This window comes from Camelus bactrianus, chromosome 17 (genome assembly GCF_048773025.1).
Source record: "Camelus bactrianus isolate YW-2024 breed Bactrian camel chromosome 17, ASM4877302v1, whole genome shotgun sequence".
Lineage (NCBI taxonomy): Eukaryota > Metazoa > Chordata > Mammalia > Artiodactyla > Camelidae > Camelus > Camelus bactrianus.
In genome coordinates, this window is record NC_133555.1 from 39,060,524 (window position 1) to 40,213,956 (window position 1,153,433).

The 1,153,433-nt window shown below is 43.1% G+C and overlaps 6 protein-coding genes and 3 long non-coding RNA genes across 33 annotated transcripts; 3 read left to right on the forward strand and 6 right to left on the reverse strand.

The window, feature by feature from the left end:
- Positions 1-18,327: 18,327 nt before the first annotated feature.
- Positions 18,328-25,193, forward strand: LYZL4 (lysozyme like 4). The gene is made up of 4 exons (XM_010945968.3): positions 18,328-18,701; positions 18,779-18,928; positions 19,540-19,618; positions 25,124-25,193. Exons 1-4 carry the CDS (start codon positions 18,563-18,565, stop codon positions 25,191-25,193), a joined length of 438 nt encoding a protein of 145 aa, XP_010944270.1. The 5' UTR covers positions 18,328-18,562.
- A 64,200-nt stretch (positions 25,194-89,393) lies between these two features.
- On the forward strand, positions 89,394-93,774 carry CCK (cholecystokinin). The gene is made up of 3 exons (XM_074344127.1): positions 89,394-89,552; positions 90,666-90,881; positions 93,371-93,774. Exons 2-3 carry the CDS (start codon positions 90,668-90,670, stop codon positions 93,502-93,504), a joined length of 348 nt encoding a protein of 115 aa, XP_074200228.1. The 5' UTR covers positions 89,394-89,552; positions 90,666-90,667; the 3' UTR covers positions 93,505-93,774.
- A 35,621-nt stretch (positions 93,775-129,395) lies between these two features.
- TRAK1 (trafficking kinesin protein 1) lies at positions 129,396-245,523 on the reverse strand. Of its 13 annotated transcripts, none has more exons than XM_074345151.1 (17): positions 241,602-241,824; positions 212,148-212,342; positions 173,874-173,950; positions 168,362-168,478; positions 165,306-165,406; positions 164,358-164,466; positions 162,435-162,513; positions 161,375-161,505; positions 160,636-160,710; positions 159,945-160,082; positions 156,155-156,231; positions 154,742-154,978; positions 153,207-153,526; positions 146,306-146,653; positions 134,802-134,904; positions 133,914-134,004; positions 131,965-132,107 (listed from the first exon to the last, which is right to left on the reverse strand). In XM_074345151.1, exons 1-17 carry the CDS (start codon positions 241,690-241,692, stop codon positions 132,102-132,104), a joined length of 2,295 nt encoding a protein of 764 aa, XP_074201252.1. In that variant the 5' UTR covers positions 241,693-241,824; the 3' UTR covers positions 131,965-132,101. The 13 variants fall into 13 exon arrangements, with proteins under 13 accessions (XP_045365739.2, XP_074201250.1, XP_045365743.2 ...); XM_074345152.1 differs by having other exon boundaries at positions 146,435-146,653; positions 241,602-241,823; XM_074345153.1 differs by having other exon boundaries at positions 146,498-146,653; positions 241,602-241,822.
- LOC141573742 (uncharacterized) lies at positions 245,421-306,438 on the reverse strand. Its single transcript, XM_074344143.1, has 3 exons — positions 306,373-306,438; positions 305,647-306,312; positions 245,421-245,560 (listed from the first exon to the last, which is right to left on the reverse strand). The coding sequence occupies exons 1-3, from the start codon at positions 306,436-306,438 to the stop codon at positions 245,450-245,452; spliced, it is 843 nt and encodes a 280-aa protein (XP_074200244.1). The 3' UTR covers positions 245,421-245,449.
- Positions 306,439-330,148: 23,710 nt separating this feature from the next.
- ULK4 (unc-51 like kinase 4) lies at positions 330,149-767,320 on the forward strand. 5 transcript variants are annotated; one of them, XM_074345160.1, is made up of 38 exons: positions 330,149-330,353; positions 335,717-335,910; positions 340,041-340,140; positions 341,988-342,127; positions 344,535-344,697; positions 346,304-346,405; positions 346,962-347,045; positions 348,708-348,783; positions 350,566-350,658; positions 351,398-351,510; positions 351,658-351,727; positions 353,078-353,174; positions 357,600-357,704; positions 359,980-360,040; positions 361,405-361,586; positions 362,454-362,500; positions 369,368-369,446; positions 394,489-394,596; positions 400,459-400,542; positions 414,368-414,529; positions 419,213-419,395; positions 438,508-438,635; positions 453,194-453,327; positions 455,010-455,131; positions 455,287-455,343; positions 462,381-462,432; positions 462,531-462,625; positions 480,081-480,132; positions 480,232-480,376; positions 491,822-491,914; positions 530,064-530,112; positions 569,002-569,107; positions 611,896-612,059; positions 615,138-615,236; positions 640,803-640,844; positions 656,933-657,118; positions 764,357-764,442; positions 767,158-767,320. In XM_074345160.1, exons 2-38 carry the CDS (start codon positions 335,773-335,775, stop codon positions 767,219-767,221), a joined length of 3,861 nt encoding a protein of 1,286 aa, XP_074201261.1. In that variant the 5' UTR covers positions 330,149-330,353; positions 335,717-335,772; the 3' UTR covers positions 767,222-767,320. The 5 variants fall into 5 exon arrangements, 4 of the variants coding, with proteins under 4 accessions (XP_074201261.1, XP_074201263.1, XP_074201262.1 ...); XM_074345162.1 differs by having other exon boundaries at positions 419,213-419,269; XM_074345161.1 differs by lacking the exon at positions 640,803-640,844.
- Positions 767,321-772,475: 5,155 nt separating this feature from the next.
- On the reverse strand, positions 772,476-813,866 carry CTNNB1 (catenin beta 1). 3 transcript variants are annotated; one of them, XM_074345165.1, is made up of 16 exons: positions 813,713-813,866; positions 785,039-785,099; positions 784,370-784,597; positions 783,911-784,164; positions 783,538-783,776; positions 783,248-783,449; positions 781,988-782,132; positions 779,420-779,523; positions 779,002-779,340; positions 778,570-778,728; positions 777,077-777,196; positions 776,333-776,483; positions 776,121-776,242; positions 775,007-775,067; positions 773,552-773,772; positions 772,476-773,086 (listed from the first exon to the last, which is right to left on the reverse strand). In XM_074345165.1, exons 2-15 carry the CDS (start codon positions 785,049-785,051, stop codon positions 773,564-773,566), a joined length of 2,346 nt encoding a protein of 781 aa, XP_074201266.1. In that variant the 5' UTR covers positions 785,052-785,099; positions 813,713-813,866; the 3' UTR covers positions 772,476-773,086; positions 773,552-773,563. The 3 variants fall into 3 exon arrangements, with proteins under 3 accessions (XP_074201266.1, XP_074201265.1, XP_074201264.1); XM_074345164.1 differs by having other exon boundaries at positions 772,476-773,245; XM_074345163.1 differs by having other exon boundaries at positions 772,476-773,772; positions 813,713-813,865.
- Positions 813,867-836,864: 22,998 nt separating this feature from the next.
- LOC123614302 (uncharacterized) lies at positions 836,865-843,462 on the reverse strand. Its single transcript, XR_006721665.2, has 3 exons — positions 842,906-843,462; positions 840,448-840,700; positions 836,865-837,599 (listed from the first exon to the last, which is right to left on the reverse strand). It is a non-coding gene; the product is annotated as an uncharacterized LOC123614302 (long non-coding RNA).
- Positions 843,463-863,449: 19,987 nt separating this feature from the next.
- Positions 863,450-1,003,626, reverse strand: LOC123614301 (uncharacterized). Of its 7 annotated transcripts, XR_012500069.1 has the most exons (19): positions 1,003,571-1,003,626; positions 972,077-973,573; positions 969,460-969,528; positions 968,541-968,733; positions 938,723-938,767; positions 932,771-932,836; positions 926,819-926,943; positions 926,183-926,363; positions 920,296-920,374; positions 914,391-915,151; positions 908,842-908,941; positions 904,431-904,576; positions 902,988-903,254; positions 902,530-902,639; positions 894,094-894,158; positions 871,566-871,744; positions 868,549-870,895; positions 867,973-868,042; positions 863,450-866,631 (listed from the first exon to the last, which is right to left on the reverse strand). It is a non-coding gene; the product is annotated as an uncharacterized LOC123614301 (long non-coding RNA). The 7 variants fall into 7 exon arrangements; XR_012500065.1 differs by having other exon boundaries at positions 863,451-866,631; positions 867,973-870,895; XR_012500068.1 differs by lacking the exon at positions 863,450-866,631 and having other exon boundaries at positions 866,640-868,697; positions 869,340-870,895.
- Positions 1,003,627-1,020,649: 17,023 nt separating this feature from the next.
- Positions 1,020,650-1,036,665, reverse strand: LOC141573712 (uncharacterized). The gene is made up of 3 exons (XR_012499728.1): positions 1,036,462-1,036,665; positions 1,028,565-1,028,678; positions 1,020,650-1,022,765 (listed from the first exon to the last, which is right to left on the reverse strand). It is a non-coding gene; the product is annotated as an uncharacterized LOC141573712 (long non-coding RNA).
- Positions 1,036,666-1,153,433: the final 116,768 nt, after the last annotated feature.

Sequence of the window (1,153,433 nt, forward strand, 5' to 3'; positions counted from 1 at the left end):
CACACTTCCTGAGTCAAAGCCACTGACATTTCGCAAGAGCCAAATTTAATCCAGGCGTTTTTTGAAAGATCCAGACTGAATCAGAGAGACAGGAGGCCCTATTATCAGCATGAGTCTTGACGACTTCTTGGGATTGCATTTGCTGGGAAGCAGAGCTTTTTCTGAAAGTGATGGGAAATTCAGTTTTGTAAGGCTTGGGAAGAGGGCCTGTTTTAGGTCATGTCATTAGGATCACATGTGGGAAGAACATTTACCCCTGAAATGCCATGTTTACCCCAAGATGGAGCTCGGGATGTCTTGGGAAGAGAGTGGGCAGAAGTTTTGTATACCTGAGGGTTGTAGCCTTTAAGGATTATAGGTTCAAGGGAAACTCATTTAAAGGCCAAAATGTGAAACCTGAAAGTGAGCCGCTCTGAGGAGAAGGCCTGGAGGCCTCCGTCTGTCCCTGTCTGATATTTGCCACATCTCTCCATCTACCTGTGTAGTCTTTCTCCCCCTACAAGAATGTAAGCTCCACAAGAGCAGGATTTTTTTTTTTAAATATAATTTTTAAAGGTTGCACTCCATTTACAGTTATTACAAAATATGGGCTCTATTCCCTGCGTTGTAGCTTATCTTATGCCCAATAGTTTATACCTCTTAACGTTCCTGCCCCTATCTTACCCCTCCCGCTGGAGAACACTAGTTTGTTCTCTGTATCAGTGAGTCTCTTTTTTGTTATACTCACTAGTTTGTTGTATTTTTTAGATTCCACATATAAGTGATATTATACAGTATTTGTCTTTATCTGACTTATTTCACTTAGCATAATGCCCTCCAAGTCCATCCACATTGCTGCAAGTGGCAAAATTTCATTCTTTTTTGTGGCTGAGTAGTACTCCATTGCAGGATTTTTTTTTTTTTTTTTTTTTTTCCTACTTTTTCACTGCCATATCCCCAATCTGTGAACATTGTCAGACATAAAGTAGCCTTCGGTATGAATTCACTCAATGAATGAATGAAAAGACCTCCAAGGCCATGCATGTCAGTCACTCCTTTATTACTATTATTAATACTACTATTAGCATCCACTTATTATGTGCTGTACCTTGTGTTCTAACAGAATATTAAGCAGTTCATACACCTGATTTTATTCAGTCTTACTCAGTCCTCACAATAAGCCTGTGTAATAGATATTTATGTCCCTGTTCTATAGATAAGGAAATGGAGGCTTCAAGAGATTTCTATAAGGCCAAGAAACAGCAGAGCTGCTATCAGCCTAGCCTACTCAGCTCAAAGACTGGGAATTTGGAATAGACATTTCAAAGACTTGTGGTCCCTGTTAAGATATATTTCCAAATTGTCAGTTTTCTAGTCTTCCAAAGCTTTTATGACTTTTCTTATCCACACACACACACATTTAGGCATTTGATGTTTCTGAAACCCAGCCCAAGGCAGAACCTTAAACACATCTCAAGTTGTGATCATAGAAGCAACAGGCTCCCGCTGGGGTTGAGGTTCTGTAGGGCATTTCATGATAAATTTATCAAAGCCACAGGAGCCAGATCTTTATAAATAATTCTGGCATCCTTCATTACTCTTTTTTTTTTTTGCCATTATCCCTGGGGTGGGGGGGCAATTAGTTTCCATAGAAAAGAAAGGCTTCTCATGTCCACAGTTGCATTCACAGCACTTTTGTTTTTATGTACATTTCACTTCCTCAGTCTCTGGATGAATATTAGCAATATTGGAGATTTTTAATTTATGAAAACCCGGTAAATCTGCTGTGCTGCAACTGAACCTCAAGTTTGTCCATCCATTTGGGGATCATGTCCTGACAAATTGCACCCCCACTGTTTGCTGGGCACTGTTGGAAGGGAGTGTAACGCCCATGCAGACATGTCCTTGGAGATGAGCTGGAAAAATTCACAGAGGTGAAAGCAGACAATTAGTTTAGCAGGAAGAATTCTGACCCAGATGCCATGCATGGAAAGCAGATAAAGAATAAGGGGAGGATATCAAGAAGGATGGTTGGGTTTTGAAAGATGGATGGAAATCAGACAGATAAAGGAGGGGTTTTCCAGGCATAGCGAACAGCAGGTGTGAGGTCTGAGACAAAGAGGACCCACTTTCCCACTTCTGGTGGATCCTGGGGAGTTGGCAAGATCTCAGGAGGAGGAAGGTTGTGTGGCATGTTTGGGCAGAGTGGGCTTGATCCCTGGCATTTTTGAGAGTAGTACCGTATGACCTCTGATGGGAAAATATTAAAAGCTTAAGATGCATTCTTGCCAATAATAGAATCATATTAATAAAGTCAAAATCTATTTTAAAAATTTTAGTGGGGAAGGTAATTAGGTTTGTTTATTTATTTATATATTTATTTATTTACTTAATGGAGGTACTGGGGATTGAACCCCAGACCTTGTGCATGTTAAGCACACACTCTGCCACTGAGTTATATACTCTCCCCCCTAATAAAGTCAAAATTTTAAAAGTAAAAGGAGACTAATTTTGAGGAAATTAAAAATCATAACGGGGCCAGGAGTAAAAGTAGCCAAAATAATAATTTCTTGATTAGATTTGAAAATGGTAACAGGTATGTGATATATATATTTATAACATACATACAAACATGCACATGTAGTCTATATAGGTATATGTATAGTGTGCATGTGTTATGTGTATATATAGTAGTTTGCATTTTTTAAATTGAGGTTTAAGTTACACACAGTAAAATTCAAAAATCTCAACCTTGATGAATTCTTACAATATGCGTACACCAAGACACAGAACAGTTCCATCACGTGAGACTGTTCCCTCATGCATCTTTCCAGCCAGTCCTCCCAGTCCAGAGTTAACGACTACGCTGATTTCTCTCTCCATAGATTGCTTTTGCTTGTTCTTGAACTTCATATAAATGGGGTTATACATGTTGTGTTCTTCAGTGTCTTGTTTCTTTTGCTCAACACAATGCTTGTGAGGTTTGTTTATCTTGTAGCTTTCTCAGTGGTTTGTTCTTTTTTATTGCTGAGTAGTTGTATGACTGTGCCACCGTCTGTTTATCCATTTGTCTGTTGATAGACATTTGGGTTGTTTCCAGTTTTTGTGTCCTACTGTTGAAAGTAGTCACAAAGCCTGCCTGCATTCAAGAGGAAGGGTCATAAATCTACCTGATTAGGGGAGAATGTCAAAGAATTTGTGGCCATCTGTAATCTTTCACAGAGGGGCTCTGTGCCCTGTCCCCTTCCCCAGGCCCCTGAGGACAGGTGGGAGAAACACAGGGAGTTGTTGCTGGGCTGCATAGAAGGCTCTGGTTTTGCTGAGTAGGGTGAAGAACTGGGGAGGAGGAGTAGAATACACTGGGTCGCAGAGGAGGGCTGAGGAAGTGGGCTTGGAGAGGGGGTCTGGGGAGGACAGACTTGCAAAAGGAGTGGGGAGGAGAGAATTTGAGTGAGGCAGGGATGTATAATGGGAACAGTTAAATAAGTTGTGCTATCACAACCCAACTCTTCATCCTGTTTGTAAATCTTCAGCAAAATCTATATTACTCACCAGTGCTTGGGAGATTTTTCGCCTTTAAATTCTAGAATATTTCAAATATAAGATATAAAATCAGGAGAATAAATCTTATGAATCCACATGTACCACATATTGACTATGTTCAACAATGGTCAATATCAATACTCCTGTTAATTTGGGGGATTAAATTTTGGGGGGAAAATCCAAGAAATTAAAAATTTTTACCCATCAACATTTCCATCTTTATCTAAAAAAGATAAAGACTTAAAAAACATAACCACAATACCACTGTTGCATCTTAAAGTTAACAAACAATTCCTTATATCCTTTTATCATCTACAGTCAGCATTCAGATTTCTCAGATTGCCTCAAATCTATTTTAGAGTTGGTTCATTTCAATCAAGATCTGAATAAAGTCCATGCATTCCAGTTGATTCCTTTCAGTTGCTTCCTTTTATTTATTGTAATTTATGTACTAAAGAAACAAGGTTGTTCAAATTGTGGTATTTCTCAAGGTCTGGGTTTTGTTGATTTCATCTCCATAGTGGTATATAACAGGTTCTTCTGTGTTTTCTTGAAAATTAGTTTGACAGAGGCATGACCAGATTCTGGTTCAGTGTTTTTGGCAAGACCCCTTCCCAGGTGGTGCTGTTTCCTTTCAGGAGATTCCCATTGTATGGTACTCTCTGTTTTTGAGATGTGAGCATCCATTGATGATCAGTGCCCAAGCCCATTAGTTCATTAGGGGTTGCAGACCGGTGATGTTCTAATCCCATCATCCCCTCTTCATTGATTAGCTAGAATTCTTCCATAAAGGAAAAATTCCTCTCGACTTTTCAGTTCCCCTGAGTTACAGTGTGTACAAGAGAAGCATGATGCATACCTGGTTTTTTCTTTTATTAATTTTCAAAACAACGAGTAGCTGCCCAAGTTCTTTGGGAGTTGTCTTTGTGGATGACAAAGAGTTGAACCTGACCTCTGCAGGGGGATAGCGGAACCCTCAAATTCTCTTAGTAGCTTTTCAGGAAAGATGTCAATACATCCATTTTTATAAATGGGGAACCAGAAACTCAGAGGTTAGTTAGTAAGTGGAGGAGCCAAGTTTTATCTCAGGTCTGCCTGGCTTTATTGCATGGCTTTTTCATAGGGCTGTAGAGAATTCACCCAAACTGGAGGTCTTACTGGCTGAAGCCTCTTCTCACCCTGGCTTGCTAGAAATCAACAGTCTGTAGTCTGAAAAAATGACATGCATATCCTTGAGGCCTAAGAATAATCTTACTTAAAGTTGCACTTCATGACAATTATAGCATTGAACTGTTTGATTTCAGAATACTTTTGTTGCTGAATAGTTTCCCCAAAGTTGGACCTCAGGCTAGGCTGCTTTAAGCAGATTTATATAATTCACCTATTGCAATATATCACAATTTGCAGTTTTGTGTACATGATAAACATCACTGATGCGTGTAAGTGAAGGAACCTTGTATCAGAAGGGTTTTATTTATAAAGGAGTCTGGGATAAGCAGAGGATTAACTGTCGGGATGAAGAAATTTACTGAAACTGAAAGGCCAAATAGGTTATAAAGAACATCTGTAGAGTGACATTACTTGTTTAATTGGTAGCTGCATGAAGAGCCATGAGATGATCCAATGAATGAATGAAGATTATGCATTTGAGCACTTTCTGTTGCTGTTCAAACTGGTCTAAGCACGGACTTACAGTTTTATTTACTAAACCGTCCAAAGATAGATCTGACAGGACTTCAGGGCTCAATGTGCTGTTCAGGACCTGGTTTCTCTTCATTTCTGGGCTCTGCATACTTTGTGTTGAATCCATTATCATAGAGACTCCCTGTGATCCCAAGATGGCAACCGCCGACTTCTTGCTGCTGTGGCTACAGCCTTCCTGTCCCACATCAAGAAGACAGAGTAATGGGCCTTCCTTTAATTTTCACTAAGTCTTATTGGTCCTGAATGGGTCCACGTGTCTGTCCCTGAACCAGTCACTGTAGCCAGAGGAATGGGATACACTGCGTGGCTCAGCCCCAGGTCACATGAATACAGGGACTGGAAGTGGGTAGACTCTGAAAGAAATAAATGTGGCATTATCAGAAATGCCAAGGAATGGTGGGATGCAAACCAGCAGAATTCCATTTTAGTCTGCTCCAGGACACTCTAAGATGGCTTCAAAGAAGTGATTCAGGGGTCTGTGCATTTCCTGAAGTTGTAGGTACTTTGTGTAGATAGTCTGTGTTTATGTCCATTTTTCAGGGAGAGGGTCCATAGCTTTGACTGGATTATCAAAGGCCACGGCAAATTGTTGGCTCTTCTAAGATGATGGTGAATATTGAACCTGACTGAATTGCTTTTTTAAAACTGAGACTTCACGTGTGTACTGGCTTCTTGAATGCTTTCAATATAAGATGTAGAATTTGCTTTCCAGCTGCTTTTTAGCAAATGATGTTGAACCCATGGGGACTATCAGAGATAGTAAATACTGACCAAAATTTAGTTTATATCATTTCTTCAGATTCTAGAAGTTGTAGATCCCTTTTTCCTCCCAAGAAAGCCCTGTTTCTGGAGCCACAACAGAGGCTTCCCCAAGCTCTGTCCCTGAGGGTGAGCCCACAGCCCTGCTGGGTCCCAGCCGCCACCTGTTCTTCTCAGAGCTGGCCTCAGCAGCCCCTGTTTACCCGGGCATGGAGAGCTGCTTGTTCTGGGTGAGGAAAAGACCCTTTGGGAATTACTTCCCTGTCATGATTCCAAGGCCTCATATGCAGGCTGATATTTTTCTGCTAATCCCAGGCCAGGTATATTGTTGACACCAGATAATGTTGGTTTTCAGGCTGATACAGTGGTGGTTGAGCAAACACTGGGCGACTGGCAGAATCCCCTACTTCCTGAGCATCCACGATCACAGATTCATTGAAGTTTAAACATACAAGAGACCTACCCTGCCTTTGCCCTTTGCGTCTGCCAGGAGATGAGGTTATCCTTGAGTGATTGCTGTAAATAACCACTCCTCATTTCCCCCTCTAGCTTGCACTTTGGCTTTTAATCAGGTTCAAAGCCTGGCATTTTGCTGATATTCCCCATCGATGACCCATAGGCTGGCTAGCCCAGGGATGTTTAGACTTTAAAGTACACACGAATCACCCAGGAATCTTGTTCAAATGCAGATTCCAATTCAGCAGATCTGGGAAGGGCCTGAGATTCTGCATTTCTAACATAGTCCCAGTGACACCCATGCTTCTCCAAGGTCCATGCATCTAAGAGCAAAGGGCCAAGCCAATGGCTCTCAACCCTGGCTGCACACCAGAGTCACTTGGGGAATTGTAGAAATACTGATGCCTGGGTGCTACTTTCAGATGTTGGGATTTACCTGATTTGGAGTGTGACTCCCCAGGCGACCGTGATGGGCAGCCAAGGTTGAGACACACTGGGATGACCCCTCCATCTTCAGCTTCTACCTGCCAGCTCCCCTCACTATCAGTCTGGCCCACTCATGCCCCCTCTTCACTGCCCTCTGGACACCCTTCTCCTTTGTCCTTGGCATTCACGGAGAGCTTATTATGGACTAGAACTTTCCTGATAAAGTCAGCACTACTTCTGTCCCCATCCTGCAGGTTTGGAGAGTGAAGTATCTTGTCTGAGGTCACACAGCCATCAAGCAGCAGCGTCAGGACCCACCCAGGTCTTCTGTCCCTGGAGTACGGAAGCAGCAGGGTGTGGGTTTAAGAGGGTAGCCTCTGGAGTCAGACAGACCTGGGGCCCACCATTCCCTCTCAGCAGGTTACCAGATCCTGCAAGCATTAGGTCCTCCTCTGTTAAAAGGGGGTGATGAGATACCCAGTCATTCATTCACTCACTCGTTACCTCTGTTCGCTCAGACCCTATGGAGTTACTGAAGACAACTCAGCCTTCCCCAAACCATAGGCCAGGCTGGCTCTGCTGGTTGTTTCCCCCATGGTGGGGACTGGAGGTTGAGGAGGTCGGGGCTCCATCTCATGGGTATCTCCTGGATGCAAGGAACTGCCTTCTAGAGACGCCACACCCAGGACTTCCCCAGTTTTGACTCTGGAAGTCCCACGTCCCTGGCAGACGGGGATGGTTGACTGCCCCACCAGAGCCACACGGGTCTGGGCGACGTCCTTCCTTTTACAAAGCCGACGGCTCTGTGCCTTTCAGCCTTCCTTCTTTGTGAAGGGCCCTGTGGTGTGAGGTGGTTCCTGCTGGTTTTTCTTGACCCCTTTGTGATGGTGGCCCACAAGATCCTGGGATGGGAATGGTTGCTGCCTCCCGCCAGAACTCAGGTCGTGATGAGTTCCCTGCCTGTTCCCAGCCTGAGGTCTTTCTCCTTCTGTTTCAGTAGCCGAGGGAGGCTTTGTCCAACACAGGCAACAGGAAGCGTGTTCACAAAAGAAAACACCTCATCTTCCCGCCCCCTTTTTCTCAAGGCTGCCAACACCCTTGGCCTCAGACAAGCACTCAGTGAGTACACAGAAGTAGGGCTGTTTGCTTTCTGGTGCCACTTCAGATGAAGTTGAATATTTTTAAACTAGGCAAGCAACACCACAGCTAAAAATGCTCAGATTTGAAAATAAATGCGTGGCAGATTTACACGAATCCCTTGACTCTGTCAGAGATGCTTTCAGCAGCAAGTACAATGCGTGACTGAAAGGGGCTCACGCCACAGAGCTTTATTTTTCTCGCGTAAGAAGCAGTGTGGAGCTGGGCAGCTGCTGATAGTGACTCAGCGAGCGGTGGTATTGGGCTCTGATTTGGTGTCACTCTCCTTCTCTGGGTCCCCTCATGTCAAGTAATGGCAGCAGCGACTCCAAACATCATGCCTTGTGCAGCTGAGTTCAGAGAGGAAGCAGGGTGGCCTAGAACAGGACTCTCTCCTTTCTTGCCTCTCCCTTTCCAGGGGGAAGCCATTGCCAGGAGTCCTCTCCCCAGTGTATTTCCCCTTACAGGGGAACTGGGTCATAGCCCACCTTCTTTGCAATTCAGGGGTCTCTGCTCACTGCCTAAACACTACTGAGGTTCTTTTAGGAGGGGTGGCTTTGGCTGGATAACCAAATTGTATTCCCACACCTCTTTCTTTGGGCTCAGAAGCCCTGAGTTCCAGGCCTGGTCCTGGTTTTGTCTTGCTCAGGTCTCAATAACATGATGAAATGGATGCATCTTCCTCAAGCCCTGAGATGGCCCCTATGGGCCACTTGCAGAGGAAGCAAGGAAAGCGAGCTAGCTGTGAGGGTTTGTGCATGAGATTGCTTTTTACCAGTGGCCCTATGGCAAGAAACACTTTTGAAAACAGGTAAGCTAGATCATTTCAAAGGGAGCTTCTACCTCAGATGTTTTTGAGTGTCTGTAGGATTGGCTGGCCAGTGTCTTTTCTTGTCTATAGCTTTTTTTTTTTTTTGCAGACACTGTACAGATATAGATGCAGATATTGACACAGATACGAATGTAATTATAGATTGTGTTATCGGGTGATGTCTGCAGAGCAGATGGAGATCCATCTGTTGGGGAAAGCTCAGGAGAAGTCCAGCGAGGGCCCAGGGCTGGGGCAGACTGAGCGGCCTCAGCCCTGTGACAGCAAGTGAGACTCAGGGATTCAGGGCTGGCTCCTCATCCCCAAGTTAAAGTGGCTGAGCCGGGCTCCAATTCAGGGATCCTGGCTCCTAAAAGGGACTTGGGGCTTGAAGCAGCCAAATCTATCTCACTGTTAGATTACAGCTGACAAATGATCTTCAAAAAATCCAAAGCTGCGATGGAACAGCTGTCAGAGTACCTCTTATGCAAACATCTCTGCATTCTGGAGCTGACGGTGGCCTTCATGTATATGCAGATGTTCTCCACATGTAGGAGGAGGGATCCCAGCAGCTTTGCTGGAAGAATCAGGACGAAGGAGCTTAATGATTGATGCCTTTCTCTGGGTCACCAGGCCGGAAGATAAGCAGCCAGTAGTTCCATGGCTGACACTAGTGTGCCCTCTGCTATTTCCCAGGAAAGCTTGGAGTGGGGAGGTCAGTGTGGTGATAATTAAGTAGCATTTGTTTCTGAGTTTCTAAATGCTTTGCCTTTACAACCGAGGATGTGAGTCATCTTACCCTGAGAGCTTTGAGACAAAACCTTTCCCCAAATCTAGACCTCCCTGCCTAGGGAACACTTTGCCTGTCCTGGCGGCCTCCTCCTCTCCTTTCTGTCCTCTTCCTGATGGAACTGTGTCGTGTGACTTGGGGTCCCGGAATACCACAGGCTGGAAGAGAGCAACGGAGCAATTTCTCCCCATCCTCCCTCCTTTTCTCTCCTCTTCTTCTTCCTTCCCTTTCTTCCTCTCTTCCCTCCTCCCTTTGTTCTTATTTTAATGTTAGAAGTCCTGTTTACTGAGCACCTACTATGTGCCGGGCCCTGTGTTAAGCATTTTCCATATACTTATTTTCCATAATTCTCCCAGTAAGCCTATGGGGTAGATTTTGTTATTATCCCCTTTGTACAGGTAGAGAATTGAAGCAGAAGAAAAAAAAATGATGTGCTCAGGTCACACAATTAGCAAATGGTAGTCAGGGCTGTCAGACTTTAGAGCCATGACTTTTTAAAATTTGTGTATTTCCAAGTTAAAAGGGTGATGTAATGAACGCCTCTCACCAGATTTTCTAGCTATGAACATCCTGCAGCTCTTCATGTCTCTGTCTCAAAATATACATACTTTTCCTTTTGGACAAACCATCTGGAAGTTGACTGCAGACATCATGACATTTTACCCCTAAATATTTCAGTTTGAGTCTCCCAAGAACAAGAACAGTTGCCTTTCTAACCTTAATATCATTATCACCCCTAAGAAAACCAATTTTATTTCAGTTATACCATACAATGCACAGCCCAAGCTCAGGCGGCCTCAGTGGTCCCACAAATGACCTTTATAGCGTTCTTTTTTTTTTTTTTCAAGCCAGAATGTAGTTGAGGTTTATAACCTGCCTTTGGCAGTTGTGAATCTTGACTTCCCATAATGAAGTGCAATCCTCCCTTTGCCCTCATTCTTTGTGATCCTGAATCTTTTGGAGATTTCAGGACCTCCTGAGATTCTGAGATTTAGTCCTCAGAACATCCACATTCTGGAGTGTGTCTGGTCTTCATGGTTATTCAGGTTTTATATTTCTGGTTAGAAGGCCCTAACATGATACCGTATCTTCCTCTGTAGGGCATCAGAGGGACATAATGTCAGGCCATCCCACTGCTGTCAGTGCCAAGCCTGCCACCTTGGTTAGAGTGCTGTCTTCCAGATTTCTCCATGTAAAGTACATTTCCGCCTTTGTAATTAACACAGGCCAGGGAGGGAGGGAAACTGTATCACATCCTAGGACTGCAAGGGAGAGGCTGTCAGCAGTGCACCTTCCTCAGAGCAAGCACCTCCCCTCCTACTCCCAGAACACGGAGAATGTCCAGATAACAATAAGCACATATAATATCAACTCCCAAGGCCACAACTTTCTCCCCTCGTGAAAACTCAGCTCAGGTCATGGCCATTGAGGAATGGGTGTTGATGCATCACTCCTTGGAGGGGGTGTATGGTATCAGAGCTTCTGGGGATCACAAGAACCAGCCAGGGCTGCTCCCCTGGAAAACCAGAGCCCTCCTGGAAGCAGGATGTGGGTGTCCCATGATAGAAATGAACATGCCCTTACTTCTCCTGTCCAGGCCTACTGGCAGAAGCTTGTTAAGGGGTAACTCCAAATGACATAAATGTTCATCCAGCCTTGGGATGGATTCTGTGTGTGAGGAGCATCAATCAAATCAGTAGTTATCCAATTGCTGTCTATTTAAAAGGAGTTAAAAAGCCAAACAAGGTGAAATAAGCCAAATACAAAAGAACAAATACTGAATGCTTCCACTTGTGTGAAGTATCTGCAATAGGCAAATTCACAGACAGGAAAGTAGATGAGAGGTTACCAGAGGCTGGGGGGAGGCAGGAATGGGGAGTGATGTTTGGGGTGATGAAAAAATTTTGGAAAGAGTGCAAGAATCTAGGGTGTTCTTAGTTGGAGGCAAAGTGTCTCTGTAATGACAGAGCGGACTTGTCCCTAAGAGATGCAGGTTCAGCACAAAGCATGTGGCAGAATCTTATCCCTTAACACCACAGTTTGGGCGGGAAGGCTTGAGGCTGGCCCAGTCCCTTTTCTGTGAACACTGAGCATTCTCTTCCCCTGGACTCACTACATTTCATTTCTCACGTTGTCTTTCTCATTAGCTTGGCAGTTCCTCTAAGGGCAGGGACTGTGTCTGGTTCTCCACGGGGGCCAACCCTGGATCCAGTACATAGCCTGGGCTTGGTAGCTGCTCTAGTCATGACTGAATAAATATGCACAGAGGCAGGAGAAGGATGGCCTGATCTGGTAGGGCAGGGGGAGCAGCGTCTGGTTGAAATCAACCTGTCAACCATTTGCTTATTTGTGCAGGTCTAGGCACTTTCCCCTAATTTTTTAAACAAGTTCCAGAAAGTTCTAATTAGATACATGCTGCCAAGTTGCTCAAAACTGATGGGGATATTTTGTGTGTGTGTGTGTGTGTGTGTGTGTGTGTAGAAAACTCCCAATGTGAGAGCAATTATTCAAAGTCTGCATTCTGCTCTGCCATTAGAACCTTTTAAAATATTTCATTTAATTTTTTGAATAGGTATTTTATTTACTTCTTTGAAATCATAGTCAAACATTGCCACAAATATCTTGCTTACCTTTCCATATATATAACAAGCAAATATGTGTTAATATCATTTTGTTTTGCAAAATGATAGCATACCAAGATACTGATTTGAGCCTCCTCAGTTATTATTTCATAAGTATCTTTCCAAATCAGTATGCAGAGAGCTGCCTCATTGATTTCAAGGGTGCAAAGAATTCTATTGAATGGAATTTCTTCATCACTTATGTAATCAACCTCCTATTGATGAAAATATAAGTTGTTTCCAATGTTTTCCTATTTTAACCAAATGCTTTGCTGCTTTAGTGATTAACATTGCACATATGTCATTAAGCACATATATGATGGAATGCAGGATAAATGCATAGAAGTCGAGTTACTGGGTCATATGGAATATACATTTCTAATTTTATAATTTTTGGGGTAGGTAATTTTGCTGGATATTGCCAAACTGACCTTTGTAAGTATAGATCCATTTATATTCCAGCAGTGCGTGAGAATGCTTAATTCCTGACAGCTTTGCCAGCATAGTGTATTATCCCATTTGGATTTTGCCATTTCAATATGGGATAAATGGTTTTGATTTCCATGTCTTTATGTTTGAGACCCATTTGCATTTTTCTTCCTTTGAACTCTCTGTTGATATCTTTTGCCCATTTTTCAGTTATTCTTAAGGAAGAATCATTAAGGGCTTTTGTTTCTGGGTTATCTGCGCTTTTACTGGGAAGATTTTACCTTGAAATAAGCTAACAATTTTGCCCTGAGTTACTAGATCTGGCTAGGGTTAGGCCCCACTAAAATGAATATGAACATTAACAGCAGCAGTCTTTTATGAGCGCTTACTCTGTAGTGGCTCTGAGTTTTATGCACATCGTGTCATTTTAGCCTCACAACGACTCAGCTTATAGATGAAGAACCTGAGGCACAAAGAGAAGTGATCTTCCTTAGGTTATACAGCTAGTTAATGGCAAAAACCAGGGTTCAAACCCAGAACCAGATTGGTCTGGCCCAAGTCTGTGCTCTAAACCAGGGGTTGGCGAACTTTTTTAGTAAAGAATTGGATAGTAAATGCTTTGGATTTTGCAGATTCTTCTGTCTCTGTCACAACTACTCAACTCTGCCATCGTAGCCAAAAGCAACCATTAGACAATACAGAAACCAATGGGGTGGCTGTGTTCCTATAAAACTATTTGTAAGAATAATCTGATGAGATTTGGCCCGTGGGCTGTAGTTTCCCAGCCTTTGCCCTGAACCCTTGCATTTCATCTCTGCCCCAGCCTCAGTGACAATAACAGTAGCATGCTTTGTGCTTTCCAGGGCACTTCTATGAAAGCCCTGATGTCTCTGCACAGGAATGGAAGTCTGCAAAAACAGCAGTGGAGGTGTGGGGGGGAAGCAGAGAGGGTCCAATAACCAGATCCACCCTGGAGGTCCTCCAATCCCCTCTCCTGACTCTGGGAGAAGAGATATAATCCCTCTTGACTAGAGGTTTTCTGGAAAACATGGGAATTCAGGATTATCTTTGAAAAGCTATTTAATAGTACATAAAGTTGCAAAATGCCCTACAGTGGTGAGTGGTAATAGTGATTTTTGCAAATTCAGTTGAAGAATTAAAAGGAAGTTGAGATGTACTGTTAGTACTAATCTGTAAATTGTGTGAATGTAAGGCTTAAGGCAGAGTGACTAATCGCCCCAGCCAAACTGGGACAAGATAGTTACCCCAGCTTAAGGTCATCAAAAATAAGTTGAGTGCTTTAAAAGACTTGATAAAGGCAAATTATTAAAAGCATTTTGCTAAAGGAGTAAGTGTGAGTAATGTAACTAAGAAAGATGAGAAAAATCTTGAAAACCTAGAAGGGAAATCAGAAAGACGCAATTTTGTCTGTGTCTTTAAGTTCTTGTTTTGCTTTAAAGGTATAGAAACTAGAAATGGAATACAGCAGAGTATGATTGACACAAAAAACCCCTCAGTGCTCCAGCCAGTAACTCACATCTAAGAAAAGGCCATCACTAAAGACTGTTAAGCAAACACATGTTTATGGGTTTAAGTTTCAGCATTTATGGCCTGTTTTTTTCCTTTTATAATTCCTTACTTTATCACCTGCAGTTAATCAGCTAAGTACCAGTCATACATCTGTGTTCTCAAAAGACCAGCTGTGTCTTCAGTCATCTCAACATCTCTTAACTTTTGGGAGCTAGAAGGAAACTTGAAGGTAACCAGGCTGATGCCTTCATGTCAAAGATGAGGTTGCCTAGGCTCTAAGAGAGATGTCCTCGACCATGGCCCCATCGTGAGTGAAGGAGCGTAGTAAGGGCCCCCTGCACTGTTACTGCTGCATCCTCGAAGGCAGTTCTCCAGGGGCCCAGAAGCATGCTGTGCAGGTAATCACTCCCCAGAGATGTCCACTCCCTTACACCTGGAACCTCTGAATGTGTTATTTACAAGGTGAGAGAGATTTTGAGGGTGTGGTTAAGGTTAAAGATCTCGAGATGGGGAGGTTATCCTGGATTGCCTGGGTGAGCCAGTCTAACCACTGGAGTCCTTAAAACTGGGAGAGGAGGCAGAAGGTGAGGCTGTGAGATACAACCGCAGAAGGAGAGGCAGGTGAGAGTCAACGTGGGAAGGGGTTTTGAGCCACCCTTGCTGGCTTTGAAGATAGAGAAAGGCAGCAGAGTCAGCAACTGGTAGTGGCCTTCAGCGGACAGCCGGCAAGGAAATGGAGACTTCGTCCTACAGCTGCAAGGACTGTATTCTACCAACAGCCCCAGCAAGCAAGGGAATAGATTCTCCTCTAGGGCCCCCAGAAAGGAGCGTGGCCCTGCCAACACCTTGCTTTTAGTCCGGTGAGCCCTATTGGACTTCTGACCTCAAGAACTTGAAGATAATACGTTTGTGTTGTTGAAGCTGCTGAGTGTGAGGTAACTTGTTACAGCAGCAATAGAAAACTAATACAAATGCGATGGTGACTGACCCCTCCCTGTTTTGGAATATTCTGGTGCATAGCAACTGATGTCATAGAAAGGATTCTACAAGAGCAAGTCACGAGGAAGGACTTATGGTTTAGAAGCTCTTGGGTGAAGGGCAATAGGTTATCAAGGCAGTGGCATCTGAAAAATCCAGGGAACAAAACAGGAAGAGCAACTTTCCTGCGACAAACATCAAGGCTGCCACAGTGGCTGCTCTTCCCCACCCCTGGGGAGGCACCAAGGGTCTGTGGGAGTATTGGTGAGTGCAGGTATGGTGAGCACGGACCAGGACAGGCATGACAGTCCCAGCTGCAGGAGACACTCAGCAGCAGATTCACTTATTGCTCCTCCGATGACAGTTCTGTTGGGAAGGGTTGGTCTTTGTTCATTCATTCACCAGAGATTCACTGAGCACCTCCCATACCCCAGGCTCTGTTCTAAGTTCTGAGAATAAAGCAGAGATAGGCCCGGTTTCTGCATCCCTGGTGCTTACGCTCTGTATGGGAGGTAGACAAATGAACAAGGACATTTCTGAAGTTGACTTATATTGCAAAGAAAATGAAAACTACTTTCTGTGATGGGGAAGTGCAGGGGATCCTGTTTGAGGTGGTGAGCTCATTTGAGCTGAGACCATGCAGGAAGGGGCAAACTCTGTGGTGGAAGTTCCAGGCAGAAGGAAGAGCAGGCGCAAAGGGACTGTGGTGGAAGTGAGATTGGCATATTCAAAAAAAGAAATATGCAAGGAGAATGTGGCAGCGAGAAGGTGAACAGTAGGGGAAAGGGGTGAAACCAGACTGGAGAAGTTTTGGGAGCAGGATGGGTTTTGTCAGCCAGGTTGAGGAGTTATGATCTTACTTAAAGTGCAAGGGGAATCCACTGGAGGTGGGTAATGTAACTGGAAACATGTTTTTCAAAAGGCTTTTCTAGATGCTACTTGAAGAACAGGGAGGGGGGCCAGGAGAGGAGTGTGGAGTGTAGGAGTATAGTTATGAAACCTCTACGGAAGTCAGAGGTGATGGTGATCCAGACGAGGGTGGTGGTAGAGGAGATGCCCAGAGGTAGATAGGTTTTGGAAGAATCAGGGACAGGGCTCCCAATGAATTGGCTGCTGGGAAAGAGGGAAGGAGAGAGGCTTCAGCGTGCCTCTTGTGAACTGAGATGGGGTCTGCCCTTTGGCAGACAGACAGCTGCCTGGAAATATTGTTTGCTCCATTGGTAAATGTGAACATGGACTTCTGTCATATGCGTTGAAATTCAGTGATTAAGCTAAGGGCATGCAGTGCAGCCAGAGCTCAGAAAGATGAATGTCTACAGGAGAGGGAGTACTTTGCAGATTTAATCCATTTACTGTATAAATCAACCCAATTAGGTGAGTACTATTTTAACCTCTATTATAGATGAGGACACTGAGGCACAGAGAGGCTTGCTGTCTTAGATCACTAAGATCCCAGATACTGAGGAGGTAAGGCCTGGATTTGGAACCAGGAAATGTGACTCTCAAGTCTGAGCAAGTAAGTGTTAGGCCCCCCTTGACAATGTATTTGGTGTACTGGTCATGTCTGTAACTCATCATGCAGCTTGAGAGTTTAGACAAATGTTTGAAGGTGCATTTCTTCTAATTCTTTATTTCTGACTTTTGCCTAAGTTAAACATTTAGGTCATTGGTTCTCAATAGGGGGGCAGTTTTGTGCCCCAGGGGACATTTGGCAATGACTGGACACATTTTTGTTTGTCACAACTGAGAGAGTGGACTTACTGGCATCTAGAGGCCAGTTCTGCTCCTTAACAATCTTCAGTGCACTGGAGAGCCCCCAGGACAAAGAATTTTCCAGCCTAAGTGCCGATGTCGAGAACTCCTGTTGTAGGTAAATATAGGCTGGAGGCTGTGCATACACCTATGAATGATGACCAACAGGAGAGTGCAATTAATTGTCCAGTTGATATCCATTTATGCAGTGTCAGGGGCTGTGCATGCTAGAAAGAAGACACGTCGTAATTTCGAATTGCCCATTCTGGTCCGAGAGGTGGGACATGGCACAAAACAGGACGATCACTGGTTAGGTGTTCTAGAAATGATTCTGAGGGTAATAGGGACTCTGAGAGGAAATGTTCATGGAGGATTACATTAGTCTTCAACAAGGTGGCAACAGGGTAGAGACCTGAAGATCGGGCAATATTTGGGTGAGGAAAGGCATGGTAGGGCCCTGTGCATTGGGAAGAACCATGTGTGAAGGCACGGAGGTAAGAATTAGCAGGAGCATGGGCGTGGGGGAAGTGGCGTGGGGAGGTGCAGAGAGGCACAGAGAGGGAGCCGTGTGGGAGTTCGAGGTTGACTGAATTGGTCCTTCCTTACGGAGGGGCCGCAGAGAAAGGCCAGATTATAGAGGGCTCAGAAAACCAAGTGTGGGTTTGCTACAGTAAGGAGTAGGGAGCTAGCAGCATTCTCAAAGTGACATTTGCACGTGCTTTAGGGACATTCCTCAGTCATGGTAGAAAACACCACTTGGAGGGGGAGAGACCAGGAGGCTGGGCTATGACTCAGTCTGCAGTGATGAAGCAAGTTTACATGATGGTGTTGAGGTGGATTTAGGTGGTGACAGCAGAAATGGAGCAGGATGAACTCAAGAGTCAATTCTTGGAGCATCCAACAAGTTACCCTACTCCCTTCACAGACAAGAAAGCAGAGGACCGTGAGGCTAAGGGACTTGTCTGCTGTTTCCAATACGACCCAGTGGCAGGTGTGGGCTGGACCAGGGTTTGTCTCTGTGAGGACAGCAAGAGAAAAGCTCAGTGGAGTTTAGTTTGTTGAAAACCAAGACTGTAAAGGTTAGGACCACAGCTCGGAATATATTCCAGAATAAAAGGCAGTGGTGGAAATAATTCAATCGGACAGTAGAGGTTGTGCTCGAGTAGGGTGGGTCCATAACAAATATTTTTTCTTTCTTCTTTTTCTATTTTCCAAAATGTGTTTAATGAACAAGTTCTACTTTCACAATAAAGGGGAAGAAAGGATTGGAGCACCTGTATCTACTGTCAAGGAGAAATGAGTGAGGAAAAAACCCAAGAAGAATCTGTTGGGTTTTGCTGGAGGGAAAGAGAGAGGGTAGGGGTTGGGAAGGAGACCGTTAGGAGAGCAGTTTCCTGAGGAATCAGGAGGTCAGAGGAGGAGGAGAGGCAAGGCCTCAGGTGTTGTGGGTTTGCAGTGATACGAAGCAGAAAGTTAGGGTGGGGAGGATTGTGGTTAAGCCAGGAGGACCTCCCCTTTCCCTGAACACACTGAGTTGCACACCCCCATCCCCACAGCACCCTTCTTTTCCACCAGAGCCCTGTGGTCTTGGTAGGAATTATCTGTGACGCGGCTCCCTCACCTGGCAGCCGTTGCCCTCAGCTGGAGAAGATGAAGGCATCCGTGGTCCTCTCCCTTATTGGGTACCTGGTGGTTCCAAGTGGTGCTGCTGTCTTGGGGCGCTGTGTGGTGGCTAAGAAGCTCCACGAAGGAGGCCTGAGTGATTTTGAGGGCTACAGCCTTGAAAACTGTGAGTAGCCCCTCTCGGCCCCCTGCCCAGGCCTCCCCAGTTCTCCTCTGAGCCACACAGCTCCTGTTCTGTCTTAGGGGTGTGCCTGGCTTATTTTGAGAGCAAATTCAACCCCACGGCCGTCTACGACAACTCGAATGGTAACTTCACCGGCTACGGCCTCTTTCAGATCCGCAACAATGACTGGTGTGACCATGGCAAGAACCGTTGCCACGTGTCCTGCTCTGGTAGGTCCTTCCCTTCTTCCACTCTGGGGCACTTGGGGCTGCCACATCGAGCTCGGAGGTCTGCTTTCCCAGCGGCCAGAGCTGACAAGTTTGGAGCTGGGAGGAGGGCCTGGCAAAGGCTGGGCTGAGCCAAATCCAAGGTAGGGGCCCAGGGGAGGCCTTCCTTGACCCTTTATTCAAGTCTGAAATAGGTGCACCCACTCATTGCTGCATTCCCCCATCGGTCCAGGTATCCTTCGTATTATAATTGTCTACAGTCTGTATCTACCCGCTTCTAGGCTGCAGGCTCTGTGGAGGCAGGCATGGATTTACTGTGTTTCTCATTCCGTCTCCACGGCTTCTTATGTTGCCTAGCACAGAATATTCACACTACATGTACATTTGAATGAAAATATTGTTATAAGAATTACAAGAAAAAAATCAATTGATTGAATAAAAGGTGACCACACTCTGCTAGCTCCCAGTGTTGTCTGAGAAAAATCTAGGGGTAGATTTATTCTTGGAATCATATGGAAGCCTCTCCACTGTGAGTACCTGCTACCTTCCTGACATCACTCTGACTTGGCTGCCAGGCGGTGGCATGGTGTCATTCCACTTTATTTTCTTTACAGCTTTACTGAATCCGAATTTAAATGAGACAATTGAATGTGCAAAGAAAATTGTAAAAGGAAAAAGAGGGATGGGAGCATGGTAAGTGGTACATCTTTAAGTAGCCTGTGTTAATGACTTTTACCCATTATTTTACCCATTATCTTAAATCTTAATCTTGGTTGCTACATATCTGAAGTCCCAAACTAGTGGGATCCCACTCATCAAGTTAAGCAGTAGGACACCACTGAGGTCTGCCACCCCAAGACTACAGCAGGAAGGAAATAATTATCAGATTGTCTTAAGTTGAACATCTTTTCCCCCTCAAATCTTGTTTAGGGTCCTGCAGGATGCTAGGATGAACATCCTTGAAATAAATCTCTGATTATTTCTTTCATATAAATTTCTGCAAAAGTTTTTGAATACTTTTAAAGTTCTGTTTGTTGTGAAATGACTCTCCAGCAAGCTTGTACCAATTTATACTAATATTAAGAGTTAGGTAAAATGCCCATTTACTGCACTCTGACCAATTACAAAACCTTTGCCATGATAGGTGTATAATAATTTTGTCTTATTTTCGTTTGCATTTTACACTTGCCTGATGACTAATGCAATTTTTCAGTTGTTTATTGGCTGTTCAGATATCTTGTTTAGTGAGGTGCTTGTTCAAGTTTTGTTTGTTTGTTTGTTTGTTTGTTTTGCCAGTTTTTCTTTTGTGTATGTCTTTTTCTTATTCATTTGTTAGGAGTTATTTATATATTCTGGATAAAAGTTTTTCGTTGGATACAAGTATTGCAAATATCTTCTTTCATTCTGTGGATTACTTTTCACCTTAATGGAGCCTTGCTAAACAGAAGTTCTTAGTCTTAACGAGTCTAACTTATCATTACTTTCCCTTTATAGTTACTTTTGGTTATTTTAAAGACTTGCCTATTCCTAGGTCATAAGGACATTCTCCTTAGTTTCTTTTCTAAAAGCTTTATTCTTTTACCTTTCACATTGGGCTCTACTTTTCTTTCTTTTTCTTGCCTTATTGATTGGCTAGGATCTCTAGTAAATGTTGAATGGAAGTGATGATAATGGCATCCTTATCTCAACCCAGTCTCACAGGGAAGAAGTTCAATATTTTATCATTAAGTGTGTTTTCCTTAAGTTTTCTGAGATGTTGTTAATCAGATTAAGAGAGTTCCTTCGCATTTCCAGTTTGTTAAATTTTGTTTTAATCATAAATGGGAGTTGAATTTTGGTTAGTAGATTTTTAGTTGCTTTGCAATTTTGTGTTAGTCTATCCATCTTCCTTTTTAAATTCAAACTGTTGCCTTTGTATCTCTCTTCTCTCCCATGGCTTCCTCCAGAAGTCATATCTGGTTTCGTCTTATTGAGGATGTCAGTTTTAACAGCCTTACTTCTGGATCCTGCAGTACGCTACCTTCAGAAGAATGCTCCTCCGAATTTCATTATGATGCTCCCTTTCCTTCTTGGAATCTTTCTCATGGGTCCCATGTTAGTTTTATCCTTCCTTGAATAAGAACAGATTTACCATATTCAGTATTTGCCAATAGGTAGGTTGTTTGACATTTTCCTGGCTCTGATCACTGTTATTTGAATGATGGTCAGACTCCCTTCTTAGATGTCCATCTCAGCATAGGTTGGCGTACATGCTTCTTGGCCCAGTTTCTGGTTTGGAGACTTTTCTGATGTATGTGCCTGGTTCCTTCTCACTAGCTGAACCAGGGAACACATGAAAACCCCCAGTTCCAGCGTGCACTGCACCACCTTCACCTATACCACTCATCGAGGTGGGCCACCGTTACCCAGTAGACACTGTGTCACCACCAATTGACACCTTCCCCTGTATTTTCCACCCTTTCCTCCCTGCATTTCATAATTGACTGCCTGGTTGATTCTAGACATTGTAATCTAGATCTAGAGACAACGTCCTATTTCTTCAGTTCCAAATTGTACATCTTAATATATCTGAAATTAGGTTTATCTTGCAATCTCTGTGTCCTTCCCCTAAAGTTGTTAATAAATCATTGATGCCTCTTACAATAGAAGATTATCTTACAACAGTGGAAATCTTTCAATAATAGCTATAATTTCTTGACTGCTTTAAGGTGTAGGCTTTGTATATTTACATAAACAGCATTACTTAACCTTCACAAATCCCTCTGCGGTGAGTATTCTTATCCCCACTTTAAAAATGAGGAAACAGAGGCACAGAGAAGTAGAGTAACTTACTCATGACCACAGGGCTGGAATTGATCCTGGATCTGCACTATTGTAAGTGTCAGCTTTTGCCAGGGTGATTTACATGGGGGATCCATGCTCTGGTTATGTAGGAGGCAATCAAAGGACGCTGTCCAGTTCTTCTGTGGGGCAGACTCAGGGTTTCTGAGCAGGGCCAGTTAGCGGGGGAAGGGTTGACCTGCAGGTGGATTCATTTCACTAGTGGAAGCCTGAGTGGTGGTCCTCACTGTAATCCACAGGCCCTGTAAGCAGTGGAGACACTGTCCAGAATCTGGCAACAGAAGATGTGTCCATCTCAGGGGTCGTGGCTTTTGTAGTTGCTTTATTATCTTTTTCTGTGTCTTTTGGAGCTAAGTTCAGCCAGAGATTTTTGCCTTTTTTTCTTGCCTCTGAATCTCTAGCATCTAGCTCTCTGCATGGCACATAATAGGTGCCCCTAAATGTTTGTTGAAGACTGCATTTAGGGCAGTTATCCAGAAGCCATTTAAAATTTTTTACTTTTAATTTATTATTTCTAAAAATAAAATAATACATACATATTTAAAAACAAAAAATGAAAATTAAACTTTCCTTTCTTATCAGCAGCCTCCTGAAAGTCACCACTGTTAACGTCTTATAAATCAGAGAAAAATCAGTGCACAAATATTTTCAAACTCATGTGGAATCCCTGCACTGACCTACACCTAGCTTCTTTCACTTATTAACAGAGCTTGTGAATCCTGGCATATCTCTGTCTCCAGGTCTCTGCCACTCCTGGAACAGCTGCTTGGTACCTTGTGGTTATAGATGTTGCAAGTCATTATCCACCAGTCCCTGTTAATGAACACTTACGTTGTTTCCACTTTGTTTCAAACAATTCTACGATGAGCATCTTGCTATTATTTGTATGAATTTGTTCTTTCAGTGAAATCCCTTGCAGAAGACTTGCTGGGGCCTCTGGTGCATCTAAACATCGGAGAGATTGCTAAATCGGCAATTCAGAAAGGGGCACCTCCAGCCTCTCTGCATGAGAAGGGGGCCTGTGTTCCCCAGCTCACTAGCCCGGAGCATTCAAATTTATGTGGTTTTTGGAAATTAAGACTTGTAAAATGATACCATTCTGTTTTGCTTTGCATTTTTAAAGTGCACAGAATCTTGTCGGGTATCTTTTCATATATTCGTTGACTAGTCTTCTGTGAACTGCTTATTCATATCCTTAAGCCCATTTTTCTCCTGGGATGGTAATGTTTTCTTTAGTTTTTACTATTTTATATGTGTTCTTTTAAAATCAAGGTTATTAGACCTTTGTCATTGATACTTATGTGAACTATTTTTTCAGGTCTGTTATTTGTATTTTAACTTTATTTATTGTATTTTCATCACGCAAGAGTTTTACATTTTCACAGAATGAAATCCCTCAGTCTTTAGTTTGATGGCTTCTAGGTTTATAGGAAATCTTGTTAGTAAAGTCTTTCCTACTGCAGGATTATAAAGAAATCAAGCCAGTGCCTAACACAAAATAGCCCTATGTTAAGTTTTTGTGAAATAAATTAGAATGTAAAATTTCCTTGTTTTCAATTCTTAAATATTGGGCCTTCTTGGAATTTATTTTGATATAAAAAGTGAGATAGGGAATCCAGTTTCCTATTTTTCAAATGGCTAGTCAGTAGTCAGCACCACTTTTTTTTTTAACACCTTTATTGTGGTATGGATCCTGTACAGTAAACTATATATATTTCAGATGTACAATTTAATGAATTTTGATAGATGTATATACATCCATGAAACCACCATCACAATCAAGATAGCTAACATTTCCATCACTCCCCAAAATGTGCAGATTTTGAATTCCCAGTTTATCTCTTTCCACCCCCTTTCCCCGCTGGTAACCATAAGTTCTTTATGTCTGTGAGTCTGTTTCTGTTTTGTAGATAAGTTCATTTGTGTCCTTTTTTTAAGATTCCACATATAAGCAATATCATGGCATTTTTCTTTCTTTTTCTGGCTTACTTTACTTAGAATGACGATCTCCATGTCCATCCATGTTGCTGCTAACTGCATTTTATTCCTTTTTATGGCTGAGTAGTATTCTATTGTATATATATACCACATCGTCTTTATCCAGTCATCTGTTGATGGACATTTAGGTTGTTTCCATGTCTTAGCTATTGTAAATAGTCAGCACCACTTTTTCATGAACCCATTTTTCTCACTGATTTAATAGATTGCATTTTAAAGTGGGAATCCTCTTGTTAATGTTGACTGTCTTCTGAGTGTTTGAAATATCTTTCGTACATAGCCTCAACTTTCTAATTAATTGGGAAGCTTGGCTGGCCCCCTTGGGTAAGCACTAATGAGCTAAAATCATCCTCATTGTATGGCACTAAGTAGAGATGTGCTGGGCCAGGCTGATCGAGGCCTCTAATCGCTCAGGATTCCCAGTGAGTTGAGCTCCTATTAAGCTAATGTTACTGGGGTTTTCCAGAGCTCAGATCAGGCTGCTCTGTGGAGTTGGGGCAGACAGGAAGGGAGAAGACCCAGGCTCTGTGTGCCCCCAGGAGTCCCTTCTGCAGTGCCTGCCCAGGGCTCTGGAGAGCTCTGCGATTTCTGAAATATGGATGTGTGTGTTTTCCCTGCTGCTTTGTAGTTATGAGAGGCCAGGGGGCCATGGCCCCTTCTCCAACTCTGGGAGCCCCTACCCCAGAAGACTCATGGAGCTTCATGCCGAGGAATGGGATGAACTAAACAAGATTTCTAATGGCCTGTGCTGGCCTGGTGGCTCCTGCACCTTCTAGGTTGGGATATGAGGACCTGGGGTCTGGATACTGGCCCAGGGGCTGGTAATAGGGGGGTCATGTTTAGGGGCACCAGGAGAAGAGATTTGAGAAACTCAGTCCAGTTGACTAGGCAGAGGTGAGGCATGAAGCAGGTGTATGGGAAAGTGACAGAGGCCCTGGCCAGGGACAAGGGTTCCCATTTCAGAACTAGGGTCTGCCTAGTACTTAACCATATAAATCACAGAGCTTCTCTGATGCTCACTTCAGCAAAGTTAAAAATACTTATCTTGCGGGGTTGCAGAAGGATTTCTCAGTACATAGCTCAGCCTCCCCATCTCACAGTGTGGGATTTGTGGGAAGGAGGGGGATGTTGTGAGCAGAAGGATAGAAGGAGCTCCAGCACACATGCCAGCGGGTGGGGGAGACAGCAAGAGAGACGGACTTGGGATGCACAAAAGCCTTCAGAAATGTGCCCACTCAAATGCCCCAGGGCCAGGCAGGGGGTGTAAATGGGCCAGCGGGGGCTAAGCTCCCTAGAGATGCCGAGCTCTGACTGTGGGGGCCCCCTCCTGTTCACTCTCCCTGGCCTTCCTCTCTGCAGGCGCTCCTGGTCCCTGAACTGCCGGTACTCTGACACTCTGGCGCGGTGGTTGGATGGATGCGATCTGTAGCTGCCGGGCAGCCCTCCCTGCACTCGCCACTGGCATCTTCCAGATGATGATGCTTTCCTGTTTGTTGCCTTCCCTCAATCACATTGATTATCTCACAGCTTGACAACTCCACATGGAAAAGGGCACGAGTTTGCTTCATCCAGGGATGCAGGATGCAGAATAAACTGCTAGTTATTCATCCTGGGCCAAAGAGTTCCACTTGTCTTAGTACACTCTGATTGTTACTATGATGATCATGATTTCCCATCATCATGCTTTATTAGTGTTTAATCTTAGGTGGAGGATTTGAAGGAAGGGAAACATCTGGAAAACAAGATGTGTCCATGAATGTCAATATTAAATAGGGAAAGGAAGAAAAGACACAGTGGAAGGAAAGAGAAGAGAGGGGGAGAGGCCAACACCAGCAGGGCTCCACCCCAGCTTGTGTCCATGCTGGGACACACAGGTGGCAGTGAGGAGACCATGAAATCCTCTCTGCACTTCTGTGGACAGAATCTGGTGACAGTTGCTCTTTCTTATAAAAGTTAAGTTTTAAAAAATTGTCAGTACATACTCATGCTAGGGGAATTGTGCAAAATACAGAACCGTAAACCAGAAGAGTCCTCACATGATTTTAGAAGCCAAAGACCACCCATCAGTCACTGTCATGCTTTCATTGCACTCCCCTTTGGCCTTTTTTCTGATAGGGATTTTTCTTCTTTTCTAACAAGGCTGTTATAACGCTGTAGAGGGAGTTTTATACCTTGCTTTTTAGAAAGAAGAAAACATGGTAATCAACCTTTCCCCATGTGTATTTCCATTTTAAGCAGAAAGGGGTTTATTTCCAAGGCTGAGTGGCCTGCAGAATCCTTGCACAGGATGGTGCAGCAGGTGGCAGCCTGAGCTTCCTGAGTCCTGGCAGCAGAAGCAGCAGCAGCAGATCTGCTGCTCGGCAGCCAGGTCACCTGTGGGAACACAGGCTCTGATGGGGGAACATAGTCCTTAACCTTCCAGCCCTCGGACAGGAGGGAAAGAACAGAAGTGGCATGGGGAGAGGCTGTGCACAGCCTCTGCTTCACCAATGTGCTAGAGTCTTCAGAATGACATCTCAATGCCAGCTAGCATGCCATTGGGTGAATACACCAGATTTTATTTAACGTTACCCTCTACTGTCAGGTTTTTAGATATTGCCATTTTTTTTTCAGCTGATCCAGAGAACACTGTAGTGCCTGTTTGTGGCTGCCCCTTTTTCATTTTTTGCACTTTTAAAGTTAAACAACATGTATTTAATAAGGAAAACTTGGAGAGTACAGATAGTCATAAAGAAGGAAGTTACACATGCTCCTCATCCCCACTGGAAACAGAGGTTTTCATGATTGTTACGCAGGGAGAACCCTGATGAAGGGATGGTAGTGTCAGTCTCTCCGGGCGGAGCCCTCCCACTTCAGTGTGGGCGTGTGCACATTTTTTCCTTGTAAACATGAACTACTACTGTGTACACAGTTTTGTACCTTGCTTTTTTTCACTTACTATTTTGTGGTCTAATGTTTCCATACCTACAACTGCACAGTATCTGTATAGTGGACAAACTATAATCCATTTAGTGGACAAACTATAACCACCCCCCACCTTGTTACTCTGCTGCATCTAGACAAAAAGTGAGCAATGGGAGTGAATCATGGCCATCTTACAGGCAGGCAGCACCGAAAGCAAGTCAGCCCCTCCTTTTGTTTGCATCTTGGTCACTTTCAGAAAGACGAAGAAAGAGCTGCAAATAAGAATTTCAGAGGCAGAACTTTTACTCACATTCAGTACTGATCAGCTTAATCGGTTGTTTTGTGTGGCTTTCCCCCATCTCTAGAGTAAAGGGTATTCGGTAGTTCCCGACCACAGAGCACAAATCATACAGTACAATTCCTGCTGGCGGCTGCGTTTGCCGTTGAGGTCAATGAGAAGCTTTCGAGACCCTGAGGGCAGTCTTCCTATTGAGTTGGGAACTTGCCTTGTTTCCCAGGGTGGCCCAGGTGTGATGATGCACCTGATCTCAACCAAACCTTAACTCGGACGTTAACAACAACCTGCAATTGATTAAAACACTATCTCCTCAAGTGCCAAATCCTGTGTGCGTGCGGCCGCCTCCTTCCAGCCCATTACTTCTGTCCTGGCTCATCATCGTCCTCTAATGGCCACTTGTGTCAACATGGGCATGAGGCTTGAAAACAAAGCAAATGTTAGTGTATTGATTGGAACGGCCTCTCTAGGGTTTCCCAACATTAGCTCCTGGCGTGGTGCTCTCAAAGCCACTGATAACGGGTGTTACGGTGAGCACGCATCCTGGGGCCAGCTCTCCGTATCTGGTTTACAGAATGATCAAAGCTAGATTTAAAAATCTCACAACTCCCATTCCTATTACTTTTATCGCCAACAGCTCTCATATTAACTCTTAATTTTATAAATAGTACACAAAGGCTTTTATATACACTATTTTCAGACCTTGCAAAATCTTACAAGGTAGATGTGAATCATAACCGTATCACAGGTGGAGAAGTGGAGGCTTGGAGGGGCTGAATAACCTGGCTTTACTCCAGCCTGGTAAGTGATGGAGATGGAATGAGTATGTCCCCAAAACCTGTAACTCCCCAACACAGCCCCTTCAAACTCTGCTACTGTATTGGTGTTAATTTTCCATTCCATTCATTAGCTGGAAAATCAGATCTCCAGCTTTTTAATGAAAGACTTAGCATTTAAGAATTTTTAGGCAACTGGCATAGAACAACAGGTCATTGTTGTAGTGCCTGGTTCAAAGGCTGCAAATTGAGGCCTTGGGAGATGAAGTAACTTTCTCAACTACACAAAATAAATCAGTAGAGAGGGCAGTGAAGCGACTTACAGTGTTTCCACACTTCCGTCATGATGAAAATCACCTGGGGTGGCTGTTAAAATGCTGATTCCTGGGCCGTGCCCACATCTACCAAGTCTCTGTTTCCAAGTATAGGGCCTTGGAATCTATTAAAAAGTGTCTCCAGATAAATCTGATCTTTGGGAAACTTGGGAGAAACCGGTTAGTGGAAAGAGCATGGGTTTAGAAGAGTCAAAAGACAGGGTTTGTTTCTGGCTCTGCCACGGTTTGAGTCACTAAACTCCCTGAACTTTGTTTTTCCTACCTACAGACTGAAGTGAGTGACTGGCTGGGCCAGCATACAGTGGTGGCATTGACGGGACAGCAGTGAGGTGATGGGGTCCTCTGAGTCCTCGGCCCTTTACCTGCTTCCCAGTGTCATGTTGACAGTCTGAGTAAAGACGCTGCCCGAGATCTGCCACCCAGAGGGTCTGGAGCGTTGTGCGTGTGTGTCCCTTGCTCTCTAGTACCGTGTGTGTCCTGCAGCGCAGTTTGGCCAAGTCAGTTACTGGAGTAAGAAGATAGTGTCTTGCTCACAGGGCACTGCTTTCTAGAACTTTCCCCTTGGCTAGTTCTCTTTTTTAAATTGAAGTATAGTTGATTTACATGTTGTGTTAGTTTCTGGTGTATGGAGTAATGATTCAGTTATATATATTCTTTTTCAGATTCTTTTCCATTATTGGTTACTATATGATATTGGATATAGATCCTGGTGCTATACAGTAGGACCTTGTTGTTTATCTAGTTTATTTATAGTAGTTTGTATATGCTAATCCCAAACTCCTAATTAATTTATCCCTCTCCACTGTCCCCTTTGGTTACCATGTTTCTTTTCTGTGTCTGTGAATGTTTCTGTTTTGTAAATAAGTTCAGTTGTATTATTGTTTTAGATTCCAAATGTAAGTGATATCATGATATTTGACTCACTTCACTTAGTATGGTAATGTCTAGGTCCATCCATGTTGCTGTAAATGGCATTATTTCATTCTTATTTATGGCTGAATAGTATTCCATTGTATAAATATACCACAGCTTCTTTATCCAATCATCTGTCAATGGACATTTAGGTTGCTGCCATGTCTTAGCTATTGTGAATAGTGCTGCTATGAACATTGGGGAGCATGTATCTTTTTGAATTAGAATTCCCTTCAGATATATGCCCAGGAGTGGGATTGCTGGGTCGTATGGTAAATCTATTTTTAGTTTTTTAAGGACCTTCCATACTGTTTTCCATAATGCCTACACCAAATTACATACCCAAGTGGTGTTTGGTTTTTATTTTGAATCTCAAATCCAACGTGCATCTGGGGTGAGAGGTGAGCTGGTCAGCTCCTTCTCCTCGTTGCTGCTTCTTCCTTCCTCCCTAGACTCGTCTAGCTGTGGGGAAGTGAGTGCTGCTCCTCCCTTTTTCTGCCCTTCATTCACTGAAGGTTTTGGCTCCTGACTCACTGTTTTCCCACCGCTGCTGGGGTCGTCATTCTCAATGGCCTCAGTATTTATGGAGACAAGCTACCAGTATCCTGACTTATCAGTTTCTACAGTTCATTGCCTGCAAAGATCTTGTCCTTGACTCAATTCAGCCACCACTCCCATGACCATACCTCAGCCTAGTCATTACTAATAACTCCACCACCTCCAAAATTTCAATTCTGAACACCTCACTCTTTGAACTCCTCCTCATATCTTGCCATAGCAACTCCAACAATTCTTTGACTCCATGTGATCCCTAAGGATTGACCCTATCATCTTTGCTCTGCCCCTCACCTTCCTCATGTCTTCTCTTGCCCTGTGAGTTTCCAGAGCTGCCATCATGATGTCATGCACACATCCTCACCTCCCTTGCCCATCTTTCCTACGACCTGCTTACCTGGCTACTTAGCCCCAGGTAAACCCAGCTGTCTACCCACTCTGCACTCGCACCCCAGTAGCTCTATGTATTTGGCGAAGAAGGGAAAAAAACCCAGCATCATGTTGACTGGTGTCACTTTAGGATTCTTGACAACCATTTTCAAGAGGGCCTTTACATTTCCCATCTATTTCACACTTCTCCCTGCTCTTTATATCTCCAACACCTCCTCCTCCATCCACCCTCTTAGCTGATGATGTTGCTTCCTATTTCACCAAGAAAATGAAAGCCATCAGATAAGACCATCTGCAGGCTCTCATTGACACATCTGCCCTCCCTTTCACTCCTCCCTCTCCTCTGTGGTTATGGATGAACTAGTGATGCTCTTGGCTAAGGTCAGCCCCACCTTGTGGGTCCTGGATCCCATCCCCTCTTGCTTACTGTCAGACTTTACAAGAGGCAAATGGTAATACGTTACCACTTTTTTCCTTCCCTACTCGATTGCTTACATAGTCATAAAAACATTGTAATATCTCCTATTTTTAAAAATCTGTGGCCTCTCATTTCCTCAAAAGATTCCTCAACAGAATTGTCCAAGTTCCCTCTTTTCTCTGCATTACTTTCCATTTTCTCCTTCATCCTACTCACTGGGAACACATCTCTTGTAGTTACCAATGATCTCCATATTGCCAAATCCTATGCTCAGTTCTCACATCACATCTTGCTCTCAGCAGCATCTGACACAGTTAATCACTCTCTCCTCCTTGATTCTCTGTCTTTGGGGACACAGTACACTTCTGGTGCTTCTTCCATCTCACTGGTCACTACTCCTTCCCTTCCTTTGTTGGTGTCTCTTCCTGGTCGATATTGGAGGGACCCAGGCTCAATCCTCAGGCTACTTCTCTGTTTTTGTCTATTCTTTAAATAGCATTCTTATGCTTATGACTTCCAAATATGTATATTTCTTCTCTCAAGCTCCAAATTCACATAAAAAATACCTGGTATTTTTGTTTATTAGACAGTGCACTTGACTGTCTAATAGACATCTCTACATAGTACAGCAGCAGCAGAAAACAGATATGAATTGAAAAGGGCCCAGAAATCTCAGGCGCAGGCTTCTTTGTCCTCGAAATTCTAGGTTACATAGGATGGACGTGTACCATAGGAAGCCTGCTCATGGTGAGGGTATCTTATAGTGAGCTGGTCATGTAAACTCACTCCAGCTATGTGATCAGCCTTAACCACTCAAATCTGTCCCCACCCTCTACCCATCAAAATTAGAGGCAAACTGTCAGGCCAGTGATTTTACTAAGTAATGCTGATAGGCTGATTCATCTTGTTCATTGACCCAAGGGCAGAAAAGTTCACTTTTCTTTAATTAATACATTCCATAGAATTGGCCAGGGGTCATCTGCTCTAGAAAGAGGCCTGCAGTCTAGACCATTTGGGATTAACCAGGGCTGTGCAGATACCAGACAACCAATAAGGCATTCAGTAAGCCTGTGGTTGGTGGAGCTGGCAGAAGCACTGCAGGCAGGGCAGGAAAACATTCCAGTCAGTATATAAATAGCTGCTCCTGCCATGATTATAGAGATCCAATGTAATCAGCCTCCCACCAAGCAGCTAATTGGTTCCTCTGGGAAGTGGTGTTATATCAGGACATCACCAGTGACCTGTGCTATTGGTAGGTTGGACAGGTTAGTCTTGGCGAAGAGAAATCCACATTGTTGAAGACATGCATGAACTCTATCCCTGCTGCTATAGCCGTGTTGTTTGCTCCTCAGGGGTGGCTGGGTAGAGAGGCTGCTAACATCCGCAGCTCATCTTGTCTACCACATTACTGAAAACCCCGTCTGTCACAGGTACCCTGTGGGGAGCATTCACACAGGACACAGATATCCTCCATTGTGTTCCCATTCGAAGAGACCCATCTGTACGTCTCTTCCCCAGACTTCTTTGTCACCAGTCTTCCAGTCTTGTTCCTTCTAAATTTCAGGCCATCCAGCCAACCCCTTAGCTACTTCCCAGAAGTCAGCATCAGTGTCTTCCCCGACCACCTTTCTTTCCGGGCCAAATGGACAACCCACCGTATTGCTTGCTTAAGTTCTGCCCCCCAGGGAGGACTTCCCTCTGTATAATGCTATAGCAGTCTACATCTAGTGGGTGCGGCACCACATCCATGAACTGGGCCTAAGATTTTTCCCCTTCAGCCAGCTGGTCATAAGAGCTCCCCTGGAGCCGTAGGTGAGGACTGAGGGAGTAGAGGGACTACAGGAATCTGAGCCACCTGGCTTAGGCAGCTTACTTGTACCTTCAGGACCTGATTAAGCCCACTCTCATATGTGTCACTTTTACTTAATGATGGTGTGCTGCAGCTTCTGGTGTGGCACAGACAATCGGAAGACATCAAGTTCACAACAAGTAGTTCAGCCCATATGGTCACTTGATCTCCTATGGCCAGCCCTAGTAGCAAGGTGGGATCTTCTCAAAAGGAAAATAGTTATTTCTTGGATAGGACATTAAGTTGCAACTCTATCAGGGCTTTCCAGAGGCTCCATGAAATTAGTTGCTTGCAGTACTAATTGGAAGAGCTAAAGGGGCAAAAGTCAGCCACCTCTAGGTTCGCCGCTGCAGCTCTAGTGAAGGACGCAGTAAATTGCTGCTGCCACCATGATGTCTCAGTCTTGCGGGAAACTGCTGCCGACTTCTCAGCAACTCTACATCCTTGAGTGAGGTGTCTGGTGGGGGACGTCACAGCTGCTGTAAGAACTCTGGCCTGCAGAGCCTCGATGTCTACTAGCTTCTGTCAGATGGAGAATGTCTGCTACCTCCCCTCTGCCCTCTAAATCTCTGCAAATGTAGCCCAGTGGGGAAGCCCAAACTGCGTCTGGAACCTTTTGGCACAGGGACCTCCCAGGCCGCCAGCTCTACAACCCAGGGGGGAACAAAGAAGCAAGTTGTTGCTCCTGATGCTGTCTCTTCCTTGCTAGGAGATTCATTTACTTGAAACAAAAAGGACTGTACAAACCCTCACAGAGGTCTGATTTAATTAGGTTAATTTGTTAAGTACTTATTGCAGGGAAAAACATATAAGTTAATGCAGTTCATTTCTTTTAATTTTTAATTTTTACATCAAGTTTTATATGTATATATAAAATATAAAGAGCAAAATAGGTCTTATGTGAAAATTAACACTCATCGTTCTCTCTCTCACTTTCCTCTCTTTAGAAGAAAACATGTCCAACTGTTTCAGCTGATGCTCTTGGTAGTTGCGTCTAATTCTCTGAAGAGTGTGTGCTTATCCTACTTCTTGGTTTGTGTAAAATTGGGGGTTGCCTCACCTTAGGAACATGGAGGGTCAGTTCTTTTTTGCTCCTTTATCCCCCCTGTGCACATAGACCCTCTCGGACGCTCCCATCCTACAGTATAGTCCAGTTATAATTTAGGTTCTGTCAATGTTTGGGCTCCATCATGGCTATGAAAATGCTGTCCACAGCTGAGCCACAGAGTGTACTCTGATTACTTCCCTTTCCTGAAGAACGTGTTCTCTGTGGTGAATTATTATCTGGTTTTGCTTCTTTGCTGCTTAGTTTCCCATGGAATTATCACTCCTTCAGCCCCAAACTTTTCTCCAATTGTCCAGTTCTCCTCTCAGAATGTTCAGGTATATTAGGTTTTCTTTCAGTTGATCTTGGTGAAATCTCTCTTCTGGTGCCTTCTGACTGCTTCCATCTTCACTGGCCTCTTGCCTCATGCATACCTGTTGTTCTGGAACCTTCCTCCACCACCATCACTTTTGCCTCTCATCTGGGTTAGATCCCTTGTTTCCTAAAGCTCATGCTTTCCTCTTTCCTGGTTTACTCCCTTGCTTTATTGGAGCATATCCTCCACAAGCTTTCTTAGAAAGAGTGCATGGGGCTTTTTTGAAATTTTTTGAGATTTGTCTGAAAACATTTTTATTCCACTTGACACTTGATAGATACTTTGGTTGGGAGTAGAATTCTACATCAAAAAGAGTTTTCCTTTAAAATATTGATTACATTGCTCCTGATTAGTCTGAAGCCATTTTGATTCTAATTCTTTGTATGTGATCTGTCTTTTCATTCTGGAAGTTTGTGAAATTTCACAAGGACATGCGTTAATGTGCTTAGAGGTCCAATATAATGGGGCCATTCAATCTGGAAACCTGTGTTCTCAGTTCTGGGCAGTTGTCTTTGATTATTCTGTAAATAATTTCTTTTCTGATTTCTCTCTTCTCTCTTTCCAGCATTCCTATTATTTGGGTTCTTTGCATCTTGTGTTTTTCATTCATGTATTTAATATTTTCTCTCCATTATCTTTCTCTTTGATTTCTTCCTTTACTTTTTGGGAGATTTCCTCACCTTCTTCTTTCTGCCCTTGCATTGATTTTTCATTTCTGTTTTCATGCTTCTTAACTTCTAAGGGCTTTGTTCTCTGAATGTTTCTTTTTTCTTTCCTTTTTAAGCATCCTGTTATATGTGTTTTCTTTCATGATAGATATTTGTTGCTAGTTTCTTCTTGCAGCAGAGTCTCTCTCTTTTTAAATTTTTTCTTTCTTTTTTTGTTATTTTATTTGAAGTATTTTCTCAGATGTCTGCAGCTCCCTGCTTGCTGGCTTATAAAAGGGGGGTACAGCAAGAAGCTGATTGGGAGCTTCAAGGCCATGATGGGTTGTTCCTGGAGATGGTGCGGGTTTACCATAAGGTGGCCTGTTGGGGGAGCCTCCTTGCAGGCATTGCTGGTGTCAGGTCTTTAAGTTTGCCCTCTTAGTCTTCAGAAAAGGCTCTTGGAACCTCCGATCCAGAGTGTACAGGCTTGGTTTCCCATTCTTGGAGGCATTTTGGAAAGAATGAGGAGTGGGCTGGGTCTCAGCTTTTGAAGCCTCCTGGTTGCAATTCGTTGCTCCCACCCTGAACTGTGCCTGATGCACTCAGTCCAGACCCTCTCCAAATAAGAGAATGACAGTTTTCAGCTAGAATGGTGAGGGACAAGCACCTGGCTGTGTAGGGTGGGAAAGGAGAGTTGGGGTCTAACTGACTCTTAAGTAGACTTTGAGCCATTTGGCCCCACCTTTCCCCACACTCCCAGACATAAATGGTGTTGACCATTCCTGAGCCTCGGGGGTTCCGAGAGGCAGCTCAGGCTGCATTTGCTCTACAACTGGCCACAGGGCCTCCTTTCGGGGCTCTGCTAAGTCAGTCACCACACGTCCGTCTGTTTTCTTATTTCCAGCATGCTGTCAAGCTATCTCTTTTGCTTGTCCTTGTAAGTTTATGTTTTAGAAAACGCCTTTAAGCTAAGATGGAGGCAGTTGAGGAAGGTGGTTTAGAGCAGGGTCCTTGGAGTCAGTGGATCTGGGTTCTAATTCCAGCCCCATGACTTACCAGTCTCGGATGCCCGTGAAAAGTTGGTCACTTTTCTGAGCCTTGGTTTCCTGATCCATAAAAACTGGGAAATGTGTAGGGAAATTGGAAAGTTAATATAATAATTAGGGTTATATGAGGGTTAAATGAAATGCACACAGTGCATGGTGCACACTAGTCAATAACTTCTAGTTAGTATTATCTCAATAATAGCAATAATAATTTTCTTGATAATTAAATATAAATATGACGTATAATCTTCAATAGAGTGAAATCCTGGTAAATGACATTTGCCCAAGACTATCTCTTCCCTGGAAGAAAGGCTGTCTGTAAAAGTTATACACATACACACGCGCGCACACACACACAATTTCTATATTGTCTGCTGTGGGCTAATTTAGTCCATTCAGTGATTAAGGGATAGCTTTCTAAGACTTTATTGAGAGGGGAGGATATAGCTCAAGTGGTAGAGCACATGCTTAACATGCATGAGGTCCTGGGTTCAATCCCTAGTACCTCCTCTAAGAATAAATGAATAAATAAACCTAATTACCTCCCCCCACCAAAAAAAAAAAAAAAAGACTATTGAGCAAGGGACAAGAGAAATAGATCAGCCATGGGGACACTGCAGAGCCTAATCACAGAAGCAGTCCATAAATACTAGTTATTAGTAAAAAGACTATGTATCTACAATTGACCACCATTCTTGGTGCACAGTCAGTGATCTATATGTGCTCTCAGAATTTTCTTCCGTTTTCTTATTCCTTTTCCTCAATAGAATGTAATTGGCTAGCTCTGTTTTGCTCCAGTTAGCACTTTTAAAACTTTTAAGAGGCTTGTTAGAATACAGTGTGACCCCAAGGATGTTTCTGCCCCTTTTAGCTTTATGTGCTTCAGAATAAGAAGCAAGCACAAATCTGAGTTTAATCTCTGAATTCTGATGAAAGTCAGTGACCAGGACTCAGCTTTCAGGAATTTTCTCCCATTGAGTGTTTTGAAAGGAAAATGTAAATAACCGTTCCTATGACTATTTCTTTGGGCCCAGGCAGATTTATTTCTGTAGAATTTTATATTCTACAGTGATCTCTGCCCAATGAAATAGGACCTAGAAAAGATGTCAGGAAATTACTTATGCTTTCCCTGTGAGCCTTGGCCCTTAAAATTGTGGTTTGGGGTCACTTTCTGTCATTTCAGATAGATTTTCCTCCCCAAAAGTTCCAACTTATTATCCTATCAAGAAATTCTGGCTCCTTTCAGATGTCCTGCCATTTCAGCATTGGCTTTCCTTTTTTCAAGCTTCTTTGCCACCTCTGGGAGCAGCTCACAAATCCTGTGTGGATGAGCATGCATAGGTTTTCTCTACTCAACACTGCATGTCCCCACCCTTGGCCATCCCTGACAGATTCAGGGAGAAGCTAATTTTGGCTGCATCCATCACATTCTCTGTCCTTGAACTGAGGGGCTGGGCCTTGGGTTGCTGAGTCATGAACAAGTCAGTTCACCAGAGAGGCCGTCAGCAAACCTACTGCTGAGTCCACAGACCTGCCCCTGGCTTCGGCCCTTCTCCAGCCTTAGGTTGGCCATTTCCTTTTCACGCTGTGTGATCCAGCAGTATTCACACAGTAAATACTACTTTTTGTTTAAGCTAGCCAGAATGGGCTTCTCTCATTTGCCACCCTAACAAACTTAATATAATGGAGATTAAAAAAAAACAAACAAACAGCGAATGATTTACAGCATGAAGGTTCAAAGAGATGATATTATATAGTCAAAACTCCCAGCCTTGTGTCTGCACAAAGTAGGTCATCAGTACATGCAACGCATACCTCGTCTCCCCGCCCCCTTTCCTTCTCTTGGGTGCATACATGGGAGACGTGCTCATTTCCACAAGAGGCCAGAATGCTCTGGATGATTGTCCTGCTGCTTCAGGAGCCTGCAGCCCTCTGCCCATCTCATCTACATGCTAATGCGATTTCTTAGCATGATATATCGTACGTGTGGCTGAAAATCCTGCAAGATTTATTAAGTTCCCTAGTTCTTACAGATCAGGGACAATTTTTTTATAAATTCTTGCTTTTGCTAAACAATTTAATATGCCATTGTCTAGGCAACAGAATTTTCCTCAATTAGATTTTAAGGCTAATATGGGGAAGAACTTTCCCCCTTCCTCTCCAGCAATATTAGGAAAGGCCATACATCCTGATCAAGAATAAGATTTGCTGGTGCCTCACAGGGAGCTTCAAACCTGATTCTGTTTTGCAGCAGTACTGCATCCTACCTTCTGCCCCAGACGTCAGGTCTTGTTGAGGTGGTTGAGGCTGCCAGTGGGAGGAGCCTTCAGTCACCGTGGGGTCCCAGGTACTGTCCATACAGAGAAGCCCCCACCAGGAGACACTGACTTTGGAGAATGAATCACTTATCTGGGTTCTGGCCCTTCAGCCACGGAAGCTCGGAAATTCAATCTTTTAAGTCCCAGAAGTTATTGGGAAGTAATTAGAAAATTACTTATTTCAAGCAGTCTGGAGCACAGGGTGAGAACATTCTCTCCCAGGAGGCATTGCTCCTTAGGAAGCCAGGTTATCCAATGGTCCCTTGGTGAACATGATCTCAGAATGTGAGCTTTTAATGGCTCTAACCTCTCCTGAGCAGAAGGTGGGCAAGTCCCAACCAAAGTGCGACCTCCGCCCCTTCTGTACTCTTCCCTGGTTCATCAACCTTCACCGAGGGACCCCTTCTCTCCGCGAAGGGTTGATTCCACTGCGGGCCTGGGGCCTCTGCACTTCTGTTCACTCAATCATGAGCTGATTTTCTGGCTAAACTCTTAAGACATCCTTAATTCCTTCCTTTCCACACTCTTGGGGATCTGTTTTAGTCACCATGCAGGTAGAATCTTAATTTTGACCGGCTGTGAGGGTGGGCAGGAGGGAGGAGTTAAAGTTGACTCAAGTTGCAGATCCAGGCCACAGGCTGGGCAGTGGCCCCACTCCAAGCAGCGTGACATCATCCCTGCATGTGGATTGCTGTGCTGTGGACCTCAGAGTCATTAGCCCACTTAATCCTCCCAGAGTACCTATGAGGAGAGTACCAATATATTTCCCAATAGGCCAAACGACAACTTTGATAAGTTCTCTTGTTTTGTTTAATCATTGTGTTTTAATTGAAGTTTTCATTTTGTCTTTATAACAGCATTTAAAAGGAACAGTCAGTGTGTCTTTGTTCCTATTTCCTTCTACTACTTTTGGAGCCTAATGGTGGAGAGTAGAGAGGACAGAAAGAGAGACAAAGGAATATGTTCTTTAATAGGAGAATTCCTATGAGCATATCCCTCATTCATGCTTTCCTATTCATGTGGATGACGCATGTGAGAGTCTCCTAATAAAGAACACATTCTCTTGAATGTACTCTCATGCAGCCCCCCAGCCCCTGCCCCAGCCTGCCCTGCTTTAGTTCCCATTCTCCCCACCCTTCTTGCCTCTTGGTGTTTCAGTCTCCAGCTGCAGCAGCAGAGAGCTGGGGAGACAAGAGCTAAATATCCTGTCAAATCCTGTTATGGAGACACGATGAGAGCTGATCAACAAAAACAGGATACTTTAAAGAATCAGATGATTTGCTGACTTGCTCCTTGGGCAGACCAGTTCTCAGTGTTTTGGGCAAACATTTGGCTTGGCTTATGGCTAACTGCCGAGGCTAAGTGACCTGGACTCATTTTCCAAATGAGGAAGCAGAGGCTGGAGAAGTTGAAGAAGTCGCCTGAGGTCACAATAATGAGTGTTAGAGCCACAGTGTTAAGAACGTTTGTTAGAGGGTGAGTTGGTGACTTTGTGCCATTTAGCAGGATAAGAGCACAGGAGAGAGCACAAAGTAAAACCCAGGGTGGTTTCCTGGTGTCTCTAAAGAACCAAACTAGGGGAAGTTGATTTTTAAATGTCAAAACCTCAAATGCCTACAGAGGCCAGGAAGGTAAGAAAACAATTGAGGGGGTAAAGGAATTAGAAACATCTAATTGACTCTAAGGAAAAAAAACAGTGCAAAGCATGATGCTACGGGGCTCCTGTTCATTTGGCACCAATGGCTGGGAGGCAGTAGAGATGGGTGGGGACTGTGGTGAACAGAAGAGGGAGCCCGCTTCAGTGTTGTATATCCTCTGATTTTTCAAAAAGACCTGGAAATCTTGATTTTAATATCAAATTTCCCAAGTTGTAAGTGTAACTTCAGATTACTTTTAAACACCATGTAGGCCCGTGTAAGCACATTTGCATGATGAATCTGGTCTAAATTTGTAGCCTTGTCAGTTGGTTGGCTTGGAACTGTCAACAAGTCTGGAATTTGAATCAAAACCATGGATTCCATGTGGCTGTGGGGATTCTGCAAATTCTGATTGTGATAAAGAGTAGATGAAGAGGTCAAGAAATTACCTCAGTACTTACAAGAATAACATTTTACCACTAAAAGGAAATCAGTTTCAAGTGTATCACCTTGTACATAGAGTGAAGAGTTTAAAAGAGCAGGTTTTTTCTGGAACCTCAGAAATCTGATGCTAAATCCCTGCTCTACAACTTAACTGCTGTGCAGCCTTGAGCAAAGCAGTGAACGTCTCAGTGCTTTTATTTCTGCATATCTGAATTCTTGTGAGGCTTCAGTGCAATCAGATATGAAAATCAAGGTAACTGGAAAATGGGAGGTTCTCCAGAAATGGTGCTTGCTAAAATAGCAATAGTGATCTTATCACTGATAATAATGATAGGTATTACTATCAGTACGTATATTTATACACTCTGAGGAAGGCACTGATGAAACTTGTATTCTGAAAGCTGTTTTCCTGGGTGATTTTTCCATGAGGATGGTGAGGCATTTTGATGTTACTTTCTCATTTCATTATTCTTACATTTGAAAGTCAAGAAGCCTAACACTTTTTAATTCTTTCTGCAAAGCATTCAGGGATTCAAGTAATCCATTCAAATTCAAACTTGGTGGGACTTTCTGACACTTGACTTATACAGCATAAGGCATCTCCAAATACTTCTATCCACTAGCCTTTCAGGGTGGTCACACAGAATTCAGCCCCTTTCTCCTGCACAGGGCTCCTTAATTCTGTTCTTCACCCCTTCCATGTTGCCCATCTCTTATTGTACTGTTCTGCTTAGCCCACTCTGAAATGACTGCACTTGACAAGAGAAGTGGTCGTCCTCAAGGCAGTCCTTCTAGGACCTGCACACACAAATACACACACAAATACACACACACACACACATACATGCCTCCTCTCATGCTAAGGATGAATCAGAAGAACAGGTGTTGAACGCTGGATGAGAGTATGTGTGGGAAACAGGGACCTTTATTCTTTGAAACGAGTGAGAAAATCTCTCAACAGAGTCCCAGGTTGTCTCGACAGAGAGAAAGCTGACCTGTCTCACACCATGGCCAGGACCCAGGAATACAGGGCTTGGGACTTCAGGACAACTGATGACAAATTATCCTTACCTCATTCCTGACTCACTCCCCACGTCCCAGGGCTGCCTGTACCAGCTCCTGAATTTATGTTTTGCATCCTAATTCTAGCTCAAGCTCAGGCCTGATATGACAGGTCTGACTTCTCCTGATGAGCTATGGGCCCTTGAAGCAGATTCGGTGGTGGCCCACCTGACCATTTCCATTCATGTGGGCACCATGATGTCCAGTTCCCAGCAGCTGCAACTTGCTACCCAAAGGTTTTCTCTGGGTACTTCTGCCCACTGAGCTAGCACAAGAAGCAAGCTGTGCTGGGAAGTTAAGCCACGCCCCCAGCAGCCATCAATCAATGGTGGATGGTCATTGGAGTGAATAACTATTCCAACTTCCTCATCCTTTGCTGGAGGGACAACTCTGAGGTGTGTTCCACCCCATTTTCCAGAAGTCCCAACGAGGCTGAACTCCAGTTGTTCAAAGGGTAACCTACACGTTAAAACTTTCCCTTGCCTAACTCATTTCCCCACTCTCATTTTGGTGTTTCCTGGGATCACCTCCCAAATAAACTTCTTGACTCAGGGTCTGCTTCTGGGGGACTCCAGGCTGAGATAGCCCGCCTTCTTATTCTCAGAGTAAGATAATGCTCACTGACCATCTTTATGTGTCAGACACAATATCCACCTCCCATCAGGGTAGATGCTATTATTACTCCTACTTTACAAATAAGAAAGCGAGGCCACAGGGACAAAAAGTGGCAGAGCCAGGATTTGAACTCAGATCTTCCTGGTTCCAAAGGTCCTGCCTGTCCCATCACTTGACACTTACATGACACTCACCTGCCGGTTCAAGCCTCGGCTACCAGGACAGAGGTGGGCATGGCTGCCAGTTACTTTGACACCAGTTATCACCACAAGTAAAGAACAGGAAATTGTAATTCAGGAACCAAGTGTACCAAGACAGCTGGCTCCAGCCCACAGAGGCAGGCAGCACTATTATTTTGAGAATCCTCCTGGGCACATAATAGCAGCCTTTGTGTCTGTGGAGGTTGGCACAGGGATGCTGAGGCCCTCCCCAGCAACAGGCTGCGGAGGAAGACCCAGTGGAAAAACCCAGCTTGGACCCTCTCTAGTCTGCTATGCTTTGTAAGAAATAGAGGACCAACAATCTGGAGTCATGGTTCCTAATTCTCACCCTTCCCTTTATTGTCTGTGTGAACTTTGGCTTCTTGCTTCCCCACACCTGACATCGGTTTCATGGGTTACATGTACTGGAGTTATGAGTGCAAGTTGACATATTCCATCATTTGCAGCAGGAAGGGCCAAGTGACTTTTAAGTGTTGGGTACTTCATTTGAATATTTCCTATAATGTTTGGCCCCTGGCTGACCCCAGACCCAACTTCATCCATGGACAGGGTAAATAAGATAGTAGCCATGTCCCATCTTGGGACTGAAGGAAATACATCATTTACCATAAAATATATTTCTATTATGTGCTTTTTCTGGCCTGAGATCCTAGAAAAGATGGACATTTGTTCATGCCTGCATTCAAAAAACCAACAGCTGTTTAGAACATACCTTTCTTCTAGGACTTGAGCTTGGCACCATGGATACAAAAATAGGTAATGCAAGACCTTTAACCCTAAGTGTCAAGAAATGCCACTGGAAAGTGATGAACAGGGATGAGTGTGATGGAAAAGGTCTTGGGCTTTCTCTGCTTCCCCTGAGTGATGGCCTCAATGAATCCCCCCTAATAGGGGAATGAACCATAGTGGCTTGTAGAGGAAGGTAAGCTCCATCCACATGAGGGGTAACTGCGTCCAATATTGCAGAGGGGATGGGGGAATCCCAGAGAATCAGGAGAGACTTCACAGAGGACATGGTGTTTGGGTGGAGTCCTGAAAAGTACACAGGACTCCAGCAGTTGGAGATGACAAGAGGATGTTCCAGGCAAAGCAACTGTATGCAGAGCCCCCATACATTGTCTAGGGAACAAGTTATTTCAGTTGGCTGCATCGGAAAAGAGACCATTGGAAAAGACAAGGATGGGGGTGGGAGGAAAGGCTGGAATCGAGCATTCATATGATATGAGAGAGCTTCTGAATTCAGACCAAGGAGGGTGCAACTCTGCAGAGACTTGGACGATGAGCTCTACCAATCTGGATTGAATTACAAGCCACAGAAATCAATTCCAACTAACGTCAGCAAAGAGAAGCATTTATTAGGAGGATATGATAAAGCACGCAGAACTGAAGGAAAAGCTGACCAACCAGGCCTCTGAAAATGCAGGAACCAGGACATCTAGAAAGAAATAGTGGTAGGAGTAATGAAGAGTGCATTAGTCAGGTCTTGCTGCAGTAATGCTGCTTAACAAACAGTTCTCGAATCTCAATGACTTAAAACCTTTCATTTTTCTTGCCCTGGGCCTGGAGGTTGATTGGGATGGCTCTCTTTGAGGCTACAGCTAAGTTCATGTGTGCAATCCATGTCTATTCATTCTCCTTGGACCTGGCGCTTGCTTTTTCATAACAGAGCACAGGAGAGCAAGCCAAACCACAGAAGACCATTTAAGACCTTTGCTCTGTCATGCTCAGTAGTATTCCACTGGCCAGAGCAAGTCCCGTGGAGAAAGAGAAGGAAAATAAGAAGGTGGGAATCCCTGAGGGGTGTGGGTATGTGTGTGTGGGAGGGGAGGGTGGTTGTTTCAAGGAAAGAACTTTTAACTACTGAATAGGGGCAGTTTGTCAGTAGGATTACAACACTAGGGGCAAGCTGGCCAGACCCCCTTACTCTCCCCAGAACCTCAGTGACCCAGCTCTTCCCCACTTCTGATGAGGGCTGTGGAAGGCCCTGGAAGTGTTAATGTCATCCACTAACTTCACAGTGTGAGAGACCCTCGGGTGGTTTTACACATTCCTGCTCAGACCCACACGATAAGGCTGAACCCCTAAGGAGCAGCTTTCATGCCCAAATTCTTGAGTGAAGCCTTGAGCCCTGTGGCACCCCAGTATTGACCACTGGGGAGCACCAGGAGTTCCGTGAGCCTAAGCTACCTGTCTTAGATCACTTAGGGGTTGTGGCACCCAAGTTGAAAGCACTGAGCTTCTGATAACCCCTTGGTTGGAGAGCAGAGCTCCCAGAGGTTGCCCCTGAAGCCACCCACACCCCAACTCTACATCGGGGCTCCGTGAGCCTGGAGTTCCCCTGGGATAATGTCTCGGCACTTGCGTCTGACTTGGCGCTGTGCCTCTGGCTGCTCTCAAGTTCAAAGCTAAAACTTTTTATTCCAATGGGTGATTTTCCTCTCTCTTGGCCAGGCCAGAGCTTAGGTTTCTATAAGCAGAGCACTGGTTGCTAGGTGACAGCCTCGCTCCTGGTTCCAGAGGCAGCCAAGGCAGAAATGAATCTAAGAATCTGAAGCTTCCCCTTTCAAGACAAAATATAAAGCCTAAAAGAGGAAATAAGGCCCTAAATTAATTGGAGGGTTATGTAACAACCAGACATGGTCCTCATGCCCTCCCCACCACCCTGCCAAGACCAGTGGGATAGATTTAAATGTATTTTTCAAAATAGGAAAAAAAAATAGGAAACTGAACTGATAAATATAGTTGGCTCTTTTGATCAGGAGAGGAAACTTCTAATTACGTCGCTTTTCTAAGCTCCATCAATCAGATCTACACCTTCATTAGCCTCTGCGTCATTAGTGGAACTTATTAAAACAATTAGATCTGCAGAGAACTGCAACCATAAGCATTTCTGACAGCTGTGTCGCGGATTTAAACTTTTCATTAAAATTGGATGGAGGCTCTTGCAAATCAATGCGGAATAGATAAGCATTCCAAGTGAAAAATGAGCAAAGAACGTCAATAGGCAATTCACACAAGAACCACAAGTGGCCAATAAACAAATGAAAAAAATGTCCCAAATCATTAGCAACTGAGGAAGTACATTAAAACAATAATGAGAAAGCATTATTTTCATCTATTAAACAGCAAGTATTTTTTAAGTGATAATATACAAGATGGGCAAAAATATGAAATATCTGCCATTTTGGTACACTTTTGGAATATGGTTAGAGAAGACCTTTCTGGAAAGTAATTTGGCCACATATCGGAAGTGGTAGACATATAAGTGTCTTCTGACCGAGAGATGTGGCGCCCTTATTTACAAAGACATTCATGCAGCATTATTTATAAAAAGGGAGAAATTTGAAAAAATATCTAACAATGGGATGTTAAGTTGAAAGCATTTAATTACATGCAAAAGTATTCTCAAGATCATGAAAGGAAAAAAAAAACAGGTTATAAAATTGCATACACTTTGTGAGTCCATTTTTGTACAATGAATAAGAAAATTGTATATACAGGCATAGAACACTCTACCCTGGAGGCTTCCCAAACTTTCCCAGGTTTTGGAAACTTTAGTGTCTCAGTAATTCTTTCACGGAGTCCCCTAGACACTGTCCCCACCTCCCCCCAAATAAAACCCCAACAGGTTGGTTTCTTAAGTAGTTGGGGTCCAAACAACTTAGTAGTAGTTTGTACAGTGTCCGACAGATGTTGCTATGTTTTTGCTGAACATTTAAAACACCTCATGGCACCCCTGTGAGTTTACTGCCGTGCCCTGGGGTTCCTCAGCACATTCTTTGGTGCTGCAGCAGCTACAAACCAAAAGGATATTTGCGGTTAGATTCTGGAAGCTGGGCTGCTTGTGTTAGAATATAGGCTCTCTCTTTTGTACGTGGGTGACCCTGTGCAGACTGTTTCCTGTGCCTCAGTTTCCTCATCTATTAAATGAAGATGATAATAGTACCTACCCCTCATGGTTCTTGTGAGGCTTGTGGGATGCTGTGTGCCTGCCTCTTAGCAAGAGCTTAGTAAATATTAGCCACCATTAACCCTCACAAAGTATATAATTTTTTGCGTTTTCCAAATGCTACATGATAAGCATGTACTGCTTTGGTAGTAAATAAATCATTTATTTATTTTTCAATCAGAGAACGTAGCATCATAATCTCAGCCTGTCCCGAGCACTGTGCGTGGCAGAACTGAGGGCAGAACAGGCTGCACACCCGCAAAGGCATTCAGAGGCACCCCTATTCTGCAGACAAAGGTGCAGTGCTTGGCAATTATGCATCAAGAATGCCCCTCACATCCTGCCTTAGGAAAGGAGGGCTCCCTATGGGCATCTTACTCATGATAAATACTAGGCGGCTTAGCTGCCTCCCCAGTCACAGACATCTCAGCCCTTGCTTTGCTGTGGCCTGTGCTGAGAACACCGTCGCCCTTCCTTGGCCTGCTAGTTCTTGTGTCCTGTCCCAAACCTGTGTCCCTCCTCCCCAGCCTTGGGTGAGCTAGGTGGTCATCCTCTGATGCCCTCTTCTTTAATCTACTGCAATTCCCATGTCTGTCCACTTGCTGCCTCCCTGCTCCCAGCCCCTTGCTTACCACGCTTCCCTGGGGCAGGAACTACACAAGCTTCCTCTGCCTGGTACTCAGTGGGTGCTTGTTGCTCTGCATGTCTGCTTTGTGGGGAAGAGGCCCATGGGCCATACGGAGGACTCATCTTTGTTATCACATTCCTTGGGAACAAGATTACCCTTGGCATACCCAACATTTGTCAGAAGCTTAGGGGTCCTGGTAGGGGATTGGATGGGTAACTGGCTGTCCTCTGGGGGTATGTATGTGGTGGGGGCACCTTATAGGGTCATTGGAGCAACCAAGGCTTCAGCCTTGGTCTTAGGGAGGTCACAACTGTTTCTGAGAGTGAACAGCTAGCTGATCACTAGGACAGGAGTCTAAAGCCAAGAGGCCTTCATATCCACTTATAAGCCATGCACAGCATGTTGCTCTCTGTTCACTCAGCAGTGATTGAGCACCTATTGTAAACATGGCCCTGCATGGAGAACTAGAAATAGGAAAGTCAGCAGGTGGGGTTCAAATCTCAAGGGGGAGACACGTACACCAGTACCTGTAAAATGTCTGGCCATGGCTGCTGGCTTGGAGGCCCCACCAGGGACCGGGGGAGAGACGAGAGGAGGAGGGGTGGGTTGGTGTGAGGGGCAGTAGAGACAACTCCACCTGGAGAGGGAGAGAATAGGAAGGGAGAGGAGGGTCGAGGCAGGAGAACAGCAGGAGCAAAGCCATGACGTGTGAGGCACGCTGAGGGGAGAGACCCAGTGCAGCCTCAGCACAGCTGCTGCCTGGCTCACATCTCCCACTACTCAGGAGATGAGACAGACAGCCCAGGCATCCTCAGGACTCCCTGCACTGCTCTCCACATCCTGGGCAATGGCCATGGCTTCCAAGGCTGAATCTTGTGTGGTGGGTTGTAACAGGGTCAGGTCAAAGTGTTGACATGTGGGAGACACACGTGAGGGCCCCCAAGTCAGAAGCACTTCCTGGAGGTCCTGAGATGAGCCTCCAGTTCAGGCCGTGGGATCTGGCATCCCTGCTTCCCGTCAGCCTCCCAGTATGGCCAAACAGAGCCTTTGTCAGGTCTCCTCCTTCCATTCCTCCTAACTCCACCTCCCACAGTACTCCCCAGTGCCCAGCATGGAGCGGCCTCCAAAAAGTGGGTACGTTTATTTAAACAGAATGCAATCTTCTCAGCTGATATGGAATCAGTGTAAGAGGATTGGAGGGGTAAGATAGGAGTAGCTGTTTGCTTATTAACTTTTAAATTAATGTTTTCATTATTTCAACATACAGGATACATCTACTATAGAAAATTAGAAAATGCCAACAAGTAAAAATTAAAAAATTAAACCATTGCATTTCTACAACTGAAGGATTATTGTTGTAACTGGTCTAGGGCATCCTGTTGTGTTAGATTAAATTATTGGTCCCAATTCTCCACTCCCCTGTGGTAGTATTATATAGCCACACCTCGTCATGGCCTCATGGAGGGTGAAGCAAACTGTCCTGCCCCTTGATTTCACACCTGCCTCTGCGACTTGCTTTGGCCAATAGGCTGTTAGCAGATATGGTGCTGATTAGAGACTTGAAGTGTTCCTGTGTGGCTGGGTTTGCTAATTTGCACTCATGCCTTTCACCAAGAAAAGGACATGCCTCAAATAGATGCTGGTCCAAGGAGGATGAGAGGCACATGGCATAGACCTGGGTGTAATCTGCAGCCCAGCCAAGGCCAATCTAGATAATTCTAGATAACCTAAGGTGAGAGAGCAAGAAATAAATGCTTATTGTTGCATGCCACTGATATTTGGGGATTATTTTGTTAGACAGCATTATTGTGGCAATTGAAGGCTGATACATTCTTTGAGAACTTTTCCTATGCATATTTTTTAACCAAAATGAGATCATATTATGCAGATTATAAGGCAATTATTTCCATTCTTATATTTAGATAAATTTTTATTTTGTCCAACGAACTATATTCAAGTTTTCCCTGTTGACCAAAAATGATCCTTTATAGCTGATTTATCCAAACCAGTTTCAAATCAAGGATCTGACATTGCATGTGGTTATGTTTTTAGATCTCTTTTAACCTAGCACAGTCCCCTTTTGGATGACACTAGCATGTTGAACACTTTGGGGGTAGAGTATACCACAGGGGATGCTGTAGGCTTCATAGTACGCCACTTCCATAGACCATGATGTCTAGATGACCGTTTTGTCAGACTCTCACATACAAGACAAGGCAAGGCCAAGGCTAAGACCTAATCAGTAAAGATACAAAAACCACTTTAGATTTAGATAGTATTACTTACATGGATATGAAAGGAAGTATGCCAAAGATGCCAGCTCCCATGACCCTTGTCTCCCACACCAGAAAGGATGACAGTGAAACATGAGGGGCTGGACGACTGCACTGCAAGCGGTGGGGCACCCTGATGCAGAGGAGCCAAACGTAGACTGCAGTTAAGCTATACCCTGCAGTGGTATTCGAGGCAGGGAGTAACTGGGGTGGAGCAGAGGCCCATACCTCCTGGGAATCTGGAAGGTGACAAGATGCTCTTTCATGACAGCCTCCCAGGGGAGATAGGGAGGCGAGTGGGGATGACCTCACTACAGCTCTTTACAAGCCTCCCATCCTGTGTTCTGGAAAGATCACAAAACGTTCTGCCAAGACCAAATTAGCTGCGGCTCAAGCCTTTGCCTGGATGCATTCAGGGTCACTGTGACCCATGGCGGAGCTGTTCTCCTACACCTTCTTGAGTGATCTTAAGTTTGACTATGGGGCGAAGGTGACCATGGTCCGGATCCCCCATGGCAAGTGATCTGTATGGTGCTCCTGTGGCACCATGTGAATGCTTAGTTCCCCATCAGCTGTTCGTCTGATAATGGTGACAATGAACAATCCTTGCCTGAATCAACTGTTTTAATAGTGTTGGTGAAATTATGTATTTCTGCTGCCATTCCTTCTATATCTGTTAGCCGTCATATTTTTTCTAAAGTAAGGTACTCTGGTTCCTCTGAAATTGAGTTCCTACTAAAAATGTGGGCTTGATTTTTACAGCTGAGTTTTTCAACATTTTATTATTGTAAACATTTAGTATTAGTAAAAATGGAAATACACAGAAAAGTTGAAAGAAAAGTACTGTGAAATACTCACCAGTTGGCTTGAAAAACTGTCAGCACTTACTGGATTTGCTTTATCGCTGTGTGTTTACATTTTATTTTTGCTGGAAGTAAATTGCAGCTATCATGGTATTTCACCCCTAATTATTTCAGCATGCATCTCTTGCAAGTAAGTGTATTTTACTACAGACATACAATGCTCTTGTAACTCCTAAGATGATTAACACTAATCCCTAATATTATCCAACATCAGATTCAAATTTAAATTTCTCAATTGTCTCAATGTCTTTTATAGCTTATTTTTTAAAAAACAAAACAAAACAATATCAAAATTCAGTTGTATTTCACACATTGTATTAACTACGTCTATTTAGTCGATTTCAATCTAGAATAATCCTCTACTTTTCTCCCATGCTATTGATTTTTTAAGAGACTGGGCCAGTTTTTCAAAAAAAAAATTTTCCTAGTCAGTATAACGTTTACATTTTCATAGGAATACCCAAATTTTATGAAACCCCAAAGAAATCCTGCAGGGAAATATAGCAATTGGCATTCCAGCCATTTTATCCCAGTCCTCATGGAAACATCTCATTCAGTTGCCTGAGTTTCAGGGCCTGGCTGTGGCCCTACTAGCATGGGCTGTGTTTGTCTTACTCCCGGGGCTCTGGACATCACTCTGCCCTTTCCTTCCCCTCAGGAAAGCATGGTGTTAATACCACTGAGCTAGCTTATAAGTGTTGACAGAAATCAATCTCAAAGCATAATGTTGAGTGAAAGAACAAGTTGCAAAGGGAAATAGAGAGTGTGATAGTGTCTATTGAAGACCCACAAAACAAAACATCATTCATGCAAACGTATGTTCAGGTAACGTGCAGGGGACAACTCTGAGAGAGCCGGGTGGTTTATGGCTGGTTACCACCCTGGTTGGTGCCAGGAACATTACAAGGTGTTAAGTATCTCAATCTTGTGTTCCCCTCTAACAGTGGCAAAGTGTGAAAACAATGTTACAGTAGTGGGTACCTAAAAATGGCAGGAAGGCAGGGGGAGGGTATAGTGCAGTGGTAGAGCACATGCTTTAGCATGCACGAGGTCCTGGGTTCAATCCCCAGTACCTCCCTTAAATAAAATAATAATAATAATAATAATAATAATATAACAATAACAATAATAATAAAAAATAAGTAAACCTAATTACCTCCCCACCAAAGAAATAAAAATGGCAGGAAGGAGATGATACGGAGGGGATTTGGCTTTACCTGTGACTTTTTTTTTCCTTTCTCTTTTCTGTTTTTAAGGATATGAAAAAAAAAGTCCAGTTATTAGTGTTTGTTAAATGTGTATCTGGTTGCTTGTTATATTGTTCTCTATATTTTTTCACATCATTTAAATATTCCAGAATTGAAATATTTGTATGGATATATATTTTAGAGAGTGAAAAGAAAGTCAGAGTGCAAAAGGGTGGGAATGACTTTATGGGAATAAACTCAACACTTACCTAATTTGTAGAGAGGAGGGAGGGAAAGAGGAAGAGGATGAGGAGGAAGAGAAAGAAGGAGAAGGGAGGGAAGGGAGTAAACTCATTCACAAACCCCTGTGCTTGAACTCCTTTAGTTACAGATTCCTTGTAACCGCCTGACGGGCTGTGGCAGGCTGGTGACACATCAGGTGTTCACTGACCACTGAAAAGAGTCCAGTCGACCTATAAGCCCCGACAGGGAAAATCTCCAAGATGCATTCTATTAAGTGTTGTCGACTGTTCCCTGTGATGACCTCTGGGAAGGGGTTGGGAGGGAGAGGGGGTGGTTGAGGACTTCCATATTTTATCCCGTATACTTGTGCATTTTCATGTTTGATGTTAAGAATAAATTAACATACTGCTTTCTAAGTTAAAATGAGTCTAAGTGATGAGGCTCACGGGATAAGTGCAGGCGAAGGGTCTTCAAAGGAACAAGAAAGGCTTGTGGAGGAGACGCCAGGCCCTGAGGTCTAGGACGGCTCTGGAACTCAGAAGAGGGGCAGGAGAGGGATGGCAGGGCAGAGGCATCAAGGTGAAGTGGTGGTGGCTTCAGGAAGGGCATCTGGAGCCCTCCTGGGGAGGACCTGGCACACAGGTTGGGCCGGATTATGCTGGATTCGGTTTTTCAGACTAAGGAGTTTGGTTTCTATCTCTCTCCCTCTCCCTTCCCCTGAACCATCAGACTACTGCCTTGAAGAGCTGTGGTTACCCAAGCAGAGCTGGGCGCATGGTCTCGAGAGGCTGCTGGGAGATGGGCCAGAGCAGGGCCTTCTCCTCCTTCTCAGTTCCTGGGAAAGGAGGTGGGTGGGAGGAGGAAGGCAGGCCAGACAATTGCTTCTTTACTGAGCTGTGATCAACTGCTGGGCACACAGCTTGGGGCCTGTAATGAAACTAGAAAACCATTAATTTCTGTAATCTGCTAATTAGCTAATTGTCTGAACAGCACTTTTTTGTATAGTCATCAAAAAGAGGCATAATGAGCATCAAACAAAGCAATCTTTTATTTTTTCATTCATGTCTTAATCATCACTTTGAGTCTCCCCGCCTGGTTGCTAAAATTACAAGTGCTTGGTACAGAAGTGAGGCTGGTTTCCCAGAGGACATTGAGTTCACATCCTTGTCCTGCCAGGAAGCTGGCCCAGTACTGTTAGGAGCTGCTGAAACTAGAAATACTTCTCTCTGTGCGCAGATTTACTTGTATTCACTTTTTTTTAATTTATTGAAATATAATTACAATGTGTCAATTCCTGGTGTACAGCATAATGTTTCAGTCATAGGTATAAATACACATATTTGTTTTCATATTCTTTTTCATTATAGGTTACTACAAGATATTGAATATAGTTCCCTGTGCTATACAGAAGAAAATTTTTAAATCTATTTTATATATAGTAGTTAATATCAGCAATTCTTGAACTCCCAGTTTATCCCTTCCCATTCCCTTCCCCGCCCCAGTAGACATAGGTTTGTTTACTATGTCTGTGAGTCTGTTTCTGTTTTGTAGATGAGTTTATTAGTGTCTTCTTTTTTCTTTTCTTTTCTTTTTTTAGATTCCACATGTAAGTGATATCTTATGGTATTTTTCTTTCTCTTTCTGGCTTGCTTCACTTAGAATGATGATCTCCAGGACCATCCATGTTGCTGTAAATGGCATTATTTAATTTTTTATGGCTGAGTAGTATTCCATTGTATAAATATACCACAGCTTCTTTATCCAGTCATCTGTCAATGGGCATTTAGGTTATATCTAATGTCTTGACTATTGTATGTAGTGCTGCCATGAACACTAGGGTGCATGTATCTTTTCCAATTAGAGTTCCCTCTGGATATATGCCCAGGAGTGAGATTGCTGGGTCATAGGGTAAGTCTATTTTTAGTTTTTTGAGGAATCTCCATACTGTTTTCCATAATGGCTGCACCAAACTACATTCCACCAACAGTGTAGGAGGGTTCCCTTTTCTCCACACCTTCTCCAGTATTTATCATTTGTGGACTTTTGAATGATGGCCATTCTAACCGGTGTGAGGTGATACCTTATTGTAGTTTTTATTTGCATTTCTGTGATAATTAGCAATATTGAGCATTTTTTCATGTGCCTATTGGCCATTTGTATATCTTCATTGGAGAATTGCTTGTTTAGATCTACTGCCCATTTTTGAATTGGGTTATTTGTCTTTTTGTTATGAAGTTGTATGAGCTGTTTATGTATTCTGGAAATTAAACCTTTGTCAGTTGCATCATTTGCAAATATTTTCTCTCATTCTGTAGGTTGACATTTTGTTTTGCTTATGGTTTCCTTTGATGTGCAAAAGCTTACAAGTTTAATTAGGTCCCAGTTGTTTATTTTTGCTTTTATTTCTATAGCCCTGGGAGAACATTGCTAATATTTATGTACAAAAATTTTTTGCCTATGTTTTCTTCTAAGAGGTTTATATAGTGTCTTGTCTTATATTTCAGTCTTTAAGCCACCTTGATGGATGTACTTTTGATCACATGGTGATGGACATTTCAGAACCCCAAGAGACAGAGACTGGGCAAAGGGCTTTCCTCTAGGTGCACAATGAGGAGAAATCATAGTGATAGAAAAATATAGTGCTGTTGTGTCAGCATGGGGGTTGGCAGCCAAAGTGGCAAGTATCCGCTGTAGACAGTATTCATGTGAGGACTGCAGAGCAGCAGGCAGGTACTGCAGCCATGAACCTGGAGTGCTCTGGAGCCCTGGGTAAGAGGCCTGCTCGTGAGTGGTGATGGAGAAATAGGCAGAAAGGACACTCCAGCTGTCCCTGCACCCATGGACAAGACCATCTCTAGGCAGTACTGTCGATGTTCACCCACATCCCCCTGGAGACCCTTGCCATTTCTGGGCATGACATCAGTCTGACTTCCATGAGCCATCTTGATTGAAGGGCTACCTTTCAGAGCCCACTTGGCTGCGCATCTGGGAGGGAGTAGCAAGAACCAGGGAACTGAGATCTCCCTGAGCCAGCCTGTAAGCAATGGCTGACAGGTGTGAATATCCCAGCTCCCTCACCCGTTGGCCCCGTATCCCCGAGTCCCTCTTAGGATTGAGCTCCAATTGCCCACTGCGGTAACTGGCTGCATAGCACACCCTCACTGCCTGCCTTCCCTTGCCCAAATACCTTTCTCCTTCCCGTACTCATACTCTTACCACCTTCCCAACAAACTATTTGAACTCAAATTCTTGTCTCAAGGTCTGCTTCTAGGGGATCTCAAACCAAGACCCATTATGTGAACTTGGCTGGAACAGTTCCATCCATAAACCATCACGAATCTGACCATTTGGTTCAGCCCAGCTCCTCCAAGTCCTTGTTCACCGTTCAGCCTTCTGAACTTGGCTACAGGTTTTCCTCTGTGTTACTCATCCTCGGAGCTGCCTCGGGAACCTCTGTGGTCAGGGGAGTAGGTAGTTTTGGGACCCCTTACCCTTCACCAACCTGAACAGTTCTGCTTTAATCGGTTTTACATATGGATTTAATCTGAAGAAAGGATTCTGCTACTGCTTCTGAAGAAGAAAAGTGAGAATCACTGAGCAAGTCCAAAGCTCACCCCATCATGGGAATCTGCTTGCTCTTCATGAGCTGAGGTCCTCAGAATTCTAAGCTGGCCCACTGTGGTGTTGGATGCCACTGTGAAGAGTCTCATGGGAGGAGATGTCTGCTGCCCTTGCCCCGCGGCTGCCCCCCTGGCATCACATAGCTGCCCTTGCTTCTTGCTGTCTAGGATGTGGTCTATTGTGACTCACACCCTCTGAAGAGAATCCAGAAAAGACTTCTCTTTCTTTCTGTATCTCCAGTCTCACATCCATGTCTTTTCTCATACATTCCTTCTAATCCAGTTAAATGGACAATTCCACTCTTCCTCATTTGCAGGGACACTTTTCTTACCTGGTACCTGTGTTAAGCAAAATAATGCCTCTAAAGACGTATACACCCTAGTCCTGGAAACCTGTGGATATGTTACCTTAAATGGCCAAAGAGACTTTGTATCTGTGGTTAAATTAGGGATCTTGAGATAAGGAGCTTGTCTTGGATAATCCAGGCGGGCCCAGTAGCATCACAAGAGTTCTTGTACGTGAAAGAGGGAGGCAGGAGAGTCAGACGAGATGGGATAAAGGAAGCAGAGATCAAAATGATGCCATTGCTGGTTCTGAAGATGGAAGAGCCATGAGCTGAGGAATTGGTGTGGTCTCCAGAAGACAGAAAGGGCAAGAAAATGGATGTAGAGACTCTATAAAGGAAGGCAACCCTTCTGACATCCTGATTTTAGCCCAGTGGCACCCATATCAGACTTCTGACCTCCAAAACTGTAAAATAGTAAGTCTGTGTGGTTTTAAACCACTACATGTGAGGTGATTTGTTACAGCAGCAGTAGGAAGCTGATACAGTATCTGCTTTATGCTGCTCCCGCTGGTGGGACACCCCCCCACCCCCATCATTACAAAGCCTCCCACTCTTTCAGTGCCCTGGCTCAAGTGCCCCCATCTGCCATGGAACCTCACTTTTCCTGCCTCTGCCCCTCCACTGTGGTTGTCTATCCCTTGGGAATTTTTCAGCACAACCCCCAGTTCTCTTAGCTCCAGGCTCCAGGTTTGCTCTTTTGGCCTTCAAATACTGTAGTCAATAGAAACAGCTTTTCCCTTTAGCCCAACTGGTGCAGACTGACATTTTGAAGAATTTTCTTAACAACAAAAGGGAAAAGGGAACGAATGACCTCTTGAAACACAAACATTGAAAAAGTTAGTGACATACTCAAGGACAGTTTTTTCCCTCCGAAAATCCAGTAGAAGCAGCAAAAAACTGCATTAGGAGCCTGGGATTTTTCTGCTTGGAGCATCCCTGAGGCCATATCCTGACTCCCTGCTCTCCTCCACCCTGCCTGATCTGTCCACAGCTTCCACAATATCTTGCCACTCTTGGAGATATCTGAGGCCCTTTTCTGGGCTCACACCTCCGTGACCCCGTTAGTTCACTCAGATCCAGTCTGGGGGTCTCAATCAGGTGGCGGCAGCCTTTGGAAGGGCTCTCCTGAGTCTCACAGTGGCAGGAAAGCTATATAACTTAATTGTTTAAACTGGGACATTTGAGAGTGAAAGAGACTGTTACAATTGTGCTGGGGAGAAAATGGGTGTAAATCTGACTGCCTTGGCAAACCAGGCCATGTGGTCACTCCGGCGGTGGGCGGTCTGACTCTTCCTGGTTTGGGTTGTTTGAGGACCCACTGGGGGCCGTAGGGCTGTAATCTTCCTTCCCCCTGCCCATCTGCTAGTGCTGACAGAAGGGAACAACTCTGAACCTCACAGGAACCACCCAGACGGAGGAGACTGGCAACCAGACGCTAATGGCAGAGTCAAATCAGCAGAGGATTAACCAGTGTTCTAGGGGAAAAAATTGTTCTCTGTGTTCGGATAAGTCTGGAAAAATTGGCTGATGTAAAAGTGAGCATGTTTGGGTCTTTAAATGCAGGATTTCTCAGAACTTTTAATCTCCTAATGTGGGTTATGAAGCTCTAAGAACAAAATACAGTATGCCACATTTCCCAAATTTAATTTCTTATGCCACATCCCCACCCCTCGCCAACCAATACACATATCTATCTACGAAAAATTCCGTACAGTGCCTCAAGGGATAGTTTGAAGCAGATCTGAAGTATCAGAGTGGCTGGCATTCTCTGACTCAGGAAATCCCAGTTTCCCTTCACTTGGGAAGGTTCCAGAGATGGATGGCCCATCCTTGAAGAGTCCTCGGAATCTGGCAGGCCATCCTTCTCCGGATGTGGTAGGAAGGTGTGCAGGGAAGGGGGGGCAGCCCTCATGAGCTGAGTGCACACGTGTATCAGGTAAACTCCACGTGGTCAGGGCGGGGCTCCGTGCTTCCTGGGTGACAGCTGCTTTAGCAGTTGCTTTTCTCTTTTGCTAAGAAACCCAGGGGATTGTAGACTGTGAGGTGATAACCCAGGGTGGGGTTCCTACCTTCAGCCTCACCCTTGGACCTGAGACCCTGAGGATAAGCCTGCCTCTTATCACAGATTGATTTTTACTGTCTTTCAAGCTCTGGACAAAAGCTGTTTGTAGGTGGTGGGGGAGTTGAGTGTTGATTTTGCTTTGGAGAAGTCACGTCCCTGCAGTCTGCACATCGACAGTCTTCATCCATAATGCATGAGGCTGGAGGCCCAAACAAAAGGTACATTCATGCCATGGCCTGTGGGAGTGGATTATCCATACAGAAAAATGAGGAACATTTTCTCCTGTAAGCGTCAGCATTTATCATCACTCTGTTTCTCTCATCATCCTGGCCTTTTATTCCTATGCAATTTGGTACCTTTCAATGCTTCACAATTAGAAATGAATCAAACTCAACTCACCACATCAGCCAGGAACAGCGCACCCTGAGGATTCCAGGGATGGGCACGTGGTATGGAGGGGAGAGCGCTGATTGGGAAATTGGGAGCTCCAGACCCATCTCCAGTTTTCTGTCCCTTAACAGCTTTGGGTCTTAGCTGGATTTTGTTTGTTTTCAATCTATAAAATAAGATATTAGAATGATATTATAATTATCAAGTGTCTTGTATATCATTTGTGTCAAAAGTAGCGACATCAGTGTTTACCCACCAAAATGAGTTGTAATTTTCTTTGTGTGTGCGTATATAATGTATATGTGTTTGTGTGTGCGTGTGCATGTGTGTGTATATATGGGGTATATATATGACCACATCTTACTTTAGAGTCATTTCCCTCTGAGGGCAGAAAACATTCACATTTATCAATGAAAGGTATCTCCACCTCTTCTAATTTGTGCCTCTTTTGTGTAAATTTTCAGTTAATTCTAAGTTCAAACTTCACGTCTGGAATGGTGATGCTCACCTCTCCAGGAGTCTCCTTACACCTTTTCCTTTCCAAGAAAAATGCAAATCAAAACCACAATGAGATACCACTTAATACCCACTAGGGTGGCTGCAATCCAAATGGCAGATACAAACAAGTATTGATGAGGATGTGGAGAAATAAACCCTCAGACATTGCCGATGGGAATGTAAAATTGTGCATCCATTTAGGAAAACAGTCTAGCAGTTCCTCAAGAGGTTAAACATAGAATAACCACATGACCCAGTAATTCCACTCCCGGGTGTACACCCAAGAGAAGTGAAAACATATGTCCACACAAACACCTGTACTCAAATGTGCATAGCAGCATTGTTTATAATAGCCCCAAAGTAGAAACAACACAAATGTTCATCAGCTGATGAATGGATAAATAAAAGGTACATCCATACACTGGAATGTTATTAGACAATTAAAAGGAGTATAATGCTGATATATGCTACGATATGGATGAACCTTAAAAGTCTTACGCTAAGTGAAAGAAGACAGTCACAAAGGACCACGTATTGTATGATTTCATTTATGTGAAATGTTCAGAATAGGCAAAGCAGTAGAAACAGGAAGTAGATTGGTGGTTGTCTAGGGCTGGAGGTGGGAGTTGGAAATGGAGAATGCCTGCTAAAGGGTATAGAGTTTTGTTTGGGGACGATGACATGTTCCCAATTGGTTGTGATGATGGTTGCATCACTCTGTGAATAAATGTACTAAAACCCACTGACTTAGCAAGTGGGTGGACTTTAAGAGGATGAGCTGTTTAATACGTGAATTATATCTCAAGAAAGCTCTTAGAAAAAGTGAAGAATTGGTCTCTTAACATCACTTAACTCTGAAGTTAAGCTGGTAGAATAAAAACTTGAAACTGCTAGCGGCCATTATTTGCTGATTTCTGAATGAAGCCAGTACAAAAGAAAGCAAAGACAGGAAAGGTAGAGAAGGCTTCCTGTAGATATTATCTGAACCCCTGATTCAGCCATGCTGGAAGCCATATACTCCCTGGACTTTTTTGGTTATGTGAACCAACTCATTCCTTTGTTCCATTTAATAAATTTTATCTTGAACCTCTTTTACAGTTGAAAATATCCTGCCTTATATAGCAAGGTGGGCAACCTGGTTTTGTAGGGTTTACCCTGGCTATGATTCCAACTCTTTTGGAACATGACTTCCAGAACTTTCTCAGCTACGTAAACCCCAGTGTGGGTAAGAAGTGCCTGACTCTGCACACAGGTGCGTGGGGCCTAAGAAGCATCTCTACCGAGCCCACTCGTCACGAGGGCTGAGCAGGGCTGGGACCCCAGTGTCCCTCGGCTCAGTCACACGAGGCTGATTTTGCTGCAGGGGAGGCTATTCCAACCTCCACTGCTTCTTTCTAGAAAATGTCTTACATGCTCAGACAAAGTGTAGAGTAAGTGAACTCATTAAAGCCACGGAACATTTGAACTGGGGATAAAAAGTTACACAAACCCCAGTTAGCTTCTAAACAGCTATCTGAAATTTATTCAAGTCATTCAGTTTAGCAAAAGCAAGGTCATAGAAGCAAATGTGTAAGCTGGAAGAAATCTAAGGCATTATCTGGCTCAGGGGCTACTATTTTCCAAACTGAGTTAATGAAAAAAGAAAAAGAAAAATACTTTTCTTCCTGTTCATCTGAGATAACAGTATTAAGTTCTAATTTCACTCCAAATAAGTGAGGGCTGCGCAGAAAGAAAGCCAGCTCCACATGGTTGGCTGTCAAGGGCGCTGTGGGCTGGCCATGCAGGGACCACTCAATAAGCCCATTTTCTGATTCAGACCAAACACCATCATCGTATTAAAATTCACTGTAGAGCAAAATTGAAGTCTCATGTTAAAATTTAATTGCACAGTTGGAGTCTGTGGGGAAGTGAGGATGAGGAAGTAGGTCTGCAGACTGAATGGCAGTGGTCAGGCTCAGAGAGGAGGGTAAAAATGGGGAGAAAAGAGGAAGTGTCCGAAGCTCAGGAGGCAAGCAGAGGAGTCCAAGGTCAGTCAGAGATGGGGAAGAGGGAGGCACTAACTCAATCTGGTCTCCACCCAGGGCTTCAGCACGAGCAGAGACCAGGGGTGTTGGGTAAAAGACTGGAGAAAAGAACCTAGGGATTTGGTTAAAAGTCTGAATCAGCAGAGGTCAGGAAGGGGACAGAGCCTGGGAACCAGGTGGAGTTCAAGGCCAGCATGAAGGGCTCTCCACGCTCCTCCCTTGGACTGAGGGCAATCTACTGGGGCAGGCGTTCCTGGCTGGGTGGGGAGTTGGGCCAGTTTTCCTGTACCCCAACCTGGCTCTCCCGAGGGCTCACCTCCCACCTTGACCTGACCCCTTGTCCTCTGCATGCTCCGGCTTTGGACTTGGCTTCTGCATTCGGAAGTTGACACCTGACCTCCAGACAGTCACCCTGCCTGAAGAGCTCTGGTCCCCACAGCTTGGAACCTGAAACCCACCACTCCTCCCAGCCTCACTGGCACTGTCCTGTGGTGTCCATCACCCCTCCTCTCCCCCCATGCCACCTCTGCTCCCACCAGACTGTCCCAGCCTTCCAGGCACAACTCTCTCCTCTAGGAAACCGCCCAGCCCACTACAGTTTGAGGGGACAACACTCAGACCATGATCTGAACTGCTCCTTTAGCCCCTAGATTGCCCGTGAGTGTTAGTCATCCAATTGGTGCAAATGACTTACCTCTCAGCTAGAGTGGAAAGTCCCTGAAAGCACTTTCCTCGCAGCACATAGCAATGCCAGATAGACATGTCGTTGACGCCCAGTAAAAGTTTACAAGTGAATGAATGAGGCCACTGGGTAGAGTTTTCTTTTCAACTGACTTCCCAGCCTGACTACAGAAGGGTTTTGCTAACAAGCTGTTCTAAATAATGTTGGTTTTGTATTTCAGCATTTGGAACTGCTTATTGGGCTGTTGGGAGAAACAAAACCCAAGGGTGCCTTTTAAGCAAAGGACCCAATGTTTAAAGCTCACAGTGAAAATAAAATAATGAAGACCCTGGAGGGATCTTGAAGTCAGGGGTAGAATTTCAAATTGGTGATAATTATTTTTTGTCCAGCTTGAGAGCTATGAAGGCAACTCAGAATTTCCCTTAAATACAACAAACAACTTCAAGTAGGGCAATAGAGGACTGTCCCTGGACTGGAGTTACAGGGGGAGGGATGTAAACGGGGACACGGTTCTAGCTGGGCTGCTGTGGTTTACCTGAGCAACAAGGGGCTGCTTCGGGGCCAGGAGAGGGAAGAGAAAGAAATGCAATGCTTGTTTTTGTAGAAAAGTGCCAATTAGTAAAATCAACGTCAATACAATGGGATGCTATTAGATCTAGATTGAGAACTTTTGGATGTTGATAGTGGTATTGTGGTTATGCTTCTGATAAAGGAATCTTTATATTTTAGCGATATCTACTGAATGATTTACTAATGAAGTGATAAGCGTTCTGGGAATTGCATAAAAATCAAAGATGGATGCAGGTAGTGGGTAAATGCGAATTTGTTATCTCTTTTCTCTACTTCTATATGTATTTGAAAATTTCCACAGTATAAAGTAAAAATGAACAGTAAAATAATCAGAGATGATCCCAACTTGCTGACCACTACCATTCACTGCTGTGGCTTCAGAATTTCTCCATGAACTGACTTGGGGCAGCAGCTGGGGAGGATAGGGCACCAGTTTGATTGGCATGGAGTGAGGGTCGGCCAAGGAACTTGTGTGAAGTGTGTTTGCATTAATAAGGGCACTGTTTTTACTTAGATGGCTTATTTGGAATGGCCTGGTGCCGGGCAAGTGGCACTTATGGGAGAGGGAGTGGTAAAGTCCCCCAAAGACTGGCTAATCCTGGGGACCTCCTGCTGAATTTTTTCTTGAGGTCAGAAACCTTCTGGAACATTTGAGCTGTAGGGGATGCTGTTGATTGCTCTTTCTCAGAGGAGCTGGGGAAGGCAGAATAGTGTGGGTATTCTTATTTCCTCTATTGCTTTCATGGGCAATTTCTCCCATGTCACACAGCTCCCTATCAGTTTGCAAATAAATTTCAACCTCTTTCCGCCATAAGGACGCCTTCCCATTTGTAATTCTCAAGCTCTTACTTGCAACACATTTAACATTCTTATTAAAGCTTGTTTAAAGATGTCCTCTTCTGATAAAGTGGCAATTACCAGGTTTATGGGTTGTGCCTCAGAGTCATTTATCATCTAACAATCAATGAGATTGACTTAGTTTCTGAGCACTATGAATCTGAATGTTTTCCAGCTCACAGTAGCATCACCAAATGGTGACCAAGTCATTATTATTACAATGGATAATAGATGCCTCCTTGACGAATGGGATTCGAGAACATCATGTTTCCCTAGGGTCCTTCATTTGCAATCTTAGGATCGATAGTGGGAAATAGTCCAGATCCTAATTTTGCAGTTTCCATTTCTGCTCTGGGAACCCAAGGACGTTCTTGTCAGTGCTACCTAATTGCCTGGTTAAACCTTTTAAAAAGTACATTTCTTGGATCAAGAGAATCATACGTGTCCACTATAGTCTCCTGGCTTAAATCCCTAGAAATTTAAGAAAATATATCTTTTAAAAATTCATGATTATTTTGGGAAACAAGAGACGGTGCCATTAGTGGAAATTGTGGGGTATGCCTGAAAGTCAGAAGGCAGTGGGATCAATTTGAAGGAGGAAACCAAATTATAAAGCAGAAGATGATTTAAAAAGGAGGAGGGTGTTCTGGGGGAGCCCCGAGTTTGGGAGAGGTGGGGACAGAGATCTGAAGTGGTTCTGGTTGGGATATGGCAGGAGAAGCAGACAGGTGGTTCAGAACCTCTCCCACCCTCCACTGCTTCTGCCAGCAGTAGGTGACAGAAGTGTCAGCGTTTAGAAGGGAGCAGTGAGTAGGATGCTTAGGTCGCCAGCAGGCAGTATCTCTCATAGCTGATGACTCAAAAAGAAACCAGTGGTCCCCACAGCCAGAAATCTGGGCCCTCCCCAGGCAGCTGCACATCACCTGTTGCCTGCATCAGTGATGACAGAGTGTGGCAAATAATAGCACACACACTGACAGGACGACTCAAATGCAAAAATGAACGTATCACCAACAATTACAAAACACCTGACGAAAATCAAGATCACACAAGAGAGGCACTAATGAAACAGAGAGAAGAATGAACCCCTGAGGAAGCATAGTTAATTAGGAGAATAAAACCTCAGATGGATATGAGAGAATTTCACCGTAAGGAAGAACAAGTTAGCTTATAAACCAGCCTCAGGTTTTTAAAGGAACGTTTTCCTTTAGCACTTAGTTTCATTTTTTACATGTAGCCCTCTGATCTATTTGAAGTCTATCCTAGTATACATGTGAAGTATAGGTCCAGTGTGATCTTTTCCCAAATGGCTAGCCAGTTGTCTCAAATCAATTATTAAACATCCCATTTCCCCATACATTTCAGATACTGCCTTTATCATGTATTGGATTGACGTATGTCCAGGTCTTTTTGGGTTTTTTTAATTTATTATTTTTTTATTGAAGTGTAGCCGATTTACAATGTTATATTAATTTCTGGTGTACAGCATAGCGATTTATTTTCATAGACATATATATTCCTTTTGGTGGGGGTTAATTAGGTTTATTTATGTATTTATGTATGTATGTATGTATGTATTTATTTATGTATTTATTTATGTATTTATTTATTTATTTATTTATTTATTTATTTATTTAATGGAGGGACTGGGGTTGAACCCAGGACCTTGTGCATGCTAAGCACACGCTCTACCACTGAGCTATGTCCTCCCCCTATATATTCCTTTTCATATTCTTTTTCATTGTTGGCCATTATGAGGTATTGAATATAGTTCCCTGTGCTATACAGTAGGACCTTGTTGTTTATCTATTTTATATGCAGTAGTTAGTATCTACAAATCCCAAATTCCCAACTTATCCCTTCCTACCCGCATTCCCCCCCTGGTAACCATAAGTTTGTTTTCTATGTCCATGAGTCTGTCTCTGTTTTATAAAGAAGTCTATTTGTGTCCTTTTTTTTTTTTTAAGTTTCCACATATAAGTGCTATCATACAGTACTTTGCTTTCTCTTTCTGGCTTCTTCCCGGTCTTTTTATTGTACTCCATTGGTCTGTCTTTCCAGGCACTGATTAGTTTAAATATTGAGGATTTCTAGTATGTTTTAATATATGGTAAGGCTATACCCTATTTTCCAGTGTTTGTATTTTTTTCATGGTTTTTCTGGCCAATTTTGCCTTTTTAATTTCTCCATAGGAACTTCATATTTGACTTTGCAAGTTCCAGCAAGGGAAAAAGCTTGATGTTTTTGTAGAGATCACATTAAATTCGTTAAATAACTTGAGCACGATTGAAATCCTTGTGATGTTGTCTTCCTATCCAAGAAATACATTAGATCTTTCATTGGTTTAGGCCTGCTTTTTTTTTTTTTTTTAACTTTCAGAAGTGCCTCAGCATTTTGCACATAAAGGTTTACACACTTCTTGTTCAATTTATTTCTAGATATTTTATCTTTCTGATGCTAAAGAGTAGTGGCAATAGTTTCTGCCTTGCCTTGTTCCTATCTTTAGTAGGAATGTTTTCAGTATTTCCCCATTAAGTAAGAAGCTGGCCTTTGGGTTGAAACATATCTATTTTATCAGAACTTGACCTAAGTAGCTTTTTAGCCAGCTGGAGAGTTACAGGAAACTGTGTTCCAGGATTGTGTAAAAGAAAGGCACAGTTAGAGAATAGTAAGTAATTTTAAATAATGGTAAGTTGTAGGAGGGTAGGTTGCCTGTTACAGGAGAAGCGGGAAATGTGGATGGGGACCATTAGGGACAGATCCTGAAGACCTCATAGGCTGTGCTAGGGAGCTTGGACTTTCTTCCATAGAATTAAAAAACCACCAAAAGATTTTAAGCAGGAGAATGGCATAATTAGATTTATATTTTAGTAAGATTCCTCTGGAGGCAATGGCTGTTGAATTCCATTGACAAAAACATTTCAAATATGACTACAATCAGACCAGATACCACCCCACTGAATAAGCCAGAAGGATGGACAAGTTAGGTCCAGGAAAAAAAAAAATCACAGCCATATCACTTTTTTTCTTTAATGCTTTAAAAATTACAGGGGAAATACATCTATTTAGGACTAACCATGAGGGTTATTTTCTGTTTTTTTCCTACTTCCAAACCTGAGAGTCTTTGTAGGGAGACTCAGCTCCAGGAGACTGTGTGGAATCTTCATCCGACCTCAGTGTGTACTGGAGAGAGCAGACCAGTCAGGAAGCGCTCTTCCTTAAAGAGGCCCCCGCAGCATGGTCGAGGGTGGGGGTGGGCAGAGGGACACTTACAGAAAGCCCCAGAATCACTCCCACTTGCTGAGGACGTGACTCTCTTCCCTCCCTTCCAGTTTTCCTGAGAGGGGTGCTGAAAAGAGTCACGCACAAAGCACAGCATAGTGGACAAAGAATATGATGTTTGTGTTCATGAAAAATTCAACGCTAATTATACCCCCAGGAGCGGTGGGGGTTATTGAGATAGTGTGCCCCAGATGTTCATCTGGTTTGTAGATGCTGGCCGCGGGGTGCCTGTGTTCCCTGCCATTTATAAAGCCTTTGATGGACAGAAAGAAGCTACTTGCATCAGTCTGTAAAATTGTAAGATATGAAGAATATTATGATAGTTCTTTGGGATGATTTGCATTTAGTATATGATCTGTGAGAATGCCTTTCCTCCCATTAGTGCAATATTCCAGCAAATGCAATAGTCAGCTCAGCTGGAGCTCTGAGAAGTATCCATGCTAACTTTGGCTGAGACACCAGGGATACATTTTGCTGCCATTTAAAAGTAATTATTTTCAGTATGTTTGTTGAGGAAATAGTCTTTCCATTTTATTTCTGACTCTCGATTTAGGAGTGATTGCTCCTAGATTTCAATCACTGGGACTGAAACACGTAAAGATGAAAAATATATAAACAAGGTTGTTCAGCCTAAAACCAAATTCAGAAACTTTCGTTTCTTTCACCAATGCTTATGTAGGTTGAATCATATGAAATTCCTGATATTCTACTGCCTTTGGCCTACAGACTGATTCATTCTGTATAGTTCATCCGCAGGCTTGAGGAATAACATCATGTCCACACCCTAGAACTTGGCATAAACTACCATTGCTTTAACCCTAAAGCCTTAATCTCCCTGACTGCAGCCTCCTGTCCCTCTAGACCTCTCGGGTCCTCCCTTCTTTCACAAATCCTTGTCTGCAGTGCAGACCAGTTTGCAGATCTTCAGGGCCAAGCAGGCAAAAGTCCCCTGGAGGTCTCCATAAGGAATTCCCACAGATACCTTAGTGTGATCCAAGAATTCTTCAAAACTCTTTCCTTTAAGAGGTGGAATCTAATTCCTCTCCTCTTGAGTGTAGGCTGGACTTGGTGACTTGCTGCTAATGAACAGAATGAAGGGGAAATGAGTAGTTTCTGAGATGGGGTTGTGACAAGCATTGTGGCTTCTGTCTTGGTCTCTCTCATCACTCACACTGGAAGATTCCAGAGTGCTATGAGCAGCCGTATGGAAATGCCCACATGGTAGCGAACTGAGTCCCTCAGCCAACAGCCACTCAACTGTACTATCTTGAAAGTGGAAAGTGGATCCTCCAGTCCCAGCCAAGCTCTCAAAACCCTGCATCTTTGGCCAACATCTTGACTGTAGTCTCCTGAGAGACTGTAGACAGAATCACCCAGCTAACAATGCCACAAATTCCTGACCCAGAGAAAGGGTGAAATAAGCCACTAAGTTTGGGATGGTTTGTTATGCAGCAATAGATAACTAACACATCCAGGAACAAGAAGCCCAACGCTTAATTCACCATTGTATTAGTTTCCCAGGGTTATTGTAACAAATGACCACAAATTACCGTTTAGCCCAATCAGCCATCCCAGGAATCCAGAAATGTGTTAGACCTTTCTATTTTACTCCCCCTGAGCGTTAATTGGTCACTGAGTTTTGTAGACTCTACCTGCTGGACATTTCAGATCTGTCCCATCCCATTCATCCCCACTGTCACTGCCTCAGCTCAGGTCCTCGTTTTCTTGGAGCCAGATGGCTGTAATGGCTTCCTGGGTGGTCTCCTCACTTCCATCTCATTCCCCATTTCCTTGCAGCCAGAGTGATTTTTCTAAAGCTCATTCTAGTGCCTGCAGACCTTCAGTGACTACTTGTTTCATCAGGACCTCTGTGGGCTAACCCCATATTCTAGACTCCCCTACCTAATCTCCATTTTTCACAAGTGTCCTTGGCTTCAGTGATACCAAATGTGCCTTCAGACATCAGAAAAGCCAAGCTGTTTCCTGCCTTCCCACATTAGCAGACACTGTTCTTTCCATCTAAAATGCCCACGACTCTCTCCTTTCACACGTTTATCTAGATACTTCCAAATGTGCTTTAAAATTCAGCTTAAATACCATCTCTGCCTAGAATCCTTCTCTGAATCCCAAGGGAGATTTTGATGTTTCCTCTACAGCCTCCCCATGCAGTGGTCTAATTCTGAATCCATCTTTCCCTTTCTTTGATATTTCCTTTTTATTGAAGTAGTCAATTACAATGTGTCTGTCTCTGGTGTACAGCACAATTATCCTGTCATGTATATACATACATATATTGTTTCATCTTTCCCTTTCAAAGTGTCCTGCCATGAAATTCCAGGGCATCTCCACACCCATTCACCTTTTTATCCCTAATGCCTGGCACAGTTGTTTCACCTGGTAGGTAACCAGTAAGCATTTATTCCCTAGTAAGTGAGTGAATGAGAGTGTTAGGGAAGGCAGCATTTATGGCATGATTATACAGAGCCCTGATTGAAAAAGAAAAAATCTTCTCTAGGATAGCATAGCTTCATCCCTTGATTTATTTAACAACATTCAGAATTCTGGATCAGCATGGTGGGTTTTTAAAAAATTAGCCTCGTGTGCTAATTGGGGCCCTGCTCACGCCTCTGACCATGGAGGAAAGAGACGAGGCATCAGGGGAATGTCACATCATCATTACCTCCGTGCCCCTGGTCCAGGAAGGTTGGGGTTAAGTTTACTCATCCGTGAAACAGCCAAGGGTAAACAGAGTGTTCGAGCTCGAAGGAATCCAAAAATCATCACCAGAAGAGTGTTGCCAGATCTCTGTTCTGGAGAAGGAGGTGGTGTCTCCTCTTCCAGAAGATGCAAGGCCTCTGTGGCCTGAGGGGGAGTGGGTATTTCCAAGCTCTGTACCTGGGCTTCCCACAGGTGCATCTCCATGGCTACCTTTCCAGCATCCCTAGAAACCAGGGCCAGGCTGATGGAGACATCAAATAGAGAGCACCCGGGATTTTCCACATGGAACCACCGCACCCTACATAGAGAATGCCCAGGAGGAAAGGAAGTGGGGGTGGGACAGGGCTAGTAGAGGAGGGGGTGGCCTGAGCGCTTGGTGGGCCATCAAAGGGAACCACGTGAGTGAACGACCCAGGATGCCATCCCTAGGGAACATGCTGGAGAAACGGGAAGATGGCTTGGATGACAGAGGAGAGGCTGGAGCAGCTCACCCAGCAGGACTTGCAGGCTAAAAAGTGGCTTAACACATCAGGAAGGGAGGCCAGGAAGGTGGAAAGAGGCTGACAGAGAAAGGCTGGGCAGGGCTGCAGAGTCTCAGGGTATTTGTACCTGTCCCCGGGCCTTCCAGAGGTGACCATTGTCTGTTGGCCCCAGTGAAGGTGCCCCTGGGTCTGAGAAGAGGGACAGGGAAATTTCGTGAGCAGAGGTGGGAGAAGTCAGAGCCTCTAGGAGGGTCTGCAGTGATGACCTTCGGGAATAGGACAGGAGTCTGCAGGTGAGGGACAGTTGTCAGTTTCCTATGTGTTCTTGCCTGCACGTTCTCACCTGTTAAGCAGTGTGATTCTTGAGTAAGAAAACTAAAACCTGCATGATAGGGGATCCCCCCAACTTCTTCCCTGCCTTCTAACCTTGCCCGCTTTCCTTATTTCTTCACTATATAGTTCCCTCACATTGTAAACCTTGGCTAGAAGATAAGCCACAAGGCTTGCAAAAAGTGCTTCTTGGAATATACTATACTAATGGTGTTGGGGTTGTGCCAATGACCTGAGCAAGGGGCAGAAAACCAGGAGTGACCTTCAGACCGTGAGTGTCCATTAAAGGCAAAAACTGCCATCTAAACCCAAACCGCACGTCCACGTATTCAGCTTTCCCCTGTCCTATAAAAACCCTGACCCTGCTTTAATACAGGATCATCGGTCCTCTAGGTCCTCTCTGATGTGCGTCAGCTGAATAAACTCTTCACTCTCCAATTGAGTCACTTAAATAATTTTCTTTTGAAACTTGATACCCAGAAAAATGGTCCTAGCATGTTATCTGGGTTGTCTGTCACCTTTTGGCAGGTGTCCAGTGGCATTCAGGGAGGGCATGCCATGGCACTGGGCTTCGCCTGACCTCGCTCTACCAAGCACACAGCTGCATAGGACAGGGAGGGTGTGAGGGTGAGCACTTCAGAGCGAGTGCAAACCAGATGGAGCACCGCAGAGATGATTGCTCATCCCGTCTCAGACCATCTGCAAGGAAAGGAGGTGGGGTGGAGTAGGGGCGGGAGAGGGGGAGTTTAATGTCCTTGGGTTTGTGATGAGTATAAATTTCATCTTACGAACTAAGGGATCCAAGAACTAGAACTTGATTTACATTCCTACTTAATTTCTCACTCAAGTCCCCATTCTGCTGGGTGAAAGGAAACACAACCTCAGTCCTTCCGGGGAAACCCCACCCTCTAGGTGGTCCCACAATCCCAGGTCTTTCGCAGTGCCAAGGCACTGGGGTATGGGAGCCCTATTTGGTCCTTAGTCATCGGTGCACACAGGGAGCTTCACAGTGACATTTGTCATTCTGTCTTCCTGACTCCTTCAGGCTGGGCAGCTCACAGCTAGACCAGTGCTGGGAGCCTTTCTTGAACATGTCTCTCTCTGGGGTCTTGCCATCTCCCCAGCAGGGCTGCCAGAAAATAGGGCAGTGTCTTCTTCACTCTTGGGACCACGGCCTCACTCTTCCTCTTCTTCTCCCCAGTCTGGAACAATCGCTTCTCAGTCTGGGGAAAATCCTTCTCCTTTAATGTTTCTTTGACTGTGATTATTCTTAGGAACGCACTTCTTCTCAGTGTAAAGCCCAAGCCAGCAGGACTTTCAGAGCAGGTCTGTTTTCTGACTTGCCGCATGCTTCTTCTGAAGCAATGAACACCAAGCTGACTTATGAGAAGGGAAGGGGGAAGGCAGATGGAAAAAGAGCACATACGTTTATGTATCAGTTAGAAATCTTTCGGTTTCTCCTTGCCTTCCCTGTCGTCTACTCCATGCTGAGGCTGGCAGCCTGGGGTTTGGATTTACTGACTAGGTAATGCTCCCTGGAGCTGCGGTAGGGTCAGTCCCTGCCCCATGGCTTGGAAGGGAATTGGGGAGGGGGGCTCTCCAAAGTAAGTGTTACCATACAAAGGGGTTAGGGCAGCAGCCAGTACTTGGCAGTCTTCTGTGACCTTCCCCCATCCCATAATGACTAGGTGTTTCTCCTCTATGCCCCTAGGACACTTTCGTCTATTACGATGGACCACTTTCTACTGCAGTGACTAGCTTCCTTCCCGCCTCCCTCTCCAGACAGAGCGCTCCTGTGATGAGATCTGTCTTGGTTATCTACGCACCCGAAGCCCCTGAAAGGTGAAGATTGAGTGAGTAACTCTTTAGAACATGATGGAACCCCTGTACCTGCTGCAGGTAACCGGCATGCCATGGGTGACCAAGGCCTGAGTATGGAATGGTGGATGATACCAAATTGTGCTGCTGGACAAAATTAGAGTCAGCAGATTGGAAGCATGGGCCAAATCAAGCCAGATAAAATTTAATGCTTAAAAACATAAAATCATGGACTTCAATTGCAAAATCCAGCTGGGACAGAGGTGATTTGATAAAAGAGTAGAACATACAAACAAGATGTAGGGGCTTTAGTTGTTTCCAAACTCAAAATGAGTCAGTGGTGCCATGTGGCTGACTAAAGAACAGTCACAACCAGGACAGGTAGTCTGGTACAAGGCTGCATTAGGATAAGTATGCCACCTAAAACAAAGGAGGTCATAGCCTCTTCTACTCCTCACAGAGTCCAGGTCAAATCTTTCCTAGGATATAATGTACCTCCCAGGACATTGTGTCCCCAAGTCTTTCCTGGATTAATGTCCAGCCCCATGCACTGTGTCTCCTGAGACATAATGACCAAACAGAATTCTTCCAGACAAAATGAACCAGAAAGGTGGTTACATCTCAAAACCTTATTTTGTCTTTTCTTTAAGTGGTGCTGGATCTGCTGGATGTCCATGTGGAAAATACATACCTGTGTCTTAGACCAGTGAGTCCTGGGAAGTAGTCATTTTTCTAAAGAATAAGCAAAAAGACTTGCTGATGAATTGGATGTCATGTATGAGAGAAAAAGATTGGTCAAGGGTGACTCCCAAGGTTTTTGGGGTGAACATCCTGAGAAAGGGGATTGCCATTAGCTGAGATGGAGAGGCTCCAGGAAGATCTGGCTTTGGGATACTGGAGCTAAGGACTGGGTTTTGGTGATGTTAGATTTGAGGAGCTCACTAGAACTCCCAAGTGGAGATGCTGTAATCTTTGAAAATGGGTGAACTCACCAAAAAGTTGTTATACTTGGAGATGGGGTGAGTCTGTTTTATGTGTGGGGAAAAAGGGTATATATATGGATATTTGGGTGGCCTGAGATGTAGACTATAGCAGAGAATGCTGACTACCAATATCCAGCCTCCTTTTCTTCCTTTAATAAGAGAACACTGAATTCTGGTTGGACATGAGGCTTCTCAACCGGAGTTGGCAATTTCCAGCCTTCCTTCCAGCTTTCTGAAATCATATGACCAAGTTTATTATGTTATAATGTTTATAATGATAGCAGAAATAATGTAAGTCACCTCAGACATACCCTTAAAAGAAATGGATGGTTGACCAATTAAACCTTTGAACTTTCTGGGATGCAGATGTGATGGCAAACACTAAAGCAGCCATATTTGATCATGAGATGAAAGCTACATGTTAAAGACAATGAAAAGTTTTAAACATACCAAAAAAACAGGGAGATTACTATAGTAAACCCACATATAAACCCATCATTTATACCCAGTGTTTGTTAACATGTTGTCATATTTCCCTCATCTTTTTTTTTTTTGCTAAAATATTTTAAGGAAAAATTTAAAACATGCTAAACATTTCATCCCTAAGTTCTTCAGTACGCATCTCTAAAAAGTAAGAACATTTTCCTATATAACTAAAGTATCATGATCACAATGAACAAAAACAGTAACAGCTACTTAATATGTTCTAATCTATGTAATGTTCATTCCATATTTATATTTCTCCAGTTGTCCCCTAAATGACTTTTTAGCTAATTTGTTTGAACAAGGATGCAGTCAAGGTCCATTACATTTGCTATGTCTTTAAATCTCTTTTGATATAGAATAACCTCCCTCTCTGTCATGACACTGACCAATTGAAGAGATCTGATCAGGTGTCCTATAGAATGACTCATCTTCTGAGACTGAAAGTTAGTGTCATTTTTAATTTCTTTCATCAGTGTCATAGTTTTCTGGGTACAAGTCATTACTTCCTTAGATTTATTCTTAGGTATTTCATTCTTTTTGATACAACTGTAAATGGGGTTTTTTTTAAATTTCTTTTTCTGATAGTTCATTGTTGGTGTATAGAAATACAACAGATTTCTGCATATTAATTTTGTATCCTGCAACCTTACTGAATTCATTCATAAGTTCTAATAGTTTTTTGGTGGTTCCTTTAGGATTTTCTATATACAGTATCATGTCATCTGCAAACAGGGACAGTTTTACTTCTTCCTTTTCACTTAAAAAAATATAAAATATGTAAGAAAGATAAAAAGATATTGACATTCTTTAACCCAATAATTCAATTCATGGAGTTACGCTTTAAGAGAATAATGAACCCAAAGGAAAAAGATCTATTTGTGAAGATTTTAGGCCCTTACCTATTTTAAGAAAAAAAATTGGAAATATGAATGTTTAACCGTAGTAACACTGAGTCATTCATATCTTTATTCAGTAGACATTTATTTAGCTCTTACTATGTGCTGGATGATAGGTTAGGGACTAAGAACATAAAAACAAATATGATGTTTGCCTTGGGATCTGCTGGGGGGAACATGCAAGCACATTTATTTCACAATGTGAGAAAAACTACAGTGAGGATGATTTCCCATCTTTAATGATTTTAATGTGCTTCCCCCAGTGCTCCACCACCTCCTCAGATGAGGAGACATTCCAGTATTGATTTCCAATTCATTTGATATTAATTTCTAATGTAGCTGCGATGTGATTTTATAAAAGATAAGCAAAGTGGTTTTTCAGGTAGCATGTATTGATCACCTGTAGCTCTGAAATACTGAAGAGTCCCAAGACATGAGAGATGATATTTGTTCAACAATAGTATTGTATCCATCAAGTTTTAGTGGAATCTTACCAGTTGATGCCTTTTTACTGTCTCTGAACCTAAAATTATGTCCAGCGGTAGCCTACTTCATGGCAGTGGCGGGTTATGTTGACTCGGTTGCCAGGCCCAGGTTAGCTGCCGGGCAAGCACACGGGAGCAGGTGTGTGGATGAATCTATGTCCTATGTCAGAGGACCTGCTCATGGCTGACCCTTCTCACTGTCCATTATCCCACAGTGGAGCTTGTCAAGTGGGGCTCAGATACTTTTTTTTTTTTGAGGGGGGCTCAGATACTTTTAAATGTTCACTCGGTAAGCTACTCTTCAAAGTATGTTTATTTAAAACACTTTAAAACTTTCTATGATTGAATCAGACCTGGAAGAAAATTTAAGATGTCTTTGACCTGTCTTCTGTCTTGAGGCTGGACCATGGCTACTTCAACTCATAAAGATGGGAATTTATCTTTTAAAAAAAATCAGTGATAATGATAAATGCCCCAAGGAGCAATTTCACCATTTCTGCTCATTTGTTCCATTGTTTAGAGGCATTAACATTTGCAGGCTTCCGCCTTCGTTCCTTGTACTTCAGTATAAACTTAGTTCCTTTGATTCTAATCTTGGCAAAGATGAAGTGCCCAGAATCAATCCCTTGGCCATCTTGCCCCCCTCACCTTCCCCTCTATCCACCTAATACCTTTGGCTCCACTTGTCTAAGTTTTTTTTGTCCTTTTTTTTTCGAATTGAAATATAGTTTACAATATTGTATCAATTTCTGGTGTACAGCATAATATTTTAGTCACACATGTACATATATGTAATGTATTCCTTTTCATATTCTTTTTCATTATAGGTTACTACAAGATATTGAATATAGTTCCCTGTGCTATACAGAAGAAACTTGTTGTTTATTTATTTTATATATAGTAGTTAACATCTGCAAATCTCAGGCTCCCAATTTACCCCTTTCCACCCTCTTTCCCCTCTGGTAACCATAAAATTATTTACTATGTCTGTGAGTCTGTTTCTGTTTTGTAGATAAGTTCATTACTGTCTTCTTTTTTCTTTTCTAAGTTTATTTTTAGATTCCACATATGAGTGATATCATATGGTATTTTTCTTTCTCTTTCTGGCTTACTTCATTCAGAATGCCCATCCTCAGATCCATCCATGTTGCTGCAAATGGCATTATTTTATTCTTTTTTATGGCTGAGTAGTATTCCATTGTATAAATATATCACAACTTCTTTATTCAGTCATCTATTGATGGACATTTAGGTTGCTTCCATGTCTTGGCTATTGTATAATACTGCTATGAACACTGGGATGCCTGAATCTTTTTGAATTAAGGTTCCCTCTGGATAAATGCCCACAGGTGGGACTGCTGGATCATATGTCAGTCTATTTATAGTTTTTTGAGGAACCTCCACACTGCTTTCCATAATGGCTGCACCAAACTATGTTCCACCAGCAGTGTAGGAGAGTTCCCTTTCCTCCACACTCTCTCCAGAATTTATCATTTGTGGACTTTTGAATGATAGCCATCCTGACTGGGGTGAGGTGATACCTCATTGTAGTGTTGATTTGCGTTTCTCTGATAAGTAGCAATATTGAGCATTTTTTTTCATGTGTAGTTGGCTAACTCTCATTGCAAAGTTTCCAAATCACATGGCACCACCTGGGCTAGCCCATGGCTCATGTCTCAAGGGACAGTGAGAGGAAAACCTCTAGGAGTTTATTGCTGGGCAGAGAGGGTCTCTGCTCCCAACTTGACTGGCCCACCTGTTTTGAGGAGGCAACACTGTCTTATCTAGGCACTGTTTTCAACTCCCTTTTAAATTCTTGTTAGCAATTCTAGAAAATGGAAACAAATTCATAGTGATAAGAACAGATTAGTGGTTTCCTGGGGATTGAAAGGGAAGGCGGGAAGGGACAAACAGGAAACTTTGGGAAGGGATGGAAATGTTTGTTAACTTGATCGTGATAATGGCTTCAAGGGTGTATACATGTCAAAAATGATCAAATTGTACACTCCATACATGTGCTGTTTATTGTACTTTAATTATAACTCAATCAAGTTACTTCATAAATTCTTAGCTGTTAGTTCAGCTTCTTTCAAGACCCATCCTAATCTCAGGAGCCTTGGTTTACTAATTTGCAAAGCCAGATCCTTCAGTCAATAGCTCGTCTCCCTTGCACCAGGACTGGAAACCACGGCAGTAGCATCCTAACACAAGCCCTGCTGTGTAAGTCAGCCTTAGTTTCCTGTAATCATGTAACCACTTCACCGTCAATGAGTCTCAGAGAAATTAAGCTGATTGTAATTTGTTCCTGCCCGAGAGCATCACACTTGCAGTTCAGCTGAGCATGGGCCACTCTGTGACATTGGAGAAGTGGTCCTCACTTAGTACAATGGACATTTCATAGATGAATACTCTGAAGAGGACATTCAACTTCATGTGTATGGACCACCCCCGCCAAGACCTTGTCAAGGCCATGACTAATCCTATTCTGTTCTGAATGGTTTGTTGAGGTTCACTGGGTTCCCCCAGAGTGGCCTTCCCAACAGCATCCCAGCTGTGTTAAAGGGAGGGGAATCTAAGACTTTCTTCAGATCAGTCCTCCTCAGTCCCTTTTCTCCATCTCTTTCACAGGGGAGCAGTGAAGAGAGGCCATGAGAACATTGAGCATCTTAGAACAACTCCAGAGCCTTCCAGGGCAAAGGCTCCAAATGCACTGAGCTCTAAGGCAAGGCCGAAGGAGGGGAAGATGCTGATGAACTCATGTATCCACATCTAAGCTGCCTTTCCCAAGGAGGGGCTATGGGTCTGATTTTAATCACAAATATTCTTCTGACCCAAGGAAAAAAATGTTCTTCCTCCATTCACTTGGATAAACGAGAAAGGACAGAGTTGACGGAAGTCAAGGTTCAGATCGAATTGAATGTGACAAAAGCCTGGCTCAAATGAGCTGGCACAGAACTGGAATTTAGTGACTGTGATCACTAGGAAATCCAGGCGGGGTTCTCCTCAGACACAGATGGGTCCAGGTTAGAGGGTGCTGTCCAACCTCTGTCTCTTTATTTCTCACCTTTCTCAGACCTCCGTGCTGGCTGCATTCTCAGGCAGACTGTTGCCTTTTCGTGGAAAGGTGACCACCCACAGCTCTTGATTACAAAGGCCCCTACCCGTCCTACTTTATCCTAGACAAAGACAGGCAGCTCCCTCAATGGTCACAGATCAGGTCTGACAGAAAAACTCTGATTGGCTCTGCTCGGGTTAAGTGCTGATTTGGGAACCAATCACTGCAGCCATACCTACGAGGGCTGTGGCCCATCCACAAGGGAGTAGATGAGGAGGGGAATTAGAGACCCATCCAAACCACATGGATTGGTTTTCCCACAGTAAAGAGGAACTCTGCCAGCAGCACGGGAGAGGAGATGGCATTCTGGGAAGCTGTCACAGTCCACGCACAATGAAGAGGAAGAGAAATTGCTAACATCCCAACCAGGAAAAAACCCTCTCCCACTCGCTACCACCTGGAGGGTCAAAGAACTTGTCTTCTCTCCTGGGAACCTCCGCAGTTCTCACTCATCTGTGGGAAGAGGAGATTCTTCAACTCTGGTAGAAAGGCAGATGCCCTGCCTCTGCCTGTGCTATCTTGCTTCTGCAGCAGGAGGAAAGGCCACTGGACTGCCCTCCCCACTCACCGGAAAATAATGACGCCGGCTTGTGATTTATTCAGAGCGGAGAGAAACATGACCTTCACGGAGAAGAAAATAGCGCAGAGAGGGAGAAGTGTTGATGAATGAAATGTCATCATTCTTGACCTGGAAGACTTAGACATATATGGTGACATTCATGGAGGAAATAGGAGTGATAATCTCCTATTATGTTCCTGAGGTTATGTTCTCAGAAAGTCCACAGTTTGAGATTCTTTCTCCCCCTGTCTTATTCAGTGCAATTCCACTTAAGAGAAAGGAAGTTTTAGCTGATATTCCTATGATTCAAAAGCAAGCCTAGCTTGCTCTAAATCTCCTGCTTTGACCATTGCACACTCCCACTTCTGTGGCCCTCGCTCTGCCATTTATTGGCTATGTGGCCTGGGACAAGTATTTTAATCTCTCCAAACCTAGTTCCTAAAGGGCAGGTGGAAATAATCAGACCATTTTGGTAGGAAGGCCCAACAGAAAATGTTCCCCAAACTTCTTTCTTTCCCGAGAACCTAGGACAGTTTGTAAGCGATTGTAAGATGCCTTATTTCTAATGTTAAAATATGAAAAAATATATCTTAGAATTGATAAAATATGGTAAAGAAATTACACACACATACACACATATACACACACACTTACATGACATAAAACCATGTCCAAAAGGAAATAATTTGCTCATAAAAGATCTCCTAATTGCTGTTCCCATTTTGACATCTTCAAGTGCTCTTCAAAGTTGTATCACTATTGACCTTTTGGTTGGCCTAGTTCTGCGAACGGGACTCCAATTGAAGCACACTTCTCATAAAATGAAAGTAATTACAGTGTGGGCATTCTGAAAGACATCCCTTGCTCTCACCACACATACCCGGCTGTTAAAGTGTAAATCATCCTTTGCTGCAGGAACTGACTTTAGCTGAGGGTTGCCTTCTCAGGCTCAGTGATGGCGGTGAATGTCTCTGTCCCAAGGATGAGGGGGAAAGACCCTGCTCTTGGACTTGTAGCCTCTCTTGGAAGCAGGACCAAAGCAGTTCCCAGACTCTAGCTGCATCCTGAGGGAAGGACAGGGCAGGTGAGTACAATGTCACACCCTCCCCTGAACCCTCAACCCTGGAAATGGATATGAGTGATATAGGCACCTTAAAACTGACTTTCTATGCAATTAACTTTTCTAACGTTGGAAACTGTTTAGGCAAGGAAAGAGTTTATATCCCAGTGAAACTGTGAAATGCAGCTGTGAAAATGCAACATCCTTTGTTGTTGTTGGTTTTTGACTTTCCAATTTTCCAGGAAGTTTCTTTGAAAGATTTAGGAGATCCCAACAAGCAAAAAGCATGTTATAATCTTCAGTGATGATGGCAAGAGTTGGAACATGTGATGTGCTGTGTATGTGTTAGGACTTCGTGTGCAACTAATACTAAGAGAAGTCGGTGCCATCATTATGGTCATTTTGCAGATGAGAAAACAGAATCAGAGAGACGGAGTAACACAGGCAAAGTCACACAGCCAATAGGGGCAGAGCAGGGATTTAAACTTGAGATTGTCTGACACCAAAGTTGTGCTCTTAGGACTCAAAGAATGTCCTCCCCTAACTCTCTAGCCTCTCCACTCAAACCCCATCTCAACGAAAAATTGTGCTCCATTTAAGGAACTGTCTGTGAAGGTGAGGAATATATGTGAAATTCACACCTCTGATTGCACAGCAAACCCAGAGGACGGGGAGAAGTTCATCTGGTACCCCATTTTCCAAATGCAGTAGGCTTGGTCCACACCTGATTTGCCAAATTCCCCAAAGTGAAGGTACCAGCTTTCTACCTCACTCAGTCCCTTAAACTCATGTTAGCCTCAAAAGGGGCTATGAGAATATGCCACCAGGGGTTCTTGGACCACATCTGGCTCCAAGTGTGAAAGGCAGTTGTAAATTTCAGCTAACCATGAAGAAGAGAATCCAGGGTTAAAATGCCCTTATTCTGGTTTGGCCCCAGGTCTCACCCAGAAAGGAAGAGGGCAGATGCAGGTGGAGAAACTATGAAGTCAGGGGGATGTGGCATCACTGCCAGAAAAAGCTCCTGAGCAGGCGAGTTTCGGGGTGATTTGTTATGCAGCAATCAAGATCAGGAGGAAGGAGGGAGGAAGGGAGGGTTAGATTCAGAGGCTATGATAACAGCCCAGGTATGAGCCCACGGTAACTTAAATGATGTGAATTGAGAGAAGGGGGAAAAAAAATCACCTTTGATATAAAGCTCAGAGCCTCTAAGCCCTGACAGACATGCAAATGATCCAGCAGCCAGAAATCCCACTGCTGTCCCAGATTAGATACCGAACCGTCGGACAGTTTTAGTCATTGCCCCAGATTAAATCTGTAAATTTAAACAGGTTAAATTTATAAAGGAAGAGCATGTTTTCGTTCACAGCGGTGATCAGGTTCTAGCCACTCAGAGGCTTCACAGGTCTCAGGAGCAACCCCTTCTAAGGAGTATTCTCGAGAGGTGGCTGCTGTGGGGGACAAATAGAAAGGTGTGGGGGCGGGGGGCCTAACAAGGTCCAGCAGCTCCTGGCACCACCGTTTCCTGTCCTAAATGTAGCCCTTCTCATTTCCTTTTCGTAATGATTCAAAAATGCATTTATTTTATGTGGACATAGCCTCTCCCCGCCCAAAAGCAATACTAGTGGGCCTGGTTTTCCCAGGGGGGTGCTGGTGCTTGATACCAAGGCAGCTGCTTCACAGCCAGTGGAGGGACTCCCACCACTCGAGCAATTATACCCGCCTCTCCATTGGGAAACCCCGTAAGGGATTGGGATCCTCTGTAGTGTCTGTGGGGAAGGGAGGAACTTGGTCAAAAGCCTTGGGGTTCCCCCTCCCCTTCCAGCAGAGAGAGGCTTTGAAGGGTAATTATGTTTACTCTAAGGGCATGTGTGTTACCCATCCGACAACCAGGAAGAATGACAAGGCACATTTACAGATCCCAGGGGAGTGGATCTCAAAAGGAGCTGGCCTAGGGAGCCGAGCCCACTTGGAACTGTCCGACCCAACCACACCCCACAGCTCCCACTACCAGAGAGAACACCCTGGCCGAGTCGTGGGAGCTGGGAGCTGGAAGTCAGACCAACCCACCCGGGAAAGTAAGTGCTGAAGAGGTACGGGCAGGGCGCCCATGGCATCTGATGAAGCATCTACGCGAATATGTGAGAGCCTGCTTTGTGAAGGCAAGTTCTTCCCAATCAGGGTGCTCATTGCATGGGCCTTTTTCAAGCAAGAAAGCAAATTGTTATGGGTGGAAGAAAAAGAAACACAATCACAGCCAAGAAACCAGCAGCATTTCTCTAGACAAATCCTTGAGACCCATCTGTACCTTCCCAAGAAGAGCAGATGGCCTTGTGAGTTCCAGGGCTTTGGCTGGTAACAAACTCAGCTCCCCGCTTCGGATGCCCCAGCTGTGTGTACAGCACAGGCGAATGCCTTTAGCAGCCTGGCAACTCTTGCAGCAACGAGGGTTGCCAGGAAATAGCGGCACATTCACTTGTGCTCTCGGCATGCATGATTTCCCGTTAAAATTAGCATCTTATTATACAAGGGTCGTCCCCAGGCAGCCCAGGGTAAACCTCCTCAAACTTGACGATTTCAGCGAACGTGAGTGTTGAGTGTTGTTCTCTCTCTACTTTGACTTCAGTGGAGCCACTGTTCTTAGAAGAGAGAGTGAGTGATAAAACTCAGGAGCCCTGGCATGGATCTGGAACAATTTCAAGACACCTCTCACCCCTGCTCTCTCCTCCTGTGGGCTGTCTCCTCCTTAGGATCTTATTCGAGATCAGTCTTTTTATTCCAAGAATTGCTGAATGTGGAAAAGGGCTGGAGATTCGAGTTTTCTTGTTTCCAAGCCCTCACCTCACACGGCTAAGGTTTATCCCATAGAGAGTTTACAGCGTTCTAGGAAGTGGTTCTTCCCCACCTGGTTGGCCAGTTGTGCAGACTCAGGGTCATGAAACCAAAGTGGCCTGCTCTGCATGACACAGACAGTGGGTTGGAGGCCTAGGACTTCGATCTAGCATCATTTTCACTATGAAGTTCCGAGGGTCAGAGAAGAAAGAGAATGGTGCCTGTTGTGAGGAAGAGGACAGGTTCTTTGATCCTTCCTCCAGGTCAAAACATTTGTTCCTGGTGGTGCGCGTGTTCCCCAAAGAACAAGAACAAAATAGGGAGATCTGTGTGTTTTTACAGTCGTGAACATAATGGGGTTGTTCTGGAGGTTTGCTCTTAGGGGCTGCAGAAGTCACTTTGATACTTCACTTTATAACCCCTCTGCTCCCCTGAATTTACCTGCAGCTGTGGGGACAGTTCCGGTACTGGCTGATGGCTTCCCATGCCAGTTACCTCCATCTCTCTTCTCTGCCTGTGTTCCCCACCTGCCAGAGTAACCCTCAAACAATAGCACGTAAGGGTCATGGATAAACAGGAAAATTCCGAAGTGTTTTCTATACAGTGTCTCTGCGCCCCAGTTGCCTCCCACAGTAACCTGTTCTTTAACCCACACTGTATCAACTTTTCTCTCTTCCCTACCTTCTCAGTTCAGCTGTCTGGGATGCCCTCCCCAATACACCACCTGCGTCTGGACTTTGTCTCAGGGTCTGTTTGTAAGGAGACCCAAACTAAGGGACCCACAATATAAGCCACCATTCTTGCTGGAAGACTGAGTTTCCTTTTCGTCCCCAAGCCAGGCTCCAGAAACTTATATAAGAAGCGCAGTCTGGCGGAGACCACCATATTCTCACTCCTCTGCAAGTCCTCGGCGCCCCTGGGCCCGGCACTTTGATGTTTCTCGCTCAGCTGGAGGCCTGTCTGTTGCCAGCATCTCTTGGGAAGTCTGGGAAGCTGGTAAACAAACTCCTTCCTTCACTCATCATGCCGGGTGCTGGGAGAATCTGTGCACAGATCCCTCATTTCCGGGCTGCCAGTTTCTGCACACGCGGCAGGTTCGTGCCATTCCTTAAGGAGCGGATGTCATGAAAATCTAAATAGAACTTTAACTTTCATGGTAAAATTCCTGTTGCTTTTTAGCACCAAATGATTTTCTCTTTCCTTTTGACTACCTTTCCCATCAACATGCCCTTTGGCAAGGAGTGCTTCTGGCTTGTTGTTGGTATAATTCTACCCAATGCTCTGCCAAGGAGCTGGCCAAGTAGCTGGAGCTGAAGCATTAATATGCTGGAAGAGACGAATCTGCTGTCCTTGGTGGCCGGGGTGGGAAGGGAGGGTGCAGACAACTGCCCCGGAGGGGAACTTGGCACCATTTACTAGAAATTCTTAAGTGTACATACTCTTTAATTCAGCAATTCCACTTCTAGGAATTCATGCCAAAGGTGAACTTGTGCACGAGCTGAGTGATATACATTCAAAGAGCCTCAGTCATCATTGCAACATCTTGGAAGCTATTTAAATTTTTGTCAGTGGGGCACTGGCTAGATGAAATAAGGCACATCCATACAATGGAGTGTTCTATAGATATTGAGGTAGAATTAAGGCAACAATACAAAGTGACCTCTAATATATATTGTAAGTGAAAAGAGCAAAGCAGAGGACATTGTGTACATATTATGTGCTTCCAGGTGGAGATTGTGCGTGTGTGTGTGTGTGTGTGTGTGTGTTTGACACTTGATTTGCTAGTTTGTGCATGGAGTCTTTGGAAGAGTTCACTCGAACTGGAAGTTCTCCTTGCGTCTAGGGAAGGACAGGGCTGAGGGGAGACTTAGTTTTAACTGTTTACCCTTTTCTACCTTTTAAGTTTTGAATTATATGCATTTCATACCTAATCATACCACTTTCATGCTTAAAACTAAAAGCCTCCTCTGATAGGGTTCACTTAAAGGAAGGGGAAACGGCCGCCACCCAGCACCAGGCTGGCTGGTAGGTGGGACACGTCTCTGCTGGAGGCTGGGACGTTGCAGGGACACAGGCTTGTCCTCTGCTGTGAGGGGCCCCGCTTCGGAGGGAAGCTGGATCAGCAGGACCACAGAGACTCCAGACTGTCCCTCAACAACTGTTAAGTCTCCCTGTTTATTAACTTCTCCCAATTAGGGCTATTGAGGCCACTGTGAAAACTTCTACAAAGGAAAGTGACCCACAGGACAGGCCTGAGGACATTTCCCCAGCTACTATAGGTCCTCTTGGCTTTTCAGTATTAGTTGGAAAAGCAAAAGCTCATTCTGCATGTGGGGATCAACGGGCTGGGAGCGGACCTGTCCTCTTTCTTGTCACCTGTTCAGGAGATGACCCCCCACTTCTGTCAGCTCTTACATCCCTGGCTAAAAGAAGTGGTGTGAAAAACAATTCCTGTGGCTCTTTCGGAGTCCCTGACCCAGCCAAGGGCCAGCAAATGGCTTTTCATTCACCACGATAAACCTTGTAAATCCCATCAATTAAACTAAGAGTGGTTTCCTCAGTAAACATGTATTAATCACTTAACAGTGTGCAGGATAATCCCTGCATTGGGTGAATAAGGCATGGTTCCTGCCCACTGGCATATTGGCGGATGAGAGGTTTCCACAGATGAAGAGTTCAGTCAACAAATATTTATTGAACAACTGCTATGTACTCGGCACTAGGAAATTGATGTAAAATACGGTAAGCTCTAACACCAAGAGCTTACGCAGTGTTAGAGGACTGGGGCTGCAGTGGCGCTGCCCCACCTGTGTCCCCTCAGGTCACGCCTGACCTTTACAGTGCCTGCAGGCCCAGAGGCCCAGGGCTAGAAGCTGCAGCTCTTCCCCTGACTGCTTCCCCTGGGGGCTGGAAGCCCCTTTGGCCCCCACACCCAGCAAGGCAGAATGCCGGGCAGTGACTGCCCCCTCCCCGGAGCTGCCCCCAGTCAGTGACTGCCTGGAGCTGGTGTATAAGGACTCCAGCTCCCTTCGCCCCTTGGTGGAAGTAACTCTGAAGTCAGCCCTGGCCCTGACAGTCCCCCAGTGGATCAACCAGCACCCACACTGTTACTGGTCATCCACCACTGCGACTTTATTGTCACCCTTTTCCCACACAGCCCACTTCCCTCCCCCTGGTGGTTGTTGGATTGGTGACCTTTGAATGAGAGCATCTTCAGGGTTCTCCCCAGATTGAAGATTCCTTGATTCCACCAACCTTATAGAAATGCCAGTGAAAGAATAAGATATTTTCCAAATACAGGATTGTGGCATTATGTTATGGACTAAATGTTTGTGTCCTCCCAGAATTCATATTGTTGAAGCTGTAAGCCTCAAAGGAAGTGGGGCCTTTGGAAGGTAATTGGGTTTAGATAAGATATCTAGGGTGGGGTCCTCAGGATGGAATTAGTGCTCTTATAAGAAGAAAACCTTCCAGCTTGCTCTCTCTCTCCACCATGTGAGGATGCAGCAGGAAGGCAGCCATTTGTCAGCTGTCACCAGGACCCTGACCATGCTGGCCCCCTGACTGTGGTCTTCTCAGCCCCAGACCTGGCCTGCTGTTTCAGTACAGGAGCCCAGGCTAGTGCCCTTGGCTCCCCCATAGCTATTTCTGCCACCCATCTGCTTCTCTCTTCTGTGTCTGAGGGTCTTTTCTGGCCTGTAGGAGCAGGAGGCTGATTCAGGAGTGAAAGGGAAGCCCACACCTGGGAACAGCCCTCAACCAGGCACATGGAACTTGCTGGGTAGACACCCCAGGCTCTCCTCCCAGACTCAGGTGGGCTGGTTATGAGGCATGTGCTTCAGGTGCCCCAGAGACCCTGGCGGGATGGAGTCCACAGGGTAACCCTCTCCTTCACACGCACTAGGTTTTCTTCTCTCCTCCCTGCTCCCTCACTCCTGGCTTCCTTGCACTCACTCCCAAGTAACCTCCCTGCACCCAGATGCTTGTCTCAGCCTTGCTTTTGTGAGCATCCAAATTAAGACAAGAGATTCTGAGGGAACCCATCATAGGGAAAAGGAAACACTGTTCACTGTGACCATGGCTACCTCATTCTTTTGAGTCAAATTGTTCCATTTAATGGCAGATGACTTGGGCTATGTGGGCATTTAAAAAGTTCCAGGACAAATAACGGCATTTCTAATACATGTTAAAGAGAAAAAAAAAACCTCAAGACCCCAAATAGAAGACTTCAAACACATTTCTAATCACAGCAAACAGTCTCTTGACCTCCTTCAAATGGGGATCACTTGTAACCAGTTTAAAATCCATGAATAATAAAGTAGGAAGCCCTGCTATGCCCATGAAAGTGCCACTGAGTCTTCTACAGGTGCAAAGTGGACCTGTCTTTGAGATGCTTCCCGTGGCTAAAAAATCCTACATTGAAATGATCACATCTGTTTCAGAGATGCTCTCTGAGGAGGCCTCCCCTGCTCTGAATGGGACCTCACTTAAATTCGCTTCACCACAATCAGATGGAAATTTCTAGATTCCAAACCAGTAAACAGTCACAAGCTTTCTCTCACTGCTACTCCCTCTCTGATGCCACATCTAGATATGGTTCCCTTGCATTTAGTCCCCTGCATGAAGGCAGGGACCTTCCACATCATGAGGGACCTTCCACATCGTGGGGCATCTGAGGCCCAGCTGTGAGTCTCACTCAGTGCTAAGGGTTTGGCAGGGGTTGGGGGAACAGAGAGGGCACTGCCCTTTTCTGTTTCTCTCCTGAGGCAAGGGTAAAACTGGGATAAAACTCAGTTACCATCTCGCACCTGGTGTAATACAAGAACCTCCAAACAGGGCAAAATCACATTACAATTTCCCTTGTATAAGCAAAACCATTTCTCCTTGATATGCATAGTGAGGCATACATATCAAAGACCTAACAGGGTGCCCTCAAGCAGGGGTTTGCACGTGTTCATGCAGATCCCCTGCCGAGCTCCCCCATACCCTCTCCTTGCTCTGCTTTCTCCTAGGCCTTCGTGCCCATCCGTCACCTACTGCATGTGCTAGTATTGGTTTTGTTTATTATCTGTCTCCCCCACTAGAAAGGAAGCACAGGGATTTTGCCTGTTTTGCTCGTATGCCAACAGTGCTTGTGAGACAGTTGCTGTCTTTATAGGATTATCCTGAAATTAGACAAAAGCTTGGGGGCAGGTGGCTTATTTGGAAGATGGTCCCAGATACCAGAAGTGAGGAGATGAGAAGACTAAGACAGGACAGGAGGAAAAGCCAACTAAAGGGATGTTATCAAGGTCCCTGCTGCAGGCAAAGGACCTTTGAGAAGCTTCCAGAAGCTTCTGGGATTGGGCCATCAGAGGGCAGGGAACTGGTGTTTCCATCCCCCACTAGTTAAAGGTTGTCTTGTTGGGTGTGAAGACCCTTGTCCTCCAGGCTGAGCCTCTGCTGGGGCTGAGCTTTGAGGCAGAGAAGTGCAGCAGGGCCCTTTGGAAGCCTGAGGTGGGAATGCTGTCTGGGTGCTCACCGCAGCGAGGGCAGAGGTGGGGCAGGTGGCTGTGTGAAGACCACCAAAAGCATCTGCCCCAGGAGGCATTACACAAATGATTCTTAGTGAATGAATGGATTCTCCTTCATGCACGTATGTGTGTGCATTACAGGAGAAGTGTGGGCCCAGGCTCATCTGGCTTTAGAACAATAGGCAGATTCCTAGTACTCTCTGACCCATTAAGAAGGAAAACTTGTTACTATGGCCAAGGAGTTCAGATCCCTTTTAACTTTTTATTCCTCAGAGGAACTTCTGTAACACAGGCCTGCTTAGAATTCCCATTCCTGGAAGTGAAGAGGCTACTGCTTTATTGCAGATTAGAAGGGCCCACTGCATGAGCCCTTCTTCTAGCTTCTGATAATCCTGTCATCTTTGGCTTTTCCTTGTGACATTTCTGCTCTGGCCTCTGGGCTGCTCCGGCTCTGCCTCTTTACCAGCTCCCTTTCCTCCACTCACACCTTTTGGCTGTCGCTCCTCAGGGTCTGTCTAGAGGCACCCGCCCGTTCTACCTGCCCTCTTAGGCACTTCCTATGACTCGCAGGCTGGCAGCCACCACCCACACCTCCAGTGCCCCACAGTTCTGAGCTCAGGGTTCAGGTTCCCAACCTCCTCCTGGACATCCATGTACAAACAATGAGCCCAACCCCCTACTGGACACATTACCTACCCCACCCCATACCCCAATTCTGCTCTTCCTCCTGAATTCCCTGTTTTAGGTTATGCTCCACCACCCACCCCTGTCTCCCAACCTGGAACCTCAAGGTCAACCTCAGTCATCTAATCTGATTGCCTCTTCTGGTTCCTTGAACACTGAGAGGTTAAACATGGCTGTCCCTGGGTGATGGATTTTTTTTTCTTCTTTTCTCTACTTTTATTTATTTTCTGAATTACCTCTTATTACTTACGACTTTCATAATATTGAATAGGGGTCATAATAATGAATAGGTTTCACAATGGTTTATTATCCTAAATATAAGTCTACTTTGATTCCTCCTGCACCTCTTCACCCCATGCCCTCCTAACAGTTCCTGACTTACAGTCTCTCCCTGCCTGGAACACCTTCTGCATCATAACTAGACTCAGCTTTCTGAAACTGGAAGCTTATTCCTCTGCTCTCTTCATCTAAACATTTCCCTGGGATCATCCCCCATCACCTACACCCCCATAGTTCCCAAATACATCAGAATCACCCAGAGATGTTTGTTCTCTTGTTCGTTCTGCTCCCCCATTATCCTGTCAGCCCTTGTTCCTACTGCATCTCCAGTGCCTGGCAAAAAGCAAGTGTTTAATAAATATTAATGAAATGGGTGGAGGGAAGGGAGTTAAGTAACTGGCTTACCACAGGAAAATTCTATAGCCGTGGTTCTCCAAGTGTGGTCAGGGGACCACCAGCAACCAGCAGGAGCATCAGGGAACTTGCTAGGAATGCAGATTCCTGAGCCCCACCTCAGCCCTACTGAGTCAGAAATTCTGGGGGTGTTTGAACAAGCTCTCTAGGTGATTCTGCTCTATAGCAAGTTTATGTTCCCAGAGATGTCTTGGCCACAGTCACAAATAAAAGTAGTTTCCCCAACTGAACAACACAACCTTTAGCAGCCTTGTGGGAAAACCAGGGTGAAACATCTAATCAGCATCTCTGTTTCAAAAATGTCGCCTCTAGGTTGCAGAAATGCAGCAGCCTCTAGAGTTTAGAAAGGGGCACAGCAACCAGAGGTGTCTCCCCCAAGCTTCCCCGGTCTCCCCACCCACCCCGACCCCCACAGTCCCGCCATCCCGGGACCCCCAGTGCTGAGCACAGATTCCAATTTGAAAGAAACCCTTTCAAGTCTTTCTCCGTGAGGGAAAGGAGGAGTGGAAGGCGCCAGGACCGGGCAAGGGATGGACAGAGACCCCCTAGGTCCCAGACTGAGAAGCCTCACTGCGCTGAGGCGCCTGGGGTCTGAGGCAGATCCTTCGCCAGGTGCTTCTCCAGTTTGCGCCTCTGCCGTCGGTGAAATGGGGTTGCCACTGACTTTTGCAGGACGCGATGAACTGGAGCACCAACCAGTGGACTCCAACCCAGAGGGCTTCAGGGCAGAGGTGGGGGTAGACCCTCATGGCGCTCTGGCTCCGGGTCGCCTTGATCCGGAGCCAAGGACTCAACCGCGCAGGGGAGGGCGTACAGCTACCGCGGCGTCTGCCTTGTCCTCACCAAGCAGCCGAGTGACGAGGGGCAAGTTCCTTATTTCAAAGCTGGCGGGGACTGGGCCAGGTGTGAGACTCGGGGAAGGTGGTAGAGGCGGATGCCCATGCCAGAGGGGAATAGGGACTGTGGGGGCTCTTTGGGACACTAGCTGGTGCCCCTTGGCGACAAAGAGCCTTAGGCGCCGCAGGCAGAACGTAACTCCGCCGGGAAGAAAACACAGCCCTTTCCCAAATTCCGTGAGAAGCCCGATGGTGTCATCTTTATTTTACAGCTGTGTGAATGGGGGCCCAGGACACCAAGAGCCTGCCATGGCCTAGCCCTTTCACTGACCTCGAGATCCTGGAGAACTTTGAGCGGTTTTCAAGGGGTTGAGAACAACGTGAAGACCCCTCCTCCCTTCCCCGGAGGATACCCTCTCTCCGGTCAATTGACCAGAGCGGCCTTAGATGCGCCAAGAGGGACAGACACTCCCTCCATCTCAGAGTCACACTTTGCTGACACTCAGCCCTGTCTAGTGTTCTCCTCCGACCCCACTTCTCCATTTTCCTCTCCGGCCTCTTTGGTCCTCAAAGCGAACTACACGGGGGCAGGTAGCTTCTGCATCCCGGAGGAGAGACCCCATTCCTAGGTTTCTCACCCTGGAGAGGGGAGCCCCGCGCTGGAATGGGCAAGGGAGACAGGGTGGACGGAGCTGGGAGAAGGAAGCTGCCGCGACAGAGGCTGGGCTGGATGCCAGACACCCTGCCTGGGAGGCGTCCACCTGGCTCCTCTGGGCCGTTGCCCCCTCTCTCCCGGGAGCCACCTCAGTCATTTGTCGCCCCCGTGGCCGCCCTCTGAGCACGTGTCGCCCGTCTGCGTCAGCGCTGGGTAAATAGATGACTGGCCAATGGCTCAGGCGGGGCTATTTAAGAGGCAGCCTCCTGCCCGCCCACCCTGAACTTGGCTTGGCTTCCCCGCTGCTCTGGCAGGAACGCGAAGCCGGCTGCGTCCTGCTCCGAAGGTAGGTTCCCCGCCCCTGGGGATCCAAGTGCCAAGTGGCCTTGAAGAATGCTGTCTTCACTTTTGTGCCCCTTCCGTTTCAATTTTCTGTTTTCTGTGTCTTCTTTCCGATATCTCGAAAGACATTTCTTGAAGTCAGAAAGGATAGTGCGGGCGGGGTAGGTAGAGCTGCTTTTCAGACTTCACGCTCCTGCTTTGTTCTTTTTGCGCAGGCAACGCTGGGGTATCTGGTTGCTCGGATTAGTATGTAAATTGCGATTTACTAGATGTTGCACAACGATGCAGTGTACTTTGAAATCGTTTCAAATAAACTACCAAGAGGTTTTAAGATTTAAATTCAATTTCTAAGTGCTGCAGAAAAATTCACGGTTTTGGGCATAGAAACGTGCGGGTATTTTATCTGCTCGCGGATCTAAAATGCAGCGGTGCTTGGCGGAGGACTGACAGGACTGAGCGCGTATTTCTGATATGAAAAATCCTGCCTGTGTTTTGCATAGTGGTTATTGCCGTTTCCCATGTGCAGCTTGAAGAAACTTGAAAAATATGGCTTTTATTTGTTGCTCTCACATTTTAAACCGTGTTTTTGTTTTGTTTTGGTTTTTGGTTGTTTTTTTGTTTTGTTTTTGTTTTTGTTTTTGTTCTTGTTTTTTACCATTTATTTACCTATTGGAAGCTTAGCTCTCTGGAAAGGTGCTACCTTTCTTCAAAGGTCTCATTTCCCCCATGGAGTCTTCCCTTTAGGAACATTTTCACCTATCTTTAATCTCTTGCTTTTCCAGTTAGGAGAAGAGAGACGACGCTCTGACATCTCAAACTAAAGGAAAACAGAAAACCTTCCTTCTGCTTAAACAGGGCAGAAGACAAGGTCTCTCTCCGCCCGCTTTCCCCGCTCCAAGGCCCCGGGTGTAATTCACCCAAAAGACAAACGCGATGCGCCCTGACGCGCGGGCTGGTGCCACTGGCCCCCTTGTGCTTTCACCAGCCTGGCAGGTCCGGAGCCCCACTCGTTTGGACTGAGGCCCCTTCTCTGTACCCTGGGCGCCCGACCCTCCGCAATATCCCGCGAACGCTCCACCTTTTCGTTCAACGACCCCCTCCTCTCTGCTCCCCGCAGCCATGAACAGCGGCTTGTGCCTGTGCGTGCTGATGGCGGTCCTGGCGGCGGGCGCCCTGGCGAAGCCCGTGCCTCCCGCGGACCCCACGGGCTCCCGGGCTCAGCAGGAGGAGGGGGCGCCCCGAAGGCAGCTGAGGGCGGTGCAGAGGGTGGACGAGGAGCCCCGAGCGCACCTGGGCGCTCTGCTGGCCAGGTACATCCAGCAGGCTCGGAAAGGTACGCATGCCGCTTCCCTGACCCTCACTCACTTCTGCCCCCAATCGTGACCCTCTTCTCTAGTGTCTTGCTGATGGAGGTGGGTAACCCGTCTTGGGAGGAAACACGGGAGACACATAAAGCTGAAAGCTTTTTCACTTTCTTTTCCTGAGTTGTACTGCACAAGGCAGTGCAGTTTTCCAGACGTCCTTTGTCACAAACTGAGAGTGAGTGTGCAGGAGTTAGTTTAATTTATAAGGGAAACCTGTTTTCTTTTAATTGAAGTACAGTCAGTTACAATGTGTCAATTTCTGGTGTACAGCATGTTTTAGTCATACATGTACATATTCGTTCTCATACTCTTTTTCATTAAAGATTACTACAAGATACTGAATATAGTTCTATGAAGGGAAACCTTTTTAAAAAAGCTTTCTTTAAGTTTTGCATGGTGTTGCTGTTTAAATTCAACACTATATTATGAAGACATTAAAAGATAATTACTGAGCAAACTACTGACTCAAAAAGGTATTGCAGAGCCACTAAACACCATCTACTGTGAATACAAAGGACCGAGGAGCCACCCAGGTACTGCACATGGAACCCCTCCAGCAGGCAGTGATCAGTGCTGAGAATGCTTGAGATCTGACCCCAACAGTTTAAAAAAAAAAGTGGCAATGTGTCAATTTTCACCAAAGGATGTAACAGGAGGAAAGAATCAGGAGCAGTTTTGAGTTCTCCTTGGCAGTGATTTAAGATGATTACCCAACAAGAGACATGTTTTTATTTTGCTGTTGGAGAGACGGTCCCAATTGCAGCAGGAGCTAAACAAGCCACAGTTTTCTCAGCATCAAAGTCTTTCTCCAGGAGTAAGGTGACTCAGCTTCTCAGTAGCTGAGTGGCGTATGGACAGCCCTGTCCCTTTCCTGGGCCTGTCTCATCTGTAAAGAGAAAATGACGATGGGGTTCCCATTGGCCCCTTCCAGCTCTTTTCGTGATTCAGAGGGAGGTTCGTTCATCTCTAGGTTCCTCAGAAATTATAATTTGGACTGGGGCAGGTTTTTTCCTACCAGCTTTATCCACAGTGACACATGGTGAACACACTGGCTATGGGACGAGGTGTTAAACTGGGCCAGAACTGCTGGACACGAAACCACAGCAGATGCTGCTGGGCTGGGTGGGAAGTGGGCTCCTTTCCCATAAGGCTCCCTTACCCTGCTGGTGTGCCAAGGCCTATATCTGAACTTTAACTCGTGGCTTGACTAGATGGGGAGAAAACAGGGCTTGGCTCTCCAGAACCTCCTATAGTTCCATATGAAGGTGAGACGGGACCTTTTTGACCAGAGAATTTCAGAAGGATAAAACGGAAGGTGATTTGTTATATTCCAACCTCTCTTTGGGAAACTGTCCCAACTACCATCTTCTATTTTGCTTTACTGCTAATTAAATTGAAAGCTGTGGAAGTACTAGTCAGATGACCAAATCTGAGAACTTTAGGGATTCCTGTTGATTGTCTGTCTGAAAGTAATTTCATATCTGTCCTTGGGTATGGGGTGAATTTCAGCCAGGCCAGTCTGAAATATCATAGGCTTTTCGTTGACCATAATCTGGAAGCCCATCCCCACCTTCAGGAAAGAACCACCAGAAACAGTTCTGGGAAAGCAGCCAGTTATCAAATGATTTCCCTGGAACTGACACTCGACACAAGGTCCTTCTGGTGTCTCTTCTTAACCCCCTTCTCCCCTTGTCGTCAGCCAAACCTGTGTGTGAATAGCTGTCACTGGGAACTTTAGCTGCCAACACCCAGGATCCATGCTAGCTAGAAAACAATAATCTCTTCCATTTGACAAATATGAACTAGGAACACATATCTACGTCTATACAGTTTCTTTGAATATTTTACACATTTTGAGATCATATGGAGTATTTACTCAACTGTAGTATACATTATGCTTAAAGAGTCTCAACAAGAAATGCCCCCTTTGGGGAGTGCTCAAGAATTTGTCATTAAGAACCATCTGCAGAATTTTCAATCATCTGAGGAGAAGCAATTCTGTTAGGGGGCAGAGGAGTGTCTAGTGTGCACCTGCTCCAAGCCCAGCAAGCAAAGCCCAGGGCTACCTCCGTATTGTCTCTCTTTGTCCTCACGACAGCCCTGCACAGGAAATTGTGTTATCGTCCTTTTGTCAGTGTGGACAAGCTGGGATTCTGGAAGAGTGAATGACCTACCTGAGGTAGCCCATCTAGGCAGCATCAGGGCTGAGAGGCTGTTTGAGTCCTGCCCTCCCCAGAGGGTCTGGAAGCTCCTCAGCTTCCCGCCGTACTGAGCATTCCGTGCTAAGCATGTACTCTAACCACTGTGCTATACCCTCCCCCTTGATAACCTCTCTGATACGTATAAGAGGGTGCATGCTGCATATTGTCTGGCCTTTTCCGTTGTTCTCCTTTACAAACTGAACTAGCGATGCTCTTAGATGTAATGGCCCCGTTTCCTTCCGCTCTGCCACTTGTAGCTCCCTCTGGCCGAATGTCTGTGATTAAGAACCTGCAGAACCTGGACCCCAGCCACAGGATAAGCGATCGGGACTACATGGGCTGGATGGATTTTGGCCGGCGCAGCGCTGAGGAGTACGAGTACGCCTCCTAGGAGACCCGGCCTTGGTCAGCGCAGCAGGAAGCCACCTCCTGACTCAGGAGGCAGAATAAGGAAACAATCCCGTTCATAACTCGTTGTCTCTGAAGTCTGACATTTAAAGTATCTATTTATTGAGTTTTCAGTGTGAAACAGCTGTCTGTGAGATTGTCCAACGCAACCACGCACCTCAGCAGAAACGTACAAATGGAAGACAAAACGTTTCCCTCATCTGTGACTCCTGGTCCTAAAGTGTTGCTATGCTATTAAAGTGATTTCATTCTGCCCGTTGTTCCCTGTGTCTGCCAAGGGCAGAGGGCGCATTTAGGCCTTAGATCGTTCAAGGAGGGATTCCTGATGTATGGGGCGCAAGGACGGGCCCCTGCGGTAGATGGTCCCAGAAAGGGCTTGAGACTTGAGGGTCAGGCATAGAGCTGACTTCCCTGCTGCAGGCCAGGGAGCCAGCGAAAGGGCCTTCTGTGTCAGCTCCACAACCCAGCCCTGGCCACCCTGGGCCCAAGGGGGCCCCACTGCCAAAAAGAATGTGCCCTGCTTATAGTGGGCACTCATTTGTCTGGGTGAAGTCCAGAGAGGCAGCTGAGGATGGAGCCTTCCATCTGCCCATCCCCCTGGGATGTTCTGTTCTGCCAACTCCATCCCACACCAGAGTTTCTCTGGGCTTCTCTTGGCCTTTAAAAAAAATTGGGGGCAGCACTGGTCAGCGCTTTTACATGCATTTGCTCTTTCCACGGCCCTGTGGCACTGAGATGATTGCCCTTTTTCAAATGAGGAAATGGGTTCTGAGAAGTGGAACTGACTGGCCCGTGGTTCCCCAGCTAAAGAGATTCAGAGACTTGAGGGCGTTATCGCTCCTCGGTTAGCGTGACCTCCATCACTAGCGCTTCTCAAACGCTGGAGTACTTATGAATGCCTGGGGAATCTTGTGAAATTGCACAGTCTGATTCAGCAGGCCCAGGCTGCGGCCTGAACAAGTTCCCAGGTGACGTCAGTGCTGCTGGTCCTGGCCCACACTTGGAGTCAGGACGGTGTAAAGAAGAGCTGATGATTACAATCCCTTGGGTCTCATCATATTCCAGAGACATATTGCAGGGCACGTTGGGGTGGCTCTGGTCGTTATCCAGAGCAGATCCTCTCCTTTTGTGGGCCACTCCCTCTTCGGGGTCTCTGCAGGGATCAGTAAAGGGAATTAGGCCAAGTCGACACTGGAGATGATCTAACGCTAGCCACCACAGAGCAGCCTTTCTGTGCCTCTTGGCTGAGGCCTCCAGGAACCCCAGGTTCTTCTCCAGCAAAGGCCCCAGGTGACCCAGTGCAACAGGACAACTAGCCCCAATGGGGACATACACTGAAAAGAATGTTGGCAAATCTATAACAGGCCTTGGAGGAGCCCTACTCAGACCATGATCATCCAGCCCAGGCACTCAGTACCGTCTTCCTTGGTGTTAGAAAGTGGACGCCAGGGAGGTCCTCAGAGGAAAACTGGGTCAGTACAATTCTTGAACTTGAACTGAAGTTGGGATTCAGTGTAAAGCTTAGACTCTGAATACACAGCGCACTGAGCTTATTACCTCATTCAGTCCCTGCAAGTTCATCTCTAATACTGCTTCATGCCTTAGGTGTCCAGTTGCTTGGCAGAATGTCCAGATGCCTACATTATAGTACACATACACATCTCACAGAGAACACTATTTTTCTGGGTGTGTATGGGATATTGGGTGTATTTGGGGATGAGTGTTTCTGTGTGTGTGTATGTGTGTTAGTGGTATGGGGGTTAATGAGAGACGAAGGATTTTAATATAAAATCAGCAGTGGGGAATGGATGATAAAGGTCTGATCTGAACGAATGATTTATAAATCATCAGAGACGTTGATATTAAAATATCATTTTCCAGAGTAAAGCCATGACTCATACAAAGATGTCATTCCAGTCATTGATTAATAAGATGTCACATCATTTCAGAGGAGAACCAGAAGGACAGACACAGGCAGTCGGGATTGCCGAAATGAATTTGCTAATAGACACAATACTGGTTTATATTTTAAGGCTGATAAAGCTTAATGTTTAGAATAATCTGATAACAGGGCAGAAATTAGTTGTTTCTCTAGAGGACAATATTCACATGCATTTCTATAGAGAAGAATTATTTGCAGTGCTGTCAGTTTTCTATGGCTTGCCAAGCCTAAGTAGCCCAGCCAAAGGCACAGACGTCAACAGCATCAGGTAAATTCCCAGCTTCCATTGAAAGGATGCCTAGAGATCCCGTTTGCCCACTTCAAAATCTTCCACAATTTTCCCTAATGCAGGAAAGGAAAAGGAAAGAATATTTCCTGGCCTCCTCTTGGGCACTGTACCAGGAACCTTGTGAGCATTAGCTCAGGATGCTGTTCCAATCCTGCAAGTCACTGTGACCCCATGTTTCGAAGAGGAAGCTGGAGCTTGGTGAGGCTGACTTCTGGCTGCACTCTGCCCACACGTGGCAGTGCCAGGATTGACTCCTAGAACTTATATACAAGGTTACTGAGAGCCACCCTCTGGCAGAGAAGGGGCTAGGACACTTGTCTGGATCTACAGGAGGGCACTGAATGAGACTGAATTGCATGTGTGATAATTTACGATGGCTTTGAGGAGCCCTGATGGGGCTTACCAGGCAGGGGTGGCAAGAAGCCTACAGACCTGTTCCCCTAACTCTTTCAGAGCCACCACTGGATTCAGGCTGGTCCCTTTCTAACTGCAATGTCCTGTTGTCATCTCTATGCTGCTTGCTGTTGTAGGAGTCCAGGAGCCAGGACATAGAACCCTACTCTTCCTCAGAGACCACATTCAGTTTCTGCTGCTAAGCTGAACAAGTCTCAAGGAAGAGCCAGCAGATCCTCAAGCTCTGCTTCCAAGAGGCCTGGGGAACTCACTCAATCAGAGAGCCATGATCTCCCCTCCCTCCCTCCTTCTACTTCCCTCCTGCACCACCTCCTTTGCCAGCTGCCTCTCCCGAATCCCTCCAGCTTGTAGGACTTCCACCTGAGCCCATGTCCTCCGAGGCTGTTCTTGCTACATATATCCCCAGCTCTGCTCTAAAAGTTTCTTTTTGCTGATTCATTGGAATTTAGAGCTTGGAAAGGCCAATAGCTATCATTCTAGCCAAACACTCACCTTACCCTACCCCTACTCCCACTTCATAGATAATAACTTGCCACAAATCACACAATGAATTAGTGATGGAACGAGCAGCTCTCTGGAGTTAACTCCTTGCCAGGCTGAAACTAAGAACTTGCTGATACTGTAACCGAGCAGGACCCTATAGGGTCTTCCTGAGACCCTCCCCCATATCCTCTACTGTAGCTCCTCTCTGAAGTACCCAGAAAATGATATGTCATGCACATTTCCTGAGTTTCTCAGATGCTAAAAACTACCACCAAAGGGAAGAAATTACTTGATAATCATGAGCACAGAGCTAAGGATTGATCACCATCAACCAAGCCGAGAATTGTTCACAGCTGATCACAGACCCTGGGACTCCCCTCCCCGAGCTGTTAAAAAGGCTCAGCTGAAACCTTTCAGGGAGTCTGAGGTTTTTTTGGGCCAGAGCCACTCACTCTCCTTGCTTGGCCCTGCAGTAAACATTTCTCTGCTCCAAACTCGGACATTTCAGTATTGTTTGGCCTCACAGTGTTTTGGGCACACGAACTTGTGTTCAGTGACAGTTTTGGTGAAGCCAGGCAGGAGTCTGTGCCCGTGGCAGGCAGTCCCTTCTCTGGAGCTGCCTCAGCCCACTCTGCCCCGGGGAGCCAGGAGGGTCTCCTCCACACCACCTTCCCCCACCGGCGCTGCCGGCTGCCCCTGCCCAAGGCTGTTTGGAGCTGCTGTTTTGGAACCATCCTGAGCTGTATCGACCTTTGGTGTCGCCTGGGGGTGAGTGGCTCCAGCTTGTTTAGGCTGGAAATTCTCTCCTCTCTTTCTGGGCTCGTCGTGAGCCACTGTGGGTCCGTTCTCTTTCAAGAGCTGAGCCCATCTGTCTGGAGGCCTCCGTCTGGAGTGGAAGCGGAATTTTGGGGCTACACCTCTGATATTTTGTTTGTTGGGACCATGTTTGGGGGTGTGTGTGTGTGTGTGTGAGACCTTGCATTGGCTGGTTGAGACGTCTTTGGTGAGTGAGGGAGATTGTGAATGACGACACCCCTATTGCGCTGGCTTGGCCTGTAACCCTGAGAGACCATTTTAAATTGTTGTTTGCTTGATATTTGAGAACGTTGGTCATGAGTAATTAAGTATGGATGATCAGAGCTCTGTTCCATCTTATAGTCCCCTAGGGTATATTTTGCAAAACTAGGAGATCTTCAGTTATGCTCCCTTAAATGAAAGAAAATGATATTTTTTATTATAACACTGTGTGGATATAATAATCTAAGGACTCCCTGAGATCTGGAGAACAATGGCCCCTAATGGCTCTGCTATTACAGCAAAGTGAGCCTTTTGCAATTTGGCTTTTGTGTTGGGCGTGTGTGTCTGTGTGTGAGTGTCTTGGTACCTGAGTCCAAATCCTGCTCTCCCTAGTTTTGCTGAAAGTGAGACGTGAGTGAATTATGTATATATGTGTACACACACACACACACTACTGTCTAGTGGATATTTGGGAACCGAGAAAAAAAAAAAAGAACCCGAAAATACCCAAGATGGTTGGGTTTTATAAAAGCATTTAAAGGAGGAATTTGCATTTCTCTTCCTGTGCTTTTGAGATGTAAATGATCTACCTGGGTTTAAGCGGAAAATCTGAGATTTCTGGTTCTGTGCATCTTTACATAAAAAATTAACTTGTAAATGAGCTCTATTTAATTCACTTAGAACTATTTAATGTGTAACCACTTACTTTTAAGTATAAAAGAAGCTGGGCAGAATGGATTTGGGGTTCATGTGATCTGGGAAATACTCAATATTGAGTTAGTATCTGTTATTAAAGCTAGCTTAAGTTTGTTGGTATAATAGAGACATGTCTTTTATCGTACCTAGGTTTACTGAAGATCAAGTTCATGTTGTTTGTGGTGGAGAGTTTGTCAGCAGAAAGAAAAAAGTCAATTAACTTGGTGTAATGAAATTCTTAAAAGTGAATTCAATGCAAATGAGATAAGAGCTTTTGGGTGAATTCTTTAAAGATGTTTTAAGGATGTCTACTTAAGGTTCATTAATTATAACAAATGTACTGCTCTAGATGATCTGTTGATAGTAGGGAAGGCTGTGTGCATCGGGGGGGTAAGGGGGGGTTCTGTGCACGTTCTTAGTTTTGCTATCAAAGTATAATAAGGTGGAACAAACACACACACACACACAAAGTATGTTTGCTTAAAAATGATCTCTCTAGACATTTGGCAACTTGAAATTTTAGAGTTGTGCTAAAGTAAGTAAATGATGGAAGTTTACTGAGTAGCTGAATAGCTAGGTCATGCCTGTAACAAAATAAGATACTGAAACATTAACTAGAAATTAAGATTTTTAAGAACTGAGGATTCTAATTTAAATATGTAGGGAGAGGGCATAGCTCAAGTGGTAGAGCACATGCTTAGCGTGGTTCCATCGCCAGTACCTCCTCGAAAAATAAATAAGTAAATAAACCTAATTACCCTCCTCAAAAAAAGACAATAAAAATTTTTTTAAATATGAATTTTTTAAAACATATGAAAATAGGAAGCTACTAAAAATAATGGGGGAAACATTTCAATATACAGTAGGGGAAAAAAGGGTATGAGGAATGGAATTGCATTTTTTTAAGGGAAAATAATTTGGTCCCAGAGCTGGTTGTTTCTGGATAGGGAAAAAATAAGGGACAAATTAAGACGGACACAGAAAGTTGTGGAGGGTTCATGGAAAGAGAACGCTAAAAAGGGAGTTCTGTGCATGGTTGGGCTGAGATTAGACTAAATTTAATTAGGTAAACGGATATTGTTATAAAAAGTAGGCTGGTGCAGGACTAGATTTGGTTCCTCTCTGTTAAGAAAACAAGTTTACTTAGAGTGCTTCTGATAACACAAGGTGTGAAACTTTCTGATATTTTAGACATACTTCCTATCCAATTATAATTATTTTGACTTCCTGGTCCAAGTTTGAGATGCTTCAGAGGGCCCCTTAGGCATCTCAGAGAAAAATACTCGACTAGAATTGGTTGGTGTGCCAAATTACATGGGAAGCACTGTCAGATGAGTGATAAGCTGCCTCAGATGACACGGTACGGATACATATTGTTAACGTGGATTTTCTAGAAGTTGTGGGGAGTTTCTGGGGTTTGGACATGTCCTGGTGTAAAGCTATCAGTCTTGATTGCTGTTGTTGTCTTGGGATGTTGTGTGTCACATCCAAGTATAGTAAGACATCCCTGTCTGCTGGCAGATGGCTGCTACAACTTGATGGAGCTGCTTTGTCGAGGGCATTGTGAACGGATCTTTGGCCTTACCTTCTTGGGTCTCTTGTCAGTCATGGACAGTTGGGCTGATGCTGTGCAGGACTGCTTCCTCTTGAAGAGGATTCATGGAGGGGACTTTTTGACAAGTGCAGGTTTCTTTTGCATCATGCTGCTGAACTGAATAAGATATTTAGAGAGTGTGATAAAAACTGATTTCATAAAGTCATTGATAAAAGGGATTGCTTGCATAGGATTGAGTGAACTCATGAATATTGTTCTGGTTTTTCGGTTATATGAAATATTACTGGCTTTTGATCTACATTTTTTAATTGAACTGTTTACCAAATGTTTGTCTCTGTATCAATATTCCCCCTGTGTTTAGGATAGAAGGAGAATTCTCTAGTGGAGTTGTCACAGAGTATAACTACTCATGATGTATAACAATGCTTGCTTTAAGTCTTTTGCTAAAAGCACATGTACAATGCCTGTGTAACCATTGGGTAAAATTGATGAAATATATATGTTTCCCTATTAACATATCTTTGATCCTGTTCACGATATCTGATTAGTTTTCCCCCAATGTGGATAACTAGGCAGATACAAAGGAGGTCTAGCACCAAGGGACATGAACTGAACCCGGGGTAAAGCCACTACCCTAGCATTAAGGGGCAGATACTTTGAACAACAATGCTTCCTATTGAAAATATGTAATCAAAAGAGGAAATGATAGAAAAATCTGCACATATTGAGGTATGGGGCAGTCATTCTGGCTTATGCATGGTTTGACTTTACGAACCAAAACAGCCTGTCTTATGGCCATTTGGACATGCATTGTACTTCTGCTTTGACCTTGAGGAAGGGAATGCATTTGAAACTCTAAATGGAGTAGCTGTGGTTCAGACATCCAAGATGAAACATTAGGAGGCCACTGGGGACGTGATTTCAGACACGTTCCTGTATTGTTGGGCTGTGACATACTCAGGGTGCCACCAGCTATTTTCAAAACAGTGTCCGCTGGCAGATGGCAGCTGCAAACTTATGACCTCAAGGTCTCTTCTTGTAACTATTAAATTTTTGGAATAAAATTGCTTTAGATCAGATAGTAGCAGAAAAAAGGAGATGTGTAGTGGCCAATAGCTCCTGTTATATGTATGTTAATATCACATCAAAAGTTAAAACCTACTGAGATAAAAGTAGACAACTGGCTGCCTGGCCAAAAGTCTCCCCCAAATTGCCAGGTCCAGACTGGCTTTCAGGCTTAATCTCCTGAATTCCTCAGGGAATGAGATTTTAATCATACAAGACTCAGATCCAGGACTTGGAACTTGGGAATATTTCCAATATGATATCCATTCCCTACATCGAGGTAGGACTCTGCCCCGTTTCAGCAGGAGTAGCCAGAACGGTCATCACCTATTCCCTGGGATGCTCTTCCCTCGGCTGGTATTTAAAAAGGCTCAGCTGAAACCCTTTGGGGAGTTTGGGGGCTTGGGGGGCAGAAGATGCTTGTTTGCCTTGCTCAACCCTGCAGTAAACCTTTCTCTGCTCCAAACTCAGAAGTTTTGTTATTGTTTGGCATCACGGTGCCTCGGTACACGAACTTGGTTCTGTAACAATACCTCTCAGTCTCCGGTTTAAGCGGCCTGGCCCTGCCTGACTGGAGATGACTCAAGTGTCAACCTGGCCAGCAGCCAGAGGGAGGACAGGATTCACTCTCCCAAGGTTTGCTTCGCCAAAACCTGACAGTGACACGTCTCTTCTGTAAAGCGACGGAATCGTTACACAATGCACCCCCAACCTACAGAATCCAAGTGGCATCTTTGTTCTCAGGCTTAGCCAATCACAGGTTAAAGGAAAGGGAGGATTTCCTTCCCTCAGCACAGAACACCACCACCAAAACCCTTCTTTTTTTCTGGTCTCAGGTTTGAAGAGCCAAAGGAAAGAATCTTGACCACTTAGCTAGATTTCCAGGTACCTTGAGTATTTTTTTTTCCAGCACCTTCAAATTATTGCTAGTCCTGAAGATAAATAAAGCAGAAGTCAAGCAAATAGAGAGAAACTGTTGCCTTGTTAATTCCTCCTGGGGTCTGAGTTCTGAAAGCATTTATTAAACTGCTCTCCTGGTGTCTGTCTTTTGCTCTAAGTTGTGTTCTCCCAGAGAACAGGATTGGGGTGGGGGCAGATGAGGGAGCACCTGCCTTAGATTCCCCACCATACACAAGACCTCCCTCTGGACAGACCTACCCCCAGACAGCCTCATCACTCCCACCTCTCTGACCTCCTCTCTTACCAACCCCACCTCACTCACTCATTACACTCCAGTCTCATTGCCTTCCTTCCTATTCCTTGCAAACACTAAACTCACTCCTATCTCAGGGCCTTTTCACCTGCTGTTCCCTTTGCCTGGCTCATTCTTTTTCCAAAAAGCATGATTGGACCTCTCAGCTCATTTAGTTCCAACATTACCAGCTCCATGAGGCTGTCCAGACCATCCTCTCTAAAAAACCTCCTCCATTGTTCTCTGTCTTCTTGGCTTTACTTTTCTTCTCATGCTTATTATCACCTGGAATTACATTATTTATCTATTTTTTTAATGGTTCTGCCTTTTCAGATTCCACATCAAAGTGATATCATATGATATTTGTCTTTCTAGAATGTCACTAGGATGTCAGTGTTGTAAGGGCAGGGGTTTTTGTCTGTTGTTTATTGCTATACTCCCAACACCTACCACAGTGTCTGGAACATAGTAGATACTTGGAAAATATTTAATTAATCAATACAGGGAAAATATCTCTGGATATCTGCTACTCAGGTTACAGATTGGTTTTAGAAGCAGTCTCATTAGATCATTTGTTTTAAAAATCAGGTAAAGCAGGCTCAGTGACACTGCCATGCCCTTCCAAGATAAGCATAAGGATGAGAAACTGGAAAGCAGACCACACATGCGCACGTGCTTGTGCCACACACACACGTGCGCGCGCGCACACACACACACACACACAAATGGCTGACAGCATGCATGACATCCATGGAGAATGGCAGTATACTTTACAATACAACTTCCCACCCCACCACAACTCACATGTCCAGCCCTACTTCTGCTGCTGCAGTTAAAATCCAGAAAGAAGAGGAAAAAGAAGAACACTGATGGTTTTTGCTGCATTTACTCATAATATCAAAGGAGTGGCAACAATCTAAGTGTTCCACAGTGAAGGGATTGTTAAAGAAATGAATGTATATCCAAGTCGTGTTCTATTAGGCAGTTATTTAGTGACGGATATGGGGACAGTTTACAGCATGGAACATGAATAATTCATGTAAAGTGAAAAAGCCTCTGATTAAGTTTTGTTTACCTTTTTTAGAAAATAATTTTTTATTGAAATACAATTGATTTACAATGTTGTGTTAGTTTCAGATGTACAGCAAAGTGATTCACGTATATATATATGTATATAAACCTATTCTTTTTCAGGTTCTTTTCCATTATAGGTTTTATAAGATATTGAATATAGTTCCCTGTGCTATACAGTAGTCCCTTGTTTGGTATTTTATATCTTAATCCTAAACTCCTAATTTATCACCACCCCTTTACCCTTTGGTAATCATAAGTTTTCTATGTCTGTGACTCTATTTCTGTTTTGTAAATAAGTTCATTTGTATCTTTTTTTAGATTCCACATCTAAGTGATATTGTATATTTGTCTTTGACTTACTTCACTTAGTATGATAATCTCTAGGTCCATCCATGTTGCTGCAAATTGCATTATTTTATCCTTTTTATGGCTGAGTACTATTCCATTGTATATATACACTATATCTTTATTCATTCATCTGTTGATGGGCATTTAGGTTGCTTCCATGTCTTGGCTATTGTAAATAGTGCTGCTCTAAACATTGGGGTGCAAGTATTTTTTCGAATTAGAATTTTTGTCTTTTCTGGGTATATACTCAGGAGTGGGATTGCTGAGTCATATATAACTATTTTTCTTTTTTTTTTAATTGAAATACAGTCAATTACAATGTATCAGTTTCTGGTGTACAGCACAGTGTTCCAGTCATGCATATACACACATATATTTGTTTTTATATTCTTTTTCATTAAAAGTTATTACAAGATATTGGACATAGTTCCCTGTGCTATAAAGAAGAAACTTTTTAAAAATCTATTTTTATATATAGTGGCTAACATTTGTAAATCTCAAACTCCCAGATTTATCCCTTCCCACCTTCTTTCCCCAGTAACCATTAGGTTGTTTACTGTGTCTGCAAGCTTGCTTCTGTTTTGTAGATGAGTTCCTAGGGTCTCTTTTTTTTCTTTTTTCTTAGATTCCACATATGAGTGATAACATATGGTATTTTTCTTTCTTTCTGGCTTCACTTAGAACCACGGTCTCTAGGCCCATCCATGTTGCTGCAAATGGCATTATTTTATTCTTTTTTTATGGCTGAGTAGTCTTCCATTGTATAAATATATCACAATTTCTTTATCCAGTCATCCGTTGATGGACATTTAGGTTGCTTCCATGTCTTGGCTATTGTAAATAGTTCTGCTCTGAACTTTGGGGTGCAAGCATCTTTTCTAATTAAGAGTTTTTGTCTTTTTGCGATATATGCCCAGGAGTAGGATTACTGGGTCATATGGTAACTCTGTTTTTTGCTTTTTAAGAAACCTCCATACTGTCCCCTATAGAGGCTACCCCAATTTACATTCCCACCAACAGATAATCTCATTGTAGTTTTGATTTGCATTTCTCTAGTAATTAGCGATATTGAACATCTTTTCATGTGCCTGTTGACCATCTGTAGGTCTTCTTTGGAGAAATGTCTATTTAGATCTTCTGCCCATTTTTGATTGAGTTTTTTTTTTTTTAATTGAGCTATGTAGGCTGTTTGTATATTTTGGAAATTAATCCCTTGTCAGCTGCATCATTTGAAAATACTTTCTCCCATTCTGTAGGTTGTCTTTTTGCTTTGTTTACAGTTTGGTTTGCTGTGCAAAATGTTTTAAGTTTAATTAGATCCCATTGTTTTGTTTGTTTGTTTTTTATTTCCATTTCTCTCAGAGACAGAACCAAAAATACAGTGCTGCAATTTATGTCAAACAGTGTCCTGCCTATGTTTTCCTCTAGAAGTTCTATAGTATCTTGTCTTACATTTAGGTCTTTAATGAATTTTGAGTTTATTTTTGTATATGGCATTAGGGAATGCTCTAATTTCATTCTTTTACAGTTTTCCCAGCACCACTTATTGAAGAGACTGTCTTTTCTCCATTGTATGTCCTTGCCTCCTTTGTCACAGATTAATTGACCATAAGTACATGGGTTTTTTCCTGAGCTTTCTATCCTCCATTGATGTATTATGTCTGTTTTTGTGCCAGTATCATACTGTTTTGATTACTACAGCTGTATAGTACAGTCTGAAGTCAGCCTGATTCCTCCAGCTCCATTCTTCTTAAGATTGTTTTGGCTATTATTTGGTATTCAGGATTTTTTGTATTGGCCTACAAATGTAACAATTTGTTGCTGTAGTTCTGTGAAAAATGCCATTGGTAGTTTGATAGGGATTGCATCAAATCTGTAGATTGCCTTGGGTAGTAGTATGGCCATTTTAATAATACCGACTCTTCCAATTCAAGAATATGGTTTATCTTTCCATCTGTGTAGTCCTCAGCTTCCTTCATTAGCGTCTTACAGATTTTGGAGTACAGGTCTTTTGTCTCCTTTGGTAGGTTTATTGCTAGATATTTTATTCTTTTGGATGCTGTGGTAAATGGAATTGTTTCTTTAATTTCTTTTTCTGGTATTTTGTTGTTAGTGTATAGAAATGCAACAGATTCCTGTGTATTAATTTTGTATCCAGCAACTTTACCAAATTCATTGATGAGCTCTAGTAGTTTTCTGGTAGCCTCTTTGGGATTTTCTACATATAGTATCATGTCATCTGCAGTGACAGTGACAATTTTACTTCTTTTCTAGTATGGATTCCTTTTATTTCTCTTTCTTCTCTGATTGCTGTGGCTAGGACTTCCAAAACTATGTTGAATGCAAGTGGTGAGAGAGGGCATCCTTGTCTTGTTCCTGATCTTAGAGGAAATGCTTTCAGCTTTTCACTATTGTATGATGTTAGCTGTGGGTTTGTCACATAAGGGCTTTATTAATGTTGAGGTATGTTCCCTCTATGTCCGCTTTCTGGAGAGTTTTTAATCATAAATGGATGTTGAATTTTATCAAAATATTTTTCTGTGTCTATTGAGATGATCATATGGTTTTTATTCTTCAATTTGTTAATGTGGTATATCACACTGATATACAGATATTTGAAAAATCCTTGCATCCTGGCATAAATGTCACTTGATCATGGTGTATGATCTTCCTAATGTATTGTTGAAGGTGGTTTGCTAGTCTTCTGTTGAGGATTTTTGCATCTATGTTCGTCACTGATATTGGCCTATAATTTTCTTTTTTGTGTGATATCTTTTCTGGTTTTGGTATCAGTGTGATGATGGCCTCATAAAATTAGTTTGGAAGTGTTCTTTTTTGTGCAATTTTTTGGGACAGTTTCAGAAGGATAGATTAACTCTTCTCTAAATGTTTGGTAAAATTCTGTGGAGCCATCTGGTCCTGGACTTTGTTTGTTGGGAGTCTTTTAATTACTGATTCCATTTTCAGTGCTGGTAATCGGTCTGTTCATACTTTCTATTTCTTCCTGGTTCAGTCTTAGGAGATTGTACCATTTGACGAATTTGTCCATTTTTTTCTAGGTTGTCCATTTTATTGGCATATAGTTGCTCATAATAGCCTCTTAATGGACCTTTGTATTTTTGTAGTGTCAGTTGTAACTCCTTTTTCATTTCTGGTTTTATTGATTTGGGCCCTCTCTTTTTTCTTGATGAGTCTTGTTAAAGGTTTATCAATTTTTTTTTTTATCTTTTCAAAGAACCAGCTTTCAGTTTCATTAATATTTTCTGTTGTTTTTCAGTCTCTATTTCATTTATTTCCGCTCTGATCTTTATGATTTCTTTCCTTCTGCTAACTTTGGGCTTTGTTTTTCTTTTTCTAATTGTTTTAGGTGTAAGGTTAGGTTGTTTACTTGAGATTTTTCTTGTTTCCTGAGGTTGGCTTGTATCACTATAAACTTCCCTCTTAGAACACTTCTGCTGTGTCCCATTGGTTTTGAATAGTCATGTTTTCATTGTCATTTTCATTTGTCTCCAGGTATTTTTTTTATTTTACTTCTTTGATTTCTTCAGCGATCCATTGGTTGTTTAGTAGCATATTGTTCAGCCTCCACATGTTTGTGTACTTTGCAGTTTTTTTCTTGTAGTTGATTTCTAATCTCATAGCATTGTGGTCAGAAAAGATGCTTGATATGATTTCAGTTTTCTTAAATTTACCAAGACTTGCTTTGTTCCCCAACATGTGATCTGTCTTGGAGAATGTTCCATGTGCACTTGAAAAAAATGTGTATTCTGCTGCTTTTGGATGGAATGCTCTATAAATATCAATTAGGTCTAATGTGTCATTTAAGGCTTGTGTTTCCTTATTGATTTTTCTGTCTGGATGATCTGTCCATTGATGTAAGTGGGGCCTTAAGGACCCCCACTATTAGTGTGGTACTGTCAATTTCTCCTATGTCTGTTAAACAGCTGCCTTATATATTGAGGTGCTCCTATGTTGGGTGCATATATATTTACAATTGTTAGATCTTCTTCTTGGATTGATCTCTTGAATATTATGTAGTATCTTATTTGTCTCTTGTAACCTTTATTTTAAGGTCTATTTTGTCTGATGTAAGTATTGCTACACCAGCTTTCTTTAGATTTTCATTTATGTGGAGTACCTTTTTCCATCCCTTCACTTTCATTCTGTATATGTATCTAGCTCTGAAGTGGGTCTCTTGTAGACAGCACATATATGGGTCTTATTTTTGTATCCATCCAGCCAAACTGTATCTTTTGGTTGGAGCATTTAATCTGTTTACATTTAAGGTAATTATCAATATGTATTTTATTGTCATTTTGTTAATTATTTTGGATTTGTTTTTGTAGGTCTTTTTTCCACTCTTGTCCTTTGTCTTGTGATTTGATCGCTATCTTTAGTGTTATATTTAGATTCCTTTTTCTTTTTCGTTGTGTGCGTATCTACTATAATCTATTATAGATTTTTGGTTTGTGGTTACCATGACGTTTTGGTATACCAGTCCATATATATATATGATTGTTTGAAGTTGCTGGCCTCTTAATTTCAAATGCATTTTAAATATCTTGCATTTGTACTCTCCTTCCCTCATGGTTACTGGTTTTGATATCATATTTTACATCTAATTGTTCTGTGTATCCCTTAACTGCTTATTGTGGATGCAGATGATTTTACTACTTTTGTCTTTTAACTTCCCTGCTAGTTTTTATGTGGGTGATTTCCTATCTTTACTGTATGTTTGCCTTTGGTTGGTGAGCTTTTCTGCTTTGTAAATTTTTTGTCTCTAGTTGTGACCTTTTCTTTTCCACCTAGAGAGGTTCCTTTAGCATTTGCTGTACAGCTGGTTTGGTGGTGCTGAATTCTTTTAGGTTTTGCTTGTCTGTAAAGCTTTTGATTTCTCCATCAAATTTGGACAAGAGCAGAGTGTTCTTGGTTGTAGGTTTCCTCCTTTCATCCCTTCAAATATATTGTGCCTCTCCCTTCTGGCCTGTAGAGTTTCTGCTAAAAATCCAGCTGATAATCTTATGGGAGATCCCTTTTATATTATTTGCTGATTTTCCCTTGTTGCTTTTAATATTTTATCTTTAATTTTTGTCAATTTGATTACTATGTGCATTTGTGTGTTCCTCTTTGGATTAATCCTTTATGGGACTCTCTGCACTTCTTGGACTAAGGTGACTGTTTCCTTCCCCAGGTTAGGGAAGTTTTCAGCTATTATCTCTTCAAATATTTTCTCAGGTCCTTTCTCTCTTCTACTTCTGGGACCCCTATAATCTGAATATTAGTGCATTTGATTTGTTCCAGAAGTCTCTTAAACTGTCCTCATTTCTTTTCTTTTTCTTTCTTTTTTTTTTTAAACTCTTCAGCAGCAGTGATTTCCACTACCCTGTCCTCTAGCTCACTGATCCATTCTTCTGCTTCATTTATTCTACTGTTGATTCCTTCTAGTGTATTTTTTATTTGTTACTGTATTCTTCAATTCTGTTTAGCTGTTCTTTGTATTTTCTAACTCTTAGTTTAAAATTTCTAACTTCTTACTCTGTGGACCTGTTCTTCTCCTAAGTTCTTGGATCATCTTTACAATCATTACTCTGAACTCTTTCTTGGATAGAATGCCTATCTCCATATCACTTAGTTCTTCTGGGGTTGTATCTTGTTCTTTTGTCTGAAACATACTCCTTTGCAGCCTCATTTTGTTGAAATTTCTATTTGTATTTTACATATGTGGTGGGTTATGTTTCTCAACCTTGGGGAAGTGGCACTCTGTAGGAGATGCCCTGTGTGTCTCAGCAGTACACTCCTCTCTTGTCACCCAAGGGCCAGGGGCCAGCTGGTCCCATGGTAGGGTCTGGCCTGCATTTTGGACTTGGTTCTGCAGGCTGAGCTATCGTTGTTTTCTTGGTTCTGGTGTCTACCCCCTGGTGGGTGAGGCTGGTCTAGAGTCTTGTGCAGGCTTCCTGGTGGGAGGGGCTGGTGTCTGCCCACTTGTGGGTGGAGCTGGGTCCTGCCCCTCTGAAAGGCAAGGCCATGTCTAGGAGCATGTCTAGAGGCAGCTGTGGGCTTAAGAAGTCTATAGGCAGTCTGTCTGCTGGTGAGTGGGGTTACATTCCTGCCCAGTTAGTTGTTTGGCTTGAGGTGACCCAGCAATGGAACCTACAGGCTGTTGGGTGGGGCCAGGTCTTGTACTAATGACCCAAACAAGATGTCAACATTGAGGAGAGTTCATGCAGATGAATACTCCCTGATAATGTCCAACACCAGCTTTTATGTCCCCAGGGTGAGCTACAGTTGCTCCCTTGCTTCCCAGGAGACCCTCCAAGACTAGCAGGTAGATCTGGCCCAGGTGCCTATGAAGTTACTGCTTCTGCCTTTGGTCCTGGTGCACATGAGATTTTGTGTGCACCTTTTTCTTCCTTTTCTTTCTTTATTTAAAAAAATTTTTTTAATTGAAGTACAATCAGTTACAAAGTTACAGTTAATTTCTGGTGTACAGCACAATGTCCCAGTTATGCATATACATACATATATTTGTTTTCATATTCTTTTTCATTAAAGGTTATCACAAGATATTGAACATAGTTCCCTGTGCTATACAGAAGTTTTTAAAAATCTGTTTTTATATATAGTGGCTAATATTTACAAATCTCAAACTCCCAAATTTATTCTTTCCCACCCTCTTCCCCCTTGGTAACCATAAGATTGTTTACTATGTCTATGAGTCTGTTTCTGTTTTGTAGATGAGTTCATAGTGTCCTTTTTTTTTAGATTCCATATATGAGTAATATCATGTGATATTTTTCTTTCTCTTTCTGGCTTACTTCACTTAGAATGATGATCTCTAGATCCATCCATGTAACTGCAAATAGCATTATTTTGTTCTTTTTTATGGCTGAGTAGGATTCCATTATATAAATATAGCACAGCTTTATCCAATCATCTGTCCATGGACGTTTAGGCTGTTTCCATGTCTTGGCTATCGTATATAGTGCTGCTATGGACATTGGGGTGCATGTGTCTTTTTGAATTAGAGTTCCCTCTGGATATATACCCAGAAGTGGGGTTGCTGGATCATATGGTAAGTCTATTTTTTATTTTTTGAGGAATCTCCATACTGTTCTCCATAATGACTGCACAAAACTACATTCCCACCATCAGTGTAGGAGGGCTCCCTTTTCTCCATACCCTCTTCAGCATTTATCATTTGTGGACTTTTGAATGATGACCATTATGACTGGTGTGAGGTGATACCTCGTTATAATTTTGATTTGCATTTCTCTGATAATTAGTGATATTGAGCATTTTTTTCACTTGCCTATTGGTCATTTGTGTGTCTTCATAGCCTCCATGGTTTCTTGTGAGAAATCTGCAGTCATTCAAATCGTTGTTCCCCTATAGCTAAGTTTTCTCTGGCTGCTTTCAAAGTATTTTCTTTGTCTTTAGCTTTCAGTAGTTAGATTATGATGTGTTTGGGTGTGGATTTCTTTAGGTTTATCCCATTTGGTATTTGTTCAGCTTCTTGAATGTGTAAGTTTATATCTTTCATGAAACTTGGGAAGTTTTCAATCATTATTTCTTCAAATATTTTTTCAGTGTCACACTCTTTCTTCTCTCCTGGGATTCAGATGGCACAAGTGTTAGATCTTCTGTTTTAGTCCCTCATGTCCCAGAGGATTTGTTCATTTTTTTTCTCTATGGTTTATGCTGGATAATTTCTATTTATCTTCAAGTTCACTAACTCTCTATCATTTCCATTCTGTTAATAAGTCCATCCAGTGACTTTTTTAGTATGGCTTTTGTATTTCTCAGTTCTAAAATTTCCATTTATGTCTTCTATTTCTTTGCTAAGATTGTCTAACATTTATTTCAAGGCTGCTGGCCGTGGCTTATCTGAGTGCTTTTATAATAGCTGATTTAAAGTTTTCTATTATTCCAACATCTGTGAAATCTCAACATTGGTATCTGTTAATTATCTCTCCTAAGGATAATGAAATTTTCATGATTCTTTGTATGCTTAGTAATTTTGGATTGTTATCCCAGACAATTTGAGTTTTATGTTATGAGACTCTGGATCTTGTTTAAGTCTCATGAAAAATGTTGATGCTTTTGTTTTAGTGGGGGACCAACCTGGTTATGTTCAGTCCTCAAGCTCCAACCCACCTTCCGTGGGCTGTGGTTCCAATGTCAGTTCAGTTTTCAAAGAAGTTCTACTGCTTTCTGGTTCCCGATCAGGTGTGCACTACCCAGTGACTGGCCTGGGAAGTGGATGGTGGTCTGTGTATTCCTTCAGTTCTCAAAGTCTTTGATATGCTAATTAGGACCAGCATGTATGGCTTGGCGTTCTTGAACAACTACATGGGGCTGCTCTCCTGAGCTCCTTCCTAAAGTATCTATCTTCCCAGTACTTCAGAATTGTCTGGGGGTCCCCTTTTTGCTCCTCCACCCCAAAAACTTGGGGCTCTGGTTACCCTCTTTTGCCACGCACTTCCATGTTTGGACCCATGTCCAGGTCCAAGTAGCAGGAGAACAGAGGAAAAAAGAGCTATGGGGGTTGGCCCCGCCCTCTTGGGAATCACAGCTCCTCTGAGCCAAGAGCACGTTTCCCCTTCCTCAGAGCTTTGGCTCTGGCCAGTCTCATTACTGCTTGCTACCATTGCAGCTGTCTGTGTTTGTCTGGGGGCTGTGGAATGAAAGAAAGAGAAAAAAGAAAATAAGCGGGGAATGTTCATGCTCCTGGCCATTAGGAGTTCCCTCTTTCACACCTTGAGCTAAAGGCATCTCCTGGAGCTGTCTATGCCCCACTTCCCATTTCCAGTCCCCGACTGTGACTGTGTTAGGTTCAAAAAAGGCCCCACCCACAGCCTTCAGGGCCTGCTCCTGCCTTCCCTCTGCCCACCAGGGCCTGGCAGTTTCTGCTGGAACTCTAGGCCCTTGATGAAGTATTATCTCAAGATGTACTGAAATTATAAAACCTAGTCATTCGTGACATCGGACTATTCTTTAAGAATGAGCGTCTTATTTTATTGTGTTAATTTTGAACCCTTTAATACAACTCTCAAGAGACTTCTGGCTTGGCAGACCTCAAGAGAGAACAAAAGTTACTGACAAGCAGGATATTACATCTATTTCAACTCTAAGGCCAGCAACTTCTCTTCCTTTTTCTTCCTTCAGCTCACATGCTGGTCTGGACACATAGAAGCAGGCAGAATTGGAGGGTGGAAAGTGTTAGAACAAAGGGAGGGTGAAAAAAGAAAAAAAACATATGAAATTGGCAAGAGTTCAAGCCTTACTTGCTCCAACACCTGTGGACTGCAGGCAGCGTGACTCCAAAGTGATCTTGTTCCAAGTTCCATTCTGGAAAGGATTCAACTGCTCTCTTGTATCAATTTTTGTGGACTGGTACAAGCCCCTCCCTGGCTCAACAAAATGCACGGAAATGCATCTGTGTGCCAGGCACTGTGCTGATGTGGCAGGTACAGCATCCAAGAGCCCAAGCGGGAGATTCACAGAATCCTCATACAGTGTTCCAAGAACGACTGGCAGGTAATACGCAGAGGCTGGGAGGGAGCAGAGCAGAAGGGCTGGCTGAATTACGGGGCAGGCCACCCAGGCAGCTGCCCTGGGATGCCAGTGTCCAAGTGACATCTAATCACCACCACAGCAAATTGGAATCTGGGTGTCAGTGAATTTCTTCATATTTAATAACTTACCCAATTGAAGAAATGGACATCGATTCTTCCCCTGCAGAAGGTGACAATGTCCTCAAGTGGACAGTTTTTTAAAAAGCCACTCCTGTGGGTGCCAACTCCTCTCCGTAGAGAAACAGCTGTGCACAGGTTGAAATCTGCAGGATTCGGGCTGCCTTCTCCTTGCCAACCTGCTGGTTATCCCACCCAGTCAGCTGAAATTTGAAAACCAGATAATTCAGGACCTGAGATTGTTTATTCTAAGAATGAGTGATTTATTTTATTTTAATGTTGAAACTTTAACATGGCTGCCAAAAGGCTCCAGGGCTTGGAAAATCACCCAGTGAAACAGGAGAGAACACGAACCACTGACAAGCAAGATGCTTTTTGTAGAATTAAAACCAAGGGGGGAAAAAAGAACTCTTCGATGTATTCTGAAGACAACTTGGTAACTATGGTTACCTCTGATTAGTGAGCACCTCATACCAGATTTGAGTGGAGGAAAACTGAAATGAAAAACAACTCCAAATTAATAAAAATGCTAAGTTACATTGCGTGCATGTAATCTGGCATTCTAAACATTAGAACATGAGACATAGAAGTTGATTAATACCAAATTAGTTTCTCCCCAACTTCAAATTCACGTTCATCTTCATCTTCAACTTATCTGTCTCTCCTTCCATAATGAGGACTCATAAACCAAAACTGGGAGGTAAGGAAGTCTCCCTGAAGAAGGTGACACCAGAGTCCAGGGTGCAGGTGGACAGGGAGCTCAGTGCAGATCAATGCAGGAGTCGTAACTGTGGCCAAATCAGGATAAACATGTAAATTACCCAGATAAACTACTGTTTTGTGCTGGACACTAGGGAGGTGTTGCATCTGGCTGTGGTGCCCATCAGGAGTACCCAATAGGGGCTCCAAAATTACTTGGGCTTGAACTTGAGCAGAGAGGGAAGCCCCAAAAGGAGCTGTTCTGGAGTCCACCTCAGCTGTCCTACGAGAAGGAGTCAGAGCACGAAAAACATATCCACGCTCAAAGAGAGAAGAGAGATGGGAACATCTACTACCCGTACTGCAGTACCCCCATTCTCACCAGAGCTGAGACCAGTGTCAAAGCCCCATCTTCTTTCTGAACTGGTCTCTAACTGAATCTGGGTTGGGGTGAGCTTATAATAGGTGAGGAGAAGACTCCTAGCTCTCTGATGGATTTCTCCACTTGAAGAGAAAGTTTTCTCAAACTCCCAAATTTATCCCTTCCCACCCTCTTTCCCCCATAACCATAAGATTGTTTACTGTCTGTGAGTCTGTTTTTGCTTTGTAGATGAATTCAGAGTGTCTTTTCTTTCTCAGGTTCTACATATGAGAGTTCTCATATGTTATTTTTCTTTCTCTTTCTGGCTTACTTCACTTAGAATGACAATCTCTAGGTCCATCCATGTTGCTGCAAATGGCATTATTTTATTCTTTTTTTTATGGCTGAGTAGTCTTCCATTGTATAAATATACCACAACTTTTTATCCCGTCATCTGTTGATGGACATTTAGGTTGCTTCCACATCTTGGCTATTGTATATACTGCTGCTATGAACACTGAGATTTACAAATGTTAGCCACTATATATAAAAATAGATTTTAAAGAAAGTTTCTGCTGTATAGCACAGTGAACTGTGTTCAATATCTTATAATAACCTTTAATGAAAAAGAATATGAAAATGAATATATGTATGTATATGCATGACTGGGAAATTGTGCTGTACACCAGAAATTGACACATTGTAACTGATGGTACTTCAATTAAAAAAGAGAGAGAAAGGTTTCATCCACAACTATGATGGATTTCTAATGAGTCCTAGCTGTAGCACACAGAATAAAATTCTTATTCTCTTCCACTGTCTGGAAAAGATTTGTGGGATTGGAATATGGATAAGAGAAACATGGACTTACATAGGAAACCCCTGAGGTTGTTCATTTATTTTTTCATCCTTTGATACAAAAGCTGTGTACTGAAATGATTGTGGTCCAGGCACCACGCTGAGCCCCAGAGAGTGATGCTGAAATGAGACATGGGCACTGACATCAGGGCTGCCATGTTCTAGTGGGAGGTGGCAAACTGAGTCCAATGACTGAGGAATCACTTTTGCTTAGATGCCTAATAGACCTCTCAGACCAAGTACATCCAAATTTGGACTTGTGGCTTTCCCCCTCAAACTTCCTCTGCCTCATGCCTTCCCCAACTCAGTTGATGGCAACTCCATCCTTTCAGTTGCTCAGGCCAAAATCCTGGCAAAATCCTCTCTTTCCTTCATATCTTTAATCTGTCAGCAAATCTTGGTGGTTTAATTTTAAAATGTATAATAGAATCCACTCAGTTTTTACCTCTTCCACTGTTACCACCTTGGTCTGAGCACCATCATTATCCCTTTCCTGGATTATTGTAATAGCTGCTTATCTGGTCTGCCTGCTTCTACCTTATAGTTTATATGTACAGTCCCACTAATGAGGGCAGATAGCAGAGTCCTTGTTTCTAAACAATTCATACGGCCATAGTTGGTCATCATGATTGCCTTCCTTCTCTGGCATTCCACGTCTCTTTCCGGCTCATGTAGGTGTGCAGTCGTTCAGATCTTTCCAAAATGGAAATCAGCATGACTCCAGATAAGTCAAGAGTCCTGGCCGGTTCAGGACAGGGAATATGAAATGGGAGGTGGATGGATGAAGTCATACTTCCTGCCCAGGAGCAAGGACAGCCACACCAGCTTTTCAGCAGAGGGAGTCTGGAGAATTGTCCAAACCAGTGTTGGAAGCTGGAAGAAGCAAAAGGGATGATTGAATTGATTGAACTGAATCGCTTTACTAACCTCATAATGGTAAGAGCAGGAAGCAGAGCCCCACATCTGCAGGACTGGGGGAACCAAGGAAAGAAGCTAGGATTCATAAAATTTAGAGGCTTGGAGGAGTGATGCTGGGGAGGTGGAACCCAGGCTTCTGAGGAGAGAGTGCTACCTGGCTTGTGTTATCACCATGTGTGTGTGTGTGTGTGATGAGGTAGTTCTGGGAATGAGGAAAAAAACTAAAAACTGGCACCACTAGCTGCTGCCAGGGTGAAGAGGTGTCACTGGGTTGACGTGGATGGGAACAGCACACAGACAGGCAGAGACAAGAGACAAGTCTCGTCCCCCCTCCAGTCTCCCAGTGCTGCCCCCTACTGGCAGCACCTGGCGTGGCAATGGTATGCAGAGTCCCAGCCCCAGGAGGGTATAAAATGGTGAGCTTGGGACTGAGAGACAAAGATTTCCCCCTACCCTTCTACAGAGGATCTGTTTAGTGGTTAGCCATACAAAACACCCAAATGATGTATTATAACAGTACATCAAGGCAGGGTCGTCATGGAACAAGACGAGGTCCAGACATTGCCTGTAGATCCCGAACTGCCCTTTGGAGAAAGCCACACGTTTATGTTTGTTTGTAGGCGGGACAGCTGTATTGTGCTAAATGGAAGCATTTGCTGTTGGTGATGATGTTTATCTCTTGAATTTAAGAAAGAAGGACTTTGTAATTATGTGTTGGATAGCCCAAGGGTGGACGTAGTGGTCAATCAAGATTCTTTTTGTCTGTTCAGCCCCTTTCTCTGTTGGGGAATTCTCTACATGCCCAAAGTAGAGTCAGAAACTTTTCCCCCAGCCTCTCTTGGAACTGGGGCACAGACTTGGGAAGCTGGCTCCACTGGTCGTGCACGGTGTCTGGAGTCTGGGCTGCAGAGCCTCCTGGACGGGGCTGAGGGCAGCATTTGGGCACATTCCTACCTCTGTGGTTGCCAGCCCGGGTTTTTTGTCCTTAGAAGATTCTGTAATCTACCTATTATCCCTTAATAAGCCCCTTTTCTCTAAACCATCTAGAGCAGTTTTCTCTTGTTTGTAACTAAGAACTCTCTCTGATGCAGATGATGAGAACCTACTGTTTGCTGTACAACTGAAACGTGGAAAAAAAGTAATATAACAAAGTGATTCATTTATACATATATATGTACATATGCACACACACACACACACACATATATATATATTTTTTCAGATTGTTTTCCATAATAGGTTATAACAAGATATTGAACAGTTCCCTGTGCTCTACAGTAGGTCCTTGTTGTCTGTTTTATACATAGTAGTGTGCATCTGTTAATCCCAAACCCCTAATTTTATCCCTTCCCCCCTTTCCCCTTTGGTAACCGTAAGTTTGTTTTCCATGTCTGTGAGTCTATTTCTGTTTTGTAAATAAATTCATTTGTATCATTTTCCTAGATTCCACATATAAGTGGTACCCACATATAATTATTTGTATTTGACTTACTTCACTTAGTATAATAATCTCTAGTTCCATCCATGTTGCTGCAATGGCATTACTTTATTCTTTTTTAAAAAAATTATTGAAGTGTAGTTGATTTACAATGTTAGTTTTGGGTATACAGCAAAGTGATTCAGTTATACATATATATAATCTTCTCAGATTGTTTTCTATTATATGTTATTACAAGAAATTGAATATAGTTACCTGTGCTGTACAGTAGGTTCTTGTTGTTTATCTATTTTATATATAGTAATGTGTGTCTGTTAATCCCCAACCCCTAATTTATTCCTCCCGCCCTTTCCCCTTTGGTAACCATAGTTTGTTTTCTATGTCCGTGAGTCTGTTTTTGGTTTGTAAATAGAATTTGTATCATTTTTTTTTAGATTCCACATGTAAGTGATATTATATGATATTTGTCTTTCTCTGATTTACTTCACTTAATATGATAATCTCTTGGTCCATCCATGTTGCTGCAAAAGGCATTACTTCATTCTTTTAATGGCTGAGTAGTATTCCATTGTATAAATATACCACATCTTCTTTATCCAGTCATCTGTCAACAGACATTTAGGCTGTTTCCATGTCTTGGCTATTGTAAATAGTGCTGCTGTGAACATTGGGGTGCATGTATCTTTTCGAATTAGAGTTCCCTCCAGATATATGCCCAGAAGTGGGATTGCTGGATCATATGGTAAGTCTGTTTTTAGTTTCTTAAGGAATGTCCATACTATTCTCCATAGTGGCTGCACCAATTTACATTCCCACCTACAGTGTAGAAGGGTTCCCTTTTCTCCACACCCTCTCCAGCCTTTATTATTTGCAAACTTTTTGATGATGACCAATGGTACCTCCTTATAGTTTTGATTTGCATGTCTTTAATAAATAGCAATGTTGAGCATCTTTTCATGTGTCTATTGGCCACCTGTGTGTCTTCTTTGGAGAAATGTCTATTTAGGTCATCTGCCCATTTTTTGATTGGGTTGGTTGTTTGTTTATATTGAGCCGTATAAGCTGTTTGTATATTTTGGAAATTAATCCCTTATTACTCGCATTGTTCACAAATATTTTCTCCCATTCTGTAGGTGGTCTTTTTGTTTTGCTTGTGGTTTCCTTTGCTGTGCAAAAGCTTTTAAGTTTAGTTAGGTCCCATTTGTTTATTTTTGCTTTTGTTTCCATTACTTTAGGAGATAGTTCCAAAAAAATATTGCTGTAATTTATGTCAAAGAGTACTCTGCTTATGTTTTCTCTAGGAGTTTTATGGTATCTGGTCTTACATGTAGGTCTCTGTTATATTACTCTTATCTCTGAGTTCAGAGTTCCTCATAAAGATTATTTTTCAAATACAGGGGAGTGTCGGTATAATGGATGAGGGGAGGAGGGTGGGGCTGAGATTCATGAAGCTGGTGGGGAAATGGGCCGGAGTCAGGAAGAGGAGTCCATCCTACTTCAGAACAGATGAGAGAGGGAAAACAGAGCATGCCTGAAGCAAGTTTACAGATTTGGTCACAGAAAGTTGAGAGTGCCTTGAGATGCTTCATTTTCTATAAGAAAGAGGGAAAGGGTTGAGAGTGAGGTAGAGATAGAGTAGAAAGTCAGGTCTGGGAAGGTCTGAAATTGCACCCGTGGAGAGCGGGAAAGACAGCTGAGAAGGACAACAGGACTGCCTGGCGGCACTGAAGGCCCAGCTGAGGTGGGAGATGATAAATTTGGCGCTTGGTTTGTTGTGTCCACTAGCAGCCTGAAGTCCTGGGAAGGTCAGGGGCAAAAAGGGGGTGAATGACCCAGAATTGGGGTTTGACAGATGGGTATAGCAGGTGGACCATAAAACTTAGGAACCAGGGGTGTTGGAACGATGGGGCACAGTTGAGACTGAGTAGGAAAAGAAAAGTGAGGAGATGAGGATTTGATGACATATTAAAGATGCAGAGGAGTCAGGGGACGAGATGTGCCTATGAGGCCTAAGAAAACACGGAGAGTGAGTGACAGCCACGTGCTGACAGGTTGTGGTCAGAAAGTGGGGTCATTGCACTTCAAATTTCAGAAGAGGAACAAGGTGATAACAAGATCAGGGGTATGACTTTGGGAGAACTTGGCAGAAGCGGAGTGGTGGTGATGGCCAGTGGAGGTGAGGGGCTGGAGGGATGGAGGGCCAGAGTCCAAGGGGCCAACCTCATGGTGGCTGACGCCACCCAGGCTGACAGCAAGACATAAGGTGGAGAAAAGGACCACCACCAGCTCAGTGCTGACATCGTCAAAGAATGAGGAGGAATTTCCAGGGAGACGGCCAAGGGCAGCCTTGAGGGGAGGGAGATTGAGGGTCAGGAAGCATGGAATTCAATATGGCGGTGTTTTCGACAGAGGATAATGGAAGAGGAACAGTCCAAAGACAGCACAAGAGAGCAAAGAGGACAAGACCCTCGGGAACAAGGGGGTTGGGGAACGTGCATCCCCTCTGAGGGACTACAGGGAGGTGGATCTTAGAGACCAGCCAGCTTGGTTCTGTTTGACATGGAGGGTTGTTGATGGTGGAGACCAAGGGTGTGAGGGTGGCTGTTGGCCGTGGAACTGGCATTCCACTGGGAAACAGAGAGGGCATGGCTCTGGGGAGGAGAGGAGCCCCGTGGGCCCGTTGCAAGGCATCACCTTGTACCCATCTCTCAAAAGGCACAGCCCAGCCTTAGTGTGTGCCTTCCTCTCACCCCATGGGGCCACAAGGGTGATTTGCTAAAAGCAAAAAATAATGATCCCAATTATTCTTAAAAAGTATCCTCACTTAAAAGGGGAGATTTACTATCTTCAACAAAAAGGTGACCTTTACCAGAGGACTCGTCCATCCAGCACTACTCAGAGTGGTCTGTGGGCTGATACCAGCCCACAAACTATCCACGATGAAATAAGAATAGAAATGGGGAGTAAACAGTCAGAAGCTCTCTGAGCAATTGACATGGCCACATCGACCCAGCGTGTGACCCAGAGGTGTGGGCCAGGTCAGGTATGGGACTCATGTGGTGGGTTGCAGGTAGTACAGGAAGCAGACTGGTCACACACAGTAGGACCACATTACAATGCTTTTTTTTTTTTTTTTTTTGACTCTGCATTGTAGAAAATGGATTGGAGGGAACTACGTAGTTCTATTAGACACCTCGTGTAGTGGTCCAAGTGAAAGTTTTTTTTCAAGTATTTTTAAAAATTCTTTTTTTTGTATGGAGGCAGGGAGACAATTAGGTTTATTTATATACATATATATTTTTTTAATGGAGGTACTGGGGATTGAACCCGGGACCTTGTGCATGGTAAACACACACTCCACCACTGAACTATACCCTCCCCGTACAACGCTTGATATTGTAAGGTTAGTTTGCCAACCATAAGCCAAAAATATATTAAAATCTGAGTAAATGTAAGTATTCATTTACTTTTCTAGCTTGTTACTTTTACCATCAGGTAAATTTTTACTCAAGCTTTAAAAATTTTTTTTTTACCATCCAGTGTTATTGTCCAAGTTAGGAAAGTAAAAATTGTACTGTTTATTTATTATCCACAATTTACAGACCGTAAAACAAGCCTCCCTGGAACTTTTTGTGGAGATGTTAAAAATCTCATTTCCCTTTCCCAGTGCTATTCTCTGATGCATGTTTTTAAGAGAAAACATAGAAGGATTGCATGTACGTGTTATCCCTGCATGTGATACTGCTGTTGATCTGAACCGGGTGGGATAAATTAAAAGAATCAACTCATTTAGCACATAAAAAACTTTAAAATTGACAAACACAGTGTTCATTCAGAGTGAGCATATAAGTGTTTGATGTGGAAAATCACTACCCCACTCATAACTTTGCGTTTGCTTGCCACTGCAGAACAGCAGAAATTCGAGTCTGACAGGGAGTCTGTATAGCAAATACTCCATGCACGTTGTGAATACCATGCACTGTTCTCATAATTTTTCACTTTTCCCTATGTATGTTCTTATATATTTCATTAATAAAAACCACTTTTATTACAAAAAGCAGACACTTAAAAATGAGAACCATTTTTATGAACTTTTTTTTTTCACAAAAAGAAAACGGTCACAAACAAGGTATGCAGTTCCTTAAATGGGCTGATTTTTTTTCTGTCTTTTAACATGAATACGAATTTTAAGCTTAGTGTCCTTTTTTCTTTTCTTTTTTTAGATTCCACATATGAGTGTTATCATGTGGTATTTTTCTTTCTCTTTCTGGCTTACTTCACTTAGAATAACAATCTCCAGGTCCATCCATGTTGCTGCAAATGGCGTTATTTTATTCTTTTTTATGGCTGAGTAGTATTCCATTGTAGAAATATACTACAACTTTTTATCCAGTCATCTGTCAGTGGACATTTAGGTTGCTTCCATGTCTTGGCTATTGTATGTAGCGCTGGTATGAACATTAGGTTCTATGTATGTTTTCGAATTAAGAGTTCCCTCCAGATATATGCCTAGGAATGGGGTTGCTGGATCATAGGTTAAATGTATTTTTAGTTTTTTGAGGAATTTCCATACTGTTTTCCATAACAGCTGCACCAAATTACATTCCCACCAGCAGTGTAGGCGAGTTCCCTTTTCTCCATACCCTCTCCAGCATTTATCATTCATGGACTTCTTCATGATGGCCATTCTGATTGGTGTGAGGTGATACCTCATTGTAGTTTTGATTTGCATGTCTCTGATAATTAGCGATGTTGATCATTTTTTCATGTACCTATTGGCCATTTGTATGGCTTCATTGGAGAATTGCTTATTTAGGTCTTCTGCCCATTTTTGTATTGGGTTGTTTGCTTTTTTTTGTTATTAAGTTGTATGAGCTGTTTATATATTCTGGAAAGTAAGTTTTTGTCATTCGCATCATTTGCAAATATTTTTTCTCATTCCATAGGTTGTTTTCTTGTTGTGCTCATAGTTTCCTTTGCTGTGCAAAAGCTTATGAGTTTAATGAGGTTTCATTTGTTTATTTTTGCTCTTATTTCCATTGCTTAGGTAGATTTCCCTAGGAGAACATTGCTAAGATTTATGTCAGAGAATGTTTTGCCTCTGTTCTCTTGTAGGAGATTTATCGTGTCCTGTCTTATATTTAAGTCTTTAAGCCATTTTGAGTTTATTTTTGTGTGTGGAGTGAGGGAGTGTTCTAACTTCATTGATTTACATGTTGCTGTCCAGTTTTCCCAGCACCACTTGCTGAAGAGACTGTCTTTTCTCCATTGTATGTTCTTGCCTCCTTTGTATGTTCTTGCCTCCTTTGTCGAAGATTAATTTACTGTAGTTCTGTGGGTTTATTTCTGGGCTGTCTATTCTGTTCCATTGATCCATATGTCTGTTTTTATGCCAATATCCCGCTGTTTTGATAACTGTAGCTCTGTAGAACTGTCTGAAGTCTGGGACAGTTATTCCTCCAGCTTTGTTCTTTTTCTTCAATATTGCTTTGGCAATTCTGGGTCTTTAGTGATTCCTTATAAATTACAGGATTGTTTGTTCTAATTCTGTGAAAAATGTCCTGGGTAATTTGATAGGGATGGCATTAAATCTGTGGGTTGCTTTGGTCACTATGGCCATTTTAATGATACTGATTCTTCCAACCCAAGAGCATGGGATATCTTTCTGTTTCTTTAAGTCATCTTTAATTTTCTGTAATCAGTGTTTTGAAGTTCTCCATGTGTAACTTTTTCACCTCCTCCTTGGTCAGATTTATTCCTAAGCACTTTATTGTTTGGATGCAATTTTAAAAGGGATTGTTTCTTTACTTTCTTTTCCTGCTAATTCATTGTTAGAGTAAAGAACTGCCACTGATTTCTGTATGTTAATCTTGTATCCTGCTACCTTGCTAAATTCTTTTATCAGCTCTTGTAGTTTTTGTGTGGAGCCTTTAGGGTTTTCTATGTATAGTATCATGTCTTCTGCATATAGTGACAGTTACTTCTTCTCTTCCAATCTGGATCCCTTTTATCTCTTTCTTGCCTGCTTGCTGTGGAAGGACTTCCAAGACTAAGTTGAATAGAAGTGGTGAGAGTGAGCATCCTTGTCTTGTTCCAGATTTTAGTGAGAAGGCTTTCAGTGTTTCACTGTTGTGTTTTACGCTGGCTGTGGGTTTGTCATAAATAGCTTTTATTATGTTGAGATATGTTCCCTCTATACCCACTTCGATAAGAGTTTTTATCATGAATGGGTGCTGAATTTTATCAAATGCTTTTTCTGCATCTTTTGAGATGATCATGTGGTTTTTGTCCTTTCTCTTGTTGATGTGGTGGATCACGTTGATTGATTTGCATATGTTGAACCATCTTTGTGTCCCTGGGATGAATCCAACTTGATCATTGTGTATGATCTTTTTTATGTGCTGTTGGATTCTGTTTGATAATATTTTGTTGAGGATTTTTGCATCTATGTTCATCAGTGATATTGGCCTGTAATTTTTCTTCTTGGTACTGTTTTGGTCTGGTTTTCATATCAGGGTGATGGTGGTTGCACAGAATCAGTTTGGAAGTATTCCCTCCTTTTCAGTTTTTGAAGAGTTTGAGAAGAATTGATATGAGTTCTTTGTATGTTTGGTAGAATTCCCCAGTGAAGCCATCTGGGCCTGGACTTCTGTTTGTAGGGAGGTTTTTAAATTGCTGATTCTATTTCATTTCTAGTGATCAGTCTTTTCAAGTGGTCTGTTTCTTCTTGATTCATCTTGGTGGACTGTATGTTTCCAGAAACTTGTCCATTTTTCTAGGATGTCCAGTTTGTTTCCCTACAGTTGTTCATAGTATTCTTATGGGTTTTTTGTATTTCTGTGGTGTTAGTTGTAATTTGTCCATTTTCTTTTCTTATTTTGTTTGTGTTCTCTCTCTTTCTTCTTGGTGAGCCTGGCTAGAGGGTTGTCAATTTTGTTTACTCTTTCTAAAAACCAGCTCTTTGTTTGATTTTTCCTATTGTTTTTTAATCTCGATTTTATTTATTTCCTCCCTGATCTTTATTACTTCCTTCCTTCTGCTGACTTTGATCTTATATTTTTGAATATAACAATGTCTGTTGACTCTAGTAGTTTAAAAACTGATTTTGTATTTTGTATTTATTCTTTATGTAATTTATTGTTATTGTATGTTGCAAAAATAGTGGCCCATGATAGATCAATTTGAAAAACAAAATAATCAACCAATTCTTCACCACTTAGAATTAAGAAGTACCGCCCAACATGTCCTTAAAGTCCCAGGGGCCTGGCTGGCTGTTGAGACCTGTCTAAGCCTCCATCACCTTCATCCCTCTGTAATCGGCCCATCAGGACTGAAGCCTTGAGAGTGCAGCCTCAGAGGGGGCCAGAGATTGGATATCAGCGGGTGGGGGTGGAGGTACGAACTTACTACCCTGTTCCTGAGCCAGGCAACCGTTTCTTTGGTGAGTCAGACACTCAGATCGGCTGAGAACATAATGCAATTGCTTCTCCAGTCACTAGCTAGGGACCCTAGGGTGATGAAGGCCACCAAGGGCTGGAAGTCAGGCAAACAGGAGAGTCAGAGATCACATGCTGCCACTGCTTCTCTGGGTCTTAGAGTCACAGGCGACTAACAGAAGCCCCTGGGAGAACTAGGGTTTAGGTCTTTGCGGAGCCTGGGACAGCAGCACATCTCTGGTTTTTCCCTTCTTAATAATGTCCCTAATCTTTGGCCTGCACTTCAGTCTTCCTGGCAGCTGCCTGGCCCTAGAAAACCCTGCTGAATTCCCTGCCGTGCTAGTGCTTGGCCCCGGCTCCTGTCTTGCTTCCTGTTTCCTGAATCTCTCACTTCTGCCCAAGGCACCGCTGAGCCTCCCCGCTGCTGGTCCAAGCTAAAGGCCTCGTTCTCTGGTGTTCAGGTCTTTGGAACTTCAGAGCACGATCAGCCTGAACCTTGGGTATTAGATGTAATGAATTCCCAAGTACCACTGAACAAATACTTGATCCAACCCTGGATTTAGTCATAAAGAATAAAAAATATTTTTTTAAAGGAAGATGTATTAAAATGGGAGGGGGTTAATTTCAAAAGATGGAAACACCTTCATATAGAATGTACTTTTTTAAAGTTTTTTTAAAAAATGCTTTCTTCTGTCTGCTGAGTGTGGCAAGAGGATATTCCAGGTTTCCTCCCCATTCTATGCTCAGTTTTTGCACTTAGACCCCGATCTTGTGTATATGCCATCCCTTTGGCTGTGAATGCCTCCCTCGAGTTCAACTGGTAAGTTGAGACTAAGCCTTGTGACTTCCCTCAACGTCTCTACTAGGACAGTCGCCAGCCCTGAATTGCCTTCCAGGGAAAAGCACACCCATCTGATTTTACGATTGGCTCATCGGGGCTGGGTCCTTCAGGTTTTCTGCAGTCTCCTAGCGCCCTCTACTGGCTACAGAGAATAAATCCTCCTGGGAAATGATACTTAATTGCCAGGAGCCCCAATGTGCAAAAGATTAATTTCCTGTTTCTAAATCTTGACTTAATCTCTACTCTGACCTCCCAATCAACTCGGGTAATTCAGAATAAGTTTCTACCTCCACAAGCTTCTCCTCAGGAAGCATCTAAATTCTGTGCACCGTCTCTCATTGGGCACAGAGGGTGCCCACATTGGGTCCACTTCCTTTGTCCTGTTGGAAAGGCCCCCCGGGCATACTTGCCTCTGCTCTCCAGCCCTGGCGATGTTTGGAAGTGAGTCCCACATCTCTCTGGTGCCAGGGACTCCGGCATCGCCTGGGCATCTTCCCATCGAGACCCACTTGCTGTCATGTGTACTTCCCTGCCCTGTGTGGTCCCGGCCCTGTGATGGGGTCGGGACCTGGGCTGGGGTTCTGGAACGTTTCCGCTAGCTCAACGCCTGCATCCCTGGGGAACGAGCTCACCTGTCCTTGGATCCCAGACTCACCCGGGGCTTCTCCCAGACCCTGGACTTGGCCCAGGGACAGGGCAGGTGCAGGCCGCCCCACCAGCTCCCGCCTTCCCACACCAGCTTGGAGAACCTGTTTGGGCCCTGGGAGTGAGGGAGGGGGACTAAGCAGTAGAAAGAAAAACTGGCTCAGTAAATTTTCAATCCAAATTTTTTTGTCTTACACCAAAATGTATACTGAGCCTTTTCTTTCTTCAAAACTAAAAACGAAGACTTTGACATTTGTTTCCTGGTCCCATCAGCTGCCTCTTTGACAACGTCCCTTTGGGCCCTGGCGCCCTCTGGTGGAGCTCCCTGGGCTGCGGGCACGGCTCAGATACACAGAGGGAAACTGAGCCTAGAGCAGGGAGGAAAAACCAACCCCACACGAGCACCCTTCTGCCACAGCCACGAGGTAAAATAATGCACTTCTTCTTACAGTTTACAAAACAGATAGGACTGGGGTGCTTCCCGCCTTTTGAGGGTTCCTTTCCTGGCATCTTCCTTTAAACGAATTCTTGCTTTTTCAAGAAATATCTGAAGGTGGCTTGCAGACAGATGTCAAGCCCCTTTATTTTGATCCTTTTCTCTCCCCTAGGAAATAGGATTTGCTTTTACATAGCACAGTACAGTGGTGCAATTCAGGAAACTTAATATCAATACAATATTTAAAAATATATTCCCAATACGCAAATTTCTCTAATCATCCCAACTTTTTACAGCATCTTTTCCAATCTGGGGGGTCATGAATTACGTGAGTTGTCTCTTTATCCTCCGTTATTTTGGAACAATCCCTCGGTCTTTCTTTCATGACACTGATGTTTTTAAAGGGAACAAGTACATTGTTTTATGAAGTGTCCCTCAGTTTGGGTTTGTCAGTTTGTCAACCTCATGATTCCGGTTTTGCATTTTTGGCAGAACAGCACAGAAGCGATGTGCCCTCCCCCAGACACCACATGTCATGTTCAGTTTGATAACTGGTTTAAAGTGGTGCACGAAGGTTTCTCCTCTGCAAAGGTACCCCAACCCTTTGAAAACTAGTAAACAGCCTGTGGGAAGGTACAGTGTCTGTAAATAGCCTACTACTTGAGAAACTCTTGCCCAGAGGTTGCAGCATCCGCTTTGTCTAAATGGGTTAGTTTTGCAAAATGGTGGGGTTTTTCTAACTCTCTTGTCCCTCCTGTGTTTGTCACTGAGCATTCTATTGTAAGGAGGAACACAGAAGCAACATGCATTCTAGGCCCCTTTTCCCTTCTCTCCTCCACACCTTTACCCTCTGCTTGGAATGTCCTCCCCACTAGGCAAATCCCGCTCACCCCAGAAGCCCAGATCCAGGGTCACCTGGTCTCAAAGCCTTCCCTGCCCCCGCTGGGCAGACAACCCCCCGCCCAACTCTCTCTCTCCCCTTTAAGCAAGGTGGGCTGCAGCCGTCTGGCCTCCCCGAGCTCCTGAGACACGGGAGGGAGCTTGGGGAGGGAAGCCACCCTCCCACGGCAGGAGCTCCCCACAGAGCTTGGCCTGATCTAGCAGGGCAGCTCTCAGAGCCCCGGAGAACGTGGTGAACCAGACACCTGGGCCCTATCCTCAGGAGTTCTGATGCATCACCCAAATACCTCACTGGCTTAACAAAGGTGGGTTTCTCCTTCAGGTCACAGGTCAAATGAGGGCCGGCAAGGAGTCTGGACCAAACGAGTCCTCAGAGAACCAGGATGACAGTGGCTCCGCCAACTGGTGACACCACTGTTTCAACACGTGGCTTCAGGGCAAGAGAGGAGCACAGAAAATCATGCACAGACTTTTCTCTGCTCAACTCATTGGCTGGAACTCATCCTGCCCACTGCAAGGTGGCTAGGAACCATGGCATCAGATGGACCATTTGGTGAGTACCATGGTTTCTCTGCATAACCACACGCCCCCTCACCTACCAGAACATAGTCACAACGGCCTTCCCTCCACTCCTCAAACAAACTGAGCGCTTTCGTACCTCTGGGCCTTTGCACCAGCCACACTCTACCCAGATGCTCCCGTGCCAGATCTCAAGTGGTTGACTAAAATGCCCCCTTTGGAGAGGCCTTCCCTGGCTGCCCAAAGTGGCCCCCCCACTCCCTTACACCAGCCTATCTGAATTCTCTACACCACGTTTGGGGTCATCTCTCTCCTACTAACGGATTGTACGTACACTCTGGGAGAGAAGTTGATGACTTGTTCACCACTGTGTCCCCGCTACCGAAAGAACAGTGCCTGGTCCATGACAGATGTTCAAAACATATTTCCTCATCTCATCAACCCTGACATGTCCTACTGTCCCCATTTTACAGGTTAGAAAAGTGGAGGACCCAGTGAGAAGTGGCTTGTCCAAGGTCACACCACTTCTCACTCCTGTTTGCCTGCGTGGTTTTGCTGCTTCCCAGTATTAAGGTGACAAAGTTAAGTTTTATTTAATGCTTTGGTTCTTACAACTCTCCATCTGGTTATCCTCCACTGCCCTTGGTTTTTAAAAGCCTCAACAGAAGTCTACCGAGGACAATTTGGCAACATCTGTCTAGGAGTTTGCCCTACAGATATGTTCAGGTATGTGCAAAATTATATATACATGCAAGGGTTTTTCATTACAGTGCTGCGGTAGCAGAAGTTTGGAATGAACTTCTGGGTCCATAGGGTTATGTATGTATTCACAATAGGTGTGCAGATGGTGGAATACCATGCAGCCCTGAAAAGGAGGAAGAATTTCATGTTCTGATTGGAAGGCTGTCCAAGGGACAGTATTACAGTAAAAGAGGGGATATAATAGCAGTGTATGCCTTTCATTTCATTTTCCCAAAGAGCTGAATACCATTTAAGTCTTTTATAAAGAGATCATCTCAATGAAAAGATAAGAAAATGCAAATCAGAATAGCGGGGTGGTTCCCATCATTTGAACTTATTTTATTGGTACTCATTAGCAAATAAAATTTTGTTGGTTTTAGATGCATTACAACACACTTTTTTGGTAGTGGTTGCACAATGTTGATCGTTTATTGACTATACTAAATACTGCAACCTCTGAATTGATTTTTACACTGGTATTTCCTTTGTGATGGGGGTGGCTCCTGTCTCTGAATACATAAAGTGGTCCATTCAGTCCATGGTTTTCATATTCCTTTGTTATTCTACCTACTGCCTTAAAATACATTCAAATAAAAAGATTTTCCTCGCAGTGAGTGCTCACCTACCACAGCGAGGAGAGTGGAAAATGTAACCAACACTCTTGGGTTCAGAGAATAGTCTGAAATTGTGGGACCAAAGCTTGCTCCTAGGGGCTTTCTCAAAGTATCTTTAGTGGACATAAGGTCACACTCACTCAACTGAAGAACACCTTTTTCTGAGGGGGTGGGGAGAGGAGGGGGGTGGGGGGAGTGCAAAATGGTAATTTTATTTGCATACGATGTTATCCTTGCATAAATGTCTGGAACAAGTGGCCACAGAGCACCGTGATGTGCAGTGCAGTCCTCAGATTAGAATAAATAAATTACTTGCTTGGATTGGAAAGCCACACACACACTGTGACCGAGCTGGAGAGGACAGAGGGTGTTTGTTGAAAATACAGCACACACAGATAATAAATAAAGGTTCAAAACAGTCAGCTCCCTTGTTCATTCACTGTTCTCACTGCACTTGTCCCTTTTCCTAAGGATACAAAGTGGCACAAGGACACCAGGGCTTTGCTGTGAGCTCTCTGTCCTGAACCAAGAAGGCCAAACGTGGGGACATCGAATGGCTGCGGCAGAAGACACAGCCGGGAACGCACACGCACCAGTCTTGGGGCCAAAGTAAGGACCAGAAGCAGCCGACGGCCAAAGCCTCATTTCTCCGAGAAACGGGTTGGTACTACCCTTGGCTGTGGTTCTGCTCTTTGTTAAGAAATTTCAGTCACCACCTCTCCCCCAACCCCCTTTCCTTAGGATCCTATTGCTAAACTCCTGCTGGCTCTGATCTTCATCGGTTCGGCTGGGACACTGGGTCTCAGAAACACACTATCTCACTAGCGACTTGGTTCATCTGACACTTGTATTTCAGTGTCACAGGACCATGGGAGAGCATCCACTGTGACTTCCCATCCAGTACCATTACTTCCCTGCATATTAAAAAAAAAAAAAAAAAAAAAGGAAAGACAAAACAAATCACACAGGACACACGAGGGCTGCCGACCGAACGGTGCGGCAGGAGTATAAATACATTCTCTTTCTTGCAGGTCAGATGTCTGGCCTGACAGCGGATTACAAAACACGGAAGGATGACTCCAGGTGGGAGGCAGAAGAAAAAGTCACACCTCTGAAGGAAAAGCGACCGTCTGTTGGGGCCCGAACAGTGATGGTCTTGAAGCTGCGGGGACCCAAGAAAGAACAGCCGCCCCGTCGTGAAAGCTACAGCCGCTGCGCGTGGCCGCGGATGGAGGTCCCTCGCGCTCCCACAGGGCGGGCCGGATGAGGCGCCCCAGACACGGCGTGGCAGAGCTATCATGCCTCGTGTTCCCTGGTTTTCTATCCATAGGATAAGAACACACTTAGGGGTTTCAGTGCTTCTCAGAGGAGAGGAGGAGGAAGGCGGCCCGGCGGCCCGGCGGCCCGGCCCCCGGGAGAGCGATGCCCGTGCCGGGGCCCTTCCTGCGGGGTCCAGAACGGACAGGGCAGGACGCAGGTCTCCAGGTCCTATGTACACATCTTACAGTCTCCACTCTCCCCTCATTAGGCACGAGGTTGACGGGTCAGGAGGGGACGGACAGAGAGGGGAGAGTGCACAGTGCAGGGGGAGAGGGAGGAGGAAGCCAGGTCGGCCTCCTGCAGGAGAAGGGCCTCCTCCCCGCCTCACCGTAAGCTAGTCTGCTTGGGGAGCTGAGCACCCATCAGGATGCCCGAGGTGAGCGTCACGGGGGCTCTCATCTGCATGCTGGACCCCACCATGGTGGGGAAGCTGCGGTTCCGTCGGATGCCACTGCTGAGCTGGAGCCCGCCGATGGCACTGGTGACAGTGGGGCCTCCGGGGACCAGGGTCTGTGCAGGGCCCGGGGGCCCACAGAGGAGAGGTCCCTGGTCCTCAGTCAAGGTGGGGACGTGAGCCCGCCCCGAGTTCACCACTTTGGCCACACCAAACCTCCTGACTTTGTCCACGAGGTTGAGGTTGGAGACAGACACGTCCGTCTGGCTCTCGCTGCTCCGGACCGTCTTCTTCTCCCTCACCTCCCTCAGGATGGAGCTGGCCGGCTTGGAAGCCAGGAAGTTGTCGTAGGGAGGGCTCGTGCACTTGAATTCGAAGGACGGTGGGGAGGATGTGGGCGTCTGCATAGGCGAGTTGGGCGGGGTCGAGGGGATGACAGCCATCCGGGGGGTGCAGGAGTGTAGCAGGGAGCCCCGGCCCGCCCGGTCCCAGCTCTGGGGGTCGTACACAGCCGCGGAAATGCCCCGCTCCTTCAGCAGCCACACCAGCCCCAGGGACGTGCTCATGGTGGTCGTGGACTCTCGGACGTTTGTGAAGGACTCAGCCAGGCTCAGTCTCCGCGGAGTGCACGGTGTGGCCACCGGCGTGGATTTCAAGTGGCTGGCACTGCTACAAGCCGGAGTTGGGGCCGAGTTAAGGCTGGTAAGACAAGACAGGTCAAGCATCAGAAATGCCTGTGGGCACCGTGGAAAGGGGCGCTGGCCAGTATCCTGCAGGGCGCAGGGCAGGCCTGGGACAAGCTGAGGGGACTCCCTGGATGCCTTTTTCCAGGTCTGCTCCTCCCTGTGCTCCCAGGGGCCGTGGCAGGGGAGGGGTTAAGTTAACAGGAAGCTGCATGTGATTCCTGTCTCTCAGCCCTAGACGGTAGGAACAGTCATCCCCTTTGCAGGTGAGGAAACTGAGGTCGGGTCAGGTGGCTTACTGACATCACACTCAGCTACGCAGTGGAAGACCCTGGATTTGAACCCACATCTGAGCGACCCCAAAGGATGGGAGAGGAAGCCCTTTAGCAGAGAGGCTTTCTTCCCCCACAAAACTGACTCAGATTCTAGCATTCCCTCCTCATCCCCACTGCCCTGAGGCAAGAAGTTAGCCAAGTCTATGGGATAGGGGAGTGTAGCCTGGGATGGGCTGACCCCAGGGGAGGGCCCTTGGGTGACAGGGAGGCTGAAGGCAGACCCCAGCCTCCTGACTCCCACCCCAGTGCTCTTCCCTCTGCCCCTGCCGCGCATGCCTGCTTTGATGAGTAGAGTCACAGGGGCAGAGGGAGCTACGTCAGGTATGACCAGACCTCCGTCTACGGAGATCCACCATCTGGAGAAAGAGCCCCTGGCTCTATGAAACCTGGGGACGAAAGGAAAGCAGAGTCCTCCCTCTGCTCCTGGCATGTTGACTGCAGACCCGCTGTGTTCTAGAAGCTGGGATCCAGCAGTGAGGGGAGCTGGGGCAGAAAGTATAACCAAGGGGCAGCAGCGGGGAACGCAGTGCTGTCAGCCTGAAAACCAGCAGAGACAGGGATGGGGGGCAGCCCCACAGCACAGAGGCCCTGCCCCGCTGCTGGGTGAGCCACCAGGGGGAGGGGGCAAAGAACCCCCCCCTCCTGACAGTCTCTTGAGACCTGCCATGGCAGGGGCTGCAAGGGGCCCCTTGGAACAGGCAGCTGGGTAGTCCCCAGGGGCTAGACGTCAGCACCCTCTCTTTCCCCTGCCGGACGGGACAGCTCTGGAGCAGTTTCCTGGAGTGAGGGAAGCAGGGCAAGAGCAAGCACAGGCTGAGGTGTCACTGGGCCCTGCCTCCCGGCCCGTCTCACACAAGCTCGAGTGGGGACGCGGGGGGTAGGAGCACGCAGAGGAACACGGGATTAGAAACCACAGCAGATTCCTAAGGTTAAAAGGTGGGCTTGTACAAAGGCACCGGAGGAATTCTACAACAGACTGGTCGCCAAGCAAGAGAGGGCCAAAAAAGTCTAGACTTAGATGCTTGTTCTGAGAGCCATGCCTGGGGAGGTTTTCATTTTCTTTCAACCTGCCATTCTTTCCCACGCCAGCAACAAGCCCTCCCAGGCGTTTTCGTCCCTGACCAAGCCCAGTGGACTTGCGGCTTTGAGTCCCAGGGAGCAGCTCTGCCCACTGGTTTTAAACACAACCTCTTCCAAACAAAGCTGAGGGAAGGGGAAGCTGGGCTCCCCAGGGGCAGGAAGGGAGAAGCTATGGTTTAGAGACTCCCTTCTGGCGAGAACCTCGGTTAGGCCTGTATTAGCGCAGGCGCCCGGCTCACCTGGGGCATTGAGACAGGTTAGGGGTATCCAGTGTCAAGGCCGAGTTAGCCAGGCACAACGACAGAGACACACCCCCGCCTGCGTCCCGGGTTAGTGGCGGCCACGCGTGCACACACAGCTGGTCCACGTGGCCCCGCCGGGGCAGGCCCTGCGGGCGGTGTGCTCACCCCCTGCCTCGCCCGTGGGCTCACTCTCTGCCCTACACCTCCTCTCAGCTCAACGGGGCAGGGGGCTGCTGCGTCGTCCTCCTCACATGACCTGCGGAGAATCATTCATCGTTGAAGGTGCTCCTGGGGCGGCTTCCCCCTGCGAGCTGGCCCTGTCTGCCTCCCTCCCGGCGGGTTTACCTGTCACTCGCCCTGGCACCTTGCACAGGAGACAAAGGCGGAGGGGGTCACGCCACCATGTGGAGGGAGACCATTTTCACTGGAAGCTGGGAGGGGCCTGAGATCCAGCCTGGCAGGACCCCTCCTCCCTCCCCTTTCCACTGGCCCTGACAGCCCCAGTCGGTGCCAACCTCTGTTGCTTCTTGGAGGCCTGGAGGGAAATGGACTGAGCGGGGCACATGCTTCCATTCCAGTTCCATCATTTGGGTTATCACAGTGTGGCTCTGATGCACAGTTCCTGGGCTCAAGTTTAAAGGCACAAGGGCTTCCACTGGGCTCCCGAATTCCCATCTGTGAAGACCTCCATGCTCCACAGGCAAAGTTTGGGGTAAAAACCCAACAGACGTGGCCTTAGGGCCTGGGGTAATGCTCTAAGCTTCAGCAGGTTAAGGAGGGGCCTAAGAATCTTCCACAGCCAATAAAAGGGTAACAAAAGGTGGGTCCTGGTCTCTCTGTGCTGGATTCGAATCATTAGGGGTCTTGCTTAAAAAAATAAATAAATAAATAAATAAAACCTGGGGCTCAGAATAGGTGACTGCTTGGGAGATACATCTGCTCGCTAGAGTTGGTTTTGAACGAGCCTCTCTGCTTTGCCTTTCCTCGACATTAAGTCTGGGCGGGAATGCCCCACCTCACCCCCCCTGCCCCCACCGCGGCGGGGTCCCTTACCTTGGGGTGACCCGCGTGAGCTCATCTGAAGGGTGCAGGATGCGACAGGTGGTGAAGGTGAAGGTGGAGTTGGTCTGGGACATGCACTTCCCTGGGTGGTGGGCTACATTGGGGGGGAGGGAGGAACAAAACAGAGTCCTTGCATCCAAGTACACCCACGAGAAAAATTAAAACCCCACATGGACAGATGCAAGAAGCGATGAGCTACCTTGTTGACTGGATCTGGGCGAGGAAGGTGAAAGACAGATGTTCTGGATCGAAGGTGGTTCCTCAAAATAACCACACTTCTGAGCACCGGGGTGCAGAGCATCGGCTTCCAGCTTCTGACCCAGTCCAGACAGGGTTTCCCATCAGCGTTCTTTTGGCCAGTAGTGGATCCAGTTTGAAGGGCTAATGGGCCCCTGGGGGTGAATTTGTGTTCCCTCCTCAGAGGTCTTATTCGGCACATCTTTTCTTTTCATTGGCAAATAGGTGCTGAACTCTGGCGGGGTGGCGGGGTGCGGGGTGGGGGGAAGCTCTTGCTCCTGGGCCCAGGGCAAGGCTCACAGGCTCCCTTTTCTGTTTTAACGAAAAGGGGCTTGAGGAAGCTGGCTCCACTACTGCCTATCTGTGGTCGGCGGGAAGGGAGACAGGGCTTCAGCTGCCTTAGCAGCCACGGGGCAGGAGCCGCAGCGCCCGGGCCGGGCTGACCCTCAGCCTTGGGAGCGGCACCGGTCCCCTGGGCTGGGGTCCTGCCACCTCTAGGCGGTCTGATTTCTAATACGAATGAGAACAGGGGGTCCTCAACTGATTGCCCTTTAAAGCTCTAAAGTGTTGTTAAGGCAGCTGAAGTCTGGGATCTGGAGCAAAGTAAGTCACAGAAGCATTAGGACCACGCGTCAGAAAGCCGACAGGTGATAAGTAAGAAAAGGAGACATCATGATTGCAGCGGTCGTCCTCATTCATAACTCAGAGGTCAAACAAACCAAAAAAAAGAAAAAAAAATAAGACACTGCTCCGAAAAGCATGCAAGATGAAGGTGAACCCCCCCCTGCCCGCCCCCTCCCCCCCGCAGCAGCTCAGCCCCCAGAGACCTCCTGGGAGAAAACCGATCAGCGCATCGGAGGCCATGAGCACGCTGAAGATTCAACAGGCTGCGAACTAGAATCTTCTAGCTCTTTATGTCAAGTTTTCTCTTGGATTGGACAAAACCCAGAAGAGATCAGTGCCCCAAACCGACAGATCCACACACAGGTGTGATTGTGTTTTTAAAAACAAAACCCAAAAATCTAGAAACCAGATGAAACAAACAAAAAAATTGGAGACACGCAAATTGAAGGCAGGCAGGACAAGGCCAGAGCACAAAAATGGTGGCGGTGACTCAGAAACGCAGGACTGGTTTGCCCCAATTATTGTGGTCCGACCCATCTCTCTGTGTCCAGGAAGGCTTCCAAGACCCCTGGCGTGGCAGCCAGCACCACGGCCACAGGGAGCTCCAGGCAAACCAGGAGGTGGGTGGCAAACACACGTCAAAAACAGCCTTGATGCATCGTTTGGTTCTCAGCTAATAAACGTAATGGTTTAAGAACTCAGACAACTGAGAAACCGCAGCAAGCCAAACAAAAAGTGGAAGAAGCTATGAAGAAAAGGCAACCAAACAATCACGATTCTCTGACTGCAATAAGATCTAGAAACAAAAGCAACAAAAAACCTGAGACAAGCATCCCAAACAATAGATGTGAGAGGTTATTTGGGAGGGAGGAAAGAAAAATGCAGTAAGTACAAGTCATTAAGGCAGAACAGTTGAAACAGAGAGAACAATTTAAAAAATCAGACAAAAGCAAAAGCTGGATTTAAACTCGGAGGCGAGCCCCACTTAAACACATGGCCAGCGCATCAAATCAGAAGGTCACACACGTTCACTCCCTCCTCCACCCCTTCATGTATTGGAGCTTCGATTGCAGCAGGTAGGGTGAGATGGACATTTTAGAGACACAGCTGCATCAGCAGAAGCAAAACCCATCTTATGCAAATGGGTTTTGGGAATAGGAAAAGGCTGCTAAAATTCAGAGGTCCTCATTCCCCAGAAGCAATGGACAGCTTTAGAAGACCAAGGAAGATCAACAAGTATCAAAAATGCCAAAGCCAGAGGTTCGGCCCCTCCGCAATACCACTGGGACGCCTGGACCCGCCAGCTCTCCGAGTCACCACTGCTCGCCAGGCCACTGCAGCAGCTCCCTTCCTTGGGACACAACACAGAGACAGTGAGTCGCCCGGGCTCCCTGCTCAGCCTCAGAGCCGCGAGGGGCTGAGCCCTCAGCTGTGTGTGCAGGAGAGAGCGAGTTCCCAGGGCAGGGAGTGGGGACTCGGGCGAGGGCTCACGACCCCAGTCCCTGGGCCCCTCCGCACCCAGGGCCCTTAGGTGCCGCAAGTTCACCTCTTGCTGCTCACCTGGGGCCTCCAAGGACAGGGCTTCTTGGATTTAATGCCCGGACCTCCTACTTAAATCCGCATTATTTTTCTCAGTCTGACTGGAGGACCTCAGTGTTGTACTGACAAGCATCCACCAAGTGTTTAGGAATAAACTTGCATTCACCACCCCCCCAAAACCTTAATTCTCTATTATTGTAATTTGCACTCATCCCCCAGGTTCTGACACTGGCACAAAATCCTAATCTATCAAAGAGAACCTTTAAATGTAAGTCATCCTTGATTATTCAAGATTGTCCACGTTGGTGAACTGGGGACAGGTGGCCAGCGGACAGATCTTTTGTTCTGAGGACATGCCACGTACAAGCCCACACCCTTCAGCCGCTGCAGTGGGGACCCTGGAGGGCTTTACAGGGGGGAGAGTCACCCCGCTCACTTGCTCCCTGACCGACCCTGGTGTGCGTTCCGCCCGGAGCTGGCTGTGCTCCCCTGGGGGCACGTGGTACCTGGTACCGACTGGAAAGCTGGGTGCTGCTGCAGCCAGTCACGGGGAGCCCTGGCCTGGCCCCCACACTCTCCAGTGGGTTGGGATTTCCTTCCCCAAGGCCCCTGCAGATCTCGCTGAGGAGTATCTGCAAGCGTGCTTTGTAGACCAGGGTGACTGGGGCTTGGTGGAATGCTCGGGTCTCCAGGAAAGATGGGCAGGAAAACCCACACTCTCCCCGCAGCCCAGGGCACCAATGGTGAGAAGAGGAAATGGACATGGACAAGGGACCTGCAGGACGAGTGGACTCTGCGGCCTGGCCGTCCACATGTTAAGATCTGCACACACCAGCTCGTGCGTGTCAGTCAATCCCAACAGTGCGTTCCTTCTGCCACTCCCAGCGGAGACTAGAAACTTTCCTTCTAAAGGCCATCGTAGCACCCAGTCCTTAGAAGGACCCTCCCGTGAGCCCACACAGCTGTCAGGGTGCAGCTGCGCCCACTGAGCTTTACAGGGACCTGCGACCTCACACCCAAGGCTGCTTCCAAGGGGACCTTGGAGTACAGAGGAAGGCCAAGCCAACTGTCTGCTCACAGAAGTAACTTATTAAAATATTTTACAAATGACAAATATACCCCAAGATCTTGGAGAAAGGGGCTCCACCTTTGTGACATGCCGAGCGCCTGCCAGTGTATTCTTTTCACACTCTTCCCCACCTTGTGAAATAAACAAAATGCCTTGACCTTTTCCCCCTTTTCTTAACTTGAACATGTGGTATGACTTAGATCTGCTCAGCCATTTCTGTAAATTCACCACACACACACACTCTCACTCGCTCTCTCCCCCTCCCCCACCTCCTTTAATTCCCGCCACATCAACAGTAGCACCCAGTGGCCGACCCTTCCTGTCCAAGCGAAAACAAACCTAGCGAATAAAAGCCTTGTCCATCAAGCTTAAAGGCATGGCTTAAACTCAGCCCTGAGAACATCAATACCTTTTTTTTTTTAAACCTTTTTACCAGCTTCTAGCAACTTTCTTGTCTTTTGCTCAAGGGGTAACCACACTGGGGGCGGTGCATCTTTTCCTGTCAGTTTCATGCCCATTACAAAGAAAAGAAAAGAAAAAAGCAATGCTTGAGAATTGTTCCTAAAAACTAAACCATCAGGACACAGAAAAATGGCCTAAAGATTTTTTCTGTCACTTTCTTATATAACTGCGCATGAATGTTTCTGGAAAAAAAGTTCTATGATGAGTCCCTGGGGCAAAAGCTCCATCTAAAACCTTTGGGATTCATCCCAGGGACATGAAGAAGGCTCAACATATGCAAATCAATTAACGTGATACACCACATCAACAAGAGAAAGGACAGAAATCACATGATCATCTCAATAGATGCAGAAAAAGGATTTGATAAAATTCAACATCTATTCATGATGAAAACTCTTACCAAAGTGATGGTATGGAGGGAACATATCTCAACATAATAAAAGCTATTTATGACAAACCCACAGCCAGCATAATATTCAATGGCGACAAGATGAAAGCCTTTCCACTAAAATCTGGAACAAGACAAGGGTGCCCCACTCTCACCATTTCTACTCAACACAGTCTTGGAAGTCCTACCACAGCAAACAGGCAAGAAGAAGAAACAAAAGGGATCCAAACAGGAAGAGAAGAGGCAAAACTGCCACTATATGTGGATGACATGATACTATATATAGAAAACCCTAAAATCTCTGCACAAAAACTTAAGAGTTGATAAAAGAATTCGGCAAGGTAGCAGGACAGATGATTAACATACAGAAATCAGTTGCATTTCTTTACACTAACAATGAATATCAGAAAAGATAAGAAAAGAAATAATCCATTTTAAAATTGCATCCAAAAAAATAAAATACTTAGGAATAAATATGACCAAAAAAGTGAAGACTTATACGGGGAGAACTACTAAACACTAATTAAGGAAATTAAGGATGACTTAAAGAAATGGAAAGATATCCCATGTTTTTGGATTGGAAGAATTAATACTGTTAAAATGGCCATACTGCCCAAAGCAATCTACAGATTTAGTTCTATTCCTATCAAATTACCCAGGACACTTTTCACAGAACTAGAACAAATAATCCTAAAATTTACATGGAATCACTAAAGACCCAGAATTGCCAAAGCACTACTGAAGAAAAAGAATGAAGCTGGAGGAATAACTCCTCCCAGACTTCAGACAATCCTACAGAGCTACAGTGATCTAAACAGCATGGTATTGGTACAAAAAACAGACATATGGATCAATGGAACAAAAAAGAGAGCCCAGAAATAGACCTACAGACCTATGGTCAATTAATCTTCCACAGAAGAGGGGAGAATATACAATGGAGAAAAGACAGTCTCTTCAGCAAGTGGTGTTGGGAAAACTGGACAGCCTCATGCAAATCAGTGAAGTTAGAACACTCCCTCACTCCATACACAAAAATAAACTCAAAATGGCATAAAGACTTAAATATAAGACTAGACATGATAAACCACCTACAAGAAAACAGGCAAAACATTCTCTGACAGAAATCTTAGCAATGTTCTCCCTAGGGTGATCTACCCAGGCAGTAGAAATATGAGCAAAATTAACAAATGGGACCTAATTAAACTTACAAGCTTTTGCACAGCAAAGGAAACCATAAGCAAAACAAAAAAACAACCTATAGAATGGGAGAAAATATTTGCAAAAGATGAGACTGACAAGGGCTTAATCTCCAGAATCAATAAACAGCTCATACAAGATAATAAGAAAAAACCGAACAACCCAATCCAAAAATGGGCAGAAGACCTAAACAAGCAATTCTGCAATGAAGCCATACAATGGCCAACAGGCACATGAAAAATTATTCAGTATCGCTAATTCTCAGAGAAATGCAAATCAAAACATGGGGTGTCTCCTCACACCAGTCAGTGTGGCCGTCATTCAAAAGTCCATAAACAATAAATGTTGGAGAAGCTGTGGAGAAAAGGGAGCCCTACACTGTTGGTGGGAATGTAGTTTGGTGCAGCCATTATGGAACAGTATGGAGATTCCTCAAAAAACTAAAAACAGACTTACCATATGATCCAGCAATCTCAGGCCTGGGCATATATCCAGAGGGAACCTTAATTCAAGGTTCATAGCAGCACTAGTCAAGACATGTAAACAACCTAAATATCCATCAACAGATGACTAGATAAAGAAGTTGTGGTATATTTATACAATGGAATACTACTCCGCCATAAAAAGAATACAATAATGCCATTTGCAGCAACATGGATGGACCCAGAGATCATCATTCTAAGTGAAGTAAGCCAGAAAGAGAAAGAAAAATACCATATGTTATCACTTTTATGTGGAATCTTAAGAAAAAAAAGACAAACTTATTTACAAAACAGAAACAGACTCACAGACATAGAAAACAAACTTATGATTACCAGGAGGGAAGACAGTGGGAAGGGATAAACTCGGAGTTCAGGATTTGCAGATAACAATATACATAAAATAGATAAACAAAAAGTTCATGCTGTATAGCACAGGGAACTATATTCAATATCTTGTGACTTACAGTGAAAAAGAATATGAAAACGTATATATGTTTGTTCCTGTATGACTGAATCATTGTGCTGTACACCAGAAATTGACACAACATTGTAAACTGACTGTACTTCAATAAAAGTATATTAAAAAAACAAAACCAAAAACAAACAAAAAACCTTTGCTTGCCCTACACTCCATCATTAATATAAATGCTGCTTGGGATTAACAGCACTTCAACAAGTGTTCCTCTTTGGGGGGGGGGTGGGAAATCAAAGGTAGTTTTGGATACAGTACAGCTTTTCTTTTAAAAAATGAAAGTCATTTTAAACTACACGGTGTTACAAGATGACATTTCTTAAGCCCTGAGTTCCAGGCTTACCATGCACCTGTAACCTTTTTTCTCTGCTTCTTAAGCATTTCTTCAACACAGCCCCTGTCTGGTCCTGCAGCTCTAGGAACCCCCGAGTCCCTGGTACAGACATCCAGCCATAGGCACCAGGGAGGTTTCAAGCACAGAGACTATGAACCACATCAGAAGCTCTTTTTCTGGTTTCTGTACAAAAGTAAGCTTTTGGTTCCTGCAAAATTAAGAAAAAGAGTCTACTCACCCTACTATACCAAGCTGTCTACCGTTTCATCTAAAAAAGTATGCGACTTAAAAGATAACGACCTCACAACATTGCACAGACAGGACCAGAAATTCCCTGGAGGGGCCCCTGGGGTATCTTCAGAAGGGGATTTTTTTTTAACGCTGTTAAAATGCCAAAAGGAAAAATGCAAAAATGTCTTTGGATCCTTTGGATGCCAACAAAGCTGGACCCCATGCCCTGCCTTCTTGTCCGCCCTGTGGCGGACATGGACAGGCACATGGGAGCCCTGGGTGAGCAGCCAAGACCTCTCCCATTCAAGAGCGCACTTCCCCCGTGCGTCACTAGGCGGCGCAACTGGCTCTCGGCTCCCATCCACGTGCTCCCTTAAGGGCCCTCCGTCAGAGCAGGCGGTGTGCAGACGCCCACTCCTCAGCTGTCCCCGTGGTGCCTGCCTGGTGCCTGCCGCTCGGAGCACTGGAGGGCCCTCCTATGGTTTTCAGCGGTGAGATTCCATAGAGGAAGCAATTCTGGCCAGCAGGCTTTGTTCTGGAAATTTTAAGCAGGGTTGACTCTGCGCTGTTTGGGAGGAATTAGTTATCTGGTTCGTCACTCATTCTTCTACTTCAGGCTGCAAGTGGCCTGTTTTGCTCTGGTTTAATCTATATTCTGATGCAAGAACACAGGGCGTCCTCAGCATCTCCTGTCCGTAAAGACCAAACTCCTATAACCGCGCACACCAGGGCTGGGTTGACATGTCTTCCCATCAGAGTGGGAACTCGTCAACTCTCTCCGCAGGCACAGCCCAGGGGCTATGAACCAAATGTACCTGACTTTCCTTTCCAGATCCATCAGGTCCCCACAGGCAATGCTCCCTCACAAACCCATCTGGGTCCTGCTTCTGCAGTGGGACCGGCAGTGCTACAGGATGCCCACCACAGGGCTCTGCTCGCACCAGCCCCTGCCCCAGACAAAGCTTCGGTGATACCCAGTTCCAGAGCTTTCCCTCTGCCTCCTCTCCTCCACCAGCTGGCCCCTCCCTTTTCAGTAACCGACTCCTAAACAGAACCTGGACCTACGTATCAAATAAGAAAGCTACTAAAGAAGCTAGTTCTCGACTTTTGCCTCCAGGGGTCCAAGTGCTGCAGCTTCAGGGGATTTTCAAGAGCATTTCTGACCAAATGTAATTTTTGCCTTCAACACTTACTTGAGGATCTTGGCCCCAAAGTGACACAACTCCACTGCAGGACTGCTGTTGGACAGGTTGCTATGACTTTAGGACCATTGGAAATGGTCTCCATGCGTATGAATATTAAATAAACTGACCTTGGCTTTCTTCTTTGTTGCTTTAATCCCGCCTCTGTCTTCCCTTTAAGAATCAAGGCATCCAAGATAATTCAACTGGACAGTCCATCCATCCAACCATCTACCGGCTTAACTGTATGACTTTAAAACTCTGATCTTAGGGAGGGAGGTATAGCTCAGTGGTAGAGCACATGCTTGGCATTCACGAGGTCCTGGGTTCAATTCCCAGTGCCTCTGTTAAGGGAAGGAAAAGAAGTACAAAGTAAAAACAAAAAAACCTCTGATCTTAAACCTTTTACTACATGCAGGCTCTTCTTTACACATTAATACCTAAAATTCAGAGCACTGTCAGTACAAAATTATGTCTATTTCTTCTCTTTTTTAATGCATTGCTTTTTTTAAAAAATTGTTTATTTCATCTAGGTTTTTTACATTTTATTTTTAGGGAGTTGTAGGAAGTCACCTCTCTCTCTCTTTTTTTTTTAAATGAAGGTACTGGGGACTGAACCCAGGACCTCATACACATTAAGCATGCGCTCTGCCACTGAGCTACACCCACCTCCCCATGTCTATTTCTGATAAAGTACACTTCCTATATAAATTAAAACATAAAATATGTCACTGAAATAAAGTAAAACTATAATCTAAAAATTGTTTTAAATAATCCATTTTAATCATCTAAATTATTTACAAATATAATAACAAGGATTCATCCTTTTTAAAGACATGGGGTTATAAAAATCAAATGAGGATACAATAATACATTAAAATATATTCATTAATTTTTTTCAGTACTCAAAATTTTTCCTCCATGAGAGAGCAGGCTCTCGACCAAAGTGCCTAATATACAAGTCTTCCCAATTTCCTCCCATAAGACCAGTTGGAAGAGAAAAGGTTAATTACCTTCTGTCTTCAAAGTTTCTCCCTACTAAGTCTTCCCAGGCAGAAGGCAGCTCCTGGCATGGTGCTGTTTGGCAGCAGGAAAGGGCAGACCAAGGCAGGGACCAGGCCAGCCCGGATACAAATCCCAAGACGCAGGAGGCCCAGGCCTTCCTGCTGAAGCTCGCGTCTACCTGTGCCTCCGAGATCGTGTGCACAGCGCCACTCGGGGCCTTTAGGATGATTTATTGAGTGACGTGCTTCTTACCTTCCAAGAATCAAAACGGTTCTGTCACCCCCGATAGAGGAAAAAAAAGAGCCAAGTCATGATTCATGCCTTTCCCCCCTTCACTGAGCTTTTAACCAGTCTTGCCCTGAAAACAAGATCAAAAGAGCCCTCGTCTAAATGACCCCTAAACTACCTCCTGCAGTCTACGTGATTCTTTTTGGTGGCACACTTCCAACCCGACCCCTCTACAGTTTATACTGTACGTCTGTGTGCCTCTCAAGTAAGACTGGTGGGACGGGTCTGCTGCAGGTGGGAGTAAGGAGGGACGCAGCAATAAACATGCCTCTGTGTGTGGTACGGACGGCGGTCAGGGCTTGCGTCCTGCAGCTGGCCCGCGCGCGCCCGCTGACCTCGAGATATTTCTGGCTGATTGCTAAGCGTTCTTCCCTCTCTACACCTTCTTGAAGACAAACCTGATGGTGCTTCTTTAAACTTACAGGATTCACCTTCTATTCCACCTGCAGGACTGCAGGGAGGGGTCACCACACTCGATGTGACGCCCCTTCAGTCACAAAATCGGCAGACACAGTGCCTCCTGTACCACTGTCTGCCTTCCAGATGGGCACCAGTGCCGATGACAAAGGGAGGTGACAATAGTGAAGCTGGTTTTCTTAAGTGAGAAGATTTTAAATAATAAGCATTTTCATTCCCTTGCAAGCTTAATCTGGTAACTTGATTGCTCAAAAAATAATAAAAATGGGGGGAAGGCATAGCTCAGTGGTAAAATGTGTGCTTAATATGCACGAGGTCCTGGGTTCAACCTGAGTACTTCCATTTAAAAAAATAAGAATAAAAATTTAAAAATTAAAAAAATACACCATAAATAAACCTGTGTGCTAAACAATCTTTTTACTTGATGACACCTCTATTTTACATCAGAGAAAAGAGAAAAGGTTCTGAATAAAGTCCCTTAGTCACAAGAGTGTGAACCTGGACAGGGTATGGGAGATGCGTCCATGAACCTCAGCTCTCTCCTGCCCTGGATTTCATGGGGAGTGTTATGCTTTTAGGAATGAAAATCATTGATCACAAAGATGAACATCCCCTCCCCAAACTTAGTGACTTGGGAATGTCATGAGAATGATGACATTGGGTCAGTTCACCTTTTTCTGGGTCTCTCCCCTCAGGCCAAGCAGCCAGACGGCCCAGGGAGTCTGGGGTAAACACATGACTGTCTGATCCCAGGGCCCTGAACACAAAGCTTTTCAGCCCAGTGGCATCTAGGACGTGTGAGTAATTCTGCAAGCTCACGATCAGGTCTTCAATACTTTGGGGAGGGGGGTGAGGTGCGTGCACAGAGATCAGCCAGGACTCTTTTCGAGATTCATCTAGAGTCCTCTCTCTCTTAAAAAAACTTACTGACATCGTCTTAGGGTTTGCTGGGTTAAGGACTGTTGCTAAAACACTTTTTAAAAAAATCCATTTTGAACGCACGTATAAGCTTGTGAGAAGACACATGCACCCTCGTTGCAGTTAGAAAGTCAACAGGCTGATGCATCAAGTGTTGTCTAAAATCCTGTACACTTTCTGGGTGTCCAATTCTAATGCCTTGTGTAGGTAACGGATTCCCTCATTCACCTTCTGAACCATCCATAATTTCCCCTAAAACTGCCCGACTCAGCTCAGTTTGGAAGTCATGAGGGAACTTGAGACACTGCGTCTTAGACACAAGGAGAGATCGGGCGGGAAGCAGATGTTGGGGGGAAGGGGGTAGGGACCAAAAATCCACTTCTTTTTAGCAGCCTTTCCTGCTCCCTCCAAGAGCCCGCTGGGCCATGCACCTCCATGGTGGGCAGGGAGCACCCCAGCTTGTTACAGGAGGCATCGACTCTTAAAAACCCAGAACCGCGGGGGAACGCTGTCGTCATCACCCACACAGACGAGCGGAAGCTACAGACAGAGAGCCACTACGGATGGTGCTGGGAACAGAGGTGAGAATGGCCCAGAACTCCGCCTCCGGTGGGGGTGCCAGGTTTACAGGACTGACGGCGGTGCCCTCACCAGACCCCTCCTCCTCCTCCTCCTCCTCCTCGGCCGTGGGCGGCTCCTGCATCTCCTCTGGGAAGGCCTGAGGCCGGCTTGGGTAACTTCTGCTGCCTGAGACAGTCACGCGTGCCCGGGACCTCTCACCTGAGGTCTCTGGGTGCTGAATTGGCGTGGAGGTAGCTAGGCCCGGGAGGGAAATGTGGTCACCTGTGTCATCTTCCTCAAAGTCGTTAAGGCAGTACACTTCGTCCAGGTCAACGTCCAGCGTCCGGAAGCCCTTGGTGACCACCCCGGGCCGGGGGTCCAGGATGCCCCCCAGGTGAGGCTGGGCCAGCTGCTGCCAGTGGTGAAGGGTGGCCGAACCTTGCAGGAGAAAGGGGGGGGGGGTGACATGGAGAAGAGAGCATTAGGACGGGGGGTCTCAGCAGACAGACGGCTCCAATGCAGAGCGAGGGCCCCGCGGCCCTGGGCGCCACAGCTGGGCTCTGGAGGAGATGCCCAGCGCTGCCTTTGCCCCTCCCCGGCCATGCCTGGAAGGGGCACCCATTTAAGGACAAAAATCTATTTTTTTTACAAAGTAAAATAAATGCCCTACTATGCACCAGCGATGTTTGGTAACAAGCTATTTTAATCAACAAAGGTCAATCCCCAAGTCCAAACAGAATCACTTTAGAAACAGAGGAGGAAGAAATAAGCAAGGAAAGCACTGAGGCAGGGTGGGAGGCGGGCACAGGTACCCATTCTACGCCACGTACACGCTGCTGGGAACAGGGGGCGCGTCACAGAGGCAGAGTAAGTCAGGCCAACCCCAGGACCCACAACAAGACAAAAGCAAAGAGAAATTAAAGCAGAGATAAGGGGTGAGCACGGCCGTCACCCCCTTTCCCTAGGTCTTCTGTATTCTGCCAGCAACCTTGACACTGCAGGTTTAGGGAGTGGGAATTGGCTTAAAGAGATGTGATTTAAGAACACGTAAGCCCACACAGAGGTCTGAAACACAGGAGCCAATCTCCTGGGTGACACCAGACCCCGGGACTCAGATGACACTGTGCAAGGTCTGTAATAACACCGGAGTGAGTCCCTGAGGACCTGGGGGCGCACCAGGTGCTCACAGAGAGAGGCGTTCTAAGTCCAAGCCTGCTTAGGAACCTAGGTGGAGAAGTGTATTTACTGAGGAGTAACATCTCAGAGCCTTTAGCCTGCCGCTCTGTGCTGAGATCCTGCCCAGTCCATCTGCCAGAGCAAAACCTTTCCCCTTGGGACAGTTATGACCCCCTCACTTGGCCCTGCAGTGCCGAATGGGCGTTCTATCCCCGTTCCGCAGATGAAGAAGGCAGCCACACAGATAACATTCCACACTCAAGAGAGACTTTGAGAGCGGTTCTCAGGCATGAAAAGCAAGAGCCTCCCAGTCACCGCTGGTTCCCCAAGGGCGTCCTCTGCTGGGTGGGCAAGAATCCCTCCGGGCTACCGGGCTGCCCTGGGGAACACAGAAAGGGGAACCCGGGACGCCAGGAGCTCAGGAGCAGGATAAAGAGAAGGGACGGGCAGGCAGGCGGTGGGGCAGGGAAGTGGTCCAGGAATCTGACCGAGCTCCCTGGCCCTCCACTGTGCCCGGTGAGCACACCACGCCCAAAACACTGCCGGGAAGTCGCTTCTGGGAAAGTCTCAGCCAAGGAATCTTGCAAGGATTTTGTCAACGGGCAACTTCAAATCCACTTCAAAGAGAAAAAAATTGTACATGCTCTTAGGGTCTATGCCAATTCTAAGTACCACAAGTACAGTAGCAGCCTCCTTAACCCAAATCTACTGAACGTAAGCAGAAAATATTCTAAATGCAAAAAAGAAAAGAAGTAAGAGGTGCACGTAATGAGAAAGCGCGTCACTTAGAGCTGCGGTTCTCAACGGGCACCGAGTGACATCTGGAGATATTTCTGGCTGTCACACTGTGGAGAAACAGGGGGCTAATGGCGTCTGGTGGAAAGAACCAGGGACGCTGCTATGCATCCTAGAATGCCCAGGACGGTCCCACAACAAAGAACGATCCACCGCAACTGTCAATAGGGCCGAGACTGAGGAGCCCTGACCCAGAGCTGCAGTTCTTAATTCTCAGATCCTTCGAGAATCTGATGGAGTCGTGAACTCTCTCCCCCAAGGAGCTCACATGCAAGCGGCGCTGGGCACCAACGCCAGGGCTCTGCAGACCTGCGGAAACCAGCCCCCGGGACCCTGAGTCCCAGGTACCACAGCACCATCTTTAAAAAAGCTGCCCTGCACGGAGGCGCGCCTGCAGGGTGGCCTGTTGTGCATGGATCACCTCGACTTACGCCTCAAAACCGCTGTGAGGTGTTACTACCCACACCTCACAGGTGAGGGAACTGAGGTTCACTGAAGTTGTCCGACTTCCAAAGTCACTGAGTTCGTGGCAGCATAAGCAGGGCTCAGCACTAACAGCCCGGCTCCCTCCATAACCGCAAGCTGCCTCCCTCCCCGAACCGAATCGCAGGGCTGAAGACAAGCAAGGACGTCAGCGCTCCAGCGGGGACCTGGGCGCGGGGAGACCGCGCGGGCATACGCGGCGGGCCGGGCAAGCTCAGGGCGCACCGGGAGAGGCACGCACTCCCGCTGCTGGGGCTTCTCCTGCCACCCTGGGACCCCCATGCCCAGTAACCCCAAATGGGCCCCCTATGTGTGTGTTCACTGACTACGTGTCCACATTCGTGGCAATGACACCACACTGGGGAGAAGTCATCAACAAGGTGTTATGACACCCAGCTTGGGGCTGCACATCCAGGTCTTGGAAGAGGAGAAACCCCGGGGTGCAATGTGGCCACGTCACCCCTACCTTTGCTGGGAGACTAAAGGGAAAGTCGACGCATTGGGCAGTGAAGAACCTTGTCAAGGAAGTGCAGGATCCCCTTCTCCTTCTGAAGGGGGTTCGAGACGTTCACACGCACCGGGAAAGAACTCGTTGAGGCTGGAGGTCTGGGCCCGGACGAGCGTCCCATGGGCCTCCATCCTCCACCTGTTCAACAGGCTGCCCCCACCTCTCCCCACCCCACGCGGGAGTTCAAGAGCGACGAGGCTCTCGAGGGCTGCTCTCTGGAAAGCGGCTACAGAAGTGCATGGAGTTACCTGCAGTCCCTGAAACTGCATAGCCAGCAAATCTCATGAGACTGAAAGGGAAAGGTGATGCTGGCCAATGCATAGTACTGGCTTCTCACCCCACACCTTGGGCCTCCTTTATTCACAGAGCCGACCTCACTGAGCACTAAGGGCCAGGCTCTCTTCTAAGACGTCTACTTTTACTAACTCACTTGACCATCACAATAACCCTGTCATCCCCATTTTACAAACGAGGAAACAGCACAGGGAGGTAAAGTAACTTGCCAGAGGCTGCACAGCTGGCAAGTGGCCGGTCTGGGATTCAAACCCAGGCTGGCCCAGTGTCCATCCTCTTAACTGCGCAGTCCGCCTCTCTGCCAGCAGTGAGGAGACCTCATGTATGTGAGTCTTAAAAATCACATTAATAACACATCTGAACGGTTTTCTAATCCTCAAATAGGTATTTTCTGTTCTGCAAAAGTGACTACTGGCAAAAGCCTCGGCAAACCTGACATTTGAGCTGTGCGGAGTTGGGGGGCCCGCGGGCTACCTCCACTCCTGGCTCTGAGGCCCCAGGATGGTATGCTGAGCCCAGCACTGGGGCAGAGCCCCTTCCACACCATCTCCCATCCACTGCCACTGCCTGGACCACCACATAGGAGTTCCCCTGACCTCCTGGCTGCCGATTCCTTCCTGTGATACAAGAGGGTGTAAAATTTCAAAATTAAATATAAACTGCGTCTTATTCAGAGCTTTGTTGCATCTTTCCTACCCCGTTTTCCCAGCTCTCCCCCCAGCAGGCCAGCTTCCTTCATCTGTCAAGCACAAAGCAGGAGAATCACCGTTCTGGCCGCCTCCCGGTACCACCACCTCCTCCACCCACGAGGGAGTGAAGCTGGGGTCAGGCAGGCAAAGAGAGGAGCCTTCGTGTTCCCAGCTGGCACCAAGAGGAAGGTCCCCGGAGCAGGGTGTGGACGGTGCCAATAAGTAGTTACAGGCGCCGCCCCTTTCCTTCTGTTTTCTTTCTCTCCTCACCCCACTGTTCTAGCTAAAAAGCTTTCATGTCACCAAGGGAGAAGAAAACTAAATCCATTTATGTCAGCAGAGCACCTGGGGCTTAAAAGTTAGAACCATACCTGCTGGATAATGTACAGCTTAAAAGCGTCTGCTTTTCTCTAACTACATATTACCTTGTTTATTTGGAAATCCTACCTGGCTATAATTCATCAGAAAGGAAGAGCAGAATACAGGGGGAAAATACTGCCTGACTCATCTTTTTAATGCAGATATATCTCTTTCTAGTTTGAATGTTTTGTTTGTTCTCCACCTGCTTAAAACATGTAAGGGAAGATGAACACACAAGAATACTAGCATTCTGAACCACCTAGCCCAGCTGTTCTGGCGACACCAAGGAGCAGACAGCAAGATTAACGACACAGGTAAGTGAGACAGAGATGGAAGACTCAGATGGCTATCTGCCGTGATCCCAACCAACATCCTCCAGGGGCCTCACCCCAGGTACATTTACCTGGGTAACTGGAGAGCACAGGAATCCTGTCAACTTCTTAGTGGACCAATGGAAAAGAATGATGTAAGAACACGGTCCCCGCACAACACTGGTCCTGTCTCAACATTGGTAGGGCCACCCTTTATACCTGAGTTACTGGAACAGAGGCAAGTTCAAGGAGCCTACATTTTAATAAGCACCTATTAGGTGTTGAGCATAACACAAAACACATCACATTTACTCCTTGCCACAATCTTGCGTGGCAGATGTGAGCTCTACATCACAGTAAGAGAAACAGGACTCAAAGAGGTGAGGTAACTTATCCAACACCACAGTTAGAGCTGTACTGAAGCCAGCATCAGGCAGACTTCCATGTCAGCACTCCACCAAATCAAATTAAACGTCGTGACATAAAAAAGTAATTGTGGAGGAGAGGAAGAAAAAAAATATCGGTAATTATATTTTAAACAGCTAAGAAGTCAGAGGACAACAAAATGGAACCAGAGGGAGAGATCTCTATCATGAGAATAACTTACAGGCCATAGTGACACAACATGACTTTTTAACAGTAGTGATACAGGTTTCTGGTGAGCATGGTACTACAGATGAAATTTATTTTGAAAATCTAACAGGATTTACTCTTATTCTATTAATTTATCACAAAAATACTGCTATCTAAGTCACAAGATTAAAAGCGAAAAAGATGAACTGGTCAAAATAATTAAAAAAAAAAACCCTCTTCCTACAATATGCTTGGAAAATGCCAAAAACATATTCTTAGATGATCTAATGAAACACAAAGTAAAATACAGAAAGCAGACAAGATAGAGATGATAAATTCCAATGACCTTTGGGAGAAAAAGGAGAAAAAAGAAAAGAAAGGCAAAAAGTAAAATTGCAGAAATGGAAGATTTTATTGAAAGAAAAACAGACATTGTGGATCAGAAAACAATCACCAAGCTTACAACTGAATAAACAATTAAAAAAAAGGATGAGCCACCCCTTTTCTGAAATCTAAGAAGGACCTAAATTACACAATTAAAAAGTAATAATGAAAAAAGAACGTTAGTCCACCCTCTTCCTTCCTTTGGAGAACGTAAGACCCAGCATTTCTTGGGTCTTTAACAAGCACAACCTCATCTTACAGCATGCATCCTCGCAGGGGCGATACTGCCCTCAGGGCTGAAAACTGGTTCTTTTGGGGTGAAAAACTGTACTCTTTTTAGGCACAGATATAATACATCAACAGTGTATCTGTGGCACTAAATTTTCTGGGGGGAGGGATTAGGAATTAATGTCTAACATGGCTTCTCGAAGTGGGTAATTTTTTAAAAAGTTGAGAAATACTGCCTTACAGAAATTCTGATGTCTTTGCATTAGATGTGTAGTTCAGAATTCTCAGACTCTTCTGGGTTTCCCAACTAAAGGAGGGAAAATGAAAATCACAGACACTTGGTGGCTGTCAGCAGGAGAGTGGGTATATGGGAGACACTGTGTGACACCTAAAGCAGGAAGGAAGGAAGGAAGGAAGGAAGGAAGGAAGGAAGGAAGGAAGGAAGGGAGGGAGGGAGGGAGGGAGGAAGGGAGGGGAGTTTTTCCATGACTTTAATCATGTGGAGTGTCCCTGATACTAAAAGCTGAATTTCCTCTAGAAAGGGGAGGCTTAAGTAGGTACAGAACTCACTCGTCTTCACAGCCATCCTGCTCCTGGCCCCCAGATTGCGGAGGTCTAGAAGCCTTGCTCAGAACACACCGCCTCTGAAAAAAGCCACACCCTCTTTATTTGAAGATCAAAGCACAACATGTGAGCCAACCAACAGCAAACCGCTTTCACTTGGTTACTGAAAAACAACTTAGAGCATCTGCTTGGCATCTCTGCCCCCAACACCACAAGTTTTGAGAAGTCCAAGCATTCCCTACACGTCTCAGACCCCCAGGCATCACCTAATTAACTTCTGAGGATGTCAGGAGAGCCTCTAGCTTTAAAAAAAGATCTGTGTTTCTAAGGTTCTAAATGCAAGAGAAAGAGAACTAGGAGACCAGCGCCAACACGTTTCCTTTTCTGTGGCTTAGCGGACCGGCGCGCCGGGGTTAGTCCCGGGGCCTGTGCGCACATCTCCAAACCTGCGCCCGGAGCGCGGGGAGGCCCGGGCCCTCAGAGGAACTCAAACCAGCAGCGCGGGTGGCTGTCGCGGAAGAAAAAGGAGTAGGCGTTACAGAGGTTGCCCGCTTTCCGGTGGTGGATCAGGGACCACAGGGAGTCGCCGAGGAGGGCAGAGAGGGGCCGAGGCCCCCTGTGATCACCTTCCAGCGGCTTCACGATCTGCAGCTTCTCAGGCAGGTAGGAGCGGCTGCTGAACGACATGCCGGAGAAGCCGGTGAACTCGGAGAAGCGGGAGTGCGTGCCGAGGGACATGATGCTCTCGGTGGGCGTCAGGGAGCCGCTGAGCAGCTCGCCCTTCTCCGCCAGCTCCCTGAGCTTCCGCTCCTGCTCCTCCTCGAAGAACCTCCTCTCCGAGAGGTAGTTCTCCCGGCGGAGGGACAGCCGCCGCAGCGCCGTCTCCAGGTCGTGGGAGCCCGGGGTGCCCGGCGTGCCCGGCTTCTTGCTGCGCGGCTCCTCGTTTCTGGAAGGAGGAGAAACGGGGTGAGCGCAGGGCACCCAGCAGGGGGCGCTGGATAGGCGGGCGGACCCTTCCAGGATCTTCGAAGGAAAACCTAGGCAAGCCGTTGACACTTAGGCAAAAATCGGGAAACAAATGCCTGCCCAGGAGAACAATTCCCTCTGTCGTCTTTTTTCCCCAGGGAGGAGAGGAGGGAGCACTAAGGTGGAAAGACACGCACACACCACATACAATCCAGCCCCTACAAACACCTCCCTCATGACGCCTTAGCAAGAAACCTCCTTCCGGCTGCAGCTCCTGGAAACCAGGACAGCTGGCTCAAGGGATGCCCCCTCCTTCCTCTGGAATTTAAGGAGCCGAGAGCTCGGAAACAGTTCTGATTCAAACTAGTGGTTACCAGAGGGGGGGTGAGCAAGACAGGGGTAGGGGACGAAGAGGTACAAACCACTGTGTATAAAACAAATAAGCCACAATGATAAACTGCACAACATGAGGAGTAGACCCAGTATTTTATAATAACTATAAATGGAGTATAACCTTCAAAAATTGTGGATCACTGTATTGTACACCTGTAACTTACATAATACTGTACAGCAACTATACTTCACTCTTTAAAAAGTCAAAAAAAAAAAGAGTTCTGATCTAACAGTTTTCAACTGTCTGACCCAACAGTCAGAAAAACCAATTTAGTTAAGTCACAGGAAAAGGATGGACAGTGGGGTGGGGGTGGGGGTTCAGTGTGAGGAGGGACAGACAACTGCTAAGGACCCACCCCAGGGGACGCACAGTGTAGCAGGCACTTGCCAGGCACCCTGCACCCCACCTTCTGAAGCAAACCAGATTCTGGTCATGAGACACAGTCTGAGTCTTCCTCTGCCTTTCAGAGTCCAAGCCACAAAGGGTTCATGAAACACATGTCTATTCTACAGCCTAACAGATGAAGATGAACAGAAACAATATTCATTTACCCTCCCCTTCAGCATTTTACAGAAACGCCGGCTTCCCGGGGCATCCTATTCTAGCTCTTTAAACTGGTTAATACAGCTGCGTCAAGGGGACGCCTCAGTTCAGTGGCTTGCTGGTACAACAGACCTGAGAACTGAAAGGTCTAACACTTCTCAGGCGATTCTTGTCAGCCTCCCTCTTCTGATTACCGAACCTCTGTTCAATCCCGACTACCCTGAAAGATAAAAACCCCAAAGCCCCCGGCGGGCTCACCCCAGGTCGGCTGACTCTGCTTCCAAGATGATGCTGTTGGTCTTGTTGTCCAGGACAACGTTGCCGACATCGCTGCCGTAGAAGCTGGACCGGGGGGTGCTGACGCAGCTGGACAGGAGGGAGTTCATGGCTGAGGACTGGTTGGAGCCGGGGATGTTCATGGGTGACGGGGTCAGAGACCTCTGCTTGACGACCTGGTTGATGTTCCGCACCGTCTCGAAGACTCGCTTCTGGTGCCTAGGGCAGGTGCACAGCATTGTTCACGACTAAGCAGATGCAGGAATGACCTGGGATTCAACCCTCCAAACACCATCCACCGAGGAGCCAACCCACCGTGACCCCCAAAGCAACCTGCCATCACATGCCTTCCATGTGTCTGTTAGGGTGATGGCTGGAACTCAAAAGACTTGACACCCACAGGATCCAGGACTTCACTATGTGGTTGTACCCCAAAGGCGATGCTAGCAAGAGTGACATTGCTTCCTACTTCCCTTAAGCTTGACCTTCAAATAAAGATACTTAACAGTAACTTTTGTCTCCCAGCTAGTTTTCTTCTTTCATGATGGCCCCTGGAATGCAAAGTCCAGGAGGGCACTGTTCACTGTTCAGCACATAACAGGGCTCAATAAATTTCGGTACAATGAGTATTTGTCGACTATTCATATAAAAAAAAGTAAGAGCTAAACTTCTACAATGGGATAAACATCAGATTTGTCTTTTTTTTTTTTTTTTAAAGAAACTGCCATTTCTGAGAGCAGAACCAAACTTCCACACTTTGACGCTCACTTTTCCCTTTAAGGAGAAAAACGTAGGCATGTTTCTATAATGGCTGCTCTCTTCTGCGATGCAGAGGGCTGCAGACGTGCACCGAGGCTCAGGGATACCGGTCGCTCCTGGGATCCCATTTAAGTTCTGTCTATCGGTCTTGAGTACAGAGAAAACCTGATGAAACCGGATCCACAGGCTCCTTACGCCTGGGAGCAGGCCAAGTGCAAGGTCTCAAGTTAGGAAGAGAGACAGTAGAGGCTGATACCCCTAAACATATCCAGGAAGGAAATGGAAGCCTTGCTCACATCCCCTCCAAAGAGCCTTCTGTATCTCATGTTGCATCCTAGTTTTCTTTTCCTAAGATGTTAACATTTTTTTGTAATGTTTTCCACTGAAAATTAAGACAAAAATGAGTAGTGATGTCAAGATGGAGCTTGTGCGGAGAGAGATGGGAAATACATCTGTCCCTCCCCAACTTTCTGCAAGTTCATAATATACCTTTAAAACCCAAAAAGAGGACCTGGGGGTGCTGTCAGCCATGTTCTCTAACTGCCCTTCCCAGACCGTCTGCAAAGGGACTATAGTGATCACACCGGATTCTGGGCCCACCCCACGGTCCCCAGGAGCTGAGAACCAAAGCCGTACGCGATGTCTGGTGACTCGGGCTCCTCCAGCTGCAGCTCCTTGCGCATCGTGCCCTCGATCTCCGCGGCCAAGGAGTCCTGGGAAAAGCCGGGAGACAGACAGCGAGTGAACGGCAGTTCACGGGCTCTGTTTCAAGAGGCACATGGCCAGGCCACCAACACCCCACAACACAAGGGTGATGGCATCCGCCCCGGCAGAAACCCTGGCCAAAGCTTCCCTACCGCACAGAGTGTAAAGCCCCTTCACTTCTGTGAGCTGGGGGTCTGAAAGCAGACCCTGCGCTCCCTGGGCCAAACCACGGAGCTGGGACTGTGACCACAGGAGGGGTGGAGAACTTGTGAGGGAGGACCTGGGCGGTGGGCACTGTCAGCTGGGCCTCTGCTCTCGTGACCCTCAGCATCCCGCAGGGACAGCGCCGGTCCCCACCAGTGACGTGTGGCCTACCCATCTTTTACGACCAGCTCACATCTCATTTCCACCAGGACTCCTTCACTTGCTACCCGAGGAGACACCAAACGTGTTCAGTCCTTGCCAGCTCTCTGAAGAGTTCACTTGTGTCTTCTTCTAGCCAGGCGGTGGATTTGTGGTCGGGGGAAGGCCAGTCACTGGGGAGTCTCACCTCCCGGATGAGCCCGGCCCCAGGCTGAGGCTCAGCCACGCGGGGCCTGCTAAGCGCCCCTCTCCTTGAACCACGCGCCCGCCGCTCCCCGCTGGGGGAGGAGGAGCCCGACAGACAAGCCCACACACTCGGGCAGGTGGACGCCAGCAGGGCCAGGTGTGTGCAGGTAAGCTCCTGCTGAGGCCTGGGAGGAGGACACCACGTAGGACAACCTGAAGGGAAAGGCTAAATCATGCTAATCAACAGAGCTTCCTGCCATGGCTGGAATGTTCTCTTTCTGCACCGTCTGACACGGGGGCCACTGGCCACAGGAGGCTACTGAGCGCCTGAAATGCAACCAGTGAAACTGAGGAACTGAATTCTCAATTGCATTAATTTTAATTGATTTGAATTTATATAGCCACTTGTGGCCAGTGGCTTCCCAGCTAATGGCACATGGGGACACCGGAGGGTCCACCTCCAGGGCCTCACAGCCCACCGGGATGCTCTCGCCTGGACACTGTGATCAGGTGGGGAGACCAGGCAGGAGTCAGAGGGAGGCTTGATCAGTAAAAGGTTAATGGGCTTGTTTGCAATTCCCACTCACAAATATGCAACTGCATGTAATGACTATTGCATAACTCTTGAAAAGTCTTCCCTGGGCCAGTCTTCTTTTTTAAGCCACTTTTTAAAAAATTCTGTTATCTACCACACTATTTACATTCTGAGTTCTGCATGGGGGAAGGACCTTCATACCACCTAACAGAAACAAGATACCAGACTACTAATGACATCGCCATGCAGGGGAAAGTCACAAGTGTGTCTGTGACTTTTGTGGCCACGATCCCCCCGGATTGTCTGGGGAGGAGCATGCACTCCTTCTCAGAATAATGTTTTTAAATGAATAAAATAATTAGGATTAAAGAGGAAACGAGATATATTAAGTTAATTACTAAAATGTTAATAACAAGTGTGACAGAGTAACGCAGGACCTGGCTTCAGGACTGGGGAAGGCTGTCGCTTTGAACTGGAGATAGCGCAAGTGGTGCTGAGACGTCGCAACAACTAGATGTGTGCTAGGAAAGCAGCTCCAATCCTGACAGGTGACAGAGTCTGTCACCTACCTTCACTAGAGAAGGACATGCCAAACGCAGTCAGGGATGAATAAACATAAAAGACATAATCTCCCCTTTAAGTTCAAGGGCCCCCTGAATCCTGCCTATAGATCCCAGATTAAGGACTCTTGCCATAAGGCAGGAGAATTGGGAACATACTTGAGCAGAAACTGCTACTCACTGTTTTATTCAGCAGTTAGGAGGGCTGGGAGCAGGAGCAGCCGATTTAGGTGTCCTGCTCCAGGAACATGGGCATGACGCAAGCTTTAGGTTGCCTGGAATACCTTCCGTGCATAATGCTCTTTAAAAATAGCTATCTTCAAAAACCGAGCTCTGCCAACAGCAGAAAAAGGCAAACAGAAGCTCCACCTCAGCAAATAATAAAAGCTGAGAATCAACCTCTCCAGAAGCAACCCAAATGCAGCATTTCATTTCCACGTTTCTCGTGTCATGGTTTAGTTTTAAAATACAGGTCTGTCCTCGAGAGCGGGGAATGCCAGGGAGTGAATCCCAGGTGCGCAGGAAAACAAGGCAGCCCTGGGTGACCAGGGCGCCAAGACAAGGAGCCCGGAGGCAGGGAATGTGAGGCAGGGAGTGTGCAAAGCTGCAAGGCTTACAGCCGCCCCTCCTTCAGCTCCAGAGCCGGAGGGATTGGGAGGGGGAGATTCCGGGGATAGAATGTCCTGTGTTCCCTTCACTGGGATTCCTGGAATTACTGGCTCACCAATCTGCTCCTTGGAAAGTTTTTTTTTTTTAATTGAAGTACAGTCAGTCACAATGTGTCAGTTTCTGCTGCACAGCACAATGTTCCAATCATGCATATATATACATATATTCATTTTCATATTCTTTTTCACTAAAGGTTACTACAAGATATTGAATATTGTTCCCTGTGTGTCTTTCTTTTTGGTTTCCCTTAGATGTCAATCAGGTTGAGAGAGAGTTCGTTCCAGCCTGACTTCATACATGAAATCTAAGAAGAATAAGCAACTATGATTTAGGATAAAGTGGGCCAGGCAGCAAGGGGTCGGGGGCCAGTGTCAGCCACGGGAGGAGGGCTGAAGGAGAAAGGGCCCCGAGGAGAGCCCAGCCCAAAAGGGACCAAGTCTCACAAACATTCAGGCCACCCTCCACTCCCATCTCATTTAGGGGAGTTTCTTGCAAAAGTTTTTCTCTTCTCAGAGAGGACTGGTATCTCCTCAAACCATGGAAACAGAGCCTGAAAAGTTCTTGGTGGTTTGTTTTTCTGTCTGTCGAGCCACCATCCAGATCTAGTATCCAGCAGGCATCCCTGACTCTACGGCATCACAAGCACTGTGCCAGGTGCGGAGTATTAGAGACAGGAGGGGGGAAATAGCAAACGACACATGGTCCCCACCTTCAAGGGGCCCCAGTCTGACAGAAGAAGATAAAATGAGACAGTTCTCCAAATATTACTGGGAAGAGACCAGCAGCGGGGAAGTGCCCTGTGCAGCCCAACCCCACAGGGAGAGTCTGCCTCCTGGGCGGCCCCGCCTTCTCAGCCACATTCCCCGAAAGCCCAGCCGTGAATCAGAGCAGGCCAGGGATGACGAAGTAAGCCTGTGGGGACATAATATGGAAAAATATAGAAACGCCACACCCAGCGCAGAGGGAAGTATTTTTTTGGATCACAGCTACCGAAAGCCACCAGGAGAAGGATTACTAAGCAAACAAAGCACCACCAGAACCGTAAGGCAATTTAAGAATTCTGGAGCGTGCTTGTGAGGCCAAAAGAGCACTGACTCTAATAAGGTCAGAAAAATTAATGTATAAATAGCACCTTCCAAATATCTCAGGTTCCTACCAAATTCATCCTCTAAGGACAGGAGCAGAAAAGACGACAGACTCAGAGCGATGGAAAATCAAGAACCAGTTTGTCTCATGTGGTTAAGAAGCCACTGGCTGGGCTCACGGGCCCTCAAACTCAGTGTAAAGCCCTCAGATCCAGGGCATGAAGGGAGAGGCCACCTTCAGAGCTCAGCTCCAGACCCGCCCTCCCCGGCAGCGCCTGCGGGGCTCTGGCTGGGCAGCGGGCTGGCAGCGGGTGGGCACTCACCATGGGAAACAGGCCCAGGGAGTGGTAGCGCCGAGACGCAGTGCTGGGCACGGTCTTGTTGCGGAGGTTCTTGAGCTCCTCCTGCGCCTCGTGAAGCATCTCCATGCACTCCGCGTACTTGTCCTCCAGCTCGCGCAGCTGCCGGAGACCAGGGGCGTGAGACCGGGTACACCCACCCACCTACCCACCCCTGAGAGCCCGGAAGACACGGGGCCACGAACAGAGGCCCCGGACCTCAGGGGGCCAGCTGCCCTGTGGCCTGAGTCCCAGGAGTCCTCAAGGCAGTTTTTCTTTCACCTGGGGCAAGCCTGCAGACTCAGACATCTCCTAAAGTACTAACAACGGGCAACTGACATAAACACAGCTTTACACAAACAGGAGGGCAAATCATCACTCCCTTGTTTCCCGTCACACCTCTGAGTGGGGCTCCTGTTAGTGGCATGCGCTGTGTCCGCTCCCTGCTGGGAACGCTTACCAGGAGCCCCGGGAATGCCAGGCTCCAGGCTGGCGTGGAGCCCAGCCTCCCAGGACCGGCGTGGGAGGAACTGGGAGTTGCCTTCGGGGTCAGAATGACATTTGAGTCAACATACAAATGGTTGTTAAGACGGATGGCACCCACAGTCTGTCAAAGGGAGGCTGATGCACCGCAACTGGGATCAGGTCCCTGATGCAATGAGGGGGGACCACTGACCTCGGCCGTGAGCTGCCGCTGGGCATCCTTGGCGGCTCCCAGGTGCTGGACGAGTTCTTCATTTTCCACGGCGCACTAGAACATGGCAAAGGTACATCAGCTTCTCTTTTAAGACACTCAGTAAAGTCTAACATTTTCCCTCATATTACCTGGGTTGTTATGATACTACCACACATTCACCATGAGAGTTTTATCTTACACTGGAGGAAAATTTTGTCTTTTACATAGTTTGGAAGGTGGCGTCTTTGCTACCTCCATATTCATTCAGTTTGGCCCCCCCCCCCGACCTCCACAGCCACAGCCGCTCGGAAGCATCTGACCCCACACCTCTAACCAAGGTCTGACGTGGGAAACTTAACTTTCTGCTGCTTCATCTGAAATCTAAAGGGGACACTGTTCTGCTGCAGAACACAGGCGCCGTGTGTAAGGACAGACACTGGACTAGATGATTCACACTTTAAATTCCCAAACTCTCTATTAACAGTATCTTTACCTTTCTTAATGAGTTCTATTAATCTGCAGATTTTTCTTAGGAGATTAAGTGGTGATAAATATGATCTCCTCGCCAATTCAGGGAGACACCAGTTTTATGCTTTTGACTCCACTAAGCTTCTTCTCTAAAGGGACAGCACAGAGTCCTAACATTTGAAACTAAAGGGCCCTGTCTTTGGGGTACCTGCCCTTACTCCATCTCGGAAAAGCCAGTTTTGCATCAGCCAGAGAAAAACGGAAGCCTTACAGCTTTTGCCTTCTTCTGCAAATCAACTATTTGCGAGAGCAGGTGTGTGATCTCCTCTTGCTGGCGGGCAGCGTCCTCAGTTTTCTTGGCCAGTTCCTCTGAGATACTGGCAATCTGCACGTTGGCGTCCCCTTTGACAACAATCACAAGACCCAGAGAGAATGACTTCTTTGTGGTTTGTACGAGAAAAGGCATCTTCATTACAAGACGGGGAGGAGTGGGGAAGGCACAGGAAGATGGCTTGGGGAGAGAGTGCTCATCTTCCTACAGGGCTCAGTCTGTCACGAGGAGGAACAGGGCCTCCAGCTGTGGCTCCCAGGCTCGGTGCGGGGGTCCTGACCACACTGACCAGCGCCACCTCCCCAGGGGAAATCAGGCAGCCAGGAGGTGCCTCACACACCACACAAGGTGCCTCTGGCCAAATCTGCACGTTCCGCACACGGACACATCCCCATCAGTAACAGGAACCCCTGCTGTACTCTGTTCTAGAAATGAACGGCTGCCGCCCACAACACAATTTCCCCGGAAGTTTTCAACCCATATTCAGAGCCATAACTCACTTTACTAGATGTAAACGTCGGGTGTGTTTCACTTAAGTGTTTTGCTGACACTCAAAGTACTCTGTTTGCTCTTCTGTCTTATCTTAATGTGTAAACTTTATAAGGGGAGGGTGGAGGGCAGTACATAATATTTGCAGAGCTGAGAACTCTGGCCTCAACTGTCACAAAACAAATGACTGGAAAGCTGTTTTTTTTTTCACATCTTCAGTTTTTTTCATAACTTAGCCATGAAATAACCAATACTCCAGCAGAAAGCCAAAATTAAAACTAAATGTCCAACTCAGGGAGAAACTGACAATGTCTGGCTGACCACCCGGCACCCCATTTCTCATAAATCAGGTGGAGAGGTCACAATAGATCAGGGGAGGCCTCTAGTTTTCAGAAAAATGGTACTGAGCCCAGGCTGGCGGGAAGCCCAGCCCCACTAGCGTGCTGCAGATGCATCAGGTTGTAGCCATGGCAGTGGGGAAAGTGAAAGAGGGGGCGGGGGCGGGGCGTACTCAGCTCCTTCACACAGTCGTTGACCAGCTGCTGCTCCTTCTCTTCATAGGTGATGGTCTCCGTCTTCAGCTGGCAGGCCTGTGGACAGGGCTCAGGTGAGAGGCCCCGCAGCCACGCCTGGACAGGCTGGGGCCAGGGACACAGGCTAACCCTTCAGCATCACCCCAGCTGTCCCCTGCTGCACCCTCAAATACGGAAAATCGATCCCCAGGTCCCCGCTGAGTGAATGAATCTCAGAGTCTTGAGGCTGAAAAATGTGTACCACTAGAGGGCAGCACCCAAAGCAGTTGCTAAAATTCTGGGCGTGACCCTCCTCTATACGTTGGTCTGTCTGTTCATTTGGTATTGTCTTGGCTTACAGCCATGGACCCCTTTGTGATTCGAACAGTGCCTATGACACAGCCCTGCCTACTGCAGGCATTCCAAGGATAACCACAAAAACAAGAATGGCCAAGGCTTATCACACCTTCTACATGCTGGGCCCAGTCCTGGGAGGTTCTGAATACAGACCTGCTGTATTCAGTTGAGCAAAAACAAGGTACAACACGAGAGCATAAAAGTTCAGAGACCCAAGAGCTACCCCAGGACATAGATCTGATGGCCCCAAGAAGATGCCCTAGGTAGAAGGTGTCTCTGAGCCCTCAGGTCCTGGCCCCAGGGAGACACCACATCCCTGAAAGGCAGATGGAGGAGCTGGAATCTGTGGCTGGGATCACAGTTCCTCCACTTGCTTTAGCTGAAGACTCTGACAGGGGACCAGTCCCTGTGTGCCCAGGACTGGAGCATTTGCTTGGGGTGCGTGCCGGGAGGGGAAGCACTAAACTCAGAATGGGGAAAACTGGGCTGTAGTCTTGGCTCGGCCACCAGCTGGCAGACAAAGCGTGGGCAACCCTCTTGGTCGCTCCGGGTTTGCGTCTCCCATCAGTAAACGAGGGGCTGGAAGAGGTGAGGGACTGAGAGACATGACCCTTTCCACCAGCTTAAGAGCATCCTGTTAAGCCCAGACGTGAAGCTTTTTCCAACATGCGGGCAAGCTGGAGGTGACAGGTGGTCTGCCCTCTTCGAGAGACCTCAGGGAGCCCTGCGCCAGCTTAGGTGAGCACGCAGCCCAAATTTGACAAACCAGGGCCTGGTAAACAGGGCTGTACCATACCTCTGGCTAGAAAGCATAAACTCACTGATAACTAAACCCAAAGAACTAAATTTGCCTGCCTCTGTGTTTCTAGATATGGGCAATGGGTGAATGGAAATTATGTGGGGTTTGGAGTCACAGAGACTTACAAACCCTGGCTTTGTCATCGCTCATTTGTAAGATCCTGGGCAATCAAAACACCCAGCAGCCTGGGTCCCAGTTTTCCCTACTGTGAGTGAGAATCAAAGTAACCAGCTTCCAGCCTTGTGGGAAAGATTTTTTTTAAAAGAAAGAATGCAGGTAAAATACATAGCACCGCGACCAGGTGATCAGAAACACTCAAAAGCACGGGTCCCCAGGCTGCCTTGGCCTAACCTTCTGAAGTTAACTATCTGAGAACTATACCCCCCAGGTTTCCTGTACTAGGTCTGTAAAGCCCACATGACCTGCAGGAATGTGAAAACAAGGCTTTCATGCCGGGATTTCAGGTCATTTCTACGTCTGAGCTGGAGACCACCACGGCAAGCCCCACTTCCCAGGAGCTGGGCCCTGCCCGTGCAGGAGGAGGGGTTTACCGCGCCTGACCACCCGCTCGCCGCCTCTTCGACCAGTTGGTCTGCCGCAGCCCGGACAGCATGTGCCGCCCTGTGAGGCTGCCAGCTGGCACGTGGGGCAGCGGGGACCCCAGGTTCACGGGGCTCTGTAAACACGGCTGCTCTCGCCAGATAAGGCAATCAGAAGAGGCCACCCACCACTTTCACAGGGGACAAGGACAGGGCGTGTACTTCACCTCGGATCGAAGTACAACGTTTTCCTCTTCAAGGTCCTTCAGCTTCTTCTGGAGAGAATCCAGATGGAAGTAATTCTGGACAGAGGAGGACGACTCATTCCTCTTCAACCTGCAGGAGAAAGTACACTTTCTAAGGGGAGAGACATCTCCACCCACCCCCGGCAAACCAAGGGGGGACACAGAAGGGCTGTTTCAAGGAAAGCTCAGGGAATGCACAGGCATGACAGTGACGCATCAGGCTGCTCCCCCACCACGGGAAAAACAAAACCCAAGGGCGCGCAGGCTCCCAGCGCTCAGACCCACGTCCCCACCCTTCACGGCCACCCCGCGGAATCCAGGGGAATCAACTCTATTTGAAGCCTAGCCAATGCTGGAATGCCTTCTGTGTGCCAAGAGCTGTACTAAGTACTCTACATGTATGAGCTCATTTAATGCTCACAGCCCTGTGAACTAAGTACTATTATCATCTCCATTCCACAAATGAGGAAACAAGCATAGAGAAGTTAAGTAACTTGGCCATGAGCACACGGCTAGTGAGGCACGGAGCCAAGATCTGAGCACGGGCCATGGGGCTTGAGAGTTCATGTTCCTAACTGGAGACCCTGCTGACTTGGAGAACCCCCTACCCCTTCTGTCCCAAGGACCCACCCTGGCACTGCTGGCTCCAGAACCCCGTATTTCCTCCAACAGCAGAGTCCAGCCTCTCATTCATTAACAGCCAGGCCAGATCAATCTGAGCTGACAAATAAGCACTAAAACTCAGGAAAGGGAAAACTAAAATCCCATGGAAGTAAGAAAATCAATCTGTTGGAAGCACTCGGTGAGGCTTGGCCTGAAGGCTGAGCAGCTGACCCACGTGGCCAGTGAAGGTGACCCTGATCAGGCAGCTCCAAGGACGTGGACCACAGCCAGCCCGAGCCCCGGCCTCCGGCGGCCCCCGTGACTTACGGGGTGGAGCACACGGACTCGGGCTCGCTCTCCTCCGCGGCGCTGGTGTAGAACTGCAGCAGCTCATCCTTCATGGACAGTTCATGCCGGAGCTGTGACACCTGCACAGACACGACAGGCCCATCATGCACTCCCCCAGCGAGACAGCGCCCACCTCGTGTGCACGCACTGACTGCTCAGGGACAATGTCTCTTTGGGTCCTCTTTACAAGTGCAGGCATGTCACTGATTTTGTGCTACTCAAGGAAAACAAAGGGTTGTGTTTGATCCTGTTGAAGAAAACCGCAATTACCTTTTGGCAGAAACCCCTCTGCTTAAATCTGTAGCTTTTACTTTGGTCCAGAGAAGAGGCGAGAAGGGGATGAGAAGGTTCTAGAATGATGGCTAGGGGGACAAGACAGAATATAGGCTGTGCAAGGAGCCACATGACCAGCTAGGCGAATGCCCAGGGATATGGATCAGAGCACCAAATGAAAGAAGGGGTCATTCACTGCTGCTGAAACCAAATCCCATCTGGGACCAGGACGCTGGCAATGCCAGTTCTGGGTGGGCAGCTACACGCAGCCTGCTCCTCAACCCTTGTTCTCCCACTTGGAAAACCTTGCAGCCCCACCCTGTGACTGCTCCACCCTCACAGGAACCCTGGCCAAGCATGGCCAGCCCTTGCTTTATACTCAATGATTACAAGATAGGAACTCCAGATACAAGAAGAAAACAGGCAACCGTCAGGAACCGGCTGTGTTGACTAGTGCCAGGATACAGGCAACCGTCAGGAACCGGCTGTGCTGACTAGTGCCAGGACACAGGCAACCGTCAGGAACCGGCTGTGCTGACTAGTGCCAGGACACAGGCAACCGTCAGGAACCGGCTGTGCTGACTAGTGCCAGGATGGTTCTGCAAGTCACGCTTATTTATGCTTCAGGTGAACATAAAGTGAACAAACCTGAGCCATAAAGACTTTCACCTGCCCCTTCACCATTCAGCACTGATGAACAGGGAGCCAGTGCTGTAAGCGAGAATGATAATTGCTTCAGTTCTTCCCTGTTTCTAATTTGATTTGTGGTCTAGAGTTTATTCCAACTTTCCCACACAACACAGTGACTGTATTTTATTTTCCATGGAGAACCCAGTTTTATGGGTGTAAAGGCTTCAGCTTCAACACCTAGACTGATTACTGAACGGGGTGCCAAAGGGAAACAGGTTTCAAACTCAAAGCTTTTCCAAGGGGGGAAAAAGGCACTTCCACTCCCACAGTGCAGGATCCTCTCTGTGGGAGGCAAGGAAGCCCCAAGCAAGGGCAGCGACGGGGAGGAGCAGCACTAAAGGATGATGGTGACCGTTTACTGGTTCCCGGTGGCCTGTCCCCCTGCTCAGAAGGGGCCGGGGGAGCGGCCATGCTGACCTGCTCTGACACCTGGGAGGAGTCCCGGTCATGATGCTGGAGGCAGGGAAGACGGGAGGCAGCTTTACTTCCCCTAGAACATGACTGTTTTACCTCATCATCTTTTAAAGAAAGCCTGGGGTTAAAACTTCTTTATACAGGGCAGTATGTCAGTTTTATCTAAATAAAGCTGGAAGAAAAAAAAAATCAGTAAAAATTACAAGGCAGGGAGAGTATAGCTCAAGCAGTAGAGAGCATGGTTAGCATGCATGAGGTCCTGGGTTCAAGCCCCGGTACCTTCTCAAATACATACACACATAAACAAACAAACCTAATTACCTCCCATGCCAGAAAAAAATATTTTTTTTAACAAATACATGAAAAATAAAAATTACAGCAAACTCAAGGAAAAAAACTCTCTTAATAGGGCCGACTCATCTGTTCTCATTAGTTTAATATCTGATATGTACTCTATCCGAGGACAATACATTAAACGGATTTTTGGAACATCGAGATTTGCAGATACTAACTACCATCTATAAATAAACAACAAGTTTATAGTGTAGAGCACAGAGAACTATCTTCAATATCTTGCAGTAACCTATAATTAAAAAAATAGGAAAAGGAATATTTGTATGTACACATATGACTGAAACATGCTGCTGTACATCAGAAACAGACAAGACTGTGAACTGACGAGACTTCAATAAAAAAAAATAGTGGCGACTCTATTCCATCATTTTAAAATGATTATTAAACCCAGACAACAAGAGCTGGGAATGAGCCTCAACGAGGAAGAAGTCTGAGTGTATCTGAGGGACATGAACAGGGCAGCCCCTCCTACTGAGAAAGTTTCCGATAGAAAATAAGGGAGAACAAACGAGAAGAAGGAAAGCAAATCAAAGTCTTCACAGTTCAAAATCCACTGCTCGAAGGGCAGTTAGGACGATGGGAAGGAAGCTACCGAGTGGGGCCTGGCTCTAAACTTCCAACTCTGGTCCCAGCAACCCCGCCTGGCTCTGCTGCCTTCCTCCCCCCACCCACGCCACATCCCTCCCAGGAAACCGGTGCTGCTCCTCTGCAGCCTCAGCCCCAAGTTAGGCCTACACAGGTCATCCTCCCCTCCCCCACCACGATATCCATGAGCCAAGATTTGTATCATGAAAATAGGAGGGTTTCTATTATGACAACAATAGCCTATTTTTGGTAGTGTTTTCCAAACACAAAATTATGCTGTAATGCTGTCAGAGCCATCACCGCCTCACTCTGCAGCACGGCCGGTCCCCGGACCTGGCTCCTTCTCCGCCTGCCCTCGCCCACCCCAGCTCGGGAACCCCACCTCGTTGCTGGAATAGCCTGTGTGTGCTTATCCAAGCTCAGAGTGTCTGTCTCGACCGACGGGATGATCCGGACTCTTGGAGGACAGGGACTGTGGCTGCCCGGGGCTGGGCGCTGGGGGCCTCCTGACCACATGAGGGCTGGCCCTATCCCCCATGGCCCCATCCACACCATCAGAAGGAGACATAAGAAAACAGAAGGAGCAGCAGGGAGGCAGCTTCCTGAGTGTGTGTGGGAGGGGGCATTTCCCACCAGGACCCCGTCACACCATCACCTTCCTGGCCATGCTCGCAGTGCCCCAGCCCCTGCAGACGCCGCCTCTGCCACCAGCTCCTCACCTCCTCCCTGATGTGCTCAACCTGCTCCTCCAGCAGCTCGTTCCTCTCAGTTAGTGTCTTGTTCTTCTTCAACAACGACTGGCCAATCCGAGCAGCCAACTCTAAATCCCGCTCTTTCTGTGAAAGCAGAAGCGAAAGCAGAGGTTCAGAAGATCCGTGCTTCCTGCAGGAGCCACAGGACTCCAGTGTCAGCTGAGAAAACAAGGTGTTCAGCAGTAACAAAGGAATCACTAATTCGCCACCCAGCCACCAGCATCTGATACCCATTCAGAGAGGAGCATGCTCGGTACACATAAGGTGCGAGGGCTGCATGGACCCCCAGCAACAAAAGGGAACCTTCCAAGAGAAAGAAAACAAATCTTTTCCTGCCGGGAAAACATACTTCCAAAAACCTTTCTCTACAACTGCTTTTGGTATCCGTGTAACCACTGGGTCACCTGTCCCCCTGCCTGAGGGCTGTTCTATCACTAGTGCCCAGCACAGGGAAACAGTAACTATATGCTAGATGAATGGACGAATCCAGAAGTTCCAAAGTGCACTTAAAATAAAGCCAAGGCAACCCCTCTGGCACACAATAAGCTGGAATTTCCCGAGTTCCTTCGAGTTGCCCTGTAGGAAACAAATTGTTTAAAGTTACTCTAAAATAGATACAGTCACACATTCCTTTTACTTGGGGGAGGCAGGCTACTTTGGCTTTATTTTAACAGAAATACTTTGAAAATGGAGAAATAATGCATAGAATTGCCCTACTTCAGAGACAAAGACTGTGTTGAAGACACAGAATTTTCTGTTAGTTCAGCTGCTGACATTTGGAGCACAGCAGCGCACAGAGGGAAGTCTTCAGTGGCACCAGAGGTACAGCCGCCTTCACGGGAGGAAAGCTGTCTCCTGACAGGGGGGGGCGGGCTCTGTCACCACAGATTCATCCATCTTTGCCGGAGGGACTGTTGGCCACCACAATCAGATTCACTTGCTCACTTTTGGGGAGCGGCGGGAATGGGGAGGAAAACTCCAGAAAACTAAACCCTTTTAGAAGCCTATGCTAATTATTCTGTTCCCCTGGTATAAAAAGCGGAAGAATGGGGACGCATAGCTTTGAGCAGAAGAAAGCTGAGGAGGAATCCCAGCTTCTGACAACCCCATGGCCTTGGGCCAGTGGCTTCCACTTAACAAGGATCAGGTACCCTCCAGATTTCTGAGTTGGTTTTTTTTTTCCAAAACGTAGGTTTATAAACCATCAGTTGGTTGACAATCATTTTAGTCATGACAACTGACATCGTTTTCAATAAAATTCAGCAGCACAGACCTGAAATACCAACATGCATTTCCCATAATAAGGTATCATGTCAAGTTTAAAATCTGCTTGTCACACATTTACTTATATGAATACTGGGTTGCAACCTAAGATGCATTCCTTACAGCGGGTACCAGTCAAAAGGCTAACTGCCCCAGGCGAACTGTTCTGCTCCACAATTTGAGAGTCTGTCTGGGTTCTGACTGAATGTCCCTAGAGCCCAGTTCCCTGGTCTGCGAGATGAGGGAGGGTAGAGGGGCAGACTAGCTTTTATTATTTATTGAGTTGTAAGATTTTTTTAAAAAGCAGCTTTTAGTTTTAACTTCTTACATATCCACCGAATTATTCTACTATCCAACAGTGACACACCTTCCTCTGCTTGTCACAGGAGTTTCGCTGAATTACAAGCAGAGCACTGAAGTCAAAGCACAGTTTGGGAGGACGGGGTTCAGCAGCAATCTGGCTTCTCCAGAGCTCTTGCATGAATGACGGTCTCTCTCCCCTTGGTCTTCCATGGTCCTGAAACCCCCAACTGCTGTCCTGCTGTCTGGGAAGCCAGCCAGGTGTCATGTCAAGTGAGCCACAAATTCTTCCAACTCATTTCCACCATTTGTGCCTCCCCCTCGTCCCCTCCCAGGGAACAAAGGGGGCCAGTGAGTCTGCCTGACCAACCGAGACACCTGTCTCTATGCACTCATCCGTGCTGCCTACGGCGTCTTCCAAGGAGGGTCCTGATCTCAGTGGCCCTTTATCATTTCTCAGACACAAGAGTATTTGGTATCCGGAGGACAGGACCCACAGGGATCGTGCGAGGGAACCCATCTCTCCAGGACCACCTCTGAATTAGCTGAGTGCAGGTGGTCTCGGCTGGCTAACCCTCAGTAACACTGTAGCAAGACTGTCTATTCCCCTTCAAAGTGCGGTTTCCATGAATCTCACTCAGGTCTATTCAATCTCTACCAGAACAAGTTCCTCAGACTAAACGCCCAGCAGGTGCTTCACGCCTGTCGGCTCACTGCCTTCTGTTCTGCGTCGCCTGTCATCACGCATCCAAGCTGCTGAGCTCCCGCGCGCACAGACATTTCGTATGCCGTAGCCACATTGTGTATGCAGGTTTCACTGCCAACAAATCAAGCCAAAATCGTAATGATGAAGACAGGCTGGGCAAGGACCTGCTGGAGCCCGTGAAGGATGCTGATGGCTTCCCAGAGCACTTGGGGCTAGAACTCAAGAGGAAGGGGAAGCAGGCAGAGGAAGGAAAACAAATGGATGGGGAGGCCCAACAATGGAGCCCTGTGACCCTCTCCACTACACCCCAAGGCACTCCAAACCTCAGACCTGAGGGCTCCCTTGCTCTACTGAGGGGGCAATTCTCACCTCATCCACACCAAAAATCTAATCTTTATCGTAACATCGAGAAAACACTCTAGGGGGTGGAGGACATAGTTCAGTGGTAGAGCCCACACCTAGCGTGCACCAGGTCCTCGGTTCAATACCTGGTACCTCTATTAATAAGTAAGTAAACCTAATTACCTCCCCTGCCCCCCAGAAAACACTCTGCTGGAAAAAAAAAAAAAGCAAGAAGTTACAGTAAAAATATTCAGAGATAAAATGCGAAACTTAAAAAAGTTATCAGAGTGTCTCTGGTTTTTCCAATTTTTCTAAGGCAACAGGCCAATTGGGTTTCTCTTTGAAAATTTCAGGAATGAAAAAAGAGTCTCATTTTTTACAACCAGCCAACCTATGATAAATATTTACTTCTAAAATCAGGAGAACAGCTAGGAAATGACCATTGGATCAAACTACAGTGAGAGAATGAGACCACAAACAAATTTAGGCCCTTGAAAAGAAGCTATTAAAAGCCTGGTTCTTTTGTTCCGGGAAGCGTGGCCAGGCGGGGCTCGTCTAGTTCTAACTCCCTCCCCAAAGCTCTGTTTCGCTGAAAATTGAAAAGCCTGTGACTTGTGTCTCAGCTTGTGACCAATGAATGCTCACGCTGCCTGGCACAGGCCTGGAGAGGAGCGCAGGCTGCCGCCCACACTGAGCGGCTGACTCATCTCATTCACCAATTTCAGGATCGGAAGCATGACTAAGGGGCCCCCCGGAATAGCCCTCTGCGTGACTGGGGAGGAGGCAGCTTTGCCCAAAGGTAAATTCCGAATAGCAACAAGCCAGGGCAAGCTGCAGAATCCTCGCCCCCTTCAACCCAGAAGCAAACTCCGCACGCGGCCCATGGCTGTGCGCTGGCCCCGCCAGCTCCCCACCTGCGTGTGGCAGGCACGTAAAACCAAAGCAAACCACTCTGGAGGAGGAAATGGAACCAAAGCTAAGAGATGCAGCGCACGGTACAACCATCAAGGTACTGGGGCCAAGACTAACCAGGAAACCGCCGACTTGCAAAGAAAAGCGAGGACTCAGGCGTGAGCCTTATCAGGCCGAGGAGGAATGACATTATATGTAAAACACACAGACCACTGCCACGTCAGCTGCTAAAAATAAAACAAAGCAGGCCCAGCTAGGAGCCACCTAAAGAAACTACCCCAAAATATTCTTTTTAGCAACTCAATTTTTTTAAAAAGGATGACTGCATACTTTTTGTGTAGTGACACTCATTTAGGAAGTTAGCTGGGGGTGTTATGTGAAGTGTTGGTAACTAGGATCTGCATCAAGGGCTGCAGGCCCAGCTGTTCTGGAAGTGGTCCTCAAACATCCAAGCCAAGAGGGATGTTGCTCTGTGGAGAGGCCTCACCCAGCACGGCCAGGCCACACCCCACAGGAGCCAAGGACCGTGGGCCACAGGCACTCGCTGAAGAAGCGTCCCGTAAACAAAGAACGTTCATGTTTTTAAGGTAAAAATGTCTCACTGACAATCAACTAACCACATTCCCCTAAATTAAATAAACAGGGCAGTAAACACAGCCAAACGCAACAGGGCCACACGCACAGCGGTTAAGGCCATGCGACCTGGGTGTCTTCTGCCCTCTCAGATGCAGGCCCCTCCACTGCAGGGCGGGGGAAACAGAGGCACTGATGCCTGAGGACTATCGCAGAATTAATGACATGACGCACGGATAACAAACAGCTTGCAGTCAAAGTCTCCCCTTAATAATAAGCATGACCGCGGAAACGGACATTTATCAAAGGCCTGTCATCTCCAAGATTAAAAGCGAGAAAGAAATCACCCAACAAGGTCCCCACCCAGGAGAAACTTCTAACCAATCCAGTTGGATGAACTAAAGCAAACAGAACCAGAGGATGGCTCCCGTGCTCAGGGCTGGTGGGGCCACGGGGATGTGGCAGCTTCAGAGATCCCCAGTGAGCCCTGCAGTGCGACATTCAAAGGCAGGAAAAGACAGAGGTGGCCAAACTGTGCACAAGGTCACGGGCGGGGGAGCGGGAGGCAGGGCCCGATGAGGAGGAGGACTCAGGAACGTGGTCAAGGATGTGGCCTTGAGTGAGGAGTTCGGAGCGCCGGAAGAGGGCCAGGTGAGGACAGAAGGCGTGGGAGGGGGGTGGCTGCAGGGAAGATCAGAACAGAGGGAAACTCAAATCTCACTGCCTGGGCGCCGGGAGCTGGAGTGGTAACCCGGGAAGAAAAATAAAGGTAAAGACACAGGGCCCGCTCAGAAAACTTGATGACTGAGAAGACTTGATGTCAACAGAACGCTGAGAAGAAGTTGAGAAAACCAGTCTCTCAAATACACGAGGCTGATCTACTCTGAAGCAAGTTTCTTAAATTGTTCTTGCCATGCTTATTTGGGGTTATTTCCATGCTGACACTGCACAATAATATTCCCTTCACCTGATGTAAGTAAAAATGAAACAAAATGGAACAAAAATATTACAGAGATGTGGATCCTGAAGTGTTTTCTGACATTTTTTGTATACACTTAAAATATATTGTTAGTAAATATTTTAAGGGGTTTTAAATCTCAAACTGGGTGTTCTATAGCAAGTATTTACATGATATTCTATTTTGCGCCATTAATACATTCCTTTTAAAACCCAAAATACCCTGTACGAAGCTATAGCTACAAAGGCCTACATACAGAGCTACCAGTTCAAAAAAAAGGGTAAAGCCACTAAATGATGCCCTGAGAGGGCCTGAGTTCCGAGACTCTTCACTGAGAAGGACAGTAAGGCACGCTTTAATCAGTATGAATTATTTATCAGTCAGTTACAAACGACTCTGTGCCCCCTCCCCCCCAAACCACTTACCTCTTCAAGAAGCCGAGTTACAGCATCGATGTCATTATATGTCTTAGTCATCTGGCCAACTCTTTCAGCACATAAAACTGCAGGGAAGAAAAATGACAATCAAACTACTGACTGGGCCACAAACCGGCCCAACAAAGGACCCGCCGAAAAAAGTGGTTCTAAAGTTATGCCCGCGTACTGCGCACACAGGGTGGTTCCAGAGAAAAGTCCCAAATTGTGTGGGGTGAGGGGGGCGGGGGGGCTACTCCTCCCCGCAAAGCCCTGCCACTGCGTGCGGGTGTGTGTGTGCATGCGTGCACGTGCGCACTCGGGGGTGGTACTGAGGGCAGGGCGCTGGAGTGGAAAGGGGTCTGGCCTCGTATCCGCTCGGCAAACCAAAGTAGGTCAGCAGTGCAGCCACTGATGTGTGAACTGCCAGAAAAGACCCACAGGAGCTAGACCCCACTAATTATAGAGACCCAGCCATGTGGACAGAGTGGGGCCTTCCGAAAGCAGCCCTCGGCATAATTATTTAACAACAGCCTTAGCTGGTCATTTCATAACGGCACAGCCTCCTCTTCCCCAAACAGCCTAAATTCTAAGGCTATGCAACCAGTTTCCAAACCATGAAAACTGGGGTGGTAAGATTCTTCTCCACACTCTTTTCTATTGTAGTTTATTACAAGATATTGACTATCTGGTGCCATACAGTAGGACTTTGTTGCTGGATAGATTTTTTAATCCACACCAAACACACACACACACACACACACAAAATTACATGACATATGCCATTCGCTGAGGTCATAAGAGGCTGCCTGCAGGCCACTTGAGGACTGTGTCTTTGCTCTTAGGAGATAAAGGGTGTGCACTGAAAGAAGGCCTTAGTCTCCAGAAAAATCTCAGGGCTGTTTTATTTTAAATCAATCACCAGGAATCCATCTACAGTTCAAACAATGTGAAGGTAGCATGGATTTGATTCTGAGGAGGAAGGAGGAAGTAAAAGCATTTAGGGCCCAAGTGTAACATTTTTTGAAACCTGCCACTTTGGGGCTAAATAATAACTTTGTAGTCACTCCTCATTATTAAGACTCTAGAAAATAATTCTTTTTTTTTAACAGCGGAAGATTTAGTTCAGCTTTCCCAATGACCCACTTGCAGTCCCAGCCCATGTAAGCCATTTGGGAACTTCCGTGTATTCCTGAACCAAATTCAGTAGCATTACTAACGGCCATCTGCGACTGGAAAGCAATAGGTCTCTAAATATTTTATTAAACGCAAGTAGAGAGCATCCTAGTGGGTGAGCAATGAGAAATCTGATCCGCTGGAATGATTTTCTAGCGTAAGGAGAGACCTGAAATCTGGTTCCAAATCTGAAACCCTCCCCACACAGGGGCCCTGAGAGCCCAGAGAGGGGGCTCCCCTGCCGGCCTCTCCTCCACCCAGGACTTAACGGCAGGACAGGAACCATCCGGCTGCTGGCTGGAGGGAAGGGCACTGCCTCAGACACTTCCTTCCCTTCCCTTCCCACAAGGAAAAGCAAGGGAGATGTTCAGGGTTGGTTTAAACCACAATTTAACCTGATGGAGATGGAGTCCAGGCTCAAATTGCTCTAAATAGTTCATCAGCTCAAGGTCACAAGAAATCCTTAAGTGAAGATTTCCATGCCACGGGCAGGAGTGGGTTTCACGCTGCACAGCTGTGACATTTGACAACAATGCAGACAGACACACTGGAGCCCTGCAGCCAGCTCCCTGGAGGAGAGCGCCGTGCGCCCAGTCATCACGGACCACGGCAGCTACAAAGGCCTCTGTGTTGAAGCCTGTGTTGTGACTTCAGGGCCAGCTAATTCCCCTCCTTGCTTTCCTCAAAGGACCAAGTCCTCTGCTTTCCTACAAAAAAAGACAATCAGGCTACCTTTTAAACTAATCTTGGCTCTGTGTCACCCGCACCTAACAGAACAAGAATCAGAGGGCCTTTTTGCTCTGGGATCATATTAATCAGAAATTATGCTTACACTTTTAAAGCTATTTTCTTGAACTGAAATCACTGTGGTTGATCATGTGTAGATAATCACATGCAGATGTAAGAGATAATGGAGATTCCACATACCCCTTACCAAAGTTTCCCCCGATAGGAACATGTTGTAAAATCATATCACAACCAGGGTACTGACATCCATACAATCCAGGAATCTGACTCAGATTTCTGCAGTGTTACCTGTAAGGATTGTGTGTGCACACATATGCACGCCCACCTACATGGGACTATTAGGCTCTGTATGATTTTATTGCTTGTGTAGGTTCATGTATCCACTGCCACGAGGATCCCCTGTATTGTTATAAACCTGGTTTTAAAAAGCTTTTCCACTCTTGGGCATAGATCCAAAGGGAACTCTAATCCGAAAAGATACATGTATCCCAGTGTTCACAGCAGCCCTATATACAATAGCCAAGATATGGAAGCAACCTTAATGTCCATCGACAGATGACTGGATAAAAAAGTTGTAGTATTTTTATACAATGGAATACTACTCCGCCATAAAAAAAGAATAAAATATTGCCATTGCAGCAACATGGATGGACTGGAGATCGTCACTCTAAGTAAAGTAAGCCAGAAAGAGAAAGAAAAATACCATATGGTATCACTCATATATGGAATCCAAAAAAAAAAAAAAAAAGACACAAATGAACTTATTTACAAAACAGACTCACAGACATAGAAAAAAAACTTATGGTAATCAGGGCAGGGTAGGGGAAGAACTCGTCCAATGTCACACAGGTAACAAATGGTGAACTTCAAAGTGAAAAGAGACTCCTAAAGGACCAGCAGCTAATATTTATGGAGTCCCTGCTCTGTCTGGGGATTTAATGTGCTTTTTTTTTCATCTACTCCTCACAACAACCCTACAAGGTAGGCGCTATCATGGTGACTACTCCTTGGATGAGAAAACCGAGGCTCAGAGAAGTTAAGGACCCGACCAAGGTCACGGCAACTGAGGCTGTGGGCAGGGGCTGAGCCCAGGCCAGTCTGGCTCCTGTGCTGAACTAGGAAGCCACAAAGGATGCAAGGGTGAGGTTGAGGCCAGCACAGATCAGCGGTGTTTAGGAAGTATAAAGAAAGCAAAAAGTAGCTGTGGCTTGGCCAGGTCCCGGACCCCCGAGCTCTGAGGCCCAGGTTTTCACAGGAGACTCTCCCGAGGCCACGAGGCCACAGGTCCTGACAAGTCCTGTAATTGTGTGTCTTGGGTTTCCTCTTCCAAGAAGTGAGGAATCACAAATGACGTTTAAATCGTAAGACAAAGGCAGGCTTTTCAAGCACCAATTTTCTAGATACTCAACCTACAATAAACCATCTCAAGTTCCTCTCTCCGTGGGAATGGTATTTCAAACACAGGTTCCAAGTCTGACCAAGGGAGCTCGACCATGTAAATCCATTTCCAGCCAAAAGGTGTCCAAAACAAACACAAAGTAAAAGAGCAGCCATAACCTCTATAATAACTTAATATGAGAAAATTAGGGCCCAAGTCCCTGAAAAAGAAGTTGAACACGCCAACTGCAGCAAAGCACACGTCTAGCAGGAACAAACACGGAAGGACGCCTGCTGTCAGGGACCAGGCTCTGCGCTGAACAAGACAGAGCCCCCCCACCCCTGAAGGTACACAGAACACAGGAGCCCATGGGCCCTGTCAGGGCGGCCCTGGGCGGAGGTATAGGTATGAGAGGCCTGGCAAGCCCCTTTAAAGAGTATGGGCTTTTATCGGGGGACAGTGGGAAACCACTGGAGGGCTTCAAAGGGGCAGTGTCCACAGGGGGGTTCTACTTTGGAGAACATTCTGGCTACAGTGCAGAGAAATGGGGGGGGTGGTTTGAACAGCATCAAGGCCGTTAACTAACCTGAGAAAATCCTGGGTGGCTGTGGGAGTGGAGGGAAGTGGTCTCTTCTGGAGAGAGTTAGGGGAGGCCAATCCACAAAGTATAGGATCTGGGCTTCTCACTGGGACAAAGGGGAGATGGACACTCCACTTCCTGGGCCTCGCGTGCCCCTGGGAGGTGGGCACGTGAGGATGAAGGTCAGAAGCACGAGGGGCTGCCCCAGTGAACCCACTGGCATCGGGACCACCGCTGGGGTCACCGTGGAATCACGTGCCAGGCAGAGGGCTGTCCACAACCACAGCAGCTGGGGGCCCACCTGGAAGGAACACCCTCCTGGGGGCTGGAGGTGTGCAGTCTTGGTTCAGTAGAATCCCCTTCGAGATGAGAAGAGAACCAAGTGTTTATTCATGGGATGGCAGGTGGAATCGTGAAGCCCCAAATCAGCTGAGTAGCCCTGGGCTGGCTGACCGGGCAGAGGACACCCAGGACTGGGCTGTCACAGCCAAACAGGGGTGAGGAGTGGGGCGCAGCCCTGAGGGGCACTCTTGTTTGAAAATCAGTAACGCAACTTTTACGGGGTGAATTAAACTGTGTCCAAAGTGGTTTTGAGAATAAATGCTGGCATCCATTCTCCAGCTCCTGTTCAGATACGAGACTCCAGCCAAGAAATCCCTAAGAGCCATGGTGTGTAGTCCCTGAACAAAAGTGAATTCCTGCCCAATGCTAAGAATTCCAGCCGGTGGGAGGCTCTGGGATCAAGGCCCAAAAGCAATCCCCACAGGGAAGGGAACACCTGGGCCGTGGGTGGTGGTGAAGGAGGAGGGGGCTCCAGGGTTTCATGGAGCACCGTGTAAGCCCTCGGGCAGGGGCTCTGGCAGCTGCAGCGGGAGGTCAGAGGCGGAGCCCAGGAGGCACGGAGGGGTGGGCAGGGAGGTTCTAGCACAGCAACCTGCACTCCGTAAGGAATCTGTGTTTTGTTGTCACATTAACAGGCTTGATGCAGCACCTTGACACTTTGGCCTTATCGGTCTTCTCCAAGAAACTGGCAGAACTCACGTTCTGTATTTCAGTGGAAAGATTCTCATAAAGTTGTTAGAACAATCAGCTCTCGTCACTTCTTAACCTAATTTTAAAAACATTTCTCCTCTGCCAGTTTGTATCTTTGGAGCAAATGAATGCATATTTTACACATGCGAGTGTGTATATATACATAAACTATGTATTTATAAATACATGTATATATAAATGTGTATTTCTATATAAATATCCCAAGCCGTCAAGTGGACCGTTCCTTATAACTCAGTGGCCAAGTAGCCAACATCCATGGATGATAAGATATTCATGACTGCCTATGACACTTGGATTTTGGGTTGAGTTTTGGCTATGTGTTCTACCTTAGTTTATTTCTTTAATTAATTAGAACATTGTTTTCAATCTTTTTTTTTTTAAGAACCTGACCTCCAGTCCCCCCTCCACAATCACTTCTCCTCCCGTCTCCTGTACCTTACCATCAGTTTTTTAAAAAGTCAATTTTACTTTCTGTAATTTTTATTATAAAAAGTATAGACTTAATGAATAAACTTTCAAGATAGACACATACCTCCAAGAAACTGTGATGTGCCCAGTGGAGATGGGAACTGGTACTCAGGTGTCATGGAGAATGGCCTGTGGACCAGCCAGTTATCCCTGTCTCCTTTCAACCAGTAGCAGAAGCAGCTGCCAGTTGAAAAGCAGCCCTACTATGTCCCCCGATCCTCCAAGAAGCAAATCCAGTAAATACTTCCTCCCTGTTCACAGGGGCAACGGGCCGAAGGTTCAGAATCCAAGAGCCACAGCTGAAAAGCTTTCCATGAATTCTACATGAGTCACCACCGAAGCCAAGCTTCCAGACATTACAAAATAGATGCCCCTTTAAAGTTCTGTCTACAGGCTTCTGAATTTAAATTGTCAACGCTCCACTTAAAAAGCCTCCCCAGCTCTGCCACTGCCTACGAGCAGCAGCTTCAATGCAAAGACACACAGGGACCAGCCTCCCCCGTCCCCAACCTCTCTCTCTTGCCTCCCACCGGCTACCCCTGCTCCAGCACAGCTGGTCCATACCCAGGGATGCCACTCTCAGAGGGCTGGCCTGGCGCCCTGTGTGCCTGTTATTTCCCTCTGTAGGGACTGTGTTTCTGCCACTTCTCCATCTGGGCAGCTCCTGCTTTTCCCCATGGCCCGGCAGGAAGACGGCACCTCCATGGAGTTGACAGCCTAGCCGAGTCTCAGCCATTCCATTCGCTGCTGTACAAACTGTGCCTTTTACAGTTGGTCTTCCCTGAGAAGACACCTAGCAGACATGAGAACTGGGCCAATCTGGCAAAGCATTTTTGATAGGGGCTGGGGGGCCTTTTTTTTTTAAATGGAGGTACTGGGGATTGAACCCAGGACCTTGTGCATGTTAAGCACAAGCTCTACCCCTGATCTATACCCTCCCCCTCACCCTGGGGAACATCTTTAAATGGCTGCTTTGACCCAGCTACACAGCAGCAAGTCCCACTTATCTCAGCCAGACCAGTGCTGGTGGGTTAGACACACGTATCCCCGCACTTTAGAGCAGGGAAACAGGCTCTGAAGTTAGATGACTTGCCTAAGACCACCAAGACTTAAAAACTTCCCTAGGTATCTGCCCGAAAGAAATCACAACATACATCCACATAAAAACTGAACACATGTTTACAGTGGCATTACTTATCTTAGCCAAAGAGCAGAAACAACCCCAGTGACTCTTGACTGGTGAATGAATAAACAAAATGTGGTATATATGCCTGAAATGGAATGTTATTCAGCCATAAAATGGAATGAGGTCCTGATACATGCCTCAACACGGACAAGCCTCAAAAACTTGACGCTCAGTAGAAGCCAGACACTGTATGACCCCACATATGAAGTATCCAGTAGAGGCAACTCGCAGAGACAGAACGCAGACCAGTGGTTCCCTGGGGTTGGGAGCAGGAATGGAGATTAACCATAAACAGGCATGAGGAAGCTTACTGAGGCAGGGGTGGGGTAGGGGATGTAAACATAATTGTTCTGACACTGAATTCTGGTGATGGTTGCCAACACAGTAAATTTACTAAAAAGCATTAGCTTCTTCACTTCAAATGGGTGGTCTGTATGGTATGTAAATTATACCTCAATATTTTAACTTACTACCAAATAACACGCAGACAAGCACCCCTGAACCCCATATTCCATTCCATCCACTCCTCAGCAACACGACAAGGGAAACACTCTTTCATGATCTCATGACTGAGACTTCCTCAAGCCACAAGAACGTTCTCAGGCAGTAAAATTGTTTGGGACCAACACATCACCCAGGAGAAAATCAGCACCGAAAAACAGCCCATAAGCGTCCTAATCTGCCCCACACAGACTGGACTATTTTTAATTAGATAATTGCGAAAACTGTTTGCTCAGATGGCAGAAGGTCACGATACATCCACAAGGAAACTGATAGCCAGCTCCCTCCAGTTTTCACCCTTCTCCCAAGTTACAGCCAATCCCCGAGATTCAGCCGTGCTCCTCCCTCGGCTGCTGCCCTTCAACGTCTATCTTCAAAAGAATTTAGACTTGGCCCAACAGCCCGAGTGTATTAACTACTAAGACCCCAAAGACACATTATTTGGTTTAAAAAAAACAATAAAACGTAACTATTTTAACGCAGCCCTTGAAGTAGGCACAGGAATAGGGTGAGGGCCCCTAGGACTTGGTAATAAAAAGCAGTACTCATTTGTCAGTAATTAAAACAAAAGGGGAAAAAAAGGCAGAACAAATTCTTGATATTCTTGTCTAAAAGGTTTCATGTCAAAAATGGCCACAGCCATAACGAACCCAATTCTTACAAATGTCCCAGATCCCTTCCCGCCTGTGTAAGTCACATGATGGCAGCTGAGTCTTATTCATCTGGGGCCCAACACATTGATGCTCAAAAACATGGAAGCTTTTGTTTTACTCCCAGGCCAGTCTTTGCACAGAAAGGCTCATTTCTAACCAACACGTCAAAGGGGGTGAATATATAAAAGCCCTGGCATGTACCTTACCACCCCCGATGAGCATGTGTCCTGGGGAGCCACCTCCACTCCCAGGCTTCCTGCATGAAACAAGAAGCCATCTGGAGAGGGGCAATCAAGTTCAAGTCCAATGTGACACAAGGAAAAGGCACAAAACTGCTAAGAAAGAAGTTGCATTAACAGAAAGGCATCAACTAATCAGCAGCTATGGTCTAAAGCCAGAAGCAGTGGGCAGACTGCCGGCCCTGACTCCTCTCAGGTGAAAGGTGCTGGTTTATCGTGGTGCCTTCAGACAATTCCGGGATGGTGTAGTGGCAGAGGCCAGCCCAGAGCCCAGCCCACTACAAAGAGCGGTCCATTCAGCCATCACCAGCGTGGTGCCCACTCTGTGCACTGGGAGGCAGGAACGAGGTCAGCTTTGTCCAAGGCCAGCCCTGGGGTGATACTGGTACCCGAACCCCAGTAAGAGAGCTGCCCTGAGCAAGGGACATCACTGGAGGCCTGTGTCGGGTAGCCATGGATACTAACAAACCAAGCCCAGACTGAAACCAACATAATGAAAACCACAAGCAGAGAGACCTTTGTAACAGTGCTGAGGTCAGTGATGATAAGCGGAGCCAGCAACTTTCTCTTCCGGGAGCCCACAGGAGAGAGTCCTACACAGCAGTGCTGCTGGCTACGCCGTGTCAGTATAGACGCCAGGGCCCCGGCCTGATGGCTCCTTCTCCGGGGCAGGCTTTCCCACCCCACAAGGCATCACAACCACCTCTGGGACTCAGCACACCTGAGTCTGGCCATTCTCCACTCTGCCCAGCCGGTCCCCTGTCCCCTGCAGCCCCAGGATGAAGAAGGCATTCTGTTTGTGCAGCTCCTTGGACCAACTGGAGGGTTTGGACACGTGGGGCTGGCCCGAGGCACGCCATCAGGCTCTGGGTTCCCACTGCCAAATGGCCAAATGGCACTGTCTTTATCTCGGCTTTTGCAGATGATAATTATGGGTTAGTGCTCAAAACTGCCCTTTGTGCAAAAGATGGACATGCTGACCATCAGCAGCCACCACTCAGGAAGGACGTGCGCTCTCTCACAGTCTCGGGCTCAGAAAACAATCATGCTGAGAGCACTCAGTGAACCCCACCCTGTTCCACAGGCTCCTTTCAAATCCTGCCACCTGAGGGCAGTCAAAAATGACACCTGCCAGGAACTGAGGGACCAATCTTGCAGTTGGGCAACAGCCTCAGAAGCATCCAGGCGAGAAAACATTACAAAGTCAGGCTTCTTTAGAGCTCTTTGAGAAAGCAGCAGGAAACTGCCATGCAACCACAAGGCGACATGACTCCATTCTCCAGTGTCTTCCTGCTGCTCGGGCCACTGCTCGGGCAAAGACAGGGCGTGACCACTTCATTCAAAGCGGCACTGTGGTTCCCGCCTGCTTGGGATCACCCTGAGCACAGGGGCTGGGGGAAACCAGCAAAGCCCCGCTCCAGGAACACCACTCAGCAAGAAAGCGCTGGAGATCAGTTCCTGCACAGTGCAAGTCTTCAGTCACCGGAAGACACAGAGGCTAGATATTTTCTCTCCTGAGGACACTGAGAGCAATGCTGTGTCTGACAGCCGTGTGATCCGAGCAACCTCCTTCTCCGGGTGCCTGGTCTCCCCGTGAGCGCCCACATTGTGGGCTACAAGGATCACATGGATAATGTGAGGGAAGGGTCTATGGGTCTATTAGCTGAGAGCCTGGTGTGACAGAGGGCAGACCCCAAGGCAGGGTGAGGGCCCGGCTCTGTGCTTACAGCCCTGGGACTCTGGGCAATTTATCAGAGCCTCAGATGATTTGACTGTAAAATGGGAATAATGTTTATTTCAAAAGCTGTTTTGAAGATTAAATGGGTGACATCAGAAAGTATCTATCACCCTCATAAGGTAACTGAGAGGGAACAACAAATGTCTCCTGTATCCATAGCTACCAATATTACTGTTACCCCAAACTAATTCTGTCCCTCAGTTTGCAATCAGAAGTATCTCTTTCAGAATCATTAACCATGCAGACACCCACCTGAACCACTTCAGAATCCAGGGAACATGGTGACCCCTACATCTTGCAATGTATTTTCACGCATGCAAGAGAAGACAAGAGTGGGCTTATGGGGTCAGAGTAAAACAGGGTCCTACCCAGGAAACAGGACAGGGCAGGCTTCCAGCAAAAATGGACACAGAAACCAGGCCTTCCGAAGCAAACCTTTGTCTTCCTCATCTTCAGGGCAGAGCAAACCTTGTGAATTTTATTTTACAAAGAGAAGTAAGCACATTGGCAATGAAGTCCAGTCGGCATTCCACACCCGTGGGTCCTACCTATGCAGACTCAACTAACCCTGGATCGAAAATATTCAGAAACAAAGAAAAATTCAGAAAGTGCCAGAAAGCAAAACCTGAATTTGCTGTGCTGGTGACTTTACATAGCACTTACATCGTATTAGGTATTATAAGCAATCTAGAGTAGATTTTAAGCTCATGGGAGAATGTGTGTAGTTTATAGGCAGATACTACACCCTTTTATATAAGGGACTTCAGCATCCGTGGATTTTGGTATCTGAGGGGGTCCTGGAACCAATCCCCTGTGAATACGAAGGGACGGATGACTGTATCTTTCTCTTGCAGTTACTGTCCTGAAAGTATCAACACTTCACCTGAAGGACTGCTAAAAATATTTTATTAGAAAAAGGAGGGAAATTAGATGGGAACAAATAAGAGACAAGGAAGAGACTAACTGTCTATCTTAAGACGACAAATGCAGAAAGGGGTTTGCCCTGCCCCACTGAACGCGATCACCACGTAGAGTGCCCGGCACTGTGAGAGGTGGACCAGCACAGGACAGTGTGTGCTGCCGTCACCCAGACGGTGTGTTAAAACCCAGACAGACAGCTGGGCCCCACCCCAGAGATTCTGACTCAGCAGGTCTGGGGCGGGGCCCGAGAATGTGCATTTCTCACACGTTCCCAGGTGATGCAGCTGCTGCTGCTGCTGGCCGGCCGGGGAACCCACTGTGACTACTGGTAGCACAGGAGTTAAGAGGAGTCTTTGTAGGGCCTTAGAGCTCATTTACACAGGCTGAAGCCACTTACTAGCTGTACGATGAATTGCTTAAGTTTCCTCTTATAAACCTATGAAATGAAAAATTGTAACCTCCCATGGTTATTTTAAGGATTAAATGCCTGAACCCCTTAAAGCACTTGCAGTGGTACCCGGCACGTAGTGAGTACATAAGAATCATCAGCTCTCACCATCACTGTCATCTGGCTCTCAGTTTTTAAAAATTAAAAAAAAAAGTTTAAATATATAGATAGAGGAAATATATATAAATATATTTTTTTCTTCTCTTGACTAGGATACAGAATGCTGCTCTAGAACTGAGTATAACCTCTCCTTTAGACTCATGATTGATTTTTAAAATCACTGTGTTATAGGCTTTCAGACAGCAGTTCATCTCATATGCCCTGAAGATCTTGTTAAAACGCAGATTCTGACTCAGTGGGCCTGGGGTGGGGCCTGAGAGTCTGCACGTCTACCGAGCTCCCAGGAGATGCAGGTACCTAGGCTGCATGCTGAGTGGCCCGGCTTTAAGGGACACAAGCTGACCCAGTGAAGTCCGGCCTGGCCCTAGTTCTGTAAGAGCAGACAGACGCCTTCCTCTTGATCACTTCCAGGAACCCAGCAAACACAGTCCCCGTCGGTCTGTCACTCCTCTCTCCTTTCCCCTCCAAAGTCTCCTTCATCATAGGACCGGGTGGGGCGCCCAGCCTTAGCAGGGAGCCCCCTTGCTCTCATTTGGCTGTTTCCACCCTACCCCTCCTTTCTCCAATTAAATACTTTTAACTGCCCAGCAGGTGAAGTGCTAATATTTTCATGCCTGGAACCTCAGAAGAAAAACACTTCTGGTAGATGGGTACTTATAAATTATTTTAAAAATAAAAGTTATGCTGAGACATGAAAATAGGCCATCACAGAGCAGAATTTTGAGAAAGTATTCTAACTGCTTTTACTCAAGACCCAAAAAACATCCATGTAGCCACTCCTTAAAACAGCCTGTTTCACCCCACAAGTCTCTTTCTCTGGGCTGTGAAAGACCCAGAAGCTCAGTTAGGAAACTCACACCCAGCATTTGGGTATATCTTTCTGTAATACCTCCCTCTTCTCCAAAAGCAGTATGCCTCTGAGAGAGCCCACTGCTGGGTTCCCAGGTCATCTCAGCGTAAGCCCTTGTACTTTTCTATCTGAAGTATTTCTAAGTTTAAAAAAAAAAATCCCTATTTCAAATCGGTGATGAGTGGTTTTTAAAAATAAACAATTTTCTAAAGTAAACAAAAACATTATTTAATTGCTCAGTCTCTTGTCTGTTAACCCGCCAAAACCCGTTCGGTCAGAAGAAAATAATTAAAACAGAGTGCTGGAATGCCACAAAGGGGGGAAAAAACCCTGCTATTTGCAGTAACAAGTATGAACTTCAAAGACCTTAGTTAAGCAACAGAAGCTACACAAAATATACACACTGTTCAATTCCATTTACATAGATCCAGAACAGGCTGAGGTGGTACAAGTCAGGACAGAGGTGTCCCAGGAGGGAGGGGTAAACTAGAAAGAGGGACAAGGGGACTTTCCAGGGTGCTGGAAATGCAGCTTCTCTCGTGGTGGCTTTACATGAATGTCATTCAGTCATTCACCACCTAAAGTCTGTGTACTTGACCTTATACCCCACTAAGAAAACAAGGCTGCTGTGAGATCAGTAAAACAGCCAGATCTGTATACACACTTCAGGGAAAGGATCAGACTGGAGCAAAGAACAGAATTTACCCTCTTCCAAGAGGTCCAGGGTTTCATGCTGCTCTTGGATGGGCTTCGTCTCTTCATCCTGGCAGTCATACTCAAAACATTCTTCCTCCCCTCCCACGTCTCTCAGGGACATTGCTGAAGTCACCCCAAAGCCCAAACATCACCTTAAGGGGCTGCCCTTAGGAGAGCTCCTGGCTGCCTGCCCGGAGGAGGCATTGGGGCCGGGGCCCCTAAGGCACACGCTGGGCTCTGGCCAAGCCGTGGACATGCCCTGGCTCAGCTGGAGTGGAGGGCATGCATAGGGCCACTGGCCCATTGTCACCCAGGACAGACCCGGAAGGGGGTGGCTCCCACAGCCAGGAGGTGGGGCAGAGGTTCCAGAAGCACCTATCGGAATGGGAATGCCCTGCCCAGCCCTGGGGTGACCCCACCAGGTGCTGTGGAGTCAGAGGGGAGGCCAGCAGGCAGGTGCACGGCCTCGGGCCAGCTCTCTGCATCCAGATTCTTCTCCTGCCTTTCCTCCCCTGGAAGCAACGAGGAATGGTAGCTTCTGGAAGTTTCACAGCATTGCACAGAGGAATACCAACCACGCCTTTAGCAGGTACACCTGTTTAAAGGTGGGGCTCTGGTGGAGGAGGTGCCCCGGCAAATGACTTCCCAGTACCCTCCGATGAGAGAGTCCCTGTGGGCGTGCCTCAAAAGCTGAGACAAGTATGACTGTGACAACAGCCTGACACAGGGTTGCACCGGGAAGGAAGTGTTCATTCTGGTTCCTAGCAAGAGGAAACAAAAAAACTGCAGTAACCATTGCCTGTGTTAAGCTGAATTCATCCTAGTCTTTCTTTGGTAATAATATACTGCATTTGCTCGTTTTTAAACTGCGTTTTGTAAATCCTGCTCTCACCGTACATCTGTGTATTCACAGTCAAATTTATAAAGATCTTTTCTAATTGCTAGGGTTAAGGGAGAAAAAAAGCTAGAGCCTAACAGTTTGCCATGCTGTCTGGAAAAAGAATCCAGTCTTATTGTGTATCTCACCACCAATTCCTCTGTCCTGTTTGGTTTGGCCTGTAACAGGGAGATGGCAGGTCCTTCCATCAAACCCACTGAAAGGTGGCCTGAAGCACTGGTGTCTCAGAGAATCAGGGCACATTCTACAATTTCTGTGCTTCAGCTGCCTCCCCGCTACACTGTGGCAGGTCTCCCTGCTCCTAAAAGCTACACCATCCCCACCTCTCCGCCCCATCTCCTCCCATGGGTAACAAAGAAGGGGGCTTTTGGCAAAGGCAAGATCATCATCAAGAATTCTCTGCCGAAGTTCAGGAATGAGGCTTCATTCCTCTATGAATCCTTACGGCTGAGGATTCTGCTTAGACAGTTAAAATTGAGAATTTGAATCACTACCTCCATAAAAAACAAATAGAAGACCACAGACAAGTGCCTATACATAGAAAACCAGAATAGAATAAAGATTTTATTTAAAAAAAAAAAAAGTAAAACCTAGAGACACAGGCACCGTCTGCTTACTTTTCTGGAACCTGAAAATGATTGCTACATGTTATGATGTTAAAAAGTAGTTCTCTGAAAAACACGGTCAGGAGAAATTCAGGGGCAAGGAGTTCAAAATTGCATTGTGAAAATCTTCAAAAGTTTTAAATAATATTTATGAAGACACACACTCAGGGAAAAAAAAAACTTTCTCTAATCTCAATAGATGTTATCAAATTGGGCTTGTTAATTCAATTCAAATGACAATGATTCCAAAGCCCTGGGATGAGAGGGAGAGAGAAATCTCCACCTTATACATTATTCATTTGGCAAGTATCAGACTGACTCTTAGATGCGTAGGATACTGGGCGGGGCCGTAGTATATAAAAATGAAAACAAAAGCTAATTTTGTAGAATTGAAAATACTTTTAAGTGATTTTACTCATCACCAGTAGTGCCCAAACCCTCACTAAACGCGATCTAAAAAACAAACGAGAAACACAAAGCTCTAAAAAACTTGCACTCTAAGCCCCCTCTGGCCCTCTCGTCAGCTCTCTGGTCCTCTGCTTCTGCATCTGAAGGAAGATGTTATCCCTGCTTTACCAAAGCTGCTGGTAAAAATGAACATTACATTATACATTTACATTTAATTCTTTAAAAAAAAGCACACCTTATCTGCCATTCAGAAAAGCGCTGTGTCTAGAAAGGAAAAATCAGCCTCTGCTCCCAGCACCACATCCACAATAAACACACATGAAAAGCGGGGCCTGTTTACATGTTTGACGCAAAGTGCAGCAAACTCAGAAAATCACCTCAAAAACCTGGTCACAGCTTTTTCATTAATGCTTAAAATATTTCTGACAAAACTTCACTCACAAGCCAGCACCCCCTCCTCTGGGTGACATTCTAGAGGTGACTGCCACCAAGGAACAGCACACATGTGCCTGTGTGTAATTTTCATTATGGGAAAGAAGCCCTACGAACAACCAGTGCACCATCTGCCTGAGCGTCTCCATTTATAAAACCCATATGAACTCCCCTACCTCCCACCCCGATGTTCTGTGACATTCTGAAGTCCATGACGTTGTCAAAGGGGACATGAGGGCGGATGATTATGGAAGAGACTGCAGCAAGAAACAGGTGGTCAAAATACTACACCTTGTTCAACATACCAGTCACCTTTTCAACGGGATTTTAAAAAAGAACTCAGTAACTTAGTACTATTTTGGAGAAAATAAAATTAAGCGCCAGCCTGGTACTTGGCGGATGACAAAGAGCTTTTACTTTACTGCTACGCTTGATCCGCCTTCACCATGGCTCTGGTCAGTTATCTGTCAGTTATCCCCATTTTCCAAGTGGCACATCTGGGTTGACAGGCTCACTGAGGTCCCAGTCACTGGTAAAAAGAAACAACAGACCTAAAGATGGAGTCATTTGTGCTCAGCTTCATGGGGCAGCCAGCCAAGACTTAATACCTGACGTAACTGCAGCTTCAGCGTCTCCCAGGAATGGAGACTTAACCAGTCAGTGTGGAATTTCCTGGTCAGCACTAATGCAGTAATCCGTCTGAAAGACCCCATCCATCCCCCAGTGAGATAATCTGCTTTTTCCTGTCCCTGTCCCCTTCTGTCTATAAAGGCCTTCCATTTTAGACAGCTCCTCAGAGCTCCTTCCTACTTGCTAGATGGCATGTTGCTGGATTCACGAATCATTGAAGAAAGTCAATGTCATCTTTAAATTCATTGCTTGAATCTTGTCAACATCACACAGCCATGCAGAATGCAAAATAGGCCTCAAAAGCAGACACTTTCTGCCATTCTACCTATTTCTAAAACAATTAAAAAAGTGTATTCTGTTTCTTTAACTTAGGGATATCCACCTGAACCCAAGCCTCTCTGAAAATTAGTAAGGCCTCACACTCTTTATAAGCATACTTTTTAAAAGTGACTGGAAGAGCCATAAAACAGCCTAAGACTCCACGACAGGCCTCAAGAATTATCCTCCAGACCCCTGTGCCGGGGGCTGGTCTCCACTGACACGGGCACACAGTTTCACATACACACCTGATGTAAAGAACCGCTTAAAGCAGGAACTAAAGAGTCAGATTTCTCAGGGCCTCTCCTGGTCTAGAGTTGAGTCTGAGAATCTGCTTTTTTAATCAGCGGGTGGTGGTCATGACTTGCCAGGTCTCAGGGGCTCCTGCAATTAGAGATGGGACACATCCAACAGAGATAACCAGGACCCTGTTTGATATCAGAGTTTAAACTGTAAACACTGAGTACCTGTGTGCAAATTCTGCGAAGGCCACGGCTGCACCGTGTTGATTGCTGGTTATTTCAAATCTCTAAAAATTACTCTATGGTATTGGGCAATCAACTCCTTCAATTTCTTACTGTTCTAAGTCCCTGCCTGATGCTCCTTCTCATACCCTCTTGGGTCTAATTTTGTGTGTTTGGGGGGGGGGGTTGGGGGAGGCGGAGTATTAGATTTCACAGCTAAAACTGATTAAAGGGAAGGATACAGTCACTGGACTGAACAAAGCTCTCCTAGACCTCAAAGATGAAAGAAAACATCAGCCATTTCTTTTTGTTTGTTTGGTTTTGTTTTCTGAGGGGGTGGGTAATTGGGTTTACTTATTTCTATTTGGAGGAGGTACTGGGGATTGAACCCAGGACCTTGTGCATGCTAAGAATGTGCTCTGTCACTTAAGCTATAACCTCCTCTCTTCAGCCATTTCTTAATTACACCTTTAAAAGAGGGGTGTCTAGTGGGGAGGGGATGGCTCAGTGGTAGAGCACCTGCTTAGCATGCACAAGGCCCTGGGTTCAATCCCCAGCACCTCCATTAAAAAGAAATAAACCCAGTTACCTCCCCCAACAACAACAAAAAATTATACGAAGTCCCAGTCCTATACTGATATGAAACAACCAATTAAAACAATGTTCTCAAAGAAATTAAAAAAAAAAAAGAGGGGTCCCTAATCATTCTGCCATCTATATCCCCCTCCCCGCCCCAGAAGTGTTACTTTTTCAGTGCTGACCCTGCCATTTAAGTGTGAGTCAGTACTTCTGACATAAATGATGATTTTGCATCTTTTTCAAAACATTTGATTCGTCTTTTGTTCTTAGTATGGCAAGTTCTCCAGAAGTTTCTCTCATTAAAGACTGGAACAACAAACAATAAGAGTGACAAAGCAACGCTGTGTGTCTAACTCCTACCTGGCCTCCTCACCAGGAAGTTCAGGACCAGGAGATGAAAGGACTATTCAAAGGCCGATTTGCAATTTTAAAGATAAATACAAACATAGGCAAATTGTCTTTGCTTCCAGACTAACCTGGTGAGGGCAGGAAAGTACCCAACAAGTTAGACACGTATAAACAAGTAACCACAAAATGAGCATGTTCTTGAAATCCACCACCCCTTCTCTGCCACTTTTGTGGCGTTTCCTAAACCAGATTAGTTCTGGGCTTCCATTCCTTTATTCTCTGTTTTGCTAACTATCTTTAAAATGACATTATGAAAATGCCAGTTGTCCCAGTAAATTCTGTCCCAATGGCCTTCTCTGCTTCATCCAAATTGGAATGAAGGCTAAAGGCAAGTATTTTTTGCTCAACACACATTCAGACAGTAACTGCAATCAACATTTATTTACCCTTGGACAGAGGAGCTGCTTCATCTTCCATTTTCCTTTTCCGTTGGATGAAGAGAGATCTGGCTGCCTCGGGGCCAAAAGACTTAACTGAGAACCGGCTGAGTGAGAAAATCCTTCTGACAGACGCCTAGATAAGAGCAGGCCTCCTCTCACCCTCCAGATTGACCACTGCGAGTGACTGGCTTCATTGCCTTGGACAAGGGTGTAATGAGAGCTGGATGGTGTAGCAATCGGGTCAAGAGTAAGAAACCTTCCTCCCCCACTTCTAGGACGGCTCCGTGGGAGCCATGACCACACCCAACACATCCACAGGCCGTGGGACAGGTGCTCAGCTGTATCCAATACTCTGCGGTCTGTACTTCAAAAAGTTATGGAGGGTTTAGTGCGTCACCAAAACTACAAGAGGTCAATGATGGTTTCTGAACAGAAACACCCCTATAATTGCCTCCTGGAGTTGGGTAATAGGATAGGAATTTGCTTCAAGAATAATATATCCAAAAGGAAAAAAACTGAGTCATCTTTTCCCCTCAAGACCCTGTGAATGACCCACCATCATCATCACTCAAGATGTTTAAAGACGCACGTGGTCCCAACATGACACTGCCTTCCTCTAATGCTGGGGGACAGTGGGGCTCAGCTGGAGAAGTTTCACAGCACATTTAAATACCCACCCCCCAACTCTTCTCCAAGAAAGCCCTCTCCTGTAGCCCACAGTCAAGGCAGAAATCAGCAGATAAAAAGATAATTATGTAGTTACTAATGAGGCCAGGTCCCAGACTGTTACATCATTCAGGTTAATCAAATGTAGTCGTGTCAGAGCAATCTGAAACTCCCCATGCAATTAAAAAGCAGTTACCTTACCTATTAATGGCTCAAGCGTGGCTGGGAACTGTCATGACTGGGGAATGGACCCTCTAAGTGTATATAATAATCGTGTCCTTTTTGTGCATGCGTGTATGTAAAGGCATGTGACTGAGGGTCACTTGAAAGAAGAAATTAAAGAAGACTGATGAACTGTGTCATATACAATCTGATGCCTGACGCCCCTCCCCTGGGGCCTGGGAATGCACCTGGGTGCTATTTCCAGGTGCCTCGAACCTCCTGAGGCCAGTCCAGCCACATCAGCTCCACCCAGTCTCCTCTGGAATGTGCCACACCCTCCCTGCACAACGGGGCGCGGGCGAAGGATACAGGCTCTTCCTGCCTCTCCCAGCATCTCCCCACCCCCATCTCTGAGGGATCCCACAAGCAAAATTCATCTGAATCTCCTGCCAGATGGGAGGTTGCTTCTGCCTTTTCTCCAAGCTCCCAGGGTAGGGGACCCCAGGTCTGGGCTCAGGAAAGGGCGGATTCTTCCAGGCCTGCTGCTGGCAGTCCAGGGAACCACCTCCTGAAGATACTATTTCCTGGACCCTAATGAGGACCACATCTCCACTTGCGCGCGCGTGCGCGCGCACACACACACACACACACACACACACGCATCACCCCAGAGAGAATTCAATCCCTTGAAGTGTGATGCTCACAAGCCCAGCACACCAACACCATCTCCTGTTCAGACCAACTGCCAAGGAGCCTCCCAGGGTCATGAGCCCAGCCCACCTGCTGTCTCCCTCATGCCTTTGCAACGGTCAGAGCCGTGCGTGCCTGTCTGCTGGCGGAGCTGGTCCCCCCGTGCCCCTCCTTCCGCCCATCTCCCCAGGAAGGTTCCTGGACACCCCCTTCCCCAGAAGGAGACAATGGCCCTATACATCCCAGCTCTGTTTTGCAGGAGCCATAATTACCGTCTGAGCATTCTTCATAATACCAGTCTAGTTCATAATAATCCGCTTCAATAAATTTCTGCATAGTCAGTATCCTCGCGGAGGAAAGAATGGACTTCACAGCGCCATCGACATCAAGTGAAACGCTGCCATGCCTCCCTGCCCTCCGAGAACGCTGGGCAGAAGAGCATCCTGAAACACGCCGGAATTAAACTGTGCATTCTTAACGACAGTCTGGAGCCAAACAGAAAGGGGGCAGTGAAAAGAAAAACTGTAGCAGCGGGAAGAGGAAGAGGAGGAGCAGAAAGAGAGGCAGTCTGCACAGCTATCAGAGACCCTGACAGCCCTGCTAATAAAGCAGCCCCGGCCAGCAGCCCTGAATGGGAGTAGCCAGAATCGTCCTATCCGGAAGCACAGAGGGTGACGTCAGGGACACACACCACCACCCTGAGGTCTCACTCGAGCCTTGCCTCCCGCTCCCGCTCATCTTTCAATCTAACAGTTGCCATAGAAACTGGCCGGCTCTGAAAAATGATGCGGAGATGGAGGAAATGTCTTCCAAGGATGCTGGGAGCAGGGGCTGAGAGGTGCCACGTTGGGAGACAGAAGGGTGTGGGTGGGGAAGGACGGTGCTGGGAACCTTAACCGCCATCATCACCTCCAACAATTGTCAGGACAAGTTTATCCGCTTAATTCTGGGTCACTATAGAATCTGCATTTCAAAGAAAAATTGCAATCTTAAAAAATCTGCACCCATTACTTCTTTCCTCAACCTGACTCTAAACAGTAAACACCTTTTCTTAAAATTGTTTGACCACCATCTAAAGAAAATGTAAATTACTCAGAAAATGGAAACGTTTTCATTTCAACACAGTCCTTTCTCTGCTCATGCCTTTGCTCAAACTCCTGGAAAAAGAGCTTGCAACATACAAATAGAGGAGACCACCACTGCAAAGGGGCCCTTGCAATATGATGGACGATTTTCATGGACACTTACTCGTGTAATCAAAGTGCAAAAATATACACCAGAAGGAGACAGCCCACCTTCAGGAAGATGGTTCCCTTTGGGGAAGGAGTGAGGGAAAGGGACTTTGAAACTGTCCTTATAAAGTAATGGTAATGTTTCATTTCCTTAAAAAAGATTGGAGTTAACATTTAGTGAGTGTTTAGCAAGCTTGAAATATTTCATTTAATGAGTAACGAATAATTAAACAAATTTTAGACTTACTATAGGTTAAACTCATCACCTAAATCTGGGTTTCTCGCCTTCAGCACTACGGACACTTAGGGTCGGGTCACTCTTTGTTTCGGGAGGCTGCCCTGGGCACCGCAGGATGTTCAGCAGCACCCCTGCCCTCCACCCATTTAGATGCCAGAAGCACCATCCTTTCTCTCCATAGATGTGACACCCAAACATCTCCAGATGCTGCCTAAGGACGCTTGGGGGCAAAATCTCCCTTGAAAACCACTGCCCTAAAGCAAAACTACCTATAGAACCTCACCAGCCATGGTGTCAACAGCAACAAGCATGGCCTTGGTTCAGTTTTCCTCTTATTTTTCTCCTTAAGACTGTGTAATCTGCAAATGAGTAACAGTAAAAGGACCCTTTACCACTTCTGAGAGAGCAAGCTTCTTTCTTTCCACAGTGACCAAACAGGGACGACCTCCCTTTATTCTCCCAACGGCACATGAAGCTCAGTGAATGAACGCGGAGGAAGAAGCATCTCTCTAGGGCAGGTTCCTAGGCTTTCGTGTGCAAGTGAACTACCTGGAGCTCTTGCCGAGGTGCAGATCCTGATGCAGCAGGTGTGCAGCTGGGCCCAAGGTTCTGCATTTCTAACGAGCTCCCACATGACGGCAATGCTGCTTGTCCCCAGAGCACGCTGCACAGCGAGGCTCTTCAATAAGATGGACAAATGGGGCGGGAGTGGACTTCTTAGCGTGTGTGTATATATCTGCCTGTCTGTGCTGGTGAGGAGTAGAAAATTTAGAGGAAAACTCTGTGTGTGTATAGACATACACACAATTACACACCCTGTATACAGAATCGTAGGCAGAATATATACTACATATAAATCTCCTTCAGTCCTCCTGAGTAAGTCATTGGAAGCAGAGAGTCCTTTAATGGGGGATTTCCTATCCCCCACCTCTGTTCCAGAAGCCTCTCCTTGTCCCAGTACTGCTTCGCACTTTAGGCCCCCGCGTCTCCTCACCATGCTTGCACACCAGCCCCAGATGCTGCGAACAGACCTTCCCACCTGCCAGGTGCCCCAGCCTTTACGCTGTGAGAGCAGGTCCTATCCCCTTGCAGGATGCAGGTTCCTGTCCCTTTAGCATCATCAGGCAGCAGAACTTCCTCAGGTCTCAGAAGGGGAAGGGAAAGTTAAAGACAGCTGGTGATAAATCTCGGCTCAAGTTGTAAACAAGCTTTTGGGAAAGTTCAGAAAATATATGTGGCAAGGAAATGGTACTGTCTTAGGTCATGCGGTCCCCTGGCTGTCACCTATACCCCGGAGAACCTGCGCCCCGCTCCCCTATCTTCTTCCTCCAGGGCGGCCCCACCAAACTCCAAAGTCTTCCTGGTCAAAGTCAAGATTAGACCCTCACTTACTTTAATCCCTGCCCTTCCCTCTCCCTGACCCCAACTTGGAGAGACAACTAAAATTTTCTAGGACATTCACCTATTTAAAGTCAGCAGCCAATGATTTTAATTCCTGCTGTAACTGCCCCCATTATCTGAACATCTCTCATCTCTCCCTCCCGTCCTTTATCAGGTCTCTCTCTGCAATGACAGCACCTCTCAGGAGCCCCCAGGAAATCACCAGGCGGCCCTCCTGGACGTCACCCCTCAGGACAGGTGGAGCAGGGGCTGACGTCCTAAGGTTTTCCGAGGTATTGCTTGTTTAAAGTTTCTTAAGGTGTTTACAAAGATGACTACAGCCTCATAAATAAACCAATCAACAGCTAACAGGTTCCTCAAAATCAGCGTGTTCAGCAGGTTCAATCCAATATTGGGATGGGGATCCAACACGAATTCATAAAATGAAGATGTAATAAAGGAACAGGAGACGCAAATTCCACAAAGCATCCCAGAAACCTGAGTCAGGTGCCGTGAGAAATCCCTTAAACAAAGGCTTGGCACATTTACCTCCCAGTGCTAAATTTTAAAAATACGTATTTTATTCATCCCACATCACCATAAAGGCAAAAATTAATGGACAGATGGACAAATAGATGGATGGACGATGAATGGTGGGCAGTTTAACTTCATAGCTAAGAGCATGGGCTTTTGGAGTCAGATGGCCTGAGGTTTGGTCCCAGCTCCTCATTTGCCACTCTGACCTTCTTAGACACCTGAGTCTTACCTGCTAAATGGGGTGACTCTACAGCACCTGCCACATAGATGGGGGGAGGCGATAATTAATTAATGCGTGGCAGAGCACTCAGCACACTGTCTGGGACAAAGGGAGTTTGCAACAAATGTTACTTGTGATCATCTTCATCACTAATTCTTAAAGGAAAAAAAAAAGCCAGTATGAGCAATTAAGAAGAGAGTACAATTTCCTAACCTATCATTAGGGAAACGAGGTAGAAATGTCACTTACTAGCTTTTCCCAGCATAATTAAAAGGCACTGACTTCACAGTAATGAGCAGGAGTGGCAGTCTGGGGACGGGACATTTCTAAATAGTAATATATGACTGAACACAATTTACATCATATCCAAAGGCTGCACAGACTCAATTCACTTTTCAAGAGAGTGGGAGAGAAAGAAAACCAGTGTGTATAAATAAGGAAACAGCATCATTTATGGGTGAATTTTATGGGAATCGAGCAAAGTGAACATCTACACCAAATCACCCACATGATTGGCTCAGAAGGATAAAGTAATCCACCCACAGCTCAGCAGAGATGGTTCTGAGGTTAAAATCCAGGTGTATCTGCCTTCATATCCACACTTTTCTCCAAGAGTCCCCAGACTCCTGGAGTTACAGCTCTCCCTTGGTCAGGCTTGCTAGAGCTGAAAAAGCACCTCCTCTTCTGATGGTCCTGGGCTCCCCCCATCCTGATCCAGGAGAATCAGTAAACGGGACAGGTCCCAGGAGCAGCTTTAGAGAAGCCCGCCTCACTCACCCTCGTGCTCACCCAACACCATTTAGAAGTGCTGGCTGCACACCAGGCATCAGCCCTTTACATCTCGCTCACTCCTCAGACCCCTGCTACCTAACAACCCCTCACTGAGCAGACAAGGCAAGAGGGCTCAGAAAGCTTACGTCACTGGCCCAGGACCGCTCAGCAAAAAACCAAGAGCATCTGGACACAAAGCGCAATAAAGCCAAGCGCAGTAAAACGAGGTAGGCCTGCTATTTCCAGGTCTGTCAGAAAAGTGGCCAACACAGACGTCCACCTGTCACCAGCACATCCACATTTTGGCACCCAGACTTGGATTAAATCTTAACAGGGCTCCTTGGAGAGGTGCCGATTTCTGTTTTGGGGCAGGAAAAATCAAAATGGGCCTGCAACACCATGTTGCATGACAGCCAATCACCACTCCAAGAGGTCTGGGGTAGAAGTGAGAGGGCACAGGAGTCCGCTTTCAAGGACACTACCCACCAGCTTGCGATAATTCCAACAACAAAAAGAGAACACAGTTCATAATAGTTACAGGGAACAGGCTGAGTCCGTAAAGGCCATGAATATCAATGAATAGCAAAACAGAAAGGGCAACCAAGTGAACAAGGCAACTGACATATAAAGGAAAGGGGGACATAATAGGAAGATATTTTTAACCCACCTTAAGAAGCAAGGGAGGGTGGGTGTGCATGACTGTTCTGTTTCTGCCACTAGTATCTTTTCTAAAGCATTGTATGAACATTTCTCTAAGTAGGATGGCTATGAATAAGTCAGTCGGATATGGAATGAGGAGGGGGGTGAAAGAACAGAAAAATCTGATGTTGTGGCCACAAAGTACCCCCAGGGAAGAAGAGGACACAATGCTGGGCTGCAGGGTCAGCTATAGATTCTCTTCTGTAAGCATTTACGAGAAACTAATAGATTTGATCTGCAATGCTAAAAAGACTCTAATTAAATAAATTTGTATCAAATTCAAGTATTTAAAAGAATTTCTAAGTTTCTAATTATGACCTGTCTGAGCACATAAATACTCACATATATACAGAATCTTATGTACTCACAGGCATACACATATGTGTACATATAAGAATTTTAAGTAAATTGTTACTCAACACATTTTAAAAGTGAATAAACACTAACGATTTTGGATCAAGTCATTCAAGATGCAGTAATAAGTTTGCCCCAAAGCATCTCAGTTGTTACAGCCGCATGTCACCATCCTTAGTGCCCCCAGGTGACCAGCACAGGTCATGCCCGGACCCTAGAGAGGCCAACTGAAGAAGCAGGTCCTAGAAGGATAGCTCCCTGTGCTCCACCCTCCTGCCTGGAAGTAAAACCACTGAGAGACTCCAACCCTGGTCTGCAACACACCCCCAGTCTCCAGAGCTTTCCTTCCATCAGGAAGTACTGCCGGCCTCCCACCTGCACCCAAGGGCAGCCAGGAGCCTGAGACAGAAGAGGGGAAGGCTGAAAAGGGGCTTCCTAACCTTCTGTTCTTGATGGGGCAGCGGGACTGCGAAACAGACTTACAAGCAGGCCTTCCCTCCACCTGCTACAAAAAATTAACAGGATGCTTCTGCAGAGTTCTCTTTCTGATCTTTATTTTTTAAAAGACTGCCATTGCCAGTCACCAAGCTCCCGCGGCAGAAGGCAGGCTGCTAACTGTTCGAACAGCTTGCTGTCAACTGCACCCCAACCCCCCCCAATCATCTCCACCTCCTTTCAGGCCCAGGAAAAGCAGGCACCCGTCCCACCTCGAGGGGAAATGTAGGGACAGAACAAAGGCAGGAGACGGCACTCGATGGAGCACTGCAGAGCTGAAGTGCACCCTAGCCTGGGTGTAGTCCTCACTAAAATCACCCACACAGCTGAGAAGGATACGGAGAAAAAACAGAGTACGGATGTGTTGCATGGTTCCAACTTTGTTTCCTGCTGTTCAGGACCTCTCAGTCCTAAGACCAGGAGGTCATATAGCAGACGTTATAGGCTTCAAAACACAAACCAGAAGCTCGGAACACAAACCGTAACTCAGAACCACTCTGACCTGAACCGGTCACCCAGGAGGGGGCTGCAAACTGAGCCGTCATGTCAATTTCCCACCTGAGTCCGTTCCAGCTTTGTCTTAGATATGCTGGATTCCCAAGCAAAGGAAAATGGACCATCTGTACAGAGTCACTTGCCAAGCATTTTTGTTCTTCAAAGAAAAGGCTACTAGACACTGGAATCTGGACTGATGAGAAAGAATGAAAGGTGGCAGGTGACAAAGCCAGCCTAGGGGTCCAGTGGGTAACCTGCCCACTGGAATGAATAGCGCTGCCCTGCTCACCAGACCCTGCCCAGGGCTCCTGCTGCTGGCAGCACCCTGCAGGCATGCAGCTGCTTCAGACCTCCTCCCAGAGATAGGCACCTTCAATTCCTCGAGCGCCTGGTTGCCCAGACCCACACCTGGGGCAGGGCTAGTAGTGGGAGGCACGTGACTGCGTGTGGCTGGCATGTGGAGAGCGGGTCTTTGCTTCCACCTTTGACCCTGCAGACTTCTGTGCAGCTGAAAGCAGTGAAAATGGGTGCAAGGAAGAGACCACTCACATGAGGAGCAAGCAAGAGAAGGGAGAAGACTCAATTCTCGGGCTCGCTGAGGTCTCACCTGTCACAGAATGGCCAGGTCTTGAGTATGCCAGGAGGGACACAATCAGTACGTGGGCATTTACACGAGAGAAATTCATGGCAACTATTTATAAATCTATTGTGTAAGTAGATGAAAAACGTCACTTGCCCTATAAGTAAACAAAGGATGTTGGGCCTTCAAGCCAGCGGCCCCTGCAGCCACCCCGACCATGCACCCTGAGGGGACTCAGGATGGAGAAGACCAAGAGACTGCCCCTAGACAGCTGAGGTGCACATGAGAGGAATGATTCCAACCAGCCCGACTCTGGCATCTTCCCATACACAGAAGAGCGCTAAATTCATTAACTTGAGATACCCGGTTTTCTTATATTAACAGTAACCTTTTGATGTTACAACTACCTGGTTTTTGTTGCAAAACTCTTACAGTGTATCTGGCTCCTCCCTAACCTCTTGGGAGCTCCCTGGGCTCCACCCTCTGAGCAATCTGAGAGGCTGTCTTCCAGACTTAAGTCCTCAGTTTCGTCCTCCAAGTAAAACACAATTCTCAACTTTTAGGTTGTGGGGTTTTTTTTATTCAGTCCACATACACATTTTGGTGTTATTTTTGTTAGCAGATGACGATGAAAAGTTTTTCCTGGCCATGAGATCCCGTTTTCAGCCGCTGCACCATCTTCCCAATTCTCATCATTTCCCTTTCCTTCCTTCTTTCACCCCACCCACCACAGTGTCAGCCCACATTCCGCACAGCATCCCACCCACACACACAGACACACACAACCCAGGTTTTCTCTTGGCCACGATCTTCTATAACTTCTGACCCCCACCCCTCAGAAGGCCAGCCCTGTGTGTTATTTATCCCTTTAATCTGCACAGGCTCAGTGCACCTTGTTGGGCCTCTGTTTTTGTTTCACTTAGGATTTTAATTAGATGAAGGTGATCTTTGGAAAGTGGCAACAAAATGATCTTTCTATTCTATACGTGGTTTTTAATTTGGGTTTTTTTTTTTTTAAAGAAAAAAGATAGAGAGGGGAAAACTTGTTTTTTTAATTGAAAAACACATTTTTGCATTTTCTCTTATTCAGAGGTATCTCTTAAGCACCTATTCAATGCAAGGCACCAGGCTGAGGACTTCCACCTATTTGAACATAAAGCAGACGTGGGCTCTGTCCTCATGGGAGCTACTCAATGAGCAGGGAAGCTGTTCTCAGCAACTTGAAATCTTTTAGAATTTGAGCCTTGCACACACCTCAATCTTACTGAGAGAAGTTCTGGGCAATTCAAAACATATTTAGAGAGCTAGGTGACTATTTCTATAGTGTTCCATTTGAGAATTCTTTAAGGTTTTCCCAGAATTATCACCTGAAAGCATTTTAACAGCACTTTCATTTGAAAAAGCCAATACACTGCAATTTTTAAGCACCAAAAAGTAAAGTTCCAAGTTTCTTCATTCCTATTATACAATACAGAAAAACACAAAAAGAAACTGACATTAAAAAAAAATAAATAGTTTCACTGTGGGATACCATTGATGAGGGAGTGAAAAACTCCCAGACACATTTCAGAGAATCACACAATATTTAATGCTAACTAGTTTCTGGATAATAGATCTGAGGTCCAAAGGGTTATGCGATTTGCCTAATGTTGTGACACACTTAGCTGGCAGATGATGGAGGCGCGGCCCCCTAACACAGGACTGAGTGCTGGGTCTCTGACTACTCATCTTCCCTAAGAACCACTCAGAAAAAGAAAAACCTTCACTATCAAGGAAGTTACCTAAACCTCAAATGGTCATCACCTACCCCACAGGGATTCGCTGAATCTCTCAGTTCTAGTTAAACTCTATAGATAACAGGCACTGCTGTCGTCACTCATGAAGCTGCCCTTGGTAAAGAGTTTAAGTTGATCCCTTGAAAACACTTTCAATTAAAAAATACACACACACGCATTTCTTTAAATGATTAACCAGATTCACATAAACTTTAGTCATCTCCTTCATGACCATTACCCACTGTTATCATTTTCCAAACATTCACTAACGGGTGACACCCTGTACAAACAAGACTCTTCCTCAGATGTCTTGTAAGAAAACACGTAGGCTGTGTTCAGACTTCTTAAAGACCAAATGGGGGGTTTTCTAAGTACTGCGTGACCTGATGTCTTAGCAGTAAACAGATTTAAAGGTAAGAAGATTACAAGTCAGAGCTCACACCAGGTGAAATGCTGTCCGTGTTAAGTGCCCCGTAAAAGCACGTAAGACCTTTTCTAACCCTAGACGGTGCAGAAGAGGAAGTCCGGGCAGCTCTGGGGACACCGTGCTGCAGACGAGAATAAGCCTGGGCTTGGTCCAGCTGGGCCCAGATCTGCTTCTCATCCTGCCTCTGTGACCCTGGGCAGGCCACAGACGGTCCCACGGACGGTGCCTGTGAAACTCAGCCTCCTCATTTTAAAAATGGGGATGAGAGGGAAGAGTGTAGCTCAGTGGTAGAGCGCATGCCTAGCATGCACAAGGTTCTGGGTTCAATCCCCAGTACCGCCACTAAAAATAAATAAAAACCTAATTACCTCCCCCTCCTTCATAAATAAACAAATACATAAATAATTTTTTTTTGATGGAGATGAGAAGAACCACCCCCTCCTGCTGGGAGGACTCAAAGGGCCAGGAATGTGACAAACGCTTGGTGGATGGCCTTTCTATTCATCATTAACCACCATCCGCTACAAACCATCCAGCAGAAATTAGAGATAAAGCCCGAAAAGATCTCTGAACCCAAAGAAGGAGGCATCCAACAATCTTCAAATCTCAGGGCAGGACGTGTATTCACATCCACCTGCTCACTCACTCACTTAACACGTATCCATCAGGTTTCCCATGAACTCCATGACTCAGTATAGGCTGATCAAGAATACGCAGTTTTTATTGCACTAATTTAAGGAAATATTTAATCTATGAGTCAGTGATAATCTAGTTCAAAGGCGCTTAAAAATTGTCACATCTTCAAACCCAGTAAGTCAATTTCTAGAAAAACACCTTAAAAAAAAATCATGAGCTAAGTACACAAATACTTATGTAGAAGGATGTTCCTTCATGTGCTATGTGAGGAAAAATCAGTAACAGCCTGGATTCCTAATAACAGACCAATGATTAGATATAAATAATGTGATACTAAGTAACTGTGACAACTGTGCTCTTTAATGTCATGGGGAAATGGTCAACATATACCATTAAGTAAAAAAGCATTATGTGCCCAAATATGTAATATATTTGTTGGAGGAAAAAACAACTAGAAATACTTCACAAAAAAAATGAGAAGTGGGTGCTAAGTTAGTGATCTGTTTGTCTTCATGTTTGTTAAATCATTTAAAATCAAGATACTTTTATGACCAGAATATCTATTATTTTTAAAACCTAACTCCTTTAGCACAGGGAACTGTATGTAGTATCTTACAATAACCTGTAATGGAAAGAATTCTAAAAAATATGTAGATATACACATCTGTATAAGTGAATCACTTTGCTGTACACCTGAAACTAACCCAATATTGTAAATCAACTATAAATTTAAAAAAAAAACAAAACTAACTCCTTTTAAAGACCATTTATGTTCATTAAAAGGCCATGCACTAAAGAGCAGAGAAACTGGGTAGGTGCCACGATTGTGCAACACAGGGACAAGCGTCCCTGCTTTCTTACCCAGAAAATCAGAGATGGGCACTACCTCCCAACGCCATGTCTTCACCGACAGAGAGTCACAGGACTTTTTAAATACCCGCAAAAGAGAAAACTGAGGTTCAAAGAGGTTCCACGACTTTCTTACGGTGACAACAGTAACAGGTCTCAGAACTGGGGTATCGTCCATGGGTTCAGGAAAGGGGAGAAGATGCCTTTGAGAACAGAAGGGAGGGAGTGGGCGTTGGGGCTGTTGCTGAGGGCCCGGGGGCTCTGTGGGAGTCGGGCAGGTGGCAGGAAAGCCACTGTGAGGATGCCAAGCGCACGTACGGTGCACGTGAGATTCCAGCAACACGTGCGGTGGGCGGAGAGAGAGACGTAGAAGTCACCTGCGGGGTCAACAGCTAGAGCAAAGGAGCCACGAGGGAGGGGAAGCCCGAGACGGAAGACTACCAAAGGTCCGCCTCTAGGCAGACGCAAGAGAAAAGAGATTTGCCAAAAATAAAAACAAATTTTTAGAAATGACTGGTCAGAGGAGAAGAATCAGGAGACTGCCGCGGACACAACTGCACACAGATACACGCTGTACATACATTTCCCAGTGGGAAATTGGCACTTTTGAGTCAGGCTTTTTGTGTTTAATGATCACCCTGGTACCCTCCAACAAGAGCGCCTAGAGACTGTGTCTCGTGATAAGCAGGCTCCTCGTTTCGGTTAGAGCGACAGGACACGCTACTGACTAGCCTATTTCCAGGTACTCCTGGATTGACCTCCAACCATAATGAGAAGCCTCGCCGCCTGCAGAACACACAGCCCAGTGCCCACGGCTTCCTGACCCCACTGGCCACCAGACCACAGTACCCTGTGCCTCAGCACCTGGGGTCCTAGGAATTGAGCTTTTCCCTACCCACCGTCAATTGGGTTTGTTCCCAAACTTTTCATATCTGTTTCAATTGTTTTTTTGTTTGTTTGTTTGCTTTTTGGTGGGGGGAGGCGATTAAGTTTACTTATTTATTTTTAGAGGAGGTACTGGGGATTGAACTCAGGACTTTGTGCATGCTAAGCATGCACTTTACCACTTGAGCTATATCCTTCCCCTCTCCCCGTTTCACTTGTTAATGTAATTACATAATTATGTTTATTATTTTATGAATAGTAAAAAGAGAAAGTTGTTTCTAGGAAAGCTAAGTTTAATACCTTGAAAGATGCAATTAAGGATTAAATGGCCAATTCGATTTGGATGGAACAACTGCAAAAGATTGGGAAAAACCACTCAACAAAAAGAAAATCATGTACTTTGCATCCAGCATATGCATCCCAGCGTGCTCAGGAAGGCAACGCGCTTGGCACAACCCTGGCTGACAGGACGCACTCAATAGATGTGACATCATTGTTACTGGTCACTGCTTTGAAAGCAAATACCGTGATGAAAGTTATAAAGGCAGGAAAAAGGAAAGGTGACAGGAGTGAGGGGGACTCTACCCCTCTGAGGAGAGCACATTTGCGTTGAGATGTGAAGAACAGGAAAGAAAGGGGAGAGGGGCAGAGGGAGCCTCTGGCAGCAAGTTTGATGCGTCCAAGGGTCTTAAAGCACCAGGGTGGCTGGGCAGGGGGCAGCAGGAGGGGAAGTGGGGGTAAGGCCCATTAGAGAGCAAGCCAAGAGCTACTAGGTCAGGGGTCCTGAAGACCCTGCCTTTTATCCCAAGAGCAACAGGGAGCAAAGCAGCAGCATAACCTGAGTTTCGCAAACAGATCAGCCAGGCTGCCAAGTCGATGGGAATTGGCTGAGAAGCAGAAGCAGAAGCAGGGAGAGTGACTGCAGCAGCCCAGGGGCGAGGTGGCAGGGGCTTTGTCCAGGGTGGTGGTAGCAGGGGCAGAGAAGGCATCTGGGATACACTGGCAGGAAAAATGAACAGGGTAGGGTGAAGGCCAGGAGGCTATGGAAATGGGGGAAACCCTGTCACATGTGTCAGGACAAACGTGTATGGTGGGGGCAAATCCACTTTTGCAGTGGACACATTAAGCTAATGACCTGGTCTACAGGCCTGGATGGGAGACAGGGTTGGAAAGGAGTTGGGGGAGACATAAATTTGGGGGACGCCAGCATGCAGCTGGTGTTTAAATAGAGTCTTGGGAAGAGAGGGCGTGTATATATATACATGGAGTGAAGCGAGCTGGGTGTCCCAACACTGAGAGCAGCACATCGCCTAGAAATTGAAATTACAGGCTTAAAATGACTATTTCTGAGGGTGTGGGCCCAGGAAGGGTGCATTTTTATAAGGGGGAGGTAATGAGGTTTATTTATTTTCTTCTGTTTGGAGGAGGTACTGGAGATTGAACCCAGGACCTCGTGCATGCTAAGCATGCGCTCTACCACTGAGCTGTACCCTTCCTCCCCAGGGAGGGTGTATTTTTAAAAGTGTTCTAGGTGCACCAGAATTGAGAGCTACTGAGTGAGAAGCTCAGAGGAAGAGGAGGAAAAACTGGTGAAAGAGGCTGGATGGACTGGTCAGAAAGGGGGGAATCCGTGCACACACGAGGTGAGTGTCCAGAGGGCAGGTCCCAGTCGGCCCTGCTCCAGGCGGAGGGAGCTCAGGTGTGGCCGTGCAGAGGGTGGAGGACGGCCCCGCTCCCACCAGCGAGGCCCTGCGCCAGGTGCCCTGTGACCCCGTGCCTTATCCTGGGCAGGCTCCGTCTCCCCTGTGATGCGTCCTGGGTGAGTCAACTGCAACACGTGGCTGTACCCCCGCTCATTACACCTGCAACTGAGCAGATGCAGAGACCGAACCAGAGGCGGAGATGCAGGCACGTCACCTACTGTGGGTTCCATTTGGTGGCACCACTCCAGAGTGTGCAGGTGAGCAGGGGGAGACCTACATACAACCCCTGGTCCTGGGCCAGCCGGTGGCACAAAACCTGGCAAGTGACATCACTCTGGGTGCAGGTGTCCCATCTGTACAATTAGTGTTGGATTAATTTTTTTGTTTAATTAAAAAAATTCTTTTAAATGGCCCAGGAAGCTGATTTAATATGTGGGTTCCCAGGCCCAACTCACTCCTCCCACACAAGAAAGGTAGACAACTCGGTGTAGGATGCCAGCCCAGGGCCTCGAGAGCATCCTGTGTTGACCCAACCCAGTGCAAAGTCCCGGGGTAGGTAATGGAACAAAATCAATCATCAGATGTTTTCACTCCCTTAACCAGAAAACCTCAGCACGCACTCAAACAAGTCAAGTTCACCAGAGATGTCAGGTGCACTCAATATATACTGATTGACTCACTAATAATACTTTATGGCAAAAGCACACAATGGAATAATGTCTTGAAACTCTTGTTTGCTTCATAACCTTCCCCTTCTTCTCAGGCAAAGGACTGTTTCAGGTAAACTCAAGAGTTGACGTGGTCAGCAGATCATGTGTACTTGAGACAGAGATTTCTTTTCTTGACCAATGCTCCTTAACCAAAGAGTCACCTCAAAGAACGGACTCTGGAAAAGAGGAACCAGAAGGAGCCACAGCCACCTACACACCAACACAGCAACCCTCATGGCTGGGTATCCACTCAATGTTGTGTGACTAGAAAAATCCATGGCACACGGGGTCATCACCACCTGAGTTTGGGGAAGCACGACCTACAGACCACAGGACATAGGGGCAAAAACCTCAGGGAAGAAGGAAACTTCATCTTGAAATGAAGTTCCATCAGGTTGTTTTACTTGGGACAGTGACCTTGAGAGAAAAAAAGTGAAATTTTAATATGTTGCACACATATTTTATAAATAAGCTACTGACATATTCTAAAACTAAGGGTTTGCTTTTTTCTCATGTTTACCAAATGAGCTTTCTTCCTAAAAGAGGTTTTTTTTTTTCTCATTTAGCTTCTCTGAGAGAATGGTTAATTAAGGCAGAAAGTTAGACTGGACAACCTAGGTTTGAAACACAGCACCCTACCTGACTGCCTTTGTGGCTTTGGGCAAGCTTCCTAACTTCCCTGAGCCTCAGTATCCTCACCTGTAGAATGGGGACAGCAAGACTGTTTTATTCAGAGGTCACTGTGAGAATTAAATTAGATACATGGAAAGCATTAAAAAGCTGTGCTATACACAATAGCCAAGACATGGAAGCAAACTAAATGTCCATCAACAGATGACTGGATAAAGAAGTTGTGATATAGTTATACAATGGAATACTACTCGGCCATCAAAAAGAGTAAAATAATGCCATTTGCAGCAACATGGATGGACCCAGAGATTGTCATTCTAAGTGAAGTAAGCCAGAAAGAGTAAGAAAAATACCATATGATATCATTCATATGTGGAATCTAAAAAAAAGAAAAGGGAAAAAGAGGACACTAATGAACTCATCCACAAAACAGACTCACAGACATAGTAAACAATCTTAAGGTTACTGAGGGAAAGGGGGTAGGAAGGGATAAATTTGGGAGTTTGAGATTTGCAAATGTTAGCCACTATATATAAAAACAGATTCAAAAAGTTTCATCTGTATAGCACAGAGAACTATATTCAATATCTTGTAATAATTGTTAATGAAAAAGAATACAAAACTGAATATATATATGTATATGCATGACTGGGACATTGTGCTGTACACCAGAAATTGACACATTGTAACTGTACTTCAATTAAACAACAACAACAAAAACAGTGCCTGGCACACAGGAAGCACTAAATGTTGGCTGTTCTTTCTTCCTGTTGGACTATCCAACCCTAAATGGCCCATATTGATGGCTACACTTGCTGGGTGGGTCACTGTCATCTTCTGTGTTCATCAGACTCAGCAGGAGACAAAAAATCCTGACTGTTGAAAAGGTCATCCTGCCACCTGGTAAAGGTGGACACCCAAAACTTCCTTGCCTCTTCTTAACAAGCCAGGTGAAGGTCAGATTTAAAAGGCAGAGCACTGTGTCTCTACTCTGGGGATGACATGTAGGGAAGAGAGATGAGTTTCATCTCACCTCCCGTCCCCCCAGGTGTCTGCTCTGATCTGTGCAGCAGTGGTGCAGGTGACCCTCTTGTCCAGCGGTCCTCACCTGGGGGAGCATATAAGAACCCTCGGGACACCCTTTCTCCTGATTCCTACTCACAAAGAGAACCACTGCCCTGACTGATGCGGAAAATGAATCTAAAATGAAAGGACGGTTTATGGTGTCTTCCCCAACACCTCACAACTGATTTAACACACCAGTGAGTCAAAGTGGTGTCAGCCATGGCATCTCCTAGGTTACCCACATGTAAACAAACAAATGAAACCCCAAAAGGACAGCACGTACAGAGCAGGGCTCCTAACCTGCGCTTCCACCAGCCCCTGGGCCCGTCTGGCAAGACTCACAGACCCCTCCCTCAAAAGAAAGATTTAAAGACACAAAACACAAGGGACTACAAAGGAAACCAAGTGTATTACAATACAGTAACTAAAACTTAAAAAAAAAAAGTCTGTGATATAAATGCTTTATCAATGCAGTCAGTAACAAGATCTACCAGCACATCTAATAATAAATGTAGTTTCAAAGCAGTGATGAGTAAAGGTATTTCAAAGCATCTGCTTCCCCTGTGGCACGACATGAAAATATCTGTACTTTGTCCTGGTGACAAAGTCACAGATCCTGGTAATACCACTGTGCTTTGTTGTCTACATTCATCATGAGAGAAGGTGCTGCATTTCAGTTAGAAGTTTTTGGAATTAAGGATGTAATTTTCTTTCCAAGTTCAGAGAACCCCCCATTTCTTTCTACAGACCCTTTGGAGACTCCAGGACCTCAGTTTGAAAGCCCTGCTCCAGAAGGTGCTGTATTTCAGTTAACAGTTAGCAGTTAATCATTCACTGAGTAAATCCCTACTTTGTTCTAAGCACAGGGACCACAAAAGAAAATACAGGGGTGGGGCAAGGGTATAGCTCAGTGGTAGAGTGCATGCTTAGCATGCACGTGGTCCTGGGTTCAGTCCCCAGTAACTCCATTAAATAAATAAATAAACCTAATTTCCCATTCCCCCCCAAAAAAGAAAAAAACTGCAGAAGTAAGGTCAGACTTGGATGCAACCACGCTCTAAGAACGTTCAGAATCTCTCCTCAATGTTTATTTTGGTTCTTCCGGTTTTACTATAATTTGTAATATCCACTGCCAAATCCACCAGGATTTTTTTCTCTCTGTCCTTTAAATACATCAGTAGTAGCAAAACAAAACCAACGAATAATATACCAAGCTACCACATCTGTTCAAGCCTACTGTAAAAAGGGTTTTAGAAGCTGCAGATCAGTGCTGGAGAATACACACTATAAGCCGGCCACACTCGGTTTCCTGGATAATAAAGCCAGCCTGGCCCAAAGTGTAGACATTTTACAGGGACGAAACGAGGCAATTCATAGAAAGGTCTCTGACCACAATGAAGTATTCCCCTTGGACGGTGTTCCAATCACACCCTGAACGTAAGTGACTCATCAGCATGTATGTGAAGGACCCAGGAGCCTCCCTCGGCAGAAACGGCCACGATTCCAGGGATTTCCGGACAAGTAATTCTGTTATGAATTCTATTGTTAAAGCAGTATGAAGAAACCAGGGAGGTCACCCAGGACACGGTTTTCCACACACCACATCTCCCTGGGTGTACAGATACCGTGAGTAAACAGAAGGGACTTGCCATGTGCCTCCTATACCCTACCAGACACCCCAGAAGTTCTAAAGTGTCAACTTGAACATCAGGACACGTCTAATGAGCCTCAAATCCGCCCTGGTGTAGATGACGCTATCTTTATTCCGATCAAAATTGATCAGCTGCAGTGTTTACAAAGGGACTGCAGGGTTCTGCATTAAGTATAAAAGCGCAGGTCCATTTAAACAAAATTCCTTTCTTACTGATGTCTATCAGAGAAAATGTGGAAACAGCCCAGATACACTCTCAAGGAGAAACTTGCAGTTCTCACTTGTTTTATTATAGATGATTCCACAAATTCAAGAATACTGGGGGTAGGTTTGTACTAGAAAAAATAATTACAAAAAAAAATTACAAAAATCTTTACAAATGCAGTAGAAGCCAGTTTTGAACCATGTTATCTCCAAGTAGAAGCAGGATTACTGTATTTTTTGTAAGGTGACGGACACAATGATACACAAATATGGAAATCATGTCACTTTCAAAATGACACCACTAATTTAGAGTAGGTTCAAATCAACCTGAATTTTTAAGTCAAAGGTGTCAAAACAAAGGAGAGCTGGTCTTACCAATCTGATAGGGCTGCCATGAATTTCTAAAGAGAAAAATTACATCAAAAAAAGCATCTCTGGAATGAACATCAGAAATACCATTGGTATGAATTTTTAAAACTTAATTTAAAAAAAATTTTAAAGTAATACATTTTTAAAATTTTAAATTAAAAAAATCATTGGTATGAATTTTTAAATTTGTCATATATTTTTCAAGTCTGCAAGATCAGGTTTCACACCCTTGTCATCACAAATACATTGGAAAAAGCAGACCACCACCTGTACTGCTCACCGTATCAGGCGTCAGCGCTGCACTCCACGGTAGGGCCAGTTGGTGGCTGTAGCAACAGCTTGACTCTCCCGAATAACCAGCTGAGTGGCTTTCACGGGCAATCAGCAGCCTTGGTATGTCAGGCTATGTCCTACTGACACTGAGCAGACTACAGGTTCCCAATACCTTGGGCTTTAAATGCAGACAAACCCCTTCCAATACGAGTTTCTATGCACTCACACGATACTTTTGGTAAGGAGGGAAACGGGAGCACTTTCCAATCTTCCGTATAGTTAAGGGACGCTGGGTCAAACAACAAAGGACCTACTGTATGGCACAGGGAACTATACTCAAAACCCTGTAACACCCAACAATGAAAAACAACAGGAAAAGGAATATATATATACCTCTATGTATATGTATAACTGAATCACTATGCTGTACACCAGAAACACAACACTGTAAATCGACTAGACTTCAATTAAAAAAAAATAAAAATAGTAAATCATAAAGATAAAATAAATTGTTGCAAAACAAACAACAAAACGAGAAGGCTGATTCAAATGCACACTTGCACTTGTTCCCGCTACTCCAACATTTCTATTCATGTCTTAAAATTAAGTCTTTCACACGGTTAAACCCCGCAGCTCTATTTCTTTGAGCACTTTCTACAGAGTGCAGCCAGCACGTGTGCTCATTGGAGGCTGCAGCCGAGGGGGACCACTCACGGAAGTACTTCAGCGTCTCCTCGATCTGCTCGGTGGTGAGGTCGATGTTGGCATCTGGAGAAATGAGGGGGGTGTGGAGCCAGTCGTCGTGGTCATAACCGTAGATGGTGTCGGCTCTTAGCCTGTAATGGGGCAGCTGCTCCTCCAGGAGGCTGATGATTTCGACTTCCGGAAGGTCGGTGCTGTTGCACACGTCTAGGGGGAGAAGACAGTGATGAGAGCCCGACCTGGGGGTGGCCCCGCCGCTGCCAGTCACCTAACCCCGGGCCAGTAGCTGGTGTCGTCGGAGACTTGCCACCCAGAGACGCCAGATGAGGCCACGTCAGGGCTCTTTTTCCAGTTTCAATTCTACTCTTGAAACTTAAGAGTTATGCATGCTTACTGACAGACCTACCCAAAATAGTCCCCATGGTTTAGCAGCCCACTTTCTATGGAGTAATGCTAAACTTCTTGTACCTTCACCATTTGGGGCAAGTCTTTCTTTCCAACCCTTCCTCTGACCATGCTCGCTCAGTCACTGAAGCCGAACTGGTTATAATTTTACTCATATGCCTAACTTCTTTCTGCCACTCTTTTACCATTCGAGCCATCCTCCCAACACAGATGAGATTTTTGTCTTCATTTAATTTGTCCGTTCATCTGTTCTTCCACCTACATTTCCATCCATCCATCCATCCATCCATCCAAGCACATCCTGAGCCCCAGAGTCACAGGAGGCACCATGTTCAACACAACAGCCATGGTCCTGCCCCTGCAATGCTTCTATCCTTCTGGGGCTTCCAACCACTAACCCAGCAAATGTCCCCCCATGAAGGCACAGCTTGAACACCATCTCCCCCCGACAGGCTGGTGTTCTGAGCACTCCCTGGAGCATTCATCTGTCTTCCCCCTTCTACATTCACACAGCATTTTGTCAGAACGTGTATAACCGCACTTGTTAAGTTCTGTGTTTTGGGCCTCTTGGTATCCGACTCCTCTCCCTCTGAGATGGAAAATTTACATTTGAAGTCGACCTCCATCCTCCACCCATGTCCCTCCCAGTTCCTGGCTCAGACAGTGCTCAGAGGTTCATGATAGCGCCTCTGAGGGTGAGTCCATCCATACACAGCACGTGAACACAGGCCTTTTCGTTAAACTGTGCCAGACAATGTTTGTTGTTACGTGGGAAATGTCACAGCCAGCGCACTGGGCATTTCAGCCAGCCCCAAACCAGGCCGTAGCCGCTCTGCCCCTTTGCAAAGGTCTGGGGAGGACAGAAGGGATGTCCTCCCCTCAGCCAGAGCCAACAGCCCAACCTCAAGACAGATGTCTCGTATTTTTTTATCGTCTCTCTCTGATGGCAGAACACCATCCCAAAGGCTCCAGATGGGCTCCCAGCTAAGCAAGTACCTCCTCGTCTCGTGGTCAAGTGGGGAGTGAGTTCCCACAAAGCTCATCTAGAGCAGAGACCTCGCAGCCGTGAAATGACCACCATCTGGCTAAGGGGATACAGGGTCAAGGAGGGCTGACACCTGAGCCCCGGCATCTTTTGGCTCAACACAGATCTGCTCTACAAAAGGCTCTACCAGCCGGTCCCTTGGGGAACAGGCAGGGAAACTACCCGTTCCCGCGTGACACACCCACACAATGGGCTGGAATCTTCCCAGTGCCGCTGCCATTTGGTGATGGGGAAGGCAACAGACTCCAAAAAATAAAACCCCTTCTAAGAATACCGTGTCGCTGGTGAGCACACTGGCTCGAACGCTGAGACTGACCTGTCCTCCCACCATTTCTGGGCTGAAGGTCAACCTATTTACAGTCTGGGTCCTGCGCCCCAGGAGTACAGTTTTCCTTAAGGCACACGATGACCAGTGAGATCTAGTATCAAAAGGTGAGGAGGTGCCAAAAAGCCTTTTGAAAAAACTCAGTCTATTTGGCTTTTCCATAATGTGAGCAGCCTTGTATAAACGTCAGCAAGTTCGCAGCTGCCTGGAAGACCCAGGGAACGAGGACACAGGAGAGGATGACAGGGGCTGCCTGGGGAGCTCTCTTTGACCTTGGCTGCAGGGCCAGGGGCCCCAAGGACCTCCTGTGGAGGGGACACATTTGCCACATGGAGAAGACACATCTGAGGCCTGAGGTTGGGCAAACGTAATATGAGAGCCTTGAAGAGGTCCCTGGAATGCCCGCAGCATGCCAAGCCCCGAGCCCGGTGCGGTCAGTGGCTTCTCCAATCCTCCCGGCAACCTGAGACCTACGTAACATTTGCTCTGACTTACGGGTAAGGAAGCCGAGACTCACAGGGGCTGTGGACTGTCTCACTGGTCAAGGTCACAGGGTTAAGTAAGTGGCAGATCCTGCATGAGCAGCCTCGGCTGACTGACTAAAAGCCCAGCTCCTCCCTGGGCCACGTGCCGCTCATCTCCTCGGGGGGTCACCCTGCGGGCACCCTAGAAATGCTGGGAAATCCCAGGGTCTTCTCACTGGGAAGTTTCTGTTCTCAACAGGGAGAAAATTTCTCAAGTATGGCAGAGGAGTTCAGTTAAACACTCTGACCGATGAGGAAGGTATCAGCACGGTTTCCCCTTACAGAGCACAGGAGCCGAGCGGAGAACTGAAGTCACTGGTCTGCAGATCCACCCCCTCTCCTGGCGCTCCCTCAGGATCCTGTGTCAAAGGATGCTGCAGACCCAGCCGGAGGACAGGGGCCTTTATCCTCTCTGCCGTCATCACTTCTCCACCGCTCAAACTATTAACAAACTCTAAAACTGAGTCTTGGGTCCAAGTCTCAAATGGAAGGTATCCACCTCCTGATTGAACCCGGACCCCAATGGGTCCATGACTTCTGGCAGAATCGTAGCAACAGCAGCCAGGAACCCACCGGCCCCCAGAACCCACTGACTTCCAGCCTGTCAAACCAGCAAGAGGCCAGGTTCACCCCGGCAGTTTAGTGGACTTTTCCACAGCATCACCCTCCCTCCGACAACAGCCCCATGGTTGCTGGCCACGCAGCTGCTGGCCCCATCGGTGGAAAAGCACTTTTTAAATCACAGCACTGCCCTGTTTTAAAAACCTCCCAGCTCCCTACAAAGTACCTCATGATTCAGTCTGCATCTTCCTAGGACAGAGGCTACTGACTGTTTCCCAATATCCAATTTCTGCCTCTTTCTTTCAGTAATATAACCCCAAGCCACAAAGCTAAAAACTACATTTTCCAACTTTCCCTGCAGTAAGGTCGGGCCATATACCTGGTCAACAGGATGTAAACAGAACTTCCAAGTCAAACCCTATTAACTGTTGAAATGTAGAGATGGGGCTGGTGCCGGAGCCATCTTCACCTGGATGAGTGAAGCCAACACCTGAGGACTTGGGACAACCTGGTGGGGCAGCATTCCTGGGCCATCTCCCACTTGGACTTTCAAGAGAGAAAGAAATACATGTCTACCTTATTAAAGCCACGTCTCCCACACCCCTTTTCACCATTCTCCAAACATACTGCTGCACAAATCTTGGTTTTGACACCAGCCGTTTGAGCTATCTGGAATGCCCTTCACTGCCAGCAAACTGCATCCCCAAATATCACTCAAATGTCACCCCCATATTTCAAGCTTCCCTTGACCTCTCTCCTCTGGTTCTGTTTTTAGTATGTAGATCATTTCACTACAGTGCTAGCTGCATTTTCTAAGTCTCTTCTCCACTAACTGAGGCCCTCAGGAGGAGCTCTGAAGGACCCCTTCACACCCAACCCAGCTCTAAGAACCGCGCCGGGCAACAGGAAGTGCTCAGCAAGCGCTGGATGGATGATGGAACAGAGGGAGGGAGGAAGAATCCGTAACGGGTTGCAGGTCTGGCTGGCCAAGCGCTCAGCCTTCAGCATGGTGGGGTGGAGCCACCTAGTGCCCAGGTCTTTCCGAGCCCCACGCAGTCACCCGAGGTCTTTGTCCAACATGGAAAGTCCCATGGGAAATGAGTGTCTGCTCAGGCACTCAGCAAACCCAGTCCGATCCAATGCATACCATTTTATAGGACCACTCTGGAAGGAGAAACATAACGGCTCTCTTCATCTCTTCAGAGCCATAACCCTTCCCAGGTTTTTTCCAAGATGTAAGGTTGGAAGTGGGCCCTCTTACCCGAGGGTGAGGGCATCACGGAGGGCTGCGGGAGGTGGGAGAGGGCACTGGAGCCTGCTCAGCGTCCGGAGAGTCTGGGACTGTAGGTTCAGCTATGTCCACTCAATGCCTGACTGCGGCTGGATCCACAAGCCCCAGAGAGGAGCCAGAAGGAGGTCCCCCACCTAGGGATTTGCACTGATGCAAAGGTGACATGCCAGATTCATGAAACCTGCCAGGTGCCCCAGATGATGCTTTGTTTTACAGCTGAGGCTGCAGCTCTAAATTCGTGTCCAAAATTGAAAAAACTGAGAATCTCATGTGAAAATGCAGACTCCTGTCCTCTTGAAGAAGTCAGTGTATCTAGGACAGCACAGCTACAGGCTATGAGCGGTGGCCATCCCCACATGGACTGGGTTATCTCCTGGGGGCTTCTGGGCCTTCTGCCTACACACCAGAGCTGAGGGCGCTGGGCCCAGGAGAACAGAGGCCGCAAGGGAGTGGAGGACAGTATCCTGAACATTCCCCCAGGCTCCCGGAGATACTGGAAAAATGGCAGAGGGAGTGGGAGAGGGAAGCAGAGAGGCAGGGAGACAGTGCAGGGCCAGATAAAGAGGAAAAGCTTGGCAAGAGCAGCAAAAATCAGAGGAAGAGAGCGACAGAAGAGCACAGGAAAGGGGGAAAGAGGCAGCCAGCACCACGACTGCACCCTGCTGGCAGGCGCGACAGGCCCGGGGTGCAGCCAGGGCGCTTCTCCTATAGTATGGAGAGCGGGTTCCTTCACCTCTGGCTCTGCCCCCAATGTCCCCACGTCACCCTACAAGTCACATCTTGGTTTGTCTGGGACTCAGTTTCTCCACATGTAGAAGAGGCGTCAGGTTGCAGAAAAGCTCTTTCTACCCGAAATGTCTCTGAGCCACCAGACCAAGAAGAGCTGTGTCTCGGGGCGGCCGCCACCCCAAGAACATCCTGCCTCCACAGAGGAGGCCCCCCAGCACCTGGATCTGCCGTCTTCTTCTGAGAGGCCAGGGATCCATATTTTTTCTGTTGGACGCTAGTTTAGAATTCTGTAAATACCCGAGGGCCAAATTAAACACACATGCCTTCAGCTTGCACACTGGGACTTCCCAGCCTGGTGTCTCACACTGGGCCTCAGGAGAAGGCTCAAGACTGCTAATCAGGACTGGTCATGTCCCAAAAGCCCATCTTTTTTCATTTTCTTCCTCCTGATCCTAACCCCATTCCCTTTCTCTACCCACCAAGTTTCTGGTTGACCAAAAGGGAGGTGGGTGAGGAGTGTGACCCCAGCCTGTGCCTGAGGAAGTCCCGGCTGGGGCAGTGGGCCTCTCATCACCCGTTACCCTCGGCAGTGACTGCAAACTCACAGCCATGTTTTTCTTTCTTTCTTTCTTTCTCTTCTTTCCTTCCTTTCCTCCCTCCCTCCCTTCTTCTCTTTCTCCCTTCCTTTCTTTCTTAGTATAGCTGTGTTTTAAATGTCTTCACAAGACAAGACTGCTCACCTACTCGGCCACTGGCCAATCATTCTGTACAGACTTGGAAGCAAAGCATTTTTCTTGAGTTACTAGGATTAAAGGGCACAGAGTCAGAGACTCAGACACAGGCCATGCTGGTACTGGGGACACACGTGATAGCTGGTAACAGGAGTCTGCCAGACAGACATCCTTCTGGAAAATTCTTCTCTATCATAGGGTCACGTAGAGCCTTACCTAAGCATCGTCCAGGAACTCAGGGTTAGTCCTCACTCTCTAGAATACCACAAAGGTTGTGATTTCACAAACTACAAAGGGATCACTAGACCTAACAGTTACTGGCTCCATCACCTCATTTACTGGAAGAGGACACTGCAGTCAGAGACGCTGAGGATGTGGTCAAACGTCACAGGGCAGCCGGCAACAGACCCGAGACGGGGGCACAGCTCGCCTCAAGGCCCCCACACCAGGAACCTCAGGAAGCGGCAGTGCCACTGGGAGGCTGACCTTCTCCACTGCCCGCCCAGTGCCCTGCCCTGGAACCAGTAAGTGCTCAGCAAACGTTCTGCGGAACGACACAGAGCGCCCGCAGGCAGGGCAGAGTGACCATCAGGAACACATTCACAAACAAGGACATCCAGGAGCCCAAGTCACCCCACGAGGACGTGGCTGAGCGCACCGCGCCCCAACCCCTTCAACCCTGATCCACACACGACTCGCTCCCCAGGTCTGTGGCTTCTTGAAAGAAGCCACTGGGGAAGGAACCTGCGAGAAAGCATTTCTCCTCCCTTCACTCATTGGCGGGCATTTCAGCAGAACTGAGGAACCCTCCCAAGAACTGGGCCTGGGCTGATGGTGCCATGGGCAGCCAGCAGCGCACAGAAAAGCCTGGGCTTCTGTAACCCCGTCTTTAGATGCGCCTGTGGCTCCAGCCCAGATCACAGGCACCAGGGCCCATGAGAGTGGGACCTGGGAACTGGCGTTTATATCAAGCCCTCCAAGGGATCCAGCCAGTCACATTTTGAGTGACAGCCCCTTGTGATTTTAATTAATTAAATTTGCTTTCTAAAAAAAAGTCAATACTATATAATAAGGCCTGTGGCTCAATATTCAAACAGGGCAAAAGGGCAAGGCGGTCTCCCCACCATACCCCCCAAACAGCAGCCCTCTCCCCGCCTCCACACAAGGCTTCTCAGATCCTCCCAGGGCCGGCGTGAGCTCACCCCTGAGCCAGCCTCTCCCACCCCTTCTGTTTACAGATGGGGGACACTGAGGCCCCGCCAGAGGTTCAGGGACTCGGGCATGGTCTGGCAGCTGAGCAGTGCTGGGGCTCAACGCCAGGACCTCTGATGCCCTCCTGTCCCCCATCCTGAGCTCACCTCCTCATGTGCCAGCCCCACAGGGACAGGGACAAGACTTTTTCTCTTCCCTGCTGGGTGGCCCCACTAAGCTGCGAGCAGTAAACACGGTCTCCAGGAGGGGGAAGGGCAAGCAGAAAGAAATGGCCAAGGACACCAGGATTTCAGAGACAGAAACAGAACCTGATACTGGGTGGCCGTGGCCTTAACTGCCACCAGAAGCCACTCTTTCTAGGAAGAAGGCTCAACAATGACCCTGGTTCAGTTCCATGCAGACGGGGTGTCAGGTTCGGAGCTGTTGCCTGATCACACATGACACCAACTCCCATGACACACAGCCGACAGTGCCCAGGTGGAGATGGTGACCTGCCCAGTGGCTGCCTTCAGAAGCAGGGTCTCTGACACGAGGCTCAAGTGCCATGTGGAGCAACTGAATGTGCCCTGTCCATGGGGACACGCCAGCATGTTGGGCAACAAGAGGGTAGGAGGAGGCATAACAAAGCAAAGCCAGAAGGACCCTGCTATAGAAGCCCCAGAATGTCAAAACCAAAGGCAGTGTTTTCCAGAAATACTGACTCCAATGGGCACTGCATAGAACTCTACAAAGCAGATGATACGTATTACTGGTTAGACTGATTCTAACCCGAGCACATAAAGCCAGAGCTGTATAGAAATGTTATTTTAAAAGGAAAAAAGCAAGTGTTAATTTAAAAGGAAAAATACATGTGCTAATTTTAAGAGTTTAATGTGTTAATTTTGAGAGTTTTAAGAGCATCGTCCTCCAGGAAGATGCTCAAAAAACTGCAGGGTAGGGGGGTTTACTTCTGTTCACTTGAATTTGTTTTACTAGGGAATAAATAGAAAAAAGCCACTTTGGTTGTCCAATTTTCTTCATAATTTCTTTTAAGAGTGTGTACTGTTGTCTATCTTATAATTATTAAATTACCTGCGGGAACTTTTTTTACATGAAAATAGCCAGTGTCAGTATGACTGTAATTAAAGTGGTTCACAGCTGAATCAGTGCTGAGACAGAAGGAGCTGGTGGAAATCAGAACACCTGAGGTAAACAGTATGACAGCATGTTTGGAGATGCAAAATTCTGTCATGACCCTCAAACCAGTAATCTTACAAGTGGGATTAAATATAAGAAAGGAATCCAAAAATATCTGACGTGCAAAACATGTAAGCATGTTTACAGTGTATCTGATAAAGTTAAAAACACGCATAGCCAGGGTCCTTGAAAAGTTAAACACAGAATTACCATAGGATCCAGTAACTCCACTTCTGGGTATGTCGCCAAAAGAAGTAAAAGCAGGGACTTGAACAGATATCTGTATACCACGTTCACAGTAGCAGTATTACAATAGCCAAAAAGCAGAAGCACCCCAAGTGTTCATCAGTGGATGAACAGATAACAGAATGTGGTACATACGTACGCAGAGTGGAATATTATTCAGCCTTTAAAAAGGAAGGAAATTCTGGCGTAGGCATCAATATGGATGAACCTTAAAGGCATTATGCCAAGGGACATAAGCCAGGCACAAAAGGACAAACACTGTGTGTTTCCTCTCATAGGAGATCACTGGAGGAGTCAAATTCAGAGACAGAACATAGAAGGGTGGCTGCCAGGGGATGGAGGGAGGGGGAACGGGGAATTTGTGTTTCAAGGGTACAGTTTCATTTGGGGGAAGATGAAAAAGTTCTGGAGATTTACGGAGGTGATACATGCATAATATGAAGGTACTTAACACCACAGAACTGTACACTTAAAAAATGGGTAACATTTGCAAATGTTAGCCACAATATATAAAAATGGATTAAAAAACAAATTTTTTCTGTATAGCACAGGAACTGTATTCAATACCTTTAATGAAAAAGAATATGAAAACGAACATACGTATGTATATGCATGACTGGGACACGATGCTGTACACCAGAAAGTGACACATTATAACTGACTATACTTCAATTTAATAAAAAAGGCTAAAATTGTAAACTTTAGATTATGTATATATTACCATTATTTTTAAAAAAATAAATAAAAGATGACCACTGAATTTGGGATCTCCTTCCATCTCTCAGACTGGAGGACCTGGGCACCTCCGGAGCAAGAAAAGAAGATACACAGAGAGTAAAAGCTGAAGGATATTCAAAGGACTGGAACACACTATGAGGACAGTGGCTGACACTGGGATGGAGTTGAGCAGAGGAGGTCTGAGCTGAATAAGGACACGTATTCTTCTTGGTTTGCCCAGGACAAACCAAGATATGACTGCTCCTGCAGCGTAACTATTAATATCACCCTCTGTCACTTTCAAATGTCCCTTCTGGAAAACAGTTTGTCAGTTTCTCAGTAAGTTCAACCCAGAATCACCCTATGACCCTGCAATTCCACTCCCAGGTTGATACCCAGAAGGACTGAAAACAGGTGTTCAAACAAAAACTTGCACACAAATGTTTGCAACACTCTTTACAGTAACCAAAAGGTGGAAACAACGCCATAACTATCAACTGATGAACGGATAAACAAAGTGTGGTCTAGCCAGACAATGGAATGTGATTCTGCCATAAAAAGGAATGAAGTACTGACACTCGCTGCAACATGGATGAAATGTGAAACATGATGCACAGCGAAGAAGCCAGTCACAAAAGACCACATGTTACATGATTCCATTTTTACAAAATTTCCAGAATGGTCCCAGGGTACAGAGTGGACACAATAAATGCTACAGAAAGAAATGAGGGATGGATCTAGTTTAATAGGCACCTTTTACGCTGGGGAAACTGACACCCCACAACAGCGAGCAGAGACGCAAGGACCTCCACTGAACATGTGGAGGGGTCCAGGGCTTGTGCAAAAATGACACCGCTCCTGGTCACAGAAATGCCCAAGGCAAGCCGTGATTCTCTCTCTTCTACTCTAAAATCCTCCCTGGGGCCTCAAAGGCTTGCCTGTCAGATGGCAGAGTTCATAACTCCCCTGTAAAAGGCAACAGCTAAGCCAGGACAACAAAATGCACCATGTGGTCCTGGGCTGGATCCTGAATCCAGAAAAATGTTTTGTTTTGTTTTTGCTATAAAGCAGCAATCCTCACTGATTTTACTGGTAAGGGGCATCTGACCACGTCTAGAGACACTATTAGCTGCCACACCTGGGAGGGGGTGCTACTGGCATCCAGTGAGTTAAAGGCAGGGACGCTGCTAAACCTCCCACGATGCACAGGACACCCCCTGCGGTAAAGAACTGTCAGATTTAAAATGTCAACAGTGCTCTATGGTTGAGAAACTGTCAAAAAGGACATTGGTGAGACAACTGACAAAATCTGAACAAGGTCTGTACTTTAGGTAATGGCACTGTGTCAATGCTAAATTCCTGATTTTGAAAATTACCCTACAGGTGTATAAGGGCATATTTTTAGGAAACGTCCCCTGAATTTTTAAAGATAGTGTGGATCACGACATCTGCAACTTACTCTCAGAAGATAGATGGAGGTGGGAAGAGGCAGAAAGAAATGACAAAATTCATGTGCCAAAATATGAACATTTGGGAAGTTTGAGCTGTACTAGATTTGCAACATATCTCTAAGTCTAAAATTATTTCAAAAATTAAAAATGAAAAAAGTGCTTTGAAACAAACAGAAAAGTAAAGAGACGTGCAAATCAACCTTCCAATGTACATTTCCACTATTTCACAGTTATGGGATCAGACATCCTTAGAGAATTTCGCAGGTAAGCTTGCCATGGATTTAAAAGGAGGAAGAAAAAGGTACAAAAGCACTTGACACAGACCTTAATTCCAAAACCACTTTGCAAATCCCTTTTCTATCTCCTTTGCTTTTCTCTCTCTCCCTTCCACATGCCTTGGAAAATTCACTGATGATGTTACCAATATGTCACAGACCTCCCTCCATGACAATAAATTCTGGCCCATCTCCTTTTTAAGGGCTAAGTAATATTCAGTTTCCATCCACAACATAATTCAGTTTTCCAATCCCCTGTTAACAAACATTTCACATTTTTGCATTTAAAGAACACAGAAACAAACATCCTTCTTTATCAGACCTCTTTAAATTTGTTCATTTATTTCCTTAAGACAAGTTCCTAGAACCGAAAATGGAGGAGAAAATTTGAATTCGTATCACCAAACTGACTTGTAGTTAGTGTATCAACTTATATTTCACAAAGAGCATACAAGAATTTCTGTGTCCCCACATTCCCACTGCATGGGTTTTGTTTTTTAAGCTTTGCCAATCTGATCAACAACCACTGGTGTCTTGCTTTTATTATTTGTCTAAGTTTATTTTTGTTAACAATAAAATCTATATTTTGTTATTTGCATTTTTTTCCTTAATAACATTCAACATCTTTTCACAGACATATTGGCCATTTGTAGCTCTTTTAAAGGTTGCTCATACATGTTCTGTTTTTTTTTTTTTTAAATCTCTGGGGGTGTTCAAGTATTATTGATAGGAAGAGGAGCTTTATAGAAGCTCTTTCTCTATCATATATATTGCAATTATCTCCCCCAGCTTCTCATCTGTCTTGCAAACCCCCCTTAGGTGTCATATGTGCCCCTACACGGCCTTACTCTTCTGCAACTCGACTCCCTATCAGGAGCTCACATGCCACTAGAAGGCGGGAAGTAATGCTACGCAGCGTGGACGTTGATTTGATTCACATATAATTTTTCCTTAGCAATAGGAGCCCAATGGTAAGAATAATTACCATCTTCAATGAAAAGGACAAAGCCCTTTGGATCTTGTGCTGCATGTGCAAGAGCCCTTTTGCCCTATTTTAAAGAAATTTAAGGTAAGCTCTCACACCCTGGGCTTCATCCTTTGAGAGATGTGGCCCGCCTTGCAAGGCTACAGGCTTGCAGAAGGTTTCACTTCCTCCTGTGCCCACCTCGACGGGAGCCCCAGGGGCTCCGAGCCCCCTTCATTCTGCCTGCCTCACAGCCTTTCCGCCGGGATGTTTGTGTGGCTACAGCCACAGGGACGGAGCTGCCTGGCTGGGCTACTCTACTCATGTGACCTCCCCAGGTATGGTTTTTGTTAGCGTTCTGGTTACAATGTTGAATAACTCCCATTACTTTTAGTGTCCAATTCTGCAGAACACAGTCTTTTGTATTGTGTTACAGCAAGAATGCCTGTATAAGGTTTAATTCTTACACAGACAAATTTTTTCCACCAGTTTTACTGAGATATAATTGACATACAGCCCTGTACAAGCTGTCCTGCACACTGACTTACACACCTTATAAGAAGATAATCACAGGAAGTTTAGTGAACATCCACTGTTCATATAGATGCAAAATTAAACTAGAAAAAAATTTTTTATGTGATGAAAATTCAGGATTTACTCTCTTAACTTTCATATGTAACATACAGCACTGTTAACTACATTTACCATGTTGTACATTACATCCCTAGTACTTATTTATCTTATAATTAGAGTCTGTACCTCCTGACTGCCTTCATCCAGTTCTCCCCCCACCCACCTCCTGCCTTTGGTAACCACAAACCTGACTTCTTTCTCCATCAGTCTGTTTGTTTGTTTTTGAAGCATAATTGACCTACAGCACTGTTAGTTCCTGTTATACAACACAGTAATTCAATATTTCTATTTGTTTCAAAATGATCATCAAGGTAGGTCTAGTTACATACAACCTGTCCCCATACAAAGCCATTACATAATTATTAACTATATAGTATTTCCCATGCTGTGTATTCGTACCCATGACTCATTCATTTTGCAAGTGCAAGTTTGCACCTCTTAACCTCCCCTCACTCTAGAGGCAAACTGATCAATCATCTTCTGTATTGTCCTAATCTTTGTGTCACACTTAGGACAGCCTTCTCCATCTCAAGGTTATTAAAATATCCAGCAACATTTACTTCCACCACTTTTATGGTTTCATTTTTAACACTATCTTTGAACAACCTGGCTTTTATTGGGTTTGAAGGGATCCAGCTGGACTTTTTATAATGATAACAAACAATAGCAATAATGACAGCAAACATGTATGGGATGCTACCATCACCAAGCACTGACCTCCACTAACTCATTTAGTCCTCCTAACAGTCCTCAGAGTGGAGATGCTTATCATTCCCATTTCACAGAAGGGGAAACTAAGGCACAGAAGAATATCTGCACCCACATCACACAGTTAGTTAAGTAGCAGACCTGGTTTTCTAACAGAGTCTAGACCCACCACTCATGCTGCCTCTGGCACTCTGGTCTCATTGATTAAAGAATTCTTCCTTATAACTCTCCTTTCTCTAAATTTCCCTCCTCTTCACAATGTTCACTCTCCTGAGTACTTTGCTTAGAGATTTCCTGAAGCACAGCACATCGCCGAAGCTTCACTTTTTGACCCATTCTGAGACTGTGTCTTCAAACGGAAGCATTGCGGTCACAGCAGGCATGACGGATCTTACTTCTGTCCTGTCTCCTGGTGGTTCCATGCTCTTGAGGTTTGATTACTTGGCCGTCTTTTGTTTTACAGAATATGCACCACCAGATTCTTTCTTTTCCAGTAATTTAGGGCAGAGTGTTCTGCAACAGTGTTGGGAATGGAGGGTGCCAGGCAGCATGCAGGGTGGCTTCCAGCTCTGAGTTATGCAAACCCCATCATTTTCTTGAGGGTCATGATGTGAAAGTTGAGGAGATACTGATTTGGAAGGTTCACATCCTGTCTTCAGGATATGACATCTTATGACATCACATCAAGGAGGCATGGTAGATACTACTAGTGGTTTCCCACCATCCATACTCTCCCACTTTCCTTTGTATCAAAGACCTGGGCCCCATGGGAAGACTACATTTCTCAGCCTTCCTTGCAGCAAAGTGTGACCCAGAGTGCCAGGTTCTGGCCATTGAGATTTAAGCAGTGGTATGTGAGGCTTTCCCAAAGGCTGCCTTCCAACAGCTTGGAATGTGGACATGATATTTGGAGCTTCAGCAGCCCTCTGAGACCATGAGGTGACCTTAAGGATAGAAACCACAAGTATGGTAAAACTGATGGACAGGAGAAGCCAAGGCCCCTGAGGATAGCAGGGCTAGAGCAGCCTCCCTCTGAACTTTTATGTGAGGAAAAGGCCAAGACACTGTTCTGTGCAGCCAAGCCTAAGCTTATCTGATATAGGTAGTTACCTTTAAATTACTAGGAGATAAATCTCTATTTCTCCTATTGTCCAAAGCAAAAATAGGATAACTTGCTTATACTTCAGCTCACTAATCTCCCTCCCATCTCTTTTTTGTTGGTCTAATCTGGGGGTTCAGATCCAGTTTCCTCTTTTCAAGTTATTAACTCTTTGCACTTACATCTGTTTTCTGTTTTCTAAAAAAACACTTATACCCAATAGTTATAGTTAAGACTCTCTAAAGGATGTTCAGGGTCCACATCCTTCCATCTTTCCTCTCATCCCCAAAGTCAGCCCTTACCAGCAGACAGTGGAAGTCAGTTAGCATACCTGTGAGATAAACATTATGTGCCAAATCACAGAAACTTCCTTTTATTAATAGAACAAAATTTTGTGAACCCACAATACCTCCTGTGCCTCTGCCATTCAAGGCAGTCAATTGTTTTATTGTTAATCTGAATTAACTTCCTGAACAGGAAATTCTGTTTTTAAACATGAACAATGGTTACTTCTGCAAAAACACCACATGAGATCATCTGGGTATTAAAAGATTTCAAACTCATCCCCCCAAAATGCCACTACAACCTGATAATCAACAGTTAAGAGATAAAACAATAAAACCTGGGTTGAAATGATTCCGTGTTCCTTGAACCAGGCTTCAAACCAACACAAATGTAAATTCAAAATGTAGAAAGTGACAAAGGACAATGTCCGACGAAGCAGAATACAAATCAAGAAATATAAGGCTGTAGTAAAGGGGAAACTCGTAAACTTATCTCATTGAGTGACACAGGTAAGTTACACAAGTGTCCGGAGTAGTCCAAGTGCCTCTAAGGTGTGCACCTGACCAGCACGATGACCTCTCCAGACCCTTGGCCCTGCTCTCCAAGGCCAGGAATGAGCCTGTGTCAGCCAAGAAAAATACAGACAGGGGAAATCAAGTGGGGACTTTCTGAAAGCTTATTAACAATGCAGCCATGCTGGGGGACATGTGAGTATATGGGTGGGTGACAGCTGAAGGCCATGAAGTATCTTTTGGGAGTGATGAGAATGTTCTAAAATTGACTGTGGTGATGATTACACAATGCTATGAACACACTAAAACCCATCAAATTATACACTGTAAGTGGGTGAGTTATATGGTGTGTGAATTCTCTCTCCACGAAGCGGTTACTCACATACACACAATGCAACCACAAGGAACGGTGATCTGAGGTCGCTGGGCCCACCTTCCGCCCTTGGGCACTTCTCCAAATCTCCCACCAAACCCTGTTCGTGAAAAATAAATCTGAATCCTCCTCCCCAAAAGTTGAATCGTCTTCTCCACTATCCTTGGAAAGCCCAAGGAGCTTCTGATACCCTTCACAGACATTTTTACTGAAAACAGGTTAAGCAAAATGAGATTTCATGCTTCAAAACAACAAGCCCAGGTTGCATGGAGAATCCAACCGCATGGAACAACTGTTCACAGCCTAACGGTGCTGAGTGGATGGGGCATTACTGAACTCATTGCAGCCTTTCGATTTTTTTTTTTTTTTTGGATTCCCAACTAAATTATTTCTCTCTTATTGCTAAGTTGATGCCCTGATACGGATCAGGGCTTGAAGGTCTAGACCAAGAGTCCACCAACTATGGTCCACAGTAAAATTCAGCCACCTGCCTGTTTTTATAAATAAAAATTTTATTGGAACACACACAGCAACACCCATGCCTTTAGGCACCGTCTGTAGCTGCTGTTAGCTACAACAGCAGAAACCACAGAACCCGCAAACCTGAAATACTTACTCTCTGGCCCTTTAGGGAGAAGTCTGCCAGCCCCTGCTCTAGGCCACTGGGGTCCACACCCTTCCCCTGGTCAGTCTCCAAGCCCCGTAGAGCTTGGAGAGCAAGCAAAGGTCATGAACACCATGGCCTTTCCTGAAGACCACCTATGCGCCTCAGCCATTCAAGGCCACTCCTGCTACTTGAGGGTCTTCTGAATCCAGGCTATTTGTTCATTTTGTTCCCAATTCTTCCCTCCCTCCCCACCTTGCCATGGTTCACTATGAACGAAATACCAGTTTGCAAGTCTATGACCTCGAGCCGGGCCCTGGAACTTCCCTTGGAATATGAATGGACGTCACTTGCCGCATGTCCAACCAGAGGCTTTGAATGTGCCTGTGTGGTTGTTCTGTCCCCCTGAGCTCCTCCTGTCCTCTGCCAGAAGAGAATGGCCCCAGCCAGCTGCTGCCCATCATCCCAAATCTTCAAATGAGACAAGCAGAACAGACCTGAACTGTGGTCCAGGCACAGTAACTTGTGCCCAGGAGAAAGGAATAAGTGTTGCCATAGCCACTGTGGATTTGGGAGTTGTTTGTTACCCAGAACCTCTACAGCAAAAGCTGACTAATACATACCCAGTTTTAAATCATGTGAAGTACATCTACTGTTAGCAAGAGGATAAAATTCACTGCATAGGACTGAAATTCCATCACCATCAGGATCACCTAACAAGCAGTCTAAGCAAGAAGGACACGGACACACTTGGCTTTCATAACACCCTTCCTTACAAAAACAACTTCTGGAAGTCACTCTAGCAAACATCAGACAGGGATAAATAAAATAAAGGTGAGATGGATCAAGGCAGGAGAAAGGAGGGGGCAGATTTCTTTTGTTCTATACTTCTAAAGTCACCGGTCCTACCCATCAGACTCTCTAGACAGTTAACTCCTCTTTCCTCCAATCCCTTTCCTTTTTTTCTTTTTTTTTTTTTTTAACATTTTTTATTGATTTATAATCATTTTACAATGTTGTGTCAAATTCCAGTATAGAGCACAATTTTTCAGTTATACATGAACATATATACATTCATTGTCACATTCCTTTCTCTGTGAGCTACTGTAAGATCGTGTATATATTTCCCTGTGCTATACAGTATAATCTTGTTTATCTATTCTACAATGTTGAAATCCCAGTCTATCTCTTCCAACCCCCCCACCCCCTGGAAACAGCCTAAATGTCCATCAACAGATGACTAGATAAAGAAGATGTGGTATATTTATACAATGGAATACTACTCAGCCATAAAAACTGACAACATAATGCCATTTGCAGCAACATGGATGCTCCTGGAGAATATCATTCTAAGTGAAGTAAGCCAGAGAGAGAAAGAAAAATACCATATGAGATCGCTCTTATGTGGAATCTAAAAAAACAAACAAAGCATAAATACAGAACAGAAATAGACTCATAGACATAGAATACAGACCTCCAACCCCTTTCAAAAGGCACAAACCCAGGACGCAGCAGGTATCTGGTCTCAAGGTTAAGGCTGCCACTCCAGTTGCCAATGTTCCCCTAGGCCACCAGGTGGCGCTGCATCCGCACCCAGGCAGCCCACGCCCTTCCTCCAGGTCCTGGACAAAGGGAGCCTTCCAGGCCCTTTCTCAAACTGAGACTTGCCCCTTCCCATTTCTACTCACCACACACGCTTACTTAAATAGGGTGAAACAGAGCTGAAATAGTACTGAGTAATGGAGTTCAAACTTGCCATTACAACAACCTGAGTTGTCTGTTGTGAGGTTTTTTTCCAATACAAAAATAAAAGGTATAATTACATGTGTCAGATACCCTGACATCTAATGTGCTCGGTTGGGGGTGAGAAGGGAATTCCTACCAAGATTAGAGAAGGGAGATCAGGGTCCCCATGCCCAGTGGCTTTGCATCATCATCATCTTTCCAACAATTAAGAAGCAAGACCTTCCTTCTCTCCCACGAAGAACATCCCCCACACATGGTCCACCACAGAGACCAGAATCCAGCCATGGCTGAAAACTCCTTGGAAGATGAAGATTCGAATCTTACTCTGAGCTGACTCACTTTGACTGGATATTCTCTGACTCCCCCGGCCATGCCCAGTTCATTTTCTTCCATCTCCCTTTAAAGATCCTTGCTCGCCTGAGACACACGCTGCCCCCGCTTGTGCTCACCTGTCCACTGCCTGGTCCCTCTGCCTATGGCCTCAGGCTCACAGTCATCATCCCCTAAGCCCAGCCATCACCAGGCTGCTGTCACCACCTCCGAGCTAGACACCCTCCAACTCCCCAACCTCTCAGCTACTGGACCTCGAGCTCCCCCTCTGCCAACCACCCCTAGGCTACCTCTGAACACTCGTAATCCAGACCCCTCCCTTTCTGACCACAACCCCCAGTCCTTAGAGCTCCCAAGCCCCCACCCCTTGATCCCTCCACGTTGCCTCCATCGCCCCTTTCCACCTGGCTTCAATGCCACAGCCCTTCCTCCCACTATGGTACTTCCATGGCACCCACAGGACAAAACCCAGTTCTGCACAAAACAAGTGGTCCACCTTACTCTGTCCTGCAGCTGGGCTCCCGGGGCACTAGGGGAATCACAAAGCACGATGGGGCGGACCGAGAGCCCTAGAATGCTGTGGATTCCCAGGCTCACCACGCTCAGTACCCCGTCTCTTCCTCCACAGGGTACCAGGGCAGGAAGTGAGATGAGCTGGAGAGGGTCTGAAACAGCCTCTCAGCCACGCAGCCAACTAGGGGAACACAGCCTGGGCGCAGCCTCCAGGTGCCCAGAGGAGGCGCTGACTGGTTCCGTGTGTGCTCTCCCTCCCTCTATCTTCCTCTCCCAGAGGTCAATTCCCTCCTGAAGACCTCCAGAACTCCCAGCTTTCACTCCATTCCTCTCCCTGCCCATTTACCTCCATCTAAGAATTCACAAGACCTCGTGCACAGGGACGGCAGGCAGGGTGAGGGCCAAGGTAGGTCCTCTTCCCTCCACCCCCTCACCTGGGAGCTCACCAGGTAGACGGACAGACAGATAGATGGCAGGGCAATCCTTCCACTTATCTTCCCATTTCTAGCTAAACCCTGGTGTTTCGCGATGAGCATTACCAAGCCCCTTCGCTATCACAGGAGCCTGTTACCCAGACATAACGGGCAACGGACAGCTTACCAGAGGCCAGCTTCACCTCCTCCACCTGCTAGAAAAGCATTGATGAACATGAACTCAGCGTGGCCTGAAACCAGTTGTCTTTACCTAAGTTCTTTGAACGTGGTAGCAAAGCTTTCCAAGTCTTTGCCAGCCTAGATCCACCTCGCTGTAAAATGTTTTTAAAAAGAAAGTAATTGTTTCCTTTATGAAGTGGGGGTGGGGAAAAGCATGAAAAGAAGGGGAAAGGGGGGGGAGGGAATAGGGGGAGGGGACACAGACAGCAAAAGGGAGGAAAGAGGAGCAGAAGGGGCAAGAAAGAGGTGGGGAGGAGGGGCACGGAGTGGGGAGAGGAAGAAAAAAGAAAAGGAAGGAGAAAAGGAAAATTGAAAAGCAAAGTTCTCCGAGCATGCCCTCTGGAGCCAGACAGCCTGCTGGCCCCGGCACTGAGGCTGCTCCCTCCTGAGGATGTGACTGCAGTTTAAAAAGTCCGACCCCTGCAGCCTTCCCTGAGCGCACCCTGACTGTCGCCCACCAGCACGTCTTTTCCAGGACAGAAGTCTGGGCGATTTCAAGACTCTTATCACAAAATAAGCAGTGATCCCATAAGGCCCGGGGTACACCCAGTAGGTGATCCAAAGCCTGGATCCTCACTTTGAGAATTCAAAATCCAGCCAACGGCCAGATGAGGGCGATGGGCGAGTGTGTACCAGATTCCTCAGGAAACTAGGCTAGTTGGAGGCAGCTTTGCAGAACTTGGGAATTTCACTGCAGCCTAAGTAAAAAGAACCACTGATCTTACTGAACCTCTTGCATGCATCCTGGCACTTAACAGGAATCACCACACTGAGTACCAACAACCCTGAGATTCCTATGGTCCGAACCAATTTAGAGATGAAGAAACAAGTCAGTCTCAGGGATTAGATGACTTGCCCAACCTAAATGCTGTAGCCGAAAGTACACCCAGACCTCTATGTCCCAAAGGTGACATGAATTAGGCCCCAAACCCCAGAAAGCCACACTGCCTCTCCCTCAGGAATACTGACAGAGTCTGCTCAGGCTGAGATATGAGGGGAGGGTGGACTTCCCACAGAAGCAAGTTGATGGCCCCTTGAGAGAGGGCAGGGGTCAATGTTCATTTATTTCCTCTTGAATCCCATGTAGGTCCAATAAGATTTCAACAGAACTGTTACAAGAAGCATAAAAGAACAAGCTATATACTTTATTATATACAAGGGGAAGGAGGCAGGAGTAGGCAAAGGACAGAGTTTTACCAAAATAGCTACTCAATGAAAACCTAAGAGAACTGAGCTTCCTAGGAGCCAAAGCAAAAAGAGACACATACCCCCCAAACAAACACCAAAAAAAATCATTATCTAATAAAAAGAAGTATATACATAAGCAGAAAGAGAAACAGTTCTAGCATGAGCCACAAGAGTCGATCAAGACATTTTTGAGACAAGAGGGTGGCGGGTATAGCTCCACGATAGAGCCTGTGCTTGGTATGCACAAGGTTCTTGGTTCAATCCCCAGTGCCTATGTTAAAAGGGGCAAAAAATTGTTTTTAAAGAAATTTTTGAGACAATTATTAAATCATATAACAGGAACTTTATAAATCTTTAAACTTTAAAATCTGTTTTTACAAACGATGAAGAGATGCCAGTCACTTCTACAATTAACTAATAGTTCCTTTTAAAGCAGAGGTCATGTCCTAAAAGTCTATGGAGACATTTCAATGGAGAACATTTCCATCACTGCAGAAGATTCTACTGGACTTCTCATAGTGCTCTGGAATTTTCTAAGTATTTTCACAAAAACACATCACTTGGTCCCCCAAATAAATCCATCACTAATTAAAAAAAAGTGCAATATATTCTGCATATGTATTTACATGCAATATATTGTATATGTGCAGTCACATTGTAACAATTCTACCTAATAAAACTGAAAAATGAAATAAACAAATAAATAAAAAATAAACCCATCACTCCCATTAGACAGAGAGAGAAACAAATTCTGCCTCCACAACAGCTTTTGAAGCCTCCGAGGCTGGCCACTCCCAGGGCCTCCCAGCTGACAAGGGGAAACCCTCCACCAGTCCTGCCTCCCTGCAAAGCAAGCAACACAGGGTTTCACCAAGGTGAGCGGAGGACGGCAGTCAAGGAATAAAAAGAAAGAACGGACCCAAATGGGTAAGGGAGGGGGAAATGAGGCAAGGGTCACCCGAGGGTAAAGGTCAGCACAGTTCTGAGAGACGGAGGGGGCGTGTAGACAGAAGCAAGAAGAGAACCAGCCTGGAGCCCCAGAGATAAAGGAGGGGCTGCGGGAAAGTCTCAGAGACAATGAGGAAGACAGAAGATGGGGAAGAGGCCTGGAAAAAGAGGGCGAACTCAAGGGCAGCGTTTAAACGAACTGTGTCAGCGGCTGTCCCTCCCTTTACCCCACGCCCACTCACCCAGCAACCAGAATCCCAGAGCTTTCCTCCAGGTCAAATATAAACAGATGAGTGCACAGGATAGTGAGACAAGCAGATGGACAGATGATTGATGGACAGACAGACACAAAGACAGACAGATAGGCAGGCAACAATAACAACAAAGAAAACTGATTAACAACACCTACTAAGTGCCAGCAGCATGTTAAATTCTCTGCATGCATTTACTCATTTAATCCTCAGAGCAATCCACTGAGGCAGGTGCTACAGAGAGATCCTCTCCCCAGTTACTCAATAAAGGAAGGCAAGTATCAACTTACTTAGAATTACAGAAGCAACTACTCCCTCCACAAGCTAAAAACAGAAACCACTAAGAAGACTTTCTCTCAGATTATAGAAAATAAAAATAAGAATTCCTCTAGGAATCTGCTGAAAGATGTTCAACCTCTACCCACTCACAGGAATAGGCACTGAGACCACATGTGCTGCTGTCTGACGCACCTCAGGTGGCCCAGAGCAAGAGCTTGCTGACCCCGGGGTGCAGGGGGTGTGGGCCTGACATTCTCACTTTATCCAAACAACACAAAAACATAACCTCTCTGGCCACATCTGTCAGAACTCAAGTCCCCACTCTAAGAATTCTCCTCCCAAGTGCTTTCATCACTTACTTGCTCAAATATGTGGGAACAGTGATAGCCCCTGCAGCCCCGTTTGTATGTGCAAACTACTGGAAACCTACACGCCTATCAATGGGGAAGGTTGATTAAATCAACTGTGGGTCTTCTGTGCCAAGAGTACTACGCAGTCAACAAAAAGGTGACAGATGCATGATAGCTAGAGAGAAAGGACTCCACACTGGCAATATATTACTGAGGAGAAAAAAATTAAGACACAAGACAGTATGTTCAGCATATGTTCCCATTTATAGAAAATTTTAAAGTGGAAGAGGGGACATACATGTGTACACACACATGCACAGAATATTTTTAGAAAGACACACAAGAGGCAGGGAGAGATATAACAGCTTAGTGGTAGAGTGCATGTTTAGCATGCATGAGATTTTGGGTTCAATCCCCAGTACCTTCATTAAAAAAAAAAAAAAAAAAAGACAAGACACACAGGAAACAGTGCTTTGTTTGAGAAGGAAAAATACAGGGCTGAGAATCTGATTGAGAGGTTCATTCTTTTTTAAAGAAGGTATTTTATTTTATTTATTTATTTTAATTTTTAAATTTAATTTATTTGTTTTTAATGGAGGTACTGGGATTGAATCCAGGGCCGCATGCATGCTAAGCACACACTCTACCACTGAGCTCTAGCCCTGCACCCCTCAAGGTTCCTTCTTTAAACCGTTGGCATGCTTTACAGTGTGCCCTTTTTTAGCCAGTGTTTCTAAGGGTTAGCTCTGGGAAGAAGGACTGACTATGGGAGAGCCAAAGCACGGGGAGTACTAAATTTCAAGTCTTTTAAAGTTTCTATGGAGACAAAACAGTATAGTGCAAAATTTTTCAAGAAAGGGGGCAGGAAAACAATTTGGTGACTTACAGTTACCGTTTGTTTTCTGAAAGAAATAAAACAGAAAATATCCAAGTGATTCCCAAGTAATAAGGATGAGGTATTTAGCAGGACTGTTATAGGACTATGTATGTGTGTGCTGGGTTATGACATAAAAGGAGATTTTTTTTTTTCACTGTGGATCACAGTCAAAGCTCATAAAGTACTGGTAGCAGGTAAGAAAGTGGAGCCTACAAAGTGCCTAGATTCAGACCCTGGCTCTACCACTAGTAAGCTGTGTGACACTGCACAGATTACTTAAGTTCTCTGTGCCTTAGTCTCCTCATGTGTGAAATGGAGCTAACACTAAGACACACTTCACAGGGATGCTGTGCGGTGTGACTGCTAGCCTCTGGGATGGGCCCAGTTTCCTCATCTGCCCGTACGGTTCCCACCCACGATGAACCATGGCTGGCTGTGAGGCCAACAGAACATGAAGGTTACGACCATGTGATTTCTGAGACTCGATCATAAAAAACACTGGAGTTTCCACCTTGGTCCTGGCTCTTGAGTTGCTCAGTCTGTTGGAAACCAGCTGCCACATCGTCATAAAGACTGTCCGGTGGCTCTGTGGAGAGGCCCACACGGTGAGGAACCTAGGCGCCCCCCTCCCAAGGGCCAGCACCAACTTGCCAGGCATGTGAGTGACTCATCTTAGAAGTGGACCTCCAGCCCCAGGCAAGCTTTCATCTGTTTGTAAGTAACAGCTTTATTCAGATGTACACCTCAATGTACAATTCAGAGGCTTCAGTATATCCACCATGTAACCATTAATTATACCTAATTTTAGAGTATTCTCATCATCCCCAAAAAGAAACCATACAACTATTAATCCTGCCCCCAGGCTCTGGCAACCACTCACCTACTTTCTACCTCTCTGGGTGGCTTCCACTTTTGGCTCTTGTGAATAATGCTGCTTAGAATGCTCACGTGTATGGTTTTGTGTGGACTTATGTTTTCACTTCTCTTGGGTATAAACCCAAGCGTAGAACTGGTAAGTGATCCAGTAACTAGTATGTTTAACCCTTTGAGAAACTACCAGGCTGTTTTCCACAGGGCAAGCTTTCACTTTGACGGCAACATCATGAGGGACCCTGAGACAGAACCACCCAGTTAAGCTACTCCCAACTCCAGATCCACAGAAATATGTGAGACTATTGATGTTTGTTGTTTTAAGCTGCCAAGATTTGGGGAAGTTTATCACACAGCAACAGACAACTAATATATGAGAATTAGACGAAGTTAGACATAAAAGGCATTTAGGACAGTGTCTAACACACAGTAAGTGCTCCATCAATGTTAGCTTCTATTATCACAGTAGCTGCCCACCACAGGGCCTTTGCTCATGCTAATTCCACTGCTTGGAATGCTCTTTCCTTTCCTCCCTCCTTCCTTGCTAACTCCTACATACCTTCAGATTTCTGCTTAAATACTGCTTTATCACAGAAGCCTTCTTGGAAATGCCACTTCATTATAAACAAATTTTTTTAAATAAAACCATTTTTAAAGTTTTTTAGATTTTTAAAAATTAAAAAAAAAGAAATCCCCTTTATACCATCTCTTAGCACCTCGTACTTCTGTGAATGTCAAACATCGTCATAGTTAAATAGTAATCTGTGTAACTATTTTCAAGACATTTTCCTCTTCTGAAATATAAGGCAATCTCAACCCAGCACACCGCCCTAGCCTCTGTACACACAACAGAAATCGCAAGAATACCTCTTAAAGGCCAACAACCCACTAGAAAAATGAGGAAAGACAAAACACAGGCTGTTTGCAGAAAACAGAACAGAAAAGAGGCACAGACTCATTTACAATTAAAAACAAACAAAAGAAGATGAAATACCATTTTTCATGAGCGTTTAATCAGGATGAAAAAGGCTGACAATACCCTGAGTGGGCAAGAAACTGCCAGAAACGGCCACCCCCAACGCAGGTGCTGGCACTCAAAGGATACAGCTTCCCAGAGGCCATGTCGTGACAGAACCAAATCCTAAATGCACATTCCCTGTGCGTTTACAGACATGTAGGGTTAGTGACCCAAACGATGCACACACTAGCATGCTGTTCCTTGGAGCAAAAGTAAACACTGGAAACAACTTAAAGCAGCCATCCAGGGGGGATGATGAAAACAGCAGCTCTTTCTTGGCAGTTGAGTGGCTGGTACGTCTAGTGGCCCTTGGAGCTGCCACCTGCACAGCAATCATACCTGCAGGGGCAGTGCCTGCCTCACTCTGCACCCTAATGAGGCCAGGTCCACACAGTTACGATGGGAACCCAGGCTCCATCATTTTATTTTAGTTTCTCCTTTGCATTACAGTAAGCATTACATTGGTTCTTCTAAGATTATATGTTTAGGAAGGTTCCTTACCTATTAATTTCCGACAAATAAAGGAGAAATTACACAATGTATGTATACAACAAAAGAAACATTCAATCTGAAAAACACTGGTTTAAATAAATGGAAGATGGTAATGATGCAGTCAAACAATGGGAAACCAAGGAGCTATTTCAATCAATAAGGCAAGGGGGAGGGGTGTGACTCAGTGGTAGAGCCCATGCTTAGCACACATGGGGTCCTGGGTCCAATCCCCAGTATCTCCATTAAAAAGAGGAGGAGGGGGGAGGGGAGGAGGAGAAGAAGACGGCAATATTCTAGGCAATGTAATGAAACAATTATAAGTAATACTGTTGATTTTTTAATGCAGATTAGGCTATATAGTATGGTCCCATATGCATAGTTTTAGAAAAAGAATTATGTGCATTAAAACCTCCTGGAATGATTTTTTAAAAATCAGTTAAACCACACAGGTGGAAGGGTGACTGTTACTCTACGTGGACTATGCTTCGGCACAATTTCAAGTTTTAATATTTGCATGTGTTATTTTTATCATTTAAAACCCCTAATTAAATGAAATTATTAGAAGAGAAAAATTCACAACACAGGAAGTTAAGTAGGGTCAGAAGACAACATGGCTGGGTCTAAACCCCAAGGATGCCTGGTTTACTTGAGAGGACAAGACACTCTACTAGGCACCTCCTTGGGTACTGTTCAGGTGATAACAGTACCCGCCTGGCAGGGTCATGCTGAGAACAAAGTGAGTTCCCTGAGCAGTGCCCGGCTGTCAGCCAGGCCCAGAGCGACTCCTCAGTCAGCGTCAAACTTTGACAGGATCGGTGATGGCTAACTGTCAACCTGTCTGAGCCACGGGGTGCCCAGATATTTGCCCAAACATTATTCTGGGTGTCTCTGTGAGGGTGTTTTTGGATGAGATTAAGATTTAAATCAGCAGACTGAGTAACGCAGATCCCCCTCCATCCAATCCACGGAAGGTCTGAACGGATCCAAGAGGCTGAGCCTCCTGCGAGTAAGACAGAATTCCTCCCGCCTGACTGCCCTCCAGCTGACATCAGCTCCTTCCCTTCCTGCCTCTGGACTGAGACTGAGACACTGGCTCTTCCTTGGATGGCGAGCCTGTGGATCTGTGGACTGGAATTACACCACTAGTTCTCCTGGGTCTCCAGCTTGCCAACTACAGATCCTGGGACTTGTCAGCCTCTATAATTACGTAAGCCAATTCCTCATAATGTTGCCGAATGCAAGTTTGTGTGCCCGATGCACCGTGAGGCCGAACAAACGAAAACGTCGGAGTCTGGAGCAGAGAAAGGTTTAATGCAGGGCCAAGCAAGGAGAATGGGGTGGCTCATGCCCAAGAAAACCCCAAACCCCCTGAAGGGTTTCAGCAAAGCATATTTAAAAACCAGGTAAGGACAGGGGGCAGAGGAGAGTGGTGTGATCAGCTCGTGCACAATTCTCTGTGTTCATGATGGTCAAGTAGTTAATTTCTTCCCTTTGGTGATGGTTTGTAGCATCTGAAAATCTCAGGAAATAAAATGAGATACTATTACCTGAGTAGTTCAGAGAGGAGCTACAGCAGAGGATATGGGGGAGAGCTCTGTCCCAGGAGGACCCCGAGGGCCTGTTCGGTTACAATTATACACTTCTGTCATACATATTTCATATATATAGCTCCGTCCTATGGGTGCTAGCTCCGTCCTCCGGGTTCTGTTTTTCTGAAGAGTCCTGACTAATACAAGATTTATGAAATGTGATTTGTTCCAGGTCTCATTATAGTTACAGTTTCCATTCATGATCATCTCAGCTTGATTTGCTGAAGTCTGTCAACGTTCACATGAGATCAGGGGTCAGGGAACAAAGACAGGGAACAAAGACAAACTTTCTCTGGGCCACAAGTCCCAGAGTCACCAGTGAACCCTGTGGCTGGGGGACCATCCAAACCCACCTGCAAGGCGCAGGCAACACCCTCTCTCAATGAACCCCAGGAAAGCCCCTCTAGCAGACTTCGTCTGAGTGGGACCAACAGGGTGCTGAGGGCAGAGGACCACGTCTGGTCCCTCCACCAGCAATTGCCACTGAACCCTGGTCCAGTCACACTGAAGAGAACCTTGAACGCGTGTGTGAAGTGACACTCACTCTGATACTTGTAAAACAAATGAATGTAAGTCCATGAAAACTTGGCATCTAAAGGAACACTCTTAGGAATGCTATTTGTGGCTGGGGTCAGTGCTCTGAAGCCCCTGTAGAGAAAGCACCCCTGGTCAGTTCTTCCATAATATTACCCTTCATTTTTCATTCTTACTTATTACTTGCCAGCTTCCTACACGGGTCTGAAGTGGGCAAAGACTAATAGGAACACACTAGATACACTATTAAAAACCTGTTTCAAATTCAGAACGAAAGCCAATTAGGAGGATAAAAATACATCAAGCACCTCGAACTGGAGCCTCGCAATCTCACATCAAGAATCTCAAGAATACATTTTAACTGAATTTTACAAGACATGTCAAAACCTTGTGTGATAAATATTTATCCACACATCTGATGAGGAGGAACGTGGGGAAGCAAGGTCAGCCGGTGGCCCCCCGAATCACTTACAGCACATTTAAAAGACAAATGTGAATGTTTTTGTGTTCTCCTGAAGATTAAGTGTTAGCTCCAGAAGTCAGCCTAACAGGGCCATCCTCCTGCACTGCATTTGCAGACACAAACCAACTGCTACAAAGCGGGTGACTCCCCTGAAAGAAGATGCAAAGGTTTCTAAGCTATGAATTTGGAAAAAAAGAAATCTGTAATTCCCTAGATTCTAATTCACACTTTCTCCCTCTGGGAAAGAAGGGATGTTTCTCTGTCTGTTCTTTTCAGTTTCATTTCGCCAAGTAAGTACCACGGACATTATACCTTTTCAACGGAAAACTCAATGGAAATTTTATACTAGACAGGAATCGGTAAGCAAGACTCTACATTTAATTCATAAAAGACATCCAGGATAGTTTCTTTGAGCACATTTTCAGAGGGTAAACCAAATGGCTTAAATTAGTGATAGGAAAGGAAGAGACGTGAAACGGTGGCCCTGTGATGATGGGGACCGCAGACGGGACAGCTCCCAGAAGCACAGGGGGAGCAATTCTCTCCAGGGTCACTTCCATCTCCACCCACCTGTGGGGGTCTGATGGAGAGACCAGATCTCATTTATGGACCCCAGCAAAAAGCTGGCCTCAAATAGATGCTAGCTGAACAGAATTACTGAATAAGCTTGGAGACACTAAATACACACATACATATCACAGCATCTCCATAATCTCCCGTCCAGAGTCTCATTTGTTTGAACCTAAAACTGGCTGGAACGGGACAAGAGATCACATCTTTCAGGAATTCACTGCCTGTGGCCCAGACGGCTGGTGGGTACCAGCGCACAGACAGGACAGAAAGCGGATGGGTCATCCAGTATCGGGCTGTGACCAGCTTTGAGGAAGTGAGAAGAACTGTCTGCCCCACAGCCAGAGACAAGCCAGAGCAGACCTGATTAGCAAGCTCGCCATCACCGGGGTGTGGAAGGGAGGCACAGGACCAAGCACATCCAGTACAGGAAAAAAAAAAAAGTCAGGGCGGAAAACGGGAAGGGGGGAGGGAGACACTGTTTGTTCTTCACCTTCTGAAAAACTCCTTGTTGACCAGGTGAGGCCATAAGAAATCAAGATAAAGACACAGGATCTGGAAAATCACAGAGTTGGAGAGGCCAGAGGGGGCCTGAGGGACCTCAGTCAGCTGCTGCAGAGAATTTCCCAGGGCAAGGTGGTGGGGGTCCGGAAGCCTGGTCCCAACTCAGATCCACTGCTCATGGCCCCTCAGGTGCCACTGGCCTCCCCTGAGCCTGGATGAGGGGACGAGGGCTAAGCAGCCTCTCAGGTCCCTTTGCTCCGCCTGTCAATAACCCAATATTGCAATTTCCCACCACAGGTCCAAGGACAACCTGCCAAGCAGAACAGAGCAGGAGAGGAACAACCTCCCGGGTGGCCTTCTTGCCTTTCCGGCCACAACTTTGACAAAGAAAACCAACAGCGGACGCACTGGGCAAACACACTTACCACATGAGCTCGTCCGAGTGAGCCTGCCTGGGCAGAGTCCCGGCAGGGGCCGGGCCCTCACAGGCTGCCCGAGCTGCAGTACCAATGCCATGTACAGAAAGAAAGTCCAACGGCAACTCAGAGAGAAGAGCGGTCCTCCATGAGCACCCACCCGGCGGTACCGGGTCACAGCCACCTCCGGCACCTACGCAGCAGTTCTGAGTCTGCTTGTTGGGGCAAATCCTAAGACTGTGAGCTGCCCTGCAAGCACAATGAGTTACGTAACTCCAGGCAGCCCGGGCACCCTATCGGCTCATCTTGTTAAACCGCCCCAGACAGAAAATGACGCACCCAAAACTGTGATAGCCATAGGCTGGGGGGAAAGGGAGAGAGGGGAAACAGGACTCTGTGATGGGCATTTGGCTTTGCCTAAAAATTAAAGAGGAACAAAAAGCCTGCTGTTCGTCTCTGTGCTCCCTGGGAACTGGGGGTGGCGTGGATTTATCAGAGGCTGGATGCCAAGTGGTCTCCCAGGACTGCTCTTGGCAAAGCCCTCAGATTCCACATAGGCACTCGCAGGGAGATGCCAGGTCTCTCCCAGAAAGTTCTTTATTTTGTGTCTTCTTCTCCACGACCATCAGATAAGACTTTAACCTGAGTGTGTTCTGCATCGTCTGGCTGCCTAGCACCTTCAACGCGTAACAGCGTCTGTGTTTACCCTCCTATTTACCAAGTCACTGCCACACGTGACAGCACGGAGCTCTGTTTCTCAGCTGTCCTCCAGATGTCCCAGCGGAGAACCTCCAGGAACCACACCCACAGGCTTTGAAGTTTCAGCAATGCATTCTGCCATTGCTTTGCCCTGGGCTGTCACGTACAAAGTGAAACTATTTTAACAGGCTAGATGTTTCCTAGATTTTGCTGGCACCAATCCCAGTGATTAGGTCACGTGTTTGGACAAATGAAGATGCAGGTGGGACACTGCCTTCTCTGAGAAGCCCTCCTGGTCTCCCCCATCCTCTCCCCTCCAAGACTCAGCCAGGCACCCTCCTTGGTGCTCTCCCGTGTGCCTATGCTTATCACTGTGCTAATCACACTGCACGGTCCATTTCCACTCACTCGTCGGTCTCCCCAAGTGGACTGTATTCCCGGTGGGTGGGGGAGCAGGTAATACATGCCCCAGGGTCATGACCTGGATGCAAGCCCTGCCCCTTAGAGCTCAGGGATCTTAGGCAGGAAGCTGAAACCTTTGTGACTTAGTCTCTTCACCTGTAAAAAAGGGACAAATAGTCCCTACTTCATGGGGAGGCAGTAATAATTAAATGATACAATTTATTCACTCAGCAAATGTTTACTGAGCCCTGGCCACATGCGGGCACCTTTCAGTCACTGGGATTCAGGAGTTCACAAAATCCTTGCCCTTGGGAAGTTTCTACTCTACTACAAACAAAATACCAACACATAGTAGTTCATGGCTAAGTCTGGGGAGAAAGCTAAAGCAGGAAGGGGAGACTGGGAAGGTAGGGGTGGGCCACTCTTTACGCAGGGGAGTCACAAAAGGGTTTTAAGGAAATGCCATCTGGAGAAAATGAAGGAGTCAGGGGGACATCTGGGGTTATGGTGATCCAGGTGCTGGAAGGCGGTGAGAACAAAGACTTTGAGGAGGGGTGGTCTGGGTGTGTCCAAGGATCAGCAAGGAGGCCGGTGGGCCGGCCTGGAGTGGGCTGAGAGGAGACAGGTCAAAGGGGCACGAAAAGCCCTGCCACTTAGGCCACAGTCAGAAGGGAGCCCGCTGGAGATTTGGAGCAGAAGAGTTAAACCACCTGACTTTGTATTTTAAAAGCCTCTCCTTCGGCTGGGCAGAGAACGGATGGCACAGGGGGCCAGCAGGGAGCCAAGAGGTCCAGTTAGGAGGCCACTCACTAATCTAGGCCTGAGATGAAGGTGGCCTGGGCCAGGGTAGTTCCTGTGGGGCTGGTGAGACCCAGTCAAATTCTGGACACGCTGCGAAGAGAGAGCCAAGAGACTGCCCAGCAAATTGGGTGGGAAAGAAATACACAGGTCATGAATGCCTCCCAGGTTCCGGCCTGGACAAATGGCAGGAGGGAAGTACCATTAAGAAAAACAGGAGATCACAAGGAAAGCAGGTGGAGGAGGAAATCAGGTGTTCATTTTTCACGTGAGTCTGAGTTGCTGGTCAGGCATCCAAATGAAAGGGTTGTACGTGGGGTTAGACTGCACGTCTGGCCTGCAGGGCAAAGGTCCAGTCTCAGGATAGGAACTGGAGAGAGGTCAGTGTGGAGGCAGATTCTGAATCCCAGAGCCTGGGTGAGATCCCTCAGGGCAAGGTGTACGCGGGAGAGGGCGTGGCTGAAGGGTTGAGTCATGGGGCCTCTGAGGTTCCCAGAGAGGAGAGGCAAAGCCAGCAAGGTCAGGACCCAAAGCCAAGCGAGGACCAGATCTCCAAGAAAGGAGGGGGCGGGGGTGGCAGTGTCAACTCCTGCTAAAAAGGCTAATGATGGACCTCTGGACTGAATGAGGCCATCAGCACCAGGGCACAGTGGAGACATGAGCCTGCTCGCCCTGGATGTGGGAGAGAACAGGAGAAAAAACGGAGTCAGCAAACTGAGGATCAGAGACATGGACACTGGCGGCCAGGAAAGCAGAGCAAAGAAGGATTCTTTTTAAGAAGGAAGGGATCGCAGCGTGTTTTTGTGCTAACAAGAAAGATGCACAAGTAAGAAGAAATGGATAACGTGGTAGAGAGACGGCAGGTTCCTCAAGTGTGTTTTTTGGGGGCGGGCAAGCAGGGCTGGGATTGGTGCACAAGTAGAGGGAGGGCCACTCGGGCTGGGACCCCTGGCATCTTGGTGTCCCTGCTACCCTTAACACAAGGGGGGGGTCCATCTGACTTGCTTAGCTGGTGAGAGAGAACAGTAAAAAGCTACTGAAAGCAAACCTGCATATTTTAAACTGTCACTGGGCATTATTTCCAACATGAGCACAAAAGCAAACAATGGAGGCAAGATGCGAACTGGGCCAACTTCGACCTGAACCCAATTGGACTTAACTCCGTGCTCTCTGCTGCTGTTCCACACAGCGTCCCAGACCATTCCCACTCAGAACCCTCTCTCGTGCTGGCTCCAAGTACTTGTCTCAGTGACCCCTTGAAGAAAAGAAACCAGCAAGAGCTCTGTTATAATGTGCCTGAACAGCAGATGCCGGTGCACGGGGTGGTGATCACCCTGTTCCCAGGACCCCAGGAAGGCCAGACTGACATAGGCAACTGTAAGAACTAATGTCTGCAAATCTTGACAGTGTAGAAGGGCATTTCAGGGAGTCCCCACTGTTGCGCTGCACAGCACCACTGTGTGTTACTTCCATTACACCTACCTTATGTCTGAAGAAACTGAGCCTCAGAGAGAGGGTCACGGGGCCAAACTACACTGAGAATCTCTATGGGCCAGGCACGCTGCTCGGGGTTCAATGTTCCAATCTTAAACCTTTACGACCATTCTATGAGGTACTGTCTTCATCTCAGACAGGTCGGTTCAGGAAGCAGGTCTCATGACCCCAAAGCTCAGACTCTTTGCATTTTGGTGGTCCCTCCCCACCCATATGACAGCACCCTTCCGTGGTCCTCACTGACTCCCTCCATCCCTGGCGGGGAGAGGCCCCCTTACCGGTGATGGTGCAGGCATCCCGGTACCCTCTGCATCTGGGAGCATCTTCCACAGCCTCGCTTACATAGAGCTCCTCAGGGATGCCCAGGCTGCAGGCTAGGACTGCATGGTTGCACGCCTCCGAAGGGGGCACAGGGTTGGCCAAAGTGTCGTCGTGCAGAGCTGTGGCGTCCAGCTTGGCAGGTTTCACGGGGAGGTGCCTACTGCCATCGGAGGCCCCGCTGCCGGAGTCTGGGGCAGTTGGGAGGACGGCCCCGGGGAGGTCTGGCACACCAGCAGGGGCTCCTTACAGGGAATCTGCGGGACAATCCAGAGAGAGGAGCACAGTTACTTAGAGTCTCTTAAAAAAAAAAAAAAAACTAACAAGATCTTTAGAATGACAAGGGCTCTAGGAGGATGTCGGGGTTCAGACTGCAAATTCTGTTTCCTTCAAACCAAGGTGCTTCCAATCAAATTCCTCAGTTTCGATCAAAGAACTGCAGTGAAGTTTCATTCAACCAATCAGGTAACTAATACAGACCAAAATACAGAGCACATGGCTTCATTCACTAACTGAAACCCGTTTGGAAGCATCTCTAAGCAAATAACCAGACTGGACCACAGCTAAAATGATGACACCTACTCTGAAACAGGCACGTCCAGGACACCTGGCAGCCACACCACGTGTGGGAAGAGCCGAGCATGAGCATCCTGTAGAACACACGCACACATGCAGCTATTTCTACAGGATTTATATCTGCTTTTGTTTGTACATTGAATTATGTGTGATGCAATGTTTCTCTTAAACCTTTTCCAAACACTGTACATTCTCAGCTCCCCAGGAGCTTTAAAGCATACCCCGACCCTAAGCTACAGCACGAAATTAGAGGACCAATCTAAGAATATGATGCAAACTACAGACCTTATGCCAAAAGAACACATGCGGTTTCGGGAAAGTCGGCCCATTCATAGGCTCTGGGGGAATCCAAGGACAACAGGTTTAGACCCTGTGGACTAGCAGGTTGGTCACTCCCTCTAGGGACCATTCCCGCAACATCAGTCTGACCCAGGATCCAGACTTTCACTTAAAATCTGGCTGGGACTAAAAGATACCTGCTGGGAAAGGGATGGTGCAGGACAGAGGCTACTGAGGACTCTACTCAGCTCCGGTAATAGCAAACCTCCATGCAAGGGATCTGTCCACACATTTCAAGAGATGCCACCACCTTAGACATTAACCTGCAGTTTAGCCCCAGCCCCTCTCCTCCCCGCTCACCTCCACACACTGCACAGATGGGGGCGTGCACACGTACACCCAGAAGTGTCAAACGCAAGCTTAATGAACAAGACAGGAAGCCTGAGAAACATTCTTTAGCAGGATGGTTCTCAAAGTGTGGCCTGGAAGCCCTGGGGTTCCCTGAGACCAGTTTAAAGGATCCGCAAGGTTAAAACGATTCTCTACGGTACTTTCATTCTCATTCTCTTATGGACACACAGTGGAGTGCTCCAGGGACCACGTGATGTGTGATGACGTCTTTGCTCCGAAGGTTAGTGAATCGAGTGTGTACTTCTGTATCCCTTGTGGTTTAAAATTTGCTGTTCTGATTTCTAATGCAATATATATAAATCAATGTAACATATATGAACAAAAGTTCTTTGGGATCCTCAATAATTTTAAGGGGTCCTAGGACCAAAAGTTTGAGAATTATTATTGCTCTAGTATGTGATGTATTTACAGTTCTTTTTTTTTTTATTGTTGAAGTATAGTTGTTTGACAACATTAGAGACAAATACCATATGATATCAATCTCTTACATGTAGAATCTAAAATATGATACAAATGAACTTATTTACAAAACAAATGGTCTCACAGACATAGGAGACAAACTTATGGTTACCAAAGGGGAAAGGGAGGAAGGGATAAATTAGAAGTTTAGTATTTTAAAAAATTTTAAAAAAAAAGAGTAAAGTTGACAGAGGTTTTACCCAACTTGGTGTAGTTAGTTCTGAAGGAAAACGACAGCCCTCAGTCTGTGACATTTTCCCTCAACAAGTCACTTACCAAGATACACTGAGTTCCCACTGTAAACGGTGATAAACTTCCTGCCCTCACTAGAATGAACACATAGACATAAAATGCAAAGGGGGTGCGGGAACCTGTGTATCCTTGGTGAAAAGTGAAAGATATAATGAGAGAGAAAAATGAGATTGTAACACCAGTGATTCAAGTCAGTAAGTACAGACAGATGGATAAGCTGCCTGGTAAGAAAAAGCCTGGAATTCGCAGACAAAACCATAAAGACATTCTGGGTAGCAGACGCCTCAGGGAGTGGACTTGAAGAACTTTCAGAAGGGAACCAATTAAGCCATTGTTATATGCAAGGTCTCCAGAAAGACATTGTCAGATATTTAAAGGCATAACATCTTCATCCTCCCTCTTAAGGAGCTCCAGGTACAGGGACCACACCTGGTGGGCTCTCACTGACGAACAGATCAAAATAAAGAACTCAGAGGTGAGGGAGACAAGCTGAAGTAGGCATGGCAGTGAAATTAAACCAAGGACATTTCCAATTGATGTCTATGTAATGCACATTATTTGCAAACCTGAAGCAAACAGCCCAAAAGAAGACAAATGGGCAAAGGATATTAAGATTCTCTCTCCTCCCCAAAAAAGAAATACATAAGCACATACACCAAATATTTTAAAGAACTTGAATCATGATCCCCTCAAAATTTCTTTATCAGACTGACAAAGATTTAAAAATTGTAACAACGCTCAGTTTAACAAGTTTTGAGCAACTCATGGTGGGGGGAGGGGTAATAAACTTGGAAGGACGGTCTTTCTAAACCCATGTAGCTCTTTGGCCCAGGGATGCATGGACCAAGGGTGGTTATCACCCAGAAAGGCTAAGAATGAGCTAACATGGAACAGAGAGGATGGAGCCAAACATGGTGCAGCCACAGACAAGTCAAGTCCGCAGCTGTGAAGAGGAAGTCTCAGAGCAGGTGCGAATTTACCAACGTGGAAGGATGCTCCACACAGAGAAATGGTAGAGAACACGGACTTCAAAAGGTTTGAAAATCCATTAACAGATCGAACCCTCACTTAAACCTTCTTTAGTCTGTAATGAGACACATTCTATACGATTCTTGTATAGAAGTTTGAAATACTTCCTCCTTTCGCAAAACGCCATTGTTCTACTGAAAACCAGGAAAATTGAATTCACGTCAATTTTTTTTTAGTTGAAATATAGCTATCATCTAACAATATTCTGTTATTTTCAGGTGTACTACGTAATGATTTGACATGTACATACATTACGAGATGATCACAACAGTAAGTCTAGTAACCATCTGTCCCCACCAATGTGGTTTTTTGTGGGGGGAGGTAATTAGGTCTTTTTTTTTTTTTTGGAGGAGGTACTGGGGATTGAACCCAGGATCTTGTGCATGCTAAGCATGTGCTCTACCACTTAAGCTATATATACCCTCCCCTCATTTTTTTAAATAAAAAGTCTAAAACAAAGATTTCTTAAAGAGGACTTCAACCATGGATTTTACAACTTTGGTTTTCAGTGTCTGTAAGTGAGGGAGTTGGCCTATTCCCCAATTACTAGCCCTAAATTTCTACTGTCCCTCTTCCTTGTATTTCTGCTTCAACTTACAGCTGTCATACACTGAACCCAGACACACTGTTATAAATGAATGGTTCAAGTAAGTCTAAGCACTTTTCTTAAAAAACAAATTTTAGAGACATCAGCACATGTTCACTCAAGCGACCATATTAAGTCCAAAGTCCACTTTTTACAGGTGGCAACTGGCAAAAAAGGCTTCAAAAGCTCGAGAGCCTGTCCCCTTTTTTAAAGTAGAACAGAACTACTCCAATTTATTTTTCTCATCTCAAATTTCAGTTAAAATAATTAAGCACCCAGGTGTGTGCCTACATATGCATTCCGTATCTGAGGTCCGTCATAGCTCATGATTTGTGAATTTTAATTCTCACCATATGGCTTCTTTGTCAAAACAGTATTTTGGTTTTATTGTGGTTAAAAAAAACACTGAAACATAAAATGTACCATCTTAACCATCTTTAAGTGTTCAGCTCAGTAGCCATAAGTACCTTTGCACTGTCATCACCAGAAGTCTTGGCATCTCGCAGAACTGAAACTCTGTACCCATTAAACAGCAACTCTCCATTCCCTACTCCTGCCAGCCCCTGGCAACCACCAGGATATTTTTTCTATGAACTCACTACTCTAAGTGCCTCCTACGAGAAGAATCACACTGCACTTGTCCTTTCGTGACTGGCTTATTTCACTTCGCATAATGTCCTCGAGGTTAATCCATATTGCCACATGTCAGAATCTCATTAAGGCTACATAATATTCCACTCTTCTGAGAAATCCTTCTTAAAGTAAAAAGCTCACTCTTTAACTCATGATATTTCTAGTGGGAGATAATCTAAATTTCTATTAATACAAGAACAGTTATAAATTATGGCACCTCTAAACCACCAACTTCTAGAAAGTGAGAAAATCCACACAAGGTAGTTACCTCCATGCCAGGCACACATCACATTCTCAAAATCATCATTATCACTGACAGTATCATTTCCAGATTCTCACAATCAGGCACCTTTTTTGGCTCTCCCACAATATTCATCTGCCACCATTTCCAACCCTGTTTCACAGTGAAACCTTTCACCATGTGGTACCTGGTCCCATTACACGGGTTTCACAGAGAGGCTTTTGGAGAAAGCTTCTCTGTATCTGGCCAACCTCCATGTTTCCATCATCCCTTGTGCAGGACTCACTCTCCCACAGGTTGTGAGGCCCTTGAAAGCATGGGTTGGCCCTGGCTCCTATTAGGTGCTAAGTAAACATTTGCAGAATAAACAACAATGACAAAAACAAGCAGTTTGGTCCAAATGACTTCGAGGATTTCCTGAAGCTAGGATGCTGTGGTTCTGTGATCCAGACAGGAAACAAAGAGTCGAATCTCCCAAATTACACACTGCTCATCTTGCAGGTTCACAGAAATCAATGGGGAAGTATTCCAAAGGTGTTTCAGGGATGCAGAGCACCCTGCCATGGTCTCTCCAAGACGGCTTCAACTGAATCTCACTTTATCCTTTCCAATATGGACCAATATTCACCAAATGTGATGTCAGGGTGTTAAACATGTCAGATGACCAAATACAACAATTCAGGAACCAGGAAGCCTCCTTTAGAGAGTACTCAAAATGTGGGCAAATCCCTCACCCAGTTTCTAAAAGAGTCACAGCCACACCCTCTGGGGAGACCCAGGCACCACAGAGTGGAGGAGGGGTGACAACCTGGTGAATGGTCCTGTGGAGAACACTGTAATGATTCAATCCCCCCCAACAACTGTTGATCAGTGTTTTTATTCCTAACGCTGTTTTTTCCACTGCTAACTCAGGATCTCGAAGAGCTCACGGATCAGAAATGAACAGAGCTAGGCATCAGATCAGACTCACAGGAGGCAAGCGGCCACTGCAGGGGCTGGCAACCCAGCACCTGGCCCCAACAATGCCACAACATCGTTTGGGGGGATAGAGATGAGTTCCTGTAGGTCCCAAGCCTCTGTTTCCTTCTCTCTGTGGTAATAATACCCACGCCTCTCAGACTGGTACACAGATTACAGACACCGCCGATGCAGATGAGGTACCCAGCACAGTGCTAAGCACACAGCAAACACTCAAATTTTACACACTCTCAAACTGGTCACCTCCCCCTTAAAACCATTCACTTAATTTATCTAAGAGAAGAGACCCTGGCATGTTCCTAAATTTGTACAATTTCGGATACCAGTATTCAGTAAGGCAGTGCACATCTGTAAAATCTTAACAATATCAATTTTTATCGAGCTCAGGGTGTGCGTCAGACAGTGTGCCCTGTGCTTTGGAAGCTGTGACTTCTACCACCTGCCACTGGGTCATCTCCCTCTTAGCTGGGTATTGTTATTGGCCCCATTTAACAGCTCATAACAAGAATGCTCAGAGAGGTTCAGTAATTTTCCAAAGGTCACACAACCAGCCAAAGGGGAAATCCAGGTCTGAACTGAGACAAGTAATGGGAATCCAATGGGAAAACAATCCTTGGCACCTGGTGATGGCCCCTCACCCTAAGGCACGCAGGCACCTCTGAGACTCCGCATGGGGTTCAGGAAGGAACACAACGGCCGCAGTCCTGGACGCTCTCTGGCTCCAGCCAACCGTGCCAACCAAGCAAAAGGCTCCTTTCAGGCAGAGGAAACAAAATGAGGCTTAAGCAATGTGAGAGCAGACGGCCCCGAGAGATGAAAGCTCCTCTGTCTCACTTTCTGGACTCTGCTTGGGGCGCCTGCGGGAAGGAGGGATTTTTCTTCGCAGAGGAGTGAGAAATTCTGCAACCTGGTCAATTTCTCAGCAAAAGAGGTGCCAGGAAAAGGAGGAGGAAGAGTACGCACGGAGGTGGCTTTGCATTCGAGCCAAGAGAGCTATCCTGCCTTGTGCCTGGGGCCCTTGGCCTGGGTCCCCTGCCTCACTCTTCCCCTCGACAACTCCAGCCCCAAGGATGGCGAAGGGTACTGGCCAGGCTGCTCAAGCCGAGTCCGGCTGGTTGCTGACAAAGCACACGTTCCTGAGATTTCCTTCCACTCCAGCATGTGATTTTTGTGGCTGGGAACCTGAGCTAAAACCCTGAGAGCTGTGTGTCCCTGAAGGGATGGTGTCACACCTCTAGGCCTTAGCTGCCTCTTCTGAACAAGGGAAGGCCTGAATGAGCATCAATGAGCCAGCAGCCTTGCAGCTAAGCCAGGCCAGGAACCCCAAAAGTGGGCAGGTGGAACTTCAGAGAGTGGGGTGGGGCTGCTGCATCCAAGTAAGCCCTTCCCCCACTTCCCTGGTGCTGTTAGTTTGAACGCTTTGCCACCCAAGTGCAGGTGACTTCTGGCAGGAGAGCCAAGGGAGACTGCGCAGACTGGCCTGCCCCCTGTGAACACAGACCACCTGCTTCCCAAGGGCTAACGGAGGAGCCTCCTCCAGGACAAACTCAGAGGCTGTCAGGAGAAAACCAGAAGAGAGCTTCGAGTTGGAGGCCCAACAGGTGACAAGGAGAAGCCAGTGCTGGGTGACCCTCCTCCGTGGCCAGCTAGGTGCCTGAGCTTTCAAGGTCTATGTTTTTAAGGCGCAGGCAGGCAATGTATCTGGGGATCAACTTACCGTCACAGTTCAGCAATTCTGAACAAACAGGACCCAGGAGAGCAAAAGTTTTCAAAAAGGGACAAACTTCACAGGGACCTTATCAGCCCTCTACTGCTGCTGTGACAAACTGCCACAAATTTAGTGGCTTGAAATAGCCACTTATCAAGTCAGTCTTAGAGGTTCCCAGTCCAACATGAGCCTTGCCGGGCTTCAACTCAGGCGTCAACAGGGCTCTGCTCCTTCCTGGAGCTCCCAGGAAGGACCTGTACGTATCCAGGCTTACTCAGGTTGTCAGCACAAATTAGCTGTTTGTGGATGCAGTACCGAGGTCCCCGTTTCCTTGCTGGCTGTCAGCTAGGGTCTTTGTTCCTATAGGCTGCCTGGGTCTCCCCTCATGCTTTCCATGGGCTCCCAGAGGCCTCTCTCTGGTCCCTGCACGTGGCCCCCACATCTCAGAGCCGACAACGATGTGCTGAATCCTTCACACACTTGGAATCTGTCTTCTCTTTCTGCCCCATCTTTTTGGCCTCCTATTCTGTCCTTTCCTGTTTTTAAGGGCTCATGTGATTACACACAATTTCCCTATCTTAAAGTCATGTGATCAATAACCTTAATTCCATCTGCAAAGTCCCCCTCATGACAGTACCTAGATTAGTGTTTGCCCGATTAACCAGGGCACAGAAATCTTGATGGACCAACTTGAGAATTTTGCCTCCCGTAAGAGCCACTGGTTCTAAAGGCACGGTACACCTTAGGAGCCCCAAGCCTAGTGAGAAGGCAAACCAGAGTCAGCCTATAGCCACCCAGACCCTTTCCACTCCAGAGGAAGATGATTTAGATCCAGTGATGGGCACCACAGAGGCTGGGTTTAGTCCCAGCTCAGCCATCGCCTACTGGCTTCCAGTCCTGGGTCAGGTTCCAAGATGTCTCATCTACAAAATATGGGTAACAACAACAGGTTGTCAAGTTGCTGGAAGAAGCAGACACAATGAAAGCAGATGGCCTGCCAGGCCTAGGATGGCACCGCTGAGACTGAATCAAAAGTCTGGAAACCTGCCCTAGGGATCATAAGCATTTAGCACCTGAAATACAAAGGAGGCATCTTTCAACACGTTGTTTCTATCTTAGGAATAATCACATAAGCCCAAGGAACGTGCAGGCTGTGGATGGCCCTAAAGGACATTTGGAATCGGGGTGAGCACTCCAGAATCCTGATACCTGCCTGAGGCCAACTCGCTCACAAAGGACCTTAACTAAGGTATGACCCGCACCAGTGTCCCCTCATTGTCTGGCCAGGGCCATTTGTTTTGTTGCATCTTAAACTACTTCTCCGAATAAACTGCTGCCCCGCTTAGACGGTGATAAAGCCAACATGTCCTTTTTTAGAGCGCAGGGAGCCCCAGCACTTGCATTCTTGCAGAACGAGCTACGCTTGGTAATTTACATGCATGATCTCACTTAAGGCTCACAACCTATAAAGTAGTATCACTATCTGCTTTTACAGGGGAGAAAACAGACTCAGAGAGATTAAGTAACTTGCCCAGGATTTGAACCTAGATTTGAACGGCTCCAACGATGTTGCTCTATTACAGTTGTGAGTATACTGTGCTTATGTGTTTAAAGTTCTTTGCAGTCTGGTGGAGAATCAGGCATTCCATGTGGTCCTTGAGCAATGATCGTTCTCCTGCATCTGTCCACTGTCTCTCCTAACACCCCTCTTGCCATAACAGGCTCAAAGGAACTCAAAGTGGGGACGCCACTGAGACCACTCAGGTCCGTATAAGAAATATGCACATACCAGAAAGCCCAAAGATGGATTCTGACCTCCGGGGCCATGCTGGGCTGGTGGACAGCTGATGGGTGACTATACAGGTCGGCTCCGTCACATCGCTCCCCACCCTCACCTGACTTTTCTGGCACTGCCATCAGTCCAGGCCAGCTCCTTAAATAATGGGACAAGGGGCTACATACTGGAAAATATCATGCAAGAATTGAACAGCTGGAGGAAGAGAGGAGCTGCAGTTTTGCAGCCACAGTGCCAGGCAGGAGAAAGAGCAGGGCCACCCACAAGCAGCCACTGGCCCAGAAGGACGCTACAGCTCACTGCAGGCTTCCACACGCACAATGCCATTTGTCCCATAAAATAAACCTGCACCGCAGCTTGGTAGAACCGGTCTCATTTTGTGAGGTCAGGGGTGGGGAAAAGTTCAGTGCCTTGCTCAAAGTTTTATCTCCAATAATGGCAGACACAGGACTGGTAAGACTTTCTTATTTACTCAAAACTTTCCACTACCGTTACAGTGCTGCAAAGGGAAGGAGCATCTTGGGAGAGGGCAGTGTGAGTGTCTATAGAGAGGAAGAACATTTGGAAGGACACAGTACTGGCAACTACAGCCAGAAAGTCAGAACTACATCGGGCGAACCAAAGGCACAGAAAAGGAGATACCCTGTGGTCTCAAGGACGGCTGTCATGGCCTTTTGTGACAACCTATGACAGCCCCTCCAGGTCCCTAGAAAAGGAGAGGCCAGGACAGCTGGAGACTAAGTCAGGCAGATGCTGTCAAGGTTTCCATTAGGATAACTTCAGGAAGAACTCGAGTGTGGAACAGGGGCTGCCCTTGTGTGCCCATCACGTGCGTCTGTCTGTGTGTCTGTCCTCCCCTGCCCTCTCCTCCCCACCTTCTCATGCCCAGGCACACAAAGACACACACACGAACACCCACATACACAGGGGAAATAAATGCCATTCTTAAGGCTACACCACTCTCTTAGCTCTCAAGGTGAACCTGCCCCTCCCCCTAATTTTTTCTTAAATCAAGAAGCACTCAAAGAAAATTTCTGTAACTCAAGGCAACTGGAGAAAAATGACACAGACCCAGCTTAGTCCCATAACTCAGCCTTCTCTTCTCTAAACTGTGCTGAAGACCGAAGCAAACCCACCAACACAAGGCACTGGCCCCAGCAGATGCCTCAGAAGGAAGGACAAATCCATTTAATCCATCAGGTCTCCTGAATGAAAACTACTGTCAGGTGACCAGATTCCCCAGTTTCCAAAAATAATTCTGCTGCAACAGAGAGAACAGAAGTGCCCAGCCACGCTGCTTTCTGCGAGCCCGGCCCCGTCTCCCAGAATAAGGAAGAAAAGAGAATAAAAAGAAAGCGCGCGCTGACAGCCTTATGTAACAGTCCCCATCCCCAGGCTGGCAGCAGCAGATTTATAATGAGCCAGAAATAGCTCTCTCCCCAGGGAAAGGAGACCAGGCTGGAAGGCTGAGCTGCAGGGCCTCCTGACAGCCTGCCTCTCCTTTCACCCCCAGCAGAACCTCCATGTGTCTCCCAGTCCAAGTTCAGTGAGAGCAGCTGGCACAGCCCCAGTGCAGACATGTGTCACCTAAGAGACTGAAAAAACCAGACAAGACCTTCAGGGAGCACTGTCTCCCAAGCCTGGGGAGGAACGGTAACTATAGTACGTTACTCTGCAGAGGGGCCCCCAGCACGCCAGGCCTGCTTTGTGCTCCCAGACCAAGTAAGGACAAACAGTGGCCTTTGGACATTTCATCCTGCTGGCCAGGGAGTGTGGGGCCAGCCTGGCGGGCAGCAGGCAGGCTGGAGGCGGTTCTTGGTGGAGCATCTCAGCAGTATGCTCCCTGCCCCACTTCTAAACCGCATCAGAAAATCCGGACCTGCAGCCGAGTCCGGTCCACATTCCCAGGTCCGGGGAGGAATTCTGGAGGCTGGCCAAAGCTGGGCACGGTGACAGGAGCGGTAACCTCACCCCAAATCCCTGTCAGGTGGCTTGCTGGAAATCTCTGTGATTCCAAGCTGCTACACTGTTGTTCTTAAGAGGAAAACTTTCCCTCAGAAAACCCAGATGTCCTAAATGAGGAAGCCCTGCAGCCCCCACTGCGTGTGGTGTCACTTTAAAGGTGGGGGAGGTCTCTGGGGAGCAAGAAACAGGGGCGGGGGGGAGAGAGTTGGGATCCATGGGGAAGGCAAGTGCCTAAGGCCTGAGTTAGTAATAAATCTCGCCCGACCAGAACAGCAGCTGCAAAGCTGTCACGCTGTAGGATAAAGTTAATATAATAACCAGAGAAAGAGAAAAAAATGTGACAATGAGTGTGTATATGTCCATGAATAACTGAAAAATTGTGCTGAACACTGGAATTTGACACAACATTGTAAAATGATTATAAATCAATAAAAAATGTTAAAAAAAAATAACCAGAGAAAGAAGCCCAGGAATGCGGGGTGACGGCGGCAGATCTAGAAAGGAGAAGACAACAGTTCTCTGTACTTGACGCCTCCTCGGGTCCCAGCTTTTACAGTCACTCCTCAGGTGGAGTCTGGCTTTTAAAAAATCATAACGACTCCAACAAGGGAAAGAACACAATGGCTCCCTGTCCTGCAGTGACTGTGAGCCTGGCGAGACCCGAGTGCGTGACCGCAGGGAACGCTGACCCAAAACTCACAGCAGCCTGCGGGCCCGCATCACGGCCCTCCTCCAGCTTCCAAGGGGGAAGCCGGGGCTGGAAGCAACTCCTCACAACCCCAGGAACACAGAGGTGGGGCTGGTGCTGAACCCAAGTGTGTTTAAGACCTAGCAGACAGCAACCACGCCAATAAATACGTAAAGTCAGCATCAACTTAGTTCATGGTATTCTTTTACCACTTAGGTAGATCTGAAACTTTTCAAAAACAGTTGGGACATAAAAAGAAAAAAAGACAAATATAAGGTCACTTATATGTGGAATCTAAAAAGAAAGATACAATTTTAAAGAATATGAAAACAAATATATGCATATACATGCATGACTGGGACATTATGCTGTATACCAGAGATTGACACATGGTAATTGACTACTTCAATAAAAAAATAATTTTTTAAAAAAATTTTTAAAAAAAGAAAAGATACAAATTTTATTTACAAACCAGAAAGAGACTCACGGACATAGAAAAACTATGGTTATGGGGTGGGGGCAGTGGATAGAGAGGGAGTTTGGGACTGACAGACACACACAACTATATATAAAAAAGATAAACAACAAGGACCTACTGTACAGCACAGGGAACTATATTCAGTTTCTTGTAATAAGCTGTAATGGAAAAGAATCTGAAAAATATATGTATGTACGTATATGTATAACTGAATCGCTTTGCTGTACACCTGAAACTAACAATGTAAATCAACTACATTTCAATATAAATAAGAAAAAAACAAAAAGGGTTGGGACCTAAAAAGTGCAGCCCTACATGGAAAAAAAATTAAGATTATAAGATAATGTCAATTTCAAGACAAATGCATTCAAAGAAATCATGAAGCCCATTTTACACTGAAAAATGTTTAAATCCCCAATTAAAATGCTCATGTAGGAATCATTACAAGAGAAAATTCATTATCAGCTTTCAGGAGAAAAATCACAAGTAATCAGAGAAATGAAAATGAAAACAAGTATGAGGTACTATCTTGTTATCTATCCAACCTGCACACTTTTTTTTTTCTCTAGTTAATAACCTCTGCTGCTGTTAGTGTGGGTAACAAGATCGCTCACATCTGGGACTGTGCGTTGATATCAATTCACGTCTACAACTACTTCCAAAGGAAAAATCATAACTATGTATAGAGATTGAACTTCCCTCTTTTGGCACTGCTTAGCAGTACAAAACCAGAAAATGAAAAGGTCTAATAATACGGATTTCAAGGAAATAAAGCATGATCCATCCATATAAACAGGTCTATACACCTGTCACCACAGCACCATTTCCTTCTTTTTTAATTGAAGAATCGTTGATTTACAATGTTGTGTTAGTTTCAAGGGCACAGCAAAGTGATTCAGTTATATACATACATATATAATATATAGGTTATTACAAGATACTGAATATAGTTCCCTATGCTGTACAGGTCTTTGTTGTTTATACATTTTATATAAAGTAGTATGTGTCTGTTCCCAAACAAAATCTGTCCATCTCCCCCCTTCCCCTTTGGAAACAGTAAGTTTATTTTCCAGGTCTGTAGGTCTATTTCAGTTTTGTAAATAAGTTCATTTGTGTCATTTTCTTAGATTTCACATATAAGTGATATTATACAGTATTTATCTTTCTCTATCTGACTTACTTCACTTAGCATGATAACCTCTAGGTCCATCCAAGTTGCTGCAAATGGCATTATTTCATTCTTTTTATGGTTGAGTAATATTTCATTACACACACACACACACACACACACACGTATATACCACATCTTCTTTATCCAGTCATTTGTAGATGGACACTTAGGTTACTTCCATGTCTTGGCTTCTGTAAATCGTGCTATGAACATTGGGGCACATGTACCATTTCTAATGATGCTGCAGAAAAACCCACAGAAGCCAAGAAAAGGTGCTTGGGATATGCTGAATAGGACAAAGGTAGGGCACAAAATGGGGCACAGAATATAGCGTCTGTTTTAATAAAAATGAGACACACACAAAAATAATTAAAGATAATTTCAATAATTTCATCTTGGCAGGCATCCTTTCCCCACCCACAGAATCACACCCAATGGTCTTGTAACCCTTCCTTATCAGGTCCTTGGTTGTCCCCCAGCCTGAATCCAGCCCTTACCTCTTCACGGTGGGGTCTGCTTCTGTACCACTGCACCATCCCACATGTTTGAACAGCCTGGATGTCAGCACATTTGCTCACCATGGCCACACAGGCACAAATGCATTTCCTAAAACACGTCCACTACAAGCTCAACCCCGTGGGGACAGAAGGACACTGTCACTTTAGTCTCTATGGGATGTTGAGCAAGTTGCAATCAGTTAACTACTATAAGCCTCAGTTTTCTCATCTCTAAAATGGGAAGTAATAATAGTACCTAACAGTGCAGGGCTCTCATGAGGATTAAAGGAGCTAATACACTAAAGTAAAATGCACTCTAAGGGCTCAGTAAATGCTCAGTAAACAACAGCCTAGCTCAAACCTGAGAATACTCTCCAGAAGAGAGGGTTAACCTGTTGGGGAAACGGGGACCCTATTTCAACAGGCATTTTCCTACCATCAGGCTACATAAAAAGTCCAAGCGCACATGATGTATAGCCCATGCCTCATACAGTATGGGCAGAAACTGAGTAAAACAGACTCGTGTCTGTCTGTCTTGTTCACTGTTCTGTCCCAGTGCCTGTGAAAGCTCGGGTATAGAATGAATTAAATGACTCACCCTTTATGGTCAAGCCCACTGAACACAACCAGCCCAACTGTTCTGTCTTAACCACAACTACACAATAGTTCATCACAGCTGCAGTGACTATCAAGTACAACGGATTCCACTGAGTCATCTGTCCTATGAGGAAGTGAGAAGGACATGTTTGAGGGGCTTCCTGAGTGAGACAAGTACCATCAACTCATGGTCAACTTCTGAGATTAACTCGCAAAACTTGAAAGGGGGGGATCTCATCTAAGCATCAGAGGAGGACAGGAAGTTTTTGTTTTAAATTGTGTTTTGAATAAAGCTTCATTTCTATTTCCATATCAGCTTCTCAGCGTGCACTGACCGACAGTGAGATCACAGCCCTGTGTTTTTGAAAACAGATTCCGCCGCTATGGAAACAGAAGTTGTCGCTGTATTCTGACTTTACTGTTGGATCAAGTGAGAAGAAACATCTCCACTCGGACATGGCTCCTTAGCTACACGTAAGGTTCTTTTTAATAAAATGTGCTTAACAGTAATCAATAAATCAAAGCCCTTCAGTTCTTAATTCTCTAGACAAACTGAACTACACAAAAGTGCCTTCAGCTAATGATTCATGCTTCAGGTACACACGTAGTGAAAAAGTGTCCCATTCTGCATTTTATTAATTCTAAATAATTCCCTAAGAGGCAAGTGAGTTCATTTGGTCTACATTCAAAATCAGATTCTACCAGGGAGAAAGGGTGGGGGTGGGGTGGAGGGATAAACTGGGAGTTTGGGATTTGCAGATACTAACTATTATACACAAAATAGGTGTAAATGACAAGGTCCTACTGTAGAGCACAGGGAACTATATTCAGTATCTTATAGTAACCTATAATGAAAAAGACTATGAAAAGGAATACATGTATGTATATGCATGACTGAAACATTGTGCTGCACACCAGAAATTGACACAACACTGTAAACCGACTATACTTCAATTTAAAAATTTTTTTAAAAAGTCAGATTCTAGACTCACAGCAGCTTAATGTCAAAGAACAAATTCTCTACAAAGCACTAATGCAGGCACGTGGAAAGGACGAGAAAGAAATGGGAAACTTAGCTCAATTTTTATCCTCCACTTTTAGGAACTTATCCAAAGCAGACCTCGGGATTACTCAAGCAGCACAAGTAATTAGGAATGCGTGGTATTGAAAGAAGCCACAAGTCCCTACATGAGTTATCCCAGGAAGCAGTGAGGTCAGAGACCAGAGCCACCGAGGCTGAAGCACATCTTTTTCCCCCAGAACAAGGTCCCCCAATTAGTCTTTCTGACTGAAATGAACAGGGCCGTTACTAGGGAACAGGTCAAAACAGCCATGTACACACTGAGTGAACGCTGACAGCCCGGCCTTCAGTCTCAGCGCTCCGAGGGATAGTAAGACCCCCCCTAGGGCGAGGGGCCATGATAAGCACAAGGCATGGGGGCGACAGCAACACAGGAAGTGAAAGGAGGAAACACCAGCTAACTGGACGGCGGGGGCAGGGAGGACTGAGTCATCCCCAAACAAAAGAGGACTGGCGCCTCACTGGTCCCCACCAGACACTGCCCCTGAGGGTGCCAAAAGCGGGAGGCCCCACAGAGGCACCACTTCTGACTGTTGGGGACCTTGCTCAGAAGGACCAATAGCCCATGCAGCTTTAATTAGCAAGATGAGCTCTCTCCACAGCATCTCTCCACGGCCTTGGTGGGTCTACCATGCCTCACAGCTTCCTCTTCACAACTGAAAGTTGAACAGCAGACCCAGCTAAGACAGCTTGCTCACAGCTTCAAAACTATACCACATAGCCTCTAGGAAGACTGATGGGGTCACCTTTTTACAACTGTTACGCTTTGCCAACACTGTTTTTAATTGTTGAACTAATTGCCAAGACTTAAATATCATAAATTTTCACATTTAAAAAAAATCTAGATTTCTCAGCCTCTCTTGATAAATTCAAAGGTCTGGCAACTTCAGCCTCGTATTTTGAGATGATGCCAAGAAGCAACACTTGGTCAGGAGCTAGAAAGCAGCTGCCCTCCAATTTGCTGCAGTCCCCACCACCCCCTAATGCCTGTTATCCAGCCGGGCTCATCCCTGTGTGTTACCCACATGGTCTCTAATAGTATGTCATATAGGGAAAAAAGGCAATGTTCCAGAATAGGTTTGTTGCCACTAATACAGAGTGATTCCAGTCTTGGCAGGTACATCAATGTCACTCTGCAAAATTCCAATTAAAAAGAATCTTTAGAAGGGAAATCGGTTTTAGATTAAGCTTTGGTTAGCTTATTATTTACACTTACAATTGTGACATATAACCCAACATTAAAAGTTTTTAAAGAAATCCTTAAACTTCACGTAATGAAAATTTTCTCCAACAAATTCTACTGTTGAATTCAGTAGAGAATTCTACTAGAATTCAGGAGAATTCAATTAGACCTTCAAAGATGAAATGATCCCAATTACACTTCAATTGTTCTAGAGCATAGGAAATGAAAAAAATCCATTTCTTTTTATGAGCAAATGTAATACCGACAAGTAAACCAGATGAATACAGCACAAAAATGTAAACTAGAAACTAATCTCATTCATGAATTGCAACAAAAAATTTAATATAACATGAGCAAGAAGATCCACCACCACATTAACACACACACACACACATCATGGGACCTATTCCAGGTATCTAAGACTAGTTCAACATTTAAAAATCCATTAATATAATCCACATATTACTCGATCTAAGGAGAAAAAATACGATCCTCTCCAAAATTACTAAAAAACACTTTACTAAAATTCAACAACCTACTCCTATTAAAAACATTCCATAGAATGGGAACTGATGGATACTGCCTTAACATGAATAAACACACCACACAGTCCTAAGGCCAACATCTTACTTCACGTGGAAATGCTAGCAGCATTCTCCGTGAGGTTAGGAACAAGGTTCCATCTCCACTTCTCCACTATCACCACGACTATGGAGCAGTATGTTGGGGGTATTAGCTAATATAATTAGACAAAAGAAAACAATCAGTGGCATAAGAATGGGGAAAGAAACAAAACGGTGTTTTTGCTGACATGATCATGTGTCTGGAAAACCCAAGAGAAACAATAACATAACAAACCCAAACAAGAAAGGAACTCAGTAGAGTAGCAGGACATAGTAGACAAAAATCAACAGCCTTCCTCTCCCTGAACAATAACCAGTTAGAAGACACAATGGAAGATAAAATTCTATATATGACCACAAAATAAAGCACTCAGAAATAAACTGAACAAGAAATATGTAAGATGTAGGAAAATATATTTTTTAATCACACACAGTTACTCATTATGACATCAACTATAAAATACTGGAATCAAGTTCCATGATTATATACCTGAGTCTGTTCCAAACAAGGGAATACTACTCAGCAATAAAACAAACAAAAAACTATCAGGAGAGTCTCCATTAACTGATTCTAGAACAGTGGAATACACTGTTAAGTGAAAAAGAAAGGTATAAAAACATTACTATTTTCTCTACAAGGAAGCAGCAGAAATAATCACACATAAGTAGCTATTTATTTTTACAAAAAGAAACACAGGATAAACCAGCAACTGGAAATGGATTACCTTTGAGGGTAGGAATAGAGTGAAAGAATTAAGAAGGTAATGAGCCGGGGGGTGGGTACAGCTCAGTGGCAGAGTGCGTGCTTATTAGCATGCATGAGGTCCTGGGTTCGATCCCCAGTACCTCCATTAAAAATAAAGAAGTAAATTTAAATTAACGTTAAAAAAAAAAAAAGGCAAGGGGCCACCTTGGGCTACAGTTTTTCCTACACCTTGGACTCTGGATCATGTCAATGTTTTACATAAACTAAAAATTAAATTAAGCTGATGAAGATGGAGACTCTAATAGAACATTTAAACAGAAAGAAATGAACATAACCACAGAGCAAACAGTAACAACCTTAGTAACTTTAGTGCTCTGAAGTGCGTACAGAGTATGGTGTGCGAGAATCACCATACTCTGTGATTCTCGCACACCATACTCTACACACTCAATGAAATACGTTCTAAGGTCAAAAAGAACTGCAAAAAGTAAACCTTGAATTTAGCATTTCTGTTGTTGGTAGTGGTATGACTACAGCCAATATTTAAGTTATTCACAATGTGTGAATTTATTAGTGTTGTTTATAACAAGGTTTTGGGGTTGTTCAGTTGGAAGGGCAAGGGAGGCATTTTTGGCAGAAGGCACAAGAAAACCCTAAAAAGGTTCAACGTGGGTGGAACTTAAGATTCAAGGGGTAGAGCCAGAGAGGCAGGGGCAGATGTAGGCGGCTTCAGCACACAGCTCAGCAGCCCTTCCTCACACTGTAACCTATGTAATTGTACACTAACGTGGCCCTGGCCTTGTATCCCGTGCTAAAAAGAGCTTGGCCTTTGTCCAGTAGGCAAATAATCCACCACAGCAGACATTCTCTTAGCTACAAAGTTCACCCGAGATGCTCAGTGAGTTAAAGGAAACCATGGGCTTTGATATCAGAGAGCTTCCCAGCCCAGGAGGCAGGAATACTCAGTACAAACAAGCAACACCGACTCAGATCTGCAGAAAAGGCACGTTTCAAATCCCATTCCAGTGTTTCCACAATTCTGTGACCTCGGATTAGAATCAGACAGTATCAAAGTGAATGGCTACTACACCCACTGAAAATATCCCCTTAACACGCTAAGACAGAATCAATTCATAGCTCATTTTCAGAAAAGCTTTTTTAATTTCCAAGAAGACTAGCACAGATATTTTAACTTCAGTATTTAAGGACACATTCTGTAAACTGCTTAAAATGTTTATGTTTCACTTACTTTTCCATGATAAGGTCATAATAAAGCAAGATTCACTCTCTTCTTATTAGGCTAGAATCACAGGGCAGCTTCCCAGATTCCAGATGACATCATCTTCAAGAGTTCTTAGGAATTACATTTGGGGAACTCAGCGAGTTCAGAAAACTGTTTCACAATTCAAAGTCTTCCTGCACTGACTTGGAGAATTCACATTTTTGTGACATGTCATTCATTACCACCCAATCCAGAAGGCTTCTGTGGCACGTCCCCCAGGTCCTATCTCACCTTGGTCTTGGGGTGTTTCAGTTATCTACCGTCATACAGCAGACCACCCCAAAGTGTAGCTGCCAAAAACAACGTTTGGTTATCTCATTTCTGCGGGTGGGGCAGAGGCTCAGCTGGGTGGTCCTTCTTCTGGTCTCAACTGGGGTCTCTCAGGAAGCTACACAGATGATAACAAGGGCTGAAGCATTTCAGTGAGTTCCCTCACATGTCTAGCAGCCGGGCAGGGAAGGCTGGAAGACGGGGACCTCTCTCTCACTTGGAGACATGTCATTTCCACATGGCTACTTGGGCTTCTCCAAAGATGGCTGGACCCCAAGAGGGAGTGTTCAAAGTACGAGGCGGGAATCGCAGATCTCTTTAGACGCGGTCTTGAGAGTTACACAGTGTCACTTCTGCTACATCTATTGGTAACAGTAAGTCCCAAGGCCTCTCCAGAGTCAAGCAAAAAGATACAAACCCCACCTCTCCACAGCACAGTGGCCAGAATCCGCGACCCAGCCTATGACAAGGCAGCATCATCCCCCTCAGACAGTGAGGCACAGCTGTGCTGACCCCGCCTGCTTTCTCCTTGTTCACCTGTTGGTTCACACACACCCTTTGAAAAAGAGCAAGAACTCAGCCCACCAAGGCCTTCCTGGAAGCAAAGCCTGAAAACAAAAACAACCCGAATGCTTCTCTAGCCATGGTCAGGCACAGGGGCTGCAAACTTTTTCTGTAAAGGGCAAGAGATTAAGTATCTCAGGTTTCAAGAGCAATGTGGTCTCTGTCACAACTATTCAACTCTGCCACAGCAGCAGGACAGCGCCGCTGTAGATGATATGCAAATGAGTGGGCGTGGCTGTGCCCAGAAAACTTTATTTGCAACGACAAGTGGTGTGATGGACAGAATTTACTGAGCCCTCAGAATTTACTGAGCCAGGTTTGCGGTTGGAAAATCAGGCCTGGAATTCTGACTTCACGACTCACTACCCATGGGACCTTAGTGGAGTTTCTTAAACTTTCTTAAGTTACCTTCCACAGCTAAGGCACAGTGACAGTGCCATCCATCTTGCAAGGTGGCTGCAGGAGAGATACACGTGAAAGTGCACAGCACACTCCCTCAGTAAGACAAACACGCCTGAGCTCTAGCCTGCAGGGGCTGCAGGACAGCTCCTCCGGGGGAGGGGGTCATACGGAAATCTCAGTGGCAGGACACAAAGACTGTCCACCCTGGCTTCCAGTGAAATGGATCCTTCCCTGATGGAAATTATATTTCGCAGCAGACTGAACAGTCTTTGTTAGAGACCCAGCCCTGTTATGCTCTTTCTCAACAGCAAAATATCTTGTTTAAGGCATCCAGACAGTATTGACACATTTTTTTTTAACAGACAAGGAGCACCCATGGTCAGTGAAAAGAAAAAATAAATAAGCAAGCCTCAGAAGTGTGATTACTCAAAGAGGAAGTTTGACCAGCGGCACAGCAGTATCATCCCACTAAATTTAAGCTGGTTTTGTAGCTTCTGAAAGGTTAAACAGAAACAAGTCTCTCAGACGGGTATATATCTATTTTTCAATCCTACAGGCTTAAATGGAATTTTTTGTAACATGTGAGTGCAAGCTTTACTTTTCTAAAATTGGCCCTGAGAGGAAAAAAAAGTCTTCAAAATTAAAAAAAAAAATCTATCCTTAGCCAAAAGGAATTTAAAGCATTAAAGTATTTTGTTTGCAGCTCCACTAATAGGGCAGCCTTTTATAATACCAATAGTCCTCTAAGAGAATAAGAGATTTCTACATGAATAGTTGGCAGAGTTCTATTCTCGCTTTTGGAAAATCCCATTCATCCACGGGAAAGTAGACGTATGAGAAGTTGAGTGATCTCTCCACTGTCAAAACCTTGTCCGCAGCACACATGAGAAGGATCTCGGCCACGGCTCCTCCTGCAATTTTGACGTCCCCTTCTCCCACAGCTGGGTGGCCCTGGCCAGAAGCAGCTGTCCCACAGCCTTCAGGACAGACAGCTGCATTCTGGAGGGATAGCGTGAGAAGGGTGTGGGTTCCTTCCTAAACCCCAGAGTGAGTGCCAAGAGCTGCCATCATCTCGAACGAATGTCCCCTTCCAAAGCAACCTGGACCCCGTCCAGAGCAAAGTACTACTTTTACTTTTAATAAAGTTAAAATCCCGGCAAATGGATGGATGGATGGACAAACGGACGGATGGACAGATGGACTTGTTGCTCCTGAGTCACAAATACACTGCTATACATTGTTGGTCTTCTGATTCAGAAATTAGATGGGAAAGAAGTGAGATGACTTAGCATGAGACAAGCAGAAGCGAACATTCTCCAATTCCCTTGTATCCGTACTTGAGCAGAATGGAATTCTCACATGATAGCTGGGAGGTCTATATTAAGAATCTGGAGCCAATCTTCTACTAAATAAAGTTCAAGTGACGCCCAGTTCACATGATACGTGGAGCTCCCCGGACAGCTGACTGTTCTCCCCATATCTCCTGCTTTGGAACTTGAGCTTGAGAGTAGCTCCTTGCCTGCTCCTGCCATGGCCTGAGTCCATGCTGTACCCAGGAGGTGTGAGCGTGATGAGCTATCAAAGGACCGACAGATAACAGAGCTGCCTCTCTCATGCTGTGTGTGTGCACGCGCGCACGTCTCCCTCTGCCTGCAAACGTACACACAAACCCATCGCTGAAGGTCAATGGTTATGCAAGATGTTAACATCAGGGGAAGCTGGGTCAAGGGTGCGTGGGAACTGTCTGCACTCTCTTTGCAACTTTTCTGTAAATCTAAAATTACATCATCATAGTTTTTAAAAATAAAATAAAATAAACTGTATGTCAACTTGAAGGCCTGAAGCGTAGCATTCTAGTTTCCAAAGGCTCCTTCTGCACAAGTCATCAAATCCCTGAGAGGGTCAGCTTATTTAGGCCTGAAATGAAGCTGATCAGGTCCCCAAGGGACTGCAAAACACACCTGACATTGTGTGAATGTTTAATGTTAACATTAAGGCTCTGCCCCTTTCCGACAGCAGGCAGCAACTATGCACTAGCAAGACTGCTAGGTGGATGCCCGCCCGCAGAACAGACCGTCACCTGCTGATCATGTTCCCAGGTCCTCCCACACCGCCAGTGCGTCCCTGTCTCCACTCTTCCAAACGCAAAGGGACAACAAACACTGAGGTGTGACCCTTCAGTTGCCCTTTAACATTTTCAGTGCCCCTAAAATAATTTTTACATCGTTTTCCTGGAGTTGCTTGTTAAATATTTAAACAAATTTTATTTCCAAAGAAGTGATTAAACACTGGCCTTCTCTGTTTCTCAAAACTCTGGGCCTCTGTGCTTCCTTTTCCCTCTACCTGGCATCTCCTCCTTCATGGATCCTCAGGGCCTTCTCTGCTGCCCTTTTTCACATCTTAGCTGACAGATCAACACCTCCTTGAGCCCTTTCCTGACCACCCTGTGCAAAACTGCAAGACATTCTCAACACTCAATATCCCCTACTCTGCCTTATTTTTCTTCTTCATTTTACTCCTTCCAGTCTATTATAATTTACTCATTTGTTTAGTGTCCATCTTCCCCAAGCAGAATTCAGCCCTGTGTGGGTGGGGTTTTTCTAGGTTTTCTTCACTGCTAATGGGATTTCTTGAAAGCCCTCTGTGGAGAAATACTGCATGTTCATAACAGGAAAGGCTCAATATTGTAACGATGTCAGTTCTTCCCAACTTGATCTATAGATTTAATGAAATCGCAAACAAAATTCCAGCAAGTTGTTTTGTGGATGTCAACAACCTGATTCTAAAGTTCACAGGAGAGGCAATGGGGATGGAACAACCAATGTCATACTGAAGGAGAAGAACAAAGTTGGAGGACTGATGTCATCCAACTCCAAGTCTTACTATAAAGCCACAGTAATTAAGACAGGGTGGTGGTACTGGCAAAAGAGACAAATAGAACAGAGGAACAGAACAGAGTCCAGAAATAGATCCACTTAAATACAATCAACTGATCTTTCACAAAGAAGCTAAGGCAACACAGTGAAGCAAAGACAGTCTCTTCAACCATCGGTGCTGGAACCACTGGACATCTACATGCAAAAAAATGAACCTAGACACAGACTTTACACCATTCATAAAAATTAACTCAAAATCATAGACCTAAACATAAAACACAGATGTAGGCAAAAACCTAGATAATCTTAGGTATGGTGATGATTTTTTTTAGCTACAATACCAAAGGCATGACCTATGAAAGAAAGAATTGGTAAGCTGAATTTCATTACAATTAAAAACATCTGCTTTGTGAAAGACAACGTCCAGAGAATGAGAAGACATGCTACAGACTGGGAAAAAAAATCCGTGCAAAAGACACATCTGATCAATGACTGTGATCCAAAATGCATAAGCAATTCTTAAAAGTTTACAGTAAAAAAAACAAACTTGATTTGAAAATGGGCCAAAGACCTTAACCAAAGAAGATATACAGATGGCAAATAAGCACATGAAAAGACGCTCCACATCATATGTCATCAGGGAAATGCAAATCAAAACAATGAGATACCACTACACACCTATTAGACTGGCCAAATCCAGAACACTGACAACACCAAATGCTGACAAGGATGTGGAGCAACAGGAACTTTCATTCATTGCTGGCGGGAATATGAAATGGTAATGTCTCTCTGGAAGACAGTTCGTCCGTTAATTACAAAACAAAACAAACTCTTACCATGTGATGCAGAATCTCACTCCTTGGTATTTACACAAAGGAGTTCAAAACTTATGTCCACATAAAGCCTGCACGTGGATGTTAACAGCATCTTTATTCCTAATTGTTAAAACTTTGAAGCAACCAAGATGTCCTTCAGTAGGTGAATGGATAAACAAACTGTGGTACATCAGATGATGAAGTATTATTAAATGCTAAAAAGAAATGAGCTATCAAGCCATGAAAAGACATGGAGAAAATGTAAATAAATATTACGAAGTGAAAGAAGCCAATCTGAAAAGGCTACATACTGTATTCCAACTACATGACATCCTGGAAAAAGCAAAACTATCAAGACAGTAAAACAATCCATGGCTTCCAGGGGTGGGAGGTGGGGAGTGGGGATGAAGAGGGATAACACAGAGATTTCCAGGGCAGGGATCATATTCTTTACGACATTATAATGGTGGATATGCATCATTATACACTGGTTCAAGCCCACTGAATGTACAACACCAAGAGTGAATCTAAGGTAAACTACAGGCTTGGGGTGTTTATGACGTGTCAATGTAGGTTCATCAATCATAACACAGGTACCACTCCAGTGAGTGATGTTGATGATGGGGGAAATTACATGTGAGTGTGGAGGGACAAGGAGTAATACAAAAACTTTGTCCTTTCTTCTCAATTTGGCTGTGAACCTAAAATTGCCCTAAAAATAACAGCCTTAACAAAATTTTTTTTATTTAAAAATTTTAAAACTTTAATGTTATTTAAAAAAAAAAAACCCTCCATGGTCTTGCTCATATCAGTCTTAATGGCATGGTTCTCTGGGTTCAACAGGAAAAACACACAATATCTCAGATTAAAAAAAGATGTTTCTTAGGCAGGAAAAAAAGGTGATTAATATCAACCAAGCACTCCTAAGTTACTTCTATGTGTGTGTAACACTGTCCCTTACAATTTTAGGAACTGTATTACTGTCCATACTAAGTATATGTCATTTTCAGGTAGATTATCTCATTCATTCCTCACAAAACTATGAAGTAGGGGGAGCAGGTATTAGCACTCCCATTTCACAGATGAGGAAACTGAGGTACCACAAGTAAATGGTGCAGCCAGGAAAGAACCCAAGTTACTCAACACCGCCTAGAACTGTCTCCAGCACAGGTAGTTTATCTCCCTGTAGGAAAAAAAAGAAAGCCACCACCCTGAAATCAGTCTCTTTAAATTTTTCCCTAGAAAGTAATTAAGATTTTAGTTGGATATCTTTTGAAATAAAACAACTGTTTTTTTAAAAAATTACATGCCACTTACCACACGTATTCTTAGAGGAAAAGGCACGGAAAGACCCACAAAAGCATAGGTCTGACTTCCCACCAAAATGCACCCTGTAGCTCCGCAGCAGAAGCAGTGAGAGCCCAGCCAGGAGAGCTCACCGAGGCACCAAGAACCCCGACGTGGGCAAAGGGCAGACTCAGGAGGCGCAGGGGAGGAAGTGAAGCCTGAGCTGGGCTTTCAATGACAAGTTCGGGTTTATTGGCTCTTAAAATGAAAACACCCTTCCATTGGTAGCCTTTTTCGTTTTTCCCAAGTAGCGCAGGTTAACAAGGGGCAGGACAAAAAGCAGGTTAAGCAAGGTGAGTTCTCCTGGTGACAGGATGCCTGATGGAGGAGGGACACACGGCCTGCCTGAGAAGCAGATGCGAGTGGAAGGCAACCCCACTACCCAGTCCACCCCTCCTCTTCCACAGGGCCACATGCAGGGTGTCCCTGTTCGCCTCCACACTGGTTCTGCTCGGGTCCCAAGGCAGGAGTGTGGGGGGAGCAGATACAGTGTCACCTGCAGACACTACAACGTCCAGGGGAAGGAGGGGGCAGTCTACCCACGAGGAAACCCTTCCTCAGGAGACTGAAGCAGACCTGTCCTAATCGCAATGGCCTGTGTCAAAACCATGGTGGAGGGAACGGCACCAGAGTGATGGCCTGGACCAATAACACCCGTCCGTGCTGCCCCTTCCCCCAGCCCCACACGTGGCACCAGAGGATGAAGAGTGGAACAAAATGCAGGTTCTGCTAGGAAAGAGAAAGGGTGCTAGAAGATGGATATGCGGGTTGGCCATCAGTTTCTGCTACTCCCATCATTCATTCGTTTGTTTGTTCATTCATTCCAGAAGCACCACTGTGCACTTGCTGTGGGTAGAAAACTCTTGCCCAGAACTGGATTCCAGCCCTCCAGGGGCTTATAGTGCAGCCATATTTACATAAGAATATTCTATTTCCCTGATACTCAGAGTAGCACTGGGTATCCCTCTGGGTCTAAATACCAAAGGGTAATTTACCGGTTTCAGAGTGATTTTAATTACTACACCTCAAAATGCACCAGTGCCCCAACTTCCATCCCCGTGATCACTGCTGGCTGGGAAGCTGTCTGATCGCAATCGGTTGAGGCAGCACAAGGTGCCCTTCCCCAGGCCCCGTCCTATTAATAGCAGCTGTGTGTGACTCCAGTTACAGGTTGGTTCAAATCCATATAAAACTGACCCCTCCGACAGGCAATTTTGGTACTTTAACACGCGTCTTATTTTTAAAATCCTAGTACTGGAAACAGAAAAGCTGATGTTGAAGTAAATTAGAAGAGATGCAGAGCAGCCTGTTATCACCATCAGGGCCAGAAAAAAGTAAGGACTTGTAATTTTCCAAAAAAAACCCAAATCCCAAGTAGTCAATATTATATCCTCACACAGCACACATTTAAAAGTTAAGATATGAAAAATGTATACTACTATGTTGCATTTGGGACCTTAAAAAACAGGATTTCTGACCTTGTTTCTACAGGATTTCTGAGTGAGCAGAACAAAAAAAGAATGCTTTTAATTTTACAATTTCTAATAGTCACTGCAGTGAAATAATCATTTAATGTCAGTTAATATGTATACGAAATATAATTTTAAAAATCAATGATACAAGGGAAAAGGGTATATTTCTACTTATGTTGAAATATTTTAAGCATTTATTGCAGGATACTTAACCCAAGATATATTTCAATTCAACAAAATAATTCTGAAAGTCTGTGCGACACAAATGGCCAGGAAGCACATGGAAAGAAAGACGGTGCACATCAGCAGTGAGCAGGGAAATGCAAATCAAAACCACAGTGAGACACCAACTCACACCCACTAGGATGACAAAAACCAGAAAGACAGATACTAACAAGTGCTGGTAAGGACATGGGCACATTGGAACCCGCACACTCTGCTGGTGGGAAAGTGTAAAAGGCGGCAACCACTGTGGAAAGCAGTCTGGCAGTTCCTCAAAGAGTCACCATTTGATCCATCAGTTCCACTCCCAGCAATCCACCCAAGAGAAATGGAAACGTTACGTCCACACAAAATCTTGCCCATGAATGTTCACAGCAGCATTATTCACACGAGTCCCAAAGTGGAAACAATCCAAACATTTATTAGCTGATAAACAGATAAGCAAAATGTGGCATATATTCACACGTGGAATATTATGTGGCAACGAAAATGAATGAGGTGCTGGTACATGCTACAACACGGATGGTGAACCTTGAAAATATCACGCTAATGAAAGAAATCAGACACAGAGGACCGTACCATCATATGATTCCATTTATGTGAAATGTCCAGAATAGGCAAAACCAAAGAAACAAAGTAGGTTAGTGGTTGTCTGGGGCTGGAGGGTTGGGAAAAATATGGAGGAAGTAGTAACAGGTATGGAGTTTCTTCTTGGGGTGATGAAAGTGTCTAAAATTGATTATGACAATCCTATATGATATGTGAGTTATACTTCAAAAGAGCAAGTCTATGGGAGGGATAAAGGGATAGGCACAAGGCAGCTTTTTGGAGTGATGGACTATTCTGTATCCTGGTGGTGGTTACACAACTCTGCATGTGTGTTAAAATTCAGGGAAATGGATGCCAAAAGAAAAAAAAAGTATTTCACTGTACGACAACTTGAAAAATAAACATTTTGACCCAAGTCTATGTCTTTGGGCATCTAAAGCTGATGAATTATGAACAAATGCTCAAAGATAATCACGTCAGTGATAAGTCTGTAAGACGGGGAAGGACTGACTGACCTCTTGATGACTTGGCTGTGTTTGATGCAGTGAAAAAAATAACCAAGCCACCTCCACTTCCACCAGTAGAACATCCCTTCCAAGTATTTCAATAATGCTGGGAACAAGTATGGTGGTGATAAAACAGCAGAAGGCCATTTTAATAGGAAACAATGGAGGCTTCCCAATGGAAGGCCGCTTCTTCCTGCCGCTAAGTAAGGAACGGGACTGGCTACACAACTGGTTAGCTGGTGAACAGGTAGGTGCCTGGGGCGGGTGATTTCAGGTCTTCTCGCTTAAACCTACCCACAGCTTCCCATCTCTGCTAAAATAAAACCCAAGCTCCTGGTTCTGGCCTGCAAGGCTCTCGCTGTGCAGTCAGTGTCTGGCTGTCTCAGGCGGGGGGCCAGGACCAGGCAGCATAGCAGGGTGGGCCATGAACCCAGCCAGGCCCGACTCTCCAGCCAAAGGGAAGCCTGAAGGAGGTCATTCACCGCACAGGACCTACTGACCATGCTGACCAAGTGCTGAGCACAGTAACTGGCATGTAATGAGCCCCCAAGAAATGGGAGCACCACTGTCACTGTTACAGACAGACAAGTTCCACACACAGACACAGACACACACACATACACTCATGCCAGCTTCCTAGTACAGGTCTCTGCCTACTCTGTACTCTCAACACCCACAAAACTGGTCTTAGAGGACAGAGGGAAGATTCTGGAAGAGCCCAAGTGTTTTGGGAAAATTCCAACAAACTGAAAGCAGACCTTTGTGTGTCCCAATATCTTCTGTCACGACTGAAGTAAATGACAGGGCAGAGTAGGTCATCTGCAGGGAGAGAGATTTTGGTTCCGAACTGTGTGAGGTGACCATCACTGGTCATGGAAAAAGCAAAGGAGACCTTCAGCAGACAGGGGTTCACTTAAGGCAGATAAAGCAAGGAGGGAGGGGAGGCCATATCCCTGGACTGGGAACATCTCTTCGCTCCAGCCAGTTCAGGCCTGCTCTACCTGACCAGCCAGGTCAAGCAGGGTGAGTGTGAACTTGGCTGAGAGCAGGTCCTTGGCACGGGCTCCTCTGGGCCTGCATACTGGGGGTTGGGGGAGGGGAGGCAGTGGCTCCTCTGACAAAGATTTCTGCAAGCTTTGCCTGGATCCAGGAGGAAAGGAGACCATCCCACAGAATAGGGCCCCAACAGAGTGTACCCAGCTTCCCCACTAAGAGGAGGGACCCCCGCCCCCTGCCCCAAAGCATCCACTTGCCCCAAGGGTCCTCTTTCACCCTCTTCCTTTGCTACCAACTTGATCTCTAATTCTGAAAGGGACTGAGATATTTTTCCTCAGAATGTGCTTTTTTACCCGCCAGGGGACGGGGGAGTCGTCATCCACCTTTTCTTTCTCTCCGTGCACAGAGCGAACTCAGCCTTCACACTACGCTAACTGTAAACATTTGCAAAAAGTCAATCAGACAGGGTCCATAAGGTCCACCAGCTTCGACAAATGGAAAAGAAAAGATTTCATTGTGCGGGGCATCGCCTGGGAGAACCAAGAACTCATCAAAACAGCCATTGTTCGGGAGGAAAGAATCCGCCAGCTTTATTCCAGGCAGCACATGAAAAAGCAACATTCAGCTGGTTTGCAGAGTCAGGGGATCTAAATGGCAGTGGAGTAGCAGGTCAGCCTGCTCCCCCTGCCTTCTCCCTTCCCTGACCCCCGTTCCCCAAATGACATGGGGAAAATGACCTCCTGGGGCCTAAGCCCCTGATTTTCTCAGGGGGCAGGGACCTCTGACAACTGGAACTTAAATCCTGGGGCCCCTCGCCACCCCAGTCCTTAGCACACCGGTATCTAGGGCTCTTTTATGATGGGAAGCAGGGCCGGAGGGAGACAGCACAAAACAGTGCACACAGTGTGATCTCAACTGGGAGAAACAGACATCCCTTACCCATACGTACACAGAAGCAGAACAGAGACCAGGAGGCACCCCCAGAACACCAAATGCTGTTATTCCTACATCTACACGCACGGACCTCGTTAGTTCATCACAGGATGTACAATAAGCCAAGTTGTCTTTTCTTTTAAGATTTAAGCATGCTTTGGGTCCAGGTGGCTGCTTTCCCAAATCAGATGCTGACACTACTCCACAATGACCTAAGAAAGGCTTAGGCGGTGATGCTGGAGGGACATTTCCCTCAAGAAGCCTTAGGTGAGATCATTGCTCCCTGGGGGACAGCTTTCCAGGCTTTCTGGGACTAAACCTCAAACCCACAACAACTAAATTCTGTGTTTGTCTACAAGATCATCCAAACCAGTTACCATGCATCAGAACCTTCCAGAGAGCTTGTGAAAATACATTACTGGGACACAAGCCTGAGTATCTGTGGTCTGGGGTAAGGCCCAAGAATGTGCATTTCAGACAAGCTCCCAGGGGAGGCGGATGCTGCTTTTTGGAGGGACCAGAATGAGGGCCACTGTTCTAAACCAACAAGGAATTTCAAGCCAAACACATCCCTAAGACACCAGCACACTGACCTCTTCAGAGCAGGGTTGATGCCATGCCCCTGAGAACCCCACGTGGGAGGGCGTGTTTTTGATTTGTAACTGCCTTTAAATTCTTTGTGAGTTTGGACTTTACTGATGACTCCTGCTTCAGATGGAACCTGCAGAGATGATCATTCAAAAGTTGGGCACATGCTAAGTAAGCTATCATATCACGACACCATAGGGCAGCTGCAAATCACAAAAGGCTTCCAAGTGAGTCACCAGGATGTTGCCAGGCAGTAGAGAACACAGGATTGAAGAGGGAGAAGTTTAATAAGAAAAAAAAAATCTCAGCCACGTTTGGACAGCCACCAGGACGGTGTTCTGGGAATTGGGGATAAAGCAGCCAAAACTCCGTCATCTTTCATGACCTAAAAGATGGAGGTCCCACCATGGCCCAGGTCACATCTATATTACTACCCATAATTTTCCTTCCCTTTTACTTGGCTCACCTGGAGCAGTGGCAAAGAGCTTGCCACCCCCTAGGAGACTCTGAAGGCCAGTTCACTCAGTCCTTGGGCCATCAAACAGCTACTCAGCTGTTTAAGCTGGTCTGTGAGTACAGACCATAGCCAAAGCCATGAAAAACGCAATAGATACTGGTCCAGGCTGAAAAGAAGGCTGCAGGTAAAGGGGAAGTCCCCACTAAGAGCACATCTGACTATCCCCACTTTGGAGGAAAATGATTAGGCTTGGATCCCACTGAGCTGCCTGTCTTCCTGCCTGCCTTGGGCAGAGCACAGAGGTTCCCTACTGAATTATCAAAGGAAAGGTCACAGAAGATTCACACTATTCTTATCCTCAGAGGTTAACTCTGATTGAAGAGTAAGAGCTCCAGCGAGGCTGGGGGAACCACGAGGACCTACTACAATGACAGATATGATGAGATCCACCACCACTGGGAAGGCAACAGCTGAAGAAGTCGACAACGATCTGGATTAAACGTACCATGGTAGCTTTTCTGTACAAAGCAATAAAAATTTGCCTAATAAGAAAGTCAGGGCCGGGGAGGGAAATAACTCAATGGGAGAGTATATGCTTAGTATGCACAAGGTCCTGGGTTCAATCCCCAGTCCTCTCATTTAAAAAATAAATAAATAAAAATAAAATAAACTCATCCTAAAAAAAAACAAAGAAAAACAAAGTAATAAAGTCAACCAGAGGGACTTCAACTTTAATTCCCTAAGTCCCACAAAGGAAGATGATAAGGGACTTTTTTTTTTTTTTAAAGATATTACAAGCCATAAGGACAAAGAAAATGGAAGAAAAGACGAGAACATGGGAGTTTTTGACAAACTTCCAGAAGATGAGAAGTAGCTGGACAAGGCTTTAGAAGCGGGAATTCTGGGAAGGTACAGGCTTGGGGAACTGTACTTTGGGGGATGGTGAGGGGCTCAAGCTTGGGACTGAAAACAGGAGGACTGGCAGAAGGTTCCTATAAATGAGCAGTATGACACCTTCCCAGTCCCCATCAGTCCTCTCGACCTGCCTGAACGTCCAACATCCAGGCACGTGGGTCCCTTCTCCACTCCAGCAGAAAACGAGCCAAAGAGGTTGAACCGCAGAAGTTCTGGGCTCTGAACACCCAGCAGGACTGAGGCTGGATTAAACACATGGTGTATGTGTGTGATCCTCGGCTCACTTCCCCAGCTCAACTCATAGAACACCAGCAGTCACGCAGGAGACTGGAGGGTTCCCTTCTAGGGAAATGGACCTGCTCCAAGTAAAAAAATTTAAAAACTGCAGATACTCAGAGTCCCCAGTGAAAAAGGCTATGTGCCTTATCATTTATAATACAGCCTTAATCAATTAGCCCCAATCTGCAAACAGAACTCTAATCAGGATTTTAGTCTAAGAAAAAAAAAAAAAAAAAAAAGAATTAAGATAGAGAAAAAAAAGATAAGAAAAAGATCAATCACAGAGGTAAAACAGCGAACAAACAGGCGCTCCAGAATGAAAATAAGGGAAAATAGAACAAAATTATCAATGAAATTATATAAAAATTATATATACATATGATTTATAGTTACCTGTATTTATATATTATATAACAAATACACATAAATATGTATTTCTATATAATGTAACTTACGTTATATATAAAATGTTTATTTCCTAGAATTAAAAAAAATATACATTTCTAGATGGAAAAGGTCTACTGAGTGCCCAGAATAATGAATAAAAAAACTCTACTCACCATCCTGAAATTTCAGATGCCTCTAAAAGCTTCCAGAGTGGGGAAAAGTGGGTGACATACAAAGAAACATGAATCAGGATGGTAAAGGACTTGTCAGCAGCAATACTGAAGGTTAAAACACAAGGGAGCATGGCCTTCAGGACTCTGAGGGAAAGTTATTTCAACCAAGAATTCTATACCCAGCCCAACTACCAATCAAGCATGAGAACAGAATAAAGATATCATCCAACATGCCAGGATATCATTTAGAACTAGAGGGGCAAACATAAGACAAAGCTCAGTCCTATTATGTAGCACAGGGGAATTACATTCAGTAACTTGTAATAACCTATAGTGAAAAAGAATATGAAAAAGAATATATATGTATAACTGAATCACTATGCTGTACACCAGAAACTAACAACACTGTAAATCAACTATACTTCAATCAAAAAAAAAAAAAAAAAAAAAAAGATCAATTCAGCAGAAGCAAGTATTTAAAAAAAGAAAGAAAGAAAAGAAAAAACTCACAAAGAACTTGTGACCTCTGGGGAACAAGACTGAGGGTTGAGTAGATAGAATATAAAAACTACAATTACTTTAATTGGCCCTCTAGTTTATTTTTTTTAACTATATACATGGAATTATAGTATATAATAAATACATAGTTTTTATATAGTATACAATAAATATATAGTAAATACAGTAGAATGAGAACCATGTTGAATTGCACTATGAGTTTGCACAAAAATAAAAGTTACTTCAAACCTGTGGAAAACACTACAGGTGCAACGGCCTGGGTTATTCAATAGATAAACTGAAAAAAAGAAAGGATGGAAGGGGGAATCTCTATATTTAGAGAGGCTTAAAATGCATTCCAAGTTAAAAAAAAAAAACCAGACAAAAATAAATTATGGTGTCTAGTGATTATGAAAAAAGTCAGGACAGCAGTTACTTTTGGAGGGCACGTGGGAGGGGCTTCTGCAGAAGCCAGCAAAGTCGTATTTCCTACCTTGGATGGGTGCTATAAAAGATACTCAACTAGTAACAATTCACCACGCTAGTCACAGTTTTGTGTGGTTTTCTGTATCTGTGTTTGATGTTATGATAAAAAGGTTTTTTTTAAAAAAAGTTATACGCACTTGATTGTCTTGATAAACATGAATTATTTAAAAAGAAAGTCAAACAGACATCACATACTCAAAAGATTTTCTGGCAAGATGCTCCCATTAACATCGGGTCTTTCTGAGTGGTATGATTTGGGATGGTCTCTTGACTTTCTCTCTTTTTTGCTAAATCACAAACCCTCAAAATCTGGCTGTTTCATAAAAAATGATGGTCATTATTTTAAATTTAAAAAGACAACCAAAGATGGGCTAATCTTTCAAATCCACAACTGCCAGAGCCACCTTTTTCCTTCTCTCCTCCTTACTTTACATGATGAATGTGAAACCCAGAACTGAAGGACAGAAATGGGAAAAAGTTAATCTGAAGCCCACTTTTCTACCGCCCAGATCTGCCAAATGATTGGCTTACGTGGAACTATTTACACTCTCCCTTGTCTCCATTAAATATATGAAGAAAATTCAGAGATATAATAATTGTACATTTTTAAAACTGCTCTCCTTTGTTTTAAATAAAAGCAACCTAATGCCTTGGCCATGCTGAATATAAAGAAGGAATTTAAATATTATGTACTAAAATGTTAGTCTGAGTTAGGTAAGATGTGCATACACGTATCTTTAATTTTGGTCAAAGTTTCCACCATCCCTTAAAAACTAAGTGAAATTAAAGCAATCCTAATGAACAAGAAATAAAGTTATTTCAGGACCCTCAGAAAAAACCAGAACTCATGGTGTTCAGCACTGATAATCAAAAAGCATGTTTATTGGCAAGGAGGAGCCAACTACTCAGCACCAGAAACACAACCCAGTAGTGCTTTATGGGTTTATGACCGAGAGTTAATCTTAGAGGAAAACATTTCCATTTCTTCCTCCCAAAACAAGAACTATAGATTTGGGCAGACACTGTACCCTTTAGTCTAAATCCAAACATAACTGTGATCTATCTTCCCGCTGTCAAAGGGGCTCCAAGCATGCAGGAGACATCCTCTGGATTCCATCTTCCCAGGAGTGGGAACCCCGGGCACCAGCCGGTTTATCCTCCTGGCTGGTCGGATGAGCCACAAACTCCCCCAGCAGAGGAAGGTCTTGTACAAGCGGCCAGGCGAGGCAGCACAGGGGCTACAGACCAGAACCCACAACTGCCCTCAGCCAGCTCCACCCTGCCTTCCCAAGCGATGGCCTTCTGAGGGTTCCATAAGCATTTCGGAATGTTGCAAAAGTTATGTGGTTTGTTTTTTCACATGTGCTCCATGACAGATTTAAATCCATAAAAAAGAAACAAAACTGTAATAGTTGCTCAGTCAAAAGGCATTCCTTCCAGTTTCATATCTGGTATCTGCTACCCAACTGAGTCCCCAGTTTTCATCTGTTTGCCATTCAGTTGAAAGACCACGGCCCCAGAACACACATTACTGGCTTGGCTACTGGCCTGGCAGAGGAGGGAGGGAGACAGGGACAGAGGGTCACTCTCTGCAGGCTCAGAGATGTGCAGATGCGAGGATTCCACTCACAGGATATAATAAATCATTCAATGACCTGACGTTCACATAACCCAAAAGCTCAAATAACAGATTTATAAAAATTACCTTCACGTGAAATGGGTGATTATAACAACAGCCCTAGAGTATGCGGCTGATTCAGAAGTACCTCTGAAGAAAGAAGACACTGTGCAGTGTTGCAACTTACTAAATACAATGGCCTGTTTCCAACCCTGCCAGGACAACCACAGGCTGGGTTGAGAACTGGTCACATTTGGGGCCCAATCATAGCAGTGAACAGCGCATCCAGAGGGCTTAGAGGCCCCACCTGTCCCTTAAGCATCAGTATTAGGCAAAGGCTGTCTCGTCTCCCTTTTCCCAGAGTAGACCTCATGCCACCCCCAACCTCACAGGGAACCTTCTGTTTTTGTTTAAATCAATTCAATAACAATGTGATTCCACCTTGAAGACTTCTACTCTGGGACAGCTTCCACCTTGGGTTTCGTGTAAATGGAGATGAGTCCAGCTTCTAAATCAGGTTATAAAATGAAAAGGTATACATTTATAGAGATAGAATATCCTATAACGTGGTATATAGAGCCCTAGAGGAAGGAGAAACTGTTCAGTAAATGCTGCTGGGACAACTGGTTAGCATGTGAAAAAATTAAAATGGATATTACTGTGCATACAAACAAAAGTGAATTCCAAATAAACTGAAGACCTAAACGTGAAAGGCAAATCTTCAAAATGATTATATTGAAAATACAGGAGAATAACCTGATCTTGGGAAGGGAAAGAGTTCTTAAGGCAAAAATGATAACCATAAAAGAAATGACTGATAATTTCAACAATGGTGAAAAAAATACATATACACACACACACATATATTATATAATACATGTACTATACATTATAGTATTTATATACATATACTACACATTATATATATACACACACATATATATATACACACACATGTATATACATACACACACACTATAAAATGCGTCCTCACAAGCAGAAGTTTATGGTAGCCTTAGGTTTCTGCTTTGAGAAATTTTAATCATCACATTTCAAAATCGTCACATCTTGAAAGAAATTTTCTTAAGAGACACACAGGCATCAGCTGGTAAAGATTTTATTTTCTTCAAGGAAATCGGTTTTATGGCTCTGATTTCTTAACCTGGGCTATCCTAAAAATCCAGAGACATCATGTAATCCAAGTGAAAAAATAAAGCTCAGGAAAAAAAAAAAAAAGATAACTGGCAGCAGGCTCGTGGTTGTTTCAGTAGCTGACTTTTGCTGCTAAATATTCTTAATAACTAATAGACAGCATTTATTAATAACCATGAAACCTGCAGTGCCTCCCGCACCCTCACACCTGATGGAGGAGGCACCCATCTCAGTCCTAACGAGGAGGAGACCACAACTTCAGAAGCTCAAGAAATGGTCCCATGGCTGGCCAGTGGCGCAGAGGGGCTAGGAGCTGGGCTAGAGCCCAAGCTCTTGGCACCACAGGATGAAACTTGTACTGGCAGATCCAATTTATTGACTCCACTTTCTAGGAAAGCAGCCCTCTTACACAGGGAAAACTCCTTCCGCAAACAATATTCAAACGGCCTTTTAAAAAAAAAAAAAGAAGCAAAAAGACTGCAAAGTAGATGAGGGTGAGGGAGGAAGACACTGAAGTCGTACTGAAAAAAAACAAGTATTTTAAAATTCCAACATCAGTTTTCTGGTCCAAAATCAAAGACACTCCAGTGGCTGGGGCCACCTGAAAGGTGGGTTTGTACCCAGCCCAGGGGATGGGGACAGCTGGGTTCCAGCAAGTCAAGAGAACTAGTTGGTGACAGGCCACCCTTCCCATCCCAAACCAACTCACTTCTGGAGATCAGGACAAAGAATCACAATCAGATGGTGAACCTTCCAGCTTCCATTTTCAAAATATTAAACTCTGATGGCATCATCACTTTGTTTTATTTAAGATACGCTACCTCCTGCCAACCAAAGGCACTTTAAAGGGCCAGGAAGAAGGCCGTCCGTCAAGTTACCAAGAGCCCTTAGAAACCAAAGCATTGTTGTCTTCCAAATTCTAGTCCCCTGAGGAAGGAGTGGGGAGAGGCTCCTGCTCCCTCAACAGGCCACGGGGAGGACCCTGGACACTGAGGAGCAGAGACAGGGTAGGGCTCATAAATGGCCAGACCCCGCACACACAGCCTGTCTGAGACCATCAACACTCGGATCCCCTCCACTTCCCACTTCCATGGAGAAAACGGGACACAGGGTCTAAGTTGGAGAAACCCACAGGTAAAAAGCCAAAGATAACATCCATCTAAAGCTGGAGAGATTTGCTCACAGGGCTGAGGGGTTAGAGCAGTGGAGCGGGCTGGGGTCAGAGCAAGGACAAAGGATTTCCAAGACAAAGGGGAAGGGGGAGGGGAGGGATCAGGAGGAGGGAACTAGGAAGAGAAAAGAAGTGGCCAGGAGAGAAGGGGGGAGGGAAGAGAGAAGAACCAGCAGGAGAGGCCATGGGGAAGGGACAGGAGAAGGAAATGGGAGAAAGGGGGGGGCGCGGGTGGAGGATGCAGCGGGGGTGAAGAGGACAGGCAGAAGGACTAAAAGCAGAGACAAACTGAGACAGCTGAGCTCCATGAAACGGTTGCTAAGCTGCTGCCCATAAACCCACAATAATGGTCACAGATACACTAATCCTTACCCCAAAAGGGGGAGGAAAGGTCAGCAAGAACTGTAAAGCAGAGTCCCCAGGATCAAATTCCACATAAGCATCCTTCCTAATGTATTCTTTACAGAGGAGACCAACATCCTCTGGTCATAAGAACCCAGCCAGGATCATCATTCCTTTTAAAAGATGAGACAAAGAGATCAGTATAATTAGCAGCACTGACAGACCATGACAGGTCACGGTCTACTTCAGTATCAGAAAGAGCCATCATAGCAGCAGCAACAATACACTATCAGCCCTAGAGAGTGGAACAGCCCATTCGCCATCCAAATTAAGAACTGCACTCTTTCTCTGAGACATATACTGTGAAGCAATCACTTCTATGGGATCATTTTCCAGAAGAAAAAAAGACAGCTTTACTTCAACAATACACAACTTGCAAGCCTAAGCAATTGCTATTGAGAAGTCTCTTTCATTGAAAAGAAAAAGTATTTTCTCTTAATGGCAGTCCTCAAAAATAATATAAAAATGTAATGAGGTGATTTCTGAAAATCATTTCTGGTAACATAGCATATTAATAAAATAAAGGACAAAAATCATATGACCGGCTCAATAAATGTAGAAAATGCATTTAACAAAATTCAACAACCTTTCATGATAAAACATTCAACAAATTGGGAATAAAAGACTGAATGTTTTCCCCTACGATCAGGAACAAGACAAGCATGTCCACTCTTGCCACCTCCATTCATTACTGTCTTGGATGTTCTACCCTGAGCAAGTGGGCAAGAAAAAGACGTAAGTAACACATTGCAAAGGAAGAAGTAAACCTACCTCTATTTGCATATGATGATCTTGTATACAGAAAATCTTAAGGAATCCACTAAAAAACTATCAGAACTAATAAATAAGTTCAGCAAGGTTGCAGGATGCATCAGCAATATACAAGTATTAGGTGTCTTTCTATACACTACCTATGGACATTCCAAAAATGAAATTAACTATCTCATGTACAATAGCATCAAAAAGAATAAAATAGCAACAAATTTAACAAAAGAAGTGCAAGACCTGTACACTGAAAACCACAAACACCACGGAAAGAAGTGAAAGAATAAGTAAATGAGAATAGCTCACATTCATGGATTAGAATACTTCATATTGGTTAAGGTTACAATACTCCCCAAACTGATCTATAGATTCCATGCAACCCCTATCAAAATCCCAGTTGCCTTTTTTGCAGCAATTAATGAGCCAATCTTAAAATTCAGATGGAAATGTAAAGGATCCAAAATAGCCAAAGTAATTTTGAAGAAGAAAAATAAAGGTGGAGAACTCACCCTGCCTGACTTCAAATCTTAGTATAAAACTACAGTAATCAAAACAGTGTGGTACTGGTGTAAGGATATGTGGATCAATGGGAGAGAAATGAAAACCCAGAAATAAACTCTTTATATTTATGGTCAACTGATTTTTGACAGGAAAATTCAAAGCAGAAAGAATGGTCTTTTCAACAAACGGTGCCAAGACAACTGAATATTCACGTGTAAAACAACAAAGTTGGATCCCTACCTCATATCATTTACAAAAATTAACTCAAAATGGATCACAGATCTAAATGTAAGAGCTTAAAACTCTTAAGAAGAAAACACAGGAATAGATCGTCATAACCTGAAGTTAGACAATGGTTTCTTAGACGGGATACTAAAAGCACAAGGGATCAAAAAAATGACAAAACAGATTTCATCAAAATTAAAAATTTTGTGTTGCAAATGATACCATCAAGAAAGTGAAAAGATGATCTACAACAGCAGAAAATATCTGCAAATCATATATCTGATATGGGACTTTTACCAAGAATATATATAAAGAACTCTCCAAACTCGATAATAATCCAATTTTAAAATAGGCGTAGAATTTACATAGATATTCCTCCAAAGATATACAAAGGGCCAATAAGCAAATGAAGACACGCTTGACATCACTAGTCATCAGCAAAATGCACAATGAGGGAGCCCTTCAAACCCACTAGGATGGCTGCAATCACAAGGATGGAGAACAGCAAGTGCTGGCAAGGATCCGGAGAAAATGGAGCCCTAATACGTTGCTGGTAGGAATGGAAAATGATGCAGGCATACTGGAAAAGTCCGGCAGCGCCTCAAAAAGTTAAACATAGAATTACAATATAACCAGCAATTCCACGAAGTACATATACCCAAGCAAAATGAAAACATGTGTCATACATCTACATAAAAACTTGGGACACAAATGTTTATAGCAGCGTTATTTGTAAAGGCCATAAAGTGGAAACAATCTAACATCCATCAACTAACTGATGAACAGATAAATAAAATGTCTTATAAACATAGAATGGAATATCCCAATCCTCTTGCACCCCCCGTAGAAGGAGACTCTAAAAGATTTTAACCCTTGGGTTATCCAGTGGGTCTGTGAAGCTTGGATGCGCTGCCTCCCTTCTATCTGAGGTCCCCATCAGAAAAGGCAATTGGGCTCTCTGATCCATACCCTGTCTGGCCAGTTGCTGAGGGTATTATAATCTTGCCTTTCACTTACACATGATCCAGCAGCTCTCTCTGCAGAGTCTCTTAGAATCACCTCTCAGGAATCCAGGACTGACGGCATCTTCGGCACATCATACCACACACAACCCCCAGGAGGAAGGAGGAGAACCGTGGGCTCTGCAGTGAGGCTGCCTGGACTCGAACCTCTCACCCAACTGGCTCTGCAACCTCTAACTGGTTTCCCAGAACCCACCTCAGGGGGCCACTGGGAGGATAAAATGCTATAATCCATGTAGATGTTCAATAAATGTTACCTGCTGTTATAATTAAGAAGGGCAGGTGTTCAACCCCAATTTTAGAGACTGAAAGAGATTATCTAGATCGTGATCTGGTCTCTCCCAGCACAGGTCACGCTGCTCCCTCCATCTGAATGGCCTTGCCCCACTCTCTTTGGCTGGGTATCTTTCCTTATCTCTTTCCTAACACCCTAAGCCAAAAGCTCCTATTATAGTGCTCCAAGCACAGTGGCCTCTTGGTCAGTCACAACTTCACATTTGTTTGTGAAATTGTATTATGTCCATCTACACCACCATACTGCTAACTCCTGGGGGGCAGGGCTTCATGTCTGCTCACCCGTCCCTGGCATCCTGCCTGCCATTCCTTCAACACAGTGTGCCACTTATCTGGGATCATCTTTCCTTAAAACCCACCAGTGATGGACTTTAATCATATTTACAAAGTACCTTCACAGTAACAGCTAGATTCGTGTTTGATTGCATAGCTGAGGGCTATCGCCTAGCCAAGCTGACACATTAAACCGATCACCACACCCCCTAAGATCAGGGACAAGGCAAGTAGGTCCACTTTTCACAAGTCTTGCTCAACACAGTGCTGGAAGTTCTAACCAGTGCAATAAGGCAACTAATAGAAATGAAAGGCATACGGGTAGGAAACGAAAAATAAAACTGTCTCTACTTGAAAAAAACAAACAAAACACTTTGCCAGTTACTGTGTTCGGTCCTGAGCATCCCCAGTGCACATCACACACGAGGGCCCTGATCTCTTGCAGCTTTCATTCTATTTAGGGGAAAGGCTGAAAACAAAACCCCTAAATCAGGGAGTAAGATCCTAAGAGACAATGGGCAAAAAATGGACCTGCGCTAAGTATTCACCGAATAAAAGAATGCCAAAGAACCTTCTCTGAGTTACTTGACGCCTACAACCATCCAAGTGGCTTCCATTTGTATCACACCACAGGAGCATGGCTCTGCTCCCCGGTTCCACAGCACTGTCTGCTGCACTTTGCCAGGTTAATTTCAAAGGAGCATCAGTTCCCTAGACGGTTTAAAGGCACTTCAATATTTGGAGACAGGCCTGAAAGTGAGGAGACTCTGCCTCTAATTCTCTGGACCAGAGACACATGAATTTTCCCGAGATGCGACATGAGTCAGAGCAGCCCCGTCTATCTCACGACCCAGGAATTCCGTTCCACGGCTCTGGCGATTCCAATTTGTGATTTTAAAAGGTTCGCAAATGTGTGATAAAACAGACCACAGGGAGGCTGCAGAGAAAGCTGGCTGGGGGTAGGGGAGACTTGCTCGTATTTCTCAATCTGTGCCCTTCTGTCACCCTGGCAGAAGGACAGAGCCACTTAAATTCGCATAATGACAACTGACTGAGTTAAGATGGAAAAGCCTCACTCCTGCTCTTGAGTCATTCGATAAATATTTACCGAGCAGCTACTTTGTGCCAGGCACCACTCTGGGCCCTGACTACTACTGGGAACATAGCAGGAAATGAATCCGACAAAAACTCCTGCCCTCGTGGAACCTGCAATCTGTGAGGAGTCATTATCTCAACAGGCTCTGTCCCCTAGATGACACCCACAAGAAGGGCCCTTTGGGTCACATGCCAAATGCCGGGTCAGATGTCTGTGTGCCCTCCAGTATTCAACTGAAGTCTCTCATGGCGTTCTTCACCCTCAAGGGGGTCACCGACAAAAATATCAGCAGTGATGGGCCACTGGAAAAAAAAACTGCTGACGCAGGTGGGTAAACTGGTGTCAGGGAAGGCTTCTGAGTTCAGGTCAGAACTAAAAGGTGAACAGGAATTAGCCAGGCTGGGGGGACTGTGCAGAGAAGTGGGGTTGGGGGGCAGAGGTGAAGAGCAGGCTCTACAGGCAGAGGCAGAGACCTGGAGGGGGAAGAAAGCATGGCCCAGTCAGCAAACCGAAAAAGCTCTGAACGGCTTCAGCAAGGGAAGGAGGGGCAGCAGCCTCTCTGGTCCCATGGGGAGCTCCGGAACGGGCTTTAGGCAGGGGAAGTGATGGGATTCAATTTGCACTTTAGAAAGGTGACCTTAGCAGCAAAGTATAGAAAATGTTGGAGCAGCCAAGCCCAGCAGGCACTTGGGGAGACCTGGGAGGCAACTGCCTGGAAGAGGGGAATGACAGAAACAGAGTCAAGAAAAGGTCCAGGTTCCTGCCTGAGTAGCTGAGAACAGTGATGCCCTCCATGGGACTCGGTAGACTCTTTCTTTGGTGAGGAGGAGGAGGAAGAGGGGAGAGAAGGAGTAAGCAGTGGCAGTGGTGGTGATGAGCTGGGCAGTGTTTGTGTATCTTAAAACGAAGCTGTGCAGTGGGCAGGCAGGTAGGCAAATGGGTTCAGAGCTCAGGAGACAAGATTTGGTAGTGATGGCATCTGAGGACACAGGCATGATGGCCGGCGGGGGCAGAGTGCAAGGCAAGATGCTCACCTGACGTGACACACCCCGAAGTAACGCAGACTGTGCTGTCAAAGGTCAAGAACGCCAGGACTGGAAAGTGTGTCCTGGACTTAGCACCAAATTCCCTGTGCTGGTGGTGACAGAATCAAGGGCTTGGGTGTCTGGTGGCAACAGCCAAGGAGAGGAGGAGAGCTAGGACAAAAGACAGGCACTCACATGGATGGGCATGAAGGCTGGAGGGCAGTTAGTCTACTGGCTCTGGCTCACTCTGTTAAGAGTGTCTATTCAAGGCAAGCAGGCAGGTGTTTGAGAAAGACATGGAAAGTCTAGTACAGTCACTGTGGCAAAAGTCAGAGAGAGAAGTTGACGGTAACACAAGGGAACCACTGGGCAGAGCCCACAGCGCATCTGAAGTTGCTTTATAGGGTCATCACGCTGGGTGACAGGTGATTGGATCATTTCTCCAGTCCTCCCCGAAAGGAAGGGGGCAGAGTTCCACCAGGTGGCGCCACGGAAGGACAGCAGGTACTCATTGAGGACAGGACAGGGAGGTAGGGGAGAAGCCAGGAATCTGGATGGGGCAAGGAATGTGGGCAAAAGGCTGGAAGGACCGCAGTTCAGAGAGTAAGGTGGTTACGCTTAGGATCTCACAAGTAGAAAAGGTAAAACTGCAGGAGATGACGCAGTCCAGGCTGTGACCCGGGCAGCGCGTGAAGCAGGGTGGAGAGGCCACCGCTGGAGTGGAGACAGGCAAGGTGCTAGGTGAGTCATCAGAATCCAGAATGATTCAGAAGTTGCTCAGGGGAAGATGACCTTAAGCCAAATGCTTAAGTCTTCCCTAATGGAGGCAGAGAGGCTGGGAGTGGAAGGAGGAAGGAGGTGGTGATATATTGAAATTCACCAAAGGAATTTGCTCAGAGCTCCTTCAGTAAATGGCTGCCACGTGCTGCCCGTCAGCAAGAACAAGGCAAACATTTCATCGCCACAATTACACCACAGTCTTACTCTACAGATGGAAAAATCGAGGCTCGTGGGATAAGAACTCACCCAAGGTCACAGAGCCTGAACGTGCTGGACCCAGAACATGAGGTTCAGGCTTCTGAACATCAAATCAGCTGGACCCCACCACACACACACACACAGACAGGGTAGATTGCATTATTTATGCCCCAGCAACCACTGATGCCCATGCAAGAGCTCCCTAATTGTGCCTCACACCATCTCCAAGGAGGAGGGGTCAGGGGCCACCCGCTGGTGGCTAATAAGCAACCAGCTGTCCTGCTCAATGGCTTACTGTACTCGCTGAGATAGGAGGCCACAGTAATTACCCAGAGCACGTTAAAACGAGCCCCAAACGTCATGTGCTAATAGTACCAGAATAAACACATCGAAATATCAGTTTTTAAGGAAACACCAGTCTGGCATTTATATTCCTAAAAGAGCTGACTTGTTCGTACTCAACAGGAAAAATCCCTTCCTTCCCACATTTCCAAACAAAGCAGGCAGTGTTTTAATTCCAATGACAATGGAGTTTCATTTTGAGGAGGACAGCAGCCTACCACGTTTGTTTTAGGGAGTTAAAAAATATTAGTACCTCAGTCTCAGGGCGGTTTAAAAAAAAAGTGAGGAAATGAAATAGGACAACAGTCTTGCAGCCAATATTAGTAAGTGAAACGGCTATCAGCATTAATTTAATTCATTTCGATGCCAGGAAGACATGGTGGAAAGGCCTAGAAGAGTTCAGAGGGTGAGAAGAAGTCTTTTTGGATTGACACACTTGAAAGGGAGCTACATCCCATGGCTTCACACCACACTTGGCAAGACTTGCCTAGTCAACAGCACAGGGCAATGGGCGGTCCCTCTGTGCTGCCTGCAGAGGAAACACGAGCCCCGGGGCCACGGCCTGGGAAGCAACAGCACATTCTGGAATAACCAGGCATGCCCCACTCACCCTCACTTACTGCAAGCCCAAAATAAGCCCAGTTTTCGTGCTGATCCTTCTGACCAGACCCTGCCAAAAGAGCAGCATGATTTTCTGCCCTCAAACACTGGAGATTCCAAGAGAATGCACTCTCTAGACTCTTTATCCATAACCTCGGCTTTGTGACCCACCTGAAGCATCAGCGCCTGCTTTACAAGGGAAGCTGCTAGTAAGCATTCTTAGCTCAGACCCTCCAAGGCTGCAGGTGGACCAACTGAGTCCCCTCACCTTTCGGGAACTGTGACAGTGTTTGGTTTCCCCCCCATGCCATGCCTCGAGGCCAGCCTTGCAGGGAGGGAAAGCATCTCAGACTGCTGAGATGAGCAACAGTGAGAATGATAAACCTTGGCTCAGCTGTTTAATCTTTTTAATCTCCCTGGTCCCTGAAATTCTGATCCTCCCCGGGGGTGGGAGATGCTATCAGCCACATCCATCATAAGGACACCGGAAAACGCACCTCAGACAGCCCATAATAGAAGCATTTTAACAACAGTCCATTTCCAGTAGGGCACTGTCTCCAGACACAGACTAAGCAAGTGCGCGCACTTACACTGTGTCATTCTTCTCAAATCCCTTTAAGAACCTTCGGAAATTTTTTAATTTTGAAAATTCAAATCGCAAGATTAGCGATCATCAATTGTTACTGATACTGTGCTCTGAGGCATACCGTTCCTCTTTCTTTTTGTAGTCTGTTCAGTGGTTACTCCAGGCTTGCTGATTTGGGATGAAGCTGGGGCTGTACCTCTTGACTTCTGCCAAAAAGAGTCCTTCTCAGCCATACAAGCAAACCGCATTCTCATCCTTCTCACTCTTTAGCTCCACTCTGAGATGAGGACACCTCTACTCACTTCTTTGGTACTGGGAAAATTCAAACCCCTGTGTCCCTACTCACTACCTGACCAACAAACTACACATAACAATTTTTACCACCAGGATTTTTAAATGGCGTAAATGCTTTGTGGTGTTCAACATTCCATTTAGAACATGTCTAAGTTCCGAGGCTCCTCACGCCCACTACCAGCCGTCAGCCACATCACATCCTTCCACGGGCCTCAAGCTGCCGTGGCTCTCCCTGGGCCTGCGCCCACCTAGCCATCTCCCTGCTTCCACTCCCGCATAAACCACTCAGCAAATACAGTGGATGCAGCAGAGACACATCTCTGCCCCCAGCCTGGAGCTCTGGCACCTGCACCCACCAATCTGGAAGATGCCTCTTCCTCAGATAAAGTTAGGACAATGAAAAAACACTGCCCGTTTTTCTTTTCCCCAGTCTCTCAATTAGCAGGGAAATCAATGGGAATAATTAATTGCCTGGTTTAGTCTCACTTTTCTCATGCTGATCTCACTCTACAGTCTGGGTTTGGGGTATTTTTTTTTAATCTTTTTTATAACTTATTTTTTAAATCCAAAAAGGCTGGGTTTTTTTTCCAAAAATAGTTATATTCACTCTTTTGACAAAAAAAAATGCCTAGATTACATAAGTTTTTCTTAAGATGTACTTTCAACAGTTACAGCCATCATCAGTAATAAATGACACTAAGGTGTACGTGTGTTATTTCATTATTTTTGAAATAAGAATATAATGTTGTCATAGCTACAAAATAAATGTAAATAGATCAAAGTATCAGCAGTTTGAAATAAACCGTAGGAAACTTCTATAAGGAAGCTTGCGTCACTCTGAGCTTTAAAGAATATACACTGAGGTCATATCAGACAACAGCACATTTCCTGGAGAGGGATTCAGGCTCCTGGAACAATAATGTAAGTCAATTTGATATTGATTCTACCTTGTGATTCTAAGCTAAGATGTAGGTTACTATAAAAAACAGGGGAAAGCGGAGGGCCATGGGGAAGCTGACTGATCAGTTGGTCAATGAGCTGCAGGACAACAGTGGCAGGAGGGGTCATCAGCAGAACTGACAATATACAACCGGCGTGCAGAACTAAACAGAAATGACCCGTGCTCCAATCGGAGGAGTGAAGAGGGCAGCAAGCTAACTGTGCCACTGAAACAGACACTTGGCCAAACAACTTCCCGTACGTGATCACACTCGGACTTACCTGCACTCCTTATAATTTCTAGAAACACCGAGGTTCGCTTTTAACCTGAAATGGGCAAACTGTCTTCATATCCTACTGTGCCTTTTTCTAGTTACATACAGGGTTAAATAAAAGGGCCTAAAAGGAGAAAAAGAGGAAGTTATGCAAGGGAGGGACAGAGGCAGAGCAGGGGAGTGAAATCAACACAGAAATAGCAAAAGGAGAGACAGACGGAGGGAGGGAAAGACAGAACAAACAGCAGACAGAGAAAGAGGGGAAAAGACAGAGAGAAGAAACACACAGAGAAAACAGGGAGAGAGAACAGCAGAGATAGAAAATATCCCCGAGAGAGAGACGGAGAATGAAAAGGAAAAAGTTCACAGGCAAAAAGGAATAATGTGTTTCATGGAAAAGCTATCTGTTACCGAGTCACTCTTTTTCCATGTACTGTGTTAATACCGTATGTGGGAAGTGACCAAGCCTGGAACTCCGCCTAACAACATCTGCTGTGGACTTTAAAAGCCCTAATAATAGCACAGCTGGTGTCCCCAGACCAAGAGCTCACAGCCCACGTGACCGCCCTTCCTCAGCGGCTCCTCCAAGGGCAGTGCCGGCCCTCCCCCACATCCAGGCTTTCTTTCCTCCACTGCCTTGCTGAAAAGACCCCCACCTATTTTTCTGAGCTCACTTACTCTGATCCAGCACAGCAGCTCTTTTGAACAGGGGCAGTGTTAACATGCGAGGTAAATATCAGAAATGAAAGATGGGAATTTTCTGTAACTGTGTATGGTGACAGATGTTAATCAGACTTAGCGTGGTGATCATTTTGCAATATACACAAATATCGAATCATGTACACTTGAAACTAATGTAATATGTATCAATTATGCTTCAAAAAAACTAGGAAACATTAAAAAAAGATGGGAACATCAGTACAGATCTTCTGGACGTTAAAAGGACAATTATGCCAATAAGTAATTTAACAGCTTGGATGAAATGGACAAACTCCTTAAAATACGCAACTGACTGAAACTAACACGAGGAAAGAAAAGATCTGAAAAGCCCAGTATGTACTAAAGTAATGGAACCCCTAATGAAAACCCTTTCCACATCCAAGGAAAGACCAGGATGTCACCACATGGGTCTTGCTGCCAGGGTACAGGGTACAGGCCTCTCCAGGAGCCCGGATTCACTGTCTCTGACCAGGAGGCTTGCGGCCAGCTTGACTTTCCCACTGATCACTGCCTGTTACCAGGAGGAAACCATGCAGCACAAAATTGGAAAGAGGGGCTCTGGGGCATGGGAACAAAGAAATGAGGTTTTACAAGTCTGAGGCGTTTTAACCCTCTCTGGTATAATTTTTTTAAACGAATTCCTATCACAGTACGCTTTTAAAAAGCCTCTAGTGCTTGAAGAAACCACGCCTTAGCATCAGGAAGGGCAAGGAATTCAGCTCTAAGGGGAAGCCCATTGGAAATTGACAGAGAGGAAACTCCAGTTGGCACTGACACCGTATCCATAGCAATTGGAAGAGGAGCTGAAAAATCTGGGATTTCTCACTCTCCCTCTCAGCCCGGGCAACATCCCGAGGGCAATGAAGAGCCAAATGGACACGATACATGGGGCTTACTCACAGAAAAAGACAAAGAGGGCCAGCCACGTTTCAGAAACCGCGCTCAGTGACACAACAGCATGGACGTTTGTGAGCATGCGGTACCCAGGCTAGCAAAATTACATGGTTCTATCCCTGCCCGCCAGGTAATTATATCAACTACCATCACATGACAAGCTGAAAGGTGGGCAATCATTAACTTTTTCTACTGTTAAACACTGTTACACACCAAAAGACAGTGTTTTATACCTTGTTAATGCCATGAATAAATTATCTAACTCTGGACAAGTTCCTGTTTTGATTTATAAGACCAATGCCACCCTTGCTGTAAGTTAACCTGGCAAAATTCACAAGAGTCTAAAGAACAGTTATGGTATTTTAAGGACCATCCTAAGTATTTTTATACATCATTCCCTTTTGTTGAAATGTTTAATACTGAGAATCCTTTCCAAGAACAAATGGGTTGTTTCCACCTACAAAACATGAAAAGCATGAACAGAATCAATTGCTATTTGATCTTTATCAAACTTGCCCTTCCACTTTCACTCTTTTTAGGTCAGATATCCAGGTCAAGTTTATAGTTGTCAAGAATTGAGACTCCTCCTGGTTCAATCTTTGGACCCACGACAATACACCTGGTCAAACCATATTAGGGCAAAAGGAAAAATCAGTAATACCAAGTCTGCCTTAATTTAAAATTGATTTTTTTATCATAGATTTCTTTGCATTAATTGAGATTTTTTTTTTTTAGAAATATTACACTGAAATATTATTGATGTTGATTACTTAAATTTTTTGGCAACTTCTCCCCTTAAATGCTATACCTTTGGCAAGTGCCTCAGTCTCTTCACCCAGCCCAGGTCTTAGTCCACAATAATAACAATACACCCTGGGTGAATCAACGAAAAAGGATAAACACCCAGGCTTCATTAACTAACCCAGAGACTGGGCAACAGCTCCCTTAAGGACCATCTACTGAGGGAGAGGGGTGTTCATTCCAACTGACTCCAAGGGGCAGGGGGAACAGAATGAAAACCACAAATTCAAGCGCAGTTAAATTCTGTGGAACAAATACTTTACGTCATGTTGCCTTACAATCTAACAGCTGCAAAATTAACCAGAATTTTTAAATTATCTTATGCATTGAGCTCCATTAATGTTTTTTCCTATTCAGCTCCATTAATTCTGACTTACACATACACCTGTTACAGTCAACACATCCTGGCAGGTAACCATCACTATTCTGATCCTTATTGCAAGACAATTTTGTCTGTGAACTACCCGAAAATGGAATTCTTCAGTGTATACTTCTGTGTCTGGTCACTTTTGCTCAACATTTTGCTTGTGATTTTCATCCATCTTTTGCAATGATCAGTACTTCATTTCTTTTTATTGCTGAGTAGTAGTCTGTTGTCTGGATGTATCAACTTGCTCATACAGTCACCAGTTAATGTACATTTGGGTTTTTTTTTTCCCCCTCAGTTTGGCGTTATTAGCAGAGAAGCTGCTATGAACTAAGTAAAGGGCACTGGTTTCTGTTGAGTCCATGCCCAGAAGTGAATCAGTGGGTCATAATGTATATGCTCAGCTTTAGTAAATAGCACCAATGTTCCAATGTTTGTTCTTCTCTGCATGTGATGCATGAGGTTTCCAGCTGTTCCACATTCCCACCAGCGGCTGAAATTACCAAATTTCTCATTTTGTCCATTTTGATGGGGCTGCAGAAGCCTCTGCTAAAACAATCTCCAATCCTCTCTAATTTTACCATAATTCTACCGCTCCAACAGTACAAATGGTAAAAACCCCAGGTAAGAAGTCTAAGAATCACAAGAAAGTGCAGAAGAATCTCTACTTGAGCTCATTATTTCAGGAATTCATAAAAATATGGACCCAGGCAACATGAGGTAAACATGTATGACACTTGGCAAGGAAACATGCAAATTTTCTTACAGTCAATGTGTTACTATACGATGTTTACAAGGCTAAGCCAGCATCTCTTCTGAACCATGGAGAACTGAGTGATACAACTCTACACATATTTGCACACCTACTATGTATAAACAGACCCACAGAACATTTTAGTTCTTATATTACTTGGCCTCTCACAGCACAGGGACCTCATGAACCCCACCTGTGACCACAAGAACAATCTCTCCCGGCACTTTCAGTCTCATCCTGGTCAACCTCTGGTTGGTCCTCTTTGAGTTCTTCTTCACACAGTATCACCACTGTCCACACGGGGGTGGCACCCAGACCCTTACCTCACACTCAGACCTCTCTTCCAAGCATCAGCCCCAGATGTCCCCCATCCCTAAACACCTCCGCTTGGAAATCTCAAGACCACATCAAACTTACCATATTCAAAGCAGGACCCTCCAGGTCCTTACTGCTGCACAACTGAGTGATGTTAATCCGATCTGGAAATCTCAGCCCCATCCCTGAATCCGTCCCTTCCTAAGTGGCCCATCACCTCCTCAAAGAGCAAGCCTCAACCCCTCAACAGCATTCAAAGGCCATCCACTTCTTTCCAGCTACAACATCACTTACGACTCCAGGTGAACTCCCTACACTCTTTCCCCTTGAGCAAAGCCAGAGCTTCTGATGCAGGACTCAGTCAATCCCAGAGGTGGACGAAGTCTGGGCACGTGCACCAAGGGGAAGTCATCCACTTGTCCTTGAGGACACCCCTTCTCTTAGGAAAGTCTACAAACTGCATCCCTGGTGAACAAATGGACATGTGACTTATGAGTTTGTGAGTTAAATTCTCAGACTTGATGTTGCTGATCATTCTGTCACGCTGCCTCTTGTCAAAAAGAGAAGTCAGTATACCGTAAATGACAAAAGTCTGACCGTAAGATAAAACCAAACTCCCAGGAGTATTTGTTTCCGCTATTCCCTTCCATAAGTATCATTTCTCTTCCAGGATATTAAGAGACTTCGATCAGTAGAAGTTTTTCCAGTTAACATTCAATGCCTGCTCTGACATTCTTCTTGCACGTGCAAAGTACAAACTAGCTTCCTACCTTGCAAGTACAGTATAAATACATCCAGTGCATCAGTCGACATTTTAGTCTATTTTCCCAATGATGCGCTTGTCACGCCTTTCATCTACTGTTGTAATCCTAATATTCTGCTTGTGTTCTCAAACAGAAAAGTATTTTCTCAAATTTTTAACACCAAAATACACTTCTTCCACAAGGGACCTTTGAAATGTCATGATATTTGTGTTCAAATATCAAGTCCAAAGGGATGTCTCTAATGCCTTGGGATCCTTGCAAAGTTAACCCTTTCTTCTCAAAGTCTAAGCGGGGTAGATTGTTGTTAGGTGAACAAAAACGAGAGCCTCGCTCACTGCCTCAAGTCATGGGAGCCAGTCCTGTTAGCACCACAAAAGGGGAGGCCATCACATACCCTTAGGGCATGGCACAGAATACGTGCTCTAAAATTATTTGTGGATGAATGGACACTGAGGAGTTCAGTAAGGCCAACAATAATAATGGCTAACGCAAAACGCTTACTGAGTCAAGCATACCTATTAATTCACAATTCACGTAACACCCTTAATAACCATATGAGGTTATCACATAAGGTAATGATTCAGGAACTGGCTGTCATAAACAGGATTTGCTGGGTTCAACACATCTGGCCCTAACAAAGCAACAGTCTTAAAGAGGGGGAGAAAAAAAGGAACACGGCTTCAAACACATCAAGAGTATGCTAGTCTATCCAGACTGTTAAATCTGGAAGTTTTGTTTTGGTTTTTTTTTTTTAACAAAGGCTACACCCTACTTGGGTCCATAAAGCAGAGCGATACAATTCCCAGAGTACTCAGCGTTGTATTTAAAACCTACCTAGATGCAAATGTTGGAATGACAAACCCACCATCTGGAGGATGCCCTCTCTCCTCTCTACAATGAAAGCCAGTAAGCAAAGTCCCAGAAAGTCTGCACCCAAACGTAACACTCACAGACACACACCGGTGAGTCATCCATGTAACAAATTGCTCATTTTCCTGCTCCCCACCTTCCCTCTAAATCATTACGCTGCTAGTCCACAATCATAGGTTTGGTTTCTCGTTTGTTTGTTTGGTGTTTTTAATCCCCCAGAATAAAGCTTACCAATTTCAACTTCGTGCCAACTTTGTAACTCTGCAAGAATCTGCTGATCCCCTCAGTTTAAGTAAACCTCCAATTTTCTTTTCTTCCTTTCCTTCTTTCTTTCTTTTTTTTTTTTTTTAAGGAGGATAGGTAATTAGGTTTATTTACTTTTTTAAATGGAGGTACTGGGGACAGAAGCCAGGACCTCGTGCATGCTAAGCATTCACTCTACCACTGAGCTATACACTCTCCCCACCTCCAATTTTCTTCCCAGGTTTGAAATTCTCCAATGCTAGCAAGACCCACATATTTGGACCCTTCTTTTAATTTTGAACAAAAAATGGCCCTTGACATAATAACTGTGCTGCCAGATCTCTGCCAGTGTGAGACCACCAACCCCACCCCCACCCAAATCAAAGTCAAGGTCCAACAGGCAAACCAAACTCACTTAGAACCCCCTATTCAGAACCACAACATGTAACGTATTGCCTTACTGAGTTGCCCTTCTCTTTTCACCCCGCCTGGTCCCCCAACTCCCACATTCCAATTTCTATTCCGAATAAAAGTGGCAGGAAAAGAACAGAGGCAAAGACCATACACACGCAGACCCTAAAACACTAGCAGCTTCTAGAAACCGTATCAGAGTCCCACAACACTTACTAAATAAATTACACCTGATGCCCCAGAGTTAAACAGCCATCAACAGAAGGGCTGAAGCAAGAGCTCCTACTAACAACCCCTCACAGCTCTGAGCAAGGCAACAACCATGACTAGCGTTGGCAGGAAACAGAGTGAAGGGAGAAAAGTGACTCAAAACAACCATGTCACACCCAGCAGGTTGGCAATTATCAACAACACAATCAGGGGGGAGAGTATAGCTGAAATAGTAGAGCACATGCTTAGCATGCACAAGGTCCTGGGTTCAATTCCCAGCACCTCCATTAAAAAAAAAAAAAACGAATAAATAAATAGACCTAATGACCTCCCCCCAACAAAAAATTGTTTTAAGTTTTTAAAAGATTAAAAAAAGAAAAAAAACAAGATCACAAGTGTTGCTGAGAAACTGGATCCTTCGTGCCATTTCTGGTAGGAATACAAAATGGTGCAGTCACTGAGGATTAATGGTATGAAGCATCCTCAAAAATTAAACACAGAATTACCACAGGATCCAGCAGTTCCACTTCTGGTTATATAACCAAAAGAAGTGAAAGCAAGGACACAAACAAATGTTTGTACACTTGTGCTCATAGCAGCATTATTCACAGTAGCCAAAAGATGGAAGCAACTCAAGTGTCCGAAGATAAATGAATGGATAAACAAAATGTGGTACATACGTAACAATGGAGTATTATTCAGCCTTAAGAAGGAATGAAATTCTAGTACACGATACAACCTGATGAACCTTGAGGACATTATGCTAAATGAAATAAGCCAGGCACAAAGACAAAGAGTGTATGATTCCTCGTCTATGAGGTTCCTAGAATATTCAAATTCACAGAGACAGAACGTAGAATGGTGTTTGCCATGGCCTGAGAGGAGGGGGGAATGGTAAGTTAGTGTTTATTCAGTATAGAGTTTCACTGGGGTAAGATGAAAAAGTTCCAGAAACAGATGGCGCTGATAGTTGTACAACAGCATGAGTGTACCTAATGCTGCAAAACTGTGCCCTTTAAAATGGCTAGGGGAAGGTATAGCAGAGTGATAGAGTGCCTGCTTAGCATGCACAAGGTCCTGGGTTCAATCCCCAGAACCTCCACTTAATAATAATAGTAATCTACAAATAAATAAACCTAATTACCTCCTCCCAAAACAAAAACAAATCAAAAAAAGCTACAAAGAAAAGAAAAACTAAGTAAAATGGCTAAAATTGTAATTTCTGTGTTACATTCATTTTACCACTTTTTTTTAAAAGAAAAGACGGTCATTGCATTAGGGATTTCCTTTCATCCCTCAGACTGGGGGACTTGGGCACCTCTAGGGCAAAAAAATAATTTGGCAAAAACAGATTACCTGTGCCCACCCCAACATGAGGTTATGTTAGGAGCACGGCAGGCCTACAGCCCTGCACCTGCTAGGAAAGCAGGAGGGAAGGAGGGAGTGTGAGGGGAAGGTTATGTACACTGGGGTCAGATCCACTTACCTTCCATCTGGCTCCCATTCTGACACTGCTGTGGTCTCCCATATGCACAGTGTGCATGACCCGGCACCTAATATTCACTCTTCAAAGATTAGGCCAGTGGGTGGGTGGATGGATGGATGTTTCACTACCTGGAGAGAATTTAAGGAGAACTGCGTATTGACCACTCTGGCCTATTTTAACAACTCAAAACACTTCCCAACGCTGAGGTAGGGAGGGTAAATTACTGGCTAAATTTGGGGCTGTTTTCCTCACTACTGATTTAGAATGACACTTTGTCCCTTCCTCTTGGGCCCTCCCATTTTACAGTTCATTGTTACAACTCAAGGGAGGAAAGAGGTGGGCACTGGGAAAGGAATGGGTTCAGCCATCTTTTCGGAAAACCCCAGCCCCTTTCCTCTTGGCAGAGGGCAAGAAGTTGACCCCAGCCTTGAGTACTAACCCTCCCAAGTGTGTGCTGTCCACTTGCTCTCCCTAGTGTATGCCAAGTCTGGCCCTGTGCATCCGGAAACAACATTCTGTGTAACCATGAAGGAACGTGTGACAAGGAGCACCAATGAGAGATGTGTTGAAAATGCAGATGTAGATTTAGCAGGCCTGGGGCAGGCTCTGCTGGGCTGCAGATCTAACCTGCTCCCAGGTGATGCTGATACTGCAGGCCAGCCCACCACACATTGAAGAGCGAGGCTTTACACACCTGCAAACAGCTGAAGCCATGCCTGCAGAGAGCAGTCAGGCAGAAACAGCGTTGCCCTCTTTCCACCTGCATTCCCCACGCAAGCCGCAGCCACTTGCTTCCCCCATGAATCAGGACCCTCAGTAGCTCTGCCATCAATAGCTGAGCATCTGCAGTCACTCCCTCCCTGCCTTTATCATCACACCTAGGACACTCAATGCTCCTGGTCAAGGAATTTTTCCTCTCCACACCCCCAAAGTTTCCCCATGGTCCTCAAACAGAAACTCAAGGATGGCCTCTGCACTCACTGCTTACGTGCTCCTCACGGTTAAGACGAAGATGCATGACTCGATAAGATAAGTGAGCCAAATCATTTCCTACAGTCCAGGGAGGCATTTTATCTTTGGCTACATCTCAAACTGGAAATTATTTCTTAAGGACCATCATAAAAGGAGGCGAGCCTACACTAGATCACGCCTCCTCTACTTTTTGCAAAACTTAAAGACTAACAGCTTGCAGAATGCTACCATTAGAAAAAAAAAATCCTGGACCACAGCAGATGCTGTGGATGTTAATAACAAGCAGATACACCTGCACCTATGTTATGGAACGTGGGATTTACTAATAGCTAATCTGTGTAAACACAACCCAGGAGACAAGCACTTTTTAGTCAATCTAATCACACTATTTAGTAACTAAGTCTAGGCATTAAGGAGGCATACGATAAAGAGGGAAGGGCTCTGAATGGTAAGCTGAAGGATACTTGTCAGAAAAAGCCAAATCACTTACTCCACAGGTTCAGTTATTTTCAACCAATTGGTAAAAAAAAAAAAAAAAAAAGACTTTCAAAGACCTGGAACATCCAGAGGAGGAGATTCCTTATCATTCAAATCCAGTTAAGTTATATTCTGGCGGTTCTTTAATTTAGTCATGGATTTACTTCTCCTCAATATTGGAACATCCTTTTCAGGTGTTAGTGCAAAATCCACTTCCTCTGGGAAGATCACCTTCTGCTTTTAAATGTCCTGGCGTATCATTAAGTCTGGACCCGAAGACACCCAAGAACAAATCCAGCTCCAACACTGTCAGACTGGGATGCACAAACATACGCTGCAGGGAGCCCCCTGCGCCCCAGGAAAAAACAAGGTGTATCTTTCTTGAGTGCTTTTTGACTCAAGGCAGCAATTTAAAGCATTTTTATATTAAAATAAACAAGATGAATCCTTCATTTCTATTCTTCATCAAAGGAAGCACTGAAGTTAACACTGAAAAGCAACAGAAACCTCAGGCTGAGCTCCCCAATCCCCCTTTCCAGGGTTCCTTTGCCGTGAAGGTTATGAGAGCAAGTTTCAGAAGCAGCAAGATAATCTATTTCCCAGCTGGAGGCCAAAAGACTTTCCGGAGAAGTCCTACCACTTGTTAGTCATCAGAGAGATTTACAGCACTTCTCAGCACTCCCCAGGTGAGGCTGGAGGCAGTCCTTCCTAGGAGGCTGGACTAGAAGCCCAAACTAGGATGTTAGGAGCTCATCTCCCACCTCATTCCACCCTCTTCAACCTCATGTGCACTATGAACAAATATATAATTAAATGAGATTCTCAATGAATAATGAAGCCACACAGCCCTTCATAAACACACGTCAAACCCTTTCTTTAACCAGCTCCACATCACTTGGTATTATATGTAGCTCAGAGGCACCCGACTGACGCATATGCTATTATTTACTGTCTCTTTGCTAAAACTCTGAACTTTTCAACACTGCAGTGGCCGCCATTTGGATACACTTAATAGGAAGGCAAGTCAGAATAAGGAACATTTGTTCAGAAAGGAGGAAAAAGATGGGGGAGGAACCCAAAGACCCATTCAACAGTCTGTACTTCAGACACTCACCCAAGACTATCAAATAAAATCTAAGAACCCACATGAGCTCCAGGCTTGGTGGAGACCGTTCTTCTTCTAACCTCTTAATCTCCTAAAAGGAGCATCCCTCTGTCCACCCACGAAAACCATGGTGCATACCAAACACAGGTGAGTTAAACAGACCAGGGTCTGTTTTCAAAACCAAGGGTGATTCAATCATGTATTTGTAGAAGCGGGTCACTGGAACATTATCCCTACATTTATCAAACTGCAAGATGGTGAAAGTCTTGGCTTACTACCTGCAATCCTCACTGAGTGGAAATCAAGGGTTGACCCTCCAATGCCTTTCTCACTTGAGCTTTAAAGGAGAAAAACAGAACTGCCCCATTAGGAAAAGCAGCCACCCACCCACTTGCCCTCCTCAGCCTCCTCCGGGGCTGTATGGGGCAAAAGAACAATCAAATCTACGAAAACACCAACAGCTGACGGAGGAGGGAAAGCCCCAGGTCTACGCTCCACCTCGGGAGCAGGTGCTCAAAATGGGGAGCCCAGAGGGTTAATTCAAGACTCATCTAACAGTTACAGAGATCTACTGTGTGCAAGGTCAGAGGCAGGGGCTCAGAAAGAAGAAAGTCCCCATCAGGTAGCAAACAGTAAAAGGCTGCTAGTTGGGAACCTGAAAAGTTAGGAACGCCTCTCAACGAGAATAATGCTGTTTTATTTTCAAAGCCCTTTTAATAGGATCTGATTCGACCCTCACAATAAACCTATAAGAAGGATAATAATGGCTATTATATCTGCTTTCTTATCCCTGTTAGGGCTCAAAAAGGTTACCAAGTCACAAATCTAGTCATGTTGGAATGAGACCTGAAAACCCTCCCAGGCCATTCAAACTTGTACAGACACTTTCACTCAAAACACTCTTTAATCCTTACAACCAACTAATGAAGTTTGTTTGGATTTTCTTTGTTTGTTTGAGGGGGCAATCCCAGAGAGAGGAGTGCCAGATCAAAGAGGTTAAATAAGGGCTCAAGGTCACACAGCCAGCAAAGACAGAGAGCAGCCAGAATTTGAATCCAGGTTTCCCACTCCAAAACCAATGTCCTTTTTTAACACACCAGAGAGGAGCATGAGCAACTGAGCCAGTACGGAGACACTCTACATGGAGAGCTGGGGATGGGAAACCAAATCCCACAGGTCCCTGGGGCATTAAACAGGAAACGGCTGGTGCTGAGGCCAAGCTGAAACCCAGTTCTTGCCAAACCCACTGCTCACGGGCCTGGGCTTTCTAACTCAGCTCAGCATCCCCAAGCCGGGCTCCAGGTGGCTCAGTCCACACCTGTCTGGGCACCTCTGTGATAAAGCTGGGACCAGAGATCTAACAGCACACAAGCATGATCTTTCCAAACAGAAGAAAAGTGCCATCTGTCACTCCAGGTCCAACTCTGAATCTGTCAGCCAACCTGTCACCCTCCACTGAAACTCAGGACACCCTCCTGGTGCAGACTGCCCAGAGCCCACACCGCTCAGTCTGACCACCTCCCTCTCTGCTGCTCTTGCAGTTGGAAACTATAAAGGACCCTGTTCCTAGCTTGTTTCCCTGGGGTGTATGTCCCACCTCCCCAAGAAATAACCCAAAGACTCCATCCAAAGAACCCATTCGGCCTACACACTCGCAGACACTGACAACATTTACACATTTGCTTGAAGCAAACAAAGTTCTGGGGAAGCATGTCAGAAAAATATTTTTTTTTAATCAGAGGCCTAGACACTCATATTTAGGAGGCGCTCAAAGTGGACGCTGATTTCAGTTTCCGAACAAGTGCAGGGAAGAGTTCTGAAACACGCAGGCTGACCGGGTAGGGGGTATCCCGGCAGCCAAGACCAGGCCGCCGGGCTTCTGACTTGTGCTTCCCTAAACACAACTTTACAAAAAAAGAAGCAATACTTTTCACTGAGTTTCTTGTTACTTACAGGAGGCTGACCTTGGAGATTCGAAAAGAACTGAAAAACTCAGGTCAAAAAAGTGACGAAGTGAACTTGTTAACTCTCAAGATGGAAAGAAAGCGTCCTAAAAGCCACCTGCTTCGCCCCCAAACACTCTCAGAAGATGTAGTTTACATTCGTTTTGCGAGTAAGTGGGAATCGGAGTCCCGCTCGCGCTCTGGCCTGGATCAGCTCGGGGCTTTTTGAAGGTCGCTTCACTGTCACTTCGGAGTGCCGAGGCCCGGAATCCAGGCCACGCGGCGAGACCGACACGATGCACTCTGGGCACCTTTCTGTGTCCCCCGGGGCCTCCCGCAGGTGCGGCCGATGCTGAATGCGGGCCGCCCCGCAGGATTCCGGCGCCCGGCCTTTCCCGCCGCCACTTCATGCACTCACACCCCCGAAAGCCCGCGTCCTTCCCCACCCACACCCGGGCCCGAGGCGCCCGAGAAACGGGGTCGGCGGTCCCGTGGCTTACCCTCGAGAGGCGCACGGCGCGCGGCTCCGTAGCAGGCGCGTTCCCGGCAGGTTCCTGCGCGGGACTGCCCGGGCGCTCGGCTCTCCTAGCCGCCGCCTCCTCGTTGTCCTCGGCCCGGCCCCGGCCGCCCGGCGGCTCCGGTTCCCTCCGCAGCAGCCGGCCGGGCGGCACCGGGGTGCACGCGGAGGGCTCGGATTCGGCGCCTTCTCCTCCGCCGGCTGCCCTCCCGCCGACTCGGCGCTCCCGGACTCGGGGGCCGGGGTTTCGGGACGAGGGGGTCGTAGGGGCGCTCGCGCTCCCCCACGCTCCCTCCCGTGCCGCCCTCCCGCGTGCAGCCCCTTTCCGGGGACGCCTCTCACAGCGCGCGGCCGTCAAGGGCTCGGAGCGCGCGGGGGCGGCGGCCGGGTGGGCCCCGGGGCGGCGGGCGGGGGCGCAGCTGCGGACGGGGGTACTAGCGCGGGCGCCGCGGCGCGGCCTCTCGCCATGGCTCTCGGCGGGCGGGCGCTTCGCACCTCCCCTCCGCGCTGCCGTCACGCCCGACGCGCGCCGAGCCCTCCCCTTCCCCGGCCCCGCCCGCCGGCCCGCTTTTGCCGCCACCTGCGGGCCGCCCTCCAGGATGCCCGCGGGGCGGCGCGTGTCCCCGCCGCCCAGAGCCGCGCTCCCTTCCTACCTCTCCAACAACCGCAGGTGTCCCGCTCCTATGCTTTTACCTGCCCCGGGCCTGACAGAGTCCCCGGAGAAATATCTGCGACGGGAGAAACTACCGCAGACCACCACCACCACCACCACCATCACCACCACTCTGCCCAGAACACTTATTTACTTATAGCACTTCTCGGTGTCGGTCCAGCCAGTCTAAGGGGAAGATGGAACTCACACAGAGACTGCCGCGAACGTAGTGGAAGTCCAGGCGTCCCGTTCCTGCAGGCCCGGCTGTCCCCTAGGAAAGCAAACCTTAGGCTTAAACGGGGCTGGGACAGAGCTGGTAAGTGAAGAGAATATGGATGGGCAGTCTGAATAATATGCCACCAAAGGGTGAGGGAGGAGGACAGGGGTGTGGGGGACCAGGAAGTAACTGCTCACAGGCTACTCTATTATGCAAATCACTGTGGACGGTTTAACAGGGAGCAGCACACATGATCTCATTTCCAGTAGAGCCTGCTGAGTCCACAGCGTTGGCCTAGTCTCTGCCCAAAGGTCATCGAGGACATTGGGAAGACACGGAGAAGACTCAGACCAGAATCGAAGACCCAGGGAACCTAAACCATAGAAAACCTGGTTTCCATTACTAGAAGAGGACATGAAGAGACAAAGCATATAGTAAAGATTGGTTTAGGCAAGAATCATCAATGGATGCCAACCCTAGGGGGGATTTTATTGGGGAGCAGTTTATCTGGGTTAATGTGTCTCCCCACAGGTGGTTTAGACTTATTAGTAGCAAGAGAGAAACACTCAGTATACAAAGGGGCAGAGGAACCGCACATTGATTGACCAGGATCAAAACTGACATCATCAATGCAAGCAGATGGCTATCATGTCCTCAGAACACATCACCTATGCAATGTCCCCAGGGAGAATGCATAACCTGAATCTAATGATAATGAAACCTCAGACAAACCCCGAAGAGGAATGTCTGTTAAAAGGAGGCAGGGGGTGTATTCTTCAAACATGTAAGTATCACAAAAGAAGGCTTAGGAAATGTTCCAGATTAAAGAGTGCTGAAAAGTCCCAACAACTAAATGTGAATCCTGGTCCTAGGCTGGATTCTCTATGGGGCGGAGGGTAAAATGATGTAAAGGACATCCCAATGGCACAACTGGAATCTTGATAGTAGATTAAAGTATTGAATCAATGTTAAATTTGCTGCTGTTGATAACTTTGTACTATGGGCATGTACAAGAATATCCCTGTTCTTGGAAATGCACACTGAAGTACTGTGAAGGGGTAAAGGGGTGTGATGTATGCAAATTATCTTCAAGTGATTCAGGAAAAAAAACATGTTGAAGGAAAAAAAGTTCAAGTAAATGGGCAAAATATTATCAGTCAATATGGGTACAGGATGTATTGGAATGTTTCTGTAAGTTTGAAATTATTTCCAAATAAAAAGATTTTGAAAAATCATAAAGTAGGGGGATAAAGTGAGGTGGGAGGAAGGTAAGAAGTGATTATAAAAGGACAAAACAAGGGATCCTTGTGGTTTTAGAACTTGTGGCTTTGGAACAGGTGATCAAATTTACGTAGAATTTAACACTCACACACACATAAGTACAAGTAAAACTGAGGAAATTGAAGACAGGGTGGATTGTATGAGCGTCAATATAGTTGTGATATATTGAGGTTTTGCAAAATGTTATCGTTAAGGGAAACTGGGCAAAGTATGCTATTTCTTATAATTGAATGTCAATCTACAATTACCTCAAAAATTTCAATCACAAAAAAAAATGATCAAAGTGTATGCCAGGTTTGTGCTGGACCTGTCTCCTAGTGAGGTTCTGTTTTGTTTTGGGGTGGGAGGTAACTAGGTTTGTTTATTTTTTTTTTTAAGTGGAGATGCTTGGGCTTGAACCTAGGACCTCATGCATGCTAAGCTCACAAGCTATTTCCTCCCCATCTCCTCAGTTGGTATAGAGCAGACATGGAGCTGTTATCATCCATGAGGGTTTTTTAAGAAAAAAAAAAAAAAAAGACTATTTGAAGTATAACTGACAGATCAGGTTCCTTCCAGTTCTGTAATTTAAGAATCCTACAGCTGGGGGATCTTTGAGATCATCTAGTCCAACCTTCTCATTTTCAGGAAACTGCGGGCAGAAAAGTGGTACATGACCAGAGGAGCATCAAATTAGTGGTAGACCCGTAACTACAAGTCTTGTCTGCCTAATACGTCCGATGCTCTTTGCACCTTTACCGGCTGCCTGTCACTCTCTCGATCCGTGAGATCTAGTCAAGGTTGGTACAGAATTTTGAAGTCATTCAGTCATATTGAGCCTCTGACTGGGGCCTGGTGGGAGCAGGGTTCTCACATTTGGTTTCCAGCACCAGATGACAAACATGTGGATCCCGCTCCTGAGACAGAGGGGCTGATCTCCGTCTTGGACGCCCAGCTAGGAGGAAGCAGGTGGCAGTTGGAGCCTCTAGAGTGAGTGAGACCCCAGCTATACGCTCTGAGCTACTTGGGGCTGCTGGTAACCTGGTGCTCCTGCAAGTCAAGGATGCAGGACCCTGGATGGAGGCAGGATGGGCTCATAGAAGAGAAAACAGCAGTTGTCCTGGCAGGTCCCAGACTCATCCAATATCAGGCAGAGGTCTCTGCACCAGATGCCACTCTGGCTTCCCTTGGGCCACAGATAACCATGATATTCTTTCCCTTTGTCAAATCAAATCAAAATCAACATATGTTTATTGATATTTGCCCTATGAGGAACTGAGCCCATTTGCTTACAGAGGTGACCACCTAGATTACACCCTTGGATGGACTTTCTCTCCCTCCCTGTTTTGTGCTTTCTGGTGTCCTGGTTCCTCTTCCCACCTCTGTTCCGTGGGATCACTTCCCAAAAGTGATCACTGCCCTCAAGTTCTTTGGAGAAGAACTCGAGCCAATAAAACCACAATTTTTAGTTCTTTTGTCAGGTTATTTTCTACATTTCCATTTTGGGTCCTGGGCTGTATTTGGGGTTCCTAACAGGGCACAGATCAGATATTCTTTTTTTGTATTTTCCCACGGTTACTAATTCAGAGCCTGGCAAATATCAAATTTCCAAAGAAGAAATTAAAAAATACTTTGAGACAAACGACAATGAAAACACAACCACACAAAATCTATGGGATGCAGCAGAAGCAGTCCTAAGAGGGACATTCATAAGGATACAGACATTCCTCAAAAAACAAGGACAATCTCAAATAAACAACCTAACCTAACACCTAAAAGAATTAGAAGAAGAACAAACAAAACCTAAGGTTAGCAGAAGGAAAGAAATTATAAAGGTCAGGGAGGAAATAAACAAAATAGAGGTTAAAAGAACAATAGAAAAAAATCAATCAAATCAAGAGCTGGTTTTTTGAAAGGGTAAATACAGTTGACAAACCTCTGGCCAGGCTCACCAAGGAAAAAAGAGAGAGGACACAAATAAAAGCCCCCTCCAGCTGCCGCACTGGGGACTGACCCAAGTGGACAACCAAAAACAGTCCGTGGCTGTGGAAGGTGTGAGGAAGATCAGGCCACTTCAGGGCCAGCCAGGGAGGCATAGCTTCCATTGCATCCGCCTCCACCACTGCTGCTGCCCACCAGTAATGTTACAGTGATATGCTAACACCCCCTTGGAACACAAGCGGACCCCTCAAATTCAAGGGTGGGGGGTTGCATAACTGAAAGTTAAGTATGATCAATATCTCTCAGACAATCTTACAGTTACTATGTGACCAAAAGGAAAAAATGTGTTTTATTCATTTAATAAGTGTATCGGAAATAGACCAATTATGACAAAGCATCAGCTTAAACTGACAGAGAGCATCCTAAAAGACTATAGGGTACACACTGATAACCACCTCCCACACATACATCTTCCGAGAAAAGAACGTGAACCTGCCACCACTCCAGAACGAGAGCAAAGGTCCAATTATGTTATATTCACAGTCACGTTATCATTGACTGTCTTATCCTGGGGTTTTAATCTAACATTTATTGAGCACATATGCACACCAAGCACTGTACTACGTGCTTGAGTCATATCAGCTCATGGAATCCTCACAGTAATTCTATGGGTTAGCTGTTATCATCTGCGGTTTATAGATGAGGAAATTGAACGTCAGGGAACTGAGTTAATTTACCCAAAGTCACACACTGTTGACAAGGTCAGAAGCCAATCCAGGCTCCTCACCCCATGTGACTAATTAAACAAATTGCTTTTGTTCTCCTGCAAAGTAAAGAAGAGGCAACCTCAGTCTTGGAAGACCAGAAGAATGGAGCGGTGAGGACTGGGATGGGAAAGGAATCCTAAAGTTAAGACATGTAGCCTTTATGTTTATAATGCTGACACATTACTCATGGATTCCTTAGGTGAAAAAAAAAAAAGATTAATACCAATAACTTCTTTATAGCATCCAGTGTTACTCTTGAGACTTTAAACACCATCTATGCGTGGGTAACTTACAAATTTATACTTCCAGCCCTGGCTTTCCCTCCTGCACTCCACACTCGTGTAAACAAACTTCCTCCTTGATGCTGCCATTGGGATGTCTAATAGGCACCTCAGACTTACTATGCCCTAAACTGAACTGCCGGTCCTTCCCCAAGTTCTGCTCTTCCAGGCTCCTAGATTTCAGTTGCTCAGGCCAGAAATAGTGTAATCATTTTTAACTTTTCTCTTTCCACCCACTTCTAAACTATCAGCAAGTCTGTTGGTTCTACCGTCAAAATATAATTCAGAATCTATTTCTCATCACCATCATTGCTTCCATCCTATTCCAGACCACACCATCATCTCTCCCAGATTCCTGTAAGGGCCTCCTAAATTTCAGCTTGTTCTCCTGGCCCTCATCTCCCCCAGAGTCCACTGTCAACATAGGAGCCAATGTTCTGGGAAATGTGAGTCATATCATGGTTTTCCTCTCTTAAAACTCTCTAATGTCTCCCCAGTTCTCCCAGAGTATACACAAAGTCTTCCTTTTGGCCCACTACCTCATTAACAGACTGCCCCCGACCTCATTTTCCTTTTCTTTCCAACTCACTCACTCACTCCCCAGGCACAGTGATCTCCTTGCTCTTTCTTGAATACACCAGGGACATGCTCATCTCGGCACTTTGCACTATTCCCTTTCCCTGGAATACCCCTCCCCCACCTTCTCAAAGAGGCCTCCTTGAACCGTCTCATTTAATGTTGCCACTTTTTACCCCTGGCACCCCAATCCCTTGCTCTGCTCTATTTTTTTCTTATTTAGCACATTTTAAAGTATTACAAAATGTACTTATTGTTTGTTTTCCATCTACTCTTTCCTGATTCCCGAGATAGACTTATTCCCAGGTGTATTCTCAGCACAATGTCTAGAATGTAGTAAGGGCTCAAACATTCGTTGAATGATCAAGCCTTCATAATCTAACCAAAGACCCCTCTAACCCAGAGTACATTCACTGATCAACATTTTATTGTTTAGGGGGTGGAGAATGGAATAATTTCTGTTTTTTAAATCCAAGTTAAAAGAGCTTGAGAATCTGTCCTGAACATCTTAACTTCCTTTTCACAGCCCATTATGAAGTGACTATCTATCGAAAACCCGCCAGCTCCTACTTGTTTGCAACATCCACATTATTATTTTGGGGGTAAAGAGTGTCCCATGTGACTTTCTGATTAGGGAATAAAATGACTTCTTATCTCCAAGTTCTTGGATTCCATATTTCATCGAATGATTCTGTGGACACCTGCTCAACCTCAGGCTTTCAGGGACTTTGAGCTCATCTAATCCTCTTTCTAAGCTATAGAGTTCTAATCTCAGTTTAGCCTGATAGAAAGCTACCTCTGCTGTTTTAATTTTCTGGTGGCTCATATCTAAATCTTTGCAAATTCATGTGCCTTTCTGAGTTTCTGGTACATATTTTAAGTGTGGTCAACATTATCCTAGCTGCCTGTTTCCTAGTGTTGTGTGTGTAGGTTTTGTTTTATTTTCCCCTGAGGAAGGACTTTTTTATGTAGGGTCCATGGAGGGCCAAGGGTGGGTGTTGGGGTTTATTAGTTAGAGTGGACTAAAGTGATGTCATAAGTAATTCTAAAATGTAATGGCTGAACAGAATGGCTTTTTTCCCTTCTGAAGTAACAGCCTAGAGTAATTCCAGATTGTTTCACACACTTATTAAAGGACTGGGGCTAATTTGGCCCTGCCATCTCGATCATCCTGGGCATGGCCATCTCAGTTAGGGGCTGGGGTAAAAATTATGGAGGAGTTTGTATGGGAGGTTTTATGAGTCAGGCTGGGGCACACATCACTTCTGCTCAAATTTCATTGGCCAGAGGTCTTAATGATGTGGCCACACTTAGCTGCAAGGGAGGCTGGGAAATATCGTCCCAATGAACAACCAGGAAAAAGGGGAGAATTGATTTTGGTGCTCAGCTAGCATTTTCTGCCAAAGGGGGTCTGAGAAATGAGCACATACCCAAAATATGTATATTTTTAATCCACTTATTTTGTGTTATTTTGAAAAACTATAAAGAAAAGTTGCTTTATCCATTAAAACTATAAGCTTATGGTGTTACTTCACTTTATGCTTCACCAGGAAATGTGTGTTGGCCCAGCTGGGTCACATGACTGTAAGGACTTAGGGTTGGAGTCTGTTACCAGTGAAAGACGCTATTACATATAGTCTGGCAAGGCACAAGCATCATCACACCACGTTACACATCCGAAATACTCCTTGTTCAGAATTGAGAAAAACCTACTGTGTGGGACTGTGTTGGGGCTCCATCCACATCCCTTGTGGCCTTAGAATTTTGTGCAGCCCATACCAGCTGCCAGCCCTTTCATCTCTTTCACTGAGTGCTTCCCCCCGCCGCTGAAGGCCACTCTGCCCAGTACAGTGGCCTGGAAGTTCTCGGGGACTGATGACCTTGTCCTAGAAGTTCCCTTGTGCCTTAGGGCAGTGTATGTTTTATTCTGGCTCCCAGATTTCCTCCATGTGATTAAGTTCCAGTTATTTCTGCTTGATTAAACATCCTTCACTGGCTATCTTCCTTTGCCTGTCCCACTTCTCTGCTCCCCTGCCTGTGTTTCCCGGGATCACCAAATAAATTGCTTGCATAGCTCTGGGACTTCTTCTGGAGGAAGCCAAACTAAGACTCCTCTCCTGCCATGAGTATTACACACATTAGTGTTTGTGCTTAGTACAAACTCTGCTGGAAACTGTCACCATCAAAGCAAAGAATCTCTAAGGAAACTTCTTTAGACAATCTGTGACTATGTCACAATGGGAGAGTTGAGGAGAGGCAGGGTCAGCTGCTTCTGCACTGCAAGGACTCTGAGAAGAAAACAAAAAGTAACAATCTTGCACTGCTCAGCACCAGCAAGTAGTTTTCCTCCCAGTGTTACTAAATTTATCGCATTGAGCAAAGTAAAGCCATTTACCCAATCTGAATAGATTGCTGTTTCTTGGACTGGGCCTTAGGAAGAAAAAAGCCAGTAAGAAACAAACTCCATGTAGGGTATAATAACTTGGCAAAGATGAAGCTGAGTTAGCTGATGGAATAAGGTAGAGAGAAACAGTTTATCTCGTTCCTCCCAAGCCCACCCAGCACGGACCAATTAAATGGAGGAGGGAGCACCAGCAGCAACTCTTAAAGGAAGATGCCAGGCCTGTCTGTTAGCTGATTTGACAAAGAAGGACTTTCAGGAACGCAAATTAAGTGCTCGTTCCTTTCATTTTACTTGACTCACCCTGTGGGACAGGACACAAAAGCCACCTCATCTACATGGGCTGACATTATGACCAACAAAGGCACAAAGCTCAGGGCAAAGTGCAGGAGCCTCCATGTCTGACCATATGGGACATTCTGCAGAAAGGTGGATCTTTTTCCTGAAAAGAACTCAACTTGAGTCAACTTCTGTTCAGAAGCCTTGTTTGAAGCAGCTTGCAAAGTCACACATCCCAGAGCCAAGCAGGAAAAAATAACACACTCTTGGAAGAAACTTGATTCAATCAATTGTTTCCCTTTCCCCTCTCCTTTTCAAGTTTGTTGGATGGAACACATTGTATTGATTCTTTTTTCCCCTCTCTCAATTGGTTTGAAAGTTTTGCAAACTGTTTCTATTTCTGTAATTTTTACTGTTACAATTGTTAACAAATTTATACTTCTTTATCAAAACCTCACAGCAGTCTTACTTGAGGATGTACTCTAGGAAGACAAACAAGAGTAGAGCTCAAGTGGTAGAGAGCATGCTTAGCATGTATGAGGTCCTGGGTTCAATCCCTGGTATTTCCTCTGTAAATAGGTAAATAGACCTAATTACCTCCCACCCCCCAAAATATTAAAAAAAAAAAAAAGAATAAACTCAAATAAAGAACCTCTCTGTGGGTATAGCATTTGTGGGTATAGCATTTGTGGGTATAGCTCGTGGTAGAGTGCACATGCTTAGGGTTCAATTCCCAGTACCTCCATTAAAAGAAAAAAAAGAACCTAACAGTTCACATGTAGTGACATAATACTACTTAGCCATAAAAAAGAATAAAATAATGCCATTGGCAACAACAGGGATGAACCTGAAGATCCTCATTCTAAGAGAAGCCAGAAAGAGAAAGAAAAATACCATATGATATCACTTATATGTAGAATCTTAAAAAATGACACAAATGAACTTATTTACAAAACAGAAACAGACTCAACAGACATAGAAAATAAAATTATGGTTATGGAAGAGGGAAGGGGGAGTGGAGGGATAAACTGCGAGTTTGGGATTTGTAGATACTAACTACTCTATATAAAATAGATAAACAGCAAGTTCCCACTGTATTCCACAAAGTCCCACTGTACAGCACAGGGAGCTATATTCAATACCTTGTAGTAATCTATAATGAACAAAGTATGAAAAGGAATATGTATGAATCACTATGATGTACATCAGAAATTAACACAACATTGTAAACCAACTATACTTCAATTAAAAAAAAATTTTTTTAAATACAATATGTGCCTGGAGCATCCACAAGTGCCAGCAAGTAAGAAGTGTTCAAAACACAAAACCAAACCAAACCCTGTAAGGGGTGTGTCACGGCACGGGAATTAAATGAATGCACAGTAAATTAAGAAAAAATAAAAAGAAAGCACAGGTGACACCATCAGTATGGCCACAGTGTCCTCAACTTCCACACACACGCATTTCTCAGTCAGCCCACACACGACCTGAATCCACATGGGGCTTGATTCCAGGGAGTTTTGCCCTTACCTCCTGTAAATCAGCATCCTGAAAAATGTTTACATTTCCCCCAAATCCATCCCATTAGTCTTGTCGCTTCTTGTGCTGGGCCTTTCAATGACTCATTGCAGGCTCCCTGCCTCTGCAGATCTCTGGTCAGTGCCACTTTGAGGCCCCCCAACTGTCTGCCCGAGCACAGTTAATGTAAGGCTGTCATGTTTAATTAGAGTTGACTAAGACATGCGGGTGGTAATTACACGTTAGCCCAGTTAACCAGATGGAAAGATTTGATGTTGTGATATGTCATTTATCTCCAGATTAATCTGTGAATGTTATGTAATCCCAATCAAATGCCAAAGAGACTTTAAGGAAATGACAATGTATCCTCAAGTGCATATGGAAAAATAAATGCGTAAGATATCCCAGGCAATTAAAAGAAAATTATCAAGGAGTACTAATTTTGACCAGAAAGCAAAATATAACATAAGGTGACAGTAATTAAGGGGTTATTTCCATCATAGGAAGAGACAATCCATCAATTGCACAGAGTTGAAGAACAGAATAATGTATCTGGGAGAATTTAGTTTTATGGCAAACAAGACACTATTTTCCCGTTGGTTTAGTAATCTAGATTCTTTGGGGTCCTGGATAATAGAATAGAAACTGTTTTACTGGAGAAGAGAGTTTTATTAATCATACGGTACCCACTGTGACATGGGTTTTAGGCAAAATCCTGGGACAAATCAGAGAAAACACTTTTCAAAAAAAAAGAAACACTTTTTAAAAGAAATCACTTTTCTCTAAGTGCTCCATTGTTCTCTAATTTCTTCATTTTAAAATTTAAAAAATGTTTTTACTTTTGGGGGATGGTAATTAGGCTTATTTACTTGTTTACTTTTTGGAGGGAGTACTGGGGATTGAACCCAGGACGCTGTGCATGCTAAGCATGTGCTCTACCACTTGAGCTATACCTTCCCTCCACTCTAATTTCTTCTCAGTTCTTTTTCCTTTTTTTAAAGAGTTGATCCTCACAATGTATTCCTGGGGGTCTTGCCTCATCCTTTGATATTCCAATCCTTTGATATTCCAAGATTAACAGACATCACTAAAACATTCAGTAGTTTTTTTGTTTTTAAACAAGTTATATTATGGGCTGAGGGAAAAGTTACATTATGAAAAATTTCAAACATAAAAATAGAATCATATAATGAGCTCCATATGAATACTCTAGCTTCAACAATTATCAATGCAAAACAAATGTACATCCATCCTCACCCAATTCCTTTATTTCTTGAATTATTTTGAAGCAAATCCCAGTCCCAGACATCATGTCATTTCACTCATAAATATTTCAGTGTGTAGCTCCAAAAGATAAGAAATCCTTTCACGACAAGTTATCTAAAATGTCCATATTGTTAGTGAAGTTGGGTTGGTTTTTGGCGGGGACTGGAGATCTTTCACAAATTTTTCAATTTCTTCTTGGTTATTGTTTCAACTTCCTCTCTATGTTTGAGGCCACATTGTTAGTTTAAATTTTGCTGAAAACATCAATTTCACCACATTTTCTAATTGATTTTCATGAAATTGCATTTAGCAAGAGAAAATATTTAGAAAAGAGCAAGTTAATGCTAGAGAAGCAAGTTGATGATGCCAGAGGAAAAAAGGAGAATTGGAGGAACAAAGGCCACGTGCAGGTGAGAGGTGATGGATCCAGGGAACACGTTGGGGACTGCCTGTAAATAGAAGTATCCCCTTCGTTGTATAGGAGAGTTCACAGATTCAGATAGACGTGAATGGGTTGATTTAGGGATTCTGCTGAATGTGAGGGAAATGGTGAAAATATCAGACATCGGAGGGGGGAGAAACTATGAAATAGCTCAAACAGGGAAAGAGTGAATTGTCTAAAAACAGGTATGATTTCCTAGAGGCCCGAGAGGCCAAGTGAGATTTCTGTGCTATCAACATAAAGTAGGGCTATGTCTGTGAGTCTGTTTCTGTTTTGTAGATGAGTTCATTAGTGTTCCCTTTTTTCTTCTTATTCTTTTATTTTTTTAGATTCCACATATGAGTAATATATGGTATTTTTCTCTTTCTGGCTTACTTCACTTAAAATGATAATCTCCAGATCTACCCATGTTGCTGCAAATGGCATTGCCATATTATTTTTTATGGCCGAGTAGTATTCCATTGTATAAATATACCAAAACTTCTTCCCCAGTCATCTGTCAATGGACATTTAGGTTGTTGCCATGTCTTGGCTATTGTAAATAGTGCTACTATGAACATTGGGGTGCATGTATCTTTTTGAATTAGAGTTCCCTCTGGATATATGCCCAGGATTGTAATTGCTGGATCATATGGTAAGTCTATTTTTAGTTTTTTAGGGAATCTCCATTCTGTTTTCCATAATGGCTGCACCAAATTACATTTCCACCAGCAGTGTAGGAGGGTTCCCTTTTCTCCACACCCTCTGCAGCATTTATCATCCACAGACTTTTGAATGATGGCCATTCTGACTGGTGTGAGGTGGACTGATTTGGCATTATAGACATGAAAGACAAAGAGAGCTGGCTGTAAACAATCTTATGGTTATTGAGGGGAAGAGGGTGGGAAGGGATAAATTTGGGTGTTTGAGATTTGCATATGTTAACTACTATATATAAAAATAGGTAAAAACCACATTTCTTTTGTATAGCACATGTAACTGTATTCAATATCTTGTAATAACCTTTCATGAAAAAGAATATGAAAATGAATATATGTATATATATGCATGACTAAGACATTGTGCTGTACACCAGAAACTGACATTTTGGAACTGACTGTACTTCAACTAAAATATATATATTTTATATATATATATATTTACACACCCATACACACACATATACATATACATGTATATATAAAGTAGGGCTAGATCCGCATGATTGTTTTTCTCCAGCCACAATTCTCTGCTCCCATGTTGGCATAAAGGGGAGGAACAAAGTTGGGTTTAACCAAGGTTGGCTTTTTCCTGATGAGTTTAATGAAGAAAGAGGGGGCAGGGTAGTTTAGACTCAGGAGAGTAATTTCAGTACCAAAAGAAGGGCATGGGGGAGAGAGAAGCAGTCATTTGAGGTGTGGGAGAGAAAGCAGCCAGGCCTTGAGAGGGATGTAGGAGAAGCCATGTTTTCAGGGAAAGCCAGGGGATTTGGCTGGTGATAGGCTCTAAGTCCAGAGGGCATGCTGGGGGTACTGAGCAGGGGCGCAGTGGAAGGGTGTGTGGGAGATCGCTGCATTGAGTGTATCAGGAAGAGAAGACAAGCAAAGTGGTGATGTAGGCGGCTTTCCCTTCTTGTAGCCATTAGTCCCTGTCTATGAATCTGGTTGCTCTTTACTTCAGCCCTTTCCCTATCCAAAAAAGTGGATTTGCTATTCAAGATTTCCCCCACTGGGAGGATTTCTTTCCTTTAGTCTCCAACAACCATCTCTCTTTGTCTTTCATGTCTATAAAGCCAAATCAGTCCACTTCTGGTTGTTTCCCAGAACCCTTGCCAATACAAAAGTTGTAAACCAGGCTTGAAGTTGTCTTCCTTAGACAACTGCTCAAAGGGAACTCCGCAAGGGGAAAAGCTGTGGTTTTGGAAGGCATCAAGAGTAGGCACGCTGGGAGTGTAACCAAACTGCCCAGTCAACTTATTCATACCTTCAGGACCTGCAATTAGTGATGTAGTAACACTGGGTACACCCATCTTTATGGTCTGGTGGCTCATATAACTCAGTTCCTGATAAGCACCTCCTATCCCAAGGGCACCTGTTGTTCAATGGTATCTATCAGGGCCCTCTAACAAGACAAGAACTGGCATCAAGTAACTCAAAGGCAGTTACTTGATGAAGTGAGGATGCTCAGTTTCAAAACCTGGGCACCACGCCTGTGAGAGTGCCATCTAGGCTGACCACGTGGATTTGGTACGAACACTTACAGTACCATTGCACCCACTGGAGAATGTGACCAACTGGAGAGCTATCTGCTCATTAGCCTGGACAGGCTGGAGAATCTCTTGTTCAGGGACCCACTCAAATTTCATACCCTTTTTACATCCCTTAGTAAATTCAGTGCAGCACTGCTGAATATGGTGTATTTTGCCTCAGAAATTCAAAGATCTCATTGTTCATCTTTCTCAGTGATAAGGAGATGAGGTATCACAATTTATTCTTTGCTTTGAAGGGAATATTCTTATACATATGTACCGCTGGGTTGTCAGAGAATTCAACCAGATGAAGGCTTCTGAATTTTCTTAGGAGTTTTTCTCCTACCCTCAGAAGGCGAATTTGAATATTTCTAAGGAATCTAGCGGATCTGCTACTTCTAGGTCTCCTGATTCTATCAGCATGACGGCCTCAATATGGTGAACCTGTGTGAAACCCGGTATGATGATGAGATGGTCACTGTTGCTATGGGCTAACCTGTGGCACAGAGTCAGAGAGTAGATATGACCCTGAGACAAAATTTAGAAATATATTACTCACCCTTCCAGGTGAAATGAAACAGCTTCTTATACTCCCTGCACAGTGGGATACAGAAAAATGAATGCATTTGCCAAATAACAAGTCACATACCAGATGCTAGGAAGGTTGATTTACTCCAGTAAGGAGACCCCATCTGGAAGAGAAATTGCAATTCAAGCTGCTAACAGATGAAGCCCATGGTAATCCATCATCAATTTTCAAGATCTTTTGTCCTAGTCAATTTTGCTAATTAAACAGGCATCTAATAGGAATTATTACCCGTGCCTCTTTCAGTCTAGATGGTAGCAGATCCCATAAGGAGATGGTATGTGCTATTTCAATGGGTAGGAGAAGCTAGAGGATGTTTACTTGGTCTTTTTAGTGATAATCTCCCTCATTCCATAGGTCAAGGTGTATATAGTCTGCAGTTGCTAAATATATGTGTATATTTCAACGTTAACACTAGGGAGCTGGGAAAATAATCATAGGATCTGTTTGGAGTTTTACTGGACCTACTGTGAGATGGGCATGGAGGAAACTCCATTTGTCACCTAACATCCAGAAGTCCCACTCTGACTGATGGGCCATGGTGGAGTTTAAGACCCCTGGTATCACTGTTATCTCAAAGCTAGTACCCAGTATTCCTCTACGGATCTGGGTATTTCCCTTTCTCTGGTGCACTGTTACTATGGTTAATTGCTTCAAATCTTATTGGGAAAGACTAGGAGGAAGATACAGTGTACGTTCCTGTATGTGATTGAAGTACTTTTTCTCATGGGCATTCGGGCCTCCCTTTCATTCAAGGACTCTATGTTCTGATCCATCTTAGGTCTGGCACTTGGGTAGGGGGAGCCGTGATTCTTCATCATGATTCTTCATCATCGTATCTCAAATTATTACTGTTTTCCAGATCTGAACTGCTTAGGGGGATCATTACAAACCAAATAGTATCTTAGTGTACTATTATCTATTTTAGTAATGGAAATTACATGATCAAATATCCCTGGGGGTGAGCACATTCTATTTCTGATTGCATCCCTGCTGGCTATTATGGTGACCATGCCCACCTCATCTCTCACAGTGAAGAGCTGCTGTAATGAAGGAGCCCATTTTAACTGTAAGGTTTCCCATTAGTATTTACAGCCTACAGAGGAAAAAAAAAACACTCAAGTGCTTTTCAAAGATGTTTATGCTCTTCTCCCAATATATTTCTCAACACCTTGGTGAACTAAGGGTCTACTGGGCCCTGTTGTGACTCATTTTTAAGGGCTGGTTAGGTCCTCTCTTAAAGTCTTTGTGGAGAACTTTCTTCATATCAGTGGCTCTCAAAGAGTGACCCAGGGACCCCTGGGGATCTCTGAGACCCTTTCGGGGTATGTATGAGCTCAAAACTATTATCATAATAATAATACAGTGTTATTTTATTTTTCACTCTCATTCTCTTATGAGTGTCCAGTGAAGTTTTCCAGAGACCACATGACATGATGTCTCAACGGAGTGAATGCAGAAGCAGATATTAGAATCCAACTCTCTTATTAAGCTAGGCCTTAATAGCAAAACAATGCTACTTTCCTCATCAATTTTTTGGGGGAAATATAGTTATTTGTATTAAAATATGTTACTTATGTGAAAATGTAGTGGGTTAATTCTCCTTATATTAAATATTATTGAGTAAGTCTTTTAAAATTTGAGTTTGAATTGCTGATATGATAAATATCAACCATTAAAGCACACATAAACCAAAGCTCTTTGGGGTCTTTAATAATTTTTAAGAGTGTAAAGACATCCCTAAGACTGAAAAGTTTGAGAACCTATGGTCTATATTATATCTCAGAACATCTGGCCTCACAACACAATAAACGGTTGAGTCCAGTTTTCAGCTAAGGAACTGGGAAAACAGACAAACCCGTAAGTTCAACTAATATAATTTACAATCCATAAGATTGTACTGTTTTTTTCTACTCAACCCTTGTTGTTTTTATTAAAATATCACTCGTAGAGATTCCCTAGGTTTTATTCCAGGACTCGAAGCAAGAATTTAGGGACTTAACACTATCCATTCCCATTAAAAGCAGCTATCTCAGCTGTGGATCTTAAATTCTTTGTGGCGTGTGTGTCCATGTGTGTCCTGCAGCAAACACTTGTTATTGCACAGCGTTTTTCCTAATAAGTATTTATTTCAGGTGCCTACACATAACAATTTCAATAGTTGTTTTCCAACATTCTGCTATGGGCTCCTGAATTCCCATCCCTTAACATGAGCTAGATTTCACTGCTTTCGTCTCCAGGCAGACTTGATTTATCTACTTCAAGTTTTCTCCAAAATTTGAGGGTCTTTTGCCTGCATCTACTCTCGGTATCAATTTCTACGTTAATCAGAACCCTTAACTGGAAGCAGCAGAAATGGACTTTGTTAATTTGAACAGGAATATATTGCAAAGACACTGGGCAGCTGACAGGTGTAATAGTAAGTTTAGAGAATTAGCTAAAAACAAACAAAACAAAACCCCAGAAAGGATAAGGAGAACCATAGGACTAGGACTAAGGATGAGTTTTAGGGTTAAGGCTGGGATTAAGGTTAGGGTTAGGGCTCAGGCTCAGATAGGGGCTGGGGGTAGGGCTAGGCACTCCAATGCCAGAGTCTGGGATATGGCTAAAGTCAAGGTTATAATGGGGCTAAGATTAGATTAGGCTACAGTTAGGTCTAAGGTTGCAACAGAGTGAGTTTTAGGGTTATGGCTTGGGCTTGGCTTAGGGTGTTTGCTAACCTTAGGACAAAGAAAGACAAAGAGAGACAAAGAAAGAGGGCAAAGGTAGGGACACATCCAGTGTTAGAATTAGAATTAGAGGTTTAAGGGTATTGGGATGCTCATATTGTTACTGAACGCAAGTTTGTGTGCCCAATGCACAGTGAGGCCAAACAAACCAAAATGATGGAGTTTGGAGCAGAGAAAGGTATATTGGAGCCAAGCAAGGAGAACAGGTGACCTGTGCCCAAAGAAAGCCCGAACTCCTCGTAAGGTTTCGGCAAAGCTTTTTGAAAAGGCAAGATGAGGAAGGGGTGGCCCTGGGTATGTGATTAGCTTTGCACAAGGTTTTGACTGGTTGATGATGATCAATTCTTAGGCACCAGAAGGTCTGGGGGCTCCATGCTCCTGATCATGAAGTAGTTAATTTCTTCTATTTGGTGGTGGTTTTTAGCATCTGAAAACCTCAGGAAATATGTATGAGATATTGTTATCAGAGAGGAGCTACAGCAGAGGAGACAGGGGAGGGGGTATCTCCTGGGAGGGCCCCACAGGGTCCTGCTCAGTTACAATATGCTGAATGTAGTACGTGTTCTTGATTTTTCACTCATATTTTCTTTACCTGGCTTGGGTCCTCTTCCTCCATTCACTTTCTTCTCTTGAAATTTACTCTTAACAGCAACCACCTTAATCCAGGAAATTAAGCTGTCCATCCCTAGTAGCCTGCAGCCAAAGTCTGACTGCTACAGGCGTTCAAAAGTGACACCCTTGCCTCAAGGTGGGACCAACTCTGGGGTGCATGTTATGGTTCCGAGTTCCCAATGGGTTAGCCCAACTCTAGTCTCCATTGCTTAGCTCTTCCCGTGCCCTGTCCTGTTTCCCCCACTGCCCTCTTCCTACGAACATTTTCCCAGTAAATCATGTGCACAAGAGTTCCCTCACAGGTTCTACTTCCAGGCAACTCAACCTAAGACAGTGACCAACAACCTAAGCAGAAGAAGGAGATTCATGTTCTGAGCTGTCAAAAATTGACAATTATCTGTGGTGCTTAGCTTAATAACAAAAAGAAACAAGATGCATCACTCCCGCTGACGACATATCCTACTCCAGGGACAATATTTTTCTCTCTCTCCTTTCAGTAAGCTCAAGGGCAGAGTCCTATCATCATTATCATTATCATCATCATTATTATTATTAGTTGTTGTTGTTCACTGGTCTGGTCTCAGAAGCTACTGTAGTGCCTGACACAGACTAGGCTTTTAATATGTATCTGTTGAATGAATGGATGGATGATACACACGATTCCTCCAATCCTACTCCTGGATGGCTGCTGACTCCAAGCAGTCACAATGCCAGACTTCTTCTCTCATAATTTGAGGTTCTCTACCCACAGCTGTGCTGCGAGAGCTCAGTACCTCAGCTCTAAATGACTCCCAGTCATACACACCTAAGTGCCTCATCTTAACCATTTTCCTCTCTCTTGATCTTTTCATGGTCATCCCTGCCCCTTCATTCTCTGCAGATCATTTTTCTTTCTTCTGTATTATAAAAACTTAAAACCCAAATGATTAGGGACCATCTCAGACTGGTTCAAAAATAGCTCAATGGAGCAAAATTGATAAGCTAGAAAGAGACCTCAATGTGCATATTTAAAAAATTGGTCTATTAATGAAGGCAGGCATCACAAATTTCTGAGGGAAGGGAGAATTTCAGTGCTGGGATACTTGGTTAATTATTCTGAGGAGTAATCAAGTTATAGCCTAATTTCCCATAATCACCATAATAAATTACAGATGGACTAAGTAATCTGATCTAAAAACTGAAACAAGTTAAAAAATAAGTAAAATCTAATCCCCATGTGGTGAATGCATTTCTAAGCTTAAAAATAATTTTTTTAAATGAAAAAAAAAAACTTGGGGGGGATTGATTGATTGAGTGAGTGAGTGAGTGATTGATTTATACAGGAGATACTAGGGATTGAACCCAGGACCTTGTGCATGCTAAGCACACACACTGCCAGTGAACCAGACAGACTCTCCCTCTAAAATAATATGTTTTTAAATCACGAAGTAAATATTAAACCTTTGACACCACCGTACCACATATGAATTCATCCTCAGGCGAAAAATCAGAGATCCCTGCCAAGATGGATGTATAAGAATGTTCATTTCAGTGTTATCTATGTACCAGGAAATAGGAAAAGAAACTGGTGTTTACTCTGGAGAAGGGGAGCGTGTTTCTCCCCTCTCCCATCCAAGACTGTTAGGGAGGATGCTGACCTGACAATTTGGCCTGAGATTTATAAGAGAAAAATTTAAATTCAAATAATCTGAGAATTCGTTGCCCTGCTAAAGGTAAATGTCAAGTGTGGGTGACATTTGTTTAGGCAGACTCCTCAATGACTTTGCTGATGATGAAAGATTAGCTTGGGTCAGTTCCCTCTAGAAGGAGGTGATTAATGGATGGAGAATTCAGATGCTCCACCAGACAATATGCTAAGACTTACAGCTTTTCCCTGAGGACAAGAAAGGGGGATAAAATCCTGGACTGGGCAGAAGAGGTAAGAAATGAAAATAGAGCTACAGCCAGAGTCCTAGGGAGGAGGGTGGTACATGATTGCTTGTGGGAGGACTTGCAGGATGTAGATGTGCCCGGCTCCATTTTGTCCATTTAAATTGTATATATGTACATATATAAGTATGTAAATATATATATATAAGTGTACATACAAAATAGACACATATATAATAATTTAAATATATACAGATAGAATAGGTAGTACAGTTATGTGGTTCCAAATTTGACCTGTTCAAAATGTGTCTCTTTAAAAATTTTTAATATTTAATTTAATTTTGTTTTGGTGGGGGAGGTAATTAGGTTTTGATTTATTTTTTATTGGAGGTACTGGGGATTGAATCCAGGACCTTGTGTATGTTAAGGATGTACTCTACCACTGAGTATACCTTCCCCGCTAAAGGTATGGGTCCTGCACCCATCCACCCACTACCCCTCCACAGAGTCAGTAATTACTAGTTTCTTGTCAAGGGATGCTGGATCTATTCTTTTCATATATGAGCAAATACTGACATATTCTTGCCCCCTTTTTCTCTCTCCACGTATGGTAGTCTACTGTACTCAGTGTTACACACCTTGCTTTTTCCCCTAATCACTAGTCTTGGAGACACTTTCATATCAATATATGAAGAGCAAATTCAGTTCTAATTTAATCAGTCTCATGTTGATGGACATTTAAGTTATTACCAGTTTTAAAAAATTACAAACAAGGCTGCAACGAATACTTTTGTTCATATGTAAGAATATATCTATTGAGGAGGTGCCAAGATGGCAGAGTAGAGAGATTTACAACTCGCCCTCTCCACAAATACACCAAGAATTACATCTACAAACCCACTAAACTGCACAGAACACGTACTGAACTCTGGAAGAATGTCTCTCACTTCAAAATACGGGAGGATTCTCACAAAATCCAATAAACAACAAGTTCATACTGTACAGCACAGGGAAATCTATTCAATATCTTGTAGTAACTTATGGTGAAAAAGAATATGAAAACGAATATATGTATGTACATGTATGACTGAAGCATTATGCTGTATGCCAGAAACTGACACATTGTAAACTGACTATAGTTCAATAAAAAAATATATAAGAGAACATATCTATTGGATAAATTTTTAGAATAAGAATTTCTGGGTCAGTGGGGTTGTGCGTTTATTATTTTGATAGATATTGCCAAACTGCTCTCCCAGCAGCAATGTGAAAGTGTCTGCTTTCTAACACCCTTACCACCATCACATCGAACACTCACTTTTAGGTTGTTTCCTTTCTGTGCTGTAACCTCCTTATTACCACACCTTCAACAAAATCTGTTTCATGCAGGAACACGGACACTGGGGGAGGAAGGAGAAGAAAGCACTGTCAGGTACACGAGGGGAAGCAGGACCAGGGGAATAGGATGTACCGGAGACAAGATGTTGAGAAGGGACCAACCATTAAGAAATTTCTTGCAAGCAGTGACCAAGAAGTATGTTTTCACTGGAAATCCAGTCCATCTTGGAGTTGCCACAATTGGAGTGCAATGGATGTTAGAGTGATTAATTTTGTTATTAAAGGAAAAAGAAATCCTAGGAAGCCAGACATTTTCAGATCTATGGGTTAATATTACAAGGTTGAAAATCCCCCATCCAAGAGGGAGGTGGTGTCTGGCTGTTTATTAGTCAGTTACTGAGGGAAGAATGACCATGCTCCCTCCCAGGCCTTCCAGAGCAATGGAGCCCATCAGTAGTGAGGCCCCCGGACTCCAGTTTCCGTCTCCAGGTTGATCCGTTCCCTGGGCTGGTCACCTGAGAGGGGAGCACATCATCTTAGGGACAGCTGAAGACCCATGACACCACAGCCAGCCTCTATATCTAGTTCTTTGCGAAAATGACATCCCAGAAAGTATCATGGAAACCTCTCCTGTCCTCTCCGTCTATGTGCCTGATTACTGGATTCTTACCCCTCACTTCTGTTTCATTCATTTCTTTTTTTTCCATTCATTTCTGTTTTCAGCTTTATGAATGCTTTCCTTCTCTTTCCATGAGGATCATTTTGTTGTTATTTTTCTAAGCTCACTGTCTTTGAGCTAAACTCAACAGTAAAGAATTGGCAAATCCACAACCATAATGAACAACTTCCAAAAATGGTTTTCAGGAACTGGTAGAGCAAGCAGGACAAAGCCAACATGAGGATTTGAAAGATTTGAACATGTCAGTTAATAAGCTTTAAAATATGCCTATGAAACTGTGAACCCAACAAAGAAAATACGTATCTTCCTTCCAAACTCCTGGGGAACACTTACAAATATTAACCATTTATTAGTTCACAAAGGAAATTTCAATAAATCCCCCAAATCAAATAACACACAGGCCAACAGCAACAACAGCAAAACCTATCCAGTTGTTAATTAAAAACAAACAAAACTCTAACTCTTAAATATCTCTTGGATTAAAGAAAAAATAAAATGCATGTATAGTCCTTCAAAACCTTCAAAATAGGTAATTTTTTTTGTTCTAACTTCTCTCCAGGGTCCAAATAAATTTTCTTAATTCGTTTTCCCTTCCCCCTCAAATTTTTTTAAACTTTACATGTATAATTAATTATTTTGTATGCTTCTTTGAATGAGGAAAAATAAGCAGCAAATGATCTTTTCTCCTCTGCAGCATCTAATACAGTATTTTGACCAAAGGAACTTTCTACACGACTGAATGAAGAGATTCTTCATGATAATCAAGACATGAGGAAGAGGAGGCATAAGGTATTTCTGAGAGGAAGAGGTTGCTTGTGTAACTCAGTGTTTGGTATCCTTCACATCAGATGCATTCTTATCGACTACAATGAGAAGGAAAACCTAAAATTGAGGTGAAGGCAAAGGTCACTCTGAAAGTGCCCAGGAATTGAAGCAATTCAAAACACGGTGTTTCACTGTATTTTGTAAGTCATTGCTTAAGAGGTTAAGGAGACAAAATGAATGACAACATTATCCTTCAGAATTTCTTTCCTAGGATACTCTTGGTAAACTGAGAGTTAGAATTTCAGTACAATAGCTCTCTCCAGTTAGCTAATATATAGCAGTAAATATGGGCCAGTTACTATTCTTAGTTCCTCACGTATACTGACTCATTAATGTCAGCTGTGTCTCCTCTTGTCCAAATGGGTTCCAGATGAAGAAGCAAGGCAGTAGAAGTTTATACAATACACTTTATCCAAAGTATATGCCAAGTCAGGTAAGTTTTAGAATAGTTCAACCTTTTATAGCTGCAGTGTGTTTAACAAATTGGTATAATTTTTCCAATCACCATCACAATGAATTAGCTTTATTATTGTGTCAATACATTGGTTTATTGATTATAAACAGGTACTATACTTTTCTTTATGCTTTGACATGTTTATCATCATTTGTATTATTAATTTATGTGTACCTTAACATTAGTAAGATACTACTAATATAAAGTGGGTGTGGGATATATAGGGACTCTGTACTATTTTTGAAACTTTTCTGTAATGTAAATCCCTTCTAAAATAATAAAAAAAAAAAAAACTGAAACAAAACACAGTGTTTCAGCTCTGCGCTGTTCAAGAACCTAAACAGCACTCAGCTGTTCTTTATTTTTTGAAATTGAACTAATGCCTGTTGAGGGCCAACCTTTGGTCCAATGGTGGTCACTGAGCTGGGTCCATGTACTCTCTAGCTTGTGTTTGTGATACTGTCTTAAATTTGCTTATGGCAGGAGTTCTTAAACTTTTCTGGGTCATTGGTACCTTTGAGAATCTGATCAAACTAATGGCTCTCCAACCAGAAAAATGCACATGTATACAACATTTTAAGTGTCTTGGCAGGTTCATATATTCCCTGGAGACATCCAAAGAACTTAGGCTATGAAAGCATCAGGATTTGATATTTTTTCTAACATTAAAGCTTAGGCTATCAAAACTTGGAAAAAGCTACTTGATACTTTATTTTATGTCTTGATTAATTAGGAAGTGATCTATCAGGAATTTTTTTCGCACATCAAATCTGTTAAATACACAAAACCGACAATAATGGCTAATGTAAGACTCCTGAGAAGGCAAGAAAGTTTGGAAGTCAAAGAACAGGAGATGTGATTAACCTGAGCTCAGAGGGAGGCATACCTCCACCTACAGGTTTGCAAAGCGTAATCCTTTATCGGCAACATCCACACTACCTGATAACTTGACAGAAACGATAAATTTGGGGCTTAACCCAGATCCACAGAATGAGAAGTTCTGTGGGTGAGTGGGGCTTGTTTTAACAAGCGCGCCAGGTGATTCTGCGGTAAAGTTGAGAGCAACTGAGCTAACTCGAGCGGAAGAAAGAGGGGAGCTGGTGCTAACGCGTCTGGTGATTGAAATCAGAAGGTATGCAGCTTTGGAAGTCGTAAGCAACCAACCTGAGATTAAAGAATCTGGTCTGTTTTTTCACGTACCAGAAAGAAGATAATCCATAGTCTTTTCTCTTCTAAAGGGTGAGGAACCCGAGGAGCCATTCATTACCCAGACTACGTCGCCACGTCCACCTGAGCTCCAGAGGGCGTCAGAAAAAGGATGGAAGGAAACGTAGGAGGACAGTGAGGGCGGAAAGAAATGACGAGGGACCAGGACTCCATTGTCACCAACTACCCAACTACTGCCCAGGCAAGCAGCCTCTAACCCCGCAAACCCCTAGTCCTCACTCCCTGTGAGGTGGGACGAACGCTCCATCACGGCCTCCCACTTCCGGGCTCCAGCCAATGGGAACCGAAACCGCTCAGCCAATCAGCGCCCTACGCTTTTTCCGGCGTTCTGCGTGCTGCTCTGGAGACGGGCAAGGACAATCCAAGCGCGGAGGGGTGCTGGACCCTCACGGCCTCACGTTGTTCCTGTGCTTCCCGCCTTGCTCCATTGCTTCGCCCCTGGCCTTTGACCAGTGGACTGGTCCTAAGAGGCGGAGGGGAGAAGACGCGCTCACTCTCTACAGTCGTCCAGTGGGCCGGCGGCTTCTCCCCACAGAGCGTGCAGGTGAGCGGCGCTGGCGGTTTTGGGGGCCAGGAGTCTGAGTTCCTGCCTTTCTCAGCGTTTGCTAGAGAGACTACAGGCCTGTAGGGAGCTGCCCACCTCCTTCCTTCTGTGGTCGCTGTGACCCCCCGCGCCCCCTTTCTGGGCTCGCTTGGTGCTTGCGTTAAACCCTACACAACTTTTGGTTCAGGGTACTCGGAGCTTCTCTTCTAGGACTTGGGTTCGGAAGACGCGCTTTATAGAGGCCCCATATTCGGAATTTTACCTAGTAAAACTCGGGTTTAGCTTCTCGGCTTCTAAGTCGGCCTCGCTGACTGATGTCTGTGGATGTGGGGAGGCAATAAAAGCCGCCAGTTCGCTGGCTACGAGCTACTTGGAGTGGGGAGGAGGCGGTGTTGACGTAGCGACTCGGAGCCTGTACCTTGGAGGTCAGACCAAGCTCAAAGCCTGTAGTTGGTTCGGTCCGTAAAGTGCTGCGAGCGGGAGCACCTGTTGAGTGCTTAGCATAGTGTCTGCCGCCTTTTGTGCCCTCGGGAAAGGTTGACTCGGCCTGAGGTTTTCAAAGGTAGCGCGCATTCCCAGGGCGAGTTAAAACACGGAGTTCCGGTCCCGGTTTCCAGAGTTTGTGATTCTGTAGGTGGTGGTGGTGGGGGAGGGGGGTAAGTTGCATTTCTATCAAGTTCCCACGTGTTGGTGATGCTGCTCCTGTGGGAGGTGGAAAGACTAGTAAACAGGCCATGGCTTTGGTTGAGTCCTTGCCAGGATTAAGAGTCGGTCTCTTTCCCCCTGGTCTCTGCTATCTTTGCAAGGCTTGAGAGCTCCCTGCTTCTGGTTTCCCAACTCTATTTAACTGAGGTTTCTGTGTATGAACTTGCTACATTTCTATGAAAACATTGCTGATCAAGTTTTCTATTTTCCGCGGCTTTTTGTCCCACAGTGTTTCTGGTTGTAGGTTTCACACTGGAGGGAAAGTGTGCAGATGGGAAACCTATTAAGGTCGCAAGTAATGAGGGGTTGGAGGGAGAACTCTCAGACACTTCTCATATAAAATCTATGTGTTATCAAGATCATAGACATTGGAAATCATCTGAAGTCTTAGGCCGTCGTCATAGGTTTGGAGACTATATATGGTTAAGCCATTAAAGATGGCGGTTCTCTTGTTTTCTGTATATCCCCTGCTTGACCAACCCTGCTTCACTCACATGACTATCCAATCCTCTAAATTAACAGGGCTTAATTAGTCCCTGGTAACTGATGAGCCCAGGTGATATCAATTCCCCTGTATAAATGGTAGCTGACTCCTCCCGCAATTAGGAAGACCGTGGCCATGTTCTACCCACCGTCTGCTGCACACAGTGGGGTATCGCTCCAGGGCCTGACTTCAGACGTATAAGATTCTCTGTCTAATAAGCCACTGATGTCTGTTACTCCAGGCTTTTTCTTCAGCCTTGAGGCTGGGCAGCTACAAGGCTTGCAGGCCCGTGGGGTGCAGCCTAACCTTGACAGACTTCCAGCAGGCCTGGTCCAGATGCCTTGGGAAAGCTATCTTATCAGATATCATTAGCTTCAATTCTGGGAAATCTTTACTTTCAGGTCACCAGAGGAGGTGCTGGCAATCAGGGTTGGGTGCTTTCTTTAGGTGTGTCTTGTGAATCCAAGAGTTGTCCTCGGAGTTTGGTGGCACAGGTGTTGGTTAGTACTACTTGATAGGGCTTTTCCAGTGAGGTGAAGAGAGTTCTTCTGGAAGTGGCTTTTCCAATAAATGGAATCTCCAGGTTGCAAGGTGTGATGCTTACAGTCTTTGTCTCCTGATGGCACACTGTGAAAAGATTGCTCTACTAATACACGGTTATTTTTAATGGAAGCAATTAGGTCTTTCAATATTGGAGCCTCTCTCATTTTATTAGTTGTGGATTATAAGCAGGAGCCAGGTGCATTGGGTTTCCTCTGACTGTCTCAAAGGGAAAGAGCTGCTGCATTCCAAAAAGGGTGGATCTAAGATTGAGAAGGACCAATGACAGTGCTTTTGGCCAGGGCGTTTGGAGGGCCTTTACACATGTTGCCAATTGAGCCTTAATAATGCCATTAATGTTTGACTGAACCAGAGGATTGAGGGTGGGAAGCACAGTGTTTGGCCGAAGAGCACGTCCTTGTGGAACCACTTAGCTGGTAAAGTGGGCTCCTGGATTACTGTGAAGTTTGAGAGGAGTTCCCCAGGTGAGGATGGTCTTTTCTGAAAGGACTTTAGCCACAGAAAAGGTAGTAGCCTGCCTATAATGGAAGGCTTCAGTCCAATGTGAGAACATACAGATTGTGACTAAAATATCCTGATATCCATTGGATAATACCCTATGGGTCATTGGTGGTCCCTGTGGTTTTGGGTAAAGTACCTCAAAGACATTCTCTTCCTTTTCATATACAAAAAGAAAAAAGAAAATCATTGGGATGCCCAAGGGCAGGTGGGTTTATCAAATTCTGCTATAAGACCTTGAAGGCTGTGTCTTCCAGTTCTTCCCATAAAATTGGGTTGGGGTTGTTATTGTTGATGAAAGCATATAGAGATTTGACCATAAGAGAGAAATTTGGAATCCAATTTCTGCAGTAAGCAACTAGCCTGAGAAAACCTCATCGTTGGTGCTTAGTTTTGGGAAGCTTAGGATGCCATGAAGTCTGCATCTAGGTGTAGCCTTTGTTCAGATATCAGATGCCCTAAATATCAAGCCTGGATTTGGGCAAACTGCAATTTTTCTTTCGTGACCTTATGTCCTTTTAAGGCTAAAAGCCTTAACAAGTAGATGTTGTCTTCCTTTGTTTCTGTTTATTTTTTACAGTTCTTTTTAATGAGTGGGCTTTAGGGAGGAATGTAAAAGGATCTAAGTATCTGTTTCCTTTAATGAACAGTTTTACTATATGCCTTTTTTGGGTTTGATTTAAATTCAAAATTCTCCCACATTTTTTCTACTTAGAATTTAAAAAATTCATTGTCATTGGTTTGACTTCTTCTGATTTGATCTAGATATCAGATAACAGATTTATAATCCAAATGACTAAATGGAATTACTAGCCTGTAAGTTTTTATAGTAGAATTTTTCCTATTTTCTGGTAAGTCTTAATTTCACTGGAAGATGGAATCGTAGAATTAGTGTGATTCTTAGATTAATGGTTCCCCATACCAAGATAGGGGTTAGTAAACTACTGCCTCCTCGCCACATCTGCCTCCTCTGCCTGTTTTTGTCAAAAAAGAAATGATTATGTGACGTGATAGAATATTAACTGACGGTAATCATATTCTAATACATAAATAAATCAACCTTAAAGTTATATACATTGTTACATGTTAATTATATCAATAAAAATACTGAGTTAAAATTCACATACCATAAAGTTCACCCTTTAAAAATGTACAACTCAGTGATTTTTTGTATAGTCACAAAGTTGTACACTATCAGCACAGTTTAATTTTAGAACATTTGCATCTACTGCCAAAGAAAACTCTTATCTGTTAATTGACTACTTTTTTTACATTCTCTGTTTCATAGATAGTTTACTATAGGTTCTGACTTACTGGGTATTATACAGAAACATAAGCTATTTTTTGAGGGGTGGGCTTTTTAAAAATATATTTTTATTGAAGTATAGTTAGTTTACAATGTTGTATCAGTTTCTGGTGTACAGCACAATACTTCATACATGAATATACATATATTTGTTTTCATGTACTTTTTTACTACAAGTTACTAGAAGATATTGAGTATAGTTCCCTGTGCTACACAGTATAAACTTGTTGTTTATCTATTTTATGTATATTAGTATCTGCAAATCTCAAACTCCAAATTTATCCCTTCCCATTTCCCCTGCCCTGGTAACCATAAGTTTGTTTTCTATGTCTGTGAGTCTGTTTCTGTTTTGTAAATAAGTTTGTCTTTTTTTTTTTTTTTCTGATTCCACGTATAACTGGTATCATATGGTATTTTTCTTTCTCTTTCTGGCTTACTTCACTTAGAATGACATTCTCCAAGTCCATCTATGTTGCTGCAAATGGCGTTATTTTATTCTTTTTTTATGGCTGAGTAGTATTCTATTGTATAACTATACCATAGCTTCTTTATCCAGTCATCTATTGATGGACATTTAGGTTGTTTCCATGTCTTGGCTATTGTAAATAGTGCTGCTGTGAACCTTGGGGTGCATGTATCTTTTTGAATTAAGGTTCTGTCTGGATATATGCCCAGGAGTGGGATTGCTAGATCATATGGTAAGTCTATTTTCAGTTTTTTGAGGAATTTCCATACTGTTTTGCATAATGGTTGCATCAAACTACAAGCTATTTTTAAAGAGGGTATCTTACCGCCTGGGTAATTTCTGGGGAGTTTTCTATAGGTTTGCATGCATAATCCTCCCAAAGGGATGCCAGTTTAAAAGGTATTTTTAGTTGAGTAAATACTTTATATTGTTGTAAATTTGTTTAATATATTGAATCCATTATTTTATTTCAATTTTCAATAAAAATCTAGACTGATAAAAGACTACATCAAATCACTATTCCCTCATGAAAATTAGGGGATTTTGTTGGCCAAGAAAAAGAAATCTTTTAACTGTTGATATCCTCAAGAATGAAGTGGATGGTTTAAAAAAAAATTCTTGATTTAAAACAGGAGTTAGCAGACTATTTCTGTGAAGTGCCAGATAGAATATTTTAGAGGATGTGCAGCCTGTAGGGTCTCTATCACTTCTACTCACCTCTGCTGTTTTAGCCTGAAAGGAGCCTTAGACAGTGTACAAATCAATGGGTGGGGGCTATGTTCCAATTAAATTTTATTTACAAAACAGGCAGCAGGCTGGATTTGGCCCAGGGACCAGTAATTGGCTGACCACTAACATCGAATAATACTTGGATTGACTCTTAGTTTTTCTGTCTAATCCATAGAGATTCTGTCATTCCATATTTGTTTATAGTGTTTTCACATACATTGTCATTTCTCAAAATTCAAGGTTTAGGTGGGGCATATGTTTCCCCACTCATTATACAGTTAATGACACAACGTGCCTTCCATTGTATCAGAGAAAGTAAGAAAAGTACCGAAATACGTTGGCTGAAATCTCATTGGTTCCAGATTTCGTTTGATGTGTTGGAAGTAGCTGTCATTTTCATTATTTTTGTTAAGATCTTGTTGCTAGGAAGTTGAATATTGGTTTGTGAATTATTTCTTTTTTTTTTTTCTTAGTTTTTTCATTTTACAAAAAGAAACAACTACTCAACATTGAATTTATAAAACTATTAGATTTATTTACATATGAAATATCCTAGGCTAATTAATCATACAACTGGCTTGCATTTATAAGTGTCATTTTTGTTTACTTTTTAGGAGCTAAAGATGCTATTGGGCTGTCATTTTATCGAATGTGAGAAGTCAGCCCAGAGATGGAAAACTTCATTCTGTACGAGGAGATTGGCAAAGGAAGCAAGACTGTCGTCTATAAAGGGCGACGGAAAGGAACAATCAATTTTGTAGCTATTCTTTGTACTGATAAGTGCAAAAGGCCTGAAATAACCAACTGGGTAAGTCAACTATATATCCCTCCCTTTGGGGAAAGACAGATAAATATTCAGGTAAAATACATAATCAGAAGCCATTGGACTCACTGTAAGAAATGCCACATTTTCAATCTGGAATGGGCAGCCTTCTGTCTGTCTAGTGCCACCAGTCCTGAATAATGACTAATAAACATACTCAAGTAATTAGTAACTTACTTTTTTTTTACTTTGTTTTTTGTTTTTGTAAGTGTCAGGGAAAGTATAGTTTATATTAGATTGTTTAAAATTTAGTACATGATTATGAAGCTTTCGAAAGGAAGGACATTGGGTGAGAGTGACTTAGGTTTGAAATCACTGTAACACTTTACAGCCCAGACTCCTTGGACCAAACCTCACTTTTTTTCCGAACCCTTTTTTTTTTTTAAATTGTGTTAAAATAAAATTTCTCATGTTAACCATTTTAAGTGTACAGTTTGATGGTATTAAATACATGCATAGTGCTGTACAGCCATCATCATCTCGAGAACATTTTTTAAGAGATTTAAAAAAAAAAGTTTTAGATTCACAGCAAAATTAAAAGGAAGGTATAGAGAGTTCCCATAAACCCTTTGCCCCACTTTGCACAGCCTCCCTGCATTATCAGCATCCCTGCCAGAGTGGTACATATGTTACATTTGATGAACGTACAGTGACATGTCATAATCACTCAAAGTCCATGGTTTCCATTAGGGTCATTCTTGGGGTTGTATATTACATGGCTTTGGACGAATGTGTAATGACACATATCATTATGCTAGCATACAGAAGAATTTCACTGCCCTGAAATCCTCTGTGCTCCACCTATTCACCTCTCCCATTCCTCTTCCACCCTCCAAACCCTGGCAACCTCTGATCTTTTTATTGTCTCTATAGTTTGGTCTTTTCACAGTGTCATATGGTTGGAATTAGACAGTATGTAGCCTTTTCAGATCAGCTTCTCTCACCTAACAATGTGAATTTAAGTTTCCTCTGTGTCTACTTGTGGCTTGGTAGCCCTTCTTTTTACTACTGAACACTAATCCATTGTGTTTATATACTGGTTTGTTTATTCATTCACTTATTGAAGAGCATCTTGATTGCTTCAATTATGAATAAAGCTACTATAAACATCTATGTGCAGGTTTTTGTGTGGACCTAAGTTTTCAACTCTTTTGGGTAAGTACCAGGACTTTGGTTATTGAATTGTCCAAAATGCTTTTCATCTTACAAAACTGAAACTCTGTATACCTTAAATAATTCTGCACTTACCTTTCCCTGGCCTCTGGCAATCACTGTTGTGCTTTCTGTCTCTCAAGTTACCTCCTGTAAGTGAAATCATGCAGAATTTGTCTTTTGGGGACTTACTTCACTTAGTATGGTATCCTCAAATTTCATCCATGTTTGTAGCATGTGTCAGAATTTCTTTCCTTTTTAAGAAAGGAATACTATTCCATTGTATGTATACACCACATTTTGCTTACCTGTTCACCTCTGTGGACCATTGGGTTACTTCTGCCTTTTGGCTATTGTGAATAATGCTGCTGTGAACATGGGTGCACAGATATTTCTTGGAGACCCTGCCTTCAGTCCTTTGGGTATATATCCAGAAGTGGAATTCCTGGATCCTATGGTAGTTCTATGTTTAATTTTTTGAGGAACTGACATTCTGTTTTCCACTATTTTACATTCTCACCAGCAATGCGCAGGGGATCTAATTTCTTCACATCCTTGTCAGTGCTTGTTATTTTCTGTCTTTGTTTTTGTTTTTTTGAAAATGGTCATTCTCATGGCTATGAGGAAGTGTTAGCTTTTGAAAGAAGTGTGGACCATTGAGGGGAGACAGGTATATGGGACAAGATGCATATACCTGTCTAGTTAGTAGATTCAGCTGGGAACACAAGGAATTTCTCTTCTGAGAATGTTTTCTCTGAGGTGAGAAGCTAAGTCAACAGTTAGGAGATGGAGGAACAGGAAGGCAGTGTTTTAGAAAAGAGGAAAGAAAAGGTGTGCATAATCACTTGGAGGACAGACTGGCTGGTGCCATTTGAGATTGGGGATCATATATTCAGGGTAGCTCAGTCAGCATAGTTTGTGTCTGTTTCAGTGACTTGGGTATATGCAGAGTGTGTGGAGGGTTGAACTGAACCAGAATTGGAGTATTTGGGTGAGTAAGCTGGAAAGTGAGTGAGTGGTGGTCATGGACTAGGTTGTGTGGAAGAGATTTTGGAGGATACATTTACTAGTAAAAAATCTAGCAATGCTCTCCAGTAGAAATATGACAGGGGCTACAAATCTGATTTGCAAGTTCATAGTCCTTACATTTAGCAAGGGAAAAATAAAAAGGTGAAATTAATTTTTTTAATATCTGTTGCTTAATCCAATATAGACAATGTATTGTTTTAACATGCAATCAATATTAAGTTACTGAGATACTCTTTCTTCTTTTGATATTGTGTTGAGCATCTTGGTGTGTATCTCATATTTGGAGCTCATCTCAGTTCAGACCAGCTGCTGTCCAAGAGCACAGTTGCCTTGTATGGCAAGTGGCTCCCATGTTGGACGGTGAAGGCTGCAGATGGGTGGTTGAGGTGAGGGTGGAGGGTGAGATTGGCAGCCCAGTGTCTGGAAGCCTAAGTACTTGGTGTATATTGAGTGTTGGGGAGGTTTGGAGGGATGTGCTGTGGCCTGAATGTGGCCTGAATTCTGATGGAATTTCCATACTTCCTTAATTTTTCCACTAGGACCTCCCTCTTCCCATGCTTGAATCGGCAGGCATCCATTTTAACGTTCACCAAGTGTTCTCATTTTCCATTGGCATTATATTGGGAATTATTACAAGGTGCTCCTCAGATTCTCTTGGCCACTCAGATTTTTGGTTTTCTCCTTTTCTGTCTTTTAAGTTTTGTAAATTCATTTTCCTTTATTTTTTGCCACAGTACAAGCCCACCTAGTTGTTTCTAGAGTGTGCCAGATTGCATTTCCAAAAGAGGGAGCTCTGTATTTCTACAAATCAAGGACCCATTACCCTGTGTTGAGTGACATTAGAATTTGTATGTGAATTTTGTTGTTGTTATTGTTCTTTAAAGAAAATCAGAAAGCAAGGATCCAGAGCACTTGGGTAGTTGTCAGCAATATGAGTCTTGATGGTTTGCTAATACGCACATTTTTGTGGTTTTAGTTCCTGTATTTAATGGGATTTTAAAGGGAGAAAGCAACTTAGCATTTTTTTAACGGACAGGCTATTGCATCTTTATCATTACTGAGTTTTGAATTCACTCTTGTTTTTGGAGCACACGTATTATAATCTAACTGGAAATGTACATTTTAAGATCAGAATGTTCATGGTAATGAATCCTCTTTTAATAATCTAGGTGAATTGATGTTAGGATTCACTAGGAATATTTTTTTAAACATAGAATCCTTTGAGAGTGCTTTTAAATATTATGATAGAAGTAATACATTGTTACAGAAAATTTGGACAATACAGAAAAATGGCTGGAAAGAAAAAAAGCAACATTATTTTATCACTTGATGACATTTACTTTTCTGTTTTGGTTCTAGTCTTTTTTTCTTAGTTTTAAAATTTCCTAATCATGGTATTATAATTTTTTTTCCTTAACATTGTAACATCGTCATTTTTCCATGTTATAAAATTAAATAATTACTATAATGTTGGCCTAATAACAAGTTGATTTACAACTTGTTTAACTGTTATTCTGTTAAAAGTTTTTTTCCTTTAAAATTATTTTTTTCCTGATTATTAAAGTACTGTGTACTTAATATAGAAAATAGAATATGAGAAGTAGAAAGAATTTTAAAACTCCAGTTTTTGCAGCTATTTTGATATATACCTTCTGGTCATCTTCCTATGACTATTTCTTCTGCAGTGTTAATTTACACAAAGACACAAAACTATTGCACAAGGTTTTCTTTCTTTTTTAAAGGTTGTGCATTAAGTTAGCATTTTTCTGTGTCACCAGCCTTTATAACTATCATTCTTAGTGTCTGTATAGAATTCCACCGAATAATTTCCACTGTTTCCTTATCTATTTCCCAGATGTGCATTTAGGGCTTTCTCAGTAGATGGAAGGGTTTTAAGAACTTTTTGTTTTAGTGTGAATGCTGTGTTTTTATAGGTCCGTCTCACCCATGAAATTAAACACAAGAATATTGTAACTTTTCACGAATGGTATGAAACCAGCAATCATCTCTGGCTAGTCGTGGAGCTCTGCACAGGTAAGAGTGTGTAAGAAGTGCTACAGTGGTAGCCACCTTAAGTAGTTCTGAAAAAACATATGATGGAGGTTTTGTTATTTTCTGTTTTTCTTCTGTTACAAATATAAGCAGTGTTGATACTACTGACCCGTGTTAACTTGAACATCTATTGTTTGATCGATATTAGGGATGGGAAAAGAGCAGAGATGTTTGGTAAGAGGAAGACATAAAATTCAATTTGGGGTTAACTTTTTAAGTTCAGTGTTTATTTGTGTATGTATATTTTTTATTGAAGTATAGTCAGTTTACAGTGTTCATCAATTTCTGGTGTACAGCACAGTGCTTCAGTCATACATGAATGTATATTCGTTTTCATACACTTTTTCACCATAAGTTATTACAAGATACCGAATATAGTTCCCTATGCTATACAGCATGAACTTGTTTGTCTTGGGATTAACTTTAATGTGGTATAAAATGTTACTAAATCACCTACATATAATTTAGAAATATTTTTTAGTGATGATTAATTTATCAAACAAGCTTTCATATTTAGTAACAAAATATTTTAGATCAACTAGCTATAGCTAATTAGTCCATAAAGTGCTCATCTTTTTATTTTTATGAAAAGGATACTTGCTTTTAATAAAGAACCAGCACGTTCCACCACCTCCCAATTACTAGAGATAACATGTTATAGCTCCTGCTTGTTACAACTTTCCAGGACTATGTACAGGGAGAAAGGTGACCAAATACATAGATACTATCTGGGCTTTTAGTTTTTGTGTCTTCAGGAAGAAAGTGTAACAAGGACCAGGTCCAGCGTACTTCTGTTCATACACTGAGTAATAATAAAGAATACTAGGATATATTGTAATTATTTCTAGCTCTGAGTCTTTTACCTATGGGCACTCAATTTATAAAACTGAATCATGAAAGAGGTTATTTGGAATAATAACTTACTTGCATTTTACTTTTCTGAATCAGTAGGAGCAGACAGTGGTTTAATTACTTTCGTAAAATGTGCACACTGCTGAGGTGAGCAGGGGACTTAACCTGTATTTCTTATTGCTTTGACTATTATTTCTGACCACTGACCAGTATAATAGCCTATCTCTAATTTATACCTATGTGTGGAATGGTGCCTCACCCACCAAAACAAAATGAACAAAACTCAAACTACCTCCTACCTTCATCACAGTAATTCTGAAAGAACTTGCAGATGCCGGCTACGACTTCACTTTCTTTGAACTTGACTGCTATTAATAATCTTGACCTTGGGGGAAAAAAAAGTTTGTTTCTGGCACTTAGATGATAGAGATGTGACTGGGACCCTGAAAGGATATAGATGTGGAATTGCCTGTGTGTTTCCCATTGGCCTTTTATATCATCAGTGGTGTACATTAAACTTGGTGATTTTCTAACTTTGGGAAGAGCATCTTTTTTTTTTTTTGCCATGCAGTACTTGCTGAATGTGACCTAACTTTGCACAGGAATAAGCATGACTGTACTTTGTGTAATGTGATTAAAGTGCATGGTTTAGGTAAATAACACTAATTTTTGTAGCTGTTCATTTCCTGAGGGATCTGGAGTGAGCAATCAGAGTGATTCTCACTTCAGCCCCCTAGCTTACTTTTTGACCACCTTTCAGACCAAGTAGTTGTTCTCTCTAAGCTGACTCTGGAGCAAGGATGCAGATTTCTGTTAAGGTACTTGGATCACTGTTCATTCACATGTATGTTTACCCTGCCATACTGTTCAGGGGTCTGATTTGATCATGCTTTAGTGCTCAGCTCCCAGTGTGGAACCTCCCAGAGGCACTGTGTAATGTTCGTGACTTAAAGTGGGTAATTTTAATCAACTTCCAGGTGGTTCCTTAGAAATGGTTATTGCTCAAGATGAAAACCTTCCAGAAGATGTTGTGAGAGAATTTGGGATTGACCTAATTACTGGATTACATCATCTCCATCAACTTGGCATTCTCTTTTGTGACATTTCTCCTGGGAAGGTAATTTATGAAAGTTTTGATTTCCTGACTATTTATGGCTGAATTTGATTTCCTGACTATTTGTGTCTTAATTTAGTGCTCCCTCAAAGATGTTTTTATTTTTAGGTACAGTTTTGATCTAGAACATCTTGAAATTTTAAGTTAAATGTTTTTTAAATGAAAGGAATCATACAGTACTGTATGGTTCCTACTAAGCTACCTATTGAAGCAGCTTTTAGAATGCGAGGTCTCCCCTCCTTTCAGGGCTCTTTGAGTAATTACTATTGCCCCTGAGGTGTATTGTGAACAATGAGCTCAGTAGATCCAAAAAATAAGACTCTTCGCTCTTAAATTATAGCACACAGTTATGAGCCATTATTTTAGTTTGATAATGACATTTTTGGCTATGTATGTGTGATGCCTAATATTATGGATCAAATATTTTCTTTTCTGGTAAAACTAATTATAACTTAATGTGCTTCAGTGTTGTTGAGTCACAGAACCTGCTTGGTGTCCGAATCTCATTTAGAAGCTGTGTGCCCTGGACAAGTTACCCTTTCCTTCTCTCTGCACCTTAGTTTTCTTGCCTATGATATGGAGATAGACATTGCAGGGAGATGGTGAGGATTACATACTACATTTAGATTAAACTTGTAAGACACTTTTTGGTAGACAGTGTGCTTTCAGTCAGTGGCATCTATTACTCTCTTTATAAGTACATACTCTCAGGGATTGTATGTGTTCCTGATCTGAGTTGCTACTTTTCCTTTGTTAATGTGAACACAATGAAATGAAAAGCTGAACGTTTCCTTGTTAAACGTTACTGTTGGCCATCTGTATAAAAACATAATTAAACCTAAAAACCTCTAAAAAACTATGTAGTGAATAGACATTCTTTGAAATATTCATATACTTAAGTCTATAACCACTTAACTGTGTTATGGCCCTGAAAGCAGCTATAAACAGTCTGTAAATGAATGGTTGCGGCTTTGTTTCAATAAAACTTTATTTTTGGACACTGAAATGCCAATTTCATGTAATTTTCACACATCAAGAAGTATTTATCTTTAATTTTTTTCAACCATTGAGAAATGTCAAAACCACTCTTAGCTGCTGCTTGTATGAACGTAGGCAGTAGCAGGATTTGGCTCAGAGTCTGGAATATGCCAGCCCTTGTGTGGGAGTTCTTTAATGAGGTCTTGTGTCCGCTACTGGTAGCCGAGGAGCTTCAGGCTGATTTGTAATGTAACCTTTATTCTAGAACTGGGGTTGGCAGAGTTCGGGCAGAATGCCTGTTTCTGAAAACGAAGTTTTACTGGGACACAGCCACACCCTTTCATCTAAGTATTGTCGGTGGTGGCAAACTTGAGTAGTCAGGACAGAGACCTTATGGCTTGCAAAGTCTAAAATATTTACCAACTTAATTTTTTTCCCTGCCCCCTGCTGCTGCTTCTCAATGTGTGTTCCCTGGACTGGCAGCATCAGTTTTACCTGGGACTTGTTAGAAATGCAGGATCTTGGGCCCCGCTCTAGACCTGTTGATTCAGAAACTCTGGGAGTAGGGACTAGATGTTTTTCTCCACAGGGCCTCCAGGTGCTCAAGTTTAAAAGTCACTATTGTGGACTAACAGGCATCCTTAGTATTGGTGGCCAGAAGTTGAGGGTAAATTTAAATGCTTTTAAAGACCGAAAAGCACCCTCACACACTGCAGAGAGGAAAAGATAAAAGTAATACAACACTGGTTCCTGGCATGATTTCAACAATCAAGAAACAGGTAACTTCTAATCACAAATTACATTAGCCGACTTGAACAGTAACACATGCAGTCACTGTTAAATGCCCTTGGCATCAAGTATAACCTCAATCTTTACATCAATCCGAAGAGTTAAGTATCATTTTTCCTATTTTATAGGTGAGGAGATTGATATTTGCATCAGTTAAGTAAATTCTGCAGGTCAGGGGACCAGTAAGTGGTGAACCTGGGGCTCAAATCTAGATCTTGAACTTCAAAATCCTAGTCTTTCTTAACCCTAAATCATACTTCCTCCTTTGAATAAACAACCCCTTGGAGGTGGGTTTCCAAATCCTGTTTGAACTGTCACTGAGGATTGGTGAATAAAGGTTGTTCCATATATTTTTTTTAAACCTTTCCCCAAAGTCTCTGGTTTCCCTCTGTGGTTATATGATGCATTTATCATATACATCTGAGAAGGGACAATTTAATATTTGATTCTATTATTATTCAAATGTCAGATTTATTTTTCTTTGGCTTTTTTCTAAATAATTGTAAGCATTTCATTTTCTGAGTTGTGATGAAGTGAGAAAGTCAATACTCCAAGTTCTGTAGTGAGATTCTAAGAGATACTGATGGAAGTGCCAATTGACTTGAACTTGTTTCTGAACACATTTGTTTTTTAAACTTTATAGATCCTTTTGGAAGGGCCCGGCACATTGAAGTTCAGTAATTTTTGCTTGGCCAAAGTGGAAGGTGAAAATTTGGAAGAGTTCTTTGCCTTGGTGGCAGCAGAAGAAGGAGGAGGTGATAGCGGGGAAAACGTACTGAAGAAAAACATGAAAAGTAGAGTCAAAGGTAGGTGCAGAAGCATCAAAGTCAGAGTTCTAGTTGTGGGCCGCCCGAGTCCCACGTAATTATGTTTTTCTGTTTCTGTTTTTGTTTTTTTTGCAGGAGGTGAGAGATTAGGTTTATTTATATACTTATTTATTTATTTACCAGAGGTACTGGGGATTGAACACAGGACCTCATACATGCCAGGCATGCACTCTACCACTGAGCCACACCCTCCTCCCCCAATCATGTGTTAAGGAGATACTGTCCACCTTTGGTTTTGCCAGTCACACATGTATTGAAAATAATAATGACCAGGAGAAGTCCGGGTCTGGGGATGGCTTTGTCCATGGTCTTAAGTTTGTCGTGTGGCTCTGATGCCACGTAGGGTCCAGGGAACTTCTGAAAAAGCCTGTGTCTCATCCTTAGCTTTACGTGTCATTGATGACTCATGGAAACATGGCCGAGGGTTGTCTCTCCCTGTTGTATCTGTATCCCCAGCAGGCACAACAGTGTCTGGCACACACTCGTGGCTCCGTAGATACTTAACATTGTGGAGTAGCTGATGTTCTTCAGTGAATGAGGAGTTTTATGAGTGCATCCCTGGGGGAGGTGGTTTTGATGGTGGGAAGGGGCCTGGGCCGTTAGACCGCTGTACTTGAAAAGTGTGAAGTGTTATTTCTTAGACCAGAACTTTTCATAGAAGTGGTGAAGGTGTTTTTCCCTCAACTTCCCTGGGCAGGTACTTGAGACTTCGGAGCACGGAAGCCCGTGCAGTCTCACTGTGAAGCAAAGGGCAATGTGAGGGAGGGCATCATTCCTGGGCTTGGTGGTCCTGGGGCCCCGGATGAGAACAATGAGGGAAAGGGATGGGAGCAGCCGGTTAACTATAGGCATCAAAAATAGGAGTGAAGGAAATTTAAGTTTCAGGGCCGGTCTCGCAGTAAGATTTCATGCCCAAGAAGAGGGCTTTTTAAATCCCCAAATACCATTCCATAGTATGGCATTTTATAAAAAGGAATATTGCAGACTCTGCTTTTATTACAGAAAACAAGGAGGGTGTTATATTTCAGAAATGTATATTTGATACATTCCCCTTTCGTAAGGGGAAGGGGACTGTGTTGTAGAGAAATGAGTCAGTTTCTAGCAGATATGCTCAGTTACTTCTGAGGTTAATCTAGGAATAGTCTCCGTGATGAGGATACTTCATCTCTTTGACCAAGAATGGAGGACGCCCTTGTGGGGGGCTTGGAAATCTCAGTCTAAGTATGTTGATGATCAAGGCACTTAAAATAAACTCCTTCCCTCTTGACATCTGCTGCTGGCTGGGTGTCGTGGTGGGCTTGAGGGTGGCTCTCTGGAAGTGGTGCTCAGGCACGAAGAGTCCTCTAACGTTGGTGTTGACCTGAGACAGTGGGGACTTTACTGAACTTAAATTTCTAGTCAGGGAGGACAGACAGACATGAACACTCAACAACTATTACTGGAGCACCTACTGAGTGTTGGGCAGGGGGCCTGGGCATCCTGGCCCCCTCACCTGGTCTCTCTCCTCACTGGTCTCTCTTAGGTGGATGAGTGTTGGGAACAGTACAAATGACTGACGAAGCTGTTCTTTATCCTTTGTTTTTAGGATCTCTTACTTACACAGCTCCAGAAATTGTGAAGGGTACCGACTTCTCCGTCACCAGTGACCTCTGGTCTCTGGGCTGTCTGCTCTATGAAATGTTCTCAGGTAAATACTTTCTGGTTAAGTTGAAAATCAGAGCTAGACACATACACATAAAGGTTAAGTCTGTAGTTCGCAAGTAGTTGACCTGTAAGATGTGAAAAGCTGGTGTTTCTGAATTTTTCTATGTGCTGATTTTGGCTGAATTGCTTGGTGTCTAGGCAACTGCAGATTTTTAGGAACGTCTGACGTGGAGGTATTTTTCATGATAATAATTTGGAATATTGAAATATGTCCAACTATTAAAAACTATTAGTAGAAAAATCTTATCAAGGTACCTGTGACTAATTATGAGTCCAATGGCCTGTGTAGCCCTTGGATCCTGGTAATTAGTGGTCTATAAGTGAATTTGTGTATTTGTTAGGATGAGAAATGTTGAATTATCAAAATGTAGAAATATATAGACAATGTGCCTGGTAGGCACTAGGCATTTAGTAATTACTGTTATATACATATTTTTTTCCTGTAAATTAAGTAACCCTGAACTATCTGTAGTTGAGATTTATTAAGAGTTATTGGTGATAACAAACTGTTGTTTAGTTTTGCATTTTCATGTTTTCAGGAAAGCCTCCATTTTTCTCAGAAAGTTTATCAGAATTAATTGAAAAGATTTTTTATGACGATCCTTTGCCACCTATTCCAAAAGGTAGGATTTTTATTACAAATGGAGTTAATTTCCTTTCTACACTGACTAAAGGTGCACTTTTATCCAGAAGTGTTTTTATTGATTCATGATGCCTCAAATTTATATTTTATAGATATTCACAAACTGATACTTTTAGAAATGTTAGCATTCCCTTTGCAGTTTTTTAAAAGATACTGGAATGGAAAAGAAAGCACTACTGATAGTTTCCCTCATTTAAAAATACAAATTATTTTGTGCTCCTGTGTCAGAAGAAGTCTGGTTTAAAGATTTAAAATACTCGCAGCTTTTATGTCTTTTGTGTGTGTTCCTGTGTACGTACCATTTACGTAATACATACTCAAGTCCTGTGTAGTTATTTCTATTTAGTATTTGATTAGGAACAAATTAGGCATTTCTCAGTCCTTACCTCGATGAGTCAGAATGCTACCCTGACAAGTTTTTACTTTTAAGCTAGATACACTTGTAGTATTTCTGAAGTGTTGGAAATTTAATCATGCAAATTGTAATTAATGTAACAGTCTACCATTAACAATTTTAAGGAAAGAAAAGAAGGTACAAACATCATAGAACACTTGGCTGTGCACCACAAAAGACGTGAATCTTAAGACACAAAAATGAAAACAGGACTTTGAAAAATATGGTTGTGAGTGCTTAAAAGAAAAAAAAAATCGGAAGTAATTAATGGAAGAAATAGAATACAGAATATTCTCAGTATTTTAAGAATCATCCTAAGTGAAAAAACAAAATACTTGATATTTTGAAAATAGTTTATATTTCTTAAAACAAAAACTATTTCTTTTTTATTAAATTTATATTAGTTTTTTGTAGAAATCAGTCATTTCAGTTCCTTCTAATGATAACTTCTGATTTTTTTTTGTTTTGTTTTAAATACAGTATTGTTTGTTTTCTCCTCTAAGTTAAAGATTTTTTTCTTTTGTTTTAAATACAACGTTGATCATTGTTTTCTCCTGTAGGTTAAAGGGAAGAGAAATCTGAGAATGAAAGTATCAGAGGGGTCTGGTCAGGACAGCACTGGTGGCCCCAGTGTAATTATTTCACAAGGGTCTTCATCAGACTGTGGCCACAGTGCCCAATAGCGCCATCTGTTTTGATGGCTTTGGCCATGGTCTTCATGGCCGCTTTTACCCATAGACTGATAATCAGACCACGGAATATATCTGTCTGATACAGAAAGACGAAACACTTGGAGATTAATGGAATTGGACAATATCATAATAATATGACTATTTTCCTGTTTAAAAAAATCTCTAAAGAGGGATTGTGAGTACTCTAATCACAGTGTATTCTAAAGCAAACCTGGTCAAGTTAAGAATGCCTCAGATGATGAGGCATAATTAATAGTTGAAGACAAGGGTTGAGTTTGTCAGGCTGGTGACCCTTGCTGGAGCTGTTCAATAAAAAGGTTCAGAGGTTAGTCAGAACTTAGTTTTTGAGATTTATGTTTTCTTGTAGTTCAGGAAAACATTTTTTTTATTTGCTCTCCCAACCCCCAGCATTAAATAGAGGCTGAAATTAATATATTCAGTGTTCTCTTAAAAATAATTCATGTGCTTAAAATACTGTTGCTTAAAATGTTGATGTTGAGTATGTATTCAATTACTTACCACTTTTTTTTTTTTCTTTTTGGGTATTTGTGTATAGATCCTTCTCTTCCTAAAGCTTCTTCAGATTTTATTAATTTGCTTGATGGTTTACTTCAAAAAGATCCTCAGAAAAGGTATGTATGGATTGTGTTTTAAGATGAATGAAGAGTGGAATCATTTTTTTCTTATAGTACTTCTAAAATGGTGCTGTTCTTAATATACAAAGCTGTTCAAATTATCTTTTTTTTGAAAAAAAAAATCTGAGTTTACATTGAGTGTTCTGTTTGGGAATTGAAAAAGTCAGTTTCTCTTTTAGTGTAGCAAACAGTTGCCTCATAGGCTGACAGATTTTTTTGTAACTCCTAAATCCAGGAAGTACATTTTTTTTCCCCACTGTGGATTTCAGGCTAAAACTGTGTTAGACTACTGAACCAGGGATGTTAGTGTCAAGACACTTAATATAACGTATTTTAATGTGGTGATTATATGATGATCTTGTCATACTGGGGGTATCACATGACAGGATGATAGCATGAATTTTCCTCGCAGTGTTGGCAGAAAGTTTGATAGCCTTCTGCTATGGAGTCGGGGAGAACAGGAAGGAGTGGGGAGTAGGGAGGGAGGGGGGTCTCCCTGCCAGGAGACAAGAGAAACTGGTTTCCACTTCTAGTTCTGCCATTAGGTAACTGGACGTTTTAGGCAAGTATTTGGGGTCTCTGCTTCAGAGTGTTAAAAGAAGAATAAAATTAGTGTCGCATGTAATGTATCTTCATTAAATGTGAGGAGAAAAACTGCAGAAGGAAATGTTGGTTCTAATGTAAGTTGTAAGACGCTCCTATGCTTACAATAGAATGCTTTTAGGATTAGTGTTATTTTGGTGGGTAATCCTCCAGACATCTTTTGATACAATACAAATATACTTTATTTTATTTAGGACTTAATTATGTCCATGTATTTCTATCCCAGTATTAAATACTTTTTTGCATAAATGAGGCCATTCCATAACCTAGTTTTTTCTCTTTTTATGTCTGCTTAGTCATTGTAAATGGCTGCTGAATGTTCGTGCGATAACCTGTAATAACATTTATGGATGTTCTTAATTTAGATAAAATTAAGCATTTAAGGATGCTTCTTAATTTAGAATATCCTACACACTGCTACAGTAAATATCCTTTTGTCTGCTTTTGTTGTTATGGTTCACTTAGGCAGTCATCTCATTTGGATAAATCTCTCAAAGTGGAGTTCCTGGCCAAAGACTCAGAATATTAAAAAGCTTGGTACTTTTGCTGCATCTTAGGAACGTGGGCTGGTTTCTACTTACAGCAATATGAGAAAGTTCCTTCCTTCCCATTGTTACCTACAATGGGCTGTTGATCTTACAAATTTTTGCCAATCGGATAGATGAAAAAGGAATTCCATTTGTTAGTAATTTTAATTGTTAGTGAATTTTAGGAGCCCTTTGTATGGAAGGGATATTACATGTGGTTGCAGATTCTTTATCATTTGTATGTTAATTTTGATCAAAGTAGTTTTTATTTTAGTACAGGAATTTTGAATAATTAATCAGATAGAAATTTTTTTTTTTAAATTTTAATTAGGCTTAACCATTCTGAGTTTGAGTACACCTTGGGTATACTTTGTTAGTAGTAAAACTTAATGCTTTGAAAGTGAGTCTGGGTTTTAGATGTGGCCTAAAGTCATTTCAATGTGGGTGAACTAGTTAGATAACATTTTGACTCCTAAACAGATTATGTATAGTCATGGTAAGCTTGTTTATTTCTGAATGAAGTTCTAAAAGTGAAGTTCCAAAAAAGAACGTGTGAAACAAATCTGATACATGTAATTGGAACATGTCCTGGGAATACTCCATGGTGAATCATGTTAAAATAGAATTTTACCATTTATGTTTTGTAAAGATTCACTTGGGCAGGCCTGCTGCAGCATTCTTTTTGGAAGGATGCTTTCACTAGAAAAGATCAGGATTCAAGCACCGAGGATTCCAACATGAGGTTGTATATGCTTATTTTTATGTGTGGGGCATGATTATTAAACACTTGTTCCATTACTGTTCTGTTCTTGCAGCATCAATGACATGAATTTCTATGCTTTCATTAACAGAGAATCAAGCTTGTATTTAATTAAGGGTTGCTTAAGGAGTTTAGTCATGACATTTAGTGTTCTTGATTTTGCTCATTTTCTGGTCATTCCTTCTCCAGCCAGTGATTTGGTATGGTAGTTGTTAGTCCTATTCACCTGGCTTCTGTCCCTCTCTGAGTTTTAGGCACTGGCCAGAAGCTACTGCTATCTCCCAACCAGCTGCTGCAGGATTATCTGGGGCCTGGGGCAAGACAAAACGGAAAGAGAAAAATTAAAAACTAGATTTCTCCTGCTCTAACCCTTGTGTGGGGGGTGGTGCCCTTTGCTGTTCTTGGAATAGAAACAGGGCTTCTCTTGGGGCTCCTGTCTGTACTTGCTGCCTCTGAGTCCAGGCAATACTGGAAGGGGAAGAATAAAAGGGAAACTTGCTTCTGTTTATTTTTCAAAGATAAGGTTTGTAGATTCTTAGTACAATGCCTTGCTTGTAGTAAGTGCTCATTTGCTACTCAGTGAAAAATACTACTTTTCCGACTCCAAAATTTTCCCAAAGTTCATGTGTAATTTAAGTCCCAACCTCCTGTTGAACACAGAATGCTACAGAAAATGGAGTAGTAAGTTTGATTGTGTTGGCTTTTTCCTGACGAATGGCAGAAATGTAGAGTATCCTGGGTTCCAAGATTCCAAGGAGCTTCTGAAGAGTCCTCAGAGTGGACAGGCGAGAGGGGAGAAGAGCGGCCAGCAGCTCAGTCACTCCTTCCGCCTAGGTGAGCTTTCAGCTGGCACGTCGCGCTGCTCGGCATGCTGTCACTGAGAGTTCCTGATTCATGTTCTCTCTCTCTCTCAAATCTCTGCATTATTCCCTGCTCGTATTTTGATGCCATCATGGATAACGCTGGACTTTGCTGCCACAGAAAATCCATCTGAGTTGCAGCCTAAGAGTACTCTTGGGGGTCAGCTGAGTGAGTCCATGTTTCTTCTCAGGTAAGTGAAATAACAGCAGTAAGGAATGAAATGAAAGTTAAATTGGGAGATGAAAGTTAAATCTTCTTAGTATCTGTTGTCTTGGCGGCAAACCGTGTTACACAGACATGAAGGACAGGGATAGATGCCAAATTCCAGTTCTCACTGTCTGCTTTCCAAGTTGTTATTAGGCGCTGGCCAATGAAATATAGAGTTTGCTATGTATTTTTACAAAATATTAACCAAACATCCTTAACGTTTCCTATTTATAAGGGTTAAAACTTCTTCATTTTGTACTTTCACATCAAACAGAATTGAATTTAAAATTCCAGAAGTCCAGCTTCTTTTATTTAGATAAAGACTTAACAGAAAGGAGCAGGTTGTGTATTTCTTTAAACATTTTATCTGGGAGGCTTCAACAGTACTTGTAATTATTGAAATAATAAAGTCAGAATGGTATTTTAAAGTGATTAAAACCAATATGTTTACAATTTTAATGTGTATAAATATTAAGTGTTATAGTTTATTCATAGCTTTAGACTCATAGAGAAAGTTTCATGACATAGGGGTTATTATGATAAACTAAAATTTCCTGATTTGTTTTACCTGTACTTAAATATAAAGTATGTTAAATTTATCTATACACATCTTAGGCATTTTAAATTCAGTTTTTAAAAGAACTTTGTACAGCTTCTCGTATATTTTGTGACCTAAGTAAATACATGTTTAACGAATGAATAAAAAGACAAGTTGAAAGTGGAGTGAGAATCCTGTTATTGGGGAGATTGAAGGAATTGATCAAAAAAGACCTAATGATCTGAAGGGAAGAATTTCTTAAAATACGTAAAACTCAAAATCAGAGACCCAGGTGTAATGGAGTGGCCCATAGAGCAGCCTTTGATAAGTCTAGGAGGGATCATTAAAAATAGATACAGATTTGTTATTTAAGTAGATACTAAGGTAATTTTCCAATTCAAACATTTTCTGAAATAAAATTATAAATATTTCCCATGCTTTGTAGAATATCTGATCTGCTTTATTACATTAATCCTGCTGGACCAGCAGACATTAAAGACATAATAAAATCAGTATTTTAAGATTTCTAGTTAAAACAGAATATACTGAATATAGCATAGAAGTTGTAAATAAAAGAAATAATTATCCATGAAATTACTTCAAAAACAGTTGCAAATATATATATATATATAATATATATAAACACAAATTAGAGTTTAAACATTTTTCTATATGAGATCACATAGAAACATCATATTCTACCATTTTCCGTGAGATGTGTTTTTTTCCCAGGGAAGAGTAAACAGAGGATAAAGTCTCTGAAATCTGAATGTTACCTGTTGTGCGTTTTTTCAGTTCTCGTCCTACTCCGCGAACTAGCACTGCAGTGGTGTTAAGTCCCGGTGAGAATATTACTCAGAATTCACCACAGAAGGCTTCTCCTTTGACCAAGGTGAGCAGAGATGGAATTTTTTTTTTTTTTTTTTTACATAAGATGTACAGACTGAGAAGAATAATTGCAAATTAATCTCTGAACTGTGTTTGAAATTGCAAAATGTACAGCTAGGTCATCTTCCTTGATTATCATTGGTTTTTCTAGTAAGTACTGTTAGGAGAGGTGCTTCATAGTTATATTTTGATAACAGTTTTATTGAGATATTATTGACATACCACGTAATTCACCCATTTAAAAGCATATGATTCAGGGGCTTTTTAGCCTACTTAGAGTTACGCAGTCAGCACCACAGTCACTTTCAGAATGTTCTCATCATCCCACAAAGAAAAGCTGTACCCATTAGCAGTCACTGCTATTTTCTTCCCGTTTCTCTGCCCTCTTGTCCTAGGCAACCACTAATCTACTCCCTATCTTTATAAATTTGCCTATCCTGGATATTTTATATAAAATGGAATTACACAATATGTGATCTTCTGTGACTGGCTTTTTTCACTCAGTATTTTTAAGATTCATCCAAACTGTAGTGTGTCAGTATTATATTCCTTTTTGTTGCTCAGTAATAATTCTGTTGTATGTACCACATTTTATTTTTCCATTTACCAGTTTGTGGACATTTGGCTTGTTTCTGTCTTTTTGCTATTACAAATAATGCTGTTATGAATGTTTGTGTACATTTTTGTGTGGGTGTGTGTTTTAATTTCTTTTTATATCCATGGGACTGGAAATGCTGCATCGTATGCTAACCCTGTTCAACCTTTTGAAGAAATGCCAAATTGTTTTCTAAAGCAGCTGCACCATTTTGCATTCTGACCAGCACCCTATGAGGGTTCCAGTTTTTACGCACCCTTACCAAAACTTGTTACTGTCTTTTTTTAAATTGTGATAAACTATACGTTACATAAAACTTACCGTTTTAACCCTTTTAAGCATGGCGTTAAGTCCACTTACATTGTTACGCAACCATCACCAGTACTCATTCCCTACACCCCTTGACTTTCTGCCTCTATGAATTTGCCTAGCAACCTTATATAAGTGGAATCATACAATATTTGTCCTTTTGTATCTGCCTTATTTCACTTAGCATAATGTCTTCATGGTCCATCCACGTTGTGGCATGTGTCGATTTCATTCCTTTTTTAAGGCTGAATAATACTCCATTGTGTGAATGTACCAATTTCTTCATCTTTCGATGGACACTTTGGTTGCTTCAACCTTTTGGCTATTGTGAATAGTGTTGCATGGTCTTTTTGATTATAGTTATCCTAGCGAGATGTGAAATTTTATCTCACTGTAGTGTTGATTTTCATTTTTCTATTGGCTAGTGATGAGCATTTTTTTCATGTGCTTATTGGCCAGTTGCCTATCTTCTTTGAAAGAATGTCTATTCGAACTTTTTGCTCATTATTGGGTTGTAGGCATTCTTTGTATATCTTAGATAAATGATTTTGAAATGACTCCCATTCTGTGGGTTTTCCTTTCACTTCTTGTTGGTGTCCTCTGAAGCACAAAAGTTTTTAATTTTGATGTGGTCCAGATTATCTTTTGTGTGTGTGTTATTGCCTGTGCTCCTGATGTCATAATTCAGAAACCATGGCCTACTCTAAGGTTGTGAAGTTTATGCCTATGCTTAGCAGGTAAATTTAGATCTTTAACCCATTTTTGGTTAGTTTTTGTATATGGCATGAGGTAGGGGGCCCAGCTTGTTTGTTTTACATGTGAATGTCCAGTTGTCTCAGTGCCATTTGTTGAGAAGACTCTTCCACCATTTCATTGACTTGGCATTCCTGTGAAATATCAACTGTAAATGTGAAGGTTTATTTCTGGACTTTGAGTTCTATGCCATTGATCTGTATGTCTTTCCTTATGCTAGTAGCACACTGTCTTAATTGTGGTGGCTTTTTAGTAGGTTTTGAAATTACAAAGTATGATTCCTGACTTTATTCTTCTTGAGCGTTTTTTAGTTTTTGGCTCTCCTGGGTCTCTTGCATTTTCCTATGAATTTTAGGATCAGTTGGTCAGTTTCTGCAAAGAAGCCAGCTAGGATTATGATAGCAATTGTGTTATTGTGTTGAATCTCTAGGGCAGTGTGGGAGTATTGCCATGCTAACAGTATCAAGTTTTCCTCCAAGAGCATAGGATCTTTATTATTAGGTTTCCTTTGTGTGTGTGTGTTTTAAAATTTATTTTGTGTTCAAGTGTAGTTGATTTACAATGTTAGTTCCAGGTGTATAGCAAAATGATTCAGTTATACATATACATACATACATATTTTTTCAGATTCTTTTCCATTTTGTTATTACAAGAAATTGAATATAGTTTCTTATGCCATACAGTAGGTCCTTTTTGTTTATTTTATATATATTAATTACCTGTCAATCCCAAACTCCTAATTTATCCCTCTCCCACCCTTTCTTCTTTGGTAACCATAGTTTGTTTTCTATGTCCATGAGTCTATTTTTGGTTTGGAATTAGAATTTGTATCATTTTTTTCTTAGATTCCACGTAAGCAGTATCATACAATATTTGTCTTTTTCTGACTTACTTCACTTAATACGATCTCTAGGTCCACCCATGTTGCTGCAAATGGCATTATTTCATTCTCTTATGTCAGAGTAGTATTCCATTGTATATATATACCACATCTTCATCTGTTCATCTGTCGATGGACATTTAGGTCTTTTCCATGTCTTGGCTATTGTAAATAGTGCTGCTATTGAAATCTTCTTTAATTTCAATCACAGTTTTGAGTGCAGACACATTTTTGAATTAAAATTTTTTCAAGTTATCTTTTATTGTACTTACTGCTTGGTGGATGTAATTGCTTTTAGTTGTTACTGTAATTTTTATGTAATGTGAAATGCATTTGAACCATGTGAAACTTAATTCTGCATTGAAATGAAATGTAAATAGGTTATAATAAAATCTCACTGTGCTAATAATTCATTATATGTGAGATAGAAAATCAGTGTAAAGGTAAAAAATGCATTCTGAAATGTGATAGATGTTGAATTTCTTCTACCAGATGTTTATTGTAGAGGAGTGTATGTAATCCTTTTGAGAATACTTAACAAATTAATAACTATATTTGCTATTATAGAAACATAATTATAATTACACAAATGTTAATAAATACTATAAGGGAGTTTTATAATTTTTAAAATGATACATTTTTATTCAATTAAAATTACTTAATTACAGAACACTTGAAATATGTAGAAGAGTTGTTCCCTTCTTCTATACATACATGTTCATTTTTCAGCAAGAAAACAATTTTATAATGTAATTTTTTTTGGTTAGTAAGTCTTCACTGTTTTTGATCACTGTATTCCTGAGCACTTCATTTTATTCAAGTTTATTTTTTGCTATTGTGAATGGGATGTTACATTTTTATAACCTGCTATTTGTGCATACATTCAGTTTATATATATGAAATTAATATATAATATATAAGCATATAATAAATATACTTTTCTAATTGGTCTACTTTACCAATTCTTAGATTATTTTTTCACTGTTTTTCAGTTGATTTCATTTTGGCTTTTCTTTCAAGTCTTTCTGTTGTAAAAGTCCGTGTTCTTTAACCATTTTTTTTTTTTTTTTTACAAGTTTCTTCCTTTACATATTCCTCACGTGTTTCTTATATGTTTATCTTTTAAGTTGCAAAGGAACTTGATCAGCTCATGCCCCTACCTCAGTTTTGAGTAATACCTTTTTCTACTTATCTTTCACATGGCTGATTTGGTTTTCTGGTTAGCAGTTTGTTGGTCAGTGTTTCAGTGGAAGTTCTTAATGCATAAATCCTTTTTTTTTTTTTTTTCTGCTATGAAATAGTAAGGCATAGCACTGGGAATAAAAGTTGTGTTTAAGGAGAGCACAAAGAAACATCTCAGGAATAACGGATGGCGAACATCTGGTTAATCGTTTTCATTATGTGTCAACTCCACTTTAATTAGGTTTAATACTTGAAAGGTCAGTACTTCAGTCTGAAATGTTTTTATGCTGTAATTTTAACTTCATATTGAATATTCTGTGAAGCAGGAATAAACTGATTAATGTTTGATGGATGAAAGATTAAAACCATGCTGGTAATTGAAAATCTGATTTGCTTCACTGTAGTTTAGAAAATCAAACTATAGAAGGTCTGTTTTCTAGTCCTATCCGGCCTTCGTGGTAAACATGAGCAAGTACTCTCTCTGAGCCTTGTGTTTTTCATCTGTAAAAAATGGGGATACTGATGCACAAGATTTAGGACTTGTGTGAAGATCAGATGAGACTGTCTGTGGAAGCGGTTTGAGTAGCAGTGGAGGCCCGTTGACACAGGTGACCTTTCTCAGTGGTGTCTGCTCAGCATCTTATTAGCTCTGTCTTTTAAAGCTTGTCCCTGGTCACAGAAACAAAGTCGAGCTTTTGTTACTCTTTCAGGTTGCCAGTGGGCAGCTGAGTCAACAGGACCTGGAGTCCCAGATGAGAGAGCTCATTTACACAGACTCAGATCTTGTCGTCACCCCAATTCTCGACAATCCCAAGGTGCGGAAAGACGCCCGAACAACCGAGGGCCGAAATCTGTGTGGTGTCTTCATTCCCAGTGCCCTCTCCCTTGTATTCTTGCCAGTTCCTCTTGTCTGCTTTTATTTCATTCGTGTGACACGTCTACGTTTGTAACTCCCACCCTGTCTGTAACCCTCTTTTCCTCCTGCATCACTTTCTGCTTCGCTGGAGTGATAAGGTTTCTTCCTCCTCGGCAGCAGCTCTGCCTCCCACCAGTTCATGGGCTGAGGAGCCCATGCTGACTTGTAGACCTCAGACCTTAGCCTCAGTCCCTTCATTTCTCCATAGTACTAGGCAAATCACTCCAAACATTCTCGTCACTGATGCTGTGAAGGCAGATGTCAGCGAGCAGTGTTCACCAGGCTGGGGTGGGCTGGCAGGTCACATGGAGACCACACCCTCTCGTGGGCTGTCAGGGCTGCACGGTCGATGGTGGGCAGTCATGGTTACAGTGCACTTGTAACCCTATGTGATTTTTGTTGCCTCACATTTTCGGAATGCAGTACTGTATTTCTAGGGAATGATTACGCTCCTTAAACAAAACCTAGTTTTTCAGCATTCCTCTGTTTTCTATTCATTTCCAGTCTCCGGCCCACTTACATTTCACCACCTATCCTCTATTTTGATTTTCTTGCTTCCTTTTTTCTTAAGTGTCTGTTTTCTTAATTGATGTCTGTTTCCTCTCATCTCACTGGGGAACATTACTACAGTTGAGAACAAATGGGTTCTTGGATATATGTTTATTTATTGACTAGGTAGACAACATTTAATGTAGATTATGCAGCTATTTTTCATAATGTAGCTATTTCTTATTATGAGTTATCTGGCAGAGTACCTGTATACTATGCCAAATTTAATGTCTAATGGAGCTTTTTCCCAGTGGAACTTCCAGAACAATTTGTGCTATCTTTTGACCATATTCTCCGTTTCTTTCTTTTTATAGCCATAGTTGTTCTTGGGAAACCCTAGTTTTTTAAAAAAATTTTTTATTCTGAACTAATTTTAGACTTACAGAAAAAGGGTTCAAAAATAGTAGCAGTCCTGTTTACCTTTTGCCCAGCTTCTCCTAATGTTAATATTGTAGAAAAACATAGGATGTTAGCAAAACTAGGAAATTACGCTGAGTACAGTGCTGCTAACTAAACTACCGAACTCACTCGAATTTTACTGGTTGTGGCACTCATGTCCCTTTTCCGTTCGAGGATCCCACATCTCGGTTTTTAGGCCTCATTAGTTTCCTACAGTCTGTCCTTGTCTTTCATGGTCTTGTGGTAATTTCTCATTCTTTCCTTGTCTTTCATGATGTTGACACTTTGAAGAGTACTGGACAAGTATTTTGTAAAATGTCTCTCAATTTGGGTTTGTCTAAGCATTTCTGAGTTAGAATGAGGTTATATGTTTTAGGCAAGAACACTACCAGCGAACATTTGAAAAATGCTGTATAGAGGGATATTGGAGAGGTTAGAAATAGAAATGATGGTTGCATTTTAAAGTTAAAGTCTCAAATTGAAGTTCCCCAGCTATTCCAAATTCACTGACCCAGGTACCACACATTTCGTTCACTTTCCTCAAGAAAATCATATGCTTGTTAATTCATGGAGTGGTATCTTCTCTAATTCAACCATCAAGTCCTAACCCTTCGGCAAGACCTCAGCCCACCTTCCAGCTCTTACAGAAACCCTGCCCTGACTATATCAACCTAAAGTCCTTGCTGTAGTCTCTAGTTTTTTAGAAAAATTTCTCTGTGAAATATTTTGTCTGTGATTCTGTCCTATCTGTTTTTCACCCCAAATTAAATATTTTATGTTCTTTATTGTTTAACAAGTGTGTGTCTTATTTTCTCAACCAAAGGGTCAGCTCTGTGGCAATAGGGTCATGCTTTTTACATCTTTGTATCCCTCTTAGCACTTAGCATAGTGCCTCACTCTGACAGGTACCCAATAAATATTTGTTGAATGACTGAATTTGTAACCTAAGGTAAATTAGCTTAAGAGTAAGCCAAGATAGGGCAACTCTTTGCCATGAAGCTTTATTTTATTGCAGATGTCAATTGAAGTAATTTTAGTTTTATACATTATCTGTATTTGTATATTTTAATCTGAAAGGGCTCTGTTGAATGCTTATTCTTGTGACAAATTTTACAATGTTCTGTCCTCATTGAGTTATAATCTGATAAAGGACAGAGACAGGTATTTGTCTCCTGATATGAGAAGGTTTTTTTTGTTTGTTTGTTTGTTTTTGTTTTTAACCACAGATAATGAAACAGCCACCAATTAAATTTGATCCAAAGATTCTGCATCTACCAGCACATTCAGGTAGGGTCAAAAAGGGCTTATCAAGCACTTAGATTCATGGCCGACAGATACAAATAAGAAATTTAATAGCAAATGGAATATTTTATTTATGAATAGCCACATTTTCATTTTCTTGCCAACTGGCTGTAATCTTGGGGCATTGTCATATAAGTTAGAAACAACCTGTAGTCTGTTTGTGCCAGGCTTTGGCCTTGCTCGGCTGAGTCTGGGGTGTGAGCTGTACTCTTGTGGGTGGGAAAGTTCCCATGAAGCTGGGTGAGTTTTCCTGATGAATGAGTGGGCCCTTCCCCTGCCCTCCCCCTTGTAAAGCTGGTTGAATTTCCAACATCTGTGCTTTTGTGGGTGCAGACAGTTGGAGACCAGAATGAAGACTTGAGGGTGTGGGGCAGTTGACAACAGGGTCAGATGGTTCACTTTTGTGGGGATGGTGTAGGTTCTGGAGATTCTTAAAGGATGAGCATTACATTTCCTTTCTCCTAATGGAAAGTCTTATTTAGGGTGAATATAAGACTTTTTTCCTTAAATTTTGGTGTATTTTGTTAAGTTATATTTTAAGCTGTTAAACTAGATCCAGAAAAAAACTCTTGATCATAACTAGAATAGAATCTGTATCAAATCAAAATAACTTCAAAATAAAATATGTTCAAATTTAAATAAACTGTGCCAAGTAGAAGCACTGTTTATGAAAACCTAGAGGATTATTATTTCAAAGTAATATTCCTTCCCTTTTCCCCTTTACTTTGAGTTATTTTAGGAAATTATTATTATTATTATCATTATTATAGCTTATTTTGTTTAAAGATAGGAATTATGTGAAACTGTATTAATTTTAGATGACATCTCATTTCCCAGTTCTTGTCTTTTGTTTATATGGGGATTTGGATGGGGGATTTCCAGATGATTTTGGCTATCATATTAACCTGGTTATGTTTACCCATAATTTCACTGGAACCTTATAACAACTGTAGAATTTCTGGCTTTTCCAACATTTGAAGGCTTGATTGCTTTATTTATACAAAGGCCATTTTGTTTTCTCATAGTACAGTTTAATTTTGCATTTTTGTTATATTATTGGTGGCAGGATAATTCTCCTTGAGGCATCTCATTTTCTTTTTTTGAGCCTAGTTTTCCATTGACATAATTTGGAAAGTCTCCATAGGTAAAAGAAATGAGTATGAAGAGGACGTAAAAGTAGTGACATCTTTGGAGTATTTTTGGTTTTGACAGTATAAAGCTGTGATTTTTTTTTTTTTGGTCCTCATCTTAGCTATTGAAATTCTGTGTTCCTTTTTATCTCTCTTGTAATGCTTTCAGCAATCCTTTTTCACATGATAGCCACTTTGAATATTTTCTTTCCTCTTCAGTGGATAAATTAGTATTTCTAAAAGACCAAGACTGGAATGACTTTCTGCAACAAGTGTGCTCACAGATGGACTCCACCGAGAAGAGCACGGGGGCCTCCCGAGCCAAGCTCAATCTCCTTTGCTATCTGTGCGTGGTGGCCAGTCACAGGGAGGTGGCCACCAGGCTCCTCCAGTCCCCTCTGGTAGGTAGTGCACTGGCCTTGTGCATGTGACTTTCGTATTTCTATGGCAATTAAAGCAAGCGCTGAAATCATAATTTAACTACAATGAAAAAAGTGATAGATCAAGATGTTAGGTTTGCTAAAATATCCTCTATTGAATGCTCACATCTAAAAGCAGTTGAGTAGACAGTGTTTTTGAACTTGTTTTGTAACACTCCGCTTGCGTTTTATGTTAACTTGTAATAATTGTAAGGTTTTTTTTTTTTTTTTTTTTTTTTTAAATCTCTCAAGTCATAAGGTAGAGATCTTTGCATCAGCTGCTGGAGTGAGCTACCCTTGTGGAGTGGGGCTCTTGTACTGGGTCTTCCTGGTAAACTCCAAGGTTTCTGATGGGACACTGAAGGGAGAATTGAATCTCTAAGACTTTCCTTGGTCCTTTTTTCCCGGTAATATTATTTCTTGGACTCTCTTGGTTCATCGATGAAACCATGGGAATTTGGCAGAGCATTCAAAGTCATCCTCAGAAAGGAGTTACAGCAGTTGGGGGCATTTTCCCTTGTGGACCTTCATTTGGGAACCGGCTTGAAAAAATTTAAGTTGATTTGCTTCCTTATTATTAAGTTGATTAAGTTCCTTATTTGATACTTGGTGTGTGTGTGTGGAGTGAGCGGCTGGGGCAAATTTAGGGAATATAATTGAGTTGGAGAAACTGAAAGTCCTTATTCTTAGTTTTTATTTTTTATCTTACATATTCAGTGCTTTTGCATCTTTGTAAATATTTCCTTGGTGCATGATTTGCATGTCATTTGTATACAGGTTTGATTTGTTAATATAGCGGTCGCTTTCTGTGTCATGTCACAATTGAAGTACATCTTAATTTTTTTCTAGTTCCAATTGCTAATCCAGCATTTGCGAATAGCTCCAAACTGGGATATGTAAGTAACATTTATATTTTAATAAATTATTTTTCATTATCTTATTAAGTCATTAAAACATGTTTATCAAAATTACATAGGCCTAAATACTTCCCAGAAAATATTCTGAAGTGATGACAACTCTTAATCACAGGCAGTTTCTGTAAGCATCCCAACTGTAAATTTAAAAAGATTTCAAAATAGTCCTTATGCTAATAGTTTATATAATCCTAGAATACTATATATAATATGTCTGGAAAATTTATTAATCATTACTCTTTTGAATATTCTTTTATCAAATACACTTATCCGTGTGTTTTAATTAGTTATGCTTCCTAAAGAATTTTCCCATGCCACTCTGTTTTTCCTTAAGATGGTTTAAACAATCTAATGAGACTCTGACCTGTAGACTCCTGACGGAAGGATGTGTCCTTGCTTATTGTGGAGGCAGCATGCCATGGTGGAAAGCACATGAGATAAAGTGTTAGAAGGCTCTGGTCGCCAGTGAGACTTGGTCAGATGATGACCTGTTTCTGAGTCTCAGCTTCCTGGGAGTCTCGGTGGGATGACGAAAGTGCTTTGGATTCGGACAGACGTAGGTGTGGATCACAAATCTGCCCCCAGGGAAATTACCATAACTGCTGAGTGTCAGTTCCTTATCTGTAAATTGGGGATAGTGTATCTGCTTCATAGATTTTTGGTAACAATTAAATTTTTAAAAAAACTGAAGTACAGTTGATTTACAATGTGTTGATTTCAGGTGTACAGCAAGGTCATTCACTTTTACATGCATATATATTCTTTATAATTAAATTTTGAATGAGAAAAGTATATGAAATACCTTGCACAAGTCCTTAGAGGGTGCTTCATATATTTTGGGGGTCTGGAAGTTGTAGTTGATGTTACCAAGCCTACTTATCTTGCATTATGGAGAAGCACATGAAAGACAAGGTGAAGGGATTTTGTGAAATGTGCTAGTGGTGGGATAGTAATTATTTTTCCATACTGGCAAAATATGGGGGAAACAACAGGTGTTCACAAAACACTTTTTTGGGCAATTATTCTTAAATATCTTCTAGTGTTACTCTCCCAAGGTAAAATCTAGCATTACAAAACAGGAGTTTTAGGTCATTTTTGAGCATGTAAAACTTTGAGAAGGTTTGTGGTATTCTCACTAGAAAGAAACCAACAAAATTGTTAACACTTCAGCTAAAATTTAAATTATATCCTTGAATGGGGTGCCCCCTGCTGACTTTTCAAAAAATAGACCATTCTTACTCCTTTCCAAGTACTACTGTTTTCTCTGTTTTTTTTAGATAGAAGATTAAATGTTTTTAATTTGAGGAAAATGATGAATAGACAAGCACTCTGCTTAGAGACTTCTTTTACTCTCTTTTCTCCATTCAAATACCACTTCTTCCAGGAAGGTCTTTTCTAACCTGGCTTATATCACCTGGATACCATCTGATATCTTACCTTAGCTGGGGATAATCACTGTTGAAAAAGGTTTATTCCTTGGCTTTGTTCAGCATATAGAATAACAAAATAACATCATATAATTTTGTAAGTTTCTCTTCCCTTTATAACATATATTATGTATTTTTCTTTTCCCTTTATAACATACATTATGTATTATTTAATGTTATTGGTTATTTAAGTTTTTTAAGATACACTTCTTTTTATAAACTATGAATATTTGCTCATTTTATTTACCCTGTCCTTATTTTGGGATAGTTTTACAATATTGTAAACAATGTATTGATGAACACTTTTGTGCTTAAATCCTTCTGCCTATCTTTTTTTTTCTTTTCTTCCTTGTGGCAGATTCGTAGAATTAGGACTAAGGGATAGAGAGCATTATATATTTTTGTGGCTTCTGATAAACTACTGAAATGCTCTGCAGAAACATTGTATCAACATTCATTCCCAGTCAGTGTGTAAAAATGCCCTTTTATTAGACCTTTCAACAGTGGGTATTTATAAAATTTTATAAACTTTGCCAATCAACTTTATTGAGATATAATTCATATATAATAATGCATAATATTTTAATTAAAAAATTTAATTATAAAATATGCATAACAAAAACTACCATTTTAGCCATTTTTAAATGTTTAATTCAGTGGCATTAAGTATATTCATCATGTTAAGCAGCCACAGTCACTATCAGTTTCCAGAACTTTTTCATTATCCTGTATGGAGGTTCTTACCTGTTAACTAGTAACTCCTCATTCCCTGTCCTCCCAGGCCTTGCTAATCTGTTATAATTTTGGTTTCTATGAATTTCCCTATTCTAGGTACCTAATATAAGTGAGATCACATGTCTGTCTTTTTGTGTTGGACTTATTTCACTTACCTTAATGTTTTCAAAATTCACCCACGTTGCAGCATGCATCAGGATGTCATGCTTTTTAAAGGCTGAATAATATTCCACATATGTATATACCACAGTTTCTTTTTTCATCCGTTGATAGACACTTGGATTACTTCTACTTTTGGCTATTGCAAATAGTACTGCTGTGAGCATTGGTGTACAAATATCCGTCCGAGTTCCTGCTTTCAGTTCTTTTGGGTTTACATCTAGGAGTAGAATTGCTGGATCATTTGATAATGTTATGTTCATGGTCTTGAGAAACCATCGTATTGTTTTCCATGGTGGCTGCAGCATTTTACATTCCCACCAGCAATGCATGAGGGTTCCAGTTCCTCTACATCCTCTTTGTTTTTTTCCTATTAAAATTTTGTTTTTTTTTAAATAAAAGTAGCTATCCTAATGGGTGTGAAGTGGTACGTCATTGTGGTTTTGTTTGGCATTTCACTGATGACTAGTAGTGTGGAGCGTTTTTTCAGTGCCTATTGGCCATTTGTTTATCTTCTTTGGAGAATGTTCAGGTCCTTTTCCCATTTTCTAATTGGGTTTATTTTCTGTTGTTGATTTATAGGTGATTTATAGGAGTTCTCTGTATAGTCTGGATATTAACCCTTTGCTAGGTATATGACCTAAAATCTCTTCTTCTGTTCTGTGGGTTGCCTTTTCACTCTATTGATAGTGTCCTTTGATGGATAAAAGTTTTAAATTTTGGTGAAACCCAGCTTGTCATTTTTTCTTTAGTTTACTGCGCTTTTCATGTCATGTACAAGAAATCATTGCCAAGTCTAATGTCATAAAACTTTTATAGCTTTTTTCTAAGAGCTTTGTAGTTTTAGCTCTTACATTTGGGTTTTTGCTCCATTTTGAGTTAATTTCCTTATACAGTGTTAGGTAAGAGTCCATTTTGACTTTCTTGTATGTGTATGTCCAGTTTCCCGAGCACTGTTTGTTGAAAAGACTGTCCTCTGTCCATAGAATAGTGTTGGCACCCTTGTTGATAATCCATTTGACTGTATCTGGTGAGGGTTTGTTTCTGGGCTCTCTCTTCTATTCCGTTGGTCTATTTATCTGTCTTTGTGTGAATATCAGTGTCTTGAGTAGTAAGTTTTGAAATCAGAAAATATGATTTCAACTTTGTTCTTTTAAAAAATTATTTTACTGTCCCTTGAGATTGATATTAATTTAGGGGAGGATTTTTCTAATTTTTGGTAAATGTTTGATACTTTAATAAAGTAAATGCTCATTGTCAATTTTTAAAATGCGGTTTCTCCATTTGTAAATCCTTTGCTCTGCTCTGCCTCTTAGTTGATTGGATTTCATTATTCAGTAGTCTTTTTCTTTTTTTTTTAAGACTATCTCTCAGAGGCTCTGGTTCTGGAGTTACTCCCTCCTTGAAGCTTTGTGGCTGTGGTTCAGGGCTCAGGCACAGTGGGCTGAAGGAGACCTTCTAGCCACACTCTGCTCTGACCATGCTTTGGAGTTTTCTCTTTCCCACTTGTTGAATGTAGTTCTGGAAGACTCCAGGGCCAACCTGTCTTTTTCTTTCTCTCGTAATGTGACTAGTTTGATTTTGTTTTTCAGTGAAAAAGTATTTTTTCTTTTTATTCCAGGCTTGCAGAATTTTACTAGAATGTGTCTAGATACCTCTTTTTACTAATTTACTTTGGCAGTTAGTCTGTTAAATACTTCAGCCTCTCTTTAGCTTTCCTGTTTCCTTATCATTTCTTCACCTCTGTTTCATCCTTTTTTTTGTTTCTGAAACTCCTATAAGATGGATGTGGGATTTGATGCCCCTAAATTCTGCATTTTATTTTACTTTCTCATGCTCTTTTATTGAGATAGAATTCACATATCATAAAATTCACCTTTTGTTTTTATTGAGTTTAGTTTTCAGAGCAATTTTAGGTTTACAGCAAATTGAGGGGAAGGTACTGAGATTTCCCACATACCTTCTGCCCCCACCTGTGCATCACCTCCCCAGTTGTCAGTATCGCCCACCAGAGTGGTACATTTATTAGTACATTGGTTACTTCACATTATGATTCATTCTTCATGTTGTATGTGCTGTGGGTTTGGACACATGTATGATGATGTGCATCCACCGTTATGGTATCATACAGACTATTCTCACTGCCCTAAAAACCTCCTCTGTTCCTCCTATTCATCCCGCTGACAACCACTAAAATTCTCACTATCTCCATAGTTTCTCCTTTTCCAGAATGTCATATAGTTGAAATTGTATGGTATATAGTTTTCTCAGTTGAGTTTCTTTCACCTGGTAATGTACATTTAAGGTTCCTCCATGTCTTTCCATGGCTTGATGGCTCATTTCTTTTAAGTGCCAAATATCCCATTGTCTGCATGTACCACATTTTATTTATCCATTCACATTCTGAAGAACATGTTGGTGGCTTCCAAGAGAACAAACTAGTGGTTACCAGTGGGGAGAGGGAAGGGATGAGGGGCAAGATAGGTGTAGGGGATTAAGAGGTGCAAACTATTATGTATAAAATAAGCTACAAGGATATATTGTACACCAAAGGTATATAGCCAATAGTTTCTGATAACTATAAATGAAATATAATCTTTAAAAATTGTGCATCACTATACTGTACACCTGTAATTTATATATCGTATGTACATCAACTATACTTTAATAAGAAACTAGTTCCTTAAACAAACTAATGAACAAAAGTAAATTGTGTGTTTGTATATATATTTAGTTCTTCACTTGTACAAACCATACTGTACGTGCCCGATAGTCACATGCATATGGTGGACCCTGTACTGAACAACGTAGGTATGGCATATTTCTGTTACTGCATGTAGGTTTCTTGGCCAGTGCAGCTTTACATGCTGTCATGGATGTGGGGACGGTGCTGAGTTAAATATGATGGGTCATTAGGGACACCTGACATGGTGACATTTAAGAAGAAACCTCAGTGATGAGGAGGAGCCGGTTCTGTGAGAGCATTGTATGTATAGGTAGAGGTTATGTAAGTATTTGGTATAAATTGAGAAATAATATTGTTAGTACCTTGAATAGTTCATACTTTGAAGCTAAGAGTTTTAAGGTATTGTGTTCTCTGATAGAAACTGTTTCCATTGGGAGTGAGAAAAATATGGAATAGGCATGTTGTGATACATTTTTCTTTTAGTTGACTAAATCTGGTGGCCATTATTTAATTTTGTAGCCTGAAAAAAATGCTTCAAGAGTTCATAAGTGTTTTGGGCTTGTCTTTAAACTGAGACAAATAAGTTTTTGCTTTGCATCCTCTAATTCGTTAGTTTTGGATAATACGCACTTGTTTTTCCATTGTGAAAAAACTTAAAAGTTAATCCACCCGTACTTTTAAATTACTTCCAGAAACTGAAGCCTAATTACTTGACCTGTGGTCATAAAACTACTTGATGGCAGAGCTGTGACTGAAAGCTTTTTCTTGTAACTTTTGGTCAATTGTCCTACCAGATCTTTTTCAAAATGATTATTTTTAAAGTATAATCTTTTTATTCAGAGGCAGGATGGTAATCATGGAAAAGCCTAGGACTTCTCTAATCTGTATATATTAAAAGATTTGAGTGGCTAATCCAAGAAGCACTGAAATACATAAAAACTGTGTGTATGTTAGATTTCTGACAACATAAGCACTTCCCTGTGGTACTTCTCTGTGTCTGTTTCCTCCTACAAGTCCTGTGTAGTTTACTTCATGAACCTGAAAAGCAGAGGCTCTCTGAGGGACACACAGGCATCACTAAATAAGAGCATGGTTCTCCTCAACTCACACTCAGCCTTTTTTTTCCCAATTAAAAAGTCATCAAAACTAATTTTCTCTGTGAAATAAACTTTTTCAAATCACCTGAAGAGATATTACACCAACTTCATTTTCTACTGGATAATGAAATGGAAAATCTCACTAAAACTAGAATTTTTACAGTAATGTATATATTTTTTGATGGAGATACTGGGAATTGAACCCAGGACCTTGTGCATGCTAAGCATGCGCTCTACCACTGAGCTCTACCCTCCCCCTGACAATAATACTTGTAAGAATTAAGATTGTAAAAATTTCCATTAAAGTGAATTGTACATGTCTATTTAACTGTTCTGTTACTAATTATTTACTACTTTGGTATAAAATCACTGGTCTACTAATAAGTAGAATAAAGACGTTTAACCACATCCTGCTGTATGCAGAAATAATAGGGGTAATTACTTTTCCCTCCCTTTCTCTAAGGACTTTTAAAAAATGTTAATTTCCGTTTCTCTATTAAAGCACAGCTTGTTAAATTTCTGGTCACTATTACAAACGGTGCTGCAGAGGGGATCGCGTTCAGGTGTCCCCATGTACACGAAGGGAGCATTTCTCTGGACCATATAGATGGGGGAACATATGCTCACCCTGTCTCATTCCATTTCCAGCTGATGGTAATGCTTTTAACTGCCATGTAAGTAACTGAGGTCAATTTCCTTGGTCCCTAACCCTCCACTTCAGAACCTATTTTCTCTCCATTTACAGAAGGGCCAAGGTTGCTCGGGTGATTGGTTTACTGGCCTCGCACACAACGGAGCTCCAAGAAAATACACCAGTTATTGAGGTAATTTCTTTTATTACTGAAATGTTAGGAATGACAAAGATTGTTCTTGATTTTAGAACACGTAGCTTTCATTGGCCTTAAGTTTTCTTTGTGGAATTGTGGCAGTTGTTATAAAATGATCCCAATAGGTGTTTAGACTTAAACACAGCTGCTCATTTACAACATACTCTATTATTAAAGATGGTGTGATGGAGTTACAAGGCTTGTGGGCACTATTCATCATAATTTCAATGATTTTTGGGTAAGGTTTATTTCATTAATAGTTTTTTTGTGGTCTTGACATTTTATTATAACTAATGTATTTTCTAGTTGAAGCCCAGCTTGTAATTCAAATGAAAATATTTTGGCTCTCCACCTTGAATTTACTGTTCTTATCAAATGTCAATAGTTTCTGGCAACGATTGTTGTATTTAACTGCTATGCGTGCACAAAAGGTGCTTTCAAATATAGTTGGCCCTCCATATCCATGAATTCTACATCTGTGCGTTCAACCGTTTGTGGATTGAAAATATTCAGGAAAAATAATTCCAAAAAGTTTTAAAAAGCAGAACTTGAATTTGCTGTGTGCTGGCAAGTATTGACATAGCATTGACATTGTATTAGGTATTATAAATAAAGTATATGGGAAGATGTGCATAAGTTACATGCAAATACTAGACCATTTTATGTGAGAGCATCTCTGGATTTTGGTATTTGTGGGAGATCCTGAAACCAGTCCCCTCACAGATGCTGAGGGACAACTGTATCAATGACTTGTTTCAGATGCTACTACTGGGAAGCCCTTCTTAATTACTCAGTAATTTCGAATCCCAGAAAGTGAGTGCTACCATTGTACTGCCTTTTTAATGTCCTTATACGCTAAAAACTACTTTGTGTCTATCGTGTTAATGTGTATTACATTTAACTGGTAGATTTTTGTCCCTTGGACTAAGAGTATCAGGGGCAAAACAAGCGAAAAGAACCAAGGCTTTTAGGGCAAGAACTCCTGAAGGAAGGAGAAAGTGGTAAGAAGAGGAGACTTTGTGGAGCCTGGTGGCACAGAGTCTGAGGAAGACAGGCCAGAGGCTGGGATTGGAGCTGAGAGGCTGCCCACAGCCCCACTTGCATCCTTGTGCTTGGGACTCTGATAGCTTTGATGGGACAGTATGTTTTACCATAGGCATTCCCCCAAGTCTGGGTGGAAGGCATTATAATGACTGAGGACCTGGCAGTCACCCTGTGTGATGGGCCCAGCTCAGCCCCGGCTCTGTGGCCTAGTCCCTCTGGAAGCTGCTGTTGCTGCTGCCCCTGGGAGCGTCTGGCCCAGCAGTTCTTGACTAGCTCTTGTCCCCGTGCTCACTCAGGTTGAGTTCTTTGGCCAGTGTTACCCTCTCTTCGGAGACTGGGTAACATGAGTTCTCAGTATTTCCCCAATTCCTGTTGCTGCCCCATGTTAAAGATGGCATTCCCGAGGCGGGGAAAGAGGAGGCTGGGGTGTTTGTTAATTCCCGAAGTTCTCAGATCCTTCATTTCTTCACTTGTCCCTTTCTGGGTGTTTGCCAGTATTTGATGAAATTTGAAATGAACCATGGGGAAAGTCATATTTCATTAAAAAAAAAAAAAAGTAGTAGCGTATATTTAGCTTTCTGGGAAACTATTTTGAATTAACATACTCTGTTATGAATTAAGTTCCATTGGGTAACGAGGAGTTTACAGAGTGACTTGAAATTGTGCCAGGTGCTCCTTTGTGATGCCTTATTTTATTCTGTCATCTCTTACAAGGTTGATTCCTGCTGTGAGCAGTTGGCTGTGACACTTGAAATAGCCACTAGAGGTCACTCAAACACTGGAAACAAAGTTTTACAGGTTTAAGAATTTATCTTTCAACTTAAGAAGTAGGCTTGGCAGAGGTGTGATACTGTGTTCACGTTGTCCCTGTTTTTCTTTTTTGGAGTTACTGCTGCATGAGCTGTGGCTCTATTCCATTGGTAAATGCTGCATTTTCAGGTGAACAAAAGCCACGACAGCCTCTCTGGAACAGTGCAGTCATTTCAGGGTTTGGGAACCCCATGGGGATGATAGGTGGGTCTTAGGTTCAGGACTCGTGAGACCAGGTTTCTGTAGCACTCAAAATTGTGTGTTCATACATAGTTTTTCAGTAAGTCATGAATAAATTTTCACATGTGAGACGTGTCCTGTTTTCTCCAGTAGCTTCACTACTAGTGGACAATAAAACTTGTGATTGAAGAGTCTGTAGGCATTTTAAAGGCACAGACAACAAGTATTAGAACTTTGCCAGTGTTGTCCATCGTCTCTCTCTGACTCACCCTCCCCATCCCACTCCCTTGTTTTCCCTCTGTCTTTCCCCCTCTTCCCCTTTCTCTTGCTATAGTGTTTAAAAAAAAATTCCCAGACACCGGAGTTTACTCATAAATACTTGCCTATATATATCTAACAGAAAAGGCTTCTATAAAACAAAACCACGATGCTCTTCACACAATACCGATACCAACAAAATCAGTAGTGGTTCCCTGTTACCATCTGATACCCAGTCAGTGTTGAGATTTTACTGATGGTTTCACCCATGTCGTGTTGTAATGTTTTGTTGAGCCGTAGTTGAAACAAGGTCCTGTATAGATAACGTGACTCTTACGTCTCTTAATTTCAGACATTTTCCTGTTATTTTTTAGTGCCGTTTATTTATCCAAGACAAATCGTCATTTGTTTTAGCCAAAGCTGGGATGTTGGGAATTTTATTCTACCCTTTGGCCGTCATGGTCCTCTGTCACCTGTAGTGCCTGTGAATTGCTGGTGAATGTACGGTCTTGATTAGGTTTGTGTTCAGCTCTGTGGAGGAGGGCTGGACTTCTTCATACTTTGTGCTGTGTCTTTCCCGTTGCCTCACAGGGAGATGCGTATGCTGTCTGGTTGCCTCACTCTTAGTGATGTTGTGATTGCTCACTGGCGTCCGGTGTTGTCAGCTCTACCATTGTGAACTTGCCCATCCCTCTTGGACTTAGTAGTTTTAGCATCTGTTGCCAAGCATTGCTTAGATGCATTAGTCCTTTAGGGTTGCAAAAATGATAATTTTCTCACTCTATAATTCCTTTCTCATTTATAGCTGGGAGATTGTCTTATAGAAGAACTTGCCCATATCACTTGATTGCTTATCCTAAAATATAGTTTGTTTAACAATGACAAGATAAATGATGGTTTCCTTTTATAGACCAATGTTCAGAACAATAAGTTTGTGCCTTAGTAATCTTAGTGTGTCCAGTGAGTTTTTTTGGTGTTGCTAAGAAATTACAGATTTATATATGTACATTTGTGAATTTTAATCTTTTATAGTCATTAGCCTTTTTGATGCTTCAGTTGTTCTATCTCAGTCCAGTGGGAGGCTTTTTGAGTTTGCTCCTCTCTCCTTTCTACATGACCCTGCTTCTTTCTGTCTCTGATAAAACTTAATTGCTTTCTGTCAGTAAAACTTCACAGGGTTATCTTGGGAATACTTAACCCTAGTTTTGAAGTCAGTTCTGTTTAATTTTAGTTGAAAATGGTACTTAGAGAACACAATCTGGGTTGGGGTGCTTTTTGCTACTGGGATTGTCATTTCTTCTAGAACTTTTCAAGGGTAAGAGGTAGGATATACTTCTTAAAAGGAAAAATCACAAATTTATTTACACCCATACTTCTAATTCACATTTAGAAGTTTTTACCTTTTTGATTTAAAAATTTTATTTTTCTCATAAGCTGAAAATGTTGGCTGCTAATGGCATTAACAATTATTTTCTTTAACCTGTAGTTTAGAATAAATAGTTAAAAGGTAATGCCTATGTTATTACTAACAAAAATACTACAAAGTGCAGTTTAAGATATTTTTGTTTCTTTTTTTATTGGTCATTGGGACATAATCCACTAGATGATATGTACATTCAAAATACTGAATTTTCAAGTCAATTCAAATCTTCACTTTTTACTTCTGTCACCAATATGATATATAATTATATATCTTCCCAATTTGTGTTACATACTTTGGGTTTAGAGATTTGGGAATTATTTTGTGCTTTCTTTTTTTTTTTCATTAAAAATGGGAATGCTTTTCTATGGAAGAGTTATAAATGTACAGAAACATGTAGAAAACATAAATTTCATGCTCACTGAATTGTCACAAAGTGAAAACCCAGGTCACTGCCACTGGTTCAGGAAACAGACCATTGCCAGCACACCTGGAGACCCTTTGAAACCTCTCTCCATCACTGTTTCCTCCCTTTGCTCTAAAGGTAACTACCGTCGTGTCTTCTGATACTATGATTAATTTGCCCGCTTTGCATTTCATTTAAATTGAATTATATGACATGTATTCTTTGGTATCTGACTGACATTGTTACATACGTGTCATGTGTGTGGAATTCATCCTTGTGGTTTTAGGTATCTGTAGTTAATTTTCATTAAATGAATGTCACACCACTGGTGATGGACATTTTTTCCCCATATTTGGCTATTATAAATAAATCTTCACGCACATTTCAGTGCACTTATGTGAACTTTCTACTGGATACACCTAGGAGTTAGACTTGCTCGGTCATAGCGTGTGTGTATATTCAACTTTAGAGGGTCATCTAAACTGTTTTCCAAAAAGTTCTATAAATTTAAAATCATTTCACCAACAAAAGAGAATTTTCATTGCTCTATATTCTCATTATTTGGTTTTGGTATAAAATCATGTTAAATCATTGTCTACGAAGTTCTTTATTTTTAACATGAATGAATGATTTTGGTTACATGATATCTATAGAGGTGATTGTACGGTTTTTCTTTGTATCTCTATTAATAGGTGGATTATATCATTGGCATTGCTAAAATGAAACCACCCTCACATTCTTAGAAGTAACTCTACTGGGTTTATGATGTATTACATTTTTATAATGCACTGTTGGATTCTTTTTGTTATTTCTTCTGGGTTTGTTTCCCAGTTTCTTCCCCATGACATTGAATTCTTGAGTCCGACCAGTTGTTTTACAGAATGTCCCACGTTCTAGATTCATCTACTTATTGTCTCTTGGTGTCATTAAACTTGATTTTCTTGTTCCTGAATTTCCTATAAACTGTAAGGTCTAAAGGCTTGATTAGATTCAGATTAAGCTTTTTTTTTTTTTTTGATAAGCGTCTACCATAGGTGAAGTTGGATGCTTCATATTTCATAATGTCAGGAAGCATATAGTGTTAGAATTCCTCTTAGTTGTACTTACTTGGGTCACTTGATTAAAGAAATGATACCAAATACCTCTTTTGTAAATGAACATCTTTTTTCCTTTGCATTGTCACTTTAACTGCCATGTTAAGCATACAATAAGAAAATAATTTAAGAAGTTTTATGGATTATAACTCCCTTGTTTTAACCTTTTTCTCAATTGAAACACACAATTTTAGGTAGTTCATGACATGTTAATCAATGTATTAACTGTCATTAATTGCCATTTCATTTTTCTCTGTTCATTTTCAGCAGATTAATTCACTAAGTTCATTATGCTAGGCAACATTATCACCATTATTATTTTGAAATTAATCTAATTTTCAAATTTATTTTGCTTTTGATGTCATAATTTTTCCTCAGTAGGATAATCACATTTTGTGATTTAGTTGCGCAAAAGATGTCATCTCCTAAGAATTCTTGGCTTAAGAATACTGATACTGTTATTCAGCCTTCTGATTTGGTTTTAGAATTGAATTTCATGTTAAGTGGTGGGTATATGGTGATTGGAAGCATTAGTTAACTCTCTCTGGACATTGGGTGCTTTTGGAACTCTAAACACAGGGTATGATGAGCTGTGCATAGGGTCAGTCGACTGTTCTGTTGTCTCTGTTAGAGGTTGTGCTGCTCCACTTGGGCTCTTGTTCGCTATTCACGCTGCGCAGTTGCACTGCTTCCTCTGCTGTCCTGGTGCCTTACACACTGTGACTTTTCGTTCCTGGAACAACTGTATACAGTATGTTCTGTCATGGTCTTTATTTTCCACACTCCTCATTTCCAACTTAGAACTTTTTTGAAGGACAAATGATACTTGTTGCTCTGTTGAGGACGGATGTATTTTATGTGCGTAAATGAAATTGTTTTTTTTCCATGTACCATCTATTGTGCTTTTTTTCTAATTATCAAATATGTTTTTTAAATTATGATGGAGGGAGGGTATAGCATGTGCTTAGCATGCACAGGGTCCTGGGTTTAATCCCTAGAACCTACAGTAAAATAAGTAAACTTAAATTATAACAGTTTATAGCTACTTAGATCACCTGAAGATCCTCCCACAGCAAAATAAAAATCTAGAAATGCAGCATAAAATGTAACAAAAAAGAGAATTCTCAAAAGTCAGAAACTAGGAACTGAAGTCTGTCTGAGGCCAGGTAGAGTGGTGGTTATCGCTGTTAGTTTTGAGATTGGTAGAATTTAAGAATAGATGAGGCCTTAGTTTCCTCAGAGGCAGTTAGTTGAAATGAAGATTCCCTTTTAGTAAAAGGGGAATTTGATGGGAGATAACAAGGAAGTGTGTTGATTTTTATCTTCAGCTCTAGGAAGGTGAACAAAGTCTGCTGTATAAATTTATAACCACAGTTTGAGTTTCATTAACATTTGGAGTATGAATTTATACTTCCCAACTGAGAAATTAACATAAAAATCAGACTTGGGTTGGAGTTCTGTTTCTGGTAATGGTTGAGAAGCTTCTGCCAATAACAATAATGAATCTGGACAGACAATAAAAACAGGAGTGGATAGAAGCTGGAGGGGACACAATACTTGAAAGAAAGGAAGCTGGCTCTGTGAGCTGTACTTGTAACTGGCTTACCCTCCTGTAGGTGCCTGAGTTCACACAGGGGAAGAGAATTCAGGTGGAACCTAACAATCTTCTGGACCAAGTTGCTGAGGTTGGAATTTGGCGTTGCTCGAGGGGGTGGAAAATGGAGGAAAACCTTACAAGAGCAGAGCCACAAAATGTACAAATTCAACTTAGATCAACATTGCACCATTTCACATACAGTGCAAAAACACATACAATGTGTATGTACAACATAATAGATAAATAAAATAGAATGGACAGAAAAAATTTTGATTGAATAATTATTGAAAAAAATTAAATTTTTCTGAAGTCCTTGGCTAACTGGGAGGCTGTGTGTGCGCTGAGTGATACTCCGTGGAACCCAGCAGAAGGCAGTAGCTGCAAGGTTAAAGAGTTGAGCCGAAATTTCAGCAGTTGCCCAGTTCTGGGGAAATAGAGTTTGGAGGTCAAGTCCCACCAAGTTGAGAGGGACTTGGTAAGCACCTTGGGGCTATCCACAGAAATCCAGAAGAGCTGAACTTTAGGGCTAAGACACATGTCCTAGGACTAAGGGCAACACCTAGGGTTAAAGGAAAACCCACACCTTCACACGATTGAGGTGACTGCCTGCGAGGGCAAAACTCAGCACTCTGTAGAGGAAAGTAAGATTATCCAGAGTCTTTAGTATATATTATCCACTCTATTCAGAGAAGAAACTGGTTTTGACTCTGGGTTAGACAGAGATTTCTTAGACACTCTGTGAGTCTATAATTAAGAAAAGGTGTTTCATATTTTTCTATGTATTTACCAGTATAATATTCTTTATTCTTGTAAACCCAGGTTTGTATCTAGGCTCCTTTTCCTTTGACCTGAAAAATGTACTTTTAACATTTCTTGTTAAATTTTGTTTGGAAAATAATTGGCCCATTTTTCTCTGTTTCTTCTCTCCTTTATTTTTGGAAGTATTTTCATTAGATATAGAATCCTGGAATAGCAATTTTTTCCTCTCAACACTTTGAGAAGGTTGTCCCACTGTCTTAAGGCATCAGTGGTTTCTGATGAGAAGTCAGTGTTCATTCATGTAACTGTCCCTGGTATGTAATGTATAGTATTTCTTCAATTGCTTTAAGGTTTTTTGTTAGTTTTGATTTTCTGCGGTTTGACTATGTTATGCCTAGAGGTAGTCCTCTTTATGTGTATCTTGGTCGATTCCAGCGAGATTCTTGGAAATGTGAGCTGATGTCTATCATCAGTTTTGGAAAACTTTCAACAATTATCCCATCAAACATTTCTTCTGTCTCAGTCAGTATTTTGTGTATGTTATATTGAATGTACATATTATGCACTGTATGTAATGGAGAAATACAGTAATGTTGACTTAAGATGAAACATAACTTACAGATGCTATTATAATCTAAAGAATATCCAGTAATAAAGAACTATAGCTAATTTGGTCAGTAGAAGAGATGAAATGGAATTCTAAATTAATATTCACTTAATCCAAAATAAGTCAGGAAAGGAGGATTAAAGGGAGAAAGATCAAATGGGACAAACAAAGTGAATAGCAAGATGATAGACTTAAACCACACCACATTAATAATGGCATTTAATTTTAGTGGCCTGGATACTTCTGTCAAAGGTGCAGATTGCCATACTGGATTAAAAAGAGAAAACTAGCTTCACACAGTTTATATAAGACACGGAGGAAGATACACTGTGAAAATACTAATAACAAGAAAGCTTGCATGGCCCTGTTAGTCACAAAGCAGATATTAAGGGAGTAACACTAGAGAAAAAGATGGGTATTTCATAACACAAATTTCAATTTATTAGGAAGCAATAAGAATCCTTAATTTGTATGCACCAACTAAGAGCACTTTAAACTACATGAAGTGAAGACGGACAGAACTAAAAGAAGTAGACAAATCTATCATTCTTGGATATTTTTTAAACAAACAGACAAAAAGTGAGAACCCAGGCGATTTGAATGATTAGAATGAAATTGACCTAAATGACACTTACGGAACGTTAATTCCAGCACATTCATTTAAAATGCACACTGAATGTTCGCTAAGACCATATTGTCAGCTGTGACACAGTAAAATCATTTGGCGTATGTTCTCTGACCACAATGGAATTAAATTAGAAATTACTAGGAGGAAATCTAGAAAATCCCCCAATGGTTTAGATACTAGGCAAAAATACTTTTACGTAGCTCATGTGTCAACAAAGAACTTGCAAGAGGATTTCGATAAATTTTAAACTGGATGACAACACGTCAAGAATTTTGTGATGCTGTTAAAGTGGGAAAAGGGAAATAATGCCCAGCTTTAAATGCTCATAGTAGAACGGTAGTTTTTACAACTCTAACGCGTATCAGACTCACCTGGAAAGTTTGTTAAAATGCAGATTGTTGGACCTCATCTCCAAAGTTTTTCATTTAGTAGGTCTGGAGTGGGGCACAATAATTAGGATTTCTAATAAGGTCCCAGGTGATTTTTTTTTTTTTGATGCTGCTGGTTCAGGGACTATATTTTGAGAACCAAGAACATTTTAAGTTCCAATTTAAGAAGCTAGAAAAAAGAGGGCAGATTTAACCCAGTGCAAGAAAAATAAAGGAAATAACAGAAAAAAGAGGTGAAATCAATGAACTGGAAAAGATATATAAAAACCAGTGAATCCAATAGTTCATATGTGGATAACTTAGAATTATTGAACCTTTAGCCAAATTGATCAAAAGAAAGTAAAGAGAAAATACAAATAACCAATGTCAGGACTAAAAGAGACACAGCAGGGAGTAAATCCAACATCTGTTAAAAGGTTCTGAGGAGATAATCTGAATGATGTTATGCCAATTTACTTGACAACTTAAATGGACAATTTGCTGGAATAATAGTTTTTTGAAACTGATAGAAGTAGATAGAGAAAAACTTAAAGAACCCTGTGTCTGTTAATACATTCTTAAAAATCTTCCCTCCAAAATAGCCCTGGGCTTATGTGACTTCACTGGTGAATTCAACTGCCTCCCTCACATATTTGTGTGTGTGTGTGTATACACACACACATATACATATATGTATGTAAGAGTATATACATTCATATATATTTATATTTACTCAACATCAAGTTTACTTAGCTTTATGAGGAGGTATATGACAGGCAGCATAGCATGAATGGTAACAAGATGATGACCTTAAATCAGAGAAGAAACAGTTAATTCACTGTAACTGGAAGGATTAATAAATGTAGATGGAGAGGGAGTAGGATTTGGTGGTGGGAGAATGAGGGATCTTGTATCCAGTGACCTCTGACAACAGAGTACATCAGGTCACCATAAGAAAGAGAGGACTGAGCACCCAGGGGATTTGAGGTAGGGAAGATGTGAAGCTGTCATCCCAGAGAATGGGACTCCATGGAAACCAAGCTGTGATAAAAAATTTAAGGTGAAACAAACCAGTCCCCCTAGTTGTGTGATGTTCTTTAGAAAACAGTTGGGTTTCAGTCAAGGGAGAGGTTGAGCCTCCTGAGTGGAGAGAGTGGTCACTTCCAAACCGTTTGCATTAGGCCTTATGGTTTTAGAACCCAGTCTATGTAGGAAAGCAAGTAAAGAAAGACACTGAAGGTGGTTGGCTCATTGGCTTGGATATTTAAAAAATTATTGCTGAAGGGCTTTGAATAAGGCAGTTTGAAAAAAACACATGAGTGGAAGTTGGAGAGTATTTGAATGTGAGGCGTGTCAGGGATGCTGTCGGGGTTCTGGGTGTGACTGTGGGTGAGTGGCTGCGTTGGGGCAGAGGAACAGGTCAAGGAACTGCTGTGTGGTCAGGGTTCCGGTGTGACTTTTATATGGACGTCCACTTGGATGAAAGTGAGGACGGGAGTACAGGTGGGAAGGCGGGGAGCCAGTGTCCTCAGTGGACAGGAAGCGTGAGCAGGGGGTCAGTAGCCAAGGGTACTCAGGAGGAGATCGTGTATGATATGATGTAAGACTCAAAGTCACAGATCATTTGGCAGGACACAGGGTTTGAGAGTGTTACCGGGAGTGGCGAAGACACCAGCCTCACCTCGTCTCAAAATACACTTGGAGTTAGGTTCAAGATGATGTCTTCTGCTTGGCAGGGCAATAGGAAGCAGAGAGACATAAATTTTTCCACCAAAATCTCAGAGAAAATAATCTTTCTCTATTTTGGATAAAGTGCTATTTGGATTTAGCCATTAATAGAACTTAGTTAACAACAGTGTTGTGTTCACGAGTGTTTGGGTTATAGCCCAAGGCAGAGCACTAGCCAAAATGTTGCCAGTGGGAAAACCTTTTCATAATTCAGTTAACCATATTTGTGTGAACACTTTTTCTTTAGAAAAACCTGCATTTGAGCAGGATTTTCTTGTTGGCAATTTATAGGTGCTTTCTTGAAAAAACCCACCTCAACCTTGTTGGGTTTATATTTTTCCCTTTGTCATGGTTATTAAAAGGGACTGCAGAGTGTCGTGTACCCCACTGCTACCTCAGTGTAGTCTCTTCCATGGTTTTTGTGTTGAGGGGCCGTGCAATGCCATCCTTCACACCTGGAACTGAAAGCATTTGCAGTCCTCCACATTGTTAATTTTCAGTGAATTTGCCCTTGTGCCTCCCTGCTAAACAGACTTTGTTCTGTTAACTTTTTGGACAGCTTGAGAGGCAAATTTGTTGCAAATGATAAAGCAAGACTTGAATGATATTCATGCCTTGGTGTAGAGTGAAGTGAAACGTGGTGGATTTGTTACATGAAGCCATGATGCTGAAGTGTGCGTCATGCGGGGAGTTGCCATATTTGAACCACCTTTGCATACAAATTGAACATCTCACATCAAAGAATGTTTAAAGACATGCTTCCTAATTTCTTATAATGATAGAATTCCTTTAATTTCTTACCTGACATCTTGTAGAATAATTTTTTTAGCCTCTGTGTTTTCTACTCTAATTTTTATGCTCATTTTACCTGGGCTATGAACATCCCTTTGTTACAACATTTTTAGAGCAGCAGTTGTGAGGCTTATATATTTGAATGTGATGTAATTTAGTAATCCTTGGGAACCTAGCAAAGCATCACATTTAATTTTCTATTAGATGAAACATGGAAAAAGAATTGGTGATGGAAAGAATTGCAGAAAACACAACTAATCAGAGCTGATCCCTGAAGCAGAAAAATGCAATTTAAAAATGAGCTTCCCTTATATTTCTACTATTTGAGGGATGTTGAAAACATGACTATTAAGAATATAGTAACAAGTAAGCAGTACTGGTTATATATAGTGAACTCAAAACTACAGTATTGGAGCTACGTTCTTTGGGCCATGGCTTTTAAATTATTACAGCGTCTAAAAGATGCAGTTTTAATAAAGGACAGTGGTAACTTGGCTTCTTAAGAAAATATTTAAGTAGTGAGCATACTTGTATTCTACTATTCCCAAATAAAAATGTCTTTTAAAAGTAATAGATATATTATCAACACCCCGGGAGATGCTTACGTTAGGTACAGAAGAGGGGGCCTGCCACAAACAGTGTATGGTTTGGTTTCCTCCATCTCAAACAGCCTCTTTCTCCATCTTTGTCAGGTTTAGTTCGTGGTCACCAGGGGGATTAGAGAAGTGTGGGAAGAGGGTATGCATATCTATTTCCAGTACAGCTGCTCAGAGTCCTGGCATGGAACCCTACGCTGGTAAAAGACCCTTGTTGGGACAACATTACTGTTCTCCGCATCCTTGTAGATTCTAGCCCGAGAGCTCTGTAGAGTGCCAGGGTCTATGTAGCACCTCGCGGCTTCCACACGGTTGCCGTCGGTGCACACCGTTGCTTGATGGAGTAGTCAGGACAGGGAGTTCAGAGGCTGATTCTCTGCTCTGGAGGTGACATGTGAATCCAGTGTCCCTGGTGATTACAAGAGCTCTCTCTCTCTCTCTTTTTAATTTGAATAAAACTAGTTCAAAACTATAAAACTAATACTTTGTGAAGACTTAAAAGGCTGTTACTCAACATGAAACGTGAGAGCTTACTCATTGGTCAGCCTGAGTGTGTGACGTTGGCATTCCAGTGTTGTTTTCCAAGGAGGAAAGGACGAACCTAGCTGTTGGGGTGGGCATGTCATTTTCAACATGAACTGGCTTCACAAGGCGGTAAGGGAAACGCTGGAAAGTGAAGCTTTCAAAGGGAATATATGTCACCGTCCCTAACTGATGGCACGCTCAAATCAGGATAATTCAGTGATGGTTTATTTACAAAGGGGTCACTGACTTGGAGGAATGGTGCTGTCATCCAGGGCTGGTAGTAGTAGGATTGTTCTCACTTCTCAGCCGCAAAAGAATAAGGGGGAGGGGTGGTGGAATGGGTGTGGTTTCTGGAACCCTGGAGTTTGGGAGGATGATTGAAAGAGGCCAGACCATGGATGGTGGGGTTTGCACAGCGCAGGGGCAGGGATGGCTGCTGCATGCCTGGAACAGACAGCTATCCCTGTGAGGACACAGTGCTGTCCCCTCCATGAGCAGAGGGTTCCAGTGTCATCAGTTTGCTGCTGGCTGGCCAGGCCCTCCAAAGAATGGAGCCGCATCATGGCTCAGTGTCGGCCTCTGCTGGTGGCAGGTTGGGCATGCAGCAGTGGCAGGAGTCGAGTCAGCCTTGGTGAGAGGAAGTCCATGTTGTCGAATCCATGTGTAGCCTCCATCCTTGGGTCCGTGCTCTGTATGTGGACTTGTGGAGCCAGCGCCAGCGTGACTGGTGAAAGATGCTGACCCGCATCCCCAGGAGAGTCTGCTCTTCCAGCTGACGGTTGTGGGCATTTATGTGGGTGGGTTATGAATGTCTTTATGGTCTGTTCCCATCCCAAGCATCCATTTATACCTCTCTCCCCCAGACTTAATTTTTTTTTTTTTTAGTACATTTCTTTCCAAGTTTTGGAACCCCCCCTCCCCCCCGCCACCGGCAAGCCTATTTGCTGCTGCTTCTGAGTTAGTGTAGACACAGCCGTTAGTCCAGCCCTCTGTTTATGGTAAATGGACATGTCATGCCCAAAGCTCTGCCCACTCAGGGGGTGTTCTCTTCCCTTTGTCTTTCTGGGCCACCTTTGAGTGGGGTTGCAATGAAGTGGTCTTCCACTTTCTGCTGGTGCCATCATACCTTGCAGATCCATGTGTGCACCAGGTCTGTCTCTACTCTTCCTCCTGGGAAGGAAGAAATACAGAGCTCCCTAAGCAGTCATGGGAATGGGTTGAGGGAGGAAGAGGCAGCTGAGCAGTGGGAATTGGAGCCACCTGCATCCAGAATGTGAGTGAGTGCATCTGCTTGGCTTTGACTCATACGTACCATTTCAGTTTGAAAATACAATGCTATTGTGCATAACCAGTTTCATGGTAATGTCCACTTTGTGATGGGCGTATCTGGTCCCATAGTATTCCAGAGGCAGGTCATTTGGTCCTCAACCAGGGCCCAGCAATAAGCCAAATGCTTTTCAAATGGAGACCGGTTGTTGGCAGAGGGTAGGACAAGACCTTATCCCAAAATCCCAGGGGTCTGTGCTGTGATTCTGCTGCTCGGGGCTTGCCGCAGGCTGTGTGTAGCATCCTAGTCTGCCACGATCATTTCCGGCAGCACTATGTCTGCAGGCTCTTGCACTTCAGCTTGGACCTGCTGCAGAACTCTTTCTTGGGCCCCTCTCAAAACTGGCAGCTTTACCAATGATTACTGAATGGGTTGGAGCCTCTAAAATGCAGACAGGCTCACTAATCATGGAACCCCTTCCCATCTCGTTGGGTAGTGCAAGGTGTAGCAAATTCTATTTCCCTTTAGAAGGAATGTGAGGAGGTACTTCAAGACTGCCAGACTCTTAGGAACTTCACCAATGTTAATAGACCATGAGCTTGTTGGTCGCAAATTGATCTCCTATGCTCTGGCATGCAAATTAGGGTGGTGCTCACCAGGTGCAGTGAGCATAGTGTCATCAGTGTAATAGAGCAGCATGATGTCCTGCAGAGTATTGAGATGATCAGGACCCTCTGGGCTGTATTCTGACAGAGTGGGAGACCTGATACAGGGACGATTCAAGTAGAAACTGCTTCTCATTTTATGTACTGATAAGAGAAAAGAAAGCATCCCGGGTGCTAGGGGTGGTGGTAGCCTGCTTCACTAAAGATGCCACTTCTCAAACTGCACCTACAATAGGCATCATTGCCTGATTAAATTTGTAAAACCTGCAGTCCTTCTCCATGACCCGTGTGGCTTCTGTACTGGTCTAACAGGCAAATTAAATGGAGATGTGGTAGAAATCACTGCCTCTGCATCTTTCAGGTCTCTAGTGGCACCGATCCCTGATGACTGCTGTCCATAGACAGGGGTTGCTTTGGTTCACCATCATTGAATGGGCAGGCAGGGTAGGTGTCAGAGTTCTCCTTGCTTCACTTTGGCCCTCTCTACTCTAAATAGAGATCCATTGTGGAAATTGGGCCAGTTACTAAGTGTATCTTTGCTCATTGTGTGTTTTAGGGCTAGGAAAATAACCAGGGATGGCTGGTGCATGGGCCCGCTGGACAGATGAGGGATGGATTTGGCCAAGACTCCATGTAGCACCGGACCTTAATAAGCTCCCAATCTGATGACTGGAGTATAGGGCATCTTAGGTGTCCAGAGATCAACCCAAGTTCAGAGCCAGTATTTAATAACTTCAAAGAGTCTGAGTATTTCCCTCTCCCCAGTGCTCAGTCATATGGTAAATGACTGAGGACCCTCTGGGGAAGGATAGTTTTGGGGAATATTCACAGCATTTACCTGTGGCCAGTTTGTCAGGGTCTCTTTCAAAGGGACCTCCAACTTAGTCAGGGAGCCCTAAGTCTGTGAACCAGCTTGGATGTGGGATCTGGATAAGAGGCTGTGAGTCCTTGCTATGGGGACTTCGGTTGGGTCCCTGCCTAATAGCCCTAGAAATTGCCTTACTGTATGTCAGAAATCAACTTAGGCTGATTTGATAGTCAGTTTACCACTTGCTCAGATTCTAACGGGTTAGAGTACTCTGATCGTCAGATTCCCCTGTGACTCACCGTCGCACTTGTGCAGTCAAGTGGTGCAGTTTGTCTTCACTCTCCCTAAATCCCAGTATTCCCACTGTGAGAACCCAGTTGCATCGTCAGTATTTCCCACTGTCATCTCTGACCTCTAAAGGATGCAGAGCTGCTCTGAGTGCTGGTGTCTCCCTCAGCAAGGCATGTTCCCCAGGCCCTCCCAGGAGGGGTGGTTTAGGGGGTGGCTGTGCAGGTTACACTTTGTAGAAGAGTTCCAACATGTCCCGTTCCCTGAACTTTCAGACTCTGTCCTCTGTGGCAGTGGTTCTCAACTTTGGGGTGGCACATGAAAATTCCCTGGGGGCTTTGACAATTCTGGTGTCCAGACCAATTAAGCCAGAATCTTTGGTGGAGTGGATGCAGATAGCTGGAGTCCTTAAAGCTTTGCAGGTGACTGCAGTGTGCAGACAGTGGGGCCCCACAGTAGTGATGCTCGAAGTGCAGTTTTAGGCCTCAGCTTTGCTTGGCGACTTGTTCTAGTTGTAGATTCTTTGGCCCTGCCCCAGGCCTACTGAGTGAGAAACTCGGAGGATGGGGCCCAGCATTCTGTGTTTTTACAGATTCTTCAGTAATTCTGATGCATCCTAAAACTTGAGAACCACTGCTCTACAGTATGCTGGCGAAATCCTAGCATTTTGACTTCACAAGTTACAGGCCTTCATTAAGGCCGTGTTTCAACTGGTCGGGCTAGCAACCTCCCAGATGTCTGAATCTCTGGTCTCCCAGGTAAGAGGCAATGTGAATGGGAGCGGCAGACCTGCCCTTTTTAAAAAAAAATGAATTATGATCGATTTACAATGTTGTTACTTTTTGGTGTACAACATAGTGATTCGTGTGTGTGTGTGTGTATTCCAGACCTGCTTTTGAGACCTGATTTGATTCTCAGGGAAGATTTTTTTCCACACTGCTTCATTCACTACTAGGGTCTCAAGATTCCTGACTGGCCTCTCTTGCAGGCTGATTCACATCTTATTCGTACATCCTTGGGGTCGCAGCTTAATGCGAATGGTCTCCTGTGTGATACTACACCACAGGCATGCCCTAGAGTTTGTCTCTTGTTCTATTTCAGAAGGTCGTTTCAAGGTCACAAAGATTCAGTGCAGGCCTCCAGGGTTCAAGGGTCTGGAGTGCTTACCTATTTCTTTATTTTCCTGTTTTCTCTCTGTTTTCCCATTTTTCAGTTTTTGCTCTTTGAGAGTCCCTTAATTTCTTGCCAGTTCAGCTATGCATTTTTATAAAGAATCTTAAAAATATTTTATCTAGCATTGTAAAAGTTATTTTCACTGGGAGGAATGTTTGGGATATCTCGGTTGCCATCTGCCAGAAATGGACAAAAGAATTTTAATGATGAATCTGGTTTCAAACTACAGATTCTTTACAGATTTGTTGCAATTTGACATCCAATTTCTTAACCTGCAAGGCAGAATTTATCAGTATACTTTTCATTCACAGCTTTTTTGGTGGTTGGTGCATTGCAACCCTGTTGTCAGTTCTGTGATAGAAATGTGGATGGCAGATCTCAGCTGCCATGCAAATGTTGTCTTCTACCCTAAGCTATGGGTGCAGTAGTTCAGTGACTTGTTAGTGATTATTTTAAAGTACGAAAACTTCATCATTACTGTGTATTACTAGAGTGGTCTCTTTGAATTTGGATGGTGAGGGTTCTGTCTCAGTCAGGATATGACTAGGCAGCATTGTGGTAATGGAGACCATCAGCATCTCAGAGGCTTAAAACTCTTGCTGTAGGCCTAGGTGGCTCTAAGCACAGGCTGACCTCAGCATTCCAGCTGCTTCCATCTGGTGTGGCATCTCCATCCAGCATGCTGCTTTTAAGTTTCCTGGAGCAAGGGACTGGAGTATGGAAAATTGCACATAGGTGTACACACATCATTTCTACTTTGAGCCGATTGGTCATAACTGGTCACATGGCCCCACCCAACTCCAGGGGAGCTGGGGAATCATTCTGTGTGTCCAGGAAGGGAGGGGAACTGGACAGCACAAGGTCTCTTTACCACTTTGGCAGGTTGACTCTGTCTTAGCTTAAGCATAAAGGATATTTATTTAGGAGGAAATAAGCAAGGCCAAAGACTTGGAGAGAAGGTTTGGAATAGTCAGGACTGGCAGCTCCAGAAGGCCTTTGGAGCAGCGCCCTCTTGGAGTCTTGATTGGGGCCATTGCTAGAAAGAATGAGCAAACCTCACCTGTTTCATTACTCTAGGTCTTGTCATTCCACTCAAGATGGAGATTTCTGAGCAAGAGCCTTGCTGGCTGTTCAGGTTGTGGCCTACCCTTGGTTGAACCAGACTCTTGGAGGAAGGATGCTTCTGAAGGGAGCCAGGGACCCTCGCGGGTTCCATATTTGGAGGGCTTTCCACACAGTGCCGGCTTTGTCATCCCACAGACTCAGCACAGCACGGGAAAGGCGTTTCCTCAGAAGGAAGTTGAGTGGTGTTAGGAAGAGGGACTGGATGACTGGTGGCCAAAACATGACAGATTGTTGTGCAGTTGATATTTGTTGACATCGAATTTAAAAAAAAAAATCCAGGGACTTCATAAAGTTTGTGTACCCAGTGCTTCCAAATTTTTCACATGACTCACAGACTGAGAAATCTACCTAAGCATTTCATTTGCTTTTCCTGACAATTCATTATCTTTAAGAGAAAAAAATCCAACAGTTATAGGTTGTTTGTTTATATTTAGGCCTCAACAGGGAAGTGACAAGATAGCAGCCCTTCCTCCTTCTCCCTGATTATTTACTTTGAGGAGTTAGATGCCAGTGTGAATGCAGTTACCCAATCAGCATGTGGGGAATGAGAGATTGAAGTTATATCTACAGACGCTAATGTTAAAATGTTGATATCCAGTCATCACCAAGGAGAGCTTCTTACAGAGTGTTGCAATGTTGCAATAACATTTTCCGTTACTAAATACAGAACAGAGTTTTTGTCTCTTCAAGCAGGTTTACCATCTTTCTGCTCCTGCATCTTCGGCCTTCTCTAACCTGTCCAGAGTGTATTCTCTCTCTCTCTCTGTCTCTCTCTCTCATTTTTAACCAATACTTGTGGAAATGAGGGCTTGAAGTTTCAAGTCTACAAACATAATCTTATTTGCTAAAGCTTGATCAGAAATACAATACCCAAAGGATTCTAAGATTTCATACAAATAAAATTGAAGACAGGATTATGAGGCTCTGGTTTTATGTGCCCTCGCTATGTTTGGGACATTGAAAGTGGTGCTCTAAGAAAGATGAGGCAAAGTGGTATCAATTGGAATTCTCTGTTCATTTGAGATTGTGGAATGCCTGTTATTTCAGCAGTTAGGGAAGAATACTGAACAGTATGTAATTTAGAAAGTGACGTTGTGATGACTGTTGCAGTATCTCCCACTGGGAGTAGTTAAATAGGCTTTAAAAAATGTCCCTTTGGCTTAATAAAACATTGAATCTGGAGTTTAACTCAGTTTCTATTTATAGCTGTTAATTGTATACCCATTAACATGGGCATTTAAAAGCTATAGTTTGAGAGTCAAGAGCAAGCAAGCTATATTACTGGAAGTTCAGAATATTAGTTTTATAACCTCAGAATTTCTTAATTCATCATCTTTCTGCCTAAGAGACTCAGTCCCAGGGTGTGTGAGATTGAACCTTTTAATGTCAACCTGATGACTTCAGCTAAAGCCAAAAGAGGCCTGGCTTCACCTTGTCAGAGTCGTTATAGAATGGATTTTGATTTCAAAGTCGTTTCAGAAATAGTATTACAATCTTAAATTATTATTTGTTGTAATCCAGCAACCAACTGTTGCTGTGGTTGCAGAAAAATAGTTTCAATTAGGGTTATGGAACCAGTGGTGGTATAAATATGTCTCAAAGCTTAATGATACTGAAAATAAGACCCCCCAACCCCTTCATTTTCCTTTACTTAGGTTTTCTCAACAATGCACACAATAGTAGCATAATACTTGAATATCTATCCTATTTTTATCTCTTTTAGTTTCAGTGTTAGAAGGCCAGGCAAATTTTTATAAACAATAGGAAGACGTGCCTAAGAACAGTACTCACATATTACTTGGAGTTTTTTTTTTTTTAACATTTTTTATTGATTTATAATCATTTTACAATGTTGTGTCAAATTCCAGTGTAGAGCACAATTTTTCAGTTATACATGAACATATACATATTCATTGTCACATTTTTTTCTCTGTGAGTTACCATAAGATCTTGTATATATTTCCCTGTGCTATACAGTATAATCTTGTTTATCTATTCTACAATTTTGAAATCCCAGTCTATTACTTGGAGTTCTGAGTTTGAAGAACTAAACAATCTATTTTACTGTTTTTATTCTGTTTAGGATTGGCATATCTGAATGTCACACCGAGGTCAACAGAAACTTTTCTCCTTGGTATTTGTCATGTATGTGGTATATTTGTTTATTAGTCTCAAGGTTTTCCTTTTGAATATTCATATTTCTTTAAATTTTTTGGTAACAAGTGGAAAATCTCTACAAATGACATTGCAGGGAAACATCTGTTGTGTATTGTTTAAGGTATCCAACATTCAGCTTTGCTAGTGAGATGTCAGGTTGCCGTGGCATTACTACATTGTGTCTGTGATGTTTGTCTGTTTACAAAACACTGAGCTCCAGAGCAATTCCTGTTACACTGGAGGCAGTTCAGACAGTTTTTTCTTGTTTGAGGTCTGCAGCATTAACATGTTTTTAATTTCCTGTGATACTTACTGATAGAAAATGCTAGTGGAAGGTAACATGGAGAAAGGCCATAAGTCCCTGCTGCTAATTCAGTGAAGCAGAACATTGGATCTGGGTTTTGAACTAAGTGTGAGGTTGACTTGGAAAAAAAATTAAGCCTTTTATTTTGAGGTAATTGGAGATTCACATGCAGTTGTAATAAATAGCACAGAGAGACACTGGATATTCTTCATTCAGTTTCCCCCAATGGTGACATCTTTGAGAACTGTGGTGTAAGGTTACGACCCACATGCTCACAGCGAGACAGTTAATGAACAGACCAGTTTCATCACCACCACAAGGATCCGCCTTATTACCCTTAACATCCACATCCACTTTCCTCTATCACCTGCCCCTCCCTCCAAACCCCTGGCAACTGCTAATCTGTTCTCCATTTCTGTACTTCTGTCACTTTGAGAATGTATGAATGCAATTGTATGGTGTATAGCCTTTTGGAGTTGGCTTTTTTCATTTAACACGATTCTCTGACTGTTCATCCAGGTTGTTGCCTGTGTCACCAGTTTGTTCCTCTTTATCGCATAGTAGTATTCCACAGTATGGTTGTACCAGTTTATTTACCCATTGGTCTGTTGAAAGACACCTGGGTCATTTTCAGTTTTGACACTTATGAATAAAGCTGCGGTAAACATTGAGGTACAGGTGTTTGGATGGAAGACTTCATTTCTCTGGGATAAATGCTCATGGTGCAGGTGCTGGGTCTATGGTAGCTACACATTTAGTGATTGGTTTTTTGTTTGTTTATTTGCTTTTGAGAAACTACCAAACTCTGTCAGAGTGCCTGTACCAGTTTACATCCCTACCAGCAACAGTGTGAGTGATCCAGTTTCTCTCCATCCTCAGCTGCAGTTGGTGTTGTCACTCTATTTTATTTTTGCCATTCTGATAGGTGTGTAGTGATACCGCATTGTGATTTTAATTTGCATTTCCCTAGTTGCTGATGATGATGAACATCTTTTTATGTGCTTATTTGACAGCTGTATATCCTCTTTGGTTCAATGTCTCTGCGCTTTTTGTGTCAAATCTACTCTTTTTCTAGATCTTGAAAACTTTATCCTATTTTTTCTTTTTCTAGTTTCATGGTTTGCATTTAAGTTCATGGTCCATTTTGAGTTCATCTTTTGTATAAATTGTTAGACCTAGGTTGACTTTTTCTTTTTCCTGCGGAGGGCCAGTTGCTCCAGCAACAGTTGTTGAAAAGATTGACTTTCCTCCAATGTATTGCCTTTGCATCTTTGTCAAAAAAATCTATGGGCCGTAGTTGTGTGGAGCTAGATCTGGGTTCTCTTCTGTTCCACTGACCTGAGTGTCTCTCTGACAGTGCCACGCAGTCTTGAATATAGTAGCTGTATAAAAAGTCTTGAAACCAGGTAGAATGATTTCAACCACTGCATTCTTCATTTTCAGAATTGTTTAGGCCATCCTAAAACTTCTGCTTTTCAATGGACATTTTAGAATAAACTTGTTGATATCTACAAAAAATTTTTGCCAGAATTTTGATAGGAATTGCAATAAACCAGGCTGTCAGTTTGGGGGGAAATTGACATGTTTACTATGAGTCTTACTGTCTATGAGCATAGTATGTCTCTTTTTTGTATTCATTTATGAGATGACCAGTTAGGAGCAGCCACAAAAGGAGACAGAGGAGAAAAAATAAGTTTATTATACGTATAGGTCCTAGAGACAGGCGTGGCACACAGGGCCATGTGATAAAACACCAAGGTGGTCAGGAGGCAGGAGACTTGAGCAATGGTGAGTGCTTAGGGCATGGCCTTGATTGGGGTTTCCATGGGAAAGGCAGGGCAGGATTAACAGTTCAGGGTTGGCTAGTCTGAATAACTGCAGCAGGTTTTGGGTTATAGGGATAGTCTCTTGGTTGCCTGGTGCCTGGTCCTGGAATGATGAAGGCAGAAGAACATTGCCTCCAGGGTGCAAGGGCCAGGTAGAGGAGTACGGCTCTGGGCTGGCTAGCATGCATATTAAAGACATACTCTCTGGGCCTTTCCTGTCTCTGAGAATTGGCTGGCCCCAGGAAGGTTGTGCTCTCCCCAGCCAGAAAGATTAAGATGTCAAAACATCATAATACACAGAAAACAAAATACACATGTAAAAAGTACATCCCTTCATTTATTCAGATCTTCTTTGATTTCTTTTTAAAAAGTTGTTTTTATTTATATATAATACAATTATATGTAACTTACCACGGTCTGCTGATGTCATCATTTATTAGTTCAAGTATGGAAAACTTGCCTCCCTTTTGAACCATTTAACCTCCCTCGTTTTTATACAGTTGTCTTAAATATACACTCTAAATACATTTAGAACTAAATTGAGCATTTTTATAGTAATTGCTTCAACCATCAAACATAATTTAGAAAGCTTAATAGGAGAAGGAAGGCCTTTGTCTTTAACTGTATTTTTGCCTATCATGTTCTTGCTTCCTGCCTGATACTCCAAGGTTACTACTTTTATCAGTTCCGTTCTCTTTAGAATACTTCCTTTATCCTTTTATGGTAGGTGTGCTGGTGACAAATTGCTGTTTTTGTAGGCAAGAAAATGGCTGGACATTGTTAACTTCAGAAGGTTCAATGTGATACTAGTGGATGATCAGTAAAGATTGAAGAAAAGGAAGACTGTATGTAGAAGTGACTTGCAAGGGCTAATGTGATGGACACGAAGTCCCTTTCCCTTCCCAATCACTTCGTATAGGATTCACTGTAAGATAAGGCAAGGGGAGTTACCTAATGTGGTGTACCCATACAGGGGAATACCACTCAGCAATAAAAAGGATTAACTGTATATAAATATAACAGCAGGTACCTAATACGGTGTACCCACACAGAGGAATACTACTCAGCAATTAAAAAGGTTGAACTGTATATAAATACAGCAGCATGGATGAATCTCAAATGCATTATGCTAAGTGAAAGGGGCCAGACAGATGAGAACACATAGTATATGATCCCACTTATATAAACTCTAGAAAATGCAAACCAATGATGGAAAGTAAGTCCGTGGGAAGAGGGAAAAGCAGTGGGTTGGAGGGATCACTAAGGGAGCCAGAGGAAACATCTTGATGGTGGTAGTTATTTCACAGATGTGTGCATTATGTCAAAGGTGTCTAATTGTACCCTTTAAATTTATGTGGCTTATTGTAGGTCAGTTATAACTCAGTAAAGCTATTTAAAGAAACACCACATCAGCAAGTGTTTCTGCTGCACGTGACTACTGCGTGGCCCCCTGACATGCAGCTCCAGGTTGTGCACACTCTTGTTTACAGCAGGAGACCAGTGATGACGTGCTGGCGTGTTATAGCATTGTCAGATTGCTCTGAAAGTTTTTCAGTGCTTATTTTGTTTTTAAACTTTTAAATTAATTTTTAAAAAGGGGTATGATGGACATAATAACATAGTATTAGTTTTAGGTGTACAACATAATGTTTTGATACAAGTTCAAAAACAAAGGTACTAGGGAAGGCATAGCTCAGAGGTCAGAGTGCGTGCTTAGCATGCATGGGGGTCTGGGTTTAATCCCCAGTACCTCTGTTAAAAAATAAGTAAATAAATGAACCTAATTAACTGCCCTCCCCACCAAATAAAAACTTGTATCTTGTCGACAGTAAGAAATAGTCTTGTTTTGCACCACACTTTGAGTCACACTGTTTCAGAGCAGTGCTTCCACGTTACTTTATATATTATACATTTTTTCTCAGGATGGAGCCATTTTGTGTGTATCAATCTGAAACCATTTAACCCATTTCATGGTCACTCTGTGATTTGATTAACCTGTGTCTTGGTGTATGAATTCTGGCAATGAATGTGTGTGATTTTTCTCAGCGTGACTCCTAGGAAATTAACAAGATCAAATAAAATATGCTGCAGAGTTTCAAAGTGGTTTATATCAAAACTTTGGTATAATATTGCCACTCTCACATTTTTGAAAGAATCATTTAAAAGTAATGCAGTGTAAGACTTTTTTTCAAACTGAGGTGCACTGGGGTGTCCTAGGGATCTGATATGGCAATATCTGTGTTCAGATGCTGGCTTCCAAGTGGACTAGATGGTGTGGGGCAAGTTACTGTTACTCTCAGCCTCAGTGTTCTGCCTTTAAAGGTAGAGCAACAGTTGCCTCACAGAAGATTGGAGATACAGTGACAGTGGTTGGTAACTGACAAGTGCTATATATAAGTATGTTTATTTCACTGGATATATTTGTATCTTCATCTGGGAGAGTTACTGTTTTTTTCCTTCAGGAATAAAGCCCAAATATTGAATATAATTTGGAAACTAGTTCTTAAAAATGGAAGGTGAAGTTTGTAGAGGCTTACATATTTCCCTTTTACATTCAGGTTAAAGAACTGAGAGCTATACATGAAATAATACACTTTTTTTTTTCTCTTTTCAGGCAATTACTCTCTTAACTGAATTAATTAGGGAGAACTTCAGGAACAGCAAATTAAAACAGTGCCTTTTACCGACCCTAGGGGAGCTGATCTACCTTGTAGCCACCCAGGTGAGACAGTCTGGTTAACGCTTGCTCTTTGGTGTGTTCTGACATATGCTGGCTGACAAGTGTTAATATCCTGTAAAAGTTTTTTGACTTTTTCCCTTCGAGCATACCTAAAGAACTTAGGAGAAATTTTACCTATGGAGGAGAGAGGCTCTCAGAGAGGCTCTCTTTCTCTTTTTCTCTCTGTCCCTGTCTGTGTACTCCCTCTCCTACTGCCTCTTTACCTTGAAACAAGTAGGAGATTCTCAGGCTGTATTTTAAACCCAACAGACCAGAGTCCCCAGAAGTACTCCCTAGGTTGCTTTGACTCCTTCAGGCAAGAGGATGCCATTGGTTCTCCCAGTATAAAAGCTCCATTATCATTTGAAACACTGTATGCAAATATAACTCTTAACATGGCAATGAGACTGCAGAATTTGACTGACTTCTAAAGTTATAATATGGAAGTGCTATTGAATTCAACAAAGGAAAACTTCATTAATGCAGTTTTGGGGGAATATATTGAGTAGATAAAGATAAATTATGAGTTATTCATTTCATGTGTTGCTTTGAGAGTTGTAAGTACCAATAAATTATAAGTTATTCAGAAAATTCTCCTTGTATTTAAGTTTTGGTTCTAGAACTTGCTTAAATGTTATATAACCCAAATAGTTTTAGTATCTAAATTAAATTGATTTTCTAGATGATCATGATTTTAAGGTAGCTAACATAATTGTTATAAAACATTAATCTTTAAAATCTTTAAAATCATTTAGCTCCATAATCAGTATTGATAGCCAGTACAAAAAGTCTCTCCTCATTTCTTTTCATAAATATCTTGACTATTCCTGGTCTTTTGCATGTTGGAGTACATTTAGAATCAGCTTGTCTAGATCTGCTAATCATCTTTTAAAAACTGCATTACAAGATTCAGAGTCTTAAGCCTAAAATTAGAGACCCTAACCTTGATTACTTAGCAAACTGATGACCCTGAATGAGCTACTTGGCCTCTCTGACCTCATGACCTCATGAATTCTTCCTCAGCAAGCTTGGTAAAGTTAATATCTAACCGCAAGCCTCCAGGTTTTTTATAAGAACCAAATCCAAAAAATTTGTGAGAAAACATTGAGTGAATCATATATTTTACTTTCAAATATGACATTATCATGAATATTCAGATTTTTTCCCTTTACATATTAACATAGCATAGTAATTATTACAAGCAAAAGATGGTGCGTAAAATGCATGTTAAGTTGTAAACCACTATGTTATACTGTATGAACACTCAGGTACACACTACTCAGTTCAAGAACCAGAGGTTACCAAGAACTTAGAGCTACCGATAGGTCATCTCCATCACATCACTTCTCAGATGAAACCACTTAAATTTTGTGTTTATCATTCCATTGCTTATAAAAAGTTTCACCATGTTTCAACATAATTAGTTTGTTTCCTTTTCCTCTTTTTTTTTTTTGAGCTTTATAAAAGTATCATGCTGAAAAAACAAAAACAAAAACCAAAAAACAAAAACAAAGCAAAATACCACCACCAAAAAAGCCCCTGCATTGATGATGCAGCTCAATTTGGGAAGTACTGGCATCTTTATGTCTTTGAGTCTCCCAGTGCATGTCTGGATTGTACTGAATCTGTGCATCTATTAGGACATTATTAGAATGTTAATGGTATTTTGTCCTTTAACACATAACAAATGGTGTTTCCATACATTCATGTTAAAAATATTTTTATTAAAGTTATTTCACTCAGAGCTTTTGTACATTTAGCCTTGGCTGAACTTATTCTCAGATAGTTTTCACACTTTGAAGAGGTGACACGTTGAGCCTAGGCAACGTGGAAGTGTAGAAAGGTACGCAGGGAGGAGTCTCTTTCGCGCTTTTGTCCCCCGTTTGTGTGGTTTCCTGAATAAATAACCATTACAACTACTTGCTGACTTACATTTACAGAGTTGCTTTTGCACACATGAGCAAGTAGAAATGTAGATTCTTATTTTGTCTCGTTTTTAACAAGTAGAACAACTGTTTTCACTTAATAGTTACACAGCATTAAGAATAGCGTATGGAGAGACAGACAGTGGAGCTATTTATTAATAATTAATACAATGTCTTTCTTAATTAGTACTTGGAGCTCCCTCCTTCCCTGTTGCACTGGAGCATTCTCTCGTGTGCTGAGTTTTGTGAGAGGTGGTTTTCCTTGCAGTTCTTTTCGGGGTGGGGCTGGAGCATCGACACAGGCTTGGCTGTGGGCCCTGAAGGCCTTGCTAGCAAAGCTCACATTTACCAAGTTCTGCAGGCCCTCAGAATCAAAGCAGGCTTCAGTGCTCAGTTTATTCCTTCCTGCTGGCAGCTAACTTTTGGCTTGATTGTTCTTTGTTTTCTTTTCAGATAATCTGAGGCATTTTAAGGATGGTAGAATAAAACTAGTCGTTTTTACTAGAAGAGTGGTCAGGTACCTAGTCTGACATCTTATCAGGGAGGGGCATCTAGTCCATTTCTGTTTGTGCGTGTGTCCCCTATTTTTTTTACCTTTTTCCCCAGCACGCGCACACACACACACACACACCTGTGAAACCATCAACACAATCAGGGTAATGAAAATATCACCTCCAAGAGTCTGCTGAGCGCCCTTTGTAATTCCTCCCTCCTGCACCTCTCCCTGCCCCAAGGCAGCCACCGATGATGCCTTCTGTTGTAGAAACCAGTTGACCATCTTCTAGAATCTTGTATAAATGGAACAACACAGAATCAGATTTCTATTTGTTTTTAACAGTAGATCTAGAGAATCATTTCTCTTGGTACTTATTTTGATTGGGTAGAAGCTAGGCTACTTTAATAAGGGATAATTCTGTGGCCATGACATTTGACCATATCTTACGATAGCAAACCAGAAGTTATGTCCCTGGATCTACTAAAATCCCTAATGTTTCATGAGATGAGGGTGTCTGTGGCATTGTCATTTGGAATATAGGTAAATGGTAAAATGTCAGGTCATTGCTGACCCAGTGGGACTGGCCTGAAGTGACTGATAAATGTATACACCTACATATATATGTACCATGTGTAATGAAGAGACCGAAGCCCTGTCCTTCTGATCTTCTGGTAACACTCCAAGGTTATAAGCTTAAGAACAGAAGACCAGACTGTGAGTCTACAGAGGATATTATGAAGCAACACATTTATAGTTTTTTTTTTTTCCTTTTGTTAAGGATATGTACCACCGTGAGCCTAGGTATTCTTATTTTTTGTCCAGCCCATAATTATCTCTCACCTGGCCTGTTGTAAGAACTCCCAGATGGTCTCCTTGATTCACTCTTGTGTCCCTTTAAGCTCTTCCCCAGACATCAGCCAGAGTGAGCCTGTTAAAACATGTGAGACACTCCAGCGTCACTCCTCAGAGCCCTCACCTGCTGCTGTCTTCCTCGTGGTCACAGCCACATCCCTCTAGTTGCCTTCTGGGCCCTTGAGAGCTGCCTCCTCAGTACCCGTGTGACCTCCATCCACCTCACTGCCCTCTCACTGGCTTACTCCTTCCAGCCGCTTAGGTTGTCCGCAGTTTCTCTCTGCTTGTGTGGGTCCCTCCAGAGAGCCTTCTCCTGGCCATGAGCAGTGTGAGATGGAGCCACCTTGTCGGCAGCCTTCCTCTAACCCCCTACCCTGCTGTGCTTCCTTTATGCACTCATCACCATCTTGTTTATTTTGTTGAATTTAAAAAAAAATCTTTGTCCCACTAAACACTATTAAGGCAGAACATTGACCTGTTGCTCTCAGCTACGTGGCTGTTGTTGAGAAGACTTCCTGGCACATAGTAGGTGCTTTTTGCCCCCACTCAAGAACTGCAGTGAGTCCAGTGGGCTAGGAGGAAGGTGAGCTGGAGGCAGGGCTGCAGAGACTGGAGGGACAGGGCCACGGAGGGATTCTTGGGTCTTGATCCTAACAGCTGGGGGAAGTCATTAAAGAGTTTTAAGAAGGGGTAAGGATGTCACCTGATGTGAGTGCCCCAAAGATCACTCTGGTTTCAGTCTGGAGAATGGTACGAGAGGGTTCTGGGACCCTGACTGAGAGTAAGGGAAGCAGGAGCAAAATCAGAGACCTGGGTATTTCAGGAAAAGTCACAGGGCTGAATGTGTAGCTTAAGGTCCAAAAGAAAGGAACACAAAGAGTCTGCTTAACTGAGTGACACGAAAGTCCCTGGTAACAACAAGAGCTATTTTGTATATTTGTTTATTATTTTACGTGGGATGAGGGAGGCAGAAGTCAGACTGAGGTGCTTTGAGGATTTAGGGGGAGGTGAGGACACTGGGGAAGTCTGTGTAAAGGGAGAATGGTTATGCAAAAGAGCAGAGGGTGTGGGGCCATTTGGAAAGTGGGATACGACAGAAAGGATCCCACGGAGACAGGATCTTGAGGGTCTGGGAGCAGTAAGAGAGAGTCCATCGTGCAGTGACCCAGAAGAAAGCAGAGTGGGGATGGTGTCGTGAGCCCATGTGAAAGTGGTAGAGGAGCTGGTCTTTTTACAACCACAGGGTAGAAGCAGCAGATGGCTTCAGGTGTAGCTCAATTAGCAGTTGCTTCCTCATGATCCCCCTGCTCTCTCTGTGAAGGAGGAAGGTAGGTGGAGTGATGGGAGGGTCATGGAGTTGAAATATTCTAGTCTGTTAGGAGAGGGAATTTGTCAGAGAGAAACAGGAGGCCTGGAGAGTGATGTGGAAAGTCCCTCGGCTTGCTGGTCCTAAGTCATTTGTGGTGTTGGTGTCATCCCTCTAAGAGCCCAGCTGCCTGAGCCCCAGCCTGCCTTTCAAGATTGAGTTTCCAAAGACATGGGACAAGGGAGCTCCTAAGGGAGAGGTCGCTCAGGCCTTTGGTAGGAGTGATGAAGTGGTGGACCAGGGAATCTCAGTGGCTGCTAGGGAGGACAGGGAGTAGACTGGGGGAAAGAAAAGGAGTGGGGGTGGGGGAGACGGGATGCAGAGTCCAGTGATGTTAAGGAAAGGTTGTGGTGGGAGTTTTGAATAAATGAGCTGGAAGGGAAACAAGTTGTGTTTGGAAGTTAAACTGGGGGCTGAATTAGTGATTTTTGAGCTGGGGCCACTCCGGCTGAAACTAAGAGTGTGAGCACATTTGGCTTTCTGTGATGAAGGGGATACTTTTAACGGGTCACGATTCTTAGTATGGGTAGAGAAGACTTGAATCTGTAAGGTGCCAGTTCTGACATTTGGACAATCTTAGACAAATATTCTGTCTAAGCAGAGCCTAATTTCTTCTGCATTAATGAAAAAAGGGGCCCCTTGGCCCCTGATTTATTCTGTGATTTTATTTGATGGGTTACAAGGAGTGTTGTTGTGGTTATTGCTATGTTGGTTCTTCTGTAAAAGCGTTTTTCCTCATGTCATTGAACTCCGTGCACCTGCTAATCATATTGGCTTATTTTTATTGAGCTCACTGTCTTGCTCGGTAGCAAACTTTGACTTGTTCTGTGGATTAGCCTGAGATACTACCTAAAGCTGTGTATTCTATGCTTTCAAATCATTCCAGATAATGTCACACCTTTTAGGTAGGAGTATCTGTATCATCACCTACAATTATCAATAGAGTGGTTTCTCTATCTACCGGATCATATTGTCATTCCTTAGTTCTTTCTATCTTCTGATGAGGGGATCTTATCAACATAATGAGAAATAGAAGAAATACCTTGTATGTGCAATGCAGCGAAGACCCTTAATCAGGTCATCATTGTCAGGAAGTAAGTAGTACTTTAAATAGAATATTAAGAAGTTTTAGGTCGCCTGTGTATTTGAAACTGTGCCTTTTTCTTGAACGGGTTAATATCTTTTGTGCTGTTAGCTTCACTGCCTTTCCTTCCACTTCATTTTAGGAAGAGAAAAAAAAGAACCCCCGAGAATGCTGGGCTGTTCCCTTGGCTGCATACACGGTGCTAATGAGGTGCCTTCGGGAAGGGGTAAGGCTCCTTTGTTGTCCTCTGTAGACGCTGGCAATTGTAATAACCCTTCAGGCGCTGTGTGGGGATTGTAGCCTGCAGCGGTGCGGGAGCCTGTCAACCAAGCAGTGCTCCTGAATTTAAATAATCCCGACAAGCCACTGTGAGCAAGTGACCAGCAGTGGAGCAAGTGTGAAAACGAACGCACTTTCTCATTCACTGTATTAGTGTCTTGCCTTCTAAATGATGATAGCAAATATAACCAACAAAAGTAGCTCTTAATGACATATATTTAATTCTTCCCCCTCTTTTAACGTTATCGATAGACCAGTTTAACATGCAGGGTGTATGCAGAGAATTTTCTGTGAGCCTCCAAAGCTCCATGATTATCTTGTCAGGTTGCCATTTTGTGGTTCCAAATCGGGGAAGCTGCCATTAGTATCCATTGATTTTAATATTAAGTAGTATTTATTATGCGATATGAGTTTTCAATTTATTCACATCCCTTCTTGAGCTATTGTTAATGGCTGAAAACCAGCCAGCTGGCCAACCAGCCAGCCCGTGTCTGTAGCTCCTGTGTGCAACTACGTAGAGGATTTAGTAACTTGACCTAAAAGGTTGGCATTTTCTCTTTGCTTTAAACCTTGACATTGTTTCACCAACGGCAAAGCCATAGGCTAACAATACTGCTTAAGGAATGAAAAAAAAATATGTCAAAATAAACATCTTCCTTTTGAGTTTGTTACTTCCTGTGGTATATGGTGATGGGATAGTGTTCCAAGCATAGAAAATCTCTGCACGGTTTTCCCCAAGTGATCCTGGAAGTTTGAACGCTTCCCAGCCTGTGGGGCTGAATGTATAGTCAGTTGTCATTGTGGGATACGAGTGAAGCAGGGAAGTGTACTTTATCAACAGTGTGAGAATTAAGTTATTTTTTATCTGTAGTCAAAAGACATGCTTGGCTTTATCATTCAAGGCCTCAAGCTCTAGGCATAGCTGGGGGCTTGCAGGCGAAGAAGGTGAAATTTCTGTTCATGCACGGATCTCACTATTGTGGAAGATAAGATAAAAACATAAAGTGGAATATGTCAAGTACCTAGATGCAAAAAAACAAAATACAGGCACTCTAAGGAGAAAGGAGTCTTCTGCGAATTTATTAGACAATGTAAAAGGAAAATGTAAAACTTTGTATCTTTGATTTTTAGAACTTAGAGGAATGCCTAGTAAAAGATGATTAATTCTAACCCACGAGATTGTATCCTTTATTAAATACCTCCTCCCCATCCCCTCCTGTGTTTTTCATTGAGTACATGATATGAAGAATGTTTGATATCCATGTGTATTGTTAATAAATTATTATTGTTAATAATTGTAAAATAATGATACAGCTAATGACGTAGTTAATAGTAACAGGTGTACACACTTGCCTTTTATTGTCTTGTTAATGTGTTACAAGTCTTGTGTATTTTTCATTAAGAGGGGGGAAAGTCCAGAACTCTTCTAACTTATGAAAATTTTATATTAAATATTTGAAACATAGTTATGTATGTACTTTGACAGGATGTATACTAACATTGTCCCTATAAAGCAGATAAATTCAGGGGTGATTATTCTCCCTAAAAAAGATTTCTATACTTAAAAAATAATTTGATTGTAGCAGTTCTTCAGCCTATTTCTCTAATGTATTCAGGACATAGTTGAAGGTAGAAGAATTTCTGAGCTACTTACCATCAATGATTAAAAAAATTTTTTTCCCATGTGGAAAACTTTTCCCAACCCCTACTGATATTTCTGAATGTAAGTTCTTGTGAAATATACCTCATATATAGAAGAGGATGTGAAATATATGACTATGGTTAAAAGCTTGTACTCTGACACGTTTACTTGCTTAAAAAAAAGGGGGGTGGGTGGTAGCTTAGAGAATTCTTCCCTTTCCCTCTTAGATTGCAGCTTGTCCTTTCCTGCAAGAAGTAACCACTGTTCTGACTTAAGTGATAAACTTTCCCAAGTTTTTCTTTATAATATTTCCCTTTTTGTGAAGATATTGCTAAATATTACATTAAGTGATTCTAAATGTTGAATTCTGTATAAATGGACTGTATAAATTCTTTTGAGACTTAATTCTTTTGCTTAGTTAGGTTCAGGTTGATACATGCTGACTAGGTAAATGGTAGCTCATTTGTACCACAGAGTAGTATGTTGTTTGTATATGTCTCAATACGTGAACACACACAGGTGTGTTTCAGTTTATACTCCTACCAGCAGGGTAGCAGAGTACCCATAAATCCACATCTTCTTGAACATGTGCCATAATCAGGCTCTAAATTTTTGTCAGTCTCATGGGCATTAAATGGTTTCTCATTGTAGTATAAATATGCATTTTCTTGATTTCTTTTTCTTTTTTTTAACTTTTTTTTATTGAGTTATAGTCATTTTACAATGTTGTGTCAAATTCCAGTGTAGAGCACAATTTTCAGTTACACATGAACATACATATATTCATTGTCACATTTTTTTTTTTCGCTGTGAGCTACCGCAAGATCTTGTATATATTTCCCTGTGCTATACAGTATAATCTTGTTTATCTATTCTACACTTTGAAATCCCAGTCTGTCCCTTCCCACCCCCTGCCCCCTGGCAACCACAAGTTTGTATTCTGTGTCTATGAGTCTGTTTCTGTTTTGTATTTATGTCCTTTTTTTGTTTTTAGATTCCACATATGAATGATCTCATATGGTATTTTTCTTTCTCTTTCTGGCTTACTTCACTTTGAATGACATTCTCCAGGAGCATCCATGTTGCTGCAAATGGTTTTATATTGTTGGTTTTTATGGCTGAGCATTTTCCTGATTTCTAATAAGGATGGCCATCTCTTTCTATTTATCTTATTTTTTGGAGTTTCCTGTTTTGAAAATGACCATCAAGTCTTCAACCAATTTTTTCTGTTGCTTTGTAGGAATTCTGCACTACCCGCGACTCACTGCTGCCAACCATATTGTTATAAAATGTTCCAAGTATTAGAAAAGGAAAGAAAACTGTAATAATCACCTTTATTTTCGTCACCTAGATGCAACAGTTAACATTTTGCCCTCTTTGCTTTGTTGTAATATGTGTGTATATAATCCATATATGTGGATTTATTATTTGTTCATTCATTTGTTTATTTTCTAAACTGTTTGAAAAATTGCAGATGTCATGGCATTCCACCCTTAGGAATTTTTTTAATGTATTCTGGATATTAATCTTGTTATTTATATGCATCCCAGATACCTTCCAATTTGTGGTTTGGCTTTTCCTTTTTTTTTTTTTTAAACAGTGTCTCTTGGTAAGCAGAAGTCCTTAATTTTAATAGAAATTTATCAATCTATCCCTTTATGATCGGTGTGTTTTGTATTTTAATAAATGCATCTTATTCCGACATCATTAAGATGGTCTATTACATGTGCTTCTAAAAGTTTTCCTATTTTTTCCTTTTCCATTTAGAACTTTAATCTGTTTGTGATTGTTCTGTGTGTGTGGTAGTATATGTGGGTCCAATTTTATTTTTGAAATAAATATGATGAGTTATCCTCAATCACTTAATGAAAAGTGCATCTTCTGCCCACTGCTCTGCAGTGTTACCTCTGTCATGTTGATGCACATGTCTCTTCCTGGGCTCTGTTTAGTTCTCTTGGCCTATTACCTATTCTCTGTGCTGTGCTGTCTAAATTAATAGTCTTTATTTTTAATAATTTAAAAATTATCCAGGGAAGCTTTTCCCTACCAGTATAATCTTATTTTCATGAGTTTCTTAGCTTTTTTGTTCCTTTTTACCTGCATATAATTTTTAGAGTAAACCTGTCAAGTTCACCTCTTGGGATGTTGATGAAGAGTACATATATCTATGAATAAATAGGAAGAGAATTGGTTGCTATTAGAGAAAAAGGAAGGCATATCCAATGAGAACACTAAGAGATGGACGCATTTGGTTTAAAAAAAAAGAACAAACCTAGAATAAGATGATTAAAATTCCTTTGAATTCTTGACAATGTTTAGCTAATGTATTTAGTTCACTGCTTAAGTTAACTCTCTTACATGCAGTCCCCATTCTTTACAGGTAACATTTAGGAAACATACACTATGTACTGTCTGGATACAGGAGAGGCTAAGATGACTTAACATTGCCTTCTCTTCATTTATTCGGAAAGAGAAACTTTTTTAAATTCCTGGTTTAGTATGCCACTTATAGTTGTTTTGTAAGTACATGTACTTTTTTTTTTTTTTTCCTTGTGTAGTTACTAAGATATTTAAGGCTATTAACTTTCCTCTCAACCTAGTGTTAGCTATATCCCATTATTTTGATGTGTAGTGTTTCATTATTGTTATTTTATAGATAATCCCTAGTTTAACATTTTTTTTTAGTCCCGAGTTGTTTATGAGATGGTTTAAATTTTTTCAAGTGGTTGAGATTTTATTACCTCTTTTTCCTTTTGTTAAAATGACAAAGTTGCATTACCGTATAGTCAAGAATGTGGTCTGTTCTATTTTTTTTTTTTAATGTGGTAAAATATACTCAATGTAAAATTTACTTTTTTAACCATTAAGCAAGCAGCTTGGTGGCATTAAGTACATTTACATTGTTGTGTTATTCCTGATTTTAAGTATATTGAGATGTTTGTTGCCTAATTTACTGACTTTTTTTTTTCCACTTTTAAAATTTAGTGCCTTATTGAACAGGGGCTGTTGATTCTGGGTTTTGCCCTTTTTCCTTCTACCTCTAATCTGTGCATTGAGAAGAAAGCAGTGTGGAAACTTTACTTTTTTGTTTTAACTGATGTGTAGACTTCTAGAAGGTGCTTTTGGTTTTAGGTTATAAATTTTGTTCTTGTTCATTATGCATAGAAAACCAGCTTTGCTGTGGAATATTCATATGTTCATATTCTATGATAAGTGTTTTCTAGTCAAATGCACTGGGACACCCTGGGTTAAAGGAGGTTGAATAGTTTCATTTGTTTGTGTTGATTACTTTTCAGAGCTTTTAATGATGAATCTACTTGGAGGCATATTGTGTGATGTTTTCAGAGTGATCTGCCCACCACAGACCTACCTTCCTGTGGTGTGTTGTGGGATGCATTAGGGAGAGGAAGATAGTCGTACACTGGGACTGTAATGGGTTTGTTTAAATAGTTTTCAGTAGGTTTTGTCTTTTCTAAGGTTACCTATGAGATGATGACGTTGTTTTCCAAACAGGTCAACCTGCCTTATGATCATAATTTCTAGAACTTTAACAACGGCAATAGAGATGTGAGTGAGATGCTTTTGATCTTGTTACAAGATCAGTGTAAATGCTAAGGTGGAAAAGGGGGAAATATTTAGAATGAGAGGCTTACGCTGGAACATGCAATTAAAAAAGAAAAGAGGGGGATCTGGTGTTAACTGTTTTAGACAGAGTGTGGCAGTATAGAACAAAAGGTTTCCATGATTGCACTAAGTCATAGTTTTAGTCAGGACTGGCATTTTGGAGACCTTGGGAGTCAGGATGTGGATTTCAGTCCCAAGTGTACCACTCTTTAGTGGTTCAACGTTGGCCACACCCTGGGGCCCCACCTGATGTTTATATAAAGACAGGTACCTGTGCCAGATGGTCTTCCACGTGCTTCTAACTGGGGCCCTCTGACAACTTTCCATTCCATTGCTTTGACCTTCATGTTGGTGTATTATGGCAAAGAGCACTTCTCTTCTTGGAATCATTGCTGTATTGATCTCAGGAATATGCGGCATTGAACTTGACATATGACCCATATGTGCATGGAATAGGGAGGCTGAGAAAGCTGGCTTTTCTTGAAGGTGGGTATTTTCACCTGGGTAGGTAGCAGCACACAAGAAGCTGGAAACAGCACCTAGAGTGTTTCCACATGTTTAGAGGAGAAGATTAATTTATGCATTGGTATCTAATCAACCACATCTTTTTTTTATAGCTTGCATAATAGTCTGTATATAATTATGGGTGCTGAACTGACACCTGGCATACATTGTAGTTAAAAATGTGAGGTTCAAAAAATAAGTTGTTGGCTTTATTATTCATTTCTGAACAATAGCTTATTAGATACTTTTGATGTAACAAAATTCTTGTCAGAGGAAATTTAATTTTCAGCTTTTAATTAGTGTTTTTTTTAAAAAATAAAACTGGTGGTAAATTGCATTTGTATTTAATTAGAAAAGGCTGGGCTTGAATTAAAATGTACTGGAGATTATCTGTATTATCTTTGAAATGTTTTAGGTGCTAGTTACCTAAAATGAGGAGAGATGAGTTAAAAATCTTGATTTTTGATAGAAGTGAAAATGCACAGCTGTATTTTTTGTTACTGTCGCAGTCTGAGTTTAATCTTCCTAATAAAGGATGTGTGTGCCACCAACATCGGGTTCTTTGTGGCTATTCACAGTGCTCCTTGACACGGTGAAAATGGGCAACATGTACATAGACTAGGAATGATGCAGGTTTTTTATGTTTTTCTTTTTAGTATCACTTTGTAATAATTGAAATGGTATTATTAGTAGGAGGCAAAAGGGATTACGCAGCATGGATTTACCTAATGTATCTTGAAGCGAACCCTTGAGGATAGCATGAGGAAGTGATCATAATTTAGGACTGAGTAAGGGAGTAGACAGCTTCCAGAGTTGATGGGGTAAGAGGCACAAAGTATGGCATTTTCACCGTGAGGGTGAGGTTTGTACCTCCTCTTCTCCTGTGGCAGGTAACCTTAAGGCGGGAGGCTCCACAGGGTTCTGTCATTTATAGTGGTTCTGTATAAATTTTCATATTCCCTTAACTGCATTTATCCCGTTGCATGTTTTGTAGTCTTAGCAAATTCTATAGCTCTTCTGTTTCTTTGTCATTTAATAGCTTTCCTCATGTTTTTCTATTTATCCTTTTTATTATTTTTGACTTAATGGAATTATGATTAGAAGGAATGGGGTATGTATGATTTTAAATCTTTGGAATTTGTTGAGACTTCTCTCATGACTCAGTACATATACATATTTAGGGGAAAAAGGTGAATTCTGCCATTGTCGGGTGATGTGCCCTTTTTCTCTCATTAGGTCAAGCTTATTAATCTGATAGATGGAGATTTTAGTCTCTTATATCTATGCTGATGGTTTTTTGTCTGTTTTATCAGCTACTGAGATACATGTTTGAATTGCCATCTTTGGTAAGATTGCAATTTTGTCACATTTTGCTCTTATGTATTTTGAGTAATTAGTTATTAGATATATAGAAAACTTAGATTGTATTTCCTTTGGTTTATTGAAATTTTTACCATTACGTTGTGACCTTAACACAGAGTAGTGCTTTTTATCTGAAGTCTGTTTTGTCTGATATTAATATAGTTAAACCATCTTTCTCTGAATTAGATGATTAGTGTATCTTTTTCCATTCTCTTATTTTCAGCCTAATTGAATAATTGTATTTTTGTTTCTCTTCACATTGTTATATTAAAATGAATAATGTTTTACAGTTGTTTTCTCTTAATATGGTATTTAGTCCACTTAAATTTATTGTAATTGTTGGTATAGTTGGATTTATAGCTGTTGTTTTATTTTGTGCTGTTTGTTCCATCTGTTTTATTTCATGTTGTCTTTTTGATTTAAATTATTTTTTATAATTTTATTCTTTTAGTGGTTATGCTATTGCTCTTGTTTTTGAAATACGTTTTCTGTGAATACAGCTATAGTTGACAGAACTTTTAGAAATTGTTTCACTGTCTTCTGGCTGCAGTTGTTGCTGTTAGGAATTCAGCTGTCAGTGCAACTGTGGCTCCTTTGAAGGAGACACTCTGCAAATCAAGTGATCAAGGGCCCATTTGTGCTTTTAGCTTCTCATGGGCTTCCCCTTATGCAGCCTCCCCCAACCATAAACACCATCAGCCCCCAGCTCAGATAGGTGGGGAGTCAGGGAGATGGGGGACTTATTTCTTGCTCACATCTGTTACACTTCCTTGTAGCTGCTGGGAGCTCTAGCTTTAGTAGGAGCTGGGGAGAGGAGTCTTCATCTGACTTCTACTGTGTGGGCTCTCTGCCTTGCCTCTCACTTCTCTTATTCACCTTCTTGCACAAATGTTCTTGGGCAGACGTCAGGCTGAAGTGTTTTGGGCATCTCTCGGAGTTCTTGCCTACATGGTCCCTGGCCTGAGAATTTAATGCTACTTCATGAATGCTTTTAAGATGGTTTTATTTTCTTATTTTATATCTAGCATTTTTAGTTGCTTTTAGAGAGAGACAGTTGTCCAGATATCTAGCCCACTGTACTATAAGAAATGGAAAGTGTAATTTTTTGATTCAATGAGTTATTAAAACAAATGAAAAAACCCTAAGCAAAATAAATTCCATGGACCTTTAGAAGAAAGATTATAGTTTGACTAAAGCAGCAAATGTGAAAGTAATTGTCAATACTTTAGATGTTAATTTTGGTACTCTTTACTGGAAAAATGGGCACAAGGATTAAAATTATATTGGAGCAAAACTTGCTTTTTTGTTAAGACTACCTGTAATATGTTAGATGTACTTAACATCATACAACATGGTATATAGCTCTTCGTTAATAAGCCTAGCCATTAAAAACAATCATCATAGCTTTTATCCTCATGATATGATGAAATAGTTTTTTGATTCAAAAGGCAGATACTAGTTCAGTCCAGTTACCACTTGGCAAAGAGTTAATTAGGCAGAAAATAGCCCCAGTCTTACTGCTTGTATGTTGTCCCACACAGGCATCCCAGAGGAACTGGGATTGCTCATTTCAGGGAGTAGCAAGTAGAATTGGCCTGACAGCGTCACTGAGTTTATAGAGCACTGGGATGACACATGGCCCTTTCCAGCCTAGGTGCTAAAATAGTTGTGGTTTTCTAGTACTAGGAAAAAGTCCCCTAGGAATTGATTGACAATTGTGATGTAAAGCACATGTTTAGGTATTAGAGAGGCCTTCATAAATAGCATCTCCCTGCCTCCCACATTCAGGGGAAAGGTTTCAGAACCTTGTAAGAAATAAGACACAGAACAAGGCATATGGGATAAAAATATCATGTGTGTGTACTGAGAGCTAAGGTGGAGGACATAGCTTACATTTGTGGGCAAACAGGCTTTCTTATATTGAATTCCCATAGGAGGGAATCTTGGCGACAGTTATAGCAGCGCTTTCCAAGCAGAGTCCCCGTCTGGGTAACACGATTGAGGAAATGAGAAGGTGACTGTGTGGCTGGGCCTGAGGTAAAGGGAAAAGGATTGGTGGGAATTGAGCTGAGCACCTAGACTCGTCCAGTTTATTCTTTTCAAATTTGCCAGCTAGGTGAGGCCTTTTACTTTGCCTTGTGTAGAATGAATAAAAGGGCAGAGGTGAAAAGTGTGGCATTAATTTATTTTAGCCACTTGGAAGGAAACATCAGGACTGGGGAGGAAGCTTTCTCTCTAGTACTCATTCTGAGAAATGAAATATGTCAAAGTTTGAAGATGTTCAAATATCTTTAACCCTTCTTTTCTAGGAACCTTACAATTCATACTGTATGATATTAATAATAGGAAGAAAAACTAATACATTGATTTTTATGACCTAAGTTAAGTGTTCATGTATGTTATTTAATTTCCAAGCTGCCTGGTGTTTTATTATCTTTATTTCATAGATGATGAAGCTGAGAAACAGAGATGAAGATACCCAAGAATATATAGCTAGCAAGCAGAATGTAAAATCATGATTTGAATCTAGTTATAACTCATAATGGAGTCATGATGAGCAAAAAGTTACACTTGTGATTGTCTAACTTTTTTTTCTTCTATGTTTGGTGCCTTTTTTCCCCTAGGGAAGCTTTGATTACTTCAAAATAGCCAAAATATTCTTTATGATCTCTTCTAGAAGCTTTTTGGTTCTAAATTTTAATTTAAGTCTGTGACTCCTCTCAAATTAATTTGTGATTATGGATTTTACTGAGATATGTTTTATGGTTCAGAATATGATCTGATGTAATTTTTCACGTGATCTTGAAAAGAATGTATATATAATACTTTTGTTGAGTAGAATGTTCTATAAATGTCAAAATAGGTTGATCATGTTACCTTTCTATATCCTTTCTGACTACTTGTTCTGTCAGTTATTGAGAAAGGGTATTGAATTCCACAACTAAAATTGTGGATTTGTCTGTTCTCTCAATTTTGTCGTTTCTTGCTTCAGGTATTTTGAAATTTTGTCATTAGGGGCATAAACATTTGGGATTGTTATATCTTCTTGTTGGATGACTCTTTCCTCATTGCGAAATCACCATTATGCCTGGAGATGCTCTTTGTTCTGGAATCTACTTTTATGAAGTAATATAGCCACTCTAGTTTTTTTTTTGAATTCAGATTAGCATGGTATATCTTTGTCTATTACTTTTAACCTATCTGAATTTATAAGGATTTCTTGGAGATAGCCTGTATATGAGTCTTACTTAAAAAACAAACAAACAAACAAATTTGAGAATCTCTGCTATTTAGTGTGTTTGGACTTTTATGTTTAGTGTAATTGGTGAAATAGTTGTGTTTAAATCTGCTGTCTTGCAGTTTGTGTTCTATTTGTCCATCTATTTTGTTGTTGTTGTTTTGTTTTCTCTCTTGCCTTCTTTTGGATTGACTTTTTAATGATTCCATTTTATCTCCTTTACTGGCTTGTTACACATTTTTAAAAACAGTATTCATCTCTAACTTACCACAGTTGGCTTTTAAGTATTGATATACAGATTGATATATAATATATAAGAACATTATATAAGATCTTTACGCTTGAAATTACTATATGTAATGATAAGCAAATTTATATTTATGATAAAAGAACCCTATATACTATAGAACCTTACACCAGAAAACGTCTAGTAGTCCCCTATTAGCCTTCCTATTATTGTTGTATACTTTACTTCTGCATATTTTTTGTTTTTCAGCTTTATTGAGGTATAATTGGCAAATAAAATTGTAAGATATTTAAAGTACAAAGTGATGATTTGATGTGTGCATACATTATGAAAGGATTTCCTCAGTGGGGTAATGAACACATCAGTCACCTCACATACTTTACCCCCACTTTTTTAGGGGAGTTGAGAACATTTAAATTCTACTCTTTGAGCAAATTTCAATTATACAATACAGTGTTATCAACTATAGTTACAGTGTTTTATGTTAGATCCTCAGACCTTATTCATCTTACAGCAGAAAATTTGTACCTTTACCAGCCTTCTCCAGTTTCCCCAGTTTTAACTTTGTTTTTGAGAGGTATTAATTGTTGGTTATAGATTTGTAGGTTGACGTTATCTTTTTTTTGGTTTTCTTTCAGTACTTTAAAGATACTGCTCCAGTGTCTTCTTATTTGCATTATTTCTGATGAGAAGTCTCCTGTTACCTGTATCATTGTTCCTCTCTACATAATGTCTTTTTTTTAACATTTTTTATTGAGTTATAATCATTTTATAATGCTGTGTCAAATTCCAGTGTAGAGCACAATTTTTCAGTCATACATGAACATATATATATTCATTGTCACATTCCTTTCTCTGTGAACTATCATAAGATGTTATATATATTTCCCTGTGCTGTACAGTATAATCCTGTCCATCTATTCTACATTTTGAAATCCCAGTCTGTCCCTTCCCACCCCCTGCCCCCTTGGCAACCACAAGTTTGAATTCTATGTCTATGAGTCTGTTTCTGTTTTGTATTTGTTTTGTTCTGTTTTTAGATTCCTCATATGAGCGATCTCATATGGTATTTTTCTTTCTCTTTCTGGCTTACTTCACTTAGAATGACATTCTCCAGGAGCATCCATGTTGCTGCAAATGGCATTATGTTGTTGGTTTTTATGGCTGAATAGTATTCCATTGTATAAATACCACATCTTCTTTATCCAGTCATCTGTTGATGGACAGTTAGGCTGTTTCCATATCTTGGCTATTGTAAATAGTGTTGCTATGAACACTGGGGTGCAGGTGTCATTTTGAAGTAGGGTTCCTTCTGGATATATGCCCAGGTGCGGGATTACTGGGTCATGTGGTAAGTCTATTCCTAGTCTTTTGAGGAGTCTCCTTACTGTTTTCCACAGTGGCTGTACCAAACTGCATTCCCACCAGAGTGTAGGAGGGTTCCCTTTTTACACAGCCTCTCCAGCATTTGTCATTTGTCATTTGTGGACTTTTGAATGATGGCCGTTCTGACTGGTGTGAGGTGATACCTCATCATAGTTTTGATTTGCATTTCTCTGATAATTAGTGATATTGAACATTTTTTCATGTGCCTATTGATCATTTGTGTTTCTTCCTTGGAGAATTGCTTGTTTAGGTCTTTTGCCCATTTTTTGATTGGGTTGTTTGTTTTTTTTTCTTATTAAGTCGTATGAGCTGCTTATATATTCTGGAGATCAAGCCTTTGTCGGTTTCATTTGCAAAAATTTTCTCCCATTCCGTAGGTTGTCTTTTTGTTTTACTTAGGTTTCCTTTGCTGTGCAGAAGCTTGTAAGTTTCATTAGGTCCCATTGTTTATTCTTGCTTTTATTTCCATAATGTCTTTTTATGCTAGCTGCTTTTATAGGTTTCTCTTCATTAGTGGTTTTTAAGCCATTTGATTATGACATGCCTTGGTGTGATTTGTCTTTTTTTCTTTGACTTGAGATTTATTGAATTTCTTAGATGGAGAATTAGTAATATTCATAAAATTGAAAAAATTCAGTAAACATTTCTTCGAATATTTTTCCTACTCTCTACCCCCACCCTCCATTGTGATTCTGAGTGTAATATATTAGGTTGTTTGAAGTTGCCCACAGTTCACTGATGTTCTGATGCTTTGTTCCTTTTTTTTAATTTTTCCAGTCTTATTTCTTTTTGTGTTTGTTTTGGATAGTTTTTATTGCTAATCGCTATGTCTTCAAGTTTACTAATGACTGAGTCTGCAGAGTCTAATCTGTTAATCCAAGTCAGTGTATTTTTTGTATAAAACATTGTAATCTGTAGCCTTTTGATTTGGGTCTTTTTTATATCTTTGATTTCTCTCTTTATGCTTATGCTTTCTTCTTCCTTGAGTGTATGGCCTGTGTTTATAATAGCCATTTAAATATATTTTTCTTCTAATTCTATCATCTGTGTCATTTCTGTTGATTGAATTTTCTTATGAGTCATATTTTCCTGCTTTGTGTGTGTATTTAATTGGATTTCATTGGATATTAGGTACTGTGATTTTTATATTGTTAGGCACTGTTGTTTTTTATGTTCTTTTAAGTACTTCTGTGCTTTTTCTTGGACTCACTTAAGTTATCTGGAAACAGTTTGATCCTTTTTGAGGCTTTTAAGCATTGTTAGAACACTTCTTAGGACTTTCCTTGATGCCCTGTAATTTAAGTGGTCTTTAGCTGACTGATATACTAATTATTCCCAGCCCTGAGTAATTTCTGAAGACTGTTCTGCACACTTCTTATGATTTTAAAATTATCTTCAAATTTTTATGTTGTGCTATCATTTGTAATTCGGTTTTTGTTACAGATTATTTCAGCCATTTTATTTTTATTAAAATATGCAGAGAATTATGTTATGCTAGGTGTAGTGAGGGACCAAATGATGATTTGTAATAGTTTTATACTAGCCTGAAAAAATGACCACATGTTCTAAATACCTAACACATCCAGGGGCAGATGATACACTCTTGGTATCAGGTCTTTATCTGTAGCGGTTATGAAGAAATGTTTTGTGTGTATTTTGTCGGGGGAGGGGTGTTCTTAATATTTATTTGGAAGACGTGCATGTATTTCTCATAGTAAATAATACCTATTTAATTTTCTCCATTTTCTTTACTCCCTCTCTCTGTCTAGGAAGAACGTGTTGTGAATCACATGGCAGCAAAGATTATTGAAAATGTCTGCACGACCTTTTCTGCTCAGGCCCAGGGCTTTATTACGGGAGAAATTGGGCCTGTTTTATGGTACCTATTCAAACATTCCACCGTTGATTCTCTTAGGATAACAGCAATATCGGTAAGATGGAGCATCATTTGGGGGTATATTTGCATGTGTTTACATACCAAGTTTGAAGAACTGTGCCAGAAATAGAGTACATTTTACTGGATAGGTGGAAACCTCAGAGTAACAGCTGATGAGAACAATAACTTGATTTTTTCCTGAAGCAGAATTTTCAAAACGGGGGGTGGAAATCCCTCAGGGAATTTCAATAGGATCTTTGTAGCTGTGACATTATGGTATCCACTGTCACCTCTAAATAGTTTTTGAAAACTGGCAGTGGATAGGGTCTGAGTTTGATGTGATATATTCCTGTGTTCGCTGACTTCTCCTGCTAGCTCCTTTTTTCAGATTTTATGTTAAATGAGTTTATCGTGTGGTTCGAATGTTCAGGCCTCTGGTTTTGTAGTTCTTGTGTTTTGGTTGGTTGTCTGCCACTTCAGTCACATGGTTATAATGACATGGTGGAAAGGATAATTCTGTATGAAGTTGTGTTAACGTGGTTGTATCAATTTAATAGTCTGTTGAACAGATATGACCGTTATATGATTTAAGTCCTTGTTCTTGATCACCAGTCTCATCCGGACTCAGCTGTGTCAGGCAGCCTCGCTGTATTTTTCCCTAGTCTTCTTCCTCCCGTGCTTCCCACTGTGCCGCTTTCATACCTCATCCTCTTTCCTTAACCCTCCAGTCCCACGTGTCCCTCCTGCATCCTCAGTAAATGGCTTTCCCCCCTTACTTCCTGGAGACTAAGGAAGACATCCAGCAGGACTTATCCCAGCCTGTGCCTGCCGTACCTGTGGATCTGTCTCCATCCACACCTCCCCTGCCCTAGGTCTTTCCCTCCTGTTAGAACTGCCTGACTGTCCCTTCTCCTGTCAGAGATGTGAACTTCTTCATGTTTCTTATTTCTGTTCTTTTCCTGAGAACCTCACTCACACGATGATTTTTGCTCTGTGCTAAATCTTTAACCTCTCCTTGTCTACTAGATCTTTCTAATCAGTGTTCTGGTATTCTTTACTCCATTAAAAAAAAAAACCCTGCACACATATAAACATAAAACCTATCAAAAGTTCTCAAGCTGCATACCCCCCCTTCACAGCCGTACTTCCTTCTTCAAGAGTTATTGCCATGAGCTGGCTCCTTTCTGGCTCCATTTCCTCTTTAACCCAGTCTGGTCTCTGTCCTGAAAATGCCACTGAACCTGGCCTTGCTGAGATCTCTAGTGACTTTTCATGTTGCTCAGTCCTGTGGATGTTTATGGATATTTTTCAGTTCTCATACCTGCTATGTAATTTTGAAGATCAAAGGCTAACAGTCCTGCTCACTGAATACCCTGAAGTAGGGGAGCTGTAGCATCCATCACACATGCCACTACTTCAGGAGCCATGTGATTCCAAAATTACAAAACAAAACAAAAAACAAACCCCAATTATAGTATTAGTAATTATGGAGACACTGTCAGAAAGAGTTACCTAGTTACCTAACTCTCCCAAGGCATCTTTGAATCACATCTTAAGACATCCATTTTAATCCTGGTCCTTTGAAAAAAACAAAGCAAAACAAAACAAAAACCTGTCTTCCTTTAATTGGGTTTATGGTATCCTTTTTATCTTTTTTGCTCAGCATGGTTTCTTTTCTTGGCAAAATTTCTTTCCAGTTGTAGCCACCAAAGTCCCAAACCTTCTTCTAATCCTTTCTGCATCTAACACATTAAGCTTCACTCTTTCATCTTGGGCTACTTATATTTTGTTCTTAGCATTCATCTAAATCATTAACTTTTCATTGAGATTTTGCCAATTTCCCCCCCAAATGTCTCTTTTTTCCTTTTCTGCTCCAGGATCATACTCAGTGTCATGTGTTATATATTGTTTTCCTATTTCTTGAGGAGTCTTCAGCTTGAACCAGTTGCTCAGTATTTCTGGGAACTTGATGTCATTTACAAGGTTAAATGACACAGGGCTTGCTTGTATTCTGTAGGGTGAGGCTTGACCTGGGTCTATCTGGTGTTTCCCATTAAACCTCCTTAACACCATGGAATACTCCTACCTGTACTAGTTGCCTCTGTGGTCGTTTCCACATCATAATCATTTATATGTTTCATTCCTTTTAGAGATTGGTAAATGTTATCTGTAAAGGGCCAGATAATATGTATCTTGGGCTCTGGTGGCCACATAGGGTCTCCTTTGCATATTCTTTTTGTTTTGTTGTTTTGTTTTATTTGTATTTTTGTTTTCTGTAGCCCTTTAAAAATGTAAAAAACGTTGTACACTGTACTCATGAGCTGTACAAAAACAGGCCTTTGGTATGGGTTGGAATTCTATTGTAAGGAAGCTTTCCCTTCTGCCACGTGTCTGTGTGTATTTATGTCTTTCTGATTATGGATTCCTCTTCTATTGAATGAATTATAATGTGGTACTACTACTAATAACCACTATTAGTGTTTATATTTGGACTCTCAGATCATACTGGAATCATTTGTTTCTCCAGGGAGTCTTTGGTATTAAGAAACCAAAATCTGGGTGTTGAGCTTATTGCTATGGGGTGTTACTGTTTTCAGACCTTCATAATATGCAGGGCTAGAAAAAAAATATGTGTACCCATACATACACAAACTATCAGAACTAACAAATGAATTCAGCAAAGTTTCAGGATACAAGATTAATATATAGAAATCTATTGCCTTTCTATAGACTAATAATGAGCTATCAGAAAGAGAAAGTGTAACAAAAACCTGTTTAAAATTACATCAAAAAGAATACCCAGGCATGAACTTAATCACGGAGGTGAAAGACCTGTACTCTGAAAACTATAAGACTGATGAAGGAAGTTGCAGATGATACAAAGAAATGGAAATATATCCCATGTTCATGGATTGGAAGAATTAATATCGTTAAAATGGCCATACCACCCAAAGCAATCTATAGATCTAATGTAATCTCTATCAAAATACCCATGACATTTTTCACAGAACTAGAACAAAGAATCCTAAAATTTGTGTGGAACCACAAATGACCTCTAATTGCCAAAGCAATCTTGAGAAAAAAGAACAAAATAGAGGTATCACCCTCCTAGGCTTCAGACTGTACTACAAAACTATAGGAATCAAAGCAGTAAGATACTGGCAAAAAAAAAAGACACACAGATCAATGCAACAGAATAGAGAGCCTGGAAATAAACCTATGCACTAATGGTTAGTTAATCTATGATGCAGGAGGGAAGAATATACAATGGGGAAAAGACAGTCTCTTCAATAAATAGTACTGGGAAAGCTGGACAGCTCCATGTAAAACTGTGAGATTAGAACATTCTTTAACATCACATAGAAAAATAAGCTCAAAATGGAGTAAAGACCAAAATGTAAGACCAGAAACCATAATACTCCTGGAGGAAAACATAGGCAGAACATTCTTTGACATAAATTGTAGCAATATTTTTTTGGATCTGTCTCCTAAGGCGAAAGTAATAAAGGCAAAAATAAACAAATGGGACCCAATGAAACTCAAAAGCTTTTTGCATAGCAAAGGAAACCTTAGACAAAACAAAAGACAACCTATGGAATGGAAGGAAATATTTGCAAATTATGTAATCAACAAAGACTAATACCAAAATAAGTAGCTCACTCAGCTCAGTATCAAAAAATAAACAACCCAGTCAAAAAATGGGCAGAAACCTGAGTAGATTTTTTTTCCAAGAATACACACAGATGGCCAACAGGCACATGAAAAGATTCTTAGTATCGGTAATTATTAGAGAAATGCAAATCAAAACAAGTCTGTTTGGACATCATAAATAGCAATTTTCTTAAGATTTATTATGAATTTTTTAAAACTTTCACAATTCTTTAATCAGAACCAACTTTGTTGTTAGTGAATTCACTTTTCATATTCTTATTTTCATATATTAGTGACTTCTTTTCTACCAACAATTTGGATTTTAGACTCGAAGAAGCCCTGCTTTCATAGTTTGTAAATCATGATGGGTAACTTACCATCTGTAACTCCCTTGGAATAAAGAGGAGGGACTGAAATAGTAGTTGAAAGGTATCCGAAGTAGAGTTTAATTATTTCATGGAATTTCATTCTGAGATGAATACAAATCCCTGGTATATGTTTGAAATAGTCAGTGATTATTATTTTTTTCTCAGCTTTATTGAGATACAATTGGCATAAAATGTGGTGTTAGCTTAAGGTGCACAACATATTGACTTATATTTTGCAAAATGATTACTACCATATTGTTAGCTAATGGTTCTATCACATTATTTAACTACCATTTCTTTTTTGTGGTGTGAACATTTAACGTCTATTCTCTTAGGAACTTTCAAGTATATACTGCAATATTACAAACTTAGTTTCTGCACAAAAAAATCTCTTCATTCATGTTTTTTAATTACTTGAAGGAAAAGTTTTTCTGTGTAGACTTAGGAATTATTTTATCATTTTGGTTAACTCGTAATGTATGAGATAATTATTGTACGAGTTTGTAATGTTTTAAAATATCTTAAGTTTTTACTGTCAGCTGGATTATTGTTTTGATTTTCAGTGTATTGAAATTTTCCAACTTTCTTGTGCCAAATTAAGTAACGAAGGAGCAAGGTAAGTACCTTCTATCCCATCGCACAGAAGTATTTGCTGTCTTTCCGGGGACCAGTTCGTGTGCTTGGAGTTACCTGACAGTTTTGTTCTCTTGTCCCTGCAGGCCTTGTGCAGAATCACTCGCCATTCCCCAACGGCCTTCCAGAATGTTATTGAGAAGGTGGGACTGAACTCGGTAATAAACTCCCTGGCCTCTGCCATCTGCAGAGTTCAGCAGTACATGTTGACCTTATTCAGTGCTATGTTGTCCTGTGGGATTCATCTTCAGCGACTAATCCAGGAAAAGGTTTGACTTAGATTTCACCTATTCCTCACTTTAAAAAATTGTTGTTTTCTTCTGCTGTTTCAGTGGCTCAACAAGCCGTATATCTCTGCAGAATTTATTTTCCATCTCCAGGGGCCTTTTTGAACTTTGCCAAACCACTGTACCACAGGCTGTGCATCTGAAGATGTTATGAAGTGTCTTTCAGTGATTAAAATAGAAATCCAGTAAATGGCTCTGCCCGCTTGCCCCATTTTCGTAATGAAAAGTTAGAAAATTAATGAGTCCTTCCTGTATGCTAATATTTCTCATGCCTCCTTGTCCTCAGCCCCATCTCTTTTCCCATATCCTTTGCCTTGTAGCCTTTGCTTGCTCTGACTCACTTTTTATTCCTTTCCTTGTCTTCCACTCTGCCAATACACATCACCTTCAGAGCTCCCTTTCTCTTGTTTTTAACTTAGTATCCTTCTAATCCTTTGATATTCCTTTATTTTATGTATGGCAGAGTTTGTAAGTATTCAGTTCATACTGCAAAACAGCACAGCTCCAAAGAAGTCTGTGTAGTAGCTTTTCTCCAAGTGTCTTCTCTAGCCGCCTGCTAAGGAGTGATCCCTGCGCCAGAAACCGTGGCATCACCCAGGGGTGTGTTAGAAACGCAGACCCTCACCCCCACCCAGACCTGCTGAATCAGAATTGACATTTTAATGAGGTCTCTAGATGGTTGGTTTGAACTTGATGTGGAGGAGCCTTGCCCTGGATATTAGTGTTCAGTGAGATGTTAGCATGTGAAAAAAGTGGTTATGGATCCATGTTTAGAAAGCAATGAGTCAGAGAGAGATTTTCAGTTGTACGACCTCCCCCAGTTTCTCATGTGCTCCCATGTATTATGAATCTTCCTGAGGGGAATGTATAATGCAGTATTCTTTACACTTACTGGACCAATTAGCCCTTTTTGGAGGGGAGATACCTGTCAAACTGGAGTTTCATGGAACGTGGTGAAGGTAACGCTGCTAAGTGTGGAATGGATGGTGTTTGCTGTGGTTCCTCTGCATTAAATGTGACACGTTAAAGTTTGGTTTTTATAATAAAAGTTAAAATTTCAATAATTAATATGAATAATCGTCAGGTTTACAAAGTAAACTTGATCTTGAAAGTCAAAATAAACAGCAAGCTACTTCTTGCCTTTAAGTGGTCTAACTTGTATTCTGCTAAAAAATTTTAGCTTTTGAGAAAGTATTTTTTCCCAATAGTCTGTGTATCTAATCTTTTGCTATGAAGTTTTTCAAGGCATTAAGGGTTGTTATCATTAGAAAAAGTACCACTTGAGTAGTTTTACTGTGTAAACAGTGGTAAGAGGCTGGGAGGTATAGCAGTTCATTTTTCTTCACCCTCAGCACAGGCATGGATTGATTTAGTTTCACATATGGTATCTCACAAAGGTAGTAAAATAATATGCATTAATTAATATGATTTTATAGTTTTTAATGTCCAGTTTATCTTAAAGAAATAAGTGATTGAATGATTACATGTGTTGAATGATCAATAATCTTTTGATTTTACTTAATATTGGTACTTAAAACTTTTTTTATTGTAAACCCCACAAAATTTCTCATCTTAACTATTTTTAAGTGTACAGTTAGTAGTGTTAAGTCTAGTCACGTTGTTAAGAAACAGATCTCCAGAACTTTGTCATCTTGTCAAATGGAAGCTCTGTACCCACCGTACATGCTGGGTGTTAGGTTTTAAGACTCTGGGTTTTGTTTAAATCGTCTGTTTTGTAGGCCTCCTCGGACACTGAACTGGCAAAGGAAGGAGGGTGATGCTTTGTTCTTTCTAGGATGGGATGGAAGTCTAGGTTCCCAGGGGCGTGGAAGAGCCCCCTCCTTACTACTTGGCAGGGGTGGGAGTCCAGAATTTCTCTGAGGTGTCCTTGGATGGCCCCCTGGCTGGAAATGGGGCAGCTTCCTCACTACTCCTCTGCTGACACTGGTTGGGTTGGGCTGTGCGCCTCTGTCCTGGCGGGAGGTGGTAAAGATGAAGGCTTCCCACTTGCCCTCTCTGATGCCGCCCCAGCAGGGAGGGAGAGGGGTACATCATTACTACTGGATGGGTGGAGGTCCAGCATCCCATGTGGGGGTCCACTGATACCATGGTTGGGGTGAGGGGGCCTTGTTATTGCTGGGTTGGAGTGAAGGTCCTAGCTCTCCTCTTGACCTTTCTGATGTCACCCTGGCAGGGATTAGTGTTGGCATGCCTTGTTACTGTCGTGTGAGGGTGGGAGGCTAGGCTGCCCTCTTGCCCTTTGCTGATGGGGCCGGGGCCATGGCTTTCCTGTGTTGTTTGGCTGGAGTAGAGTAGCTATCGTCTAAATGTTTTTGGACTCTCTGGGCTGCCCCTTTCTTGATCCTTTGGTTTGAGAGAGCTGATTTTTCCTGCATATTTGTGTGTGTGTGTGTGTGTGTGTGTGTCTGTTGGTGTTTGTGAGCCCCTGGTTTGCCCAGCACCCCATCTGGGGGATATGAGGCAAAAGGAAAACCCAGCAAACTCCTTGCCATGTTGGATTCTCCAGTGCTGAGGCCTCTAACCAGTCTGCATCTTTTCTGTCTTGTCCTATAATCTTCAAACTGTGTCTATGGCCGCTCAGTAACATGCAGTGATCTGTCATTTAAAAGGTAAATTTTGATTTTTTGTTAATTGAAACGATTGACCGTGTATCAAACATTTATTTTGGGCCAGACACTTAGTGACTTGTAACCCTGGGTTATTCACAGTTGAAACTCGGTGTGTGGAGTAATTTTGTCAAGTTCACGGAGGATATAAATGCCAAAGCTCATGCTCAGGCCAGACAGTAAACAAGGAAACAGAATAACTTTGGATAGTGTTAGTGCTCTGAAGAAAGTTAAACAGGGTGATGCTGATAGAGCATTGGCAGGGGGAAGTGTGCAGGGAGTGGAGCCAGACACCATCTATCTGCCCGGTGGGGGGAAATCAGAGAGGGCCTCTCTGAGGAAGTGATGTTCCAGCTGAACTCTCAGTGACAGAAAGGGGTGGCTTTGTGAAGCTCTGCAGGAGGAACTTTGTGGTTCAGCTTCTCTGAGGGTGAGAGATCTTGGGGAGACCTGTGAGGAGAAGGAAAGCCAGCTGGGCTGTAAGAGGACCCAGCTTATGCAGGGTTATAACATCAGCCTTCCTTAGGGGTTTTGACACAGCGGCCATTGCTTTATTTGTACTTAAAGGAAAGAACATATATTTGTGTATAGATGTGTGTTTTAGGGGCAGGTGTACCAACCTGATCATTGCTAATTGTGTTTTTTCCGAAGCATTTGGTTGTTAATAGGCTAGCATGAGGAGGACAGGAAGTGACCCAGGAACAAATACCAGGTTTACTGCTTCCTGTTGAACGTGGAGAAAGAGCTGCACATGTTCTTTTCAGGAGACTGATGCCTCTATATTGCGATTTTTTTGTTGTTGAAATTCAGTCCCCAGAAGAGATCCATGCTATTCCTTTTAAATAAGAGAAATTACTATTTACCGCAAAAAATTTAGAAGACCCTAAAGACGAAAACAAAGCTGACTATAACCTCACTACCCAGCGATCATTACTGTTGCCATGTTGGTTTATCTCTTTTTAGCCTTTTGTCCATGTGTCTATATATTTTATGTGCACATTTATAAAACTAAAATCAAAATATATTGACTTACCATATTTTCCTGAATGTCTTTAAATATGCACTAAGAATGTTTTAAAATTATTATATAATTTTTCACTCTGTGGTAATTTCACTCTACTCCCACTGTTGAGCTGTTTGCCTCTCACTTTTTGGTTTGTACTCATTCTGATGCTGTGAGCATCCTGTTAATATGTCTTCGTGTCCACTGCTGGCAGATGACCATAGGTGCACACTTGGTAGGCTGTGCATAAATAATGCTAACTTGTGGTCTAGAAGAGTAGATGATGAGAGAAAGTACTATTTACTTTTAATTTAACCAGCAGTCATTAAGACACATGCTATAGTTATCTTATTATAAAACCTAGAGTTTAGGATTATTTAATTAAGAGCATACTTAATGATTTGTAGTTATTTGCAGTTAGTAATTAATCTCTGATTCTCCATTTGAAATATGTAATTGTAACCAAGTTTTCGTCTTAAACTAAATTAACTAGGTGATATTGTTCTGAATCATGCTCATGTTCTTAAGTGGATATTGACGCATTGAAGGAATTTAAGTTCATGCTGTCACTTGCATTCTAGGTGGTATCATTGTCCTTTGCTAACCATTACCCAGCAGCCACATTCACCAGTGGTAGTTGATTTATTTTGTCATTACCTTTAAAAGAATCTGCTTGCCCATAATTGTGCTAAATGGCAGAAGATTCCTTTATCCAAAACAAGGGTTAGTTTCATGATGTGAAGAGTGAGTGTTCACAGCTATGGTGGCAGAGGACTTCCTTGAGTTAGCAATCATGTGTTCCACATAGTAATTAGAGAGATTGGGCAAAACAAAAAGTGACAAACCGTTTTGGAAAGTCTATCCACCATTGAAAGTAGTAGAGATTATTAAAGTAACTAACTTTGAACATTGCCCCATATATTTTAATGGGGATATTCTAGCAGATTAGTAATGTGGTATTTTATGATTGACAAAAATAGTCGCAATGTGATGTCGGCCTGCAAGGGAGCCACGGGCTGAATGGGTCTTCTCTTGTGTCAGGCTGTGTTGTTAGCTGGTTTTGGACACAATAAAATAGGGTTACTATCCTTTTTTGTTCTCTTAAAAATTGCAAAATTAATCATTTTGTTTCAATCTGTAGCTCTTCGTGGATACCTTTAGGCATATTTATTTAATTTAATGGAGAATTTGAAGTTAATTAGAAAAATACTCTTTTTAGAAGTTCAGCTTGCAAACATAACTTCATATTCTCCACATGAAAGTCTCCCAGGTATCCCCCCGCTGTGATGTAGACAGTATCATTCTGTAAAATTCACATACGAATCACACCACTTTCAAAGATAACCTTGTACTCTGCAGCATTGGAGGAATCAGTCTGTGTTGGGAAACAGTAGTCTGGGGGAAAAGGTGTATTATTTTCACGGAATATTTGAGGAATTTGACAGCGGATCTTGTGGTATGCTCAGGAGGTTGGCAGGTTGGCCATAGCTTTTGTGTATCGTGGTGCAATGGGGATACATTTACACACTTAAAATATTTATTTAAATATCTGTATGTGGTTGCCAGCCTGTTCAGATATTACATATTTAGGATTGTAGCTTTGTTACTGGTTTTAGATGATAACCTCTTCCTGGCAGCGTTATTCAGATGAGAAAATTAACACCAATGCACCCTTTGCCTATGAGTTCGACTGAAACCCAGAAAAACTAAAGGGAAACATGATTTCCGGTTGGGGTAGATTTGGGGAGCAAGAATGCTGCTGTATATAATTTTTTAATTTCCTGAAATCTTTTTTTTTTTAAATAAACATAAAGGTGTTGGGTTGTTCTCCAAGCCCCAGAATAGGAGCAGGTGGTGTCAAATCTCAGATGGCAGTCGGGGGGCAGGGGGGTGTTAGCCGCTGTTGGGGAGGTTGCAGAGGGCAGGAAGACATGGATTCTGACAGTCCCCGAAGATGGGGAATCCAGGAATGTCCAGCAAGTGCCTACCCTCTAAAGGAGTAATCCCTCTACGAACTAGACCTGGCCTGCTGCTCTTGGATGAGTCACTCAAACTCAGGCTGACTTCAGAGGTTCTAGTGTGTGACTGACGACATGAAGACAGGCAGAATCAGAACCAACAAGAGTAACTTAAACCCTTCAAGGTTTTCAGAAATAGTAACAAACAAACAAACCTCTCCTGGAAGGACAGTGCAGCATCTTGGAAAACCGGGATAGAATGCAGATGAAATATGGTGGGAGCCCTGGGAGAAAAGGTGCAGAGGAAACTGGGTGAGGCAGCTCTGGGCAGGTACTCTGAGAGGCCGTATCCGTGAGCATCTCATTGTCACGACAGAGGAAGGAGCCCTAGGATTGTAGAAGTAGATTATCCTGGCCTGTCCCTGCTTTCTACATTAGAACCTTCTCAAAAGTACAAGTCCATCTCACTTAGACATCAGTGTTTTACGTTACTGCACTTGACAGATAATGTGTTTTTGTTTTGTTTTATAAATTGATGGTCTGTGGCAACCTTGCATTGTCAAATGATGGTTAGCATTTTTTTTTTAGCAATAGAATATTTTAAAGTTAATGTATGTATATTTTGAAAGACATAATGGTATTGCACACTTTAATAGACTACAGTATAGTGTGAATGTAACTTTTATATGCACTGGGAACCAAATAATTTGGTTCGCTTTACTGAGGTCTGTACTTTACTGCAGTGGTCTGGAACCAGCCCTGCAGTATGGTTCTGTGAGATATGCCTGTGAAAGGGTTGTGGTCTAATCCATGAAAAGATAGTATAAAAGAATGTAAGAATACAAGCATAAATGGTTCCGAATAACATCCTAGTGGTCAGTGAAGGATTATTTTTAAAATATGACCACAAAGCTTATGAAAACTGTGATAACTAATATTTTATTTGTTTATTGAAGTATAGTTGACTTATATTAGTTTGAGGTATACAGCACAGTGATTCAGTACTTCCATAACTAACATTCCATTTGAAGTTATTACAAAATAATGGCTATATTTCCCTGTGCTGTACAGTGTATCCTTGTTGCTTATTTTGTACATAAAATACTTCTCTCTCCTTACTGGTAACCACTGATTTGTTCTCTGTATTCATGAGTCTGTCCCTATTTTGTCATATACACTTATTTGTATTATTTTTTAGATTCCACATATAAACCATAACATACAGTATCTTTCTCCATCTAACTTATTTCACTAAACATAATACTCTCTGTGTTCATCCATGTTACTGCAAATGCAGAATTTTATTCTTATGGCTGAGTTGATAAAAGATGTTGAACATTTTCCCATATACCTGTTGGCCGTCTGTATGTCTTTGGAATTGTCTATTCAGATCTGCCTATTTTTTAATCAGATTGTTGGATTTCCTTTTTTAATGTTGAGTTGTATGAGTTCTTTGTATGTACTGTATATTAACCCCTTATCAGATATATTGTATGCAAATATCTTCTCCCATTCAGTAGGCTGCCTTTTCATTTGATGATAGTTTCCTTCACTATACAAAAGCTTTTTATATAAATGCAGTTCTGTTTGTTTATTTTACTTTTGTTTCCCTTTCCTGAGGAGACATATTAAAAAAAAAAGGTTACTTAAATCAGTGTCAAAGAAAGTACTCCCTCTGTTTTCTACTAGAAGTTTTAAAGTTTGCATTTAAGTCTTTCATCCATTTGGAATTTATTTTTGTGCCCGCAGTGAGGAAGGAGTCCAGTTTGATTCTTTTGCTTGTAGCTGTCCAGTTTTCCCAACATTATTTATTGCAGATGCTCTCATTCCCCCATTATATATGTTCTTGCCTCCATTGTCATAGATTAATTGTCCATATAAGTGAGGGTTCATTCCTGGGTTCTCTTTTTGGTCCATTGACCTAAGTGTATGATTTTGTGCCAGTACCGTACTGGCACCATGTGATTGTAGCTTTGCAATCTAGTTTGAGATCAAGGAGCATGATACTCCAGCTTTGCTTTTCAGTCTCAAGATTGTTTTGGCTATTCAGGATCTTTTGTGTTCCCATACAAATTTTAGAATTATTCTAGTTCTGTGAAAAATGCATTGGTATTTTGATACATAATGCACTGAATCTGTAGATTACCTTGGATAATGTGGTTATTTTAACAATATTAATTTGTCCAATCCGTGAGCACAATGTATCTTTCCATCTGTTTGTCATCTTCAATATCTTACATCAGTGTCTTGTATAGTTTTCCAAATACAGGTCTTTTACTTCCTTGGATTTATTCCTAAGTAGTTTATTCTTTTTAATGCAGTTGTAACTGTGATTGTTATCTGGGGCTCAGGGGCTCCTAAGGAAGCTGGCCTGCTGGTAGGTGGGGCTGTGCTCCCTCCCAGCCAGCACGTTGGCCCGAGGTGTCCCAGTACTGGGACTGACAGAATGGTGAGTGGATCCGGGGTCCTGCACTCATAAGCTAGAGGGAGTATTGAAAAATGGCACTTGCCAGCACCAGTGTCCAGGGGGTCGAATGAGCTCCCCAAAATGGTTCCTGCCAGTGTCTGTACACAAGGGTGAGCTTCATTTGCCTCCTGCTCCTCTCAGAGGCTCTCTAAGATCAGTAGGTGGGTCTGACCCAGGCTCCTTTCAGATGACTTCTTCTGCCTTAGGCCCCTGGGCATATGAGATTTTGTCTGTGCCCTTTAAGAGTGGAATCTCTATTTCCTATAGCCTTTTGACTCTCCTGAAAGTAAGTCCTGCTGGCCTTCAAAGCCAGATGTTTGGGGGCTTAGGTGCAGGACCACTGGTCTCGGGATTCCACTGTGGACCCCTTGCTCCTTGGGGAAGAATCTCTGCAGTTGCAGGTACTCTCCTGTTTGTGGGTCACCCACGTGTCTGCACCCCTCCTACTTGTCTCACTGTGGTTCCTTCTTTATATCTGTAGTTTTAGAAGACTTTTCTGCTAGTTTCAGGTCTTTTCTCATCAATAGTTGCTCTGTTAATAGTTATAATTTGAATGTGCCCACGAGAGGGGGTGAGCTCAGGGTTCTTCCTACTTCAGTATCTCTGCTGCTGCTCTGAGAGTCTCTCACTAAGGACTTTATGTTCACTTGTCTTCGGTGTTCTGTTACAAAGACCACAGGTAGATATAGGTGCCTGGAAGAGATCAGTTCCCATTAGCTCTTCCTGAAGAGTCTGTCAGAGAATGAGCTTTAGATAAGCAGGAAATGTTTGAAAAAGCTAAGGCTGTGCATTGAGAATAAGGATGTTTGTCTGATAGCAGATGTCATTAAAGGTTTAGAGTGACACCTACCTTCCTTCCTTCCTTCCTTCCTTCCTTCCTTCCTTCCTTCCTTCCTTCCATCCATCCATCCATCCATCCATCCATCCATCCACTTACCTATCTAGCTATCTACAGATACACATTTATGTATATAAATGCATATAGGAAGAAGGGAGAAAGAACATGAAAATTATAAGAAACTAGTCAAGTGCTTTGGAAATAAATCACTGCTGTGACTTAAAAAAACAAAAAAGCTCTCATTAAAAACCCAGTGCCCAATTCTTGACGTTAAGAAATTGAAAGTATGTAAAACTCCAGGAACCATATTCTGCTGTTTTTCCATGAATGGAGCTTAGAATACTCACGTCAACTTGTTTAAGTTACATGGATTCGAACATTTGCCCCAGTTATTTTTTTCCCTGAGGTGTGTGACCTTGAATGTGCTTTGGAGCTGCATGATCAGTGATGCATTCTTTGGGTTTCATATGCTTTGGGGTCACTTAAAGATTTAAACATTACTTTTTAAAGCCATACCATATTTCACAGGTGAGTTTGCTCATGCTCACTGGTAAGATGATTTCCTTTGAGTGTTACTGACTAGAGGTACTGCCTTTTTAATTTTTGCCTTATTAATTTTGACAGTAGCACCTGTCCATTTTTATTTCAGCAGCCTAGTTTGACTGAAGCTATTGCTTTGGGTTTAGTGTTTTGACCAAATAGCACAACGGTGATTAATAATAAACCAGAAGGTGCAGGTTGCTTACATTATTTGGAAGCACTGTGGAAGATCATTGTGAAATTTCACGCATATAACATTTTGAAAAATTTGAATGCTAAGTCTACTCAGGCTTTTTTCTCAGAGTCACTAGGCATCCTGACTCAGTGGTTGCTAATGTAAAATATGGTAATTAAGTTATGCATAGTAATAACAAGAGTTTGTATTGTGACATTTCTCATCTGTCTACATGAATATGTGTGTTCTGTAAGAGGCATTTTAGTTAGATACTTGGCTAAACTTTAAGGAAAATGTAATCCAGAAACAATTTTAGATTTAATCAGTACATTTTCCACTTCCATCAACATTAAATAGGAGAATTGAGTCAGTGTAGTTATCCACATAATTTCTCTCTCTCTCTTTGGGAGGCTATTATCATTTGATGGCCAGGCTGTCTGCATTGATTTTTACCTGTGACATTTGATTGAAATAGATCAATTTTACCTCTTGAGATTTGCAGGTAATAAGTAATTTTGAAGGTCTCTCCATCATTGTTGTTTTTTATTCCATAATTTTTGTTTTTATATTATGTACCAGAGGGATTTTTAACCTTTTGCTTAATTTTGATGAAAATATCATTTTGTTTGTGATGGCAGCTTCATATATTTCGACCAATTTCTAACACTGTGAACATTTCATCATGTAATCTTTATGTTAGATAGGTATGTCTGTTCTGAAATCACTGCCAAGAACCATTTGAATGTTGGAAATACACTCATCATTCTGTGGTTTGGGCTATAGACCTAAACAGCTTCTGCTTTTTTTTTTCCCTCCACATGTAAAATTTAGTTATGTTGAACTGAATGGCAGGATGAATTTAAATCAAAGCTGAATACATAGTGGATTGCAAACTGAAGTGACCCGAGGTCATTTTTGGTTCTCTAAAGGTAGTTTTGATTATGCACCCTTGGCACTAGTCTTTGCCTGCAGCCTGCAATCTCCCCCTCTCAGTGTTGTAGGATTAATACTGTTCTAGAGGTGTGGTGCTTGTTGCTTAAGATTAAATATGGTGTCCTGGGCAATTAGTTTTTGGGAGTCAGTCAGTACTGTTCATTTAGTTTTTCTGGAATGACTAGATGAGAATTTATTTAGGGCCCAAGATGCTTTTAGGTTTAGATCCAAAATTACAGTCTTTGATATATTGCCTCTTCTAAGGGACTTGGAGTTACTGTGTTACAAACAAATCTCAGTATGGAATTTCCTTTACCTTTGGTATTTGCTGTAGTTTGTCTAGTTTGTGTCACTCAAAATCATAAACAAATTATTTTAGTTTCTCAAGATTGTTAGTAATGGCTACATAACACTCCATAAGAAAGAAATAGAGTAGACATCATCGCTTCTTACTGACATTTCTGCGTGTTAAAGTTAGGACTGTTGCACGAAACTTTTGTTGTGCCTGGAAAAATTTCCCTTTGACTATATATTTAAGCTGTATTTCACTTACCTCTTGCTGTGTAACTACTTCAAAATGTAGCGTCTTAAACAAGGCCAACAATTTATTTGCTCACAAATCTGTAATTTAGGCAAGGCTGGGGAAGGTTGAAGGGGGCTGGAGAATAAACTTTCCAGATGGCTCACTCCTATGACTGGCAGGTTGGTGCTCACTGTTCCGTGGGAACCCAACTGGAGCTGTGGGCTGGGAGCCTCGGTGGTTTTCCACGCGGCCCTCTTAAAGGCTGCGTGGGCTTCTTCCCAGCAGAGTGGCTGGGTTCCTAGAGAGAGTGTCCCCAGAGAGCCAGGCAGAAGCCACATGGCTTTTTCAAACCTAGCTTTGGAAGTCATGTAGTGTCACTTCTGTGACTTCCCTTCCCTACTCCCCCTGCCCTCCCCAGGTGTATCTTTAGTGTTTGTGATGAGAAAAGGTGGAACTGGATGTCGGTAGATACAATCTTTGTTACAATCATGATTTAACAAATTCCCGATTTTGGGATGTTAAGCTTCTTTCCTGTTTTTTTTTCTGTCTTTAAACAATACTACCACGAGCATTCTTGTACTCAAAGTTCTTTTGTTCATCACTTTGTTAGGCTAAAATTCTTGAGTGCTGTCAGAAGAAAGTAACATTTTTAACTTTTGAGAAATAACAGTTCACTTTCCTACCAGCTGGAGGAAAGGTTGAACACTTACTTCCTGTGAGCTGTATTTAAGATTTATCCATTTACCCAGGACCATGCCAGCTCATCTTTGCCAGTCAGTTTTGCATTAAAATGGATTCTCATTCTTCCTAAATTTGCACTTCTTTGCCTGCTAGTGAGAATACATGACTTATTTGCTTGTAGGTAGTTTAGAGTTATTAGTTGTTTTCTTGGTCCTGTAATTTATTTCAAGTAGAGTGTTCATCAATTTTTATTGGTAAGGGTTATTTATACCCGAAGATACTGATTCTTTGTCAAAAGTTTCAAATATTTCAAATACTTTCCCCAAGATTATGTATTTATTTTGACAGATAAATAGTATCATAAGTTTGTTTTCCCCTCTTATTTAAATATTTCACAACCTGTTCGTAGTCTTCTAGTATAAATAATAAAGATAGCATTAAATGAATAGTCTGTCCTTTATCTTTTTTATTTGCTGAAGTCTTAAATATACATGTGATTATTTTCTTCTTTCTATTGTTTATTTTTTTATTCAAATTTCACAAATGTAATTCCTGAAGCTTTATGCTTTATATTTTTCAGTATCTAGTTAGACAAAAGCCTTCAATCATTATATCAAACCTATGAAGTATGTAAGTGTGACCATCTCCACTTTATTTTAAAGTTGGGGGAGCTGAATTAGAATAGAGAGGTTATTAGTCAAGGAGTGTGGCATTTGAACTCAGGTTTCTTGACTCCAGATCCCAAGTTTTTTTGTTTTTTGTTTTAAACAATATATTGTGCTGCTACTTTATTCTTTCAAGTGTTCTTTTATCACTCAATAGAAATCTATGGTTTTCTTTGTGTAAGTCATCCATTTCTCTTTAAAATTTTTTTCTCAAATGGTTTGTATTTTTGTCATTCTTTCTCAGAACACATATTTATATGTTCACAAAAAGACGTGTTTAAGAATGTCCATAGCGGCTTTACTCATTATAGTTCCAAACTCCAAACAACCCAAATGTCTAAGAGTAAAATGGGTATATACATTTTTCTGTGTTCACACTATGGAATATTTTACAGCAGTAAAATAAGAACTACTTCTACACATAACATAGCTGACTTTTACACCATTAAATTGAGATTAGGCAGTGATAATTTCTCTTTTTGTGTTTCTTTGCTGTCTCCCCCTTTTCTTGATAAATTTAGCTAGTCCTTTGTCTATTTTGATACTTTTCAAAGAGGCAGCATTTTGATTTGTCGTTTTCTTTTTTCCCGCTTTTTCTACCTTATTAGTTTTTGCTTGCATCTTTATTTTCTTCCTTTTGCTTTATCTTGCTTTTTGTTCAGATTTTTGTGTTGGGAATTTAGTTCACATATTTTTATTCTTTCATTTTAATTTACAAATGTATTTACAGATTGCATTTTCTTCTGATTACTGCTTTAATTGTATCCTATAGATTGTGATTTTTAGTGTTTTTACTATTATCTTTCTAAGCTCTGCAATTTTGGTTTGTATTTTTCCTTTACTCAAGGATTATTTAATAGAGTGTTTAAAAATTTTCCAGGTAGAAGGGCCTGTGGGATTATTGATGCATTTTTATTAATTTCTACTTTTATAGCATTGTGATCATAACAGTTACTATTTTTTACTTTTTGGACACTATTAAACTTTTCTTTGTAACCTATTATGTAGTCACCTTAAAGAAACATTTCATGTTTGATTAAGAAAAAGGTATATGTTCTGTTATTTCAGTCTGAATTTTCATACATATCCATAACATCTAATCTATTACTTATATTATTTGGTTCTTCAATATTACTATTTTTTTGTTCTCATGACAATCTTTGAGAGTGGTGTGATTCTTCTTCTACTGTTTCTTCCATCTCCTATAGTTTCCACTTTTTAAAGGTGTTTACTCCATAAGCATAACCTTCATGACTGCATTCAGTGCTGTTGTGTGTGTGTGTTGTGAATGGTGGCCTTTGGCATTAAAAAGTGTTGTTTGTTTTGTTTCCTTTGTTTTGGCCTGAATTCTACCCTGAATATCAGGAAGAATGATTATGTAATTATTTATGTATCAGGAACAAACTTCCTGCTTTCCTTTTTCTTGAATTTGCCTGATTGTGTGTGTATATATATGTACTGATTTTATTTTATACATAAAATTTATATACAGTACAATTCATTTTTTTTGTAATATAGTTATATGAAGATTAACATACACATAGACTCTTGTCACCTCCACCACAGGAAGGGTACAGAACAATTCCAGCATCCCACAGGATGACCTTGTGCTGCTCCCTTTTAGACAGACCACCTCCCATCCCAGTCCCTGGCATTGAGTGATGTCTTCTCTGCGTGTAAGGTTTTACCTTTTCTAGAGTATTATATAAATGGGGTTATTTTGTATGTAACCTTTAAGACTGGTTCTTTTACTTAACATAATGTAGTTGAGATACTTCCATATTGCTGTGTATATCATTAGTTCTTTCCTTTTTATTGCTGAGTACTATTCCATTATGTGGATATACCATAGTTTATTTATCCATGTGCTCATTCAAGGACTTAGGGGTTGTATTCATTTTTTGACTATTATGGGTAATAATGCTGCTATCAATTTTTATGTGTAAGTTCTCCTGTAAATGTAAGTTTTCATTTCATTAAATACTTGTAAATGCGGTGGCTGGTGCATTTATGGTAAGTGTGTGTTTAACATTTTTGTGAAACTGTCAAGCTGTTTTCCAGAATGGCTGTGCCATTTTGTATTCCCACCAGCAGTGTATGTAGAATTCTAGTTGTTACACATACTTGTAATTTTTCATGTCAGTCATTCTAATAACTCTGTAGTGGTGTCTCATGATGTTAATTTGTGTTACTGTAATGATTATGATCCTGAACATCCTTTCATGATATCCAGCTGTTCAAACACCATTTATAGAAAACACTTATTTTTCCAAAATTGCCTTTGCAAACTTTGTCATAAACCAGTTGACTATAATATCTCTGACTCCCTATTCTTTTGCCTTGGTCTATGTGTCTTTATCATTTTGTCAGTACCACATTGTTTGGATTACTGTATTTTTTTGTGTTATTCTTGCATCTTTTCCCCCTCAAATTGTTTTGCTTATTCTATTTGTTTTGCCTTTATATATAAATTTTTCAATTAACCTGTCTATATCTACAAAAAAAATCCTGGGATTTTGATTGGGATTGCATTAAATCTGTGGGTCAATTTAGGGAAGACTTGGTATATTAATTATCTTGAGTCTTTTTATATGAACATGAAATATCTTTTCATTTATTTGTGTCTTTAAAATTTTTTTCTTTCATCAGTGTTTTATAGTTTACCATGTGTAGATTCTTTGCATATTTTGTTAGGTTTATATCTATATTTTTCTTGTCATTGTTGTTGGAGCTATTGAAAAATGGCACTTTAAAAAATTTGTTTTCCATTGTTCATTATAGGTGTATAGAAATGCATCAGATCTTACTAAACTCAGTTATTAGTTGTAGAAGCTTTTTTTTTTTGTAGATTCTTTGGGGTTTTCCATGTAGACAGTCTTGATAACTAAGAATATTTCTTCTATTCCAAATGTGAATGCCTTTTGTTTTTCTTTCCTTACCATGCTGCCTATGACTTTCAGGAAAATACTGAATTACAACTGATGGGAGTGGACATCCTTGCTTAATTACCTATTTTAGAATGGGAATGAGAATCAAGTCTTTCAGTATTAAATATGATGTTAGCTATAGGTTTAAGATGCTTTTCTGAGTAAGGAAGTTCCCTTCTGTTCCTAGTTTGGTGAGAGTTTTTATCATGAATGGATATTGAATTTTGTCAGATGCTTTTTCGTTATCAATTGATATGACCATTTGGTTTTTCTTTTTTAATCTCTTAATATGGTGAAATACATTGATGGATTTTCAAATACTGAAGCAGCCTTGAATTCCTGGGGGAAGCTCCACTTGATTGTGATGTATTATACTTTCTGTATATTGTTGAATTCAGTTTGCTTATATTTTGTTGAGGATTTTTGCATCTCTGTTCCTAAGGCATATTGTCTGTACTTTATTTTATTGTATAACTATCTAAGACCTTCTTATGTCTATAAATGGTTATTTAATATTTCCTTCTGATTGAATTTTTATATTACAGTTTTCCTGTGCTTCATTTTTTGTTTTGGTTGGGTGAAGTTGGAGAATTTTCACTGGCTGAAATATTTTGACCTCATTTTTTTTGTCATCATCTTAGAATAGCTTTATATGAAACTTTGTTTCCTATGTTCTTTACATTTTGACATGTCTTAAACTACCCTAGGTGAATGTGATTCTCTGTAGAAAAGAACAGATATTTCAGTTGTTTCTAGAGCTTAGTTTTTTTGTTTTGTTTTCTTTTTGTTGTTGTTAGTGATGCATATATCAAGAAGATTAGCCATTTGTCCATAAAATGTCATGCAGTTATATTCCCGAGTTTATGTGATTCTTTTGTCTTTGTTGATAGTGTTTTGTTTCCACATAGAATTTAACAGTTTTTCTATTCACATTTTTCATGCATTTCTTCTAATTATTTATGAACATTTTCTCCAATGTGAGATTTGAATATATATAAATATTTATGTATGTATCTATATATGTATGTATCTATATCTTCCATGGCATCTTCTAAATCTTTAAATTATTTTGTGTTTATTTTATTTTTTGCTTTGTTTTGGGGGGGAGGTAATTAGGTTTATTAACTAATTTATTTTTAATTTATTTTTTAATGGAGGTCCTGGGGATTGAACCCAAGACCTTGTGCATGCTGAATATACACTCTACCACTGAGCTATACCCTCCCCTCTGTTTATTTTTTAAATCTTAAATTTGTCTGAGGCTTGTTTTCAAGTAGGACAGACCCACCACACACATGTACTCAGCCTATTGATTTTGGTTAGATTAACATTTAGCAAACTTTTCTTTTATTACATCACTTTTTGTTTTCAGATTGCATTAAGATGCATCAAATATTCTGTCAACATTTTTTTCCTTAAAGGGATCTCTCCTGGAGCCTTCTGAGCAACTCTATGATGGACAGTTGGCCTCTCCATAGAGGTTGTGGTAGCTGTCATCCTGGGATTCCCTTTGCCTCTTTTCTGTGTTTGGTATTCTCCTCTTTGCTGGTTTATTTCCTCACAGTGATTGTTGGGGGTATACAGAGGAGTGGTGGTATGATAAGTGATTTTGGAAAGATAATAAAAAGCCAGACCACAAAGGGCCCTGTATGCCCTGATAAGGGATTTTAGCTTCTCTCAAGGGTTGTAGCAAGTGTTGAGAATGTTTTGTATGTGAATAACATACATGCCTTTATAGAAGATCACTGTGGCTGCAACTTGTAAAATAGAGGGAGGAAAGCAAAGCTAGACAAAGCCTGTTATAGTATTCAGGAAAAATATAATGAAATAAGGCAAATAGAGCGAATGTTCTCACAGAAACTAGGGATCACTTGGATGTGGGAGGGAGGAAGGAAGAGTCAAGGAGGGTGCTCAGATTTCTAAGTTTGACTATTGGATTGATGATCCTTAAAGTAGGAGTGTCATGCTTAGGACAGATGCTGAGTTTAGTGCTGGATGAGCAATACAAAGGATTGCAGTACATCCTTCACCCACATCCACCGGATGTTAACATTTTACCTTGTTTGCTTTATAGTTTCTCTTTCTCTTACTGTGTGTGTTCTTATCCATTTAAGATGAGATCACAGATGTGATGCTTCTTTAAGTACTTCACTGAATGCTCCCTAAAAATAAGCCATCAATTTAAAAATCAGGAAGCTAACATTTATTTAACATTAATAGCTAATCCAGACCTTATTCACATTTTGCAGTTGTCCCAATAATGTTCTTTTTGTGAAATAAAACTTCCAGATGTTAAATTACAGTCAGTTATCATGTTCCTTTAGTCTCCTATAGTCTGGAACAGTTTTTCAGTTTATGGTTAGCGAACATTTGAATGGTTCTGAAATTATACATGTGTATGTATTGGGGTTGTGGTTGTGGTTGTGGTCCTTGGACCAGTGTGTAAATTAGAATTGGGAGTTGACTGTGGGCTTTCTATTGTCTACATGTTGGGATGGTGGAAACAGATCTATTACTCAAGGACACCTTTGTGTTGATTCTATTTTTTACCCTAGGTGATGAATTAGCTTGATTATTTGATTCAGAACTAGGTGAGACTGATACACTGATAGAGTTAAATAGCTAGATGTATCTCTGTACCTAAATAGAAGTGTATACCTGACTAAATTCTTCCTGCCTGACAATATATCAATCAGTGTAAAAGGACTGGTGTGTGAAAAAAAATTGAGCTGCATACATCTACCTCGGACACACAGTGTCACTTCTAGGTGCTTGTCTCTGTTAAGGACTCTTGGAAACTTTATATTCCTGCTCTCTGTAGCCATCATGCTAATTAACAATAAGATTCCATATTCCTGTTTACTGACATCCATTAACCTGTGTGTGTGTTTGTATTTCCTTTTTGCATATCAGTAGGCACCTGAAACGATGAACAATCTGTCTGTTAGAAGGGAAAATGACACTAAGAGTTGTCAACACTTACTCTTCTGTGTTGTTACTGTACCTTGAATTAAAGAATGTTACGGGAATATAGGTTTTTCTTCTGTGTCACATATTGGTCATTGTTTTCATTTTATGTTTGTAGTACCTCAGCTGTGCAGGCTAGAGATGTGTTCTCTGTATAGGCAGGTTGGCTCCGAGGTTCGTGTCTACATGCAGTTGTGACTTGTAGTTGTTGTACTTAATTATTGCCACACTTTCAGTTGTGTGATGGAGTGGTTAAGAAGCAGGCTTTGTTGTTCAACTGGCTTGGAATTGAATTCAGTTTTGTGAATTTGGTCAAAGTGCTAACTTTTCAAGATTCATCTTCTTTTTTAAAACAGGGATATTGCAGGTACTAATGAATATATATAAAATAGACATACAACAGGTTTCTTCTGTATAGCCCAGGGAACTATGTTCAATATCCTGTAGTAACCTATACTGAAAAAGAATATGAAAACAACTATATGTATGTGTATGCATGACTGAAACATGATGCTGTACACCAGAAATTGACACAACATTGTAAACTGACTATACTTCAATTAAATAAAAAGTAGGGATAATGTTACCATTTATAGCTAATTTTCGGGTTTCAGTGAGACGATACATGTTAACAATTTGGTATAAAGTGCAGCACAAATTAAGAATGTAAAATCAGTAGCTGATAGTCTTTTCTCTCATCTGTTTGGTTGTTATAATCTATTGACCCTTAGAGTTGATTGCTCTGCTTATTTCATGTTTTCTCAAAAAATACTTTTAATGTCTTCCACAGGATTTTGTCTCCACAATTATCCGTTTACTTGACAGCCCCTCGACTTCCATTAGAGCAAAAGCCTTCCTGGTTCTTTTATATATTTTGATTCACAACCATGAGATGCTGCTTTTCAGCTGCCAAGCGAGGTAAGATGTCTCCTGAATGGTTTTGCCAGTGACTTGAATTTGGCACCTGTTTAATTAGTTTTGTTAGCATTAATGTCTTGACCCCTGTGTACCTGGTATTGAACATTTTTTTGCTGGATTTTCCAGTGGGTTTAATTTTCCCTAGCACCTCAGTGTGGAAACAGCCAGAGAAGAGCCCTGGCACCGAAGCAGGTGCTGGGAAGTACCGGGAGCTTCCTAAATTGGAGCACAGTCCAAGGCCAGGTGTTACGTTGGTTCTAGTTTGCATCCTTGTGAGGCGTTCTTGGCTGGTGGTTCAGTCTTGGTTCTCCTTTGCGTAAGATTCTGGAATGAGTAGCTGAAAGCCGGGAGGAGCAGCCCTGTGAAGAAGAGGAAGAGGCAGGGCAGGGATGAGGAATGTATGGACTGTCTGGTCCGTCTGGTCCCCGACTGGGCAGACCTCTCATTCTCGCTGGGTTTCACCTCCTTCCTCTAAAAGGAGCAGCTGTCCTGATGCAACTCACATTCCCTTCACGCCCTAATGCTTCCTGATGGACGTCTTTGGGAGTCTGGTCCTTGCTTCTTTAAAACCCAGAGGAACTTGGAAAGTACAGTTTACTGTCTGTTTCTTGGTCTGGCTTTTTACTTGGTGTAGGGCACTGAGGGCATCCTAGAATTGCTGAGCTGGTTCTAGATTGGAGACTGGAGAATGTTTTTCCTGTTAACAGTGAGAGAGTAAATGTTGTAGAATTTATGGGTCAAAAGGAAAAATTGTGACTGTTATGTACATACTTACATTACAAGAGAGAAAACAAATTTCCACAAATTCTTTATTGGCATAATAAAAACGCTACTAATGAGTACTTTATTTTTTATAATACAGATCTAATGATGAAGAGAACAGAATTATTTTGGGGGAGAAGAGAGAACATACATAGATAAGTGAAAGAATGAAAGAGCAGAATTATATATTATTTATGAAGTTATTTTTATAAAACGTAAAAATGACAAAACTATTTGTGTGTAAATGTATAAAAACTTAACAAAAGAAAAACATGTATGGAAAGATAATACCAAATTTGTTTCTGAGGAAGGTGAGGTTGGGATGTTGTTATATTTATTCATTTTTATTTTAGCCTTATTATTAATAAATGTGTTTCACTCCTGTAACTAAGGAAAAAATCTAACCAAAAAGAAAAAAACCCCGAAATTAAATGTTAGCAGCTAATTTTGGAGATCTAAGGGAATCTTTAAGGCAATCAAAACCTCTTGTTTAGACTCTGTAGATTAAATTTAGTTACATAGATTACTCAGAAGCATGTAGGAACCAGTCTAGACTGTAGAAAAATGGTTGTTGTTTGTTTCTTTGTGCTTTGCAGCACAAGTGTTGCATTAGTGTGCATGTAAAATGCAATGCTGAATATAAAGATAGGGAAAAGGGAGGCCGACTTGAGGATAGAGAGATGTTTAAATTCTCTGTGATGGGTTTATATAGAGAAGCATTCTCCCTTCCACGCTTGGTCTTGGAACTCCACTGGCAGCTGGATTTCTGAGCTAACCGCCATGCTGTCCATCTGCCTGAGAACTGAAACCTCACATCAGTAGCAATGATAACCTTTGCAACATGATGTAGATTTTTTTTTTCCCTGTTTACCGTCATCACCATCAGCCTTTTGTGGATTAAGTTTCAGCACATTTTCTATGATGTCAGCTCCCAAATCTATCTAGTATGACAGGCAGTGAAATTGAGCTGTCAGGATTAGATAAAAATGATATGATAGCCCCCAAATGTCCACCTGTTTCTCCAAATGGCTTCATACTCATTTTGGAAATGACAGACAATAAAGTAAGGTCTTCTGTGTCTCTAGAAATGATAACCCTTTTAGAGGATGAATAGCCTTGTAAATTCATTGTGTAAGTTTGCTGTGAGCCTGAGATGTCAGTGCCTCTGCATGGATCAGGTTTTCCTAGAGGTTTTTTTCCCTTTCCCCTTAGCATTGCTATTAATATGGTAATCAGTGGGGAAAAAAAGATCTGCTTTGATCTTAAAAGAAAGATTTTTTTTTAAAGAAACATTTACTCTGTATAATTGGTTAACTCTGTGGGAAAAAATTATTTTCTCAGTTTACACCATACAAAAGTCAATTCCAGATGGATTAAAGAATCATATACCAGGAAGAAACTATAAACAGCTGGAAGAAAGCATGTTTAAATATGGGCAAGGAAAGCTTTTCTGAGTAGAAAGCAATAAAAGAAACCATAAAAGGAAATAACTGTTAGTCCGACTGTATATAGTTAGAAACTTTTATATCCCCTGAAAGTCATAAATAAAATTTTATGCTAACAAAATCTGTAAATTTTTGCATCGTATTTAACATAGTTAATCTATGTATTGTAAAAAGAGTCATAAGAATATTCAGCCTCATTGGTAATCAGAAATGCAAATTAAAATGATATCCATCATAATATCAAATGAAGGAAGAAAAAAAAAAACCACCACTGTCTTACACCCAAAGTACAGCTAGAGGGGCAACTTTTAACCAGTCGGTGAGATTACCTTTTTGAAGGCATTTAAAAATGTGTATCACGAATCCCTGTGATTCAGTGGTCCCACTGTTACAAAGAAGCTGGAATCACAGATTGGTGCTTGTCTGAGAATGTCAAGTACCTGAAGGATCTGAACCTGCCTGTTGTTGGTTGCTGAGGTTTTCATTAGCTGTCGCCATTAGGTATCAAAGTACCTAGATGCCGTCCAGAGAATCTCCTGGGTGCTAGCTACCCCTGTCTGCCCTGGTGGCAGCAACACAATATTGCTTTGGTAATTAAGATCTTTCACTCTTAACCAATAGAGTAACCCTCTTCATTGCCCCAAGTGGAATTATCGTATGTCATTTGGTGGAAACCTCCCTTCCTTGAAACCAGTCCAGCAGAGCTCAGGGTCATGGAGACTGGAAGCAGAAATCCTGCTGTTAGGATTAGGGCTGTTAGGTATAATAGTGAGGGGCAGTCACTCCTACCTCTACACTTGATTACCAGACCTGTGTGTTTTGACTGTGGGGGAGGCAAACATGTAGATTTTGTTTGCTGATGGAAAACATATTCTTCACTGTTGTAAGAGAGCACCCATTTTTTTGTTGTGTTGTTTCCTAACTGGCACCTTGACTGAATTTGCGTGAGACCATTCCTCCTTTCCAGCAAGCTAGGTACTTCTGGGTGATGGGGTCCTTGTTGATGAGTAAATTTCATGGGCTTAATCTTATTGCCATGTTTCTTTTGCTATTAATAAGTTCTTTGATCAGTCATAGTGTTACACTGATCATCATGATGCTAAATAAGGCATGTGAGTCTGTGCTTAGTGGCCTTGGCATGTGGGCAGGAAAAGCAAATCCATTTCCAGGATAGGTAACTATGCCAGCAAGGAGAGATTCCTGCCCCTTCCATACACCAGCCTATTGCTGGGGACTGGCTGGTCTCCCTAGGATGTGGGGGCTCCGTGTTGGTTTCTTGTGTCGGCTGGAGTGGCTGTATCTAGCTCATCATTGATGAGAAGCGTTCCTTTTGCTGGGCTCATGTAGAGCCTCCATCATTGCTGCCTTGGCCATTTGTATGTGGGTCCACGGTACAAACCCTGGGGTGACTGGAGAAAGTGTCTTGCCTGACATCGGCAGACCATGTCATCTACCTGATAACTGAAAGTCTCCTCTGAAGTAGAGGCCCTTTAGTGGTCATCCATATGGTACACAGACATCTCCATGCTTTGTGTCCATTCTGAGATGTCTACCCCACATACCTCTTTCCCAGAACTTCTTGTCACCAGCCTTCGAATCTTGTTCTTTGGAAGTCCGCGGACGTCCTACTAAGCTGTTAGCCAGTGCCCATGAACCGGCATGCACCTGTACTTTTAGCCAGACCTCAGTTTAAACATAGGCTACGACAAAGTGTGTGGTGTGAAGTTCTGCTAACTGGGAGGGTGTCCTTTTCAAAGGACACCTGAGCCGTCTACTCATGCAGCTTACCGGTACCTGTTGAGGCTCATCTCCTACATGGATACACCCACTTCATGATGGGTTACTGCTGTGTGTGTCCAACCCTAGTGGCTCAGTGCGTCAGGCTAATAGTACAGTTCATGATGGGTTACGCCTGTCACGTGATCATTTGATGTCAGTCGTCATGTGTTCATTCTTTCTCAGGGGCTGTTTCTCAAAAGAACAATGATCTGCAGATGGGAATGTGACTTTGGTCTAGAACCCCGTCTTAGCCTGCTGGAGCTGCTGTAACAGACTTCCAAAGACTGGGAGCTTATGAAAGACAGAAATTTATTTCTCACAGTTCTGGAGGCTGGAAGTCCAAGATGAGGGTGCCAGCGTGGATTGGGTGAAGGCCCTCTTCCAGGTTGCAGACTTGTCCTTATATGCTCCCATGGAGGAAGGGACTAGGGACCTCCATGGGACCTCTTTCATAATGACACTGATTCCTTCGTGAGGGTTCTACCCTTATGACCTAAGTACCTCCTGACACCATCTCATTGGGTGTTAAGATTCTAATGTAAATTTTGAGGTGGACACAAACCTTCAGACTGTAGCAACCCAAAGATCTGTGTTATGATTCACTTATTGGTGATTCCTTGGGGCTCGGTGCATCACCCCTATTTTCTGCATATCCTCAGTATCACTAGATACGCTAGGTCATCAGGCCCCCGAGGCAGAGCAGCTTGTACTACAGACTGGAGTTGCAGCAGAGCCCTTGTTTGTTCGCTCCAGCTCCATCAGAAATGACTGAGTTGATGGGTGCCTCATAAAATGAGTCAGAGGGACACATTCAGATGTGGTTTGTATGTATTGCCTCCTTAGTTCACAAATGCCTCCTTTTTTTCGGTCATAATCAGTAGAAAAGTGACTAATTTGTCTTTGACCTGGAAGAATATCCCAGTGTGCTCCACCACTGAGCCCTAGAAACTTCACTGAGGGCTGGTAGACCCATGGATTTTTATGGGGTTTATCTTTCTCTCTTATGTCTTACTAAGCCAGGTAAAACCCTTGCTGCTAACTGTTCCTCAGGTCCAGTCAGCTTAATGTTATCAAAGCGCTAGGGTGCAAGTACAAGTGTGATGTTGGTGGGGCAAGGTGATGCAGATCTTTGCAGACTGTTCTATGGCCAAGAGCGGATTGGTCGTAAATTGGTGACATAGCTCAAAGGTAAGGCAGAGAGCATGTACTTTTTGCCCTGATGAGTAAAAAGCAAACACCTGCCTGCTGGTGGTTCTTCTAAATTCAGTCACAGCAAAAAGCCTTTGCCAGGTCAGTGGCAACTACGATGCCGGGTTGATGTTGATCAGCTCCAGTAGAGACACCAAACCTGAAACCGCAACTGCAATTGAAGTGACAACCTGTTTATCTTTTAGATAATCCACGGTCATTCTAGGTCCATCACAGTCATTTTTCTAAGATTCTGCACAGGCCAAATAGACAAATGGGATGTCGTAGATTTTATCATCCCCGTATCTTTCAGTGTTTTGATATTGGCATCAGTTTCTATGATTTGGTTTTCTATTGATATGGGTTATTAACTTTTTAGAGAGAGGATGTGCCAGGGACTTCTCTTTGTCCCTTTTTATCGTAATAGCCCTCGCTGCACAGATCAGTAGCCAGTGTGTGGATTCTGTTAGTTGCTAAATATGTCGATTCTGGTCACACATTCAGAAACTGAGGAGGTAACCGTGGAATAGGTCCATACATAGGGGTGGGTCAGTGTAATTTGAATTTGGTTTCAAACTGACTCTCACTTGACTATCATAACCTGAGAGAGAATGGCTTTAAATACAAACAGAAGTTTTGAATTGGATGAGGAGCTTGTTGAAGAGCCCATATTTAAAGGACATTGTTTTCCCTGAGGGGACAGAGCACAGATATAAGTTAAAGAATGTGCAGTAGACAGAGAAAAACGGGCATAGAGTGAAGTGAAGCAAATAAAAGTGTGGTGCTACGATTTTCTGCAGTAGTGCACGGTCTCAGCAGGGAACCAGTTGTAAGGTGGTCCAGGATGAATCCAAGCGGGGTAGATGAGCCACAGTTTGCAGCTTGTGTCAGTATCATACTGCACGTGGGAAGTTCTGCAGTAGAATAGACAGTGGAGCTGTCCATTGAAGGATACTGTGAGGTCATCAGAGCCTAAAGGGGAGGGAGGGTGCCTCGGAGGGTAGGAGTTGGGGGCAGGGGTGATGGCATCCTGGAGGAGCCTGGATTAAGTTAAAGCAAGGTGTGTGGTGTCTCCATTTGAAAAACCCATGTGATTGATTTCCCACAACGTGGCTGTGCCATTCTCTCAGTAAGAGACTGCTGGGATCTTGTTTCTTATTCACACCGTTTCCAAGCAGTCTGCTCTTTTCTCTTGAGTTCCTTTCTGTTTCTGCTCTTCACCAGCACACTTGGAACTCCTAATTGCCTGCCTGGCTTATTTCCTCTCTCGTCTTTTGTGCCACTACCAGAGGAGTATTCCTCGAATGCCTCTCTCATCAAGTCATTCCTACGCTTTAAAAAATGTCCTTTCTGCAATCTCCCAGTGGTCCTTCTCCTTTTAGTTAGCATGGCCTTCGTTTCAGGCTTGCTGATACTAGTGCCTTTAAAAATTGTTTGTAGGGTTGAGAAACTCACCACTTCTTACCAGCTCCCAAGACTACACTTGTCTTGTTCCCCCGCTGTTTATAGCTTACGGTGAGGCTGGGCTTCTCCCTACTTCCCAGGCAGGTTTTTCCTTCACGTGTGCTTGAGCCTTCCCTTAATCCGTTTATGTCTGCACTGTCATCTTTAGGAAATTCTTTACAGGTTCTGATTGTAAATGGTACTATTTCCTGTTTTTTGGGATAGTGTGGATTTCCTGTGGGAATACAAAAAAAAGGGTGGGGGGGAATAAAATGCTTGGGTTCAACTGGCCAACCTGAACCAGAATTTACCTTTGTAGTTGCAGGGCCCCCAGTAGGAAGTTAACGTACTTTCTTTGCCTTCATTCCACCTCCATCCCATCTTTGCTGGATCTCTGTCTTGTGCATCTTCCTGGCCCTCTTTTTTTCTCTTTCATTACTGTCCTGAAGTGATTTCATCTAACCCAGTGGATTCACATCCCATCTGTCTGTTGATGTGCACCTGTGTGACCTCTCCAAACTCTAGGCTTGTGTGACCTTAACATATTCAGTGGTCTGCCCAAGAGGAGTCTTCAAGTTGACAGAAATGAACCAAATCCACTCCCTAAGTCCATCTCCACTGCCCCAGACTCCCTCATCTCAGTAACACTTGGATTACTGTTCAGATTGTTGATCCTTTTAACCTGATCCCCTTGTAGAACACTAAGAAATAACATTTACAGTTTTGTTGTAAACAATTTTAAAGTGTTTATGGACACTACACTCAGAAGTTTCCACATTTCATTTCCTTCATAGAATGTGTATTCTTTCAGCAATAAATGTTCCCTTGTCGATAAAGTCAATTTATTCTACAGCCTTTGTAAACAGCTCCTGTAATGGAAAGGCACGGGGGAGAGCAGGGAGGCATGGAGCATCGTTCTAGAGTTAGTTTTATGTTGTTATAGCTCCCATCAGCCTCTTCTGTCTCCCAGCAGACGTAATGGGTGTTTTCTTATGTGTTAATAGTCTGTAGTAGTGGTTGAAAACAGTAGTTTTTGCCTTAAAGCATAGGATTTCATATTATGGTAATTAAGCAGCACATTATTAGACTTTGTAATAGATAATTTAAATTTTAGAAAAATAGATTCCTTGTAGACAAGTGTGAGTTAGCTTTTTATACTGTGTGAATTTTGATGGGATTTCTTTTGGATTCTCTGATTTCCTCTCTAAAAGATGAACATTTCCATTTTCTCTGCCCTCTGTTTCTGCGATCCCTGTTACTTACATGAAAGATTTCCTGGAGTAGGGAAAGAAACCGACTTTGAATCGGCTCAGCCTTTGACTGGATTAAGGTGATTCAGGGTTATATGTAAATCCTGCCTGGAGAAGTCTAATCCCACACCTCAAAATAGCCTTCCACTTTTCACAGATTGCATATATAGAGTCTAACATGCCAGAGAAAGCAGTCAGGACTACAAGGAGATAAGATACAACGCAAAAACAAACAAATGAGGTAAACTGCATATCCCCAGAGGTTACAGACCTTAAATACAGACCTTAAAATAATTATGATCAATATATTGAAGGAATTTGTAAGATGGAGAATTTCCATAGATAACTAGAACTATAAAGACAAACAAACCGGATGTCTAATAACCGAAATTAAGGGCTCAGTGGACTGGGTTAATTGCAGATTAGACACAGCTGAATAGAGCATTAATATAGTGCGCTGATGTCATCTGGGATCGACAGACACAAAAGGATGGAGAACATGGAGAAAAGCAGAAGAGACAGAATGGGGAAATGGTGGTTTTTACAATAAATGGTGCTGGATTACTTTGCTGTCAATATAAGGAAAAAAACCCTTATGTCTAAATTACACTGTACTAAGAGGTTGATTCGTGTAGATTGCATATTCAAATGTAAGGTGATAAAACCATAAAGCTTCCTGTAGGTAACAAATGAAGATCTCTTCAGGACCTTGGAGTAGACCAAGATTTTTTGGCAGGACACACAGAGCACTGTCATAAAGGAAAGAATCGATATATTGAATTACCTTAAAATCAGGAACTTCTCTTCATCAAAAGGCATTACTGAAAAAGTAACCAGACAAGCCATAGAGTAAGGGAGAGTATCTGCCACATGTATAATCTACAGTGGGCTTTTAACTAAAATACAAAAGAACTGAAGGGCAGAAAACTCAGCAGAAAAATGAGCACAGACTTGAATAGGAACTTTACAAGGTTGGATATCTTCAAATGGCCATATAACACATGAAAAGATGTGTTATTAATCATCAGGAAAATACAGTTTAATCACAATAAGTTACCAGTGGATACCCATCAGAGTGACTATAGTTAAAAAGCCCAGTAATGCAGAATTGGGGCGAGGAGGCAGAGCAACTGGAATTCCTATGCTTATGCCTGTTGCAGTGTAAATTGACTTCATCACTTTGGAAAACTGATCCCCAGCAGTGTGTACTAAACTGGAGTGAGGCATGCCTTGTGATCCAGCAGTTTGACTTCCAGGTACATATACAACAGAAATGTTTCCATACATCCAGTGTCAGATATGCTTGGCAGTATTCTTAAGTTGAAACAGCCCCAGTGTCTCTCAACAGTAAAATGAATTATGATATAGTCACACATGGGAATACTACACGGTGATGAAAAAGAGCACAGATGAATATCAGCAAATGCAATGTCACACAGAGAAGCCATGCACTCAGATAACTGGTAACGTTTGGTCTGGTCATGGTGAAGAGCTGAGGGAATGACAACCTGTTTTAGAAGTTCTCACTGCATGAGCAGAATTTGTTGACTTTATATTTCACACAAAGGTCATCTGTATGGCTATGTTTGACATGATCAATATTTCTAGGATGTCTCTCTTGGGCCAGTTGGTTTCACAAGAGCATGAAGATAAATTCTTGTAGATTTTTTTTTTTTGAAGTGTAGTCGGTTTACAATGCTATGTTAATTTCTGGTGTACAGCATCGTGATTCACTTATACACACACACACACACACACAGACACACACACACACACACATATTCCTTTTCATATCCTTTTTTATTATAGGCTATTGCAGAGTATTGAGTATAGGACCCTGTACTATACAGTAGGACCTTGTTGCTTATCTATTTTATATATAGTAGTTAGTATCTGCCAATCTCAAACTCCCAATTTATCTATTCCCACCCCCTTTCCCCTTTGGTAACCATAAGCTTGTTTTCTACGTCTATACGTCTGTTTCTGTTGATAAATAAGTTCATTTGTGTCTTTTTTTTAGATTCCACATAAGTGATGTCATATGGTATTTTTCTTTCACTTACTTAGTATGACAATATCCAAGTCCATCCGTGCTGCTGCAAATGGCATTATTTCATTCTTTCTTGTGGTTGAGTAATACTCCATTGTGTGTGTGTGTGTGTGTGTGTGTGTATGTATCACAACTTCTTTATCCAGTCATCTGTCAGTGGACATTTAGGTTGTTTCCATGTCTTGGCTTTTGTAAACAGTGCTGCTGTGAACACTGGTGCATGTATCTTTTTGAAATAGAGTTCCCTCTGGATATATGCCCAGGAGTGGGATTGCTGGATAATATGGTAAGTCTATTTTTAATCTTTTGAGGAATCTCCATATTGTTTTCCGTAGTGGCTGCAACAAACTACAGTCCCACCAGCAGTGTGGGAGGGTTCCCTTTTCTCCACACCCTCTCTAGCATTTATCATTTGTGGACTTTTTAATGGTTGCTGTTCTGACCAGCATCACCTAAAATTTTCTTTTAGAAATTGGCTCTGTAGGACAGTGATACTACTTGATGTTTTAAAAACATTTAACTACTTGATGTTTTAAAAACATTTTAATTTAAGTTTTGAATAGATAACTCATACTCTTGGTTCATAAACCAAAAAAATTAAAAAAGAAATGAAACACCTCATCCTCCACTGCCCCAGATCAGCATCATGCAAAATTAAGCATTATTGTTACTTATGTATCTTGGCAGAGTTTTCTTTTTAATCCAAGCAGAAGGGAACATAGATTCTATTCCTCTAGTTACACAGAATCATACTATTTTGAACTTTGCTTGTTTTACTTAACGTATCTTGTAGTTCTATCCAAAATATGTGTAGAGTGGCCTCATTTTTTTAGATAGCTACATTGTAATGATGAATTATATTTTATTTAACCAGTTCTCTTTTGTTGGACAGTTTCCACTTCAAATTTTAGTGTGTGTCATGTGGTCAAGTATATCTATAGAATAATACCTTCCTAGAGGAGGAATTATGTACTAGATTTAAAATATTGAAGCTACTACCAATCTAGCTCTTTATGGGATGTCTACCAAGTTACATTTCCCCCAGCAGTGGACTAGAGTATTGGTATCCTCAGAATCTCCATAATCTTTGCTACCAAACTTTCTAACTTTTGGCCATTTGACAGGTTAAAAAAATCATTTTAATACGTATTTCTCTTACTATGGGCCAAGTGGAGCATCTTTTTGCTGGGCCATTATATTTTCTTTTCTAATCCCATGATCATTTTTTCTCTTGCTTTGGTAGTATTTTCTAATTGATATCTGAGAGCAATGTATATGTGTGCATGTATGTGTATGTAAATATGAGTGTGTGCACACATATAATAGCCTTCTGTGATAGGAGTTGGAAATATTTTTCCCAATTTGTCTTACAAGTTTTTTTTTTTTTACAAGGTTTTTTTTTTTTTTTTTTTTTTTGGTGGTTCTTTGTTTTTGGCAGGGGGAGGTAATTAGGTTTATTTATTAGTAGGGTTTTGTTTTTTTTTTTAAATGGAGCTACTTGGGATTGAACCCAGGACCTCATGCATACTAAGTAGTCTCTCTACCCCTGAGCTACACCCTCCTCACCTGTCTTACAAATTCTTTAGCTTTATTGAGATGTAATTGATGTGTAAAATTTTAAGACATTTAAAATGCACATTGTGGTGCTTTGACACACATATACCTTGTGAAATGGTCCTTTATCTAGTTAACATATCTGTCACTTCATGTATTTATGTTGTCTTGTTTCTGTTTTTGGTGGGAACATGTAAGTTGTACTCTTCTAGCAGATTTCAACCACACAATACAGTGTTCTCAGCTATAGTCAGCATGTTTTCTGTTAGATCCTCAGACCATATTTATCTGGTAGCTAAAAGCTGGTACCCTTATACCAACTATGTATCTGTTGTTGACCAAATGGGAGAAATGTTTGTCCCCAATTTATTTGTCTTTTGATTTTCCTCATGGTATCTTTTCCTAAGCAGAAGTTATTTTCACTTCTTAGATAATCCAGTGGTATAAATTTCAAACATATATGAAATAGTAGATTAAGAAAAAGGCCTGGGGAAAAATAAGGACCAAGGAATTGATGTGGAGAACCAGGTAAAGTCTGATGGCGATTTCAACAGCAATATGTATCTATTCAGCTAATGCTTGTTGAGCCCTTGTTTTGTGTCAAGAACTCTATGCCCAAAAGTGGAATGATGTTCTGGTGAGCAAAATCAGGTACAGTCCTTGCCCTTGGGTATTTTTAAATTTACTGGAATGACAAACATCAGATCATAAAAAATATATATATAAAGAAATGGCAGTTGGGCCTTAATTAAGGGCCTTAATGTATTCTACGCTGTGAGACAATGTCATAGATTTAATTTAAGGAAGTCAATGAGAACTGCAGTGACTTATGAAATATGGCACAGTGGGGAGAGAAGAGGCATGCAGGCGGAGAGGCAGTCCCTTGCTGCTGGGGGAGGTACTGCATTTGAGGGACTGTAGGAAGAACAGTCTGACTGGAGGGGAGGGAGAGCAAGAGGAAGCTGGGGAGATATCTGGGGTCCAGACCCCATAGGCGTTGTGGGTTATGATAGGGAGCTTTAAGAACTCCTTTGTTAAGAAAAGTGATTCCACTTAAGGGTTTTAAACATGCAAGCAATTTGGGGGACAAGATTTTTACCGAACTCAGGTTTGCCTGCTCGCCCCTTGAAAGCCAGTGCAGTGGAGGGAATCTGCCCACGTGTAACATCAGCAGCCTCTGTGCAGATACACAGAAAGTTGATCATTGGATTCATCCAGATCATGGGGATACCTGGGTATAAAGAAAAGAAAGGGCAAGAGTGTAATGAAATGACAGAGGGTGGGTTGTAATTGAAACAGGGAGTAAGTGAAGAGAAGGAAGCCCTGATGGCTTGGGAGAAGATGTCCTGGATTCAGTTAGTGGGAGGGGAGTTCCCAGGAGGTTAAGGAACTGTCATAGTCAGAGAACTTGCAAGTAGGAATATGAGCAGATTGTGGTCAGAAGGCACGTTTGAAATTCTTACCTTGGAGGGGATGCGGTTAAAACGCCACAATCCTTAACACTGGAAAGACTGTAGTTCTGCAGATGGTGTGGCTGGGCAGGGAGATATCAGGCAACTCATCTTGGGGAACAGAAAAGGAAGACGACATTTTTCTGGTCCTGCTCCTTAGAGTGGGTTGATGGAACAGGTGTCAGCTAATCAAGAAGTTGTCGGGGTTGCTGCAGAATCCTGGGAGCCCCCCAGCTGGCTGGCTGCCCAGGCTGGTCCCATTAATTTCATCACATCTTACATCACACCACATTTTACATGAAGGCTTTTTTTTTTTCACATGAAGTTTTCAGATTCCACTTACCATCAAATAATAGATGGTTCTGTGGTTTACTCATCAGAAGTTACGTGCTCCAAATTCACTGTCATGTTAACACCTGTCTGCTGACTCATCAGTATTTGCTCCGCATTTTGACCATATTGGGTAGAATGTGACTAGGGCTGTAATCAGTGACTAAAACAGGGATGCTAACTGGCTTATATGGAACTTGAAACTTCTGATTTGGTTTCATCCCCACGTGTTTATTAACAGGGCTCCAAATCATAGTAAGCAGGGAAGGCAAAAGCGAGCACAGATCTCCTAAGAAAACTACATAAATGCTAAGTGTTAAGATTTCAGTGTGCTTTACGTGTATGTATCATGTACAGAACCACTGCTCTCAGTTTACAGTGGGAGTTTTTGGAAGTTGTGAGAAATAGAAGTTGGATGGATAAGTGATTGCAACAGAGCTGGAGAGATGGGTTGATGGCAGGGGAGTCCAGCAAGGGAGATGGCAGTAAAGGGGCTTTCTTGTATGAAATCAGGAAACTCATTGCTCTTTAGAGAGTTGAGGGGACCAGGAACTTGGGGAGATAACTAGTGGGTCCAGCAAAGGGGATGCAACGTGGGCCTAAAACTTTTCAATAATACCCTAAGTATCTAGAGTGGTGTATACAGTGTATCCCTCTGTCCCCTAGTTCTGGATTGGAGGCAGTTGGTTCAGAGATTGATGTTTAATGAATGCCAGTGGTTTGAAGAAGAAATAGGTTTATTAAGTGACAGATATCATAAAACCAGTGGACAAAAGGGCAGGTGAAATCCAGATGTTCTCATGGTGTCTGCTATCTGTGTCACCCGGTGTTGAAAGTTTTTCTTGGGATTTATATACACAATTTAGTGAAAGAACAGGAATTCATGTGACTTGCCTGGGATTCCAAGCAACTTTAAGACTGATGACCAACAAAAGTGCAGACAACTTGTGGTTCTACTTTGAATCTTTGAAACATTAAAGCCCTCTTCTCTCCAGATGCCTTTGATTGCCTTTCATCTGTCATGTGAAGAGTGTGGTTTCTTTTCACGGGCCAAAGGCAGATGAAGTCAGGGCATTGTTTTGTAATACACTGGCAGAGATATTCAAAGTCGCCATATTTTCTCTCTGCATAAATGTTTCAATTTTTCTAAGGCAAGAATAGACTGCCTGACAAGTTGCTACAAATCTAAATGTCAACATGCCTGGGATTGTGCCCCCTGGAAGCACTTGCCTTGGTGGCATTTTCAGACAGATGCTATCAACTGTTTTATCATGAGAGGTAATATTCTGCCCTTTCCTGTGTGTAGACTGGTGATGTACATCGAGAGAGACAGCAGAAAGACCACTCCAGGCAAAGAGCAGCAAAGCGGCAATGAGTACCTGTCCAGATGCCTGGACCTCCTCATCCGTCATATCGTGCAGGAGATGCCGCGAATCCTGGGTAAATTGGAGTTTCATTCTCAGGCTCCTTGCAGCTTACCTTTCTCTGACTTGGCTTTTAGGCATCACCTTTTTTTTTATTCTTACTGATCTGTTTTTCCAGGCAAGTGCAATGACACTTTTTCTTGAATGTATAGTTTCATAATTTCAATGTGCCTTATCTGTTTTCCTAATTATTCTATGTCCATGACATGATTGAGGCAATGAACAGGCTAAAGGTTACACTGAGGTGTTATCTGTGGTAAACTGGCAGTTTTTGAAAATAAACAGAAGGAAAACATTTAAAAATCTTTAATGCTTAAAATTGGACTTAGGCTATTATTTTAGGTAACTTTTTTCAAGATTTCTCTCTACCCAATTCTGAAGAAAAGTATGTTCCCTTCAGGTTACAACCACAAATCTATTTTTTGTTACAAGGATTTAAAAATGCATAGGCATTAACATTTAATATGAAAGAATTTTGATATTAAAGTTCAAAGTTTAAAAATCTCTCTGAAAAATTTAAGGTGAAAATAATAATGATTTACAAAGGATGTTTATTATAGTTAACAAAATTCATTACTCCATTGTTATTTACAGAAATTAAAATAATCTAAGGAATGTGTACATTTAGTTTAACTCTCAATCCATGCTTTTCCAGCAGATGTTGCTATAAACCAGACATGTTTAAAATGTTAAATTTGATCCAACCCATTATGGTAAAAGATTCTTAGACTCAAAAATTCAGAATATGAAGTCTAAGTAATGAAAATATCGTCATGGCTGATTGACAGTAACTTTTTTGCTCCTTACTAATACTGTAGGTTTTTGCCTATTAATGACTGAAAAATAGAGCATTTCAGTATTAACAATTTATTGTAACCTTTTTAAACTCTTCAACCCGAAGGCCATGGTTTTGTCAGTTGGTAGTTGGGTTTGGTATTATCTGACTCATCTTGTTTTATGATATAATGTTAACATTCAGATATCCACAGAACAAGTTTTATTTTTCACTGGGCTTGCCATCCAATGAGAAGTTTTGGGAATTGGTCTCTTATTACTTACATTCTATTCTGTTATTAAAAAATTCTGATCTATAATCTGTTCACTTAAAAACTTTTTAAATAATGTTTTCCTGTTGACAAAAGTAAAGAGTGCTCATGGTTGAAATTTGGAAAGTACCAAAAAAGGAAGAAAAATTGTTTTTTTATATGTATTTTTATTGAAGTATAGTCAGTTTACAATGCTGGGTCAATTTCTGGTGCACAGCATAATGCTTCAGTCATACATGAACATACATATCTTCATTTTCGTATTCTTTTTCACCATAAGTTACTACAAGATATTGAATATAGTTCCCTGTGCTATACAGTATAAACTTGTTTATCTATTTAATATGTATTAGTATCTGCAAATTTTAAACTCCCAATTTATCCCTTCCCACCACCTTCCCCCACTGGTAATCATAGAAAAGTCGTTTCTAAATTTTATTTTAAATTTCCTAGTGAGAGGTCAGGTTTATATCCATTCTGTCCCCAGAGGCCACAGCTTTCAGTTGTAATTCAAGAGTCTGAATTAAATGATGCAGCTTCTACCCATTTCTTTTATTTGGAGATTAGTTACCTTAGCCATCCCATTAGAGTTCAAGCAGCAACCAGTGGTCCCTAAGTACTTTTGGCCTTTAACCTCACGTGTGCTTTGCAGGTGACATTCTTAACGCCTTGGCTAACGTGTCTGGTCGTAAACACCCATCCACGGTTCAAGCGAAGCAGCTGAAGATGTGTCTCCCACTGATGCCTGTAGTGCTTCACCTTGTAACTTCTCAGGTATCATCCCGTGTGGGGAAAAAATATAAATGTGACTCCCTTCTTTGCTAACTGGAGGTCAGAAGCATCAACTCAGAACATTCTCTCTTTTTTTTTTTTTTTTTTTCATGTACATGGCTTTCGGGATTTAATCTCTGGAAACTCTCATCACACAGGTATTTCGACCTCAAGTTGTAACCGAAGAGTTCCTTTTCAGTTACGGAACAATTCTTGTGAGTACCGCTGAATTTTCATGTTCCTAATAAAAATGTGGTTCTCTCTACTGTTGGTGGAATCTGGTGTCAGAATGAAGTAATTTAAAAATCCTAGTGGTATTTATTTGTCTCTAGGGAAGTGACCTTTTTATATTTTTATCTGTTGATGGTAATGTAGTTTGACATTTGGGGAAAAATACATTCTCTCCTGATAATGCATTTTGTTCAGAGACAGACCCAAGTAGGGTAAATAGGTCCATAGAAAACATTTTCTTAGATTTTGGTATGAAACATCATGAAATAATTTAAAATAATAAAACTGGTAAGAATGGAATTCTGGGAATATGTTAACTATCGTTTACTTTGGCTAACAGTGTCCAATTACATACAGTGTCTCTTTTTTGTGATGGCATTTCTCTAAGCTCAGGTTAACCTTTGCTTTAGTTTAATTTTGATGTGATGAATAGCAATGAAAAACAAATCATTGTATTATCTTTTACTTCAGTTTTTGCTCACAGAAAATAGTCTTTTGTTCAGGTTGTAGCTGGTGAATTATGTTACCTTTTTCCCCTGCCTGGAATGGTTACAGTATATTCTATTGGTGAAATGAGGATCTATACAAAGGGAAAGCTAAGACATTTGTCACCCAGCATCTCTGGTCTTACTCTGATATTAATAATGAACACTGAACTGAGATTTTCAAAATGCTGTATCATACAGGTATCTAGTTAAAATGAAATAAACATCTCAAGTTTATTGTTGGTTGAGAATGAAAAAAAAAACAAACAAACAAAAACAAACGGTAGCCACCCACAAGTGAGAATTTAGTTTTGTAGAAAGTTCATCATAGGGTGAAGTATGGTGTTTGGAAGCAAGAATGTTGAGCAGATAGAAGTCACTGGCTGTCAGTAAGCAGTGTGTTTAGGCGGTGCACTAGGGATCCCTTTGCATTCAGTTTCAAATCTTTATTATCCTTGAATCTTGAATTCCACAAAGTACATAATTTTGGTAGTACATTCATGAATTTGAAAATTATTAGAATTTTGTCTGCCACTTCCTTTAGTTTGCTTTTTAAAAATCTTTTTAAAAGTACAATAGGGGCACCATTTATAGCAGGACTATAATTCTGTATAAGTCCATTACACGGACATACTTACGCATGAAAATAGTAATTTTGCCCTTGCAGCCCACCTTGGAAAATTTTGGCACAGTGTTTGTTTGTTTGGGATAGGTACAGTTGTCCTGTGTTCATTCTCTTATTTTTATCTTGTGTAGTACTTTGTTCTACGTTAACTGAGTACACTTTAGGCATCCAGGAAACTGTGGAGGATCTCCAATATAAGAGTCTATAAGGCCTTTGGGGAATTACATATATATCTTTTAGGGGAAACACATCTGCTCCATGTAATGCTATATTTAGAAACAAGGGAGGGGGCCACACTCAGGATGGGCCTCCTCACCTCCCAGGAGTAGGTGCACCCTTTGCACATTGAGGGTGTTCTGTAGGGCTCTGTAAAGGTTTTCTTAACGTACGTACTTTCAGGGGATGGAAAATTAACTTGCCTGGTTCAAAGGTAATCATGATAGTGAAAATTCTTCCACAGTCTTTTCTGTGATAATGTCACTCAAGTAGAGGGAGTTTAGGCACATAAAATGGAAAAGATCTTTTGACTCTCTTCTGGCTATTTTCCTAGTTGAAGTCATGGCCAGTCCCAGAGTTTTTTTCTTTATTTTTCTTACCTCATCTGTTATTTGGCCTTAGCTGTGCATTCATTTTTCTTTACTCATTGTTGATGGCAGCGATGAGACACTAATCAGGGGAGAGAAGTATTGGCTAAAATTAAGGACCTGGATATAGTTACCGACACAGTTCTAGAGCGTGTTACTGTGAACTGTTGAGTGTTCGATGTTGCTTCTGGGAGTTAACTCAGTTTATCCAGAAGATGCCAAAAATACTGGAGTCACAGTGCCCCTCTGATGCCACAGTCAGCTTCTCCGGCAGCCTACAGCCCCTGGGAGGTTCACTGTGCAGATTAGTACATTAAAGCCTCTTGAGTTTTCTGTTTTAAAAGAATTAAATTTTGCTTAGGCAAAGCTTTCCTGAAATTATTTGAGAGGTTTTTTGTTTGCTTTTTGTGGGATGGGGAGGCTGCACAGCTCTCAGTGTTTTGTAGACTAGTGTGCAGGATGGCTTCATGGAACTGGCCCGAGCACAGTGCTTCTCCTGTCCTGGTAGCATGAGAGAGCAGACCATTTGTATGTACATCCTTAGCACTGTGTTTTGAAAGCCTTATTGTTCTATCGAGATAAATATTAGTTTTAGTATTTTTCGAAGTGTATCTGGTTGAGTAGCTACTGTATTATGGCAGGCCTGTTGTCCTTTTATATTTTAAAAATGAACCTTGATTTGAGGTGTTCAAGCTTGGTCCACAGTTAGCAGCTGTATCTAACAACCTCTTGGGCTTCCACTAAAGGAGCTCTCCGGGAGCTGCTGGCCTGCCTGGGGTGGTAAGGACACAGCAGTCAGGGTTGGTGTGATCTCCACTCTTTAGAAGGGTCTTGAAGGTGCAGACTGGAGAGGACGTTGGAGTTGTGCTTCCTTTTGGCTTCAGTTTGACCTAGAGATAGCTTTTGTTTTCTTTGGTAGAAAAATTCAGGATACTTTTTACCTCTGGAGACATGAATATAGGAATTAACTTCTTATAAACATTTTTTTCTAAAGTAAAATGAAGGCTTGGTCTCCTTATATTTTAAAGAGGCAAGTGTTTGTAAGCAGTTTAGCAGGACACTTTTAAATCATTATTAAGCCTTCAAAGGGTCCAGAACAAAGAGGACTACACACCTGACAGTTGCTGTTTTCACTTCTTATTGGCGGAAGCAATGAGCCATCATACCTGCCTCCCTCTTCAGTAAAAAAAAAAAAAAAAAAAAAAGACAGGATGCTTGTTAGCAGTAAAGCATCTGGGGGAGTGCTGTGGGGAGTTCACCATAGTTGTTTTGGGCTGAAAAATGGGAAGTAATGACATTAAGGATATCTGAGAACTTATGATGTATGTTAACCCAATGTTCACGGTGCTGCCTGTGTCTTTCTGAAAATGCTCTAGATTAATGAGCTGAGGACGAGGACTTGGTTGTGTTTGTTCTTAAGTTCTGGCCTCATTAGTTTACAAAAGTACAGTGGTTGTGCAGTGGTTATAGTTTTCTACAAAAAGACATCAAGATCCAAAATTTTAAATAAAAGAAATGGTAAAATTATCCTGTTAGATTTTAACACGAGAATATAATTGTAATCTCCATCATTAATAAATCTACTTACCCTGGGCACTGAGCTAATTATTAAAAGAAAAGACATTCTCCCTGCCCTCTGCAGATTTTTATTTGAAGTGAATGTTGGTTTGTTGATAGATTTTGACTTAAGTTGTAGCAGATAAAGCAGAGAGAGTAATACTCTTACATTTAAAAAAATATGATACTATGTACTTACTCATTGCCACACAAATGTTATTGTTGTGAGATTTTTTCCCCTTTAAAATTTTTTTAAATTTTAATTTTTATCAAAGTGTAGTTGATTTGCAACGTTTCAGGTGTATAGCAAAGTGATTTAGTTATACATATACATACATAAATTTTCATTTTCTTTTCCATTATAGCTTATTACAAGAAATTGAATATAGTTCCCTGTGCTATACAGTAGGTCCTTGTTAAAAAAATTTTTTTTTAAACAAACCTTGAATTCATATACCCAACTTGCTTAGAGAACTTATTGTCAGCTTCTCTGAAGTACTGAGTAACACTGAAGAGCACTGGTCGACCTGGAGGCACAGCTCACCCTTTGTCTCTCTAGATGGGGCTGTTTTCTGCCCCACAGTCCTCCACCCAGTGAGCCTGCCTGTGGAGTAAGTGTCCATCTCTTTTGCTCCCCTGCTAATAAAACTGCCAGCTTTTAAGCTCACACCCTCAGAAGATGGCCTTGCTGCCCCCTGTGCTGTGGTTGTCTCTGGATTTTTCTGGGTCATTACCTCCCACTCTCAAAGTCATTTAGCATTGGGCTGGCATACAAGGTCTCCATGCTGCCCCTGTCATTCTTAGAGAATCAGAAAACCCCATGGAGGACGCTTGCAACACCTTAGCCTCTCAGCTCCTCAACCACCTCTCTTCCCTCCAGCTTGTCTTTCCCTCCCTCGGCTGCCTACACCCATGGCCTTATTTTCAGCATCACGCTGTCTAGCGACCACACCTGATTTTCAGCTCACTTCCTCCTCTCCTCCCCATCTCCAACAGCCCTTTCCTCTGAGACTTACATTGGTCTCACACATTGCATTCACCACTGTACCCTCCTGGGGCCTAGTGACTTCACTCCCCTCTTTCTCAGCTTAGAGTCCCGGGTTCAGCCCCCATCACTGCCTTGCAACATGCCCATTATCCCTTTCCTGTCTCTTCCTCCATTGTCCTCCTCTGCCAAACCCAGATCTGGTTCCCTTTAATTCTCTGTCTACCCCACCTCTGCTTTGAGTGGCTAAATATGGCTAGAGAAAAATGAGACGAAAATAACTGATCCCACTTTAAATTCATGGCTGCTCATCTCAAGTGAGCCCTCTCCACAGCCTGGGACATCGTGTTCCTTTTCCTCATTTACATACCTTCAAGCTCACCTAGATGGCTGTTGATACATTCCCTCCTCTTCTTGAATCTCCAGTGCCTCCTCCCCTGTCCTGTCTAGCACCTGATTAATTCCTATTACACTGGGAATGAAAAAGAAGAAATAGATCAAAAGAGATTTAAATTGGTAAATCAATGAAACCTGCAGCAGGGATTTTAGAAAATTAAACGGGAGAAGTTTAAGGAAGAAAATAAGTTAAAAGAAGCCTGTAGTTTCACCATCTAGAAAACCCTTGTTGCCATTAAAAAAGAAAAAAAAATGCATTCATGCACATAGTTAAAAAATTCCAACAGTGCAGAAAGGCAGAAAATGAATCATGAAGGCTCTCCCCCCAGGCCTGTGTTTCCTCTCCTCAAGGGGAGCTTCTGTTAGTGGTTCCTGTGATTTCTTCCTTGGAAATTTTTGTTCAAATTTGTATTTGTGTATTATCTACATATTCTTTAAAAATTGTATAGAGAGATCATAATATAAACACTGCTGTCTCTTCTTTCTTTACTTAAGTAATCCATAAACATTTAAGTAGATTCGTTTAAGTCAAAAGACATCTTTTTCTGAATTTTTTATTGTACATCAAATCTATATTTATTCAGCAAAAGTTATGAACCCATTTTGGAATTTTGTGAAATTATTTCAACCAAATTATGCAAAGCTTACAGTGCCTCTTTATTTTTTATTACATTATTTCTTTATTGGTCTTTTTTATTAGTCATTTTTGTTTTAGTTATAGACTGAAAAGAATGTAAGCATATTTAAAATATATGCTTATTAAGTAAAATGTACAAAGTGATATTTGAAGAAAGAAATCACCCATTGCTGTACCACTCTCACTGGTTAACTACCATTGTTAACATATTGTTGTTTACTTAGTGTTTTCAGGTCATTTATATGCATTTATGTGTAGAAAAACTATGTATCCATATATATGTAAGTTGTTACATATATATGGAACTTTACATATATATGGATTTGTATTCTTTTTTCCATTTAACATAGTATAACTATTTTCTCATCTTAATTTTTTTTTTTTTACATTTTAATGGCAGCATGCTGTTCCATTTGTATGAACTGTATACTGTTTGATATCATTTCAGTAAAGCTAAAAAAATACCCAAACAAATAATAGACTAGGGACACATGTATACATGATAAAACTATTCGAACATGCTGAGGAAATGATAAATTCATGATAGTGGTTGTCTCTGGAGGAATGACAGGCAGGTGGGATGGAGGAAGCTCAAGAATTGGGGACATCTTATTTCTTAACTTGAACGGCGGGTTTAAGGGTCTTCTTTATTCATCATAACATAAAACCTCTATGTTCTTTTGTATATGTTATGTATAGTCTTTTATAGTTATTGTGTGTATATATAGTATGTATATTTTATATATAATATATGTTGTGTATATAGTATATACATATATTGTATAGATACAGTTATTGCATATAGTTATTTTGTATATGTTATGTATAGTCTTTTGTAGTTACAAAATAATTTTAGAAGATCCATTAGACATGGTAGATCCATTTTCCACTCCAGGCTAATTGCTTATTTTATTATTCTTTTATTCCAAGGCCATCTTATATTTTATTAGCTATTTGTTATTATATCTAAAATATGATACCTGTATTGCTTTGTGAGCCTGGGCAGGAACTCATTTGCAGTGCCTCACACATCACCAGCACAGGTGCTCTGCCTGTTACAGCTGTGGCAGTGGTTGTTTCATTCAGATTACGTTCACAGAGCACCTCTTCTGTCCAGAGCACTCAGCTGGGATCTGGGAAGCTCGCCCAGGGAGTCCACAGCCAAGTAGCTCAGACCTGCCTCTAAAACAGTGCTGAGGGTCATCCCCCAGGGAGTCATGGACATGACGAGGGCATAGTTAAGGGTGTTGGCTGGAGTAGGAAGTATTTAAGAGGGATCAGACAGGTGGTGAAATTTGAACTGCTGCATCTTGATGCAGTTTGCACTCAAGGTGGCTGAGGCTTGACTTTTCTCGAGATGACTATTTCACCTGCTTCAGTGCCACTACGACCAACTCTCAAGGCAGTGAGCGAGTAAGTGTGGCACGTTGGCCGTGGCTATGTATGAATTGGATTATCCTCACTTTTGCAGGTCGACCTTTCTGTCCTTATATTGCTATTGAATTGATTCCAGCATTAAATCTCACTGGTGATTTGTATGTTTAAAAATGGTTATAGTTTAGGTGTGTATATATCTATTCATATGATGGTAGTTTAAAACGATTATAATGTTCATAATATGTATATACTATTTAATGCTTACCATAAGTTAGTTTATTAAGAATGATAGGTGCAGTTGTGGGCAAAACGTTATCTATGTTTTATGTCAGTTATTTTGAAACCTTCATTTATTGGTATTTTTATTTTTTACAGAATCATATTAAATCAGTAGACTCTGGAGAAACTAACATAGATGGGGCCATAGGTGAGTAGACCATGGGACATGTTATATCTTTGCTTAAGGTATTTTGATATTGTGATTTTCGTCATGTAAATAAACACCTATAATAATTATATTTCTAGGACCGATGGCATCAGAAGAATTTATCAAGATCACATTGTCAGCTTTTGAAGCAGTGATACAGTATCCTATTTTACTGAAAGACTATTGCTCTACGGTCAGTTCCAGCAGCTTTTGAAAAAGCTGCTTTTTGTTTACTTGATAATTCTGTATACAAAGAGAATAGTCTACATATGCTTGGTTCATATATGTTCCTCACATGAAATAACCATCAAGGAAAGCTGCCCCCCTGACAGGATGAACATAAATCCCTTTCTTCTTTGTTGATTTTTTTTTTTTTTGGACTTTTCTTGGTTCATTATTCTCTTTCTCTTCTGATCTGCACCTTTTCCCCAACTTGCCCCTTCTTACCCCTTGCCTGAATAGTTGTAACCAGTAGCATAAATTCAAAGACCAGAGTTTCTCCACCTTGGCACTATGGACGTTTGGAGATGGACAGTTCCTTGTGGGCACTGTCCTGGGCTTCTTAGGATGTTCAGCAGCTTTTCTGGTCTCCACACAGTAGATGTGGGTAGCACCCACTCCACTCCCCCTCAGTTGCAACAACTAGAAAGTTCTCTGTATATTGCCAGATGTCTTCTGGGCAGTGAAATTGCCCCTATTGAAGAACCTCTTTGCCTTAAGGTGATTCTTAGGTGAGCTGAGTGATGACTTTATAATTGATTTCTCACTTAATTCTACTGAAGTTAGAGAAATACTGTGTGATTTCAGTCTGTTAAAATTTATTAAAACTTACTTCAGAGCCCATTATAAGTTCCTTTTTTTGGGTAGATGTTCTGTATGTTTGGAAAGAATATGTATTTGGCAGCTCTTTGGTATAGTATTGAATATATATCCATTAGGTTAAATTTATTATCTTTTTTCTAATCTTTCCTGTCCTTACTAATTTTTGTCTGTTTTTTTCTATAAATAAGAGAGGTGTGTATAAATCTCCTTTCAGAGTATTGTGAATTTGTTTAGTTCTTCTGGCGTAGTTCTGTTAGTTTTTGTTTTATATATTTTGAAGCCATCTTATTGGGTGCATCCAAATTTAAAATTATGATGTCATTTTGTGAAAATTGACCTTTTTCTTTCATTGTGAAGTGATTTATTTTCTAGTACTGCTTTTTGTCTTAAGATCTGTTTTGTCCCAACTTAATATAATGATACCTACTTTCTTCCTGATATATCTTCTCTCATTCTTTTCCTTTCAACATCTCTCTGTTCTTATGTTTAGATCTGTATCACATGAATATCATATAGTATTTTATTTAATTAATTATATATTTTAATTTATATTATTATATGTTAAAAAAATCTAATTTGACTTTTCACTGGAACATGTACTCCATTTACTTTTACTGTAATTGTTAGTATATTTGGATTGATTCCACCATCTTCTTTCAAACTTTGCCCTAATTATTTTCTCTTTATCTTTCTACTTTATCATCTTTTCTATTGACTAGCTTCTTTTTCATTAATTTTTCCTCTAGATAAAGTTAGTATTTAGATATACTCTTTCCACTCTTACTGCTTGGCCTAAAATTTACATCATGCGTATTAATTTATTAAAAGCTGAATGTAAACAGAAACTGTTATTTCTTTAAATAAAAATATAAACCTTAGCCTGCCCAACCCCATATAGTCCCACATGATGTATGTTATTTTTGCCTGACATTTTAAAGTCTGTTCTGTTTTGTCTCCCTCTCCTTCTTAACTCTTTTATTATGAAATGATAAAATAATACTCATTATTAGTTTTATAATGGAACATTCATTTACACTTACCCACATATTTGCTACCTTTTTTGCATTTGTTTCTTTCTTAGTCCCCTTTCCTTCTGTCTGGCTTCACACACACAGTTTTCCTCAGTTTCGGGTGCTGCTGGTGACAAGTTCTTTGTCTGATAAAGTCATTGTTTCCTGAGGGAGATTTTTTTCTGAGGATTCTGGGTTGGCAGTTATTTTTGTTACGGTGTAGTCCTGTGAAGATATGATCTCATTATCTTACATTCTGAGTTGTTTCTGTTGAGAGGTTAGCTGCTAGTTGGTTGTTCCTTGTCTCTTTTTAAAACTTCTTTTGAGGGGGTTGGGGGAGGGTCTTTGGTTTTCTGTAGACTCACTATGTTGTAATTAAACATGAACTCCTCTTTGTTTATCTTGTTTAGGATGTTCTGTGCCTGTTGAATCTGTGGATTATCCTTTTTCCTCAGCTCTGCAGATTTCTCAGCCATCATCTCTGCTCACCTTCTCTCTCCTTTGCTGTCTCCATCAGCACCTCACATCCCATGTACGTTGAACTTACACTGTATGCTCTCTACTTCTTACTGTCTTTCTGTGCGTTTCATCTTTTTCTCCCTCAGTGTTATATTCTAGGTTAATTTTGTTTACTGTTTCTTCTCTCTCTCTTTTTTTTGTCTTCTTGCTGCTCTGCTCTGTTTCTGTCTTTTATGTTTGGTCTGGTGACAAATACAGCCACAATGTTTGAAGTTTTGTTTGTCATGGGTAGAAGTTATGTTATCACTAGAAATTCTGCTTGTCTGGTTTTGGGTTTTTTTTTTTTTGATCTACTATATTGCTTTCTATAATTTCCTGTTCCTTATAGATATTTCCTAGTTTGTGATTTATTGATTCACATTTGTTAGATGCAGTTATTTTACACTATGATCGTTTCAGTATCAGGAGACTGTGATGTGGTGTCTATCTTGTTCGTACCTACCTACCTCATCTTGTTTTCTTGGAGACCTTATGAATGCTGCCTGCATGTGTTTGTGTTACTGGTAAATGCCTCCAGGGCACATCAGTTCCACGCTCATATATTCTACTCAACTCTCTAGTTAAGGCTTTCATTCAGAAATTGGTATCAAAGCTCTCCTACTGTCTTTTCAGATCTTAAGTATTTTTAAGGTTTTGGTATTTTAAATATTTTATCTGGCTTTTTCATTGTGAATTTTCAGTGAGAGGGTTAATCCCAGTAATCATACCCGCTATTTCAAGAAACCACGTTTGTTATGGTCACTTTCTTAGCAATGCTTTCTCAGTCTTCCATAGAGATATTACTTGTTTGAGTGTTGTTTATTGATTCTTTTCCTTAATGAACAGCAATGCTGTGGATAATTTAAGACCTAGTATTTACAAATATTTATACTTACATTTAATTAGGCATTTAATTAGTTTATTTTCTAATTATGAAATGCTATCCTAATAAAATTGAAAGTACAGGCTGTATTATGATAGGAAAGTTATCATTGTAACTCATGGACTTCATAAAAATATCTTTTCATGCTGTAGCTCATGGAAAATCCTCTAATTACCTCTTCTTGGGCATGACTGAAATACATGAAATTGAAGCTCCAGCACCCAAAGGAGCATAACATTGTTTGAAATGTTAGCACAAATATATTCAAGGCCACTGATCAATACTTTGTTATATGGAAGTGGTTACATTCATTTAATTCTTGCTGAGCACAGGGCACAAATTTTTACCAGAGTTTTAGATCATCTAGTGCTTCAGAGTTGGAAATCATCAATGTGACCCACAGAGCAGTCAAACACTTCAATAATTTGATTTGTACGGTTTGTTGCCATTCATGGTGGTTTCCAAAAAAAATGTTATTAATTGCAAAGGGAAAAATGAAGACTATATTAGAAAATTTGGCAATAATATACATAAGGTGCCTGAAATATATTTCAATTTGTTTAACTTTAAAAAGTAAGCAAAGCCATTATACTTTTTAAAATGAAAAGCCTGTGCTTTTGTGAGTTTTTAAACTAAAGGCTGGATGAATATTGAACAATTTAACTTGAATTAAACCAAATTTTTGAGTTAATAACAAGAGTTGGTGAGGGCGTAGAGCTCTGGGAACTCTCAAAAACTTCTAATAGGAGTGTAAGTTGGTAAAACTATTTTGGAAAACTAGTAGTAGCTACTGAAGGTAAATTGTATGTGTGTGTGTGTGTGTGTGTGCATACTGTGACTCAGCAAATTTCACCTCTATATATACATTCAGTAGAAATGTGACCATATGTTCACCAAAACACGTATATGAGGATGCTCACAGCCCCAAACCAGAAACTGTCCAAATGCCAGTCAACAATATAATGGATAAATAAATACATTATGGTTTAGTCATATAATAGAATACTGTGCAGCAAAGGAAATGAATGATCTATGGTTACACTTAAGAACATGGATGAATCTTACAAAAGTAATATGAGACAAAGGTAGTAAAAACAAAATATCATGATCCACTTGTGTTGTTTATAACCAGACAAGGCTAAGGAATTACAGTTCAGGGTAGTGATTCCCCTTGGGGCAGGTAGTGACTGGAAAGGTTTACAAGGGGACATTGGAATGTCCTAGTAATGCCTTTTCTTGATCTGGGTGCTAGTTATATGAGTGTGTTCATACTGTGAAAGATAACTGAGATATATACTTAGACTTGTTACATCTTTGTGTGTGTGTGATATATTGAATTAAAAAGATTACATAATTATGAAAAATCTTTTTGAAATAAGAAAAAAGTGTTTAGAGCTTGGTAAATATAAGCTTTTTTCTTTTCTTAACGAAGTTAACAGATAATAATTAGCCTATCTATCTACCCATCTATGTATCTATGTATCGATCAATCAATCAATCCATTACTCAATCATTGATATAGACTTGTGTTCTGTGTTAGTTTCTTATAGCTGCTATAATAAATCACCACAAATTTAGTGGCTTAAACACAACACAGATTTAAAGATTTGGAGCTAAATCAGGATGTCACCATACTTGTGTTCCTTTTGGAGGCTCTAAGGGGAAACCCTGTTTTTCGTCTTCTCCATCATCTAGGGGCTGCCGGTGTTCCTTGGCTCATGGCCCCTTCTATCGCCAAAGCCAGCAGTGTAGTACCTTCAAGTCTCTCTCTGTCTCTTGTTTCTCACCTCTGCTCTTGTTGTCACATCTTATTCTCTGACCGTCTTGTCAGGGACTCTTGATTTTACATTGGGCTCACCTGTAATTGAAGAAACCCTTTTGCTGTGTAAGGTAACAAATGAACAGCTTCCAGGGATAAGAGTGTGGACATCTTTCTGTCTTCCACAAATTTCTATTTTTTTTAATCAGTGGCTTTATTACTTAGTGAGGATTTTTGTGCTCAGATTATATCACATTTGACCAGTTCAAACCCTTTCGAGTTGGCTCCTCTGTCCTTGTGACTTACTCTCATTTTTTAGTGATTCATTAACTTTCTGGCACAGCAAGATACTCTGCCTGAGCTTCTAGCTAACCTGCTCTGGCCGTGGAATCGGGCATTTTTCTGAGGAGCCCTGGTTCCCTTTCATGGGAAATGGCATTAGAGAACCACAATCAGGGGACTAACTGTCTTCTCTCTCCTGGGTTGTCTCAGCTTCTAGGCCCTTCCAAGAAACAACTAGGAAGTATAGACACGTATGTACACGTATGAACACATGATATATTGTATGTGTACTTACATATACATCTACACACACGTATCCTTATTTTGAAATCATGAGTTCACACCAGTGTCTTCAAATCGAGTCCATGCCACATGGTTCTTTCTTGCCTTCCCCTTTGCCATATTTGTGTGTGCTTTCTTCCTTTGTAAAAATTCTGGTTTTCAGCAATGTCAGCAATTTTTCTCATTTGCTTAATCCTATAATATATCTGAAAATGTTACAGAATTGCTTTACCCAAACCAATACAAAGACAAACCTAATGAAATCAGGATTTGTTTGCAGAATTCTCTCCCTCCCCTCCACCTCTCAGATGTCACCCAAGCAGGACTGGGGTGTACAGTCAATACTGTATTCATAAGGTACTTGGACTAGTCTCTTGCCTTCCCTTTTAGGGCAGTTTTATATTATTCATTTGAAATATGGTTGATCTGTTCTGAGTTTGCTTTCAATTTTAGATTTTCTTTTTTTCTCTATCCTTTTTGATTATAGTTTTTGAGTACATGGAAGATTAACATTCTTCCAAAAGTCAAAACTATAGAAAAAAATGTATTCAGAGGAGCATCACTCCCTTCCCCTGGGTATATATCCCGTGCACTCCATCACCGCTCCATCATACCTTCCCTACTCTTAAAGGTAACCAACTTCATTGTTTTCTGGTTTATCCTTTAATTGTTTCTTTTTGTGTAGATAGTGTTTTCTTATTTCCCTTTCTTATACAAAAGGTAACATATTATATTTTCTCCTTTGCACTTTGCTTTTTCATTTAGTAATGGATGTTGGAAATTATTCCATCTCATTCGTAGAGATCTTGCCTATTCTTTGTTAGAGCAGTATAGTACTCCATCGTGGGTATGTGGACCACCGGTTGTTCAGCCCCTCTCTTATGTTGGGATATCTAGGTAGTTTCTTACATTTTTCAATTTCAAACAAATAATCTTGTGCATGTGCAATTTCCTGTTGTTGGAGGTGTATCTTCAGAGCAGATTCCTAGATTGTGGGATCAAAGGGTAAATGCTTATGGAGTTTTTGTTAAATCCTGTCAGAGTCCTTCTGTAGGGGTTTACTGTTTGGCTTTCTCACCAGCAATGAAAGTGCCTGTTTCTCCAGAGTCTTGCCAATAGTGTATGGCTAAGCTTTCAAAATTTTGCCAACCTGTTGTAGCCTCAGGAATTCCTTAACATCCTTTTAGGCATTTAATATTGTAAAGAAGATTTAAACAGTGTTGTAGTTTTTGTAGTTGTTCTCAGAATGGGTGTTCTGAATGACCCGCTCTGCCTTTGGCAGAGGTAGAAGCCATGTCCTGAGCATGTTTTTCCTGTACGTCTGATGGTGCATTATGTGGAGGGAAGGGGAGTCACACTTGGTGTGAACATGTTAATTCTTGTGCTATCAGATGTATCATATTTTTTAAGGGCTGCTGACCTGAAGGAACTGATAATTAATTTTCAAACCTGAAATACAAATTTCAGTTAAGTACTTAGAATAAACTTCTGTTTTCAAATGATTTGCTTTCATCTGTCAAATTTTTTTTTAAATGAAGGAAAAAACACCCTTCTACTAAAATAAGAGTATACAGCATACTTTCATCATAAATGATTACGTTTTAGAAATACACTTTCCATAAGGTTAGAAGATTGTTGCTTTATTCTCTGTGAAAAGAAGAAAATTTGGGTACTGATAGTTTAAAGCTGCTGAACTTCAGTATCTCATGTTCAACATTTCTTAAAATGGAAAATAAGTTTTTAAAATTACGGACAAAGCATCATCTTGGGCATCAGTGGGTTTGCTTAAGAACAAATGAAATCAGGTTTAGCGTGTTATTTACATATTTCAATGTGTTTGTGATTATTTAGCTTAAATGCCCCAGCGCTGTCTCCAGCATCCCTGACTCACAGACATTCATTTCTTTGGGACCATGTCACTGAGGATCATTAGTTAGTAGTAACTAATATGCATACACACACGTTTTTTCAATGGAGGACCCAGTTTTTGAGCAAAGGAATAAAAAAGTCCCCTGACCTGGGAATCTGCATTTTCAAAAAGAGTTCAAACGCCTCTGTTTTTAGGACATGTCCTTAAATGGCCTTTAGCACAGAGGAACATCTTTATTGAAGAAAGCAATGCCATTCACATTAAATATTAAAATTCCTTGTATTGCTCCATGCATGGGTATTATCTGTACAGGTAAGTCATGAATGATTGAATTTTATGACAGAAGTCATTTTTGCAGGGGAGCTTGCTTAGGGTTGCAGTTTTATTTATTTCAATGATGTTTATAAGTTCTCTGGAAGATTCTAGAAGGGGAAGGTGCTGATGAACGAATTATCTAACTCTGTAACAGGAAAAGGATTCTGAGTCTCTTGTCTCAGATGCTTCATTCTCTTTAACAAGAAGACCTAGTACCAATGAGTAAAGTCATGACAATTTGAAGGTTTAGAACATTTTCTCTGTCATCCACAGAGAGTTTGTCATCAGATTTTATACTCTTAGTTTGCTCACCATAACGTGGAAGTAAGGTTTTTGTCCTTTTTCCTTCTTTATTGTTATCTACATTAAAGCAGACCATCTTCCTGTGACATTTCAAAATGCAGATTGAGGCTCAGCACGAGGTAGGCTTCACTCTCCAAATGATAATTTTAAATCAAAAACACTGTGCAGCATGATTAATCAATAATCATTCTGTATGTTGGTATGTCACAGGACTTGACATTTCTCAGGTCTTAAGCTATAATTTTAGATAAAAATCAGTGGATCTTGAAGAAAATAAAAATGAGTATTTTAAAAAGTATATTTGGAAGAGAGAATCCTGGACATTTGGGTTACTTCCATGTCTTGGCTGTTGTAAATAGTGCTGCTGTGAACATTGGGGTGCATGTATCTTTTCAGAGTAGAGTTTTCACCTTTTCCAGGTATGTGCCCAGGAGTGGGATTGCTGGATCATGTGGTAACTCTATTTTTAGTATTTTTAAGAAATGTCCTTGTGTTCTCTATAGTAGCTGCACCAATTTACATTCCCATGAATAGTGTAGGAGGGTTCCCTCTTCTCGTACCCTTTCCAGCATTTATTATTTGTAGACTTCTTGATGATGGCCATTTTGACTGGTGTGAAGTGATACCCCATTATAGTTTTAAGTTGCATTTCTATGATGATGATGATGAGTATCTTTTCATGTACCCGTTGGCCATCTGGATGTCATCTTTGGAGAAATGTCTATTTAGGTCTTCTTCCCATTTTTTGATTGGTTGTTTTGTTGTTGTTGTTTTTTAATATTGAGCTGTATGAGTTGTTCGTATATTTGGGAAATTAAGCCCTTGTCAGTTGTGTCTTTTGCAAACATTTTCTCCCAGTTGGTAAGTTATCTTTTTGTTTTGTATATGGTGTTCTTTGCTGTGCAAAACCTTTTAAGTTTGATTAGATCTCGTTTGTTGATTTCTGCTTTCATTTCTTTCGCCTTGGGAGACTGACCTAATAAAGTATTGCTATGATTTATGTCAGAGAATGTTTTGCCTATGTTCTGTAGGAGTTTTATGGTGGATATCATGTCTTATATTTAAGCCTTTAAGCCATTTTAAGTTTATTTTTGTGTATAGTGTGAGGGAGTGTTCTCAGTTCATTGATTTACATGCTGCTATCCAGTTTTCCTGACACCACTTGCTGAAGAGACTGTCTTTTCTCCATTGTGTATTTTTGCCTCCTGTTGAAGATTAATTGACTCAGGTGTGTGGGTTTATTTCTGGGCTCTCTAATCTGTTCCATTGATCTATGTGTCTGTTTTTGTGCTAATATGCATGCTGTTTTGATTACTCTAGCTCTGTAGTATTGTCTGAAGTCTGGGAGAGTTATTCCTCCAGCTTTGTTCTTTTTCCTCAGGATTGCTTTGGTAATTTTGTGAACCCAGAAAACTTTTTTCTTTCCTTCTCGCTTTCTTGCTTTCTCACTTACTTTCTTTCTCTGTCTCTCTCTCTTTTTCTCTCCCCACCCCCTTCCTTCCTTTCTCTGAAGAGATGCATTTATTTAACAGACATCTTGTGAGCATCTCTCCAGGGCCAGGGTCTCTGTTAGGAACTGAGATATAGCTGTGATCTGGACAGAAATGCCTGCCCTTGTGGTGCCAGCAGCTGAGGAGGGGGCAGGGCTGGGCCTGTGTCACGGCCAAGAATCTTGATGGGCACCTGTGCTCCTCCCCAGGAGTGCCTGGGCCTGGCAGGGGACATGCCCTATCTGGCTGTGCACCTGCTCGATTGCTCCCTCTGTGGGGGCTGGGTGCGCCTATACCAACTGCCTCAGAAAACTAATAAGTATCAGTCATATATTCATAGCAAGTGCCTTTTGCAAACCACTCGTTGAAACAGAGCACTGAGAATACACTAAGAAGCTGGAATCAGGCCCTGCTCTGAATTGGTTCAGTACTGGTTGGGAGGAAGAGACCAAGGTGAAAAGCAAGAATGGGAACACAGTTTGAAGACTGTTCTGTAGGTGGTACACACGAGGCATGCCAAGGGCCCTGCTTAGTTTAGCAGGGTCTGGAGATGATTTAAAAAAAATTTTTTTTTAATTTATTTATTTGGTTTTTTTTTTTGAGGGGTGGGGAGGATAATTTGGTTTATTTATTTATTTTTAGAGGAGGTACTGGGGATTGAACCTAGGACCTCCTGCATGCTAAGCATGCACTCTACCACTTCAGCTACACCCTCCCCTCTGGAGATGATTTTTTAAAGAAGGCAGTTCTTGAGCTAAATCTTGAAGGTAAGTAGGAATTAACTCCCAGTGGGCTCCTTGGTGAGAAGTGGGTGTGACAGGCAAGAAAATACTGCATATATAAAGGAAGAGGAGTGTGAAATTATTTCATAAGTCATTTGAAGGTTTCTTCTAGTATTATTCTGAGATACTTAGAGGAATTTATTTGAAAATACTTAACCATAGAGGTGTGAGGTTATATACATGAGTTGGTTTTAATCTCTGCCCTAGGAGAGGTCCATTTATATGTGAAGTCCACCCTCAGGGGTCATGGGTTAGCGTTTGAGAGACTCTGATCAGAAGTTCATACTTGTGAGGTGTCTTTATCTTGACGACCCTTTTGTTAGAAAGATTTCTTTCTTTGGTGAAATTAGTCCTTTTTTTTGAAGATAAGTGGATTGGCTAGAAATACTGTACAGATGGCCCACCCTTGAAAGTGTTTCAGAATCCAGTGAGCCCAGCAGAGTGGTGTCCTGGGCGTTGGACTCTGATTCATTCCTGTGTTTTGTACATTGGAAGCCTTGGGCAGTCTGCTGAGGTCTGTGGACTCCTTCTCAGGATAATGTTTTTAAATGCATAAAGCAAAATAAACAAAATGCATAGGGTTATGTAGGAAACCATTTGTACTAAAATACAGTTACCAAAATATTGTTTAAAAAGGATAGATTTGCCCTGCTGCTGTGCCCAAGTGATCATCACTACTGTGTTTCCAAGAGCATTTTTCTGTGTTTGCGCCCCCTCCCCCATCACTTTGAGCCTCCTCGCAGCTACTCTTCTATTTTACAGCAGTTCCTTCTGTGAGCCAGTTAAGTGTGACCTCCAGGGATTTGGGGCCAGAGGCTGAGGCTAGAACTTTGCTTCATCTGTCATCTTGAGAGCCAGTCTTCTCTCAGTTTAGAGTTCCTTTCTCATCTCTGACTAGAATCTTGTAAATTATATGTCTAGATGATGGTTTTAATTCTCAGATGGATGTTTTCAGAGTAAATGACTCTAAATGTCTCGGGGAAAAAAAGCCTATGTCATCAAATGATCTCTAGGCCTTTAAATCTGACTTCTGGCAGCTGTTTATTTGAAGGGCAAGGGCAAGAACAACAAAATGCACTCCCCCTCCTGCTTCCAAGGAACTCTGGCTCTTCTGCACATCTCAGTGTATATGATGTTAGTTATTTTATCCTTGGGTGTATGCATATTTACAAATGTGCTCATTTCCCTTCTGGCCCTTTATAGCTATTAAGTTTTGGTAGTGGTGGTGGTAAAATACCCTTAGCTCCATATTGTGAGCTCATCTAAATCATTTATTTTATATATGTGTGTGTATGTTTGTGTGTGTGTGTATGTGGGTCTGCCTACAATTACTGTTTGTAAATGTGGGGATGTGTCATTTGCGCAAATGTTTTCTCCCTTGCATTTTGTTAAGAGTAGATACCTTTCTGATTTGTATGGGAGTTTATTGAAATGTTTGATTTTCTTAAATTTTGTTAAATTTTCTTTATATTTTCTGCCAGAAATGTTACTCGAGGAACTAAAGATGTTTCTTTGCTCTGGTCTCTGGAGTAGCTAACATTTTAAGAGGTTTTTTTTTTTTTCCCCATGTTTTCTTTTTGGCTGGAATCATTGTATATTTAAGTGAAGATTTTGCCAAAAGGTATGTGGTCCCTTTTTTTGTTAGGATTTTAAAAACAATAATCTTTTCCTGAAAACCATTTATTATTCTGATCTATGTAGTTATTGAATAGAATATAAATAAAATTGATGAAATTGTTTTTCAGTTTTTATATCCCTTGCTTGGTTTGACTTGCTAAGCATGCAGACATTTTCAGTGTAATTTTATTTTTTATTTTCCTGTGCATAATGGATTGCTTTCATTTGATAAAGTAATCAACTGTCATTGTTCAGCAAAAATATGAGTTAAAGGTGAATAGTCACATAATCTTCCAAGTTTTCTTGTAGTCTTCATTTACATTTTATAAAAAGCATTTTATTTTTCCATTACCATCTTCTGCCCGTTACTTCTTCTCAATGACCATTCTCAATTGGAAAGATTAAATTTATATCATCTTGGGAGACTGCTATAATTGCCTTGGGTTATTCAGAGGAAAACTATGTTAATTATAAAGTTAAATAATATTATAATTAGATTTCTTCTTTTAAAAATTATGAAATACATTTTTAATACAGAAATTTACATTTAGTATGTACTTGAGATTATAGGTATTATTTCAGGATACTTAGTGCTATGCTACCTCTGTCCTTTTCCAAGTTAATTGTTTTATTTATTAAATATAACAAAATACAAATGTAGTGATTTATCCACTCTTTCCACTCTTGAAATCAGATCTGCATTGAGTATTTTTAAATATGTCACATAGAAGCTGAATTGCTGAGTTTTATGACAAGTTCATCTTCAGCTTTGGTTGATTTTGTGAAATTGTTCTTCCAAGTTATAACACCAATTTACTGACTTTCTGTGGTACGTGAGTACCCATTTCCCCCAGTCTTGTAAGATCTTGGTATTACGTGACTTGGTAAAACTGGATTTGTGTAAATTGGTATCTCAGTTTTGTGCTGCCTTTAATTTCTCTCATTATTAGTGGAACTGAATAGTTCTGTTGTTTATTGGCTCTTCGGGTATTTCCGTCCGGGTACCACCTGTTCGTGTATTCCGCATGTGAACCCACTCTCAGGTGTAGGGATTGCAGAAGTTTCTCCTAGCCAGTGGCTTTTCTTCTCATTTTGTTTATGGGGACTCGTTTGATACAACTTTTTTCCATTTTAATGTCAGTTTTTTTTTTAGTGTTTTCCTTTTAGTTTGTACTTCTTAGGTGTCATTTAAAAAACCTTTCCTACTCTAATATCACAAAGCTATGTCTCATTTTCCTTTAATAACTTCTCTTTTAACTGTTAGATCTTTAAGCCTCCTGTAACTTGTTTTTACCAAATAGATAGCTAAATTGTACCTGTACCTTTCGATGAGTAGTCAGTGTGCCCTTCCACTGTTGGTAGTGTTCTCTCTGTCACACTGACTTCCCATGTGTGCCTGGTTGTAGGCTCTATCTTCTGTTCCATGAATGTCTTTGTCTGGTCCTGTGCTTATATGATCATCATATTTATTTTCATCCTAGTAAACCTGGAAACTTGGTCAAGTGAATCATTTCTGCCTCATGCTTTTTCGAAAATTTTCCATTATTCTTGACCCTGTACTTTCCAAATACATTATAGAATTGGAATGAGGGGGTTCATGCAAACCTTGTTGGAATATTTATTTGTATGATACTGAATTACTGATTAATAATTGGCAGAGAGTTGACCTGAGGCCTCTTGTCAGCAACTGCTTTACCTTCATTTATTTTTTCTCTAACTTACAGATCTGAGTATCTGACCTATGTCATCTTCCTTCTCTCTGAAGAACTTCTTTTAACACTTCTTGCAAGGCAGGCCTACTGGCAAAAAATTTCTTTAGCTACTGTTTGTGTGAGAAAATCTTTATTTCTCCTTTTATTCTTGAGGGATAGTTTCACTCAGAATTCTAGGTTGGTGTTTTTTTTTCCTCTCAACACGTCAACACGTCAAGTATTTCACTCTAACATGATGTATCAGGTACAGTGAACTGAGATAAATGAGCCATTAGTGTGAAGTTTTGTTTCTCTGGCTAGGAGCCTGGCTGTGTGTATTGTTTGCTGTAGCCGTAGGTTTCAGAGGCTACAATTCTTTATGATGTCCATGTTTTGTCTCTCATGTTTTTGGGTTTCCTTAATAACTGCTTCTTAAATAAAGCCTATGTCTTACCACACTCTGAGTTGTAACCCTGTGTTATTACACAGGAGCGCTGTCCATGTTGTGATGAGGTGTGGTGGGGCGGGGGTAGCATGCCATGGTCCCTATGATTAGGTCTCGTCTCTTTTCTGAGCCTGTGTGCCTGGGCTGTGACCCTCACAAATGTGTTTCAGTGCACCACCCCCACCCCCAGCCAAATCAGTGAGACAGGAAGGCTTAGAAGGTTCAGCAGTAGGGTATTTTTTCCCCCCAGCTCAGTTAGATTCTGGTGAAACCCCAGTAGGTTAGGCTTCTGGTAAAAGTCTCTCTCTCTCTTTAATGGTGACATATTTTTTGTTGTTGTTTGCATTCTTTTTTTAATTGAAGTGTAGTCAGTTTACAATGTTGTGTCAATTTCTGACATACAGAATAATGCTTCAGTCATACATATACATACACATATTCCTTTCCATATTCTTTTTCATTATAGATTACTACAAGATACTGAATACAGTTCCCTGTGCTATGCAGAAGAAACTTGTGGTTTACCTATTTTACATATAGTTGTTAGTATCTGAAAATCTCGAACTCCCAATTTATCCCTTCCCACCCCCTTACCTCTCTGGTAACCATATTTGTTCTCTGTGTCTGTGAGTTTAAAACAATGTCTTTTGAGTCCAGGCCTTTGTTAAGGAGAAAATAATGCTCTGCACATATTTCACAGTGGTTAATTTTCCTTTCCTCTGCCAGAAGCATGAGGGGATTTTTTTCTCTGATCTTCAGCCTGAGACTCTGGCAGGGCTCTGGTAGGCAGAACTTCTGGGAATGTGGGGGCTCCACTGTGGCTGGGCCTCCAGAAGCTTTCTTCCTTCAGCTCGGGCTCTGACAACTAGTCAGTTACCCTTTACATTTCTGTACTACTTGCTGGCTCCAGTGGTGGGTTCTGCTCCTATTAAGCTATCATTCTCTGTATTTGCCTGTCTCTTTAGTTTTAGGGGGTAGCTGGTTTGCCCTGTGATTTTAATTCTCTGGTATATCTGAGAAGAGTTGTTGATTTTCAGTTTATTTAGCTTTTTTCTTTTCTTTGTTTAAATGGAGGAACGGGGGATTGAACCCAGGACTTCTGCATGCATGCTAAGCTCACACTTTACCAATGAGCTATTCCCCTCCCCTATTTAGCTTTTTTCTTGTTGTGAACATGGTTGTGACAACTTTCAAACTTTTTTCAGAAGTCCATCAATGACCCTCATACCTGCAAGTATTTTATATATTTTTTTCTGTAAAAATCATGATATCATAGATACTTTAGAATTTTTATTGCTGTTGTAGATGGTGTCTTTTTCCAATTATGGTATATAGTTGGTTGTTGTAAGCATACGGGAATACTGTTGAGTTTTGTCTGTTCATTTTCTGTGCAACAGCCCTAATGTTTTGAATGTGCTTGATGTTTTTCAAACTTTTTGAGTTGGACACGTCAGTGATTATCTTGTTGAGCACGTTGATAGGTGTTGGTAGTGGGATATATTTCTTTCCTTTGCATAGTTCTGGCTTTCGAAGTACCTGGGAATTTAGAGTCCTCAAAATTCCTTAGTAAAGCTTGTGACGCAGGCACGCAGCGTGCTCGGTGCGCAGGCGCCGGCGGCGGCGAGTCGGCGGTTTCCGGTTCCGCCGCCATTTTTCCCTCCGATGAGGCCAGGCGGCTGGGCAGTAGACGCCGAGAGACAGGTCTTTGTGAAGAGCCTGATGGGCAAGACCCTCACCCTCGAGGTTGAGCCCTGTGACACCACTGAGAATGTCAGAGCTAAAATCAAAGACAAGGAGGGCATCCCACCTGACCAGCAGCGTCTGAGTTTCGCGGGCGAACAGCTGGATGAGGGCCGCACCCCGTCAGACTAGAATATTCAGAAGGAGGCCTCTTTCCCTGCACTTGGTGCGTCGTCTGCAAGGCAGCATCACTGAGCCTTCCCTCCGTCAGCTAGCCCAGAAATACAGCTGTGGGAAGACGGTCCGCCGCAAGTATTAGGCTCTCCTGCACCCAGGGCGGTCACACCCGTAGCCTGTGCCCCAAGAAGAAGGTCAAATAAGGCCCCTTCACCGGCTCCTCCTTTGCCCATAGGGTGGCCTCCTGCCCAAGTCCTATGGCCCTGGGGCCTCAATAAAGTTTCCCTTTCGTCGCCTGGGGGAAGAAATTCCTTAGTAAAGCTTGATGTCTTTGCTTTGAGTGATGTGACATCTATGACCTAATGGGAAAGGGTAAAGAAGACATCTGGTTCTTAGGGTTCTTGTACGAATACCTAAATGTAATACTGTGTTTAAACTTAGGACCTGGAACTGGGTAACACCCGAGTGTGGAGATGTTTACCTTTGTAGGGCATCGTTTAGTTGGCTTGCATCGCAAGGGGCTGTTGTTGGGGCCTTTCTCTTTCAACCATCGTGGAGGCCTGCTAACAGGGTTTGTAAAATGCCAAATATGTCTGGAAGGCTGTGGTCCAAAGCCATCATTACTAGCCATGAGAGAAGTCTCTGGAACCAGAGGAGCACACAGCTCTTCTTAAACTTGAAGGTCTTTATAATCGAGACAAAATTGAAGTCTATCTAGGCAAGAGATGGGATTATGTGTACAAGACAAAGAATAACACAGCCAGCTCCTGGTAGAAAACGGAACAAAAGCAGAGTAATCGGGGGAAAGGCAACTTGTGCTCTTGGAAACAGTGGCATGGTTTGTGCCAAATGTTGAAGCAACCTTCCTGCTAAGGCCATTGGATGATCCATCTTTGTAATGCTGTATCCTTCAAGGATTTAAACTTACTGAAAAGTAAATAAAAGTTGCGGGGGAAGGGCGTTGTTGGGTTGGGACAGCTTCTCCTGCCCTTTTGTCAGTGTGGGAAGAACAAACATGCATGTCAGGATCAGGAATAAATTCAGTAATAAATAAGAGGAATTTTTCTTACTGTCACCAGAATAGTTCACCAGATGAGATAGTAGTTTTCAGAATTAGATTGTGGAAGTGATTTGTCCTTTGTCATCCATTTTCGCTTGGGGGTAAAGTGTTATTTGGGAGGAGATTTCAAACTATATTTGATCATTCTTTGACATAACTAGAAAGTCGTAGAGGTGGTTTGTATAATGGATTCACATCTTTTGAATCTGTTTCTAAAAATCACCACGATTAACTTGTCATAGCTTTTTGATGTATTTGCTAAAACGTGAGGATTATGTATCTCTTTTTTCTCCAACATTTTGATTGCTGTTTAGTTTAAACTTGAGTAATGATTACCAGCTTATATATATTAATTTGATGATTTAATGTCAACCCATGCCAACCAGTTTTTGTATTATATACTGAAGTTCCTTTCATAAACTCTGAAGACTTTGATAAATTACTGTTTTGATGATCATAATGTCACTTTGACCTGAGGACTTTTTCAGAGTTAAATGAGCTTGGTGGTTTATTAAATGTCATGCAGAGTTTAAGTGCAGGATAAATTTAGCTGTTGGTTTGTTTTTTCTTTTCTCCTTTGCTCTGTTGTTTTGTGATTCTGTCTGTGTAAAAGGCATAGAGAGTGGTGGATAGCAGTTTCATGTTGCAGTCTGAACCAGGTCTTTTATGTCTTTTCTCTTAGGTGGTTGATTATATCCTGCCACCCTTGGTCTCCTTGGTTCAAAGCCAAAACGGTAAGTGTGACCACATCAGTGAGAATTCCATCAGTTCCACGTTCTGTTTCCATTCTGTCTCCGTGTAGTCACATTCTTGGCATTTCTTTTCCTTTCAAGTGGAGTGGAGACTCTTCAGCTTGCGGTTGCTCTCAGAAACCACGTCCCTGCTCGTGAACCAGGATTCTGGGGATGGCAAGAAGGAAGCGAAGGTCAATTCTGACAGTAGTCTTCTGGCTCTCATTAGAGATGATTTGCTTCCCCAGTAAGTCCTTTGTGCTACACTCGAGCAGACAGGTGTAGGGTGTCCTGGGTGCTTCTGTCCAAGGAGGTCCAGTGATGGTGGCGGGGTCTCACCACTGATGGGGGCTGCATCTCAATGTCATTTTATTTTGTATGTGTGCTTATGCTCTCACCGTAAAAGAGGTCTACAAAGAGAGGCAGTAACTACTACACTTGCTGCGTAGGGCCCGGGAGAATCTCAGTCCATCTTCAGAAACATCCATTTAGATCTTTATCTGTTTTCTACAGGGCACATGACTGTGAAGCTATGCAGAATAAAGGTGTGTGTGGCAAGAGGGTTAAGGTTTATTGTTGAAGGTCAACATTACAAGACTACTGGAACATGGAATTGGGACTTTCTTCCTGTACCTACTCAGATATAATAGAGATGGAAAGAAATCTGCCCCAGACTTTTGGAATGGAAATTAAGTTTAGTTATAAATAGGAATTTTTTTGGGTAGGGGATGGTGGCAGAACAGAGGATTAATGAACAGAAAGGGGCCGTTTTTTCCTTTTAGCCCACTCCTCACATAGCAAACACACAGTAGGATGACTGCTGAGGGCACCCAGTGCAAGAAGATTGAGCTCTAAAATAACACTGAATTTGATCAAACAAAAGAAATTGAAATTAAAAAAAGAGTATGCCACATACCACTATTACAAAATTAAATGTGGGATTGTGTGTCAGGCATTAACACACACGCCTGCTCCTGCTCCATCAGGGCCTGGGCTGCTGTCTGAGTCAGTTCAGCAAGTTTTCAAGGTCTGCAGGCCCACCAAACACTCCCCACTATGTGTGGAACTTCTCAAGATCTGTTCTCTTTAAAAAACATTTTTCCCTGCAATACAGAAACCAGATCTAATTATATTCTGAAACACTCAACCAGTCCATGTTGGTTTAGGAAGATAGATTTTATGTAGCCAGTGTGTGATGGCCCTTCTCCCAGCTAAGGGGGCTCTTCTCTAACTGACTGGAGCTTGATCCGTGATGGCTGGTTTTACAGGGGCAGCCCCTTGGTTCTTTTTGCTTCCCGTGCTTCTGCACCTGGTTTCAGGGAGACTCCTAGTAATGTATACAGTAAGCATACTTCTGCTACCCAAAGTAAGAAAATGATTATCTATACGAAAAAAATTTTTAACTTTGCTGTGCGGAGCTTTCTCAGGGCTGAACTGTCAGAAAATATATTTCTGGTGGCATTTGTTACGTATGAATGTGGACACGTATGGTATGTCCTTGATGTGGGTAAATACAAGATTAGAACCTTGTCTCATGGGATTACTTAATGCTTTCAGTGCCATCTTACGCTTCTTAACTATTTATAATCATATGCATCTTTCTCACAAGAAAATGCCTAAAAATGTGGTTTTTGTGCAGTGTGATTTTTAAAAGATGGGCTTTGGATGTCTGCTGCCCGACAATTTGTACAGAAGCGTTTTCAGGAGCCAAAAGGGACAGGATTTCCTCCAACAAGACTTCTCAGTTCAATGGCAGTTTGTTAACACCTATGCAAATTTGATACAAAATTTCATCATTCCTGAAGTCTGCTCACTTTTGGAACAGCTTGTGAAATAAGAAGTATTAAATCTATAACTGAGTGCTCCTCTTTTATTCATTGGAGCTGTAATAAATAATATATATTTACTTTTATGTGCATTTTTACCTTTTCCATAGTTGAGGAATTAAAAAGGAAAATAAAAATGTAAACCACATGGCAATTCAAGAACAAGCATCATGTCGATGAGTGCAGGTTTTTATTAAGCTGTTTGAAGTGTGCTTTGGAGAATGGTACGGGGTTTATTGGGATGTAGTGTGGACTGTTTCAATACTTGTGTTCTGATTTTGATGGGAAGTGCGGGTCTTGGGTCTGCATTTCATTCTCTCATCCTCAGCTTCCTCATTTATAAAGTGAGGATAATTGTACCTAATTCAGAAGATTCAGAAATGAGGACTAAAAGGGATACTCCTTTGTGAAACACTTAGTACAGTCTGTGGGACATAGTGCAGTCTTGACAAATGTGTGGCATTACTATTAGTAGTAGCAGGTACATTATTATAATCTCTCCTATTAAACTTTACAGTGAAGGTTGTAATGGTACAATAATAGTATATACTTCATAGAAGTGAAGTGGCCATTAAATAGATAATGATGATTGTGCCCACCTGGCACATATAGTAAGGGCTCAATAAGTATTGTGTAAAAATTAAAAAAAAAGAAATATAAATAATGCATTCATTTATCTTTGATACTGGAAAACTGGAAACCTTGGCAAGGAATTTAGTCTGAAAATTTGAGGATAGCTCTTGGTAATTATAAGTTTAGCAATGCTGATAATGGAAAATGCATGTTCTTCATTGAGTATGTAAATGTAATGGCTTAAGAATTAGGAAGTTTCTAGAGCTTACAGGAGCTGTATAGCTCCTGCTTCAATTTGCAAATAGACATATTAATGTCGATACTTTTAATGTTGTTAAAGTTTTAATCCTTCTTTGACCTTAAACAAAACTTTGGATAAAGCCAGAGTGAAGGTCTTTTCATGTCCCCGAGCCTGCCCCACTTTTCACCTGTAAGTGTTCAGTTAGTTAAGACAATTTTATTTGCAAACAGTAACTCTTAACTCTAACTTGAAAACAGATTATTTGCTCACATAACTGAGAAGTCAAAGACTTGCGCTGATGTTAAATGCAGCTGGCTTCAGGGGTTTGAATTAGGTCTACAGCACCATGTGGATGTGTCTTTCTCATCATGCCTCCTCTGTCACCATCTCTGTGGCTTTATTCTTGGAGGGGCTCTTTCTACATGATAGTTAGAAGGCTTCTGGACGGTGATCCTAGGGAGAGTGCATGTCTTTTCTAATAGCTCTGGCAAAATTTTCAGGAGGACAAGAATTTAATCCCGTTAAATACCATGTAATATGTGTCTTCCAGGTGCTTATCAGAACTGCTGTGTTACATGAATGAAAACTCAGTTGTAAGAAGAAATATTTTATTAAAGTAAATACTGTTCTCAAACAGAGCTAATAGGATGTACATATATATATATATATAGAGAGAGAGAGAGAGAGAGAGAGAGAGAGGGAGAGAGAGAGAGAGAGAGAGATTGATTGATTTATTCCAAGGAATTGGCTTACATGATTATGGAGGCTGAGACATCCTAAGAGCTGCAGTCTGCAAGCTAGAGTCCCAGGAGAGCCAATGATATAGTTGCAGTTTGAGCCCAAAGGCCTGAGAACAGGAGAACTGATAGTGTAAATACCAGTCTGAAAGCTGAGAGGCTGGAGGCCCAAGAAGAGCTGATGTTTCAATTTGAGTCCAAAAGCAGCAAAAGATTATGTCCTGGCTCAGGGAAATGGGGCAGGAGGAGTTCCCTCTTCCTCGACCTTTTTGTTCTATTTTGGTCTTCAACTGATTAGATGAGGCCCACCCACATTAGGGAGCGTAATCTGCTTTGCTCAGTCTGCTGACTCAGAGTTTAATCTCATCCAGACACACACTCAGTGATACACCCAGAATAATGTTTGACCAAATGTCTGTCAAACGCTGGTGCCCTGTAGCCCAGTCAAGTTGACACATAAAATTAACCATTGCCACATCTATTATAGGCATGAATGAAGGGCTTACTGTTTAAGTTGTGAATATCAAAGAACTGTTGTCTCTTCTCAGTGTACATGCTTTGCTTTCTAAAGAGATGAACTTCAGTAACAAGTATTTTTTTAGTGCCTTTTGTATGTGGAGGATTATATGAAACCATTTATAGAGGAATGGTATTTGAGTTACACTTTGCAACCCAGCTATGATGGGTAGAAAAGGAGTGGGTACTCTGGGCGAGAACAGGCTAAGCAAAGTATGAAAGAGGCAGAGCAGTGGGCAGTAAGCAGACCAGCCTGTTTCCATCTTCACATCAGCAACAGTGCGTCAGATCCCTTCATGCTGGCCATGGCTCTGACCTCTTCGTATGCCACCAGCTTGAGAAAACTGTTGGTAATACTGGTCATTGGTCATCTGAATCTTGTGATGAGAGTACATTTGTATCCAGATCTTGGCCCTGCCATTGACTTGGTGTGTGCCCTCACTTCCTTCTCCCCTACTTCCTTTCCGTTTCTCCTCCTTTCTTCAAGATAGTTGGAATGCCAGGAACATAACTGTTATCTGTATGATTAATGAGAATTTTTTTTTTTTTTTTGGAAAGAACGATAAACCACATCTACTCATAGAATTACCATGATTTTTTTTTCAGCAGAGAGACAAGATTTAATTTTAAAGGCTCATGCAGAAGAAAAGAGGCAGTATTTAATGGAACTGAAGCCCAGAGTGACTTATTAAAGTCAGCACCCCTCAGAAGTTTTATATCAAAGTTATTATCAATGAAATCTTAATACGCAAAAGTAGTCTTCTGCCGACTATTTGAACTTTTATTTTTCTGACACTAGTTACAAAAGGGGAGGGCCTTGCTCTTTCAATATTCAGCTGTAAATGGGACTAAAGCCTCCACTCAGGAAACACACCACTGCTCATCTTAGGAAGAGGACATTTTAATATTCATACAAATGTAAATAATGTAATTTGTATACATTGTGTGGTTGTTCATATGAGGTTTAAAATCCTTTCTCTTCTCTCCCTCCTTTCTTTCTTTGTTAATTAATTCAATTAATAAATATATACAGAGTGACTTCCATGTGCTGGGTACTCATGGTACTATGGTATCAAGACTGAATCCCTACCCCTCAGTGCACTTTGCCGAATGGGTAAGACGAAACAGTAAACAAATACATGATTTCATTTAATTATGAGTGCAGTGAAGAAAAATAAAACAGAAAACAGTGTAAGTGAAATAGAGAATGATGGTAAGGAAAATGAGAGCGGGAGGTCTTTATTTATTTAGATAGCACACTCAGGGAAGGCTTTATGCCAGGTAGCAAGCCCTGGGAAAAAACGTGCTTTGCAGTTTGACTTTGGGAGACTGGAACTACTTTGCCAACCTGTATTGTTCTATTTTCATATTTTCCTTTAGCTTTGAGTGTTTTGTATTGAAAAGAGATCATGCTGATATAAATGTGTTTACACTGTTTTTATGACAATAGGGCATTTGACATTTCTCTCCTGGGGAAAATGAGTGCTGCCTGTTCTTTATTCTTTTTTCTTTTTTAATAATTCTCTTGTGACCTGTACAGTCATCAGGGCCCTAATGACTTCATAAACTATTAAGGCTTTGTTTTTTAGAGTCCGAGAAAGGACTGTATTCTTGACAAATTAGGATTGTACTTCCTTTTAGAAATTTGAAGTTATAAATGGATTTCATTTGTGGCAACACACTGTAGGGTTATCTGTCTCTGAAATAATATCCAGCAAAAGTCACGAATTTGACTACCTGATTTGTATGTTGGTGGCTCAGAGGACATCCAGATAATTCTGTATTGCATCTGTCTCCTTTAATTACAAGTATGCTAGGTTAAAATAGGCATGAACTTGGCCATCTTTGCTAGGAATCAGAAGATAAAGAAGTATTTCATTTTTGGCCTTTCCTTAGATAATTTTTTTTTGCAGGTAAAATTTACTTCACAAATATTTTTGTACTAGAAAGCAAGTTCTGCTTTATTCATTTTACTCAATCCTTTTATGTTTTGAGTGTGTACCTAAATCAGTGCATTTAAGCAGAGTGGTTCTCCACCCCTCCACCCCAAATCCCCCACCCAGGGGTACAACTACAAGAATCTAAATTGGGATAATTTGGGAGTTAGAGTGAGGATAAATACTTTCATTCCTCTGAATTAGGATAATTCTAGTGCTTCAGTTCTTTGGATACTATTTTGTATACCTTCAGTGTTGCTTTATTGAAGTCATTTTTTAAAAGCCTTTCAGGCCTTCATAATGAAAATTTACCATTGATTTTATCAAAGAAGCCCAGATATTAGGGCTTACTATCTGAAAGAAATTATAGTTAACACTTATTTTGAAGTTTCAATCTTTCTGTTACTTAAAAAAATAATATATCTTCCCACCCATCTGTTTATTTCTGTATCTACTTATGTGTCCACCTAACTGCTGATGTTCTTAGGTATCTCTGCATTCACACATGACAGAGGATCACATAGAACTCAGGTCATATAAAAACACAAGGCTGGAAGGTCTCAAGATATCAGCTGTTTATTTGATTCATGCCCTCTCTCAGTTCATAAAATTTTGGAGTTAACTCAAGATATCACCTAGTGCAAATTTTGGAAAAGACTGTACAGAAAATGCCTAAAAAGGTAGGTTGTCTACCCCTTTCTCATAATAGCCCAGGGAAAGTCCTCAGCCATCTCCAAAGGTGGATTTCACCTACACGCTTTTGCGGTTTGGCAGTCTTTTCTTTATCCAACCCCACACATCTCCTTCCATGAAGCTCTTGAAGCCTCACATCCATCGGCACCATGAGATATGCATTTAACACTGCCTTCCTTATAGCTTTCCCTTGCTCAGAAACTGTGAAACTTTTAGACTGCAGAAAATAACATTTACAATACTTACCCAGTCTTTCAGGTTTTGCGTCTTGCTGACCATTTTATGTTAATACCTGCCTGCTCCACTCTATGGTTGCTCCACTCCTGGTGAGATTTACGTAGTACTTTCTGAAATTTTCTCCTCAGAACTTCTCTCTTCTGCTACCCCTGGACATCATTTTTTGAATATCTCTATCTATACTTATATAACACTATTTGATTGACTGTCTTGTAATCTACTTATCTACACTTACATTTATAAATGCATTAAAATCATTGCTTAATGAACATCTAGGATTTTCCCAGTATTTCACTATTATATATACTGCTACTAAGACCATTTTCAGGGCTATACTTACTTCCTTTTGTTGCATCTCTAGAGGTGGAACCACTGTTTTGAAAGTTACATACATTTTAAGGGCATTTGACGTATTTTGACATTTGTTTTTCAAAGCAGTTTATACTACCAGCTTCACTTACGTTAATGATGTTGACTATTTCCCCCATTTGTTGGCTGTTTATATTCTTCTTAGGTGGACTTTGTCCCTTTTGTGGGGGTGGGGTTATTGGTTTGCAAAAGCTCTTTATATGTTAAGAACATACATAAGATATACCAGTATTCTGGAAATAAATTTTCCCTCATTTACTTCGTTTATGATGGTTGTGCCATTGAGAAGTGTTTAATACTTAAAAACTTTAAAGCTATAAATATTTTTTGGATTCATTTCTCATTTGTTGTCATGCTGCAGAGACCTTCTCACCCAAGATTATGTGAATTTACTCATTTTAGTAGTTTATCAGATTAAAAAAATTTTTTAATTTCTAATTTATTGGCAATACATTTTTGTAAGATATGGCCTGACCCTTCTATCTCCTATTCTGAGATGACTCTTTCTTGTCCAGTGTTGGGTCACCTTTCTTTCCTTTTCATTTATGTGTGTATCTTGACCCCACCCTGCACTCAACAATTGTGATGGTTTTGTAAAGTACTTCAGCTTTTCATTTAGTGGACTCTTCCTCATTGTATTTTCCGTTAAATTTCCTTCGATCTTCTGGAATCATTCTTTTCTCCCAGATTCTCAGAGTGACACATGAAATGTGAGTTTGTGGTTTAATTCTAGGAGAGTGGACATCTTTATGATACGGTGCCTCTCCTTTCTCTCAACAGAATAGGCACTTCTTTCTACTTGGCCACTTCTTCAGTCACACCCACAGAAGAACTTCTCATGATAATCCAGAGTTATTCAGATAGCTTGTTTCTGTGTTCTGCCAGCCTACCTAAGTGGGCACTGGTTACACCAGGCACTTGACCAGCTAGGGAAGAATCTATCCCTTGGACCCCTGAATGTGTGAGTTTTAGAAGTTTTCTCTTGGGTAGTGAATTCGGTACAAATTGCTTTTCCTGTCTGGATTCCAGCTGTTTTGAACTTAGCAAAGACTCCTTATTTCAGGAAAGTCCTAGAAGTAGAAGAGTGGGGTCTTGGGACACTTTCTGGACAGCGTGCTCTTAGGTCAATAGTGATCTCAGTCTGTGGCCTGACTCAGGATACCTGGAGTGCACCTCTCCAGCCCCTGTCTATCCCAGGGGACCAGCTCCTCACTGGTCACTCTCCTTCATAGCCGCTTCAGGAGTCCACGGTTATCACTGTTTTCTTCCTGCCAAGTCGCATTCAGAGGAGTGTGAGATCCAGTTCCTATCAGCTCAGCTGCTTTATCTGTCTTTAGATGACACGCTTAATAAATCCCAGCATTCTTGTGGCTATTTCTTGCTGACCATTACAAACCTATCTGTGATTAAACTTAAATATATTCAATGTATCAATATTTGTATTCTAAACATATTCATTATGAATTTTTTCTCTTCTTTTTCCAAGGGGAGGAAAAACATAACTATTCTTTGAGAAAATTTTCGTGCATACTGGTATAATCTTCATCCTTCCTTTCTGTTTCAAAGTTTGATAACCTCCAACAACCCCAAAACATTTGTATTTCAGACAGTAAGAGTTTCATCCGTATTTTCTTTTTACATGTAGATTCCGTGTATTCTTGTTAAGGCCATTTAAAAATATTTCATGTTTTTCAGTCCTCTTGAGATTGTTTTCTCTATTTTATTTTTAACGAGTTGTCCATATTTTCTTCTATACTTTGTACACAAGCATATGAGTAAGGAGATCACATGGGAAGCATTTGAAAATTCATAAGTTTGTGGTCCTTACTTCAGTGATTCTACTAAGTCTGGGAGTGGGGGCGAGGGGAGCTGGTTATCCGTGGTATGTAAGTGACTGATAAATTTCTTACCCCGCTTTGATTAGAAGTCTCTGGCTGACAATTTCCCAATACCAGTAATCAGTGAAAGAGCACTTTCTTCCCTTATCTCTGATTTGATGCCTTGCTTGAAATTCAGCAGTGCCCCGGATTCTCTGTTAAGGTTGTTGACTCGGCAGTGGGAGGTGGTTCAAACCCTGCACACTACAAAGAAACTGGCTCTTGACTGCCTTCAGAAGAGAACTTCTGAGCCTTTGGAATATCCTGCCTGAGATAGAGTCTGTATACCTGGGGCCTTGAACCTTGCCAGATAATTTATGCCAACAGTGTGAGTTAGAGTGGGGTCTTGGGCCATGCCATATGAGCTTGACCCCTGGAGAGGCTGGAAACTTGGGTAACGTTTGCCACACAGGCACTCTGGGCCTAGGACTGACCCCTCATAAAACCCTGGACACTGGTGCTTGAATGAGCTTCCCTGGCTGGCAGCACCTTCCATGTGTTGTCACACATCACTACTAGGGAGAGTAAGCCCTGTTCACACAAGTCTCCTGGGAGAGGACAACCGGAAACTTGTGCCTGGTCCCTCCTGGACTCTGGCCTGTGTGCCTTTCATTTTTGCTGAATTTAACCAATGTCCTTTCTCTATAATAAACTATAATTGGATGTATAACAGCTTTTCTTAGTTCTGTGAGTCCATCTAGCAAATCATTGAACCTAAAGGTAGTCTTGGGTGCCCCCAGTTTAGGTTGATAAGAGCTTTTTATAAGACTGTTAGAGAAAGGAATAATGCTGAGTTCCTTTTTTTTTTTAAAGTTCAAATTGCATGTTAATTTTACAGATACATTTTTGTCACCTCTAAAGACGGTCCTTGATTTTTGTTTTATTCATATGATAAAATGTGTTGTTTCTCTAAATTTGATTTTTTTATTCTTAAGATTACTTGGGCTTGGGTGTGCTGTATTTCTTTAACATGCCGTTCTCTTTGATATATTTGTATTTTATTTATGATTTTATTATGAATGATTGATATTTTGTCTTTTATCTTTGTCAGACAGGGGTGGATCTTTAATTACTATAATTAAAAAATATTTCATAAGAAAAATGACTAAAATATGGTTATTCCTGGCTCCTTCAATAGAGCACTGTACCCAATTTCACATTTTCTTGACTCACTGCCCCCATTTTGAACATTATGGTGTGTAATGGGCCCTCAGGTCCCATTGAGGTGTGAGAGGCTGCTTCCTCGACATTAAATGCTCCCCAGACTGCTCTCTGCTTGGCGTTCTTGGGTTTGCTTTCTTCTGTTTTTTCTATGCTTTCAAGCCCTACTTCTTGTAATTTTGGGGTTGCCTTTCTGTAATAGTCCCTCTCCTCCCTTTACTTGGCTCCTTTTTAATGACTGTGGGCTTGGAGGCTGCATAATTAAGCTTGTTATATAATGATTTCCAAAATGAGAGCAAATAGACTCTGAGAGCCGGGGGCCCTATTCTCTAGAGAAAAAGCATTTGCTTCACGTCATGGGTTTTTAAATAGACATTTAGGATTTGGAGAGATACTTTGCTCCCTCCTCTGTGATTCTGGAGAGTTAAGTCGTAAAGTTGATGGGTTAGTGTGTGTGTTCATTTGTTCGTTCATTCATTCATTCAGTGCTTATTAATTGAGAATCTCCATGCCACTGTAAAGTGGATGGTTGAACTGAAGTAGGTAAGGCACGGTATATAAACCAGCCTCTATCTATGGAATAATATGGGAGCACAGTCTGAACTTCATTATGGAAGCTTTTGATGAAGATCTTTTGTTTATTCTCTGGTAACAATTTTCATTTCAGATTCCAAAGCATTAATAAGAAAGCTGTGCAGCAAAGAGTTGAGCTAGCTGGCCTGAGACTGCTTTTTCCTAAGAAAGGCCTGCTTGCATGGTTGGCCCTTGGCTGGCATCTTAGAACTTGGCTCTCAGAGAGCTGCCAGTCAGCCTTTGACTGCTGAGGGTGGTTGACTGTGCCTAGACTGTGCAGACAGTGTGCTTTTTGTTGAACGCCTGCTTTCTTTCTGGGAGTCTGGGATTTTGATATGTGCTAGACACAAGTTGCCTGTGTGACCAGCCCCCACGTGATGAAAACCTGGGTCACTTGAGTCTCCGGTGGGCTTCCTTGGGCAGAAACATCACACACGCGTGCTGTGTTTTTGTGACTGGGAGAGTGTGCTCTGTGTGACCCCTTGTGGGAGGGGGAGAGGATCAGGAAACCTACACATGGAATCTTCCAGCCTCCACTGTGTCCCATGTCCTTGTCCTCAGCCGTGTGCTCTGGCTGTGTTGCTCTACTAAGTCTGCACTCTGAGTCCAACTGTATGCGAGTCTCCTGAGTTCTTTCTTGAATCTCTAAATGTGAGAGTGGTTTTGGAACACCCACCACAAATGCCTGAAGTTTCTGGGTCTTGTACTATGCGCAGCTCAGTACTAACCATTTTACGTGGAACGTCTCACTGACTCTTCCCCACACAGTACTCTGAGGTAGGTCAGTATCCTCATCACCGCTGGCAAGTGCAGGTCCTGCAATTCATACGTTTATTTCAGTATCTGGTTTGTTTTCAGATGTTTGAACTTGATGGTATATTGTTTCTGTTGTTCAGAGAAAAATTTCAATGAGGAAAAGCACCAAGTTTTTTAAATCACGTTGTCATTTCAGGTATGAGCACATCCTCACGGAGCCCGACCCGGTACCCTCATACGCCCTGAAGCTGCTGGTTGCCATGACAGAGCACAACCCATCTTTCACCAGGTACTGTCCCTTCAAATTTCCTTTCCTTGTTTCTCATCTGTGAAATGAGTTTTATGTGTTCTGAAAATGCTGTTAAAGATGTCGAGTTTCTCAAAGGCTCATGTTTGTGTTACCACAGTGGTAAATTTTCGTGTACTGTGGTTTGTGCTATCTGTGGTTTATGTGTTTTGAGTGTTCTCATATTTTTATCCTTTATTAGAGTTTGCATTCTGTGGCATTCATGCTTTGAAATGATAAATTGTTTCAATAGAAAATACTAATATGATACTTAAAAAAATCATTTGGTGTTTCATCATAATGAACAGTTGTTTGTTAAATCTCTTTCGTATTAATGGACTATAATTTTTCCCCTATATTATTTAGTGGATATACTTTTATTAAGTAGTGGAGAGCTTTTGTCTTTATTGAAGATACTCCCTGTGATGCTACCAAAGTTTTTAGTACTAGTTGCTGGGGTAGCAGTAGCTGCTTCAGTCTCGGGGAGAAGAGTTTGTCAGAGAGCAGCCAGGTCTCTGGAAGGGAAAGAGAAGAGCTGTTGGTTTCAAGCAAGAAAACTAGTTTTGAGTTGTGTAGGTGATGTCTGAGGACCTTTTGGATGTGTATCCACCTGTAGGTGTGCCTGTGAATTGCCCTTTGGTCTTTCCCAGAGAACTGAATCACAGTCCCGACCACCTGGACTTCATCTGGTCTGCTGTTGACAAGTCCCGCATAGTGGTGGGCCACTGTGACTATTGTTAGTAGTGAACAAGGAAGGCTCTATGTATAGAGTGTCCATATTGAGTGGAAGGCTGAGCTAAAGCAGCCTTTATGGTGGGTGTGCCAGGGCACAGACGGTACCAAGACTGAGTCACGGAGATGCTTTTGGGTCTTTAGGTCAGTCCTGGTGCTGGGGCTGCCGCAGCTCTCAGGCCCGTTTCCTCCTGCTGTGGCAGCCTTACCTGTTTCTGGAGAGGGGCCTGTAACTATTACCCTGTGGTCTCTGCGCCGTGTTGCAAAAGCATCTGGGGAGCACTTAGCCCTTTATACTCTTGTCAATTCAAAATCCTCTATTTCTGTAGCCTTTTAAGTCTGTCCAATGAGCCTTCCATATTTCTCACTCAGAAGGCACCATTCTCTCATCCTACAGAAGAAATTTAATTCTAAAGAGTTAATCTATATTAGACATTAAATCCAAATTCAGATAGTTGTTTCTTTCCTGAACCTTTGATACCAAGTGTAACACTGTGTACTGATTTTATCCTTTCATTAGATTGAGCCGATGCATTTTCTTTATGTTGACTCTTCCTCATTCCTGTGGCATGTTTTCTAGGCTCCTTTCTCTTCTTCCCAACTCTTGATTAAACTCGTCTGAATTTCCTTACATGGAGGGGAAAAACTTAGTGAGGTAGAAACAGATAACTTACACATGACCTATAACCTTTCATTTAAAAATGATGAGACACTAGGTTTAGAAGTCTATTTTACTCTTATTTTTTTTTTTTTAAAGTGTCTACAAGCAGAATTTGATGGACTAATTTTATAAACTTTTTCCTTGTTTTCATTGCATAATTAATATTAGAATATGTTGTCTTTGTTTTAAATGCTGACAGTATAATCAAGAGGTCCCCTGGGCTTCCTCATTACCCAGCACTGCTCCACAAGTGTCTCCCAGGGGTAATACTTACTATTTTGGTGTGAGTCCTCCCTGAACTTTATTTTGGCTATTTAAATTCAATATGTATATACAGAAATAAATAACCTCACTATGTGGTCAGTTTTTAAAAAATCATAGATAGTATCATTGTGTATTTGTTTTTCTGAAATTTACCGTTTCATTTGTCAAAATTATTTGAAGATCTTTCATATCACATTCCTGGCAATATCTTTGCCAAACTTATGGATGAAAATGGGATTTCATTTTACTTTGCATTCACTTATCTACTGATAATCTCTAACCTTTTAATATTTATTCACTCTATTTAATTAAGCTGTAAAAGGTGCATAGCCTTCAACCTTTAATTCCACTTCTAATTCAGTGCTACTCTCTGTTCTTGAGAAAAACTCATATATGCACAAAGATTTCCACCTAGATAAATTTTTAAAATGAGAAAAATGATTTAAAATTGTATTATGTTACAGCCGTAATAAACACAACTGTGTTACAGTTTGAAAGGGAAAGATACATTCTGAATACTGCTATAGAAATATAACCCAAATGATTTTTAAGAAAAGTTTTTTTTTTGGAGAGGGGGAGGTAATTAGGTTTATTTATTTATTATTATTATTTTTAATGGAGGTACTGGGAATTGAACCTAGGACCTCATGCATGCTAAGCATGTGCTCTACCACTAAGCTATACCCTTCCCCCAAATGATTTTGTTAACTAAAATGATTTATTATTCCCAAGTCCATTTAAACACTACTTTTGCCATTTATAGGGCCTCTTTCTGTATTCACTATCTGTTCTATTTGTCTTTTCTCTTAAAACAGGGTATTTAAATGAGAGTTGTCCCATGTCAATTTTGGCTGAGGCTCCAGAGGTCTAGAGCAAAGTGTTAAAGGTCATTACCACCTGCCTTCCCTCTTCCCCACCCTCCTTCTAAAGAGGAGGTAGCAACCTGTATGCAACTTGCAAAATACAGTCACGTACCTTGAAGGGGAGGGATGGAGGAAGGGTTTTTATTTCCCTTACTGGATTTTCAAAATGAATTTCAAGTCCAACATTTTGAAATGGGTAATTCATTTCTATCTGAGAAAAAAACTAGAAAGAGATAATACTGAGAAGTCTTGTTCCTTCCCCTACCCACTGTGTTCTTTCCACATCTTTCCATTAACCCCTATGGTTAACTATTTTTATTCATTTTGTGTCTGAAGGCAAACTGATGTGACTGTGTTTTCTCATTTCTCCCTTTCACACCCAAATAGCATAGAATTTATATTTTTCTATGCCATGGTTTTTTCCCTCCAGTTTTGTTTCTATATTAATACATAGAGAAGTTCCATATTGTGTTTTACAAAGTCTTCCATTGTATGGATATGCCATACTTTATCTCATTAACACCTAATGGGTAGACATGAGTTGTTTCTGTTCTTGTGATAAACAGCAAACAATGAATACTCTTATTCATGCATCATTTTTAAGATATGTGTGTTTATCTTATACAGTTAATCACTAGACATGATATATGTGTATCAAATGGTAAGTGCACTGAAAAAATTTTATTTGAGATTTGGCCAAATTGCCCTCTGTGGGGATTTTACCATTTTGCATCTCCAGGCGACATGGTTGAGGATGTCTGGTTCCATACAACCTTGCCATCAGAATTTGTTGTTAAATTTTGGAATTTTGCCAGTATGAGATAGGTTGTTTCAGTGTAATTTTAATTTGCATTTTCATCATCATGAGTGAAGTTGAGTATTTCTTTATATGGTTAAGGACCACTTGTATTTTGCTTTTTGCTCACATTCTTTGGCATTAGTACTTGGCCTTGGCAATGCCACCCTTCAAAGTGAAACATCTCCTGCCTGGCTTTCCATTGCACAAATACACTCAGTCTGAGAATCTATTTACTTTTAACAGTGTCTGCATTGTTCCTTTATTTTACTGTCTGTGAGTAGTGTGACCATGAATATTACTTTGCACATTCTTTGGTGAATCCATGTATGTGTCTCCATGGGAGACTTGTGCTGGAGTGGAAATATTGACTTACCGAGCATGTGCTTGCCCAGATCCACTAGCTGCTGCCAAGATGTTTTCCAAATTGGTTGTACCAGTTTATATCCCTGCTAGTGTTGTTCAAGAGGTCCAGTTGTCAAGTAAGCTTTTTAAAAAAATTTTTAAGTCAGGTTAACTTAAAGTATAAATTTACAGAGTAAAATTCACTCCTTTTAGGTATATAGTTCCTCTGAGTTTTGAGAAACATACACAGTGGTGCAAACACCACCACTCTTAAGATAAATTATTTCCATCATTCCAGAATGTTCCCTCATACCTCTTTGAATGTTAGCTGATAAAAATTCTACTTGCCTGGAGAATATGACCAAGACTGATTTTATATTTCATTTTAATTTTTAAAATTCATTTTTTAAGTTAGTAAATAACCCATTACAAATTTTAGTATTTTAAAAACAAAAGCATATTTTCACCCGAGGAGGTAGTCACTTTGATCAGCTTGTGTGTGTATGTGTATTATTTTTCACGTAGATGATAGTAGGCTGTCTTCACCATCGTGCACTTCCTTTCAAAAATACATGTGACAACTTTATTGAGATATAATTCACATACCATCTGTCCTTTTTTTTTAACAGAGACATAGTATTAAATTTTATGAATATTCCATATTTATTTCAGGTCACCTTTTGGTGAACACTTAGGTTTTTCTAATCTGCTGGTATTATAAAACAAAGCTATAATTAATGACATAGGTTATTCACCACATGTGTGAATATAGACGTGTAAGAACAGTAATGAGAAGGATTGTTTCATCAAAGGGTACATAAGCCAGTGTTTCTCAAAATTGTTTGTACATTAATATCAGCTGGGAATCTTTTCAAAAGTCCAAAGCTCAGGCCATATCCCTGTCCAATAAATCACAGTTGCTAAGGCTGGACAAAGGCTTCAGTAGTTTTTGAAGTTCACTAGGTGATAACAGTGTGCAAACAAATTGGGGAACCACTGGTCAAAGCATTTATTATTTTGAAAGGTGTTGTCAAATTACCCCAGTCCAGGTTGTCCTAGTGGTGTATGAGAGCCCATTTGTGGCAAACTTGTATAAATTAGTGTGTATATGTGTTTGACCTTGGCCATTCTGACAAGTGAAATTTGTCTCTTTTTTGTTCATTTCTAGTTTTATTACTTTGTGATCAGACCCTATATTTGTTCTATTTCTAATTTTTATTATTTGATTTTATTTGAGGTCTAATAGGTGATTAATTTTTGTGAATGTTCTATGTTTAATTGCTTACTGTAACCAAAACCAAACTAGGCCTAACCCTGAAATCATTCTCACCCACCCCTAATTTCAGCGAGTGCCTAAAGTGGTAACTCACGAACCTGTAAAATCCTCCTCAGTGACGTGGTACCTTGACAGTGTCTTTTTAGGCAAAATGCTTCATTTCAAGTGCATATCAAGAGTAGCATGCCTTACTTTTTATGAATAGATTTATAATACAAAAATAATTATGAACCATTTGTTACGAATGTAATTTCTTAAGTGTCATGTTCTAAAAAGGATAATCATCTTAACTTAGATTGTATATGTTAAAAGATTAGAGTACCTCTTCTTAATTTAGATTACATGTGTTAGATTAGAGTACCACGTAATAACTTGGAAAATTAAACCATTTTATGTCAACTGCAACATTTATTTTATTGTATTTATTCTTATTTTATAAGATGCTTAGTGGATAAAGAAGTTTTCAAAAGCTTAGTCATAGTACAATTGAGAGTTTATTGCTTCTCTTCAAATAAGGGACCAAGAACATGATCAAATCTGTGTTGTGCCCGACAGGAATTGAAAAAAAATACCACTGCCAAGTAAATCTTGTTTATTAGTGGTTTTAAAGCAGAAAGGTAAATTGTTTGCCATGTTGGTTCTATTTTCCTATCAGTAGAAATGTGTTAACCCCCCAGAGCTCTGCCCTTTTCTCTCTCTTCTTAATTTTACAGTAGGTTGCACCAAACCATTGCTCTCAGACAGAGTAATACCCCAGTAGCTTGTTTCCATTAAGAGCTTATTAGCTTTCAGCAAATCTTCCATAGCAAACAAATTACATTTTAACGTCTTGAGTTCTTTTGGAGCAAAATTTAGCTTTTTTCCTAAACTACCAAAAAAAACCACAAAAAGTTTATGCTCCATATCTAAGAATTATCATTTTAGTTTGCTTAAAAAATGTTAGCTCTCTCTCTTTTTTTTTTTTGGGCAAGATTCACAAAAATGCCTTTGGAAGAATGAAATTTTTGTGATCTCTTAATTGAAGTTCATGGTGTAGCTGTCAGTGAAAAATACTTCTTCCTTTACAGTCACCAGTCTTCTGACTTCCCACATTAGGTTTTGGTTCATTTGTTCATTCATCATCTAACTTCTAATCAACAACCACTGAATAAGTGATAATTGAGGCATACATCTTTTTGAATTAGTGTTTCAGCTTTTTCCAGATACATACCCAGGAGTGGAACTGCTGGATCATGTGGTACTTCAATTTTTAGTTTTTTGAGGCACTTCCTTATTCCGTAGTGGGTGCACCAATTTACATTCCTAGCTATAGTGTACAAGGGTTCCCTTTTTCCCACTTCCTTGCCAACATTTGTTATTTGTAAACTTTTTGATGATAGTCATTCTGACAGATGTGTGGTAATAACTCATTGTGGGTTTTTTTAAACATTTTTTATTGGTTTATAATCATTTTACAATGTTGTGTCAAATTCCAGTGTAGAGCACAATTTTTCAGTTATACATGAACATACATATATTCATTGTCACATTTTTTCTCTGTGAGCTACCATTAGATCTTGTATATATTTCCCTGTGCTATACAGTATAATCTTGTTTATCTATTCTACATTTTGAATTCCCAGTCTATCCCTTTCCACCCTCCACTCCCTTGGCAACCACAAGTTTGTAGTCTATGTCTATGAGTCTGTTTCTGTTTTGTATTTATGTTTTGTTTGTTTGTTTTTATTTTAGATTCCACATATAAGTGATCTCATATGGTATTTTTCTTTCTCTTTCTGGCTTACTTCACTTAGAATGACATTCTCCAGGAGAATCCATGTTGCTGCAAATGGCATTATGTTGTCGGTTTTTATGGCTGAGTAGTATTCCATTGTATAAATATACCACCTCTTCTTTATCCAGTCACCTGTTGATGGACATTTAGGCTGTCTCCGTGTCTTGGCTATTGTAAATAATGCTGCTGTGAACATTGGGGTGCAGGTGTCATCCTGAAGTAGGGTTCCTTCTGGATATATGCCCAGGAGTGGGATTCCTGGGTCATATGGTAAGTCTGTTCCTAGTCTTTAGAGGAATCTCCATACTGTTTTCCACAGTGGCTGCACCAAACTACATTCCCACCAGCAGTGTAGGAGGATTCCCTTTTCTCCACAACCTCTCCAGCATTTGTCATTTGTGGATTTTTGAATGATGGCCATTCTGACTGGTGTGAGGTAATACCTCATTGTAGTTTTGATTTGCATTTCTCTGATAATTAGTGATATTGAGCATTTTTTCAATTGTATGTCTTCCTTGGAGAATTGCTTGTTTAGGTCTTCTGCCCATTTTTGGATTGGGTTGTTGGTTTTTTTCTTATTAAGTCATATGAGCTGCTTATATATTCTGCAGATGAAGCCTTTGTTGGTTTCATTTGCAAAAATTTTCTCCCATTCCATAGGTTGTCTTTTTGTTTTACTATGCTTTCCTTTGCAGTGCAGAAGCTTGTAAGTTTCATTAGGTCCCATTTGTTTATTTTATTTCTATTGCTTGAGTAGACTGTTCTAGGAGAACATTTTTGAGATGTATGTCAGATAATGTTTTGCCTATATTTTCTTCTAGGAGGTTTATTGTATCTTGTCTTATGTTTAAGTATTTGATCCATTTTGAGTTGACTTTTGTGTATGGTGTAAGGGAGTGTTCTAGCTTCATTGCTTTACATGCTGCTGTCCAGTTTTCCCAACACCATTTGCTGAAGAGACCATCTTTATTCTATTGTGTGTTCTTGCCTCCTTTGTTGAAGATCAGTTGACCAAAAGTTTGTGGGTTCATTTCTGGCTCCCTATTCTGTTCCATTGGTCTATATGTCTGTTTTGGTACCAATACCATGCTGTCTTGATGACTGTAGCTCTATAGTATTGTCTGAAGTCTGGGAGAGTTATTCCTCCAGCCTCTTTCTTTTTCTACAGTAATGCTTTGGCAATTCTGGGTCTTTTGTGGTTCCATATAAATTTTATTATGATTTGTTCTAGTTCTGTGAAACATGTCCTGGGTAATTTGATAGGGATTGCATTAAATCTGTAGATTGCCTCGGGCAGTGTGACCATTTTAACAATATTGATTCTTCCAATCCGGGAGCATGGGATATCTTTCCATTTTTTTAAGTCTTTAATTTCCTTCATCAGTGGTTTATAGTTTTCTGTGTATAATTCTTTCACCTCCTTGGTTAGATTTATTCCCAGGTATTTTATTACTTTGGGTGCTATTTTAAAGGGGATTGTTTCCTTATTTTCTTTTTCTGTTGATTCATCGTTAGTGTAAAGAAATGCAACTGATTTTTGAACGTTAATCTTGTAACCTGCTACCTTGCTGAATTCTTCAATCAGCTCTGGTAGTTTTTGTGTGGACCTTTTAGGGTTTTCTGTATATAGTAACATGTCATCGGCATATAGTGACACTTTTACCTCTTCTTTTCCAATTTGGATCCCTTTTATTTCTCTCTCTTGACTGATTACTGTGGCTAGGACTTCGAAGACTGTTGAATAGGAGTGGTGATAGTGGGCATCGTTGTCTTGTCCCAGATTTTAGTGGGAAACTTTTGAGTTTTTCACCGTTGAGTACTATGCTGGCTGTAGGTTTGTCATATATAGCTTTTATGATGTTGAGATATGTTCCCTCTCTACCCGCTTTGGTGAGAGTTTTTATCATAAGTGGGTGTTGAATTTTATCAAATGCTTTTTCTGCATCTATTGAGCTGATCGTGTGGTTTTTGTCCTTTCTCTTGTTGATGTGATGTATTACGTTGATTGATTTGCATATGTTGAGCCACCCTTGTGTCCCTGGGATGAACCCCACCTGATCATGATGTATCATCTTTTTTATGTGCTGTTGGATTCTGTTTGCTAATATTTTGGTGAGGATTTTTGCATCTATGTTCATCAGTGATATTGGCCAATAATTCTCTTTTTTGGTAGGGTCTTTGCCTGGTTTTGGTATTCATTGTGGTTTTGATTTGCATTTCTCTAATAGTGATATTGAGCATCTTTTCATGTGCTTGTTAGACATCTGTATGTTGTCTTTGGAAAAATGTCTATTTGGGTATTTTGCCCATTTTTAATTCTTTTTATACTGAATTGTATGAGCTATTTATATATTTTGGATGTTAATCCATTTTCAGTCATATCATTTGCAAATATTTTCTCCCATTCCATAGATTGTCTTTTCATTTTGTCAGTGGTTTCCTTTGCAGAGCAAAACCTTTTCAGTTTAATTAGATCCCGTTTGTTTATTTTTGCTTTTATTTCTATTGCTGTAGGAGATGGATCCAAAAAAATACTGCTATGATTTATATCAAACAGTGTTCTGATTATGTTTTCTCCTGGGAGTTTTATGGTTTCCAGTCTTAACATTTAGGTCTATAATCCATTTTGAGTTTATTTTTGTTTGTGGTGTGAGAAAAGGTTATAATTTCATTCTTTTACATATAGCTGTCAGTTTTCCCACCAACACTTATTGAAGAGATTGTCTTTTCCCCATTGTATATTCTTGCTTCCTTTGTTGTGGATTAATTAACCATAGGTATGTGGGTTTATTTCTGGGCTCTCTGTTCTATTCCGTTGATCTGTGTGTCTGTTTTTGTGCCATCCAATGCTGTTTTGACTACTGAGGTTGTGTTGTGTAGTCTGAAGTCAGGGAGGGTGATACCTCCAGCTTTGTTCTTTTTTTTCAAGATTGCTTTGGCAATTTGGGATCTTTTGTGGTTCCATATGAATTTTAGGATTAGTTGTTCTAGTTCTGTTAAAAATGTCATGGGTATTCGATGGGGATTGCATTATATGTATAGATTGCTTTGGGTAGTATGGCAATTTTAACTATTAGTTCTTCCAATCCGTGAACACTGAATATCTTTCCATTTCTTTGTATTATCTTCAGTTTCCTTCATCAGTGTTTTATAGTTTTTAGATTATAAGTCTTTGACCTCCGTGGTTAAGTTTATTCCTAGGTATTCTAAATTTTTTGATACGGTTTTAAACAGGATTTTTTTTTTTTCGCTTTTGCTTTCTGGTAGTTCATTATTAGTGTATAGAAAGGCAACAGATTTCTGTGTAATAATCTTGTATCTTGAAACTTTAGTGAATTCATTTATTCTAATAGTTTTTTTGATGGAAACTTTAGTAGGGTTTTCTATATATAATGTCATGTCTACTGCAAATAGTGACAGTTTTACTTCTTCCCTACTAGTTTGGATGCCTTTTATTTCTTGTGTGATTGCTGTGGCTAGGACTTCCAATGCTATGTTAAATAGAAGTGGTAAGAATGGGCATCTTTGTCTTGTTCCTGAATTTAGTGGAAAGGCTTTCAACTTTTTACCACTGAATATGTTAGTTGTGGGCATGTCATAAATGGCTTTTATTATGTGGAGATATGTTCCATCTGTACCCACTTTGATGAGAGTTTTTATTATGAATGGATGTTAAATTTTGTCGAATGCTTTTTTGTCTGTTGAAACAGTTGTGTGACTTTTATCCTTTCTTTTGTTAACATGGTGCATCACACTAATTGGTTTGCAAATGTTGAACCATCCTTGCACCCCTGGAATAAATCCCACTTGATCATGGTGTCTGATTTTTTATTTTAACCTATTGGATTTTGGATTTGATTTGCTAATATTTTATTTGAGATATTTGCATCTATATTCATCAAAGTTATTGGTCTATAAACTGTCTTTGGTTTTGATGTCAAGGCAATGGTGGCCTTATGAAATGAATTTGGGAGTGTTCTGTACTCTTAAATTTTTTGGAATAATTTGAGGAGGATAGATATTGTGTCTTCTTAATATGTTTAGTAGAATTCCCCAGTGAAGCTGTCTGGTCCTGGACTTTTGTTTGCTGAGAATTTGTTACTACGAATTTGTTATTACAAAGTTATACTAGTAGTGATTGGTTTGTTCAGATTGTCTGTTTCTTCATGATTCAGGATTGTCAGGTTGTATGTTTTTAGAAATTTGTCTGTTCTAGGTTGTCCATTTGTTGGCATATAACAGTAGTATCCTCTTAAGATTTTTTTGTATCTCTGTGGTATCAGTTGTTATTTTTCTTGTTTCTTGAGGAAGGCCTGTACTGCTATAAATTTCCTTCTTAGAACTGCTTTTGCTGCATCCCATAGATTTTATAAAGTTGCATATTTTTGTCTCAAGGTATTTTCTGATTTCCTCTTTATTTTTTTCTTTAGCCCATTTTTTTTGGTAGCATGTTATTTACTCTCCACATGTTTATACTTCCCCGTTTTTCTTTCTGTAATACCCTTGTGGTTGGGGAAAATGCTTGATATAATTCTGTCTTCTTAAATTTTTTGAGACTTATTTTGTGCCCTATCATGTGATCTATACTGGAATATGTTTACATGTGCACTTAAAAAGAATGTGTAATCACTTATACCTTCTTCTGTATCACTTCTAGTGTTTTTTACTTAAGTTACTTAATTCTTCAGTTGTGATTGGGTCTTTTTTACATTTTCTAATTCTTTGTTAAAATTCTTAGATTGTTCATCTATTCTTTTCCTTAATCCTGTTAACATTTTTATTGCCAGCACTTTGAATTTTTATCTGGTAAATTGTTTGTTTCATTATTTATTTTTTCAGGTGTTTTCTTTTGCTCTTTCAGTTGAGATCAATTTCTCTGCCTTTTCGTTTTGCTTAACTTATTCTGTCTCTATGAATTTAGGTGAAACATTTATGACTTGCCATCTTGATGTGTTGTCCTTATGTGGGAGTGTCTGTGTGCAGACCGTGTGTGACCACTGCCTTTCATGGAGGTCTGGATTTGACATGCAATGCAAGTCAAGTAACTTAAGTAAAGTTATTTCCTCAAGGTGCGCTGGCAGCTGTCTTCTTGGTAGAGGGCAGAGCTGGAGATGGAGGGGCTAGACTTGATGCCAGGTGTGAGGTGGGACATCCCCTCTGCTCAGTGGCCATCACCGCTCTGTCAAAGGTAGGGTCTCATTGCAAGTTGCTGGAGCAGAAGCCTGATGATCAGGCCCAGGCTGGCTCTTTTCCCTTTAAGTGTGTGCCTTCCTTGCTCCTAGCACTGCGACCCTTGCCCCAGAATGGGGCAGTGCTGAAGCAAGGGGTCCCATGGGGACTCTTGGCTCATGTTGGCCACAGACAGAGGTCCAGTCTGTCACTGCCTGTGGAAGCACCAGCAATTGTTTCTCTTTCTGCTCAGAGGCAGCCTCGGGTCCAATTCCCCTTTGTGCCTAACGGCCAGTCATTTTCCCCGTCTCTGCCACCCCCACTCTATTGTGGAGCTGTGCTGTGGGGCAGGTGGGGTCCACATGAACCCTTTACATATATCTGGGTATGGTGGACCAGCCACTGTCAGAGTTCTGGGCTGCCTCTGAGTTTCTGCTCAAGTATATGCCAACAATGCTGCTGCTGCCCCATTCAGACACCACCCTGGGGTGATTTGCCTCTGTGTCCCTCGGCTGAGCTTTTTCCTGGTCATGGCAGCCCTAGATCCAGTTCTGAGCTGCAGCATGGAGTAAGCGGGGCTGGAGTGTCTGCTCCACTAGGTCTTGAAAGCGTTCTGAAGTGGCCGTGGGAAAACTGACATCCTCTAGTCAGTCCGGTCTGCACTCTCCACACTGTCTCCAAGGCAACTGGATTTCAGGCTTCCCGTGGTCCTCCTGTCTGTCTCAGTGGCCTTCCAACCAGTCAGGGGAGCTCCTCTGCCCTGTGTAGGACCCTAGTACTCGGGGCATCCAGTCTGTGGCTCAGACCACTCACTCCCCAGGCCTGGAGCAAGTTTCCACCCCTGTCATCTCCCTCTTCTGAGTTTCCTCCCAATAGCGCAGGTACCAACCTGATCACATTTCTTCCCTTCTTACCCAGTTATGTCTGGATCTTTTTCATAGCCTTGGTTGTACAAGAGTCTTTTTGCCAGTTTCCAGTTAGTTTTCAGTAAAAATTGTTCCTCATGTAGATGTGTCTTTGTATTTTAAGTGGAGGTACTGGGCATTGAACACCAGGACCTTTTGCATGCTAAGCATGCACTCTGCCACCAAGCTGTACCTGCCCCCATCCCCCGTTGATGTATTTTTGAAGTGTTTGTAGGGGAAGGTGAGTTCCACATCCTCCTAGTCTGTCATCTTGATCAGTCTCCCACTGTTTTTTTTTTTTTTTAACATTTTTTATTGATTTATAATCATTTTACAATGTTGTGTCAAATTCCAGTGTTCAGCACAATTTTTCAGTTATTCATGGACATATACACACTCATTGTCACATTTTTTTCTCTGTGAGTTATGATAACATTTTGTGTATATTTCCCTGTGCTATACAGTGTAGTCTACTCTACAATTTTGAAATCCCAGTCTATCCCTTCCCACCCTCCACCCCCCTGGTAACCACAAGTCTGTATTCTCTGTCTGTGAGTCTATTTCTGTCCTTTATTTACGCTTTGTTTTTGTTTGTTTGTTTGTTTTTGTTTTTTAGATTCCACATATAAGCGATCTCATATGGTATTTTTCTTTCTCTTTCTGGCTTACTTCACTTAGAATGACATTCTCCAGGAGCATCCATGTTGCTGCAAATGGCATTATGTTGTCGGTTTTTATGGCTGAGTAGTATTCCATTGTATAAATATACCACCTCTTCTTTATCCAGTCACCTGTTGATGGACATTTAGGCTGTTTCCATGTTTTGGCTATTGTAAATAGTGCTGCTATGAACATTGGGGTGCAGGTGTCATCCTGAAGTAGGGTTCCTTCTGGATACAAGCCCAGGAGTGGGATTCCTGGGTCATATGGTAAGTCTATTCCTAGTCTTTTGAGGAATCTCCACACTGTTTTCCATAGTGGCTGCACCAAACTGCATTCCCACCAGCAGTGTAGGAGGGTTCCCCTTTCTCCACAGCCTCTCCAGCATTTGTCATTTGTGGATTTTTGAATGACGGCCATTCTGACTGGTGTGAGGTGATACCTCATTGTAGTTTTGATTTGCATTTCTCTGATAATTAGTGATATTGAGCATTTTTTCATGTGCCTTTTGATCATTTGTATGTCTTCCTTGGAGAATTGCTTGTTTAGGTCTTCTGCCCATTTTTGGATTGGGTTGTTTATTTTTTTCTTATTGAGTCGTATGAGCTGCTTATATATTCTGGAGATCAAGCCTTTGTCGGTTTCACTTGCAAAAATTTTCTCCCATTCCGTAGGTTTTCTTCTTGTTTTACTTCTGGTTTCCTTTGCTGTGCAGAAGCTTGTAAGTTTCATTAGGTCCCATTTGTTTATTCTTGCTTTTATTTCTTCTAGGAGAAAATTTTTGAGATGTATGTCAGATAATGTTTTGCCTATGTTTTCCTCTAGGAGGTTTATTGTATCTTGTCTTATGTTTAAGTCTTTAATCCATTTTGAGTTGATTTTTGTGTATGGTGTAAGGGAGTGTTCTAGCTTCATGGTTTTACATGCTGCTGTCCAGTTTTCCCAACACCATTTGCTGAAGAGACTGTCTTTATTCCAATGTATATTCTTGCCTCCTTTGTCAAAGATGAGTTGACCAAAAGTTTGTGGGTTCATTTCTGGGCTCTCTATTCTGTTCCATTGGTCTATATGTCTGTTTTGGTACCAATACCATGCTGTCTTGATGACTGTAGCTCTATAGTAGTGTCTGAAGTCTGGGAGAGTTATTCCTCCAGCCTCTTTCTTTCTCTTCAGTAACGCTTTGGCAATTCTAGGTCTTTTGTGGTTCCATATAAATTTTATTATGATTTGTTCTAGTTCTGTGAAATATGTCCTGGGTAATTGGATAGGGATTGCATTAAATCTGTAGATTGCCTTGGGCAGTGTGACCATTTTAACAATATTGATTCTTCCAATCCAAGAGCATGGAATATCTTTCCATTTTTTAAAGTCTTCTTTAATTTCCTTCATCAATGGTTTATAGGTTTCTGTGTATAATTCTTTCACCTCCTTGGTTAGATTTATTCCCAGATATTTTATTACTTTGGGTGCTATTTTAAAGGGGATTGTTTCTTTACTTTCTTCTTCTGTTGATTTATCGTTAGCGTAAAGAAATGCAACTGATTTTTGAATGTTAATTTTGTAACCTGCTACCTTGCTGAATTCTTCAATCAGCTCTAGTAGCTTTTGTGTGGACCTTTTAGGGTTTTCTATATATAGTAACATGCCATCAGCATATAATGACACTTTTACCTCTTCTTTTCCAATTTGGATCCCTTTTATTTCTTTCTCTTGCCTGACTGTTGTGGCTAGGACTTCCCAGGACTATGTTGAATAGGAGTGGTGATAGTGGGCATCCTTGTCTTGTCCCAGATTTTAGTGGGAAGCTTTTGAGTTTTTCACCGTTGAGTACTATGCTGGCTGTAGGTTTGTCATGTATAGCTTTTATTATGTTGAGATATGTTCCCTCTATACCCACTTTGGCGAGAGTTTTTATCATAAATGGGTGTTGAATTTTATCAAATGCTTTTTCTGCATCGATGGGGATGATCATGTGGTTTTTGTCCTTTCTCTTGTTGATGTGATGTATTACGCTGATGGATTTGCGTATGTTGAACCAGCCTTGTGTCCCTGGGATGAACCCCACTTGGTCATGATGTATAATCTTTTTTATGTGTTGTTGGATTCTATTTGCTAAAATTTTGGTGAGGATTTTGGCGTCTATGTTCATCAGTGATATTGGCCTATAATTCTCTTTTTTTGTAGTGTCTTTGCCTGGTTTTGGTATCAGGGTGATGGTGGCTTCATAGAATGAGTTTGGGAGTATTCCCTCCTTTTCAATCGTCTGGAAGAGTTTGAGAAGGACTGGTATGAGTTCTTCTTTGTATGTTTGGTAGAATTCCCCGGTGAAGCCGTCTGGTCTTGGACTTTTATTTGTAGGGAGGTTTTTAATTGCTATTTCTATTTCCTTTCTAGTGATCGGATTGTTCAAGTGTTCAGATTCTTCTTGATTCAGTTTTGGTGGACAGTATGTTTCCAGAAACTTGTCCATCTCCTCTAGGTTATCCAGTTTGGTTCCATATAGTTTTTCATAATATTCTCGTATGATATTCTGTATTTCTATTTTGTTTGTTGTAATTTCTCCATTTTCCTTTCTTATTTTGCTAATTTGTGCTCTCTCTTTTTTCTTCTTTGTGAGTTTGGCCAGAGGTTTGTCGATTTTATTTACTTTTTCAAAAAACCAGCTTTTGGTTTGGTTGATTTTTTTCTATGGTCTTGTTAATCTCTATTGTATTTAATTCCTCTCTGATCTTTATTATTTCCTTCCTTCTGCTGCTTCTTGGGGCTTTTTGTTCTTCTTTTTCTAATTCATTCAGATGGTGGGTTAAATTGTTTATTTGCGATTGTTCTTCTTTTTTGAGGAAGGCCTGTATCGCTATAAACTTCCCTCTTAGCACTGCCTTTGCTGTGTCCCATAGGTTTTGAGTGGTTGTGCTTTCATTATCATTTGTCTCAAGGTATTTTTTAATTTCAGCTTTGATTTCCTCATTGATCCATTGTTTTTTCAATAACATTGTTTAATCTCCATGCTTTCCTTTTTTTCTCCTTTGTTTCTCTGTTGTTGATTTCCAGTTTCATGGCATTGTGGTCAGTAAAGATGCTTGAGATAATTTCTATCTTCTTAAAATTGTTGAGGTTTCTTTTGTGCCCAAGTACATGATCGATCCTGGAAAATGTTCCATGTGCACTTGAAAAGAGTGTATATCCTATTTTTTGGGGGTGTAATGCTCTGAAAATATCCACCAAATCTAGTTTTTCTATTGTAGTATTTAATTTCTCTGTTGCCTTGTTTATTTTCTGTCTGGAAGATCTGTCTAGTGATGTTAATGCAGTGTTAAAATCTCCAACTATGATTGTATTCCCATCAATATCCCCCTTTATCTCTGTTAGTAATTCTTGTATGTACTTAGGTGCTTCTATATTGGGTGCATATATATTAACGAGTGTAATATCCTCATCTTGTATCGCTCCTTTAATCATTATAAAATGTCCTTCTTTATCTTTCTTTATGGCCTTTGTTTTAAAGTCTATTTTGTCTGAAATCAGTACTGCAACACCTGCTTTTTTGGCTTTTCCATTTGCATGGAATATCCTTTTCCATCCTTTCACTCTCAATCTGTATGTGTCCTTCTCCCTAAAGTGGGTCTCTTGTATGCAGCATATTGAAGGTTCTTGCTTTATTATCCAGTCTGCCACTCTGTGTCTTTTGACTGGAGCATTTAGTCCATTAACATTTACAGTAATTAATGATAGATGTGTGTGTATTGCCATTTTGAACTTATCTTTGCAGTTGAATTGATATATCCTCTTTGTTCCTTTCTTCTTCCTTTTGTGGTTTGGTAATTTTCCTTTGTATTATCATGGATTTTATTTAATTTTTGTGACTCCTTTGTAAATTTTTGGCTTGTGGTTACCCCTTTTTGTAAATCTGTCAACCCATTACTATAACTGTTTTTATTAAACTGATAGTAACATGATCTCAAACCCATCCTACTGTTAAAAAAATTTAAAAAAGAAAGAAAAAAATATTCTATATTTCCCTGCCTCCCTCTCCCACTCTCAGTGATTTGTATGTCTTCTTTTATAATTTCATGTTTACTTTATTTGTAATTCATGAGTTATCACCTTTCCAGTTGTGTGTTTCTCATTTCTGTAGCATCCTGCTGCTTTTCTATTTAGAATAGCCCTTTCAATATTTCTTTTAGCATGGGTTTAGTGTTGCTAAACTCCTGCAGCTTTTTTTTTGTCTGTGAAACTCTTTATTTCTCCTTCTATCCTCAAGGATAGCCTTGCTGGATAAAGGATCCTAGGCTGCATCTTTTTTTTCATTCAGGGCTTTGACTATATCTTGCCACTCCCTTCTGGCCTGTAGTGTTTGTGTAGAGAAATCAGCTGAGAGCCTTATGGGGGTTCCCTTGTAACTTACTCTTTGCTTTTCTCTTGCTGCCTTTAGAATCATTTCTTTATCCTTGACTCTGGCCATCTTGATTATGATATGTCTTGGTGTGGGTCTATTTGGGTTCTTCCTGTTTGGGACCCTCTGAGCTTCCTGTACTTGGATATCTGATTCCTTCTTTAAGTTTGGGAAGTTTTCAGTCATGATTTCTTCAAAAACCTTTTCAATCCCCTTTGATCTTTCTTCTCCTTCTGGGACCCCTATTATGTGAAGATTGGGACGCTTTATATTATCCCGTAGGTCCCTTATGCTATTTTCATTATTTTTTATTTGCTTCTCTTGTAGTTCTTCTGAATGGGTGCTTTCTATTGCCCTGTCTTCTAGATCACTAATTCGTTCCTCTGCATTATCTAGTCGGCTTTGCACAGCTATTAGATCATTCCTCATCTCTGTCAATGAGTTTACCCATTCTACTTGGCTCTTCTTTATAGCTTCAATTTCATTTTTGACATATTTTGTATCTCTAAACACTATCTCTTTTAATTCCTTCAGCAATTCGATCACTCCTTTTTTGAAATCTTGATCTAATAGGCTATCGATGTCTATTTCGTTGATCTTTCTTTCAGGGGATTTCTCTTGTTCTTTTAATTGGGAAAGGTTTTTCTGCTTCTTCATCTTGCTCATACCTCTTTGGCACTGTGGTTTATGGAGTATCAGTTGTTTATTTTGGTCCTTAAGGATTTTATCTATCTGATGCCTATTTAGGAATAGAACTTAGGAAAAAAAGAAAAAAAATAGAGAGAGAGAGAAAGAATTTTAAAAGAAGGGAGAAATAGGGTTTGGAAACAGTGTATAATGAATAATAGAAGAGTGAGTTGAAGCAGAGTATTAATCGGGTTGAGACGTCCTTTTAAAACCTTTACAAAAAAGGGGGGGGGGGAGATGAATAGATGTTTGAAACCTGTGTCTAATCAATAGCAGGACATCAAAACCCAAGAGAAATAGAAATGAGTTAAGAAGTAAAGATTAAGAGAGTAATAGAAAATAGAACAGGTAAAAACAGATTTTAAAAAAAGGGGGGGGGGAGCTGGGTTTGTCGGTGTTCTCCTGGAGTCTGTGTGCTTTTAATGTGAAGTCTTTCTGTCTTCGTCCTGTTTTGGAAGCTCAGCTTGCTGTTTTCAGAGGCCCTCCGTTGGCACCCTCTTCTGTGCTGCTCCCATCACCTGTCGGCAAGCAGATCGCGCCTCCTCCTAACACTGGGTCAGGTGCAGCTCTCTGCTGTGGGCGGGCGGGTCGCTGCCCCTCCGGATGCCGCAGTCAGATGTTGCAGACTGGCCAGGTAGGAGGGCGGGTCGTGCCCCCTCCCAGCACCTCGGTCAGGGGCTGTGTTCCTGCCCGAAAGGCGGGGGAGGGGGGGCCGCTCTCCCTCTACCTGCGCCGCTGGTAGTTCCGCTCTCTGTGCGGCTGCGTGCTCTGCCCTGGTCGGCGCTCCGCGGGTGGGCTCGGGGAAGACTGAGGGACAGCCCTGTCCCTGCTCCGAGCCAAAACCCAGCTCCTTGTTTGTCTTTGTGGGGCAAGTTCTCTGAGGGACCAGGATGGAAGGATCCTATCTGCCCCCGGCTGCAGGCCAGTCTCAGTCTGGCCTTTGAGGCTGCTAAGCCCTTCGGTGGGGATGCAGGTTTCGCCCCCGCCCCCGCCTGAGTGGTCACTGCGGAGGATATGGCGGCTGTGCCTGAGCCCCGCCTCTCTTCCCCCGAAAACTTTCCGCGGGTTTTCAGAGATGGGGGTGTGCACCCTTCCCCCGAGAGCACATCAACCTTGCTGTTTTATGGAGGGCCCAGGTTGTTCTGCCCTGTGCACCCACAGCCACAGCGCGCAGCCCCTTGCGTTCCCCCGGGGCTGCCTCCGTGCAGCCGCCCCCTTCCTCCGCCCGGCTTGTGCAGCCTGGCCCTGCCCGCGGCTGCCGGCCCGCGTCTCAGGCTGGGTGTCGGGGGGACGCTCTGCGCCCGTTTAACTTAGTTCTGTTAGTCAAGGGCTGCTCTGTACAGATCCGAACGTCGGAGGCTCCCCGTCCGTCCCGCTGGTCTCTCAGTTGGAGAGGGGAGACCCAGGGAGCGAGCGCCAGTCCTCCTTTGCCGCTCCCTCCCCGCGGGACCGCGCTGCTTTGCCTTTTGTTCTTTCTTTTTTCCTTTTCTCCTACCAGATTTTTGGCGTCTTTATCTTTTGAAGAGGGCGATGTTCTGTTGGAGTTCCGCAGGTGCTCTGGTTGGCTGAGTGGGTCTGTAGATGTGGGTCTTGGTGTATTTGTGGGAGAGGGTGACCTGCGAGCGTCCTTCTACTCCGTCATCTTCTCCGTCTCCCAATCTCCCACTGTTAACTGTGTTTTTGGAAACTGTTAGTAAAATAACACCTGCCATTCTTAAGGAAAATTTTACGGTCAGATGTGTTTATTTTATATTGTCTGATTCTAGAGAAATCCAGAGTGTACTAAGTGTGTTAGAATGTTCATATGCTTTCCTTGTAAATGACTTTTTGATTTGTGACCCTGTTGAGTTTGTGACCCCTGGACTCTATACAGGATGGTTCTTTAAACAAAGTGACTTTTTCTCATTGTTTTCTTTCAACACCAATGTGAATTCATGGTTACATGAATACTTTGCAGCTATTTCTGGTTCAGAAGTAGATGGTTGCAGATTACTGTTTTTTGCTGTGACATTAACAGGGAAACCACTTAGAGTTTATTGCTCACCTTTAAAAGTAGTGGTTCTCCAGTTGTGTGCTATAAAGCAGTGGTAAATCTGAGCAAGGATTCAATAAAGCCTTTGTTTCACAAGGCATCCTTATCTGTAGGCTTTGCCTTGTTGTCTAAAGCAGAGATGTGCAAACTGGGGCCAAGGGCCAGCTAGCTTACAGCCTGTTTTCCTTCAACCTGCAAAGTAAGAGTGGTGTTTACATTTTTACGTAACTTTTTAAAAGAGTTGTACAACTTACAAACACACACAGAATACAAGGCACAGACACCTTGTGTCTGGCAAAGGCTAGACTATATAGTTTGTAGCACTTTTTAGAAAATATTTCCTGACCCCTCAACTGAAGGAATGGAACTTTTTTGTTGTTATTCATGTGAACATGGAAATATTAGGACATAAGAGCTGTGTGGGACTTTGCAGTTCATCTGAGTGTTCTAAAATGTATGTTTTGAAAAAAGTTATTCTTGTATAGTGAGCTCGACAGATGAGATGACTGCCCTTGAAGAAACAGTTTGTTATACTCACAGGTCCCACGAGAGGGGACACACTCCATCATGAGCAGCCACGTGGAGAAGTACCACAGTCAGTCTGGAGGCAGAACAAGTGAGTGGAGCGTGTGGGCAGGAGCCTTTGTTTTCACAAGTGAAGGAATGGGTGAGCAGGCTCAGGATTGGCTAGTTTGAGTAATTACTCTGGGCTCTGGGGTGTGGGGTTTATCTCTAGTGATCTGATATCTGGCCCTGGGGTGATTAGCCAGGGGAAGAGTGGCCTGATGTTCAGGAATCCCATAAAAGAGGTGGGTGGGGGTTTGGTGGGTCTGCATGGGTAAGGCAAGCTAAAGGAGAGGAGTTTGCTCTCTCTGGGACCCAGCTAGTCCTGGGAGGGGCCTTCTCTCCGGAGTAAGCAAGGTCTTGAGATATCAAAGAATGAAAAATACAGAATGAAAAGACATGATTAGTATCCTAGGCCAATGTCCTCATTTTACACATGAGGAAAGTGAGGCCCCAGCTTGAATTGTGTGCCCTAGACCCAAGTCACTTTGAAGAAGATTCCATTTTGTCTCTGGACCTCCTAGTCTATTGTTCTTTGTACTACCCATCCAAGCCACTTTTTTTTTTTTTTTTTAAAGAAACCCACATGAATATCTCTATGGACTTCAAAGTCTGATTGTTTTAAGGTTTTTTTTTTTGGTCACATTTACTTTGAAGAATGGTCCCATTCCTCAGCATGATCATCGTCAGGGTTGTGCAGCTCTGGCCAAAGCACATGTGCGATTCTCCTCTGTTTCCCTTTGCCATCCTCATTAGGTTCTGGTGCTCCTCCTTCTTTACTTGATTTTATTTTTTATCATTGAGGCAACTTCTAGTACAATTCTGGTTAGTAGTATGAGCCTCTTCCTTGGTTCAGCCTCTCCTTCCCTCGTTCTAGGATTTGAACCTGCTCTGCTCATGACTCAAACCACAGGGTTGAAATTCTTCCTCATTATGTTAATTACGATATAACCGATCATCCTTTCTCCTACAGGAGCCCACGAAGTCTTTACCTAAGCACTCACGGAGTAAATATTAAATTAACTCTCACTGTCCATCCCAGTATTCTGATTCTGATAGAATTATGAAAGGGCACCAATCTAAGACCCCAGGAGTATGATTCAAGGCATTCTGTTTTCCTTGGTGACTTGTGAGGAGGATCAATAGTAGTTGATCCAAATCTGTTTTGATGTCTTATCTTTTCACGAAATAAAAACCTCTTTATGTGAGTGTTTCCTGGTACAGTTGGTAGGAATACCTCTGCCTGTTTTCTTCCATTATTTTGTTTACCATCACAGATATTTCCACTAATTTCTTGGTGACCCGGTAGACATCTCATTGCCTGTCCTTATTGTCTGGGGTTTATTTCGGTCCATTGAGATTGTTCATCTCTGTCATTAGAAACAACTTAACCTTTTGAATCCATATTCTCATAGCAGCTGTATGTGCTGGAGGCTTAACTGATTTCATTTATCCTCCTCTGACTTGCATGACTCCAGTGACAGCTTTCCTCATAGGGTAGCGGCCAGGGACTGACCAAGAGCCCTACATGCTGATGTCCCTTTGGTCTCATGGTGCCTAGGCTCGAACTACTCACCTGTCATGTGGGAAGCCAGCATTTAGTTGAAGCCTTTGGTCAGAGCGGTCTCTGGTATTTGGGGGCTACAGTCAACAATAATTCACAGTTCCTTGCTTTTGTATTTAAATAGATGTTCAGAGACTTTTCACAGAATGCTGTGCAACATTTTCTCCTGAAGGAGTTCCTGCTTACTCACAGGAAAACTCGTTTACTTCTTTTCTCTTCTTTACAGTGTCTTCTGAAGTTTTGTGGTTGATTTCCATCATAGAATTATGGAACTTCAGAGCAAAATCAGCTTTGATAGTTTTCTACTTATAAGAAAAGTTAATATTACGTATTTGTTCACTGAGTCACCTGGCAACTAGTTGTTTTCACTGAGCTGGACAAAACACACAGGGTCCTGATTTTCATGAAGTTTATGAATGATGGGGATAATAGACATATAGAAATCCATAACACTCTCCCCCTTCCCCCAGTTTCAGCTAGTGATATAAGCAGTGGACCAAACAGTAAAGCTGGATTGGAGCATGGAGAGTGATGGGCTGGGGTCAGCTGATTTTGAGAGGGTGGTCAGAGCTTCTTTGGGAGGGTGACATATGAGATTGATGTCAGGGAGTTGAGCTGTGTTAATCCTAACTTCATGATTAAAGAAGGAGCCCTATGGTTTTTCAGGACTTTCAGAGAGGAATAATAATAGTGTCTGATGCTGCTGAGAGCTTCAGTAAGAAGAGGATGGAGAACTACCATTAGACTTGGCAACAGGACTAATTTCTCAGGAATTAGTTTCAGTGGCAGGCAGGGGCAAACGCCTGGTGGAGTTCATTGAGAAGGGAGTAATGAGGTGGAGGCAGGCAACGTCAGTAACTCTTCAGCAGAGTTTTCCTGCAAAGGAGAGCTGGAAAATGGGGAGTTGGAGGGAGGTATGGAGTCAACACAGTTTTTCTTTTGTTTGTTCTTAATATTTTAGTGATGTTTCTATGTTGACCAGAATGATCTAGTGCAGAGGTTGGTAAATTGCTGCCTATGGGCCAAGTCCAGTTGACCTGCTCTTGTAAATAAAATATTATCCAAACATAGCCTCCCTGATTCATTTATTTATTGTCTGTGGCTGTTTTTGTGCTACAGTGGTAGAGCTGAGTAGTTTTGAAAGAGACCACATGGCCTGCAAAGCCGAAAGTATTTACTTCTGGCCCTTTACTGGAAGAGTTTCTCAACCCTTGATCTCATAGGAAGGGTGAAACTGATGAAGTCAGTGATGAGGAGTAGCCTCCAAGACTGATAGCCTTGCCTTCTAGGGGGTAGTCTCTGCAGTGCTCCCTAAGGGAGAAGTGTTAGAATCTAGTGCACATGCACGGAGGTAATAGGACTGGGAGATCAGGAAGTGGTGCTGTGCCTTTGGGATGCTTGGAAGTGAGATGTCTGAAATGGTGCAAGTAGTAGTCATAAAACTGTCTAGAAACTGGGTGCTTCAGCAGGGTGGGGGATTAGAAAAGAATTTGGAAGTGATGAGGTCAATGAATTGAGAGGTCATGATATTGAATTCTTACTTGGATAATTGGAAACTATATTATGTTTTTCTGTTTTTAGAATATTTGTAAAACCAGTATATCATATGTTAACTATCCTTTGTTGCCTGCTTTAACGTTGACAGTAAAATGGTAAAAAGTATTACTGTGATTGTGGTCATTTTTATGAGTCCCTCTTTTTATACTTGCCTTTAAAATTTTTATTAAGACATAATTATTTTCCCTGTGGAAAATGTGTTATATTTCCCTAATAAAGCGCTTAAGCATGTTCAGAATTACTATTTATTTTTAGCTGTGTCAGATAGGGCAGAACTCAGTCCTCTGGGAAACCCTTCTTAGAGGTGGTTTTTAGCCTGGTCTTCTATCTAGAATAGATTTTTTCTGTCTAGAAACATATCTACCGATAGAATGTTTTTTAAATATCAGGTGTACTACACCGTTGGCCATATTTTTTCACCTGCTCGTTTTTTGTTCAGACTTAGGCTTTTGAGAAACACTTTGGGCCTGTGATTCTCTGTGTCTTTCTTGGTGCAGCCTGACAGAGCCCCTGAGTGGTGGGCAGCGTGTGCAGCCCAGGGGTCTCTGGTCATCTCCTCACTGTCAGGAGCCTTGGGCTTCCTGGACCCATAGATGGAGCCAGGGACTGCTCCACAGACTCCAAGGTCATGGTGGAGATGACATGAAAGCATCGTGGAGGTAGTGCTTGCATATCCAAGTGCTTTTAGTGCAGGAGGTCTAGCCTAGCTACCAGAGTGTAATGTGAATTCTTGGGCTGCATTCGAGGCCTCCCGAGTAGTTAAACATTGGACTTAGTTCAGTGGCAGGCTCCTCAGTTCACCAGTCATCATTAGGAAATGAGTCCTTTGCATGGAGGATCCTTTCTCTGGGGTTTGTGCAGAGAGTTGTGTGTGTGCAAGTCCACAGTGAGCTTTTCTAGACAGTTCAGCAAGGAGGTGAAAGCTACGAGAGGCCTATGTTTCAGCAGCAATGAGACCTTCCCCATGAACAGTTCCATAGTGAGAGTGCCAGTGCCCATGGGCATTGGTAAACCCAACCTTTCACAAGCTTTCATAAGCCATTGCTATCCAAGCGGTGGTACCCTTCGGTGGAACACTTGGTTTCTCATATACACACAGGGGGTACCCTCAAAGCAGCCTATTTTATCCTTTACCATAATAAATAGTTCTCTGTTTCTTTATCCAGCCACCAGAGGCATCATTATCTTCAGGATTTAAAAGGATTATTCTTTAAATTATTTGTTTATTTAACATCAGATTAACATCTTTATTTAATTGGTTCCCTAAGGAATGTGTCAAGTTGATAGTTGAACCATTTGCTTTGGACCAGAATATTAATGCATGATATGTTTATTTTAACTGATATATTTATTTATTTTTGCTTGGTAGGGGTTTCCAACTTTTCTTAGCGGCATCTTTGATTTTTGACTCATCAGTTAATGCCTTTTAGTTGTTTTATAATTGGAAAACAAAATTTTTTTAAAATTCCTGCTGGTGTTTAAATGTGCAGCACTGAAAACAGTGGCAAACGGGAAAAGATAACATTGTCTGGCAATGAAGCATTTCTGTGGTGCCCTTATACTTTGTGTTTATACAGTTATTGAGTCTCTTTACAAATCATGGTTCATTTAGAAACCTTTATTGACTTGATTATTACAGCCAGCAAAACTGTCATGGTATCCTAACTGTAGAATTAACAGTGAAACACATTCTCTTCATATAATCGATGTACCTTCTAAAGTCTGAAAGAATCAGTCCCTTCATGATATTTGGCAAACTTAAGCATCATATTTCTGCTGTCATGTGTGCACTTTCTTTTGGTGATGGACCACGGTAATTTACCATTTTAGAATTGGTAAATGCTTATGCTGCAGACTCCTTTTTGTTGTTGTTAATCTACTCTTGGTGAAGCCGGGCATTGTCTGAATACATCACATACACCTGTCACTGTCAGTCAGCTTTGTAGCACAGAGTGAAACCCAACCGCACGGAATGGAACGTGAAGCATAAAGCACAGACTCCCAGTTCAGTTCTCATGTCTCAGCACCAAACCCTCTTCCATGTCAAGTCTTCTGATTCTGTGTGATGACAGTTACTGGTCAGAATATATTACAGTGTTGGCTGTACAGACAGGGCTTTTGTCATGTAATTAAAGACCATGAGAACTGCCAGACTAAACAGTGGTCTGAGTTTTGAATAATGTTCTGCGGCTTCCTTGGCACGTTTTTATCACCATCTTGAACATGTGTTATCACTTAGCATTCTTTGCCATAGCGCATATAATAGGAAAAAAACCCAGGCAGTGGAAGAGACTAACTGTGGTTCTTCAAGGAGGTAAATGCCTCAGAGATATCTTGTATACCCTCGGAGTGCACCGTTTTGGATGTACAGTGTCTCTTTTCTCTGCTTGGAGTCGTAAATCCTGCTGAAACCAACTGTTGATAAAGTAAACATTGGTCAGCTTTTAGGGACAGGCTTCATTAGGTATCCTGAAATTCTAAAAAAATAGTAAGCCCAAAGGGAAAATCGACAGAGACCTTCAAAAGCCTGTTCCTAACAATAAACATGAAATAGAGTCTCCCTCATTTTAGGAATCAAAGAAAATTCTGCTAAGATAATAACAACATCAAATTGGTTGAGTTTTTTTTTTTTAAATAACTTGAGAGCCTAGTGAAACACGCATTTCCATGTATTAGTACATCTTTTGTGACAGGCAGACTGCTAGGATGTATTAAACCTTAAATGTACCCTTTGATTACACTTCAAGGAATTTATTCTAAGAAAATAGTAAAAGATATACACAATTATTTATATACAAGAATGTCCACTGAAATGTTATTTAAAACAACAGCAACAATAATGGTAAAGACAGCTAGTGTCTGTCTTCATGGACTGCTTTCTGTGTACCATACAGTGTAGGATGCTTCCCAGGCTCAAGCTTATTTGTCCCTCACCATCAGGCAGTGAAATAGGCAGGAGCATCACATGTGAAGAAAGTGACACTTGGAGTTTATTCACTTCCCTAGAAGCCCAGGGCTTGGAAGATGGAATGAGAATTTGAACTTATTTGATGCAATCCCTTAACCCCACTACATTTGGTTTTGTTCTAATGAATACTCGTAAAAAGTAGAAAACAGAGGGCCATCAACAGAGGACAAGTTAAATACAGTGTAGGTTAGAAAAGTATGTGGGGATAAGAACTCACATTTTAATTGAATGTGTAATGACATGGGGAATGTTTTTAATATGTTAAAAAAATCCCAATATATGTAGTATGATTTGAATTCTTCCACCTCATATTGTGATATAATATACCTAACAGTCTGTTAAAATAGGCAGATTCCACTTCTAATGCCAGATGCATTGTTGGCTTTGTGAATGACTATGAGCAAATGGGTTCACTAGTCTTAAGCGTCAATGTTTTACTCCATAAAATGGACTCAACTGTGATTATTAGTCATTAAATGAGTCCTGGCTGTCCAGGCAACACAGAGTACACAGGAAACGGTAGCTGTTATTTTAAAGATGGGGTTAATCCTATGCCCTAGATGAATAGAAAAACAAGGACTAATACATCAAAATTTGTTGATTTTCTTCGAGTGCTGGGATTGTAATATTTTATTTATAATGCTTTGCTATTTTCCCAAACATAAATTACATTTTGTGCCTTTGTATTTATATATTTTATAGAAATTTGATATAAATAGTTATATACAATTAGTGTGGCTTTTTAGTAATTTTCTATAATCAAGACAAACCCATACATTTGTTAAGGACATGCCCACACACAGACAGGCTGGTGGTTCTTATCAAAAGATATAACATGAATGACAGTCTGTAACCCATCTTACATGGTCAGCAAGTTGGCCTTTGCTTCAGTGGTTTCAAGTTGATCATCGCTCTCTATTTTTGTCTGTTACCATCAGATCATGGATTGATCTTAGAAATACCTCCTGACATGAGCTTGGGGATACTAAAATTACTCAGTGTAATGAAAGTACAACTTACAAGAACTAGGACTCAACCTAAGATCTGAACATCAAGGAGGTTGAACTGAGTGTTGCACTGTTGTTTTTGACTCTTTTCCATTCCACTCCCATTGACCGCCTTGCTTCCTGCATCATGGGAACATTGAGACATCCAGATTTTCTTTTTCCTGCACTCTTTAAATTGTCAGTGTTCCATAGGTTTCTGTCCTCAGCTCACTTCTTTCGCCTCTTTCCAAACGGGACATGTCTTCTGGTCCAAACTTGCCTTTTCCCGATATGTTATCTTACTGTAGTATCCTAGAGCAGTTAAAATCATGAGTTCTGAAATTAGTGTGTACTTTGGGTAAGGTTCATTGTGAGTTTCCTTCTTTGTAGAATAAGGTTGCTCCTTCGGACCTCAAGGTCAGGGTTAAGTAAGAGGTGCAGCCCTCAGCACAGTGCATTATCGCTCGGGAGCGCCAATAAATGAGATTGCTGGCTGTGATGTGTGTTGTTCTGGTGGATGTCATGGTGGTGGCCTCCAGGGAGGGCAAATTGAGTACATGGAGTCATTATTTTTTTTTTCTTCACAGTTGCAATTTTAATTTTTTGCTCAATTATTTACATAATGAATATATATAATATTTACACTGTTTACTATACATGAATCAACTACAATGATGGATTGTGACATTTTCTTGACCATGCTTTGCCAAATAAAACTCAGACTTTAATTTTCTTGTCAGGATCTCTGAAGTCCAGTGCAGGGCCTTTGCTACTACATTTTCAACAGTATTCTTTCTTTCTTTCCTCCTCTCTCTCTCCTTCATCCAATAGATTTTCAAATCCTGTTGATACAACCTCTCTCATCTTTGTCTTTTCCCCTTTACTCCTGCTTTGGTTCTTGTCACCTCTTACCTTGAGAGTGGTCACTGGCAGCTGACTGCCCTTCTTCTCCCCAGTCCTTTTTGTGTTCAGTCAACCCTCTCACTGTAGCCTGAATGATCACTGTGAAAATGTAAAGCTGCTAATAACATCATTTTGCCTAATCCTTCCCTTAGTGGCCCCCAGTCACCTAGAGCAGGGGCATGTGCTAACTCAGCAAACTCTTTCTATAAAAGGCCAAATAGTAAATATTTTAGGATTTGCAGGCCATGTGGTCTCTTTTGCAGCTACTCAACTCCACCACTGTTGTGTGAGAGCAGCCAGAGACAGTATGTAAATAAATGAGAGTGTGGCTGCATGCCAATAAAACTTTATTTATGGAAGCTGAAATTTGAATTTCATGCAATTTTCATATATCATGAAATGTGCTGCTTTTGATTTTTTTCTCCATCCATTTTGAAACGTAACAACTATCCTTAGCTTGTGGGCCACACAGACATTGGCAGGCGGCAGGGTTTGGCCTGCTGGCCAGAGTTTATCAAATAAGTTCAGCCTCCTCAGTATGGCAAATAAGATCTTTTGTGACCTGCCCTGGCTATTCCTCCAGCCGAATCTTTTGCTACCTTCTCTTTACCTCTTCCATTTATGCAATAAACTCGCCTTTTCTCTGTCCTTAATGTGCCACCCCCTTTTTGCTTTTTTTCATGCTGTTCCCTTTGTCCAGGACACAACTCATTCTTAGCTGTCCTCCCTTCCAGCCCTTCCCTCCATCCACTGCTTGTCGATCCCTCTGTCAAGGTTCAGCTTGAGCAGTACTTACTCTGCAGTGAGGACATTGAGCTAAGTGGCTGGGGTTTCTGTCTCAGCCCTACTTCTTGTTACTTGACCATTACCTTGTGCCTCAATTTCGTATCTGAAAAGAAAAGGAATTCTCCTTCTTCCTTCTTCCCCCTCCTCCCCCTCCTCCCCCTCCTCCCCCTCCTCCCCCTCCTCCCCCTCCTCCTTTCTCTCCTCCTTCTCCTCCATCATCATCATCATCATCCTGTGGTTTCTCTTTGACAGGCCCCTCAGCTAGCACTGGGAACCATGTGTTCCACGTAGTAATTGTGCAGTCCATGTTTACTCTGTACCTCGGATAGAAGAGACTATTTCTTTTGTCCCTTCTGTATGCTTTATGGACATCTGTCCTAGCACTTAAAATACTTGATATAGCTCTTAGCTCAATGCACTGTACTCAGTAACAATAGGCACTCAGTAAAATTGCGCAAATGAGAAAGGGAGAAATCTTACCCTGACTTCAAGTAGATTCCAAAACAAAGATCTCTTGCATTTTGCCAACAGGAGGGGACTGTAGAAAATAAGCAGTTCATTAAAATTAAAAGAAATTTAAAGATATCTCATATACAATTGCTGTTTTTAAGTATTCAAGTAAATGAAATGCTGGCTGCAGGTCTAGTGGTCCTCTTAGGAACCTCATGTCCCTGCCAATCGTTTATTTTGCTGATAGCATTTCTTTCTGTTCACTCCCCTCCCCACTCTGGCACAAGGATGAGCATGCTTCTTTCTTACCTGTGGTTTCAATATTGTGGAGGTATGGGACCAATACAGAGTTGGGACTTGCAATGAGTGCCAAAGATGGAAAGAATTGTTCGAGAAAGGAAGCCAGTGCAGAGCCATGGGGTTCAGAAAGATAAAGGTTGCAGGCTCAGGACCCAGGCAGAACAGAAAGCACCACGCAGGTGGTGGGGAGATGGGGCACAAAGCCCTTGGCTGGTTAACGAGAGCATTGTTACCTGTGTGGGGACAGTTTGTGTAAAGCCGTGGACCAAATAGGACTTCCAGGCACACCACAGTGCCTGGAATTAGAAGGAATCATAGATGTCTTGTTAGTGAGTCCATACACTGCATGGAGATCCTCTTGACTGCAGCTTTTCCTTCTCACCTTCTATACTTGCTGTCATAGAAACACTGTTGCCTTGATTCATTCAACAGATGTGGATTGTCACAGGGCTGTTTTGGGCATCTATTGAGGTAGTAGGAAGAAAAGAATTTTGCAGAGTTGCTAATGTACCATAAAGATATTCTGTTCTCCCCGAAAATCTCCTTTCTATTGGAAAACAGTTACTTTTTACCTAACCAATGTTCCTCTTACTGAAACTCATATCTTTTTCATGCTATTTTAGGCAGTGGGCAATTTTTGTACATCAGAGACACATTCTGGTATAGCCTTGTACGCTAACTTAATTCTAACACTTTCTCAGCAAATGAAGCAGTTGGCTTTATAACTTGGATTAAGTTATTTTTATATTGTGTATGTATTGTGACCACTGGGGTTCAAATTTTCTCAGGTAAGAAGTATAATGTCTGCTTATAAGAAGGATTCTGTAGATCTTTGTAAAATGACCAGATCTAAAATTTTCTATGCAATAGCTGCTAAAATCTTAATATTGCCTACCCCCCCCCCCTTTTTTTTGGTGAAAAATGTCTTTATATGTGTACCTTTACCTGTAAGACTTCTAAGTTCTCTGCAAGAGGATTAGCAAGCATTGCAGGCAAGGGCAAACATCTCAATGAGAAACACTACAAATATTCTTGCTTTCAACATAGACATAATATCATGCCATAACTAAACATTATGAAACCATTTCCTTTTGAGGCTGATACACTGAACCAGTAATTTGAAATTCAGCTCAGTGTTAGAGACCTTTCATTTAAAATGACTGTTGTTCGTCCACTAGACTGGTAAATTATGTAAGTCATAAGAAACAAAAAAGCTTTGTAGTCTAGTGCTCCATCATGAACAAATGAGAAATCTAAAACTCCTAACCAGCATTGTTGGAAAGCTACCAAGTGTCCACCATCTATTTTGAATTTGTACACAAGTTGGCCAGAAGCAGCCTATTCAAAGAATCAAATATGAATTATTAAAAAAAAAAAAAAGAAGGCAGGGGTAAGATGGAATTGGGGTAGGGGTCAAGTTCAGGTCTGTAGTGGGCAGAATTCTAAGATGACCTTCAAGACTCCCAGCCTCTGGTGTATACACACCTTATTCAATTAAACACTGATTTTGTGCTGCTGTGAAGGGATATTACAGATGTCATTAAAGTCCCAAACTAGTTGACCTTAAAATACAGAGATTATCCGAATGGGCCTCACTAATCATATGGGCCATTTAAATTTGGTCTAGAGATCAGAGACAGGGACATCACAGAGATTTGAAGCTTGAGAAGGATGCTACCTGGAGGAGATTCTCCATTGCTGGTTTTGGAGATGGAGGGGGCCATGGACAAGGAGAAAAGGCCATGCAGCTTGTGCTTGGTTCTTTAGGAATACTCCTCCTTGGCTCCCAGCTGCCATGCTGTGAGAAGCCAAGGCACATGGAGAGGGCGGTGTACTGGGTGATCCAGTCAACAGCATTAACAGCCTTCCTTGAATCATCTGAGTCCAGATACCAGACATGTGAAAAAGAAGCCTTCAGTTACAGCCTCCAAGCTGTTCTGTCAACCCCAGACTTTGTGTCTTCCCAGCTGAGGCCTCAAACATCAGGGACAAAGACAAACCATGTCCACTGTGCCCTCTCCAGATTAACCATTTGTAGAATCCATGCATGTCATAAAGTAGTTACTGCTTTGTGACACTACATTCAGCATTTAGGGTTGGTTGGTTATACAGCAACAGATAACCCAAATAAACATTTTTATAAAATGCTATGGAAGCTAAATTTAAAAAAAGATGCACAGAATATAAGCAGAAATCACATAGGGTCACTTCCATGCTACTCTGTTGGTCAAAGCAGCACAAACCTGCCCAGATTCAAGAAGGGAGAACGCAGACTCCACTTCTCAAAGACAGGAGACTCAAAGAATTTGGGAGTCATTAAAAAAAAAAAAAACTTTACATTTTGAAATAATTTTGGCCTTACAGAAAATTTGCAAAAATAGGACAAAGAATTTTCATATGCCCTTCACCCAGCGTCCACTAATGTTGACATCTTATGGAGCCATAGAACAGTTATCAAAAGCAGGAAATTAACATTGATGTAATAGTATTCACTGATCTGCAGATCTTACTCTAGTTGTGCCAGATTACCCAGTAATGTCTTTTTTCTGGTCCAGGATCTAATACCAGATTCTGCAGTGCATTTAGCTTTCATGTCTCTTTCGTCTACTCCAGTCTGGGACAGTGTTCACTCACCCCTTGTCTTTCATGATGTAACACTTTTGAATTGACCAGGTTATTATTTTTGTAAGATGCCCCTCAAGCTTGCCTAACATTTACTCATGATTACATTGAGGTTATGCATTTTTGCCCAGAGTACCTGAGAAGTGAGGATGTGCCCTCCTTAGTGCATTGATATCAGGGTGTACGAGATGTCATGATGTCTTATTCCTGGTGACGTGAAGCATGCTCATTGGGTTAAGGTGGTCCCTGACAGGTTTCTCCACTGTAAGTGTCTTGTGGACAGGTCCTTTGACACTGTACAAATGGTCTGTCATCATATTTGGGTGGGGCCATATTTTTGAACTGCCAACTTTTTTTTGTCTTTAGATCCGGCAGATATAAACTTAATCTTTCCATTTTTGTCATTTTCTTGTCAGTGATTTGTGGCTGTTTGCAGGCTGGCTCTGGTCTGTGGGCTACGTTTTGAGCAGTAGCGTTCTAGGTGACACTTCTTCACCAGTTCAGTTTTCCTACTGCTGTCAGATCAGAATTTGAATAGCAAATCCACCTGTGTCATTCTTCTGCTTAAAATCCATCAGAGGCTTCCTGTACTTCTGGGTGAAAACCAACCTTAGCATGACAGTCAAGGCTACATCATTCTGCTCCGTCTGTCACGTTGTCCCTTTACTAGTTAGACTGCGTCTCTTCTCACCACCCTCTGTGTAGGCACACCTGTTTCCTCCACGTGGTGTAACTGGCCAGTCCCCTGTCTTCAAGGCTCACGGACACCTTTTCTCAGTAGTCTAGGCTCATAAGCTTTTCCCCATGTCTCAACCCCTATGTCCTGTGTAGATACCTTGGATAGAAGTTGATTTTTGTTTTTATATTTGGTTATGTATCTCTTAATCTGCTTAACTCTGAGCTTTAGCACATGAAATTTGAGCTTTAGATTAGCCCATAGTTGGGGTACAGTAGTACTAATCCTAAATTGAGATAGTTTCTAAGAAAAGTACTACTTGTGGTCTCCTGTGACAAGATGGGTTCCAGAAATGCGGAGATGGTGGGTGGGAAGCCCTTTGGGGAAGACAGGGTCCCTGATGGACAGGGTCAGTCAACAGAGACTGTGGCTCTAGACTTCTAGCCCTTCTTTGTGTGTTGTCTTTACCCCATGGGTAGATAAAAACTTCAAGCCAGGAAGGAAATCCAAGACAGTGCAGCCCCCTGGCTGGACCCTCATGTCTATCTCCATAGGCCTGCTTTGTCGCTGTTGGGGACCGCTTTCTTTGTCTTGAGAAACTGAGCAGAGAGCTGGCGGATATCCTCTCCCTGCATCTTTCCCTGTGTTTTAAATTTCAAAGGAAAGTTTACAAAAATGTAAATAATGGTTGAAACTCAGCCTAACCTATTGCTGTAGCTCTCTGAACAGAAGTAGAATGATCACCCTGTTCCAGATTTTCCTAAGTTATAACTAGTCTTTTATATCTAAATATTGCTAGACTTACTTTATATTTAGTGCTGTTTTCAAAATATATGAAATATAATTGTGTCAGAAAAGAGAAAACCAAGGTCACCATGATTCCCTAAGTCACCACTGATAACTTTACCTCAAAAGCAATTGTTCTTTCTTACATCAAAGGTGTTGACCTATTATTTAGAGTATACATTTAAATTCTTATAGTATTCATAGCATATTTTATGATAAAATCTTATAAATTTGTGTAGTAGCTTCCACAGATAAGTCTCAACTATTTATCAGAATTTAAATATATATTTTAAATGACTTACCAAGTATCAGTAGATACATTAAAAATTTTATCAATAAATAAAATAATATATCAGTAAAGTAAAAAAAGTTCTCAACATCAGTGGCAACATTTACTTTAAGAATAGGAGGGAATTAGAATTTGAAGTAATGTAGCCTAAAGCTTTTCCTAAATTCATTCAAAATCTTCTAATTTAAATAGCACCTCTTTTAATTATATAAGCCTTTCACCACACACAATCTAATCATTAAATTACACTGTTAAAAGGAACAAGAACCACCCCCCCCAAAAAAAGAAAACCAAAGGTAAAGTAGTCCTAGTAACGGAATTTTGAAAGGGCAGTATATTTCAGTGTAATCATATGGAATTACTTAAACACAGTATGCTTACATGGCTAACACAAAGGAAGAAAAGTATACTGTAATGCAGTTAATATCTTCACAATCCTTTGAAGATTTGGGATAATTTCAAAAAGATCTCTACTTTGTTTTTGGTTTTAAAAAATTCAGATATATCTTTTTACTTCTATCCTTCAGCCTGTTCATAAACCATAGAAATCTCATTCTTTTACAGTTAGGAAATAACTGTCTCATGTAGGAAAATGATACTGGTCATTTAAATAAGGGGGGCCAACCACAACAGAGCCCCAAATAAGGTAGCGTTTTGCCTCATGATTTTCCAAAGTCTGCTATGATGATTGAAGACTTGCTACTTTATCAATTCCCTGAAAATTTGTTTAGAGGTAAGCCTGGTCTTCACTGGTCTACAGGGACCTGAGCCCTGGACCTGCTCTCCAGGGTACCAGATCACTCAGCGCACATCAAGGGTGTGATGGTTTGAGAATGGGGGCCTCTAACTACCTGTGGTGGTATGAGGGGAGACTCTTAAAGTAAGCAGATTGATTTTTAAATATCAAAATTTAAGAACATATTGAAGATAAATGACTGTGGTCTCCCAAGCAATCTAAAATCTGTGGATTTCAGATGGTTTATCTACAACTTGCAGTTAAAAAAAAAAGCATTTTATGTCACTACCCATATACAGACCTATAAGTGAAATAAAAATGCCATGGAACAATAATAATACTATGTGTGCTTTAGAGTTCTTTGGGAATTACATTTAAGGTTAGTTCACGAGTCACAGAAAATGTTACAGAAAAAAAAAATTGTGTGGTTTTTTTTTTTTTTTTGCATCAGAGGTGATTTTACCTTGAGTTCCCTTTTTCTTTACCAAATGTGGCTTTAAATTATGTGTTAGTTAAATCAAAGAACAAAATTGTTACTATTGACTGTGTTCAAAAGAATGTAATTACCAAAGTGTTAGAATTTAAAGTTAAAGGAGATTCTTATTGAAAAAAAGAAGGAAAAAAAAAAAAAAAAAAGAGATACTTAAGAGGTAGTCCAGGCCAGCCTGCTCATCATGCAGAGACCCAGAGAAGAACTAGCTGCAATTATAAAGAATGATTTAAGGTCATTTATGTAGTCATAGGTTAGTAATAGAATACATTTTAAGATATTGTTATGAAAAGTCTGGTATTGTAAGTGGCTGCTTCTGAGTTTGAATGTTGGGGTAAGCTGTGATGGGGGAGCTATAATGTTTAGGTACCATGGGGAAGTAGTGGTACCCGTGTCCCTGTGACTTTCTTGGCTTTGGTTGCTAGGTCATCTCAAAAGATGTGTGTGCTTGGCTCTTTCAACCTATGTCATAAAAAGACCAATTTAGGAAGTAATACGGTCAACGTCTTGGAAGTTGAGGAAGATAATTAAGTATGTGCTAGCTTAAAGTTGTGCTTGGTCTTGAGTCTATGCATTTCCTATCCTGTCCAGGCAGGTCTAGGGAGCTCCACCCTCATATCTTAGCCTTCAGTAGCCCAGGAAAGTGAGAGAATGCAAACGAATTTAATATTTGTAGTCAAAGTCTTGTCCCTCTAATATATAGAGACTACAGAAAACATCCCGTTTATTTTTGCTAGATACTGAGGTAGGGCTTGCTAAGTGCTTCAGTCTTTCGGAAATCTCTCTGTATCACAATTTCCTTTAACAGATATTTGTAAAACACTGTGATCTTTTTTTGGCTAGTCTCATAGGCTTTTCTTTTATCAATGTGTTATCATAGACAGACAAGCTCCAGGGAGGCCAGATGATAAATTTCCTTTCTATAGCCTGGCATTTTCTCTGAAATAGACAAACAACACATACCTACAATAAAAGCAACATGCTTGTCTTAAGTGTTGTAGTTTATCCTACAAAGTAAATTCTGATAAAGTTAAGGAATCTGATTTTATTTTTTAACTGAAGCAGGATCAGCAGGTTATAGCTTGTGGGCCAAATATGGGACACTGCCTGTTTTTGTAAATAAAATTATATTGTAAATTTTGTAAATAAAATTATTTATGCCTGCTTTTACATTATAGTGACAGAGGTAAGTAGTATCTAGTATAGCTATAGAGACTATGTGACTGCAAAGCCTATTGTCTGGTCCTTTACAGAAAAAAACAGTTTACTGACCCCTGGACTAAAGGAATATTTAAAGACTGAAGTATTGTTCTTTCAAAAACTATCACTTTTAGGTCAAGGCTATTTTCCCTTAAATTGAATGAAAAAATTCTTCTGCTACAAATAGATGACAGTCTATAACTAAGTTTGATGAGAGAAACTGCCTAGAAAGTATTGGGCAATTGGTGTCTACTTTTTTTTTTTTCAAAGTTAAAGATCATTGAAAATCATTGTACATTAAATCATTAATACTGAGAAGATAACTAATGAGGCATGCATGAAAGATTACAGTGTGGCACACTTATAATTTAACTGCGCAGGGAAGATTGGCTATCTTATTTCAGCTGGCATTGCCTACTTTGATAGTCTTCGTAATTGTGAATTTTCATAAATTTTTGCATTTATTAATACCAGTCTATTTGAGATTTTACTTACTACAGATCTATAAGGCTCTGCTAATAGTCATTTGCAAAGATGCCCCATTTTTTTTTGTTTAATAGATGTAGTTCAGTTTATTAAAAAATAAATATTTAATCATACTATTTCTCAATCACAGAATTTGAGCAATAAAACGTGGGGCTGCAGTGCCCGATATTAGGGTAGCAGTTGAAATATGAGTTACCTAATGTGTGGTTATCTTTTAATTTTTTTTTAACAGGCTTGTGGAAGAAAGCAAACTGATCCCACGCATTTTTGAAGTAATTCTGGTAAGAGAAGAAATGTGTGTCTGATATTCAACTGCATTTAAAATTTTTTTAAAGTTTTGACCACATTGTATGGTTGGGTTCTAACCCTAACTCTGCGTGGAAGGATTGTGTGTTCATCATGTCACTTAACATTTTTGGGCCTCAGTTTCCTTGACTGAGTCCTTGTCTTGTCTGAGCCCTTGTCCAGCTCTGAAATTGTATAGGGACATTGTTTAATGACCTTCCCACTTTCCAAAAATCCTTTGCATTTTATTTGTGTTGTGTTAAAAAGTGTGTTATCGAACATAGAAGAATATTTTATCTGAGGTTGGTTTGTGAAAGAAGGGCAGAATGATGATCTCTGTGCTTCAGTGTGAATTTTCAGAATGAAGCTCTCTGACTTTGCAGTCACTGGGTCAGATGACAGCTTTATACCTGTGGGCAGGAAGTTGTCTTTTTCAGAATGTAGAATAGCTTAGCTTCCATACACTATTTTTTTCTATTCATGGAATGCAGCCTGATTGAAAACCACCTGTTAAAGAAAACAACTTTCCTCTCTGATTCCTATGAGGAGAGAATAAAATGGGATATAGGATTGGCTTTTCTTACTCTTGATAAATTCCTACTTATACTAAATGTAAGTCTGAGAATTACACTGAAAACTGACTTGGTGTTGATAGCAAGGGAGAGCCCTTAGCCAAAGAAATGTTTTCTTGTACCCTGGTGTGTTGTCCCCCTTCACCAACAACCTTCCCTCCATAGCTAACTGACAGCACAAGGGACAAAGGAGGGGACATGTCCCCAGCCAGATCAGCCTGCCTTACCTTGGTCCTTGCAGAACAACGGCTGTTACTGTCTGATAACCCTACACCTGGAAAATTAACTCTCTTTACTATCCTAAAATATTAATCTCTAAGCTGTTTGTGTGCTGATAGGACTAGGTGGTGAAAACATCATTTTTCTTAGCCGCAGATCACCCTTGTTCTTTGAGGAGAGCTGTTGGGTTTACTAAGTCATTTGAATTTGGTGGGGAGCAGGATTGAGAGGGGGTCATATTCCCACATCATGAGCAAGTGACAATAAGGTGACACAGAGCAGCTGTGCTAAGAGGATTGAATTGCTTCGAATAATTAAAGGGGATTTTAGAGGCAGTGTCAGGAGAAGAGAGAGACAGAAAGCAGATGAAGAAACATGGAGGACACTGGGGAGATTGACGGAGATTTTTAAGCCTGGCCATGTGGTACATGCGTCTCCCCCTTCAGTAGGGTATATGTTACTGGCTAACTTGTCGTGGTGTTGGGTTTGTTGTTGGAGGGCCATGAACAGTGAAGTAAACTGCTGGGTTCCACCGCATGGTTGGACATGGGGCAGGAGCCAGAGCTGTCCCAACTCGGCCACATCCGGCTGGCATTTGAGAAGAAATGTGGGTTACAGACACAGAGAGCCTGAGCCAGAAAGGGCCTTGACTTGTGGGTGTGACCCACCCCATTGCTGGGGTAGGAGGGCTGCTGACCTGCTAAGATCCATACAGCTTTTTTCTTTTTTTAAATTGAAGTATAGTCAGTTATAATTTGTCAGTTTCTAGTGTGTAGTATAATGTTTCAGGCATACATATACATACATAGGTTTGTTTTCATGTTCTTTCTCATTGTAGGTTACTAAAAAATACTGAATGTAGTTCCCTGTGCTATACAGAAGAAACTTGTTTATCTGTTTTATATATAGTAATTAATATTTGCATCCTATGTTTTTATTTTTTTAATTTAAAAATTTTTACTTGTTTGGTTATTTTTTAATGGAGGTACTGGGGATTGAACCTGGGACCTCATGCATGCTAAGCATGCACTCTACCACTGAGCTATTTCCCTCCCCTACAGCTCCTTTTGTGACTGATAAATAGTTATCATCCCATCCTTTGACAGTCATCTCAAAGTCTAAAATCCCTACACCTGGAAAATTATTCCTCGTAGGTTCCTAAAACTCCTCCATCCTTGATGAATCATTGTATGACGAGTACTTAGCAAAGCTTCATCTTTGACAACTGTTTAATTAATCAATGCCACGATTTAAACCCTTGTGACTGTGTTGTACCTGTTGTGGGGGGTGGGTGGAGGTGACATAGACTCCCCAGGTCAGGATTTCAGCTGGTCCTGAGCCGTGTGACCTAAGAGGCATTTCTGGGGTGATGCTCTTTCTCCAGCCAGAACAGCTAGCTCTCATACTCAAGTTTCTTGCAGGCTCTTATTTTAAAAAGAGGTCCTGCTGCTAGAAAAAAGTAAAGAGAAAAAAAGTTGGAAATCACTGCTTTTTGGAACAGGACTTTTTGACATCCTAAAGAACATTATTGAATCCCTAGTCTACTTCTGTTTTTCTTAAGTTAAATAATCTCAACTTTTTTCTCTGTATAAATACATTTTTAATCAATGAAGTGTCTATGTAGCAGTTATCCTGTGAACTATTACCTTGTCCTTCCTAAATTTTTCTCACTGAGATAGACATAATAGAGTATTTTATTGATTCTATGCTGTACATTTTTTTCTGTATTTGTACATTTCTGAAACTAGGCTATACTTTCTAAACCAATGACATTTTACAGTTGCTTTCAGCCAAGTGACCTCGTTGTCATTGCCTTAACCAATTCATCTCACTTTTCTTTTTCTTTTTATAAGTGCCCAAGAGTGGTGTATTATAAAATATATGTCTGGGTAAGTTTAAAAGAGCTCTTTCAATAGAAATGAAATGAAAATTCTAAGTAATAAGAAACCATGTCATAGTTTAATTGGCAGCATTTTTCTTTCTTAGTGTTTGATAAACTAATGGTGTATCTTAGAACTGATGGAGTCCTACATTCAACGAAACATAGGTCAGGTTTGGTTTCTCAGTTCAAAGGTCTTGGTAGTGTCTAGCATTTATAAAGCAGCTTATAGCAATGATTTGATCAGAATGAGACATCATGAAAAGATTGTATGGGACTCTGCATGCTTGACTTATGTCTCCTAACCACATTAAAAAACAAAACAGCATTTGACTTGTTCACCTGGTGGTCTATTGTGACCTCTTGATTTTCTTCTACTCTTAGCCCTTACCTGTTTTCCACCTTCTGTTTGATGAATTAAAGCCTGATTACAGCCTTTATAACTTCCTCCTTCCTTTCTAGAGGTCCTCATATGATGTGCTCTTAACCACAATACATCCTCTCTTAGGTGTTTTTCACCAAGAAAGCAAAACTATCTCTTCTGGTGGGCTGGAATCACAGTCAGCTTCTGTGTCTTTCCTGCAGGCCTAGAGGAAAATGATGATGAAAAGCTGTATTAGGGGAGAAAGACAATACTGTGAATTCCAGGGGAGGGAGCGATTGACTGTTCAGTGTGGGGAGAGGAGTCTCATAGAAGAAGGAACTTTTGTACAGAGCCTTGAGGGGGTTGTCATCGGGAGAGGAGGGTGTTCCAGCCTAGGGGATGGTGAGTACTTCGACGTGCCTGGACCAGGAACATGGAGAAGTGGTAGGGAGTGAGTAGTTTGGGACTCAGTCCTGCAAGGCTTTATACTGTGGTTCTTTCTTATTTGTTGGGTTTGCAAATAATTTATGCTCTTCAAAATCCAAATCCTGTAGACAAACCAGTGGTTACCAGTGGGGAGACAGAAGAGGGGAGAGGCGTTATTGGGATAGGGGAGTAAAAGGTACAAACTATTATGTAATAAATAGGCTACAAAGATACATTATACAACATGGGGAATATAGCCAATGTTTTGTAATAGCTATAAATGAAATATAACCTTTAAAAAATGTGAATTGCTCTGTTGTGCACCTATAACTTACATAATATTGTACATCAACTATACTTCAGTTTAAAAAAATTAAAATATTTCAGGATCCTCTACTTAAACAAACAAACAAAAAATCTTTTTGAGCCCTTTTGCTGCGTGGGCTATGTGCAGTGAGTGAGAGGGTAGGCTGCCTAGCCCCCGGGGTTGGGTCTGGGAGAGAATCAGGCTTAGGATCTTGGGCTTATACTGGAAACTTGAAACAGGTTGAAAGCTAGCTTCTGGGAGTTGCCTGCACGTCTCCATCAGCAAGGCTGTTGAGATCAGCTGGAGGGACCACAGGCAGGGAGCCTAGAAGACAGAGCCAGGTTCAGCGGTCTGATCTGAGGGCCCAGGAGTTCTCAGGTCACCCTGAAGGCAGAGAGTAGGCAGAATGTTTTCATCCTGGGTTCCAGCTGCAAGTGTCCCTGCTCTCAGCAGGCTGAGCGGTGGAGAATCCAGGGAGCTGATCACTTACGAAAAGGAGCTGTCACAGCAGCTGGGTGCTGCTTCGTTGGCAGGGCCCACCTGGGTGAGACACTGCATTTTGATTGGTGACATGAGGCAGCTGTGCTGAGAGGGGAGCAGATGCTCAGGCAACATGCATTGAATTAAGCTGAATGGATTCCCGTACAGTCTTTAGGTCTGCAAAACTAAGGTGACCTGGGTCACCTTCATAAATACGGGTTCCTGAGGAAAGTCACCCATGGCTTTGTTTTTGAGTGCAGAGTTGCTGGATGAGCAGGTTGGAAGGCATTCTTCCTCATCTGCCACTTTCCCAGGAGTAGAAGTTGCTTTTAAATATGTCTTAAGTAGGAGTTTGGATGAATCAGCCTTTGGACTTTGCTATAATCTCTCTTCATTTTGTTCCAGTGGTTTATGTTTTGGCCTACTTCCATAAATCATTTTAATGCCACATAATACAGGGAGAGTATATTTTATTGGAAAAAAATCTGTATTCATAGCAGATTTTCCAATATGTGCCAAAATATTGCTGTCATGATATTTTATGTGTCTATTCCAAAACAGACAATTAAAGAGCAATTTCATTGGCAAATGTTAACAATAAAATGGAATTAGCAATACACTAGTTTGATGATTACATTGTTTTAACAATTCTCGAGGATAGCAGTGGAAGCAAACATGAGTACATCTTTCAAGTCAGCTGCATCTTTAGAAAAGGGTCTTTACAGACCTTTGGAGCCTAAAGAATTGAATCACTGAGATACCAGAGTAGTACAGACTGGTAGCCACATCATATTTAAGGAATGTTTCCAATCCTGGGCATTCATCAGGCCTTTACAGTTACTTGGTTCCATTCTAGCTGCAGTTCATCTAATGTGAATTGGTTCTAGGGTATGTTAGAATGACAAGTTGCTTACAGGTTTAAGAATCTGCAGTCTTATGTCCAGTATGCCATTAAGAAGATTCTGCTGTGCACTTGAGCATGAATTTCTGCTTGACTTAGGAAGTTACTTTAAAAGATATACAAAGAATCCTTATTCGATGTAGGGCCTTTTCAGCCCACTTGAGTACCTATCAGGGATTCTGGAGATTGTCAAATGGAGCTCTGTAACTAATTCCTGTTGTATACAAAGATGGTTTTACACACTGCTGACATACTGCCATGAAAGTATGTAAATATGTTTTTTTTTTTTCCAGTCAGGTGGGGGTGGGAAAGGAAATGGATTTGCACAGATCTGTTCTTGGTGGCTTGTGTCATAAATATGTATTTGCAAAATAACTCTCTAGGGCTGAGGTGCGGCCTGTTGATACTGCACTGAATGAAATTGCCCGTATAGCAACTGAACTATTGGCTTTAATCAGATCAATACCGTGTTACCAGGTTAGTTGAATAAACAGGGGTTGAAGCTAAGTAAAATAAACATAATAGTAAACTTGGGCTGAAGCATGACTAGTTTCTGCATAATCAGCCCAACAGGTTTGAAATAAGATGGGCTTTATTAAGATTAAAAACTATATGTTATACCCACTGGAAAAATGCTAAAATAGGGTTTAGGATATCTTTGGCCAATACCAAGGCTCATATTGGGAGTTTGCTCCATAGGGCTTCTCTCAAGCCAGTGGAATCTTGAGTTTTATCATCATTCTTGTTTCTAGTTCTGCTCCACTTTGAGGAAACAGAGACTGCTCCTTCTTCCTCCTCTCTAAGATGGTCTAGTTACAAAGCATAGAAGTAGAAAATGATAGGATGTGAAATAATGTCCTTCCCAAGAGTGTAAGCTTTTGTATTTTTTGGTCTTATTCTTCATCGATTGTGGACTTAGACTTGTGAAGAAGTAAGGATAAAATCAGGGCATAGCAAGTGATTGCCACCTCAACGAGAATGAGTTACAAACAGGCAAAGAGAGTTGCCCAGGAAGTGTAACAGGGGAGAATCAAGAGGAACCAAACCATTGGATTAAATTTTGAAAAGGCAGAAACAGTATAATACTAAAATAAGTATTCTTGTTGGAAGATCAGTGAATCTTTGGTGCTTGTATGAGCCTCTCCTCATGCACTCGTCTCATTGCCTGTGCTGTTGATTAAGTTTCTCCCATAGACCTTCTGTGAATATGGTGGCTGGTAGCCACGTAAATAAAGCACACTGAGCACTTGAAACGTGGCTAGTCTGCGCTGAGATGCCCTCTGTCAAACACATGCAAAATTTCCCAGAAAAAATAGAGTATAAAGTAGCTGATTAATTTTCTCATATTGATTACATGTTTAAATGACAATATTTTGGTTCTGTTGGCTAAATGAAATATTATTAAAATTAATTTTATCTGTTTCCTTTTCTTTCACTGCAGTTTTCAGAATATTCAAAATAGGTGGCTTGCATTATATTTCTCTTGAATAGTGCTGCTGTAGGTGGTTTCCTGCCTTGTATCCTCAGTTACACTGTGAATTTTGCTCAAGGAAGAAACCACTCTACGTACAACTGCCTCTGCCCCTAGTGCATCGCCCTCCTTGCTTTTGGCTTTTCAGTATGTGTTCAGTGTGTGTTCAGTATGTTTATTAGTGAATGAGTGAGGGAGGTGAGGCATGGTTGTTACATTTAGACCCTCATTTCCTAGATGGCAGTCACAGCTGGCCTTTCTCCCCTTGAATGGTGGATTGGAAGACGAACTAGCAGGAAGGGACAGCGTTCTTCAGGATGATATTCTTGCAGAAGGTTGTAGCTCCCCTGAATTTTGGCCATGGCTAGTGATACCACTCAATTTTATGTCTTTCCTAGCTCTGCAGTATCTGGGGATGCCCAGTCATGAGCCATTGGTCAACTTTGAGTTCAGGCTGGTGTTAAAAAATAAATAACTAAGTAAAATGCCCACTGTCATCAGGCTTTGCCTTTTCTCACTACTCCAAAGCCCTCTGTGTTTGGGGCCCTGTAATAAATGGAACAAAGTAAAATCACTTGTGGTCAATAGAAAGAATTACTGGAAAAGCTGAGTATAAAAGCCGTGATTACTCATTCTTAGTATGTGACCAGTGAATGTTACTTTTTCTCAAAATTCTTCAGTAATGTAGGATCCCATAAAGTTTATTCATTAACAGAACAGTTGAGAAGACCCACTTTTTCAGACTGTGGAACTATCAGTAAAAAGTTACTAGTTTTGATTAAATAAAGCAGCAAACATCTATTAGCATTTGCTTTTGATGCTCTTTGCATTTGTTTTCTTGGATGAATAAGAAGAAGCAGGATTTATTATGCGCTTACCCAGAGCTGCAAAGGAATTTCAGAGTGAGCCAGGAAATCTGATGCACTAAAGCAGTTTACAGATTTATGGGAAAAGGAGAGCTTTTTAAATAGCTCTAGCAAGTGAAATTGCATTTTGGATTTATTAGAGGTACCAAATTGAAGAAAGACTGGGATGAGAAGCCAGTAAGGGCAAGTTATTACATAGGATTTTTTCTTTTATTTTTGCTGACAACAAAAACAATACATGCTTGTAAAAAGTATAGAAATGTCTAACATAGAATGTGGAGGTCTTCCATAATACCTCAGCCTATATAGCTCAGTGCATATTCTCATTTTCCATGAATGTATTAAATCTTTTTTTTAAAAGGGACCCTAGTAAATAATATACTTTGTATCTATTGTAATTTATAATGTCCATGACTGCAGTTTGTGGGTCTGTACATATGCATGAGTATTATTCTTTTTAATGGTGATACAATATTTTGTGTTATCATAATTTAGCCAATCCCCATTGATGGACATTCCAAGTTTCCACCCCAACTTTCTGCTAATATGAGCAACATCAAACAGAGAATATCTTTGTCACATTTTTGCACATCTGTGTGAATTTCTATAGGATAAGTTCTTGAAAGTTGCATTATTACACCAATGTATATGCATCTTTTGTATTTTAATGTTACTCTCCAAGATGATGATATAAAATTTCCCACACAGCAGTAGTATAAAACAACACCTACGTTGCCATACTCACAATTGAGACTTATTGGTCATTTAAATTGTCAGTTGTTTGTACTTTGACCTGTTTGCTTTTTAATATCAGAGTCAAATTCATCAGTTTTTTGTTTTTTGGGGTTTTTTTTGCTTATAGCTTCTGTGTTTTCCAGCATGCTTAGGAAAGGACTTCTCTTCAACAGAGTTGTAAAATATTAATCCATCTTTTATTCTATACACTTATGGTTTCATGATTAAATCATAAATCTTTGCTCCCAAGTAACTTTATCGTGAGGAATGACCACAAACTGAGCTTTTCTCTTTCCCACACCTCCCTCTCAGCATCAGCAAGTTGTTATTTCAGTAGTGTTTGTTGATAAGATCCATCATCACAGTGACTTGAAATACCATATTTATCATCCATTCAGTCTATCTTTGTATATTGTTAGTTGACACACAGTAAGCTGCATATATATCAAATGTGTAATTTGATCAGTTTTACATATGTGTATTCAGTCAATATCATGAACTTACACATCACCCTCCAGAAGTTTCCTCCTGCCTATTTGTAATCTGTTTCTCCCTACCCCCATTCCTATCCCAGACAACTATTAATTTACTTTCGTCTCTGTAGATTAGGTTGCATTTCCTAGAATTATCTATAAAATGAGTAATAAGGGATGGATTCTTCTTTTTTTTTTTTTTTTTTTTTTTTAAGTGAACCCTTGGCTTCTGTTACTGAGTGAACTTACTTTCTTCTAGGGAGAAAGGACCATGTCTGATGTGAGCCATAGGGTTTTGTTTTAATCCTTTAGTAAGTTGAGAAGTTCCCTTTAGTTCCTAGTGTGCTGAGAGATTTAACTGTGATGGATTTTTTTCCTGCATCTATTGAAACCATCATATAAGTAAAAAGCTTTTTTTAATATGATGAATTTATTGATTGATTTTTGTGTGTTAAACCAACCTTGACACCTGGAATTAAAACCCATTGATCTATTATTTTTTAATTTATAATGCTAGATTTGATTTAGTAGAAGTTTTAAGTATTTTTGTGACTGTGTCCATGAAGGATATTGGTCTGTAGTTCTTACAGTCTTTTTCTGATGTTCATATCTGGGTAATTTTGGTCCCAAGGAATGAGTTGGAACATGGTCCCTTCTCTTTAATTTTTTGGAATTTTTTTTTTTGAATTGTTATTATTTTTCCCTTAATGTTGAGCAAAAATCACCAGTGAAGCCATTTGGGCCTGAAATTACCTTTGTGGGAAGATTTTAAAATATAAATTCATTTCTGCTAATGGACACAGGATTATTCAGTTTATTTCTCTTTGGTATCTTTCAAGGAATTTGTACATTTCATTTCAGTTGTCAGATTTATTGTCATGAAGTTGTTATGATACTACCTTATATTCCTTTTAGTGTCTCGGAATCTATTGTGATGCCGCCTCATTTCTGATTCTGTTTGAACAGCAATGAGAAGTGTTTTTTTTTTAATGTGGGTTTTTTTTTTTTTTTTTTGGCTGATTGACTTGGCTAGAGGTTTACTGTCTTCTTTCAGAACCAGCTTTTGGTTTTCATTTTTTCCATTAATTTCTGCTCTTATACCCTTTCTCTTATTCCCTTTGGATTTCATCTTTTGCTCTTATTTTAATTTTTTAAGGTGGATTCCTCAGGTCATCGGTTTGTGACTTCTGTTTTTTTGATACAGTCATTTAGTACTGCAAATCTCCCTGTAAGCACAGCCCCAGTTCCATCCCACGAAATTTTGATGTGTTTTGTTTCATTTTCATTTAGTTCAACAAAATTTCTAATTTCCTGTGTGATTTCTTCTTTGATTCATGGATTATTTCGAAATCTGTTACTTAATTTTCCAATATTTGGGGCCCAAATGTATTTTTACTAATTTCAATGTAATTACATTGTGGTTAGAGAACATAGTTTGTAGGATTTGCATCCTGTATAATTTCTTTGGACTTGTTTTATGGCCCACTCTGTGATCTGTTTTGGTAAATATTTCCTGTGTACTTGTGAAGAATGGGTAACTGCTGCTGTTGGTTGGAATGTCCTGAGAATGTCAAGTAAGTCAAGTTGGTTGTTAGTGTTGTTTAAGTCTTCTGTGTCTGCTGGTTTTCTGTCTCCTTGTCTGTCACTTACTGAGAGCGGGGTAGCAGTGTCTGACTAAAATTGGGGCTTTGACTATTTCCTTTTTGGTTATATAACTTTTGTTTTCTGTTTTGAAGCTCTGTTACGCCACATAAAAATTAAATTTGAGATTATATGTCACCTTGGGAAGTGGAACTATTTATCATTATGAGATGCTTCTCTTTCTCCCTGGTAATATTCTTTGTCCTAAAATCCACTTTGTCTGTTGTTAGTATCACCACTGCAGCTTCCTTTGGTTATTGTTAGTAAGGCATATCTTTCCCCATCTGTTGACTTTTAATCTATCTATGCCTTTATATTTAAAGTTGTTTTCCTGAAGATAGATGTAGTTGGGTTTTACCTATTTATCCAGTATTACAATATTAGTCTTCTATTTGAGCTGTTTAGAACATTTTTGTTAAATATAATTGTTGCTATTAGTATATTTAAATCTGCCATCTTACTATTAGCTTTATAGTGTCCCTTCTGTTCTTTTTCTTTTATTTCTGCCTTTTCCGGCCACCTGTTATATAACTGAGTATTTTCCCTTTCAGTGGTTGGCATAGGGTTTACAATGTACATCTGTAATTTACCCCAGTCTACCTATTTTCATGTAGGTAATTACCCTGATAGAATGGCCACCAAATATATTACCCAAGTAGCCAAGAGCTTATTGAATATAAAGGATCACAGATCAAATAAAAAGTTTCACATCACATGATCTATTGAATCAATTAAGTATATACAGTGAGAAGCAAGACATAGAGTAGATGAACACATTTTAAATAGGGTGCAAACGGGGTAAAGTACACTCCGCTTGAGTTCTGGGGAACAGTGTGTTCACATTCCCTCCTGTTCTCTCTGCATCAGCCTTCCTCAGAGTTGAAGTTTGAGGAGCAGGGTCCACTGGTGGAAAGTGTCTCAGGCCAGCAGCCCATATTTGCTGTGTAAGGGAGACACTGAGACATGTCTGGTTGGCCCTGGTTGTACTTGACAATGAACTTGCTGAACATTCATGGGTTTTACTTGTTTTTCTTAAGCAAAGAACACACAGAACCTGAATAGTTACCACCAGTGTGTGGCTTAGTTAAAACCTCATGTATACTGAATACGTGGTGCTTTCTGTTTTAGTATTTAGGATCTAGTGTATTGTGAATACTTAGGGTCCAGATGTCTTATGTATGTTTAATGACTCACAAATACTAGCTATCTCTTGGTCCTTTTATTCATTTTCATTCTTATATGGCACATGGATGCTCTATTTATATATGTCACATTGTATAGGCATCTTACCTTCCATTTTTTTCTTCTATCTCAGAATTAAATCTTCCATGTAATATGGAAGTTTATGTTATACCACTTCATTGAGCTCCTGCAAAACCCTGCATGTTCTGACAGTGGCTCCTTCTCCCACTTTGTGTCTTCCTGTCTTTTCCTTCCTGACTGTGCTGTCACCATGTTTACAGCTCAGTTTACTGAACAGGCTACACATAGGCCTCCTTTTCTCCTCCTCAGGACCTTTGCTTTCACTAGTCCCTGTCCCATCTCCTTGCATGGCTGAGTGCATCTCATCCTTCAGTTTTCAGAGAGACCCTTACCTCATCCACAATAGTCCTGTGAGAATACGGGGCCATGCCTGTCTGTCCAGCCTCACCTGTCATCTGGCACAAGTAGCCTTAGGTGTTAAATAGCCATTTATTACATATCTGTTGAATATTTAAAATATAATGTATTATTATTTCTAATGTCCTGCTAGATTTAATATGCAAAGTTTTAAAAAAGGATTTTTATGTAAATATTTGTAAATGAAGTTCCTCTGAAATTTTTGTGTCAAATCTACTACTGTCTTTAATTTTGTATTGTGAAATATAGTTTCACAAGAAATTGCAAAGGTAGCACAGAGGAGTCCTGTGTACTAGGTTTTGCACCCAGTTTCCCCCAGTGATTGGTTATTTGTTACTTGACTATAGTACAATTTCAAAAGCAGAAAATCTACATTGATACACTGTCTGTGTACTTCAATTCATGTACAGATTTTGAGGTGTGTCTTGTGGCTAAGGATATGATCTAGCTTGATTTATGTTCTTTGGATGCTTGAAAGTAATGTATATTCTGCTGCTATTGGTTGAAGTGTTGTGTAAATGTTGATTAGACCCTGTTGGTTGATGGTGCTGTTGAGTTTTTCTATATCCTTGATGATTTTTTTTTCCTAGCTAATTTGATTAGTTGAGGAGAGAGGGGTGTTGAAGTCTTTAACTATATTTGTGGGTTTGTCTGCTTCTCTTTTCTTGTCTGCCAGTCAGTGCTTCCATGTTTGCATCTCTGTGGCTCAGTTCATAAATGTTTAAGATTGTTATGTCTTCTTGATGATTTGAGTCATCATGGCATTTAATCATTATCATTTTATCATTACATAATGTCTCTCTGTGTTCCTTTTAATTTCCTTTTCTCTAAAGTCTATTTTTTTCTGGTACCAATATAGCCACACATGCTTTGTTTTGATTAATGTTTGCAAGGTATATCTCTTTCCATCTTTTCACTGTTGACAGCCTCCCTTTATCATTATATTTTAAATGAATTTCTTGTAGGCAGCATATAGTTGGGTCATTTTAATTTCTTAATCCACTCTTCAAATCTGTCTTTTCAGTGGTATATTTAGACCTTTTATATTTAATATAATTATTCATGTGTTAGGTATCAAGTTTGCCATTTTATTTTTTATTTTTCTCTTCTTTCTGTTTTCTTTTTCCTGTCTTCCTGTGCAGTACTTGGACGTTTAGTCAGTATGTCTTTTTAATCTCCTTTAGTCTATGGCATTTCCTTAGACTTTCCTGTATTTGATGATCTTGGTAGTTTTGAGTACTAGTGGTATTTTGAAGAATATCCCATAATTCAAGTATGTTCTTTTTTTTCCTCTCTCTCTCTTCTCATGATGAGACAGGGGTTGGGGAAGGAATACCACAGAGGTGAAGTGCTGTTTTCATCACATCATATCACAGGGACATGCAATCAACATGACCAGTCACTGAGAGTTTTAACTTTGATTATGTGGCTGGGACTTGTCAGATTTCTCCACTGTAAAGTTTCTTTTTCCCTCATTTCCATATTTTACTTTTTGGAAGCAAGTCATTAAGTACGTCCGGCACTCAAAGGTTGGAGATTAAGCCGTGCATTTTTGAGGGCAGTGTGTCTACATAAATTATTTGGCATTGTCTGTATAGGAGATAAATCTCTTCTCTCCATTTATTTTCTGTTTGACAACTTTAAAATTTCTCCCTAGTTATTGGCTCTGTAAGTTTTTTTTTTCTTTAATTTACTTTGGAACTTTGGATTTTTCTAGAAGATCCTCCAATCCATTGGTTATTAAAGTACATTGTGTAAATATTTATTTTAATATACAGTCATTTATCTTTCTTCCTAATTTGGTATATTTGTGACTCCTCTCATTTTGTCTACAGTAGATAGCTAGTGTTTTTTTTTTTCCCTCCAAATCACTAGCTCTTGGATATTGAGCAATTGAACTACTTCTTTTCTATTAATTTTAAAAAATCATTAATCATTCTTCTTTCTGTTTTCATTTGAATTATTATGTTCTTTTCCTGGTCTCTTGATTTAAGTGCTTTTATCCATTTATCAATTTTCCTTTGGAGAAGCACCAAGCATCAACCAGAGCTGCGTCTGTTTCCTGAGGGTGTGTCAGGGAGAGAAGCGGAAAGTGCTGTTATGTGGGGCTTGGGGTGTGACTTGTGATGATCGTGGTTCTTTAGGCAGGCAATCATCAGGCACTGCTGGGATTAGAGGGAAGAATGAAATTCTTCAGTCTGGGTCCCCGTGAGCTCACAATTTACTTGTGGAGGCAGACGTAGCTCAATTGCTGTAATATAGGGTGGTGTAAATTATAACAGATGTACAGCGGCCACTTCTCTGCTGTGTGGCGATTAGCACCCCTGCTAGGAGGGATACACACTTGTGCTGAGCAGAAAGTGTCACAGTTTGCACGTTGGAGGCTGGTCACCAAAAGAAGCATGTAATTGCCCTGCTCCCTTCCCCAGAGGTGTCCGTGCCTGTCCTTCCTGTGCTCTGGTGACTTTCTGCTCTCCTGCCAAGGTTAGTTAGCCACTGATAATAATACATTATTTTTTCTTATGCAGTCTTTTTACAGAAATTTATATTTGAGAAAAACAAGTCTTTAATTAATATTTTACTCACTTACATACTATCTCAAGGGATCTTCCTTCCTATGTATAGATTAAAGTTCACCTTTCTCTCTCTCTCTCTCTCTCTCTCTCTCTCTCTCTCTCTCTCTCTCTCTCTCTCTCTCTCTCTCTCTCTCTCTCTCTTTTGGCCTGAAAAACTTCCCTTAATATTTCTTCTAGTGCAAGTATAGTAGTGAAGAATTTTCTCAGCTTCTGTTTGCTGAAAAGTTTTTCTTTCACCTTCATCTTTGAAGGAAACTTTCACTGAGTGTAATTTTTAGTTTTTTCCTTTTGTTTTCAGTACTTTCACAGCTACCGTCCTGGTGTCCTCTGGCTTGCGCGGTTATTGATGGATGACAAGTCTGCTGTCCGTTTTTTGTTCATTGCTTTCTATGCAATGTCACTTTTTTCCCCTATAACTGAATTTGAGAGTTTCTCTTCATCCTTGATGTCAGCAGTCTGATTATGGTCTGTCTTGTGGTGTGTTGTGTATGTGAATGCTTATCCATATTATGGTTTACTGAGCTTCTTGAGTATGTAGATTTATAAGTTTTCTCAAATTAGAAAATTTTGAGCTATTATTTCTGCAAAAAAGTGTTTTCTCCCCCTTTGCTTGTATTTTAGCTTCCAATTACATGTATGTTAGTCCAGTTGTTATTCTCACATAGGACACTGAAGGTCTGTTCACTTTGTTTTTCAGTCTTTCTTTCTGTGCTTAATTTGGGGTATATATATTCTATTACCAGACCTTCCAGTTCACTCTTCCTCTTGTCTGTTATGTCTGCTCTGCTGGTGAGCTCATCTAGTGAGATTTTAATTTCAGATATATTTTTCATTTTAAAAAGTTGCAGCTACTTGTTTTAAAAATCTTTGATTTCTTTCCTAATTCATTTTCCTTTAAGCATATTGTGCACATTTATAATAGCAATTTAAATATTTTTGTCTGCAGTTCCACTGTTTCTATCGTTTTTGCATCTTGATTTTTTTCTTGTTGTTAGGAGTCACATTGCTGTGTTTTTTCCTCTAACGATATTTGATTTGATTCCTAACATTGTCACATTTGCACTGAGCCTGCCATATTGTTGATTTTTCTAAAGACATTTAAGTTTTTTTTTTCTGGTAGGCAGTAAAGTTAGTGGTAGATTTGTTTTTACTTTATGGACTTTTGCTTTCAAGCTTTTTTAAGGTGTACTTAGAATTATCTTTATTCTAGGAATAATGTACCATTCCTAAGGCATTGCCCTTCTGATTTTTACTTTTTTTTTAACCAAAAGCACACTGTATATTCAGTGTGGCCTCTAGTCTGGCTAGAGAGAATTTGAATGATCCCCTAGTGTTCTGTGAGTTCTAAGAATTGTTTCTCTTATTCCTCCCTAGAAGTTTTTATTACTTAGAAATTTTTCTTGCCTGGCCTTTGTGATGTTTTTTCCTATCCATATGCAGATTGATTTACAAGATTCACAAGGACCCTTACACAGATTTCTCAAATTCTTTTTCTGTGTGACTCTCTTCTCTCTGGAAATCTACCTCATAAATTCTAGTCGCTTTGTCATCCCCAGACTCCAATCCCTTTTTCCTTAACTCATCTACATTGCTGGGCACTGTATGTGTTCTCTCTTTCTAAAAATATATTTATCTTACTTTCTAGTTGCTTTCAGATAGAGGGTCATTTCAGATCTCTTAATCCTTCATGGCTAGAAGATGGATTCTAAGACTATCCTTTTTGTTATATATCTCATTTTCGTTCCAGAATGTGAATAACCCAAGGCCAGGAACCAAGTGGCTGACAGTCGCCAGCACTTGCTGAGGCCTGACACATGTTGTTCAGCTCAGTGAGGACTTGGTAAATGAAGATAGCAATTGAGCTCTTAAGACCATCTTGAAAAATATTGAATTCAGTGTTAGTTCACAGACTGCAATTTTCTTCTATGGCTTTTAAAACTATGACTATTATACCTAAATTTATTTAAATTATTTGATGCCCTATTTATAAACTATAATCCTAAATATTTTATTTTAAATTTCAAATGTATAGAAATTGTTATAGTCACTTGTGGTTTTTATTGGCATAAATAATATCTCAAAAAAGGGTAAATGGCTTTATGCATTAGGAAATGGTAAGCCCTGATATTGGTTAAAATAGGTCTGGACATGCTTATAGGCAGATGCAAAGGTGGAGAGTGAGGTGTGAAGCCAGGTCTGAATGGGACATTCAGATGGGACACCTGGCCTCCCTGCTACTCATAGTTGCCTGTTTGTCACTTCTCTGCACCTCAGTTTGCCTGTAGGTGAAAGTCCAGAGTGGTGAACAAAATCCTACGGTTTCTTCTATCTCCGAACACCAGAATTTTTGTCATTTTTGTTTTGGTGAAAACTAGAAAAAGAAGAAAATCCAAGGCATGATAACTTTATGTTTGAATTGAACATCATTTAAAAAGATTATGTCTTGGAGGCAGGTAGATGTGCAAATATATATTTTTAAATTTCAAAATTGATTTAGTAAGTGCATTTTACAGAGGCTCATGTACTACATACATAAAGGTAACTGTCATCGTTGAAAGTGATATGTCAGAATTTCCCACTATGATTCTGAATTTTTTATTGTCCCTTTGAATTCTTTCTGTTTTGCCTTATGTATTTTCAGGTTCCTTTATCTGTATGTACAGACTTAGGTTTGAGGCATTTTTCTGCTGATTGATGCCCTGATTGTTAGGACACTTCCTTGTTTATTTCTAGTAAAATTTCTTGCCTTAAAAAATCCTGCTCAGTCTGATATTAGCATAGCTCCAGCAGCTTTCTTTTGGTTAGTGTTTGCCAACCTTTTATTTTTAGCTATTTTCCCAGCCATTTTGTGCCCTTTTATTTAATGTAGGTCTCTTATACGTCATTGTATAACTGTCTCTTGTTTTTCTTTAAATCTTATCTGCTAATCTTTGTACTTTCTTTTTTCTGCAGGAGGGGGGAGGTAATTAGATTTGTTTATTTATTTATTTGTTTATTGGAGGTACTGGGGATTGAACCCACGACCTTGTGCATGCTAAGCATGCTCTCTACCACTAAGCTATACCTTCCCCCCAGTCTGTACTTTAAATGGGGTACTTAGAGTTACACACACATACATATAAGCTATTGACATGGTGGGAGTTAGAGCTACCTTTTATCATTTATTTTCTACTTGTACTGTCTTTTTTCTTTTTTGTCTTCTTGTGGATTAATCAAATATTTTTATTCTTTTTTCCCTTCTACTAATTTGTTAGTTATACATTTATTTTCTCTTCTTCTAGTGATTACATTGGAGGTTACAGAATGCAAATTACTACGTTTACCACTTTCTGGATGTTGCTAAAAGCTTAGAACTCTTGCATGGCATCAATTGTTTTATTGTAATTCTGCATTTTATTTACACATTGTAACACTTAAAGATATACAATAATTGCTTTTGTATATATACCTATATTTAATCACATATTAACATTTCTGGATTTCTTCATGCCTTCCTGTTATTTCTGTGTTTCCATAGGGTACCATTTTCTTCCTTCTAAGGATTCCTCTCTCATTCTTCTTTTAGCGCCGGTCTGCAGCTGAAAAATTCCCTAGGTTTTTTGTTTGTTTTGTTTTGTTTTGTTTTGTTTTTTGGCTTGTTTGCCCAACATCTTTCCTCACATTTATCTTTGAAAGATATTTCCACTGGGTAAAGAATTCTAGGTTGGCAGACTTTTTTCTACCTTTCAGGTTATTTTACAGTACTTGGCAGTACTTGGTTGTGTAACTAGCTGTCATTGTTCCCGTTGAGAACTTAGCTGTTACACTGTCATGCTTTTGACGTTAATGTGTGTTTTTGCCTCTGAGTGCTTTTAAGACTTTTACTTGGTCTTTGGTTTTCTACAGCTTACTATGGTGGGCTTCTGTGTTGTTTTCTTTATTTTTAATCTCTTTTGGATTAACTGAACTTCTTGAACCTGTGGGTAAAGGTTTTTTTGATTAAAATTTTTTTTAATCAATTACATAAATTACTTGGTTATTAATCTGTAAATATTTCTCCTGCCTCATTCCTTTATGGTCACTCATGTCCTCTTCCTTCTGGGCTAAATTATGCTAGATCTTTTGAGAGTGTCTTGCATGTCCTTTATAGTCTTATTTATTTTTTTGATCATTTCTTTTCCTTTTCTGCTTAGTTTTTATTTTCTATTAACTTCTAGAACACAAGTGTTTAGTTGTGTCTAAATTACTTTTCAATCCTGTTTATAGTATTGTTAATGTGTATATTTCATTTTTTCAATTCTAGAATGTCCATTTGCTTTTTTAAATAGATTCCAGTTTTTCTGGTGAAATCTCCATTATTCATCCATTTCCGCACTATTTTCTGTACTATATTATTATTCATAGTTATTTTAAAAGACTTTTTGGATAACTCCAGCATCTTTTTTCCTTTTAATATTGTGATATTAATATCACATTTTCTTGCCTCTTTGTATATCTAGCAACTTTTAATTGTATACTACATATGTTATGTAACAAATTACAGATATTATATTTTCCATCAAAGACAGACCCTTTTTTCCTTAGGCATCTAGGATAAGGGACTGATCAACTTAATCCAGTCAGAAGAAAGCAAACTGGGTCAGGCTGTTTTGTTAAGACTCTGTTACAACTTTGGTACAGTCTTTTCTATCAGTGTGGCTTTCCTGGACTTCTGATCGAGACCTCTTAGATCCCTGCCCCCTCAGCTCTGCAAGACTGGAAGGTTCAGCTCTATCCCTCAGAGTGTCCCAGCCTCGTTCTCGCACCTAATGCCTCATGTACAGTCAAAGTCTGGCAAATATCTTAAGGGAGAGACTATTTGAGTGCTTGAAATGGAATCATTTTTCTTACTGGTCATTGTTTTCTAACTATAGGCATACCTCTTTTTATTATACTTGGCAGTACGATGTATTTTACAGATTGAAAGTTTGTGGCAACCTTGGGATGAGCAAGTCTATTGATGCCATTTTTCCAGTAGCATTTGCTCACTTCCTGTCTCTGTGTCACATTTTGGTATTTCTTGCAATATTTCAAACTTTTTTTGTTACTATTTTATTTGTTTATAGTGATCCATGATCTTTGATGTTACTAGTATAATTGTTTTGGAGCACCACAAACCCAGCATATATAAGGGGTAACCTTAACTGGTAAATACTTTGTGTGTTCTGACTGCTCCAGTGACCAGTCGTTCCCAGTCTCTCTCCCTCTTCTCAGGCCCCCCTAGTCCCTGAGACTCAACAATATCGAAGTTAAGTCAATTAATAATCTCACAGTGACCTCTAACAGTGGTGATCAAGTGAAAGGAAGAGTCACATGCCTCTCACTTTAAATTAAAAGCTAGAAATGGCTAAGCTTAGTGAGAAAGGCATATTGAAAACCAAGATAGATTGAAAGCTAGGCCTCTTTGTGCCAGTTAGTCAAGTTGTGCATGCAAAGGAAAAGCTATTGAAGGACATTAAAAGTGCTACTCTAGTGAACACACAAATGATAAGAAAGCAAAAACAGCCTTATTGCTGGCAGGGAGAAAGTTGTATTGATCTGGATAGAAGTTCAGACCAGCCACAACATTCCCCTAAGCCAAAGCCTAATTAGATCAAGGCACTAACTCTCCTCAGTTCTATGAAGTCTGAGAGAGGTTAGGAAGCTGTGGAAGAAAATTTGAAGCCAGCAGATGTTGGCTTATGAGGTTGAAGGAAGGAAGCCATCTTCATAACATCAAAGTGCAAAGTGAAGCAGCCAGTGCTGACACATGTAGAAGCTACAGCAGATTATCCAGAATGTCTAGCTAAGACCATTCATGAAGGTGGCTACACTGAACAATAGATTTTTCAGTGTAGACAAAATGGTCTTCTATTGGAAGAAGATACCATCTAGAACTTTCGTAGCTAAAGAGGAGAAATCAGTGCCTGACTTCAAAGCTCCGAAGGACAGGCTGACTCTCTTGTTTGGGGCTAATTCAACTGGTGACTTTAAGTGAAAGCCAGTGTTCATTTACCATTTGGAAAATCCTGAGGGCCTTAAGAATGATGCTTAATCTACTCTGCCTGTGCTCTGTAAATGGAACGACAAAACCTGGATAATGGTGCATCTGTTTACAAAGTGGTTTACTAAAAATTTTAAGCCTACTGTTGAGACCTACTGCTCTTGGAAAAAAGATTCCATTCAAAATAGTACTGCTCAGTGACAGTGCACCTGGTTACCCAAGAGCTCTGGTAGAGATGGGCAACCAGATTAACGTTGTTTTCATGCCTGCTAATAGAACCTCCGTTCAGCAGCCCATGGATCAAGGAGTCATTTCAACTTTCATATTTTATTCTTTAAGAAAGGCATTTCCTAAGGCTATAGCTGCCATAGTGATTTGTCTGATGGATCTGGGCAAAGTCAGTTGAAAACATTCTGGAAAAGATTTATCATTCTAGATGTCATTTAGAACATTCGTGATTCATGGGAAGAGGTCAAAATATCAACATGAACAGGAGTTTGAAAGAAGTGGATTCCAGCCTTCATCAATGATTTTCAGGAGTTTAAGACTTCAGTGGAGGAAGTCACTGCAGATGTTGTAGAAATAGCAAGACAGCTAGAATTAGAAGTGGAGCTTGAAGATGTGACTGAATTGCTACAATCTCATGATAAAACTTTGATGAGGAGTTACTTCTTATGGATGAGCAAAGAAAGTGGTTTCTTGAGATAGAATCTACTCCTAGTGAAGATGCTGTGAAGACTGTTGAAATGGCAGCAAAGGATTTAGAGTATTACATACACTTAGTTGATAAAAGCATCTGCGGGGTTTGAGAGGAGTGATTCTGGTTTTGGAAGAAGTTGTACTGTGGATAAAATGCTGTCAAACAGCCTTGCACACTACAGAAATACCATTTGTGAAAGGAAGAGTCCATTGTTGCAGCAAACTTCATTGTTGTCTTATTTTAAGAAATTGTTGCGACCACCCTAACCTTCAACAACCACCACCATGACCAGTCAGCAGCCATCAGCATCAAGGAGGGACCCTCCACCAGCAGAAAGGTTATGACTTGCTGAAGGCTCCGATGATGGTTAACATTTTTAGCAACAGACATTTTTACACTAAGGTATGTACATTGTTTTTTATACATAATGCTATATGTAGCACAATTAATTGACTACAGAATAGTGCAAATAAACTTCCAGATTCATTGGGAAGCCAAAAAATTTATGTGACTCACTTGATTGTGTTATTTGTGTTCTTGTGGTGGTCTGAAACTGAACTCTCAGTATCTCCGAGTTTTGCCTGTACCGCTGACTTGGGAGATGTCCCTCAGCCTTGTGCGGCTTCAGAATCCATCAGATGTCTTCTGGGGATACTGTTTTGGCAATTGAAGCCCGTCGAGTTTCTTATTTTTCATTCTAGCCCCATACAGCCTTTAAAATCATTGCTAGTTTCTCATGCCCTCACTGGAACCCCACTGTAGGTACCCAGCATCCAGAACCAGCAAATGCCCCTAAGGAGAAAAAATGTTAGGAAGTGTCAGTTCACCCTGGAAAAATTCTCTACCTTCTGGAATTTTAGTTCACTTACTTCTTGGTGCTTCTGTAGCTCTCTAATGTTCCTACAAATATGACTTTGTAATTTCTAATTGCTATGAGGTGGCATTATTGGGTGGTGTGACTTATTATATCCTAGTGGAGGCAGAAGTCTCCCAATTCATTAAATTCTGCTTCTGTCTTTTTAAGTTCATCCTTTTGCTTTCTTTTGGTCACTTCATTTTTCCCTTAACTTTTAAAAATTGGGTATTTTTACAATTTTTACTGTTGTAGGTGTCTAATGCTAGAAATTTCCCTCCGATAACTGCTTTGGCAGTATTCCGTAGATTCTAATATGTTACATTAGAATTTTCCTTATTTTTATAAAACTTTGCACCTTTAGTCTGTATTGCCCTCAAGAGTTTTAAAAACATTTAAAGAAAGTTTGTTGCATTTTTAATTGTAGTATTGAATAATTGCATTGAATAATTTTTATTTTTGGGGAAACTGATGCTCACTTTGTGTATGCTGTGGTGAATTTTTGTGAATTCTTTGTGTATACTTGAAAGTTGTTCTCTCGTTCTCTGTAGAGCTCAAAATTTGACATATGTCTCTAAGATGTATCTCACTGAGCATGTTGTCATGTATAGCCTTACTCATAACCTATCGTAGACTAAAGGAGATGACCTGTAGTACCCTTTTATTAGTGTGTTTCCATGTGTTTCTCTTCATGTCTCCTGATTTATGAGAATTGTTGTTGTGTTATTGGGTGTTTCCGGTTAATGATTGTTATGAACTTACTACGTTTTATGATCTCTAGCTAAAATTGTTTCATAAGCATTTCCTTTATAAGATTTTTTATTCTTTCTCTTCAGACTTTAATACAAAGTTATAATGGAAAATTGATATGGATTTATGTCTGGTCACCACATAATGTTCTCCCACCCTCTTCTCCCATAGGTACCATTCTTGGTAAATGTGAGTTTTTCCTCATTAGTCCTTTAATTCTTAATAGCCTCCATCAGGATTTGGCCCAGAGACTCATGTAATTAGCGAATTGTGATTCTAGCTTCATAGCTTTTTCATCATGACATGTTGTAGAAGTAAACATGCTTGAGGACGAATATTGAAAACCCCACCTGCATATTGTGACAGGTGCTTCTGTTCTCTGCAGAGACCAGAATGAACAGTCTCTCCCATCTCCCCCTGCTGTGTCCCGTGACAGATTGCATAATTGTTGACAGTCGTTTGCATCCCCTTTGACAGATTGCATGATTGTTCACAACTCACCACGAAGTACTAGCGAACTTGCCTCTAGATGGCTATGCAGGAGTGTCCTGTTGGAAGCATTAATAACCAGACACTCCACACACGATCCGAGTCCCTCAAAGAGTGGGAGGAGGAAGACAAGCATGAGGGCTAAGGCCTGAGGTGGGGAGGTGACCTGGAGCACGGGACCCACTGGCACATGAGGTGGGGACAGTGGTGGCTTTTCAAGGCTGGTAGAGAAGGAGCTGCCTGGCTGAAGACAGTCTCTCTGGCAGGTGACGCGTTACTGTTGAGTAGGTCTCTAATTAGAGTGTAATGCTTTCCTCACAAATAAATGTAAAACAAAGTACTCATCTCTCTGAATGACTACTTCCTGATTGCAGGACGGGTAAAATTTTAGGTGATCCATCTCATCTTATTAATCTCACAGGGGCTCAGAGTAGAAAATAAATGAGACTTATTTGTGCCTGCAAGTCAAATTGCCATAAAAGGTTGTTTCAATAGATAGAGGCAAAATCATAATAAAATAATTTAGTAAAAATGGGAGCTAAGAGCATGCTTAATGGAACATGATTAGATTCAATTTTTGTACAATTTCCATCATTAAAACTCCATTATCTTTTCTGAGACCTCATTTAGGCTTCCGGCCACCACACAACTCTGAGGCATTTCTGGAGAGCACATAGAAGCCCACGAGGTCCATTAAAAAACAAAAATAGCTAATAATATGCTGTTCTTTCATTTTTGCTATTTGATATCAGCATCTCACATCCAGTGTTTCATATATTCTCTTTCTAACGTCACCTCTGAAAACCATATGTATCATGATGTGAGAGCTTTCCTACAAAAGAAGTTTGATTTTTTTTTTTCTTTTTTGAATGAGAAAAAGGAGTTTTATTTACAATTACCAGCTACTTTACGTCTGGACCAAAACAAGACATTACATCTTTTCTCATCCTAGTAAACACCTCTGATTAGATGATAAATAGTCATTATCAGGTAGGGTGGTGTCTGAAACAGAAGTTTGATTTTGTAGTTGGAAACAAAACTAAGGCTTACTGATGACTGTCCCTAGAGTGCAGAGGCTCTGAGAATTCATAAGAATCCCTCCAGTTACCCCTTTGCCTTCAGGCATTTCCACAACCTAGCCATGTTTGTAGGTAGTAACAGGATGAGTACCAGTGTTAGTCTTACACTCACGGTAGAGGCCTATTGATAGGGATAGTGAAGGGTCCATGTGCCTTCAAAACCCCCAGAAAGCATGGACCCTCTGTTGGCTATAACTAAGGAGTGAGCTCTGACCTTTCCAGCCAGAGAGGTCACGTCTAGTGAATTTGGGTTCAGTCTGAAGTCAATGCCCAGAGGCCCACAGGGCCAAGTGGAAACAGAAAGGGAGGTGTCATGGCCACGCGATGAAGGCTGCTCAGAGGTGAGCTGAGCTGAGAGAGCCTGGCCAGGAGTGAGGCCCCATGGAGCTGACCATGGGGGTAACTTGGAGCCACTCCTGCCCACTCTGTGCCGAGATGTTGACTCACATCCATGAGTCATAATGACAGTGTATTTCTAGTTTGTTTTTGATCCACTGAAACCAAAAGAAATTAATATCCTCGGCACTTATGATAAACCAAGATTTAACGTGGATTCTGAAAGTTTTAGCCAAGTGTTCAGAATCATTGGCCTGTGTGTGCCTTTGCCACATCCCATATCTCTCAGCCACATGGTCTGTGCTCGTCCTCGAGTCCTAGACCTCCCCACATCTGCTGCGGCTCCCTGCCCGGCTCCATTCCCGTCTCCTCCCTAAAGTCTTCTCTCATCTTCCCAGTTTACCAGGGTTTCACTCCCTGGGATGCCTCGAGCAGGGCATGCCTTGATGAGCACATGCACTGCCCACCCTCTGGATGGGAAGCTCCCTACTCGCAGGTGTCTCGGTGCAACTTTGGTTGCTTTGTCAGGATCTAGGGCGGGCCTGGCGTGCACTGGTCTCCAATACAGACTATTGGAGGAATGACATTCATTTGTGTGCAGAAGGGATTATTCACTTTTTACCTTCTTCTGAAATACAAAAGGATATCAGTTGGGCAGACTATTCAAAATGATGAATCATTAACAAAGTGTCCACGTAGTACTTTGTAAAGGGATTTGTGTATGTCTGTGCATGTGTATGTCAGTGCTTGTGTGTGTACATTTTAAAATTTATACTGTTTCACATGAGAACCTTTTCTTAAAATGTGAGATTTTAGCTACAATCCGTTCATTCAGTCCAAGTCCATTTTGTCTTCTATATTGTAAAACCCTGTGATTATGAGGATGGTAATTCATAAACATACTCTCTTCTCCTTCCCTTCCAATATTTATGTGATAAAGTTGGATTTCATGGTAACTCAGCTGGATTCTGGTATTTGGCATTCTTTTAGGGGGCTGAAGAAAGGCAGAATTCTGAAGGTTTTTTTTCTCACATTATATCGCAACTTGATATTATTCTTGATTAGTGAACATTCTGGGGATGGTGGATGAGGAATGCCCATATACTGCTAAAACTTACATTTGAGTGGCCTTTGCCACAAACCATAGATAAATATTTGAGACTGTGCAGAGTGGTTTTGTTTGAATACAGTCACAAAGCTTAGACACTGTTACAATTTGACATTGTTTAGCGTCTCATTCAAAGATTCATTTGGAAAGACACAGCCTTGGGTTGAGCATCAAAGGATGTTAGGGAAGAAAGAGGACCTTAACTTAAGTCTACGGGCAGATCATTTCTCCTTGGGCATAGGTTTCTGCATCTGTAAAAGGCAGTGCCCCTCCCCTCCCTGCTTGCTTCTGGTGAAGCCCCGAGCCCTGCACCTGGATGAGGCAACTGATGCAAAATGATGCAGCCAAGCGCTCTGCTCCTCCCACGTGCTGTTGGGGAAAGGCTCCCTGTCACCTTCATGGCTTTAGACAACGTGCTTCCAGCTGCCTGAACTTTTGCCTCTTTGCCTTTGTGGAATCTGGTGACAGTGACTTGGATGGTGTGGCTCAGAGTCATTGCCGTTGGCATCTCTCTCTCTCTGGTGGAGTGCAGAGCCTGGTGGGGGCAGAGCTGATGTTCGCTTGAACCTCAGAGCATAGTGACATGAAATGTTTCAGTACTGAAGCTATGTGAATTATTGCTTCTGCTTTCTAAACTGATTTTGTTTGGTTGGTTGATTTGCTTAAGCTGCTCCTTTTGCCCTGTGAGTTGAGATTCTAAGTTTAGCTGATAAGGTTCTGTTTGAATACACACCAAAAAATCCAGTCCTCCATGAATGGGATGTGTATGTCTCTGAAGCTCAGGGGCATCTCCTAAAGATCGACACCCCTCCTCTGTGCATCCCCCATCCACACAAGCTCATGCCAGCCATCACAGGTGTTGTTCATTGTTATGCACCCCAACAAAAGGAAGAATTCCGGGCCAGCCGGTCAGCCCAAGGGGACCACACATCTAGTCTTTGGCAGCTTATCAGAATTCACATGTAGGAGGGGCTGTGACATCAGTACTTGACTCACAGGGGAGAGTGCCGTAGCAAGGAAGCAATCCCAACGCAAGGGCTCCACAAATCCAGAAACAGCTGGAAGTGCCCGAATTTAAAGAGCATCTCTGTTTTTCTGTTCCCTGTCTGTTGAGAATGGCAGGGGTGACGTGGGGGCTGAGCTTGGACAGTGGTGGTGACGTGCAGGGATGAGAGCTCTGTCTCCGGGCACCTCGCTCTGAAATGCTGGTCAGCTTTTATTTGGTGGCACACCATGGCTGGACGTGTGCTAGGTCTGTTGACTCACTTTTCATTTCAGATGGAGGTTGAGTAGCTGCTCTGTGAGGCAGAGACCTTTGGATTTAGCACCTGCGGACAAGGGCTTATACCCTAAGTTCAGCCCTCCTGGGCTTACTCTTCCTCTTGGGGAAAATCTTTCTGTCCCTTTTTGCTTTCTCTCTTCCTCCCTAGTCTGTTTTTATTCTATCTTTCCTCTCTCCCCTCCTTCCTTCTTCCCCTTATTCTTAGCACTCATTCTGATGGCTGGTTTTCTCTCAGACCTGCATGAGGAAAATTTAATGAAGCCATGTTCACATCTAAGCTCTTAAATCTGAAGCTCTTGGGAGACAAGAGTTAAAAACATGAAAACAGGATAGCTTTCCCTGTCCCCTCCTCCTCACTCCCTCACTCGTAAGCTCTAGGGACTTCATGGATATGTGGGATTATTGATTTGATGCAGAAACAGTGGACGTGACCACATGGGCATTGCACAGATGAGTCTTGGATGCCCACATACAGCTAAGACTGCCAGGGGTGCTTGTCCCAGAAGAAATAGTGAAGAGGAGAATCAGCTGATGTCTCAAGGCTCTTAGGAGATGCCTAGCCTGGCTTGGCCTAAGAAATCAATTTAAGCTCTCAGTAGTTCCCTTTAGACTTCAGAATTAGATGATAGTATATCATCACTTTCTCCCGTGGTCAGTGTGGTCTAGAATTTACTTATTCTTGTTTTCCCAGCCTGTGCCCTGCCTATGTTCAGGGTCTGTGGGTTTACTGATCCTTTCTTCCAACCCTTTTCCCAGAGCCAGACCCCTTGGTTCCCCCATGGTTGTTCAGTATGACCCATGTTAACACTCCCCAGTTTATGCTTATGTCTAGGGAATCTTCCACTTGCAGTTAATTTTGAAAAAATGCCAATAAGGACACAAAATATTATCTAAGACATGAAAAATTCCTGAGATGATTTTATCCCGTTGCAACCAGTTGCTTCTCCAAGATGGTATAGTTTTGTTTTTATTTTTATTTTTTATCATTGTGTGGCCCAAAATGAACTTATTGAATGTTCCAACATGATTATACAACTAAAACTGTTTTCTAAGTAGAATCTAAGGAAAGAAAAACTGATTGCCCTCAGTTGTGGAGATAGAGAACAGAAGTGTGATCATGCATAAAATACCAAATGTGGCAAATTCGAGCATGAGTGACAGAGATCTGGGCTGCCTTATGCTGCTGATTTTTAAACATCACATATATGTGTTTGCAGTTCCCCTGATGTCTGATTTGTTACCTATTCAGAATAATTCATTGGAAAAAGGGGCTCCTTGTTTAACATATTTACTCTGAGAGATGGCTAGGCTCTCTGATCGCCTCTGTAGAGATAACCGTCTACAACAAATGATGATTGAAAATCCTATCAGACGCAGAAAGTATTTGCTTCCAGTGTATTGGGGGGTCGGTAGGCATTATGTTGAGGTTCTCCCATTTCCTAGCCCATCTACCACTTGCTGTTCAGGGATAAGAATTGACCTATTAAAGATGATGTTAAGGGCAACTGAATCTGCAGCTCTAGGGACCAGAGCATAAAGTGTTTTTCCAGTGTGTAGAAAATGTTACCAGTTTTTAAAGTTACCTCCTCCTTTGCTCTACATACGCTGATGTGATTTCCAGAATTGTGAGAGCAAAGTGATGTAATGGTGAAGGAAGATGCACTTCTGAGTTTAAGCCCTGGCGCTACCCATTATGTTCCCATCTCAGGCTTCAGTTTTTTTTTTTTTTTAAAATCTTTGGAATCAAATGATTGACCTCGAAAGTTCTCCAAGATTCTTCCCAAGTCTGGTAGTATGATTCTTGGGGCAGGGCAAGAATCTCTAATCTTTCCTCGCCCAATTTTCTTTTTGCTCACTGCATCATTTCTTTATGTGCCTTGAAACCCTAGCTTTAAATAAACTTCCAGCCAATTCCAACTAAAATATTTCCTATAGGATTTACTAGGACTCCTTTAAGACAACAACCATGATGACCAACACTTGGTAAACTTCCACTGCAAAAACTTTGCCCATCCCACAGGGAAGATAGCTGTCATTGAAAACTGTCTTGTATAATTACATATATTGATCTTTTCTTTCATTTTTACCTTATGTAATATATTCACTCTTTAGATTGGGACATTTCTTTGTATTTTGAGCAGTTACCTTTAATGGAGGGTACCATTAAAATTGTGTCAATGTCTTTGAAAATTTTAGAGGGTGTATTTTCCATGCTGATGGAAGTGCTTCATGAGTACTTGACAAATATGTAGCAGGTGAGAGATTTTGTGTATTTCATCTGAAGTAAAAAGATCTGAATGTATCACTTATTGGAAATGTTATTCAAAAGTAAATACATTACCATTGAAAATGTTTTGAGAAAGATCGTTTTCTATCTTTTGTAGTTCTGTTTCACACCATTAAATAGCAGATTTTAGGTGCTCTGTAAATATTTATTGATGGCTTGATTGAAGGCAGTTTCTAGTTGCTGACAAGTTCATTTATTGAAGGAGAATCCCACAAGCTGTATAGCCCTTCTTCAGCTATATTCACCCAAGCAACCTTCAGTAAGATTGTTCCTTTGTTAAGTTACCAGTGGCCACTGCATACTGGGCTCCCCACCTGGACTCTGGAGGCCCAGCTGAAAGTCCCAGTTCTGCCCTCCAAGGACTTGGGTCAGCATTGGTCAGGAAATGAATGAACAACAGATAAGGTCTGTGGTAGGTGCTGTGATGAAGGCAGGCACAGGAAGGTGATGGAAACACTGTCCAGCGCGAGAAGGGCAGCCTTCCCCCCAGCCCCCAGCAAACGACATCTGGCCTGAATTTTTAAGAATGAATATGCGTTTGCCAAAGCTTTATTCTTGTTTTGTTGTTGTTGTTGTTGTTGTTGTTGTTGTTGTTGTTGTTGTTGTTGTTGTTTAACTTTGGACGGTTATGGGGATGCAAGGATAAGGTGGGAGGAGTTGTGTCTGGATGCATACTCGTGTTTTCTCTTTCTCGCTTATCCCCCGACATCTGGCCTGTATTTAGCTCAGAGAGCGTGCAGTGGGGCAGATAGGCCAGTCTTCTGACACTCTGGGCAGAGGCATGGAAGGGTCACCATCATCCCCAGGGACACTGGGCCTGGCTGTGTCCTTTCAGCTCCGTTGCCAGTGTTCTCCCACCTGAGCAGTGTTGGCTCTGGCCCACTGCGCCTGCCTGCAGGTATCAGGCCCTGCTGGGAGCTGGAAGGATGGTAGCTCCCTGGTAGCAGCCTCAGTGATGTGAAAGGGAAGCCGCATGACACAATGAACCCACTGGAAGGGCATCCGCATCACGCTGCCCTGGGCGTTACACAAGGACCAGGTTCTGAAGCTGAGCTCAGCACACTGATGGGCAGATGGTACCAGCTGATCCAAAGCCTCCCCTCTGTGCCAGCTGGAATGTTTTGCTAATAATAACTTGCATTTGTTGCTGGAAGGCCTCTACTGTTTCCTTCATTCAGATTTTAAAACAATTTTAAAATTCTTTTCTCTTGCAAGAAATAAAAGAAGGGACTTCAGTCTATACCTCCAGGCTCTTAGGGTCAGGGGATCACATGTTTTTGGCTACAGATGGGAGAAGACCTTGCTTCCAAGTTCTTCCTAATTCTCCTCAGAGCCTGCAAAGCTCTCCCCACCCCTAACCCTCATCACAGGGCAGAGGAGCTGTTCAAGGGCTTCACAGCTGGTCGAGCAAAGGCCCAGTGGCAGGTACCCCAGTGCCAACCTCCTCATACCCCAAACAGTCCCACTTTGGATCCCACATCCTGGCCTTTCTTTGCAGGAAATCCCTGTGGATGTTTGGATATTTTTGAGGTAACTAAATGAATCAATTTGAAATTAATCTGCACCCTAACACAGGGAAAAACCCTGTGTTTCCTTCCCTGTTCCTCACCCTCAGGAGTCAGTATTTGGCTCAATAAGTCTTTTTTTTTTTTTTTTAATTTAATTGAAGTACAGTCAGTTACAACCTGTCACTTTCTGGTGTACAGCATAGTGTCCCAGTCATGTATATACATACATATATTCATTTTCTGGCTCAATAAGTCTTGAAACTATTTCCAAAATCATCCTGTGATGCTTCTCTGGGATGGTGAGCACTAGAGCCCTGGTGCCCTTGTTTTTGTCATGTCCTGGCTCTTGTGGCTTCCCCACCTCAGGCCTTTGAATCCCACTGGGACTTTGGGCACAGACTGGACTGTGGGAAGCAATGGCCCTCCCTCCACCTTGGACCTCCTGTAGACTCCGATACACCCAGTCCCAGTGCCTCCGGCCCCAGGTGCAAGCCCCAGGAGCGGAGACTCATCTCTGCCGCTTTGGAAGGAGGAATCTGGTTAGCAGTCCAAACAGTGAGGCTAGAGGTAAAGGTACCAGTACGAGATTGGTGGCTCCAGCCAAAGAGGACAGTGGCAGCAAGGATGGAGAGCAGACGACAGATTCAAGAGGGGCTCAGGGAGAACTGAGGGGCCCTTGTGGCTGACTGGATGTGGAAGATGAGGAGCCAGTAGTACTGGGTGATTCCAAAATTGATGGCTGGGTAGCTGGGCAGATTGGAGGGTCATTGTTCATTGAAAGAGGAAACAGAAAAGGAGGAAGTATGAGGAGAAAGGAGCTGAGTTCCACTGTGATTCTGTTAAGTTTGAGCTGCTTGTGGGACAGCCTTGTGAAAAATCAGCGATAGGAAAGTGTCTTCTTCCTTACAAATGTACTCATTTCCTTTGGATGCTCTGAAGTCTCCTTTCTGCAGGCTCCAGATCTTAGGATTCTAGCCATACAGAAGGTTGCATGAAAAGGAGAGTTAGTGTGCCTCGCACCTTTGTACCAGGTGCAAGCATGTGCACAGTACAGGAACATGCCGCAGGGCAGTGTAAACTCCCCTCCCCCGCCCCGTGTGTCCAATAGGCTTTGCTGTGTGTTTATTTCTAAGAGATTATGGATTGCCTGTGCATAAGACTTACTTGTGTTTCTGCTTTTCACTCTCTCCACTGCTTCTACCCTCCTAGGATTGATTGTTGTCTTATAATTTGTTGTCTTCTGAATTCTGACCCATACCAAAGGCCGAGGAGAGTGACCATGGGTCAGTGTTACTTGTGATTGTTACTGGTATTTCCTACCTTGACTGTTGAGACCCCAGCCAAACTTTTTACTCTGGACATTCGAAGTCTTCTAGTGCTGTTTACGTCCTCAGATATTAGAATAAAGAATAACGCTCTGTTGACAGTGAAACCGCTTTGGGAGGGCTGATCACTTTTTAGTGGTGTTTCCTTGCTGTGCCCTTGGTGTTTCAGAGCTGTCCTCTTTAAGCACTGAAGCAATTAGTTTTGAGAAGGCTGATTCTTCAGGGTCCAGTGCTCTCCTGCCTTTCATTTGCTGAAGCTGTACATTTTAATGAAGTTGTTTCATCTCTGTTGCCAAACACAAGAATTTTGTTGCTTCAATTCTAATTATCTCTACCAACAAATGCTGTGTTTTATTAGAACTCTCAAGTGCCCTGTTTGTTAAATATCTATACACTATGGCATTGGCCTCACAAATTAGGTCAGCTGTGCTTACGGGGTTATGGGTGAAGGAGTTAAATATTTTTGTCATAATCTTCTAGTGCAGTCGGATGGCCTTCAGTGTCTGTGGGATGTCGGTGATGGCTTCTCCCATGAACTGAGCCTCACTTCTCACCCTGCAGCCAACATAATTACTCCATGTCTCAACAGTGTGGCTATCAACTGTGGCTCTAGTATGTAACTTAATTCTTATGGGAAGGATGTTCATTTTTTTCCTTTCCTGTAGTTGCCTGATACCCACATCTTTTTTTAAAAATTGAAGTACAGTTGATTACAATTCTGTGTTAGTTTCTGGTGTACAGCATAGTGATTCAGTTATGCATATATATATTCTTTTTCATTATGGGTTATTACAAGATAATAAATATAGTTGCCTGTGCTAAACACTAAGACCTTGTTGTTTTTCTGTTTTATTCATAGTAGTTAGTAATACCTACATCTTGCTTCCTGGGTTGCATGTCTTACAGCAGGTGATCTGTGTTAAAGGCTCTTCCAAAGCCAGGAGATCCCAATGGTGGTGACACAGGGCTGGGCACACTGTGGCAGGAGAAGAGGGAGGGCATTGTTACAATAGTGGCCCCAAATCAGGATTTCTTTGCCTCTTTCCACCCCATGCTCCAGACTCCTTTAGGTCCTTGGGTCCCCAGGTGGTGTTGGTTAACCTGGGGTGTGCTGACTGGTGACTCTGACATCCCTCCCTCCTCTCTCCGGCTCGATCAGTGTCACCAGACATCAGTGCTTGGTGACTAGGGGCACTAGCTCTCCCATCCCACAGATCAGATCCCAGCTTCACCACTGGGGGGCTGGATGATCCTTGACAAGTTACACATCACCTTGTTGACCTCGGTGTCCTTGTCTGTATAAAAAGGGAAGAACTGTAGCCACCTCTGGGTTTTGTTGAGGATTAAATGAGATGATATGTGTTCAGTGCTTGGGATACAGGTCATGGCACTTGGTACCTCATCAGGATCTCATCAGTTCTGCCTTGTCCTGCTTAGGACCATGTGGCTGCTCTGGCGCCACCTACCGAGATCAGCATAGAAGCTGCAGGTGCCTAGGGCCCTGACCCTGTGCTAGAGGTCCTGTTGTAGGTCATCAGGTGCTTCCTTAACTCCTTATACTGCTTTCCTTGCGTGTGTTGGGATGCCAGTGGTGTGGACTCTTTGTTTTACTAGTGAGACATGAGGATTGAAACAAATGCCAAGATTTTGCCCAGCTTTCTGTTACAGTCCTTTGACCCTGGGTCTCATGAGGACATTTTTAGGGAGAGGGGCTATCTTAGAGAGGCATCCAGTGAGAGCACAACCTTTGGTTGGAATCATCCCTCCCCTCCAACTCTGGCTCCAGGTCTTTGAACCAAAGGTGTGGGTCCCTTTCCTCTGAACACCAGTCTTCCAGGGTCCCGAGGAGAGCTCTGGCCCCACATATTCGCCCTGGTGTTTTTTCCCTTCATATAATCCTCTACTCTGACTTTGAAAGTAAATATGGTGTTTTTCAAAGCATCGTTTATCCCCTGTGGGCTATAAATACCGTTGTGAGCAGCAAGAACAAATCTTATTAAAGTTGCTAAGAGAAATGAAATCATTCACTTTGATAGAAGTTAATAGAAGTGTGCTTCATTCATATTTACACCTTCTCAACTGCTCTTCGCTTGTTGTTAGTGTTCTTTCTGGGTGGAAATGATGATCTAGGCCACAGCAGTAACTGTCTTGGTTCCCCTGGAGAACCACATCATCTTGAGCAGGAATAATGACTGTTCCATGGTCTCCCTCCCCCATACTAGATAAGAAGTGTATATACCTTCTAGAAGGAAGAAGAACGAAATGTAATTCTATGATACAATTTTTATAAAGCCTCTACTTTATATTGAACAAAGTTCACAGCCTATGAATGGTTTGAAAATTAGCAGGAAAGAATCTGCAACAACAGTGTTTATAATAATGGCTAGAATAGAAAAAGAACCATGTTCCCCAGTCTGGTACAGGATTATTGGTCTGTTTATTCTCTGCGTCAAATATTGTGCCCTAAGTACTCCCAGTAATAAGGTTAGTGGGAGCTTTGGATAATCTGAGTGTACCTTCATACCCCTCTGCAGATAGTGGGGCTGATGGAGCCCTTCCTTCTGCAGTGACTCAGGAAACTCCAGGCCAGGGGTCTCAGGACCTGGTTGGTTGACTGGGGTGCAGTCCTGGGTCCTTAGTGTTCAGGAGTAATGGAGATTTGGAAAGTTGATTTTTGTACTTAAAGGAAATGCATATGTCAACAAGTGGTACTCCATGAGCACAAGGGAAAACTGAAGTGTTGGCTTTAGAACAAGCCAAAAATATTGCCGAGAGCCTAGAAAAGGTGCATTTAATCGTAAATACACATAGATGGAAGGAACAGTAGATTTATCTCTGCTAAAACTGACCTGTCTTTGCTGACAGACTGGTCTTTGAACAAGGAGTGGTATGTGTTATTTTACCAAAAAGAGACTTGTTAGCTTCTTTATTCTTCACAAGAGTAGTTTTCCTATGTATCGTTAGTTACTTTATCATGAGTAACATGTCATATCATCTTGGTGCTTATTAATCACCCTTTCCTTCCAACTAACTGTAAGAATAATTAGATGAAATTGGTGGCAGACCACTGCTTCCACATTAATCTTCTTAAGCTGGCGTCAGTGAAACATTCAGATATGAACATCCACTCTTAAGTATGTGTTTCTCAAGAATAGAAGTTTAACAGACTCACAGACATAGAATACAAACTTGTGGTTGCCAGTGTGGTTGCGGGTAGGAAGGGATAAACTGGGAGTTCAAGATTTGCAGATACTGACTGGTATATATAAAATAGATAAATAAGTTTATACTGCATAGCACAGGGAAATATATTCAATATCTTGTAGTAGCTTTATGGTGAAAAAGAACATGAAAATGAATTTATGCATTTTCATGTATGACTGAAGAATTGTGCTGTACACCAGAAATTGACACAACATTGTAAACTGACTATACCTCAATTAAAAAAAAAATTGAAGTTTAAGAATAGATGTGCAAGAAACATTTCTATCAGAAGAAGATGATCTGTATTATTAGAGAGTTTTAAAATATTAAATGGGATTAGCAAAAAAAAAAATAGAAGTTTTCAGGCATTGGTATTTGGAAAGCAAATCTTTTGTCTTATATAGATATGGTTAAGACTTGTGAAATCAAGTAGCTCTCATTGGTGGGGTGTACACATCTGTTGACTGCAGTTTCAGAGGCAAATGCAGTGTTGGTATTTTTGGAAGCTTTGGAAACAACGTGTTCATCAAGGGACTTCTGGCAGTTCTGCTGCATGTCCTCACCCTGAGACCTGGGCTGTAGGAGCCACTACCCCTCTGGACTGTAGCTGGTCACCAGGACACAGAAAAGAGGGTAATGAAGCCCCCTCTGTCCCTTAAAAATTCTGCCCAGATGAGTTTAATTGGCCAAAGCAAGTCTCATGGGCATCTCTCATGAGTGGGCAGGAAAATGCCATCCTACTGCTTACTTAGGGGAGAGAAGTGGGAAGTTTTGTACATTTGTAATGACTAACTCAAGGGCAAAGGTGTAGATTGATCATTAAAATGGAAAACTAGTTCCTTGAAAAGACCAATAAAACAGGCAGAGCTTTGGTGATCAGTAAGAAAGAGGGAGGAGATGGTGTAAAAGGTGGTATCAGTAGGTTCAGAGAAGATAGATGAAAACAGAAGAGACTGCTGTATATGATTGTATTACAGTATGTGTGAAAACATGGACATGACACATGATTTTCTTGGGAAATAGAAGTAAAATTGGATCAGTGTGTAGATTCCCGAGTAGAAGGTGTTTTTCAAAAAAATATTTGAAGGTCTGCTGGTTAAAATAAACAAAGCCCAGTTGGCTTTATTAGTGAGTTCTACCCAGTTCCCAGAAATAGACATTAGATACACAATTAATATTTGTGGAATAAAATGGATGGACAAGTCTAGCATGAAACTGATACTAAAATCAGATGAGGATGTCACTCATAGGCTAATAAAATTTAAGAACATTGATGCAACTGTCCTAAAAGAAACTAGCTAACAGAACCTTGATGTACAGTAAAAGAACCTAAATCTGCCCAGTCATTACCTTCTGAAGGAGATATGCCTTTCCCGTCTTGTTTAAAATTGCAGCCTTTGGAGGAGGGTATAGCTCAGTGGTAGAGTGCATGCTTAGCATGCATGAGATCCCCAGTACAGTGCCCAGTACCTCTATTAAAATAAATAAATAAACTTAATTACTTGCCACCCCGACCCCCCAAATTCCTGAAATCTTAAAATTGTAGCCTTCCCCTGCTACACTCCCAAACTGCATTATCTTGTTCTGTTTTCTCCCCTAGTGTATATCATCTTCTAACATGTCATGTAAATTATTTACTATTTATTGTCTTCCCCTTCTGCTACAAGGTAAACTCCACAAGGGCAGGCCTATTTTTTAATTAATTTAATTTTTTTTGGGGGGGGTTGTTTTGTTCACTGGTATAAGAGTACCAAGAACAGTTGACACTTAGTAAATATTTGTTGCAAAAATGAGTTAATTGTAAATGCAATATGGGATCCTGGATTGGCTTCTGGAACAGAAAAGGACATTAGTGGAAAATGTGATATTTGAATAAAATCTTCAGTGATTAGTGTTGTACCAGTTTTAATTCCTTAGTTTTGTTGTGTATGTTGGTTAGGTAAGATGTTAACATTGGGCGAAGCTGGGTGAAGGGTATATGGAAACTCTCTAGACCATCTTTGCAACTCTTCTGTAAATCCAAAACCACCTCAAAAGAAAATTTTTATTAAAATTAAATCCAAAGAATTCTAAGGTGCTTCAGCATTTAAAAGGTAAGATTAAATTTCCATTTGCATGACACCTTCTCCATGAGTCTCATCCTGACCACACAATTTAAGATGATATAGAGCCTCACTGCTGAACTCTCAGTCCTTCTTTCCTGCTCTATTCTTTTCCTTTTTTGCCAGAGCATTTTGTTACCTTCTAACACATTATCCAATTTAATGACTTATTTTTGCCTGTTGTTTGTTGTCTGTGTCTGTGAAGACAGGGGATCTTGTTTTGCTCTTCATTAAGTATTTGTTGAGTGATAAAATATAATTTATGTCTAAAAAAATGGAGCAAATCATATATTTCTGTGGGGGGGGGTGGTGTGGTGTGTGAGAGAAAATAAGAAAGGGTCTGGATGAAGTTGGCTACGTTGATTCATCTTTAGAATGGGACTGACTATTAAGCATGTGGTCAAGGGGAGGGCCAAGCTGGGGGTTGGGCACGGGCTAGAGTAGGGGAGGACCAGAGAAGCCCTTACTCCCAGCGAGTGCTTGGGTTGGGTGCCTCCTTTCTCTCTATACCTTAATGCGTCCTGCTTGCCTCACCTAGTCCTGGAGCTTAAAGACTATTTTTCTACTGTTTGAAATGTTACAGTTTCAGTTACTATCCATGTTAGTTGTTTAACCTTTTAAAAATTAAGAGGAATGAAAAAGGAAACAAGAAAAAAGCAAGTTTTTATTTGTTTTTTGAGATCCCTTTAAAGTTACCAAGGAGTTACCTTTTTGTCTTTACCCTGAGAAGTTAAGATTGAGGAATTACTCATTCTCCTCATTCTTTTTAGGACCAAAGTTACTCCTAGCTCTAGGATGTGAAGTGTTAGGGTAAGTGAAGTTTACTCTTTCAGGTCCCACATGTAGTTTATTACACTGGGACAGTGACACGGCAAGTCATTTCCAACATAACCATCAATGTATAAGACGGAAGTAGGAGAACAGCAGTACCAGTTTGCTCTCAGAACTGCAGAAATGTTTCTTTAAGTAGTTTTTCTTCTGTGATCTCAAAATCACTTTCAGGTGTGGTCTCCTGAGTTCCATGTACTTGATTTCTGGTCACTCTGACTCCTTTGTTACCCACGTGAAGCACGGAGGACCATGTGGTTGTCCCTCAGCTCATGGGCAGGGGACTGCATGGACCAGCACTGGTGCTCTGAGTGATTCATGCTGCCCACCTGTCTTACTGATGGGGAGCCCCTTCAGATGGAAGGGTCTCCCTCATTCAAGTGCCAAAAGATAATCATTCAACCTTGCACAAAGGATGAAGGGATGGAGGTCATTTGATCTTTTGTCTTTATTATGATATAATTCTATTTCTGTACAGTTACAAAGATGGTGGTCTATTGCAGGAACATCAGGAGAACATCCTGGGTAACACCATGCAAAGTGTGATTGCATTGCTCAACAATTTGATTGCCTGCAAAGATTCGAACATGAAGCTACTTTATGAACAAGGTAAATGCATTTTAGAATTCCTCTTTGATTATTCTGAGTTTTGTCTATTTGTAAGTTTCCTCATCTTACATCGTAGAGAGTAAAATACTCTAATACTCTTTATAGTTGATCAATCAAAATAGACATTTAAAGATCTACAAATAATGATAATACTACCAGCAAAAATGGGAAGGTGGTTAGATTGTGATAGTTTCTCTGAGTTAATTCACCATCCTTTGTGGCACAAATCAATAGGCACTCCTTAGAGGTGATAAACCAAGAAATAGAAGTGCAAGTGTAAGTATTTAGACTTATTGCTGCTGATCAAAATAAAAGCATATATGGTCAAAAGCACCTTGGAAAATGAGACTGGATGAGTTGAGGGTGGCTTTGCTTTACATCTTATGCATGTGTGTCATATTAAAACTTAAAACTTTTTAGACTTTAAATTTTAGAGCAGCTTTAGGTTTAAAATCAAATTGAGAAGGAGGTATAGAGATTTCTGGTATACCCCTTGCCCCCATACATGCATAGCCTTCCCCATTATCAACATCACTCACTAAAGTGGTACTTTTTTTTTTTTTAACCAAAGATAAACCTACATTATGATTACATCATAATCACCCAAAGTCCATAGTTTACATTAGTGTTCTCTCTTTGGTGTTGTACATTCCGTGTGTTTGGGCAAATGTATAATGATGTATATCCATCATTGTAATATTATACAGAATATTTTCATTGCCCTAAAAATCCTTTGTGCTCTACCTATTCACCCCACTGCCTTCCACAACCACTGATCTTTTTATTGACTCCATAGTTTTTTGCCTTTTCTAGAATGTCAGTTAGTTAGAATTATACAGTAGGTAGCCTTTTCAGATTGGCTTCTTTCACTTGGTAATATTTAAGTTTCCTCCATTTCTTTTCATGGCTTGATAGTGTATTTCTCTTTAGTGCTGAATTATACTCCACTGTCTGCATGTACCACAAATTATTAATCCTATAATTCACCTAGTGAAGGATGTCTCGACGCTTCCAGGTTTTGGCAATTATGAGTAAAGCTGCTGTAAATATCTGATTTTTATGTGGACCTATGTTTTGAACTCCTTTAGTTAAATAGTGAGGAGTGCAATTGCTAATCGTTTGCTAATTGTTTAATTTTGTAAAGAACCTCCAAGCTGTCTTCCAAAGTGGCTATACCAGTTTGCATTCCCACAGTAAATGAGAGTTCTTGTTCCTCAACATCCTTGCCAGCATTTGGTGTTGTCAGTGTTCTGGATTTTGAACATTCAAACAGGTGTGTAGTGGCAGTTCATTGTTTTAATTTGCATCTCCCAGATGGTGTATGACATCGAGCATTTTCTCATATGCTTGTTTCCCATCTGCTCTAGTGGATATGGGTAATCGCCAGTCTTTGGCTGTTACAGGCAGTTCTGCAGTGAATAAGCTTATAAATACATAGTTTCACATGGAAGCAGGGCTACCTATAGAGTAAATTCCTGAAGTTAGAATTGCTGGATCACAGGGCCTATGCATCTGTAGTTTTCATAGATATTGACAAGTTGTTCTAAGCAGTATGCCAATTTATAGTTCCATCAAGGCGCGTGAGATTGCTTGTCTTCAGATCAGAGAGAGCGTGTTATGTTCTCCTGTTTGTTCGAAACTTCATTGTATCTGTTGATAGTTTTCTTTATATAGGCCTTATGCATTTCTTGTTGTTTATCTCTTCCCAGGAATTTTATCTTTTTTGCTTGCTATTAGAAATAAGGAATTTTCTGCCAATATAGTTTTCAGGTTTTTTTTTAGTATGTGTTTGAAGGTGTTTTTATTTCTGTTTACTAACTTTGCATCTAAGTTAATTCTCTTACTACTTTCCATAGTAATGGTTTTTAAATGATTCTTTTAATTTTCCTGGCTATATACTAATAACCATTGCAAATAGTGACAGTCTTTCTTTCCAGTTGTTATAGTTCTACTTTTTCTCTCTTGCCCAGTTGCAAGATTCAAAGAGGATGAGATAGAGGATATCTTGGTATTGCCTCAGAATCTTTTTTTCTGGTTAAGAAAGTAGCCCTCTATTTAAATTTTATCTTTTGTAATCAAGAATAAAAAATGACTGTGTTGGATACTTTTTTGGCATCTCTGGAAATGCTCAAAAGATTTTTCCTTGAGTCTATTCATGTAATGAGTTACAGTTAATAGAATATCTGATATTAAACTGTCCTAGTATTTGAGTTAGTAACCACATTTAATTGTGATATGTTATTCTTTAATTGTGCTACCTAAGTTCTTTGTTAATATTTTATTCAGAATTTTCCTTGGCCGTTCATAAGTGTGATTGGTCTGTAGTTTTGTTTCTTATTTCTTTCTTTAGAGTGCTTTTTCCCCCTGGATTTCGTTGTTAATGCTATGTTGCTTTATTATTTTTTTAAGGAAGTTTTCTCTCTCTTTTTTGGTTCTGGAACAGTTTAAATATCATTAAATTATCTACTATTTAAGTTAGGTAGAATTCCCTTGTGAAGCCATCTGGCTGGTGCTGTTTTTTGGAGGCATGGTAGTAGTGGTAGCCCTTTGACACTGTTCTCTATTTCTACAATGATAATAAATGTTTTCCTGTTTTCCCATCTTTTATAGAGTCAGTTTTAGTGTACTTTCCCAGAAAGTTTTCATTTCATACACACTTTCAAATGTCGTCCCAGAGTTGGACAGAATAGGTTCTCATAATAAGTCTCTTATTTTCCTACGTTTCAGAAGTTCTCTCTCCATTACCATTTCTTATATTACATATTTACATTTGTGTATTTTTATTGAGTAGTTAAGATAATGGTTTTACTATTGTGAGTGTATGTGTATGTAATATTTTAGACCAGTTTGGGAATTTACTTATTAGTCCTACTTAAAAAAATTTTCTTCTGTTGTCTATTGATTCATTCCTTATGCTTTTGTTGAGTTTGTTTTGTCATTTTTCTGTCTTTTTGAATAAGACACTTGACTCATTTATCTCCTTTCTTTCTGTTTAATCAGTGAAATATTTAGAGCTATGAATTTTCAAGTATTGCCTTACTGAGGATTTTAACTTGTAGTACTTCCATCATTTTTATTTTCTACATATATTTCAATTTGGTTTATGTTCTTTCATTGAGCCAGTAATTGTTTAAGACTGAGGGCATATTTTGTTTTATTAATTTTGTTATTTTCAGTTTTACTGCACCATGATCAGCAAATTTTGACAGTACTATTTCTACTTCTTAGAATTTATTGAGGTTTTCTATTTTTATGATTTGTTATGTATACTGGAAAAAGTGAGTATTGACTTTTTCCCGTGACAATAACTGGTACTAACATGCCATCCCACCCAAAACAACAGTAAAACTCAATGAAATATGTGAAGCAGTTGTTTTCAGTCATTGGAAAATAGACAGAATTGGGCTGTGAGCCTTGAGAAGGGAAACATATGAAGTGAACCTCATATCCCGTTTTCGTTGTTGTTGTTGTTGTTTTTGCCTAGTTAGGGAAGCAGAGTCCAAGCAGAATACAGAGATCTTGCTGAGCTATGGAGGAAGAGTTTAGTATCCAGGGTTGTGAATTGGTGAATATTCACAGGGGAGAGTATAAGAGAAGAGGTGCGAACAGGGATAGGGCTCAGAGGTCTACACAGAGGTTTCATACAGTCCTTGGTGAGGTCTGGGCTGCACTGCATATGCATAAAGCAAGATTCTGTTAGGCTCAGAAGAGGATAGAGCAGATGCTGTAAGGTTGAGAGCTGAATTGAGAGAGCAGGAATTATGCAGTTATGGGAGATGTAGGAATCCAGCCTAGCCAGTGGACGTCCCTTGCTATGCACCTAAGTCAGGTTACCCCAGTCTGAAACTAAAGGCTACTCTAGACCTGCCAGAGAGTTTTAACCATGTCCTAGGACTAAGGATTAAACCACCCTAGACTGGCCTAACAAAGAATAAAGCTAAGCTCTTCAGGGCCAAAAGATTCACAAGGAATTTAACTGCCTGCTAGAACAAAATGAATACCACTTAAAAGATGACAATACAATCCGTGTCATCTGCGATATACTATCCACAGTGACAAGCATACAACCAAAACTTAATAGACGTGAAAAAGAAGCTGGAAAATTTGACTCATGATGATAATGATAATAATAATAATACTAAAATGTCAATTAAGACAAAACCCAAGATTACCCAGATGTTGGAATTAGCAGATCAGTCTTTTAAACCAACTATTATAAATACATCCAAGGCCAAAGAGAAAAGATGGCTGTAATATGTGAAGAGATAGGGAATTTCGTCGAAGAAGAACCAAGTAGAAGTCTAGAACTGAATATTTTAATATGTGAAATGAAAAATTCCCTGGATAGGGTTACTAGCAGACTGAAGACTGTGAAAGAAAAGGTAACTAAATTTGTAAGATTAGTAAAGGTTTTCCCAAAGAGAAAAAGAAAAAGCTTTCTAAAAAAGTAAAAGAGCATCAGTGGCCTTTGGGACAATAATCAGGCCTTCTCATATATGTGTAATTGGAACCCCAGAAACAGAAGAGGGGTAATGGGGCAGAAAAAGTATTTAAATAAATAATGGCCAAATTATTCCCACGTTGGGGGAAAATATTTGCAACAGATCTAAGAAGCGGAGAAAACCTCTAGCAGAACTGAAAGACAGAAACCACCTCAGCACATAATAGCCAAACTTCCACAAGTTGAAGGTAAAAATTTGAATGTATTCAGACAAAATGACACTGACCACAGATCAACAATCTAAGTGATGGCTGATCTCTTGTCAGAAACAGTGGAAGCCAGAAGAGCAGAAAAATATTTTTAAAGTGCTGAGGTGTAGTATAAGTTGCCAGCCTAGATTTTTATATTCAGTGAAAACATCTTTAAAGATGAGGGTGAAGAAGGGCGTTTTGGATAAATGAAAAATATGAGAATTTTCTGCCTTATGGTAAATGATAAATTAGCCTTTCAAGATAATAAAGGTTTAGAGCAGGAAGTGTAGACAAGAAGTGGATGATTTGAGGGATTTAGCTGATAACTGGTTATGAGCTCCAGATATCACAGCAAAAGGGGTTTAGAGGTTGGGCATGGGTGTGGGGTGTGGCCTCTGAAGAGAGATGTGTACATCCTCTTGCTGTTTAGACCACAGGAGATGGTGGCTGACCGGGAGTCCTGAGCTGCTTGTGACAGTGTAAGAAGAGACAGGGGGCGTGATGAGTCCAGACGGTCTTAAGGCTGAGAAGAGTCATCAGGCTGCAGATGTGGTGGGGTGAGGAAGAGGAGTGGGGTTCCAGGAGTACAGAGAGTTTGGGCACTCCTCCCTGGCCCTTGCTGGTGTAGGTTAGAGGGGAGAGGCGGGGAGGCTCTTGTGGTCTGCAGAAAGTCTGGGTGCATTCTCTAGAAATGTGTCAGGTCTGACTTTTGGTTATACCCTGCTGTTCTCCAAACTCCTTGGCTACTAAATGTGTGGGCTGATTTTTCCGAAGTTGGGTAAAGATCTGATAGGTAGGATGTACTTTGTGTTATATGGCAATAGATGTATTATAAAGGCAATAGATGAGAAACTTAAGTCTCAGAGTACTTGCATCGAGTGTAAGATGAATTTGTAAGGGATTAAGCATGTGACGTACATAATTGGCAGCACTTTTCCGTTCCTAGTGGTACATAAAGTAATGTTGTTCCTTCTGATCAGTGGCATCTTAGACTCAGTGAAGTATCGTAGGTAATCCTCACTGCGGCATTTGCCACCTGGTAGGCATCCCATGAAGTACACAGATTCTGAGAAGTAGGATCACTGATGTGTCACCTGTATGCAGCTGCATTGTATAGTTCAGGTTTTTTGCTTAAACATTTTCAATTTTAAATGAAACGTGTAGGGAAAGAATTAAAAAACAAAGTAAGATCTTTTGTTTATATTTGAAAAACATTAGGGTTATTAACATTTTAAAATTGGCTGCTGGCTCATCCTGTGCAGTGACCTTTTAATAATGGATATTAATTCCGACAACAGTTGTGCCAGCAGAGCTGTCAGCAGAATGGATTTACATGACACACGGCGGCAGCCGAAAAACCGGTAGCACCTCCAGAGGAGCACTGAAGGAAATGGTGTTTGTCCCTATTGGTTTATGGTGTGTCAGAAGTCAAAACGCTCATTTCTTGGTAGGTTTACTATAAAGCTACCCAAATCGATTTTTACCCAAGAGACCCAAAAATTGCTATGAGGGTAGTTTGGGCTTTGAAAGTGTACTTGATAGCTCTCTTAGGTTCCTTTACATTTAAGAATAGCATTCAAAATGATATTGTAGAGCAGGAGTCGGCAGACTTTTCCTGTAAAGGATCAGATAGTCAATATTGTAGGCTTGGAGGCCGTTGTCAATACTGCCAGTATAGCCGGAAAGCAGCCACAGAGAATCCATAAATGAGTAGGCATGACCTTGCGTCCATAAATTAGATTTATAAAAATTAGGTGGCCAGCCCACTAGCCATGGTTTGCCAACCCCTGTTGTCCAGTAACTCAAACTGTCTCAAAACTACTCTCAAATTTTCACATCAGCGTATTTGTAAAATCTAGTTACTAACCTGTGATTTGACTCAAGAAGTAACAGAAAATGACATTTAAATGAATACATTCAGAAAGAGGCTACTGCCTGCACAGTAGTATGAAGATGTGTAAAGAAAAAGTGGAATATTTGTCTGAAGGATTTACTCTAAAAAGCATAAGAAATACATCTTACTATGTTAATTACCCTTTACTAGATAACAGTCCACCCTTTCAAGCCAAGTGACTTACAATAACAGCCACTTACTTGCTTATTCTTCTGAGGGTGACACAGGCTGGGCTCAGGCATGTGTCTGGAACCTCAGCGGGGCCGGGGGGACGTTCATCCTCTGGGAGGCGCCCCCAGCCTTCTTCCCTTGGTGGCCACGTGCAAGAAGAGCCTGAGTGGAAGCTGCCATGCCCCTGTGGCCTGGGCTTAGGAATTTTCTGGCACTTCCATTCCATGCTGTTGGTTGAAGAAAATCACTAAGCCATCCTGGTTCAGGGGATGGGGATGAGGCGCCATCTCTGATGACAGGGGCTGCAGTGAATCTGTGGCCATCTTCAATCTAGTACAAGTACCCAGAGTTTGAGAATCAGAGCTTTACGTGGCCCTTTGACCTGTGCACACGGGGTCAGCAGAATACTCTGTAAAGAGCCAGGTTTATGTCCTGTTGGCTTTGTTGACTGGAATCTGTTGCAGCTCTTCAGTTCTGCTCTTAGAGCATGAAGCTAGCCACAGACAATAAATACATAAAGGGAGGAGCATGAATGGGTATCACCCTGATCTAGTCTGGTCAGTCTTTCAGCAAATATTTGTTTGCAAGGCATCGTTCTCGGTGCAAGGAGTACAGCAGTGAACAAAACCAGCCACATCTCTGCCTTTGTGGAGCTTACATTCTGGTGGGAAAAATAAACAACATACCAAAGAAATGAACAAGAGGTTTTGTTTATGTTAGATGTTACACGATGATAAATACAGAGGAAAATGAAAGAAAGAAAAAGGTGGAGGGAGATGAGATACCTGGGAGGAAGTGGGGTTGAAATCCTACCCTGGGGAGCCAAAGAAGACCTCACTGTGATGGTGGTGAAGTCAGAACTGGAAGGAAGTGAGGAAGGAGCCAGGCAGATACCTGTGGGGAAGGTGGGCGGAGAGAACAGTGAGTGTGAAACCAGGGCCAAGCCCGCCCTGGTGTCAGAGGACTTGGGCGGGGTGAGGGGGGGAGGTGGGGGACCAATGTGGCTGCAGCAGAGGGAACCCTGGGGGAACAGGAGGAAAAACCAACAGAACTGCTTGGTGCTCTCAGGGTGCACAGGGTCATTTTTGTCAAAAGCTATTGAAAGCATCAAAATCACTTGGAAACTTAGGGCTAGCCTACAGTTCAATTTGAACTGAGGGTTAGGAAATTCGTTGGCAATTACCAGCTACATGCTTACCTCTCCATCTTGTCTAATTTGTGAAGATTAGCTTTGGGAATCAGTGGGGTGGAGGAGCGTCCCCTATGTGGCTGATGATAATCTAAGTGGGAAAAGCTTTGCTGTAGACTCAGCTCCCACCCAGAGCTGGCCTCTTGTCTGTGCTCACCTGAGGAGTTGCTGTGTGAATGGGTCTGAAAGGAATCAGAAAGCCCTTTTCCCCCACACAAGGCAGCACCCTCCACTTGTGAGGATTTCTAATTGTTAGAAAGTGTTTGTTTACACTGAACTCAAATCAGCTTCTCTGTAATTGCTACCCTAGATGATTCTGGTTTTCCTCATTGGAACTACTTAGACAACGTTTGTTATTTAACTTATTCTGGTGTTAATTGTGCAAGTAAAGTTTAGACTATAGTAATAGAGTTGATGTCTTGGAATAGCTATATTGAAGATGCCGGAAATATTTTATTGAGTTTTTTCAGCTACCTATTGATAAGAGACATTTATTTCCTTACTACTCTGTGTAACTATAACATCTCTTGTTAACACATCTGTCAGTGTTTGTTGTTACTTGAGTTCATTGTTCACTTTACTTCATCCTTTGTTGAGGAGGATATATTCAGTTATTTTTGTTCATTCTAGATGGCGTGTATTTCAAGTTCTGTTGGCTGTTGGTGGATTATAAACTATCAAATAACTCAGTAAATTTTAAAAAATCTATTATTTTGACTCCCTTATCTGAGGGTTAGCTGAGGGCTCAGCTTTAGACTAGGCTGGGAAGACTATTACACTAACAAATTGCCTAAGTTGGGGCAGTTCCAGTGGACCCTAGTGAAGTTGGGTTCTTCTGTTTGGTTCTGAATTAAACCCTCCCAATCCTTAAATGTATTCAATGGCATATTTTTACATCTTTTCTTCCCTCCATATATGCTTGTTGAGAACCTTATATACACAACACAGTGTGTGCTGGATTCTTTTAAGGTCACCAAAATGGATACAGTTTCAGCTGCTCAGTGATTTATCATCTGTTCTCACCCAGTTCCCCACTTTTGGAACCCAGCGGACTAATGTCTGAGGGGCAGATCCTGTTTTAGAGTAAATGAAATGAAATTCATTGGCAGAGACTAAAAACATAATCTTGGATTTTGCAGAGTAATTTTGGAGGAGCTATAAACTTATAAGAAATTACCCTGTTTTTGCTTCTTTCACTTTGTCTGACCTCAGTCTTGAAATATGGAGAACTATGTGTTAAATAGATGGAACTGCTCACTTGTCCTTCTTTACTGTTCCACTAAGATGGCATGGCTGCATGTCCTTACTTCCTCTCCCAAGAGTCTCCTCACCAGGGCTCACTTAAGCTTCTTAATCTGAAATATTCTGAAATAGCAAAGCTATATTATCACTTACCAAAAAAGTTTTGTTTTTTCTGTAAAAGAAAAGAAAAAGACAACAAACAAGCTCTTTGACTAAATCAGATTAAAAACATGTTAAAAATAGGAAGGAGGACATGTAATACAAGGTGTGAATCTGTAATAACATCTGGAAATAGCACACAATGAGTTACGCCTCCTGTAATTATCTCAAAGAGCTGCTGAAAGACTTTTGAAGCTATCTTGCAAGAAAAAAGAAAGATGTAAGTCCATTTATTTAGGGAAGGATTTGAGAAGTTAGCATATGAGTGGAAGAAAGTAACATGGTATGGTCGTTGGAATCACTGGATTTGAATCCTGAGTCTACAACTTACTTGGTGAGGTATTCTGGGTCTTAATCTCTTTAGGATAATGGTGCCTATTTCATATGTTTGTTTTGAGGATTAAATGATAATATATGCAAATTTGTTATGTATATTGAATAAACTTAGCAGAAGTATTTAAAATTAAGTACTAAAAATAGCTGAGTGGCCCTCACATGGGACCATATAAGCAGATCATTAGAGTGAGAGAAGTGAACTCGAGAGAAGTTACTGGATTATAAAACAGTTCGGCCATTTTCTTTTCTTTTTTATTGAAGTAGTTGATTTTCAGTGTTTCAGGTGTATAGCAGAGCAATTCAGTTATACATGTTTCTTTTCCATTATAGATTCCTACAAGATACTGACTATAGTTCCCTGTGCTACACATCAGATCCTTGTTACCTATTTTTCATATAGTAGTAGGTATCTGTTAATCCCCAATTCCCAAACTTATTCCCCACCCCCATATTAGCCATTTTGAGTGAGTTAAACTTTACCACTCCCAATAGGTTACAGTGGCAGGGAGTTTGGGCAATGGAGTGCCTGGCTGAGCCATCACTTTGCAGCAAAGATTCCACAGTTTGAAAGGAAGGGCATGAATGTTTTGTGAATGGCAACTATTTTGCCATAGGGACTAAATTAAAAAACATGACTTTTTCCAGTGTGTATGTATTTTGCAAGATAGTTAATCCAATTTGGAAGTAACTCCCTGAAACTGTAGGATGAGAAGACCCTGAAAAGTTCTTGTCCAACATGAGCCAGATAGAAGAAATTAATATTAAAGTCTCCATTTTACTCATTTTAAATGTATGAAGGGTTTAAAATGAATAAAATATTTCTTATATTAGTGTTTGTTTCATGTCATATTATTAAGATTACCTTGAATTTACATTGATTTTCCTGTCTCTGTTTTCCCCCTATGTTCGTATGTGCTTCAACTTCCAATTCCTACCACATTACTTTCAGGAGGCGGACTGCTGTCTGATGTCCCAGCAGTGGGGCATCAAATGTCTCCTCTGTGTAAGGAGGAATGTTGAGTTTACTGCTGTGTGAAACATTAGAGAAACACTGCAGATAAAACTACAGGCTTCTTAAGGCATCCATAATGGTGAGGCAGATGGAAACCATTCCTTCTAAGGAGTGGTAGAAGATGCTGAGATGTTTGACTTGTAAGCCAGATGACCAGTCAGAGCTCCCAGCATTGTCTCAGATGTGTACATCTCTCCTGGGACACAGGAGGAGGTTCATGCTGAGTTGCTCCAATAGGCAGGACCTTGGGTCCTAGGGAAGGTTCCAGGGCAGCCAGTTCCTGTTCAGCATAAGACCGTTCTTTATAACAGTAGGGAGCCTTGAGTATGTCAGCTTCTGGACAAACTGATTGCACAGGTCTTGAAGGGAGACCAAATAAACAATTCCAGTGCTGATGGGAGGTTAACATGTGGCCTCTGGAGCTCCTTGACAGCTCTAAAGATTGTGTGATTTTTTTTCTTGTACTTGCCAATAGTTGGTAAACATTCCTGCAACCTCTAAGATGAAAAACAAAGGAGGAGTTAGTGTAATGAAAGAAAGCTATTAAGATGTAAATTGTTTTCCCTGTTAAGTGCTTTCCCAATGTGCTGAAACATACATTCACTTTTATTCCCTTATGTCTAGGCTGCTGACACCCAGGAGCTAAAGATGGAAATGTGGAGTCAAGCAGGTTATACCCGTACAAAGAGAGGCAGCTAACATCTGGCTCTTGCTTTTTTCCGTTAAATGATATAATCAGTGTTGCATAGTGTCTCCAACGCCTTCTCTTTTATATCCTTAGTTTTAGAGAAAAAAAAATCTAATGCCAGGCAGCAATTAGTGCAGCACATTGCTGGCATATTCAGCAAACAGTAGGACATTTAAAGTGAGGACAGTTATTAATGGGATTAGAACAGTGATAAAACTTTATAGAGGAGTTTAATAACTCATTTACAGACCATGAAACAAAGCTAACAGTCACCCTTCATGGGTGAAGTGTTCTATTTGTCCCAGGGTCCACTGCTTTGACTTTTAGTCAAATGTCAAGAGATCGCTTAGATTTCAAATGTTTTTTTACCCCCAAATGTCTTTATGTGCATCTTATTGTTAAGGCTGTAGAATTTCGTGCACTTGAAAAATGAGTCCCCAAAGAGCAATGATTTAGCGTTAACATTTTCAATAAGATGTAAGCTATCAGCTCTTTCCATTTACAGAAGTATAAATAAGTGATTGGCAGACAATAAAGTCATCTTCTGTCTATATAAGCACGAAATTTTGGATTTAATCCAGCTGTTTTTTCTAGGTGTCTCTTGGATATTAGCTATAAGTAGTTGAATAAATCATAGACCTTTTATTTCTCATTCTGTTAACAGTTTCCAACACAGTTGAGCCTTTCTGGGCATCATAGTTTGTCCTCTTCTCCTTCCTAAGAGCTCTTTCAGTGCACTGTGCCCAGGAGACTTTCTTTCCTGTTGGAGACAGTTATTCTGATTTGGGTTTTGTTTCCTTCAATTTAATTCAGTGACCCTTTTTTGAATCACAGATGGTTTAAAGTTGAAGTATCCCTAAAAATCATTTATTCCAACCCCTCATTGTATGGATGATGAAAGTGAGACCCACAAGATGCAAAGACTTACCCTGGGCTCCCCCAGCTGGAAAGCAGCTGGGTTGACCCTGAGCTGTAGAGGTTCTGACTTGAGCCCCATTGCTCCCTATGCTTTCACCAAGGGCTGGCACACCTCCACCTTCACAACTGCAGGTGTTTGGCCAAAGCACAACTAGGTATTCTCTTCTGCTTCTCATTTAGAATCAAGCTTTTGCTTTGTTTAGTTTTGTTTGCTGTTGATGAAATTGGCTGGAACATTGCCTTCTCTGTTTGAGGATAATATTACTGATGACTCTTGGTCCCTCCTTTATAAACATGGTTGAGCATCTTCTCCTGTGATGTCCTTGGTGACGAGTGGCATGCTATTTTATTTTATTTTATTTTATTTTATTTTATTTTATCTTATTATTTTATTTTATTTTATTATTTATTTTATTTTTATTTTTATTTTTATTTTTTATTTATTTATTTATTTATTTATTTTTTTGGAGACACCTGGCTATTGTTGAGAAAAAGCATCTCTGCCCAGAGAATAAAGCCATGCATTCTTCAATCCTGGTTTTCCACCAACTGAGCTCTCTGTCTGGGGATGGCACTCACTCCAGTGCTCTGAAATGCAGCTGGTGTAGAAAACCTGATACTTAAAAGGTAACTTTCAAGTAAAAGTGAGGAGTTGTTACATTTGAAATAAAGAAAGAGGAAAGAGTAATTGTCTGCATCCAGGTCCATTTTATGAAATGGAAGCAGTAAGCAGCTTGGTGGAGTGACCATGGATGCCTAGTCCTCTTAGTCATGTCTTGACAGAATGGCCAATCCAGAGGCTTTCTACTCAGACAGCCTGATTTGAGTAAAGGTGTTTGTTATTGGATAAAGGGCTACTCATGCAGATTTTTTTCCAGCACAGCACCAGGCATGTCATTTTTGCTCAGTAAATGTTTATTAAATGAATCAGTAAAAGAACGAATTAACAAACGAGCTTGAAAATTACATTAATGTAATCGCATGTGGTTTTGTGTGCTTGTGAGAGCATCAGGCAAGAAGAGAGAGAGTAGGTCCAATAATAAAAATGACAATAATAGCAATTAGAAGATGTGGGACCCAAGATGACATGTTTTCCGAAGACCAAGCTCTCTAGCATTGAACAGTATTAGTGGGATTTGCCTCCGAGTCAGGGTCTCTACCTGGCAAGGTGAATGCCCCTTGAAAACCAGTCATCCAAATCCTAAGAGCCCATAGAGGGAGCTTTCAGAATGGGAACCTGAAAGTAGAATTTGGTTTTGGCCTGTGGGTTACTTTACTTTAAAGTTGAAGTGCCCCAGGGTAAAGGTATGTAGTCACTGACACTGTAGCCTCATACATTGTTGAAGGGGCAAAACTGCACAAATACATAAAAATGTAAACATCTTCACAGCCCTCATTGCAGCTGTGTAGCAAAATCAAAGAGAGAGAGAGAGAGAGAGAGAGAGAGAGAGAGAGGGAGAGGGAGAGGGAGAGGGAGAGGGAGAGAGGGAGAGGGAGAGGGAGAGGGAGAGGGAGAGAGAGAGAGAGAGAGAGGGAGAGAGGGAGAGAGGGAGAGAGACTGGGAGACTGGGAGACTGGGAGACTGGGAGACTGATTCTGATTCTGATTCTGAAGCTTACTCCTCAAACATGGACTTCCCAGTTAAATGTGTCTAACTCTTTTCTGGTTTAAAACAGCCTGATTGTGAATTAGTCTGGAGTCTGTTCAAAATCCAGCTCCCTTTGAGGACAGTTTCTTCCCCTCCCTCTTCTCCCTAAAATAGAGTCTGGGCCTGTAGGGGTGCTTTATGTGACCTTGTGGGGCTGGGGGAAGGGAGAGGCTCTTTGGATTTCCTTATGATGGGATACAAATGAAATAAACGTCATCTTAAGCTCATTTTGTTAATTCTAATGGTAAGAAATGCCTTTTAGATTTTAATCACTTATGCTGCATTATTTTTGAAAATGTGACTTAGCATTTTATGACAGAGCAGTTTGCGTAATCGGTTTAGTTTATTTTTTCTTAATTAGTAGACTTGATTTTTTTAAAGCAATTTTAAGTTTACAGAAAAGCTGAGCAGAAAGTACAGAGGAGGGCTCCCGTGTGTCAACCCTGGACAGATTCCCCTCATGAACATCTTCCATTAGTGTGCTACATTTATTATAGTTGAACTAATATTGGTCTGTGATTATTATATAAAATCCATAATTTAGGGTTCATTCTTTGTATTGTATAACTGTGGGTTTTGCCAGATACACAGTGTCACGTGTCCACCATTACAGTGTTATATAGAATAGTTTTACAAACCTGAAAATCCTATACTTCACCTATTTGACTTTCCAGCTCTCCTAACCCAAGCCCCTAATCTTTGTATTATCTTTCTACTTTTACGTTTTCCAGGATATCATATATTTATTTGGAAGCATCCAAATGTAGCCTTTTCCTACTGCTTCTTTTTCCCAACAGTATGCATTTTAAGGTTCTTCCTTTTTGTGGATGATTGAAAGCTCATTTCTTTTTATTGCTGAATACCATTCCATTGTATTTACCATATATATACCATCAGTAATCCATTGGATTACCACAGTTTGTTTATCCACTTACCTATTGAAAAATATCTTTGTTGCTTCTAAGTTTTGGTAGTTATGAATAATAAAGCTGTTGTAAATATCTCAGTGCAGGTTTTTGTGTGGACTTAAGATTTCATCTCATTCGAGTAAGTACTAAGGACCCCAGTTGGCTGGATTGTATGGTAAACCTGCACTTATTTTTGTAAGAGAGTGCCAAACTGTCTTCCCCAGTGGCTGGCTGTACCATTTTGCATTTCAACCAGCAATGAAGGAGAGCTGTTGTTACTCCATATCCTTGCCAGCACTGGGTGTCAGTGTTTTGGATTTTCACCATTTTAGTAAGTTTGTGGTGGTGTCTTGCTGTTTTCATTTGCAGTTCCCCAAAGACATATGATGTGGAATATCTTTTCATATGCTTATTTGGCATCTGTGTGTCATCTTTGATTTAAGTATGTGTTCTGATCTTCTGCATGTTTTTTAATTGGGTGGTTTGTTTTCTTACTGTTGAGCTCTAAGGATTCTTTGTATATTTTAGGTACAGGTCCTTTCTTAGATACCTGTTTTGCAAGTATTTTCTCCCAGTCTTGTGGCTTGTCTTTTTATTTCCTTCTGGTTTGATTAGTTTTGATACTTGGTTTTAATGGCTGTTACAGCTGAAAAGTAAACCTCATCACAGGGCATAGATCTGTGTGGAGAAAATGCACCCTTGACTCCACTTCCTAAATTGTACTTATTTTCAAAACCATATACCAGTTATGCAAAGATTATTAAAAATAATTTGTCTAGTAAAATTTCATTTTTCCCAGAACATTGCCTATTCTTACAAACTAACTAGAATACATTGCATTCTTATATAAATTCAAGACTGACTGATATTTACTTGGAGAACATTTAAGTGGATCTGAAAATAGCTTCCATTTGAGGGTCATATTTTATTTACTCTTTACTGAGCTTTAACATATAGTAATAAACTACACTCATTTTTAAGCATACAACTTAATGAGTTTTTACCTATATATAAACTTACAAAACCAACACATAGATCCAGATAAAGAACCAGAAAGTTCCTTCAGATCCCTTCCCACACCCTCTCCAGCATTTATTATTTGTAGACTTTTTAGTGGTGGCCATTCTGACTGTGACGTGATACCTCGTTGTAGTTTTGATTTGCAATTCTCTGATAAATAGCGATATTCAGCATTTTTTCATGTGCCTATTGGCCATTTATATCAAAGGTCTCCATCTTTGAAAGATCTTATTTTTAAAAGTAACCACATCACTGGCTTAGTGTTTGAGAATGGGCACTCTTGATCCAAGTTGCCTGGGTTTAAGTCCTGGTTCTGAACCTTAAATCCACTCTGACCTTGGGCAAGTGCTAACTTCTCTGTGGCTCAGTGGCCTTACATATAACAATAGGTTTGATTATAATTCCCAGTTTAGGGGGTTGTGTGCAAATATTACATGAAAGTGAATGTAAAGAGGTCAGGATGTTGTACAAAGTTCATGCTCCATAAGTATATATACAGATAGTCGTGTGTGTGTGTATTTATTTAATTTTGTTGTTATTTTTCTTCTAGCATATTATGCATTTCTGCCATTCAATGATCCTACTGCAGTTTTGCCAGTGAATGATGCTGGGAACAAATTTTACTTGTGGAGCTATCTTTGTAACCTTACTGTCCAAATAATTTTTTTTTAAATTCAATTCAAAGCAGTTATTCTATCAGTGATTTCACTTATACAGTTTTTAATAAAAGCATTTCTAGTAAATTACTTACTGTCAAGAATACATCTTCTCCAGCACATATCTTCTTTACTAACTTATAGCAAAAGCAATTTGACTATTTCTTGATCAGGACTATAATCTGGAAATATAGTGAGTAGTCAGTTTTGAAACAGCTATATTGTGATCCATCCTCTCACAGTATATAATTTGTTCTAATGCTTGCTGTTCCAGATTTCCTGTGGTATTAAAATAAATGCCAATGATATTTATTGATAAAGATTAAATTTCAGAGGGTTTTTTTGAGGTTGTATTTTTAACCATAGGAAGAAAACCGTTTCTCTGATTCTTTGTGATTTTCTGGCTTTTATTGTCAAGTATGAAGCTTCAAAGGGTGTCTGTACATTTTTCAAAAAGTTTCCTAAAATATTGAGAAATACTGGGCTGAGAATCAACGAAATAGTTTTATTTTCCTATTGTAGGTGCTCGGTTTAAAATTTTCTTTCCAATTATGATGGAACTTAATTAATGTAATCATATAATTTCTAGCCAAAATCTGTAGCAGGATTCATTGTAACAGTAACTTCCATAATTTCCATTTTTAAAACTGACTTCTTTTCAGATATGATTAAGTTGTCAGTGGTTGTTAGCATCATATGTGGCTAAGGAAAGGTGTAGGAAGAGAATTGCTCTGAATTTTTGTTTATTTTATTAGTATTACCTTCAAGTTCACTTTTTTTCAGGAATATGGTACCTGTCTACCTTTGATTATGGTTTAGTTAAAACTAAATCATATAATTGGTGCATCCATTTAGCCAGATGCGCATAAACTGTTACTATGTCTCAGTGTGCTGGAATTTTACAAACCCATGGGATTGCCCACTCTGCCTGCCTGAGTCTTGCAGCCCCCACTTTTTCCTCCCGACACCCAGGCACCACTCTCTATGCAGCAAAGTGATGCATAGATCCAGTGGAAAGACCAGGGTTTTGTTTTTTTGTTTTTTGATAAAAATAATTATAACACAAGTTCTTACATTTTTAATCACACTCCAATTGATCAGACCTCTGGTCTAAAATGACAGCAACAACAAAAAACTAGCTTAAGTAATAGAGGAAAGAGAAAAGATTCATTAACAGAGGACTGAGCGTTGGAAGGCAAGAGAATTGATCTGAGAGGAAAATAAAATATTAATGAGAGACAGGCATTTCTAGCTTAGTTTTTCTTGCTATGTGGATAGTTAAAAGAATAATACTACATAAAGTGTATTTGACAGAATATAACATCTATTTATAATTTAAAAGTTGTTAGCCTACTAAGATTAGAAGGGAATTACCTTAGTTTGATAAAGAATACCTCAAAAAAAGAAAACAAAAACAAAACTAAAGCAAATGTCATATTCAGTATTGGAACATTGAGACTTTGACCCTGAGATTGGAAACAAAGATGTTCACCATCATCACTTTTATGAAACATTGTATTGGAGATCCTAGCCAATACAGGAAGGTAAGAAAAAGAAATAGATTTATAAGAATTGGAAAGAAAGAAGTAAAACTACAGTTCTTTTCAGATGATATGAATGTGAACGTAGAGGAAATGTAAACTACTGACATAAATAATCAAATTTATCAAGGTCATTGGTTACAAAGTTACTATAAAAAGTCAGTTGATAAATATAAAAACAAAATCATGCTTCCACCAAGTCACCAATTATGAAGAAAAATATTTAGGACCTTACTGCATGTCTAAGTAGCATCCAAAAGTCAAATAACTAGGAATATATCTAATGGACAAAATGTCTACACTAAAAACTGTAAAATATTATCAAGAGATATGAGGATGTTCACAGTATAATATTTGTAATTACAAAAAACGGAAACTATTCAAGTGGTTATCAACTTTAGAGTATTTAAATATACTGTGGTGTGTTCACACATTGGAACGTTACACAGCAATGAGGATATTGAACTACAACTGATAGTACAGTGTGAATGGGTCTTAGGAACATAACTTGTAATTCTAGTTATACAGACTACAAAACCAGGCAGCTAATCCCTGATAATAGAAGTCTGAGTACTAATGACTTTTAGGGAGGGGGATAATGTCTGGGAGTCCAAGAGGTTTTTGGGTGATGGTCATTTTCTGTTTCTCAAGGCTGCAGGCTGTTAACCTGGGCATTTTCAGTTTGGGAAAATTCATCTAGCTGTGCACTTATGACATTTGCACACTTTTATTTGTCTATAGCAGTAAAAACTTCATGAAAAGTCTTACTCTTTGTACACATAGATGGTAGGTTAACATTGAGTATATGTGCACCTTGGATTCAGAAAGTCAGATTGGTTTGTCATTTGATTCTGCCATGTAATAGCTGTGTAGCCCTGTGCACCTAGTGAGGGCACATGTGCGAACTACTTCATCTGCAAAATGGGGATGATATCATCATTGTTTAGTTATACTGAGAATTAACATGGCACATAGATGTCATTGAGAAAATGCTCATTTCCTTCCCTTCAGGGGACAAAGTATGTGTGTATGTGTGTATGTGTGTAAAAAACCCCCAAACAATTCATAAAGCATGTGTACTAATTACATATATATAGTGTGAAAAAGAGACATCATTATTTAGTTTAATTTTTCAGGCAGTTTAGAACTCAGTGTCTTTAATCTTTGTAAACATTCTAAATAGATGATTTCTAACCAAAAAAAATAAAAAATTAAGTATCTTGTGACATTAGCAGGAATTTCCCTCAGAGAATTTTAGGGTGGACAGAACCTTTAGAGCTCTTCTAATCTGATTCCTTCACTTCGGTGAGGAGGTCCCGAGGAGAGTGGGGTGCCCTGCAAGACTGGCGCAACAGACATAAAACCAGTGCCCTCTTCCCTGTTCCCTAGGCCAGGGTTGTATCACATCAGCTGTTCCTTACACCACGATTATCTATATTCATCTCTAAAATGTTTTACACATACCGAGTTAGTTAACAACAAAGTTTTGATCTCTTAATTGGCTTTGCTATTTGCCTTTGGTACTGACTGTAGCAGGGCCATGAGGCATCCACTGATGGTCCTTCAGGTCATCATGTAGGTCTTAAGAGATATCCAGCTTTCTGAGATGGTTTTGTTGCATTAAACTGGTTTCTTATACAAGTTATGAAATTATATGGCGGCCTGGTAAGAAAAGCCTTACTTGCTTCCAGAAGACTGGGGCACCGGGCAACTGACATATATACATAATTCTAACTTAGTTTGAGGTGTGTAGGATTCCTTTTCAGAGTAGTGTGAGGCTAATTGTTTTCTGTTCTCTTCATCGGTCAGCTGATTGGTTACCATCCCCGTATCTTCTTTGAACATCTGCAACTGTTGAAAAGTGCATTAAAAATACAGGTATCTTCTTGTTAAGCTAATGTATCAGTTGAGATACTTTTGTGTCAAAAGGCATTGCATTTTTAAGGCAATATATGAGTAGATCCTGTGTGTGTCTTTAACCAGATATGCTGAGATACAATTTACATGCCATAAAATACATTAATTACGTATGCAGTGTGGTGAGTATACAGTTGTGAAACCACCACTGCAGTCAGGATATGGAACATTTTCATCAGCCCTATTGCCCCATTGCAGTGAATTCCCTCACCCACCGTCAGCCCCTGGCAGCTGCTAATTTTTTATATGTCTGTAGTTTTGTCTTTTTTAAAATGTGGCAGACAAAGTTCTGAGACATCACCAGCATTTCTGGGAATTTGAGTTGGCCTGATCCTGGAGATTGGCTACAGGGCACGTGAGGGCCCTCACTTTGTCTCCTTATTTCCTGGAGAAAGGTCTCCTGCCTTCGTGTAGCTTGGCCTCTCCTTGCCCTCTACACCCACCCTCCCTCCAATCACCAGAGATGGTAAAAACTAAAATAAGAAAGCTGATACCCTGACTCCTCCTTAGACCAAGGAAGTTAGAGTTATTGTACGATGGGACCCTGACATTGATATTTTTAAAATATCAATTTTAGAAAGTGGCAACCAGAATGAGAACCACTAATTTAAATGGTTTCAGTAGGAAAGAAAAAGGTAAGATGAAAATTAATGAACTGGGATCCAATTTAAGAAGTTAGAAAAGGAAAAGAAACCCTGAAGGAAGGAAATACTAAAGACAAGAGCAGCAATTAGTGAAGCAGAGAAGTTCATTAATACAGTAGAAAAGGTCAGCAAAGCCAACTCATGGGTCTTGGGAACGACTGGTGAAATTGATCACACTCAGGAAAGCCTCAACAGAAAAAGGAGAGAGAAGGTATAAAATAAACAATATTAAGAATAAAAAAGAGGTAATAATACTGCTAGAGCAGTGACTGAAGACACAGTAAAAGAATATTATGGAAATATTATGCCAATAAATTTGAAAACACAGAAAAAAAACTCTTTGAAAAAATATAACTTATCAAACTTGGTTCAAGATGTGGAAAGTTTGAATTGTATTGTAACTAGCTTGAGTATATAATTTATCATCCAAACCTAGACACTTTCAAAAAATTTGCTCAGTATGTGTAAATCAGTAGTATTTCAGACCAACTAGGATATCGAGTCACCCTGTCTATAACTATTAAAAGAAATTTAAAAACCTTCCTGGAAAGAGAATACATCAGGCTCAGCTGGTTTCACATGGGAGTTTTAACACAAGTTCAAAAGCCAGATAATTTGAATCTTACACTCTTCCACTGAATAGAATAACAGTTAATATTCCCAACTTACTCTGTGAGGTCAGTATAATTTCATACTGGAACTAGCCTAGGACAACACATTAACAAAAGGTTACAAATCTCATGTATGAACATAAATGGCAAATAATTTAGTGAAGTGTAAAAACATACAGTATAAATATACAGGTTTTAACCCAGTAATCTAAAAATGGTTTAGCATTAGAAAAACCTATAAAATGTCACTAACCACATTCACAAACAAAAAAGGAACAAATATAACTTCAATTGATGCAGAAAGCCATTTGATAAAATTCAACACCCCATAGGATTAAAAGAAAACCCTAAAAACTCTTAGCCAAATAAAAACAGAAGTCTCCCTTAATTTGATATAGATTCTTTACCAAAAATATCCAGCAAACCTAAATTGTAAAATAATGCTTAAGAGGCATTACTTCTGAAAATTAGAAACAAGACTGTTGCCCATATACTCAGTAAGCTCCTATGCGTAACAGAATGACAATTAAAGGACATAAAAAGTTTAACAGTTTTAAAGAAACAAATTGTCACAATTTGTAGGTGATAAAATTTTCTACATGGAAAACCCAAAGAATCTGCAAAAAAAAAAAAAAAAAGGAATTAGCCAGTTGGCTCAATTTAAGATTAATATGCAAAAATCTGTTGTATTTCTGTATGTAAAAATATAATTTAAAAGATAACATTCAAAATAGCAGTAAAAAGTCAAGTCCCAATACATGGAATAACTATGTGCAAGGCCTTTCTGTAGAAAATAATAAAACTTGACTGAATGACATTAGGAAGGACAAATGGAGTGATTGATTTTGTTCATGGATTAGAAGATACGATAGAGCAAAGAGACCAGCCATTTCCTAAATTGGCTTATGAACTCAGTGCAGTTAAAATAAGTCTACTATCGGGGTTTTTGTATGGTTTTTGAAAGTTGGTTATCTGATTCCAAGATTTATATTGAAGAAGAAAGTATATATATAGTCCATAGATAGTCAAATTCTACTAATTAAGACAACAGAGTTTTGGTTCAGATATGGTCAGATAAACCAATGGAGCAAAGGTTGCTCAGCAGTAGAGCCCTGCTTGTTCTGTGGTAGAAGTGGGCATTCCATATCTCTGGAGAAATGACAAAATATTCAATTAATTATCCTATAGTAATTACTTGTTAGGATGGGGAAAAGGAGAAATTGGACCTGTACTTCAAGAACCCAAATGTTTTATATATTTAAATATAAAAGAGTAAACTTCAAAACCTTTAGAAGATATGTTGAATACCCTAAGTGTTTGAAAATTTGTTCAAGACACCATACAGAAAGCAAAAAGGCAAGGCAGAAACCAAGAGAAGCTGTTTCTGACGTACACAATTGAGATAGGTTTTTTCCCTGTATATATGAAGAACTCCCTCAGTTCAGTGAGAGGTGAAAAAGCAAACAACTCACTAGAAAATTAAGCAGCAGAAATGAATAGGTCCTTACTGAAGAGATAAAGGGCAAATAAATATGAAATGGGAAATAAATATGAAAATAGCACAGCCTTTTTAATAATAGGGAAATAAAAATTAAATTCTCAATGAGATGCAATTTTTATACTATTAGATTGGCTCTAGGTTACAGATAACGTTATGGATCAAAGTGAACTCTGTGTATGGAAGTATATAGTCATAACTGCCCTGTGGACAATAGTTGCATTGTCTTGTGAAGCTGAACATTTGTATAACGTTTGAGCAATTTCTTTCCTACAAATATATCTTGGAGAAATTCTTGCAGATGTGAATCAAGAGAAGTGTACAGAAATATTCATTGCAGCATGGAAACAACCCAAATGAACATCAATAGATGAATGGATTTGTCAATGCGGGAAAATCATATACTGGAATATTTGCCAGCAGTGAAGTGAATGTCTCAAAGCTATATGCATCAACAAAATATTAAGTAAGAAAAAAGCAGGCTGCACAATTCTGTATGTTGTATAATAACCAATTTTATGAAATTAAACAGTACCTTCAGGGATACGTACATATAATAGGATTGTGAAAACAAAAGCAAGGGAATAAAACATTTAAAATCCAGAATAGTGGGTATGTCTAGGGATATATCTAGGGAAGATTATCCAGGCAGATTAAATGGAACTGGTGATACTCTAATTTTTAAGTTGAGGGTAACATTTTTGTTCATTTTATTATTATGCTTCATAATTTATATGCTGGTATTCTTTTGATTGCTTCAAAATATAATGAAGTTTAATAAAATGTCAGAACTAAAAAAGAAAAGTCAGAACTAAAATTACAGATTATTTAAAAAATAATGGCTCAGAGAAAACTTCATTTTTATGTATTTTCAGTTAAGTTCTTCTCAGAAAGTTAATGAGTTTGAATTCTTCTGTTAACAAATGAGAAGGATGAAGATAAATGGACAGTGTAAGCAAGGTTAGACAGCAGAGCAAATTTCAGAGCTGAACTGTTTTTGCAAAGGCAGACAAGACTATGCACCAAGGTCAGGCAGCTGCAAAATGTCCAGTGGACTTTTGTCGGCAGCTGCTCCTGTGAGGACCTGAATCCCCATGTAGGAAACTGCTAGGCAGAAGGGTGAAACCTCTCAGGAGACTCTCAGCCATGTGGTACACTGTGCTGCACATAGTTTGCAGGGACTGGAGAGATTGATCCTTCATCCTGAGTGCAAGTGGCTAGGACTGGAGTGGTGGTCTCCTAGGCAGGGAGTCTCTGGTCACAAACAACCTTGTTCTTTATCCTACTGTGCCATGCAGATGTTACCTTATTGTCCCCTACGAATGCACCATTTTCGTAAACATAAAGTTAGCAAGTTTTTGTGGAATTAATACATTAATTAAAATGTCAGTGCATTTTTTTGGTCAGATATTTCTAAAGCCAAAAGTGAAATTGGACAATTGAAAAAAGTCCTCAAGTTTAACTACTTTGTGTAGAAGTTAAATCTTAAATGCCTAACCTTTGCATTTATAGTGGGTTGTACCCAGGCTATGAGCTCATGACATTTTATGCCAGTTGATAAAAAAATTGCCCAAGGTATCCTGCCCTCAGTCCTTTATACATAGGAAAAAAGCTGCTTTACCAAGAAATATTAGTATTCCATTGTGCTGCTTCAGAGGTTTTGCAAATATTTATTTACTTGAGACTTAAAATGCAGTCGACTCAAAATTCCCTGGGGCACCGTAAGGGAATGGTTTAAAGTGGGTATTTAAGGATAGATCACAGGCAAGATATCTTTCTCTGCATTCCAACAGAGCACTTCTACTCTCATCTGTTTTGTGTATTGGGGTTCTTCATGATATTTCTTGGCAAAAGAGTTTTCATCGATTTAAAAAAATGAAAACCAATTTCAATTGTACTTTACCTAAAAGAATTGAGTTCCTAGCTCAATCGAAGTATTGGCAAGGGATTGGCAGAATGGGTGAATGAAGTGGGCCCTTGGTAAGAACATGTAACAGAGTCAGTTTTAATTGAGCCTGGTATTTAAATTGTCATTAAATTTTATAACTCAGTATAACACAAAGGCATGAGATTTAGGGCAGATTTTTGCTGGGCTGGATTTCCCATTTGAGTTTTGGGTTTCTGTAGATCGTCTTTTCTGGACATTTCACATAAATGGAATCATACAATATAGCACTGTTTTTTTTTTTTTGCATCTGGCTTTTTTTCTTTTAAACATAACATTTTTGAGGTTTATCAGTGTTGTAGTATGTATCAGTATTTTATTACTTCTTATTACAGAATAATGTTCCATTGTGTTTTTACTTTGTGTTTTTTCTTTCCCTTCAATTTTGCTGGATTTTTAATCAATTTACTAGTCTTTAAAAGGAGAAATTCATGTTCATCTATTTTCTGTTTCATTGATTTCTGCTCTTAGCTTTATTAATTCCTTTTTTCTATTTTCTTTGGACTTAATTGGTGTTTTTCCCCCTAGATTCCTAAGATGGGAATTTATAGAATTGATTTTTAAAGCTTTCTTCTTTTCCTGCATTTAGAGCTCCAGATCTTTTCTAAGCACTGTTGTGTTTTCTTTATATTCATTTTGACATATTTTCTAACTTCCCTTGTGATTTCTTCTTTCACCCATGGGTGTTTTGGAAGTATATTGTTTAATTTCCATACATTGGGGATTTTCTAGATACTTTATTGTTATTGATTTCTAATTTATTTCCAATTGCGTTGAAAGAACACACTCTGTAAGATTTCAGTTTTTTGAAATGACTGAGGCTTATTATTTTGGCTGGCATGTGGTTTATCTTGAAGATTTCATGTGTACTGGTGAAGAATGTATTTTCTGCAGTTGTTGGTTATAGTTGTCTGTAAAAAAAAAAAAAAAATCATTGACCTCAGGGGGATTGGTAGTGCTATCGAGATTTTCTTTAGCTGATTTTACGTATACTGATTTTTTCTCCCCCAGTGTTTCTATCATGGAGAGAGTAGTGTTAAAAATCTCCGCTTATGACTTGATTTGTCTTTTTGTTGTATCAGTTTTTGCTTTTTGTATTTTAAAGCTCTGTTTTTAAGTGCGCTTACATTTATGATTGTTATGTTTTCCTGATAAATTGACCCTTGTATCAACATGGAGTGTCCCTTTTCATCTCTGGTACAATATATTTGGTTTTCAGAATTTGACTATTAATATGCCTAGGTATGGTCTTATTTATCGTTTTCCTGCTTGGGGTCTGCTGAACTCTTTAACTTTATAAGTATACATTTTGTTTTACCAAATTTGGCAAACTGTGAGCTCTTATTTCTTCAAACATTTTTTCTCCCCCATTCTTTCTCTCTTTTTCATTGGAACTCCAATTATTATGTATATACTATATATACATATAGTATATGTATTGGTCTATTTGATGCAGTTCAACAGATCGAGTCTTTATTTTTTAAAGTTAAATTTTTTTCACATTGTATAATTTCTATAGATCTGTCTTGTAGTTTACTGACTTTTTTTTTTATCCTGACATCTCTAGTCTGCTCTTGATCCCAACCAATGAAGTTTCATTTTAAATAATGCACTTTTTAGTTTTAGAATTTCTATATTGGTTTTAGTTTTTATTTCTTAAAGAATTCTGTCCTGTTAATTCATTATGATCATATTTTCTTTTATGTCTTTCAACATATTTTCATTTGCTGCTTTAAAATCTTTCGTCATCTTGGTGTCTCTAATGTATCTTTTCTTAGCCGTGGATTACATTTCCCTGGTTCTTTGCATATATAATCACTTACTATTGCATGGTGGCAGTTCTGGAGGCTATATTGTAAATCTGAATTTTGTTGTCTTCCTTCGGAGAATGTTGGCTTCTTTCCTGACTATAATTTCATTTACTGGTGGTTATGCTTCATTCTTTCAAGGCTTGTTTTAAATTTTTGTCATAGGTTATAGCAAGGTGTGGCTTTTCTGCATACAAGGTCTCCTCTTTTGCTGGATTGTCAGAACTTCCTGTCTCCCAGTTCTGTGCAATTTTCATGCCCTCCATTCAACTCACAGCTTCCTGGTGCTGTTCTCTATCACACCTCCTGTAATCTTATCCGGCGAACATCTTGGTGTTTAGCCAAAGACTTTAAGGTACCACCATGTAGATTTCTGAAGCTTCTTTTCTGAGAATCTCGATCCTTTTCATTAGTCACCCTGGCAAACTCTAGCTTCCTCAGCAAACCCTGACTTCAACTTCCTGCTCCTCAGCAACATGAGTCTGCCGTGCTCTGCTTGGGCTCTACTACCCTGTGCCTTAGTCTGGAAAGGTTTTCCAGGTAGAATGTCACGGTGACTATAGAGCTCATTTCATGGTTTTCCTTTCTTCAGGAGTCAGAGTCCTGTACTGTTTGTTGTCTAACATCTGAAAAACAATTGTGGCATATATTTTGTCTAGGTTTTAACATTTTTTATGGTAGAAGGACTAGCTTGATGCCAGTTGTACCATCATGACTGGATGTCACAGTCATCTCAGTCTGTTTTAAATTAGAAGTTCACTTAGTATCAGCATCTCTTTATTCAGGAGTCATTTGTATTTTCTTCTCTTTGAAAAATACATCTTTTCATTTCCTTTGACCACTTGTCTTCTGTGGTTTTAGTGTTTTCTTATTGGTTTGTCATATTCTTTACAAGTCAGTGAAAACTGACCCTGTGATATGTTATGCAAATACTTGCCACTTTGTTGTTTGGCTTTTAATGTTGTTTGTTAATGTTGTATTTTGCTATGGAAATACAAGAATTTTTTATTAAATATTTATAAATCCTCTGTGGCTTCTGGGTTTTGTGCATGCTTTTTCAACTCTAAACTTAAAAATTATTTTTTATTATTTTTATGGATTCAGTTTTGATTATTAAATCATTGATTCTTCTGAGATTGATTTTAACTTGTGAAAGAAGGATTTATTATGACTACTCAGTAGTATCAATGCTGTTAAGTAACTATTCCATCTTTTCTCCATTGATCTGAAATGTAATTTTATTAAAATTTCTGCATATTTTTGTCTGGATTTCAAGCCTCTTCATTTGTCCCTTTGATTTTATTAGCTCACATGCCAGTGTCAAACTCTTTCAGTTTTTGTAGTAGTATTGTGTATTTAAATGTTTGATTGGGATGATTCCTGCTTCTAGTTACTTTACCTTTTTTTAAAAGTTTCCTTGCTATTTTAATTTTCATAGTAACCTTGTAATTAGCTTGTCTAGTTTCAAAAGACAAATTGATTGCTTATTATTGCAGTTACTTTGGATTTATAGACTACTTTAGGAAGAATCAACATTTTTATGATTTTGAGTTTTTCTATCTAAAAACATGTTATGACTCTCCATTTGTCTATATGTCCTGTGTCCCTTGACAGTGTTTTAAATGTTTCTTCACATAGACATTGCAGAGTTCTTTTTAGGTTTATTCTTAAGTGTCTCGTCTTCTTTTGTTGCTGTTGTAAATGAGATTGTCTCTTTAATTCCATCTTCTAAGTGGCTGTGACTATCTTAAACTGAATGTTTTTCTTCTTGCAACAGATTCTAATCTGTGATATTCATAACCTTCACCTAGGTACTGTCCCATGTCTCTGTTTACTTTTCTCACTGTCATTCACACAAATGTTTATTGAGCACTGGTAGGTGTTAGCCACTGAGATGGGCTCTGGGTATAATGATGTAAAAGATGTAGTCCGTACCCTCAAGCTTTTTATTGTCTGTCACCTATAATTTCCATATTCATTTATTCATTTAAAAAGTATTTACTGAACACCTTCTATATTCCAAACTCTGTGATAGGCACTATAGAACTCACAAAAAGCACCCTGTTCAGTTCAACTATATATATTCCAGTATTCTTCAGATGTATTTTTCATTCTATTATAGTTTCTTTCTTGAGGAATGTGCTGTCTAGTTAGGAAGAAACATTTTATGGAAAAAGGTAAGTAGCAATTCAAGATGATATTGCAAACATGAATGGCATAAACAGCAGCTCTCAAAGGAGAAAGAAGTGAGTGGAAATATGCACGTTGAGTGAAGTGGAGGCTGATGAGGAAGAAGACGGCCTTAGCTTTGAAGAACAGGAGGAATAGAGCTCAGAGGTAGAGTAAAGGATGAGGGCTCAGGGGGCCAAGAATGGACATCTTGGCTGGAGATGGGGGTCTGTGTTGGCAGGCTTGCGTGTGGATGACCTTGAATGCCGGGCTGGACTCTTGACTTGGTTAGGTAAGTGCTGGCCCAGTGCACAGGCTCTCCTAGTAGTAGGGGCCATTAAGTCAGTGATGCTGGGCGGGATTAGGCTGCCCTGCTTGTGGGATAGAGATTGGAGATGGAGAGAACTGACAGAAGGCTGAAATAGTAATGTCAGTTATGTGGTGATCCAAGTCAAAACTGGACCAGGAAAGGAGCTGATGTTGCAGAGTCATTCCAACGACACAGCAGAAGGGTACAGGCATTTGGGTTCATCATGCCTTTGACCTTTCCCTGAAGATGTCAGTCGGGGAGTCCTATCCTCTGAATTGGGTTAACAAGTAAAGTTGGGAAAGTGATAGAATTCCTATGTTAGAATAACTCTAGTCATACTGTTGGTGTGTTGATATAAATACTATCTTTTAGCCTTTATGTTTAGTCTAGTGACTAGAATTTGGCTAGCCAAGGTTGGTGGGAGGTGACATCTTCCTTGAGTGGGATCAGTTGAGTCATTCCTCCATAGTAGAACTTGCATTCATTGGATCTCAGAGTGTTAGTGCTGATTGCCTTGAAAATGTAGCAGGATTTCTTGTACTGAAAAGAAGAACTTTTCGCTAGTGCCAGGGGAGATGAAGTTTAGGGGGAAAGCATATATTCCTACTTGGCGTGGGAGGAGGAGGATTCAGAGGAAGAAAACTTTGTGCCAGGAAGGGAGATGGTGCTGCTATTTGGCTCATCAGGTCATTAGTAGGATTTGGCCTCTCCACTGGAGACCTACATTTTGATTGTGAAGCACTGGGCCAAGCAAGAGAATGAAAGCATAACACATCCTACTGTCTAGATACTCCTAGTCTTCAGAAAGATCCTGTTACTGTGCCCAAGAAAAGTATTTTCTTAACCAACCAGCTGGTGATGAGTGGCTGAGAACCCAAAAAGGCACTAAGAAATAAGCCATTGTTGAGAATAAATGATCAAATGCTGAAGTGCTTCTAGTGAAGTACTTTTTGAAAATTCTGTTGGTGACTTAGTAATAGAAAAAAATGGAAAGAAAACAAGTTTCTCTACATTGTCAGTAAAAGAAAGAGGGAAAGGATGATGGTATTGTTCAGGGACCACCAAGGCCAGTTGAAGTTTTTCTTTGAATTGAGAAATTGGCTTAGTTGAAAAGAACAGATGACAAAGAGATGAAGGAAATGTACATGAAATTGAATAGCTCGTATGGGGGTTGAGGGTGTGGAAGGTTTGGTGAAGGCAGAAGGGACTGGGATGGAAGTCCTGAAAGGCATGAGACCTCCAGGAAGGATGCCCAGAGTGTGTCATTTTCTTAGCTCCATTTTCCTTATCCTTGATTTCCACCTCCTGGCCCTGTGCCCAAGCTGTCCCAGTTAGATATGCAAACCCAAGCAGTTAAATGTCCCACAAGCTTCCAAGTAATATTTATTTTCTTGGTTATCAAGCTTCCTCATATATGAGACATTTGAAACTTTTTGGTAGAACAAACCTCGTGAAAGTGTCAGAATGGAGTAAAAGTTTTACTTGGTGTTTTAGGGTCTCAGATTGAACCCTAAACAGAAGGCTTCACTCACTGCTAGCCAATTTGTACATTTCATACCATGATTAAAAAAAAGTGCTGTCAATCATTATTCTTAATATTTTACAAGATGTCAAAAAATGTTTTACAAGATGTCAATTATCTGTATCTTTTCCAATCATAGGAGCAACACATATTCATTATAAACATGTAAATAATGCAGAAGTGTGTGAAGCTAAAAGTGACCTCACCCCCTATGGTTGGTCTGAATTATACATGTATATAGAGCTTTCCAAGTAGAAGTAGGAAGGTACTGAGGTAGTGAGGAAGAAGCCAAGTCTGGAGTTAGCTTGCCTGGGTTTACGCCTTACTTAAACTTCTCTGGAAGGTCCCCACTTTCTCATCTGCAGTGTAATGGGAATAGTACCTGGATGGCCATGGAAGATTAGATGAGATGTGTGTAAAGATAATGTGTGTAAAACAGCACAGTGCTGAAATAATAGGAAGTGTTCAATTAAAAATTACACTTAAATGCCTATGAAAAATGCTATTATTCTATATTTCTTGTTTATTAACTTGGTTTTCTACATTATATGCCGTAGATATATTTCTGTGTTGGTGCAGGTAGTTCTGCTTCCTCTTTTTTTTTTTTTTTTTTTTGATAGTTTCAAAACTTATTATTCCCCAGCCTCTCTAAGTAGGCTTTTATTAAAGAAGCCTATTAATACCAAAGTAGTTAACTATCAGTATTATTGTCTTGGCTAGATTATCCACCAGAATTTTTAATGAAAATTTTGAGAGTGGGCATCCTTTTCTTATTCTTGACCTTGAAGGATAAGCCTCTACTGTTGAGAGGCTAGATATATACATGGACAGTGGTCAGATCGTGTATGAAAATAGACTTCTGAGTCTCAGCCTCTGCAGCAGCCAGTCTAGGATAACCCTCACCTCTGTAGAATTTGGTCCAAATGGATCAAGAACTGGTCAGTAACTGCCAGCTTCCTTAATTTTTGCCCCTACTTCCAACTCAGTGCCAGCCCCAGAAAGCCAAATATGCTCCCCAAACAGTAACAAGGCACTCTACTTTTAGTTAACCCACCTCCAGCTTCCCCACGCCAACCAGTCAGTGCATAACTGAAGCCTTCCTGTCTGTGAATCACTATAAAGCTTTCTCTCTCCCTTGCCTGCCTTTGAGTATTTGCGGAGCACAGGTAACAGTGGCTGACACCTTTGCTACAGCCAGCTCTGTATAGCCTCTGCTTGTTCTCATTTGGGTGATGTTTGTTCATTTCCACACACTGCTAAGTATAATTTTTGTTAATGGATTTTCTAATGATTAATCAGGTATGAATTTCTAGACTAAGCCCCTCTTTCGTTTTTTTGGTAATGTCAGTTACTCAGCAGAAGTTTCTTGAGTTCCTAGGGTGATCCAGGGCCTGTGCTGGCCATAGGTGAGATAGGAGTAGCCCAAAGAGATGTCTCAGCTCTTGTAGAATTACTGTCTAGTAGGTAAGTACATGTACTTGATTGTGGGGTGAAGGAGAAAAGGGCTTCAGGAAGCTGAGAAGGAGTGAGCAGGGAGGAAACCCAGAGGAGTGGGGTGTCCTGTAAGCCAGGAGAAGGCAGCGTTTCCAAAAGGTCAGATGTTTCAAGGGCTCTCGAGAGATCAAGTACAAAGAGGTGAAGAATGAGTATTGTGTTCTGTTTTTAACCATGTTTCCTCATTTATTTTCTTCTCTGGTTATTTCTAGCCAGCTTCATCTTTTACATTCACATTTAAGTTGGCTTTTACCAGTTCTTTATAGCTTGAATGATTTCCAATGTAACTTCAGATTTTTTCCAAAATTTTATATGTAAAAGCTGCATATCGAATTCTTCCTAATATTTATTTTCTCCACCAGAGAATGGAAAATGAAATGCATTCCCTGCTGATTGTTGTCATTTACTTGACAGCACTGGTGTTGAATATCTAATACTGCTCTGCGCCGCCCGCACTTTCAGCTAGAATGGGCTCCGTCTGTGAGTGGCACCTGTTAATTAAGTAATGCGGAAGGATGTCACTGGAGTGGAAGACTGTCGTGGGATAATAGACTTGCTGTGTGCAAATGCTAAAATAGCTTCTGCAAAATAAGGTTTTAATGAAGCAGATTTATTTTCAAGGCAGAGTGTCTTGGTGCCATGGCAATTTTCTGTCCCTTCTTTTTGTTGACTTATTTTTTAGCCCTTTTTATTTCTCTAGTGGTGGGAAAGATTCGACTTGGTATGTAAGGCCCTCCCTCTTACCTTTCTCATCCTTGTCTGTTCCTAATTACCTCTTTTTACATAAATCTGCTTTTTTTTTTTTTTTTTTTTTTTGCATTCACATATTATACGGAATAGTTGTCTTTTCCTCCTTTTCCATTTTTGGCCATTTCAGTTACAGAAAAGCAATGTGGCATAGTGGGTAATAGCACTGACTGTGGTACCAGATGGCCTTGGCAAAGGGACCTAACCTTTCTCAGCTTCATCATCTGTGAAATGGACTTGTTAAAGAGATTGTTTGGTTAGATATCTGCTAAAGCACTTAGACTAGTACCTGGCACATGATAAGAGCTGTATAGGTTTTTGCTATTATTCTTGTTTCTCTGGCTGATTCTAACAGCTAACTTTCAGTTCAGAGTTTTGATGTATTTATTATTTATTTACTTATTTTACTAATAGTCACAGTTTGTTATCATGAATCTTTACTGAAGTATATGGAAATGATTTTCCATGTAGAGTTTTAATAGGTCGACAGATAAATAATATTCATTTGCCACATTCTGACTTATAAAGGTCGGAGCTAAAAGAAACCTCATATGTCACATAGTGCTCCTTCTTCATTTTCTAATAAGGAAATTAAGGTTCAGTAAGAAGGAGTGAGCTGACCGCAGTCCCTCTGTAATGTTCTGGTAGGGCTGAGACCAGGATATATCTCCAGGCTCCCAGTGCAGTGTGCTTTCTCTGCTATAAATATGAATGGTATTGTTTTTCTCTTTAATTTTGGCCAACCAAAAATGAGCCAATTTATAAACTTTTTCCACAAAATGATGTAATAAATGTAGACTGTCTCTTATATTATAAAATTGGGTTCTCCAAAGTCTTGGTCTGTCAGTTGATGCAAACTCAGAAGTATATCTCATCAGTAGGAACAGTGGCTGAGGACTTCTTGGTAAAGTTGGCAGGCTAAGCCCAAAGAATTCAATTCCCCACTGTAAATCTTTCTCATGTTTCTTGATCAAAACCAGTGAGCCCCTCCTCCTCCCTTCTGTCTGTCTAGACCCTCACGTCCTGCCATGTCCACTTCCCGTCCCTCCTTCCCCATAAGCACTTGCGCCACCTTACCATCGATCATCGCCCTCTGAATAATAGCACCAAGCTGGCATTTTATTCTGTGATCTGTTTCACATGTTGATACCATTTTATGGGAAAGGGAAGGAGCCCTTCCTTGAGGTTTATTTTTTTTTCCTAGCTCCCTCACTGTCTGATGCTATGAAATTTACATTCTACATGCTCAGCATATTGCAGATGAACCAGCGGTGAAACGACTGATGGCCGTTTTCTCCTGAATGTTTACCAGCCTTGGAGATAGCTGGCGGGGGAAGGGGAAAGGGAAGGCCTGCAGATCTTCTGGGGGGTGGGCTTCAGGAGGACATCTCTAGCTCAGGGCCCAGCTTCATAATTCAGCACGTGCTGCGATGGAGTCAGAGTTGAATTAGACAAAGCTGTCAGGCTTCTGGGGTGGACCTCGGGCTGGGTTGCTGCTGAGGAGTTCCCCTCCCTCCCAGGAAGATTTCTTTCCCTGCTCCTCCACCAGACTCTTCTAGCACTTTCCTGGGCATTGCACGCATATGTTGCATTGTTTTTTACCCATTTGTTTCCTGATAAAAATTGGAAAGTTTACGCACCTTTGAGTTAATAAAATTTACTTTTCGAATTAGTCATAAATGATGTTGTACCGTTAAGTTTCAGGTATGAAATTAGTGTCCACGTGTCCACATCTACTTTTTATATTCGTACTTTCAAAAAATTGTTCCAGATAGATTTGCTTAAATGAATCCTAAGCTCTTTTAGCTGTTTCTGCATAATCAAAATTCATGTCTTCAGTGCATAAACCGCTTAAGTGTTAAACTTCTCCTTTCAGTGGTTTTTAAACTAAGTTCATTCTCTCCAAAACTTTTACCTCTCAAGCATGCAACTAGAGACTCATTTTGGCCACATGGAAGTAGGTTTACATGTAGAAATTCGAGGTCTCTGTTTAAACCAGAAAAGGGCATTGTAACCCCTGGTACAGTTGACCAGAATAAATTGTACACTTGGACTAACTCAACACAGTATTCTTTATCTGTGGAACTAAGTGCTAAACTGGTCTTGTGCTAATCACAGGCAGATCCAGCAACCATTGTGGACTCAGGGGAGCTGGAGTGAGTTTGTTTTTAAGATACTCTCCTATACAGAGTTTTCTTAGGGAAGTAATTTAAAATGAATGCCCTGAATCCAGAGTCCCTTCAGGTTCTCGGAAACAAAAAATGTCATTTAAACATTAGCGTCTGTCATAGTTGAGAAGTCCCCAGCCTGTGAGGTGCTTTCAGTTTCGGGTTCGATGAACTAGTGATTTCAGGGCACAGAATTGGGAGTTGGCGAATCATCCCATCAAGCCAGGCTTGTTCGGTGTCCCTCTCTTGCCCTTGGTGTGGGGAGGAGTGTAAGGGGGAGGGCTTTAGATGAGAACAGATGCCAGAGCTCCAGGGCAGAGGAGTGCAGAATTGGGAGGGCAGGTGCAGGAGGAGAACGAGGGCCAGGGCGAGGTGCTGGCCTGGCACCGGGCCCAGTGGACACCCAGGGCCTTTTAGGACGCACCTGTGCTAGTCTGCAGGCAGGTGGGACCCAAGCTTAACAGAGCTGGAATTATCAGGTGAAGTTCTACACTGAGAGGGTAATTTTTAACCTCAGAGATGTTTGAAAGTATTATGGTCTGGGGTCCTTTCTGTGTGTGAGTGGGTGCTCCTTATCTTTAGCCAGAAGAGGTGTGGTGCTCAGGGATGCTGCGGCTCAGGACCCGCAGTTCACAGACACCTCCGTTTACCCTTCAGTGCTTCCAGGACGGTATTGCCACGTTCACCATCCATATTGTTCTATTTAAAAGAAGACACTTAACTCAGCTGATGTGGTGTGGTTTTTGTGGTTAAGCATTGATCAGTTTTGGAGGAAAAAAAACACATTTCCCCACATCGAATTTCACAGATGCTTTTATACTCCTCTTCCAGATTGTCTGTTTAGGTTGCCTTTAATGAACCTTAGTGGAAATGACCACGTGTTTGTATGATGTAAATGTAAAGTTATCTGCCAGGAAGCCTCCATCACGAGAGCTTCATTTGGATTTAGAGTGTTGTTTTCAAATCATTAATGATAGAAATATAAAGTACTTTCAAAAGCTTGGAATTTCAAAGTATACTCTTAGGTAAGTTCTCTGCTCCAGCAGATGTTGAGAAAGTAATAGTATCCCAAGGACCCAGTGACCAAAGCTGGGGAAAGCTCGTGTGCATTAGTATTCCTGGGACATTAAACACTGGAAAATATATTATGGGGATGACTTCTTTAGAGATTTGCTTATAATTAATACAGAGTAATTCTTGGGCTTTTTTTGAAGAGTTGGTTATAATTCAGAACAGTTATTGGATTCTTGACTTAATGACTTGATTTCTTTTAGAGATGTTAGGATGGAGTATTAAGATGGCATTTGGCCAGAGGATGGGAAATACTGGAAGGCTATCCCAGAGGACCTCTGTACAGCATCTCTAAGGCACAGGGACCCTATTTATTATACTGTCTATATAGATAACTGCTTTTAGCCTCACTTCCTGTAGCAGGTCCACATGCTGGTCTGGAAACAGAGTTGGCTGTGGCTTTCCTTGTGTGTTTGCCTCAGTGTTAGAACCTCAGTCTTGATCTTAACACCCTCCTGCAGGAGCTCCTCCTCTTCCTGCACACAGATACATGCCTGCTAGCCCACTGGGGAGGGACAGGGGACACTCTGGAGCAGAGCTGACCTAAGCCACAGGTGGCTAGTGTATCTCAGACAGGTTTTGGATGAGAGAAAAGTGGCAGGAAAAAAACCCTAGAATAACAACAAAAGGGATGACGGGGCCTTCACCAGGGGTCAGGCCTCTGCCTCTGCCTCTGCCTCGTGGGAGAGGAAGGTGGGAAGGAACCATCGATGCGTGCCCGCTGACATTTAAATCCCTTGGGAAGTTTTCATGCTGGAGCACACAGCCCTGGCAACATCTTTGAACTTCACTTGGTCTCTTTGAAGGTGCAGTATCTTTCTCTTGACTGAGGAGAAGAATGAAATTACAGAAATAGGGGATGTTAACTTCCTTCCCTTCCCTTTGCTGCCTCCTTAGATTTATTCCTTCACATCGGTAAAACGCACCACGTGTTAGCTCATTCACAGAGCTATAGTCCTTATTAACAGTCTGATCCTCAGGTCCTGAGGGGTGACAGGAGGGGACTGCCTGGCTCCCTCTTGTGTCCCCTCCCGCAGTGGCTATGGAAAACTGGTGTTGAAGGTCAGTGCCAATACCAGTCCAGTCCCTCCTGCCTTCCAAGAAACTGTGTTTCCTAACTCCTTCTGTGGGGAAATTCTGGATGTCGTGAAAGGAGGTATGTCAAACCTACATGTTACGTGGGAAAGTGCAACAGGAAAGGTCTAGCAACTTGAAGTCTGACTGCACGCCACAGGACCTAACAGATTTTACCTGCAGCAGTCATCAGTAACCTGGCAGTGACCTGGGCCTCCGTCTTGCCTGTCTTTGGGAACTTTCCCACTCTCTCCAGTCATCTCCCACCACTCTTTACCTAATCTGATCACTACCCGGTTTCTAGGCCTTCATCTCCAGCTGCCTCTGGGCATCAGCTTTTGGATGTTGTCTCAAACTCAGTGTATCTTAAAAGCTAACTTATAATTCCTAGAACACTCACTGGCCCACTCCTTCCAGTGATGGTCCAGTTCTCCTAATTCTTACTGATGCCTTTTGGCCACACCCCATTGTTGCCATGAAGTCACAGATCACACTTACTGAGTGATGTTTCTGCCGCCTCCCTGCTTCCCACCCCACCCCACCCCACTTGGTTATGCCGTGACCACAGAGGCCTCCGCATTGGCCTTCTGGTCTCAACTCCCCACTGGTAGTTCCCAGAGGCTCCGTGGTATTGACCAAAGTCCATGAACCTCGGTGTTATATGCAGGTTCAGATCACTTCATGACTCCTGCTTACTCTGTGACCTTGAACTGGTTACTTAAATATCCTGAATTGTTTTCACATATAGAAAATGGAGATAGCAGCATCTGTCTCCTGGAGCTGTGAGAGGATTCAGGTGAGATAGTAACTGTAAAAAGCCAAGTAAAAACCCAGCACCAGGCACAAAGCACAAAGCTCAGTAAACACTGCTGTTTTCCCAGTAGAGATGGCACCCACTGCTTCAGTTAACTTCCTCTGACACCACTTGGTCTATCCCAACCTTTTTTTTTTAGCTCTGCCTTTTTAAATTTAGGTATGGTTTATATTTAGTGAAACATCCAAATCTTACACACAGTTCAATTAGTTTTGGAAAATGTATACGTTCCTGTGTAACCCCCACCTTGTTAAAACATAGAAGATTTCTGTCACTCTAGAAAGTTCTGTCCTGCCTCTTCCTCAGAAGCAACTGCTAACCTGTTGTCAGTCACCATAGATGTACTTTCTTTGAATGTGTTCATCTGTTTGTTTCTGGGGTCTCAGCATTGTTTTTGAGAGTCAACCATGGTGTTGTGGGGTTCGGTGGTTCAGTCCTTTTTATTGCTGAGTAGTATCCATTGTGTGAGTGCATCTCAATTTGTTTATTGATTCTCTTGTTGATAGACACCTGGGCTATTTCTAGTTTGGGGCCATTTTGAATACAGGTCTGATGAGTCTTTATGTGGACATAGTTTTTCATTTTACTTAGATAGATTCCTAAGAGCGGAATTGCTAGGTAATGTGGTAAATATGTATTTAAATTTATATATATATAAAAAAAACCCACCAACCCTGCAGCCTGTTTCCCACCAGCAGCGTCTGTGTGTTCTGATCATTCCGCATCCTCTCACCAACATTTGGTGTTGTCAGGTTTTTTTTTTTTTTTTAACAGTTATTCCTGTTTGTATGTGGTGGTATCTCATTGTGATTTTAATTTGTATTTTCTTCACGACTAACAATGTTGAACCCTTTTCATGTGCTTATTGACATACCTTTTGTAAACTGAGTGTTCAAGTCTCTTAACCCATTTAAAAAATTTTGGCTATTTTGGTTTTTTATTATTGAGTTTAGGAATTGTTTATATATTCTGAATATAAGTTCTTTATTGGATATATACTTTGTAAGTATTTCCTTCTAGTCTTTTGCTTATCTGTTTCTTAATTAAGGTGTCTCTTGATATGCAAAAGTTTTAATTTTTAATTTTTGTTGAAGTCTAATGTATCCATTTTTAAATGACTGGTGCTTTTTGAGTCCTGAAAACTCTTGCCTACCTCCTAGCTGCAAAGATCTTCTCTTACATTTTCTTCTAGAACCCTTATAATTTTGACTTTCATATTTTATATCTGTGATTCATCTAAAATTAACTTTTGAATATTATGTGAGGTAGTGATCAGGGATCTTTCTTTCATCATATGGATGATCAGTTTTTCCATTCTCTTTAATTGAAAATAATTTCTTTTTTCTGAAGAATTCCCTTGTTGAAAATCATTTGACCTTAAAGGGGATGGTCCATTTCTAGACTCTAGAATTGGAAATATCTGCATGAACTCATTATTTTTCTCTGTCTAAAAGATGTAGACTTTTTATCTCTGTCCACTGAATCAGTGACCCAGTAGTCACTGGAACAATGAGTGTTCCTAGTGTTCAAACCATGGTCTCTAAATACCATTTCTCATGAAAAGAAACCAGGACTCCTTGAAGAAGTAGCTAAGGCCCAGTCTTAGGCAGGAATTCATAAGATGAACTTGGGACAAAATAGCAGAAGGTAGGACACTTTAAGGGGGCTCTCAGTGGCAAAGGATGGAACAAGCTTAGCATAAAAGAGGATTGATATCAATTAAAATCCATAAAATACATTATTAAAAAAACCATTATAGTCACAGCGATGCTTTGAAATGAACTCCTTAGTAACCTTGATCATGGTTTTTAGCTTCCTCTACCCTCCTGCCTTGGTCATATTTGGTAGTTGCAAATAATTCAAAATCATTGATCTGAAACTGGTAAATGATAATAAAGAGACGTTTATTAAGCATTTCCCTTGCCTTTCCTTTGCAAACCATATTTTATGATAACTGATTAAGTTGACAAAGGAAGGTTCTTTATAGAAGAAAACCAACTGAAAAAAATATAGAAGGCATGACAGAATTTGAAAATTCCACTTTGCCATATCTAATGAAATAATGGGACTGGACAGTGGTCATTAGTAGATAGTGTTTCATTGGGGACTGTATAATGGATGTGTTAGGCTAACAACCCCTGAACCCACGGGTCAATTTCAACATCATTAAGAGTGGAACGACCAGACAGTATATCCTCCTAGATATAATGCAACAGGAAATAGAGTACCTAGCTCCGAGTATTATTGCCAAAATAATTGAACCTGAATTAAATTGAGTCTCTAGGTCTAATCACCAGTTTACATGAAATACAGGGATACAGGGACAACAGTACAAGAACATCCATAGGAAAAATGTTCTAATTTCTCCAACAAATAAATGGCAGGAAAAATTGCAGGTGGGGAAAGGGCTGGTAGAGATTGAAGGAGCCTTAAGATCTGCAGCCAAATGGAATGTGTGGATCTGCTTTGTACCTTGATTCAAGCAAATGAATTATTAAAATGACAGGTTTGAGACGGTTGAGTTTTCAACACAGACTATGTATTGAGTATATTCAGAAGTATATTAATTTTAGTAAGTGGTAATAGCCTTTGGTTATGTTTCTAAAAAAGTGTTAGACTTAACAGAGGTATTCACAGGAGAAATAAAATGATGTCTGATATTTGCTTTAAAATACCGATAAGATGATGGCGATAGATGAAACAATATTAGCAAGCTGTTGGTAATTATTGAAGAGGATGTTAGGGATTCATTTTACTGAAATGTCTCCTGACTTTCTTTGTTTTCATAATAAAAAGTTTAAACAAGAAAGAACATGTGTTTTCATCCTGAGTGGAAGTTCTGGCCACGAAGAGCGGAGAATATATGGCTGGGTTAGGCCACTTACATCATATTAATGGGCTTTGCTGGCATTATCGCTGTTGTAAAGAAATATGGTTGTCATACTTCATTTCTAATCTCATATGAGCACCTTCCCTGATAGCAAGTGACTTCAATGTGTCAAGTCAGAGCTTGGCATTTGTTGCCTGTTTTTGTTTTTGTTTTTGTGTTTTTGTTTTTGTTTTTGTTTTTGTTTTTGTTTTTTTCCACACAACAGGCTGGACTTACCAGCCCAGCAGGGATTCGATTGCATTGAAGACTGAATGAAGATCAGGCAGAGCATTGTTGCTCACCAGCTGTTCAGTCTGAGTCAGGCAGCCCGTAGATGGGTATCCAGTGGTCCACCTTCACCCTCTCAAGAGCCATGTCCTTCTCTGCTGTCCACGTTGCTGGGTCCACTGCGCCTCGGACCATTGACATGATGTGTCACAAAGTAATCATGAACTCCCAAAAGGAGGACATCTTTTTTGGTAGCGTGTGTTTACCAAATACTACATCTTAAAACCCTTCTCTGCTACCTGCAGCTCACGAATGCCAGGTGCTGATTCCTGAGTGTGCACATGACTGATGCATTCTAACTCAAAACAGAATGCCTGCTGGTGTGATGCACGCGTCCTGATCATTGCTTTTCTGTATTATGCATCATTGATGACTTGTGCTATCAAACCTTGTCATTTGATGGAGAAATTTTGTTAATAATTCATTCTACTTTCCCTTCAAGTGTCTTTATTTTCAGCTTTGTGGTTTAGACTAGTTTTTGCCAGAAGGAGCACAAATGCTCTGTAATTTTGGTTTCTCGCCATCCTTAGTGACAAAATTAATTGATTTTTTAGTTTAATAACTTTGCACTCATCTGTGAAAACTAGATTGGTTTACTGGAAATGACAATGTGCATTGTTTGGGAAAGATACCAAAGCTTGGATGGCTGTGCTTGACAGAGCTTCCATCTAATTTATCGTCTGAGAACTAGGGACAAATGGATTGCAAGTCCAATAAATAAGTGGATTGCAGATCCAGCTTACAACACATGTCATACCTCCTTACCATGTTTCTCCCCCATCTGCTTGTGTAAGATATTTATATTTGAAGATTCACTTTTTCTAGAACCTTCAGATCTGTTGATGCTGAAGGTCTCTGTCACCATTTAGGTTTATAACATTTTCTATTATCTTTTCACCATGTTTACATATGAGTCATTTTGTGAATTCCAAGTGTCACGTGGCATAATAATAATAAAAATGCCAACTTCAATGTATTTGTTGTAACAGACTAACATCAAACCTAGAAGTTGATGGAGACCAACTGTGCTGTTAATGTGAGGTTTACAGAGACAGAATGCTAGAACTTGGCAATTTCTCAATTTCAAATTGCTTAAAATGAGGGGGGCAGGGAGAGATATAGCTCAGTGGTAGAGTGTGTGCTTACTGTGCATGAGGTTCTGGATTCAATCTCCAATATCTCCATTAAAAAAAAGTTTAAAAAAATAGTCTATCAAATTGCTTAAAATCATAATTTTAACATTTCAAAATTTTTTGAATGAATGTGAGAAAAAAATCACTTCATTATTTTATCCTCTTGAGGTGACCCAATTACTCCTGGATTCTTGGAAGATTCCTGGCTTTGCCAGTGGTCATTCCTTGAAGAGCTGTGCCTTCAGACAGAACCTGGGAACAGGAGGTTCGCATATAGCACATTTTCTTCCAGTGTCAGGGAGTCTTTGATCCCTGTGAAGCCTGTGCACGTAGGACAGTGTTTTTCAAAGTGTAATTTGGGGAACGCTGTAATCAGAATTAACCTGGGGGGGCTTTTGAACAAGTGTATTCGTAGGCTCCATCCCAGGCTCCTGCATGGACTCTCCGAGAGCGAGGCCGGGAATCTGCATTTTAAAAAGCTTTCCCCAGGGTATCTGGTACAGAGTACAGTTGAAGGACTAGTTGGAGTTTATGCAGCGTCGACTCCACATACCTGTTCTGTTGGGTTGACGTGGCACATTATTTTTCTAATTGATGATGAATATTTTACCCTGCTCCTTGTTTACCCCCAGGGCTAGTTGGTCATGTCTGTCACCTGTTCACCGAAACTGCCACACTGTGCTTGGACGTGGACAATGAAAACAACGAGACAGCTGCCGCCCTGCTGTTTTCCCTGCTTGATATTTTGCACGGCATGCTGACCTATACCTCCGGTGTGGTGCGGCTGGCTCTGCAGGTAGATCACCTCTTTCCCTGTGGCTCCATCAACCCTGTGCCATGTCACACTTCACTTTCATCCTCTTCTCTCTCATCTTCCTCGAATGTGTCTATTTTTGGAAAAGAACATGATTCTGTAGGGAGACCCTACCATATATACTAGCCATCTTTGGGTGTCAAGAACAGATACTTTGAACACCAATTAGGGAACTGGTCGACCCGGAGATCCTTTGCCCCATAGGGTTGGCCAAGCAGTGTGCAGTCTTTCCTGTCCAGAGATGGCGCACCAGCCCGTCCCTAACAGGATGGGTTAGCTAGCAAGGAGGAGTGGGTTGAGATCTTTAGGTACACACACATACACATACAATGTGTTTGTATATGCATAGATACACACACACATGCATTTGCAACACATAAACCCTCGCTCTTGCTCTCCCTTATTTCCAATAATGTGGGACGACAAGATAGTTTTGAGGACTAGAGGTGTATTTAGTGGCTGTATAAAAGTCAAGTTGTCCCAGACTGTCACCTGGATTTCTTGGCCTCGTGCTCTAAGAAAGGAAGGGTGTGTGGGTTTATTGAGGACTTGCCGTCCTAGGTGTTGGATACTGCCACATGCCCATTTCCGTTCATGTTTTCTCTGACCAACAGAGTCAGCTGATACTTAGGTCATGCATCTAAGCACACAGCCAATATGAATTCATTGTTATGTTTGGAATCCTGGTAAAATTGCAGGTGTCTGCCAATGGCAGCATCCTGGCTTGGACAATTCAGCAGCTCAGGTTGAAACCAGAGTTCTGACACTTTGCTAGGAGTCTTAGGAGCAGAGCCAAGGATGAATCCCTAGACCCTGGTTTAGTCTCTGTTATTCATCATTATGATAAATGACATCTCCTATCCATGGTTAAGCTGGTCAAGTATTTATTTAGCTTTTCTTGTGTGGTTTAATAAATAATTACAAGATCCCCTCAACAAAGGTGATAGCTAGTCAATAAGTTTTAACCCAAACTTGTAAAGCCAGTAAGTAAAAGTGACCTTTGAGCTACATGGTTGTTTCTGTTTGCTGATCTGTAATTATTCTAAATGAGCAGTAAAGCATAACTAGGAACTCACGGAATCCTGAATTATGGATTTCTCTTAGTTTTTCCTCTCTTTTCCAGTAAGTGTCTCTTCAGAGAGCATCATCTCAGTTTCCACAATGGTAGTTTTTATGTAATTCTTCAAGATTTAGTCAATAGTTACTCTCACAAGATGCTTTGATATCAATCTGTAAAAGATTATGCAGATTGTAGACAAAAAGGATCAGAAGGTTAAATTTTTTTAAATTGCAGAATAATAGAAATCCTCTTTTATGTTCAAGAGTGTTTAAAAGAAAACTTCTTAGTACAAAATATTTTCCAATTATCTTTTTCAGTTTGCTAGTGTACCAGTAGATCACTATTTTCTGCTTCTTCATTTTTTTTCCATACCACTTAATATTTTACTGCTGTCATCTTCCTGAACCTTCCTCTATATCTCCGATGTATTTCTTTGGACTTTGACTACCAGCTTTGATCTCCATGATACCTGGTTTCAATCTGAAAGAGGTAGAGTCCTTGAGACTGAATTAGAGGAAAGGGTTGGGAAAAGAAAGGACACAGGCATCAAAGAGACATTCTTCTAGAACACTGAGCTGTGAGTACTTTCCAAAGCATAAGTTACCTCTTCCATTTATAAACATGCACCACACCTGAGATTTTTCTGCATTCAAAAACTGTGTCTGCTTCTAACAGGAACTTCTGGAAAGCAGAAGAATTGAGTGTTGCCAGTGTTGAAACTGATAATAGTGCCGAGATTTATGAGTACTTTTCTTTTTCAGGGAGGAGAGAGATACGATGCAGGAATGTATACTAGGGAGGCGAGGAGTTGGAGAGGCAGGTGTCAGAGTCTCATAGGAGTCCAGTTCCTACTCCCAAGCTGCCTTGTGGTTCTGAATTGGTCCTGATTTAATTCCTCCCCTCAAGGGCTGTGTGTGAGAGATGTGGAAGCAGAAACAAATCCATGCCCAGGACTGACTGGTGTGGTGGGGGCACATGGGCAGGTGTCTGATTTTCAGTCAGGTCCTCTTGAATCAAGGAAAGCAGGCATCTCAACTCCATCCATAGGCCTGAAGGCAAAAGGAATCTTGGCATTCATGAGAAGGACCTTGGAGTCCAGGTTAATGACCTGAAACAGGGCAGCTTGCTCTACAGACTCTGGCAAAGGTCATTACCTAAAAGTAGCTTTACTCTGAGTGAAGTTAAAAACAGAGAGGATATATGTCAATGAAATGTGCACATGCTGTAGCAGACACAATAAATAATCAGTGCCTTTTCTCAGTGTAAAATTACTTCTGTGATAGACATCTCCTCTGGAATTAGTTCTATAAAACTCCTGGGAAAAAACATACTTAAAGCCACTCATTTCTCATTTCCATTGCAGTTTAAGTCCATACTTCCTAAGCAGTGTAGACAGATATCAAGAAGCCTACTCATGCAGTGGTCCAAAGCCTGTTCACCGGATCAGTCAGTATTCCAGGTGTGATCTGAGCAAGTGTGTGCATTTAGGGAGGGAAGCGAGGCAGATGTGTTTTGTCTACGTCATACAGTGTGCATAAAAGTGCCCAGAAGATGTGAGCTCATGTGATTTGGAGTCATTTAGCCTGAGTTTATCCTCTGGCTTCCTCACCCATTATCTGTGGGACGTTAGACAAACTACTTATCCTTTCTGAACTTCAGTTTTCTCAGCTGAGAAACGAGGGTCCCAGCACCTAGTCTCAGGACGGTTGGGACAATGAAGTGTTCAGCCCTGACGCTATGTGAACATCACAGCACCCCTCCAACAACAGCTCTTGGTACTGCTTTAGCTGCGGGCCGCCCAGATCTGCCTCTGTGGCTTGAGCAGTGGTGGTGGCCGTGTGTGCTCTTTGTCACGTGACAACAGAGCATAATTTCTCCTCCCAGGCCCGAGGACGAGTGCTTCCTCAGCCCCCGTCGTCTGTTGGGCTGGGTGGACCTGGCTCCTACAGCCAGGCTGACTCATCGCCATGAACCCCTTCCCTGCTCTTCCCCCTGTTCAGGCACAGAAGTCTGGCTCAGGAGGGAACATTCAGGCCGCCGAAGACCTACTGCTGCTCAGCAGGCCCCTGACAGACCTGGTCAGCCTGCTCATCCCGCTGGTAAGAGCTCGCACACGTTCCAGTGTGTGCCTCAGTGCGTTCCTGGTGTGGGGGGAGTGACTTTGTTTGAATTTCATGATGTCTTGGTTTCTATGCCATTTTAGTTCCTTTCAAAGCTAGAATCCAAAGAAATTTCAGAAGATTATTCTGCCTGGAAATACTAAATTTCTACCTTTAACACCAGGTGTCTTATCATTCAAGTGGATATTTAAGTAAGGCAGAGTCTCAAATTCTTCTTAATGAATGTGAAGTTAAAAAAAATTCCAGAGATGAATTCCAAGAATGGAGAAGAAATCCATTATGGGAATCAGTTCTCTTTTAAAAAGTTATTTTAGAGTTATACTTGGCCTGCAGGACTCCCCCGAAACAGATGCACAGGCAGACCTAAAATAAAGCCTTACCCTCTCAGTCTCCACAGAAATAGAATGAAATAAGTGAAATTACATGAAAACAAGTGAGACTGCACAAGACCACTAAGTATATGAATAGAAACCAATAGGGACTCGGAGTTGGGTCCAACTGAAGTTTTGATCAAATGTAAAGAGGACCCTACGTTACAGACACATGACTCCCAGCCTTGGACAAAGCAATTAGTCACAGGGTTGGTTGTGAAATTCCACAGAACTCCCTGAACACCTTTCCAGATTTATGGATCCAAGGACTAGGGGCGCAGGTAACTCAGGGAAGGTGTTACCTGTGGCCCCCACACTTCACTGAGGAAGACCAACAGCTCTTCAGTTCTCTGAAGGCTGCTAGGATTTGCCTTCTTCTGCCCTGTGGCACAAAGGAAGGCAGATGCAGTTTGAACAGCTAATCCTGTAGACTTCCTTATATTCAGCAGATAAAGGTTTGGTTCAAATGAGTGAAAACTAAAAAGAGGGAGAAAATCAGTCAGTACCGAGATACTAAGTAGTAGTATCTGTGGGCTGGAGCAGTCACAAAAAAGTGGCGGGGGGCTCACAGTGACATGAGAGAACAACCAAAAATCCCAGGGAACTAGACATGTCCCTGGCAGAGTGGAAGGGTCTTTGGCGTAGGCTTTGCATGAAAGTACTGGGAAAGTAGCAACCCTAACAGCTTCAGCTCAGAGCAGGACGGCTGAACCCTGACAGCCAGCCCTCTGACAGGCTGAGGGCGGGACACAGATGCGGCTCCAGTGAACAGAGGATTAACACAAATCACGTACTCATTAGGGACACATAAAAGACTCAAAACAGCCCCATTAAATATAACTGCTGCAATATGTGATGTGTAGGATAATGATTATATTAATAGCAACTAAGATTTAAAAAAGAAAAATAGCTTAAAGGCGGATGAAGAATCCATTTCAGTTTAACTTCTGGGACACTCTGTTTCTCATATATATATTTTACAGAGAAGGTTTTGGTGTTTGCTTCTTTCTGAGATTTGTTTTCTTTTATAGGTGAATTTATTCCAATTAGATTTATTGTTTTTTTTTAACCTTTTTTATTGAGTAATAGTCATTTTACAATGTTGTGTCAAATTTCAGTGTAGAGCACAATTTTTCAGTGGTATATGAACATACATATATTCATTGTCACATTTTTTTTCGCTGTGAGTTACCACAAGATCTTGTGTATATTTCCCTGTGCTACACAGTATAACCTTGTTTATCTGTTCTACATTTTGAAATCTCAGTCAGTCCCTTCCCACTGTCCGCCCCCTTGGCAACCACAATATGTCTACGAGTCTGTTTCTGTTTTGTATTTATGTTTTGTTTTGTTTTTTTTAGATTCCACATATAAGTGATCTCATATGGCATTTTTCTTTCTCTTTCTGGCTTACTTCACATAGAATGACATTCTCCAGGAACATCCATGTTGCTGCAAATGGTGTTATGTTGTCGGTTTTTATGGCTGAATAGTATTCCATTGTATAAATATACCACATCTTCTTTATCCAGTCATCTATTGATGGACATTTAGGCTGTTTCCATGTCTTGGCTATTGTAAATATTGCTGTTATGAACACTGGGGTGCAGGTGTCATTTTGAAGTAGGGTTCCTTCTGGATATATGTCCAGGAGCGGGATTCCTAGGTCATATGGTAAGTCTATTCCTAGTCTTTTGAGGAATCTCCATACTGTTTTCCACTGTGACTGCACCAAACTGCATTCCCACCAGCAGTACAGGAGGGTTCCCTTTTGTCCACAGCCTCTCCAGCATTTTTCATTTGTGGACTTTTGAATGATGGCCATTCTGACTGGTGTGAGGTGATACGTCATCGTAGTTTTGATTTGCATTTCTCTGATAATTAGTGATACTGAGCATTTTTTCATGTGGCTATTGATCTTTTGTGTTTCTTCCTTGAAGAATTGCTTGTTTAGTTCTTTTGCCCATTTTTGGATTGGGTTGTTTGTTTTTTTCTTATTAAGTCGTATGAGCTGTTTATATATTCTGGAGATCAAGCCTTTGTCGGTTTCATTTGCAAAAATTTTCTCCCATTCCGTAGGTTGTTGTTTTGTTTTACTTCTGGTTTCCTTTGCTGTGCAGAAGCTTGTAAGTTTCATTAGGTCCCATTTGTTTATTCTTGCTTTTATTTCTATTGCTTGGGTAGACTGTCCTAGGAGAACATTTTTGAGATGTATGTCAGATAATGTTTTGCCTATATTTTCTTCTAGGAGATTATATCTTGTCTTATGTTTAAGTCTTTGATCCATTTTGAGTTGACTTTTGTGTATGGTGTAAGGGAGTGTTCTAGCTTCATTGCTTTACATACTGCTGTCCAGTTTTCCCAACACCAATTGCTGAAGAGACCGTCTTTATTCCATTGTGTGTTCTTGCCTCCTTTGTCGAAGATGAGTTGAGCAAAAGTTTGTGGATTCATTTCTGGGCTCTCTATTCTGTTCCATTGGCCTATATGTCTGTTATTGTACCGAAACCATGCTGTCTTGATGACTAGCTCGGTAGTATTGTCTGAAGTCTGGGAGAGTTATTCCTCCAGCCTCTTTCTTTTTCTTCAGTAATGCTTTGGCAATTCTGGGTCTTTTGTGGTTCCATATAAATTTTATTATGATTTGTTCTAGTTCTGTGAAATATGTCCTGGGTAATTTGATAGGGATTGCATTAAATCTGTAGATTGCCTCGGGCAGTGTGACCATTTTAACAATATTGATTCTTCCAATCCGGGAGCATGGGATATCTTTCCATTTTTTTAAGTCTTCTTTAATTTCCTTCATCAGTGGTTTATAGTTTTCTCTGTATAATTCTTTCACTTCCTTGGTTAGATTTATTCCCAGGTATTTTATTACTTTGGGTGCTATTTTAAAGGGGATTGTTTCTTTACTTTCTTTTTCTGTTGATTCATCATTAGTGTAAAGAAATGCAACTGATTTTTGAACGTTAATCTTGTAACCTGCTACCTTGCTGAATTCTTCAATCAGCTCTGGTAGTTTTTGTGTGGACCTTTTAGGGTTTTCTGTATATAGTAACATGTCATCGGCATATAGTGACACTTTTACCTCTTCTTTTCCAATTTGGATCCCTTTTATTTCTCTCTCTTGCCTGATTGCTGTGGCTAGGACTTCGAAGACCATGTTGAATAGGAGTGGTGATAGTGGGCATCGTTGTCTTGTCCCAGATTTTAGTGGGAAACTTTTGAGTTTTTCACCGTTGAGTACTATGCTGGCTGTAGGTTTGTCATATATAGCTTTTATGATGTTGAGATATGTTCCCTCTCTACCCGCTTTGGTGAGAGTTTTTATCATAAATGGGTGTTAAATTTTATCAAATGCTTTTTCTGCATCTATTGAGCTGATCGTGTGGTTTTTGTCCTTTCTCTTGTTGATGTGATGTATTACACTGATTGATTTGCGTATGTTGAACCACCCTTGTGTCCCTGGGATGAACCCCACCTGATCATGATGTATAATCTTTTTTATGTGCTATCGGATTCTGTTTGCTAATATTTTGGTGAGGATTTTTGCATCTATGTCCATCAGTGATATTGGCCTATAATTCTCTTTTTTTGGTAGTGTCTGTGCCTGGTTTTGGTATTAGGTTTATTGTTAAACTTATCTTTGGTCTTAATTTTATTGTCTTATTGTATATTTTTAAATGTTTTCCTATATTAGATGTAAGGTTTAATGTGGAACAAACAAAAAACCCCAAAAAAACCTTTAACAGGACAAAGGGAAGCATTACAATGGTAAAGAATAAGATCCACAGGAAGCTATAATAACTGTGAACCTTTTTGTGTCAAATATCAAAGCAAAGAACTATAAAAACAGAGAAGGACCAAAAACATACAGGGAGAAATGTTTTTAAAATGCAGTAGTATTGAGAGATTTAGCTTTTCTCATTTCTTGACAAATAAGTGAATAAAAATAATGACGTGCAGCAGGGGTTGACAAGCTTGAGCCTGTGGGCTAACTCTGGCCCACTAGCTGTTTTTCTGAATAAGGATTTATTGAATACAGCCACACAGACAATTTGTTTACACATTGTCTGTGGCCACTTTTGCTACTCAGTGGTAGAGGTGAGTTACACAGAGCCTTTGTAGCCTTTGAAAAGTTGACTGTGTATTAGATTAAAAGAATTTCGATAAATTCCAATAAGTAGGAATTGTATAGACTGCAGTCTTTAACCATAACACACTTAAACTAGAAAGAAAAATAAAAACAATAAAAAAAACAAAACAAAACACTGTTAGCACATATTATCAGTGAGTGCTGTCAAAGACATAATGATTGCACCAGTCTGGGTCCAGTCAGAAGACAAACCACACAGTGATTCAAACAGGAAAATTTTAATATAAAGAATTATTTAACTATAATAGAAGAGTAACTACAAGATTTAGAAAGAACTCTATAGGGTGTCCAAAAGCTGAGGGAGAATATCCAAGGAAGGACAAACTTGAAGGGAGTAGTCCTTCTCCAAGGCTGTGGGTCAGACCTTACTGGAGAAGGTTTCACTACAGCCCACAGACAGTGGACATATTTGCTAGGTTGCCCAGGCCAGAGCTGGTCCCCGGTCTCTGGGAAAGCAGGATGCAACCCTTCAGAGTGCAGGGGAATTGTAGCCAGTGGTCAGAGGCGTAGAAGGAGGCCGGGTGCTACTGGTGGCATGGGGCCTGGAGGGCTCGATGTTTGTATAGGGAGGACCACAGGAGACAAGCATATGAGAAAGGCAGGCGAGCAGGGGGCTGGGGTACCAGTGCATTGGGAAGCCCAGAGTGCACCGTATCCACTGGGGAGAGCAGTGGGCCTGTGATCACAGGCCAGGCTAGGATGAGGGTTGCAGAGGGGCCCCCATGTCCTGGGCCCACTTGAGGTCAGATCTCCACCAGGTGCTATCACACCCACACCTCTGGCCAACTGTACAGCTGCCGGAAACAGCAGGAGAGCTCCTTCTTGCTGCAGTGTGTTCTCTGAGATATTTCCCCAGCCTTCTGGGACTCTGAACTCCAGTTACTAGTGACTTGATCATACTTAGGTTCTAGTACAGTAGCCAGACGTCTGCCTAATGTGTGTGAGCTGTGTTGTGTACGTACACATTTACCCCTGGAGTCATTAGGTTTCAGGACGATCTGTGACAAGAACATTGCAGTGTATCTTCTCTGGAGAAGGTGAACACACACTCATAGCTGCGTATAAAGTGAAGAAAAATAGTAATAAGGCTATTGAAGGCCTCAACCAGAGCACAGAGAGACCAAAGACAAATTTTACAGTGGTTGTTAAAAAATGTAGTAGATGACAGAATGAGGTGGTGGAATTGCTTTCCCACAAGGAAGAATAAACAGACTTTTAGTTTTCATCAGACTTAGGTAATTTTAGAGATATTTCACCTAAAGGAAGGAGAATGGACTTGCTAGCTTTTGACGTTGTTTCCCGATAGGATCCCATGAAAGCAAACATACTTATCCTTTAGGGAATATGAAACCTGTCAACCTATGATTTATGACCCATATTTATACTGTACAGTGTGGAATCATAGTGAAATGTGGGTGTAAGACAGTGATTCTTAGTCTGTTTTTAAAATTTTTTAAATTGATGTGTAGTTGATTTACAGTGCTGTGTTAGTTTCTGTGTACAGCATGGTGATTCAGTCATACATACAATATATATATATATATATATATATATATATATATATATATATATATATATATATATACACACACACACACATACACATATACATACATATTCTTTTTCATTATTGGCTGTTAGAAGATACTGAAATATAGTTATAGTTAGTTCCCTGTACTATATAGTGTAGGACCTTGTTGTTTTATCTATTTTATATATAGTAATTTGTATCTGCTAATCCTAAATTCCTAATTTATCCCTCCCCACCCCCTTTACTCTTTGGTAAACATGTTTGTTCTCTAGGTCTATGAGTCTGTTTCTGTTCTGTAAATAAGTTAATTTGTCTCCTTTTTTAAAGATTTCATATGTAAGTAATATCACATGATACTTGTCTTTCTCTACCTTATTTCACTTAGTATGGTAATCTCTAGGCCCATCCACGTTGCTGCAAATGGCATTATTTCATTCTTTTTTTATGCGTGAGTACTTAGTCTGTTTTGAGAGTGAACTGCTTAGAGAATCTGATCATTCTAGACTCTCTTCCCAGAAAAATGCCTGGACTGACTTATATGCAAAGTTCTGTACACATTACACAAATTCAGGGGGATCTTTGAACCCTCAGTTGATAAACATAGTATAAGATATGGCTCATGAAAGATTTAGCAAGTTGGCTATGTCTCCTGAAGACAAGAGTAAGCAAGGTAATTGTCTGACCTAAGTATTTTTTAAGAAAATAGAAAGCCAGACTGTACGACCCAGATGAGTTTTGTAACTAGATAATTTATTGCTATAAAATATACTACAGCTTCCTTTTCCTTCTATTAAAATAGGTATTTTTCAAATTTATAAAAGATCTGTCTTTTAAATTTTTCTTTATTATCTATCAGAGATGCCAGTCGCTAGGCTGGCTTCTACTTTCATATTAACTGCCTTTTTGGCCACTGGAAAGGTATCCCTCCGCAGTCTGGCTAGGGTCACAGTCCTCACCTAGCACCAGAATGTGAATCTTCCCTTTGCTAGGTGAGCGGAGACTGAGCCATCACCTGAGCAGTTAATAGTTCTGCCACTGACAGCATTTTAGCCTGTGTCCACGTGATACTCATGCACTCACATTGCTGAGATAACTGTGCCAATTTAAAAAAATACGTCGTGGGCCACGAAAATTTTTTTTTCATTTTCTGATTTCCTCCTCTTAAGAACAGAGCAGAATTTTTAATCTTTAAATAGTAATAGACTTGGGCTTGTCTGTTCTGTTTCTTGCCTGCTGTCTTCATGGCCAGTAGCATGAATTGTAAGTAATGGTTTACAGTGATTATGGTTGATGGTCATGAAGCCCAGAGGTACTAAATAGTCTGTTGGCAAGTCAAACTCAAGAGATCGGGCGTCTTATTCTGTACTAAGCAGCTGCTCTAAGGAGTCACTCCTCCATTTAATAAGGATACCCCTCTTTCCAGTTAGCCACTGCTTCTACGTCTACGGGACATTCCCACTGGATATAACACAAATGCCTCAGATTCACTCGTAAGTGAATCTTATAGTAAGTCCTAACTCTTATTAAATGGTGCCTAAATGGCTTGTTTCTGTCTGTCTCTCACTCTATAGACTGTAAGCCCTAACAAAGCAGGAGCTGCTTATTTGCTTCTTAGAAAAAGGATTCAATTAATTCTTGTATAGGAAAGGAAGCAGAATGCCAACAAATATAATATATGTCCTGCCTTTCCTCAGTGTCAGTGAGAATAGACCAAGTGTGATAAGACATAGATTCAAGTGCAGATTTATCAGTTTATCTGTACCCTCACTGTCCTGCCCTGGTCAAGCCAGCCCCTGCTTGAGGGGGTAGTGTGGATGGCTCACCAGCTCTCTTGATTTAAAATGGCATCATCTTGGCTTCTCTCTGGAATTTGGCCTCTTCTTGGCAGGAGTTGCCCTGACCGTCACTGGGCAGCCTGTATTCCTGAAACAACTCACACCCTACCTTTAATTGACAGGAGAGGATACGAAAGGGGCAGATAGCATTGCCTGGGGACTTCCGTGTTTCTGGAAAACTACAAGTATAGTAGCCACAATATCTAACAACCAGCCCTAGGGTCCCAGCAGCAATGGTGACCATAAAAGTCACTGAGCAGTCAAAATAGAAACCACAGCATTGTTACCTTTTCAGAAGGCACAGTCCCCAGAACTCTGACGTTCAGTGTTTGAATTTGGATAGCTGTTAGGAAGGAGAGGTCCCAAGACTGCAGGTCTGTTTCCCTTGCATGACTTACACCTTTGTCTAGAAGTGGTTATAATATAGCAGTATGCTTTTTTAAAAAAAAGATTGCTTTCAAAAGGCCCTTCTGTCTTTGGAAAAAAATTATAATTGATGTATAATATTGTTAGTTTCAGGTGTACAGTAGAGCAATTTGATATTTTCATACATTACAAATGATCACCACAATAAATCTAGTCATATCTGTCACCATACAGAGTTATTAAACATTACTGACCATGTTCCCTGTGCTGTACATTACATCTCTGTGACTTCTTTATTTTATAGCTAAACATGTGTACCTCTTAATGCCCTTCACCTCTTTCGCCCAAATACCCGCCCACCTCCCTTTTGGTAACCACCAGTTTGTTCTCTGTATCTGTGATTCTGTTTCTGTTTTGTTATAGTCATTCATTTGCTTTATTTTTTAGATTCCACATGTAAGTGATAACATACAGTATTTGTTTTTCTTTGCTGATTTATTTCACTAAGCATAATACCCTTCAGGTCCATCCATGTTGTTGGAAATGGCAAGATTTCTTTCTTTCTTTTTTTTTTTTTTTTAATGACTGAGTAAAGTCCGTTGTATTTATGCACCACATCGTCTTTATCCAATCATCTATAAGTGGACATTTAGGTTGCTTTCATATCTTGGCTATTGTAAATAATGCTGCATTGAACATTAGAGGTACATACTGTCTTTTTGAATTAGTGTTTGTTTTTTTTCAGATAAATATCCAGAAGTAGAATTCTGGATGGTATGGTAGTTCTATTTTTAGTATTTTGAGGAACTTCCATACTGTTTTTCACAGTGGCTGCACCAATTTACATTCCCACCAGCAGTGTACAAGGGTCCCTTTTCTCTCCATTCTCATTGACACTTGTTTTTTTCTGGTCTTTTTGATAATAGCCATTTTGACAAGTGTGAGGTAATACTTCATTGCTGTTTTGACTGGCATTTCCATGACGGTTCATGATTTTAAGCATCTTTTTATGTGTCTGTGGGCCATCTGCGTGTCTTGGAAAAATGTCTGTTTGGGTCCTCTGCCTATTTTTTAATCATACTGCTTTTTTTTTTTAATATTGAGTTGTAAAATTTCTTTGAAAGTTTTGGATATCAAGCCCTTGTTGGAAATATTATTTTTAAATATCTTCTTCCACATAGTAGGTTGCCTTTTCATCTTGATGATGGTTTCCTTTGCTGTGCAAAAGCTTTTTAGTTTGATATAGTTCCATTTGTCTGTTTTTGGTTTTGTTGCCCTGCCTGAGGAGACACATCTTAAAAAAGATTGCTAAGACTGATGTCAGAGAGCATACTGCCTATATTTTCTTCTAGGAGTTTTATGGTCTCAGGTCTTACATTTAAGCTTTTAATCTATTTTGAGATTGTATATGGTGTAAGAAGGTGGTCCAGTTTCATTCTTTTGCATGTAGCCATCCTGTTTTCCTAGCACCGTTTAACAAAGAGATTACCTTTTCCCCATTGTATATTCTTGCCTTCTTTGTTGTAGATTAATTGACCATAGTGTGAGTTTATTTCAGGGCGTTCTATTCTGGTCAGTTGATCTCTGTGTCTGTTTTTGTGTAAGTATCATACTGTTTTGATTACCATAGAAGTAAAGTCCAAAGTTTAGTAGAAGGAAGGGAATAATAAAGATCAGAGTGGAAATCAAATAGAGATGAAAAAGTAAAAGAAGAGATCAATGAAACCAAGAGCTTATTCTTTAAAAATATGAACAGAATTGTCAAACCTTTAGCCAGACTCATCAAGAAAAAATGAGAGCCCAAATAAATAAAATCAGAAATGTCTAAGTATCTCCCACATTGTTAAATATGCATAGATAATATAGAGAACATTTGCTGTGTTGGTCCTGACCTGTGCCCATCACCTCCCCCCGGTTGTGTGTGTCTGTCTGCTTGACTGTTTTCCTTCCTCCCTCCCTCCCTCCCTCCCTTCCTTCCTTCCTTCCTTCCTTCCTTCCTTCCTTCCTTCCTTCCTTCCTTCCTTCCTTTCTTCCTTCCTCTCTTCCTCATTACTCGTTTTTAAACTAGGTTGCTTTGGGAAGAAAACTAAAATTTCTCTCAAGTCTTAAAAAAAAAGACTTTAATATTTTGATAACAAATTTTAAAGGTCATGGAACAATCATAATTTCCCCATTCATTAAGATCATTTTGCTTAATTTAAGTTTCTGTGGTCATTTTTATGGTCCCATATTACCATGCAAAGCCAGGACTTCCTGTATATAGTTTAGGATACATGCCTGTAGCGGTTAATGCTGTGTAGTAGAAATACATGTGATTTATATTCTCTTTATATCATTGGTATATTTAGGATTTTGTAGATTGCACATTTGTTACTATTATAATCATAGAAGATTTTAAGTCTCCATTTCTACTTACATAATCCATTTTTCACTCAGCAAAAACAGTTTATAATGTTGAATTTCTACTTTATCTGTCCTGTCTCAGCTTCATAATACCCTCTGAAAAATCGATGGCATCCTTTTCCATCAGCCAACAGCTGGTCTACTTTAGACTTTTTTCTAGTCTTGCTGTTAAGTCTTCTCTCCACTGCTGATCTCCTCTCATGCCCTCCAGATAACTTTTCTTTTAGTAAAGTGTCTAGCAGCTCTTCTTGGCTGTGTATTTGAAGCCTCCTCGGACAGAAATTCTTGAATTACAGAGATCCAGCAAATACTCTGCAGATAGTAATATACAGAATCCTCAATATACCTTCATAAGCATCTTGCATAGGTGAAGGAACAGCCACTGGGTATGCAAACATGCAAATTTATCATACAATACAATATGGAAAATTTTGTGACATGTGTCTATATTCCATGGGACCCTCTGGAGGGAATGACTAACTACATGATTTGGGCCAAGGATGAAGAGCAGTTTGAATTTTTTTTTCAGTTTTTTTAATTGTGGTGAAATAAACATAATGTGAAATTTACCACCTTAACCGTTTTTAAGTGTTGGTTCAGTAACATTAAATATATTTATAGTGTTGTGTAGTTATCACTACTGTCTCTGTAATTCTTTTCATCTTGTGAAACTGAAACTCTGTATCCATTAAACAGGAACCATCAGTTCCCCTCTCCCCTCAACTCCTGTCAACCACCATTCTGTTTTGTGTCTCTGTCTCTGTGATTTTGACTATTCTAAGTACCTCATATACATGGAGTCATATAGTACTTGTCATTTTATGACAGCTTATTTTGTTAACAAAATGTCCTCAAGGTTCATCCGTATTGTAGCATATGTCAGAATTTCATCCCTTCTTAAGGCTGAATAACAATTCATTGTATGTTTATACCACATTTTGCTTATCCATTCATCTGTTGATGGACACTAGGGTTGGCTTTCCAGTTTTAGCTATTGTGAATAATGCTGCTATTAATATGGGTGTACAGATATCTCTTTGAGACTCTGCTTTCAATTTTTGACTATATATCCAGAAATGGAATTGCTAGATTCTGTAATAATTTCTATTTTGAAAGAAGCACTACACTGTTTTCCATAGCGACCGTACCATTTTACGTTCCTCCCAGTAGTGTTTAAGTGTTCTAATGCCTTCACATCCTTACCAAAACATATATTCTGTTTTTTAATGGTACCCATCCCAATGGATATGAGGTGGTATCTCATTGTAGTGTTAATGTGCGTTTCCTTGATTATTAGTGATACTGAGCATCTTTTTCTGTGCTTATTGGTTTTTAGGATATCTTGTTTGAAGAAATGTCTATTCAAGTCCTTTATCCATTTTTCAATTAGGTTGTTTGGTTTTTTCGTTGTTGAGTATTATGAACTCTGTATATTCTGAATATGCATTCATTATAAAATATATGATATGAAAATATTTTCTACCATTCTGTTAATGCCTCTTTACTCTGTTGATAATTGTCTTTTGATACATAATTTAAAAAAATTTTTCCATGAAGTCTAGTTTGCCTAACTTTTCATTTGTTGCCTGTGCCTTTGGTGTCATATCCAAGAAATCTTTGCCAAATCCAGGGTCATGAAACTTCACTCTTTGTTTCTTCTAAGAATTTTACAGTCTCAGGTATTACATTTAGGTCTTTGATTCACTTTGAGTTAATTTCTGTGGTAATTTTTGTGTATGGTGTTAGGTAAGGGTCCAGTTTCATTCTTTTGAATGTAGATATCCACTTTTCCCACAACCATTTGTTGAAAAGACTGTCCTTTCCTCATTGGATGGTCTTGTCAAAAATTGTTTGACTATATAAGTGGGGGTTTATTTTTGGGATCTCTGTTCTGTTGGCCTGTGTGTCGGTGTTTATGCCATTACCACACTGATTTGATCGTTGGAGAGTAAGTTTTAAAATCAGGAAGTCCAGCTGTGTTGTCCTTTTTCAATATTGTTTTGGCTATTTGGAGTCACTTGAAATGACTTATGAATTTTTGGATGGGGTCTTCTATTTCTGCAAAAAAGGTCATTGGGATTTTGATAAAGATTGCATTGATTCTGTAGGTTGCTTTGGGTAGTATTGTTGTGTATTATATTGATTTTTCATATGCTGAACCACCCTTGCATTCTAGAAATAAAGCCCAGTTGTTCATGGTGTTGCATACTTTTAATATGCTACCGAGTTTGGTTTGCCAACATTTTGTTGAGGATTTTTGCATCAGTGGTTATCAGGGATATTGATCTATAGTTTTCTTTTCTTGTAGTGTCTTTGTGTTTGGAATCAGGATAATGCTGGCCTGATAAAGCAAGTTAGGTGTTTCCTTCCCTTCAGTTTTTGGGAAAAGTTTGAGAAGGATTAGTTCTTTTTAAAAAGTGTTTGACAGAGTTCATCAAATTCAGGGCTTTTCTTTATCAGAAGGTTTTTGATTACTGATTCAGTCTCCTTGCTAGTTAGAGTTCCATTTACATTTTCTGCTTCTTCAGGATTTAGTCTTGATAGATTTTGTGTTTCTGGGAATTCTTCCAGCAGGCCTTTTTGATAGAGATTATTTAGTTTGTTCTCAAATGTACTTGAAATACAAAGAACCTTATTATAGAAAAAACAAAGTTGGAGGGTTAACTCTATCTGATGTCAAGATATACTATGAAGTTGCTCTAATCAAAATAGTGAGGTATTGATAGAAAAATACTTCTGAGGTTCACGAATGTTTTCATTATCTTGATTGCTGTACATTATAGATATATGCAGGTTTCTTGCATGTCACTTATGCTTCAAGTAAACTGTTAAAAATTAATCCTTTTGAGGTTGGTTCATTTCTCCCTGAATTAATTCGCCTGGTCATTGTGTTTAGCAGTTCCCTTTCTGCATTTTAGGTTTCTTTCCTAGTAAGTCTCATCAAAAGTGGAAGTTATTTGTGTCTTGTGATGCTGCTGTTTCTTTTCTCTGCACCGACCCCCCCCCCTCCAGTCATAACTACAGTTACCTTGACTCTGCCCTGGGTCCCCAAGTTTCCATCTCATGGTGATACTGGATTTATCGCCAATCTGCACACTGAGCCTGCAGGGGTATTGACACAGGTTCTGTTGCTGTTGTTTTCAATAGTAGAGCAGCTTTGTTTATTAGCCGGAGTCCCAATACTGGAACAGCATCTTCAGCTTCATTTAGTGCAGAGAACCCCACCTTTATTTCACACTTGGTGCCTGACTTGTGTCCTTGTTCCACATGGGGTGGTGGCCCCAGTTATACCAAAGATCCCATTTCCTGGTTGCTATTTCTAACAGCTTTTGAACCTCAAGCTTCTGTGTGTTTGTTTCATTTCTGGTCCATAAAAAGGTTATCTGTATCTTTAAAATTCTTTCTTCTTTTAGTTATCATGGAGTTGGTGGTGCAGATTTTGAAGTCACACCCTATCTTGATTGGAAGTCATGTGTGTGTTTAGTTCCCAGCCTTTTACCAGCACTTTGAAAGTGCCTGGCCATCACAAGTGCTCAATAAATAATTGTGAGGTGCATGAATAAGATGTAGCAAGTGCCAAAACCTAGTTACAAAACAAGATTGTGATATGAGCTGATTTATGCCATGCTGTATATCTGCGTATATAAAGGACACAAAAATAATTGAGGGCAGAGTGATTGATACCAAGGACTTAATAGGGTATTTTGTGACAATTTTTTATTAAAATTTTGATTTAGGGTGTGGGTTGTAAAACTGAAAGATTTAGGTGTAATGAGGTGAGACAGGGATGCTCCGGGGAGGGCAAAGGACGAGTGACATTCAGCCTCAGCCTCAGCCTCAGCAACATTGTCCACTCAAGAGTGGCCAGAAGCTGGCCTCAGAGGCAGCTCTCACCCTGCATCAGTGGGGACCAAGGGATCTTCTTTTTTTTTCGTATGGAATCTTTGTTTTGTTATTTATTTTACTGTCATGTTTTTTTTTTTAACATTTTTTATTGATTTATAATCATTTTACAATGTTGTGTCAAATTCCAGTGTTCAGCACAATTTTTCAGTTATTCATGGACATATACACACTCATTGTCACATTTTTTTCTCTGTGAGTTATGATAACATTTTGTGTATATTTCCCTGTGCTATACAGTGTAGTCTATTCTACAATTTTGAAATCCCAGTCTATCCCTTCCCGCCCTCCACCCCCCTGGTAACCACAAGTCTGTATTCTCTGTCTGTGAGTCTATTTCTGTCCTTTATTTACGCTTTGTTTTTGTTTGTTTGTTTGTTTTTGTTTTTTAGATTCCACATATGAGCGATCTCATATGGTATTTTTCTTTCTCTTTCTGGCTTACTTCACTTAGAATGACATTCTCCAGGAGCATCCATGTTGCTGCAAATGGCATTATGTTGTCGGTTTTTATGGCTGAGTAGTATTCCATTGTATAAATATACCACCTCTTCTTTATCCAGTCACCTGTTGATGGACATTTAGGCTGTTTCCATGTTTTGGCTATTGTAAATAGTGCTGCTATGAACATTGGGGTGCAGGTGTCATCCTGAAGTAGGGTTCCTTCTGGATATATGCCCAGGAGTGGGATTCCTGGGTCATATGGTAAGTCTATTCCTAGTCTTTTGAGGAATCTCCACACTGTTTTCCATAGTGGCTGCACCAAACTGCATTCCCACCAGCAGTGTAGGAGGGTTCCCCTTTCTCCACAGCCTCTCCAGCATTTGTCATTTGTGGATTTTTGAATGACGGCCATTCTGACTGGTGTGAGGTGATACCTCATTGTAGTTTTGATTTGCATTTCTCTGATAATTAGTGATATTGAGCATTTTTTCATGTGCCTTTTGATCATTTGTATGTCTTCCTTGGAGAATTGCTTGTTTAGGTCTTCTGCCCATTTTTGGATTGGGTTGTTTATTTTTTTCTTATTGAGTCGTATGAGCTGCTTATATATTCTGGAGATCAAGCCTTTGTCGGTTTCACTTGCAAAAATTTTCTCCCATTCCGTAGGTTTTCTTCTTGTTTTACTTCTGGTTTCCTTTGCTGTGCAGAAGCTTGTAAGTTTCATTAGGTCCCATTTGTTTATTCTTGCTTTTATTTCTTCTAGGAGAAAATTTTTGAGATGTATGTCAGATAATGTTTTGCCTATGTTTTCCTCTAGGAGGTTTATTGTATCTTGTCTTATGTTTAAGTCTTTAATCCATTTTGAGTTGATTTTTGTGTATGGTGTAAGGGAGTGTTCTAGCTTCATGGTTTTACATGCTGCTGTCCAGTTTTCCCAACACCATTTGCTGAAGAGACTGTCTTTATTCCAATGTATATTCTTGCCTCCTTTGTCAAAGATGAGTTGACCAAAAGTTTGTGGGTTCATTTCTGGGCTCTCTATTCTGTTCCATTGGTCTATATGTCTGTTTTGGTACCAATACCATGCTGTCTTGATGACTGTAGCTCTATAGTATTGTCTGAAGTCTGGGAGAGTTATTCCTCCAGCCTCTTTCTTTCTCTTCAGTAACGCTTTGGCAATTCTAGGTCTTTTGTGGTTCCATATAAATTTTATTATGATTTGTTCTAGTTCTGTGAATATGTCCTGGGTAATTGGATAGGGATTGCATTAAATCTGTAGATTGCCTTGGGCAGTGTGACCATTTTAACAATATTGATTCTTCCAATCCAAGAGCATGGAATATCTTTCCATTTTTTAAAGTCTTCTTTAATTTCCTTCATCAATGGTTTATAGGTTTCTGTGTATAATTCTTTCACCTCCTTGGTTAGATTTATTCCCAGATATTTTATTACTTTGGGTGCTATTTTAAAGGGGATTGTTTCTTTACTTTCTTCTTCTGTTGATTTATCGTTAGCGTAAAGAAATGCAACTGATTTTTGAATGTTAATTTTGTAACCTGCTACCTTGCTGAATTCTTCAGTCAGCTCTAGTAGCTTTTGTGTGGACCTTTTAGGGTTTTCTATATATAGTAACATGTCATCAGCATATAATGACACTTTTACCTCTTCTTTTCCAATTTGGATCCCTTTTATTTCTTTCTCTTGCCTGACTGTTGTGGCTAGGACTTCCCAGGACTATGTTGAATAGGAGTGGTGATAGTGGGCATCCTTGTCTTGTCCCAGATTTTAGTGGGAAGCTTTTGAGTTTTTCACCGTTGAGTACTATGCTGGCTGTAGGTTTGTCATGTATAGCTTTTATTATGTTGAGATATGTTCCCTCTATACCCACTTTGGCGAGAGTTTTTATCATAAATGGGTGTTGAATTTTATCAAATGCTTTTTCTGCATCGATGGAGATGATCATGTGGTTTTTGTCCTTTCTCTTGTTGATGTGATGTATTACGCTGATGGATTTGCGTATGTTGAACCAGCCTTGTGTCCCTGGGATGAACCCCACTTGGTCATGATGTATAATCTTTTTTATGTGTTGTTGGATTCTATTTGCTAAAATTTTGGTGAGGATTTTGGCGTCTATGTTCATCAGTGATATTGGCCTATAATTCTCTTTTTTTGTAGTGTCTTTGCCTGGTTTTGGTATCAGGGTGATGGTGGCTTCATAGAATGAGTTTGGGAGTATTCCCTCCTTTTCAATCGTCTGGAAGAGTTTGAGAAGGACTGGTATGAGTTCTTCTTTGTATGTTTGGTAGAATTCCCCGGTGAAGCCGTCTGGTCTTGGACTTTTATTTGTAGGGAGGTTTTTAATTGCTATTTCTATTTCCTTTCTAGTGATCGGATTGTTCAAGTGTTCAGATTCTTCTTGATTCAGTTTTGGTGGACAGTATGTTTCCAGAAACTTGTCCATCTCCTCTAGGTTATCCAGTTTGGTTCCATATAGTTTTTCATAATATTCTCGTATGATATTCTGTATTTCTATTTTGTTTGTTGTAATTTCTCCATTTTCCTTTCTTATTTTGCTAATTTGTGCTCTCTCTTTTTTCTTCTTTGTGAGTTTGGCCAGAGGTTTGTCGATTTTATTTACTTTTTCAAAAAACCAGCTTTTGGTTTGGTTGATTTTTTTCTATGGTCTTGTTAATCTCTATTGTATTTAATTCCTCTCTGATCTTTATTATTTCCTTCCTTCTGCTGCTTCTTGGGGCTTTTTGTTCTTCTTTTTCTAATTCATTCAGGTGGTGGGTTAAATTGTTTATTTGCGATTGTTCTTCTTTTTTGAGGAAGGCCTGTATCGTTATAAACTTCCCTCTTAGCACTGCCTTTGCTGTGTCCCATAGGTTTTGAGTGGTTGTGCTTTCATTATCATTTGTCTCAAGGTATTTTTTAATTTCAGCTTTGATTTCCTCATTGATCCATTGTTTTTTCAATAACATTGTTTAATCTCCATGCTTTCCTTTTTTTCTCCTTTGTTTCTCTGTTGTTGATTTCCAGTTTCATGGCATTGTGGTCAGTAAAGATGCTTGAGATAATTTCTATCTTCTTAAAATTGTTGAGGTTTCTTTTGTGCCCAAGTACATGATCGATCCTGGAAAATGTTCCATGTGCACTTGAAAAGAATGTATATCCTACTTTTTGGGGGTGTAATGCTCTGAAAATGTCCACCAAATCTAGTTTTTCTATTGTAGTATTTAATTTCTCTGTTGCCTTGTTTATTTTCTGTCTGGAAGATCTGTCTAGTGATGCTAATGCAGTGTTAAAATCTCCAACTATGATTGTATTCCCATCAATATCCCCCTTTATCTCTGTTAGTAATTCTTGTATGTACTTAGGTGCTCCTATATTGGGTGCATATATATTAACGAGTGTAATATCCTCATCTTGTATCGCTCCTTTAATCATTATAAAATGTCCTTCTTTATCTTTCTTTATGGCCTTTGTTTTAAAGTCTATTTTGTCTGAAATCAGTACTGCAACACCTGCTTTTTTGGCTTTTCCATTTGCATGGAATATCCTTTTCCATCCTTTCACTCTCAATCTGTATGTGTCCTTCTCCCTAAAGTGGGTCTCTTGTATGCAGCATATTGAAGGTTCTTGCTTTATTATCCAGTCTGCCACTCTGTGTCTTTTGACTGGAGCATTTAGTCCATTAACATTTACAGTAATTAATGATAGATGTGTGTGTATTGCCATTTTGAACTTATCTTTGCAGTTGAATTGATATATCCTCTTTGTTCCTTTCTTCTTCCTTTTGTGGTTTGGTAATTTTCCTTTGTATTATCATGGATTTTATTTAATTTTTGTGACTCCTTTGTAAATTTTTGGCTTGTGGTTACCCCTTTTTGTAAATCTGTCAACCCATTACTATAACTGTTTTTATTAAACTGATAGTAACATGATCTCAAACCCATCCTACTGTTAAAAAAATTTAAAAAAGAAAGAAAAAAATATTCTATATTTCCCTGCCTCCCTCTCCCACTCTCAGTGATTTGTATGTCTTCTTTTATAATTTCATGTTTACTTTATTTGTAATTCATGAGTTATCACCTTTCCAGTTGTGTGTTTCTCATTTCTGTAGCATCCTGCTGCTTTTCTATTTAGAATAGCCCTTTCAATATTTCTTTTAGCATGGGTTTAGTGTTGCTAAACTCCTGCAGCTTTTTTTTTGTCTGTGAAACTCTTTATTTCTCCTTCTATCCTCAAGGATAGCCTTGCTGGATAAAGGATCCTAGGCTGCATCTTTTTTTTCATTCAGGGCTTTGACTATATCTTGCCACTCCCTTCTGGCCTGTAGTGTTTGTGTAGAGAAATCAGCTGAGAGCCTTATGGGGGTTCCCTTGCAACTTACTCTTTGCTTTTCTCTTGCTGCCTTTAGAATCATTTCTTTATCCTTGACTCTGGCCATCTTGATTATGATATGTCTTGGTGTGGGTCTATTTGGGTTCTTCCTGTTTGGGACCCTCTGAGCTTCCTGTACTTGGATATCTGATTCCTTCTTTAAGTTTGGGAAGTTTTCAGTCATGATTTCTTCAAAAACCTTTTCAATCCCCTTTGATCTTTCTTCTCCTTCTGGGACCCCTATTATGCGAAGATTGGGACGCTTTATATTATCCCGTAGGTCCCTTATGCTATTTTCATTATTTTTTATTTGCTTCTCTTGTAGTTCTTCTGAATGGGTGCTTTCTATTGCCCTGTCTTCTAGATCACTAATTCGTTCCTCTGCATTATCTAGTCGGCTTTGCACAGCTATTAGATCATTCCTCATCTCTGTCAATGAGTTTACCCATTCTACTTGGCTCTTCTTTATAGCTTCAATTTCATTTTTGACATATTTTGTATCTCTAAACACTATCTCTTTTAATTCCTTCAGCAATTCGATCACTCCTTTTTTGAAATCTTGATCTAGTAGGCTATCGATGTCTATTTCGTTGATCTTTCTTTCAGGGGATTTCTCTTGTTCTTTTAATTGGGAAAGGTTTTTCTGCTTCTTCATCTTGCTCATACCTCTTTGGCACTGTGGTTTATGGAGTATCAGTTGTTTATTTTGGTCCTTAAGGATTTTATCTATCTGATGCCTATTTAGGAATAGAACTTAGGAAAAAAAGAAAAAAAAATAAGAGAGAGAGAATTTTAAAAGAAGGGAGAAATAGGGTTTGGAAACAGTGTATAATGAATAATAGAAGAGTGAGTTGAAGCAGAGTATTAATCGGGTTGAGACGTCCTTTTAAAACCTTTACAAAAAAGGGGGGGGGGATGAATAGATGTTTGAAACCTGTGTCTAATCAATAGCAGGACATCAAAACCCAAGAGAAATAGAAATGAGTTAAGAAGTAAAGATTAAGAGAGTAATAGAAAATAGAACAGGTAAAAACAGATTTAAAAAAAGGGGGGCGGGGCTGGGTTTGTCGGTGTTCTCCTGGAGTCTGTGTGCTTTTAATGTGAAGTCTTTCTGTCTTCGTCCTGTTTTGGAAGTTCAGGTGGCTGTTTCCAGAGGCCCTCCGTTGGCGCCCTCTTCTGTGCTGCTCCCAGCACCTGTCGGCAAGCAGATCGCGCCTCCTCCTAACACTGGGTCAGGTGCAGCTCTCTGCTGTGGGCGGGCGGGTCGCTGCCCCTCCGGATGCCGCAGTCAGATGTTGCAGACTGGCCAGGTAGGAGGGCGGGTCGTGCCCCCTCCCAGCACCTCGGTCAGGGGCTGTGTTCCTGCCCGAAAGGCGGGGGAGGGGGGGCCGCTCTCCCTCTACCTGCGCCGCTGGTAGTTCCGCTCTCTGTGCGGCTGCGTGCTCTGCCCTGGTCGGCGCTCCGCGGGTGGGCTCGGGGAAGACTGAGGGACAGCCCTGTCCCTGCTCTGAGCCAAAACCCAGCTCCTTGTTTGTCTTTGTGGGGCAAGTTCTCTGAGGGACCAGGATGGAAGGATCCTATCTGCCCCGGGCTGCAGGCCAGTCTCAGTCTGGCCTTTGAGGCTGCTAAGCCCTTCGGTGGGGATGCAGGTTTCGCCCCCGCCCCCGCCTGAGTGGTCACTGCGGAGGATATGGCGGCTGTGCCTGAGCCCCGCCTCTCTTCCCCCGAAAACTTTCCGCGGGTTTTCAGAGATGGGGGTGTGCACCCTTCCCCCGAGAGCACATCAACCTTGCTGTTTTATGGAGGGCCCAGGTTGTTCTGCCCTGTGCACCCACAGCCACTGCGCGCAGCCCCTTGCGTTCCCCCGGGGCTGCCTCCGTGCAGCCGCCCCCGTCCTCCGCCCGGCTTGTGCAGCCTGGCCCTGCCCACAGCTGCCGGCCAGCGTCTCAGGCTGGGTGTCGGGGGGACGCTCTGCGCCCGTTTAACTTAGTTCTGTTAGTCAAGGGCTGCTCTGTACAGATCCGAACGTCGGAGGCTCCCCGTCCGTCCCGCTGGTCTCTCAGTTGGAGAGGGGAGACCCAGGGAGCGAGCGCCAGTCCTCCTTTGCCGCTCCCTCCCCGCGGGACCGCACTGCTTTGCCTTTTGTTCTTTCTTTTTTCCTTTTCTCCTACCAGATTTTTGGCGTCTTTATCTTTTGAAGAGGGCGATGTTCTGTCGGAGTTCCGCAGGTGCTCTGGTTGGCTGAGTGGGTCTGTAGATGTGGGTCTTGGTGTATTTGTGGGAGAGGGTGACCTGCGATCGTCCTTCTACTCCGCCATCTTCTCCGTCCCAAGGGATCTTCTTGTTCTACTCAGCGTGCAGTATGTAAGGCATGGAAGCAAAGTAAGACAGCAGCTTAGTGCCAGCTCTTCACACTCTAGGGATACCTGACATTCTGTCCATCACATGGAGAGCTGTATCTGGAGTATCATTTTAGCCTCAAAAACTTAAACATTCTTCCTAATACACCTTATCATTTTTAGTAAACAGTGAATTTTGTTTTTCTAAATTTAGGATTTGAAATTTCAGAGTGAGTTCTGATAGGTAACTTCAAGCTTGTGTGATTCAGAAGCACATATCTCTCCGACACTCTCTGCCAGTGGTCAGCACAGGAGGAACACTTCATAACTATTTATTAGCTCTGCAAGTCTTCAGTTTCTCACAGTAGCTGCTACCAACAGAATTCATTCTTTAATTCTGTCTGTAAAGGTCAATGTACTGTTCTGTTGAGTGGAGACTAAGAAGAATTTGTTTGGATTTCCTGGGGCAATAAATTGTGCTGTAATAGACTATATTTTGGTCCTCCCAAATAAGCAGCTAGATGTGTCTCAGCAGAACATAAAATATTAGGTTGAATTTTAAAATGTTCTTTTGTTTTCCATCTCAGTAAGTTCAATGTCTTGGCACCTGTACTCCATCCATGAGATGATAAGAATAGTAATTTCTTTTAGAAAAAAGCAGATGGAATCTTTTGGATCTATATCAGTTGTGATGATTGCTAATTAAATTTTTGATGCCTTTTTTGGGTAGACATGTTACTGGCTGCAGCCCCTGTGTCTGCTCTCTAATATTGAAGAGCTTGCCCCACCCCAGCCCCCTTCTCAAGCCGGCCATTTTGGGCAGATGGCCCCTAACATGTCGTTATTCAGTGACCCAGTACAGCCAGTTGACACAATGTGTAAAGGCACCTTTTCCATCCAGTTTGTTTGAAAGATTCGCCAGGGAGTTAACCAGGGACTTGCCTGTAAGTCAGTAGTTGTATTCCAAAAAGTAATTGTATTCATATTTAGTTTAAAAGTATGATTTATTCTCTCACAGAATTTTATTTGGCAGCTTTAGACTTATTTTAGGCCGTATCTATGTGATGTGGTGAAACAGAATCATCAACCTTGAATGATTTGAACTCATTAGCATGGTTCTTAGACATTGGTGTATCGTTGCTGTGGATTGTAAGCCTATGTGTGTACCTTCTGATAGGTATTTTAATTTTCATTTTGCTTGTATTTCCTATGGTCGTTAGTAGTTAGGTTTCCATAGTTTCTGTCTGTCCTTGGAATTAAGCCATCTTCAGGAACAGTAGTGTGACATTACTAAAAACTTGTCATGTAGAATTCATTTCCTGTGATCATCCTGCCATTAAGAGCATGCCCATTGGACTACACACTTTCAAATGCAGTGGACAGACACTTATTTTACAGAGAAGTAAATTTAACTATAAATGGTTTGGTTAAGCTTTTCCTGTCTTACTTTTTAAGGGTTAAGTTTTCAACTCATAACTGCTTTTGTAATTATGGTTTAGCAAATAATTAAAGATACACTTGAGGCAAAAACAGGAAACTCAAATTTCATGTAAATGAAACCTCAAAGGTGTTTGGAATGTGCAGGCCAAGATAATTACAAAATCCATCATGCAGAAACACTGCGAATACAAAAAATTCAGTGTGTAACCCAATGATCAGTTTCTCTTAATTTATCACTGAGAGAAAAATAAATTGAATATTTACGAACTAACCTCCTTTTCCCTGTACTAGTTATCGTTTAAAAATCAGTTCAGAACACTTGGAGCATTAACACTGGCAAAATAATAAAGTACCAAAATACAAAATAATAATAAAATAAAGTAATATTTTTTATGTTGGGACCTCACATACATGGTGACACAAAGTGCAGATAAAAAATGAGTTGGTAATCCTGATAAATGGGCAAAACAACTCCATTCTGACTTTTATTTTTGTTTTTTAAGTTTACGGTGAAATGTTGTTTCTGGGTGTGTGTGGGGGTGTCTCTGGAAGAGGTTAGCATTTGAATCAGTAGGCTCATTAAAGCATATCACCCTCACCAACATGAGTGGTCATCATTCAATTGTTTGAGAACCTAGAGAGAACAAAGAGGCAGAGCAAAGGCAAATTTTCTCCATGCTTGATCTTAACATCCATCTTCTGCCATCATACATTGGAACTCGTGGGTCTTGGGTCTTTAGACTCAGACCAGGATTTACAGCATTGGCTCTCCTGGTCTTCAGGCCTTTGGGTATGGATAAGAAGTGTGCCATCAGCTTTCCTGGGCTTCTAGCTTGCAGATGGCACATCATGGAACTTCTCAGTCTGCTTAATCATTGGGCCAGTCCTTCATAATAAATCTCTTTCTGCATAATTATGTATCTCCTCTTGGCTCTTTCTCTGGAGAATCCTATTTAATATACTAAGTGAAAGGGTTGTAAATTTTAAAGTTTGATATGTGTTGCCAAATTGCCCTACCTAAAAGGTAGGGTACCAGTTTTCATTCTCACTGAAAGAGAGACTGTTTCCCCACAGCCTTGCTGATACTGAGTTTTATGGCATTGTAACAGTTTTGCTTTTCTTGTACGTGAAATTTTGTATGTCTTTGACATTTTCTATTTATTTCATTGTGAATGTAATTTAGCATCTCTTGTGGGTTGGCTAACCATATCTTTTTCTATGAATTACTTTAGTGAAATCTTAGCTCATTTTTTTTCCTGTTTAGTATACTTTTTAGTGATTTGTAAGAATTCTTTGTATATTAAGAAGTTTATAATTTTGTCATAACAAATCCACTTTTTTATTTTCTCCCTGTATTTCTAATTTTTATAGATACTTTTGCTATAAAGGTGGTTTTCACTGAGTAGTCAAATTTACCAGTGTTTTCCTCTATGTCTTTTGAATTTTATATTGTGTTTTAAAAGGTCTTCCCATTCCAGGGTTATAAATATATTCACCCATATTTTCTTCTAGTACTTTCGTGTTTGTTTGTTTGTTTGGTTTTTACATTTAGGTGTTTGATTTAGTCAGGGTGATTTTGTTGTAGGAAGTAGGGTGGACATCTATGTGGTGGTGTATTTATAAAAGATTTCAAGCGTCAGGTACTCTTAAGATTTTGTTTTGTATCCTTTGCCATATAATTATTAGATAAGTGGGAGCAGCACCCACATATCTGATGAAAATACCATTTCTTTGAGTACAATTGGTTATTTATTCTTTGTGCCATAATCATTAAATAATTGAGAGTAGTTTGTGTCCTAAGAGATAGTAGGAAAGCATATCCTATGAGAATATCTCTTTGACTTAATTTGATGTCTTCCTCATAAAACTAGACAAAAAGAAATGAAACTATAGTGATTCTTTTATTGCACAAAAAAGGAGGTGAGTCGTAGCCTCCAAGTGGGAGAGCTATTCTGATATATTCCACCACGGCTTACACAGAAGAGCCTTGTTTTTACAGTGTGTGATCTCCAGAAAAAGTAACATTTTCAGGACCGATTTCCCCTGTGGAAGACAACTTTTCTCCATTGGTTCATCAGACAGAAACAGTCAGACCTAAGATACATGGGTGATGAAAAAAACACCATTTAAAGTTGAGAGGTGTTGATGGATAACGTAATTTGCCATATATATATGGCCGTATATATATGTGTGTATATCTGTATTTTATGTCTACTTCCAGGTCACGCTGATTGCATTTTACTTTGTCAATGCTGTTCTTTAATATCTCAGTTTCCTACAGTGTATGCTGGTTTTTTACACTGTGGAAATTACAGTTGCTTTGTCTTCAACAGGGATAATAACCTAGTAACATGGAGCTCTGTATTTATAGGTAACAGCAGCAAAAAGAGAAATGGTTCTATCCTTAAAGAAGGTAAGCAAAACAGTGTTATCTAATTGATCTGACATGCAGGTGAGGCTGTTTGGCAAGACAGTGGCATTTCCATGATGCAATTGGGTCATCTCTAAACATCCGTTCATTTAATTGTGTTTGAGTTGGCTTCATTGGTTGCCAGACTGATGACCCTGGGCAAGTTACTAAATCTCCATTTCCATGTCAAAAAAAAAAAGGAGAAAAATTTAACACCTCACAAGGTTGTTGGGAGTACTAAAGGTACAATGTGTGAAGAACTCTTCGCACAGCACTTGCCACATAGTAACTCCCACCACCGCCACCAGGTGTACGCTTCTCTCTGTTGTATCAGCACTGAAGGTGGTATTATCTTTATTACTCAGAGCTACAATAAATACGAGGGAAAAAAAGAAACCCATTACGTCTACAGTCTCAAAATACAATTCCCAGGTGTCCTCAGAAATGGACCATATTTAAGATAAGCAGTAAGCACCCTGCATTTGTTTTATTTTTGCCACCCTGAAAAAGAGCTCTTTGATTTCCTGTAAATTCAGAAAGCATGCCTATGCATCATTTTTGAAGCAGAAAAATCATGTGGCTATTTAATAGTGTGGATATTTACCCATAACTGTGATACGGTGAAGTTAGCAGTTTTGATGGTGCTCTTTGGCTTTTTTTTGTTTTGTTTAATGCCTGCAAAATTATGCTGCCTACGGCTCCCAGAGGCCCTTCCCTTGCAGCGTGTTCTGTAATCATATTACTGATCTAATAAACATCTATCTCTTCTTGTAATAAACTCTCTTTGTGAACAGCTTCATTAATGTGCTGAAATAATGTACCTAGGGGTATTTCCAACAATTTCATTGTAGCTCTAAAATGAGCGGCCCTAACAGCACCACTGGTGGGAAAACTGTGACTTCAACTCCAATGGGTGAGTCTCCTGTAGTGCCTTGCAGATCACACAGGGACGAGGAGCAGAGCTTCCCAGTGAAACTGCCCGGTGGAAAACTTCAGACAGTCTCACTTTCATTTTAATTCTGGATGGGTCTCTTTGAATAAATGAACCATTAGTTTATTAAGCTGAGACTTTACCTTATGGAATTTATGTTAAATGTCTAGATAATAAAGCCGTAACTATGATTAACCAATTTTATGCAGAGAATTTTCTTCTCCCAGTTGTAAAAATTGCCTGGTTTGATAAGTTTTTACTGTTAGGAAGTAGTTTTTTAATTTTATTAGCTGTGAAATTTTACTATAAAATATCCATTCATCACTTGGAATTTGACACAACATTGTAAAATGACTATAGCTCAATAAAATGTTTAAAAAAAAAGAAAAGTTAAAAAAAATCCATTCATTTAATGGAAAGAAAACCCCTTTTTAGGGGTAAATGTATTATCTCTTATCCCTTTTCCTTGGGGTACATTCTCTGCCTCAAACTTCTATTATTTACATGAGAGCTTTTCAGACAGGGATTATTTTTGTATGAAGAGTACTTGAGATAGTTTTTGAGATCCTAGATTCAGTCAACAGTCATTTTAGCAGAATTCTAACCAATGTAATTCTGAAATACATTTTTGAATCTTATAACCAAAAAGTAGTTCAAGTTTCTTTGTTCATTATTTGATGGTTGTCGGAAATCATGATAGTCTGTTCCAGGAACTGTTAACGGCAGCCTTAGCCCCTCACGTCTTCTCCAGCCATTATCATTTGTTATGGTTAAGTCTTGAATTTGCCTCTTGTCTGTCCACGAAGGTCCTTAGAAGGTACACAGGAAGTTTCCTCTTTTTAAAAATTTTAGGAGTAGGGAAGGCAGATTTATTTCAGATATTTGAATTACCAAAGGTGCCAAAAGCCCATTGTAACAACTTTCAATGATAGAGAAGTGCTAGAAGTAAAACTAAAGCCTCCCCTCCCAGTACCCCAGCGCTCCGTCCAGTGTAACCGCTGCTTGAGTGTGACTGTGTCCTTGCGTTCTTTTTACAGTGCTGGCAATCACATGCATTTGTAGCATTGTTTTTGTTTTGTTTTAGTTTTCATTTCTAAGAATAGGACTGAATTCTAGATATTTTGTAACTTGCTTTCCCTTTTACTTCTCTTGATACTATGGACATCTTTCCAGGTCAGTATTGATACTTTAATCTCAGTTTTTTAATAGCTGCGTAGTTATTTCATAGTATGAGTGTACTATTATTTATTCAGTTGAAATATCTCCTGATGGGTGGCCATTCAGGTTGTTTCCACTTATTTGCTATTATAAGTATGTCATAGTGCACATCTTTTTTCTCTTGAGGTTTTTAATTTTAATTTTAATTTTTAATGGAGGTACTGGGAATTGAACCCAGGACCTCGTGTATGCTAAGCATGCAGTCTACCACTAAGCTATTTCCCTCCCCTTACAGTACACATCTTTGTATGGGCTTAGGTTCTGTATTTCCTTTTGTTAAATAAGCAGAAGACCCAGGAGCCTAGGATATATCCTCCAGAATGATGCCAGGACTTTCCCCTAAAGAAGTTGAAGCTGAGAAGAAATCAGGTGGTACCCCAGAGTAAAGCATTCCTGAATTTTCTGAGGAAAGGTGCTGATGGAAGTGCTGATGAGGCTTTATCTAAAGAGAAGCTTTCCAAGCTCCATGCCTGCAGCATAAGACTGAGCTACCACCCCCTCCCCAAGTGATCTCATGCAGCTCCTTGATTTCAGTGATGGATTTCCAAATTTATATCTTCAGTCATGACCTGTCCCTGGAACTCTATCCTCACGTACCCTATAGTATTACCTGTAATATCTCCATAAGACGATCTGAGCCCATGTTGGTTCAAGCAGTGAGTGAATGATGATCTGACTCAGATTTTTGCAGGCTCTGTGCCATCTTGCTTTCTCTGGTCTCATCATCTGCCTTCTTCTCGCACATTTTTTTCAGTCATGCTGCCTTGTTGCTCAGTCTTGTCAGCCACAGCAAGGCGTTTGGACTAGATTCTAAATGCATTGAGAAGTCATTGGAGGTTTTAAGCTAAAGGGTGATATAATCTGGTTAAAGAGTTTTTGTTTTTTTTTAAACCACTGTGGGTTCTGCATGGAAAGTAGGTTGTAGGGAACACAAGTGGAAGGGTAGTGGAACATTTAGTTACTTCCTGGGTGTCTCGGACATCCTTCTTTCATCCCGTGACAACAGAATCCAGCTGAATGTCTAAGGTGGAGAGATAAAGAGCGGAAAGTGACATATGATCAGGCCAAAGCTTTTGCACAGAACGTAGCATCTCAGCAGTCAGTGTTGACATATTTACCCTCTTTGGTTTCTGCAGCTTCGTTGCTTCAGTAGAACTGTTTACATCTCCTTCTGTATCAGCTGGTTATGATTTATAAGTGAGCTATGTTTTCCCATTCTTTAGTTATCAACAAGGAAAATGCGAAGTTTATTATGAAAGCTATTCAGGGCAGTGCAGGGGGCCCAGAAGTCAATGCTTATCTGACCTACCAGTGACTTTCAATTTGTTTTTGGATTTTTTTTTTTAAACCCTGGTACTCTATGAAATATAGACTTACAACTAAATTGCAGTAAATGGCAGATTTTCTTCTTTATGAATTTCCACATTTAGTAATATAACATACCTGGGGGTCAACAAAACTTAAATTGCATCCTTACTTCTCAAGGGAAAGGGGGCAGTGTCAGGGCTGTAGGTAATAGTGTTTCCTTGGGCGATATCACATGGAATTACAACCTTTTATCAGCTTAATGATATTTTTGGCTGCCTCTTCTGCTGAGTTTGGGCAGGAGTTATAACATTGAAATGAAGAGGAACAGGGATTGATGGCCTAATGTGAAATCTTGTTAAAGATGTCCTGGAACAAAACAGAGGGAGTCTTTTCTTGAGGTGCTTTTAAAACCGCATTGAAAGGGTAGAAAACTTTGTATTATTAGGTGGTATTTTTCTCCTTTCTTGATCAATATATTCTCTTTTCTGAAAATATTCTTAGAATTTTTGACAGAACACTGCACCAGGCAATATTTTTAAAATAGAATATAAAATGAGGAAGAATTTGAAATGTTACTTTGTATTGTGTAGATTTAATAAAGGCAAGTAAACAGTACAACTGGGGTTTTCAATTGTTTTAAAACAGTTTTTAAAATTCAAGTATAAGTTTACTTGGAGATATTTCCAATTTGTGTGTGTTTATATTTTACATTGATACTTACTATCTCATCTGTCCCACAAAGCATCTGAGTTGGCTAATAAGAATGTTTGCGGTAAAGTCAGGGTTGACAGATAAATTACAAGATGCCGAATGTACTTATTTATACTAGAAAAGATAATTGTTCATCTGAAATTCAAACTTAATTGGATGTTCCTTTTTTTTTTATTTTTCTTTAAGCCTGGCAATCTCAACTAAGTAGAAAACATGAGGGTAAGATAGGGTAAAATTTCTACACAAATATGAAGTCTTAGACCACTGCTAAGTTGGGCCATGATTTTGACCTTGAGAGTCCTGGTTGCCAGACAAAAATGGAAATACAATCATTTACAAGATGCACATTGCCCAGAAAATGGGAGTGGGGCGAGAGTTATTTGAGGGCAAAAAATATTTTCTAATTTCGGGATCTGAAAGAACACTTTTTCATGGTGTGTCCCTCCATTAAAGGGACACTTTGTGATGGGGGTGGTAGTGGTAGTGGTATCCTTTATTGAGCATTTATGAAATGGTTTTTTTCAAAGAAAAGCTTTTAATTTAGATGAAGTTCATTTTACCTTTTTTTTTTCCTGCTTTTGTAAATTGGACTTTTGTGTCATGTCTAAGAAATCTTTCCCACATCCAAGGTCAGAAAGATTTTTGCCTATGTTTTCTGTTAGAAATTTTACAGTTTTAGGTGTTATATTTATGTCTGTCAGCTTTGTTTTTTTTTTTTTTTTAAAGAACTGAATAAGTTTCAAGGTTTCCTGGGGATTCTGGTTTCTTTCATTGAGTGTGGATGTTCCCTGGTGTTTCTGGACCACCTTAGCCCTAGAATTGACCTGTGCTGTCAACCATTTTGGGTTAATTTTGGTACATGGTGACAGATATAGATGGAAGTTTATGTTTTTGCATATTGTTTGATTGCTGTTTGTTGAAAATGTATTGTCAACTGCCTTGGCATTGCACCTTTGTCAAAAATCAGTTAACTGTATTTGTGGGAGTCTAATTCCTGGGCACTCTATTCTGTTTCATTGGTCTGTGTCTAACTTCATACCAATACCATACTGCTTTGATCATTTCCATTTTATAATGTTTTAAAATCAGGTAATGATTAGTCTTTCAACTAATGTGTGTGTATATGTGTATACATACATACATACATACATACATACATACATACATACATATAAAACATAGAATCAGCTTGTCGATTTCTACCCAAAAAGAAAAAAAAAAAAAAAAAAAAAAGCCCCGTTGGGATTTTGATTGGGATTGCATTTAGTCTTAATATGGGGAGAACTGGCATTTTAACAAAATTGAATTTTCTGACTCATCAACAAGGTATATCCCTCCACTTACTTGGGCTTCTTTAGTTTCTCTAAGCAATATTTTGTGTTTTTTTATTATACAGGTCTTTTATGTTTTGTCAGATTTATCCCTAAATATTTCAGTTTTTTAGATGTTATTATACATGGTATCTTTTTTTGTTTTTTTCTATGAGTACATGGTATAATTCTTTATTGTTAGACATTTAGGTTGTTTATAATTTTTTCATTTATAGGATTGCAATGAATAACTTTTACATGCAAATATACTCACATCTCTGATTATTTCTTTTTAAAAATCTTTAAAATTATTTTTTATTGAAGTACAGTTGCTGACAATATTATAAAAGTTGCAGTACAATATAGGGATTCATAATTTTTAAAGGTTATACTCCATTTAGAATTTTTGTAAAATATTGGCTCTATTCCCCATGTTGTACAGTATATCCTTGTGGCTTATTTTATACCTCATAATTTGTACCTCTTAATCCTCTTCCCCTGTCTTGCTCCTCCCCCCTTATCTTTCCCCAGTAGCCTTTAGTTTGTTCTCTGTGAGTTTTCTTCTTTTTTGTTGCATTCAGTAGTTGTATTTTTTAGATTCCACATATAAGAGATAACATACGGTATTTGTCTTTCTCTGTGTGACTTATTTCACTTAGCCTAGTGCCTTCCAAGTCCATCCATGTTGCACAAATGGCAAAATTTCATTCTTTTTTATGGCTGTGTAATATTCTTGTGTGTGTGTGTGTGTGTGTGTGTGTGTGTGTGTGCGTGTGTGTGTGTGTATTGCATCTTCTTTATCCATTCATCTATTGATAGACACATAGGTTGCTTCCGTATCTTGGCAGTTGTAAATAATGCTGCTCTGGACATCGGGGTGCATGTGTCTTTTCAAATGAGTGTTTTTGTTTATAACTGTTAAACTCATTTATGGGCTCAGGTGGTTTTGTGAATTCGATTGGATTTTTCTACACTGAGAATCATGTCTTCTGCAAATAAGCAGTTTTTCTTCCTTTCCCATCTGGATGCTGTTTATTTATGTATTTATTTTGGCCTAACTACATTGGCCAGAACCTCCCATGTTGAGTAGAAGTGGTGAGAGCAGATGTCTGTCTGTCTTCTTGATCTCAGGGTGATGCATTCAGTCTCTGACATGTTTTTTTTTTTTTAATCAGGTTGAGGAAATTTCCTTCTGCTCTTCATTTGCTAAATTTTTGTTAGACATAAGTGCTGAATATTATTAAATACTTTTTCTGTTGAGATGATCAGATGATCTTTCTTTTTCAGTTGTCAGTATGGTGTATGGGTTGACTGTATCCCTCAAAAAAAAATGCGTTAAAGGCCTAACCCCTCAGTACCTCAGAATGTGACCTTATTTGGAAATAGAATCATTGGAGATATAATTAGTTAAGACGAAGTCATACTGGAATAGTGTGGGCTGCCTAATCCATTATGACTGGTGTCCTTATAAGAAGATGGCTGTATGAAGCCAGAGGCACAAGGGAGAATGTAATGTGAGGATGAAGACAGAGACTGGAGTTCTGCTACCATAAGCCAAGGGACATGTAGGGCTACTGGAAGCTGAAGGAGTCAAGGAAGGGTTCACTCCTGGAAGCTTTCAAAGGAGTGTGGCTCTGTCAGCACCTTAGTTTCGGACTTCTGGCTTGCACAACCGTGAGAAAATAAATTGTTGTTTTCACCCACCCAGTTTGTGGTCCTTTATTATGATGTCAGCCCTTGGGAATTAATACATAAGATGTATTATATTGATTTTTTTCAACCAGGAAACTGACCTGCATTCTTAAGATCCACCCTATTTAGTCAGGATGAATTATCTTTATTGTTATCCTTTTAATATTTAGTGGGGTTTCAATTGCTGTGATTTTGTTTAGAATTTGTGCATCTATGTTCAGGAAGGATAGTTTTGTCATTTACTTTTTCAATACTGGTTTTGCCTGGTTTTGGTATCAGGATAATGTTGGTCTCAAAATGAGTTGGGAAGTATTGCCTCCTCTTTAGTTTTCTTTAAGGCTTTGTGTTGAGTTGGTGTTCATTTTTTAAAAATTTATTGAGAAATAATTTGCATCCTTAACCCCTTTAAAGTGTACAATTCAGTGCTGTTTAGTATAGTCTCAGAGTTGTGCAGCCATGACCATTATCTAATTCCAGAGCATCATCATCACCCCAGAAAGAAATTTCTCACTCAGTAAAAGTCATTCCCATGCTTAGCATGTACAGCTCATTGGCAGACCGCATGCTTAGCCTGCATGAGGTCCTGGGTTCAACCCCCAGTACCTCCATGAAAAAAAAAATTTACACTTAAAAAAAAAAGTCACTCTTCATTCCCTCCCCTCCAAATCCTTGTCAGTCACTAATTTAGTTTCTGTTTGTATAGCTTGGCCTATTCTGGATATTTCTTATATATGGAATTATATGACATGCAGCCTTTCTCTCAGCATGATGTTTTCCAAAGTTCATGTTTGTAGCATGTATCAGTACCTCATTTTTTGTTTTGGCAAATAATACTCCATTGTATAGATACATATAGTGTATTTGTTTATCCATTTGTTAGTTGATGGACATTTGGGTTCTTTTCACTTTTTGGCTATTTTGAATAATGTTGCTGTGAACAGTTGTGTAGAGTTTTTTGTGAAAACATAAGCTTTCTGTCTCTTTAGTATGTATCTAGGAGTGGAATTGCTGGGTAAGTCTTATGTTTAACCTGTTGAGGAAATACAGAGTATTTTCCAACTTTTCCTGTGCTTACTGACCATTTATATACCTTTTTGGGAGAAATGTCCATTTCCTTTGCCCTTCAAAAAAATCAGGTTATTTGTCACTTTATTACGGAGTTGTAGGAGTTTTTATATATTGTGTATGTACAAATCCCTCATTAGATATTAGATTTGCAGAAGTTTTCCCTTGTTCTGTAGGTGGTCTTTTTTACTTTCTTCATGGTATGATTTACAGCACAAAATGTTTTGATTTTGGTGAAGTGCAGTTTATCTACAGTTTATTTTTTCTTTTGTTGCTTATGCTCCAAGAAACCATTGCCTAACCCAAGGTCACAAAGACTTAATGACTCTGTATTTTCTTCTAAAACTTTTGTATGGTTAGCTCTTATATTTAGATATTTGATCTATTTTGAGATAATTTTTGCATATGATGTGATGTATGGATCAATTTCATTATTTTGCTTGTGGATATCTGGTTGTCTCAGCACTATTTGTTGAAAAGACCATTTTCCCCCCATTAAATTGTCTTGGGACTCCTGTTGAAAATTGGTTTACCATAAGCATAAGGGTTTCTTTATGGGCTCTAGATTCTATTCTGTTGGTCTTTTTTTTTTAAATTAATTAATTTATTTAAAATTGTAGTACAGTCAGTTACAATGTGTCAATGTCTGGTATACAACACACCATTGGTTTTTATGTGTAGCCAGTGCCAATACCACATTGGCTGAATTACTGTAGCTTTGCAGCAACATTTGAAATTGGGAATTGTGAGCCCTCTGTGTTCATTCTTTTTTAAGATTGTTTTGGTTATTCTTGGTCCCTTGCATTTCCATGTGAATTTTAGGATCAGCTTATCAATTTCTATAAGAAAACAAACAAACAAACAAACAAACAAACCAGCTCCAACCCTGAATGGTTTCAGTCTGTAGATCAGTTTGGGGTGTATTGCATCTTAATGATACTAACTTCCCTGATCCTTAAACATGAAATATTTTGCCATTTATGTACCTTCTTTAATTTTTTCAACAATGTTTCATAATTCTCAGTGTACAAGTCATACTTCTCTTAACTTCGGTTCTAAGTATTTCTATTGTTTTTGATACTATTGTAAATGGAATTGTTTTCTTAATTTTCTTTTCACATTCGTCATTGCTAGTGTATAGAGGTATAATTGATTTTTGTACATTAATCTCATATTCTACCACCTTGCTGAACTTGTTTATTCTAATAGCACTGTAGTGGTTTCCCTAGAGCTTTCTGTATATAAGATTGTCATCTCTAAATGGAGTTTTACTTCCCAGATGATTTTTATTTCTTTTCCTTGCCTAATTGCCCTAGCTATAATTTCCGGTATAATGGTGAATAGAAATGGCAAAAATGGTCATCTGCCTTGTTCATGATCCTGGAAAGAATTCACTCTTTACTCATTAAGTATGGCGTCAGCTGTAGATTTTCCCCAAATACCCTTTATCAACTGAAGAAAGTTCTCTTCTATTTATAATTTGTTGTTTTTTAATCACAAAAGGGTGTTTAATTTTGTCAAATGCTTATTTTGTGTCTATTGAAAGGGTCATATAATTTTTGTCTTTTGTTTTATTAATGTTGCACATAACACTGATTTTTAGATACTAAACCAGCCGAGGTGTATAATTCTTCTAATGTATCACTGGATTTGTTTTGCTAATTCTTTGTTGAAGATTTTTGCATCTACATTCATAAAGACTATTGGTTTATAGTTTTCTCTTCTTGGAATTTCTTTATCTGGTTTTGCTATGAGGGTATGATCATAGAATGAGCTAGTATCATAGAATGAGTTTGGAAGTTTCCATTTTCTTTAGCTTTCTGAAAGAGTTTGTATGGAATTGGTATTACTTCTTCTTTGAATCTTCGGTAGAATTCACCAGTAAAGCCATCTGAGCCTGTAGTTTTCTTTGTCGGAAGGTTTTTAACCATCACTTCATTTTCTCTGATGGATGATGTACTGTCCATGTTATCTATTTATTCTGAGTGAGCTTTGGCCTGCTGTCTTTTCTCCAGTACTTTGCCCTGTGAACTCTAGCTGCTTTGGTCTTCTGAGACTTTTTACTGTGTCTCTTTAACTTAAAATATCTGCTGGTATCACCTCAGTTGCCCTCCCTGTGCTTAGGCCAAGGGACCTCTCAAGCCTCTAACCTGGGACAAGAGTAGAGCTGACCTCAACTGTTTTCCATCCCTTGGGCATCACTGTCCAGCATTCCCTGATGTCTAGTGTCTTAAAAATCATTGTTTTATGTATATTTCTACTAGCTCATTTTTGCAGGCAGTTGGGTATATCCTTATTCTGTTATTCCAGAGAAGATGGAAAGATTTTTGTACCATCACGATCTTTTTGGTGGTGGTGGGGCAGGGTGCAAAAAAATAAAACATAAACATTATCAAAGTTACAAGAACCCAAGAAATAAGCCATCCTTGAAATTATTACTTATGATAAACATCACCAGTCATTTGAACAATGAAGCAAAATGAACTCAAAAATGAAAAAATGTTAAAGATGGAAATAGAAACATGAATGCCTGTGCCTATTCGACTAACCACCCAAAATCTATGAAAACAGAGACAAGATTAAATATCTTACAATCATGGGAGAGTGGAAAGAGAAGCTGTTAGTGGAAAAGAAATTTTATGCAATTACTAGATGATAGAAAGCAGATGGGACTGAGTCAAAATATAGTGAAGAAATCTATTGCCCAGAACAGACATAGGGGAAAACTAACCAGAAGGTAGAAACAGATGTAGATGATCTATAAACTCTGAGTGGAAAACTGATGGAGGCCTTGGGCACTTACCAGACTAATTGAAGATTAACATTGAGAATAGGCAGGCCAATCAGGCCCCTTCCCTTAGTCATTTTGCTCTGCTTTATTCTGGTGTAATAAGTCAGGACCTCCACTGTAGAGAGGATAAACTATCTATCTGATGTGATTTCTAGAATGGAGTTATGGCCTGGAAGGAAGCATTGCAGAGTTTGAGGAAGTCGCAGAACATGGACAGGGGAAGGAACTTGAAGAAGAAACAGACATACACAAATGCAAAGGAAATGGAAGCCAGCTGCCTTTAATAATCTGCCTAATCTTTTGTTCATAAAATAGGAAGCCAAAAACTGTCAGACATTCAGAGAAGCATAAGAGCAAGAAGCAGAGAAGCCAAGGTGAATAAACAGCTGGGCACAGAAGAGACAAAGTTGATAGGAAGTGTTATGGGTTGAATTGTGTCCCCCCAACAAAAATGATGTGTTGCAGTCCTAACTCCCAGGACCACAGAATGTTAACCTTATTTGGAAATAGTGGCTGTCCAGATGTGATTAGTTAAGATGAGGTCATACTCAAATAGAGTGGTCTCCTGATCCAACATGACTGGTGTCTTTATAAGAAGACAACCATGTGAAGTCAGTGAGACACAGGGTGAATGCCGTGCAATGATGGAAGTAGTCACTGGGATTATACAGCTGCAAAGTAAGGAATGCCAGTGATTTCCAGCAAGTCACCAGAAGCTAGGAAGAAGCAAGAGGAGATTCCATTATGGATTTCAGAAGGAGGAGGGCCCTGCTCTTTGATTTTGGACTTTAGCTTGTAGAACTGTGAGACAGTAAATTTATGTTGTTTGTCACCCAGTTTGTGATACTTTGTCATGGCAGCCCTAAAAAACTAACATTGGGAATTAAAGGTAATTTAATAATTTGTACTGAAAACATAAATATTCAGGTAACCCATAGGAGGTTAAAAAAAAAGAGAGAATCAGAAAAATAAGAAACAGAGGAAATAAACAGAAGACAAATAATAAAATTGCACTTTAGACTTAAACTCTAGCATGTTAATATTTACCTTAAATGTAAATGATCTAAATGCACCAGTTAAAAGACAGAGATGGCTAGAATGAATAAAAAACAGGATCCAACAGTATATTGTCTACAAAAAGCTTATTTTAAATATAATTATATAAGCAGATTGAAAGTAAAAGGTTGAAAAGTATATACCATGCAAATATTACTTTTTTAAAAGCAGGAGTGGCTATCTTAATATCAGATACAATTGTCTGTGGAGAAAATTCAAAGGAATCCTCAAAACACTCTTAGAATTAGTAAGCAAGGTTACAGGGTACAAGACTGACAAAAAATCAATTGCATTACTATGTACTAACATTGGACATGTGGAAACAGAAGTTAAAAGCACCATTTATAATTGCTCCAAAGAAAAATAAGTACTTAGAGATATAAATATAACAAAATATGTACAAGATCTGTATTCTAAATGTTATAAAATGCTGATGAAAGACGTCAAAGAAGAGGTACGTAAGTGGAGAGACATGGCATTCATGGATTTAGAAGACTCCATAGAGTAAAAATGTCAATTCTTCCCAATTTGATAGACAATTTTAAGGCAATTCCTGTTAAAATTCCAATAAGGTTTTGTTTTTTGGTTTTTTTTTTTTGTAAACAGGCAGGCTTATTTTAGAATTTTTATAGAGGAATAGATCTTGGAATGGCTAAAATAATTTGAAAAAGAAAAATAAAGTGGGAGGAAACACTCTACCTGGTGTAAGGCTTATTATATAGCTACAGTAACAAAGCAGTGTGTTATTGATGGAGGGATAGACACCTAGATCAATGGAACAGAATAGAGAACTCAGAAATAGGACTACACAAACATGCCCAGCTGATGTTTTTGAAAAAGTGGAAAAGCAGTTCAATTGAGGAACAAATTTTTAAGAATGATGCTGGAACAATTATACATTTAGTGGCTAAATAAATAAATAAATAAAGGAACCACTACCTAAACCTCATACCTTATATAAAAATTAACCACCTAATTTAAATTATTTAACTATAAAGCTTAAAACTTTTAGGAAAAAGATAGGAGAAAATCTTCAGGATTAAGGGTGAGGCGGAGTTTTTAGACTTGACACCAAAAGCATAATCCCTAAGAAATAAAAATTAAGTAAGTGGGACTTAATCAAAATTAAATTCTTCTCTCTACAAAAGACTCAGGGAAGGGGATGAAAAGACAAGCCACAGAATGGGAGAAAACATTTGCAAACCACGTATCTGAGAAAGAAGTTATAGCCAGAATGTATAAAGAACTTTTAAATACCAACAATAAAGAAACAATCCAAGTACCAAAGGGCAAAAGACATGAACAGATGAAAAGATATTCACTGTCAGTTGCCATTATGGAAATGCAAATGAAAACCACAGTGAGCTGTCACCACCTGCCTATCAGAGTGGCTAAAATGGAAAATAGTAATAACACCATATGCTGGTGAAGATGCAGGCAAAGTGAATCTCTCATTCATAACTGCTAGAAATGTAAAATAGTAAAGTGGCAGAGCCATTCTGAAAAACAGCTTGCTGGTTTCTTAAAAAACTGAACATGAGCTTCCCATACAAACCAGTAATGCACTCTTGGACATTTATCTCAGGGAAATGAAAGCTTGTGTTTGCACAAAAACTTATGTAAGTGTTCTAGTAGGTTTACTTGCAATAGCTTCAAATTGGAAACAACTCGAATTTTCTTTAACAAACGACTAAACTTTGTCACATCTATATCATAGGATACCACTCAGTAATAAAAAGTGAACCATTGGTAATGACAAAAACTTAGGTGGGTCTCAAATAAATTATGTCGAGTGAAGAAACCCATACATACTGTGTACTTCTTTTTATGTAACTTACTTGAAATGAGATAATGGTGAACAGGTTAGAGGCTGCCAGGGATAATGAATGGAGGAAGGAGAGGGTTGGCTTTTGCTATCAAAGGAATCTTTATGATGGACTGTTCTGTATCTTGAAGTGGTGGGTGTCACTAAATCTACTCATGTGATAGAATTGCATAGAACTAAATACACATGTATGTACATTCACACACACATAAATACATGTAAAAGCAATAAAATCTGAGTAAGATCAGTGGATTATATCAATGTTAATTTCCTGGTTGTGATATTGTACTGTAGTCATGCAGGATGTTTCCATTGGGGAGGTTGGGTGAAGTTTGCATGGGATCTCTATGTATTGTTTCCTACAACTACATAAGAACCTGTAAATGTATCAAAATAAGATGTATTCACATGCAAAAGAATGAAGTTGGACAGCTACTCACATGATATACAAAAATTAATGCAAAATGGATCAAGACCTAAATGTAAAAGTTACAACTATAATGTTCTTAAAAGAAAAAGTAGATGTAAGAGCTAAAACTATAATAATTCTTAGAAGAAGCATGATCTCAGGACCTTGAAAGGGACATTTGTTTCTTAGGTATGACACCGAAATCACAAGCAATAAGGTAAACAGATCAATGGACTTCATGAAAATACAAAATATTTTGTGCTTCAAAAGACAGTATCAAGAAATTGAAAACACTACTTGCAGAACAGGAAAACATTTTTGAAAATCATATGTCTGCTAAAGGAATTGTATTTAAAATATATAATGAACACTTAGACTCAATTATAAAAAGGTGACCCATTTTAAAAATGGGCAAAGGATTAGAACAAACATTTCTCCAAAGAACATATACAAGTGATCAAAATAAGCATATGAGAAGATTTTCAACATTAGCCATCAGGGAAATACAGATGAAAAACCACACCCACTAGGATGGCTGTAATTGAAAAGAGATAATAAGAAGTATTGGTGAGGGTGTCAGAAGCTAGAACCCTCATACATTGCTGATGCTAATGGCAGCTTTGGAAAGCAGTCTGGCACTTCCTCAAAAAGTTAAACATGAAGTTATCATATGACTGAGCAACTCCACTTCTGAGTATATACCCAAGAGAAGCAAAAACATGTCTGCACGAAAACTTACACACAAATGTTCATAGCAGTGTCGTTCACACTAGCCAAAAAGTGAAAGCAACTCAGATGTTCACTGAGTGATAAACAGATAAACATAATATGGCATATCTATACAATGGAATGTTATAGGTAATAAAAGAAATGAAATACTGACCCATGCTAGAGCATGAATGAATCTTGAAAACATGCTATATGAAAAGAGCTAGTGACAAAGGATTGTATTTTGTATGTGCACAGTAGGCAAATCCAGAGAGACAGAAAGCAGGTTAGCACTGGGCAGGGCTGGGGGTGGGGAGGAGGAGATGATGTCAAGGTCACTGTTAAAGGATACTAGGTTTTTTTCCGGTAATGAAAAAATTCTAAAACTGATTGTGGTGGTGGTTGCACAAACCTGAATATACTAAAATCCATTGAATGACAGGTACATGTTAAATGACTGAATTGTATGGCATGGGAATTATATCTCGATAAAACTGTTAGAAATAAAATAAAACTTAAAAAAATTAAAAGGTTAAAATGCTTATGGTACAATTGTTATTTCATAATAGACCTTTTCATCCATATAGAAACAGTGCTTTCTCTCCCACCTGTTTAGTCATTGATAACTGGATACAGACCAGTTCAAATTGCTCCTTAATATCTCCTGGGAAGTGGATTTTCCTAAACAAGCCAGTAGTAAACAAGAATGTAAGAGTTGTGCCTCGGAGAAATCAAACCGTTTCTGTACCCAGAGACACACACACCTCTGTATGAATATATGTGTATATTAAATTTACGTATAAAATATACATTGATCCTTTGCTTGGCATAGTCATTCATCACTGGGTTAAAAAAAAAAAGCCTGTGGGACTTAATTTCGACTTTGTACTATTAGCCTTGTGTGAGTTAACTATATTTATTTTGAAAAAGATCCATTCCAAAAAATATTCAGCTAATTAAACTTTGTACTCAAACTGACATGCTCCCCATTAAGCCGGGTTTTACTGTAGTTCTTGAGGAATAACAGCATCGTCTTCCGTTAAGGAGTCCTGTTTGTTAATTTCCAGCTTCCTAATGAGGATCCTGAAGTTTTTGAAGTTTCATCTAAGTGTCTGTCAATACTGGTTCAACTGTATGGAGGGGAAAACCCAGACACCCTGTCTCCTGAAAATGCAGAGAACTTTGCTGATTTACTGACATCCAAAGAGGACCCGAAGGAGCAGAAACTTCTGTTGAGGATTCTCAGAAGAGTGGTGAGTCCATGCAGAAGCTGGGGCTTGGGCGGGCAGCTTCAGTGGCAACCAGTAGACAGGGAGCAGTCGTTTCTTCAGCCTAGTTTCAGTAGAAGAGCTCCCACTTACCTTCCCCAACAGCCATCTGTTGTTACCGTTTATCACATTCTGCCTGTGCATCTGTATGCATATATACATGTATTTTCTTTGAACTGTAAGAGAGTAGGATAAACATGTTTTTCTTTACCCTTTAATGTGTGAGTATTTCCTAACGAAACGGATGTTTTCTTACTTAACTACAGTTACCAAAATCAGGAAATTTAACATTGATACAGATCTTTTACTGATCTGCCATCTGTACTCCAATTCTGTCAACTGTCCCAGTCATGTCCTAGCTTGTTTTCCGGTGTAGAATCCAGTCTAGGATTGTGTATTTTAGTAGACTTGTGTCTTCAATCTGGAATAGTTCTCAGCCTTTCTTTGTCTTTCATGACATTTCTGAAGCATGGACCAGATGTTTTGGAGACTCTCCTTCAATTTAGGTCTGTCTGATGTTTTCTGATGATTAGAGTCACATAAACCCCAGAAGAAATATAGTGTCATTTTCAATTCATCATATCCAGAGGCTCAAGATGTGTGTGCCCCTTACTGGTGATGTTAATTTTGATCGCTTCGTTAAATCAATGTGTGGTTATTAATTTTTTTATTTTGTGATAGTTGCAAAATGGAGATTTTCTAACCCCCAACATTTTTAACTCCCAGTATTGTGCTGTAGGGGAAATTTTCCCTTTTGCCCCATTTATTTTATTTTTGAAAATATGTATAGCTGATGTTTATTTGAAAGTACTTTCGAAAACTGACTTGTTTTCTTGTTACAATAGACCTTGTTCTGCTGGTTTGGAAGGCCGTTCTTGACAGTAGCTGTTGTTGAAGTTGATACAAGGAGTAGGGGTCCCGTTAGTCTGTGTCGTGTTTGGGCTAGTCAGTCTACGTTCAGTTCTAGATCCAATTATCTTCAGGGGTCCTTTGGCAGCGGACACTGTGGGTGCTCTGGAGAGTCATATTCAAGACAATTTGGGGGCTAATTTGATAAGTAGACAGTGGCAGCATGTGACCCAGGCAGGTTATGGGTGATGGAACTAGAAGAGAGATGGGGGTTACCTTCCTTGCTGCTACATTACACTTCAGTACAACCTGGTCTCCCCACCCCAACAATGCTTACTGTCCCAGTGGAGTCATTACCTGAGTAACAGGATGATGACACAGGCTTGGCGCGTCTCCTGAAATGTAGGATAAGTACTCCTGGGGACAGAAGATCTTGGAGATGGTACTTCAGCCCAGCACCATAGGACATAGTAAGGTAAGTATTTCCCTTTTAATTTTTGTTAATCTTTCTGATGATTTAAGGTTGAAAGTCTCTGTTTGAACTGCTGCAGCTTTAATTCCTCTTGAATCCTTCACAATCTCCCTTTGTAATGGAGAGTAAGCCTCTCAGATGACCAGCTTTTTCAGTAGAAACAAGTTATTTCTTGTAAAAAAATAATTTTATTCAATTTAAAAAGATGAGTTAGTGTGAAGAGAAGTACTATGAAATATAGTAACATGAGTGATATGTAGACGTGGAAAAATTGTGTATCTGGTACAGAATGACAAAGGCTTGGGGAGTATTGGCCTAATACCTGATATGATTAATTTTATAGATAGCCACCATCTCTTATTTGAACATCTTAGGACCAGATTTGTTTTGGAATTTGTAAGTTTCAGATCTTTTTGGTGTGATGCTTTTACTATGTTTGATATGACCTATATCGAAGTTACTGGAGCGATACCGTCATCAAGTGTGGTAATATTTCTGCCACAAAATACATGAACATTCACACCAAGTGGGTAAATAAAAACTATACGTGACCCCACGTGGGCTAGGTCAGATTTTGCCACCAAATAGATTTTTAAATGAAACTTATGAAAAAAGTTTGAATTTTTCAGAGCTTTGTGATTTCAGAATTGCAGATGAGAGATTATGGACCTGTCTTTGAAATAAGTCACGTCATTTTATAAAACCAGGTTAATTTAACTATGTAGAAAACAGACCCCAGCTTGGTCAAAGTAAGCAGACTACATCATCTTTTCATTAATTTTACTGTCTGACATGATTTCCTTATAGTTTCTGATCTGCCATGTATAGGGTCAGGTAGGTTTTGTTTGTGGAAGAAAAGTTCAATCCAAGTGACTTCTGTCTCTGTGTGTGAAAACAGAGGTAGCTTCTGGTGGCGTTTATCTTTTTTTTTTAATTGCAACAAAATAAGTGTAACATAAAATTTACCATCCGTCTGTGATAAGTGCTTTATATCTTCTGAAAACTTCCTAAATTACCCATGGATCAGTCACTGTTGTGTTCAAGTTATACACAACACACAAGCAGGGATTTTGGGGCCCAATCAGCTCAGCTGAGCCTTGAACTTGCCTGTCCTGAAGTTCAGTTCTGCTTAAACTTAGTACTGAATCCAATATGTTTGCAGAGAAATAGCAGCAGATGACCCGAAGAGTTGTATGACACCGGCACCCACTCCCAGACTGATATAGGCTTTCCTCTTCCCTGTCTCACTGCTTCGGGTCCTTACCTCCGTGGCAGCCATTGTTTTGTAACTATCAGCTTACTGTCTGTTCTCAATCTTCACATCACCTTTTTCAACATAGTGATGTGATCTTGCTCATTGTTTTGTCTTCAGGGTGTTACAGTGTCTGGCCCATAAAAGGTAGTCAGCAGATGATGTTTCTAACTGTGTTAAGCACTTGTAGTACGTTATCTCATGTAATCTTCATAGCAGCCTTAGAGGTCAGCTCCAGTGATTATTCCCATTTTACAGGTTAAAAACAAAGGCTCAGAGAGCTTCTGTAACATTCTCAAGGCCACCAACTAGGAAACGGCAGAGCTGGAATCAGCTGAGTTGAACTGACCCTCGCTCATGCCCTTTCCAAGTAGCTGGCCGCCTTGCTGCTGCTCTGCCCAGCACTGATCTTGAATCTGAAGGCATTCACGGAGCTGAATTTGACCAAATTTCAGTCTAGAAGGCACCAGAGAGATTAATTCTTTCATTCATGGAAAAATAAGGGTTACTACTGTGTGCATGCACTGCGTTGGGGATGCTCAGACAACAAAATGTGATCTCTCTGCTCCCTGCTTTCAAGTAAGCAGAGCAAGAAACAAACACAAGCTTCATTACAAAGCAGAATGCAATTAGTGCTACAGTAAAGGAGCCAGCAAAATTACAAAGAAACATTCCCTTTGGGGAGGAAGTTGAGCAGGACGTGATGTTTGAGCTGAGGGTAGGAGGATGGGTTGGTTGTCCACCTGTGCAACAGGAAGAAGCACGTTGTGAGAAAAGGCACCAAAACCCACAGGGCTGGACTGAGAGACCTAAGAAATGGACCAGGAAAGCCCAGAGGGACTAAACATGGGTCTTAATAGTATTTGAAGTTTGGACACTGGTTAGAATCAGGAAGTTCTGATCTCTGAAATCAAAGGACAGTAGCAGCATCTCAGTTGAATTGAAATTATGTTTCCTGTGAAATAAAGCTTTATCATAGTACCCAACGTGTAACTGGTTTCTAATAAGTATCCTCTGAGCTGAGTGAGAAATGTCTATAAGATCTCTACATTTGTTGTTGGCAGTTGTTCATTTTGGCTCTTCAGTGTCTCTTGTGAGCTCACTTTAGTGCTTTGTGGATGCACAGGTCAGAATGAGAGGGACCTTAAAAGGCATTTAGTTAGTGCACAGTCTGATGCCTCAGTCTCCTCCATGCTGTCCCTGCCAGGTTTCTGAGGGTGGATGAGATGGGACAGGCAGGTGCAGGAGGGTAGGAACCAGAGGGATGGATAGAAAGTGGGCAAAGATTTCCAGCAATTGGAAGGGGGCTGGCTTCTCAGGTTCTCTGTGGCTGGAGAAACCAGATTTAATGGAGAGGGAGGGAACAGTCTAGATTTATTACTTGACATCAAGTAATTGGATTAAGGAGTTCTACTAAGCAGCCTTCTGATTGTAAGAAGTTTTTTGGGGGGGCGGGGGTGGCACAGAAAATTTAGTTTGAGACTCAGTTTGACTGTAAGAAGGAGGGAAGACAAGCTCCTTAAGGGCCTACCTCAAAGGATATTTATTAAGTGCACACTCTCTCCAGGAGCACTTTTTTTTTAAGGATTCTTTATTTTGTTTTTTATTGAGGGGGAAGGTAGTTAGGTTTGTTTATTTGTTTGTTTAGTGGAGGTACTGGGGATTGAACCCAGAACCTCTTGCATGCTAGGCATGCACTCTGCCACCGAGCTATACCTTCCCCCTTTTTTTCTTAATTGAAGTAAAACTGACATATAACATTACACTAGCTTTAGATGTACAAGATGATGATTTGATGTTTGTATATATTGCAAAATGATCACCATGAGAAGTCTAGTTAACATTTATCACCATATGTAGTTAGACCTTTTTTTATGATGAAGAGTGTTTAAGATTTACTTTCTTAGCAACTTTCAAGTAGGCAGTATGGTAGTAGTATTAGAATCTGTAGATGCTTTTGGATCACTTCGCAAAAGAAGAGGATTCTACTCTGTGAGACCATCTCTTTTTAAGCCCTGATTGAGGAGTGCCTGCCCTCTTTCCCCAAAGCTCAGCAAGCCTGGATGATTTCAGCAAGGGCGACCCTAAAATACACTTGGCCCTACAGTTTATCAGGCCAGATAGTGAGCATGTCAGTGATGGGTTAATCATGGTTATTAGAGAGCCAACTTGGGAATACTGTGGCAGCGCCGTCCCTCTGAGTTACCCAAAATGCCGTTTCTTGAAATACCTGTTTAAATTCCCAATCTTGTGACGGTAACTTTCTAAGAGCACAATTTTCAACTAATAGATGAAAGAAATAAGATGTTTAATTTGTGATAATGGAGGTGGGCTATGTTCTCCCTCTTGAGTGTTCTTCCTTATTTAGCCTGTATTTAGAACATTGAGACAATGTTGGAGAAACCTAAGAACTTAATTATCTACTGTAATTTACCAGAAAGTTTGGTGGTTTTATGGTAATACTTTGTACTCTAGCTTTAAAAATGTGATAGAAAGCCTTCAAATCGCTTCCAAGTTTACCTGTAATGATTGGAGATGAGCTAGTTGTCTCTTAATTAAAGCTTGCTTACTCCAGTACTCAAAATACTGACTACACACCAACCACCATAAACTTGTTCTGTAAAACTGGCTTAAACATATACTACTGACGACTCTGTGAAAGCAGAGGATGGTCCTTGGGAGGGAGATGAAAACATCTTTTCACCTGCCCGCCCACCCATCCACCTGCTGCAGCAGCGGTGGCTGGAGTGGGACTTCGGATGTTCTCGGAAGATGATTAGTATTAAAGATATTGCACATATACATCCCTTGGGGGTACTTCACCCATGGCTTTTAGAAAATCTTGCCATGCTCACCATCATTTTCCTTCCAAATTCTCCCCTGCACCTTTCCATCTCACCGTGAGAACAGAGATGTTCTGTTGCTGAAAATCAGTGTCACAGCATTTCATCACATAGAGTTGTCAAAACTCTGAAGAGACTAGATGAGAAAACTAGGAATTCTCCAGCCATTCTTCTATTTTAGGAGCAGGGTGAGTTGTATATTTAGAACCCAGAAGCGACCTAATTTCTATTAGAAAAGTAAAGATCTATTTCTTGAGGTATAATAAAAAGACAAAATGATAACCTCTCTCCCTCTGAGCTTATATTCCTCACGGTAAGACCTTCTTTTCTTGACATTTTCTGAAAGGAAAAAAAGCGGGGGGATTGTTATGAAACCAGTGAAAATTTTTAGAGAAACATTGTGTACCCAAAGGAATAAAAAGTAAGTGTAATCAATTTTTGTGAAGTCTCGTCCCTTAGAATGTTTTCCTGGGACTCTGAGAGGATTCTCTTAGGAACTTCCAGGAAGAATCTCTCTGAATCCACGCACACCGCACCACTTGTTGTTAAACAGGGTAAACACCTCTGCCACTGATGGCTGTAGGATTCCCCAGTTAATTGAGAACTCTGAATGATTTAGTTGTCTCTTTCCAACAAAGAAAAGAAATACCTTACCTAAAAATTTTTTTACTTAGTTCCCTGATGAAACATTCCTGAGATTTTGAGGAAGACAAAATCAGGAGGCTTGTGGCCAGTGGAAGAGTCATTTACAGGTAAAACAGTTACAGCTAGACTGGCTGTAAAAGACTAGTTACAGCTAGTCTCAAGACAGAAACTTCTGTGTTTCTCAGTGAAATAGCACCCGCCTCCAAGAGCCTGAGGAAGTATGTGGATCTTCTCCATAGGTTTCCTGAGGATCTGAAAGTAACAGAAAGCGTCTTTAAAATCCACCTTGAACTTCTCTCACGCTCCCTCGCATTTCCTGTGTAAATATGCTCCTCCCACCCCCTGCCCCTTCCTACACAGAGGCTCCTCACGACCAGGCTGGGCACCTTCTGTCCTCTTTCTCAGTCTGATGTCTGTGGCCCTTTAATGTGACGTGTAATTTCCCTTCTATTTTGATTTCTTATCTGAAGAGATTCAGCTCCCTACCCGCCCCCTGAAATTCTTCTGTCAAATAAAATTCGTTCTCTATCAAGCCCTCTCCTCTTTCAAGTTCACGTTGGCATGGATGATATTTTTACCCACCTTTTTATTATGACAAGGTCCTAAACCACAGAAAAGTTGAAAGAGTAGTATGATGAACACCTGTGTAGTCAAGAATTATTATCAAAAGTGTTATTTTACTGTATTTTTTCATGTCTCCATATGTCTTTATTCACACAGAGTTGTCACCTCAATATTTTTTATTTCTATATGAGTGTGTCTTTTAAACACATGAAGGCAAAGGCATCATGACACTTGGCCCTTATTAAATTTGAGTGTGCAAGAGTTTAGTCTTTAAAAAATACTACAGTGACAGTATACACCTAAGAAAATTGAGAACAGTTTCATAATATTATTAATAACCAACACATGTTTAATTTTCCTAGTTGTCAGAAAATGACTTCATAGCTTAAAAAAAAACCATATTCCAGTCAAGGCTCACATACTGAATTTAATTGTTGTTTTCTTGGTCTCCTTTCGTCTAGAAGAGTCTTCATGCTTTATTTTCCCCTCTGAAATTGACTTTGTGAAGAGCCTGAGTCAGTTGTCTGCTAGAATGTACAACATTCTGAAATATTATGAGTGTTTCCTCATGACATTTTTGGTCACAGTATCTCATGAGTAATGACCCCTCACATTGTGTCCCATTAGGAGGCATGTGATGCCAGGCTGCCCCACTTTGAGTTACGTTTGATTGTTTGGTGAAGGGGGTATCTGCTGCATCTCTCCATCCTGTGGATACATGTTTCCCTTTGCAATTATGAAGTAATCCTTACAGAGATGCACTGGCACTGTGTAAATATCTGTATTCTCCAAACGTTTTAAAGCAAAGGGTAAAAACTATAAAAATGGGATACTATTCATGGAACAAAACAAGTAGTTAATTTTTAAGCATTAACCTTTAAAGTATGGAAAGGACTAATCTGCTACCCTTGGTAATAGATACCTTCTTCCAAAAGAGAGAAGACCTACTGCTTTCTTGCAGGGTATTAATTTGTTGAGAATCTTCCCGACTGTAAATTATAAATAAAAAGCTGAGAGTCCCTGGAATCTTGTTTTGTGTTCTAAATCCCCCTCACAACCAAGGAGGGGAAGAGGCTGTGAAGGATCATTTATTTATTCAAACCTTGAGTTTTCCCATTTATAGGGACTTGTTACCTGGTTCAGATGGTAGTGATTGTGAGTCACTGTGGTGTTTTCGTGACTCTTAGTGATCCTTCTGACGGTCATCGACCCCACTGTGCGCCTGTTGCTGTGCAGAATGCTCTAGATTCTCTCAGTAAAGTGGGATTTCTTTAATGATGTGCTTTTAACAAGATCATTCTTAATGAGCATTCAAAGCATGTTAAGAATTAGGATGAACATGTTTCACAACTACATCCTTGTAGATATGGACAGCAATGAAAATTGTTCTAAAGTCCCCTTCCTTATGAAGACCTGCATTAAATGTTTCTAATTTTTGTTTTTCAAGTACTGTTTTAAGTACAATTTTCCTTTGTATAATCTATAACAATTTTAATAAGTCTATTCTGTCTACTGAAAAAGGTAACAGTTAAATGTCTACATTATATTCATAGGAATATCTTTCTTCAAAAAGGATTGTTTTCAAGTCGTTATGCTGTATACAACAAAGAACCAGAGTTGGGTTTTGGGGTTTTTAGTTTTTAAATAATCATAGAAAAATCTGAAGATAAATATTTAAAATATCAACTGAAATCTTTTTTATCTGAGAGAGTATTTTAAATTCTGCTGTTAGAAAAGTTGAATTTAAAAGTATATTGTGGCCTTTTGTTGTTGTGTATAAGCTAGTGTTTTGAAATTGACCAATAGAAATACTTGACTGAGTTTAAGTATATGATTTTGCAACACAGGAGTTCCTTTTTGTTCTGGAATAAGTAATAACTGGCAAACTAACCACTGAATGTAAATTCACTTAAACTGGCCACATAATAGTTGTGGTAAATAATGACAGAATGTTTGGTTGGGACTTGATTTCAGGAAATGAAATTGAAATTTATTAAAAATGAATCGATTTTGTGTTTTAACAACCTTGTGGAGGCATTCTTATAATGAATTACTTAGCATTTTGCAACAGTATGCAGAAAAAGTCTTCACTCAGACAGAGTGACCACTCACCCAACAGGTAGTCATGAAGTGCCCACTCTGGGTTAGGCAGTGTTCTTCGTCCTGGGGATTCACTGTGAACAACACAGACTAAAATCCCTGCTCTGCTGGAGCTTAGCAGAGAGTGAGATGACTGCATTTAAATTTATATTTTAGATAGTAAAAGCACTAAGAAGAAAAATGTAGAAGGAAAGAAAGCTAGGAAGTCCAGCGGGACATCTGCAACTGTAGTTAATGTGGCCAGGGAAGGTCTCACGGAGATGATCTGAGTAAAGACCTCCAGGAAGCCATGGGGGTCTTTGGAGCAGGGCACACTGGACAGGAGACAGCAATTGCTAAGTCTGCAAGACAGGTGCCTGCCCCGTTTGTGTTCAGAAGCGCAGAGAAAGCAGTGTGTCCAAAGTGAAATGAGCAAGAAATATGATGTGAAGGAGATAGTGGGGAGGGGTCTGGTGGAGGGAGGAAGTCATTAAGGCTTAAAGTCCTTATAAATATTAACCTTTATCCTGAGCAAGATGGGAGCTTTTGGAGGGTTTTGAGCAGAGGAGTGAGATGATCTGGTTGCCACCTTGAGAGTAGTCACTGAGGAGGGCGAGGGATAAGAGATGTCAATGGGTTACTGCAGTTCAGGGAACTCCTGATCATGGCTTGGTGCGATCATATTTTGTATAAGTCTTGAAAGCAGAACCAATAGAATTTGCCAGCAGATTGGATATGGGCTGTGAGGCCAAGAGAATAGTCAAAGATGAATCCAATTTTGGCCTCACCCAAAACCTAGATGGCCAAAATTCAGGAGGAGCTGGTCTGGTGGGAGAGGGAAGTAAGGGCACAGCTTGGGACATGCTATAGTTGAGATGCCTGTCAGACATCCGAGTAGGAGTGTCCAATTGGCTATTGGATCTCCAGATCTGGAATTCTACGTGAGAGAAGACTGTACTAGAGAGAGGAACGGTGAGAGCTGGTGGTCAAACACAATCTGCTTGGATGTGGATTCTGGAGGGCGACCAGTTAGTGGTAATGACCAGGTCTAGGGTGAAACCATAGGAGTGATTGAGGTGTGGAGGAAGACAAGGTCATTGGAGGGAAAGCCGGAGACCTGAGTGGTGCTAGAAGGATCCTCACGACGGACATCAGTATCACCAGCACTGTGACGAGAGTGATGTTGGGGGTGAGGACAGTGAGCTGGAGACCGAGTGATCCACAGAGAGCTGCAGCAAGGAAAAGTAGCAGGCAGTGTTCTATGGTGACGTTAGATTTAGAGCTTGGGGGCTATGGCAGAGGGATAGAGAATGTTCAGGAAGCAGCAGTGAGAACCACGGAGCCTCCTCCAGGTCCAGTGGTTCAAGGGTATGAGACACCTGCAAGGGATGTGGTGTCATCAGGGAAAAGCACAGTGTTTCCATTTGAGTGGGAAAGTGAAGGCAGCATCCTGAGAAGAGATTGAGGACTTAAGAGATTTTTCTGGTGACCATCCAAAGGGCATAGTGGACAGAGTTCAAGAGGAGGGGTGAACAAGGAACCGGAAAACGGCTGTAAAGAGTGAGAGTCCAGGGGACGAGGTGTGACATGGGAGACCTGGGCTCTGCATAGTGACCACTGTAAACTAGGCTTAAGTGGGTATTGAGATCAGTCCCAGCTGAGACTAGGCAGACAGGATGGCTGAGGCTGTGAGTAAGAGGCAGGGACCTTGCCGGCTGGCACCTGCAGAGTTGTGGGACTTCTCCTGACTCCAGCCAAGACAGAGGTGACCCTCTGAGAGTCAGCAGAGGTCTTACTCTGAGCGTGCAGATGCCACCTGAACCCTGCCGGGGCGGCTTATAGCTGGGCCCCCTTTGCTCCATCACATTGGGCTCCACCAGCAATTCTAGACTTTTGTGTGTGTTATCTTTCACATGATCAAAGCTACGTGATGGCACATTATAACAGCCTTCATATTTAACCTTCTCGGCACCATTATAAAATAGGGTCAGTCTTTTTTGCAAAACTGTGTAAGGTCTGCCTTAATTTTTCCATTGCTAGTCAAATTAATATCTCCCTGTGAAGTGCCTGGCCTATGTTCAGACTTGAAGAGATTTTTCCTTCTTTGGACCATCCAGGCTTGTTTGTCTGTCAGACTTCCCCTCATCAGAGGCTTTGGGTGTAATTCTTCCACCATCACTGACAGTGATTTCATGAAATTCTATATCTTTTGCAAGATTTGTGTTTTCACTTTGCAATTGTTTATCACAGATATGCTCACTAAGGAAAAATATTGTGCCTGGGCTTGGATGAGTGCGCACACACGTGTGTGTACAAGAGAGAACCACCCATCAGTTTATCAGTAAACTCCCCCAAGCCCCAAGGACATGTGCTTCCGAAGTCAGAGTTCCTGGGGGCTTGGGCATTGAAAACAAAATTTTAGTGAGTAGAACCCTCTACCACTACGTAACCACTCTTCTGGCTTAACACATCTGATGATCCCACATGCACGCATAGTTTCTGCTTAAGAATTTGCCTTTAAAATTAACTGTCACAATAAATGACCCTACTGATCTATGTCAGTAGACATTGGCTTTGATCTTTTAATGTTTTGATTTGTGAGGTGGATGAGTAAGGCTGAGCAAGCCACATGATCTGTTTCCACTGTTCCCCCTTAGAACATCAGGAGATGAGGAGGAGGTTAGGTGGCCCACATGTGCATTACAGAGAGAGCAACTCTCATTAGTATCTTAGGAGGTTGAGCCCAAAATCCTAGACCAACATCCCAGTGATAGACCTGAGATAGTTACTAAGACCTATTAAAACTGTCTGTTTCAGGGATTAGCTTTTTGCAACACCATTACTAAAAGAAACGTATTGAAAGTGTTCCTGAGAATTATTTCCTGTAGCATCTTGCTTTTGATTTCAGTTGAAAACATGCTGCTGTCATGACCCTCCTTGAAGCAAATAGTGGGTTGGACTCTCATTTCCAGTTATCCTGTCCTCCCTTCCCAATTTATACAAAGAACATGTTTATCCTTTCTTCAAAGAAATTCACAAAGTTCTACACAGTATACTTTTTTCAGGATATTAAATACTTTTATTTACTATAAACTGGTAATACATGCTTTCTTTCTGTGAACCCCCAACAAGCATTGTGGATTTCATTCACTGGGTCTCCAAAATATTTGGTTCTCAGTACCACGAAAGTTTTCATGCCACTTGCTTTTTTTTTTAATTCCTTCATTATTATGTCAAGAAACAAAGTTTGTTTATAAACTCCACATGGACCTTTTGTGTAATGGTTATGAGAAGGTTTTAATGAAATTTAAGAGTGTCTCTAGAGATCACAGATACGGGGGGCCTTTAACATTGCAGCGTTGCTTAGCAACCTGGAAATCATTACATTTCCAGGCTCTGTAATAACGTGATATACTTTTCTTCGCCAGTCCCTGATGGAAATGTAATGGAAATAATCCCTTTCTAGAGGTTGCACTCCACGAGTGGGCAACAAAATAGTTTTTTTTTTCTCTTTTTCATGGTCTGGGCAGAGTTTTGATTCAGTTCATAGATATTGTTTTCTGAATGTTGCATGTGACAGAATGAAATATGTTCTAAGATGATATTCTTAAAAGGAAGGCCTACTGTTTTGAAATAATGATGGTAAATACCATAGAAATTGTTAATGTACATCACTGTATTTTCACTATGTTGAAAAGAAGGTTACATTTATTAGTTGACCACCAGTTAGTGCAAGAATGTCTGCTTACTCTTAGTTAATTTATTCTATCCAAGTATTTGCAGGTATTAGACAGGTTTTAAGAGTACAGTAAAACCATATAGTTTAGAGTAATAGGAGCAAAGCCAGTCTGCATTAGTGAAAAGTTTGACTTACTGACTATTTGAAAGATATTTTTGGAAGTTTTCTAAAGCAGTATTTTTATTATAAAAGTAGTACACAGTGTGCACTTGAAGTTCTTAGCAGCATTGTTCACAATAGCCAAAAAGTGGAAATAACCTAAATGTCCATCCAGCCAATGAATGGATAAATAAAATGTGGTCTATCCGTGCAATGAAATATTATTCAGCCATGAAAAGAAATGAAATACTGATATATGCTACTGCATGGTTGAACCTTGAGAGCATCATGAAACAAGTCATACGCAAAATGCCACATACTATGTGATTCCATTTTTATGAAATACTAGAATCGACAAACCTATAGAGACAGAAAGATTGGTGGTTGCCGGGGCTAGAGAGAAAGAGGACTAGAGGGTGACTGCTAATAGATGCAGGGTTTTCTGGGGGATGTCAGAGGTGTTCTAAAATCAGTTGTGATGGTTATACATCTTTGTGAATATACTAAAAAAAAAAAAAACCCGCTGAATCCTACGCTTTAAAATGGTGAATTTTATGGAATGTGAATTTGTTATAAAAGTTATAGTATCAAGAAAAGGAATATACAGTAATGGTAGACAACTTGGGAGTTAGATAAGAGTAAAAAGAAGAAAATAATGTCATCCTTAAACTTACGATCCATACATTACCATAGTTAGTGTTTTGTTTTCTTTCTTTCCAGACACACATATGACATACACACAGGCACTTGAACACACGCACCTATACTGACAGACATTTCCAAACAAGTTGGGATTTTTAGATTATGGCAGTGAAAAGTTCCTTCGTTGGCCTTGATTGCCTCCCCAGATCATTGAAATGATCAAAATAAGTATGAAAAGAAGTGAAAATGCACAATCTCATGGAAAACAGGGAAAGATACAAGTAATAGATGCCTAATTTGGGAAAAATCTAGAAGATACAATTAGTTTAACAGAAAGAGCATTCAGAATTGAGGAGACCACAGACTACTGCAGGGGAAGAAGCAGAGATACTGAGCAGCTTTGGGAGAATCCCAGGCTCAGGGATAGCGGGGTCTCCGAGGAAGGATAGAGCCCAGGCCCAGCTCTGGCCCAGCTCATACTATGTGATTTCCATTCCATTCAACTAACAGACCTAGTTGCTGCTCATCACAGGATCTCCCCCAGGGTGCCCTGTGAGGGCACAGGAGTAACTGAATTCTGGGCTGGGCTGCACTGGTGGCCCAGAGCCACTGCCCTCCACCAAAGGGATGCTCAGCCTTCCATCCCTGTTCCTCCTCTGAATTTAAGTCTTCATTCACTTTTTACTCATTTCTCACTGACCCACCCTAGGGCAAGGCTGCCCACAGCTCTCAGCAGATCCTTCAGGAGCAGATCCCCCAAGGAAATCAAAGTGAGATCTTGAAAATTCCTGAGGTGCCAGTCCTCGCTCATTTAGATGTTCAGTTATGAATAAGGACATGCACTGAAGACTCACTGGACACTTGAGGAAGAAGGTCTGCAGCCAAGAGTGGCCACAGGTGAACCAGAAAAGCCCAAGGGCCACAGGAAAAAAATGATAGAAGAAACAAGATTTTATCCCCAAAATCCTAATTTGGATTCTCACAAAGACTTCAAAGATTATTGCAGCCATAAAACAAAACATGACTTTCAAATTTTAAAACCCAGTAGAGGGATTGAATAACAGAATAAATGCTATAAAGCCAAGCGAATTATTTATGAAACCAACTTGAAGAGTTTTTTTTTTTTTCCTGAACACAGAGTGAGAGAAATGTTAAGAATCATGGCAGATAGGTCCAGGACACCCCACACCTCTTTATAGGAATAGCGTATCAGCAGGTTTGGTGATCTGCCCAAATTCAGTCCCTCTTGGTGTAGAGAAAAGCCCTAGAACTCTCACCTGAGGTGTGGACATTTCTCCCACGGGCTCTGCAGGCCAGCAGTTTGCTTAGAGGGTATGCACAGACATGTATATACACTCCTTTCTTTTTCCTATTACATGGGGCAAATTTGCTGTTCACTGTGATATGAAGAATTGTTCACCCATGACAGATCCTAGTAGGACAACCAGATTTTCCAGACCAGATACTGAGATTATTCAGCAGAAAGCACTATTTAAAAATAGAAGTATACTTGCTATGTGATATTATATGTTACAGGTGTACAATACAGTGATTCACAAATTTTAAAGGTTATACTTCATAGTTATTATAAAATATTGGCTCTATTCCCCCATGTTGTACATTGTATCCTTGTTGCTTATTTTATACCTAATAGCTTGTACCTCTTAATCCCCTGTGCCTGTTTTGCCCCTCCCTCTTCCCTCTCCCCACTGGTAGCCACTAGTTTGTTCTCTATATCTGGGAGCCTACTTCTTTTTTGTTGCACTCACTAGTTTGTTGCATTTTTTAGATTCTACATATAAGTGATATACAGTATTTGTCTTTCTGGGTCTGACTTTTTTCACTTAGCATAATGCCCTCCAAATCCATCCATATTTTGCAGATGGCAAGATTTCGTCCTTTTTCTTATGGTTGAGTAGTATTCCTCTGTGTGTGTGTGTGTGTGTGTGTGTGTGTACATACACCTATACCACATTTTCTTTATTCATTCATCTGTTGATGGACACTGAGGTTGCTTTCAAATCTTGACAATTGTAAATAATGCTTCATTGAACATTGGGGTACATGTATCTTTTCTAGTTAGTGTTTTGGGGGTTTTTTGTCTATATATGCAGCAGTAGAATTGCTAGGTCAAATGGTAGTTCTGCTTTTAGTTTTTTGAGAAATCTCCATACTGTTTTCCACACTGGCTGTACCAATTTACATCCCCACCAATAGTGTACTGGGGTTCCCGTTTCTCCACATCCTCGCCAACATTTGTTATTTGTGTTCTTTTTGATGATGGCCATTCTCACAGGTGTGAGGTGATACCTCACTGTGGTTTTGATTTGCTTTTCACTGATGATTAGTGAGGTTGAGCATCTTCGTGTACCTGCTGGCCATCTGCATGTCCTCTTTTGAAAAATGTCTATCCAGGCCTTCTGCCCATTTTTTAATCGGGTGGTTGGGTTTTTTTTGATGTTGAGTTGTATGATTGGTCACATCATTTGCAAATATTTCTCCCATTCAGTAGGTTGTCTTTTCGTTTTGTCGGTGGTTTTCTTTGCTGTGTAACAGCTTTCAATTTTAATTGCGTGCTATTTGTTTAGTTTTGAAAAAGCACTTTTGGATTCAGAATTCAGGGTCCAGTGAAAATACTGAAAACGTGCCATCTTGGGGGTAGTATCATGGAGTTAAAATGACCCCAGCCCCTTGCTACTCCAAACGTGATCCCAGACCTTCACCAGCTTCATCACTTGGAAGCTTATTTGAAGTGCAGGTCCTCAGACCCCACCTTGTGCCTGCTCAGTCAGAATCCACACTCTGACGTGGTCCACAGTTGGTTCATGTGTGCATCCTTAGAGAAGGGCTGCTCTCGAGGCAGCTCCTGAAAACCCAGAATGGTTGGCTAGTGAAGCCATAGACAAGATTCGGGTCTAAGAGGGTGTCCCCTTTCGAAGTCTAGTCTGTCTTTAGCCAGTTCCAGATACTCTGAGTTCTGTTTGCTGGGAAGGGGACTGGAGCTCTAATTTGTGTCTGTCCTTTTATTTCTGGAACACCTGCTGACATCTACTCCTTAAAATCTTTTTTATTTCTTACCTTAATTTTTCTCATATTTGAGAATGATAATGACATTCAACATAGACATAATTGTTTAGGGCTTCTGTCTCTGAAGACTAGTTTAGGTAGGAAAGAATTCACAAGGGGAGAGACTTTGAGCCACATTAGAAGAGAAATAGCAAGGGGAAGGGAATAGCTAAGTGGTAGAGTGCATGTCTAGCATGCATGAGGTTCTGGGTCCAATTCCCAGTACCTCCATGAAAAAAATAAACAGGTAAACCTCATTAAATTACCTTCCCCTACCAAAAAAAAAAAAAAGGTGTAAGAGGAATAGCAGGAAGAGAATACTGATATAATAAAGCTATGAAGCAGGCTGGGAGAAAGTATGAGAGCTTTCTAATCTGTTAAAATGATAATATCCTCCCACCAATGCAGTAACAAGGGCAAAGGGCCCAGCCCAGGGTGTGGTGGCCAGCGTCCATCAGTTCAGGTGGAGAGGCCAGGTTGTGGGGATGGGGGAGTGTTGAGTGAGCCCTCTTAGACACTCAGGCACCAGTGACTGGATTAAAAGAAGACACTTGCAATGTCCGGCCTCCTAACCCTTACCTACTGTGTGTACTTGGACAGTTCATTAACATCTCAAAGCTGAGTGCTGATTTAGCTGGTAGGCCCTTATGTAAGGGTTACAGGACAGTTATGGAAGGAGTTTATCCTAGGGCATTGCATAGTTTATTGCACCACAGAGAAAGCCTTCAAGAAAAGACATACATACATGCACACAGATATATACCCTGGAAATGGCAAGTGTCTTCATAAATATCCAGGACCCAGGCAGATGTCCCTACCGGACTCCGCACTTTCATCTGACTTGTTTCCTCAGTAAGGCCGTTTCTGTTGAGAATGCACATCCTTCCTCATCAGGAATACACACCTTCTGCTCAGGGTCTCAGTGACAGCCAAACGGAGTGCACGCTGCATCATGCACGTGTTTTTATTGCTTGCCTCTGCAAGAACCCAGAGCTCGGAGGTCAGCTTTCTTGCAGCCACAGTCAGATGTGGGGAAGCACCCCGGGCCAGCGGCAGTCTCCCAGCACAGGGGAGGCCTCTGTGGTCTTCCTCCCCCAACCAGGGACCAGCCTCGCTGTGTCTTGCTCAGGAGAGCTCCGAGCAGTCGGCAGAGCTGCTCATGACTCATGCATGAAGCAAGGCGATCTCATCTGGCCTCTTTCAAGGTCCTGACCCTTCCGTAACCCTTCTTGCTGCCAGAACATAATCCATAGCCCCTGGGGGAACCAGAGGCCTGTGGCCAATTACTGTGGGCATCTCTGTGTGCCCCCCAGGGAGCTCCTTGTACCTTGTTAGGCTTAATTGCCTGGCCTCCGAGAGCCGGAGTCTCTGATATCAGAATCATCAGTGGCCCCGGGGCATTCTGAGGATGGGCGCCTTGGCTCGGAGAGTCCACTGCGAGGCGGTGCTGCGGCCAGCCGCCTCCACTACCACGACAAAGGCTGGAGGATGGCCAGGCTGATGTCATGGTCACAGCTGCGGCAAATGACGCTTGAGACCGTGTCACTGCACAGCAGCTTTCCAGGAACGGCGCAGCCAGAGTAGGGCTCTGTTCTCCTGAGCCTCTGAGCCATTGCAAAGCTAGAATGTTCTCTGTTGCTAAGTGAAGGGACATTCCAGGTATTGTTTACCAGCTGTTAATTGGAGGACTCTAAAGACTGGGAAACTGTGCTGTTCTAAGTTACTGTTTTGACCACCCTCTTAATAGTGATGTAAAAGCCAACATGTATTGAGTACTTTCTCTGTGCTGGCCACTAAGATGAGTCATTAACCTGGGTAATCTTAGAGCAGCTCTGTGAGGACAGATGTGAACACCCCATTTTCCCCAGGCGAGGAAACTGAGGTGTAGGAGGCCAGGTGAGCATGTGGTGGATCCAGGATTTGAAGCCAGATATTTTAACCTAACATCTTTAACCATCATGAATAGTGTATATTGTATCATATTTACCCCAAATAAGGAAAAATATTGTACCCCTAAAACTGGTTACGATGGTAATTAAGTTTTATGTTATGTGTATTTTACACAGTTAAAAAAATGAAAAAGAAAAGAAAGAATTGGCAAAATCCTCCAGGGACCTGTTATTATAAATGTGTTGCTGGTTTGAATCTTCTAAGTGTTCTTTATCCGCATCCTGAAAATGTCAGTCTCTAATTCAATCACAAATGCTAATTCTATCTTTTCTCTTAAAATGGTCTTTCTCAAAAACAAAAACAAAAACAAAAAAAAAAACCAACAGTAATTTAGTATTGTCATACCTTGAAACTTTCAGTATATTCCAGGCAGCAGTACTCTGAGGGGTTGAATTTTCATGCTCTTTAATTCACAGGTCTATGCCTATAGGATCTCATACCTGAAATGATTTTGCTACTCTAAATCTTTTTACTAAATAGTTAACCCTCTGCTGTCTGATGTGGCCTGGGAAGTGGGCTGCACTGGTTAGGTGAGGCATCCAACTAACGGTGTCTCAGAAAGTAAGTAAGAGAATACTTACCAGCAAAACTCTTCTAAACACAATTTTTTGCTTGACTATTTGAACTCCTTTCTGAATAACAGTGACCAGTGTAATATTATGAACAGCAAAACACCAAATACAGTCTTATTCAATTATTTTGTTGTTTTACGAGCAGGCTGAAGCTCTTACTTCATACTGATGTAAATCCAAAAAATACCCACTTTCCCTAGAAACAATACCAAAGCATTAGAATCTATTTTTAAAGATTTTATGGCAGAAACTCTCATGTAATGCACATCCATTATATCAACATTTGAATATTTAATTGATATGACATGTTCATGCAGAAGTGTGCAGAGAGCAAAATAGTAAACGCACATGAGACCAGCACACAATAAGATGTGGCTTTGAAAAAATATTTTTAGTCACACTAGAATATGAAAACTTACAGCGATGTCATAATATAGAATGATCCTTAAATAATGATGCATTTTCAGCAGCATAGCTTTTGAGCTACTAAGTAGTTGTACAGAGTATATGCAACAAGTTGTGGTGAATTCGGTTGCCTGCTTCTGCAGGGAATGGCTCATGTCAGCACTGATCCTGGGAAAAGATGAGTTTATGTCCAAGAGCAGCTTTCCAACAACAGGATAAGGAATTAGTACTTTTGATAATTTTGCAGATTTGCCTCTAGCATTTCTCCCCCGTCTCTCCCCAGAATCATCAACATTATCTCAGCGGGGTGGGTCCCATCAGCATATGATATGCTGTTTATATCAACCATCTTGAAAAAGGAGGGAAAAAACTCTCTTGAACCCACATCCCTGTCTCACTGCCCCATTTTTTTCTCCCCTTCCTAGCAGAACTCCTTGGGATGCAGTTAGTCAGGTTTCCCTACCCACCCCCCAACCCCACCCCATCCACACAGCCCCCCGCCCCCGGCATGGTGGCTTGTGCATGGTGCCTTCCCAGCCTTCCTCTCACCTGGCCTTTGGCACAGCCAGTGGCTCCTGCAGGAAGCCCTCGTCCCTTGGCTTCTAGGGCGCCACACCCTCTTGCTTCCCCTCTTGACACACTGGCCATTCTTCCTGGTTTCTGTTTCTGGTGTCTCTCAACACTGAGGTGCTGAAGACTCCACCCTAAGCCCTTTCTCTCCATCTGTATTTGCTCCAAAGAGGGCTCAGCCAGTTCCTTGTCCTTCCTGTCCTCTCGGAGTTTGCACCTCCAGCCCCCTGGGCCCCTGAACTTAAATCTTAAGGAGTCGGCAGCCTGCTCTCCATCCTTGCTCTGCTGACCACAGCTATCTCAGCTGCCCCATCACCCCTCCCCATCTCAGACATGGCCATTTCAAGTGTCTCAGGTCAGACCTTGACCTTGCACAGGCCAAGAGTGCTCCTCGTCAGGACAGCCTTTGAGGAAGGCCAGAAGTAAGTGAGGGAACCAGTTGAACCCTCTCCACTCTTCTCTCCCCACCCACTTTGTCCATAGAGTTCACTGCCTGAACTCCTCTTCCTGCTTCACCCGAGCCCCCACCCCCATTTCACAGCCTGGTCTCAACACAACAGCCCAGGGGATTCTTTTAGAGCCTCAGCGAGATATGGCTCCCACCTCAGAGGAGGAGCCCAGCCCTTCCCTCACCTGTGAGGCCCTTGTAATTTGGCCTCCACTCCCAGCACATCTCAGCATCTCTCCTGCCACCTTTCTTCTTGCTCTTCCCATGCCACACACACCTGCAGCTCCTCCAGTGCACCAAGCATGCTTGTACCTCAAGGCCTTGTATGTGCCATGCGCTTTTTCTGGAAGAGTCTTTCCCAAGCCCACATGGCTTCCCTCCTTTTCCCAGGTCCTCCCTTAGGTGTCACCTGGACAGACAGGCGTTCCCTGGCCAGCCTCAGTGAACGAGGTGCCCCTTTCCCTGCCTCTGTGTCCTCTGCCTCCTGTCCCAGCTTTCTTTTTCTCCATTATGCTCAGTCGAGTGTCTTGTCTGTTTGCATGTTTATTTTCTGTTGTATCCCCCACTAAGATAGAAGCGCAATGAGGTCTGTTTGTAGCATCTTCGCTGTGTCCCAGGCTCCCAGAATTGTACTGGCCCCTGGCTTGTTTGAATAGATGAATGGTTTTTGTAAACTCTGCCCCTGTTCCTCCCTGCATGGACCAGCCATGAGCTATCCTGCAGAGCCCCCTCCTTAGTGGTGTGTTTGCCCCCAGGTGCCCTGTGACTGGAGATCGTACGAGAGGCAGTGTGGCATCCTGATGGACAGCATGGTCTCTGGAGCCAAAAGAGCTCGGTTTGAAACCTGGCTCCACTTACTTAACCCGTCTGAGCCCCAGTGTCCTCATTTCTGAAATGGGTTTCTAACTGTACTCTCCTTGTCTAGGGTTACTGTGATGATCAGGTCACTTACTTCTGTAAAAGCAGTTAGAACAGTGACCAGCATGTGATAGGGAGGCACCATCTCAGTGTTGGCGCTCTTGTTTTTATTGATCTTTGGCTCCGCCATGATGCCTGCCACAGTAGCCTGAATCATGAGCGTTCATCACACTGACTTGTCTCTTGTCGGGAGCACAACTTGGGGCAGAGGGGTTAGCCCGTTGGATCGGCCAGCAGAAGACCTCTGCCTGAGCCCCTCCCATTTCATGAACACATTCGGCAAACACGCTGAGCCCTACTTGGTGCCACGCTCTGTGCTGGGTGTTAGGCAGAGAGGGATGAGCTCGGGAGGGGAGCTCTCAGCCCTGACCTGCTGAGGTGTCCTGCTTCTGGAAGCTGACCGTGAGGGAAGTAGCCCAAGTGCAATCTGCAGTTCCGTCTCACCAGCTCCCACCCACCCCGAGGCTGTTGTGTTCCCACCAGCCCAAGGCTCCCGCGCCAAGAGAAACGTTCTGCGCCCACGCCACAGACACATTCTCCAGGTTGGCTCAAAGCTGCCGTCTGGGGCTGCTGCTTATTCTCTCCAGGATACTGTTCATGAGGAGACAGGGTTTTAATTTCAGGTCTAGGTCTAAGTCCCTGCTTATGCCATTGGGAAACCTTGGATAAGACACTTCCTTAAACATTCTTTTGTCTATCAAGAAGCTAGTGCTTTAAAGCATCTGCCCCATAGGTTACTATGAGGATCAGATGTTGACTCTGATGTCTTCACGTGTTCCAGGGTTTTAGGGTCACCACTTCCCTTAATGTCCAAGGACAGAGAGTCATGTGTCCCAGGGGCCAGCACTTCCCCCCGGTTGCAGAGGATGCCTGGAAAGTGCAAAGGGCTTCGATTTTCTAGGCTTCTTACACCCCAGATCCCTGCTGGCTACTCACCATCACAGCTTTGCTGCTGTCTCTTCTCTCCCTGCCTTACCCAGGGCTTGGACCTGAGCTGCCCTCTTCCACCCCTCAAAGTTCCATTCTCCAGAGGGTGGAGAAGGGGGTGTTTTCAGGCTGCTGCCTGAACTGTTAGGCCATCTTCTACCTTGCACCCCACTTCCTGGGATGCCCCTTTTCTTTTTCTCTCCTGCTCCCCCCTGCATTATCTCCTACTTGGGACTTACCCTTGCCACTTGAAGATGCTCCCCAGGCTCCTGGCTCTCATGGTCTTTGCCAGGTTTCACCTTCCTTTCCACCCTGACCTTGTCTTCCTTGTGGACCACCTAGACCAGAGGAACATTTTTTTTTCTTCGCTAGCAAAATGAAATCTCTGTTTTTATTTTCTGATTGTACAGGTAACATACAACCTTTTGTCATAATCATTCAAACATTGCAGAAATGACTAAGAAAGTTAAAAATCCCAGAAAAAAAGAGTCACGCTAAACATACTGCCCCACAACTGCCCTTTTGCACTGTCCGGTGTGGCATGGAGTTTTAAATTTGGTTAGCCCACAATTAATAAACAGGAAGGGTACCTTTTTCAATGCTGTGAATTAGAATACCACCACATCCTCAGATTTCTATGAATGATGGCACCAGAAAAGAGAGGTCAGAATCATGGAGAACTCAAGAGAGAGATTTTCAAGAGAAAGGGCACAGGATAAGTAATAGGGCACACCTGACAATAACAAATCAGCTGTGCTCCTGCCAGGCAGCTTCAGGTCCCCTCTGTATGTCTGGCACTTCCCAGGGACTGTCACAGCCCGGTCTCCTATTAGCAGGGCCTGATGTTTTTTGAGTGATCCTCTTTCCTTTGTAGAAATACACATAAAGTCGCAGTAGAGCAAATGAACAGTTCAGCACAGAGAACATGAGGGACAGGACCCCTCCCTCCATGGTAGCCTTCAGTATGGACAGAAATTTAATTATGAGAGCCATGCTCTATTTTTCATCTCACCCAGGTAAGAATGATTTTTTTTAAATCCATAAGGGAAAAATACTAGATAGTTAAATGAAATATCCAGATAGTTATCTAAAAGAGGCAATGAGATATCCTCAGGGCTAGAAATCTGGTTTACAGAGAGCCTCTGTTCAGAAGTTTTCCGTTTTGAATTTGATAGCATTTTTCAAGCCAGCGATTTCATTTTCGCATACCCAGTAATGAAATAAACAAAGTGTGAAATAGAGACAGTGCTAGTTAAACATTTATACCAGCCCTACCCTGTCATTTCTTGAAACTATTAAAATGTAATGTTTTTATATGAAATCATTATAAATTTATAACAAGTCTAATCTGTGGTGATGTACTGTTCCATAGACTGAGAATTATTGTTCTAAATTTTGGGTGGCAGATGCTTTCTCTGAGCAACGGTGCTGGGATGATTAGTTCCTATGATGCAGTGTAAGAATATCTCTTCTAATTTGCATAAAACATGAGTGCTGATTATACTCTTTCATTTGAGGCCTTGGAAAATATTTTTCCCAAACAACAGTCTTGACAATCAACTCTCTTACAATAAGGAAGTTTTGATTGATTGTGAATACCGCCCTGAAGACATTCTACCTCAAATCTCTGTTAAGAATTTATTCATAGAGTTGAGTACACCAAAAAATATCACGAAGACAGGTACAGTAATTGGGCTGTTAGCAGTCATTAGATTCTCCAGGGCTTTTGCTAAACCCAAGGGCATTCTTGGGTTTGGAAGCAGTGATTCAACCCAGAATTGGATCTCTCATCCCAGGGTGAGTCTTAGATGTGGGTGGGCCAAAAGCTACCGTGTTTTGGGGTGATTGAAGAAGACTAGGAATGCCTTTTCATCTCAGAGCATCTCTGCCATTCAGATCCTCCCTGAAACTCATCATAAGTTCCTAAAATTTCATCAGTGGAGAGCTTTCTTTGAGGATCAAGCTCTCATTAATATGCAGGCACTCTTGGAAAAGTGATGTCTTTATCCTTAGCACAGTTCATTCGTTGTCAAATGTGAGTTTTCTAGTGGCTTTCCAACATGGTAAAGAGCAGAGGGCAACTCCTTCAAGAATGATGAATGATGATAGGAACATGGCATTGCTTTGTTTCATGTTTTGGGGGAAAGGAAATAAGGTGACCCAGATCACTGGGAGTGGGGAGTTGGGGGATATCCACAGGGTAAGAGTGGGGTCATCAAGCCATTCTAGATTTCCACGATATGACAGAAGGCAAGTGTTTACCTAGAAGGCAGATCCATAGGTAAGTAAAAACAAGAGAGCTACCAGTATTTACTAGAGAAGGCTACAATGATGGAGTGCTTGCCGGGAGGGAGTCAGTGGTCGTCGAATCCAGGTGGTGACCAGGAGCTGGGTCCAAGGATGCATGCAGCTGAGTAAAGAGTGTGAGGCCACAACTAGATATTGGAATGTCCCGAGACATCCCAGCCCCCTTCTTCAGATATGCTGGAGCAGTATTTGTCAGTCTTTCTTGTTGTTTTGTACCCAGAGGAACTTCTTTAGACATTTTTTTCCTAATTGCTTCTCCCTGTAAAAATTAAAGACCACAGATAAACTATATATATAGAGAGAGAGATTGAGAGAGAGAGAGTGAGTATATCTCCTTTGGCAGGCCACAGATCATTGTAGTATCTAAGATGTAGTTCCCCCCTCCTACCCCCACCAAGAGCCAGTTTTTACTCCTTTGGGAGCCATATCACCCTGTTGAAAATGCACATCCTAGTAGGTGACATGGAAAGGAGAGAAAGTCAGGTCCTCCACCCCTTGAGATAAAGTGACCCCAGGAGTCACTTGGGTGACTGACGCTGGACAACTGAAAGGAGCCGTCTGTCCATCTGGCATGGAGATCCACCAGGTGGTATGAAAGATGGCTACATTTGAAAAGGCAAAAACTTGGATTTGTCCCAAGAGAAAGCTTTATCTTTAAGCAGCCAGTAAGGCTCTTGTAGCAATCCTGGGGGTGGGCAGGGAGTGGAGGGGCTGTCTATAGCTTGTAGCTTGAATAAGAAGAGAAAGAACGAAGCAGTGCCCTATCAAATACCATCCACTTTGGAATGCCTGAAATCTCTAATTATTTCAAAATATATCCTGAAGAAATTAGCAGTTATGCTACTTTTCATCAGGGCAACTGGGTGGAATTCCTGGTATATTTCTGGGAAACCAAACCATGGCTTTTGTCTGTCATATGTGTGTTTCAAACAGTGAGCTCCTGATTTGACTCATTTTGTGAAAAAAGGAACGGCTGTTAGTCTGTGCACCCATGTACTCTGGTACCTTCCAGCAACAATCCTGTAGAAGTCTTTACTGCCAGACACAATGGTCTTTGAGGAGAGCCAAGACCTTGACTCACCAGCCTCTCAAGGGCTTTGTCGTGCGGTGACGCAAAGTATGAGGTTGCACTCTCCTGCCCAGAGGCTTGCTGGCCGTCCAGAGAATGACCCCTGGGCGGCTTGACTCATCTTCCTCCCGGGGGGTTCCTGTCAGAGTGAAAAGGGAGGCAACTGTGAGAACCATCTGGAAGGGAGATGTTTACCATGTGACACACTTAGGGGTTCTGTTTTGATTCTTGCCATGTGAAGGAGGGAAGTCTTTCATAACAAGGTCCTACAGTTGCCGTCAGTAATGCCCCTGAGAAGCCCTGAGTTCTTCTGATTGAGCTTTCGTTCTGGAAGAGCACTGTGGAGGCAGGTGCCTTGTGAACCTCCCCATGCTGGAGAAAGAGGCCCTGCAGCCTCTTTAGTCTCCAGAAGGGCAAAGCCTCCTTAATTGCTCTGCAGAAGGAAATCTGCACACATCTGGCAACAGCACCTCCTTTGAGACTTTAAAATGGAAATTCAAGGGGTGAGGGTGTAGCTCAGTGGTAGAGCATGTGCTTAGCATGTGTGAAGTCCTGGGTTCAATCCCCAGTAGCTCCATAAACAATAAAATAAAATGGAAATTCAGATTTCTGGGTCTTTTCTGTGATGATAGAGGCAGCCCCAGTGAGGCAGACCTTGCCAAATAGGAAGATGCTTAGAAAGCCAAGTAAAGAGTGAACCATGAATTAGTTGCAAAACAATGCTAGACGATCCTGGAGTTGCTTGATGCAAGCCTGGCTTTGGATATATTAAAACGCCCCCATCTACACACACACTTGGCTATCAGACACCCTACTGTAATCTCAATTTCTCATGGAAGCGAGGTGTAACAGCAAGCCTTCCAACTGAAGTTTATTCTTAAGTGGGATGACTTTTTGGTTTATGTACTCAGTAAGCACATAAAAAAATAATGGAAGGTATCTAATTCTTTATAAAGGTTATTTCTGCAGTGTCTTCAACTTGAAGAAACTTGCAATGAAATATAATTAGTTAGGTGAAAACTTTGTGTTTCTGTTCATGCCCATTTTTCTGGAGAAGGAATCTATACCTTTTATCCTTAAAAAGGTCCATAACTCAGAACAAAAAACCAGGGAAGATAAAGACGAAAGGTCAAGGCCAGGCTGCCCCTCTCTAGGGGAGAGAAACAGCCAAGTTAGAATTTTATAAGGCAATTCCTTCAACGTACACTTTCATTATCTTCTTAGGTTAAATGTGAGGACCTTAAATATGATGAATAGTAAGTTCACCTAAAATCCAGAAAAGCTCTGTGTTTGTGAAGGAATGACTCTCACAAGTCACATTTATCATAATGTAATATTAAATTATGAAATATATACCATGTGCCTGGAAATATACCCATGAAATAGCATAGAGAATTTATGTCCATATTAATAAAGGCAAGATGGACAAAATAATCTAGGCCTAATTTTTCAGAAGGATATGTGTGGCCTTGACAGTGGTGCTGTGGTGATATTTCATTCACCTGATGGAGGAAAAAACTACATAAAGAAAAATTATGCTAGTTCATTGAAGGTGGGAATGAAGTAGCTTGCACCCTACATTCCATTGCAAGACCCCTCCAAGGAGAAACTTATATCCCTTGTTTGTATGCCCAGAACTCCAAAGGGAAATTGGCTCTATGTTTATATTTGATAAATGGGGTGAAGGTAAGAAAGACACTCTCTCTGTTTTGTCCTTCTAAACCCTGCCTTTGCCCTTCCTAGAGTTCGGTTCTACATGAGGGACAGGACTTTAGAAATTGCTTCCTCTCACTACTACTACTAGGAAATACTACTATTAGTACCACCATTGCAGGCCCCTCTCATGGGTCTGCCCAAGAAATTTGAGGTGCTGTATGGGGAGGGTCCCTGCTGACCCCTGAGGAAGGCTCAGGCACAGGAACTGGGGTTCGAGGAGTTTGGCTTATGTCACCCCCAGTTGAATGGACTTGGAGGCCAGCTCTCAGGACCCAACCTAGATAATCAGGCTTCCCTGAGAATGACCCCAGAGACCTGCTGTCTCCAAACGTGCATTATCCTGAAGGTGCTGCTTTTGCCCCTGGTCAAGTCGCAAGAGTCTGTGACTGACTTCTAGGAGTTACATTCGATATGGATGGAGGCATGGAGGGGTGTTTTGTTGTTGTGAGAAAACTCGGCTCTATAAATGATGCTTTGGGAGCAGGGGTATGGGGTGAATTCAGCAAGACTTCAGCTTTCTGTCTCCTGTGGCCTTTGGTATAGCCCAACCCCTGGAGATCCTCTGGTCTTCCAGATGTTCCCTATCTCTGTTAGCATCTGTGTCAGAGACTGACTTAAGGAAGAGTCAACTACTCAGATCAGCTTTAGGAGGGTGCTTTGGTTCCTTGGGTGTCTTGGTTCAGGGTAACCTTATGGAAGGTGTTCTCTTGAGTTGCTGAGTGTTCTGCATCTCACAGAAGATGAGAATCATGGACCCTGGCCTGGAACAGCCAAGCCCTGTTCATTCATACCTTACTGATTCAGAATACTCTGAGTCTCCTAGATGGCTAGTTCACAGACGTGGAGGGAAGCTCTTCTGGAGAGTGTGGTGCATTGTGCAGTGAGGAACTTCTGTTAACCTCTTGTGATTTTTCCTGCTGTAAAGCTAACAGTGCTCAGAAGAGTTTGACCTGTATGTTTACCCTTGTTTTCCTGGGGCTTGGTGCATGTGTTCAGTTATATTTCTCTCTCTTGGAATAACGATGTTCTTGGGGCAGCGTCGAGAGTGAGACATAGACTTTGGAAGCAGAAGGAATTTCAGCTATTTGGACCTCCTGGAGCTCACATAGCCCTTCTGACCACTGCGCCCTCTCCTCCCTCCTCGTTCCTCCTCTGTAAAGCAGGGATAATAATATATAAATTCTAGAATTGTTTTTGAGAAATAAATGAAACAGTGTAAGGAAAACACTTGCATAAACCCTGGTACGTTGCAAACACATTCAGTGGCAGCCTTTACCTTGTTCTCCAGGACAACTCGTGTAGGGACCCAGAAATGCCAAATTGTATTTGCTGGTGGTGAATGTGATCCCTGTGCCGAAACTTCATCCTTTTGCCTTTGAGATCTTAATCTTCTTTTTGCCTCCTCTCAATCCATTTACTTTTTTAACTTACTGAATCGGCATAGCTGCCTGTTCGTAACTTCCCAGTCCCTTACTGCTCACATAGGAAACAGGCACTGATGCCTCTTGTGAATCAAGCACTACACTAGGGGTCACCTTGGGTTTATGCTGCCCTCGGGGAGCCCAGAGTAGATGACACTAGCAAGGAAGCACGTGGTCCATGCACTGGAATGATTCCCCTGGAAGCAGAGGCCTCCTTTTTTTCCTGGAGTTACTAGGGCAGGTTTCTTAGAGAAGGTGGTATCTGAGATGAGTTTGAAACATGGAAGTATGATTTGGACATGCAGATATGGAGGGAAGAACATTCTAGAGACAGGGAACAGCATGAGCAGGAGTGTGGAGGCAGAAAAGGAAGATCCATATACAGGGAAGGAAAGGAAGTTTTAGATGGAGTTTTTTTTAATTAAATTTTTTTATTGAAGTATAGTTGATGTACAGTGTTTGAGGTGTACAGTGAAGTGATTCAGTTACATACATACATCTATTCTTTTTCAGATTCTTTTGTATTATAAGTTATTACAAGATATTGAATATAGTTTCCTGCACTGTATAGTAGGTCCTTGTTGCTTACCTACTTTATATACAGTAATGTGTATCTGTTAATCCCAAATACCTAATGCATCCCTCTTCTCTTCTTTGGTAACCGTTAGTTTGTTTTCTGTGTCTGAGTCTATTTCTGTTTGGTAAATAATTTCATTTGTATCATTTTGTAGATTCCACATGTAAGTGATACATATTTGTCCTTCTTGGTTTGACTTACTTCAGTTAGTATGATCATCTCTAGGTCCATCTATGTTTCTGCAAATGGCATTATTTCATTCTTTCTTATGGCTGAGTAGTATTCCATTGTATTAATATACCACAACTTCTTTATCCAGTCATCTGCTGATGGATATTTAGGTTGCTTCCATGTCTTGGCTATTGTAAATACTGCTGCTGTGAACATTGGGGTGCAGGTGTCCTTTCAAATTAGAATTTACATCCTTTTTGGATACATGCCCAGGAGTGGAATTGCTGGATCATATAAGTCTATTTTTAGTTTTTTAAGGAACCTTTATACTGTTCTCCATAGTGGCTGCACCAATTTACTTTCTCACCAACAGTGTAGGAGGGTTCACTTTTCTAGATGGAGTGTTAAATGCATGAAAAAGAGGAAGAAATGAAGTTGGCAAGATGAATCAGAGCCTGGTCTGGAAGGGGCTTGGCTAACTCTCCATTTTGAGAGTTGGGGGAAACATCTGTCCTGTTTCCTGCAGCATTATAGGCTGTCAGATCTCTCTTATTTTTTTTTTTTTTTAAGACCATGAACTCTATCCTGGAAACATTCAAAATAAGAATTATTTATTTTATGATCTGTCCAAAAATAAAGAAACATTTTGCATGCTAAAAACTTGAAAGCAATATACACATGGCAAGTCTAGTTTGAACGTGTGTAGCTTTGGACTGAGTCCACTATTGGGATGAACTTTAAAGCTGATACAATGTGCCTTTGAACTCAGCTTGAGCTGCAGGGGTGGCACTTTTATTTAGTGCCTGTTCTATTAAGAGAAAAGAATAAATCTTTACTTGTGAGTCTTATGATTTTTTTCTCCCCTAAATACTTGTTCTCGTGTCTAAAAAGGGGGGATTCCAATGACTAAATTCTGTAATTGGAGTTCTTTGAAGATAAATTCTAAGTAATGACTCATGTATTATAGGTTATTTTTAAGCTATTAGAAAAGTTGGAAACTCATCAGAAAAAGCAGTGAGTGTCTGTGTGACAGAGCCCCCAGGTCCAAATGACTGACTCACTCTTTTGTCACGTTCAGTGCCGTTTACTCAATACTTGGAAAATGATTTTTGAAGTGAATTATTTTAGAAGAAGAGAACTCAAGGATACAGCATCCCTGCCCGCCACCATCTATTTCAGTGATCTTACTTCAGATTTATTTTCTACAGTGTGCACGAAAATGTAGTTTTTCCTTACTCACTTTGCAGTTACTATGAAAGGTTGTTCACAATGAAAATTAACATCATCCAAAAGCTTAGAAATATTTAAGCCCAAAAACATGAAATGGCAGGATTCTTCCTTTTGCTCCTTTCAGCCTCCCTCTCCCTTTACGTACCCCCTGCACCCCTCTTCCCCACCCCCCCCCCGTCCCTGCAGCTACCGTGGACATGCCTCCTGCCCTCTGAGGCCCCATGAGTGCTGCGTGGGTGCTTGTCGAGCTCACCTTCTGCGGAGAAGGAGAGCCCAGGACTTCAGTAGCCAAAAAAGATGTGAGACAGGAGTGATGCTATGGAAGAGGAAATCTAGTGTTACTTGTGAGGCATGTGCCAGAAAGAGACAATAGGAACTTTCAAGAAGCTGGTAAAATTAAGTCCTGGTGTCATCATGTGTCCAGACATGAGCAGTAGGTCCTGTAGCAGGTGACAAGGACTGTCTGAGTGTAGTGTGTCCTCAGTGCATCAGATAACCCCTTCAGAAGCCACTGATTGAGCGCCTTGTGAAAGCACCTTACTGCCCTGATTAAAGCTAATCAGCAGTTCCCTAGGGGCCTCAGGAGAAAGCCTGGAGCCTTGAACTTGGCTTTCAAAGTCCCTGCTGACTTCTGCTCCTGTCCCTAATGTTGCTTCCTTGTACTCTCACTGCAGCTACTCTGGCCACAGACAGTTCCCCTCACTGGCCGGACTCCTGCTCACCTTTGAGGTGTCCCTCTACCTGGAGCAATATTTCCTCCCAGCCCCACCTTCTGTACTCGCCCTTTCCCACTGGCATATCCCAGACGTCTCTGCCGCCTCAGCTGACAGCTTTTTCTAACCAGCGTCAGTAACATCTTGCACTTCCCCCACTGAAGCATTGCATGGCCTTACTGTGTTTCGTTTCTGCCGTAGACTGCACGGTCTTTGAGGAACTATCTTGTTTACACCTCCCTAGCATTTAGCAGGGTGCATGGAACATACACAGAAAACACTCAGACGTTGAGAGGGAGGGAGCAAGGAAAGAAGGGAGGAAGAAGGAAGAGAGAGAACTGAATGCCTTTCGTGTGAACAGGGAAGGGGCCCTTTCAGCATTAGTGTTGTTCCAATGAACTGCTGGAAGTCAGATTTCCCCTCTACCCAGAGCTAGCTCACCTCCAACAGTTGCTGCGATGCTGTTAGAACAAAGAATACAAGTGGGAAAGTATATACAAGCTTATCAAACTTGGGCATTAACTACTATTATCTTGTTTACAGTGTTAAATATAAAGCTGACACAGAGATGCCCAAAGTGCAGTCTAAGCGGGTCGCCATTTTTTCATGTAAATTGTATGAAACCAAAGAGGAGGGCACATGAGCCCCGCTGGGGCTCCTCATGCCCCGTTTCTGTCCTGTCAGTAATCTCCTCATGGGGCTCTGGGTGGGAAAGAAAAAGATAATTAGCTTTAGGCTGTGGAAGAAGCTTCCACAGCGACAGAGGCTTATTCATGGTTTTGGACAATTACAATGCGATGGGAACTCATGAGGATGTAAATTAAAACAAGACCGCAGCTTGTCGGTGGTTTGCTATTTTTGTTTACCTGACTCTTTATTAGACAGTAGCTGCTTGTGTATTTCTTATATGACTTTAGCTCTAATAACAGTAGCAACGTCCTAATTATTCAGGTCCTCTAAATTAACTTTGATTGCAACACAAAGTAAACCTATGAGAAGGCTCAGCTCAATAGAACATCGAGGTGAAAGTATTAGATGCAAGTCCATTACCTTCGCAGGCGACCCTTTCCCTCTCTACGCCGATCCCCTTCCCCTGGATGTGAAGTGGCCCATGGCTGTGTATTTATGATACGACTGGGTGCGCTGGCCTCTTTGCATGCATGAAAATGCAAATGGAGAGGCTTGATTCTGCACCCTCACCTCCTTAATATCCTCCCCCCATACGCTTCTCTAACTCAGTGTCTATCAAGAACTTAAAAGGAGAGAGAGAAACTTACTAAATCATCGTGGCAGTGTCTTCCATTTCATCCACGTTTTTTTTTTTAACATTTTTTATTGATTTATAATCATTTTACAATGTGTCAAATTCCAGTGTTCAGCACAATTTTTCAGTCATTCATGGACATATACACACTCATTGTCACATTTTTTTCTCTGTGAGTTATCATAACATTTTGTGTATATTTCCCTGTGCTATACAGTGTAATCTTGTTTATCTATTCTACAATTTTGAAATCCCACTCTATCCCTTCCCGCCCTCCACCCCCCTGGCAACCACAAGTCTGTATTCTCTGTCTATGAGTCTGTTTCTGTCCTGTTTTTATGCTTTGTTTTTGTTTGTTTGTTTTTGTTTTTGTTTTTTAGATTCCACATATGAGCGATCTCATATGGTATTTTTCTTTCTCTTTCTGGCTTACTTCACTTAGAATGACATTCTCCAGGAGCATCCATGTTGCTGCAAATGGCATTATGTTGTCGGTTTTTATGGCTGAGTAGTATTCCATTGTATAAATATACCACCTCTTCTTTATCCAGTCACCTGTTGATGGACATTTAGGCTGTTTCCATGTTTTGGCTATTGTAAATAGTGCTGCTATGAACATTGGGGTGCAGGTGTCATCCTGAAGTAGGGTTCCTTCTGGATACAAGCCCAGGAGTGGGATTCCTGGGTCATATGGTAAGTCTATTCCTAGTCTTTTGAGGAATCTCCACACTGTTTTCCATAGTGGCTGCACCAAACTGCATTCCCACCAGCAGTGTAGGAGGGTTCCCCTTTCTCCACAGCCTCTCCAGCATTTGTCATTTGTGGATTTTTGAATGACGGCCATTCTGACTGGTGTGAGGTGATACCTCATTGTAGTTTTGATTTGCATTTCTCTGATAATTAGTGATATTGAGCATTTTTTCATGTGCCTTTTGATCATTTGTATGTCTTCCTTGGAGAATTGCTTGTTTAGGTCTTCTGCCCATTTTTGGATTGGGTTGTTTATTTTTTTCTTATTGAGTCGTATGAGCTGCTTATATATTCTGGAGATCAAGCCTTTGTCGGTTTCACTTGCAAAAATCTTCTCCCATTCCGTAGGTTTTCTTCTTGTTTTACTTCTGGTTTCCTTTGCTGTGCAGAAGCTTGTAAGTTTCATTAGGTCCCATTTGTTTATTCTTGCTTTTAGTTCTTCTAGGAGAAAATTTTTGAAATGTATGTCAGATGATGTTTTGCCTATGTTTTCCTCTAGGAGGCTTATTGTATCTTGTCTTATGTTTAAGTCTTTGATCCATTTTGAGTTTATTTTTGTGTATGGTGTAAGGGAGTGTTCTAGCTTCATTGTTTTACATGCTACTGTCCAGTTTTCCCAACATCATTTGCTGAAGAGACTGTCTTTATTCCATTGTATATTCTTGCCTCCTTTGTCGAAGATGAGTTGACCAAAAGTTTGTGGGTTCATTTCTGGGCTCTCTATTCTGTTCCATTGGTCTATATGTCTGTTTTGGTACCAATACCATGCTGTCTTGATGACTGTAGCTCTATAGTATTGATTTCATCCACATCTTGTCACACACCATATTTACATCTTTTTCCTCCTGAAATTACTTAACACATCTGCTGGATTTTTGTACTTTCTTGGCTTTTAATATGGTGAAATTTGTTTATTAATAATTCAGGAAATGTTATTCTGATATTTGAGTTGATTTTACAGATGCTGTAGGTCGTGTTCTTCTCCCTTGTAGCCTCCATCAGAGGATGCTGCCAGCTTCCCCCCGTGGTTCTCAGGAAGAGTAGCCCTGAATGCCAGGGCCATTGGGAGCAGACTGCGGTGGGTGGGTGGGGCTGGCGAGGAGAGTGGCTCGTGTCTGCCATTCACACCTGGCTTTGTTCATCTGTTCTCCTGAGCCAGGCATGGCTGCGTGCTGGTGATGTTATGCCTAGGGGTCTCTGATGATAATGCTGGTTATAGAGAAAAGAGGAAATGAAGCTTTGAGGGATGAGGTTATTTTCATAGTTTCCCCTTCCCCTTCTCAGAGTATAAAAGAATTTACAAAAGAGACAAATAACCTGCTCAGGGAGGTTGGCTGAGGCATTTATTACATCCTTTGTGAAATCAAAGTTGTGATGCAGTGATAGTGACAGTCCCAGCATTAGGGTTTCTGTCTTTAAGCTGCTGTTCTGGTTTGGGCAGGTTTATAGGTAAACTTTTGCATGTGAGGCTATGGTTGTCAGAGCTTACCTGGTCTGTCTTCATTGTGGTTAATGGGATGCCACCAGGCCAGCTCCTCCAAAAAGCTCAATTCTCAGGCAAAATCACAGTCCTTTTTCTGACCTGGGCCTCGCCCTCCCTTTTGTCACCATGTGTAATGGTCAGCTATTACCACAGTGACACACAGCACAATAACAGACCACCCCAGAACTCTGAAGCATTGCATCAGTAAGCATTTATTTCTTGAGCATATAATTGCACATCATCTGAGTTTCTCTGATCTAGACTAGGCTCAGTGATGCTTGGCCTAGCTCATGGGTTGGATTCAGCCCTGCTCCATTCCTTGGGGCCAGTGGAGCTATCAGAATAAGGTCTTCTCATGGCAGTGCAGAAGCGCAACAGACCAGACCCAGCCATGTGAGTCCATTCCCCACCTCTGCTCATGTTGTGGCCACTAACATCCCATTGGCCACGTCAAGTCACATGGCTAAGCCCCAAATCAAGAAGACAGGAAGTGTCTCTACCCACTGTGAAGCCGACATGGCCAAGCCCAAGTGGATAGTTGTTGAAAATGATACAAACTGTTACGCCATCACAGATCCTGGCCACATAAAGTAAATCCCATATCAGTCTACTTGTTCATCTCTTGCTGCTTATTTTGAAACAGAACCACCTATGTTGAAGAGTCTTAACATCTTCATGTAATGAAAATGAATATGAAAATACATATATACACACATATAAATGAATCACTATGCTATACACCAGAAATTAATACATTGTAAATTGACTGCACTTCAATTTAAAAAATAAATAATAAAAATAAGATCTCTAATGTTATTTGAAATTCAAAAAAATAAAATAAAAACCCAAAACCACTTTCATGGTATCACCACAGTACTTGCAGAAGGATTAAGAACTCACATGTTGGAGAATGTTACAGGCTGTCAGTCCAGGGGGAACACCAGTTATGACACCAGCCTGGGGCATTCCCAGCAGTGAGATGGCCCAACAGCCAGGCTACCATTTGGAAATTTGAGGAGGCTGGTCCTGTACTCAGCTTAGGGACCGTTCTGTCACCCCCATGCCCAGTATACCGTTGGTGCATATGTTTGTCTCGTCCACTGGGCTCCAGTCTCCTTCAAGAGAAGAAACTTGTCCCTTTGTCCCCCATGTTTCCACCTCGGGCGCATTCAGTTCTATGAAAGACTCCCAGTGAACACCTAGAAGGTGGCAGAACCTTCACCTTGGCACTGCACTTGGTTACCAGTATGAACCAGGGCTTATTTTCACATAATTTTAATCACAGCACATTTGAGATGAAAAGACCTTTCAAGGTCGTGCTCTCTCTCTTGCCTTCTGAGAGAGAGCACTCTGTCTGTGGAATGTGCATCTGCCTTTACTTTAACCACCCCCCTCTGCCCTGTACATCTCTCTAAATAAGTCTACTTTTACTCAAACAAAAAAAGAAAAGAAAAGAAAAGACCTTTCAAGATTAGATAGTTCAACACTGTCCAGTAGAGTCTTCTGCAGTTGGAAATGTTCTACATTCGCAAATCGAAATGTTCTAAATTATACTGTCCCATACAGCAGCCATTAGTCATAGGTAGCAATTAAGCACTTCACATGTGTCTAGTGGGACTGAGGAACTGAGTTTTAATTTTAATTCATTTAGGTTTCTGCTTAGATAGCCACATGGGGCTAGTCACTACTATATTACATTGTAGATCTAGTTATTCCCTTGTTGGCCTAGAGTAAATATCAGTAGATATTTCTTGAATGAATGAACAGATGGACACATGAATAAGAAAGAGAAAAATGACCTCACCCCACCCCAGGATCACACAACAAACTCAAGGCAAAACCAAACTAAGAGCCTAGGGCATGGACAGGCTGGCCTGGGCACTCCCTCACCCCACCCTACCTCCTCAAGGCCTTTTTGCATTAGTTTGGCTTTACCTCTGTACTTGTAACCTTCTAGCAATATCCAAATACCTCATGGTCAAATTTGTTGATGGAGGAAAAAAAGAACAGAAAAACAAAACTATTTTTCTGTCTTTAGTAATTTGAATAGTGGGCATTAAAAACTCCATCAAACATCAAATAATTTTTACACAGTAGAAATAATATATACTTTCCATCCAAATTAAAACACAACGCTCCCAGCAATTTAATTATGCAAATGTGATATAAGCAGCAGCACAACAGTGTTAAAGGGGAGAATGAAGATTGATAAGCTGAAATTTCTGGTGACATTTTCCTTTTAATGTCCTCTTTTGGTTAATATTATGCTGATTTTCATGCACAGCTTAGGTGGAGACTTTCTTTGTGATAAGTGCCTCTACAAATTTATGCAAATAATATTAATCACTGTTGAGAAAACAGCAGCCATGACCAGCCCTGCTGCCCACAAGGGTCAGGCAATAGCACTGTATGGGTCTTGAGCTATGATGCAATTAAATACACTGGTGAGCAAAGCTGCTGTGTTCAGAAGGGGCTGTTTTCCTTCAGCTGCTTGGAGAATTCTGAGTTCAAAGTTTATTTCCCACCTTTGCCCTAACAGGGTGCCCTCATTGGAAAATTGAAGAGTGGCTGTAGATTGTGTTGCCCCCTCCTTACCCGAGGAGCCCCGTCTCCACTGGTCCTTTCCACTCCAGAACTCTGTCTTGGGGTGGGTCCTTCAGCAGCAGACCCTTAGATGAGGATTTGGGTACAAATAGTTTATTGAGGGAGTGCTCCCTGGAGAAAACTATAAGGGGGCAAAAGACACAGGATCCAGAAGGGGAGAAAAGCAAACAAGAGTGGGATCTCTGGCAGAGTCCTGAGGAGGCGGCTTCATCCTGATTCCACAGGGTACACTGTATGTAAGTTATGCATTAGAATTGGTCCCTACTTGAGACCAGAGGTCTGGGCTTTCATCTATGGTCCTCCAATCAATTACTGGCAAGAGTTGTCTCGTGGGACGTGAATCCCCAGGCACATGCAGCCCCCTGAAAGTGCAGACTAGGAGGCCAAGAGTGGTCCTCCGATGACAGCCGCTGGTGCAGGCCCAGGGATGGGCTGTACAGACCCGAGAAGAGACCCCAGGGAATTGGGTGGAGCACTGGCAGTGCCCACTAGAAACTTACCTGGGCCTCCGCCCACAGCTGGCATCCCTGCCTTGCTGCTTTTCCTCTAAAACACATGGCCTCTCTTCCCCGGTGTCCCCCTGGGGCACTTGAGAGCTTCCTGGTACATTATGTCCAGGTAACTGGGATTTCTTTCATAATAGTTATTATTCCATCAGACCGCGCTGGTATTTTAACAAGTCTTCAAGGTTTGAACTTGAGGGGTGAGCAGTGGAGGAAATTTGTAGCAAGGCCCGTAAGGAAGCTGTTCAGATCAAGAGAGTATCTCTCACTCAAGGCCAGCTAATAAGGAGCCCACAGAATCCAGAGATTAAGATTTGGTGTTTTTTCTCTGGCATCTGGGAATTTCCTTGTAAATCCTGGGAATGCTGGAGTGACTCCTGCCTTTTCATGGCCAGAACAACATTCCAGGCTCTATCTCTGAGCAGCAGGGAGAGTGTCCAGTGAGCCCTCCTGCTGCATGGCAGCAGCCTCCCTGGGCCTGTTCACAGTCATGGGAAATAAACCAGATCCCAGGTGCAGGTCCCCTGATGGCAAGGCACTCAGATCCCATTGGAGAAAAAACAAGACCCGCAGACACCTTCTCTCTTCTTACTTACTTCCTCCCTTTCAAAGAAGGTATTCCTCTGATGAGCTCTTCCTGCAAAACAGAAATGCTATTTTGACGGTGAGCATAAAAGCTCTCTTTCTCTGCCTTTGAGAGGAGAGAAGGTGTGAGGCTGTGAGAACTTGATTAGCCCTCATCATCTTCCCCTCTGGTTTTCAGAGACAAGGCCACAGGCAGAAAGGCTCACACATTCTCCCCGTGGCTCTCCGTGTACCCTAATTGCCAAGCTTTAAGGGCTGCCATCTCCAGCTGCCTGAGAATCTGGAATTTCTATTAGGATGGCAAATGCAGAGGGCTGAGTCTGGAGCCTATACAGTGGGAGAAGATCTGCTTTCTGGATTGAGACTAGTTCTGCCACTAACTGGCTTTGACAGTTCCTCTTTATAAAATGAGCACATTGTGCAAAGAGTGAGCTGTACACTGTATAGTGCTGTGCAATTTTAGTTGGTGGTAGTGATGATGGTGGTGAATTTGGGGCCTCAGGACTTCAGAATTCTACATGTATGCACGTATATGCTTGCATTTGTGTGTGTGTTTACTGTTTCCTGTCCTAGCAAGAGCGGTTGGTGTGGATGTGTCCTCCCCCGCCATCCTGCAGAACAGGAAGTAAGAAGGCGCCATCTTCACACAGGCCCTCCAGACAGCCCCAGTGACAAGAGGAGGATGACAGGCACTCTTAGTCCTGAACCCTTCCCCTATCCCCAGCCCAGACGAGGAGTCTGTCAAAGCAGCGTCAGTTTTACTTGACCAAGATTGCCTAGCTTCTTATTTTTAAATAGATACCATAAATATATATTGTACAGCAGCATTTTAGAGCCCAGAAATGTGAAATTCAATCATCACCAGGATTTTGAGTAATAAGACAAGGATTTGAGACTAGAATTAGCTGCTGACTCAGTAGTTGGCTTGCAGTCTCTCTGAGCCTCCATTTCCCCATCTACATGAGGGTGAAAATGAGGCTGAGGCCCACGTAGAAGGATCCTGTGACAGTCCAATAGGATGACATTTGAAAAGTGAAGTGACCTGTAGGGCACTTCTCACGCAGAGGTAATATCAGCGTCTTTAGTCGAGCAGTTTGGAGCTGCAATGTAGCCCCTCCCCTGTTTTACAAATGAGGAAGCAGAGCTCCAGGTTGGTTCAGACTCCCCCGGGGCCCCCCAGGGGTTACTGACCACACAGCTGTAGCCCCATGGCTTCCGGTGCTGGGCATCCCACCTGCTGCAGGCAGACGACAGGGATGTCATGACTCCCAGTCTCCCAGGCTGCCCTGGGGTCCAGTCCTGCCTGGTGCCATCCAGGGCCAGGCTCTGTAGGTGCAAACACTGGAGATCTACTTGGGGGAGTTAGTGACCTGGTCAAAGGGGCTACTATGGACATTTGTAAAGGGTAGTGTATGCTGGTGGACTTTGGGGTGAAACATTAGTTTCTCCTCCAGCCCTATGCCTGCCTATACCAGCACATCCTCTTCTTAAACCTTCCATGTGTTGACTTGTCTGTCCTTGAGAGCTGGTCAAGAGAAGTGGCTTCAGTAGTTGAGCAGCAGTGACTTGGGACAGACGTCCATAGGACACTACTTTGTTTCCCAAGCTGGACCCCAGGAACATTGGAGACTGTTTCAGAAGGAGCTTGGAGTTCTCCCACCATCATTTTCAGTTACATTTTCTTGCAAGCTTTAAACTTAGTATGGAGAACCCTGTACTGCAGGTTGTTTTCCTAGAGAGCTTGTGGGTAGTCTCTTTTGTCCAGAAAGTGTCTCCTCTATCATTATTGTGGTTTTCCTGATAACAGCAGTGGGGTCCTGCTGCGAGTGTCTGAGACTGGGACTGAGTGTGTTGCAGGGTGGATGAGCTGAGCCTCAGTTCTCCATCTCGCCTTCCAGCCTAGTCTCCAGTGAGAGCTGAGCGAATCTGAGTGGAGGACGAGTTCACCTCTCACCTTCTTTGGCAAAGACTGTGCAATCAGCAGGCATAACTGGTTCCTTCTTCCCTCCATACAGCATCTCTTTCTCTCCTCTCTCTCTCTCTCTCATTCACTCATTCAAAGCCTTGTTCTAGAAGAGGTTTACAGGTTTTTTTTTTTTCTGCTTTCTAGTTAAGTATTTCTTTACAAATATGTAGAACTTTTAAAATGTAGGTTCCTTTTCTTCTTCTTTTTTTTGTATTCCTTTAGAGACTTGGGATGGACAGTTTAAAAAGATCTAAAATAAGAAGTAATTTGAGATGAGAACGTTGGTGATTTTTAGAGACCAACTACATCCTTTCTTTCTGTTCTCATACATCTGACATCCAACTCCCTTGGATTCCTCCTGTGTCCAGGACACACCTGTTTTGTAATTACCAATTTCTGTGGTGTAGGTCGACATTGTGCAGTGTTCGTTAACAAAAGAGTTCTTTGCTAACACGCCTCACAGGCCATAATTTTCTTACATCTTGTGTCATTAGTGGTTGACTTTTTTGCAAAAGGGAAGAAGTATTTCGTTTGATCATATTCTTGTATTTTTAGTCTGTCCCCAAGAAATACCGGCTACCACCAAGAAATATTTTAGTAATTTCCAATCCCACTAAACTTGATGATAATAGGATAAAGATATTCTCGATTAACTGTTTAGAAATTTATTAAATAAAAATAGATATTGATAAGTATTCAGGGTCACTGATGACTTCTGTCATCAGTTTTTATGTCCCAGGTCATGAACTGTGATTCTTTACACTCAGACCATCTTATTGTGAGGTTAACTAGTATTAAACTACCAGTGCCTTAGTTCCTAACTCAAATTAAACTCATTTAAAACTCCATTCTTTTTTTGTTTTGCTTTTTAGCTGTCTTTTAAAAAAATTATTTATTAATTAAAAAAAAAAGTTATGACATAATTATTGACTATATTCCCCACACTATACATTTCATACCCTTGACTCATTTTTTAACTAAAAGTTTGTACCAGTTAATTCCTCCCCCACCCAACTCCCCTCCCCTCTGGCAACTACCTGTTCTCTGTATCTATGAGTCGATTTCTATTTTGTTATGTTTGTTTATTTGTTTTGTTTTTTTTTAGATTTCATGTATAAGTGAAATCATGGTATTTGTCTTTCTCTGACTTACTTAGAATGATACCCTCTAGGTACATACATGTCACAAATGGCAAGATTTCATTCTTTATGGCTGAGTAATATTCCACCACGCATGTGTGTATATATGTGTATCAAACACATCTTTTACAATGTGTCAATTTCTGGCATACAGTACATTCTACTCATGCATATACATACATATATTCATTTTCATATTCTTTTTCATTAAAGGTTATTATAAGATATTGAATATAGTTCCCTGTGCTGTACAGAAGAAAAATTTTAAATCTGTTTTTATATATAGTGGCTAACATTTGCAAATCTCAAACTCCCAATTTTATCCCTTCCCACCCCTTTTCCCCAGTTACCATAAGATTATTTACTATGTCTGCAAGTCTGTTTCTGTTTTATAGATGAGTTCACAATGTCCTTTTATTTTTCTTTTTTAGATTCCACATATGAGTGATATCATATGGTATTTTTCTTTTTCTTTCTGGCTTACTTCACTTAGAGTGACATTCTCTAGACCCATCCATGTTGCTGCAAATGGCATTGTTTTGTTTCTTTTTTATGCCTGAGTAGTATTCCATTGTAGAAATATACCACAACTTCTTTATCCAGTCATCTGTCGATGGACATTTAGGTTGCTTCCGTATCTTGGCTATTGTATACAGTGCAACTATGAACATTGGGGTGCATGTATCTTTTTGAATTAGAGTTCCCTCCAGATACATACCCAGAAGTGTGATTGCTGAATATATGGTAAGTCTTCATACACATCTTTATCACTCATCTATCAGTGGGCTTCCATATCTCGGCTTCCATATCTAGGCTATTGTAAATAATGCTTCAGTGAGCATAAGGGTCCATATATCTTTTTGAATTAGTGTTTTTATTTTCTCTGGATAAAGACTTGGCAGTGGAATTGCTCGATCTTATGGTAGTTCTATTTTTAATTTTTTGAGGAACATCCGTACTGTTTTCTATAGTGGCTTCACCAATTTACATTCCCACCAAAAGTGTATAAGTGTTCCCTTTTGACATTTTCACCAACATTTGTTATTTGTTGTCTTTTTGATAATGGCCATTCTGGCAGGTGTGAGGTAGTCTCATGGTAGTTTTGAGATTTGCATTTCTCTAATAATTAGTGATTTGAGCATCTTTTCATGGACCTGTGGGGCGTCTGTGTGTTGTCTTTGGGGAAAATGTCTTTTCAGGTCCTCTACCCATTTTTTAATCAGGAATTTTGTATGTTGAATTGTAAGAGATCTTTCTATATTTTGAAAATTAACCCCTTATTGGATACACTGTTTGCACATATCTTCTCCCATTTGATAAACAACCCTTTAATTTTGTTGATAGTTTCCTTTGTTGCAAAAAGCCTTTTTAGTTTGATGTAGTCCTATTTGTTTATTTTTGCTTTTGTTTCCCTTTCCCAAGGAGATATATCCAAAAAATAGTGCTAAGACTGATGTCAAAGAACATACTGCCTATGTTTTCTTCTAGAAGTTTTGTGGTTTCAGGTCTTATATTTAAGTCTTTAATCCATTTTGAGTTCATTTTTGTATATAGTGTGATAAAGTAGTCTAGTTTGATTGTTTTGCATGTAGCTGTCCAGTTTACTCAGCACCATTTACTGAAGGGGCTGTCTTCCCCATGGTATATTCTTGCCTTCTTTGTTGTAGGTCAGTTGCTCATGTAAGTGTGGATTCATTTCTGGGCTTTGTATTCTGTCCCATTCATCTGTGTCTGTTTTTATGCTGGCACCATACTGTTTTGATTACTATAGCTTGTATTGTAGTTTAAAATCAGGGAGTATGATACCTCCAACTCTGTTCTTTCTCAAGATTATTTGGGCTATTCAAGGTCTTTAGTGTTTTCATACAAATTTTAGAATTATTTGTTCTAGTTCTGTGAAAAATGGCATTGGTATTTTGATAGGAATTGCTTTGAATCTCTAGATTGCCTTGGGAATTATGACCATTTTAATAATATTGGTTCTTCCAATCCAAGAACACAATATATCTTTCCATCTATCTGTGCCATCTTCAGTTTCCTTCATCAGCATTTAATTGTTTTCTGAGTACAAGTCTTTTTCCTCCTTAGGTAGGTTTATTCCTAGATACTTTATTCTTTTTGATGTGATGGTAAATGGGATTGTTTCTGTAATTTCTCTTTCTGATGTTTCAGTATACTAATTTTGTATCCAGCAACTTCACTGAATTCATTGATGAGCTCTAGTTGTTGAAGCTAGTTGAGCTTCTAGGGTTGTCTTTAGAATTTTCTATGTATAGTATCATGTCATCTGCAAACTGACGATTTTACTTCTTCCTTTCCCATTTGGATTCCTTTTATTTCTCTTTCTTCTCTGATTGCTGGCTAGGACTTCCAAAACTATGTTGAATGAAAGTAGCAAGGGTGGGCATCCTTGTCTTGTTCTTGATCTTAGAGGGAATGCTTTCAGTTTTTCACTATTGAATGTGATGTTAGCTCTGGATTTGTCGTATAAGGACTTTGTTATGTTGAGGTATGTTCCCTCTATGCCTACTTTCTGGAGAATTTTTATCATAAATTGATGTTGAATTTTACCAAAAGCTTTTTCTGCATCTATTGAGATGATCATATGGTTTTTATTCTTTAATTTGTTAATGTGATGTATCACATTGATTGATTTGTGGATATTGAAAAATCCTTGCTTCCCTGGGATAAATCCCACTTGATCATGGTGTATGATCCTCTTAATGTATTGTTAAATTTGGTTTGCTAATATTTAATTGAGGATTTTTGCATCTTTGATGATATTGGCTTGTAATTTCTTTTTTTGATATTTTTGTCTGATTTTGGTATCAGAGTAATGCTGGCCTTGTAGAATGAGTTCAGAAGCATTCCTTCCCCTTCAATATTTTGGAATAATTTAAGGAGGATAGTTGTTAACTCTTCTCTGAATGTTTGGTAGAATTCACCTGTGAAGTCGTAGGGTCCTGGACTTCTGTTAGTTCAGAGTAAAACTCCACTCTTAGTAAGTATACTTACGACTGTCGTTTTGTGACTTAAATTATTTATTCTACTTGTCTTGTAAAGAACACTTCAAAGAAAGAATCTCATGCCATTGTTAAAAATGACTTTGAAAAATTAATTTAGAATTGTCAGTTTTGTTTCTCTCACTTGTATAAACATCAGTTTCGTGTAACTATCAATTTACCTTTGTTAACCTTTCTCTCTTTCACTCTCAACTTAACAAATTTTCATTCTGCTTTAAATTCTCTGTCCCTAGGAAATGAGCCATCGTTTTGACTGTCCCTCTCCCCTCTAGCCATGACATTCCAGAGCCCTGTTCAGTTTTTCCTCCCCACTTTGTCTGAATCTTCATTGCTACTCCTTCATATGATGAATTAAAACATAAATTAAACATGAAACTTTTTTCTATTTACTATTCGAAGTTCTTTTCCACAAAATTCATTCTCAGATATCTTTCTTAGACAGTAATCTTCAATGACTCAGAACTCTCTCTTTGTTTAAATGGTATGTAGTCACACAAGGGGACTTCCTGCTACCCTAATTGGAGAGGGTGTGGAAGTGAGAGGGGGAGGAGCGGCAGGCAGGACAGAGAGAAGCACCTGCAAGGCCTCTATTAGTGCTGCTCCGCAGACTCACAATTATATATACTTATGGACAAGCATGAAACCTCCAAAGATGCTTATAGCAAATGTACCAATTAAAAAATATGTCTATATTTATTTATATTTATATAAATATATGGTCTAAGCAGAAAAGTAGCCCATAAAAAATGTGCCAAAGTCATCATGGAGGTCCAGGAATTTAGAGCTGAGAGGAACCTAGGATATCAAGTGGGACACCCTCCCTTTGTGGCCAAGGTTTTGGGTCCCCCCAGCCCGACAGGGGGAAACAAAGAACACAATGGTTAATGGAACCTTAAGAGACTTGACAAGCCTCCAACTGAGAGTAGATGAGGCAGCCTCTCAACACAGTTGAGAGAAATGATTTCAACAAAGGTTTCTGTAGGTTAAACCCTCTCCAGTTTGCAACCCCTTTCACAAAGCTCGGTGTTCAGCCCTCTTCCCATCACCATAGCAGCACACTAATAATAAATGATTGGAGAAGAAGAAGCAATTTTGCAAATGTGACTGTCTCCTACCCTCAGTTTTGCTATTGTGTGTGTTTTTTCCTTAGCTGTCCTATCTGGTTAACTTTTATTCTCCTCTCAAGATATTAACATTTTATAATAAATAGCACCTGGCCATTAAAATGGGAAACCTAGGCCTGGAAGCTCTCATGACTTGGCACTAAGTATTTCACTTAGATCTGTGGTTCCCAAGTGCCATTCCATGGCTTAGCTGCTTTGGAGTCAGTTAGGCCCCAGTCCAGACCGGCTGAATCACAGTCTGTAGTCCTGGTGACCAGGAGTCTGAATTCTTCATATTCCTCACTGAGATGCTACCAGGTTTGCCAGTCATGATTTATTTTATACTCTACCTGTCCTGAATAACCAGCATCCCAACTCTGTCTCTATGTCCTATATAGCAAAATAGATGAAAAGTAAAACAGCTCAGTTCAGATCTTGCCTGGATGACAAAAGGAGACTGCCAAGATCTGTTTTACACCAAAAAAAAAAAAAAAAAAAAAAAAAAAAGTATCACAAGATGGCGCTATCCTTAGTTACCCTTAGGTAAGAGATGAAAGATTTCAGAATTAAAAAAAATACCAGACACTGAAGCAAGGAAAGAGTAATGCAGGCCACGGTGAGTGTGGAACATCTGTTGATTTCATCTCTCTTTCCTCGAGCAGATGCTCGTACAGATCCCCCAATTCTGATTGTGTATCCAACTTCTTGGCACTAATTTTTCCATGATCTACGAGGCCTCTCCATTGAAAGGGATATAAAAGGTATCACAGTCCAGACAGAAATAAGTGGGAACCGGGAAGCCACAGTTCCGCTCTGTGAATGCAGGTCTGTTGAGGTTGTGTATACTACCTAGTTTTACTGTTCTGACATTAATTTCCATAGATGCCACTGGCTGTCAGTTTGCAGTTTGAAATTATCCAGGTCACACTTGTCTGCATGATTCAATTTAGTGACTTGATCTGAAACATTTCTGGATGCTGTCCTCACAGTTTATCCTGACTCTTGATAGTCTGAAATGGATCCCTCAGGAAAGATTCTCTCTCACATTGTCTGGATTTATCAGAGCCATGTGTAAGTTATCTAGAAGTGTGTTCTTATCCTGCCCTCTGGATCTCAGCGCACAATGCTTTGCTTGAAGGAAGGAAAAAAAAAAAAGATTTGTTTCAGAAATTCCAGCTGAGATGACTAGACAATATTTTTAAAGATTGATTGAAGTTGGTTTAAAGGTTGGTACCATTCCTTCTTAAAGAAAGGATCTTAAACTACTATTACCTTGCCTGCTACACCATCTGGCCTCCCAAGCAGCACAAGGCAGGCTTAGTCTGTGGACCAAATGAGATTTCTGGCTTCTGACCAAGACTGACTCCATTGGGAAGATGAGACGCTCTAAATACTATCCTTTTGTAGCATTAAGTGCCATTAATCGTAATGAAATCGAGTAGATTCTTGCTTGGACTTGACTATATTCCAGAATTTTCCTAAAATCACTTGAATATTCAATTGGAATTCACAAATGTTGATGTGGCCCCCTGATCGCTTTGTAATCAGTGTTTCTGGAGTAGATCAGCTTTGAAACAGAAGTAGAGGCTTGATGATTTTTGTCTTAGTTTTCCCTCTTGGCTGAACCACTCTGCTTACTGGAGGAATCAGCCCTGTCATACCAGCCAGTGTGTCACACTCAGATTTCCAGTGGGTCCAGAAGAGAGACTCATAAGCTTTTTTTTTTTTTTAATTGAAGTTTAGTTGATTTACACCATGAACTTTTAAGATCCAACATCCCAAGATCTTACTTCATTTAATTACGGTCTTGTACTGCTACCCCATATATATTTTTACATTTTATTTTACTTTTTAAGGCTATTTATTTTAGCTTATACAAACTTGGAAAGACATCTAAGAGGAAAAAAATTATACCATAGTCTCAGATAAATTGTTGGTTACAGTTTTGGTATGTTTCCTTCTAATCATGTATCTACTCATTCCATATTAAGAAGTATTCACTGATCACTTGCTGTTTATAAGGCATTAAGGAAGAACCTGAAGTTACTGTCAACCAGAGACCAACTGCACTATTAGGGAGCTCTCATTAAATCCAAATGGATAAAACAAAGCGCTAAGAAATTTGCCTCAAACTACTTTAGAGATTCTATGGGTTTAGCTAAAGTGTTAGTGATGAGGAAAAGTGGATTGCAAGGAAAAGTTCACTTTTACCTTGAATCTATAAAATACTTAAGAAAGTATGTAAGTAAATGTAGGGTGAAAAAAGGAGAAACTAAGGAATCCTAAGTGACGTTGTGACACTTGGTGGTATCCTGGGGTTTGGGGATGTGGAGAGAGCAGAAGGGCAGAGGAGTGACCTTAGGTAGACATTTTTCTTCATGATTTTACTTGTCCCCTAAAGATCTAAAGGCAAGGAATTCATATTAAACAGTTGGATTTTATTCTATAATTGCACACATTATTACCAAGAACACTCCATTTTCTTTAGGTAATTGGAGTAGCTGTCAGGAACCCTGGAGCAGATGCCCGGTTTGAATTGACTCGCTCACACGTTTCTGCTCCCTTGATGAGTCCCTTACATGCATCACTGCTGGGCCAGTTCCTCAACTGTTGGCCCGAAGGAGCTCCCTGTCCCCCTGTAGACAGTCTTGCCTGACGACCTATATCTCTTACCCTAATGAATGGTTGCAGGCCAGACCTGCCGAACGAGCAGATACCTAAGTTGGTCTGAGGACGTCTCCTTTCTTTCACCCAGATGGCTGCTATGCCTGAAGGAGTCCATTAGGGAGTTTAATGATGGCCTGAGACAGTGAATGTGTGTGAAACGAGCTGACTCTTCCATCTTTGGGAAACTGCAATGCCAGGTGCTAAGCTGCAGGTCTCACGTGACTCCCTACAGAGACTGGCAGAGATGGGCTGCTCTTCCTGGCCTCTGGCCTCCTCACCTCATTTCTCCCTGATCTTTGTAGCCACTGGGAGCATAACCATATGGCTTAGTAAAAGCCTGGAGCTCCAGACTGCTTCCCTGGCTGAGGCTGGACTGCTTTCATAGGCTTAGTTCTGCTGCCTGGAACCATTAGGGGGCCCCAAAATAAATTGTGGGCATAAAAGTCCTTTGAAGCCACAGAGTGCTGAGAGCACAGGATTCTTTGGAATCTTCAGATGACTTCAGGGTGAATGGATCTCTTAGTCTGTGACTTGGCTCTGAGCCTCTAACTCTCCCGTCCCCCACCTCACCTTGATGATGTACCTGCGTCTTTCAGCATCATTGCTCATCCATGCCCAGCTGGGGTCCCTGAAGCCTCATTTCTGGGTGGGTTTGTAGGGCCACAGGAGAACAGTTAGATGTCACCTAACTGGTTTTGCCTAGGTAAGCGTTGCCTGAGGAATTGGGATAGTGTGTGAGCTGTGGCCAGCCTTGGGAGATGTCCAAATGTGCTCAGATTGTCAAATAATTTGTAAAACTTGTAAAAAGAAGTCAGTATAGGATCAGTTTCCTTGGACAAGCGAAATCAGTCCCAGGACGCATGTGGGGAGGAGATAGAAGTTGATTGAATGGAACAAGGAGGAAAAAGCCGTGCCGGGAGTAGATAGATGCTGAGCATCCTTGTGCTGGCAAATTCTAATCTCTCTGGCATCGACTCCAGTGCACGGAGTCCAGAAAGCTCGGTGACAGCAGGATTATAAAAATCTGTGGCAGGAAACAGCTCTCAGCTTCAGGGGAGAAACACATTTAACTGTCTAAAGAGGAACCACTGGGTCTGTGGAGGTGAGGCCAATTAATGTGATATTAATCTGAAACATCTTCATGCTCATACAAGTTAAGGAACTTTAATTCTGGGGCTTATGTTTTAATAATCCTGTATGATTCTGTATTTTTATTCCTTAATACAATACCATTTTTCAAATCTAATGTGCTCTTCCATTAAATACCCTTTCTTACAGAGCTTCATTTTTTCACTCAGATGTTTTAAAACCCTAAGATATATAAACAAATGTGTTTATTGCTACATTTTTAGTGAAAACTTGGAAATAATCTAAATGTTCATCAGTGGGGGCCTATTATGTAAATAGTGTTCCATCTATATAAGGGAATAATACAATGCAGTTTGTAAAAAATTATGAGGTAGAACTATATATGTTGATAGGAAAAGATGTTCATGGTATTGGGTTGTACAGCTGTATTTTTAGTAAAATCCCATTTTTATAAATACTGAATATATGACTAAATTTGGAAAAGAGTTTTTAAGGAGTAGGCATCAAACTATTAATAGTATGTTTCTGCAAAGGTGAGAATTATAGAGGGAAAATTCCATTTTTTTGTCCATGTATATATGTATTAATTAGTAGCATATGGGTTTTTTTTTACAGTGAGCATGCACTTTTTTTTTTTTTTTTAAGAATTCAGGTTCCTTTCAAATCAAAATCCAGTAGAAATAAAAAGATCACTAGAAGCACCAGATATTATAATTTCCTTAAACTGGATTCACTGCTCCCAAGATTGGGCCAAGAAATTTAGAAAACCTGACAACCAGAGATTTCAAAGTAGCCAAAGGATATCCCCCAACATCCTCTGTTTTAAGAATTTGAACTATTGATACACATAACTCCTTGGGTGCATCCCAAAGGCATTGTGCTGAATGAAAGAAGCCAGTGTCGGTTACACACAGTAGGATTCCATTTATCTGACATTCTCAAAATGACAAAACTTTGGGAACAGAGAAGAGATCAGTGATTACCAGGGTTGGAAAAAGGAGCAGCAGAAGGGAATTGGTTTTGATGGTGGAATCGTTCTGTATCTTGATTGTGGTGGTGGTACACATGTAAGTTACATGCCAAAATTCATAGAGCTAGTCACAGAAAATGATATTTTATTGTATGTTAATTTAAAAATTTTTTAAGCAATAAAATAAAGGGACAGGGAACCAAGGAAGATTGTGTGTCTGCCCCATATTACCACATGACTGTGGTCTTCAGCAGTGTATATCCACCATCTCTGCAGACCTTGCTGTTCTTGCCTGACTCCCAGAGGCAGCCCTCCCCTCACCTCTGCTCAACCGCAGTTCCTCCACCCAAGAACTATAAGGGATTGTTCATATCAGAAAGCTCAGCGTCTTTTAAGAGTTTTGAATTTACATATATGCCTCCTTTGTAACTTCTCTCTGTAACTTCCACCAACGGAATCTAATTCTGTTCACTGGCACTAAAATAAAAATAAGCCCAGCCTCTCTTGAAAGTCCAGAAACATCTGTATATTGCAGGCATATCTGTGCTCTCTCAGCATCCCTCCCCTCCTTCCCAGAACCATTTCTTTGCTCATCCTGCTACGTCCTGGTTTCTGGACCCTCCACCTCTCTTGTCTCTTTGGTCTGCTGCCTCGTTTGTCAGTGTCTCCTCTGAAAATGCAGGAGGCAAAAGTGAGTGCCCTTAAGTCTGTGGTCTGACAGTAGAGAACGGAGCTGGCCCGCTCTCTTGGGAATCCTAGCAGTTTTTTTCGGTTAGTGACACTGATGGTTGCTTCTGCATCTCTAGCAGGCGTATTGCCCTGTGGACTTGAAATGTGCAAACACTGCTTTTTTATACATGCTGCTGTGAAGCCTCATCTCCCCATTGTATTCAGGAGGAGCAGGTTTTTTTGTCTTTCACTGCAAAATTCCACATCTCTCCTGTACAGTTACATCTTCCTAGGGTGACCATCTTGAACTGTCTACATCACTTTGCATCCTGCAGGGTTGTGATGTCTGGTATACATCCACCTTTCTTCCCAGCCTCAGGCTCACACATACTAAGTCTTGCTCCTCGTCATCTTCACCTTCTAAAAGACTCGAAGGAGGGAGAAGTCTGAACTTCATTTCTGCCCTGCCACCTCTGACTCACTGGGGTATCCTTTTCCACAAGAAGAGAAATGCCAGTATGCCCTAAGGTTTCCTCTGACTGTGTTCCTTCTGAAAAGATTCCTCTCATGTTATGAATGTTGTCGCCCTTTACGCCTGGATGCCGATTTAGGTGGCGGGGCAGGATGGCGCCGCATAAATATAAGTTATCATCCTAATTAGTATCACTGCGTACCGAAGCAGGTTGGAAAGCTTGCAGCCTCCTCAGGTACTTCATAGGTGGGTAGTTATTATGAAATTACTACACATCTGCATGTCTTGTTTCCGTAATTGCTGCACTTGAAAGGCGACTACTGGTCTGTTCTAGAATGAAAGGGTGTTAATTATGTTAATAATTGGGAATTCCAAAGCAGCTTCTCTTAGTGGATCCTGGAGGGCAGTCAGTGCCGAGGAGGCAGGTAGCCAGTGACCTGGTGCCAGTGTGAGAGGAAAGGGACCTAAAGAGAAGCAGGGACTCTATGGAGAAAAGTGAGAAAACTATCTAAAGGAAAAGCAAATTATAAATGGCCATTGAAGCAATTTGTTGGTGTGATTAAAATGTGCTCTTGATATAATGAGATAAATTAAAGAGGCCAGGGATTTGGTGCAATTTGCTTCTGAACAAAGTACCTTGTGGTCTTCATCCAGCAAGACACCTTCTGCCAATTGATTTCTCAGATGTGAGGGTAAAGGGAGAGGGGGCTAGATGGACCTTTTTCTTCCCTTCTAGAAACCAGGGGTTTGTTTCCAAAATTCTTCTTTTTCCTCATTTCACCAAAAATAAATGAATCACCCTAAAAGCAAAAATTCTGAACCAGTCCACCTTGTCAGAAGCTTGGAAACACCAGGATAGAGAGAGCCTAAGATATAAATGCAATGTTTTCCAACACCTAGCTGTTTGATACAGTTATTCCTAAACTAGTTGGTTGTGAGATGGTATTTAATTTCGAGCCCTTACCTAAAACATCTGCCACTGTGTTCTAAGGCCCTGGTCTTGATGGGGTGAGTTGAAGGGTTGTGGCTTCTGGGTCGGTGGTCCCTCTGGTTGCTAGTCTGGCGCATGGTACTCAGCCCTCTGTGGCCTTCACTGTGCCCCTCTCAAAGCATCAGACACTGTCAGAGAGGACCAGTTCTAAATGACCTTGGAATAGTTAAATTGTCCATTCTACTAATCAGGGTAAAGTACCTTAGGGAGAGAGAAAAGAAGAAAGTTCATTAAAAACAGCTTAAAACTTCTGTAAAACAGAATTTGCCATGACCACCAAAGTACACATTTCATGTGAGCTTTTCTTTTATTCCAGAATCCCTATATTTGTACCCTGTTGACTTACAAGCTGCTTTTGCCTTAAGTCGGCCATTGACCTAGTATTTTTCTTTTTCTCTTTTTCAACAGAGGAGGTAGTACACAATGTTACTCTACTATATGCATACTCTTGTGTCTATACAAGCATGTAAATGGAACTTTCTTTAACTTAAGGTTAGTACATTTTCCAACAAATGTAGCGTAATCTAGTTGAAGAGAAGAGTTGGGAATTGTAGCCGGCAGGCGTTTCAATCACAGATTCTAAATTGCATTTCAGTTAATAATGAAATTCTTGCAGGAATTAGCTGCAAACTTGTATTCAAGAATTGAATTTGAGGAGTTGTCCATATTGATTTGTGAGGTAAAACGGTACTTCTCTTGATCAGAATGCTGTGGATTTGCTGCCTGGAGAGAGAATGAGAGAGCAGATCAGAGCCGTCTGTTCTTGAGGAGCCCCAGCTGTGCTGAAGCAAACAGTCCCAGCTAGTGGGGGGAGGGGGTCCCAGAGCCTAGTCATGTGTACGGTGACTTTTACTGGTTGAAAAATCCGTAAAAATACTTGGAGTATTATTCCAAAAATACTGGAGTAAAGTGCCATACTTTTGAGTATGATAATGACTTGGCTTTATTTTATTATGTATATAAATGCATTATTTTATATCTATATAAATAGACACATATGTCTGTGTAGATGTGTACAGACATACTACACATGTGCAGGTATTACATACAATTATGTATATTATATATATATTTTTTTAATATGTAAAATAAACCCATTCTTTTATTAAAAATACCTTATTTAGTGCCAGGAACTTCTCACATGCAGTTTCAGTGTCTCTGAAAACCATTTTCAACCAACACAATGACACAAATTCTAGAATTTACTGAATGGATAAGTATTTGCATTGAAAGTACCTGCTTTACTTAAGAACATAAAATCTGATTTTTTAAATATGTAATTGGAGTTCCACTCTTATCTTTCTTCTAAGAAACCAATGAAGAATTTATATTTAGATATGAATAATTTTTGAATCGGTGTTTCTGTCTCTAATCCACCTGTGGTCCATCTTAATTCTTCAAATTCCCCACCAGGACACCCCCTCCTCCTGGGCTTCTTTCAGATGTTCTCATTTTTCTGAGTGACCAAACTGACATTGTCACTTTGGGCAACAAGAGCTTTACCGAGGATCCTTGGGAGAATATTGCCATTATACCCAGCTTACAGTCACCAGGGGCTGAGTGTACAATGTCAAGATTTCCTTTAATGACATGCTTATCATTTAAACCATCAGAAAATTGTCGGTTATACTGTGAAGAAATGAGGGACATTCTTAACCACTTTAACAAGCCCTGCTGGTCCTTCCCTTTCTCCCTGCTGGTGTAGATGATCTCATTTGGCTGGGTAATTACCTCCTTTGGAAAGATGATCATTTGCTTTTATTCTCATAGTGCTAATATTTTCCCAACCTGCAGTTTTAGTACAAGACTTCCTCCACTGAAGAGGGAAATGTGCATAGTTTGTCATGAGATGCTGGTTGGAAAACAGAAAAAGCAAGGGAGACTCTCCTAAGATCACAGTGCACAGGGTGAACGAGGAAGATGCCCTTATAGTCCCTTCGATGAAATGAAGAGAAAACTGCTGGCAAGTAGAGGCCCAGAGAGAGAGAGTGTGCCCTTCACCCCAAACCTTTGCTCATACTGCTCCCCATTGTTCTTTCTGCTTGTCCAAACCCTGTCCATCCTTCAGGACACACTGCCACTTCTGCTCTCTCAGTAGTCATCAGCCCCCTCCTCTGCAATCTGCAGACTGAGTAGTTGCTCCCCTAACTGACACTTAATCCTCTCTACCTGATGTTAGTTCTCTGTGCTTTGTTGTCTCTGATTATTGAGTTCTTATTAAACTTTTCGTATCTACTCTCCTATATCACATGCCTGTGTATAGCTCTGTGCAGAGTCACTACTCAATAAATGCAACTGAATTTGATAAAGAGCTCATACGTGAAGCAGATATTCAGTAGTCCCTCCCACCCCCACTCAGGTTAGCTTTCTTATTCTGCAGAAAATTGACTGATGACTGTTGAATACTTGGTGCTATAGTGACACTAGCTAGATGTCTCCTCCTCAAGGGCCAAACCCCCATCTTCTCTGTGTCCCCTGGCATCCCCAGCACAGGCTGGGCACACCCGAGATTCTCAGAACCTGCTTGCTAGGTTGAAAGGAGGAGAAAGGGCTGCCTTCTTGATGCTGCAGCCCCAGATGAAATAGTTGCAACCTCAGAACCCTGAGCTTCGGCTGGCCTGTCTTCCTGCTGGGCCAGACTTGCAGTGACAATCATAATTCCTCAAAGCAAGATAATTGAAATGCTGCTGGATCTTGAAACAGCTTGAGATAACCAGGTGCAGGCTTTGCTGCCTTCCCCATTTAGGGACCCAGGAAGGTAACAACCTACACCACAAGAAAGGGGAAACATTTCAAATCTTTTCCCCCCCTATTTTTCTTTATTCTAAAGTCTGTTCTGTCTTGAATTGCAGTTATTTTGCTTCTTACTTTTTGTTGACTGAGTGAAAATATCCCTAATGTATCCCCTTCACCACACCATTGCCTGCTCTGCAGGAAACAGACCCCACCCATGGTGGCCCTGACCTTTCCATCCTGGGCATCTCTGTGATCCCCACCCCTCGCTGGCTGTTGGGGCTTTCTCAGACAGGACCCTTTGGAGCTGGGGTGGGAGTGGGGAGAGTCCTGCATGAACCATCCTCACCACCCAAGAGGAAGAAGGGGTTCTGTGGGGGGATTTCCTTTGCAGCCACCAGACATCAGAGCATCTTTCCCTTCTTGCAACCTTGTGGTCTGTCTCCAACATCTCCATCCCTCCCCATTCATACATCCCTCCCCAAGTTAAAAAAAAAAACAAACCATCTGCAAGTGCTCATGGGAGTGAGATCCAGGAGGGGCCGTGGGGGAGGGGGGACTCTAAGCAGACCTGCAGGTGTCTGTGCAACCAGCCCTGCCTGGTGGGCAGTAAGTAGGCAGGGCCACATGCACAGCTACAGGATCCCTGGATGTCAGGCTCCTGGCTGACTGATAAAGAATTAACTCTCTGTAGTAAGTACAGTAGTGCTGAGACCACTGGAGTATTCAGTTGATACTGTAAATCCTCATTGAACGGAAATGTTCGTTTCTTTGTCTTAGAGCTGAATTTAAAGTTTCTCTGTCTAGACAGACTTACCTTGGCCACTGGTTTTCATCATTTGTTGTTACTCAGCTAGGGGGCAGGATTTAGTTTTTTCCTCTCCCTCTCCAGTCTCTGCTCATGCTTAGAAAGCTTTTATGTATGTATGTATGTGTGTTTTTAACTGACACAAGTGATACCATACTGTTGATGATCTTTTTCTTTATTTCTTTTTCTTTACCTAACATTATACTTTAAAACTCCATTCTTGTTACTGTATGGACGTGTAGTTCTTTGCATCTAGAATATAGGTCCCGAATGGACTTTAGGGCACAGGCATGCATTCTAAGTACTGAAAGATTGTTTGACTTGATTTGACAGAGTGACTGCACTGGGTTAACCCCACCCCGAGTGGTTCTTGAGGGTTCCTGGCTTCTGCACATCCTTGCAGGATTTGGTATTACCTGACTTTCTATTTGCCAGGCATTGTATCCATCTTGATGGATGTGAAGTAATATCTTACAGTAAGTTTAATTTGTGTTTCTCTGCAGATAAATGCTTCTGTGAATTTTCTACTCGTAGCCTTTGCCCATCGTTTTGTTGGTATCCTTGTTTTTTCTGGTTGATTTGCAGGTATTGTGTATATATTCTAGATAGTTAGGTCTAAAGATGGCAAATACTATCTCCATATCTGTCATGTTTGTTAACTTTGCCTCTGATGTGCTGCTTTAACCAGAAAAATATGAGCTGTTTGCCTTTGGTTTGTACCTTTGCAGCCTTGCTTAAGAAGTCTTTCCCTTATCTCAGTCGTAAAGATAACCTCTCACAATGTGTCCTTTTCACTTTAATTTTCAAAATGTCATCCTGTAAATCTTTGGCACCCATTTATTTCTGTTTCTTTTTGAGTGAAACAGAAATCTTGACTACAGTTTCAGTACATTTGTGATGTAGTCTAGCAAGCAGTCCGTGCTAAGCATTGGATAATTTGGCCAGAAGGAAGCATCCATCCTTTCTTTCACCAGTGATTCCCAAACTTTAGTGTTCATGGGAATCACTCCGGAGTAGGCCTCTGCTTTCTATCTAGTTCTAGGGAATTCTGATGCAGGTGGTCTGAAGTTAGCACCTTGAGAAATACTACCTTACAATGGGTCCATTCATGACAAATACATCACTTTAAGAACCACCATCCACAAAAATTAAGGGACTTTTGCAAATGATAACCACTGTATATAAAAATAGATTAAAATTTTTCTTCAGTATAGCGCAGGGGAACTATATTCAATATCTTGTAATAACCTTTAATGAAAAAGAATATGAAAATGAATACATGTATATATATGTATGACTGGGACATTATACTGTGTATCAGAAATTGATACATTGTAACTGACTATACTTCAATTAAAAAAAAAAATGTGCCCTTGTTGAGGTGGGAAATTAAGGGATAAAAGGCGAAGGGAACGCCATGGAAAATTTACCTGCAATGCCAATCCAGCCTTTGGGTGCTGCAGTCATTGGAGTCGGGGTTTCCCTTGGTGTTGAGGAAACAAGGCTTCCATATGTAATAGTTGTTGAATATTTTATACACCAGCTCGTTTCATACATACGCCTGAGTTTCTAAAGGACACTGGAGACTAGAAAAGGATTTTCTGAGGCCATTACCACCCTAATTAACACTTCTCATCTTGTTTAAAAGGAGCCCCCTGAAGTAGTAATGTAAATGTGAGATCTTGGGATTTTTCCCAGGGTTTGAATTTGCTGCATTTTAAGGGGAAAAAGTAAGAACCAGAAAGCCCTGGCAATTAAGATCCATGGACAGTATCCAGGCCTTAAAAAGAAAAAATGGCAGTAAAATATAACTGCATTAAATTACTGAATCTTAAAACTTGTTCCAAAGCAGCCTAGATGGCTTATTTGAAGGATGGGCCTCTCAGGGTCAGTTCAGGAGCCTATTCAAAACTGAGAAGTATTTTTGTCCAGGGCAGTGGCAAGCGGAAGTTGTTTTCAGTGCCCAGCCTGAGTTGTGGGACTGGGCAAGGTTAGTGGATGGTCCCCTTGGTCCCACAGACACTGGAGGAGTTTATGTAAAGTGGAGGAGGCTCCTGGGGTCCCTACCACTTTCCCTGTTATTGAGAAATATGCTTTGATTCCAGTTGACTTGAATTATCACATTCATTAGATGGTAATAGTGATACCCTCTGGATTCATATAGCGTGGTTTACGGAGAACTTTGTCTAGGTTATCTCGTAATAATAATGGCTGCCTTTCTGTTGAGTGCCCACAATACATTACCTTTAAACCCCACAAGAAGTCTGCACTTTTATAGTTGGGGAAATAGAAGCTGAAAACCACTAGGAGAATTTCCTTTAAGTCACATAACCAGTAAGCAGCAGAGCCGGAATCAGAAACCGCAGATTCCCTAATCATATGCATCCTATTCCATAATTTAAAGAAAATTCAAGTTTCTTTTCATTTAAACCCTTAATAAACATTTGAAATATAGCATATTTATATTACTACTGAGTTTTACTAAGTTATGAGAGAATTTCGTATCTATAGCATGAAGAAACCACTGTGGAATCAACAGATAAAAGCTTCGGCTCTCTGTTTATGAATTCAGTGACTCTGGCTCCACCTCTCCTTTTTCAAAAATTTTAATTCTTATATTTTATTAAAGAGTAGTTGAGTTTCAAGTGTACAGCAAAGTGATTCAGTTATACATATACACACATACATACATATTTTTTGAGTTTCTTTTCCATTACAGCTCATTACAACAAATTGAATATAGTTTCCTGTGCTATACAGTAGGTCCTTATTTATCTATTTTTATATACAGAAATATGTATCTGAGGCCCCACCTCTTCTTAATTCAGTGATTTGAGGAGAGTTATTTAAACTCTCTGACCTTGGTTTTCAGATCTATTAATTGGATACAGTAGCAATACCTATTTCATGTAGTTTTTAGGAGTTTTTTTTTGCATGACATGATACATATAGAGTGTTTATAGAAGTATCAGGTACATAGTAAACACCCAATAAAAGTTAGGTATTTAAATTACAACTGTGGTGAGAGGATGGCATTTGCCCTAGCATGTTGGAGATGTACTTGCTTTGATCATGTACCGGGATATATTTAGTCTAGTAAAACAACGTGTGCAAAGATTTCTTCTTACTTAATGGAACCTAGATTTCGAGAAAGCCACAGACCTGCAGGTTCTCTCCCTTTTGATCTGGGCTCTCCCCAAATTGACAACAGATCAGTTAAACTTAGATCAGTCTTGATGAGTTATGTGATAACCATGCACATATGACATGAAAAGCACTTTCAGATCTTTAGAGCCATTGAGAGCTCAGTGGAAGTGTTCTAATAGTGCTTACAATGGAAACCATCTGGTTTGCAGTATAAAATGCAGTCATGGGCGCTCCCCTGTACTTGTTCACAGAGCCCCCACCCCAGAGGAGATGCCCACGGACACTGGAGAGAGAAACACACCCTGCAGGTCCATCCCAAGGGCTGCCTCAGTCTCCACGTGGCCACTTAAATGTCTCTGGGCCATCTTATACTAGCTTTAATATTGCACTTAAGTAAGGACCCTATTTCTAGAAATCATGCAAGAAATAACTGAACTCATTTTCCTAGACCTGTTAAAGCTACTCATACCACAATCCTTTATTCCTTAGAATCCATTACAAGAGAATCAGTGATACTGACTCCTCCATAGTTCTTTTTAGAACAAAATTAACACACTGGAATTGTTTTCTTTCTAAATGGATCCATCATCTTCTACCAGTTATGAGGATAACATTGATTAAGACCTCTTCATTTCCAAATGCTGCCTGTTTTCTTTGTAAGCTGTGATTGGATACACAGTGTCAATCAATAGTGTCTAAGTTGTTTTCCTAGATTTGCTCTGACCTCGCAGACCCGCTGCTGTCAATCTGAGATGACTCAGGTGGCCCTATGACCCTGTTCCTCAAGATTTTCCTCAGGGTACATCACAAACCATGGACTTTTCTTTCTGCCAGCATTATACTTTTTCTGCCTAACTATATAGAAGATTCTCATTAAAATGTTTTAGGATAGTGGTTAACTATAATCCAAAACAAACGCTATTTGTGGCATTTCTTCCAGTACTATTATGTTTATACTTTCAAAACTAAGTTTTTGAACTAAAAACTAGGTATCACTGTGCCTGTTTACTGAATTCAAAACCAAACCCAAGCATTCATTTTTATTAGGATATGCAAGCAGCCATTTTAAAAAAAATTAACCCAACATACCCAGTTTAAAGAGATGTGGGCTTCTTAAATGACAATTACAGCATCAGACTTCCTCTACAAACTGAAATTTTGTTTGTTTTGAGAAGCACATTTCAAAAATATCTTCTCAACTCTTTGCTAGAAAAAAAAAAATCCCGTCTGTTACCATTTACCATCTACCACTCATAGACTAGCAGAACAAAAACAAAAGTTTCTCTTTTCTGTCTGATTTTTTTCATCTGTTTTTTCCTTCATTAGAGTTTTCTCAAGAGGCAAGATAGAGTTGTCAGCAGTTCTTGTCTTAGAACTCATTAATAATTTACCTTAGTCCCTGGGACAACAGCATTAGATACCAACCCATTAGTTAAAGGGTAGATAAAACGGCACCAACAGGAGAAGGGAAATCAGGTGACTAATTCCCTGCAGCATGTGTGAGTTAACAGTAAACAGATATCAAAGGAGATGAGTTGGCAGCGACTTTCCCAACCTCAGGACCAGAAAATAAGTCTGTAATCGTAGGAAATGATTCTCGTAGGTGGCAGAGCCCCCAGCTGTGGTTTAGACAGCGTTGTGGGATAAATCTGAACACTTTCTGGTAAATTTCTCTATCACAATTCCAATTCTGCTCATCAGCCATTTATACTGAGGTTCTCACTGTAGTAAAATCGATAATTTTTTTGTTCAGAAGGACGTATAGTTGACCAAGAAATAACGTGGTGGTTGTGTCTTGGTAAATACGTGTATGTGGGGAGGGGGACACAGGCTGGAACTGGACAGTGTTATCTCCACTTTTGTCATGGAAATTTAACAAAACTGTGTTAGATCATTTACCTTTATAAATAATCGGCCTTACAGAACTAAAAACCTGAAAAGTGAAATGATAGTGTTTCAGAATCAGAAGAAGTGAGCTTGAGATGTAATTGTCTATTTTACATTCAATCATTCAAACATTAAAATGTTTAAGGAGAGCATTGATGTTTTTCGAAAATGATATACTGTGTTTTAAAAATCTCATAGAAAAAATACACGGGCCAATAGTAAAAGAAGAGGAAATATTCCAAGGTGTTAACTCATTCACTTAAAGATTTGAGTGCCTATTATGTACAAGATGCTGTTGTAGAGGCTGACGTATGGTGACAAACCAAAGAAAGGTTCCTGTCTTCATGGAGTTTGCACACCAGTTGAGGGGAGGGGGCACAGCATACCAGTTAAAAAAAAAAAATTGAAGTATAAGTGGCTTGCAATGTTATATTAGTTTTAGGTGTATAGCACAGTGATTCAGTATTTTTGCAAATTATACCCCATTATAAGTTACTAGAAGATAATGGCGATAATTCCCTGTGCTGTACAGTACAGCCTTGTTGCTTATCTATTATATACATAGTTGTTTTTGATTAATCCTTTACTCCTAATTTGTCCCTTCTCCTTTCCCTCTCCAAGTATGGCAACTACGGTTTGATTTCTATATCTGTGAATCTGATTCTATTTTTTTTAATCGAGGTATAGTTGCTGTACAATATTACATGTTCCAGGTATACAACATAGTAATTCACAATTTTTAAAGATTATTTTCCATTTATAGTTATTATAGAATGTTGGCTATATTCCCTGTGCTGTACAGTATATCCTTGTAGTTTATTTTATGCATAGTAGTTTGTATCTCTTAACCCCTATCTCTATTTCATCCCTCCCCTTTCCCTCTCCCCACTAGTTTGTTCTCTATATCTCTGTGTCTCCTTTTTTTTATATGTACTAGTTTGTTGTATTTTTTCAATTCCACATGTAAGTGATATCATACAGTATTTATCTTTCTCTGTCTGACTTATTTCACTTAATACAGTACCCACCAAGTTCATCCATGTTGTTACAAGCAGCAAAATTTTATTACTGTTTATGGCTGATTAGTATTCCATTGTATATATATACCACATCTTCTTTATCCATTCATCTGTTGATGGGCACTTAGGTTTCTTCCGTGTCTTGGCTGTTGTAAATGATGCCACTATGAATATTGGAGTGGATGTATCTTTTGGATTTAGTGTTTTCATTTTCTTCAGCTGTATACCCAGGAGTGGAATTTCTGGGTCACATGGTAGTTCTATTTTTAGTTTTTTGAGGAAACTCCATACTGTTTTCCACAGTGACTGCACCAATTTACATTCCCACCAGCAGTGTACAGGGGTTCTCTTATCTCCACATCCTCGCCAACATTTGTTATTTGTGATCTTTTTGATGGCAGTCATTCTGACTGGTGTGAGGTGTTATCTCACTGTGGTTTTGATTTGCATTTCCCTGATGATTTGGTGATATTATGCATCTGTTCATGTGCCTATGGACCATCTGTATGTCTGCTTTGGAAAAAATGTCTTTTCAAGTCTTCTAACCATTTTTAATTGGGTTGTTTGTTCTTTTGATACTGAGTTGTGTGAGCTGTTTGTATATTTTGGATATTAAGCCCTTACAGGTTGTAGCATTTACAAATATTTTCTCCCATGCAGTAGATGGTCTTTCTGCTTTGTTGATGGTATTCTTTTCTGTGTAAAAGCTTTTAAGTTTAATTAGGTCCCATTTGTTTATTTTTGCTTTTATTTCCTTCACCATAGGAGACAGATCCAAAAAATTGCTATGATTTATGTCAGAGTGTCCTGTCTAATGGTTTCTTCTGGAAATTTTATGGTTTATGGACTTACATTTAGGCTTTTAATCCATTTTGAGTTTATATTTGTATATGATGTTGGAAAATATTCTAATTTCATTTTTCCACATATTCCCAGCACCACTTATGAAGACATGTGTCTTTTCTCCATTGTGTGTTCTTGCCTCCTTTGTCACAGATTAATTGGCCATAAGTGCATGGATTTATTTCTGGGCTCTCTGTTCTGTCCCATTGATCTATGTATCTGTTTTTTTTTAAACCCAGTACCCTACTGTTTTGATTACTGTACCTTTGTAATATAGTCTGAAGTCAGGGAAATGATACTCTCAACTCTGTTCTTCTTTCTCAAGATTGTTTTGGCTATTCAGGGTCTTCTGAGTTTCCATACAAATTTTAAAATTATTTGTTCTAGTTCTGTGGAAAATGCCATTGGTTTTTGATAAGGATTGTGTTGAATCTGTAGATTGCCTTGGGTAATATGGTCATTGCAACAATATTTATTCTTTCAACCAATGAACACTTGTATATCTTTCCATCTGTTTGTGTTGTCTTCGTTTTCTCTCATCAGTGCCTCTTAGTTTTCCGAGTACTGGTCTTTTACCTCCTTAGATAGGTTGATTCCTAGGTATTTTATTCTTTTTAAAGCGACTATAAATGTGATTGTTTCCTTACTTTCTCTTTCTGATAATTAGTTATTAGTATATAGAAATGCAGTCAATTTTTATATGTTTATTTTATATCCTGGAACTTTACCAAATTGTTGGTGACCTCTAGTAGTTTTCTGGTGGTATCTTTATAATTTTCTATGTACAGTATTATGTCATCTGCAAACAATGACAGTTTTACTTCTTTCTTTCTTTCTAATTTGAGTTCCTTTGCTGATTCTAGGGCTACTGCCTAATCCCTAGTGGGCAGAGCTGGGTCCTGGGTCTCTGACTGTGAGGCCATGGGGGTCCGGGGTCCTGGGTCCAGTGCCTGTTCACTGGTTTGTGTGGCTGGGTCCTGGATGCTCTCATGGGCAGAGCCATGTCCAGGGGTAGCTGTGGGCTCTGGGGTTCTTAAGGAAGCCTACCTGCTGGTGGTTAAAGTTAGGGCTGTGTCCCTGCCCAGTTAGTTGCTTGGCCTGGAGTGTCCCAATACTGATGTGTACATACTGGTGGGTGGGAGAGGTGCTGGGTCCTGAGGCTACTAAGTTAAAGGGAGGGTTGCAAAATGCCTCTTGCCAGCACCAATGTCCATGTGGTAGAATGAGCTCCCCCAAATGACTACTGCCACTGTCTGTATCCCCAGGTGAGTTCCAGTTGTCCCCTACCTCTCTGGAAGACTCTCCCAAATCAGTAGGTGGTCTCACCCAAGTTCCTTTCAACTTACTGCTTCTGCCCTGGGTCCCAGGGCATGTGAAATTTCTGTGTGCATTCTTTAAGAGTGGGGTCTCTATTTCTTACAGTCCTCCTGAAAGTAAGTCCTACTGGCCTTGAAAACCAAGCATTCTGGGGGTTCATCTTCTTGGTGCAGGTCCCCTGGGCTGGGGATTCCTGATATAGGGCTCAGACCCTCTGCTCTGTGGGGAGAACCTCTGTAATTGTAATTATTCTGCCATTTGTGGATCACCCACCCAGGGTTATGGGTCTTGACTATATCGCAACTCCACCCACGCTACCTGTTTTGTTGTGATTCCTTCTTTGTATCTTTAGCTGTAGAAGATCTTCTCTGGTAGGTTCCAGTCTTTTTCACTGATAGTCGTCCCATATATATTGGTAATTTTGGTGTGCCCATAAGAGGACATGAACTCAGGGTCTTTCTACTCTGCCATCTTGTCCTCTGTTAATTTTTCTTCATTCTGGTTTTCTCTTTGTTCTTTGGATTGCATAGTCTCTACTGATAAAACTTCAAGTTTGCGGATTCTTTTTTAATGCCCTTTGAAATCTGTTGTTGAGGGTCTCTAGTGAATTTCTTTTTTTGGAGGGGGGTCTCTAGTGAACTTTCCATTTCATTTTTGTATTTTTCAACACCAGAGTTTAATTTTTTTTAAATTTCTCTTTATTGATATTCTGTATTTGATGAGGCATTGTCATCATACTTTACTTATTTAAGCATAATTTCCATTATATTTTGGGACATATTTATCATCCTGCTTCAAAGTTTTATGTCTATTAAAGCTAATATCTGCATCCTGTCACAGTTTATGTTGCTTGTTCTTTTTTCCCTGTTTGGGTCATATTTTTCCATTTCTTTGTGTATTCATAATTTCTGTTGGTAACTAGATATTTAAGATCATATATTGTAGCAACTCTGGTTACTTCAGAGTTTGTTACTGTTACTTGCTTATTTGTTCAGTGATTAACAAGTTACTGTAGTGTAGTCTGTTTCTCCTTACCGTCTCCACAGCTCTCATAAAGCCTTCTCAAGGGTGCAGCCTTGGACATACTGCACAGTCACCCTGGGATGATCATGGTTTTAGAGGGCGCCATGTTTCTTTCCCTGATTTACCCAGTACGCCTTTTTGGTATCATACTCAGCTGTGATCCTTTATTAATTGTCTTCAGGATGCTCTGTACAAAAATTGCTCCCCAGTCTGATCCAGTTAAATTTGGGCCCCTTTACTGGGGGAATTTTTAGAGGCCAGCCTTTGAGGTTTGTTCTGACCCCAGGAGGCACCTCTGAGCTGTGTCTTTCCTTGGTTCTCTCTGGTAAAGAAGATAGCCTACAGTTTAGTTTGTTGCTGTGATAAAACTGTTGGCCTCCCCTTACTTGCATACCACCAAAATCTTCTTTGTTTTTGAGGGCATCCTGAGGCTTGAACTTCATCACACTCTGTTCCAAATGAAGTCAGTTCCTTTGAGAAGAGTTGGAGTTCTTTGTTTTTATATCCTGTCCCTTCCCTTGGGCAAAATCTCTGAGCCACAGATCTGGAGCTAGAGGAGGAAACAGTGATCACTTTCTAATGAGTGCCACCCCTGTTTTACGAGCAGGGTTGAGTGGGGGCTCCAGCCTCTGGCCTTCTCAGCTTATGTATTCTAGGATGGAACAAACTGGGGCAGGGGCAATCAGGGCACCCATATTCTTGGTGTGCCACACCTGGCGTAGAGTATCTGCTCTCTGAGTGGGAGCTGGGTGGAGGAAGGGAGCCTCCAGCCTCTCAGTTGTATTTGTCTAGAGTTTAGCCTCTGCATCACATAGTTGGGCAGGATAAGAAACTTGGTGGCCTGCCCCTCCTGGGGGTGTATCACAGCCTTTAAGTAGGAACTGACAGGAAAGGGAGTCCTATATTCTTAGCTTCAGCAGTCTGGAGTGGAGTTCTCTGCATACTGAGCTGGAAAGGGGGAGGGATAGAGTGGCTTGTGGTTGAAATGCCGCAGAATTTCACTGTTTTTACTGATGTTAGTGGATCTTCTTGAAGAACTGTGTCTTCATTTACTGTATACCCTTAAGACAGTTTTAGACACTTAAAAACATAATTTCTACCAGTTAGGCTTGTTTTCTTGGGGAGTGGGTCCATGGAGCTCCTCATGCTGCCATTCCAAAAGTTGGGAACACCATTTTTTCCTCAGAAGAACAGCTGCTGACAGACTGTGATTCGACGTGGGCATTTGGCAGTCTTTTTCTCAAAAATCAACAAAGTCTGTCACTTTGGGAAAAAAACAGCTGACACATTCATTGCCACAAAATTGAGTTTTCAAGCAAGAATTAGAATTTAGAAATGTGTAATCACCACTGAGACTTTGACAGCTCCCTGATACTTAAAAGACTTTTCTGATAAGATCAGTGGTAATATTAATAAAGGTGATTTTTTTTATATTAAATAATGAAGTATGTCAGCATTTGAGCAGATCTTTACAACTCATGAGACCGGTATTTTCAAGATGACAAACACATAGTAATTCAAAATTTTGTATGATAAAACTCTGTTCAAAGTGCATGATAAACCAGTGGGTTTCAGTGTAATAGAGTATAAAATGTTTATTGATACAGTTTCCATTCCATGCCACAGTTATCCTTAAGAACCTACCACTTGTTGAATTTTGGTGTAGTATCAAAGAGGAATACTCCCAGTGCCCTGGAAAGACAGTTATGATACTTCTTCATTTTTCAGTTACATATCTGAGCCTCAGTTTTCTTCATCTAGTTCAACCAAAACAATATATCTCAGTAGATTGAATACAGAAGCAGATATGAGAGCCCAACTGTCTTTTAATACACCAGACATTAAAGAATTTTCAAAAATATAAAACAATGCCACTCTTGTTCCTCAATTTTCTTGTTTTGAAAAATGCATCTTTTGAAGTAAAACATTTGCTAGTATGCATGGTTTTATCATTATTATTTTTAAGTGAATTTATAAATATTTTAAATGTCTCAGCTTTGATTTGGCATTGATAAATATACCCCATATAAATAAAAGGTCTTTGAGGTCCTCAATTTTTTAAAATGTAAAGAGTCCTGAGAAAAAAAAGTTTGGAAACCACTCATCTAATGTAGACCTATATATAATCTCCATTTTATATATATATAAAATACATATATATATATATATAATTAGTGTTTTCATATATATGTGTATGTGTATTTGTAATATGTACTGTATATGTGCACAGATACATATATGTATGAAGGCCTGCATTGAACAAAGATGTGCTCTTTATAAGAACACATGGAACAATTACACTTACAGATTATTATAAAATTTCTTAACAAATTTAAAATATTTACTCAGACCACATTTCTAACCACCATCAGATTCAATTAGAAATGAATAATAAAATCAACCATTGTATCATCACTGCCACCACTAACATTATTTGTTTGGAAACTATAGAATATACATATTCCTAAATAATTCATGGCTTTAGAAGTATTTCATAATGTTAAAACTGAAACTGTTTAGAACTGTTCTGGTTTAGTTGTCTGTTACCACAAAACCAACCACACTGAAATTCACTGGTCTGAAAAAATAACATTTATTTTGTGGACAGATCTGTAGTCTGGCTTGGACTCAGTAAAGTCAGCATGTCTCTGCTCCTCGGGGCATCAGCTGGCACATGTCAAAGGCTGGGGGTTGGGATCATCTAAAGACTTACTCTTGTGTCTGGCAATTGATGGTAGCTGTCAGCTGAAATAGCTAGATGCGGCCTCTTCACGTAGCCTGGGCTTCACCAGAACATGGCAGCTCCTTCTAAGGATGACCATCTCAGTACAGCCTTGTAGTAGCTGTGTTTCCTGTTATGACCTAGCTTCAGAAGTCACTCACCATCACTTCTCTCTACTTGAGGTCAGTCATTAAGGCTGAAGGAGGCAGGAAATTAGACTCCATCTTCTGATAGGAGGGTTGTCAGAGAACTCGTGGGCGTGTTTTAAAACTACTATGGAAATGAGATAATAAAATTATATAGTTCAACTTAAGCAGCACTTTAGTACTTTAGCTAGAGGTACATTTTTCGCATTCAAAACAAATTTTAAAAACCACTGAAAATAAATGTGGTGAATATTCAACTAAAGAAGCTTATAAAAGAATAACCGATTAAGCGCAAAGAAAGCAGAAGGAAGGAACTGCTAGATATAAGAGTAGAAATTAATGAAGTAGAAAATAATGCAATAAATGAGATCAACAACATCAAAAGATGTTCTTAGAAAATTCTAATAAAATAGTCCTACTAGCTAAGGAAAAAACAGCAAATAAATACCAACAGTGAGAGCAACAGCTAATGTTTAATGAGCACTAAATGTATTAGTTGTTATTTTTATTGCCAAGGACTGATCTAAGCATATTACGTACATTGCCCAGTTCAATTTTCACAACAATCATGTGAGATTGGTACTTTAGATAACCCTAATTTACAGATGATGAAACCAAAGCGTTATAGAGGTTGAATAATTTGCCCATGGGACACGTAGCCACTGAGTGCCTCACTGCTTTTCATCTTTGCTATATCTGTAATTATGTACCACTTTTGATTCCTAATGGTGTTTGTGTCTCCTCTCATTTTCTGAGTAACTATTCTGGAGATTTGTCTACTGTATTGGTCTCTAAGAACCATCTGTTGACTTTGTTGAATTTGTATGTATTTCATTCATCTTTGCTCCTACAGTTCTATTTTCTTTAGATCTGTTCTTTTCTTTTTCTAATTTATTAATTTGCATGATAAGCTCATTACTTTTCAGCAGCCTTTCTTCTTTTCTAATATAGTAATTTAGGGCTATAAATATCCCTCATAGGGCCACTTGCACTGCATTCTTCAAGTTTTTATATATAGCATTTTTATTACCACTCAGATCTAAACTTTTTAAAGAATTTTATTATAATCCTTTCTTTGGATCATGAGTTATTTCTAAGTGAGGTTTTGGGGTTCCAAACCTCTAGGTTGTTTTGTTGTTACTGATTCCTAATTGAATTGCACTGTGGTCAGAGAACCTTATCTGTATGGATTCTGATTCCTAAAAAATGTTGAGATTTGCTTTATGGCCTAGTTATGTTAGGACTAGTGTTTAACGTTTGCATTAGAGGAATATGCATCCTTCAGTTGGTGGGTGTATATCCATCAAATTGAGCCTATTAATTATTCTGCTGGAATATTGTATATCTACTTTAATTTTTTATCTGCCTGATTCTCAGCCAGGTTGTAAATTTGTACATTTCTCCTTACAGTTCTATCAGTTTTTGCTCCCTGTATTTTGACTCTAGTTTACTGGTGCAGTTAAGTTTAGAATTGTTTTATTATATTGGTGATTTGAAACCTTTAATATTTTACAGTAACTTTTTATGTCTCTAATAATGGTTTTTATCTTAAGGTCTGTTTTTAAAATTAATACAGTTATGCTAGATTTCTTTGATTATTACTTTCCTGGTAGGTCTTTTTCCACATTTTTTTCTTGCAGCCTGTCCACATCCTTGTTTTAGAAGTGCCTTGGATAAAGAGCATGGAGCTGAATTTTGTTTTGTTTGCTATTCTTTGTATAACTATCTCAGTTACACTTTTAACTTTATTTTCTTAGTTTAACTCTTTTTGTAAAGTATCTTTCATACAGAAGGGCATATAAACATATTTGCATCATTTAGAGAATAATTATAATGCAAACAGACGGGTAACTGAGATGAGGTTTGGGAAACTGACACTGTCAGTCCCTCGGAAACACCTGTGTGTCCTCTCCCATTACATCCACTCTTCTCCATGTAACCACACTCCTCGTTTTTGTGATAATCATTCCCTTCTTTTCCATATATTAATTTTGCCATCTTTCCCCATTAACTTTACAATTTCTTTTATTTTCTAATCAAAACACTTGAGACTTTAAATTATCCTTTCAGTAGCCCTCTAGTTAAAAACTACAAATTTCAATATGTAGTCTTTCTGTTGTTAGTTCTAAATATGTTCTGTGTTCCATGTTTTCACCTTTGTGTCGTTAAGCAGTATGTTTGAAATATTCAAAATGTATGGGTTTTTTAAAAAGTATCTTAATAATTTTTTCTATTTTAATTTCATCATAGGTCAGAGAATACCATCTAGATGATGACAGTTGTTAGCTATTCATTGAGACTATCTTTGTAGCCTAATCTGTGGTCAGTTTTTGTAATTTTTCCACATGTTTGAAAAAAGAATCTATGCTTTGGCTATAAGGGTAAAGGATTGCATGTATCCATTATATTTATCTTGTTAGTTCTGTTACATTCCTATTTTTATAATCTTCCCATTGTTTATGGCTGCAGATAGACGTCTCTTACTGTGATTATAGATTTCAGTGTCTCCTTTCTACTTTGTATATTTTAGAATTGCGACGGTTACATGTGTGAACATCACAGTTGTTAGCTTCCTGGCAAACTTCCTAGAGAACTGTTCTTTTATCAATGTGTTTAGGCCTCTTCATCTTCGTTCTTAATAGTGCGTTTTACCTTGAGGTCTGTTTTACCCTTCTTTTGCTTGTTGTATTAGTCAGGGTTCTTCAGGGAAACAGAACTAGTAGGATGCGTATATAGAGGGTTGTTTTTTTTTTTTAAAGTAATTGGCTCACAGGATTTTGGAGGCTTGTTGAGTCCAAAATCTGCTAGGGAGATCAGTGTTTTTCTACTAAGGCCTTCAACTGACTGGCTGCATCCCACCCACATTATGGAGGATAATCTACTTAAAATCTTTTAATTTAAATGTTAATCTCATCTTAAAAAATGCCTTCACAGAAACATCCGGAATAGTGTTTGACCAAATATCTGGGCACTGTGGCCTTAGCCAAGGTGAAACATAAAATTAACTGTCACACTTGTATTTTATTTTTGCTTTTACTCTCAACCTTTCTCTGCTTTTATGCTTTTAGGTAAGTTTCATGTAAATAACATAAAGTTAGATTTTATTGTTGTTTTTATCTGATCTGACAGTCTGTCTTGTAACTAGTTTATTCTGTTTTCATTCCTTGTGATCACGTTTGGAGTTACTTTTTTCTACCATTTAATTTTGTGTTTTTCTGATTCTTCCCCCCTCCCCCACCTTTTTTTCCCCCTGGCTTTAATAAATTGAGAGGTAAATAAGTATGTATCCTTTTCTTCTACTGGTTTGGAAGATATACATTCTGTTTCTTTTATTTAATAATTATCTTTAAAAAGTTATAATTGATTTAAGGAAGTCTAAATGCAGTGCTGCTTAAAGCCTGAGACACATGTTGGTCCCAGCCCAAGAGCTTGGTTGTACTAGTTCACAATGAGATGAATGTGGAGATTGAGTTTCCATAGCACGTAAGGATGGAAAGTGAGACCTTGGATAAATATGGGAAAGGAAGTAGAAACTCAAGCCTTTGGGTAACAAAATGAGCATGTTCTGAGGCAGCCACCACCGGTCCAGGTTTTAATTTCTTCCTTGTATTTTCCCACTGGGGATTTCCCTTATTCCCTTACCAGTTCAGCTGTATAGTTAAGGGAACGTGGGTTATGTTTTATCAACACATCTAGGCTATTATAGGGTGAGAATTTTTAGTCTAGGTCTTAATGTTGGAAATGGAAGTCTCTCACAAGGCATCTTTATCATCAGGAAAAATATTAATATATTTAATGTAAAGGAAGCAGAGGGACCCACCTTTACAGAGGGCTGGAGTTTCCCTCCCCAGGATAGAAACCTTCCCCACTCTGGGCCTGGCTCTGTCATTTTGATGGCCCAGCATGTACATCCCTCTCTGTATTAGGGGAATGTTCTCTTCCTTCTTCCTTGGCAGGAAGCTTGAATGATAATCCTTTGTACTCCTGGTCCAGCCTCCTTGGCAGCTGGGCTGCAAGTGGAGATTTCAACTCTACCCCTCAGACTCCCTCACTGCACACTTTGACATAGGAGCTAGAGACATAACAAAAAGCAAGAGGTGGTGAGTTTGCTCTCTGGGGAAGTGACAGGATCCCAGTTTGCCAGATTGATTCCCTGACACCACCGAGCAGAAGCAGGTCTGTTGCTAGTCATGGCTGGTGGATAATGACTGTCCCAGTCAGAAGTGGCCGTGATGCAAACTGGGGTACCTTGTAGCAGGGGCAGTGATTGGTGTGGACTTCATCCCTGAAAGCTTAGCCTCAAGGCTTCCAGCTCCCTTCACAGTTGTGAGCCCCTAATATCTTTCTCTGCTTGTCAGCCAGGGTTGATCTGGGCAGCTTGCTGCTAAAAACTAAGAGTCCAAGTGTTCTATTTATCCACGTTAGAAGTTTTCATTTCCACTGAGCCAACAGGTCCCTGTTTTCTTGAAGAAGGAAACGTGGGCAGTTGGTTCACCATGTTACTCATGATACTGAGCACCCCCTACTCACATTTCCCAAGCCTTCAAATGTGTCCCTTTCTCTGGTGGCACTCACTCACAGAGCATCCATTTGACCTTGACTCACAGACCATCCATTTGGCTTTGGTGTCAATCTTAAATAGGCAGGATATCCAGCCCCTTCCCAGGTATTTTTGAGAATTCTTGGGGCTCTTTGAATACCTTTTGACTGTAACCTCTCACCTCATGCTCCACCACACAGCTCCCAGATTCAATTCCGGCCACTTCTGTGGGCTGCTGTCCCCCACCCAGCATGGGGTACCTCAGCACATAGGTGTAGCCACAGAACTTGCTACCTAAGGTGACCGTGAGTTACAGACTTGAGCAAGTCAGAAGGAAACTACAGTGCAGAAAAGACAAATTTACAGCTGTAGTCTTAAAGATCCTCACTACGCCCTGGCCCAGAGAACCCTTATCTCAGAGGACCCTGCTAGGCACGTATGCAGAAACTCACTTCTGATTGTGAATCACTGGAGATTGGTTGTCTGTATTTTACTGTGAAGAAATAAGTTAGGAAGAAATCAAGCTGACACCTCCCTGCCTCCATGGAAACGTTTGCATGTTACTCCAGTGTGCTCTCATATAAATGTGGTGGCACATTTCTGCCATCACAAGGTCTTAATTTTAATGACTGCTGCTTCCCCCCCGCCTTTTCTTTGAGAAGTGGAATTAACACTCCAGCATGAACTAGAAATGCTAAATTGTTAATAGCTTCCCTAGAGGTTTACTTTTTGCTGTGACACCTTCCATGATTTAATCTTGATTTAGGCAGAGTAAAATACTCACAGTGTAGGCTCCTGAACTGGGAGTTCTTTCAGTGTTCAAGAAGAAGAAAATCTTTTCTCCCAAACCCTGAGAAGAAGAAAATGTCGAACCCAATTTAAAGCCAAAAAATTATTATCAGAGCCAATGCTATAGTTTTTAAAAACTGCAATGACTGAAGAATAATTATACTATTTGCTTATTTGTATTTGAATGTTTGATGTTTTATGAATTTTGAATATGATACTGATTTTGGTTGGCTCTTCTGACACAAATGCATAATTCTGTCTTCTAATCTTTTGCTACAGACTTTTAGTATATTTCATTTTAAAAAGAATTTCACTTAATACTTTGAAATTCTCTCATGCTGTCTACATCAAATTAGAGATAAATTATTTATATTTTTATTATTTAAATAAACTTGTTTATCTGAAGTTTGACATACAGAGAGCCAAGGAGTAGCTGCTTTGCTAACATAGGTCACTAAAATGTTTGAAATTATCTATACCCCACAACAGACATTCATTGTAAATTTATTTGCAATCATAGCTTATTACTTTTCTTCATTTTAAAATTCTGTTCACTTTAAATAAGGACCATTTTGCAACTTGGTATGTGAACTTTTTGGAGAATAATTGGGAAGTCAATAAACCAGTGCTCCAGCTGAGCAATATTCTAAATATTTCACGTACTTTGAAAATAGTTAAAGTAAATGGCTCATCACAACATGCGGTTTTCATAAAACTACCTCTTTCCATCACAGACTTGATTGTTTAGGGAATAATCTTTCACTGTGTCATCTTCATCAGCCACCCATTCTTTCGTCTTCTTTCTTCAGAAGGCCACCAGACATTTAAAAGCCCAATGGGAGCTTGGCTTCCACTGCATCCTTGTTTTCTTTCTTCTTCATGGATTCCAGACATATTAAAGTCCCTATTTACTAACTTGCTTAAGCAGCTCACTGAGTTCTGATTCAAGTATCATTTTTTTCCACTCAGTCATGAGTTGGCGTTAACTCCATGTATCTCTGCAAGAAAAGCTAACTGTATTTTAAACTGATAGTCAAACCCTTTAAATACATCTGTTCAGTTCTCCATTAGCCAAGCATTCTTCACTGCACTTATGCAAGTAAAAGTAGTTTCCTGTGAGGACACATCCAAATGCTTTGAATAATTATAATTTCCCCTGTTCTTGCTCTGACATCCTCAGTATGACCATTCATTATCAGCTAAGCCTGGGCTTCGGTGTCAATCTTAAATAGAAAATTTTAAATGTATTAATGTTATAAAAATACTTATTAATCAAGAGGCCAAGATTGTTTTAGAACCTTAAGCTGAGTTCTGCTGTAGACAATCAACATCAGATAGCTCTTAGAACTAGAACACTCCTTCCAAAGGGGTGTCTTCTGAAGGGGTGCTACATTTATCATGGATTCAGACTAACTTAGTTTTCACAGACACACTTTATCCTTATACGTATTTTGATTGTGCGATCTTTTGATGATAACATAGCTGACAATGTATACTAAATGGCAACCAAACCTTTGATTTTATGTTCTTTCACATTTCTTATATTTGTATTAATAGATACTTAAAGGTACGTTTACCCAGATGCATTCCTCTGCAAAACTATAAACATAGCACACCAGAAAGCCTGTTCCTGTACAAAATTGTGATCTACCATTCTGCCCAGTGCTTAAGCTATTGTCTGGTTGAAAGTTAAATAAATTAGGATTGGTGTGAAATCTTTTCAGCTGTCTCTGTACCATTAAATAAGTTAGTGCTCATGTGTTATATCAGTTCCTGGTGCATAACTTGGAGCTAATTAGAAGGTATCTTGGGTCTTGGGAAGATTCAGTCCATTGTATTCTGTCGTTATGTTGAAATGCACATCTCCCCTAATCTTAAAAGATTGAATAGCATTCCACTTAAAAATGAAATAAAATGCCAGCTGGTTAAGAGAGAAAAAATCTACTTAGTATAATATTCTTCACATCAGCGGCACCATCGCTGCAGGTATTGATTTCTCCTCATTTCACTCGGCTCAGTCTTGACTAATGAAGGCAGCCAGCCATGTAGATGATCCCTGGGCAATAAATGATTCAGAAATCAAGCCTTTTAATTTTGGAGTGAAATCCAGCAGCCTCCACTGACCCTTCCTGGGTCCTGTTCCACCCCTGTGGCGGCAGGACCCTGGACAAGACCCTGAGCCCACAGAGTATCACACCAAACACTCTCATGACCCTCTTTCTCAGAGTTCAGCTACCTCCCTGTTGTGACTTCAAGTCCCGGCTATTCTAGATCAGAAAGAAGCCCCCTGAATCCATGAAATGGTCAAAATTGGATTATATTCAGTCCAGAAAGTGTTCAGTCAGTACTGTGGAATCTGATGTCAAGTTTCATGGAACTGCTGTTCAATTAACGTGTCCTGGTGCTTACACCTCTTCCAGAGTCAGCAGAGGGCAGAAACGCCACTCTGTGCCAGGCACTGGGTTGTGACACTGTTAATAACATCTTTTATTCTTCTATAGCTCCAAATTAACATGACCTTTTTTTTTTTTTTGAGTTGGGGGGTTTTGTAATTTTGCTCTTTCTTATCCCTGATCCCAGGGTCTAAAATTAAGGGGTGGAAGAAAAGTCAATTCAACAAATACTTATTTACCTACTATGTACCAGACTCCATTGTAAGATCTGGTGATGCATCAGTAAAACAGAACAGACTTAAATCCCTGCTCTTGTAAAGTTTACTTTCTAGTGGGGGGGAAGCTGACAGTCAACAGCAAACACACGACATTATCGTATACAGTGTATGGTGAATTACACAGTACAGCAGAAAGTAGTAAGTGTTGGGGGCAAGTTAACAAAGAAATGGGAGTATAAGGGATGACAGGGTTTGGCTGCAGCTGGGAAGGTGCCAGTTGTGAAAAGACTCGAAGGAGGTGAGGGAGTAAGCCACGGAGGTGTCTTGGAGAAGAACACCAGGCGGAGGAAACAGCAGGTACAAAGGCCCTGAAATGGGAGTGTACCCGACTTAACTCAAAAACAAGAAGGTTCAAGGAACAGCAGGGAGGCCAGTGTGGAGACAGTGGTGACCGGGAGGGGAGAGCAGTGGACACTGAGGTCAGGTTACTACAGTCTCAAGGAAAAGGGTAACTGTATCTTGGCCCAGGGTGGTGGCACCAGGGGTGGTGAGAAGTGGTCAGATTTGCGATGTGTTTTGAAGACAGAACTGGATTTCCTGACAGATTGGATTTGGGGCAGGAGAGAGAGAAAGAAGTCAACGATGATTGCAGGTAGAGTAGATTTAGAGGGCAAGATAGGGTGTTCACTTGTTCAGTTTGAGATGCCTGTTAGAGATACAAGTAGGTGTCCCTCCGGCCTAATTTGACTTTTCCTTCCAGTCTTGGTACTGACTTGGTCTTGGCGAGGCATGTGCATAGGCTCAGAAGCGTCTGGGTTTTCCTTGTTGTTTCCTGGGCATGATAGGCTGAAAGTTAGCCTGATTTCTAGAGCACTAACTATAACCCACCTCTTAACTTGCTGTGCAAAAGCCTTCCGGAATGCCAGAAAGCGAACGTAACGTTTCTAGGTGGTCACCTTTGAGTCTCTAATTTGTGTTCTAAGAAGAGAAAATTAATTCTTTTATAAATGGCAGTGCTTTAACCACTCTTAGCCACAAATCACTTGTCTCGTGGCTGAGAGGATGTCACTGTAGCATTCTCCTAGCTGGGACCTATGTGTCCTTTCTTGGCAACACCCGAGTGCACTAAACATCCGGTGGCCTCACCAGGCAGTCTGGTGGCTGTGTGCGGGCTTCTTCAGATTAAGAGGAAGCTTCTCCCAGCTGTGCTCATATTATTTGGGGGGTGTTCTGCCATCACAGAATAATTGTAATACAAATATCAGTGAAAACTTATTGCAAAATCCTGTATTGTTATGATTATATGATTATGTTAAATAATGCCCATTAAAAACATACACTTGGAGGAAAGTTGCACATGGTTAAATACTATATCTGTAGTGATGAGGGTTCCTCCTCTAAAAACTCATTTAGAAAAACAAATACCCACCAGTTTTCACAGTTTAGAGCTGCTCTAAATGGGCCAGAAATAAATATCTTAGTAACATTCACCTCTTCCTCAGTTCTCTGCGTTTTCACAATCTTGTGCCAATCTCATTTACCCCGTGGTATGTAAATCAGACAGCTCCGTGTTGCCCTAGGCTTTCATCTACTCAAAGAAATGTAACCAAAGCTCCCATTTTTCAATTTTTCATCTACTAAATTTGTATCTCCTAAAAATAAATCCAATGCTGCAACTGTGTGTTGACACTGGAACTCAAACCCTGCTGGTATCAGTGGAAGTTGGTTCAGCCGCTGTGGAAAGTGTCTGGTGGCATGTTTCAAGGGCCATATTATTGTTAATAACCTTGACTCAGTAATTCTGTTCCTAAGAATTTATCCTAATCATCTGAAACATGGGAAATGTTACATGTATAAAATTACTTATAATTCTCAGAAATTACAAGCAATTTAAAAGCCCATCAACATGGGCATGGTTAGGTAAATGATATACTCCTTTGGCGGAGTATTTTATAGTCAGAAATTATTATAATAAATACAGATTAGCAGTGTGGGAAAAGATGTGGGCTATAATGGTTGGAAGTAAAGCAGCACAAGAATAGTATGTTCACTGGGGTTCCAAATTATTCCTCCAGAGCAGAGAATCTCAAAGCATAAGAATCTCCCCACTCAAATTTCTAGGAGACCTCCTAGTTGCATCCGTTAAATAACTGATATTGCTGCATTAGCCAATCACCCTCAAAATTACTGACTTAAAACATGAGCCACATTCCTAGCTCATGATTCTGTAAGTCAGCCACTTAGACTGGGAGGTGCTGGTGATTCTTCAGCTGGTCTTGCTCAGGCTGTCTCCTGCATCCTTGTTCAGCTGCAGGTCATGTGGGTGGCTCTGCACAACCACTGGGCTGTCTCACATATCCGGGACTTTGGCAGGGACAGCTGGGCCAGTTCTGTCCCATGTGGCCTCTTCTTCTCCAGCAGGCTAGCCCAGGCTCGTTCTCATAGACAGAGATCCAAGAGGGAGGATGGGAGGGTGCAAAAGCCTCTTGAATCCTAGGCTTGAAACTGCTACACTGTCACTTCCATCGCATCCCATTGGCCAAAGCAAGTCACGGGCAGCCCAGATTCAAGAGTGGGAAATAGACTCCAGCTCTTGACGGGAGATGCTGCAGGGTCAGTGTCTTGTGTAGGTACAGAGAGGAGGGTACTTGTAGCTATTTTTGCAAACGTTCCACCCCACCAACTCACTGAATTGTTGAGATTCCTTATAACCCTCTGTGATTCTCTAAAGAGTTCAGATATTCCATACCTGATGCTTTACCCCAGGCTGAGAGCCAACCAAGCACTCAGACCAGCACCACTTGGGATTGGCCATGGTGCCCATTCTGACTGCTCAGTCCCATGCCACACCAATTCTGAAGTATTTTGAACATTTCTTCCTTTGACGCTCTCTGATTGGAGGACTCCCGGTATGCAGGAAAGTTTACAACCTCCCCAGGGTCATCGCTTCTCTAACATACAGTCTGGAGAAGGGAAACCTAATAGCTCAGTGATTTAATAATCTTCCATGACAGGAGGCATAACTATGGAAGCTGGGACCCTGGCTTCTTAACTTCTAGATCAAAGTCTTACTTTTTGACTTAATGGGGAAGAAAAATGAGACTAGGAAGATCTCTATTTCCAGACAGCACTAATTCTGGTTAGTTCACTTATGTTAAAAATAGAAAAACATGGGGGGACAGTGATGGCATCATGTTGAAATTATCTCTCACTTTTGGGGACTGACCAGTACGGGTTGAATGGAAAGCTTTAAACTCTTAACTATTTTATCTTTAAACTCTTGCCCAAATTACTGCTTTTGTCCTTTGAATCCCAATGTTCTCTCTCCTTATTGACAGAAAAACTGAAATAGTTATTCATCTGTCAGAAACTCAAAAGCCAATTTTTTAAGTGTTAAAGTAGCTTTCTGGTTTGAGTTTATATGTTAGCCTTGTAAGCCAAGTATTATTTTTCATCAGTTGCATTTTAAGCTGAATGTCACTTGCTGTGGATGGTGTATGATCCTACTTGGGTGTCTGATTCTTCCATTCATCAGCTGAATCAAACGACAGGTGCACTATTCTCAGTAGTGTTGAGGGATTTTTTGCTGGCTGTAAACCCATAAGGCGAAGCACTGCCTAGTCAGTTGCTGGCTGAGGACATACTGGCTTGTGTCAGGCCTTTGACCTCTAGGTGCAACAAGTGTAGGTGTTACATGGTCCAGGAGAGCATCGTTTGTGTCCTTTGCACCTGGGATAATGAGCCAAAGTTCATGCTCTTCTGCATGTGATTATGCACTAGCGCATCCAAGAACTTCTGATGGCCTGACCATCCTTAGCCTCTTACAGTGAGAGAGGTTGTATTTGGCAAGGAATTACTTTGGGAAGCAGCAATCGTCCATCAGAAAGCACTTCAGGTGTTAGAGAAAAGAAATCATTAACAGTATGAATTTTTCTTTGGCTTCAGTTGATTTCAATGGCTCTTAACTTATGATGCTTTAAGAAAGTGTTGCTCCAAGCCCCTCAGAGATTCTGACTTCTGGGTCTTGAGGGGCCTGGACATCTGTGTTTCAAAGCTGTAGAGGTGATTCTGATGTGCAGCAAGGATGGAGACCCCCCTGGATTAGACCTACATTCTGAGGAAGAAAGGTCTGCCAGTCCTTTAAGGGGGGCTCAACCTCAGCATCCTTTGGTCTCCCACTTTGCCAATGTGAGATGCTGAAAAACCTCCTGGGCCCCTCATACGGTGTGGCATTAGTCTCAAAATCAAAAAGCTGGGCATACCCTGTGTTCTGCTTTCCAAGCACCTGTAGCAGGAAGAAGCCACCGCTGCCAGTGCTAGGCATTGATGATTGCAGAGAGGGAGGAGCCAGGGGTCCAGAAGGAGTCCAGGGTCACACAGCATGCACAGGAAAACGAAACAGCAGATTAGTGCAGGCCGGAGCACGGCGGGCACTCATAGCAGCTGTAGAAGGGAAAGAAATACCTGCAGTCATTGGGTCCCTGAAGGATGGACGGGGTTCAGGGAGGCAAGGAGACAACACATTCCTGGCAGGGAGCTGGTACCTGTTAGCACATGGGGCACAGCCCCCCTCACTGTCTCACGCCCCATTTGCAGAGGTCTGAAGCTTGGGGGAAATTGGAAGATTAGATCTTTTTCTGCTTGGGAAAAATTAGGAGATTAGATCTTACTGCTGTGTTCACTGTCCATTTCACCAATGTGATTCTTCCTCCTCCTTCCTTCTATGACCCTCATTCTGCTTATTCTGCATTGATCTGGGTGTCACCCCAAGGCCCTTTGCAGCCTGGCCCCGCCCCTGCCCCTCCATCAGTCAGCTTCCAGCCTTAAGGACCTCGGAGACCTGGGCTTCTTGCTCTGGCCCTTTGATGTCTTAGAGCCCTGAGTCCTGGAGTTCCCTCTGTAGACACTCATGCTGTGCTCTTCCTCTGGCTCCTCCATGTCTCCTTCGGACTTTCACCACCGCCCCTCCTCCACCAAAGGTCTCTAACGTCTCATGGGTAATTCTCTGCACCGATGGCACTGAGCTGCTGGGCAGAGTTTTCTGTGCGGCTCCTCCAGGCAGGACAGACCTTCCTGACTCCCAGCTTCAGCCAGGGAGCTCAGCTCTGGTTTAGCAAGTCTGCGGCCAGTGGCCTTGAGCTCGCCCCAGGCTAGTGCCACCTCCAGCCACCTCTGTGGTCGGGATCCCCAGAGGGTTCAGCTTCCTGTCCCACTCTCCACTACCCTCTCCTTTCAGTCCTTTCCCTTGCCTTCAGACTGAGTGATGTGTCTCCCTGTCATTTGGGTTGTGGAATACCCTGCATTTTGATGTGTTTTGAAAAAAGGAGGGAGTTCTCACATCACTGCTGCTGCCCATATCGACTTGAGGTCACATTGTCATTATAAACCAAATCTGATGCTTCCTTTCCCATCCTCCTCACAGTTCTCTCCTACTGACAGAATAAGGTACAAGCTCCTTAGCATGGCGCACAAAGCCTCTTACAGCTGCCCCTACCCCCGCCTCTGTGCCCTCCACCCGCACCTCTTAGCGTCTTCCTGCAGACTCCACCAGCCACACCACTCCCCCAGCTGGGTCCTGGGCTCATCACGCCTCCACACACCCTACATACACTGGTTCTTGCTGTCCTCTCTCCAGGGAGTCCTTCTGCATCCTCTCCGTCTCACAAACTGCATCTAATCCTTTAACATGCAGATAAAGTGTCAAATCCTCTGTGAAGCCTTCTCCACCCACCTCGCACCTGCCATCTCCTAATCTCTGACTGCCTGTGCTGCTTCCCATGAATAGTGGCTTCTCTGCCTGATCTCACGAGCAAAATCTAATCCATCCAGCACCAGCTGGAAAGGGAGCCTGGGAATTGTAGTTTCCAGGGTTCCTACTTATAGGCAAGAACTCTGAAGGCTATCGATGGTCCAGAGTATCAGGAGATGGTATTCAGTGTCTGTGTGCCACAGTCCCTCCCCACAGGGAGCCCGTGACATAGAGGAGTCTGAATAATTCTGGGCAGCCCCTGGCGCGAGCTTTAGAAGGTTGCTTCCCCATCATTCAGTACCTCAGCAGTAGAACTCGCCCAGTTGCTTGGGCCTCTCTGAAGCCTTCCCAGTACAGCCCACTAGTCACTGAGACCACCACGCCGCTTGGCAGGGCTCATTGAGGAGTGGAAGCCAGGTGAGGATGGCAGACATGTAGAAGAGAGGCAGTCTAACCTGAAGAGTGAGAGCAGAGGCTCAGAAGCCAGACTGTGTGGGTTCAAATACCAGTGCCTCCCCTTTCCAGCTGGGTGGATGTTACTTAACCTCTGTCTCAATTTCCCTGTCTGTTAAATGGAGATAATAATTGAGCCTCTGCATCCAACTGTTGTCTGATTAAATGGGTTAATTCACATAAAGTATGGTACGTAGCAACTCTTCAGTACACTTAGCTGTCATCATCATGGTCACTGCCGCCGCCACCACCACCATCATTATTGCCATTCCTGTAGTCAAATATGGCAGAGACCTCACCAGGTCTTGTACCAAAATAAGTTTACATTAATGGAAAAGATGAAGGTCAGGGTCCATTCCCGGATGTTAAACTGACTGTCTCCCCACCTTGGGCTTCTGCCCTGCCATCTGAGCTGTCTCCTCTGTACAGTGAGGAGAGGTCTGGTGAATCTGCCCCCAGATTCCTCCTGCTCTGTCGACCTTAGACTCTGTGGGATGCCGTGGGATGCCGCTCAGGCTCTCATCCTGCTGGAAGTTAATTTCAGCCTTGCCTTTTTGTCAGTATAGTATGTTGGTATTCAGTCACCATATCGTATTAAGCTCGCTTTGGCTTTTGTGGGCATTTTCAGTAATGCTGAGTTTCTGAGGGAATTTTGTGACAGTGTTTGTGATTATTGTGGTGGGTTTTGAGTACAGATGATTGTAAAATCTAGGAATTCAGAGTATTGAGTAGCCCTTGGGGATGTATCATTTTCCAGTCACTTCAGTGTACTGTATCTTCTCCCTCTGATACCTGAAAATGGTAAACTTGGCAAATCAGAGCCATGATCTTGAAATGGTCGGTGCACTCAGGTGATGATGTGTTGTTTCAAAATTAAGAATATTTTAAATGTGTGGTTTACAATTGCTGTAACAGTAGTAACAAAACAATTGAAAAAAATGTGTGAATGTATGGGAGAGGAAGCTATGATAGCAAAAGTTTGAAAGCCTCAAAAGTTGCCCTGTTACTTCAGATGCTCCTCCCATAGTGCTCTGTGACACAGAGCTCCCTTCCCCATACCCAGTGTGCTCCGTGCAATGGGTCCCCAACAGTTAGTTGAGGGTGCCCATCTTGGGAGACCCTGCTTTCTTGTGAACCAGAACAAAGGGGACCACAAAAGTCTGCCATCTTTGACCATTACAACATTTCAAGACTAGGTTGGCAATGGTGGCCATTCAAAGAATTACCTCGAGGAGGGTTCTTCTCTGAGTAGACACAGGTACTGGGCAGGTCCCTGAGTAGGGCTGGCAGGTCTTCGGCTGCTGATACCTTGGAGTATAAGTCAAGGCCCCTCAAAGCATTCTCAGGGTCATGTATTAGGTACTGATAGTTACCAGCAAATCATAAAACCTCTGAGTTAAACCATTCATGCAGGGAGGGGGTGTGTTACATCCCATGGAAGCAAGTCCAGGAGTCCAGAAGGCTCTGAGGTCCTACTTCCTCCACGTCCTCAAAGTGTTCTCCTTCCGTGAGCTGCTTTCTTGGGCTGTAGCAGGACATTTGCCGTGGCTCCAGATCATATCAAGATAGACCCTCCAGAGATTCTCCAAGACCTGCCCAGGTCTTCAAGAAGGGACCCTTCCCAAGAAGCCCCCAGCAGACGTCCCCTGAAGCCTCAGTGACCAGATTTGGGCCAGGGCCCTGCCTGGTCGTCAGCTACCAGGATTTGCTCAGACGTCAGAGGCGTCCTCCTGTACCCGAGGGGCGGTGAGGGTGCTCAGCGTCCTGCAGGCAAGCATGTGGAGGGGGAGCGTGCATCTGAGGAAAACTGGGGCTCAGTTAGGAAGAGAAAAGTGAAAGACCGGTTTTTTCGATGATCACACGTGCTCTGTTTCATGTTTTTTTTCTGTTTGTGAAATCACTTGAAGTTGCCTTTCCTCACAAAACTACATACAAAGAGTAACCAGACTCAAACTGAACATTAGTGTAATTCTCATCCTTGTCGGGTAAACCACTGTGTTCCCTTTAGGACTTTTCATGCTCAGCTCAGACTCAAGCATCCTAGAGGTCACTCCTCAGGTACTTAATGCAGTCATATCATGTCACATAGACTCATGGGTCCGAGATTCCAAAGAAACTCCAACCTGGTTTAAGAAAACAAGCCTTACAGGTCCTGTCCTTAAATGTCCCCATATGTCATCCCAGTAAATAGTGTGATTCACTGGACTAAACTTGACAAGCAAATGTGACTGTTGCTTCAGTGCAGTACTTTCTTGATGGGTCTGCTTTGTACACCTGGACTCTGGTGAACGTGCATATCAGCCTACGAGGGTTTGAGTCTTTACTGGAAAGATTTAGTTGAGAGAAAAGCTCCGTTGCCACAAGACCCAAATCTCCAGCCAGAAAACCTGCTCTCTAGCTGAAGATGCTCAAATCCCCAGAGAGCTGTGATGTCTACTGGGTGAAAGGCGAATCTAAAACATGTCCTCCGTCATTCCCAGCTCTGTGTCCTGTGCTGGGCAGAGGGAACTTACATAACCAGACCCCATGTGAGCGTCTTTTGTATCTGAATTTTGGACAGAGAAAACTCAATATAAAGATAAGCATCATATCCCATTCCGAGCCGAAATCCATAGCTCAGGGGCAGAAAATAGGAAGTGGAATCATTTTTTCTCATCACATTGTTTCAGTCCTGGAGGCAGCAGAAAACTGTGTCCCTCTCTCTGCCACTGGGGCCGACTTCCCTTCCATCCACCGTTTCTTCCTGCCTGTTGTTTCCTCATTCCTTTCTCAGCCCCAGCCTTACCTGCTTGGTGACCTTCCCCTTTGCTCTTCTGCTCCCTCTTTATTTGTCCCAGATCCAGCCCCCACCCAACCCTGCCACGACCCGTTGAGATTTTGAGCTGGCTCTGTCGTGAGCTCCTGGAGTGACCACTGCGCCCTTAATGTGCAGGGAGTGCCCTGTGCATCGGCCTCTGCCCCCTTCAGTGAGCGGTTTGCACAAACAGTGAACAGTGCGTGACCAGATGGAATGACAGCATCCCACCACTGAGACGGACACAGCCTGGGCCTCCAGGCGCTGCAGTCTTGGGGCGCTGGAGAAACGCAGTTGGTTGGAGATGATGGACATCCCTGGCGAGCCTCCTGGATAACTGTCACTCCCAGGGGGAAGGTCTTCAGAGGGCTGAAGGCACAAAGCAGGGAGGGCTAGTGTGGAGAGAAGAGGCAGCCCCGAGTGTGAGGGGGCCTGAGCTTGGAGTAGGAGGAAGATGCCTGTGGTTTGGGCAGGAAGCCTTGCCCCAAACCTCTGCTCTTGCGCTGCTCTGGATGTGCATTCAGGTTTTGCCCCAGCCTCCCTGCCTCCTTAGCCATGGCTGTGACTGCAGCCTGAGGTGTTGCCTGGGCCCTGAAGAAGCTCTTCTCCCTCCTCTACCCTGGGCCCTGCCTCCTCTCTGGAAGGGCTGGATAGGCCTCGGGGCTGCACCCAAGCGGGACCTTTCACTGGTCATCACAGCCTCAGCCTGCCAGCCACCCTCACTCACTCACTCCCTTGTCCACTTCCCCCATGGCTTAGGGCAGGTTCATGGCCTCTGAGTCCTAAGCCGGGCAGATCTAAAAATACAGCGTCGTGAGGCTACCAGGTTAACTTAGTGCCCAGTCCAAGCTCTGCAACTCCCCTCTCTGGACGAAGAAAGCTGCCTCTCTGAGCTGAACTCATCCACCTCTGAAAAACCAAGATAAAAATAATGCCCACCTCTGAGGGTTATTTCAAGGACTCAAAAAGAAAATGTCTGAAAAACCTTCACAAACAATAATGTGCCGATCTGTTGTCTTTTTAAAGGAAATTGTTACCTTTGGATCACTGAAGATACAGAGTCTCCCGTTCAGGTTGGCATGTCAGTACGTCCATCAAAACAAGGTCCCCGAAAAGATCTTCTTTCCTTAGTTATTGAAGGAATGAGTTTAGCTTTAAGGCAGTCTCAGGTTCAAATTTCCACTGATGAAAAGAATATGGCGTAAACAATCTTCGGTCCAATCCTGTTTTCCGGGCACCAGATTCTCGTCTCTGGAGGCAGCCAAAATGGTCATTTTTCTGGACATCCCTCCAAAGATGCTTTAGCTCCAAAGGAGAGTGTTAGCTATTCCTTGCCCTCCCCTTTTACACAGACGGCAGCTTACTTTCCACACGGCAGCTCTCTTTCCCTCAGTTGTTTTATCTCTGCCAGAGAGGTGGAAATGGTGTTTTGCTATAGTTTTAGTGTGTATTTTACTTACTTTAAGTGAGACTATGCACAGTTTCCTGTCTAAAAGCCACGTGAGTTTCCTTTCTCATGAACTGCTTTTTCGTATGCTTTGCCAGTTTTTTAATACCGATCTTATGCATAGTGATTTGTAGGAGCTCCTGTCTAGGGAAATGGGCTCTTTGTGAAATCTTTCACAACTCTTTTTCCCAGTGGCCAGATGGAGGACACAGGTGAGACCTGCAGTGAAGGGTTGGCTCCAAGATCAGGAAGGACATCTTGTTCAGTTGGGGTTGGTTAAAGGTTCCAAGCCTGCCGCACACTTACTGTCATTGGACAGCTGTAGGAGAATGAGAGAAATCCCCCAGTCAGTGAGCTGCAGCCCACGAAGTGTGAGGTCAGCCCCCGGGGCAGGTGTCTGCCATTCACAGATACCTTCCCCAGCTCCTTTTCTGCCCCAGATGCTGAGCCAGGCCCTTGTGCATCAACAGGAGGTTCACCCATTACACATTCTGTCCTGATGGAATCCTGGAATCATGGCCCGAGAAAGGGGCTGATTCTCTGTCCTTTCTGCATTGATGTCCCTTCCCAAATACAGCTCTGGTGAAGTCCCTGCCCGATGAGGACGGCTCGCCACCACTTGCTCTGCTTTGGGGCCGAGGGCTGCAGCAGCTGGTCAGTCTCGGTCGGAGGGCACCAGCCTCACACTGCCAGGTGGCATCACTCTGGACTCTGGACCCTACCAGTATTGGGAAAGATTCTAAGCAAATTCACCAGCAATGGGGTTGTTCTCTCATGAGCTTTCAAACATCCAAGGGACACACCAACTTGTCTGGACTAGTAGCCGAAAGGTTTGCTCTGAACACCGTTACTGATTTTTCCCCCACCCTCTCTCTCTCCACCCTTTGGCCGTTCTCTGAAAGCCCAGATTCTGATCTTTCTTTGAAAAGAGTATTTCTCAAAAGAAATGTTTTCTCCCTCCGCTAGGCACTCCTGCAACAAGAGAAGAGGAACCGGAGGCTTTGATCTTGTCGGCATTCTTTTTAAGTTTGATCTTTTGATCTGATGTTTTGTTTCTGTGTACTTAATGGTTTGCTTCAAAATCACCTAAATATCAGGTCAAATAAGACAAATGCCTTTCAAAAGCCAAACCCATACCCACGCTTTGTTGTCACCCCTAACAAAGTGCTGTGAAATTGTCCTTTGCCACTGGCAAATGATTTCTAACCTGGCAGGAGCTCAAGGGGAGAGCTTTGCCGGCCTAAGGACCCCCGAAGCCCAGATAGCAAATGACACATCAGTCACTCTGCTTTGTCCTGTCACTTTCCTGATACTCTTTACGGGAAGTAGTCGGTAGGTTCTTCTCCCAGGGCGTTCACCGAGCACCTGAGGCTATGCAGTGTGCCCGTGTCTCTCTCCTGAGGGTTGTGGGATGACCCTACTTTGACCCCATCGGACTATGGGCGTCTGAGCCAGTTTGCTGGGTGGTGCAGGGCACAGATGTCTTAGCTTCCCCTACCCCCCAAACCATTAGTAGACGGAGCACCGCGCCCAGAGGGTCAGAGTTGGAGGCATTCTTTTCCCATCACCTTCCTCTCCCCTACCACCACCTGGACAGAAGTCCTGGCACACGAGGCCGTGAGACATGGGACACAGAGAAATTCCAGTAGCCTGGAGCACAGCTCCCCGGGGTGTCAGTGACCCCACTGCTTTGCTTGTCAAAGTGTCAGAAATCTAAGTGAGCTGCAGTGAGTCAGGTCCACCAGGATTTTTATTCCAGGTCAGTAGAGTGACAGTCATGTATTCTAGGCCAAGGCCTATAATTAATTTGGCTATCTCTGTGCCAAAATATTCTTACGAAGAAGAATTTAAGATTCTGTGCTTGCCACCCATCTTTAAATCCATGAGTCAGTTCTTAGGGCTTTTTTTTTTTTTTTTAAGGATCATTAATCTATGCTTTCTGAAGAAAAATATTACCACTATGACTAAACAACAGCATATTCTTAGCTGTCCATGTTGCTGTACAACCTTAAAATATACTCCAAACTAATGCATGTGCACAAAAAAGGAAAAAGTAGACACATTCTAGGTCTCCAACAATAATAGAGAAATAGGTAAGTTTTGGACATGTAAGCATTACAGATTAATGTATGAGAACTGCTTCAGGGCAAGAAGGAAGAATAGGGCAAGATTTATCCTCCTGCCTGAAACAATAGCTAGCTAGCTGTCTGTCTGTCTGTCTGTCTGTCTGTCTACCTATCATATAAAACAATGGTTTTTAAGACACTGGGCATCAGGCAGTGAAAGATAGTGATCCCTGAAAAACAGTATACAAAGAGATGAATCCTACCCAACAGCCAGCATCTTAGAATTAAGTCTCACTGACCTGGTTTGGGTGATGTTCCATTGGAACTTCTTAGAGAGGCTTTGGTCCTGTGCCCACACCACACCTGAAGGAAGGGGTGGGTATCAGCCTCATACAAACCACACCCAAAGAACAATCCAGAAGAGAGAAGGAGCACTGGACAATAAAGGTAGTGCTTCTGTCCCAACAGGCTGTACCCCAGATCCTAATGCCTTTGACCTGCCGGGGCCATACTCCTGGGGTGGGCTGGGAAGTGGCTCTCTGAGGGGGACTTGAGAAGGGGTGTGGCTGGAGCCATGGCCTGGGTGTGCTGCTGGATGTCCGGAAAGGGGGCTGCTCTGGACACTTCAAAGAAAGAGCTTGTTAGGATGGTTCCTTAGTATTTTGTGTATTTTCTCTTCCAAACGAACCTTGAGTCGTCTTAACAAATTCCATCCAAAAAAATCTCTTTGGGCTTTGATAAAGACTGCATTGGATTTCTAGGTGAACCCCAGGAGAACTGACATCTTTGTATAGCTTCTTCTCATCCTTGAGTGTGTTGACGTCTCTCCCTGTATTTGAATCTTCTTTAGAAGTTTTCAGTTTTCTTCATGTAAGGCTTATACACTTCTTGTTAGTTTACTTTTCCTCTCTAGGTATTTCATAGCATTTCTTATCTTTTCCCAATTTTATTTTCTAACTGATTATTGTAGATTGTATCACGTATGGTTATTTTGGTTCCCAAGTGATAAAGAAAAACTCAGTTAAAACTTGTTCATAATGAGTGATCGGATGAACAAACTGGTATATCCATACAATGAAGTACTACTCAGCAATAAAAAGGAATGAGTTACTGATACACGCCACATTGTGGATGAACCACAACAGAATTATGCTGAGTAAGAGAAGCTAGATGAAAAAGAATATATGCTATATGACTCCATTTGTATAAAATTTTATGAACTGTAAAGTAGCATATAGGGACAGAAAGCAGATCAGTGGTTACCAGGAGACAGAGGTGGGAGTGGGGCCAAGAAGGGAGGAGGGATTACCAAGGGCACGAGGACACTTCTTGGGGTGATAGTTCCCCATCTTGATTGTATATTCGTGTCATGTATGTATACAATTGTACACATATGTTCCACTTGCTAAATTACACAGCTTCTCTTTGTGTAGTTTATCATGTCAGTCAGGCTTCAGTATAGCTGTTAAGAATTAACATGTGAAGGCAACATGAAAGTGGTAAGGATATGGGAAAAGGACATAGAAAACTGTTTTGTTTTGTTTTGTTTTGTTTTTTACATTTTTCTAAGCTGTATATTAGTTGGGTAAAAACTACATGTGATAGAGACATTTAAAAAGAAACCATTTAGAAAGATAATTACTTTAGAAAAAAAGAGTTACTACAATAATTTTGGCCAGTTGTTTTAATAATACAAAAATGGATCAATAGAAGACAAAAAATGCAGTCTGCTTCAGATTTTGTCATTTTTATGGATTTGAATTTCAGTTTCTCTATTTAAGGTTTTTAATAGCTTTCTTCGAAATATTAACTTTCTGTGCCACAATCTCTTCATGTATAAAATGGGAAAATTAACAGTGTTTTACTCTTAAAAGCTTACATAAGTTAATTCATTTCAAAATTCTTAGAACAGCAGAATCTGGCATACAGTAGATTCCCACTATGTGTTTACTCTTCCCATGACCAGCTATTAACAGAGTGTTGCTCCAAGGCTACCTTGGATGCAGGAAGGACCAGCAGAAGATGGAGTTTTAAGGTGTTGGTACCCCCATCTCTGTATACACAGAAGAAAAACAACAAAAGCTAGAGAAGAGACAGCGAGGGAAGGGAAAGGGCTCAACATCTTTGTTTATCCTTCCTGACCTCACAAAAGTGCAGAGCGGTTCTCTGGGTTCTGTGGGGCAGAGGGGCGGACAGGTGAGGACGTGGAGCCATCAGGGGCATGCTCCACGGTCATGGGCCCTCAGCTGGGTGCAGCTGATGGGTGTAGTGAGCGCCTCACCTGAATGTGCACTCCTGGTTGGGAGTTTGTTTCCTCCCTCATCTGACTGCCTCACCCTTGCCTCTTTTCTCGGGACCTGGGCCCCCTATTTGAGGAGGTAGTTTCTGTTGTGTATTACAGATCCTTTTTCCTTTGAGTGACCGTGTGGCCTCCACGTTAACTACCAGCCTCACCCGTCATTATCCTGGGCTGCTTACTGTGACGTGTGTATGTATGTATATTTTAATGTATGCGTGTATTCCAGCTAGTACAGGAAAGTCTATAATTTTCGCACCTAACACTTCCTACCAATAAATAGTATTTTCATTGCACTTCAAACTTGAGGTAGAGTCATCACAAAGTATTTAGGGTGGAAAAAAGATGAGCCTCCAAAGAGTCAAGGATTTTCCCCAGCACCCTTTCAACTAGAGTCTTGTTCAAGTGTTTTATTGTATAGTTCTCTTTATTAAGTAACTTAACTTTATCAGAAACTATAAAACCAAATGTTTATCATTTGAATAACTTTAAGAGGCATGGAACAAACAATAAGATGCTACCGTACAGCACAGGGAACTATATTCAATATCTTGTAATAGCCTATAATGGAAAAGGATATGAAAAGGTATATGTACACACACACACATACATATGTATAACTGAATCACTGTGCTGTACACCAGAAACTAACACAACATTGCAAACCAAGTACACGTCACCTAAAAGAGGTGAGGGAATAGCTCAGTGGTTGCACGCATGCCTAGCGTGCAGGAGGTCCTGGGTTCTATCCCCAGTACCTACATTAAAATAAATAAACCTAATTACCCCCCACCCTCTGCCAATAAAAAAAAGAGACATGGAGAGTGTACTATTCAAAGGAATCCTATGAAGGTCCACTATATAGATAATCTACATAAGACTCCATTTGCCTCTTGGGGTGGCAGTTTCCCCTTCTGTGAAATGAGAGTGGCTGCAGGACCCTTGGGGTCAATCAGGGTAATGCAGATAAAGGACTTTTCCCTCTGGCTATGTCCAGTGAAAACCTAAAAGTCATGCAGAAATTACAGTCTTAAATGCATGGAATATCCACCATTTTGTCATCTGCCATGTTCCCCACTTCAGGATAAGGCAGTCTATCTAAGTTTTTACAAGCCTTAACCCCTCTCCACAGTCACACAAACACACAAGGAGCTTGACTTTGGAGTAGGAGTCATTAAGGAAGATGTGGAGAAACAAAGGTCCAGCCTGTTTGTGGCCAAACCACCTCTTCCTGAGGGTCCCGCCGTGGTAGCTCACCTGTGTTGGGAGGGAGGGCCTCTTGATCTCAGAGCTCTGGGACCTCAGCTCAGTGAAGTCCCCTCTGTGTCCTTGTCTGCTCTCCAAGGGAGGGTGAGCAGAGGCTGCCGCCAGCTGGAGGCTTTTCTAGACCCCTACCCATTAGAGACTCACTTGGACCCAAGCTCTGGCATCTGTCTTAGAGTGCCCAGGCTGGCCCAGGAGAAGGCCACAGGAGTGGTTGCCATGGGGTAGTCACGACTCCCTTGAGTCCAGGACCCGAACCCTGTCCTGTCACCAGCACCAGCTGCTCTTCCCCCACCCCCCACTGGGTCCCCACAGGATGGAGGGGTGCCTGTGGAGGTTGGCCGGCTCAGCCTGCCAAAGGCTTTTACGGGGGAGTGTCTATGCTCTTTGATGTTGCCCCGGAAGCCTCGAGACCTTGCTTCAGTTAATTTTATCCCAAGGCCAATTGGACAGTCATCTAGGAAGTTGTTTCCTGCATATACCAGTTCTATTTGGCTCTGTGTGATCCATCAGTTTGCCCAGAGCAGGGAATGTTTGGATCAGCAGACTTCTCCTGGGAGTTTTCCAAGCCCCCCTGCCCCTTTCCAAACATAGATAGCTCCTTGTCACCACCCAGCTGTGCAGAATGGATGCTTTGGGGCCAGCTGACAACTGATCTCTCTCTCTGAGGTGAAAATCCAGGGACTTCATGAGTCCCCTCCCCCTGTGTGGAGCCAGCCTTTCTCAAAGGCCTCACCAAGAACGTCCTCCAACTGTGGACTAGCCTGCAGGAGGGGCAGGGGGTGGGGCTCTCTCAAAGGAGCTGCTTGTTTTCTAAAAAAGGTCATTAGTAAAATGTTTCCAAATGGAGTATTTGATCAAGTCCCTCAACACACCAGGGCGATTTTCAGCTGTCCAGCAGTCAATGTCTGGCCTAAATTTGGACTAATTGGTGCCTCATGGCTTTAATCATGTCAACCAAATGTGCTTTTAATTTTCCTTTCCATTTCATTTTCCTCCCAATGTTATCAATTTGAGGAAATTTCAGCAGCCCGTAATGTTTGCTCAGAGCGTCCCAGAGGATCAGGTAAAGTTTGGAGGACAGAGCCAGACAGCAGAGGGAGGGAGCAGCCTTCTAGCTCAAGGGACGCCAGCAGCTCTGCCCGCCTGGGTCCAGCCTCGTTCCGATACATGTTGCCACTGACCTTTTCCCCCAGGTGTGCCGTGTATTGCAGGAGGCGGCTGAAGACTTCACTTACTTAGGTGACAGTTTCACCACGTGTTAAAAAGAGGTCACTGAGCAAAAATAAAACGCTCCTCTACTAAGCATGTTTAAAAGCTTGCTAGTAATTGTCTTATCTCCCTCACTCTGAGAATTCATGTGTAATCCATGCCACCCGTGTTTGGATTTAAGCTCTCTGTGCCTACCTTTTCCTCCTCTTCTCAGAAGAGTCCTTGGGTTGCTTCATTTATGATAGAAATCTCAAGGGTTCTGTTTCCATATCATAAAGTCTACGATGCAGACTTTTCTTATTCCTCCCAAAGGGTCTGTTTAGACACTTGGCTGAGAAGGGATTGTCAATGCTTGGTTCATTGGCACCCTCACCCCAGTGGTCACCCGCTGCCTTCCCTCCACTGAGGCCCAGTCTTTGCCGTCAAGGACGAGGGGCCAGGCAGCGTCTGGTCTTTGCTTAGTTGAAGGCTCAGTGGAAGGGAGGGCAGGAGCGGGCAAGTCAGCGTGGCTAGGGCGCTGGCACTGGCAGGGGAGTCCTTGGATGTGGTCATTGGTCCCCATCGCCTACACCTGGACCGTTTCTGCAGGCCATCCTCCCTAGCTTCCTGCTTCCAGCAGGTCCCTGCTTCTGCTGCCTCCAGGTCCCCACCAGGGTCTTTCCCACCTTGGGACCTGCGTGGCTGCTGCTCTGGCCCCTCTGCAGAATACGAGTCCCCAAACTCTTCTCGTGCCTGGCTCTTTCTTAATGTTGCATCCTCAGGTGTCATCTCCTGGGGGAGACTGTCCTGGCCACCCAGCCGCCACACTTCTCCTCTCCCCTGCTTTAGTCTTTGTGATGTCTGTTGCTGTCTCAAATTATCCTGTTTACTTTTTCACTGTTTCTCACGGTGGAAGCTCTGCCTTGACACCCACCCCACCCCACCCCCTCAGAATCTCAACAGGGCTTGGCACGTAGCACGTGCTCTAGACACCTGTCTTCTTGACCACAGAATCACGCTAACCGATATTTGTCAGACCCACAACTGTTGCAGAAAGAGCTTTCATGTGTACTCAGCTCATGTCAGACTGTGATTTCTGCCCACCTCTCGCTAGACTGAGGACCTTGGGAGTGAGGATTATGACGTTGGAGGCCTCAAACTTGGGACATTCCCATACTTTTGTTGTATAATTGCAGTCATGTTCCACACATTGGTTTTTTTTTTTAATTGAAGTTTAGTTGGTTTACAATGTTGTGTTAGTTTCTGGTGTACAACATAGTGATTGATTTAGTTATACACACACACACATATATATATGCTTATTCTTTTTCATTATAGGTTGTTACAAGCTTTTGAATATAGTTCCCTGTGCTATACAGTAGGTCCTTATTGTTTATCTATTTTATGTATAGTAGTTTGTATCTGCCAATCCCAAACTCCTAGTTTATCCGTCCCCTGAGTTCCCCTTTGGTAACCACCAATTTGTTTTCTATGTGAGTCTGTTTTTATTTTGTAAATAAGTTCATTTGTATCATTTTTTTAGATTCCACATCTAAGCGATATCATATATTTGTCTTTCTCTGACTTACTTCACTTAGTATGATTTCCAGGTCCATCCATGTTGCTGCAAGTGGCATTATTTTATTCTTTGTTATGGCTGAGTAGTATTCCATTATATAAATATACCACAGCTTCTTTATCCAGTCATTTGTCAGTGGACATTTAGGTTGCTTCCATGTCTTGGCTATTGTAAATAGTGCTGCTGTGAACATTGGGGTGCATGTATCTTTTTGAATTAGAGTGCCTTCCAGATATATGCCCAGGAGTGGGATTGGGAGATCATGTATTAACTCTTTAAGTTTTTGAGGAATCTCCAGGCTGTTTTCCATAATGGCTGCACCAAATTACATTCCCACCAGCAGGTAGGAGGGTTCCCTTTTCTCCACACCCTTTCCAGCCTTTATTATTTGTGGACTTTTTATTGATGGCCATTCTGGTGTGAGCACACATTTTTTTTTATGTTTTCTGTTTTTTACCTAATATTACATGATGCATATTTTTCTGGCTGTTCTTATTTACGATGGCTGAATCATAGCAGAGTGGTGTCGTGGCCGACGATGTCCCTACTTGGTGGAGGGAGAAACTGGGGAAAGAAGGAAGCTGGGGGGCCTATTAAGCCTTGTTGACTTGGCATCAGTCTACTTTGTCCCTTCACCCTGACCATCCAATAGAAAGTTCAGAGAAAGGGCTGGAAACGGCACTAATTAAGCCACTGCTTCTATGTGCTTCTTCCCCACCTCAGAGTCCTGCATGAACACAGGCACACATCACCCACACCACAAATTCAGTGATTCCATTGTCAGATAGACCCCTCAGTGTGACCCCAGAGAGCATTGCTAAGGATCAGCTGAGATTCATTTGAGTCAAGTTCACACATAGCTCCTCACACAGTTCCTCACTCCTCACGACCCAAGTTCTCACACTTACTGAATCACAGGTTCGTTACTACCTTGAGTGTTCCCTCTTACGAGGAACTGGTTCCAGCCACGTCCCGTGGTTGCCATCCGAGTGCCACTGCCTTGGAAAGCTGTTCTCTTGTGTTCACCGTTCTAAGCTCTTGGATCAGATCTTCTGGGGAAAACAGTATGGCCTGATGCTGCATTTCACTAGAACTTTCTTTGGGCCGAGCTATAGTTTACTCTTAGCTCCACAAGAGGTCCACAGTCATATTTCTTTCCCAATTAAAACTGCTTTTTCCTCACTTATTTGGGACCTGGCTGTTGCAGTTAGTTAGTTGGATCAGATTTCTAAAAGATTTCCCAAACCAGCTATATTATATTCAACATTTTAAATTTACTGGATTTAATGGCCAGAAACTGATGTAATTATGAACAGTTTCTAAGCAATGAGGGTGTTTCTACTGCCCCAACGAGAGCGGGGAGGATTGGCTGACCTGAAAGGAAGAGGGTAGATATGGATAATTTTCTTCTCAAAAATAGTCATGTCTTATGGGGTAAAAAAGAAAAACTTTTCTAATCTTCTGCATGGCATTTCCACAGCCTCCGGATTGAGCAGGTTTCCCAGGTAGAGACAGGAGTTTGGGCAGGAGAGGAGGATGGAGCTGTCAGGCCAGGTTGGGGAGTGCACAGACCCCAGGAGGGGGGAAAAAAGGTCACCAGAAAGAAAAAAATCCTTCCCCACTGCTGTGTTCTCACTACAGTCAGCTTGCTCCTACCATCCAATCACTCACATATTTGCCTACTATCCAGCCTCCTTTGCTTGCTGCTTCTCCAAACCTGACATGTCAGTTGAGAGAAGAGAGCTCTCCTTCTGACTTGGGCCCTGCTCCAGAGGCTGCGGTCTTAAAGACTGTGGGCCAAGCCATTCCTTCAGGGACCTAGGCTCCTGGAAGCTGGGGCTGGCTTCCCCCTCGCCATATTGGCAGCCTGCTCATTACTCATGGAAGGCGTCGGCTCCCGCCTTCCCGGGGCGGACACTGGCTCCGTCTCTGTGCTGGGTGCTCCTGCAGCCAGAGCCTTCTCCGGGGAGGCACAGGGCAGCAGGGTGACTGGGGCGGGGCACAGTGGGGAGAGTCGGCCAGATCTGGGTCTCCATGCCAGCTCCACTGTTTACCAGCAGCCTCACCCCATCTCCAACGTGGAGTCAGGCAAGACCTTCCTCACAGGGTCATTGTGACGAGAACAGGAGATAACAGTCCACAAACGGTTAGTTCACCTCCCATCCCCAGCAGGGACCGACCTCCACCTGAGCGGGTGAGGAGAGATGCAGAAAAGCTTTCTGGTAGCCGGGCACTGAGAGCAGTTATCAAATGAGGGGTGGTCTCCACATCAGGGAGCGTTTACTAGACAGTTCACACGTGCCACAGACTCCCGTGGTCAAGATCTGGACCGCCTGTTCTGTCCAGGAGAGTGAGTCTGTGGTCCCCGCTTCCGCCAGCAAGGATGAGCGTCAGCAGTGGCAGCCGGGGCAGGGAGCAGAGGGCGCCGGGCGAGCTCCCCGGGTGAGGGGCACGGCACAGGGCGGTGGGTGGTGGAGCTGGAAGCGAAACACCGTGTCATCGGTCCGTCGGCCGTTGATTGTTATTAATCAGCCAGTTGGCCAGCAGCTGAGCAGGGTGCTTGGCAGATGTGAGATTGGAGTGGACTCTCGGGAAGGGCATGGATCTTGAAGTTGGGGAGACTGGGACATAGCTCGGTGCCACTGCCTGCTGGCCAGGTGACCTTGAGCCAGTCACCCAGGCCCTGCTAGCTCTTTCCTGTCTTATAAAATGAGCCTCGGAATACGTCTCTTTCCAGCTTGTCAGAAAGCAATTAATATATTTGAAAGCACTTTATTCTATTCCTGCGCAGGATTGGCGCTCAGAAACGTTAGTTCCCTTTCTTGATGCAAATTCCAAGCTCTGTTTACTCTAAGGCTTTTTGACTCAATGAGTCTTACAGACAAAGGTGGATTTAGAGCAGTTTTTACAGGAAACCAGGGTTTTGTTAGCTCTGCCTGTGCACACTGGTGAATGCCCTGTGCACTCTCCCTCCCCCAGTTCTTAGGTGCTCAGCATGGAAACTCTTGGTGCTCTTGGACATGAGGAAGTCAGCTCTTTTCTTCTTCTGCCCCAGCCTCCTTCAACTTGAGGAACCCCTGTATCTGGATGCCACCATTTCCCCGGGCTTCCATGCTGCTGGGGTCTCCCAGTGAGTTAAAGCTACACTGTGCGTCATGCAGGGCGTGGAAGGATGCCTCCAAAGCCATCCACCTGGATGCAGAGACGGTGCTTCTTCTGTCCCGATAACATCCAGGTTTAGTGTAACGTCTCCATTCCCCTGCAGAGAACCTGAGTTCAGCAGGGTCTGGGCCAAATCCAAGTGAGCAGTGCTTGGGAACTGGGCCTGCCTTATCCACAAGACCCCACCTCTACCCTCGAGATGCCCCCTTGTAGGTTCCAACAGGACCCCCTCATCCTTGGTGATGAGCATATCTGTTGACCGGCATCCTGAGGGGTGCCTCTAGCTTTCCTTCAGCTCATCCCCGTGATTACTAGCCCTGGTCAGAAGGGGCCTCACTTGCTTTTGTTGAGGAGCATAATGTTTCTAAGTGGACTCCAGGGAAGGCACAGATGCCATGAGGCCACCGAAGGGCTCGTGTGAAGAGTAATCCTTCCACCCTAGATGCACTCAGCATCTTGCGGGAGATTCGATGCACCTGTGGGCCTGGAGGCAGAGCAGCTCGTGTTCATCTAGTCTTGCTTGAAATGTGAATGGCAGTTCGAGAAGTCTCTGGAGAGACCCAGAATGAGCACCGTCACACCAGGTGGCATGCAGGGAGAGACCGCCAGGTTCCATCATGCCAGCTATAGGTTCCTCCCCAGATTCCATCCCACCATTTGACCGCAAGGAGATAGCGTGTTTCGATATGCAATTGGTAGAAATGGCTTTGAAGTAACATAAAAACCTTAACTGAAGAGAAGACAAGCATATGTTAAGAGAACAAAATAGAGGGGCTCAGTGGAGAGGTTTATTTTTGAAATGTAAACTCTCTGAAGTGGAGTTGTCATAGTTACCTGCTTGTTTTTACTTGTATTTGTGAGATCTGAAGGCCGCAGAATTAAAATAATCCTCCCGCATGTGAAGCGTGTGTCTTTATCAAGGCAGCACCTGGGCTGCGCTCACCGTTGTCAGCCCCATCTCCTGGGTGTTTCCCGTCAGTCCGTGTTGCCTGGGCCTGTCCTAGAGGAACTCATGGTTGTAAAACTCAGGTTACCTTGGCTTCGTTTTGCCACACACATTCAGGATCAGGGAAGAGAGACACCTATTATTACACACACATAACAAAGGCCCAGGGCCTGCCCAGGCCTGCGTCACTCACTGCCACCCATCTCCGAACTGAGAACCATTTCGAAGAAGAGAAGCTGGCGCCGGGGCATTTTATGAGCTTCAGGAGGACGATGCTCTGAATCACAGTTATGAGCATAAGTTCATGATGTATCTTGATGATGCCAGTGAAAGTACATTCCTTTTTTTCTTTTGACTTTTTGATCATTTTATTTTTAATTTTATTTTATTAAAAATTTTTTTAAATTGAGGTACAGTCAATTACAATGTGTTAATTTCTGGTGTACAGCACGATGTCCCAGTCATGCATATACATACATAGATTCATTTTCATATTCTTTTTCATCAAAGGTTATTACAAGATATTGAATATAGTTCCCTGTGCTATACAGAAGAAACTTTTTTTTTTTAATCTATTTTTAGGTGTAGTGGCTAACATTTGCAAATGAAAGTACATTCTGACTTACACATTTTTAAAGAGCGGAGGTATGTTGGCCCAAGGCCTGGCTTGGTCCCCCGGTGGCCACTCTGCCATGGGCGAGTCACTGTCCTCTCTCTTCCCACAGTTTCCCCCTCCACGCCCACTGAGAAGGCCAGCCGGCTTCACGGTCCTGCCGTTAACCAGGGGCAGAAGACGGCTTCTTTTGTTAGTTTGCATTTGGGAAGCTGACACCCAGAAAGGAGACAACCTGGACTCTGTCCTGTAGGGGGATGTGTGTTTAAAAAAAAAAAAAAAAAGACATTGCCTTACGATTCGTGAGCCTGGTGGGGAATGTGAGGGAGGGCTCTGCAGGACACCAGCCTCTCCTTTGTGTGTTCTGGTTCCACCGTGTGATTCCTGAATGCTCACGGACACAACCCCATGTCCAAGTGACCGTAGCAGAAGGTTGAATAAAATAGCATATTTACCCAAAGTACATCATCTGCTTTTCTATATATCCTCCATTAAACAGATGTGGAGGAGTTGTCTTTCCAAGTTGATCTTAATTCTCAGCCCAAATTCCCAGCCTTTTTATGATCTTTGCCTTAGCGATCTCCATGTTTTGAATGATTCCGTCTGCCAGGCAAACTGCGTGTATTTAGTATAATTCACGTTTCCATTTTGATTGATTTTAGCCGTACAGCTTCCAATCAGATGTCATAGCTGCAGGGGAGGATGACTAGCCCTTTATATTCTGTTGATAGATTTTCATCATACACCAGAGATTGAGGCAGGCATGACTTTATCTGCAGGAAATGGAGACATCCTGTTTGACGTTTTGCAGAATGAAATCCACTCAGGACTCTTAGAGATCCAGGAACCTCTGCTGTAGAACACTATTGCAAAATAAAGCTGAGTTCGCTTGCCTTGGCTAGTGGGAATTAACTGACTTCTGATGAAAATATTAACTACAGGAAGAAGGTATTGTGTTTATGCTCTTTGCCAGGGTCCTCTTGCATTATTTATTATCTTGAAGAGTCACTGCAGGGCTCGCTCTTGGCTCCTATAATCAGAGCCATGAGAAATTCTCCGACGTGAACTCACTATCTCAGTGGACAAGTGTCACTTTTACTCCTACCTCATTCAGAATGGTAAGGAGGTTTTTCTGTGGATCTCAGTGTGCCTAGAACATTCTCTGCTTAAGTAGCTCAAAAGAGAAAGTAGGTGGGATGACTTCTGTTAAGAACCGAGAAAACAGAAGGTTAAATTCTACATTGTCTGGTAGATACAGTGGAGTGTTTCTAAAAGAAGCTTGGTAAATACCATAATTTAGGACCTTCAGTGGCCTAAGAGGAGACCAGACTCTGGGAGAAAGGAGTAACTCATTCCTAAGGATCGTATCAGAGCCACTGAAAGTCCTGGTATTAAGAGCTTGACTAATTGCAGAAACGTGGTCATAGGACAGAATAATTTAGCAAGGCAAATTTAAAGTCTTATCTTTCAAAAGCTATCCAGACTGATCTTTACTGATACCTCATTCTAAAAATCAAATCAGACCTATGTGCCAATAATGCAGGAAGGCTTTCCTGATTGTTTTTCCATTTCCCTGTTGAAGGACATCTCGGCTCCTTTTGCTTTTTGGTGATTTTGAATAAAGCTGCTATAGACTTCTGCACACAGGTTTTTGTGTGGACATATGCTTTCAGTTCTCTTGGGTAAATGCCTAAGAGTGCAATTGGCTGGGCTGCTTTTGGGCTCTAAGTTCCATTCTGTTGATCTGTGTGTCTGTCCCTGGGCCAGTACCACACTGTCGTGATTGCTGTAGCTATGTAATAAATCTTAAAATTAGGTTATGTGGTTCTTCCAACTTTATTTTGCTTTTTCAGAATTGTCTAGCTATTCTTCTGTTCCTTTGTCCTTCCATACAAATTTTAGAATCAGCTATTCTATATCTGCAAAAATATCCTGCTGGGATTTTGATAGGAATTGCATTAAATCTATATTTTGGGAAAATGATTATCTTTATTATATTGAGTCTTCCAATTCATGAACATAGCATATCTACTTTAGTTTTAAAAATAATTTTATCAGCATTTTGTAGTTTTTAGCATATAGATCCTGACATATTTTATTAGATTTATACATCTGAAATTTGTCAGAACTTGCTTTATGACCCAAGCATATGGTATATTTTGAAAACTTTGCTTGTACACTTGAAAAGAACATATTCTGCAGTTGTGAGATGAAATTTTCTATATATGTCGATTCGGTTAGGTTTGTTAATCTTGTTGTTTAAAACATCTATGTCCCTTCTGATTTCTGTATGCATGTTACAGGGAGAGGTTGAAAAGTATCTCATAATTATGGATTCTCTAATTCTCGCTTTGGTTCTGTGGGTTTTTGTTTTTTTTTTAACATATTTTGAGGCTGTTACTAGGTGTATTTAGAATTTTGCTTTGGTATCTCTTCCTGGTCAATTGATCTTTCAGTAAATATGAAACGTCTCTTTATTTTCAGATGTAGTTATATCTAGTTATAATTATTGACTCAAAGTTGACTTTGATATTAGCTACACCAGCTTTCTTTGATTACCGTTTTTCATCCTTTTACCCTCAGTTGTTTTGTGCCCTTATATTTAAGATACGTTTCTTGTAAGCATCATATAGTTGTGTTTTACTTTTATATCCAGTCTAAAAATTTTAGTCTTTTTAGTATTTAGTAAATTTACATTTGATGTAGATACTGATATATTTGGGCCTTCATTTACCATATTACTCTTGATTTCTGCTCGTTTCCATCCTTCTTTGGGTTTTGTTTGCTTTGCTCTTTTTCTCCTTCCTTAACATGAAAGCTTGGATTATTCACTTGAGACCTTTCTTCTTTAATATAAGTATTTAGTACTATAAATTTCTCTCTAAACACTGTTTTAACTGCACCCTACAGATTTTTGATTTGTGTATAGTCATTTTCATTCAGTTCAGAAACTTTTTTTTAATTCTCCTTGGGATGTCTTCTTTGATCTTTGGATTTATTTAAGTGTGTGCTGTTTAATGTGCCAGTGATGGAAGATAGTTTTGTTATCTTTGTGATTGATTTCTGGTTTAATTCCATTATGAGCAGGCAATATAATCTATATGGTTTCAATTCTTTTAATTAAAATTTGTTTTATTATCCAGAATATTACATACATTGGTGAATGAACGTTCCTGGATTCTTGAGGAAAATATATATTCTGTTGATGATGGGCTTCCTGCTTTACAGATAGCAGTGAGATCCAGCTGGATGGTGGTGCTGGTCAGCTCTTTTGTATCCCTGCTGGTGCTTGGTCTCCTCGCTCTGTACGTTACTGTGGGAGTAGTTTTGAAGTCTTCAACTGCAACTGTGGATTTGTCTGTTCTTCCTTTCAGTTGTATCAGTTTTGCTTTCTGTATTTTGGATTTCTGTTGCTAGATGCATACACATTTATTTATAGCTTCTTGATGGCAGACTCTTTTATCAAAATGTTATGTCTTTATTTATCCCTGGTAATTTTGTTTTGAAGTCATCTTTGATATCAGTAGAGTCATTCTAGCTTTCTAGACTCATATTTGTGTGGTATATTTTTTCTCTTTTACTTTTAACCAATCTATGTCACTATATTTGTACACAATATAGTTATTTTTTTTGTTTAGAAAGATCTCTTTTATTTGCTGTATTTAGATCATTTACATTTAGCATAATTCTTTATGTTAGGATATAGTTAACCTTTTCATTTATGTTTGTTTATCCATACTGTTTTTATTTTCTTGCTTTTTTCTTTCCTGCCTTCTTTATGCTATTTACCATTTTTCAGTATTAAATTTTATCTATTGTAGTTTTTACTGTGTTTTTGTATAAGCCTTTTAAGTGTTACTATTGGGATTATAAAATACTTTTCACAGTCAACTTATAATCAAAACTTTACCGCTTCAATTGTAATATACTACCTTGTAGATTCCTCTACCATCCCCATTATGTTCTAATTTTCTAATATAATGAAAACCCCATCAGATAATATTATGTATTTTGCTTTTCTGCTATCAAATGTATTTTAAAGAAAAAGAATATTGTGTTATGTTTACCCAGACAGTTACCATTTCTGTGCTGTTCTTCCTTTATTCCTAATGTTCTAAGTTTCCTTGTATTTCTCCTGTCTGTGAAGAGCTTCCTTTGGCAATTCTTTTACAGCAGTTCTGCTTCTAGTAGTTGTTCTCATCTGAGAATGTCTTTATTTTACTTTAATTCCTGAATGATGCTTTTGCTAGATAAGGAATTCTAGTATAATACTCTTTTCTTTTAGCACTCTAAAAATGTGTTACTCTCTTCTCACCTCAGTGTGATGAAAAATCCACAGTAATTCAAATACTGTTTCCCTATAAGTAATGCATTATTTTTTTTTTTCCTGTGCATTCAAGATTCTTTGTCTTTAGCAAGTTTGATTATGATGTGTTTCAGAGTGGATTCTTTGGGTTGATCTTGTTTGATATTTTTCTCAGCTTCTTGAATCTATAGGTGTATGTCTTTCATCACAGTTGAAATAGTTTTAGCTATGATTTCTTCAAATACCTTTTCATGCTCTGACTTCTCATTGTAGAATGCCAGTGACTTTTGTTGTCTCATAGGTCCCTGAGGCTCTGTCCTTTTGTGTTTTCAACCTTTTTTCCTCCTGTTGCTCAGGTTGGGCCATTTCTACTGTTCCATTTTGAAGTTCACTGCCTCTTTCCATTCTGCTAGAGAGTCCATTCAGAGTGGTTTAAAAATTTTTTTGGTTATATTTTTAGTTCTAAAGTTTCCATTTGGTTCTCATTTATATCTTCTATGTTTTTACAGTCTACTCTGTTTTCATACTTCATTCAAGAGTGTTAGTGATTGCTTGTTTGAGCATTTTTATAGCACTTTAAAGTCTTTGTCAGATAATTTCAACATGTGTCATCTTTTTTTTATTGTCTTTTGTTGATTGCCTTTTCTCATGTGAATTAAGATTTTTGTGGTTGTTTGCATGCCAGGCAGTTTCGGATTTTATTCTGGCTATTTAAAATATGACACTGAGACACTGTGTCTTCTTGAAATCCTGCAGAGAATGTTAATGCTTTTGCTTCAGCAAGCAATTATGTTGGTTAAGTTCAGGCAGGAGGTTGGAATTGTAATTTCAATGTTAGGATCTGTCTTGTGTGTCCATCTCCAGAGGTCAGCCTGGGATCTGGGCAGAGGTTCGTTAGCTCAGTTCTTTGAGGTTTTGGTGTGCCACTTGGATTTGTTCCATGCGTACACAGGTCTAGGGTGAGCCTAGGAGTTCAAAAAAAATTTCATGAGGTTGCTTTCTTGAGCTCTCCCGTTAGCTCCCTGATACTTTCTGGTTCCCTGGGTCTCCCATTTTCTGTCTGGCCAGACCGCTCACTTCCACAGTTGTCATGTCTGGGGCCGAGAACAGGCAGAGAGAGAGAAGAGTTTTGGTGGATGGCTCCTGCTCCTGGCTGTTGCTGGTACTGAACTGCCATCACTGCCACCACACAACTGCCATGGGGCCTGGGGCAAAAGTGGAAAAGGAAAGGGGGCTTTAGCTGCTCTCTCTAAGCTTTGGGAGTTTCCTTTCCCATTCCTCAAGCCTGGCTTCTGCTGGTGCTCTCTCTTCTGCACCAGAGTGCTCACTTCTGGGGTTTGAATTTGTTGAGTTCAGGAGGGGCTTTGTTGGAAGGAAAGGAGTGATGGGGCTTTGGTTTCAGCATCCTTCCCCAGTCTGCCATTGCTGTTTACTTTTAGTGTTTGCAACTAGCTGTGCTGTGCGTTCTGTTCAGGTTTTTCGTGGAGAGAAAAGAATAGCATGTATTTTCTCTGTCTTCCCTAGAACTAGAACCTCTGATTGATATTACTTAAAATTTTAATGTTTTTATTAACTCATCTTTATAGACAGAACAGCAGTTGATGTTGTTAACAAGAGTTCAATTAAGTGGCCAGATAGCACAGTTTTCAATTAATTCTTTGGACTGTGTTTATGCTCTCGTGTATGTCAGCTGCACATGCTATTTTGGTCTCTTTGATCGCATAATCTTCACTGTATTTTTCTATTTGCACCTTCCAGCCAGCATGTGAGGGAATGTAGTTTTGTTATTTCTTTGCAGCTTGTGGGGTGGCTTCCTTGGAGCACAGCCTCTTACACACAGGCCCGTGGTGGGGCTGGTCAGGGCGGCAAATCCGGATGTAGCTCAACTGAGCTGTAGGAGGCAGAGTTTTGAGAAAAATTAGATGGGAATCCTCACTGAAGACCCTTTCAGTGTGTCTGTGCTTGCTTCAGACAACTGAACTAGAGCTGACGTTTTCAGACAACAGCCTATTGAACTCAGCAGATTGGGTATAACTTCAGACTAAGTCTACCTGCTGCTCTTTTAAGATGCAAACTTTGCAGAAATTCCACCTGATGCATTTGAGTTGGCGGCTGGTCTCTGGCACACTCAGTGGGTGGGAGAGGATCTCAGTGGAGGTGCCGATTCGCTCACATGTAATTCAGAGTCCAGGGGTAATGAAGGTCTGATTATGCCTGTGACCTTCCTGTCTCCGTGAGTGACTGGTTAAGAAATGCTCAGCCTCTTCTTGAGTACTAGGGAGATGCTCATCCAGCCCTGTTGCTGTGATCAGGTGGAGGTGGCTGAGGCCAGTCTGGCCCCAGTTTGATGTGGGGGTAGGGTCAGGCTCCCTGTGCACTGCTGTAGTGGCCCCTCGATCTCACTGAGCCCTGGCCACCTCATCTCTAAAACTCGCTACATGCTTACCTTGCGAGGTGAGGCTACCGAAAAGTGAGAAAATGTACAGAGCCATGTGAATGTTTATTAAAAACTACTTTTTTAAAATAACAGTCCAAGATAAAAATAGGAAATGAATGGTGAATTAAGAGAAGCAAGTCTAATTCTTGAGTTAAGGTTCATTTCTAAAGCCTTCTCTTCTGTGCCTCACAGGACATGGACTTGTTTTATGGGGGCGCTGAGTTCGGAGGTCTCTGGAAGCCTGCACTGGGCCAGCACCTGTCTGAGTCCCTTCCAGCCCCAGAGTTTATGATTCTGCATATGGTGCCACAGAGTCAAGGATGCCCAAGTGTTCTTTCCTCTGTTTCCCCCAGAACTGTAGCAGTTAGCAAGGATATACTTCTGGGGGGTCCCTGGGCAGGGGCTGTGCCTCGCTTTGGTTGTTAGTGCCTCTTCCTTCTCCCAGACTCCCAAGATTACCAGGAACCCAGATGAGAGGTGCTGTGGGGCTTGGGACACAAGGGCCCCCTGGGTCCCAGAACTCACAACTGGAAAGGTTGTTCCCCTATGATTTGCTTTAACAGGAATGTTCAGGCTTCCAAAACACAACCCCTCCTGAGGGACCGACAGGAGGTACCCCATCCTGACCTGGCACGCCTCCAGCTGCAGCAGACTCCCTGCTGCCCACCCCCGGGGTCACCAATGTCTGCCTGTCTCCATGAGGCTCAGGACTCGGTGTCCAGTAACACAGGTGGCCTGAGACTCAGGATGTCTGTCCAGTGGATCCTGAGTCAGGGATGGGCCAGCCGACCACTTTCTTTTCCCTCCCTTGCAGGTCACCTCCAACGAGAAGCACCTGGAGAGCCTCAAGAATGCGGGCAGCCTCCTGCAGGCTCTGGAGAGGCTGGCCCCGGCCGGCGGGTGAGTAGGCCCCAGAGGGCCGGGGGAGCGGTACAGGGTGCACTTAGCAGACTCTCCCCCCCATTTCCGCTACACACCAGGGTCCACCACCTTCCATCCTGTCATGGCCCACGGAGACCCCTCCCAGCCTGCCCCTCCCTCCCGGGACACCCCCCCCCCCCCCGTGCAGGTTAGGGGTCATGGGAGCGAGAAAAGCAGATTATCCTAGCCCTGCAGGGGAGGCAGCATTCCCAGCCATAGGGCGTAGGGATGGGGACAGGAGTGCACTGTGACCAGGTGGGAGGAGACACCAGGTGGGAGATGGGATGAACGTCAAGAAAAGCAGTACCCCTCCTGTGTACAGGTGTCCCCATCAGCAACCCGGGCCGGAGGCACCATTGTCACCACCTTGCTGAGGGTCTGGAGGCCTGGGGTCAGAACAGCTCAGCCCACTCTAAGCCCCAGAAAACTTGAATCTACACAACAGACTGTGTGACACTGAGAAGCTGACTATGAGAGGTTAGGTCGGCCTCTCAGTCCTCAGCCTGCAGTCAGTACATCTAGAACATCCTAGAAGTGAGGTGACAAGGACAGCCCTGTCACCCAGGAGCGGGCTGTGTACTGTGAAGGGAGGAGTGGGCGTGTCAGCCCCACGGTGATGCTGATGCCGGTGTGCTGAGAGCCGCTGGGAGGGTCCCTCCCACGACCACACGCCCTCCCACCCCCGACTCCCTGAACTGGCGAGGTGGGCAGGGGGTGGAGGTAGGGCTGATGAGTCTTTATTTAAAATGTTATTGCCAAGTGACCGAAGAAAAACTGCCCCAGGTGTCCACCCTTCAGTCACCTGGTGCTGTAGAATGACTCGCTGCAGGGGACAGGGCCAGAGCCTGGCAGGTGGCGGAGGCTTGATGGAGACCCAGCGGGTGCCTCCTCCCCAGAGCTGAGCGGGGCGGCAGGAGGAGGTGGTGGCCACAGTCCCGAGCCCCAGCTGCTCTCCCCGCCCTGGGGAGGAGGACCTGCCCAGCCTTCACTGGGCGTGCAGGGCAAGGAATGCTGCCCGGTAGCATCTGTTTTCAGAACCACAGGGTTCTACGAAACCTGCTTCCTAGCATTTTGGGTTTCGTATTAATGGAAGGAAAACAGGTGGTTGAGGTGAGTCTGTGGAGAAGGCTCAGCTCCGGCCAGCCTTTTGCCTGGATTGGGTGGGGGAGGGGGACAGCCTCCCCAACCCGCGATCTGCTTTTGCTCAAGCCAAAGAAGTAGGCTGTGACCTGTGGCTACTGTGAGGTGAGGGGAAGGACGGGCTTCGATGGGAGGGACCCTTCCTCACCCCGGTGGCCCCTGGGGCATAAGGTGTGGACAGTGGCCCCTGGGCTGGGCTGTAGGCCTGTGCCAGACTAGTTTGTGAGGAGCAGGTGACACCCACCCCCGGGGGCCAGCTCTGTTTGGCCTTGTGCAAACAGCTGAGATGAAGCCCCTCTGAGCAGATTCGTGCTGGGAAGGGATGGGAGAGCCACTGGGAGGAGTGGAGTGGGTAGGACCCTTCCTCTCCAGGGTCTGCCTCTATAGGCCTCCTCCCCTGGCAAGGCCAAAGCCAGCACATTCTCATGGTGCATGGATCTGGGAGAGCTGGACCCAAATGTGGACCAGATATGTCAAAACAGGGTTTCCTGAAGCTGGTGGCCTCTCCTGTCCCCATACATCACACCCCAGCCACGTACACATCTACCTACACCAGGCAGATCTTGCACTGACAGCAGGTTGCTGCTCAGAAGCTATCTCATCTGGGCTTCGTTCAGTGGCCCAACCAGGAAAGGGTTTTTGTATGTCGACCAAGAGTGGATGGCAGCATTCTGGGTTGCGACGGGGACTTGCCAGATTGGTGTGCCCTCCTTGCAGGTCGCTGGGTCCCCAGGGCTGCTCTGGAAGGTGGGGTGGCCCCACCAGGCTAACCTGGCCCCAGCAGGGAGCAGGCTGAGTTCAAATGCAATCCCACATCCCTCGGCCTTCGATGTGCGAAGCAGGGATGTGCAGCACCGCCTCTGACTGCAGCCCCGTTCTTGACACCCTCCTCTGTTTGCAGTCCCCTGACCCCCAGTTATTTGGTGACAGCTCTATTTGGAGTCGAGTGTGCCACCAGCTAATTTTACACTTCAAGGCACACTGCTATGTGCCACTCTTCCCTTTGGTAACAGTTGTTAAGGCACAGGTTTAAGTGTGTCTCAAACAATTTGCTCCAGTAACAGCATTTCCATTTGAAGCTCTTAACTGCACATCCACACCTAAGAGAATAAGAAACCCAAAGCCCCCCTGGTTGATTCATCAGGAAGGGGTAACATGGAGCAGGAAAGTCCGTGGCTGGGACCTTTGCTGGTTGGCACAGGTCAGCTGCAGACAGGCGCTGGGCAGGGCCTGCAGGCTCTGAGTGCTGTCTGCCTGACGCCCTCACAGCACAGCCTCGGTGCATCTGGCCCAGGTGGGCCAGACGTCGAGTGGTGGCAGGGCCAAGAGCTTGAGCGGAGCTTGTGGGGTCTGGAAGAGCCCGTTCTGAGCCCCATTAGGACTGTGGGCAGAGCCTGAGACTCCTGTTTCTGCTTCTCAAAAGGATGCCCAGGGCAGCTCTGGGAAGCATCTGTTCCATCAGATACTGGGGCACAGAAGAGGCCAGTCTCTTTGGAAAATGGGGCATTTTACCCTGGAGTTGCCTACGTGTTTCTATTTTGTGTTTTCTCACAGTTCATCAGCCAACAGTGCAGTGGCTTCCTTGGCCCTGGAAATCCTCCAAGCAGCTGGACACTAGGCAAGAAGGCACTTGGCACAAGCCCACCCTCGGCTATACACGTTCACCACATGACCACCGACAGCTGTTTGGATCTAATAAAGTCATCTGAACCCAGAACCTCTGGCTAAGGTGCTCTCACCCCCTCCGGGCCCTAGAAAACCCACTCAGAATGCACCCTGTCGGTTCCTGTGGGATGCATCTGGGAACCCCAGGTTTGCTAGCTGTACTCAATGCTTTCTCTCTCTGTGTGGGCCTCTGCTAAAGCCTGCACTGCCTGTGCTGATCAAAGTGCGGGAGAAGCCGCAGTCCTCAGCCTGCCGGTGTCTCTAAGCATCTTTCTCCTGCAGAGAAGACGTGATACGCAGGACTCCTCCAGCCACAGCTCCCAAGCAAGCCTTTGGAAGCTAGTCTTAGCCTCTTGTCTTCCTCCCACCTTTACCTGCCTGGCTTTTCTTCATTTCAGGGAAGAACTGATTCCAAGAATCTTGGGGAGAATTGGGTAAGACTCCACTAACAGGCACAGGTAGTTAGAAGTTTGCCTAAAGGAATGCAGACCGCTCAAGGAATGCGGACGTCCTTGAAGGTCTGCCCGTCTAGACCAGCTGACGGCATCAAGGTAGACTCATCCCCCCGACTTCGACCAGTTACCCCCTTATCCTTGAAACCTCTCCAGCTTGTTTTGCACACACATGCCCTTAGCATCTGCTACTGTAAGAGTCAAGGCCAAGAAAATATTTGGTGGCACTGCAGAAGGCGCTGGGACTGCCGTACTGAGGAAGGCATGGGTCCTGGACAGCTCGAACGTGGTAAGCAAACTGAGAACACTGCCCAGACTGCTCTCTGGGGCCTCAGTTTCCTCAACTGCAGATGCAAGAGCTGGGCTAGACTGGATCAGTAGCTGCAGTGCCCTGTGCTTCTTGGGGGGTGTGCCCCTCACGCACACTGCCCCAGACCGGACGGGATTCCGTCCCAGGCAGCGACCCCTACGCAGGCAGAGTGCGGGGCAGGCGGCAGTGGGAGCCAGTTGGGCACAGGGGGCCCCATCTGCTACATCTCGGGAAGCTGCTCACACTGTCACCGACAGACCCACTGTGCCGTCGTGATCTGGGTAGTGTGCCAGCTTCCGTGTGGCTTTGTAATGAACACAGCAGCTCCGTGCCCCACTCCGTCAAAGGTATGTGTGCCACTTACCTTATTTAAACCCACCGCCTACAGCGCAGACCTCCTTAGCTATGTGTCACAGATGAGAAAACAGGCTTGGAGGAGCCAGCCCACTTGCCCAAGGCCCCACGGTTGGGTTGAGCTCAGGACTGTGACTCCACAGCCTGTGTCCCCTAGTGGGATGTCCAGAGTTGAGCTGAGTAGCTGGGGCCGTAAGAGGGAGCGCCACCCAGGAGCAGGCTCTCAAATACTGCCCATGGTGAGGAGGCCCCATGCCGAGTCCCACTGAGCAGTGTGCCCAGGTGGCCCCAGCCGGGCTGGAGTACCTGCGCTCCTGCACAGGGCGACAGCAGTGGAGCAGCCGGAGGCCTGGCCTTCAGCTCCAGTTGCTTTGCCTGGGTTAGGGTTAGGGTTAGGGCCCAGGAAACCTGTTCTCTCCTTTCTTTCAGTCCTTGGGGGAACCGCCCTAGCATCCTGGGCCTACAGTCCTCCCAGAAGGTATTTCAGAGCAATGGAATTCTTGCTTTGCCCTTTTGAGTTGACCAGGGAGGAGTCTCGGTGCTGCTTAAGGTGAAACAGGAAAGTTTTAACATTCCAGAAGCGTGCTGAGTGGACCACGCCTGGCTGAGTCCTGCAGCGTTGTTGCCTCTTTGAGGAAGGGCATATCCGAGCAGGCAGGGGGCAAGGAGAGGATGGTCCCAAGCAGGGCTACTGCCCCACCAAGGGTGCTCAGCGCAGGGCGCCGGTGCTCAAGCTAAGCCTGTACCCTGGTGTGAGGCTGCGTCCTCCTGGAGTTTTCGGGGGTCCTTCCCGTCCTCCTCACAAAGGTGCCTCACGGAAGCAGCAGCCCCAGCCCTAAAGAGCTCAGAGGTCGGGGACACAAATGGTATCGCTGAGTAGACAGAGGCTGAGGGCAGTGACCCTTCCCTGCCCGACCTGAGGCTCACACCCTTGTATCTGGCTTCCCAGGCAGGCTCCAGTTCTGAGAAGAGCTGGTCCCTGGCCACCCCTCGGGGCTCTCAGGATTCTGACAGTGGCAAGAGGCCCAGACCCAGGCACCTACCTCCCCCTCCTCACTGTCCACCTCCGAGCTTTAGCTGTTTGTGAACTGGCTACAGCCCCCTGGCTGAGCCCCTCCAGGGACTAATGGTTTCACCGCTGTCGCAGAGGTAGGGGCACAGGAGGCAGCAAGAGCCTGCCTTGCGTGGGGAGGACCGGGCCAGTGGCTGCACCAGGCTGCCTTCTCCCCCTCAGTCACAGCAGGCCCAGAGCTTGGAGGCCTTGCCTCAACTTACGGCCTAAGAGTTGGTGCCCAGCGAGCTGTCCCTCTGTGAGGATCTGCTTGGGATGACTCTGGCCTGGGAGGTGTCCTGAGAGCTCTCAGTCATCTAGCAGCTAGGGAGGCAGCTCTGTAGGACGCCAGCATCGGAATGGATTGTCCTCAGCTTGCCTCGTCTGCCCTTCGTGTTTCCCGTTACCTCATGAGGCCTTTGGGCCAGTCCCGGGAGCGCAGGGCAGGCCGTCTCCGCTGGGACAGCACAAAGTGGGGGCTCTGGTCCTTGTTTAAGGGGAGTAACGGGAGAGGAACTGGGAAGAGGCAAGATGCCCTGTTTTCTCTCTCCTCCAACAACAGAAAGATAACGCAGGAGTCAGTCTCCCTGATATGTGCACAGCTCTATGCAGGGGCTGAGGTGGGCGCCTCAGGAAGGAACTGGTAGGGAAGGGGAAGTAAGAAGCTACGAAAGCCCGAAGGGACTTGGTCCCGGCCGTGGGGTGGGGGGTCTGGAGTGGGGTGGGGACAAGACTTGCCAGCCTTGAGGAGGTCTTGGCCCCAACAGCCTCAAGCTTTGGTGGGGCGGAGGGAGGGAAGCATCAAGGGCTGAGAAGCCCTGGCCATGAACAAGGACCAGGGCCACGTGGAGTCGTGATGTGACCTGGAAGAATGGCCTTTTAAACCCAGCCTCTGGCTTCTCAGAGAATTGATGCCGAGGTGGCAGAGGTGGCCTGTCGCTTCCTTCCAGCTCACTAGGGGGGTGGGGAGGCGCAGCGGACACCAACAGGACACTGTGGATAAGAAAGGGGACGCGCTACCTTCTCAGCTCCCCCCCGCCTTATGTTGTAGTCCCATTTGATGTGTCCACTCCAGGCCAGGCTGTTAAATTCTCACCTACTGGAACAAAACGGCTGCAGTGGAGAGACTCAGCTCTCTGCATTTTATAAACCGAACAGCACAATTCACGTCTTCTGCTTTCATTCCTCTAATCAAAACAAGAATCAAAGAGCATATTTATCTTAAGAGCTTTCATTGTCAAGGACTGAAATAACCAGATCAAAGCCTTACGTCTAGGACGTCTCCTCCACCATGGAAAAGCTTCATTTTTCAGCTCAGTGGTGGTCACTGCGATGGGATCAAGTGTCCAGTGCACCTCTGTCCCCAGGTAACCACTATTCTGATTTTTGTAGCAATCTGATTTCCTTGCTTTTTAGTTCTACCATTTGTAGATGATTTCCTTAGAAGTTTGCCCTTTTTTGGTACCAATGAAGATCAGTGAAGTCCTATGACATGCATTTGTGACCAGCTTTTTGTTCAACATCATATTTGGGATAGTCCCATACTACTGTGCTGGACCTGTACCTTTTTTACTGCAGAGAGGCCGCTCTCTCGTGAGTAAAGCAGTGATTGGACATGTGGACTTCTGAGGTGGATTTGTGATATTCTGGTATCATGGATTTTTTTCCCCTGCATTATTTTAAATTTTATCCAATGGCTACCTAACTGTTGCACACTTTTACTAGAAAGTCCCTCTTTCACACTGACCTCCAGTGCCACCTCTGAAGTGTCTACTGCCTTCATCTTACTCAGTAACCTTAGTCAGTCCTTGTGCCCACATGTGTCAGTAAGTGTTAACTAGCTCGAGCTTTACAGCTGCGCTTTGAGGGCTGGTAGAACGAGTCTTCCTATCTGACTCTTCTCAAGTGTCTTGGCTATTCTTGGGCTTTGTCCTCCTAAGCACATGGCAGAACTACCTTGCTGAATTAACCTTCATATTAAGTTTTTAAATGGAACTTCAAAATTACAATGATTTTAGACAAGCTCTGAAAATGTTTTCTGGTTTTAAAAGTGCTTTAAATACGACACCCTGCTGTGGTTATGTTAAAAGCTGAACTCACTAGAGATCTTCTCTCTGCTAACCTACTAACAGCTCTGGTTCTGTCTGGCAGGCAGTGGAAGCAGAATTCCCCTTACCGGCCACACAAACGTCTCCTCTCCGAGCCCAGTTACATTTTAGACACGGGGAAGAACTTACGAAGTTTTCACAAAAGGTCCTCATCCAACAAAAAGGAACTGCATGTATGTTTAGACACACGGTAAGTCAAAAACAGCTCTCCCTGAGCACAAAACACTGTCATGCCTTTTAAAGACCAAAACACAAGTTCTAACAGGTCTGCTGGCTCAGCCCTGAGAGATGAACTAAGTTTGTCAGACCTACCACCAGGATGACAGGATCACCTGGCCCATTCTAGTTCAGATAAACATCGACACTTAAACCATCTTAATTATCAGTTCAAAGCGGAGTTGAAGGAATTCCCCGCTCCAAATGAGTCACACGTCTGTGAAGGCGCTCGAAGTCCAAATCCAGGTACTTAATTCTCCATTATTACCTTAATGGAATGAAACCATGTGATAGAGTTGAGGGCAGGGGGTATACCTATCTGGCATTCAGTTTTGTTCTAAAGTAGCCCAAGAACTAGATGCCTTGGAACTGAGGCAGCTTCTGGGCAAGATTATACACATGACTGCAGCCAGGCTGAAGGTGACTTGGCCACAGGCTCTAACTAAGCCCAGCGTCCCTTGGTTGGAGATGGTGGACACTCTCCTCTTACACCAGGCTCAGGACCGTGTTCGACGCTAAAACACTTCTGGTGCAGTTTCACCCAAGGCCAAATGCTACAGAAGCTTGGCAGACAGTCTCATCTACTAACAGTAAGACTCTTTCCATCATTACAACTTAAATTATTTCATTGTGTGTTTTCCTCAGGATGAAGTTGAGTTATATAACTTAGCACCCTCACAAGCAACCTAGTGACGGGGAAAAAAGGTGACACAATCGAATGAATTAAAAGTTTAATTCTGAACCATTTTTATAACCGCATTTTCTCTTGAAGCATTGTATCACAGCAGGTTACAACAACTTTGGGATAAAAGGCAACTGGTAAACTGTCCAAAACAAGGTTCCAAATAACACCTCTGATACTGAGTTACCCTACCCATACATATCCCAAATAGAGTTTTTGATCAAAAACATGAAATAGATCCACCTGCTTATTTTAAGCATATTAAAAAGGAAACTAATTGGACCATTTCTATTTGTCTATTTTATACAAAAAGGCTACACAATGTTACACTTTATTCAGATTACAATTAGAGTGATTATGAATTAGTGTTCTACACCATTACTCAATTCTTAAAAATTAGAAATTGCTGTAGCAGTATTCACTATAACTTAACACTACAAGAGACTTAAAAAACTAACAGTTACTGCAAAAAAAAAAAAAAAAAGAAAGAGCTACTTTAAAGCAAGCAAAGTCAGTACCATTACAGATATTAAAAAAAAAATTTTAACAAGCAAGGCTAGAGTTTGATAAATTCCATCTTGTGATCCATTCTTGTGCATTCTTCACTTCTTGAGTCACTCCCAAAATCCATTTGTATTGTTACTCCTCGACCAAAAAGGACCAGAACAAAAAGTTTACTTCAATTGTTCCCATAGGAAACTCAGCTTGGTTAGTGTGTCAGGCACTTTCTGAGATACCAGCCCACCCCTCGAGCCCTCTCAGCAACTCTACAGGCCAATCACAATGCAAGTTCAGACAATACAGCTGTATAAAGAGAGAAAGGCTGCTATTAATGTTTAAAACAGCAAATGTTACTCATTTGAGTATTAAGTTGCAAAAGCTGTGGCAAAAAACATTAAAGTTAATAACTTCCACACATGACCACATAACAACCAGAAATCTGAGAACATTCAAATGTTCCAAGACATCTCCTTTCAAAGTATGTATCTGTTTTTGTGGCAGATTTACAAGTAGGCCTAAAGCACTCCCACCCTACCAACCCAAGTCTTTCTGAAGTTCTGTAGGCAGAGTAAAAGTATTTTACCCAAACTGGCTTTTTAAACTTCTTACCTAAAGGATGAGTTACAGGTCAGTATCAAACCAGGCCAGCTGATTGCTGTCACCCGGAGGCAGCCCGTCCATGAGGTCCTGGGCATGCCCCAGATCCGGCAGCCCATCAACTGGATAGTCAGCACCAGGGTGGTGGCCTCCCATCTCGTGCTCCATCATGGGGTCCATACCCAAGGCATCCTGTCCGTATCCACCGGAGTGAAAAGAACGATAGCTGGGATCTACAAGAGTCGGGGGTAGCGACAAAATGGGTGAGAGAGCAGACAGACAAAATGAACACTGAGGTAAGGGTACCTAAGACATAGAAAACAAACATGGTTACCAGGGAGGAGGGTGGGAAGGGATAAACTGGGAATTCAAGATTTTTAGATACTAACTACCATATATAAAACAGGTAATAAGTTTCTTCTGTATAGCACAGGGAACTGTATTCAGTATCTTGTAACTTGTGGTGAAAAAGAATATGAAAACAAATACATGTATTTCCTGTACGACTGAAGTACTGTGCTGTACACCAGAAATTGACACAACACTGTAAACTGACTACATTTCAATAAAAATATTAAAAAAAAAAAAAAAGTAAGAAGGGTACCCAATGGCAGTAAGCACTGCTTTCTAACCTCTTCAACTTCTAGCTTCTTCAGCTAAATAACTACCCCGAGCCAGGCCGCACACGAGGCTACACAAAGCCTGCTTCCACCAAAGGCAAACCGGCCAGTTCTCGTCCTGGACGTCTGGCGTCTACCAGGCAGAGACACGGGTTCCTGAGGAGCAGCAGCCGCAGTCTACTGTGTGTAAGCGTGGCTGAGTCGTGGCAGGAAAAGGCGGTAACAAGGAGGTCGAGCAAATGTAATGTTTGTTGAAAAGTCCAGGGGATACCCACAAAAGGACTGAGAAAATGTACCAATTTCCAATGAAACCTTTTTATGTTTTATCTTAAGGGCTGGCATTTATGTACCTGTCAAGGTAAGAAGCTTATGACCTTCAGTAGTTTGGTTTAAGTTGAATAGTGACATTAGTAGTCGTGTACCCCTAATATGCTCCATCTCCATTACCCAGAGTCAAATTAGCTTTTCAGAATACTACGTAAATACCCACATTTCAGATCTGCACCTAGTGACAGAAGTTCCCCATACTCTTGCTTTCCGGTGGGTTGTAGACACAGGTATTATGGGTTCTCTGACCAAGAAAATGAATAAAAAGCCAGGTGACTGGTTCCCATCCTGCACTGCAGAGGCCTGGCAGTAGTGACTCGTAGTTGCTGGTGTGATCCTGTTGCTCGCTCAGTGTGGCTCAGGATTCCCTGTGCTCCACTAATTTCGGAACTGCCTTTAACTGCTGCCACTACTTTCCTGCCAACACTGGTTTCCCAGAGGAGCAAACCAGCTCTTCTGATAAAGCTTTGGACCTTTACCTTGATCGGGAGTTAATCAGGAAATAATAGGAGACACATACCATCCTGGCGATATCCAAGGGGTTCTCCCTGGGCACCAATATCAAGTCCAAGATCAGCAGTCTAGATAAACAGGTACAAGGCAAGGAGGTGAAATGAAAATTCTCAACTTAAAGTGTCCTCTCTAGCATTTTGAAAAAAAAAAAAAAGTTTTAGATTACAAAAGTACTGTACGAAGGAACATTACAGAATTACTTAGAAAATACAGAAGTAAACAAAACAAATACTTCATACTCTACCCTTCAAAGATTAACCTATAGAAACATGTTTTCTCACTGCACATATTAAAAATACTAATTTATTTTTTCAGCAAATACATATTAAGTACTTACTAGGTGCCAGGCACTGGTCTAGATTCTAGAGAGATAACAGAAAACAAAACAGGCAGTATCTACCTCCAACGTTTTTTGTTGACAGAATGTGTTACATATGAAAAGATTTTCAGAGCCTGAGCAGCTAAAAGAACAGAGTTGCCATTAACTGAGAGGAACAGGTCTGGAGACCCAGGGGGGTGAAGAAGTTCACAGCTCAAGTTTGGACACGTGAAGACTGCCTATATTAAAAAGCCAACTCACATAGAACTCACTGTTAGGCAGTCAGATTTTTTTTTCCACCTGACAATATAGAGGATGTAATTCACTTAATGACTATATACCATAACTGAAGACACTTTCAGGGTAGTTCTAATGTTTCAATGAACAACTACTAGAAACAAATACTGAACAAATTAACAAATTCCAGTAGAAAAGTAGGTGAAAAATTGAGTGTTTTTAAAAACAGTATTATTAAATTGACCTCCAACTAACAGTATTTAATAGACTGCCTCTCTCCCAACATCCTTTTGAAAAATGTTCTTCAATCTGGTACCTTTTTCCTCTATCTCCCTTACAAATTCTAATGTTAAAACAGCATAACTTGTTTGTTCTGAACAGGCTGTTTAAAGCTGTATTTTTCCCGCAGAGAGTCACTGAGATAGCGTGAAGAATGAAGGAATATTCAAGCCAAGGACACAGTCGATGCAAATGAATGCGTACTAAGTGTTTTTTTTTGAGAGGCAACCACGAACTGCCTTACCTACTCTAGCAAACAACTAAGAAACGTGCTCACGCTGCCTACCTCGTTCCAAGCCATGGGCTCCGTTCTGAAGAGAGAACTGGTCAATTCAACCGAAAGCCGTTTCTTATAATCCTGTGGCTTGTCCTCTGACATCCGGAACAAAACAGCAGCTGCGTACGTTGCTGGGAGAGGATGGAGAAAAGGTCCTTGAGGAAAAGCTGAGGCTTCACCGTCACCAGCAGCTAAAGGCTCTGGCTCCTTTCCTCACTTACCCACGCCCTCGTTCCGGGAGTGAAGTAGCTCCGTCAGCGGTGCAGTGGCTCCCTCGGCCTCGATGGCTTCTGCAGCCTCCTTGTCCTGAGCGAGCTCACACAGGACCCCTGCAGCTACTCTTTGGATATTCTCAATGGGCGAATACAGCAGCTACGAAGAGAGCACGCACGAAACCTAACTACATCTAAAGTTACAACATGTCAGGCCTCCCACGGTGGTGCCAACATTCCCAATGCAGAGTGTAAGTGGCACTTGTACTGCTTGTATTAAATCATACACTCTAAGTCTATGTTCTATGGTATTCGATGCTGTGGAGCACTTGTACCCACACAAACCCTTTCTTCAGCGTTTTATTCAAGCTGAAATTTGGAAAACCCAGAGGTGGCTGGGGCAGTCTGTGCCCTGGCAGCTTTTGTCCTTTCAAAACTAAGCAGCCCCAGAAGTGGTGACCGTCTCCTCCCCCTTCTTGAGGTTCTCCCCACCTCCTGCCTGTGAAAAACGAAGGGAATTTTCAGAAAAGTAAATGTATTCAATTAAAAAAAGGACATTAACACACTAAGATTCTATTTCTCACACTCTGACAGGGAGTGGGGGCAGTACTGCCATTTCATAAATGGTGATAGGAGATGAAAAATGTTGGTGCCCCTGTTTTGGTCCCTAATTTCCTGAAATTTTGCTTACCTTTGAAATCCTGAAATTTTATCAACATAAAAACTAGAATGCCTCCTTTAACACAAACATACCTGCACAAACAGTGGAATGGTATTTAGTCCTCTGATAACAATTCGGTTGTGAACATCCCGAGCTAGGATGTGAAGGGCTCCAGTACAACCTTCCACTATTTCTTCCATGCGGACCCCCTCCTACCGAGAGAGACAAGGTTAATAAATACGGTACTTTCCTCTCTAACGTTTATATATTTGAAAGGCTTTCTGTTCTGACCAGCAACTACTAGACCAGTTATTCACATTATAAACCCACAGTTCCCCAGAATTTGCAATTAGTTTAGGAATGAAGGGGGACTCCATGAAGCTGAATGTCACTTTCTGAAGGGGGGGCTCTGGGCAGCACCCCTCCCCAATGCACAGTATTGTGCACAGCGCAGGGTCCCAAAGATGCCTTCCTTACAGTCAGGGCACCATGCACCCTGGGTAAAAGGGATATATAATACAGAAAGATGGAAAAGGAACATGCAGACTACACCAGTGTTTTCTCTCAGATGCTCCATCACTGTACATCTGTGTGTATTTGGTGAAAACTTAGCAAAGTTTTATCACCAACTGCTAAAATTCTACTGAGCTGCCAGTAGAAAACCACTCACCTCCTCCAAGACTATTCAACTCACAGCCTGTATGGGAGAAGGAAGTTGCTTTTCAAAATTTAAGTACAATCTGCTTTCCCTGATTCTGAGTTTTTACACAAGGTTATAATTCTGCTACTTTTAGAAGCTTTTCTATTCAACTTAATTTTTATAAGGACACAAAAACTCCTTTCTTCCTAGAGAAGAAATTTAAAAAGGTGCCCTTTGCCGTCTATTAGGCCACCTCATGGAGACAGGCCAAAACCAAAAGTAATAAATGGAAAGAGCCAAAACGGCCTCATAAGCACATACGTATCACAACTAGCAATGAGTCTCAAGATCTGTTCTGGTAAAAGATCTTGGTAAAGTAACTTGATTAAATAAGAGAGACTCCTTGAAGGTCTGATTCTTAAAATGCATTCTGAGGAATCAGAAGTGTCTTTAGATACTTGTAACAAAGCTAGTTTGTTTTAAAACTGCAAATTTGACATCAAAGTTTTAGGCTTGTAATCTGTTGGTATTCTTAAAAGCCCATGAAAATAGCTGAACCACTCTTGGAAGGGATAGTAAAGGGTGTGTTACACATTTACAGATAGAACTCATGCTGGCTCTGAAATCAGACAGGCCTGGATTCAAACTAAGGCCCTGCTACTTCCTAAGGAGGTGAAACTGGATTAAACAAGACCACAGCAGTAAATCACACCCCACTCCCTCTGTAAGACTGATCAGTACCGGTCACAGGCAACATCACTAGGGGCCGTGTTACTCCTTATCTTGTCTGCAGCCACAGAGACATGCCAGTTTTTCCAGCCATTAGCAAGCAGCCCTTCAGGCAGGAAGGAGGACGGAGGGAGCCAATGACTGAAGCTGGTCAGGATCCTCTGGATTTACACATTCCTCTTAAATAGCCAGATGTCACTGCTGAGATTCACTTACCACAAACTGCTGCTGTGTTCCACCCATAGATGTACGACGCTGGGTATCCTGATGTGCACGCACCAGCAACTGGACTAGTCGTGGAATGGCACCCTGCTCACGCAAAGGTGCGTGATTTGCTGGGCAAAGGGCAAGATTGCGAATCAATCCAACGGTAGCCTGCAGATCAGGAGGAAGAGTGAAGAACTGGACACAACTCAAAATCATTTTCTTAGCCTAAAATTCCCACCGCACTAGATCTACCACTATCACTTGGAAGTAGAACCCACTACACAGACGCTTCAGACCCCACCCCCACCCTAGCCATACTTCTCGTTTACTGAAGAATACAATTCCCATTTAGCAATCCCTCAGGCCTAGACAGCCATCTGATAGTAGCTAGAGGCAGTTCATTTTCAATTCTGCAGTTTTCTATTTTGACTGACAGTTTACCTTGATCAGAGGCCAGTGGGATGGCGGGTGGAGGAGTTTCACCACGACTGGTAGTCCGTAGTGAAGGCGAACAGCATTCTGGGCCATCTCAGCTTCCTGGTGTCGGCTGGTCAGATGACGAAGAGCACAGATGGCAGGCTCAGTGATGTCCTCCCTGTCACCAGCACGAAGGACAGTACGCACAAGAGCCTCTATACCACCCACTTGGCACACCATCATCTTGTTCTTATAATTATTGCAAGTGAGATTAGAAAGAATTCCAGCTGCACAGGTGACCACGTTTATATCATCTGAGCCCAGAAGCTGAACAAGGGTCCCAAGAAGACCTTCCATCCCTTCCTATGGAGATGAAAACAGATGCTCAGTACACATTCAGCTTGACTCTTATCACTAACTCACCAGTTTCCTCAGAATTCACCTGTTTAGTTGCAGCATCTGAAAGATTCCTAAGAGTCCAAAGACAGTTCTGAACAAGACGCTGACTTGGATCCGTCAGGTGAAGTCCTAAAGCCTGCATTCCACCTAAAAGGATTAAAAAACAGCTAAGGCGATGGCTATCAGCTCACAGCTCCCACTAGCACCAGTGTCTTCTCTAGTCTCAGAGGGTGTCCCTCTTCATTGCCAAAGCTTATCCCTTCCACCTTTACTTCCTTTCATTTTCTAGAATGCTGCTCAATTTCCCTTTCTTTCTTGTTCACCTCCACTAGTGATAACTTCTGTCATTTCAAGAATATTTAATACAAGGCCCTATTGAGTTGAACCTATATCAGTGAGCAAAGGTCTAAAATTCCTACGTTTACAGAGCACATGGCATAGTTGGAGGCAGACAAACAAAAATGCCATCTGTAAACTAAAACCATATAATATACAGTGTTACAAAGAAAATAAGATGGGGGGGGCGCTACAATTTTTAACTAGGGAGATAAGGTCACCTCACTGTGAAGGTGACATCTAAGCAAAGACCTGAAGGAACTATATAAACTCACAAGGTGAGAACAATCCAAAAAGAAGGCACTGGAACACTTACTGCCAGGGACTGCACAAAAGGCACTGACTCCACAAGATGTGCCCCAAAGGCTGACAACCTTCCATCATTTAGGACCATAAGGAAGTACATTTACCCTGGCAGAGGAGTCTAAAAGCAAGTTCAGTTCCCCACGTACGGGCTTAATCTCATCTCTCCTACTGAAATCACTTCCAAATGCACTGCGGTACACTTCCCCTGTCTCCTTGTTGATCTTTTCAGGCCTGCTTTATTTCCTCAGATTAGATCTACCTGCTGTAATTCTCACTGCACCTTGTACTTTTCCTTCACAGCACGTATCACAACCATCGTCTAGCCTGCCTCCTGTACAAGACAAGATCACCCCCCATCTGGTTCCTTCCTCAGAGTAGCTCCAGCTGCTAACTGAGTGACCTGCCCAGTGCTTTCTAAATGGCTAAATTCCCCTCTACCTTCTCTCCCTTGCAGATTCCATCCCCTCCCTGCACACTAACTTGTAACTCTAAGAAAACGGATCTTAATCCCAGATGCCCCTCAGAATAGCCTGTACACTTAAAGACACACGTTCTGATTCAGCGCGTCCAGAGTAAAAGTCCCGTGACAGATGGCTTTAAGGCACTCCTACCTCTTCCCTGCAGACACCAAGAGGGCAACTCCCAAACCTCTACCCCGGCCCAGTCTTCCCCTGCATTCCAGTAGCATACACTTCCAGCTACCTACTGACCTTTTAGTCACTTTGAGTATGTCAGCTTCTTAAATAACATTTACCCTTTGCTGTGTATTTTTAGTATCACACAATTTCATTCCTAGAAGCCTATCAACACATCTCAGTGGCCTGGTCTGCTTGCCTTCGGTCATACAATGCTAGCATTAATATCCCAGACCTCACTGTGGTGCTATGCCACTGCTCAACAACCATCAACGGCATCTTATTAGCTGTAAGACCAAGACCAAATGCTTTAGCATAACCTTAAGGAACGCTTTAGACTCTGGATCCCACCTAGCATTCCAAATTGCCCTAAGCATTCTACACCTATGGTTCCAAAGCTAGGATAAAGCATGAACGCCTCACAGGGACCTGTGAAGTCCTGCACAATACAGCCCCACCTGGCTGCAGCTCCTCAGCCTCATCCTGACTGCTCATCCCATTACCCACTAGGTTTCCAGGTACACAGGCTTTCTCTTCACCTAGAACTCAACCATTCCCTTCCCGCCTTCAGTACACAGCCCGTGACGCTGCTTTTCTCTGTCCGGAAGGTACCTAATCCCTACTGCTCATGCAGATGATAGACAGATGCCTTCTCATTCTGCAGTTTTATTTAACATCCCCTTCTCTGGGATGGGTCTCCTCCCCATTAATTCTGTATCACTATTTGCTGTTCATTTCTTCGTAACATTCACTCCAATTTGTTACCACGCCATCTTTTTGCCTATTTTTGTCACCCTCACCAGATTGTAAGAATAAATACAGGGACCATACCTACTGTTACCCAATGTACACCATGTGCTTATTACAGTTCTTCAAACACAGGGGCTGAATATTTTCAGAATAAACAAATGAGCATCAGAATAACCTGGGGGACTTATTAAAATGAACAGTCCTAGGCCTCCAATCCTATACACATTTCCAGCTACCTACTGACCTTCTTGTCGCTTCAACACTCCGGGGATTCTGATAAAGTAAGTCTCAAATTCTGTATTTTTTGGCAAGCATTCCAGGCATTTCAGGAATAGCTGTTTGAAGCCAAGTATTAACTATCATCTTTAATGGGTAGTAACTCCGCCTAAAATAGGCCTGAACAGCACCAAAGCAGGTGTCAAGCCCAGTATACTTTGTCTGCATGTGACACTGGCTGCAAACAGGACCATCTACTTTCAGCCTGTTCAGGTTGGTTCTGGTTCTGTCACCCTGTTCGTAACAGAGGCAATCTAATCAGAACCGCACGACGCGTTGCAGAACTCAGAACAGGCAAATATACTTACCAGCCTCTACAATAGCCGGCTTGTTACTAGAGCAGACAGACAGCACCTTCAGTACCCTGCTTGTGGTCCACAGGAGTTTCTCGTAAGTGTAGGTCCTCATTATATTCACTAAAGCTTGAGGTCCACCACTAGCCAGAATGATCAGCTAGAAAGGTGTATTATTGTTAGTCACGGAATCTTGATCAAATGCCTGAGAAAAGCCATTATTACCAACCTCTTTTATTATTACCAGAATTTCAGCCAGCTTGCCAATGACTTAAATGTATTCCTGGTCCTCACTACCTAGACCCCCCATACTGGGGTCCTGTTTACCCTCCTCCTTCTACAACGGGATTTCCCTCCAATTCATGCTTCTAGTCTTCCCCAAAATACATCAAGTCTGGCCCAATTTTCTTCTCCCCACACTGACCGGTGGGGAGGGGGAGACCAGGTTAGTATGAAACAGTAATGCCCTGATACAGAAGTCACATCAAAGCTGATTTGTTGTGTGAAAATCTGAACCAGAATGGGCCTTAAAAATGCCTAATGATTTGACTCTTTACTTCTCCTAATCATATCCACCTCAAAAAGAGATACCATGAAATAATCTTGCCCTTTATTTCCCTGCATACCCCAACCTCCCAACTCTACCTTGATTTCCTAAAAACAAATCTCATAACTTCATGACTCTGCCAAAAATTATTTGTTTCCCATTGTTCTTTTAACAGGTTCTACTAAGTCCTGCAGGACCTGCCTAGTGCGTCCCTCAATAGACTCACTTAAAACCTTTCTTCTTCCTTACTGTTCGTATTTCCTGAATTTCCAAAACTCACCCTGCTCCTCCCTCAACAGGACTTTCAAAGGTGCCATTTCCTCTCCCTAACCTTCACCTAATCAATCCCTTCTCCTCGTTGAGAGCTGAACTCAACTATCACTTTCGTCAAGAAATCTCCTTGGACCCTCAAAACAGGGTCAGTTCACTTATGTGCTCTCAAGACCCTTTACTTCCTCGTAACAAATCAAATAGTAACTAGGTTACTATTTCAGTGTCTCTCTCCCACCCAAGAATGAAAGCTCTAAGAGAAGCCTGCTTGCTCTGTCCCTAACACCTAGCACAGTACATTATATACCGACAACTCAAATGTTTAAAGAAACAGACTTGCCCAACTTTTCTAGGATACAAACGGTGAGGCACACGATGAATGTGCAAAAATCCATAGAAGGACATGACACTGAGTCTCCAATGCTCCATGACAATCACATTCAGAACAATTCTTTTACCTTGCTTTCTTGATTGCCGTAAGCTAAAATCTGAAGGCAGTCTGTTGTAATAGCCAAGAATTTAACATTCGTTTTGTTGAGCAAGGCAACCATTTTCTGCAGCCCGCCAGCTAAACGCACTGCCATTTTAGCTCCTTCCTGATGCAGCAAAAGGTTGTGGAGAGTTGTAATGGCATAAAACAATACAGAATCCACTGGTGAACTGGGAAGAAGAAAAAAGTCTTATCAGAAATGCTGTGATTGCATTCTTCTCCTTCTGAGCTTTGAGTATTCTGACCATGTTTTCTTACCCAAGCATCTTCACCAGGGCAGGAATGCCCCCAGACTTAAAGATGGCCAGCAAGCCCTCACGGTGGTGGGAGAGATTGTGCAAGGTCCCAGCCGTACAGCGAGCCGTTTCCACATCATTTGTGTTCTGCATGGTGCGTACAATAGCAGACACCATCTGAGGAGAACGCATGATGGCATGTCTGGAAGCTTCCTTTTTAGAAAGCTGATGGACCATAACTGCAGCCTTATTCACCACCACCTATATTGCAGATGAATTAAGAGACATCATGAGTTTTCAGTTTTCAAATACTGACATTCTGTAGACATCCTGAGACTACTTGCTTGAGAATTTCCTTCAAAGCAGATTAAAAAGCTAGCCACGTCACTACTTACCTGGTCTTCATCATTTAGCAGTTTTGTCAATTCAGGGATTGCACGTGTGGCAAGTTCTGCATCATCTTGATAGTTAATCAGATTTACAACTGCATGCTTCAGCATCTGTGATGGCTCAGCCAGACGCTGGACGTTAGTGGGATGAGCGGCATCAAACTGCGTAGATGGGATCTGCATGCCCTCATCTAACGTCTCAGGGAACATAGCCGCCCGTACCCTCTGAGCTCGAGTCATTGCATACTGTCCGTCAATATCTGGAAAGGCAAATTCAACACTCACTGTCCACAGCTCAGCATTCACCCGAGTACTTGCTATCCTAAATGGTAGAGGTGACGTTGCAATCACTCCCTTTTCCTTACCCACCATTTTATTTAAGCCATTATCCACTAACTTTATAACAATAACTATTTAATTCTCAACACTGCATTCTGACTTTCAGTAAGGCAGTAATATTCTTACCAGCTACTTGTTCTTGAGTGAAGGACTGGGAAAATCCCTGCTCCCACTCATACAGGACTTGGGTGGTATCCACATCCTCTTCCTCAGGATTGCCTTTACCACTTAGAGAAGGAGCTGTGGTAGTGGCACCAGAATGGATTCCAGAGTCCAGGTAAGACTGCTGCTGCCAGTGACTAACAGCTGCTTTTCTGTCTGGCTCCATGGCCATGTCCAGCTCCATCAAATCAGCTATAAAAAGCAAACAGCATTAGTATTACTATGAGGGAAACGATATCTTAATCTGAAAATAAAAATGTTTGATATGACCCACTGAAATATTTTTAGAAATAAAGTCAATTTGAAAGACAGCCGAGAATAATAGAAATGATGGCCAGGTCAGCTCAGTGATGAAAACTCTACACTCTTAAGGGACCACCTAACAGTTACTCACTGAATCAGTGGAAGAATGGTACTGCATCCAGGCTTCAGAAGCAGTCATCCAGACTAGATTCCTGCTGGTGGCTTGTTTGCTATTTCACCAAGCCATTAGGAGAAGTGAGCAGAAAATGGAGCAAAGGGTAGCCTGACAAGTAAGCAGGGAGAGAGGAAAGCAGGGGAATCTGAGACAGACTGGGTTAATGGCAACGAAGCAGAGCCCCAATTCAGTAACAAAAGACTTATGATACAAACCTTGGGTAGCCATTGTCCACGCAGGATTTTCAAAACTGATGTATGGTATACTTCAGAGACCCTAAAAGAGTCAATCAGAAGTCATTAGGATTTTAAAATAGCTTGATTTTAATACTCATAAGTCACAAGGATACCTGTCAAATGTCCTGGACTACATCCACAAAAAGCCCCAAATCCTTTTACCATATGATATAGTGAAACACAGACCTCATGGTCTCCAGACACCTCAACCACAGCTCTATTGCTGCTGAACTTCTATGTGAAAACTTCTCTTTAACAAGCACCTCTTTTCAGTAGATATACAGGATGTCAAAAGGCGTAATTATTGAAGATGACAAAGAAAGCATAAACACTCAAGTAATGAAAGCCAGGAAGGAGAAACAACTATTCAAAATCAACTTCTTGAGTTCCAAAAGTCCTCTCCCTTTTTAAATTCTTTCATTGAAAAATTTATAGATCTTTGGACAACAGAGGTCCAATGGGATTTTAAAAACACCAAATTTTCATTAAAGGGGGGTCAACTGTTCTTGTTTTATTTTCTGATATAATGCAGTGCCATCTAAAATACCTTCATAAAGCAGACTGTGGTGACTGGATCAAAAGAGTAGGTTTCAGATTTTTTATTAGTAAGTAAAATTATTTTCAAATCAAAGTTTGTAATGGAAATTAAAAGCACCTTTTTTAGTTAAATTTTTTAAAGTTCAAATTTATAGCACTGATTTATTGCTATAATATAAATATTACTAACTGGAATGCTTTGATCCATATAAAAATCATTCACATATATATATAAATCTTAGCATCTAATTTATGTCTGCATTTTGGCTTTATTGTGTAATATTGAGGAAAACACTGAATCACGCAGGGAGCTATTTGCAAATGAGACCAACTTAAGGGCTTATGGTCTCTAGATATTACTAATAACAAAATTTCCTTTAGCATACGGATCAATGGAACAGAATAGAGAGCCCAAAAATAAACCCAAACTTTTGGTCAATTAATCTTTGACAAAGGTGGCAAAAGCATAAAATGGAGAAAAGACAGTCTCTTCAGCAAATGGTGTTGGGAAAACTGGATAGCAGCATGTAAGTCAATGAAGTCAGAACACTCCCTCAACACCATACACAAAAATAAATTCAAAATGGGTTAAAGACTTAAACATAAGATAAGACGCTATAAATCTCTTAGAAGAAAACACAGGCAAAGCATTATGACATAAAACTCAGCAATGTTCTCCTAGGGCAATCTACCCAAGCAATAGAAATAAACGCAAAAATAAACAAATGGGACCTAATTAAACGTATAAACTTTTGCACAGCAAAGGAAACCGTAGGCAAAACAAAAAGACAACCTATGGAATGGGAAAAAATTTTTGCATGAGACTGATGAGGGCTTAATTTCCAGAATATATAAACAGCTCATACAACTGATAACAAAAAACCAAACAACCCAATCCAAAAACGGGCACAAAACCTAACAAGCAATTCTCCAATGAAGACATACAAATGGCCAATAGGCACATAAAAAAATGCTCAATATCACTAATTATCAGAGAACTGCAAATCAAAACTACAATGAGGTATCACCTCACACCAGTCAGAATGGCCATCATTCAAAAGTCTACAAACGATAAATGCTGGAGAGGCTGTGGAGAAAAGGGAACTCTCCTACACTGTTAGTGGGAATGTAGTTTGATATAGCCATTATGGAAAACAGTATGGACATCCCTCAAAAGACTAAAAATAAACCTACCATATGATCCAGCAATCCCACACCTGGGCATATATCCAGAGGGAAACATAATTCAAAATGATGCATGCACCCCAATGTTCACAGCAGCACTATTTACAATAGCCAAGACATGGAAACAACTGAAATGTCCATCTATAGATGACTGGATAAAGAAGCTGTGGTATATATACACAATGGAATACTACTCAGCCATAAAAAAGAATAAAATGCCATTTGCAGCAACATGGATGGACCAAGAGAATGTCATTCTAAGTGAAGTAGGCCAGAAAGAGAAAGAAAAACACCGTATGAGATCACTTACATGTGGAATCTAAAAAACAAACGAACTTATTTACAAAACAGACTCACAAACATAGAAAATAAACTTATAGTTGGGGGGGAGGGAGTGGGAAGGGATAAAGTGGGAGTTCGAGATTTGCAGATACTAACTAATATATATAAAATAGATAAACAACAAGTTTATACTGTATAGCACAGGCAACTGTATTAAATATCTTGTAGTAACTTATGGCGAAAAATATGAAAATGAATGTATGCCTATTTATATATGACTGAAGCATTGTGCTGTACAACAGAAATTGACACACTGTAAACTGACTATATACTTCAATAAAATGTATTTTTTTAAAATTTCCTTTATTACAAAGTCTGCCCCTGAACAAGTTCATCTTGCACTACAAATTAAATATTAGGAGTAAATTACCAATGTGTAAAAATATGGACTAAGATATTTAAGTATGAACTGTGTTTTCTGTCAATGTACAAAAAGTTTATGTTTAATGCAGTTGGAAACTGTCCTCTAACTCTCCCGTCCTATTTTCTCATATAAAGGAAGCATGTGTTGATTATTCCTGGAACTGCTCTTCCAAAACTAGATTTTTACAATCACAAAAATCACTTGACACCTAAAGCTGACAAGAGATGTGGATACAATTGTTTTAGTGTCCACAGAAGAAACAATTAACAATTTACTTATAAGGCAAAATGAAGGACAGAAAATAATAAAGGTGATTCCTGTCAACAAGAAACTTGTATTTTAAAATCAAGTACTAAACAGGATTATGTGTTTAACGCTTTGATTCAATAGGACAGGAGTGGCGCATAGAAACCTGCATTTTTAATGAACATTCTAGGATGCAGAAACTGATCTGCAGATCACACTGAGAAATACCATAATGGAAGGAACCCAGGTTCTCCGTCCAGTGATACTGTGTTTTAGTTTGTATCTTTTGCCTATCTTTGTCACTGGCTATTTAACTACTTCTCTACCCCTCTAAAAAGCGGGTTCTCCACTCCAGCTCCCAATGTATTTCTGGGAAAGGGGACCTAAAACATGTTCTACACTAAGCACCTCCTCTGGCTAATGCCACAGAGCTCAGAAACCAACTAGTCACATCTACAGGGCATGCAGCTATTTAAGAAGTGCTTTGATACATCTGGCATCAAGGAAAAAAGTATTTATTGTGTTGTTTCCTTACTGTTGATACAAAGGCAAAACATATTAGCTGTGTTATTAACTAAAATGTGTTCATGTACCCTGCTGACCTAGTAACCTGACCATGATTTATAATGATTTTATGGGGAAAAAAAGTAAGTTCATGTTCCAAACTAACAACATCCATTTGTATGTTGTGACTTCTTAATACTATTATCTTTTTATAACACTTCCAAATTTATGCAATATGCATAAAAATTATTCTTGCTCTTCACAGCAACCTTCTGAGGTAAGAGAGGGAAAGTGTCAATCAGCAGGTAGAGAAGTAAAAAGCAGGAATGAAAATGGGGATCTACATAAGCAGCAGTATATACCAACAGTCTGCAAAGAAATCCAAACTTACGTAAACTCTGAGAATTATTTACTAAAGAAATTGAATATACTGTCCAGAGAACAAGAGTAGAATCCTGCCCCAAAGTAAAGCCTTCCTCATTCTTCCTCTGGGCAGAATTTTCAGTCCAAGGACTGGGTCCCCTCCACTACACCCTGCCAATCATTAAGGGCCTAATCAACTAAGGCTTATTTAACATTTCAGGAAACCAAGACTCTAGAGAAACAGAACTTAAAAATCAGGGTAAGGTGAGGAGGGAAACAGAATGTTTCACTTTATTATGCTCACAGAGACAGGAAAGAATAAAAATAAAAAGTTCAATAGATAACTGAAGTTGACAAAAACTACAGCATAAAGGAGAAAGACACAAAGAAGTACAAAAGAGAAGAAGCAAGAGATCAACCCAGGGGATCAAAGCTCCAACTCACAGGCACTTCAAAACGAATTCTGAGAAACAAAAATGGGGAAAAGCCCACTAAGTACTAATCAAGATAAGGGTGTATGGTGCTTAAAAATTAACTACTAAATATTCCCAGATTCAACTGATCACAAACTATAGACTACATTAGAATGCTTTGTGTCTTGCCAGCTTTATCACCACCAAGTGGTGTTCTGACAAAGAGGGTGCTTGGGGATCACCAACTTAGTCAGTCTAATAATTAGGTAGTGGACACGTGCATCCTTTTCGTTTTTCTTTTTTGCTTTTTAAACATTTACTCTTTTCCAATTATATACTGTGGAAAGAATACCTCAAAATTCATCTTACTATTTCTGACTTAAACTCTACAAGGTTTAGAAAAATTTATATCTATTACATATAATGATTCCTACCTAAGAAGAAAGTTCATCCTGAACCATACCCTATTCAGAGTATTACTATGAGTAATTTTTTCTTCAGCTTTTTGAACAAGAATACTTTAGCATGCTCAGTTTTTTTTATTATGAAAATTTTGAAACATGCAGAGAAGCAGACACAACTTTATAATGAACACACACATCACTTACACGTAACAACTGTTAATATCGTGCCATATTGGTGCCTTCCTACCGAATGATTTTAAAGTAAATTACACACATTAGTACATTATGTGGCTACAGAAAGTAAGGATATTTTCCTACATACCACAACATTATTATAAAAGATTAGCCTTACCAGTTAATTTCAAAATGACTGTTGGAGGCTCTACTTAACCTTCTGTACTTTAAGTGGCCTTTGGTCAAAATCTATATGAGAAATCTTAATACAGATTTCACCCGTCAACACAAAATTATCTTTACCTTGGATTTCAAAAGCTTGAGTATTACTATCTAGAAGTAATTTTGCTATATAAAGATAAAACATATCTATTATAAAATCAGTTTTATACTGGCAGTTCATGCTAACAATTCACTTTTCCAACAATCTATACTGGAGGAACCAAAACCAATTATTTATTCTATTTTAAAGTAAAGTGCAACTCAATTTCAGGAGCATGATAAACTTTTGATATAGTCTCAGGGATTTAAAGGAGTTCTTAGTAAAATCTGTTTTGTAAGTCTAAAAGCACATATATATGCATTTTTATTCATTGTCACTAATACTTTGCCATTTAAAAATTTATACAGTCTCCTCAAATCTTTGTTTTAGCAGTTTTCATCTAACACTAACACTTTAAAGTCACAACTTACTTTAGTTTCCTTTCTGCTTTTACTCCTCAGCGCTGTGTGTGTGTGTGTGTGTGTGTGTGTGTGTGTGTGTGTGTGTGTGCCTGTGCCCCCTCTAGGATGAGTCTTCCGGAACTGAGCAATAAAAAACAAACATCTAATGACTTCTGTTCTTTGAAACACCTCCATTAATGGCCTTGGTATTATCTTTAAATAAACAGGTACAAAAATGGCTATTAGAAACATGAACTGTCTGTGGCTAGGAAAAATTAGGATGTTCCTAATCATTTTCCTTCCTTCATTTACTGTCTGCTGTACCCAATCCATAAAATAATATATGCTTAGTTTAAAACAGTATTTTTTCTTTGGTGTTCCCACAAGTAATGACATTTTGGTATATCTGGTATTATATTATCCTCTGTGCTGTAGTCTATGTCTATATAATTTAATCATACGTCCCATTCTTGAAGTTTGTCCTTCCTAGTTTGCTACTCGAACAATACTGAAAGAACATCTTTGCATATAAATAATTCTCTTAATTTTTTCCACCTCCTTTCCACCTGAGGATTGCCTCAACTACTGGGTTATAGGGTAAGAACTTTTAAGTTTTAAAGCCTTTGATACATAACTCCAAAATACTGATGGAGCATAAACTGATACAATTTTTAAAGAAGGCATTGTTCTAGTGGCCAGTTTACCAACGGCCTACTAGCATCAACTGTTACCTCAGACAACCTTCAATAGCCATGCCCACCTATACGTATATACCACCACCCCACCCTATAAATTTTTCTAAATTCTGAGATTAAATGCTTGAACTTTTTCCCCTAAATGCAGTGATTTTCACATTTTTATGCAGTATATGTTATGCATAAGAAGTCCCTTGAATAATCATTGATAGAGTGCATTTAAACAACTATGTCTGAGAATATGATTTTACTACTTAAAATAATTCAATTATGGTAATTCTCCTTACATATAGGAGAATTTACTACTGTTAGTCTCACCAGTGAGTAAAGCTGGTACACAGAACCTTTGGTCAGTAACACAACCCTAAAATACTAGTCCTGATGACCCTTCTGGGAAAAAAAGAATGGAATATATTAAGACACATTTTCACTTTATCCACTCTAAGAACAAAGTAATACAAAAAATATAAACCTGTTTTTCTCCAGCCTATACTAATAAGCAACCAGAAAGACTGATTTTTTAATTTTTATTTCCTGGCTTTTAAAAAATTAAAACTATAGCTGATTTGTAAGATTGTTTTAATTTCAGGTATACAGCTTCAGATTCTTTTCCATTATAGGTTATTACAAGATAGTGAATATAGCTCCCTGTGCTATACAGTAAATCCTTGTTGTTTATCTGTTTTATATAAAGTGGTGTGTATCTGTTCAGCCCATACTTCTAATTTATCTCTCCCCCTCTGGTAACCATTAAGTTTGTTTTCCATGTCTGTGAGTCTGTTTCTGTTTTATAAATAAATGGATTTGTATTACTCTTTTGGACTCCACATATAAGTGGTAACATATATCTGTCTTCTTCTATCTTAGTGTGATAATCTCTAGGTCCAACCACATTGCTGCAAACGGCAATATTTCATTCTTTCTCATGGCTAAGTAATATTCCATTGAGCACACACACACATACAGACCCCCCACATCTTTATCCATTCATTCATTGATGGACAGTTAGCTTGCTTCCATGTCTTCACTGTTATGAATAGTGCTGTTATGAATACTAGTGTGCATGTAGAGTGGTATTTTAAAATACAGCTATTTCAAGATCTACAGTAATCAAAACAGCATGATATTGGCATAAAAACAGACATACGGATCAATGGAACACAATAGAAACCAGAAATAAATCCACAGACCTATGCCTATGGTCAATCCACCTTCAACAAAGCAGGTAAGAACATACAATGGAGAAAAGACAGTCTCTTCAGCAAGCGGTGTTGGGAGAACTGGATGGCACCATGTTAATCAATGAGGTTAGAATACTCTCTCACTCCATATATAAAATTAAACTCAAAATGGCTTAAAGATTTAAATATAAGACAAGACACGATAAACCTCCTAGAAGGAAACATAGGCAAAACATTCTCTGACATAAATCTTAGCAATGTTCTAGGGCAGTCTACCCAGGCAATAGAAATAAAAGCAAAAATAAACCAAGTGGGACCTTACTAAACTTACAAACTTTTGCACAGCAAAGGAAACCAAAAGCAAAACAAAACGACAACCTGTGGAACAGAAGAAAATATCTGCAAATGATGAGACTGACAAAGGCTTAATTTCCAGCATATATAAGCAGCTCATACAACTTAATAAGAAAAAAACAAACAACCCAATCCAAAAATGGGCAGAAAACCTAAAAAACAAGCAATTCTCCAGTGAAGACCTACAAGTGGCCAATAAGCACATGAAAAAATGCTCAACATCACTAATTATTAGAGAAATGCAAATCAAAACTACAATGAGGTATCACCTCACACCAGTCAGAATGGCCATCATTCAAAAGTCCATGAACAATAAATGCTGGAAAGGGTGTGGAGAAAAGGGAACCCTCCTACACTGCTGGTAGGAATGTAGTTTGGTGCAGCCACTATGGAGGACAGTATGACGATTCCTCAAAAAACTAAAAATAGACATACCATATGATCCAGCAATCCCACTCCTGGGCATATATCCAGAGGGAACTCTAATTCGAAAAGATACCTGCACCCCAAAGTTCACAGCAGCACTATGTACAATAGCCAAGACATGGAAGCAACCTAAATGTCCACTGACAGATGAATGGATAAAGAAGTTGTGCTATATTTATACAGTTGAATACTACATAGCCATAAAAAAGAATAAAATAATGCCATTTTGCAGAAACATGGATGGGCCTAGAAATTGTCATTCTAAGCGAAGCAAGCCAGAAAGAGAAAGAAAAATACCATATGATATCACTCATATGTGGAATCTAAAAAGAACAAACAAAAAAACAAATAAGGACACTATGAACTCATCTACAAAAGAAAAAGAGACTTGCAGACATAGTAAACAATCTTATGGTTACGGGGGAAAGGGGTGGGACTTTGAGATTTGCAAATGTTAGTCGCTATATATAAAAACAGATTTTTAAAAAAGCTTCTTCTGTATAGCACAGGGAACTATATTTAGTATCTTGTAATAATCTTTACTAAAAAGAAATATGAAAACAAATACGTGTATATGCATGACTGAGACACTGGGCTGTACACCAGAAGTTAACACGTTGTAATTGACTGCATTTCAATAAAATAAATAAATAAATAAAATACAGCTATTTCAAACTACATACAGAAAAGCCTTTATCTACATGGGCATATTTTTCCAAATATAATTTTACACAAGTTAAAAAAAAACTCAACACTTCATATTGTTTATGTAGTAAAAGTACAAAGAATACACAACAGCTTCTTAATACTTAGAGGCAAAAGGAACAGGATGGCTTCAGTGCTTCAGCAGTTGTGTGTGTGTGTTTAATCAAACATAGCAAAATTACTTCACTCTATACACTTTGCATAACAAAAATAACTGAATAAAAATAAGAGAATAGCTATATATCAGCATTTCAGATCAAATAATTTAAACTCCAAATATGATTTTAAAATAAGCATACCTTTGTACTTTAATCTTTTAAAGTTCATTAAAGTGGAGTTACCCCAAAAAGATACGAGTATTTTATGGACGCTTTTGTTAGATCAGCTAAACATTACAAACTCAAGTCTCAAATATGAGAATAAAATAAGTATTTCCATTTCTTAAAGATGTAGCAGTCATAAAAGCTGAACAGGTTACAAGTCTATTTTAAAAGGCTAGAGACTCTACCTACATTGGAAGATCTGTTTGAAACTGAAAATTCTGTTTTTCAAAGTTCACAAAATGATTATTAGCTAAATACATTTAAACTGAGGACACTCTTTGTTAACACTCTAGACACTTTTACACTCATTTTAGGTGGATTTTACAGTCTGATAAATCCACGCAGAAAATAGTTCAACTGAATTTTTAATAACTAAATTATATACAAACTACTTTCCTATATACAAATAGGATAGTCAGAAAAACATAATCACAAAAAGAGTTCATTTATAACTGCAACAGTAAAAACAAGGTACATACAAAATTAAATGGAGATGTGTCTTGTTCTTGACTAGAATTTTTTTGTATTGTATAAAGATGCCAGTTTTCTCTAACTTAGTTTAAAAATTCAATATATTCGCAACAAAATGCTCAGATTTCTTTTGAAGTGAAAATGATTCTTAAATTCATTTCGAAGTGTGAGGATAAAAAAAAAAGATTAAAATAATGAGAAGGGACCAATTCCATCAGATACTAAAATGCAGAATAAACAGCCACAAAAATTAAACAGCTGTATTATTGGGGGTAGGAATGGTTAAGAGACTACAGTAATCAGAAAATATCCAGACATAATGTGGCAATTTAGTAAATGTAAAAGGTGACATTTTCAACTGGTGGGAGAAAGATGGATTATTTGATTAATAATATTTGGAGATAGGGGCTTGTCCTTGTTAAAAATACCTTTTTTTCATCCTTATCTTACTATATTAAAAGTAAACCTACATCTGCCAAATATTTACAGGCTGAAAAAACCAATGAGACAAAATATGGTATATAAAAGCAAGGGTGGTATATATGGAAATAAAAACCATGGTAAGAAGCCCAACATAGCATGACTTAAACTCTGAAAACAAAAAGGAAAGATAGGATAATTTATGTGTGTGTCAAATTTAAAATTCCAAGCAAAAAAACATTACACAATAAAGTTATTTTTTAAATGACATACTGGACACCAGACATGTGAAATATGACTAAAGGCTAATATCCATAGTACACAAAGAACTGAGGAGAAATCAACAGAAACAGCAAGAGAAAGGGCAGGAACCATCACTTAAAGGAAAATATAAAGTAAGCAATAAAGGAGTTCAAACTCATTTGTATCTGCTTATCAGACTGGTAAAATTGGAAAGATTAATAATAGCCACTGCTGATACGGACATAGTTAAACTTGGTAGAAAGTTTTTGGATGGTAAGTTGGCACTATCCATTAATTATAAGTGTAAATTCCCTTTCACATAAAAATTCCACTTTTATAACAGAAATGTATTCTGCAGGAATATTCACAGAAGCATGCCAAGAGACTGCACAAGTGAAGCATTCATAGAGAAAAAAGCTGGAAATTACCCAAATGCTCGTCAACAAAGGAGTGAATAAAACATAATGTAGCCATTGAATGAAATGTATACTCATCTACTGAACAAATATTTAAGCACCTTTTATGTTGCTGGCAATGCAATACAGAATCAAGGTCATATATCCAGCAAAGCTGCCTTCTACTTTTAGAGAGTTAAGCAATAAAAACCAGACAATTTAGAGAGACCTGCTATGAAGAAAATAAACACTCAAGAATGACTAGCGAAGGAGGAAGGCTACACTAGGTAAGAGTGAGTGATGAGAGAGGAAGTGACAGGAGCATAGGAGAAGGAGCTAGCCAGATAAAGGTGGGACAGAACACTCCAAGTGGAGAATGGAGAACAAGTGCAAAGGAAGAAAGAGCTGTAGGGAAACAGTACTGAAAGGTCACCAGGGTAACTAAAAAGCAGACAACCATGAAGAGAGGCAGGGACCAGCTCGATAAGGTGTAGAATAAAATCCAAAGTGCACTGGAAAGACACTAGAGTAACTAATATCTGTGTCAGAATTTTTAAAGTTCACTCTAGTGTCTATATGGGGAAAAAAAGACCATGAAGGGCAAAAGCAAAGCAAGGAGAAGACTTAGGAGACTACTGTAAATCCTCGAGGTGAGGGGGATAGAGGATTACTATGTAGCTATTAAAAATGAAAAATACATTAAAAAATTCAACATTTATCTAAATATGTAAGGTATCTGTATACCTTTAATAGACATTTTTTGCATACATCTGCAGAATAAAATGTATAGAAATAATACTTGACCAAGAAAGTATCTATCATATGGCAAATATATGTTAGCCAAACACTGATATGTAACAGTAAATAAATGTTTACATACATACATATTCTTTGGAAAAATAACCAATGTCTCCTAAAAGCAAGGAAATCAAACTTACTCCAATTTTTAAAAATATTTAGGCAAATTCACTTAACTGTATCAATACACTTCTATTTTTAGTAGTTTAATTTAATGGAGATTTTCGTTCAGTTCTTATTCTACTGAAGTGGCAATATTTTAAAAATCAACCACAACACAAAGTAATGGCAGATTTCTGATTAAATCATTTAAATTACTTTAAATAATATGTTTTACACTATAATTTTAGGATGTTGCCTTGTAATATCAGGTAAATGTCTAACTTTGCCCTTGAAATACTTAACAAGGTAGTGTAATTAAATGCCTAGCAACTTCAGTTCTGAGCCTAATTTCACCTCGTGGAATCTTCCCAGCAATCTCATAAAGCAGACAACACTCTCCAAATCATCAGATGAAAAAAATGACTAGCAGCAGTTAATGTGAGTATAGCTAGTAAACTGCTCTGTTAAAATTCAAATCTAGGTCTGTTTATCTCAGAGTCATGTGCTCTTTGAATCAAATCATATATCCCATCCCCAACTCCAAAGTTTTAGACAATTAGTATTTAACAATTACTGCTGTAGATAAGTGCAAGAGAAGAGTTAGCAATTTTTAGGTTAAGTGTTGTAAGTAATACTAAAGAACTACATTCTCTGAACAATAACCACTGCAAAAGAATTAAAAAATAATTTTAAAATATTTCTAAGATTTAAATCACTGCATACCCCGTACTTTGAATCTGTGCCTACCTAAGTAACACACCTGCTGGCAAGAAAGTGCAGGATTTTCAAACATGATTGTATTATGCCAAGGAAATGGAAGATTTTACTTCAAGAAAGTTTCTAGATGTTAATCTCTCTCTAGGTTCAGGCTACAGGCAGAATTAAACGGCAGGAACTCAATGACTTCCAGAAGTAATTTAATGCATGCTTTATATCCCGTAACAATAACCTTCTTCTCCACTTGTTACAAGAGTCTCCCTTCACCACCATACCAGCACACTGACGGGGGGGGGGGGGGGGGGGGGGGGGGGGGGGAGGGATACTCAATAAATTAACTCTGTGAGGGCTTGGGACTGTATCTTTGGTTCCTGTTTCCAAAATGCTTAGCACAGGTTAAGCTCTTTAATACTTGATGGACTGAATAAGCTAAAAATAAGAAAAATGTTCTAAAAGTAGGCAGAACAAATCATAATATAGAGGCTTAGGTAGCCAACAATTATATATAATCTAAAAGACTCCTTAAATGACTTTAGGAACATTAAGGATTCGTCTGTGAACCATGTATCTCATCTAGAACAGACGTTGGCAAACTTTTCCTGTGAAAGTCCAGATAGTAACTATTTTAGGCTCTTGTAGGCTTTAAGCTCCGTTGCCAACTATTCAACTCCGCTATTGTAGTGAGAGCAACCAGACAACAGGCACAATAATGAGTGAGGCTAGGTTCCAAAGGTTTGCACTTTATTCATGGGAAGTGCAAATCTGAATTTTGTAAATTTCATGTGTCGTGAGATATTATCCTTCTTTTGATGTTTATCAGCCATTAAAAAATGTAAAAATCATTCTTGATTCTCAGGCCATGAAAAAACAGATGGTAGGCAGTAGTTGGCCAGCCCCTCATCTATTTCTTATTTTCACTGAGAACAAACCAAAGGCAAGTGAGTTTACGGTTTAATTAAGTACATTAAACCTAAATGTGAAGAACAACAGAAAGGGTTTTTAAGTAAGCTACTAGGTTACTAAGAGAATCATACTTTTTTTCTGTAATTATCTTCAAAAACGGGTTGTATAAAGAAATGAAACAGGACCAAATGACATACAAAAGACATCTGTTTGGGAAAAATATTTCAGGCCATTAAGACCAGGTACATGCTAAGCCAGAATATGGCTTCAGTATATGCATGCCCTTTTTATCCGCATAAAAAACTGTTAGCCACTGTTGTTGCTATTAATTAATGATCATCATTATTATTATCACTTAGACTTGTATGTCTGGCCAATGAAGACAGTGTTTGCAGAGGATATGATGATGACAGAAATTACGTCTTGAGTTACCTAGAATTATTTTTTAACCCTCTAGAAACAACTTCTAGTCTTATTAGCACAGAAGAATGATTTTTCATTTACTTTCCTCCCCAGTATTAATATATACGTATTTCTTCTGATTATAAGTTCGTAAGTACTCAAATAATGTGAGGAATACTACTGTCTTAACTCCAAATTTCTCTATGCACTTTGGTCTAATTTTTCAAAAAGTTATGCACCTTGTACTTTTAGGAAGTGCTCAACAAACACTTTTGAAGATATATATATGGCTGACCCTTTAACAACATGGCAGTGGGAGGGAGTAGTTAGGGGCGCCAACCTCCATGCAGTAGAAAATCTGAATTCTGCTATCTCTGCCTCAAAAACAAAGGAACTGATAAATGAATCACCCAAGGATGGGAAGCTGGAACAGTTTAGGATAGAATCAGGACTCAAACCCTAGTTTTTTGATTCCACATATTATGATCTCTAATCAAACACAAACTTTCCCTCACACTTAAAGATCTGTAAAAATCAAAAAACAGGCACTATATTTATTGAGAAAGAAGTGAAAAAATGCAGTCAGTTCAAAATGGTGTTCTTCATGGGTCAACTGTACTATGTATCTTCATAACAAATGTGTTTTCTAAAGCTTTTTTTTCCCAACTAAACAATGTATCAAAGAGCTATCAATGGATGTGGATATAATACCAAATTCTGTAAAAGTGTACAGATTAAATCCTTTGTTAAATTCCTTACAGCAAATTGACTTTAATACAAATACTCTTAACTTCTGCTTTTTATATATTGTTTGGCATATTTTTGCTAATTCTCTTACTTTTACTCTGACTCTTTTTAACTGTTTTAAATGTGCCTCATATACTGAATATGAAGTTGGATGTTATTGTTTTTTTAACCCAGTTTGAGTCTTTTTATTTTTGAAAGTTTTATTTCATTTATAGCTGTTACAAATTATATGTTGGTCTTATTCCTTTTGTCTTATTTTTGTCTGCAAATCCTTATATCTGGGTTATTTAAGTATGTTTTTTTCTCTTGACCTTGGGTGACTTTTTTTCTTACTTTTTCACATGTCTAGTAATTGTTGATTGTATATATTATACATTGTGTATTGGATATATTGTGGAAACTCTGGTTCCAGAGTTGTCTTCTAAAGAGTGTTGAGTTTTCTTCTTTAAGGCAGCTAAACATCTTGATTTTATGGAGCCTGGTTTTACACTTTGTTAGGAGGGAGCTACTTCATATTTTATTAGGGTAAATACCTTTATTCATAAGGTGTGACCCTTCTCTGGTTTCAAATGAAAAGCATGAGGCTCCCTAACTTGGCAGGACTCAAACTCTAAACTCTTCTTCACTATGAGGGCAAAGGTGAAATCTATGATCTTATTTCTCAATGTTCCATGTATTGCTTTAAAACTGAGTTCTTTAAAATCTCCCACACACACAGTTCTGGGGTCAGCCAAGGATATGAAGGGAGTTTATAGGTAGATTTTTACACTCCCCTTGGGACTATCTCCATTTTGGGTTCACCTACCCACCACCTGAATTTCCTGCCATCCTGGCAACCCTGAGCTCCACTGTCTGATACTTCACGAGTTCTAGTCAACCAGCACCAGAGACTGATGACTGTTCTCACCGAAGAAACCATAGAAAAAAGGATGTCACCCAGTGACTCTATTTCTCTTCTTTAAAAGTTCACATCTCCTCAAACTTGTCTTCTTTTGACTGCTCTCTGACACCTTCAAACAGTTATTTTTTTGTATTTCTTCCAGAGTTTATAATTTTTTTCTTATGGTTTTACTGAGATATAACTGACATACAGCACTGTATAAGCTTAAGATATGCAGCATCATTATTTGACTTACATATATCATGACAGGATTATCACAGTACATTAAGCAAACCTCCATCATCTCATATAGATATAGATACAAAATTAAAGAATTAAAATTTTTTTTCTGGTGATGAGAACTTTCAGGATTTACTCTCTTAATGGCTTTCATATATAACACACAGCAGCATTAATTACATTTACCGTGCTGTACATGACATCCCTAGCACTTATTTATCCTATAACTGAAGTCTGTACCTCTTGACTGCCTTCAACCAATTTCTCCTTTTAAAATCATTTTTTTACTATGTAAGACCTCCAAGTCTGCTTGTAGAACCCTTTAAACTGGCAACCAGATCCTCCCAAAGGTTCTAACCTGGAACCTTAAAACCAGACAATCTGGCTCCAGCCCCATGGTTTTCTATCAGTAGGACTGGGATAGGACCTTGGCACTGTATTTTTTTAAGTGCCATACATATTGCTGATGCTACTTCTCCCAGAGTCAAGGGCTACAGCTATAGACAAACTGTATGATTCAACTCTATGTATAACATTAGTCAGTAACCAAGCTAAAAACAAAACAAAACAAAAAAAATCCCCACAAAACATAAACCTGACACCACAGAGTAACCTTAGAATCACCTCCTTGAGAAGCATCTATCCATTAAGACAGCACTTATTCTAACAATCTTTAGCAACCTTCTGTCCCCTGCCATGCATATCAAGTTTATGGTAGTCTCCCAAGGAGAAGGACATCTTGCGGCCTTTGACAGACTTAAGATAGTAGCAGGTCTTAATTATGAGGCTCTCTTATATTTATGAAGAAGAGAATATTACAGAAAGCAAAGCAAGCTATGAAGCTTTTATTTTCAAGATGTTACTACTTGCATTACCCCAATACAAAGAACTTTAAGAAACTCCAAATCTCTACTCTATTGTGAGTCCAATAATACAGCAATAAATAAATCAGAGCTTGGACCTATATACAAATGCTCCATTGGTGTATTATGTTGTCTTCTCAATTTACCAAACTGTGATGTTATTCTGAGATTTTTTATTCCACAAGAAATCTTTCCCACAATTCCTTCATTTACTGAATAGTTCCAGGATATATAGCAATACCAATAGCATAAGTGCAATATATGTACAGATTTCATTTATTCAACAATTTCTTTATGCAACTCCTACATACTAAGAGTAGTAATAGATTCTGGGTATACAGTGGTAATTAAAATAAACATAGCCCTTAAATTCTTGGTAGAGAAGACAGACAACAATTCAATAGTTGCAACGAGCGGTAAGTGTATAACTAACAAGTGAGAAAAGGGAGTGGAATGACACATGGACAAGTGGAAGGCCCTACTTAGATTGGCCACAGACTTCTGCAGTAACCTTCAAGGGTACCTTTAAGCTGTGAGGGTAACCTTCAAGCTGAGACCTGAAGATGCAAAGGAGTCAGCATGTAAGGAGCAGAGCAGGAACAGTCCAGAAACAAGAAATAACATGTGGAAAAGCCCAAAATCATTAGGACCCCATCATCTTATAAGAACTAAACCTTAAGACCATAGTGGCTCAATTATAGTGGGAAAGAGTGACTGAAATAGGAGCTGAGGCTGAAAATAGCCAGATCATGTAGGGCTCTCCATACTGTTAAAAAATGCTTTTTTTTTTTTTTAAATCTAAATGCCACTGGAAGTCCATGAAAGGTTATAAGCAGGTGATCCCATTTGAGTTTTTAAAAACTGGTTTCAGCTATCATGAAAAAAAAAACTGAAGGTAAACAAAAAGAAAGGAAACTAGTAAAGAAACTACAGCAATAATCCAGGTGACAGATGGTGGTGGCTTAGGCTAGGATAACAGCACTAGGCACAAAGAATAGCTAGATAAGAGACTTTGGAGATAGAAAAAAGGGGCTCTACTAATGGGCTGGTTGCAGTAGACGAGAGAAATTAAAACAGATGACAGGAATTAAAAGATAACTCTTAGGTGTTTGGCTTGAGCGATTAGGTTGTGATACTTACTGAGTTAGGTGCAATGTAAGAAAAAAGAGTGTTTCTAGAACTGCACTGTCTAATACAGTAGCCCTAGTCACACAAGGCTATTTACATTTAAATTTTATTAAAATTTAGCTCATAAGTCACATTACCACATTCCAAGTGCTCAACAGCCACATGTAGCTGGTGGCTATCATATCAGAGTACACAGATGTAGAACAGTTCCATCATCACAAAAAGTTCTACCGAACAGTGCTGTTTCAGAAGGAAGAAAGTTTTTAAAAAATGCAAATGCTGAGTGGTCCAGCAAGACTAAAGGTCAACATGAAGGCCCAACAGTGAGCTCAGCAAGAGCACGTTCACTTTAGTAATGAAACCAGAACATAAACTGGAATAGGAGATGAAAGGTGGAGACCATATCCATACTGTATCTCTTTCTGGCTGTGAAAGGGAGCAACCAAAGGGGCACGAGCTGGAGAAACAGGTTGTCCAATTCCAGAATAGTCACCCATTCAACAGATGTTTATTGAGCACCTACAACTTCCAGAAACTGTTCTGGATACCAGGCATACATACCAAATCAGGACAGGACCCTGACCGGGGGAAATAACAAGTAAGAAAACACATTACTTTGAGAGATTATGGTTAAACATCACAAACCAAATAAAAGAGAATATGATAAAGTGAAAATAAATGAGTGAACACAGAAGAACTCAATCTGACATGAGCTATAAATGACAGGAAGGAAACACCTCTGCCAAGGTCTAAAATGTATTTGTATGCTATTGGGAATGATCCACAATGAGGTGGTAAAATGTGAAAGTCATTCACTCAACACATATTTACTGATCCACTAGTATGCACAATTCCAGGCACTGGGAAGAAAGCAGTAAGGACAGACAATAATCCTTATCTTCCAAGAGCTTATGCTGTATAGGAGGCTAAGAAAAAGGGGGGAGGGAGAGGTAATATATCCACTATGTTAGACAGTGATGAAGGCTAAGGAAAAACATAAAGAAAAGAGATAGGAATTTGGGGAGAACTTCTACTGAGTTTGCAGTGCCTACAGTTTCTACCTCCAGTGTTCCTCCAATCTAGCTACTCTGGGCCTACTGCTACTACCCTAACCTAAGCCACCACCATCTGTCACCTGGACGATGACTGTAGTTGTTTTACTGGTGTCCCCCCTTTTTTTCTTGTCCCCTTTCACTTTTACTTCCAGAGGGAGTGAGAGAAGGAAAATGGCAGTCATAAAGTGAGTAGTTCTAACACGTAGGATTTCATGCTTTTACAGAATGAGATGGTAAAGCCCTGGAGGTTTCTAAACAGAAAAGTTACATCATCTATTGCTTTAAAAGGATTATTCTGTCTACTGTGTTGTGAATACAGTTAAGGGAAACAAAAGTATATAAAGCAGCAAAGACCAGTTGGAAGGCCTCTGCAGTAATCCAGGCAAAAGATTAAGATGGCATGGCTATGATAAGAAATGGCTAGATTTTGGATATATTTTAGGAGAGCAGACACAACTTTCAGACAAGGTTTGGATATAGGGTGAGAGAAAAACAGTCAATAACAGCAAGGTTTTAAGTTTGAGTAACTGGAGAGATAAGAGTTGCATTTAGGAAAGACTAAACAGAACAGCTTTAGAAGAAATTGGGAGCTCAGTTTCAGATATATTACGTTTGAGATGCTTCTTAGACATCCAAAATGTTGGCAAAAGTTGGATATCAGGATCTACAGTTCAAGGGAAAAACTTAGGCTAGGGATATAAATATGGAAGCCATCAGCAAATAAATTAAATATCATATGTTTAAAGCTATGAGACTGGCAACGAAAAAAGAGGGGTCCAAGGACTAAATTTTCAGCCACTCCAACACAGAGGTCAAAGAGATGACAGAAAAAGCAAAGGAGACTAAGGAGGAATCACCAGTGAGGTAGGAAGAAAACTTGCTATTAGATGTGGTGGCCTAGAAGCCAAGTGAAACCTGGGTCTCAAGCAACTGTGCCATATGCTATTAAGAGATTATGTGAAATGAGGACTGGAGATTTATAACATGGTGCTCACTGGTAGAGATTCAAAAGAAAAGGGAAGCGAGTATATCCAAACAATTATTTCAAGGTGTTTTGTTTGAAAGATAAGCAGATTGAGTGGATGAAAAAAGGAAGCAGGAATGAAAGTTTTTTTTAATGGAACAAATAATATCACGTTTGTATGCTCACGGGACAAGCCAGTAGAGAAGTGATGCAAGAGAAGGGACAATGACAGAATAATATTCTTGAGAGCAAGAGGGAATGGGATCTAGTGTAGAAATGAGCTGGCTGTCCTCATCCGTGAACACTACAATTTATCCGTAATGACAGAGAAGGTAAAGGGCCCAGTCACAGATGTGGGAGCATGTAGGAATTCTTCCAATTATTCAACATGCTTTGTGAAATAGAGAGCAAGGGCAGTAGATGAGAGCAAGGATGAGGGAAGAGGTTTGAGAAGAGAGGAAAACGATACATTCATAAAGAGGGATGAATTAACAGACCAAGGACCACTAGGCATGAAGCCAGGGAGGGACAATGTTGTTGAGAGTGTATATAAGAAAGTGATTATGATTTAACATGAAATTTCAGTTGGGTGAAAGTGAGGTTGAGGGATACTGAAAAGCATAGACGGACAGACAAAGTATAAGTTCCAGTGGAGCCAAAGAGTGTTGGAATTGAAGAACTAGGGTCGTTGAATCAGACTGAAAAATAAGATCACTGGAAGAGAAGAAATCAAGGAACTAAGAGGTTAGAATATTGGAAGCATCCTCTAAATCAATGTTACTCCAAGTACCATACCACAACACCCTAAGGAGCTTGTGCCAGATTATATAAATCAAAATACTGCCTCCTTCATCAAAAAAAAAAAAAAATCAGCTGAACTAAACACTGAGCTTAGTGATACAGGTGATTTACATTCTGGCACAAATGCCTTACTCCAATTCATACTAGTAACAAACAGTTCACAGACCAGGTAGCATTCTGAATAGCACTGCTCTAAATGTACATTGATATCACCAAGAACCAAGAAGTATGACAGAAATAAAGAAGACAGTGATCCAGAAGCTAACAATGTTCAAGGAAGGAAGGGAATGACCCAGGAAAGTTGGTAGATGACTGAAATAGAGGGGTGGTGGGTGGTACAATTGATGGCATGAAAGTCAAAGCTTAAAGTTCTGGGAAAGAATGGTCAAAAAGTGACAATGAGGAATAAAGAAGACATTAATTCAGCAATAAAAGATATGCAAGAAGAAGAAACATTTACCACCTGAGAGCGCTGCTAGGTCAGGAGCATTATAGGGGAGAGGTTAGGTTACAGCTGGAACAAGAAAGAAAAGGAAACATTCCCAGAAACGATTGACAATAAAAAGGATTTGCTAAAGACTATGAGTTCCAGGAGGCATAATGAATGGACTTCAGGAGATGATAAAATGTGGAAGATGGAGACCAGAAAAAGCAATGGGATTAGAATCTGGAGGGATAAGGATAACACATACAGAAGAGTGAGGCATAACGAAAGGAACAATGTCCTTGAACAGGCATGTGTCAGGACTGGCCTCTGACCAGAATATAATGCTTTCTCCATCTTAAAGATGGACGGACCCTCCATGCAGATTGACAATAAGAAGGTGAAGGAGTTCCTGCTTAGTTTCTGATGGGGGAAAGGGGATTAGTTTGAGGAGCAAAGACATGTTAAAGTCTTCCTGTCTTAGTACTTTCTAAAGAAATGTAATATGACCTGGGATATAATGGCAGTAAGGCGAAACCTGAGGCCCTTTAGCATATAGTCAGGCCATTCTTCAAGCATGATTCAAGAATCTAAGTATTCTCACAAAACATATCCAGTTTTAGTATTTTAACTATCATTATTACTCTGCCATATGAGTGACTCCAGACTTCTAATCTCTTAAACTGTCTAGCCTCTTACTTTCCATTCTAAGGAGAATAGACTGGCTGGCACTCTGACTCAAGACCTAGGTAAAATGACTGCAGAATTAAGGCAGGAAACAGTAACCTACAGAGGACAACTACAAAGTTAAGTTTTACTACCCAAATGTATCACAGAGAACATTTGTATCTAACAGAACAATATAAACCTCGTTTCATATCCTCATGTGGCTTTTCCAACAGAAGAAAACAAACTTTAAAATTAATAAAATAAACTTTAAAACAACTTTAAAAATAAACAAAATGCCAGAAAGACTAAATTAATGAATCTATCTAAAGAGTACTATGTCAGCATACTATGCTTCCCATATAACACTTACTCAGTGTCTACTTTTGCATCTAAATGAACTGTTAGGTATAAAGCAATGTCTGACATTGCTACATTCTTTGACCAGCTCAGGAAAGATTTTAAGAGTCTACCTCAGCACTTTCTACACAGAAGAATAGAACTCCACTGGGAAACCTCCACAGTTAGCTGGATTGAAAAATATTTCCAAGAAACCCTTGTTACTCCTTTATACATGTGTCATTCATCTGGTACATGGAAAACTTCAAAAAAAAAAAAAAAAAAAAGACTCTTTACACCCCCACCTCCAAACCACTTAATTATATTTAAAAAAGGGGAGGGGGGGCAGCTTTACAACCACCACCCTTCAGTGAAGCAAATTATAATCATTAAGATCATTTCCAAACTGCATTGCCAAGAAATTTTTCAGTAAATCTAACTTCTCACATTTTTATATGGGTAATATACAATAGTGTGTATGTGTGTATATGTATATATATACATCACAATTATTTCAGCTACCATAAAACCCTATTAATAAAAGAAACTTATTAATTAACCCCTTAGCATTTGCACATCTTTTACTTCCAAGTCAGATCAGCTATCAGCATTTAAAGATTTATCACAGGTATCATCTGTATACCACGAGGACTGATGAGCTTGAAAGAACTTGTTAAAAGTACCTCCCCCACCTCCAATTTTCTAATTGTTTAACACACCTGTTACATCAGTTAAAAGGAAATATCAGTCCAGCAACATGTGTTGTGAAATCATTAGTAAAATTATGGGAATATTAGCGAAGAAATTAATAGATGGAAATAAACAGGGGAGCAAATAAGCACTGATATGAAGCAGTTTCACCTCAGCATCATCCAGCTGTTCACATTCTTCAAACTGTTCTAGGATGGGGGAGGCCTTTTCAAAAAAAAAAAAATGTTCAAAAGAAATCAGAGGCAGAAAACTTCTGGATTATTACAAGAGAAACTTTACAGTGGCTCTGCAAAGTTATATGGGGATTGTGGAACAGGCCAAAGGGTGAGCATACCTGCAATGAATGTTTTGTGAAAAGACCACCAATGAGTTTCACTTGCATTATATACCATACCCTATATAAACAACTGCAGTCTGTTTTCAAATGATGCTTTTTAAAACCGATGTTTGCATTTCCAGTCCAGACTTAGTTTGTCATTTAAACATGTAGTCTGAGGACTAAATACCCCACTTTTCAAAGTGGAAATGAAAAACCTTGCACTAGCAGCAAAAGATTGAACCAGTATCTATTAAACTGCCTGCAAAAACTTATCCTGACCAAATAGCAGTAAGCCATTAATTTAAATAAAACTGATATTCAATTAATTCTTCAATCTAAGCTATGCTTTTCAGTTTTAGATCTAGTGTGATAATAGTTTATCAGAGAAATGCAGATTTTGGCTGAAAACCAAAACATGATTTAAAGTCATCAATAAAATTTCAGGCTAATATGATTGTGTACCACAGTCAGAATTTGTCCAGCATTTTAAGTGCCTTCAGAGATTAAGTTTTGAGATCTCTTTTAAGAATACACTTTTTAAAACTATACCTAAGATGATCAAGTAGTGAACAAGTTGTTGTTTCTTCTCCTTTTCCTTGACCCTACCCATCTTGATTCCTAAACTGTGTGAATTTCCCAGATTTCACAAAGTTAATATACATTTAAGTTCCTAACCTATAATAAACTGATACAAGGCATTTTCAAGTGCCAAATATAAACTAATCTTAAGTTATATATACACATACACACACAATCAATCGTACTACCTTCAGTCATTTAGTATAATCATCATTCTAAAAAAACTGTACTCCAAATGGACTAATGCAGATGTTACAAACTGGCAGTAACCTGGTAATACGTGTACTTAATATGTGCTAAACAGTGTCTTGAAATATGAATTTCATTCACTGATGTGTGTGTCATGGGATGCACATCAATCTGGATTTCCCACTTCTCTTAAGGGGAAAAGAAATCAGATGATATGGAAACCTGAACTATTTTCCCACACAATGGACAGAGCTGAAGATTGGCTGCTTAGATGGGACATGTGTTCTCCAATTTGCTGTGGTCCACAGGGTCCCAGTTAGCCCGTATCTGCCTGGCCCTGAAGACACTGAGTAGCCATTCCCACTGCAAAGAAAGATCAATTCCATATAGTTTTGAAAGCAATCATACTTTAGTCTCTTAATCTTGGAAGTGAAATTGTTGTACGCTATATTAACGAAGTAGCCAATTTTAAAAGATAAATTAGGTCCCTAACAGGAAGAATTTTTTTCCAAGTTAAGATGTACATAGTTTTCAAGAGAACTTTCAAATCTGCTCTCATATCTCATAAAAATCTTGGAAAATTGGAACAGAAACTATCTTGACCTAAAGACAGTTAATGCTGCAAATACTTGTTATGGACTTGGACGTTACTTATTCCATATATGATCCTTTATGAAGGATCACAGCCCATTCTGAAATAATCATTTACATGGAACAACTGAGGCATTCTTGCCTTACTTTCTTTGAAAAAAAAGACACAACAAATACATTTCTTATATCATCAAAAATCAAATACATTTCTTAGTCAAAAATGTCTCCACAAAATTATACTGAATTCCAAGAGCAAAACGGAGCAGTAAGTGAAACCGTCATCTTCCCTCCTTACTCAAGCAAATTTTAAATTTCATTTCAACCACCTATTATTGAAAACATGCAAAGTTAATATTTTCCCCTAAAGTCTGAGAATTTTCCAAAAAATGACTATTTGATTTCTAAAGCTACTTTAAAACAAGCTTTATTCCTGTTACTAATCAGAATCTGATCCGAAATAAATATTTTCATAAAATAATGCTACTAATAGAAGCAGCAAAGAACTTTTAACACAGCAATGTGGAGAAAGGTTTTTACTGAAAAATTTAAAGGGCAAAATCTGGTATAGCGCATCACAACACTATACAAATATATACTCTATACAAATGAGACCCTTCAGTCACTAGGCACTATCTCCAGCATTCATAAGTTGACCCAACTAGCTCTGTAGATACCCAGTTTTTAAACACAGACAAAATATTCCTTGAAAATATAACCAAGTTGAGGACTTACTCATGTTTTACTGTGTAATAGATTTTAGACAAATTGACAATCACTTGTTAACTTCTTCTGAGAATTTTAGTGTCCCTAATTTATTAATACAGCTAAACATTAGGATCATTTACCCCAAAATTATTATACTGAGGTTTTGGTTTATAAGTATGATATATTTAAGCAGAAGCAAAACTTTCTATTTAAAGTGACAAAATTTAATCCTTGGTTTAACTTTGACCTTTCTCCTGCAAATAATGGTTGAGATGACATAGTCTCAAACCAACCTTTTTTTTGGGGGGGGGGGGTTAAGGTTCATCTATTTACTTTTGGTGGAGGTACCAGGGATTGACCCTGGGACCTCGTGCAGGCTAGGCATACACTCTACCACTGAGCTATATCCTCCTCTCAAACCAATCTTTTAATTAACAGTATTAACAGGAATAAATTATTCTAGGATTCTAAAGGTTTCTTGATTGATGCTTTCTCATCAAAACTATTCCACACAAACCTGCTAGGGGAAAAAAATCACGACGAGCATTACATTATATCCATCCACTGGAGGGCACTCAACACGACCAAAGCTTGCAATGAAAACAGGCCCTAACTCTATTCTCACTCAGCTGCATCAGGTTTGAGGGAGACTCTGGGGGTGGGGAATATCTCTTAAAAGAGTTGCTCACAATTAACAAATTTTAAAAGATAGTTAAACTCTAAAAAGGGTTCCTAATGTGACTGACTTTCTCTTTTAAGAGCTTCTTTCCTTAGGGAGGAAGTAGATTAAATACATACTTCAAGGATAGCAGGGTTTAGGCCTCAACAGATGAATCTAGATTTCAAACCTAGTCAAGCTCAGACTTGCATAAAACACAAAAGCAGCATTCTTAAGTAAACAGAGGAAATAAAGAACTCTCTCCAAAGCTTAAGTAATGAAAAACTACACAAGTAAACTTCTACTCATTTTCAAGCAACACAAATCACATTATTTTCCCTTCCTGGAACTTAAGGATATATTTTAGCCTATTAGCCTAGTTATTTATTGCACCACAATTAGAACAGATTACATAAACAATAGTTCGTTTAAAAAAAAAAAAAAAGAACTGATTCTGGAAATCAGTATTCTCTCAATGAGGGTACAAGAGGCAAGAACTACATGCTCTGGACTAATCAGAAGCAGCTCCCAGTCTATGTTTTACTGTTTACTTTTATGGTATAAAAATGTTTAGTCAAGCTGTTTCAACAAAAGATACCGTACTCCCAATAAAGAGGGCTACATGAATATAAGCTAATACAACTAATGTTTTCACAACCAATGTAACAAGCCAACATGTAGCACTAAAGAGTTACCAATACTTTTATTAGACATTTGTCCTGTTCTAAATGCCTTCATCCTTTCTGCCCTGGGTTGACAATGGAGCACACTTCCAACCAAGCTCAAAGTACAAACTTAAAATTTACCACCTACTCCTCTACAATTATTATCAGCAACTAATAAACCATGGGAGAGAAATAAAATCTTATTATAACTGGACAAATGTATTGTTTCATTTCAATAACACAAAAGTTTCATTTGGCTGAAGATAGTCCATTTCTGGGGTTAATTTCATTGCTACTTCTAAAACGTGAGACTCCAACTTTTGAATTCTCCACGTCCCAAACAATACCTAAGCTCTTCTTTCCACCCCTCCCAACAATAAAAAAAAAAAAAAAGAATAACCTGCAGATAGTTTTCTTAAGGACCAAATATCAAACACCCTTAGAGAAATTTGTCTACTTCATGTTTTCCCTTCCTATTAGGGGAGATGGAGGAGGGAACTGTTATGAAAACAAAAATACACAACCTCATTTATATGGAGAATTTTTATTCCAGTCATCACTAGTAACAGTAGGACACTCAATTCAGTTTAAATTTTAATATTGGAATCTACATCTTTCTACAGTTATCTTGGTAAAGGAAGTAGTCAACACTTCAAAAGAAAGAAAACTCTTGCTTATTGACACCTGAACACGGCTAAAATGTTGTTTTTTTGTTTGGTTGGTTTTTGCCACCTTATTTTTAAAAGCTGGTTTTTCCTGAAGGCTATTTTAAGTGACCATTCTAACCTCTAGGAGAATCTCAAGCCTAGAGCCCCACAAGGACTCTAATCACATGCTATACTCAACTTTCTAGTGCAGTTTTTTTTTTTTTTAATTTCCCCTTCAAGGACTTCAGACTTGAATAGTCTCAGCATTCCTTTAATCCTATAGAATTGTCTTTCCCAAGTTTTCCAAGTTACTGTTGCAATTACTTTAGTGCCTTGTACGTGGCCTTCAGAACAAAGACTAGGTCAAAGTAATGAATATTGCGTGCAAATTAATCAAATTTTGTGAAAGGAGATTCTCAAACCTTAAAGGCACTTTTTTTTTTAAATCCAGAGATTTTTGGGTTTAAATGTAAAAGTAAAATAAACGCAGCAGCTGCCTTAGTTCAGACCAGGAGAAAAAGCCTCCGAAGTAGAAGTTTGCAGAAGTTTGCGTCACTTATTCAGCAGATAACTAAACAGCAGCATTATATACATAACATTTCAAGTTGTGACTAATATTTCTTAGAACGAAGACAAGTTAACATCACAGATATCGGAAGGTACTGAATGTACACCAAGTGGCAATAATGAAATGGCTTCCTAAGTTTCAGACAAAATACTTTATAACTCACCAATCTGAAAAATATCAGCCGAGGCTTTTATCAAAGGACAGCCGTCTCTTCAAGCTGCTGTCTAGTCTAAGCCACCACTATTCATGACACAAAGCTCTCATTTCACTAAAACCACTCCTCGATTTCCTTTTGCCGACCTCTGCATACCAGCAGGCCAGTCTCTCTTCATTCACTACTCACAAACTCGGGGGGGGGGGGGGACGACCCACAGATGTCTGGAAGATACAAAGCAGGAGACAATGCTCCCTCAAAGAGGGAACAGAAAACGAAGGGAACAACTACACCCGACTGCCAAAGCTTTCAAGTTTAGCGGATTCAGAAGCGGGCTGTGAGAACTTAACTTCGAGAGTCTCTGTTCCCAGTCTCCCCAGACAAAACACGGACCGAAGTTGCAACAGCGGAATCTCATTCGGGCAATTTTGCAGCGAGGGGGAAAAAATCACCCCGCAGAAAAAATGCTCGAAAAATCAAGTTTAGCCGCCACAAAACTATCTGAATAAATAATCCCTACGAACAACATTCTCGAAGCAGTCAGAGCCCGCGGGTCACTTGATAAGACACAGTAAGCCAGTTGCTCTCGCCCTTATTTTTTCTGCTAGAGTCTAACACCCACCGCCAGAAATCCAAGACTCTCAGGACCTTGCATGCCGCTTTCACTCACCTGCACGGTGCAAGAAAATATAGGTGCAAAATACGGATTTTATATGTGCATATCTTCCTGGCGCATCGCACCGTCTGCACTAATAGTTTGGATCTTCTAAGATTTAAAGTTGCTTGGATTTACACAAACGCCAGTGCCAAACTCACATAAGCAGAGCATTAAAAAAGACGCTAACAATTCTCCTAACAATTCGTCCTTAAGAACGAAAGAGGGAATCTGGAGAGAAAGTGCACTGGCCCCATCCTCACGACAGACAGGACCTAGGGTGGCGTCCCAGGCCCAGAGCCCGTACCCCAACTCCCCGCGGAGGCTGGGAAGGCGGAGTCCCCCGTCCCCACCCCGCCCCCCACCCCGGCCCCGGCGCATCCCGAGGCGCAGGGTCCCTCCCCCAAACTCAGCCGCGGCCGGAGCCCCGGACGGAAACCACAGGCCCCCCACCCCCAACAGCCTGCCAGCCAGCCGAGCTCCCGGACGCGCCCTCGCAGCGCCCCCTCCCCGCAAGCGGAGCCCCCAGGGCCCCCGAGGAGCTGCGCGACCGGAACCCGGGCCCGGCCGCCGCCCTCCGTCCCTCGGGCGCGGCCCGCCCCCGCCGCCTCCCCGGCGCCCCCAGTCCGCACCCCCCGGTCCCCACCCCAGGCCTCCGGGCTGCGCCGGGCCCGGCTCCCAGCCGCCGCCAGGACCGCGCGCCCGCGACGAAGTTTGGCTCCGAAGAGGGAGCGGGAGCAGCTCCGAAAGGGTAAGGAAAGGAGCGCCCAAGTACCTCGGGGGAACAGGCTCCTCCCGCCGCGGGAGTCTGACCGTCCTCGGCCTGCGGTGGCGGCTCGGCGGGGACCGCAGCTGCTCCTCGGACCTTTCTCCGTCTCCGCCTCCCCTCGCTCTCCGCTCCCGGGGCCGGGCTAACGCGGCTGCCACAGACCGAGAGGCTTAAAATGGCGCCGCACAAGGAGCTCTTATAAGTCGCGTAGGAGCCGCTGTATCCTGCCGCCAGCGGCGCAGCGCGGAGCGTTCCGCAGCGCGAGGACAAGGGGCGGGGCGCGGGAGGGAGGTGGAAAGTAGTCCCCGTACCGCCGTTCGCCCGCCCCGGGCTGGGGCGGGGCGCCCGCGGCCTCGCGCGCTCGCCGGACACTCCCCAGGGTAGAGGCCGGCGGCTTCCCCGCCGCGCGGGACCGGAGGGCGGCCCGCCCGGACGCAGTGGTCCGAGTTGAGGCGGCCGGGGCCCCTGCGGGCGGTTTGGGATGCGGAGAGCGACACCGGGATTCTCCACTTTCCCGAGCCCGACGCCTCCGCCTCATGCGTGCCCCGAGCCTTGAGAGCGGACGCGGGGCTGGCCGCGCGCCGCCTGCTGCCCGAGGGAGGCGGCATGCGGGCCCCGGCTTTCAGGGGCCGAGCGGGGTCGGCAGCACAGGTCCCGGGAGGGCGGAAGTTCGGGGCCGGGGCGGCGGCGGCGGCTCGGGCGCTGAGGTCACGGCCCGCGGGCTCTGGGCGCTGCTGGGCGCCGCCACCGCCCCGCTGCCGGTCGGGGGACCCCGGCGCGTTCGTGCTTCCACCGTGGTTGCGGTCTGGGCCCCATGCTCTCTGCAGGACTTGGCTCGCAACCGAGCCGCAATTCACCCCAAAGCCCCCGACGGTCGGGATCGTGGATCCCGCATCCCTACCCGCTGTTCAGCCTGAATCTGGAAGTGAAGCGCCGGGCCGGGCCGCGGCGCCTACTATCCCCACTCCCGAAGGCTGTGAACTCGCGTTAGAATGGGTGCCTAGCCCGCAATTCAACAAGTCCTCACGAGTACCTACCGTGAACAAATGGCTGATGGAAATGGACTAGCTCTAGAACCCTGTCAACTAGGTTCATTTTTTACAGATTCCATTATTATCTGGTTCCACTGTGCTACTAAGTATCTATAGTTTTTTTTGTTGGGGGGGCGAAATTTTCTTTGGTAGAGGTGGTATTTCTAGGATATTACTTATTTGAGAAATCCAAGTATGTTGTTTATGGAAGGAGCTATCGGTTAGGCAGCTTCTAATTTTTAAAAACAAGTTTTCTAGTCTTCAAAAATATTTTCTGGTTTGTCTTAATTGGCTGAAGTTGGGTCTTCATTTCCCTTGGAAATGTCTCCATTGTAATCCAGCAAGATTGGCATTTGTCAACGCTGAAACAATTATGATCGATTCACTTTCTGTAGTCTATTGTTGCGTGCTTATTTTTCCTCCCAAACAATGGAGACAGTACAAAAAGCAACAGTGAAAGTTATCTTCAGCCTTTTATCCCTGTAATTAATGCATGCCAACAATAGGTCTTTACACATAGGCACAGGCAGGAAATCTACTTACTCATTCACTCATGGAGTAGTAGGTTGTGTGGTTTTAGGCATAGCTACTGCTTCAGGGCCAACATGTTCTTGAAAGAATTCAGTTTTTACCCCTGTCTTAAAGATATTTTACTACATACCGTGGTGATGTTAACTTCTGTTTATCACCATAATATACGTGGGCCCCTGCAGTGGGAAAAGTCTATACATTAAGATGATGTTCAGTGAGAACCATTGTGTAGGATGACTATCTCATTTGTGTCTTTGCTAGTAGTTCTGTAGAGTAAATGTAGCGGGCAGTTGTGGTTAACGCAGCTGGTCATAATTTGAACAGATTGAACAGAAAAAGATATTTCATTGAAGCAGCGTTTCTAATATAAACTCAAAAGTGTAAGTCACATTTTTCAGATACTGATCCCCAATTTTAATGTTCATGTACAGAGTTAAAAAATATACTGTTGATTTGATTAAAGCCATATATTTAAAATCAAATGACTAATACTAATACTAATTACTAATGAGAGTAATTTTTTAACAGATGTTTCCTTTTTCTATGTTCACTTTTTGTTTTTGTTTTGCTGAATAAGGCACACTGTTAAAACTGTTAAGAAATATCTGCACCACTAGAAAATCTAAAGGATAAAAACTTCTATGTATCTATTTAGATGCCAAAATAATTGAAGCATTTTTCTATAGTTTAGATATCTTAATCTAAATTTATAATGTTTAAAATCCCTAGTAATATTTTAAGCAAACACATGTTAGTAAAGGAAATGTAAGATTTGCAACAATGCAGCAGGCTGTTTTTCCCATCAAATTGAAGTCACTGAACAATTACTGGGTGTTGAGCATTAAAACAAATGAGTTGAATTTAACAAATTGCTCATAATTTTTATCTGCTTCTCCTAAAAAACAGAATTTGTTCCAATTGCCTCACCAACAATACAAGATGAATAACCTCTATGAAATGAATACAAATATTATCATTAAATTAACAAGAAATACAGGCATCAAAATCCCTGAACTGGTGAAATAAGTGATTTTGTAAAAATGATTTTTAAAAATTGACCTTGAGCAGTCTATTTCATAAAAAAACTTGGTTATCTTTTTACACCTTTTCCTTCTAGAAGCAGCCACTTAGGTTTGACATAAATTAATCCATTTTGTGAACCTGCAGAGGACAAATGGTTCTAAATTTTAGGCTGTGTTCCTAGAAACCAAGTGTCTCCAGCTGGTTTAACCGAGAAAGTATTACTTGTCATGATTTCACACCATTGGCACATCGAGCTATCTACATGGAACCTGAAAGTACAGCGTCCCTTCACTAAAACACATGCATTTAAATCACCATTAGGCAAAGAAATAAATGCCCAGATTGTTTTTGTACTTCCGAAAGAAACATTCATCAAGCCAGCATTGCAAAGAAGGCTCATTCACTTTGTAGATAGTTAACTCTATCAAATCCATTAATTAAACATTTATTGAGCACTAAGATGATGAGCTTCCTTTAGAGAGAGAGAAATGGATGACTGGGCTCCCTTTGATTAGGACCCTTAAATGAATGTATAATTGTCATTGTTTGTAAGCCCGGCTTGAAAATAAACAGAAACAGCAGAAACCAGTGGAACAAGGGTGTGGTCTCTCTGGACTCTATCTGAATCTCCTTGGAAAGAATCCTCTCCCAGCAGAAAGGTAAGACTAAATAATATTCCATGCATTTCTAAACAATAAATCCTGATTCTCTGAGAAAGCTTGTTAAAAAATACGTATTTCTTTTTGACAACCTGCAAACACTGGACAATAATCAGGATCAGCTTTTCATTTAGCAGTTCATCAAGTGGGCTATTTATGGATTGGGGCTTTTGATTTGCAATCCATCATCTCTGGGTTCAGTGTTATCTTTTGATTTCTTTCCAGCTGAACAGGCTAAGTAGTTGTAAATACCTCTTGTCAGACTACATGGTTGGCTATTCTTGCACACAGAAGTAATCTAGGAACCCACTGGGCAGATTCGGCGGACAGCCACTATGGAAAGCTTGCATCTGGTGTGCACTGCTGAACGAGGGAGGGGCGGTGAAGGTGGTGGGAGGCGATGGCCATGGTGGTGGCGGTGGCAGCAGCAGTGGTACTTATGTTCATGGCTGCTTCAGTTATGCCAGGAATACTCTTCATGCTTGGAGTTGTGTGTTCTCCAGGCCTTCACTGGTTTGACACAACAGTCTTTGCCACACTAGGGAAGTACATTTTAATGGCCACCATAGAGTGTTTAGGAGAAGCAATGGAGACATCATCCATGATATTCAAAGAGCACAAAGGTGTATGTTTCTCAGTGTTTCTAAGAACTAAGACAAATACCGCTGCATTGCTAAGAAATCGTGCTTTAGAGACATACCCCCCCAACAAACACACACACACACACACACAAACACACACACACACACACCCTTCTATTAAAAATTTCAAAATGGTTGCAGATATTTCATTCACAAGAAGGTTAAAGGCGTTTCCTACCGAAAGAAGGATTAACTTACCGGAGGATTCTGGGACTGCAGATGTATACTGCGGCAAAATCCTAAATTCATCGAAAAAAATCATTTCTGGACTCCAGCTGCTAAAAATAATAGAATTATAGTAAATCATGAGTAAGATTAAAACAAGCCATTTTCACATTCCAAAGTGTTCAGGGAGAAAAAAAAAAGATTCTTTTCCTTTAACTCATTTCTTAAACAATGCAAATTTTAAAGTAGCTTTTTCTTTCCAGAGCACGCAGCGCCATGAAATCGATAATTTTTGATCTTTCGGTTAGTAGGCAACATGGTGAGCTATTGCAGGGACTGCAGGCAGCAGACATGTTCTTGTCAGCTAAAAATTTTCATATTGTTTTTGAATCCATTGAGATCTGTAGATGTGATACCACCGGTTTTTTGTTTTAGCTTGCACTAGGCTATAGGGACGCAAACCCTCAGTTTATCGACATATCCATGTCTATTGCTTTATATATATTAAAAACAGGGAGTCTTACTGGATCCTAAACAAAAAATTATGTAAAAGGAGTGGCTAGTGTGATTATAATCCCATCATGCAGGGTCCACGGTTCCCATTTAGTGAAATTTCGCAGAGGGCAACTTCTTAAGAACATCCCTGCTGTGCAGAGTGAAAAGCATGAACAAACCAAAGACAGAATTCATCTGTGTTTATATTTTACAAACAATGAAAAACCTACTCTTTGTATGCCTTTTTTCCCCCACCTTATTATTTCATGAAAACTGCAGCATTTTCCCCGCCCCCATCCAAACACTCACCACCCCAGCACTGCAGTATTCCGTCCCTCTTTGGCTTCTCCTTCGTCTTCTTTTTCGCTTTCACAAATTCTGCACGCGCCATCTTTGTGTGGGGTGATTCTTTGCTAATTTCAGTTACCCATTCTCTCACAAATCGGTTCAGGAATAGAAAATTATAGTGTGCTTTGGGGCTTAATTTGCCTAAATTTCTTTCAGCCTTCCCTTCTGACATAGAAAAATGGAAACAACGGGGGGGGGGGGCACACAAAAAAAGAGATATTTCTATTATTGCCATAACCTGTTGTATACAGTGGTGATAAAAAATATTATTAACATAATAGCAACAGCTGCAGCCTAAATAGAAGCTATGAGATAATTAACGTGCTACAACAAATTAATTTGCTGCAGGTGCCTCTGCTGTGAACTGAGTAACCCATGCCATACAAAGTCTAAATAAAATTAGGATTTCCCCCACAAGCTAAAAAAAAAAACAACACAGAGCAAAATGTCTTGTTCAGTAAATAGTGTGCATGTCTATTGTAAAAAAAAAAAAAATCCTCTCCAGCCTCTTTCTCCCTTTCCCCCACCAACTATCTCAGATGGTTCAGTCATCAGTGGATAAGTGTGGAGTTGCATCGGGTGTGTATGTGTATGATTGTGTCTGTAATACAGCATTCTTAAACATATGGAGGTTTTATGCTATGTCTTAGTTGGAAAACATATGGACTAGCTATATAGATTTCTTTTTAAAAAGGAGCGACAGTTTATAATATTGAAGAGTTCTATTGGTTTTAAAAAGAAAATTCGTGTATTCAGGTGTAGCAAGAAAAAAATAACAGTGTGGGGCTGTAGTTCACCTGAATTAATCTTTTTTTAAAAAATCATCTATCTTGTAAAAATAAAAAAGGGAAATGTGTTTGTAGTGTGGCACTCATCATTGGTGTGAAAGAGAGATTTTTTTTTTTTTTTTTTTTTTTACTCTCACTTGCTGTCAAGTTGAGTGTTTATGGAGAATGGTTGCTGGTTATATCATAAGTGTGTTCCAGAAATACACTGCATCAGGGAGGGCAGTGTGGACAGGGCCTGGAGAAGGTCACAGTGCCAGAAGCAAACGTCCATTTTCTGCTCTGCACCACTCAGCAAAAAAAAAAATAACTTTGGCCCTAGAAAAGTGGAGGAACACATAGATTGATTTTTTTTTTTAGCTACTTGACAAAAAAAAAATTCTCTTTAAAGATATAGTCATTCCTGAGTTTTCTCCCAGTAATGCCACCAAAGGAAATGACCTTTTTATTCTCATTGCAGCCTTAGCTTGCTGTTTGTTTAAAAGCCAAAAAATATAAATTTTACTACTGATCTAAATTTTCAAGGTTGTTGGTTATTCAAATTTATTTTATTGGCTAATCTTAAATTTTAATTCTAAATCTTACAATAAATTACTTTGTTAAACAATGCACAGATTTTTTTAAAAAATAGCATTTTGATTTAACTTTGCAGAAATTTTAGTTCTAGGAGAGGATATAAAATTATTGAAACAAAACACTTTTCTGGCTATATCCAGAAAGGATACTGCATTTGCATGGGTTTTCATTTAAATATATATATATTTTCTCTTTTCAGTTCTTTTCAGTGTCATATCCATATCCACCCTTTGGAGTTTTTTGGGGTTTTTTTTTGAAGTATAGTTGATTTACAATGCTGTGTTAATTGCTGGTGTACAATACAGTGATTCAGTTATACATATATATTCCTTTTCATATTCTTTTCCATTGTACACTATTACAAACTATTGAATTTTGTTCCCTGTGCTGTACACTGGGACCTTGTTGTTTAATTATTTTATATATAGTAGTTAGTATCTGCAAATCTCGAACTCCCAATTTATCCCTCCCCATCCACTTTCATTTAAATGTATTTTACTTCACATAATCTTTCAGGTGGACAGCAATGCTCGGAGTCACCACCATCCTCCATACGAAGGTACCGTGTATTTGTCACACCATTTCTCATGCAGTGATGGACATGCATTTTACTCCATCTTTCTTTTGTTTATTGTGAAGCTTTTTTTTTTTCATAATCCATTTTCATATCTGCCCCATCTCGAATTTATAATTACAGAATTTGAATTAGGGGAAAAAGAAATAGAAACAAAGCCTGAATTGTTTTTCTTCTAAAAAGAGGAGAAAGAAATAGCGAATTCTTTGATAAAAATGAGAAAAGTTGACAAGTATGGAATATACCCATGTCCTCTGGGATTTTCCAGTAATTTTGATGTTAGCCGACAGTACCGTTTCACACAAATGAAACTCTGGAATCATATAGTTCTATAGTTCTAAAATCTATTAGAGAAAGAAAAAGGCTTTAATTTCGGTTGCTTTAAGGGATTGTCTGTTCAAAATATTTTTCCTTCCACTATAAACTATATTAGAATCTAAGCCGTAAGAAATCAAGATAGTAAATGTCAATACACACAGTCCTCTTTCCCGTGAATGCTCTCATTTCGTGACATAACAAGCCCGGTTCTTTCAACCCTTCCTCAGATGACAGTTTTCAGAACCTGTATTCTTAGTACAAGGGACATCATGCAAGTTCTAAATAGTAAAAAAGGGTTGTTGTAAACCAACTCGTTTTGGGGTGGTTTGTTACATAGGCAAAGTTAACTAATAAAGCTAACATGATTCCATTTTTGGCTTGTCTTTAATAATCGCATCATAGTGTAGGTTCATCCTGAGCTGCTTATCTGTTAAAACAATTGCTAAAGATTTTAAATTATGCAGTCTGGCTAGTAAAATAATTTAGATGTCTGTTATTTAAATTACAGACATGTACTGCTGTCAATACATACATATTAAATACCAGTGAAGCTGGGCTTCTTTTTTAAAGATAAAAGGTAAATACAGGGGTTGCAGTATTTTATTTCTTCGTCCCAATAGATCCTCAAGAGCACCTTTTGGGTTATATTCACTCTGCTCAGGACCACTCTTCTCAAACTCTGAAATCTTCCACAAAATCTGCTTCAAAGCCTTGTTTCACCTCTCCCGAATGTGTGCAATTTGTTTTTTTAACACTCAACTCAGCTTTATGTATCACAGTTGCTGATTGTTGCAGAATCCTTTAGGGAATGACACATTGATCTTTTCTATTAACTGTATTTACATAAAACCTTTTGGTAAAAACCACCATTCATGTTTCTAGCAAATGTACACAGAATATATAGTGGTTTATGGGGTCTCCCGCATCACCGTTTTCTCTTGCTATTTAACTCTTTTGTGTGTGTGTATCTGTACCTCATGTCTTTCCTTTCTTTGTTTTAAGGTGTTAACGACATTTGCAACAAAGAGGATGAGGCTGCCTTTTCAATGTCAAAAGATTCTGAGGTAGCTCACGTGATAACAGCTGTACTTTTAGCATGAGTTGATTAAGAATCTGCAGTGACCAACAGCTCCTCTAAGTCAGTAACGCTTTTAAACAAATTTATGTTTTATTAATCCCCGTGGAATCTACATGAATGTGGACACTAATCACAAACATATGTGGAAGGCTCGTTTTTTTCAGTGCACGGACGATTCCTAGCCCGTGTGGGGGATTCGAGCCCTCACCTAATTTGGGAATGAGAAAGCTGCTGCAGGAATGAAAACAGGAGATTTCACATTTGGGGAAATTGAGGCTTAGGGAAATTTAGGCATCTGTGCAGCTTGAAAGCTAGATGCACGGAGCTGGAGTGTGGACTCTGGACCTGTGCTGGCCAGTGCAGTAGCCATTAGCCGCAGGTGGCTATTTGAATGTAAATGAATTAAAATTAAATTAAATTAAATTTTAATAATGTTAATTCCTCAGTCTCATTAGCACACATCCAGCACTCAGTAGCCACGTGCGGCTACCCTATTGCACAGCACAGACTAAAGAGCCATCATCACAGTGAGCTCCACCGGGCAGTGGCTACCCAGACTGACCAACGGCAAAGGCAGGTCTGTCGCCACTGGGTTTCATTCTTCCTTATCCGTCCATTCCTTTTCTCGTCCACCCATTTAGCAAGCATTAACTGAACACCTACTATGTGCCAGGCACCATGTTGGATACTGGGGCATTATCTCACTGTGCTATTGTCAAGAGTGAATGTAATAGACACGAGAGAGTGTTTTTTCTTAAGCGATAAAGTTTAGACGAAAGTGAGATGCTTTTGTGCTGTAGTTGCCGTGGGAGCAGGACTCGACTTCACTGAGGGTGGCAGGGTCTGTGGAACCCTCTCCTCCCTCCCCGGCCCCCCAGCACTTAGTAAATGTAGAGCCTCCCATTACAGTGCACACATGTCCACTTCCGTCCGTCCACTGGCTGAACCCTCTTCCTATATTAGGGGAAGTTATCAGGCAACATGGCCCCTGGCATCTGGATCATGCTGCCCCTGCTCAGCCAATCAGAGCTTCTGCTTGGGACTTTGAAACTAGAGCAGAGGACATGAGAAGCCAAGGCAGGTGTAGTCATTTCAGTGGCTGCAGCAGCCACTGTCACCTCACTGGGTCTGCGACGCTTAATCGTAAAACCAACTTTATTTTGTCCACCCCTAACCTACACCCACTTAAGCCTCCTTCAAAGGGTGGTCGCATTGTTACCACTGGATGCCATGGGAAATGAATGCCCATGACCTTGCTGGTCCCTGTCAGCTAACAAAGTCTTCTGGTCACTAAGTTGACAAACATGGTCTCAATTTGTTAACACTTTTATCTTCAGTAGAAGGTAAAGATTCTCCTCCTTTTCCCAGCTAGGGCTATGAAGAGGCGGGGTGGGGCAGAGGGTTGATGCCCTCTTCTCACCATCACATCCTCCCTACTGCCCAGCTGCTGTTTTTGACCCTTCTGGGGTTGGAGCCATGAGGGAAGGAAAGAGGAATGTGATATTTCTTAACAGACCGGTTATTGTGATCAGCTGGCTTCTGCTCTCTGGGTCCTGCCAGTGTTTAAAGGTGGCCCAGTTGTGGACATTTTTGTGGGTTCTTTGGCAGCTCCCCTGCCAGGACGCTCTGCCACTCCCTTGGGCGTGGAGGGACACCCTCGCTAATAGCCTCTCTGAGGTCCTCTTCAAGGACCTACCTCCAACTATGGTCTCTCAGACTTTTAATGTCCCAACGTGCCCAGTTCTGGGTCATCTGCGTTGACATTTCTGCCTGGTGACCTGCTTCACACCTTACTCTGACATCTAGAAATTGTCATAGCTTTGTGGTTCAGTTGAACCTTCAGGGCTGACTTCCTGTTCCCCTGGGGATGGCAGGGGGAGCCAGGTCCAGGGGGGCGATGGTAACAGCGTCCTCATCAGATGGTTCTGTGCGTATTGTTTCCCTGCCTCCTTGGGTTCCCGCTTTTATCTTCAGTCTTTTGCTTCTACCTTCCTGGTGATTCTGTGAACTACTCAACAGCCTTTCAATACATGCTTTTGCTGCTTAAGTCAGCCAGTCATTTTCCATGCCTTCCAGCTCAGCCCCTGCTCTGATAAATGTTTCCATTTTCATGTATTTTTGACTGTTGTCTGTCTCCCTAGTTTGTATTTAGTCATCACATCTCTACTATCTTTTCACATTGCAGAGTAATACATGCACTAAACAAATACATTCCAACAAACCAGAAATATGTAACATAGAACGAAAAAGTGCCACATAATTCCAGGCCCCTCAGAGATCCGTGTCCATCGGCATTTCTAAATTTAATTTTTGAATTCAATAAGGGATTCACATGTTTTAAATATATTTCACTCTATCCACCAGTGACCATCACCACAACCCTCACCTTAACTCTCTTATTACTTCCTCTCATCTCCTGCCAGTGTTTCTATGCGCATGTAAACAAATAGGCACTTGTGTTATTTTCCCTCTACCCCCTCTTTCTACACAAAGGATAGTATAATCTTCTTGCACTTTACTTTTGTCACTTAACAACATATCTTGGAAATCTCACCACATCGAATACCCAGAGGACTACTCCAATTGTTTTTAAAGCTGCAGAAAGACAAATACCATATGATACCACTTATAAATGCAATCTAAAAAAAAAAAAAAATACAACAAACTAGTGAACATAACAAAAAAGAAGCAGGCTCGCAGATACAGAGAACAAACTAATGGTTACCAGTGGGGAGAGGGAAGTGGGGAGGGGCAAGATAGGGGTAGGGGATTAAGAGGTATAAAATAAGCTGCAAGGGTATATTGTACAACACGGGGAATACAGCCGATATTTTATAATAACTACAGATGGAGTATAACCTTTACATATTGTGAGTCACTATACTGTACACCTGTAACTTATATAATATTGTACAACTATACCCCCCAGAAAAGGCTGCATTTTAACTTGCCCCTTCCCATTGATGGACATTAGATTGTTTCCATGAGTTTATTACAAATAGTGCCGGGGTGGGAAGGGTATAGCTCAGGGGGAGAGCAGGCACTTGGTATACATGAGGTCCTGGGTTCAATCCCCAGCGCCTCCGTAAGTGAAAATTTTTTTAAAGAAAAGAATTTTTAAAAACAGTCCTGCATAAATAATCTTCCACGTGTGTCATTTACAACATATGCAACTCTTAACTGTAGGATAAAGCCCTTGGAAATGAGCCTGCTGAGTCTAAGGGTGAATGTACCAGGAGAGAAGAATCAGTATTAGGTATTGTTACTGGCCAGTGACTAACTGGCACCCCAACTCCCACAGACAGGTGCTGTGACAGCTTCCATCCTCGCCAGCAGCAAGAGTGCCCGTTCCCTGGCAGCTTCATGGATGGAGGGTGTGGGGAGGATGCGGCTGTGCCTGGCTCATCCCCTCTAGACATGGGTATTCTCTATACTACAGCTGCAACTCTGCCCCGTGGCTTTCTTCTGGCTTTGGGAAGCAGGCTTGACCTGTGTGAGCCTGGGGGATGGACAGGGCAGAAATGCCTGAGAGTTAATTCTCCACAAGCAATCATCAACCAATGATTATCAGGGAGTTGGTGGATAAATACCCCAGCTCTCTCACTCTTACAGGGGATAACTCTGGAGTGTGTTCTGCACTGTCTCCTGCAGTTCTCCAGCTGAGCTCCAGGCTTGGCTTCCTAACACATCCATCATAACATCTTTTCTTTCCTCCTTACTTCCCTACTGGTGTTTCCTGTCATCGCCTCCCAAATAAACCACCTATACTAAAATATTTGTCTCAGGGTCTGCTTCTGGATGAACCCAATCAAAGAGACTGTCATCAAAATTTTCCAATTGTATAAATGACATCTCAGTGTAATTCGAATTTGCATTTCTCTTGTGAAGTTGAGCATACATTCCTACATTTGAGCTATTTTTTTCTATTTCTGTGAACTTATGGTCTTATCTTTTGCTGTTAGTCTCTTCAATTTCTATAAAATCACTTGACGATAGGACGATTAGCTCTGTCTGTGATATGAATATATATGCATATTTTTTTCCAGTTTGTGGTCTTTCTCTTTTTTTGTTTTCTTTCCTTCTTCTGTTTTGTTTTGTTCTGTTTTGCCATTCTGAAGTTTTAATTTTTATGTAGACAAATTAATCAATATTCTGTCTCTTCTGTATTTTGCATCATGGCAAGAAATGCTTCTCTGCATTCCAAGTCATAGAATAAGAATGTCATGTTTCCTAATAACGCTTTAAAAAAAATGTCTTTGGTTTGCCTCTTTAACCCACTGGAATTCATCCTAGTGGATATTCATCAGCTTTTACCTTCATCGTGCTTTTCCTGCCCTGTGATCTCTCCCAGAATTGCCCCCCCCCCGCTCTGAAACCGCCCTCGGATTTCTTTGAAGGAGGTGTTCTATTTCATTGCCCCAAACTACTTCCTCTTGTCGATGATGACGGGTCTCTTGGTTCACTTGGCCTTTCCCACCCTTGTGAGCAGAAGAGCTTCCTGCTGCAGCACTCCTCTGCCCGAGCATTCACGGGGCCCAGCGTTTACCTCAGCTCAGTGCTTGTTTTCCTCCTTTTCCACGACTCTTCATTGTTTCTCTTCTGTTCAAAATGGCAGAGCAACTTGTGTGCCATTTTCAGATGGCATTGGACCCCGTCTCACTGCAAGACTGCAGTGTGGTTTTCATTGCAGCCTCAAAAAGTAATGGAAAACATTGAGAGCGCCACCATTTTATAAATCTGTGGGGTCCTTCTACAACTCAGCACATTGCAGTGCACATTTTAAATTTATTTTTGTCTTAAACCACCACCACCAAAAAGTGAAAGGTATGATTCCAAGAGGTCATCTAAAGGAAAGCTTTAAATAAAGGGGTAGGTAATTTGCTTCACAGATGTAAGAAACATGGTCTCTCTAAAGAGATTTAATAAAGCTGTTGAAACAGATTTCATATATAGAATAAAGCTAGTTTTCTATGCCAAATATTTAACGAATGTGTCTATTTGGAAAATGCATATGGGATCAGGGAATATAATTTTCATAGCACCCATCTGATAACTGCATTATTCAAGGGTGACAATGCCACAAACGAGTATTGTTAGTCATATCAAATAAATGCCAACAAAAGCTTATTATTACAACAAAAAATTTTTTGTCTTGATAGCTGTTCATTCTCAGGGAGAAAAATACCAAAAATAGACAGACCTGATCTACATTCATCTATAGAACATTAAACAAGTCACACAAATCACATCTACCCATGGACTTGATTAAATTCTGTTGTTTTGGCCGAAGTAGAAAAACTAGAATGATTAAACTTTTTTGGATTTACTGCCGCCCATCTGTTTGGCCATCCCTTAGGTGTGCTTCTAAAAATATTGCTCTTGCAATTCTGGTGCTTTTATTTTTTTAGCATCCTAGGTCCATTCTGTCCCCTAAATATGAGTGAATCATAGTTCATGATCCGTGGCCTTCTTCCAGGTGAGTAACACCCAAGGAGGGCTGGGCTCGTTTTAGAATGAAAGAAGCCCATCGTGTTCTGTGGGGCTGGTTAACTGTCCCCGCCATTGAGTCGGAGGCTCGATCCAATGAGAGTAAAGGAAACCAGCAGTCGTTTCTTCCTCCCCCAGGTGTTTTAAGCTCCTCTGCCCACGTATGATACAAAGAAAATGCATCCCCTCTACCTGTTTGCCCAGCCGCCTCTGGGTGTCCCAGACTCTGCTTGCTTTACCCAAGAAGAGAGTATTTCTGCCTGCTGTTGCTAGAATGATGCAGGATCCACTCTCACGGCTACTCTCCACGGCCCCTCTGCCCTTGTCCTGCATGACAAAGGTGGGTGCAGGAAACGGGGTGGCGAGACGCCCATCTCCCTGCCATCCTTCCTTCTTCCCGCGTGTCTGCAGTGTCGCCTCTGTGGAAACTTCCATCACAGCCGTCTCCTCCGGGCACCCCCACCCTCCTCATCAGAATACTCCTCCCCTGAGTGGCACTAGCTGTGGGATTGTAAGACTCCATTATAATAAAGGTGACGATGACAGATCTCGAGGAAGTAGAGCTCCAAAGTGAGGGAGGGAGGCACATCAGAGAGAACGGGCTCCCGGAGCCTGATAATGAGATGGAGAGGACGTTTTTCTGCTTATGGGTGAAAGAGATGGGGAAGTCTCTGAAGACAAAGCACATAATAATGTGATCACAGAGCCCTCCTAATGGGGCCAGTGTGATGTTCAGGGAACGTATTCTTTCCCCTGCCTTTTTCTTATGTTCCAGTGGAAAGGTCTTCAAACGAGTGTTTGCTTTATGTACCTCACTGGGTAACACCACACTTGAGCCAAGGTTTTTACTGCAGCCAAGTTGCACGTAGGTATATGTTTCATTGACTTAATAACCTTGGGTCTTGTAGATAATTTTTTTCTAAGCTCTGTCTCAGAAGAATTTTTTTTTAATGTTTGGTTAGATATAAATCCCTTAGTAGTGTTGTCAATTTCTTTCCTTTTTTTTTAAATTTTTAGTGTTTTTTTGGGGGGTGGGCGGCAATTAGGTCTGTTTATTAAATGGAGGTACTGGAGATGGAACCCAGGACCTCGTGCATGCTGAGCATGCGCTCTACCTTGAGCGATACCCTCCCCTCTGTGAATTTATTTCTTAAAGATTTTCTAACATGCTTATTAGTCTGGGTGCTCCCTTGCCCTCTTCTTTTCCTAAAACATAAAGTGGCTTTTTTTTTTTCCCTTCTAAGAGAGGTGTATAAATGGGTTCAACTTCCTGTGTCAGGAATGCCCTGTTTTCGCCAGGCTGGAATTTGGAGATGCAGGACCTCTGTAGGAAGTGACCCGAGGTCCCCTCGGTGTTCAGGAAGGAATCGGGCCACACCTCTGTCTCGTGTGCCAGAGGCAACTGCCGCTCTCAGGATAGCCAAGGATGCAACCCACGTTTCTCTTGGACTGTGACCCGGGCCCGATTCATGAGCATGGCTCGACTGAATGGCTACAGACTCTCCCTTTCTTTCTCTTGACTTGCCAGTCCCTGAGCTGGGCAAGCAGAAAGGCACTTCAAAGTCATGGCTCTCCCCAGCACATGCAGATAAAGGGGGACTTTCCAGAGCTATTCTTTCCCACAGGGCGTTCTGGATGGCTCCTGAAACTGGGAACAAGAAAGATGGTCCACCAGCCCTAAATACTTTGGGCTTAGGACTAGGGATTTGGAGGGTGGGAATGAAGAATGCTAATAGATCTGGGGTTTCTTTTGGAGTGATGAAAACTTTCTAAAATTGAGTGGTGGCTGTGTGCACCTTTATGACTATACCAAAAATGACTGGATCGTACACTTGAAACAGGGAAATTATGTGGCATGTGAGTTATACTTCAACAAAGCTCTTATAAAAATATCAATGTATTTGATTGTTTGTAATTAATCCTATTCTTCTAGGATCCCACCCTTAATGAATCTAATGATACACATCTCTCAAGAGCCACATGAAGTCACCTGTGACTAAGTCCAGGTGTCAGAAGAGATGAGCGGAGTTTGTGCAAAGTTTGTTCCTGTGACAGTCTCAAAGCTCCTACTGACCTTACAAAACCTTGTTATGCAATTCATTCTTTCCAAAATAGGGAATCTGAGTTTTGTATTGCATGCTTAAATAGCCCAAGATCAATTTTTAAAACGTTAGGGTAAATCAAAGCTCAGAAATACGTATAATCCTAGAGTCACGACTTGCCTGTCACCTGGTACTTCCCGATTCACTGGCTGGAAGGATCAGGCAGGAGCACCCCCAGGGGAACTTTGGGGTCATGTACATCAGCATTTTACCAGAGCAGCTGCGGGTGGGGTCAGTAGGGGGGATATCACTGAATCCAGGGCGTGGGCTCCACTCACGTCTTAGAATGCCTGTACGAGTTTGGGACCCCACCCCTCACTTTGGTGTTGACCTCCAAGAGCAAGCACCTGCATTTCTTTCTGAGAAGCTTTTCCTCAGTCTGTCAGGGCCCATGCTGTCCGTACACACACAGAGCCAGCAGGGCCGGGGACTGACATGCCCACTCCCATGGGGAGTGGCCTTCAGTCAGTGGCTGAGGGGTACACACGGGGAGCAGGGAAATGCCAGCCTCCTTGTCTCCGGTGCAGACAACTCTGAGGCAGGACTCACACTCCAGAGCTCCCGGTGGGGTCAGGCAAGGCCCCTCAGAGGGTCTCTGCGGGGATCACGCTTTTCCTTAGCGTCCTCCCCTTCCCTGTCCTGCTTCCCTGCTTCCTGACAGGTCTCCCCCAGGAGCACTTCCTTTAGAAATTCCCTGCACATCAATCCTCATCACAGAGGCTGCTTCTGGAGCCTGACCTAAGCCCACAGTCCACACACCAGGCGAATAACCAGTGTGCTGGTGGTTAGCGTGCCTGGACACGCCATGGGTACAGCTGGTCTATGAGTCCTGCCTCCAGACTTTCTCTCTGGGACACTGGAGTGCGTGGGCAGGCAGGGGATCAGGTGGGACTTGGCAGAACCAAGAGGTAGAGAGAGAAAGACACTGGGGTCCTGGGGACACTGTTTGCAACCTGTGTGGTCACAGAGGGCTCTGCACTTAGAGGGACCCTGTACTGGGTTTAGTGCTCTTATACTGTCATCCTGAAACTCTTAATGATTTCTGAAAGGGGGCCCTGTGCTTTCATTTTGTACTGGGCCTGCAAACTATGTGGCTGGTCCTAATCCCTGCACCTAAGCACATCTGAAGCTATATACTCCTGGATGTTTTCAGTTTCACAACCCGGCCAATGTCCTTTGAGCTATGATCACAGTCTGGGTCCCCGGTTGCAAACATCAGGAACTCAGTCTAGCCAGTTTCAGCAGGAATTTGTTCAAGCCTATCAGATAATTCCCAGAATCTGAGAGGTCCAAAGAAACCAACCTGAAGACCCAGCAGCAAGGACTAATGGCTAGATTCCACCACAGATGGGATATATCCCTGGACATAAATATCGCGGTCATGCACCAGAGTCTGAGGCTTGGATGCCACTTGTAACCTTCGTCACTAGGAGATGGATACTCTGCTGCTGTGCTCAGCAGAATGGGTCCCGTGACAGGGGAGGGTATAGTTCAGTGGTAGCGTGTGTGCTTAGCATGCACAAGGTCCTGGGTTCAATCCCTAGTACCTCCATTAAATAAAATAAATAAACCTAATTACTCCTCCCGCCGAAAAAAAAGAATGGGTCCCACGTGCTACCAACTTTTTCATGGTGCTAGTTTCCCAATCAAAGTCTTATGTGGGTATCAGATGCCTCCTGCCTGCACTTTAGAAGCAAGAGCAGTTGGGCAAGAGTGAGTCCAGCTTCTTTCTTGTGGAGGCATGGGGGGGGGGTCATAAACCAGGGAATTTCCCCAAACAGAGGAAGGGGGTTTAAGGATGATGAGAGGTATCCAGATGGATCCAAAAGCCAGTACTTCTATATCTTTGAATTCTGCTGCTGACTGTGCATGTAGCACAAACACGGAACAAATGGGTTGACGCACACACTTTCCACTGCTCTCAGTGATTCTGAGGTATGCCCAGTATCCCAGTATGTCCTGCCCAACCAGTCCTTAGGACATCCTACACCTGTTGCCCTTTTGGGGTGCTGCCCCAGGCCCACTTTTCAACCCCACCTCCCTGGTAATCTACTATTTCCCACCCACCTAGAATCCCAACCAGGAAAACCCAGGTACATTTCTGCAAAGCAAAACATAACCCAGCCCTTAGGTTATAAGGTGTTTGCTTACCTGGAGGCAGGTGGAAAGGTGCTTACTAGATGTTGGCTGCCACAAAGCAACTCCCACACGCTTACTGCAGCTGGCAGGTGAGAAACCTATTTCTAGACCAAAAAAAAAAAAAAAAAAAAAAAGAAAAGAAAAGAAAAAAGAAAAGGATTTCTTTGTTGCTAATAATTTTTATGCTGCTTCCAGACCATTCAGAAGGAGTATTTTTCAGAATCAGGTGTTAACAAAATAATGAACAAAATAAAATGTACAGTTAGCAATTATCAGTTTTCTTTGATGAATCCACCCTAGAGTTTGTTATTGCCAATGTGATGTAAAAATTAATCAGAAGAACAAAAGAGTGCCTTTGGGAGGGGCATGAAATCAGCATTTTAAAACAACTGTTTCATCCATTTTGTACCTGGGTATTGAATACATTTATTTCAAAGGAGAGGCTGGAGTAAAGAAAGCGAGAATGGGCGGAGGGCCTGCTGTGGACGCCAAGCTCCTGGAGGCGGGGTTTTTGGCTGTTTTGCAAGAGGTTCCAGGTGGGCCGCAGGGAGAACCTCTTGGTGTCAGAGAGATGAGGTGGGGCAGACATCAGCAAGGCCAGAATCACGTCTAACTGATGTGTGCTTGGGGGCATGCAGCATGGAGAACTGGGCAAGGGCAAAGAGCGGTTTCTCTTCTACGGAGTCAGCTCCTGGGATCCGTTCTTCTGAAGGTTCACTGCTGCTGGGGGAGGCGCTGGCGTGAACTGGGGATCCTCTAAGATGCTACTCTTTGCTCCCCGGTTGGAAGGATTACCAAGCGGCCTTTATTCTCCCAGAGAGGTCAGGCACTGCAAGAGCCTTCAGCATGTCCTTCAAAGGGGATGTGGCCCTGAACTCTGCTTACCTGGGAATCAGCTGAGAGGGTATGGTCTCAGTAGACATTTGTGAAACAAGTACTTGTTCACTTTAAACCTTCGCCTGGGCTGTTTCCCCTAGAGTGTTCTTCTCCATCAGTCATTCTAGCTTCTTGGAACTTTTACAGAAAGCATTCAAACATAAAGTCATAAATCTCGAGGGAGAGGTATTCTCCTGAAAGCTGGGAATACATATCCACCCCGAATGGCCGGCCCCGCGGTTGGGGTCACCTCCTATGCACCCCCAATCCTCTGGCCCGGCTCCCCTGTGCTGCCCGGGGAGAGGAGAACATGTGTCGGATTCTGTGTTTCCACTGTAAAGGAAGCAGCTGCATCCTTAGAGGCAGTTCCTGAATAACCTGTGCTGTGTGTTTTCACTGACCTTAAATCCAAAACCAAGTAGATGGAGAGTAGCCACAAGGAAGAGAAAGGCAGCTTGAGGCATCAGCCGCATTTGAGAAAGCTCGTCTCTGCTCCCAAGTGAAGTCTTCAGGTCTAACACAGCGCTTCCTAGGCAGCTCCTCCCAAGACCCTCCCTGTCCAGCATCCTTTGGTGATGGTCTCACCTTCTGTCATCCAGAGGAGGTGGTGAGGCTTTCTTCACGTTCAAGGGGAGATTCAGAACCCATGTCTCAGCTGCCATCTCTGAGATGCAGTGCACACTTCCTCCCATCCCCAGGGAAGCCCTGCCAGTGGGTTAAAATTCACAATCAATCTCATTTCTGGGCCTGAGGGAGATCACTTTCTGAACTGAGATTCCCTGCCTGCAGCCTCTGAGATCACAGTGACCAAGTAGAGCTTCCCCTCTTTCTCCTTAGAAGTGGCCAAGACAGGTTCTTCCAGGATTCAGAGCCCAAGCTGCAACTCCTCACTAAGACACTTCTGCATCTTTTCTATTAAACAGGATGCATAAATCCTCCAAGAGAGCATAAGCATCTTTTCAGGGGCGATGCCAAACCAGCAGCTGCTCACGCGTGCTGTAAGCAGACACAAAAGAATCAGCCACGTGCTGTAGCGCGCCCTCCCCATTCTCAACTTCAAAGACCTTTGACTTCCTCAACCTAAGAACCATGATAGCCCTGTGGTAGGGACATACTCACGGTTATAAAGCCCAGCTCTGCCACTCCCTGTCTGTGTCATCCTGGGCAAGCTACCTGACCTCTGGGACTCAAGTTGGTCATCTGTAAAATGGAGATAATAATTGCATTGCCTCATGGGGGTGCTGGGAAGATTAGATGAGACAGGGTAGGTGAAGGGCTTAGCTGGGGTACCTGGAACATACTGTAGGAGCTGAGCGAACATCTATCATTACCTGTTACTCAGACACAGGTGGATGGGAGAGACATAAGCTTGACGTGAGCCTGGGATCCTGAAAGATGCTCTCCTGAGGTGCTGGGGGTAGATGAGCTGTTGGACATGCTGAGTTTGGGGTGCTTGTGGGAGGCTGCAGTGGCGGTCCCTCCCTGAAGATGGAGGCTCGGAGCATGGTGAGGTCTGCACTAGGGTGGCTGGTTCCAGCTACGGATGAGCTGCCCAGGGAGAGAAAGCTTAGATGAACACAGCCATGGCTTTGACTTCAACTCAGCTGAGTGACGAATCAGCATGGTTCTAGCATGGCGGGGCACTGCTGCTGGCTGCTCGGGGCGGGGTGGGGGGGGGTGTCGTCCAGCCTGTACCTCCTGAGACTGCTGCTTCTGGAGAACTTGGAGGAGATGCACAAAATTGGGAGATTCCGTGTAGGGCTGGGGGCTGGGGAGATGAGCAGTCTCGGAGGAGACTGGGCCCTCCCCTCTGGTCCCCTGGCCTTAAACACAGTGTCGCACTCCCTCCCCATCCCCTGCATGGAGCCTCCAGCAAGTGGGAGGGAAGCCTGCCTCTGGGAGAATTCTCTTCCTCCCCTAAATCCCCAGGGATGCCTGCCAGGGAGCACTGGGCCTCTGGGGAGCTTTGCTTTCTCGCCTGTGAGGCTCTGCAGAGGCCTGGCTGTCAGCAGGAGACGGGGGCAGCATTCCCCGAGGCTTGGCACTACTGTGGGGGCAGCACATTGGCTCCAAGGAGCATCTGTCCTGGCAGAGGTGGGGGCGAGAGCGGCAGCATTGCCTGGTGGCGGTTCCCAGGTGAGTACTGGGAGGTGCACCCCGCAGCCACCAAGGAAAGAGAGAAACACGGCAGGCTGTGCCCCGCACAACCGAGTGAAGCAAAGATGGACAAAGGGACTCAGTCTCTCCGAGAACCTGCTTGAAGCACAAGACTGATCACAGGGTCTTCTACAGTCAGGGACATCATTTATTCACTCACTGCAGGTCTTCGGGCTCAAAACAGCATCTCTTAATTGCATCACTCTGTTTCCACAATGCGGTCTCTCTGATGTCAGGAAAGGTCTTTCCCTTATCTTCAAGATTTCATCTTTGTGAAACCAGAGCTTTTTCTGTGTTCTGGAATCAGTCACCAAACTCTTTGAGAAGAGCCTCAGGGTTAATGATGCAGCTGATTCTAGCCCAGGGAGGTGGGGCCGAACGTTTTTCTTCCAGGGTGGAATTCAGGGCAGAAGCCTCCGTGTTGCCAACTCCCTTCCTCTTGGCTTTGACTCAAGCTTCCAGTTTGGTGTTGGGATTAATTGTGCCCTAAAGCAGAGTTTCTCAACCTTGGCACTACTGACGTTTTGGTCCTATAATTCCTTGTTCTTTGGGGCTATCCTGCGCGCCTGCGATCTTTAGCAACATCTCTGGTCTCTAGGTGCCTACAGCAGTCTTCCTCTCCCAAGCTGTGACAACCCAAAAGGTCTCCAGACACTGTCAAATCCCCTTTCATGGCCCAAATCACTCTCACTGGACAACTACTGGTTAGAAGGAAAGCCTCTGGCTAGAAGTGGTGTCTGGCTCTTTAATACACAGTATGTGGGGCCCAGTTCTGCTCTGCTACTTGGTCCCACGAGAAGAGTGAGGAGGGTCTGGTCACAGGACTCCAAACACCGGTCCTAATAATGGGAGAGCCTCCTAGTCAGATCCATCGGGCGAACCCGACTTCAAAGCCTGGCACCCACTTCACTGAGATCCAGGAGGGGGTTTCAGGTGGGGCAGAGATGCAGCTTTAGAAAACTCTGGATGAAAAACACAAAGCTTATTTTCTTTCCAAGTTTCTTGCAGACCTACTGACGTCTCCGATTGGTGCTGGCTTCTTTCCTGCCTTGGTAACAAGCCTTCACAGATTTCCTTTTTTTAATCCCTCCCATTTTCTCTCCTGTATTAGCTTTTCTGTTAGGCTTCATGGTATCATTCTTTTAGGGGATGAGCTAAAAATTACAAAACGCCTCCTTAATTTACCACAGTCTACTTTAGACAAGTACCTTTACCACATCCTTTAGTAGGAAAGTCCCTCACAACAATTTAAATCCGTGCATCCCTTTCCGGCCTGTTGCTCTTGTTGTCGTGGATTTTATTTCTCCATGTGAACAAGGCAAATCTGTTCTTGCCCTGAACCGCCACACTCCTCACGCCAGTCAACTGTGCCTGTTTATCTCCTTCCACTGCTTGGACTTGGGCTCCTGCCTGGAAGCAGCAGCCACCGTGGTGGGAACTCAAGTGTGATCCCCTCCAAAACTGGAACCTCTTTTATCCTCCAGCAGTTTCTGCAGCAATTCCGGTCTCCGCTGGCTGGCCTTGCCCTCCGGCACTCCGTTCTGTCTGGTTCTTATGTGCCCTGCTCTGCTTGCCAACGTGCTCTTGGTTCAGTGTTTGTGCTTTTGGCCTCTATGAAGCTTCCTAACAGAACCTTCTGTGATGAGAGAACTGTTCCACAATCTGTGCTGTCCAAACAGTAATCACTAGCCACGTGTGGTGGCTGAGCATTTGAAGTATGACTAGTATGGCTAAGAAACTGAATTTTAAATTTTCTTTAATTTTAATTCATTTAAAGTTGAATAGCCACACATGGATAACAGCTACCACACTGGCTGGTGTAGGTCTAGATTAAGACTCTGCCTGGCCTGAATCACCAGCAAATCCTTAGTCTCTCTCACTTACGCAGCACCCACGCTCTTGGCGTCAAGAGGAACTTCATCGTTCATCCATCCATCCATCCCAGGAACTGCCACTGTGTCACTCTCCCGGATGCAAGTGAAGAACACAGAGGTTAATCAGACATGAACCTAAGACACCCACAGCCTGGAAGGAAGAGAGAGAAACAACACAGCCCCCATTACCTCCAACACGATATTCTTCTGGTTATGACTCACAGACTTCAGAACAGCGGTCTGGAAACAGAAGTGGGTGTGATCAGTTCCAGTTCTGCTGGAATGGGTGGCTGGTCAGAAAGGACATAGCTTTTGAGATCAGTCTTGCAAAAAGCAAGAGGGATATTGAGCAATCTGCTGTTCTGTGCATCTCTAATGCATTCCTTAAGTTCTAGTAGCTAATCTTTGGTAGCGTGAACGAGAAACCAAGCTAGAGGATCCTGCGGGTAGAGGCGGATTGAAGAGCAATTGATTCCTTTTAACGTCCTGCTTAGACATTTGGATATTACTTAAATGTAACTTTTCCAAATATTTCAAAACATGAATCAGTGGACTAAATTCCACTGAAACAGGAAAAATTAGTCTTTTCTATGAGCCCTGGCTGTTGTCCAAAGAAAGAAAAAAGATGGCCAAAGAGAGGTTCTTTTTCACAAACGGGCCTTTATAACTTTCAGGAAAGAGGAATGTAAAAATATGGAAATTTCTATTGCTAATTTAAATTTTGTTTCATAATCACCTGATTCTGTTAAAAGGAGTTTAAAAAAAAAAAAAAACAACCACATGATTTAAACTACCTTTTGAAAGTAGAGACTTGCAGCTGCAAGATGGCAGAGTAGAAGGACGCAGAACTCACCCTCTCCCATGAAGACATCAAAGACTCACCTACACGTGGAACAATTCTCACAAAATGCCTACTGAACGTTGGCAGAAGATCGCGTACAATCGGAACTGCAAGGAAAATCTCCACAAAACCAGATGAACAACAAGGTTCTACTGCAGAGCACAGAGGATTATATTCAGTACCTCACAGAAACCTACAGTGAAAGAGAATGTGAAAAGGAATATAAGTGTGTGTATGTACAGCTGAAACGTTACGCTGTACACCAGAGACTGACACAACATTGTAAACTGACGCTACTTCGATTTAAGAAAAAAAAAAAGTAAAGAGACAAGAATTCTAAGGTGTCAGGAGATTGGAAGCTGGGCTCACTGAAGGTGCACATTAGTGCCACGCAGGCCAGCCACAGTGTTCCGTCTGTTCCAGCACGCCCCATCCTTGCTCCGGGAAACTGCACATCCCCAGCTCCAAACACATGACCCACGGGTCGGGGGTGACAGTTACAAGACCATGACCCCTTGGTGGGGGGGATCACGTGACCCAGACCAGTGTCCACCTCTGAGATTTCTCCGTTGGAGGTGGAGAAGGGCCCTGTCCCCAGGGGTTATGGATCAGGAAGGAGCTGGAAGTTACAGAAGAAGGTGACTCTACACCCAGCCACGCAGAGAAAGCCTACTTGCCGTGGGAGAGAATGTGCCGAGCAGACACAAGCAAAGCAGAGCAAGACCGAGCGCTCTGGTTTTGTTTCTCACCCCTAAAAGAATACATAAAAATGAGCTCCGAGTGGCTCAAAAGGACTAGGGAAAATAGGTCAGTTAAGAGAATCCAAATGTAAGTGGTTCAGTGAGAACACTCAAGGTGGTAGAGATACAAGTATGAGATTTTTTTCCCTATTCATTGTTGCGCTCTGTGATATCTGCTTTTCTTGATCTTTAATTTATCTTGGCAGACTCCATCACTTTCTGGCCACTTGCAGTGATTAAACACAGCCAGGTGCCGATAAAACACCAATCCTCTATCCAATACCATGATTTCTCCTCTGCCGTTGCTGCCTAGACTTGCGGCTCAAAGGACTTGTATGGAAAGAAAACATGGTCTTCTCTTCCCTTAGTCCCCCTCCCTGGTGCTTCTAGCTGGGCTGCACTGGGGCAGTGGGGGAGTGATGGAAAGAAGGGGTCAGCTTACACGACTCTCATGTGGTGAGGCGGCCTTGATTTCCCTCTGGCTCAGTGCGGTCTGTCCGCCTTTTCTGTTGTGACCATCTCTGTAGACAGTGTGTGGTGTTCCTGGGGGCAGTGCTCAGTTTTGTCCCATTTTTCTCCCCTGCTGATGACTCGTCAAGGATGGCCGGGTCTCCTGTCAGCCCCACCTGGCAGTTCAGTTCCCAATGCCCTTTTGAAAGGATTATCCCCTGTTTTGGCGTGGGGATCTCTGGGCAGCCCTGCAGCCCCTGCCTCCCCTCCAGCTGCCATGCTCCTTCGGCTGCGGAGGAGATGCCCCCTTCTTTTTCTTCCTGGGCACTCATGACAAGTGTCTCTTTGAAGCCTCCTATCTCAAGGTAAGATGAGGATGTTCACTTGTGCCCCTCACCTTCAGGAGACGTTTAAAAATCGACCCCCCACTCTCCAAAGAGGTGCATGGCCCCTGCCCCTCAGATTCACCATCCAGGGTACAGTACCAGCTGCCCACTGCATGCACATTTGGCTCTCAGCCGAATGCTTTCTCTCCAAAGTGTGCTAGGAAGCGCTGGAGAGCTAGTGTCCCAGAAGCCCTTGGCCAATGGTGGGTGGAAGTTGGAGGGCTAAGGCCCCAGCTCTTTGCCCCTCAAGTGGGACAACTCAGAGGTGAGCACCATGCTGTTGGTCTCAGGCCTCCAAGGAAACTGGGTCTCTTCAGTCCACAGTGATAACCTGCTTAGTAACAATCATTATGACTCTCTTCCCTTCCCTGTCCCACTTCCACACTTCCCTAGCAGTGTTTCCTGGGATAGCTTCCCAAATAGACAATTTCCTTTTGGATCCTTGTCTTGGGTCTACTTTTGGGAAAACCGCCTGAAACAGTGGAACACGGACAAAGGGGGTTGGACTGTGCCAGGAAGGGCTGGGGAGATGGAGAGACTGGAGAAAGAGCTAAAACTGTGGCCAGCCTGCAGCTCGACTGTGAGATGTGTCTAAACGTGAGGTTTAATAATAGCAAGACCTTGCTGACAACACATGGAAGGGCAGCTTGGAGCCAGCATTTCCTCCTTCTATGGCCCACAGCGTTTAAGACGCTGAATTACACCTTTAGCTTTTCATCATTCTGTTTGCTGCCTTTTCATTCCAGATTTTTCCCTCTCTCTCAGTCCTTGGAAGACAAATGATAACCCTGCTATGAAAGCCAAACCTCTCTTGTGTGGAGTGGGCCTTGGGAAATGCCACCGGGGTCACTCCCTGGGCAGAGAGTGCCCACCACAGAAATGCCACCAGGCAGCAGAAATGCCACCAGGTAAGTGCATCATGGCCCCAAAGCAGACACTTGCTGGTGGGTGAGCATGACAGTGGGTGGTCTAGGCAAAGGCAAGGAAGATAGTGCGGGAGATGGGGAAATTGGTCTGGGGCTATTTGTCCCTTTACAGTTGCACAAAGTCCAACATCACTGTCATTTCAGTGAAGCCTCCTTGGCTGACTGGCCAATTGTTCTGAGAGATAATTAAACACTCCCCAAAGCAGAGACAATCAATACAAGGGTTGCTTCTGATGGAAATGACAAGAGCAGCAAGTGTTCTGCAATACAAGCCAGTTCCCATGGGGGCTGTACATCTTGCAAAGAGAGAGATGCTGGGGCCTGGTGATACAAGTTCCAATGGCTCCCAGTGTGCTTTGCCTACATAAGTGACCAGTGGACCTCTTGTCTCATCTGGTAGGCTGAGAGGAAATTGAGCTGCCAAGCCACATGAAGCTCCCACTAGAGATCTGAAGGAAGATGAATGGTACTTAAGTAACAAGAAGACTGTGAAATCAAACCATTAAAAAACAATTTCAAGACCAGTCAACTTCCCTCACCTCCTTTCCACCGTGATACAGCCCCCAAAGTCATCGATGGTTCTTTTGATCTTGCTCAAGTGGGTGCGCTGACTGTCTCACCACTTCCCACTGGGGCAGAGAGGTGCTCCTTGCATCGGGGAAATGCTCCCAGACAGGACGGTAAAGGAGAGGCTCCATCTCCTTCCTCCTATTTTCTCCAGTAGTTTTCCAGCCTTGGGGATAAAGCTGGGATTCTTGAGGCTGAAGTAACCAAGGTTCCCTGGAGGCACGCCTAGGAGACAGAGAGTCTCGTGAGGTTTAATTTTCTCTGATTTCAAAAAACTTCCTTCATCCCATCTGAGCTCTTTGTCACTTTCTACCCCAGAAACTGAGGTCAGAATTGAGGTCCAGAAGGGACTTGTGTGGGGTTTTTGGCCCATGAAGCAACATGACTTTAAATCTGGCAGGGGTGGTGATGGTGGTGGTGGGTGTCACCTAGGATGACATAAATTTCTTCTTCTGTCTCAAAGGCCCAACTTTCCAACTTTCCATTTTTTAGTTTTTAATTTTAAAATTAATCAAACAAATTATAAATGCATTCTCCTTGTGAAAAATTAAATCAAAGCACTTGGGATGAGACTAAAGGCTACCCTGACAAACAGTGCCCCTCCTCCCCAAAGAGGCAACAGCTGTAGCAGGGAGATGTGTATGTCTTGAGTCCTTTTTCTACTCTTCAACATGCATGTTATGTCCCCACAGAAAATACAAAGGATGTGTGTTTAGCTTTATTAAAGCCATCCTGTTTTGCACACTACTCTACAACTTGTTTTTCCATCTCACATGGTCCTGTGGGTTGGTAGGACTGAACTCAGAGCCACCTCTTTGGTGACACAGCCAGGAGGCCATGAGGGAGGCTGAATCTCTACCCACCTCTGCTACCTTAGCCCAAAGGAAGGGCTGCTTTTCTCTAACTGGTTTACCCAGAGGTAAACTTCTCCGAATTCATTCAAAGTTATGGTATGTGATGAGGTGGCTCTGGAAGGGTCCTCTATCCTTTGTTTAATTGCTTCGTAGGATCCCTAGTGTGGATATATTGTGTTTTATGGATCCATCCTCACAGCTGGACATTTAAATTTCTTCTAGTTTCTTGTGATGCTAGGCAATGCTGCCACGAAACTTTGTACATGTCTCTGTGCACATGTATTTCCCTAGAGAAGTAATTTCTCGATTAAATCAGGCCTGCTTTCACTTCTGCAGCCACTTCCTTCCTGCTCTTCAGGCCAGACCTCCCCTATTCATTCAGCAAAGATTTGTGGAGCACCTACAGTGTCCCCTGCCCCCTGGTCATCTTTGGAAGGGGTCAGAGTGGAAGATGCAGGGGATGCTTTTAGGAGCTGCCTGCTCGCATGGCTTAGCTCACTGCGGCTTAAGAGAACTGTCTGAGATGATGGAAAGGTTCTCTCAAATCTGTGCTGTCCCATAGAGTCAAACTGAAGTGCCCTGGGCCACCCACAACAGAAGGTGTAGCTGTGATCCCTGTGCTAGTGTGTAGCGACTGTCAGGAGCAATCCAGTGCTGGGAGCTTCACAGCAGACCCTCCAGAACTCAGTCCTCTCCACCCTCTCTTTCAAGCTTCAGTCACTTCATCCTGTAGAGCACTGTTTTGAGGATCATAGACATGGTGGGTGCAGGCTTTGGCACAGGGCCTGGCCCACGGTGGTGGCCAGCTGGGGTATTACCTTCCTCTCTGCTGTGGTGTCTTGGTTCTCAGGATTCCCGCATACTTCGGACAAATAAAAGCTTCCACAGCGAGGAGGCAGGACTCAGGGAGCAGAGCCCATGCTTCCGAGAGGGACAGGCCGAAGAGGCCACCTCCCCCTTCAGAGGTTTCCAGAGCCTCAGATTCTGAGTCACTCAGGTGGATTGCACAACTTTATGAACGCCACAAATCACATCACTCCCACTCTGGGGATTTTCAAGGGTGGGAATGAGCCTCTCCCATCACCGCCCACCTAGGCAGGTGCTGGAACATAATAGGTGCTCAGTGAATGATTGCGGCTGGGTCAATCACCCAGAGTCACACAGCTTGAGTGGAAGCCAGGAGCTATGAGTTTTACATACCGTTCTTCCCAGCCTCCACTCCCGGGCCTGCCCCCAACTCTGTTCCATGAAAATGCAAGGACTTTGGGGTGGCAAAAGCTGGGGTCTGACTCTCAGCTTTGATGTCGCCTGGCCCTGTGATCTTGGCAAGTCCTGACTCTGCCCGGTGTCTTAATGTCCCCATCTGGCCCTGGGTGCCCTCAAGTTCTGGGACCTGAATATGGATGCGCTAGTGTTGCTGGGCAAGTCCTATGGCTGGCATAGGCGTTAAGGTTGGCATTTTCCCGGCCGGTCACTTGTCCTCCCCACCCCCCTCCCCACAGAGCAGAGCTTGCAGTTGGCTTCCTGTGCCTCCAACAACAGACGGGCGCGTTCTCCTTCCCTTCCCTGACCTCACCCAGCAAGCACTCCAGAGGCGGTCAGGGCAAACAGGACTTGCGCGACCCAGCCAGGAAATCCAGAACAAAGAAGGGCTTCTTTTATCAGCTGTTTCCTTTTGTCAGAAGATAAATTGTGAGAGTAATAACCTTAAAAAAAAAAAAAAACCTGGAAACAGAAGTGATATAAAGTCAGTTATATGCAACTTTGATAAATCTGAGTAATTCATTTATTTTTCATTCAACGAGTATGTGATGATTATGTGTCAGGTATGTGGAGCTGTGGCTGTTTCATGGTATACACGACATGGAATTTGACCTAGAAGCGTTCCTGGTTTAGTGGAGGAGAGTAGAAATAAGAACCCGGACAGGATTACAGTATAGTGTGCCTAGGGGTCATTACTGTGTCTCTACTGCCTGGGATTCAGTGGGCATGTAATTGGTGCTTAGTAGTGATTTGTTGAGTGAATGAATGATGGAATGAGGACAGATGTTTGGGAGGCCCATAGGAGGGGGTGCCTAATTCAGAATCGAAGGCTACTTGGAAGAAATGACTGAGAGATGGGAAAACTTGGGTCGGGGAGGTAAGGAAAGGTGACAGTGGACAGGGGTTGAGTTTTGCACACTGAGGGAGCAGCATCTGGTTGAGGGTGAGGGCCTTGGGTGAGTTCAAGCATATAAAGTCACTAATAACTGACCATTTTTGACTAAGAAAAAAAACAACTCCATATGGTTCAACCTAATACTTAAAACTGTCACTCAGCAGTCAGTCACATGGGGCCTTATGAACTATGTAAAGAGACTGAATTTTCTCCTGAGGGCATGGAGAGGCAACGAGAGATTTTACCTTTTATTTTCCCTAGAAACAATTTTTTTTTGGTATGGCTATATAATCAACATATATTATCACTTTGAAAATTTATATTATAACAATAACAAGAGTGTACAGAAAAAAGATATGGATCATCTTGGATCTCACCACCCGGATAACTATGGCCGGTTTGAACCGACTTGTGGTGTGTCTTTTCCAGACTTTTTTCTCAAGTCCTACAGATGAAGAGGAGAAGGGCCTGAAAGCTGCTATTTAAAAGTTGCCAGTGGCCTCTGTGTCTAACCGAGGAAGCTGCAGGTTACAGTGGAAAAATTCATTTTTGGCTTTTTGGGGGTTAGTTGATGCATCTCCTTATCCTTGTCTTACGTGAGGTTCTAGGGACAAGGTGGACACATCGGCACAAGGTCGAGGAGACTCCTGGAAGGCCAGGCACTGAGCTCCTACGTCTCCTCTTAAAAAAAACTAAACCAAAACCCCAAACACTGGAAATTTGAAAAAATAGAGAAAAACTCAGAAAAGGAAATGATTACCTGTAGTCCTATCTTGCAGAATCCCATTAGTGACATTTTTGGGATATTTGCTCTCAGTCCTTTTTCACTACACATTGTCTTCACATAAACAGTGATAAGTCAAATTGGATTAATGTTCAGCAAACACTCACTCTTGGGTAGCTGTGTAGCTGTGTGTGTGTATTCATACACACACACACACACACACACACACACACACACGCCCCACCCCCCAACCCCCACATACACCCACAGAAAAGAAGTAGTAATGTCCCTCTCCCTTTTGCCATTTTACTTTAGAATTCCAGCTTGCAAATTCCTAAAGGGATTTTGTTATCCTGAAATAATCCTTCACAACTGCTTGATGATATGCCCTTAAGTCATTTACATAAGGTCTTTTACTGCCTAAAACTGGTGGGTTGAAGCCACTTTTGGTATCTCTTCAGATACGTTTTGTTTGTTGTGTTTCTTACCTATTTTACCAAGAGTGGGCATAACTGACATGGCAGAGCAATAAATCAAGCCCTGCAAATTTTTTAATTGGTGACCACTATATATAAAACAGATAAACAGCAAGGTCCTACTGTATAGCACAGAGAACTATGTTCAATACTTTGTAATGGCCTATAATGTAAAAGAATATGGAAAGGAATACACACACACACACACACACATATACACACATACATGTAATTGAATCACTATGCTATATACCAAAAATTAACACAACATCATAAACCGAATATACTTCACTTTAAAAAAATAAAAAAGAAAAGGAAATAGGTAAGTGGGCCACAGACACTTCCCTGCCTCTGTGGCTGGCTTCCAAGGAATGTGGATGGTGGCACAGCTTTCCACACAGAGCCCAGACCCACCGCCCAGAGTGGAGAGTGAGCACCTGAAACTGGCCAACTGGATGCTTGTTCATTAGACAGCTCCTGCAACCCTCCTGGCCCAGACCACCACAGCCTGCCTCTGCCCTGAGCCCCCTCCCCACTGTCTCAGCCTGACTGCCTCTGCATGATAGGGGAAAGCTTCAGCCCTCAGGCCCTGGTCCTCCCAACCCAGGCAAATTCTGGATGGGGCTCAGGGTTGGCCATGGAGAAACAAAAATTATGGAGACTTGTGACATTTCATTGATACACTGAATCCATTCTATCTTTGCTTCCACACCTCTCTTGGGGACAGACTTCATCTACCAGAAACCATTCCAGTGCAAGATGGAGATGCCTTAGATCTCTGCCCTCTTTCAATACCTTTCAGTCTTCTGACTTAGTCTCTAAGGGCCTTTAGCTCTGCAATTCTAGAGAGGAATTCTCTTCCTAAAGTTATTCTTTTTGCACATGCTCATCCCCCCTTAGTGGATGCCACCAGCATCCCTCCTACATGCCCCCAGGATTGCAAACAGGGGTTGCACCTGCAGGGTAGGGCTCACCTGCCCAGCCACCGGGGTCTTGGGTTTCCTTGCAGCCCCCTCAGCTTCTGTGTATTCCTTTTTAACTGTCATGGGACTCAGTCCCTTCCTCTGTATCATCTCAAATTCATTTTATTAACCAGGAGAAACTGGGGTTTCCCTGTGGTCTGGCCATTAGAACTCCAGCCTCGATAACGACACCTTCTTTGTTTATTGTTTTTTTCTCTACCACTTTCCATAATGAGCTGTCCAGGCTCTTGATCAAAGACATTTTTACTCTTCATCTGATATAGTATCAGTCATTCAAAGTGATACTAAAATAACAACAATAGCGTACAGTTATTAAGTGCTTACTACAAACCAGACACTGCTCCACGCACTTTACGTATATGATCTCTTTTGACCCCAATTAACTATCCCCATTCTACAGATGAGAAAAATTAAGCACAAAAAATTTAAGTAGCTTACCAGAGTGCTCGAACCAGTGTATGGGCCCAGTCAGCATCCCAGATTAAGAGCCATGGGAATGCGATGTTTTTAGAAATACCTGCATATCCCGTTGGCCCACTTTTCAAAGCCTGCTTCTGTGGTCTCGGGCAATCAGATATTGTTTGTCCTCAGGACATGGATGATTACATATGTCCTCCTAAAGGTTCTGCATCAAGACTTTTTTTTTTTTAAATTTTTCGGTTGTTCCTATCTATACTGCTGCAGCCGCTCCTGTAGATTCTCAGGGACGTGCTTTATCAGGATTCAGATGTCCCTTCCCCAGGCCGAGCAGTACTCTCTGAGGTGCATCCCTGATTCCAGCCCCTGCAATTGTGTTTCTTGATGCCTTGGCCTAGCCTGCAGGTGATTCCAGGACAGGCTCAGGGCTTGGGCTGGAGGCAGGAATCTGCATGTATCAGCCAGGGGCTGATCTTCTACTTCAAAGGGCCATCTGAGAGGGAGGCAGAGCCATCAATTTCTAGACACCTGGGGCAGCTATGATGGTCCATGGTCCTGGACATCAGCGTCACATTCTTGCTGGCATCTCGCCCTCAGTATCTCCCCCCAGGTGCTCCCTCGAGTTAGCTGCCTGGGTTTCCTACAGCCTCCTTCTTTTTAAATTGAAGTTAAGTCAGTTACAATGTGTCAAATTCTGGTGTATAGCATAGAGTCCCAGTCATGCATATATATACACATATATTCATTTTTTCCTACAGCCTTCTTGACCCCAATGATACCAGGTGCTGGGGCCAGACTGGTGGGATCAGTCTTCCTGAATGGCTCTATCTATAATTTCATGGGCATTTGACTGGTGAAAATGACAATGGTAGAACAAATAACCCCATGTGCAGAATGACTCCAGGAAGGTGGGTTGACCTCAGTGACAGAGTTGTGGGTTATAGTCAGAGTGAGGCTTCATTAGAATCTACATTGACTCCGTACCCTCTTTCAGAGTCCTAGGTTTCCTGGAAACAAGAGAACCTCCTGTAGTAACGTTACCAGGGGTCTTCTCTGCTCTTCCTTCCCTCCACCCAATAACTAGATGAATTAGAAGAAAATGGTGTCCCTCCTACACTGCTGGTAGGGATGTAGTTTGGTGCCAGCCATTATGGAAAACAGTATGGAGAGTCCTTAAAAATTTGAAAATAGAGTTACCCTATAACCCAGCAATGCCACTCCTGGGCATATATCTGGAGGAAACTCTAATTGGAAAAGATACATGTACCCCAGTGTTCACAGCAGCAGTATTTACAATAGCCAAGATATGGAAACAACCTAAATGTCCATTGACAGATGGCTGGATAAAGAAGCTGTGGTATATTTATACAATGGAATACTACTCAGCCACAAAAAAGAATGAAATAATGCCATTTGCAGCAACACAGATGGACCTGGAGACTGTCATTCTAAGTGAAGTAAGCCAGAAAGAGAAAAAAAAGTACCATATGATATCACTCATATGTGGAATTTTTTTTAAAAATGACACAAATGAACTTATTTACAAAACAGAAACAGACTTACAGCCATAGAAAACAAACTTACGTTACCAGTGGGGGCTGAGGGGTAAATTGGAAGTTCAAGATTTACAGATTTACAAGATTTACAGATACTAAATACTATATATAAAAAAAATAAAACAACAAGTTCATACTGTACAGCACAAGGAGCTATATTCAACATCTTGTAGTAACCTTTAATGAAAAGGAATATGAAAAGAAATACATGTATGTACATGTATGACTGAAACATTATGCTGTACACCAGAAATTGACACATTATAAACTGATTAACTTTCAATTAAAAAAAAAAAAAGGAAAAAGAAGAGAATGGTGTCCCTTCCCACCTGCTAGAAGTGATAACCAGAGATCAGGAGGCAGAGGGTGAGACGCGCCCCTGGAAGGCAGAGGACATGCAGATTGGGGAGTTTGGGCCAGTGGTCCAAGGCATCTCCAAGGGGTGCTGGAGCTGAGGGGCTCAGAGCTACAGACAGCAGCTGACAGGCTAAAGGAGGAGGCATTCGAATGGCCAGATAACTCAGGAAAAGTGCCTGGCCTTACTTATGCTTTTTAAAAATCAGGTTGGTGAAGATGAAAACAACTTACAAAACTGAGCATTGGTCTGACTCTCACATACTGTTGGGGGACGCATAAATTAGCACTGATCCATAATCCATTACTTGAAACCCTCAGGGACGGAAGTTAGAATGTAGAATTTTCCAGACTTTTGAAAAGCAACATGATGTATAAATTGTATGTTATGCAACACTCCCTGTAGGAACGAGGGCAATACACATATTTACGTGTCTGCATGAAATGTACAAACACTCACACTGAGTGGGATAAATAAAGGCTGCAAATAGCCTCCTGCGCATTCGGCTCAGGGTCTGCTACCAAGGGAGCTTAGTCACTAGACTTGTTAAGGCACTCTCCATTTTCAGACTTCTGTGGGTAAGGGATTATAGACCTCGCGACCTTTCTGGAGGGCAATTTGACAGTATGTATTAGGAATCTTAAAATACACATACCCTTTCACCCAAAAACTTTACTTCTAGGAATTTGTTCCAAGGACATAATTATGATTATATGCAACAACCTAGTAATAAGGATGTTCACTATGGCAGTGCTTTTGTTCAAAAAGGAAAAGAATTAAAAACCACTTGAGTATCTACTAATAAGGGACTGTTTAACTATGCCATGGACTATGAGGTGGTCCCTTAACAATACAGTGTTTGCTTTTTGACCTGGAAAGATGTGTGTGATGTCTTATTTCAAGACAGATTTAAGCTATGAAGGCAATCTTACTTGCATAGTGGAACCCTTAAGAGTACATATGTGCCACCAGGGATATTCCTAGGTTTTTATTATGCATAGTTTTTAAAAAATGTATTGCTAATGTGGGTTTTCTCATTTTCTTTATTCTAAGTTAGAAAAGTAAGACTTTCAAACTTGCAAAGAATTCAGATGTGTGTAAGCTAAAAAAAGGCTTCTACACCTCTCACCCTCCCTCCCTCCCTCCCTCCCTCCCTCTTGGAGGTAACACATATCCATTGGGTGGATTTCTTTCCAGACCTTTTCTCTGTTTGTAAAAGCACAAAGACTTTTAAAGTAAATTTTCCATCTATGGAGTTTTTAAGTAATTTTCCCATACCATGTATGTTGTTCTATGTCTGACTCCATCACTTATCTCATTTCATGCTGCAGGGGTGAACTTTCACTTGCTCAGCCCTTTCCACGTTGTTGCACATTTAAGTAGCTTCTATTTAATTACTATCTCAAACAACATTGCAAAGATCATCCTTGAGCAGGTGGCTTTGTGAGCATATGCTTCATTTATGTGGAAGAATTCTTATTATTTTCCTACCATGAACATGTGTTATTTAGATTACTAAAGTATTATTAAACATATTAAAAGATTCCAGGAGACTGTTTCCAATAACCTAGAGACACTCAGTTGGCCCATTTCTTCCTCAGGATAAATGAGCTATTCACTAGCATTATCTTGTAAATAAATCCCACATATTTCGGGGTCACACATTGTTTTACAGATTATCCTCCTCAAGGAATATCTGGTCCAGGGCAGCAGACAAGAGTGTTGGCTACAGTTGCCAAAGTCTTGCGGGGTTGGTAGGGGTGTGGGTTGTCCTTTTTTCACAGACAATCTGGTGACCCGGGGGTCTTTCCTTGGTAGTCAGTGGTCACTGAGCCCTCCTGGGGGCTCATTCAGTTGCTGATCCCAGGGGATAATGGTCTCCCGGAGGGTGGGTGGGCTTCTCTGGAGCTTGGGTCTGATGGGCTTTCTGGAGGTACAAGGGGCTCCTGGACCCCGGGGCGAACTCCTAGGGTAGTGAGGGCAGGCAGGATGGGTCCTCGTCCTGGGCCCAAGCTCCAGGCCCATTGGCCCTTCTCTTCCTCTTGTGCATGCAAAATAGATGCCGCATGTCCTTGATTTTCAGACAACCATTTCCTTTTTACACTGTAGTGCACCTGCAGTGGGACGTGGACAGGGAGTGTGGGAGTGATCCTCCCCTGGCTCTTCCTGAAGCCTGTTATTAAATAGAGAGGCTGCACTGGACAGTTGGTGGGTCTCAGAGTCAGGGAACAAAGAAGCTCCTGTTTTCCTTGTCTTCACCTCCAGCCCCATTCCACAGGCAGCTCGGGGGCCCGCCAGATCAGGGGCTGGAAAACCCCACCCCTTGAAGAGGATGAAAGAAAATCTTTTCTGAAATTCAGACTGGACTCCAGTGCAAAATTCGAAGTCATCGTTCCTTTCGCTGGCTGCTCAGTGCCCATCCCTTCCCATAATGCTGCCAGGGCCCTCCTGTGTAATTAGTGGAAGCATAATTAATACATGAGAGGAGTCTTCCTAAGAGCCAGTGTGTCCTCTTAAAATGGGATGGGAGGCAGACCTCACAGGCTTCTACATGCCGACCCGAAATGTCCAGTCAGACAATCACATCGTCATCCCAAGCCACGTCCATTTATATGCTTCTTGGACGCAGTGGCCCCGTGGAGGGGAGCAGAAGGGGTGAGGAGGGGTTCTGAGTGACTGAGCTGGGGACTGGAGAGGGTGGGTTTAGAGAGCTGGGAAAACCACGAATGGAGTCGTGGTTCCAGTAAGAGCATCTTAGGAAGGCAGAGGTCCACTGGATGGTGAGACGGATTGGGTTCGACACAAAGAAGTGAATGTTAATGAGGCGTTTCCTGTGTGCCAGGCCCTGAGATGCTGTTTCATTTAACTCCTCAGATAAATGTCAAGATCTCCCCTTTCACAGGTGGCAACAGGGTCCCTCAGGGCTGACGTGACCAGCTAAAGGCCACAGTTAGGGACTCAGAGTTTCTCCTGGCTCCCAAGGCTTAAAGGACAAACATTCTCACTGCAACCTTTCTTTGTCCATCCTGCACACCACTGCTGGGATGAACTTTCTAGAATCTTGGTTCAGCTTATTCCCTCCACAACCCGGCCAGTCCCTACCTCGGCAACCGCACTGCCTGTGGGTGGAAACGTGCCCCCAGTGAGGAAGCTGGCCGAGGTGCTCTCTGAAGTCTCTTCCAGGTCTACCGACCATAGTTTTAAGGCTGGAAAATATTTATACAGTTCATAAATATTTTACTAATCAATTTTCCAGGCTTCTGACTGCCAGTAGGCACAAAGCATCCTTGTCCTCAACCACACTTGCTTTCCTCCTCCTCTTTGGCTTGTCCTGTGACCATCCTCCACTCAGCTGACTTCTCCTCTTCCCTCTCACCATGCCCCCACCACTAATCACTAAACACTAACAAAGCCTAAATAGCCTCAAACCCACCCCTACTTTCTATTTGCACTGTTACAACCCTAGTTCCTCACATGCTTGGAACTGTTGCCTCTCCGTTTTTCCTACCCTTACTGTTCCCCTCCACGCCTTCCAATAGCCCGTTCTTCACTTTGCGGCCCAATGGTCTTCCTAGAATATAAGGCTGACCGTGTCACTCTGCTCTGGTGAACCCCTCAAGGGCTCCCTTATCCCCTCAAACTCCTTAGCATCACGTACGAGGATGGCTGATCTCTCTCCTGCTTCATCTCCCACGCCCACTCCCTTCCCACTTGGCACTATGAAGCCCTCGTTCTCCTCCCACCGCTAGCTCTGAATTCTGTTCGGGTGGAAGGAAGCAACTCACCACACGTTCTCTCTCCACCTTATGGCATAAACTGACTCCCTCTCTTTCAGTGCTCACAACTTGCTGGCACTCAGATTTTTTTTTTCCTCTCTAGTTCTTCCACTGGAAAATGCTGGCTCTCAGGCCTGAATCTCTGCTGTGCATTTATACATCGATTCATTTTTGGAACAAGTATTAGTTGAGCATCTCCTATGTTCTAGGTACCTCCCTCATAACAGTGAACAAAACAGACAAAGATATCTGTCCTCCCATGTAACCCAGCAGGGAAATATAGAGAATAAACAAGTAAAATAAATGTCAGATGGTGATAAATGATAGGAAGGAAAAATAAAGCTAAGAAGAGGGATGGGAGTATCTGTGTGGAGTTGTGATTTGGAAGATCAGGCCTCGCTGACAAGGGATATCTGAGCAAAGACAGGATGGAGGTGAGGGAGACAGCTTTGCAGAAAGTTGAGGGAAGAGCCTTCCAGGACAGGGGCATGGGAAGTGCAAAGGCCCTGAGCTTTTAGTGGGGTTAATATGTCTGGGGTACATTGGGAAGGTGGGTGCGGTTGCCTTGGTGTAGTAAATTAGGAGGTGAAGTCCCAGAAGCAGAGGGGGGTGGGGGGAGGGGAGCCGATGACGCAAAGCTTCACAGGTCCCTGCAAGACTTGAGATTTTAGTCAGAGTGGGATGAAAACCCTTTGGAGGTACTGAGCAGAGGAGAGGTGAGGTCTAGCAAGCTTTTATAAGATCTGGCCACTATGGTGGGAAGGTACCACAGGGAAGTAAGAGCAGAAGCCAGGAGACCAGTGAAGAGACCATTACAGTCAATCAGGAAAGAGGTCATGGTAACAAGTGGTCCATTCTGGGTATATTTTGGGGATGGAGCCAATAGGATTTGCAGGCAGATCAGATACAGGATGAGCCAGAAAGAGGAGTCAAAGATGGCTCTGAGATTGAGGCCTGAACTGCTTGAAAACTGGAGGTACTTTTACTAGGGTTGAGGAAGGCTGTGGGAGGGGCCTGGTGTCAGCCTTGTGGAGTCTGTGACGCCTGGTGGCCGTCGACGTGGAGGGGGAACAGGGGTGAGACCAGCGCCCTAGGGAAGATGCTCAGACACGACACAGGAGTCATCAGCGTGCAGGTGATGCTTGCCGCCAAACGTGCAAGAGAAGCGAACAGAGAGGTCCAAGGACTGTGCTCTGGGTCCGGTCCCCCAGGATGGACGGAAGAAGAGGGACCACAAAGCGGGCTGAGAAGGAGCAGCTATGAGATGGGAGAAAACCCCAGGAGAGGGCGGGGTCTCCAAGTCCACGTGAAGGAAGACATTTCCAGGAGGAAGGAGTGATCAGCTGTGGGAAATAAAAACAATACAAACCCCCGGGAGCATCCTGGTTACCTTCTTTCTTCTACTCTGCAGCTGCCTTCCCCCTGAGAGGTATGTGCTGATGGTGGTGGGGGAGCCTGAGATGGGAGAATTGCCCACCACACACGTCCATACCTTCTCTTCCCTCCAGACCTTTCCACCTGCTCTTCTCTTGGCCTTGAACCCTCTTCTTCCCCTCTTGGCTGGTGGATTCCTACTCATCTTTTGGGACCTCACCTTGGAGGTACCTCTTCCAAGATGCCTCGGAGCCATTTCCCCCTCCTTGTATGTCTCCCTGCGGCAGAACGACCTAGCCCACAGGGTGACCCTGTGACATGCACCAGTGAACCTACGCGAGGGCGATTTTAAACTACAAAGTGCATTCGAGTATTTCTCCTTCTTTTCCTCTTTTCTGTCTTCTTGCTGTTCTTTCCTATTTTCACCCTTCTTCTTCTTCTTTATTTAGTGGAGATCCTTAATCTGAGGGCCAGCGGAAGGGTAGACGGCACTTCGCGTCTGGGTAAATGTGCATGTTTCCAGGAATGGGGTCCAGAGCTTTCATCAGTGCCTCAGGTGTCCTTGACCCAGAAAAGGTTAAGAATCACTCACTGTACATTTTCTTGACACAAATGGGGAGCGAGATGAAGTAGGCTTTATTCCTCAGCGTGCCCTCGTTCTCTCTGTCCTGCTTTCTCTTCTTTCTGGAACACGGAGGCAGACTCAAAATGCTAAGCCAAACTTTCACATCTCGGTTGAGGTAATATTTGAAGCACTGAAGTTCAGCCTCAAAGCAATTTCGTGCCTCAGTGTGGTTTGCCCCCAGGAAGGCAGCCCTGGTAAACAGTGCCTCTTTCAAATGCTGGGGAGAGGGAGGAGTCAAAGGCCAGCTTCCCTGTGTGGCTTGATTTTCCTGGGGACAAACTCAGCACGTGCTGGGTGGGATTTGCATCCCTGGGAGAGCTGCCTTCCTGCCTCATGGGCCGCTCTGCCCGTCGTTGCCAACCGCTGCCTCCCAATGAGGTCTCGGCCTCTTGTGAGATGCGATCGCTATCATTCAGTTTAATTCCCATTTAATACATATTTCAAGATAAAGTCTGAGGATTCATGGGTTTGGCCTATGAAGGTGCAGCCTAAATGTGTGAAAATAAAACATGTCCTGACCTCGCCATCGGAGATGCGGATTTTCTTTATTTTCTTAGGATTGTCTAGTGAGGTTTCTTCCCCCCCCCCCCTTTTTGGTGATGGTTGTCGCCGTAGCTCAGCAGGGCATTAAATTCAGGGAGCAGTCCAATCTGTCACAGCCAGAGCCCACGGGAGTGTGGAGCATGCGACCCAGGGATAAATCCCTCGGACTGTGGCTGGGGCCCTGAGGGAAGGCTCCAGCTCCAACCCGCCCTAAACAGAAGCACGGAGCCACAGAAACAGTGTCGTCATAACACCTGCAGAGTGCATGTTGGCACCTTTAATTTAGGGTCCCCCCAGAGCAGATCCAAATAAAGGTTTGAGGGACAGGGAAGGGAAGGAAGCTGACCCAGGGGGCGGTGATGAGCAGGTCACCTCTGTGGGTGAGGGGGGTTCAATCCACCGGGGAGGAAGCTGGGGCATTTATTCGCAAACTCCTGTCCGTCACTGGTGGAGGACTGCTCTCTGGCGTGTTTTTTGGCTCCTGAGACACAACACTCTGCTACACCTCTGTGGTCTTCAGCCTATTTTGGGGGGTCCTCTTACTCTATCCTTCATTAAATGTAGGGGTGCCCTATTTCCTTAGTTACCTGCACTGTCATCTTACCCTGTCCCTTCTGCTCCCTTGGCTTTCGTTCTGTGACTCTGTATGGGCAGCCTGTGCAGACTACGAGCTGTTCCCCAGAATCTGTTCTCCCTTTCTTCCAAATAAATACAGTGGCAGCCAGACTCTGGGCTTCCTGGCAAGACCCAGCTCTCTCTGCCTTTCTTGTGGCTAGCTGTGGCCTGCTCTGAGGACTGGCCAAGTCTGAGCCAACTGGATGTGAGCAGAAGTGACGTGTGCAGCTTTGGGTTCATTCCAACTAAGAGACAAGCCTTTTGCCTTGGACCTCCTCTCCTTCCTCCTTCCCACAGCCTGGGATACAGACAGTGTGGTCACCAAGCTTTGCCAGTCGCTACGGGGAGACACTCCGGGGACGGTGGAGAAAAAAGATGGAATGAGCCTGGACCCCTGAATTACCTCACGGAGCAGAGTCATACTACAGTGAAATTCTATTTTATTAAACATCTGTATTTGGAGCTTTGTTAGATTATACCAGTTCAGCCTATTAAGTAATAAACCAGAGTGGACCTTTCTTCTGAGGTCCTTACCCTTTTATCCAAATCTAACCCCACATTTATACTTGGATGACCCTCAGGCCCTCAACTAAAACCACACTGTTAATTTCACTTGCTCCCTTCCCTAATATAATGCTTCTCCAATGTTCTCCTTTTCCATACCTGTCGCGTGGTCTGGGTCACTGTATTACCAGGTTTCTGGAACTTATTTTTTAATTTCTCCCTTAATCTTACCTCCACCTTCAATCCATCACCAAATTCTATTGATTTTATTTTAGAAATAAATCACATGTCCATTCACTGAGTTTTCTTGGTTGGACCTCTAAAGAGTGTAATCCATCTCATACCTCTGTTATTATAAATCCAACCAGGGTCTCCCCTTATGTTTGAAGTGATGATACTTTCTACTTATTTAAAAAATGTTAGTGTCTTTTTTTTTTTTTTTTAAATGGAGGCACTGGGGATTGAACCCAGGATATGTGCAATGCTAAGCATGCACTCTCCCACTGAGCTACACCCACTCCTCCAGTGTCTCTTTTAAATTGAAGGATAGGTGCTGTACAATATTATATGTTACAGGTGTACAATGCAGTGATTCACAATTTTTAAAGGTTGTGCTCCATTTATAGTTATTATAAAACATTGGCTCTATTCCCATGCTGTACAATGTATCCTTGTAGCTTATTTTATACCTGACAGTTTGTACCTCTCACTCTCTCAGCCCTACATTGCCCCTCCTGCTTCCATTTCCCCACTGGTAACCACTAGTTTGTTCCCCATATCTGTGACTACGCTTTTTTTTGATCACTAGTCTGCTACATTTTTTAGGTTCCACATAAAAGTGATATGATACAGTATCTGTCTTTCTCTGCCTAACTTATTTCACTTAGCATAATACCCTCCAAGTCCATCCATGTTGCTGCCAATGGCAAAATTTTGTTCTCTTTCATGGCTGAGTAGTATTCCATTGTACACACACACACACACACACACACACACATCTTCTTTATCCAGTCATCTGTTGTTGGACACTTAGGTTGCTTCCGTATCTTGGCAAATAATGGTGCTATGGATGTTAGGGTGCATGTATCTTTTCAAATTAGTGTTTTTGTAGTTTTTTTCAGATATATAGAGAGTTCCTTTTTTTTTTAAGCAAGATTTTTATTAATGAAGTAAAAAAAAAAATAGTGAAAGATAATACACTCCCAAGAATTGGAAGCGGGCCAATTCAAGAAAGGAAAAAATGGCCCAGAGTTCCTTTTTAATTTTATTTCATTTAAACATTTTTTTCACTGTCTTCACTCTTTATGCCTTCTCATATCCCTTCTCCCTACAGTATCCATTCTGTTGTGTCTGGTATGTGCCTTGGAATAGGTATATATCTTTGAAAAATGCATAGCAATTGTGCATTCCGACTGTTCTGATTTATAACCGGGTATTATAATAGAGATATTCTAACTTTTGTAATCAACACCATGCTTTTTAAAGTTTATGTTGCTATATGATTTTAGTTCGTTCCTTCCATTTGCTTCTGTGTGTTCCATGATGGGCTGGCACCATATTTTGCTCATCTAGTCCCCTAATGAGGGATTCCTCAGTTACCACAGAACTACTACTAAATTCCTGCTACTAAAAAAAAGTGCTACGAAACAGAAACATCCTCACCCATGTTCTTTCATGGGCTTAGATGTGAGCTTTTCTTGGATGTGTACCCAAGCGTGGGATTTCTGGATCACAGGGAATAAACATGTTTGATTTCACTATGGAGGGCTACGTTGCTTCCCAGTACGACCGCACCCAGGCTTCCCTCTCGCCATCAGCGCACTGAGCTTCCTCTTCTCCCAAATGCTTGCCCGTTATGCTCAAGATATTGGTACTTTCTGACTTTATAAGTTGGCTCTTCCATAGATATAAGGTTAGGAATCTCATAATTATTTTAATCGGTGATTTAATTAATCATTCAGTGTGAGCATCAATTCTCACGTTTGTTAGCCATTCAGCCTCGTTACTTTGAATTACCTGTTCAGATTCTTTGCACATTTTTCCCTCTTGGGTTTCCTGTCTTGTTCTTGTTGACTCGTAAGAAGGAGTTCCTTTCGTTACAGGAACTGTCCTAACCAAGTAGTATCCCCGTTGATGTTTACATTTATGAACCTGTTGCCAAGTTAAGCTCACACAAGCCTGTAGGAACAAAGGATTCCTAGCAGATCATTCAGAGAAAGGAGGTGGGAGGAGTGAGTCATCACTCTGCGCACAGTTGCATGTGCACGTGGAACTCCAAAGAGCCTATGTCGTGGCCACTGGAACCACACTCACAACACAGGGCTGTGCTGCATGGAACACCTGCCTGTAAAAACCAAACTTCAACAGTTCATTAACAATAAGGGTATTCATTTTTATTAAACGGTGCTTTAAGTTTTTCAGCACTCGACTTGGGATGCACCATTAAATTGATTGGCCCATTAAAAATCAGTGGTTAAAAATGAGTTCACTGTTAAAAAAGGGGAAATAATGATAATGATACTGACAGTGACTGAAGCAATGGACCATCCTGCTCAAAATCAAAAGAATCAGGCCATTAACATGTGATGTGTAAGAAGCACAAATGAATTTTCCTACTTTTAGGTCCAACACTGGTAATTTACTTTCAACAAAACAACATCATTAATCATGCTAGAGAAATGTTGTTAGCTTGAATTTCCTTTGTTTTAGAGTTTTGCTTGGGTTTAATTTGCAAATTAAATTTTATAGTTTTTTAGATTTTGTAACCATGAGAATTTTTACTGCTAGTTTTATGTTTCTACATTTAAAATAACATTATGATAAAAAAAAAACAATTTTGGCAAATATGGGGGTGGTCTGTAATAATTTTTCTGTTATTAAAGTTTGAGAAATATTGCCTTAGTGTACTGAGATGTACATTTTCAGATTACAGACTATTAACTGACGGTGTTGGGGTGAATGGTGGTCACCAAAATAAATTCTAAAATTATTATCAGGCACCACAGATAATTCAAATATGTGTGGATTTGAGGTGTGCATCAGAGTCAAGGTTAACGCATCTATAGATTTGTGGCAGATCTGATGGGCTGCCTCTCAATAGCCATACCACCCCTTTTCTTCTCATAGAGGCTGGAAAGCCAAGAACTACATTTCCCAGACTCCTCTGCAGGTCAAGCTCTGGATGCTAATAGATTCAGCCTATCAGGTGCACTGACATCAATGTGGGGAGGCTGAAATGCCTGGCAGATGCCTCGCCTCTGTTCCTTCTCCTGCCAGGCACAGCTGTAGAGACAACTGTAGAGGTCCTGGGGTCCAGCCACTATCTCTGAGGTTGTCAAAAGGCAGGGTGCAGGCGGGGCACGTGTCCGATGCTGTGGGACACGGCAGGTGTGGTGGTGTCCTGGTCGGGGCACTAATATCTCCAGGGGAATTCTGACTGCAGGAGAAGCAGCAGCTCTTTTGGTGGCCCAATTATTCATGTGGCTTTGAGAGTCATTTTAGAAAGCTCAACCTGTTTTAACCTGAGCATTAGGTACATGTTATGGCCATTCTTCTCCTCCTCCTCCTCGTTATCCGCTCCAGCATCCTGTCTGGAAGGAGGCCCGCCTGCCCTGCTTCTCGCTCAGTGCTCTGCTTCCTTCTTCCTCGTTTCCAGGCAGCTGGAAGGGCACCCGCGTGGGTCCCTCTAATCCTCGGCCACGCTCACCTGCGTCCTCTCCTCTGTTTTGGGTGTCGGGCTGCGGAGAGTTTTGTCTTGAGCTGAGGGTGAGAAGGACATCTTCCTTGACCTTGGCACTCAGCCATGCTCTCCAGTCTCCTTTTCCAGGAAGTTCTGTGTTGCGCTTTTAAGTGCAAATATCAAATCAGTAACAGGTTTCCCACCCACCCCTTGTGTACAATGGCATTGAAATGAAGGAGGGATCTGGCATTTCTGGGTTCCTTATCAGTCAAATCCCACCATGCGTGTCTGGCAGAAGATACTCCTGGAACTGAACTGGGGACGGATGGTGGCAGTGAGAAGCAGGAGACTGCTGGCAACCACTGAGGGTCTGAGCTCAGGAGATGGCAGGTGGGGAGAAGAGAGGGGATGGGTGTGACACAGTAGGAGAGCTGACAGGGCTTCAGACTGGTGACCACACTCAATCCCAAGAGGGACGAGCAGGCAAAGAAGTGTCAGAAATAGGGGGCAAAGGGATAACTGGAAAGATGGACGGTAAGGATAACAGAGAAATAAAAAGATAAAATAGGAAAATACGGTTAGAGGATAACAAGAATTTAAGAAAATATAACAAGATGTCAAAAACGGTTTTGTGATGTGGTTTTTAGAATGCCACGAGCTCCCCCAGTTTTCCTTCCTTCCCTTGGCACTGCCCACGTCCACCTGGAGGCTGACCATGTTGGGGAAAAGTCAGCACTAGTTAGTCCAAATCCGAGAGGACTTTGAAAGGAGCTTGGCTCTCTGTTTCCAAAAGCCTTTGCCCAGACCAGGCCAATTGCTGAGATGACTCCGATTCCTGGAGCTCTGTGACCTAATCTCTCACCAACCAGCGTGCAGTTGAGCCTTGTCTTCACGGTGGTGCCTGCACTGCTCTCTTGTGCCTTGATTTGGGGTCTTCTAGAAGCAGAGAGGTCTTCTAGAATCAGCGCCCAGGGAGGGAGACAAGGAGAAGAAAGGCTGGTGCACAGGTTCTTCACGGAGGCGGCTGTTGTGCTGACAGGGACTCCAGCCTCCTGGGACTGTCAAGAAGGCCAGATGGCCTCCTGACTCCGCCACCGACAGAGACGAGGCTGGGTCTCTCTCCAGCACCTCTCCCCGCTCACCCCAGCTTGGGGGATCCTCAGGGAGTGTTAGTGCCCCTCACTTCGGGGCTAAGCTGGAATGTGGTGACAGCTCTGGGGCAGAAAGAGGAAGGACAGTATAGTTGTCTCTCAGTATCCGAGGGGGATCAATTCCAAGACCCCTGAAGTTCAAGTTCTTTATATAAAAGGGGCATAGTATTCACATATAATCTGTATACATCCTCCTGCATATTTTAAATCATCTTTCAATTACTTGTAATATCCAATACCATGTAAATGCTATGTAAATAGTTGCTGGCACATGGCAAATCCAAGTTTTGCTTTTTGCAACTTTCTGGAATGTTTTTCAAAAATTTTCCATCTACTGTTAGTTGAGTCCACAGATAAGGAAGGCTGAACGTAGAGCTGGAGGTAGGACACTATCAGCTTGTGGAACTGTCCACTGCTGCTGTGGCTGAAATCACAGGTGGCTTGAAGGGACGTGGTGGCCCCAAGCATCTGCACAGCTAATAACGTCTTCCTTTAGGTCACCCCCTGGTGTGGGCATCCCACACTCGATGCACCAGTGCTGGGATGCAGCTCATGTGCACCAGATGCAGCTGACATGCACTAGTTAAAACACAGAACTGGAAGTCCCACCCCCCAACTCCGTGCTACCCCTCAACCTCTCCCTGGGTCCCATAACCCAGTAACTAAAGGATTAATTCCTGGCCAAGCAGGTCTGCCTCTACTCTGTTCTGATTGGTGGGGCCCCACGCTCCTTTGGCTGTAAAATATTTTGAATGTCAACCCTGAATGTAATCATCTGTCCACATGTCTGTCTGTCTCCTGTACCACATCAGTGTGCCTTCAAGCAAGGACCTTTTTATTTATTTTTACATTCACATCACCCAGGTCAGGGCATGCCACATTTACCAACTGAATGCTAGAAAAGAAGTGGTGTCAAAATGAAAATATCCGTTTAATACCAAGGTTAACCAAAGCTTGGCTAAAGCCAGATACTGACTATTGTGTAGATATGGCTTAAGACTGAATTGAATAGTGAACATTACAAGTCTTACTTTAACCGTAGGCATAATCTTACTCTAAATTGTAACCTAAATCCATTAAAAAGCTGGGTTCTGAAGATAATATTTTGCAAATTTTGGTTCTTTGAGAGTGGATCTGCTGTTTAGAAATGACCCAGATTTGTTCAGAGATAAATCTGGCAAATTCTGGTGAGAATTCTAGTTCCAAAAGAACATTTTAGGTTATAAATAAGGCATATGACTCTGAAGTAATGATTTTTTCTCTCTTTTGTCACTCTAAGTTGCACTGGAATGCATTTCCAAAGGATGAAGTCCAAAAATATTTTGCGCAATAGTAGATTTGTGAAAAATAAGTGCATGGCCACAATTAGATACCACCTTAAACCTATTAGGACGACTACTATTTAAAAAAATAGCAAGTGTTGGTGAGGACGTGGAGAAATTAGAACCCTTGTGCACTGTTTGTGGGAATGTACAATGGTGCAGCCACCACGGAAAACAATGAGGCGGTTCCTCGAAAAGTTAAAAATGGAGTTACCATATGATCTAGAAATCCCACTTCGGGGTATAGACCTGAAAGAACTGAAAGCAGGGACTCAAAGAGATATTTGTGCATTCATGTTCATAGCAGCATTATTCACAATAGCCAAAAAGTAGAAATAACCCATGTCCACTGATGGGTGAATGGATAGACAAAATGTCGTATATCCATACAATGGAATATTGTTCAGCCTTAAAAAAGAAGGGAAATTCTGCCACATGCTACAGGGTGGTTGAACCTTGAGGACATTATTCTAAGTGAAATAAGCCAGTAATAAAAGGACGCATACTGTATGATCCCATTTATATGAGGTATCTAAAGCAGTCAAATTCATAGAGACAGAAAGGAGAATGGTGGTTGCCAGGGGCTCGAGGGGGAAATGAGGATTATTGTTTAGTGGGTATAGAGTTTCAGTTTGGAAGATGAAATGAGCTCTGTGGATGGATGTTGGGGATGGTAGCACAAAAATGTGAATGACTTAATGGTTAAAATGCTACCTTTCATATTATGTGTATTTTAGCACAATTTGAAAAGATACCTTCTTAAAAAAATAAGGGTACAGCTTCCCAAGGTGATGACTTTGAAAGGAAATACTTGTTCGGATGTTTAAGTAGATTTTACTATGATCAGTCATATGGAATTCTGGCCATAAGTCATCTGTTGGTGAACAGACACGACATTCCCAAACTCTGAGACACATCACCCTCTGCTCATTCGTGTTAGATGGATTCCACGCTGAAGAGACTACAGGCTGGCACGTGGAGAGTGCGGAGCACAACAGCACGTACCCTGCTCCCTATTTTCTCACTGTTCAGGTCGCTCACTGTCACCCACCGCTGCCCTTCTCGCCCCTTGAGAAAGTCGTTAGGTATCTTCCCTGGCACAGGAACGCCCTGAGTCGAGGGCCGCTGTCACTCCAGGATGCACAGTGACTCACTCATGCTGCTAAACCAGGAAGAAAGGAGCTGGTTGTACTTTGCGGGGATAAAAGCCAACTATGTAAAAGTCCGTTTGCAGTGCTAACTCAGCTTTAGGTCACAGGAACGTAGGCAGAGCCCCCGCTCCTCCCCGCTTTTCTTTCCTGCAGGTTCAGCTTGGTCAGAGACTTGTTCTTTTAAATCAAGAATTCTCAAGCTCAGCACTACTGACATCTGGGGTTGGGTAACCTTTGCTGTGGGGGGCTGTGCTCTGTAGTGTTTAGCAGCAGAATCCTTGGCCTCTCCTCACTAGATGCCGGGAGGAGCCCCCACCCCAACCTGGTGACAACCAAAAATATCTCTACATGTTGCTAAATGTCCCCTGAGGGGCAGCCTCACTCTCACCCATGTTGAGAACCACTGCTGGAAATGGAGGCCAAACCACTCGGCACCTCCCTGAGAGTAACATGGCTTATCCAGTCATTTGTCACTGGACATCTGGGTTGTTTCCATGTCTTGGCTATGGTAAGCAGTGCTGCTATGAATATTGGGGTGCATGTATCTTGCTGAATTGAGAGTTTTCTCCAGATATATGCCCAGGAGTGGTATATATACACAATGGAATACTACTCAGCTACAAAGAAGAATGAAATAATGCCATTTGCAGCAATGTAGATGGACCTAGAGATTATCATAGTAAGTGAACTCAGTCAGACAGAGAAAGACAAATACTGTATGATGTCACTTATATGTGGAGTCTAAACAAATAATACAAATGAACTTATTTATAAAACAAAAATAGACTCCCAGACATAGAAAACAAACTTATGATTACTGGGGGGAAAGAGGAGGTAGGGGTAAATTGGCAGTTTGTGATTTGCAGATAGTAACTCCTACATACATAGTAGATAAATAACAAGGCCCTACTGCATAGCACAGGGAATTACACTATCTTGCAGTAACCCATAATGAAAAAGAATATATAGACATGTGTGTATATAACTGAATCACCACACTGTACACCAGAGACTAACACTGTAAATCAACTGTACTTCAATAAAATAATAAAATAATTTTTAAAAAGAGTAACATGACTTAAACAGTAGAGAACTTCGCCACATTCCACAGCAGAGCAAAGTGTTCTGTAAGTGGTGTGGTTCTCAGATGATAGAGGGAAACTCAGGTGTTTGTACCCAGAGGCCCCCCACAAGCATGGTTTTGTGGGGAGAAGCAGCAGTTCGCGGGAGCTTCCTACTCTTCTGCGACTTTCGTGTGGCTTACCGAGGCAGCACGGACTTCAGGGCCATATGACTCTGAGCCTAGATCCTGCCCTGCAACTTAGTGGCCTAATCCTTCTGAACTCAGTTTTCTCTGTGCAAACTGGGGGATTCCAGGGTGCCCTGCTAGAGTAGCTACGAGGGTGAAATGAGACAACGTAGGAGGGGATGCTAATGACAAATCCTTCCTTCTGCATCTTCTCCCCAAACCCCCTCAGCCAGTTGTACAGACAGAGCTGGCCCTCTGCTCGCACCTCTTTGAGTTTCTCACATTTCAGTGCACCCCCTTCCCAACATCTGTGTGCTTTTACTTTTCAGCACAGTTCCAGTGACTCTTTAGAAGACCACCCTTGGTCTACCGGACGCATTTTGCCCTGTTGTGGGAGTGACAAGTGTCCGGGTGTCCCCACCCCGATGCCCCCTCATGGCCACCAGCCAACTGCTGACAAGTGTAGGAATATGAAGGTTCAGTTCCCTCAAGTTGGGTCCAGCTCTAATACGGTGTAGTTTACCCGTCAACACTCATCTCTGGATTCAGGTTAAGGCTAGAACATTGCCAGAAATCGCCCCTGGCTTGTGTATTTCCTGTTCCGTGATCTGTTTCCCCTGTTTTCTTACCCAGTATTTTCCTGGGAGCACTTCCTCCATCAGCTGTCTGCACACAAACCACCACCTCAAGGCCTGCTTCTGGGGGACTGTGTAGTCTCCAAAAATGGTCTCCATCGATTCCTTCTTTTCCCCACCCATGCATGTCATTCTCACATTAAGAGGAAGGTTCTCATTTCCCCTCTCTGCATCTAGGCTGGACCCAGTGACCTGCTTACCTAGTGGAGTGCAGCAGAATGACGTTCTGAGATGGCGGAGGCTGGTTGGGAAGACGATTACCAGCTTCCACCTGACTCTCTGGCTCTCTCCTGGAACCTAGCTTCCCTGCGGTGAACAGCCTGAGACACACGGAGGGGACGCTTGAGGCACATCCACAGCCCCAGCTGAGCTCCCAGCCTGCAGCCACCACTTATTGCCAGCCGTGTGAAGGAGACGTCTCAGACATCCAGCCCAGCTGAGCCTTCAGAAGACTCCCACTGCCATCTGACGGTCATCACATGATAGACACCAACCAAGAGGTACCCAGCGGAGCCCCGCTAACCCACAGACTGCTATCATAATAAACTGTCTTATGCCGTTACGTTTTAGGACACTTCATTTCACAGTAATGGAGGCCTCTAACAGGAACTGGAATGAAGACTCCAGTTATAAGGAGATTCTCCCAGAGGGCATGAGGTTGAGCAGAGATGTGCACACCTGCCCAGCCATACTAGGAAGAGCATTCTCAGGCAGCTCTGCATGGGTGGAAGGCAGGGGAAAAGTTGCCTTAGGGACATGGGTGGCTTGCAGGGAGGCTGGCCGCTGGGCTGCTGTGACCCACTGCACAGGAGGACTGGGGAGTGAGCTGCCGTGTTCCTCGTGCAATTTCTCTCTGATTCTCCCCACAAGATGTTTGCAGGCTACTCCTCCTCCAGCTCAGTTAACTAGCTGGTGTGTCTGATGAGCTGCTTGCCTTCTAGAAATGGGTTTGTGAAAATGACACTTTCCTGTCTGAGAGCTTTATGAGCTTTCTGCGAGATGCTGGCACTTCACGGCAATCTCAGGCCCAAACCCCAACAATGTGATGACAAACATCCCCCCCGAACAACAATTCAAAACAGTCTCGCAGGGTCAGTTCCCTAGCCCCTCCCAAAAGGGAGACTCCCAGACAATGCCTTGTCAGCCCAGAAGGGGAGAGCCCCAACCAGCGCCCCACTGGGGAGGAAGCCGAGTGAATGAGCACGGCTAGGAACGGACAATCCCAATCTGCGCTCACCGTAATAGGGAAGGACACCCTGGAGTTGTCATGCGTGAACCAGGCTACTCACCAGCCGGCCAATCCAAGCACTGATGCGCACACACGAACATGGTCCCACCACTAAAGATCAGGCGAGGTGAGCACAGAAATCCCACTTTTACCCCAAGGCAGAGGCTTCCAAAGTGGCCTGGCTCCCAAAAGAGAAGGAGCCCAGAATGGCTCGATTCCTGGAAGGGAAGGAGCCCAGGCGGAGCAGGTAGAGCTTTCCCATCCCGCGCAAGCCAGAGGGGTTCACTCAAAACAATACACGCAGGAACACGATGCACAAGCTACGTCGCGCAGACAGACGATGAGAGAAGGTACAGTCTAAAATTCCACTTCCAGTACCAGACGGAGGCCTCCAAACAGATGGGCCCCGCTCTCGAAAGAGAACGGACCCAGAGTAGCTTGTGATGAACCCAGAGCAGCTCACTTCCCAGCAGGAAAAAAGCCCAGATGGAGAGGAGAGAAGCCCCAGCCTGCTCAAGCTGGAGCAACTTACCCTCAAGCGACACTAAATGTGGACGCAGCACTGGACGCTTCTGAGCTTCAAACAGCCTCGTGTTGGGGTGGCCAGTGCCTGTCGGGCAGAATCCCTCCCAGTCCTTCCCCGGAGTGAAGTGAGATCCGGCAGTAGCTGGGACACAGGGAAGGGGCTGCCCCTGGCGGGGGTTGACCTGCCACGGGAGCAAACTCCTGGCCTGGCTTTGCCAAAATTGTCACCAAACGCAAGTTCATGTGCTCAAAACACCTGTGAGACCAAATAGAAATGTTGGAGCTTGGAGCAGAGAAAGGTTTATTGCTAGACTGAGCAAGGAGAACAAGGAGATTGTGCCCCCAAAACCTGGAACTTCCTGGAGGGTTTCAGCTGATTCCTCTGAGCCTTTTTAAAGGCTCAGCTAAGGGAGGGGCATCCCAAGGTCTGGGATCAGCTGTGCACAAGTCTCTGATTGGCTGCTGGTGCTCAATCCTTAGATGCCAGAAGGGCTACGTGCTCATGACCATCAAGTAGTTAATTTCTTCCCTTTGGTGGTGGTTTGTAGCATCTGAGAAACTCAGGAAATAAGCATGAGATACCATTATCTGTGAATTGTTTAGAAGCCTTCCAGCACTGACAAGCACTGCCTGGGTGTTTATATGCTTTGGCTTGTACTAAGAGGCATCAAAAAAAAGTCTGCCTACTCACCTACACCCTTTCTCTGCATATCTGTTAGGTTTCTCTGATAGTAAGCAGTAGAAGAAAACATCTGTTAATTTAATTTAAAAAGAATGCATTGGAAAGATGCTGAGTAGTTGATAGAATCACAGAAAAAGCTGACTAATCAGGCTATGGGAACCAGGGGAACCATGAAAATCTTAGCCATCGACCTGCGAGATGTCTTGTTTGGGGTCTTTCCAGCAGATGTCCCAACTCTGTGTCTCTCCACTCAAAATTCTAATTTCCAGAAGACTCTCAACAGTCTTAGTTCATGTTCCTATCTCTTAGCCAAATGGGGTACTGGGACATCTTGACCCATCAGGACCCCAAAGGAAAATCTGAGTTCTTAGCAGGGAATGAGGAAAAGATGCTGGGAAGGTGTAAACAGCACATGCCTACTACATTCTATGAGGATCCCCTCGGATACAACTAAAACTATAACATTGTTTCTCTTTTGGCTGGTGTAGGAGCACTGCATGGAGGGATGGTGTCTTACCTGCAGATGGAAACCTGTGTCTTTGAGATGTCAATGAGATACAACCAACTTTCAGGGGGAATCCTTGATTGACACTGTAGTGAAACCTAAGTTTCTTGGCTTTTCTTTAGAACATTGGAACTGATTCTCTAACCGGGTGCTAATTCATCTTAGTTTTTTGAGACTCAGATGGGAAAATTTTTATTTTGAGGCTTGCCATGGCTAACCCAGTGACAGGATGGTGCATTTCAAGGGGTGAGCCATTGGCTGGTGGCCCCGTGATTCCTGAGTGGGGCTAAATTAAATAGGACACTTCTTGGGATGAGAAAATGGACCCAAGTCTCTTCAAAGACAGTTTTGTGTATAATGCCAGATTTTCGCTTTGGCTCATGATTTACAACTAGAACTATGTGACTAACCTTGCTTCCTTTTTTGCTTCGACTGCCAGAATATCTTGAATTATAGCAACTGGTGCCCTTTTCTCCAAGACTGAATAGTTAAAACAACACAAAAACAGAAACAAAAATAAAATATACAAGGAAGATCAAATAAATTCAGAGTATGTCCCCTACTGGTTACTTAGCTATTGGTCGTCCCCAAACATATGCTAGGTCTGCCTATTTCATCATCTTGCACCTCTTAGAGGAGTCTGGGATGACATCACCAAGAAAGGGACATTTGAGGTGGGTCCCAAAGGGTTATGAGTAGCCCTTAACAGGCAGAGGAAAGGGGAAGGGTATTCCAGGCAGAGGAAATAACACATGCAAAGCCCAAAGGAATGAAAAATGGTGACATTCTGGGCAGATGGTCAATAGCCTCACATAGAGCAAAGGCAGGGCACAAAACTGAATGGGAAATCAGGAGAGGAAACAGGAAAGGGCCTTGAATAACTACATGAAGGGGCTTAAGACTTAATCCTATAGGTAATGGGGAACCCAGAGAATGTCTGAATTAGGCATTGATGACATTCATTCATTCATTTAAGAAAAGCTTACTACATCCTTTTAGGTCCTGGTGGTACAATTCTGGAAAGGACCCAGTCTGGGATGGGCGGGGTGGACTGGTAGGGAGGCAGGGAGGAAGTGACTCATCTCCTTCCCCTTGATAACTCTGCTTTTTGGACTCAGCTCCAGGTCCGCAGGTGCTAGGGGAAAAGAGAAAGGATTCCTCAGCTTCAGAAAGCCCCGCGGGCAATCTGGGGTGAGGGTGGGACTTTATGCCCCGGCAACTCTTTCTGCAAAATGAGGAGAAACCCTTCCTCTATAAAAACCCTTATGACTACAGTGTTGGGGCAAAGACTCCTGGACCCGGAGTGGCTTGATGTCTGCAAACCCAGGGGGCACCCACTGAGAAGAGGTGTGGTATGAAGGTAGTGTTTATCTGCTGAATTTACATTCCCACTCTATTTGGAGCGATAACCCCAGATGTGAATGATACAGGCCACTGATGGTTACTGTGCGTGCCACGCCCCGATCCCCTCTAGCTTATCACTGCACTGTACTGCCAAGACTCAGCCCCCACATCACTTCGCTGAAGGCATCTTCTGCAGCCAGTGTGCGAAAGCTCCAAGTGCCAGAGAACCAACGCCCTCCTTGCAGTAGCCCTCAACCAAGGACTGGCTGGCGGAGAGGCGCTCCAGCTCCCTCACCCTCTGGCTGCAATGACTCTGAGGTGTGTGTTCTACACGGGCTCCCAGAGTGGCCCAGGGGGATTAAGCCCCAGGTGCCCACAGTGGTAACTTGCTTGGTATCACGCCCATTATTGGCTACCTGCCCTCCTGTCTCACCTCTACTTCCCTCCAAGTGTTTCCTGGGATCCTCTCCCAGATAAGCTGCCTCCAGGGGAATCCTGGTCTGTCTCTGGATGGATCTACATTGAGAGGACGTGCCACACAGGTAGTTTAGAGGAAGAATCTTGTCATTTGCATTTACGCCCTGGCTCACTTCATCTCGGGAGGGAACGAGCTTCCAGGGCGCCTGGCACCCAGCATCTCTCCACTTCCACTTTCTGGTGTCACCTGCATCCCTTGATACTCGTCAAAGCCACCCGCCCCCCTCGGGCCCTGGAGCCCGAGGAAGGGAGACATATCACATCAGAGGATGAGCTCAGGAAGGGTCTGCTTAAAATAGGCAAGACTGACGGCAAAGGAATCCGTGGCTCATCCTTTTCAGACATTTCCTTGTAAATAGCAATGAGTACCTTCCCCCCTCTTTTTTTTGGCAGTCTAATCACTCCGAACTCCCCTCTGGTGGGTACTTTTTTAAGAGCATAATAGAAGGTGTGATATCTTGTGAAAGGCGCCAGGATCATTTGGAGAGCGGCAGCTCTGGGACTGCAAGAGGAGGTGGCAGTTTCCCGGGAATATTAAAGATTAACACCAAATACTTTGTTGCTATTTAACTCTCTGACGATTCATGTTGCTGGAGAGGAAACAGAACATTTCTTTCCCTCCCTTCTGTTTACGCCTTCCCTTCTCTGTTCTGGGGATTCAGAAGCTGCGGATGTCAGATGCCAACTCCTTAAGGGCTGAAATGGTTTTATATAATAACAGAGAGGGGGAGCCTACAAAATGAAGAAAGAATCTAATTCAGCGCTTGGACTGAAAGGGGGAACTGGAAGCGAGGAGGGGGAAGTGTTCTTAAAAATAGCTCACTCAGAGAGAAGAATGGGGCTTGTCTCCCAGCGGCAGGCAGGCGCAACCCTTGGGTGAATTACGGAGCCTTCTGTGGGCCTGTGCGTTTGCTTTTGAAATGTTGATCATGGCAAAAAAGAGGCAGGTGGAGGGAAGGCTGGTGCCTGACGCTGGGAGCAGCCTTTGGCAATGGATGAGCTGTCAGGCCCAGGTCCACCGCCTACACAGGCAGCGTGCCACCTGGATGCTCACACCCTGTATCCTCCTGCTGGTTATCTGTGCAGCTCCTGGCCCTGAAACTCCAAGCCTTCCCAGAGGGGTACACAGGTCTCTACAGGAGGCTGGGGAAGGGGCCCCAGGAGATTGGGAGGAGGTGGAGAGAAGGGAGAGACAGGGCCGAGACAGGAGATGATGATGAGCACCTCAGAGACTCGGTGGCAGAGAGAGAGAGAGAGAGGACGCAAGTGGGGACAGACGCCCACAGGGAAGGGCAGAGAGAAGCCAGACAGACACAGAGACAGAGGGGAAGAGGAGGACCAGTGATGGGGTTGTTGCTGGGTAACAAGAAAGAAAGGGATGAAGCTGCCCCCCTCCCCTCGCCCCAGGCTGCAAAGACGCTTCCTTCCTCTGCCCCAGCCCCTCGCTGCGTTTGCAAGAGGAGCCGTGATGGATTTAGTTTTGTGGTCATCTTTACTTCCAACGGACAACTCCTAGGAAGAGAATGCAAATCCTACAATTACTGCAGGGTTTCACTCCAGCCCCCCAGCTCTGCCAGTGGTCAACCAATGCCTTAGCTTCCGTGCCTGGTGCATTGAGGGGTCTCTGGGTCGGCCCTCTTCCCTCTCTGGAAAGTTTCTCTTTGACTGATGACAGGTTCAAGTCCCTCATCTCTAGCCCCCTCAGGTCCCCCCAGGCTGGAGAGTGCTTCCCTCTTCCCTGGCCCGAGATACCTGAGAAGGTAGGGGAGCAGACAGACCCGGTGACCAGCATCTTCCAAATCGTAACCCATAAGGGGGAGAGCAGGGAAGAGACCAAGAGCTCTGACCTGCGTGCCCGGTGTCTGGCACGGCCACACCGTGCGGTCACCCTGCCTGTGTCCCCTCCTCGCTCACCATTCCCATACCTGGTACCAGTTCTGACCGCATGCATGCGTGTCTCTCTCTGCCTCAGGACTCTGACCACAGCGTGTTTAGCTTTGGGAGCAGACCTAAACCCATGACTGTGATAATCACTCTGCCTTCCTCACCCCTGGATGACACCACTCTGAGGCACGTCGACAGTGTCCCAGAGAGCTCCAGGTGCCCAGAGAAGTGCCCTGGCCATCGACACCCCCAGGGTCGTGTGTCTTTTCTTTCCTGTCCCACATCCCCTACTACTCACCTGCAGCTTTCCAATCGGGGCGGCCTCTCAGGTGAGACACGTGTCCTCCAGCTCTAACCCTCGAGGTGGGGGGTGTGCAGGGCTGTATCACCACCGGCTAAAGCATCACAGGTCGGTCACCTCTGGGCTGCTCTGAGACCACTCAGGGAACTTGCTGGAGACAAAGTGCGTCCCTACGGCTGTGGGCAGGAGAGGCCTTCATTAGTAAACAACAGAGAAACAAGAAAATAGTGGGAAAAGAATAAGCACCATAATTTCCGTACTTTGACAGACATACTTTGAGAAGTAACAACCCAAATGAAATCAAATGCCCCTGAAGCAAACCCTGAACCTGGAGTGAGTGGACCCGGCCTGCCTCAGCCCCTCTCAAACACTGGTTGCCAATGGTCATCTGCGAGGCGGGCGCAGGCAGTAGAAATGTGCAGTGGCTGCTGCCGCCTCCGTCTTTCATGACCCGGGGGGAGAAAAATCCTCCTAAGAGAGGGGCTGGGTGTGTGGGCAGAGTCTGGTCGCTGGAGCAGACAGGCTGGAGTTGAGTCCCTGCTCCACCATGTCCTGGCTGTGTTACTCTGAGCCAAAGGTTTAACCTCTCTGAGCCTCAGTTTCCCCACCTGTCAGATGGGGGCCATAACACCTCTGGAAATTGTCGACGTTTGGAAGCGACTTAATGCACGTCTCGCAGCTGGCAGCAAGTAGAGCTCCCGCTGCCATCTCTTCATCCTCCTCAGAGGGAGACACTCCCTCCGCCTGCCAGAGGGCAGGCTGAGGGTGAAAGGAAGTGTGTCCGGCCACTCTGTCAGGCATCGAGACGGCTGGACAGCACGGCTCCCCACAGGCAGCCAGTCTGCTTCCGTGGGCGTGGGAAAGAGACGCAAAGGCTGGCGGGCATCAGACATGAGTTAGACATGCCATTCCACGCCGCCGACACATTTCAGAAGTGCACATCACAAGGCTCTTGTGGAAGCCCTGGCGGCCGGCCAGGGTCGAACCGCAAAAGGAAGCTGTCTCCCCGCTGGAGCAGCCGGGTGGCCGGGTGTGGCCAGGGCACCACGTCACTGCAGAGCATGGGGCCTCTGCTGGGATTTCCTGCCCTCCCAGCTTCTCTTTCTCCCGTGGGCCCAGCTGCAAACATCTCAGGTGACAACGCCCTGGCCAGCGAGGAAAGTCAGCGTTCACCTGACCCCTCCCTGTGTCCCCAGGAAGGCCGAGGCAGCGATGTTTACATGGGGCCTCTGGATGTGGCCCCGCAGCCTTCCTGACACCCACCTCGGCTCTTCCTCCCCTCTGAGGACCAAGGAGGGGTTTCTTTCATCCACAGGTGGTAGGAGTCGCCTTCTGGCTGCGGCGTCAAGGTCCAAAAGAAAAGGCAGCCACAGGTTGAGAGGTAGCAGGAGGTGTGTGCCGCGGTTGGCCTAAGTCAGGCCTCATTCCCGGCAGACAATCTGCAAATATTTATTGAGGGTCTGTTCTGTACCAGCTCTGTGCCCAGGCCTGCAGGGCAGACAGAGATGCCCTGTGTGAGACAAGGACCTTATGTTCCCACTGGGAAGACCACACTGACACATGGAAACCAGGGGTCCTGTTGACCCCTGAGTTATGCTTTTAATACTCTGAGGTGTGGGAAGGGGCAGACCAAATACAGAGACACTGATCCTACTCTCAGTGATCTGGCACCTTCTCTGAACCCCGAGGAGGCTGAAGACTCCCCTCCACGTAGTACTAAATGCACTAAGTTCTCAGATGGGCCACTTGTGGTCTCTGGCCTCCCTCCTTACTCTCATTGGTTTCTTTACTCCCCATCTTCAGCCCCATGTAAGTTTCATCCCTTCAAACTAAGCATGAAAACATCCATAAGATGTTTGCATTTGTCAATTAGCCCTTGTAAATACTTTGCAAGGGAGGTCCCGCTATTTCCATCTGGCCGAGGAGGCAGCTGAGGCTGGAAGAGGTCGTTGAAGTGCCCCACAACATACAGAGAACTGAGCTTCTGTCCTCTGTGATCTCTGACTCTTTGGGTCCCTGCAGAAGGACTGGGACTGGTTTAGTGTGGAAGAGACGCTGGCAGACCCAGCTCTGTTCTTGGTCTCTCAGAAATGTCGGTCCGTGGAAGCAGGCTCCTGTAAATGTCACAGAAGTAGACTCCAAATCCTAAGAAATGAGAAGTTTCCTCTCAGACTTAGTTCCTATATACTTACCCGCCTGTCCTAGGCACCCATTTGCATAAACAGTTATACACTTCCCTATGTATAGAAACCCAGTGCTTCAACTTATGGGTCAGTACGATGTGGGTTTTTTTGTTTTTTGTTTTCGTTTTGCTTTGAGTCACTGAGACTTCATTGGCCAGTCTGTGTGACAGACCTTTGCTGACTGCCTCTGACTGGTGTAGCCCTTTGAGGCCTGCCCTCACCTTGACTCAGCCCACCCACCATTCCTCCTCTGCAGGGAACAGCTTCTCTTACTGGGAATTGAGGGGGCCCATAAACAGGTATCTCCCCTGACCTGACCTCTGAACCACGGAGGTAGATCGAGGCACCTCTGAGTTAATGGAATAGCAGCTTCGTCACTAGCCAAACTGACGGTGGAGAGCTTGGCTTAGATGCATGGTCACATCCCCCAGTAGGACAGACTGACTTCCCAACACAGGCTTTGCCGGACCATTCCCACTGTCCCCACGTCTGGGCTGAGCCTGCTCGGGGAAGTGGGAGAGAATGCAGGTTTCCTGCTGGTAGCCGGGGCCCTGAGAGGAAAGGACTTCTCAGTAGCTACTTTCAACCTCACTGATCGGACCTGGGAACAGTGCAGAGTGAGGAGAAGTCAGGGTTATGAAGTGGGAAAAATGCCTGCCCAGCAGTGCAAACCACACCAGAGCCACACAAACGGCAGGGTCCCCCTCTGTCATGACACCCTTTGTCCACGTCACTCAACCCTGGCTGACACAGCATGAGTTCCAGGGTTGAAGGCCAACTTGTAGCTGCCTGAGGTAGCTCCTTGGACAGGGAAAAGAGGGTGGAGAGGGGACCTTGGCAGTCTGTTACAACGTTTTCCTGCACCGAGAGGCTTAGTATCATGGTGATTAAGGGCATGGCTTCTTGGGAGTCAGTCCTGGCTCTGTTCCTAATTTCTTTATCTATACTACAGAGATAATACTTAAACTTACTGTTTTTTTTTTTTTTTTTTTGGTATGGATTAAATGAAATAATTTACAACACAGGGCTTACATAGTATCTGACACATAGTAATTGCTTAATGAACACTTACTCTTTTAAAAAAAGTATCTACTTGAATAAAACAGGGTATAACACCAACAGCATTGTGCTTTTGTAGAACACCTTTGGTTCCATTTTCTTCTTTATTCAATGACAACTTGGCTCACATCTAGTTGTCCCTCATCTGGGGACCCTGAGCATGGTGCTGGGGTCACACAGTAGCTGTTGGGTGAGTTAATTCCACCAGCGAGTTCCCTGCTGACTCAGAGCTGAGCTCCCTGGAGTCAGGGAAGGAGTAGGTATGTTAGGGAAACAGAAGGCGGTGACGGTGAGATGGAAGCTTAGTCATGGGGATGGGGAGAACCGGGGCCTTGAGGGCAGGGAAAGGGGGTCCTAGGAGATCAGAAGTGGACATGGGAAAGGAGATGGAGGCAGCCTAAGAGAAGCTCCTCCCGTGCTTCCATTTTTTTCCATGCAGAGGGATCTAGGGGTTTGTGGACAGACTCCCTGGTCATGAGGACAGTCCCTTTCCCTCCCTCCCTCAAGCTCTCCCTTCCTCCTTCGTCCTCTCTCTCTCTCTCTGCCTCTCAAACTCCCAAACCTCCTGATTACATTAGGCTTCAGCCTTGGATCTGGCCCCTGCATTTTTCAGGCAACGAGAGCAAATCCTGACTGTGTTGTGATGTTCTTTTTGACAAAACCGCCTTTTAGGTAAATACTTTTTGGGCCAATCTCACTGAATTAACTATCTGGGTCATTTGAATTTCTTCTCCAGGAAATAATTATGGCCTTTGGGAAATATAAAGTGTGCTGCAGTCCTGTGAACGCAGAGAAAGTGCCAGCCTCCCTCTCCCTCTGCCACCTCCTTCCACTTCTGTGTGACCCAGGGAACCAAATTAGCCACGAGTCCCATCTCTGGGGTCCAGTGTGGCTTTGGATCTCTCTGGGGGAAGTCCCTGGGGCACTGGAGGCGGCTCTGCACGTGAAGGAGATCATGTTCATGTTCTTTTCCATGTGTGAGAGCTGTGACTTCCTTCCAGGCAGCTCGATTTGTTTTTTGAAAAATAACATTCTGCAGATTCCGTCTCCAATTCGGGAAGGTGAAATAGAGCAGGAGGGAGGGCCGTTATCATGCCATACACTGCGGGGAGGACTAACGCTTGCTTCACGGCACCACGGCACCAAGAGAGCTCTCCGACTTGAGTTGGGAAGTGGGTTGCTGGTAGGGACAGCAGTGTAGCTTTGATGGTAGCGACAAGGAACGTTGTGGTGGAAGAAACTGCCAGCCCCTTCTCTGGCTGGGGGATGCAGAAGCCAGCTTCAACAGGAGAGTGGGTCCTCTTCGCCATGAAAATGTAAGATGAAGAGGCAGTGTCGTCCTAGGGGAAGAGTGTCTGAACAAGGCTGGCTCTTCTTGACACCCCTTGGGGAGAGAGCTGGCAGGAGGGAAGATGGTGGGGATGTTTGCAAAGGCCCTTCTGCTCATTTGCTAGGACGGCCAGAGCAAAGTACTGCAGACTGGGTGGCTTCAACACAGAAATGTATTTTCTTACAGTTCTGGAGGCCAAAAGTCCGAGGAAAAGGCGTCAACAGGGCTGCTTTCTTCTGAGGCCGCTCTGTCTGCCATCAGCCGTCTTTCCTCTGTGCATGTCTGTGGTCTCATCTCCTCTTCTTATAAGGACACCACCGGTCATACTAAGGTAGGGCCCGTCAGATGGCCCCATTTTACCATCACCACCTCTTTAAAGGCCCTATCTCTCAAAAAGGCCATGTGATGGGGAGCCACAGACCGTGCAGGGGCTTGTGTAAGCGAGGCCTCTGTGCTCAGCTGTACCAGCTGCAGACGGCATGTTTGCAGCCTCCGGTCACAGGGCTGTGTACGTGGAGCTGGGCTGCAGCCTGCGTGGTGGGCTCTGTGGCTCTGACCCCAGTGGAGAAGCATCCATTCAACCCCACAGGACCAGTTTTCAACAGTGACACCGTGTGGCAGCCACAGAAGCAGTAGCAGGAGCAAGACAGCAGACCCCTGCTCTCCCTCCACCAGGCGTTTAAAGGCAGGACGGACCTCTTTAAGACTGGAAGGTCCAGGGGTATTGGGAGATGGAGAAAGAGAAGGTCCAGAGGAGGATTTTTCTTCCAGATAAGGGGGGAAGGTGGGAGTTGAGTGATTAGAGATTGGAATGGATATGCTGGTTGGTACCCCAAGTTGATTGAGTGGGACACACCAGTCATATTAAGATCTCTTTGGGAAGAGGGGACACCTTTTTTGGGCGAGGTTTTGAAAATCTGCACTTTGGGATTTTGCTTCAAATTTTGACTTGTCATCCATCCAAATGCACAGGTTTTATCAGTCTGTACTCATCAGCGGGGCAGAGGTTCCTGTGCAGGGTCTTTGGTGGACACTGAGAGAGAGGCACTGGCCTCCAGTGACTTATTAATGGAAGAGGAGAGGCCTGAGTTGTCTCGTCAACTCTGTCCCAGATCCAGGTTGGCTGCCGTCAGTGAGGAAATGCTCTGTCTTGAGGAGGGTTTCTCAGAAGCAGACCCAGAGACAGGGATCTGTGGGAAAACTGATTTATTAGGGAGGTGCTCCCAGAGGAAACAAGGGAGGGATGGGGGAGCGGCTGGCCGGGAACCGAGTGGGGCTGTGAGTCCAGGCAGAGTCCCAGCCTCCACCAGATCCCACGGGGGTGCTCTGGAAGGTCACACCTCAGAGTTCGTGGGCTTTCCTCACCCTCAAATGGCCAGTCCTTGGCTAAGGGACTCCTGGGAGTTCAGAAACTTCCAGGCACTTCAAGATTTTTGCTCTTGTGAGCAGAGGAGAGGCAGATGTGGCTGTTGGAACCAAGAAACCCACTGCTGGGCGAGGGGTGCACAGAAAGGGTCCAAGGAATGCCCTGGGGGCTGGCAGAGCTCTGTCCATGGTCCCACTTTGCGACTAAACAGCTCCCACACCTCGTGCTGACTCTTCCCGCAGAGCTGTTTTAAGAGCTGATTCAGCGGAGGCATATGAAACTTGGGCCAGAACTACTGAGGCTGAGGGTGGCTCCCTAAGTCACCAGCTTTGGGACCTTGAGCAAATGACTCTGACCTTCACTTTCCTCATTGGCAAGACGGGAATGGTAATTCCTCCTTCCCAGGGCGACTGCGAAGATAGAAGAGGCAGTGCGCCCGGCCCCCTGCTTGGCCCTGTGACTTCCCCTCCCTCCTCCTGGGGAAGACCGGGTTATCCGTGAGCGCCAGGCCTGCTGCGGAGTCCCCGCGACCCGCTCGTTTTGTTCACGTACCACTCTGCGGAAGGCAACAAGTTAGACGGCAAGTTGCGCTGCCAGAGCCAGGGAGTGGGCGTACTAATTCCTGGCTGTCAACTGTGACAGGTTTAAAGCCCAGTATGTCAGGCAGTGCTGGGGCGCCCACTCCACAGCCCGCGGAACCGCGAAGACAGACGCACCTTGGGGCTTCCTGGCAGCATCAAGCATTTCACGGTGCTCCGTGTTTCCGTCATCTCTCCCACTCAAGGGGCCAGGAGCAAGATCCCGGGAGCACCCGAAGGGCTGACGTCCTCCTGCCGCCCCTCCTGGCAGCTCAGGGCGAGCCGCCGGCCCCAGGCTGACGGGTGCTGGGGGAAGTCTCTCTTTCTTTCTCGCAGGGGCACAGACAAGCCCCTCCCCACTCCTACAGCTCTGCACCAGTTGGCTGAGGAGTGAAAGTGCCACCTTGGTAGCTTGGTTGGTGCCCGTCTCAGGTCACCGAGGCATTTGGTGGCTTGGGAGGTGGCATTGATGAAGCCCGTCTCTCCTTCTATGCTGACCTCAAGCAAATGTCCATGTTAGGCGGTATTGGTCCCATCCTGCAGGTCAGAAGACTGAAGCATGAGCAAGTTCTCACAGTCCTCGAGAGCCCAGCATGACATCTTTCTGGCTTCCTTTCTGCCAGGCGAGACTCCTCCGCTCCCGTCCCCTTGCACTGCTGCCCTCAGGCCTGTCTCTGAGGGTCCTTCCTACATCACATGAGGCTTTTTAAAGCGACTCAGGAGTCCCACATGTGCCTGATGCTTACGCCCTCCTGACGCTACCTTTTTCTGTCCTCTGCCTGCTCCCCAGTAGGGAAAACAAATGATTATAGAGTAGGTGGTGCGTGCCTTTTATTCCTTGGGCATGATCCTGGAGTCTCACCCTTTACCCTGAGCAGCATACTAAAGCCTTTCTTTACCACAAATTACTTATCATGAACAGGAGAACGTTTTTTTTCACCAGCACTTCTCATTCTGTTTAAAAGCGTGGCCACACCTCGGGGCTGCGGGGAGGTGGCTGTGTTCAGCAGAGCCCCTGGCGCCCAGCAAACCCGCAGCTGCTGCTCATGACTGTTGCTACTGTCAGCCTCTCTGGAGGGGAGGAGTGCTCCTTCGCGTCTTCCCTGAGTAGGAGGATGTACCTCGTTCTAAATCTGAATTGATCTGTGGAAAGGTAACGTGAAACAAAGGTTCTCCGTGACAGCTGAGTCCAAAGAGGACTAGTTTAGGAAATGCCCAAGAGAAATGTTCTGTGATTACAGGCCATTTCTGCCATCCACACTGTCTGACGCAGTAGCCACTGGCCACATGTGGCTATTGAGCCCTTGAAGGGTGGTGAGAGCGGACGAGAACTTGCATATTTCGTCTTCTTTCAAGTTTAGATGGCCACACATGGCCAGTGGCTGCTGATCTGAAGAGCAAAGGGTTAGCCCTTCTTGTCTTGTGACCTATGAAGGCGCTGAAAATGTTAACCATAGCACATATGAACCGTGCACGAGAATGCTTTACAATGAGTTATTCCTAGAATATACATCCCAATGGAGCAAAGAAACACAGCAGGGGGGCCACGAAGGATTTGCCGAGCATTCCTTGGAGCTGAGGTGCCTAAGACACAAACACTCATGAGTGATCTTGACTTCCAGGCTGATGAAGGATTCCTGCAGGGAGGACAACGATGGTCACATCTGGTCAAGTAACGCGGGTGATCTTGCCAGCCTCAAATTGAAATGGGAAGCCAAGGTGTTCGGGCCCCTTTGAATCCAAAATGGGCAAGTTTCCATTGATGTTTCTTGTAAACACATTCCAAGCCGTACTTTCAAAAAGATAACAGTGTACAATATTCTTCTCTTTTAACTCAGAAACATTTCTAGGAATTTATCCTGAAAGAAATGACTCTCAAATAAATAATATTTTATGCACAAAGATGTAAATTACAGTGGTTCTTGCGTCAGTAGGCCCTTAGAAACAAGTCACGTGTTTATTATGAGAAAAGCCAAAGGTGGCAATTGGAAGCAATTCAAATGGTTAAGAAGAAAATGGCTAAGAAATTACAGGATGTCAATGTGATGGAATATTCTGTAGCCATTAAAATTATATTTACATTATAGTGCTAAGGTTTAAAAAAGCAGACTTGAATGCACAGAAAGTTCTCAAGTGTTTAAAGATGCATAGAAAAAAGACTGACAGGAGACGCATGAAAAGTGTTCCACTGGCCTTCTGCCTCTGGGAAGATGGAGTGGATGTACTTTTACTTAATCTACTTCTATGTACCAGTGAAACTCTGGATGTTACACGTGCAACAAACACGAGGACTCTGAAAGGTGGAGAGAAGCAGCTAGGGACCTTGGCACAGAAGGAACGACACCTTGATGCGTTTTCTGGGTTTTCTTTTTGCCTTACATACACCAAACTCAGAGCTGAAGAAGCTGGCAGCCCAGAAACCCCAACAAATACAGCTGTTACAAGCCCCAACAAAAGTCTGCTCTCTCTAGCCAAAGAAAGGGCCAGGAAAGAGGCAGGCTAGCAAGACAGAAAACAGTTAGATAATAACTGCTTTATTTTAATCAAACACCACAGAAAAAAGTGTGGTCCACCTCACGCATGCCAGTAAAGGCCAAGTGGGAGCCTGGACTTCTATCATCTTGAAGCTGTTACAAGGCATCCCAATTCCATAATTAAAAAAAAAAAATTTCTCCCGTTCTGTGGGTTGTCTTTTCATTTTATTTAAATGGAGGTCCTGGGGATTGAACCCAGGACCTTGTGCATGCTAAGCATGTGCTCTACCACTGAGCTATCCCCACTCACACGGCGTCCCAACACCCTCACAGGGGTGGTATCAGAGGAGGCCACATAAGGAGCCAGGACTTTCATCCCCACAGGCCAATAATGAGGCCCTCTCTCTCCTACGCCAACTTACACGAGGTTTAAATAAAAACTACAGACTTACAACATAATACAGACGTGTCCAGGTTTCAATAGAAAATCACTTGTAATACCAAGAACCAGGAAAATCTCAAAGGAATGAAAAAAGGCAATCAAGAGATGCTAATGCAACCAGCCAACAGGATCTAATAGACATTTATGCAACATGTCACCCAAACAACAGAATACACATTCTTTTCAAGTGCCCATGGAATACATACCAAAATAGACCATGGCCCGGGCCCATTAAAACAAACCTCAACAAATTTTAAATAATTGAAATCATGCAAGTGTGTTCTCTGACCCTAATAAAATCAAACTAGAAATCAGTAACAGAAAGATAACTGGAAAACCTCCAAGTACTTGGAAACTCAACAATATGCTTCTCAACAACCCTTCTGTTAAAGAGGAAGTCTGGGGAGAAAAGAAACAATACACTGAACTGAATGAAAATGAAAGCACAACACATTAACATTGTGGGGCACAACCACAGCAGGAAATTTATAGCATGAAATAGATACATTAGTAAAGAGGGAAAGTGTCAAGGCAGTAACATAGCTCCCACTGTCAGAACCCAGAAAAAGGAGAACCAACTAAACAGAAGCAAGCAGCAGCAAGGAAATAAGAAGGGTAAGAGCAGACACCCACGACGTCGAAAACAGAAACAATAGAGAAAATCAAAACAACGAGACCGTCCTTTGAGAAATCAATAACACTGATAAATCTCTGGCCAGGTGACAAAAGAAAAAGTAGAGAAGAGACACACCACAGGGGCTCAGGATATGAGGTGGTGATGATGGTAATTCTGACGTGCGGCCACTTTCTGTTTCAGTTGACGGGAGGAAAGGGAAGCAGGTGGCAATATTGCAGTGATGTTGACAGAAATAAGTTAGGAATTTCAGATGGGTCGAGCTGTGGGACACTGCTTTGCTTTTCAAATGAGCATGGTCACAGGAGGTCGGAGAGTATTTTTCTGTGGATAAGATTCAGGCTCGGGCTGACAACGATCTTTATGGGGGAATTTTAATAGTAGCTTTGCCCAGAGCCTGGGGAGTCGATGATCTGACCTGGACAAAAATACTGTCTCTGTGAGATCATACGGCTCTCATCGTGGGATGTGGAGGAGTTTGGAGAAGTGAGCTATTAAAAAAGACAGGCTGCAAAAGGAAGACATTATGCCCCTCTGGCTCTTGCACTCTGGTTGTTCTGAGAGCAAGGTGCCGGCGGGCTCCAAGACTTAAATAATTGCGAGAAGCCCCCAGCTCTCCTCTGGCAGCAGGTTCCTTAGCTGCTAACTAAGGAAGGCTGGGTCTTTCCCACCCTGGCCTTGGAGCCTCCAGCTGCCGCTCAGTGTTTAGCCTGGCAGGCAGGAAGTGTCCCCGTGAAGTTCATCGTCTTAAGCTGGTCCCCTCGTTCATAGGCAGGAAGCGTGTGCATATGAGCACTGGAACCCCAAGAGGCCGTCCAAACCCAAGGTCGCAGTGACCTTCTGCCCTGGGCCCAGACCCCGCAGGTGGGACAGCTGGAGCGCTCACTGTGGCCCGGCTGGACAGTGCTCCGGGCAGCAGGCCTGCACCCCCGCGTTCTTCAGCCATTCCTTGCTCTAGTGGATGTCACAGGGGCAGGACCAAGAGAAGTGTCTTCTCCCCACACCTCAACCCTCCATTTTTGTGTAAAAGTAACTTTCTATTCTCAAAAGCTTATTAACATCAGAACTTCAATAATGAAATAAAATCAGCTTTAGAGGAAGGAAAACAAACCCCCTTCCCACCAACACAATTACTTTCTCACATTCTCCTTCAGTCTAAGTGGTGTTACGCATATAGTTTTAAAGACGTGCGACCAACAGTCTACAATCTGTAGTCTGGTTTTCACTTGACATTATGTCATAAGCATCATTAATGTTGCTCTATGGCTTCATAATTATTTTTCAGAGCTTCATGGCATATACTCCACTGAGTTACTAGACCATCATTTATTTAGTCATTCCCTAATAATGAACATTTAGCTCATTTGCAACGTTTGGCGACGATGGTGGCTGCTGTATGAATGTCTTTGTATTTATAGTCAGTTTCTTCTATTAAATTCTTCCTGAGGATAAAATACAGGGGGTGGGCTTACTGGGTTGAAAGGTATGAACATTTTGTTTTTCTTCTTAATACATATCACCTTCCAAAAGGATGGAACCAATTTACAATGTTTCCAGCTATGTACGATGGTCCTGCTCCTTCCCAACTTCTCTCACATCGGCAGCTGCGATACGAATTTGCATTATGAATTTTTCTAGCCAGTTTGTATAGTACCCCACATCTGCTGCAATTGCATCTCTTGGATTGTTACTGTCTTCCCTCTCTCCGACCCTTTAGTACAGGGAGATTGAGCAATCCACCGTGCTCTGCTGGACGTGACTTTCTAGGACACTCCTATAGCCCCAACTAAACCCTGAATCTTAATCACTGATTCTTAAACCTGAGTAGAATCTCCCTGCCTGCCCCTGACTCCTGCCGGTTTTGATTCTCTTCCAGATTCTTTTAGCATGGCATGTTTTCTGTCTCATCAAGTCCTCCAATGGTTTCAATGAAAGAATTACTGTTTCACACTCTCTGGACAGCATTCTTCCCTCCCTGATGCTAAGCGCTGATGCAGACAATTAGTGCGGGTGGTAAGGAAAAGAGCATTTCCCATACATTTGATTATAACTTACTTTGTCTTTGTGGGACTTGTCTATGTCCTTTGACATTTCATTCATTCATTCCAACAAATATCACTGAGTGCTTAAGGTATTCTGGATGGCAGAGGTTTGACAATGAAAACATAGTGTCTGTCCTCACCTAGCTCACAGTTTACTGGGGCACACACACTATTAACAAGCAAGAGAGTAAAGGAATAATATATCGGGCAGTGATGGGTTCTAAGGAAGCAAAACCTAAAGCAGGGCAAAGGGACAGAGAGTGCTGGGGAAGTGTGGGCAATGGGGTTCTGGAGCTGGCTCGCACCAGTTCTTGAAAATTGTGTATATCTCTCCCCAACCCATGTTCAATGACCTCATGTTGACAGCCTGAAATTGGTCACGGAAGTATTCACATCACACACATAAAAGTCTACCATTCAGGAACAGCTTGTTGTTAAACTTTTATCAGCACACAACGGTGCTAGACGTCCGCAAAAATCCACTCCCCTCGTTCTCATACACAGTGGCATATTGTGTGGTTAGCCAGGGAAAATCTCACTGAGAAGATATCGGACCTGGAGGAGGTGAGGAAGGAGCCCTATGGGTATCTGGGAGACAAGCATTTCAGGGAGAGGGAACAGCCAGTGCAAAGTCCTGAGGCAAGGTGTGGTTGGCATGTCTGAGAAACAGCAAGGAGGCCAGTGCAGCTGAAGCAGATCTGGAGGGGGTGAGGAGCAGCAGGAGGGTGGGAAGTGATGAGACGGGGGGTTGGGGCGGAGACTGGTGGGAGGTCGATGGCTGTTTGCACTGGTAGTGAAGGTGAAGAAAGGGTTAGATTCTGGATACAGAGTCCAGGAAGAACCCACAGTATTTGCTGATGGATCAGATATGCCATGTGTGAGAAAGACGCTGAGATGATCTCTTTCTATTAAGGCCTTTTCTTACACTGCCTTTAAAGACAGCGTTTTAGTTTAGGGAGATTGGAGGCATGGTGGCAGAGTCTACCCCTCAGCTCTAGTTTATACTTCTTACTTCTACACAAACCTTATTCTGGGGAAAGATTTCCTTTGAACTATGTTTGATTTTGAGTAAGGCAACCACGCACAGCTGTGGGGGAGAGTGCCGGACGTCTACAAAAGTCCACTCTCCCCCGTTCTCAGGCACAGTAGCAGAGTTCACACTGGGAGGGGGGCAGCGAGATGCAGCTCTGGGCACGAGTCGGGGCCGGGGAGGTGAGTCAAAGCGTCACTTCCATGGGAGCGCCACTCGAAAGAGAGTTTCCCTCTTCTCCTACCCCATAAGCTCAAACATGGAAGCCACACGTGTTGATGACCTGGCTGTGACCATGAGCCAAGAACTGTGGAGCAGTAAGACACAGGAAACTGAGGTTCTGAGATGAGCAGGTGGAGCAGAGCTGACCCCCCCCCACTTCCTTCAGGACAGTTCCGCAGGAGAGAAAACATAATCTTTATAAAGCCATAGTTTCTTGGGAGCCTTTTGGTTCAGCAGCTTAACTTTACATAATCTTAACTGAATATAAGAGCTAATTCCAAAACAAACCAATGAACCAGTGGAAAATCGGAAGGTAGAAAGTGACAGGTTCCAACCTGGGGAGTCAGACCCACTAGGTGAGCACAGGATGGAGGAAGACCAAGGGCAAGGGGTCATCCAGTCGCTGGGAGCACTGACAGAGGGGAGCCACGATTTCAGGTGGGGACAGTGGGAACAGATCAACACTGCTAACAGTGAGTAGGAAGGCGCTGGGCGAAGAAGAGGAAGAATTCTGGAGTTTTCAGGCAAGAAGACTTTCCCAGCATGAGACCAATACATCCTGGGAAGTCGGGGGCTGAGGTCAAAAGTCCGCAGGGGAAGTCAGTCCACCGTGGAAAAGGCGAAATGTGAGAAAACATCCTAGGAGAACACATTCTCGCAGTCACTGAGGAGGTAGGTAGAAAGGACCCAGTAGGTCTTTTGAAAAACACGTCTTTTATTAGCCATGCACTAACCTTGATCTATGCTGGGGGGTGGGGGGGAAGACACCTAACAACCTTCCCCATTAAAGTTAATGGCGACTCTCCTATAAAGTCTCAGGGCAGAACACGGCGTGATGGATCTGTATGATTATTTCACGAAGCTTCCCAAAGATAAACAAGGCTCTTAAGAGACGTGTTTATTGGTGAACAATTTATATCGGCGTCCGTCCCATCAGCCGGAAGGTAATACACAATTGCTGAGGGTAGGGCGGGAAACGATTACAAGTTTGGCTCCAGCTGGCGCTGCCCCCATGGGAACGCAGTACAGAACTGCTGAACCACAATGAAGATGAATTGGTGCCCTGGGTGAGCACCTCCTGAGAGCCAACGCGCAGCCCCTAGCTCTCTCACAGGAGCGGCTATCGCCGGGCCCTTGGGGGAGGGAGCAAGGGTTCCCATCAACCACCTGGGAGGTGAGGTCAACGTCACCAGCAGGAGGAAAGGAGTCGTGCCCTCACACTCCAAGGTCCTGTTCAGGCACCTCCGTGAGCCTAAGTTTCAGCCAGAGGGACTGGACCTCCATCTTCCCGTAGCCCTCTGGGTGTCTACAGCTGGAAGAGCTCTGCCCTCTTCCCTCCTCTCTGCATCCTCCACGCTTTGTCACTCTACGGGGACATTCCTTGAGTTCTAGTCTTCTCCACTGCCTAATGTCTACGTCTCCTGTGGTTTGGATTTTATCCCCTGAAGTGGTCCTGCTTGGGTTCACACCGGGGCCCAGCCATTCTTTAACTCTGCGATGTTGGGCCCAGTGTCCTCATTTGTGAAATGCAGATGATAAATCCAAGGAGCGGCATTAGAGGATCATGGTTCAGAGCACAGGCTCTCCAGCGGGACTGCCTGGGTTTGAATCTCAGCCCCACCAGCTATCAGCTGTGTGACCTCGGGCAATCTACTTAACCCTACTTAAAAATGAGGATAACACTAGAACTTGCCTCATGTGACTGTGTAAGGATTACATAGCAATAAATGTTAGCAATCATTAGTTGAACGGTTGTTGTAAGGATTACTTGAAAAAAATACATCTACAAGGCTGAGATTGATGTCCAGGACGTGGAACCTTTGGGCAGCTGTTTGCTATTATTACTTAGATTCATGGATTACCTCCCAAACTGCCAACTCAATGGAACATTTTCTTCATCTTACTGGAAAGTACTGGAAACCGTCACTCCCATAATCCTGAACGTCCTGTTCCCTGGACACCCACGAACACAGCAGTCTCCCGGTTCTCCTCGTTCCCTTCCAGCTGTTCCTTCTGTTTTCTTTCGGGACTTCCTCCTTTTCCAGGAACCTTTCAGAGGTTGATGGTCCCTAAGGTTCATCCTACATGCTCATCTTATTCCCGTGCTGCACCCTCTCCCTAATTTAATCTATTCTCTTGGCTTCATACTATCCTGCAGCTCAAAGACTCCCGTCTTCTCTCTTGAGCTTACTGCTTCCTTCCTCAACACCCCCAGCTGGAAGGTCCATGCACACCTCCAAACTCACCTGGGGTCACCCCGACCGTCTCCTGCAGCTGCTCTTTCCCATGTTCTGTGCTCCTGTCGGCAATCACACTCACTCACTGACACTGGAAATGCTGTCAGCCTGACTTTCCCTCCCACAGCGTTTTTAGCCACTCAGTCCACAAGCTCTGCCAGTTGTTACCTCAAGCATTTATCAGAGAGGTCACCCCTTCATGCTCACTGCCGTTCCCCAAGTCCAGGCCACTTCATCTCTCAATAGAATTGCCCCATCACTTCCTCAGTGACCTCCTCCCTCCTGCCTTCCCCTGCCAATCCATTTCCTGCACAGCAACAGGGTGATATAAAATACAGGTTATTTCCATTATTTCGTGCTTAAAAGTTTCCAGCCTTACTACCCTCAGCAATAAATCCAAAAGCTCCAACACAGCTCAGCAAGGCCGCGGCTTCACCTGCACCTCCCCTGAGCCCTGGTGAGAGGAGGAGCGCTGGTCTCCAGCCCACAGCACACTAGTTCCCACTTTCATCCACTGCTCACAGCGCTCCCGCTCACATAGCACCTGCCCATAGTTCACCACTCGTAGGATTCACCTCAGGTGTCAGCCGGCCCCACCTTCCCCTTCCTCCGAGTCTCACTGCCCCTCTGGGCCTCGGTCCTGCGTTCATTCCTATCACTGCACCTGAAACAACAGACTGAAACGGTCTTTGTGTCTGTCTATCCCACTAGACTGTAAGCTCTGTGACGGCAGGCACTGGCTCTGGTTTTTCCCTGATAGTCCTAGGTGCTAGCACACTAACAGGCATATCACAGGGGCCCAATAAACACTTTTTTTTTTTTTTAAAGACAATGAGCTCATGGAGAGACAGACTGGAATCCAGCTGAGGTCAAGTCCTTCAAAGGAGAGGCAACAGGCTGTCCCATCCAAACTAGTTGGGTGTGTGTGTAGAGGGGCTGTCTCCTTAGGCTACAGTTTCTGGAAGAACTGAAGAAGCCTATTAGACATGAGGGGCAGGAAACGGGGTGAGGAGTGGGTGTCAGCATCCACCTGGTTGGGGTTCTCCAGGTAACCTGAACTGAGCAGGGAGGGGCGGTAGTGAGGACCATCATGAGGAAGCATGAAGGGGGTACTAAGAGGGCTGATGTTAAGCTGGTTGTGCCATATTATCTGCCACCAGAACTGCTCCTCTGTCTGTAACCATGCCTCTGCAATATGACTTTACAGCTCTTCCCATCAGGAGGTGAAGTCGGCTTCCCTCCGTCTTGAGCCTAAGTCAGCCTCCTGGCCTGCCGCAGCCAACAGGAAGGGGCAGAAGTGACACTGTGATCAGTCTGAGCCTAGCACTCTAGGGGCTCTGTGGACTCTTCTCTCTTGAAAACCTGTCTGGTCATGTGAACAAGCCCAGGCTAGCCCGCTGGATGATGAGGGACCACGGGGACTGGAGCCCAGGTGTCCAGCACAGGCAGTAGAATCATGAGTGCGGTGCCTAGCAGCAAAGCCACCCAACAGCTGACCTATGCCTGACTGCAGGGGTCCGAGGGGGACAGAAGGGCCACCCGCTGAGCCCAGTCCCAACTGCCAGGACACGGCATCATGAACCAGATAAATGGTATGGTTTTGGCTACACAGTTTGGGGGGATGCTTGTTATGTAGGAATAGATAACTAAAGCACCATTTAACAAAGCTGGATGCGATCTGAGAGTCAGAGAAAGTGATGTGTGACCCTTACCCCACACTCAGCTCTCACTGCAAGGAATGCCATCGTCCTTTCAACTTGATTTTACTGGGCGTTATCAGGGAAATTTTCTATATCCTGTCTCCAAAGGCCCACTTCCAGAGCCCCTATCATCTTTGACATGATCCCCAAGGAAAGCCAGGAGCAACGTCTACACCACCCACAAGGCCACCGTCTAGCTGTTTCGGCCACTGTTTGGAGGTGTGTGCCTTGATGGGGAAGCCCGGGAAGGTAAGGACCGTGGCACTGACAAGTCTAGACCTGAAACCGGACACTGGCTAACTGTGCAATTAAACCTCCTTGAGCCTCAGTTTCTCCATCAGTAAAATGGGGACAATCATGCTTATCTCACAGGGTCACAGTTAGGATGGAAAGAGATAGCACCTGTGAGGGGCCTGTCTCACCATAGCATCATTACAAAGGGTGGGGGAAATCATGGAGGTGGGGGGCCGAGCCGAGCCAAGCTTCAGAAAGATGTTTTCTCCCCCTTGAATGGGGAGAGGGTCCTAGCGCTCCCTTGCCGGCTACAGGCCTGGGTTCAGATGATTTAGAGCCATCAGAGGGGCCTTGAGGCAGGGGGGCTTCCCCTTAGCCTCAGAAATCATCCGCCTAGCCAGAAATCACAGGTCCTGCCCCTTAATGACTCTGCTGACGTCCCGGTCAGGACAGGGCCGTGCTCTTGGCAAACCTTCTCTGCTCTTTGTGCTGGCGGTGTAGTGTTTAGTGAATTTCTTCCTGTTTTGGAGCCCAGAAATGATTGTCTTGGTGGCCAGGCCACGTGTTTTCCTCACAGAAGAACGTGTGAGTGGGGAGTGGTTTGCTCATTTGCAGCCAGTGCCCACCCCCACCACCCCAGTCTGCACCCCCACCCGCCACATTGCTCCAATTCCTGTGGGCCAGCAGGCTTAGCCCCGGGGCGTGGGCTTACGTCTGTCAGGAGCCTGATTGAGGGTTAGGAAAAATCATTTGGGACGTGATGACAATCACAGGCACAGACCTTACACTTGTGGCTGCTGTTTCTTTTCATAGATGGTTCCCAGGGGGCCTCTGTCCTAAGCAGTTGCCAATCTCTGCTAAAAGGCTCCACATTTCCCCATAGCTCTAGAAAACTTTAAAGGGGGAAAACACTCAAGCTTTGGGTCATCTACTCTTTTTGTTACCCTCCGTCTCATTCCAGATGCTTCCAGAATTTTTGTATATACACACATCTGTACACACGGATATACATACATATGCATGTGTAAGTTACCTCTCTCCATACGCGTGTATGCGCGCGTGTGTGGAGAAATAATACATGTAAGCACGCGGGTACCTGCAAACATACGTGTGTGTGTGTAAAGTGACATCGCACTGATCAGCAGCCTTTTTGTTTTCACTTAATATAGCATAAACTTTTTTTTTTTTCTGATCGGTAAACTTTTACTAAAAGGCCACAATATCTAGAGACCAAAAGTCAAAGTCAGTGCATGAAAGACCTTGTTTGATAGTGTCTTTTAAAGACTTCAGTTTGCATGTTTTAGGAAAGGGCATAAACCCTACCCCCCTGACTGGCCCTAGAAGTGTATGAGATTGTCATCCTGAGTTTTCTATTATTAAAAATTATTATTAGCCCACCATAGCAATCAATATTTCTCAGTAGTAACTGGCATTTAGGGCCAAGCGATTCCTTGTTTTCTGGGACGAGTTTGTACATCAAAGGGCATTTAGCATCTCTGGTCCCCACTCACTCAACGTCAGGAGTGCCTGCAGGTCAGTGAACAAAAACGGACCTCATGCGTGGCCAGCCTGGGTCATCTGTTCTCATCCTGGGCAAATGGTAGCTCACAGTAGACTCTCCCTCATACATATATGTTCACGTATGATGATCATATGTCCTAGCTCACCTGGGGCAGTCCCAGGAACTCCTGGGGTCCAGATGTGGTTACTACAAGCCCCCTCTTTCACTCTCAGAAGTATCTTTGTTTGGATGATAAACCATTTGGCTACCCCAAGTGTAAAGGCCCTCCTTCAGAACTAGTTAGACTTTACAGAGCTCTGCCCAGCACAGACTAGCTGCTAAGGGTGCTAGGTGTGTCTTCCCGGAGTTCATCTGGCTGTCTGCTGGAGGATGGTGATGCCATGGACAGATCTATTCCCAGCTCCAGGGTTAAACATAAGGGCATTACAGTGACAGGGGGAAATTTTTTTAAAGAAGTGATTAGAGCATTGGCTTAAGGACAGAGCTTGGCTAGAGAGGCAGGGTGTCTGGTGACTCCTTAGAGTCAAGAAAAGCTGGAGCTTTACGAAGAGGGAGAAACTCTTTCCACCCTTTCTGGAACCCCAAGTCACAAATGTGGTATGAACAGTCATGCTGTGTACTGTGTATCTACTGACGTACTGCATGTGTATCTGTGCTTTATACACCTCTCTCCAAGAACCAACTTTTGACCCCTTAGAGGAGCTCTCACTCCTGCTGAGAATGTGTGTCCTAGCTGCCCAGACCCCATGTTTCACACATGAGGCCCAGGGAAGGGAAGGGAAGCAGAACCTCAGGGTATGACGGGCTTCAGGCACCTCTTGCCCTCCCCGCCCTGGAAACTTGCATTTCCTCTGGGCACACCCACAGGCGGAGGATCAGCCTGGCTTGGAAACCCTCACCCTCGTCCTGACTGGGTGGTGGACGGTGGGTCCCAGAGATCACTCAGGCCAGAAGCAGAGCTGGGACTCAGGACTTCCCAGTGTGGGGCTAGAGCTCTTACTCGGGTCCATTATGTCTCTCCTTGGATTTCCTCCTAAGATGCTTAAATCTTCACTCTCCCATTTACAACTAAAAGATGAAATAGGTTTGGAGGGACAGATGTCTCAGAGAGAAGGGTCTCAGAGGCTACAGGAGATACATGTTCAACAGCCACTTAAAAAGCAGATCCAGTGGACTGGGACTCTTCTGTGGGCAGGCTGGAGAAGTAGATTCTGTTGCAAACCCTCTAGTTAACCCCTTCATGAGGGGGTGAATGTTCATTCACTCAGGGCTTAGGAGAGGTTTTTTCCCCCCCGGGAACCACGCCCTGGTTATCTGGGACATGGAAGAAGGTTCACCCCAAACCTTTGACGGCAAAGGGGCTGGGATGAAGGTAACTTGGACTGATCGACCTGCAGACCCCACTTCTGCCTAATGCTGTTTCCAGCTGGATCCTTAAGTGTTTAGAGCAGGCCCCGTGCAGGAAACGTGTCCTGTGTTGAAAGCCAAGGTTCTTGCTATTGTCCATTCTTATTTACGGCCTTTTGTGGGGTTTGGTGCTCCTTGAAAGAGACCTGTCAGCTATTCTGTGGGGGACTCTGTTTATGGACACACGATTTGCTTGCTGTTAAGTTATGCATGAATCATGGGCATTTACTACACGCTGGAAGACCACAGGATTTTACAAGAGGTGGTGCCTTTCCTGCTGTCAGGTTTCTCAAATGTCCCTTCTGACCTTGTTCATCTAACCTCACCTCAGATTCATACTTTCCACTAGGAATGGTGGGCTGCTCCCGGCTTTTAGAAGTTAAAAGTATTCTGATATAAATAGCTCATACAACTTAATAACAACAACAACAAAAACAAACAAACAACGCAATCCAAAAACAGGCAGAAGACCTAAACAAGCAATTCTCCAATGAAGACATATAAATGACCAAAAGGCACATGAAAAAATGCTCAATATCGCTTCTTAGAGAAATGCAAATCAAAACTATAATGAGGTATCACCTCACACCAGTCAGAATGGCCATTATTAAAAAGTCCACAAATGATAAACACTGCAGAGGGTGTGGAGAAAAGGGAGCGCTCCTACACGGCTGGCGGGAATGCAGTTTGGTATAGCCACTGTGGAAAACAGTACGGCGATTCCTCAAAAAACGAAAAATAGACTTACCATCTGATCCAGCAATCCCATTCTTGGGCATATATCCAGAGGGAACTCTAATTCAAAAAGATACATGCGCCCCAATGTTCAGAGCAGCACTATATACAATATCCAAGACATGGAAGCAACCTAAATGTCCATCGACAGATGACTGGATAAAGAGGTTGTGGTATATTTATACAATGGAATACTACTCAGCCATAAAAAAGAATAAAATAATGTAATTTGCAGCAACATGGATGGACCTTGAGATTGTCATTCTAAGTGAAGTAAGCCAGAAAGAGAAAGAAAAATGCTATATGATATCACTCATATGTGGATTTAAAAAAAAGAAAAAAAGAGGACACTAATGAATTCATCTACAAAACAGAAGCAGACTTGCAGACATAGTAAACGATCATGGTTACCAGGAGAAAGGGGGTGGGAAGGGATAAATTTGAGAGTTTGAGATTTGCAAATGTTAGTCACTGTATGTAAAAATAGATTAAAAACCCAAATTTCTTCTGCATAGTACAGGGAACTATATTCCATATCTTAAAATAACTTTAATAAAAAGAATATGAAAATGAATATGTGTATGTATATACATGACTGGGTGTGCTGTACACTAGAAATGGACACATCGTAACTGACAATACTTCAATTAAAAAAAAACCCTATCCTGAACATATGTGACAAGAAACACTTTGGGAATCAGTATATGTTACTATCAACATTAATATAAATAATTATATTATTTGTTGGGCTCTGTGTGCCAGATCAATGCTTAGCACATCCATGGACTAACTCACTGAATGCTCATAAACACATTGTGATCTATAAATATATATATATATATATTTTGATTCTCTCATGACACAGAGGATAAAACTGAGGCTCAGAGAAGTTAAGCAACTTGATGAAGGGTACACACGGAGGAGGTGATCCAAATTCAGATCCACCTGAGGCCGAGCCTGAGCTCTTCATTCCAGGGATATCCCGGCTCAGAGAACTTGGGCCAAGAGTGCCCTGTTCACCTGTTCTCTCTGAAGCACATGTGCTCCCAGTGTCTCTGCTGACCAGGAATGCGGTGTGGGGTCACAAAGACAGCACGGCCTCAAAGTCAGAAGATCTGGATGTGAGTAGCCACCACTGTCCACTTATATTAAGTTTACTATAAAGACCGAATGTGACAGTGTGCATGACTAAGGTCTTTATAATTGCAGGTTGTGATGGCTTCTATAAACAAAAGACGGCTGTTACATGTATATCCATACCTGTCTCTACATGCTGATACACAACACACACACAGACACACATACAAGAATATGCATCGTGGTTACTCACAGTTGGACAAGCCATTCTTGGGATTAGGATTTCCAAACTGAAGGGGCCTAAGAGATCACCTGCACCTGACAAATGAGGACAATGAGGTTTGGTAAGAGATTTCTTCGTACTCTCCCCAGGGCTAGCGAAATGCCAGTGAGGCTTGGAGACAAATGACTCAAGGGTAGATGGGGACCAAAGAGTTGTAACATTTACACGTAATACTGGAAAGCTTAGATCTCTTGGTGGGAGGAAGCCAGTCCAGACTGGGAGAGGAGCAGACTGGAACCAGAGAGACAGCCAAGATGACTGGGGGAGGGGTGTGTCGAGCAGGAAGGGAAGGTTCTGGGTGGCTGGACAATACTCTCTGTTCTTAAAGGAGAGTATTCAGAAAGCTTTCCATCTGGGCTGACCTAATACTGTCTTCTTCACGTGTCCTCAGTTTTCTTTCCATGTGCAATGAACGCTGTTCTATGGTGGTCCACCTATGAGTAACTGGGTTTTACTGTGTTCAGGGAGGCTGGACTCCTGAGAGTGTATATTTGACATCTTACCAGGAGGCTGGACTCTGGAGTGTACTGGAGGGCAGCCCCAAGGGCAAGTCAGCTCCCAAGACTAGGAAGTGGCTGGGAAAGGAGCCAGAACTGAACCCACCAGTCTCGGGTAGGAGGGCCCAGGTGAAGCCATTTGGTTTTACTGAAGGGACTCCTTGGCCAAATTCCATACTCATCTCACCCATGAGGCCCCCAGATGCCACATCTCCCCCAGTCTTTCCTCAGAGCTCTAGCTGACCCCACCCTCATCTTTCTCCTCCTATCTTCCTGCAAATGCCTGGTCCTGGTCCAAACTAGATGAGAGGGTACCGACAGATAATCCAAGTCCACAGCTGACAAAACAACCCACAGCACACGTCCTGTGCCCAGATGGGGACTGAGGGTCAACTGTGTCATCTGTCTTTATGAAGAGAGCATGTTATTATACTAATTACAGTGTACCGGGCTTTACTGGGAACCAAAAATAGATATACGTGGCTTCTAGGGACAGGCACCAACATTCCTTTGGCTTCCTTGGCTATGTGATTTTTTTTTTTTGGACAAATCTTTGCCACGATGAGAAAAAAAAGGAGGACTGCCAAAAACTGTGCTGTCTTAAGGCATTTTTCAAAGAGCGTTTGCATCTGACCTGTGCTACAGTCACACGTGCCCCTAAACATGACGCTGTCCCAACGGTCGTGCGTGACTGCAAAGGACACAAAAGAGGCTCCAGCTTTTTCATTTCCAGGCTCCTTACATCTCTTAATGAGGACTTGGCCATCACAGTCCAGCCCGGGTGGGCCAAGGAGAGCTTCTCCCTGGAGAAGAAATTGGTGAGAGTTTTGGGCTGACTCTGCACCAGGAGGAGAGAAGGAATTAGCATTTATCGAGCTCCCGCTATGTGCTCCTGTGGGCCAGATGCTTCTGCTGATCGCTGCAAAACCTCTGGAAGGTAAATGAAGAACTGAGGGCTCTGGATAAAGAAATCAAGGGTGGAGCTGGAATCTGGGCTCAAGTCTTTTCGGTCCAAGCCTGTGTTTTTCTTGTGTTATCTCGGGATAAAATTAGTCCACGGCACAAAAAACAAGCTTCTTAGTACCCGGCTGCCTATGAGATACTTCTTGGGAAATACAGTGGCGGTGAAATGGAAAAGGATAGGAAAACACTGTCATTATTTCTGTTCTCAGGTAGGCATAATGAATTGATGTTCACAAACTCAAATGCCTTCGATGGCCTGATGGGATGAGTACATGTGAGTGAGTGAAGTGTAGTGAATAAGGAAGCTGGGATAGGGGGAGCGCTGGAATGGAACCAGGGCACACACGTCCCATTGAAAGCCATCAGCAGTCACATTAAAAAAATACATACTGTCGGTCAAACCAAGCATGTCTGTGAACCAGTCAGGACCAAGGATTGTCATTTTCAGACTGCTGATTCAGATGTCCTTCTCGGTATCTAAGTACTGTGTATGTTTGATTTCTTCTGTTTTTCAAAAAGGAGAATAAATATGTTACCTACACAAATTCAAAAACTACACACGCACACGGGTGTGTGTCTACATATACCCCAAGTGGAAGGAATATGAGGAGTGTCACACTGTTATTTGTACTTTTCTTCAAATTTCTTTCTCCTATGAAAAGTAAACACAGCATGTGAAAATTGTAGAGCAAACTGAGTGTGACTCACTGACGTTACAGATGAAGAAACTGAAGTCCAGTCTCACGCTGCTAACTCCTGGGGGAGCTGGACTTGGAGCACCTGACTGTCAGGCCAGCATTCCTTTCTCCACACGCTCATCCAAGTACAAGTGTGACTGCCAGGCAGGGGTCAGAGCACTGTGTATGGAAATGCTTGCAGCGGGGGCTACACTGTGTTAAGGCCAAGTTCAGACAGTGGGACCCTGTTCCACCAGCAGAGAAGGACCAGACTGCATGTGCATGAAGAAGTGAAGATGTGAGGCTGGTGCTCTAACCCAGCCTCCACCTGGCCTGGGCTCTCGATGCGCCGTCGGGTCCAGGTGGGAGATGCTCTAAGGGTGATGCTCTTGTTCTGAGAGTGGAGCCGTGACATCCTCCCTTGGGATGGAACAAGAGGCTCTGAGTGGACACGTGAAAGGAGAATTTCCTTTAAGCCGAACTTGAAACTTCACTTGCCAGGCTGAAATTTGTTCTAACTCTATAGACGAAAGTGCTTTGAATTCCTTGGGAAATGAATCAGAATATTAGAGCTGGAAGGAACTCTGAGGGAGAACCAGGCAAATTCCTCATTACTAATGGGGAAACAGGAGCAGGAGGGGAAGGCATGATCGCACTGTGGGTGTGCGGGTCCCACAAAAATATTTTTTGCTGGGTCCCTGTCTATACAAACAATAATAAAAGATTATAATTAGAAAATTATCTTATAAATACTATGATAAGTAATGATAAATTAAATCATGCACACGTGAAGATTCTTTGTGGACTCCAGGCACCGTCTCTTCCTTTTTAGGTCCATGAACCATTGCTTCGTCTTTTTTATTGCGAGATGCACCACTCCTGGGGAAAATCATATCTCCCACTAGGAGAAAAAGACAACAACACTCACAGTGCCATGGCTCTGGGGAGCCTCTTTGTATTGAAACAAAATAGATCTTCTTGCCTCTGCAGTTCCCTGAAGCCATCTATTTAACGCTGGGCTGTATCACTACTCTCCATGTTCCGTGCCATCTGTGAATAATGGCTCCCTGTGAGTCTCTCAAAGATCGTGCCTGTGCGGTGTTGATGATGACCACGGTATCAATCAGGGTCATGCAGAGAAACAGAGCCAGCAGGACGTGCACATATTAAAAGATTTGCTGTCAGGAACTGGCTTATTCCATTGTGGGAGCTGGCTAGCGAAGTCTAAAGTCTACAGGGCAGGATGCTGGGAAGGGGGCCTGGAACTGGCTGGCAGGCTTGGGCAGACACCGCTGTTGATGGGCAGAATTTCCTCTTCTTCAGGAAAGCCTCTGTTCTGCTCTTAAGGCCTTTCAGCTGATGGGATGAAGCCCATTCGGATTACTGAGCATAACCTCCTTTCCGTGAAGTCAACTGGTTATAGAGGTTTATCACATCTACCTAGATTAGGATTTGCTTGAATAACCTGGACTAGAGCGTAGCCAAGACGGCACATGAAACTGACCATCACAGCTACGAATGCACCCCCAGACTAGGCTGGGAAATAGGAATGATATTTCTTTTTCTGGTCAAGTTAAATCTACAGCTTAGGATTTTATAGTGTAAAGGTAGAACACCACATCTTCCAAGCATATTTTCTCTTCAATTCTTCAGGCTGTAACTACTGCATTTCTAAACTGTGATTCCTCCCAGTGTGGACTGCAGCCCTGCTTTCCACACCAACAGGCAGGCTAAGGCCCACGCATGGAGCCATTAGTGTGAGGAATCCCCAGCCTTTGTCCAGACGGCTTAACGCTGACCTGAGAGGATATGATGGCACCGATGGGTGAGAAGAGAGAGCACTGGTCCCAGAGGCCCACTGGCTTTATGGAGTAATGGTCTTAAAACCTTGGAGGAGATGGGTGCAGCCAACTCTACAGGACTGTCTGACAGAGCAGAGCCTGCAGAGGAGGTGGGGTGACTGTCCGGGGTGCTCACAGCATGGAGTACACAGAGTATAATAGCCCTGCTGTCATCCAGAGCTATATACAGGAGGTGCCACTATGGTCAGAACACAGCAGGGTGAGACCTGACCCGAGGCCCATGCACAAGGCCCAAGGCTAGAGGCCGATGGTGAACTGTTGGAAGTCCAGGGCCCTGACCTCTTCCTGTGTCTGATGTGAGTGAGAGTCACCTCAAATCAGCAGATCAGTACCATTCTGGCAGCCCAATCTAGTGTCTCCCCTCAAAAGGAACACCATGCCAGCCAGCAGGGGCCGTCTGCTCATCAGGTTACCCTAGGACAGCCCCATAAGCATGAGTCCTGGCGCTCCTCACGGCACCGGGTCAACCTGTCCCATGGGACAGAGGATCAGAGAACATCCTGACAGGGAGAAATGGGGACTGGGGCCCACATGGATCCCAGTCCATGTTCAGGATGCCCTGCGCCAACAGTAGTGCTGGCCTTGGCTTGTTCCAGGTACCGAAGTGTTCTTAGGGGGCCTTCCAAGGCAAGGGGTCAGGAGTGGGCGCTGGGGCACGGGGACTGGAGCAGAGCCTCCACTTACTTGCCGAGTTCTGAGTGCGGGGCGAGGGGGAGAAAACTCTTGAGGATCATACACCTGGTTGCTGACAAACCTGTGGTGTCAGTGGGAGTGTGACCAAGAAATCTGCCACTAGTAATTGTTAAGGGACTGAAGCTTGTAAATGCTTTACTTTAAACGTAGGACAGATTTAAGGTCATTCCTGTTATAACTCTGCTCCTACCTGCACCCGTGTGCTTGCCTGCGCAGCAGAGAGAAGAGGAGAGAAACAGAGCTAGCTGAGTGGGGACATAATCTGGCTTGGTCTGTGGGTTTGTTTTCTAGAGCTTGCTGAGGAAGGAGCAGCCCCTTGCATGCGAGAATGGGGCCAGAATGCCAGTCTGCCAAGGGCACTAGGACACTGAACCACCTTACTGAAACGTAGCAGCGTGGAGGACACTGCAGTTCCCAGAACTGCTGCGAGGCAACGGCACACAAGGGCCTCAGGGATGGAGGGGTAGGAGTGGTGAGATTTCTAACGGGCATGGACGGGCAGAAAGCAAATAAAAAACCCCCCAAATAATTAAGTGTTGGTGAGGACACAGAGCAACTGGCACTTTCAGACACGGCGGATGGGAGTGTAAGTTGGTTCAATCTCTTCTTCGCTGCCTCTCAAGGAGTACCAGCTCCCACCTGAGACAGTAAGGACTGAGGGGGCGTGAGTTACCCGAATATGTGTCTTCACAGTCTAACTTCTAGAGAAACTTGTTCAAGCCTCTGTCTTTTTCTTTCTTTTTCTGTACTCAACGATCTCCAATTCAGCTCTAGACTGATGGAGTAGCTATTCATCCTGGCCACTGGGCTTCTCAAAGGCTTAGAGCTTTGACCTTCTTTGGTTACAGCAAAAGCTCCACCTTCAGTCCCAAGAAATGTCCTTAAAACTGACCAGTTCTCATCAATAGACCTTTAGGAAATGGGCTAAGTGACAGGAAGAGACCTAGAATTTGCCCTGGCTACTGACAGTGAGTAGGAACCTCCCAAGGAGACGAGAATGGAAGGCATCGCAGGCAGAGACAAGAACGTGGGCAAAAGCATGGTGCCTGGAATTAGCATGACCTTTTCAGGAGTTGTGATTAGCTCGAAATGCCTGCCATATAAAACCGGAAGTAGGGTGCACAGGCTGGAGGGGATGGGGAAAGGATCATTCATGGATGGCCTTGAATTCTAGGTTAGAGAAGGCTGATCTAACCCCTCCTCCCCTCCCCCAAGACCCCCTACAATAATACAACTTCTTCAGCAAAGACTCTTCTACGTTTAAGGCACTGTCATGTTTTACAACAGGGATGGGAGGTGTCTTCCTGCCATCTTCCCCACAGACCCACACAGATTCTGTCCTGCAAATCTGACCATGCTACAGCCCTCCCTGAGAGCTTCAGTGCCTCTCCACTCTATAGGATGAAGCATAATTTCCTTTCCCTGGCATGTGAGGCCAGGCACAGCCTGGTCCTGGTCACTCTTCAGCCCCATCTACCATTGCTCCCGTCAGTGGAGTTCAAGGGGAAAGTAGGATTATACTCGACACCGGATGGAGACAGGCAGGTGAGCAAGAGATGTCAGTCTGGGTGGTGGGACCGGTAAGCAAATGGGCTGAATGCTCTGGTAACTCTTGTGCAGCGTGTCAGAGAAGCAGGACTATTTATGGGCTTAGGGCTGGGAAAGATCCAGTAGTAAACATTTAAAGTAGAGAATGGAGAAACTTGGCCTTGGAGTCTTGACCGAGACAGGGGCTTGAGTCCCAGCCCCGAGAGTTACTAGCTGGAAGCCGCTTACTCTTTGTGAGTCTCCTTTTCTACTTTTTCAAAAGAGGAAAAGCATTCTTGCTCTACCCACTTCACAGAATGATTTTGTAGGATTTAGATGAGATACTGTGTGTGTCCAAACCTTCACAAACTGTAAATATTTAGAAATACGAAGCATTATCGAGGGTATGGCATGTCTAGGGAGCTGGAGGCTCTGCCTCCAGGGAATCTGACCTAAGAAGATGGAACTTTAGTTTCACTTGTACATGGATCACGTGGCTCTGGTTGGGCTCCGGTCACCTCGTTATGCAAAAACCACCAAACAGATGGAGATGTCACTAATGGGTGCGCAGTTTTGGCCCCTGACTCACAGAATGCAACTGGACTCCTCAGGGAGCGCAGTGCAGTCCATCTGCAGGAGTGGGCTGGCAACCTGTCTAGTCTGTGACCAGGGGCCTCTGGATGAAGGGCTGCTGCACTATTCAGAGCCCAGTATTGATTCTGCTCATGATTTAAACACTCAGACAACAGAATCGATTGCTTTGATGTGGATAGATGTTTCCTGATGCTTGATGGCAGGTGTGGCCCAGGGACCACTCCTTCAAGCCTGGGAGCATCATCCCCTGCTGTAAAACAGCTCAATCACCTCTCATCCCCAGCATCCTCGCCAGCCCACCAGCTCCTCAATCTCTCCTCTCTTACCCACTAGTGCTGAACCCTCCTGGGCTGCTGCCAGACATGGCCCTCAATACTGCAAGCCTTAGGCTGCCGGGTCACCAGGGTCAGAGTCAAGAAAAGAGAGGGACAGACATTTATGGGATGTCTTTTAGAGTACGAACGTGCTTATCCCATTACCAATTTTGCAAAACAGGTATAATTGGCCGCATTTTACAAATGAATAAGCTGAGCCTGAGGATGCCCATCTAGGGGCCCCAAGCCTACCTCATTTCATTGCCAACAGAAGAAAACAGATGAAGAAGGAGGGACAGAACTGTCCCTGAGGAGGAATACTTAAGAGTCTTGGGCACAGTGCTTTGGGGCCCACCAGGCTGTACTGCGGGTGACTCAGGATGCAGTGAGTGGGGAGGAGGGGTAAACAGAGGAAGAGGCAGTTCTGTCCTAGGTGGCTTTAAAACAGAGCTCTGGAGGGCAGACAGAAGTGAGCCTGCACCCCTGTGCACCTCTTCTATACACACCCCCGCGGTGGCTACGTGTCTTCTTTTCCTATTTCCTTGGGGATGGGAAGGCCCTGGACATATCCAGGAAGCCCCAGGAAAAGAGCTGGGAAGCCCAGTCCCACCAAGCCAGGAAGAGGGTCCAGAGCCCTGGGTCACTGGTCTGCGGCCATCTGTGCCTTCCCCTTCCAGCCCTGTCACACACTTGGCCTCTCTTGGGCACTCCAGCAGAGTGTGGCACCACACTCTCTCAGAGGATGGTCAGATACTCCCAAGTTCATGAGCTAAGAAGGCTTTGTGGGCAGGGGCTGGTGGGACCCACTCATCAGGGGAAGAAAAGGAAGAGAAGACTCCTAAAAGGGGTTTGGACAGCCTTTCCCCAACTCTGCAGGGTGGTCAATGTGAGCAGCACAGGATTCCAGCTCACAGTCTTTGTTGACTGATTCAATGCGAGTTCACAAACATTAGACACATAACCCGCGCTGTAGTGACCAAGATGGACAAGACCTGCTCACCAGTAACCACTGAAAAACAGCATGAAGACTTAGACAGAAGCTAAAACAAGGGGCGGAGGGGACGTGGAGGGGAGGACAGGAACCTGAGCATAAAAATTACTCCTTCAGTAACTCAGCAGCCACTGACCAAACACTCACCCCTCTCTAGGTGCTGGGGAAGCAGATAGGAAGGGTACAATCCTTGTCAGTGAATCACAGAGTAGACTCAAAAAGACGTGGGCAATTATCAAAGAGCTTGAGAAATTGGACAATAAATACATGTCCAGGGGACCCTCCTACCTAATCCATATGAGGAAGGGAAGACTTCCTGGAAGCGGTGACCTTCCTGGAGGTGCTGACCTCTGAGTCTTGATGGACAGAGGATGAGTAGACCTTCTGGCTCGGCAGGCCTGTGAGATAACAAGCAGTGGGACACGATGTGTCTGTGCAGGTGGGCGTTTGTGTGTGTGTGTGTGTGGTGGGTAGAGGTAGGTAGAGAAGCAGTCAGAACACACCATGGATGTCCTAGGTGCTGTTAGCACTTTGAAGACTCTGAGGAGCCCGTGAAGGAGGGGGTGGGGGGTGTGTCCACATCCGTGCTCTGTAAGTGATGCTCTGACTGCAGTTTGGAGGCTGGGCTGAGGGGAGACTTGTCTCGGTGACGCAGGTGAGCAGCTGTGAGGGCCTTGTGAGTCATGGCTTGCACTGGCTTTGGATTTATAAATCTAGGACTGCTGGGGACTCAAGGAGGCACTCACCAGGAGAGGCGGTGTGAGCTCCAGGCTGTGGCTTGGCTACCTTGCAACACAGCTGATCAGTCATGGTTCTTAGCTATAGGCATCAGAAGCTGACCTCTGCTGACGGCAGCAGAAGAACACTGGGCAGCTAGAAAGCCAGTGACTGAGCTGGGGGTAAGCAGCCTCGAGCAATACCAGAATCAGGTGGGAAGGGGTCCGGAGGAAGCTCTGCTGTTACCACGGAGCCCTGGGTGGCACCGCTGCCACCTCTGTGCCACAAACTCAAACCTGTGGCAGAGAGAGAGAGAAAGCATTCCGTCATTCCTGCTTCTAGCTCCTGAGCCAGAGCCCAGGGTGGGCCCAGGGTTGGTGGGTCCCAGAGGTGGCTTGTGCCCTGGTTGCAAAGGCTGCTGGGAATGCCAGTTTCTGTCATTGTCAGTGTCTACAGCGGATGGCAGGCCCCTAAGACTACAAGGACTCTTAAAGTGGGGGACTCCCCAAATGAAAATGAGATGCAACATTGGCTGGCCAAATAAAGTGATCCAAATTCACAAATAAAGCTGAGAACTGAACTTGGCTGAGAACTGAAGAACTGAGGGCAGAACTGAGAAATTGTGTGCGGAACTAACAGGTAGCGAGCGATTACTCGATGTGCTAAGCGCTCTAAATGCAGAATCTCATTTAATCCTCGTAACAAATCCCCTAGCAACGACTAATAATATATCAATTTTACAAACATGGCAAATGTGTTACAGACATGTCCCAGCACACACCTAGCAGGTGGCCCAACTGAGATTCCAGCCTAGGTAGCCTGTCTTCAGAAACTGTGGTCACACTTCTACCAATGACGGCTGTGTGAGGACCTCCAGGAGTATTTATTTATTTTTTAATAATTACGTCGTTGCTGTTGTCATTGTCATCCTCATCCTCATCATCGCCATCACCACCACCACCTCACCCTCAAACCCACCATCATGTTACCATCATCCTGGCAAGTGGAGTATCAGGCTCAATTAAAGAAGTGGCAGGGCGGGAAATGCCGAGGCAGTGTGATCTACAGGCTTTGGAGACTGATTTGACATGGGGTGGTAGGTATATTCCACTGAATTACAGCACTGTAACCAGCTGTCCCGAAGCCTCAGTGTTCGTGGCAGGAAACTGTGCCACATTAACTGTTAACAGGAACCCCAGCCTTTTCCAGGCCCCATCTCAAGGTTCTCCCAGGAGTCTCCAAGAACAGCTGGGTGACCTTATGGGTCATCAGACCAGGTTATTGGCTGTCAATGACTGTGTTGTCACCATCCTTTCCAAGCCCAGGCCTGCTGTAGGCGCTGCCGGCCATGCCGAGAAACCCTAGCGTTCCCATCCGGGCTTCTGATGGGTGGACACTCTCCTGCAGCCCCTCCTGGTGGGACTGGAGGTCCCCCCCAACAACACACACCTCCATCTCCCAGACTGAGTCACCTGCTGCCACACAGTCCCCAGAGTTTGCCGCAACTGCCCACGGAGGCTGAGATGCCCCAGGACCACTGGCCGCCGTCCAGGAGAGGCCTTCGGAAGCAGACGCTGCTCACTCGGCCACTGATGCTCTTGGCCCTCGCGGCGCCTGCCTGTGTGAGGAGAGAAGAGGGTTAGCTCCCCTCAGCTTCACCCTGTGATGGGGGGTGTGCAGGAAGGCTACTGAGCCTCCAACAGCCTCTAAGTTCAGGGGGACGGCAGGTTCAGTTACTCCCACAAGCCACACCCCGCTCTGCCCGAGGCCCACACAGATCACGTGCGCGGCTGTCACGACCCCCCGGGCCCTGCGGCAGAAAACAGCAGGAACAGTGCCCTCCCTCTTCTGCTCCCCTTTCAGGACCCGCCTTCCTTTTCTGATGTTGGGCTCAAATCATTCTCCTCTCATCCCCACCTCACGTTCATTAATTCGTTCGGTCAGCAGCAAATATTCAGAGCGGACCGATTATCTGTCAAATGATAATGTCTAGGTAATAAGGATGCCCGTTTGTCTTGGTTTGGGTCTCCCTGCAAGCAGCGCTGACACAGGGACTTGGCTGTGGGTTGTTAATTTGGAAAATGATCCAAGGAAGCAGGAAAGAGGGGGCGGGAAGACCAGCAGGGAAGGAGGGATGCCCCAATGTGGGGGTGCATTATTGGGGTCCAAGAAGTGCACAGAGCACACCCGGAATCATCCTCCTGGAGGAAGGGGCAGGAGTTTTTATCCGCAGCTCCTGGCAAACCCCCCCCCCCTCCAGGTGAAGAGCTGCCTGGAGGGGAAGCCAGGTGCTGGGGGTTACCAGCCTGCCCTGCCCTTCGGAGGGCTGAGCTGGCTCCTGCAGCTTTGGTGGGTCTTGGAGGTAGAGAAGGTCAAGCCTGGGCACATGCCCGAGGAGTCTCATCCAAGGTGGAAGCCCCCTCCCCTTGCAGCTGGACTCAAATCAGCGGTGAGGGGAGGGGCTGCGCTGCGGCACCGAAACCTGCCACCCTTCACGAGGTCAAGCTAGTTCACGTAAAACGCCTAGAACAGCACCTGGCCCCAGTGAGGCTCTGTGTGAGCCTGTCGTTACTAGTTGTGTGACAGTCCCAGGTGCCTGGAGCTTCTCTGGGCTCTGTGGAGAGACCCTCATGGGACTTGCCTTCTGTTTACAAAACATGCCCTGTTTACATGTCAGAACTCTGACGTGTTGTTCAAGTTCCTCTGCCAGGAGGTTCTTGGCCTCCAGGTAAACGGGTCATCTGAGGATGACACGGCCCCACCTGCCTGTCTGCCTGGTGTGTATCTCTGTTCTATCTCTGCTCCTCTGGGGAGGCCTCCCCTGTGCTCCCTGCTGCTCAGGATTCCAACGAGGGTTTGAGAGCTAAGGTTTGAGTCCTGGAAGGAAAACAATCAAACCCAAGTCATCCCCCTTCTGAATTACATCCTGATGGGAAGAGAAGACAGCTAGAGACCACAGTCACTTAGCTTTTCAGTAATTGATGGATAAGAGACAGCAGCCTGCATGAACACACACCTTCTGGATACGCCACTAAGAGCAGTTCAGGCACAAGAAACCACTCTGCCATCCCTGGAGGCCTGGCCTGGCCTTAGCTAATCTGATGACCTATCCTTTCAAACGGGGCAGGCCCAGAGCCTGTATGTCTAGGCGATAAGTGCACCTTTTCACTGGAGCCTCCTGGAAGCAAGTTCGGACTAGCCAGTGCTGACCTGTCCGAGCCAACTTAGCCTGACCTGTCTCCTGTCCCAAGAAGGAATGTCCCGTCCTCCGGCTCCTGCCTTGTGCCCAGCCTCAGCCTTCACCATGCTGTCCCCGTAACTGCCCCTAAGATGCGACACAGGATATGGCTCTTTGAGGACTCCCTTGGCCACCTTCTTGCTGGATGACTCCTTGGGGTGCACTGGTTTCTGGCTTCACAGGGAACCCCCTTGCCCTCCACCCTGGGCTGACAAGGCCAGTCACAGGACTCCTGTGCAGTCTAGGCTGCCGCCCGCTCCTTCTCAGATCCACCAATAGGAAGAGGCTTGGTACACCCCCCCCCCCCCGCCCAGGGTGAGAGCCAGAACTCACCTGCTTTTCACAATGTTAATATGATGCTGTGAAAACTTGCTTCTACAGGTCCCTCATTTCTTATCCACAATTTCAAGATCCAAAAAGCTCTGACAACCAAAAGTTAGTTATAATCTAAACCTCAGCAAAATCTGACCTAACACCTCGTTTGCCGGAAACATCTGACCTGCACCACGGGGCTGGGGGGTGGGGCTGTTTAGAGCCTTTACTGATCTCGCTCGGTATGAATATGCACCCAGGCCACTGCGAAAACATTCCTGCCGCTGGTGATGAGATGCCCCAGAGCCCGCTGGGGCAGCTGTGTAAGGCACGGCATGTGCACCACATCACCTTCCTTAAACACAGTCTACGTTCTGAAACACACCTGGCCCCCAAGAGCTGGAGATGCCAGACTGAGGCCTGGTATCAGGACTGCCCCAGGGAGGGTTATGATCCGGGAGCGTAACCACGAGTGGCCTTTGCTCCCCAAAGTTCAGATGCGGGGAACCAGGGACAGCTGCAGCCCGAGTTAAATATCACTGGATTCTTTGGCATAATAACAGCGTCAGGACTTCTTAAGGAAGTCATATTGACATCCCCTCCATTAAAAAGAAAACAAATGTTTTTGCCTCCTGTAATCCACATCCATTAAGGCAACATCCCCTTCAATAGCTGAAACCCCCTCAGAAAGACCAGAACCCTTTCTAGATAATATTTTGGGGGGTCTGTCTTTCCTTATCCATCCTTTCTTCCCCTTCTTTCCTTTGCCCCACCCCCAAGCTTCTCCTCTCCCTTTGTTTTTGTCTGTAAAGAGCGGCTTCCATACATTATGGGTCAATAAGGCTTCTTAGGTAATTAAAGGGACATCTGCAGCCTGGACTACAAACGAGAGGCCACCCTGTTCTGCTTCTAGTTCTGCCTCTACTGAGTGTGACTCTGGGGAAAAGAAGAAAGAGAAAGGGCCAACATGTATTCTAGGTACCAGGCACTTCCACTTGGAGCGGGCAGAGAGGATGCTTTGGACACAAACTCCCTGTCTCCCCCTCCCCCAGGTATTTCTAGTCCCCACATAGATAACCCAGGTCTGGGCTACAGGGCAGACAGGCTGGTAGGTTCAATGTGATGTCTGAGCTTGCGTTCTTCCAGAAGCAGACCCTGCGATGAGGTTCTGGGAGGTGAAGGGAACAGTGGTAAGGAGGTGGGAGAAGTGAGCCAGGGGTGCCTAAAGCTTAATCCTAGGGGGGAACCTTGGAATCAGTACAGAACATATGCCTCAGAATTATCATCACTGTAGCCCCCCCCCCAGGTGTGAGGGAGCAGGGGGGTTTACACACCATCTCTTGAGAATCCTGGCTTGAGGGCTGCTGAGGGCTGGGCCGACAATGGTCTGGCACTTCTGACCTGCTTCCGAGGGCCAGGCGGCCTTCCCAGGTTCTAGATAAAGGCCTCAGACACAGAGATACAGACACTGGGGTTTGAAGCTGGTTGTCACATACTGTAATAATAAGGCAGGGCGCTGACAGCATCTGTTGCAGTTTTTGTCACTAAACATTCAAAGGAGTTTTGGCACTGCTTTATCAGATTCACAGGAGAGGGAAAAGAAAGTGGTTCCTCACTGCCCGCCCCAGTTTTGGTGGCTGTGCCCCCATCATTTGGGTGGGAGAGACAGCAGAGCCGGGAAGAGCAGTAATGATGCCGGGTGGTGGGGCCATTTGTGCCTAGTGACTGGTTAAGTAAAGGGTACGTTATCTACTCCTGACCAATCAGACATGAGGGGAAGCCTGTGGTGGGGTGTGTAGGGTTAAGAGGGGTAGAAGAGTGGGAGTGGGGGCAGGAAGAGTGTCTGGGGAAGGTTTTCTTAAGAAGGAGACTCAGAGAGAGAGATAGTGCCCCTCCTTCCTGGGGACCTTGCCCTGAGTGCCTGGTATGGATGCACTATCTTGCCAACATCACCAGGAGAGGTCAGCGTCGAGGATGGGTGAGTGGTAAGACGGAAGGTTCCTCAGTCTCTAATGACAGTATCACCTGGTGGCTGGTTTGGGTCCACCTCACACTACATGGCCTCTGGACTTGCTTACTGTTGAAACCTCATGTGAGTTGGAGCCCTCTGTTCCTTGCACCCTAAAGCATCCTGACTGATAGAAGTGGGGGTCATGTCCTTGAGACAACAGCTCGCACCATGGTGAGAAGTAAGGGAAGGGCGTGCCACGGGCAAGGGAAGGCTGGGCATGTTTGATGAGTTGGTGTGAAACATACCTTGTACTCCACCTAGAACATCCCCAACAATCTGTATTAGTGAAAGAACTATTAATGAACTTTTATCAGGCACCTACCCCATGGGCAGCACAGGAACAGGTCTTTCTGGGAATAAAAGTCACATAAAGCAATGTCCTTGTCTTTAAGCATCATAAACTTCAGTTGGTGGAGACAAGACTAGGAATAAAACAAAATAAATGATTTAGAGAAAGGTGTGCTGGAGTAGGGAAAAGCTTCCCAGAAGTGGGACAGCTGAGCTGAGCCCTAATCAGGGGAAGGACAGAGGGGAGGACACTGAGAGAAACAAGCCCCAGACAACACTGCCTGCAAACAGCAGGGCTGAGGTTCAAATCTAGGATCTCTGGCTCCTTCCAACACCTGGGCATCCAACTACTACACTGGGAAGAATTCCTGCTCTCAAGGTGGACGCGTAGGCCTGGAATGCTGACTTACTAATTTACAATGAGAGGGGGAACTGGCCAGTATTATAACCCCAAATTTGGAAAGCCAAGTTCTATTCAGCAGGTGCCCAAAGGAAATCAAAAGATACCCTCCCCACTACCTGGATGGGGCATGTGTCTTCAAGGGTGACACCCTAGCTCAGTCCTGATAAGAAAATGGTCAAATCTTGGGCTCCTATTTCAATGCCGGGCTGTTTACACCATCCTTCTCCAGACATGGTCAAACCCAATGTGCCGGCCTCTAGGTATTAATTGTATTTCCATTCAAGGGTGAGCTAGCAAATGTTTGACACATGGCTCTCTGGGCGAAAGAAAATGTCCTGATCTGTAGCGTTTGCCAAGTTTCACGGTGTAAAGACTCCCACCAAGACTGGTGTCTACCCGTGTGAAGAGTGGTGGGCAGTGGTTCTCCTGACCGGCGCTGGCGGAGGCCAGCGCACACTGCGGTCCCCAGCATCCTGCCTCTCCGGGACTACGGCCAGATTCCCCGTGGGAGTTGTGGGGCGTTCTCAGACTTCTCAGCAGCACATTTACTAAATCGGTCGCAGCCATCGAACATGAACTTTGTCGGTTAAATTCCTGGGGAAAGGCCCTATTTCCAAGTTCTTGGAGAACGTTTTATTTTTACCCCCATACACCACCAACTAACATAGTTTTAAGGTGGCCGTTATAGTGACTAGGAAACTGATGGACTCAAGAAGCCCAAAATGGATTTTCTTTTCACACTGTCTTAAGTTCAGAATTCTGTGGGGGAAAAAAATGTAAGGAATGGGGCATGGGGTCTGCAGTGGACTAACACCATAGTTAGCAATAGATGCATCTGTACAGAAGAATCTTCTGGAACAGCCTCCTCCCTCAACTCCTCCCCCAACCTCACTTTGCTGTCTTGCCCAGTACAAAGTGAAGGGAAAAAAAAAATCTGTGTTGCTTAGTAACAGCCCAGGATGCGGTGGGGGGGGGGACCAGTCAATACAACCCTGAATTGAGGCCACAACCACCCACAAAACTCCATCCTGAGGATTCACAGGGAAACCAAAGCAGTTACAGTCTCTCTAGCTGGTGGGCGAGTCCCATGAGCTCCGGGCTTTGGGTTATTTAAGGTGAAATATCTGGGATATGGATGTTATCTTCTGGGAAGAGTAATCTACTCTGAGGTCGTCAGAATCAATAGGCCGCTTTGAAGTCTGACACGAGCCATTATTGGTAATGCTTTGGTTGTGTTTGTGTATCAACAGTTCAGCAAAAATAGGCCCACTTAGCACTGCCCACGGAGAGCCCCATCTGTCGGTCTCACAGTGAGCACTCTGCACTTACTGAAAGCATCAGCGTCTCCCAAGGGCTGAGGGAGCCCCAGGGAGGCCACGAGCTGAACCCAGCACAAAGGATTGTGGGCGGAGCTTCCAGGGTGGCGAAGGGCCCCACTTCACCTGAGACCCAGGCTTCCCGGGATGCTGGACTTGCAGTGCTAAAGCCAGGGCAGTCCTGGTCAAACCAAGACCGCGGGCTACCCTAATCAGTGGTTCTCAGCTGGAGGTGATTTTGCCCCCCAGGGAGAGCTGCCAGAGAGAGTCCAGGATGCTATTACATTTGAATTTCAGATACACAACGAAAACTTTTTTGGTAGACATATACTCCAGTATCTTCCAAAGAATAGAGCGTAAGGGACACCTGCACAGTTCAGAATGTATGGACATTACTTGTCTGCATCTGCTATTTTTTCTCCCTAAGTCTTTCCTTCTGCTTGGACATTCTTGCCTTGCTGTGTGGAGACGTATAAGTATGTCCCAAATATTACTGATTCCTTGTTTATTCGAAGTTCAAATTTAACTAGGCATCCTTTTCTTTCTTTTTTCCTCCTTTCTTTCCTTTCTCTTTCCTTCCTTCTTCCTTCCTTCCTCCCCTCCTCCCTAAATTGGGCAAGCCTACTCTCAGGGGACATTTGGCATAACTGGAGACATCTTTGGTTGTTACAACCACAGCTTGTGTGCCAGGGGTGGGGGGTGGGGAGCACTACCAACATCTAGTAATGAGGGACCAGGGTTGCTGCTAAACTTCTACAACACTTGCGACAGCCCCTCGTAACAAAGCATTGTCCAGTCCCAAATGTGAGGGGTGCAGAGGCTCAGAAAGCCCATCCTGGATCTCACTGAAGCCCATCCTAGACCTCATGTAGCTCTGTCTTCTTGAGAGAACACTTGAGGACCAACGTGGCGCCTCTCCTTTGTGCACACATGGAAAAACTGTAAGTTCCTGACCTTGAATGCTTTTAGTCTTACAACCATTGGTGCTTAAGAAGTGACTAGAAAAAGGCTTTTCCGTTGCAAGGCTCTCCTTTCCACACTCAGGGAGAGCAACGCGGGTGTGCATGAAACAATAGTGCAGATAAAAGCTCAGTCGGTGTGGTCTCCGGGACGCCTCCATCCCCCCAGACTTTTATGGTGACACTTCCTCGCACTCCTGAAGCTTGTTCTTGGCTTTGAAAACAGGGCTTCAGAATGTCTTCATTGTTTTACATACACCGGCACTGGCAGCGCCTGGAGTTTTCCTGAAGGAAACCGTAGCAGCAGGAATTTTGTGTAATACTGTAAGAAGGGGGCTTTATCCTTTCAAAAATACATCCTTTCTGCTTGTTGCCAGCTCTCCCACAGTCTTGTGAACAACATAGCTCAGAAGTTACTGAGGCGTTTTTATGTTTTCCCCGTCTCCCTATAGCTCGCATCCAGCAACAGAAGGCGATTATTCTGTAATCCACGCGTAGGCACGCCAGCTTGAATGAACGAACGAGTGAATCAGTGAATCAAAATGGCAATTCTGTGCTCATTTCCCTACTGAGTAAGAAGTGAAAGGGACACAAACTGGTGAAATCTGACTCTGCTGGGGAGCTCACGGAAGCGGAGTTAGCGTTTTACAGGTACAGAGTTTCAGCTGGGGAAGATGAAAGGGTTCTGAAGATGGATGGTGGCAATGGCTGTACCATGGTATGACTGTACTGAATGCCACAAAACTGTACCCTTGAAATGGTTAAAATGGTGAATTTTGAGTTATGTGTATTTAACCACAATTTAGGTTGGTGGGATGGTATTCATCGAGGCACGTAGTAAGCGTTCAGTAATGTTTGCTGATTACTTCCCTAAGGTTGATCTGGGTCCAACTATTTGCATGCTTTCCCCCCAAAAGCTTGACAATTGCCTCATCATCCTGTGTTGCTACCCTTACAGGGAAGGGGACATTGCCTGTGGCATCGTCTCTCTGTTCCTTCCTCCAGCCATCATTGAAGATAAGAATGCATTTTCCATTTGGAAGTAACTCTTACTCTTCCAAAGTCAGATCCTGCTAAGTCTTGATTGTCTCCAAATAGGTACCTGATGCGTGGGGACCTCTTGTCTTTTCCCGAAGTGTGGGGAAGGCATATGCCATTCTGGTTTGAATTGGGTTTGGAGTACCAGTCGAAAGATCACAGAGACGGTCCAATGTGGTAACTAACCGGGCAGCCCCGGGAGCCCCCCAGCACTGGGTCTGAATCCAGCTCTGCCCCTGATAGCTCTGTGACCGCAGGACACTACTAGCCCCTCTGGGCCATCCCTTCCTTATCTGTCACGTGAGAACTCAAAGTGGTACTGCGGTTGCCTGGCCCAAACAGAGCACTCGATAAAAGCCAGCTGTTACTGGTGCTGTCACAGGCCTGTTCCAGGCAGAGGGTCCTAGAAGGAAACTTCTGAGTCTGACTTCCTAGCAGTGTGTTCTCTCCATTCCACTGCAGCCTCCCAGGAAGCAGGCGGAACTGGGAATTCTCTTCTCATTTGACACAGAAGAGGCCAGGGAGACTTCAGAACGTGACACATCTGTCCCAAGTGCTCTGTCCCTGGCCAGCACTGACCTCCCTCCCCATTGCAGGGCTCTCGAGGGACAGAGGGGGCTTCCTGGGGATACTGAGCCCACTTTTTTCCTTCATACGTGATTGCAGGTCCCTTTGCAAAGTTTCTTAACATCCAGGAGTGAGAGGAAAAGGTGGTTGCTGACCCCCAGCACACACATACATGCCTGCACATAAACGCACATGCACATACATGAACACACACATACACACACACACACACACACACACACACACAAAGTGGCTGTGAGACAACTGGCAATGGCCCAAAACCAGGAGAGAAGCTGTTCTTGGTGATTTCTGAGATCCTCTAAGGAGCTGTTGGTAGAAGCTTTGTATGTGTGGGAAGGAGGGACCTGGGGGGCAGGGGGGGTCTGTTTGAGAGAGAATGATGTGCCAGCCAACTATGCAGAATCTGAAATACTCTCTGCTTAACCCCTAACTAGCACCCCTCCCATCACTGTTCCACATCCACTTAAGAGAGCAGTCTTTCCAGAGAAAAACAAATATCCTATGTTATCACTGATATGTGGAATCTAAAAAATAATACAAATGAACTTATTTACAAAACAGAAACAGACACAGACACAGAAAACAAACTTAAAGTTACCAAAGGAGAAAGGGAGGGTGGATAAATTAGGAGTATGGGGTTTACAGATACACACTACCATATATAAAATAAACAAGCAACAAGGATTTACTGTGTAACACAGGGAATAATATTCAATATCTTGTAATAACCTATTGTGAAAAATAATCTGAAAAAATATATATGTAACTGAAAAAAAAAACCTTTCTAGTTAATTCTTCTCATTATTATTCAAACTATCCCTTACTCTTAGAAAATGCTCGTTTCCTGATTGCGTTGCTTTATGTTATGGACACGATGGGGCATCTAATTTGGTGCCCTGAGAGCAAGATTTGTAGACTTTACTTTGTATTTGTCAACTTTTGGTTGCTTTCTAAAATGAGAGTTTCTAACTGGAAACATTAGACACTTAAAGGGTTGTAAAGAAGAAAACAAAGCAGTCTTTTCTAAATTCTAATTTAACCATGTCGCTCCCCTCAGTGACCTTCATCGGCTACTTACCACCTGCTGCTCAGGCTTGCAGCTGCACAAAGTCCCACACGCCGCGCCCCCCGCCGGCCAGCGCGATGCCCAGCCTTCCCCTGTCCTCCAGCCCCGGGCAGTGCATGCCCCTCTTCTCCCCACCCGGGGCCTTTCCCCCTTGGATTGTTCTCTCTGCTGCCCCTCCCCTTCTCCCCCTAAAGATGAACCCCGTGGTCTCACCTCTCAGGATTCTTCCTGGATCCTCCTTCGTCCTTAAGGCTCATCTCCTCATCCTCCAGTGGAGTCATCTGTGCGCTTTCATTTCTGCTCAGCCAGCCCACGTGCTGGACAGTGAGGACTATGTCCGAGTCCCTTCCGACTCCCCAGTTCACAGCACAAGGCCTGGCCCCAGGGCACATTCTTACACGCTTACTGAATAAATGAGAGAATGGATGGATGGCTTGGGGCTCTGAAGGCATCTTTCCACATAAATATTGTCCAAAAAAGGACTCTGTGTTCCCAGCAGACCACTGACCAGGGTGGACCTCTGACCTCCGTGACATTGCAACAGACTGACTCCTCTACACTCACGGAGGAGCAGCAGCGAGGTTTGGGGGCTGACCTTGACTTGATCTGGCAGGAAGTAATGCTGGTGGCCTGGCCTGGGATGAGTTTAGGACCAGTGGGCAACCCACTTTGGGCCCGTGAGAGTCATGGAGAAGGTGGCTGGAGGGTCCGACAAAGTTCCTAGAGGATGCAGACAACCAGGTGGCCTCTACCAGCCACCTAAGAGCAGAGGGGATGCGGGTGTTGGATGAAGCTGACTTTGCAGGGGGCAGGGAGGAAAAGCAGGAAGGGCCCAGGTCCCCGAGGTACTGCCGGATCCGTGCCTCAAGCCGCCCACTCCTGATCTGCAGTCTGTGCGCCCGTGAGGTTTCCTGTTTCTGCAGCCACTTTGAGCTGGATCTTCTGTCACTGGCAGCTGAGCGCAGGGTGATCCCCTGTGAAGCAAAATAAACATAAGCTTTAGTTCTCTCCACTTATGTGGGCCCTTCCCAGGGCCCAGGAGGGACTAAGTGGTCCCATGTTTCTGTAAAATTTGCAAAGGCCAGGTATCCTAACCGCCATCCATGAAACCACTGCCCCTTTCTGCTTGTACACAGCTCTGTCCCACTGCCCCTCCAAGGCTGCAGGCAGCCACGGGCTGTTCTGGGATCTGGTGAAGGGATGTGGAAGGCCGTGGTCCACGGTCACTTTGTGGTTTAGCTAAGTTGTGACGGGTGACTTGGTGCAGGACTGACTTCCACGAATTCTCTCACCTCCCTTGGAGCCGACTCACTTGGCGCTGTGTGTCGGAGGTGCAGGGCCTTTGAGAATGTCACACGATATGAAACACAGAGGACAGTGTGCCACACGGAGCCACGTGGAGGGTGGGAGAAGAAGTAAGATTGGAAACATGTTCCGAGGAAATTTCTTCCACTTTCCTGATAATGTGAACTTGTAAGTGAAGGCTTCAGTTCTCTGCAATGCTTCTTCAAAAACGGGAAGTTCTCGCCTGTCAGCTCCGAGGGTATCAACCTCCTAATATGCCACTGTGATGACGCGGTGACAGACTGGTCAATGAGTGTCTTCAACTTAAAGACGGGCCACCGCCTGAGAAAACCCGAAATGCCTGGAGACCTCTCCACTGAGAGAAGATCCCCACCAGTTGATAATAATCCTAAAAAAGTATATGGCCTTACCAATAATGAGTTGTGAAGCTACAAGAAACTTCATAAACTATCAGTAATAGAAAAAAAAAATCTGAACCACCACGCACGAGAAAAGACTCATCCTTCTCCTGGCTCTGTAGAAAAATATTATATAACTGTTGTCAGGTCATGCAGCAATCAAACAGAAGCCAGACAAATACTTGCAGGGGAAAGGGGGTGTCAGGCAGCTAGTTAATGAAAATAATCTGCTGTTTTTTTGGATTTTGTGCTGTTTGTGTTGTTAGCTTTTTAATATTTAGAATTTTTTGTCATTTTTTCTCATTCTAGGCATTCATTTTTAGACCTAATTTTCTATGAGTAATTTTGTGTTTTTTTCCTCTAAAGAGAGGTCCCTGAGCTGTGTGATCCTCAGGGTCCCCGGGCCCATGGATCTGCTCTGACTGGTGGTCCGGCTGCAGCAGAGCCACCAGAGTGGGGCCCTGCCTGCCTCCCTCTGCCATGTGTCTTCCTAGGAGTCCTTCTGGGGACTCAGGGCTGTCACTGCCATGGCCTCTGGCAGCCACTCCAGTCACGGAAAGACCAGGTGCCAGACGATCCCTAGTGACGCTCCTGATGTGTCCTGATGTGCAAGAAATGTTCTGAAGGGCTAGAAAGAGAACCATCCTAAACGTTCCAGCAGCAGCAGAGACACAGAACGTCCCCCCACATCCAACCGTACCCCAGGCTGGAGGGAAGCCTCTCTCGTGACCTGGTCCCCAGGTTGCTGGCACAGATGGCAGGGCTCCTTAACCCGGACTCTGTGGACACCTCCCCACCGGGGCCCAAGGGTAGAATTCAATGGGTCTGTAAACCTGGATAGGTAAAACATTGCATCCTTGTTTTCACTGACTTCTAGGTAAAATTTAGCATTTTCTTCAATTACAAATGGAGACAACAGACAGCAATGCTGGCAGGATTCTCACCAAGACGAAGCATGGGTATTTTTCTACCCCGTGAATCTTTTTGCAGTTATCTCGAGAGACCATTTAAGTTCATCATTACTTCAAATTATAGTCATTATTAGACCTGCTGCTAGCTCTTATTTAATGTGTTGATATAGAAGCACATATATTCCTGTATTTCAAATTATGCTTCATATTTTCATAATGATTTCAATATAATTAGCTTCCTTTATAATCTGTTATTTTATTTAACTCATTTAAAAAGTTACTCTGTGAAGGGGTCCATCGGACCAGGCTGCCGTAGGAGTCCACGGCGCTGGAAGGGCTAAGAACACCTGTGATAAAGGAAGCTGCACATACAGGGAGCGAGGGCAGGAGGTGGGACCAGGAGACGATGGCTGGCTTTTGGCTCTGAACTGAATTTTTCAACTCTTTGCATTCATTCATCCTTTCAGAGACCATTTATTGAGCATCTACTATGTGGTGAGTTACACATACATTTTTCTCACTTAAGTTAATCCAATACTCCCTTTATGAAGTGGGTGGTCTTATTAAGCCCATTTTGCAGATGGAGAAATGTAGGCTTAGGGAGGTTAAGTAACTTGCCCAACGTCAGCTGGCTGCTAGCGGGAGAATAGGAATTTGGCGAGGTGGCATTTGTGACAAGACACACTCTGTAACCTTCATGCCAAGCTGACTCCTCTGGGCAGGGACTGAGAGCCCAGATAGGGAGCACAGAGGCACTGCCATCTAACCCAGCCTGTGGAGAGGCAGGAAGGCTTCCTGGAGGAGGTGATCATGGAGCTGAGTTTTGATACTTGAATAGGAGCTGGCTGATGTCTAGACAGCAGCAGGAGGGGTGTGGCAGGCTGTCTGGTGGAGGACACGGCACGCAGGAGGTACTGGGAGCAGGAAGAGAGGTGTTATGAAGGAGGAGTCGAACCAAGGAGTCAGGGAGCATCTTGGTTTCCTCCTCTAAAACCTACAGCTGCAGAACTTGTCCTAGCCACACAGTTGGGTAGGGACGGGGTTCTCTCAAGATCACTTAGAGCGACTGACCATCCAAGTTTCTCCAAGACTGAGGGTTTTCTTGGGACATGGGGCTTTCAGTGAGAGAGCTGGGAATTTCCCAGGCAAAGCAGGACAAGCCGGTCACCCTAGAAAGCCAGAGGGACAGCTTTTCTGGCAACTGAAGCAGCTCTTTCCTGAAGACTGGGCAGGAGACAGTGATGTTCACCTGCAGCTCCTGGGTTCGTCAGGCCTCTGGCGGGTGTGAGCCAACTGAGGTATCTGCAACTCACCTGAGGTTCTTTGAGCCAAGAACAGACCAGCCCTTTTCAAATGTCCCTGCCCATAACAACTGGCTGGCCTGCTGAAGAAAATGCAGATCCCTAGGCCTATGAATCCCTGGATACTGAGTTCAGCACATCCAGGTGTGGTCTGAGGAACAGCAACTGTACACTTGTTCTTCCGGGGACAACGGTGCAGAAACCCCCAGATGCTGGAAAAAAGAACTTTAAATGTACCCAGATATTGTACTTTTTGCAATCTATCCTAAGGGCAAGTACACAGAAGTGAATCAAAGAATTATCATGTCTTAGAAAACAACCTTATAGTTACCAAAGGGGAAAGGTGAAGGGAGGGATAAATTAGGAGCTTGGGACTAAGAGATACCCATGACTATATATAAAATAGGTAAAGAACAAGGACCTACTATATAGAAGAGGAAACTATATTCAGTATCTTATAATGAAAAAGAATCTTATGACTGGATAAAGAAGTTGTGGTATATTTATACAATGGAATACTACTCAGCCATAAAAAGAATAAAATAATGCCATTTGCAACATGGATGGATCTGAAGATTGTCATTCTAAGAGAAGTAAGCCAGAAAGAGAAAGAAAAATACCACATAATATCACTCACATGTGGAATCTAAAAAAAAGAAAATGGTCTTATTTACAAAACAGAAACAGACTCACAGACATAGAAAACAAACATGGTTACCAGCAGGGGAGGGGATGGGAAGGGATAAATTGGGAGTTCGAGATTTGCAGATACTAACTATATATATAAAATAGATAAACAACAAATTTCTCCTGTATAGCACAGAGAACTGTATTTAATATCTTGTAGTAATCTGTAATGAAAAAGAATATGAAAATGAATATATGTATGTATACGTATGATGGAACTATTATGCTGTACACCAGAAATTGACACAACATTGTAAACTGACTACACTTCAATAAAAAAAGAAAAGAAAAAGAATATATATATCTCTCTCTATATTTATATATCTGAAAAGAGTATGTGTGTGTATATATATACAGTAACTAAATCACCTTGCTGTACACCAGAAACTAATATAACATTGTAAATCAACTATACTTCAATTTTTTAAATGTTTTTAAAAATTAAAAAAGAATTATCATGTCAGTATTATTACAACAGAAAAATTAGGGGGGAAAATCCAGATACTGATTAAGTAAAATTTGGCATTTCTATACAATGAAATGCTAGGCAGTCATCAAAAATATGTTAGTAGATCTCTGTTGAACTGGAATGATGTTCAGCATACATTTAAAAAATTTTTGTTTTGAACTAAGTTTAGGTTTACAGTAAAGCTGCAAAGAGAGTTCTAGTGTACCTTTCACACAGTCTCCGCTGAATGTTAACATCTATACGATCACAGTACATTTATCAAAGCTAAGAAATCAGCATGTTTACAAACTTATTAAACTATCCACCTTATTCATATCTGACCACTTTTCTATCAGGCTCTTTTCTGCTCCAGGATTCCATCCAGGATTCTCAGTTGCATTTATTTGTCACGTCTCCTCAGTTTCCACCAGACGGTGACAGTTTCTCAGTCTCGTTTCTCATGACCTTGACATTTTTGAAGAGGACTGGTCAGATGTTTTGTAGAATGTCCCTCAATTCGGGTTTGTCTGATACCTTCTCATGATTTGACTGGGACATGGATTTGGGGGAAAGGCACCTCCAGGGTGACGTGACTGTCTCATGTCGCATCAGAGACACATGAAATGAACACGGTGTATCGCTGATGTTACCCTCCATCACTGGTGACACCGGCCGAATTCCTCTACTGTCGAGTTTCTATTTTTCCCTTTCTGCACGTGAGAAGCAAGTCTCTCGGTGCAGTCCACACTCCACAGAGCGGAATGAGGCCCCACCTCCTGGAGGGAGGAGGATCAGTGTGTGGGTGAAGTGTGATGAGAGGGAACGGTGTGGACTGTGACCTAGTGGAGAGGGTAGGTCCTGCCAAAGGGAGCAGCAAATCTCAGCTCTGGACAAGCGTTGCCAGGCAGTGGGGGTTGAGTTATGCCAGTATTTTTAAGGAAAGCTAGAAAGCCAGATTTTTTCCCTCTAAATTCTCCAGATTTTTAAAAGTCTTCAAGTAATTAAAAAAAGTTAAAACCTGTATGGGCCAAACAAAACAGAAGCCAGGACTGAATCTGGCACACTCACCGCTTCGCTTCTTTTGCTTTGAAGTCTGGAGGTCAGCCCTGTTCTCGGTCCCCATGCGTCTCCATCCATCCTCTTGCCTCTTGTAAGGTGGGGAAAAATACTTCGTCAACAGCTGAAGACACAACATGAAAACTATCAAGGAGAAGAGATATGAGAGCAAGCAGGGAGACTGAAGTTTCAGAAACTCCTTCCCACCCATGCAGACATTCAGTTTCGCTGGAGGCTGAACCTCAACCGGCTTCAACTCATTTCAATTAAATTTCCTAAATATTACTGCACACCAAGCACGAAGGTAGGCCTTGGGGATTTTTTTTTTGCATGCCCACTGTGTGCTTGACACAGAGTCAGATGTTTTAGCTGCTTTGTTTCACAACAACCTTGTGAGGTAGAAATGATCCTTTTCATGGTGGAGAAATGAGGACTCAAGAGTGGCGAAGTTACCCCGCTAAGGTCCCCGTGCTGGTCAGCAGCACAGCTGGGTTTGAGCCCCGGTCTGTGACCTGTGCGTCTCCAGATTTCTCGTTGGCTTTGGCTACCACTCTTTTCTTGGATACAAACAAGTGAAGTGTAAAACTCACAGCAAATAAGCTAAGCACTCCAGTGGAGGTGAGTGAAGGGGGCCGAGGGAGGGCCGGAAAGGGAAGGCCTCCCCCAGGGGTTCTTAGGCTACTTGCCCAGGTGACACCTGGGGCTTGTCAGATCTGGGATCTGAATCAGAGGTCTGGGGCGGGGCTCCAGAGACTGCGTTCCCAAGAAGTGCCCAAGAGATGTCCAGGTCGAGGCTCTGTCTGCCACACCTTGAGAAGCAAGGCTCTATCTCATGATCTCAGATCCTCTGAGAAGAGTCACTTGATTGGAATGGTGACAAGGCAAGGATGTAGCTGGTCGGTGTGAATCCCTCACTGTTCCCAGCAAAGCAACCCTCCCCGCTGCCTGTCTTCAGATACGTAGCTGTTCACGGTTGCCAAGGACTTTGAGGCTGCTGTCCAGGTTTGATCCTCAACTATCATTACACACACCTTACAGGTGGGGCTCAGGTCTCTTAATGGTTCTAACAATTCCAGAATTCCTGATTTCAGACAGGGAAAATGAGTGTTAGGTGCAGCGAGAAGGGTTCAGTGCAGTCAACAATGGCAGAAACACAAGCCCCAGACCCTGTGTGAAAGGGGTAATGACTTAACCACAGACAGCGTGGTGGAGGGGTGAGAGGGGAGTGGTTTGGGAAGCCTGGGTACCAGTGGCAGGCTTCCCGAAGCAGGATCTTGGCAGGACTGTGCATGTTTCCTGTCTAGATTTCACCTGTAAGAGTCCAGGTCAGGAACCTCACTCCTCAGTTAGAACTGTCCAAGTCTGAGGTTTTTCCAGTGGAACCCACCAAACTCAGATGCCCAGCCCTGTGGCCACCTTATTTACAGTTGCTTGTGCTCGCCTGCTCTGTGACATCCTGCCCTACGGGGTGGCCCTTCCCAGATGCCAGTGGTGTGCATGGTTACCCTAAGACTTGCCTACTGGTCTTCCATTTTCATGTCTTATCAGTGAAGAAGGGTTGGGAGATTTCAGGGACAAGACATGTAGGCACTGGGGACAAGAGAGGGAGCATTTGGAACTTGGGGGATGAAGTTCTTAGATCCACCACCGTGAGAGGTGCGTATGAGCTGTCATCTCAGGGTCCTAGCAGTGGGTCTTTTAGGACAGCTGATTCCCAATCTCTAGCTACTGGGCTACCCTGTAAACTTGGTCTTCAGCAATGTCTGCACCACTCTCCGTGGAAACTGGAGGAAGAGGGGTTACTGCTTGCTAGTCAGCGCCAGTGCTGGGGAGACAATCAGGTCAGCTCTGTGATTCTAGGCTTAAAAAGAACAAGTCACACTAGAGTCTTGGGTGAGCATAGTCCTCCTGGAGCAATCAGCATGTGCTGCTTCTTCCAACCCTCCTGAGTTCCCAGAAACGTGCTCTCATGCCCTAATGAGAACCCCAATCATTTCTAAATTTCCCCTGGCCTAGCTGGAACTGACTCTCTGAAGGCAGAAGAGGTTAAAAGTGTGTTTTAAGCTCCAGGCAATTAGAGCAACCTTGCAGAACCCCTGGCACCCAGAGGATTTATATTGGATTTTATCTACTATTAATAATGATCAAATGCAGCTGGCATTGCAGCTCTGAAGATTCTCCAGGAGAGTGTCTTCTGGTTTGGGACTCAGAGGAGACAGTGTGATGCTTGGGGCCCAGACCTTGCCAGGAAAAAATAATCAGGAAATGAAAGAGCCCCTAAATTAGAGCCTTGTGCTCCTATTTTTAAAACACGCCCTGAAGGCAGGCAGGCAGAGAGAGGTCGCTCTCAGAACTTCATTCACAGGGCGGTGGGGGTGGGGTCAGCGGTGGGGAGGGTGGGGGGAGCTGAAGGAGAGAGCAGGGCCCTCCCCTCAGCCAGCAGGACATCACAGGGGCAGAAAGAAAGGTTGGAAGCCCTGGTGATCAACAGCAGCAGTGGATCTCCAAGTGGGGTCCGGGGACCAGCCACATCAGCATCTTGGGATGTGGAAACTGGTAGAAATGCAACTTCCCGGCTCTGGCCTCAGAGACTCTGGGTGGGAGCCTGGCAATCTCTGTCTCACTAAGAGCTGTAGGAGACTGCGCTGCTTCCTTAAGTCGGAGAACCACTGTTCTTCATCAAACAACAGGACTGGATCCACCAGCAGATGTATTTTTATTGACTGGTACAGTGTGTGAAATTTTTTGAACTGGTTTCCAATGTTTCCAAATGGGTATTTTTATATGAAAATTCACATTTCTGGCTTTACTTGGGGAAAAAAAATTAGGAATATCTAGCCACAGGGGACTCTCATATCTGCTTGGCAGTAATTGTCTGGCGCTGAGAAGAGGCTACCGCTCTTAGAAAGGACATGAGCCCCTCTGGGAGCAGCGGCCCCTCATTACCCATCTCACCGGCCGGCTCACTTAAACTGGACACCTTTGAGCCACAGGCCCGTGACCTATATAATGTCTAGTGTCACCTCCCGTTGAAGTTTATTCCACATGCATTTGCTGAATGCTTATGGGATAGGATGGGCTTTCTGCCGATCTTCATAAGCTTCTTCTCTCCCTGACCCTCATTTCTATCCTTGACTCCCTCCACTTTTTGCTAAGATGGTGGGGAGAGGGGAAGGAAAGTCTTGGCCAGTCTAGGCAATACCCAGGGTACAGCCGTGGCAGTCAGACAACAGCAGCAAAAAGAGGTTTAATTGTTTCGCCTACACTCCTCTCTGATCTCATTCTTGAGAAAGTGAATTCATGATCGTGTTCAGAAAGGAAGGGACACTGCCCTTCTGTCAGGCTTGGGCAGGCTTTTATTTATGGTTTGGGGGTCCTCAGAGGTGGACAAGCTCACTTAGCAGCGATGCGATGGCTCCCTAGCATGGGATGGTCTGGGACAGCTGACAACCACTGGCTCTCTTCTCTGTGCCAGGTAGTGGGCTGGGCTGTGAGGATATGCAAGGTGATGGGGACCCGCTCTCTGTTTTGGAGACGGCTGGCAGGGGCAGCAGGTGAAGGTCGGTCTGCATGGTCAGTGCCAAACACATAGCCCCAAACACTCCCTTGCAGGTAGCAGACACTGTACCCTCTATGTCCTTCCTTCAGCCTCCCTCCTTGAATCACTTTTTGTGTGAGTGGCAGACTTTATCAAAGTTTGAGAGCAGCAGATTTTTTTTTAACTACAAACAACATCAAATGACATTAGATATCGCTGATTTCCTGATCTTAAAAATCCTATCTTCATCAGCCCAGCCCCTCCATTTCTCCTCCCACCTCCAAGTCCCTTCTCTATCTGTTCCGGATTCTCTCCCATCCCCACACATTCCTGATACCCTTCTGGTGCAGGATGTGCTAGCTACCACCCTGTCTGAGTGTCTGCACGCATCCATTTGCTGGGGCCCCTCCCTCCCTCCTTACCCAGCGTGGCCCATCACAGTAGTTTCCCCAACAATATACGTAAAAGGGACGTGGGTGCCAGCCTAGGTTAACAACTCATTTCTCCCTGCTACAATCACTTGGCAGCTGAAGGCTCCGAGGCTCCAAGAAGTTAAGCAACATAGCCAGGACACACAGCTTCGGGCCACCTGGGGAGACGTCTGAAGGGGGAACCCCCAACTCTGCCCCCCCCAGGCAAGCTGGACACTCGGAGGGCCTCAGCTGGTAGGGGGGAGGTCTTGTTCTACTCTTTCCTCTTCCTGTCATGAGGCTCACTGACTCCCAGGGCTCCCTCTTTTAAAGCATGGTCGTGGAGGGAAGGCTCTGATGGGGACCGCATGGCATCAGTTCACTCTTGGGGTCCGGGGAACGGCCACGGGTGCTGGGTAGGGCCAGCGTGCTGCACGGTCAGCAAGTCCCAGCTCTACAGCAAAAGCCAGCCCAGCACACTTTCCCCAGTTTAACACACCACTGGGTACATTGTACCTCACAGCTCAGAATCAATAAAGTCAAGGCAATTTCCTTAACATGCCATCAATAAGAGATCATGGAAGTGGGGAGGGTTTTCCTTAGAAGCTAATGCCTTACTAAAGTTCAAATGAGGCAATATATAGTAAAATAAATTCAATCTCTATTTTCACTCCTTGCAATTTTAGTGGCGACTAAATGAAATGGAACTGTGTTGATCCTCACCCATTCAATATATCTTCACTTTCTAAGAACCAAGGTCATTTTTACCTTCATGGGAAGGGAGGCAAAATATAAAATACTCACCCATACCGAACAGAAATGCATTTGCAGGTTTTTGAAAGCCAGGTAGATGGCTGATATATTATGTAATTCATTTTGTGGCATAGCTGAATGTGTTTTATAGATAGTGTTTAACCTTGCCAATTCTGCTCTGAGATAATCCCCCTACTGAGGATAAAAATCGTATATTTAACATAAAAGGAAAGGTTGGGAGAGAAAATGTGCTCTGTACGACAGATAACCAGAAGTTGCTTACGCAGAAAGACGATCAGAGCAAGTTCACTGCTGCTTTGCCTTATTAGCTAATCATCATGTTCATACTCATCAGAAATGAGGTGATAACCAGTTGAGTGGCACCGCGCTACTAAATGACAAAGTGTTTCTGGCGTTGTGTGGGCAATGGTGCAGACCCTAGGTTGACCTGCTCCATCGTGTATGTGCTCTGTGACCTTGGGTGACTGCCTTAATCTCTTGGAGGCTCAATGTCTTTGTTTGAGAATGGGCATAATTTAACAATCTCTGAAGCGCATAATACTGGTTACTTAATTTATCATTCATTTCCCTACTTCCTCCTCCCCAACAGACCCCTGATTCTGTTCAGGTTTTGCCAGTATAACCCTGAAGGTCAAGGCTGCACTCACTTCACAGAGGAGGGAGCTGAAGCTGAGATGCCCCCGCTGACCTGATGGAAGGTCATTCAGCTGGAGGGTGATGAGACAGGGCAGCTCAAAACTAGCTCTGTTAGGGCCCAAAGTCTGTGAGTCTGGACCCCCAAATGCCTACAGGACACGTCTGTTTATACATTTGACCGAGACCTTCAATGCAGCATGCCTAAAACCAACTCATCTTTCCCCCTTCCTGCTCTATGCCTGCTAGGCCTTACAGATACCCTACTCCTGAGAAAGAATGCTGTTCTCTTGGGCACCTGTGTTGAAGTCTCCAAGTCACCTTGGATTCCTGATTCCCCTTTCTGTACCTACAAGCTGCTACCCAACCCCACCCAGCTCTGACCTCCTATACATTCAGGCTTCAGGTCCAGAGGATGCCGTTTCTGTCCCCTGACACCAGGTACAGACTTCCAGATCACAGCCCCTTTCCCTGAGCCCCCACCTCTCCGTGTCTGCACTGGTTCCCGGAACCCAGTGCAGTGGCACCATGTGATGTCACTCACCTGCTTTCATCCGTCTGCCTTGGCATCCACCCTGGCTTGTACACATCCCCTCTGGGCAGGTGGACCATTCAGTATCCTTTCCTGGTGGCCCTCAAACTTGTCTGAGCCTCAGAATCAATTGCAGTCTTTTTTTTTTTTTTCCCCAAGTGGATTCCTGACCAGAGCACCTGATTCAGTGAATCTAAAGTAAGATAGAGAATTTGCATTTTTAACTTGCACCTTTAAGATTCTCATGTAGGAGGCCCTCTACCTTACTCTGAGAACACTGGTCTGGTGCAACCCCTCTCCCACTGATGAGGGGGCTGCAGCCCAGAGGGAGGAAGCAGGGAGGACCATCAACTGGAGGTACACGTGCTCCTTCTGCCCCCACCCTTGTCTCTGGCTTCTCTTGCATCCTCCTCCGTGCCTCCCCTGCTGCTTTCTTTGAGCATATGGAGGCCTCAGCGATTGTTTGTAGAATAAATGCATGAATGAGCGAATGAATGAACGCATCAAAGCCCTCTGTCCTAATATATCTCAAAGTCATTCTCTGAGTGTGAAGTTAAGAGATGTTTGTGGAAGCTGCAGGAATTTTGCTGTCTAGCAGGACTTCTGGGGGGTCAAAGTGGTGAGGCCAAGGGACATTCTATAAAATACCTGTCCAGTGCTCCTCCAAACTGTCCAAGTCATCCAAAACAAGGAAGGTCCGAGGAATTTCACAGCCAAGAGGAACCTGAAGATGTCAGGACAACAAAAGGTAACGTGGTAACCTGGACGGGATCCTGGGACAGAAAAAGAACATCAGGTAAAAACCAAGGAAATTGGGCTACAGTTAATTTTGTAAAAAGCAGTAGAGCAGAAATCCAAAGTACCTGTGCTGCCTTCCCTTTACAACACAGGGAGGGACACAGGCAGTGGGTCACAGCCTCACTGTCAACATCTCAGCCTGTTCACAGCATTGGTGCTGGATGTGTTTAAAAGACTAACACTAGCCCATGCATGCCTGGTTCCCCCCTTATGTTCATTTTCTGGGCTGCGTGCCCGTGGAGATCTGGCTGGACTGAAGGCCTGGACGACGCTGGTGGGTCACTGAGAGCAGGAACTTTGGCACTGAAGGCTCGTGGAAGGAAAGCATGGTCATTTCAACAGAACGGGGTGCCAAACCCAACCCTGACACCCAGGGGCCGTGTGACCTGCGGTGTGTGTTACATTTACCTCCTTGTAAGTTGAATGGTGGCGACGCTACCCTGCTTGCAAAGCCACTGGGAGCGTTTGGTGAGTATACACCCAGGGCTACAGCAGAACTTGGTGCCTGGCAGGTGGTGCTTTACTTAACACTCTCTGGGCAGGCACTGGAAGTTCCGGAATTGCTGAAGGTGGTCCTCCTGGGGCCTCTCAGAACTTCTGCTCAGCTCGTTCCCCACGCTGGGCTGTTACCTCCCCGCTGTGCTGGGCCGCACCTCCTCCCACAAGCTCCCCTCCCCCGACCTCGCTTGGCTGGGCCACCCCATTTATAACTCAGGCTTCTGGGTCTTTATAAATGGAACATTCATCTGCTCTGGTCCCCGACGTTATTTTTATTGCTGTCTAAAAATAAAAATAGTGGTAATTTTCTGAACGGCGATAGCCAGCCTGCTCTCTTCTTCTGGGCGTGCTGTGAAAAGCCATTCGCGCCACGTCCAGACTGCAGACCTCTGACCGGTCACCAGCCTGTCAGTGTCAGTGTGGGGCCGGGGAGAGAAAACCGGCCAGGCGTCCAAGGAGGAGGCGTCCCGCCTGTGCCCAGCGTGTAGTCCCAACGGCTGCTCCACGGACATTGGTTAAGGACCTAGGGGACGAGGAAGCGGGTGGGGAGTCAGCAGAGGGGGGAGAGAGAGAGAGGCGACCCTGACGGCTTAAAGGTGGAAGGGGCAGTGCCAGTACGTAAGTACAGAACGGGCTTCCTCCTGCAGGAACCACTGAGCCATCCACACGGCCGGTTACATGTACCATCACCCAGAATCATTCTCTGATGCATTCCATGCCACGTGCGGGGAAGATTTACAGGTGCAATTCTCAGAGAAGCTGTATAGGGAGTTGTGGCATCTCTGCACGGTGCTACTGGGGAGGCCAGGGAAGTCTCATGCAATTTAAAACACTCCATAGATCTTTCTGGACACCTTCTGGATGTATTGCTGCGGCCATCAGCTATTCCTGCAGAGGCGGGGAAAGGAGTAGGCTAGGGCTTATGAGACCCTTGGAGGATGGAACCTCACCGTGTGGTCTTGGTCCCCACTTGGAAGGACTCGGACTCCACCTGAGATGCTGGGGAACTTCTTTGAGTAAACCTAGTTTCAGCTCAAGTGACCTGGACTCTCAAGGGCTGGTGTAAGTCTTAAAATTGTTTAATTACGTAAGCAATGTCTGAATGTGTTCTCCTTGTAAAGAGAGTAAAGCAATTCAGATAATCTAAAGTCCTGGTCATGCATCACCCCCAAACTGCGCCCCCTGAACCCCGCCAAGAAAATACTACTGTTACTGATTGGGTGTGCTTTTCCCACAACTGTTCAATATACTTCCACCCACATATATGAATGCAGAGAAAAATACAGGGTTTTTGTAAGGTTCCTTCCTCCCTCCCTTCCTCTCCTGCCCACTCTTCTGTTCTTCCTTCTTTCCCTCCTTTTCTTTTTTTTTCTTCTTCTCTATCTTAAGAAAATATTTAGTCATGTAGGGTATGTACTGTGTTTGTTTACATAAATGGTATCTTAGTGTATGCACTGTCCTGCAGCCTGCAGTTTTCATTCATCAGTGGCTGTGTCAGTGTGGGGTCCTCCTGGGAAGCAGATGCTGAGGGCCTCAAGAGTATAAGAGGTGAATTGGGAGTGATGCCCGTGGAAGATAAAGAGGGCTGGAGCAGGGCTGGCAGGGAGGGCATGTGCTGTGGATCTGAAAGAGTCGTGGCCAGCCCACTGGGGAGTTCAGGGTTACTGCCCCTCGGAGGAGCCCCTCCCCAGGCAGGAGCCAGGACTTCGTATCCCGCTGTGGTCAGCCATTAGTTGGAGGACACTGAGGATAAGCATGGCCTTAACTCAAATGCTGTAGTGAATCCCTGAAGCTCTGCAGCTGGGGGTCAGCTCACACAGTCCTCACCCCACCAGTGACAAGTCTTCTCTGAAAGGGAGATTTGAGTGGCCGAACTCTGCAGCCGCCTCAGTGATTTTGGAATCCCCTCATGGGGGAGGAGATGTATGTATGTTTCCTGTTGGACAGCACTCCCCAGTGTGGGTTCATTACAACTGACTTAGTCATTCCCCTCCTGATGGACGCTTAGGTTGGCCCCTCTGCTATTATGAACAGTGTGACAACCGTCATCTTTCAACATGTTTCCTTGTGTCTTCCACCCACAGCAGGAACTGACAAGGGTTTCTCTGGAGTAAATATGGAGAGGACGGGTTTCTGGCTTCACAGATTCAGGCAAACTGCCTGCTCCAGGGGCCCTATGCAATGACACTTCCCCCTGCATGGTGGGAGAGCCTGTATTTCCACACTCCCGAGAGCACTGGGTTCAATGCTGGATTTTCACCTCTGAGGCTGACTTCCCTGTGCTGGGCCTCTGACCCTGTTTGCTCAGGTGCTGGCTCCTGACATCTGCTTCTGTGTCCTCAGATGATTCCCTCACCTCAACCTTGGTCCTCTGTTTGCCTGGCTGGCCCTTGGCCAACTCAAGTGGCAAATGTAGGGTTTATGATTACAGACTCCGGAAACAACTGAAAAGCTTCAATCCCAGCTCCACTGGTTACTAACTGAGATGCTGGACAGGTTCCTGAACCTCTCTTTGCACCTCGGTTTCCCCACCTGTGCAGTGAGGATAATGATAGTACCTGCCTCACAGAGCTGTTGACATCAGACACGTTAGCCATGTGGCGTGCTCAGCACCCCGCTTAGCGTATACTGAAGCCAACTCCACAAATACTAGCCACTGCTGTTACCTGACCAGCTGGCTTGGCTCTTGGCACCCTGGCAATCATAAAGCCGGTTTTCCAGTACTGATTCCCATTTCCTGAGTGTCTTGCCCTTGTGAGTAGATCCCCCAAGGTCTGGACCCACTTCAGTTCTGGTTTGGGAAACGTGGTCACACCACCGATTCCCCTCGGCTGGACCACTCTCAGCCTGGGTGCCCTCTCACCTGGCATCATCTTTCCTGCTCAGACCATGCACACATTTCCAGCATCTTAGACTGACCGTCCCCCCCTTGCCGCCCATGCTCTGCCCTGGAGTAGGACAGAGGTGGATGAAATATAAGTTTCTGAGCCCTTTTTTCAAACCTGCATGTATGTTGAGTGATTCCAAACTATAGCAAAGCCCCAGTGGTTCAAATCCTGACTCTGCAACTTGTGAGCCCGAGTTCCCTCATCTGCAAAATGTGGTTGTTTAACGTGATCTGCCACCTAGGTTCTGTCATGAGGCTGAAAGCAGACAGCATGTGCAAAGAACTGAGAGCCGTGCTCGGCAAACGGGACTTTATCTCCCCAGAAACAGACATCCTTTAACCCCTTTCACTTGCGCCTCCTGGCTGACTGAGGATTTGGTGTTTCTGTGCTTCCTACAATCTGATTTGACTTGTGTTTAGTAGAGTTAAGTGCATGATGACAGGGCCTGGTGTAAGGAGATGGAATTCTGAACGGGGCAGCGGCCGCCCAAGCAAAGACACAGAACTGTCCCCCAGCGGCAGTAGCTCTCCTATCTGCCCAAGCGGAACACCTTCACCATGGCGTCTGCAGAGGTACGAGTGCCCCGTTCTCCCTGCTGCAAGGGGCTTCGCTCAGCCAGAGACCACCCACCACCCCCTCACCGTTACCTTCAAGATCTTCGGCCCAGAGCTGTCAAATTCAATTTTCGGAAAAAACAACCTGGGAGTTGGGATTTTTTTTTTTTTTTTTTTTTTATGGGAAACCTCCAATTTAATGACATTGGCAACTAATCCAGTTGAACCTGGCCAGCCAGCTTATGCTTCCGTTTTAGGGCGTTTCTGCAGGTTTGTCCATGTCCAGCTTTGTCACTTGAAGGCTGATGGAGTCTCCCTCTCCCAAGCACGCGGCAGCTTCCTCAGTTGAGAACCACTAAGGGGAGGTTATGGACACGCTGGAACTTCAGTCGCCTGCATTGCACACTCTCTTCTTTGGGCTCCCGGGTTTTACTTCTCCTGGGATCCCGTTCGAATTCTGTAAATTATGGCTTCCTTCTCCCACTTTTCCACAAGGGCAGGTGCTCGAATGTGTTGCCTGGCACATAGTGCCTGTCGAGTGATTAGAAAGTCAGGAACGCAGGGACTTCTCTCTCTCCCTGCAGCTCTTCCAGTTGGTCTCTCTCTCTTTCTGGAATGAGACTGAAGCTATTTTTCAGCACCATGTTTAACCAGATGGAGAGCAAGGCTTCTCTGGGACCACAAATCTCCCTTTGGTCCTCTTCTTTGTATCCAGGGGGTGGCATTTTTCACTTCCAAAGGTTTTACTTACCAGCTTCCAAAGCTCCCCGCTCTCTGGTTCTATCCCTTGTTTATATCTGTGTACCATCCATTGTCACGCACTGAAAAGTGAAGTATGTTTATTTATTCTTAGAACCTTCCACAGAATTTGGAGCCAGCGTAGCCACAGCTGTTAAGGGCTCAGGGTCTCTGGCTTGGTGGGGTTCACAGGAGGCCAGAGGCAGGATGTACATCCAGAGAGGCAGGACTGCTGCTATCCTAGGTTTGGTGGATGACTTCTCCCCAGGGCACCACACTTAATCAGCATCTTTTGGGGGGGAGGGGAGGGTAATTAGGATTATTTTATTTATTTGTTTGTGTATCAGAGGTACTGGGGATTGAACCCAGGACCTCATGTATGCTAGGCATGCACTCTACCACTGAGCATCCTGAGTTCCTCCGCCCGCTCCACACATGGCGAGGTTGAAGAGCTATTGGAGGATGGTTTTCAAACTTCTGTTTAGCAGGGGAAGCTTTTCTCTAAGCGACATTGTATATGGAAGGTCAATATGTAAAAGAGAGGAAAGAAGAACCCTGGCACGCCCGGCTCCTCCTCTGCCCTCCTCTCCACTGCGGTGGCCCCTCAGAAGTTCCTCAGACTGTGAGGAAGGAAATGAAATGGGTGTCCAAGTCCAAAGTGTTTTCTGTTGATCACTTCTTCACCTTCGCAAATATCGGTAATTGGAGTGAACACTGTACTCTGCCCAGATCCACGCAGGTCCTCTTTACCACGTCTGTATGTCTCTCCCTGGCTCTGGTGAGTTTCTGCTTCTAATAGCTCCTAATTCCCACCCTTCTCCAGAGGACTGCCCTCCGGCTCCTGCAGCCACGTGCCTATGAAGGGCTGGGGGTGCCAGGGAGTTTACACCGCCAAGGGAAGCAGACGATCAATGCCCAGCTGGAGAAGGGAGCCCAGTTCTCAGGCTTGGTGGTGGGGGGAGTAGGGAGGCGGTCCGGTCCGCAGTGAGTGGTAACGCACACCCCAGAGCTTCCCTGTAGGATCAGGCTGAAGCCACCCGCGGAGGACCTTCGCCTGAAATCACACTCTTGCTCAATTTCCTCCCCTTCTCTGCCCCGCTTCCCTCCCTCCCTCCCAATCTTACCTGTGAGCATATCCTTAATAAATCAGCTGCATCTGTGTTCCAGCAATCTCGCTCCTGGGCTTATATCTGGAAAAGATGAAGATGCTAATTCAAAAAGACACACGCACCCCAAAATTCACAGCAGCACTATTTACAACAATCAAGACATGGAAGTAACTTAAATGTCCATTGACAGATGTGGATAAAGAAGATGTGGGGGGGATGTGTGTATGCATATATATATATATATATATATATATGAAATAATGCCATGTGCAGCAACATGGATGGACCTAGAGATGATCATACTAAATGAAGTGAGACAGAGAAAGACAAATATCATACAATATCACTTACACGTGGAATCTGAAAAAGTGAGACAAATAAACTTGTTTCCAAAACAGAAACAGACTCACAGACATGGAAAACAAACTTATGGTTACCAAATGGAAAGGCGAGGGAGGGATAAATTAGGAGTTTTGGATTAACAAATACACACTACTATACGTAAAAGAGATAAACAAGGACCTACTGTAGAGCCCAGGGAACTATAATCAATATCTTAAAGTAATGTATAATAAGAAAAAAATCTGAAAAAGGAATATAAATATATACATATATATGTAAAACTAAATCACTTGGCTGTACCCCTGAAACCAATACAACACTGTAAAGGAACTATACTCCAAGACATTTTTTTTTTCTAAAAATTACCTGTCTAAATCCTAGCCTCAGGTTCTTCCCAATCCCGGGCACCTCTCCTACAGGCCCCTGTGCTTTCCCAGGGAGGTCGCCCCTTCCTCCGGGGAGCCCTCAGTCCACACCTCCACAAGTACAATGGGGCCCGTCCACCAAGGAGGCCGCTGTCTGCTTGGGCCCGCAGCTGTTTTTCTCTTCTACGTGTTGGCTTATTCCAAGGAAGTACAGCTTGCCAACGTTTGACTTATCAGGGACTTTGTGGCTTTGGGAACATGGGGCCAGCAGACTGAGGAGCCAAGTGGGCCCAAGCTGAAGAGAGGTGGTGCCTGGGGCTCCTTCTTTTGAGGTGGGAGGAGCAGCTTCTTCGGGGCTTCTGCCAATACAGTCTTCCTCTTTCATGTGGCCGCTGCTCCGTCTCCTCGCAAAATCTGATGCTGATAGGAAGTCTGGGATGTGCCTTTCAAGCCTTCGATGAAAAGTTTCCTTGATGAGTCCAAATCAAGGCTTGTATACTTTCTCCGTCTCTACTGCTCCCAGGAACATAGTAGAAAATGGCTTCTCTTTTAGGCTCTACCTCTGTTTGACTTTTACATGGTTAATGTAAATGGTTGATGTCTCATGTGTACTTCTGACAGGGCTGGAGGAAAAAGAGGCAGGCAGACATCTGGGCACCAAAGGCCCTTCTTGACCCCTGCAAGACAGGCCAAGGGCCCCTCCAATGTGTGTCCACAGACTCCTATTGCATCATTTCATGTACCATTGTATAATTGGCTTTACTTGTCTAGTTGATGAGCTTGACTGAAAACTCCTAGATCTAAAGGGTTTAAGTCACCAAATAATAACATTTAAAAGCAAATCATGGTGTCTTAATCAAGTGGTGAATTTGTACTTGCTGGCCTTGCCCACGTGGCAACAAGAGTACATACAGCCCCAGGGTGAACATCAGAATGCAACTGGCAGATGGCTGAAAATCGGTCAGTCTTCACACTCATAGACTGTATTTTTTAAATCAAAAAAGCCAGGGCACAAGGTCTCCCAAGTACTTACAGGGACCATGGGAGAGAAGGGTAAACCCAGAGTGGCTCTCCTGTGCCCTTGAGCAGGTCAAGCCTACGCTGACAGCCCCACAGCTCTCCTGGCCCAACCCGGGTCCCACCTCCATGTTCCTCAGGGTGAGGGAGGCAGCAGCATTTCCCACCGCCGCTGGGCCCTCCTGGGTGATCATCGTAACACCTCATAGCTCTTTGAGCTTCTCATCTCTCATGTCCTTCCCCTCCACTTTTCCACGCTTTTGGCACTTGCTGGATTTTGTCAACCTGGAGCTGCTGGCCGCTCTGTATCTCCCTCTCTGAGCTCAGCCTCTCGTCCATCCAGGCTTTCTAATCCCCAATTCCCACCACATCCACTCTCTGACTCTACCTGCTTCCCTTTCCACATGTCCCCTCTAGTCTTCTCTCATCTCAGAGGGTCTCATAGCACGCTCTCTTCAGCCCTCGGCCAGTAGCACCACTCTCCAAACCTTGTCCACCGTCTCCATGCCTGTTAAAGAGAACCAGAGCCAGACTGCGGGGAGAGCAGGGAAGACAGATCTCACTTGGGAACTGTTCCAAGGGGGAGACAAAGGCCCTGGTAGAAAACTGGACTCAGTTCTGAGCAGAGTAAGAACATGCAGGGAGTTACGGCTGAGGATCAGGGTGAGAGGGTCAGTGAATGGAAACTTGGACTTCTGGCTGAATGGACCTAACAGAATTCTTGCTGGAGGCAGGCTGGGGTGATCAGGTATCACCAGGGGGGTGGTGGGGACTGAGGAATGTGATCAGACATCAAGGATGATCAGATAGCAAGTGGGGAGGGATTCTCTCTAAATGGGCTTAGCAGGCTTCTTGCTAAAACTGGGCTATGCAGATTTAGCAAGGATGGAGGCCAAGCTCCAGGCTTGTGGAGAAGAGAGCTTAGAGGAGCCTGACTAACGTATGGTCAAGGAGAGAGTCTTTATCAAGTTTATGAGTGCTGCCGGGGGGCAACCACACTGTCCTCGCAACCGTGCCCTAAGTGCCACTCAGCATCTCTATACGGCCCCAGTTCCTCTGCCCTTCCACTGCAGCTGTTCCAAACCCGTTCTCAAAACCTTGGACGAACCTTCACAGCACAGAAGGGAACAGTCCCCTAGCATGGATTCCTCCATTCCGGCCCCTGCTGCTGTAAACACCACCCTGCCCCCTCCTTCTCCCCCTTTCACTGCCCTACCGTCTCCTGTCTAGGGAAATTCCGTCTAAGGCCAGACATCACTTCTTCCAGGAAGTCTTCCTTGGATCCTCCCCACCCCTGCTGGCCAAAACTAGGTTCGGGTTCCCTCCTGTGGGTTTCCACTCAGCCCTGATTTTAACTCCATCACATCACACCATAGTGGCTGAGTCTCTGTTCACCTCCCCTTCTAGGCTGGGAGCTCCTTGAGGAAAGTGTTCTTGTCCTTTTTTATATTCCCAATACTTGGTGACATGCCTGACACACATAGCAGGTGCTTGATGCATGTTGTGGAATAAATGAATCACCATTTTTACTCAAAATTCTTCCATTCACCTGCATTCTTCATCCCCTCTCTTCCTGCCTCCTGTGCCATCAGTGGTTCCTTCTCTGTGTCGTGTCTTCAACCTGCCTCCCTTGGTGTTTTGCATTCTACTATTATTGTTGCCATCACCGATAACATTATTATAGTGACTATTCATTGGACAATTACTCTGTTCCAGGCACTCTGTTAATCACTGTAAAACCATGTCCAAGATTAATCCTTATCAGAGTCCTATGAGGGTAGTGAATTATCACCCCCCTTTCCAGATGGCATTTAAGCACAACTGAGTTTCCTTTGTTTGAAGCACAGCCCTTCTTAGATGCTGTGGTCCCCTCCACCCAATGCCACGACTTTCTTTCACTACGTTCACACACGTTTCTAAAGCGGCATCTCTACCAGCTGTCTCCACATCCTGACCTCGCTCATGGCTCTCATTGGAATCGGGCCCCATCTGACTGGGACGGCTCCCACTGACATCACCCGTGACCTCCAGGAGGCTGATCCAGTGGCGGCTTTCAGGCCTTATTGTCCCAGTTTCTCATCATCAGCTAACACTGATGGCCACTCCTTCCTGTGACTCTCCTTTCCAGCTCGAATTTCCTCTGGCCCTGCTGAGTGTGCTCCCGAAGGCTTGGTTCTCGCTCTTTCTTTCCTCTTTCAGGGCCTCTCTCCAACATTCTCTGCTGAAGCTTAACTGAAAATTCCTCTCCTCAGCCCAGGTTTTTCTCCCCTCTGCCCGGGAACAAACGACCAAGGCAAGACTCAGTGTGCGATGGGACCTCAACATTTCCTGTCTCCGTCCAAACCCGTCCCAACACCTGCTCCTCTGCTTGCATTCCTTAACCCGGCCTGTGACCCCGTCACCTGACCTGGGGCCCAAGTGAAAACGTCATTGAGGTTTCTGACGCCTTCCTTTCTCTTCACCTTACATCTGACCAGCCACCAAATCACATTGATCATTTACGCCAGGCTCCTCTCGGGGCTGTTTTTCTTCCTTCTGTCATCACTGAGAGAGCCCTCGTCGCACTGAGCCTGGTGCCCCCTGGGAACCAGCTAAGTTCTCTTTCACCTCCGAACCTTTTCTTAATGTTGTAAAAAATTACATATATGTATGGTGTACAACATAATTTCATGTGTGCATTGTGAAATAATCACCACAATTAACCCAATTAACATATCCATCACCATACATAGCTGTGTGTGTGTGTGTGTGTGTGTGTGCGCGCGCGTGAGCGCATGTGAGATGAGAACACTTAGATCTACTCCCAGCAAAATTCAAGTTTAAGGTACAGGATTGTTACCTACCTACGATCACCACGCTATACATTAGATCTCCAGAACACATTCGTCTTGCATAATTGACACCCTGTGCCCCTACCCTAAAATCTCATTTCCCCCACCCTCAGCCCCAGATAATCGTCACTCTACTCTGTGGTTCTATGAATTTGACTATTTTAGATTCCACCTGTAAGTGAGATTAGCCAATACTTGTCTTTCTGCATCTGGCTTACTTCACAAAGTTCTCCAGGTCCATCTATGTCATTGCAAATGGCACGGTTTCCTTCTTTTTTTAAGGCAGAATAATATTCTATCGTATGAATAGACCACATTTTCTTTATCCATTTATTTGTCAATGGACGTTTAGGTTTCCTTATCTTGGCTCTTTTGATGCAGGCATTTCTTTGAGATCCTGATTTCAATTCCTTTGGATAAACACTTCTTAGAAGTGGGACTGCCAGATCATATGGTAGTTCTATTTCTAATTTTTGAAGACCCTCCATACTGTTTTCCACAGTGGCTGCACCAGTTTACGTCCCACCAGCAGTGTAGGAGGGTTCTCTTTTCTCCATGTCCTGACTAACACTTAGCACATGTTTAACACACCTGTTAGCCATCCTAACGAAGTGAGTGTGGAATCCAAAGTCTGTGTACTGTGTTGTTGGGAATCTGCATGAGGGAGACCTGCAGGACCCTTACGAGACCCATGTCGCTTTGGACAAGATCCTTTCCTTCTCAGGGGTGAGTTTCTTCTTTGGCAACAAATTTAAAAAGAGAGAGGAGCTAGACTGGATGATTCTGAGGAGGGAAAATGCAGGAATCCATGGAATGTGGGATAACCTCTGAAAACCACAGACTGGTCTTGAGACATTGAGCAAGAAGGTAAATTACAGGGTGGGGCTTCTCCTTTCTCTTTGCTCGAGAATTTAATGCCTGGAAATGGCCTCTTAACGTTCTTGTGCAGGTGCCACCACCAGGTGAACGCGCCCAGGCTAGCCGGCTGGAGGGGGAAACCACCCTGGTCGCCGAGCTGACAGCGAGCCCATCCCGCAGAGCAGAACTACCTGAATGACTGGAACGGCCGGCAGGCTCAGGAGGGAATCCAGCTGAGGCCAGAATCACCACCCATCCGGGCCGAGCCTGGATGAATGGCCATCACCATTGTGAGCTAAGTCAATGGCTCTCGTTCCAAGCCACTAGGTTCTGGGATAGTTTGCTTTGCAGCAAAAGTGGGCAAGTAGTATTCTTGCTCCAAACCTTCGCGCCACAGCTCAGCAGACCTGGAAGTGGTAAACGAATGCACAAAACCACCAGGAACGGTGCCAGGTCTCTGGTCACCTGGTCACCCAGCCAGAGGACAGGGTGGTGGGCTGGTGTCACCAGCAAATTCAGACCTGAGTCGAACCAACAGGCAGCCCCAAACCTACCTTCTTTCCTTTTGGTGCAGATGTGGCAGCTCCTTCAGGCCCATCCTAGGAAACACAAAGACAGGGTTTTGTTTTTCAGTCAGAAAGAAACTTCACATTTCACAAGACAGCTGCCGAGACTTACCACAGGGGTGCTTAACTTGTGGAGTGTGGGGGCCACTTGGAACAACGATGGAGAGGGAAAAGTGTCTTTGTAGAGACCCTACTTAGAGTTGCCAGTGCCTTCTGGCTCTGAAGGGCACCACATGAAAAGTAGCAATTTGCTCTGGCCCAGCCAGAGGCTAGAAAGTTAAATGTAAACAGCTTTTTGCTTAGTAACGGTCTGGTCTGGAAGGCTCCCTGACAGGGGTGAATCACAGGATTTTAGATGGGAAAGGGGTCTTAAAGGCTGCCTGGCGAGAAGTCTCTGTTCGCCACCCGAATGCTTCCTTTTATTTGTCCAGTTACTGTTTTTACGACACAAGCAATACCTGAATACCAAGCAATATTTTTATAGATTATAATCCATTTACAGTTATTATACATATTGGCTACATTCCTTGCATTGAACAATACATCTCTGTAGCTTATTTATTTTATACATAGTAGTCTGGACCCCTTAATTCCCTACCTCCACCTCCTCCCCCTCCACCTCCTGAATATGTTCTCCATATAAAACAGTCATATGATAGCAACATTCCCCCTTCACTGCACAGAGCACTTGCCACCCTTGCAAAAGCAGCCACTGTTAGCATGCTGTCAGCACTCCCCCCCCCCCAGTGTATTCACATTCATATAAAAATGGACATATATTCACAGGTCTATTTTTTTATTGCTACAGGATTACACTAAACACAATTTTTTTAATTCTTATTTTTTTATTGAAGTGTAGTCAATTTACAATGTCAGTTTCAGGTGTACAGCAAAGTGATTCGAATTATATGTATACATACACATTTTTTTTTTCAGATTATTTTCCATTACAGCTCATTACAGGAAATTGAATATAGTTCCCTGTGCTATAGAGTAGGTCTTTGTCATTTATCTATTTTATGTATAGTAATTATTTTCTAATTTGATTTTCTAATTTGACTTTATCACTGACTAGTCTGTTTCAGAGATCATTTTGTGTTAGTACATATAGGTCAAATACATTTTCAAAGGCTGCATAGTATTCCATCATCTGGCTGTCTATGCTCTATTATCTACTCCATTATTATTTTTTATATTATAACTAATTTTTAATTTTTTCTCATTTTGTAAATTAAAGTGTAGTTAACTTATAGTACTATGTTAGTTTCAGGTGTACAACATAGTGAGTCAATATTTTTATAGATTATAATCCATTTAAACTTATTATAAAATATTGGCTATATTCCTTGCACTGAACAATACATCTTTGTAGCTTATTTATTTTATACATAGTAGTTTGGACCCCTTAATTCCCTACTTCTCTTCCCATTGGTAACCAATAGTTTGTTCTCCATATCTGTGAATCTGTTTCTGTTTTGCTGTAGACATTTATTTTATTTTGTAGATTCTATAAGTGATAACACAGTATTTGTATTTTCTCTGATTTATTTCACTAAGCATAATACCCTCTAGGTCTATCCATATTGTTGCAAATGGCAAAATTTTATTCTTCTTTATGGCTGAGTAGTATTCCATTGTATATATATCCCACATCTTCTTTATCTATTCATCTATTTGTCAAAAATGGCCTTTATTATGTTGAGGTATGATCCCTTTATACCAACTTTGATGATAGTTTTTATTGTGAATGGATGTTGGATTTTGTCAAATGCATTTTCTGAATCTATTGAGATGATCATGCCATCTTTATCCTTTTGTTAATGTGGTCTACCCCACTGATTTGCAAATGTTGAACCAGCCTGGAATAAATCCTACTTGATCATGGTATATGACCCTTTTTATATATTGCTGAATTCGGTTTGCTAATATTTTGTTGGGTTTTGCATTTATAAGAGATTTTGGCCTGTACATTTTTTTTCTGTATTGTCTTTTGTCTGGTCTTGGTATTAGGGTAATGGTGGCCTTGTAGAATGAATTTAGGAGTGTTCCCTCCTCTTCAATTTTTGGAATAGTTCGAGGACAGGTATTAACTTTTCTTCATATGTTTGATAGAATTTTCCTGTGAAGCTGTCTGTCCTGGACTTTTGTTTTTTGGAGAATTTTTTTATTACTGATTCAATGTCACTAGTAGTGATGGTCTGTTCAAATAATCTATTTCTTCCTGATTCAGTTTTGGAAGATTGTATATTTCTAGGAATTTATCCTATTTCACTTTTTTCCCCCAGGATATCATCCATTACATTCAAATGTTCACATTGCCGGTAATTATGTTTTCTATATGTCTCTTTTAATTTATAAAAAATCTCCTCTTTACTTACATTCATGTCTCTTTTTTTTGTCATTAACATTGTATCTTCTATATTTTTTCCTTGATTAGAAATTTAAAGTTAATAAATGTTTATGTCCTTTCTCCAAATAAGAACATAACTTTGGCATATTTTTTATTTCCCTAGTTTCTCTGCCATCCCCCACCCCACAGCAGCAATGTCCCATGTTGAGATCATTTAGCAGCTTATCTTTAATTTTTATTTCTATTCTTTTTGTTAACTCATCAATGCCCTTTTAGACAGCTGTAAGTTTTGTTGGTTTCTTTGTCACCATTCTTTCTTCACTGCACCTGAGCCATCCAACTCACATGGTCACTTTCTAGAGTTTCTCATCCATAATAAATGAATCATGACCAAATTCTCCGTTTTAAATATCCAACTATCAGATCATCATCACCTTTCTTTCTGTCTCATTCCTCTGGTTCTCTCATGGCAGAAAACATCTGACTTTATTGAGACTCCTAAATCTTGGACTTCATCTTTTGTCACCATCCTTCACTGCCTAATTCCCGCCCTACTCACTTGAGGTTACACGGACAGCACGACATAATCATTCCCTTGTAAACACTCTGGGTCCCTCCCTCTTTCCCTTCATAATTACTGCTGGAAAAATAACCTGGTTAAACCCACTTTTCTGCTTACTGTGTGTTTGTGCCCAAGAAGCTTAGTATTACTGGAGAAAATCGCATTACATCACTTCAAATGTATGGCCTTAGATCTCATATGGGCACTCAACCCTTCCAGACACTCCTACTACTCTTCTACAATACACGTACTTTCCCAGCCTCACCAACTGTTTCACTGCTTCCCTTCTTTCCTCAAGCCCCCAATAGCCCCTCAACTCAATCTCAGGTAGGACCTCAATTCCAACTTCACAGAGAAAAACAATTTAATTAGCCGTGAGTGACCTTATCTTTCCACCTTTTGTCTGCCATGTTGTCTGTGTTTGTACCTCACTGTTGTCATGGAAGACTTCTGTCCTCTCCTGCCTCAGCCCTGCCTTTCACCCGTATCCCATCCCCTCTGAACTCAAGGATTTGCATCCTGCAACTACATCCTTTCTGTCCTGCATTGACACTTTCTCCCTTTCAACTAAGAGTGTGTGTGTGTGTGTGTGTGTGTGTGTGTGTGTGTGTGTGTGTGTGTATGCTAATATCTCCCACCTTAAACAAAATCTTCTTGATCAGGCATGTCCCTTGAGCTTTCCCAGTCCTCCGTTCACAGCTAAACTCATTGCAATAATTGGGTATAAACAAATCTTTCAAATTTCTTGCCTTCCATTTTCACCTTAGTCACTCCAGCCACATTTCAGTCTTATCAATCTACACCGGCGGGGCTTTAACTAAGGTTGCCTTTGACCTACATCTCGCCAAAGCTGAAGGTCAATTTTCCGTCCTCATTCAACCTCTCAGTGGCATTTGGTCCAACCCACTGCTCCCTTCTTGTTTGAAACACTACTCCTTCTGATTCTGAGATAAGATGCTCCTCTTGTTTTCTTTCTACCTACAGCCCATGCTTTCTCAGTCGCCTTACTGGCTGCTGCTTCTTTCCAGATTTCTAATGGTGGAGTGACCAAGGTTCTTTCTCTAATTCTTCTCCTTCTATTGGTGGTCCTCTCCAGCCTCATGTATGTAAATAAAACGTATGTGTGAATGACATTCAAATTTTAATCAGCATACCTGATCTCTTCTCTGAGTTTTAGACTCATATAGTCAACCATCTGCTTAACACCTCCACACACTTGCCTATTAGACATCTCAAACTTCACATGTCCAAAGGCAGCTACTTAGGGGGAGGGTATAGCTCACTGGCAAAGCAAGAGTGCATGCTTACCATGCGTGAGGTCCTGGTTTCAATCCCCAGTAGCTCCATTAAAACAGACAGACAAACGAACCAACCTAATTACACCCCCCCCCCCAAAATAAAGACAAGTGCTGGTTACCACACCCTCCCCCAACTATCCTAGCCCCAACCATCTCCTCTAAATTGTCCCCAGAGTACTACATGTCACCACCCTCCATGCAGTTTATGATGCCAAGAACTTGGTTAATCTCAATTCTTTTTTTTTCCCCTCATACCCCACATGCAATTCATTGGCAGGTCTTGTTGGCTTTACCTCAGATTCATATCTCTAATCTGTCTACTTCCTTCTTAACAACTCTGTCTTCATTTTAGTCCCATGTACCTTAACGTCTCCCCTGGACAACTTCAACAACCTCCTTGGTGATCTTACTATCTCCATCCTCGCCTCCATAACAGTCAGAATGAAATACACACTGTGAATTATTTCAGACTCATAGAAAAGTACAAAGAATAACATAATAAACTTCCACATATCCATAATCCAACATAAGAAGTGAGATATCCTTAACACAGTAGAAGTCTCCATGAGAACATCCCTGATTGTCACTCTCTCTCTCCTAGAGGTTACTATCCTCTTTAATTTTGCAGTTATCATTCCCACAGCTGCCTTTGTATCTCCACACTTTAAATAAACAGTATATAGTTAAACAATATGCATATATAAGCACTAAGTAGTTTTGTTTTTCATCCTGTGGCTTTTCTTCCCCCTTAGGAATGCCTGTCACATTCCTGAATGGATATGATTCTCTTTCCTCTGACCTCAAGTTGTCTGGATCCAAATTTGTGCACTTTGCATACAGGCTGTGAATTGCACAAGGCCTTTTGACTCTCACTGTGTGCACTGACCCCCTGCTGGTACTTCTGCTTTTTCCCTTTGTCCCCCCTTCTCACTGACATTATTTGAAATCATGTATATATAAGTTGCTGCAAAATCTTTTCTTGTAATTGGGCAAGGCTGAGGTCAATAAATAAACAAGTAAATCTGACACCTCCTAAAAGAAAGAGAAGAGTTTGATATGGACCCCTGGCATGGCTGCAGCAGTAAGCCTTCTTTTTTTGCATTCAGGAGTCAGTGCTGTTACAACTGACCAGGTCACCTTGTGCTGTCCCAGAGGCTAATCTGATGTTTTTAATAACATTTTAGGATTAACTGTATTCAAAACTGTACCGTCAAGGACCACAAACCATAAACCAGCTGCTCAAACACCTTATCACACAATGTCACCATAATGACATCCCAAGTCTCCATTTGCACTGGAGTAGGGAGGCTGAATAAAGGTGTAGGAAGGTCCTCTCAGAATTCGTATTTATGGTAGAATATATTTAAGATCACCTCCATTAAACTTTCTATTTCTTTGAAACAATCCTAGCATTGACTTTCAAGGAGAAGCTGTCCCTTAGTAGGTGGTTGTGTCCGAAGAAGGTAAGTCTGTAGGATAGCAGAGAATGGGGCAATTGTCTTCAGACATGAAAATGGTGACCATGGGGAAGAGGCCTGGAGTTTTTCTGTGTAGCCCCAAGAGGCAGAACCAGGTCAAAGGGTTTAGTTCAGCAACAGAGAGAAACCTTCTCACGGTTGATGCTGGTAAAAGATGGAACGGCTTAAAGCTGTTTGTTGTTATTTTAGGTCTTGAGACAAGTGAAAAACAAGAATGGTGGATGAGGTCAACTGTGTCCTCTGGTTGACAAAAATGAAGGCTCCATTAGATGTGAAATAAAGACACTATTCATTACTTCAAAGCTTACAGATACTCCTATGACACATTTGTGAATTGAAGATGATGAATTTCGAGTGCTTAAGAACATCACGAAATCATGATAATGATGTGGACTTTTGAGGGAGGGACATGTGACTTCCGAGTCACATCGTCATTTAGATTTTTCTGAGGAGACAGGGGAGAGGGAGTCCCTCATGCTATGAGCTGAGGAAGCTGGAGGATACCTTGGACTCTGTCATAACTCAACTTGGGCTAACAGCCCCCTACTCTGAGTGATCAACAAAAGGAATGAGAAAGGATTGCTCTATCCTGGTATCTGAAGTGTTAACCAACAAGTGAGCAGACACACAGCTGAGATGCTGAGCGAGTCACGGCTGATACCGTCCATTTCGATTTTCCTGTGTATTGTTAAATGTGCACTTTATCTTTCCGTGATCTGGAATTCTGGCAGTCATATCTGAAAGGCAGTATTTCACAACAAATATTCCTACTTGTGCATTTGAATCCCATATTCTAACGTGCCTTTCACCCTATGCACATGTCCAGTGGCCACAGCCTCCCCCTTGGTCAGGGGTCATGGAAAGGCAATGAGGCACCTCGCCACCTGGAGGGGCACCCTCCATCTCTCCTGCCTGCTCTGGGTCAGCCTGAGGCAGCTGCTCAGCCACTCTGATACCCATGGCCAGGAGTATGGGGGAGTCAGCATCCCCCGGGGAACCCCTTGACCGCTGGGGACAGAAGCTGGCTTTCTCTTCTTCTCTCCTTCCCTGTTCCCCAGGCTCATTTCCCAGATCATGCAGCTGCCATGCAAGCCCAGAACCCAGGCTCTGCTTTGGGGAGTCAACTAGGCTGAGACAGACACCAGTTTGTTTTACTTTGTGAAAAGCCCTCTCTCCCCCTGGGCTCCTGTGTCTTCTTCATTGAAATGAGAGAATCAGGCTTGTTCATTCCTTCCAGAACTAAGAGTCTATGAAACAGAGGAAAACTGTCAAGAACTCCAGGAAATTCCATCTTCCCCACTAATTCCTTTATCAACGTTCAAGTGATTCAGATAAGGCTCCCACAGTTTCAAATACTTCCATCCCCCCTTGTGTGGGTGGGACAGTTCTGCTTTATAGTTTTTCTTACCTCCCTAGTCCTTCAGACCTTATCCTGAAGTAGCAGGAAAAGAGCTACCAGGGAACTTAGTCACACAGATGGCCACAGGTCAGCTCTCCCTTCCTACTTTCCAACTATTCACAATGACTGCTTCACCAGGGAAACCGGGAATGGGGTCTGGTCTCTGTAAACGACAGTGGCATTGCTGAGCCCAGCGGTCACGAAGGGCAGGGACAGGGATGATGTGCCGTCAGCAAACACCAGTTTCGGTCACATGGCACAATAAAGGAAGAAAGACAGTCAGGCAGCTCTCCAATTGGAAACTCCACCCTGAGGGTCCAGAACTGGGAAGACAGGACTGAACACACTGTAGAAAAGAGCAGATCGACAGTCAGTAACAAACCTGAAGGCAGTTTAAGGTTGAGACAAAATATTAAGCATCTTGATGCTTATTGACTGGTTGTTCCTGATTTGAGTAGCAGATGTCAGGAAAAAGGGGGATTGTGGCCAGAGCTTGGATTCTTCTGCACTCAGATGGTGGGGGACAGTCTCATGGTGTCAGGACGCTGGGCAGAGCTTCCAGCTCCTAGGGAGTGTGGGTCTAGGGCTGATAACTTCCTGCACTAAGGCGTCTTTCCAGGAGTCTGCAGTGGGTGGGGGTGGTAAAGCTGCCACCCAGTGGAGGTTTCAGTGAGGTTCTTTGCCCAGATTTCCAAACGCAGTCACTTCCCTTAGTCCAAGCCACCATCACCTCTCCAGTGAATGACCTTTTGATTGATCTCTGTGCCCCACTGCCCATTCCTTCCGCATATTGCAGCCAGTGTGTGTTTAACATGTAGGTCGCATCATGACTACCCCCAACCTAGGGATTGTCGCTCCACTGGAGGAAACTACAAGGTCCCGCATGCTCTGTCCCTGGCTTTTCACACCCACCTCCTCCCTCACTCCCATGCTCCAACCTTGCTGCCCACCTCTCTTCCTGGAGTACTCAAAGTTCTTCCCTCCTTTGGGACTTTGTGTTGGTGACATGCTCTGTTTAGCACCCAGGTGTCAACTTGGCTGGCTCCTCACCATTCAGGTACCAATTCCAATGTCACCTCTTCACACAGGTGTTCCCTGACCCCCTAAAGCCCTTGTGGTGCATCACCGGGCTTAATTGTCTTTCCATCAGCTTTCTCACTATCTGAACGTATCTTAATTATTTATTGACTTGTTTGCTTTCTCTCCTCGCCCAGCAGAATGTGTTCTCCGGGAAGGGCAGGAGCCTCTGTTTTGTTGACCATTGTGTCCTCTGCGGTATGGCGGTCCTTGGGATTTGGGAGGTGCTCCACAAATATGAGCTGAACTGCGGACTTCCAAACGTCCTCAAGGGTCATCAGACGGATGTTGTATTCAGACGGAACCAAAGTCCTCCAGAAAGAGAGCAGCCCCCATGCCCAGAGGGAGGCATCAGAAGGCACTCCAAAGATGAAAATCCGGCCAAGGGTGGAGATGAGGAGGCATTTCTGTCCTCAGCAGTTCTTTCTGATGGAGGCTCTCGTGCAGCGAGAAGCCATGAAAACAGGCAGCTGAGCTCTTAGTTGATGCCTGACACTACTCGGCACGCAGCGTGTCCCATCACCAGGGACGGGAGCAGAACCAGTGCCAGCTGGCTGCTCTGAGGCCGACCGCCCGGCAGGCAGTGTGCTGCGGGGTACACCCTGACCATGCACAGGGTCCTCTCCCTCCCATTCCCAGACACTTCCATTGCAGCACTGGGGGTGTGAGGAAGAGAATGACGTCAACTAGACACTGAGTTGGTACCCAGAAGTTGAGTGAGGGCAGTGACCACTTGGCTGGCCCCACCACCTTTTCTCGGGGTGGCAGAGCAGGCCTTGGGGGTCAGCTGTGAACCAGAATTTGTTGCAGCAAGAGCTGGGTAGCCCAGCTTTTAATCTGGATCAGTGAGAGGGTTGGAGTGATTGATGTTGAGGAAGTGGAGCTGGAGGAGTGGGGCAGACACCCAGGTGCGCTGGTCCTTTCATCTTCACATCAAATGCTACCTGGTGGAGTTACAGGGCCGGGGCCTGGGCCGGGGGGAATGGGGAGGAGGGGAAGGCAGCTGCTGCTCAAATGCAGAGATGGGGCTGCATGGCTGAAGACAGACTCCGGCTTCCTGTCCAACAGCTGCCTAAGAAACAGGCTGCAATTTCCTGGGAGGGGCAGAGAGGGAAGAGCCTGGGGCTGATGGTGTACAGAATGGAGATCTGTGAAGCTAATTTACTACCCATTCGTTTATTCACTTGTTAATTTAACAAGGATCTGTAGCCTTGTCAGCAAAGTGTGGGCCAAGGCCCAGCAGCACCAGTGGCATCCCGGGAGCTTGTCAGAAAGGCCACATCTCAGGCCCCACCCCATCCCTGCCAAACCAGAGTCTGCATTTGGATAAAACTGCTGGGGTGTTGTCAGTCATAGCCAAGCTGGAAGGCCTGACCTACAGGCTGACTGCAATGGCCCGCTCCTGGGTAGGGCCCTTCAGGGACGCTGAGAGGGTGCATCTGGCAAACATCACCCCCCACTACGAGGTGCTTGGCAGAGGGAGCCCAGGTGCCCCTCCTGCAGGTGTTGCTCCTGAGAGGACACGCTCCACACCTGGTTTATTCCTTTCCAAAGTTCGTGTAACATCTGCCCACTCCAACAAGATAGGAACACCGATGACAACGGCGCACAACAGTGACGAGACAACAAAGGAGCTGTGAGTGCCTTTTCTTGTTGGGTTGGAAACAAAGCCACTGAAAGCCCCCAGTCCCTCCTCTCGTGTCCTCTACCCAGCCCGCTGAAATTCCCAGTGTCTTCCCACCAAAGAACACTTGCTCTTTCTGAATGAATGTTTGTCATGAGTCACTTACACCTCTGTGTGAATTGAAATCAATGACCATTTGCATTTCTGCACTTTTGGTGACTCTTAAACAGCCGTGCCAGAGCCAAGAGACCGGTGGGAGAGGTATCTGGGGGACAGAGAATTTACACCGTTCAGGTGAGTTACGTCATCTTAGAATGTAGGTCCTGAAAACCCTCCCAATGGAAATCTGAAAAAGCGCTTTCCAGTCGATAAAAGTACTTCTTTCCTCGTGCACCTACACTGTAGGGGAAGAAACCGAAGTTCAAAGAGGCTGTGACTGGGCCAAAGTTGCACAATAGCAGGAAGTGGTGGAACGGAGACTTTAACCCAGCTCTTCAGCTACATACACAGTGTGTGTTCTTCATACACGTTTAGGCTGCTCCTACAGTGGGAGAGTTCTTGGTTATCCAAGAAATCCCAAATCTCTCGTTTTTTTCAATTTTCCATAATTCACGCAAAAAGAAATTTACTGAGCACCTTCTTTATGCTTAGAGCTGAGGAAAGAGGGCAGCCACAAGGATAACATATCTGTCCATCTGTCCATCATCCATCCATCCATCCAATTATCCATCAACTTATCTATACATCCAATTGCTGCCTTCAACCACAAGAAATTAACAGACCACTAAAGGAGAAAGGACATACAGAGATAACTCTATCATGCCCATGCCCCCATGGTAGGAAATCAACTTGCTTCAACACCCAATTTCTTGGCCCCACACAGTATGACGCCCTCCCAGTGACAGAAATGCTAATTCTAGAGTTCACCCCTCTCTTGGGGCTCTTCACTGCCAGCTCCTAAACCAGGCAGGCTAACAAAGTCTCACTGTGTAGTCCAGAAACAGCTCCACTCCTGCATTTTCTGAGCTTAGATGACACACTGGAAGCTGAGAGTCACCGAGTGCTGGTGGCACTGCGGGAACATCTCCCATCTCCTGCCTCTTCCCAGCTCCCCACCGTCTCCTGTCTCTTCTCCGCACCACCCCTTCTCCACGCCAGGAAGCACCAGCGCTTTCCTCCCTCTTTTAGGGTGAACCACTCACCCATCTCCCATCCCCAAAGTTGTACGACGAAATGTATCACAGTCCTCAGGGGAAAAAAGGACTTTCTCTTTGCCCGGAGGACTTTAGACTGTGGTTGGTATTTTATCTTTAAATAAACTCATACAACAAGCATGCAGAGAGTATACACGTTAGAAGCACATGGTGTGATACGTTTTCACAAACTGAACGCATGTGAGTCGCCAGTATCGAGACCAAGAAACAAAAGCAGCCGGTCAGAGCCCCGGTCTAAGACAATTAGACTTAGACAATTGTTTTTCTTCGTATTACAAACATGCAGGGAACATGGTAAAGACCATGAAGGAGGAATAACATCCTACCAGAAAAAGGAGGAGGCATTGGTCTGGCAGGAGGGAGCAGAGGAGGTTTCAGAACAGAGTCCTGCAAGATGGGTGGTGTTTAGTCGAACGGGGAAGGGGATGGTGTGCCAGGGTGGCTGGGACGGCTTGAGTTTCCAAAAGGGCAGGAAGGATTTCAGCAACCGGCAAGGAGCCCAGTCTGGTCTGTGGCTGGAGATGGGGGAGGCTGGGGAGGGAACGCTGGGAACCCAAGGCAGGGATTGCCTTGTGAAGGATCTGGGATATTTGGTGGCTGCTGCAGGACTTTAGATATATCTATTGGACTCGGTGTTGCAACTGACACACATGCAAAATCAGATCTGTTTAAGCGAAAAAATAAAAAGCAACATACTGCCTCAGGCGCTGCTTGACCTAGAGTTCAGATGATGATGAAAAATAGGGTTTTCCCCCCTTCTGTTATTTTCTCTCTGTCATTGGAGTTGTCACCTTTTAATACGGGTTCTTCCAAAGGAGACCCCGAGGAGGGGAAGTGCATGTCATTTGGGAAATGCAAGAAGTACAAATGGGGGTGTGTGGAAGGGAGACAGCGAAGGGAAGACAGAAAACGGTGTAGTGCCAAGCCAGCCCCTGCTGGATGCTGCCACCAGGTGTTGGAGCCCACTATGAACTCTGGAAACCACGGAGAGCACGTACTTCAGGGCCACCCTGCTCGAGGGGCACGGTAACAACTCCCACCAGCCTTTGGTGGAGGGTGCCATGGGGAGCGCTAATTCGCTGGCACTCGGGGAACACGGCCGTCTGAGATTGCTGGGAAAGCCCAGAGGAGGAGAGGTGCAGTGGTGAGTGGCTGGTGCCCTCGGAGGGGCGAGACCCACGGACAACGGGGTGGGGGGCAGGGCGCCGCACAGCATCAGCCTCGCCTCCGGTCTTAGCGGGATCTGCCTTCACCCTCACAAAAGGCAACCAGCATTGCTTGGGGCTGGAAAGGACAGGTTTTCTCCCCCAGTAGGTGAGCTAAAGGTCGGATTCTGGCTTCCATTTCATCCCCACTGGGTCACTTGGATGAATCCCTGAGGTCAGGGGGAGGTAGTAACCTGAAAAAAAGACCCTCCCTGCCATTAGCTGACTCAGCAAAGGAGGGAGGAGAAGCGGTTCCTGCTGCAGGATGAGGAGCCTGCTGGGGGTGTGAGGGGTGTCCTAGAGGCACCTGGTGTGTGGGAGGGAAACCCGAGAAAGGGCTTGGACTGAAAATGTCGACACAGCTGTTTGTCTTTACTTGTGTCTCCCCAGAACAGACCTCGAGATAAAAGCCTGGGAGCAGGTGGCCAATGTGGGAGGTGGTCCCAAGACGCAGGCGTGAGGGAGAGGGAGGTGAGACAGGGAAGGAAAGAGGACAGTTCAGAGGGTGTTAAGGAGCGTGTCATCTCTGCGGGTGAGTGGGACGCAATCCCGTGGGCCCTCTGAGAACCAGGGCAGAACATACCTCAGAATTTTTCCCCAAAGGGAAGGAAACCCAGCTTCCATCCCTCATGGGCTGACAGACTTTCTGAAGTATTTTTTATTCCCCAGCGCTTCTGGTCTGATCTGTCTGTGGACTCAGCATGTGTCTGTGGACAGGCAATGCCCTCGGGCTGAGGGGCACAGGAAGCCTTCAGCAGTGCGGCCACTGACTGGCTGCAGGAACCCTCCCTCCAGGGCGGACTGAGGGAACGTGGCTGGGACATGAGGATCATCTGTTGGGGGGGTGGGCTTCCTGTGCTCTTGTCATTGTGGCAGACCCCAGCCCCCAGCCCCTCTCCATCTCCTGACACTGACACATCTGTAAGTATTTAAATTCCTCTCTCTGTTCCCAGGTGCCCTCAACTCCTCTCATCCCACTATCTGGACCTCTGCATTGGCCCTGGATGTACGTGTTCAAAGATGGAAAGTGTAGTCCTTTGACAAATGCCCACATTAAAATAGAACCAAGAAATAAAGGCTTGCAGGGGGGAGTATCAAATGTTAATCCAAAATCGTCCCTGGGAGTGGAAACAGCAGGTATGTGGGCAGAAATTATGTGATGTGGCCTGTATCCACTGGTTTAACTGAATCAGTGATTCCAGTGACCTGGAGGGTAGTTTAGAATTTCTGGGGAGGGGGATCCCCACCCCGACTCTGATGGGTCTCCTGCAGAGGCTGGGGGTGGGGACACGGCCTCCTCTCTGCCTCCCTGGTGAACCATCCCTGGGGGAAACCTGGGAAGTTAATGCTGGCCAAGCCGTGGAAGGCAGGTGACGTGGAGACACAGGAAGGCTGAGCATGGTGGTCCGAACTGTAACCCTGTCTCTCCACACGGTAGAGTGGGAGCAACTTGTGGAGAGAAGATGTGGGTTTGCCTTCAAAACTGACTAGTCCTTGGGCTGCCCGGCACCCCAGTTGCACCCTCTGTGAAATGGGAAGGATGATGCAAACTGCATGGGGGTGCTGTGGGCACTTACAGAGTTTCTGGCAGTGTTTGGACTGCTAGTTTATTTACTGTTATCAGTTTTGCAATCAACCCATTGAGTGATCTCTGATGCAGAGCCCCTCCCCAGTGCGGTTACAGAGTATGTCTCCTGGGCCCCTCCCTTCCACCCACACTACTGACCCTCCTGTCAAGCTCCTGGTCAGCGTCTGCCTCACAGCCTACACTCCCTCCACTGTTGCCAAAAGGGCCTCCAAGTGAGGGGTCGGGGGTGTTCCCCCTCATCTCCTGACCACAGCTCTCCAGCCCCCTCACTCTTTGTCTTGGAGGCTTGGAGAGTAGGGCACTCTAGAGGCCAGTTCAGGTGTCCCAGAGGGCCTCGGCAGAGTGCAGGTAAGAGTGCAGCCTTCCAACAAAGGGTGTTATTTAACCGGAGAGGCTTTGCTAAGGCAGGAAACGGAGGGTGAGCATCCACCCCGGCAGAGACAGGGAAGTAAGAACCACCACCAGATCACCTCCTCCGAGACGCCCTCCTGACTTGCCCGGACCCCCTCCTCCCAGCGTGAGTTTGATGATGTTCCCCACCTCCTCCTTTGAGCCCCACAGGGCACAATCTCAGCAAGGAACTGCCGGCCTCACCTATTACATGCATTTATCTGCATGACTGTTTCTCCCCTTTTTATATGCCTGCAATTAAGTACCAAAGTCACTGCCCTCAAACATTCAAATGATAATTTTTTAAAAAATATGATTAACAAGAACAAAAACAAAAAAATAGCAAACACACACACACAAACAGCACATATAAGACATTCCATTTGCATTCTTAAAAGGACACCGATTGTCCTGGGTTCTCTAAGAAGCCTGGGTAAGTTGACAATTTATCCAAAACCCAGATGCAAACACAAATGCCGTCACAGTGAAAAGCCACTTGCTGCCATTTGGAGGAGAGGAAGTGGGTGGAAATTCCCAGGAGTTCCCTGGGTGAATCCCGCAGCGGCAGTGCCTGGAGGAGACCCACCCCAAATATGGCAGGTGCAGCTGGCCCCGGGCAGGAAAGCATTCCTGGGCTGCTCTTTTCCCTGGGCCAGGAGGGGCTCTGCCTCATACGGCGCTGTCTCTTTTCTGCCTCCCAGATCCGTGTAACATGCTCTGAGCTTTTTTTTTTTTTCCCTCTTAAAACTCCATGTGGTAAAATGAGAAGGCAATTACCGACCCCGACCCCTCCCCCTCCTTGCTTCAGCCAACGCCAGCCAAGGACACATTTTCGGCTTTTTCCGTGACTGCTCCATGCACATACTGAACACACTGGGCACCCAGGCAGAAAGCTCCTGCAGTGAGAGCCTGACCAGTTAAAGTCCCACCAGGGCAGGACGGCTGAGAATGCCTGACACGCAAGAGCTCAGGCAGGAGACGGAGCTGATGCAAACCGAGCCCAGTGAGTATATCCCACAGGCCACTTCTAATGCTGGAAAGATGGCACCCCTTGTACACGATCCCTTCTGGAATACGGTGGGAAATAGAAGAAGAGATAATTACACAATGTTAGTTACATACGAAGACATTCAGTCTTTACATATGGCGTGTATTTTCGGAAGAGTCGGGGACTTCCAGTGTGTGGCATACACTCATTATTTGAATCTTTCTGTACTAGGATTTGCTGAAAAGTGGAGAAAAGATGGGACCATTCAATAAAAGGTGTTAGAGAGAAACAGTATTATACTCTTGACAGCACACCATGCACAGAAATAGACTCACAGAGGATTAAGAGGGTACATTTTACAGCAAAGGCCTTCATAAGCAAGAAGCAGACTCCTAAGAGCTATAGCAGTGGAAAATTGAGAAATTTTGTCTCATAAAAACGAAAGGCTTCTGAAACAACAATAAAAAATACTGTAAACAAAGTTAGATGATAAAAGTTATAAGCAGAAGAAATATTTGCAATATATATAATACAAAAGGGGTTATTAGCCAGAACAGTTGTGTGTGTGTGTGTGTGTGTGTGTGTGTGCACGTCTACAAGTGTGTGTTTCAGATCAGTAAGAAAAAGCTGTTATGATAGAAAAGTGGACAAGAGATAGGAGTGGGCGCTTCAGATGCAGATGTATAAATGGCCAAATGCCCATGAAAACACTCTAGACTTCAGTCATAATCAAATAATGAAGATGAGGGATCATTTGACACACACAGAATTGGAAAAATCAAAAACAAAACAGATCTGTCCATAGACCTTCTTAGTTGCCCAAAAATATTCAATCCAGAGAGTTTTCAGCAGGAAATGAATTTATGGAATCTCCAGAATGGCTACAGAGATAGAACTGCAGGATGTTGTGCTGGAACAACACCAGGCCACACCACGGGAGCTGTTCTGGCTAAGAAACCGCTGATACCCACACTTGATCCACCCTCTGCAACTTGCACCAGGGATGCTGGGCACTGGACTCCAGCAGCTCTGCCTCTGACACGCCTAGTTCTTTGAAAAGGTTAATAAAACTGATAAACATCTAACCAGACTGATCAAGAAAAACACCAGAAGACATAAATTACGAAACCAGGTATAAGAGAGGTGATAAGACCACATCCGCAAACATTTAAAAGATAATAAGGGAATACTCTGAATAATTCAGTCCCTATTCATTTGAGAACGTAGATGAAATAGACACATTCTTTTGAAAGACACAAGCTGCCGAAGCTCACTCGAGAAGAAACATAACCTAAACAGTCCTGTACCTTATAAAGAAATAAAGTTAGTAGTTAAGTCTCCCCCCGCCCCCCAAAATCCAGGCCTGGATGTCTTCACCAGTGAATTCTAGCAAAAATTTAGGAAGAAATAACATGAACTATACACAAATGCTGAGAGAGCACAGAAGAGGAAGGAATACTTTCCAACTTATTTTATGAGGTCAGTATCATTCTGATACCAAACCAGACTGATTTTACAAGAAAAGAACATTAGAGACCAATAGTCCTCATGAACGTAGACACAAAAATCCTCAGCAAAATATTAGTAAAATGAGGCCAGCAATATACATAAAAAATAATATATTATGACTGAGCAGGATTCATCCCAGGAATGCAAGTTTGGTTCTGCATTTAAAAATCCATCACTGTAATTGACCACTGTAGACTAAAGAAGAAGAGCCGAATGATTATAGATGCAAGAAAAGCATTTAACAAAATTCAACATTGATTTATAGGCAAAAGCTCTCAACAAACTAGGAATTAACTGCAACCAGATCAAAGGAATCAGCAAAAATCCTTCAGCTCGCGTATACTTACTAGTAAAGACTGAATATTTTCCCCCTAAGATTGGACCAAGGCAAACATGTCTGCTCTCCTCTCTCCTGCTCGCCGTTGCACTGGAGATCCTAGCCAGTGCAGCTGGCATCTGTACTGGAAGGGAGAAATAATAAACTGTCTCTAAGAACAGATTACGTGTTTTGTCTCTATAGGACATCCAAAATCATCTACAAAAAAGTTACTAGAACGAGTAAGTAAGCTTAGCAATGTTGTAGGAGACGAGGTCAATATAAAAAAATCAATCATATTTACATATGCTAGCAATGAACAACTAAAACTTGAAATTTCAAAAAGTACCATTTTGATAGCAGCAAAAAGATAAGAAACTTATTACAAATTTTACAAATTATGTTCAGAATAGGTATGCTGATAAGTACAAAATGCTGATGAAAGAAACAAAAGAGGACCTAAGTAAACAGAGTTATATCATGTTTATGTATTGGAAGACAGTATAGTTTAGCTGTCAGTTGTCTCCAAGTTGATTTACAAATTCAGTGCTATTCCAAACAAAATTCCATTAGGCTTTTATTTTAGACATTGACAAACTGATGCTAAAATGTACATAGAAGGGCAAAGGAACTAGAAAAACCAAAACAATTTTGAAAAAGAACAAGCCTGGAGGATTCACACTACTGGATTTTAAGACTTACTATAAAGCTACAGTGATTTAAAGAAAAGGAGAGATTAATAAAAGGAGAGATGCAAAGATCAATGTAACAGAATAGAAAGTCCAGAAATAGATCCATGCATATGTGCTTGATTGATTTTCAAGAAAACTAAAGGCCATTTACTGGAGTAAGGATAGTCTTTTCAGCAGTTGAACATTCATTTGCAACAAATAACAAACAAAAAACCTTGACCCAGTGGACAAAAGAACGGATAGAACTGGACAGCCTTACCAAAGAACCTATATAGACAGCAAATAAGCACATGAAAGGATGCTCAAAAGGGAAATGCCCATTAAAATCATCAGGTGCCCTTACACACCAACCAGAAGAGAAGAAAAGAAGGAGGAGGGAGAGGAGAGGAGGAGAGAAAACACCATTTATATCAAGTGCCGCTGAGGATGTGAGGAAGCTAAGACTTCCATTCTTTGCTTGTGGGAATGTGAAACAATACAGACACTTTGGAAAACAGTTTGGCAGTTTCCTATAAAGTTAAATACACTTACCATCTGACTCAGCAGTATCACTCACAGGTGTTTACTCAAGTGAAAGGAAAGCTATGTTGACACAAAACCCCATTTATTCATAATCATCAAAAACTGGAAAGAACTCACATGTTCTTCAATAGCCAAACAGATAAACAAACCTTAGTACCTCAAACTTGGCAATAAAAAGAAATGAGCTATTTATACACACAACATGGATGAATCTCAAATGCATTACGCTACAATAAAAGCCAGACTCAAAAATTTACACACTTTATCATTCCACTTATGCGGTAACTTGGAAAAGGCCAAACTGTAGGAATAGAAAACATACTAATGGCTGCCAGGGGGCTCGATGTGATGGAAAGGTTGGATGCAAAGGGGCCTGGGTATATTGTTAGGGGTGATGGAACTCTGTTTTTTATCTTAATTATGGCGGTAGTTACATGATTGTATGCATTTACTAAATTTCAAATAACTGTTCAAGAAAATAAGTAACTTTTACTATATGTAAATTTTATCTTAAAAATGAAAAAAAAAAAAAAAGAAGTTGAAGACCACAGCCTGACCAATTTCATGGTAACAGGATGTCAGTATCCCACAAAGCCGGGTTAAGGGGATTCAGACGCACTGTTAGCCAGAGCGTCAGTTAGTGAACGCTGCTTGAAAGGCAACCTGATAGTCTATCTTAAAATTTTAAAACGTGTACTCCTTAAAACAGGCAATTACATTTCTGGAACGTATCTTACAGACGTCCTTGAACAAGTGCCACTGGTAGAGTCAGACCGGCAGGGATGCCCACGTGGGACAGCCCACCTGGTCCCCCCAGCCTGGGGACAATCAGGAAATGCCATCCTTGCTGTGGGTCCTGGGGAGGCAGGTGCTGTGGTTGCCCCACTCATATCCTCTTGGGTCTTACTAGATTAGTGCACACAGAACAGTCTTCCAGTTGCCTGAAAACTTCCTCTGGCTCGAACTAAGACCGCTACTCCCAGCAGCCCTCAAATAATGACTTCTAGGAGTTGGTCTATAAGTACCTGTTTTCTCTTAGGGGGCTAACTCTGAGGCATCCTTTCTACACTGATTCCCAGAATTCCTCACCGGGACTAAACTTCAGCTGTCAAAGATGGTGACTGCCTTGGTAACACATCTGTTACTTACTTCCTTCTCTCCCCTGCTTGATTCTCCTCTCCTGGGATTATGTCTCAAACAAGGCGATTTTGCTTAAAACCTTGGGTTTGCTTCAGGGGGAAACCACACTAAGACAATTGGGCCCTCCTGGAAGAAAGGCAGTGATGGTGGCACCACCCATTAGTGGCTTCCTGATGTGTGAGCATCAATGAAGGGACCAGAGAGGAGGAAGTGACAACTGTTCAAGAGTCCCATGTGTGACCCGTGCAGTCTGGAGGAGCAGAAGGTGGACAGATTTTTGCATGAGTACAGTCTTGTGCCAGTGAATGTAAATTATTGCTGTTGTTGGGACCCCCAACATGGTTGCTTACACGGTCGACAGTGGGACAAAAACACATGCCATGTTAGAGTTTCTCAAGGTCCCTGCTTTAAATAAGACTAAGACAGATGAACTTGTGGGTTACTGAAGGTGTGCTTTTCACAAGCACCATCAGTCACTGCCCAGAGATTTAAATTTCACAAATGGAATCTGTAGCCTGTGAAGTGCTGTTTAAGTTGGATATTAATAATTTGTGCCCCTTCCACTACCAAGGAAAAGTTTTGAGAAATTACTGCTTATGTTGTGAATTTTAGAACCTCCTGGGTCAATTCATCTTCTAAAGTTAACCGGTCAAAGCAGCTGCCGTTCGAGACATCAAAGATTAAGTCTTCATAACCCACAGTGGGCTGGCTCCAAAGACAAGACACGAGTTTCCAGCCTACCTGGGCATGTCTGATTCAGATCACTTTCTTTCACACACAGCAATCGCTGCTGAATCAGTTCAAGCCAACTGGACTCATTATGAAGACTATCCTTTCTGGAAGGTGACACGAGGTCAAGCAAGACAGCCCCTGAAGACTCTTCTGAGTGTCTGCAAGTGCACTGTGCTGTTACTCCTGGCAATATCAGAGCGTGAGGCACAGAGGGGTCACCTCGTTCACACGGGATCAGAGGTGGCAGAGTCACCTGCAATGCTGGTCTCATGTTACACTGGGCTAAGCTTCTGTGAGACACAGCCTACAGGATGATCGATTAATACCACTAATCATGTGGCTTGACGGCGTAGACTGTGCCGAGTGACCGGTGCCTATATAGGTGTGCGTGGGCGGCAAGTGATGAAACTTGTCTCAGCAACTCAGTTTATTCATAAACTATAGAAATACCTTATTGTCTCCTTAAAAGTGACTTAGAAAATTCTGTATGACTGTAGAAGACAATTTTTGTGATACGTTGACCCTATAACTCATCCAGGTGTTGCTCATTTGGTAATATGCCAGGGTGGGTTGGAAAAGATTCTAACATTTAACATGACTGATCAAAAGATTTTGATGAGAAATCCATACAGATTTCTGCAAAATGAGTGCAAAGGAAGAATTTCTTGATGTACATCTATCCTGATATGAATCAATATATATTTATCCAGCTCTTAAGTTTGAGAAAGGATGCCAAGTTCTTGTTAACTGTAGTCTCAAGCAAATATTAGACTTATAAAATGTGAAGGTGTGTGTGACCACTGTATTACCAAGTGTAAACCAAGAACTTTCAGGAAGACCCAGACCTTTAAGAAAGGTCATTCAGCAGCTGGGTCTGCTGGGACAGAGGGAGGCAGATGATTGCCCAATCTTAGCAGCTCTCCTTTGAAAAAATTATCTTGTTTCCCCTTAATTACAAGTTTCTTTGCTTATAAAAGATTTGGATGATTTCAGCCGTATGTATCACACTGGATGCAGAGCAGGGTGAAGAGGGGAGGTGCCCAATCATAAAAATTCAGACAGGCTTGGGGTGGGACCCACAGAAAACCCAGAAACTCAGGCTTGTAGGAGACAGAGAAGGCTGGGGAAGAACGGGGGAAATGAGGGCCGAGGTGAAGGACAGGGCTCCGGGGCAGGGGTTTGCCAGGGTGACCCAGACTTTGGTAGACTTCAGGAGAGTCCAAAACAGCAGCGGCAGTAGGTGGTGCTCTCAGCAGGGGAGGGCTGAGCGCGCGTGGAAAGGAGTCCTCTGACCAGGCTAGCTCACCCCTGCTCAAGCCACAGAGCACGGGGCCAGAGCGAGGCTGCGCTGGGCCCTGAGCAGTGCCAGGGCTCAGGCCAAGAAGGCTGAAACCTAGCACCAGGCTATGGGCAACAGAGGGTGGCTGGCTGGTCCAGCACGATGCTACGAGTGAAAGGCTGACGCAGGGAGCCCTTTGGTGGCCAGAGGAGTCATCACAGCAGATACCAGGCTTGTGGCTCAGCAGGAGCAATTCCAACCCCACGTGCTGGGGCTGGGCTGCTGAGATGCTGTTTGCTATAAAGCACATCCCTGACTGGCCAAGGGATATGCCTTGCATCTTGAAGGATGCAGCCTTCAGCTAAGAAGCCCAAGTACAGCCCAGATGCACACAGGGCTGTCTAATAAGGCAGCTACCGTGTAGCATGCTGCCCCTCAGAACTTGTCCCTGCCCTGCTCTGCTCCCTCCGACAGCCTCGACCACACTGGTCTCTTCACTTTCCCTTAGGAATGCCCATCGCTCTCCCCTCTCAGGCCTGTCCACCTGTTTTCCCCTCTGCCTGGGCTGCTCCTCCCCTGGGCTGGACATCCTCTGTGCTCACTTCCTCATTTTATTCCAGTTGCTGCTCAAATAAACTTGAAAAAGTTCTTTCCAGACCATTCTTACTAAAATAGCACTTTTCTTTCTCTAGCCTCTTACACCCTGGATTTATCTGTTTTGTTGTTGTTGTTGTTGTTGTTGTTGTTGTTCTAAATAGCACTTATATTCCTTGATACTGTATCATCTATTTATTGCACACAATCTATTTCCCCACTGTAATAGAAGCACTCGGGGGGCGGAACCAACATGGCCATCGTATCTTCAATGTGTAGAACCAGACTTGGTACAGAGAGGTGCTCACTAAGTATTAACTGAAGGAATGAATGAATGACTGAATGAGCACACTGTACTAGTGCCCACCGTATGGGGTGAGTGGCTGTGCTGGTCCCCACCCGCCCTCAGGTGACGTGATCAGCACAGGTAATTAAGTCAGGTTGCCTAAGGCTGCCAGTGGCCCTAAGAGGAGACTACACGACTCCAGAGAACTTGGGGCTGCCAGGTGTTGTGGAGAGAAGCTTTCAGCTCACAGTGACTCTTTCCACTGCATGGGTCTCTCCCCAGCTGGGTGTCCCCACCTCCTGGGCACAGTGGCAGCCACGATGGACACATGCACTCCCAGACCTCCCACAGGGGCTGGAGACCCGCAGGCTTCCGGGCAAGTGGCAACCCTGAAAGCAACCTGGAGACTGCACGCACCCCCAGGAGACAAAACCCTCTGCTTTGTATTCTCAGTAAGAGTCAAGAGGACACTGCACTTTTGAAAAGGGAGGAATTGGAAATCAGGATAGATTGCTTTCTGATGAAAAACATGAGTTCCTTAATTTAGAAAACCATCCCGGACAGCAGAAGAGCACAGCGGATAAGGCAGAAAAGAGACTCACTGATTCTGAAAGACGGTTTGATAAGTTATCTGATTACTCAGAAAGGTAAAAAGGTTTCCTGTAAGTGTAAAAAGATTGAGATCATGAGCAAAAAGATAAAGAGTCATGAAAAACTGATTCAGGAGGTGTCATAAAAGCTATTTCCCTGAGCTGGAAAGACTAGCATCTCTAGATTAAAAGGGCTTAACAAGTATCAGAGAAATTAATATGAAGAAGGAATACATACTTAGAAATACCCTGGAACATTTTCTTAAATTTAAGACTAAGTTAAAAATCTTATAAGTAACCATGTAGATAAAATGATCAAGTTGGAAGCACACTTCTTTTCTGCAACTGGGAAGATCGGAAGCAAATGGAACCACGTTGCAGTTGGTAATTGAACAATTCCAGGGCAAGGCAAAAGGGAGAGGAGTTCCCAGACAGACAAGGTGCCAGGAAGGCTGCAACTCACTTATCTTTCTTCATTCTGTTTTCTCAAGAAGCAGGCCAGCAATCTTGGAAACAAATCACAGTACAGAACACAAGCACGAGGAAAATGACACAGGGAAGAAGTGTGGCGAGCAACGACACAGTTAAAAGTTAAAATTATTGTGTGACTAATTAGTTAAACATTTAAATACAATATGAAGTGCAATTAATTATTTAATTCTGCAAGGAAACAACGCAAAATGTAAAGATAACCATGCAAAGAAAAAGACTGATAATTAAGCAATATCATTAAAGCCAAGGTTATACTAAGAAGATCTTGGGAAGTTGGAGGAGGACGTGGGTGGGAAAGGTAACTCTCATGTCCATGGAGAGGGTCCCGCGCCTGTAGCATTCCTGACACTGATAAAAGCGCATAGGAGCAACTTTCTTTTTTTTTTTTTTTTTTTTTTGAAAGACAAGGGTAAACATTAACCCAGTAAAAACAGAATTCCCAACTTCCAAATCACTTGGGAAAAAAGCAAATCCACAAAACATTTGGCCAAAGATAGGAAGGAAAGAAGCAGGGAGGCATTAAAAATCCACAACAGCTTACATAAAGCTGAGATGAAATAAGACCAGTGATGTCCATCTTCACAACAAACATTATAACAAATAAAAGCAAAGACTCCCAGGCTGCATCCGAACACAGGTGGTTTACAGGAGACAGGTCTAAAACAATGACAGAGAAATGAAGATAAGTCAGTAAGTAAATGCATACATCCATCCACACATACATGACGGGGCAAGATCTACCAGGGTAAGGCACACAAATAAGAAAAGGGATCTGTTTTAAAAGGTGGGCTTGTGCAGGAAGCTTGTGACTCCCCGTAATTCCTTGTAGCATGAGCGTCATATTTATGCACAAGGACTATATCGATGAGCCATGGGGGTGGCACTGGGAGCCAAGGGGCGAGTGTAAGCCTCAGAATGTGCTGGCTAGGCTGCCGTGCGGGGCCCGGGAGAGGACTCAATCGTGATCCCCAGGGGGAAGTAGAGGAAGAAGTGGAAGGATGCTAGAGGCCGAGCTCTGCACAGAGACACCTTCTCTCTTTGCTCCTGGCAAGGTCGATCTGGCAGCCAAACCTCGCTAAAACCTGGGCACCCATGGGCTCTTCGTGGAAAGGGGTAAAGGAGCCTATTTCAAGCAAACTCCAGATGCAGAGGGGACCTGCAGGAGGCCCCCAGCAACGGCAGCAACACAGAGAGGCCTTCAGAGTTTCCCGGGGGCACGGGTTTGGGGGTCTGGCTCTGCTTCACCGACAGTGAGTAACACTAGGAAAGGTGCTCTGATGGGGATCTGGGGACACACACAGCAGACCAGGGCACTCGTTGAGGGCCGGAACGGGTCAGAAGCAGGCGCTAAGCTCACATCACAACCGTCATACTGCGGGAGGATGAAGTAAGGAGCCGCGTCCCAGAGGCTGTGCTTGGACACGGGAGGCACCCAGAAGGGACCGGCACTGAGCTCGGGCCTGTACCCTTGGCTGAAATCAGTGCTCTGCCCAGATGCCCCAGACCCCTTTCTACCACTCCCCTGAGCTCCTGGCCTCGAGGGTGTTTCCTCAGCCTGCAGTGTTTCTCTGGAGGGAGGGCTCCTCGGGCTGCTGGGACCCACCAGGCCCCCTGAAGGCCGGCTGGGAGTCCCTGGGAGCTGGCTCCTCCACCATGGCCCTTAGCCAACGACGAACGAGTGTGGGTGGATTCAAGCCCACTCCTTTCTGAGGCGTCCCTTCCACCTCAGAGCAACACCGACATCCCAGAGCTGCTGGCGGCCCGGCTGAGTGTCCTGGGAGGACCTGGCCTGAGATCACCCCCAGCTCAGCTTCCTGCCCTCCCGGGTCCTGCGCCCCCTCCTCCCTGGTCGGGTTCTCATCTCAGGACCTGTTCCTGGGACTCCGACCACAACAGGAGTGCCAGCCTCCCACGGCTCCGCTACCCTCACCATCTAATTGCCTCCCTTTGTTCTGGCTTCCGGGCAAAGGCTCCCGCACAGCTTGTGCCCGGTGTAGACCCTCCCATGGCTCTCAGAGGACCTGTGAGAGAATATCTCCACCTAGCTTTTTGAAAACCTGTAAAGTGGCTGTTGAAGCTTTTCCTTGTTGGATACCAGGCTTCTCCTCTCCAGGACAGATAATCCTTTGTTGTGGTGCTGGTAGAGGGGCTGTCCTATGCATTACAGGATGTTTAACAGCATCCCTGGCCTGACCCATTAGACACCAATAGCGTTCTTCCTCTCCCTCGGTTGTGCTCAACAAAAACGTCTCAGACGTGGCCAGACATCCCCGGGAGAAGAGCTGCCCGGGACGAGAGCCACCCATCTACACTGGCCCCAGAGTCTACGCTGGTCCCACTGACACACCTTCCCTCACGGTCTGCAGTGAGGGCCCACTTCCTCCCCTTTCACGACCAGCTACATTCAGGGTAGGAGGGAGGTCGTTTTGCTTTGAAAATACAAAAGACCTCAAAGGCTTGACCTCTAAGCCAGCCCATCACCCTCCGGCATTCTCTGGACTGGGCTGTGTTTGACGTCAGCAGCTCTCTCACGTCCCCCAGCCATGGTTCAAAAGCTTTTTCATCCCCTCTGGAGGAACACGCTCTGTGTAGAGTCTCAACTTTAATTTTCCTTCCCTTTGGTAACAGGAGGAGTGATTTCCCCAAGGTGTTCTAAGTGTTGAGGACCACCCCTCGGGCTGGTCAGACGGATCCCCAGGTGCACTCACTAACTTAGCCTTCTCCATCAAGGAGTGTGATCCCTCCACGCCAAGGAACCATGAGCAAGATTTATAACACACCTGGAAGAAAAGGTGGCCCAAGCCAAGGTGGCTGTATGTCACTCCCACCCCACCTGCAGCTGTTCACTGTTTTGTGAGATTCTCCCTGGCCAAGTCGGAGATGTGGAAAGCACACTGAGTTTGGTGCCAGGGGACTTAACGTAGCTGTATGACTTCGGAAAGATTTCTTAACCTTTCTGAGTCTCAGTTTCTTCATACAAAAATGGGTACCAACTCATGGGTAGGTTTGTTTTCTTAATCAAATGAGATAATATATGCAAAATCACCTGGCAAAATGCCGAGCAAAGAGCTGTCACTCAATAAAGGGGGATCACCCTGTCCTTTATGATCCTGGTCAACTTCCTTCATCCATCCGAACCTTGATTTTCTCATTTTGTAAGATGACAATGATAATGCCAATCTCTCTGGAGTTGCTATGGAAACAAAGTAACAATTGAGAGCTTTTCAGAACCCTACAGTGGCCACTGCACCACCACTGTGGAAAACACTGGAGCCTGTGATGGGGTGAGCACTGGGCGGCTGGAGGTCAGCTCTAGTGCCAGTGTGCAGGGCTCATGCTCCCTGACCCGCCCAGGGCATCTGCTCCCCTCGACTTAATATTAATGCAGTTTTGGATGCTTCCCAGAAAGCACTGGTCTTGAGTGAAGCTTCCAAAGTACCCCATCCAAAATCAAGGGACCATTGTCGGTTCAGAATCCAGAAGGGCTTAGATCTTCTGAAGGGGAGAGAGATCCTACAGTACAAAACACTCTCCCTTTGACACCTAGTAAGAGCTCACCCTGGGTCAGTCATCGTGTTGTGCTAAACATCTTGCATGACTTATTTTATGCAGCTGTCACCTAAGCCTGTGTCGTGGGCACTGTTATCACGCTCAGTTTACAGATGAGCTAACGAGGCCCAGAGTGGAAAGCTCAAGTGTTGGAGCTGGAATTTTAATCTAATAGTCTGAGTTTGTACAGCTGGAAACATCCTAGTTTTAAATATTCAAATATTTGGTTGTCATTCTAGAGCTCAGATCAGCACCAGTGCTTGGGGGTATAGGGACGAAAGGTTTTTTTTTCCCTCAAGATAAGAATATTTTATCAACTAAGAGTTGTCCCGAGGGAAACACGGTATCTTTAAGTTAAGGATCTCCCTGTTACTACATAGATTGGGGAACAGCCTAAACAAACAGCCATCAGACACACAGAGGGGAGAATTCTGTGTTCCTGGGGTTTTGGTTATATCAGGATTTAAATGTTCCAGAAACACGAGGTCTGGGATGCTGGCAAAACACAAAAGATACATAGAACGTAGTCTGTATGGGAACAGTATTTTAAGTAGAGGGTCAAGTTCTATCTAGAAAAGAAATTAGGATGGAATATGACAGGTCATGGGTGGAGTCAAATCAAATACCAAGAGATCCATAGTGGCTAAAGAGATGCAGGGGTTCAAAGAGGCAAGATGGGAGCTAAAATGAGCATCCAGAGATTAAAAAGCACTAACAAGCCTAAGCAGCCAAGAAACCTGCTCTCGCCACTGTTATTCAACACTGTCCTGGAGGTCTTAGTCAACGCAAAAAGGCAAAAAAGAGAAATAAAAGGGACGTAAGTTAGAATGGAAAAAAAAAGTGTCTTTACTCAATGAATTGACTGTCTACATAGGTGATCCAAAACACCGTACCAGAAAGCTGCTTGAACTAATAAATGGATTCAGCAAATTTGCATAGTATAATACCAATATAAAATACCAACTGTAAGTCTATATACTAGCAACAAACAACTGGAAATTAAAGTAAAAATGCCATGTACGGCAGCACCAGGAAGCACAAAATACTTAGGGACAAATCTGACAAAAGATGTGAAAGACCTGTGCACTGAAAACCATAAAACTGCTAAACAAATCAAAGATCACTAAATAAACGCAGAGCTATACTTTATTCATGGACCGGAAGACTCTACGTTGCTAAGATTAACAGCATCTCTAGATTGATCTAGAGATTTAACACAACCTCTGTTAAAATCCTAGCAGGCTTTTTGCAGAAAATGAAATCCTGATACTAAAATGCAGTGAAACCTAGAACAGCCAAAACAGCCTGGGAAAAGAAAAAATCAGACGGCTGCCACCACCATATTTCATGACTTACTATTAAGCTACAGTTTGCAAGATAATGTGGCTCTGGTGTCAAATTGGACAAATAAATCAGTGGAACAGAACAGAGAGCCCCCAAACTGACCCATACATAAGGGGACCACTGATTTTTAAAATAAAGGTGTAATGGCAATGCAGCGGAGAAAGATTAGTCTTTTCGATAAAGGGTACTGAACAACTGGATATAACACACGCATGCACAAACGCTGACCCTGAATCCACACCTTGTTCCACATACAAATATTAACTCAAAATGGGTGACAGACCTAAACGTAAAACCTCAAAATCTTAGAGTTGTAGAAGAAAACACAGAACATCTTTTTGACCTTATGTTAGACAAAAATGTCTTAGATGTGACACCAAACAGTAAAACTTCATAAAATAACATCATTTGAATTAAAAACTCCTGTTCTTAGAAAGATACTGTTGGAAGAATGAAAAGACAAGCCACAGACTGGCATAAAGTATTTGCAAAATATATTTCTAATAAACAACTTACATGCTGTATACATAAAGAAGTCTCATAATTTAATAATAAGGAAATAAATAATTTTTTAAGGTGAGTAAAAGATTTGAATAAGCACTTCACAAAAGAAGACATATGGATGTCAAATGAGCACATCAGAGGATTCTCAACATCATTAGTCGGCAGGGAAGTTCAAACGGAAACCACAATGCCCACTACTACGTACCTGTTAGAATGTACCAGATTTAAAACACTGACCCTGCCGAGTGTTGGTGAGGATGTGAAGGAACTGGAACTCTCATACACTGCTGTTGGGGATGTTAACTGGTACAACCACTTTTGAACAAACAGTTTGGCTACCCCACTTCTAGGAATGAACCCTGACCCTGTAGGTGGTGGCATCGGGGAACTCAGCTGGGGGCACTGGAGACAGTGGAGACAGGGAGATGAGGCCAGAATCAAGAGGGGACAAGGAGTTACATCTCCAGGGCTCCGGGGTGGCCACACCTGCAGCCCCAAGGGCTCGGCATCAGGAGCAAGGCCGTGCAGTATCACACGCAAGCGGCTCCTCTCATCCTTAAGAGATGCTTAAGGTGGTGCAGGGGGAAGAGGGATTTGGGACCAGAACTCAGCCAGCGTACAGATGCCATCTCTGTCACCTACTAATGGTGTCACCTGGGGTAATGTGCTTGGCCTGCCTGAACCTCAGGTGTCCCCTGTGAAATGGGAATAATCCCCACCCACAAGCTTAAGGCTACTCCTGCACCACACGTGCCCATGCACTTTGTTTATGAAAACCAAGGCAGGGCCGGGTCTCTCCTTGGTTTGTTAGAGCCCTTCCTCCCCTTTCTCTGCAGTACCGTTGCGTTTATTATACTCGGACTCTTGGTGTTCATTGAGGAGTATGTTTTGTGTATGCCTTTTGGCTCTTTCCAATTCTGGATTAAATTCAGAGTCCAAGACCTCAAGCTTCAAGCCCCAAGCCCCAAATTCAACCGATCAGAGTCTCATGTGTGCTCAGCCGATGAGGGGGTTTCAGACAAGAACAAGACCATCTTAATTTCTGACTGTGGGCTCTGATAAACAACAAACATGAAACACCTACCGCAAGGCAGACACCCAAGGAGCATCACTTTCTTTTTCCTTTCCTCTCAGGGAGGGATCTGGATAAAATCTGAGTGAGCCAACTTGTCTGTTATCAAGCCTCCAACTCTCACTGCAGATCCAGATGTGGGCCGCCCGTGGCTCTTCTCAAAGATCATGCTGGATGGCCAACACTGCTAAGTGCTGTTCGGGCTCTGCTGGGAGGGTGAGAACTACTTTCAGTGGAGAGGAATTTAATCTCATTATCACCGGCAGCCCGGTTAGGGCTGATAGCCCAGCCGTAAGACGGCAGACCCTATCAACGAGATAAGGTGCATCATTTCCAGGAGATGTAGGATTGCCACTGCAAAATTATTTTTAGGAAGCTGCTTTTCTGTCCAGAACATCCACCTGAAAATAGCTCTGAGCACTGTGGAGGCAGCACCTTGCAGAATCCTGAACTGAAAGCTGAAACCTCGAGATTTATGGAGCAGATTTTACCTCTAATTCCAAATTTCGTAATGACACAAAACATGTTGATAATAAATAGCAGCTCTAAGAAGCTTGACAACATGATCCAAATTCAATTTACTCCTTGCCTTTTTATCTGGGAAGATTCTAAGTATCATGTTCCTAGAGGCAGAGGAGGGAAACAATTAATACTTCATTCCCTTCCCAGATAACAGTGGATTGTTCTATTGCATTTCTACACACAACTTGTTTCCTTTTTCTTTCCTGCTAAGAGTCCTAATTTTGATTGGGTGGCAAGTCGTACAAGCCAGTCATAGCAATCTTGTTCCCTTCTACTGGTGACTGATCTAGAGGTGGGCAGGAGAACCAGGGCTGGCAAAGGAGATGGAAGGGGAAGCTTCTAAGGACCTTTGAGCAAATACAAGAAGGTCCGTAGAAGGAAGCCCTCCCCACCACCTCTGCACTCCTACCTTTGGAGCAGGGTGTGGGCATCCGATGCCTGAAGATGCAGCAGCCATCTTGCCACCGGAAGACCACACCTGGGGAAGTAAAGGCAGCATGTTGAAGAGGCAGAGTGGAGGTACATGGGGGAGGGGGTGCTTCGTGACATGGTGAACTGCTAAAGCAAACCTTAAACCATCTACCTCTGCATGTCTTGATAATTGAATAGAAGTCCTACTAGCTTAAACCACTGAAGGCTGGGCTTTGGCTATTTATAGATAAAACAATCCTAATTATCTGTTCTCTCCATCTTCCTTAGTAGACAGAACCCCGCTCCCCCTGCCAATTTTCATCTGAACACACGGCCACTTGGATTAATGCTCCATTTCCCAGCTTCCCTTGCAACTAAGTATGCCTGTGTTACCAAGGAGATGTTAGCAGATGTGTCAGGTGGCAGCTGCTAGGAACCGTCCTTAAAAAAAGGTATTGCTGAATATATTTTTTCCCCTTTCTCTTTATCACTTTCTTTATCCAGCTACCTGGAATGAGAGTGTGATGGCTGGAACTTTAACCACCATCTTGGACCGTGAAGATGAAGGTCTCATTCTAGGGAAAGTTGCAAGGTAAGAGAGCCCGGGTCCCTGGGTCTTTTGTAGGAAAGAACAGCCCTGGATTGCCTATCTTCAGACTTATATGAGGGACAAATCAGCTTCTCTTATGTTTAAGCCACTATTACTTTGTTTTTTCTATTAACGTAGCTGAATTTAGTCCCGACGGATACACTAAACAAGCAGTTGCTGGAGGTACCCCATAACCGCTGTAGCTATCATGACCTGAGTCTACCACAACAGCCCTCTACCTTCTAGATGGGGGAAGAAAGGAACCGACAGGAAGTTGCAGCTACTCGACTCTGCTGTTGTAGCGTGAAAGCAGCCACAGACAATATGTAAACAGGTGGGTGTGGCTGTGTCTCAATAAAACTTTATTTATAAAAACAGGTAGTGGGCTAGATTGGGCCTGTGGACTAGGCATTTTCGATGCCAAACAGCAGGGTGTTAGATGTTCACTTATCAAACATTTGCTCTGTGCATGACTTTGTCCAGATATTTCAAAACACTGTTACTCATTATTCAAATCAGAGTCCTGAAAGTCTCACAGACGAGGACACTGAGACTTGGGAATAGGACGTAGCTTGGTTAGAGCTCACAGCCAAAGCTCACAGCTGGGATGTGGACCCAGACCCACATCTCTAAAATCCATGCCCATTTCGATACATCCCTCATATCACTTTCTGCGAATGAAATTTCTTTTCTAACAATTGTGTGAGTCGTGCCTGTGAGACTGACCACAGGTGCATCTGACCACATTTCCAACACTCCCCAAGGGCCAGAAGACAGGACCATGCCAGCAAAGCCCTGGGACAGGGCGCGAACACAAACATTTTTCTCGTTGAACACACTTCCTGTAGACAGAACAGTCAGCTTCAAATTGTGGGTGGGAAAGGAAGGGAGAGACAATGGAAGGAAAAAAAGAGAGGCACGAGGCTCTGAGGAATTCCACAGCAGAATAGCCTAATTATAGTGTCTCTTCTCCTGGGCCTGAGAACCCAGTGGGCAGGAAGTTAGAAATACCAGGCCCACCAACAGGAACCTACCACGCGCTGACCCCTGAATGAAGGGCTTTCTTTCTATGATCTTATTTAATCCTTGCAAAATCCCTATGAAGTTGATGCCAGGACCCCCTTTCTTAGTGGTACCAGCGGCTCAGAGAATTGGGTTGATTTGCACAAGGCCACCAAGACAGTGAGGGGCAAGGCTATGAGCTAAAGGACATCTGTGTCCCTCCAAAGCCCAAGCCCTCGCCCTGTCCCATGGCTTTCCAGGGTCACTCAAGGTGGAAGAGCAACGGGGGCTTCTGTGGGAGTGGTTTATCCCACCAGCAACACCCTACTGGTCAGAGTGTGCCTGTCCAACCCTGGTTCTCCTTACTCATTTCTATCTGGGTGGGGAAGCAAAATCTGCAGGGGTGGGAAGGGCCCTGACTTTGGAGGGAGGAGCTGCATCAAATCCCAGCTCTTCCACAAAGAACCGTTTGCAGATGCATCAACCCTTGGGGTCTCAGCCCTCTTTATGCAAAAATGATAATGATAAAGACCTACCCACATAGATATACAATGGAATACTACTTAGCCATAAAAAAGAAGGAAATAATGCCATTTGCAGCAACATGGACGGACCTAGAGATTATCCTACTGAGTCAGAGAAAGACAAATACCACATGATATCACTTATTTGTGGAATCTAAAAAAAATGAGACAATGTATTTATTTACAAAACAGAAACAGACTCACAGACATAGAACACAAAACTTATGGTTACCACAGGGGAAAGAGCAGGAGGGATAAATTAGGAGTTTGGGATCAGCAGACACAAACCACTATATATAAAACAGATAAACAACAAGGTCCTACTGTACAGCACAGGGAACTACATTCGATATCCTGTACTAAACCATAATGGAAAAGAATATGAAGAAGGATGTGTGTGTATAACTGAATCACTCTGCTGTATGCCAGAAACTACCACAACATTGTAAATCGGCTACACTTCAATTGTTTAAAAATGTAGAAAGAAAAAAAAGACCCACCTCACCAGGTTACTGTGGAAATACAATACGGAAGTGACAAAAACTCTCTGCACAGTGCTTGGTTCATCTGTAGGGGCCTAAGAGTTGTTGGTTGAATCTTAAAATAGACTGAATACCAAGGAATGTTTGGGAGGCAGTGTGGCCTTCAGTCATAGCATCAAACAGACATCCCCGTTCTGCCAGTTACTAACATCAATTCTGTGTGAGCAGCGTTGGTCCAACATGGCTGGACACTGTTCTTCTTAGAAAGGACCCACGGTACCCAGGACCCTCCAGGAGGACTGGGCAGGCAAGGGGCTGAGTCCCCAGTGCAGCACATGGGGCTCCGTGTAGGACGCCTCCTGGTCCCCTGCTTCCAGATCCTCGTATCTTTGGTCCTGGTCTCTGCCCAGCTCTGGAAGAACACCTTCCTTGCTGACCTTTCTTTTCCCAGTTTTAGCACTGTGTGTTCAATGATCTTTGTGCAATACTCAACTACCTCACAGTTCTCCTAGCTTCATTTACACATTCACCTAAAACGTTCACTCTTTTTCTTCTAGATGTTAGTTCAGCAGCATGATCAGCAGCAGGCTCTCTTTTTGGATGCAGCTAGTGTTTCTCCAAGTTTCATACTATCTGCTCTCGTCACTGACGTGCTGGGATCGAGGCATATACACCTCTGCTCAGGAGACAGAGGCGAGGTCAGGGAGGCTATAGGTGACCAGCTGATGGGGACTTGCTGTGGGGTCCCAGACACAGCACTTGTCTTGGGCCCAGACAACCTGAGTTCAACACCAGGATCTGCCTGGTAATAGCTGTGTGAATTAGGACGTGTCACGTAACCTCTCCGTGTCTCAGTTTCTGTGCCCGTAAATAGCAATCGCCATTCCAGGACTGTTGTTAGATGATGGGGCATGTGGGGAAAGCGCTTTATACACTGTGCTCAGAATTACAAAAGTAACACGTTGTTTCCTGTGCACGACACTCAGCAATCTGTGTAATTAGAGGCTCTTACGTTTCTGTTCGTCGGTTGTGTTAGACGGTAAACATCCTGAGGGCCAGCTCAGACCAGCGGGGGCGGCTGCTGGGGGCTCGGCGGGGGGCACAGGGTTGCGGCAGCTGCTTCTTTCTGTTCCAAGTGGCCTCACGTCTTTGCCCGTTTGCACTTTCGAGGGCAGCAGTCAGCTTTGTTTTCTTTCTCTCCAGTCACTTAGTGCCATCAGCTGGTGCACATTCTGCACCGTGGGCGAGTATCACGATTGTCAAGATGTCCGATCGGGAGAGAGGAGGCAGGGCACGGAGTGTGAGTGCCTAGTGTCCTCGGCCCTGTGTGCCCTTTGGCCTGAGCGAGCTGCGGAAGCCTCCTCGACGTCTGTGTTGACTTTCTCTGCTTCTCTGGCTTTTCTCAGCCTATTTCCTGTTCACCTCTGTCCTCAACTGTCTGGTAGGCCTGACTCATAGGAAACCACAGCCAAGTCACCTGGAGGTCTGAGTCACTGGCTCTTGGAGCATCTCTTTCTTAAAAAAATAATACAGGCAAAAGTTAAGTGCCTAAGTCAGGACTGCATTTTGCAATCGATTGCAGCTAAGTATTGTTTTAAATTGTTAGTTCTGGGAATTCCCCACATGGGTCCGATGACTTATCTCTGGCAACCACCACACAAGTGAATCATCTGATCTCCTAGCAACGGATCTCCCTCTTCCCTCCCTCTTCACCTCCTTTGCTTCCACAAGGGTTTGCAGAGAAGCCTCGTGTCCCAAGTACTACACTAGGTCTTGGGCGCAGAAATGAGACATAGTGTGATGCTCAACCAACTCCTGGTGCACACGGGGGAATGGAACGGCAAGGGCATAGGGACACATGTGGAGAAGTTCATTGGTCAGGGCAGCACAGGAGGAACCCAACCCAGTCCTGACACAGGGCTGGGTGTGAGCAGGCCGGTGGGTTGGGGGGCAGGGGAGACATACTGAGGAGGGTCGGAGGATTCTCTGCCACCTTCTGCAAGGGTCACCTGAAATGCTCTCTTACACAGCAGCTCTCCTCTGCACAGGGGCCAGGTGAGCTTGACAGCTCCTCTCAGTCACACAGGGACTGCTTCGCAGGAGGCGGGATGTGGACGAAGGCAGAGGTTGGCAGGAAGATGGAGGAGGGCGGTCCCCTTCTTAGGGCCCCACACCAATCAGGGGAGGCTGACAGCGGTGACCTTCCATGCCAGTGTCCTTTGGGCTAGACTCACTAATCAGTCTTCTGGATGATCCCCTGGCGAGCAGCGACCCCGAGGCATAGCTGGGAGTGGCGGGTGCAGAGGGACAACATGCTGGTAGCGGATGCTTTCAGCACCTGTGCCACATCCCCACAGCCCACCTGTGACTGTGGCTGCAGCTCTGATGCAAATTCAGTGTGGGCTCAGGTGATGACATCCCCCCAAACAGAAGGCGAGCCTCCTGGGAAGCTGGGAGCCCTCACACACACACAGAACCTGCAAGTGTGAGGGGGTGACACCCCAGGAGCCACCGTCCACCCATGGAGAGTGAGCTGGGAGACTGATGCCCAGCTTCTCATCCTTTGGATGGAACACTCTGGAAGCCGTTCTGTACCAGAGGTCCCTGCAGAACTGAGCCCCTGTCGCTGCTGCAGCAGAACTGAGCCCCTGTCGCTGCTGCAGCAACCTCGGTAACGCACACTTAGGCTGGCTCTCCCCCCTTCCCGCCTTCCCCTCCCCTGCATCCTAGACCTTCTCCCAGACAGACCAAGTCCTTGTCTCTGACTCTGCTGTTGGGGGAGCCCAACTAGGACAAGAGTCGTATTGCTATCTGAGGATGTGAATGAGGCACATGAAGTTCTGGTATCAGCCCATCTCTTACTTTCTGGAGTTGCCACTTATACCTAAACCAGAGAGACGGAGTGTTTCACCATTTGCTTCGAAACCCATCTGACCCACAGGACATGGCTGTCATCAAGACGGGCTGTGCAAGGGCTTAGAGGACCAGCTTGTGGTAGGTGGGGTGAGTCGATTTAGCAAGTGAGAAGAAATTCTCATTTAACTCAGCAGAGAGCAGCCAGATATTACTCTTTCCCCAGTCATTCGGGTGACATTTAAACCCCCCCCCCCCAGTGTTTGGAGGATTCATGGCTGAGAAAAAATTAGGACAGTGAGGTTGTAGGTGAACATTAAAACTCTTGCAAATATTTTCCATTCATAAGAGCACATTAAATTAAGACAATAACAATGGAATTTTCTACCTGAAACATTGAAAATAAAAGTGAATAAACAATTTTTCATATCTTTAATCTCATGATGATGTTCCAAGGTAATGATGGGGCGTGGGGTGAATTGCGAAGGGGGAAAGATTATTTTGGGAAGAGGCATTCCTAACAGACCTTTCCTCCTCGGAGAAACTTTTTTTTTTTTTTAAGAGATGAGGGTTTTTTTCGGAGGAGGGTCATCAGGACTATTTGTTTATTTATTATTACTTTTTTTTTTAATGGAGATTCTGGGGATCGAACCCAGGACCTCGTGCATGCTAAGCCTGTGCTCTACCACTTGAGCTATCCCCCCATCCCCCTCTGAGGAACTTTTGACTGTCATGTACCCTACTGAAATTCTCTCAGTTGTAGAAAGTAAACACATCGCAGATGGAGAGAGACATGTATTAGGTAAGGCGTGGTTACTTCCACCCAAATATTTCAGGACTCTCCTAATTTCTTTAAATTTTACTCTGCTCAGGAAAGGGCCAGCTAATATATTAAGGGTGCCTGAAACCGGGTTAAGTTTTATAGCTTTCACATATTTTGCGATTCACAGCACAGGAGTTCTGTAAGAGACACTCTGTTTCCCAGTTTTGTAGACTTTCAAGCACACGTCGTGATCTGACTTAACTTTAAACCCTTGAGATGCTTTTCATATGGATACATTCATACATTGGGGGAAAAAAAAGAAAACTTGTCAGACCACACAAATTATCTCTTGGTTACAAGACGTGAACATTTTAAGGTATGGGGGTGAATGCTATTTGAATGACTTCAACCAATTTTGTGTTTGGGAAAGTGAAATCCATTCTGAGGAAGAAAACAATTCTTTTTCTTTAAGAAAATGCTTTAATGGCCCTTTCGGTTATAAATAAGCTCCCTCGCTGTTGTCAAGACAAAAAGAGAGAAACTACTCTGCTTAGATCACTCAATATTTAGACAGTTTTGATTTTTCCCTAGTGAGTTCAAGTCAGGAGTCAGAGTGCCAGCGGTAAGGCAGGCCCAAGGCAGGGATGGTCAGTTTTAAGTTACTTTTTGTCTTGTGCAATAATTCCCCTTTGTTATTCTCGAGCCTTCAGTGAATCCTGTTACCCGCATAGCACTGTGTTAGTGGTGTCTTGGGAAATGGAAAAAAACAAAAGAGCAACTGTGTCGGTATCTGGGCAAAACAATGCCAAGAGAATGTGACAGCCAGCAGACACAGGCATTAGACAGGCAGAATCACCAAGAAAGAGCTGGAAGCAGGTCAAAATGAGAGGAGGTGCCTGTAAGTCCCCACCTGTAGAAACACTCAGGGAAGGGCTTCATTTCTTACAGCTTGAGTCTGGATGAGATTTCAGTTTTACTTATTTGCTGGTTTGCTTTTTTCCTGGTAAATATATATATTTATTTATTTATTTATTTATTTATTTATTTATTTATTTATTTATTTATTTATTTATTTATTTATTTATATGTTATTTATTTATTTATTTATAATATACATATATCTCCTGGATATTATAAGAAGCAAAGGCTTAGTAAGGTTATGAGTATTGAGAACGTGAGGCAGCTGATGTAACCAATATCTTAAAGAAGGAAAAGAAATGAGGATTTTGTGGGAGCTTCCTGAGCTCACCATTCTCTCCCAACACCTGAGAGCTCCTGAGTTTTGGGGAATTTTTACATTCAAGTTCATGTTAGACAAGTGAGACTGAAATTTGATTTCTGCTTCTTTCCTTATCTGTCACCTTTGTTCACTAACTGAAATGTGATGATTTCTAATAAATAACCAAATGGTAAATGTGTTCTAGATTTTTCAGACCCCCTCAAACAATGTTTTAAAATTATTTATACGTGTGTGACGCGATGTAAATGAAGTTCCTGGAGCTGCTTCTTTGCAGTGTTTTATTAAAACCTTGACCCTTGGGATCCCCAGTCCAAGGCACTGAGCGTTCCATGAATGCACCAGCATCATAGAGCAACTTACACGGGGATTCCAGGGTGGCTAGCAACGTCAGCTTCTAAAATCCAAGGGAGCGGGGAGATTTCCACTGCTGGAAAGATGGTGCACATGTGCCTTTTGTTATCCCTCCTGCCAAGTACAGCTAGAAGTGCATGGCATTATATATAAAAGAAACATAAGAAAAGTGGAGAAAAGAAAGCACTGGTTAGGGATCTCAGGACTCCAGGAACGACAAGGTGATAAATTCCCTGGGTTTCCTATTAAGACCCCAGACTGGGTACAAAGGAAGACAGCAATTCAGAAATGCCACTGGTTGCAAACAGACAGACGCCCCAAGAAAAGCCTGCTCCCTGTAGCCAAAGGACCAGGAAAGGGTCAGTCTTGCAGACAGTTAGACAGAGACAACCGCTCTAGTCCACCTAAACACCACAGACTGCACTGTGGCCCCATGCCCCCAGAACTGAAATATTTAGGGATAAACCTAACGAAACATACACAGGACTTGTTTGCTGAAAACCAGCAAATACTGGTGAAAGAAATCCAAGACTATCTAAATAAATAAAAAGACATACTGTGATCATTAGCTGGAAGCTTCAACATAATAAAGATGCAACATTGCCCCAAACTGGTATACAGGTTTTAATTACCAAAATACCAGCAAGAATTTTAACTATTCTAAACTTTTTATGGAAAGGCAAAGAACTAGGAGAGCTAAAATCACTATGAAACAGAAGAATAAAGTGGGAAGAAACACTCTAACCACCTTCAAGACCAATATGTACAGTAATAAAGTTACAGTAATCAAGGCTGCGAGGCACTGGGGAAGGGAAGGACACACAGATCAATGGACAAAACAGAGAAACAGAAATAGCAAGTAGGAGCAACTGGTTTTGGACAAAGGGGCAAAAGCAAAAGCAGTTCAATGGAGGAAAGGTAGTCCTTGCAGCAAATGGTGCTGTAACACTGGGTATCCACAGACAGAAACAAGAAAGAAAGAAAAATGAACCTTGTAAAAATCATACCGTATGCAAAAATTAATTCAAAATCAACTATAGGTCTAAATGTAACTAAAATATTAAATTATAACTTTTAGAAGATAATATAGGGAAAAAATTTTAGGACCCAGGCCACAGTAAAGAGTTCTTAGATCTAACATCAAAGCATTAACTTATAAAAGGAAAAAAATCAATAAATTAGATTTGTCAAAATTAAAAACCTTCACTCTCTGAAATATTCCATTAAGATAATGAAAAGACCAGCTACAGACTGGGAGAAAATATTTGCAACCATATATCTGACAAAAGACTCATCTAGACTATATGAAGAATCCTCATATTATCAATAGTAAAAAAAAAAAAGTCCTATTAGAAATTGGGCAAAATCACACAAAGAGACATTTCATCAGAGAGGATACATAATGGCAAATAAGCACATGAAAAAACGTTTAACATCACTAATCATTAGGGAAATGCATATTTAGAACATGATGACTTGTCACTACACAGCTATTAAAACAGCTAAAATAAAAAAGCGACAATACCAAATGCCAGCAGAGATGTGAAGAAACTAGTATTCATATATTGTTCATGGGAATGTAAAATGATACGGTCACTCTGGTAAAGAGTTTGGCCCTAAGAAAACCCAAAAGACACACTCAGCAGAGATTGCACTCTCAAAGAAATGAAGATGGACGTCTACACAGAAGCCTCTACATGATGGCTCACGGAACAGCTACGTATGCCTAGTAGTCAAAAACTACCAAAATGCCCCTCAACGGGTGGATAGCTGACTGAGGTAACTCCCCACAATGAGCCTATCGTCAATGAAAAGGGGTAAAATGTTGCTGCACGTAATCTCAAGAGCATTATGCCGAATGGAAAAAGCCAATCTTAAAACATTACATACTGTATGGTTCCATTTATATACTATTTTCTAAATGACAGAATTATTGAGATGGAAAACAGATAGTGGTTTCCAGTTAGAGATGGTGGGGGGCAGGGGGTGAGGGGTGACTGTGACTAAGAGGAAGCATGAGGGAGATCTTCGTAGGGAAGGAACAGTTCTCTATCTTGATGGCGGTGCTGGTTACAAGAATCTGTACCTGCGATAAAATGACAGGTCTATACACACACATCGTACCAATGTCAGTGTCCTGGTTTGATCCTGTACTCTGCTCGTGTAAGATGTAAGTCTTGGGGAAAAACCAGTGAAGGCAGCACCTTTCTGTACTATCTTTGAAACTTCCAGTCAGTTCATAATTATTTCAAAATTAAAAGATTTTTTTAAAGGCCATCCAGACTTATTAGGAGATCAAAATTGGGGGAAAAAAAAAAAAAGTCCAAAGGGGATGGTATTATGAACCTGAGTGTTGTGTTTGCAACATCTCTTCTCCATCTGGGAATGGAGTGCGGTGCCCTGAGAAAGCATCAGGGCTCAAGGTTCCATGCTCTGTTTGGCTCCTAAGTCTCCCAGCAGCTCTGAGGTGTCTGGTCTCCAGTGGGGTCTGGAGCTGAGCGCACTGCTGCCTACGGGCGCCACACCTGCTGGCACACACACGGCCCGGCAGGGGTCTCCTGGGAACCCTCCTGGTGAGGGAATCCCGCAGGCAGGAGAACAATCACTTCCAGTGGAACAAGCATTAGGAGTGGAGGTGTGACTGCGGGCCCGTTGGACAAGTTCTCCAGGTGGAAACAGGCACCACTTCCTCCCTTCTGGCCCCATTCCACCTCCACTGCTCGGGAATTCTCTCATAGGTGCACCTTGTTCCGGACAGAACGGTACCTCCTTAGGCCCCTGCGAGCCACTCCCTCTAAACTGTTTTGTTGCCTTGGGTGAGTAACCAGTTGGCTGAGCCATGCTGGCTAAGGGGCACAAGCCACACTTCAAGACCTTTGCCTGAGAGGAAGACAAGACTGAGAGTTGTGTACCTAGTGCTCCTGATTGGCTAAGGCCTGGGGCTGGGCCCTAGGGATGGAGTGGAGGTGAATAACTTAGCCATCAGGAGCACTGAGGAATAAAGCACTTGTTGTCCCTGCCTTCATGGAGTCTGGTGGGGAAAACAGACATTAAACAAACAGACACTGAGAAATACATAGTAGCCCTTCCAGAACTCACTGCCAGGAGACCGGGAGCAGAAAAGCAAAGCAGGGAAGTTCCAAGGGATCAGGAAAGCTCCTCTGAGGTGTCCCTTGGACTGAGAGACATGGGGTGGGGGCAGAGGGACCGCGATGTGCTCCAGGAGGAGAACCAGTGGCTGCAAAATGAGAGGCACACGTAGCTTGAAGCTTTTCGAACTTGGAAGCGGGCTGTGGCTGGAGAGCCGGGTGCCTGCGGGCGATGGTGAGATTTGTTCATGGCAAACAATGAGCAACGATGACCCGCTGCTTCCAATGGTTGGTCTGTTAACAGCAAGCATGTGCTGAGACCCCATGGGCTGAGCTGCAGCTTGTGGGGTGCAGAATTATGTTGGGGCCTTGCCCCTTGAGGAATTTCCAAGCCACAAATGAAAAGAGAAGTGTACTTCAAGGAGATGTGTTGTTTTCGACCTATGAGAGGATGAGCTGGCGCTGGCAGACTGAAAATACCACCAAAAGGTCTGACCAGCATCTGCAGCTGTTACACATTACTGGGGTCCAAAGGTCTGGCCCTGAACGTCTAATTTTTTTTTCTCTCCCAATATCCTTGCTTTAAAATAGGGGGAGAAAAAAAAAGCCCAACCAACTTAAAAACGGTCTTGTTTACTTTACCCAAGATTAAAGACCTTGAACCGACTTGGACAGTCTAAATGGATTTTTAAGTGCTTTATGGACGAGTACCCCTAATTGCTAAAATGCTAGACTGGGCTTTCGTGACTCTGCGCAGTGCTTGTGTTGTCTGGGCTTGCTTATTTACTCTCCTTGTTAGAGGTCAAAAGCTAAGTCTCAGATTAGAAGATTTTAATGTTTTGAAGCCGAGGATTGAAACAAGTTCTCCAGAGCTGTGTCACACGATGGGCAGTGGCCTTCAATTTTCTTCCCTGAGTAGGACCGTCCAAGGTCTAACAACGTCTCTAATCCAATGTTCCACACATGGGAAACCAGGGCAGCAGGGAAGCGCCCTAGAGGTACACGACACAGTCCGTGTGTTTTGGAAACTGAGAGCCACCACAGAGACGTGTAGGAAGGAGAAAAAAACTAGAGTTTCTGGCCTCGACTCCCTCTTCTTCTCCCCAGTCACGGAGGCCGCCTGGGATGGCAGGAAGGGCCTGGCTGCGGGGACCCAGGGTCTGAGTGCCCGTCCTCAGGGGCTCTGGGCCCGGCACTGCACCTGGGCCTCAGGTTCCTTATTTGTAAAGTGGCGACGGCAACACCTGCCCCCATGAGTGGTTACTGGATCTAAATCGCGAGCGGGAAGGCTCGGGCAACCCCAAAGCCCTCAGTCAACAGACTTCTTGTGAGAGTCCCTCCCCGAGAGAAACAAGTCGTGCATTTTTGCAGAAACCACCTTCGTGGCGTCAGAAGAAATTACACGCAGGGAATTTTTCCGGGGACTGAGAAGCATCTCTTAAGCACTTTGTAAAGATCTACTGCAATATCCTTGGGAGAGGCTTGGGGCGAGAAGCAGTGGGGAGGAGGGCAGGATAGTTTATAGTTTTTTTTTTTGAATAGATTACCTACTGAGCTTATTATTAATCAAAGGTTCGTGTGGCCTGTCTCTCTTTCTGCTGCATAATTTCAGCCATTGCTTTTCTCATGATTATTGCTGGATGGTGGGCAGGAAGTGAACTCTGTACTGTGGCCCCACCAGGCAGGGAAAGGGGTCCCCGCCAGTCTGGTTTTTACAGGCCCAAGAGATGGGTCTCTGAGCCTCCGGATCATCCACGGCTGGTGGCTCAGACCTGGGGGCCCAGGTGACTGGCTCTGTGGGAGGCTGGAGTCACCCACCCACCGGGCGGGGCTGCCCTGCCCTGCCCTCTGGCTGCCCAGGCAGCATTCCTGAGACGCCTTCAGGGATAGAGGACTGAATGTCCATTGTGCTCTGGAGGACAGGGCCAAGACCTGTTTTAGAAACCTGCAGGGGAGACACAGGGAGATAAAAGCCAAACTATGAAGCAAGCACCTCTTTGTCGGGCACCAGCTAGGGGGTATGTGTATGAGACAGGCAGTGCTTCCTGCCCCAAGGAAAGGCTCACAGTCTAGCTAGGAGGCAGATGCAGCTCTGATCATAAAATGGGATGCGGTGGGTGCAGAGAGGGGAGCGGGGTCAGCGAGAGACTCACCCTAATAAAGGGAACGGGAAGGGGGCTCGCTAAGAATACAGGCTGAGACCGGCCTTGAAGGATGAGTAGATGTTAAAGAAGACTGGGAGGGGGTGGGGAGGAGGCCTTAAGCCCAGACAGCTGAATTTCCAAACGCACAGAGGTGTAAACACAGATGCTGTGTCTGGAGCTGCGAGTTCAGCGTGAACAAGCTGTTGAGGATCGCAGGTGAGACCTGGGTGAAGTGGGTACTGAACAGCCTGGGTTTTCTGCGCAGGTTGGATGTTTTCCATCATCCGGGAAACTGAAATAAGTTGACAGGGTGTATCTTGGTAGAGTCTCTTTTCATATATTCACCATGCGGCACGGGAGGGATCAGGATAATTGTCTTCAATTACGAGTTTAATTTTTGCTCTGTTTTCTGTCCCAGGGAAAGCAGTAATTCTTCTGTTGGACTTCAGTTCTCCACCCTGTATAGCTATTGTCTCTCCCATCATTTTCATCTCAACCCTGTGTTTTGAAAGCATTTCACAAACTTGTCTTCCAAGCATGGATATCATCATCATCATCATCATCATCATCATCATCATCATCATCATCATCATTATTATTATTATTATTATTATTATTACAGCATTGGCACCTAGAACTGGGTTGGGGATGGAGGAGAGGGCTGTGAGGAGAGATCAGAGAAAAATTCCTGGCAATTTTTTTTAAAGTAGGAACTCTGAGATGTACCCCAATACCAACTCCAAAGGGCATTTCTGGACCTCATAACACTTTGTCAAGCTGGCCCTCCATATTATCCAACTCCTGTCTGTAGTACTTGGTTTTGTTTTACTGTCTCCTTCTTGCAGGCTACTCAAATCTTCTCAGAGCTATAATCCAGTAGTAGGTTAATGATGATAACGCTTAAACAAGTGGTTCTCAACCTTGGCACATTACATCTGCCCAGGGAGATTAAAATGGATCGATGCCCGGTCCCCAACACAGACTTTCTGGAGCAGGATCTGGGCACTGGTATGTTTTCAGAGGTGATTCTGGAATATTGCCAGGACTAAGAAGAGATAGTGGACATGAAATATGACCACCCCTTCCTGTCCCAGTCCTGCTGTGGTCCACAGCATTTCATGCGGGGATTGCAATGCCCAGGTTGCACTACCTTCACTGGTCCCCCACTTTCTGCCCAGTAGCTCTTGAGGGGCCTCCATCTTTCCAAGTAGAATATAGAGAAGTGGGGACACCAGTCTGGCTTTAGCAGCTGTGCAGCATGGGACCATATCCCAGTAGCCTGAGCACGTGTGTTTTCCGATCAGAATCTCAATCTGAGAAATGCAAACATTTTTGCTGGCTGCATTTACTGGTGCCTCCTTATACAGCGGTCTGCATACACAAATGCGTGGCTTTTCTTGCTGGTTTATTTGGTCACATTTGAACAACAGTGTGCGTGTTGAAGATTTCAAAACCATGTGACTAAGAGCAATCTGGAGAAAGCCATCATATTTGTGTTCAACACTGACCACTACCTCGCAGATTAGCGCACGGAAGATCTGGGTTAGAAAGATGGTGATTTTCCTGATAACCACTGTGTCAGTTCCCCAAATCATTAGGACTATAAAATGTGGCCATAAGCAGCAGTTTCCTTACTTTTCATCTATATCATATCATATTGCTTTTCTTCCCTTTCTGTTGTTTCACTCACTCATTTCAGAAAATACTGACTGAATATGAAATTGTCAAGCACCACAGTGGGGCTTGGTGGGGATACCTCTCAGTATCAACAGTGCATCTGCTTTTAAAGGACTTCCAGGTTTCGTTAGGAAAATACACACAGACACAGAGCACAAGTTAAAGGCACAGACACGTCTCACACACACAGCAGTGCGTGGTTCGCCTTGTGCATCCGGAGAAGCCAGCCCCACTGTGCCATTTCACTGAGGTTTGACTACGGGGGTCAAGGACCTTGCAGCCATGTGGTTGCTTCTCTGGGGCTGCGGCCTCTCCGTCACGGGGCCATTCAGGAGGGCATGAAAGGCTAAGTTAGAGGTAAAAGAGTTGCAACCGGGTGTGTGTTTAACCTCTGTTTACACGGAAACTCAAATGTTTCTATTTATTTATTCTTTTAAAAAATGAGTATCTGTATCAGAAAGATTCAAAGCAGTCTGTGCTAGCAGTCATCAAGGGATCGATTTCTTTCCACCTCAGGGGAGTGTTTGAAGGTAGAACTTTCCCTCTCCTGGAGAAAGGAGAAAATAATTTGTGTTTGCTAGTGATTAGGGATGTGTTTTAAAAGCTCTTCACGGTCTACTGTGGAATCAAAGGTAGAGCTGCTGTGTGTGTGAGGAGAAGAGAGGGTGCAGGGGGAGCCAGGGAATGGAACCCTAATCATGGACCCCGATGGTGGGCAACTGTCTCTGAAGGAGGGACCGACTGTCAGGGGGACGAGCAGGGGGGGGGCACTAGACTTGAATCCTCACCCGTCTCCTGCCCAGAATGTCCAAAATGTGTCCCATCTCCACCCAGAGCCTATGCCCCTTAATCCTGGGCATCCTGGGAGATCTGGAGGGGGCTGTGCCAATGAGATGAATTTTCCCTAGGCTTCGAGAGGGGAGATGACATTTTCCCACCTGCTGGTGCGGGCAGACGTCAGGGAGCAGAGATGCTTCTCTGCATAGCAACAAAAGGCTCCATTCTGCCAGCTCGCTTCCTGCTGAGCCACCGGAGTAACTGTGTAGCCCCCCATCTCCTACTGGTCTTTAACCCGACCTTCGATGCCTGCTTACAGGACTCACGTGCAAGAGTGGCAAATAAATAATGCCTAAGCACAGAGGGCTCCTGAACACGAGCAGGGGCGCCAAGTGTCCACCCCAACTTGTGGTTCCCCTGGAGTCAAATAAGTAAAGAGCCAGGAGAAAACAATTTCACCTTAAGGAGTGGTAGCATTCTCAAAGAGAGAAAATTGCAGAATGCCAAGGCCTGAAACTAAAAGACATGGTTTCTGAATTGAAAACTTTAATAAGGAAACTCAATGATAATCATCTGTTATGGACCGAACTGTGTGCCTTCCTAATTCATCTGTTGAAGCTCTAACCCTCAATGGGACAATACTTGGAAACGGGGCTTTTAAGGAGGTGATTAACGTTAAATGGGGTCATAAGGGTGGGGCCCTAATCTTATAGGACTGGTGTTCTTATAAGAAGAGGAAGAGACATCAGAGAGCTCTTTCTCTGTGCACACAGAGAAGTGACCATGTGGAGACACAGTAAGAAGGTCTGCAAGCTGAGGAAAGAGGTCTTACCAGAAGTCAACTCTACCGGCACCCTCGTCTTGGCCTTTTAACCACCAGAAGGGAAAAATTAATGTCTGTTGTATAAACCACCTGGTCTGTGGTATTTTGTTATGGCAACCCAAAATACATCATCACTCCCAAAAACTGACTAACTGGTTCTGAAGATCAAAAGGAAGAAACATCCTGACACACTAAGCGATCATACAACGGAAACAGAGGGACGAACGAAAAATGTTAAGACTCCAGGGGGGTAAATGTAGGAAATCTAACATGCAAATACTGGGAGACGTGAAAGGGTGTGGAGGAAGAGTAATAATAATTAGGGGAATAGCGGAAGAAAGCTTCTCTGAGCTGACTCACATCTCAGATTTTAAGGACTTACTGGATAAAAAGCAAAGTTAATAAAAATTAATATCAAAACCAGTCAGTATAAACCACAACAGCATCAAGCCCTGGACACCTGACTTCATCCATTCTCAGGACACAGATGAGTCTTGTAAGCTCCCTTACAAAAGGAAGGGAATCAAGTCGGCAGCAGACTTCCCATCTCTAGCACTGTCCCAGAGGAATCCCACGGAGAGAAAAGGACAGTGATATGAAAGCTGGATACACATGCCAGGCAGCATTACTAGGTCAGGGCAAAAGAAACACATTTTGAAACATTCAAGGACTCAGAAAGTACACTGCCCAGGTATCGCATCCAAAAAAGAACTCATGGTGGAAGAACTGAACCAAATGGAAAATCAAATGAGATCACAGATCTGAAGAGAGGATTAGAAGTAACTGGACAAGAACTCTTCTAATGCACAGAGTAAAATCGAAATGGACGGACATCCAGTTTAAGCTGACCACACGTTCACTATTTCTCTCTCCTGCGACCCCACCAAAATGGTTTTTAAAAAGGAAAAAAACCCCACAAGGTCAGAGAGACAGGAGAGGAACCGACAGCAGGTGAATGCATGTCTGGAAACCAAAACATAGGTGGAGCCTGGTAGAGCCAACTCACGACAGAACCTGGACCCAAAAGCACCAAGGACAGCAGTGGGCCGTGCAGCCCTGGAAGCTGGAACCAAGGGGACCGGTTAAAGATGTCTGCACGTGAGCGGTGCCCTCCTCCATCCCAGTGCCGGGGAACCGCCAATCCAGATGGAAGCTGCCTCCTCCTGGGCAGATCGACCTGGAAAGACTCAGAACGCAGAGGACACCAGACACAGTCGAAGGTCGGCGTTAACACCTGAAACTTAACCTTGGGGAATTAAGGGAAAGCCTGCATGCTGAGCAGGGGGACCTCTCCTACAGCCTTCCTCTTCCCACCCTCCTCACGAGGCTGATGGTCAAGCATGGGCAGCCAGGGGAGACTGAAGCAATAACCTCTGGAGAAGACAAACAGCCCCACACGTGATGTGAAGGGAAGCGGGACAGAACAGGTTGGCCGCTGGATCCCGTTACTCACTCTGCTATCGTGTTGGTATGATTGACTCACTGATTGTGCCAATAAAGAATTCAGAAATGTGCATGCACCAAAATTGGAAGGTACTGTTTGACCTTTGGTGGGGGGACAAATGAAAGCCCAACGATCTCCTGAAAATGACTTCATGAAGATGGCTCAAGATCACTCAAATGTCACTTTAGATCTACATGAGGACCATGGGCGCCTGGAGAATTAGGTAATAGGAGCTATGAGGATGCTGCTGCTTTGTGATTTGAAGCCCATGGTATAAATGTTTTCATTAAGTTGAACTAATATCCAAACATCTTTGACACTATGATGATTTTATGTAGTTCAACCCACCGAAGAGGGGCTCGCTATGACAGGTGGAGAGAGGGGTTGTTCTGGGTTTCTGCAGCTCCACCCACCATGTCCTGGCAAGAATCTCTAACAGCAAATAACCTTTCTTACCTGGGGCAGAATTTGACCTCTTTCATGGATAGGCATCCTTAAACCATGGTTAAGATTTAGAATTAAGGATAAAAAGGCTAAAGAGAATAAAAGTCATTCTACTGATTTTTTTTTTTTTTGCTAGGAGGGAATCAATCATTTTATATTTGGTATTTCTAGTATGTATAATATGAGAATCTGGCTAATTATAAATGAAAGTCTTCAACTCAAGTTTAAAATGTGTATTAAACATTTGTTTTAAATTTGTGAGTTTAGTTTGCATTAGAATATTTAAGATAACTTTAGATTCGACACAATTATGAATTTAATATTTTAAACATACAAGTTATTTATACTCTCAGGAAAGTTTTGTTTGTTAATTAATCAAAATGAAGTATTTAAAAAGAAAATCGAATGTACTAATTTTGTGTATCATTTTTAAAAATATCTGAAGGTGTCTCGTGTCTGTAAATGGGATCAATCATCATTCAGAGACTCCACAGAGGTGATTTCTAAGCTCTGTGAGACAAAGAGCACAATAACGTTTGTAAGTACAAGCAAAAATTTAAGAAAGAATGAGATTTTGAAAACTGCAACTTTAATAAATTGAATATTAATTCTGAAACAAAATAAAACAAATCTCTAAATGATACTTTCTGTGAACAAAAGCCATTCTTGAGGACCCTAAAAAACAGACAGCAACCTGCTGACATTTTTGCACTTTGTCAGAATCGTCAGATCTCTCACTCACCCGTCCACAAGGAAATCCTCCAATTGACAGTCCCACCCGTGATCAATCAGACTTCTAGTGTCTCACTTCTAAATATAAACACCCATGCTAACACCCATTCTCCCTTCTTTCATACTTAATAGAGCCCTGGTTCTGCTTGGGCAGCAACGTACCCACAACTCCCCTCCCCAGACTTCCTGAGCTACGACAGTCGGCGCATTCTCAGTAAATGAGATATAAAAGCACATTTCCCTGCATGGGGCTCTTAGGAAAGCTCTTCTAAAACTAAAACTGCACTCACATTTTGCCTTTTAATCTCTCCTCTTTTCTACCTCTGTCTATCCAGAATGTGGATATGATGCCAGGAGATGAAGCCGCCATCCTACAAAGCCCAGGATCCTGGACCAAGCGGTTAGAAAGAACCCAGGTGCTTGATGACATCACCGAGAAGGGGCAAGGCCTTAGACTGTCTTGTTGTTTGAGAGAAACCCTATTTAATTAAATCACTATTGGTGGCTTTCTGTTGCTTTCAGCCAAGCTCAATCCCAACTGACTCAACTACATACATGAAAAAAAGATACCAAACACAATCAACAAATAAAAAGGAATCTGTACAAGGTCCTACTGTATAGCACAGGGAACTACACTCAATATCTTATAATAACCTATAATGAAAAAGAATACCTATATATATGTATAACTGAATCACTATGCTGTACACCAGAAACTAACACAACACTATACATCAACTATGCTTCAATTAAAAAAAAAAAAAAGGGAATCTGGATCTCAAAGATAGTACCAGGAACAAAATTAAACTCCAAAATAATTTACAAAAAAAGAACATAAATACAAAACAGAAACAGACTCATAGACATAGAATACAAACTTGTGGTTGCCAAAGGGGAGGTGGGTGGGAAGGGACAGACTGGGATTTCAAAATTTGTAGATACTGACAGGCATATGCAGAATAGATAAACAAGATTATACTGTACAGCACAGGAAAATATATACAAGATCTTGTGGTAGCTCACAGTGAAAAAAATGTGACAATGAATATATGTATGCTCATGTATAACTGAAAAATTGTGCTCTACACGAATTTGACACAAAGTTGTAAAATGACTATAACTCAATAAAAATATGTTTAAAAAATAATTATATTACCTCCAGAGAGATTCATTCACTTAACAAATATTTACAGAGTGCCTTTTAAGTGTTTATTGTAAAAACTTGATAAGGGTTAAAATATAATATTGTATCTATAAAGTACAAATAGAATATTGTTTAGAAATGATTTAAAAAATAGAAAAAAAAAGATGAGACCTAAAGGATAAATTTAAGATATTCAGCATAAAATGGTGAGCTCCAGAAAAAGAGAAAATAGTTGAGAATAAAATGTTGAAAGAATACTTCAGTGAAATTTCCCAGACATGAAAGACATGAATTTTCTTATTGAAAGGGCCCAGTGAAGGCTCAGTACAATTATGGAGAATGCATCCTATCCAACGTGAAACCATGAAATTTCAGAACATCATAGGTTAAGCCAGAGCCCCTGAACGCTTCCAGAGAGACTGAAAGTCAGAACGGCATGGGTCTTCTTAGGAGCAATACTGGATGCTAGACAGAGGAGAATTGTCTTTAGAATTCTGAGGAAAATAATACGCAACCTAGAATTCTATTGCCAACCAAAGTGTTATTCAAGCATGAAGGAGAAATGCAGACCTGGGCTTAAAAAACAGAACCTACAGGGCATCCTTTCCCAGGAAATTACTGATGGATGGGCTCCGGCAAATTAGGGGAGTAAACCAAGAAAGAGGAGGACCTGGAGGAATGGTCCCCAACCAAGGAGAGTGCAAAGGGAAGTCTCCGGCTGAGGATTCTGGAGCAGGTCCAGGCAGCCAGCCCCACTCAGATTGGAGAAGAACAAAGGCTCCAAAAGAGAGATCCAAAGGGACTAAAGGGAACTGCTTACTTAAAAGCTACCTGAGATGAAGGAGCACTCCAGAAGAAAACACCAGTAAGCACACAGTAGACCAGGTGCCACAGGTGGAAAAAAATAACACGTACTTAAACACCAGGTGAATGAATAAAACTAGGTGTCCATTAATTTTAGGAAAACAAAACAAAACAAAACAAAAAAACTGTACAGGAAAAAAACATAAACTTCTTGCAACTGCCATGAACGTTATTTATACAGCTGCAATCCCATAAACATTGACTGTTACTGAATGAAAGCTATTTTGTAGAAATCTTTGGGAGAATGAGAGCAAGGAAGTAGGTTTTGGTGGTATTACAACAAAACTTTGACTCATTTTAACAGGAAATCAAGACATAAGGTCTAAAAGTGATAAATAAAACATCAGTGATATTAAAGTCTTTAGACATCTGTGGGTCAGTATCAGGAGAAAACTTCATAGAGGCAAAAATAAACTACTTCTAAGGGAGGAGGTCTGAGGACAAGGAAAGGTTGGGCTGGGGAGAGGTAATTCTTTAGTCTACATCTTTTGGGATGACATGATCATGGGATGATTTGCAGGTACTACACTTCCACTGAAATCCCTCTATGCACTGCTTCAGATCTTCCTGGCCTCACCTGCCTGTTACTCGAACCCAGGCTGTGGTGCCCCGTCCTACATAGGACCTGACCAGCTTCCTGCAGGCGCAACCTAATGGTATCTGGCCTCAGGTGGGTGCCCTAGCCTTCCTACTTCATGCCTTTCGGCTTCTCTGGGAAGGCCCAGGCAGGAGCCACTGCAGGAACCTTCTGACCTCTCATGTACGTGCAACTTGGAAATGCAAGAGAGTCCACGTCCCGTAACTTAAGTCTTGGTTGGGGAGGGAGAAGGAGGAGGAGCAGGTCCTGCCTGAGCTGGGGGACACATCCTTCCCTCTTCCTCCCCTTGGACAGACAGTGCTGAGACACATTCACACAGCTTTCCGGGCCGTCTCCCAGGACAGAGCGACCTGCCGTCATCACCGAGCAATGGCGCACCTTTCAATCAGCTCTTCCATCCTTCCCCGCTTTGCCCTCCTGTCACTTACCCTGTTCCTCACGCACTGCCCCTGGATCAATTCCTTGGTCTCAGGGTTTGCTTTCTGGCAAACTCAGGTTAAGACTAAACTGATAGAAAACTTTTAGACGAAGGCAAAAAAGAAACAGAAATTAATTAAATGACCGATGTTTAAAAAATATCTAAATGGAAGATGATAACAAAGAAATGCAATGGATTTTTGAAATTGAAGGTAAATGCTTTCAGGAGAAAGCTGAGGGTTTAGAATTTCTAACTATGGATGGTCTCAGCAAAATTAGACGTGGAAGGAGTAAAGAAATAACAAGTAAAACACTGTAAAATTTCCTTCACCACAAGATGGGTCCAAGCTGGTAAAATGCCTGGTGGGCTCAGAATGGCCACTATTTAATTTCATATAAAAAGAAAATATAGGTTTAAATATTATAATAATAATGAGAAAGAACCCCCTCCCAGCAGAACAGGAAGCACAGTAACAGGTATAAACTAATGGTGGTGAAGGGAGTTAGTTTAGAGGAAAAAACCAAAAATCTCGGTCATGTGACACACTAGGGCAACAACAGATAAATCAGGACCAACAGTTAAAATGAAAAGAAAACATGGAAGAGAAAAGAACTAAAAATAAATATATTACTTAAGCTAATAATAATAAAGGGGCTGAATTTGCCCTTTAAAAAAAGACTCTCAGATTAAAAAAAAAAACAACATTTCATCTATATGCAGTTTATAAGAGATACATATCTCTTTTTAGAGACACTCAAAGATCTATCAGGAAAATGCAAACAATTAAAAATGAAGAAAGGTGGTATTTCCATGTAAAGCTCAGTTCAAGACCTGAACCATTACATGAAGAAAAGAATTAGATTTTCAATCATAAAATACACAATCCTGGAGGAAGATAAAACAGCCGCGGACCTCCGTGCAATGAGAAACACAACAGCAAAATACACAGAACAAAAATGACTAGAAATATCAGGAGATTCTGTGTGGTACTCTCTGCGCTTCCTGGACTTGGGTGACTGTTTCCTTTCGAAGTTGGGGAAGTTTTCAATGATGATCTCTCCAAAAATTTTCTCAGGTCCTTTCTCTCTCTCTTCTCTTTCTGGGACCCCTATAATGCAAATATTAGTGCACTTCATGTTGTCCCAGAGTTCTCTTAAACTATCCTGATTTCTTTTCATTCTTTTTTTCTGTTCTGAAGTAGTGATTTCCATAATCTGTCTTCTAGCTCACTGACCCGTTCTTCTGCCTCATTTATTCTATTCTTGGTTCCTTCCAGTGTATTGTTCATTTCAACCCAAAGAGGAACACACCAAGGCACAAAGTCATCAAATTGACAAAAATTAAGGATAAGGAGAAAATATTAAAATTAGCAAGAGAAAAGCAACAAATAGCATACAAGGGAACTCCCATAAAGTTATCAGCTGACTTTTCAGCAGAAACTCTACAGGCCAGAAGGGAGTGGCACAATATATTTAAAGTGGTGAAAGGGAAAAACTTACAAGCAAGAATACTCTATCCAGCAAGGCTCTCTCATTCAGACTTGATGGAGAAATCAAAAGCTTCACAGATAAACAAAAGCCAAAAGAATTCAACATCACCAAACCAGCTTTACAACAAATGTTAAAGGACCTTCTCTAGTTATCAAACCATAAGAAAAGAGAACAAAAAGAAGAAAAAAGGGGAAAAAAAAAAAAAGACCTATAAAAGATTGCTTCGGCTCTTCGGGGTCTTTTGTGGTTCCTTATAAATTGTGGAATTGTTTGTTCTAGTTCTGTGAGGAATGTCGTGAGTATTTTGACAGGGGTTGCATTGGATCTATGGATTGCTTTGGGTAGTGTGGCCATTTTGATAGTGTTGATTCTTCCAATCCAAGAGCACAAGAAATCTTTCCATTTCTTTGTGTCATTTCGGTTTTCAGAGTATAGGTAACCTCCTTTGGTAAGTTTATTTCTAGGTATTTTGTTGTTTTTGATGTAATGGAAATGTCTCTGCCAGTTATAAACTTCTGGTTTTTGAACTGAAAAAAAAAAAGTGAATGAAGGACTGCAAATGGCAAAATATCCTTCTTTTTATGGGTGAGTTGTATTCCATTACGTATACACATATGCTGCATCTTCATTATCTATTCAACTGTTGATGTGTACTTAGGATGCTTCCACAGCTTGGCAATCGTAAATAATGCTGCTGTTAATTAGCAGGGTGTACGTATCTTTTTGAATTAATTTTTATTTTGTGGTTGGCTTTATTCCTTTGATAACTAGGTAAGTTTAAAAAGCTAAAGCTCTAAACGTTCTTACAAACAAGGAACAATACATATATGTAAATTAAAAAATACATGTGCAGTAAAAAAAAAAAAAAATCTATCAAGCCATGAAAAACACGAAAGAAACTTAAAAGACACATTCCTAAATGAAAGAAGCCAGTCTGAAAATGCTATAGACTGAACGATTCCAACCAAATGACATTCTGGAAAAGGCACAGCTACAGAAACAATAAAAAGATTGTGGTTTCCAGGGGTTTCATGAGAGGGAGGGAGGGAGGAATGAATAGATGGAGCACAAGGGATTTTTAGGGTGATGAAATTATTCTGTATGATGCTATAGTGGTGGCTACATGTCATTATGCATTTGTCAAGACCCATAGAACGTACAACATCAAGAGTGAACCCTAACGTAAACCATGGACTTTGGTTGATAATAATGTGCCCATGTTGGTTCATCAGTTGAACCAAACATGCCACACTGACAAGGGATGTTGAGGGTAAGGGAATATATGTGTGTGGGTGGGGAGGGCTATGAAGAACTCCCTGTATTTTCTGCTCAATTCTGCTGTGAACCTGAAACTGCTCTAAAAGAATAAAGTCTATTAAAAAAAGAGGGAAAGAAATATCAGGAGAACTTGATAAAATCACAATGATAGTAGCTTTTATTATATCTTTGTCATGATTTGGTATCTCAAGGAGCTAAAAATAAGCAATGTGGAAATATCATAACCAACAGGGTAATTTAGTAGCTCTATATGATTTTTTTTAATCCTGGAAAGTATGTTTAAAACTCAGCATTTACTTGACCATGAAGAAAACAAATTCTCTCCAATAAGGTCTCATTTTCAGACCACACGCATCACAGACTGAAGCTATTCGTGCCACCCCCACTCCCACACTCCCAAAGTGAACAAATCAAGCCTCCTCCAGAGTGGTAATGAGGGGGGTTGGCAGGGACGGAGGATGGAGCAAAGGGAACTGATGCCATCAGCGCCTACTCTGTGCTGACGAGTCTGTGTGCCGCCTGCTTTTCCTTTTATTTTCTCAGCCAGTTCTCAACACAGCCCTGTAGAGGCATCACCACCCACTGAGCAGGTCATGGACAGTTATTCTCACCGGTCACTACTCGGACTGTCAGGTCCCCATCAACTGCAGGCCGCAGAGTCCCCACCTTTCATTGGAAGGAGGAGCTGTACCCTCTGCCCCCAGCTTCACGTCCTCTTTCCCATCTCTGGGTGGTTCTCTTCCACCTCTGTGGTCAAATGGGGACTGTCACACTGACCCACTTCCCAGCAGGGCTGGGAGATGTAATGACTATGAAGGCTAATAAAATATTTACAGTGCCTATAGCACACGTGGGAAGTGCCAGGGCTCACTTACTGAAAACAACGACAGTGCTGGATAAACGGCCTGCAGAGCCTAGTGCCGCCCTGGAGAAGGGGAAACAAGCTGCCAGGGTAATTTCAGGCTCTATTAGACGCCCGCAGCAAATCTCACGGCTCTCCAAGAGCAGAGAAAATCTGCCACACAGGAAATCCTGACCGAGGGCCACTGCCCAGCCAAGCAGAGCAACGTGATCTGATTAAAATGGGCAGCGACCTTTCGCGTTAGTGGGGTATCTCTGGGCTTTTTCGGAATTCAGGAAGGGAGAAGCAAGGTGCCTCCAAGCAACCTTTGGCTCAAGCTCCAGGATCTTGCCTGCTTAAAGAAACCCTCTCAGGCATCTGCAGCAGAGGCTGCTCTGGGCTGGTCGGGTCTGAGAAGAGGAGGGATGTCTTGATGAAAAGTGTTGGGGCATTTAAGTTGTTGCAGGGGACAACAGAAAGAGCAAGGAGCACACCCACTTAAGTGATGAAAAGAAAGCTAGTCTATCAGAAGTGTCCAGACAGGAAGCTAGATCCCACGCCAGGAGTTCAGTGCCTGGGACTAGAGGTAGCAGAAGAGCTGAAAGGGCTCATGAGAGACCACGAGGCCACCCAGAGACAGTCAACAGAGGGAAGTCGCCACCACCCCTGGCGCTGGAGGAACAAAGGTGGAGGTGTTGCCAGAGCCCAGATGTGAGCTAGACCCACCAAGAAGATGCAGCCTCTGCCAGAGACAAGACTCAAAGCGGAGCAAGAAGGGGAGAAATCCTAAGATGCACAGCTTGCGTGGTGGGCACCTAAGGCGCTGAGCAGAGCCAGGGAGGGCTCTGAGGGCCATGCCCAGCACAGAGCCCGGCAGCTGAGGAAGGGGGTGCTGAGCAAGGTCGGCCAAGTCAGATAGGATGCTAGACTTGCACGGAAGAACCACAGGGAACATTCACAGGTTTTGAAACCAGAAGTGACTTTCCCCATCCCATGTGCTAGATTAACAGCAGATCAGCAGCAAAACTCTGGACTCCTAACTCCCAGTCTGGCTTGTGACTCATCACCTGGTGAGCCCGGTACATGTGGCATCCACTGCCCGTGAGAACAAGCCTCTGGGTGAAGGGATATGATTCTGGTCGCTTAACACAGAGTGCGAGAACCGCAAGGCTGGCAACCCCTGGCAGCATGTGAGCTCTCTTTCCCTGAATTTGAGTTCCAGCCTTTTACTGCTTCAAAGACCCAGTGCCAGCGGCAACCTCGTTCTAACTGGTTAACCTAATTCTAAGCATAGAATTCCAGTTACAGGAAGTCACCTTCACCTCCACCGCAAATTACTAAGCCTGATAACAGGGTCGGCAAAAGGAGCGATGTGCTAAAAACACTGGGATACATCAATCAGTCTGATGACTCCAGAAAGCAACCTAGGAAGTTTCAGACAAGCCCTCCTTCATTACTCCTCCCCAAGAATGGCGTTTAACGTTTTCAACTGTCTTATGAATCAAGTAAGGAGTGTAAGTTCATGGGATGTTAATTTAATAGCTCACTTGGGCTTTGACTAATTTTGTTCTTGTGACAGTGTGATCAGTTTAGAAACTCTAAACTGGGAAGTGAAAATAATTTCCATTCGCTCTGCATCAACAGAACTGAATTGCTGGGAACCGAGCATTCCTTTAGGTGGGCAGGGAGCTGGGGTCACATAAATTCACAGAGTCTGGGAGATAATTGACATAAGGTTGTCTAATTTGTCAGGGGCAGAACTGGAGCCCAGAATCCAGGACTCCAGGCCAGGGTTGTGCTGGTGACAGAGGGAGACCTACGTGGCTAACAGCATCCCCCACATCCCATATTCTGTTCACAGGCTTCTTTCCTTTTCAAATAGCCGTACAAGAATATTTACTCCTGCCTCCCAGGGACATAACACTGTCTTTGCTTCTGGAGCTCCAAGAGTTTTAAGATCTGATCCTTATTTCTGAGCTGCGAGGAGAGGCGTGTGGGACTTGACTATTTGATCTGAGAGTAAAATGAGAGAATGCATTTCCTGGTGCCTCGGGCAGTGCCCGGCACACTGCAAGGACTCAAGCAATGCAAATGTGTTCCGTGGCAGTGCTGGTTATCAGCGACTGTGCTGGACCATCTCCACTGCCCTTCTCGGCGGGCCAGTCCCAACGGACTGTAGCAGGGTCTCTGTCGCTCCTGCTTTCTGTTGGGTGTTGCTGGAGGAGGTCCTGGAGGATGAGAGGGATGTGCGTGGGAGGGCCGCACTTCTTCCGGGGGCCACAGCCCTTGTGCAGGTCATCACCCCTCCCTGGGCCACCTCCCACAGTCTCCCACAAAGGCTCCCACAGTCACTAGCCCCAGGTGTGACTGCACCGGCCTGTGTTGGCTTCCTAACCCTGTCCACAGCCTCAAAAGCCATTTTCGTACACCCTCCTCACTTTCTCCATTTGAATGTGCCCTCCTTTTCTTTTCTGGACTCTATTGAATCTAGTTGCTAACCGTATTTCACAGTAGAAAAGCAGAGTGAAATTTCCCAGGGCCTGTTACAGGCTCTGCCCACTTGTGGTCTGGGCACACCCGTGTCTTTGCAATTCCATCCTTTCAAACGCCTCATCAGGCAGGTTACGGGAGAGGAAGTTAAGGGAATTTGGGCCAACGAGGGTGATCAGACATTTGACTTACAGCCCACGCATACAGCTTTTCTGGGTCATGGTCAGTCGATAGTACCCCGTCCCACTGTGACCACAGTCTGCTCGTGTAACAGGGCCAAGCTCATGAGTCCCACACATCCCTCTTCTGTATGGGCCAGAGACTCTTGAGACGTATTGTATCCAGACCATTGACTCTGATTTCTGGGAAACAGCATCAAATTCCAGCACCTAGAAAAGTGTTGGGCCCACCACAGGGCACTCAATATTCATGGGCTACTGAATGCCTTCTGAGATATACCACAAGCCACGATGGTTGGTCTACGGGGTAGAGTCACAGAAGCATGACTCCTTGAGTACAAAACTTGTCCCCGTGTCTCCACACCTGTGCGTTCAGACACTACCTGTAGAATGCAATTGACTCATCATTGCTAGATACCAGCAGAAGCATCAAATCTCTGATTTTCAGTTGTCTTTCCTAAGGGAAGATACCATGCATTCTTGAGGCTGGCATTTCATTGCAAGGCTCCAATTCTAGCTTCTTAATTGACTAAAAGGGAAAAAGGATGAGAAGACTCTCAATCTCTATAGCGACCTCTACCAACTATGGCTGAAGAACCTTGACCAGAAGTTGCCCACAGGTGACAGGGGCTAAAACACTGCTTTTATGCCGCAGGTCTTTCTTTCTCCGTTTTTGGGTTTGGTAATATTTTTCTGGCCCTCAGCCGGTAGGGCCCCAGGGAAATCCTGGCGGAGAGTCGGATTTGCTTGGCCTCGCAGCCCGCAGGCCTCAGTGAGTAAGCCTGTGTTTATTCATCACTTGCTTTTCTGCATGGACCCGCCTCACAGCAAAAGGTCCAGTTAGAATGTGGACTTTCTGGAACATGAAAGACGGGGCTGGGAGAATCTTTGTGGCTGAAATGGGTGGGAATATAGAAATACTTAAATTTGGCCAGAATAGATTTAAATATAAAAAGAAGAAAAAAGAAAAAAAAAAAAAAAAAAAAAAAAAAACAAACCTCACTCCACAGCAGCTACCTACACAGAAAGGAAGGAAATCCAGATGGGAGGGCGGGGAGTGGGCTAAGAGCTTGGCCCTAAAGCACTCTGCTTGATCTGAACTTCCTGCTTGGTCACATTTTCTTTCAGGACACACTCTCTGCAGCCCTAGGGAGCCCTGGGCTTTTGGAACTGGTGCTGTGGGCGTGAACCCTGCCTTCGCCACTTTCTGCTGTTTGAACTGGAGCAGAAAGCTTAGGAACTGTGGACTTCAGACTCCTCATAGAGAGTGGCTGAACATACTTGTCCTGAAGCGCTGGTCTGAGGAGGAAATTAGATCGTGGGTGTACAGGTTTTCGCTGTGATGGCCTACAACACATGCTAAACAAGTACAAGATTACTCTGTCTCCTGACCTTAATTAATCCAATTTCATCATTCTGAAAACAAGGCGTTTATTCATTCATTCATACATCTGTTCATTGAACAAATGGTTACGGTGCTGATCTGGGTCTGGGGTCTAACCTCAGCATAACCCAGTGACAGATGAATCTAATGGGTTCTTGCTCTCACGCAGTCTGGGAGGAGAAAACACTCACTCACAAAGCTCCACACGAAAAAAGTTTTCGTTGTAGGCGTGTTAAGAAAAAAACAGACTATGGCCCCTGAGACAGCAAAACAGGCAGATCTGAGTGTGTATGTGGAGGGGTCAGGAGTGCCTCTCTGAACCTGCAGGAACTGTTAGACAGTGCCCAGAAACATCAGAAGGGTGGGAGTGGAAGGAAGAGGAGAACCCTGCAGGAGATCCTGAGGCAGGAAGAGGTTGGTGTGCTCGTGAAATTGAAAGGCGGGCGTCATGGCGGGCACGCTTTGAGGGGTCTGAAGACTGGGATCCAGTGAGGAAGGAAGAGTGGCCACTGAGCATGAGGTGTGCCGGTGGCCTCAAATGAAGTAGAAAATGCAGACCAGATGGTACATGGCTCTGTGTGCCAAGTGTTGTAGAGATGGCCAGCTCCCACCAGAAATTACGCTGTCCCTTCCAGAGTATAGACGTGTTCATACTCTGTCCAGTCAGGACACCACTGTGTTCCCAAGCCCCTTGCATTGAGGCGTGGCCACTGGACTACAAATCAAAATGATGCGTGTCTTTTCTCTGCCAAGACTTTTCAGAAGCAGGTCTACCCTCTCCCTAACCCTCTAGCTCATTCTTCCAGCTAGAAGCAGATGGTGAAGTTGCAAGACAGAAGGAACTCTGGTTCCTAAATCCTGGGGGACAGCTGCCTGCTGACTGGGACCATTCATCTCGGACTGTTATGTAACTGAGAGGTAACCTTCTCTTGTGTTTCAACAGTTATGTAATTATTGCTCTGTTTATTGCACTTACACATCACTCTTAGACATTGTACTAAGGAGCTTTGATTTTGTTCTCAAATTTTTATTTTGAGTCCTATTTTGCTCTAAGTGTAGTGGGAAGTCACTGAAGGATCTGAAGCAAGGAAGTGGCATGACCTGCTTTCACTACAAAATGATTTACTCTGGTTGAACAAATTGGGAGAGGGGTAGGGAGGTCTAGAATTGTATAGCAAATGAGGCAAGAGATGATGATGGCTAAAAATAGGGGTAGCAGTCAAGAGAGAGAAAAGTTCCGGTGCGTGGGACCACCAGGACCCAATGATGGTGGATAAGGGGGACAGAGATGCTGAAGGAAACCCTCGCGTTCCAACTGGAGCATCTGGGTGCCACGATGGTAGACTCTGGGAAGAGTCCCGGATGGGGGAGAACGTGGCGTGGGTCAGAATGAGCAGGGCAGGAGTGGGGGCATTTCTGTGACACATCATCTCTGCCAGTCTCTGCTATGAAGCTAATCTGGGTAGGATCCTGCAGTCACATTACCAGACGGCGTCTTTGGTCTGATGAGCATGGGACATCTTCCCAGTACTAAACAACCCCATCATGCCATTCAATCATCTGCTCATTCATTCACTCAACCAGGCAGTGGGCGAGGGACCTGGGGGGCAGGGGGAAGCACAGTCCTGCTCCTAAGGATCCTATAGTCCTCGTACTGTCCTTCTTTAACTGCTCGTATAAACCTATCAGAGTGGAATTGGTAGCCAGAAATAAGTAGCCAGAGGAACTGACAATGAAGATATTGTTTCTGATACAAAGAGGATGGTGTGGGGGGCTGGGTGGAAAAGGAACAGATCTAGGAACAGAAAGGGCACAAAAGGACTGGTTCCCCTAAAAATTTAGTGTTTCCTCCCATACAACTTTATAGGACACTTAAAATGTGGAGGGAGAAATCAAAACCCAGATGCTTATGGGACCTCCGCACGGTGTCACAACTAGAACAGTGCATACCCCCGTCACTGCACACCACGTGACGCTCCTCTGGTCTGGGGAAGCGCTGTTTATAAGTGAGTTTAGAGGAAAACGGTTGAAGTTTCCTCTAAACTCAAGGAAGGCTGCAGCAGCAGAAGGGCGGCATGACGCCTCCTCACCTGGACAGGTGCTCAGGGCGGCCCGGCCGTCTACCCTGGGTGAGGACCCAGTGGCTGGAACCAGTTTGGTCGGGTTCCCCGTATGGAGTCAGAGGGGGACTGCAGGCAGTGTCCTGAGGAGTCTGGGGGTCAAATTCTGCCTCCAGGGTGTTGGGCTGGAAATGAAGACATGTTGATAAGGTCGGAATGTGCAGGTAATGGACCAGTGCTGTGTAGGAGATACACACAGCTTGGTTTATAGACCTCAGGGCCTCAGTGGATGTATTACTGGAGGGCTGTTTAAATCTAGGCAGAAACAATGTCATTTTCTCAGAGCCAGGACTGCTTAGAAAGATAACTCCGGCATACGCGTGTGTGCATGTGTGTGTGTGCCCACATCCTTACACATACATGTGCTCAGGCGTGTTCCGTGCTGGTGTGGGGTCGGGATGGGCAGGGTGGAAGCAGGGGATGGCAGGAACAGAAAGCTGGTCAGCCGGGAAGCTGGGAGAGCTGGCCCGGGAGGCACCGGTCTCCGCTCAAGCCGGCTCTCTCCGCAGCACTGAGTCCTCCAGCTTTGTTCCCGAGACTCATCACATGCAGCTCTTCCTTACACTACTCTTACTTATGACTAGGGAAGTACACGGAAGACTTGGGGATGCTTCCAGCTCTCCCCGAGATGGGAAAGGCCCCTTAGACCTTTGTTAGAAAGAATCAGTGGCACAACAGAGCCTGTGCTAATATCAAACCCTTGGATTCTGTCTGTGAAAGGCGATCTGTTAAATAAAAACGAGCTTTAATGTTCCCACCGTCTGTAAGACTCCTCACGAGTATATGTGCATAAATCCTAAAGGCTCTGCTTATACATTCAACGCCTTGAGTTTCAGACGGGAAAGCGTGGTCCCTGTCTCAGCCTAACACGAAAGTGGACTCCCTGAGGATTATAAGCAACTTAACAGCAAAGGGCTTACGATGTGCCAAGCACTTTAAAGATACTCTTCTAATCCTCTAACAGCCCCACGAGGTAGGTACTATTTCCACGCCCATTTTACAGATGGCTCTGTGAGGTCAGATAACCTGCCCTGGTCACACAAGTAGCAAGTGGCCCTGGCAGGAACTGAATCCAGAGGCCCTGCTGTCAACTGTGCTGTCCTCCTCCCACGGACAAGAGAGGCCCCTGCCCGGAGGCGCCGCACTGAATGTTCCCCGGCGGGCCTCTGCGCTACACGGGAACCTAAATAGAGGGGCTGTTTCTAGTGTCTCATCACCCCTCCGGCCAGAGGCACAGGACCAGCACATGAGAGAGGCCCACTGAGGCTTGTCACATGTTTGCCACTGGGGCTGGGCCAGCCTGCCAAGGAGATCTGGTCCACCCTGCTGCCTCGCACCACCACCTGGGATTCTGCACCCAGTGACCCTCACCCCAGCACCTCGCCCCACGACAGCCCCCCCTCCCCAGTCTGACCCCTTCTAAGCCAGCCTCCCTAGCAGCCCAGGTCCTGGTGCGGGATCTGTCCACGGGCACCTGCCGCTTCCGTGCAGGGCCAGCAGGACACGTGCCCACCGCGCTGAACAGTGAACACTCCATCTGGGCTGGGCACCAGAGCAGGCGACAGTCGCTTGCTGCCACCACGACACAACTCCCTCCAGTGCTTGGCTGCCAGTTTTGCTGTGTTCCTTTCGTTTCGGGAGCACAATAGGTACGGCAGGCGGCGGATTAAACTTAAGAGATTTGGACGTGAACCCTTTCCTGAATGGGAAAGAAACATTCCACGCAACTTGGGTTTTCTCCAGGATGCTGCCCGGAGGCCTAATCGGAATGAGCAAAATAGATCAACCTTTTTTTTCCATTTCACGAGTAGACTTGGGAGAGACAGGAATTCAATCATGAAGTCCTAACCACATTGTCAAAATGGCAGCTCTTGACCCAACAGAAAAGCTGACTAAAGGAGGCAGGAGGGTGAGTAACATTTACTGAGCTCCTACGATGTGCCAGGTTCTTGCATATGCTCCTTTAAAAGTCCCAATAATTTTATAAAGTAACTATTTTGAGATGCACACAGATGAGACTGAGGTTCAGTGGTTACGTGACCTACCCCAAAGTTATATGAATAGTGGGTCATGGAACTTGAATTTGAACCAAGACATGTGTGACCCCGAAGTTCACGGTGTTCCCAGGACGCAGTGCTGCCAAAGACCTTGACTTTTCTGAGCTACCTACGAAGAATAGTTTTCTAGATTGCTGCAAGAGATGTCTCTAACCCTTAATAACATCACAAGCATAGAAAGAAAACTCTTCTATGTTGAAGGCTTAACATCAGTTCCGAGATGGAAAATAGCATAGTGGCACCCTTTATCTTGGAAATAGCATTATTTTTCAAAAGCTCCCCTGAACTAAAATTAACAGAAATAAACCGTACCTAGTAAAGGTGAAGAAAGGCAAACGTCTACAGCCATTCTGTTTGGTGTTTCAAAATGTTTCTTTCTGACCAAAGCTAACACGCAACAGAGTCAAACAAGGAGACAACGTTAACTATTAACTTAGGGGTGAAAAGTCAACAGTAAGCACATTCTTGGTTCTACCCTACCCACACTTCAGCAAATATTAACATACACGGGCAAGGGCACTTTCCTGTAACCATAGGAGTGTGTTGTATACATTTGAAAAACCCCAGCAAGGAAGGCATTTTTCCAATGCTAGGCCCTTTTGTTACAGAAGCACAGAAGAGTAGCCTGCTTAAGGTCACGTGGTCAGTGAGAGCTGGGATCCTGGAGGAAAGAGGTCTCCTGTACTCCCAGCTTTGTGTGTTGGTGGGATGGTCTTGTCCTGGTTTAGAATTGCAGTACGTGTCACGACTGCGTCCATTCACAAAACACCTATGACTTCCTCATTCTGTTAGAACCAATACCATATCTGAAATGAAAAACAAACTCTTTTTTTTTTTTTTTTTTTTTTTACAGCCCTACTCTGACCTTCTGCCTGAGGTGTATTAGTCTGAGGCCAATGGGTAGGTGACCACTGGTGCCACTACTTTCTAGGCTTGAGTTTGCAGACTGGGTTTCTAGAAGGAAAATGGCATAGCAGAAAATGCATGGAATGCATCGGACTGAGCTGAGTCTACAGCCCAGCACTGCCCGTGGGCAGCTGATGCCAGGGCAAGCAGTGCTTCCCCTCCCGGGCCTCAGCTTTCCCACTGATGAAAGGGAAATTATGATTCATAATGATCCCATGTGTAGTGAGTTGAATACTGTTCCCCCCAAATTCATGTCCACTGGGAACCTCAGAATGGAACCTTATTTGGAAATAGGGTCTTTGCAGACCCTATTAACTATCAAGATGAAACATATTGGGGCAGAAGACCTAAACAGACATTTCTCCAATGAAGATATACAGATGGCCAAGAGGCACATGTAAAGATGCTTCACATCGCTGATTATCAGAGAAACGCAAATCGAAACTACCATGAGTTACCACCTCACACCAGTCACAATGGCCATCATTCAAAAGTACACAACAATAAATGCTGGAGAGGGTGTGGAGAAAAGGGAGCCCCCCTACACTGCTGGTGGGAATGCAGTTTGCTGCAGCCGATATGGAAAATAGTATAGAGATTCCTTTAAAAACTGAAAATAGAGTTACCATATGATACAGCACCACCACTCCTGGGCATATATCAGGATAAAACTCTATTTCAAAAAGATACACGCACCCCAATGTTTAAAGCAGCACTATTTACAGGAGCCAAGACATGGAAGCAACCTAAATGTCCATCGACAAATGACTGGATAAAGAAGTTGTGGTAAATATATATACAATGGAATACTACTCAGGCACACAAAAGAATGAAATAATGACATTTGCAGCAAATGGATGGACTTAAGAGATTATCATACTAAGTGAAGTAAGTCAGACAGAGAAAGACAAATGTCGTAGGATATTACTTATATGTGGAATCTTAAAAAACGACATAAATGAACTTATTTACAAAACAGAAACAGACTCACAGACATGGAAAACAAACTGATGGTTACCAAAGGGGTAAGGAGGGGGAAGGGATAAATTAGGAGTTTGGGATTTGCAGATACTAACTACTATATATTAAACAGATAAACAACAAGGTCCTACAGTACAGCACAGAGAGCCCTAGAGCCTTCAGAGGGAGTGTGACCCTGCTGACACCTTGATTTTGAACTTCTGGCCTTCTGGACTACGAGAGAATAAAATTCTGTTGTTTTAAATCACATTTGTGGTAATTGGCTATGGCATCCCAAGCAAATACGCTAGGCACAGAGCTCAACAGTGTGTCTCTCATAGGGAAAATGACTGATTAGTGCCACCAATAAATATTACTCACAAAACCACCCACAGAATGGGAGAAAATTTTTGCAAATGAAACTGACAAAGGCTTGATCTCCAGAATATATAAGCAGCTCACACGACTTAATAAGAAAAAAAACAAACAACCTAATCCAAAAATGGGCAGAAGTCCTAAACAAGCAATTCTCCAAGGAAGAAATACAAATGATCAATAGGCACATGAAAATATGCTCAGTATCACTAATTACCAGAGAAATGCAAATCAAAACTACGATGAGATATTACCTCACACTAGTCAGAATGGCCATCATTCAAAAGTCCACAAATGACAAATGCTGGAGAGGCTGTGGAGAAAAGGGAACCCTCCTACACTGCTGGTGGGAATGCAGTTTGGTGCAGCCACTGTGGAAAACAGTATGGAGATTCCTCAAAAGACTAGGAATAGACTTACCGTAAGACCCAGGAATCCCACTCCTGGGTGTATATCCAGAAGGAACCTTACTGCAAAATGACACCTGCACCCCAATGTTCATAGCAGCACTATTTACAATAGCTAAAACATGGAAATAGCCTAAATGTCTATCAACAGATGACTGGATAAAGAAGATGTGGCATAGTTACACAATGGAATACTATACAGCCATAAAAACTGACAACACAATGCCATTTGCAGCAACATGGATGTTACTGGAGAATGTCATTCTAAGTGAAGTTAAGCCAGAAAGAGAAAGAAAAATATCATATGAGATTGCTCATATGCGAAATCTAAAAAAAAAAAAAAAAAAAAACAGAAACAGACTCATAGACATAGAATACAAACTTGTGGTTGCCAGGGGGATGGAAGGGTAGGAAGGGACTGGGATTTAAAAATGTATAACAGATAAACAAGACTGTACTGTGTAGCCAAGGGAAATATATACAGGATCTTGTGGTGGCTCACAGCGAAAGAGAACGTGACAATGAATGTACGTAAGTTTATGTATAACTGGAAAATTGTGCTCTACACTGGAATTTGACATAACATTGTAAAATGACTATAACTCATTAAAAAATGTTTATAAAAAAACACTACTCACACATCGTACGTTCAGCCAGAAGTTAGGGTGTTCTGCAGCAGGTGGCAGACGGGTCAGAATTGCAACATCTAAATGGCTCAGGCTGGATTCACTGATTTGATGAATTGAGAATCTGAAGGTTTTTCTGTTCTTACTCCATCCAGTCCCCTACCCCTGCCACTAAAAACAGAAATATTTTTTATCAAACAACTAATTTTAACCACATAGGCTGATACTAAAATTTAAAAGAATCCACAGCAATGCAAAAGTCTAGAGAAACAGACATCTAGGTTTCATCCTTGGAAACATTTAGAACTATATAGTATAAGCATGCACAGAGCTTAAGCTGACTCTGGAACTCACTCCCAGACTTCCACACAAAACGTCTTTCTAGCCCTGAGACAAGAAGAGACAGCGGAGAACACAAACAGGGTGACCACCTGCACCAATGGCTAGAGGAAGAGGAGTCGTGGAAAATCAGAGACGTGGCAGGTGGAAAGGTGATGTCTGAGGCGCTGGGGAGAACATATCAAGAAAGGGCCAGGAACCAGGCCAGCAGCACAAGGAGGATAAAGAAGACGAGTGCCTTGAACTATGACCCAAAAAGCTGTACCATGGCCCACCTGGCAGTGGCAGAAAAGTTGAAATCTGCTTCTCAAGCCTGAAAGCCTTAAAGCTAGAATTTCCCCAGAGACCATATATTATACTGGTTTTTTTAATTAATTTATTTTTTGTGGGGAAATAATTAGGTTTTCTTATATTATTTTTGGAGGAGGTAGTGAGGATTGAACCCAGGACCTTGTGTATGCTAAGCATGTGCTCTACCACTTGAGCTATACCCTTCCCCTGGCTTATGCTCTGTTTAACAATTAACACCAACCAACGTCAAGCAGGCTTGAAGACCTGGGCTTCTATGGGCGGTGATATCAGAACCGAGGGCTGACCCCGTGTGAGTGTGATGGAGACTACTGACGGATGGTTGCAGCAGACCTTCTCAGGAGGGCTTCCTGGGTCAAAAACTCAGCCCACTCCTCTGCTCACCTGCTTTGACGTCACGTGTGGACTTGTGCCACGTCTCTACCATGTGCCTTCACTTTCCTCTTCTTTTAACTATCATTCAAACACTCACAGGTGGATGCTTTGCAAAGCTGAGACAATGAGATTCTCTGTCCCGGAAATTTGAAATTTGGAACATATACAAACATGGACTGGTAGTTTTTTGAGCAGAGTCACATCAATGATAGTCACTGAAAGAGAGAGTTTTGAAACTCCATGCTTACACATGGGCTCCTTGCGGCTGTGAGCCCAGCCTTCCAGTAGGGCTTTCCCTGCTACTTGGATTCCCTGAGCCACCTTAGCATCCTTCAGGTAATTCTCATAATTAGTTAATGAATGGTGTCCATTGCTTGCACTAGTACCACAGCCATGTCCTCTGGGTCACACCCAAGGTGGGACTTGTATGGATGACCTCCCATGGCCAGGCGGAGGTGGACGGAGGGATCGCTGGCAAATAAGCCTGAAACAAAGTGGAGAGCGTGGGCTAATCCCAGCAGCTGGTACAGAATTACAAGTAACATGTTGGTTGAACATCACTAATGAAATGGGTAGAGTATGATTATCTTGGTAGCTGGCACCAAACCTCCCAAGTAGGGAACTACATCTGTCTTCAAAACAAACAAGCAAGCAAACCAAGGCAAAACAAAACAAAAACCTTCGTAAGGATACAGAGTAACATTTTAAAAGCTCCTTAAAGTTCTGAGTGCATAGTAGACAAGTTTTCTGCAAGGAGAGTTACATAATCGAAGGAGAAAGTTTTTGGAGTTCCCAGGGCATTCTTAAAAGTTAAGGTGATAAAAGATGGGAGCGGAAAGAGAAGGAAGCAGTGAGATGTCTGAATTCTGCATAAAGTGGGGTGAGACCCCCGCCCTTCTTGAGATCTGCCCTCCTTCAGTCGTTAGTGCAATTCACCAAATTTACACAAGCTGGCTGTGAACAACTGTTTGTTGTTGGAAAGAAAGACAAGCTTGAATTTCTTACTGGGGTTGATGTGCTGTAAAACATCCCAGGAAGCCGGAAGCTATGAGGCAGCAGGTCCAGGAGAACAGAAACTCCCCAGAATCAGGAGAAGTCTGGGAGCGGGTTTCACACCTCCTCTGGCCATGGAACTGGCCTGGAGGAGATGGGAAGGCAGTTCCAAAGCAGTTTCCCCTTTCCTCAGGGACTAAAGAGGACCCAGATGCCAGCTGAGACACCCCTGAGCAAACCAGTTTCAATCTCATGACCTGGGGTATGTGGGGACAGTCCTTTGGACTCCTTGTTCATCATGTACCCTTTTCTGAGACGAACGCAATGCAGAAGTAAAAAGCTTTCTGGAGCAGTAATGTCCCTCAAGGTAAATAAAAGTTAAACCCTACACACTTATCTCTTTTAAGAGGGAAGGCAAGTGTGAACCAGCAGAATCAGGATGGGAATGTCCTGGCTCTGTCCTCAGACTTCAGCGATGAGCTGGCTAAATGGCCACAGGTAAGCTACAAGAATAGGAACGAAGATGAAGACTTTTGCCTCTGAATAGGAAAACAACACCACCACCACCACCACCACCACACAAGCCGGCTGGTAGAAGCTGCACCAGGTGCTTCCAGTGACCCTAGTGACATCTGCTCACCTACCTCTCCAGCCAGTTACAGAGGACAGGTCTGCAAAGGCTCAGCTCACTTGAGCTGACAGCATCTTGCAACAGCTTAAGTCCCTCAGTTTTCTGCCCCAAGTCTTCTCCAAGGCCAGGCTCAAACTCTCTGCTTGAGCTTGAATGCATGGATAACCCCTACGGAGTAGCCCCCAAACCATCAAGAAGCTGGGGGGTAAATGCCTGACTGGATAAGTGTCCATCCTTTGGTTGGATAGTTCTAGGAGGTGTTTTTTATGACTCTTAGCAATAAGCCCCAGTTGCACACAGTGGTACCTCGCTCCTTAACATCCCCTTTATTGGCTTTTCCTCCTCTCCTATATCATTCCCCTGACTCTCTCCCTTCTGCCTCCTGGGGTCACCTCCCAAACAAACGACATGCTCCCAAGTCCTTATAGCAGGTTCTGCTTTCAGGGAAACTCCAACTAAGACAGGAATATTATGTCATCGTTGGTTTTAAGATGGGAGGCCAGTGGATTTGTTCTGATATCAGATGAAGAAGCAAGGCATCAAATGTTCTGATGTCATATGAGGATGGCAGGTCTGGCAGGTCCAACAGATCCCAGAAATTCTGACAAGAAGAGGCCCCCACTTCAGAACTCCATATTCGTCAAGCAAAGAAGACACAAGCAACTCTGAGATTACCCCAACCCTCTCAGCTGCCTTGGTGCTCACCATGTAATTGCTGCTCCTCTGTTTTTGATGGTAAATGTAACCCCACCCACGGCCAATGTCTTGCCACAAGAGAAATCCAATGAAGAAGCAATAGTGTAATAAGTATATTTTGAAAAATTTTACAGTAACATATAGCTCTTTGAATGCTCACTCTAGGAGAAGCTATCAACCATGTAAGAACTCAAACTCTTCTAAGGCTGCTCTGCTGTGAGGAAGCCTAAGTGAGCCATAGGGAGAGAAGCTTAGCAGGCCCCACCCTTCCAGTCATCCTAGCCGAGTCTCTGAACACGAGTAAGTAAGCCATCCTGGACATATAGCCCAGTCGAGTCTTCAGATGACTCCAGCTCAGCCACCATCCGACTGCAAATGTATGAGAAAACCCAAGTGAGAGCTGCCCTGATGGTTCCAGTCGGTCCACACAGCTACGAGAGGTAATGACAAATTGCTGCTGTGAGCCACTTAAAAATGATCTCAAGTTCTTCTTTTTTTTTTTTCGGGGGGTCTCTGATTGCCATGAGAACATGCCTTGGCTAGCCTATTGGATAATAAAACATAGCTGGTATGTAGCAAGTTGTTCCAGCCAAGGTCATCCTGCCTTAGCCAATGTCCAGTTGTCTGTGCTAACGTGGAAGATGAAAATGTGCCAAATGAAGTTTTGGGCATGTCCAGGAGGATCTCCAGGCAGAATGTTGAAAGTGTCAGCTGGCTCTTACTAGCTATATGTGATAAGTTACCACAAGAAAGAAATAAGACTCAAAAGAGAACTGGCCAGTTTGCAGGCCAATTTTAGAGGGAACATAGAGATCTGATTTGAATAAAAACTCTGTCATCTCTAGCCTCTTGAGTGAGGAAAAGATGATCAAATTAATACATGACCTCAAGGTAAGATCAAACCCAGAATGTGGATATGAAATTCTGAAAGAATTAAGGTAGTTCCTGGTAAGCTCTCTCAGCTAGGTAGATGGGTTTTCAGAAATGTTAAGGGTGATGTCCCACAGCAGAGCACAGACCCAAAACAACAGTGACGAAGTCTACAGAGAGAGACCTGTCTTGAAAAGGATTGTGGATGGGACCTTGTCTATTCAGATAAAAAAAACAGGGCCTGGGACACTATATATATATGTTCAGTGAATGGGTGAATTAATGAAAGAACTAGGGGGGGAAGTCTAGGATAAAATAATCCATCTGGAGCTTACATTCTAAGTGGAGGAGACAGACATGCACAAGTAAACAGATGAAAAAGAAGACTGCCTATAGTTGCAGGGGCTATGAAGAAACAAAACAAAAGGACAGAAATTGACCAGATCTGGGGGGTTGGTGAGGGATTGTATGCGGTAGGCTAGTCAGGAAAGGCTTCCCCGAGGAGGTGACATCTGGGCAGTGACCTGAATAAGAAGAAGGAGCAAGGCTCTCTGAGGGGAGAGTTTTCCAGGCAGAAGGAACGGCAGGTGCAAGTGCCTGAGGTGGGGTCAAGGGTGAGTCTTACCATTAAGTCTGCAGCAGAGGTGAACTCAATTCCAGAGGATCGGTGAGGACCATCCTGCTACCTGAATACTTTGAGATGCATTTTGGTGGCTTTTGATAGTAGAGGGGGAAGGGGCTGGGATGAGTGCGGAATATACGGGGATAGAGGAACAGAGAAAGACACTGTGTGCATTTGAATTTACAATTTCAATATGAGTAGCTGAGTGTTTTTAGATTATCCACTTGGGTTTTAGACTACTCAAGCTTCAGCCTCCTTCCATGAAAGCTGGCATTTGACGGTGGCTGGTTGGTATCTTCAAGGATCTGTCTAAGAAGCAGTACCCAGCAGAAGTGGCTGTGCTTCCCACTTTAAAAATGGGGAACTGGATGTTTCAACTGGCATCCTGAGAATAACCAGAGATACTAGGAATGGAATTCAGCTACTGGGGAGTTTATTCCTTGTGGCAGTCAGCCTCCAAGACTGCCCTGCTGCACCTCACCTCCTGGTATTCACGCTCTTATGCTGTCCCTTCTCATACTGAGTCAGGGCTGGCCTACATGACCAGCAGATTAAGGGGAAAGTGACCATGTGTGACTTTTGAACCTAGGTCACAAAAGGGATTGCAGCTTCTGCCTTGGGAGCATTCTGGGTAAAGCCTGCCTCCATATTGTGAGGACTCCTGAGCTGTCTTACAGAGAGGCCTTTATATTAGGGTAGCCAGACTGATCAAATAAAAATGTAATTTGGGACACAGGTACAGTAAAAATTTTTTCATTTTTCTGAAATTCAAATGTAATGGAGTGTCATGTATTTATCTGGCAATGTTACCTCCTGGACATGACCTGAGACTTCCTACCCGTAGGCAGTCCCCAACCAGCAGCCACATGAATCACCTTAGGAGTGGAGCCTCCAGCCCCAGTCAAGGCTCTAGACGACTGTGGTCAAGGTAGAAACCTTGGCTGCAACTTCTCAAAAGACCCCAAGTCAGAACCACTCAGCTGAGCCACTTTTAAATTCCTGGTCACAAACCATAAGAGATAATAAATGATGGTGGCTGTTTCAGGTTCCCAAGTTTTGGGGTGATTTGTTATGCAGCATTACATAACTGATACATGCCACAAAACTTTATTGAGCCTCTCTTAGCCCTTCTGGGCTCCTGTAACAAAAGATCACAGACTGAGTGACTTATAAACAACAGAAATTTACTTTCTCACAGTTCTGGAGGCTGGGACCTCAGAGATCAAAGCACTGGCAGAGTCTGTGTCTGTTGAGGGCCCAGTTCCTGGTTCATACATGGCTGTATTTTCCCTGTGTCCTCACATGGCAGAAAGGCTAGGGAGCTCGGGGGTGGGGGGGCTCTCTTTTACAAGGACACGAATCCCATTCATGAGGGCTCCACCTTCATGACCTAATCACCTCCCAAAGACCCCACCTCCCAATACCATCACCACCCAATACCAGGGCTGCATGTGCCCTGGGGATTAGGAATCAACATATGAATGGAGGGGAGGCAAACATTCCGTCTATAGCAGAGCCCTTCCTCAGGGCCAGGGCCAGTGTCCACAAAGATGACTAAGGCAGAGTTTCTGGCCTCAGAGTCAGGTGGGGAAGATGATGCAGACAGGATTTGTTTACACTATAATCTAATAAAGGTACAACAACAGCCTGCAGGAAGGTATGACTCATTCTGTCAAGGGAGGTTCCTAAAAGAGGTGAGTTTTGCGGTGGGTATTTCAGGAAATTCTAGTTCCCAAGCAGGTGGAAGAAAGGTAGGGAGACCAGATGGGTGGGTGTTCCAGACAGACAAAACAGGGAGCTACAAGAAGTTTACTTTCACTGAAACACAGTATACATGAATGGAGGCCCTGGAGATGAGGCTGAAGCAGAAGGCAACACGAGACTGTGCAAAGCCTAAGAGTCTGTTGTTAGTCTGTTAAAAGTCTGTTGTCACCAATAAGAGATGGTGATGCTCTGGGCTTGGGCAGTAGCCATGGGCTGGAGAGGAGGCAGGACAAAACTGACAGGGCTCAGTTGGCAACAGCAGCTGCTCCACTGAGTGCTGAGTGAGTAATGGATGGATGGACGTTGGCTGAGTCAAGCAGGGCTGTGTGTGCATTGATTTGAGTGACTGTGGCTGGTTATTCCCTCAAATAGGAATTAGAGGTAGGTTTCTGCATAGTGCATGTGAACCAAGAAGTTCAAATATCTGAAATTCCTGGGGTTTGAAACCCATCTTTCATCCAGAAGGCATACCTGTGACTCTGGCAAGCCATTGATATTTTCCAGGGACATCGAGCTGAGACAACACAGGAGATCTGCAGAGCAGCAGCCTCAGTGACTCATCCTTTTGCAGTCCAAGCGCTGTGCAGAAAGCCTCTGGATACAGTGGAAGAGCTGGGAGTGCTAGGAGAAAAGGACAAGGTGGGACAGTGGGGTTGAGTTCACAACTCTCATCACAATAACTGAAAACTTCATTCCTGCTGGAGCAGTATAGTTATGAGAAGTAAATCTGCTTTTTAAAGGGGGGGGGGGTGCGCGGGTGTGTGCGCGCGCGCATGTGTGTGCGTACACGCGCGTGCGTGCGTGCGTGCGCGCGCGTCTCTGGGTAGAGCAGGGCTCGAAGGGCCTTTGCTTTAGAAGCCCGGCCATTGGTACAGAGGTGAAACCAAGGATGATAAAAGGTGTGACAGAGAAAGAGACAAAGATTTCTTAGAGCTACCCTTCAAACAAAAGGAAACTAATGTTTAGCAAACGCTTCCCAGGAGCTATATGGGTATCACCTCCTTTAATCCTCAGAGTAATTCCAAAGTTAGGAGTGACTAGCTCCATCTCTCAAAGTCACGCAAGGCAGAAATTATAGAGCTGAAATTCGAGTTCAGGCCACAAACTATGGAACCTCTACATCATTACAGTCAAGGACAGGCCCTTGAAGGATTTAGAATCCCCTCCCTTCCTCTTTTATCTGCAGCCCGAGACTCTCCCAGTGGACCACACGTTGACAGGATGGACTAGACAGCTGGAGGGCGGCAGAACTGGGGCACTTTCATGCATAAGCCCCTTTCCTTTCCTTTCCCAAGGCCTCAGGGCACTGGCCTCCTGGAGGCCAGCACCTTTGCCCCCGACTCAAAGGTATCCTGGATTTATTTAAGGAGTCTTTTTGATGTCCTTGGGCACCATTGCTTCAGAGGTCAGGAATTCCAAAAACCAGCATTTACTGAACACGGACTATTTTCCAGATTGTGGCAAACAATTACCTGCATCATCACACTTAACCCTCTAAGGTCGGTACCTTTAGTTCCCCGTATTTTACAATAAAGGGGTATAAATGAGGCTCAAGGGGTGGAATAAGGGGTCCCAGAGCCTGACCCCAGCACCCAAGCTCTCAAGCACTGAGCTTGGCTGCCCCCGAGGGAAAGAGAAATGGGTCATCCTTTCCTGGGCAGGATGTTCCCTCTGGGTTCCTTTCTTAGTGCCCTCAGGAGGGAGCAGACCCAGTGTCCACTAGCGAGCAGCAGGAAGAAGCATTAGCTGCCTTACCGCTGTTGGGCTGGGCAGCCTCCCGGCATTCCGGTCCGCCTCCACCCAAGCGCCTTTTTCTGAGCTGTGAGGTCAGGGCTGACCTCTGCTGGCTGAGCTTCTCCAGGGTGGAAGCGCGTGGCATGCGTGTAGTGTGACCGTGCGTGCACGTGTGGACGTCGGTTGGCGTGCGTGCGCATCTGCGTGCTAGGAGTCAGCACGTCTCCTGGGCACCTACCCACCATGCCGACTGCTGGCACCTCGCAGAGTACCAGCGGGCTCCTGGCAATCATGTGACCCATCTCCATTCCCCTTTTCCCTTCGGGAGAAATCTCAGGGGCTCAGAATGGTGACCAGCTTTCCCAAGGTCACAGAGCAAGACAGCCGGTAGCTGTTTGCGATTTCGATAACCCCCCCTTTCCAGTTTGCAGTGACCCAAGACCTCTGTGTCTCTTCCTTCCCTGGGAGCCTGCACAGCTCAAGCCGGATGGTGCCTCTTTACCCAGAACCAAGCCCCATCTCCTAAAAGAGCCTCCTTCCCATCCTGCCCTGCCCTCAAACTGCTCCAGGAGTAGAAGGCCCGGCAAGAGTTTTTGAGGCTGTCAGACTTGACCTTCCTGGCGTTGAGACCCCTCCTTCCCGAACCTCACCTTGGGGTACGTTGCCAAGTCAGCCAGGTCAACGCTGTGACCCAGGGGATGGGCGTCAGTTCGAGGGTCCTCACAGCCCCGCCCTTGCCCCTGGGCTCTAGCCGCAGATGGGAACAAAGGCAGGGCTCTCCTTTTTCCACACAAGCCTGAGCATTAGTCTGAGGCGTGAAAAGCCTGGTCTTCGATGGATTGAAACAATTCCTCTGTAATCACTGCAGCTAACAGCCTGGGCTCTATTTTTACAATCCTTGCTTCAGATCTCTTCCAGGCTTTCCTGGGAGCTTGCTAAGTCAGACCGTACCCAGGAGAATCCGGGGGCAGCTCGCCAAGCAGAGCCATGGGAGGGGGGCCTCCCAGTGGGCCTTGCATCACTCTCTCCTCTTCCACACCTCCCAGAGACAGGGAGGGCCAGCTCTGGGACCCGCCAGGGCCACAATCGTTGAAGGCTGACCGTTCAGTGACTGGATTTGGCTAAATCTACTTGTCAGAACCTGGAGCCTCTTCTGTGGGCCAGGCTCTGTGATGTGAACCAGGACTCTGAAGACTGGTGCAAAGCCTGGTGTGACAGGTGAGGACACTGAGCGTGGACAGGGTCCAGGTCTCTCCTGGCACAGCTTTCCTTCCTGCCCCACAGCACCTCTTGCAAGAGGCCACAATGGTTCTTTCCGCACCGTCTCCTCCTGCTTTCCCTCAACTCCAACTTCCCTTCTTTTATTTTTTTGTTAAGAGATGATGTGGAGCCAATCTCCAAGCAGATTTGCAGTGGTATACACAAACACCTGCAGTACAAGACATCAACGATGTGAAGAAACTGGGCAATGAAGAGAGGAAAAAAGCAGAACAAAATTTTCCTCAGAATTGTGGACTTTTTTTTTTTTTTGCAAACCATCTATACATGAGTTGCAGTGGAGAGCATTATGACAGGAATATAGGTGATCTAGGGGAGTAGTAATATTTGAGGTTTTAATAAGGGATCTGCATTCAGAAGAGAGAGAAATACCATTTGGCCAGAAAAGAAAGCAAATAACACGGGCAAATACACAGTGCCATTGACCCCACCCTCATCAGGAGAGCACGCTTGGAAGGTTTTCTTGATGAAAGGGAGGGTTTAAGTTAATCCTGTCTTGCATTTCTTCCTGTCTCCTTTTTGAGCATTGATACCAATTTAGATTTTTGCAAGACAGCTGACTATGGTTTAGATTTTCCTAGACAACTTTGGAGTAGAAAGAAATTGGTGTATTTGGGAGTAAAAGTCTCCTAAGGGCCTAGAGACTTAGCTTTTATTTCCTGTTGTTTTCATGGCATTTAGGTTGCTCTTGTTTCATAATTATATCTACATGGTTTAAAAAAATTTTCAACTCATCAACGCTCCTTTTTGTACACTGATTGGATAAATAAGTTAGAGCGATATTAAGAAAGTTGGGTAGGTATGGTGGGTAATGGTGGCTGCAAAGTTGGAAAGGTTTATGCTTAATTCAGTAAGAAATAGGAAGCTTTGTGTGCTTAGTGCAAGAAGTGATCAACAGCTAGTGTCTTTAAAGCTTAGCACACAGCAGCCCTCTGTAACCTCCAATTTCTTTACCCAACGTGAAATGGTAGACCCTTAACTTGGTTGGCTCACACGCACTGTCTCTTTAACTTCTTATAGAGAAAACATCTCTAAAGTGTGGAGTTCTCCTCTGAGGCACCTAAAAGAAATGGGCGGAAGTGGCCTTCGCTGATCTCTGGGTTTTGAATGACATCAGCTCTACCTAGATTACCGGGGAAACAGCAGAACCATTTCCTTAGCAGGTTTTAAGGGAATTTGTTTAGACAGATCCAGGAAATACAATTTGATAACAGGGTTTATCTCACCCTCCACTGTCAAATTAGAATCTTTTCCAGAGTGAGGAATGCAGTCAAGAATTTCGGTATGAGTTAAAGTGTATAACTGCACAGGAAGGAATCACTGACTTCATTTCTCATTGGTTACTAGGAAGCAGGTGTTCTAAGGCTGGAGAAAAAAAAGAGGGCAAAGGGCAGAGGAACCCCCTTCTCAGTTCCCCCTACATAATGTTTGGAATCTGAGCTTACCCTGGGTGAGGGAGACCTTTCGTCTTTGATACAGTCTATACAAGCATTTTATGTCAGCTGGACCCTGACTTTTAAGTAGGACCCACAAACCAGCAGCAGTAGCACCTGGGAGCTTGTTAGAAATGCAGACCTTGGACCCCACCTGACACCTGCTGAGTCAGAATTCCCCACTAACAAGATGCCCTGGGGATGAGCGTGCACCTTAAAGTTTGAGAAGCCCTGGTCTAGATGAATCTGTGGTTATGAGGCAGTAACTCTGCCACCGTTTTTATTGGAAATGGTGACAAGAAGGCGGTGATTAGCTCTCACTGCTGACTCCTGGGTTTCCTCTGAGGTCAACAGTGTGGCCACTTTTCCTCTCTCTCTATCAAATGTTGCTTGGCCTTTTGCTGTGGGAATTATTGGAGTAGGAGGGGTGAGGAGGAGTCTGTCCAAACCACATGGATTTATCAACCTTGCTTTCCAGTAGGCAACAGTCCAGGTTTCCTGATCAATGAAAGACTGTCTCCCCCACAACCCTTGCTGTGTTCAGGTGGCTTCTTAACATCCCTACTGGATCCGGGCGGGCACAGTGAGGACAGGGGCATGCCAAAACAGAATGTTGGCTGGTTGGTGATATTGAACTTCCACTTGGGAAAAAGACTGACTATAGGAAATGTCATTACCTTTGAATCCCCCAGTTCTGCAAATGTGTATTAAATCACACAGGGCTGGGCTGGTTGGTTGGTCTTCATGCAAGCTGTGAAGGAAAGGTCTGCTAACAAAACAAACAGATTAAACAAAAATGCAGGTGGCATGTTCAGACATCTTAGGGAATCTTTTTCAAGCCCTTTAGCAAAGGCTGAATGGAAATCAACAGTGAGTTAGAATATTTACCTATTGAAGCAGCTGGTGTTTAACTTTGTTCTGTTTTGTTTTGTTTTTTAGACAGGGAAAAAATATTTTTAGGTCTTAATCACAGCAGAAGAAAAGGGAGTTCTTTTAGGTCAAGGTGGGCTGTGAGACCCTTGTGTGGGCAAGCTCTGATGTCCTCTGACCTTATCCCTCCTTCACAGCCGGTGCTGGCTCCTCCAGCACCTCTGCAGAGACCTGGGGTGCCAGGGAGGCCAGTTTAGAAGCCACCAATCCAACAGGCATGACCTATATTTGGAGCTATTTGGAGCTAAGCAGGTAGAGGTACTGTGCATGCTTTACAGGAACGAGACTGTTTTTGAACAAAACATCCTCTAACCGTGGCTTTTCTTTCACCAGAGACTTATCTCCATTCAAATATCTTTTCCAATTAGCCCAAACAACTGGGGCTCTGCAAATAAAACAAGTACAGAGGAGGGGTGGGAGAGACAAAAGGAGTCCGGGGTGCAAGTCTGGAAGAGCAGCAAAGTGAAGGACAGAGATTCCCTGGGTCTGTGTCAGGAAAGGAGGCAGAAGGGAACAGCAGGCACAGAGTTAAGAGGTTTGAAATGGCTATTCCCAGGAGCCAACCGGAACACATTTTCAAATGCACTGAGCCAACCAGGAGTATGGAGCAAACGCATGTGCCACGTGTACCCTGGAGGTTGTTCCAGATTACATGGTCCCAGGGCGGGAGACTGAGGTCCAGCAAGGAGGTGCCTCTGGCTAAGGAGCTACAGCCCCTGCACACCCATACTTGGATCCACCACCCAGGCTGGAATGCCAGGCAGCACAGACCAGGGACCCCGGTCTTGTTGCTCTGATCCTGACTGAAGGGCACGCTGAGGGACAGCCTGACCAGCATTCCCAAGCAGCTGCTGTGGTCAGTGTCCCCAGGCCCTCTGAAGACTGCGGACCCTTCCATCCTCCCGTCTCCACGTGGCCGCCATGATTTACCACTAACGTGCTCTGGGAGACGGGTGGATTTAAGTGGTCAAGGGTGCTTGGGGGTTTGTATTCTTTGACTAAGTCTCTCCTTCTCTACATGTTGGTGTGTCTGCTTCTCAAGACCAGGGCACACACCGTCTGCTTCCCGGGGTCACACTGTGCTGGGGAGGAGCAGAAGGGAGGATGAGAAGTAGGGCGGGAGTGCGGGTGGAGACAGCAGGGATTCTAGACTGATTTCTGGTTCTAGTCTCAGCAGTGACCAGCCTTCTTCGTCACCCTCAGCAGCGGCGTGCCCCGTGTCTCGGGAGCTGGTGGCACCCATCTGCCTTATCGGGCTCCCTCTGCAGCTCTGAACGCTCCCTTCCCCCGTCACAAAGGGAGGCAGCAGTAAGCTTTCAAGATTTCCCTGATGGGAAGCTGCAACTCTTCTATCACTTTCTTTCTGTTTATTTGGAACCATGTTCCGGAAATACTCAACCTACACAAAAACGGACTAGTATACTTGGGTACAAGTCACACAAGTGTCACCGTTTTGCTAATCTCATTTTATCTATATCCACTTTTTTTCCCTACAGCATTTAAAAGCAAATCTCAGCGATTTCATTTCATCATAAATAAATAAATATTATTATATATTATAAATATAATTTATAAACTATAAATATATAAATTTATATAATTTACATAGTATTATATATTATATATCCTATATATTGATTCTATATCTATACCCACCACAGAGATAAAGATTTTTGTGTTCATCATATTCATAATATATTATCACCAAGATTATCTAATAACCTGTCTTTGTTCAAATTTCCCAGATTATTTTTTTAAAAATTCTTAACTACTGGTTTGATGCACTCAGGATTCAAACTAGGTGTGCACATTATGTTTTTTTAAGTATCTTTCTTAAGTCTCTCTTAAGCTATTCCAGTTTCTCCTCCCCCCTGTTCTCAATGTTATTTGTGTATTAGAGAAGTCCAGCCCCTTGTCCCATAGAATTTCCCGTTTTCTGTATTGGGCTTCTTTCTTCCTCATGACGCTGTTTAGCACGATCTCCTGGATTTCCTGTAAACTGGCAGTTACACCCAGGTGCTTGATTAAATCCAGGTTTAATTCTTTCTGGCAAGAAGACTTCTCAGGGAGCGCCATGGTGTACTTCCAACAGCACTATATGAGGAGACACATGATGCCCATGGCGACTTCTTAGCTCACATCCTTATTTTTTTTTTTTATTTTGGGGGGGGGGGGAATTGGGAGTTTTGAGGGGTGTTGTTTTTTGTTTGTTTTTGTAGGGGGAGGTGATTAGGTTTATTTATTTATTTTAATGGAGGTACTGGGGACTGAACCCAGGACCTCATGCATGCTAGACATGCGCTCTACCACTGAACTATACCCTCCTTCACCTCACATCCTTATTAAATGCATAAAGTTTCCTAAACTCTATATACATTCCTTGAGTCACAATCTGGCCCCACTTGTAGGTTCTCACCACTGACTTTAAGTTTTAGCCCCAGAACCGAGATAAAATACTGGGGACTCCCAGCAGCAGAACCACCTTGAGATCAGCAGGTATAATAACACAGGAGACTAGTCCTTAAGTTTCACTTATTGTCCATATTTATCATTATACCATGCTGTTGATTTTTAACCTCTGGAACAATGACAAAGTTCTGCTTGAAATGAAAACAGTACATGGCTTGTGTTATATACTTGTCCTCAGAGCTGTAGGGAGTCAGGCATGTACTTATAAACAAAGCAATCACATTCACACATGTAAGTTACTGATACCAGTAAACAATGTGCAAGCCTGCATACTTCAGTTAAAAATTCCCAGCTACATCTAAACAAGTTTGTATAAATTGATTAACCGCAATTCCTAGCTGCAATAATGCTTAATTATTGTTCTGGAACTTACGGCTGTAGTTTTGGGAGCTAGATCCAAAAATGTCCTCCATCTTGCCAAGACTTTCTGTTGGTGTCTCCAGAAATTCAGGCAGATATTAGAGGGCTCTGGTATCTCAAAGCCTAATGCTTCTGCAAGGGCAAAGAACAAGCCACTTGTAAGATCAGCCCAGATTCTGCTGGCCTGCCTTCCTTCTACCCAGGAACTGCCTCACTTGTTAGGGAAAGTTCACCCAACCACTCAAATTAAATGGATGCAAATCTCACAATCAGGGACTTAGCATCTACATGTAGTCACAAATATCTTATGTGCAGACCTGCCTTCTGGAAACATGATCAATTCATAGAGGAGATGGGGTCCCTCTTCTGGATGTATTTTGAGTTTTATGAAGAGTCCCTCGGGTATCTGGAGTCCCCAAGGGACCTGGGTTATCAAGCACTGGAAGGGAATATTTATCAATCGCTCCCAAGTTAGATCATCTTTGCAGAAGAAACTGGTGTGTTTACTGTGCTCCTAGAGTCACATCTGATTTGGGCCCTGGACTTGGCTCCGGTGGCTGCCTTGGGAGGTTGAATCCAGAGAAAACTTCTGGAGCAGGGCCACGCTGTCACAATCTGCTGATGAATCCACGAGCAGGTTTCCAGGGCCCTTCTCCAGGTCCTGGGGCAAGTCCTCTTCATGTGTCAGTTTTTCCACTATCAGGGGGATAACAGCAGCCTACAGGGGAGGGAAAAAAATGACTGGAAACGCCACGCAAGAGTGTTTACCAACACATTACTCATGAGTCCCTGAGCCTGGAGGCTCCTGTCACCCAGGGAGGAGAGCTTTATTTCCCTATCCACGATCAGGAAGACACTCACCCCTCATGGCTTCATCAGCACCTCCCCCCGCTTCCAGACCAAGGCAGACAGAGTTGGTGGGCAACTGCTGGGGAAGCTGGCTGTCTTTGTGAGGGAGGAAGGCTGCTCCGAGCCATGGCTGATGGGCCTGCACAGTGGAATTTTTCTCCCTTTTTATCCAGACTGAAACGCGCTCCTTCCTGGCAGGCAGACAGGCCCACTCTTCCAAGTCCACAGGAAAGTTCTGTTTTGACAAGCACACGCATTCTTTTTCAGAAAGCCACAGAGGCAACCGCCTGGGTAGCAGACAGACCCACTCCCTTCCAGCCCAGGAGGTGAGAACCCTTTCATGAGCCACAGAGTGGAGCAGCAGCCGGGCCGGCTGAGGCAGCCCCGGAAAGTACACGACTCCCATTCTGTGGCTTCTAGCTCCAGAACGTCCTTCCTCTCGCACATCCAAACACTGGCAGGGCTCTTTGTCTGGCGCTGGGACCCGAGGGAGCAGGAGGTTGGCAGGAGTCATGAGGCATTTTTCTGTGGGCTTTGGTTTCCTGGCCAGTTGAACCCGATCCAACGATTGTCCCAAGGTTCTGCCAGATAAAACAAGGAGAGAGCTTTTCTAGATGCCTGGTGACTAAGGGGGGGGGGGGGGGAACGGCACAGCAGAATGGGGGGAGGGGCACCCAAGTCCCTGCAGAGGCCATGGCTCAGGAGACCCCTCCCAAGCAAGGGCCCTGCCTCTGCCCCCTGGATGTGCAGTGGCCTTGAGAGACCCTGACCTTCAGCCAAATGCCTGGCACCCAGGCCAGACCGTTCTGCCCCTGGCACAGGGCCTTGATCTTAGCTCCGTTTGTGACTGAAAGTCAAATTCCCTGGAACACAGGGTTAGCGTTTTCAGCAAACTAATCTCATTTGCGATATGCAATATTCTGAGCAGTCTCGGCCCTACCCAGGAGTTGTCTAGAAGTCTGCTTCCCTGAGCTGATATCAAGGGTGGTGTAAGTGCGTCCAAAGTACGTCCCTGCCTGAAGAACTGCCCGTCCACTTTGCCTGAACTTTCTACCCTTGGAGCCACTACCTGGGAGTCACTAAAGCATCATCTTCAAAAAGTTCTATTTCAAAGGCACATATTCAGTTCATTATTCTGCCCTCGTTAAAACACATAAATACTTGCAGGCAAATTATAAAATATCTGTAGACTTAACTCCCCTGGGGGATGCAGTGGCTAATCCCATCCCTCCTTCCCAGAGAGCAGCTGCATCTCTTTGAGAGGGGAAGCCAAGGACAGATATCTGCTCTGGGACCCCCTTCCCCCATCACCCCGGTTCCATATTCCTCTACTTCTTCAATGGTCCCTGAAGATCCTCCTTCCACATCAGCCTCAACACACCCACACCGCACTATTTTCTAGCGTCTGAACTGAGGAGCTAAACACAGACGCTGTTCAAGATCTAGTATTTAAATCATGGAGACTGTCTGTCTTGGTTACAGTTTGGCAGTTCTATTTTTGCTGCTCTGTTATTTTCGTACCTAAGCGTGATTGCCTAGATCTCTGAAATGTTGAAAATTTAGGAGGAGCTCATTTCTCCTGAAAGATAGGGGTTCTATTATATTTTTTTTTTTGCAAAAAAAAAAAGTCTTTGAAGTCTTCCTCCAAAGTGCCTGAGTTCCGCCCTGCAGAGGTGGATGGGGGAGAGGGTGAGAGCTCTGGACGGGCCAGACAAGGACACCATTCAGGCTGCTGGTGGCCGAAGGGATTCTGATTACTCCAGGCCCTCCCCACTGCGGTCACTTGAGGTCTCCCTCTGTCGAATGCATCTCTGGCTCTGACAGTTTTGCTCTGACCACAAAGCGTGGCTTTGCCAATGCTAAGTGTTTAATTATTTCACTTTCATTAAGTCTAAGTTGCTCATTGTCTTCTTGTCTCCCAGCTCTTCAAAACCCAACCTGAAGGGTATTTGAGACCCAGGGCTTAAGATCAATGCAGAAGGTCTAGGCTTCTAAGCTACTGCTACCTCTAGATACATGCATAAAAAAGAATAAAACAAACTTATTTTCTAGGAAGCTTAAGGTTTTCCAATGATTTTCACTTTCGTTTTTTTTAACGAAGGAAGGGTAGGGAAGGCAGAACCGTGGGGTCCACTGGAGGAAAGAGACAGAAGGGAGCGTGGGGCCAGGTTAGGCCAGAACCATTGGTATAGATGGTCTGGCAGGGGCAGCACTGGACATCATCCACACTGGCCGGAGTGCAGCACAAGCCTCGGAGCCTCGGCGCACCATGTGGGCAGCTTCAGCCTGTTTTACCTGCGAGACCAGACCACAGATGACCTCAGGGAGTGACCGAGTTCAAGGTGAAGCTTCTTTGCGTGGCCACAAGTCCCAGAGACAGGAGCACAGACCAAAAGGGCAGACAGAGACAAGGGCTAGGGGCCTAGAAGCTGGCGTGAAAACCAGGCAACAAAGATCCCGGCAACGGACATTCTAGCTGGAAGCTTCCCTCTAACCCTCGTCAGCTGCCGAGAGTGTGGATGGTAAGCTGTTGGGACAAGACGGCTGAGTCAGAGGGAGGAAGAAAACCCCCATTTTCTGGTAGAGAGAGTCTATTCTGGTAGGTAGAGTCTGGGCACAAGGAGGGTTTCAGGTTATGCTTTAGGAACGAATGAACCTTCAAAGCCTAACACGTTTAGCCCTTTGCGGCTCTATAGGCGTACGTGCCCCTTCTGTGGCCCTCCCACGTCCACTTAGCCCAGACCCATCCTTGAGTCGGATAAAGACAGTGGCTGTAAACGTGACAGGAGTCGACCCGCCGACACACGTCCTGCATCTGGGGTGCCCACGGCGGGCCAGGGGGCTGCTCCTCTGACCAGGGTCCGTCTTGCTCCTTCTCTGCCTTGTTTCCAAACTTCATTCATTTAATCAATAAAGTTATTCAACAATGACCCTATGCTTTGGGCCACACGAGACAGAACTGGTCCCTGTCTTCATAGACCTTACAGTCTGGTGGGGGTTTCAGACACTAAGGAGGCAAGCAAACAAAACTGATGACAAATTCTTACCAATTACGTTCATGGCTTTGAGGACAAAAGCTAGGATGCTACGAGAGAGAACAAGCGGGGTTACCTACTTTGAAGAGCCTACGTGAAGGTGCTGAGTCAAGAGGAGCTGGAGGCATCGCAGAACCGAAGCAAGGGAGGCACAGCGCGAAAGCAGCCCAGGTCATGATTAAGAGAGTGAAACTACTGGCGAAGAATCCAGAAAGGCTTGGGAGGGTTTAAACAGGGCAAGTGATGCAACCCAAGCTGCACCTCAGAAAGCTCACTCTGGCCGCCGTCCAGGAAGACAAGTGAGGGCCGCTGCGTAAATCAGGACAGGCGATGGCGGTGGGAAGGACGCTGAGAGGTCCAGACCCCAGGGACGTTTTGGAAGTTAAACTGACGGTATTTGGTACAAGGCTGGATATGACTCAGGACCCCAGAGCCTTTAGACGAACTTTCATCACCTTTCTGGCCTGCTCCGGGAGCCCGTAAAAGCTGGCTCACGCGTCGGTGCCCAGCTTCTAAATTAACCCAGGCCACTTTCCACTTGCACATATCTGCCCCTCCTAATTCTCAGCTTTACGGAGCCTGAAGCCTCTCCTTTTTTCTTTAGTGCCCTGGTTCTCACTGAGTCAGGGATCTTCCTTCCGTATGTTAAGATTTACCCTGACACCTGCTCCAGGGTGATCCAGAATGTGGGTCTAGATATTCACGGCCCTCCACTGTGGGCAAGGTGCGTCCCCACCCAGCCCCATCACCTATGGGCCTACCTGGCTGGATCTGACCCTTATCAACCCCTACCCACCCCCTAATCCTGTACAGCCCTGACATGCCGCCTACCTTTTCCAGAATGTCCATTTTATCGGGACATTATACTCCAGCCATTGACTGGGCCTGCTCCAGTCTGGATGCAACCCTCAGATCCATCCCTGTGCCATTGGTCTCCTGTTTCCAAGTTTCTTCCCACCCTGAAAACTCTTCCTCTATCTTGTGGCCTAGATTAGACCTTCCATTCCTGTTCTCCTTCTAAGACATCACTAATCCAGACTGAAACCAACCTGCCAAGTCCCTCTGGCTTGCTGGCTTCTGTCCTGGGTGGTGACTGAACTAAAGGCAGGGTGGTCACAGTCTGAATGTATTACCCGGCTTAGTGTTGGCCAGACCAAAGTTCTTCCTATGCAATAAGATGCTGGCCTGACACCTTGCCACACCCGCCCCAGTTACAACAATGGGAGCATCACACAATGAACATGCCTAGGTACGTACACAGGCTGACTCTTATATATATACATATATATATGTATACACACATACCTGTGTGTGTTTATTCCCATGTATTCATAGATGACTGCAATGGCACTGATCTGTTTTTATACTACAATTATTTTACTGTAATCATCTGAGGCTGTATTTTTTGACTTTATGAATTCAAACTCAAAGATGTGGAGAGATCCACATCATTAGGTAGAGTCATGAACGGATCACAGGTGATATATCCCTGGATTGGTTCCTCTCCAGTCTTGCTTCCATCTTCCTGTACAGAATTTTTCAGGTAGCCTTTCTTTAAAAAAAATAATAACAGTGTACCCAACTGCCATAGTTCCCCATTTCCCCAAAGAGAACTCTTTCCTTGGTTCATCTGCATTTTTCTTGTGGTTCATAACTTCTTACTTTTTTATCAGTTATCTGTGGTTACAATAATACTGCATAACACACAACTTCAAAATCTAGAATAATAAGCATTGATTTAGTTCACAGGTCTGTGTGCCAGCGATTTAGGCTGAACTGGCTAAGAAGTTCTGGTCTCCGAACTCACTAACTTATCTGACTATTGGCTCATGTTGGCAGGGATGACTCAGCTCTAGAACCCTGTTCATGTCCCGTCCTCCAGCAGGCTAGACTGGGCATGTTGTCATGGTGGTGACAAAGGGCAAAAGCAGAAATGCAAATGGAAACATGTAAGCGCTCTTTCAAGTATCTGCTTGGGTCACACCTACTAACATCCCATTGGATAAAACAGGTCACGTGGCTGGATGCAGAGAGGGAGGGAGGTCATCAGAGGTCATAGCAAGGTGTATGACTATAGGGAGTGAGGAATTCAGGACATGGATGTGATCGCTCAACCACATCTGCGCTCTTCCTTTTCTTTCTTTTTTTTTTTTTTTTTTTGCTTCTTGGTAAAGGATGAGAGCTCATCTGATTAGGAATTTGGCTTGATTTAATATTGGAGAATCACTGTCAATTTTTCCTTGATACATTTTAAATTTACATACAAAAAATTCACCTTTTTTTGTTGTATAGTTCTATAATTTTTAACACTTGCACAGACTGGTGTAATCACTACCACAAATAAGATATGGAATAGTTCCACCACCCTTTAAAGTTTCCCTAGGTCACTGCTATTTTGAAAGCTCATGTCTGGATGCTTCGTCCCAAACAAAACTGGTAGTTTTGAATGAAAAAAGTTAAAACTTCGGCAGTGCCTCTGGAGTATTCTGTAGCCCAAACTTGAGATTTAGCTCAGAAAATGCCTGCGTCAAAAGGGTTAGCCATCATATGGAACGCCTTGTGAAAACTAGGTTACAAGAAATTTAAAAATCAAGCCTAAGGGATCTCAGCTTGGAAGAGATCTCTACTCCACCATCTTACAAAAAAAATACTAAATCCCTGAGGGGTTTGAGTGCATCTTCAAAGGGAGAGAGAAAGGGAGAGAACAGGAACCCAAGTCTCTTGCTCAGTCCAGTGTTCTTTCTGTTGCTCAAAGCTTCTTTGGCCACTGGCCACTCATCTCTTTATACTATTTATCTCTGCCTTTTGTCTTCTTACCATCTGGTCCAGTGGGAATGGATTGGCCTCTCAGTGCTCGGTTTTCTTAATTTTTCTCGTAGATGCTGAAGGCATTATTTTTTCCTCCAAGGAGGCCTATTTGGTGCCAAGTGATTTGAGGTGCCTCCCCTAGGTTTGCAGAGGGAGCGAGGTTTTTGTGCCTGGAAAATTTAATACACAATTTGATCTTTGCTACTCTACTGAACTCCTACTGAGTTCTCGTTTCCTTATCTCGTAGCTCTCCCAGCTGCCAGGTAATTTGATCTGGATTTGTCTTATCAGTCCGAGGCCAGCAAGCAGGTGATGAATGAGGGGTAGGGAGGCAGCTGTCTCTTCTTTGAAGCCATGGCATTTTTGGAAGGGACTCTGTGTGTGTGTGTGTGTGTGTGTGTGTGTGTGTGTGTGTGTGTGTGTGTGTGTGTGTTTGTGTGTGTGTGTAGCAGTTGCTAGAAATGGAGGTAAAACTCAGTCCTACACTTCTTGGTCCCCGGCCTGCAGTGTTCTTTGTCTTTACTCCCTCCAACTCACCTGGAGGTGACTTTCATCTTGAGGAGTCTTGGCATTTGTGAGACTTTGCAGCGGCCTGGTCATTGCGGCTCTCCTCCCAGAGGACAGAATTTCCCTGGCATGACACTGGTCGATCTGAAAACAAGAGCTTCCACTTATAAATCATGTTCATACTCTCAAGCTGGGTGTGGAATGGTGCAGCAGGTGGATTATACAACCTCCCCGAACAGAAGCCCTGCTGGTACCATGATGGTGCTGCCCCCGGGTAACCTGGCTAGGTCGTGAGCTTCAGATGTGAGATTAAAGGATCAAGGAGAAGCTGTTGAGTCATGGCATCTGACCCACTTAAACTTGTTATACTCTCTTCAAGAATCTGATACGTCCCTTGAGAGGCATCGCCTCTGTGTTGTATCTCTCCTGCACGACTGCAGGAAGAATGCCCTCTATTTCTGCTGGAATAAAAAAAAAAAAAGCAGGGAAGATGGACTCTAGACTAATGGATATTGAGACCCAGCTGGACAAAGCGCTGTGAGGATGGAGCCACCAGGCTGACTCTGTAGGGTACCACTGCCGCCATAGCCTAAATAGAAATGCACCCAGCCCCCCCCCCCACACACACATGACACCTCAGCATCCCTGTGCCTTGAGGGGTACGATGTCATCAAGCCAGTCAACCATCATTTAGGGGAGTCCTTTCAAGGCTTTCCATCCCTGCTCCCTGGCTCACTTTCCCTCTGCTGCTGTCACCAGGATGTCAGCACCCAAATGAATGCAAGGCCCCAACCCAAGCAAGCATCAACTGGACTGTCAGCCCAGTGAATGACCCACCCCGGGGACCTGCTGTGATGGCCCTGCCTCAGCTGTCACCTTCCCGTGGCCTTCCACTTTCCCCAAGAATGCAGAGCTGCTGAAAACAGCAGTTAGCTTCTCCCCGAGGAAGGAAAAGCTTGTGTGCAAGGTCACATCAACACGGGGCCTGAAAAAGCTCTCCCCTCCCCCACCCCACAAACTCTGCTGCACCTTATCCTCGCTTCAAGCTAAGGACCTCTAAATCCAGCCACAATAGTAATCCTGGGATGGCAGGAAAATGCTCAGCCCAGAAAACATCCTCTGCAGTGCCACCGCCGGCACCAGTGAAGGACGCGGAGTTAAATCGAAAAGGAATTTGAATGACAAAGTGACACGCTGTCCATCTCAGCTAATGATGGGACAGGCTGGTCCTCCATCACTGGCAAGGCAGAACTGCCAGGCCTAGATCTGTATTTAAAAGCTCTTTCGCACGGTTTCAAGTCACCAGCTCAGCTCAATATCTAAAACAAAGAGAATGAATTATGGAACAGGACGAAGGGAGCTTGTTAATTTTCTCACTGATGCACTGTGAAATGAAAGCTTTATTCTAAGAATGGTATATCCTCCGGGCTCTCTCCCAAGAGACGCTGACAAACCCAAATGTCCTTACTGTTTCCTTTACCCCCTACTTTATGGCTTTTTCGATACACAGTTATAAAATATGTATATTTCATGGTATGTCTGTATCCACAGGACTCGGGGAATTCAAGTCTGTGATTCCCTTTAGGGCTTCCTAGACAATCAGGACTACTTAGGCGATGTTACTGGTGAACACACACACACACAGACACAGACACAGACGCACATTAGATTGTGTGCAGCAGGTCTGTATATATTAGAGAGACATCCATGCAGGCTACTCGCTATTGTCCGTGCTGGGGAGCTACAGCCCATCTCCAATTGGAACCCAATGAAATAATCATAATAATTTTGCCTTCATGTATCACCTTTCATCAGGGAGGATGAAAGGACTTCGCAAACCGTGGGTTCCTCTTTGATCCAGGCTCCTATCTGGTGCACCAATCTCCATTGTGTATTCTGCCCCTACCCCACAGATGGGCTTCCCATTGACGGTAATTGAACTTCCATATGCACAGCACCAAGAGGCAGCCTCCTGTCCGCTGCCAGGAAAGAGAGGGCTGCTTCCAGAGGGGCTGCGGTGGCTGTTCTGCATTTGTGACGGGGCAGGGATGGTAAACGTGGGGAAAGAGGGAAGGCATGCTCAGCTGCAACTTTAGTTTTGAGAGAGGATGCCTAACGGCAGGTGGAGGAACATGCCAGGCAGCAATAAAACAAATCTCCAGAATGTACGTGTTGCCTAAGGCTCTGCTCTTAGCTGTCTTCTCATCCACACCCAGGGCTTTTGCTCTTAGCATTATGGGAAGGACTCTGAGACACAGATCCCAGGCTCAAACTCTCCCCTGGGTCTAGCCAGGCATCTCCAGCTGTCTCCTGGGCATTTCCAGCCACATATTTTGCTGGAACTTCAAACTCAACTTCTGCCAAATATAATGTATGATTCTTCCTCCTTCGCTCTCAGTAGCCTCCTTCCCTGCCCTTCCTACATGTAGTTGCTGGAGTGAGAGGGAGCCGCGAGTGAGTCAGGATCTGTGTTCTCGTGGGCCTTGTGTTTTGGAGACCGGGTGGGGGGAGGGGAAAATGCAATAATCAAGTAATACATGGAGAGAAGAGTCAGGGAGTGATGGGTTAGGTGGTGACAAGTGAGGGTGTGGACCATCTTGGACGGTTGTCAACACTGGCCTCTCTCTCTAGGTGGGGGACCAGGGAGAAAGGCCTTCCAGGTGGAGGGAAGAGCAAGACTCTGAGGCACGAATGAGATGTGCCGGTTTGGGGAACAGAAGAGGTGCTGCAGCGCCTACTGGCGGGTGGCAAGAGGGGGAATGGGAGGAGGAGAGGTGGGACAGGTGGGCAGGGACCAGATGAGGCCGGATTTGCAGTGTGGAGTTGGGATTTTAATCTGGGTGCCATTCAAAGCAGAGGAGGGTTTTCGGCAGGGGCTCTGGGAGCAGACGCCCCTTACTGGCATCCCTCAGCTGAGCCTGTAAGTCCCTTTGACGCATCCCTGTATCACACACCTCTCACTTTCCACACGGGCAGTGTCTAACGGGGAGCGAGGGCAAGGCTTTGTAATCCTCCAACTCCCCACGTCTCCCCTCCAGGGTCTCGGACAGAGTCGTCTGTGTTCAAAAGGACTGGCAGTCAAACGGAAAACAAAGCATCCCTTTTGTGATCACTGGGAAAGCACCAGATACCCCTAAGGCCGTGAATGTGGCTTAGGCTAGCGGACCAAAGAGTAGCTTGCTTTCTCATATTCTGAGAACTCAAACCTAGGGACCCACCTGCTCAGGCATGTCTGTTGGGGGAGGGGGTGAGTGTGGGGCGGGGGAATGGACACTGGCTGGTGCACCCACCTCTCAGCAGCTGTGAGTGTTGGCTGCTAAGGGATCACAGCTGTTTCCTCCACCAAAGAATTCCCTCGGGAGGCTAAATCTCCCCACCAGGGGCAGTGGACAGCCCATGACCCACTGACATGTGGGTACCAGAGGCCAGCCCCTCACCTCCGGGTAAGACATGTCTATGTGAGGTTCATGCTCCAGAGCTCCCGTGGATCAGGCCAAAGCAGCCTCCAGCGGAGACCCCATCCTCCCTGCTCTGCCCTCTGCTCTGCCTGGCTCCCTCCTTCCCTTTCCCCTGAGGGCATCCTCTCAACAAGCCACACACCCTTGATCGCCTCCTCAGGCTCTACTTCTGGGGAAGGTAACCTAAGACATGTGGAGATATAGCCAGACCTCCTAAGGATCCTGGACTTCAGCTCTCTGCAAAATTTTTCGTTCACCTGTCTCCTTTAAATCCACTGAACAAACAGCTAGACGTGCTTCCTACACTCAGGGACATGAGAAACCCAATGGGAACAGCCCAGCCTGCGCAGAGAATACTAACAGGGGGAAAGGCAGACATTACACAGGTAAACGCATCCATTTGGATACACTGTGGCCAGGCGGGTCTTCCTCTTTGTAATGGGATTGTTTGCCTCTGAGGCCGAATTTCCAGGATGACGGAGGAGGGGGAGTAAACTGGGAAGCCGCATAACCACCAGCCACCAGAACCTCTCTTCTGCTTTGGGAGCTGCGGGGATGAAGTTGGGATTAGGGGTCAAAATGGTATCAGTATCACCATCTCCACTGAGCTGAGTCTTGCCAGTGAACCCACACAGGGAGGTCGTTAAAGGGGAGAGGACACTGCAGGAGGCTCCTTGAGGTTTTTCTATATGCTTTACGTTTTTTTAAAAAACTTGCTCTTTTCAAGGCCCAGAATCAGCAAAGAAATACTGAAGAAAAAGAATGAAGCTGGAGGACCCTCCCAGACTTCAGACAATACTGTAGAGCTAGTGATCAAAACAGCGTGATACTGGCACAAAAACAGACACATACAGAGCAATGGATCAGAACAGAGGGCCCAGAAATAAACCCACACACTTAGGGTCAATTAATCTTCGACAAAAAGAGGCAACAATACACAATGGAGAAAAGAGAGCCTCTTCAGTAAGTGGTGCTGGGAAAACTGGACAGCCTCATGTAAATCAGTGAAGTCAGAACACTCCCTCACACCGTACACAAAAATAAACTCAAAATGGCTTAAAGACTTAAACATAAGACAAGACACTGTAAACCTCTTAGAAGAAAACGTAGGCAAAACATTTTCTTGCATAAATCTTAGCAATGTTCTCCTAGGGCAGTCTACCCAGGCAATAGAAATAAAAGCAAAAATAAACAAATGGGACCTAATTAAATGTATAAGCTTCTGCACTGCAAAGGAAACCATAAGCAAAAGGAGAAGACAACCTACGGAACAGGAGAAAATATTTGCAAACAATGCAACTGACAAAGGCTTAACTTCCAAAATATATAAACAGCTCATACAACTCAATAACAACAACAAAAATACACAACTCAATCAAGAAATGGGCAGAAGATCCAAACAAACATTTTTTCAGTGAAGATACATAAATGGCTAACAGGCACAGGAAAAAATGCTTAATATTGCTAAGTATCAGAGACATGCAAATCAAAACTCCCATGAAGTATCACCTCACACCAGTCAGAATGGCCATCATTGAAAAGTCTACAAACAATAAATGCTGGAGAGGCTGTAGAGAAAAGGGAACCCTCCTACATTGCTAGTGGGAATGTAGTTTGGTGCAGTCATTATGGAAAACAGTCTGGAGATTCCTCAAAAAATTAAAAATAGACTTACCATATGATCTAGCAATCCCACTCCTGGGCATATATCTGGAGGAAACTCTAACTCAAAAAGATGCATGCAACCCAGTGTTCACAGCAGCACTATTTACAATAGTCAAGACATGGAAACCACCCAAATGTCCATCAACAGATGACTGGGTAAGGAAGATGTGCTGTGTATACACACACACATACATACAATGGAATACTACTCAGCCATAAGAAAATAAAATAATGCCATTTGCAGCAACATGGATGGACCTAGAGATTACTATATTAAATAAGCCAGAAAGAGAAAGAAAAATTCCATTTGATATCACTTATATGTGGAATCTAAGAAATGAGAGAAATGAACTTATTTACAAAGTAGAAACAGACTCATAGATACAGAAAACAAGCTTGTGGTTACTTGTGGGGAAGCAGGGGTGGAGGGATAAATTGGGAGTTCGAGATTTGCAGATACTAACTACTGTATATAAAATAGATAAACAACAAGGTCCTACTGTACAGCACAGGGAACTATATTCAATACCTTGTAACAACCTATAATGAAAAAGAATATGAAAAGGAATATACATATATAACTGAATCACTATGCTGTACACTAGAAACTAACACAGCATTGTAAATCAATTATACTTCAAATAATAAATAAATACTCTAAAAAAAAAAAAAAAAAACCTTGCTCTTTTCAGCCTCTCAGGAGGGTCTCCTACCCATAGGGGATATGGCTGCCTCCCAGAAAAATCTGGCCAAGATTTCAACCACAGCCTACAAAATCCTAAACAGATCAGGCCCACCAGCCCACGCTGCTTGTGAACTGAGGTTCATGCTGAAGTTCCTGTTGTTCAAGGTGAATGTTCCAGCCATTCCTGGGGTCTTCTAGGGAGGTTTTATCCTGCCAAAGATGTCTTTTTGTCCTGGGACCCATGGCCACATTACTAGGCTGAGATTTTCCTGTGTCCACGGGGTTCTCCTGCTCTGAATAGCACTAGTCATCTCCTGTGCCTCAGTTTCCCCCCTGGAGGAGGTCGAGGAGAGCTGCTGGCCGACATTTGTTCAGGTCACTCTGAGGGGTGCAGCCCGAGGAAGACCTCCCTGAATGCAGCCAGATGCCAGAAGCCTCTGTTAGTGCTTGCTGATGGAAGAGATCGCTTAGGGCCAGGGCCAGTGTCATACACACGTGCCCTGTGCAGTTAGTCAAGGCTCCCCACTCAGAATAGCCTCGTGTTTGGTTTAAGGCTCTTGGTTTAATGGTCAGCAGTGGGAGAAGAGAGGAGAGGTAGGGGCAGGGAAAATCCTGCTTGATTGTCAACAGAACCAGCTCTGTCTTCTCTTGCTCTGGCAGATGTGTGGAGCTGACGTTTTTCTCAGGGAGCTCTTGTGGGCTCCTTGGAGGTTTCCTGCCAGCCCTTCCCTGGGAGTTGCCTTCCTCCAAACAGATGTTTTTCTGTTCTGAGAGTCAGGCGAGGTTCCTTCCTTCCACAACCCCTAGAGATCCAGTGTTCCCCCTTGGCCCCTGGGGGCTCTGCTGAGCTGAGCCCAGACAAAGCCCACTCTTCCTCTCATCTGCAGAGCCCACCTCCACCCAACTCTGTCCCCTCAGTCTTGCGGTCATGGACCACTTTGTCTCTGCAGTAAGACACCGATCTTTCCTTCCACGTGTCCAAAGACAGGCCACACATGTCACAGCTTTCTGAGTGGCCCCCGTGGAAGCCCCCTCGCTAAATCTGCGGCAAAAATACCCCTCTTTACCATATCCCCCTGAGTGGAGTGAGACGTCTCACGTCACGGCAACAGCTTTCTCCGAAAATAAATAAATACACACACACAACACACACACATCCCTTAAAAATTCTCTCTACTCTTTTGGTGTATTTTTTTTTATACAAAATACAGGCGAGCGGTGGGTGAGAGAGGACTCAGGAGTTACGAAACCCGTTCTTGACAATTCACTTTGTAATTTTTACATGAGGCATCTGGCTTTGGAATTTCACACTATTGTGTCTCACTGTCTCTCGGGGAACTTCAATATTAAGACCTTGTTACACGCAAGGCCCTGGATTAAGCACCGTAAGTTGAGTAACGTATTATTTACACAGCCCTGTGGAGTTTATGAAGCATCACAGGGAACGTACCTCAAATGGTTCTCCCAACAGCCCTGCAATAGACATTATGATGTCCATGGTTTACAGGTAAATCCTCTGAGATTCAGTTGGCTGTGTGGGTGGCCCTGGTCACTTAGCTACTAAATGGGATGACGGGGGCAGAGACTCACTCCCAGGTCTTCTTCCTCCCAACTGCTCATTCTGCCTTGGCGTCTCTGCCCAGGAAACAGACGTGGATGTTGGTGACCATGACAGCAGCCTCCAGTCTGAACTCTATGAGGGATGGAGGCTACGGGTATGAAAAAATGCTTTGCAAATTGTAAAACAGAGGACCAGCGGAGTGCGTTACTATTTATGTGGTTATTACCTTTAGCTTCAAGGTCATCTGGGTTGACTGTTTAGGATGCTGGAGTCCACAGCCACCTGCAATGGTTATCCCACTACTGGACTTTGGACAACTCTGAACACGGTCTACCCTTGTCTCTGCCTCATGTGCCCTGTTGTTTTGTGTATTTGGGGGACCCTGCCCACAATGGAAGTTTACTTTTCCCGCCTCTCAGTACCTCAGGCCTCTGCTTACTCTCTCACCTAATTACCTTGTCTTCACAAAGATGAGAAAGTTAAGGCAAAATGTCAAATCCCAGCTAGGTTCCCAGTTTTCATCCTTTCAATGGACTTTCAGAGAACATAGCGTCTTACCTGGTCAGGTCCCACCCTTGTCATTCAGTCCCAAAGAGTGTCCAGCATGGTGGACAAGGAGACAAAGGCATGAGATCAGGCTTCTGGGAGAAATTCATGCGCGGGCAAGATCTTGCATCTTCAGACCTTACACCAGATGCCCATCTACAGAAGACTGCCCTGGCCTTGAGTGGAAGCAGCTTTGCACTTGCTGAGGACATTGCGAATGATCTACAAAAGTTATCAAAAGGGTGGCAAAACTCAGGTTAAGGAAACAGTGGGCAAGAACTAGAAAAAAAGATAACATTTAGTACCTAATGCATTTAGTAGATGCTAAGCACTTTCATGCATAATTTTTTAACCCAACACTAAGCTCACGGGTCTATGGGGGTGGGTATAATTATTTCCATTCTTCAAATCAGGAAACCAGGGTGTAGAGAAGTTATGTAACTAGTCCAAGGTCACATAAAAGTGACAGACCCAGGATTCGAGGCTGCATCTTTGTGAGTTTGAAGCTCATGCTGTTAATCATTATGCTGCGTGTGACCTGACCCTGTAAGGACACTGGAGAGGAAAATTACAGATGTATCAATGCGGGTAAAACCATAAAGGCTATTTTAAAGAAAGAATAAAGCACATTTGTTCCAAAGTTCCACCAGTGAATATGCCATGAAAATGTGTATAATTCTTCTAGAGTCTCCTCTTCCAGAGTTTCCCAAGCACTCTACCTTGGCTCATAATGTAAATAATGGCTCTTCAGTTGAAGTTTTGCAAGCGAAAGCATCTTTAAAAGAACTCTGGATGTGTTACAGAAAAGTGATTTTTCCAAAAACACACATTCCTTTAAAATTTCATTCTGAGGGGCAGTCAGGAGGCCTCCTGTCCCTGTGGCCAAATCCACCACATTAAAGCAAATGAAAGCATAACTCAGATGGTTAATATGAATTAGCCTTTCCATAACCCTTCATGTTGTCAGAGTGCTTCGCCCTGCTGCTATTGGTTTGTATAAACTAAGTGATTCAGTCAGCCAAACACCAGGAAGGAAGATCTCACCAGGCTGTGACTGAATTAAATAGTCCATCATTCTTCAGCCAGTGCTAAAGTTTTTATATGAAATTGAAACAAGAGAAAAATGCCTGGGTTAAGAAGGTCTGATGACCAAGAAAACCTCAGGAATAATACTCTCACTACAGTCAACCGAGAAAATATTCAAGACCAGACTCCCCACTGCCCCCCAAACTAGGTAGCATCTCTTCAAGAAAATAACTGCTAGACCTGTGTTCTTCCCCCCTCTGCAGAGTGAAAGCACCATCCCTTTCCATTCGGTGGCCAGGCTGGCATGTTAGTGTGCTTTGTCCCCAAATACAAGGTACCCTGGAGAGCGTTGCCTCAGTTCGGTTCTCCCAGCAGCAGACCCTGACCCAAGAATTTGAGTGTGAATGGTTGTTTTGGAACAGCATGCCTGGAAACCCTGATAAGGGAGTGGAGAATTAAAATAGGGAAGAAAAGGCAACCAATACAAGGTTCGTACGCAAGTAAGTAGCCACTCGGGGAGACTGAAGGTTAATCCTGCTTTGGATGCTCATGTGCCTCTTCCTTTCCAGCCGGAGAGGTAAAGAGCTGGCGCATTTACACACCATCTCCCATTGCTTATTGGTTAAGAGCTGCTGGAGAAGGATGCCAAATCCCCAGCCATTCCAGCCTTTCCTCCAGCAGGCAGAGCCTACCCCCGCAGCCAGAGAGAGCCCTCAGGCAAAGTGCTGCAGGTGCCAGGGTCAACGTGCAAGGAAAAGGTAAACACAGATGCAAGCTGCATCTTGGGGAAGAGTGGCGGGGAAGAAGAGAAAAGGGCAGAGGCAGGGCCTGCTCATGTATTAGGCCAGTGTCTGGAGCCCATGAAAATATTTTAATTTGAATTTCTTTTAAGGTCCGAAGAAAGAATAACCAGAATCATAATAAATATGTAATAGTAAAGCCAGCTTGTATTATATTTGTCTTTATACCAGCACAGTCATAAAATAGAATTTTTAACATTTTTGGCCCATGAAGCCCCACAGAAGTCATACTCTGTCTCTGGGCGGAGGACAAGCTTCTGTTATTTTTCTTGATTTTTGGCATATTCTGCCACTTCAGATGGCTCACACTGGTCCAAACCACCCACCTCTCCTGTTTCATTTCTTTCCTCTTCTCTTTCTTTCTCTTCTATTTTCATGCTCCTGTGTCCCTCCTGCTGTATTTCTCTTTGTGTATCTGTAGTAGACATCTGTTATTTTTGTCTGCCCAGCATTTATTCCCATATCTTTTAATAAAAGCCTCTGAATTTGCTTTTGAGAAGCCAGTCTGCCCTATCTGCTCCTGGCCAAGAGATAGGTGGGCACTTGACATAAATCAGATGCTTGCTCCTTGGAATTTGACTTCTGAACAGAGTGTTGTAAAAACTACATTTCTTCCTGCTCCCCAGATCCCTGGGGTGGCCTAGCTCCTGCCCTCACTGAAACTTCATTCTTCAGCTCTTCCTTCCATCCTGTAATGTATAGGTAGATATATAATGTACATGAGAGGCATACAAACACACACACACACACACACACACACACACGTATGTAATATATACATATGTATAGAAGAGGCATACTATGTTCATAGATTAGAAGATTCAAGATCATAAAGGCCATCAATTCTTGTTGACTTGATATCCCAAACAAAATGAATAGGTTTTTCTTTCCGTGAAAATTAGTTAAGTTCTTTCTATAATTTCTATTGAAATGCAAAGAACTCTTGAAGAAAAAACATAAATCAGGATGAAGTGCTCTACTAGATGACAAGAATTATTAGAAAGCTCTAGTTATTGAGGTATAGGTAACTAAGGTAAAAATCTAGACAGGCACATCAATGATACAGAATAGAGAGCCAAGCAACAAACCCATACATGTAGACACACTTGATTTATGGTGAAGACAGCACTGCAGAGGATTAGAAGAAAGACTTTTCAGTAAATGGTGCTGGGACAATGAGATATAAAAAAAAGAAAGAAAGAAAGAAAAGAAGGAACAAAAGAAGAGAGAAAGAAAGAAAGAGAGAGAGAGAGAGAGAAAGAAAGAAAGAAAGAAAGAAAGAAAGAAAGAAAGAAAGAAAGAGAGAGAGAGAGAGAGAAAGAAAGAAAGAAAGAAAGAAAGAAAGAAAGAAAGAAAGAAAGAAAGAAAGAAAGAAAGAAAGAAAGAAAGGAAGGAAGGAAGAAGGAAAGAAGGAAAGAAAGAAAGAAAAGAACAGAACTGGATCCCTACTTCATACTATACACAAAAATCAATTCCAGGTGGATTTGAACCTAAATGTTAAAGGCAAAACGACAAATTCTTTAAAAGATAATATAAGAAAATATCTTCATTATCCTGGAGAAAGGAAATAATAGAGAAACACATAGTCATGAAATAGAAATTTATTAAGAGGGTAGATTCTACGTTAAATGTTCTTATCACAAAAAAAGTAGTAGGAAGTCTTTACAGGTGATGGTTATATCCGTGACATTGTTTATGGTGACACTTTTCACAGATGTATACTTTTCTTCAAACTCAAGTTTCAAAACTCAAAATCAAGTTGTGGGAAAGTCTTTGCCTTCCTGGCTCTTCCACCCACCCCTCTCTTGTGAACTTTCTACATTTCCTGGGTTAAACAAGACATAAAAAAACATAAAGAAACACTGACCACAAAGAGAAAGTTTACTAAACTGGACTCAAAATTAAGAACTGTTCATAAAAGTCACCTAATAAGAGCATGAAAGTACCCTTAAGGACATGGAAATGCAAGCCACTGGGTGGCAGAAAATAACTGGAACACATATAACTGATAGAGGACTTGTATCTGGAATATAAAGTATGATAAATCAATAAGAAAAAGGCATACAACCTAGTGGAAAAACAGGCAAGGGATTTGAACAACTCATTTAGAGAAGAGGATGTCCAAATGGCCAAGAATACATAAAACGCTGATTAATTTCATTGTAATGAGGGCGGTGTAAATTGCAACCACAATGAGATGCCAATGGGTGTCTCTGATGAGACAGACCAAGTGTCTCCGAGGTTGAGGAAATTTACCTTTTATTGTATACCCTTTGGCGTTGAGAAACTTTACATTATCCTTGTATTTCTTTAAATTAAAAGAAAGAGATAAAATTATAGTTAAATTTGAGAAGGAAAACGGTGAAACAAAGAACAGAAGTAACAAGACAGACCCTGTCTCCCTATCTCCTTGCTGTGGAACACTGACAGGCATGAGCTGACTGATGTTCTTAAGCTCTGACAACTACAACAAAGATACATTAATGGCTGATCAATCGACTGATGGAGCAGTCCAACAGGTAATTCCGGCTCCCAGACCACTTTTTCTTCTCTAAAAGAAGATTGGTTTAGTAGGATAATCTGGTTTTCTTTAGCTTGCAGAGGGTCATACTGGTTTGGGATAATACCTCACTGACTTGAAATAAACCTATTTGAAATATATGTATGTTTTCACTAAAGTATTTATGGAGGGACTAAATTTTTCTATCTTGATGGACCACTCATTCACCTCATACTGACTGTATTGACCACGTGCCAGGCATTGTACTAGACAATGAAGCTGGAGTAGCGAACAAAATGGGCAAATTCTCCACCCTCTTGAAGCTAACATCCTAGAAGAAGAAACAGAAAATAAACACATATCCAAAGTAACACCAGAAATAATATATGCTATGAAGAAAACAGGTAGAGTTAAGAGTTGAGAGTGGTGCTATTTCAGATAGGGTGGCCCTGGAAGGCCTCTTTGAGAAGCTAAGATTTCAGCAGACAGTGGAATGAAATGAGAGAGGAAGCCTTACATCCTACAGAAAGGGAGCAGCAAGTGCAAGAGGCCTGGGGTGGTCTGCATTTTGATGGGCTCTACTTGGGTTGTTGCTATTTCATGGGATTCGATGCTACTTTGCTATGCTGTTTCCTTTAAAGAGCCAAACTTACAAGTGCGTTTACTGTCTGTCGTTGGCCTAGGTTGGGAACAATCTGCTATGAAAGAACAGACTGTCTCCCTGTGTTTCATGGTCATGTCATTCATGTCCTGGAATGGCTAACGAGGTGTTCTCCTCTGGTGTAAAACTAGTGTCTGGGGATTTTCGGACTAATTTTGTAATGTCTCCAAATCAAAGAGGGCGTCACTAACCACCATCCCAACCTAGAGGTCTTAAGCTCCCTCCCACCTCCCCTCTAGGTGTTCAGAGGGCATGTTTTGAGCTTCCAGGCCCCATCCAGGACCCCTTGCTTGCTCCTATTCCCACAGTCTTCCTTTGAGTTCTGACCTTGTTTCTTCCATACAAAAGCCGTTTCTTCCATACAAAAGCCCTGTTTTCTTTTCTTTCACAATGAATGTTGGCTCATTAAAACCTAGAGCTCAAACATTTAGCAACCAAAAAACTGGTTCCCCTTTCCTTCAGGGCAGGGAGGGCTTGCTCTTCAAACTCTGCCAGCAAGTGATGAGACATTTACTTTCCATCCTGGAGGTAGGAAGTGACCGCCACTCCCAGAGTGGATGGTGTCCCACTAATGGGACAAAGGAAAGGGAGGAGAGATACCTGTCAACACGTAAGACTAGGTGGAATGATCATTTCCTGCTACACTTTCTTCTGCTCGTGATCTGTTTGTGTCCCCAGTGTCCCCAGGACAGAATTCCTTTCATTAGGTAGACACACCGCCCACTACTTGGGAAGGGACTCTGACTTCCTTGGGTGTGTGCGTTAGCCTGGCCCCTGGGTGAATTGCTCACCCTCTTTGTCCTTTGTTTCCCAGGGCATGATTTCCTCATTATTCTGTGTCTTGTTCACCTCCGGGCCGTCCTGTGTGTGCTGTGAGGCTCAAACATCACTGCGCAGGTGTTAACTGAAGCTGTGGGAAAGCCTTTGCCTCCCTGGCTCTTGACCCACCCCTCTCTCGTGGCTACCTCCATCTTCCTGCAACTCACACCTGACTTTCCTGCTACAATCCCTGGGGAGTCCATCATCACACCCACCTTCTAAGAAAACGCTCCCCACCCCCTCCCCTGCCAAATGAGCCCACTTACACTTGAACTTTGCACATATGGGGACAGTTTTCCATCCTCTTCCTTGGGAGAAGTGACCAGGTTATTTCCAATCTGAACCATCTTGGTGTGCCCTTTTCCACTTCTTCCCCATACTTTGTTGAAGGTCAGTACTTACACGGGAGGCTTTCGGCAATGACCATTTGGTTCCTGCCATACTGTCCTCGGATTTGAACCTCAACTGTTCCCCTTCTTGCAGCTCCTGGCACCTTAGTGTGGCATCGTAATGTAGCCCGGTCCCTGCTGTGCTAAGCAGCAGTGGTGGCTAACTGCTACTCTTCCAGTAACTTCAGTCTAAGGCCACCTGTGCCCTTGATTCAGTGGCTCATCACCCTTGCTTATCCTCCAGCAGAGATGGTGGGTAACCAAGGTTCCCAATCAAACCTAATGGCATCTTTCCCGGTGGCATGAAATATGTAGTAAAAGCACCATACAGAGTCTCTTGCTTCTTCTGCTCAGGGGAAAGGGTTCCTACCTGTGTCCATGGTGAAGGCAGGCAGTGGATAGGATGACCCCCTCTCCTGAAGGCAAGAGAATACTTGATGTTCCATGAAGCTCCTGATCCAGTATGACAAGGATATTAAATCTCAAGATAGAATATGCATTAGAACTCTTAGGGATCTGGTAAAAATGCAGATTTCAGGGATCCATTGACACATAAGGAAACTCAGGCATAGAGATTAAATAACTTGCCGCAAAGTGAGTTAACTTCTGTTTTACACTGTTCCTATTGAATCCCTTTAAACATATTTTATATTCTCAATTTTGTTATCCGAAGTTCTGTAGAGTTCAAGTTTGCTGTTGGTTGATTCTCCTGACTATGGCTCATGGAGCTGTGTTTAAGCATTTGCTTTATAATTTGAAATCATGAGCTCCTGTTGGGTGGGCTGCATCCCTGGGTGTCCTATGTGGCTTAAGTTGGGGTAGGAGGAATCTATCCCAAAGGGTTTTAGTTTTGTTTCTTTCCAGATGTCTCAGAGATGTTACCCACTGAGGATCACTTTTTATTCATTTCTAGATTTGGAGTCTCCTGGGACAGATTTGAACCTGGACCCCCATAGGAGGAAACCCTGGGGATGCAAATCCCCCCAAGGAGAATATGTTCCATCGAGGTGAGAGGTAAGAGAGATTCAAGCTTGCTGGCAACTTTCCTTTGCTGGTAAGTAACTTTCTCTCATTCACTGTTTGTATTGGGGTTCTCCAGAGAAACAGAACCAACAGGGTATGCATATATGTAGAGAGACGTTGATTTTAAGGAACTGGCTCATGTGACTGTGGAGGCTTGGCAAGTCCGAAATCTGCAGGGCAGGCTGGTAGACTGGGACCCAGGAAAGAGGTGAAGTTCAACTCCAAAGGTGGTCTGCTGGCAGAATTCCTTCCTGCTTAGGGAGGTCCACCTTTGTTCTTAAATTAAGGCCTTCAGCTGATTAAATGAGGTCTATTCACATTATGGAGAGAAACCTGCTGTATTCAATGTCCAGATTTAAATGTTGATCTCCTCTTAAAAAACACCTCCACAGAAACATCCAGAATAGTATTTGACCAAATATCTGGGCACTGTGACCCAGCCAAGGTGTCACATTAAATTAACCATCAAATCACTTCAGTGAGAGTGGGATATTTGAGGACCCTGGCTTTATGCAAGGGTCTCACTTCTAACGCTGCCTTACACAGGCCCCAATACTTCATCTCTTGCCCCGCATGGAATTAGTCTATTTTTAGGCCCAGGTTTCTGAGTTCCATTTAGGATGACCTAATTCTCAAAACTTGAATTTTCATTTGGAAGCCTATTATTGCGCTCATTAACTTACTCTCCTCACTTGATGTTCTCGAGAAAACCAGCTCTTTCATGACGTGTAGAGACCGTGGTAGTGTATTCCCTTGGCCCACAGATCTCAGACCGAGCGAGTTGGTAATGGATTTTAGCACCTGTAATTCACACAGTCTTCACCTGATATATTAAAGGAAGCTCAAGTTAAAATGTTGTCAGCTCGGAGAGCAATTATGATCTCAGCCCAGTTGATTGGGGTGTTATGTGAACTCTGGCTTCATAAAAGCCATGGATGACTCTTGAACCCACTGCAGCATGTATACCGTAGTCATTGAAAAGGATCCAATGGCTAAATCTTGCAGTTGTATTAATATTACTGATGATGAAAAAGCCACCATTTATGAATCACTTACCGTGTATGTTAGGCACTGTGCTCAGCATTTTACATTATTTCCTTTGAATCCCATGGATCCAGGAGCTCCAAGGAGCCAGGACCTGCAAGGAACAGGTATTGTTGATACCATTTTATAGATGGAAAAAGAATCAAAGCTTGGAGAGGTTGCCTTAATAGCTAGGTTTATATTGCAATGTTGCTGTGTAACAATTCCAAAATCTTGGTGGATTTCAACAACAAGCATGGGTTCTATTATTGGTTATGTTTTCTGTTTAGTAAACTGAATATGCTCCAACCTATAGTGGGGATTCAGTTCCTATGCATGAACCCTTTTTGAATCCCAGGCGTCTTAATTTAGATTCTCTAGAAGTGGAGCCCTAGATGGGGATTCTTGTGCAAGTGACCTATGGGGGGAAGGCTCTCAGGAAAAGAAGAATGAAGGAAGCAGGAGAGGGCAGGGGCAGAACTAATCAGAGATGTGGTCTCAGCTGCAGTCCACCTTAGCCTGAGCCCCTGATCCCTGATCTGGAACGGGAACTGAACCATACAGTTAGTCCCACCTGGAGGTAAGGGGTTGGGGTTTTCTAACTCTGTGTCGGTCGGTCATTGGCTGCAAGCTGCCCAAGGGTGGTGTTGGTGGGGATCCACAACTTCCACTGACCTACAGAGCCCTATCTAAGGGATGTGCAGTCCTCCTGCAGCCACACTGTGGCCAAGAGGAAATTAACATGCTTCGTAGTGCGTAGTGCAGGGAGAACATCAGAACATCTGCTGTCAGCAGCTGTGAGACACTGAAACTCTCTCCACGGAGTTGAAGAACATTAGGAATAAAAAATTCTGTCTGGGGTGACTTGAGTGAAGCCTTGCCTGGAGGTGGAGGTGACATACTGAGTGGTCCCTTCTTGAAGATTTGAAATGTTCTAATAAAGTATATCACTACACGGAATCCCTTTTCCTTATTATACAATCAAAAGCCAAGTGCTAAGTGTTATTCCTGAGATTTTTGCTTGCATCTATGCCTCTCCACTCCCTGTATGAAAACCTTAGTTCTGATCCACATGGCCTTATCCTTGGATTGCTATGTTGGTCGCTTCATCATTTTTGCACCTCCAGTCTCTCCCCCTTCCACCTAGCCTCAGTACAGCTTCCAGCCCCATCATGAAATACTAATACCATCACATCTTTGATAAACTCCTCCTGCTGAATATCTAAATTCTCTATCTACCCTTTCATGCTGTCTGTGGTTTGGCCCAAGCACAGACAGTGGCCTCACCACTCTGTTTTCCACCACTTTCAATTCCGTCCCTTCCTCCCCTGCTTTAGTGGTTTCTGATCATACTCACTAGTGTCTTTGCACCAGCAGCCCAACTTGTGTCCAGCAGCAAGCCAGGATGTCCCATAAGCAGGCATATACTGCTGCCCACAGGTGAGAGGTCCCATTTGTTGGGAGGGGACAGAGGGGTTGCACTGAAATGGAAGGCAATACGGGAAGAGGGAAGGAGCAGCCCTTAAAGGCAAGCATCTTAGGCTGCTCCTGAGGTTGTGGAAAGGTGTGGGCTTTAGGAGATGAGCACAGAACCCTACTAGGCTGGAGGCAGGGCGGGGCTGAATCCTAAGTGTTTCAACACTGCAGAGCCAAGCCAGGCATGGAGAGAGAAGCAGCGAGGGTGAGTTCACCTCAAGGGCCTGGAAGCAGGCATCTCAGAGTCCAGTCCAGTTGGGCCAGTTAAGCCAGCTGTTCCCAGAGGGTATGGTACTTGGTGCTGACAGGAAGCTGCTCACTCTCTGTCCAAGTTAAAGCCGCATTCTTGATCCGGGCAGGTAAAGGCTGGTGTGTGCATGCCACTTCCCGGGGCGGGGCAGCATCCTGCAAACACTTCCCCTTGGCAACTCCAGCCCAGAGTTCCAGGCCTCCGGGGCTGGGGGACACACAGCTCTAACAGTCTTTTATCCCTCTAAGCTACTAGTTTCCATTTCTGTAAACTAGGGAATAACATTACTCAGTTCACAGATGGGATGTCAAAGTGAAACATGCAACATGCCTAGCACAGCACTTAGCACAGTGGGTGCTCAATAATTAGACTTGATGTTCTCATATCTCCATCACGTCTTCTCCCAAAGGAAGCACTGCTCCCTTCCCCTGGGAGTGAACGTCATGGGTCTGAACTAGTCATGCCCCCCCCCAGGACCTCCTGGGCTGCCCCTGCACCAACTGTATTTTCTTAGCACCCACTCGACATGTGTGGTCTTACCACAAAATAATAAGCAGCACTGACTCCATTTATCGCTGAACTGCACTGTGTGTGCACGCCTTCTCTCTACCCTGCGGTGTTACACCACTCATCGCAGTGCAGACAGACTTCTTGTCCAACTGGACTCCTCCAAATACTAGAATCTATTCCTGGGCTAAATTCAACCACCCTACCTCCATGTCTTGAGCTGGGACAATGGTTAGTAACACCCTCACTAATCTCCCAAGGAAAGGAAAGAACCTGCACCCTCCTACGAATTTGTGCAAATTCGGAAATCTCAGACTATGCCGGCTGAGTACAGACGGCAAAAGCTTTTTTCTTTTATGTCAAGTCCAACCCTTAGAGTCCAGTTGCAAAGTTCAGCTGACACGGTTTGCTTTTCATGACGAAAGTGCGTCTTAGGAGGTGTTTGCCTATTGGGAAGAAAAGCTATGAAGCCCACGAGTAAAACTCTGCCAAATGCGGCCACAGCTGCTCCACATCTATGTTGCATCTTCCTCTGTCCTTGACAGTTGGCAATATGGGTAATGGGGGAAGACAGGAAGATAACACAGGCACCTTTTGAAAGTCAGCCTTGCTTTGGCTGTGAGAAATAAAGACTATGAAGATCAGAGCAAGTCCATCTTCCAAGTCTTCAACGGACCATGTCCTTTGAACATAAAAGCCCCAAATTAGGCTCCCCAAGGCATGGAATCACTTAAGCAATGGTCACCCTGGGTCGAGGTCCAGCTGTGAATAAAGTCAAAGATTTCAAGGTTCAAAGCTTTATGAGAATGGGACATTTGACTACACTGTGTATTTCCAAAAATACGCTGAGGACCGGAAGTGGGAAGAGACCTAGGGGCTTGTTCTTCCTCCACTGGCATCCAGGCCTGTGTCTCAAGAGCTCTGCCTTCCCTTCCCTGTTGTCCACTGTAGGACCAGCTGTGTGATGTCACTCCAACAAAAAGGGCCCCAGCCCTTAGACCTTTTTGCCACTATGTCTCAATTTTTTAAAAAAAAAAGAATTTATTTTGGTAACGAATGTTTTAGAGGCTTTTATGCATGAGCTCATCTGCCTTTTGTCTCCCTGTCTCACTCTCTGGATGAAACAGATTTGGGGTACAATTTGCAGAAGAACAGGACCCACCTGCCCGCTTACTTCCTGCAGTCTTCTAGTCTCCATGATCAGAGCTACTCAGTACCACCTCCAGACTCTGAGGCCAATCCTCTCTGGATCCTAAGACATTTAATGGAGTTCAGGCCAGGTGTTCTACCTACATGAGATGTGTGCTGGCCTTGTCCTCCATTTCTTACACCGGGGCGCTCCTCTGGGGTTTTGCGGGAGTTTTGGGATGGGCTGCTGTTGGACACTCTACTTATAGCTGTTTGGCTTTGGCTTTCTTCCTGCTCCTGCCTTAGCTCCCCAGGAACGTCCTTGTTCTTACTGTCCGTGCCACCTTCCGGACACTCTCCTGTTTTCCCATATGTCTCCCATTCAGCCTCCTGCCAGGACAGCTTGCTGTTCATTCATCCTCTGCCTGGATAGTCCTTCTGCCTCCTGTCCAGGCTGTACATTGCATCCTTTGGGGCCTTTCTACATCCCTGCCTGCCTTGTCATATATCCCCAGTGCCTGCGATGTCTCAGCAGTCTGCCCTGCCAGACCCTGGGATCCAGCTGGATAAGAGGCTATGACTGAGCCTCAGCAAATCAGCCATAGCTTGGTGTTCTGGATCAAGAGTTGTAAATACAGGCCTGGAACTTTGGTCACTTTTTGATAAAGTCACAGCCCTGGGTTTACTGGAAACACAATGGTTATGGAGGACCTGGCTTTGCCTCATACCTCTATCTTTCTTCTTCTGGGTCATTCTGGTCAAATTCCTTCCTCTTATTTTCCCTGCCTATGAAATGGGACCCTGAAGACCCTTCCAACTCTGAAGTGCCTTGACTCCTGTACTCTTTTGTCCAAGGCAGTTCTGCTTTCAAAGATGCATGAGCTCCTTATGAGACTCACCAGGTTGAGGGGACAGAGCTGACACCCTATACTTGGTCTTTATCTAAAACCTGGTCACTCAGCTATCACCTTTTCCTGACAGCATTTTAGTTTGTGCTACTTTGTTTAGAGTCTCGTCAAATAATTCAACAAGTACCTATTGCATACTGGCATAAGGGAAGAATGACTGAGAGCGAGATGAGAAATCTGCCCATGAGTGTCTTCCTCCTGAATGGAGATGAGACCCCCCAAACTGCCACCTGGGGACCACCCCAAAGCAGCCAGAGCTTCCAGATGTTCCTACCCCTGCTCTGCCTCTCACCGACTGAGGGCTAGGAGTTTTATGAACCTTCCTAGGTGTGCATTTTTCTTTCCTTATAGGGGAAGAAAAAAAAAATCAAACTGTATCCTGGGAAAGATTATAAAGACCAGGATCCTTGAAGGAGTGACTCTGAGCTGATCCAATCAAGACAGCCTCTCCTCCATGCTTATCCTGAGAGTTCTCCTTGTCGTAGGATGCGCCACACGACAGCATCTCATATTTCTGTAGCGACTCAAAATCCACATACTTCTTTGTCCACCTTGTTTGAGCCCCAAAGTAACTTTGTGAGACAGGGAAGGCAAATATATATGTGTGTATGTGTGTGTGTGTGTGTGTGTGTGTGTGTGTGTGTGTGTGTGTGTATATGGGGGGGGAGGGGGGAGAGAGAGAGATTCCTGTTCCCATTTTCCATATGAGAAAACTGAGGCTCAGAAAGACCGTGTGACTTGAAGAAGTCACTCTCTGGATCCCTGATCCCACGTCCTCTCGCCCCTACATTATCTTTTTCACCTGAGAATGCGTATCTGCCTGCTCAGCCGTAGCCTGAGCCTTGCTTTGCAGCAATGACCAAAGTACCTCTTCAGACAGTTTCACAGATCATTTTCAGGCAGCTGTGGAGAGGACAATAAACACCGTCTTACAGCTCAGTGTGCAGAGAAGCAAGCAAGATATGGCATTATATACGGTCGTGGGACCAGGAGCCCTAGATCCAATCCTCCTGGTGGTATGACAGATGACTTCATAGCTCCCAAAATATTTTCAGTCAGTTTCTCATAAGCTCCAGTTGTCCAAAGCGTCCAGAAGCATTTATGAGGTGGGGAGAGGGGTGGCAACAGGGTACTTATTGCTGTTTTGCCTGAGACAAAATTACAAAATGAGACTCTTAATTTGCCTTTTCTCTAGCAGCTCTGCCAGGATGTGTGGGTGGGTTAATAAGGGCTTCCTTTCCTCTCTTGTACTTGTTAACAGGAGAGTTATTCTTGGAGTGAACCAGATGCTACAACGACTTGGCAAAAAAAGAGGGGACCAGCCATGTATCTAATTCCTAAGGCAGCCTCATATGCACGTCTGCTGACCTGATGTGTAAACAGCCGGAGAGGCCTGTGCATGGGGAACAAAGTCCACATCAGCTCACAGACATATCTGTGCACTGCTCCTCCCAGGAGGACTTGGGGGGGAGCTCCCCAAAAGGATACAGCCGGGCTGAATCTTTAAGAGCTGGAGGGAAATGATGGTTCTCCCCAACATGGCAGTCTGCTGATGGGAAAGCTCCCCAGTCTTAGCATGGCAGAGTGGGGAGGGCCCCTCAGGAGACCTGTTGTGGCCTCCTGGTTGTAGCAAGAGGAAACCAGAGACCAGAGAGGGGCAGGCTGAGGAGCAGGGGCAGACACAGCCCTTGGGGTAGGGGGGCTGTCATGCTTTCCCTCCCAAGGCAAGCCCACCGAGGCAGCGCAGACCCTCAGAGCCCCCACCCCTGCTGTGCGTCTGTGTAAGGGGGAGCATCCCACAGATGCCCGCGCCACTCCGCACTGGGGTCGCAGGCAGGAGGAGACGGAATGCAGGAGCAGACAGGACAGGCTGCAGACAGCACAGACACTCAGCTGGTCCCCACAGCCTCTGTGCTGAGAAAGACAGTGAGAGAGGACTCCTAGGGACCAGGAAACCCAAAGGAAACTAGGACGGTGCTTGGCTTGCTGACAGCATGCTGTGAGCCCTGTCAGGGGTGTGTGTGTGTGTGTGTGTGTGTGTGTGTGTGTGCACGCGCACCTTCACAAAGGCAGACAGACGAAGTCCCAGGATGCAGTGACAACCTTCCTTCAAGTGGACAAAAACTCTAGCTGAGGCCTCAGGGCCACAGCTGCTCTGGAGGACTCTGGAATCTTTGCTGCTGCACCTCAGAGGAGCCGTAATGTGTACAGGGCACATTTTAGAGGTTGTTTTGGCTTCTCAAAGCATTTAGAAGTTCCTTAGAAACCCACTGCTGCCTTGAGCAGTCTCTGCTGAAGATGGGCCACAGAGACAAACGGCCCGTGTGTGAGCCCGAGGCCTCAGCCCCTGCTGCCAGGCCGGGCCCTGCCGCCGCGCGCCCGCCCCCGCGCAGCACGCCTGCGCGCCCCTGGTTATCCCGGCAGGCTGCACCAACAGGCTTTTCGGTTTTGCTTTGCAGGCCTGCGTAGGTCTTATTTCAATTAGCTCTCACTTGTCTTTCTTTGAAATGTGCTGTTGCTTCTGTTTTCACCCCTGGGTTGGCTTTTGGCTTTGGCAAAAGTTAGACATTGAAAGATAAATCACAAAAAGCGGACACTCCCTTACCTCCAACATTAAAAATCTTAAGGTTTTACCTACGGTATAAGCCCGGGTCTTTGGTTTTAATTAATCAGAAAGACTGCGGACTTGGGAGCTGAACAAGACTTGTGGTCAAATCCTATCTTTCTTTGATACTTACTTCCAGGCTACTTTCGGCAAGTCCCCTAACCTCTGTGTCTCAGTTTTCTCATCGGTAAAGCAGAGATAATTATGCCTCCTTATTAGGTTGCCTCAGGATTAAGTCAGTCGTGTACAGCAGGCAGCACATGGTAGCTATTCAATAAATGCCACCTCCTTCCCCAGCTGTCCCCTTGTCCTCTGTGTCCCTGTCAGCAGCTGTCACCCCCAGACACGGTTCACATGGCCACCATCCATCTTCATAAAAAGCCTGATGGGGGTTTCTTTAGGGGAAACATGAAGGGAAGGGTGGTCAGAGCATCTGTTAATCCAAGCATTCTGACAGATCTCCTTTGAACAGAGAACACCCCTATCATATACACCACATGCATGGGAGTTTTCCTTCTCGGTGGAGAGGTTTGCTATGCGATTCGGGAATCAGGCAGGCCTGGGATCTCATGCCAGCTCAGCCACTGACTAGTTGTGTGACACTGGGCAGATTACATAATTCTCAGAACCTCAGTCTTCAGAACCTCAGTCTCCTCATTTGTGGAGTGGGGGAAGCAATCCCTCACAGGGTTTGCTGTCACACTGATGAAATGAAATAATACTTTTCTGGCACTGTTTCTGTTATCTGCTACACATACCTTTCTAAAACTTGGTGACTTAAAATAACAGGGTATGGTTTGTCACAGTTGTGCAGTCAAAGCTGGGCTCAGCTGGGTGGCTCTTCTGTTGCACGTGGTGTCTGTGGGGCTGAAACATCCAAGATGGCGTCTTCACGCCCACATCTCACACTTCGTGGTGCAGCTGAACAGCTGGGGGCGGTCCAAGCAGCGCTCCCTCTCTCTCTCTCTCTCTCTCACCTCACCATTTGGTACCTTGGGTTTTCTTCCACTATGGCAGTCTTGGAGCAGTTGGACTTCTTATTTGGTAGTTGGCTGCTAAGAGAGACAAGAAGCAAAAACTGCCAGATCTCCTAAAAGTGAAGTCTAGAACTGACATAGGGTCATTTCTACCTCAGTGTGTTGGTCAAAGCAACTCAAAGGGCCAACCCAGATTGAAGGGGAGGGGAAATAAGCCCCATCTTGTCCAGTGAGGAACAACACGTGCCTGCAGGATGGGAAGGACTTGGTGGCCACCATCTTTGGAGACCAGCTACCATGATGTAAGCCTCTAGTACAGTGCCTGGAACAGTACAAGTCATTTTTTAAAATGCTTGCTTGAGATCAGATTGAGATCTCTGCGCACATCAGAAAATGGAACATAGACTCCATACCTACAATTTCAGGAGATCTTGTGTCCCTCAGATGGATGAACAAGAAAACATTCCAAGCAGGCATTCACAACCGAAGCCCCAAGAATGCCATCCTCACTCATTACATCCATGCCTTGGGCCGGTGTAAACAGCTTTCTCTCAGAGGTCCTATCTGCCATAGGGATTAACACAAATTAATGCAAAGGAACCTGGGAACAGGTGGTTCTTGCAATGCAGAGCAGAATGCAGAACCCATTTTAAAGGAGACTTATGGCTAGAGACGTTTCAGAGGAACTACCAAATAACCCTTTTGGTTGAGACATTTCTACTACAACAAGGAATGATTCTGCGTGTCTACCACTCTGTCAGCCACTAGACAGTGATGGACATGGAAGAGGATATTGCTGCAGTCCGCCGGGGTGGTGACAATATGGATATTTTCATTAATCTGACTTCAGGGCAAACAACGCAGGCAGAGCCTTCATACACACCAGGTCACATCTGCTCTGGTGAAAGAATGAGTTTTCCTGACCCACCTCCACCCCCACCAAGGTTGGCAAAGTTGTAGAGTATCCTTCTTGAATGGAATAGAGAATAAAGTGAGGAAGGAAATGGTTGGTACATATGCTCAAAGCCCAAAGATGACAACTAAGAAAACTTTCTTTCATTTTGGAAAAATGGAGAACAAAAAAGGTTGAGAAAAAAATTTTCTCACAAGAAAACAGACATAGCCACTGGATGAAATGACCAAGTTCTATTCCCACAGCTTATACCAGCATATGTGACTGCAGGAGGAAACAAAGCATCAAGACGCTACGAGATCCTGCCTTCTGAGGTGCGGCAAAGTGTAAATTTCGTAGCACTAGGGAAGAGATTGTATCTGTGTTGCACATTCTGTGTTTGGACCCTGGGCAGATTTAAATGTGTCTGGTGACACGGCCTACGGTCAGGGTGAAATGGAAGTTAAGCCAGCTTTTCTTAGACCTGTTGTTTTCTCCTTTTAATCATCAATCTTTCTTCTGAGTTGCCCTTTCTTTCTCCCTGTTTCTGAGCACCTGGTGCAAGATCTCTTCTTTCACATCCCAACCATCTATGTGGAGTGCGGGGAAAAAATATTTTTATAAAATCGCCTAGAATTAGAATTTCTTGTTGAGAGGAAGCTGTCTATGTGTAGGAAACCCTTGTGAGGTAGCTGTGGGATGAAGGGAACATTCCGAGGACAGGGTCTGGGGAGGAAGCAAGGAAACAAGACAGCTCAGGTGTTCTGTGGTGGAAACACGCAGGAGCTGGAGAAAAGGACAGAGCCCAGAAGAGAGCCTGGCTGGGAGCTGGAACCCACGATGGCAGAAACGGGCCAGTGACACTCCTCAAGTGTTGACTGTGACAACAGCAGACTGTTCTGGTTCACGGCACCCTGAGTGTCTCTGTAATTTTTTCATGGTCCGCCCCCACCCCCACCCCCGCGCTCCCCACCCAGGGCCAAGAGAAATACCGAACCATTGTTTCCTTAAGTAGCAAGCCCAAACAGCTCAACACATCCCAACAGCTTAGCAGCGTTTCCTGCTCCCTGTTGATTTTCATAAGGTGCTTGTGTTTTGTCTCAACCATGCGGAGCATCAGAGATTCCCAAAGATAAGATATCACTGAAAGGAAAGCAGCACAATCTACTGTTGAAACAGGGAACTACTTTGAACTGGTAGCGTGTACAGTGCCCCACAGATTTGGAATAGTGCTTTGTCTCCTGTGAGAATTCAGGACAGCCTACAGCGCCGCCCGGGAGAGTGCTGCAGCCAGCGGGGGGCCTGGCGCCCAGTTTGGGAACTGTGGAACGACAGTACTCATTCCTAAGTTGCCAGTGTTGACGGCCACGTGGTCCTGCTGTCGCTCCTGACTGTCAGCAAGTCCTAACACGCCTGCGAAGGTCTTGTGTGCGTGTCTAAAGTGGACGCGTGTTGAAGATGGTTCAGTGAGGCGGGCTGGGGTCAGCACACAGAAGCAGGGAACAGAATGAGTTCAGCAGAGGCAGGAGCTCAGGGTGAGACGTGTACCCTCAGACGAGACCTCGGGGTCTTGTAGAAACCTCACGCTGGCATTTCACTTTCTGTAAGATTAGGAGTGGAATTTGAGCCTATCTTGGGACAGAATGACTCCAGATGGCATTTTTTTTTTAAAGAGTTGAATATCTACTATCTGTGGGCAATGTTTATAGAGTATTTAATATAAATTACCATCACTGCTTAGCCTAAAATTGGAAAACTGTGTTATGGGGACAAAAAAAAAAAAATCCTTCTATGGAATATGTTTTGACAACAAAAATGTTAGGGTGGAGGCCAGTCTTGAAGACTGTCATTTTATATCAGCCACACAATCATGCCGTGCCTAACTAGTAATTTTCCCTTCTTCTGCTGAATCCTCTACTGTGTCTCACTCTCCTTGTCCTTTATGAATTGTCCTGCCTGTCTGTTGTCCTGTGAAGGACAATAAGAATGAGCTCATATTTAGTGACCCTCTGAGTCCATTCTCCCAACTCCCAGGTCAGGGCCAGGTCCAGATCAGAGATTGGCAAACTTTTTCTGTAAAGAGCCCAACAGTAACTATTTCAGGCTTTGCAGGCCACACCGTCCCTGTTGCAATGACTCCACTCTGCTGTTATAGCATGAAAGCAGCCACAGACCACAGGTAAAGGAATGAGTGTGGCTGTGTTCCAATAAAACTTTATTTGCAACAATAAGCAGAGGGCCAGATTTGGCCCGTGGACTATAGTTGATACTCCTCTGGTGCAGGAAGTGATAGTCCATAAAAGGAGGTGTGTGTTATCTTTCAGTAGACTATGAGGAGACACGGTGGCAGGAATGAATTTCCCAAACTCGAGGCCAAGGGCACAGTCCTCCACAAGACGGCCACAGCCATTCAAGATTCAGACACCAGCTGCAAGTTTGGGGGTCCCCAGGACCCCAGGACCCTCACTTCTGACCAGGGGACTACAAATTCAGGGGTCTTCTTAGACTCCCTGAAGTTTGGTAACTTGCTAGGATGACTTACAGGACTCAGGAAAGTGCTATTTACATTTACAGCTTTTTTTTGGGGGGGGTAATTATTTATTTTTTAATGGAGGTACTGGGGATTGAATCCAGGACCTCATGCATGCTAAGAATGTGCTCTACAACTGAGCTGTACCTTCCCCTTCACTTACAGTTTTATTATAGCAAAAGGATGCAAGTCAGAACCAGCTGAAGGAAGAGGCACACAATTTGAGGTCTGGGAGGGGCCCAAACACCAAACGTGGGTGGTCGTCTCTCGTGGAGTCCTGGACAGTTCTCCTCTTCCAGCTATGACACGTGACAATACTCAAGAGAACTACCACCCAGGGAGGCTCACCCAAGCTCCAGTGTCCAGAGCTTTCATTGGGGCTCCAATGCATACTGACCACATATTGGGGGTGACCTGTAGTCTCTAGCGCCTCCCAGAGGTTCAGCCTAAAACCTTTCGTTTTCAGTTCTTCCAGAAGTCAAAACCAAGATGGCCTGTTCCAAAGTCCCCATTATAATTCACATCCTGAGACTACTGGTGGTCAAAGCTCCCAGGCAAATACAGGCACTCCTTCCTCTCAGACAGGACACTCTAGGGGCCCAGTGATCAGCCTCCAGAAGCCAAGGGCAAAGGCCAGAACATGCTCTGGGCAAAGATAATTTTCCACAACACAATAACATAAGACAGCCTAAAAGTACCTTCATCTTTTTCATTTGTTCACTTGCTTCTTCACTCATTTCTCTATTAAAGCAACACCTTTGTATCATTCAAATAGCCTCCTCAATGGCCTCCTTGCCTCCACCCTTCCTCCCAGTTAGAGTGACCCCTTAAAACCTAAGTCAGATCATGCCCCACCCTGCTCAGGACCTCCAGTGGCTCCCACCCCAGACAAAAAGCCAGAGTCCTTACATCAGTGTGCGAGGTCCTGATGATATAGCTCACGTACCCTGGACTATTTTAGATACCTCATATATGTGGAATCACAGTATCTGTCTTTTTATGACTGCCTTATTTCACGTAACGTAATGTCCTCAAGGTTTATCCACGTTGCATCATGGGTCAGAACGCCCTTCCCTTTTGAGGCTGAGTCATATTCCATTGCATGTATGGCCCACACTTTGTTTATCCAGTCATCCATCAGTGGACACCTAGGTTGTTTCTTCCTCTGGGTTACTGTGATTAGTGCTGCTGTGAACACAGGCATGTACCCTCGCCTACTTTTCCCATTGTATTTCCCACTTTATACTATATTATATAATTTACCGATTTAATATCATCTACGGCCTGTTTCCCTTCACTAGAATGGAAGCTCTGTAAGGGTAGGGATTTCTGTCTTGTTTCTTCCCTGATGTATCCAAAGCAGAACAGGGTCTGGCATATAACAGACACTCACTAAATAGTGCCGTTAAGAAAACTAGCATCAAACGTCAACCATGTCCCAGGGCCTGGAGGAAGCACCAGTGAATAAGACGTGGAATTTACAGTTTAGTGGGAAAGTTAAGTACTGTTAATTGGGGGAGGTTCCAATTTGGTAAAACAAGCTTACTGACAAGACCGCTGCTGCTTCTGCAGCCGACCTTTCCCTTCACGTGGCTCTCTTGCCTGAGCATCACCACCTCTGTTACAGACGTGTCCTAATGGCGAGAATGAGCTATTTCTCTCTATTCATTGCAATTCTACTTGATGTGAGGATAGCTGAATAATTTACATTGTGATTGAATAATGATTCTATTTTTATGTTATTGCCGCCGGAACATTTCCACCCACCGATCTGTCTTAATTGAAGAGTGCACTGCAAGATTCTCCGAAACACTCATCATTTAAGAGTAACATCCACATGAAGAAAAGCTTTAAACGTCTTTCTCTTCATACCTCGGTGGACTTGGAATATCTCTAAAAAGGAATTATCTGATATCCAAAGCCCATGTGATTGCTATTTTTTGTTGTTGTGTTTTTGGGGTTCTTTTGTTTGTTTTTTTGGGGGGGTAATTAGGTTTATTTTATTCATTTGTTTATTTTAACGGAGGTACTGGGGACTGAACCCAGGACCTTGTGCATGTTAAGCAAGCACTCTACCACTGAGTTTCACCCGCCCCTGATCACAATTTTTTCAACCAGTATTTCTACTTAGACAAAATTCTGGTGTTTCTTAAAATAACTAAGCATCCTCCTGGGTTGGTGTCCCAGGAGTTTACTTACAAAGAGCTCAGAAATTCTGTTCTGTTCTCTGGGCGTACGTGGTCAGTGTACTCAATTCTCTCCCTGGATCCGCCTGATCTATTCAAATTATTCTTTTTACTCCCTCCTCTCAGTAAACAGAAAAGTTTCTTTGGTTATTTTTTCTAGAAAAAAAGTAATTTCTGATTTTTCCAGAAAACATAATCACAGAAAGAACATACAGGACACCAATTGCTCCAACTGCTATTTAAACCTGGTGAATATGACTCTGGATCTGATATCACTTACACGTGGAATCTTAAAAAAGGACACAAATGAACTTATTTACAAAACAGAAACAGACTCACAGAAATAGAAAACAAACTTATGGTTACCAAAGGGGAAAGTGAGGGAAGGGATAAATTAGGAGTTTGGGATCGGTAGATAAAAAGTACTATATATAAAACAGGTAAACAACAAGGTCCTACTGTACAGCACAGGACACACTACACTCAATAGCTTGTAATAACCTATAATGGAAAAGAATCTGAAAAAATATATATATACACATATGTATAACTGAATCACTATGTTGTACACCAGAAACTAACACAACATTGTAAATCAACTATACTTCAATAAAAAATAGGATAAAGTAAAATAAAATAAAACAGTCTGAATCTATTCTGTCCAAGCTGGTAGACACCAGTCCCATGTGGTGTCAGAGCCCTTGAAATGTGGCTAAACCGAATTGAGATGTGTTTAAGGGGAAAACACACATCAGATTTCAAAGATTTAATACACACACACAAAGATGGAAAATATCTCAATAATTTTTTTAAGTGGCATTTCTTTTTTTTTAAATTGAAGTATATAGTCAGTTACAATGTTGTGTCAATTTCTAGTGTACAGCACAATGTCTCAGTTGTACACATACATACATATATTCGTTTTCATATTCTTTTCCATAGAAGGTTATTATAAGATATTGAAAATAGTTCCCTGTGCTATACAGAAGAAATTGATTTTTATCTATTTTTAAATATAGTAGTTAATATTTGCAAATCTCAAACTCCCAAATTTATCCCTTCCCACCCCTTTTCCCCTCGGTAACCATAAGATTGTTTACCATGTCTGTGAGTCTGTTTCTGTTTTGTAAGTAAGTTCATTAGTGTCTTCTTTTTTATTTTTTTAAGATTCCACATATAAATGATACTATATTGTATTTTTCTTTCTCTTTCCGGCTTACTTCACCTAGAATAACAATCTCCAGGTCCATCCATGTTGCTGCCAATGGTATTATTTTATCCTTTTTTATGGCTGAGTAGTATTCCATTGTATAAATATACCACATCTTCTTTATCCAGTCATCTGTTGATGGACATTTAGGTTCTTTCCACGTCTTGGCTAGTGTATATAGTGCTGCTATGAATATTGGGGTACATGTATCTTTTTGAATTGGCATTCCCTCCAGATATATGCCCAGGAGTGGGATTACTGGATCATATGGTATGTCTATTTTAAGTTCTTAAGGACTCTCTATACTGTTTTCATAATGGCTGCACAAAACTACATTCCCACCAGCAGTGTAGGAGGGTTCCCTTTTCTCCATACCCTCTCCAGCATTTATCATTTGTGGACTTTTTAATGATGGCCATTCTGACTGGTGTGAGGTGATACCTCATGGTAGTTCTGATTTGCATTTCTCTGATAATTAGTGATATTGAGGCTTTTTTCATGTGCCTTTTGGCCATTTGTATGTCTTCATTAGAGAATTGCTTGTTTAGGTCTTCTGCCCTTTTTTGGATTGGGTTGCTTGTTTTTTTGTCATTAAGTTGTATGAGCTGTTTATATATTCTGCAGAATAAACCTCTGTCAGTCGCATCATTTGCAAATAATAATTTTTATATTGATTACATGTGTGAAATTATAGTATTGTGGACATGTTGGTTAAATAAAATACATTATCAGTTACATTAGTTCTTTTTACCTTTTTTAATGTGGCTACTAGAAAGTGTGGAATTATGGGGCTTGCATTATATTTCTGTTGCATAGTCCTGCTCAGATAATCATTTCGTGTGTCTCTGAACTTATATACATATTAAAAGAGCAAGATCATGATACTTTCTATTTCATAACCCACTTACTAATATATTGCTGGCATACTTCCATGTCTATAGATATATTCCTTTAAAAGTATTTGTAATACCCTCAATGTTTCATTGTAAAATTGGAGTATAATTTCTCGAACCAATATCTTATTATTAAACAGTGGAATCTTTCCATTTTCCATTAGTAAAAGAGCATTGTAATAAACATCCTTGGACTCACATATTTGCTTATGTGAGTGACTATTTTAGTAGATAAGCTTCCAAAAGTGAAATTGCTAAGTCAAAAAACACACAGTTTTAGGACTTTTGTTACTAACTAAAAATGACCAAGTCACTCTCTAAAAATGTGGTGCTAATTTAAACTCATCAGCAGGTATCCTGGCTTCATTTCCTCATAGCTTTCTGCTACTGATTCTTATGGTCTCAAGAAAAAAAACCTCACTGTCTTCATTTTACTACTTCTATTGTAAGAAAAATGGAACTATTTCCCACTTTTATTAGCACTTTATGATTCATCTTTTGTAAACTAACTTCATGTCTGTAACCCATTTGTCTTTTGCAGAATTTCTCTTTTGTTACTGGCTTACAAGGGTTTTTTATAGATTAATTATATTAATCCTTGGTCACATATGTTTCAAATGCTTTTTCTTAGTTTATTTGCCTTTTCATCTTTTATGTTACTTTTTGATGTTCAGAGGTTTGAAACGTTACATAATTTTCTTTCAAGATAACTGCCCTCGAGCTGATGTTAAGGAATTCCTTTCATACTTTGAAATGATGTCATTATTCAAGTATAACGTCTTCTATTATATTTGTGGTAAGTTCTTTTACATTTATTCCCTTACACCATATGGAATCTTTTTTTGTGTACAAATTACAAGGCTTATCTTTTTTAAAATGTTAAGCTAGACATCCCAAATCCATTTATTAACCAGCTGTCCTTTTTTTTTTTTCCATTGGTTTAAAAAGTGAGCTCATGTGGAAGGATTGAGTCCACACAAGGTCAAGTCCGTGGAAATGTTCAGGAGGATGGAAAAGGCATGAACTTCGGTCTAGGATACGGGTTGGTAAATCGGGTTAGAAGATCAGCAAGAAGGGCACAGGCTCTCAGCCTTCTGCACTGTTCCCCATCATGAGTGACCCTGGTTGTGTCTCTGGCTTTAACCTGTTCAGAATCACGTGCCATTAAAAAAATCTGAGTAAATTCAAGGTGTCTTGCCCCAGAAAAATATGCACACATATGTAGCTTTGTACATAACTGCACGAGGTTTACAGATCCCCTGAAGTCTGCCCCATGGACTTACTGGGATACACAGACCTCAACGAAGAGGACTCTTTTCCTATGGAAAGATCCCCTTTCCTTGTGGAAGAGGAACTCAAACACTTAGAGGTGAGTCATACTCCAGGTAAAAGCAGGTACCGAGGTGCTGCTCCCTTCTTTATGCTGTCACATTGAATACCCGCCAGCCCCCAAACTAAGACTACACGCCCCGAGTCCCAGGCCTCTGTTCCCACTGACACCTTATTTTCTGCTGCGACAGCTATTGCTGATTGCCTCTCCAGCATCCTATCAGAGCCCAGAGTTTTGTTCAGTTAGTTACCCACCCTTCCACTCCAGGAATGGACCCCACCCCACCCAGCATGAGGGGCGGGTCCTGGATGACTCAGACCAGCCAGGACACTATATTCTTTGACCGCAGCCACTGGTCCGGGAGTGGACAGGGGACCTAAGCCATCCACCTGATGGAAATGGAGGTCTCTTGCTTGGGCAAGAGCTGGGGCAGAAGCACCCTCTGTCCCACTAAACACAAAAGGGGGAGCTGACACCTGCTGCTGTCGGCCATTCAACCAACCAGCTTTAGAACAAAGACAGCACCGTGGAAGGCAGTATGAGGAGAATGGAGGAAATTCCTTAGTGAGGGGCTGAGCCACCAGATCCAGCATCCTTGAGGACTCCCAGACTCGGGGCTTCTGTTACTTGAATCAATCCATTACCCTTACTGTTTAAGCTGTTTTGAGTTGTGTGTTTTTGTTTCATGTAACATAAGCTTCCTGGCCTGGGGACACCTGGCTGAGACACTACCTTCTCCACAACTTCCACAGTTAAGCCAGCTGGCAAGGACACCTCCCTCCCGTGCATTTCCACAGCCCTTTGGACATTCCCTCTCCTGTTGCAAGAATGCCCCTCATTAGATCATGCACAAATGGCAGGTCAGGAACCCCAGCTTGAGACCTTTCATATTCTCACAACACTCAGCGGTTAGCTGGTGTTCGACGACTTTTTGAAAGCTATGCCAGGACTGCCTGCCTCTCTGACGGGGTCTGCATCTTCCTTCATCACTAAGATAAAGTTTTTTTTTTTTTAAAGGGCTAAAAGAAAGATTAATAAAAGTTTCCCTGATGTCCAGAGAACCAGCTTGTTTCATAGGTTGTGATTCTCAAATCTGATTGTATTTTTCAATCACTTGGAGAGTTTTTTAACATTCAGATTTTTGGGGGCTGGTTCAAGAGGTAAGAGTGACCACACATATTTACCACTAAGTGATAATAAATAAGGGGTTAGAAGATGATCTATCAGTAAAGGAGTGAAAATGGTAAAGGAGATCAGAGACCTGGATGAGCCTCGGGCAGGGCGGATGACTGGGAAGGGGCATCACAGTTCAGAGGACACACGGAGAAGAGCTTGAGGCAAGTGCTGGTTGCTGGGCTGCTCGGTAAAAAGAGTGGGAGCAGCAAAGGGCCACAGACAGAAATGACTCCTTCCCCAGGACACGCGGGGTCAGAGTCTGGCTCTAGGAGAGGAACTCAGAATAAATGAACAACACGCCTGGGTGTCTGATGAAGGAGCTGCACCTTTGGGCTTGGCTCTTTCTGTCTTGATACTGAGGGGCACTGAGTGATCACCTGATCCCCACTTGGCCCCATCAATGAAGCCTTCTGGTTGATCCATCAGGTCTACTTACACAGAGCTTACAGGCAGCCTAGGAAGGAAACGGACCTTCAAAAAGGTAGGAAAGACCCCAGCTACTTGCCTTAGTTATTCTTTCATGTATGAGCTGCAACGACCAACGTTCACCAGCTGTTGAAGTAACAAGCAGAACAAAGAAGATGAGCTAATACGAACAGTCAAAACAGTGGCCCCAGGAAAAGCAGAGATCACTTTTGAAAGAGAGGAGAACTTTAAAGAAAACTAATTACTCTCCAGAGAAAGCTGCGTGGCTACTGCATCCATTAAACAAGAACATGTAGCTATAAAAAGGAGCAATAAAAGAAGAAAGAGTTCATAAATTATATATGTCACATATAATTATATACATAATGATTTTATATTTGTAATAATTACATGCATATGTATGTACATACAATTTAAATTCAGTTTGCCCCACTGGAATGTAAGCTCTGAGTGCAGAGATGTTGTTTTATTCATTGCTATGTTTCCATTGCCTAGACTCTGACACAAAGAAATAAAAGTAAAAGTCTAACCCACCTAAAGCAAAAGTAATAGAAGGAGTGAAAGGGATAATATAGATGAGCTAAAACTCTTGCCTTTGAAAGTGGAGAGTCAATAGCTATTTCTTAAAGTTGACAAACCAAGAAAAAAAATATTATAGGGCTTCTAGGTCAAGATGGTAGATTGACCACGTGGATACATTTTTGCCCTGTACAAACCCTAACAAAACAGCAGGAAAGGGGCTTTTTAAGACGATGCATAAGAACAAAGAGAAAGAGCAAAATACAACGTCAGGAAAGTTTTGGAAAGCTGGAAAGTAGACAGGATGAAGACTAACTCTCTTAACAGACCTGGGACACCTGAATGCCAGGCTGATAGGAGGGAGAGTTGTGAAAAGGCCATTGGTAAGAGATGGGGTGCAGAGCGTGTGTGGTTTGACCACGTAGAGGTGATAAACAGCTGGACCTGCATCTTCTGAAGAGGGAAGATGATAAATACCAGAAATTTGAGAAGCAAATATTTATATATATGCATAATGTATGTTTGTATATATATAATAAATATAACTTAACATATGGAGGGAACTACCAAAAGAATCAGCTAAGAGAACTGAAATTAGTTGCCTCTGAAGAGAGTATAATGAGAAGGGGGCTTCTGTCGTTTGTAACAAACTGTTGAACAATTTGTTAAGTTGTGTACCTATATAACCATAATCATTCTTTAAATTGTTGAGTAACAATATAAAGTTACACCCCACCAGGTGAAAACAAAGAGTGAAAAGAGGCTACCTATGGAGGGCAGGAGTACGATGGAGGGGCTGGATGAAGCACAAGAAGTTTTCCTAACTAGAAATACTGTTTCAACTTTTATCTCCATGTGTGTTCGGTAAATCTCTCTATTTCTTTATCTATATAGAAGCAGACTGGTTACAAAAACAGTCACGGTAATTATCCTCCTGTATCCATGTCCCTGTGTAGACCCTTCTGGGTCTGTCTCTGGCTTTGGCCCCTTGACTGGGAGGGCCAACGGGACAGTAGCAGACGTGACACAAATGTGACAGAGGCTTGAAAAGTGCTTGTGCATTGGGGTTTGCCTTGTCTTGCTGCTCTCAGACTCCCGACACTGTGGCCGTGTAAAAAGGCCTGGGTTAGCCTGCTGGAGGATGAGACCACGTGGAGCAGGTGCCAACTGTTCCAGCTGAGGCTGTCGAGCCTTAGCTCACCCCCAGTCAACCCGGCTGCTGACCACAGATGCATGAGCACAGTAAGACCAGCAGAAGAACCACCCAGTGGAGGCCAGTCCAAATCTCCCACTCACAGAATCATGAACTAAATAAAAGTTTGTATTAAACTTTTATGTTTGGGGCCATTTATTAAGTGTCCATGCTAACTGATAGATTTAGATACCGACATAGAAAAAGAAATGGTATCTTTCTGGATCCCAACCCAGATTTCTGGATCCCAACCTAGATTTATGAGATCATTCTAGAGGGTGAAGCCTGAGAATCTGTGTTTAAAAATCCCCACAATGACTCTAACACAACACGGACAAGCATTTGAGAACCACTGGTCTACAGCAAAGATCAAAAGGTTTGGAGATCTGAGTTCCAAGCCAGATACTTCTACTTACTAATTGTGTAATCTTGGGGCAAGTGAAGTTGAACTCCTCTGAGCTTCCATTTTATCCTTAGGAAAATAAAAGAACATTGTAAATAGGCTGGCATATGTAAAGTGTCCAGCATCATACATGGAATTTCTTCCCCCACCTCCTCCAGCAAGTCCTAATGGACCCTTACAGAGGCAGCCAATTCAGCGGATGATTCCGGAAGGCCCGCGGGTGGTTTGTCTATGATATTGTATGCTTGTTGTCCTTTCTGTCTTGAATAAAGCACAGGACAGAGAGAGGCTGATGGAAAGCCACCCTCAGAAGGGTTTTATTTCTGTCATTTGTCAGGGTGACTTTAATAAAAATGTTATAGTGTGAAATAAAAAACTTCCAAGATAGACTGGAACAGGCTGTAAGGGGAAAATAGGGCTGTTATCAGATTCACGATTTTGAACAAATGATTTAGGAAATCTCAAACACAGGACCAGCGGTTTCTGATGAGGGGACAAGAAATCTTAAGAGGCAGGGTCAACAGCATGACTGCCACCTCAGAATGTAAGTCACCTCCACTTTTTGTTTGAGTCTGTAGAGTGAATTAGGACAATTCTGCAGAAGCTTGAAAGTCATGAGCCTCAGTTTTCCTATCTGTAAAATGACAGGCTTGAATTAACTGCTGTCTGAGGTCCCTCTGAACACTGACAAACAGAAACAGACAGACACAGAAAAACTTATGGTTAACAGGGAGGGAAGGGGGAGGTGGAGGGATAAATTGGGAGTTTGAGATTTGCAGATACACATTACCATATATAAAATAGATAAATAACAAGATCCTACTGTAGAGCACAGGGAACTATATTTAATATCTTGTAGTATCCTATACTGAAAATGAAAAAGAATATGAAAAAAAATACGTATGTTCATGTATGACTGAGTCATTATGCTGTACACCAGAAATTGACCAACACTGTAAACTGACTACGCTTCAACTAAATAAATAAATAACTCTGAAATAAAAAAAAAATGCTACTTAAAATCTTTCTGAATCTTATCAAAGAGACTGGTGGCATTTTTTCACAAAGCAAACATTTTAATATTAACATTTGACATCTTCCTTAATGTGATCACAAAACCGTGACTGGAACACACAGATGTGGACATGGACACATTCACTGACTACACATCCCAAACTAAAGGCTGGGGGCTCTCTACCCTTGGGAGAGCCAGTACTGATTTATCAGCCCAGCTGGCGACAGCCCAGCTCAGCAGGAAAAAGGGAGGGGACTCTACCCCACATCACTGATTAGAACCTTGCTACTCCAAGTATAGTCTGTGGACCAGTGGCATCAGCGCCCCCTGAGATCTTACTAGAAATACAGACACGCAGACCCCCACACCAGACCTCGTGAATCGGCATCTGCACTGGAACAAGCTCCCCAGGGGACTCATGTATTTGGCAAAGTCTGACAAGCACTGGAGTAGCACGTCTCCCTTGTCCAGGTGGGATTATTTTCTCACTGTGAGAGCCCACAGAAACGGGCCACAGATTTCTCCCACTTCTGTTTGCATGCTCCTTTGTTCCCCCATCAAGAGGTGAAGTCGTCTCCTGAACCTCTTTGAATCGGGGCACTCTGTGTCTTGCTTTGAACAACAGACTGCAGCAGAAGTGATGCTGCTGGAGTCCCAGGTGTGGGCCCCCAGTGGCCTTGTGGCTTCTGCTTTCACCCTCTTGGAACCCTGACAGCGCTCTATGAAGAAGCTCAAGCTAGCTGGCCGGAGGATGAAAAAAAAACTGTGGTGAGTGAGGCCCAGCCAACAGCCATAACCATTAAACCTGACATGTGAGTGAGTCACGTTAGACCATCCAGCCCTGGCTGAGCTGCTGGGAGACAGCAGCCTGGACAGCATCCTCTGGAAGACCCTTAGCACTGCCCCGCTGTGCCCAGCTCAAACTGCTGACCCACAGAATTATGAGGGGAAAAAAATGGTTATTGCTTTAAACCACCATATTTTGTGATTTCTTATGCATCATTAGATAAATAATACACTCCTGAAATCTTCACTAAGGGCCCCACAGGTTTCCTGAGAACAAATGAGTCCAACTCCATCTTGGTGACAGATACTATCCTTGCTGATGTAAAACTAAGGGTTGGGCAAGTTTCTTCCTGGGGGAGCCCCTGTGGTGGTAGGTTCAAACGATGGGACGATGGAGCTATTCACCCTGGGTGATTCTCACGAGCGCTATGACCAGTGTTACCCTCTCCACGGCTCCCTGGATGGATGCTATGAAGAGGTAAGAAATAAAATAAAAGCCATGATCAAAGTTTCCTGATATCTGGCTCCCGGGTTTATGCAGAGACCTCGGGGTGCTCTCTCCCCTGTGCCTTGACCCAGACTCCTGACAGTATCTGCTCTAATCCAGACACCAGCCAAGGCAGTGACCTACGAGTCTCTGATGAGCACCACTGAACTGCAAAGACTCCAAGCTTTGGGGTCACCCGAACTGTGCTTCAATCCAGGCCCTGCGACTTACTAGCAAGGTGACTGGGGAAATCACCTACCTTCACTGAGACTCAGCTTTCTCACCGGTCAAGTGAGATTAAGAATCCCTATGTACCACTCACAGACACTGAAAACAAACTCAAGTTACCAAAGGGGAGAGTGGGGGAGGGAGGGGAGGGACAAATCAGGAGTTTAGGATTAACAGATAGACACCACTACATATAAAACAGATAAACAAGGACCTACTGTAGAGCACAGCGAACTATATTTAGTATCTTGTAATAACCCATAATGGAAAAGAATCTGAAAAAGCACAGCTATAACTGAACCACTTTGCTGTACACCTGAAACTAAGACAACATTGCAAATCAATTATACTTCAATAAAAAAATTTTAAAAGAACCTCTATCTATTGAGATGGTTGAACTCATGTATAAGAAAGACGATGGCACAGTATGAATGCTCTGTCAGTATATTCTGCGTAAACGAGGCTAGGGGCGTAAAAGCTATAAAGTCCCAGACAAGTCTAATTCTGAAAATGACGCCAGTCCCAACCCCGACCACAACCCTGCCCACCCTTCAAGAGCACCAGACTTCTAAGTGGCTGGACACGCCAACTACAGTCTGGCTGTTTATCTGCTGCCTGCCTGGCAGCTCTTCCACTGACAGCCACTGGAAATGGGGGGCGGGGTGATCAGCATTCATCTCTGGGTCACCAGGTCAAGTGGGTACTAATCAGGAAAAATGTTTGGCTATTAAATGCTCCATTGAGTCCTTTAAATATCACCTGATGTGTCATAAATTTGGATTAGCCGTAGAAAATCAATCTTTACCATATGCAAATTAAAGATGAAATGAGATTCTCCTTGCGAGCCACTGCTGTCCCTCAGCACACCCGTCCTGCAGCTTTATTTCACTGGCCTGAATTTTCTTCCACTTTGCTTCAGTGTGTGACTTGAAACCCATTATCCCTTGGACAGTTTATGGTCAGAGAGCTCTGATCCCAAAGATGGCCTTTAGAGGAATTCTGCTAACGGCCATTTCTTCATCTCCCTCATGTAGATTCAGCTGCCCCTGGGAGTGAACTTGGCTGCGCTGACCTTAGTCCTAAAACCATCTCCTGAAAATTGGATATTAATCTTGGTCTTGATGCGCATGGTGCGCATATGTGTCTGTGCATATAAATGGGTACTCTAGGAATATACTCAGGAAGTTAAGCTTTCCCTTAAACATCCAGCATAGTCTTTATTAGTCACTCTTCCTGATTCCACAGAGCAGTGAAGCCTTGGGACCAGACTTCTCAGAGCTGGACTGAATCACTGGGTTTGGGATGTCAGAAAACAGGCAAGTTTTTTTACCGCTTCCCAAACTGCTCTGTTCCAGCCCATACAAATCATTACAGCATATAAAGTACAGGTAGGGAAATGGAGCAAAGGCAACGGTGAGTTCCCGAGGGACTGAAATGCTGGCTTTCGGTCCCAGCAGCTGCCAGCTACCCAAGAACTTAGCAGTGTTCTGCCTTTGTATTCCGCAAGGTTGGAATAGATGCGGCTAATTAGCCTGCCTGGGAACCAACTGGCTTGGATCGGAATGGGATGGGATGGAATGATTAATGACTGTAAACTCCGTACACTATTACATAGTTTGCTAAAAACTTGCAATAAATGTTCTTGCTTAATTTTCTCAACAGTCATGTGAGGTTGGTGTTGTTATTACCCCATTTTACAATGTGGAAACCGAGATGCAAAGATTAACATATGAAAAACCTTAGACATATTCATGCCTTCTGACCATTAATTCCCTTTCTAGGAATTCACCCTGGAAAAATAATAATAAATCCAAAAATAAAGAGATTTACTGATAGATACATACAAGGAAGGCATTTATAATAGTGAAAAATTGAAAACAAACTACAGGTCCCAAAATTTTAAATTGCTTGGATGAATTACAATAATTCAATATAGAGGATGCTTAATAATCTCTAAAAATCAGATTTCTGAACATGATTTAAGGAATTAATTTGAATATGATTTAAGGAAATAAGTTGACTATTTTTTAAATAAGGAAATTTTTAAAAGGAGGATTGCCTCCTTTACATATAGTATAATCCAAATTTTGCAGTATCTCTACATATATACAGGGAAAACAAGATAAAAGAAATATCTTAAAATGTTAGCAGTGGTTATGTGTGTTCCATGAGTTCACTAACATTGACTTTCCCCCTCTTTTTACTTTTTTCTGTTTTCATAATTCTCTATGGTATGCAAATATCATAATTCAAAAGTGATGAATAAATTAATAAAATAATAGTAATATAAGTGAAAAATTTTTTAATGTTAGTTTGCTCATGAGGAGCTAGTGAAAACCAGGAAACTAAAACACAGGAGGTACCTGGAGCACTTTTGAAGGTCAGAGTAAATGTATGCCAAATATAGTTATTTCATCAAAACTATTTTGCTCATTTCTAACTCATTTATCTTTAACAAGATAAACAAGACTTCATGAGGGTCTGGTAATGATCCATCTGAAATCACGGGATGTTTGGTCCATCCCTGCAATTTTCTATACTTATCTTACTTATCCTTCACAAAGTACTGTCAGGCTTTGGGAAAATGGTTTTGTGAAAGTTGGTAAATTTCTAGGTAAAATATTTCCTTGGATAATGGTGTGTCTGACACTTTAAACATCTGAAAACTCTCCAAGTTATTAGATCTCAGGTAGAGGAGGTCAGATGATGTGTCTGGAGATGGCTCTTATTAGGGGAGCTTTGGGTGATATGAAGTATAAGGCAGGGGTGGGGGAGGAAATGCAGGCTGCAGCTGCAGAATTCTAAACAGACATTGTGAAGGAATTTCTAAACAAGAGGCACAGACCCTGCTTCTATCAGAGAGGGGGGAAGCAAATTGATTCTGTAAAGGAAAAATCTGGCCTTTGTGAGGAGACTTCTAATGATGCCCAAATTCCATTTCTTAACATTTATTTATTTTTTGGTTAAATTGCATTTAAAGCTGTAATTTTGGCATTTTGATTTGGGGACACTGAACTATCGATGTACGGGTTTTTCAAAATTATTAAACTCGTCAGAAATGCAGTGATAGTGTTTTACAGGTCATTCTTTAATGCACCTGGAATATACGTACTTTCTCTTTTTTATGCAAAATCTGAATCCACCAAGAGTGAACATCAGTGACTTTATTAATAGCAATCCCCCCCACTACCATTTATCAGCATTTGCTACCTGCTCAGAAGCATACTAAGTCCTTTGGTACACACTAGCAAACATCACTTGCTTTAAACGTCACAACACTGTGCAGATCAGGGAACCAGCCTCAGAGAGGCTGAGCAGGGACACAGCCCTTAAAACACTCTGCTATGATGTCACGTGCATCACAGACCAAATTACTGTATCAGGCACGGCCCCTTCCTGCAGTGTTTGTTTGGCTCCATTACTCTGCTGTCCAGTCTTGCACGTTATCATTTAAACAGCCGACAGGTCGAGTTTCCGCTGATGAGTCTACCTCATCAAAATCAACCATGACTATTCTTACACACACAGTCTCCCAAAAGATTTTTAGAATAATTTCTATGTTTTAATTATCCAAGAAATACATGGCCATTACTGAATGCTTAGCAAATGAACATAAGCAAGAAGAAAAATTAAAATCACTTATGAACTTGCCCATGCAGAGATGATCACTGCGACGTTTCCACGTTCATCATGTTTATTTACGGCCTGTCTCCCTTCATTAGAATATAATCTCCAAAAGTGGGGGTTTTGTCTCTTCTGATCACTGCTGCATCCCTGGCATCCGTGTAATGGGTCACATGGTCTGCTGCCAGGACCACAAGTTTGGGACCAAGGTGCTCATCACCCAATCTGCTCAGAGTGCTGGCGCACAGATTAGCTCTTCTCTGGGTACGGCCTTCAGCCAAGGGGACTGGTTGCATCCTCCAAGATTACATCTCCTCCACAGAGGTAGCCCAGATCAATGACCTGCAGGTTTGAGCTTGTAAAAGCCCAGCCTCCTTGCCCCAATTGGGAACAACTCCAAAGGGAGTGCAGAGCACCCTGCAGAACTGGCTGAGACCTAGGATGTGACTGCATCACAGTTCACCTCCCTCTGCCCAGCCCTGCCTCAGTAACTCCCCTACTGATGCTATTTCTGATACCCACCCCGTTAACCACCTGCAGGCTAGTTTCTGCCACACAGCCTGTTTCCTGGGAACGCGACCTAAGTTAATGTAGAACAGTGCCTGACACGTGGTCTGCTTGATAATATTGGTTGGATGAGAACATGCAAAACTTCGTAGGGGCTCCCCCTTCATTCCTGGTGACTCCCAGTCCTCAGCAATGAAGCAGAAACTCCACCGAGCCCCACGAAGTCAGAAGTCAGCTATTTCTGTGCAGCCATTAACACTATTCGGCTCCTTCCCGTGACTGCCTCCTTGACTCCTGATGATGCCCCAGGGGCCCATCCACCGCTTGTTAACAACAGTGTGCAGGACAACATCCCAGATTGGCTGCCGGTTCTGGGGAGCTTTGGACCTGACCTCCACTACAAATCCTGAGGCTTATTATCACGGCTTACTGAAGCCAGGGAACCTCAGAGATCTCAGTCCTGCTGAGCCTGCATCCCCAGCTCTCTGCCCAGAGTACAGTGGTCCCGGAGGGTGGGTGAGAAGGATGCTCCCACCTCAGCGTCTTCTTCATATAAGGGTACTCCACGATGGAAGTGGCCTGGTCTTTCAACTTTCAGATGGTGCGTTCACTCACATGGCCATTTCCTGAGAGCCCAACTCAACCAGGATGACCGTGCTGGGACAAGTCAGACAGACCTGGAAGCCAACACATGCCCAACTCTTGGTCAAGTCATCGCCTACTCTTCTGATGACATCTCTCTCCGGGTCTGTCTGAGGTCAGGATACCTAGAAACAGAGTCTGAAATTGGATATTCTTGACCAATCAATTTCTTGAGGAGTCCTCTCAGGAGAAGAAGGGAGGGAAGGAGCACAGGGCAGGGAGGAGGAGCTAAAAAAAATGTGGTCTCTGCTGAGTCAGCTTCAGCCTGATCCCACAGGGGGGTTCTGGAGCAGGGGTTGTACCAGAGTTGTCCTGCCTTGGGGAAAAGGGGTCTAGCCCTTTATACCTCATGCTGGCCGGTGACTGGCTACAGGCTGTCGCTGTCCCTAGGAGAGAGGCGGGGAGCATAACTTCTACGCAAGGCAGTTTTGGTCAACGGAGGGCAATTCTCTGGAGAAGGGGCAGCTGTGAATGGGTGTGTCAACAGTATTCACCACTGCTGCTCCCTTCACTAGCAGGAGGGACCCCTGTCCTCAGATATACTATTTTAATGCCTTTGCCTGAAAAGGGAAAATGTGAGGCCTCTGTCACATTTCCCCAGACAGCACGCCTAACCCTGTGTATATTCATGGGGACAAACAGATAAACAGACGGAGGTGCTCTGCCACCTGCCCACCCATCCCCTTCCCAGCAGTAACCAAGCTCCAAATCCTCATGGCACATCTGCTTAGAAAACCTGGGCCCATAAGGAGGGGTGAGCTGGTAGAATGTTAACAACTGGCTCTCCAAGAAGAAAAGCCCTGGCTTGCAGCATCTGCCGATTCTCATGGTGTAAATGCTCCCACCATGGCCAGTTTCAAGCTACCACAGTCACCGAACATGGAATTGGGAAGAGAGACGCAACAGCACCCAATTCTACAGTATTTCACCGTAAGATACAAAACACATAAATAACCTCAAGACCACTGAAATAATAAAATGTAGTAAAATAAGAAGTGATGATGGTGAGTCTCTATTACCATTTTAGAATTGTTTTTTAAAATTGATATGCCATAAAGTGGATAGTTTTATGAATTTTAACACATGTATATATTCGTGTAACCATGACCACAATCAAGATTGAGAATAACTAGTACAAGCCAGCTCCAATATACCACTGCCTAGGTGCTAATTCACCAAAAATCGTCCCATAACTTGTGCATGTATGTGTCCGTTGTCTCGAGGCAGTTTTACTCATTCATTCAAGACTGTGTGGGGTGTGAAGGCAGAATAAAAAGTATAAACAGACTAATCTCTGCCTTTATGGAAACAGGCATTAATCATATAATCACACAAATAAATACGCAATTAAAAATTGATTAAAAAACCGAGGTAGCACAGGGAACTATATTCAGTATCTTATGCTAACCTATAATGATGAAGAATGCAAAAATGAATATATGTATGTATACGTATGATTGAAACATTATGCTGTACACCAGAAATTGACACAACACTGTAAACTGACTACACTGCAATTAAAAAAAAAATACACAAGGGAAATACACAAGGAAAAATTCTTAAAAGTGAAATTACTGAGTCAAAGAGTATTCATACTCGAAAGCCATTTGGCATATGTTGCCAAATTGCCCTCCAGGAAAATCATTCCAATTTACATTTCTACAAACATTGCATAAGAAATGTGCATTTCCTCCCAACCCTTGCCAAGGCTAGATACTATCTTCCTTTTTTTTTTTTTAAGTCTTTTCATTTTGTTAGGTTCAAAGTATCTATTTGTTTTTTATTTTGCACTTTTAATTACATTTTTATCCTCCTTATTTGATTTTTTTCATTTTTTTTAGAGATTTTCTATTAGGTTATTCACCTTTATCTTTTTTTCTGTTTTTTTTTTAATTCTTTGTAACTTTTTTTTTATTGAGTTATAGTCATTTTACAATGTGTCAAATTCCAGTGTACAGCACAATTTTTCAGTTATACATGAACATACATATATTCATTGCCACTTTTTTTTTCCCTGTGAGCTACCGCAAAATCTTGTATATATCTTCCTGTGCTATACTGTATAATCTTGTTTATCTATTCTGCATATGCCTGTCAGTATCTACAAATTGTGAAATCCCAGTCTGTCCCTTCCCACCCCCTGCCCCCTTGGCAACCACAAGTTTGTATTCTATGTCTATGAGTCTGTTTCTGTTTTGTATTTATGTTCTTTTTTCTTTTTTTTTTTCTTTAGATTCCACATACAAGCGATCTCATACGGTATTTTTCTTTCTCTTTCTGGCTTACTTCGCTTAAAATGACATTCTCCAGGGACATCCATGTTGCTGCAAATGGCATTATGTTGTCTTTTTTATAACTGAATAGTATTCCATTGTATAATCTTTATCCAGTCATCTGTTAATGGACATTTAGGCTCTTTCCATGTCTTGGCTATTGTAAGTAGTGCTGCTATGAACATTGGAGTGCAGGTGTCTTTTTGAAGTAGGGTTCCTTCTGGATATATGCCCAGGAGTGGGATTACTGAGTCTCACCTTTACCTTATAGAATTGGGAAGTCTTTGTATAATTTGAGACAGAGATCTTTTTAAATTATTTGCATAATGTTTCTGAAAAAGTTAGATGTACTTCTCAAAAAGAGAGAAGTCAAAAAAAAAAAAAAATGTGCATGGCCTGCAGGACCTGACCCATATGGACCCATCCAGCCTCATACACTCCTGCCACAGGCTCCTTACTCTCAGCGTGACACCCATGCTGGCTGCCTTTTAATTCCTCAAAAGCACCATTGACTTTTTCTGTTTTATAATTTGTGTAATTATTTAGCTTTCTCTAACTTAAACTCATTTCATACTCAAGTTCTTACTTTTTCATCTTCTCTTACTTGGTTGAACTAGATGGCTTCTACAAGAAAAATACATGGCTTGGATCTATTTCAAAGATTTTATTTATTCAGTAAAAACATGTGCTGCTGCACATGAAAGACACTTTATGGGGTAAAAAATTCTTAGATGGCTTTTTTTCCAAAGCATCCAGACATGATGCTTCAGAATTTTGTGACATAAGCAATATACGTTTCTTCCCATTCTTGCCAAGGTTAGACAGGGTCTTTTGATTGAAAAGATGAGCCCTGGTGTGCTTATTGTTGTTCTGAATGACCCTTCATAGATTTTTTTTCCACAATGGTAATTTGAAAATGTTCTTTTCATCTGGTTGGTACAGTTCTGCTTTCATTGGTTTTGCCTGACTAGGACTGGGCACTTTTAAGTCCATATAGAGGTCTTTAACTCACTGATGTTTTCTTCTGTTATATCACTGATTATTATTTTACTTTCTTCTGTAATGCTTAGCATAATATGAAAGTATATATTTATTTGTGTATTTGCTTCTTTAATGTCTATCTAACTAGAATGAAACTTACATGAAAGAAGGAAGTAAACACAGTTATTTTATTCATCACAGCTATGTGGCTTCTAACACAGTACCCAGCACATGGTGGATTGCTCAATAAATGTAAGTTGAATAATGAGTGAATTAATATTTTGTTCCATTAGTTCTTTTATCTTCTTAAGGAAAATGAATTATATTTTATTGATTGTTCTATATTTATCACCTTTTCTTTCAGTGTTACTTTTTTTGTCCAGTTCTCTTGCATCCTGGGAGAATATCTCAAGTTTACCTTCCATGTTACTACTTATATTTCCCTTGACATAACTTCTGATTTCAGTGAAGATTTTAGTTTTGTTATTTAGATCTTGGTTTCCATGTAAACTTTCCTTCTCATCCATTTCTCTTTTCTTTTCTTTTTTTTTTTTTCTCTTCCAGTTGCCTTATGACTGTAGCCTGTTCTGTCTTTATGACTTTGTGCTACTGATTCCTAGAAACTCTGTACTTAGCACTTTATTAAGAATGCTGAAAAATTTCTTTTTTTTAAGAGAGAAAGTTTTATTGGGTAAAGAGGCCAACTTTATAGAGCAAAGATTGTACTGACACAGGCAGGGTGAGGGAGACCTTGCGGCCAGAACCAGGAGGACAGAGGGGTGGCATCCTGGTCCCCCTACCTCCCAGTCACAAGGTAGGGGCAGGGAAGAATGAACAGCAGCTCCCCAGCTCCCATTCCCTTGCCCCCACTGCTGTATAAGAGTGAGCCAGGCTACGTCCATTGACCCTGAAAAATAAAGCAGGAGGCCCTCAACACCCCACTCCAAACCCCTAAAATGCAAGGGGTCCCCTAGTCTGGCTTTTGTGGTCCATCAGCCCCCAGCCTCCTCCAGGAGCAGCGTGGCCCCCTTCCCTCCTCCCTCCCACGGCCCTGGACCAAGTGGTTTCAGGCTAGGAGGCGTGGGAAGGCTCTCCTCACCCGCCCCCCAAGTGCTTAAAGGGACAAGCCAAGACTCCCTCCTGGGCTACCCATTAGGGCACAGTGACCTGGTGGCCTCTAGGGGTGGGCAGCTCAGGAGCTGGGTGGGCATTGAGGGTCAGTATAGAAACGGGTCTTGAAGGGGAGCCACAGTGAGGCAGGGGTCTTTTTTTTTTTTTACTTCTGAGTCCTATAATAGATCATTGTCAGAGGGATGCTTTTCCTCTAAAGTTTGTGGGCACAATTCAATTTCCTCATCTTTCAGTATCTTTTTCAAAAGCCCACATATTAGTATTTTTCTCTCTTATCCTCAAACAGTATGGACCCGTTGAGATGGGAGGTAAACAGATCCCCTCAGTTTCTCTCAAAGGTTTTCTCAAATCTCTGTCTGAAGGGCAAGTTAATGTCAACACCAGCCCATGCATTTTCCAGTTGAGGTAGACTTCCATGTGTTGCTCTACTTGACTGGTTATCTGTGTTCTAATGTACCACGTGAACAACCATAATTCTCCGTGTGGGCTTCTATTAGGGTTATTTTCTGTTCTCCATACAGCCAGTGCTGTTTCTCTGGTGGGTATCACACCTCTCAGAATTGACTATATCATTTCCACTATGAACTTCATCACCACTGTCACTACCTCAGCTGTCACTCCACATACGGTTAGTGGCTAGGATTTGCAGTCTCTGCCTGGATGTGGAAAGATGGGGCTGCAGAAGCAAGGTGGGAACAGAAGGGAGGGATTGGAAGATAAAGATACAAGAAGAAGAGAGCACTTCCTGCTTCATGGGAACGCACACAAGGAGGCTAGTGGGCAATGGCCCTAGGACTCTGTCAAAGTAGATGGTATATTATGTTAGATGTTTACTCATCCTTTCTCAGGCTGTCTCCACTTCACAAGAAAAGCAGGGGAAATAATCTTCATAGCGCTGAAGTCAAGGAGGATTTCTTCAAGAAGATCCACCACCCCCAAACACACACACACACACACACACACACACACACACACACACACACACACTCTAAGGGGAAAAAACTAGGGAAAAAAGAGTGATAAAAATAAGATAAATTTTATTACCAAGTAAAAGGTAAAACCTTTGTATAAGGATAATTACTACAATTAAAATAAAAAGATAAGCACAGCCCAGGAAAAGATATTTGGAATACACGTGCCTGGTATGTATTAAAAAAATTTCTGCATGCCATTTGGAAGGAGATCATCAACTCAATCGAAAAATGCACAAACAGTATGAATGGGCAATCCACAGAAGAAGAAAACTAAATGATCAAAAAGCTTAGGATAAAGGGCTTAACCTTATTGGTTATAAGAGAAGTGCAAACAAAACAATGAAGTATTATTTCATGCCTATCAGTTTGACGTTTTAAAAGTTTTATAATACCAAGTGCTCACAAGACTACAGAGGACCAAAAATTCTTTTATACTGATAATGAAAGCATAAATTGGCATAGCCCTTAGGAGAGCATATTGGCAATATCCTATAAAGATAAAGGTGCCCTTATCCTACAGCCCAACAATTCCACTTATAAGTATTTTCCCTAGAGCAGTGCTTCCCAGACTAGAACGCCCATCAGAGTCACCTAGAGAGTTTGTTAAAACACAGACGGCTGAGACCCAAGAGTTTCTGGTTCAGTAGGTCTGGAGTGGGGCCCAAGAATTTGCATTGCTAACTCATTCTTAGATGATACCAAGGCTACTGGTCTGGGGACCACACTTTGAGAAGTATTGGCCTAGCAGAACTTTTATACATAGGCACAAGGTCTATGTACAACAATGTTCATTGTAATATTATTTGTTGCAGCAAAAAGAGAAAAATCTAAATAATCTAAATATCCACTAATACGAAAACAGAAAAACATACTGTGATATATTTCCATGTTGGAAAAAATAGCTGTGCAGTTTAAATGAATGAATTAGATTTACATGTAGATTTGGAGCCACAAGTTTTTCTAACCAGTTTTAGAATCACTTTGTCAAATGCCACTTTGGCTGCATCCTTTTTCCATTCATTATTTCATGAATTTGTGTTTTCTCTCTTTTGTCTTTGTGGTCAGAATGTTTTCTATGTTACTGTTTTTCTTTTTTCAAAGAGGCAGCTTTTAGAGATATTATCGGTTCTGCTGCTTTTCTGCTTGCTAATTAATTAATTTCTGCATTTTACCATCATTATTTTTTCCATTTGATGTTCTTTATGTAACTTATTGAATGGAATCAGGAGCTCACTTATTTTCATTTTGTCTGTTTATTAGTGACAGAATTTAAGGCTACTGATTTTCCATTTGGTAAAGCTTGGAGACCCAGTCCACAAATGTTGCAATGTTATATAATTATAGTTTTGATTTTTCTCTTTAAAGCAAGAGTTATTTAGGGTAGCAAATGTTTAGAGGTTCTTGTTATTACTTTCAGCTTTCATGATACTGTGAACAAAGACTGGGGAATGTTATGTGTATGTATTTGTGTGTGTTCTTTGGCAATTAAAAAAAGAATATATACTCTCTGTTTAGAGAATACAAAGTTCTTTAGATACTTACTAAATAAACTTTATTGATTATATATTATTCAGATCCTCTCTATCATAATTAATGGTTTGCCTAATCTTTCAAAGACTGGGATACATTTATTAAAGTGTCTCACTGTGGATAGAGTAGATAGACAGATACATACGTACTTTATTTTGACTGTACCTTGCATGATTAAATGTATTAATTTATGCCATTAGTCTTTTTCAGTATTTTTTTCATCTATATTGGTATTTTTTCCCTGAGATCAGTGTTGTGGACCCTGACTTCTTTTCATCTGCATTTGGATGACACATGTGTGCCCATTCTTTTAATTTCAACTTTTTTCTTATACATTTTTACATGCATTTCTTATAAATAGCATATAGCTGAGTTTTGTTTGCAGGATCCATCTGACAGTTTGTGTAATTAAATACAAGGGTGTAACTAGTGACACTTGTTGAAAGTGGCCTCATTTCTTGTTTGATCTCACTTTGTTTTCTGCTCTGTAGGCTCTGCCAGCCTGTGGGTGCCTATGGTGGGCTCATTGTAATGGATTCAACTGTGTCCCCCTAAAATTCATATGTTGAAGCCCTAACCCCCAATGTAATTGTATTTGGAGACTGAGTCCTTAAGGGGGTAATTAAGGAAAAATTCCACCAGGAATGGAAAATATATAGTAAGGCTGTTGGATCAACCACTTAAATCAACTAATATGAAAGCTAAAAAACAACAACTGTGAGATCAACTATAACTACAATAAACAGTTAAGGGACAGACAAGAAGTTGTAAAAATGACTTTCAAAAACACAGAACATGGGGGGAGAATAAAAAGTATAGAGCTTTTACAGTGTGTTTGAATTTAAATGACTGTCAGCTTAGAACAAGTAGATATAGTTATAGTCAACATATATGAACTCTATGGTAACCAGAAATCAAGAACCTATAATAGATATTAAAAAATACTAGAAAGATGCACACACATAACAGTCATGAAAATCAAACCACAAGGGAAGAGACTAGAAGAAGAAGAAAACAACAGAGAAGACCTACGAAAAAACAAGCAACAACAAAAAAACAGAAAACAAGTAACAAAATTGCAGTAAGTACATACCTATTAAAAATCATTTTAAATGTCAATAGACTAAATATGCCAATCAAAAGACATAGGGTGGCTAATTAGATTAAAAAAATAAGACTCACATATATGCTGCTTTAAGAGACTCACTTCAGAGTTAAAAACACACAGAGACTATAAATGAGGAGATGCAAAAAGATACTTCATGCAAATAGAACAAACAGAAAGCAGGGGTAGCAATATTCATATCAGACAAAGTGGACTTTAAAACAAAGTCTAAAAGAAAAGAAAAAGAAGGGCATTATATAACGACAGAGGGATCAGTACAAGAAGTGGATATAACATTTGTAAACATCTATGTACCTAATACAGGAGCACCTAAATATATAAGCAAATATTAAGACATAAAGGGAGAAACTGACAATAGTACAATAACAGTAGGGGACTTTAAGACTCCATTTACATCATGGACAGATCACCCAGACCAAAAAAAAAAAAAAAAAATTAAAAAGGAAACAGTGGCCTTAAATGACACTTTAGACCAGTTGGACTTAATAAATTGCTACAGAACATTGCATCCCCAAAGTAACACAACAGCCACTTTCACGTAAACACAGAACATTCTCCAGGATAGATCACACACTAGGCCACAAAACAAGTCTCAACAAATTTAAGAGGACAGAAAATATATCAAACATCTTTTCTGACCACAATGGTATGAAACTAGAAATCACTTACAAGAAGAAAAGTAGGAAAAACACAAACACATGAAGCCTCACTTTTACAATCAATTAATTTTAAGCAAGAGTGCCTGTACCATTTAATGGGCCCAGGACTGTCTTTTCAACAAATAGTGCTGGGTCAACTGGAATCCACACGCAAAAAACAAATTGGACTTCTACATCACACGATACACAAAATCAACTCAAAATGTATCACAGACCTAAATGTAAGAGTTAAAATGATAAAAGTCTTACAACAAAAAAAGAAGTAAATCTTCATGACCTGAGTTAAACAATGGTTTCCTAGATATGACACCAAAAGCACAAAGTGACAAAAGAAAAGATAAGTTGGACTTTATCAAAGTTAAAAAATTTTTCTTCCAAGGAACATCACAAAGAAAGTGGGAAAAGACAACCTATATAATGAGGATAAGTACTTGAGAACAATCTATCTGATTAGGTACTTGTATCCTAAATATATAAAGAATGTTTACAACACAATAATAATAAAAAAAAAAACTCAATTAAAAAATGGGCAAAGGATCTGGAAAGACATTACCCTAAAGATATACAAATAGACAATAAGCCCATGAAAAGATGCTCAACATCATTAGCCATCAGGGAAATTCAAATCAAAACCATAATGAGATACCATTTCACATCCACTGGGACAGCTATAATAAAAAAATCAGAAAGTAAGTGTTAGCAAGGACCTGGAAAAAACGGAACATTCATGCCATACTGGTGGGAATGTAAAATGTCGCAGCTGCTTTCAAAAGCAGTCTGGCATTTCCCTAAAAAGTTAAGCATAGTATTTCAGCAATTCCACTCCTAGGTAGACACCCAAGGGAAGTGAAAACATACGTCCACACAAAAATCTGTACACAAGCAGCAGCATTCGTAGGTGCATTATTAATAATAGCTGAAAAGTGGAAGCAACCCAAATGTCCATCAACTAATGAATGGCTACATAAAATCTGATATATCCATACGGTGGAATATTATTTAGTATAAAAAGGAACAAAGTATTGATAAATGCTAGAAAATGAATGGACTTTGAAAATACTATGCTAAGTGAAAGAAGGCAATCACAAAAGATTACATATTGCATGATTCAATTTATGTGAAATGTCCAGAAGAGACAAGCCAATAGAGACAGAAAGTGGATTAATGATTGCCTAGGGTGCATAAATTTGTTGTGAGGTAGGGGGAGGGAAGTGGGTGCAAACGAGTAAGGGTTTTCCTTCCAGGTAATGATAAGGTTCCAAAATTAGATTGTGGTAATGGTTGCACAACTCTATGAATATGCCAAAACCCACTGAACTGGACACAAACAGGTCAATTTTATGGTATGTGAATTGTATCTCTATAAAGCTGTTTAAAATAAAACTAGTGCTATCTCCATACACGGCCCAAGAGTTAATCCACAGACAAATTAAAGACAAACTGTTAAGACTCACAATGACAATGCCCATAAACTGCACAAAGTCCCATCACTTGGAGTGATGCAACAACAAATTTTCCACCATGAACAGCAAATCAAGGCTGCCAACAGGAGCATTTAGGGGAAAAAACACCGACAGCAAATACAGTAATATGTATCCACTTGAGGCTAATTGCAGTGTTGCTTTCAGTCCCTATTTTGGGAGTTGCCATACAGGTTTTGCAATTTTCCCTCCAACCTTTACATCCATTGCCAAAATCAGGACATTCCACATCTTAGGGAGGGGCTTCCTGCTAAACCAGAAGAGTCCCAGGCAAATCAGGACGGTTGATTATTCTATTTGCGGACACGTGAAGAGGAAAAAAGTCTTCCCTTCCCCATGTCATGTTCCGTATGAGGGCATCAAACTGGACTATTTGAACTCTAGCGTCTTGCAGAATGTTTATTCCTAAGGTATCTCATCTTCCTTGTTACTCTTATGAATGAGACATTTGCTTTGATACTATGTTTATTGTTTGTGTATAGAATGTCTAGACCTTGCATATTAATTTTCTAACTACCCTACTGAATTTATTGTCTCTAATGGTTTCTCAGTTGATTTTTCTGGGTTGTTCAGGGTTTATAATCATGGCATCAGGAACTAATTATAATGTTGCTTTCTCCCCCACCCATCCATTATTTAAATCCCTTACTTATAAACCACTTTATTTGTAAAAGCTAAAACTTCCAGAAAACCACAACGGTCAGCTCAGAAGGCACGTCTTTTAACTTGCTTTCATAGCAGTACACCTATTAATTATTCCACTATGAACCTGACTTTGGGTGGAGGTCTATATAGTTCTATTTTATCTAGAGATTTTATCAGGAATGGATACTGAAATTTTTTCAAATGACTTTCCTGAATCCTTAAGATGAACATGCAGTTTTTCTCCTTTGATTGAGGCGAATTATACTGATGATTTCGTAATATTGAACCATCCCTGGCTTGACTGAAAACGGGTCTCACTGAACCATGATTCATAATTCTGCTAATACAGTGCTCAGTTCTAGTTACTAATTTTCACATCAATACTCATGAATGAGCTTGGAGGTCTTCTCTGTGCTTTTTCTCATTTGGGTGCCGGTGTTGTTTTTGGCTTCCTATCTTACCTTGTTGCTCTTGGAGACAGTTTAAGTGTTGGATTTCTCTGTTCCTTGAATGTTTGAAATTATTTACCTAAGAAAACATCTGGGCCTGGTGATTAGGGGATGATGCGTTTTCAATTTCTTCCCTGATTATTGGTCTGTTTAGAATTTTTCTCTCTTCTAAAGTATATTTTGGTAATTTCTATCTTTTCTAAACAGTTAATCATTTCATCCACATTTCAATCTAATTTGCATCAAGGTTTGCCAATCACTCCCTGAAACTTCTTTTAATAGCCTCCCTATCTCTTGTTAATACTCCTTTCTAATTTTTAAATTGTATTCATTTTTAATAGATGTGGCTTTGTCAAAGAATCGGCAGATTTTTAATTTACTTACTCTTCTTTTTCTGCTTTGTAATTAATTAATTTCTGCTTTCCATTTAATATTCTTCACGTATTTTCCTAACTTCTTGAATGCATTTTTAAAAATTTTCATTTGTAATTCCTAACATACATGTTTATGGTTTATTTCCAAGTGAAACCAGCTTTGGCCATCTTCCATTAATTCTGAAATGCTCTATTTTATTATTGCTACATTTCTAGCGCCTGCAATTTCAACTTCAATGTTCTCATTGACCCAAAAATTGTCTAAGAGGAAAATTAAGGGTCTTTCCCCGTTATTGCATTATCAAATAATTTAATTACACTAATAAATATGGTGCTGCTTACTGGTTTATAATAAATATTACTCATCATGCTAAATTAGTCAAGACCCTGGCAGGAAGCAGATGGCACACTGAAAAGAATTTAACTAAACAGAATTCAGTGAGGATACTAAGTACAGAAGCGTGGGCTGGATTGAAGGAATTGACAAAAGATGGTGAGGTGCCCAGGACCTAGCAACAGTGGGAATCCATTACCATCCAGCCAAGGCTCCAGTGGGCGGAGAGAATTGCGGGCAATAATTACTCCCATCCCTCTTTCTCTTCCAGGCTTCTGCCCACATCCAATAGCTAACCACAATCTAAAGGCAGAGGACCTGTGAGATGCAGTCCATAGAGGTCAGCCTCAGAAGGACACAGAACAGGGTAGAAAAGGGAGGAGAAAAAAAATCTGGGAGCAAAACCTGGAAATAACCAGAACCTCAAGTAAATATCATTCTCCTCCTATTTAAACATCAAGAATAGATATAAACTCTGTTAACGCTCTGTGGTCCACTGATGAATTCTGTTTATTGTTTATTTGATTTCAAAGCATCCTTGCATTTGTAGAACCGTCGACGTATTCTTTTCACTACACTTTTCAGTTGTTGTAATGTTTTAGTAAGAATTTTTACATCTATATCATAAATGAGATTGGGCTGTAATTTTCTTTTTTGAATGGTAAGCAGGGTAACACTTGCCTGTGAAATGAATCAGAGGAGCTTTTCACATTTTCTAGTTCTGCCATAACTTATACAGCAGAATTATGTATTTCTTAAAAGGTAAAAAAAGTAACTGAGTTGTGTTCCTGTTGCGAACTGGTGGTTTTCTTTCAGGTAATTCTTGGGTAAGTTTTAGACTTTTCCCTAATTATTGGTCTGCACAGATTTTCTACTTTTTGAGTCAATTTTGGTCATTTATAATTTCCTAAGAAGTGGCCCCATTCCTGGGGTTTGAGTTTCTCTAATAGGCCCATTTTCCTCAAATTTGGGGTTAACTGGTCTTGGCAAGGAGCTTCTGCATCTCCCAGGGCAGCCCACGGGGTTATCATGGCTGCAGCGTGGAGACAACCCCAAAGATAGGTTTACAAAGTTAAAAGGGTCTTATCTTGAGACAGGATTGTTCAGGCTTCTCGCAGCTGTTGACAAAGGCCCCCCCCCAGTCCCCAGGAGCTAACAACAGGAGAATGTATTTCACGTGACCTTCCAGAGAGACCCACCCCGTGGCCGTGGCCGGGTAACCTCAGCACCTGCCGACCCTGCAAACTGACCTCTGGGAAGCGTGGCTGGGGTTTAGCTCCCCTGCTCAGCAAAGGCGGCAAGGAGGTGGGTGAGAGGAGAGAGCAGGGGAGGGGGAGAGCCCAGCTCTGATGACGATGTGCCGCCTTCCTCCGCGGTGCTTTCCTTCCCGCCCTGGCTCTGCCGCTTTGGATGTGTCATTGTGACTAACCTCGCTAGGCTTCAACTGCCTGTCCAGTGAAGTGAGAAGCTCTGGGGACCTCTCAGATTTATGATTCTATTAACAGATTCCCCCCAGGAGTAAGCTTAGCACAAACAGTTTCATGCCTTACCTCCAGCACTCTCTCTAATAAGAAACGGATGCTCCTGCCTAAAGAACAGTGTCTTTTGAGATCTGCTTCAGGAGGGACCAAAAGGCCCTGCTGTTCCCCATAGGTCTGCCATCCAGCCTAGCCTGACTTGGACTCAAAGTCCTTGCACGCTGGGTTTAAGGCATCAACAGTCTGAGCGAGAACACTGTCCTAGAAACCATCTTAACAAAAGCCTCTGACACCTTCAGATGCACTAGTGCATCCAGTGGGCAAGGTTCTGGGGCAGCACAATGTGCTGATGGGGATGGAGGGGACTGGTGGATGGGGTGCCGCTGGGGCAAGCCAGCCTGGAATGACAACCACAGTGGCAGGAGATGGGTGGGGAGGGTGCAAACGGCAGGCAGGGGACAACATGGTGGCTTTTGGGCCACTAAAGGTGGAAGTGGAGTGTAACACATGTCAGCCTGCGGGAGTCTGAGGAATGCTGAGCTTCGAAGACTCTGGCAATACATAGTGTGAAAAGCCGTCTTTGGAAGGCAACCGAGCTGGGTTTCTATCTCAGTTCTGCCACTCCCTACTGAGCTGCTAAACCTCTGTGAGCCTCTCTCCTTATCTGCAAAATGGGAATAATAATGCCTATCTTTAGGGCTGATAAGAGCGTTAGGTGAGATAGTGTAAAAAACATACTTAAGCCTCTGGCTGGTATGAGTGAGAATTCAATTGATATATCTATTATTATAATAATTCCCAGTTTTGCCACCATCCTTCTCTAAAGCCATTTAAAAAAAAAATTGTGGGGGATAGGTAATTAGGTTCATTTATTTATTTATTTTTAAAGGAGGTACTGGGGATTGAATCCAGGACCTTGTGTGTGCTAAGCCTGTGCTCTGTCACTGAGCTATACCCTCCCCCAGAAGCCATTTTTTTGTATGTGTATTCCTTTTCAGATTCTTTTCCATTGGTTATTACACGATATTGAACGTAGTTCCCTGTGCTATACAGCAGGTCTTTGTTGTTAATCTATTTTATATATAGTAGTTTGTATCTGTTGATCTTAAATTCCTAATTTATCCCTCCCCTCCTTCTCCTTTGGTAACTATACGCTTGTTTTCTACATCTGTGAGTCTATTTCTGTTTTGTAAATAAGTTCATTTGTCTCATTTTTTAAGATTCCACATATAAGTGATATCATATGGTATTTGTCTTTCTCTGTCTGACTTACTTCACATAATATGGTAATCTCTAGTTCCCTCCATGTTGCTGCAAATGGCATTATTTTATTCTTTTTTATGGCTGAGTAGTATTCCATTGTATACATATACCACATCTTCTGTATCCACTCATGGGTAGATAGATGTTTAGGTTATCTAGAAGCCATTTTTAATTAATGTAATTAATTATAAGCATTTTTGAGTTCCTACAAAGCACTGTGCTGGTCACTCTTGGGTTACAAGGAAGAATGTGGCATAGTTCCTGCCCTCCAGTAGCTTCCAATCCAGTGGAGTAGAAAGATTTGTACACAACCAAGTAAAACATAGAGCAAAACAAGCATGAGAACCAAACAGGTGCCCAGTATACCATGGGATGCCCAGGAAGCAGCCATGGGCTCTTAGGGTGGGAGTGGGGAGTGTCCCGGGCAGGGATTCTAGCATGTGAGTTAAAGCCTTACAATCTGATAGGGTCACCTAGTCCAGCACCCTCACTTTACAGTTAAGGACCCAGGCAGCTTAAAAACTCTAGGCTTAACAATCACTCATTGAGCCCAGAACATGTGCTGGTCATTGTCAAGACTGACTTTTCAAACCTCACAATAACCCTATGAGATGGGGATGCTAGGCATCCCCATTTTACAGAAGAAGAAACAGAGGCATGGAGAGGTGAAGTGACCTGTCCAAGGTCACACAGCAGGTTGTGGGTGGTAGGGTGAGGATTTGACCCATGTTGTCATCTCCAGAGCCACCACGGCGGCCTCTCTTAACAGCAGAGCTAGAGCTTCAGCGCCCGACTCAGGGCTTAAAACCCCGTGCTTTCCCATTCTTTCACACAGCTACTTCCCCAAGGAAGAGAAACATTTCAGATGGTGAAGAATTCCGGGGGAGCTTTCCAGGCTGAGGCTGGAGCAGGAGCAAAAGCATGGAGCTCTGAAAGTCTGTGTTCTGGGGAAGTGTACAGATTATCACAGCTGAAGGGCAGAATGAAATTAATTAATAAAAGACGGCGGCTGAGATTCCTGCGCCATGACACACCTCAAACCTCAGGAAAAGCAGCAGCCAGGCACAGCAGCAATCCGTACACCTTAAACGTAAGGGAAGGCAAAGAGTGGGCGCCAGGGGCTCCTCGGGATCACGGAGACCCCAGGGATTTAAAGCAAATCTCAACTCTAAACCCGCTGCTTATCTTCGGTCCCCCAGCTCTGCCAGCGCTTCCACCACCCATCCTCTTGCTGCTCGGAATTACAGAAGGTGCCGTAAAATCCTTCTCCCTCATTCCTTTGTCAAGTCTATTTTTTAAATGTTTAATTTTTTTTTAAATTTTGAAATTGTCTCCCGTGTTAGACCAGGCTCTCCAAGGAGTAGATGCCAAGTGTGTGTAAACATGCAAGGATTTGGGTTAAGAGATGCCTAGGAGAGAAAACATGGGGGAAACCAGGAAGAGCCGTCAGACCACGATGCAGGGTGACCCGGGGTGAAAGAGAGAAAAGGAAAGTTGAGTGCAAGGGTCCTCCCTATATTGCTGTGTAGTGCAAGGTAGTTTCCACGAAGCTGTTGGTGAGTTCTTGAGCCAAAACCAGCCACGGGAGGAATGCATGGTCTCCTGGGAATATTCCTGCATGTGTATTACTGCCACCCTCAACAATTGGCGGGGAGCAGTCCTTGGGAGGCATGGCTTCAATGCAAGCATGATTGTGGAACATGGCAGCAGGGTCCTTGGTCAATTACCTTCCCTGTCACTGGAGATCTGTGAGGTTAGACTCACAGGTCCCACCATGTGAGATTAGACTCATGGCTCCTCAGCAACCCTGCCGTCCCCGACCTCATTCAGAACGCCTTGTTCTCTGGAGGATTATAGCAGACCCCCCAAATGGTTTTCCTGCTATTAATCTTTATCCCCCTAAACCTTTTCCACACCACAGTCAGAAAGACCTTTCTAAAACACAAATCTAACATGTCAATCCTCTGCTTAGAGCCTTCAATAATGATTTTACCAATTCCCTTGAAATCTATAAATGGAGTTCTTGCTTTGAATAAGAGATTGATTGAACATTTAATCAAACAAGATGTCCTTGAACTAGTAATGTGTGCATTATTCCAGCACTCAGACCTCTGGTGAGGTAAGACTCTATGGAGACTGAAAATACAATTTCCTCAAGATACTTAAGCATTACCTTTCCTGAAAGTCAATAAATCTCTTGTTGATCTTGTTGGGGAATTAAAACCTTTGCAGAATGTGACTTTGCTGAGCTTATCAACAGCTGATTATTAATGATATTACAGTAAAACACAATCAAACTCAAGAAACTACACTCAGAGTTCTTCATTTGAGATTTTGTTGACCTTGGGATTTTCCAAATCTGTATGGACACGCTGCTGTCTAGGATTCAGGGGTGGGACCACCTTTTGGAAATGGTACTAACTGATCCCACCTAGTCGTGAGGTCAGCCAGTAATTAGCCATGGAAAGACTGGAGGAAGCTCTTGCCACAAAATGTGAGAATAACACAACTGGGAGGAAGAAAGGAAAGGCCATTTCCAGAAACACTGACCCCCCGAGGGGGAGTCTGCCTCTCACCAGAGCTGACAGCAGATCTGCCTGAGCTCACACTGAGGCTGTCCCAGGGCACAGGGAGCCTCCCAAGTAGGCATTTGATAATGAAGTGTTTCTACCCCAGAGCTCGGGGGCCTGTTTTCACTCAAGACCTACATCACCTGGATGCCCAGAGTCACCGAGAGGTCCTGTGCTGGATACTTTTCACTTGCCCCTTTAGATCCGATCTCTGCCTGTCTACACCACCCCCAGGAAGTGGATCTTTGTGGGCTGCATCAACACGCTCTTTTACCTCCGGCCACCAGCTGGGTTCGGCCTCCCCACCTGAGGTCATCCCTCCTTGTGGAGCCTCTCTGTCTCCGGGTTCTGAAACCTCCTTCTCCTCTCGCTCCTACTAAAGGAGCCTGCTGTTTCTAACTCCAGGGTACTCCTACAAGCCGATGTGTGCTGCTGAAACTGTCCACACCTTTGTAAGTAATCTCTTTCTGAAACTGTCTGCAAATTACCCAATTTAAGCATGTGATTCGTTTTCTGACAAGACTCCGACTCATCTACCGCCTCCGTTAGGGTTGCCAGATTTAGCAAAATAAAAATACAGGATGCCCAGCTGGAATTGAATTTCAGATAAACAACACTTTTTTTTTTTTTTTTTTTAAGTATAAGCAGGTGCCAGTATTCACTGTTTATCTGGAAAATTCAAATGTAACTGGGCATCCTGTATTTCAACTGGCAACTCTAGCCTTCACCATCTGCTGTAAAAACATCTTGGGAATCTTGGTGAACTTCAGCTGATCCTTGAAACCACCAAGGTTAATGACAGCCTCAGAATCTCAGTACTCGTGATGCAGATATGGTCCTCGTTTGTAGGACTGTTCTTGGGATTCTGTACATCTGTGTATGTATGTGTAAATGTGTGCGTATGTTGAGAGAGAGAAAAAGAAAGAATGTGAGGAAAGGTGTGAGCAAGAGAAAACAGTGGGGGAAAAGCCTTACAAGGAAGGGTGGGCTGGTTCTTCAAGAACTTAAATCCAGTGGTGACAACAACCTGGGCCTTTGAGACATTCTCAAACTGCTGGAGGCACAGTAAGAGTTCTGACCCTTCTCTGCATTAGCCAGGTTTTCTTACATATCTTTTATAGTTGATTCTGATGAATTTGGCTCTCTGGGTTTGCTTTGTCTTTAAAAAAAAAAAAATCTCCTGAGATGTGTATCAAAGAATAAAACTGGACTCCAGGAATCCTGCTAGGCCTACCAACTTTAAGCCACGTCTGGGTATTATTTCATATTCAATTTACAGAACAGATTCTTAATAATAAGATGAGATAAAAAGACTCAATTTAATTCCCCTTTTCTTATATTTTTCTTGCAAAGAAAGAAAGAAAGAGTGAGAAGGTGAGTATGAGGAGCTTTGATAGTTCAAAATTAAGTGTGCTGGAAAAACTGGAAAAGTTGTGGCTCTAGTAATCTATAGTGAAAAAAATAGAAACATTATGCAATCACCAAATAAGTTATTATTTTCCATAGCCTCCAGCTATTGTAATTTCACTGGGCGCCTTAGAAGCTATTATTGTTCTGGGAGGTACTCCAAGGCTTGCTCCAGGATTTCACAAAGGAAAATTTGCCACAAGTCTAGAAAATGTTTGATGAAGTATGATTGTAACTGCCTTTTCAAGTCTGTGACCAGGGAAGGCACCTGCGTGGATGTGGAAAAAAAAAGGGAAAGTGGCTGTCATGTGGGCAGTGAGTAAAAACAGCTCTTTGTGCCTTTCGAGTTGGAATTAGAAAGAAAATACCTTAATTTTTCTGTCTTCCATGGCTCTCAAATGGCGATTTCATAAGTAGGGTTCAGCAGAGTGCTTAGGCAGTGACATCTGGTTTCAATGTGGCTAGTGGCAAACATCCTCGCCCTTCTTAAGCCAAATCCTAGAAATGACAGAAAATGTAAAAAGAATATGTTAACATATACCTATGTAAACATACTCAAACGTAAGAGGGGCTCTCAATGGACAGAGAACTATGAGAGTTTCGCAGATGATGGAGAGCAGAGAGGACCACGCTGAACAGGAAGACAAGCCGCAAGGAGTGTGCAAGACGGTGTAGCCATGGAAAAAAGACACAGCCACGAAGACTAGTGTAAGAGAACCCAGGAGTCAGAAGGGGACCGGGCAACTGATGGCATCATTAGCTGGGGCAGTGCTAGGGAGCAGCCACTGGGTACCCCAGGTGTCCTCACCACCAGCCAGGCCCACATGAACACTCGGGAATGTGAGCAGGTTTGCTCAGAGCAGACGGTTCAACCAGCATGCCTTCAACAGGCACATGAAAAGATGCTCAACATTGGTGAGGAGGGTATAGTTCAGTGGTAGAGTGTGTGCTTAGCATGCACAAGGTCCTGGGTTCAATCCTCAGTACCTCCATTAAAAAAATAACAATAAATTAATAAAGACAAAGCCTAATTACCTCCCTCCTCCCCCCAAAAAACCAAGGATAAAATATTGGGCTTTGAAAAGAAAAAAATATATATCTATAGAAAAAAAGAATAAGAAATATTTTAAAAGTTTAAAAAATAAAGTAACAATACAGATTGTCAAATAAAAAATATACATTAAAAAAAAAAAAGAAAAGTTGCTCAACATCACTAATCAACAGGGAAATGTAAACCAAAACCACCATGAGACGTCACCTGGCACCTGTCAGAATGCCTATCATCAAAAAGACCACAAATAACAAGTGTTGGTGAGGATGTGGAGAAAAGGGAACTCTCATACACTGTTGGTGGGAATGTAATTGGTGCAGCCACTGTGGAAAACAGTATGGAGTTTTTGCAAAAAAATTGAAAACAGAACTACCATAGGACCCAGCAATTTCACTCCTGGGTATATATTTGAAGAAAACAAAAACACTAATTTGAAAAGATACATGCACTCCAATGTTCACAGCAGCACTATTTACAATTGCCAAGATATAGAGGCAACCTAAGTGTCCATCAACAGATGACTCGATACAGAAGATGTGGTATATATATATATATACATACATACATACACACAATGGAATAGTATTTGGCCATAAAAAAGAAGGGAAATTCTGCCATTTGCAGCAACGTGAATGGACTTGGAAGGCATTATGCTAAGTGAAATAAGTCAGACAGAAAAAGACAAATCCTGTATGGTACCTCTTATATATGAAATCTAAAAAATACAACCAACTAGTGAATAAAACAAAAAAGAGGCAGACTCACTGATACAGAGAACCAGTTAGTGGTCACCAATGGGGAGAGGGAAGGGGGAGGGGCAACCTAGGGGTAGGGGACTAGGAGGTACAAACTATTATGTACAGAATAAGCTGCAAGGATATACTGCACAACATGAGAAATAGAACCAATATTTTAGAACTATAAATGGAGCACAACCTTTAAAAATTGTGAATCACTATATTGTACACCTATAGCTTATATAATGTTGCACAGCAACTATACTTCAATAATTAATTAATTAGTGTAAAAACCCACCCGGCTTTCAAGGATGTGGCCCCAACACCCCATCAGCTCAAGTGAGGCTGGTGATTATCTGGCCCCCACCACAAAGCATCCCAGAAATTTCCCAGAGATTGCCTCAACCCGTGCATGGACACTGGCCTGTCTACGTCCAACTCTTCATAGTAATTTTGAGTCATTATCTATCGAAATTCTTCCTATATGCCTCCTGGCTTTAGGCAGTCTACATCAGGGGCGTCCATAAAAATGTTAGCCAAACCCATGGTACAGGCAGCAATCCACCAGAAGCCTTTCTCCAGGGTAAGTTGGAGGCATGAAATCAGTGTTCTTTGAGCAATGGCTCTATTAGCTGCAATTGCACCTCACTTGTTAACATGTTTGTTTAACCCACTCACAAGGCACTTAGTCACCCTGAGCCTCGGTTTCCTCTTCCTGCCTCCCAGGACTGATATGAGGATCAAATAAGATAACACATTTTGCATAGTGACTGGGATACAGAAGGCATTCAATAAATGTTCATTATTTCTTTTTGCATTTGGGGTAGTCAAGGGCTTTCTGGGGATTTAGTCTTCCCGAAGCCCTCTTGGTCCATATCTTACTTTTATCGCAGTCCTTGGCTATGCCCTTCCTCCTGTCTTTTCCTTCTATCCTCTGGAGTAGAGTTTCTCTAAGAGCCTCATATCCAAGTACGTTTCTCTCCAGAGATGCCTTCTCCTTGGATTGCTATAATTTTGCTTTTAACATCTCCATTTTGTCTTATGTCATGTCACCGCTTAGATACTCTGACCACAGGACTGTACCTATTTTTGGTGGACATTTAGGGATATGCCTTCTGAGATCCACAATCCATTTTCTTGTCATTCCCAATACTTCATTGATGAATCTCTGGGGAGGGGGCAAATAGTCACTTTATACCAAGATTTTCTTTTTTCCATTTTACCAACTAAGTTTTTGGTTGTTGGTTAGAGTCATTCCAGAATAACTTGTCTTCCCTCCCAGTTTTCCCTGCCTTGCTAGGAGCTGAAGCTGTCGGCAGGCAGGCGTGTCATTAAGGAGCTCTGCTTTGGGCGGAGTGCGGCTGGCTGCAGAGGTCTGGGGAGCTGCCGATCGAGCCCAGCCCTGCTGCTAAAAGCCCTGACACAGAACAGGTTGTACGGCCCACCTTTCAGCCTCCCCAGAACATTCCCCACTGTGCTGCTCCACCCGGATCCACGAGTTTCTGGGTCACCTTATTCCATAGTGTGATTCTGTTTGTCATTCTTTTGAACATGGCACCCTTCCATGTGTATTTCAGATGAGTTATTTACCTGACCTGAGGGTACTTTATGAGACTTTCCCCTTTCATGTTAAAATTGGGGCTGCTTTGATTTTTCCCTGTTTTTTTTTTTAATTGAAATTTAGCTGATGTATCATATTGCATAAATTACAGGTGTACAATGTAGTGATTCACAATTTTTAAAGGTTAGACTCCATTTTATAGTGATTATAAAATATTTGCCACCGGGAACTATATTCAATACCTTGTAACAGCCTATAATAAAAAAGAATATGAAAAGGAATATATATATATGTGTGTGTGTATGTATGTGTGTGCGTAACTGAATCACTATGCTGTACACCAGAAATTACCACATTGTAAACCGACTATACTTCAATTAAAAATGTTTAATTAAAAAAAAATTAAAAATAACATTAAATATTTGCCGCATTTCCTATGTTGTACAATACAGCCCTGCAGCTCTTCTTAAGCCTCATGGCTGTACCTCTTGATCTTCCCTGGGTTTTATTCCCTTCTCCCTCTGTCAGGACTCAGCGAGCTGCCTCGCTATCAGGAAGCAAGTCCCCCTGAAACACCTTCATCCTCTCCATCATGAAGTGCCTTCCTTATCCAGCCAGGACCCGTCCTCCCTGCCACCAGAAACCCTCCAGTCCTCCACTTTCTCCTGAGCCCCAGCAGGTGAAAGGGGAAATGACAGTGCTGAGCCTCCAAACCCTTCCGTTCTTCAACTGGGATTTCAGACTCCAAGGCACATCCCAGGTTAACCGAGAGGCTCCAGGTGAGTCTGCAGAATGCGGAGGGGCTGGTCTCTCTGGCAGACCCCACCACCACCCTGCAACCCCCACGGAATCAGCCCTCGCAGACCCCGCTGACCCACCGTACTGACTCAGCACTCACCTTTTCCCTGCACAACACTGGCTTCTTATTGTGAGCGCCTTAAATTCTTTTTCCCTGAAGATTCTGATCAGCCCAGTGGGCAACAGGGCTAGGGACCCCCAAGAGCAGCCATCAACCAAAAACAGACCCCAGCCTCCCTGTGCCTCAGGTAGAAGATCTTCAAGGTCAATTCCACACTGTTTCCCAAAGATCCACGACAGAGTCACACCCCAAATGCCCACAGCAGTAACGTGCTCACAAAAAATAACTCTCCTGTCTTCCTTTTCTTCCTTCTCCCCTTCTCTGCACTTCCAAATAAACAACTTGCATTCAGGTCAGCCTCAGGGTCTGCTTCTGGGGAACCCAGCCGAAGACATGAGCTCACTCATGACATCTGCTCACATCTGCCTCAGTACTCACCATGCAACTCTGAACCAAAGCTGTATACCATGTTAGTTTCCTAACAAATTACCGAAACCTTATTGGCTTAAAAAGAACACAGGTTTATTATCTTACAGCCTGTCAGAGGCCTCACTGGGCTAAACGCAAGGCGTTGGCAAGGCTGTGCTCTTTCTGGAGGCTCTGGGGGAAGAATTGACTCCCCCGCTTTGTCCAGCTTCTAGAGGCTGCCTGCACCCCTTGGCTCGTGGCCCCTTCCTCTAACAGAAAGCCAGCTCCACATACTGAAGTCTCTCTCTCTCCCTCCCTCTCTCCCTCTCTTTCTGAGATTCTTGTCTCTCTTCTTTCAGGACTCTTGTGATTACAACGGGCTCATCCAAAAGACCCAGAATTAATTTTCCCATCTCAAGATCCTTAACTTAATCATGACTGCAAGACTCCTTTGCCATATGAGGTAACACATTTGCAGATTTCAGGGGTGAGGATGCAGGTATCTTTGGGGGTCACTATTTTGACTGTCACCGATATTCAAAGACCCAAATTATACCTGTGAATCAAGACTACTGTCACCATTTGCCCTGCATGGTCCATGTGGAATGTTGGATACATGAATGAGTGTGAGACAGAAAAGAGTTTCTATTAGACCTTTCTGGATGGACAAGCTTCTTTCTACCTGGAAGAAATTAAACCAAAACCAAAAACACCTTGTCTCTGTCGGCTGGGCGAGAGCAAAGGAAGCTTGGAGATGCTGAAATCCAGGCATTCGGTTTTGATAACGAGCTCTAAGGGTGCCAGTGGACAACATATAGACCCAGGATGACAGCCCAGGCCTCCCGAAATCGGACAGCAGCCACCTGTGGAAACACGAGTTACTGGGGAGGCTCTAGTGTCTGAGCCTGGGCATCTTCACAATCCCTCAAGAGCCAACTCTCTCCTAGGTGGAAAGAGATCCGGGACCAGGCCCTTCCCATGCCCTTCCCATGCTGCCTTCTCAGGGATCACAGCTGGGCGCAGGCGGAGCCTGCATCTGAGCACTAGGTCTCTGGGAAGGGGGAAGCAGAGCCTTCTCCTTGTGCTGTTCACACACAGAGAGAGTTAGGGAGCAGGAGCTAGGCAGGGGAGACTGCTGCTTCCCAGCTCGCAGTGGTGTGAATCTATTTACAGCCTGGGAAGAGGAAGAAGCCAGGGGGTAGGGCAGGGGAGGCACGCAGGCTCAGCAGAGGGAGGCAGCAGCACCGAAAATCTGCTCAGCCTTCAATCATTCACATTCTCCTGCAATCTGTCTTCTCAGGAGCTGGCAGCGTTAAATCCTGCGCTGTTGTTTTAGGTGCCCCCTTTCATTCCACACACCTCTTTTCCTCTCTCCTCACCCAATTATGCAATTATTACCCTCATCCCCAACTGGGGTGCCTGTCTACAAAGGTAGCAGGGTGGGGGCTGCCTCTCCTGCAGCAGAGGATCCCAAAGAACCCACCTGCTGGCCTCTGGGGCACTGCTCCTGCTTAGCTCCTGCCAACCAGAAACAGACACATCCACGTGCAGCAATGCCCTGAACCCAGGTCTCCTCCGAAATCCCCGTCCAACAGTGGCAGGTGGGCACTGTATCCCAGCTTACCCAGAATAAGGCTGGCCTGGCTGGCGAAAGTAGGTTGACCCCCTTAAGCTTTTTGAGGTTCATTTTTCTCACCTACAAAATGGAAATGATCCAATCTATCTTGCAGGGTTGTTTTTTTTTTTTTAAGGTTTAAATAAAGTAGTTAAACCTTGGTAAGCTATTTTTATCTCTTGAGACCATATGTTTATTTTGACTAAGTCAGTGCTTCTGAATTAGTGGAGAGACAAAAAAAAAATTAAGTGTATAATTTAGGCTCAGGAAATCAACCTTTGCAAGGACTTAGCTGTCCTAGACCTTAGGGATGCCAAGATAACCTGTCTCATTACCAGACCTTTTGTCTTGCTGCTGCCCCTCCAGAGGATTCAAAAACAATTCTCTCTTCCTAGCTGGTGACTTCCTGTCTCTCCTCTCAAGAGAGAATTAGCTTCACTATCTGAGTCAGGAACACAGAGCAACGGGGACCTGTGGACAGCTAGTCATGTGACAAGGCAGAGGAGAGATTAAATCAGGATCTTTATGTACACGAAGGGATGTTACCCAGAAGATGAAAAGGATTGCTGCACCTTTACATCTCAGGGTCTCCTGGAGTGACTGTGTGGTAGGGGGCATAGATTTGCCCATTCCTCCGGTCCAGTGCACGGAACTGGGACCTACATTGGAGATTCCAAGAAGGGAGGTTTCAGTTTGGCCCAAAGAAGGACCTTCTAGCACCTAGAGCTTTTATGACACTGTGCTTCCTTAGGAAGGGACAGGCTGACCTTCCATATTGCTAGACCTGTTCACTCAACAGTGCTTTGAACGTCCAAGCATTGTCTGGGCCCCACAGCCTTTTCTGGGGGATGCTAGTCCACCTAGCTCTGCTACATTTAGATTGCTGTTTTACGCCACTGCGTTTTGAGGTTGTTCGTGTGTTAGGGAAGCAATTCAAAATAACACAAATACATTCTTTTTTTCCCTCCTAGCTCATTTACTAAAGTACAAGTTTTTAGCAGTGGATAATAAATTAAAACCTCCTTTAACACCAACACATATATATCTTTCTGCTCCAAATGAATTTACCCTGTAAGAGCGGTGGTTCCATTATTCCTTAAGGGTCTTGATAAATCCACCATATTGGATCCCGTTTGTTAGAATGATAGATCCCAAAGTCGTGAAAGAAATAGACTTTAAAAGCTGGGCCCTACGGAATCTCTAAGATGCGAGTGTTAATCAGCAAGATGTTACTTAGGTGGGTATCCCTGGAAGCAGACTCTGAAACAGGAATTCAAAGGCACATGATTCGTGGAAGGCAGGTCTTAGGAGAAGGGGAATGGAGGGAGCAGGATGGGGCAAGGAAGAAGCTGGGTTTGGCTGTGGTCCCCGTTGGAGACAAGCCTCAGCCTGACCCCTTGAGGGTTCTGGAGGATAAACTGCAGCCTAGCATTGGTCCCACTTTCAAACCAGGTGCTGGCCGTTTGTACCCCTGTATGGGTTAATCATGGGATGCCTCTCAGGGTGAGATGAACCTCAGGTTCAGCCAAGGGCAATCTTCTGAAGAAGGAAAAAAACTACAAGCTGTTAGCAGCCAACACTCACAGCAGCTGGGGGCTGGGTACATCAGCAGGTAAAGGGAATATGGAGGGCTTAACTCCAACTGTGGGCAGAATTTCAGTCTTCTTCCCTGGAAGTTCCCCAGCCCCAAGCAAAATCAGAGGATAGAGACAGGGGCCACCCAACGGTATAAGCCAGAGCATCCAGGTATCCAACATGCCAGGACACCCAGCGTCACCTGTTTTAGACTGGTCTTTGGTTGTTCCCTCCTTCCTGGGGGTCACAACTGACACAGCCCTGGCCCCCGATTCTTCTGCATGCCTGCCAAATCCCAGCCCCAGCCCCCTCTCCTGTCTCAATCCTGGCTTAGGTTCTCTTGGCTACCAGTCCAACCCAAGGCGAGTACTCTGTCCTGGTGGGTGCTCATCCCTCCTGGGATCTGGTCTGAGAGACTAATGGAGTCTTTAGACTTAGGAAAGACACAGAACATTGCAGCTTGAAGGACCTTCAGAAACTCATGCAGACCACAGAGTCCATGTGGGGAAGGATCTTACCACATGACTCCTCTAGTCTCTTAACTTAGAGCCCAAAGGTTTTACAAGCACCAGCCAGCTCAGATGTCCACTCCTGTGGTCAGAGTTATAAGGTACATGACACAGTCTCTCCTTTGTAGGGACAGTGGGTAGAAAAGGCCATGAACATACACTCATCTGATCCAAAGACAGCCTAGCCACTGGCTGGCCCAAAACCAATCAGATTTTCTCCCTCAAAGATGTGAAATGAGATACACAGAGATTATGGTTAACAAGGATGGGAACCTTCACCTCCTAAAAAAAGATCATGGTGTAGAGACAGGCCAGTGACGGTCCTATGGGATTCCAGCAATATCTACGAGTCAGGTACATTCATAGGTTAAGAGGTCTTCATACAAAGACGTCACTGATACTTATGGAGGCAGAAACATGAAAATTTACGGAAGTTTCTACTTGTCTAGACTGCAGAAAACACAGTCCTTGGGCCCCCTGCCCAAGACTGGCATTTTGGTAAGGTATTTTAAATTCTGCTACTTCCAAATGACAACTAACCAGCTTCTCAATTAAAAAAAAAATCTAGGTTGCCTATGAACTGAGTGAGGAATGGTGGAATCTGTCTAAGGAGCTCGACAGTTTTATGTATTTTGCCATGGAGATTACAGCTACTGCAGGGTGGGGAAGGGGGCTGGCGGGGGGGGGGGGGGAGCGAGTGCTCATTGGGCATTCCGTTCAGGCAACTGCCCATTATCCAGGGGGTGGATGATCCAGTTTGGGGATTTTTCATGCCTCTGGCTTCTCCTCCCTTCTACTGTCTGCCCTTTGGCCACATTACGGATCAAATTAGAATGTCTTTGAGAGGATAGCAGGGGAAGGGACAGGTAGAATTCAAATTGGTCAATTTTGCAGCTTGTTCGCAATTCTAATACGTGAGATCAAAACCAGAGGCTAATGTAGGGGTTTGGATTATCAGTGGATTTTACTGAATCTATACCAGACCTCCCCTCCTTTCCTAGAGAAATTGGAGTCTAATGAGGACTCACTGTATTTCACATGGACTTCAGGGCTCAGCACACAGAGGCTTGAGCAGAATCCCAAACACAACTATGTTATAAGGTTAGAGCTGAGAGGGGCCTTAGAGAGAGGATCCAGGCTTGGAAAATTGAGGCTCGGGGAGCTGAAATGAAGCGCCCAAAGTCACACTGCGAGATGACTGCTGGGGGCCAGAGGACAACTTGAGAAGGGAACGGAAACCAGTTCACTCAAAATTCATTAACTGTGGTTGGCTGATAGGTGAAATATTAATTAAATGTGCCCTTTTCTGATCCCTTCTGGCTTCTTGTTGGATTCCATACCACTGAGAACTAAAATCAAAGTCACCCACTGGGGCACAGATGCCCACAGCGCTGGGAGCAAAGCCCCGGCCCTACAGTTGTGGAAGAACACAGCTCCGAGGGCATGGGGGCGATGTGGCTGCGACTTCTGGCCGCCCCGCTGGTCACCAGGCCTGATGTGGCTGGTTAGGACAGTATCCCCTTCCTCCCTCATCGCTCCATGTGCCTCCCTCCCCACGCTGCGTGCTAAGTCTCAGAGGACAACCTTCCCAGGTGGAGGAGGACTGTTCTCCAGTCAAGGGTGCACGAGCAGCGATGCTCCCCTGCTAGAACCTCCAAACAAGAACACACCTCTGAGTTTGAGACTAGACAGACCGATGCAAAGAGACAAAATCAGGTTTTCCTTCTACCTAACTGGAGAAGAGCAGAGTTTAAAGATCAAGAATGAGAAGCCATGAGTTCCACTATACATACACACACATCATCATCAAATCAGAGGGAGGAGAGAGAGAAGACAGTTCTCCACGAGGTTTGCGGAGAGCTGAGGGAGCAGAGAAGGCTCTTTGCTGCTCTTCTGGAGGTTTCCAAAGGTGGCAATCTGACCCAAGAAGCTCGCTGGAGCCAGGAGGGTGTAAGGGAGCTGGTGCAGGGGAGAGGAAGGAGGCAGACAGCACCTTCCCCAGCCATGGTGTGGTGGGCGGATGCCAGTGGTTCCAAATCCCCCAGTGGGATGAGCCAGCACGAGGCCTCGGAAGTTGCCAGCTGAGTGAGGTAATTCAAGCAGACACACCAAGAAGGGGGACAATTTCTGTGTTGAGGGTCAAATGGAGGCATGGCCGGTCTGGTTCTAAGGGAGGTCTTTGGAGACCAGACCACCCACCGGCCACACCCCGAGTCTGAATTACATGAACAACATGCTTCGGGCTGCCCTCCTCCTGTCCCCGTGTGGGAAAGCCAGCCCACCCTCCACGCAGCACCCAAAGCAAGAGAGGAGGAGGAGGCTCCCTCCCAACCCACAGCCGGTCACAGCACACCCCCACTCACTGCCTGCTCCTAAGAGCCTAGCAGTGTAGCAGAACCAGGAGGAGAGGCACATAGTCCCACGGGGGCATCCTGGGCTGCAATGGCACCACGATGTAAACTGCAGGTCCTGAGTTGACCCGGAAATGACTGGAATCATGACAGTGAACTGGATGAAGTTTCCCGCCGTCCAGCAGAACAGGAGCTGGTTCCGTGGAGGGAAAGGAAAGTTCCCTTGCTGTGCTTGGTGTCTGGAGGGCTGTACTGACTGTGAAGTTCCCTATCCAGAACATTTCCAGTGGAGCAGGTGGCTGTCCTTTGTCTCCTGAAAGCAAAGTAAGAGGATTTGGCCTCAAACTGTGGCTGAGGAGATGGCTGGAGCCACCCACCAGGCCTCCAGGACAAACTGGTGAGAGGGACTGGCATCCTGGGAGCAGCTAGCATGGCCCGCCCTGCTGTCAGGGGCGTCACCATCCTGTCCACTGAACACAAATTCGGCGGACATTTCTAAGGACTTCAAGCCTGGGAAGACAGCCTCTCAGATCGCTCTGAGAAACTGCTCAGAAGAGGCAGGGAAGGGGCCAGGATATATATACGAGTTTTTGCAACAAAGACCAGGTAGTCAGAATATTAAAAGATGACTGTTAATTAAAGAAAACCAGACACCTCAAGTTACAGAATTTAGAGCTTTTCTATGTATGGGAAGATGCAAAGTCTGGGCTCACTGAAATCATTCCTCTGACGTGCACCCAGCTGTCTAGGGCCAGGATCCTGTTCTTTCCCATCCTGAGCTCCCTCAAGGGGCACCACTAGGGGTGGTGGCAGAGGCCAGGCTGCCTGCTGGTCTGCATCGTGAGTTCCCTATGATTTTATTAACATCGGGGCGGCAGCGGTGTCTGATGACTTGATGACTGCAGCATCCTTTGTTTACTGACATGGCAGCCAACATTCTTCATGTACAATCCTCAGCAGATTTCCTTCCTTGGAAAGTCTGCACAAGGAGGAAGTGTTAGAGAGGCGGCTAGGACACACCAGCACAGGCACTTACATCTGGTCACCAAGATGCCAAAGCCCTTTCTTCCTCAGCCAGGTGCCTCCCGGCAGAGCTAATCAGGGAAGCCGAGAGCCACCCTCAACCCCTAATTCACCCCCTGCTCCTCATATCCCCTCCCCCAGGTGCTTTAAGAGTGGGACAGTCAGCAGCTGTGCACACAAATGCAGCCCTGTCTGGGAACAGGGACCCCCCCGAGGGGATGCAGTGGTGGCCTCCGGAGGGGTCAGTGACAACTGTGTAATCGGGGAGCGCCTTGTCCAATTGGAAGCCCATCCTCTCTTTGAACCACGCACCATCCCCCCGCCGCCCAGGGCTGGGTTGTGTTCTTCCCTTGGCACATCACACCAGCCCCCAAGGAGGGCGACTTGCTGAGTGCGGCAGTGTTGACACAGCAGAGTCGCTGGACACGTTCCGGGAAAGCAGGCCCCAGCATGTGAGATGAATTTTCTCTGAACCGTGCGGTTTCCAATGTGTCAGGAAAACAAACTTGGAGAAGTCTGTTTGGCTTGTGTGCCTGTGCAGACCCCCCTTCCGGAGCTGGAAAGGCAGTTGGCTGTAGCCCCTGTTGCTTTAAAGCAAATAAACAAAAAAAGTCGGTCCTCACTGAGTCTGGTGCTCTGAAACCAGAGGCGTGGACAATGGGGGCTCTTTCAAGGGGCAGCCCTAGTGGCCACGTGACTGGGCCTTTGTGCTGGAGGAGCCGGGGGAGGCTGCCTCTGCCCTGGGCACTGGGACCACTGCAGCCTCGTTGCTGAGCTGCTGGCCCTCCCCTCGGCTCGTCTGCCTCCAGGCCCTGGGCTGCTCCTCTTCCTCCCAAATGTCTGAGTTCCTGTTCCCAAAATAGCTTTGCAAGGGAAACCGCCAAGACCTGGGGCCTCTGCAGTGAGTGAATCCTCTGTCGGGGGCGAGGATGCAGGGAGCAGGCAGGGCCTGGGTGGAGGGAGCAGGGGGGAGGGGCTGCCTGTCACTCCTGCAATTCACAAGCCACTGCCGTTCACCAGCTGGGGAGCTGCCAGGAGGGCCGTGCACACGGTCCCCGTGCTCCTCACCCTGGAACTTCTGTTTTCCCAGAAGAGCGAGGCGAGGCAGCCGCCCAAGTCCAACTGCTTTCACTGCTTTTCCATCCTGCAGGAAAGGCACTCAAGTGTGTTGACCTTCAGATGAACTGGCAGGAACTCCTCCTTTCTCTCCAGGGACTGTAGCACAGGCAAAGGGAAACACCCTCGCTGCTCCCACCTCCCCAGGAAATGATGCCAAAGAGACGCCCTTTGTTTGTGGCAAAAGAGAGTGGTCTCAGCTCCTTCGGTGGGGCAGGCAGGGCTGCCTTGAGTCCTGGAAAGGGTTCCTTCTCAGCGCCCCGGGTAATAGAGCTCTGGCAAGGGGCTCACTCCACTTGATTTCATTACCATGATGCAGTGTGGGTGTCATCCAATTCTCTAAGCCAGGGGTTCTCAGCCCCAGCTGCACACTCAGGTCACCTGGGGACTTCCTGACAAGCCCTTACACAAGCCGCCCCCAGAAATCAGAATCTCTGGGAGGTGGGACCAGGCACGGGTACTTTCTAAAACTCCCCAGGTGGTTCCCTGGTGCAGCCAAATTTGAGAACCACCAGTTTCACCATCCTTCTCAAACTCTAATCTCTATAAACCACCTGGGATCTTGTTAAAAACGTTAAGTCCCAGTTCAGCAGAGAGCAGGGCCTGAAGTTCTGGAGGTCAGACAAGGGGTGCTGCCACTGCTGGTCCGTGGAACACACGTCAAGTAACCACGCTTTAGGAGACCTCAGGAGTCTCGAATAACACCCTGTACTCCCCCCACCCACCGGCCGATCCGACCGGAGCAACGAGCAGGTGAGATTCGCGAATCAACGGGAGACGTTTAGTATCTCGGGTCCGGCTGGCAGGCCCTGCCTACAACAGGGAGAGCCTTCCTGCTGCCCGTGCTTTTTCTGATCCAGGGTCAGTCGCCACCTTAGAGACCAAGGGGAGCACCAGGATCTCATCGTAGCAGGCTCCTCACAGGCATGCGGGCACAGCACGCCAGGGCCCCTGGGCCACGAGAGCCGGGCATTCCCGACTTCAACACGTGAGCCAGAAGGGCTGGAGCGATCAGGCAACGCAGGCAGGGCTGGGGACACACTACTCTCCCCAGAGCTCCTTCTCACTGGTATGATGGGACCAACAAAAGGACCTACCTCACTGGACTATTGTGAAAATTCAGCGAGACGGTGTGTGTACAGCGCAGACCACAACATCTGGTACATAGTTAAATAATAAATGCTGGCTGCTATTATAGTTACAGTAGTAGTAGTAGTAGTAGTTGTTGTTGTTGTTGTTGTTGTTGTTATATGCATCCCCTAGGACGTGGAAACACCTAGCATAATGCTTAACATAGAGCGAACGTGAAATACTCTTGTGAAACCTAAGCAAAAGCAAAGGCTAGGTTCACTTTTTCTTCTCTGCCCCCGACTTTCTCTTTTTTAGGGTAATCCATCAGCCGTTAGATGGTTTCCATCTACCCCTCAGGAAGGTTCCTTGGCCTCAGCCCTAAATTTGCTCCCTAATCTCCCTCCAAATGCACGGAAAATGTTTTGAATGCAAATTCCCCTGGGAGAAGGACAGCCAGCTATCTGCTTGCTTTCCTGAGAAGTGATCTTTTACAGAGGTTAAAGCAGAATAAACAGATTCAATACGGAGGCAGATCTGTTCTTCGCTCTTATATCCACGATGCACAGGGGCATCTGCTGGAAGTAGGACCAGTGACCAGAAGAAACCCCAGCACCCGGTGAGAGGACAGAGGTGCCCAACAGAGGCAACACTCTCGGCCAAGGGCCAGCAAAAGAGGTGGGGGAACCAGGGACCACGCATGGCCTGGGGCTTGAGCTCCCAGAGGCTCCCAGGAACACTCTACGGGAGGCTTTGCCAGGAACTGAAGTCCTGCATTGTCAGGTGGTGGGTGGAGTGATTAGTGTCCACGTCATCTGAGGTGTCACCCTAGTCTGGATGGCCCAGGAAGTGCTGGGATGTTTCTCAGTTGTGCCAGTTCATCAGGATGAAGTCTGCATTTTGCACAGGGCCCTCAGTATGCACCCCTGTCCTCTTGCTCTCTTTTTTTGTCTCTCTGGGTTTCTGTCTTCCTCTGTCTTCCCTTCCATCCCTCTGCTCCAGGTCTGTCTTTCTCCAGCCCTCTCCCATCCCCCAGAATGCCTGACCCTGGACAGGCATGCAACAAGTATTTTTTAACTTTGTATTACGTGGAAAGGTCAAACATACACAAAGCAGGGCAGAATAACATCAGGAACCTCCGTGTGCCCATCACCATCTTCAACAATCCTTCACATCCCCTCCGCTGTTCCCCCCACATCATTTTGAAGCAAGCTCAGACATCGTATCACTTCACTCATAAATATTTCAGAAGATGTCTCTAAACGATAAAGACTATAAAAGCCACAACCAGGATCCCATGAACACAAGCCAAACAAGTCAGCAATGATGCCTTAATATTATCAAACATCAAATTCCTGTTCAAATTTCTCCAATTGTCCAACTGACTTTTTTTTACACTTTTTTCATTCAAATCACCTCAATATAATCAACTAATGTGGTCTGTTAATAAGGGTCTTAACTCTCCCGGGTCCCTTTTAAGCTGTAGTCAACAAATGTTTCAGCTGATCACATCCCTTTCTGTTTCCCCTTGACTCTGTTTCTTCCAATTCCCCTCTGTATCTACAGCCATCTTTCTGTTCCCCACTTGGGTTTCTGTCTGCCCGCGAATGTCTGTTTCGATCTAACTTTATCTCTCTGTGAATATTTTTCTCTCCGTGTGAGTTTTATCTGTACCTAACTCTCTCTCTCTCTGCCTCGTTCCCAAGTCCCGTCTGTCTGTCTGTCTCTTCTCTCTCTCTCTCTCACACACACACACACACACACACACACACACACACCCTAACCACACTCCCACGCAGCCTCACCTCCATAAGGTCGGTAAGGGGGCCCTGCACACATCGACTAAAAGTACGTGAAGATCTGGGTCCCTGAATGAGATGTTAGTGCAGCTTTACCAAGGCACCGTCTGCTTTCCGAGCTATGCTGGTCCCCGGCTCTCTTTGAGACCCTCTGGTTACTGAGCGCCCCCTCAACAATCTACACATAGGAGATGGCTGGGACCAAAACAGTACGGAACGTGAAGGCTGATGAGTGCTACACAGATGTCCGTGGCGTTTGTTACTCTATATCTGTTGCTCCAAATAAAATTTCTGAAAGCTTACCCATCAGTGAATTCCTAAAACAGTGTCTGTAAAAAAATTAAAAAGCTGTAGAATGCTTGTCGACCAAATGCTGTTTTACATCAATCGTAGGGCCAGCGCTCAGTGTTGAAAGAAATCTTTTACAGAGTCTTAAATTATTTGTTAGAGCTGGAGGCAACCAACCCGGTGTTTTTCCATCCTTTTCAGCAGTGGAATTCTTTCTGGAATAAAATCTTACATAAAATTCAAACATTTAAAGGGGAATAGAAACAGAACTTGGTATGTGTGAGATTGGGGGGGGTGTGGAGGGAGAAGGTTGTAGAAAACACGTTAAAAAAACCAAAAACTGACCTGATCAAACTTATTTTGGCAAGGAGTGACCCGCCTAGCCAACTGGGGGAGGAGACCCCCCATGAGTAGGTGAAACAGTCTAGAACCAGCAGCAGCCCCAGCTCTCCACTGAGCGCCTCCTCCCTTAGTCCTTACAGGCAAGTGCAGACTTTCAGGGAGGCTCTGGGTCTGGGGCTTTTTGGTTTTTTGCAGGCAATCATTCTGGCAAATGTGCTGAAGTGAGCAGTGATCTTGGCAGGTTCGAGTCCCAGACGTCGCTGGAGCTGCAGGTCCTCTGTGGTCCAGGCCAGAACCTGTCAGCTGACTCTCTGGCAAATGACCATGACAGGGTGACTTCAGAGTCTGGTCGCCAAGGTCAGAGCTACAGAAACTGAAGCAGCCTCTTATGGGAGGGGCCCTGAGCTTGTGGGAAGGTGGGTCCACGGTGTTTGGCAACCGGAGCTGGAGAGTCGGAGACAGGAAGAGCGCCCCTCCTTGTTGAAGTAGACAAGCTTGAGATGGAAGTGCCAAGTGACAGGAGGTAGCATGGTGGAGGGGAGGTGCCGGAGATGTCTGGCCAACCGCTGCACACCTAGGCATTCAAAGAAGCCACAGCCAGCAAAGCTGGACGTCCAGAAGAGACTCCAAGTTCTTCCTGGCTGGCTAGGTGCATCTCCACTGGGGTCTGCTGCTGGGAAAGCTTAGGGTGCCCCAAGGCAGCAGAACCTCAGTTCACAAAGAATGTCAGGACATATAAGCTCGGGGGAGAATTATGTTATTCTGCGCAGCTCAGAGACTTGAGCAACACCTGAGCTTCAGGACCAGAGAGACTGCATGTAGCTCCCAGCCCCACCACTCTTCTAGCTATGCTTCAGTTTCCTCACCTATGAGTCAGCATGATATCACCGACCCGGTTCACGGAGTATCTTCACATCGGTTATCTCTCAGAAACTTGGCAAAGCAGACAGTGTGACGCTTGCTTTATCAATGAAGAAACTAAGCCCCCAGAGGGGTCCTGCCCCGTCCCCCGTAACGGGTGAGCATCCCCGCTGAGCGGATCTTCACATGGTTCCCGGTCCACGCTTTCCCATCGCCCCACGATCATGCTGCCTCTTGTCTAGTCTCCAGTTGGAGAAATGAGAACACAGGGGTTGAGAAACACTGCATTTCAAAACAGCCAAGATTCAAATTCATAGAGAAAGAAAGTAGATTAGTCATTGCCTCGGGCCGGGGTGGGGATGGAGATTAACTGTAAATTGGCACAAGAGATCTCACTGGGGGATGAAAATGTTCTAAAACTGATTTATGGTGACAGTGGCCACAAGTCTGTAAATTTCCTAAAAAGCACTGAATTGTATACTTGATATGAGTGAGTTTTATGATATGTAAAATATACCTCAATAAAGCCGTTAGCAAAAAGCCAAGATTAAAGAATATGTATTTTCTGAGGAAGAGTTGTCTGCTTTACTAAATCGTATTTGGAAGCCATTAGTATTAGTTTGTTTCCTTTACAATGTGTCATTATTGCTTTGAGGAAAGCAAAGATCCACTTGGCTCTGTAGTAACCATTAGCAACATGGTTAATACTGGCTTCATTTTGTTCTCTTTGCTGTGAGACCACAGGTCGGTACCATGAGCTGGGTCACTATTAGAAGTAATCCACATAAACAGCTGGCATGGGGGGGTGGCACAAGATGGGTTTTCATAAACCGCAGAGTAAGAGGCCTGGAAACTCCTCTGTACCCCACCATCACAAGGCAAGTCATCGGTCTAACTGTAAAAGGTAGGTGCGCTCCAATGTGCGGCACTGTGCAAGTCTGTGTGAACATCAGCAACACCAAAGGAAGCACCATGCCCCTCCTGGCACTCAGTACATCAAAGCAATAAAGCATCTTATTTCCACCTGGCCCACTGTGTCCCCGGGACCTCAGCTGTGCAGCAGGAACCCTCCTCCTCAGGAGACCCTACCCCGCCCGCAGGTCTCCAGTCTGGCTGGACAGATCCTGGCCCTTTAAAAGGTTCCATTCCTGCCCACCATGCTGTCAGGAACACGGGGTGATGTTCCGTCACTAATTCTTTCCCACAAAGGACAAGGAGGGGGAAATTCCAGCAGGGTTGTATTTTGAGAAAGGGCAGCGTCTGCAGGGCTGCAAATGTGGAGATTACAGCTGGTGTTTTCTGGTGGCTGATTCTCCTCCTCCATTAGATTAGAACAGGAAAAATGAGAGAGCAGTTCTTTGCTGCTGTTCTTTAAAGGAGGTGACTTCTGAGGTTCGGAGACGCGTACATTTGTATGACTGCACGTTGGTGCTACTTGGTGCCTGGGTGGGAACAGCCAGTTTCCATGTTGGCACATGGTGGGGCTTATCAAGGGCTTTGCATCCCCCTGCCTTGTCTCCAGAGCCAGCTGTGTTTACAGGAAAGAGAAAAGAAACCTCAGAGGTGTTTGAGACCCTTTGCACTGTCTTAACTGGGTTTCTCCGGAAACAGGGAAACAGAGATTTGTGTGCAAGTAGTAGTTTATTTGGAAGGTGATCTCAGAAAGCATCAGTGGAGGAGAAGGGGAGTGGACAGAGAAGCAGAAAGAGCCCAAACAGGGCTCAGTAAGAAGCAGGTCACCCCGGAGCAACCACAGCTTTGGGGAAGGAAGCCGTAAGAGACTGTGCAGAACAGATTCTCAGATCTGAGCATGCACAGAATCACTCAGACGGCTTGTGAAAACAGGCGGCTCAACCCACTCTCGGAGTTTCTGATTCAGTAGGTCTAAAGTGGGAGAGAGAATCTGCATTTCTATCATGTTCCCAGGTGATGCTGAGGCTGCAGGTTCTGGGACCACTCTGTGAAACTGATAGTGAAGAAGATGACTTAGAGTGGTCCCACCCAAGGATGAGGAGATGAGGTATTTATCTACTGCTTCCCATCTCTCACTGGCTGAAGGCTGTCCTGGGATGGTTAAGTCCCTGGTGCCCTGTGTACCAGCCCTGTGTAGCCCTGGAGCCAAAGAAAGTCCTCAGGTTGAGAGTAACAGGCACTTGCCCTAAGGAGCCACAGGGCTGTATGGGAACTGAGTGCTGAGGCACCCAAAAGCCGGCCACACCACCTTCAGGAGTAGTGTGTCTCTCAGTAAAATCCCCATCCCTAGAGTTAGACGAAAGACTACTGAAACACAGTGGCACAAACAGGCACATAACAAGATGCTCAACTTCACTAATTACTAGAAAAATGCAAGTCAAAACTGCAATGAGGTACCAACTCACACCAGTCAGAATGGCCATCATTAAAGTCTACAAATAACAAATGCTGGAGAAGGTGTGGAGAAAAAGGAACCCTCTTAACATTGTTGGTGGGAGTGTAAACTGGTGCAGCCACTATGGACAACAGTATGAAGAGTCATTAAAAAACCAAAAATAGAGTTACCATATGATACAACAATCCCACTCCTGGGCATATACCTGGAGAAAACTCTAATTCGAAAATGTACATGCACCCCAATGCTCATGGCAGCACTATTTACAACAGCCCAGACATGGATGCAACCTAAGTGTTCATCAACAGAGAAATAAATAAAGATTGTGTACATATACACAGTGGAATACTACTCAGCCATAAAAAAGAATAAAACAATGCCATTTGCAGCAACATAGATGGACCTAGAAATTATCCTACTAAGAGAAGTAAGTCAGAAAGAGAAAGATAAATACTATATGATATCACTTATATGTGGAATCTAAAATATGATACAAATGAACTTATTTACAAAACAGAAACAGACTCATAAACACAGAAAACAAATCTATAGATACCAAAGGGGAAGGATGGGGGAAGGATAAATTAGGAGTATGGGATTAACAGATACAAACTACTATACATAAAGTAGATAAACAGTAAGGTTCTTCTGTATAGCACAGGGAACTATATTCAATATCCTGTAATAAACCATAATGGAAAAGAATAGGAAAAAGCATATGTATATGTATGTATAACTGAATCACTCTGCTGTACACCTGAGACTAACACAACGTTGTGAACCAACTATACCTCATAAATAAATAAATAAGACACAGTGGCACAAAAAAAGGGTTGGTGCCTTAGCTGCTCTTACACTCAAAGCTATATGACTTCGAACAAACCTCTCATCCTCTCTGGACCCTCAGCTGGAAGATTTCCAAGGCCCCACCCATCTCTAGAATTCCCTGATTCTCTGACAACAAGATGCAAGCTACCACGCTCACCATGGGTTGGGCAAAGATCTGGCAGAGCTCACAAAACACCAGTATTTACATTGGCTGCCCCTGCCCAGTCCTTCCCCCAGGATATGACCTTTGCCCAGGCAAATGCTGCCTCCAGAGTGCCAGGGAGTGCCCCGCAAGCGCTCAGGCTCCCTAAAGTGGGAATCCTGCAGGGGTGGGGGGTGGTCCTCAGGTCCTGGCCTCCAGGTGACAGACTCCCCGCCTTCCTTTCATGTCCTTGACAGGTGTATCAAGCACTAATGAGGCACTTAGTCTCAATCAAGGAGGACTATCAGAATATGCATTTTCTTTTAATGGGTTAAGCAGTTAAAATAATAAGCTGCTTCATCTTTCCAGTTGGGGTAAATTGATGTATTACGGCAGACTCTGTTCTGCTGCCTCCCGCCTTTCCCAGGGCATCCTGGCAATGACCACTGCCTGGTGGCTGACCTCTCTGGGCACCTGTGTGTAAAAGGCAAGCCTGGGGCTTTCCAGGGCACTAGAAAGGACAAACTGGCCTTTCCAGTGTCAGGGAAGCTCACGCTCCTGCAGCTGGTGTAGAGAAACACATGGGACTCAGAGTCAGACAGACTGGACATCTTCCTCCAAGCAGCCAGATCCCCTTTTATCAGAAACAGCTCCCCAATTTTTTATAGAAATTCCGCACTTCCGAATTCTTAATCCCAGTGGTTTAGGATGATGAGATCCACCTGGTCCCAGGTGAGCCTCATCAGCATATTTCATAACATTGGTCCAGTAAGAGGCAGTCCAGTGACAGCCAGTGAGGACACCGCCAGCCTACTAAGGGAGTTCCTACTCCAAGTGGCAGAAAATCCCAGGACCAAGATTTTGGGTCTGCTCACAGTTTCCTGAGTTAGATAGAAAGAGCACTAAAAATGAATGATTTTATTAACAATCCTGTGATGATTTAAATTTTTTTAAATTAAAATTAAAAAAAAAAGAAAGGGCACTAAAACACAGTGCCACAAAAATTATCCATGCCCAGCTGCTCCTGCACTCCCGGCTGTGTGACCGCAAACAAATCTCTCACCCTCTCAGGACCCCTCGCTGGAAGAGTGCCAAGACCCCATCTGTCTTGAAAATTCCGATTCTCGGTACAGAAAAGCCCTGCAGCCTGACAACGAGATCCGAGTTACTACCCTCAATCAGAGCCAGGGTACAGCCCGTCTCTGGTGGGTGGGGTCACACCATCACCCTGCCTGACTCCTACAAACCCAGAGGTGCTTGGGAAAATTTCACAGCAACCCCTTCTATTGTCAGGGTCCTCTTTACATGTATGCCAAGCATCTCCACTGAGGTCCCACCACACCCTGATTGACAGGTCTCACATCACACTGAATTAAGAGCACTTACCTGTCTAAGGTTTGTTTTTTCTTCTCTTTTCTTTTCTTTTGCCACAAGTATCACCTAAGCAGGCCACCGAGAGAGAAAAGGGGTGATGCTTCTTGCCCCACGCTGACCCACAGACAGACCTTCTCTGTGGGACTGGCCCAGGAGCGGCTGGGTATCAGTCTCAAGGTCTGTGGAATCCCCTGCAATTTACAGCAACCCCCCTCCAGCCCCCAAAAGCAGCCGTGGCATGGCTTACAGACCTGGGAGCCTGCCCCGAGGCTTTGCATGCTGAGATGGGTCCAACTCACTTACAAGTCAACAGTGATAAAGTCAAAAGGGTCCCAAGAGATCCTCTCATTATATTTGAGGGTAAAGTGAGGCCAACAGGGAAAGTGGTTACTCTGAGTCGCATGTCAAGTTAGCAGCTGCTAAGCCTCGTTCCCCAGTAACCCTCAGCCTAACCAGTCAAGTATCTGTGACATCCTATCAGCCTTTTTTCCACTTCAAGCCTTTCCTTCCCTCCATTTAAGCAGACCTGTCAAGTAAGTTCTCTTCTTCAGGGGCCAAGTGCATCTGTCTTCATAAACATGATTTTTTAATTTAAAAAATGTCTACCAGGCATGATTACACTTTGATTTTCCAGTCTTTGCTTATTTTTCCAGGGCCTGATCTAAAGCCCCAACTTTTCAACGGAAGGGGCAAGAACATGTCTTTATAGGAGTCAGGGCTCTCCAGAGAAACAGAGCTAACTGGAAATATACAGAAACAGATACAAGAGGAGAGTTATTGTCAAAATCGGCTCACGCAAACTGTGGAGCCTGAGAAGTCCCACAGTCTGCTGCTGGCAAGCTGGGCAGCCAGGAAGGCCAGTGCTTTAACTCAGCCTGAGTCTGAAGGCCTGAGAACCAGGGGGGCTGACGGTGTAACTCCCAGACTGAAGTGAAGGCTCTTCACCTGGTGGGGTGACCCCAACCTTAATTCCTGAAGAGCCTGGGCCATTAACAGCCCTGCCTGGATTGGGCTGCTGTAGCTTCCCGCTGACTTAATCACAGGGCATGGTAACACTGAGAGACACCCTAAGGGGTCTCCTGTATTCTAGGCATGCTCTTCCTCACCTCCACTGGACAGCAGGAGTCCAATTTCCCCTTGGTTTTCAAGAGCAGTCACCCTAGCCAGCACAGTGACTCCTTTCTTTGCCTGCTGATTCAAGGACCCAAGGAGCCCAATGTGGCCAGGTGGCCGTCTTAACTCTCAGTTCAACGGAATCCTTCTTGATTCTACTGAACCCCCTCTGGAACTAAGACATCTAAGGCAGCAGCGCATATAAAGTCACAGGAACAGGAAGCAGTGATTTTGCTAGTGGGTCAGGAGTAATAGTGAGTGGTGCCTCTCCCATTTCCATCCCTTGATTCCTGGACCCATGAATCCTGGCTAATAGAGAAACAGCACCATATATTTCTGGGTGCTGATTCAGAGCATATACAGCCTTCTAGAGAACTGTGCCCCTGCAAGGTATGGCCACCTAGCCAGCCCTGTAACTGAGTCTTCACAAGGCCATCCCACCATCCTATCAAGACAGTTCCTTCACGGTGATGGGGAACATGGTCCGACCAGTGAAACCCATGAGCATGGGCCCAGTGCCACACTTCTTTTGCTGTGAAGTGAGTTCCCTGATCAGAAGCAACAAGGCATTTTCTAAGTCCACGGATGGTAGTTTTGGCAGAAGCCTGAGTACTGAGAAGGCAAATCCATATCCCAAGTAAGAGTCTACTCCAGTAAGCACAAAACACTGCCCCTTCCATGATGGAAGCAGCCCAGTGTAACCAAATACCCTCTTATACAGTCTTCTAGCCCAATTACGTTGGGGCTGAAAGGAGTGTCCATCAGCCAGGGTCAGTAAGGGAGGCTTAGCTGACGCAGAAGTCCAGGGTTCTGCTAGTTTCTGAGCTTCACCCACCCAGAGACCTAGCAAGTGTTTGGTTAATTTGATCCAAGTAGATGGATGGATTTGATATTGCAAGCCAAGAATCACCTGTATCTGGGTCTGAAACCCCTCGAAGGGCAATAATTGCTCCTGATTTTTTAAGGGACATTTCAGGAGGTGCCCAAGGATAAGGAGGAGACTGGGAAAAAGGGAGGAAATGAAGAGGCAGGCTGACATCACGGGGCTTGCTCATCTGGTAGGCACTCTATGGCCGTGGTTCTCTGCATAAGAGCTGGCTAACGGGGGAGAATCCAAGATGGGACGGGGAAGGGAAGCGGTCAGGATTTCTCGATGCTTCTGGGACACAGGTATCCTACTCTTCCAATGAAAGCCACCACTCTGTGGTACTGGCTGTATCCAGGAGTCAAAATTCTTCCTTCTCTTCTTGAACTGCTCAGCCCATGAACAGATGAGCCTGAGGAAAAGTGTCCGGGGCTGTGAACATCTCTGGCTCCTCAGAAGGAAAGTCAAAAGAAACTCCCTCCGCCCGCTCTACTTTGCAGTTAGTCGTTCCAACTGCTTTGGAGACCTTCAGCAGGAAACTTAATGCCAGCGCACTTATCATTTGTGTCCTGCCCACTTGCTACAATGGACTCGAAAGAACTTGCAAGAAAATCACACACGGTGGTTTGGGAAAACTGCGATAAAGACAAGAAAAGAGACTGTGTATTATATAGAGAAAGAAGAAGATCACTGCTTCATTTATGAAAGAAGAGAGTTACTTTAACAGTAATTTAGCTTTGAGCTTCCAGGGATAGAGAGTAAAAGGGAAACTGGATGAGGTCCTGTTTTAGTCCATTCCGGCTGCTTTAACAAAAATACCACAGACTGGGTGGCTTACAAACAACACAAATACTTGGAAGTTAGATTTTATGATGAGGGAACAAAAGAAGGTAGATAGCTCCAAGGCGTCCCCAGTCACCCCAGGGGTGAGCCTGACCCCTTCCTCATGGCTGGACAGGCAGGACAGAGATGGTGTCCCCAACTGGTGAACAGAGTCCCTCAAGATCTCTCGGTACAGGTGTTGGGGCTTCCCTGACCTGGCAGCCCTGGGGGAATGATGGAGATGAGGTCATATCAGAGGGCGAAGGATTCCCCCAAGCACCCCAGCATATGGGGTTAAGGACCAGAGTCAGCCCTCCCAGGCCTGCGCTCTCAGGCAGCCGCCAAATTAAACAGTCACTGTGGGTTGTCCTCGGAGCCCGGCCACGTGTCCTTCCTCAACTTTGACCCGAGGTTTCCTTGCCTTGCACGTGGAGGAGTTTTCTCTCTAAAGTCCCTTCCAAACTCAACAGTTCTGAGCTTGGAGTGAGAGTGGAAATGTCTTGGAGGGTGTCTCAGGTGAGTCTCCCTAGAAGCAGAGCCTAAGACAGGGATTCTGTGCACAGGAGAGAAGGATGCAGGACAAGGAAGGGGAGAGGCGAGGCGCTGAACTTATCTGGTCTCAGGTGAGTTTAGCCTTGGCCTGAGCCTGATGGAGGCAGGTGCCCTGGAGCAGAAATGCTACTACAGAGTTGCCCCACCCTCGGCCTGCCCTGGCAATTAACAGCTTTGCACTCCTTTATCAGTAAGCCAGTCTTCATGGGCTGCCTTGCATGGGGTGTTCATACCTCCTGGGCCAGGTGGGCAATCCTCCAGAGAAGGGAGCCACAGCCGCTCCTCACAGCAGCTGGGGGAGCCACCCACGCCCGGGACCTGAAAAACTTAATTCTCTCAGACCTCTACATGGAAGAGACTGCTGAGGACGAAAGAGACATCAGCTTTCTGTCAAGTCCTCCCCTTTCACACAACTAACCGAGCATCTGCTCTTTGCCAGGCACTGTTCTAGGTGGTGGAATAACAAGGCTCAGTTTCCCAAAAATCCCAACCAATAGTCTGGTTATGGTCCCCCAACCCCCCAAGCCCTCAAGAAGGGCTGGATCCCTGCTCTAGGGAGACCCTACCCAGGGGAGAAGGAATCACCAGCTGCCGGCAGACATCTTCTGAGCCAGGGAAGACGGCAGAAGTGGTTCAGGGTCACATGTGCTGGGTTTTGAAACGTCTGTGGGACATTCAAGCAGAGATGCAGCAGCCACGCTGGTCCAATCTGGAGGCGAGTCTGGCCTCACTCTCCAGGAGTTCCTCGCCAGGAAGCCTGCTGTGCAGCAGACTGTAGCCTCCATATGTTCGAGCAAATTCTCCACTTGGCAGGTGGAGAGCGAGCATTTGCTGGGCAGGCAGTCCTTTCCTTCAAAGCCTGGCGCGCTTCCCTCTCACCTTTGAACTTGCATCTCTGTTCCTCTCTGCAGCCCTGGCTCTGTGGGACCCTCTCCCAAGGGCCTGGCCAGCCCAGGCTCAGCTCCCACACCCCCAGAGATCCACGGGGGGCAGTGGGCAGTGGGCAGTGCAGGAGGTGAGCTGAAGAAGCGGCCAGTGAGGGAGGGACCACGAGGGAGATGGGACTGCGGGCTGCAAAGTCAGGGGGAAGTTCCAAGAGGTTGTCCAATGTCCCTTCCTCAAGCTCAAAGTCCTTACTCTTCATGGAATAAGAGGGATGCTTGAAGAGTGGGAGAAAGGGGCCTAAAGCCAGCACTGTGCTAGTGAGAGATGGCAGGCTTGGGGTGCTGGAGAAGCAGTCCCTCACAGAGCACCCACAAACATGCTGGGAAAACCAGGCAGGGTATGGGGGCTCCTGCAACAAATGCCAACTGCAAAGGGAATCTGATTCAAAGTATCAACCACAGGCAACCATCTCAGAGCACACAGTTCTCTGTCTCTGTCTCTTTCTTTCTGTATCTGCCTATCTACATACATACATATACATAATACACGTGTGTGTGTGTATTTTAGTAGAGTATACACACACACACACACACACACACACACACATAATTCTCTAAAATATGGACCAGACCACTCTCTATCTTTCAGAGAAAGCTCCACTGAGCAAGTCACTGGAGGTGGCCGCTAGTCTGTAACACATGATCACAACTGTAGGAATGTTGTGTCGTTCCAGGGAAAAATAAAAGGCAAGACAGAAAAAAGATATCCTATTGACCCAAACATTAACATTTATCGAGCACTTCATGTGTTCCAGGCACTGTGTGAGCCCCTTCCTTTCATGATCTCAGTCCCCTACAGCAAGCCCAGGTATAAGGCTCATTAGTGCTCCACTTTTGCAGATGAAAAATCTGGAGCAGAGAAGAGAACTCACTTGTCCAAGCTGGCATGGCCAGTGTGTGGGGGATTCCAGCTCCTCACCACCTGACTGCAGACAGACAGACTCCAGCAGAGTTCAACCTCACGCAAAACGTCTTCAAAAGCAGTGTCAACAGACATAGAAAATACACTTACGGTTACCAAAGGGGAAAGGGTGGGGGGAAGGGATAAATTAGGAGTTCGGGATTAACAGATACACATCATTATATATAAAACAGATAATCAACAAGGTCCTACTGTGTAGCACAGGGAACTATATTCAATTTTGTGCGATAACGTTTAACAGAAAAGTATAAGAAAAAGCACAGATACACACAGATCTGTATAACTGAATCCCTGTGCTGCAGACGAAACTAACACAACATTGTACATCAACTGTACTGCAGTTTTAAAAAGGCCATGTCAAAAAGCAGCTTCTACAAACGAAGTCCAGTAATAAATAGAAGAGAAGGGCTAGGGTAGAGGATGGAGAGGGAGGAGAGAGAAAATAATCCCACAGAAAAATGAGTTAAAATGAAGCCAGGGCGAGGGACGGCACCCCGGGGTAGTGAGGCAAAGGCCACGGAGCAGGTGGGGCACTGCTCTCACCTGGGAACAACTCAGTCCACTTTGTCAGAAAAGAGACCTTCCCTGCCCTACGTCCCGAACGGATTTGTCCCACAGTTTTCCTCGCTTAAGGAACAAAATTCAGAGACTGACATGGCTGAGGAAGAGGGTATGGATGTTTGTCGTTAGGGTTGGTATTTGTTAAGAAACCTGCTCTGCCCCAGGTGCCTCTCTGAAGAGCTGGGGAGTGGGGGGTGGCCACGAACCAAGGCTGGACTCGTGAGTTCTGCAACAAAATATTCACGTCCACGTGTGTGTCCTCCACCTGAACAGGACAGAACTCGACAGCGTCCCGGCCCCCGCCGAGCCCTCCCTGCCCCGCGCCCCCACCCCCGGCCCCGCGGCGCTCAGGCGGCCAGCCATCTCGGCTCTGAGACTGCTGGGCCTGCACTTTCAGCTGTTTCCCACTCAGGTGATAATAACCTGTCCCCAGTGACATGCGCGCCCTTACAGCCCCCACGTCTTGCTCCGCCCGCCTGCTGGAGACACCGTCAGAAAGGGACCTGATGCAGTCTGTGTCTGAGATGCTGCAAGCTGTCTCGTTCGTGTCCTCATGGAGGACACACACGTGGACAGGGACTCTTTTTTTAGAACTTGTGAGTTCCACCTTGGCCGACGGCCACTCCCTGCTTCCTGCCTCTCACAAGGCACTGGAGGCGGAGCAGGTGTCTCACAGATACCTGCCAAAGCAACGAGCATCCTTATCCTCCCCTAACGATAACAATCTCTGAGATTGCCTTTCTTTCCTATTCACATTTAAATGATAACTTGGAAACTCACAAAAATACAAAAAATTTAGGTACGAGGGTATCTTCCACCCACACGCTGCAGACATCACTCTACTGTCGTCACGCCTCCCAGGTGGCAGTGGCGAAGTTTGATGTCAGTTTAGAATGGACTCTTCTGCAGGGATCTGCTTTCTGTCTCTGGAAACTTTTCTCTGTCTTTGATGTATGTTAATTTCATTACAATACGTGTGTGGTGCAGCCATTATGGAAAACAGTATGGCGATTCCTTAAAAAATTAAAAATAGACTCACCATATGATCTAGCAATCCCACTCCTGGGCATATATCCGGAGGAAACTCTAATTCATAATGATACATGCACTCTGATGTTCACAGCAGTAATGTTTACAATAGCCAAGACATAGAAGCAACCTAAATGTCTATCAACAGATGACTGGATAAAGAAGATGTGGTGTACATACATATGGATACATACATAAATATACATACATATATACCACATGGAATACTACTCAGTCATAAAAAAGAATAAAATAATGTTATTTGCAGCAACATGGATGGACTGGAGATTGTCATACTAAGTGAAGTAAGCCAGAAAGAGAAAAACAATCATCATATGATACCACTTATATGTGGAATCTAAAAAAAAATGAGACAAATGAACTTATTTATAAAACAGAGACAGACACAGACATAGAAAACAAACTTGTGGTTATCAGAGGGGAACAGGGTAGGATAGTGGAGGGATAAATTAGGAGTTCAGGATTTGCAGCTACTAACTACCATATATAAAATAGATAAACAGCAACATCTTACTGTATAGCACAGGGAACTCATATTCTGTACCTTGTAATAGCCTATAATGCAAAAGAATATATATATGTATAACTGAATCACTATGCTGTACAACAGAAATTAACACACTATAAACCGACTATACCTTGATAAAAAATAAATTAAATTAAATTTTTAAAAAAAAACGTGTGTGAGACTCTATCCTGTTTGGCATTCCACGCACTCATCTAATCAGAGGGCTCAAATATGTCATAGAATCTTCAGTCACTAGTTCTTCAAATATGTATTGTTTCCCCTCCATCTACTCACTCGCGTCTTTGTGATGGTCTTAGAAGAAATGGCGACACTTGTGATTCTAGCCTCTGCACTGTTGTCTCTCATCCTTTCCATCTCTTTATCTTTCTGGTACCTCCTGGAAGAGGGATGACACAAATGGCCCTCTCACCAATCACCCTCTGGCTGAACGCACACTGATCTTCCACCCAGGGGGTGCTCTAGTTTAATTCTACTCTCCACACCTACTACCTCTAATTAGTTTTCTTCATAAATGTTTACTCCTACTTCCTAATCTCCCCAAGGATATTTATTATGCTCATTTAAAAGCCTTGTTCTATTTCTTCCATCAGTTCTGCTCCTCCTACACAAGTTGCTCCTTGTGGTTTGTTGGGTTTCTTCATAGCACACGCACTCCTCGGATGTCTTATAATTTTTCCCCGAGAGCACTCACCCCACCCTCCTTCAGACCAGCCGGTACTGTGCACCTGCTCGGGGATAGAGAGCTCCCACTGTGCCCCCTCCCTGGGCAGAGTCCCCAGCGAGCACTCTGGGCTCACTCCCAGGCAAGCCTGCCCTCCAGGGTGGGACTGGGGAGGATACTGCCAAGCCAGCGGCATGAGTTGCCACCCTTCGCCCTGATGGCGCCGTGGGACCAACCCAGAGGGCAATCATCACCCGGGCAATGTGGGCGAGAAAACATGCGGCAGGAAAGCCACGCGCGGCCCCGGCCCTGCCGCCGTTCCTCCACCCTGGGACCCTACCACCTTCGCTGTCCCAGGGTTTTCTCCCAGTTTCTGTGTTGCGTCCTGAGATCCAGCCACCTCTCTTTTGTGCCAGGGGCATTTCTACGTTTGGAAAGGACTATGCAGCAGCCCGTGCTGGCTGCCACCCTGCTCACAAGCCTTCTTGCATTTCTGAGCCTCCATTCCCTGCCCACCAAGCCCTTCTCGAGGAGTATGGCCTCTCACTGCCAGCTGCTGCCCAACCCAGGGCTCTTCAGAACAAGAGACACTTCTGGAAGGCAGACAGAAGTTCTTCAGGGCTTCTCACAGCTCTGGATGAAGCCAGGCCACCAAAAGCTGCTCTTGCCCTCACCTCCCGTTTGCCTCCAAAGGGTCACTCTGGGCAGCTACCGTCCGCCCAGCAGTGCACACCGCCTCAGGGATCTTGTGCCTGAAAGACTTCTTAGAGTCAAGTACTGAAATCTCTACTTCCCCTGAGAAACAGGTTAGCTGTGCTCCCTCTGGTAATAAGGAATATACATAACTAACTCTTTTCCCCTTTCGGCTTTGGATGTTACAAAGTTCAGAGCCAGGACTGAGCCGCAATCCCATACATACGTGGAGGGACTCGTAGCCTGTGTATCCTGATCTATTAGGTATTGTGAAACTTTTGGTCCGTCTATTTATTTAGACCCTGATTAGCTGATTGTTTAAAATAGAAAGAAAGAAAGTAAGCCTCTTTTAGAGACCCATGAAACAGGAAAGGAAAATAAGAAGCAAAGGAAGTGACTGTGTTTCTCTGGACCTGCTTTTTAATTCTAACCTGTATTTTGCCACTTGTTTGTGTCTGCTTCTATTGTAAGCCCACTCAATTCCACTGTGGAATGAGGCTGAGTATATAGAAACACACACACAAAATAAGAATACACAGAGGCCTGTGGCTTTGTGAGTAATCCTATAAAACCCAAGATGCCCTACATATGGCCGTTCATTACATTCAGCCTTGACAAAAGTCAAGATCCACCAGTCACAGGAGCCCCTGACTCGCAGCTGATCAAGAAGCTTATGTTAGCATAACATCGGCACCCACCACGGCCTGGGCTAGTGCTTGAACAGAGTCCTTTTGCAGGTGGGAAGGTGTCCCTGCTCACTACATCGGCCCCTCCCCAATCGAGCTTCTCATTCAGTGGGGACGCTACCCAGCCTTCACGGACAAGGTGCACGCTTGTCAGGGGATGCATCTGCACTGAGCATCTCACGCTCTTTTGGCCCATCTACCCACCAGCAATGGCTTCCCAGAGTGCAGATGCAGGTGAGGATGCAAACCGGTCCATGGAGGGGATCCATAACTACAGGACCACTAATAGGGAGGGACTCTCAAAGCTTCGAGAGCATTCAAAGCACCAGTTGGAGTCCTGCGATTTTACAGACATAGGAAGACATGTTAAGATTCCTGGCTGATCCACAACTGACCCCTAAAGGCTCCTTTTCTCCTAGAGGGAGGCATGGAAAATACAGTGGGGCTGCCTAGGAGCATGCTTTATCCTCGCCTCTTATCCAGGCTCCATGGAAATGTAAGCAGGTGGAAGGCTGTATGGAAATGGGTAAGAAACAAATGCCCTCCAGGCACTGGAAAAGTCACTCTTTGGGGAGTTTAACAGGACCAGGTAGCTGCTCCACACAGGCTGTGCAGACTCTCCAGCGACCTTTTCAAGTGAAGTGTTTTCCTCGTCAAGGCTTAGGCCAGTGAAGGCACCAGGAAGCACCCACGGATGCTCAGGCAGGAATGCAGAGTCCAGACTTGCCCTCATTCAATGCCCTGGGTCTGATCCTTTCATTTCTCTGTGCCTCTCTTTCCCTCTTCTGTGAAATAGGGACTGTAACCCTTGCACGGAAGGTTGAGGATTTGGAAAGAGATGGTGAAGGATTCTGTGCTTCTCAATAGAGATCCGTAAATATCAGTCATTCTCATTGCTTTAAATGAGTAATAGGGGAGGTATAAATAAAATCCCATGGAAACAGAACTGCACATCAAATTCTGAACTAACTTGGTACCCGAGGAGAGCTTCCCTGCTACGGGATTTACTTTATAAACTGATGAATCCTTTTGAAATGCAATCATTCACTCTTTATTGCTCCGTTAGTTTCTAATTTGGCACTCTGCTTATCCTTAAAGAGAGGCAGATGGGTTGTACATTGTACGAGGACTTGGATCCCAAGAGTATTGCAGGAACACAATGTGCTGTGCGTCCATGTGCTCTCTTGGTTAAATGCTCAGAATCTGACATCGAATAGATGTATGCTCAAATTCCAGTTCTACATTTTTCTAGCTGAGCCTCAGTTCTCATATCTGTAAAATGGAAATAATATCCACCACACAGGGTTGTTCTGAGGATTATAATGCAAGAAAAGCACTTCAGAGAGGGCTAAGCCCATAGTAAATGCTACGCAAAGGATAACGGTAAATATTATTGATGGAGCGTGGAGGGCCCACCATCACTAGCTGTCTCTCTCTCTCTCTCTCGCACGCACACACACACACACACATTAAACAAGAAAACTGGAGGCCTACAGAGGTTTAAGGAAGCTGGATCTGACAGCTTGTGCACAGCAACACTAGAGTTTCCAAGCCTGATCTTCCTCCTCCCCTCTGCTGTGCTCCACCCTCCCAGGTATGAGTGGAGAGATTCAGAAACAGGGCAACAGCTCCAAATAATCTAGGCATGTTCTTGCAATCATACCTATAATTTGCAGAGGGAAGAGGTGGAAACTTCCTGTGTACACTGGGAAAGCTTTTTACCCTGCCTAAATTCTTTTCTCACTGCTTCTGAATGACCTTGACCTTGCTGTGGAAACTGGTCCCGTTCTACATTTTACCTTGAGCAGGACTGGTGCTGTTTTGATAGCACAGTAGGAGGGCCTTCCGGTCACTTACACAAGAGCTGTTTTGATCAGTCAGTGCCCATGTCTCACTGGTTGTTAAATATTTTAGTACTAACCTGTGTAAAAAGAGGTTCCCAGAGCCTGCAGAGGAATGACTCACCCTCAATAAGGTCACAAAGTCAAATTCAACAGTCTTGTCATCTTTATGACTCTTCCTTAGATCTGTTTCTGACTCTCAAATCCACAATCCTACTCCACTGCTCATTCCACTTTCCATCCTGGAAAACCTATCTATCCAGCTGAAGCCCTTTGGAGAAGCTAACACTCAGGGGTGCTTCAGTGCCCATTTCCAGCTCTACTCAGCACTGAGTTGGGAAGTCTCATCGCCAGCTCGAGAGGGCCCTGATCAAGCCGGGGCATGTCAGAAACTCAGGCCACCAGCTGGTGGCATCAGGAATTAGTCTTGCTGCCCTGAAGTCTACAAACCACAACCCCCCTCCAACCAAAACCTTGACTGCCCAGCCTCTAGCCAGCTTTCTGCCTTGGTTCCTGAGAATACGCTCATCAGCAGTCTAGGACCGAGTTCAGTTTTGAACAGCCTCTACCCCTCGCTCCCTTCCTGCTCCCCACCAGGCACATACACAGCCCTGGCTCTTGTCGGCGTCCCTTCCTCAAGACCAAACCTTGATTTCAGACTCTGGCTAGATTTTCTCCAAAGTGGATGTCTTGCTTCGGCTTCTGCCAAAGGTCGACCCTGGGATGAACACCTGGAAGAAGGTAGCTTGTTTGGGGGAGATAATCCAAGGAAACAGAGTGAGGACATAACAAGAGGTGGCAATGAGACAAGGAAAACCTTTGATGGTTGGGCTACTGAGCAGGTTACAAATGTGGGCACCTGGAACTCAATGCCTGGAACTCAGGGGCCCTCTGAGAGTCAGTATAGAACATCTAGCTCAAAGCTGACCCACCAAGGGGCGAAGAGGCTAAATATTCATCCACCAACTCCCAATGCCATGGGTTGAGGGTTGATCTTGGGGGAATTAACCTTCCAGCACTCTCATCCCTTTCTGTGTGCCAGCAAGTAACTGCTATGGTCAAGACAGTCCTGGAGCAGAGGTGCAGAGGCTCAAAGGAGGAAGGCATCGAGATGTTCAGAAGATGTCTGCTGAAGCTACAGGTGACCCCCAGGGTGGCACAAATGATGTGGCTTTAGAACCTGCAGTGTCCGCTGCCATGAGCAAACTTCCTGACACAGGAAAGTTTTTCCCCAGGTTTTTAAAGGCATTTTCTTCCTGGAGTCTTTATAATACTAAGTTGTCCCCTCTACCCTCCCTTTCGCCACCCTGGCTTTGATTTTCTTTCTGAGAGAGAAAGTGAGAAATTGAGAAAGGAGAATGTACAAAAGTGAGACCCAACAGCAGTCTGCAAACTTCCTTCCTGCTCGTAGCATTCCCCCTCAGCCTTCTGTCTTAGGCTGGGTTCCCTGGGAAAGACCCTGAGATGAAAAATTGTGTGTGCTAGTGAGGTATTAAGGAAATACTCTCTGGAGAGACTTTTAGGAAGTTGGAGTAGCCAGACCTGGCAGGGGAGAGAGCCAAGGAAAGGTGTGATCTGAAGGGTGGTTTCAGCCTGATGCCACAGGGGGAGCTCTGGAGTGCAAGTTACATCTCAGAGTTGTCCGGTCCCAGGGCAAGGGAGCTGGGCTCTCATCTTCCTGCACTGATGAACCATTGGTTAGGGCCACCACAGAAGGACATAGATCTCCAGACCCTTCCAGGTTTCCACCACTGTGGGCAAAGCAGGCAGGCTCCACTAGCCCAGCCATCGGAAATAAAAATGAACCTAAGCCAAGAGAGGGGATTTAAGAGAACTGAAAGGGGCACTGACATTATCTGCTTCATCCTCCAGACGAACTTTCATTAGAACAAGTTCTGCTGCTTAAAAAAGGCTTAATACCCTGGACTAGAAGATCTCTTGAGAGATTTTTTTCCTTTGTTTTTTGTTTACCTCCCAGCTCTGAAAGTCTATAGTTCCTCAACACAGAGCTGCAGACCTCACAGTTTAGGAGACTAGGTGCTAAATTATCCCGTTAGGACAGGAAACAGTTCCTAAATCACACCCTAAGAGTGCCTGAAGCAAAGGCCCAAACGTAGCTGGTGGCAGCAGTTTTCAGCTCAGAAAAATCTAGTCACAAAAATAAAAGAATTATTGAATCCTACCCATCAGAGATGACACTTAGTAAAGTAGGCAGTGCAGCTGTCCTCACCCTCATCTCTGTCCCTCCTTCCTTCTTCTCCTCTGGAGGTTTTGACTAATAATAGAAATCGAGTAGGTGCTAGTTCCCATGTTGAAATGTTTCTTCACTGATAACCCGTCACTGTATTTCATTTCTATTCCCATAATTCTTTGGAATAAACCTTAAGATATGCACAATGAGAAATGAAGACGACATTGTGAGATGTTAAAAGTATCTTGGAAAAGATATTTCTAACCCTTTCTCCCTCTGGCTACAACTCTGAAGTTGGGTAAATTTTTCTTAATTCTCTTTTTTTAGGTTTATTTTTAATGGTGATACTGGGGATCAAACCCAGGACCTCGTGCATGCTAGGCATGCACTCTACCACTGAGCTATACCCTCTCCCCTCTTAATTCTTGAAAAAATAAATTATAAAAAGAATGTATGAGGGAGTCCTCTACACTATCAAAACGTTTACCTTAAAATTTAAAATATTTAGTGAGGTCACCATCTCATACATGTTTATGCCTAAGGTACGGTTATATCCCATGATACAGACATATTTCCTTAGAAAATGAGCAACTTCAGTGCCTATGTTGAAAATATCTTATGTCTTTCAGTTTTTGGAAATGGTTCACCACTGGCAAATAAAATTATGTCAGAGGAGTTGGTTTTGACTGAGTGTAAAAAGGTAACCCCGTTCGTTCTTACTTTCCAACAGGAGAAAATACATGAAACATCTAACAGGACACCGAAACAAGTAAAATTCTTGCTCCTGCTTCTAAACACTTTGTGCAGCCAACAGCTAAAACTCGTGGAGGGTGAGATTTGCATGACACTAATTCCACTCACCCATTCGACGATCAATTATTGGGTGTCTTCCACACACCAGCATCGTCCTGGGTGCTGTGGACACCACAGCAAACGAATCTCCAACATGCCTTCAAACACTGAAATACTAGTCCCATCACTTTCTGAACCTGGCATGTGTACTGGAAAGATGCTTCCACTTTTAAATCTCTGTCTGGTGCTCTGATAAATAATGTTCTCCCTGGTTCCCAAAAGGAGAATTAATTTGGCAAGACAAATCAGTTGTCGTTCCACTCATTGTTATGGTAATAGAGAAACTGGGTTTTTAATTAAGGCTAAGGAAGGATGGAAAAGCAGGAGGCAAATAAATGCCCACGTGGTTTGATGCAGAAGGGGCCCAAGTCTCCTTTTTCCTTCCTACAGGGTCTAAAATTCTCTTTGTTGGAGCAGCTTCCGTGGGTGAAGGCATTTTATCTAGGAGGCCCCAGCTACGTGCATTTTCTGCCTTGGAAATATGTTAGCGCCCACCAACTTGGTGTGAGTGAGGATTTATTATCAGCTACTTTAGGGAGACACACTGCTGGTACCACTGCTTTGAAAATGATATAAGCAGAAGCTTCCAGAAGGCAAACAACATGCACCAGGTCACACAAATGTGAGGTTGTGTGAGAATTCAGATTCAGGCAGTTTTATCTCAGGATGCTCGGACCCTTTAACCTGTATTCACTTTCAATACATAAAGGAGAGGTCTGAAAATGTCCAGTATATTTATCACCCATCTTTGTTTTAATCACTATGCTATTTTAAATTACAGAAGGAATGCATGTTAATCAGGAGAAGAAGAAAAGGAAGAAGGAGGCAAACAAGAAATAAGGGGGGAAAGAAGAGCCCTCAGAGCTTTCTGAGATGTTCTCCCCAGGTTATGATCCTCAAATTTGGTTTGAATAGAATTTCCCATTTCTTTTAAAAAGAAACAAACAAACAAACAAAAAAGAAATTAGGGAGGAAAGTAAAGGAAAATACAAAAGCAGCACAAAGAAAAATCTGCTGTTCTTTCCACTGTCTGTAGACCATGCATTCTCATTGGGGAGGGTATGTCCCATAAGGGGTCAAAAGTTGGTCGGTCCTCTTGAGGAGAAAAACTTATTCTTCACAAAGTAAAGAGCACAGGTAGTCATGCAATACATAAACAGAGAAATACACAGTCTTCCTGCGGTATTAAAATTACACTGAAGAAGAAAATTGGGGAGGAAAAGGGCTTGGAGTGGGTGTGATAATTTTTTAAGTTGAGAAATGCTGCCATAGCTATCAATTTTAACATATTGGTAGCTATCTGTACAGATGTTTCTATGTATGCCATGTTTCCTTTTTCCAAAAAGGGGTTTATGTGTATATGCTATGCCTTTCCATGTGAACAAAAATTCTTTATAATAATATTTTACACCATTAACAAAGCACTTTTACATATAGTATCTCATTTGATCCTTATAATAACTGTGGGAAGGCAGATATTTTTATTATTATGATTATTATGTCCATTCTACAACTGAAGACAAGGAAGTTTAAGGAGGTGAATTAACTTGCCCCAAAGTCTCTCAGCCAATATAAATAGCAGAGCCAAGATTTGAATCCTATTTCTTAAGATCTCTGGGTTTCTCTTGCTATTTTTTTCTAGCTTCTTAGTAGAACACTTAGTTTATTTTTTTTAATCCTTTTTAGTTTTTTGATAAAAGCTATAAATTTTCCTGCAGTATCACTTAGGCTTTATCCCAAGGTTTATATAGTTTCTCCATCAGACAGATACAAGATCTTCCCTACCCTTGCAAACTTGTTACCAGGGTCCCATGAGATACTGCTGAGGAGAAAGAACTCTGTGGAGCTTGAAGAGCTTTCCTTATCATGTGACTGTGTAGCTTCCTAGAGGATGTTGACTATCTGTCCCTAAACAGACCTTAAATAGATTTCTGGCACCAGGAGGCTATAGCAGGACTGCTCTCTCAGGTGAACTCTGTTACCTTTAGCTTGTTCTAGACCCTGTGCCCTGTCCCCCAACTCAGGGTCCTATTCACAGAATGACTGTTATGGGAACTGAGAAGGTGATTCTTGGTTTAAATCAGCAATACGAACTAGCAGCAAATAGGCCTTGAGAAGGAGAGACAAGAAGAAACATTAGTCTACATGTGACCATGAATTTTATTAATGATTTTTTGGTTTGATTTTTTGAGAAGGAGAAGACAGAATTTTCTGCCCAGCTCAAACCCTGCTGGCCATAAGGTAGAAAGAGAGCGTGGGTGTGCAGGCAGGCACCTGGGTACCAGCAGGCAAGGCTCTGCACAGAGCTGTCCCCACCTCCTGGGACCCCGAGTCCTGCAGAGTGTCTGGAGAGGGGCTCCATGTGTGATCTGACCCTTCCCTGGTAAGCTACTCCAAATACACGGGCAGTCTTCCTCTGCTGTGGCTCTACCTAGAATTGATTCGGTGTCTTTTCAGGGCCTTTCCCCACTGCCCTCACTGCAGGCCACTCTGAGCCAGTTTAGCCCAATTCAGGCTCAGCTCTTCCAGTGAGAGCAGTGCAGGAAAATATCCTGGTGTCTTGTGAAACTTGTTCAGCTGGGAACTTGGCTACAAGGGTTGCTATGGCAACCAGAGCAGATGAGGGGGAAAGCTGTGCTTCTGGTTGCGGTGTGGGATGTGTGTTTGTGTGTGCATGTGAGCATGTGTAGCATGGAGGAAAAGAATGACATTAATACTGGGAAAGGCCCAGCCACTCCATGTAAGGCCCTGGGATTGCCCCATGGGCCATGGTCCTCATTCCTAGTCAAATGAACCCTGGACTCAACTGCAGTTGCAATTTCAAGACAGCATGAAGCCAGTCCTTTCTGAATCGTCTAGATTAGTTCTGTGCTTGTGGAAATCTTCCCCTCAAAGTGTGTTTCCACCAAATTTTATGGAGATATCGTTTCTTCATAATCTCTCAAGCTAACGAACCTGTGGGTACGTATAGATGGATGGGTACCATGCCTGTCACTGTGGAAATGTTGTTAGTGGCAGGTATGCCAGGACTGCTTATAAGAACTGGATGCATCTTCGAACATAAATCTATTCAATCTTTTAAAATTAAATCTAGAATTTCTACAAGGTCTATTCTATTGATTTACAGATTTTGAACCTCATGCAGTGCACAGTGTTTGTTAGAATTTCTGCCTCTTTAATACCTACTTATGTAATTAAAGAGTTCTGTACACTTGGAGTAGTATTTAATTTAAAAAATATTTCAAATTCTCAGGTGTAAAACATCTGAATCGGATGTAACTGGAGAAATGTGGAAAAATGCTATAACTGGAGATTTTGAAAATTAGAGACAAAATGAAACTCCCTACAGATCCCTCTCCTCTCAGATGTGAATAACAAGAGATTTATTGGGTGCTTATTATGTCCAGGCTCTGTGCTAAGAATTTTATATGTTCTTATTCATTGAATCTTAATGATAACAACACAAAGTAGATACTATTATTATCTTTGTCTTAAAGAAAAGGAAACGCAGACACAGAGAGACGGTGCCCAAGTAAGAGAGCGGTAAAAGGCAGAACCAGGATGCAAACTGGCTCCACTGCCCTGTCTGACAGCCCTCCCAGGGTCCTCCCAGGCCAAGGATCTGCCCCAGGGCAGGAGGAAGGATGGCAGTCCCCGCTCAGAGCCTACCTGGCACCTTTCCATACAGCTCTCTCTTCAGCTCCCTGACTCTCCCCTCCTACAGCTCTTATTTCCTCTTGGGTAGGAAAGCAAGCCCTTTCGTCGTCAGGCTCACCTTCAGAAACTATTGTTTAGAGCATAAACCTTGGGCTTCTGGTAGTCAATCAGTCTAGAATTTTAAAAGTCTTATCTCTTAAAGTTACCACTTCATCCCTGAGCTGCAAAAGTCTGTTTCAAAACCCAAAGCTGAGCACTGGCCCATTTCTATCTCCACATTTCAGTCCACTCCTGAGCAGATAAGCCTCCGCTTTGTGGTCTAATTTTAGCGGAGGAAAGACTGTACAGGTTAAAATGAATTAGCTCTCAACAATGAAGATATTTCAAGCAAAATTTCAAAATATTATTCCTTTACACGTTGTATCTAGGAATAATAGCATTATTAATTGTATTTGTGAGAAACATATGAATTAGTAAATAGAAAGGGTTACTCTCTTAACTGTCCAGATGTGCTGCAATGGCTTGGGTTACTCAAAGTAAAGCTGGTAGATTTCCAAGCCCTGTGGGTCAGAGTGCCATCTCTCAACATCCATTCATCCTTTTAGAACAAAATCAACCCAAATTTTAGCCACTTAGAGACCACATTATTCAGCCTCCCTTGAGTTAGATGTGACCATTTGACCAAATTCTGGTCTAGGACACTTCTGCTTACTAGCCTTGTGAGCATGAACAAACCACAGAGTTCTAATCATGGAACATAACATCACAAAGAACCACAGAGATCAACTACCTGAAAGCAGGATAGGGACAAATGACCAGAGTTGGGAAGTGAGGTTCCCAGGCTCCCCATGAGCCATAGGAAGGGCTGAGTCTTTAACCCAATGGTCTGCTGGCTAGAGAAAGTTCCCTATACTACCCCACAGCCCCCCTCCCACTTCACGTCCCTAAAATTCAGCTGCTTCTTCTGCAACGTGAGGGCAAGGATAACACATCTGTAGTAGACATAGTGAATGACCTGAAATTCCATTCCACTGCTGCCCCACTGAGCAGTGGCAATGAGGTCTAAAAAACTGACCCTCACTCCAGAGGTGGATCCTGATTCGTCTCAGCCAACTATCATTTCCCCCAATTCCCCTGCCAGTGATGGATTCAGCAGCCCAGGCCTAAGCTAATTAGCATTTGACACTCCCTTAGTGCAGTTATTGGATAAGGCATGGGCCCATGACCTAGGTTGGACCAATCAAAATTAAGGTAAGATTTTTGTTTGTTGGCAAGGAGGAGGTGCCCTCTCCACCCCCCTTTCCTTCCTCCTCTCTCTCCAAGCATGAAGGAGAAAGCCTCCAATGCTGACTGAGATTAGCAGCCAACCTACAACCTACATTATTCTTGTCCTGAGTTGTCATGACCTTAAATTAAGAGAGGCAACATGCACACCAGTTGGAATGGTGATCATTCAAAAGTCCACAAACAATAAATGTTGGAGAGGCTGTGGAGAAAAGGGAACCCTTCTACGCTGCTGGTGGGAGTGTAGTTTGGTGCAGCCATTATGGAAAACAGTATGGAGATTCCTTAAAAGACTAAAAATAGACTTACCACACCATCCAGCAATCCCATTCCTGGGCATATACCTGGAGGAAACTCTAATTCAAAAAGACACCTGCACCCCAATGTTCGTAGCAGCACTATTTACAACAGTCAAGACATGGAAACAGCCTAAATGTCCAGCAACAGATGACTGGATAAAGAAATTGTGGTATATTCATACAATGGAATACTACTCAGTCATAAAAAAGAATGAAATAATGCCATTTGCAGCAACATGGATGGACCTGGAGATCATCATTCTAAGTAAGCCAGAATGAAAAAGAAAAATACCATATATCACTTATATGTGGAATCTAAAAAAAAAGGACACAAATGAACTTATTTACAAAACAGAAACAGACTCACAGACATAGAAAACAAACTCATGGTTACCAGGGGGAAAGAGGAAGGGAAAGGATAAATTGGGAGTTCGAGATTTGCAGATACAATTTATTATACATAAAATAGATAAATGACAAGTTTCTACTGTACCAGCACAGGGAACTATATTCAATATACTGTAGTAACCTATAATGAAAAAGAATATGAAAAGGAATGTATGTATGTACATGTATGACTGAAGCATTATGCTGTACACAGAAACTGACACAACATTGTAAACTGACTGTACTTCAATAAAAAAAAAAAAAGAAGCAACATGGGTAAAGCACTTAACACAGTGCCTGGCCCATAGCAAGTGCTCAAATAAAAGCAGCCAATCGTACGATGGCAGTCTGTCCACAGCTACGCTGGCTCATAAAGAAATTACCACGTGGTTCCATTCCTTCTATGTTGGTCAGCATGTGAGGTTTACCTTTACGACCCATTCCATGCAAACAGTTCATATTTCCCACTTGCTGTCCGCTGGGGGGGGGGGTTCCCTGTTCTTCCCCCCTCACTCCGGGCATTCCCCATCCCTCTGCACCTTCCTCCCCAGACACCTTCTCTTTCCCTGCCCACCAGCCCCAGTCCTGCCTGGTTTGGGAGAACAGAAAACCTTGCTCTGAAACATCTGTCCTAACTTTTCTGTTGGTCACCGTGGCCTACAGCTCCCTTAAGTCTTTGTTTCTGCCTCATTAAGGGAAAGAAAAGAGTGCTTTTCAGGGTACCTGTGAGACAAAAGGAGAGTAGGAAAAAAATAACAGGATACACAAAGATAGATTCTCCACCCTATTGAGGAACAAAGGCATTCACCCATTTAAGCACCTCATCAAAGTGTCTGGCTCATTACAAGCACCTATGATCATCTGTAATAGGGTCATGGCAAGCACGGCCCCAGTTTTCTGCCTCCTCTCATCTCGTTGTCCCTGTGCAACGTGACTTGGCAGCTCCTCCCTTCAAGAAGTGGAGACTACTTTCCCACCCCTAGAATCTGGACTAGCTTGTGATTTGCTTTGGTCAATAAGATGTGGTAAAAGTGATGAAGTCCCAGTGCTGACTGAGTGCTTTCTTCTTCCTCTTAGAACCCTGCCTAGCTGTCGTGAAACTAAGCCCAAACTAACCTGCTGGAAGATGAGAGAGCACGTGGAGGAGGGACAAGCCATCCAGTGACTGCAGATGCATGAGTGAGCCCGGCTGATAGGAACAGAGCTTGCGCAAGCCCAGCAGACATGCCCAGCCAATCTGTAGCTTTGTGATCTGAGATAAATATTTATTGATGTATGCCACCAAGGCTTTTCTGGTTGTTTTTTTCATAAATATAATTGTGACTATAGCTAACTGATGTGATGATGATGATGATGATGATTTATTATTCTGTGGGCAGGCTAGCCGAAGGCTGCTCAGACAGAGTCTCCTGGCTAAATTGGCCATAGACTGGGAGGGAGGTGGAAACTGTAGAACCAGGAAGGGGAAGATGGCATCTCCTGTCTTTGTAAAGGTGACCTTCCCATAGTTCTGTGATCATCAAATTTTTGCTTTTGTGTACATCTCAAGAAGAATTTTGAAAAACTATGAACCCCATTGCATATTTTTAAGTTCACATGTGAAAGTTTTCATTCTAAGTTTAGTGATGGCAAGGGATATCGTTCTCTCTTTGCTGCAAATATTAACATTCAAACATAAAACTATCCGTCTTTGAAAATATTAAAGGGATACTGGGCTCATGAGCATTTCATGCTCGCTACCACCCAATTTAAAATATATGAATAAGCCTCTCTTCACTGTTGAGAAATTTTACATCTTTCTTTTTCTCCTTGAATTCATATTTCTTTTCTACTTCCTTCATGAACCTTAACAAAATTCAACATACTTTTAAAAGTTGAGAATCTTCTGTTGATCATGCTGTCATACATTAAATATATATTTTTTAATATACAAAAAATGCATTTTATTCTTGTGAACTTAAGGCTCTCCATGTTTCAAAAAATTGCTTCTGGATTGAATTATCACACAACTGGCCAAAACTGCCTAAAATACATATATACTATGAATTTTGACAATTTTTAAACATGAAAAGTTAAATATAATTGGAAATGCATCTTCTAATCAGTTGAAATATGATCTTTTCACATGCAATTAATGAAAGAGAAAAGTACATTCTGTTGAAAATTAATCAGTCCAGAAGCTAGAATAACATTATTCTTGTTAATAGGAGGCAGAAAAGATTAAACATTTTATATGGTAAAACAAACTGGGTAGTAGCTATCATTGGATTATTTCGTGATATGATTTCATTAAAAGGATTTTAAATTACCTTCCTGAATAGCATACACTGCATCCAAAACAAGTTGCCTAAACTTTTTATCTGTGGGTTTTATTTGATGTACCTTGAATGTCTTGGCAAGCCTTTCCGCTATATTTAAATAAATCAGTGCCACCAAGCTACATGCTTGGGCTGTGCTGAGATGCTGTTTCTTTCAGCTGAAGATCCGACCTGGGTTTAGTACTGAGTGTAGTTGGAAAGCATTGCTTACATTTAAATACAGTTTTAAAAGCTGACTCTTTCTTCTTCAGAATTCAGTGTTTCTCACTGATGCTCTTTTTGCTTTGCTGTCTGTTGCTGGACTCCCCTTCAAGAAGCAGAGGTTATCTTGACTCCCCCTGACAGAGGCTACCCCAAGTATGTATTCAGAACATCCTAACAGGGTCAGACCACCTTTCCTCTAAACACAAAATGCATAAGATGGGGAGATAAGAGAACTCAGGGGTTCATGGAATCTTGAGCAATAAAGGAATCCTCTCCTTGTTTCTCTCCATCCTCCCTGAGGTGTTCATATATTGTAGCAATGTATTTCACTCAGATTAGGGGCAAATGAGGGGTATACCTTTTGCTTTTTTAATTTTTTTTAATAATAAAGTGAGAGAACAAATTTTGTAAATTCAAAGATCAAACCAGAAAAATGTGTCTATGGAAATGAAGGATCTAGAAAATGACTCCCTTAAAACAACCCGTGCTCAGTACCCCTCGGAACTTTTTCACAGGCTTTGTTCACTAGGTGCTTTCCTATCTGTACAAAAGGCTCTTGTATCCACTGTCTCATCTGATCCCGCAGGACTTGCTGTCCATCTCACAGATGCACAGACAGAAGCTTGGGAACATTAGGTGACCACTCCAGGGCTAGCATTAGCAACCGAATCTAGCGCCCAGACCTCTCAGCCTTTAGATTAGGGCCTGTCCTGGATGCTTTAATGTGTTGGCTGAATGCTCACAGTGTGGCAGGCACTGGGCTGGGCTGGGGGATGCATCCATGGGCCTTCAACCAAGGTGGAAATAATACTGATAAACTGTTCATTAAGAAATACATCTATATCAATCAATCGATCGATCAATAGATAAGGACAGAGAATAAGTAATTATGTAATTCTTGTTAGGAATAAAGATTTTCAGCATAAGGAAAAAAGAGACAAATATAAAACATTTAGATTTAGTCCTAAACCATATGATCCTAAATTTAAATGAGAAACAACAGTAGGAACACATGATTTACTTCTCTTTCTATAAAATATGTTTCCTACTTGTGTCCGTTGGAAAAGCCTGAAGGTAACAATAACTCAGTAGCAGTGAGCAGCCCCCGTGCGGCCCAGCTACCAGTCTACATGAAGTACAGAGGATGGAGGAACACGCCACTCAGCACAGTGCAGACGCAAGGCTGAGGCCAGAAGGTGGAAAATCTCCAAGCCAAACTCCCCAATTCCTTCAACAAACAAATGGTGTTAAGAAAGTGGAGACAAATGGTCAACCAAATACAATGTGCAGACCTTGTCTGAATTCTGCTTTAAACAAGTCCCAAAAGATATATTTGAGACAATCCACGGAATCTAAATGCAGACCAGGTGTAAAATAATATTAAGGAAATATTATTTTATTAGGTGTTATATTATTAGGGATATGAAAAATACCTTCAAGTATTCAAGATACATATGTTAGTGTTTATGGACCAAATGACTGACATTTGGGGTCCCCTTTGAAATACCACATTGGTGTGGGTGAGAGGTAGGTAAAAGGGGGATAGAAGAAGTAGCAGTTAAGTAAACATCATCTTCAAGTGCTCAAAAACAAGTACCCGCCTAAAGATACCTAAGCAAGCCAGTACTGGACACTGTGGCCTCCCTGCCCAGATCCCCACCCATCCCCTTGCCGCTGTGAGTGGTGCCTGCCAGAAACCGCCCTTGGCCAGCTGAACAGTAGCCATCTTGCCAGGAGGTTAGGTGTGACCCCACCCCACAAGCCATCAACCAGCGGTTTACACAGGGTACAAAATGCAAGTGCCTGGGCCTCAACATGGAAACACCTCTGTGGTGCAATCTGCTCCCCAGAGCTCCCTGTGGGATCAGGCTGAAGTGAACACCAGCCCAGATGGCATTCTTTTTAGCGCCTACCCCTACCCCATCCTACTTCCTTCCCTCCCTTGTCCTGAGAGCTCTCCCCTAATCAATCATGTGCAAAAAAAAAAAAAAAAAAATCTCATGTTCTGCTTGCAACAGACTTGTTCTGAAAAAGAGGCAAGGTTGTCCTCAATGGGAAAGAAGAGGATAAAACCAAGGACCCACCAGGTTGGACTGGAAGGATTACAGAGAAATTCCTAGGGGTGTGCGGCTGGGACATGGTAGGATCAGTTGTACCAATAAAATAAAAGGACTTGGGGATCAGGATCCCAGCAGCAGGAGGAGACTCCCTGTACCTCCAAATACCCTTTAGAGCTCCCCCATTCAAGCAAAGGAGCTCCTAAGAGTGACCCTTGAATTACAGACGGCTGCACAGATGAGAGGAAGGGAGTCAGTGGGCTAGCTGAGCAGCGCTGGGACAGGACCTCACCTCGGGCTCCAGACACCCATCTCTAAAGTGCCCAGAAGGCCCCTGGAAGCAACTTTGGCCCTTGTCTCTGGGATTCACCTGACCCTGCACTCTGGCTAGAATGAATGTTTCATTCTCACCAGCACTCCTCTTCTGGGACACGTTCCTCCAACCTCTCTCAAGCGAAGGCTGCCAAAAATAGTACCTCACCCGAGACATAATGACTGGTCCAGGGACAGCACATTACTAAGCCAAGACAAACAGGGCTAGAATTTTCAACTCAAAAAAAAAAAAAAATCGAAGTATTTAATACCCTAACTAGGCAATACATTTATATAGTTCAAAAATCAAGAAGTCTAGAACGGTATAAGGTGCAGGGTTTTCCTCCCACGACTAGGCACTTTGGGTGAGTATACAAACGAACAGAAATTTATTATCTCACCCTCCTTTTTTGTTATATAAACGAAGTACACATTTTCTGCTCCTGGAATTTTTCTCTTAACATTGTATCTTGGTGGAGATCTTTCCATATTACTATACAAAGTACTTCCTCCCATGTATTTTTTTTTTGTGGTTTAATTTTTAATTTTATTTCATTTTTTAAATTTAAGTATAGTTGATTTACAGTACTGTGCTAGTTTCTGGTATACAGCATAGTGATTCAGTTTTATATATATATATATATATATAAAAACATATATATATATATATATATATATATACATAAAAACATATATATATATTCTTTTTCATATTCTTTTCCATTATAGGTTATTACAAGCTATTGAATATAACTCCCTGAGCTACACAGTAGGACCTTGTTGTTTATCTATTTTATACACAGTGGTGTGTATCTGCTAATCCCAAACTCCTAATTTATCCCTCCCCCCACCTCCCCTTTGGTAACCGTAAGTTTGTTTTCTATGTCTGTGAGTCTGTTTCTGTTTTGTAAATAAGTTCGTTTGTGCCTTTTTTTTATATTCCACATATAAGTGATATCATATGGTACCATGTATTTTTAAATTCTAGAGCTGTGGAGTGTTCTGTTGAATATGTGTACCATGTTTTACTTAATCAGTGCCCTCTCCATGGACGTTTAGGTTATTTCCGATCTTAGTTGTTTCAGACAACACAGCAATGACTAACCTTGTACATACCTAGTCTTACATGTCTGGGAACATATGTATGACAAATTCCTAGAAGTGGCCTTGCTTGTCTTGCTATTTGTGGGCTGAGCCCCTCCACAGGTGTTACACCGATTTTCCTTTCTCATTTGTAACGCACGGAAGTGCCCATTTCCCCACAACCACATCAACGGCAAACCACTGCACTCACAGATTGTTGCCAAACTGGAAAGTTTTCAAATGGCCTCTTGTGGCAGATTTAATTTTCAGCATTTTTTTTTTTAATCTTTGGGTTGGAAGACACCAAATGCTTGCAAAGCTCTAAGGAGGGCACCCAGACTGTCAGTGGCCTCACCTCAGCCTTTCAGGGAAGGCTGGTTTGGGAGATGGTCAACCGCAGGCAGAGAGGACCAGAATTGAGGGACAGAAAGGGGCTGGAGGGTCCCTGGTGCCAGATACCTGCCCTGCCCACACTGGAAGACATCAGCTAGTGACTCCCCTCTTTTGACTTAAGCTGGTTCAAGCTGGGATTCTGTTTACCTGCATCCAGATTGAGGGGCAAAAACAGCCTCTTCAGGCTCCCATGATCCAGCTGCAGGGGGACCTGCCAGCTGCCAGGCCAGGAACCAGAATGCCTGTAAGATGCTAGTGTAGGCACAGTAAGTCTCTTTGGAAAATGGATGGTTTCTAACAAAGTTCAATGTCCACCTACCCCATGGACCAGCAATTCCACCCTCTGGATGTACCCTGGGAACGTGACTGCCTATGTCCCCAGAAAGGCATAGCTGCTTTGGTCATAATAGATAAACACTAGAAATTACCCCAATGCTCATCAAAAAAAAAAGAAAAAGAAAAAAAAAAAGAAAAGAAAAACACTGACGTATTTCTTCTGATAAAGTACCACTCAACAATAAAAATGAATAAACTAACAATACACAAAACAACACAGAAGAAATCTCACAGGCATAATGTTAAGCAGAAGTCAGATGTAAAAGAAGAGACGGTTCCATTTCTATGAAGTTCAAGGAAACACATCACTGATCTACAGTGATGAGGGGAGGAGCTGTTATCCGTGCAGGAGGCCCTTCCTGGAAGCGGGCACAAGCACGCCTTCTGGGGAAATGAAAATCTTCCATATCTTGCTTGGCGTGACAGTTGCATCAAGCGTTTGCGACTATCAAAATTCACCAAGATGTACTTTTTTATGGTATGAAAAAGGGCAAAAGGACATTATCAACCCCAAAACTAAACCACTGTAGGGAACAGAAGCAGATATGCGGGGGGATCATTTCCACCAGCTGCAGGGAACCTGCTCTGTCCCACCTGTGGGCAGGAAGAGAGGTCCCTGCTCTTAGCCGTTCGCACTTGGCTGCGAACCTCTGGCTCTCCGTGGGCCTCCCCCAGGAGCAGCCTGTCTCACATATCTCTGCTGCTTAGACATTCTCCCACCCCTTTCCGACGGCTGGGGGCCAGGAGGTGGGGCTGGTACCCAAGACAGACCCATGGCCCCATCCTGCCTGACACTCTGAGTGCATGTGACGGGGATGATGAAGTGGATTCCCAATCTCGGGATTTGGGGCCTGGTATCATCCGTGCTGCACATGTGGCAGCTATTTTATTACTGGTTAACAAGAGCTGGACTGACTGAGTTCTGAGGCCTTGGCTTGCCCCGTCAAAGAATTTTGCATTCAACAAAACAGGCAATGGGAAAGCAAACTATAAATAAGGATCACCTTTCCCCAACCTCAAGGGTGACTTCCTAGTTCATGTCTTGAAATGGCAGGGTCCCTAGGTCATCTCCTCTGTGCTCCGGCCACCTCTGAGATGCTGGCACCCAGCCTCCTCTCTGGGATACTGCTGCCCAGCACAGGCCCCAGCAGAAAGGGATGTGAGTGAGCCACTTTCGTCATGACTGCTTGACCTTTAGTTCCTGTAAGCTACCAGCCCTGACTTACCAAAGTCCCAGCCTCCTCTTTGCCTAGCCTCTGGTTTCTAGGTGGCACCTGCCTACTAGAAGCTTTTCACTGACGGCTGCGTAGATATCCAGCCAGACAGCAATCCCAGGACAACAACTCGCAAGGCTCTGCTCCCTCACTTGGGGGCAAGGGAAGGATCTCTCACTACATGTGGATAATTGTCCCCAGCGGGTAAAACCCCGATGGGAATTCCTTTCAGCCACTGCAACACCTCCCAATGGTTCTCAAATATAATGTGTATAAGAAATAACTAGGATGTTTCATGAGATGCCTAGTCCTAGGAAACAGATGGCAAAGTCAAACGCAATAATTAAGGAGTGTTTAACAAAGGAACTAGTTACAAACATGCGGGAAAGATTAAAGCAAACAGACAAAAAATGGTGCAAGAGCGGGACCTGGTGCCATCCCTGGATCTTCAGGTCCGAGCGAAGGAAACCAGAAGGAAGAGTTGTTGGAGAGGCACACCCGAAAGGATATGGGGCCTTGAGTAGAGGGCAGAGCGAGTAGAGGGCAGAGCAGGAGGGAACCAGGGAAGTAAGCACCCGGACCTCTCTCTCCTCCTGTCCTCTGGATCTCTCACTGGCGCCCTCCACTGGAAAGAGAGCAGGGGGCCCACTGATGCAACCCATGCCGGCCACAGAGCTGCCTCCCAGGCTCAGACCAGGGCGGAGAAGTTGGAGAGTGGATCTGGAGAGACAAACAGAAAATATATTCAGAACAAGAGATGACCAAGCTGATACCTTGATTGGATTATCAGGTAAATTCTAGATGCCACCGTTGATTGGCAATATCGGCAAACTGGCAATAAACAAGTGATGAGGGTGCTGCGACGTTAGGTTATCTGAAGGATGGTTTGATAAAAATAGGAATATTTAGTCTGAAGACAGTAGGTATTGGAAGGGACCACCAGTCACTACCTATTTAAATGCTTTGATCTAATATGGCCTGTTTCAACACTTTGACTGGTTTGAACCACTCCACAAATGCATGTCAAATCTCTTTACTTTTTCTAATTAACTACTTGAGTACACATAAGCCTCACTAATGGTTGAGTATGTCCCCTTTGAGGCTTCCCATCCACCCAAACTGTACTGTCCAAAAACCCCAGGGGGTTACTTAGTCACAAAGACAGCAGCCTTTTCCAATGCTGCATGAAGGAACAGGAATCTGAGCGTCCCGTGACAGCCACTGCTTCTCACTGCTGCAGACTGTGGCTGCTGGAGCTTAGACCCACCCCATCCCTTGCATGTTCTTGCCCAGGGACAGTCGCTGTGCAAGCATCAAGGATCACAAGCTCAGAGGCCAAGGTGATACCTCTTTTGGTCCACATTCACACCCTTAGTCTCTTCCCCAGGATGGAAATGGGCCAGCTGGCCTCAAGAGTGCCCAGGCAGTTCTCATTTGAGCACCTGCCACATTACAGACTATCAGGGAGAAAGACAACTTTTTCCCTACCCTTTTAGATTCAGTGCTTGAGGGCTTGCAGATTAAACTGACAGAAGACAGATTAGCAAAAGAAAAGACAAGTTTTTATTCACATCTGTATATGGCAGTTCACAGAAATAAAAGTGCCACAGTTAGAATCTGGGGCCTCTATAACATCTTAACAGAAGATGAGGAGGCACAGAGGGGCACTTCCAGGAGAACAAATTGAGGCAGGACGCCCCATAAGAAGACCAGCAGGACCCCTATGCAGGGCCGCTGCTCTCCTCTTAGCATCGTCCGGTTCCCTGGCCCAGAGGCTCTATCTCACTTCTTGCCTCTAAAGCGGCTAACTTACACCTAGAATTCTATTGGTTCCCTGAGCTCACTTCTGATTGGTTATTACTCTCACTCCTGATTGGTTATTACTCTCACTTCTGATTGGTCCACTTCCCTAACTTCTGATTGGTCCATTTATAGCACTTCAGGTGCATGGAGCTCACTCCTGATTGATCTATTTCTACAAAGCTTGTTCCTGGTAAGTCAACTTCTGTTGTACTTTATTTGCATATGATGTTGCAAAGTGTAAAACTGGCAGCCTATAAAAGGCCTATGTAAACCTACAGCCGGGGTCCAGAGCTTGGAGTGTTAACTGCTCTGGGCCTGCTGGCATAATAAACCTGAGTTCTCCAACTCTCCAAGTGCTGCTTGGTTTCTCACCTGGATCCAGGTTGCTGTCACAACTGAACTGTAACACTGAGCTGCAACAAAATAACTTCTTATAAGGGGAGGGCAGAAGGGCACTAATGGAAAAACAAACGACTTTTTAAAAAGATAAATGGAGAACAGATAGGAACAGGGTAGTTTTGTGACAAGGTCTGCCCCAGCGTGGTGCCAACTCCTCATCTGAGAAGGGAAGATTAGAGTTGTTTCTGGGGAGGGAATTTATGACGACGAGTTTATAGGGGAGGCTCTGCTTTTAGGCAGACAAGGGATTTCAGGAAATCAAATGCATTTCAGGAACTCAAAATAATTTGTAGGCCAAAGTGGTACACTCTAAGGTGGCATATCCTGATCACTCTGAAGACTCAGACCCACCATCTGCATCTCCTTCCCCACCCACCCATCCCACTGCCCACGGGTGGGGCTGATTGTTTCCAAACCATTAAAAAGCAATACATTTGGAAAAATGCTTCTCCCTTGACAGCTGAGGCCATCCTCCCTGCACCCAGCCTTTTGAAACAGCTGCCTGCAGAGGTACCAAGGCAGCTCTCTCTCCAGCTACACTGTGACACAGAGGACACCTTCCTTCACTAAGGAGACAGCAAGAGCAAAGCACACGCCCAGGCGAGGCGTTTTAATGGTGAGCCGTCTCTCCACGGAGCTCCTCCACACGTTTTTGACAGCATGACAGGATAGGGGTCCTCCTATTTGGGCGCTACAGGGACAGAAGGCTCCAGAAGTGAAAGAGAGTGACAGATTTCGGTTCCATACCAGGAAGAAATGTGTAATGATGAAAGCTGTTCCAAGAACACTGGGTCTGGAGGGCTCGCGAACTGTGCATGTGATGAGGACCATGAGCTAAGACGGCGAGGTGGGTTACTGAATAAACAGTGTTGGGGAGAATGGCCGTTGATGGGGGAGGGGGGGTTAATCTCATCCAGACTTCACAATAAACAAAAATTCAGACGTGTCAAATATGTACTAAATATTTTTTGAAGAACGTAAAAATATAGATTAAAGTAGTGACATTTAAGTTTTTTTTTTTCAGAATGCAGGTGTTTCTATGGATCAAAGCAATAAAAGATTCTAGAGAAAAGATACAACTCCATAAAATTAAAAATATCATTCCATCAAAACCAACTATAACAGGGAGGAGGGTGTAGCTCAGTGGCAGAGAGCATGCTAGCATGCATGAGGTCCTGGGTTCAATCTCCAGTACTGCCACTTCAATAAAAATTAAATAAATAAACCAAATTACCTTCCCCCACAAAAAAAAAAAAAAAAAAAAAAAAAGAAGAAGAAAGAAAGAAAGAAAACCAACTATAACAAAAAGGCAAGTTATACATTAGGAGAGAAATATAAAAATAAATATGAAAAGTATAAAGGTTATTATTTTAAGTCATAAAAAGTTCTTACAAGTTAATTTTAAAAACAGTATCACACCAATAGGAAAAAAATGAGTAAAGGAAAAGTAGAATTAAATTACAACAGAATAAATATCCACTGTAAGCATATGAAATAAAATTCAATGCCTCTGGATCGAAAATATGGGAAATAAAACAAGTCTTTTTTTTCCAACTATTTTTTTTTTAACTGGAGGTAAGCACATGCTCTACTACTGAGCTATTACCCTTCCCCCAGGATTGTCTTGGTTTTTTTGGTCTTTGTTTTTGTTTTTTCAATGGAGTTACTGGGGATTGAACCCAGGACCTCGTGCATGCTAAGCATGCGCTCTACCACTGAGCTATACCCTCCCTTGCCCCTCATTTTTTGCTCATAAATTTGACAAGATTTTTAAATGATAAAGCAGGCAAACTTCTTTGAGAGAGACACGCTCATTAAAAAAAAAAAAAAAAAAAAGAGGGGCAGTGTAGGTTTTGCAGTGGTAAGCTCTCTGTCCCTAGGAAAGATTTAAGAGAAACTGGCTACCAACCCTTAGAGATGGGGCAGTGAGGATTCTAGGCTGCAGGGAGAGGATTGCACCCAGCACCCGTCTGCTCCCGTGGGCTTTCAGTGCTGACCCAGGGCTGGATTTCCACACAGTAGAGACTTTCCAGAAAAACCAGTCCTCCAGGACCTGACTTTCTATATTTCTAAGGTAATACATCCAGTGCTTATAGGTAGAAACTAGAGCAAAGATGCTGCCCTCAAAGCACTGGCCCAGGGGTGGGTGCGCTGTTGAATTAAAGACAAGCTCAGTTGTCCAAGGTAATGGGATGCAGTATGTACCAAAAAAAAAAAAAAAAAGTCTGCCTATGTTCTGTCTGGCAGCTCTTTCGTGAGTGATGAGTTATGGAATGCCGCCCAGCACAAGGGCACTCAGGAGGCCCCGTCAAGCTGGCGTGGTGTGACAGCTTCCTGTGTCCCTCCAGGGAAGCTGCTCAGTAAGTAGCAGCTATTGCTGCAAACCAGAAGCCAGTAACCAGCAGGTTCCCTGCACAGAGTATTGATCCTTAATTATTGATCTTGATCTTCTGTTAAAAATAAACCGAGCCCCCTTCTCCCTCTCCTGCTCCCTCTCCCTCTCGCTCTCTTTCTGTCTCTGTCTCTCCATTAATATACATTCACAAGTAGGTACATTGGGGTGAAATCGCTTCAAAAGAGGTGCAACCCTCTCGCCAATCCCCCTCCAGTCACTGAACCTCGGTGGTGAGCGTAATTCAGTTATGCTCCTCCCTGACAGTGTTACCCTCCCTCCTCCACCTCAAGGTCAACGTCATTCTTCCACTGCATCTAAAAATATCGCCCTTTTCAATGTCCTAGAAATTAGCTGCCACCTTTGCTACAATGTTAGTGCCAGTCCCTGTAGGATCCCCCCAGGAGGCAGGGCACACTTTTCTTTGAGCTCCAGGACAACCCAAACCCTTAAGGGTGCTGCGGACCGCAGCTGGGGAGGTGAATGCTCTGGCTGTGCCCTGCCTCGGGGCTGGGTCTGCAGGGGCAGAGGGCCTCCCACCAGCCCTCTTTCTCCCTCTCACATACTCAGCCCCCAGACTCACTTATGCCTTTAAACGTGTCAACCAACAGACCCCAGGAGCCCATATAACAGAGCCAGTCTGCAGCGCTTCCCAGCTTTTCTGGCAATCAGGACCTCTAAGAAGACCTTTAAGAAGCTCTAAGCACTCAAACTATTATGATGTCACCTATCTCAAGCGAAAATATTAAACTATAAAATATATGTTAAAAGATTTATATAGCACAGGGAACTATATTCAATATCTTGTAATAACCTATAATGGACAAGTATCTGTGAAAAAAAATTAATATAACTGAGTCACTGCTGTATACCTGAAACTAACACAACATTGTAAATCAACTATACTGCAATAAAAGAATAAAATAAAAGGGAAAAAAACCCCAAAAAGTAACACACAAAAAAGATTTAATGAGGTTCTGATTCTTCCATGTTAACTCTTTTGATTTTTTTGAGGTATAACTGACATTGATACTAGTTTCAGGTATACAACATGATGATTGTATATATTGCAAAATGACCAATAAGTCTCGTTAGCAACCATCCTCATACACAGTTACAAAAAAATTTTTTTCCTGTGATGAGAACTTGTAAGATCTACTCTCTCAGCAACTTTCAAATATGCAATACAATATCACTAGCTATAGTCGCTACGCTGCATGTTACAAGCCCAGGACAGGAAATTTGTACCTTTTTTACTCCCTTCACCCACTATGCCTCCACCCAACCCCTGCCGCTGGCAGCCAACAACCTGTTCTCTGTATCTAAGAGCTTCTTTACTTGTTTGTTTGTTTTTACGATTTCCCATATGTGTGAGATCATATGGTATCTATCTTTCTCTGACTTATTTCACTTAGCCTAATGTTCTCAAGATCCATCCGTGTTGTTATAAATGGCGAGGTTTCACTCTTTTTATGGCTGAAAAATATTGCATTTTATATATATATAAAATGCACACCACATCTTCTTTATCCATTCATCCACTGATGGACACTTGGGTTTTGATTTTTTTTTTAAAGCAAAATCAACAAAAAAGATTTTCTAGTATTAAACCATCATATTAAGCCATTCTTATTATTAAATTTCCATATGTTTTTGAACTAGATTCCATTGGTTGTGATGTATTTTTCTATCCACTGCTCTTGGATTTATTTAGGCTTTTTTGCAGCAGTATAAGCGAGACTGAACAGTGATTTTCTTTTCTGTGCAAACTTAGAGGGATTGGTATCAATATTATGCTTGCTTTATGAAAAGAATTTGGAAGCTTTTCTCCTTTTCCTATGCCTTGAAGCAGTTTAAATAACATTGCAACGGTTTATTCTTGAAAGATTTGGGAGAATTCCTCTTGAAACCATCTGGGCCTGGTGCTTTTTGGAAGGCAGCTGCTTGACGAGTTTCTCCACTTCTTTTATGGTATTTGGTTTATTAAAATTTTCTGTCTTTTCCCACATCAATGTTAGTAAAGTATATTTTCCTGGAACATTATCTATTTCATCTAAGTGTGCAGATTTATTTACACAGAGTCGAACAAAGCAACCTCTTGTGATTCTTAATTTCTTCTGTATCTGTTCTATTTTCCCTTTAACTTTTTAATTGTGTACATTTTTGCATACTTTCATTTTTTTCTAGATTAAGATAGCTAATGCATTGTCTCTTCAGTTTTTTTCAACTAATAAGAACATGGATATATTTAATTTGTTTTAATATTTTGTTTTGTAATTCATTATTTCTCCTCTTATATTCCTAATTCCTTCCTTCTACTTTATTCTCAGATTTATTTTGTTATTTCTTTCCAACTTACTGAGTTAGGTGCTTACTTGGTTCACTTTAATTCTTTCTTTTTTATTGATAAACCCATCTAAGAAGATATTTTCTACTGAATACCAGCTTAGTTATATCCCATTAATGATGACATGTAATATTCTCATTTGTGTTACTCTTTAGCTTTTCTAAAATTTCAGTTTGCAAAGAAAAAGAGAAAGAAATCTTGATTTTATGATGCCATTTTCAAACTTCCTTTTTTTTTAAATTACATTATATATTTCCATTACATTATTTCCAGTACTGGACTTGCTTTCTCTGAAATGAAGAAGTACTTCTCTGAAGCTACCTGAAACAGACACCAAGAAATAAGACGTCTAACTATCACCCTATTTCCATTTCAATCATCCGATGGTAATTAATGGGATTGAAAGGTAGACTCTAGGTGGCCAGCAGCATGAAAGTCTCCCTCCCTCCCTCCCTCCCTCTCTCTCTCTCTCTCCCCTTCTCTCTCTCTCTCTCCCCCTCCCTCCCCCCTTCTCTCCCTTTCTCCCCACCTCCCTCCCTCCCTGTCCCAGGCATCTTAGTGAACAAGGGACTAGACTGGCCCAGAGCCTGACTTGGCAGTAGACTAGTCATATTGGGATCTGTCTCTACTGACACTTTGTCAACCATTCTGGGGCTCCTGGTATATTCACTGGTTCCCTTTTGTTATCTCTCTATTATTCACTAGAGTCTTAGAACTTCAGCCTATGACAATTATTCTAAAGAAATCAATCCATCTAGTCACTGATTCAATAAATATTTATGGAGTATTTACTGCATTTCAGCCCAGGGATCCAGTGAGGAGTAAGGACCCGGCTTCTCCCTCACAAAGCGAACAGTCTAGAGGGATTCCTACAGCAGGGGCCCTGGACTTTCTCTGGAGAAGAAATGCCCGTCTTATTTGGGCTGTGTGATTATTTGGGGGTAGGCTACTGGTGACTGTGAGGAGATGAGGCTCCCCACCACCACCAGAGAAGCCACTCTTGGCAAAAACACTGTCCTAGGACGATGCTGTGATTTTGACAGAGGAGGTGTAAGATGGTATAGAACCAGAGAGGAGAAGCATTTAACCCGATCTGCAGCAGAAGGGGCAGAGGAAGGCTTCGGGAGGAAGTGACATTTAAGATGAGATGTGAAGAATGATCAGCAGTGAGCTACCTACCCCAAGTGATGTGAAACAATGATCCAGGTTGAGAAGGCTCAGCGGTGAGAGAGGAACAGCATGGTGAGTTTGAGCAAATGAGACTCACAAGTGATGTAACCATGAGAAAAAAGGCAGGAGCTCACTAAGGACCCCCAACAAGCTGTCTCTTAAGAGGAACAAAAGGTATGGGGCTGGTGGTCACTAGGTGGTGAAGGAAGGAAGGAAGGAAAGGAGGAAGGGCGGGGAAATGGAAATTCAAGGAGAAGGAATAATGTCCTTGAGTGATGGAATCATGCTTTACATTCAGAAAAAGAAGATGAAAAACAAGGGGAAAAGAAAAAGAGCAAAACCACAAATCCTGCTTATGGGAGCATTCCAATTGCTGGCAATCCAGAACACACAATTTAAAACACACACAGACCAGTCCAACCAGCCTGGCAACCCCTTGGGATTTCCCAGTAGACCAGACAGTAAAGGGAGAACACCCGAGGTTGGATTTTTTTTCTTTTACCTCCTCCTTTTTTCCTTCATCTGACTCAGTTAAAACTGAAAGTACATCTGAGAAGTCAGCTTGGCTGGAAGATGTGTTTCTACCACAGCCACTGGAGGAGGACCTGGAGCCACTGTCAAATTTAGAAGAAAGTGATGGTGATCACAGAGGTTCCAGCCCAACGGCAGATCTCTGGAGAATGGTTAGTGGTTGTCAGTGAGCTGGTCTGAGCTCTGCATGTTGGTTGGGCCTTTTAGGAGAGTTTTAGGAGAGTCATGGAGAGGACAAACTGCTAGGGTGTCATGCATCTAGCAGGGGAAGAACCAACCTATTCAAACATTCAAATGCCCCAGGCCCTCAGTTCCCAATAATGAACTTGAAACCTCAACACCTTGAAACTCCAGCTCTGTAAATCCATGGGGTGGGGGTGGGACAGTGGTCATGCTGGGACTTACCAGAGACAGGACAGTGGCTGTGAGGAACAGTGGTGTTGGAAAGCTGGGCAGCGGTATAGCAATGTTTCTAAAAGCACATGTACACTCAAGATGAGCACGCAGGGGGAAAAAATGTAAAATAATTACGGATTTATTTTCATGCATGTTTGGAAAAATCAGCATATAAATTCCATAACTTCATTTGTTTAGGATAAGGCTAAAGGAGGTACTCAAGGTACAATGCAGGTCAACTTGAAGAAGAATATTAAGTCCTGGTACAGACGTTACACACACAAGGCAAAGCCTCATGAGGATGAAGCAGGAACGATTGACATTTAGGAAACTCAAGTGTGGAAGGCAATCCACTAGTGTTTATTGAATGGCAGCTCTGCCCAGCTGCTGTCCCAGGCAGTGAACCTCAGTGGTGAGAGGAGACAGTAAGTGTCCTGGCCTTCAAGTCGTTGACACTTTGGTGGAGAGCAAAGACATCAAACGTGCAAGCATTGGGAATCTGGGATTAGCAGATATAAAATACTATATACAGAACAGATAAACAACAAGGCCCTACTGTACAGCACAGGGAACTATACTCAATAGTTTGTAATAACCTATAATGAAAAAGTATATGAAAAAGAATACATCTACGTACAGCTGAATCATTATGCTATGTACCAGAAAGTAACACAACACTGTAGATCAACCACACTATATTAAAAAAATTTTTTTTAAAGGAAAAAACCTACTGGGGAAAAAAAATGTGCAAGTAAATGAGTTAACAGCAGGTTCTGGGATGTGCAACAAAGGAGAGGATGGTGCCAGCTGCAAAGCGGCTGAGAGAGAGGCCGCAGCTGAAGTCGGGGATGGAGGGATGACTCCTCCTGAACGTAGATGAGGGGAGAAGACAGCAAGGATGTTCCAGATGAGAGGAAGAGCAATGCCAAGGTCCCTGAGGGGGGATGAGCTTGGCACGTTCACACACGGAAAGAAACCCAGTGGGAAGGGAGTGTGGAGGGAAAAGATGACATCCAAGGATGGAGGAGACAGGGTGACGAGGTGGGTGACCCTGAACTTCTTATCGTATTTAACTTTAACTGATGCTGGAAGAGCCACATGTGGGTGTGGGCGCCATGCTGGGTGGTGCAGGGCTGGGGGTTCACCCAGAGCCCTCGGAGGACTGCAGGAGGCGGGTTTCAGGTGACTGAGACAGTGTCAGGTCTGCGGTGTTTGTCACCGTGCTCACATCACACACTTGTCTGAGAGCACCGACGAGCAGGCAGGGGGCTCACATATACGCCCTCCTCTTAGGTCTCAGGGATGAGGGTTCCAGAAAAGGACAGCAGCCACAAGGGGCCACATGAAGATGACCCTGCAGCTATGGTGCCCTGACCACATGGGGACACTGTGGGGGAACGTTTTCAGCTGTTGCTCAAGGAATGAATGCCCCAAATCCCACACTGGGTGAGGGGCTCTGATCACGGAGCCCTCTTCTCTGTAACCTGCTCACAGACTCATTCCCTTCGGGCAGCACTTCACAAAGAGCTTACCCACCCCACTCACTGGAGCCATGGTGGCCAGAGTCACACAGCCACCAAGTGGCAGTGAGCAGCAAGCCCAGACTTGGGGCCAGGTCTGTGCACATCCAGGGCCAGTTCCCCTCGACAGTTCCATCTAAGCTACTCCTACTCGCAGTCGGGTGAGATCCTCGAAAACACCCAGAGCTCAGGTTAAAACCTGATTATATTTTATTTCATTTTACTTTGCAAGGCAGTAAGGTCCCATTAAGGCTCACCAGGTCCATATGGAGGAGAACAGAGTTGAGCAGAAAGCAGTCACAGAGGAGGGAAATAAAAGTGCCTGATGTCCATTATGAGCCATCAGTAAGAGAAACAGTGTATTTAATATTTAATAAATTATATTATTGATACTATAGATTTACTTACTGATTAATATAGACTAATTATTAATTATACATTAATATAACCTACATATTCTATTAAATCCACCCAGTGATTTGGTGTGAGCATTGTTACGATCAACCCTGTTTACAAATGAAGGAAGCAAGACCTGAGAACTGAAGCACCCAGCCTGGGTGCACAGCTGGCAGGGTGGCAGGGCAGGGATTCGAACCCAGCTGTGCCCACAGCAACCCCAAGGCCGCAGGACAGAGCAGGCTGTTGTGGGCCATCCCTGCAGGTCATCCCCAGCTGAACCCCGAGTGCACAGTGGCCTCTGCCCTGCTCACGCCGTGCTGCACACGTCCTCGTATTGTCCCCTTGTTCCCTGACAGCGTCTGCCTGGGTCCCTGGGTCCCCGGTGACCTCCTGCCACCAGCACAACTGCAGCTGAGGTCCAAGGCTCCACCAAGGAGTCTGATGGGTCAAATGGCCTCTGATCATTCAGTCCAGACACGGACCCTGACTGAGGACAGACTAGCCCCAGCCAGGAGCAAAACCCTGTGCCACTGTAACTCACATAACCCCTCCCACCTTCAGTTTCCTCCCATATCCAGTGAGAGGACAAGAAGGGTCTCTGAGCTAGTCTGGACTTAAACCTGACTCTGCACTTCAGCTGTGGCCCCCCCTCCTGGCTCCGAGCTTCACACCCTCTCGCTGGGTTTTGAGCAGCAGCTGGGAAGAGGGAAACGGAAAAGCATATGGAAGCTACAAGCAAAAAGCGTGTGGAGGTGATTCCCCCAAAATCTAGTTTTATTTGATTCAGACTCCTTCTCCAGCCTCCCTGACATCCTGGCCACACCGTTCAGTGGTTCTGGAGTGTGGCTCTGCAGATGGGTGGCTGTGCTAGACCTTGGCTCTGCTGACCACTAGCAGTGGGATCTCAACAAGCAGCTCATCCTCGCCTGTAAAACGTGCCAGTAACAGAACCATCTCAGGGGTCAGAGTGAGGATTCAAGGAGTTCACACACATAAAGGCTTCAGATTGCCTGGCAAAAATAATCCTCGTCCTCAGAAGATGCCACAGTGCAGACTCTCAGGGTGGGTGTGGGGAGGACGTGGGAGGAGTGACCAGCGGGGAATCCAAGGTGCCAGGAATAAGCTGTTTGTTTCCTGGCCTGGGTGTGGCTTTCACAGCAGTATTCAGTGTGTGAAAACTCATGGAGCTGTGTGCTGAAGCTGTGGGCCCTTTCTCCATCTGCGTCACACCTTCAGAATGGTGTCTGCTTTTCATTAGCACCTGGGAATTAGCAACATTCCTGGGAAAACTCCAGACTTTCAAAGGCTGTGGCATTGGTGGGATCTGAGCCAGATCTCCAAGGGACAATGTCTAGGTTACAGGTAGAATATAAACAGACACCCACACTAAGGCACAGATGTGATATGATGAGAGGACAGGGCTGCAGGGGGAAGGCCCAGAGAAGAGGAGGGTCTGGAAGGCCAGGAGGTGGTGGGACCTCTCAGGCTGGGTGCCAGGGGTGGGGCTGTGCTT

Bases quoted from the DNA above. Each gene is read 5' to 3' on its own strand.
- TRAK1 (XM_045509787.2), bottom strand. From the start codon at position 241,692: ATGGCATTGGTACTGCAGCTCGGGCAGCCTGTGAGGGCCCGGCCCCTG. The intron at 173,951-212,147 runs GTGAGTGGTCCC...TCTTCCCTGCAG, and splicing joins GGAGACGCTGAAGTACTTCC to TTTTATGTGCTGAAAGAGTT. The intron at 164,467-165,305 runs GTAAGTCACGGG...TTTCTCCTGCAG, and splicing joins GAGTCCGTGTGCTCCACCCC to GTTGAAGAGGAATGAGTCGT.
- ULK4 (XM_074345160.1), top strand. From the start codon at position 335,773: ATGGAAAACTTCATTCTGTACGAGGAGATTGGCAAAGGAAGCAAGACT. The intron at 462,433-462,530 runs GTGAGTAGACCA...TTATATTTCTAG, and splicing joins TAACATAGATGGGGCCATAG to GACCGATGGCATCAGAAGAA. The intron at 480,133-480,231 runs GTAAGTGTGACC...TTTCCTTTCAAG, and splicing joins CTTGGTTCAAAGCCAAAACG to TGGAGTGGAGACTCTTCAGC.
- LOC141573742 (XM_074344143.1), bottom strand. From the start codon at position 306,438: ATGGTGGTGGTGGTGGTGGTGGTCTGCGGTAGTTTCTCCCGTCGCAGA. The intron at 306,313-306,372 runs GTCAGGCCCGGG...TTGGAGAGGTAG, and splicing joins GATATTTCTCCGGGGACTCT to GAAGGGAGCGCGGCTCTGGG. The intron at 245,561-305,646 runs GTAAGCCACGGG...ATTGTCCCGCAG, and splicing joins GCGCCGTGCGCCTCTCGAGG to ATTCCCTGTAAGGAGCCCCT.
- LYZL4 (XM_010945968.3), top strand. From the start codon at position 18,563: ATGAAGGCATCCGTGGTCCTCTCCCTTATTGGGTACCTGGTGGTTCCA. The intron at 18,702-18,778 runs GTGAGTAGCCCC...GTTCTGTCTTAG, and splicing joins GGGCTACAGCCTTGAAAACT to GGGTGTGCCTGGCTTATTTT. The intron at 19,619-25,123 runs GTAAGTGGTACA...TCCTCTCTGCAG, and splicing joins AAAAGAGGGATGGGAGCATG to GCGCTCCTGGTCCCTGAACT.
- CTNNB1 (XM_074345165.1), bottom strand. The intron at 782,133-783,247 runs GTAAAAGAATTG...ACACCTTTCTAG, and splicing joins ACGGCAATCAAGAAAGCAAG to CTGATCATTCTGGCTAGTGG. The intron at 776,484-777,076 runs GTATGTTTGTGT...CTCTCTTCGTAG, and splicing joins CCATTCCACTGTTTGTGCAG to CTGCTGTATTCGCCCATTGA.
- CCK (XM_074344127.1), top strand. From the start codon at position 90,668: ATGAACAGCGGCTTGTGCCTGTGCGTGCTGATGGCGGTCCTGGCGGCG. The intron at 90,882-93,370 runs GTACGCATGCCG...TGCCACTTGTAG, and splicing joins CATCCAGCAGGCTCGGAAAG to CTCCCTCTGGCCGAATGTCT.